At 41.8% G+C, this 1,153,433-nt stretch overlaps 4 protein-coding genes, 2 non-coding genes and 2 pseudogenes across 11 annotated transcripts; 4 read left to right on the top strand and 4 right to left on the bottom strand.

The window, feature by feature from the left end:
- Positions 1 to 52,356: 52,356 nt before the first annotated feature.
- LOC136309294 (5'-nucleotidase domain-containing protein 2-like) lies at positions 52,357 to 67,727 on the top strand (annotated as a pseudogene).
- Positions 67,728 to 239,130: 171,403 nt separating this feature from the next.
- Positions 239,131 to 239,292, top strand: LOC136309646 (U1 spliceosomal RNA). The gene has a single exon (XR_010726338.1). It is a non-coding gene; the product is annotated as a U1 spliceosomal RNA (small nuclear RNA).
- A 31,139-nt stretch (positions 239,293 to 270,431) lies between these two features.
- IPO5 (importin 5) lies at positions 270,432 to 313,270 on the top strand. Its single transcript, XM_066234795.1, has 26 exons — positions 270,432 to 270,646; positions 278,084 to 278,164; positions 280,924 to 281,116; positions 283,126 to 283,228; positions 284,314 to 284,410; positions 284,626 to 284,730; positions 287,729 to 287,851; positions 287,937 to 288,057; positions 290,505 to 290,592; positions 293,281 to 293,387; positions 296,315 to 296,439; positions 296,532 to 296,621; positions 296,704 to 296,877; positions 299,176 to 299,394; positions 301,482 to 301,565; positions 303,034 to 303,166; positions 303,251 to 303,372; positions 304,331 to 304,427; positions 305,498 to 305,670; positions 306,258 to 306,369; positions 306,456 to 306,511; positions 307,553 to 307,675; positions 308,670 to 308,889; positions 309,489 to 309,717; positions 311,730 to 311,871; positions 312,515 to 313,270. The coding sequence occupies exons 1-26, from the start codon at positions 270,557 to 270,559 to the stop codon at positions 312,599 to 312,601; spliced, it is 3,294 nt and encodes a 1,097-aa protein (XP_066090892.1). The 5' UTR covers positions 270,432 to 270,556; the 3' UTR covers positions 312,602 to 313,270.
- A 172,430-nt stretch (positions 313,271 to 485,700) lies between these two features.
- FARP1 (FERM, ARH/RhoGEF and pleckstrin domain protein 1) lies at positions 485,701 to 838,472 on the top strand. Of its 5 annotated transcripts, none has more exons than XM_066238046.1 (28): positions 485,701 to 486,306; positions 567,995 to 568,185; positions 720,478 to 720,582; positions 740,161 to 740,203; positions 742,917 to 742,995; positions 750,401 to 750,498; positions 756,444 to 756,558; positions 757,570 to 757,717; positions 760,305 to 760,400; positions 762,084 to 762,247; positions 763,051 to 763,119; positions 765,078 to 765,153; positions 766,545 to 766,794; positions 776,713 to 776,790; positions 781,475 to 781,632; positions 783,152 to 783,241; positions 784,575 to 784,708; positions 808,323 to 808,401; positions 815,840 to 816,077; positions 820,789 to 820,919; positions 827,473 to 827,541; positions 827,779 to 827,868; positions 828,561 to 828,643; positions 828,721 to 828,833; positions 829,363 to 829,529; positions 835,510 to 835,617; positions 836,015 to 836,166; positions 837,964 to 838,472. In XM_066238046.1, the coding sequence occupies exons 2-28, from the start codon at positions 568,015 to 568,017 to the stop codon at positions 838,043 to 838,045; spliced, it is 3,186 nt and encodes a 1,061-aa protein (XP_066094143.1). In that variant the 5' UTR covers positions 485,701 to 486,306; positions 567,995 to 568,014; the 3' UTR covers positions 838,046 to 838,472. The 5 variants fall into 5 exon arrangements, with proteins under 5 accessions (XP_066094143.1, XP_066094147.1, XP_066094146.1 ...); XM_066238047.1 differs by lacking the exon at positions 485,701 to 486,306 and adding an exon at positions 486,329 to 486,417; XM_066238048.1 differs by lacking the exon at positions 485,701 to 486,306 and adding an exon at positions 486,837 to 486,948.
- Positions 838,473 to 842,507: 4,035 nt separating this feature from the next.
- On the bottom strand, positions 842,508 to 1,013,045 carry STK24 (serine/threonine kinase 24). Of its 2 annotated transcripts, none has more exons than XM_066238051.1 (11): positions 1,012,788 to 1,013,045; positions 921,548 to 921,778; positions 871,562 to 871,618; positions 864,824 to 864,932; positions 864,398 to 864,555; positions 856,017 to 856,202; positions 853,242 to 853,387; positions 852,821 to 852,950; positions 850,942 to 851,010; positions 848,550 to 848,686; positions 842,508 to 843,527 (listed from the first exon to the last, which is right to left on the bottom strand). In XM_066238051.1, the coding sequence occupies exons 1-11, from the start codon at positions 1,012,941 to 1,012,943 to the stop codon at positions 843,491 to 843,493; spliced, it is 1,416 nt and encodes a 471-aa protein (XP_066094148.1). In that variant the 5' UTR covers positions 1,012,944 to 1,013,045; the 3' UTR covers positions 842,508 to 843,490. The 2 variants fall into 2 exon arrangements, with proteins under 2 accessions (XP_066094148.1, XP_066094149.1); XM_066238052.1 differs by lacking the exon at positions 1,012,788 to 1,013,045 and adding an exon at positions 977,411 to 977,837.
- A 36,462-nt stretch (positions 1,013,046 to 1,049,507) lies between these two features.
- On the bottom strand, positions 1,049,508 to 1,060,985 carry LOC136309293 (FMR1-interacting protein NUFIP2 pseudogene; annotated as a pseudogene).
- Positions 1,060,986 to 1,072,496: 11,511 nt separating this feature from the next.
- On the bottom strand, positions 1,072,497 to 1,130,369 carry SLC15A1 (solute carrier family 15 member 1). Its single transcript, XM_066236918.1, has 23 exons — positions 1,130,123 to 1,130,369; positions 1,111,624 to 1,111,640; positions 1,111,142 to 1,111,223; positions 1,110,899 to 1,111,040; positions 1,109,139 to 1,109,258; positions 1,105,737 to 1,105,836; positions 1,105,424 to 1,105,514; positions 1,103,121 to 1,103,204; positions 1,100,510 to 1,100,592; positions 1,097,087 to 1,097,173; positions 1,096,241 to 1,096,330; positions 1,093,483 to 1,093,527; positions 1,093,288 to 1,093,320; positions 1,093,116 to 1,093,204; positions 1,091,574 to 1,091,655; positions 1,088,869 to 1,088,988; positions 1,087,430 to 1,087,576; positions 1,083,826 to 1,083,875; positions 1,077,603 to 1,077,710; positions 1,077,372 to 1,077,480; positions 1,076,340 to 1,076,483; positions 1,074,934 to 1,075,041; positions 1,072,497 to 1,073,219 (listed from the first exon to the last, which is right to left on the bottom strand). The coding sequence occupies exons 1-23, from the start codon at positions 1,130,124 to 1,130,126 to the stop codon at positions 1,073,034 to 1,073,036; spliced, it is 2,121 nt and encodes a 706-aa protein (XP_066093015.1). The 5' UTR covers positions 1,130,127 to 1,130,369; the 3' UTR covers positions 1,072,497 to 1,073,033.
- Positions 1,084,602 to 1,084,677, bottom strand: TRNAA-GGC (transfer RNA alanine (anticodon GGC)). The gene has a single exon. It is a non-coding gene; the product is annotated as a tRNA-Ala (tRNA).
- Positions 1,130,370 to 1,153,433: the final 23,064 nt, after the last annotated feature.

Raw genomic sequence — 1,153,433 nt, 5'->3', positions numbered from 1 at the left:
AAAGAAACAGAAATAAAGAAAAACAAAGAGCAGATTAGAGATGCAGTTATGAGAAAGTGTACTGGAGAAAGGTGGAATCCATGGAGATAACTTTTAGTCACTCGTATGACCTATATTTAGAATTTGGACAGTTGTGTATGCACCAGTAATCTGTCTTTTCACCTTCTTTTTACTTGGCTCTTCAACCAATAAAGAGTGACAGGCAAAGAGGGAGATAATATGACAAAAAAGCACCACACTGGTGTGTGTGAATGTATATGCTGGTATAAAAGAGTTGTCATGTAAAGCAAGTTGTTTTATTAAATCTACAAGAAAATGAGCAGGGTTGAGTTGTCTGAGAATCAGCGGTTGCAGCAAATAACTCCATTATGGCACCTGTAAGTAGCCACACCCTCTTGCCACCAGGAGCTTCTTGATGAAGAAAGTAGAATATTGGAGATTCTATAGAACAGGGGTAGTCAATCTTTTTATACCTACCGCCCACTTTGGATCTCTGTTAGTAGTAAAATTTTCTAACCACCAACCAGTTTCACACTAATGGTGATTTATAAAGTAGGGAAGTAATTTTACTTTATAAAATTTATAAAGCAGAGTTACAGCAAGTTAAAGTATATAATAATAATTACTTACCAAGTACTTTATGTTGGATTTTTGCTAAGCTTGGCAGAATAAATCTTTATAAAACAACTTACTATAGTTAAATCTATCTTTTTATTTATTTATTTACTTTGGTTGCTCCACTACCGCCCACCATGAAAGCTGGAATGCCCACTAGTGGACGATAGGGACCAGGTTGACTACCACTGCTATAGAACATGTTTAGTACACTGAAAGGTGTGAGTCCAAAAATATTTCAGCCTGACTAGTGGTGTCGCAGGAATCATCCTGGGAAGCTGAGACCCCACGATTGAAATTCCGAGGTCACTGGCTTGAGTGTGGGGTTGCCAGCATGAATGTAGTATCGTCAACATGATTCCATGGTCTCTGGCTTGAGTCCAAAGGTAACTGGCTTGAGCCCAAAGGTTGTTGACTTGAGCCCAAAAGTCATTGGCTTAAGTCCAAGGTTGCTGGCTTGAGCAATGGGTCACTGGCTCAGCTGGAGCTTCCCCAGTCAAGGCATGTATGAGAAGCAGTCAATGAACAACTAAAGTGCTGCAACTATGAATTGATGCTTCCCAACTCTCTCCCTTCCTGATTATCTGTCTGTCTCACTTCTTTTCAGAAGAAAAAATACATCTTTAGTGGTGCAGATACTCAAAGATATTAATGGCAGATTTCCCATCAAAAATAAGAAGACAATCCCATTTGTAATTAAATAAAAAATACCTAAGAATAAGTTTAACCAAGGATGTAAAAGACCTATACTTAGAAAACAGTAAGACACTAAGGAAAGAAATTGAAGAAGATAAAAATAAGTAGAAGTATATATTGTATTCATGTATAAAAAGAATTAACATCAATAAAATGTTTATAATACCCAAAGCAATCTCTAGATTCAACACAATTCTTATTAAGATATCAATGGTGTGTTTCACAGGACTAGAACAAATATTCCAAAAATTTATATGGAACCACAAAAACCCCATTGACTCGTGTGTCTGTTCTTATGCTAGTACCCTGTTGTTTTGATTATTATGGCTTTGTACTATATCCTTATATAAAGTAGTATAATTCTTACAACTTTTTTCTTTTTTCTCAAGACACGAGTCAATGGAACAGAATAAAGAGCCCAGAAATAAACCTATGTTTTTATAGTCAACTAATATTTGACTAAGGAGACAAGAACATACAGTGAGGTAAAAACAATCTAGCCAATGAGTGGTATTGGGAAAATTGGACGAATACATGCAAAAAAAAAATAAAACTAAACCATCTTCTTACACCATACACAAAAATAAACTTACAATGGATTAAAGACTTATATGTAGAACTCAAAACCATAAAAATTCTAAAAGAAAAAGGCAGTAAAATCTTGGAATTTCTCATGGCAATATTTTATTCTGATATATATCCTTAGGCAAGGGAAACAACAACAAAAATAAATAAATGGGACCATATCAAAAACTAAAAAATATTTGTACAGCTAAGGAAACCATCAACAAAATGAAAAACCCACTGAATGGAAGAATTATTTGCCAATCATACATCTGATAATGAGTTAATATCCAAAATTTACAAAAACTTATGTAATTCAACACCAAAAAAAAAAAAACCAATCTCATTTAAAAAGGGCAAAAGACTTGAATAGACACTTCTCCAAAAAGGACATACAGATGAGAAGATGCTCAATATCACTAATCATCAGAGAAATTAAAATTAACACCACAATGAGATATCACCTTATACCTGTCAGAATAGCTATCACTAATATATCAACAAGCAAGTATTGGTGAAGATGTAGAGAAAGGGAACCTTTGTGCACTGTTAATAAGAATGCAGATTGGTGCAGCCACTGTGGAAAACAGTATGAAGTTTTCTCAAAAAATTAAAAATGGAAATATCCAGCAATTCTGATATATTCCTAAAACCTGAAACATTAATTTGAAAGAATATATGTACCCGTTGTTCATTGCAGCATTATTAATAATAGCCAACATTTGGAAGCAGCCCAAGTGCTCACCAGTAGATGAGTGGATAAAAATATCTATGGTACAGTTACACAATGGAGTACTACTTTACTGTAAAAAAGAGGGAACTCTTACCTTTGGCAACAACATGGATGAACTGTTAGAGTATTATTCTAAGTGAAATTAGCCAGTCAGAGAAAGCCAAATACAATATGATTTCACTTATATGTGAGATCTAATGAATAAAATAAACAAAATAGAGACAGACTCATAAATACAGAAAACAGACTGACAGCTGTCGGAGGGGAGAAGGGTTGGGGGCCAGGTGAAAAAAGGTGAAGGGATTAAAGGAGATTCTCCATGCACTGCAAAGTCTATGTTAGAATTATTGGGTAGAAGTCTTAGAAAAACACATGAGTCAGTGCTGTTCAAAGGTGAAGTCAATTCCTGTTCATTCGAATGCATTAGAGAAAAAGGAAACATGCTACAGGATGATGTGATGGTGGTGTACTAAAAAAAAAGTACATTTTTTTCCATAGCAGATAAGTGATACATTTCGTGCAATTTATCATCCTTGTTCAAGGGATTTTGTAAAGTAAAAATCAAAATTAAGGTAGTTGTTTTTTTTAATCTTGAGATTATCACAAATCAAATATTTCAAAATTCCTTCATGACCAGCCAATGAAAATACTTATCTAGACTGGTTAAATTTAAGAGCCACACTGTCATTTGATTCACTGTGTATTGATTCATTCAGGAAGTAGTTCGTTTTCTTGGTCAATATTTATTGAGCACTTGCTGTATACAGATATTATGCCAGTGCTGTGGACACAACAGTGAATAAGAAAGGCTTAGCCCCTGATCTTTTTTGTTCTGATTTATGTAAGATTCTATTGATTTCTTTTTTATATGTTAATTAATATTTATTACATGTTCACACAGTTAGCTTTCATTCCAGAGTTCTGGAATTAGCATTTTCTGAGTTATCCATAAATTCTGGGAGCCTTTTCCTTATCTAAAGCCCATAATTCTTTGTGCATTCAGTAATTTTTTAAATTTTTATTAATTTTAATTTATTGTGTTAACATGGATTCAAGTGTCCCGCTCAGTATAATTCCTGCACCCCCCACCTGAAAGGGGAGGAAAGAATGGGATCAGAGATCCTATTGATTTCTAATCTTCACAGATTTACTCCATGTTTAAAAAGTAGATCAGATGGGCAAAGTGTAAGACATCTTTTAAAGGGCTCCCACAAATCCTCCCTTTCCTAAGGATTTCTCACTATCTCAAATTACTCATACTTGAATAATCGTCTACCCCTTTGTCTACAGGCTTCGTTCCCTATATAAGCATTTACATACCAGAGTTGAGATTAGCATAGGAACACCAGGTAGGGTAGGAGGAGCATGCAAATCTCAATCAGTCATATGCACCTTCATCTGTAACTTTAGTAAAGCCTCCTTTATTGTGGTTAGATTCTGATTAGAAGACATCTGGGTTGAGAGATTCCAAGACCACTGGGATGCTGAGAGTAGGTAGATTGAGGAAAGAGTTATAGCCTGGGGAGGTAGGACTAAGGGAGCCTCAGTTCAATGGCTGCATATGCATCACGGGCCAACTAGTAATCAAGCAGTGAGTACATTCTCATCGGGTCCACCAGGTATTCAGCAGGCAAAATCCAGTCTCTCGCACTTGGCCTTTCTGGCCCCTGCACTTACACAGCAATTGCTGCCTACCATTCTCCTCAAAATTAGTCACAAATGTCTTATGTACAGTTAGCATTATTGTTTCAAACACTTACTTGTTTCGTGTTACTTCCTTTTGTTTAGTATTTGGCTATCCCATAAATAAGAAGTCTCTTGAGAATGTGAATCCTATTTTCCTATGTCTTTATGGGAGGCATATCAGTGAAGTAAAAACAACAATAAACTGATTCAAATGTAGCTTCCTTGCCATTTAATGCATAACCTCACATAAGCCTCCATCCCTACCTGTAAAGTGGAAATGACAGCACCTTTTGCCAGGTTATTATAGAAATCCAATGACTCGAAAAATATAAAGTGTTTTGTAAGTCCCCAAGAAGTTTACCACTACTTTTTACACGTAATAATTACAACAATAATTAACATTTTGTTTTTAATAGCAGGTACTCTATAAAATGCTTTGCACAACAACCCAAATAAGGTTGGTAGTATTGTTATTTTTAATACTCATTTGCAGTTGAGAAAACTGAGACTTAGTGAGGTTGAATAACTTGCCCAAGGAAGGTCTTGACACAAGCAAATGGCAGAAGAGAGACTCCTTTGTTTATTACTTTTCTTTGTACTGTTTTTTTTTTTTTCTTTTTTGCCTGGAAGAGTGTTTGGCACATCATAGGTGTAGTAAACACTGATGATGTAGTTAAGCCTATTTGTAACATTCATGCAGAAACAGAATGATCTGTTCCTTTGTGAGCTCCCCAGCTGCAATAAGCTTTTATTATGTGTTTGCATCTAAACAGTGTAATCTACCCTGAGGTTCATGTACTGCAGGTCCTGCAGCCCCCTGCTCTGTGTGACATGATATAACCACACTTATTAATTTTCTTCTCCCCTGGCCGGTTGGCTCAGCGGTAGAGCGTCGGCCTGGCGTGTGGGGGACCCGGGTTCGATTCCCAGCCAGGGCACATAGGAGAAGTGCCCATTTGCTTCTCCACCCCCCCTCCTTCCTCTCTGTCTCTCTCTACCCCCCTCCCGCAGCCAAGACTCCATTGGAGCAAAGATGGCCCGGGCGCTGGGGATGGCTCCTTGGCCTCTGCCCCAGGCGCTAGAGTGGCTCTGGTCGTGGCAGAGCGACGCCCGGAGGGGCAGAGCATCGCCCCCTGGTGGGCAGAGCGTTGCCCCTGGTGGGCGTGCCAGGTGGATCCCGGTGGGACGCATGCGGGAGTCTGTCTGTCTCCCCGTTTCCGGCTTCAGAAAAATACAGAAAAAAAAAACTAATTTTCTTCTCAAAAGTTTTTCACTCTTCACCACTAATTATAAGTCCCCCTGTTAGATAGCACTTAAAACCTGTCATTTGGCTTTCTATCTCCTTAAGCGTCTAAACTTGGAAATTTTTAGGGGCAACTGGACTCACAGAATGATACCTGCAATGACCTGCACCTCAGTGTCAGCCAGTCTGTGAGGCCCGTGTGCTTTACTCACTAGATAACAATACTGCTCTTCCCAGGTTTCATCTCCCCTTTGCCGTTGAGTACAGATTTGTGGTTTCCAAGTTGCAATATTTATAACCACCCTAAAAGATGTTTACTGTTGTTATCTTCTGGTCAAGGTTCTGATTCAAAGGAGCCAAATTTGGCCCTGGCCGGTTGGCTCAGCGGTAGAGCGTCGGCCTGGCGTGCGGAGGACCCGGGTTCGATTCCCAGCCAGGGCACATAGGAGAAGCGCCCATTTGCTTCTCCACCCCACCCCCTCCTTCCTCTCTGTCTCTCTCTTCCCCTCCCACAGCCAAGGCTCCATTGGAGCAAAGATGGCCCGGGCACTGGGGATGGCTCCTTGGCCTCTGCCCCAGGTGCTGGAGTGGCTCTGGTCTCGGCAGAGCAACACCCCGGAGGGGCAGAGCATCGCCCCCTGGTGGGCAGAGCGTTGCCCCTGGTGGGCGTGCCGGGTGGATCCTGGTCGGGCGCATGCAGGAGTCTGTCTGTCTCTCCGTTTCCAGCTTCAGAAAAATACAAAAAAAAAAAACACAACAAAAAACAAAAGAGCCAAATTTAAAATATGCCTCTTTGAAGGCTCAATTGCAAAAGGAACACAAATCCAGTTTGTCTTTGTCTCCCTGTGATGACTCACACAGGTTTAAAGCAGTCTTATGGTACCCCCTAAAATAATCCCTTTAAAAATCAGAATTTTTAGAATTTACATTTTATAGATGAGCAACCAGAAGTCCAGGGAAGAGATGTGGCTTTTTCAGAATTACATGGCTGTTTGTGGCAAAGGTTGATGAGATTCCAGCTCTCTCTCCTGAGTTCCCAGTGCCCTGGGTTTGTTATCCCAAAGAACTTATTTGGCCCTAGCTCAGTAATCAAGGTCCCCATGCATCTGGTGGACCCGGGTCTTTGGGGATCAATCCTAAACGGCCAGTGAAAAGGAGCATTTCATTCTATTTACTCCCCAAACCCACCCCTACTCACTAAGGATTGCAGGTGACTCTGAGGGGAGAAAAAGGGGTTTCTCAAAATTCGGGGTTTTTTTTCTCCTGACATCACCTCACTACGATCATCTATCTCTATGTAGTGAGAAGTTGCAAATTGCACAGAGCTCAAGAGCTTGACATCTTTTTTTACCAGCAATCAGGTTGTTCTGATCAGTGAGAATAGCAGAAAAGCAAGGACACAGCTTTATTTCATTCATGTCAAGCTGGGAATGTTTTCTCACTCATCATTGGCCAGGCAGGTTTGGTCCCCTCTTGCCTTTCTGGTTCCTGTTTTGAAAATATCATACAAAATTAAACTTGTCACCAGCCTTGTGCTGTACATGTTGTTTAAAGCTGTCTGGAAGGAACCTGGGCATCACACTGGATAGCTGACCCACGAGCTCAGCGGGGTGTGATCTGCTCCACTCTGGATTCTTGAGAGAAACCACTCGTTTGCATCAAGTCTTTCAGCAACAGCCCTGGAGTGCCAGCAAGGACAGTCACAGGGCCAAGTGTCCATCTTTCTCACCAGTTCTTGGATTCATGCCAAGAAGTTCTCTGTCACGCCTGAGAATCCCAAGAAGCTTCAGTGTTCTTGGAGCATCTGAAGAGGAGAGAGAAAACAGAAAATAAAAAGCACTGGTAGTCAATGAGCCAAACGAAGAGCATGTGGTTGAGAATGCTGATAAATCTATTAATATCTCTCTCTGACACCCTCGGTTATCAACCTCATCTACTCCTGTAGACACTGCGTCCTGCTGGGGCATTTGATTGAAATTTGGAGCAGACAGACTGCACCAGCTCTGCTGTAAAGGGACTATCAACATGAAACGCGGCATGCTTTACTTGAAAAGAAATGATGAATCGAGACCAGTGAATCCCTTGCAATTGTTAAATCAAATCTTAAGAAACCTGGGTTTGGGCAGGAAGAAGGGGACAGAAAGTGAGTCATCAAGGGAAGGAGGAGAGAAATGTCACCTGCTTTCCCAGCCTTCTACCTGCTGGTTTTCTAACCAACCCTCTCTGTTCTGCCCTGCAGGTTTCTGCTTTAAATTAGGACTGAATGAAATAGAATTAAAATATGATGAAGTAGAGGTCAGGTGACTCTGTTTTACATTTAAATCCTTGAAAGACATTGCATTTCCAAATTCTAAACTCTTTTTTATTCAAGGCATAATCTGAGTTTGAAGAGAAGAGTGATTTTTGTAGCCTTGTTTCAAGAAAGAAGAAAGGATTGCTAAACTTAACAAGAAAGAATGTGAGGGGTTGAAGAGGAAAATCTATTGCAGCTAAGAGAATATCCCTGGTCCCTTGCCTCTGACTTTGTGTATGAAAAGGGAGGATGGATTTGACATTTCTGAGGGGTTGAAGAAGTTTAACACTAAAATTGTAGCTTTAGACTAAGCATGCCTTTTGCTATGATATGTAACTATAGGTCAACTCAAAATAAAAGTGGAGCCAAAAGCATCCTTAGGGAGTAAGGAACCAGCTTGCCCAACTCTATCCACCCCTCCCACCCTCTTTATTGAAGCTCAGAGAAGTAAGGTAACTTGCCACAGATTGTCCTGCTGGTAGCAGCAGACTGACTGTTACCACTAGCCACACCCTGGTGATCTCTCCATTCTCTCACTGCCCCAGGTTGAAAAACCAAAGCCACAAAGATAAAACTATGGGGACTTCAAGAATTGGTGACCCTGATCCAGTTGAAAAGAGCAGGCTCCTGAATTAACCCGAGACAGACTTTTTTGATAGATCTATCGTAAAGTCTCAGATATAGAAACATGCCTGTGGTCAGTCTTTTTGAGGATGCAAATTTCTTTGTGTAGACTCACAGAGAAGAAACTTCTTCCACACAGATAGACACAATATTGACTGCAAATCATATAAAATCTCCACTCCTTCTGAAGAGTTCTGAAAGGAGAATGATTACATGAAAAGAAACTTTAATAAACAGCACTTTGAAGAGAAATATAAAGACTGCTATAAATCCTTGATAATCATAGTTACTGAGGAGTTGAATCCTGTGACTATAAAGAAAAGGTCTTTGGGCTGGTCTCTTAGAGAACAACACAAGGCGTGGTGGAAGGAGTCCCTTCTGCACTGCTTGCATTAAGAAAATGAGATCTTTTGGGAAGTCCCATAAAAGCATGAGTGTTTAGTGTTACTAATAACAAAGAGGCAATCAGGAACTTTCTACATATGAATGCCAGGTGTCAAGTTTAGCTGAACATCCACATGACTGAGAGGGTATGAAAAACACAACTCACATTCAAAAGAATGATAGAGAAGAGGGATAACAGATAATTTTTTAAAATTAATAAATAGTCTGACCAGTGGTGGCACAGTGGATAAAGTGTCCACCTGGGATGCTGAGGTGTCAGGTTCAAAATCCTGAGGTTGCTGTCTTAGCCTAAAGTTCACTGGCTTGAATCCCAAGGGGCTCACTGGCTTGGCTAGAACCCATTGGTCAAGGCACATATGAGCCCTAGGTTGCTGGGTTGAGCCCAGGTTGCTGGCTTGAGCAAGAGCTCACTGGCTCATCTCCCCAGTCAAGGCACGTATGAGAAATAATAAACAACTAAAATGCCACAACTACTGATGCTTCTCATCTTTTTCCCTTCTTGTCTTCTCTCTCCCTCTCTTTCTTGCTAAAAAAATATTTTTAAATAAATATAAATTATGAAAATGCCCAGGCTTACATAATATAGTAAAAGATATATTTTTTGATATATCAAATAGGAAAAAAATCACTTTTAAATTATCTTTCCAGCCTTTTCATTTAGTTCTAGCAGAAGTTTATTCATTTTTTTAAGTGAGAGTTGGGGAGATATACAGACAGACTCCCACATGCACCCTGACCAAGATCTACCTGGCAACCCTGGTCTGCATTTGAGCTATCCTTAGAGCTGGGAGCCAATGTTTAAACCAATCAAACCACTGGCTGCAAGAGGGGAAGAGAGAGAGAAGGGAAAGAGGGAGGGGAAGAAAAGTAGATGGTTGCTTCTCATGTGTGCCCTGAACAGGGATTAAACCTGGGACATCTGCATGCTGGGCTGACACTCTATCCACTGAGCAAACCAGCCAGGGCCAAAGTTTACATTTTTTAAATGGTAATTTAAAATATTCCAGGACTTAAAAATGCTCACATTTTAATTCAGTGATTTAACCATCTATAGAGATTTCACATAATGAAATAATGAGAATGCATAAAAATTAACATATAAGAATATTATTGATATAGTTATTAATAGTCCAAAAACAAACAATTATTTTTTATTGATTTATTTATTTTATTCAGTGAAAAGAGGGGAAGCAGAGACAGATTCCTGCATGTGCCCTAACCAGGATCCACTCAGCAAACCCAGTAGGGGGCGATGCTCCACCCATCTGGGTTGTTGCTCCATTGCTCAACAAAAGAGCTCTTCTTAGTGCCTGAGGTGGAGGACATGGAGCCATCCTCAGTGCCCAGTGCTAACCAGCTTCAATAGAGCCATGGCTGCAGAAGGGGAAGAGAGAGAGAGAGAGATTCAAGCAAAAGGAGGAGGTGTGGAAAAGCAGACAGGTGCTTTTCCTGTGTGCCCTGACCAGGAATCAAAACTGGGACTTCCACACACTGGGCCAATGCTCTACTGCTGAGCCAAACAGCCAGCCAGGGTCACAATTTTTCAGTTAAAGACAATTGGCTAAATTTTCAGTAACAGGCACTTATCTAAGTAAATTACAGTATGTGGCACCATGAACATTAGATAACCATTAAAAATGTGTTAACAGTAGCTACCTTTTATTGTGCTTAGGAATCTAGCTTCAGCCCTGGCCAGTTGGCTCAGTGGTAGGGCATTGGCCCAGCATGTGGATGTCCTGGGTTCGATTCCCAGCCAGGGCACTCAGGAGAGGTGCTCATTTGCTTCTCCACCCTTCCCTTTCTACTTTTTCTCTATCTCTCTCTTTCCCTCCCTCAGCCAAGGCTCCATTGGAACAAAGTTGGCCCAGGCGCTGAGGATGGCTCCATGGTCTCCATCTCAGGTGCTAGAATGTCTCCAGTTGCAATGGAGCAATGCCCCAAATGGGCAGAGTATTGCCCCTGGTGGGCTTGTTGGGTAGATCCCGGTCGGGAGCATGCAAGAATCTGTCTCTCTGCCTTCCTGTTTCTCACTTCAGAAAAATACAAAAAAAAAAAAATCTAACCTCAACTTAACACAAAGAAACCAAAAAATCCAATTAAAATATTGGCACAAGACCACCAAAGAGGCCAATAGACATATGAAAAGATTCTCAACATCACTAATCATCAGAGAGATTAAAACCACAATGAGATATCACCTCATACCTATCAGAATGGTTATCATTAATAAATCAACAAACTACAAGTTCTAGCAAGGATGTGGAGAAAAAGGAACCCTCATGCACTGCTGGTGGGAATGCAGATTGGTACAGCCACTGTGGAAAGCAGTATGAAGTTCCCTCAAAAAATTGAAAATGGTATAGCCTTTGACCCAGTGATTCCACTTTTGGGAATTTATATGAAGAAACCTGAAACATTAATTTGGAAGAATATATGCACCCCTATGTTTGTTGCAGAGTTATTTACAATAGCCAAGATTTGGAAACAGCCCAACTAACCATCAGTACATGAGTGGATAAAAAAGCTGTGGTACATTTACACAATGTAATACTACTCAGCCATTAAAAAAAAAGAAGGAAATCTTACCATTTGCAACAACAGAGATGGACCTAGAGAGTATTATGCTAAGTAAAATAAGCCTGTCAGAGAAAGACAAATACCACATGATCTCACTTACATTTGGAATTGGATGAACAAATAATTTAATATATAAAAATAGAAATAGATACATAAAACAGACTTACAGTTGTCAGAGAGGAGAGGGTTGGATGACTGTGTGAAAAAAGGTATTAAGCAAAAAAAAAAAAAAAAAAAAACCACTCAAAAAATAAAAACATACAGGTCCTGGCCAATTGGCTCAGTGGTAGAGCATCGGCCTGGCGTGCAGGAGTCCTGGGTTTGATTCCCATCCAGGGCACACAGGAGAAGCGCCCATCTGCTTCTCCACCCCTCCCTCTCTCCTTCCTCTCTGTCTCTGTCTTCCCCTCCCGCAGCCAAGGCTCCATTGGAGCAAAGTTTGCCCAGGTGCTGAGGATGGCTCTGTGGCCTCCACCTCAGGTGCTAGAATGGCTCTGGTTGCAACAGAGCAACACCCCAAATGGGCAGAGCATCACCCCCTGGTGGGCGTGCCAGGCAGATCCCGGTCGGGCGCATGCGGGAGTCTGTCTGACTGCCTCCCCGTTTCTGGCTTCGGAAAAATACAAAAAAAAAAAAAAGAGAGAGAGAAAACATATATATTTATATATATGGTGATAACCAGAGGGAAAGAGGGATGAAGAATGTTTAAAAGTGGGTAAAATAGAGATGAATAGGGACAAAAAGAGACTACTTTGGGCAATGGTTGCAAATGCAGATGTTTTGTTGAGTTGTATACTTGAAACCTGCATGGTTTTGTTAACCAATGTCAATCCAATAAATTTTTTAAAATCTAGCTGTATTACAAATATTTGAAACGATCTCACTGAAGGGGGTGAATTGAAGGTGTAGGAATAAGGTGCTGACTTAAGTAACTTTGGAAATGAATACAGTCTATGAGACTAAAGGCAAAAGAAACTGCTTATAAGCACTTAAACTGGTTAATAAAGTTGTTCTTCAAAATATGTGTATTTACAATTCTGGAACCACTGTACAAGACCACAGTAATTGAATAATTAAGCAAATGAACAGAGGATCGTAGGAGCAAAGCTCCTCGCTGTTGGAGCGAGGAATTACAGACAAGGAAGGAGGCTAGAATGACTCATGTGCTTATGGATTAAAGTTGGAGACATCAGTATAAACTCATGTGTAGTGTAATCTAGATACAGATGGGTACATACAGAAATATATCTAGACATGTACTTATATGTTGGTTAGAATGCACTCATTTATCTCCTTGCTCTTTCAGATAAAAAGTCCTAGAAGCAAAAAGATGCCAGTAACAAAAAGCAAACCCAAGACTCAGTTTTTTGTTCTTAATATCATCTCCAATAAAATGAATCATCATTCCTTGGAGAAATGGCTGCTCCTAGAACTGGGGCAGGAAATACATAAGATGAGCCTGGAGCATTTTGTAGAAAGTAAAAAAGTGTTAAAGCAAACAAACAACCTCCACAACTATGGTGAATGTCAAAGGCACACAGGAGCCAACTAAACAAGCTTCCAGTGCTCAAAGCTGGGACAATTAGAGCAATGAAATAAATAACATAGTATTGACTTCTAGCCCAATATGCTACTTTATCTAATTATAATAAAATAAATATCCAGTCCATACTGATTTAATACATGACTAAATAAATAAATAAATGGGGGATAAGAAACAAATCTCCCATGCGGAAGAATTTCCAATTATTTATGTACTCAGCTCTCCTGGTGATGTAACTTAACACTCACTCATTAAGAGTAGACTATACAAACTAATTTCTTTCCAAAGAGTACAGTAAGCAAAAGGGAAGAAAAACAAAAGGAATAACTTACATAAAGAAACCTGATAAATGCTACCTCAGCTAGGTGATCAACATCCCAGTTATGTCATGGTAATAGAATGTTCCTTGATATGTCATGAGAATGGCACTTTACTTGCCCAAAACCCTTAATCCTGTCTGATCCTGAGAATTGTCAAGGTCATCAAAAACAAGGAAAGTCCAATAGGAGCCTAAGGAAACATGACTAATAAATGTAATGTAGTATCCTGAATGTGATCCTGGAACAGAAAGAAAACGTCAAGGAACAACTGAGGAAATACACTGTGGGTAAAGTATGGACTTGAGTTAATGACAATATATCAATATTGGCTCATTTGCAACAAGTGTACATATAATGTAAGATGCGAATGATAGAGGAAAGTGGGTGCGAGGTACATGGAAACTTTGTACTATCCAATAATTCTGTAAGTCTAAAACTTAGTTCTAAATAAAAACCTTATTAACAACAACAAAACGAATCATCAGCGGTAAGTAATGTCCAGGAAGGATAATTAATAAGCTTTTGATATGATTTCATTTTCTATTCAGTTGAAATTTTTTATAGTAATTATATCTGAGTTTGAGCAAGTGTGCTTCACAAAGGCAACAGTAAACATATCTGCTCTGAATGTTATAGTTTCACCAGCATTTTTGGAGAATGAGAAAGTTCCTTCTGACCCTGACCCCTGTTATTCTTTATATCTAACATTACAATCATATCATGAAGTTTGAAATAGACACTTCAACAAGCTCTATCTCTGATCCTCCTCCCCCATGCCTCTGGAGTCTGATTTAGTAACATAACTGAGTCACCTCATTATTTCAATGTAGCCAAGGGGAAATTAGTCTTGAAATCACATTAATTCTTAATTGGATATATTTTATTAAACAGAAAATGGGAATTACCAGGTACTTTTTCTGAACCTTGATAAAATAACAACTGTGCAAAGCAGCCTCTATGTAGCTTAAAACTCCCCTCTCATCCTGCTTTCATGACTGATTTCTCACCACAGGATCTAAGTATGAAAGAATTAGGCATGGTAATAACAATATTAGAGATGACAATGGTACTACGTAACATTCATTGAGACTTACTATGTGCTAGGTACTGTTCTAGTTGTTGTTTTTTATTTTTAAATAAGTCAAATCCAGAAAGATACAAGAAGCTGAAATAACTTCATTTTCCTCCTGACTGTGACTTTTAGTTATGCTATCCTGTCACACTACTAGACAATATATCAGTCAGATAAATTTTTTTTTTTTTGTCTTTTTCTGAAGCTGGAAACGGGGAGAGACAGACTCCCGCATGCGCCCCACCGGGATCCACCCGGCACACCCACCAGGGGGCGACGCTCTGCCCCTCCAGGGCGTTGCTCTGTCGCGACCAGAGCCACTCTAGCGCCTGGGCAGAGGCCAAAGAGCCATCCCCAGTGCCCGGGCCATCTTTACTCCAATGGAGCCTCGCTGCGGGAGGGGAAGAGAGAGACAGAGAGGAAGGAGAGGGGGAGGGGTGGAGAGGCAGATGGGCGCCTCTCCTGTGTGCCCTGGCTGGGAATCGAACCCGGGACTTCTGCACGCCAGGCCGACGCTCTACCACTGAGCCAACCGGCCAGGGCCCAGTCAGATAATATTTTTAAGCCACACTCAGGTGTAAACAAACATCCCTAATCTGGTATATTAAAAAGTCCACTCCAATCATAGCAAAGCTTCACTCTCTCAACCAGTTTGAAGTTTCTTCTTATCCTGAAGCTCGGGTTGGACTCCATGTTAAGAAACCAGCAGCTGGCAAGAGGAGGACGGGGCATGGTCCTTTTCTGCCCTGCATTTTCACCTTTTTCTTCTTCATTCACCACCTGCCTGTATTAGAGGTTGGAGTAGGGGGGGCAGAGAGGAAAGGGAAGGAGCAGATAAGGTCCTTTCTGACTAGTGCTAGTATAATCTAATGTTGTTCTTCTCTGAGGGTGGCAAATGCCCAAATGCTTACTATTATGGACCACTTTGGGGGTCCCCTCACTGTGTACTTCCAATTAACCCTCCTCCTTGGCTCTTGGAATTCCTTCTTAGCACCTGTTTATGCCAGAACATCTCACATGATTCTCTCCATTAGAGATAGTACCTAGCCCTGTCAACAGGTCTATAGAAACAGGGTCTTTTTGAGATGACTTGAACCTGATTACTGTTCTCAAGCCCACTTTATCACATCAGAAACTCCTTTTTATTTCCCACCATTGGTGGAAGCTGCCTTGCTTCAATGGAGACACTGGTCCTTGTTCAGCCATTAGGATCAACTCTGAGCATCTAAGACTCTGTCCTCGACTAACCCTCCTTTCTCTCTATTCAATCCTGGAGATGCCAAAAAGTGTTAAAAAGTGTGGGAGAGAGTGGAAAGAAGAGAGAAGGAAGCAAAGGAATCAAATGCCCTCACTTCTATCTTATAATAGGTTTCTAAGCATGTATAAAAATTGAGCTAAGGTGGGGAAGAAAGTAATATTTGTGTTGGGTGAGTGTTTGAAGTTTTGACATTAGGACTGATTGTGTTCAATATCTTCATATCTTAAAATAAAACTAAACTGCAAAGAGATACCACCTCACACCCATATGGATGGCTACTATTTAAAAAAAGAATAAACTTTGACAAGGTTGTAAAAAAATTGAAACTTTTATACAGAGTTGGTAGAAAAGTAAAATGGTGCTGTCACTATGGAAAACAGTATGGCTGTTCCTCAAAAAACAAAAAACTAAAATAAAATTATCATATAATTTAGCAATTTAGCAATTCCACTTCTGGAAATATACTCCCCAAAATTCAAAGTATGGTCTTGAAGAGATATTTGTACACCCATGTTCATAGCAACATTAATCACAATAGCTAAAACTTGGAAGGTACCCAAATGTCTAAGGACAGATGAATAAATAAACAAAAAGTGATATACATACAATGGAATATTATGCAACCTTAAAAGGAAAGGAAATTCTGATACATGCCACACATGGATTAACCATGAGGACATTATCTTAAGTAAAATAAGTCAATTACAGAAAGATAGATGCTGTATGATTACACTTATATGAGATACCTTGAGTAGTCAAATTCAGAAAGACAAGAAATAGAATGGTGGTTGCCAGGGCTAAAAGAAGGGAATGAATGGGGAGTTGTTTAATAAGTATAAAGTTTCAATTTTGCAAAATAAAAACACTTCTGGAGATGGGTGGTGATAATGTTGCACAACAATATGAATGTACTTAATGCCACTGAACCATACACTTAAAAATGGTCGAGATGGTAAATTTTATATTATGTATATTTTACTACAATTAAAAAAATTTTGAAACTGAAATAGCCTTTTTAAAGTAATAAAATTATGATTAACAAAAAGTACCTGAAAAAGTAATGTATGAAAATAAAACCCATAAGCAACTAGGAGAGCAATGGATCAGTTTAAAGTGTGAATAAACAGTGTTGTTTAAAGACAGTAGTAAGAGGGGGAAAAAAGATTCTTCATGATTTACTCCCACTGTCAGCTTGTTCCATAAGCTAATTACATGTACAAATTTTTTTCTTTTTTTTTTAATTTTTTTTTTATTTTTATTTTTTGTATTTTTCTGAAGCTGGAAATGGGGAGAGACAGTCAGACAGACTCCCGCATGCGCCCTACCGGGATCCACCCGGCACGCCCACCAGGGGTGACGCTCTGCCCTCCAGGGGGCAATGCTCTGCCCCTCCGGTGCATCGCTCTGCTGCGACCAGAGCCACTCTAGCGCCTGGGGCAGAGGCCAAGGAGCCATCCCCAGCGCCTGGGCCATCTTTGCTCCAATGGAGCCTTGGCTGCGGGAGGGGAAGAGAGAGACAGAAAGGAAGGAGGGGGGGGTGGAGAAGCAAATGGATGCTTCTCCTATGTGCCCTGGCTGGGAATCGAACCTGGGTCCCCCACATGCCAGGCCGACGCTCTACCGCTCAAATTTTTTTCTTCACAACACTTTTATGAGGTGATATGGAGCAATAAATTTTCTGAAGAAATAAACTGTTATTAAATGATACATTATGATCTCCCATCAAAATAAACCAATTTCATTTACTTTTAACTGTATAAATCTTTTTGGTCCAGGTCTCCCTTCTAGTGAGAGTTGAAGAAAAATCCAAAATGGTATGTTCCAGGAAAAGGAGATATTTGGGGGGAGGAGGACTTTTCTAGTTCTTAACAAGGTCTTGGAAGTAATCAATCAGGTGTAGCCATACTCATATCTGACAATGCTGACTACAATACAACAAAGGTAACCAGAGACAAAGATAGTCATTTCATAATGATAAAGGGGATGTTGTATCCAGAAGACATAACACTTCTTACTATACATGCACCAAACCAGGGAGCACCAAAATATGTAAGACATCTACTAACTGATCTAAAAATAAAAACAGACAAAAACACAATCATACTTGGAAATTTTAATACACCATTGATGGTTCTAGATCATTCAACCAAAAGGAAAATCAATAAAAAAAATCAGCCTCAAATGAAAAACTAGAACATAACAGACATCTATGGGATATTTCATTCCAGAACTGCAGAGTATATATTTTTCCCCAGTGTACATGGAACATTCTCAATAATAGACCATATGTTGGACCACAAAACTGACATCAACAAATTCATAAAGATTGAAATTACACAGAGTATATTCTCTGACAATAAGGCTTTGAAATTAGAATTCAACTGCAAAAAAGAAGCAAAGACACCACAAAAATGTGAAAATTAAACAACATACTTCTTAAAAAAATGACAAGGTCAAAGGAGAAATAAAAGCAGAGATCAAAAGATATATACAGACAAATGAAAATGACAACATAACATATCAAAATTTCTGGGATGCAGCAAAAGCAATAATAAAAATGAAGTTCATATCATTACAGGTTTCTATCAAGAAACAAGAGAGCACCCAAGTAAACAACATTACATCTTAAGGAACTAGAAAAAGAAGAACAAAGACAACCCAAAATCAGCAGAAGAACAGAAATAGTAAAAATTAGAGAAGAAATAAATGAAATAGAGAACAGAAAAACTATAGAAAAAGATTAATACAACAAAGAGCTGGTTCTTTGAAAAGATTAATACAATACACAGACCCCTGGCAAGACTCACTAAGGAAAAAAGAGAAAGGACTTATATAAACAAAATCCAATGAAAGAGGAGAAATTACCACAGATAGCATAGATATACAAAGGATCATTGTAGAATACTATGAAAACTATACCCCACCAAATTCAACAATCTAGAAGAAATGGATAAATTTCTAGAACTATACAATCTTCCTAGACTGATTCACAAAGAGTGGAAAGCCTAAATAGACCCATAATCAGAGAGGAAATAGAAACAACTATCAGAAAGCTTCCAAAAAATAAAAGTCCTGGACCAGATGGCTACACTAGTGAATTCTACTAAACATTCATAGAAGATACGGTTCCTATCCTTCTCCAAGTCTTCCAACAAATGAAAGAAGAAGCACACTTCCGAACACATTTTATGAGGCCAACATAACTCTCATACTAAAACCTGGCAAAGACAGTACAAAAACAGATAACTACAGACCAATATCACTAATAAATACAGATGCAAAAATCCTAAACAAAATACTAGCAAATCAAATACAATAACACATTAAAAAAAATAATACATCACGATCAAGTGAAATTCATCCCAGGAGCACAAAGATGGTTCAACATACATAAACCGATTAATGTAATACACTATATCAACAAAACAAAGAACAAAAATCATATGATCCTATCAATAGATGCAGAGAAGTCATTCAATAAGATACAACATCCCTTTATGTTTAAAACACTCAATAAAATGAGTATAGAAGGAAAATACCTCAACATAATAAAGGTCATATATGACAAACCATCAGCCAATATCATAATAAATGGTGAAAAACTGAAAGCTTTTCCTCTAAAATCAGGAACAAGACAAGGTTGCCCACTCTCCGCACCTACTCAACATAGTACTAAAAGTTTTAGCCTGACCAGGTGGTGGCATAGTGGATAGAGCGTTGGACTGGGATGCAAAGGACCCAGGTTCGAGACTCCAAGATTGCCAGCTTGAGTGCGGGCTCATTTGGTTTGAGCAAAGCTCACCAGCTTGGACTCAAGGTCGCTGGCTCAAGCAAGGGGTTACTCAGCCTAGCCCCACAGTCAAGGCACATATGAGAAAGCAATCAATGAACAACTAAGGTGGTGCAACGAAAAACTGATGATTGATGCTTCTCATTTCTCTCCGTTCCTGTCTGTCTGTCCCTATCTGTCCCTCTCTCTGACTCTCTCTCTGTCTCTGGAAAAAAAAAGTTTTAGGCAGAGTAGTCAGATAGGAGAAAGAAATAAAAGGTATTTGTATCAGAAAAGAATAAGTAAAGGTTTCATTTTTTGCAGATAATATAATCCTGTATATAGAAAACCCCAAAGACTCTACAGAAAGACTATTAGAAACAATAAACCAATACAGTAAGGTTGCAGGATACAAAATTAAAATACAGAAGTCTATTAGTTTCATATATGTCAACAATGAAACTTCAAAAAACAAACTAAAAAAAATAATCCCTTTTACAGTTGCAACAAAAATAATAAAATTCTTAGTAATAAACATAACCAGAATGTAAAGAATTTATATACTAAAAACTACAAAGTATTATAAAAGAAACTGAAAAAGACACAATGAAGTGGAAAAATATCCCATGTTCTTGGATAGGAAGAATAAATATAGTTAAAATGGTCATATTACCCAAAGCAATACACAAATTTAATGCAATTCCCATCAAAATTCCAATGTCATTTTTTAAAGAATGGAACAAAAATTCACCAGGTTTTTATGAATCCATAAAAAACCTCACATAGTCAAAACAATTCTGAGAAAAAAAGAACAAAGCAAGAGGCATTACAATACCTGATTTCAAATTATACTACAGAGCTACGATAATCAAAACAACATAGTATTAGTAGAAAAATAGACATACAGAGCAATGGAATAAAATAGAGTCCCAAAATAAAACCACATGTATATGGACAAATCATCTTTGACAAAGGAGCCAAAAAAACACAATGGAGAAAAGAAAGCCTCTTCAATAAATGGTGCTGGAAAAAAATGGAAAGCCACAGGCAAAAGAATGGAACTTGACTACAGTTTGTCCTCCTGCACAAAAAATAATTCAAAATGAATCAAAGACCTAAACATAAAATCTGAAACAATCAATCACATAGAAGAAAACATAGTTACTAAACTCATGGACGTTGGCCATAGAGAAAAATTTATGAGTTTGACCATAAAGGCAAGGGAAGCCATGGCAAAAATAAATAAATGGGACTATATCAAACTAAGAAGCTTCTGCACAGCAAAAACAAAAAAAACCCAAAACAAACAAACAAACAAAAAAACCTGACAATAAAACAAACAGCCAGCCAACTAAATGGGAGATGATATTTGCAAACAACAGCTCCGATAAGTGGTTAATATCCAAAATATATAAAGAACTCACAAAACTCAGCAATAAACAAACAAACAATCCAATTAAAATATAGGAAAAGGACATGAACAGACACTTCTCCCAAGAAATACAAATGGCCAACAAATATATGAAAACTAGAAAGCCTGGTGGTCATACAAAATGACCGCTGTTCTAGATATTATAAATTGTAATTAAAATGGTTTGTGCAAAGGTGTCTGCTAATTCAAACTGAATTACCCAGGGCAGGCGGCGAGGATGCCCCTTTGCTTACCGCCCCACGGGGTTTCCCCCTTTTACTTGCTTAATTGCTTAAAGTAGAGTGCAATGAAGGAAACCACTGGTGGTACATTTTTTAAGAGCCACCGCTAGCTCAATAAATAAAGGTGATTTAAATAATAAAATGTTAATTAACATGTCAAAGATCTCTTTGTACACAACATTTCTTGTGTAGATCTTTCCATCATTTTTAAGCTCGCCTTGCAGAGGACCATCAATTATTTTTAATTTTACATCCCTTCTTTCACGAACTCTTGAACAGGCAACATAAAGTTGACCGTGTCCAAATGCAGGCTCAGATAAAAAAATGCCAACACACTTAAGCGTTTGGCCCTGAGACTTATTGATGGTCATAGCAAAGGCAAGTTTTACAAGAAATTGTCTATGTCTCAATTGAAATGGCAACCCTGTTTGAGATGGAGCCAAATCAATTCTTGGAATGACATGTATTTCACATTTAGAGGAGCCAGTCAAAGACTTAGCTATTATGACATTATTTTTCAATTGGAGAACCTCTAGTCTTGTACCATTGCAAAGACCCCTTCTGGTGTTAAGATTTCTTAACAGCATAATAATTGCTCCAATCTTTAACTTCAATTTGTGAGGTGGCATACCAGAAGGCGGGGCTATTTGAATGCCGTGGCAACTTCACCCCATTGGCTAGTACAGTTACGCAAGCAACCAATAAGCTATCGGTGACAAACAGACACTTAAGCTGCATATAATTAAGAAATACTCATCTTCACTATCAATTTGAGAAATGTAAAAACTACATTAAGATACCACCTCACACCTGTTAGATTGGCTATTATCAACAATTCAGGTAATAAGTGATGGAGAGTCTGTGGAAAAAAAGAAACCCTCATTCACTGTTGGTGGGAATCTAAATTAGTACAACCATTATGGAAGAAAGTATGGTGGTTCCTCAAAAAATTAAGAATAAAACTACCATATGACCCAGCATTCCCTCTACTGGGTATATACCTCAAAAACTAGAAAACATTGGTATGTAAAGACACACTGTAAGGCCAGCTGCTGTAGCCATGCAGGTTCACACTGGGTTTGGGCAGATGGTAAACCAGAGAATGGTGGGCCGTTCCGTTTAGTAGAGTCCTGCAATGGCAGATGAGCAAGCAGTCAGGGCAAGACTGCTTCTCCTTCTTTCTCAGGACTCACAAGCAAAACAGGCTGGAGGAAAAAAAACCCTTCTCCAGCAAACAATAGCAAGCAATGACACCTCACAATGGCGGCAGGCAATCTGCAATTTACAATTTGCCACCCAGAAGGCAAGAACCTATAGCCTTACATAACTATACACACATGTTGCTGCCCCATGCTCATGCACCAATCAGGCAAAGTACAAGGTGAGCAAGCCTAACACACTTGTAAAACATTTGTTTGCCCAACACACATGCTACCCCATATTCATTGCAGCATTATTCACAGTGGCCAAGACATGGAAACAAACAAAGTGTTCCTGGATAGAGGATTAGATAAAGAAGTGGTGCATATATACAATGGAATACTACTCAGCCATAAGAAATGATGACATAGTGACATTTATGACAACATGGATGGACATTGACAACATTATACTGAGTGAAATAAGTAAATCAGAAAAAGCTAAGAACTGTATGATTCCCCACAGAGGTGAGATACAGAATTGATACTCGTGGATAGAAATAAGAGTGCAGTGGTTACCAGGGGAAGGGGCATGTGGAGAAGGAAGAAAGGGTTGATGAAGGGGCATAAAGAGAAACCAAATAGGTGATGGAGGATGATTTGACTTTGGGTGATGGGTATACAACATAATCGATTGTCCAAATGATGTAGAGATATTTACCCAAAATCTATGTACTCTTGTTGATCAATGTCACCCTGTTAAATTTAATTTTCTAAGTAAAAAAATAAAAATAAAGCAATCAATCATTTTCAAGGTGGAGATGAAAAGAAAGGAATTGTTTGATCACTGAACATTCATCAACCAAAATCTACCTCCTTCTGGCTGAAAACAGTTTTAGATTTCAGTTTATCTATAAATCCAGTAGGGCTCCAGATATAATGATCTGGCTTAGCCCCCAACACTGGACAGGGTAACCACTAATTCACTGTGCCCTTGTGTTGGCATTTATTTTTCATTTTTCATGCCTACTGTTTTATCTCATGAAACAGCCCTTGGTCTGCTATATCAAATTACAGCTGTTACCTCAGTCACTCTCCTGTTACAGTCTACATGGAGTTCAGCGGGATTTGTTGTTGTTGTTGCTATTTGTATGTTATTGGTTTCTATAAATAAGCAGCATTTTTAGAATGTGAGGAAGAGAGAAATTTCCATTTCAATCACTTTTCTGGAATTCCTTGCCAAAGCAAGTATCAAGAATGTATGAAGGCTGAAATGAGTTGTTTGGGCTTCTAATATTCCCTATTTGGACAAGAGGCCCACTTCAATTAGCAAAAACAATTATTCTTTCTCTTCCATTAAATTCAGAAAATGTTGACTCTTTCACATTTTTCTTTGGTAGTGGTTTGATTGTTAAGGAGTTGGAAGGAGGTCAATGTTGTAAAGTACTGTACCCCAGATGCTGAAAGGTACTGTACCTCACTTTTGTGAGTTCACATAGAGACACCAAGTCCAGACAAATTTTTAAGAGTTTTATTAAAGGAGGAGATTTATTAAATATGCTGGCCACATATGGCTGACATGAGGCCTTTGCCAACTCAAATCATGTGCACCAAAATACCTTTCAGGGACTGGTTACATACCCTTGATCACACATGGGCTGGGGAGAGCATGACATCATGGCCCAAGCTTACAATATTTGTTTAGGGGATACACAGAAACATTTAGACTTTCAAGGTAACACAATCAAAGATATTTACAAATCTTTCAGGGTTCCTCTTTCCTCCTTTTCCTAGAGATATGTTACTCTCAGGATTCCAGGAAGAGGGGGAAGGAACTACAACTAATGCAGGGTGGTATGTAAATCCTCTCTCCCATTGAAAGAGAAGTTTCTCATTTAACCTTTATTTTAGATTTAAAACTAAATGACCCATTGTTCTTGCAAGCCAGAAACTTCTACATTCTTCTCCCTCCCCTCCCCAAAGGAGGGATGGGACAGGAAAGCCTGACCTTTCCTCCTAGAATATCAATATTAATTTCTCAGCTTTTTTGGTACCTTACTACAGTCAAGATCTTTGAAAACTTAGGAAGTTAAAATGGAAATGTAAAGCCAGTATCTAAGGCCAGGGCTACCATCACAGCCTCCTGGCCCATGCAGGTTCGCATTGGATTCGGACAGTTGGTAAAGAAACAGCAGAGCCAAAAACTGATGGCCATCATCTTTAATCCTAGTTTGCACCCGGCGGGCAAGTATAATAAAAACACACACTGGGCTCCAAAACCCACTCACATTCAGTGCTCACAAAGCTACTGACTTATCCGAGTTTCCTAGAATCAAAGGTTTTTAGCTCACCAGACTTACTCACCTCTGTTCCCCATCTCCTTCTTTCTCTCTGCACAAACTGGCTTCTTACTCAACACTCCGCCATCTTGGCTGCTTCCCCAGGCCTTCTCCACATGGCCTTTCTCTGCTCTCCTTTCTGCTCTCTCCTCTAATGATAATCTCAGGAATCATGAGCGCAAGCTCCCGTTCTGCCCCCATTTTATAGTGTAGAAATCAAAACCTTTAATCCAATATGCAAAATAGGGAAGTCTCTAATACAAAGTCACTTATCTGAGTCATGATGGAATTGCACCAACCCACATGAAAAAGGGTGGGAAAGGCTTAATCCCAAAACCAAGCCACAGGCTACAAGGATCCTGCCTGCCCACAGCCCACCCCCAACACACATTAATATCACCTGGGCGACAGCTTCTATGTGGGCAGCACTATCTTTAACAAAGTGAGCATAATATATTTTATCTGCCCAACAGGAAACAAACAAGTGATGGATATTAAGCTGGTTGATTTATACTCTATGGAACATAAGTACAAGTCCTATATAGGTGAGTTCTTATAGAGCAGTGGTCCCTAAAGTTTTTTGGGCCAAGGACCAGTTTAATGTCAGAAAATATTTTCATGGACCAGCCTTTAGGGTGGGACGGATAATTGTATCATGTGAACCGAGACAAGCATCAAGAGTGAGTCTTAGATGGATGTAACAGAGGGAATCTGGTCATTTTTTAAAAATTAAAACATCATTCAGACTTAAATATAAATAAAATGGAGATAATGTAAGTTATTTATTCTTTCTCTGTGGATCGGTACCAAATGGCCCACGGACTGATACCAGTCTGCGGCCCGGGGGTTGGGGACCACTGTTATAGAGGGAGGAAAATTGGTCCCATTGAGTGTTTTAACCATCTACTACTGTATAAAAAATTATCCAAAAATTTATCTTAAAATAACAAGCATTTATTTTCTCACAGTTTCTGTAAATCAGAAATTCAAATGTGACTTAGCTGGATGGTACTGGTTCAAGGTTTCTTTTGCAGTCAAGATACTGGTTAGGGCTGAAGTCATCTCAAGACTCAACAGGGACTGGAGAATCTGCTTCCAAGATAGCACACTCTGGTGGCTGTTGGAAGATGTCCTGAGTTTCTTCCTGTTGTCAGGAGACCTCAGTGTCCCTTGTACGTGGACACTCTGGGACCAAACGATGTGTCTTTACTCCATGGCAGCTGGCTTCCCCTCAGAATGAGTGAAACAAACAAAAAAAAAGGTTAAGGAAAAAGCCACAGCAAATTTTTAAACCTAGCCTTAGAATCTAAACACCATCACTTTTACCATATTCTATTAATGAAAAGCAAGTTCAAGCCATATGCAAGAAGATTAAGCTTTGTCTCTTGAAGAAAGGAGTAGCGAAGAATTTGTGTACATAATTTAAAACTACCATATTAGGATTTGGTGATGGTGGTAGTTGTTATGTTTGTTTGTTTTGAACTTATGCTTACAGTAAACAGAAGTATGTTCAAGTGAAGCAAATATAGATGTCAATGATGGGGGATTATTTTAATAAAATAAAATGTTTATATTTAGCCACAAGAAGCAAAAGCTTTTTCTTCTTTGAAAGTGAAAAACAGAACTACTAAACACCTGCACTCAAATTTCTAGGTAAAAATCAAAACATTTTAAAATAAAAATTCTTTCAGTATTGTTTTCTTTTTCAGTACAAAAAGTGATATTTTAATAAAACAGCATCGGTTTTTTTTTAACTGCTAATGCTTATATAGTGTTACATTCCTGGATTCAAAATGATTTAGGTTCAGTCTTATTTCCTTTCTAATAACAATAATTTAATCAAGGAGATAATTCTCATGAAAACTGAATGCCCAACCTTTTATAAAAAATTACCACAAACTTCTCACTTAATCAACTAGCATTCATGGTATAAATTAACATTCATGGTATAAAACTTTTGAGTTTAGTTTAGGTCAATTAAACAAGCTAAATCAGAACCCTTTCACATTAAATTTGCTTCCATTTACTTCAATAACATGGAAGTTCTTCCGTATAGTATTCACACTATTTTCTTTTTATATAATGCATTTTAAAAATCACAAGAAGAATGAACACTTGAAACTTGGTTAAGGACATCAGAATAACTTCCCTGGAGATATTTCATACATTATTTTTAAATTATTTGGTAGGTTTTCTTTTTGGGGGGGGGCAAGGGGTTGGGAGACACATCTAGAAATGGTTGTTTTAGATGGCCTCTTTTTTCTAAATAAGATCAAAATATTGCTCATTATGCTTCCCTTGAACTGTCTTTGCTATCAACACTAGCATCAACATGTGGCAATATGTTGTCATAAAGCTCCCTTGTCTTGATAATTTTTAAGTGGAACTTCTAGTTTAAAGATGGTGATTTAAATCAGAACATCCCTTTATCTTTCTGAGAATCCCCTGAAAGCCACAAGGAATATGAGAAATAAAAATGCAAACTCCACTGTGGTAGAACTAGGCAGGAGAAAACTCTACACCACCAAATAGATAAAAAAGACTGCCTGAAGTCGAGCTCAGGTAAGGACATGTGTAAAAGGATAAAGAAAAGACCAAGGAAATGCAAAAGTTGAAAAGAGGAAAAAAGGGTCAACATTTCAATTTTGTACAAGATTTAAAACAAGATTGAATTTGGGGAGAAAAGTACTGAGAACAAGATAAGAGATCTGAAAAGAAGATACAATGATTGTTAATATTTATGCACCAAAAGACATTGAACAAATATTCATAGAACATAAACCATAATTTAAGGCTCTCAAAAACTTCATGGGCTTACTAAATGTTTGATCCTGTTGTGTTGATAGTCACATCAGTTCTCTTTTAAACTATGCTTCTCTCTCCAGCATTAATTTTATGTACTCTGGGAAAACTAAAAGACCATAGTCGCAGACATATTAGAAGCCATTTTATGCAGATAAAAGGATCCTTTATTTAAGTGGGATCCTGGGTTCTAAAAGGAAAATTTTAAATTCCCAACTGATAGAGACTTTTTAAATTTTTAGTCTTTAATTATGTACTAGTATCATTACATTGTGATAAATGTGTGTTTCTGTATTCTGTCTTCTTTTCAGAATTTATTAATCTAAATTGTCAAAAGTGTTGCCAGCGAAGATTGAGGCTATAATTGTTTAAGATGTAAGACCTTTGTTCTCTCCAAATTTCTATTGGCAGGAAGCAGGCTGAGAGACACATTCTTTAATGCCTGCTTCACAAATAGCTAAGGACTATGATGATAAACAAAGAATTTTCCAAAAAACAGTGTCAAGAGCCATAGAGAACAAAAAATGAAGACATATTCTCAGGGAGTAAAGTTCAGGCTAATAAAGAAAAATTCTCTACTCTCAGGATAAGGGGGCCAAGCAATTCCTGTCCATAGGATGTAAATATTGCTATAAATCAGGGACAGCCATGCACCTCGCCTTCACCCCTTTTTGAATGAGTGTGCTTGTGGAGGTTACCCTGTCCCTACTCCATCACTGCATGCCAGATGTGTAAGGGGAAATAATTTGTTTTTAAATTCACAGTTCCCCAGTCACAAGGAACCAAATTCAAAATTGATAAAAATGAGATCCTAAATGTCGTAACTGGGTGAGACTTTTCTGTGTCTTATATAAGAGTAAGCTTATTTTGCATGTAAGAGGGATATAGAAAATAAAAAAAGATTGGACTGTAGTAGAATAAACTGTCCTTCTCACTTCTTCATGCCTACTCAGTATTAGAATTATATAACCACTTCCTTTGCCAGGTGACTTTACAGTAACACCAACTATAGTAGGCAGAGTGTATCTGCCCACATCGTTGATGTTGGGTTTGGCCATGTGACTTGTGTGGGCCAATGCAATGCAGGTATACATGACAGCATGCAAGTACCACAATGAGTAACTCAAAAGGCACCCTGGGTTTCCACTTGTCTTCTTGTGCTCCTGCCGTTCATTCATTTTGTACAACATGAACCCAGAAAGCCATTGGACCAAAGAGGATAAGAGACAGCTGAAGTAGACCTGAACTAGAACTGCAGCCTTGAACCTGGAGCCTGGAATTTGAAGACTAAGGTTCAACTTAGCTTAGTTGAGTTGTAGCTCACCTATAGATCCATAAGGAAGAAATAAATGTTTGTATTTTAAGCCACTGAGATTGGGAGTGGCTTGTTGCTTTGTAACAAACCACAGGAAAATGTAGAACAAACCATAAATATATACATAAAACTTCTAAAAAGTAAAAAATAACTATAACTATAGACAATTACAATAATTGCATAGACTTCCTTGTCCAACTATGTGCAAATGACTTTAAAAAGTTAGATAAAATGCATAATTTTCTAGAAAAGTATAACATAATATAGTTAGTTTTTTTTTTTTTTTACAGAGACAGAGAGAGAGTCAGATAGGGACAGACAGACAGGAATGGAGAGAGATGAGAAGCATCAATCATCAGTTTTTCATTGTGACACCTTAGTTGTTCATTGATTGCTTTCTCATATGTGCCTTGACCGTGGGCCTTCAGCAGACCGAGTAACCCCTTGCTTGAGCCAGCGACCTTGGTCCAAGCCTGGCGAGCTTTGCTCAAACCAGATGAGCCTGCACTCAAGCTGGTGACCTCAGGGTCTCGAACTTGGGTCCTCCGCATTCCAGTCTGACGTTCTATCCACTGCACCACCCCCTGGTCAGGCTATAGTTAGTCTTAACAGACCAGCTTTTATAAAATTTTAAAAAGTTATCAAAGAGCTATCTCTCACCAACTTCCCATTTAAAAAATATTTAATAGGTTCAGATGGTTTCATAAAGGAATTCTAATAAATCTTTAAATAACACATGCTTTCAACATTATTTGGAATTTTCTAGAGCAGGGATCGGGAACCTATGGCTCGTGAGCCAGATGTGGCTCTTTTGATGGCTGCATTTGGCTCGCAGACAAATCTTTAATAAAAAAAATAATAACGTTAAAAATATAAAACATTCGGCCTGACCTGTGGTAGTGCAGTGGATAAAGCGTCGACCTGGTAATGCTGAGGTCACCGGTTCAAAACCCTGGGCTTGCCAGGTCAAGGCAAATATGGGAGTTCATGCTTCCAGCTCCTCCCCCCTTCTCTCTCTCTGTCTGTCCTCTCTCTCTCTCTCTCTCTCTCTCTCTCTCTGTCTCTCCCTCTCCTCTCTAAAAAAAATTGAATAAATAAAAAAATTAAAAAAATATATAAAACATTTGCATGTATTACAATCCATTTATTTCCTACTGCTCATGTTTATGGTTGCAAATGGCTAGAGCCAATCACAACTGTCCTCCGGGACAACACTAAATTTTTACTGGATAATGCATAACATACACGGGTTGTTGTATGGCTTTCATGGAATTACATTTTAAAATATGTGGCATTCATGGCTCTCTCAGCCAAAAAGTTTCCCGACCCCTGTTCTAGAGCATGAAAAAGAAAGGAAAGCTTCTGAGTACTTTTTAACAAAGTAGTATTGATACCAAAATATGACATATAAATAGTAATACAAAAACATTTAATAAAATACTAGCAAATAATAACCCAGTTATAATAGGCTAACACATCTGACCTAATGAAAATTTACTCCAGAATGTAAAATACATCAATTCAAAAAAAATGTATGAAATGTATGATCATGTTTCACCATATCAAATTCTAAGAATAAATATATTTCCATGAATGATGCTGATAATGTATTTGATAATTTGATATATTATTTGAGTCAAGATTCTTAATAAAATAGAAATAGATTAATATTCCCTTAACATGATAAAATAAATCTGTCTCAGTCCAGAACTAGCCTTATGCTGAATAAAGATCTATTGTTAAAGTCAGGAATAAAGAATAAGACTAGATGTGCATTACCCTTGTCTTTCTGTTTGTTTCTTACAAGTAGAACATCTGTGAATACCTTTTACATATCTCATAGTGGGCATGAACATGAGTTGGTTGCACTTTGATACATACCTTGTAGAATTTCAAGATCAGAATATATAAAGTTTCAATTTCATAAAACAATAAAAAATTGTTTTCTAAAGAGTTTACACCAAATTAACCTCACATCAGCACTGTACGGGAGATCTTGTTGACCCACATTCTCACATACATTTGGTATTGTTAAGCTTCTTAATTTTTACTGTAGGCTGCAGTTATTTTAGTCCACAAAAAACATTAATTAGACCCTATGTATGAGGCAGTTTCACATGTGTTATTTTATTTTAACCCTGTATTATTATCCTCTTTATTTTATAGATAATTTATTTTGAATTTTATCCAAAGCCACAAAGCTCCCCCAACAGGCAGCTCTTCCTCCCAATCTAGAAAAGTTGAGTCTCAATTGTCATGGAGCAGTCCCCCGCCCACAGAACAGACAAAAAGTATTCCTAGCAGTCTCCAAAGTACACAGCTCTGAGCCAGCTTTTAGGTGCTAAGGAAAGAAGTCTGACTCAGGAGACGAAAAGGCCTGGGGTGAAATCTATGTTCCATTGCTTACTAGTTAAACAGAACAAACAAGATAGACAAAGACGTTTTTATAGAACCCAGAAATCACTATTCTAGACAATTTTGCATAGTTATTCTGTTACAGGCAAGAGATGTACAACTTCTTTCCCCAAAATGCATTTTTTTAGAAAGTCTATAAGAGACATGGACAAGAGTGTGGTGGTTACCAAGGGTGGGGGGGAAGGGAGGACATGGGAGGGAGGGAGGGAGAGAGTTAGGGGGAGGGGGAGGGGCACAGAGAACTAGATAGAGGGTGACGGAGGACAATCTGACTTTGGGCGAGGGGTTTGCAACATAATTTGATGACAAAATAACCTAGACATGTTTTCTTTGAATATATGTACCCTGATTTATTAATGTCATCCCATTACCATTAATAAAAATTTATTAAAAAATAAAAATAAAAAAAATAAAAAAAGAAAGTCTATAAAAGCAGCTAGACATAGAATTCACAAAAGACAAGCAAATATTAAAATATAAGCAAATATCTTAAAACTAGGTTTACTAAAAATGGTTTTTCCATATCTTCTTGGTTAAATTGTCTCTTCTTTTCAATATCTTTATTTCAACCAATGTGACAATATCATTCCAAATTGTCTGGGCTCCTGTCCTGAGTTAACCTTGGCTCTTTCCCTTTTACTCTTTCCAGTTCTCATTGGCTGACATACTCGGTCATAAGATTATTCCATATATAGTAGCTATCTCATCCATCTATTTATTTCTCCCTCTGTTCCTCTAACTATATTTCAGACATCCTCCTGGATTTGTTTTCTTTCTAATTTTCTTCTTACTTTAATGCATCTACTACACACCAACATAATTCTACAATATTGTGTTATTCATGCCATTTTCCCTGTTGAAACACATTAAATAGAACCCCATTGCTAGAATAAAACCCAAGATATTTAGCAGGACATTAGATTCTCCACAATCTGACTAATTCCCAGTATTATGTGAAATTCTTTCTTCCTTCCTCTCTTCCTTTTTCTTTACTTCCTTCATTCAACATGTATTTATGGAGCATTTAGTAGGTGTCAGGCGCTGTGTTAGTCAGTGGAGATTCATCAATAAAGAAAGAAGACAAGGATCCTACCTTCAAGAAGCTATGGTCTACTGGGAGAAGAGAGTTTAATCAATTATTGACACAAGTATACAAATGTAAATTGATAGGTAGTTACCTAAGAGAAATAAAAGCCTCAAAAATTTGCACATGAATGTTTATAACATCTTCATTTGTAATAATGAAAAACTGGAAACAATGCCAATGTCCATCAAAAAAACAGATAGATAAACAAATTGTGGTATATTCATATAATGGGTAGTCAACAATTAAGAATGCGCCATTGATACATGCAGTAATTCAGAGGAGTTTCAAAATAATTGTACTACTTAAAAAAAAAAACAGATAAAAATTTCTACAAATGCAAACTCTAGTGACAGAAGCAGACAAATTATGGCCTGGAGGTAGAAAAGAGTGAGAGGGAGGAATTATAAAAGGGCATGAGGACACTTTGGGGGGTGATAAATATATTCATTATCTTGACATTGATGATGGTTTTATGGGTGTATACATATGCCAGAAAATATCAAATTTTACACTTTAAATATATATAGGTTATTGATGCCAATTCTAACTAATGAAGCTCTTAAAAAATAAAAAGTATTTTAACAATGCAGTTTATAACTCGATCTCCTAAGAGGTATCTCTGACCCTAACTCACCGTTTTGTTGGTCTCCCTTGAGACCCAGGAACACTCAGTGCTTCTGTTATTCACTTGACTCCACATTGATTATGTCACTGATTATCACTTATTAAGTATATTTCCGAGTTTCCACCTCATGCAGAGAATCAGTGCCTCTGTTTCTCCCTCAGCCCCTGTAATAGTTCTTTGTACATAGTAAGCCCTTAATAAATATTCTGTTGTAAGAATCAGAGACAAACATTTTGTGTTGCTTTCAGAAGACAAATTATGGGACTACTCCAACATTTGATCAAGTTGATAAAAACAGATTCTTAATTTATATTTATACAGCACATTGCCAAACACAGCAATTTCCAATGTGAAAGATATTTACTAATCTAAAAGCTGTGATAAATCATGTGTGACAAAATCAGTGTGTTTGGCCAAGGATCAGAGAAAGTCACATCATAACCCACACAAAGCTGCCAAAGTAAATGTCTCAAAAGAAGCTAATTTGTAAGTGTTCTATTTCTTTGTTTATTCATTTACTATCCCTCACTTCATTCCCAAGTATGTATGAGCAGAATAAAGCCAAAAAATGGTTCAAAAGATTCATGTGTTTCAAAATAATTTAGTATTTCAGCTTCAGAGAACCTACATGTTTTGTGTTATGGCTCTTATTTTATTCTATCCAATACCATTAAGTAATTATTATTATACAAGCCACCAATAAAGAAAAGATGGTACTGCCCTGGCCAGATAGCTCGGCTGGTTAGACCATCGTCAGAAGGAGCAGAGGTTACAGGTTCAATTCCTGGCCAGAGCACATACAGGAACAGATCGATGTTACTGTCTCTCTCCACCCTTCTTCTCTCTCTAAAATCAATAAAAATAAACATTAAAAAAGGAAAGAAAAGGTAGTAGTTCGTGGTAAATTCTGTATTTCTTTTTTAATTTTATTTACTTATTTTATTATTAAGTGAGAGACTTGGATGCAGAGAGACAGACTCCTGCATGCATCCCAATGAGGATTTACCTGGCAAGCCCTCTACCAGGCAATGCTTTCCTTATCTGGAGAGCAGCTCAGCTATTGCTCTGTTGCTCAGCAACCAAACTATTTTAGCACCTGAGGCAAGGCCATGGAGCCTTCCTTAGCACCTTGGGTCAACTTGCTCAAACCAATTGAAGAGGGGAAGAAAAAGAGAGAGAATGGAGAGGGGTAGAGAAGCAGATGGTCACTTCTCCTGTATGCCCCGACCAGGACTTCCACACACCAGGCTGACACTCTACCACTGAGCCAACCATCCAGGACCAAATGCTGTATTTTTAGGTGAGGCCTGGATATCATCTGTGGTAACCACCACTCCCCCTACAATATATGGATAAAATTGCCATGAACCCTCATTCCCAGTTTAGGTTTAATGCTCTTGCCAAAGTTTTAGCAGATTTCAGAGGAGCTCAGACTCTCAGCTTCTGGTCTGAGAACCCTTCACCAAGAATTAGTTCTACTTTGGAATTTCTGGATCTCTTCCTTATGCTTTCTCTCCTGCGCCACAAAGAATCAGCCGTGGAATGCAGCTCTTAGCTACTTTTCAAAAAAATCACCATCCATACAAAGCAGTTGTATGCGTGTGTTAAGTTCTTCATTGAACTTTAGTTAGACTCAACGTTACTTCTCAACCATGCAGGCAACTCTGAGTAGAACTTTGGACAACTTGTCTTTACATCATTAGACCACTTGACTACTAAGGATTCTTTCCACCTGATCATTTTAGGCCTCTTAGAGACCCAGTTTCCGTGACACAATTGGCTTTTCACTTCTTCTCATCCCTCTTCCCCATTAATCCCCCTCGTTCCCAACTCTTCTCTCTCTACTATACAGAACAACTAAATTTCTTCTCCTCTCTTCCCAGACGCTGCTTTAAATCCATCTTGACCTATCTGCACTCAGGAAGTTACTCAATAATACATTACTTTCCTAGTAAAAAGATCAAACCCCCTTAAAGTGTAGTCATTTTAGTAAATACCAGTTTCTGTTTACCACCCTATTTTCCAGGCTTTGATCTAAATCCAAAAATTCACTGACTATACTGAAGGCCATTCTAATGAACCATAAAGTATATTAAAACTTTTCAGATGTCAAGTTTCATATGCATATTTCCCCACAAAACTTTCCCTGGCTGCCCAAGTAGTTAATTCTTTCTTCTATCTTTTCTCAGAATTTATCTTGTCGTGATGTTTATGGTGCTCTTACTCTTCCACCAGCCTAAGGAGGGGATCATATCTTAGTCATCACTGTAGCTACATCAGCACCTCACATGTATGTAGTAGGCAGTCAGTAAATACTTGTCAAATCAATCAGACAATTCCAATTATGGTTAAGATTGGGTGGCAAATCAGATATTTAGTCCCGGACAGCAAATGTGCAAATCCCTATCAGAGTGAAGATATAATGACACAAGTTAGAATTGGCTTTTTAAACACAAATAAACAACAAAACCAGAGAACTTTTCAGTGCAGAAAGGTACACCATGTGCCTTTGATCATTCAGCTTATTTGAGAGCAGGCTTCCTTCCAACCTCGGCTTTCTACTGTCATAAATTTTGTTCTAGCTGTGCTGCCTCTGAAATTCACCAGCCCACTTCACCAGACAATGACTCATGCTCACCATGGAACAAATTATTTTTATTTAGATATTATTTGGAGGCACTAGACAGACTATTAACCTATCTTACAACAAAAGATGGTTTCTCAGTAAAGAGTTCTTGCCCACCTCTCCTCTCAGCTGGTTTTCCAAAGAATAATTATAGAGCAAAACTGTAAGCTCACTGAAAATAATAGCTGTATCTAACTTTTTTTATGCAGCATCTTAACAAACTTGAGTTTAGTAGGTATTCAATACATATTGAAGTGCATAGAAAGAACTATGAAGTAAATTCAGCACAGCAATGACTTTAACAAAATACATATGTATGTGTGTACATGTCTATATGTACATATATGTGTATTTTTACATATATATGTATACACACACATATAAAGAGAGAGAGAGCTTGCACTGTAAAGAGTAATAAGTGGTGCTTGATCATTTATTGCCCTATATATACGACACTAGGCCATCTGTTCATTCATTCATTTAATCAACACTTACTAATTTACAAAATGCCAAGGAGAGTTCTTAAGATGGGAGGAAAAGAAGATTTCTAATCCCTTTACAGCTGTCTCTGATTTTTCTCTCTGTTGCAGCAAAGAGGAGGAGGAAGAAGTGGAAAGGGACCAAAGCCTTGCTTTCCAGTTGCATCGCTGTTGCAGCATATAGACAGTGTTATTAAAGGGCAGATGGAAGAAACACCAGGCAGCCTCCTGCTCAGAGGAAGTGCCAACTCACTGTTGAATGACTGAATGAACATCAAATCCTTGTGCTTTGGAAAAGACTATCAGACACCTGATCTCAGTCTGACTAACAGTAAGCAACTAGGTAGGAAAGCATTTATAGATTCTAATTTATAAGAAAGAAATGCGAACAGCACATCGTATACGCGGTGGAGGTTGCCACATCCAGTAAACAATGATCAATACCTATTTGAAGTAGGGATGTTTATCAATCAGAACATTTTTTTTTTGTGACAGAGACAGAGAGAGGAACAGAGAGAGGGAACGATAGAAACAGACAGACAGGAAGGGAGAGAGATGAGAAGCATCAATTAGTTGTTCATTGATTGCTTTCTCATATTGCCTTGATGGGGGAGGGACTACAGCAGATGAGTGATCACTTGCTCAAGCCAGCAACATTGGGCTCAAGCTGGTGATCCTTGCTCAAACCAAATGAGCCCACGCTCAAGGCGGCAACCTCGAGATTTCAAACCTGGATCCTCTGTGTTCCAGTCTCATGCTCTATCCACTGTGCCATCGCCTTGTCAGGCTATCAATCAAAACATTTAAACCTATAATATTTCAGAGCTAACATGACCTCAAAAGTATTCTGATCCAATACTTCCCAGTCTTGTATGTGTCACAGCACACATGGGGAATGACAATATTTGGAAACCATCCTGGCATAAATGAAGGAGATTGCTTATGGCAGGAAGCTACTGGCTCACTTCTCTGCCAGCCTGTCTGAGAGCTGAGAGAATTATGTATTGAGACATTGGTTGGGAAGGCTTGCTTTAGGCCAGTCTCCTACCTTTACAGGTGAGAAAATCAGATACTTTCTCAAGATCACCCAGATGGAGAGTCACAGCAGAGCCAGGAATAAAGCTTTAAGTGTCTCTCTTTATTCATATTTCTAACACTCCAGTGCTTTTCAAAGTATGGTTTCCAAACCAGCAACTTCAATACCAACAGGAAACTTGTTCAAATATAAATTCTCAGACCCCACTCTGGACCTATTGAAAAAGACACTTGAAGGGTGAGGCCAGGCACTCCACTTTAACAAGCCTTCCGGGCAGTTCTAATGTTCGCTGAGGTTTGAGAACCAATGTTGGAGTCTATAATAACTCTCAATGCTTCTGTAAGCTACAAGGCTAACAATCAGGTTGTCAAATCTTGGGGCTGGCAAAGTTTTTCTGGAGAGGACATGATAATAAATACAGCTATTTAACTCTGCCATTGACACACAAAAGCAGTTATAGGCAATACATAAATAAATGGATACAATTGTATTCTAATAAAACTTTGTTTATAAAAATAGGCAGTGGGGTAGACATGGCCCAGGGGTCATAGTTGCCAAGCCTTGGTGACTGGTGATTAGAAGAGATTCTTTAATCTCCTAATTAAAATTATTAGCCATTGTGGTTAATATCAAAATCTCCTAGCAACTTAAGGCATCTGTCAATGTTAACATCAATATCTGTCTTTTTCCATTATATTAACATGTGCTAAATGCTTCCTCAGTGCCACATTCTGGGCATACAGAGGTGAAGAGATCCAGTTTGTGCCCCCAATTATTATAATTTCATGCAGTAAAGAAGAAATCAGAGAGATGACATCAGAGTAATGGCAGAGTAGGAAGCGATACCGATAAATCTCCCCCAAAACTCAACAAGATCTTCAACCAGAAACAGAAAAACCTATACTTGGAGCCTCCAGATGCTTCACAATACACCCGAAGTTATGGTCGAGTGAAAAATTGCCTAATATATATAACCAAATCCTGAAGGAAATAGGGAGTAAGAAATGCTCCGCCTTCCTCACTAACCTAAACAGGACGGCTTTCTCTGGTAACTGTGAATATAGAAACTGAGGCGGGCAAAGGGGGTGAATACATCCAGGCCGCGCACAAAAGGCCGAACCAGGCTGTGGCACAGAGATCCTAGCGGAGGAAAAACTGTTCCTGTGGCAAGCCGGGCAATACAAGCTAACACTTGCGCCAAACCCAAACAAAGAAAGACAAGCGGGGCAGCCATTTTACCCGTTCTCCTGGTTGGTGTGCAGTTAGTGGGTGAGAGATCTCTTCCTAAGCCCCAGAAGTGAGTGTCCGTGTTGCCCCACAGAGAGGCAGGGTCAGAGGCCTTTCTGTGGGCCCAAAGCAGAATCTCTGGGCAGCCCCAGCGCCCTGGGAAAGCCGCGCACGGGAGGGAGCGAGAACTAATTCCAACGGTGGAAATTTTCCGTGCTGGTGAGGGTTTCACTCAGGGAAACGCGGCTGGCCTCATATCCTGGTGTGTGCGCGCAGATAGGTAGTGAGCGATTCCTCCGAGTGCCTCGGCAGGGCGCGCCCATGTTATCGCACAGAGGGGCAGAGTCAGGGGCCTTTGTGTGGGCAAAAGCGGAATCTCGGGCCGCCCCAGCGCCTTGCAAAAGCCGCACACGGGGACGGAGTGAGAGCGAATTCCAGCGCTGCAAATTTCCATGCGGTTGGGGGTTTCACTCAGAGCGTGAGACTACTAGCCGGATATCCTGGTCTGCGCGCGCAGATAGTGAATGAGAGTTTCCTCCAAGCACCCCGGAAGTGGGTGCCCGCCTGTGTTACCGGACAGAGTGGCAGAGCCAAAGGTCTTTGAGTGGGCGGAAAGCCCGCCTGATTATGCTAGCAGCTCTGACTGACTGAGCCTTACCCAGAGCCCTGTGCTGAGTGGAAATAGAGTGGGGAGTTGCCAGCTCTTTGAACCTCTTACTATCCAGGCAGAGGCAGCAACAACCCCATAGCTGGATTATCAGGCTACTAATTGAGGAAGGAAAGACTAGGAGAAAGGCTCCAGGAACACGGACTCTCTCACTGTCGGAGCCTATGAAAGCTAATGAGCCTTGACTCCCAACGAGACTAAAGCACAATACATGACATTGCCATAGAGACTTATCAACTGCAAACCTCTACCTGAGCGTGCCAAAGGGGCAGAACCTGGGGTACAGAGTCACCGACCAGGAAGAGGGAGAGAAAAGAAAAAACAATAAGATAACCTCTCAAAATCAAGAATAATCTGCAGACTTTATAACCTATCCCATTTTATTATATTTGTTCGTTTGTTTCTCTTATCTTCATTCTTGATACTTTTTTTCCTCCTCCAATTTGGCCGATTAACTCTCTGCCGGTCTTACTCTCTCCTCTCCTTGAACTACACTACCCATAAGTGTTACATCTCCCATTATCTTTTTTCTCCTCTTCCTTTCTCTCTATGAGGGTTGCACTCCAAAACCCTTAACTCTCTCTCTCTCCTTTCTTTTTTCTTCTTTTACTGGTTCCCTCTTTTTTTCTCTCTCTCTCTTTCTTTTCTCCCTCTATATTAGTTTCTTCCTTTCTCCTTTACATCTCCTCTCATTCAAACCTCAATAACAAACAAATTATCTTATCTGGGACTCAAACTTATGTTTGTGACATTTTGGGGGTTTTTTACTTCACCTTTTTAACTCACTAGCAGTGCTCCCATCCCTGGCTCTCCATTTTATCTAGTTCTTGTTCCACTAAATACAATAGTATTTTTTTAATTTGTCCCCCCATTTTTCTGTTCTCTTATTCCTCTCATCATAACTCTTAGACAACACCAACACCTAAAAGCAAATCATTTTATTCTTGACCCAAATTTTTTCCTTATTTACTTTTTGTGGGTCCATACCGCCCCCCCTTTTTTTTTTTCCTTTTTTTTTCTTTTTTTTTTTTTGCCCCTTTATTACTTTTCCCCAATTCAGGACCTCCATCACAGGCATTGTTTGTTATAATTCACAGTCCACCACAAGATTTTCTCAAGAAAAAGGGGAGAGGAGAGGAAAAAAGGAGGGGGGGAATAATTTCCTTTTTTTAAAAATTATTATTTTATTTTTCTTTATTTCATTATTAATTTTTTTTAAAAAAAAACAACTCTTTTTGATTTTTTATTTTTTTAACTTTTTATTCTTTATTAAATCTCATTAATACTATCAACAAAACCACCCTCAGATGCCATTAAGGAAGAGAAAATTGAATATCATGGATACAAAAGAAAGAGAGGTAACACAGCTAGATGAGGAAAAATCTATGGAGAAAAAATTTAATATATTGAAAACCTTGGAGCTAAATGACAGAGAATTCAAGATAGAAATCCTAAAAATCCTCTGAGATATACAAGAAAACACAGAAAGGCAATTTAGGGAGCTCAGAAAACAACTCAATGAACACAAAGAATATATGTCCAAAGAAATTGAAACTATAAAAACAAATCAAACAGAGATGAAAAACTCAATTCACGAGCTGAAAAACGAAGTAACAAGCTTAGCTAATAGAACAGGTCAGATAGAAGAGAGGATTAGTGAAATAGAAGACAAGCAACTTGAGGCACAACAGAGAGAAGAAGAAAGAGACTCAAAAATTAAAAAAAATGAGATAGCCCTACAAGAATTATCTGACTCCATCAAAAAGAATAACATAAGAATAATAGGTATATCAGAGGGAGAAGAGAGAGAAAATGGAATGGAGAACATACTCAAACAAATAATAGATGAGAACTTCCCAAGCCTGTGGAAAGAACTAAAGCCCCAAATTCAAGAAGCAAACAGAACACCGAGTTTTCTTAACCCCAACAAACCTACTCCAAGACATATCATAATGAAATTGACACAAACCAACAGCAAAGAAAAATTCTCAAGGCAGCCAGGGAAAAGAAGAATACAACATATAAAGGAAGGCCCATTAGATTATCATCAGATTTCTCAGCAGAAACTCTACAAGCTAGAAGAGAGTGGACCCCAATATTTAAAGTCCTGAAAGAGAGGAACTTTCAGCCATGAATACTATACCCATCAAAGCTATCCTTCAAATATGAAGGAGAAATAAAAACATTCACAGATACAGAAAAGATGAGGGAATTTATCATCAGAAAACCCCCACTCCAGGAATTACTAAAGGGGGTTCTCCAATCAGATACAAAGAACAAAAAAAAAAAACAGAGCCACAAGTAAAAGCTCCAAGAAGAACACAATAAAACCAAATTTAAACTGTGACAACAACAAAAAGAAAGAGGGGGAGAAGATGGAGATTAACAGTAGCAAAGGACGATGGAGTGCAAAAGTACTCACAAAATAGTTTGCTACAATGAACAGGGTAGGGACCCTTTTCATTACTCAAAGGTAACCACCATTGAAAAAACCACCACAGAAGCGCATGAGATAAAAAAGATAGCAACAGAGGAAAGTTGTATGGAATACAACCAAATAAAAACAAAAGATAGAAAAACGAAAGAGAAGGATCAAACAAGACACAAAACTAACAGAAAGCAAGATATAAAATGGCAATAGGGAACTCACAAGTATCAATAATTACACTAAATGTAAACGGATTAAACTCACCAATAAAAAGGCACAGAGTAGCAGAATGGATTAAAAAAGAAAATCCAACTGTATGCTGCCTACAGGAAACTCATCTAAGTAACAAGGATAAAAACAAATTCAAAGTGAAAGGCTGGAAAACAATACTCCAAGCAAATAACATCCAAAAAAAAGCAGGTGTAGCAATACTCATATCGGATAATGCTGACTACAAGACAGGAAAAGTACTCAGAGACAAAAATGGCCATTTCATAATGGCTAAGGGGACACTGAATCAAGAAGACATAACAATTCTTAATATATATGCACCAAACCAAGGAGCACCAAAATATATAAGACAGCTACTTATTGACCTTAAAACAAAAACTGACAAAAATACAATCATACTTGGAGACCTCAATACACCGCTGATGGCTCTAGATCGGTCATCCAAACCGAGAATCAACAAAGACATAGTGGCCTTAAACAAAACACTAGAGCACCTGGATATGATAGACATCTACAGGACATTTCATCCCAAAGTGACTGAGTATACATTTTTCTCCAGTGTACATGGATCATTCTCAAGAATTGACCATATGTTGGGCCACAAAAACAACATCAGCAAATTCAGAAAAATTGAAGTTGTACCAAGCATATTTTCTGATCATAAAGCCTTGAAACTAGAATTCAACTGCAAAAAAGAGGAAAAAAATCCCACAAAAATGTGGAAACTAAACAACATACTTTTAAAAAATGAATGGGTCAAAGAAGAAATAAGTGCAGAGATCAAAAGATTTATACAGACTAATGAAAACGACAATACGACATATCAGAATCTATGGGATGCAGCAAAAGCAGTGATAAGAGGGAAGTTCATATCGCTTCAGGCATATATGAACAAACAAGAGAGAGCCCAAGTGAACCACTTAACTTCCCACCTTAAGGAACTAGAAAAAGAAGAACAAAGACAACCCAAAACCAGCCGAAGAAAGGAGATAATAAAAATCAGAGCAGAAATAAATGAATTAGAGAACAGAAAAACTATAGAAAAAATTAATAGAACAAGGAGCTGGTTCTTTGAAAAGATCAATAAAATTGACAAACCCTTGGCAAGACTTACCAAGGAAAAAAGAGAAAGAACTCATATAAACAAAATCCAAAATGAAAGAGGAGAAATCACCACGGACACCGTAGATATACAAAGAATTATTGTAGAATACTATGAAAAACTTTATGCCACTAAATTCAACAACCTAGAAGAAATGGATAAATTCCTAGAACAATACAACCTTCCTAGACTGAGTCAAGAAGAAGCAGAAAGCCTAAACAGACCTATCAGTAGAGAAGAAATAGAAAAAACCATTAAAAACCTCCCCAAAAATAAAAGTCCAGGCCCTGACGGCTATACCAGCGAATTTTATCAAACATTCAAAGAAGACTTGGTTCCTATTCTACTCAAAGTCTTCCAAAAAATTGAAGAAGAAGCAATACTTCCAAACACATTTTATGAGGCCAACATAACCCTCATACCAAAACCAGGCAAGGATGGCACAAAAAAAGAAAACTACAGACCAATATCTCTAATGAATACAGATGCTAAAATACTAAACAAAATACTAGCAAATCGAATACAACAACATATTAAAAAAATAATACATCATGATCAAGTGGGATTCATCCCAGAATCTCAAGGATGGTTCAACATACGTAAAACGGTTAACGTAATACACCATATCAACAAAACAAAGAACAAAAACCACATGATCTTATCAATAGATGCAGAAAAGGCTTTCAATAAAATACAACACAATTTTATGTTTAAGACTCTCAACAAAATGGGTATAGAAGGAAAATATCTCAACATGATAAAGGCCATATATGATAAACCATCAGCTAACATCATATTAAATGGCACTAAACTGAAGGCTTTCCCCCTTAAATCAGGAACAAGACAGGGTTGTCCACTCTCTCCACTCTTATTTAATGTGGTACTAGAGGTTCTCGCCACAGCAATCAGACAAGACAAAGAAATAAAAGGCATCCATATCGGAAAAGAAGAAGTAAAGGTATCACTTTTTGCAGATGATATGATCCTATACATTGAAAACCCCAAAGAATCCACAAAAAGACTACTAGAAACAATAAGCCAATACAGTAAGGTCGCAGGATACAAAATTAACATTCAGAAGTCAATAGCCTTTCTATATGCCAACAATGAAACAACTGAGAAGGAACTCAAAAGAATAATCCCCTTCATGATTGCAACAAAAAAAATAAAATACTTAGGAATAAACATAACAAAGAATGTAAAGGACTTATATAATGAAAACTATAAACCATTGTTAAGGGAAATTGAAAAAGATATAATGAGATGGAAGAATATACCTTGTTCTTGGCTAGGAAGAATAAATATAATCAAGATGGCTATATTACCCAAAGCAATATACAAATTCAATGCAATTTCCATCAAACTTCCAATGACGTTTTTTAAAGAAATAGAGCAAAAAATCATCAGATTTATATGGAACTATAAAAAACCCCGAATAGCCAAAGCAATCCTAAAGAAAAAGAATGAAGCTGGGGGCATTACAATACCTGACTTCAAACTCTATTATAGGGCCATGACAATCAAAACAGCATGGTATTGGCAGAAAAATAGACACTCAGACCAATGGAACAGAATAGAAAGTCCAGAAATAAAACCACATATATATAGTCAAATAATTTTTGATAAAGGGGCCAACAACACACAATGGAGAAAAGAAATCCTCTTCAATAAATGGTGCTGGGAAAACTGGAAAGCCACATGCAAAAGAATGAAACTGGACTACAGTCTCTCCCTTTGTACAAAAATTAACTCAAAATGGATCAAAGATCTAAACATAAGACCTGAAACAATTAAGTACATAGAAGAAGACATAGGTACTCAACTCATGGACCTGGGTTTTAAAGAGCATTTTATGAATTTGACTCCACAGGCAAGAGAAGTGAAGGCAAAAATTAATGAATGGGACTACATCAGACTAAGAAGTTTTTGCTCAGCAAGAGAAACTGATAACAAAATAAACAGAAAGCCAACTAAATGGGAAATGATATTTTCAAACAACAGCTCAGATAAGGGCCTAATATCCAAAATATACAAAGAACTCATAAAACTCAACAACAAACAAACAAACAATCCCATAAAAAAATGGGAAGAAGATATGAACAGACACTTCTCCCAGGAAGAAATACAAATGGCCAACAGATATATGAAAAGATGCTCATCTTCTTTAGCTATTAGAGAAATGCCAATCAAAACAGCAATGAGATACCACCTCACACCTGTTCGATTAGCTATTATTAGCAAGACAGGTAATAGCAAATGTTGGAGAGGCTGTGGAGAAAAAGGAACCCTCATACACTGTTGGTGGGAATGTAAAGTAGTACAACCATTATGGAAGAAAGTATGGTGGTTCCTCAAAAAACTGAAAATAGAACTACCTTATGACCCAGCAATCCCTCTACTGGGTATATACCCCAAAACTCAGAAACATTGATACGTAAAGACACATGCAGCCCCATGTTTATTGCAGCATTGTTCACAGTGGCCAGGACATGGAAACAACCAAGAAGCCCGTCAATAGATGACTGGATAAAGAAGATGTGGCACATATACACTATGGAATACTACTCAGCCATAAGAAATGATGACATTGGAACATTTACAGCAAAATGGTGGGATCTTGATAACATGATACGAAGCGAAATAAGTAAATCAGAAAAAACCAGGAACTGCATTATTCCATACGTAGGTGGGACATAAAAGTGAAACTAAGAGACATTGATAAGAGTGTGGTGGTTACGGGGGGGAGGGGGGAATGGGAGAGGGAAAGGGGGAGGCGGAGGGGCACAAAGAAAACAAGATAGAAGGTGACAGAGGACAATCTGACTTTGGGTGACGGGTATGCATCATAATTGAACGACAAGATACCCTGGTCTTGTTATCTTTGAATATATGTATCCTGATTTATTGATGTCACCCCATTAAAAAAATAAAATTATTTAAAAAAAAAAAAAAAAAAGAAGAAATCAAATAAAATTCTGTTTTTTTAATGTGGCCTTACTGAAGCTAATGCCCACTTAAATGTATAGATTTGCTGCTAAATATGTCAGGATTTTTTCATTTATAAATGGACAAAAAAGCATAATACATTCTCCAAATAATAAGCCAGCAGGGGCGGTAACTGTCCTGGCAGCCACTATTTTGTTACACCCACAGGTTCTGTGGGTGAGGAATTCAGACAGGGCAAACTGGGAATGTTCACACCTGCTCCACAAAGTCTAGAGCTTTTACAAAAATGACTTGAATGACTGGTGGATGGGGTCTTTTGGAGGCTTCTTCTTTCAGATGTCCAGTACCTGGGCTAACATGATTCTAAGACCGGACTCTACTGGGATCATTGGCCAGATCCCCTGCGCATGGCCTCTCCACATGACCTGGGCACCTCACAGCATGGTGGCCTCTAAGCAGTCAGACTTTTTACATCACAGCTCAGGGCTCCAAGACCATGTGTTCATGAGCAAAGCATGTTCATGAACAAGGCAAAAGTTATATAGCCTTATATGATCAAACTTTAGAAGTGACCCTAAATCATGTTTATCAGACTCTATTGATCAAAGTAATACAACCTCCCAGATTCAAGAGGTGGAGGCATATATGCTAAGCTTTGATGAAAAGAGAATCAAATAATGTTCATCCTTGTGTTAAAACTAGCAGTCAGAGTAACCAACAATGAGAATGCCCTATCTCACAGGGGGATTTATAGAATTTTTAAAACTTCAGATAACATGTTAAACCAAAACCATATCTACTAAAAATCCAAAATGGAAAAATAGGTTTGAAAGACATTTGATTTGATGTACTCATTAAGTAATAATCCTCTAAAAAAAGGAATTTCAAAACTGTTTCCATCTTTCCATAGAACTAAAAGGACTATAGACATTGCCTAGGACTGAGTGACATGTAGACCACAGGCTCATTCACTATCAATGTCTAGTGATTGGCTGTCATCAAAGGGTAGAGTTCACTGTCTTTTACCAACGTGCCAGAAATCTTACTTTTCAAAGAACAAGAATATGCCTGTAGATTTTCACAGGCACATCAATTTTTTTAAGTAAACTTAAATTTTCCTTCCTTTGTATCTTTCTTCATTTAAAATGGCTACTTCTCTAAGAAATTCAGCACCAATTTAGAGGTAATTTTATAATCCTTAAATATAGAAAGTCAAACAAATATTTTCCTTAGTGAAAAATGAGTTGTTTGTACATAATGTAGTCCTTTTTTTCATATCATTTTACTTAAGAAGTATTAATAGTTAGGACAATAAATGATTAGAATTTTCTTAAATCCAACCGAAGAATTTGCTTTGAAAGAAGTTTAGCATATAAAAATATTTTTTAATGAATTTTTCTGGTTTTTCTAAAAATAAAATAAAGGAAGTGAGACTATTCAATTTAGAACACTAACGTTGTTGGGTTCAGATAATGCTAATGTATTCCTTTTAAAACTAGAACTATGCTTAAAGGAGAAGTTGAAATACTTAATCTGGAATCGTGATGGTGTGGTTAGTTATAGTCTCCGAGATCTTTAGAGTTATTAAAAGGCACTTGGGAATTATGTAGACCAGCCCTCCATTTTGCAGATGACTAGACTGAGGCTCAAAGATGCCAAGAGTGGCAGAACCAGCTGTTGCTCACTAAACACTCCAGATGTTCTCCTAAATGTCCCAGTTCTCCTGAAGTTAGGTTGTGGCATTGTCACTAGTTCTGGCCCAAGCACTATGAGCAGAAATGACATGTCACTTCTTGGCTAATATAATAAAGAGCTAATGTGCCCCCTCCATCTCTCTTACCCTGGGTGGCTCCCATGTTGATAGTAAAACTTCATTCTGAAAGCTGCTTGGGTCTCTGAATTATCCCATGGGAGAAAGCTTCCCTGGAGAGTTGCCCAACATATGCAAGAAATGAACCTTTGTGGTATAAACCAAGGTGAGTTCAAGATTTATTCACTCCTGCAGCACAGTTTATCTATCCTAACTGAGGGACCAAGCGATTTGCTCAAATTAAGTCAGCAAGTTAATGGCAGAGTGAGGAGTAGAACCAACATCTCTTAAATTACTGGTCTAGGACCATACTTCATAATCAGAGGAATTAGTGTAGACATGCGAAGCCAAGTCAATAAGCAGAGTGACCAACCAGGTAAAAATGAAAACAGAGACAGAATGTGGACTGGCTGCTAAAGAGGTGACACTCATGGAGTGATGCCCAGAACCAGAGAGGACATAGTCAAGAAGGAAAGAAGTCCCAGTGGTTAGCGTTCAGTATAGAACCAGAGAAAGTGATCCCCAGCTAGGGAGACAGATACTTGGAATTGTCCCTGATGGTCCCTTTCTGCCCAATTTGTACATATTTCTCAAGTTAATGACAATTGCTCCTAGACTGCATAGCCCAGTTAGGGAGTAAAATGCCCAAAAGGAAGTGTTTCCATCTTCTTGTGTGTGCACAGCAGCCACTAAACACAAACAGGAACCTTCTGCCTCAGACCGACATTAATTTAACATGTTGTAGAATTTTTTTTAATTGGAAAAAAAATATGTGGTTTTTGGTTGCTAGGCAACATCAAGACAAAGCTCTCTCCCTTCTCCTGAAAAGCATTCTGTCTCTCTTTATGGACAAGAGTCAACGAGTACTTAGCAAAAGGCATATATTTTGTTGTGACATAACAGACAACAAATTGACTTTTGCCTGAAAACAGTACACTGCATTGTGTCGAGCACTTCAGGGTTTCAAATTACTACCCTTCATACACAGGATGACATTTTCTGTTCCAAAACACTCATTTTTCTCTGTACAAGTTAGATAGTATCTTTTGGCAGTAATCAAAATAGATGTGGAAATTTTTGCAAAGTCATGCAAACCTATTCTCCTCTCTCAAGGACAGAAGGGGGTTAGATTAACTGGGACCTATCTACTGTGAGATGCAATCACTCACTCAAATGTGAACCAGAGCAAAGCTAGCAATAAGCCTAGGGACCACATCTCTGGAACAGTCCAGAGTACTTTCCACTGGCCCACTGAGTTACATAGCCTCTTTCATTTCCTTGCCCAGGTTCTCCCTTCTCTCATCCTACTTCCAGCTTGGTGTAATCCTCTGGCCCTTCTATTCATCTGTGTCTCTTCCCCAGTGACTACTTTAGACCCAATTCCCAGATGAAGCTTATCAATATCCTTAGAACTCATTTTTGTTACATGCCCCCAGTTCCAAACAAAAGGCAACTTCTGGCAGAAGAGAGCATTAAAGTGCATGTAAGGAGTACACCCTGCAGGTGCCACTAACCTGAAGGAACCAGAAAGTAGGCTGGGCTCTGCAGCATTTTCACCCAGGGTACAGTGTTTCTCAACCTAAAGTTTCTGAAGCACCTACTACATGTAAGACACTGTTCATACCTATAAAGAATAAAAAGAAGAAACACAATGATTCTTGAAGAAATAAGACTAACACAGAAGAAAGGAGCCTGAGTTATTTACTTCACACAATTTTATCTTTATGAAAATATTACAAGAGATAAGGAGGCCAGGGAAAGGAAGGCAGAAGGTAATATTAGAGATGCCTTTGGGCCATGTGGTGTTGTCAAACACAGATTCCCAGTGACCCTCTTATAAACCAGAGAAGGAACTGATGCACTTCCACAAGGGCCCCAGAACACTGTCCAAAGTCTCTGGTCAACACTGGGACCTGTTTATCCCAGTTTCCTAGCACGGACTCTTTGCTGATCATTCCCAGTCTTGATCTCAGAATGTTTTCTGGGATCAAGTTTGTACTTGATGGAATTTTCCTGCTTTATTGCCAACACTTGATTCTTATTTTTAATTAATTTATTTATTTATGTATTTATTCATTTTAGAGAGGAGAAAGAGTAAGAGAGACAGAGAAGGAGGAGGAGGAGCAGGAAGCATCGACTTCCATATGCGCCTTGACCAGGCAAGCCCAGGGTTTCGAACTGGCGACCTCAGCATTACAGGTCAAAGCTCTATCCACTATGCCATCACAGGTCACCAACACCTGATTCTTACCTCTTCTGACTTTCTCTCCCTTACCGCATCTAGCTTCTGGAACTAGCTGGCCACATTAGGTGTTTTGTTTTGTTTTGGTTTTTTCATTAGTAATGATTATTTATTTCTATAAAATACATACCAATTTACATCTTCAGAATTAAAATATTTGGGTCCAAAATAGGTTTTATTACTTATGTAGAACATGTGCATACATCATTTTTTAAAATTTAAAGCATCCAGGTCATTCTAATCACTGACAATAATTCAAAGTATTGACATATTTTGAAACAGTGCTGTTAACAGTACAAGCATCATAATTTTTCTAATCTTCATTCAGCAAAATAAAAACAATATACCAGATTATGTAAGGTTCTCTTTCTTCAACTTTCAACATTGTCTCTGTAATGCTTTCCAAGTATTTGATTACTAAAATATTAGGTTAGCTCTACCAATCACCTATTTAGTTCAAATAAAAAACAGGCACATGTATTTAATAAACAAATAGTATTCCCCATTCTAGCAGAGGCTATGAGACAAAAAAAAAAAAAAATGTGTACATTTCTGTAGTTATTTGTTCTTAATGTCTCTTATATAAAATACATTTTAAAAATCCTTACATTCACATCACATTTTATATTTTTCAACCCCATGGCTTAGACAGTATTGCCCTGTCCCACTTTATATGTCATAGATTCATATATTTATATTGTTTCTTCTACTGAATTATAAACTCATTCAGAGCAAGCTCTCTCTTGTTTATCTCTCTAGTCCCTGACGTAAGTAGCAGAGTGCCTTGTACCATGAAGGTGCTCAAAGTTGTGCAGATAGCACTGCACACAGCGGAGTGGAATCAGGTGAACACTGAATCTCTCGTGTATCTGCTGAAATACTTTAATATTACTAATTGGATGTTTCTGTAATGTGTCAAATTTTAAGATCTGTCTCCTTTATATTCTTTTGGAACAAAATTTTCTAGAAATATCTGCATAAGTTGTCACCATTATAAAATACACAAGCACATGCTTATTTTCAAAATAGAGAATCTCATACTGAAGGTGGTCAACTTCTTATGGACCTCATATTGTAATACTAAATTGAAGAAAAAAATTTTAAGCAAGGATAAAAATCTCTTTTTTTAATTTAGAAAATTTAATTTAATAGGTTGACATTGATCAATAAGAGTACATAGGTTGCAGTTAAACATTTCTAGAGCATTTGAATTGTTGATTATGTTATATACCCATGACCAAAAGTCAAATCATTTTCTACCACCTTATATTTGGTCTTCTTTACACCATTCCTCATACTCCCTCCCCCTCTGTTATGTCTCCCTCCCCCGGGGAACCACTTCACTTTTATCCATGTCTATGTCCATGAGTCTCAGTTTTATATCCCACTATGTATGAAAACATACAGTTCTTATCCTTTTCTGATTTATTTATTTCACTCAGTATAATGTTCTCAAGGTCCATCCATGTTGTTATAATGGAAATATGTCATCATTTCTTATGGCTGAGTAGTATTCCATTGTATATATGTAGCGCATCTTCTTTATCCAACCCTCTATCAAAGGACACTGATTATTCCCATGTGGTTGCAATAAACATGGGGGTACATGTGTCTTTATGTATCAATATTTTCAAGTTTTGGGGGAAGATACCCATTCGAGGGATTTCCGTGTCATATGGTAGTTCTATTCTTAATTTTTTAAGGAACCACCACACTTTCTTCCATAATGGCTGTACCAGTTTACATTCCTACCAGTAGTGAATGAGGGTTCCTTTTTCTCCACAGCCCTTGCAACACTTGTCATTACCTCTCTTGATGATACTAGCCAATCTAGCAGGTGTGAAATGGTATCTCATTGTAGTTTTGATTTGCATTTCTCAAATAGCTAGGGAAGATGAGCATCTTTTCATATATCTGTTGGCCATTTATTTGTACATAGAAAACATAAATAGACCTATAATCAGGAAGGAAACAACAATCAAAAACCTTCCCAGGAGTAGACAAACATTCCAACTCCCACATTCCAGAACCAAAGTGGATTACAACTTAATTTTTAGAACAGTTATCTTGAAAGACCAACTTTGGACTAAACTAAGAGGATTCTACAGCCAAGGACCACCAAAGACCCCACACTGAGGCAGAGATGCGGAAAGGGCTGCCCCGCTCCCAGGAGTGAGCGGTGGCCTGGAGGGACTCTCGCTGTGGGGAAGAGTGCCTGGCGAGTAGTGGGTTGTGGGTCCTCAGCCCCAGAACTGGAGTCCCAGCCTAGAGCCTTGGAACCTGGAAGGGCAAAAGGGACTGTATTTGGCTGAGAAAGGAGCCTAGATACTTTTTAGAGAAGGAGACAGAACTCTCGGACCTAGGCTCTGTATTAAAGGGACCGCACGGAAAGCCTCGCTCACAGCCACCTGCCTAGGGTTTTGGGATCAGAGAGCGCTGGAAAGACTGGCGTTGCCAGGGGAGAGTGTGGTCTCAGAGGCACAAGGAGGAGACACTTTGATGGGTGGACACCCTAACCGTTTGGCTGAATCACACTCCAAATCTAAAGTGAACATTCTTGTTCCGAGCAGCAACACCAGCAAAGGGATAAATTACCCTGCCCACTGGAGGCTCTCCTGCTCCAGTAAGAACAAAGAGGCACTTAGAGGCAGGCAGCACATTAGGGATACAGGTATTGAGTGCTGGGGTCTGAGCTACACCACCCACCCACGTTGTTGAGTGCTCGCTGGGGGCTGGCGGGCCAACCTCAGCAGGGCATGGCTGCAGGAGCCAGGGTGGTCTGAGTGAGCATGTGCGAGCCCACCTGCAAAGACAGAAGCCGCGGTGGCTGCTGCAGAGGTCCAGGTGAGAGCGCAAGCCCACTGCGGCTGAGCTCAGGTAATTATGGGGGCGGTCTGAGCGCCGACACACGTGGGCTGGCCCATGGAGCTGGGAGCCATGGCAGCCACTGCGGAGGTCCAAGCTCACAGTGCAATCATGCCTGGGGCATGGGCCCACCCCTGACAACAGCTGAGGCCCGGGTGACAGAAGAAGCGGTCTGAGTGGCTGTGCGCAACGGGCTTGCAAAGGTAGAGGCTGCAGCAGCTGCTGCAGAGGTCTGAGCTCGGGCAATCATCCCTGAGGTGTGAGCCCACCCCTAGAGGCCACAGAAGCAGTCCAAACGGGAACGCGCAGGTTGCCTGTGGTGGTGGAAGCTGCTGCAAGCCACTGCAAAGGTTTGAGCTCTCACTCAATCCAGCCCGTGGCAAGAGCCCACCCTTGCTGGTAGCTGGGGCCCAGGTGACCTTGGGGTAACTTTGAGCTGGCACACATGGGCCCACCAGGGATGGTGGAAGCTGTGGCAACAGCATAGGCAGGCTGGTACCAGCAGTGCCTGAGCCCAAACTCCCGAGGAGGCAACTGTGGCGGTGGACAGACCACACATTGGGAGCAGAGGCCACATCCACTCGTGCCCTTACACTGTTGCATAGATGAACATTAAAAAAAAAAAAAAAAAAGAATGTAAATTTGTGATTTCCACATTGGGCGGCAGCCCAGGTGCCCACCTTAAAGGGAACCCTGATTACAAGTGCCATTTTAACAACTGGTTTGCCAAACTCTACAAAAAATTAGGTATCAGTTCTGCTGAACCTGTGTGAACGGCTGAATCCCACCATTGCCTAAATTAATACATTGTTTTGAAATTCCAGGAAAAGTGTTCTATTACACATTTTCCTTTAGCTTCAACTATTAAGCAATTTAAAACAGAGGCCTACATCACATCCTACCAGACTGCCAATCTTCAAAATAGATAGAATCATACAAGCATATCTAAGTAACTGTCTATAAATGTAGGATAGAGGGAAAAAAGAAAGCACAAATAATTTTTTTTAGCATTTTTTCATACTAACTGCAATCCAAAATGGAAAGAAGAGTGGCCACAATAATTGTTTTCTTTTGTATTTTCTTTTTTGTTGCTGTGGTGGTAACATATATAAAACATAAAATTTACCATTAACAACATCTGATCTTCTTCATAGAATACAGACCTCTGGCATCATAATATATGTTCAGATCCTGTCCCCTAACACCCACACAAGCACAGTCACTCATACACACCTTCACAGTTACAAGCATGTGTACATTCTTACTCTTATTTAAGAAATCCTGACACCTATTTGAGACATGATGGTTGTCAAAAGTTTAGGAGAAATGAACCAGTGAGATGAAGAGTCTATAGGGAAAAGAGACGGGGCCTTTGTCCTTGTTTGGCAGAAACAGACATCAAAAAATCCAAAATAATGAAAATGGTTGATTTGCATAAAATAGACTACAATTTCTTTTAGTTGTCCATTGTTCCTTCCTATAAAAATGAAAAATTATTGTGGAGTTTCAGACATAGAGATAGATGTGCCTTTCTCTCAAGCTACCTCCCCATCTTCCTTGTGCTTTTCATAGGCAGATATTTTAAAATCAGAGTCCATCCTCATCTTTCTTTCTTTACTCCCATTCATTTCTCAACTCATTGCAAACTGGCTTTATTCCATAGCAGCACACTGACATGGCTCCTAATAATTATCTCCTAATTACCAGCCAAGTGCTTTATATTTTTGTCTTCAGCCTAGTTCAGCCTTCTATAGCATGTGACACTATTAACAAATGGCCTTGAGACACCCACTTTGATTCTAGAATACTTCTCCCTTGTCACTGGCTGGCTGCTTCTCCTGGATGTCCTTAACTGTTCAAATTCCCCAGCTACTTTCCTGCCTTCTTCTTTTACTTATTCTACATTCTTTCCTTGATCAATTTCCTCCACAACCCTGACTTCTGTTTTATCTACGAGAACTCTCTAAACTCTCTCCTGACCTGACTGCTCCCCATTGTTCCTCTTGTATATTTCTGGCTGTCCACTGGACATTCCCATCTGCCTTATTAGTATCTCATATTTGACATATCCAAAACCAAACTAAAAACCAGTGAATAAAATTAAACAACAATTAAAATTTCTGTCTCCTATACTCTTTCTTTTTTGTGTGTGTGTGACAGAGACAGAGAGAGGGACACATAGGGACAGACAAGAATGGAGAGAGATGAGAAGCACCAATTCTTCATTATGGTTCCTTAGTCTCCTTAGTTGTTCATTGAGTGCTTTCTCATATGTGGTTTGACTGGGGGGCTACAGCAGACCAAGTGACCGTTTGCTCAAGCCAGTGACCTTGGGCTCAAGCTTGTGAGCCTTGCTCAAACCAGATGAGCCTGTGCTCAAGCTGGTGACCTCAGAGTTTCGACCTTGGGTCCTCTGAATCCCCGTCTGACACTCTATCCACTGTGCCACCACCTGGTCAGGCTATACTCTTTCTTTATATGAGTTAAGGGCATAATGGCACATCTTAGTCTGCTCTGGCTGCCATAACAAAATACCACAGTCTGGTGGCTTAAACAGAAGACACTTACTTCTCATGGTTATAGAGGCTGGGTAGGAAGTCCAAGATCAGTTTCTGGTAAGAGCTCTCTGCTTGGCTGGAAGTTAGTCACCTTCTCACATAAGGTGAGACAGAGAGAGAGCTGTCTGGTTTCTCTTCTCATAAAGACACTAATCCTATTGGATAAACTCCCATGTTTATGACTTCATTTTATTTTAATTACCTTCTCAAGGTTTTCTTTCCAGACACTTTGGGGTTTAGGACTTTCACATATGGATGAGAAGGTCACAGGACCTTGATGAGTCCACAGGAAGCACCATTTCTCAAACTAGTTCCCATCCTTGACTCTTCTCTCTCCCACATCCAGAGGGACATCCCAATTCATGGGTTCTTTGCCCTCAATTTCTCTTTAGCCCATTTCTTTTTTATTTAATTTTTTTATTTATTCATTTTAAAGAGGAGAGAGAGAAGAGAGAGAAGAGAGAGAAAGAGAGAGAAGGGGGGAGGAGCAGGAAGCATCAACTCCCATATGTGCCTTGACCTGGCAAGCCAGGGTTTTGAACCGGCGACCTCAGCACTCCTGGTCGTCCTCCATCCACTATTCCAGCACAGTTCAGGCATCCCATTTCTTCCTTTCACCCCAACCTTTTACACTTTCAGTTCAGGCCCTGTCACACTCGCCTCCACTACTTCCTTTTGTTTTCCTAGTACTCTCTTTCCCCTTGTCATTCCTCTACAGTGCTCCTAGTCAGCATCCAAAATAACAGACGTGATCAAGATGTCCATGTGGACACAATACACTGCTCATGGCACAGTTTCCCCCATCTGACCCTCACCTAACCGCTCTGGTCTCATTTCCAGCCACTGTTCCTCTGCATCATGTTCTGGTCACACTGAGCTTCTACATGTCCCAGCATGTGCTGCCCGCATTCACAGCTCCTTCCTTCTTCCTTTAGCCAGGATTTTCCTCTACTTAGGATGTGAGTGAGCTCATACCCACTTTCAGGTCCTAGGTTACATGTGATCTCCAAGAAGAATTTCTCAATGCCCTCTGCTTAGCTGTCGCAGCACCCTATTCATACCCGTTACAGCACGTGCTGTATTTGCACATTAGTCTCTATTAGACTTGTGGTTTCTCAGGAGTAGTAACAGACTCTTCCCTGGTGAGCTCCTGAACCATACCAGAAACAAGTGTTTGATAAATGAAAATGAAAGTGCAGTGTGTTACAGGAACGTCAGAAGATGTACTATACAACTTTTGTCCTTAATTCTCCTCAGTTGAAAAAGTAAATCTTAAATATTTTCAATTATATATTCTTGTGGACTATTTAATTCTTTTAAATACAGAGTATTAGACTTTGAATATAATTTATTCCTCTTATATATATAATAATGCTACTTTTAAAAATAATTAAGAAGAAATTACCTGGATTATAAGATGATTTTTTTTTATTCTAAAAAATAATATATGGCATTCATAACTATGATACTTAATGTATGATTTCAATATTATTTTAAGTCAATTATATAAAGGCAGGGACCATTATATTTTTGTGTCAGCCAGCCATTATATTTTATTTTAGGTTTAATTTTAAATAACCCTAAAAAGGAAAGGTTACAAATGCCCTCAATTTAAAAGCTCCTGGGGCCAAAGGTCTGACCTCTGGTCCAGAACACTAGACCTTTAAAGATTATCTAAAAGGTGGTAGATTAACATTAAAACAAAAATCTTAACTAGCCAGAAGAAACCGTTATATATTTCTAGTCATATGCTCCCAGAACAGCATCTCTTTTCACAAGAATCCTTTGAAATATCCAGAGAGGTGAGAGATACAGACAAAACCACATAGACTCACGCGAGGAGGGTAGAACACAGCATGTCAGGCAGCCTTTGGAGGAACTGCTTTTTCTGTCCAGCCACACTCTATAATATAAACAAAGTGGCCGAGGGAGAGCCCTTTAGCTAGTAGCAGTCCTATTATGAGGAAAATCAAAGACACAAAAATGCTCAGGAATCAGGACATGTCTACAACCTTAGATAATGCTTGCACATTCATAATTGATATCAACTGAGAGCTTTTGATTCATGGTGAAGGGGAGGAAATCATTATCCCTAAAATGAGAGAAATCTCAGGCAGAGCACAGCCAGACCTTCCAGTACCCAAGAATGGGACTTGAGCCATCCAAAAACATGGTACTTCTCTCATGACTGAACAAGGATGTGTCCCAATTATGGCATCAATCTTGTGAAACTAAGTAACTGGCCTAATCACCAGGGTTCAGCAGTGATTGGGGACAGGGGGAAAACCTGAGCTTGGTTGCTCCACAGGGTCTCCAGCTTGAGACTTAAGTGTTTGTGCCCTGCACAGAGTCAGGAAGCATGTCTGATTTGTCTTTCTGTGTTGGTGCCCATGCCCAGCCCGGGGCTTGCATATCCTAATTGATCGCTTGCTTCCTACTTCCTGCTTCCTACACTGCTCTCACAGCTCACCAGCGTTTCTCTCCCTCATCACCAGCTTGCCTCAGCCTATGAGAAAGCCAAATGTTGTATTTTCAGGAATTTTGAAAGCTGATTGTTAAACATAGCTATTATAAAAAATTAAATACTATATACCTGTAGCTAAAAATATTATACTAAAGCCAAAGACAATCATACTTAAAATTTATCACTTTCCAAATTTTTAGTAAATTTTACTTTTATCTCTAGCCTTTAGATTGTTTACTTCTAGTGTCTCTGCATGGTGGAGATTCTATATAATGATGTGCTACTGTGTATCTCTTCCAACTCTGCACTCAGTGATGACACATTGGCAGCCTGAAATCAGCCTTAGGTAGTCTTTATACCATAGAACCGGCAGACTCTGGAAGTAAGGGCTTGATTTACTGCCAAAGCTGGAAAATTTCCAGCTTAATAAATATACTTAATACAAGGGTGAGAGGGGGAGAGTTTAACAGAAAGTCACATATCAGATTCAATGTTGATACAGTTATTGGGCAACAAGTTAGTGAACTGGAAAACAACTTTGTCAGTCATGGCTGAATGGCAATTATAGGTTGGCTATGAAGGTAAGAGTATGGCAGAAACCAATGACACCATTCCCTGAGAATACGTGGGCTAGAAGTGTACAATTAAGAGTATTATTATTTGTAAACTCTATGTTATATACACATTACTGAATTTTACGATAAGCATATGTATACACGTTCTTTTTTGAAGAGCCGGTTTACTGTACCTGGATTTACTATACATTTGCTATAATACCACTGACTCTATGCTGAAACTATCATTGACGGTGTTAACAGAGGTGCTATTACTAAAGTTGGTTTTCCCTGATTAAATAGAGGGAAAGAGATGGCTACTACCAGCATTATAGAAAGAGCCACTTCTTGCTCTGGAAAGTTCTCCCTGACCGCTGGGTTAGCCTTGCCTCAGCCGACTGGTCCATGGGGGCCATGTCAAGCTCTTGGTTTTCGGTTTTTGTTTTTTGTCATGATGAAAGTCAAAAGAACTCAAGAATCACAACAAGCTCTATTGCAGGGATTTTACCCCATTTCACAGAAACCAAATGAGTGAATGAATAAAGGAACAAATAGGGCCACTGAGAAGAGCGAAAACCTTATGAATAAACTATATGCAGATTCACTCCAGAGTCAACTTAAACATGTATTTTCACGTTTCTTCATGTATACAAGATTATACATACACGACACATTACACACACGATACACAGGCTTAACCACCAATCCCTCCTCAGTTGTATGTTCGTAAAGTTTTTGCCAACTCTGAACTGGATGTTTTTTACTCTTTTTTTCTTTCTGGTGTTATCACCAAAAAAGAAGTCTTTCTCTTTCCCACCCCAAAATAAAGGGCCTTTCTCTTTTCCACTCAGTGGTTTCCTTGAGTCAGAGCTATTTGTAAATGCAGAGCACTTCCTGATGCTCCCAGTGCCTAATCCTATTTTTGTTTCCTGTTGTCTTTGCACAGCTAGGTGCACTGGATTTCTCCTTACCCCTTGCTGGCACTTCCTGCTTTGCTAGTTCCTTCCCAATGGCAGGGTAGGGAGGGAGGTTTGGGCAGACATGCTCTCAGGCACATGCTGCCCAGAAGACTATCCCAACTCCCACATTAACTAGAAATTGTTGGTTCTTTAACTGTTTTCCAATTCTCACTTCAAATCTTTGCACAGTAAATACAGAGACCTCAGACCTAACCACTCTGACCCTCAGATGCAGATAAACACTCCAGCTCTCATTCCCATGGCATTTGGATTACAAATGCTTAGAATATTTTCAAAATCTTTTGGGCAATCTCCAAATTTGAGTTTGCTCTGGTTCATTCTTATTTATATTCCCAAGGTCCTTATCTGTATTATTTACATCTCTAGGAGCTTTTCTTATCTGTCCCTTGAGAGGGTCTAACACAGGGGTCAGGAACCTATGGCTCACGAGCCAGATGTGGCTTTTTTGATGGCTGCATCTGGCTTGCAGACAAATCTTTAATACAAAAAAAAAATAATGTTAAAAATATAAAACATTCTCATGTATTACAATCCATTCATTTTCTACTGCTCGTGTTCATGGTTGTGGGTAGCTGGAGCTAATCACAGCTGTCCTCTGGGACAACACCAAATTTTTATTGGATAATGCATAACATACACAGGTCGTGGTATGGCTCTCACAAAGTTGCATTTTAAAATGTGTGGCGTTCATGGCTTCCTCAGCCACAAAGGTTCCCAACCCCTGGTCTAACACCTCAACGCAGCACAGTCAGATGAAGAAAAGAAGACATAACATACATGCACGTGCATTTGTTTTTTAATACTATATACTAACCCTATTTTCACAAGTATTTTTAGTAAGTACACACTCATAAAAATTCAAGAACAAGAACTGTATGTACCATGAGTGCCAGTGTGGAACTGAATCTCCTAGGAATGAAGGCAGTAGTAACAGAAACATCTGTCTATTTGGAAACCTGCTCTTGGCTTTATAAGCTAACCCTGACAATGACTTAACCTTGGGCTGCCTTCAGAGGTCGTGCTTAGAGTTTTCCCTGCACTTCCTAGCTGTGGAGTCTTTGGCAAGCTCCTGCAATTCTATATCTCTTCCGCAAAATGGAAATACTAAAACCAGCTAATGCATAGGGTTCTGATAATTAAACAAGATAATAAGTCATGTTTAAAGCTTATTTGTTATTTAATGGTACATGATGAACCTCAAATAGGTGTTAGCAATATTAATGTGCAGAAGTTTGTCTGGCCCAGTGTCCATCGTCTTCAAGAATAATTTAACTTGTTATTCCAGGAAATTTAATTTTTCTATAGGTGTTGTGGTTTTTTTTGTTTGTTTGTTTGTTTTGCATTTTTTGTTTTCCATGGTTATGGATGATCAAATTTACTTTATATAATTGTGTAAAACTGTGGGCCCCAACCCCGGGGCCATGGACCAGTAGCGGTCCGTGGGTCATTTGGTACCGGTCCACAGAGAAAGAATAAATAACTTACATTATTTCCGTTTTATTTATATTTAAGTCTGAACAATGTTTTATTTTTTTTAAATGACCAGATTCTCTCTGTTACATCCATCTAAGACTCACTCTTGATGCTTGTTTCGGTCATGTGATACATTTATCCATCCCACCCTAAAGGCCGGTCCATGAAAATATTTTCTGACATTAAACCTGTCCGTGGCCCAAAAATGTTGGGGACCACTGGTGTAAAATACATGGCAAAATACAAAGTAAGAAATACAAGTGAACCTGCCAGTTTTTGAAATATCTCCTGTACCTCATCACTGTATCCTGCCCTCACCGCTATGGCTGTCATTTATGTGGTCATCATCGCTCAACTGGTGCTAATAAAATAACACCATCCTAGATGTTCTCTCTTGCCTTCAGTCTATGCCCTCCAAGACAACCAGGTGAATCTTGTTCAAACCTAAGTCACAGCATTTCCCTCCTCCGCGCAAAGCTCTCCAGTTATGGTTAGCGTATAACCCAGAGTTCTGTAGGAGGTCTATTGGTGCTGCATGATGGTGGCCCAGCCCACCTCTATGACCTTACTTCACTGGGCCCCAGTCATACTGACCCCCTCCTTATCCCTCAAACCCACCAAGAACACTTCTATCTTATGGCTGTGGCACTTGCTGTTTCCTCTGCCTGGAACCTTCCTCCCCTACATGTCTGCATGACTGCTCCCTGCTACATTCCAGTCTCTGCTCAAATGTTCTCCCCCAAGAGAACCCTCCTCTGACCTGCTCTAAGATAGCACTCAGCATCTCTAGCTTCATGTCCTGCTTAATTTTCTTCACAGCTCACACAGCTAACAGGTGAAGAATACTTGGAAGTCCAAACTGAGACTGCATAAGGATTTTGATGGAAAACCACTGATGCGTGACTTCATTTAAATAAGGGTGTCAAATAAAAAGGGTCACCTTTTTTTTTTTTTTTAGATTACTTCTGCTGCGCTGTGAAGTAGTGATTGAATAGTGGGAGACCAATTAGGCAACTGTTTCAGCAGATGAGTCAAAGTATTATGATAGCTTATAAAGTGCAGATGGAGAGGTGTGGCTGTATCTGAGAGACAATCAGGAAAAAAATTAACTTGGCAATGGACTGGCACATGGACGAGCAAGATGAGGCAAGGTGCTTATCTCGCCGTTTTGTAGCAAGAGCACTGACTGTCCAGCAGCAGTCGCTAGGAAAGAGAGAACTGGAGAAGGAATACCATATTCCCCCGTGTATAAGATGCTCCCATGTATAAGACACACTTTAAATTGGGGGCCCAAAATTTGAAAAAAAAAAAGTATTACATAATGTTATTAAACTCAAGTTTTATTCATCATATAACTTATACAATTCCTCATCTGCATGAAAAAGCAGGAAATGCAAGTAAAAATACTACAACCACTGTATAAGATGCACCCAGTTTATAGACCCCAAATTTTTTGAAAAAGAGTGCATCTTATTCATGGGGAAATACAGTAAATTTTATGAGAGGATTATGAGTTTGGTTTTGGACATACTGAATTTGAATCGCATGTAAAATATTAAAAAGAAGATATCTGTGAGTGATTGGACATATGGGTTTGGATCTGGAGATATAAATTTAAATTTATAGGTATGTTAAAAAATAATGTTTTGGTCATGAATAACATGTCACCAAGAGACCATTGCACAGCATAGGGGATATAGTCAATAATATAGTAATAACTATATGGTGTCAAGTGAGTGTTAGACTTACCAGGACAATCACTTTTTAAGTTATATAAACATCTAACTACTATGCTGCACATCTAAAACTAATGTAATATTAAATGTGAGCTGTAATTAAAAAAAATTAAATAAAGTTTGTATCCTTAAAAAGAAAGTCATTGCAGACTGAGAAGAGAATGGTCGCTAAAACTGTAATATTTTACAATGCAGCTAGAATAGAATGAGTGAAAGACACTATGAAGAATCAGCTTTAGAGGCAGGTGAAAACTCTAGAAGAGGCTGTGATATGGAAATTGAGGAAGAAAGCTTCTATAATGGAAGATATAATCAGAAACAATAAATGGTGTTGATTGTGTGATCATGTAAAACCCCTATTGGATTTAACAAATTGGAGGTCATGTTACTAGAATGGAATGAGTGAAGTTAGATGAAGAGAACACAGAAGTCAGAAAATTATTTTTTAAAATCTATCTCTTTTGCCTGACCAGGCAGTGGCGCAGTGGATAGAGCATCAGACTAGGATGCAGAGAACCCAGGTTCAAAAGCCGAGGTCGCTGGCTTGAGCAATGGGTCACTTGCTCTGTTGTAGCCTCTCAGTCAAGGCACATATGAGAAAGCAATCAATAAATAACTAAGGTGCTGCAATGAAGAATTGATGCTTCTCATCTCTCTACCATCCTGTCTGTTCCTATCTGTCCCTCTCTGTCTCTCTGTCTCTGTCACACACATACATACACACACAAAAATCAATCTCTTTCAAGAAGTTTGGCTATCAAGAGGAAGCAAAAAATAGCTCATAGCTGGAAAAGTAAGTGAAGTAGAGGCTTGAGCATGTTTAAGTGTGAACGAGTTTGGGGGTTGGGTGTGATCCAGCAGAGAGGATGTGGTTTGCCAAGGGACAGAACTGGCTAGAAGGACAAGAAATTAAGCCCAGTGAAGCAGGATAAATTTAGAACACGCTACCTGAAAGATAAGGTCCAGGACCTGAACGACAAGATATTGAGCAAGATCAGTACTTGTCATCAAAGTTAATGAACTCAGCCCACAGGTCCAGAACAAGCCATTTTCCTGCTTTTTACTTTTATATAAGTTCAATCAACAAATGTTAAGGCCTCTACTATACACCAGGGGATAGGAGTTCTGGTGCTAGAGGTAAATGTGGTGCTTAATTTAGCAGACATAGAAATGCTAAGATAACCTTATATCATGGAAGTGGTGGCTTTGTAAAAGAAAGAAAATTCAGGGTGAAACAAAGTGAAAAAATGAGTAAGAAAACATTTACCCAATATTTAAATTGTTATTTTAAAATAGCCCATATGAAGAAAGATTTTCTATATTCTGCCTAAACCCCCAAACACTGAGCCCATGATTCAGATTATGCATCTTCATATATTAATATTTTTGTTTTGCTTTTGATCAGTGACCAAGTTCCCAAGACCCATTACCTTGTGCACTCCTTTGGGAATACACTGGCATATTGCTCCTTTCTAATGTGCTTCGACACTGCCAGAAACTAGCAAAATAAATCACTCCACTGGATCCTAAGCACCAATAGAGGCGGCTCTAGTATTTTCAAGAGGATCGGCTTTGATGTTGCCCTTGCAGAGAAAGGGAAGACAAACGGAGGGGAGAGGGGAAAGGAGGGGGAGGTCTTGGACAAGAAGCTAAAGGCACAAGTTGAAGACGAGGATGATATGTGGCCAGCTATGATTATGACGTCAATCAATAGATTGTCACTGGCCTGTTGGTGACAGCTGCCCTATTCACACTGTACCCGTCCCCTGATCCCACACAAGGCCCTGTGTAATGTTCTGAATGGCGGTTCATTAACTGAGCACCCTCCAGGCACTGTGCTCAATGACACATTGTTCCAACTCCCACAATGTTCACCCTCTGAAGGGACAGAGAAATGGACATTGATAAAAAAAATTAAACAAATAGCACAGTTCTTCTATTGAACATACAAATACAAATTCATATACACTCAAATACTTTCATTTTTCTGCCCCAATTTCCACAGCATTCCTTCAGGGGAGACAAGGCCTCTGGCCCAGGGATTCTACATCACTGTTCACTGTATACACACCGCACATCTAGAATTCGAGGGAAGAGGATTTGGGGTTTATTCTGGATTTTTTTTTTAATTTTTTTATTATTTTTTTATTATTCATTTTAGAGAGGAGAGGGAGAGACAGAGAGAGGAGAGACAGAGAGAGAGAAGGGGGGAGGAGCAGGAAGCATCAACTCCCATATGTGCCTTGACCAGGCAAGCCCAGGGTTTCAAACCAGCGACCTCAGCATTTCCAGGTCGATGCTTTATCCACTGCGCCACCACAGGTCAGGCTATTCTGGATTTTTAAGAGAATGTATGGTAGCATCTCAGGATATACCATCTGTTAATAATTATAGGGGGAATATAGGAGGGGTAGAGGTTGGATATCCTTTTGTATTTTTTTTTTTCAAAATAGCCAACTGAAGGTTCCAAATGTTAAAAGAATTTTTTGTTTATGTTTTAAGTATCTGTCTAGGCACCTGTGTATGCAAATGGATATTTCTGCTTAATCCTAATGACAGAGTTCTACATGTCACATAAAGAAAAGTTGTTCCATTGTGATCCTCCATTTTACTAATTCAAAAACCTGACATTTCCGGAGGAGCAGCGACAAGTAATTTCACAATGATAAATTTTAGAAGACAAAATACTCTGCTCTACAGAGCTCAGGAGTAATTTAAAAGGAAGATAAACAGTCCCGACATTTAGTGGGTAAACAAATGTGGCAGGATAATTTATTGAGATATTAATTTGTGATTTTTTTTTTTTTCTTGCTCTTACAGCAGCCTGGAAAGATGGAAAGAAATTGTCCTTCTCCCAGGCAAGAATGCGAGAATGGTGTCAATATGGATTCCTTTAACTCTGTCATTGTACCGTCTCCTTTTGAAGTCTCTAATAAAGGTGCTGAACATCCATCATGAAAAGAGCTGCAGCTACAAAGAGCAGAGCAGTGGAGGGGGTGAAAAGAGAAGTTCTCCTAAGACATCATAAAGGAGGGGTTGTGGCGATTCTTTAAGTACCAGCAATCAGTACTGTATTCCAAATGCTCACAGAATCCCAAAAGTATTGGCAGACCAGAAAGATCCCGGACAGGTGTTTAGGTTTCTCTAAACAGTTTCCTCTGAACCTGCCTTCAGGTCATCAGTAATCAATGTTGCAACTCCAGCCTCATTCCCAATGTTACCTTCAGTCAGGAGAACTCTAAACCTGCACTGGTCCGGGCTTCACTCCCCAGCAGTACATTCTGCTAAACTACCTTAGGTTAAATTGCAAAAATTGGTCCTGGATTCTTTGCACCTATTCCAATAAAAAGGTAGGGGTGGGGTTGTCTGTATTTCTTCGTCCCTTGAATCTGGCTTTATCCTTGTGACTGGATAATGGAACACAAGCAGAAACCTGGAAAATACTTGCTCATTTGGGCTTGTCTTCTCTTGCTGCTTCTGGAACACAGTCCCCAAGTGCAGAAGCCTGGGATTCCCTCTCGATTCTGGAAAAACATGACCCAGTGGCCTACATTACCGGAGCCAACCACCAGACTGCTTGTCTGGAACCAACAGCCCCCAGGTGACCTGTCCTCAGGTGACCCAGCTGTGCAGTCATATGAGTGAGGTGATTTAAAGACCAGTAGATGAAATATCCAGTTGAGCCCAGGCCAAATTGGCAATCCATGGAATCAGGAAATAAATTTTGGGGTGGTCTTTTATGTAGCAATAACTGATACTAAGTTATCACAAGACAATGTTCTAGGAGCAAGTGCACAGTTAGAGGGGGCATTCAGTGGGCATAGTGGGTGTAGGGCTGCTGTGCCCAAGCCACAGCAGCCACAAGCCAGCTAGTCCTCGCCGTCTTGCCCTGGCTGTGGCCTGAGGGTCCAGTGCCAAATGCCCTGGTGCTTTGCGCTCTAGGGCGGAGCTCAGCGCGCACCTGTGGGCCCTCCCACTACTCCCAACTCCTCACCCCGCGCAGTCTTCAGTCTCCTGAACCCAGTAGCCATCTTTGCCAACAGTGAGATCAGCATGCACGATGTCAAGGTCTATGGTTTCAACTATGACTGCACACTGGCCCGGTAGGCAAACTCACTGCACTCAGAGATCTTCCATGCTGCCAGTGACATCCTGAATGAGCACTACAAGTACCCAGAGGGCATAGGAAATATGACTACGACACCAGCTTTGCCATCCGTGGTCTCCTATCCAACGTTCAGAAGAGCCTTCTGATGAAGATTGATGCCTTCCATTATGTGCATCTGGGGCTGGCCTACTGGGGCCTGCAGCCTGTGCCAGATGAGAAGGTAATCAGCCCCTAGGGGGGACGCCAGCACATTCCAGTGTACCAGATGAGCGGTTCTGCAATGGCCCTGCATCAAGCAGTTCATCTTCTTGCGGCGGGAGATGGTACTGCTCTCCTGCGCGGTGGACCACTTCTTGGGCCACGGCCTGGAGTTTGACCTCGGGCGCCTCCACAGAAACGTAACGGACGCTACAAGGGCATAACGGATGCCATTCGAGAAGTACACGTGAACAGCCTCAGGCGCCAGTGGTTCAAAAGGGACTTGGAGAAGTACATCCTGAGAGGGGACGAGATGTTAGCTGTCCTGGGCCTCCTGGTGGTCCGTGGGAAACAGCTATTCCTCGTTATCACCAGTTCTTTCAGTTTCATGAACAACGGTTTGCGGTACTCGGTGGGTCAGACTGGCGCCAACTCTTTGCTGTGGTCATCGTCCAGGTGGATAAGCCCAGCTTCTTCACTGACTCCCGCAAAGCCTTTCAGAAAACTTCAGATGAAAAGGGCTCGCTCCAGTGGCGCCTGGAAAAGGGCAAGACCTATGTGCAGGGAAGCCGGTTTGACTCCCTACGTCCAACAGAATGGCATGACCACCATTCCAGTGGCGTGGGGGGTGGAGGGAGTCTATCATGCCCCCGGTGCCACTGGTAGAAGGGCGCCAAATGGTCTCCAAGACAAACAAGAAAAGCGTAGTAGAAGCGTAGTTAGGGGGGAGGGGAGCGCCAATAAAGAGTAGAGCCGCGGGCGCCAGTTATGTTCGCTATGCCACTGCCCCATGCGCTCCATCCAGAGACCACCTCTACAGTGAGGCGGCGGCACGGCCGGCGAACAGGGACCACCATCCCGAGCTGGGGCGTGAGACCGCATCATGAACACCGAGCAGTACAGGCACTCGCTAACACGGTAGCAGGCGCTCAGCGGGCAGCTGGAGCTCATACAGACCTACCAGGATGCAGTCACGGCAGGTGCTGGCTGCCTGGAGGAAGGAGGGGCAGGCAAGGCCCTGCTCAACGTTTAGTGAGGGAGCTTCTCCCGCACCTTCCAGAACCTCACCTACTTCTCCAGGCGCCTTCAGCTCTTCTCCAACCTGTGCGTGGCCTCCCTCGGCTGCCCGCTCAACCACGGTGTGGACGGCACCTTCTACCGCACCGCACACCTCTGCAGCCAGAGGGCGGCTCCGGATGGACTAGCTCGGCACCGGCTGCATGAAGATGCACTTCCTTCCTCAGCGACATGGCCCACCTCTGTTACATCCGCGCTTTATTGTCCAGAATAGGCTCCAGTCCACCCACCCTCTGTCCCCACCTACTCTGGGCATGTGTTCAGATGGACAATAAAGTGATCTCTCTCTCTCTTGAAAAAGAAAAAGAAAAAGAAAGACAATGTCCTAGGTACCCTTCTAACTCCCATAGCATTACCTAATACATGCTACACTTCGCTTCTACACAGAGCCTATGCAGTGTTTATACCTTCACACTCAAGATACTATACCCCTTCTTCTTTCCTCTCCTTAGACTGTCTACATCCCATTAGTCCTGTCAATTTTTTTCTCCCGTAGTACCTTTATTTCTATGGCTTTTCCTGAAAATGGGCTTTGAACAGAGCCACTGTTCAAGATATTCGACCTTCCCTAATATCTTTCTCTTAATTCTGGGTCTCAGGGTGTTAAAATTTGAATAGTGTGTCCCCAAAATTCATATGCTAAAGTCCTAACCCACAATGCCTCAGAAAATGACCTTAGTTGAAAATAGGTTCTTGCTTGCATGTGTAATTAGCTAAGATGAGGTCATACTAAAGTGAGTCCCTAATCCAATATGACTGATGTCCTCATAAAGGGGAAAACTTAGCCAGAGACACACACAGGTAGAATTTCATGTGAAGATGAAGGCAGAGGTCAGGACGATGCTGTCAAAGGCCAAGGAAGATCAAATATTTCCCACAACCAGAAGCTACAGAGAGACACGACACAGAGCCTTCTCTACTGCCATCAGAGGCAACATGGCCCTGCTGACAACGTGGTATCAGACTTGTGTTCTCCAGAAATGTGAGACAATAAATTTCCGTTGTTTAGAATGCCCAGTTTGTGGTACTTTGTTACAGCAGCCCTAGCAAACTAACAGGTAGAAAGGTGTTAGGGGGTCCAGTTCCTTACTGCCTAGAAAAACCTTGATTTCTCTGTACCAATTGCTACAGTCTCTCCTCTAGATCCTTGATTTGCTGAGCAATATGGAATAAAAAGCCCTGTAGAACATTTTCCTCAGATCAATGGCTATGGGCTACCCACTCACATAAGTTCCTTTACCTTTAAAGAAAAATTCTAATGAGGCTGGAAGACATATGGTAAGTGAAATAAGTCAGTCTCAGAAGGACAAATACTGTAAGGTGCCACTTATACGAAGTATCTAAAATAATCAACCTCAAAGAGGTAGAGAATAGAATGGTGGTTGCCAGGACATGCGCAGAGGGGAAAATGGGGATGTTCAATAGATATAAAGTCTCAGTTATGTAAGATGAGTAAGTTCTAGAGATCTATTGTACAACATGGTCTTTGTAGTTAACAATACAGATTTGTGCATTTAAAAATGTGTTGACCAGCTCTGGCCAGATAGCTCAGTTGGTTAGAGGGTCATCCTGATAGGCCAAGGTTGCAAGTTTGATCTCCAGTCAGGACACATACAAGAATCAACCAATGGCCTGACCAGGCGGTGGCGCAGTGGATAGAGCGTCGGACTGGGATGCGGAAGGACCCAGGTTCAAGACCCCAAGGTCACCAGCTTGAGCGCGGGCTCATCTGGCTTGAGCAAAGAGCTCACCAGCTTGGACCCAAGGCCCCTGGCTCCAGCAGGGGGTTACTCGGTCTGCTGAGGGCCCACGGTCAAGGCACATGTGAGAAAGCAATCAATGAACAACTAAGAAGTCGCAACGCGCAACGAGAAACTGATGATTGATGCTTCTCATCTCTCTCCGTTCCTGTCTGTCTGTCCCTGTCTATCTCAGCCTCTGTAAAAAAAAAAAAAAAAAAAAAAAATCAACCAATGAATGCATATATAAGTGGAACAACAAATTAATATTTCTCTCTTTCTCTCCCTTCTTCTCTCCTTAAAATCAATTTTTAAAAAAGTAAAAATATGTTTAGAGGGTAGATATATCAAATGTTCTTACTACAAAAGGGAGGAAAAGTTTTGAGGTGATGGATATGTTTATTATTTTGATTGTGGTATTAATATCACAGGTATATGCCTATATCCAAACTCATCAAATTGAATACATTAAACATACAGTTTATCAACTCTACCTCAATAAGCTGTTTTTATATTTTTTTTGTTTGGTTTTTTGTTTGTTTGTTTTGGGTTTTTTTGTATTTTTCTGAAGCTGGAAACGGGGAGGCAGTCAGACAGACTCCCGCATGCGCCTGACCGGGATCCACCCAGCACACCCACCAGGGGGCGATGCTCTGCCCATCCAGGGCGTCGCTCTGTTGCAACCAGAGCCACTCTAGTGCCTGAGGCAGAGGCCACAGAGCCATCCTCAGTGCCCGGGCCATCTTTGCTCCAATAGAGCCTTGGCGGCAGGAGGGGAAGAGAGAGACAGAGAGGAAGGAGAGGGGAAGGGGTGGAGAAGCAGATGGGCGCTTCTCCTGTGTGCCCTGGCCAGGAATCAAACACGGGACTTCCGCATGCCAGGCTGACGCTCTACCACTGAGCCAACCGGCCAGGGCCAATAAGCTGTTTTTAGAAGTAAGTAACTAAAGGTCTCACATACAAAGAAATAATGGCACAACTTTTCTTAATTCTTACAGCAACAAATGTCACTTTACATATGTATATTATCAATTAAGATTACATGCATTATAAGTTTGCCTGCTTACAGATTCTTTAATTATGGAAACCATGGAGAAACAAATCTTACATATGCATTTAAATATGACAAACTTGAATCCCACTTTTGACAAATCAGAATTTCTCTGAGAAAATTATATTGTTTCAACACTTGATTACACCATGTAAAAATTGATATCTGAAATACCTCCATACTAAGCAAAAAATACAAAATGAATTAATTAGAAATCTGACAAGCAAAGTATCTTTTAATAAAGAATTGGATAAAGAAGACATGGTACATATATACTATGGAATATTACTCAGTCATATGAAAAGATGGATGGACCTTGAGAATATTATGCTAAGCAAAATAAGTCAGTCAGAAAAAGCTAAGAACTATATGATTTCATTCATGTGTGATATAAAACTGAAACTCATAGTCACAGACAACAGTATGTTGGTTACTGAAGGAAAGAAGGTGGAGAGGTGGTGGGAGTTAAAGGGGGCCAAATATATGGTGACAGAGATAGTTTAACACCAGGTGGTGGGCACACAATGCAATATACAGATCATGTATCATAGATAAGTAAACTTGAAACCTATATGATTCTATTAACCAATGTCACCCCAATTAATTTTTTTATCCCAATTAATTTTTGAAAAAAGGATTTGACTCAAGAAGTTAGAAAAAATGACAAAGCAAGCCAAAGCAAAGTAGAAGAAAGAAAATAAAAACAAAAGCATGAATTAATAAATTATTTTTAAGATGCTATATAATTCATAAATATGCAAGAGATATTTTCTTTTAAAAATGCACTAATTTGGCCTATTTTAAAGAGAAAAGGGAAATAAAAAATAGAAATAGGAATGGGTTAAATACCACAGATAGAAGAAATTAAGATTTAAGAATCTTTATCATTTCAAAGACTTTAATTTTTATCTCTGCATATTTAATCTTTTTAATTTTTTACACATTTCTATTTAATATGGTCAATCCTTCCATTAGCTATTTGAACACAAGGAATACAGTTCCAACTATTTAATGTCCTTGTCTGTTAAATTTATTATTTATGCCAATTCTGACTCTGTTATAATTAATTGATATTTTTTCCACATTATGGGTCCTTATTTTTGCTTATTTGCCTTATAAATTTACAATTTAATCTCATCTATGTAAAAGTATATTCGCTGAATTATTAATAATAAAAAATGAAAATAACACATTAGACATTGGATTCAATAGTTACAAAAGTTAAATATTAATATAGTGAACTATTAGAAAACAGTGGGAGAATGATGTGATCCTATGTTTGGGGATCTCTTCTAAATATAGATTATAAAAAGACAAGATTGGAATAGTGGAAAGTTAAAATGTAAAGTGTTTTAACATATAATACGTATTGTACTGATGTGTGCATTTTTTCTATTTGAATGCAAAAATATATAATAGTTACTTTTTTATTTTATTTTTTAAGTGAAAAGAGGGGAGATAGTAAGACAGACTCCTGTATGTGCCCTGACTGGGATCCACCTGGCAATCTAATCTAAGGCTGATGCTCTAATCAACTCAACTATTTTTAGCACCTGAGGCTGACACTCAGACCATCCGAGCTATCCTCAACACCCAGAGTGATGCTCCAAACAGTGGAGCCACTGGCTGCAGGAGGGGAAGAGGGAGAGAAGGGGGAGAGAGAGGAGAAGAGAAGCAGATGTCCACTTCTTTTGTGTGCCCTGACCGGGAATTGAACCTGGGACATCAGCACTCCGATGCTCTATCCACTGAGCGGACTAGCCAGGGCCAGTAGTTATTTTTAAGGATAGAAACTTGAGGGACACAGAGCAGGGTTGAGCTTTTGTACTCTTTGTTTTCTTGGAGTGTTTGCATTGTCTTACCATATGCATTATATACCTTTTACTTTATTTTTTGTTTGTTTTGCTTTTTAATGTTAATGGTGTTTTTCTGAAAAATATAGAGTAATGGGATACTTCTGTTTTCTTCCTATTTCTTTTCTAAATGTACATAAAGAATAAACAAATTAACTACCTAATAATAGAAATAGATCCACATTCCATGGGGCTGACATTTAAACAATCTTGGTAGCTTTCTTTAAGAGAAAAAAAAAACATTAAAATATCTTACTTTTGCAAATTTTTCAAAACAGGACAGTGTGAACACATTGCTAGGGCTTCTCTCTTGAAAAGAGCTGTGCAAGTGAGGACCTGAGAAGCTCTCATTCAATAGCTTCTTAATAAATCTACGAATTTCTATAGAACTCATGCCTCTTGATAGAACCTCTGAGATGGTGGCTAAGCTTTTGTAAAGAAAAGAAAGTAAAAGGAAGTGAATATATTAGAAAGAGAGGAAGGGATAAAGGATCCCAGAGAGAGAAAGAATAATATTTGTGGAGTGCTTTCTACTGTAGACACTGTCATGTATTCATATCAATTTCATAATACTCTCTGAACAATAATAAAAAATATTTTGTTGTGTATGTATGTAGCAAATGCATGAGCTTCCTCCCATGAAGTAGGTAGTATTATCATCATTATTGTTGTCATTTTAATACAGGGAAATTGAGTCATAAAGAAGTGACAACTTCTCAAGTTGGTCAATGACAAAACTAGAATCAAACCCAGGTAGTGTTGTTACAGAGCTTGTGACCATACCCAAGTTGCTATGTTGTCCCTTTGCTACGTTATTCAGCTACCTCAGAACTCATGAACTCCCATTACAAAAAAGCATATGTGAAAAAGACTTCTAGGAAAGCATTTCAAAAAATGAAAGAGGTGCCCTTATGAGGTAGTGAGTTCCCTGACAAAACAAGTGTTCAACAGATATATACCACCTTGTCAAAGAGGGCCACTTTATTTAAAATGATAACCGTTCCCACATCCACCAAACTATTCCTAACTCCTTTCCCCATTTCCACAGAACATCATCTCTACTACATTATATAATTTAATTGTGCATGTATTTATTATCAGTTTTTCTCTACTAGAATGGAAGCCCTATGAGGACAGGGTTTGTTTTTTTTTAATCTGACTTGTTCACTGTTGTACCCCAGAACCTAGCATATGGTAAACACTTAGCAAATATTAGTTGAATAAATTGCTCAACTGGATAAAAAGTTGAACTCTATGAGGTATAAGGTCCCCAAAAGTGTTAAAATAAAATATCAGTTACTGTATATTTAGGGACTTCCTTCTTCTCCCTTTCCTTCCATTTCTCACCTGCCCTCAAGAAAATCACCCAATTTTCACTTCCCATAACTCTTGAAAGCAAATGTGTTTCTTTTAACACATGTCCTTAGCACACATCCAGCTAACTTTGGCCATCCCAGTGTCTGATGGTAAGGCGTTCTCTTGCCATGATTGACAACTAAATTTAATCATAGCCTTCTCCTGCAATCCAGAGCCTTGATTAAGTCCATTCACAGTCCTTCAAGGTCAGAAATTTTGCAGCAGAAACAATAGAGAAATTAGAGAGTACAGATCGTTTATAGCTCCATAACTTAACCTGAGCAACTATTTCTCATTAGTCTTTAAGTGATTACATGCTAAGATTGTCACTTTCCTGTCATGTGTCTTTCTTCTTGGACTTCTGCTGTGAGCCCCACTGCCAACCACTGTTCTCAGAAGCGAAGCTATTGCCAAAAGAGGCCCCAATACAAAAAAGAGACAAGTAGTGTACCTGGTCAGGCCAAAGGGAGTCTTTCTCAGTTAAAGACTTAGTGATGTTTAACTTACTAGGGCTCATCACTTACTAGGGCACACTGTCTCCCAAAATCAAAGCATTGCTTTCTGCTTCCTTACCAGGATTTTGACTATTCTTGAAAGCAGATCCCTGATGACATACATCTTGATGATGAGGTCAAGACTGAAGCTCTCCATTCATATTTTTTTTTCTCTTTAGCCCTCCTGTGAGCACACCACCAACCTGGATACTTTAATTTTGAACCTCACTGAGAAAAACTAAAGTTGTCCTGCCTAAAGCCATTATGGTGCAAATGTTTCCTTGTTATTCTGTATTTTTTGTGATATAACCTGTTCTCATTGAGTTTATATCGCTTCTGAGTAATCACCTTATAATTACTGGTATTTATTTCCCTGAATTTCATTGTTCATGTTTGCATTTATGTTTAGAGTTATATTGGAGACAAGTAAAACCAACGAGGCTAAGGAATAAATAAGTGAGATGAATCTATAAGAGAAGCATTATTAGTAAATGAGAAAAAAATTAATGCTGCTATACAAAGGTTTGTCACAGTTTAAATAGAAATAGAAATGGTGGGAGAATTGATTAACCACACAACCTATGGGGGAATAGGCATAGCAAACTTATTACCATATTTGGATTATGGGTAGCAATTTAGTTTTAGCTAAACTCAAGGAATAACAACATATTTTATATCCAATTAAGTTGACTTAGTTTTTAAAAATTTATTTGTGTTAAATATATGATTTTATTAGAGCTCTAAATATAAGAACTTTTATCTTAGTTTTATGTTTATATGTGTTTAAATGAAACAATATAAAAATGATTTAAGTCAAAAATAAAAATCTCAAAAATTTTATTGTACATTTGCTCAAATTTGAGAATTAGCAAAGTATGCCTAATCCTTTGCATTTGCCAAAAATGTGATGAGCCATTTTTCAAATGATTCTAATGAAAAGTGAAGATCTTACATAATGAAAGAAAAAATGCTCAAGGAGCTAAGAATTCAAATTCCAACCATGCCACTTGAAGGCTAAGAGTCCTTGAACAATCTGCTTTCTCCTCCCTGGGCCTCAGTTTTATCATCCATGAAATAAGAAAATGATTTTTTTTCAGGGTCCTTCCAACCCTGAAATATTATGGTTCTATTTGCCTTTTATTCTAAAGATGTGAGTCTCTGGCTCACAGAAGCTTGCCTTCTGCTGGTCATGGCCCATTGCTGCAATCCTGCCATACACCCAATATGAAGGTAAAGACACCTAGATTGGCTGGGCTTCTGAGAAAAAGTCAGGCAGGCTTATCTTGCTTCTCTTCTCCATCCTTTTTCTCTTATTGTCTTCTTTCTTAGGTTCTTCTGTTGAAATCAGTGAACCCTGAAGATGTCTTTCATGTGTGGCCTCATCTCTACCCTCTTCTTAGAAAAGAATCCTGCCATATACCATCCATGATCAACAATTAGGTTGGTACCATGAGATCTCACCACTTACCTCATTATAGCTGACTGGTAAATCAAGGGCAACTAATCTTTAAACTATTCAGCAGCCCATGGGATAACATAGTACTAGAGAGTAAGAAAGAGCTGGATAGAATAGAGTATTGAATCTGAATTGATCAGTTCTTAAGCTAAAGTGATGTGGTAGTCTACTTCCAAGATGTCCCCAGTGATTCCCACTTTCTAACATTAAGCTTTGTGTCATCCCATCCACAGTGAATAAGGCTGACCTGTGTAACCAACAGGATATTGTAGAAATGACAATATGTGACTTCTGAGGCTTGGTCATAAAAGAAAGCTGTGTCCATCTTGTTTGCTCTTGGATCACTTCCTCCTGGGGGAAAGGAGCCATCTACCTTGACTTGAAGACACTCAGACAGCCTGTGGAGAAGTCCACATAGTGAGGAACTGAAGCCTCCTACCAACAGCCATAAGAATGAATCATCTTAGAAGAGGATGTTTTAGCCATAGGCAAGATTTGATGACTGAAGCCCTGCTCAATGTCTTGACTTATTTTCATGAGTGACCCTAAGCAAGAAACACCCAGCTAAGCAAGAAACACTCAGAATTCCTCACCAATAGGAACTGTATAAAATAACAAATGTTTATTGCCTGAAGCCATCAAGTTATGAGGTAATTCATTACACAGCACTATATATATGCAATACAAAAGACAAAGCTTGAAAGGCATTTTTTTTACAGGAGTTGGGAAAGATTTGAAGCCTCAAGGACTCTTTGAATTATTATACCCTTCCTGAAGTCAGTCTTCACATGTATGCAGTAGGAAGGGTCTAGAAGTTCTCACAGGATAGTTACAAATAGCTACGTGTGGGGGCAAATATGACTAAGAAGTATATTTTGGTAATTTTATGACCAGTTGCTTAAGTAAACATAATATAGAATCATGACATAATAAACAGTCAAGAAAAACACAAAATTTAAATTCATATGTATAATTACTTGGCAGTCTTGGCCACAAAAAATACTAAGACAAAAATAATACTGCTAGAATGAACGTGTCTTTGTTTGTGCATACATTTAGGAGGTAGGGGGTGTGCAGGTACGTTGGTGTGCAGGAGAAGAATGAATATAGAAGCCAAGACTGAGAAAGATGGGCTGGGGAAAGTACCAGCATTGTAGGCTCAGTCCTGCATAGTCCAACTCTCCCGGTCCAAAGGAACATGACAATCCTGCTGGCTTGAGGTATTTAGCAATATCTTGGGAGGTTTTATCTGAATGGTAAGGCACCACAACAACTGGTCAGGTCTTAGGCAGTCAGTCCATCAACAGACCCTTCTGTTAGTGGTGGAAACAACAGAGAACAGAACACAACCTGCAAGAATGTTAAGGTTCTCTTCTTCAATAGAAGTAGAGGTTAGGTCAAGACTCCTAGCTCAGGAGAGAAATTGAGGCATTGTATGGATTGGATCATCCCAACAGGACTAAAGAGAATATTGGGACTCAATAGATAGATAGCTGTCAATGAGCTAACCACACAGTGGGTACTAAGACACACAGAAACCCTGATCCCTGAAAGTTCAAGGCTGAGTCAGAACTGGAAGGTGCTTGGGAAGACAAGTGCTGACAGACAACCTGGATGTTGCTGATGACTATTATTCCACCATGTTTGTTGTAAATAAACCAATTTAGTGAGATAATTATGTGTGTTTATAAGCTGTAAACAATGGAAGGAGGTTTTATCTGATGTTTTCTGGATAGCTACTTTTGTTGTGGCCACTCTGTAGAATCAGATGGACCCTCACTCAAAATTTGGTTTGGATGTCAAAACTGCTGATGCCACACACACTCAGAGAATATGAAAGGTTTCATTACTCATATTATTAGGTTTTTGGGGGAGAACAGGTTAAGAATCTTGAGTTGGTTTAAAAATGGCCTGAGAGAGCAGGGAAAGAAACCTGGGTTTTTATTGTGGTAAGAGGGTGGGGCTGGGTGCCTGACCAGGCAGAGGTGCACTGGATGAAGCATTGGCCTGGAATGCTAAAGACCTAGGTTCAAAACCCCAAGTTCACTGGTTAGAGCATGGGCTCATCCGGCTTGAGCGCAGGCTCACCAGCTTGAGCGTGGGATCATAGACATGACCCCGTGCTTGCTGGTTTGAGCCCTTAGGTCACTGCCTTGAGTCCAAGGTCACTGGCTTGAGCAAGAGGTCATTGGCTTAGCTGAAGCCCCCTGGTCAAGGCACATATAAGAAAGCAATTAATGAACTACCACAACTATGAGCTGATGCTTCTCATCTCTCTCCCTTCTTGTCTGTCTGTCTGTCTCTTGCTAAAAATAAACAAATAAATAAAAACCCAGTTAGATGTCATAGAATTCATAGAATTACAAAGGTATGCTAAATATCATGAATTTGATATTTCATGATCAATTTTCTAGTAATGTTAGAAAACCACATTGTAATATAATTATTTTTGCTATAGTCAACTAAAGAAGATGCTGATTTAGTCACAGTGTGACAAAGTATTGCTAAACCCAGAGGTGAACCAAGAATATGTGGAGTATATTATTTTTTATGCTATACAAAAAGACAGCAGCCACCATCAAAGCCATAATCAAACATAAAAATTAACATTCAAGCCTGACCAGGCGGTGGCTCAGTGGATAGAGCGTCGGACTGGGATGCGGAAGGACCCAGGTTCGAGACCCCGAGGTTGCCAGGTTGAGTGAGGGCTCATCTGCTTTAAGCAAAGCTCACCAGCTTGGACCCAAGGTCTCTGGCTCGAGCAAGGAGTTACTCGGTCTGCTGTAGCCCCATGGTCAAGGCACATATGAGAAAGCAATCAATGAACAACTAATGTGTCGAAGCGAAAAACTGATGATTGATGCTTCTCATCTCTCTCCATTCCTGTCTGTCTGTCCCTATCTATCCCTCTCTCTAACTCTCTAAAAAAAAAAAAAAAAAAAAAAAAATTAACATTCAAATAGTGCTTTATGGTTTAAAAACTGATTTATAATTTGTTTATTGACTATCTCCCATATTAGAATGTAAGCCATATGAAAACAGGGATTTCACTTCTGCCTTCCATTTACTATATATTCAGGGCAACAAATAGAGTCTGGCACATAGGAGGCACTTGAATGAATGAATGAGTGAGTGAATGAATAAATATGTGACCACAAGAGATTAAGTAGAGCAAGGACCTGAACCCACATCTCTTTTTGATATTAAACTCTTAACCATGATACTCACTGAAATAAGAACTGAAACCTTGGCCAGGGAAGAACCTAGCCTAATCATTTCACATAATGAGAAGATGCTGGAAATGACTACTGGAGGCAGAGGTGAATTAAGGTTGGCTGAGGCCCCAGGCGCAGAAGAAAATATTGGGCCCCTTAAAAAAGAGAGAGAGAGACAGGGAAAATAAAAATACATGTTAACCATATTTTTAAATAAATAAAAATATTATGTACTATTAATGTTAAAATTGCACAGATGAAACTAAACTTGGTGTCATTAGAAAAAATGTAAATTTGGGGTTTTGTGGGGCCCTTCAGAAGACGAGGCCTAGGGTGCACACCCAGTGCACCTGCCATTAAATCTGCGTCTGAGTAGAGGAACATTCTGATTGGCTGCGCTGGATTATCAAGGACAAACAGCCATGACTCATGACTTCTCACAGGTAGCAGTGATGCCTGTACAAGATTTCAGCTTTAATATAAAGTCAAATGCTAATGTGAATAATCGCATCTGTGAAAATAATCTCTAGACAGATGTAACAGAAAATTATAGCAGTTATCAAGAATCATTTCACTTGAATAAAATATTTAAATGTTATTTTATTTATCTATTTTGTTATTTATTGATTGATTTTAGAGAGAAAGGAAGAAAGAAAGAGAGAAAAACATTGATTTGTTGTTCCACTTATTTCTGCCTAATGCATTGGTTGATTCTTGTATGTACCTTGACCAAGGATCAAACCTGCAACTTTGGTATATTGGAACAACACTCTAACCAACTGAGTTTGAAATATTCACATTAAAAGAAAAGTATTTTTGAGGGGGAAGTCAAATAAATTTATTTAATTTTTTTAAATTTTCTCTTCCATCTACCACATTTGATGTTCTGTAAGCATATTGTTGCTAAAGTAATTTTTCCATGTTTTAAAATTCTTAATGAACAAGTCAGAAAAGGTCAAATATTTAATTATCTCACCTACATGTGGAATCTAAAGAAACCACACTCATAAAAACAAGTAGAATGGTGATTCCCAGGGCTGAAGCATAGAGGAAATGGAGAGATGTTTGTCAAAGGTACTAACTTCCTGTTGTAAGATGAATAAGTTCTGGGTATGTAATGTGTAGCATTGTGTCTATAGTTAACAATACTGTATTTGTATACTTAAAATTTGCTAAGAAAGTAGATCTTAAATGTTCCTTCTCTCTCACACACACAAAGGTAACTATGTAAGGTGATGGATGTGTTACCTCACTTTACATGGTAATCACTTCACAATATATATGTACATATACCAAATCATTACATTATATACTATCAGTTATAAGTTAGTAAAGTTGGGCAAAATATTTTAAATAAGTAAATAAAATTATTCATGATCAATATGTATAGTAAAATCTAACCGCAAAAAGGAATATAGAGATGTGTGTGTGTGTGTGTGTGTGTGTGTGTGTGTGAAGAGAGAGAGAGAGAGAAAGAGAGAGAGAAAGAGAAGATATCTAAAAGGATAAAAAGAGAAGGTATCTAAAAGGATATAGCAATGTTTTGTTCAGTGGCTACTATTAGGAAGTGAAGATCAAAAAGGGTGGCAGGAGACAGGACTAAAATAGAGTATATTAAAGATTGGCTTTTTACTTGATATAATTCTGCATTGATTTAACTTCTTTTAAAGAAAAAAAGGATTTTTAAAATATTTTTTTAATTTTTTGTGGTTCCAATGTAACATAATGGTTTATCTTACATACAAGTACTCAGTACACATTAGTTGACGATGTTGAAAACATGCTTACTATGCTCACCCATGCCAGGTTTGCCTTAATACCCATCCTATGAGTTATTTATATTTACATAAATATATATTTGACATTTATATTTCTAAATTAATTTATATAAACATTCACACATTTTTAAATTCTGTATTTCACATTAATAACTTTTATGAGCATGATTTCTAAAACTGGCACAACCTTAAAAACTACTACTGAAAAAAACAGAAAATAAATGTTGGAGAGGGTGAAGAAAAATTGGAACCCCAATGTAGTGTCAGTAAGAGTGTAAAATGATGTAAATGCTATGGAAAACAGTATGGTAATTCTCAAAAAATCAAAGCTAGAATTACCATATGGTCCTGCAATCTCACTTCTGAGCATATGCCTAAAGGAATGGAGAGCAGGATCTCCAAGAGACAGTTGTACACCCATGTTCATCACAGCGTTATTCACTATAGCCAAGAGGCATAAGTAACCCAGTGTCCACCAACATATGAATAGATAAATAAAACCAGGTACAGACATTCAAAGGAAGGAAATCCTATGCTAAAACATGGATAAAACTTAAGGACATTATGCTAAGTGAAAAAGCCAGTCAGAAAAAGACAAATAGTGCCTGTCCAGGTGGTGGCACAATGGATAGAGCATTGGATTGGGATACTGAGGTTCCAGGGTTAAAACCCAGAGGTCGCGGGCTTGAGCACAGGCTCATCCATTTGAGCGTGGGTTCACTAGCTCAAGCAGTGTCGCTGGCTTAAGCATGGGATCATAGACATGACCCCATAGTCTCTGGCTTGAGCCCAAAGGTTACTGACTCGAACCCAAGGTCGCTGGCTTGAGCAAAGGGTCACTGCTGTAGCCCCTCACCCTCCCCCATCAAGGCACATATGAGAAAGCAATCAATGAACAACTAAGGAGCCACAACAAAGAATTGATGCTTCTCATCTCTCTCCCTTCCTGTCTATCTGTCCCTATCTGTTCCTTTCTCTGACTCTCGAAAGAAAGAAAGAAAGAAAGAAAGAAAGAAAGAAAGAAAGAAAGAAAGAAAGAAAGAAAGAAAGAAAGAAAGAAAGAAGGAAGGAAGGAAGGAAGGAAGGAAGGAAGGAAGGAAGGAAGGAAGGAAGGAAAGAAAGAAAGAAAGAAAGAAAGAAAGAAAGAAAGAAAGAAAGAAAGAAAGAAAGAAAGAAAGAATACTGTATAACTTCATTAAAATGAAAAGATTCCAACTAAGATGGATCAGCCAGGCTGTTACCTAGAACCCAATCAATACTACCTACCAAAACAACTCTGGAAAAAAGTAGAAATGGTGCCAGTCAGCTTGGTTTTCAGTTATGTACATTGGTCCCATTTTCATCAAATTAACTAGCATTTCTAAATGAAAATTAAAGCTAACACTTCTTACTAGCCCCTAGCTATCTCTGTTTGGTATTTTCAGCATATGTATGCAATGGCAGCCAACTGAACATCTAAAACAAAATAATGTATTGTGCTATGTTATTTACTGGAAACAAGTCACTTATTTAATTATCTAAAGCTTACATGCTTTTATATACCTTGAAAAGGGTTGTCAAATTTTGAAAATTGCAAAAGATATTGAAGTGAGGGTTTTTTAAAAAAAAAAAAAAAACCTACAGAAACGTTTGAAATATTTTCCTCCACTTCAGCCAATGAAAGTGAAATAGTATGTCACCTGATTTTATATACAGCTTCATTAAGACATCTGTTTTCTATAGGGCTTCACAGAAATATAGTTAAACAAATATTTAAAGACTATCAGTGTAAAAAAAAAAAGTCAAATTTTTGGCCTCCTCAGAGCACCAACTTTTCGTCTGCCTGGTCCACCTACCTGTGTCAGTCAGCTGATGGTCACAAGACACCCCCAATCCTTGTGCAAATTGGGAACCACATTTAACTTTATTAATTTTTTCAAAATAATGACCTGTTATTACCTATTTCCTCCAGGTGGCTATGAGCTCCATGAAGTCCAGGATAGTATTTTTTCATCTTCATATACCTATGACTCAATACCCAGTGCCTAGAGCAGGGGTCCCCAAACTTTTTACACAGGGGGCCAGTTCACTGTCCCTCAGACCATTGGAAGGCTGGACTATAAAAAAAAGCTATGAACAAATCCCTATGCACACTGCACATATCTTATTTTAAAGTAAAAAAACAAAACGGGAACAAATACAATATTTAAAATAAAGAACAAGTAAATTTAAATCAACAAACTGACCAGTATTTCAATGGGAACTATGGGCCTGCTTTTGGCTAATGAGATGGTCAATGTCCAGTTCCATATTTGTCACCGCTTGCCATAACAAGTGATATGATGTGCTTCCAGAGCCGTGATCTGTTCATCTCATGTCACCAGAAGTAGTACTGTATGTGAGCGATGCCACGCTTTGTGGCGCCGCCACATACAGTACTCCAGGAGCACAGGATGTGGATGCATCCTGTGCTCCTCTCACTGACCACCAATGAAAGAGGTGCCCCTTCCAGAAGTGCAGCGGGGGCAGATAAATGGCCTCAGGGGGCCGCAATGGGCCCACGGGCCATAGTTTGGGGACCCCTGGCCTAGAGCATAGCAGGGTCAATAAATATTTGACTGATTGGATAAGTGAAAAGATGCAGGCTAATGTTTGAAACCTGGGGCTAGCCCTGGCTCTCATGTGGGACGTAAAATGTTTTAGTTCTATGTTATGCAACTCAGCAGAAATTCAAGCTTGCTTATGTCAAATCTGACCTTGTACTGAAATTTAAGAAGCTGAGCTTTATATTATTCTAACACCTTTAAGCTCAAAACTCAATATTCAAAAATCCTTCAGGTTTTAGGGTTCATCTTTGTCTTCCCTTTCTTCAGGCCTCCCCCCATTTACTCATTCACTCAACATTTATTTACATATATTTATTAACTAGTTCCTAGGTCTCAGGTACCATTCTAGGCACTGGGGATACAATCAGTGGAGGGGGAAAAACAGACAAGGATCTTTGCCCTGCTGGAGCTTTCTTTCATTTTTTTAAAGTGAGATAGAGAGACAGAGACAGACAGAGACAGAGACAGGAAAGGAGAAAGATGAGAAGCATCAACTCACAGTTGCAACAGTTATTTTCAGTTGTTCATTGATTGCTTCTCATTTGACCAGGAGGCTCCAGCCAAGCCATTGACTTCTTGCTCAAGTCAGTGACCTTGGGCTCAAGCCAGTGACCATGGGGTTATGTTTATGATCCCACACTTAGGCCAACAACCCTGTGCTCAAGCTGATGAGCGTGCACTCAAGCCAGCGACTTCTAGGTTTTGAACCTGTGTCCTCAGTGTCCCAAGTCACAACACTCTATCCACTGTGTCACCATCGGTCACTGATGGAGCTTTTGAAAAGAAGAAAAGTACATTGGAAATTCTGAAACCATAAGTCTTTATGGTCCTTATGACTTTGATTAAATTTATTTTTAAATTCTAGCTCTACAAATCACATCTGTGTGTGTGTGTATGTGTGTGTGTGTGTGTGTGTGTGTGTGTGTGTACACTGCTCAGAGACCTAGCCTTTCCCCTAATAATCAGCAACCCCCGAAGGCAGCAAAAAACAGTTCATGAGAACTGTCTAATGCTCACAAGGTCTGGACCTCTGGTGGGCTAAAGATAACATCTTGGTCTATGTTATGTTTCTGAGTCCAAAGGCAAAACAACCCCCTGGCTACTGTATCATGAGACTGGACAGAAGGATGCTAGGAAAGACCTCAGAACAGTCCTTAAGACCTGAAGAAATGATTTATTACCATCAACTCACCTAAGACCAACCAGCTCTCAGCACGCCCCCAGGGACTTGTGATTTTGCCCTATATAAGTATAACCTACACACCACCACGAAGTTCAAGCTTTTGAGCATTAGCTTCCCACTCTTCTGAATATATTGTTGTAAAGCCAGTAGCCATGGCCACCATCACTGCCACCTAACCCATGCAGGTTCGCATTTGATTCGGACAGACAGTAATAAAACAATGGAGTCAAGAACTGGTGGGCCATTAGCTTTAATCTTAGCTTGTACCCAGCGGGCAAGAAATACACACAATAGGAAAACACTTCCCTTTCCATTCAGGGCTCCCAAAGCCACTGACTTATTCGAGTTTCCTAGAATCGAAGGTTTCTACCTCACCAGCCTTATTCACCTCTATTTCCCATCTCCTTCTCTCTGCACAAACTGGCTTCTCCTTCAGCACTCCACCATCTTGGCTTCTTCTCTTCTCCTCCACATGGCCTTTCTCTACTCTCCTCCAGCATGGGCTCCTCTGTCCCATTTTATAGTGTAGAACAGTGGTCCCCAACCCCCGGGCCACGGACTGCTACTGGTCTGTGGGCCATTTGGTACCGGTCCGCAGAGAAAGAATAAATAACTTACATTATTTTCGTTTTATTTTTATTTAAGTCTGAACGATGTCTTATTTTTTTTAAATGACCAGGTTCCCTCTGTAACATCCGTCTAAGACTCACTCTTGACGTTTGTCTTGTAAGTTTGACAATTATATTTAGAAATACCACAGTTTTTACACCGGTTGCATAATTTTATTTTGTACATTTATCCTTCCCACCCTAAAGGCCAGTCCGTGAAAATATTTTCTGACATTAAACCGGTCCATGGCCCATAAAATGTTGGGGACCACTGGTGTAGAAATCAAAACTTTTCATCCAATATACAAACAAGGAAGTCTCTGATACAAAATCACTTATCTGAGGCATAATGAGATTCCTCATGAGAGTGCACCACCCCACATCAAGCAATGGTCAAGGGTGTGGGGAAAAACTTAGTCTTAAAACTAAGCCTTAGGCTATAACAACCCTGCCTGCTTACAGCCTGTCCCCCACACCCAATGCAAACTATAAGCAAGCAAACATATACATCATATTTACAAACTTATTTGACCCACACCAAGCAAGAAGGGCAACTAATATTATCACCTGGGTGACAGGCTTCCACGTGGGCAGCACCATCTTTAACAAAGTGAGCATATTATATTTAATTTGCCCAACAATTTTTATTCATAATAAAACAGCCAATCTTTCTCCACTGCAATTCTCAGTGTTGACAGGCTCTGCTAGTGCCAGGTGGATGAATTCTTTCTGTTCTTTAACAATCCTTCTGATAATCAGGTGGTGAGGAGAGGCCTCAAGGAAGAAGTAAAATTTCAGCAAATACTTGAAGGAGAGGTGAGGGAGGGAGTAGAGCGATAGCCGGGGCAATGGAATCCCAAGTGCCATTGCAGCAAGTACAACACTCTAAGGATGGAGCCAGCCCGGGTTAGTCAAGAAGTAGAATCAACAAGGGGAGAAGAGCAGTGGGAGGTGATGCCAGAAAAGGGGGACTATGACAGAGACACAGCCCAGCCCTTCTGACCACTCTCACCTTTGGCCCACCTCTACTGAGTATCACAGTCAGAAGACCCAGGGCTTTAGAATCAGAGACCAGCGTCAGAATTCTTCTCCAACTATCCCACCAGCTGTGTGACGTTGGGAAGTACTTTTTTTTGACCTGTGAAATAAGCACTTTATGTACATCATTTCAACTAAACTTTTAAAATGCTTCGTGAAGTAAGGACAAATATTTCGTTTTAAAGCTTAGAAACTGACAAGTTGAGGTTTAAATGATTCCATAACTTCTCAGAACTGTCAGCCTGAGTGATGACAGAATCATGGTGTGAACTTTGGTGATCAGACCCCAGAGCCTGTGTCTTTTCTCACTACCCACGTGCTGTGTGCTCTACGTGTGGTGGAGTCCGGTATATAGCAAGTGTTCAATAAATGCAATTCCTTTCTCTCTCACTCCCCTGACAGAGTTCCCTGGGGTTGTCTGCCTCCTTGGCAGGTCTCTGAGTGCTGTGTGCTCCTAGGTTCCTTATTTTCTGAAGCAGGCTCTTCAGTGCTGAATGCCAGTCCATTGTCACTGCCACGTGTCCTGGGGCAAGTCACGTCCTCACTGGTAAACTGGGTTCGATGAGGATGCCTGCTTACTTTAATAGCGGACGTGGAAAAGAGAATTCATGCAAGGCATTTCCCTCAGATCCTCGCAGCAGTAAGGGGCCTCTGCCACTAGTTTCTATCCTGCCTTCTGGAACCTGACTTTGACCTTCCTGGCTGGTCTCCCACCAGCAGTTCACTGAGCTAGCCCCAACTGGGGAAGGAGAGACAGGTTCGTGTACCTTCTGCCTCCTCAGAAATCCTTTTCACTGTTGGCCATGGTTCCAAAAAAGATTAAAAAAAAAAAATCTGATTTGTAAAACAAGCCTGCATAATCTAATACTCTTAATGTTTTAGATACAAATGTGAAAAAAGGGCAACTACTATAGATCCACTGGGGCCAATTTAGATTGTGTATGTCCTTATAGTTTTCCCAGAATTCAAAGACTGGAAATAAAAGTTTACTAATTGTTGCAACTTAGAACCTGTTTCCTATTGAAGAACATTAGTATAAACAGGGCTGAGGTGTTACACAGCTCCAGGAGGTATCATTCACGTTAGTACATGTGGAGCTGTGCAGCTGGGTGACCTCAGGTACAAAGAAGGACAGACTGTGGGCCTGCCCCCCAGCTGCTGTGAGTGTCAGCTGCTTCCTTCTCTGGAGAATTGTCCTCACCAAAGGAAGCCTCAGTCAGGCCCAGGTGGTCAATGAGAGGGAAAAATAATGTATAGAAACATTTGGCGAATGTCAGCAATTATCTTTGTTAGGGATGGTGCTGGTGTTTCATGACTGGCTGGCTTGGGACATTAAGAGATGGCTCCCAGTCCTAAATCAGGACTCTTTCACTGGCTGACACTATCTGTCTAATCCAGGTCTCAATCTTAAGTCTATGATTTTGATCTACTCACCCCTGAATCAAAAGTCAGATCTATCTTCCCAAGTTGGCATTCTTTCCAGGTTGAACAAAAGTTTGAGTCACAGAGAAAGGAGGTCAAGAAGTAGCTCAGATTTCCAAATCTCAACCTCAGAAAAACAGCAGCAAAATTTTTTCTTTACAGAACCCACATCCTTGCTCTGGGGAAAAAAAAAAAAAACCCTCAAATTTCAATACTTAAAGTATAACCTATTCAAATGGCTAGGTTGGGCTGGGTATATATTGCAGCTATGATAAATCTCACAATAACTTGACATAATTTTTAACAAACAGTTCACATTTTAAACTCTGCCCGAAACTCCAAAGATGGAAATGCACTGTAAATAAGCATCCATTTGTGTAACAGTAAGTGTTTGTTTCCTTTAAAAAAAAAAGTTCTCAAAAAGATTTAATTCAGAATTAGTTGAACTCATTTAATTCAACAAATTGGATGCCTTAATTTTCAGCAAATTGGCCAGTTTCTATGTAAATCACCTTATAGTATTAAAGGATATTAAACAATGATAATGCTTAATGGCTTATTAAGGCATAACCCCATCTCAGGCAAATTCTCTTGGAGTTTTCAGTCATGGCACCAAAGGAATATTAGAGCTCCATCTGGTGGATCTGATGCTTATTCAGGAAACAAAATTTTTCACCAAGCCATTTACTGTGCTGTTATTGCTTTTAGAATATGGCAGTTAATCTCTGCCTCTTCATTTTACACTTGATGTACATTTCTTATTGTCTGAATGGCTGGACTTCTCCCTCCATCATCTGCAAACCCCTCTCGCTTGCCCTAGGGAAACAGCGATTTACACAGTTCTCTATTAAAATTCATATAGAGAATAACATTTTAAAAGAATATTGTATAACAGAATCTAGACAGATTATATAACCTAATCACATGCTTATATCACAACATAAATATTATAGTATATGTGGTATGTGTATATTATAAAGTATTGAGCTTTATAATATTAAAATATATATACTATATTTAACTTTATATAGACCTTATAAGTATATAGAAGTTAGAATATTAAAAATAGACATTTCAGGAATAAAGTACTAAGAGCCTTTATTTTTTCAACAAAGAAGAGGTTTTCTACCAACATTAAAACAAACAAAAAAAAAGAGGCAGCTGGTCAAGGAATTGGAAGTATTGCAGACAATGGGAGAGGAGCGACTCTAGGAAAACTAAAGCCAATCTCAAATAAGACATACTCTCCATTGTCTAGGGATGGGATCAAAATACTTAACTGCAGAACTTGAAGTGTGTAAGAATCCACCCAATATAGATGAGATGGGCCACCACGGATGGACATCTTCTCTGTAAGCTTAGTTCAGAGGTTCGTGCTAAACGTGTTTCTGATGAGGCCAGCATGTTTTAAAATCTGATGAGGAATAAAACTATCTAAAATAGAATGAGAGAAGTGGAAGTGATCAGTTGTGACTTGCTCATCATGAAGTAATGTAGAAGTAGTAGAAGTTTAGGCTCAGTAATAAAAAAATTATGAGAAGAGAAAGTTGTTCATTGCCTTACCAATATTCATCCCCCTGTATTTGTTCCTGGCTGAACCCCAGCGGTGTTCAGTGTAGCAACAGCAATCTGTGCTGCTAAAATATTTTGACTCCCCCTTTCCTTGCAGCTATAGGTGGCTAGATAAGCCAGCTGAGCCAATGAGATGAAGGCTGAAAACCCTGAGAACTTCCAGGATACAAAGGGATGACCTCACTAGGAGAAGGGTTTGCCTCTTTGTATTTCAAAATCCTTCTTCCCTCCTGGAATGATAATAACTGAAGGTAAATAGGGCAACCATCTTTCAATGAGAATGAAGGCCATATATGAATGTTCCAGAAAAGCCTGACCAGATGGTGTCTCAGTGGATAGAGCATTCGCCTGGGACACTGGAGACCCACATTTGAAACTCTGAAGTCTCTGGCTTGAGTGCAAACTCATCTGGCTTGACCATGGGATCATAGACATGACCTCATGGTTGATGGCTTGAACCCAAAAGTTGCTAGCTTGAAGCCCAAGGTCATTGGCCTGAGCCCAAGGTCACTGGCTTGAGCAAGGAGTCACTGGCTCAGCTGGAGCTCCCCAGTCAAGGCACATAAGAGAAAGCAATCAATGAACAACTAAGATGCCACACTATGAATTAATGCTTCTCATCTCTCTCTCTTCCTATCTGTCTGTCTGTCTCTTTCTTGTTCAAGTGTGGGCATGTGCACCATAAATATATATATAAATATATATATATTCCACGAGAAAGAGGGACACTGGTTCCTGTGGAGATCTTGGAACTCAGCTCTGGATTTTTGTTACAACAGAAAAATAAATTCGTTACTTGTGTCAGACACTGTCTTTACTAACTTCCAAAGGTAATCCTGACAACATGTTTATCTAGCACTGTAACAAAGGATAATGCTACAGGGCATTTCTGCCCAAACAAACCAAAAAGAAAAAGAAAAAAAGAGGAGACTTTAAAATAATTATTATGAATATAAAGCTAAAAAAAATTTATCTCTATTTTTAAATTGCTTACAATCTAATAAAAAAATAGACCCATATAGAGATTATTTTAATATATTCAAGTACAGGGAGTCCTTGGGTTATGGCACAGTTCCATTCCTACAATAGTGATGTAACCCAAATTTTGGTGTAAGTCAAAACACACCCTAGCCCAAGTCACTTACCTATCCTAACACAGTTGTAAAATCATAATCTAGAACATAAAAACACAACTAAGCCACAGAAAAAGGAAAAGGACATAAATATACTATACTGTACACTGTACTGTAGTAACAGAAAAAATGACAAACAAAGCAATACAAACAGAACACTTGCACTTTTAACTTGCAACTTTACTATTAGGGAATTGCTAATTAAAACTACAATGAGCTACCACCTCACACTTGTTAGAATAGCTATTATCTAAAAGACAAGAAATAACAAGTGTTGAAAAGGTTGTGAAGAAAAAGGAACCCTTATTCACTGCTGGTGGGAATGTAAACTGGTATGGTGACTATGGTACAGCCAATATGAAGATTCCTCAAAAATTAAGAATAGAGTTACCATATGACATAGCAATCCCTCTTCTGGGAAAATTTGAAACATTATCTTTATAAGCTAGCTGATAGAGCAGTAACATTTAGGGTTTCCTACTGACATGATTACAGATTGAAGAGAAAGATGTAGTAGAGAGATCAAAGTTCAACATACAAGAAAGGTGATAATATATGGAGCAAGAAAAAAGACATATAAAAGCATAGGACCAAAAGCACAGTTAGATGTCACTGGCCTTCAAAAGAAAGAGACACAACATCTTAGGGATGGAATGAGGGGAGGAAATATAGTCCCAAACATGACAAGATTAAGGAAGAGATTATTACTACTGGCTGTCTCATTCTCAGCAATGAAGGTGAGGTTGTCTATTGGAATTGAAAAAGATGGCAGCTGGTCGAAGCACTGAATAGTTGCTGAGAATGAGAGATAAGCTACTTAGGGAAAGGAATAATAACAATAATTATGAATTTTAAAAGTCAGAATCTATTAAGTATTTAGCTAGATTGAAGGGAGAAAGAGGGAGAAAAACAGACATCACATATATCTGGGTACCGTAAATAACAACAATTTATCAAGATTTGACATGCACACTCATAAGTATTTATAGCAGATATAACACACAACTCTATTCTCAGGAAATCAGTTATCAGGTATGCTATGATTCTTGTGGCTTCTACTAAGTTCCAGATAGCCCTCAGCATCACTGTCTCTTTTCCCGTTGGGCACTGGCTGGTTCTTTCAATTTACTCCATATGGCTTTTCTCTACCACTCAACTCTTGTTGACTCAGCATTTGTACTATTTCTTCTTAACTTCAGCTTGAACACAGCCTATCATAAGTTTCTCCCACCTCCTTTTTCATAATAACCTTTGAGTCTTTACACATTTTCTCTATGCTTTGAACCTAAATTTTCAAAATGGAGAAACTGATTAGCCAGGCTAGGGTAGAGGGAAAGAAGGGGTAGACTGCCTAAAGGTTGGAGTCCTTGGGTCAAATTTCCATTCTAGAGATGGGATTGTGTAATGCCCATCACCTCCCCTCCCCCTTTCCCTAATAAATGTGAGTAAATCAATTCCCTCCAAAGGGGGTTGTGCACATGGTAGGCATTGAGACTTACCTGTCTGATTCTTTCCTTCCTATAACTTACAAATAGGCACTCTGCATTATTCACCAGTTTCTTGTGAAGCTTGTTAGTGTAAATCAAATTCTTACTCCCTTTAGACATATGGAGAAAAACAGAAGTTTCAAATCTGAAAATTAACAGACATTCTCCAGAGTTCATTGTGACTTCCATCAAGCTACAAAAGTTATGAAGCTCAAGCCAAAACATTATCTAACTAGCGTTTTTAAAAATAAAATGTAATTACCAAAAATGGAACATACATAATCCACTCACTTCAACCAGCATCTTCTGAGTATACAGATGGTCACCTCACTGAGCTGGATGACTCTCCAAATAAAAAGATGAAAATTATCTAGGCTCTACCTTCAAACTTTCCTCTCTAGATGATGGAGACTGATTGGCATCTCCATCTCCAATTTGGTATCATTCCATTTGTTCTTCTTTACTGTACATATTATAGACAAAGTGAGCTAAACAGAGCTGAAGCCAACATGCTTAGAAAGTGTGCTGTGTTTTTCAAAAAGTTCATGGAAACAGATCTTACTTGGGGAGTTCCGGGCTTGCCTCGCTCTGACCCTACGTTAATGAGTTCAGTTCCGGAAATCACACTATGACACACAGATGTATGCAGAATAAAGCCCATTCCTGAAGGAGAAAGGACTAGAAAATAAAGACTATTTTTGTTAAAAAGTTTTTACATAGAAAAGAGAATCTTAGAAATCACTTCAAATGTTTCATTTTGCATATGTGGACTAAATAATATTTATCAGGATATCAGAAGAGTTTATCACAATAAACTCTGGATAATGTCTGTTAACTTTCAGATTTGAAAGTTCTGTTTTACTCCATATGTCATACTCCATACGTTTCAAAGAAGTGAACAGTTTTGACTTAGGTCATACATACATAGCAGAGTCGGGGCCCATGTCTTCTGTTGTGTCATTTGTATTAACAAAAGTTAAAATATGAGACTTGGAAAAGAGGAAACTCGGAGAGACAGAGATCTTCAATGAGTTAAAAAGTGAGAGGAGCCGCTTTCACATGGCCTTGAGCACTTGAAATGTTGTTATTCTGAACTGGAATTCCCCATAGTCCCTAGTGCACAGAACAGAAACTAGTATCCCAGCTTTTCTCTTTTCTTAGAAACAAATCAAATCACAGTCACCCTCTCCTTCCACCACACAAACAACATAAGGAATGCAGAAACTACTGAAAGATGCTCCATACAGTGGGCTGCTGCCCGCTTTCCCAGTGAGTCACAAAGTGCTCTGCCTCTAGTCAGCCTGCCTTCTTCAGGTTCCAGTTCTGCTTAGCAGAGTAGAGTTAGCACACTTTTGTTTCTACTCTCTGTCCCTAAAAGTACTGCATATTAAAATAAAGATTTTACCTTGGTGTAATGCTGTTGCTTCTTTTTAGTGAAAAACAAGACATATGAGCTAAGAAATATCTTGTATTCTCTATTGTTCACTATTTTCCTAGCAAGATTTTATACAATGGAAGTTATGCCAGTCACCAATTTATTGCCCTTCAGCTCCAAACCCACCTTTTCTTGCCCTGCTTTGTAATACTGAAACTGCAGTCATTGCCTTATGACACATCTTCCTTGTTTATTCATGTAGTTCTTTACTTTTCCTGACAAAATATCTGTTCTACTCAAGAATGTAAAGTTCACCAGAGCTGATATTTTGTGTTAAGCTTCTATATCCCCAAACCTAGCAAAGTAAGTCATACATATCACATACAGACATGACTAGAATAAATGGCAATGTCATGACTAATATGTACTAAGATAGTATCTAGTTACTGTACACTCTCATATTTAAGGAAGAAAAATGAGGATAGGTTTGTCATAAAAGATATATAAATACAGTGTGTCTGTAAAGTCATTGTGCACTTTTGACCAGTCACAGGAAAGCAACAAAAGATGACAGAAATGTGAAATCTGCACCAAATAAAAGGAAAATCCTCCCAGATTCTGTAGGATGATGCACAGATGATGACGTAACACTGTGTATACAGTGGAGCAGCCCACGGCCATGCCAGTCGAGATGTGGACAGTACAGAGGAAAGTTCAGTGTGTTCTGTGGCTTGCTAAATTCAAATCCGTGACCAAAGTGCAATGTGAATATCGGCGCGTTTATAACGAAGCGCCACCACATAGGAATGACATTACTCGGTGGGATAAGCAGTTGAAGAAAACCGGCAGTTTGGTGGAGAAACCCCGTTCTGGTAGGCCATCAGTCAGTGACGAGTCTGTAGAGGCTATACGGGACAGCTACCTAAGGAGCCCTAAAAAATCTGTGCGTGAGCCCACATCGAACTGCACTGAATAGGTATGAAACTGGGAGAGTTTTCCTTTTATTTGGTGCAGATTTCACATTTCTATCGTCTTTTGTTGCTTTCCTGTAACCGGTCAAAAGTGCACCATGATTTTATGGACACACTGTATAGTATGAAGCTATAGAAATTAACACAAGATAGCATTGGCTTGATTGAATTAAATCAATCAAATGAATTTACGAGTCAGAAACCAACAAAGAATAATTGATATTTTCTTACACAAAAAAAGGTGGCATATTAGATAGTTTGGGAAATTAGGTACTTTGCAAAGTAAAATGAGGAAATTTGCCATGTATTAAAGGGAAAAATTAGATTTCTACTTCTTCACTCTGTACCCTAAAATTAGTCATCTCAATTTAAATGTTTTTGAATTTATATTTTCTGGTAATGGAGAAATAGATTATGCAAACTCTCCTACAAGGAATAACAAAAAATGCTGGGTAAAAATTTTTAAATATCTTCTCACATACATCAAAGAGCAGCAGCTAGAAAGGAATAACTGAGTTTAAGTTAAAGTTAAATAGAAATTGCAAACCCAGAGAGCTAAACTAATGAGGAAGCCACTTTTGCTCTAAAAGTATTTGCCAGTCCAAGCAAACTTGAACTTTGTTTTAATGGATTCATAAGGAGAGTGAGATAGAAGAAATATTTGAAGAGATAAAGGTTGAGAAATTTTCAGGACCGGCAAAAACAGTGCAGATTTCAAAAGTCTAAGGAATCCCAAGGTGAATAAATTTTTAAAAATCATATATATACGATGGTAAAAGTGCAGAAAAACCAAGCAAATAGAAAATCCTTAAAAATAGCTGGAGTAAAAACAAAGGCAGATTCCCTGCCATCATAAAAAACCATCATGAGTCTTCCAGTGAACTCTCTAGAAACAGTGGAAGCAAACAGATGGTTTTCTCTTGAGTTATTTAATAGAGTTCTGCTTCCAGACTGAATTTTCTCTCCTAACTGGTATCTATTTCCCTTAAAAAGAAAGTGAATGGTTCAGCTCTTCTCTGTTTTTAATACCCCTTGCTAAAACGATATCTTAGAGAATCCTTTCATTAGGGTTTAAAATAATTGAGAATCAACATAAGTAATAATTCTCAGACCTGCAATGTCCACATATACTGAGCACTTAAAACTTTGCTAGTCTGAACTGAAATTCACCATAAATATAAAATACACATCAGATTTAAATTATTTAGGATAAAAAAAAGATATGTAACATATCTCAATATTGGTTTTATATTAATTATATGTGGAAATGATATTTTAGATATATTGGGTTAACCAAAATACATTATTAAAATTAATTTCACGTTTTATCTTTTTTTTTTAATGTGGCTACTAGAAAACTTAAAATTACCTATGTGGATCAACTTTGTGGTTCACACTATATTTCTATTGAAACATGCCATCTTATTGAAAGGTATTAGCCCCTAATTTGTATGCCTGCTTTTATCTAAGATGCTCCCATAGTCTATTCACAACAGGACAGTTAAAGTAAACCTTGTAAAAACATAAATCAGATCATGTCACCCCTCTCTCAAAGCCCTCCAGTGTTTCTTATCTGAGCAAAAGTAAGAGCCAAAGTCCTTACAATGGTCCCTTAGGCTCTATGGTTGACACTTGTCACTTCTGTGACCTCATTTCCCTTGCCTTCACTGTTCCTTAAATACCCCACAGTGCTCTCACCTTTCGGCCTTTGTACTAACTGTTCCCTCTGTCTGGAACACAGTTGCCCCAGTTATCCTAATGGGTGACTCCACATTTTTCAAAATTATTGAAAACTCACTGTTGGGCAGATAAAATATATTATGCTCACTTTGTTAAAGATGAGGCTGTCCATGTGGAAGCCTGTCGCCCAGGTGATGTTTATTGGTTGCCCTTCTTGTTTGGGATGGGTGTGATTATATTAATGTGTGTTAGGGGCGGGCTGTGGGCAGGCAGGATCCTTGTAGCCTGGGGCTTGGTTTTGAGACTAAGCTTTTCTCACTTTTTTTTTTTTTTTTTTTTTGTATTTTTCTGAAGCTGGAAACAGGGAGGCAGTCAGACAGACTCCTGCATGCGCCTGACCGGGATCTACCCAGCATGCCCACCAGGGGGCAATGCCCTGCCCATCTGGGGCATCGCTCTGTTGCAACCAGAGCCATTCTAGCGTCTGAGGCAGAGGCCATAAAGCCAGCCTCAGTGCCCAGGCCAACTTTGCTCCAATGGAGCCTTGGCTGCAGGAGGGGAAGAGAGAGACAGAGAGGAAGGAGAGAGGGAGAGGTGGAGAAGCAGATGGGTGCTTCTCCTGTGTGCCCTGGCTGGGAATCAAACCTGGGACTCCTGCACGCCAGGCCGACGCTCTACCACTGAGCCAATCAGCCAGGGCCTTTCACCCTTTTTGATGTGGGGTGGTGCACTCTCATGAGGAATCCTATTATGCCTCAGATAAGTGACTTTGTGTCAGAAATTTCCTTGTTTGTATATTGGATTAAAGGTTTTGGTTTCTACACCATAAAATGGGGGCAGAACGGGAGCTTGCTCTCTTGGTTCCTGAGATTAGCATTAGAGAGCAGAGAGCAGAGAGGAGAGCAGAGAAAGGCCACGTGGAGGAGGCCAGTAGCCGCGGCCACCATCACAGCCACCTGGCCCATGCAGGTTCGCACTTGATTCAGACAGTCGGTAATGAAACAACAGAGCCAAAAACTGGTGGGCCATTAGCTTTAATCCTAGCTTGCACCCGGCACACAAGAAATACACATGGTGGGAAAACACTTCCTTTTCCATTCAGGGCTCCCAAAGCCACTGACTTATCTGAGTTTCCTAGAATCAAAGGTTTCTAGCTCACTAGCCTTATTCATCTCTGTTCCCCATCTCCTTCTCTCTACACAAACTGGCTTCTCCTCAGCACTCCGCCATCTTGGCTACTTCTCTTCTCCTCCACGTGGCCTTTCTCTGCTCTCCTTTTTCTGCTCTCTCCTCTAATGCTAATCTCAGGAGCAGAGAGACCAAGCTCCCGGTCTGCCCCACCTCATAGTTTAGATTCAGAACCTTTAATCCAATATACAAATAGGGAAGTCTCTGATACAAAGTCACTTATTTGAGGCATAATGGGATTCCTCATGAGAGTGCACCACCCCACATCAAAAAGAGTGGGAAAGGCTTAGTCCCAAAACCAAGCCACACGGCCCTGGCCGGTTGGCTCAGTGGTAGAGCGTCAGCCTGGCGTGCAGAAGTCCCAGGTTCGATTCCCAGCCAGGGCACACAGGAGAAGCGCCCATCTGCTTCTCCTCCCCTCCCCCTCTCCTTCCTCTCTCTCTTCCCCTCCCGCAGCCGAGGCTCCATTGGAGCAAAGATGGCCCGGGCGCTGGGGATGGCTCCTTGGCCTCTGCCCCAGGCGCTAGAGTGGCTCTGGTCGCAACAGAAGCGATGCCCTGGAGGGGCAGAGCATCGCCCCCTGGTGGGCAGAGCTTCGCCCCCTGGTGGGCGTGCCAGGTGGATCCCGGTTGGGCGTATGCGGGAGTCTGTCTGACTGTCTCTCCCCGTTTCCAGCTTCAGAAAAAAAAAAAAAAAAAAAAAAAGAATGTCAAATCAACATTACTCAGAGAAAAAAAACAAAAAAACAAACAAGCCCCAGGCTACAAGGATCCTGCCTGCCCACAGCCTGCCCCCAGCACACATTAATATAATCACGCCCATCTGTCAAGCCAGTAGCCAGGGCTACCATCACGGCTGCCCGGCCCATGCAGGTTCGCATTGGATTCGGACAGTCAATAAAGAAACAACAGAGCCAAAAACTGGTGGGCTATCATTTTTAATCCTAGCTTGCACCCGGCGGGCAAGTAAAAATACACACTGGGCTCCAAAACCCACTCACATTCAGTGCTCACAAAGCTACTGACTTATCCGAGTTTCCTAGAATCAAAGGTTTCTAGCACCAGACTTATTCACCTCTGTTCCCCATCTCCTTCCTTCTCCCTGCACAAACTCTGCACAAACTGGCTTCTCACTCAACACTCCACCATCTTGGCTATTTCTCCTGGCCTACTCCACGTGGCCTCCTTCTGCTCTCTGCTCTGCTCTCTCCTCTAATGATAATCTCAGGAACCAAGAGAGCAAGCTCCCATTCTGCCCCTATTTTATAGTGTAGAAATCAAAACCTTTAATCCAATATACAAAATAGGGAAGACTCTAATACAAAGTCACATATCTGAGTCATGATGGGATTGTACTACCCCACATCAAAATGGGTGGGAAAGGCTTAATCCTAAAACCAAGCCCCAGGCTACAAGAATTCTGCCTGCCCACAGCCCACAGAGACACACATTAATATCACCTGGGCAATGGCCTCCACGTGGGCAGCGCCATCTTTAACAAAGTGAGCATAATATATTTTATCTGCCCAACACCATCCCAAGCAAGAAGGGCAACCAATACTATCACCTGGCCGATGAGTTTCCACATGGGCAGCGCCATCTTTAACAAAGTGAGCATAATATATTTTATCTGCCCAATACCATCTGTTTGAATCAAATGCAAACCTGCATGGGCCAGGCGGCTGTGATGGTGGCCATGGCTACTGGCTTTACACTCACTTTCTCAATGAAGCTTAACTGTCCCCTCATTTAAAGTTGCATCTCCCTAAAACTGACACACCCACTTTCTGCCCTTTTGCATTTTTTATACCCTTTTATTATTTTTAAAACCTACCAAATAATTTACTTATTATATTATTGGTTTTTTTAATGTCTGTCTTTCAATAATTTTTCTGAGCCATAAAAATTCAAAAGTTGGGGGATTCATGATCCTAGAGGAATATACTGACTACCTCTTCCTCCAAGAGTCTGAAATATATTTAGGAAAATAAACAGATACTTGAAATCACTACCTAACACAGAAATTGTAAACACATAAAAGTTCCCACCACCTCCTTCTTGTGCCAAACCTTCAACCCAAACAGATTTTTCTGTGCTTCTTCCCTTCCTTTCCTTGATGACTAATATCAGGCAGCAGAAGGGAAGAGATAGAGATCTGAGTGGCTGACTCATCCGTCTCCTGCATGACCAGATTTTTGAAAACAAGGTTTCTCTGCATGTAGCCCATCCCACTGTGAGAGTCAGTGCCCAGGCAAAGCTAACACACCCAAATTAAATCTTCTAGTTTGTGGGAGCAGGTGTTAGAAACCAAAGTACCAAAAGTTCACAATCTGAATGACCTACTTCCCATGGCATTGCAACCTGTAGGCTTACTGTAGCTTTAAAGATCATAAGCTTGCCAAGATCTACCCTCCCTGCGGAGCTTAAGGAAGAAGCTTGAGCTGAGACCATTTCCAGGAAGACTATCCCAAAAGATAAGCCCTAACAGGAAGACACAGCCTCCCCTGCTCTACGCGAATCCCCTGTGAGCCACTTCACCAATAACTTCTTTGTTTCCAATCCAAAAATTGGGATGAATCCATTATTAGTCACTAAGCCAAAATTTATTTTTAAAATTGACATCACGGAAAATGTTGGCTTGTCTAAGATAAAAGAAAACAATTTTTACCCACATCCATTTTCAAATTAAGTTCATTTTTTTTCTCTCTGGCTTTGCATAATGATTTGGCCTGTAAATTTGAATTACTTTCTTAGTACCCTTGAAAACAAAAGAGAGGTTGTTATTAAGTCATATAACCATTTTAGAGACTGGGAAATGGAGATAGAGAAGTGATCTCCTCAATGAACTCACAGACCACCTGGAAAAAAAATATCTTTGCAATTGGACTATATTGTCTCTTAGAATAAAGCCCCTAAAGAAATTCATGTGTGATCTTAGCATAGACACAATTGTTCAGTGTTGGGCAGATAAAATGTATTATGCTCACTTTGTTAAAGATGACGCTGTCCACGTGGAGGCCGTTGCCCAGGTGATATTAATGTGTGTCTCTGTGGGCTGTGGGCAGGCAGGATCCTTGTAGCCTGGGGCTTGGTTTTAGGATTAAGCCTTTCCCACCCATTTTGATGTGGAGTGGTATAATCCCATCATGCCCCAGATAAGTAACTTTGTATTAGAGACTTCCCTATTTCGTATATTGGACTAAAGGTTTTGATTTCTACACTATAAAATGGGGGCAGAACGGGAGCTTGCACTCTTAGTTCCTGAGATTAGCATTAAGAAGAGAGAGGTCTGACCTGTGGTGGTGCAGAGCGTCAACCTGGAAATGCTGAGGTCACCAGTTCGAAACCCTGGGCTTGCCTGGTCAAGGCACATATGGGAGTTGATGCTTCTAGCTCCTCCCCCCTTCTCTCTCCCTCTCTCTCTCTCTCCCTCTCTCTCTCTCTCTCTCTCTCTCTCTGTGTGTGTGTGTGTGTGTGTGTGTGTGTGTCTCCCTCTCCTCTCTAAAATGAATAAATAAAAATTAAAAAAAAAAAAAAAGAGGAGAGAGCAGAGAGCAGAGAAAGGCCACTTGGAGGAGGCCAGGAGAAGCAGCCAAGATGGTGGAGTGTTGAATGAGAAGCCAGTTTGTGCAGAGTTTGTGCAGGGAGAAGGAAGGAGATGGGGAACAGAGGTGAATAAGTCTGGTGAGCTAGAAACCTTTGATTCTAGGAAACTCGGATAAGTCAGTAGCTTTGTGAGCACTGAATGTGAGTGGGTTTTGGAGCCTGTTGGGCAGATAAAATGTATTATGCTCACTTTGTTAAAGATAACACAAGGAGGCCGACGCCCAGGGGATATTAATGTGTGTTGGGGTGGGCTAAAGGCAGGCGGAATCCTTGTAGCCTGGGGCTTGGTTTTGGGATTAAGCCTTTCCTACCCTTTTTGATGTGGGGTGGTGCAATCCAATCATGCCTCAGAAGGTGACTTTGGGTTGGAGACTTCCCTACTGTGTATATTGGATTAGAGGTTGTGAAGCTACAGTATAAAGTGGGGGCAAAAACGGGAGTTTGGGCTCCTTGGTTCCTGAGATTATCATTAGAAGAGAGAGCAGAGGAGAGCAGAGAAAGGCCACGTGGAGGAGGCCAGGAGAAGCAGCCAAGATGGCGGAGTGCTGAGTGAGATGCCAGTTTGTGTAGAGTTTGTATCTGGGATAAGGAAGGAGATGGGGAACTGAGGAGAATAAGGCTGGTGAGCTAGAAACCTTTGATTCTAGGAAACTCGGATAAGTCAGTGGCTTTGTGAGCACTGAGTGTGATTGGGTTTTGGAGCCCAGTGTGTATTTTTACTTGCCCGCCGGGTGCAAGGTAGGATTAAAGGCTATGGCCCACCAGTTTTTGGCTCCATGGTTTCTTTACCTACTGTCCGAATCCAATGCGAACCTGCATGGGCCGGGTTGCTATGATGATGGCCCTGGCTACTGGCTTTACATTCAGCTTTTAATATTCTCTGTCATGTAAATGTCCATCTAAGTCCTGTATTTGATCAAGGGGTATAATGTATAGCACAGGCTTTCAAAAGTGTGTTCTGTAAGGAAAGGACCTTATTGAGAGGAAAAAGGTATGAGTCTGGATGGGGGCATTAAAAGGGTTGTAATCCCACCCCTTGTTCAACCAGAACAAATTCACTTTTTATTTTAGTTCATAGTATGTCCATATAGTATTTCTTTTTTTTTTTTAAGATTTTATTTATTCATTTTAGAGAGGAGACAGAGAGAGAGAGACAGACAGAGAGAGAAGGGAGGGAGGAGCAAAAAGCATCAACTCCCATATGTGCCTTGACCAGGGAAGCCCGGGGTTTTGAACCAGCGACCTCAGTGTTCCAGGTCGATGCTTTTACCCACTGCGCCACTGCAGGTCAGGCTGTCCATATAGTATTTCATCTCAAGAAAAAAGTGTGTTCCTTTTTTAAAGAGTTTAAAATCACTCATAAATATGAAAACATTTTACAAACTATAAAGTAGCCTGCAAATATTGATGTAGATTTTTCTACTATATATATGCACAAAGAGAATAAAGTCTGCTCTAGTGGGGATAACCAAACTAACATTTATTGAATGTCCATTTTATAGATAAAATGAAGTGGATTCACACACCTCGCAATATTTGAGAACCACTAATTCCAAAGCCTGTGCTTTATCTTCTTCATCAGTTATTCTAACTTTTCAGCCAATGCATATGTCAGCCCCCTTCCACACACACACACACACAAAATTCAGCACCACAATTCTGGTTCTAAAACATCTTCAGGATCTCAGCAGGGTTAAGAGAGGCCACTTAGCCTGACCTGTGGTAGTGCAGTGGATAGAGTATTGACCAGTAATGCTGAGGTCGCTGGTTTAAAACCCTGGGCTTACCTGGTCAAGGCACATATGACAAGCAACCAATAAACAGCTAGAATGAAGCAACTATATTGTGTCTTTCCCCCACACCTATAAAATCAATAAATAAAAAATATTTTTAAAAAGATTGTCCATTTAGGCTTTTACTGCTATTAATAGTATTAGATTACTGTAGTGGAGGAAAAGTAATTTTTTCCTACCCTTCTGATTTCTTACTTGAGACCCCAGTAATAAAAGACAGACTAACAAGAGAAAAACAAACAGAAGTTTATTAACATGTAAAACTTATGTATATATGGGAGATAAATTAGTAACTCCCCAAGGTGACTTAGAGTTCAGGTTTAAACACCTAATCTTAATAGGAAAAAGGGAAGGGAGGTAGTAAGATTTTTAAAGGATAGTAAATAATTTTTAGGAAAGATGAATGGTCCTTACAAGTACAGATGGGAAGTATGGTAGTTTGTGAAGAAGTTTGTCTGGGTGTGAGTCAACTTCTAGTCTCTTTTTCTGAGTCAAAAGTCAATCATCCTTGGTTGATGAAACTCCCTGGGAGGAAATCAATGACAATTGAGTTCCTTTTGGAGGATCTGACTTTAGGCAGCTAGGGAAGGTCAGAGAAAACCTCTTCCTCCATTTGCTGTTTTTCAAGTGGCAATGGCTCAAACTAATTAATATACAAAGTGACATATTCTGGGGAGGCATGTCCTAAACTTCTACAGTCATATTTTGGGACAGCATATTCTGCATCCCTCAACACCAACTGTCAAATACATGTTTTTAGATGATTATTAAAAACCAATTATTGTTGCTTTTCTGAAATAATGCACATCCATTTTTAAAAACATATTCTTGAATCCTTCAATAGCAAACAAGTCATTGTGCTCTCTACACGGTGCGCACTGACCTTTAATGAGAAAGAAACAGCTAAAAGTTCTAATCTCTAAAAGCGTTCCATTCAGTCTGCACGGCATTTTCCTTTTCATCGACTAGAGCCCATATGGATGCGCCCGTTGCTTGAAGAATGATTGTCATCTCTCTCAGTAATTCCAGTGAGGAGCCCTATTTTTAACTCCAATCTAAAATACATTAGGGGAGCCATCTAGTGTTTTGAAGTTGGCATTTAGGAGTTATATAGAATATCCCTCCTCCCTAAATTTGATTTACCATCTGTGTTCATTCTCGGTGTTCCAAAGCATCAACACAGAGTATATATTTCATTTGGGAAAGAAATAAGATTAAAGATAAAAGCTTTTAAAGCTGCCTCTCACCTGATTCTTTTGTATTTGAAACAAAAGAACTTGGCTTTATGGTTACTACCAGTTCCTTCTTGAGGACTGGCTATAGCAGGGGTCCCCAAACTACAGCCCGTGGGCCACATGCGGCCCCCTGAGACCATCTATCCGGCCCCCGCCGCACTTCCGAAGGGGCACCTCTTTCATTGGTGGTCAGTGAGAGGAGCATAGTTCCTATTGAAATACTGGTCAGTTTGTTGATTTAAATTTACTTGGTCTTTATTTTAAATATTGTATTTGTTCCCGTTTTGTTTTGTTTTTTTTTTACTTTAAAATAAGATATGTGCAGTGTGCATAGGGATTTATTCATAGTTGTTGTTGTTTTTTTATAGTCCTGCCCTCCAATGGTCTGAGGGACAGTGAACTGGCCCCCTGTGTAAAAAGTTTGGGGACCCCTGGGCTATAGGAAGCAGCAAGGTAACTCAGAACCAGTTGGTCCATTTGAAATAGATACATTGTATGTTCAGAAGCCTCTCAGAAAGGAAACTTGGATTAAAATTAGCTATTTTCTACACCCAAATAAGGCCAAACTTGGATATAGGCAGCGCAGGTAACAGTCCTTTTGATGAAATTGTAGGAGAATCAGAAAAGACCCCAAAACATCTTCCTCTACCTTCTGCTTGTTGCTCGCTAATTTTATAACAGGTTTATTGAGATATAATTGATGTAACATAAACTGTATATATTTAATAAACTGTACAATTCCAAAAGTTTCAGCATATGCACACACAAAACTATCACCACAATTAAGATAATGAACATTTCATTACTCCCCAAAATTCATCATTCTCCTTTGAAATCTTCCATTTTCTCCTCCCCCTCTCAGCTCCAGGTAACCACTGCTCTGTTTTCTGCCAATATATATATATTGCTCTTTATTGATAAGTAGTTTTCCATTGTAGAGATATGCCATAATTTGATGATCCATTCATCTCCTGATGGATATTTGGGTTGCTTTTCACTATTTGGCTATTACAAATAAAGCTGCTACAAATATATATACACAAGTCTTTGTATGGGCACTTACTTTCATTCCTAGGAGTGGAATTACTGAGTTGTATGGTTGGTATATGTATAACATTTTAAGAAACTGCCTATTGTTCAAATGTGGTAACATTTTGCATTCCACTAGCAATGTATGAGAGTTTCAGTTGTTCCAAATCTTCATGAACACTGATATTTTCAGTGCTAGATAAAATATGATTTAATCCTTCCTTTTTTATTGGTTTACCTTTTATTTATTTTCTTGCCTTGTTGAACTGGCTAGCACCTGCAGTACAATGTTGAATGAAAGTGGTGTGACAGGGCATCCTTGTTTCTGATCTTGAAGAGAAAGCATTCATTCTTCTTCTATTAAGTGCTAGTTAGCTATAGGTTTTTTTCATAATGCCCTTTATAGGGATGAAAGAGTCTCCTTCAATTCTTAATTTCTGAGAGTTTTATCATGAATAAATATTAGATGTCATCACATGTTTTTCTCTACCTATGAACATAACCGTATGATTTCTTTTTTTAATTTTTTTAAATATTTGATATCCCTTGATCACTTACACAGATTTATTTTATTTTTAGATTTTATTTATTCATTTTTAGAGAGAGAGAGAGAGAGAGAGAGAGAGAGAAGGAGCAGGAAGCATTAACTCCTATATGTGCCTTTACCAGGCAAGCCCAGGGTTTCGAACCAACGACCTCAGTATTCCAGGTCAACATTCTATCCACTATGCCACCATAGGTCAGGCTCTCTCTCTTTTTAATAGGCTGTTCTTAGAGCAGCTTTAGGTTCAGAGCAAATTGAGTAGAAGATGTACAGATTCCCATATTCTTTTTATTCTGTTAACATGGTCATTGATTTTTAAATATTAAATCAACTTTATACTCCTGAAATAAACCCCATAATCATGACAGATTATTTCTTTAATATATTGGTTAATTTGACTTGTTATAACTTTTTTTATATTTTTTAATCAAAATTCATACATAATATTTGTCTATAGTTTCTTTTCTTATAATAACTTTGGTTTCAGTTACAGGGTAATTCTATACTCAAAGACTAAGTCAGGAAAAATATCTTCTTTTTCTATTTTCTGAAAGAGTTTGTTTACAATATGCATTATTTTTTTCCTAAAATTTTTGGTAATTTATGTGTTAAATGTAGGGCTATTCCACTTATCTATTATTTTTGGAGTTAGCTTTGGTAGTTGTTGCTTTACAATGAATTTATCTGTTTCATATAGCTTGTCAAATTTATTGGCATGGAGTTGTTATGAATGTCTCCTTATTTTTCTTTTATCCTTTTAATGTCTTTTTAATGGTGCTTCCTCTCTTGTTACTGATTTGGTAATTTGTATTTTCTCCAATTTTTACCTTGAATATTCTGACTAGAAACTTGTTGATTTTTATTGATCTCAAAGAACTAGTTTTAGTTTCACTGATTTTCCACTATTCTTTTTATCTCTCATCTATTTCTGATCATGATTTTATTATTTTCTTATTCAGCTTACGTTGCATTAATTTTCTATTCTTTATTTTTTATAAGGAATCTTACAATATTGATTTTAGGTTTTTCTACATTTCTAATATGAGTATATAATGCTATAAATTTCCCTCTAACACTGCTTTAGCTGAACACAGCAAATAAGAATGTCATGTTTTGATTTTCATTTAATTGTAGATATTTTCTGATATTCCTTGTGATCTCTTCTCTGACCCAGAGGTTATTCTAAAGTATTTGCTTTTGTTTCCAAATATTAGAGAGTTTCAAGACATCTTCCTGGTACTGATTTATAGTTTGGGTCCATTATCGTCTGTAAATACCATTGTATAATTTCTATTCTTTTAAATGTGTTAAAATTTATCTTATATCCCAGAATGTGGTTTAAGTACACATTGTAAACATGTGGTCTGAGAGAATGTGTGTTTTTTTTTATTTTTAATCTTTTATTTATTTTTTATTGATTTTAATTTATTGTGTTTACATAAATTCTAATGTTGCCCTGAATACATCCCCCCTCCCCCGTATTCCCCTCAACATCTCCCTTGCCCCTCTCCCCATAGCACCCTCCCCCCTTCCTTCAGGTTTATCCCCTCCTATCATCCGTTTTCCCTATGCTCTCTTTTCTTTGGTCCCTTTGATATCTCCTCTATCTCAATTCCGTTTCTCAGTTCACATTGTTCACTGGATTCCTCAAAGAAGTGAGGTCATATGATATTTTTCTTTTTCTGCCTGGCTTATTCCAATTAACATAATAGTTTCCATGTCCATCGATGTTGTCACAAAAGGTAAGATTTCTTTTTTTTCATGGCCCCATAGTATTCCATTGTATATATGTACCACCACTTTTTAATCCACTCGTCCACTGACAGACACTTGGGCTGTTTCCAGATCTTCGCTATTGTGAACAATGCTGCCATAAACATAGGGGTGCATTTCTCCTTTTAAAACAGTGCTATGGTGTTCTTGGGGTATATTCCTAAAAGTGGGATAGCTGGGTCAAAAGACAGTTCGATTTTTAATTTTTTGAGGAACCTCCATACTGTTTTCCACAGCGGCTGCACCAATCTGCATTCCCACCAGCAGTGCAAGAGGGTTCCCCTTTCTCCACATCCTTGCCAGCACTTATTCTGTGTTGTTTTGTTCATGAGCACCATTCTGACTGGTGTGAGCTGGTAGCTCGTTGTGGTTTTTCTTTTTTTTTCTTTTTTAATTTTTTTTTATTTTTAATTTAATTTTATTTATTCAGTTTTAGAGAGGAGAGAGAGAGGGAGAGAGAGAGACAGAGAGGGAGAGAGAAGAGAGAGAGACAGAGAGAGAGAAGGGGGAGGAGCTGAAAGCATCAACTCTCATTTGTGCCTTGACCAGGCAAGCCCAGGGTTTCGAACTGGCGACCTCAGCATTTCCAGGTCAACGCTTTATCCACTGTGCCACCACAGGTCAGGCCTCATTGTGGTTTTAATTTGCATTTCTCTAATGATTAGTGATGTTGAGCATTTCTTCGTATGTGTATTGACCATCTGTATGTCCTCTTTGGAGTAGTGTCTATTCATTTCTTTTGCCCATTTTTTTTTATTGGATTGTTTAACTTCCTGCTGTTGAGCTTTACAAGTTCTTTATAAATTTTGATTATTAAGCCCTATCAGACATATTGTCAAATATGTTCTCCCATTGTGTAGTTTGTTTTTTTATTCTGTTCTTATTGTCTTTAGCTGTGCAAAAGCTTTTTAGTTTGATATAGTCGCATTTGTTTATCCTGTCCTTTATTTCCCTTGCCCGTGGAGATAAATCAGCAAATACATTGCTGCAAGAGATGTCAAAGAGCTTAATGCCTATGTTTTCTACTAAGATGCTTATGGTTTTACGACTTACATTTAAGTCTTTTATCCATTTTGAGTTTATTTTTGTGAATGGTGTAAGTTGGTGGTCTAGTTTCTTTTTTTTGCAGGTAGTTGTCCAATTTTCCCAACACCATTTGTTGAAGAGGCTGTCTTTACTCCATTGTATTTCCTTACCTCCTTTGTCAAATATCAGTTGTCCATAGAACTGTGGGTTTATTTCTGGGTTCTCTGTTCTGTTCCATTGATCTATATTATATGCCTGTTCTTATGCCAGTACCAAGCTGTTTTGAGTACAATGGCCTTGTAGTATAACTTGATATTAGGAAGTGTGATACCTCCCACTTTATTCTTCTTTTTCAAGATTGCTGAGGCTATTCATGTTCTTTTTTGGTTTCATATAAATTTTTGGAATATGTGTTCTATATCTTTGAAGTATGTCATTGGTATTTTAATTGATATTGCATTGAATTTATAAGTTGCTTTTGGTAATATAGATATTTTAATGATGTTTATTCTTTCTAACCATGATCACGGTATATGCTTCCACTTGTTTGTATCTTCACTGATTTTTTTTATCAATGTTTTATAATTTTCCAACTTCAAGTCTTTAATCTCCTTGATTAAATTTACTCCTAGGAACTTTATTTTTTTGGTTGCAATAGTGAAGGGGATTGCTTCCTTAATTTCTCTTTCTGACTGTTCATTGTTGGTGTATAAAAATGCCTCTGATTTCTGAGTATTAATTTTATATCCTGCCACTTTGATGAGTTCATTTATCAGGTCCAGTATTTTGAAGCCCTTTATTATAAATATAAATAACTATTATGTACACTTATTACATCCTCTTTTTCATTATGAAATGAATCTTTTTATCTCTTAAAATAGTCCTGATTCTGAAATATTCTTTGTTTGATATTATCACAGTCGCTTCAATGTTCTTTTTATCATTGTTAGCCTGACGTATCTTTTTTCCATCCTTTTTCTTTTAACCTATCTGTGTACTGCATAACACACAGTTGGATCTTATACTGTTATTTTATTTTTTTTTTATTTATTTATTCATTTTAGAGGAGATAGAGAAGGGGGGAGGAGCAGGAAGCATCAACTCCCATATGTGCCTTTAATTATTATTATTATTATTATTATTTTTTACAGAGTCAGAGAGAGGGATAGACAGGGACAGACAGACAGGAACGGAGAGAGATGAGAAGCATCAATCATCAGTTTCTCGTTGCGTGTTGCGACTTCTTAGTTGTTCATTGATTGCTTTCTCACATGTGCCTTGACCGTGGGCCTTCAGCAGACCGAGTAACCCCCTGCTGGAGCCAGCGACCTTGGGTCCAAGCTGGTGAGCTCTTTGCTCAAGCCAGATGAGCCCGCGCTCAAGCTGGCGACCTCGGGGTCTCGAACCTGGGTCCTTCCGCATCCCAGTCCGACGCTCTATCCACTGCGCCACCACCTGGTCAGGCCCTACTGTTATTTTATTTTTAACCAATTTAACAATCCTTGCTTTTCAATTGTGGTGTTAAGACAATTTATATTTAGTGTGATTATCAATATGGTAGGGTTCAATCTACCATCTTGATATTTGTATTCTATTTGTCCCAGCTGTTCTTTGCTCTGTTTTTTTCCTGTCTTTGGAATTGTGTTTTTTTATGAATTTATCTTTTTAATTTCTCATTAGTTATATGTCTTAATTTTAGTTTCTAATTGGTTGCCTTAAGGTTTATATTATGGGTCTTGAACTTATTAGAGTGAATCTTTTCACTATTCAAACACCCTTTTGGCTTCATATTCATAGGAGTGTGAATGAAGCATATGAACAGGATTTGATGAAAAATGGAGATGGGAAGAAAGTTTGACAGTTTCAGATGAGTGATAAGGGATAAACAGGGTGAAAGAGACTTTGCTTGTTTTAATCTTTTGAGAAGGCAATCATAGACAAAGGCTAATGGTTGAGAATTCTCATCTGTTTTCCTACCAGGCTTTCTGGATTTAAAATGCTGGACAGTATAAAAGCCACAAGAGCCTGGCACAGAGGATAAAGCATTATACTGGAATGCTGAGGTCACTGGTTCAAAACACCAGGCTTGCCTGGTCAAGGTACGTATAAGAATCAACTACAAGTTTATGCTTCCTGCTCCTCTCCACCCCTTCTCTCTCTCTCTCTCCCCTCTTTTTAAAATCAATCAATAAAATCTTTTTTAAAGCTACAAGAATTAGTCAAAGTGAACAGAATATCAGATCATAACTTTATTATGAGTATAACTAGTTAGTTCTAAAATTAGCTGATTCTAAAAGCCAGTCAAGTCATTGTTGTTACCACATTAGTTAAAGAAAAGCTAACTGAATGTGTATGCTTTTTCATTTTTATAGTTCTTGTTTTTAGTGTCATATAAGCCTATTACTTTCTCAGAGATGAGATCAAATTTTAATAGAAATATAACAAAATTAAAAATAAAAAAAATTACCAAACATCATCCTATAAACAGGATTATTTATTCACCAAGAAATAATAAAATAAATTTTTTGGCTATAAAGCACAAAATTTGCAGAGATTCAATAAATATAAAGCCTCCCTCTCTCTTACCATCCATTATATCCACTCCTACTCTTCCATCTGCCTGGACTTGAACACAGAATGAGAAGAGATTGGAAACCCATCAATTCTATGATCTTGGAAAAACTTCCAGTAGCCTTAGGTTCCAAGCTCAATGATTAGTTTTTCTGTCTTGATGACATTGTAACACATTGCTAGGAATTTGGAGCATAAATAAGCCATTATAAGTAGAAAGTCTTGGGGATATTTTTCCATAAAAATTTCTTTGGCTAAAATAAATTAGAGCAGTTTTTGTTGTTTGGGGTTGTTGTTGTTTAGATTGGTTCATTTCTGTAAAGAGACGTGTATTTTCCAGGGTGCATATCTCTAACTAGCTTTGACCCCTCTTTTCCTCCTTCTTCCCTACTCCCTGTTACCTTTCTTTCCACTTTTCTGTCTCCCTATCCTTACTCTCCCTCTTTGTCTCTCTCTCTTTTCTTTTTTCTTCTTTTTAAAATAAAATAGTGGTTAGGAGCATGGACTCTTGATTCAACTCTAATTCAAATCCTCACTGTCACTTTTTAGTAGAGTGACTTTGGCCTCTTGTCTACTTCTCAGTGCCTCGGTTTCTTCATATGTGAGGATAATAATATGTTAGGGTTCCTCATATGGATGTTAAGAAGATTAAGTAAGTTAATATATAAAAATATTTGAAATAAGCCCTGAAAATTAATAAGTTCTCCATAAGAATTAACTATCTTCATCATCAACAACATTATTTAAGTGAAAACCATGCACTACCCTGGAATAGTGTAAAAGAGAGAAGTCCTTAACCTTTTCTGCATTGCTCTTCCACTCAGCTTCCACTCTAACCATTCCCAGGTGTTAGGTACAAATGTGGAGTCCCCCAAAAGAGACATTCTTTGATTAACCTTAAGAAGCCAGCTAGTAACTAGTTTCCAGGAACAGAACAGAGTATAATCAGCCTGCCAGCCTGTACACAGAGAATTAACCCAGATTTGCGGCTAACATTTTATGTCACCTTGTGCAATTATTTTACTCTCCAGCTCTCAAACTTTCCATCTATGACTTGAGGAGTTTGGATGAAAATGATCCCTTAATTCCCCCATGTTATATCAAACCCCCAAACCTATTAGATGTGATCTTTGTATGTACAAAATGCAAAATACACAGGATATTAAAAAATGATTAGCCTGACCAGGCGGTGGTGCAGTGGATAAAGCGTCGGACTGGGATGTAGAAGACCCAGGTTCAAGACCCCAAGGTCGCCAGCTTGAGTGCAGGCTCATTTGGTTTGAGCAAGGCTCACCAGCATGAGCCCAAGGTCACTGGCTCGAGCAAGGGGTCACTTGGTCTGCTGTAGCCCCTGGTCAAGGCACATATGAGAAAGCAATCAATGAACAACTACAGAACAGCAACGAAGAATTGATGTTTCTTATCTCTCTCCCTTCCTGTCTGTCTTTCCCTATCTGTCCCTCTCTCTGACTCTTTCTGTCTTTGCCACAAAAAAAGAAAGAAAGAAATGATCAGTTTACTTCTACTGGGGGTTAGCAGGAAAGGAAAGACTGTCACCTTCTTGTAGGTATGGTCACATTGGTCATGACCAATGGTGCTCTTGACAGCTCTACTTCACCTACCAAAAGGAAAATCAATTAATAATGTTCTGTACATTTGCTAAGACAGCATGATTTTTGCATGGAACACTACTTCTGATTGTTTTAAAAGAAGTGTCAGGAGTTTATCACCAGAGTCAGAAAGCCACAGGCACCACTTGTCTCCATTTCTAGCCAATGTACTCTTTTTTTTTTTTTTTACTTTTCCTCTTTCTTTTCTATTCTCATTTTCTTTTCCCTTTCTTCCTCTTCCTTTCCTCAGCAAAAGTAATTCCCTTGCTGCTGACAGGTAGGACTAAAAAGGCTATAGTCACCATGACTGATAGAGCCCTTCTACCCAAACTCCTTTACTCATTTGATGAATATATTTCTCACTTATTATAAAAAGCTCAATGTACACTTTTGTACAGAGAAGTTGTATAATTTTGAAGGAAAAGAAAAGAGGGAAGAGCAAAGGAGGAAAGGAAAGAATCATCCAGCACCCTACCACAAACATTTGGGTATATCCTCTGAACATTTTTCTATGTGTAAATTTGATCTTCCCAAAGGATATTAAATATTCCCATTTTGTGATAATACCAGTTTACATCTGCCTTTTACACTTAAGCATTTTCTGTAATAGTATATATGTATATATACATCACAAATACATTAATTGTGTATATTTTATATCCCATCAAATGCATATGCCAAAGCTTACTTCACCACTTCTTTATTATTGAACATTTAGGTTATTTACAGTTTTTCGCTATTTTCTTTAGCACTGCAATGAACATTTGTGTGCTTTTAATATATTTAGAGGTATTTATTTAGGATCCCATGAAGTAAATAACAGGGGCAAAAAGTATCAACAACCCTAAGCTATGTGTTTCCAAAATGTTCTCAAAACAATGATACTGATTTCAACCACTTATTTGTTATTCAATCTTTAATTCACTGAAGAAATTTTTGTTAAACATCTGCTATGTGTAGGCACTATCTAGTTTTTGTGAATAATAATAAAAAAGCAGACATGAAGCTTTCTTTCCTTTCAGCAATATAAAAGAGCATTCTCCTATGTGCCCAGGACTGACTAATCCCTTATAGAGCTCAGTAGATGGCAGTAGCTATTTAATATGCATTAAGAGCTCCTGTAGGTAAATGGCTTATAAAGTTGATTATATGGAATCAAAAAATGTTACTTAGGCCTTGGCTTGTTGGCTCAGCTGTAAAGCATCAGCCTGGCATGTGGATGTGCTCGATTCGATTCCTGGCCAGGGCACACAGGAGAAGTACATATCTTCTTCTCCACCCGTCCCCCTCTCGCTTCTCTCTCTCTCTCTCTCTCTTCTCCTCTTCTCCTGCAGCCATGGCTCGATTGGAGCTAGTTGGCCCTGGGCACTGAGGATGGCTCCACGGCCTCCACCTCAGGTGCTAAGATGAACCCTGTTGCTGAGCAATGGAGCAAGGGCCCCAGATGGGCAGAGCATCACCTCCTAGTGGGCTAGCCAGGTGGATCCTGGTTAGGGCACATGCGGGAGTCTTCCTCCTCATCCTCTCACTATAAAATAAAATGTGTGTGTGTGTGTGTGTGTGTGTGTGTGTGTGTGTGTGTGTGTGTGTGTTTCTGAAGCTGGAAACGGGGAGGCAATCAGACAGACACCCGCATGCACCCAACCGGGATCCACCTGGCACGCCTACCTGGGGGCGATGCTCTGCCCATCCGGATCGTCGCTCTGTTGCAACTAGAACCATTCTAGCACCTGAGGCAGAGGCCATGGGGCCATCCCCAGTGCCCAGGCCATCTTTTGTTCCAATGGAGCCTCGGCTGGTCTGCGCGAGGGGAAGAGAGAGACAGAGGGGAAGAAGAGGGGGAGAGGTGGAGAAGCAGATGGGTGCTTCTCCTGTGTTCCCTGGCTGGGAATCGAACCCAGGACTCCTGCACACCAGGCCGATGCTCTACCACTGAGCCAACCAGCCAGGGCTATAAAATAAAATTTTTAAAAATTATTTTAAATGTTTATAACACTCTTATGAGTAAGTATTATCAGATACATAAATGAAGTTTAGAGATGTTAAGTGACACACCCAATGTCAAATTTATGATAAAGGGTAGGGCTCAAACCAAGTTTCTTGGTTTTTAGAGCTTTAACCAATATATTTTTATACTAGGCTACTTTCCATTTTTCAGCTTTATGTCTTTAGAACCTGCTCTTAAGTTCCTTTTTTAAAATTTATTTATAAAATTAAATTTAATGGAGTGACATTGATCAATAAGAGTACATAGGTTTCAGGTAAATACAGTGTGTCTGTAAAGTCATGGTGCACTTTTGACCGGTCACAGGAAAGCAACAAAAGACGACAGAAATGTGAAATCTGCATCAAATAAAAGGAAAACCCTCCCAGTTTCTGTAGGATGATGTGGCAGCATGTGCACATGTGCAGATGATGACGTAACACTGTGTATACAGCGAAGCAGCCCATGGCCATGCCAGTCGAGATGTGGATGGTACAGAGGAAAGTTCAGTGTGTTCTGTGGCTCGCTAAATTAGAATCCGTGACCAAAATGCAACGTGAATATCCGCGCGTTTATAACGAAGTGCCACCACATAAGAATAACATTACTCAGTGGGATAAGCAGTTGAAGGAAACTGGCAGTTTGGTGGAGAAACCCCATTCTGGTAGGCCATCAGTCAGTGACGAGTCTGTAGAGGCTATACGGGATAACTACCTAAGGAGCCCTAAAAAAATCTGTGCATGAGCCCACATCAAACTGCACTGAATAGGTATGAAACTGGGAGAGTTTTCCTTTTATTTGGTGCAGATTTCACATTTCTATCATCTTTTGTTCCTTTCCTGTGACCGGTTAAAAGTGCACCATGACTTTACAGACACACTGTACTTCTATAGCATTTGAACTGTTGATTGTGTTGTACACCCATCACTCAAAGCCAAATCATTTTCTGTCACCTTATATATATTTGTCCCTCTTTATTCTCTCCCCCACCCCTTCCCCAACAACTCTCTCTCCTTAGTAACCATTTCACTTTTATCTATGTCCATGAGTCTTATTTTTATATCCCACCTATGTGTGAAATCATATAGTTCTTAGCTTTTTCTGATTTACTTATTTCACTAATATTCTCAAAGTCCATTCATGTTGTCATAAATGGCAATATACATCATTTCTTATGGCTGAGTAGTATTCTTTTGTATATATGTACCACTTCTTTATTCAACCCTCTATTAAAGGACACTGGTTGTTTCTATGTCTTGTGCACAATTCTGTAATGAAAAGGGAGGTCAGTGGTAGGATTCAGCCAGTTTGCACCAGTACAGCAGAATTGATACCTAATTTTCTGTTGAGTTTGGCGAACCGGTTGTTAAAATGGCACTGTAATCGGCATTTTCTCTAAGATGGGTGCCTGGGCAGCCGACCAACACAAATTTACACTTCTTACTATTTTTTAACATTCATCTGCACAACAGTGTATTCTAAGCACCTGTAGTGATCTTCATTCAGTCTTTAAGTAAAGGAATGGGATCCTATTCCTATAGTGAAAGTATGGTTAAGGATAAATCACACAGCTGATGATGTTCCGGTAAAAGCAAAGAAAATTGCAAGTAAGGATGCCAATCAAGAAGCAATATGGAAATATCTTAAATAACAGCTTTATTGATTTTTGTCAGGTATTATTTAACTTTTTTGTTAATATTTTAAAACTCTTTCTTATAACATAATCTAGTTTTGTGGTACTTCTTTTATTCTTATTTAAGTATTAAAAGCATGAAATAATAAACTACCTTTCAGTATATTGTTTTTTAATACTTAAAACGGTCATTAGGGCAGAGAACCGGTTGCTAAATTATTTAAATCCCACCACTGATGGAGGTGCATGTGTCTTTGTGTACCAGTGTTTTCGAGTTTTTAGGGTAGATACCCACTGAATGGGTTGCTGCGTCATATAGTGGTTCTACTATCAATATTTTGAGGAACCACCATACTTTCTTCCATAATGACTGTACCAGTTTACATTCCCACCAGCAGTGAATGAGGGTTCCTTTTTCTCCACAGTCTGTCCAACACTTGGTATTACCTGTCTTGTTGATAATAGCTAATCTAACAGGTGTGAGGTGGTATCTCATTGTAGTTTTAATTTGCATTTCTCCAATAGCTAGTGAAGCTGAGCATCTTTTTATATATCTATTGGTCATTTGTATGTCTTCTTGGGAGATATGTCTGTTGTTCAGGTCCTCCTCCATTTTTTAATTAAATTGTTTGCTTGTTTCTTGCTGAGTTTTGTGAGTTCTTCATATATTTTGGATAGTAACCCCTTATTAGAGCTAGTGTTTATAAATATCACCTCCCATTTGGTTGGCTGCCTTTTTGTTTTGTTGTCAGTTTCTTTTGCCATGCAGAAGCTTTTTAGTTTAATATAGTCTCATTCATTTATTTTTACCTTTACCTCCCTGGCCTATGGGGTCAAATCCATAAAATGTTTCTATGGCCAAGGTCCATATGTTTGGTACCTATGTTTTTTTTATGTAATTTATTGTTTCAGATCTTATATTATATTTAGGTCTTTGATCAATTCTGAATTATTTTTTGTGCTGGGGGACAAGGTGAAGCCAAGTTTCATTCTTTCGTATGTAGCTTTCCAATTTTCCAAACGCCATTTATTGAAGAGGCTTTCTTCTTTCCATCATTTGTTTTTGGCTCCTTTATTAAAGATTATTTATCCATATACATGTGGTTTTATTTTTGGACTCTCAATTTTGTTCCATTGGTCAGTTTTTCTGCCAGTACCATGCTGTTTTGATTATTGTGGCTCTCTAGTATAATTTGAAGTCAGGTAGTATGATACCTCTGGCTTCATTCTTTTATCTCAGGATTGCTTTGTCTGTTTGTTCTTTTTATTGTTCCATACAAATCTGGTAATTTTTTGTTCTATTTCTTTTAAAAATGATATTAGGATTTTTAATGGAGATTGTATTAAATTTGTATATTGCTTTAAGTAATGTGGTAATTTGATAATTTTAACTATGTTAATCCTCCCGATCCATAAACTTGAAATATTTTTCCTTTTCATTGTGTCTTTTTAAAGTTCTTTTAATATGCTTTACAGTTTTCAGTATATAACTCCCTCATGTCCTTTGTTAAGATTATTCCTAGGTATTTTATTTTTTGTTGTTGCAATTATAAAAGGAATTGTTTTTTTGAGTTCATTTTCCAAAGTTTTATTGTTGGTGTACAGGAAAGCTGTAGACTTTTGTATATTGATTTTGTATCTTGTGACTTTACTGTATTGGTTCATTGTTTCTAGTAGTTTTTCAGTTGGAGTGTTTGGGGTTTTCTATATACAAGATCATGACATCTTCAAAAAGTGAAACCTTTACTTCTTCTTTCCCAATATGGATATCTTTTATTTTTTTCTCTTGCCTGATTGCTCTGGCTAAAACTTCCAAAACTATGTTGAATAATATTGGAGAGAGTGGGCAGCTGTGTCTTGTTATTGATTTTAGAGAAAGAGCCTTCCATTTTTCATCATTTAGTATGATATTAGCTGATGGTTTGTCACATATGACCTTTATTATGTTAAGGTACTTTCCTTCTATACCCATTTTATTGATTTTTCTAAACATAAATGAATGTTGTATCTTACTGAATGCCTTTTCTGCATCTATTGATAGGATCATAGGATTTTTGGCATTTGTTTTGTTGATGTCATGTATCATGTTAAAAAGTTTTCATTTCCCCTTCATATTGAAGAATATATTAGATAGCTATTCTTGTCTGGTAATGCCTCTCTTTCAGTACTTTAAATGTTTGGGTTCACTCTCTTCTGGCTGCAGAGTTTCTGCTGACAAGTCTGATGATAACCTAATGGGCCTTCTTTTATAGGTTATATTCTTCTTTTCCTTAACTTTCTTGAGAATTTTTTTTTGTCATTGATTTTTGATAATTTTATTATGATGTGCCTTGGAGAATGTCTGTTTGCATTGAGGAAACTTGGCATTCTGCTTGCTTCTTGGATTTGAGGATTTAACTCTTTCCAAAGGCTTGGGAAATTTTCATCAATTATTTGTTTGAATAGGCTCTCTATTCCCTTCTCCCTCTCTTCTTCTTCTTCTGATATACCCATTACAATTCTTGTAGAGCTCTACCATTTTTTTTTAATTTGTGAGTCTCTCTCTTCCTTCTGTAGTATCTCTAGTTTCCTGTCTTATATATCACTGACTTTCCTCTATCTGGTCTATTAGCTAAATTTGTTGCCTCCTTTCAATTTTTTTTCTATTTCTTTTTTTTTTTTAATAATTTTATTTTTTTAATGGGGTGACATCAATAAATCAGGATACATATATTCAAAGATAACAAGTCCAGGTTATCTTGTCGTTCAATTATGTTGCATACCCACCACCCAAAGTCAGATTGTCCTCTGTCACCTTCTATCTTGTTTTCTTTGTGCCTCTCACCACCCCCTATCCCTCTCCCATTCCCCCCTCCCCCCCCCGTAACCACCACACTCTTATCAATGTCTCTTAGTTTCACTATTATGTCCCACCTACGTATGGAATAATACAGTTCCTGTTTTTTTCTGATTTACTTATTTCGCTTCGTATCATGTTATCAAGATCCCACCATTTTGCTGTAAATGTTCCGATGTCATCATTTCTTATGGCTGAGTAGTATTCTATAGTGTATATGTGCCACATCTTCTTTATCCAGTCATCTATTGATGGGCTTTTTGGTTGTTTCCATGTCCTGGCCACTGTGAACAATGCTGCAATAAACATGGGGCTGCATGTGTCTTTACGTATCAATGTTTCTGAGTTTTGGGGATATATACCCAGTAGAGGGATTGCTGGGTCATAAGGTAGTTCTATTTTCAGTTTTTTGAGGAACCACCATACTTTCTTCCATAATGGTTGTACTACTTTACATTCCCACCAACAGTGTATGAGGGTTCCTTTTTCTCCACAGCCTCTCCAACATTTGCTATTACCTGACTTGCTAATAACAGCTCATTGAACAGGTGTGAGGTGGTATCTCATTGCCGTTTTGATTTGCATTTCTCTAATAGCTAAAGAAGATGAGCATCTTTTCATATATCTGTTGGCCATTTGTATTTCTTCCTGGGAGAAGTGTCTGTTCATATCCTCTTCCCATTTTTTTATGGGATTGTTTGTTTGTTTGTTGTTGAGTTTTATGAGTTCTTTGTATATTTTGGATATTAGGCCCTTATCTGAGCTGTTGTTTGAAAATATCATTTCCCATTTAGTTGGCTTTCTGTTTATTTTGTTATCAGTTTCTCTTGCTGAGCAAAAACTTCTTAGTCTGATGTAGTCCCATTCATTAATTTTTGCCTTCACTTCTCTTGCCATTGGAGTCAAATTCATAAAATGCTCATTAAAACCCAGGTCCATGAGTTGAGTACCTATGTCTTCTTCTATGTACTTAATTGTTTCAGGTCTTATGTTTAGATCTTTGATCCATTTTGAGTTAATTTTTGTACAAGGGGAGAGACTGTAGTCCAGTTTCATTCTTTTGCATGTGGCTTTCCAGTTTTCCCAGCACCATTTATTGAAGAGGATTTCTTTTCTCCATTGTGTGTTGTTGGCCCCTTTATCAAAAATTATTTGACTATATATATGTGGTTTTATTTCTGGACTTTCTATTCTGTTCCATTGGTCTGAGTGTCTATTTTTCTGCCAATACCATGCTGTTTTAATTGCCGTGGCCCTATAATAGAGTTTAAAGTCAGGTATTGTAATGCCCCCAGCTTCATTCTTTTTTTTTTAGGATTGCTTTGGCTATTCGGGGTTTTTTATAGTTCCATATAAATCTGATGATTTTTTGCTCTATTTCTTTAAAAAATGTCATTGGAAGTTTGATGGGAATTGCATTAAATTTGTATATTGCTTTGGGTAATATAGCCATCTTGATTATATTTATTCTTCCTAGCCAAGAACAAGGTATATTCTTCCATCTCATTATATCTTTTTCGATTTCCCTTAACAATAGTTTATAGTTTTCATTATATAAGTCCTTTACATTCTTTGTTATGTTTATTCCTAAGTATTTTATTTTTTTTGTGGCAATCGTGAAGGGGATTATTCTTTTGAGTTCCTTCTCAGTTGTTTCATTGTTGGCATATAGAAAGGCTATTGACTTCTGTATGTTAATTTTGTATCCTGCGACCTTACTGTATTGGCTTATTGTTTCTAGTAGTCTTTTTGTGGATTCTTTGGGGTTTTTGATGTATAGGATCATATCATCTGCAAAAAGTGATACCTTTACTTCTTCTTTTCCGATATGGATGCCTTTTATTTCTTTGTCTTGTCTGATTGCTGTGGCTAGAACCTCTAGTACCACATTAAATAAGAGTGGAGAGAGTGGACAACCCTGTCTTGTTCCTGATTTAAGGGGGAAAGCCTTCAGTTTAGTGCCATTTAATATGATGTTAGCTGATGGTTTATCATATATGGCCTTTATCATGTTGAGATATTTTCCTTCTATACCCATTTTGTTGAGAGTCTTAAACATAAAATTGTGTTGTATTTTATCGAAAGCCTTTTCTGCGTCTATTGATAAGATCATGTGGTTTGTGTTCTTTGTTTTGTTGATATGGTGTATTACGTTAACCGTTTTACGTATGTTGAACCATCCTTAAGATTCTGGGATGAATCCCACTTGATCATGATGTATTATTTTTTTAATATGTTGTTGTATTCGATTTGCTAGTATTTTGTTTAGTATTTTAGCATCTGTATTCATTAGAGATATTGGTCTGTAGTTCTCTTTTTCTGTGCCATCCTTGCCTGGTTTTGGTATGAGGGTTATGTTGGCCTCATAAAATGTGTTTGGAAGTATTGCTTCTTCTTCAATTTTTTGGAAGACTTTGAGTAGAATAGGAACCAAGTCTTCTTTGAATGTTTGATAAAATTCGCTGGTATAGCCGTCAGGGCCTGGACTTTTATTTTTGGGGAGGTTTTTAATGGTTTTTTCTATTTCTTCTCTACTGATAGGTCTGTTTAGGCTTTCTGCTTCTTGACTCAGTCTAGGAAGGTTGTATTGTTCTAGGAATTTATCCATTTCTTCTAGGTTGTTGAATTTAGTGGCATAAAGTTTTTCATAGTATTCTACAATAATTCTTTGTATATCTACGGTGTCCGTGGTGATTTCTCCTCTTTCATTTTGGATTTTGTTTATATGAGTTCTTTCTCTTTTTTCCTTGGTAAGTCTTGCCAAGGGTTTGTCAATTTTGTTGATCTTATCAAAGATCCAGCTCCTTGTTCTATTAATTTTTTCTATAGTTTTTCTGTTCTCTAATTCATTTATTTCTGCTCTGATTTTTATTATCTCCTTTCCTCGGCTGGTTTTGGGTTGTCTTTGTTCTTCTTTTTCTAGTTCCTTAAGGTGGGAAGTTAAGTGGTTCACTTGGGCTCTCTCTTGTTTGTTCATATATGCCTGAAGTGATATGAACTTCCCTCTTATCACTGCTTTTGCTGCATCCCATAGATTCTGATATGTCGTATTGTCATTTTCATTAGTCTGTATATATCTTTTGATCTCTGCACTTATTTCTTCTTTGACCCATTCATTTTTTAAAAGTATGTTGTTTAGTTTCCACATTTTTGTGGGATTTTTTTCCTCTTTTTTGCAGTTGAATTCTAGTTTCAAGGCTTTATGATCAGAAAATATGCTTGGTACAACTTCGATTATTCTGAATTTGCTGATGTTGTTTTTGTGGCCCAACATATGATCAATTCTTTAGAATGATCCATGTACACTGGAGAAAAATGTATACTCAGTCACTTTGGGATGAAATGTCCTGTAGATGTCTATCATATCCAGGTGCTCTAGTGTTTTGTTTAAGGCCACTATGTCTTTGTTGATTCTCTGTTTGGATGACCGATCTAGAGCCGTCAGCGGTGTATTGAGGTCTCCAAGTATGATTGTATTTTTGTCAGTTTTTGTTTTAAGATCAATAAGTAGCTGTCTTATATATTTTGGTGCTCCTTGGTTTGGTGCATATATATTAAGAATTGTTATGTCTTCTTGATTCAGTGTCCCCTTAGCCATTATGAAATGGCCATTTTTGTCTCTGAGTACTTTTCCTGTCTTGTAGTCAGCATTATCCCATATGAGTATTGCTACACCTGCTTTTTTTTGGATGTTATTTGCTTGGAGTATTGTTTTCCAGCCTTTCACTTTGAATTTGTTTTTATCCTTGTTACTTAGATGAGTTTCCTGTAGGCAGCATACAGTTGGATTTTCTTTTTTAATCCATTCTGCTACTCTGTGCCTTTTTATTGGTGAGTTTAATCCATTTACATTTAGTGTAATTATTGATACTTGTGAGTTCCCTATTGCCATTTTATATCTTGCTTTCTGTTAGTTTTGTGTCTTGTTTGATCCTTCTCTTTCGTTTTTCTATCTTTTGTTTTTATTTGGTTGTATTCCATACATCTTTCCTCTGTTGCTATCTTTTTTATCTCATGTGCTTCTGTGGTGGTTTTTTCAATGGTGGTTACCTTTGAGTAATGAAAAGGGTCCCTACCCTGTTCATTGTAGCGAACTATTTTGTGAGTACTTTTGCACTCCATCGTCCTTTGCTACTGTTAATCTCCATCTTCTCCCCCTCTTTCTCTTTGTTGTTGTCACAGTTTAAATTTGGTTTTATTGTGTTCTTCTTGGAGCTTTTACTTGTGGCTCTGTTTTTTTTTGTTCTTTGTATCTGATTGGAGAACCCCCTTTAGTAATTCCTGGAGTGGGGGTTTTCTGATGATAAATTCCCTCATCTTTTCTGTATCTGTGAATGTTTTTATTTCTCCTTCATATTTGAAGGATAACTTTGATGGGTATAGTATTCGTGGCTGAAAGTTCCTCTCTTTCAGGACTTTAAATATTGGGGTCCACTCTCTTCTAGCTTGTAGAGTTTCTGCTGAGAAATCTGATGATAATCTAATGGGCCTTCCTTTCTATGTTGTATTCTTCTTTTCCCTGGCTGCCTTGAGAATTTTTTCTTTGCTGTTGGTTTGTGTCAATTTCATTATGATATGCCTTGGAGTAGGTTTGTTGGGGTTAAGAAAACTTGGAGTTCTGTTTGCTTCTTGAACTTGAGGCTTTAGTTCTTTCCACAGGCTTGGGAATTTCTCATCTATTATTTGTTTGAGTATGTTCTCCATTCCATTTTCTCTCTCTTCTCCCTCTGATATACCTATTATTCTTATGTTATTCTTTTTGATGGAGTCAGATAATTCTTGTAGGGCTATCTCATTTTTTTAAATTTTGAGTCTCTTTCTTCTTCTCTCTGTTGTGCCTCAAGTTGCTTGTCTTCTATTTCACTAATCCTCTCTTCTATCTGACCTGTTCTATTAGCTAAGCTTGTTACTTCGTTTTTCAGCTCATGAATTGAGTTTTTCATCTCTGTTTGATTTGTTTTTATAGTTTCAATTTCCTTGGACATATATTCTTTGTGTTCATTGAGTTGTTTTCTGAGCTCCCTAAATTGCCTTTCTGTGTTTTCTTGTATATCTCGGAGGATTTTTAGTATTTCTATCTTGAATTCTCTGTCATTTAGCTCCAAGGTTTCCAATATATTAAATTTTTTCTCCATAGATTTTTCCTCATCTAGCTGTGTTACATCTCTTTCTTTTGTATCCATGATATTTGATTTTCTCTTCCTTAATGGCATCTGAGGGTGGTTTTGTTGATAGTATTAATGAGATTTAATAAAGAATAAAAAGTTAAAAAAAATAATAAAAAAAATAAAAAATCGAAAAGAGTTGTTTTTAAAAAAAATTAATAATGAAATAAAGAAAAATAAAATAAAATAACAATTTTTAAAAAAAGGAAATTATTCCCCCCCTCCTTTTTTCCTCTCCTCTCCTCTCCCCTCTTTCTTGAGAAAATCTTGTGGTGGACTGTGAATTATAACAAACAATGCCTGTGATGGCGGGCCTGAATTGAGGAAAAGTAATAAAGGGGCAAAAAAAAAAAAAAAAAGGAAAAAAAAGAAACAAGAAAAAAAAAGAGCGTATGGACCCACAAAAAGCAAATAAGGAAAAAATTTGGGTCAAGAATAAAATGATTTGCTTTTAGGTGTTGGTTGTCTAAGAGTTGATGAGAGGAATAAGAGGAAAATGGAAAAATGGGGGACAAATTAAAAAATTACTATTTAGTGGAACAAGAACTAGATAATATGGAGAGCCAAGGATGGGAGCACTGCTAGTGAGTTAAAAAGGTGAAGTAAAAACCCCCCAAAATGCCACAAACATAGGTTTGAGTCCCAGATAAGATAATTTGTTTGTTATTGAGGTTTGAATGAGAGGAGATGTAAAGGAGAAAGGAAGAAACTAATATAGAGGGAGAAAAGAAAGAGAGAGAGAGAAAAAAGAGGGAACCACTAAAAGAAGAAAAAAGAAAGGAGAGAGAGAGAGAGAGTTAAGGGTTTTGGAGTGCAACCCTCATAGAGAGAAAGGAAGAGAAGAGAAATGATAATGGGAGATGTAACACTTATGGGTAGTGTAGTTCAAGGAGAGGAGAGAGTAAGACCAGTAGAGAGTTAATCGGCCAAATTGGAGGAGGAAAAAAAAGTATCAAGAATGAAGATAAGAGAAACAAACGAACAAATATAATAAAATGGGATAGGTTATAAAGTCTGCAAATTATTCTTGATTTTGAGAGGTTATCTTCTTGCTTTTTCTTTTCTCTCCCTCTTCCTGGTCGGTGACTCTGTACCCCAGGTTCTGCCCCTTTAGCACGCTCAGGTAGAGGTTTGCAGTTGATAAGTCTCTATGGCAATGTCATGTATTGTGCTTTAGTCTCGTTGGCAGTCGAAGCTCATTAGCATTTATAGGCTCCGACAGTGAGAGAGTCCGTGTTCCTGGAGCCTTTCTCCTAGTCTTTCCTTCCTCAATTAGTAGCCTGATAGTCCAGGTATGGGGTTGCTGCTGCCTCTGCCTGGATAGTAAGAGGCTCAAATTGCTGGCAACTCCCCACTCTATTTCCACTCAGCACAGGGCTCTGGGTAAGGCTCAGTCAGTCAGAGCTGCTAGCATAATCAGGCGGGCTTTCCGCCCACTCAAAGACCTCTGGCTCTGCCACTCTGTCCGGTAACACAAGCGGGCGCCCACTTCCGGGGCGCTTGGAGGAAACTCTCACTCACTGTCTGCAACCAGGATATCCGGCCAGCAGTCTCACACTCTGAGTGAAACCCCCAACTGCAGGGAAAAGTTGCAGCGTTGGAATTGAGTCTCGCTCCGTCCCCGTGCACGGCTTTTGCAAGGCGCTGGGGCGGCCCAAGATTTTGGCCCACACAAAGGCCCCTGACTCTGCCCCTCTGTGCGATAACACGGGCGTGCACTGCCGAGGCACTCGGAGGAATTGCTCACTCCTTATCTGCGCGCGCAAACCAGGATATGAGGCCGGCCGCGTTTCCCTCTGAGTGAAACACCCTCCAGCATGGAAAATCTCCACTGTTGGAATTAGTTCTCACTCCCTCCCGTGCGTTGCTTTCCCAGGGCGCTGGGGCTGCCCAGAGACTCTGCCCTCGGCCCACAGAAAGGCCTCTGACCCTGCCTCTCCGTGGGGCAACATGGGCACCCACTCTCGGGGCCTAGGAAGAAATTCTTGCCCACTAACTGCGCACCGACCAGGAGACCGGGTAAAATGGCCGCTCCGCTTGTCTTTCTTTGTTTGGGTTTGGCGCGAGTGTTAGCTTGTATTGCCCGGGTTGCCACAGGATCAGATTTTCCTCGGCTTGGATCTTCGTGCCACAGCCTGGTTCGGCCGTTTGTGTTGCAGCCTGGATCTATTCACCCCCTTTGCCCGCCTCAGTTTCTATATTCACAGTTACCAGAGAAAGCCGCCCTGTTTAGGTTAGTGAGGAAGGCGGAGCATTTCTTACTCCCTATTTCCTTCGGGGTTTGGTTATATATTTAGCCTATTTTTCACTCAATCATACCTTTGGGTGTATTGCGAAGCATCTGGAAGCTCCAAGTATAGGTTTTTCTGTTTCTGGTTGAAGATCTTGTTGAGTTTTGGGGGAGATTTATCGGTATCGCTTCCTACCCCGCCATTACTCTGATGTCATCTCCCTTTCAATTTTTGTATTGAGTTCTTCATCTCTGTTTTTAAAGTTTTTAAAGTTTCAGTCTTCTTGGGAAAGTACTCATTTTGTTCATTAATTTGCTTTTTGAGCTCATTAAATTGCCTATCAGTGTCTTGTATCTTGTTGAATATTTTCAGAACTTCAATTTTAAATTCTTTATTATTTAACTCCAAGGTTTCCATTAAGATTGCTTTTTGGAGATTTTTATTTTTCTTTCTCAACTACGTCTCTTTTTGTGTAAACATGTATTTATTTTCTTCTTCCTTAATGGCATTTGAGAGTAGCATTATTAAGAAATCTAAATAAATAAATAAATAAAACATACAAAGAAAAATAGAAAGATTTTGGCCCTGGTTGATTGGTTCAGTGGTAGAGCATTGGCCCAGCATGTGGATGTCCTGGGTTTGATTTCCAGTCAGGGCACACAGGGGAAGCTACCATCTGTTTCTCCATCCTCTTCCATTCTCTCTCTTTCTCATTCTCTCTCTCTCTCTTTCTCTCTCTCCCCTTCCTGCAGCTATGACTCAGTTTGAGTATGTTGGCCCAGGGTGCTGAGGATGGCTCCATCCTTGCCCCCAGCCCTAACATGTCCTGGTTGCAGAGCAACAGAGCAGCAAACCCAGAAGGGCAGAGTATCACCCAGTAGAGGGCCTGCTGGGTGGATCCCAGTCCGGGAGCATGTGGGAGTCTGTTTCTGCCTCCCTGTCTCTCACTTAATTAAAAGAAAGGAAAAAAAGGAAAAACAGAAAAGTTTTAAAATAACAAAAAGTAAAAGGGAAAATCCACAAAAAAATAAAGAGCAAAAACAAAAAAAAGTCAATAGCCAACAAAACACCCACAAAAAAGGAATAAAAAATATAAAAATTAAAGGAAATGAAGTTCAAAAGAAAAAAAGAGATTTCAATTTTGAGAGGTTTTTCTTTTTTCCAGTACATGGGGCTGTATTACAAGTTTTAGTTCTATGAAATTCTTGGGTTGACTTCCACTGAGACATTGCTATTGCAAAGATGGAGTCAGGGCTGCAGTCACAATGATGGGTGGTGCATGTTGTGAGGGCTTTATGGCTTTGGAATGGCAATCTCAGGCCTCTCCACCTCTCAACAGACCAGGGAACCAAACACAGAGCACCTCTGTTCTTCAGCTGTGGGGTAAGTCTCTGTCAGTCTCCACAGCAAGAAAAAGGATGTGGGAGGCTGGGAAGCCACACTTTGTTTTTCTCTGAGTGCAGGCTGCTGGCAGATTGCAGGAATACTAGTTTAACCTTTCATTCTACTGCTGCTTTGGTTTAGTATCTCCCCCTCTGCCCCTCAATCTCACTGCTTTTACTACAGAAGGAGACCCAGTCACTCCAATTTCTCCCCTCTCCAGAGCCTACAGTGAATGCATCTTATTTTCTGCCCCACTTCTCAATCCTTCCCACCTTTAGTTGATTCCATACACAGATCTCTTCGGGTGTGCCTCAGAACCAAGCTGAGATTCCTTTGTTGCATGATAGCTGTTCAAATTGTTGAAATATCAACAGGAGAGATCAAGGGTATCTCTCACACCACCATTACTCTGACATCCTCTTAATTTCCCATTTTTCAAAGAATCCTTTGTTACTGGTCAGTTCTTGAGCTCCTCAGCTCCTGGGATCTTCTTTTCCTCTAAGATTCAACTTCCATTTCATGGTCTTGACTTCAAACAATCTCTTGCCAACCTCCTAAGTCCTTCGCTTACTGTTCTACATCAACCAACCAGCAAATATTAACCCTGGAAACACCTAGACTAATGTTAAATCCACTCTTCAATCATTCTGAATTTCCTTCAATTCACTGAATTCACCATCCTTCCTCTCACCTCTAAATCCTTGAGCACAGCATTACCTCTGCCTGAATCATTCTTTTTCTACTGTTTTATCTAACAAACTCTTACTTATTCTTCATCCCTGGGCTTATAAGTCACTTCCTCCAACAAATGCCAGACCAGGCAAAGAATCTCTCTTATGTGTCCCAACAGCCACCAGAACACTTATTACACTGACTGGTAATTTCTGGCCAAATGGTCTCTTTAGTATAAGCTCAATGGTGGTAGGACTCTGAACGTAAGCTCAATGGTGGTAGGACTCTGAACGTCTTATTGACTACAGTACCCGCCAAGTATTAGGCCTCTGTCTCTAACTATAAAATGAATTAGTATTCTAAAAAACATCCCTAGGCAGTGATGCTGCACCAGTGATAATGAATAATTTCTTATACTTCACATGTTCAGTGTCTCAGGGAGTTGTCTTCTTTATGGGTTCATAACATACACAAGGTTGTGTATCTGTTCCCATTTTTTAAATCTGTAGACATAAATAAAATTATCATCCTAACCATTTTTAAATGTATAGTTCAGTAATGTTAAGTACATTCACAATGATATGTGACTAATCTCCAGAATTCTTGTGTTTTCTCACTTTTGTAGTAAACCTGGAGTGCTATAAATACTTTTATGAATATCTCTTCCATAGAACAGAAATTTCCAGACTTTTCAAAACATCTTTTTGGCCCTTGGCAGTGGCTCAGATGATAGAGCATCGGCCCAGTGTATGGATATCCTGGGTTTAATTCCCAGTAAAGACACACTGAAGAAGCAGCCATCTGTTTTTCTCCCCTTCCTTCTCCCCTTCTCTCCCTCTTCTCCTCCCACAGTGAATGGCTCGATTGGTTCAAGTGTAGCCTGGGAAATTGAGGATAGTTCAGTTGGTCCAAGTGCATCAGCTTCAGGCACTAAAATACCTTCAAGCATCAGCCCCAGATGGGGTTGCCAGGGTGGATCCTTGTTGGGGTGCATGCAGGAGTCTGTCCCACTATCTATCCTCCTCTCACCTAAAAAAATAATAAAAAAATTATTAACCTGACCAGGTGGTGGCGCAGTGGATAGAGCGTCAGACTGGGATGTGGAGGACCCAGGTTCGAGACCCCAAGGTTGCCAGCTTGAGCACGGACTCATCTGGTTTGAACGAAGCTCACCAGCTTGGACCCAAGGTCACTGGCTCAAGCAAGGGGTCATTCGGTCTGCTGTAGCCCCACGGTCAAGGCCCATATGAGAAAGCAATCAATGAACAACTAAAGTGTCACAACAAAAAACTAATGATTAATGCTTCTTATCTCTCTCTGTTCCTGTCTGTCTATCTGTCCCTATCTATTCCTCTCTCTGACTCTCTCTCTGTCTCTGTAAAAATATATATATATATTAAAATTTATTTAAAACCATCTTCTAAATATTAAAAAAAATTTTCATGAAACCTATAATATAATAGCCATTCTGCTGATATATGTAAAAATAAATTATTAATTCAGTGTAATATTTAGATTGATAGGCAGTGTATTAATCACAACATAATCTACGTGTAAGTATAGCAGACACTGTTTGGATTTGTAATTTTACAATAACTCTCTTTAATCCATCCATTTAATCTTTAGTTCATAGAGGTGGGCTTTTGGCAGCCCTGTCACACAGAAATAGCCACAGATCATTGGGCCAGGAGTAGCCACCTGATTCAAATTGAGCTAATCAAATTTCTTCACTAAAAATTCAAAATTAGCAGAAATACAGTGACAGATAGCAATTGATTGGTTGATTCAGTGTTTCCATGTAATTAAGCTATAAGATAAATTCAGAAACAGTGGACAGTCATACTCTGCAGTTCATTGTGCCACAGTTTTATGAGGGGGTTATTATGCCCATGTTACAGATGGTAAAACTGAGGCTTGGGTAAGTTTTTGAGCTTTGAATTCAAACATTAGCTATTCTCAATGTGGCTTCTCTGTGCAATGGAGTACTCTTGAAACTGGGCTATCATTGGAAGTTCATTTATCTGTCTCTTCATTGAATTGTGAGCTCCTTGAGATCCCAGACAGTATCCTGCTCTGTGGGTGCCCAATAAATGTTTATTAAATAAATGAATGAAATTATATCTGGTACTGTGTGAGATTACAGAGAAATAGAAACAACGGTCTACAGGAAACCTACCCAACTTATCCAAAAGTTGGAGAAATGTTGTTGATGTCTAACATACACTGAGACCATGGAGATTTCAGCATCAATCCTACAATAATTTGAAGAAGAAAAATAATCATTGTGTTAATGTCAGCTTAAACTAAGTATGATTAATGAGATGAAGCTATAACAAAATTTTTCTTTTAAGATAATCTAAAGCAACATCAGACATAATGTTCCATTCTCTGTGTGCTTTCAAGCACTGTCATTAACACTACTTGAAATGTGACTTCTAGGTTCTCCCTTCCAAGTACTAACCAGGCCCAACCCTGCTTAGCTTCCGAGATCAGATGAGATCGGGCGCGTTCAGGGTGGTATGGCCGTAGACGCCTTGACTTCTAGGTTCATAAACTTTACATATAAAGACATCAAAGTCCTTAAGGAACTACTAGTTTATCTATGTTCCACTCCATAATAATTACATGATATTAAAGAAAGTAATGACTTACTTTGCAGTTGTTGGAAAATTTCTTTTTAAAATAAAACGCTGTTGGCCCTGGCCGGTTGGCTCAGTGGTAGAGCGTCGGCCTGGCGTGCAGGGGACTCGGGTTCGATTCCCGGCCAGGGCACATAGGAGAAGCGCCCATTTGCTTCTCCACCCCCACCCCCTCTTTCCTCTCTGTCTCTCTCTTCCCCTCCCGCAGCCAAGGCTCCATTGGAGCAAAGATGGCCTGGGCACTGGGGATGGCTCCTTGGCCTCTGTCCCAGGCGCTAGAGTGGCTCTGGCAGAGCGACGCCCCAGAGGGGCAGAGCATCGCCCCCTGGTGGGCAGAGCTTCGCCCCTGGTGGGCGTGCTGGGTGGATCCCGGTCGGGCGCATGCGGGAGTCTGTCTGACTGTCTCTCCCCGTTTCCAGCTTCAGAAAAGTACAAAAAAATAATAATAATAAAATAAAATAAAACGCTGTTGAAGTGAGATCTGGGTGATTATGCATCATGATTCAAAGATGCTTGAGACTTTGAAAATCTTTTCTATGTAAATCTAATTGCCCTTAAACACATGTTTAAGTTATGTTACATTGTATATTTAATGTTATCATAATCCTAATGGCTCTGAAATGTTTGGATATATAATCTATCCATGACCTCCATTCAAACTCTATATGAAATATTAATTTTTAAAAACCTGTCAGAATTGGTAGCCTTGACATCCTAGAGATATAAATTAAAATTTTTTATTTGAGCCTGACCAGACAGTGGCACAGTGGACAGATTGTCAAACTGGGACATAGAGGACCCAGGTTCGAAACCCTAAGGTCACCAGCTTGAGTGCAGGCTCATCTGGCTGGAGCACAGGTTCACCAGTTTAAGCGTGAGATCATAGGTATGACCCCATGTTCTCTGGCTTGAGCCCAAGGTTGCTGACTTGAGCAAGGGGTAACTTGCTCTGCTGTAGCCCCCACCCCCATCAAGGCACATATGAGAAAGCAATCGATGAACAACTAAAGAACCGCAATGAAGAATTGATACTTCTCATCTCTCTCCCTTCCTGTCTGTCTGTCCCTCTCTCTGTCTCTGTCACACAAAAGAAAGAAAGAAAGAAAGAAAGAAAGAAAGAAAGAAAGAAAGAAAGAAAGAAAGAAAGAAAGAAAGAAATTCTTGTTTGATTATAATGCCAGGGAGAAACTTTTCTCTGGGATTATTGATAGCTGTCTCAATCTGTCTTCAGATCAGGCAAACAAGTTTCCTATTTATTCATAGAAAACATTTCACACCTCCTCTGTGTTGTAAGTTTAATTCTTTTTCCTACAACATATTATATCAAAATGTGTAACTGAAGTTGGTTCTGTAATAAATTGTTTAAAAATAACAAAATTCTACCCTAGCCAGATAGCTCAATTGGCTAGAGCATCATCCCAAAGCACAAAGGTTGCCGGTTCAGTCCCCGGTCAGGGCATACACAGGAACAGATCCAAGTTCCTCTTTCTCTGGTTCTCTCCTCTCCTTTCTCTAAAATCAATAAAATAAACATTAAAAACATATTCTGAAATCAGTGTAGTACTTAGTAAGTGTTCATACTGAAAGATGTTAACAAATCTTTTCATTTATTGTTACAATTACTTTGTAGGAAAATAAATTACTAGCATACTATTTTTCAGTGTTAAAGTTACATCCAAAAGATTTTAATTCCACCTCCCTTTAAAAGTGTATATACTTTAACAAATTGTGTTTGGTTTATAATATATTTGGTTTTAAAATTGATCACCCTTTCAGTATCCCCAGCAGTGTTATCACGCTAATTATTTCAATGCATTTGAGGACATTTGTTGGCTAAAGTGTCAAAATCGTTTTCTTTGAAAAACATAAATTATTATATCTTAACTATACCACCAATATTCTCTCCAGAACATTCTATCCTTTGTATACAGAGATAGCAATGCTAATTCATCATCAGTAAGAATTGTTCACAAGCCCTGGCAGGTTGGCTCAGCGGTAGAGCGTCGGCCTGGCGTGCGGGGGACCCGGGTTCGATTCCCGGCCAGGGCACACAGGAGAAGCGCCCATTTGCTTCTCCACCCCCACCCCCTCTTTCCTCTCTGTCTCTCTCTTCCCCTCCTGCAGCCAAGGCTCCATTGGAACAAAGATGGCCCCGGGCGCTGGGGATGGCTCCTTGGCCTCTGCCCCAGGCGCTAAAGTGGCTCTGGTTGCGGCAGAGCAACACCCCGGAGGGGCAGAGCATCGCCCCCTGGTGGGCAGAGCGTCGCCCCTGGTAGGCGTGCCGGGTGGATCCCGGTCGGGAGCATGCGGGAGTCTGTCTGACTGTCTCTCCCCGTTTCCAGCTTCAGAAAAATACAAAAATAGACGTCAGAGTAAAGGCGGAGTAGGAAGCGATACCGATAAATCTCCCCCAAAACTCAACAAGATCTTCAACCAGAAACAGAAAAACCTATACTTGGAGCTTCCAGATGCTTCGCAATACACCCAAAGGTATGATTGAGTGAAAAATTGGCTAAATATATAACCAAACCCCGAAGGAAATAGGGAGTAAGAAATGCTCCGCCTTCCTCACTAACCTAAACAGGGCGGCTTTCTCTGGTAACTGTGAATATAGAAACTGAGGCGGGCAAAGGGGGTGAATAGATCCAGGCCCCCGCAGCAAAAACGGCCGAACCAGGCTGTGGCTCAGAGATCCAAGCCGAGGAAAATCTGATCCTGTGGCAACCCGGGCAATACAAGCTAACACTCGCGCCAAACCCAAACAAAGAAAGACAAGCGGAGCGGCCATTTTACCCGGTCTCCTGGTCGGTGCGCAGTTAGTGGAAGAGAGATTTCTTCCTAAGCCGCGGAAGTGGGTGCCCGTGTTGCCCCACGGAGAGGCAGGGTCAGAGGCCTTTCTGTGGGCTGAGGGCAGAGTCTCTGGGCAGCCCCAGCGCCCTGGGAAAGCCACGCACGGGAGGGAGTGAGAACTAATCCCAACGGTGGAGATTTTCCGTGCTGGAGGCTGTTTCACTCAGAGGGAACCACGGCCGGCCTCATATCCTGGTTTGCGCGCGCAGATAAGGAGTGAGCGATTCCTCCGAGTGCCTCGGCAGTGCGTGCCCGTGTTATCGCAGAGAGGGGCAGAGTCAGGGGGCTTTGTGTGGGCCAAAGCGGAATCTCGGGCCGCCCCAGCGCCTTGCAAAAGCCGCACACGGGGACGGAGCGCAACTTTTCCCTGCGGTTGGGGGTTTCACTCAGAGCGTGAGAATGCTGGCCGGATATCCTGGTTGCAGACAGTGAGTGAGAGTTTCCTCCAAGCGCCCCGGAAGTGGGCACCCGCTTGTGTTACCGGATAGAGTGGCAGAGCCAGAGGTCTTCGAGTGGGCGGAAAGCCCGCCTGATTATGCTAGCAGCTCTGACTGACTGAGCCTTACCCAGAGACCTGTGCTGAGTAGAAATAGAGTGGGGAGTTGCCAGCAATTTGAGCCTCTTACTATCCAGGCAGAGGCAGCAGCAACCCCATACCTGGACTATCAGGCTACTAATTGAGGAAGGAAAGACTAGGAGAAAGGCTCCAGGAACACGGACTCTCTCACTGTTGGAGCCTATAAATGCTAATGAGCCTCGACTCCCAACGAGAATAAAGCACAATACATGACATTGCCATAGAGACTTATCAACTGCAAACCTCTACCTGAGCGTGCCAAAGGGGCAGAACCCGGGGTACAGAGTCACCGACCAGGAAGAGGGAGAGAAAAGAAAAAGCAAGAAGATAACCTCTCAAAATCAAGAATAATCTGCAGACTTTATAACCTATCCCATTTTATTATATTTGTTCGTTTGTTTCTCTTATCTTCATTCTTGATACTTTTTTTTTCCTCCTCCAATTTGGCCGATTAACTCTCTACCGGTCTTACTCTCTCCTCTCCTTGAACTACACTACCCATAAGTGTTACATCTCCCATTATCATTTCTCTTCTCTTCCTTTCTCTCTATGAGGGTTGCACTCCAAAACCCTTAACTCTCTCTCTCTCTCTCCTTTCTTTTTTCTTCTTTTAGTGGTTCCCTCTTTTTTTCTCTCTCTCTCTTTCTTTTCTCCCTCTATATTAGTTTCTTCCTTTCTCCTTTACATCTCCTCTCATTCAAACCTCAATAACAAACAAATTATCTTATCTGGGACTCAAACCTATGTTTGTGGCATTTTGGGGGGTTTTTACTTCACCTTTTTAACTCACTAGCAGTGTTCCCATCCCTGGCTCTCCATATTATCTAGTTCTTGTTCCACTAAATACAATAGTAAGTTTTTAATTTGTCCCCCCATTTTTCCATTTTCCTCTTATTCCTCTCATCATAACTCTTAGAAAACCAACACCTAAAAGCAAATCATTTTATTCTTGACCCAAATTTTTTCCTTATTTGCTTTTTGTGGGTCCATACACTCTTTTTTTTTTCTTTTTTCTTTTTTTTTTTTTTTCTTTCTCTCTTTTTTGCCCCTTTATTACTTTTCCCCAATTCAGGCCCTCCATCACAGGCATTGTTTGTTATAACTCACAGTCCACCACAAGATTTTCTCAAGAAAGAGGGGAGAGGAGAGGAGAGGAAAAAAAGAGGGGGGGAATAATTTCCTTTTTTTAAAAATTTTTATTTTATTTTATTTTTCTTTATTTCATTATTAATTTTTAAAAAAAAAACAACTCTTTTCGATTTGTTATTTTTTTATTTTTTTTAACTTTTTATTCTTTATTAAATCTCATTAATACTATCAACAAAACCACTCTCAGATGCCATTAAGGAAGAGAAAATCGAATATCATGGATACAAAAGAAAGAGAGGTAACACAGCTAGATGAGGAAAAATCTATGGAGAAAAAATTTAATATATTGGAAACCTTGGAGCTAAATGACAGAGAATTCAAGATAGAAATCCTAAAAATCCTCCGAGATATACAAGAAAACACAGAAAGGCAATATAGGGAGCTCAGAAAACAACTCCATGAATACAAAGAATATATGTCCAAGGAAATTGAAACTATAAAAACAAATCAAACAGAGATGAAAAACTCAATTCACGAGCTGAAAAACGAAGTAACAAGCTTAGCTAATAGAACAGGTCAGATAGAAGAGAGGATTAGTGAAATAGAAGACAAGCAACTTGAGGCACAACAGAGAGAAGAAGAAAGAGACTCAAAAATTTAAAAAAATGAGATAGCCCTACAAGAATTATCTGACTCCATCAAAAAGAATAACATAAGAATAATAGGTATATCAGAGGGAGAAGAGAGAGAAAATGGAATGGAGAACATACTTAAACAAATAATTGATGAGAACTTCCCAAGCCTGTGAAAAGAACTAAAGCCTCAAGTTCAAGAAGCAAACAGAACTCCAAGTTTTCTTAACCCCAACAAACCTACTCCAAGACATATCATAATGAAATTGACACAAAACAACAGCAAAGAAAAAATTCTCAAGGCAGCCAGGGAAAAGAAGAATACAACATATAAAGGAAGGCCCATTAGATTATCATCAGATTTCTCAGCAGAAACTCTACAAGCTAGAAGAGAGTGGACCCCAATATTTAAAGTCCTGAAAGAGAGGAACTTTCAGCCACGAATACTATACCCATCAAAGCTATCCTTCAAATACGAAGGAGAAATAAAAACACTCACAGATACAGAAAAGATGAGGGAATTTATCATCAGAAAACCCCCACTCCAGGAATTACTAAAGGGGGTTCTCCAATCAGATACAAAGAACAAAAAAAAAACAGAGCCACAAGTAAAAGCTCCAAGAAGAACACAATAAAACCAAATTTAAACTGTGACAACAACAAAAAGAAAGAGGGGGAGAAGACGGAGATTAACAGTAGCAAAGGACGATGGAGTGCAAAAGTACTCACAAAATAGTTCGCTACAATGAACAGGGTAGGGACCCTTTTCATTACTCAAAGGTAACCACCATTGAAAAAACCACCACAGAAGCACATGAGATAAAAAAGATAGCAACAGAGGAAAGATGTATGGAATACAACCAAATAAAAACAAAAGATAGAAAAACGAAAGAGAAGGATCAAACAAGACACAAAACTAACAGAAAGCAAGATATAAAATGGCAATAGGGAACTCACAAGTATCAATAATTACACTAAATGTAAATGGATTAAACTCACCAATAAAAAGGCACAGAGTAGCAGAATGGATTAAAAAAGAAAATCCAACTGTATGCTGCCTACAGGAAACTCATCTAAGTAACAAGGATAAAAACAAATTCAAAGTGAAAGGCTGGAAAACAATACTCCAAGCAAATAACATCCAAAAAAAAGCAGGTGTAGCAATACTCATATTGGATAATGCTGACTACAAGACAGGAAAAGTACTTAGAGACAAAAATGGCCATTTCATAATGGCTAAGGGGACACTGAATCAAGAAGACATAACAATTCTTAATATATATGCACCAAACCAAGGAGCACCAAAATATATAAGACAGCTACTTATTGATCTTAAAACAAAAACTGACAAAAATACAATCATACTTGGAGACCTCAATACACCGCTGACGGCTCTAGATCGGTCATCCAAACAGAGAATCAACAAAGACATAGTGGCCTTAAACAAAACACTAGAGCACCTGGATATGATAAACATCTACAGGACATTTCATCCCAAAGTGACTGAGTATACATTTTTCTCCAGTGTACATGGATCATTCTCAAGAATTGACCATATGTTGGGCCACAAAAACAATATCAGCAAATTCAGAAAAATTGAAGTTGTACCAAGCATATTTTCTGATCATAAAGCCTTGAAACTAGAATTCAACTGCAAAAAAGAGGAAAAAAATCCCACAAAAATGTGGAAACTAAACAACATACTTTTAAAAAATGAATGGGTCAAAGAAGAAATAAGTGCAGAGATCAAAAGATATATACAGACTAATGAAAATGACAATACGACATATCAGAATCTATGGGATGCAGCAAAAGCAGTGATAAGAGGGAAGTTCATATCGCTTCAGGCATATATGAACAAACAAGAGAGAGCCCAAGTGAACCACTTAACTTCCCACCTTAAGGAACTAGAAAAAGAAGAACAAAGACAACCCAAAACCAGCCGAAGAAAGGAGATAATAAAAATCAGAGCAGAAATAAATGAATTAGAGAACAGAAAAACTATAGAAAAAATTAATAGAACAAGGAGCTGGTTCTTTGAAAAGATCAACAAAATTGACAAACCCTTGGCAAGACTTACCAAGGAAAAAAGAGAAAGAACTCATATAAACAAAATCCAAAATGAAAGAGGAGAAATCACCACGGACACCGTAGATATACAAAGAATTATTGTAGAATACTATGAAAAACTTTATGCCACTAAATTCAACAACCTAGAAGAAATGGATAAATTCCTAGAACAATACAACCTTCCTAGACTGAGTCAAGAAGAAGCAGAAAGCCTAAACAGACCTATCAGTAGAGAAGAAATAGAAAAAACCATTAAAAACCTCCCCAAAAATAAAAGTCCAGGCCCTGACGGCTATACCAGCGAATTTTATCAAACATTCAAAGAAGACTTGGTTCCTATTCTACTCAAAGTCTTCCAAAAAATTGAAGAAGAAACAATACTTCCAAACACATTTTATGAGGCCAACATAACCCTCATACCAAAACCAGGCAAGGATGGCACAAAAAAAGAAAACTACAGACCAATATCTCTAATGAATACAGATGCTAAAATACTAAACAAAATACTAGCAAATCGAATACAACAACATATTAAAAAAATAATACATCATGATCAAGTGGGATTCATCCCAGAATCTCAAGGATGGTTCAACATACGTAAAACGGTTAATGTAATACACCATATCAACAAAACAAAGAACAAAAACCACATGATCTTATCAATAGACGCAGAAAAGGCTTTTGATAAAATACAACACAATTTTATGTTTAAGACTCTCAACAAAATGGGTATAGAAGGAAAATATCTCAACATGATAAAGGCCATATATGATAAACCATCAGCTAACATCATATTAAATGGCACTAAACTGAAGGCTTTCCCCCTTAAATCAGGAACAAGACAGGGTTGTCCACTCTCTCCACTCTTATTTAATGTGGTACTAGAGGTTCTCGCCACAGCAATCAGACAAGACAAAGAAATAAAAGGCATCCATATCGGAAAAGAAGAAGTAAAGGTATCACTTTTTGCAGATGATATGATCCTATACATCGAAAACCCCAAAGAATCCACAAAAAGACTACTAGAAACAATAAGCCAATACAGTAAGGTCGCAGGATACAAAATTAACATACAGAAGTCAATAGCCTTTCTATATGCCAACAATGAAACAACTGAGAAGGAACTCAAAAGAATAATCCCCTTCACGATTGCCACAAAAAAAATAAAATACTTAGGAATAAACATAACAAAGAATGTAAAGGACTTATATAATGAAAACTATAAACCATTGTTAAGGGAAATCGAAAAAGATATAATGAGATGGAAGAATATACCTTGTTCTTGGCTAGGAAGAATAAATATAATCAAGATGGCTATATTACCCAAAGCAATATACAAATTTAATGCAATTCCCATCAAAATTCCAATGACATTTTTTAAAGAAATAGAGCAAAAAATCATCAGATTTATATGGAACTATAAAAAACCCCGAATAGCCAAAGCAATCCTAAAGAAAAAGAATGAAGCTGGGGGCATAACAATACCTGACTTCAAACTCTATTATAGGGCCACGACAATCAAAACAGCATGGTATTGGCAGAAAAATAGACACTCAGACCAATGGAACAGAATAGAAAGTCCAGAAATAAAACCACATATATATAGTCAAATAATTTTTGATAAAGGGGCCAACAACACACAATGGAGAAAAGAAAGCCTCTTCAATAAATGGTGCTGGGAAAACTGGAAAGCCACATGCAAAAGAATGAAACTGGACTACAGTCTCTCCCCCTGTACAAAAATTAACTCAAAATGGATCAAAGATCTAAACATAAGACCTGAAACAATTAAGGTCATAGAAGAAGACATAGGTACTCAACTCATGGACCTGGGTTTTAAAGAGCATTTTATGAATTTGACTCCAATGGCAAGAGAAGTGAAGGCAAAAATTAATGCATGGGACTACATCAGACTAAGAAGTTTTTGCTCAGCAAGGGAAACTGATAACAAAATAAACAGAAAGCCAACTAAATGGGAAATGATATTTTCAAACAACAGCTCAGATAAGGGCCTAATATCCAAAATATACAAAGAACTCATAAAACTCAACAACAAACAAACAAACAATCCAATAAAAAAATGGGAAGAGGATATGAATAGACACTTCTCCCAGGAAGAAATACAAATGGCCAACAGATATATGAAAAGATGCTCATCTTCTTTAGCTATTAGAGAAATGCAAATCAAAACGGCAATGAGATACCACCTCACACCTGTTCGATTAGCTGTTATTAGCAAGTCAGGTAATAGCAAATGTTGGAGAGGCTGTGGAGAAAAAGGAACCCTCATCCACTGTTGGTGGGAATGTAAAGTAGTACAACCATTATGGAAGAAAGTATGGTGGTTCCTCAAAAAACTGAAAATAGAACTACCTTATGACCCAGCAATCCCTCTACTGGGTATATATCCCCAAAACTCAGAAACATTGATACGTAAAGACACATGCAGCCCCATGTTTATTGCAGCATTGTTCACAGTGGCCAGGACATGGAAACAACCAAAAAGCCCATCAATAGATGACTGGATAAAGAAGATGTGGCACATATACACTATGGAATACTACTCAGCCATAAGAAATGATAACATCGGAACATTTACAGCAAAATGGTGGGATCTTGATAACATGATACGAAACGAAATAAGTAAATCAGAAAAAAACAGGAACTGTATTATTCCATACGTAGGTGGGACATAATAGTGAAACTAAGAGACATTGATAAGAGTGTGGTGGTTACGGGGGGGAGGGGGGAATGGGAGAGGGATAGGGGGTGGGAGGGGCACAAAGAAAACAAGATAGAAGGTGACAGAGGACAATCTGACTTTGGGTGGTGGGTATGCAACATAATTGAACGACAAGATAACCTGGACTTGTTATCTTTGAATATATGTATCCTGATTTATTGATGTCACCCCATTAAAAAAATAAAATTATAAAAAATAAAAAATAAAAAAAAATAAAAAAAAAAACCAAAACAGCAATGAACTTTTTTATTTTTTATTTTTTATAATTTTATTTTTTTAATGGGGTGACATCAATAAATCAGGATACATATATTCAAAGATAACAAGTCCAGGTTATCTTGTCGTTCAATTATGTTGCATACCCACCACCCAAAGTCAGATTGTCCTCTGTCACCTTCTATCTTGTTTTCTTTGTGCCCCTCCCACCCCCTATCCCTCTCCCATTCCCCCCTCCCCCCCGTAACCACCACACTCTTATCAATGTCTCTTAGTTTCACTATTATGTCCCACCTACGTATGGAATAATACAGTTCCTGTTTTTTTCTGATTTACTTATTTCGTTTCGTATCATGTTATCAAGATCCCACCATTTTGCTGTAAATGTTCCGATGTTATCATTTCTTATGGCTGAGTAGTATTCCATAGTGTATATGTGCCACATCTTCTTTATCCAGTCATCTATTGATGGGCTTTTTGGTTGTTTCCATGTCCTGGCCACTGTGAACAATGCTGCAATAAACATGGGGCTGCATGTGTCTTTACGTATCAATGTTTCTGAGTTTTGGGGATATATACCCAGTAGAGGGATTGCTGGGTCATAAGGTAGTTCTATTTTCAGTTTTTTGAGGAACCACCATACTTTCTTCCATAATGGTTGTACTACTTTACATTCCCACCAACAGTGGATGAGGGTTCCTTTTTCTCCACAGCCTCTCCAACATTTGCTATTACCTGACTTGCTAATAACAGCTAATCGAACAGGTGTGAGGTGGTATCTCATTGCCGTTTTGATTTGCATTTCTCTAATAGCTAAAGAAGATGAGCATCTTTTCATATATCTGTTGGCCATTTGTATTTCTTCCTGGGAGAAGTGTCTATTCATATCCTCTTCCCATTTTTTTAATGGATTGTTTGTTTGTTTGTTGTTGAGTTTTATGAGTTCTTTGTATATTTTGGATATTAGGCCCTTATCTGAGCTGTTGTTTGAAAATATCATTTCCCATTTAGTTGGCTTTCTGTTTATTTTGTTATCAGTTTCCCTTGCTGAGCAAAAACTTCTTAGTCTGATGTAGTCCCATTCATTAATTTTTGCCTTCACTTCTCTTGCCATTGGAGTCAAATTCATAAAATGCTCTTTAAAACCCAGGTCCATGAGTTGAGTACCTATGTCTTCTTCTATGACCTTAATTGTTTCAGGTCTTATGTTTAGATCTTTGATCCATTTTGAGTTAATTTTTGTACAGGGGGAGAGACTGTAGTCCAGTTTCATTCTTTTGCATGTGGCTTTCCAGTTTTCCCAGCACCATTTATTGAAGAGGCTTTCTTTTCTCCATTGTGTGTTGTTGGCCCCTTTATCAAAAATTATTTGACTATATATATGTGGTTTTATTTCTGGACTTTCTATTCTGTTCCATTGGTCTGAGTGTCTATTTTTCTGCCAATACCATGCTGTTTTGATTGTCGTGGCCCTATAATAGAGTTTGAAGTCAGGTATTGTTATGCCCCCAGCTTCATTCTTTTTCTTTAGGATTGCTTTGGCTATTCGGGGTTTTTTATAGTTCCATATAAATCTGATGATTTTTTGCTCTATTTCTTTAAAAAATGTCATTGGAATTTTGATGGGAATTGCATTAAATTTGTATATTGCTTTGGGTAATATAGCCATCTTGATTATATTTATTCTTCCTAGCCAAGAACAAGGTATATTCTTCCATCTCATTATATCTTTTTCGATTTCCCTTAACAATGGTTTATAGTTTTCATTATATAAGTCCTTTACATTCTTTGTTATGTTTATTCCTAAGTATTTTATTTTTTTTGTGGCAATCGTGAAGGGGATTATTCTTTTGAGTTCCTTCTCAGTTGTTTCATTGTTGGCATATAGAAAGGCTATTGACTTCTGTATGTTAATTTTGTATCCTGCGACCTTACTGTATTGGCTTATTGTTTCTAGTAGTCTTTTTGTGGATTCTTTGGGGTTTTCGATGTATAGGATCATATCATCTGCAAAAAGTGATACCTTTACTTCTTCTTTTCCGATATGGATGCCTTTTATTTCTTTGTCTTGTCTGATTGCTGTGGCGAGAACCTCTAGTACCACATTAAATAAGAGTGGAGAGAGTGGACAACCCTGTCTTGTTCCTGATTTAAGGGGGAAAGCCTTCAGTTTAGTGCCATTTAATATGATGTTAGCTGATGGTTTATCATATATGGCCTTTATCATGTTGAGATATTTTCCTTCTATACCCATTTTGTTGAGAGTCTTAAACATAAAATTGTGTTGTATTTTATCAAAAGCCTTTTCTGCGTCTATTGATAAGATCATGTGGTTTTTGTTCTTTGTTTTGTTGATATGGTGTATTACATTAACCGTTTTACGTATGTTGAACCATCCTTGAGATTCTGGGATGAATCCCACTTGATCATGATGTATTATTTTTTTAATATGTTGTTGTATTCGATTTGCTAGTATTTTGTTTAGTATTTTAGCATCTGTATTCATTAGAGATATTGGTCTGTAGTTTTCTTTTTTTGTGCCATCCTTGCCTGGTTTTGGTATGAGGGTTATGTTGGCCTCATAAAATGTGTTTGGAAGTATTGTTTCTTCTTCAATTTTTTGGAAGACTTTGAGTAGAATAGGAACCAAGTCTTCTTTGAATGTTTGATAAAATTCGCTGGTATAGCCGTCAGGGCCTGGACTTTTATTTTTGGGGAGGTTTTTAATGGTTTTTTCTATTTCTTCTCTACTGATAGGTCTGTTTAGGCTTTCTGCTTCTTCTTGACTCAGTCTAGGAAGGTTGTATTGTTCTAGGAATTTATCCATTTCTTCTAGGTTGTTGAATTTAGTGGCATAAAGTTTTTCATAGTATTCTACAATAATTCTTTGTATATCTACGGTGTCCGTGGTGATTTCTCCTCTTTCATTTTGGATTTTGTTTATATGAGTTCTTTCTCTTTTTTCCTTGGTAAGTCTTGCCAAGGGTTTGTCAATTTTGTTGATCTTTTCAAAGAACCAGCTCCTTGTTCTATTAATTTTTTCTATAGTTTTTCTGTTCTCTAATTCATTTATTTCTGCTCTGATTTTTATTATCTCCTTTCTTCGGCTGGTTTTGGGTTGTCTTTGTTCTTCTTTTTCTAGTTCCTTAAGGTGGGAAGTTAAGTGGTTCACTTGGGCTCTCTCTTGTTTGTTCATATATGCCTGAAGCGATATGAACTTCCCTCTTATCACTGCTTTTGCTGCATCCCATAGATTCTGATATGTCGTATTGTCATTTTCATTAGTCTGTATATATCTTTTGATCTCTGTACTTATTTCTTCTTTGACCCATTCATTTTTTAAAAGTATGTTGTTTAGTTTCCACATTTTTGTGGGATTTTTTTCCTCTTTTTTGCAGTTGAATTCTAGTTTCAAGGCTTTATGATCAGAAAATATGCTTGGTACAACTTCAATTTTTCTGAATTTGCTGATATTGTTTTTGTGGCCCAACATATGGTCAATTCTTGAGAATGATCCATGTACACTGGAGAAAAATGTATACTCAGTCACTTTGGGATGAAATGTCCTGTAGATGTCTATCATATCCAGGTGCTCTAGTGTTTTGTTTAAGGCCACTATGTCTTTGTTGATTCTCTGTTTGGATGACCGATCTAGAGCCGTCAGCGGTGTATTGAGGTCTCCAAGTATGATTGTATTTTTGTCAGTTTTTGTTTTAAGATCAATAAGTAGCTGTCTTATATATTTTGGTGCTCCTTGGTTTGGTGCATATATATTAAGAATTGTTATGTCTTCTTGATTCAGTGTCCCCTTAGCCATTATGAAATGGCCATTTTTGTCTCTAAGTACTTTTCCTGTCTTGTAGTCAGCATTATCCGATATGAGTATTGCTACACCTGCTTTTTTTTGGATGTTATTTGCTTGGAGTATTGTTTTCCAGCCTTTCACTTTGAATTTGTTTTTATCCTTGTTACTTAGATGAGTTTCCTGTAGGCAGCATACAGTTGGATTTTCTTTTTTAATCCATTCTGCTACTCTGTGCCTTTTTATTGGTGAGTTTAATCCATTTACATTTAGTGTAATTATTGATACTTGTGAGTTCCCTATTGCCATTTTATATCTTGCTTTCTGTTAGTTTTGTGTCTTGTTTGATCCTTCTCTTTCGTTTTTCTATCTTTTGTTTTTATTTGGTTGTATTCCATACATCTTTCCTCTGTTGCTATCTTTTTTATCTCATGTGCTTCTGTGGTGGTTTTTTCAATGGTGGTTACCTTTGAGTAATGAAAAGGGTCCCTACCCTGTTCATTGTAGCGAACTATTTTGTGAGTACTTTTGCACTCCATCGTCCTTTGCTACTGTTAATCTCCGTCTTCTCCCCCTCTTTCTTTTTGTTGTTGTCACAGTTTAAATTTGGTTTTATTGTGTTCTTCTTGGAGCTTTTACTTGTGGCTCTGTTTTTTTTTGTTCTTTGTATCTGATTGGAGAACCCCCTTTAGTAATTCCTGGAGTGGGGGTTTTCTGATGATAAATTCCCTCATCTTTTCTGTATCTGTGAATGTTTTTATTTCTCCTTCGTATTTGAAGGATAGCTTTGATGGGTATAGTATTCGTGGCTGAAAGTTCCTCTCTTTCAGGACTTTAAATATTGGGGTCCACTCTCTTCTAGCTTGTAGAGTTTCTGCTGAGAAATCTGATGATAATCTAATGGACCTTCCTTTATATGTTGTATTCTTCTTTTCCCTGGCTGCCTTGAGAATTTTTTCTTTGCTGTTGGTTTGTGTCAATTTCATTATGATATGCCTTGGAGTAGGTTTGTTGAGGTTAAGAAAACTTGGAGTTCTGTTTGCTTCTTGAACTTGAGGCTTTAGTTCTTTCCACAGGCTTGGGAAGTTCTCATCAATTATTTGTTTAAGTATGTTCTCCATTCCATTTTCTCTCTCTTCTCCCTCTGATATACCTATTATTCTTATGTTATTCTTTTTGATGGAGTCAGATAATTCTTGTAGGGCTATCTCATTTTTTTAAATTTTTGAGTCTCTTTCTTCTTCTCTCTGTTGTGCCTCAAGTTGCTTGTCTTCTATTTCACTAATCCTCTCTTCTATCTGACCTGTTCTATTAGCTAAGCTTGTTACTTCGTTTTTCAGCTCGTGAATTGAGTTTTTCATCTCTGTTTGATTTGTTTTTATAGTTTCAATTTCCTTGGACATATATTCTTTGTGTTCATGGAGTTGTTTTCTGATTTCCCTATATTGCCTTTCTGTGTTTTCTTGTATATCTCGGAGGATTTTTAGGATTTCTATCTTGAATTCTCTGTCATTTAGCTCCAAGGTTTCCAATATATTAAATTTTTTCTCCATAGATTTTTTCTCATCTAGCTGTGTTACCTCTCTTTCTTTTGTATCCATGATATTCGATTTTCTCTTCCTTAATGGCATCTGAGGGTGGTTTTGTTGATAGTATTAATGAGATTTAATAAAGAATAAAAAGTTAAAAAAATAAAAAAATAACAAATCGAAAAGAGTTGTTTTTTTAAAAAAAAATTAATAATGAAATAAAGAAAAATAAAATAAAATAAAAATTTTTAAAAAAGGCAATTATTCCCCCCCTCTTTTTTTCCTCTCCTCTCCTCTCCCCTCTTTCTTGAGAAAATCTTGTGGTGGACTGTGAGTTATAACAAACAATGCCTGTGATGGAGGGCCTGAATTGGGGAAAAGTAATAAAGGGGCAAAAAGAGAGAAAGAAAAGAAAAAAAGGAAAAAAATAAAAGAAAAAAGAAAAAAAAAAGAGCGTATGGACCCAGAAAAAGCAAATAAGGAAAAAATTTGGGTCAAGAATAAAATGATTTGCTTTTAGGTGTTGGTTTTCTAAGAGTTATGATGAGAGGAATAAGAGGAAAATGGAAAAATGGGGGGACAAATTAAAAACTTACTATTGTATTTAGTGGAACAAGAACTAGATAATATGGAGAGCCAGGGATGGGAGCACTGCTAGTGAGTTAAAAAGGTGAAGTAAAAACCCCCCAAAATGCCACAAACATAGGTTTGAGTCCCAGATAAGATAATTTGTTTGTTATTGAGGTTTGAATGAGAGGAGATGTAAAGGAGAAAGGAAGAAACTAATATAGAGGGAGAAAAGAAAGAGAGAGAGAGAGAAAAAAGAGGGAACCACTAAAAGAAGAAAAAAGAAAGGAGAGAGAGAGAGAGAGTTAAGGGTTTTGGAGTGCAACCCTCATAGAGAGAAAGGAAGAGAAGAGAAATGATAATGGGAGATGTAACACTTATGGGTAGTGTAGTTCAAGGAGAGGAGAGAGTAAGACCAGTAGAGAGTTAATCGGCCAAATTGGAGGAGGAAAAAAAAGTCTCAAGAATGAAGATAAGAGAAACAAACGAACAAATATAATAAAATGGGATAGGTTATAAAGTCTGCAGATTATTCTTGATTTTGAGAGGTTATTTTCTTGCTTTTTCTTTTCTCTCCCTCTTCCTGGTCGGTGACTCTGTACCCCGGGTTCTGCCCCTTTGGCACGCTCAGGTAGAGGTTTGCAGTTGATAAGTCTCTATGGCAATGTCATGTATTGTGCTTTATTCTCGTTGGGAGTCGAGGCTCATTAGCATTTATAGGCTCCGACAGTGAGAGAGTCCGTGTTCCTGGAGCCTTTCTCCTAGTCTTTCCTTCCTCAATTAGTAGCCTGATAGTCCAGGTATGGGGTTGCTGCTGCCTCTGCCTGGATAGTAAGAGGCTCAAATTGCTGGCAACTCCCCACTCTATTTCCACTCAGCACAGGGCTCTGGGTAAGGCTCAGTCAGTCAGAGCTGCTAGCATAATCAGGCGGGCTTTCCGCCCACTCGAAGACCTCTGGCTCTGCCACTCTATCCGGTAACACAAGCGGGCGCCCACTTCCGGGGCGCTTGGAGGAAACTCTCACTCACTGTCTGCAACCAGGATATCCGGCCAGCAGTCTCACACTCTGAGTGAAACCCCCAACCGCAGGGAAAAGTTGCAGCGTTGGAATTGAGTCTCGCTCCGTCCCCGTGTGCGGCTTTTGTAAGGCGCTGGGGTGGCCCGAGATTCCGCTTTGGCCCACACAAAGGCCCCTGACTCTGCCCCTCTCTGCGATAACACGGGCACGCACTGCCGAGGCACTCGGAGGAACGCTCACTCCTTATCTGCGCGCGCAAACCAGGATATGAGGCCGGCCGTGGTTCCCTCTGAGTGAAACAGCCTCCAGCACGGAAAATCTCCACCGTTGGGATTAGTTCTCACTCCCTCCCGTGCGTGGCTTTCCCAGGGCGCTGGGGCTGCCCAGAGACTCTGCCCTCAGCCCACAGAAAGGCCTCTGACCCTGCCTCTCCGTGGGGCAACACGGGCACCCACTTCCGCGGCTTAGGAAGAAATCTCTCTTCCACTAACTGCGCACCGACCAGGAGACCGGGTAAAATGGCCGCTCCGCTTGTCTTTCTTTGTTTGGGTTTGGCGCCAGTGTTAGCTTGTATTGCCCGGGTTGCCACAGGATCAGATTTTCCTCGGCTTGGATCTCTGAGCCACAGCCTGGTTCGGCCGTTTTTGCTGCGGGGGCCTGGATCTATTCACCCCCTTTGCCCGCCTCAGTTTCTATATTCACAGTTACCAGAGAAAGCCGCCCTGTTTAGGTTAGTGAGGAAGGCGGAGCATTTCTTACTCCCTATTTCCTTCGGGGTTTGGTTATATATTTAGCCAATTTTTCACTCAATCATACCTTTGGGTGTATTGCGAAGAATCTGGAAGCTCCAAGTATAGGTTTTTCTGTTTCTGGTTGAAGATCTTGTTGAGTTTTGGGGGAGATTTATCGGTATCGCTTCCTACTCCGCCATTACTCTGACGTCATCCAGCAATGAACTTTTTAAAGTAAAAAAAAAAAAAAAAAAAAAAAAAGAAAAAATACAAAAATAAATAAATAAATAAATAAATAAATAAATAAATAAATAAAAAATAAAGAATTGTTTGGCATACCATGAAGAAGTCTATAGTTCAGCATTCATGCTTTCTCAAAATCTTATTTTTCTGAGATCTTCAAAGAATGTAGCATTCTCTCAGCAACGCAAACTGGACCATATAGAAACTAAATTAGTAACTGAGGTCTCATTAGTACTATGTTGGTAACCTGATTTATCAAACGGAAACACTTTTGTTTGGGGCAGTACACCCTCTGGTGTCATGACAAACACTCAGTTAAACTGGCTTAGTCAAAACAGAAAATCCGTTGGCTCTCGGAATAATGACCAAGTCCAGGGGCATGGCTGGTTTCAGATACAACTGAGTTCAGGGGCTGGAAGCAGAGCTGCAGCGCCTGGTGCCTCCTCCTTCATGCCTGAGCCGATTTTTCTCTCGTCTGGTTTCTTTTTCAGGAAAGCTTTTTCCAGTGTATGAACCCAAGCAGCTTCAGACTTACATCGGCCAGTTAACAATCCCAATAGAAAGAGAATCTCTTTCCCAAGTCCTGGGCAGCCCTGCCCATTTCCATCAATTACAGTGGCTGGAGGACAGATCACAAACTGTCACTGGCCAGGGACAGGTGACATGCTCACCCCTGGCTTCAGTAGATAGGGTAGCTCCCTCTTGAACACACAAACTAAGAACAGAAGGGTTATTTCCTCAAAGGAACATCAGAGTGCTGGCCCAGAACAAAGGGAATGGCACTGAGCAGGCCAAAACAGCTCTACTTTCTGTGGGTGGCCGCCTAAGAAGACGAAGAGGGAGCCAGCCCTACCTCCTGGAGAAACCTTCAGTGACCCCCAATGTTGGTACAAAATGAAAGACAGCAAAGCTCCCCCAAAGGCAAAAGGGGCAAGTGGTTCTCTGTGTGAGGATGAGGGTTCTCACAGGTCTGCCATTACTTAAAAAAATGACTGTGAGAACGTTGTTGACTGCTCTAGGCCCATTTCCTCACCAGTTAGTAAAACTCACTAGCCCGGGCCCCAGCCTTAGGAGTCTTCCACAGTGATAGTCTCCTCCCTGAAACATCCTCAGCCTAAGGTTTTACAGACTTAATGCACACAGAGTCCACTAATTCATCCCTGTTCAGACCCTGTTTAAACTTATTTTTAACAGACTCCTCAGGGGAAGGCAGCCAGGAGCACACACACACATCCCCCACATACACATACACACACACATAACAAGAAATCCACACCTGTTTCTTCTTGTGTGTTCTGCACCTCAGTGGGCAACTCCACGCACCAGCCAAAGCTCTAAGCCAGAAATTCTCTAAAATAACCCAATGTCAGGTACATATATGTCCCCTTCTCACCCTAGAGTTCAAAAATGAATTCCATAGGATCCATGGACTTTCTAGAATTATATATATAATAATGTGTATGTGCATCCATGTGTTTGTATTTGACATTTCTCTAAGGACAGAGTTTGTACTTTCATCAGAAATTAAAAGGGTGCCCATCCCCCTAAAAAAAGGTTAAAACAGTATTTTAGCCAAGCACTGGGATGGCCCAACTCATTGCACCCTTGACTCTCAAGCAGTCAGACGCCCCTCATGGTGGATTTTCATCATAGCCTCAAATTCTTAGACATTGATGAATACTTGACTTTTGTGCTTCAGCCATAAGAGGGAAATCCCAGGGGTAACAAGCAGTAGAAACAGTGAGAAGTAATGAGTGGTGCCGTCTACTCTTTCCATGAGAGACATGGGCCACCAAATGGCTGAGCAGACAACACTTTACAAAAATATAGCATCTCCTCAGTGAAGGTGGAAACATCTTTTCTGAAGTCTAGAAGAATATGGTTGGTGCTGGATGAATTCCCTGAAGCACTGAGCACTAATGAGCACTAATATTCAATACTTAGCATACTGTCTGACTCCTACCAGAATAAATGAAGAATAAAGAGTGGATGGTGACCTGACCTGTGGTGGCTCAGTGGATAAAGCATCAACCCGGAATGCTGAGGTTGCCAGTTGAAACCCTGGGCTTGCCTGGTCAAGATACATATGGAGGTTGATGCTTCCTGCTCCTCCCCCTTCTCTCTCTCTCTCTCTCTCTCTCTCTCTCCCCCCTCTCTAAAATGAATAAATAAAATCTTTTTAAAAATAAGTTTAAAAAAAACTTTAAAAGAAAAAAGACCAGAGCTTTCTGAACTGGCTCCTGGTCACTGTCCCTTCCTGCTCCTCCAGTCTTTTCTCTTCCTGCTCAATGCCTGCCTTTCACATGCAATTAAATTTCAGCCTCACAAATAATTGACAAATTTTCCAGCTCTCCTCTCCTCTTCTTTCCCCCATCAGCACTGTCAAGACATTGGAGTCAGAGGCAGGGAAAGTCTTGAAGTAGTTCTATTTTGGTACCTGTCACATTTGATTTGTTGAACTTTGGTGACATCAAAGTGCACAACTTTATCTGGAGGATGTCGTGATAATCTTGGGGGCCCATCTGTGCATTGTGAGTGATGTGCATGTATTTATCACTAGGTGGTGATAGAGCATTACTTTCGTTTCCTCACTGTCAGCACAGGGAAAATACATAAATTCACGGTCAGAGAAATCATTATTACCAAGTTCCTTCTGCATCTGAAGTCACTGAACCTTCTGTCACATGGCCAAGCTAGCCAGGCAACAGGCTTCTATGGGCCGTTCAAGTTAATGATTTATTGATTTTTTTGGCTGGTGTTTTCACTAAATCCTTTGATTTAACTGAGCTTCAGACATTTTTTGCTTTCTGGGTTTTGTGTGGGGTTTTTTTGTTATTGTATTTTTTTAATTGGTCAATCTTGCTAGAATTCAAAACAAAACAAAAAAACGAACTTGCTTAGTTACAATAATTTACCGTGAGTCCAGGAGTTCTTAACAGAACTAAGCGAAGGGGTTGGGCTGAAGAGTTCAGATGAGAAAAGAAGAGCAATACTAATGAAGAAAAGTCCTGTAGGCAGGCAGCTAACCCCCAGGTAAAGCAATTCTTGTTCATAACCCCAGGCTGAGTCTCTAAACTTCAGCATCTGTTTATACAAGTCACATGTCCCAGGAGAGGCCAGCTGAGAGTGGCAGCAATCAATGCTTGCTACCAGAGAGTGGGAGGATGAGTCAGCAGCACAATTTCATGTGCAAATGACGGCCACAGCCAATGCATCCAAAAAAAAGCTTGTTGAGTTTCCTGAAAGATCCAGGTCCTTTGAGCCTCCTGTTATGAATCATCATGCACCAGTTTATTTACTTCACAACCAATCTGACTTACAGCATAACTACAAACTGAAGAAAAAAGAATATAATGCGGTACAATACTGACATGTCTGAAGATTTCTCAAGGGAAATTTAACTTGCTTTGGTTTTTCTTTGTTCTGCTCAGTCATGGCATGTCCCAGAAGTCATTTCTATTTTCTTTAGGAGAGTAAATCACCAGAGTCTCTAAAATATAGACAGGGGTAGGAGGGAAGATGGCCCTGGAGTTCAGGAAAGGGGCTGACCTCAGACCCTCTATATCCTGAGGGTGAAGTGTGTGGCTGTCCACAGAGGACGAGGTGACCATGCATGTCCCCAGGTGCTTCTTGCCTCTTAGAATGGCAGCTAGAAGAGTTGAAATAGCTGAGCTATAAGAGCTGCGTCCCTGTGAGCTCAAGGAAGTGCGGGGTTAGCCCTCCTGCGGAGAGCCACAGAGACTAGCACAGACTTCCGTCAGCACACCGCACCAGCAGCCCTCTGTCAGACAGCGCGCATTGGCCTCCTCACTGACCCAGGCCATCTCAAGGACTGGAGGAACACGCAGCTCAAAGAAGCACATGGGAGCCGAAATCTAATCCAGGTTCCACTTTCAAGCCAGGAGTGCACAGAGTGTGGCAGCCCAGAGGAGGCAGCCTTTTCTAAATTGTGGAAAGTCTCTGCAGGGCGTGGAATGGCTCCGACAGTGACAATGTGCAACAAGGAAAAGCAGTGGCAACAGTAGAATGATCAACTTTGGTTTTGCCATCAACCACCTGCTTCTTACCATTTCGACGCTCTCACCCTTGGGTTCTTGAACAATTGGAGAAGGGGTAGGTCGCTACAAGAAGGGGATACCAATTTTTCTGCTAATCAGGGGTAGTTTCAATTCTTTAAAGAGATGAGTCCGTAGTTGCCCTTCAAATCTGTGAAGTAACTCACACCAGTAGTAGAATAGAATAATACTCTGTTGGGAAAAGCAGATACTGCTGTGCCTTTTTCCTGGGCTAAACTGAGACTTAAAGAGAGTAGGTAACTGATACATAGATACCAAATGAAAGGACTGGAAGTACCCAGGCCTCTTCCCCAATACCTGATAGAATTTAGAGCAATTATCCTGCTTTATCAATTAATTCATATTGCCTCACAGAGGGGCTATAAATGGTCAACTTCACCATAAAATGTATTATGAAAAATAAATTTTGCAAATGAATTACCAATTTGGCTTGCTGAGACCTTGGGAAAATTTCCTGAACCGAAATCTCCCATATCTACAAAATCCACAGAGTGAGAGGTTTGACTTAGATGATTTCTAAGAGCTTTTCCAACTGCAGATTTCTCATAATCTGAACAAAAATAGTGTTATGTACATGTTGAAAATTAAAGCAGCCTTACAGCAAACCTGTCAGGCGTTATTACTCCTGATTATACATTTAAGATAATCAACATCTAGAGGGATAAAGCCGCTTGGACAGGATCGCTCTTCTCAGGAGTAGACGTCATGAGACATTGTCATCTTGCTTCAAAGCCCACGCTCACTGATACTCCCCACTGCCTGCATTAGTCAAGCACACAGACACTGTCCCTTGAGCTCCCCTGTCAGTTGCACCCTATAGTTCAGTCCAACATACTCCATCCTGGGAGTGTAGGGGTTCAGTCATCCCAAGATGTGCCTCTGAGGTATGCAGATTTTGAGGTAAAGGCAATCAAGACCCTGTAGGTTTAAGAAAAACATCTCCCCCATCCCATCCCATCCCCAGCCCACCCTGAACTATCTAGAAGAACTTGAACTAGGTCCTTGTTCGTAATAAAAGATTATCAGAGATCATCTCTTTTGACCTATCTATGAGGCAGAACAAACTTCTGTTTACTAAAACATCTTCTCTTCTTATCATCCTGCAGTGATTTTTCTGAAGTCCCCAGGTGCCTTACCTCATCCTTAGCTCAGAATGTCACCTATGCCTCATTTTCTGTTTCAGACTCTGAACCTCTCAGGTATTGAGGGTCTCTGACTCTCTCATGTATGTGGGGTTCCCAGGCACACAAAATTAAATTTCATTTTCTCTTATTAAGCTTTCTCATGTCATTTTAATTATTCAACCAGTCAGAAGAACCAGAGGCTGGAAGGAGAAGTGTTCCCCTTTCTCCACTGGAGGGACTATCCATCATTCACATGTTAGTAAAACTTTGTTCAAATATGGTCATTCAAGAAATGTGGTATTTAGTGGAGAATTGAGAACACAAATAATTTGGGAGCCAAGACATATTATTTGACAGGCAAGCCAAAGGGAAAATTAAAGCTGCCATGGCATGAGAAAACTCAGGTACCTAGAAGGTTCTGGAAGGCATCTCAGAGTAATAGTTGCAAACCAGTGGCCTGCAAGCCATATGTGGCCCACAGATATGTTTTCCATTAGCACAGCACATTTTTATAATTAAATAAGTTGCCAACATTTTTAGATGTTTTCTTTCTTTAAAAATCCAAATTTCCAGCTCAGGCTGAGCATTTCCATTTAATAACAATAGGCTGAAACTGAGAGCTATGTGCCCTTGGAGCTTGACCTCTCTATCATCACCATCCCATCTCATTTTGTTATTTTAATAATTGTTTTTTATTTTTGAGAAAAAGAGAGAGAAACAGGAAGAGAGAGAGAGATGAGAAGCATCACCTCATAGTTGCATCACTTTAGTTGTTCATTGATTGCTTCTCATATGTGCCTTGACCAGGGGTTTCCAGCCAAGCCAGTGATCCGTTGCTCAACCAGCGAACCTTGGGCTCAAGCTAGTGACCTTTGGGCCAGTGGTGGGATTCAGCCAGTTCTCACCACTTCGGCAGAACCGATACTTAATTTTTTGTTGAGTTCAGCAAATTGGTTGTTAAAATGGCACTTGTAATCAGGGTTCTCTCTAAGGTGGATGTCTGTGCAGCTGCCCAATGTAGAAATCACAAATTTACTTTCCTTACTTTTTTTTTAACGTTCACCTGTGCAACAGTGTATTCTAAGCTCCCATAGTGATGTTCATTCCATCCATAGTTGAAAAATAAAATGCAAGAAGCAATGTGGAAATATCTTAAGTAATAATTTTATTGTTTTTTTGCCAGGTATTACTTAATATTTTTCATTAATATTTTAAAACTCTTTCTTATAATAATATAATTTTGTGTACCTCCACGCCAAGAAACTAATACAAAAGCAGGGTCCAACTTTATGATACATCTGCATCTGATACTCTAAGCAGCAATATACATGAAGATAAGTTGTCAATAAAATGGTACTACGGTCTCAAATGTAAAACGTCCCTGACCAATCAGCTCTCAATTCAAAAATATAAAAATGGTGAAAATAAAGTGCACCAAGAACAAAAGTCAGCATACTCATCTCTTCCAAATTGGCAAATACACTGTGTCCGTAGTCATGGTGCACTTTTGACCAGTCACAGGAAAGCAACAAAAGACGATAGAAATGTGAAATCTGCACCAAATAAAAGGAAAACCCTCCCAGTTTCTGTAGGATGATGTGGCAGCATGTGCGCATGCACAGATGATGAGGTAACACTGTGTATACAGCGGAGCAGCCCACGGCCTTGCCAATAGAGATGTGGACGGTACAGAGGAAAGTTCAGTGTGTTCTGTGGCTCGCTAAATTAGAATCCGTGACCAAAGTGCAACGTGAATATCGGCGTGTTTATAATAAAGTACCACCACATAGGAATAACATTACTCGGTGGGATAAGCAGTTGAAGGAAACTGGCAGTTTGGCGGAGAAACCCTGTTCTGGTAGGCCATCAATCAGTGATGAGTATGTAGAGGCTATACGGGATGGCTACCTAAGGAGCCCTAAAAAATCTGTTTGTGAACCCACATCAAACTGCACCAAATTGGTATGAAACTAGGAGGGTTTTCCTTTTATTTGGTGCAGATTTCACATTTCTATCATCTTTTGTTGCTTTTCTGTGACCGGTCAAAAGTGTACCATGACTTTACGGACACACTGTATTACTGCTGTAGTCTGCAGTTTTACTACACCGTGACTAGGTGTAGATTTATTTTTGCTTATTCTGTTCAGAATTTAATGTTGTCTTGAATCTGCCTTGACCAGGCAAGCCCAGGGATTTGAATAGGCAACCTCGGTGTTCCAGGTCGACGTTTTATCCATTGTGCCACCACAGGTCAGATATTCTTTTCTTCTATGTTTTCTTGTTTTGTTTTGTTTTATCGATCTTAAATATACTTATTTAAGCCTAGATGACTCTTTTCAATAAAATTTTAGGGAATCTAATCTTGATATTTGTTGTGTATGTTAATTATTATATAAATAAGACGTTTACTGAAAGGTCTTAGCAGAATAAGTAAAAGCTATTTAGAATATAGATGTAATTATAGTAGAAAGTAACTCACTCATCAGGATCACATAAGATTTTAGATGTTATAAATAGCAATGAAGAGTGATTGGGAATTAATGAGAAGAACCCAAGCTAATTGTATTATTAAGGATTTTTTATTATATATAAATCAAGTGAGAGAATGTATGTGTATTTTATAACAGGGACTCACACTTCCTCACTCTGCTCCCTCCCTGGCCCATGTAAGAAAAGTCAATAGCCTAATCCAGCCTACAGCAATATGCATAAGACCTTATTCTCTGGCTGTGACTCTGAAACACTGTTGTAAAGCCAGTAGCCACAGCCACCATCACAGCCGCCTGGCCCATCCAGGTTCGTATTTGATTCGGAGAGACAGTAATGAAACAAAGGAGCCAAGAACTGGTGGGCCATCATCTTTGTCTTAGCTTGCACACGGCAGGCAAGAAATACACACAGTGGAAAACACTTCCCTTTCTATTCAGGGCTCCCAAAGCCACTGACTTATCTAAGTTTCCTAGAATCAAAGTTTTCTACCTCACCAGCCTTGTTCACTTCTGTTCCCCATCTCCTTCTCTCTGCACAAACTCTGCACAAATTGGCTTCTCCTTCAGCACTCCACCATCTTGGCTGCTTCTCCTCTCCTCCACATGGCCTTTCTCTGCTCTCCTTTCTCTGCTCTCTTCTCTAATGCTAATCTCAGGAACCAAGAGAGAGCAAGCTCCCGCTCTGCCCCCATTTTATATTGTAGAAATCAAAACCTTTAATCCAATATACAAACAAGGAAGTCTCTGATACAAAGTCACTTAGGGTGGGAAAGGCTTAGTCTTAAACCTAAGCCTTAGGGTATAACAACCCTGCCTGCTTACAGCCTGTCCCCCACACTCAATGCAAACTATAAGCGAGCAAACCTATATATCATATTTACAAACTTATTTGACCAACAACTGTCCTTTTCTTTTACCATTGTACTGTGTGACTTTATTTTAAGCTAGATCATGGATAGGACTGCAGCTGGGGTGATGCTCTTCCTGAAAGCTCACCTCTTGGGAATAATTTAAGGTGATGCTTTGTTTAAGAAGATCTCTCAGAGCTCATTCAGAATATATCCAAAAGACTTCCTTATATAGGTACCAAACTGTTTTCTACAAAGGATAGTTTAGTGGTTGAGTACATTTAAATTTAAGTAATCTACTGCAATTCATTATAATCCTAGACAATAAGGGATGCAACAAAGCATTCTAGGTTAAAACAAGGTCCCTGGATAATACTGTGTCCCCATTAGAACAGTGCACCACTGCAGATGAATAGTGTTAATGGCACAAACAAGAACCAGCCTTGCCCAAGGCACAAAGAAATTGGTGCTGTTTAATTTGAACGATTGAAAAGAAGCTGAGCTACACTTCCAAAAGAGAAATAAAGGAGAGAAGGTCCCAAGATCCCTTATTTGTTGAGGATACAAAGGTGGCCCAAGTGCCCTAAACACTCCATGAAAGAAAAAGGCACAGTATGTATGTCTATATATACCAGTCAACCATGACTGAACAAATAGCTTTTAAAAAGCCAGGCAGGACATCAGTAAACTGAAAGGGACAACCATGAACAAGGGTGCAATTGGTCCACAAGATGAGAATGCATCCTGGGAAGATTAGGTGAGGTTGGCTGGAAGCAGCCACGTGATGCTTACCTAAGGTGAGGGGATAGCCAAAATGCTTAGGGGTGACAAAGACTCTGGTTTGTGCTGTTTCTTTGTGAGTTGTCTGCTACGCCCTAAAGCATCAATAAATAAATAGCTTTCACCTAACTATGAAGCTTGCTCATTCTTAGTGTCCAACTAAGTCAAAGAAATTATAAGACACCAACCACACATAATGTACTTCAAACTGCAAATAACTTTGAGTTCATAGTTAAGGGATCCTCATGACTAATTCCCCCAAACTATAGTGAAGAGTACTAAGCTATGAACATTATCCATAAAACGATGTTCTCATCATTCTTTTAGCAAAGTTCTTTCCAAAGTCAAATGTTCTCTAAGAAGAAGGCCAAAGGTAAAACATTTGGGAGGCATCCTGAATATAGAACAAATGTCACCAGGGATCCAGGAGCTCTCTGTAGCTGCTTGGCTTTCACAGACACAGATCTTCTTGGATATTTCTGGGGCAGAATTAGCACCCATGTTTTGGGTACTCCCTTCCACTATTTGGCTGACATTCTTTCTGACCCTTATGAGAAAGTGGTTAAAGAGTGTGGGACAGAAGAGTGGCCGAGAGTGTAGGACAGAAGTTCCAAAGAGCGCCATGCTGTGCTATTTCCCTACATAGCTGTGGTTGGTCTTTAGACGTGCATAGGGCTACATAACAACATTGGATCCCAGTGGACCCTAATAAAGGAAATTACTAGACTATGCTAAACCTATCCCTTTAATTCCAGATCTAAAAATCCAGTGGGTGACATTAGCATTTCTGAATCTAGAATTGCCTCAGACTAGAGAGATGAAAAAGAACGTTGAAAAGATGGTTAAACTGGGGATTGGAAGACTTTGTTTCTTATCATTGCCCCTAATCCTGGGCAAGTCATCTAAACTCTCTGAGCTTTCCCTCTTGCTATCTTTATTTATTTATTTATTTATTTATTTATTTATTTATTTATTTTGTATTTTTCTGAAGCTGGAAACAGGGAGAGACAGTCAGACAGACTCCCGCATGCGCCCAACCGGGATCCACCCGGCACGCCCACCAGGGGCTACGCTCTGCCCACCAGGGGGCGATGCTCTGCCCCTCCGGGGCGTCACTCTGCCGAGACCAGAGCCACTCTAGTGCCTGGGGCAGAGGCCAAGGAGCCATCCCCAGCGCCCGGGCCATCTTTGCTCCAATGGAGCCTCGGCTGCTGGAGGGGAAGAGAGAGACAGAGAGGAAGGAGAGGGGGAGGGGTGGAGAAGCAGATGGGCGCTTCTCCTGTGTGCCCTGGCTGGGAATCGAACCCGGGACTTCTGCACATCAGGCCAATGCTCTACCACGGAGCCAACGGGCCAGGGCCTCCCTCTTGCTATCTTTAAAAACGGGAGTAGGGCTGTTGTGTGCAATGTCTATGGGCTCCCCTAGCTTCACTACCCACCCTCTGCAACCTGCAGTCTGTCTTGGGCAGCTGACTTGCAGGAAATGCATCAAAGCCTCGTTTGCCCTCTGGTTTCTGGTTGTGGTCTGCCAATGGCAAAGGTTAGAAGGAGGAAGGAGAATGAGACTGAGTGTTTAGCTGCCTGCTTTTTTTTTTTTTTTTTTTTTTTTTTGAGAGTCTCCTGAGAGTAACAAGGTCCCTCTCCTGAAAGTCACTGCTCTCTCAAAGCAGCCCTCTCCACAGTCATCTCCTCCCAGCTCTGGTAACTGCTCCCTCTCCTCCACCCCCAGGTCTACTGGTGGTAACAGCTATTACTAGCCCTGGGGTATTCTACATCCTGTGTGTTTTACCAGCCCTGCCAATGCTTTCGTGAATGCTTTAATAAGTTTAAAGCCTCCTGGAAGCACCCTCATTTTAATTTAAGAGTGCAAATTATTTCCTGCTGGGGCTATGACTGACGCGATGGGCTAGATTTGAGTTATGCTGAATATCGTGGAATACTTCTGAGATTTAATGTGCATTTTGATTTAAATTTTATGGATGTGTACTAAATCTGAAATAAATTCTATAGCCCCAATTATGGGTTTTTGGACTTTTCAGGATAGCTTTACTGTTCTCATTGATTGATGCTAACATAAAAATAGAATAAATTTTAACTTAAAAAGCTATCTTAATAACAAAATTCCCCTTTATTTGTTTTACATATTAGGGTGTCATAAAAAAAATTTTGTTCAAGAAGGACAAAAGTCTTTACTGCTTTAAAATGTTTAATAATTACGGGTAGATGGCTTCTAGTTTGCTTCCAAGATTCTAACACTCTAAAAAAAAAAAAAGAAAAAAAAGATTCTAACACTCTAAATATTACACTTTGAGGAGTTTGGCAATCAATACCTAACCTCTCTCAACCAAGCTTCTGGGAAATGAAACAAGGTGACAGCCACCAAAGGCAAAGGTATAAGGGAAACGTGACCTGTGGTGGCTCAGTGAGTGAAGAAGAAAGCATCGACCTGGAATGCTGAGATTGCCAGTTCGTAACCCAGGTTTGCCTGGTCAAGGCACACAAGAAGCAACTAGTACAGGCTGATGCTTTCTGCTCTTTCCCCCTTCTCTCTCTCTCTCTCTAAATATATATGTATAATGAAATCTCTGCAGACCACTCTCACCCCCTGGCTAGAGTGATAGCCACTGGAGGCCTGAAACCTAGCAAAGGTAATGGATGTGGTAGTGTCCTTGCCTGCTCTCTTACTTTTTCAGCTGACATAGTGCCTATTCTTCCCCATCAAGATCTCTTAGTAATAATATAACAATACTCATAGATTCCTATCATTTCTTGATAGCCTATTATATGCCAGACACTGTACTTAGAATTTATATTTGTAACTGATAACTGATATTATCAGTAGTGTAGCAAAATATAATGCCATCAGTCCAATTACCTTGACCACTAGGGAGTCCCATCCCCCACACCAACTCTACCAGCAAAGCGCTACCCCCACGTGAGGCCCCCTCGTCCAAGAATGTCTGTGTGTGCTCACTAGTCAAGCATGGAGCTTCCAGGCAGTCCTGTTTGCTTCTGTCCCCTCATGCTAAAACTTAGTCAAAAAAACACTTCACTTTGAACTTCTGGTCAAGATGGCAAGGGAAGTAAATACAGTACTCACATCTTCCCGCTACCACAGCAAAACTACAACTGAAGTACAGAAAAACCATTATTAAGAACTGCCTGAAACCTATCTGAAGGGAAGTGCTACAACTAGGGATGTAGAGAAGCCACGTTGAGACTGGTAGGAGGGGCAGAGATGCACAGCTGGCTGGTCCCACACACACGTGTGGTGAATAAAAACCAGGAGGGATACCTATCTCTGTTGCAGAGGTGCCCCCTGAGGAGTGGAGGGTGCCAGCCCCACACCAGGCACCCCAGCCCAGGAAGAGAAGTCCCCATAACATCTGTCTGTAAAAACTGGCAGTGCTTGCAGCTGAGTGAGACAGAAAGCTGCTGGAATCTCAGGCAGTTCTTAAAAAGCTCACACACGGACTTACTTGCACTCACTCCTTCTGAGCTCCAGTACTGGGACAGTAACTTGAAAGGCACCAGGGACATATAGGGAGGAACTGAATTATCTGGCATCAGAACAAGAGCTCAGGGGCTGCCAGACAAAAGTTCTGGCAGAGGCCACTGTTCCCTTTCTGAGCCCTCCCCTGCGGAGCCTGTAGGTAGGGACATATCTGACTCCATCATCCTGGCTCACACTGTTCTCCCTGCCAGGTGACCCCCTGAAGCCCAGCCTCACCCAACTTGTGGGCCCACCCAAGCTATTTCTAGTGGCTGTTTCATACAAATGACCTATCTTGGCTCACTCTTCAGACTTTCCTAAAAATCTCTCAAAGAAGCAGCATCTGGCCTCAGCATGCTCCCAGACTTCATGCTAAGTGGCCCCAGGCCCAGCACTACCAGCAGCCAGCCTTGGTTCGCAGCCTGGCCTTGCCTAGGCACCTCCAACGCCAGCATAAGTAGCAGCTATCTGTAGACTGCTTTGTAGCTCATGTCAGGTGGCCCTAGGCAGAACACAGGAGAGCAGCTGACCTTGCTCTGCATTTTCTAGGAGGCCACAGAGCCAGGAAAACCAGTGGATCACTAATGTCTAATCACTGGGTATACACCTGAAAATAATATCATATTGTATGTCAACTATAACTGAAAAATAAAAATAAAAAGATTTAAAGAAAAAAAAATAACTTCACCCCAAATAGGGCCATAAGTTATTCCTATGAGCTGCTTCCTCCAAGGTCAACTCTGTCCTCAGGAGGGATGGGTAGGGACAGGCAGAAAGTATGACAGCCTCCTCAGGGACCAAGATCCATGTGGACTCTGCATTCCTCACTAACTCAGGCTTATGGCAGCTCCCAAGCCACACTCTTTTATACCCCACTAGTAATTTTATTTCAGTGTCTTTATCACTCTGTCCCTGCTTAGGGTCCTCCTGGACCTTCCAGAAGAATGATCTGAGAGGTTCCTGGGGACAAGAGTGCAGGGTCTTAGTCCCTTTTGTCTTAGAAGGTCCAGCACTTCTTATGCAAGTTGTTGAAGGTTCATCCGGCTTTCTAAATGGTATTGGGTGGGAGGTCACTGTAGTGATTTCTTCCATAGTAATTAAAGTCTTCTCCAAAGGGATGTTTGCAGTCCCCACCAAAAGCTGGCCAAGGATTTAGGACCTGAATCACCAAGCATTGCTAACTATATAGTTAGCATCCTATTTACTCATCTCTATTATTCCCTTGTTACAGCTTAGGAAACTGAGACTCGGAGAACTGACAGAACTTGCCCAACATTACGCAGCTAGGTTTTAAAACCAGGTCTATTGAATTTCAAATCTCAAGCTCCATACTCTAGGCTAGGCATGGCTAACATACGGCCTGCGGGCTGGATCCCGCCTGTGTAATAGGTTTATGCAGCCCATGATTAAATTTTTAATATTCTCCTCACGACTCACTGTGGAAATGAAATAAGTGGTACTTTTAAATCATTACACATAAACTAGGATATCTTCAGTAATCTTCAGCTCAACTTTTATTTGTGAACAAACTTTTTCTTTAATGAATCTAAATAAAAGTACAACAAGATCAAGATTGAATGATTTACATTTGGCGGCTGTGTTAAGATTAGCTACTACAAGTATAAAGCCAGACATTAAAAAAATTATAGGCAATGCAAAGCGCCTCAACACGTCACATTAGTTTTTTTGTTAATTTGTTGTACTAAATTACTTACATTTATTCATAAACAAATTACATAATAAAATTTTGTTTACTTAAACGAATCTTTTTTGTATTTAACATTTTTAATTTTAATATTTTATCCAGCCTGTGAAAAAAGGTTTCTTTCTAAACCGGCCCCGGGGACAAAAACTGTTGGCCACCCCTGCCCTAGGCAGCTCTCCTTTGTTCCCTTTACTATGATTGTGATCAGTGAATACTAATAATAATTGAGCTTCTGATACTTCAACGGAGGGTGGCCCTGACCTCATCTGGGAAAGGCTCAGTGCATCTTCTTCTTTTAGGGCAGAAGAAAAGGCAAACAAGTACTCTTAGTTCCAATTTCTATTATGAGCAAAGATCTCTCGAATAAATCCCACTGCTCTGGCTTTAAATTAATCTTGTATTGTCCAGATAACAGAGTCTAAAATAGAGCATTTGGGAGCCTGGGGTAATTTTTAGAATCACAGTGAGTTACAGAGCAAATGGGTTCAAAGTCAGAGTAAGGCAAAAGTCTCTGATGAATGAGTCAGCAAAAAATAATTTCACTTCAGTTCAAATCCCCAAAGTCAGACTCTGCTGTTTTTAGAATATGTAAAGGTTCTGCTAACTCCGACTGAAGTTCAATGACGTAAAAAGGGAGGAACTCAGGTGCTGGATTGTCACCACAGTACAAGAGGAAGAACTCCCGCTTCAGAGGCAGGAGCTCATACTTCAGTCCCAGGGCTGACTTGGGTGAGCACATTATTTAACTTCTCTGAGGTTCAAAATCCTCATTAAGACAGACAATAGCACCTACCTTGTTGTGAAGAATCAAAGATATGCCCTGATTGGGTAGCTCAGTTGGTTAGAGCATCATCAGGAAGCACAGAGGTTGCCAGTTTGATCCCCAGTCAAGGCTCATATAGGAACAGATTGATGTTCTTGTTTCTCTCCCTTCCTTTCTCACTAAAATCAATAAATTGAAAATTTTTTTTTAAAGAATCAAAGATATAGCCTCAGTTCCAGAATGGTTCAGCCACATGGGAGACATCTGATCAATATTTAACATTCAAATGAATAATGAGATAAAGTACCTGGTATTCACTCTATATGGGTTAGTTCAGGGGTCCCCAAACTATGGCCCGCAGGACGCATGCGGCCCCCTGAGGCCATTTATCCGGCCCCCGCCGCACTTCCAGAAGGGGCACCTCTTTCATTGGTGGTCAGTGAGAGGAGCATAGTTCCCATAGAAATGCTGGTCAGTTTGTTGATTTAAATTTACTAGTTCTTTATTTTAAATATTGTATTTGTTCCCGTTTTGTTTTTTTACTTTAAAATAAGATATGTGCAGTGTGCATAGGGATTTGTTCATAGTTTTTTTTATAGTCTGGCCCTCCAACGATCTGAGGGACAGTGAACTGGCCCCCTGTGTAAAAAGTTTGGGGACCCCTGGGTTAGTTAGTTCCTTCCTCTAAGTTAAAGCCATAGTGTGATTAAGATCATCCAGGGGGAGGCAGAATAAAGAGTGAAAAGAGAAGGGACCAAAACTAAACAGCGTGCACAGGACAGACAGACCAGGTGGAAAGACCAGGTGATGCCATAACCACTATCCACAGGAACTGCAAGGAGATGGGTTGCACCCCTGTGAGAGGTAGAAGGGAAAGCCAGAGAACAGAGATTTATAGATGCAGAGGTAGCCACAGTGGATGCTGAAGATAAGAATGGAAGTATGTTATAAAAAAATAAAATAAAACAAAAAAAGAGAGGAAGAATGGAAGTATGTCTGGGTAATTAGGGCACTAGGAGGTCCTTGGGAACCATGGTCAGGGTTTTAGCAGAAAACATATGGCAGTTCCAAAGACAGTTTAATAACAGAGTATTTACAAGTCTATGGTCAGACATATGGAAAAGTGGCCAAGGTGCAGTGCCCCTGGACTGAAATGGCAAGAAGCCATTAACATCCATAGGCTTGAAAGACAAACAGGAACAAATTCTCAAAAACCCAGTCAAAATTGTGATTGCAGAAAGAGCCATCCAACAAGAGCTGGAGTCTCAAAAGAGAACAGCCACTGCCAAGCCCAGTCCTTCAAAGACTGGGGTCAAAGGAAGGACCAGTGCCACTGACTCCTCCTACCCTCCATCTATCCCACTGACTCCTCCTACCCTCCATCTATCCCACTGCCTCCTCCTACCCTCCATCTCTCCCACTGACTCCTCCTACCCTCCATCTCTCCCACTGACTCCTCCTACCCTCCATCTCTCCCACTGACTCCTCCTACCCTCCATCTATCCCACTGCCTCCTCCTAACCTCCATCTATCCCACCGACTCCTCCTACCCTCCATCTCTCCCACCGACTCCTCCTACCCTCCATCTCTCCCACCGACTCCTCCTACCCTCCATCTATCCCACCGACTCCTCCTACCCTCCATGTATCCCACTGACTCCTCCTACCCTCCATCTCTCCCACTGACTCCTCCTACCCTCCATCTATCCCACTGACTCCTCCTACCCTCCATCTACCCCACTGACTCCTCCTACCCTCCATCTCTCCCACTGCCATATCCCCTCACCTTCCCATATCTTCCACCTTCCATTTCCCCCACCTCCTCTCTCCTCTCCTTATGTCCCTTCAATCTCTTCCACCTTCTATCTCTTCACTTTCATCCCTCTCACCCTCCATCCTCTCCACCCTCTATCTTCTTCATTCTCACTCTCCCCCTATGCTTCATCTTCTCCCACCATCCCTCTCCCTCACCCTCCCCACTCTTCCACCCTATCCTACCCTCTCCCCTGACCTTGTTATCTTCACCTAAAAGCCAGAAGTCAAGGTAGTCCAGGTGTCATCTACAGAGGTCAGCCTCCTGGGGAAGAGGGCATGACCAGAGGGGGTGAGGAAATAAAGAGTGAGCAAATGGGAATACATAGCATCAGGTGAGAGAGAGCAGTTTTAGTAGCAGGGAAGGGGAATAGGTGGAAATAAGGTATGTAAAGCCAGTAGCCACAGCCATCATCACAGCCGCCTGGCCCATGCAGATTCGCATTTGATTCGGACAGATGGTAATGAAACAATGGAGCCAAGAACTGGTGGGCCATTACCTTTAATCCTAGTTTGCAACCAGCGGGCAAGAAATACACACAGTGGGAAAACATTTCCCTTTCCATTCAGGGCTCCCAAAGCCACTGACTTATCCAAGTTTCCTAGAATCAAAAGTTTCTAACCTCATCAGTCTTATTCACTTCTGTTTCCCATCTCCTTCTCTCTGCACAAACTCTGCACAAACTGGCTTCTCCCTTAGCACTCCACCATCTTGGCTGCTTCTCCTGGCCTCTTCCACGTGGCCTTTCTCTGCTCTCCTTTCTCTGCTCTCTCCTTTAATGCTAATCTCAGGAACCGAGAGAGAGCAAGCTCCCAGTCTGCCCCACTTTATAGTATAGAAACCAAAACCTTTAATCCAATATATAAACAAGGAAGTCTCTGATACAAAGTCACTTTTCTGAGGCATAATGGGATTCCTCATGAGAGTGCACCACCCCACATCAAAAAGGGTGGGAAAGGTTTAGTCCCAAAACCAAACTCCAGGCTACAAGGATCCTGCCTGCCCCCAGCCTGCCCCCAACACACATTAATATAATCACACCCATCTCAAGCAAGAAGGGCAACCAATACCATCACCTGGGTGACGGGCTTCCACGTGGACAGCGCCATCTTTAACAAAGTGAGCATAATATATTTTATCTTCCCAACAAGGTACAACTACTTTGAGCCCGGCTTGGATCTCTATATATATACACGAGAAAAAATATAACACAATACCATAGCTTTTAAGACTGTCTATTAATCAGAATTTCCTCAAAGTCTCACTGGCCTTTCTCCAGTTGGTCTGAATTGAGTTTTACTGCCTGCTGTCGCAGTGTGAGCTATAGATCAGGTACATTTTAAGACTAAATAAAAACATCTCGGTGGCTTTATCTGATGGCAATGGGCCACTGCACTAGTCCTTTTAGAAACTGTAATTCCCAAATTTGAAAACAGTTCGAGAAATCCAGCTATGATGTCTGCTCTGCTTCTCTCCCTGCGTTACCACTGTGCAGGCTCAAGAGCTGTTTCAGCTCCTCTTGTGAGTACAGAAGTATCCTGACCTACCTTCCCTGCCTGACTGCCCTGAGCTATCTTTGTAACTGGGTCTACACTGGGGCCCATGTGTCCTCAAAAGCCTGGAATACCAAAAATAGAGGTGCGTGGCTTCTGTTTGTCAGGCCTGCCCACCACCACTGTCCACCCCCATACACACATACACACTCACAGTCACACTTAGACACATTTCACCATGCAATCTGTGGCTACCTCCAAACATAGAAAACCTGTGTGTCACCTCACCTAAAGCGGAAGCCAGGCTTCCTGGGGTGAAGCTGGAGCAGCTGTTCTTTCCCACATGAATGCCCACAGGCCAGGGAGCACAAATGCACAGAGCCGTACATCCTGGTGTAAGGGAGCACTTGCAGTTCACGGATAATCTGGTCAGTACATAAACGCTCTACAGCTGCTACCTGGCTGCACTGGCAATTCCAACTTGGTTCATTTTCCCCAGGCCTGGAGCAATACATTCTGTGCTATCAGTTTCCCAGACCTTGTGAATAGGGATTGTAACAGGGTCTAGGACAGAGCTTTAAATTTACCCTCCCTCCCTTCAGGGAATTCCACCCTTTAACACAGTGGTCCCTAACCCCCAGGCCAAGGACCGGTACTGTCCGTGGGCCATTTGATACCAATCCCCAAAGAAAGAATAAATAACTTACATTATTTCCGTTTTATTTATATTTAAGTCCGAACGATGTTTTCTTTTTTAAAAATGACCAGATTCCCGCTGTTACATCCGTCTAAGACTCACTCTTGACGCTTGTCTCCGTCACGTGATACATTTATCCGTCCCACCCTAAAGGCCAGTCCATGAAAACATTTTCTGACATTAAACCAGTCCGTGGCCCAAAAAAGGTTGGAGACCACTTTAACATATGGATTGAATCGTATGAAACTGCTGTCATTCTGTTGTAAAGTACAGTCCTCACTTCCGCGGGTTTACGAAAAGACAACAAGTCCAAATGGATTTTTAGGAGGATGTTTATTAAGCCTGCTGCATATGACTAACACAGGTGTAAAGCCAGTATCCACGGCCAGGGCTACCATCACAGCAGCCCGGCCCATGCAGGTTCGCATTGGATTTGGACAGTCGGTAAAGAAACAATGGAGCCAAAAACTGATAGGCCATTTTCTTTAATTCTAGCTTGCACCCAGCGGGCAAGTAAAAACACACACTGGGCTCCAAAACCCACTCAGTGCTCACAAAGCTACTGACTTATCTGAGTTTCCTAGAATCAAAGGTTTCTAGTTCACCAGCCTTATTCTCTTCAGTTCCCCATCTCCTTCCTTCTCTCTACACAAACTCTGCACAAACTGGCATCTCACTCAGCACTCCGCCATCTTGGCTGCTTCTCCTGGCCACATGGCCTCTTTCTGCTCTCTGCTCTGCTCCCTCTGCTCTCTCATGCTAATCATCCCAGGAACCAAGAGCACAAGCTCTCCTTCTGCTCCCATTTTATAGTGTAGAAATCCAAACCTTTAATCCAATATACAAAACAGGGAAGTCTCTAATACAAAGACACTTCTCTGAGGCATGATTGGATTGTACCACCCCACATCAAAATGGGTGGGAAAGGCCTAATCCCAAAACCAAGCCCCAGGCTACAAGGATTCTACCTGCCCACAGAGACACACATTAATATCACCTGGGCGACGGCCTCCTCGTGGGCAGCGCCGTCTTTAACAAAGTGAGCATAATATATTTTATCTGCCCAACAACAGGGTATAGCTGACCCAAACCATGCAGTGCCAAATATAACTCTGAGGCTGGTTATATACCCTTGATCACATACAGGTTGGGGGGAGCACAACCCAATTATTAAAAAGCTTATAACATTCATCTAGGGGATTCATAAAAAATGTTAAAACTTTCAGGATAGCCTGACCAGGCGGTGGCACAGTGGATGGAGTGTCGGACTGGGATGCTGAGGACCCAGGTTCAAGACCCCAAGGTCGCCAGCTTGAGCACGGGCTCATCTGGTTTGAGCAAAAGATCACCAGCTTGGACCCAAGGTTGCTGGCTCGAGCAAGGGGTTACTCCGTCTGCTGAAGGCCCGTGGTAAAGGCACATATGAGAAAGCAATCAATGAACAACTAAGGTGTCACAATGTGCAATGAAAAACTAATGATTGATGCTTCTCATCTCTCCGTTCCTGTCTGTCTATCCCTCTCTCTGACTTTCTCTCTGTCTCTGTAAAAAAAAAAAAAAAAAAAAAAAACTTTCAAAGTAACACAATACTGATGTCATCGTTTTACCTATCAAAATACATTCATAAAGCTCTTAGTGTCTATCTCTCCTCCTTTGCCTAGAGGTATATGTTAATCTCAGGATTCCAAAAACAGGAACGAGGGAGAGTTAAAATCAGTGTAGGGTGGTGTGTAAATTTTGTCTCTTATTGAAAGGGAAAGGAAGTTCTTCAGATAACCTTAATCCTTTCAGAGAATTATAGTTAAACTAAATGACCCAGTCATCCTTGTAAGTCAGGAGACTCCCATATCCTTTTCCCTCCATTCTCTAAGGAAAGGACAGGGCAAGAAACCAGACTTTTTCTCCTAAAATGGCATTGCCAATACTAAGTTTTACAGTTCTTTGGCATCTTACCACAATTCTTAGGTCAAAAGTTGTCAAATGTTGGTGTTCATGTGTTGGTCAAATAAGTTTGTAAATATGATATATATGTTTGCTCGCTTATAGTTTGCATTGGGTGTGGGGGACAGGCTGTAAGCAGGCAGGATCCTTATAGCCTAAGGCAAGGGTCCGCAAACTATGGCCAGCGGGGCCGCATGCGGCCCCCTGAGGCCATTTATCTGGCCCCCACCACACTTCCAGAAGGTGCACCTCTTTCACTGGTGGTCAGTGAGAGGAGAATAGTTCCCACTGAAATACTGGTCAGTTTGTTGATTTAAATTTACTTGTTCTTTATTTTAAATATTGTATTTGTTCCCATTTTGGTTTTTTTACTTTAAAATAAGATATATGCAGTGTGAATAAGGATCTGTTCATAGTTTTTTTTTATAGTCTGGCCCTACAATGGTCTGAGGGACAGTGAACTGGCCCCCTGTATAAAGTTTGGGGACCCCTGGCCTAAGGCTTAGTTTTAAAACTAAGCTTTTCCCCACACCCTTGACTGTTGCATGGTGGGGGGGGGGTGCACTCTCATGAGGAATCCCAGTATGTATCAGATAAGTGACTTTGTATCAGAGATTCCCTTGTTTGTATATTGTATTAAGGTTTTTTATTTCTAGACTATAAAATGGGGCAGAGGAACCCATGTGAGAGGACAGCAGAGAAAGGCCAAGTGGAGAAGAAGAGAAGCAGCCAAGATGGCAGAGTGCTGAACCAGTACGAGAACATGAACCTGTATCTTTTAGAACTCTGAAAGAGCTTAAACTTGGTTGTGTTCAGTATGGGCCTACTGCCCCTTTTTCACTTGGTTTATTAGATACTATTAGTGCAAAGGCTCTTCACCCAAATGACTGGAAGGTGATTGCTTGTGCTTGTCTCTCCAGGAGTGATTATTTGCTGTGGAAGTTGAACTTTCATGAAGGGGCTGTTGAGGAGAAGAAAAATCTCAACATAGTCAACCTGAGCTGCAAGTTACAGCGACTATAGAATTTGAGAATGGATAGGAGACTCAGGTATTAGGAAAGTTACAGCTTTTCCTGTTATGGTCTGATTTTCTTTAATGTTTTAACTACAATCTTCTGAACTATCATTTTGTTTCTTTCTTTTTCTTTGCCTGGAAATTGAGGCAGGGGACCTATATTGGATCTGACTATAGAAAATATCCCAGCAGCTGCTGAGAGAAAATTTTCTCGGGGAGATTTTGTTTAGTCCCATCCTTCAGTCCCTCTGTCAGAAAATGCCCTGACTAAAATCAGGCAGGCATCTTTCTAATCTGGTTGTGCTCTGAAATCCCGGGTTTCTCTCTGGTTTGTCTGGTTCATCTAATTCTTGTTTCTGTTTAGTCTTTGTTTAATGTTGTCAAAATGTGTCTGTGTTTAAAGCCTGAATTAAGTTCTTTTTTTTCCATGCAAAAATTGGAATTGCTGGCTCTAATATTTAGAAAAAAAATAAAATGATTTTAGAACTTGTAAGGAGCGTTCATTTAAATTTAAATAGAACAGAATGTAGATCCTTAAGACTTACTGATTTGGTTAGTGTATTGTGAGGTGTGTTCAGAGTTAGGAGCCAAATAGCAATTTAAGTATTAGGATTAATCAAAGTTATATGTTATACTTGTGTTTTTTGTGCTTAAATTGTCTTGTTTATGTGTAAAGTTATACTCAGTTAGGCAAAACAAAGAAATTGAGCAAAATTAAGCAGGGCCTTAATAAATCATTTCAAGAACTTGTCTCACGGCTAATTCAAGCAGTCGAAAGAATAGTATTAGATAAAAATGTGGGAAAGATTTTAATAAAACAATTAGCCTATGAAAATGCTAATTCTGCTTGTCAGGCTGCACTTCGGCCTACCACAAGAAGGGAGATATAGAGGACTATATCAGAATATGCGCCGATGTTGGGCCTTCATACATGCAAAGTCTTGCTTTTGCCACAGACATTAAGGCAAAGATTTCCAGGATGATACTTTGATAAAGGGCAGAACAAATGAAAGAAGGAAGGTCAGGGAAGTACTTCTGCCCGTGAATATTGTTTTCAATGTGGGGGTTTGGGGCATTTTGCTAGAAACTGTCCTGCTCGCCCTAGATATCGGTCTTGGCCTCTCCCTCAAGGACAACCAGCCCTTAAGGCTCCGGATCTCTGCTCATTTTGTAGGAAAGGGAATCATTGGACGAATAAGTGTAGGACTAAATATACTTCTGGAGGGCAGGGAAACAAACAATGGGGTCGCCTCCCCAGTCCCATCATACAATAGGGGTGATGTCAGTGTTTCCTCAGCAAACTCTGATTCCAGCAGGCCAAACATTGGCCAACTATCCTGGGCAACAACAGGCAGTGCAGAACTGGGCCTCAGTCCCACCTCCCAATTCGTATTAATTCCAGAGATGGAACCTCGAGCTATACCCACTGGAATTTTTGGGCCACTTTCCAGTAACACAGTAGGACTCTTGTAGGCAGAAGTAGTTTAACTCTGAGAGAATTTTTTGTTCTTCCTGGAGTAATAGATTCAGATTATATAGGGGAAATTATAGTAATGGCTTACACTCTGAGGAATATAGTCACTATCTCCCCTGACATGAAAATTGCTCAATTAATCCTTTTACCTCTTTTAAGACAAGGCCAAACCTTGCAAAAGGGACCCCAAGAGAATCAAAGATTTGGCTCCACTCATGCTGCCTATTGGATTCAAAAAATAGGTCAGGAACGCCCTGAAATGGAACTAACAATACAAGGGCATAAATTTAAAGGACTTTTAGATACTGGGGCTGATGTATCTGTTATTGCTAAGTTACATTGGCCTCCTTCCTGGCCCACTCATGCAGCAGCCACAGAATTACAAGGTATAGGGCAGAGCAAATCCCCTCAACAAAGTTCTAGTTTTTTACAATGGGAAGATAAAGAAGGTCATTCTGGATTTTTTTTTCAGCCTTATGTGCTCCCTGGATTGCCAGTTAATTTGTGGGATAGAGATATTTTGAAAAATATGGGAGCATTGATTGTCAGTCCTAATAATTTAGTCAATACTCAAGTGCTTAATCAGAAATTTTTGCCCACCAAGGGACTAGGGAAAGAACAGCAGGGAATTCTCACTACCATAGAAGTGGCACCCAATACCAGAAGGCATGGATTAAGATATCAAAATTTAGCATAGGGGCCTTGGTAGCTCCTGCTACCCAATAATGCATTGTGCAGACCCAATTACTTGGAAATCAGATAATCCTGTATAGGTAGACCAATGGCCTCTTTCTCAGGAGAAACTGAGGGCAGCTGCTCAATTGGTATAAGAGCAGCTACAGCTTGGGCATATTGAACCATCTAATAGTCCATGGATTACGCCTATATTTGTCATTAAAAAGAAATCAGGAAACCAGAGGCTATTACAAGATTTGAGAGCAATAAATAAGACTATGGAAATTATGGGTCCTCTCCAGCTAGGACTTCCTTCTCCTACTGCCATTCAATGGAATTATCACCTTGTAATTATTGACTTGAAGGATTGCTTTTTTACTATTCCTTTAAGCCCTCATGATTGCAAGCATTTTGCATTCAGTGTTCCTTCACTTAATTTCCAGGCTCCCATGGAGCCATACCAGTGGAGAGTTTTGCCTCAAGGTATGGCTAACAGTCCTACTTTGTGCCAAAAATATGTTTCTCAAGCTATCTCTCCAGTATGAAGGCAGTACCCTAAGATGTACATAATTCATTATATGGATAATATTCTTATTACTCATTCAGATACACTGTGTTGACCATTTTGTAACAACTAGAACAGGGGTCCCCAAACTATGGCCTGCGGGCCGCATGCAGCCCCCTGAGGCCATTTATCCGGCCCCCATCGCACTTCCGGAAGGGGCACCTCTTTCATTGGTGGTCAGTGAGAGGAGCATAGTTCCCATTGAAATACTGGTCAGTTGGTTGATTTAAATTTACTTGTTCTTTATTTTAAATATTGTATTTGTTCCCTTTTTGTTTTTTTACTTTAAAATAAGATATGTGCAGTGTGCATAGGAATTTGTTCATAGATTTTTTTTTATAGTCCAGCCCTCCAATGGTCTGAGGGACAGTGAACTGGCCCCCTGTGTAAAAAGTTTGGGGACCCCTGAACTAGAATATTCTCTGAATCAGGACTTTATATAGCTCCTGAAAAGGTACAGCAATCTTTACCTTTCTCTTATTTAGGACAAATTACTGAGGGACAACAAATTCGTCCACCAAAATTAAAAATCAGAACAGATTATTTGCAAATTTTAAACAATTTCCAGAAATTATTAAGAGATATTAATTGGCTTAGACCTTCCTTGAAATTAACTACCAGAAAACTTAAACCACTTTTTGATATTCTTCAAGGCTCGGCTGAACCAGCTTCTCCTTGGCTTCTTACAGCTGTGGGACAGCAAGTTTTAAAGCTTGTAGAAAAAGCCTTGCAACAAGCACAACTAAAATGCATAAATCCTGAAGAATCAATTGCCTTACTAATTTTTCCCTCAAATTACACTCCAATGGGACTATTGTGGCAAACTTTAGGTCTTATTAAATGGATTCATTTAGCTGTTACTCCTAAGAAAGGTTTACCTCCAATTTTGATCTTGCCACCTCCTTGATTATCAAGGGATGTAGGAGACTCTTACAGTTTATAGGTTTTGAGCCTCAAATTATCGTTATTTCTTTTTTCAAAGGATCAACAACAATGGCTCTGGGAAACTTCCACTAAATGGCAAATCACTTTTGAAAATTTTACAGGCCAAATTGATTCTCACTACCCAGCTAATAAAATAGTTCAATTTTCATTAATTACTACATTTGTATTTCCTAAAACAATTGTTAATGAGTCCATTCCTGAAGCACCTACAGTCTTTACTGATGGGTCCAGCTCAGGAATAGCAGCTTAATAATCAATGGACAAGTTTATACCAAAACAGTCGCTTTGAAATCAGCTCAAAGAGTAGAATTACATGCCATTATCATGACTTTTCAGCATTTGCCATATTCCTCCTTTAATCTGTATACAGACAGCAAATATTTACTTATGGTTGTTTCCACTATAGAGACTGCTGTCTTAGGGACAACTGCTGATGAGGAACTATTTCAACAATTTTTCCTCTTCAAAGACTTGTACGTCAACATAGAGTTCCATGTTTTATAGGACATATTTGAGCTCACACCATGCTCCCTGGAGCTTTAGCACAAGGGAATGCCCTTGTTAATCAAGCTACCCAAAAGAAAATTTTTGGAGCAACCATGACAAATCAAACAATTCAGTCTCATACTATTTATCACCAGAACGCTGCAGCCCTGTGTAAACAGTTTCAACTTTCTCGGAAAGCAGCATGGCAGATTGTTAAATCCTGTCCAAGGTGTCCTATACTACAACCTGTCCCTTCATTTGGAATTAACCCTAGAGGAGTCCTACTGGGACAACTTTGGCAAATGGATGTTACTCATATACCTTCATTTGGCAAACAGTCCTTTGTCCATGTTACAGTGGATACTTATTCTGGATTTATAGTAGCCTCTGCCAGAACAGGAGAGGCTGCTAAACATGTTATAGCTCATTGTTTGTATGCATTTTCTATTATTGGCCTTCTTGATGTGATTAAAACTGACAATGCTCCTGCATATGTAGCAAAAGCATTTACTATATTTTGTCACACCTTTCACATTATGGGTATTTCTTACAATCTTTAAAGTCAACGTATTATTAAAGTGTACCCAGCAAATATTTAAGGTCAATTTAAAAATGAAATATATAAAAGGGGGAGTCATATCCTGGAACTCCTGCAAATCTACCTTATCTTTAAAATTTTTCTTTTGAATGCTGATGAACAGGAGACGCCAAATCCTTTTCTCCTACAAACTTCTACCCTCTTTTATTTGATCCAGCTAATAACACTGTTTTGTCTTTTTCCAAATAGCTCCAGATATACGGAAAAAAGTTTATATAGGCAGATGGGGATTCTCAAACCCCTCAGTGAGATATTCTGAGTATGGCTTTAAGGTACCAAGAGGCAGGAAAAAGCCCAATAGATATCAAGTGAAATACCAGCTCTTGGGATACACCCTTAATGGCTCCAACACCCCAATGGGGTTTTATAGGACTCCATCTGGGCCCTGCTTCAATAGTGGAAAGGAAGGTCATTGAGCTAAAGCCTGCCAGACTTACATGCCTTTGCTTTGAGGAAAAAGGGACACTGGAAGGTAGGCTTCCCCCTCACTCCTCTAAGGGAGGGCTCAATCTCTTCCAGCCCTGCTCCAGCCACCTGTGACCTAACTTTGCCCAGCCTTCTGGGATTTGCCACTGAACGCTGAAGGTGCCCAGGGCCATCGGCCCCATCTATGACACTGTGGACGAGCCTAGGGTATTTCTTCCAAGTAGCAGGTAAACTGGTCTCATTTCTTATGGACACAAGGGCCATTTAACTATGTCTTGCCTGAATATTTGGGTTTTTACTCATCCTTCAAAGATCTCTGTTGTAGGTGTTGATAGTTCTATTTTCTGCTGCTTTGTTTAATATATAGTGTTTCCTTTATTCCTTCTGCCTCAATGCCCCATTCATATTTTAGGCTAGGACCTACTCCTAATTTAGAGCTCTTTTCTCCTTTTTGCCAACTTCTATTACAAATTTACCTTTGCCACCCAGCTTAGTGTGTCCCAAGGTTCTCTTCACCATGCTACAGTTGCAAAGCTCCAGGGAAAAGCACCCTGGTCTCATCTCTCCAGGCTGAGGAGAACAGAAGCTCCATCTCCACACATGCTGCAGATGGTGCCGGGGTCCAGCCCCAGGGGGAATCTGGGAGTCCCACAGGAAGGGATGGCGTTGGCGCAAATCGAGTGAGAGAGCCGAATTCTTTTTTCTCTTTAGCATTTACTGCCAGGCATCTCTGCCAAATGCTGGTCTAGCTTTATTTTTATACACACACACTAAGTTACAATCACATGGTATTCAGAATACATTGATTAATCATTGTTTTTGTATCACTATGGTTACATATTTCTAGGTAACAGTTAATTCATTTCTATAAGCTATAAATCAGGTGGTAAGTCATTCAATAACTTGAACAGCAATAACAATATTGGTACAAACTTCTAAAAGGTCAGTACTGATTAATAACTCTACCTTACCTAAGGTCCTATTGTCTAGTCAGATTTTATTTATCTACTATATTCATACACTAGTTAAGTTCTAACTTTATTTTTCTCAGAGTGTTCCACCACCTGCAGGTCAAGTATGCAAGAAGAAAGGAAAGTTTCTCTACCACATGAAAAGGCTAGGGAGGTAAAGTAATGAATTAAGTGAAGGCTGAAAGGTGCTTCATAAGTCACAATCTATTTTTTCTAACATGATTAATAGGAAGGAATTCTCCTACAAACTTAACCCTTTTTGAGGGATATCATAGCCAGCCTCTTATGTCTATGAGCCCAGGCAAAGAGGCTTACAGGCTTTTCTGTGGAGCTCACACCCTCTGTCTCATTTCTATTATCCCTGTGCTATAAATGATAGCACACACACCCAGAAAAGGGGGGATATAAGGCCAAATTAATTCAAAAGGTCAAAGGGGGAAGTATCATTGTGCCTTTTCTCTGCTGTGACTTTGTCAACCAGCAGCCGTTGATCTTCTCTGCTGTGACTTTGTCAACCAGCAGCTGTTGATCTTCTCTGCTGTGACTTTGTCAACCAGCAGCTGTTGATCTTCTGCCGTGACCTTTTCAGCCAGCAGTTGTTGATCTTCTTCTGCTGTGACCTTGTCATCCAGCAGTTGTTGATCTTTTCTGCTGTGACCTTGTCAGCCAGCAGTCGTTGATCAGCTTCCGGCAAGATGGCTTTTCCAGTCTACCTCAATCATTACCAGCTAGAAGCAGCAGTCATTGGGACTTGGACGCGAGCTGCAAAGTATAGAAATATGACAACAATTCCAGTGCCATGCGGACTTTTCCTGGACTACTGCTCCTTGTGACAGCTTCTAATGGACTGAACTGCAGTTGGGTTGCACTTGCAGGGATTTGGAATGGTGTTGGTGCCAACTTGGACTTGGTGAACATGTTAAGGACATTACTCTTTTTATAGATTCTTGTTATATTGGCTAAGAATTTGCTTAAAATCTTTAGTCACTGTAATGTATTAGAATACTTGTTTGGGTATCTGTTAGTATTGGCTATACTAATTTTGTGTTTGTTCTGTATTTTTTTCAGTCTGCTTCCAAATCAGAATCAGGAAACCTAGGAAATCAGATGAGTGCAAATCTCAACACACAAATTAAAAAGAAAAAAGAAAAGGGGGATATGTTGTGGACCGTAAATGGCAAAAAGCCATTGTAGATTCAAGGCTTAGCAAAAGGCTAAGTTCTCCCCCCACACCACCTCCATATTGGCTATAATGCTGAGTATTTGCACCCACTTCACTTGCTTCCTTAAGTTGCTGGAAGCAATTTACATGCCCTTCCTCTTACTCTTTGTTTGTTCAGATGTTGGTTGATTTCACTTATGCATGGTAGAGGGATTCCTGTTTATGCCTTGGGAGAGTTCTTGTTTTAGCCTTGGATGTGTAACTTTGTATCAAGGACTTCCTTGATTTGCATATGGCTATATAATAAAGCAAACTGGGGCTACAGGGCACTCGAATATTGCCATCAGCATTTGAAGAGTCCTCCCAGTCCCATTTTTCTTAATAAATGTGTTTTCTTAATTCTGCACTGTTATTAGGAACTGCGCTGGTCTGTGGCAGAGCCCTGAATGGAAAGGGAAGTGTTTTCCCACTGTGTGTATTTCTTGCCTGCCGGGTGCAAGCTCGGATTAAAGCTAATGGCCCACCAGTTCTTGGCTCCGTTGTTTCATTACCTTACCGTCTGTCTGAATCAAATGCGAACAAGCATGGGCCAGGTGGCTGTGATGGTGGCCATGGCTACTGGCTTTACATCATGTAATTCTACCTAAATCATAGAAAGAACTAACAGTCTAAGTGTCAGCTTAATATATAGCTTGAGAAATGCCCAACAATTTTTGAAAGACAAAGCTCTCTGAGGAAAACTGAATTGGAAGAAGCATATAACCAAGGCCTAAGTGGAGTGCCCAGTTGCTTTTGCCTAAAATTGATGTCCAGGGCTGCAATGTACCTCTTTCAGGAGCACAGGGAGATGGGTATCCCCCCAAACCAAGGGGTGACTCGCTGAGGTGTGCTAGAGGCCTTGGGGACTCCAATAGAAGTGACAGAAGATAATAGGGTCACCCCACTTTCTTTTCTTCATTTTCAACCCTGAAAAGAGGTCACCCCACAGGTTGCCCTGCATTAGACTGAGGCGGAAACACATCCAAGTATATCTGGAAGCACAATGCGGTTGTGATGGTTAATGCTATATCAACTTCACTGGTCACGAGATACTCAGATTAAACATTATTTTTGATGTATCAGTAAGGGAATTGGACTTTAGATGAGATTAGCAGTTGAATCAGTGGATTCAATAAAATATTTTGCCCTCCTCAGTGTGGCAAAATCTTTCCATCTTCCCTGTACCCATGTCCTTTGTCACATGACTTTATATTGTCCAATATATTGAGGGCCTGAATATAATTACAGGTGGAAGAAGGAGAAATTTGTACCCCTGCTCACCTTTTTTTTCTGCTTATCTGCTTGAACTGGGACATCTCATCTCTTATTCTGCCTTTGGACTTGGCTTTACACCATTGGCTCCCACGGTTCTCAGGCCTTTGGACTAGGCTGAATATACCATCAGTTCTCCTGGGTTTCAAGCTTACAGACAGAAAATCATGGGAATCTCAGGCTCCATGATTATTTGAACCAATTCCTCATATCTCCTTTTATATATGTATATATCTCCTATTGGTTCTGTTCCTCTGAAGAACCCTAATACAGTGATTCAGCAGAAAAGCACCCTGGTATTTTCTTCCCTAGTCTACTTGAGGCTTCTGAAGGCATGACTAAGGGGGGCTCAGAAAGCAGTCTAAGTTGAAAAAAGCCCTAGACTTGCCATGTGACAGGAGAATCAGCCAGCTACAGAGGCTTAGAGTGGACTCCAGGACCGACAGGCCAGGTGAAGACTGTTACAGAAACTCAGCGCTCCTAGAACCAAGACCGGGTCACCCAGGAGGACTACCAGACTGTAGCTAGCCATAAGAACAAACAACACATTATTACCCACTGAGACTATAGATGCAAATACCAGTAAGTTGTGTGGCTCTTAGAGACATCAAGGAAACTTACACCTAACAAAGTCGTATAAGTCACCCATGCTCCGCGCATCCAGAAACCATCTTAGATAAGAGGGAGAGAATAGAACATATCCCAGGGAAGCCAAGTAACTATTGGAAAACACTGACTTACTAACGAAGCTGTTTACCTTTACTAGATAAGACAATAGTTTTTCCCCATTCCTCACTGGGTGATGTTGTTTGTGAAAAAGGCTAGGATAGCTAAGGAAGAAAATTTAAAAACTATATTTTCTCTGACATCAGAGGACAGTGTGAACAAAATTTGTGACCCTACTATACTCTTTAATCTATTCTAAAGAAACAATACAGGAAAAAATTATGCTGTAGTTTTTGCTGAAATTTGGCATAAGCTAGTGTGGATTTTGGTATATACCAAATATACACCCCCTCTAAAAAGCTTAATGTATAAGGCTGTAACAGATTAAATTATTAAACCCAATTCTTCCATCTTTTATGTATCCATGCCCTTTATCACATGACTTTGTAGTTACTTCTACACAAAAGATAGTGGGAACTTTCTTACCTCTTGATATTTTGGTTGCCTTATGACTTGCTTTGTCAAAGAGATGTTAGTAAAGACTTGGCATGCAGTTACATGTTAAGACTTGTTCTCTGATTCTTCCATCACCAAGAGACAATAGGCCCTGGCCAGCCAGCTGATACCAGGAAAAGGATGAGCTACATGATGCAGAGCCATCCCAGTCTCAGCAACTGAAACAAGTGTCTCAGCTGACTCATAAATTTGTGAACAAGAAATAGATGTTCATTGCTGTATGACACTGACATTTCGAGGTTATGCAGGTATAGGTGACTGATAAAAAAGACATAATTTAATGTGACATAATCTATCAAGATAGACAGCAAACAAAATATTAGAAACTAGAGTATATTTAGATAAAATAACTGGCCAGCGTTAATACTAGGGCAGGGGTCCCCAAACTACAGCCAGCGCGGGCCTCATGTGGCCCCCTGAGGCCATTTGTCCTGCCCCCACCGCACTTCCAGAAGGGGCACCTCTTTTATTGGTGGTCAGTGAGAGGATGCATCCTGTGCTCCTGGAGTACTGTATGTGGTGGCGGCACAAAGCGCGGTGTCGCTCACGTACAGTACTACTTCCGGTGATGCGAGACACACGCGTCAGGGCTCTGGAAACAAGTCATATCACTCGTTATGGCCAGCAGTGACAAATATGGAACTGGACATTGACCATCTCATTAACCAAAAGCAGGCCCATAGTTCCCATTGAAATACTGGTCAGTTTGTTGATTTAAATTTACTTGTTCTTTATTTTAAATATTGTATTTGTTCCCGTTTTGTTTTTTTACTTTAAAATAAGATATGTGGGCCCTGGCCGGTTGGCTCAGTGGTGGAGTGTCAGCCTGGCGTGCAGAAGTCCCGGGTTCGATTCCAGCCAGGGCACACAGGAGAAGCTCCCATCTGCTTCTCCACCCCTCCCCCTCTCCTTCCTCTCTATCTCTCTCTTCCCCTCCCTCAGTGAGGCTCCATTGGAGCAAGGATAGCCTGGGCGCTGGGGATGGCTCCTTGGCCTCTGTCCCAGGCGCTAGAGTGGCTCTGGTCACAACAGAGCGATGCCCCGGAGGGGCAGAGCATCGCCCCCTGGTGGGCAGAGCATCGCCCCTGGTGGGCGTGCCGGGTGGATCCCAGTTGGGCGCATGCAGGAGTCTGTCTGTCTCTCCCCGTTTCCAGTTTCAGAAAATACAAAAAAAAAAAAATAAATAAAAAATAATAATAATAAAAAAATAAGATATGTGCAGCGTGCATAGGGATTTGTTCATAGTTTTTTTTTATAGTCTGGCCCTCCAACAGTCTGAGGGACAGTGAACTGGCCCCCTGTGTAAAAAGTTTGGGGACCCCGATCTAGGGAAATGATATAGTATCTAAATACTAGAAATAGTATATATATAAAATCTCTTCACCTCCCTTCTCCACCACCACCACAATAAAAATAAACCTTACAGACAGGACTTTTCACTTTACTAGAAAACAAATTAACGAAGAAAAAACAGTTACCTGAAATTCAAGTCTTTCAAAGGATGCTATTTTGGAGAGGTAGTTAGCTCAATAAAATCTCATCATATAAACTCACTTTGCAAACTCTTCCTGACTAGCAATTTTGATGATGATATATGGTTCTGGTCATGAAAAAAGGCAAAGAAACAAGTATTAATTTTTGAAATTTAAGATCAATTATTTTTATTGAGATATAATTGATATATAACTTTATATTAGTGTCAGGTATACAATATAATGATTTGATATTTATATATTGCAAAATGTTCACCACAATAAGTTCAGTTAACGGTCATTATCATACATATTACAATTTTTTTCCTTGTGATAAGAAATTTCAAGATTTACTTTTTGAGCAACTTCCAAATATACAGTGCAGTGTTATTAACTACAGTCACCATGCTGCACATTGCATCCCCATGTCTTATTTCCTATAACTGGAATTTTGTGTCTTCAACCACCATCACCCATTTTGCCCACCTCCCACCCTCTGCCTTTGGCAACCACCAAATTGTTCTTTGTATCTGTGAGAATAGTTTTTGGTTTTGTTGTGTTTGTTTAGATTCTACAGATAAGTGAGATCCTGAGGTATTTATCTTTCTCTCTTTGACTTACCTCACTTAGCATAATGCACTCAAGGTCCATCCATGTTGTCACAAATCATAAGATTTCTTTCTTGTTGGCTACATAATACTTCATTGTATACATAAATATACCACATTTTCATTATCTATTAAGCCATCTATGGCACATAGGTTGCCTCCGTGTCTTGGCTACTGTAAATAACACTGCAATGAACATGAGGGTGCATGTCCTTTCAAGTTAGTGCTTTCATCTTCTTTGGATAAACACCTAGAAGTGAAATTGCTAGAACATGTGGAAGTCTTCTAAAGTGATCACCACAATAAATCTAGTAACCATCTGTCATGGTACATTGTTATGATAATATTACTGGCTATATCCCCTATGCTGTATGTTACATCCCCATGATTTATTTTATAACTGAAATTTTATTTCCAATTACTTCTTAACCATTTTCCTCTATGTTTAAATTTTTGAGGAACCTTAATACTGTTTTTCATAGTAGCTGTACCAATTTACATTCTCATCATAGTGTACAAGGGTTCTCTTTTCTCCATATCCTCACCAACACTTATGTCTTGTCTTTTTTGATAATAGCCATTCTAATACGTGTAATGTGATATCTCATTGTGGTTTTGATTTTATTTTCCCTGATAATTAGTGATGTTGATCACCTTTTCATTTACGTCTTTGGAAAAATGACTAGTCATATCCTCCATCCTTTTCTTAATCAGATTGTTTAGTAGGTTTATTGCTATAGAGTTGTATAAGTTCCTTATATATTTTTTTTCCTTATATATTTTAGATATTAACTCCTTATAAAATATATGATTGTAAATATTTTCTCCAATTGGGTAGCCTTTTTATTTTGTCATTGGTTTCCTTTGCTGTGCAGAAACCTTTTAGTTTGATGTAGTCCAACTTGTTTATTTTTGCTTTTGTTACTTTGCTTTTTCTCTCAAAGCCAAAAAAATCATCACTGAGACTGATGTCAAGGAGCTTACCGCCTGTTTATTTCCAGGAGTTTTATGGCTTCAGGTCTAATGTTCAAATTTTTATTTCTTTTGTTAACTCAAAATAAATTTTTGTATCTGGTGTAAAATAGTGGTTTTATGGCCCAGTTTTATTCTTTTGCATGTGTCTGTCCTCTTTTCCCAACGTCCTTTATTAAAGAGATCATTATTTCCCCCATTGTGTATTCTTGGCTCTTTTGTTGTAAATTAATTGAGCATATATGCATGGGTTTGTTTCTGGTCTCTCTATTCTGTTCCATTGACCTATGTGTCTGTTTTTGATTTCTTTAAATTTGTACAGGCGTACCTCATTTATTGTGCCTTGTTTTATTGCATTTCACAGATACTGCATTTTGTTATAAATTGAAAGTTTGTAAAACCTTCCATCAAGCAAGTTGATCAGTGTCATTTTTCCAACAGCATTTGCTCACTTCATGTCTCTTTGTCATATTTTGGTAATTCTCACATTTTAAACATTTTTGTTATTATTGCATTTTATGGTTATCTGTGATCAGTGATCTTTGACATTATTGTAATTGTTTTGGGGTGCCACAAGCCATGCCTATATAGGATGGCAAACTTAATTGACAAATATTGTGTGTGTTCTGACTGCTCCACCTACCAGACTTTACCCATCCTTCTCTTTTTCTTTCTTCTGGCCTCCTATTGCCTGAAACACAAAATTAGGCCAATTAATAAGCCTACAATAGCCTCTAAGTGTTCAAGTGCGAGGATGAGTCATATGTTTCTCACTTTAAATCAAAAATTTTAAATGATTAAGCTTAACTCTGGCCAGATAGCTCAGTTGGTTAAAAGTGTTCTCCTGAAGCACAGAGGTTGCTGGTTCAATCCCTAGTCAAGGTACATACAGGAAGAGATTGATTCTTCTCTCCCTCCCTCTCTCTCTCTCTCTCTCTCTCTCTCTCTCTCTCCTTCTTTCTCTGTTTCTCCCTCTCTCTCCCTGCTTCTGTCACTAAAATCAACAAATAAAAAAATATTTTTAAATGATTAAGCTTAGTGAAGATGGCTGATTGAAAGCTGAGAACTAGGCCTCTTGCACCAAACAGCCAAGTTGTGAATGCCAAGAAAAACTTCACAGAGGGTATTAAAATTGCTACTCCAATGAACACACAAATGATAAAGTAAAGCACCCTTATTACTGATATAGAAAATGCTTTAGTGATCTAGATAGAAGATCAATGCAGTTACAACTGTCTCTTAAGCCAAAGCCTAATCCAGAGCAAGTTCCTAACCCTCTTCAATTCTATGAGGACTGAGAGAGGTGAGGAGCTGCAGGAGAAAAGTTTGAAGCTAGCAGATGTTAGTTCATGAGGCTTAAGGAAAGAATATATCTCCATACCATAAAAGTGTGAAGTGAAGCAGCAAGAGCTAATGTAGAAGAGTCAACAGGTTATCCAGAAGATCTAGCTAAGATAATTAATGAAGGTGGCTACATGAAACAACAGATACTCAATATAATGCAACAGCCTTCCATTGGAAGATGATGTCATCTAGAACTTTCAGAGTTAGAGAGAAGTCAATGTCTGGCTTCAAAGCCCTTAAGAATTAAGCTAAGTCTACTCTGTCTGTGCTTTATAAATGAAACAACAAAGGCTAGATGACAGTCCATCTGTTTACAACATGGTTTACTGAATATTTTAAGCCCACATTTGAGACTTACTGCTCAGAAAAAAGTAATCCTTTCAAAATATTACTGCTCATTGGCAATGCACCTGGTCACCTGAGAGTGCTGGCGGGACTGTAAGATTAGATTAATGTTCTCATGCCTGCTAACAGAACATACATTCTGAAGTCCATGAATGAAGGAGTAATTTCAACTTTCAAATATTATATTAAAAATATATTTTGTGAGGCTATGGCTGCCATAGACAGTGATTCCTCTGATGGATCTTGAAAAAGTAAATTGAAAACCTTCTGGAAAGATTTTGCCACTTTAGATGTCATTAAAAATATTTGTGAAAAAAAAATATATTTGTGACTTGTCCTGGCTGGGCAGTTCAGTTAATTAGAGCATCAGCCCAATGCACCAAGGTTGCAGGTTAAAACCTGGTCAGGGAACATACAAGAATCAACCCATTTTGAACAGATTTTTTCCCTAATTTCTCTTTCTGATAGTTTATTAGTGTATAGAAACACAACGGATATTTGTATATTGATTTTGTACCCTGCAACTTTACTAAATTTATTGATTATTTCTAATAGTTTTTGGTGAGTCATTTGAGTTTTTCTGTAGTTAATATCCATACCATTCACAAACAGTGAGTTTTACTTTTTCTTTTCTTGTTTGAATACCTTTTTGTTTCTTGCCTAATTACTCTGGCTAAGATTCCCAATACCATGTTGAATAAAAGTGACAGTATTGAACAACCTTGTTTCATCCCTAATCTTAGAGGAAGAACTTTCAGCTTTCCACCTTGAGAATGATGTTAGCTGTAGACTTGTCATTACATTGAGCTATGTTACCTGTATACCCACTTTGTTGATAAGACCCATATTTTAAAAAGGCTAAAGAACTGAAAAAAATATATAATGTCTGTCTTTATTTAATGAAATTTGTGATGGGAACATTTTCTAAGTAAAAACTAAAAGCAAATATCTATTCAATTTACTTTTTAATGATTGTGGTGGCAACCATGCTTCATCAAGTTCTGGAATTTCTTTTCCAAATCTTAATAACATATATGATTGTTATAAGTTCAAATACAATGCAAAAAAAAACAGGTTATTAATAGGTTTATATAATAACCCAACCAGATTGAGTTATAATCTCAGAAATTGAGATTTCCTTTGTTTTATAACTACTGCAGAAACAAAAGGGAGATCAAAAGACTTTAAATTCCAAAGGAACCAGAAATTCAGTTCAAAAGCATTTTACTGAAACTTGTTCTACTGAAAATCAGCAAGTCATTTAATAAATGTGACCCTTTTTTTTTCTTGCCTAATTACTCTGGCTAAGATTCCCAATACCATGTTGAATAAGAGTGACAAAATTGGATAGTCTTGTTTCATCCCTACTCTTAGAGGAAGAACTTTCAGCTTTTCACTTTGAAAATGATGTTAATTGTAGGCTTGTCATCTATGACTTTCATTACATTGAGCTAATTCTAAAAGGTTAAATCAAAACTGACCACCACTATCTAATAATGTCTTTATGATATTTTTCTTCGTCTATCAGAAATAATTCTATTTTGTTTTTCTGAACTGAGAAGTATGTGCCCAACAGGGATCCACCCAGAAAGCCCACTAGAGGGTGATATTTTGCCCATCTGGGGCATTGCTCCAGTTGCAACCGGAGCCATTCAAGTGCCTGAGACAGAGGCCATGGAGCCATCCTCAGGGCCCGGGCCAAATTTGCTCCAATAAAGCCTTGGCTACAGAAGGGGAAGAGAAAGATAGAGAGAAAGGAGAGAAGGACGGGTGGAGAAGCAGATGGGCACTTCTCCTGTGTGACCAGGCCGGGAATCCAACCCAGGATTTCCACATGCCAGGCTGACACTACCACTGAGCCAACCAGCCAGGGCCAGGAAGAATTTATTTTTTATTCATTCAGCAAATATTTATGGATTGTTTATGTTATACTGTCAGTTCTCCTATATCCTAAAACTACTGAAATACATAGTGGATATTTCTGGCCTCAAGGAGCTCACAATTATTGGGAGAGTCATATAAGAAAACTAACCACTACAACAGAACATCAGTGAATTATAGTCTATGAACACGCAGAGGGACTGAGCAGAGCCAGCAGGGTCAGGGGAAGCCACAGAGGAACTGACGTGCTGGAACTCAGTCCTGAAGGATAGATGGCAGTTGGCCCAACTGGAGAGGGCATTCCAGATAAAAGGAACATTGCATCTGAAGACAAAGCAGAGAGAGTATGGAGTATCTGGGGAATGGTAACTATTTACATGTGTACACACTTGGCAATAGGGAAAGATGAGGCTGAAAAATGATGTCGGGCCAGCAGAAAAGAACCCCATGCCTGCTAAGAACCTTTCAAAGACTCTTAAAAAAAAAGTAATTGATTTTAGAGAAAGAGAGAGAAGGGAGAGAGAGAGAGAGAGAGAGAGAGAGAGAAATTTGTTTCTCCACTTATATATCTATCATTCATTGGTGACTCATATATGCCCTGCCAGGGTTCAAACCTTGGTGTATTGAGATGATGCTCTAATCAACTGAGTTACCTGGTCAGAGTCCAAGACTTTTGAAGGAGATAATAAAAAAAATGAAAATAAAAAAGCAAGCCTGACCAGGTGGTGGCACAATGGATAGACCATCAGCCTAGGATGCAGGGGACCCAGGTTCAAAACCCCAAGATTGCTGTCTTGAGTGCGGGCTCATCTGGCTTGAGCATGGGCTCACCAGCTTGACTGCGAGGTCGTTGGCTTGAGTGTGAGATCATAGGCATGACCCTATGGTCACTGACCTTCAAGCTCAAGGTCACTGGCTTGAAGCCCAAGGTTGTTGGCTTGAACCCAAGGTCACTGGCTTGAGCAAAGGTTCACTCACTCTGCTGTAGCCCCCTGGTCAAGGCACATAGGGGAAAGCAATCAATGAACAACTAAAGTGCCACAATGAAGAATTGATGCTTCTCATCTCTCTCCCTTCCTGCCTGTCTGTCCTTGTCTATTTGTCTCTCTGTCTCTGTCTCTCTCACTTAAAAAAAGAAAAAAAAACAGCATTTGGTCAGGGACAGAATTTAATTATGACTTACAAATTCTTATTTGGTAACGGCATCCAGCCTGACCAGACACTGGTGTAGTTGGATAGAGCATGGACTTGGGATGCTGAAGACCCCAAGGTTGCAGCTTGAGCACAACTCACCAGCTTGAGTGTGGGGTCACTGGCTTGAGTATGGAATCATAGCCATGACCCTATGGTTGCTGGCTTGAGTCCAAAGGTCTCTAGTTTGAAGCCCAAGGTCGCTGGCTTGAGAAAGGTGTCACAGGCTCAGCTGGAGCCCCTTGGTCGAGACACATATGAGTAAGCAACCAATGAACAACTAAAGTGCCGCAACAAGTTGATGCTTCTCATCTCTTTTCCTTCCTCTCTCTCCATGGCATCCAGAGTACTATAATGCTAAAATAAATAAATTTATATTAAGATTCAGAAGTAAGTGTTAAATATGTTTACTATGGGAAACATGATTCTATCAACTGAGTCTAACTATACCTATACCTGCATTTTACGTGGAAGTAGACTTTTCAGGAAGAAGGAAACAGCCTTCCTCAAAGAATAATCAAACATGGTGCTCATTAGCTAAGGCTTTAGGTTGGGGTTATTTGGCACAAACCTGAAGGGTGTAGTTTGTAGAGAAAGAGAAGTTGTGGGCTGGCAAGGAGAAAGTCCAAGGAAAACCAGGAGGTGGGGCTGGGAACATTCTACGTAACTGGATAATGGCATGGCTGGAGCCAATGTGTGGCTGATCAGAACTCTTGAGCCATTAACGTGGGCTGGGAATCCTGCTCCATTACCTACTGGACGGTTGATAATAGACAAGTTACATAGCCTAGCATTCCAGCCTAGAGTAGCCTATGCACTGGTTGTGTTTGTAGATTCCTTTATGGTTAATGAGAGCCCTTTTCTTGCAAACATTTCCCTTTATTTAGCTTCTGTCTTTTGAGTCTATACTGTGTACTGAAACATAAATTCTAAAAACAAAAGTTTCTGAAAATTTAGTTCTAGTCACTGATGCACCTTTAGTAGTCTTGAGCTCTGTCTCTCCTGGAATAAAATTTGTAAATTGAATTACAAAGAGATACATGAAACTCTAAATTGTAGTTTATCTGGGCAGTGTAGATAGTTTTATAGATATGGCAAGAGGCTGGTCTACAGAAATTTTTTCCCTATGTACTCAGGACTTGCCCTTTCAGGGTCAACCTTGAATATTCTTGGATCTCAGAATCTCCTTCAGAGTCCACACCATGACCTCCTTGAACCCCTCCACTCTAGGGAGGGGGAGGAAAGAGGAAAGAAGCCTGTCTTCTGATGTCTGATGGTTGGAGCACCTCCTGACCACAATGATATCTCCCATTGTTATTTACTGAAAACTAGGATGGTTCCAAAATCTTTTTCATTATATATAAAAATAAATTCACTATTTTTTTTTAGCAAATTCAGCTCAATAGCACATCATTTGTTTATAAAAGAAAAAACACAGGTACTACCAGTGTTCATTAGGAAATACTTTTTCCCCATTTGAAAAAAGGAAATGAGGTAGTTTTTTCTTTACCTCTGGGGTTGCTCATCCTCCCTGGCTTTCCTCCTACACTTTTCTACCTGGCATCCTCAGGTCTAGAAATCCTCCTGTCCCTCCCACTGTGTGCACTGCCCACTTCCCACATTACGTGCATTCAGTTAGTTGACCATATAAACTACAACTGGAATGACCTCACAACATTTAGAATTCCATACTGATTTGCTGCTAAAGGAATCCAGGCTTATGCCCCCTGGGGACAAGGGTTGCTTTGTTCAGCCTTGACTGGTAGCACAGTGAATAGAACATAGTCCTAGAGTGCCAAAGTTTCCAGTTGGATCCTGGGGTCGCCAGCTTGATCCCGAGGTTGCCAGTTCAAGCCCAAGTCAGGGCACATATGAGAAGTAATCAATGGATGCACAACTAAGTGGGGTGAGTTAATGTTTCTTTCTCTCTCTCTCTCTCTCTCTCTCTCTCTCTCTCTTTCTCTCTCTTCCCCCCTTTCTATCTCTCAAAAAAAAAAGTTGTTATGTTCAAAATAGTCTCTAAGTTTACCATGGATATATCAGTACTGGACTAATTTAGAATTTTCAAAGTTAAAAAATATCAGGTGTTTTGATAACTATGACAATAATCATAAAAGACCATGTGACTAAGAGAGGGTAATTAAGGAATGGTATTGATGATTTTCAACACTGTGGAGCATCTTACACAGCTAAGTGTCTGGGCTGAAAAAGAGACTTACACGATACCTTTTCCATGGGCTTTCCCATAGACACCACTTGGGCAGCTGACCTATTTAATAGTTTGAAGCAATGAGATGAGACTCATATGTGATATTTTCCCAACATCTGTACTTAAAAATAATTTTGAAAACCTGAAGTTCATCATTTGGCATTTCACCAGAACTTTCCCAACTCCCAAAAGCCAAATCTGTTTCTTATTCCACAATAGACTGCCTCATTTATTTTTCCCAGAATAAAATGTAATAAAAACTATAGCACTTGATTCAGAGGATATATTATAGACAGTTAAAATGACCTTAGAATAACAGTTTCTTATGAAAATTATTTCAGGCCTAGATTTTTCTAGGAATATATATATAAATATATTGATAATCTAGTATCCTGGTTTTTATTCCCTTTGATCTCTTCATTAGTAGATAAATGAAATGTCAGATAAGCGAAAGCAACACAGATGAAATAGAGAGACCAAATACCACATGTCTTTTAGTATAATTATTTGCAGAACCCTGAGAATAAATTTTATTCTATTGCTAATCTCATACTTTTATTCAAAAGGGGACAAAAAGATTTGTTACTATCTTTACAGTATAATAAAAAATTCATTTCTTCTTACAGAAAGAAGAGATAAGATTATAATTTGATACAGTCTTTTAATTAAAAAATAAGTCTCCACTGTAAGGACAATTGAATATTGTGGTCATATTTACATTTGCTGAATTCTGGAAATATAGATTTAGACTGCCCTTTAGTGGTCAGATTTATTTCCGTGAGAAGAAAACCCCTATATATACATAGACCAACATGGGATTCAGGATGGCAAGTAACCTGACACAGCCATGTTGCTTTTAAATATATACCTATATTATTTTGACCAAAATTTTAAATACTATCAAGATACTTTAAAATATTTAAATCAAAAGCAAATAATCATTTCCAGATAGGCCTGCAAAATGGGATGCATAACCATCTCTATCATCTGCTTTGTCAGTAGCAAAGGCTCTCCTCTCCGAGTGTCTGAAAGTGCCCAGTTAACCAATTTTTCCAGATCTTGGGGGGGAGGTCAAAGGTCAATCTGCTACTTAATTGCTTAAGCCGGCCCCCAGTACACCCCAGAGTGGAGACAGAGCAAGATAAACAGAAGCTGTTGTCCTAGAAGAAAGTGGGCAACAAAGGTGGTGTTCTCACTGAGACCGTTTGTCCCTTGAGCAGGTATTAATGTGGCCATGACCTGTGGAGAACACACAAGTGCAGCCAGGAGTGATTACACACACATTTATCCCCTTGAGCTAGTTGTCCTCCTGCTCAACTTAGGTCACAAAGTAGGTCCTCCCTGCCTAACTCGTAATCAAGAGAAAGGACAGACTGAGATGTCTTGTTCACTGAAAGACCTGACCACTGTTGCCCTCACACAGGTTAACTTGAAAAACAGACAAGTTCTGGCTAAGCTGGTGGAAGCTATCAAGACCAGTGACAATAACAGATGTGATGAGATCCACCATCACTGGGAGGTGACATCAAAGGTCCAAAAAAACCTGTGGCTCTCAGCTAGAAGACCAAAAGCTAAAGATCGTGCCACCAAAGCTCGTAAAAAAGTATAATGTATAATGTTAACTTTTCTGTACATAACAATATTAATTATCCTTCAAAAAATGCAGTCTCAATCTGTTCTCTCTCCAAATTCATATAGTACTACTGTATATCCTAGAATACGCAAATTCATGGGTGAATACTTATGGCTATGTGTTGTTGTTGTTTTTTAATTGGGTTAATGTGGGTGACCTGTCTTTAGCTAAATTACAATCAATAACTTGTAATCTGCCCAAGTCTCTGAAATGTTCTCTTGTATTTCAGGTACTTGGTGCTTGTTCTACCTCTCCTACCAGACAGCAATTGTATTGAGGGGAGGAAGTGTATGTTACTCATCCTAGAACTAAATTGATTTAGGGCTAAGATTATTTTATTGTGGTTTATATCATTTAAGTCCTAAGACAGTTCTGTTCATGCAATAACTGTAACTAGGCAAATTAGCAATGCCAAAATAAAACCCCATCTACTCCCTCATGAGCCACTTCTACAGTAGATATCAATCTCCTTGCTTCAGGGATCTCTCAACACTACAAGTAGCAAATAGAGTAGTAGGTGCCAATTTATATCATTGAAGTCCTAAGACAGTTCTGTTCATGCAATAACTGTAACTAGGCAAATTAGCAATGCCAAAATAGAATCTCACCTACTCCCCCAGGAGCCACTTCTATAGTAGATATCAATCTCCTTGTTTCTGAGATCCTCTCAACACTACAAGTAGCAAATAGGGTAGTAGGTGCCAATTTACCATGGTTGTAAGACTATTTTATAAGAGTAAACTTAACACTAGCCTATGTTACAGTAACAAATGCCGAAATGCCAGTGACTTATCAAAGCAAGTTTCTTCCTCATTCACAACATGTCTAATCCAAGTGCTCCTCCTTAATGTGATGATTCAGAGATAAAAGTGGCCTCAATTTGTGCCTCCCCCATGTCAAAAAGTCACCACCAAAGGGAAGAAGATTATGAAAGCCTAGAGTTCTTCTTAAATATTTTTCGTTAAGTATAGTTGGCATAAAATATTATATGATCTCAGGTGTACAGTATAGTAGTCTAATGTTTACATACCTTACAATGTGATTACCACAATAAATCTAGTAAACATTTGTCACTGTGAAAAGTTATTGTGATATTATTTACTATATTCCCTGTAAATGTATAGTACATCCTGTAGCTTATATATTTTATTTTATTTTTTCTGGCTTTATTTTATTTTTTAAAATATTTTTTATTGCAGTTTACATTCCAAATTATTTTGTAGTAGTTTTAGGTGTACAGCATAGTGGTTAGATAATCATATACTTTTCAAAGTATTTCCCCCTGATATTTTTAGTACCCACCTAGCCTTTTTTATTTATAGTTATTACAATATTATTGACTATGGGATTCCAAGATAGCAACAGAGTAGGTGAACATTCCAACTGCCACCTCCTAGGACCAAATTGGATTACAAATTAATTTAAGAACAATCATCTTGAAAAACCAACTTTGGACTAAACAAAGAGGAGTCTATAACCAAGGATCACAAAAGAAGCCACATTGAGACAAGTAGGAAGGGCGGAGACAGGGAAAGGGCTGCCCCACTCACAGAAGCAATCAGAGGCTGAGGATCCTGAGGGACTCTCACTGTGGGGAGGGCCGCCCTGAGAGGGGAGGGCCCTAAGCCCCAGGCCAGCACCCCAGCCTAGAACCCCAAAGCCTACAAGAAATACCCACACAGCATTTGTCAATAAAAAGAGCCAAGGTTTCTTTCTGCAAGAAAGAGGTGGAGCTCTTAGGGATGCAAGTTCTTTCTTAAAGGATCCATGCAGAAAATCTTGTTCACAGCCACTTACCCAAGGGTCTGGCAGAGGGATGGCTGAGAAGACTAGAGCTGCGTAAAGACAGTGTGAAGTTGGTGGCTGTGGGGCAGCTGTGTTAGGGCTTGTTCGCAGGTTTGCCAGCTGCAAACACTTTACTGAATTACTGCATGAGCACATGACAGAGGCATGTGTACACAGCCTATATAAGGCTATGAGTGCTTTCTCTGGATGGCAATTCTCCCAGATCGCTCTCCTGCCACCATGACATGTGGTTTTCCTTGCTCCTTTGCCCTTCCTGCAAATAACAGATTTTCCTTTGTTTATTAGCTCTTTCCCTTTTGTTGTTTATTTGCTCGCCTGTCCTTGTGAGCCTCCAATAAATGGGTATGGCCCAACACTTTCTGGCTCCACAGTTTTTCTACCATCTGACAGAATCCAATGTGAACCTGCCTGGCCTCTGCCACCCACATTACATCTGGCATAGTGGGCAGGATTCGGAGCAGATGAGTATGGAGCCACAGCCACCCTTGAGGGGTAGGGTGAATGACTGGTCATTGTTATGGTTCCCCAAGGCTCCCCTGGTGGGGACCATGGGCTGGGTGTTTTTATAATCCTGTAAAAAGAAACCAAGAGCTTTGTGCAAGAAGCTGAGCAAGATTGAAAGCTCCAGGATAAGCTGCATATTGAGCACCAACAATGGTGTGAACTGGAGCAAGCTCTGGAGAAGGAGGCAGACTGCTCCAAGAGTTGCAGTGTGAGGTGCAGGCTGAGCACCAATGGTGCCTGGAACTGGAGCTGTCTCTGGACAAAGACTTACAGGTTCACAAGATGCATTTTGCCTTGGAGGCTGAACATTGGCAGTGGCAGTAGTTGGAGGAAAAACTGTGGGTTCAGCTTCATGCCAAAAGCCAGCAGCAGCAGGAGCTGAATATGGAGCTGTGCTAGCAGAGTGGCTCTGAGTCAGTGGGAGCAGACATTTCCAGCTCCTCTTCTGAAGATGAGGAGGCTCGGGCTGAAGCTGCCATCTGCACACTTAAAGCATGGCCAGTGGTTGTCCAAAAGGTAAAGACCCGGCAGTAAAGAGTACCTACTGAGCCTCTGGTAGACTTGCTGCAATTGTGGGTCATAGGGGTGGATGGCATCACGCTCCCTGGAGCAGAGGTGGAGAGGTTGGCCACTGTTGCCATGTAATCCTCCTTGAGGCAGAGTCTTCAGAGCTGCCATGATGACAGGGATGAGGGGGGAGGCTGAGGCCTTTGTGAACCTAGTTGCCTGTAATGGACCTTTACCTTGGTCATTTGCACAGACAGCTGGGCTGTCTATGGTGGACTGACCCTTTGGATTGCTACTTAGCACATTAACCAGGGGATGGTAATGCACCATCAGGCCATGTGACAGGACTTATGAGAAATAGGACACCAGAAATAGGTGGCAGTATACCATGTCACAGGGCATGTCCCTCTAGCCCATCTTGGGAATAATGAGGCAGACACAAGCGAGGGTGCAATGGTTGAAGATTTCGCCCGCAGGTGATGTGGTACAGTGGCTCCACCAGTGTCTGCTCCATGTGGGACAAAAAACTAGGTGCACTACGGTTAAAGCATGGAACTTGCTTGTGTCCTATGCAGAGGTACTTGCAGCCTGCAAGCAATGTGCAGCGTGCTCTAAGGAGCACCCACGGAGACAACTAGCATTACCTGGACAAATTCAGAGAGGTTGTGTTCCATTGACTTGGTAGCAAATCGACATCATTGGACCCTTACCAAAGTTGGACAGGTACCAGCATGCAGTCACATGTGTAGATACTACTGCAAGTGTGCTTGCTGCTTACCCTGCCTGTAACCCAGACCAAAGGGCAGTCATACAGGCTCTGGACCACCTGAGTGCTGTGTACAGGTGGCTGTTGCTCCTTGAAAGTGACAATGTTACTCATTTCACAGGTTCTATGGTGAGGCAATGGGCTCAAGACCTAGGGGTGAACTGGAAGTACTATGTCCCATACCACCCACAGGCTGCTGGTATCATTGAGTGGTATAACGGACTCTTAAAGCAGGGACTGCAACAAGAAGGGGGCACTGGCTCCCTTACTGGATATATGCGCTGCTTGTGGACAGTACTCTGTATTTGGAATGTGAGACCTCGCAGGGGTGCCCAGCTCCAGTGTAGACCCTCCTGCATCAGGCAGCTGCTCCTATCTAATTGCAGATACTCACCAAGGACACTTTGCTCAAGTTGGGCTTTGGACGGCAGGGCAATGTGCTTTTGCCTGCTCCAGTAGCCCTCTTTAAAGGCCAATGGCTTCAATGAACATGGCCCTGGACTGTGTCGGACCTCCAACTATGATGGGTGGCCTTGTTGGCACCATGAGGTAAGGGGCTAGAGGTGGACCTCCAGTTAATTCCCTGGGTAATCAGCACCTGGACACCTAAGGTAGAAGTGTATTATCCTTTGAGTGCTCAGGGAGATAGCATTATTAAGGGCACCTTTATAATTTCTTTGTGGCCCATAGAGTTCTCCCATTTTGCTGCACATTGAACCAACAGATCCTAGTGTGCAAGCCAAATAAGTTTGGCAAGGTGACAGGATATAAAATTAATATTCAGAAATTAGTGGCATTTTTATAAAACAATAAACTGTCAGAAAGAGAAATTAAGGAAACAATCCCCTTCGCTATTGCAACAACAAAAAAAAACATATCTAGAAATAAATTTAACCAAGGAGGTAAAAGACTTGTACTCAGAAAATTATAAGACATTAAAAAAAGAAATCAAGAAAGATACAAACAAGTGGAAGCATATATTGTGTTCATGGATAAGAAGAATAAACATCATTAAAATGTCTATACTACCAAAGCAATCTATGGATTCAATGCAATTCCTATTAAAATACCAATGGCATATTTCACAGATATAGAACAAATATTCTAAAAATTTATATGGAAAAAGAACCCAAATAGCCTCAGCAATCTGGAAAATGAAGAATAAAGTAGGAGGTATCACACTTCCTATATCAAGTTATACTACAAGGCCATTATAATCAAAACAGCTTGGTACTGGCATAAGAACAGGCATATATTTCAATAGTTCAATGGAACAGAACAGAGAACCCAAAAATAAGCCCACGCCTTTATATTTGGTATTTGACAAAGTAGGTAAGAGTATAGAATGGAGTAAAGACAGTCTCTTTAAGAAATGGTGTTGGAAAAATTATACAGGTACATGCAAAAAAATTAATAAAACTAGACCACCAACTTACACCATTCACAAAAATAAATTCAAAATGGATAAAACAACCATAAACATCATCGAAGAAAACATAGGCAGCAAATTCTCTGATATCTCTCATAGCAATATTTTTGCTGATCTGTCTTCACTGGCAAATGAAATAAAGGACAAAATAAACAAATGGTATTATATCAAACAAAAAAGCTTTTGCACAGCTAAAGACATTACTAACAAAATAAAAAAATAACCCACACAATGGGAGAACATATTCACCAATATATCTGATAAAGGGTTAATAACCAAAATTTATTAACTTCTAAAACTCAACACCAGGAAGATAAACAATCCAGTTAGAGAATGGGCAAAGAAACTTGAATGGGGAGGGGCACAAAGAAAACCAAATAGAAGGTGGCAGAAGACAATTTGACTTTGGGTGATGGGTATACAATATAATCAAATGTCAAAATGACCTGGAGATGTCTTCGCTGAATCTGTGTACTCTAATTGATCAATGTCACCCTGTTAAAATTAATTGTCTAAATAAAAATAAGAAATAAAAATAGTACATCGGTCAGAGTAATGGCGGAGTAGGAAGCGATACCGATAAATCTCCCCCAAAACTCAACAAGATCTTCAACCAGAAACAGAAAAACCTATACTTGGAGCCTCCAGATGCTTCGCAATACACCCGAAGGTATAGTCGAGTGAAAAATTGGCTAAATATATAACCAAACCCCGAAGGAAATAGGGAGTAAGAAATGCTCTGCCTTCCTCACTAAACTAAACAGGGCGGCTTTCTCTGGTAACTGTGAATATAGAAACTGAGGTGGGCAAAGGGGGTGAATACATCCAGGCTGCGGCACAAAGGGCCAAACCAGGCTGTGGCACGGAGATCCTAGCCGAGGAAAAACTGATCCTGTGGCAACCCGGGCAATACAAGCTAACACTCGCGCCAAACCCAAAGAAAGAAAGACAAGCGGGGCAGCCATTTTACCCGTTCTCCTGGTTGGTGCGCAGTTAGTGGGCGAGAGATTTCTTCCTAAGCCCCGGAAGTGGGTGTCCGTGTTACCCCACAGAGAGGCAGGGTCAGAGGCCTTTCTGTGGGCCGAAAGCAGAATCTCTGGGCAGCCCCAGCGCCCTGGGAAAGCCGCGCACGGGAGGGAGCAAGAACTAATTCCAACGGTGGAAATTTTCCGTGCTGGTGAGGGTTTCACTCAGAGGGAAACGTGGCCGGCCTCATATCCTGGTGTGCGCGCGCAGATAGGAAGTGAGCTATTCCTCCGAGTGCCTCGGCAGTGCACGCCCATGTTATCGCACAGAGGGGCAGAGTCAGGGGCCTTTGTGTGGGCCAAAATCTTGGGCCGCCCCAGCGCCTTGCAAAAGCCGCGCACGGGGACAGAGCGAGAGCGAATTCCAACGCTGCAACTTTTCCATGCGGTTGGGGGTTTCACTCAGAGCATGAGACTGCTGGCCGGATATCCTGGTCTGCGCACGCAGATAGTGAATGAGAGTTTCCTCCAAGCGCCCCGGAAGTGGGTGCCTGCCTGTGTTATCGGACAGAGTGGCAGAGCCAGAGGTCTTTGAGTGGGCGGAAAGCCCGCCTGATTATGCTAGCAGCTCTGACTGACTGAGCATTACCCAGAGCCCTGTGCTGAGTGGGAATAGAGTGGGGAGTTGCCAGCTCTTTGAACCTCTTACTATCTAGGCAGAGGCAGCAGTAACCCCATAGCTGGATTATCAGGCTACTAATTGAGGAAGGAAAGACTAGGAGAAAGGCTCCAGGAACATGGACTCTCTCACTGTCGGAGCCTATAAATGCTAATGAGCCTCGACTCCCAACGAGACTAAAGCACAATACATGACATTGCCATAGAGACTTATCAACTGCAAACCTCTACCTGAGCATGCCAAAGGGGCAGAACCTGGGGTACAGAGTCACCGACCAGGAAGAGGGAGAGAAAAGAAAAAGCAAGAAGATAACCTCTCAAAATCAAGAATAATCTGCTGACTTTATAACCTACCCCATTTTATTATATTTGTTTGTTTGTTTCTCTTATCTTCATTCTTGATACTTTTTTTCCTCCTCCAATTTGGCCGATTAACTCTCTGCTGGTCTTACTCTCTCCTCTCCTTGAACTACACTACCCATAAGTGTTACATCTCCCATTATCTTTTTTCTCCTCTTCCTTTCTCTCTATGACGGTTGCACTCCAAAACCCTTAACTCTCTCTCTCTCCTTTCTTTTTTCTTCTTTTACTGGTTCCTTCCTTTTTTCTCTCTCTCTCTTTCTTTTCTCCCTCTATATTAGTTTCTTCCTTTCTCCTTTACATCTCTTCTCATTCAAACCTCAATAACAAACAAATTATCTTATCTGGGACTCAAACTTATGTTTGTGGCATTTGGGGGGGTTTTTACTTCACCTTTTTAACTCACTAGCAGTGCTCCCATCCCTGGCTCTCCATTTTATCTAGTTCTTGTTCCACTAAATACAATAGTATTTTTTTAATTTGTCCCCCCATTTATCTGTTTTCCTCTTATTCCTCTCATCATAACTCTTAGACAACCAACACCTAAAAGTAAATCATTTTATTCTTGACCCAAATTTTTTCCTTATTTGCTTTTTGTGGGTCCATACCCCACCCCTTTTTTTTTTTTTTTTTTTGCCCCTTTATTACTTTTCCCCAATTCAGGCCCTCCATCACAGGCATTCTTTGTTATAATTCACAGTTCACCACAAGATTTTCTCAAGAAAAAGAGGAGAGGAGAGGAAAAAAGGAGGGGGAGAATAATTTCCTTTTTTTTAAATTATTATTTTATTTTATTTTTATTTCACTATTAATTTTTTTTAAAAAAACAACTCTTTTTTATTTTTTTTAACTTTTTATTCTTTATTAAATCATTAATACTATCAACAAAACCACCCTCAGATGCCATTAAGGAAGAGAAAATCGAATATCATGGATACAAAAGAAAGAGAGGTAACACAGCTAGATGAGGAAAAATCTATGGAGAAAAAATTTAATATATTGGAAACCTTGGAGCTAAATGACAGAGAATTCAAGATAGAAATCCTAAAAATCCTTCGAGATATACAAGAAAACACAGAAAGGCAATTTAGGGAGATCAGAAAACAACTCAAAGAACACAAAGAATATATGTCCAAAGAAATTGAAACTATAAAAACAAATCAAACAGATGAAAAACTCAATTCACGAGCTGAAAAACGAAGTAACAAGCTTACCTAATAGAACAGGTCAGATAGAAGAGAGGATTAGTGAAATAGAAGACAAGCAACTTGAGGCACAACAGAGAGAAGAAGAAAGAGACTCAAAAATTAAAAAAAATGAGATAGCCCTACAAGAATTATCTGACTCCATCAAAAAGAATAACATAAGAATAATAGGTATATCAGAGGGAGAAGAGAGAGAAAATGGAACGGAGAACATATTCAAACAAATAATAGATGAGAACTTCCCAAGCCTGTGGAAAGAACTAAAGCCCCAAATTCAAGAAGCAAACAGAACACCGAGTTTTCTTAACCCCAACAAACCTACTCCAAGGCATATCATAATGAAATTGACACAAACCAACAGCAAAGAAAAAATTCTCAAGGCAGCCAGGGAAAAGAAGAATACAACATATAAAGGAAGGCCCATTAGATTATCATCAGATTGCTCAGCAGAAACTCTACAAGCTAGAAGAGAGTGGACCCCAATATTTAAAGTCCTGAAAGAGAGGAACTTTCAGCCATGAATACTATACCCATCAAAGCTATCCTTCAAATATGAAGGAGAAATAAAAACATTCACAGATACAGAGAAGATGAGGGAATTTATCATCAGAAAACCCCCACTCCAGGAAATACTAAAGGGGGTTCTCCAATCAGATACAAAGAACAAAAAAAAACAGAGCCACAAGTAAAAGCTCCAAGAAGAACACAATAAAACCAAATTTAAACTGTGACAACAACAAAAAGAAAGAGGGGGAGAAGATGGAGATTAACAGTAGCAAAGGACGATGGAGTGCAAAAGTACTCACAAAATAGTTCGCTACAATGAACAGGGTAGGGACCCTTTTCATTACTCAAAGGTAACCACCATTGAAAAAACCACCACAGAAGCACATGAGATAAAAAAGATAGCAACAGAGGAAAGATGTATGGAATACAACCAAATAAAAACAAAAGATAGAAAAACGAAAGAGAAGGATCAAACAAGACACAAAACTAACAGAAAGCAAGATATAAAATGGCAATAGGGAACTCACAAGTATCAATAATTACACTAAATGTAAACGGATTAAACTCACCAATAAAAAGGCACAGAGTAGCAGAATGGATTAAAAAAGAAAATCCAACTGTATGCTGCCTACAGGAAACTCATCTAAGTAACAAGGATAAAAACAAATTCAAAGTGAAAGGCTGGAAAACAATACTCCAAGCAAATAACATCCAAAAAAAAGCAGGTGTAGCAATACTCATATCGGATAATGCTGACTACAAGACAGGAAAAGTACTCAGAGATAAAAATGGCCATTTCATAATGGCTAAGGGGACACTGAATCAAGAAGACATAACAATTCTTAATATATATGCACCAAACCAAGGAGCACCAAAATATATAAGACAGCTACTTATTGATCTTAAAACAAAAACTGGCCCTGGCCGGTTGGCTCAGCGGTAGAGCATCGGCCTAGCGTGTGGAGGACCTGGGTTCGATTCCCAGCCAGGGCACACAGGAGAAGCGCCCATTTGCTTCTCCACCCCGCCGCCGCGCTTTCCTCTCTGTCTCTCTCTTCCCCTCCCGCAGCCAAGGCTCCATTGGAGCAAAGATGGCCCGGGCGCTGGGGATGGCTCTGTGGCCTCTGCCCCAGGCGCTAGAGTGGCTCTGGTCCCAACATGGTGATGCCCAGGATGGGCAGAGCATCGCCCCCTGGTGGGCAGAGCGTCGCCCCATGGTGGGTGTGCTGGGTGGATCCCGGTCAGGCGCATGCGGGAGTCTGTCTGACTGTCTCTCCCTGTTTCCAGCTTCAGAAAAATGAAAAAAAAAAAATTTTTAAAAACAAAAACAAAAACAAAAACTGACAAAAATACAATCATACTTGGAGACCTCAATACACCGCTGACAGCTCTAGATCGGTCATCCAAACAGAGAATCAACAAAGACATAGTGGCCTTAAACAAAACACTAGAGCACCTGGATATGATAGACATCTACAGGACATTTCATCCCAAAGTGACTGAGTATACATTTTTCTCCAGTGTACATGGATCATTCTCAAGAATTGACCATATGTTGGGCCACAAAAACAACATCAGCAAATTCAGAAAAATTGAAGTTGTACCAAGCATATTTTCTGATCATAAAGCCTTGAAACTAGAATTCAACTGCAAAAAAGAGGAAAAAAATCCCACAAAAATGTGGAAACTAAACAACATACTTTTAAAAAATGAATGGGTCAAAGAAGAAATAAGTGCAGAGATCAAAAGATATATACAGACTAATGAAAATGACAATACGACATATCAGAATCTATGGGATGCAGCAAAAGCAGTGATAAGAGGGAAGTTCATATCACTTCAGGCATATATGAACAAACAAGAGAGAGCCCAAGTGAACCACTTAACTTCCCACCTTAAGGAAATAGAAAAAGAAGAACAAAGAAAACCCAAAACTAGCCGAAGAAAGGAGATAATAAAAATCAGAGCAGAAATAAATGAATTAGAGAACAGAAAAACTATAGAAAAAATTAATAGAACAAGGAGCTGGTTCTTTGAAAAGATCAACAAAATTGACAAACCCTTGGCAAGACTTACCAAGGAAAAAAGAGAAAGAACTCATATAAACAAAATCCAAAATGAAAGAGGGGAAATCACCACGGACACCGTAGGTATACAAAGAATTATTGTAGAATACTATGAAAAACTTTATGCCACTAAATTCAACAACCTAGAAGAAATGGATAAATTCCTAGAACAATACAACCTTCCTAGACTGAGTCAAGAAGAAGCAGAAAGCCTAAACAGACCTATCAGTAGAGAAGAAATAGAAAAAACCATTAAAAACCTCCCCAAAAATAAAAGTCCAGGCCCTGACGGCTATACCAGCGAATTTTATCAAACATTCAAAGAAGACTTGGTTCCTATTTTACTCAAAGTCTTCCAAAAAATTGAAGAAGAAGCAATACTTCCAAACACATTTTATGAGGCCAACATAACCCTCATACCAAAACCAGGCAAGGATGGCACAAATAAAGAGAACTACAGACCAATATCTCTAATGAATACAGATGCTAAAATACTAAACAAAATACTAGCAAATCGAATACAACAACATATAAAAAAATAATACATCATGATCAAGTGGGATTCATCCCAGAATCTCAAGGATGGTTCAACATACGTAAAACGGTTAATGTAATACACCATATCAACAAAACAAAGAACAAAAACAACATGATCTTATCAATAGACGCAGAAAAGGCTTTCGATAAAATACATCACAATTTTATGTTTAAGACTCTCAACAAAATAGAAGGAAAGTATCTCAACATGATAAAGGCCATATATGATAAACCATCAGCTAACATCATATTAAATGGCACTAAACTGAAGGCTTTCCCCCTTAAATCAGGAACAAGACAGGGTTGTCCACTCTCTCCACTCTTATTTAATGTGGTACTAGAGGTTCTCGCCACAGCAATCAGACAAGACAAAGAAATAAAAGGCATCCATATCGGAAAAGAAGAAGTAAAGGTATCACTTTTTGCAGATGATATGATCCTATACATCGAAAACCCCAAAGAATCCACTAAAAGACTACTAGAAACAATAAGCCAATACAGTAAGGTTGCAGGATACAAAATTAACATACAGAAGTCAATAGCCTTTCTATATGCCAACAATGAAACAATTCAGAACGAACTCAAAAGAATAATCCCCTTCACGATTGCAACAAAAAAAAATAAAATACTTAGGAATAAACATAACAAAGAATGTAAAGGACTTATATAATGAAAACTATAAACCATTTTTAAGGGAAATTGAAAAAGATATAATGAGATGGAAGAATATACCTTGTTCTTGGCTAGGAAGAATAAATATAATCAAGATGGCTATATTACCCAAAGCAATATACAAATTTAATGCAATTCCCATCAAACTTCCAATGACGTTTTTTAAAGAAATAGAGCAAAAAATCATCAGATTTATATGGAACTATAAAAAACCCCGAATAGCCAAAGCAATCCTAAAGAAAAAGAATGAAGCTGGGGGCATTACAATACCTGACTTCAAACTCTATTATAGGGCCACGACAATCAAAACAGCATGGTATTGGCAGAAAAATAGACACTCAGACCAATGGAACAGAATAGAAAGTCCAGAAATAAAACCACATATATATAGTCAAATAATTTTTGATAAAGGGGCCAACAACACACAATGGAGAAAAGAAAGCCTCTTCAATAAATGGTGGTGGGAAAACTGGAAAGCCACATGCAAAAGAATGAAACTGGACTACAGTCTCTCCCCCTGTACAAAAATTAACTCAAAATGGATCAAAGATCTAAACATAAGACCTGAAACAATTAAGTACATAGAAGAAGACATAGGTACGCAACTCATGGACCTGGGTTTTAAACAGCATTTTATGAATTTGACTCCACAGGCAAGAGAAGTGAAGGCAAAAATTAATGAATGGGACTACATCAGACTAAGAAGTTTTTGCTCAGCAAGAGAAACTGATAACAAAATAAACAGAAAGCCAACTAAATGGGAAATGATATTTTCAAACAACAGCTCAGATAAGGGCCTTATATCCAAAATATACAAAGAACTCATAAAACTCAACAACAAACAAACAAACAATCCCATAAAAAAATGGGAAGAGGATATGAACAGACACTTCTCCCAGGAAGAAATACAAATGGCCAACAGATATATGAAAAGATGCTCATCTTCTTTAGCTATTAGAGAAATGCAAATCAAAACGGCAATGAGATACCACCTCACACCTGTTCGATTAGCTATTATTAGCAAGACAGGTAATAGCAAATGTTGGAGAGGCTGTGGAGAAAAAGGAACCCTCATACACTGTTGGTGGGAATGTAAAGTAGTACAACCATTATGGAAGAAAGTATGGTGGTTCCTCAAAAAACTGAAAATAGAACTACCTTATGACCCAGCAATCCCTCTACTGGGTATATACCCCCAAAACTCAGAAACATTGATACATAAAGAAACATGCAGCCCCATGTTTATTGCAGCATTGTTCACAGTGGCCAGGACATGGAAACAACCAAAAAGCCCATCAATAGATGACTGGATAAAGAAGATGTGGCACATATACACTATGGAATACTACTCAGCCATAAGAAATGATGACATCGGAACATTTACAGCAAAATGGTGGGATCTTGATAACATGATACGAAGCGAAATAAGTAAATCAGAAAAAACCAGGAACTGCATTATTCCATACGTAGGTGGGACATAAAAGTGAAACTGAGAGACATTGATAAGGGTGTAGTGGTTACGGTGGGGAGGGGGGAATGGGAGAGGGAAAGGGGGAGGGGGAGGGGCACAGAGAGAACAAGATAGAGGGTGACAGAGGACAATCTGACTTTGGGTGATGGGTATGCAACATGATTGAACGACAAGATACCCTGGACTTGTTATCTTTGAATATATGTATCCTGATTTATTGATGTCACCCCATTAAAAAAATAAAATTATTTAAAAAAAAAATAAAAATAAAAAATAAAAATAAGTTGTGGTGCATATACACAATGGAATAGTATATGGCCGTGAAAAAGAAAATCTTACATTTTGCGATGGCATAGATGGACCTGGAGATTATTATGCTAAGTGAAGTAAGCCAGGCAGAGAAAGACAAATATCATATGATCTCACTTATAATTGGAATCTAGTAAACAAGGTGAACTAAGGAACAGAATAGAGGTAGAGCAAAATCACAGGAAACAGAAGGACAGCTGTCAGAGGGAATAGGGATGATGGGACGAGATCAGAGAAAGTGAAGAGATTAGTGAAATTAAATATATATCATACATAGATACAGATAACAGGACAGCAAATCCCAGAGGGAAGGGGGGAGGAAGTTAAGAGGAGGGGGACATAAGGGGTGAATTGGGGGGCATGTTGTTCAGGTGAGAGTGTTATATTGAGTGGGGCATTTGAATCTATGTTAACACAATAAATTAAAATTAATTAAAAATTAAAAGAAAAAAATATTATTGACTATATTTTCTATGTTGTAATTTACATCCCCATGACTATTTTGTAACTGGAAGTTTATACCACTAATTCTCCTTCACCTTTTACACCCATTTTTTCATACCCTCCCCTCTAACAACCATCAGTTTATCCTCTGTATGAGTCCATTTCTGTTTTGTTTTGTTTGTTCAGTTGTTTAGTTTTTTAGATTCTAAGTATAAGTGAAATCATATAATATTTATCTTTCTCTGATTTATCTCACTTAGTATAATACCCTCTATGTCCATCCATGCATGGTGTCTCAAATGGCAAGATTTTATTCTTTTTTTAATGAAGAGTAATATTGTATCTTCTTTATCCATTCATTTATCAATGAACACCTAGGTTGCTTTCATATCTTGGCTACAATGAAATAGAGGTGCATATATCTCTTTAAATTTAGTGTTTCTAATTTTTTTTATAAATACCCAGAAAGGGAATTCCTAGATCAATGGTGGTTCTATTTTTAATTCTCTTGAGGAACCTCCAAAATGTTTTCCATAGTGGTTGTACCAATTTACAACCCTACCAACAGCACACAAAGGTCCTCTTTTTTCCCCTTCCTCATCAACACTTGCTATTTGTTGACTTTTTTGTAATAGCCATTCCATCTGGTGTGAGGTGATAGTTCATTGTGGTTTTGATTTGTATTTCCCTGGCAGTTAGTGATACTGAGTATCTTTTATATGTCTAAACCTAGACTTGTTTTTAATAGCCTTGAACCAGACAGACATGACAAAAGTCTGTTTTGCTAATGGCCCAGTGGCCTAATCTAGACACATAGCCCCAGTTAACTTACAAGGGAGCTGAGACTGGGGGAGGGTTCATGAGATATTTGGTGAGTACTGTCTCTATCACACAACTGAATTATAACAATGGAACCAGAGAACCAGTTAAGAAATGCTACTATTATAGAGAGATGGCTATGCCAACAAGGTTCATGACAATCATGTAATGTTTTATCATATAATTGAATCAAAAGCTCCACCATTTTTTATTAAAACAAGATCCATATTTATGCAATTGGTTTTTATCATTTTTTTTCAAATTATAAGAGAAAATTTATTTAGAAAGTTACAAAGGTGGTAGAAGTGAGCCAGCTGGGCTGCAGAGGCTCAAGAAACAAGCTTCAGTCAGAAGGGCCTTTGGAGCTTAGGAAAGACAATGGCAAAGGTAACGCTCCTGGGCAGGGGTGGGGGTAGGGGTGCAGAGAGGCATGGGCTGTGCTCCTGACAGGGAGAGTGCCCTGATTTAGGCCATTCTCAAGGAAGGAAAGCATGTTTTTTACTTCATACAAAGCATTGAGAACTTGGCTTTGAAAGAAAGTTCTTAAAATACTGTATCAGGCTCATCTGCTAAGGCCATCCCTTCTGCTGCAGCTTGCTATTGCCCAGTTTTCTATCTCTTATAATAGTAACCAGCTTTAAAGCCAAAATAACTTCCCTAGTTGTTCTCTAGAACACCCCATCTGCTTCATCCTTCAACACCAGAAGTACTTCCAGAGCTCTTAATGGCTACGGTCATGCATATGATAAATCACTGTCATGTGGCTTCATTCTGACAAGGCTGAAAAGATGTACCCACTCCAACACTGTTGCAACAATAATTAAACATTTTAACTTTAGACTGCGATTTTTCCCAGTTTCCTAGCTAAAAAATCATCTTTCAGATGATAAATAAAAAATAGTCATTTCCCATGGGAAAAATAATCAGATTCTCTAAATACATTTCTTTGGGATCAAAACAATATCAAAAGAAAATAGTCACAAAAATATGGGGTTTTTTTTACATCTGTTAGCAAATGCATCTGTCCTATTAATATGCACACAATCATTTCATTATTTCCTTAGTTCACTTCATCAGAAAAAAAAATAGCAAAGCTCTATTAGTAATGTTTTTGTAATATATTTTGGAAAATTCCTTAAAGGCTGTGACAGAAAAATAGTATAAAAATCACATTGGTGCCCTGGCCGGTTGGCTCAGCGGTAGAGCGTCGGCCTAGCGTGCGGAGGACCCGGGTTCGATTCCCGGCCAGGGCACACAGGAGAAGCGCCCATTTGCTTCTCCACCCCTCCGCCACGCTTTCCCTCTCTGTCTCTCTCTTCCCCTCCCGCAGCCAAGGCTCCATTGGAGCAAAGATGGCCCAGGCGCTGGGGATGGCTCTGTGGCCTCTGCCCCAGGCGCTAGAGTGGCTCTGGTCCCAACATGGCGACGCCCAGGATGGGCAGAGCATCGCCCCCTGGTGGGCAGAGCGTCGCCCCTGGTGGGCGTGCCGGGTGGATCCCGGTCGGGCGCATGCGGGAGTATGTCTGACTGTCTCTCCCTGTCTCCAGCTTCAGAAAAATGAAAAAAAAAAAAAAATCACATTGGTGACCAGTGTCACCCTAATACATTCTATTTTAAAATATCATATCAATGTTTTTCCAATATTAGGAAAATTTTGAAATGCAAAGATAAAGCCATAATTCCAAAACAGCATGCAGTCAACTCTCTTCCCTCTTATTAGTTCACCCTGAAGGTATAAATGAAAATGCTATTCTTCTGTAATCTTTCCCATGTGCTTTATGATGTTATGATGATATTACATTCAAATTACAGAATTAGTCTGGGAAATGCCAGCAGCTGGCAAAAGACAACAAGAAGAAATTATTTTCTTTGTGAAATTTTTGCAGTCACTAACATTGAGAAATGGTTACCCAAAATCATAACTAGGTGAAAACATACACGCACATACATACGTATATTAATATACTTATTTAACAATATGTATATTTTAGAAAAACTATAAGAGCTCTTGTATTTTTATAGGCTTTAATCACTGTATCATTTCAGATGTTCTTGAGTGTGAATTGGAGAAAATAGAGTTCATATTGTCTTAGACAATCAGAAAATTAATTGACTCACATATCATTGAGTTTAGAGTAGTACTTCTAGACCATCTGTGGTCAAGGACAGTTTTGCATTGTGTCTGTTTTTTTAATCCAGGGCAAATTGCTACATGGCCCTAATGCACAAGACTTGTACACAGTGGCACTTTCAACTCATCCCTTTGTTGGACAACATTTGAACTGGTCTATAGCCTATTCAACTACACTGGTCACACATTTAGACATCCCAGCAATGTCAAATTTCTATAAAATTTTATAAATGTTCTCAATGTTCTGTTTTGAAATCTGAGTGGTAATTACATGAATTTGTTTACTTTGTAAAGTGTACCTTAGGGCACTTTTCTATTGTTTGTTATACTTCATTAAGGAAAGTTGCTTTAAAAAATAAATAATTGAGAGATGACATTTGAGGAATAGTGGCATGAGAGATACTCCTAATCTCTCCCCTTGAAATTTCAACAAATTAAACAACAATAACACAGCAAAGGAATCCCAGCTAGGCTCACAGATGTGCCTAAAAAATCCACCTACCAAATGGACTAAAGGTGGAATGAGGTGAAAAAGGGAGCAAAATATAAAATGCATTTATAGTGGGCTTTGGAGAGGAGAGGAGACGAACCTTGGGTGACTAGGTTTTTTTTCTCTGCTGCCCTACAGGGAGTAGAAAAGTTCAAGTTCTCTGGATTTTGTCTGAGGAGTACAGAGAGGGAAACTCAGAGTGACTGGGCTTTCTTCTGCCGGGAGGAGTGGTGAGATAAAGGGGAAAGGGGGGAGATAAACCAAAGCAGCTAGAGCAGGGGGTCATGAACAGTGTTCCAGCAGTCTGCCTGCAGCCCACATTCAGCAGAGACAGGGTAAACTAAAGTACAGCTCCCAGCCCCCAAGATCCCACCTCCCTCACCCTGCAGTACTGAAAGTGGCAGAGACAGACTCCACAGCTAGTTCTCCAGAGCCACTCTCTCCCCTGAAGAACAGAGGTGCTCTACATTCAGTCCCCAGGTCTGTTAAGACATGGGAAGGACTGCCCAGAAGCCTGAGAGACAATTGCTAGAGCTGTTAAGCTGTATGCTGAAGCCATAAGGCCAGACCATAAAGCCCTCACAACACACCCCACCCACCAATGTGCCTGCTGCCCTGCCTCCATCTCTGAGACAGCAACTCTCAGTGGAAGACAGCCCAGGAACTTCACAGAGCTAAAAGTTGTAATACAGTGACACCTACTGGAAGAACCCTCTCAAAACCATTTTTTGCCCCTTTTGTCCTTCTTACTTTTTTCTCTTTTGAATTTCACTTCCTTTAATTTTTATTTTTTTATTTTTATTATTATGTGGGTGTTTTGTTTTTGATTTTTTTGTTTTCTTTCAATCTTTGTTTCTGTGGTTATTCTTCTTGTCATATTTTTTTAATTTTTATATTTTATTGTATTTTTATTTTTATTTTTCTTAGTTGTGTGTGTGTGTGTGTGTGTGTGTGTTAGGGTTCTTAACAATACCACTCTCAAATTCCATTAAGGAAAAAGAAATCAAATACCATGGCTACACAAGAAAGATACATAGTTCAGAAAAAAAATTAAAATCTTCAAAATAAAATTCCTATCTCATGGAAACTTTGGAGTTAAATGATAGAGAATTCAAAATTGAAGTTCTGAAAATAATGAGATGCAAGAAGACACTAATAAAGCAACTTAATGAGCTCAGGAAACAAATTAAAAAACAAAATAAATACCTCACTAAGGAGATTGAAACTTTGAAAACAGAGATGAAGAACTCCATACATGAATTGAAGACTGAGGTAGCAAGTTTAGTTAATAGAACAAGCCAGATAGAGGAAAGAATCAGTGACTATGAAGACCAGCAACTAGAAATGTTACAGATAGAAGAGGAGAGAGATTCATGAATTTAAAAAACTGAGAGAGCGCTACAAGAATTGTCAGACTCCATCAGAAAGAGCAATATAAGAATAATGGGCATATCAGAAGAACAGAAGAAGAAGGGAATGAAAAGTCTATTCAAACAAATAATTGATGAGAATTTCCCAAACCACTGGAAAGAGTTAGAGCCTTAAATCCAAGAAGCAAACAGAACACTGAGTTACCTCAACCCAAACAAACCTACTCTAAGGCACATTGCAATAAAATTGTCAAAAATCAATGACAAAGAAAGAATCCTTAAGGCAGCTAGAGAAAAGAAAAACATAACATATAAAAGAAAGCCCAAAGTCATCAGACTTCTCAGCAGAAACTCTACAAGCCAGAAGAGAGTTGACTCAAACACTCAAAGTACTGGAAGAAGAATTACCAGCCAAAAATACTATATCCATCAAAGTTATCCTTCAAATATGAAGAAGTAAAAGCTTTTACAGACATACAGAAGCTGAGGAAATTTATGATCAGAAAACTCCCACTGCAAGAAATACTCCAGGGGGTAATTTAACCAGGCACAAAAAAAATAAGTAAATCAAAATTATAAGTAAAAGGTCCAGCAAAATCACAATGAAAACAGGATAATCTGTGATAACAATAACATAAAGGGGGAAAGAATAAAAATCTGCAGTAGCACAGGAGGATGGTGTGCAGAAGCATTCATAAGACAAAACAGTCTTGTACATACGAATATTTTTCTCTTAATAACATATTGGTAACCGCCCACTAAAAAGCCAATACTGAAACACACAGTTTAAAAGAAGAAGAAACAAGGGAAAGAAGTATAGAATACCACCAAACAAAAGCAACTTACAGAAACAAAAAACAGAAGAACCAAACAGGACACAGAGCTACCAGAAAATAAAACATAAAAATGGCTATAGGAAATCTTCAAATATCAATAATTACACTACATGTAAATGGACTGAACTTACCAATAAAGCGACACAGAGTAGCAGATTAGATCAAAAAGAAAAACCCAACCACGTGCTGCCTTCAAGAGACATATCTAAGCTGCAAGGACAAAAGTAGACTCAAAGTGAAAGGATGAAAAAGTGATTCTCCAAGCAAATAATATCCAAAGAAAAGCAGGTGTAGCCATACTCATATCTGACAATGCTGACTTCAAGACAACAAAGGTAATCAGAGACAAAGATGGACATTTCTTACTGGTATTTTCTTTTTTTTTTTTTTTTAATAAATTTTTATTAATGTTAATGGGATGACATTAATAATTCAGGGTACATATATTCAAAGAAAACATGTCTAGGTTATCTTCTCATTAAATTATGTTGCATACCCCTCGCCCAGAGTCAGATTGTCCTCTGTCACCCTCTATCTAGTTTTCTCTGTGCCCCTCCCCCTCCCCCTAAATCTCTCCCTCCTTCCCTCCTGCGTCCTCCCTCCCCCCACCCCTGGTAACCACCACACTCTTGTCCATGTCTCTTAGTCTCGTTTTTATGTTCCACCAATGTATGGAATCATGTAGTTCTTGTTTTTTTCTGATTTACTTATTTCACTCCTTATAATGTTATCAAGATCCCACCATTTTGCTATAAATGATCTAATGTCATCATTTCTTATGGCTGAGTAGTATTTCATAGTGTATATGTGCCACATCTTCTTTATCCAATCTTCTATTGAAGGGCTTTTTGGTTGTTTCCATGTCTTGGCCACTGTGAACAGTGCTGCTATGAACATGGGGCTACATGCGTCTTTACGTATCAATGATTCTGAGGTTTTGGGGTATATACCCAGTAGAGGGATTGCTGGGTCATAAGGTAGTTCTATTTGCAGTTTTTTGAGGAACCACCATACTTTCCTCCATAGTGGTTGTACTACTTTACATTCCCACCAACAGTGTATGAGGGTTCCTTTTTCTCCACAGCCTCTCCAACATTTGTTATTACCCGTCTTGTTGATAATAGCTAATCTAACAGGGGTGAGGTGGTATCTCATTGTAGTCTTGATCTGCATTTCTCTAAAGATGGACATTTCTTAATGATAAAGGGTACATTGCATCAAGAAGACATAACACTTCTTAATATGCATGCACCTAACCAGGAAGAATCAAAATATATAAGATATCTACTAACTGATCTAAAAATAGAAGCAGACAAAAACACAATCATACTTGGAGATTTCAACACACTACTGAAGGCTTTCACTAGATCATCAAACAGAAAATCAATAAAGAAACATCAGCCTTAAGTGATATATTGGACCAAAATGACATAAAAGACATTTACAGGACATTTCATTCCAAAACATCAGATTATACATTCTTCCCCAGTGTGCATGGAACATTCTCAAGGATAGACCATATGTTGGACCATAAAACTAACATCAACAAATTCAGAAAGATTGAAATTATACCAGGTATATTTTCTGATCATAAAGTTTTTTTTTGATTTTTTTAGTTTTTTTGTTGTTGTTGTTTTGTTTTTTTGTTTTTTTGTTGTTGTTTTTTTTGCATTTTTCTGAAGCTGGAAACAGGGAGAGACAGTCAGACAGACTCCCGCATGCACCCGACCGGGATCCAACCGGCACGCCCACCAGGGGCGACGCTCTGCCCACCAGGGGGCGATGCTCTGCCCATCCTGGGTGTCGCCATGTTGCGACCAGAGCCACTCTAGCACCTGAGGCAGAGGCCACAGAGCCATCCCCAGCGCCCGGGCCATATTTGCTCCAATGGAGCCTTGGCTGCGGGAGGAGAAGAGAGAGACAGAGAGGAAGGAGCAGGGGGGATGGAGAAGCAAATGGGCGCTTCTCCTATGTGCCCTGGCCAGGAATCGAACCCGGGTCCTCTGCATGCTAGGCTGACGCTCTACCGCTGAGCCAACTGGCCAGGGCTTTTTAGTTTGTTGTTTTTTTTTTTTAATTTATTTATTCATTTTAGAGAGGAGAGGGAGAGACACAGAGAGAGAGAGAGAGAGAGAGAGGAGAGACAGAGAGAGAGAAGGGGGGGAGGAGCTGGAAGCATCAACTCCCATATATGCCTTGACCAGGCAAGCCCAGGGTTTCAAACCGGCGACCTCAGCATTTCCAGGTCGACGCTTTATCCACTGCACCACCACAGGTCAGGCTGATCATAAAGTTTTGAAATTAGAATTCAACTATAAAAAGGAAGTAAAGAAACCCATAAAAACATGAAAATTAAACAACATACTTCTAAAAAATGTCTGGGTCAAAGACAAAATAAAAGTAGTGATCAAAATATACATACAGACAAATGAAAATGACAAAATAACATATCAAAATTTCTGGGATGCTACAAAAGCAGTAATAAGAGGAAAGTTTATTTCATTACATGCTTATATCAAGAAACAAAAGAAATCCCAAGTAAACAACCTAACATCACACCTTAAGGAACTAAAAAAAAGAAGAACAAAGGCAACCCAAAGTCAGTAGAAAAAAGGAAATAATAAAAATTAGAGCAGAACTAAATGAAATAGAGAACAAAAAAACTACAGAACAAATTTATACAACAAAGAGCTGGTTCTTTGAAAAGATCAATAAAATTGATAAACCACTGGATAGACTCACTAAAGAAAAAAGAGAAAAGACTCACATAAACAAAATCTGAAATGAAAGAGGAGAAATTACCACAAATATCATAGATTGTAGTAGAACATTATAAAAGATTATATGCCACCAAATTCAACAACCTAGAGGAAATGAATAAATTCCTAGAACTATAAAATATTTCTAGACTGAGTCACAAAGTGGAAAACCTAAATATACCTATAAGCAAGGAAGAAATAGAAACAACAATCAAAAATTTCCCAAAAAAACAAAGTTCAGGACCAGCTGGCTATACTAGTAAATTCTACCAAACTTTCAAAGAAGATTAAGTATCTATCCTCCTCAAAGTCTTACAAAAAATAGAAAAAGAAGTAATAATACTCCCCAACACATTTTATGAGGCCATACAAAACCTGTCAAGGACCATACAAAAAAAGAAAACTACAGACCAATATCTCTAATGAATACAGATGCAAAAAACCAGCAAATGAAATACAACAACACATTTAAAATAATAATACATCAAGATCAAGTGGATTTAGTCCAGACGCACAAAGATGATTTAACATACAGAAATCAATTAACATGATACACCATATCAACAAAATAAACAAGGAATTCGATAAGATACAACATCCCTTTATGTTTAAAACACTCAATAAAATCAGAATAGGCCCTTGCCAGTTGGCTCAGTGGTGGAGCATTGGCACAACATGTAGAGGTCCTGGGTTCGATTTCTGGTCAGGGCACACAGGAAAAATGACCATCTGTTTTTTCACTCCTCCCCCTCTTCCTTCTCTCTCCCCCTTCTGCAGCCATGGCTTGAATGGTTTTAGCAAGTTGGCCCCAGGCAATGAGGATGGCTCCATAGCCTCACCTCAGGAGCTAAAATAGCTTGGCTGCTGAGAAACGGAGCAATTACTCAGATGGGCAGAGCATCGCCGAGAAGGGGGCTTGCCAGGTGGATCCCAGTTGGACCACATGCCAGTCGGACCACATGCCAGAGTCTGTCTCTCTGCCTTCCCACTTCTCACTTAATATAAAAATAAAATCAGAATAGAAGGAAAGTGCCTGAACATCATAAAGGCCATATGTGACAAACCATCAGCTAATATTATACTAACTGATGGAAAATGAAGGCTTTCCCTTTAAAATCAGAAATAAGTCAAGGCTGCCCGCTCTCTCCAATATTATTCAGCATACTTCTGGAAGTTTTAGCCAGAGCAATCAGGCAAGAGAAAGAAATAAAAGGCATACATATTGGGAAAAAAGAAGTAAAGGTATCACTTTTTGCAAATGACATGATCCTGTATATAGAAAACCCCAAAGACTCCATCAAAAAAACTATTAGAGCCTGACCAGGCAGTGGTGCAGTGGATGCAGCATCGGACTGGGATGCACAGGACCCAGGTTCAAGACCCTGAGGTCACTCGTTTGAGCACGGGCTCAAACGACTCAAGGTCGCTGGCTCGAGCAAAGGGTTACTCAGTCTGCTGTAGCCCCACAGTCAAGGCTCATATGAGAAAGCAATCAATGAACAATCAAGATGTCTCAACAAAAAACTGATGATTGATGCTTCTTATCTCTCTCCATTCCTGTCTGTCTGTCCCTATCTATCCCTCTCTCTGACTCTCTCTGTCTCTGTAAAAAATAATAATAATAATAATAATAATAATAATAATAATAAACCTATGAGACACAATAAATCAATACAATAAAGTTGCAGGATACAAAATCAATATACAAAACCCACTGCTTTCCTATACACCAAAGATGAAACATCAGAAAATAAATTCAAAAAGCAATTACTTTTACAATTGCAACAAAAATAAATAAAATACCTAGGAATGAACTTAACAAAGGATATGAAGGACCTATGTCCTGAAAACTACAAAACATTATTGAAAGAAAGAGAAAAAGACACAGTGAAATGGAAAAATATTCCATGTTCATAGATTGGAAGAATCAACAAAGTTAAAATGGCCATATTATCCAAAGTAATTTATAAATTTAATGCAATACCCATCAAAATCTTAATGTCAGTTTTTAAAGAAATAGAACATAAAATTACTAGTTTTATATGGAACAATAAAAAAACCCAAATAGCCAAAGCAATCTTGAGGAAAAAGGATGAAATCCAAGGTATCACACTACCTGACTTTAAATTATACTATAGGACCAAAATAATCAAAACAGCATGGTATTGGCAGAAAAACAGACATACAGACCAATGGAACAGAATCAAGAGCCCAAAATAAAACCATATATAAACCAATCATTTTCGACAAAGGAGGCAAAAACACACAATGGAGAAAAGAAAGCCTCTTCAATAAATGATGCTGGGAAAATTGGAATGGCACATACAAAAAAATGAAACTTTGACTACAGTTTGTACCCTTGCACAAAAAGTAATTCAAAGTGTATCAAAGACCTAAATATAAGATCTGAAATTATATTATAAATTACATAGAAGAAAACATAGGTACTAAGCTCATGGACCTTGACTGTAGAGAACAATTTAGGAATTTGATCCCAAAGGTAAGGAAAGTAAAAGCAAAAATAAATTAATTGGACTATATCAAACTAAAAAGCTTCTGCACAGCAATAGAAATGGACAACAAAACAAATAGGCAGCCAACTAAATGGGAGATATTTGCAAACGACAGCTCTGATAAGGGGTTAATATCCAAAATATATAAAGAACTCACAAAGCTCAGCAACAAACACGCCCAATTAAAAAATGGGCAGAGGACCTGAACAGACACTTCTCCCAAGAGGACATACAAATGACCAACAGATATATGAAAAGATGCTCATCTTCACTAGCTATTTGAGAAATGCAAATCAAAACTACAATGAGAAACCACTTCACACCTGTTAGATTAGCTATTATCAACAAGACAGGTAATAAGTGTTAGAGAGGCTGTGGGGCAAAAGGAACCCTTATTCACTGTTGGTGAGAAGATAAACTGGTACAGCCATTATGAAAGAAAGTGGTGGTTCCTCAAAAAATTAGGAATAAAACCACCATATAACTCAGCAATCCCTCTACTGGGTATCTACTCCAAAAACTCAAAAACATTGGTATATGAAGACACATGCAGCCCCATGTTCATCACAGCATTATTCACAGTGGCCAAGACATGAAAACAACCAAAGTATCCCTCGATAGAGATTGGATAAAGATGTGATACATATATAAAATGGAATTTCAGCAGAGAGCCTGGTTGACTAATTTGGTGACTAACCTTGTAATTGACCATGCAGCCCACATTCTTGTAAGAAAATTTTCCTGAAATAACTCATATTTGAGTAAGCCATTTCTGTCTTTTTTGGGACCCTGACTGATATGTGGAATCTAATTATAAGCCACAAAATTTGGATTCAGCCCATGAAAAACTTAAAAAGAAAACTGCAGGTAACATGGTATTTGAGGAGAAGCCTCAAATATCAAATATTTGGAGAAAAAAATATTTTGATATATAATTTCAATCTCAAAAAGACAGTTCAGTTGATATAGGTCAGCCTTTCAGAGCCAAAAGAATGATGGGAAAGGGTGCAAGGTGAATCTGGAAGGGTAAAGGGAAGCTCTCCAGTGTATTCCACAAGAAAATTATGGCAGGAAGTGGTGTGTCAATTGTGATACTGTTAGCTGTAAGGAAGAGTGGACCCAACCACAGGTGGATTAAGGTCGATTGAGGCCCCGGGCACAGAGGCAATTATCAGGCCCCTTAAAAAAAGAGAGACAGGGAAAATACAAATACATGTTAACCATATTTTTAAATAAATAAAAAATATTATGTTCTATTAATGTTAAAGTTGTACAGATGAAACCAAATTTGGTGTCATTAGAAAGAAGTGTAAAGCTGGGGATTTGCAGGGCCCTTCAGAAGTCGGGGCCCAGGGCACACTCCCAGTGCACTCACCGTTAAATCTTCCTCTGGTAATAGAAGTTTGAATAAGGGATTTATATATTATTTTACAGTAAGTCCAAAAGAAAGGCCATTTTCAAAGCTAGGTAAATCTATGATTCCACAATGTCCTCAGTAGCTGGAGGCTTTTTACCTCACTGGTATGAGAGGGAGGTCTTATCTCTGAGCCATAAAATAGCTGTAGATATTCTAGGTATCACACACCAACCAACAACATCTAGTCAAAAATAATAGCCTTTTGCCCCTATGTTTTTTTTTGTTATAGCAAGGAAAATCTTTCCCAAAACCTCCATGTAAAATATTCTCAAATATCATTAGCCAGAATTCTGGTCTAAAGTATTTTCTAGCAATGTAATTGAGACTGTAACTTAAATTCATCATGATTTACCTCTGGGATGGGTGAAAGCCACAAATTCAGGGCTCTATCAACAAAGAAAGAAGGAGATTGTCTTCTTCTTCTTCTTCTTCTTCTTCTTCTTCTTCTTCCTCTTCTTCTTCTTCTTCCTCATTGATTTAGAGAGAGAGAGATCAATTTGTTGTTCCACTTATTTATGAATTCATTGGTTGGTTCTTATATGTACCCTGACTAAGGATCAAACTCACAACCATGGTATATTGAGTCAACACTTTAACTGAGCTATCTGGTCAGGTCCATGGGTAGGAATTTCTGATAGGTAATATCTAACATGCCAATTTCAAGAGAGCATAATATAACATTCTTTCCTTGAAAAAAAAGTCGGTCTTTGTTGTAGCTTCTCTCTTCTTCCTCCAAGGTGGAGAGATACCCAAGATCAAGGCAAAAGTTTTTAGTGAGAGATTGGAAATTTCTCTTCCTCTTAACATCCCTGACTTTAAGAAAGTGCATTTTGGGGCTTTATACTTAATCTCCTTTTTCTTTTACTCACCCATTCAACAAATATATGTAGAGAAATTAATATGTGTCAAACTTTGGGGAAATAAAAATAAAACAATGCCCTTGAATTCCAGGAGCTCACAAGTGATGTCAAGAAAGTGACAGTGGAAAACACTCTGTACAGAGGAGGAGCAGGTGACCAGTGAGTGGGCAAAGGTGGTCAGGAGCTACTTTGCACTCTAAAGAACTGGGCAAAGTGTTGGTTGTAAACAAAGGGAAGCCCAGGAAACAGTTGCTTAAAATGTAATTTAGACTTCAGCTTTAGAAGGGAGAAGCCAAGACATCACCTGAGTAAAAAAGTGGCAGGAAAATAGGACAAACCTCATTTAGGCAAAGATTATGTAGTTGACAGAAGCCCTGCCTGAGCTGTATCTTAGAAACCTGAATGGATTGGTGGTGATTCATGCAGAACACTCCAAAAGACTAGGTGTAGGAGGGAAGAAGAGAGGCTGGAAGATAGAACCTCCCAGGCAAGAAACATCGCAGGAGCAAAGGCCAATAGGTACAAAGAAGATTGTGCTTACAGAAGAGAGGGAAGTGAGAGTTAGAACTACATATATACCACGTGCAAGTAGCCTATGAATAAAACAATGCAAATAATGACAGCAAAATAATGACAATGATGATGACGATGACATGGCAAGCCTGATAGATGACTGTGGCCACTTTTTTTTATTATTGATTTGTAGGAGAGAGGCAGAGAGAGAGAGAGAGAGAGAGAGAAACATCAATTTCTTGTTCCACTTATTCATGCTGACATTGGTTGACTCTTGTATGTGCCTTGACTGGGGATTGAATTCACAACCTCAGCATATTGGGGCACACTCCAACAAACTGAGCTACCCAGCTAGGGCCTGTGGTCACTTTTATAAGGCTGCTAAGTCAATGTAAGTATTCCCTTGACTGCTCAGAGTGCCACCTACAGGTAAACTTGGAAAAAACCTGACTCTCCTTTTTCTTTTTTTTTTTTTTTGGCTTAAACAACAGAAATTTATTTGTCACAGTTCTGAAGCTAGGAAGTCTAAGATCAAGGTCACATACAATTTTGTTCTTGGTTAGGGCTCTCTTTTTGGCTTATAGACAGCTGTCTTCTTGCTGTGACCTCACATGGTGAGTAAAAGGAGAGGAGAAGAGAGGAAACGAGAGGTACAAAGAGAGAGAGAGAGAGACTATCAAGACCAGATCCTTTTCATCTTGACCTATAAACCCTGAAGACCCACCCTTTATGCTTTTTGAGCAGGATGTTGCTAAATATTTAGCTAAGGATTTGCAGTTGGATTTTCACGCATACCAACAAGAGCACTACTCTTTGAAATGTCCCCACTTCAGAAGGTACACAACCCCACACATTAATGAGCTTTCCTATACATAGTTCTTCCAGTGTATAGTTACTGGCCTGGCTTTATATTATTTTAGGATAGTGTCAGCAGCTAATTGTGGTACAGTCTGAATGCTATAAAATGAGCTCAGCTGAGTGTGAGAATAGCTCAGCAAATTTAGGGCTGTGTGTGCATCATTTTTAAAGTCTATTGTTTAGCAGGACACTGAACATGGCAGATTAATGGTGGAGTCCAACTCAAAAGGCAGTAGACAGTGGAATCTGACCAGCCTCGGGTCTCACTTTAAACTTCCTAAACTGCTCATTTTTCAGTGCCTACTTGCCACTCTCTACCATTGTACTTTGAGTTGGTCTAAGTGTACAGGGAAGTCTCAAGTCCTGACATTGTTGAGTTCCTATAAGTGCTGCAGGCTCAGATACAGGAGGGAGCATGAAAAGAATACTCTTTTGTCTTCATTACCTACTATTCCCTTATGACTAGGGTATAGAAGTAGAGTGTCTGATGGAAGAGTTGGGGGAAATGAATGGACATAACTGACTCAGCCATTTTCATTCACTCTAACAATATATTTCCTTATCTTATTTTCCTTCTGTTGTTAGCAGCTTCCAGAATGGTTCCCAATATCCCCACCTGCTGGTATTTATTTCTTTGTATAATTCCTTCCCCTTGGAGAACTACTGACTTGCATCTAGTGAGAAAAATATGATCAAAGTTATGGAATATAACTTACAAGCTGAGATTATAAAAACCCATGACCAGCCTTTGCTGGGTAGCTCAGTTGGTTAGAGCATCATCTCAATATACCACAGTTGAGGGCTCAATCCCCAGTTAGGGCATATGCAAAAATCAACCAATGAATGCATAAATTAAGTGGAAAAACAAACTGTCTATCTATCTATCTATCTATCTATCTATCTATCTATCTCTATCTATCTATCATCTATCTATCCATCTCTATCTCAAATCAATTTTAAAAAATTAAAACATGGCCATCATTTTTCTTACACTCTTGCTTTCTTGGCTTGCTAATTTCAATGAAGCAAGTCGCTGTGATTGAGAGGCACCTGTGTCAAGGATTTGAGGGCAGCCTCTGGCCAACACTCAGCAAAAAACTGGTGTTTTCCGCCAACAGCCTGTAAGGAACAGAGAATCCTTCCAGCGGCCATATGAGTGAGCTTGAAAGGGGATCTTTCTTCAGTTAAGCCTTGAGATAAACAAAGCCTTAACCAACACATTGCTTGCAGCCTGTAAGAGGTCCTGAAGGAGAGGACCTAGCTAAACCTTCCCAGATTCCTGACCCGCAGAATCTGTGAGACAATAAATGTGCTAAGTGACTATTTGTGGTATAAACTGCTACATAGCGCTGGTTAACTAGTATATCTTCCTTGGCCCTTTTATCACTGGCCAAAGACTTTTGTGGATAACAAAAACAGAAAACAATCAGACACAGAAATTTAGGATAGTTTATGAACACATACCATTCACCCCATTATACTGATCAGACAATGTCCTGCTTTAAACCTAACTCAAAAAAATAAGAAAAGAAGATATTCATGTAGATTGTTTAATTTCAATATTTCAATATCTTCTCTCCAGTCCTTTCTGAATACAGTTAACCTTTGAACAACATAGGGTTTAGAGGCACCAACCCCTTTGCTGTCAAAATTTTGTATATATCTTTTCACTTCCCAAAAACTTAACCACAGTCAGTTATTCCTCAGTATCCAAGGAAGATTGGTTCCAGGAACCCTCATGGATACCAAAATCTATAGATTCTCAAGTCCCCTATAGAAAATGGCACAGACTACTGCACAGAGTCGGCCCTCCACATTCCTGAGTCCCACCTGCAGATTGAATATCCTGGTTTTCCATCTACGGTTGACTGAATCTGTGAAGGTGGAAACTCTGGGATACAACTCTCTTGTCTGCTCCTGTCACATGGAAAAAATATATTACAATACAGAGTACGGGGCAAGAGGAAAGGGGGCAAAAGATACTTAACATCTCTCTGGTGCCTACAAGTCATACTTTCATCCCTGACTTTCCACAACTGCGTTATGCATCCAAGATTTAGTAAGCACTTAGTATTCTGGCACTATTCTGGGAACAGAGATACAGCAGAAAACAAAAGAAGCAAAGCCTCCGCTCTCACAAAGGTCATATTTTAGTGAAAAGGGGCAATAAACAAACCAACAACTACATACTATTGTGTCTAATAGTGAGAAGTATTATGAATAAAAATAAAATTATGTTAAAAGGCTAGTGAATGGGAGAATGGCATTGGGAGGAGGGGCAGGTGGTCCAAGAAGGCATCTCACTAAGGGACTATATTAGCAGAGATCTGAAAGAAATAATAGAGCAAACCATAAGAAAAATCTGACCAAAGAATATTCTGGTCTGATGAAAAAACAAGTGCAAAAATTCTGAGGCAGGAACAATCTTGAAATGTCAAGAAAAATAGCATAGTAGAAATAGAATGAGCAACTAGACATGAGGTCAAAGTTGAAGAGATGGTGAAAAGCTTGATTATAGAACTTGGTCGGCATTGTAAGGGCTTCAATTTTATTTGAGCATGATGGAAAAGCTGTAGAGAATTTGGGTTCATATTATTTCTGATGACCTAACTTTTCGGTAGGGAGGAAAATGATTTCTAACAGTCTTAGATACCTCTGGTGGAAGGGTGAATTGATATAGAGCAGCAATTTTTAATCAGTATGCCATGGCACTCCGGCCTGCTGCAAAAAAATTTTTAAACAGGCAATACCTTCCTGACCTGTGGTGGCGCAGTGGATAAAATGTCAACCTGGAATGCTGAGGTAGCTGGTTCAAAACCCCGGGCTTGCCCACGTCAAGGCACATAAGAGAAATAACTACTCCTCTCCCCTGCCTTTCTCTCTCTCTCCCCTCTCTCTAAAATCAATAAATAAATCTTTTTTTTTAAATGGAGGAAAAAAATGCAATACCAGACTATAGTCAGAGGTACTGAACTCTTTTCCCTTAGATTATCAAATAAAAAAATGATAACAGCCAACACAACAATAGCCATTCGGTGTGAATGAATCAAAATTACACCTATTTTTTTCAGCCAGATTGGTAAAAATAATATTTTTCTGTGTGCCACAGAATTTTAGTAATTAGTTTGGATGCCATGAGATGCAAAGAGTTGAAAATCACTGATATAGACTTTAATTGGCTCTTAAAAAGTTGAAAACATGTGTAGCTTACAACCTGGCAATTCCATTTCCAGTATGACATAGAGAAGCCATCACACATTTGCACAAGGAAATACATATAAGGATGCTCATTGTATTTATTTATAATGGCAAGAGTGTTGAAGCAATAGAAAAATTGATGAATAGAATAAAGTACATTCACTGTATAGCTGTTAAAAAGAGTAAACTAGGCCTGACCTGTGATGGCACAGTGGATAAAGCGTCGACCTGGAAATGCTGAGGTCACCGGTTCGAAACTCTGGGCTTGCCTGGTCAAGGCACATATGGGAGTTGATGCTTCCAGCTCCTCCCCACCTTCTCTCTCTGTCTCTCTCTCCTCTCTCTCTCCCTCTCTGTCTCTCTCTCTCCCTTTCTCTCTCTTCTCTAAAAAATGAATAAATAAAATTAAATTTAAAAAAATTAAAAAAAAAAGAGTAAACTAGACTTACCTATGAACATGGATATGTTTGAAAAACAAGATTGGTTTGAAAAAACAACATGTAGGTCAATATGTATAACATTTATATAAATTGAAAGCAATTACCCACTCACAAAATAGTATTATATATTGATTATAGATACAAAAATATATGAAAAGTAAATGGAATTAATTGAACGGATACCTACAAAACACATGATAGTGGTAGTAGAAACAAGAATGGGACATGAGGTCAAATGTTACTTAAGGTTTATCTATAATATTTCATTTCATTACAAGAACAAAAAGACAAATATAACAAAAATACTTTATGTTAATTACAGATGGTAAGAATCCTTGTGGTTTTTATACTATTTTTTTTTTTTTACAGGGACAGAGAGAGTCAGAGAGAGGGATAGTTAGGGACAGACAGACAGGAACGGAGAGAGATGAGAAGCATCAATCATCAGTCTTTCGTTGCGATACCTTAGCTGTTCACTGATTGCTTTCTCATATGTGCCTTGACCGGGGGCCTTCAGCAGACTGAGTAACTCCTTGCTGGAGTCAGTGACCTTGGGTCCAAGCCGGCGAGCTTTTTGCTCAAGCCAGATGAGCCCATGCTCAAGCTGGTGACCTCGGGGTCTCGAACCTGGATCCTTCCACACCCCAGTCCGACGCTCCATCCACTGCGCCACCACCTGCAGGCCTATTATTCTTATTTTACTTAATGATACACCTTATATTTTTAAATATAGAATTATTTATTTATATAATAATATTATACTACTCTTTTTACCTTTCTGTCCATGTAAGAAATAGCTCATGCCTGAGCAGTGGCACAATAGAGCATTGACCTGGGACGCTGAGTTCTTAGGTTTGAAACCCCAAGGTCGCCAGATTGAGCATGAGCTCACCAGCTTGAGCACAGGGTCGCCAGTTTGAGCATGGGATTATAGACATGACCCTCTGGTCACTGGTTTAAATCCAAAAGTCACTGACTTGAAGCCCAAGGTCGCTGGCTTGAGCAAGGGGTCACTGGCTCACCTAGAGTCCCCCTGTCAAGGCATGTATGAAAAAGCAATCAATGAACAACTAAAATGCCTCAGTGATTAGTTAATGCTTCTTATTTCTCTCCCTTCCTCCCTCTCTCTCTCTCTCTCTCTGTTTCTTTCAAAGAAGAAAGAAAAAAAAGAAAAATAGCTCAACTGTGCTACAACAATTAATTAGAGCAAAAGGAAAGTAGTTTGCATATTTATGGCCATATGAATTACTTCTCCTTGAGGAGATAAAATCAGATCTCCTTTTTTGGATGCAAAAAAAAAAAAAAGATTAAAATGTTTTCCTGCCTTTTGTGGGTGAAAAGGGGCTTTGTGGCTTTGGGCCTTTGCAGTCTCCTTTTAAGAGCACTCTTCAGCAACCATAGAGCCAGAGTCAATATTGCTTTCATTATTTTACGCAAAGAGGTCTATTCACACAGTCCCTAAACCTACATCAAATCAGCTAATTTAAAGATACAAAATCTCTCCATCCTTGGGATGAAGTCCAAGGACTGAGATATCCTGTGGGCTGAGAAAGTTTAAACCAAAATACAGATTTAAGCTTTTAATCCATTCTTTCATTCAGCTGGGAAGCCTAGATCAAAACCAGTCTAATTGGTTATAAAGACCAGAAATAAATAAAGAAATTTAATTATCTTTTCACCACAAAGCAATCATCAGGCACATTCAGCTGATGCCTAAGGGAGAGATGTGGGAAGAAGGGAAGGGTAGAGAGAGCCATTTCTTCCTCCCAGTTATTTTTGCAAAACTTAGACTTCATTTTTTGTAGAGCCTCCTGAATACTTACACAACTTCAACTTACAGTGATGTTACAAAATCTAACGTCACATTCCTTTAGCTTGCCTCAGCCACATTTCTACCAGGTCTTAAATTTCTTAAGGCTAAGAATCCAATATCTGGGCCTGCCATCTATGGGCAAATTGATCTCCATCACCTCCACCCTTAAGCCCTCTTCTGTCTCAGAAAGAAAAAAATAAAAAGAAATTTTTTTCTGCCCTGTAGCAAATGAGACACATGTTTACTCCTCGACATTCAAACATGAGAAACTTGGCATTTTTTTATGAGTCAGGTGAGTCACTTTAAGTCTCACCAGCCCACTCCCTAAACGAGCCTGGTGATCCTGGTCAGGAGAGGACTTGTCCCACTTTTCATGGAATTATATAAGAATCCAAGTGCCAGTGTAGGGGTTGAGAATACGCTTCCCCAAAATGTGCCACTTTGACTTGTAAATTATTTTGAACTGAAAGCAATAAAGACCCTGTTGGCTCAGGAGAAAGTTTTACCTCTCACAAATTGAAATTAGGGGTTTTGCCATAAAATGAGCTATCAACAGAAATAACTTCCTTCGACCTATCTGTAGGGCAGGGAAAAACTTCTAATTACTGAACATCTGCTCCTCTTATCATCTTGTTGCAGGAAGCAACACTGACGGAAGAGACACTCAGACAACTTAATTAATAGAGGAAGAATTTATTAGTAGCTGGTGGACCATGTGAAGTTAGTAGCATCAAAGCACAAGCTCCCTGAATTAGATTTTCTTCCAGGTTATATACCTTTACAGTACCTAAGCAATGGGCATGTGAGTCCTTTGTTTAAGGTTTCACAAGACTTAAGGAGAGGGGAAGAGAGTTTCGGTGGGGTCAGCAAGGGGAAAGGTGCTGCAACCAGCACAGGGCAGTGACGACTTGATTGGGGGTGACGGAGGATAAAGGAAAACACAAAGACATAGATCAAGTTTGGGCCAGGTGGGACCCTATGCTCTGATAGAGACACAACAACTCCAAGCCTGTTTCAGGCTGGCGATCTCTTAGGGCTTTGAACCTGGGTCCTTTATTACCATAGTCCAGTGGTTCTCAAACTTTTTGAAGTCGGGGCACATTTAAAATCCTACAAATAATTGTAGGCACACTATATACAAATTTCTGAGAAATATGTTATAATAATTAAGTCAAATATTAAAGAAAAAATATAAAGTCCAAGCATGCTTTTATGGTAATTAAATGAAATAAATATGACAAAATTAAATTTATTCTGACATTAAAAAACATTTTTAGGTTACATTTTTTGAGTTATGCTTTTTAGAATTCGTAAGAAAGAGGGTTTAAAAATTTTTTTTAAATGACAAGTTTTCTTTTTATATATATAGATACATTCTTAGTGAGATTTAGTAAATTCAGCAGGTCCCAGCACAAATGTGTTAAGTTTATTCATTCTTATGTTTATGAGAAACATGAGCCTGATGTGTTCTAGCGATTTCTTCAATGTTTGGGCATATATTTGAAAGGCAAACTCTCATTTCCTCATCAATACATTGAAGAATTTCTCTTTTTACTCTTAATTGTGTTGAGTGCAGAAAAACCCCAATATACATATCATCTTAACTTTAGACCAAACAAAGGATAGAAGAAACTTACCTCCAGTCTTTCTGGGGAACATGGGGGGTAGTGTAAACAATCCAGCACCACAGGTTAACAGCCTTTTGCAACCTAATCAGGCAAGTGAGGTGGGAGGTTGGGCAGACTATCAGCTTACAACCAATTCCTCACACCTCTGTCCCCCCCAAAATCTAAACTCCAAAAACCCTGTTGGTTTTTGGTCCCCAACAGGCACATATTTCTCTGAAATACCATAGGGTGCACCCGGAAATCTTCTAGGGCACACCAGTGTGCCCTGGCACACACTTTGAGAACCGCTGCCCTAGTCCAACACTTTATCCATTGTGTCACCACTGGCCCTGCTTTTGGCATCAATTCCATGAACAGCTTTCAAGTTGTTTCAGTGAGTGACCTTGCCTTGTCAGGTCACTCAAGGCCAGGAAGGGCCCGTCCTCTTCTCTCAGCTGCATGTAGGCTGGACGCATTCAGATGCAGTGGTTCTCTACATCTCTTCCTCTTTTATTTTTTTAAATGCAGGCATTTCTTTATCTATTTATCACAGTGCTTCAGTGCACAAGGTAGTCATCCTCTAGTAAGCACATATTTGGGGGAGATAGGAGGTGGCAAATAGAGTACAGAATCCTCTTCTGCAGATAATCATGTCATGGACCAGGTGTCCCTATGTCTACATGAATGATATCTGTTTAGGGCAACATTTCACTCTCAAACCACTCTTCCACATTATCCCCTTTTTTGTTTCTTAAATGCAAGCAATGGCGTGCTATGCTTTCTTGGAAGAGCTGTCTTTGGATGACTCGACATTCGACTGAAAATGAGCAAGACAAAATTATACAACATATTATTAAAGCAACCAAATACCAAGCAGAATGCTTAAGCATATTAAAAGGGTTAAAGCCTTGTAAATCATTAAGAAATTGATTAGCTACTTGTGCTGGACTAACAATATTGTCACGGCTCTCTTGAATATTTTGAATATGCTTATGTAGCTTAGCTATATTGATACTAATATTATTATCATTCCAAATTCCTTGAAGATGTATTTGATTTTCTTCCATTCCCACTGGGATTGATTATAGGGAACAGAGGTAACACAGATCCACTGAAAGGCTGCATGACAAAGGAGTCGTTGGCATACTTTAATGCTCTGAATTTGATCACCTAAATTCAGAACTGTAGCTTCTAATGCATTCAGCTTTGCCTCCAGCTTTAAATTAATGTGTTCTTGATCATGTAAAGCCAAGAAAGTATTTTGAGCCAATTGATTGACATAGTGCACATTTTTAATACTTTGGGTAAGAGCCGTAGCTCCTATTATAGTGGAAACTAATAAGCCTACGAGGGTTACTATGACAAATATGATCATAACAACAACTCTTTTGGACCTGTGGATAAGTAATTGGTGTGTCTCTTATAAAGCTTGTAGCCCTGCATCATGATACCAGGGTCCAGAAATATTTGCTGGAAGCATCAGAAAAGATGGTTGTTTTAATACTAAAATGTGATAAAATTTGTCCAATTACAGTGAACACACTGGACTTGTATAGTATGGTCCAATTGGAGTAATATTGACCAGATCAGCCAAAAGTATACACGAAGGCTGGACACATGCTCAGAGGCCATAATAAAAACGTAAAGTGACACGGGGAAAGGACAGAAGCTGAAGGATCTTGGGTAAAATTTACAAAATTTGCCTGACCTGTGGTGGCGCAATGGATAAAGCGTCGACCTGGAATGCTGAGGTCGCCGGTTCAAAACCCTGAGCCTGCCTGGTCAAGGCACATATGGGAGTTGATGCTTCCTGCTCCTCCCCCCTTTCTCTCTCCCTCTCTCTCTCTCTCTCTCTCTCTCTTCTAAAAATGAATAAATAAAAAAATTTTTAAAAAAATTTACAAAATTTGTTGCAGGGGCTAAACGTCACAGCTCCTTTTGGAGACAGTTGGAATCAGTTACAAGTATATTGATTATAAAACCTCCAGGAGTCATATAATTGTGATGAGGATGAGAAACATCAAATCTTTGGGACCAATCACAAACTTGTTTGACCATTCCTGCAATATTAAAGCATTTTGGGAGAATGTAAGCACATTCAATCCAATGAGGGAACCTGCTTAATTCACATGCCATAGGGCAATAACGGAGAGGAGGATGCCTTGCGGCAAGAGTTAGATTCCACTCACAGACCAGTGATAGTTGCAATATATATAGCCCTATAAGAAGTTTTGTTCTCAGGAGTCATCAAAAGGCACCCTACCTTAGGGGCAGAGGCAAAACAGATAGGTCTCATTTTGGATTAACCCTGAAATGTATAATTATTATAAAAAATCAGGGGTAATATGGCTGTCAGTTTGTCCTCTTATCATTGCAGAATGACTCTTAAAACCCGGGACAGATTTCTACAACAAGAATTCACCAGGACTAAGACATACCTTAGCCAACATCATCCAATCAGCTGGGGCAAAAGTATCAGAACTAATGAAGTCTAATAAACTAATAACAAAAGGAGCAGTGGCTCCATAAACTGCTGTAGCTGTTTTCAATTCTTTCAATATTTTAAAAGATAATGCCTCATATATTCTTAAAACCTGCTCTGGATTGCTGGGATCTGGCCTCTCAAAGACTGGGTATGTAGAAAAAACCCCATGACATCCTCTATTTTCACAAACTCTCCTCGAACAACTTTGTAGAGGTATCACACCGGGGCCTGAGGCCCCTAAGCTTTCTTTTTCCTTCAACTGTTTATTTTTGAGGGGAGGACGACTGTCTACTGCCAAATCCATAGGACTATTCCTAAAGTCCTCCTTGGAGAAAAAAATCACTGCCTTTTTCCTCCTTATCCCTTTCTGCCTCTTTCTCTAATTCTTGTTCATACTTGGGAGTAAACTCATCTTCTTCAGATACATGGCCAGTTGGGGTAGGAGCTGAGGGAAGTGGAGGAGTATGAAGCCCCTCATGCCCTTTCACAGTTACTTTTAAGTGATCAGCCAGAGTGCCTGATGGCAATCTCTTGTCCTCTTGGGTAGGATCAAGACAATCTCTAATTAAATTCCACAAGGAGAAGGCTGTAACTGGAATCTTCTCTGGGCCTTCTGCCATATAATGAGCCTTCAATTGCTTACCAACCCTTTCCCAGGTTTTCTCATTAACAGTCCCCTCTGCAGGAAACCAGGGTCATGGTTCCTGTACAAAATGTAAAAATTCAGAAAGCTGACTCCCACGGACAGTGCAGCCACAGGTTGTTAACATTGCCTTAAGCATCTGCACATAAAGGTTTCTTTCTTGATAATTAGAATTGTCCATGCTTCACACCTGGTAAAAATCCACGCCTTACCTCAACTTGTATCTGATGCACGTCTTCTTCAAGGAGCGTCCTCTCGCCTGATGTGGAAGTTCCCGCGTATTTAGGTCCCTGTTTGGGCACCACTTGCTGTGACCAGCATGGGGAAGTGAAGGCCTGAGTGGGGGTGATGGAGGATGAAGAAAAACACAAAGACATAGATCAAGTTTGGGCCAGGTGGGACACTGTGCTCTGATAGAGACACAGTGACTCCAAGCCTGTTTTCAGACTGGCAATCTCTTGGGGCTTTGAACCTGGGTCCTCTGTTATCCTAGTCCAACACTCTATCCATTGTGTCACTGCTGGCCCTGCTTTTGGCATCAATGCCACGAACAGCCCTCAAGTTGTTTCAGTGAGTGGTCTTGCCTTGCCACGTCACTCAAGGCTGAGGAGGGCCCTTCCTCTGCTCTCAGCTGCATGTAGACTGGACACATTCAGATGCAGTGGCTCTCTACAGGAAGGGGTTTCCAGATCCTGCTTTTCTTGCTTTGTGCTGCAAGCAACTCTAAGCAACCGTTTAGAGAACTACGGGATGTAGTTCATTTATAACTGGCTGACTCAGTTATTCCATCTGGCTCATTTACCTTGTATTCTTCTGGTTTCTCCTCTCTCAAGTGACAAGGGAGGCTTGCTCCCTCCTCAATCTTGCAATGAACTTCTTCCCCTCTGAAGCCCCAACATACCTTACCTTATCCTTAGCTCAGTATGTCATCTATACCTCATTTTCCCTTTCTGTCCCTGAACTTCTCATGTGTGTGTGGTCTCTGCCTTTTACATGTGTATGGGGTTCCCATGTGTATGTATATAATTAAATTTGGTTATTTTCTCTTAGTCATGTCTACTGTTGAATTAATTATTAGACCAGCCTAAAGAACCTTGAGGGAAGAGGAAAGTTTCTTCCTTCCCTATACCAGAAAACCAGGAGAGGAGCTTGTCCAGAGCTTCTGCTTCATTGCTTGGGCTCCTTATGGGCTTTAAGATGCTGGAGGCTCTCTTAGTGGCCCCCATGGAACACAAAATCCTCCCTCTCTGTTGCCAGCCTTGGACAGACACAGGCTTCCTGCAGCAATACCCATTTTTAAATTTGCCAGTAGGTACATTCCTCCAGGAAAGAATCCTGAATATGTTTCTAAAGGTCCAGGCTGCTACCCAAAATAACCTTCTCATCTTCCATCTCTCCATTCCTTTTAGGACTGAGGGAGAGAGCTTTTGTTTCTCATGCTTTTGGGGGCTAAGAAAAAATAAAATAAACAAAGATGTTCAAATCACACCCAAAAGTTGAACTTTATTTTTTAAATGTCTTGGCTCACTTTTTTTCCCAGACGTTCCACACAAAAGGTGATAAATTAAACAGATAGAAACTGTTCAAGTGTCTGTATAAATAAACTTAATTTTTAATACAATGACATATTTTGCTGATTCTAACATGTTTATAACTATCTTTGCCTTCTTTTTTTAGGAATGCTGCTCCCAGCTTTACCCATCATCCTACCTGTCTCTCCCAAACAAATAAGAGTGCCACAGTTATGAGGCTATCCAAAATATGATAGATTGCATTATTATTAAGGAAGTCATTATCAAATGTCAGTGCTTTATATAAACATAAATAGCTTGTGGCATGGCTGACAGACGCATGACAGTTGAGAACTCAGCTCTACTGCATTTCTGCTTCAGTTATTATTTCAGCCTTGCCCCAGCTCTACACCCAGCCCAAACCTGTGTCTCCTTCTGCATTCCCCACTGCCCCCACCTGCCTCGATTTCCTGCTGGGACAGAATCCCATCCTGTCTTTGGCTCTCTCTAAAATGCCAATCTGACCAAGTTACCTGGTAGTTGCTTTCTTTCTACCTTCAAAATAAAACACAGGATGCAGCCCTGTCCCAGGAGTGTGGTATGGGATTTCTGTCTCCTCTTCCCCCAAAACACATTCCCCAAGCTCCAGTCAGCAAAGATCCACCTAAATGGCCTCTCCTGTCTCACGGCACTCGTCTTCCCCAAGCTATTGATTCTGTCTGGAAGAGCACTTCCTCTACCTTCTGTCTTTCCTCTTCTCTCCCCGCCCTAGCCTCGCCTCCGCCAATCCATGTGCTGTTAATGTTGGTGGGCTCTCTCAGGTCACACTATTAGATGTAAGCCCACCTACACTTGCGTGGGACCTGGAACATGACAGTTAATCTCTCTTTGTCTTAGTCTACTTATTTGTAAAATAAAGATAGTAATAAAATATTAATTTAATTAATGACTAGTTAATTATAAATAATTAATAATTGCAGCACCTATTCATAGGATAGGGGTGACAAATTAGCTAATACTAGAGAGTGCTTAGAACAATAGCCCAGCATTTGGGGAAACCATACTAACAGCTCAGCTCAGGCTTGATCCCCTCTGAGGAGTTTCCTCTTCAAACTACCTCCAGCCTCCCCTCTGGCTATATTATTATGGTTTGCTTAGCATTAAACAGTAGGTTTCCTGGATCAGTGATTTATTTGTCATTAGCCCTGTGCCATAGCAGCTCATATTATAGTGAAAACAGCACAGATGTTGGAATTCAACCAAACCACAGTTTTTCAATGCCAGCTGCACAGTCGAATCACCTGAGGAGCTTTTAATATGTTGCCTGGGCCTCAAGCCAAACCAATTACACCAGGATGTCAGAGCATGGGGCTCAAACTCCAGTATTTTTTAAAACCTTCCCAAGTGATAGTAACATTCATCCAGGATTAAGAACCATCGAACTAAACCCAGATTTAAATCTCAGCTCTTCTACTTTCTAGCTCTAGGACCTTGGGCAAGTTACTCAATGTCCCTGAATCTATCTATGACCATGTCTGTAAGATGTAGATAAAAATGTCTAACAGCAACAGTCACACCCAGAGTGTGTTCTTACTGCCCCTACTCTGTTCATAAATACCAGGACAGACATATCCACCATGTTTGCTCTCCTACCTTCTCCATCCCCTCCACAAATCAGGCATAGACACCAGGAGATCAGGATATTTATGTTCTTCCCCTCTGCCCCGATAGATCATAACAAAAGTCCTGGGTCTCTCCACCAAAAGCCAAAACTACTGTTGGGTAGTCCTCTTCTACAGAGAGAGCCATTTTCTGGTATAGGGGCTGTAATGGCTCCCCACTTCTCCCATCCTCAAAGCCATTAAGGATGCTTTGTTGATTCTCCTTAACTCCGCCCACACCTTTATAAATAATCCCTTTATTAAAATTCCCATTATTCCACTGGAGTGTGCAATCTGTAATCCTGCCATGATTATAAGAGGAGACCAACAACACTAAATACAGAGAAGAAATAACAGAAGAGAAAAAAAAGTAGAATATGTGGTTGAATATTTTGAAAAGTATAAACAAACAAAAAAACACACCAAGAAAACCCTCCTAAATGAAGTATATCTTTACTTGCAAAATAAAAAGCTTGAAAAGTATTGAGTATCAATAGTTTGCTATTCAAAAAGTAAACACAACAAATCAAATTATATTGCAAGATTCTCTGAGACATCTCATCTCAGACCATTTTCTCTTCTAGCTCATTATTTTCTTTTTTTGTATTTTTCTGAAGTTAGAAGCAGCCAGGAGGCAGTCCAACAGACTCCTGCATATGCCTGACAGGGATCCATCCAGTATGCCCACCAGGGGGCGATGTTCTGCCCATATGGGGTGTTGCTCTTCTGCAACCAGAGCCATTTCAGCACCTGAGGCAGAGGCCATGGAGTCATCCACAGTGCCCGGGCCAACTCTGCTCCAACGGAGCCTTGGCTGCAGGAGGGGAAGAGAGAGACAGAAAGGAAGGAGAAGGGGAAGGGTGGAGAAGCAGATGGACGCCTCTCCTGTGTGCCCTGGCTGAGAATCAAACCCAGGACTTCCACACACCAGGCCAACACTCTACCGCTGAGCCAACCAGCCAGGACCTTCTAGTTCATTATTTTCTTTCCTTCACAGCCTTCTTGTTCTTTTCAAATTGGCAAAAATCATCTATCAGGATTGCTGTGAAGAGTAAATGGATACTCCATGATAAAACCTACCTAGTGGAAATAGTATAGTGGAACCGGCTTAGGCTCTGGTGCCAAAGTAGACCTCAATTTGAATCCCACTCCTGAGTGTGTAACTAGGACAAGTTGCTTATTTCCTCTGAAAAATGGGGTATGAATTCTTATCTCATTGGGTTGTTGTAAGATGCCACATCATGATTATAATAGTCAATATTTTTGAGCACTTTTATATATCAGATAATGTGATAAAGACTTCATATGCATTATCTCATTTAATTTTCACCAAAAACCCTATGAAGTAGATGTTATCCTTTTTGTTTGTTTGTTTGTTTGTTTGTTGGAATAAGAGGAGGGGAGATAGTGAGACAGACTCCCACATGCACCCTGGCCAGACTTCACCTGGCAATCCCCATCTGGGGCTGATGCTCTCAAATCAACCAAGCTATCCTCAGTGCCCCAGGCTGACGCTTGAACCAGTTGAGCCACTAGCTGCAAGAGGAAAAGAGAGAAAAGGCAGAGAGGGACGGGAAGAGAAGCAGATGGTAGCTTCTCATGCATGTCCTGGCTGGGGATAGAACCCGGGACTTCCATATGCTGGGCTGATGCTCTATCCACGGAGCCACTGGCGAGGGCCAACATTATCCTTAATATGAGGAAACTGAGCATCTGGGAAGTTAGTAATTTGCCCAAGGTCATCAAACAACTAGCAAATAACATCATACAGTTAGTAAATTGCATCATATATGTATGCAGTAAGGTGCCTAGAGTGTATATTCGGTACATATTAATGATATCCGCTGATATCTTGATAATGATTAATTATCCTCTCAAAAAATTAGTTCAAGATAATCTAGGAAAGTTTCTAAGCTAAGTAATTGCACCACTTGTTTCTTACCTCATAAGCTAGAATTCAAGGTTCTTTTATATCTGGAACTTAAAAGTGGGTATTATGTCTAGTATTTTCACCCCTAAAAATTTTCCCGAGAGAAATATAGCCACAAAAAGACCTATACAAAAGAGTTCAGCCCTGGCCGGATATGGTGGCTGGGTAGAGCATTGTCCCACTATGCAGAATTTGCAATCCAACACTCAGCCAGGGCACCTGCAGGAACAGACTACTGTTTCTGCCTCTCTCTCTCTCTCTCTCTCTCCCTTCTTTCTTTCTAAAATGAATTCTATTTTTAAAAAAGAGACAGAGAACTTTGCATAGAAGCAACACTCTTTTTACATCTCTGGCCCGATTTGGGTTGCTTACCTGTTCGTGAACCAGTTCACTGGTCAAGAGGATTTGCTACGTAGTATAGCAATTGGGCACACCCCTGAACTAAGGATACTCTCTTCCCAAATGCATTATTTCCAGAATAGATTTTAGAGCAGTAACCATAATATCCACTGGGGTAGCTGTAGGGAATGACACTGGAGAGTAAAAAAAGTTAACCCAGAGTATAGAGAACCTTTAAGAACCGCTAAGAAATTTGAGTTTAACAAAACTAATAGGGAGCAAGAAACTAATGTAATGGAAATTATGGTTGTAGTATTGATAAAAAGGTATTGGATTTGAGCTTACGGTTCCTAAACCGTATTCTGCTGCTTGTTAGCTGTATGAGCCTTGACAAGACTCTTGACACCTCAGGGTCAGCATTCCTTATCAGTAAAGCAAGAATAATAATGAGCAATTTCAAATATATCATTAAAAAAATTGTAAAATGGCCCTGGCCAGTTGGCTCAGCGGTAGAATGTCGGCCTGGCGTGCGGGGGACCCGGGTTCGATTCCCGGCCAGGGCACATAGGAGAAGCGCCCATTTGCTTCTCCACCCCCACCCCCTCCTTCCTCTCTGTCTCTCTCTTCCCCTCCCACAGCCGAGGCTCCATTGGAGCAAAGATGGCCCGGGCACTGGGGATGGCTCCTTGGCCTCTGCCCCAGGCGCTAGAGTGGCTCTGGTCGCGGCAGAACGACGCCCCAGAGGGGCAGAGCATCGCCCCTGGTGGGTGTGCCGGGTGGAACCCGGTCGGGTGCATGCGGGAGTCTGTCTGACTGTCTCTCCCCGTTTCCAGCTTCAGAAAAATACAAAAAAAAAAATTGTAAAATAAAAATGATATATTTTATCATTTATTCAATCTGTATTTATTAGGAATTTATCAAGTGTAATAATATAATAATAAATTAAAATAACTGATGCTAAGAACAAGAACCTGTTCAATGAGCCCCTAAACTCCTTACCCTCAACCTTTTCTCTGAAAGTCGTTTCTGGCTGAGCAACTCCACTTTGACTAAGCTGAAAGCCAGCAATCCAAGTTTTCTGCATCCTTGAAAAGGGAATTCACTTATGCCTTTATTCACCCAACAAATATATTATGTGGGAGCATAAAAGATTGTTCTACCATTATTTAATCCTGCTTCTTGCTTTCGTAGCGTGCCTGGATTTAGTTATCCGGACAACTTGATCCCCACTCTTACAGCAGAAGCGGTGTACACAGCCGGCCAGTACTCCTCTACAGTCACTTTTCTTTTCCCAGTTGACTTAGAATGTCTCCATTAGGCCCATGGACAGAAAGGAATCACATCTGCTCTTTGCTATTTTCACAATCTCACTAGGGAGGAAAATGTGAATGGCAAGCTTGTGCAGTTTTCCTTTAGGACACTATACACTTCCAAGTTGAGATTAAATAGAATCCAGCTATTTTTTTTCTTTTTTCTTTTTTCTTTTCTTTCAGGGACAGAGAGAGTCAGAGAGAGGGATAGATAGGGACAAACAGACAGGAACAGAGAGAGATGAGAAGCATCAATCATCAGTTTTTTGTTGCGACACCTTAGTTGTTCATTGATTGCTTTCTCATATGTGCCTTGACTGTGGGCCTTTAGCAGACCGAGTAACCCCTTGCTCAAGCCAGCGACCTTGGGTCCAAGCTGGTGAGCTTTTGCTCAAACCAGATGAGCCGGCGCCCAAGCTGGCGACCTCGGGGTCTTGAAGCTGGGTCCTCCACATCCCAGTCCGATGCTCTATCCACTGCACCACCGCTTGGTCAGGCCAGCTATTTCTTTTTGATGCTTGAAAAGTTCATTGGTGTTCAGTACTGACATATATCTTTTTACAATTTAAGAGAGTGAAGAAAATGAGCTAAAAAGAATAAATAGCTAACAAAGCAAGAGTGACAAATGGCAATAATTTTACAAAAATTTTCTAGTCTTTTCTAATTGAGGAAATCCAAATTAAACAATAATAAAGCATCTTTTTGCACCAAGTAAATTTATAAAGATGACAAAGAATGGTAATATTATGTGAGGGAAGTTTCAAATAGAGGAAGTAGTTCCTTATATCATATTTTTCTACTTCATAACTATAGCTTTTCTGATGGAGGTATATAGCACTGGTACAAACTTTTTGGAAGTGAATTTGGCAGTAAGTATAGAAATTAAAATATGTGTCTACTGTGCTCTAGCAACTCTATTTCCAGAATCATATAATAAAGTAATAAGGTAATAATCAGATATGTGAGTGTATTTGCATGTACAAAGTCATTCATTGCAATACTATTTATAAGTGGAAAAGTTATAAAGTCTAAGTGCCCAATAATAAAGAATTATAATATGCAATCATTTTCAAAAATCACACTGTAGAAGAGTATTTACCAATAACACTGGGAAATATATATATACACCATAACAGGTTAAAAATACAAGCCACATACTTACCCGGCAGAGGAGACACCATGATCATGAAGTTGGCTTTCCCAAGGAGAGCTTATCCATTGCACTCCAGATGTGCTGACCCCTGAGATTTCCCCAAATGCGGGAAACTTGACTGTGTAATTTGTGGTAGTGGGGGACTGTATTTGGGCTTCCCATTAGGGAGAAAAATATAAGCCAAAAACTGTGTATAGTATGATGTTTCTAAAAAATATGCATGTATGCCCTGGCCGGTTGGTTCAGTGATAGAGCATCTGCCAAGCGTGTGGATGTCCCAGGTTAGATTCCCGGGCAGAGCACACAGGAGAAGTGGCCATCTGCTTCTCCACCCCTTCCCCTCTCGCTTCCCTCTCTTCTCTCTCTTTCTCTCTCTTCTCTCTTCCAGCCATGGCTCAATTAGAGGGAGTTGGTCCCAGGCACTGAGGATGGTTCCATGGCCTCTGCCTCAGTTGCTAAAAAATAGCTCTGCATGCAACGAGCAGTGGCCCCAAATGGGCAGAGCATCACCCCCTAGTAGGCTTGCTGGGTGGATCCCAGTCAGGGCACATGTGAGAGTCTGTCTCTGCCTCCCCTTCTCTCACTAAAAAAATAACTAAATTTTTTTTAATTTTTAAATTTAAAAAAATTTGCCTGTATGTGAGGGGAGAGCATAATGGTGCAATATGTACAAAATGGTAACCCTGGCTATCTTACAATATTAGAGTTAAAGAAATTTATCGGTTATTCTTTCCCCTTTTTGCATGTTTTTCAAGTTTTCTGCTATAAATATTTGTTTTCTAATAATGACAGAAAACTTGTTTTTAATATTTTTTATTTTTATTTAATTTTATTTTTTTAGATGAAAGGGAGATAGTGAGACAGACCCCCACATGTGCCCTGAACAGGATCCACCCGGCAAATCCATCTGTGGCTGATGCTCTGACCAACCCAGCCACTGGCTGCAGGAAAGGAAGAGGGAGAGAAGGGGGAGAGAGATGGGGAGAGAAGCAGATGGTCACTTCTCATGTGTGCCCTGACTGGAAATCAAACTCAGGACATCCGTATGCCAGGCCAGTGCTCTATCCACTGAGACACCTGCCAGGGCTGAAAAACTTGGTATTTAGAAGAATCTTATGGTCCTTAAAATGTTCATTAAATTCTCTTTTACCTTAATCTGAAAGTACAAAATAAAGTTTTTAAAATTTGTTTGTTTTATTTATTAATTTTTACAGAGAGAGAGAGAGAGAGAGAGACTTCAATTTGTTATTCTATTTATTTATGCATTCATAGGTTGATTCTTGCATATGCCCTGACTGGAGATTAAACCCTCAACCTTGGCATGTCAGGGAGACATAAAATAAAGTTTAAAATAAGACAACAAGGCCCTGGCCGGTTGGCGCAGTGGTAGAGCGTCAGCCTGGCATGCAGAAGTCCCGGGTTCGATTCCCAGCCAGGGCACACAGGAGAAGCGCCCATCTGCTTCTCCACCCCCACCCCCCGCCTTCCTCTCTGTCTCTCTCTTCCCCTCCCGCAGCCGAGGCTCCACTGGAGCAAAGATGCCCGGGCGCTGGGGATGGCTCCTCGGCCTCTGCCCCAGGTGCTAGAGTGGCTCTGGTCGCAACAGAGCGACGCCCCAGAGGGGCAGAACATCGCCCCCTGGTAGGCAGAGCGTGCCCCCTGGTGGGCGTGCCGGGTGGATCCCGGTCAGGCACATGTGGGAGTCTGTCTGACTGTCTCTCCCCGTTTCCGGCTTCAGAAAAATACAGAAGAAAAAAAATAATAAGACAACAAAACATGCTTTCCCTCCCAGGAGCACACTGGTGCCTTTTTCTCCCCCTTCACCTCCCCCTTTTTTTTTCCTCCATAAGCATGCATCTCCTAAACTCTAAGGGTCCCCAGAGACTTGATACCAGTGAGCAACAGCAGCTCTTCCCAGGCTAACACCCTGAGCCTGTCTCCAAGGGCCCCTTATCTCTAATTTCTCAGTGAGTCTGACCATCTCTGCCACCTCTCATTTCTTTCCGATGGATGGCATTTTTAGTTAGTCTCCCCCAGTCTCTCTCTCGTAGCTTCTTCTGTCCTATGCCCTTACTCGTTTCTCTGTCCCTAGCTTTAATAAACATGCACGAAAAGTGAAAAATAAGACAACATATTATTAAGTTGCATTGAACACTTTATTAGGGCAAGGTCCAATTCTTACTACTTCCTCCATCCTCTAACTTGATTCTTTCAAATTTAACCTGGTCTAACTAGGTATACCTAGTATTTTTGTCTCTAAACTCATTTATATACTCAAATCCACAGTCCTGATTGTTGTCAATATTATCTTCTTTTTAAAATAAGTTATTTGCTTGCTCTTTAAAATGAGTACTATAAGCAACTAGTACAAAACTCCAGTATATAAAAAAAACGGGTAGCTATGCATACCAAATATTTATGTCGATGTTATTTACTTACTTTTGGGTACAAGTGATAACACATATGTTTGTTACATGGATGTAAACTTCTATTGATTGATATTAGGTTGTTGCAATTGTACGTTTTTATATCCCCCAATTTTTTGCTTCATTTTGTTTTAGATATGTTTCTAGTGTACAGCAGATAGTGAGTTTTGTATAGTAACTGTATTTTTATTGTTATTGAAACTAACCCACCTATAATACATTTATTAATATGAGAGATATGTATGCTCTTAGTTCTGTTGGCCTATTTTATATTATTAACATTTTCGTTGTCTTTAAAAATATTCTTATTTTATGGGCTGTGATTTCTTTACACTTTTAGTATATGTGTGTTTTGTTTGTTTGTTTGTTTTTGTAATAACTCGAAAACCTAATGTTTTTGTTCTAATGGTCACATTCATAACTATAATTTTGTTTTTTCACTACTTTGTATTTTTCTATTTTTACCACTTTTTTTTAGTAGCTAACAGATGAAGTTGGACAAAAATTCAAAAGATATAAAAGAGCATACAGTGCCCTGGCCAGGTAGCTCAGTTGGTTAGTGTCATCCCGATACACCAAGGTTGTCGGTTTGATCCATGGGCAAGGCACATACAAAAGTCAACCAATGAATATGTAAATAAGTGGCACAACTGATAGATAAAATAGCTACTTAGCCACCATCTTTCTTAAGAACAATGCAGGCCTGAAGGAGGAAGAAGGACTGTCTACTCAGTAATCCAGCTCAGACTTCCCTTGCAGCTGGATGCTGATAAAGGACAATTGGATCAGAGTGCAGACAATTTTGAGAAACTGTGGTGCCACTCCCAACCACAAACAGAAGAAGCAATCTTGCAGCTAGCTGTCTTTGTCTGAGACCCTTTGATGAATCCATATTAGCCCTGTCCCATTCCTCCCTCAGGGTTGACACCCTTTGCGGTCTCAGCTTGCCTGCACCCAAGAAAGTTTTTAAAATAAACTTTCCCTTTGGAACACACTAGCCTCATGTTTTTGGTTTGGCCCTTGGTTTCTGCCTTTCAACAATAAATCAGTATTTCTCTCTCTCCTTCCTTTCTCTCTAAAAATCAATCAGTAAATTAAAAAAAATTTAAGAGTATGTATACAGCAAAAAAAATATGTCTCCCTTTCCTGTTTACCCAGGCACCCATTTTTCTATCCTAGAAGCAATTATTGTTACAAAATTCTTTATAGCTATAATTCTATACTATTTATTTAATTGTCTATTTTTAGACTGTTAATTACTCCCCTTATGGGCAACAATATTATTATATTTCTTATCTTTCCATATTCTCACCACCATCTTATTTTTGTCAATCATATATCTTTCTTAGTGATTACCCTTATCCTTTAAGTATGTTTTACATCTATACATCTACATACCACATTCCAGTGGTTTCTTGTACCTCTGTCATTAAGTGTTGAAATTACAGTACTTAGATCACTTCATGCCTTCTCATTACCTCATCTCCCAAATTTTGATAGCTATGTCATTTCTACATTGTCAAAGTTTATAGCTTTTATTTTTCATTTCTCAACCATTAAATGAGATCTGTTTTAGTCTTAACCCTGTGAGTAGGAGTCATATCCATAAGTAAGGTGACCAATTATCCTCCTTTAGGAAGGACAGTCCTTCTTTTGTAAGTTCTGCCCTCCCTCGAAAAGTGTCCTCCTACATGTCCTCCTTTTTGATATTGGAAGGCTAATCTGTAAATGTCCATATTAGATTGATATAGAGTCGATCCATTGCATGTGATGTGACGTATTTGTAGTTGACATGACAATTCATCAAGGATCAGTATAGTGCAGCGAGACACAATTATAAGACGCATGCGCTCCACACAGGAGACCTTGAGACAGCTCGCAATATACCGAGCGTGCAAATGGCTTTGTATACTTCTTACTGAAACACGACACAGCACATACGACATTGTAGACTCACGATTATTTCTTTCTCAGTGAATATTCAATCATAGACAGGTAAGGACAATTCACGTTTTATTAATTCATTATCTATTTAATAATTTTCAAATACATAATTTTATTTACAATTATTTTTCCGAAATTCAAGTTTTAAAGTGGAAATCTAACTTCAAACCATATCTATTAATAATGTATTTTGATTAAATAGTTGCATAAAACAGACATTTTTAAATTAGAAAATGATAAATATACCCGAATATCACTCCAAATTAGTGGTTTTGTTTGATATTTAATTTTACTGAGTACTTTTTTCTTACAATTATTATTAAAAATTAATAAACATGTAAGCATAATTACAATATAAAATATTGCAAATGTTTTTATTATGCATTTATAATATATAGTGTATTATTGTTGCAATGAAAAATGTTTCTTTCATTTACAATATTGTTTTCTTCAATTTATTTTTGTCCTCTTTTTCATTGTAAAAAAGTTGGTCACCTCACCATAAGATAGTTTTTCTACTGAGCTTCTGTTTGGGTGAAGTTTGTTTTACAGTGTGTAGTTTCTTTAAGAAGGGCTCCTTGAAGCTTTAATCCCTGCATTCTTGATTATACAAAAATATTTATGTTTTTTCTTTATAGTTGAAAAAAACATAGCTTGGTAAAAAATGTTCAGTCATAATTTCTTTCTCTGGGGCTTTGTGAACAAAACTCCATTGTCTTCTAAGACTGTTCAGTAGAATAATCAGAGCCCAACCTGATCTTTTCCCTCTTATAAGTGACTTAACATCTTCCCATCCCCACCTCAAAAATGCCAAGGATTCTTGCTTTGTCTTTGCAGACCAGTAATTTTACCAGGATGTGTATTGATGTTGATTAGTCTATGTCAAATAAGTAAGTTCTCTCAAAGGAGCAGATTCAAATCTACTTCTAAATAAATAAATGCCTGGAATGTTTGTTCCGCCTTTTCTAGGACAACTGAACATTCAAATCTTCATTTACTGCTGGAAATGTTTCTTAAATATATCTTTAAATATTTTTCAAGTCACTTTATTTTAATTATTTTTTGTAACCACTTACGCATATGTTAACTATCCCTTGTCTTTCATAGTTCTCAATTTCTCTCTAATCCTTCTTAAATTTGCACATTCATTATGCTCCTGGACTGGGTTATTGGTGACATATCCAACAATCAGGTTTCGACACCTGTGACAATATTCCTTGGGTTGTTAGGAAGAGAGAGTTATTCTGCCAGGTTGTAGCTAGAGGTGGATTGTAGTGAATAATAACTAGTAAAAATGTATACATGTTGACTTGCCTTCTCTTTAAACCCATTGGGGACAGAAATATTGTTTTCCTGAAACCTTGGAGTATTTGCAAAACAATATAAAAATTATAATAATAAAAATAAAACCCAGACAACTATTATAATGAACCCTATCCACTACATTACTTATTTTGCGCTAGTGGTTTGTTTTCCTCTTTTAAAAAAGAAATTTAAAACCCTCCAAGGATGCACGATCCATTCAATTTTTTTTTTTTCATTTTCCTTCTCTTCTGGCTCGATGCGATGGGAGAGCTTTACTCTGGAATGGTGTATCCAGCTGGCAATTCCAGGTACTTCTGATTGCTGGAGAGGTAGAAAGCAAGACAGGGTATGGTCCTTTCCATAAGGGTATGAGCTGAGAACCAGGAGATCCATCTCTCCAAGTTTTAATGAGGACCTGGGACCCTGGCTCACATAAAGAAGTATTAGCAGTTGTGAGGTTCACTTGGTAACCATAATCTCGTAAAACTTATTGAAATTTGGCTAGCGATATAAAATAACCACTGGCGCTAGCTATTTCTTCATCAAATAGTAGATCAGAGTAAAGAAAGGGTCTTCCATATAGGGCTTCAAAAGGGCTTAATTGGAGCTGAGTAGTTGGGCTGGACCTAGTCCTTAAAAGAGCAAAAGGGAGAACTTGCAGCCAATTTTGTTTGGTTTTTTTGGCAGAGTTTGCTAATGTTTCTCTTAATAGTCTAATTAGCCCTTTCTACTTTTCCTGAGGATTGAGGTCTCCAGGCTGAGTGTAAGTGCCAGTTGACCCCAAGAGCCTTACAGACTCCCTGTGTAATATGAGAGGTAAAGGAAGGCCCATTGTTACTTTGTAGTAACCTGGGAAGTCTGAATCAAGAAGCAATCTCTTTTAGAAGAAGCCTGACTACTTCTGAACCCTTTCTGTTCTGGTTGGGAAGGCTTCTATCAAGCCAGTGAAAGTATCAATAAAGACAAGTAGATATTTGTGACCTTGACATGAGGGCATTTGAGTAAAGTCAGTTTGCCAGTCCTCCCCTGGGTAGGCTCCTCTTCTCTGAGCTGATCTTATTAAAGGAGGAGGGCTTGATCCCTGGGGGTTTATAGCACAATTTTGACAACCCTTACTAGTGGTTTTTGTTAGACCCTTCCCAGTAGAGAGATATTGGCAGACTTGCCCTAATTTGTCCCTTCCAAAATGGCAAGAGTCATGTAGCCCTTTAATAACCTTTCATTGTAGAGCTTGTGAAGAAGAGTGAGATCTTCCTGCTGGTACCGGCCCTCAGTATTTTTGATATATCCATGTTGTTTGACCCAATTAACTTCCCTTTGGGTATACCGAGGAGTTAGGGTCTCCTCCATGCTTGTTGGAATTAAAGGCCCTAAAAGGAAATCTTGAGCAGAAGCCGCTTTTTTATGCAGAGATGTCAAAAAACTTATTTCCCTATGTTATTTCATCTGTTCCTTTTTGATGCCCCTTGTAATGTATAACTGCTATCTCCTTGGGTAAGTTTATAGCTTGGAGTAATTTGAGGATCTGAGACCCATGCTTAATAGGGGCATCTCTATCTGTGAGCTATCCAAAGGGATATATCTTAAGAAAGTTTTCCAGAAAGCAGCATGAGCATGAAGTACTAAAAATGCGTATTTAGAATCAGTGTAAATATTGATTCTTTTCCCTTCTCCTAGTTCAAGGCCCCTTGTTAAAGCTATTAGTTTAGCTAACTGGGCAGAATTCCCAGGAGGCAAGGCTCAGGCCTCAATGACATGTTGAGATGTGACAACTGCATACCCAGCACAGCGGACCCCATCCCCTATGAAACTACTCCATCTGTGAACCAAACCTCATCCACATTGTCTAGTGGCCAGTCCTTCACATCTGTCCTGCTAGCATAGTTTTGATCCATGGTTTCACTGCAAGAGTGGAGGGGTTCCGTGTGCCCTGGAAGGGGCATTAAGATGGCTGGATTTACAGTGGAGCAGCGCTTTTATCCTAACCTGGGAGTTTTCTAACATTAACACTTGCTACTTTAGTATTCTGCTGTCAATAAGTCAGTGGGGCTCCTTATGCTTTAGGAGAGTTATTTGGTGGGAAATACAAGGATGATTTCTTGTCTAAGCCTCGTCAGCCGGCAGGGCTGCTGCTGCCACTACCTAAGGCAGTGGAGCCATCCCTGTGTGGGGTCTTGGTTTTTAGAAAGGTATCCAATAGGCTGTTGGGTAGCCCTAGAGTTTGAGTTAAAACCCCTAAGGCTACCCTTTGTTTTTCAGTTACAAACTGTCAGAAAGGTTTCTCTGTGTTTGGCAACCCAAAAGCAGGTGCATCCATTAGAGCTGTCAGTAGTCGAGTGAATGCCTGTTCTTGTTCCCTGTCTCAAGGCAGAGGGTTCTGTTCAGGTTCAGATCTAACAGCCTGGGATAAGGGTTTTGCTATTTCCCCAATATGTTAGGATCCACAGTCTACAATATCATATCCTGTCAGTCTGAGGAAGGCTCAGAGCTGCTTCTGGGTAGTGGGAACCGTGATCTGTTGTATGACTTGCACTTTTTTCAAGGACAACCTTCATTCTCTGGGGGTGAGAACAAGTCCCAAATAATTTACTCATTGCTGTAATATTTGTGCGTTCTCTCTACTTACCCAGTACCCCCGTTTAGCAAGAAAATTTAAATTCTTAGTAATATGCTGGAGACCTAGCTCTTTGGTGGGGAGCAGATGTGTAAGTCATTGACATATTGAATGACCTCACCACCTCTCTCAAGAGATAGGTCCTTTAGGTCCCTTGCCAAGGCCTGGCCAAACAGGTGGGGACTGTCCCGAAAGCCTTGGGGAAGTACAGTCCAGGTAAGCTGTTGTTTTATTCCTTGTTCATCTGTCCATTCCAAAGCAAATGAAAATTGATAAGATGGGTCTAACAGAATGCAAAAGAAAGCATCCTTAAGGTCCAGGACCAAAAACTATTGTGTCTCTGGGGAATTTCTCCAAGAATTGTATATAGATTGGGGACCATGGGATGAATGGGTATTAAAGATTATTTATGGCTAGTAAGTCTTAAACTAATCTACATTCCCCTTGCAATGTACATTTTTTTTGATTGGCAAAATTGGTGTATTACAAGGTAAGTTGCAGAGACTTAATAAGCTGTGCTTTTGAGATTAAGGGATATAGACCCTCCCTCACTTCTGGTATAATGGGGTATTGTCTGTGGTTAGGTGAACTGGTGGGGTCTTTAAGTTTAATAATTATAGGATGTGCTGTTCAGGCTTGCCCAGGTATCCCAGAGGCCTAAACCTGGGGGTCTACTTTGAGTTTTATATCGTCATTGAAGGTGTTGGGATCCTCCTCAAGGCAGAAAGCCAATAGGGAAGATGTTAACCCCAGAGCTGGGGGAAAAGTTATTTAGGTGCCTAATTTGCTTAAAATATCTTTCCCAAAAAAGGTAGTTGAGCATTCCACCATTACAAAAAACTGATGTGAGAATATAATCTCCCAAAAAAGGTAGTTGAGCATTCCACCATTACTAAAAACTGACAGGAGAATATAATCTGGTCCCACAGACAACATAGAGGTGGAGTAAATTTTCTGTGGGTAGGCACCCCATTCACTCCCATCACCTGGCTAATCCTGGAGGAGAGCTGTCCAGAATAGGAGATTAGCACAGAGCAGGTAGCTCCTGTATCCAGAAGAAAATGAATGGTCTTACCTGCCACATCCAGGGTTACCCTTGGCTCTGTCCCCTTCATGGTGATTAATAGTTGATTCAGAAGCTGGCCAGAGCATGGGGCCCCCTCTCTTCAAGGCCAACACAGCCTGGGATTCTGATCCAGGAACCCTCTGGTCCTCAGGGCAGTCCCATTTCCAATGGCCAAATTTCTGGCAGAGGGGCAGGGCTTACAGGAAGGCTTTCCCCTGCCTGGGCATTCTCTTGCCCAGTGGCCAGGCTTCCCACAGCAGTGGCAGTTGCCAGGAAGGGCCTGCTTTGGGTTACCTGGGGGCAGATGGCCTTATAAAGCAGCTATGAGTACATGATAGCTACCTTTCTATATTGAATTTTTTTCAGTTGACTTAAACATGTAAGTTTATCCTTAAACAAGAGCACTCTCTCTCTCTCTCTCTCTCTCACACACACACACATAAATAAATAAATAAGAAAGAAAGAAAGAAAGAAAGAAAGAAAGAAAGAAAGAAAGAAAGAAAGAAAGAAAGAAAGAAAATGACCGACAAAGGAAGAAGGTGGGCTCCTCATATTCATGGAGGTTCCTTTCCTTAAGGAGCAGAGTCAGCCTCAGAGCTGCATGGCCCCTGTCCGAGTGAACACCTTAGTCCCAGCACGCGAAAGTGGGCTGAGACCTCAGCCAGAGCCAGCCAGTCCCTCTGCTGTTCGGGAGCACTCCTAGTTGCTGTGTTAAGAAAGAAGTTGGAATGGTTTGGCTGGGTCCCCAGAGGGCCTCCCGGCAACAGCACACGATATGCCAAGTGACCCTCAGCAAGAGGTGCACCTGTCAGCAGCTTCAGACTTTGCACAGCCCACCAAAACTTGTCCAGGGCCCAGGAAACATGTATATGTTCCTGAATCCACCCTGATTCTTCAGCAAAGAACCACCTATGTTCAAGAGATATTTTAGGAAAGCAACAAGACACATGAAAGTAGCCAGAAAAATGTCCATCTCAGCTCTATGGACGTTCACTTTCCTTCTTCCTGGGCAGCCCATCTCTAACTCCAATTACCCAGGAATTGGCACAGTACCATTGTCACCTGTACACGGAGGCGGGTGAAGGTCAGTTGAGTCCCCAGGCGCAGAAAAAAATATTGGGCTCCTTAAAAAAAAGAGAGACAGGGAAAATTAAAAAAAAAAAATCTTAACCATGTTTTTGAATAAATAAAAAGTATTATGTACTTTAATGTTAAAATGTCACATATGAAACTAACTTGGTGTCATTAGAAAAAAGTGTAAAGTTGGAGTTTTGCGGGGCCCTTCGGAAACTGGGGCCCAGGGGCGCGCGCCTGGTGCGCCCACCTTTAAATCTGCCTCTGTCTATACAAAACATCTTATTTGCTAATAATTCAGTAGCTCACAAGAGAGAAAAGAGACATCATTAACCACATCCTGTGACTGTGAGTAATGAGGTTAAGTCTCCTAAAAGATGACAATCTGACTCTCAACAAAATTCCCAACACAGGAATTTCCATACCATTTTGAGCAATGGTGTGGTGTTATTATTGGTAAAAGCAATCTTCCTACTTTAATAATCAACACTCATTTAGGTATGTAAATTCTTCTGTCTGTTGTTCAGTTTTCTAAGTCTCCTATTATTTAATTGACTTCATGAGTACCATGAGATACTTGTCCAAGATGCTTTAAATTAGTTTTATGGGTTCTCAGAAATCATTAGGACCACAAAATAATTCTCTCTGGGCTGCAAAATTTTTATAGTCATATTTACATTTATCAGTTTAACCTCTTCCATTATGGGCCAACAAGTAACATCAGTATCTACTGAGTAAATACCAGGTACACTCATTGTTCTAGGCACTGAGGAATTACAGAGAAGTTAGGTGTGGTCCCTTGACTTTTGGTTTCTGAGATCTGAACAGAAAGATAAGACAACTTAACAGGGAAATTAATAGGGAGGTAGGGGAAGGGTCAAATAGAAATGGTGTACTGGAAAGACACTCTAACGAACTGAGCTACCCAGCCAGAGCCAGAGAATTAGAGTTCTTTTCATAGATGATCTGTAAAGATGAATTTCAGGTCCTTTTGAGTGGTAAGTCCTGCCTGACAAATAAGCTCTCTACATTGGTGCGAAAACTGGCACAGAAAAGAGCCAGTGGACAAATGTGCTTCATTTTCTGTGACACTTTGAAATTATTGCCTGAGAAAATAAATTCCGTTTTTGTCTCAATTACATTAAGGGTGGTCTATCTTCCACCCAGGTGAGAGTGTAGTTGAGCTATTTCACTACATGTATCATGCAACATAAAAATATGCATCCCAAGAGAAGCAATAGAGCAAGGTCTCAGCATAAACATGTTCATGAAAAGGGCGGCCCTGGATGAGAAAAGCTTCCTGGCCTTTCCCTTCCTCTCTATAATTTATTTTGCTTCGTTTAAATATGAACATTTAAAAAATATTTTTAAGTGTTTTTATTTTTTTTTAAGTTTCTAGACTCAACATTTCCAAAGTAAGGTTAATGACAGTAGGAAGGAAATCAATATGTACCTACTTGTGACTGTGTAGATGTAAATGTAAGGTTTGGGAGTAAAAAAGTGAAAAGTTATGATCCCTTTTGGGTCAGTTGAAGGCACTACAGTTGATCTCTTTGAACAACACCATATGAGCTCACTGAATATTTAATCATTAAAGACAGAAGATTTTCTTTTTAAAAAATTTTTTGAGAGTACGTTTATTAAAGCTGGCAACAGTAAAGAATGAAGGGCCTAGGATAGGAGAATCAACAGGAAAGAGACTAGGCGAGGCTGCTTTGAATCTCTAGAAATGTTATGGGAAAGAAGTGAGTCAAGGCAGGGTTGCTATCAGCTCAGAAAAGGGGGCTTTGGGGACAGGTCAGAGGCTTAGCCCAGGATTAGCTGCCTGCCCGTTGTTCCTCGGGTAGCAAGTCTCATGGGTCCCCTAGAGTTTAGAAGATGCAGGGCTGTGGGGGAAGAAGAGAGGGAAGGGAGAGGCTTGGGTGTGCTCCTGGGAGGGGGAGCATGCCAGGAGTTTTCTTTTTTAAATAAAAACGAAAGGCACACAATGCAGTGTGCAGAGATGTGTTGTAGAATTGGGCACCTGAAAACTGTATAATTGTGTTAACCAATGTCACCCCAATAAAATTCAATTAAAAAGAAAAGAAAAACAAGCATAAAAGGCCGTTTATTTTATCCATCACTTACATGCACACCACCATCCTGAACATTAGTGTTAAAAGAAATGTTGTGAAAGTTAAATCAACAGCTTGAAGAATCCAAATCCACTGTTATATGAAGAAGGACAAATAGCCAAATGATCATCAAAAAGTTTATATTTTTGCCCTGGTTGGGTAGCTCAGTTGGTTAGGATGTCTTCCCGATACACCAAGGTTGAGGGGTCAATTCTCAGTCAGGGCACACATAAGAATCAACCAATGAATGCATAAATAAGTGGAACAACAAATCAATGTTTCTCTCTCTCTCTCCCTTCTTTTCTCTCTAAAATAAATAAATACATTTTAAAAAAAGAAAGTTTACATTTTAAAAAAGAAGAAAAACAAATCATGGAGTTTATTGATTACCAAGATTTTCACAGCTCTTCTGATTCAAGAAATAAAGTGAAATAAAAGGCAAGCAGAGCCATAATGCAAAAATAACCACAACAGCCCTCCATTGACTTGGTTTTCCAGCCTACCTTTATCTACCTTGATGTTTCTTAGTCAACTAATCTTCCACTTGTTGTGCCTGCTGATGAAATCAATAGAAATTCCCCTAAATCCAATCTTCGGTATAGGTTTGGCATGATCAAAGGTCAGCCAGGGCAGCTGAAGTCAGCTAGCACCATCCATAAAATCAAGTAATTGCCAGTATCATCGGAGCTAGAGGAATGACTGGGATTCATTCTTTTAATATATTCTGCATATATTTTATAATCATTCAATCACTGATTCTTAACTTTCATAATTTTTGGTTTTGGACTCTTAGTTGGATCCTTGAGCAGGGTCACGAAGATGCCTCACTGCCATCCATCATCCCTGCCTATGAGGCAAAACATCAGAACAAACTACAGGTGACGGAAGTGAGGACAAAGAAGAAACGGTGCCAAAGAGCTTTCAAGGTGACATTGAAAGTGCTTAGAGTTCACATTTTACCCAGAAAATAATGTGACCCACCCAAACGGGTCTGTATATGTCTTCTGAAACGATTCTAAAATCCAAACTGCTTGGTTTTAATTAATTATCTATAAAAATTAATAAACAGAATGAGGGAATTCTAAATGCAGTTTGGACAATCTAGGCCAAACCCTCTAAGTTTTATCACATAAAAACTTAAACTACACAATGGCATGGACTCATTTAATAGGGAATTTTCTTTTGCTTCCATATAAATTTTTCTTTGAGAGATGGGTTTCTCTTTTCAGTATTAAGTTGTAGAGCATATTTAAATTCCATAGGTAAAGAAACTGTTTCAAAACTGAAGTTGGTGGTATCTTTGTATCCAATCTGAGCAGACCTCAATGGCATGAAGTTTTTTGGTTTTTCATTTGGTTTTGTGTGTGTGTGTGTGTGTGTGTGTGTGTGTGTGTGTGTGTGTGTTTTGAGTTCTCAAAGGCCAGAGTTGGGAACAGGTGGGGTTAGCCTACAATTTCTGAATGCCTGAGTGACCTGTAAAACTTGTCTGGTGGGCAAACTGAAATGGGCCATCAGCAGAGCACTACTTACCTGCAGCGGGTCACAATTGCAGTCAGATGTCTCCATGGTGACATCTCTGAGCAATAAGGTCGGAACTGTGGGAATCAGGACATGCCATGACTAGAGGGCCACAGTGCCAAGAACAGCTTTGACTACTGTAAGTCATCCCCAAACCTCAAATTCAGATGAAAGAAAAATTAAGAACTTAATCCACACAAAGGGACAGATGAGGGTGATTCTGGAGGGAGAGTCTCTCTGTGTGAAATCCAGGGGCCTTCATGATTGTTCATTATTCTTTGGTATTGTGTCTTAAACTACCTGGTAATTGCCTCCATGTACTTAAGAAAGTATCATTATATTAGACTTCCCCGAAAGAATATAAACTATTGTCCTGATTATCTGTGTAGCTGTCATGAAACAGTCAAAATTAGCTTTTATCTCATTTAGGTGATTCCGGAAGAAACCTTTCCAGCACCCATGTGCGAGCACAGCTATTGCCCCTGATCCTTGCAGCACCAAAGTGAGACTATAATTATCAGATACATTTTCTGTCTCTGGCCACTGCTCATTGTGCTTCTTAGTTACTTTCTATCAGAAAGTGTTTGCTATTTTCTCCTACAATGGTAATAGTCATGTCTTAAGCATTTCATCTTCTGTTCACCAATTAATCAAAATCCAATCCACCAGGATATTTTACATTGCTTTCCTATAGAAAAAAAAAGTACTTAAAAGCAGTCTGATAATTAGGGGCTTAAATTTCTCAAGTGTCTCAAAGTAAGCTCTGTTTAAAATTCTTAGTTCCCACCTTGGGCTCCTCTACATTATGGTTGTGTTCTCTCTGAGACTGAGCACATTGTATCTTAATTTTCAGCAAGCAAGTAAATTAGAGAAAATATGATTCATTTTCATTGTAGAAAAATGAAATTATCCCTGGCCAGATAGCTCAGTTGGTTAGAGCTTCAGCCCAAAGCTCTATCCAGAGGTTGCCAGTTCGATCCCTGGTCAGGGCACATACAGGAACAGATTGATGTTCCTGTCTCCCTTCCCACCCACCCTCGCCCTTCTAAAGTCAGTTTTTTAAAAATGAAATTAATCAGTGGTGAAAGACTACTTACTTAATGGACTACGTTATTTAGCTGCTTCTCCTAGAATGTATTCCCCTAACTAGGTATAAAAAAGCCAAAATGTGATCTTACAAAGAAAATTAGATATAGAGAACTTTTCAATGGCAATGTCTTTATTATACAAAGTTTAGTTTAGACCTACCTGAACAGTTTTGTTCTATTTTTCTGTCACTCAAGTGTTGATGCAAATATATGTTGGAACCTCAATAACACTAGTAGTGAGAGGTTTGCATTGGGGCATTGTGCTAGCATCCTAGTGGAGTTAAACCTCTAGATAGAACGTAGTTAGGAACACCCACATAAAAAATACCTGAGTGGCCAAATAATTGCCAAGCTCATGCATGGTACTACTCTACATGAAATATACTCAGCTCTCTACTTTGTGCCTATTTCATATACCATTTAATGCACTTGGGCTATCTGCCTTCCCAAGCACACGGCAAACCAGATGAGGAGAGAGCAGCGGACAAGCAGAGACAACTGTCATTTTATGTTGGCAGCTGCCGTAAGTGGCAGCTGACTGTCGGAAAATGGGGGGAGAAAAATCTTCAGAAATACAAGCATAGATATAAGACCTCAAGTCCCATAGATCCAAAGCAATTTAGTTTCTGGAAGAGCAACCATAAGTGGCCTCTGTAATCATCACTCTATTTCAACACAGTGCAATAACTAATATAATAATACTCAAAATGTTGTAGCTGAAAAGATGCCCTGGGGATCTAGTCCAACTCTCCCAATTTATAGATGAGGAAATGGAGGCTTGGGGAAGCACCGAGACCTGGCTCAGGGTCATAGTGCCATAGCGGTGAAGCTGCAAATGAAGCCCTGGTCTCCTGACCCCAGTACATTTTTCCATGACAAAATGGCTGAAGCCTCATTGGTTAAATCTGAGGTGTAGACTTAAAGTATAGAGAGTTAACACTCACAGAAAAAGAGCAGTCTTGTTAGCTTTTTTTTTTTTAATTTATTTATCCATTTTAAAGAGGAGAGAGAGAGAGAGAGAAAGAAAGTGTGGAGGAGCAGGAAGAATCAACTCCCATATGTGCCTTGACCAGGCAAGCCTAGGGTTTTGAACCGGTAACCTCAGCATTCCAAGTCGATGCTTTATCCACTGCGCCACCACAGGTCAGGCTTGTTAGCTTTTATTATTAATTAAGAGCCTACTATGAAAAAATGATAGAGCATTTTAAATATCAATCTATTAAATAACTTTGCTCTTTCAGAAAATTAAGTTCCAGGAAGCAATCCATTGTTACATCCTAAACTGTCACCTCTTCAGAAAGGTTTCCCCCTGCCACCCTATTAAAAACAATACCTCTTTTATTTTCTATCTCCTTACCTTGATTTAATATGCTTTGTAACCTATCAACATATAAAATTAGTTACCTATGTATTTTTCTCATAAAGCTTTCATCTAAAGTTAATAGCTTAAATGTTATGACATTTTCTAGTTTTTAAATAGAAGAGCATACTTCTTTTTTTAGAAAAAAATTAGCCCTTATTCTCAATCTCATAACTGAAACAATCAGTTCATAAGGGCAGAGCCCCCTAGAAGTACAGATGTCTCTGCAACTTGAGTCTAACCAGCCTACATAGTAAAGTAATGGGATCCCTTTAAAACAATGGTGCTTAGACACAAGAATCAATATTCTGTTTTAAGCTGCATTCTATCAATATTTTCTACGTGAAGTTATGTTTTAAGACAAAATATTTGGCTTATGATATAGCTCAGGGTCCCCAAACTATGGCCCGTAGGCCACCCTGAGGCCATTTATCCCGCCCCCACCGCACTTCCAGAAGGGGCACCTCTTTCATTGGTGGTCAGTGAGAGGTCCTTGAGTACTGTATGTGGCGGCGCCGCAAAGCTCAGCAGCGCTCACGTACAGTACTATTTCCAGTGTCGCGGGACACACGCGTCACGGCACCGGAAGCGCGTCATATCACTTGTTACGGCTAGCAGTGACAGATATGGAACCACACATTGACCATCTCATTAGCCAAAAGCAGGCCCATAGTTCCCATTGAAATACTGGTCAGTTTGTTGATTTAAATTTACTTGTTCTTTATTTTAAATATTGTATTTGTTCCCGTTTTGTTTTGTTTTTTTACTTTAAAATAAGATATGTGCAGTGTGCATAGGGATTTTTCATAGTTTTTTTATAGTCCGGCCCTCCAACGGTCTGAGGGACAGTGAACTGGCCCCCTGTGTAAAAAGTTTAGGGACCCCTGGTATAGCTGAATCCTTGTAACACAAATATGTTTTATAACATGGTTATATCTTATCATTCTTATCTTACATGGCATATAGAGCTTAAAACACATTCCTGCCTTTCCCATTTCCTTTCCACATTCTTTAAAATAGCAGGTATATTATCTGAAGTGAAGCGTAAACTTAAGCATAAACAGAACGAATTAGATAAATGCTTGGGTTGAGATGGGAGGACAGCTTTTGACATCATTGTATTAGTTTGATCCAATTTCTTTGTAAAACATCCTAAGTGAGAGGTGGAGAAGTAGATTAGATGGATGATTAGATTAGTAATTAGATGAAGAAGACTTAAAGAAGCACCAAGAAAATACCACTTCTCTAAAGCATCAAAAATAAAATCCCCGAAATAAAATATGTAATTTACTTTTTTTTAACATTTATGCCTATTTGTTCTTCCAACTATCTTTGCATTCATTAGTGGGTTCCTGGACATTAAAAAAACCCTTGCAATTACAGATCAAAAGGGAATTAGAATTCAATGTACTGCCACTAGTTCCCTCTTATGATATTTGCGTTATGAATTAGAAACCTCCTCTGCCTGACCTCTGAGTGTTGGGATGGTTCAGGGACAAGTCCTTCATTCACCCCCTTTTCTTTTCCCCAGGTGATGTCATCCACTTTCACAGCTTCAAATGCTGTAGGCATGATGACTTAAACTGACATTTCCAGCTCGGCCTTCTTTCTGACCTTCTGGCCGTTCAGTCCCACTGCTTACAAGACATCACCTCTTGGATGTCTACTAGGCATCTCAAACTTCCTATAAAGAAAACCCGACTCTTACTTTTTTCTTTTCAGACTGTATCCCTAATACATGCTCATCTTACTGGCATCATCACTGCCCAGACCCCAAACCTAGGCAACCTTGGTATGTCCGTCTCACCCCTACCAGGGGTAGAGCCACCGTGAAGCTCATACAGCTGAAGCTGCCAGGTCCTTCGCTTGCACAGAACCCTTCCAAGGCACTTCATTTTGTATTCAGTTCAGTTTTCTTAAAAAGGACCTTCAAATTAGGTAAGTTTCAGGCCCCACAGAACTTGGATTTGCCTCTGTACCCTATATCCAGTTCTGTTTCCAAAAGTATCTAAATCTTTCCTCTTCAAACACTGTGGATTGCTATATTCCAACCTATCATCTTCTCTGACCTGGAGTCTTAAAAAATAACTTCCTAATGTTCCCTTAGCTTTCTTCCCTTCTTTCCTCCTACAGTTCATTTCCTATAGAGCAGCTAGGGTGATCTTTTAAAGCTGTTTTTCAGGTCATATCTCTTACTTACTCATCAAATGGCTTCCCATTCCATTTAGAATAAGTCATACTACTGAACTATCACAATGCCCCGGGTGATCTGGCCCCTGCTTACCTCCTAGCCCCTTCCCTCATAACTTACTCCCCTCTTGCTATGCCAATTTTCCCTTACTGGGCTACACCAGACTCATTTTTACCTTGGGGTGTTTGTACTCACTGTTTCCTCTGTTTGGGGGAATTTCATTTCTTCACTTGTCTCCTCATCTTTCAAGTTCAGCTCAAATATTACCTCCCCTCAAAAGACTGTCGCTAAAGTAGTACCCAACACCTTCACAGCCATTCTTGATCCCTTTATCCTTTATTTCAGTTTACTTGTTCATCATCTAATTTCTTTGAAAAGATTATGAGCTCCACAAAAGTGGAAACTCAGTCTGCTTGCTTACTGCTGGCTCCCCACAGCCTATATGAGTGCCCACTGCAGAGAAGGTGCCCAACAAATATTTGCTAAATAAATAGTTTGTTAATTAAATACTAACAGTATAATGTGGCATAGAACACTACTACACATAGAAAAAGCAGAGTTGAAGAATATGAACTATTATAAAGTTCCTTTGGTTTCTTCCTCATTAACTTTTTTTTAAAGATTTTATTTATTGATTTTAGAGAGAAGAGAGAGAAAAGGAGAGAGAAGAAGGGAAAAGGTAGGGAAGGAGCAGAAAAAAGCAACTTGTAATTGCTTCCCATATGTCTTAACCAGGCAAGCCCAGGGTTTCAAACTGGCAACCTCAACATTCCAGGTCGACACTTTATCCACTGTGCCACCACAGGTCAGGCCCTCATTAATTTTAGACCATTTTTAAAAAAAAATCTATCCTGCCTGACCAGGCAGTGGCGTAGTGGATAGAGTGATGGCCTGAGACACCGAGAACCCAGGTTCGAAACTCCAAGGTCATAAACCGGCTTGAGCACAGGCTCACCAGCTTGAGCACAAGGTTGCCAGTTTGAGCGTGGGACCACAGACATAACCCCATGGTCAGTGACTTGAAGCTCAAGATTGCTGGCTCAAACAAGAGGTCACTGGCTCAGCTGGAGTCCCCTGGTCAAGGCACATATGAGAACGCAATCAATGAACAACCAAGGTGCCCGCAACTGTGAGTTGATGCTTCTCATCTCTCTCCCTTCCTGTCTGTCTGTCCCTATGTCTCTCTCTTCCTCTCCTTCCTTCCTTCTCTCTCTCTAAAAAAAAAAAAAAAAAATCTGTCCTGCCAGGGGGTGCTAATTTGCAATGCAGATTGATGGCATAATTAATATTGCACTATGTATGCAATCATAGTGTATGAGGCAAATGTGTACATCATTGTGTTCAAACTGTAAGATACTTGCTATAGTAGCATATAGATGGAGAAGGGAACATGTAGGCTAAATCATATATAAATATCCCCATTTCTCTTCCCCCATCCCAGTGCCAAAATAGTTTAGGAATGTGCAGAAGGTTTGAGGGTTATGAATGTTATCAGCTATCTAGTCTGAACTGAGTTAAAAATATTTTGAAAATAGAAAACAATATCAGTGATTGAGGTCTGGATCAATTTCCTTCAGATTTCTGTGGAAAAGTACTTTTTAAAAATAACAGCTTTCTTGAGATATCTTTATTATATGCAGCTTAAGTGTCTGTTTGTCGCCGATAGCTTATTGGTTGCTTGCTTGCGTAACTGTACTAGTCAATGGGGTGAAGTTGCCACAGCTGAACGCAAATTGAGCAGGTCAGGGGGAAGGTAAACATTTGTTTGCATTGGCAATCATCTGCTTTTGAAACAATTTAAGGCTGAATGCAAATTGAGCGTGTCGGGGGAAGGTGAACATTTGTTTGCATTGGCAATCATCTGTTTTACATAAAAACTACGTCTTAACGTAATTTCTTTTAAGAATGCCTCCTAGAAAATACAGCACTGAAGAGGAGAGAAAGGGAGCTAAAGCTGCACAAAAACGGCTTTCTCAACAAAAAAAAAACCACTGAGCAGAGAAAGACAAGGCTTTCTTCAGTCGCAGAGCAAATGCGTCTTTCTCGGCAAAATGAGACTGATGAGCATAGAGAAACAAGGCTTGCCTCAGATGCAAGACAAAAAAGCCTGTCTCGACAAAATGAGTCCCTTGAACAAAGGCAGGAGAGAAATGCAAAAAAAATGACAGAGTAATGCTGACCGAAACGCAAAAAGGATTAAAACAGTTTCAAACGTAGAAACTTTAATTTTTGAGCATTCCTCTGGTGACATGAATATTAAATGTGAACACTGTCAGTCCTTAAACTTCAAGTTAGAAACTAATCAATTTGACCGTGGCAAGAAAGGATTTTCTCAATGTTGCAAGTATGGAAACATTGTAGTTCCACTAATTGAGAATTATCCACCACTCTTGAATAAATTATTGACTAATCAGCATCCAAATAGCAAACAGTACATAGATAGCATTCGATCCATTAATAGTTCATTTGCTTTTGCGTCCATGGGAAACAAACCAATTGACTTGCCTGGACCAGGACTTTATTGCTTTCGACTTCATGGTCAAGTTTACCATCAAACTGGAACTTTGCATCCTTCTGACAGGAAAAGAAAGTTTGCTCAATTATATATACTTGATCCCTCAGAAGCCAGTTCAGCACGTTTAGAATGGAATAAAAGAGTTCCTGAGACCTTACTTAATGAAATGGGGGAATTATTTCAAGATATTAACCCATTTGCTACTGCATATAAAATGATGCACGAAGTTGAAAAAAAGTTGGCCTCTAATGCTATAGCAAGCAATGAGCCAGCAATCAGCATTGCCATGGCCATTGTCTGTGATCATAACTTAGATCAAAGGCGGTATGATGTCCAGCAAGCCAACGAAGTGGCTATCACATTTGAAAACACTGATGGAGAGCTGCCTGTTCAAGAGTTCATGAAAGAACGGACGTAAAATTAAAAATAATTGATGGTCCTCTGCAAGGCGAGCTTAAAAATGATGGAAAGATCTACACAAGAAATGTTGTGTACAAAGAGATCTTTGACATGTGAATTAACATTTTATTATTTAAATCACCTTTATTTATTGAGCTAGCGGTGGCTCTTAAGAAATGTACCGCCAGTGGTTTCCTTCATTGCACTCTACTTTAAGCAATTAAGCAAGTAGAAGGGGGAAACCCCATGGGGCACTAAGCAAAGGGGCATCCTCGCCGCCTGCCCTGGGTAATTCAGTTTGAATTAGCAGACACCTTTGCACAAATCATTTTAATTACAATTTATAATATCTAGAACAGCGGTCATTTCGTATGACCGCCGGGCTTTCTAGTATAATATAATTCACATACCATAAAGTTTACCCTTTTAAAGTATACAATAGAGGATTTAGTATATTCAAAGTTGTGCATCCATCACCACTACCAGATTCCAGAACATTTTCATCACCCCAAAAGAAACTTCACACCCATTAGCAGTCACTCCACATCCCCCCTTCCTCTCCTGCGCTGCTACCAGGTGCCCCTGACAACCACTATTCTGCTTTCCATCTCTATGGATTTGCTGATTCTAGACATTTCATATAAATAAAACCAAAAAATATGTGAATTTTTATGTCTGGTTTTTTTACTTTATGTTTCTAAAGTTCATCCATGTTGTAGCATATATCAGTATTTCATTCCTTTTTATTGCTAAATAATATTCCACTGTATGGCTATACCACATTTTATCTGCTCATCAGTTGATGTACCTTTGGCTTGTACATGGTTATTATAAATAATATTATAAACATTCATGGACAAGTTTTTTGTTTTGTTTTATTTTTTTGTATTTTTCCAAAGTTAGAAGTGGGGAGGCAGTCAGACAGACTCCCTCCTGCATGCGCCCAGCCAGGATCCATCCAGCATGCCCACCAGGGGGTGATGCTTTGCCCATCTAGGGCAGTAGTCCCCAATCCCCAGGCTGCGGACCAGTACCTGTCTGTGGGCCATTTGGTATCGGTCCACAGAGAAAGAATAGATAACTTACATTATTTTTGTTTTATTTATATTTAAGTCTGAATGATGTTTTATTTATTTTTGCCCTGGCCGGTTGGCTCAGTGGTAGAGCGTCAGCCTGGCGTGCAGAAGTCCTGGGTTCGATTCCCAGCCAGGGCACACAGGAGAGATGCCCATCTGCTTCTCCACCCCTCCCCCTCTCCTTCCTCTCTGTCTCTCTCTTCCCCTCCCGCAGCGAGGCTCCATTGGAGCAAAGATGGCCCGGGTGCTGGGGATGGCTCCTTGGCCTCTGCCCCAGGCACTGGAGTGGCTCTGGTCGCGGCAGAGCGACGCCCCAGAGGGGCAGAGCATCGCCCCCTGGTGAGCAGAGCATCGCCCCCTGGTGGGCATGCCGGGTGGATCCCGGTCGGGCGTATGCAGGAGTCTGACTGTCTCTCCCTGTTTCCAGCTTCAGAAAAATACAAAAAAAAAAAAAAAAAGAAAGAAAAGAAAAAAAAAATCAACTGATTTTAAATGTTAATCATACCCACAAATACCTTCACAGCAACACCTAGTGTTTGACCAAACAACTGGGTACCACAGCTTGTTGAAACATGTTGAAACATTAAATTAACCGTCACAGCATTCTTGTCAACTGTCTACAAATATCAGGTATATTGATTCTCCATTCAATTCCATTGATCCATATCTCTATCCTTAAGCCAGTACCGCAGTGTCTTCATTACTGTAGTGTTATAATAAGCTTTAAAATCAAGGTGTGAGTCTTCCAACTTTTGTTTTGTCCAATACTGTTTCAGATATTTGTAGTCTCTTGCAATTAATGTGAATTTTAGATCAGCTTGTCCATTTCTAAAAAAAAAAAAAAAAAAAAAAAGGGCAGTTGAAATTTTGATAGCTATTACCTTAAATCTATAGGTCCATTTGGGGAGTATTGCCATATTGATGTTGACATTAAGTCTTTCAATCCATGTATATGTCATGAATTTTTATTTGTTTAGATATTCCTAAATTGCATAGTAAAATGTTTTATCTCAAAAATCTATTTTGTTTGATATTAGTATAGCCATTTTGGTCTCCTTTGGATACTGTTTTCATAGTATATCCTTTTTCATCCTTTTACTTTACAACCTTTCTGTGTTCTAAAGAAAAACGCTTAACCCTGGCCAGATAGTTCAGTTGGTTGGAGCATCATCCTGAAGCGCAGAGGTTGCTGGGTTGATCCCTGGTCAGGATACAGAAACAGATATATGTTCCTCTCTCTCTCTCTCTCTCTCTCTCTCTCTCTGTTTCTTTCTTTCTCTCTCTCACTTCCTCTCTCTATAAAACTAATAAATTTATGACCTGTGGTGGCGCAGTGGATAAAGCGTCGACCTGGAAATGCTGAGGTCGCTGGTTCAAAACCCTGGGCTTGCCTGGTCAAGGCACATATGGGAGTTGATGCTTCCTGCTCCTCCCCCCTTCTCTCTCTCTCTCTCTCTCCTCTCTCTCTCTCCTTTCTAAAATGAGTAAAAAAATTTTTAAAAAAAAGAATTCTAAAAAATAAAAAAAAAAATTTAAGTACAAAAAGTCTGGCCTGTGGTGGCGCAGTGGATAAAGTGTGGACCTGGGGTGCTGAAGTTGCTGGTTTGAAAACCTGGGCTTACCCGGTCAAGGTACATATGACAAGCAATAAATGAACAACTAGCCCTGGCCGGTTGGCTCAGCGGTAGAGCGTCGGCCTGGCGTGCGGGGGACCCAGGTTCGATTCTCGGCCAGGGCACATAGGAGAAGCGCCCATTTGCTTCTCCACCCCCCCTCCTTCCTCTCTGTCTCTCTCTTCCCCTCCCGCAGCCGAGGCTCCATTGGAGCAAAGATGGCCCGGGTGCTGGGGATGGCTCCTTGGCCTCTGCCCCAGGCGCTAGAGTGGCTCTGGTCTTGGCAGAGCGACGCCCCGGAGGGCAGAGCATCGCCCCCTGGTGGGCGTGCCGGGTGGATCCCGGTCGGGCGCATGCGGGAGTCTGTCTGACTGTCTCTCCCCGTTTCCAGCTTCAGAAAAATACCAAAAAAATAAATAAATAATAACTAACTAAATAAATAAATAAACAACTAAAGTGAAGCAACTATGAGTTGATACTTCTTGCTCCCCTCCTCCTCTCTCTGTAAAATCAATAAATAAAAATCTTTTTTAAAAAAGTACAAAGAAAAACATTTAACTTAAAAACCAGTCTTGCCTGACTGGTGGTAGCACAATGGATAGAGCATCAATCTGGCAGGCTAAGGTCTCAGGTTCAAAACCCTAAGGTCACCAGCTTGAGCTCAGGCTCACCAGTTTGAGTGCAGGATCACTGGCTCCAGCGTGGAATCATTGACATGATCCCATTTTTGCTGGCTTGAGCCCCAAAGGTCACTGGATTGAAGCCCAAGGTCACTGGCTTGAGCAATGGGTCACTTGCCCTCTCTGTTCAAGATACATATGAGAAGCAATCAATGAACAAATAAAGTGCTGCAAGTATGAGTTGATGCTTCTCATCTCTCTCCCTTCCTGTTTCTCTCTCTCTCTCTCTAGTAAAACAAAACAAAAAACCCCTAAATTCTTCTGCTAAGCATATTTTTATTTCAGGTGTTAAAATGCATCAAACGATGGTTTTTAAATTCATTTACCACATTTAAAAGAAAATAATTAACATAAAAAAATAAAAGGTATTCTTGCTACCCCCAATTCTTAACCAGTCCTTGATTTAAGTTATAAGTATTTATTCTGTAGGATCATATCTGGAGTCTTCTAAAGGTTTACAAATCTGTTTAATGCCAACCAACAGGGAAAGGAAATTCCTCAGCAACACTGCAGAAGTACTGTACCATGTCTCCAAATTCCTGAAAATTAAGTCGGAGAACTGGAAGCAACAGAAAGCACTATAAGGTAGCTGATTTTCACTTTGTGACAAGTTGCTTCTTAAATCTAAATGAACAAAGTATAGAGGACACCTATGTATGGCTAACTGATTATTTTATTCTCAAATAAAGCACTGTCCAATAAAAATAGAATGTTATTCACAAGTAAAATCACATAGTAATTTTATAGTTTCTAGTAGCCATATTTTTTAAAAAAACAGGCAACATTGTTAATATAGTTAATAATATTTTATTAATAAATTAACATATTTCATTTAAGCCAGTATATTATCATTTCTACATGTGATCAATATAAAATTGTTAGTTATTCTTAATTCCCTACTAAATCTTTGAAATTTAGTGAGACCTTAATTCGAACTTGCCTCATTTCAAGTCAACAGCCATAATGGGTAGTGACTGCCATTTCAAACAGTGCAAGTAGGCATTTAAAGTTGAAAATGGCCTTAAAATGTTTTATGATGATCATATCAAACTGAAAAATGGTTTTTTACCACAATGATCAAGTATTGCTGTAACATGATTGCTTATATAATAAGAAAGTAAAAATGCAATAATCTTAACAGGTAGATGTGCAATCAGAATTAAATTTACAAATTTGGGAGGTTTCAATTGTATTAGTAATGACAATTAACATTTATTAAACATTTACATTGTATCAAGCACTATGCCAAGCACTTCAACACATGGTAAAAAATACTTTTATTATCTCCATTTCATAGAAGAAGAAACTGGGGCTGAGAAAAGTTAATTAACTTGGGCAAACATTAAGTTGTGAAGTCACTGTATGAACTCTCATTCTGGCTGGTTCTGGAGTCTGCACCCCCAGCCTCTAAACTTGACTGCCTCCCTAAAATGAATCCAACCATCTACAGACAATAAAATTCATAAATAAAACTATGAGATAAAGCCAAAGAAACTAATTGAGCCCACATTTTCCTTGGCTGCGTTCAATTCAGCAATATGCTCAGGGCGTTTTGTGTGTAATGCTCTTCAGGAATGTGAAAGTTTCCCTTGCCGCTGGCTTGGATGCTCTAACAAGAACAGACTGTTTCAGAGAGCAGGCGCTTAAAAGTTTTGATAAAAATCAACTGAAGAAATGTGAACAATTCAGCATTTTTATTTTCAGTAAACAAACTTTTCAATGGTTTTCATCTTTCTTGCTGGTTTTTATCTAGGCAACAAATAACACTTATATTAGAAAAAGTTTAATATTATTTTTATTAGCCAAGTGTCTTCTAACTATTCTGAATCCATTCCACATACTGTTTTATTCTGCATAATTTGGAGACTAGTAGATGATATACACATATATTTTACAATCACACAAATGTGGCTCACACATCTATACCACATGAAGCTTTAAGAATAATTGCTTGTTTAGGTCTATTTCTTATTTAACCCCCAAATCCATCTAACTAACCAATAACTAACAATTACTGAGTAACTACTATGCAGGCACTATGCTATGTGCATTTACGAATATTATCTTAACTTTTATAACACCCCTATGAAAAAATATTATTCTCATTTTCAGGTGAGAAAACAATGCCAATGTTTTTTTTCACTGTACCATATTAACTATTACTAACTAATACCTGCAAATAATGCCATCACCATACAACTGTGCACAGTTATAGATTGTAATACTTTTATTTATATTATCTAAACTGACTCTCATAATAAGTTGTAATATAGAAAGCACATGTGCTTACAACTATCAAGATAAGTACTTTTAGTTCTTTTGGAATCCTGGGGCAACTTTACAAAATACAGATTGCTCATTTGGGAGAACCTTATTTATATTCAGTACCCAATAAACCAGAAACGACAGGCAAGACCAAATTCTACTACAGCTTAGAGAAACTTCCACAACAGTTTTATAAGCCTTACTCCTCTAGCCACTTCCCATTTCTAACATTCCATCAACATGGAAGTCCATAAAAACAATCCTCTCCAGTATCTGGAGAGGATTGTAATGCTTTCTTTTTTAAGGAGTCTCGTTTGCTGTAGTATGATGATAAATAAGTCATGATCAAACTAAGCAGTGACTTTTGACAAACATTAAAAATCCTAAATTAAGGCCCTGGCCAGTTGGCTCAGTGGTAGAGCGTCGGCCTGGCGTGCAGGAGTCCTGGGTTTGATTCCTGGCCAGAGCACACAGGAGAAGCGCCCATCTGCTTCTCCACCCCTCCCCCGCTCCCCCTCTCCTTTCTCTCTGTTTCTCTCTTCCCCTCCTGCAGCCAAGGCTCCACTGGAGCAAAGTTGGCCCGGGCACTGAGGATGGCTCTGTGGCCTCTGCCTCAGGTGCTAGAATGGCTCTGGTCGCAACAGAGCGATGCCCCAGATGGGCGGAATATCACCCCCTGGTGGGCATGTCGGGTAGATCCCAGTTGGGCACATGCGGGAGTCTATCTGACTGCCTCCCCGTTTACAACTTCAGAAAAACACACACACACAAAAAAAATTCTAAATTACCTAGATTTCATGAACCAGTTGAGAGAAAGTTCCAGTCTTCCATTTTCCCAAACTCACCCTTTTTCACAAGGGGTTCTAAATGCTATAAGCAGATATTCTCCAGACCTTAACAGAGATAGTGTCAGGACTAATAGGCTGGAGGAAAAAGCATTAGGAGCTAGCCATTTACAGTTAATCAGCCCAAAGCAATGGCAGCTCACCAGGAGTAAGCAAGACTTAAAAAGTTTTCTACCCTCAGCCCTGGCCGGTTGGCTCAGCGGTAGAGCGTCAGCCTAGCGTGCGGAGGACCCGGGTTCGATCCCGGCCAGGGCACACAGGAGAAGCGCCCATTTGCTTCTCCACCCCTCCCCCGCGCTTTCCTCTCTGTCTCTCTCTTCCCCTCCCACAGCCAAGGCTCCATTGGAGCAAAGATGGCCCCGGGCGCTGAGGATGGCTCTGTGGCCTCTGCCTCAGGTGCTAGAGTGGCTCTGGTCGCAACATGGCGACGCCCAGGATGGGCAGAGCATCGCCCCCTGGTGGGCAGAGCGTCGCCCCATGGTGGGCGTGCCGGGTGGATCCCGGTCGGGCGCATGCGGGAGTCTGTCTGACTGTCTCTCCCTGTTTCCAGCTTCAGAAAAATGAAAAAAAAAAAAAAAAAAGTTTTCTTCCCTCTATTTCATTTCCACGTATAAGGTAATGTTAGAACTTTTGAGACTAATAGGACCATACCTTAACAGTCACTATTATTTGATATTATAGATGACAAAGTGAAGCTAAGAGACATTATGTGTTCACTCAAGTTCATATAACTAGTTAGAGACTAAAGACCCAAATCTACTCAAGTTCTAGGTTCTTCACCTTCTACCATCCATTCTTGGGAAATAAGCTCCCTAGTTTTGAAATGTGCGGCCCTACGTTGGAATTTCTTTTATTTCATTATTGAACAAATGCATTTTGACTCTATGCAGTCACTGCCAATAAAAACACCATAGCTGTGTTAAAAAATAACTGAGATCAGGTCATGCTATTCAGCAAGACTCTAGTCAATTTATCTTATTTAACTGGTAACCTAGTCATTAAAAATGGTTTATAGTCTGCAATTCCCAAAATCTTAAAGACCATTTGTGCGGAAAAAACCTCCTCAGAATCCAGACATTCCCACCGCTAACCATTACAACAAAAAATGCTACCCCAAATGAATGTACATAATGGTCTGTCTTTGAAGAAATAATGTGTCATAAGAATGACAAACTGGGCCTGACCTGTGGTGGCGCAGTGGATAAAGCGTCAACCTGGAAATGCTGAGGTTGCCGGTTCAAAACCCTGGGTTTGCCTGGTCAAGGCACATATGAGAGTTGATGCTTCCAGCTCCTCCCCCATTCTCTCTCTCTCTTTCTCTCTCTCTCTCTCTGTCTCTCCTTCTCCTCTCTAAAATGAATAAATAAAAAATTGGAAAAATAAATTAAAATGACTGAATTAAAAAAAAAAAAAAAGAATGACAAATTGCCCTGGCCGGCTGGCTCAACGACAGAGCATCGAACTGGCATGTGGAAATCCCGGGTTCGTTTCCCAGCCAGGGCACAGAGGAGAAGCAACCATCTGTTTCTCCATTTTTTCCCCTCTCCTTTCTATCTCTCTCTTCTCCTCCCACAGCCAAGGTTCCATTGGAGCAAAAGTTGGCCCCGGCACTGAGGAAGGCTCCATGGCCTCTGCCTCAGGAGCCAGAATGACTCCGCTTGCAAGAGCATCCTCCCTGGTGGGCATGCCGGGTAGATCCCGGTCCAGCGCATGAGGGAGTCTCTCTGCCTCCCCGTTTCTCACTTTAGAAAAGTACCCAAAAAAAGATAAATTGTCACACCTGACAAGGTTCAGATCTACAAAGATAGGTCTGCAGACCTTTTGTAGAGAACCCTATCACTGTCACAGCTAACACTTTCTAAGGGAGTTTCCCCCACAAGTTAACTAGAATCCTTTGAACTATCTTGGCTGACAATCACAATTTCATGGGGTTCCCAAAGCCTCTACCCAGTTCTGGACACAGTGGCCCACTTCCTAATGTACACCCCAGGTTTTAAAATCATTCACCTAAAAGCAAATGTTTTAAGTAGACTTCCAAAGAGCAGAACGTCAGCAAAACAGTCAACAGGAAATTAAATTTCCTAAAATAAATACTATAGACTGCCAGAAATATAGTGCTCTCCATCTCTCCCAATGTGTAACCTCATTAGAAATTTTGTATCCTTTGGAGACAAAAATGAATTGTGCTATTTTCTCCACTGTTCACTTTAGCCCAAAGCAGTGAGCCAAGAGTAGGGGCTCAGTAGAAGTGCCCTTTGATTTCAGCACTGCTCTCTCTGCCTTTGGCAGCTCTTGTTAAGGAAGACTGGGTGTATTACATCCATGCCTTAATGTGCGGCAACTGAAATCAGGTCTCTGGGTCCCCCGGTACCTGTAGGAATCAACCACTTGAGAGATCAGCCCTACAAACCAGGGAGGGGAATGTGTCTCAACTTCCCCCAACTATTGAAAGAACAGAACCCCAAAACCCGAAATTCAAGGAAATAGTCACGGGTCCTGTGGTAGGACAGGAGCGGAGCCGTGTATACTAACTACATCGGGACAACCGCGGGCTGGGGAGAGGTGGCCTGGCCCGAGAGCCCAGGGCTGAGTAACCCCTCCACCCGGCAAAGCCCAGGACGTGAGTCACTGGTGAGCGGGGCGGGAGGAAGGGGCGGCCTGAGGGATCTCAGAGGGTCTGGGGAGGCTGCGCATGAAATTTAAGTGGGAAATAGGTTTCAAAGGAGCTCTCTCCCTGGGGGTAGGGGTTTGGGACCGCAGGGGTCGTAGGGGCTGGAGCTGGAGACAGTCCTCGGGCTGCGGGGAGGGGCAGGCGGGGATGAGGCCGCCCAACCCGCGGCGCCGAAATCTCCCGCGCTCTGACCTGGCCCCTCCTCCCCGGCCGGGCCTGAAGCCCATTGCCGCCGCCAGGCCCAGGAGCCGGCTCCCCCCGGCACCCCAGGGACTCGGCCCGAGGGAGGCTCTTAAGTGTCTGACACTCCGGGTTCACTCCAAACCCGGTGGCACGCCGCGCGCCGCCAGTGAATGCACTGCAGGGTGCGTGGCCAATCCGCGCGGCCCCCGAGGAGGCGGCTTCGGCTCCGCCCCGCGCGCCCAGGGCCAATGCGGCACGGACGCCGGCGGCCGCGGCGGGGTGAGAGGTCGCGAGGCCCCGCCCCGTCCTCCCCTTTCCCCTTTGCCCCGCCCTTTCCCTTCCAGCCCTCAGTGTCCCGCGCGCTCGGCTGGTGCCGGTCCCCGTGCTGGGCCCGCCTCCGCCCCTCCCGCCGGCCTGCCAGCGCGCCTCACGGCCCCTGTCTCCCCTCCCTCCTTCTCTCTCTCTTTCACGCCTAGCGCAATGGCGGCGGCCGCGGCGGAGCAGCAACAGTTTTACCTGCTCCTGGGAAACCTGCTCAGCCCCGACAATGTGGTCCGGAAACAGGCAGAGGTAACTGAGCTCGTCGGCCAGACTCCTTGCGCCGGCCGGCGCACCGATCCTGCCCGCGACACCGCCCCACTGGGCCTCGGCCGCTCAGCCCGGGCGGCACAGGCCGGGCCCGCCAGGCGGCGGCTGCTTAGCCCACGTGTGAGGCGGCCCAAGGATCCCGGCGGTGCCCGGGACCCTGCCGACCCTTGCGGCCCGGGGCCCGGTGCCAGTTTCCTCTCCGCTGTCTCTGTCTGGCACACACGTGCGGCGGTACCTAACACACTACCCCCGCCCAGACGGGGAAGCCCGGCGGCGGGCGGGATGTGGGGTGTGGGGCGGGCTCTGGGGCTCCCCTCGCCCCTTTCTCGCTTTCTCCCCTTGGGAGTCTCCTACGCACTCCCCGGTGGTGTCCACCCAGCTCAACCTTGTTGGTCCCCCAGATCCTGGTTGCTACCCCAAACCCTGGTTGCTACCTGACCCATCACCTCTGCTTCTTAGCTGCCCCCTCTAAGCTACCATCTGTTCCTCCATTCCCCATCCTCTCCTTTTGAAATGCGTATCTAGCCCTTTCGCCTTCTTTCCACTTATTTCCCATTTAGTCCTTTTTCTCTTGACTGGATCCTGACATCGGAAGCTGGTTCTCCCACCTCGCCCACAGTCTTGTGAAGTACCTGTAGGGTTTCTAAGCAGCTTCCACCTGACTTTGCTCTTCCTTCCCAGACATCTTTGCACTCTATAGAGATTTGTGGTCTCAATATAACGAATGTCCTGAGACCTCTGTTGTTTTTGCCATATGTTTAAGTCTTTCATTACATCTAACCTGAATCCCTCGTTTTTTAATCTTTTGAATTTATTTTATTTTAATTTTTTTAATTGATTGATTTCAGAAAGCAAGGAAGAGAGAGAGAGAGAGACAAGGAGAGAAACATTGATTTGTTGTTCCACTTATGCATTCGTTGGTTCACTCTTGTATGTGACCTTACCTGGGATCAACCTGCAAACTGGCATATGGGGACACACTGTAACCAACTGAGCTACCCTGCCAGGACTGGATCTCTCTTTTTTAACCACCTCTGGTTCCTGGCCTCCAAAGTGTGGAGCTGTGATATAGTTTCAGAAGACAAGTATTTCAAATGGATCAGCAAGTTCATTTAGGAAGTAACAGTAAGACACACCTGGTTCAAGACTAATATAGGTACTGTCAGTGTTGAGATCACAGTTTATTTGAGATGCCTAAAGGTACTGTCAGTGTTGAGATCACAGTTTATTTGAGATGCCTAAAGGGAAGGGCAGAAACTTATCGGTTTCTTTTAAGTGCATTATCTTCAAACTTGATTATATACAGAGTTCTTTGCCAGTACACAACTGAAGGTTTGTTTGATTCAGTGAGGGATGTTCAGCCAGACCCTTTTACAGAGTAAACATTTATATTACATATAGCTAATGAATTTGGGAGAAAAGTCCTCCTCTGGACTCACAAGATAGATAGTTGTCTTTAAAATCACTATGTTGTTAATTAATTACCTTTTACATGAATGGGCTTCTAATACACATACTGTTGTGCACATCGAATATTTCATTCAACCTATTTCACATTGTCACATAAGAGATTTTGTTGAAGCAGCATAGTATTTCATCCTTTGGATGTGATGTTTATGCAACCAATCCTCTTGTGAATGGATATTGAGATTTCTAGCATCCTGCTCTTGAAAACAATGCTCTACATAGGAGTATGTATATCCCTGTTTTTTCAGATTTGCCAGATTTATTTGTAGAATACTTAAAAGTGCCCTTAGAATAGAAGTAATATGCAATTATTAGTTGCATCAACTTGCACTTCTATCAGTGAGATGTGATGATGCCTATTAAAACATTTTAATGCTACCTGACCAGGAGGTGGTGCAGTGGACAGAGCATCGGCCTGGGATGCTGAGGACCCAGGTTCTAAACCCTGACGTTGCCACCTTGAGCACAGGCTCACCAGCTTGAGCATGGGGTTGCCAACTTGAATGTGTGATCATGGTCTCTGGTGTGAGCCCAAGGTCTCTGACTTGAGCAAGGGGTCACTGGCTGGGCTGGAGCCCCTGTGAAAGCACTTGTGAGAAGCCGCCAATGAACAACTAAGGTGCTGCAACTATGAGTTGATGCTTCTTATCTCTCTCCCTTCCTGTCTGTCCCTGTCTGCTCTCTCTCTCTCTCTCTATCCCTCTCTTGTGTGCACAAAAAAAAGGCTGGAAATTTTTTTTTTAATTCTTAATGCTTTCTGCTAACTCTAGAAGTAATTTTTCACAGAAATAAGTTATTAATCTCAACCCATAAGAGAAGTTTCCATGTTTTGCAAAGCAGAACGGTATTGTAATTAGTAAGCTAGTTTAATTCTGCCTCTGGCCTCTAGTTGCTTAAGTCTCTGTTGTCAAGACTAGTGGGGAATCTTACTTCTATTGAACTAAATGCCAGTCTAGTTCAGTTTGAATTCCAGTTGGTGCCTGTAGTAATTCTTTTATGCTTTCATCACCTTGAGGATACTTAGCAGCTTTCAGCGCATTTTCTCACATAGAACAATTGAAAATAAGCACTGTTATTCTCTTAGTCTCTCTATTCCTAGTGAGTGAAAACATTCAAATATTTTATTTTTACTTTCTTTGTGTATTCTTGGAATATATAATATTAATATGTGAAGCATTATAATATAGGCTTTTCTCAGTTTGACGCAAATGGTAAATGTTAGCAACATAGCTCCTTGGCACCATATAATACAATACTAAGCTAGTATGTAAAGCATAATTGAAAAAAATAAATGGCTGCACATAATGATGCCTTGATACCCCCTGTTTATATTGTGAAATGAGCCTTTTGTTACAGTCTGATATAGCAAATACAGAAATCTTTTTGAACTAGAGGCTTGGCAAGGACTCAGTAAATTTTTTTGTAATTTACTTAATCAAAATAAAAATACTTAGTTAACACATAAATACAAACTGTTGATTAAGGTGACTTGTTTTATATTCAAACATGAAATCAAGTAGTATAAGACTCATTTATTGTAATTATTGTTGAAATCATTGAAGGACTTCAAAACTAAAGAATTTTAAAACTATTTCCATTGTATAAACCATTCGGTAGACTATATGTCTTTTATTAAAAATTTTTCAAAGATTTTTCTCTTTAACTTTATGAAGAAATATTTACAGTATTTGAAGAAATGATTTATTCTTCTCAAAATACAATAATTAACAAATAAATAATTGAAAGGTAGTCCAAGGTTAAATATCCATGGCATTTGTGACATTTTTATATGAAATAAGTATTTTACCAATTATCACAATGGATGGATTTTATATTTTTATTAATTTTTATCATTAACTTAATTTCTTTTTTTTCCTAGTTATTTTGACATTTAATTATGTTGCATAGCCATCACCCAAGTCAAATTATCTTCCATCACCTTCTATCTGGTTTTCTTTGTGCTCTTATCCTCCCCCCACTCCTTCCCTCTCCCCCCCAACCACCACACTCTTGCCATGTCTCTTAGTCTCGTTTTTATGTCCCACCTATGTATGGAATCATGCAGTTCTTAGTTTTTTCTGATTTACTTATTTTACTCCGTATAATGTTATCAAGATTCATCCATGTTGTAAATGATCCGATGTCATTATTTCTTCTGGCTGAATAGTATTCCATAGTATATATGTACCACATCTTCATTATCCAGTCATCTATTGAAGGGCTTTTTGGTTGTTTCCATGTCTTGGCCACTGTGAACAATGCTGCAATGAACATGGGGCTGCATATGTCTTTACGTACCACTGTTCTTGAGTTTGGGGGGTATATGCCCAGTAGAGGGATTGCTGGGTCATATGGTAGTTCTATTTTTAGTTTTTTGAGGAACCACCATACTTTCTTCCATAATGGTTGTATTACTTTACATTCCCACCAACAGTGGATAAAGGAACCATTGACTTTCTCATTGATTCTAATACAGAACTTCACTAATGAGATTAGAATTGAAGGAAGGTGACATATTGAAAATTGGACCTCATTTTTGAGGAACCACGATTACTAGGTAAAAGTTATCTCTTTTACATGCCCATATACAAGGTAGCCTCTGTAAATATTTATGGAATGAGTGAGATAAGTATATGTTAGCATTTCTCCATTGTGGGCAGGAAAAGGGGGCAGGTGAAATTTGCTTTGCATTGTATGAATGTGCGTGGTAGAATCAAATGGTATTGCAATTCTATTTGCCACCACACTGCTAACATTCATTGAACCTGCCTGTGCTACTGCTAGGAATATTCTTAGAAGTATTCTTTATATTTGCTTAAAATATTCTTTATACTCTAATGTGATAGGTGCTAGGAATATAAAGAGGAAAAAATACCATACCTGTCTGTGGAACTCAACTCTATTTTTAGGCTAGGGAAAAGTTACACTTTCGATTTTAAAGCTGTGTTCTGGTCAAACTGTTACCCCCAACCCCAAGCTATTATCCTTGACCCATGTTTTGTAACACTATATCTGGGTTGCTACAGTGGAACATAGCAAATGGGGAGAGCCTTCTCTTAGGAGTTAGATGTCACTCATACTAAACTCTTTCTCTTTGATTTCTAAGTCATTATGGAATAGAGTTTAATATTTGACTTAATGTTTGTTAAGTCTTTACTAAAATTAAGAATAGGAGATAACTCACACTAATAGTCTCAGTGAGGCAAAGGATAGAGATCGTCAAAATTTATAACAGGTTTTCTGAGAGCAATAGTCTAATAAAAGAATTTTTATTTTCAAAACTTGAATTAGCCTCTGGCGATTTATTTATTTTTTATTGCAATTGGGATATAAATTTCAATCGTATATTATAAAAACTAAACAGCATATCTAGCTATTGACAAAACTCATTCAATTGTTGAGGACAAAACAAAAGTATCTTGAGAGGTACAGTTATATAGATCTTGCTTTTACCCACAGGCAGATATTGAAAGAGAGGAGAATGGAAATGGAATGCAACATCTGGAATTGTCCAACTGATAAAATAGAGAGAGTTAGAAGTAAGACTATCTTGTCATGCCTTCTCTCCAGTAAGCCTTCTAACTTCTTCCACAGGCTGTCTTTTTCTCTTAGTTTCTTTTCTGTGATGGATGGCAGGGACTCCTTTTGATTTCCCTCACTAAACCATGAAAGGCAACCCTAATGCAGAATCGGAGGGCTGCAGGGGTTACATTCTTGGGCCTGACCCAAGCCTTCTGTAGAGACCTGGAGGAACCATTCCAGGTCAGTTTTGTTACCCGCTAGCACCAGGGGATTTCATAGGTGTGACGGCCCTGAAAAACGAACTCTTGAACTTGGCCGCCTCCGGAATGATTGGTGGGTCTGTGAAGGAGTAGCAGAGGATGAGTCCCTCCCCACCTCGCATGTACTGCTCCTGCGTGGCCATCAACTCTGCTCTGAACTCTGCGTCTTGGCCGCTGCGAGAGCACGTCTCAACACCTAGCCTCTGGCAAATAAATGTTAAACACTTATAGCATCTACAGTACATAAGGGCTAAGATAAGTACAAGGAGTAAAAAGACATTTTTAATGTACTGTGAGAGATTATGTTTGAATGAAAAAGCTATATAGGTTTTTGAGTTGTTTTGATCAAGTTAAGTGAAAAACCTCAAGGGTACCATATCCATTTTTGCAATCTTGTGAATATCTATATAAATTATCTCATTTCTGGATAAATTCAAACCACCTTCTCTCCGCTGTGAATATTTTGTGTCACAGTTTTCAGCAATTATGTTGCTGTGTCCTTGTGTACTTGAGAGGATCCTTAAGTTATCCAAAGATTTGGAATTCCTTTTTTTCCCAAGTTGAGGTATCTGTTAGAGACATTTGAAAACAATATAGCACTGCATACAGCTTCTTGTTCGGTGGAGTCTGCTGCCAGGGCCGAAACCCAGAGAACGTTTAGTGCCAAGGAGATTGTGAGTACAGTTGACCTCAGAAGACCAAGGTCTGTCTACCTGGAGCAATTCATTTCACTTCTTAGATTTGTTTCCTTATATATCAATGTCTCAATGATGCCATGGAGCAAGCACTTAGTAAAAGGTATAAGGTAGATGTGGATTCAGAGAATCTCTTTTCCCTCTTAGTCTTTGTCACTCTGTCCAGAGAAACCAGATACATTTTATGAGGTGGTAGCTGATAAAGCAGGCAAGCTCTTTGAACTTAGACTGTTTAGAAATTAACATGTTATCTACCTTATACCCTAAAAATGGATACATCAGGCCTGACCAGGCGGTGATGCAGTGGATAAAGCGTCAGGACACAGGGGACCCAGGTTTGAAACCCCGAGATCGCGGTCTTAAGCGTGGGCTCATGTGGTTTGAGCACAGCTCGCTGCCTTGAGCAAAGGGTCACTCAGTCTGCTGTTGCCCCCCAGTCAAGCCACATATGAGAAAGCAATCAATGAACAACTAAGGTGCTGCAATGAAGAATTGATGCTTCTCATCCTCTCCCTTCTGGTCTGACCCTATCCATCTTCTCTGTCTCTGTCAAACACAAAAAAAGATAGATCAAAGTGGACTATATTTACTTATTTATTGCCAATTCTAGTCAATCAGTTTAAAGAGGCTTCTTGGGAGAAACAATCCAAAATATACTTGAAGTAATGGTTTCTTTTCCACAGTAAAACAAAAACTGCTATTAGAATTTTTATACATGCATGTGAACCTATATTTCCACTTAATTTTGTAGACATCATATACTTAGGTCTTGTCTTTTGATCCACTCTGACCATCTGTCTTAATTAATTGGTGTCCATTCGTTTTATGTTGTTAATGGAAAAGGAGAGAAGTATCCTGAGTCTCAAACCCTAGATTTCTACATCTAATAAAGTCTCCTGGCCAGGTTTCTTCTGACTGTACTCATTTGTGTATGTATGGTTTTCGAATAATGCTTGCTTGAAAGAAAAGGTAGCTTAAAGGTTTTTGAATACTTTCTTTCCTTTTCACTGACTTGCTTCCTGTGCGGTATGTCTCTGGTGGTTGTGAGTAGTGCTCATTAGAACCAGTTCTTCATCATCAGATCTAGAAAATGTTGACAAGATGACCAGTTGTCCATGAAGTAAGGAGATATTCAGTGAGCACTTACTTTGCAGCATGGTAGTTCAAGTCACACATGACAACTTAGGCTTTACATTTTGTTAATTGGGAGCAAAAGTTAGAGAAATGTGTGCACACAGCAAAAAAAAATCTGTTTAAGAGATAAAGATAGAAAGGAACTTGATAAGTAACTCCTGAACAGCTTCTTTTTCCTAACTGATCTGAGTACATTTTATGTTACAGGAGAAAATTTTTTTAACACCAGACCTAAATTATACAACTTCCCATTCATGCATCTTTCACAGTCTTCATTTCTTTTCACTGGTGTACTCATGAAGTTGTCTAACACTATATTCTAACTTTTATTTTTCATGTAGGAAACCTATGAGAATATCCCAGGTCAGTCAAAGATCACATTCCTCTTACAGGCCATCAGAAATACTACAGCTGCTGAAGAGGTACTGTAATATTTGAGACTAGTCTTACAAAACGGGTTGGATATTAGATGATGTTCAAAATGGATAGTGATAACTGTTGTTTACTGCATAGATGTTACCAGCAGTTTGAATTTATTTATTTTCAAAAAGCTATTTTGGAAATAAAATTTTTGAAGTACTCCTATTAAGGAGAATAAAATAAAAAAAAGGTGCCCTGTGGTGGCACAGTGGATAGAGTGTCAACCTGGAATGCTGAGGTTGCCTGTTCAAGGCCCTGGGCTTGCCCAAGTCAAAGCACATACAAGAAGCAAGCAAGAATAGCTAACGTGAGGCAACTATGAGTTGATACTTCTTACTTCACCCCCCTCCCATTACCAATAAATAAAATCTTGTTTAAAAAAAAAAGGAATCAGAATTTTTTTTCTCCATGTCAGATGATGTGTCCAGGGTGTTTCAAAGTTAATATTTTTTAAATAATTATATAAAAGTTATTAAATATATAAGTGATTTTTATAGCTATAAACTTTTCTTACTCAAAACAGTTCAGAAGCCCTAGCCGGGTGGCTCAGTTGGTTAGAGCAGCGTTCCAACATGCCACAGTTGTGAGTTTGATCCCTGGTAAGGGCACATATAAGAGTCAACCAATAATAATATGAATAAGTTGAACAACAAATAGATGAATTTCTCTATGTGTGCTCTTACCCTTACCCTCTCTCTAAAAATCATTTTTAAAAAATTTAAAAGTTTAAAGAAGGAAATTTAATTCAGTGTTGCTGAATGATTCTGAAAAAATACTTTTTAATCTTTACAAATGTTGTGCTTATAGCCATCTCTAAGTGAGGAAGAATGTGTACTATAAAGATGTTTAGGGAACAGAAGACACTTTGTACAGTCCTTTAAAAATCATGACTTTTTAGCAAATTACCAAGTTATTGTACCAAATCAAATTTAGTTTTTTAGCAGTCACACTATATATAAAATACTTATATTAACACATGATAGAAATGAAGTCACACTAAACTTCTATATATAGTGATATACCTGACTTTAAGTTGGCAATTTAATGTTCTCTGATAACACTTAGAAAACAGTATAAACATGCCCTGGTTTTTTTGTTTTTTCTTTTATAAGATTTAATTTACTGATTTTAGAGAGGAGAGGGAAAGGGGTGGGGGAGGTGGGGGAAGCACCAGCTAATAATAGCTTTCATATATGCCTTGACAGGGAAGCCCAGGGTTTTGAACTGGTGACTTCAGCATTCCAGGTCAATGCTTTATTTATTCACTGCGCCACCATCTACTTTATCAGGCATAAAGATGCTTCTTCACCTTTGTCACATTCTTTTTCTTTGATTCAAATGAATGTCAAATGTGAACATCAAACAAATATAAGGTAACTTAAATCTCTATAAAAAGTTGGCTGTTTTAATTCTTGAAGATAGATGCAAGTTAGGTACAAAACAACATTTTTCAAATTGTAAAAGTTTATTTACAAAGTTACAGGTAGTAGAAGTGAGCCAACTGGGCTGCGGAGGCTCAGGAAACAAGATATAGAAGCAGAAGGGCCGTTGAAGCTTAGGAGAGAGAAGGGCAAAGGTAACGCCGAGGAGGGAAGACGAGGAAGGGAAGGCACGAGCAGAGAGCTCCCCAGGGGGAGAGCGTGCTGCCAGGACAAATTGTAACGCTTATAATAATACGAAAACTATTGAATTTTATTTTTAAAAACATTGACCCCCATTTAAATCTTGATTTGATTTAGGAATAATTAGGTGGTGATTGTGAACTAGTCTCAGTATCTTGATTGTGGCTTTATAGTTTTCAGTGTATGTGTGAGAATTACATAAATTTCAGCCACTTTCCTGGGGATTTTAACCACTTTGAATCTTTTATAGAGCATAAAAATTCAGATGAAAAGATTTCTCAGTAAAAGTAAATAGAGAAAAAAATTGGCAAGTCTTATAACTTAACTCTTTTTGTTGATGGTACCCACAAAGTAATTATAATGAAAATTAAAAGCTGTAGCCCAGAAAAGAAAAACATGAGGGACTGGGTTTAATATTTTCAAAGGCTTATTGATTTAATATGATCAAATTTTAGAATGATGTTTGTCTCAACTTTTCTTTTGATAATCCAAAAGAGTATTATATATTATATACAAAATGCCAAACTTAAATATATGTATTCTACAGGTTTGAAAATGGGATAAAAATATTCACTTGAGATTATCACTTTTTTGGTGTTGGTAACTTGTAATGTTTATTTACATGAATGAAGTATAAAGAAAAATGGATTTGATAGCATTTTATCTGAGAGGTTAATGAAGTCAGTAATACAGCCCAGGCTGGGAGTGTAAGATTATGTGGTGAAGGCACTGCAGATACTAGAATGAGAACCAAATGAGGAAATAGGAAAAAAGCATTATAAGGTTTGCAATTTATATTAAGATTTGTTTTTCTCCAAATAATGTATTGAAAATAGGAGTTTTAAACAGGTTTATCACTGCTGTGATATGTTTTCCTATTTGAGATCTAATATATTCAGGGCTTTTCCTCAGCTATAAACAAAAATAGCTTTTGGGTGGCGTTTTCTTTATAGTAGGCTAATGTGATTAGAAACAGTTTTATGTGTTTTACCAATTTTTTTTTACTAGAATCTAATAAAATTCAGAATGAATTGTAAAAATGTAATAGTGAAATATATCAATGGAAGGTTAAATCTAGTTTGCTGGAAATTTTTTCTCTAGTATGACAGCAGGTTATTAACCGTGTTATCTATTTATAGGCTAGACAAATGGCCGCCGTTCTCCTAAGACGGCTATTGTCCTCTGCATTTGATGAAGTCTACCCAACTCTTCCTTCTGATGTCCAGACTGCCATCAAAAGTGAACTACTAATGATTATTCAAATGGAAACACAGTCAAGTATGAGGAAGAAAATTTGTGATATTGTTGCAGAGCTGGCCAGAAATTTAATAGGTGTGTAAGAAAATGAACACGGGTTCTAACAACGTGGGTACACTTGTATGGGGATATTTTGCAACAAATATTTGTACTCTTTTCTGTTGGGAGTCTGGATGCAGAGGGTTGACTGTATGTGTTGTCCTGTACCATTATTTATAAGGGACTTGGGCATCTGTGGAGTTTGTTACCTGACCCGGGTCGTGGAATCAATCACTGGCAAATACTGAGCAACAAATTTGGGGGATGTCAAAAGTTATGTGCAATTTTCTATTGTGTTGGGGGTCAATACCCCTGATCCCCACATCGTTCAAGGGTCAAGTATATATTATTTTTTTAAGTGGAATCTTTAGAGGAAAATCTTCAAGTGCCTGGGTAACATTTATTCTGTTCAAAATGAGAGTGGTTACAGATTTTGCATTTAGGGCCAAAAATTACAGATATTTGTGAAATGTAGTCATAATACTTACCACTGGTCTTTAAAACATTTCTGTGGAGAATTAATTTTGTAATTTGTTTGAATATTGTCAGTTCTATTCCTCCTTAATCTGTAAAGTTTTGAAAACATAGTCTTAACTTGTAGCCTCTTTTATAGGCAAGCCAGTAGAAATAGAGATCGGTGCAATCCAGGTGCTTTTGCTATTTTATTTTTGTATTTACAAGCTATGTGCATATGCTACTATACTACTATTCTATTTACATTAAAAAATACCCAAAACATCTAAAATTACATTAACAATGTAATTGAGTATGCTTTGTTAATTACTCTTTTTGGCAGATTTATAAATGCAATTTTAATTCATTTAGGTGGCATTTTTAAAGGTTGAAAAAGGATACCTCGCTGTAAAATAAGGGCTAAATGGGAGAGCATTGTTGGTTGTGCTTAGTAAATCATAATACTAATTCTTTCATCTCAGCTGCCAACAAAGTTCAAGACCCACTGAAACTTAATTTTGAGTTGTTTAAAAGCTTAGAAATTTTTATTAAAAATTATAAGTGTAGAGTTAGGAATTTTTATGTGATTATTTTTAACTCAAAATCACTTAATAATAGAGATATTTTCAAAATGTTTCAAAGTGCTCTCTTTGTAGATTTTTTTTTAAGCAGCTATTAAGGGACAGATTAAGAGTATTTGGTGTCAGCTAAGCAGTCATTTCCAACAAGGTCAGCAAATACGGAGGAAATTTTTAACAAAAAAGTATATAACTCAACTTTAATTCTCAAACTCTAAGTTTCTTGCTAATTTTTATTTATTGATTTTAGCCAGAGAGGTAAGGGGAAAGAGAGAGAGAGACATTGATCTGTTCCTGTGTGTGCGCTGACTGGGGACTGAACTGGCACCTCTGCCCTTCAGGCTTACTCTCCAACCAGCGGAGCCATCGGGCGGGGCAACTCTTAAGTTCTTTGTAAGAATATAACCAATGAGTCTTATAACTAATACAGGAGGTTTTGTGATAACTCATCTTTATTTCAAAGTATCACAGAAATTTTATAATAGTAAATACATTGATAACATCTGTCAGCACTTAAAACTAGAAAGCGTGAGCACCCCCGCTCTGGGTTTTTTGATTCCCACTCCCCTATCTTCTCCAGTTTGAAAGTAATAATTATTTTGGTTTCAAGACCTTGTTACCATACATTAGCTTTGCCTACTTTTTAACCTCTTTAAGAACAATAGTGTCTATATATATATATATATATGTAATATGTATATATATAATATATATAAGATTCAACCAATCAAGTAGTCATAGTGATGCCTTTTTTCTAAATCTCACCCCTTAGAAAGACCACTGTTAGTTAATATCTGGGCTTATGTAACCCAAATAAAATCAATTGCTTTTTACAAGATTATTATGTCATTTTTAGGTTAAAGGACCTACTTTTATTGGAATTATTTTTTTAATTTTGTGCAAAGACTTTTTATACTATTACATATTTTGATGAGGCTTATAATGAAAGGATTCGCCCTTAATGGTTTGTAGTTTTGACTTACATACTTTATGCCTGGATTTCTTTACTTTTAGATGAGGATGGTAACAACCAGTGGCCTGAAGGTTTGAAGTTCCTTTTTGATTCAGTCAGCTCTCAAAATATGGGACTGCGGGAAGCTGCCCTTCACATTTTCTGGTATATACATGAACTTTTTTCTTTTTTTTTTCTTTTTTTTGGAAAATTTTTATGACATGAATATGCAAAGCACATTTTTATTTTTTCAGTCTAACTTTTGAGCCTTAAAATAATGCCTTCAGATAAGCTTGGGTTTTGTGTTGGAAGTAAAACTGAAAGCAAAAAAGCTTTTTTATTTCATATTATGATCCTTGTTTGTATACAAGGGTTCTCTGGAGCTTTGTTTTTTATGCTTCTGAAAAAAATTATGATATGGTTTCTTTTGCTTTATTTGGAGATTGACAGTACTAAATGTAGCTTTTAGAGATCTGCTTTAGTAGAGGCATCTTAAGAGAAAGAAAATGTTTGTAAATCATTTTTTTCTGAGTCTTCTATAGGCAAGTTTTACAAAAATGTAATATTTTAATAAGTTGCTGTGTGTTTATAAGCGTATGATCAAAGTTTAGAATACAGTAACTGCATTAAGAAAAATTTTGCTCTACTGTATTACACAGTTTACTGCATTTAAAATTAATTGAATTTTTACCATTTTAAGATCATATACATTTTTTTAATGTTATACCTTGAGCATCAGAAGAGGATAGGCATAGATATTAACCCCATTTTCTACTTTCTTCATCAAATGCATCTTATATCAGAAATCCAGAGTAGAGAATTAAGTATTTAGTTTAATTGTTTACCTAATTTAAAAAAGAGCAGAACCTAAACTACTCTGGATAACCAGGACTAGGAGCAGATGGTTAGAAAGCATGGGTGTTGCAGCCACCATCTGAAACTGGTTGCTCTTGTCCCACCCTGCACTCTAGGTTAACTTCCCACTGAGGCAAAGTGATAAGAATGCAGCATTGGACTGGGGTAGAGATCTGAGTTGTGTGCCTGGGTCACACTCCCTGCTCCCAAAATAATCCTCTCCTCTGTGTTTGTTTCTGCTCACCCAAGCCCAAAAGGAGATTGCTTGGGGGAATGGGCATTGTTCAAACTTAAGGACTAATACACACTTTTGAATCAGGTAGACATTTAATTAGCTCTCTGATACTTTAAGATGTAACGTAGTTTTAAAAAAACCACTTTGGATCATTTTTTAGGAACTTTCCTGGAATTTTTGGGAACCAGCAGCAGCACTATTTAGACGTCATCAAACGAATGTTAGTTCAGTGTATGCAAGATCAGGAACATCCATCGGTAAATCATTTCAATTTCATTAATATTAACACCTAATTTAAGATAACATCTAACTCATAAAAGAAATTTCTATATTTGGAAGTTGTCTTTATTACTTACTTTAAAGTATAAATACTAGTTTTACTGATTAAGAAAAATTTCATCTTGAGTAAGAAAACTTGAACATGCCTTCATCAAAAATGTCTCATGTTTAACACTTTTCACTCTCATTTTAGATCCGAACATTATCTGCTAGAGCTACAGCTGCATTTATACTTGCAAATGAGCATAATGTTGCTCTGTTCAAACATTTTTCAGACTTGTTACCTGGATTCTTACAGGTAAGCAAACTATTTAAAATAGGTGATAATTACATCTTTATTGGTTCCTGTAGTTTAATAAATTCACATCAGAGTTCTCTGTGCACTTATTTACTCCATAAATATCTACTGTTTACTTTGTGCTGGTACTAGGCCCTGGGGATGCAGTAGTGAACAAAACATGGAAATCTTCATTCCCATTGAACCTACATCTATTAGCTTTAAAGATTCTTACTCTTAAAATGTTTAGGTTAGCCCCTGGCAGGTTGGCTCAGTGGTAGAGCATCAGCTCAGCCTTTGGTTGTCCTGGGTTCGATTCCCGGTCAGGGCACACAGGAGTAGCGACCATCTGCTTCTCCACCCCTCCCCTTTCTTTCTCTCTCTCTCTCTCTCTCTCTCTCTCTCTTTTCCATCCTGCAGCCATGGCTCAATTGGTTCAAGCGCATTGGTCCCAGGTGCTAAGGATGGCTCCGTGGAGCCTCTACCCCAGGTGCTAAAAATAGCTCAGTGGTAAGCATGAGCCTAGATGGGCAGAGCATTGGCCCCAGATAGGAGTTGCTGGGTGAATCCCTGTCGGGGCACATGCAGGAATATGTCTAACTCCCCTCCTTTCACTTAGAAAAAAAGAAAAAATATATTTAGGTTAGAGTTTCTAAATTTCTGTATAATGCAAATGATATAAGCAATTTATGCTTATTGAATAGTAATTATATAGGTTATTTCTATTGAATCAACCAAATAACCCATGAAATTTAATGCCCATTTTACATTAGGAGAAACTAAGGAGGGGATAAGAAACTTGCCCAAGGTTAGTGTTGGTAAGTGGTGGAATTATGCTTGATTCAAACCCAAATCGGACTGCAGTGCTTACTCTTAACCAGAGGGTTTATAACAGTTTGTATCTTAAAGTAAATAATGTATAGTAGTTAATTCCTATTATTGGATGGCAAGGTTAAGTTATTTAAGGACACCTTCTGCCTCATGAGAAGGTAAAATAAGATTGAGTAAATTGGAGCAGTTCGTATCAACCTTGTCAGACCCCAAACCCATTTTTATAACAAATAGTTTGTAACTTCCCATGATCTGTCCTAAAATGAAATTGTAGGTAACATAACTCACATACATGTACAGTTTTTAAAATATCATTAGGTGGCTTTAAATGAATACAAAGAAGAAGTAAAAAGAAACTAACATGTAATAAAAAAGGTATGTTTTCCACATATGAATGCTAGGGCATGGCTACCACAAAGGACATAGTAGATTAGGTGGTTTTTTTTAAAGTGATCTATACAAAGTCAATAGCTAAAATGTGGGTTGATACAGAGGTCTCATTGGCAAGTCAAAACCACAGTTTGCAGTTATGGTTAATGATCTGATTTCCAGAAATGAAAGTTCTGGATGAAACAAAGTGTGGATTCACTTTTTTTTTTGAGAAGAGAGGGAGAGAGAGATGAGAAGTATCAACTTGTAGTTGCAGCACTGTAGTGGTTCATTGATTGCTTCTCATATGGGCCTTGTTCTAGGGGCTCCCGCCAGTGAGCCCCTTGGGCTTCAAGCTGGAACCTCAGGGTTTTGAACCTGAGACCTCAGCGTCCCAGGTCAGTGATCTATTCACTGTGCCACCACTGGTCATTCTTGAATTATACAATATTTATTTGGGGGGGAGGGTCACAGTGCACTTTTTAAATGATGCAAAAAATAATTTGTGAGTTAGGTTCTAAGTTCTGATTATTATAAGTGAGGGTTTTTTTCTTGTTTTTTGTAAGTGTCTTATATTTACGATTTTGTGAAATACATGATAAGGTCTTGTGAGTTCCTCGGAGGCATTTGTGTCACAGGTGCAGGAAAATGGCTTTTGCCCGTTTTCAATCGTGACAACCAAGAAAATAGCTCCTTAGGAGAAATAACCCTGGTGAGAACTTGGTTAGAGAGGTGTTAGAAGAGCTAAAACCGTAATATCCTACATGATTCAGAGGATTTAATAGAAACTTTTCTCTCTGTGTCTTCAAACTAAGAAGATAGTTTAGGTCAGGAAAAAACATGAACTGTTTCATTCTATTTTAATAGTTTACTACCAAAAATTCTTGAGTTACTAACTGGTTAAGGCTGATGTCAGATTTATCTTCCAATGAATTTAGAGTAAGTTAAAATATTAGCTGAATCTTCTAGGAGTTGTCACTCTGAAATAGGCAGTAGTGATTACAAAGTGTGCTCTTAAACAGTGGTCCCCAACCCCCGGGCCTTGGACCGGTACTGGTCCGTGGGCCATTTGGTACTAGTCTGCAGAGAAAGAATAAGTAACTTACATTATTTCTGTTTTATTTATATTTAAGTCTGAACGATGTTTTATTTTTAAAAAATGACCAGATTCCCTCTGTTACATCCGTCTAAGACTCACTCTTGACACTTGCCTCATAAGTTCGACAATTATATATATTTTAAAATGCCACAGTTTTTATGCCAGTTGCATAATTTTATTTTGTGCATTTATCTGTCCCACACTAAAGGTCAGTCTGTGAAAATATTTTCTGACTTTAAACTGGTCCATGGCCCAGAAAAGGTTGGGGACCACTGCTCTTAAATACCGAAGGGACCAAACTTGAAATCAAAGAGAAATAAATTGGGTGATATTGGATACTTTAAATAAATAAGATGTATTTACAGCATGAAAAAGAGTAGGACATGGCTATAGGAAGGACAGGGAATCGATTCGTTCTAGTTATGAAAAACGTCCCTTGACAGCTTTCAGTTTTATTATGGTGATTATAGTGTCACTGATTTTAATTTTGACTTAGCATTAAATCCTTATTTTGTACATTTCTAGATGTAATTATTAGTTAAAAGGAGGTATACAAAGAGCTGTAGATAGAACAAACATTTGCATAATATAGATTGCTAAATTATTATTTAAGGAAAATACTCTAATTTCTCTGTCTGCCTCTTAATGTTTTGGCTAATAAGGCATCATAAAATGACTCTTGAGCACAGGCTTTTTTTTATCCTGTTCCATCTTCTGTAGGCTATAAATGATTCGTGCTACCAGAATGATGATTCGGTCCTAAAGTCGCTTGTTGAGATTGCAGATACTGTTCCAAAATATTTGCGTCCTCACTTGGAAGCTACTTTACAGCTAAGTTTAAAGGTAAATTAAATACTTCAGTATATGTTTTGTTTATTATTTTCAGTGAATGAACTACTAAATGTTTGCAAATATGTTTTCTTTGTAGTTATGCGGAGACACTAGCCTCAATAATATGCAGCGCCAACTTGCCCTTGAAGTAATTGTGACCCTTTCTGAGACTGCAGCTGCTATGTTAAGAAAACATACCAGCATTGTTGCACAGACTAGTAAGTCAAGGATCTTTAAATAGTATATATGAATATGGAAAATTTGTTTAATAAATTTGTTGAGAGTTGTATAAGTCCAAAGATTTGTTGATATAACGAGTCCTTTCAAAATCAGAAGAGTGGGGATGCGCATCTCTGTACATTCTTCATGCATATACCCAACTTGCTGGCTTTGCTGCAGCTCCCTTAAACCTCATGATAACAGGCATGACTTGTAATACCTGGAAATCAACCAAAAGATGTTTAAGAACTTTACAGAGAGCCTGACCAGGCGGTGGCGCAGTAGATACAGTGTCAGCCTGGGACACAGAGGACCCAGGTTTGAAACCCTGAGGTTGTCGGCTTCAGCGCAGGCTCATCCGGCTTCAGCATGGGGTTGCTGGCTTGAGCATGGGATCATAGACATGACTCCATGGTAACTGGCTTGAGCCCAAGGTTACTGGCTTGAGCCAAGGGGTCACTGGCTCAGCTGCAGCCCCCCAAACAAAGCACATATGAGAAAGCAATCAATGAACAACTAAGATGCTGCTTGATGCTTCTCATCTCTCTCCCTTCCTGTCTGTCCCTGTCTGTCTGTCTCTCTCTGTCTCTCTCTCCCTCTCTAAAAAAAAAGAGCTCTATGGAGAAAATTGGATAAAATATTGAAAGACTAAAGGAAATGTTGGAAGAACTAAGTATTCTCCTCAATCTATAAATTCAGTATAATTTTACTGAAAATTGCAATAGAGTTGGTCCTAAGATTAATCCTAAAATTCATGTCGAAGAACATAGGGCCTGGAATAGACAAGAGAATTTTGACAAAATAGATCTTTCAGCTATGAAGGTTTAGAATTTGTTGATGGTGCAGGTGTAGACAGATTGGATGGAACAAAAAGATGTGGGAGCAGATGAGGGAAAGCTGATTTTAAAAGAATTCAAAGGTCATTGTGGGGACTGGTTATTTCTGTCTAAAAGAGTATCACAATCTTAAATATTCTGTGTTTTTGTTGGTTGGGGTGTTTTTTTAGAAAATTAAATTTTAACAGGGTGACACTGATTAATAAGAGGACATAGGTTTCAGGTAAACGTTTCTATAGCATTTGAGCTGTTGTTGCATACCACAATCTTAAATATTCTATAATAACCAATTTGGGGTTGATAAAAATTAAATGATTCAGGTACATTTTATAAGTAAAGCTTGATAATAGAGATTTTTTAAAAACTGAATTAGAAACCATAGGTGCAGAAACATTGCTAAATTTGCAAAAAAGGAAAACAATTTTTGACCAAGAAAGTGCACAAGTGAAATTAAAAGATAAGCTACAGACCAAAGCTTTGATTAGACAAAGGAAATTCACAAAAGAGGAATCTGAGACAGCTAGAGAACACTGCTTCATCTCAATAAAAACAAGTGTCATTGTGGCTTACAGCTGTCAGAAACTGAATTACAAGTGTTGATGAAGATGGGGTATGGACAGGAGGAGACTTTTTCACAGCTCTAGGGCACTTCCCATTGTGAAGTAAGACACACCTTTTAAACTTCACTTTGAAATGCAAGTTTATTAACCACTATGAAGAGCAGTTTAGTGATTTTTAGTACTTTTGAAGATAAGCAGTCATGTCTTGAACTCAACACTTGTCTCAAGGAACTAAGTATTAGAATCTCATCAAAGCAAATTTTGTAATTGGAAACAATCAAATGTCCATCAACAGGATTGTGTTTATGTAGTGTAGTGCTATGAAGTAATTAAAATTAAATTCATGTGTGTTGAGAAAAAAGAAAATTGCCATGTAGTACTATGAAGTAATTAAAATTAAATCCATGTGTGTTGAGAAAAAAGAAAATTGCCAAGGATACATATAGTATGATACCATGTTTTATAGAAATTTTGAAATAGTGCGATCTTTTGTATATATATACAGAGATCTACAGTTCAAGTGAAAAAAAAAAGTTTGGAAGTGGAAACATTGATTTTATTATAGAGCTTAACCTCTGATAAGGGAAAGAAAGAATGCAACAGGATATGGGAAGTTTGACTTGATCTTTAATGTTAGTTCTTAAAAAGAGTAAGATCTAAAGCAAATGTGGCTAAAAAAAAAGTTAAAATTTGGCCTGACCTGTGGTGGCGCAGTGGGATAAAGCGTCGACCTGGAACACTGAGGTCGCTGGTTCGAAACCTTGGGCTTGCCTGGTCAAGGCACATATGGGAGTTGATGCTTCCTGCTCCTCCCCCTTCTCTCTCTCTCTGTCTCTCTCTCCTCTCTCTCTAAAAAAAAAAAAAAAAAAAAGTTAAAATTTAACAAAACAGGTGTTGGGCTCAGGCTAATAATTTTTTTTGTCTTACTCTCTTAGAAGCAAAGTGAATACTTTGTTTTTTACTTCTTAAAATTATTTTTTGTAAATGATGGTATTGACAAGATAAATAAACCATTGTCTTCAGATATGAATATGATATTATTTCTTTTAGTTCCTCAGATGTTAGCAATGATGGTTGATCTGGAAGAGGATGAGGACTGGGCAAATGCAGATGAACTAGAAGATGATGATTTTGACAGGTAATCAATCATACACACCAAATACTATATGGAAGTTCCTTGACAGGATAGAGCAATGTCAGGTGGCAATGAGAGCTTTAGGGTTATAAGGCCCATCTTTTCCCCACTGTATTCTATAATTTGGTATATGTATGTATATATAAAGAAGTTTTATTTGGGCCTGGCCAGTTGGCTCAGTGGATAAAGTGCGGGCCTGGCATATGGCCATCTTGGGATCAATTCCCAGTCAGGGTACACAAGAGAAGTGACTATCTGCTTTTCTTACCCTTCTGTCTCTCTTCCCCTCCCACAGCCAGTGGCTTAAATTGGTTGGAGCATTCGCTCCAGGGGCTGAGGATGGCTCAGTTGGTCCTAGCATTGAGCTCAGGTGCTAAAAATAGCTCAGTGGATTCAAGCATCGGCCCAAGATGGGTGCTGGGTGGATTTCAGTGGCATGCTGGAATCTGTCTCACTATCTCCCCTCCTCTCACTTAAAAATAAAAAAGACCTTGCCCTGGCTGGTTGGCTCAGTGGTAGAGCGTCAGCCTGGCGTGCAGAAGTCCCGGGTTCGATTCCTGGCCAGGGCACACAGGAGAAGCGCCCATCTGCTTCTCCACCCCTCCCCCTCTCCTTCCTCTCTGTCTGTCTCTTCCCCTCCCGCAGCTGAGGCTTCATTGGAGCAAAGATGGCCCGGGCGCTGGGGATGGCTCCTTGGCCTCTGCCCCAGGCGCTAGATTGGCTCTGGTCACAACAGAGCGACGCCCCCTGGTGGCCATGCCGGGTGGATCCCAGTTGGGCACATGCGGGAGTCTGTCTGACTGTCTCTCCCCGTTTCCAGCTTCAGGGGAAAAAAAAAAAAAGACCTTTATTGTGATAAATTCCTTTATATCATTTATCTGCCTAGACCAGTGGTTGGCAAACTCATTAGTCAACAAAGCCAAATATCAACAGTACAACGATTGAAATTTCTTTTGAGAGCCAAATTTTTTAAACTTAAACTAAACTATATAGGTAGGTACATTCCTTATTGAGGTAGCATCCACGCGTGATATTTTGTGGAAGAGACCCACTCAAGGGGCCAAAGAGCCGTATATGTCTCGCGAGCTGCAGTTTGCCGACCACTGGCCTAGACTTCGTTTAGAATGATTGTTTTAGCACAATTTCCTTCATATTTTCCTAATATAATACAATTTAACTTGAGGCTAGAAAGAAGACAGTGGTTTCGAGATTTGCACACTAGGTGACAGTAACACTGGGTTACTATTTTAACACAGATTCCTATGGAAAATTCAACCAGAATCTGTATTCACTGTCCAATAGTGATGATGGCTCCTTACGTGTACATGAAATATAGCACTTCAGAGCTCTGTTAATTGATTATTTCAATAGTCCTAAAGGTATATTATATCATAGATGCAGAATGGAGAAAGAAGGTTGAGTGATTTTTTCAAGATTACATAGCCAGTTGGTAGATTGGGCTTTAATACTATTTCTCTTACTCTTCTCAGGCCATCATACTCTCTCCCTTTCTTAAAAAGAACTGAAATTATTCCTCTGAAAGGCCAGTAGTCAGTATAAGCTACTATAGCAATACTAGAATAAAAGACACTTGATTTACAAAATATATGGTGTGTTTCTGAGGTTAACTCCATTATTTAAAATGACTAACTTCTGGTTTAAATACCATGTTGGAGTGTATGAAAGTAATCCTTCACTGGAAATAACCTAATAGGGCTGAGGAGAAGGCTGGGTTCAGATCAGATTTCCTTTCCCTGGTTCAGTTACTGTAATGTGCTCTTTCCTAGCCTGTAATTTGCTCTCTAAAAGGCACTTTCGTTTATATGGTTTATTAAGCTATTTTTTCTGGACCAGATGTATACAATGTTTTTATCTGTAAATGGCCATAAATATATTTTTAAATCTTAACTTGTTTTAAAGAACAGTTATAGCTTTATCTGTATGTACAGAGATGGGCAAAAGTAGATTTACAGTTAGGAGTATGCACAACAGTTTAATCTTGTATTATTTATTAACTATTGTAATTTTCATAAACACCTCTAAACCTATTTTTGACCACCTCTGTATAGTCTTGTCATCATAGAGCAGTTAAAGACTATGCACATGACAAACTCACTCCTAATTTTGGAGTTCTAACTAAGGCAGTGCAAAAGGCCAAGTTTTCAATGAAAACACTGGAATGGAGTTCCAGTTATACATAATTTTTGGCAATGCAATTTACACCTGTTTAAGGGTAAATAAGCTCTCTGTGAGGCGGAAAATCATAGACAGTCTTTCAATTTTGTATTTTCAGTTCACTAATAACTTTGAAGTCTGTATGTCCAGGAAATAAACACATGGGACGCCTACTCTGTTCATAATTCTGAGTCTTGAAAGTCTCACAGCTGAGTTTAGCCAGTGCAGAGTGAGTGCATGTAAAGAAAAAGAAAGGAAAAATCCTTGAAAAAGAAGATTTGAACATAGGACTTAATTTAAACTACAGTGAATTATGATAACTTTTTGCCTCTCCACCCTGCCCTTTTTCTTAATTCTAGGGTTTTTATCTCACAACTTAATACGTACATTCAAAGACTGCTTGACCTATTCTTTTTCAATCCTAGTTTAATAACATGTTTAGAAATCTGTCTGTATAGTGTACTATTCTTGTGTATTTTGAATATATTGAATACATTAAGTTCTGTTGGTGTGTAGCAACGCAGTTGCTGGTGAGAGTGCTTTGGACCGGATGGCTTGTGGGCTTGGTGGAAAGCTTGTTTTGCCGATGATCAAGGAACACATTATGCAAATGCTTCAAAATCGTAAGTTGTATCTCTTTCAAATGCCAGAATAGTGGACAGTGGCTTTCCAAATCATAAACTCTAACAAATTCTTAGACTGTGTCAAAAAATTAATCTTTGTGTCTTTATGTTTTGTGTTTATCCTGATTTTTAAGTTATACTGATACAATTCTATTTGGTTGTCTTTGGAACCATTCAGTCTTCTGCCAAAGAATGTTTTTCCTCACTATTACTAATATTCAGTCTGACCAGGTGGTAAAACACTGGATAGAGCATTGACCTGGAAAGCTGAGGACCCTGGTTTGAAACCCCGAGGTTGCCGGCTTGGGTGTGGGCTCATCCAGCTTGAGCATAGGATCATAGACATGACCCCTTTGTCGCTGACTTGAGCCCAAAAATCACTGACTTGAGCAAGGGGTCACTGGCTTAGCTGGAGCCCCCTGGTTAAGGCACATATGAGAAGCAATCAATGAACAAAGTGCTACAGCTACGAGTTGAGCTTCTCATCTCTCTCCCCTCCTTCCTTCTTGACTGTCTGTCTTGTCTGTTCTCTCTCTTTTACTAAAAAATAATATTTAATTCTTCTCAGAATTGGCCTCAGTGTATAGGGGAAAAATATAAATTCTAAAGATAATATGTGGTTTTTCTCCTTAGCCAAAACATCTAGATTTAATTGTAATAAAAGATTATTATTTGACTGTTTGTGAAGTATATTTGATTCATAAAATTTATGAAACACGTTTGATTCATATAATCTTTCTTTGCCCAGTCTTTTGTTTTAGTGAAAGAAAGAGAGAGAGAGAGAGAGAGAGAGGCAGAGACACAGGAACATTGATCTATTCCCATATGTGCCCTGACCAGGGATCAAGCCGGCAACCTCTACACTTCAGGATGATGCTTTAATCAACTGAGCTATCTGGCCAGGGTGCTGGTCTTTTATATTTAAGAATATCTAGTATTGCCTGACCAGACAGTGGTGCAGTGGATAGAGCATTGGACTGGGATGCGGAGGACCCAGGTTCGATACCCCGAGGTCACCAACTTGAGCTCAGACTCACCAGCTTGATCTCAGGGTCTCTGGCTTGAGTGTAGGATCATAGTTGCTGCCTTGAGCCCAAAGGTCGCTGGCTTGAGCCCAAAGGTCGCTGGCTTGAGCAAGGAGTCACTCTGTTGTAGCCCCCACTCCCTCATGTCAAGGCACATAGGAGAAAGCAGTCAATGAACAACTAAGGAGGCTGAGGAGCCACAATGAAGAAATGATGCTTCTCATCTCTTTCCTTCTCTGTCCCTATCTGTCCATCTCTCTGTCACCAAAAAAAAGGAATAGTATTTTCTAACAAATAGCTGGTCATTTGTAAACATTTGTAATTTATGTCAATATCAAAGATTAGTACATGTTTTGTTTTTGGTCTTTTTAACTACAAAGTTAATGTGTTTGATGTATATTTTAAATTCAGATACAAAAATGTTTAACTAAAAGTCCCTTACCTGATATTCAAAGGTGGCCGCTGTTAACAATTCTCTGAGACTGTTTTGTTTGGCTCCCCACCTTCCAGTTTTTGCTTACTTTATTTATGCACATATGCAGGGGTAAAGGGGTTTTGGAATGTGAATATACCGTATAGACATACCATACTTACCTTAAGCTTTTGCTCCACAGAAAGTACATTCTGCCACTACACATTGGCCTCCCTCATTTGTTTAACAGCACATAGCATTCCACACTTTCCCCCACTGAATGTTCATAGTTTTTGTGGATTAAAATATTGGTATTGCATACACTCCTACAGAAATCTTGGTTTGCTTGTGCGTTTACGTTTATAGCGTACATTGTAAAAGACAGATTTTAGGGTCAAACCATTGAATAAGGATCTTAAAGTCATAAAAGAGAATAGCACTATCAGCTTCAAATGAAAGTGAAATAGTAACAACTCGCTAGCCCTTATACTGTTTACCTCACTCCTTCTTAGTCTATAAGATTTTTATTTAACCTGAAAGAAATTGCCCCAAACCATTATCTCTATTAAATGATGTGATTTTAAATCTGGGTCTTTGATGCTAGTTTTTGCCCCTGAATTTTATTTTAGGGTTTTTTCCCAAAAAAGGTAGGGGCAGTTAGCATCACAGATTGCTCAGCTTACAAGAGCTGCTAGAAAGAATCTAGGTTTTCCTTTTTAAGATGAAAGGAAAGCCCAGAGACATTAAAAGATTTCACAGGGCCAACCAGCTCACAATATTTCTCCATTGATTCATGCTACTCAAAATACAGTAGATTCATAGTGAATGTGGTTTTATAAATTGTAATTAAAGGATTTGACTTGCTTTATTCTACAAGGCATTTGAAGTAGCCTAACGGGAACAATAATGTAGTAAATAGAAATATTTAGAAGTGAGAGTCAGGGAAATTATATATTAGAATAGGATATAAAGTCTAGTAAAAATAAACATTGCTTAGCTAATATTCTGTTAACCAAAAAACATATACATTCTAATATTAGAATACAAATAAGGTTTATCTATATTCATTTACCATGTTACTAAATCTTTAAAAGCAGCATCTTTTCTCCTTGGCTTTTTTTTTTCTTTTTAAAGAAAAATGGCCATGGAAATCAGTAAGTCTGTATTCAATAAACATGACACAGAACAGATATTTATTGCTTATAATAAACTATGAAAAGGAAAGTCTGTTATTTTAAGTAGTTTGCAAATACTGATGTGCTGTTTGCTTCCACTTTGCCTTTTAATTTTTATCATAGAAATGCTTGTGTGACATAACCACTATTATAGTGAAATACTCCAGTCAGGTATTCTGTCTGTTTTTTAATTATTAATGTATAAAAATATTTTGTTACTCTTTTCAAGATAAGGAGAATTTTTTATTCTTCTACCAGAATGACATGTTTGTACTGTCTCATTGCTGTTCTTTCATTTGTAATTCTTTTCTGTAGCTGACTGGAAATATCGGCATGCAGGGTTGATGGCTTTATCCGCCATTGGTGAAGGATGCCACCAGCAAATGGAAGGAATTCTGAATGAGATAGTAAATTTTGTTTTGCTTTTTCTTCAGGATCCTGTAAGTACCGATAAATGTTTGATTCCTAATTGTTACTGTAGTTTTTTCGGGGAAACAGAAAGCTTTTACTAATACCAAGGAGTATTTTCCAGCATCCGAGAGTAAGGTATGCAGCTTGTAATGCCGTGGGACAGATGGCTACGGATTTTGCACCTGGTTTCCAAAAGAAATTCCATGAGAAGGTAAGTAACAAGTCCCCAAGCACTGAAACTGAGAAGAGAGGTGGCCTTTCACAGTATGTGCTCATGTGATGTCATCTCACAGGTGATCGCAGCTCTGCTACAGACCATGGAAGACCAGGGCAATCAGCGCGTGCAGGCCCACGCTGCCGCCGCCCTCATTAACTTCACGGAGGACTGCCCCAAGTCGCTGCTTATTCCCTACCTGAATAACCTGGTGAAGCATCTGCACTCCATCATGGTACTTAAACTTCAAGAGGTAAGTTTTGAGATCTTTAAGTTTCCTATTCATTTAGGTTCATTTGATCATAAGACCCCTAGAGAAAGAGGGACTTTTCAGCATGGCTATAAAGAATAGAAAGTTAGGAGGACATTCTAGGCTTGAACAAAGAATGAGCCAGTTTTGGAATTAGGAAAGATACAACCTAAAGGTTAGGTAAAATTAGTATATGAATTGCCTTGAAAACAAGGTACCTGTAGTTATTTTTAACTCTAAGTTATGTAAATTTGGAAAAACCAGTTTATGTTCTTAATTGCTACCACGGTGATATGATCTTAGGAAATTAGCTGGGAGCATTGTGGGACAAACAAAAAAGAAGATGATTTAAGGCAAGACCATCGTTATCATTGTTCAGGGGGCTTGGATAGTAATAGTGGAACTTGGGGAGAAGGTGACTAAAAGACATTTCTTAGGAAGCATTAGCAGTTTCTCTCTAACAGTTGGAATTGAAAAAGAAGGAAGTAAATGTTGCCCATTCTTTTAATCTAGGTGGTGAAAATAGAGAAGAAGTTGTGAAAAAAAATACTCTTGCTTTAAATATGTTGTTTTTAAAATAAGGTCTGGTCATTTAAATAGAAGATGGTTTATAGTTACAGCTTACAGCTTAAGTAAGAGGCAACCAACAAACAGTTGAATGGTGTTAGTACAACAGTGTATGGGAAAAAAGACTCGAGTAAGAAAAGCAAAGATTGAGTCCCAGTTTTCAAGTACAATGAAAATTGCTATAAGAATGAAATAAAAGGAAAAAATTAAAGCTTTTTTTTACTATTAGGAGTAACAGATAGAAAGTTACTGTCAAATTGACATAAAAGTTTCTAACACTCAGTTCCTGTACTTTAATATGAACTAGTTAACAGATGGTTCATAAACCATACTTTACATATCACTGGTCTAAAGAACAAGGAGGAGACAAGATAAACAAACAGACAAAAAAATTAAATTAAAAAAGCTGATATTCATAGACACAGCAACAGTGTGATTACCAGAGGGGAGGGGTTGGGAGGAGGACGGAGGAAGGCCTAGAGGAGATTACTAATGGTGATGGACGGAGACTTGACCTGGGGTGGTGAGCACACCACACAATACACAGATGTTGTATTATAATAGAATTATATGCCTGAAACCCATGTAATTTTATTAACCAATGTCACCCTACTAAATTTAATAAATCAAAAAATAAAGATACAAGGTCTCAGAGGTAAAGAAATGGGTTTGAAACAAAGGATAAGTTTTCAGTGCCATATTATAGTCGAATAGAAATAATGATAAAGGACCATCTGAAAGCACAGATGTAGTTGCAGGTTGAGCTCTAGTTGTCTGGTTAAATCAGGAATACATCAATCAAACATGATTTTATCAACAGGTTGAGTAGAGGGCTGAAGTATGGAGAGTCTCGGTATTCCTCTCCCCTTCCTCCAGAGGGATAATGTGTAAGATACAGACTGAAGGAAGTAGTTACTAAGATGGGGTGGGGAGGAGGATAAATTAATGTAAGAGTTGTATGAAGAGAGAGAGTAGCCAGGGAAGAAGGACATTCTTTTGAGATCAAGACACTAAACATAGAGCAGATGCTGAGATACAGAAGAAGGGAATGTGTTAACCTCTTAAAGGTGTGGTGGAACTCCTAGTACAAGGTGAGGCACTCAGCTGTGTGTGGTTTAAGGTGATGGGGAGAGTGGAGAAAATGTAGAGCAGTTACTAGGTCAAGTATTCATATGAATCCACAAGGAATACAAAATTAAAAAATATTGCCGGATGACTGCTAAGCCCAGCAGCAAACACCCAGTTACTGTTTGTTACTAGCCAGGTCAGAGAATACTGTAGATCTGCAGCACAGGAGAGAGGATAGTCAGTCAGTCAGTTAAAGGGAGAAATGAGTGAAAAAGAGGGCACTAGTAGTATCAGTAGTGTCTTCTCAGAAGAGTCAGATTATCAGAAAAAGGAATGGACCAAAAGGGGAATTTCTTCTAGGACAGCACAAAATATATAGTAAAAGTGGGAGTAAGTGAAAAAATGAAAAAGAACGGTATTAACTTGGTGGCAAATTTGTGGTCAAGGACTAGCTGTGCTTTGAGATAAAGCAAAAATGAGTAAGAAATGCTATGGCAACCGAAGAGAGAGATGATTCCACATAAATAGTTCAACAGGGATTCTTTAAATTTGCTACCAGACCTATTCTCTCCACTTTGGCTGCTATTTCGGAAAAGCATTTGGGAACACAAAGTATTCTTCCAGTTTCTCGTTTACATAATGTACTTTTGTGTGTCTTCCTTCTAGTTGATCCAGAAAGGCACCAAGTTAGTTTTGGAACAAGTTGTGACATCTATTGCATCAGTTGCAGATACTGCAGAGGAAAAATTTGTCCCCTACTATGACTTATTTATGCCATCACTAAAGCACATTGTTGAGAATGCAGTTCAAAAGGAACTTAGACTTCTCAGAGGAAAAACTATTGAATGCATCAGTCTCATTGGTCTGGCTGTTGGGAAGGAAAAAGTAAGTGATTCGTAGTATGTTAAATTTACTTTATGTAATGTTTGTGTGGGTTTTTTTCCATAATCTTCCTCTTATATTACTCCCATTTTATATATAAATTGTTGCCCTTTTTTTTTGAGAGACAGGAAAGGAGAGAAATGAGAAGCACCAACTCATAGTAGTGTCACTTTAGTTGTTTACTGATTACTTCTCATACGTGCCTTAGGGTGAGCACGAGCCAAGCCAGCGACCATGGGGTCATGTCTGCAATCCCCATGCTCCAGCTGGCAACCTCAGGGTTTCAAACTTGGGTCCTCAGCATGCCCGGTTGACAGTCTATCCACTGAACCACCACTGGTCAGGCTTTTGATTGTTAATATTAAGGTTCTTAACTCACTTACATTCTTGAAACTTCCCCCTTTCCTTCCTGCATGTACAGTCTGTTTCTTGGGTGCAAGTAAAGTTCAGGATCCATGTTTAGTTTCGCCCATTTAAACAATTGCTTAGGAACATTCTAGTTGCTTTCTTATTCATTTAAAAAGCATCAGCCTGACCAGGTGGTGGCGCAGTGGATAGAGCATGGGACTGGGATGCGGAAGGACCCAGGTTCGAGACCCCGAGGTCGCCAGCTTGAGCGCGGGCTCATCTGGCTTGAGCAAAGAGCTCACCAGCTTGGACCCAAGGTCGCTGGCTCCTGCAAGGGGTTACTCGGTCTGCTGAAGGCCCACGGTCAAGGCACATGTGAGAAAGCAATCAATGAAAACAACTAAGAAGTCGCAACGCGCAACAAGAAACTGATGATTGATGCTTCTCATCTCTCTCCGTTCCTGTCTGTCTGTCCCTGTCTATCTCTACCTCTGTAAAAAAACAAACAAACAAAAAAAACAAACAAACAAACAAACAAAAAAAAGCATCATGTGGCCTGACCAGGCAGTGGCACAGTGGATAAAGCGTCAGACTGGGATGCGGAGGAGCCAGGTTCAAGACCCCAAGGTCGCCAGCTTGAGTGCAAGCTCATCTGGTTTGAGCAAAAGCTCACCAGCTTGGACCCAAGGTCGCTGGCTCGAGCAAGGGGTTGCTCGATCTGCTGAAGGCCCGCGGTCAAGGCACATAGGAGAAAGCAATCAGTGAACAACTAAGGTATCGCAACAAAAAACTGATGATTGATGCTTCTAATCTCTCTCCGTTCCTGTCTGTCTGTCCCTATCCCTCTCTCTCTGTTCCTGTAAAAAATAAAATAAAAAAATAAAAAGCATCAGGTGTCCTAAGAGGGACGTATATGTATATAGCTTTTCAGAAAATAATTAGCAAGGGCCATTGACCATCGTGTTTTATTTCCAGCGAACATCTCATAGTTGTCAAGCTAATTCTCTGTCATCAACCCCTTGTGTTCTGATTCTCAGAACTGTCAACATAGAACCCTTCATTATGGTCTCCAAAACCAGCCATCAGTATTAAAAATTATACATTATTTTCTGGGAGCTACCAAGAAGCTAATCAGTATAACATTTTTATGTTACATACTCTGTATATCTGGCTTTCAAATTATTTTAGAAACACTGCCTGTTTATGCATTGGAGATTGCCAGAACCACACATAGTTAAATGAGAATCACTCTATGGAGCAATCCAAAATTTTCTTTTTTGGTTTGGATTATCATTTTACTGCTGGAAATGAATAAGCCGTAGACCAGAACTTGATGCCATTAAAAGTATCCTTTTTTTTTTTTTTTTAACTGAGAGAGAGAGAGGCAGACAGAGAGACAGGAAGTGCTCCTGTATGTGCTCTGACCAGGGAACTGAACTGGCAACCTTTGCACTCCGGAATGGCACTAACTACTGAGCTATCTGGCCAGGGCACATTAAAAATATCTTGATACTGCAATTCACTTTGACTTTAACAGAATATATTTTTCTAGAAAGAGCATTAAGTCTATTGTAATAGGGTGAAAAATTTTCAAATACTTTTATCTGAGGAGTTAAAATTCATGTGGAAAATATAATAGAGCTTTTGGGGAATTTTGTTATTATACAAGAAACAGTAAGTACCTCTCAATTTGATATACATGAGTAATATTATTGTTGATTTTCTTAAATATTTTCTTCTAGTTCATGCAAGATGCATCAGATGTGATGCAGCTGTTGTTGAAGACCCAGACAGACTTCAGTGATATGGAAGATGATGACCCTCAGGTAAGGCAGCCTTCACACGTTCTTCTTGATCCACTTAGGAGTTGGCAGTTAACACAAGGTAAAAAAAATAATTTGAATAATGGTTTCCTGAAATATCAGCCCCAGGTTCCAGAGACATTCTTCACTAGTTTGACTTCTGCTTCTCATAATAGTATCTATTCACAATGCCTAACATAAAACAGTCAATATATCTAGTTGAATTAAATTTTGACTTTTTCTCAGTTTGATGTATCTGTTACCTCTTCTCTGACTCTCAAGGTTTTGACGCTCTTGAGGGTTCTGTCCTAGGCCCTGTTTTCTTCTCACTCCCATTGAGCAGTGTCATTCACAATCATGACTTTGGTTTTCCTTTCTATGCTTGTGACTTCCAGAGCTTCCTTTGAATTCAGTGTTCATTTATCCAAACACTTAATAGATAACACCATTTAGATATCTCCTGGTCTTTTGAGTGCCCCAGGAGTTCCCTCCTCTGTCAAAAGAAAAAGCAATACATTAGCTTAGCAGTCTTATAATATGCTGTGCTCTCGTCTCTCTGCCTGTGAGTAAACAAACATATCTTTAACTTGTAGAGAACCCCCCCCACACATACACTCAACCTGGCTAACTCCTGCTCATATTCCACATCCAGTACTAGTCTCAATAATGGGTACTTACGACACTCTGTTGTAATAATTGTAGTAATTTTAAATGTCTATCTTAATCTTAATAGAATTCACAATGCCTAGCATAAAACAGGCACTCAAATAGTTGAATCAAATTTTGACTTAACACAGCCACACTATAATTGTTTCCCATACACTTAAAATTTGTTTTGTTTTGTTTACTAAATTAGGAGTGGGAAGCATATGCATGTGATATAGATAGGTATTGGGGAATAAAAATTCCTTTCTGGGTTACAGGGATGATGAATTAGAAACAGATTCTCTATAATTTGTAGGTAATTAAATTTCTGTAAACACAGTAGTAGAAGAAGAGATGTCTAAATAGACCTAGGCACTTAAACAGAAAATAACAGCTGGAGAAAGGGATATTTTATTTCTTAGGTGTTAATAAATGTTTAACAAATGGAATACTAGGCAGTAGGGATACAAAGTCAAATAAGATGTGTCTGCTTTCAAGAAAATTAGTGCCTAGGTGTTGATATGTTTAAGTAGGTTCTGTTTATGTGATTCATGTGATAGTAGAGAAAACAATATTGCTTCTTGAAAGTAGGAAAAAATAGATATGAGCCTTTGCCTCACATACTGACTGTAGTACAGTATTAAGGTTCACAGTGATTTTGTTTTTGTTTCTGAACATTTTTAAGTTTATGACCTTAGAAAATGCACTTAGTACTTAAAGAGCCATGAATGTAAAATAATACATTATTTCTACGAAATAGGGAAATTGATTTCTTTTTGATGTCTTATATTTACCTATTGTTTTAAAATCAATTTTAATTTAATTTTAACTTTAACTTTCCCCCCAGATCTCTTACATGATCTCAGCATGGGCCAGAATGTGCAAAATCCTTGGAAAAGAATTTCAGCAATACCTTCCAGTGGTTATGGGGCCTTTAATGAAGACAGCTTCAATTAAGCCTGAAGTAGCCCTTTTAGATAGTAGGTGACTTTATGAAGACAGCAATTGTAAAATTTCTCTTTTTGTTATTAATTTTAACATGACTTTTTTTTTTCTGTCAATAGCTCAAGACATGGAGAATATGAGTGATGATGATGGTTGGGAATTTGTGAACCTTGGAGATCAACAAAGTTTTGGTATTAAAACTGCAGGACTGGAGGAAAAATCAACTGCTTGTCAAATGCTGGTAAACGATAATAACATTAAACATCATTGAACAACTCATAATACATTTTTATACTTTTGATAGGCATGCTTTTCGTAGTTGCTAAAGAAATTATTTTGAAGAGCAGGGATATATTCTTTAAAAAAAAAATAGACTTTTCCCCCAACATTTATTTCTACTTCTGGATTTCCATCCTTAAAAAATCATGTGGGTAAAACTTTTTTATTATCAGTGCTTTTTCTAATAACAAAGAATAGCAATAACAACAGAACAAATAGCCTGGATCAGCCTGAAGTACTTTAGAGTACTACACACCCATTAAAAAGCCATGGAGAGGGGAAAAAAGGCATGGAGGACCAAGATCTTTGTGTTTTGTGCTTAGTATATAGTAGGTAGCCAAAGAATATTTTTTAAATGAACAGAATGTATTTATGATGTTAAAAATTAAAGTGTGATTTCAGTTGTATAAATAAACATGATAGGAAAATTTAAATGTTTACAAGGATTATCTCATGGTTTTATAGCGTAATCTTTATGCACATGTTATAGACAATGAGGGTTAATTTATTTCACTATTGAAATTTTTTTTTAAATATAAAATAGTATTTATATAAGCCTGTTGACTACAAATTTACAAAGTAGGTGATATGCTACAATTAATTTGGGGTTTTTATATCTTTTTAAATTATTTTTTCTTAAGTAACATTTTGTTTAGGGTATTTTAAGAGTACTGAACTTTTGCTAAATTTACACAAGTAAAAATAAGGAGTATTCCAGACTTTGAATGACTATATATACTATAATGATTTTATAGTCCTTTCCAGTTTATATTTTTAAAAATATGTTAGAGGACTAATTTGTAAGTCCTGAATGCATTAAATGTAGTTCTAGTCAGAATACACCATTCTGTGGTCATTATTATTTTGCTGTTTGTTAATAAAAATACCTTTAAATATTGATGTATCTGCTTTGGTTTCAGGTTTGCTATGCTAAGGAGTTAAAGGAAGGCTTTGTGGAATACACCGAACAGGTTGTCAAACTGATGGTCCCTTTACTGAAATTTTATTTTCACGATGATATCCTATAATTTTGTAATGTAAAATGTCCAGATTTAAATTATAGTTTGTTCATTATTTATTAGACTTTGTGTTAACAGGAGAGTACGTTACCATTATTGTCTGTGTTTGCACTAACTATATACTTTCAGGTTATAAACTTGGTTCTTTGTTTTACTTGTGCCAAAAACATGAAAATAGAAAATATTACCTTTCCTCTAGCTAGCAATTTTCTGTGGCCCAGTGAAGGATTTTAAGGATAGGAATTTTATTAGCAAATGTTTATATTATATATAATTACTACTTTTCCCAAATGTCTGTTGGAAATGTTTAACAATAATAAGACCTTAATAGGTTAGAAACCCAGATACTTAACTTTCTGTAGCACAGACTCTTCCATTTCAAATGTGGATAGCACCTTTTAGGAGAAACGTCTTTTGGTAAATCTGCATGTTAAATGTTTTACTCCTCAACCTAGGGATAGTAATTAAATATATAGGTACATTTTTATGCCTTTACAGACACAATTTTATAGATGGGTAAAAAAAAGAGAGAGCTCAACAGAGTGGTAGAGCCCAGGCCCAAACCCAGATCTGTCTGCCTCTGAGTCCCTTTGCTGTAGTTTCTCGTGCAATATTCTGTGTGGCATCCTCTACAGAGACAGGTTTTGCCCAGCAGACACTCTCATGATGCAAGAGAATGAAACAATTGTTTTTAAAACGAGGTCTTGAGACCTTACTTTATAAATGGTATTAGACTGGGAGAGACAACTTAATATTTATTAAAAGCTGAAAAGGCTAGAAGAGACCTAACCATCCTGGGTTTTTCACAGTCATTTGAGATTCTTTCTTGCTATATTGTAGGTGACAGAAAAGACAGGAGGTATGTCTTACGAGCAGAGAGACTTCTATTTTTATACACACGTTATATTTAACACAAGTTCTTCGGTGGCAGTCTTAAGTAAACAGAAGGTAGATAAACACAAGTTGCCTAGCACTCCTATTAACTCAGTGAGCACTTTAACATTCAAGTAGGGAAAGTGGTAGAACAATCTTTTGAGGATAGTGATTACATTTCCTTAACAATAAAACGTGTTCGAGTGGCAGCAGCGGAATCCATGCCTCTTCTCTTGGAATGTGCAAGAGTTCGTGGTCCTGAGTATCTTACACAGATGTGGCATTTTATGTGCGATGCTCTCATCAAGGCCATTGGCACAGAACCGGATTCAGATGTCCTATCAGAAATAATGCATTCTTTTGCAAAGGTAAATATTGTTTTCTTAAAAATATGTGTAAGGTTGTGTGTTTGTTTATTAGTCTTGCTGAATACGTTGGAGAGTTTTTGTGTGTGTTGCTGTAACAACAATTTTTTAAACCAAAAAAGATTAATTTCTTTTTTGTTTTAATTTGGTGTTGTCATTTTGTTTTTTAAGAATAGCTCCTCTTGTATTCCAGTCTTGATTAGTTTCCACCATCCCATACCTATAACCCAATTACAGAAGTGGGGGTGTCATCTCCAGCTTACATGTAGTTTTCTTCCTAGTCTCCTAATTTTTCCCCCATTGCCTTATCTCTTCTTTGTACTATTGAAATAACCTTAGTTGGTCTGTTCCAGAAGTTGCTTTTTCTTTTCCTCCCCCAGTTTATTATTCTTTTCTCAAGTATTAATGTGCCCTTTGTTTCAGTCACTAAACAAACCAAGTGTATCTACTAACTTAATCATTAGTTTCCAGGGTACTGAGTTATATTGAGTTTTTTTCATGATTCCATGTGATTCTTAATGAAGTTTAACTTTTAACTCTTAAAACACATAAATCTCATGGGTTGCTTTCTTTCCTCAACCTCATTTTAGTGCATTGAAGTAATGGGAGATGGATGCCTTAATAATGAACACTTTGAAGAATTGGGAGGTATACTGAAAGCTAAACTCGAAGAACATTTTAAAAATCAAGAATTGCGGCAAGGTAAGTTTTTTATGCTTTTAGTTCTGAATGTAATCCTTGACCATTTGGCGACCATTTAAAAAGACATTTATTTGGGTGTGTTTTAGTTAAAAGACAAGATGAAGACTATGATGAACAGGTGGAAGAGTCACTACAAGATGAGGTAAATTATTCCCTTCAGAACTTAATTTGCATGACTGTTTGCATCTGAGAGATTTTTAAATGCTTAATTTTTTATTAATCTGACTTATCTTTCTGATATCATTATCAGTAATCTTTAGCAGAAGAATCTAATGTATTTCATTCATTAATTTATTGAATAATTTGAATTTAGCTGATTTGTTTTTTGGATGCCATGTTCACATTTTGTTGAACTACCTCTCACATAATACTTAGGAGTCAGCCTGCTATTTTCTTTAATGTGTTCCTTGTAACAACCATTTGTATTTGGTGGTATTTTCATTCTTTTGAAGATACTTGAACTCAAACTCAGAAGTTAAATGATTGCCTAAAGCCATACACTGTGGACAGTCTAAGGCGGGATCTTTCTGTAACATCAGTTGTCTCTCTAATAGACCGCAGAATGCCAATTTCCTTTTAGAAAATAACACACATGTACCTGAAACCTGTATAATTATTGTTGATCAGTGTTGCCCCTTAAAATTGCATTTAACAAAATAACAGTGATACACATGCAGTGGTTGATGGAATGCTTCACCTTGTTATTCAGTTCTTTTCTCATCAAACCACTTGACATCATCAAACATATTTCAGCTGTGTATTTAAGATCCAGAGTATGTGGGATGTGTGCATCCTGGTGGCCGAGTGCTGGTACATGCAGGCCGTCCCAGTTTTCAGCAGGGTGTTCACACGCTGCCGTACACAAACCATTTGCAGGGGTGAGATGCTATAAGTAAGTGATCCACACCTCCCCAACCATGACACTCGGAAATTAAAGACATTCTTGCAAAAACAATATACTAAAGTAAACACACTTCTGCTTCAGAACTTTGAAATTTGGGATGATTTTTCAATCATTATTTTTACAAATAAATGCAATGCTTGTGCACACATTTATCTTTCCACGGGCAGGTAAGAGACATGACACCCAGTCATTGAGGTAACCTCCGTGCCTAGATTTTTGCTGTGCCCTTAAGAAAGTGATGAGAAATCTAATACATAGGGTGTGGTTTTTTTGTTTTAGGATGAAAATGATGTTTATATTCTGACCAAAGTGTCAGACATTTTACACTCAATATTCAGTAGCTACAAGGAAAAGGTGTTACCATGGTTTGAGCAGCTGCTTCCATTAATTGTCAACCTAATAGTAAGTGTTGCCTCTCTTTGACAGTTATTTTGGATAATTGATCTGGAATTCTTTCACTGCAGCATTTGAAAACTACAGTTTCAAGTTAAAATGGATTTTAGAAATCATAGCTTTACACTGTGCATCTTTTAATTTTATCAAATTTATTACTTTGCCCTGCATCATTCTCACCCAGTGTATGCTTAAAGTTTGATAATTGGGTATTCCATAGTTCAATTAAATTTTAATACATTCTAAAAATATACAAGTAATTTTTTTATTATTCCAGATTATCTATGCCCTGCTCAATTAATAAATGAAAACTGAATGATTACATTTTTTGCATTGGACCCTAGAGAATCAGTTATGATCCTTGTTATGTACAGCCAGCAATCAATTCTGGATGATGGCCTTATATGGTCAGTTTTTTATTTTATGTTTTGTTTTGTTTTTTAGCTCATGCCCACGAGAGATAGAGACAGGGACAGACAAATGGGAAGAGAGAGAAATGAGAAGCATCAACTAATAGTTGCAGAACCTTAGTTGTTCATTGATTGCTTTCTCATATGTGCCTTGATGGGGGGGGGGGGGGGGCTCCAACCCAGCCAGTGACCATGGGGTCATGTCTACGATCCCATGCTCTAGCCAGCGACCTCAGGGTTTCAAACCTGGGTCCTCAGCATCCCAGGCCGACATTATCCACTGCTCTATCATCTGGTCGGGCCCCGTTTTTTATGTAAAGTAAATGTACATGTATTGTTGCTACTGTCAGTTCTTCGTGGTACATGGTAATGTCATATTGTAGAATTCTGTAACAAACCATATAAGTCTTTTAAACCTGTACTGACTGAAATCTGTATAGTATTTGAGGATTTTTATTCATAGTGATTGTTACTAGTTGTTTTTCCTTGTCTGTATCAGGGATATTTATATAAGTCAGTAGTCTATAGTAGTTATTTCTGTACATTTTTATGTACTTCAATATTCAAAGCTTAAAAGAGACTCTCTTTTGTAGTGTCCACATAGACCATGGCCAGACAGACAGTGGGGGCTGTGCATCTTTGATGATGTTATAGAACACTGTAGTCCAGCCTCATTTAAATATGCAGAATACTTCTTAAGGCCAATGCTCCAGTATGTATGTGACAGCAGCCCAGAAGTCAGGCAAGCAGCTGCATATGGCCTGGGAGTCATGGCACAGTATGGTGGCGATAACTACCGTCCGTTTTGTACAGGTACTAATGTTTGGTTATGTGCATGTCCTTCCGGTCATCCCTTTTGTTTTTGCCTCGTTCTTCTGTACCACCAAGCATTATCTACCTATTTCTGCTTTATACACTTTCCCTTTTCAAAAACTTCATCTGTAGCACTGAAGAATTTACAGTCTTTATTCTCATAGAAATGGAGCTGAAATCTGAGCAGAATGAGAGCCTCCCCACCTTGATTTCATTTTGAGTTTGGAGGTATACCACTGCCCTACCACAAGGCTTTTAAAGCACACTGGTGGTTCCTGTAAGTTCAGCACAGGAATCAAGTGAGGCGGCTTTTAAAAACTTAAGCATCCTAAGGTGACCAGGCAGGTAAATCTGGAGGCTACTAACTTCTTGGTGTCTCTGAGTTAGTGGAATGCTAGTGCTCCTAACGCTGCTGGAACAGTCTCACCTTCATTACTATGTCTGTCATTTTGTAGCCAAGACGCAAGACATTCCTTACACTTTTAACATTTATTCACTATAACCAATAATTATGGACCAAAGATAAAGGAAATTTTTATGTTCGTATGCATCATGAGCATGTGAGCTTTTAACTGGCCTTTTTCAAATGCTTATTTTAGAAGCACTTCCACTGCTGGTAAGAGTTATTCAGTCTGTCGGTTCTAAGACCAAAGAAAATGTCAATGCTACAGAGAACTGCATCTCGGCAGTAGGGAAAATTATGAAGTACAAACCTGACTGTGTGAATGTTGAGGAAGTCCTACCACACTGGTTGTCTTGGCTTCCACTACATGAAGACAAAGAAGAAGCAGTTCAGACTTTCAGTTATCTGTGTGATCTGATTGAAAGGTAAGAAAGGACAAATAGACCTTATTTCTTTTCCCTTCGCATAATACAGTGCTTCTTGTGCACAGCTCTCAGGTCTATAGATTTGTAATAATGCTGTCTTTGTAAATCATGTTAAGAAAACATACTATAGTCCTGGCCGGTTGAGTGGTAGAGCATTGGCCCAGCGTGTCGATGTCCTGGGTGCAATTCCCAATCAGGACACACAGGAGAAGCCACCATCTGCTTCTCCATCCCTCCCCCTTCACCTTCTTTCTCTCCCTCTCCCTCTCCTTCATCTATGGCTCTATTGGTTTGAGTGCATCGGCCCCAAGCACTTAGGATGGCTCCATGGAGCCTCTGTCTCAGGCACTAAAAATAGCTCCGTTGTGAGCATAGCCCATGATGGGCAGAGTATTGGCCCAAGATGGGCATTGCCAGGTGGGTCCTGGTTAGAGTGCATGCAGGAGTCTCTCTCTCTCTCTTGTCTCCCCTCCCCTCACCTGGAAAAAGAAAAGAAAAAAAAGAAACTATACTATATGTAGTTAAGATGGCTTTGTAATCTAATTTGGGTTATTTTTTATGGGATTAAACAGATAAGGCATTATAGATTGTAATGTTTTAAAAAGGCTTTTTTCTGATGTTCTATCTCCCACTTCGTTTATTTATTTTGCTTTAAATTTTTTTAAATTTCCATTTTACTGAGGTATAATTGACATGATATCATTTATTAGTAGAATGAGATTAAAGTACATTGTTAGTACCGTTATTTTTTCCTCTAAAATTCTAGTGTTCATTGGATTCAAGAATCAATATATAGGGAAGTATACCAGACAGACAATCAAAATCTGGCCCTGGGTCTTGCATAATTAATGCTATTTTGTGACCATGAGTAAATCTAAGAATTGCAACAACCTAGAGGCTATAGAGTTACTAAGTCAAAGGCATGTTCTCTGGTGGTCTGTTTCTCTAAGTCCAAGTTTCCTTAAATACTAGTCAGATCTGGGAGGCTCTATCACTGTTAATTCCTGCTTTTAGTTCATGAATAAATGCAAGGGCTGTAACTACTCACCTCTTAGAATTTGTAGAAATGGGCCAATGGGCATATTCCTTCCTGCCTGTAAGTTAACATTCTCACAGATAATTGTGTTTTGAGACTTCCCTCTGAGAACATTATTAAGGAGTGTAACGGCCATCCTGGAAGCTACACTTTCCTTACCTGCCTCTGCCTCAGAAGAGACCGGTTCCTGCTGTGCTGTTTGATCATCTCCTTGGAAATGACTACTGGAATTCTAGTTAAATTCCCTCCTTTATTTCTTTGCATTAAACCTGCCTGGAGTTTATTTCCTGACTTTTACTAGAAATGCTGATCTATCATTTTGAACTTTAAATTTATTTTAGAAACCATTTGTGGTACCTAAATAAAATTTGTATTAAGAAGCTGTTATTCTAGCCCTGGCTGGTTGGCTTAGTGAATAGAGAGTCTGCCCAGCGTGCATATGGCCCAGCTTCAGTCCCCAGTCAGGGCACTGAGGATAGGTTGGTTGGTCCAAGCGTTGGACTCGGGCACTGAGGATAGCTCAGTTGATTCAAGCAAAAGCCCCAGATGGGGGTTGTGGGGTGGATCCTGGTCAGGGTGCATGCGGGAGCCTATCTCCCCTCCTCTCGCTTAAAAAAATTTTTTAAATGAATAGAAGCTATTATTCTTCTTAATACTTTTTTTTGTTTTTAATAAATCACATTATTTTAAAAGCACTTAGAGCATTCTATTTTTTGGCCCTTAAAACAGGCCCAAGACATGAGCCAAGAATTTTTTTCTGATTTACACTAGAAGAAACTGAAGAGCTAATAAGTAAAATTAGCTTGTTTTCCTCCTACTGAATTTATAAAGGCGGTTGATTTTAGTGAATGCATAATCACTATAAAAACCTTACAACAAAATTCGGTGTTGGAGGGAGGTCATGGGAAAGTATGAGTGCTTGAGAGTGATTCCTCCTTGTGATTTCATTTATAATAGCTTTCCTCTCTTTTATCAGTAATCACCCAATCGTTCTTGGCCCGAACAATACCAATCTGCCCAAAATATTCAGTATAATTGCAGAAGGAGAAATGCATGAGGCAATTAAACATGAAGATCCTTGTGCCAAACGTCTGGCTAATGTAGTTCGCCAAGTACAGGTATGCTGGTTTGGTTAAATTGGGGAAAGGGAAATAAAATTGTTTGTTTTTTGTGGAGATTTTTTTTTTCATATTCTTCATTAGAAGAAAGAAATGAAATCTAAAGAGCTAAGGAAATTTTATTTTTATATCTTTATTCCAAATTTCAAATTGATTATATTTAATATAATCTGCATGTTCTCATATATTATAATTATAACCTTTGTCTTAAATTTGCAATATTTTGGACCTTTTGGTTGGTGCTTAGCACGTACTCATTGTGTATAAATTTGTCTGCATTTCTGTGAAGAAGAAAGATGTACCTAGTCTCATACTAAAGAAGGTGTGAGGTATATTTACAGTGCTATAAGCATTTTATTTTTTAATGATTTTTACTCCCTAAATTCATGTGTGTTGATTACTTGAGTATGTCATCTACCTAGTATAGCTTTATCAGTGCAAAAATGAAGAAAAGTTTCTGTAAATGCATAGAACTGGAAAGAAATAATCGATTTCTTGCTTTGACAATGATATTTATCAAACTAATCTACTTTGGAAAGAAAGTATTTTGACGTTACTATCATCTGCCTAATGATGCTTTTTAAAATACTTTTAAATCACCATTTCACCGAATCTAAATCTTTGAAAATGTTTCCTTCCCTAGACTTCTGGAGGATTGTGGACTGAATGCATAGCACATCTCAGTCCTGAGCATCAGGCAGCCATCCAGGAGCTCCTGAACTCTGCTTGAGGGGCCTTAATATCACCACCAGAAAACTCCAAATAAACATTTACCCTTTGTTTAGGTTTCTTTGTTTTGTTTTTGAGCAAAAGAGAACAGTAGAGTTGTGTGTAGACCATTCTTCTGCAAAACCACAACAGCAGAAAGAGAAGCACTGGGTTTCAGAATGGTGTTCAAATGGATTTCTGTCATACCACTGAAGAAGTTCCTGTAAGCCCACAGTAGCACTGAAGAGTATTTTTCTATTGGTATAATCTACCCATCTGAAGTCGAAAGGGAAATAAAGTTCATTTTTCTCACTAGACATAAGGAATTATAAGACAAACAGCTTTAAGATTCGTTACTCATTGTAGTTGTGTGTTAAAATAAATTGCTGTACACCTAGTGTTAATTCTATTAATTGGAGTGTGAGTCTTATAGGGTAGAAAAAAGCCTACCCAGCAAACTAGCAGATCCAAAAATTGGGGAGAAAAAGCTGAAGACAAACACAAGCGTGAAGATGTCATATTTGATGTCACTTTCAGTTCTTTTTCCCAAAAGGTTTATGCGGTGACTCAGTTTGGGAAGCTTTTCAATTTCCAGCCCTTGAATGTGAAGTGTCGTGGGCATGTCTGGCAGTAGTCTCTCATTCACTCCTCAATAAACAACATTGAAATATAAAAGTTTGTGTAAAAATTCCATACTGTCTCGCTTTGATTCATTTAATATTTTTAAATCAGAATAAGCTAATATTTTTAAAGTAATAACTATGGCTCTGAATGCTTTTTCCCCTAATATTTTCCTTGTGCAATTCAAACTTGAAAACTTGTAGTGTTTACCGTCTTTCATTTTAATTTAAGCTAAGTTGTGATACACCTGCTCTTCATAATTGGTGACCTTTTAAAACTAGGATTGTTCTGGTTAAGGATTTGGCTATTTTCATTGCAAATTGTAATTGCTGTAGAGCCACACACAACTTTTAAACTTTTAATTTTATGAGAAATATGACTAAAGTTATTTTCTGATAAATTCAGTAAAATGTGTGAATGGTTTTTTCTTTTATGTATTAACCTCACATCAGTAAATGACATGTTGTTTCTTTAAATAATTTTTCTAGAAGATCTTAATAGATTTCTGTTGAAACATCAGTGTTAACATTTTTATAGTTTGTACTAAATTTAACTGTGCTATAAAGATGCATTTTATGCTTAGATCAGAATTAAAATTAAAGTTTTTTTTTCTTTAAATGATTTGCATTACTTTATTAAAGTAAACCTGGAATGGAATAGAAAGTAGAGTGGATTATATTAATACCGTTCACTTGGTAGCAGATACTCTTTGAACACATTTTCAGTTTTCTGCACATGTTAGCCAGAAGCTTCTGTGTCTGGCAGAACAACATGTTGAATGACCTCATCATCACAGTCATTGCGCTTAGTGGGTAACTATATATTTGACTTTTTTAATGTGTATGGGGTAATATTCGGAGCTACTTTATACCACGCATTTGTTTATAGTTTTAAATTGATTTATATATTTTATTTTGATTGAATTTGTCGTCTGACACTAGTTGATAAAATTATATAGATTTCAGGTGTACAATTCTATAATACATCATCTGCATATTGTGTGTCTGCCACCCCAAGTCCCATCTCCTTTCCTCTACTAATCCCTACCTGCCTTTTCTCTGGTAGTCACCGTGCTGTTTTCTGTGTCTAAATACCCTGCATTCTTGCTAGAGTAAAATGTGTCAGGACAACCCGTTTCTGCTTTCCTACATAGCATAGAGTTTGAAAAGCCAACCAACTGGAGCAATTTGGGTTTGTTTTTAATTATTACTATACTTTAAAAATGTGGAATGCCTGCCTAAGTTCCAATGGAAGTATAATCTGAAGACGGCTATGTTTTGTTTTGGATAATCTAGTATTTGCAAAGCACTATACTAAGCACTTATGGATAAGAACCTCCTAGCTTCTGGTTTAAATATTAATGGGAAAGACAGAAGATAGACCAGTAAAACATCTCAGGTCCCTGAAAGGAGTAAATTGGGCATAAATCAATCGCAGACTGACTTCATCCTTGATAGGAAAACCAGTAATTGAAGTTTAGTCAAGTTACTCAAGAAAGGTTGATATTAAAGGCTGTTAACATGACATGATTTGTAATCTAGGGCTCATAATTAACTATAACATGTTATCCTATTAATTATCTGGAGAAATGTAGTACCTCATTTTCTCTACCTATACAAGGTGAAAATTTGATTTTTCCTTTTGTACCAAATAGTAGTAGCCTTGCATGTCAGCCAGTAATGATATATAATATTTATGAACCCAAGCTATTTCTGGAATGGGGGAAAAGAGAGAGAGTGTATGTGTCTTACATTTTCTGGGTATTTTGTAACAAAAGACTAACATGCACAAAAGTTAGACATTTTTAGCATAACTCATTTGGAGTATTTTTAAATTGATTTTTGAAAGTGAAAAGCATGAACTTGTAGTTCATTGATTCTCTTACATGCCTTGATGGGGGTGGAGGTGGGGAAAAGGGGAGTGTTCATTGATCCCTTGCCCAGTGACCTTGAGATCATGTGATCCTGCACTCAAGCTGGCAACCTTGGGATTTTGAACCTGGAACCTCGGTGTTTCAGGTTGACGCTATCCACTGCACCACCACTGGTCAGACGAGCATTGTTTAATTTTTTTCTTTTTAAAGACTTACTGATTTTACAGTGAGAATGCAAAACGTGAAGTATCAACTCATTGTTGCTTTATTTTAGTTCTTTGCTGCTTGCTTGTTGCTTGTCATGTGCCTTGACTAGTCAAGCCTAGGGTTTTGAACTGGCGACCTCAGTTCTCTACATCAAATTCTATCCACTGTGCTATCACAGACCAAGTTAGAGTATTTTTTTTTAATGTTGTAAATTTGAAAAGTAAAATTGTCAAGGCTAATTTGGCAGTTCTGTAATGGCAATTTACTGTAACTCTGGAGTTATGATTTCACTGATAGAACCATCAGTAAATACATAAGCAATTTTTTTTTCTCTCCATTGATTATTTTTTGAGAGAGGCATCAACTCGTTTCACTTACTTGTTCACGCATTGGTTGCTTTTCATACATGTCCTGACTGGGGGTCGAGAAGCATCAACTCATTGTTTCACTTACTTGTGCACCCATTGGTTTCTTTTCATATATGTCCTGGCTGGGGCACAAACATTTTTGATGCACCTGGTCTTAGAATAAATAAGGGAGAGGCATATTTACAGTGATGTTTTAAGCATATTTTTATGATCTAACCTCAAATGATTGCTTAGTTGGAATTAAAGCAATTTGAAAGGCTAAAGAAATGTTTTACTTAAATTATTAGTACTGCTTCATTCTACCTATGAGTATTGCATCAAATGATCTGGCTCTTTCCTTGTTTCATAGAAATCATTTTGCTGCGCTTAATTCCTCTTTTCCTAAAATGAGTAATAGCCAAACCCTTCCTTCATTTTCAAACTGTAGGTAACACTTGAACTCTGAATAGGTAGGAAGGGGTCTGGTGAACTATAATCATCCTGGACTGGCTTACCCTCCCTCCTTTTCTTTTTCACACAGAGCTGTAATCCTGACAGTCATTTGCTAGACAGTATTGGGCTTATTCTACACATTATTTATATTGCTATATATTTGAATGAATACCAACACCTTGATAATAAATTATACCTCTGTTATCCATTTCTTAAAAATGAAATCAAAAGTAGTGCAATATGGCTTTAATGTAAAACACAAGAAGTGGTTTTTAAAATCCACCTGAAGCAGCAGAGTATAATTGTGAAATGTTCATGTTGATTGATCCTGAATCTTACACTATGTGTTAGCTCGATTGATGTAGACAGTTTTGTCCTCTTGACTAGCTTACAGAATCTAATGAAAACCAAGAGTAGTGCTATTTGCAGTTTAGAAATTAGTTCCCCTACTTCCCTGGAAATTTTGTAACAGATGGATAGAAAATGTAGGTTTTTAATTGCAGCCAGACCACATCCTGTGGGTTTCGGGTATACTTGGAAAGACAAAGACTATGGTATTGAGGGGTTAAGACCAGGGATCAACAAACTCTAAAGGACTAAATAGTAATTATTTTTACTTACATAGGGTTTTGTAGGCCCTAAGGCCTCGGTCTGGGTCACAACTACCTCGCCACCATTCTAGCACAATGCTCAACGAGTGAGTGTGGCTGTGTCCCATTAAATTCCAAAAACAGGCTGGCCACAGTTTGCCTGACACCTGATTAAAAACTATTGACTGGGTTGAAGTCTCACTATATATGTATTGACGCCTTGACAAATTCACCTGTACCTTCATTGTCTTCTCTGTAAATTGGAAATAATAGTGTGCTCAGCCCTAACTGTTTATGAGCCTGGGCCATGCCGAGCTCCTTAACCTTTGTGCATCAGTACTCATAAAACAGTTCAATGGTATCTATCTACCCAGAGTTTGGTTGTGAAGCTTCAGGTAATATGTAAACATTGTATATAGAAACGCCTAGGACACTGGCCGTGCAAGTCTGCTATTATGAGTACACATGTTTGAAGAGAGTTAAATTGGATAGCATATGTGTTTACAATTTTCATGTATTTATTCCTTGGAAAATGCAGTACAGTACTTAAGAACCAACAAGAACTCAGTCAGGAATTTTACCGTTATATTCCAAGAACTACAATGGCTTGAGTGTAAGTGCTGAACAAAGCACATGGTCTGCCCTCAAGTGTGGAACACAGTAATTGCGTAACTCAATTTGTATAGGAAAAGTATAGGATACAGTGTATAATCAGAAGAAATAAGGGAAATAAAATTTATTCATACAAATAGGATATGCATCCAGTGGCTTCAATGTAGGCATTCTAGCAAACTGCATCTGAGACAAAATACTGTATTTCTCTATGTATAAGATGCTCCCATGTATAAGACACACCTTAATTTTAGGGCCCAAATTTTGGAAAAAACGATTGTATTGCATAAAGTTATTTAACTCAAGTTTTATTCATCATGAAATTTATACAACTCATCTGTGGGAGAAAGCAGGAAATGCGAGTAAAACAAATTACAACCACTGTAAGACACCCAGTTTTTTAGACCCCAAATTTTTTGGGAAAGGGTGCATCTTATATAAGGGGAAATAAGGTACACCCACTCCTGGTCATGAAAAAACCCTCCCTGGGGTGAAGCTTTCTATCCAACCTTGCCACGCAGTAGGGATTGGCTTGGGGCTGTGTGACAGAGATGGCCCGGAGTGGGGCACTTGGGACCAGTGCTTAACGTGAGCGAATGTTGCTATTAAGTCACTAGTGGGTTGATAGAAAAAAAGTTTGCCAAATCATTTGTAACCTATTTAGAAACTTGGCCCCAACCCCCAAATGCAGTTACCCTATTGTTTCCCCATATCTAGAAACCTCGTGGGGCAGGTGGAGTTTGTTGTTTCTGTTGGTCCTAGCTGCCGTGAGCTGCTTGCAAACACTTCACACTCCTGGGTTTTCTCCAACCCATCCCATCTCCTCTGGGCTTCAGCCAATACCTTTCAATTTAGTTTTAAACATGGAGCCATTGAAATTAAGTGCCCTTTGGTCAGAAGATAGTGAAAGGATACTTAAAGGGTTATGGTCTTGTTGCATTTGCTAATTAAAAAAAGATTTAAAGTTTATTTTTAAAGAGCAAAGAGTTCTATTTTCAGAAAAGTACAGCCCATTATTGGTTTTAGTGCTCTCAAGTTGAGTCTCATGCAAAAAGTTACTGTAAATGAAGAATAAGCATATTGTAGCTGGTGTTTCAAGAAGAAAGTAAAAGTATAAAACAACACAAATGTAGAGACCTTGTGATGGATTGAAGTAATAACTGTTTCTCAAGAGAACAATGACCCAAATTACAACAGTGAAGGATTCTGAGGAAGAACAAAGATTGGGTTTAAGAACACTAATTTCTGACTCACTGTAGGGACCACTTTCTCTCCTCCTGAGAGGGAAGCCTCTAGTCAAGGGCTCTGTACTGGCCTTCGGGAATCCCACTCACCTTGCTTCCCAGACTGCCCCTAGGCCAATGCAGGGATCGTCTCGAAAAAGTCAGCCAGGAGGCATGCAGAGCTGGAGGGATGGCCAGCACCACCTGATTCCAGCCTCGCATTTGACTCCAGTCAGCATCCTTACAGTCCCTACTCCTTCCCACCTGGTAAGGAAATGTTGGACCCACAGTGCTGCTGTTTTGAAAATGGCTGCCTCAACTTGCAGGTAAGGGGCTGTTTTGCTTTGTTTTGTTTTGTTTTGTTTGTCCCCACTTCTGCTTTATTGTATGTGCTAGGAAAGCATTTGCTTCTTGTCTGGACCTGTTTTCATTGCAAATGTCCCATCTTGGCCTTTAGCTGAGCTATGTAGAGTAGATTACATTATTTCTAAGCAGTTTCTTTTGGATGCTCCGAAGACTTTCTGGTTTGTGTGTGGAAGAGAGTACTGGTAACAGTTCAATGAAATATGTAGCCAGGGTAACATGGATAGAGGGTGTTAACTGTGACATCTTAGCTACATCTAAGCCCTGGGGACCAGCCCCAGTCATTCAAACATTCCAAAAACCCACCAAGATTGAGAACCTACTTATAATCTGAGCTTCCTGTTTCTAAATTCATCCGAATATTTTGCTGGAAATATTTTAATTATTTATGAAAAGACCCTTGACTTTTTCTCAAATCAGTAAGGAAGGAATGCTCTCTTCCTTTAGTTTTCATACGTTACAAAATTGAAGGTATTTTGAAGAGAGGCCTAAATTCTGGAGTCTTAATTTTTAATTATTTAATTACTTTTTACACAAAGTACCACCTGTACCTGGTTCAAAATTCAAAATTTATCGAACTCAGTTGAAAATTTTATCAAGCTCTCCACACCTGTCCCTTAGCCACACCCACCCAGTTCCCCTTGTGAAAAAATTTCCAGACTTGGTCCCAACAAAAGCTTTTTGCTAAATGTAGTTTATAACCTCCTGGAAGGAAGTTAACATTCCTGGTGAAAATACCTGCGTGTCTTTCCAATAGACAGCAGTCAGTCAGGTTAAAAACTACTGAGAAACTACCCAGCCACCCACCTCATTAACCCAGCCTGAATTCTTTTTTTTTTTTTTTTTTTTTGTTACAGGGACAGAGAGAGTCAGATAGAGGGATAGATAGGGACAAACAGACAGGAACGGAGGGAGATGAGAAGCATCAATCATCAATTTTTTGTTGTGACACCATAGTTGTTCATTGATTGCTTTCTCATATGTGCCTTGACCGTGGGGCTACAGCAGACTGAGTAACCCCCCGCTTGAGCCAGTGACCTTGGGTCCATGCTAGTGAGCTTTTTGCTCAAGCCAGATGAGCCCGTGCTCAAGCTGGCAACCCCAGGGTCTCAAACCTGGGTCCATCTGCATCCCAGTCTGACGCTCTATCCACTGCGCCATTGCCTGGTCAGGCTAGCCTGGATTCTTTAACCAGATATTTGGATTTGTTTTTTGTTTTTTAATGTCAATGATTATTTATTTATTTATTTATTTAGCCTCATTGCTTCTTCTATGAAAGATATCTTTGAAATCGAGCTGCTTGAGGCCTATGACCTTGCAGTAAATTTATAACAAGATTCCAACATAACTAAATTGTCTGAAGAGTATATTTTTAAACATCCTCCCCAGAAGAAAAGATTATCTATTCTTATGTATCCTTCCAGGATTATAAATATTCAAATGGAATTTGGGGATTAAAAAAATGGATTTTTGGAGGAAAAATAACTTCCATTTTGGCTAGGAATTAATTTTCAGCATTCAACTCTGTTAAAGATAGAGATTGAACATATTTTGTCTTTTAAATGGCAATATGTAAATTGATATGTTCAGTACTGGTTACCATCAAACTAATGAAAGGTCATTACATGGATTTTCATCTTAAACTAAGTAGCATCAGGCTAAATATCCTATTATTGCTAAGTCAGCATAAAAGGTCCCATTCTCAGGGAGTACATTTTTAAGTATATATTTTCATAAAATAACTATATTTGCTAGCATTTATTTCATACTGTTTTTTTAAAAAATGAATAACATCATTCTGTTTTTAATATATGGTCTTTATTTTTGTGGTTGCCTACTGATTTTTCATTTGTGGTAATGATTTAAAATTTCTTCTAAAGCATTAAAAAAAAGCCAGTGAATTGATTTTTTAAAATGTAATATCAATAGGCACAATTGATCTGGTGAAAATCATGATTGAAGTCCAGGAAATAACTTTTTCTTGGCAAGGTTTGCAATGTGACCCTATAGGTTTTGTTTTAGTTACAGAAGTTTTGTTTTACCTAGTTGTGAGAAATACAATGCAATGAATATTCTGTTAGGTTAGCTAAACAAAAGTCAACAAGAATATGACTCAGTCAACAAGACACTCGGAGGCGTGAACCAAAGACATCAGACCACTACAGAATTGTGGGTACTTTTTTTTTAATTTTCATTTTAAGATAATTTCCAATTTACAAGAAAGTATAAAAAATAATACAAAGAACTCCCATATAGCCTTTACCCAGATTCATCACCTTTAATATAATATTTATTGTATCTTCTGAATCACTTGAGAGCGGCAAAGATTCTCTCCTTGACCAAGTTCTAATGAGGATCCCCAGAGCTGTTTTTTATCTTGACTTTCTGATTCCCATGTTTGTCTCTGCATTTCCAATTTTAGCAAGAATCCTGAAAAGTCAGGATACCCTGGATATATCACCAGATTCTTCATCCCACCGTGATGTCTAATCACCCTGGTTTACCTTCAGCAAGAATCCCCCCTCACTCCTGATGTTTCCATTAGTAATTTTTCTACACAGATCCCACCTGCTCCTTGGTTATAAATTCCTACTTGTCCTTGTACCTGAATTTGAGCCACCTCCCTCACTGCAAAGCCCAGTTGCGGTATTCCCTATACCTGTTACAATAGTCCCTTTAAAGTCTGCCTTATCTTCTTTAGCAAGTGTCATGGATAAGTTTTTTTAAAACAAGTTTCAGGAACATAACCCTTCATTCCTTAATATTTCAGCATATCTCTCTTAAGAATAAAGAAAGAAGCCAGGGCAGTCAGCTCAGTAGTAGAGCATCAGTCCTGCTTGTGGCTGTCCCAGGTTTAATTCCCAGTCAGGGCATGCAGGAGAAGTGACTATCTGCTCTCCACCCCTCTCCCACCCCCTTATCTATCTCTATCTCACTCTCTCTTTCTCTTTCTCTCTCTCTCTCTCTTCGCCTCCCACAGCCATGGCTTGATGGTCCAAGCACATCAGCCTTGGGCACTGAGGATGGCTCCATGAGCCTCCACCTCAGGTACTAAAAATAATTCAGTGCAAGCACGGCCCCAGAGGGGCAGAGCATCGGCCTCAGATGGGGTTGTTGGGTGGATTCTAGTCAGGGCATATGCGGGAGCTTATCTATCTCCCCTCCTCTCACGTGGAAAAAGAAAAGAATAAAGACATTTCCTTATATATCCACAGTATTAACACTGTCAAGAAATTTAACATTATTACACTATCATGTCTATATTGAAACTTAACCAGTTGTGTTGGTTATTTATTTATTGTCTCAGCTCCAAGTTTACCTTTCTTTGTGACAATGGAAGGCCCTGGAGGTGAGATATGAAGGGAGGGAGAAGGGACATCTTTTGTTCCCAGCTACTGGTAGCAAAAATATTATAACTTTAAAGTACAGCTTCTTTAGGTCTTTTCAGCATTAGCCATTCCATGTGTCTCCCACCCCCAATCCCTGAGTCAAGCACCAGCCATATGGGGCCCTCTCCTGAGCTCTGGTTCGGGCAGTTCTAGCTCTTCTTTTGTTTCCCTCAGCTCCAGGCTGGTGTCTACTTCTAGAATATTGATAGCCCTTCATAAATATTTTTTTAACTTTTATTTATTTATTTATTCATTTTAGAAAGGAGAGAGAGAGAGAGAGAGGAGAGAGACAGAGAGAGAAGGGGGGGAGGAGCAGGAAGCATCAACTCCCATATGTGCCTTGACCAGGCAAGCCCAGGGTCTCAAACCGGCGACCTCAGCATTTCCAGGTCGACACTCCATCCACTGCCCCACCACAGGTCAGGCGCCCTTCATGAATTTAATAATACTTAAGTATCCCAGTTTTTACTCTTTTAGCCTTCCAGTATCTATATAACCAATTTCCTTTTCTCCATGTCCTATTTTATTTATTGAATTTTTTAAATTGTGGTAAAATGTGCATAACATAAAAGTTATCAGTCATGTTTAACTATTAAGGTCACACAGTTCAGTGGTGTTAAGTACAATCACATTGTTATACAACAACATCTGAGCCTGGGCATACTTGGATTCGATCTGCCTTCCACACTAGATGTTTAACTATCTTCAGGGCCCACACAGCAGATGCTTGATGAATTGATGGAAGGATGAGTAGAAAATAGAAGACTGGATCAAAAAAAATGAATAAATGTATGTTATTTTTCATATGAAGAGTAGCATGTATTAGAAAAAGCATGGACTTTGAAATGAGACCAACCTGGATTTGAATTGCACATACATACTCTTTATTAAGTGTGTGGATTTGGAAAATGTACTTGGCATTGTGACTTTTCTACCTCAGGTTTCTCAGTGGGAGACTGGCAAATACCCGCTTTGCTGGGTTGCTCTGAGAGGCGAGGTCGGGGGCACAGCCCACAGACACGTTATGCCATACATACCCATAGTGGGCCTGTTTCAAATATGTTTACAAATAGTTCACAATACCTGACAGCTGACATTCTACAATGTCTAGTAAATTATTTTGTATCAGAACAAAAGTTTAGTTGAGAAGTTCATAGTAGACACAGTCAAATAACCAAAATGGGATTAATTGCCATTAATTTATGTTGTGGATACCTTAAAACCTAAGGACATTAGATAGCTAAAAAAAAAAAAAAAAAGGTTTTGCTCTTTAACCTTAAAATTTATGCAAAATATATTTTTAATTATACATTTTAAAGATTCATTATCCCTGAGTTATACTAATAGGAGTAAATAGCCACCCCGCAGAACAAGTATGTGGAAGATAATATTACCATTTTTCTTTTTTTTTTTAAATAATTTTATTTTTTTAATGGGGCGACATCAATAAATCAGGATACATATATTCAAAGATATCAAGTCCAGGTTATCTTGTCGTTCAATTATGTTGCATACCTATCACCCAAAGTCACATTGTCCTCTGTCACCTACCATTTTTCAATAATTGAGGCTACCAGATGTTTGCATTATGAGCTCCTTATGTGTGGTCTTTATATTTATTTTGGGTGATATTTTGAGTTATTTAAAATTTTGTCTCTCTGGAGAAAAATGTGAAAACCTTGAGGGGGCAGCAGAGGAACACCACAGCTTCAAAAGTTCAAGGAATGACTTTTTGAGCTTCATTTTGGGGAGAAAATACCTATACTGAAGCTCTTTCTGAAGAATATATACCAATTATGTGAGAAAGACACAATACTTAGGCCTCTCTCCGTTTGTCAGGTGTACAATGTAGCTGCCATTTCCTGTTACTGGTCAGGATTTCATCTTTCCATGGTCAACTTTCAGAGCATAACGAGGCAAGAAATGCAGGTTATGATGAATAATTAGAGCAGTTGCATTGAAAAGATAGCAAATGATTTTCAAGTAGAATGATTCTCTCCTCGGTTAATTATTAGTGTTTGTATTTTCTTTACTGATCCACCTTCATTGTTGGGACAATCTAATTAACAACATAAACTTGTTAAGTAAGGCTTGAAGCCTGAGCTATTTGTTCATGTAAAATTATTTTGAAAATTTTTCACATTGGAGGATTTTTTAATCCCCTATCCCTTCTATACACAGCAAAGGAAAACATCAACAAAATGAAAAGATAACCTACTGAATGAAAGAAAATATTCCCCAATGATACATTCAATGAGGGGTTAATATTTAAAAATTCATAAAGAACTCCTACAATTCAACACCAAAAACAATTCAATTTAAAAATGGACAGAGGACCAAAATAGACACTTCTCCAAAGAGCATATACAGATAGCCAATAGACATGAAAAGATACTCAATATCACTAATCATCAGAGAAATACAAATTAAAGCCACAGTGAGATGTCTATCACTTCACACCTGTCAGAATGGCTATCATCAATAAATCTACAAATGATATGTTGGTAAAGGTGTGGATAAAAGGGACCCTTCATGTACTCCTGGTAGGAATGCAATTGCAGCCACTACGGGAAACAGTATGGAGTTACCTCAAAAAATTTAAAATGGAACCACCTTATGAGCCAGCGATTTCACTTCTGAGTGCATATCCAAGAAATCCAAAATACTAATATGAAAGAACATATGTACCCCTATGTTTGTGGCAGTGTTGTTTATAACAGCCAAGATGGGAAGCAATCCAAGTCCCTATCAGTAGACGAGTGGATGAAGATATGATATATACTTGGCCATAGAAAAAGAATGAAATCTTATCACTTGAGACAACATGGATTGGCCTGGATATTATTATGCTAAGTGAATAAGCCAGTCAGAGAAAGATAAATACCATGTGATTTCACTTACATGTGGAATCTAAAGAACAAAATAAACAAAATAGAAACAGACTCAGATACAGCAAATAGACTAATGGTAGCCAGAGGAGAGTGGTTTTGGGGGAATGGGTGAAAAAGGTGAAGGAATTAAAAAGTTCATTTTAGTAATTACAAAATGGTCCTGGAGCCATAAAGTACAGCATTGGGCATATAGTGAATAATATTACAATAACCATGTATGGTGCCAGGTGGGTACTAGAAATACAAGGGGAGGGAGCACTTTGTAAGGCATTTGATTATCTAAGCATTATGCTGTACACTTGAAACTAAAACAAAATAATTTTGAATATAAATTGTAACTGAAAAAGCATTTTAAAAAATATTTTCTATACATCCAGTGCCTGATAATTATTTGACCTTGATTAATATGTGGCAAAGAATTCACTGCCACTTGATATATAGCTTTTTTTTTTTTTTTTTTTTTTTTAAAGAGACAGAGAGAGGAATAGACAGGGACAGACAGACAGGAACGAAGTGATGAGAAGCATCAATCATTAGTTTTCCGTTGCGCATTGCGACACCTTGGTTGTTCATTGATTGCTTTCTCATATGTGCCTTGACCGTGGGCCTTCAGCAGACCAAGTAACCCCTTGCTGGAGCCAGCAACCTTGGGTCCAAGCTGGTGAGCTTGTGCTCAAACCAGATGAGCCTGTGCTTAAGCTGACAACCTTGAGGTCTCAAACCTGGGTTCTTAGCATCCCAGTCCGTCGCTCTACCCACTGCACCACTGCCTGGTCAGGCAATATATAGCATTTATTTTTTATTTTTTTATTTTTTTTTTATTTTTTTAATTTATTTATTTTTATTAAATAATTTTATTTTTTTAATGAGGCGACATCAATAAATCAGGATACATATATTCAAAGATAACAAGTCCAGGTTATCTTGTCATTCACTTATGTTGCATACCCATCACCCAAAGTCAGATTGTCCTCTGTCACCTTCTATCTAGTTTTCTTTGTGCCCCTCCCCCTCCCCCTTTCCCTCTCCCTCTTCCCCCTCCCCCTGTAACCACCACACTCTTATCAATGTCTCTTAGTTTCACTTTTATGTCCCACCTACGTATGGAATAATGCAGTTCCTGGTTTTTTCTGATTTACTTATTTCACTTCGTATAATGTTATCAAGATCCCACCATTTTGCTGTAAATGATCCGATGTCTTTTTTTTTTTTTTTTTTTTTTACAGAGACATAGAGTGAGTCAGAGAGAGGGATAGACAGTGACAGACAGACAGGAATGAAGAGAGATGAGAAGCATCAATCATTAGTTTTTCATTGCACGTTGCAACACCTTAGTTGTTCATTGATTGCTTTCTCATATGTGCCTTGACCGTGGGCCTTCAGCAGACTGAGTAACCCCTTGCTGGAGCCAGCGACCTTGGGTTCAAGCTAGTGGGCTTTTTTCTCAAACCAGATGAGCCTGAGCTCAAGCTGGAGACCTTGGGGTCTTGAACCTGGGTCCTCTGCATCCCAGTCTGATACTCTATCCACTGCGCCACCGCCTGGTCAGGCTCCGATTAAAACGATGTTTAAATCTCAGGTTCTATGCGTTCCCGTCAGAATTATGGCCTGGAATAATATAGTTAAGCAAATGAGTAAGAACTTGGAGAAGCCATGAGAGTTTTATAAACAGAATAATAAAATAGTAGGATTAAGGGAATCAGTAAGGATAAATATTAGAAAATATGAAAAATAACATGTTACCCTAAAATACAGGTTAAGCTAGCCCTATATACTTAGCACATTTCTGAAAAGTGTACTTTATACATTGTTATAAATTTGGCATATGCCTGTGAAGAAAAGGATAGCTTTTATATATGATAAAAACACATAATTTTGACATAACACTGGATTTTTAAATTGTCTTAATTCTGCCACACTAAGCAGTCAACATGAAGATTCAATTTCTTAATTTCTGTGCATGATCAAAGCTTGTGTGTACTAAAATATGACATGGCTATTGATATTGAACATTTTTTTAAACACCCTTAATTTATTTATTTATTTATTTATTTTTAATTTTTTTTGTTTTAGATTTTATTTATTTATTTTTAGAGAAAGAGAAAGGGGAAGAAGCAGGAAGCATCAACTTATGTATATGCCTTGACCAGGTAAGCCCAGGGTTTCAAACTAGCAACCTCAGCGCTCCAGGTTGATGCTTTTAATCCATTGCGCCACCACAGGTCAGGCAATGTTGAACTTGTTTTCATGTGCTATTTGCCATGCATATCTCCTGTTGAGTATAATATTTGTTTATATATTTTGCCTATTTTGCAACTGGATTGCTAATCTGTTTGGGAGTTTTTTTGCTGTCATATTTGGAAAGTTCTTTGTGTATTATAGATACATTAAGATCTTCATCAGATATATGATTTGCTAATATTTTCCCAGTCAGCAGCTTACCTTTTCATCCTCTTAATAGTGTCTTTTGTAACACAAAACAGGACAGAATCTATATGCTGAAAATCATAACATATTGATGAAATAAATCAGGCAAAATCTAAATAAATGGAGAGAGATACTGGACTAATGAGTTGGAAGACTCAATATAGTAAAATGTCGATTTTCCCCAAATTGATATAAAGATTCAACACAGATCCTCAGCAAATTTTTTTGTAGATATAGACAACCTTATTCTAAAATGTATATGGAATTACAAACTAGAATAGCCAAAACAATTTTACAAGAATTAATTGGGAGGAAATATTCTACCTAATGTTAAGACTTACTAAATAGCTGTCATAACTAAGGCAGCTGGTACTGGAAGAGGAATAGACACATAGATAATTGAAGAAAAAATAAAACCCAGAAATAGATCAATGCAATATGTACAGTTAATTTTGAGGAAAGGGACAAATCAACTCAATGGAAGAAGAAGAGTCTTTTCAACAAATGATGCTGGAAAATTGGACATTTATAGTCAAAAAATGAAGTTCAACCTAAGCTTTATACTAGATACAAAAATTCAGTCAAAAATGGATATGGATTTAAATGCAAAATGTAAAACATACAACCCTTGTAGAAGAAAACATAGGAAAAATCTTTGGGACCTAGGGATACGCAAAGACTTCTTAGATATGACACCGAAAGCACAAACCATAGAAGAATATTTTAATAAATTGGATCTCTTCAAAATATTGGTGTTTATCTTATTTTGAGGACTCATTCTTTCTATCTCCCTCTCTAGAAAATGGAGCTGCCATTTTCTTAAAGCATCCCATCTCTTATAACCATATAAGAGATGAGACATTTGACCCAAGCTGGGCCAACTGAAATCTGGTCAAGGGAATTGGTGGGAGCATGAACACATAATGTAAGCCAGGCCAATCAGAATACCTCTAGGAAATTTCTAAGTGTGGCCTGGAGAAGATATCCCCTTTTCCCTTAACTACAGATGTGAGGGTAGGAACCCAGGAGGAATCTGGCTACATGAGACAGCAAGTGTGTGATGGAAAAACATGCAGTGAAACCATGCCAAGGAAAGCAGAGTCATTGATCAGTCTTATGTGGTTTTTTTTATTCGAGGAGCCAGCCCTGTCTGATTCTACCCCTTCCCCAGGGCTGAAGGGATGAATATCCCAGCTCACCTGTAACTCATATACACTGCTCAGGAGCTCTGCCATAGGCAGCAAATCCCCCTTCTATGTGTATGCTCTTTGGGTTGGATTCCTGTCACTTGCAATCGCAGGAATTCTGACTATTTCAGGGCAAAGCTAGTCTGTGGACTTGGGACCATCTGATTTGAAAGGCTGTGGGGTTTTTTTGTTTGTTTTTTTTTTAAATACTTTATTGATTTTACAGACAGGAGAGAAATGGGAGCATGGAATGGGAAGTAACAACTCATAGTTGCTTCATGTTAGTTGTTCATTGCTCGCTTGCTGTATGTGCCTTGACCAGGGAAGCCCAGGGTTTCAAACCAGCAACCTTGGCATTCCAGGCCAAAGGTTTGTCCACTGCACCACCACAGGCCAGGCAAAGGCTGTGTTTTTTACCACCATGTCACATACTGCCTCCAGCATGGGTGCCCTCATCTTGTTGAAGTATCCTAGAGACACTTCTTCCTTATCATGAAACCTCATCCTTTTAGGGAAATCATCATCTATATACATCTAACATGGTTCCCACCACCTTTTTAATTCTTTTTAGATACTCTTTATTCATTTTTAGAAATAGAGGAGAGAGAGAGAGTGAGAGAGAGAATAAGAGAGTGGAGGGAAGAGCAGGAAGCATCAACTTCCTTATGTGCCCTGACCAGGCAAGCCTGGGATTTTGAACCAGCGACCTCAGCATTCAAGGTCAATGCTTTATCCACTGCGCCACCACAGGTAAGGCCCCACTACCTTTTCAACTACAATAAATTATCCTGTTAGGAAAGACTATTGAGGTTAACTAACCATTGCTGATTGTCTACACTATGCCAATGATTATGCTTTCTCATGTTTTTTCATATAATACTTAAGTATTCTGTGATGTAATAATTTCCGTGTTTTACTAATGAGGTTAAGGAATTGGCCCAAAGCCTAAGGTAATTTTCATCTCACTAATACACCTGTGTTCCCTGTGAACACTGCCCTTTAATGTGTTCCAAGAATACATGTCCTCACTAGTGCCTTTCCTTTTTTTAATTAAAAAAAAATCTTCCTGGAACCTTTGTGTCACGGGTAGGAATGCAAAATGGTTCAACTACATGGAAAACAGTTTGCTGGTTACTCAAAAATTAAACTTGCCTGACCAGGTGGTGGCGCAGTGGATAGAGCATCAGACTGGGATGCGGAAGGACCCAGGTTCGAGACCCCAAGGTTGCCAACTTGAGCGCGGGCTCATCTGGCTTGAACAAAAAATAAATTTAAAAAAAGCTCACCAGCTTGAACCCATGGTTGCTGGCTCAAGCAAGGGGTTAGTCAGTCTGTTGAAGGCCCGTGGTCAAGGCACATTTGAGAAAGCAATCAATGAACAACTAAGATGTTGCAATGAAAAACTGATGATTGATGCTTCTCATCTCTCTCTGTTACTGTCTATCCCTCTCTCTGACTCTCTCTCTGTCCCTGTAAAAATATAAATAAATAAAAATTAAAAAAATTAAACATAAACCCAGTCTCCAAAACTGTGAGAAATACATTTCTGTTGTTTATAAGCCAAAAAAGAAAAGAAATTAAATGTAGAATTACTCTATGACCCACAAATTCCACTCCTGGGTTATGTACCCAAAAGAATGGAAAGCAGGTACTCAAATACAAGTACCTGCATGTTCTTAGCTTTACTTTTGACAACCAAAAGAGGAACATCCCCCATGTTCATCAATAGCTGAATGGATAAACCAACTTGCTAAATCTATACAATACAGTATTATTCAGCCATGAAAAGGAATGAAGTGTTGATACAATATGGATGAACCTCAAAAACATTATGCTAAGTAAAACGTGTCAGACACAAAAACTCACGTATTGTATGATTTCATTTATAGGAAATATCTAAAATAGGTAAATCCATAGAGCCAGAATGCTGATTGGGGGCTGCCAGGGGTTTGGGGTGAGGAGGAATAGGAAGAAACTGCTTAATGGGTACAGAATTTTATTTTGGAGTGATGGAAATATTCAGAAAATAGGTAGAGGTATGGTTGCACATTCTCAATGCACTAAACCAACCAATTTTTCACTTTGAAATCTTTAATTTTACATTATGTGAACTTCACCTGAATAAAAATTTTAACATTCTCATACACATAAACATATCATGCCACTAAAAAGTATGAAATGCATAAAGTCATTCTATACTGTGATGGTTAATTTCGTGTGTCAACTTGACTGGCCTAAGTGATGTCCAGAAAGCTGGTAAAACGTTACTTCTGGGTGTATCAGTGAGGGTGTCTCTGGAAGAGATTAGCATTTGAATTGGTAGTAAAGAAGATATACCTCACCATTGCAAGTGGGCATCATCCAATCTACTGAGGGCTCGCATGGAACACAAAGGTGAAGGAAGAGCAAATTTGCACTTTGCTTGAGCTGAGACATCCATCTTCTGCTCTGAGACATTGGAGCTCCTGGTTCTCAGGCCTTCGGATTCAGACTGAATTATACCACCAGCTTTCCTGGTTCTCTAGCCTACAGAAGGTAGATGTGGCCCAGTCTCCATAACACCATGAGCCAATTTCTATAATCAATCATCCTCTCTCTTTCTCTCATGTATATATGAGATATACACACATATACATTGATATATACACATATATACACTATTGATTGTGTTTCCCTAGAGACCCCATTTTAACTTGGCTTCTCTTCTTTCCCCTCATCCCTCTATCTTCATGTCATGTCTTCCCCAGAGAAACTCATGCTAATACTATGTTTCTTTACAAATATGTGACATTTATACATAAAAATATACAAGGGCTTTTAGTTGTCTTATAAAATGGGATCATATTATTCATGCCTTCTAGATCTTGCTTTTTTTCCTCCAGAAATTTTTACTGAAATAGATCCAAGTACTGGTATGACTCTAATGTATGTATGTATTCATTTATTTATTTTGACAGAGACAGAGAGTCAGAGAGAGGGACAGACAGGAAGGGAGAGAGATGAGAAGCATCAATTCTTCATTGTGGCACCTTAGTTGTTTATTAATTGCTTTCTCATATGTACCTTGACCGAGGGGCTATCTCATATGTGCCTTGACGGGGGGTGGGGGGCTACAGCAGAGCAAGGGACTCCTTGCTCAAGCCAGCGACCTTGGGCTCAAATTAGCAACCTTGGGCTTCAAACCAGTGACCTTTGGGCTCAAGCCAGCAACCATGCATGGGCCATGTCTGTGATCCCACGCTTGAGCCAGCAACCCTGTGTTCAAGCTGGATGAGCCTGCACTCAAGCCGGTGACCTCAGGGTTTCAAACCTGGGTCCTCCATGTCCCATTCAGTCACTCAATCTACTGTGGCACCACCTGGTCGGGCTAATGTATTTATTTTTAATGTCTCTTTATTGCCCTTCTAGCAAAAACTGAAGGAAGACCCTTATTCAATCTACAGTGTTTGCTATATGTTATTTTATTCTCCCTTCTCATTTCCTTAAAAGTCCTCTAATTTTGTCCTTCATCTGCGGAAAACCTGAGATCAATGAGGCAGGTACTTTTTAAATTGTTTTTCCAATTGTGCTAATGGGCATAACCATACTATTTCACCGAGGCCCTGTTGGGACCAATGACATGAATTTTTAAGAAGGCCAGAGCCGAGGTGCAGTTTGTAACTGTTAGGAGCAAAGTTAACTTGTCCACATGGGGACAGAGCCCAAGGCCTCGGCCTCATTACTGACATGCATGAGCCATGCAGCTGGTCAGTGGCTGAAGGTAATTAGCTGTGTAGACTGACTCTTTTCCCATGGGTCCTTAATGACCAAAACAATCTTTTGAAGCAAATAAAACAAGCTCAGATTGTTTTTTCTGCATTAAAATGGAATTGTTTTTCTCAGCTTCCTCCAAAATAAGATTTAATAATAAGAGTTGGTGGTTTCAGGGGTTAGTGGCACAGGTGTTAAAGAGGAAAATATCATTCCTTATTTTGTTCATCCAACTTGCTGACAGTTGAAGCTATTTTCAATTGTTGTTTGTGAGCAAGGGAGAAGGCAAGGAACACTTTCTTCTTAAATTTATGGAGCATATCCAGCTTAGCAGGTTGCCAATGCAATGTTCTCACAACGTTCTTCCTCCCAGGAAGGTGCCAGCCGCTGCTATTGCCCTGCAGAATGAGTGGTCCTCGCTAATGAAGACAGAGCCCTGCGGTGGGTGAGTCTGCAATCCTGGAGGCTGAGATAAAAACGAGACACGGTGCTGGGGCTGGGGCTCGCAAAGCCACCGTGGCCTCAGACGTTTCCACATGCCTCGCCCAGTAGATGGAAAACATGACCTTGCTGTTTATCAAAGGAAAGAAAGCAATGGTAATTTTATAGCAGGGAAGTTCCAGATTTTGTGGCACTTGAAAGTTATACAATTCTAGTGGGGCTCTTTAAAAAAGAAAGAAAAAGAATACACAGATATATAACTTTTGCAATTTTTACAAAAAATTGATGACCATTGCTAGGGTCCTCAGAAGGAGTTTATACTAATAAAAAAAACTTGAAGTTTAAGCTCTGTTTGCTCTAATTAATCTACCTCTGCTTTTGAGGACTTACTGCAAGCTAGAAATTTTCACATGCATTCTCTCATTTAACCTTCCCCACAATGTCATGAAGTTACTGTTCTTACCTCCATGTTTTAAGAATACTAAGAAAAGTAACTATAATGCCAGTGGCCAAGGCCAGGCAGGTCTACACTGAATTCAGGGAGATAGTAAAGAAACTGTGGAGCAGAAAAGCATTGGGCCGTTCCATTCAATAAAGCCTCACAATGGCGGACAAGCACACAGGCTGGGGAAACCGCCTCTCAGGCAAGCAAACAGCAAAATGGCCCCTCACAGTGGCTGTCGGGCAATCCGCAATCCCCTATCTCTTTAAACGCATGCACCTGTAGCTGCTGCCACGTGCTCACGCATTAATCAGGCAAAGGGCTTGCAGCCGGTAAATCAGCGAGCAAGCCTAACACAGCTGCCCCAAGGTAACCAGTTTTTTTCTTCTTTATATCTTTTTGTATTATTTAAATTTTCTGTATAATATGTATGTCCTTAGGACAACCAACAGTGCAGTCATTTTCACATTAGAAAAACATGAGAAGGAAAGAAACATGCCCATGGCCTTTGTGTAGAGGTTTTAATGTATTTTACCAGCATGTGGCTAAAAGCCTGGCACTCAGTAGGTCCTCAGTAATATTTGTCATCTATTTAAACACCTCAATTCTGCTTAGGAGACAGTATTCTTCATATGCCTAAACTGTCTATAGAGGGCTCAATGCTAGGCTAGGGGAAAGAAAATCTGGTCCATATTCCAGAAAACTCAGGATTGCGCTTGGCTCCCAAATTGTCAACATCCTCTCCTTCACTATTACCACCTCTGCAAAAGTAAGCTGTGTTCTTGCGTCTATTGAGGCTCAGTATTTCTTTAATAAGAGGTAATATTGTTTTATCTCATAATTGGGATTATGAGATAATTTATAATTTCTCTGGGATTTTGACACAAATCCCTCTGACTGCAGCCGATTCTAACTGCAACAGTTTTTGGAGAAGGTGGTGTTCTGAGGTGCAGTAGGCTACCAGAGAACTCACTTCTGGGGGAAGGAGGACACCACCTTATAAATGGCATAAATTGATGGTGCCATGCAGAGAAAAGATATAAAAAAGTTTTCAAGATATGGGGAGGGGAATCCCTGTCAAGCACCGCAGGGACGAGGCTTGTTCTGCCTAGCGCTTGATGGCAGGGTTCAGGACACCGGGTTAGAGCTGCAAAAGTCTCAGTGGAGTCTATAAAGGGAAAAGTAAGTAGAACAGATATGCCGAGGAATGGGTACCTTGTGAAGATCTGAGCTTTTCATCACTGTTAGCATTCAACCTAAGGCTGATGAAGTAATAGTATAGAAAGGATTTCAACCGAAGGCTAATGATGTGATTATCATAGAAAGGCTTTCTCACTTCTTGTGGGTTTCAAAAGGCATTTGTCTATTAAGGCTGTCAATTCTTTCTCTTTCTTTCTTTCTTTCTTTCTTTCTTTCTTTCATCTATTCATTCATTTTAGACATGAGAAGGGGTAAGGAGGAGCAGGAAGTATCAACTCCCATGTGTGCCTTGACCAGACAAGGCCTGGGTTTAGAACTGAGGACCACAGCGTTCCAGGTCGACCCTTTATCCACTGCATCACCACAGGTCAGGCGAGGCTGTCAATTCTTTTTTTTTTTTTAATATTATTTTTAATTTTATTTATTTATTTACAGGGACAGAGAGAGAGTCAGAGAGAGGGACAGACAGGCACAGAGAGAGATGAGAAGCATCAATCATCAGTTTTTCGTTGAGACACCTTAGCTGTTCACTGATTGCTTTCTCATATGTGCCTTGACCGCAGGCCTTCAGCAGACTGAGGAACCCCTTGCTGGAGCCAGTGACCTTGGGTCCAACCTGGTGAGCTTTGCTCAAGCCAGATGAGCCCACGCTCAAGCTGGTGACCTCGGGGTCTCGAACCTGGGTCCTTCCGCATCCCAGTCTGACGCTCTATCCACTGCACCACCGCCTGGTCAGGCAAGGCTGTCAATTCTTAAGAATTGATCTAATTCTTAATTCTGTGGAGCTGAGAATTGGGGAAAAAATTTGCTTGTCCTGTCACATAATCTATATGATGTTACTAGTAAAAAGATCATCATTTTTCTCTTAGAAACTTTTACATTGGTCACGGGGAGTGGCTTTATTTAGTGTAGCCTAGAAAATAATAGCTTCATTTTAAATTTGTAAATACAGGAGGAAGCCGAGAGAAGCTATCTGCTTGAGTGCGTTTTGTTTGTACAGTCTTACTCCTGCACAGAAGCCTATGGTTTTGCAGATAAGCACAGACACCAGCGTAGTGACCCCTGGAGGGGAAGGGTTGAGGGTAGGTGGGAGAGGATAAAGGGAGATGAAAGGTGACTGGGGAGGTGAACACACCATACAATATACAGATGATGTATTACAGCATTGTACACCTGAAACCTATATGATTTTATTAACCAATGTCCCCCCAATGCATTTAATTAAAGATATATAAAAATTAAAAATAATAATTACTGATTCTTTACTTTTAAGGAAATATGCAGATTTCATTTGAATATATCATTTTATTACTGATATGTTAATCCCCAATAAGTAAGCACTCTTAAAACCATTTTATGTGGCCCTGGCCGGTTGGCTCAGCGGTAGAGCATCGGCCTGGCTTGCGGGGGACCCGGGTTCGATTCCCGGCCAGGGCACATAGGAGAAGTGCCCATTTGCTTCTCCACCCTGCCCCCCTCCTTCCTCTCTGTCTCTCTCTTCCCCTCCCGCAGCCAAGGCTCCATTGGAGCAAAGATGGCCCGGGCACTGGGGATGGCTCCTTGCCTCTGCCCCAGGCGCTAGAGTGGCTCTGGTCGCGGCAGAGCATCCCCCCTGGTGGGCGTGCGGGGTGGATCCCGGTCCGGCGCATGCGGGAGTCTGTCTGACTGTCTCTCCCCGTTTCCAGCTTCAGAAAAGAAAAAAAAAAAAAAAAAACATTTTATGTTCATTTTAAACCTTATCAGAATAAAATTTTTCTGCTTTTTCATTTTAGAAGTTACAGTGTGTTCATGTTCCTCTGAAGTGTCGGCCAAGTTTGTTCTTCATGCAGTACAGCTTGTGAAGCACAGAGCATATCGGAGCCATGAATTCTATAAGTTTTGTTCCCTTCCAGAGAAAGGAACACTGACTGAAGCCTTTCCTGTCTTAGTAAGTTTTAATTAATAATGTGAAATCCTAAAATGATTTCTTCTCATTTTTGGTGTGGACTAAGTATTTGATTTTATAGTTTATATTAAGAGTCTATCAGGTCTGTCTGTTTTATTAATGCCAAATAAATGAAGTAGGAAGAAGTATAATTAGGATATTGAGGCTGAGTCCAAGGTAAATAATCTCTTTTTAACTCAAATAATTTAGTCAAAGGAAAGCGCTGGTCTGATAGAAACTGACGTCTTGCACTGTGGACCCTGACTGATACAGTTTCCTCATCCCACGGTAGATTATTTCCTTATTTAAGATGGTTCTACACATCACTTAAGTTGTTTTATGCCTGACCAGGCGGTGGCGCCGTGGATAGAGCATCAGACTGGGATGCGGAGGACCCAGGTTCAAGACCCCGAGGTCGCCAGCTTGAGCGCAGGCTCATCTGGTTTGGGCAAAAGCTCACCAGCTTGGACCCAAGGTCGCTGGCTTGAGCAAGGGGTCACTCGGTCTGCTGAAGGCCCATGGTCAAGGCACATATGAGAAGCAATCAATGAACAACTAAGGTGTCGCAACAAAAATCTGATGATTGATGCTTCTCATCTCTCTCTGTTCCTGTCAGTCAGTCCCTATCTATCCCTCTCTCTGACTCTCTCTCTGTCTCTGTAAAAAAAAAAAAAAGTTGTTTTATTACTGCCTTGTTGTAGAGCAGTGGTCCCCAACCTTTTTTGGGCCACGTATCGGTTTAATGTCAGAAAATATTTTCACGGACCGGCCTTTAGGGTGGGATGAATAAATGTATCACGTGACTGAGACAAGCGTCAAGAGTGAGTCTTAGACAGATGTAACAGAGGGAATCTGGTCATTTTTAAAAAATAAAACATCGTTCAGACTTAAATATAAATAAAACGGAAATAATGTAAGTTTTTTATTCTTTCTCTGCGGACCGGTACCAAATGGCCCACAGACCGGTACCAGTCCGTGGCCTGGGGATTGGGGACCACTGTTGTAGAGAATCCATGAGGCTAATTTGCTTTCTAGGTGAAACTGCTACTGCTTCCTACAGAAATTACTTAAACATGGCAGATCCCCATTCTTACCCGTGGTATTAGAAATAATGACTAGACCTTCCCCCCACAGAAGGTGAATGTACTGATGTTCTTTTTTCTTTTTATTAGATTTTTTAAAATTTGATTGATTTTTAGAGAAAGGGCAGGGGCGTAGAGCAAGAGGGGGCAGAAGCGGGAAACATCAATTTTGTTGCTTCCTGTATGTGCCTTGACCAGGCAGGCCAAAGGAGTCAAACCAGCGATCTCAGCTCAGCGTTCCAGGTTGACCCTTTATTCACTGCACCACCACAGGTCAGGCAACTGTCATTCATTCTTAAACTTGCAACATTGTGCTTTCACTTGGTCATATGATCTTTCCTGTATCTAATGTTTCTGGTTACTTTCACTAGTGTTCATTATGTATCAATGCTTTGATGCATCTTTAAACTTTCTAATGTACTGATTTCAAGAAAATTTAATTTAAAACTGAGCACTGGGGCCTATCCAGGTGGTGACTCAGTGGATAGAGAATCAGCCTGAGGGTGGGATCATAGACATGACCCCATGGTCACTGATTTTAGCCGAAGGTCGCTGGCTTGAGCCCAAAGTCACTGGCTTCAGCAAGGGGTCACTGGTTTGGCTGGAGCTTCCCAGTCAAGGCACATATGAGAAAGCAATCAGTGAACATCTAAAGTGCTGGAACTATGAGTTGATGCTTCTCATCTTCCTACCTCTCTGTCTGTCTCTCTCTCTATATATCTTTCTCTCTATCTCTAAAAACAGAACAAAACAACAGCAAAATAAGCACTAGTAACAGTTTTTGATTTTCAATATTTTAATCAGAAGAAAGATGTGTGATCATAATTTCATTTTGCTTTGGTTGCCAGGCAGCTCTGAGCCTAAAACTCAGCCATGAATATTGAATGGCTTATAAAGCTGCTATACCCCTTCTCCTGTTGTTATTCTTAATTATTTTTCCTTGGGTCTTAGGTTTTTATTCCAGTTTATTTTCACCATTATTTCATTGTATATGTTTTCAAAAGCTGCCTCAGATCTTGTATGACAAGCACCGTAGGATTATGAGTAAATAACTGTGTGAATTTAATTGCCTGCATTGTGTATCCGTGCAACTGTAATTTGCATAACTCCAAGTATAGCCGATAAAAGTTATTTGCGTTTTCATGTTGTACAAAAGGAAAAGTTTGAAAGCATAGAATTGCTTTAAAACACTTACTATTTATATTCTATAATTTGAAAGAAATTGAGAACAGAGGTTATTTATACCTTTATCATTTTCTTTTTCTTTGCAGAATGGGAAAGCAATTGAATTTTGCATTGCTCATTGGTGGGCAAGTCTTACTGATGTCAGTATTGATTACATTGCTTCTTTCCATGGGATAGTGTGTATTGCTCCTCAGTTAAACATTGTATTTCACATTTTTATTATTTTTAATGTCAGTTATTTGTGTTATTGACAAATAATCACACTGGTTGGATTTAAACTTCAGTGGGGTTCTGAAAATAACTACAGGTGATTTAAAAATAGTTCTGTTCATGAATGCTTATAAACTTTGCATTAAACATTTATTCTAGGTCCAAATACGTATTGTTTTAAAGTACTGATGAGCCTGACCTGCGGTGGCGCAGTGGGTAAAAGCATTGACCTAGAACACTGAGGTTGCCGGTTCGAAACCCTGGGCTTCCCTGGTCAAGGCACATATGGGAGTTGGTGCTTCCTGTTCCTCCCCCCTTCTCTCTCTCTCTGTCTCCTCTCTCTAAAACGAATAAATAAAAAATTAAAAAAATAAATAAAGTACTGATGAGATAGAGGAGGGAGAATCTCTTACACTCTTTGAAAAGAGAGATACTTTCTTAAATCCATCTGAATGTTGGAGATGAAAATTCAGTTTATGACACTCTAGACTAGGAATCCTAGCAGGACTCTAAGAGGCAGCCCCAGCAGTGAGTGGCTTCTAGCATTAAATAATAGTGCACCTGGCACGACCCATCCTGTGAGGAGAGAGCACCATCTACAGTCAAAACCTGTCCTTCAACACTTAGCGATTGTCACCCAGCATTGGGATTTGATTATATTAAAAACTGTTCGTTGGCCCTGGCCAGTTGGCTCAGTGGTAGAGCGTCGGCCTGGCGTGTGGAAGTCCCAGGTTTGATTCTCAGCCAGGGCACACAGGAGAAGCACCCATCTACTTCTCCACCCCTCCCCCTCTCCTTCCTCTCTGTCTCTCTCTTCCCCTCCAGCAGCCAAGGCTCCATTGGAGCAAAGTTGGCCCAGACGCTGAGGATGGCTCTGTGGCTTCTGCCTCAGGCGCTACAATGGCTCTGGTCGCAACAGAGCGACGACTCAGATGGGCAGAGCATCGCCCCCTGGTGGGCGTGCCGGGTGGATCCCCGTCGGGGGCATGCGGGAGTCTGTCTGACTGCCTCCCCATTTCCAGCTTCGGAAAAATACAAACAAACAAACAAACAAACAAAAACTATTAGTTGACATTTCAAAATGTTTTTATTATGAAGAGATTCCTATATATATTGATATGGTTAGTATTGATGAAGAGCACTAGAGCAGTGCCCAGTGTCTTCAGTTTATTAGAACTTCCAACTTTACTTTTTCATTGGACAACTATGTATTGAGCACTTTCTTTATGCCAAACAGTGCTTGGCACTATTGTATTGAAGGAGAAAAAACTTTTTTTTTTAATTTTTTTTTTTTTTTGTATTTTTCTGAAACTGAAAACGGGGAGGCAGTCAGACAGACTCCTGCATGCGCCCGACCAGGATCCACCCGGCACGTCCACCAGGGGGCGATGCTCTGCCCATCCAGGGCATCGCTCTGTCGTGACCAGAGCCACTGCAAGGCTGGGGCAGAGGCCAAGGAGCTATCCCCAGCGCTCAGGCCATCCTTTGCTCCAATGAAGCCTCGGCTGGGAGGGGAAGAGAGAGACAGAGAGGAAGGAGAGGGGGAGGGGTGGAGAAGCAGATGGGCGCCTCTCCTGTGTGCCCTGGCCAGGAATTGAACCCAGGACTTCCACATGCCAGGCCGACGCTCCACCACTGAGCCAACCAGCCAGGGCCGAGAAAAAACTTTTTAATCATAATTTATAAAATTTTATCCCTGATTGAAATATTGTTACAAGGAAATAAAGTAAATTTATAATTTTATACTAAATAATGAAAATAATATATGCAAATTTTTTTTGGTTAGTCATTCAAAGAATGATTTCCTTTTATTCTCAGAGCAAGCCCCAGTCACATCTGCCCAGTATAGACTGGATTATTGCAGAGCAATTACTCTGGTTGCTTTTAAAATCTTGTCAGGGCCCTGGTAGATTGTCTCAGTAGATACAGTGGTGTTTCCCAACATGGGGCCCACGCCCCACAGGGGGGCAATTCGATAATTAAGGGGGGCAATTTGAAAATGGACTCGACACGACTTTAACTCTTTCGCCCCGGGCCATTTAAATGCAATGCTAGATATCGGTGCCAAATTTAACAAAAAATGCAATTCTTAAATAATTGCGGTAAATAATTATTAAGTATAATTTCATTTGACGAGACCAAAATATCAACTGGGTGATTGGCGTCGTCAAGTAAACTTCGTCCTGGGTTCACAGCGGAGCATGCCGTCTGCCGCAGGGAACCCCAGACGTTTTAAAAACTCGCTAAACAATGCAGTTATTCTCACCTAATTGGCCCATCACAACTTCTGTAGTGTTTCACATCATTCAGTTGATGTTAATTTGAAATAAGTGTCAGTCAAAACTGTTGTAAAAGCTCGTTGATTTAATAAATATACATATATATATTGTATAGATATAATTGGTAAGTATTTGATTTTATTTTTATCAATATTAAACTCTTTATTAAGTACTTCTTGCATCGGGGCTAGAAAGCACTAATATTTTATAAATATTATTGGGGCTATAATAGTGTATGCACGACAATTTTAATTTTAGAAGCATAACTTTCCAGAAAATTTTGTCAAGTGGAAAAAATATAGATACCTTTTTGATTTGCGGTGGTAGTGTAGTAAATGTGTTATATACATTTAAATAAATATAAATTTTTAGTATACATTTACTCTATGTCACATTGAATATATTTTAACACATGTTTTTTTTTTCTTTTCTGAAGCTGGAAACGGGGAGAGACAGTCAGACAGACTCCCGCATGCGCCCAACCGGGATCCACCTGGCACGCCCACCAGGGGCGAAGCTCTAACCACCAGGGGGCGATGCTCTGTCCCTCCAGGGCATCACTCTGCCACGACCAGAGCCACTCTAGTGCCTGGGGCAGAGGCCAAAGAGCCATCCCCAGCGGCCGGGCCATCTCTGCTCCAATGGAGCCTTGGCTGCGGGAGGGGAAGAGAAAGACAGAGAGGAAGGAGGGGGGGTGGAGAAGCAAATGGGTGCTTCTCCTATGTGCCCTGGCCGGGAATTGAACCCGGGTCCCCCTGCACACCAGGCCAACGCTCTACCGCTGAGCCAACCGGCCAGGGCTATTTTAACACATATTTTAATATTAGTTTTTAATTGATCTTATTTTTATTTCTTATAGCCCATAGTAAAATGAGTGGTGCAAGCAAGAAAAAAACTCATCAATATTCGGAGGAATATTTAAAATTTGGGTTCATACCCGCTGTTCACAATGAGCAGATTCCTTTTTGTCTTTTATGCCAGCAGTGCTTGACCAACGAATCAATGAAACGAGGTTGTCTTGAGGCGCATTTGAAGGCAAAACATAGTGCTCATATTAATTCAGATTTGAGTTACTTTAAAACTTTAAAGAAAAATTTTGAAAAAAGAACAATATTAAAGTCTCTATTTACTGCTCATACTTCAACTAATAATCATGTTCTTGAGGCTAGTTATCAAATTTATTTATTCATCACTAAAACTGGAGAAAATCACACTATAGGAGAGAATTTAATAAAACCGTCAATATCAGCATTTCTTAAAATGGTTCTTGAAAAAGATGACAAAGATGTAAAAGCTATGCCACTCAGTGACAATACTGTTAGCAGAAGAATAGACAAAATGAGTGAGGATATTGAAAAACAACTTATTGAAAAGCTGAAAACAAGAAAATTCTCCTTGCAAATGGATGAATCAACTTTGAGAGACAGTGAGGCAGTATTGATAACTTATGTAAGATATATTGATAAAGGACATTTTGCTAAAGAAATGTTGTTCTGTAAAAGGTTAGAAAGCACCACTACCTCCAAAGATATATATAATAAGCTAAAAAACTACTTAGATGTCAATGATATACCAATGAAAAATATAACATCTTGTGCTGCAGATGGTGCTCCCAATATGATGGGCAAGAAAAATGGCTGCTTAAAATTGATGAAAGATGCGAATCCAGAAATGATTCTTGTGCATTGTGTTATTCATAGGGAAAACTTGGTAGCTAAAAACATCTCACCTGTTCTGAATAAAGTATTACATACAGTAATAAAGTGTGTTAATGCTATTAAAGCTAGTGCCAAATGTGAGTGTCTTTTCAAGCTATTTTGTGAAGAACAATATGAAGACCATGTGAGACTTTTACTTCATACTGAAGTAAGATGGCTATCTAAAGGAAACTGTTTGAAAAGATTTATGGAACTGTTTGATACTCTTAGTGATTTTTTAAGCGACAAACCTGAAATGAAGTATCTGTTAACAATAGATGGTAAAGCATTTGTGAGTTATTTAGCCGATATCTTTGAAAAACTAAATATATTAAATAAGCAACTTCAAGGAACAAATAAAACTCTTGTTGATGCAAAAGCAACGATACTTGGTTTTATTACCAATATTGAGTTATGTCAGAAACATATTAACAACAAAAACTTTAAACAGTTTCATTGGCTCCAAAAATGTGAAGTAACTGATACCGCTTTACTTGTTATTGTCAATCATTTGAATATTCTATCGGTTGATTTAAAAGAAAGATTTTCTGATTTAAAACAAATTGATTTCCCAACATGGATGATGCAGCCAATGTTAGTGGATTTCTCTGATATATCAAATATGCAGTATCAAGAAGAACTCGCAGAATTGCAAAATGATGAGTCAGTTAAAGCTTTATTTAATATCAAAGGAGCAATGGCATGGCTTTGTGAGGAAACAGAAATCAAATACCCAAATTCAACCAAATGTGCAAGAAAACTATTGCTACCATTTCCATCTTCATTTTTAGCTGAATGTGGATTTAGTGCTGTAAATGATTTACTGGTAAAAAAAAAGAAATCGGCTGAATATAACACAACATGGAGACTTGAGACTAACGCTAACCAAATTGGAACCTAATATAAAATCTCTGTGCAGCAAGCATCAAGCGCAAGGATCACACTAAATTAAAATAATAAATTAATATAGAAAAATCTGTATTAAAATTATTTGGAATTTAAATTTCTGTTTTTCATTATATGTTTTGAAATTTTACTTACTGTGTTTTGTTAACAATTTCATAGTGATTTCTTCCTAGAACCTATCATTTATGTTTATTAAGTGAACAAATCAATTTTTTAATGTTAAAAATTATGTATGTTACATAGGGGGGGACATAAAAATTTTAGAAAGGTTAAGGTGGGGCATGGCAACAAAAAGGTTGGGAAACACTGAGATAGAGTGTCAGCCCAGTGTATAAACATCCTGGGTTTGTTTCTGGTCAGGGCACACAAGAGAAGTGACCGTATGCTTCTCTCCCCCTCCCTCTCCCTCTTCTCTCTCTCTTCCCCTCCTGCAGCCTGTGGCTCCATTGGTTTGCGCATTAGGCCCCAGGAGCTAAAAATAGCTCAGTTGATTCAAACATTGTTCCTAGACGGGTTGTAAGGTAGATCTTGGTTGGGGAGCATGCAGGAGTCTGTCTCACTATCTCTTCCTTAAAAAATAAAAAAATCTTGTCAGGAGAAACTGCTGCTGAAGAATGCAGCATCCCATCCTCTTAAGCAGGTTAACTAGCCTGACCTGTGGTGGCGCAGTGGATAAAGCATTGACCTGGAATGCTGAGGTTGCTGGTTCAAAACCCTGGGCTTGCCTGGTCAAGGCACATATGGGAGTTGAAGCTTCCTGCTCCTCCCCCCCTTCTCTCTCTCTCTCTCTCTCTCTCTCTTTCTCTCTCTCCCCCCCTCTAAAAAAAATGAATAAATAAATTAAGCAGGTTAACTAGATGGAGCATAGCAGATTTCTACTCGTTGATCTCTGTTGGCTCCCTGTTTTTCCTACCAGCAATAAAAGGATTTGGCATTATGATTACCATCAGAGATTACCAGTCAGGTGTATACACGTGTGTGTATCTGTCTTGAATATTATATGGCACCCCAATTTTGCTAATCTTGGATGTTGTTTTATACATGTCTTGAGTAACCATGAACTAGAAAATCATAGTTTTTCTCAGCTCAGAACAGACTGAATTAGCTGAGAGTATGGGAGTAGCCTATACTTGTGGAAAGAATGAGGGGTTAGGAGTTAGACCTGTCTTCAGTTCCCTGGTCTTTGCTACTTTTTAAGTGACCTTGGACAGCTCACAGATGTCCCTGATCCTGCTTGCTCACCTGCAAAATTGGGATTTCGGGTTTATAAAAATGTGTGTAGTAACTTGCACTGGATCTCATATATTGTAAGGACTCTACGTTGTAGCAGTTTCTGTTTATCCTCTTACTATAATTTCTACTTATTTGGCTAAACTTTACTTCTTCTAATGTTTTATTTTTTTTTCATTAATTTTAATGGGGTGACATTGATAAATCAGGGTACATATGTTCAGAGAAAACATCTCTAGGTTATTTTGACATTTGATTATGCTGCATTCCCATCACCCAAAGTCCAATTGTCTTCCGTCACCTTTTAACTGGTTTCCTTTGTGCCCCTCCCCTCCCCCAACACCCTCCCTCTCCTCTCCTCCACCTTGTATTCCCCACACTTTTGTCCATGTCTCTGAGTCTCATTTTTATGTCCTACCTATGTATGGAATCATATAGTTCTTAGTTTTTTCTGATTTACTTCTTTCGCTCAGTATAATGTTATCAAGGTCCATCCATGTTGTTGTAAATGATCTGATGTCATCACTTCTTATGGCTGAGTAGTATTCTATAGTATGTACCAAAGATTTTTAATCCACTTGTCCACTGACGGACACTTGGGCTGTTTCCAGATCTTCACTATTGTGAACAATGCTGCCATAAACATGGGGGTGCATTTCTTCTTTTCAAACAGTGCTATGGTGTTCTTGGGGTATATTCCTAACAGTGGTATAGCTGGGTCAAAAGGCAGTTTGATTTTTAATTTCTTGAGGAATCTCCATACTGTTTTCCACAGTGGCTGCACCAGTCTGCATTCCCACCAGCAGTGAGGAGGGTACCCTTTTCTCCACATCCTCGCCAGCACTTATTCTGTGTTGTTTTGTTGATGAGCGCCATTCTGACTGGTGTGAGGTGATATCTCATTGTGGTTTTAATTTGCATTTCTCTAATCATTAGTGATAAACATTTTTTCATATGCCTATTGGCCATCTGTGTGTCCTCTTTGGAGAAGTGTCTATTCATTTCTTTTGCCCATTTTTAGATTGAATTGTTTGTCTTCCTGGTATTAAGTTTTACAAGTTCTTTATAAATTTTGGTTATTAACCCCTTATCAGACGCATTGTCAAATATATTCTCCCATGGTGTAGTTTGTCTTTTTATTCTGTTCTTATTGTCTTTAGCTGTGCAGAAGCTTTTTAGTTTGATATATTTCCATTTGTTTATCCTGTCTTTTATTTCACTTGCCCGTGGAGACAAATTGGCAAATATATTGCTGCGAGAGATGTCAGAGAGCCTACTGCCTGTTTTCTTCTAAGATGCTTATGGTTTTATGGCTTACATTTAAGTCTTTTATCCATTTTGAGTTTATTTTTGTGTGTGGTGTAAGTTGGTGGTCTAGTTTCATTTTTTTGCAGGTAGCTGTCCAATTTCCCCAACACCATTTGTTGAAGAGGCTGTCTTTACTCCATTGTATGCTCTTACCTCCTTTGTCAAATATCAGTTGTCCATAAAGGTGTGGGTTTATTTCTGGGTTCTCAGTTCTGTTCCATTGATCTATATGCCTGTTCTTATGCCAGTACCAGGCTGTTTTGAGTACAATGGCCTTATAATATAATTTGATATCCAGAAGTGTGATACCTTCCACTTTATTCTTCCTTTTCAAGATTGCTGAGGCTATTCATGTTCTCTTTTGGTTCCATATAAATTTTTGGAATATGTGTTCTATATCTTTGAAGTAAATCATTGATATTTTAATCAGTATTGCATTAAATTTATAAATTGCTTTGGGTAGTATAGACATTTTAATGATGTTTATTTTTTCTAACCATGAGCACGGTGTATGCTTCCACTTGTTTGTATCTTCCCTGATTTCTTTTATCAATGTTTTATAATTTTCTGAGTACAAGTCTTTAATCTTCCTGGTTAAATTTATTCCTAGGTACTTTATTTTTTTGGTTGCAATGATAAAGGGAATTGATTTCTTAATTTCTCTTTCTGACAGTTCATTGTTGGTGTATAAAAATGCCTCTGATTTCTGAGTATTAATTTTATATCCTGCCATCTTGTTGAATTCATTTATCAGGTCTAGTAGTTTTTTTACTGTGACTTTAGGGTTTTCTATATACAATATCATATCATCTGCAAATAGTGATAGTTTTACTTCTTCTTTTCCAATTTGGATGCCTTTTATTTTTTGTCTGATTGCTGTGGCTAGGACTTCCAGAACTATGTTGAATAAGAGTGGTGAAAGGGGGCACCCCTGCCTTGTTCCTGATCTTAAGGGGATTGCTTTTAATTTTTGCCCATTGAGTATGATGTTGGCTGTGGGTTTGTCATAGATGGCCTTTATCATATTGAGGTATGTTCCCTTTATTCCCACTTTGCTGAGAGTTTTGATCATGAATGGGTGCTGGACTTTATCAAAATGCTTTTTCTGCATCTATTGAAATTATCATGTGGTTTTTCTCCTTCCTTTTTTTTTACGTGATGAATCACGTTGATTGATTTGCGAATATTGTACCAGCCTTGCCTCCCAAGAATAAATCCCACTTGATCATGGTGTATGATTTTTTTCATATATTGCTGGATCCAGTTTGCTAATATTTTGTTGAGGAATTTAGCATCTAAATTCATCAGGGATATTGGCCTATAATTTTCTTTCTTTGTGTTATCTTTGCCTGGTTTTGGAATCAGTATTATGCTTGCCTCATAAAAAGAGCTTGGAAGTCTTCCTTCCTCTTGAATTTTTTGAAATAGCTTGAGAAGGATAGGAGTTAGTTCTTCTTTGAATATTTGGTAGAATTCACTTGTGAAGCCATCAGGCTCAGGACTTTTCTTTTTTGGGAGTTTTTTGATAACTGTTTCAATCTCATTTGTTGTAATCAGTCTGTTTAGATTTTCTGATTCTTCCAGATTAATTTTTGGAAGATTATATGTTTCAAGGAATTTGTCCATTTCATCTAGATTGTCTAGTTTTTTGGCGAACAGTTCTTCATAGTGTTTTCTTACAATGTTTTGTATTTCTGTTGTGTCAGTTGTTATTTCTCCACTCTCATTTCTAATTTTATTTATTTGAGTCCTCTCTCTTTTTTTCTTGGTGAGTCTGGTTAAAGGTTCATCAATCTTGTTTACCTTTTCAAAGAACCAGCTCCTGGTTTCATTGATCCTCTGTATTGTTTCTTTAGCTTCTGTGTCATTTATTTCTGCTCTGATCTTTATTATTTCCTTCCTTCTACTAGCTCTGGGCTTTACTTGCTGCTCTTTTTCTAATTCTTTTAGATGTAGGGTCAAGTTGTTTATTTGAGCTTTTTCTAGCTTCTTGAGGTATGCTTGTAATGCTATGAACTTCCCTCTCAGAACTGCTTTTGCTGTGTCCCATAAATTTTGAGTTGATGTATGCTCATTATCGTTCATTTCTAGAAATTTTTAAATTTTTTTTATCTCATTGTTTACCCATTTGTTATTTAATAACATGCTATTTAGCTTCCAAGTGTTTGAGTATTTTTCAGTTTTTCTGTTGTGATTGATTTCTAGTTTCATGCCATTGTGTCAGAGAAAGTGCTCAATATGATTTCAAACTTAAATTTGTTGAAACTACTTTTGTGCCCTAACATGTGGTCTATTCTAGAGAATGTACCATGAGCACTTGAAGAAAATGTATATTCTGCTGTTTTAGGGTGAAAGGTTCTGAAGATATCTATTAAATCGAGTTGATCTAGTATGTCCTTTAAGTGTGCTGTTTCTTTGTTAATTTTCTTTCTTGAGGATCTATCGAGTGATGTTAGTGGGGTATTGAAATCCCCTACTATTATAGAATTGCTGTTGATCTCGCCCTTTAAATCCATCAAAGTCTGCTTTATATATTTAGGTGCTCCTATATTAGGTGCATAGATATTTATAATGGTTATATCTTCCTGTTGGATTATTCCCTTTATCATTATGTAGTGACCTTCTTTATCTCTAACTATAGTCTTTGTTTTAAAGTCCATTTTGTCTGATATAAGTATTGCTACCCCAGCTTTTTTTTCATTTCCATTTGCGTGAAATATTTTTTTTTCCATCCTTTTATCTTCAGTCTATGTGCATCTTTTGTTTTAAGGTGTGTCTCTTGTAGATAGCATATGTATGGGTCCTGTTTTCTTATCCATGCAGCTACCCTATGTCTTTTGGTCAGATCATTTAATCCATTTACATTTAAGGTTATTATTGATATGTAATTGTTTATTGCCATTTTATTCTTTAAAACTGTATTCCTCTTTTGCTATATTCTTTTTGTCCTTTGATCTGTTTACAACAGGTCCCTTAACATTTCTCTCAGCCTTGGTTTGGTTATAGTGAATTCCTGGAGGTTTTTTTGGTCTGGAAAGCTTCTTATTTCTTCTTCAATTTTAAATGATAGCCTTGCTGGATAAAGTAGTTTTGGTTGTAAGCTCTTGTTTTACATTATTTTGAATATTTCTTGCTATTCCCTCTGGCCTCAAGTGTTTCTGTTGAGAAGTCGGAAGTCATCCTTATGGGGGATCCTTTGTAAGTGATAGTCTTTTTTTCTCTAGTAGCTTTTAATATTTTTTCTTTATCACTTAGCTTTGATATTTTAATTATGATATGTCTTGGTGTTGATTTCTTTGGGTTTCTCTTTAATGGAGTTCTCTGTGCTTCTTGAACATCTGAGATGTTTTCCTGCCTTAATTGAGGGAAGTTTTCAGCTATGATATGCTTGAACAAAGTCTCTATCCCTTGTTCTTTCTCTTCTTCTTCAGGAACCTGTATGATGCGGATGTTATTTCTCTTCATGTTTTCACAGAGCTCTCTTAGAGTTTCCTCAGATTTTTTGAGTCTCTTTTTTTTTTCTGCTCTGCTTCCGTGCCTTTATTCATTGTGTCCTCTAACTCACTGATTTGATTCTCAGCTTCATCCATCCGCTTTTAATTCCTTCCATTGTGTTCTTCATTTCTGATACTGTATTTGTCATTTCTGACTGATTCTTTTTTATTATTTCAATGTCCTTTTTTATATTTTCTATCTCTTTATTCAGGTGTTCATAATGACCATCTACTGTTGTTCTAATATCTTTGAGCATCCTAACAATCGTTATTTTAAACTCTGCATCTGGTAATTTGGTTATGTCTGATTCATTCAGGTCCTTTTCTGGGGATTTCTCTTGATTCATTTGTGTTGCATTTCTCTGCCTTCTTATTTTCTCTGTGTAAAGAAATGATTTGGCCACTGGAGTCCACTAGGTGTGGCCTCTGTTCCCTAGTTATGGCCTGTCTGCAGGCCCGCCACCCCCTCTGCTGTTGCTGCCTAGGGTGTTTGGGTATGGACATTGCTGGTGCCTGCCCACTAGGGCTGTTGCTGTGGTTTCTGCCTGTCCTTCTCAGGAGTGGCTGTGCTCACGTGCTCAGGTGTATAAGCCTCGGTGGCCTTGGCCTTTGCCCTGCTCCTGTGGGTGGTGTTATGCTCAGCCCTGAGGGCAGTCATGAGCACCTTTACTCAGCTGAGGGTCTTCACCTGTTTGTGGGCTTTCACCCCGCCCTTGCAGGAGGAGCCCACTCGTGGGACAGCTGCGAGACTTGGCTCCACAGGCCAGGTGGGACTGTGTGCCCATGCTCAGTAGCAGGTTATTATTTATTTTTTGAGTATTCTATGAAACTAGAAAAAGGAGATTATACAATTTGACTATAGATTTGTCATGAGTCAATCATTGATTGAGAATGCCTTAAAGATCTTTCATTTATTGTTTCTCAGCAGTTGTCTAATACTGTGAGCTTAGATATTCATAAAAGTCATAGCTTTGTACTTTTAGAAAAGAAGACTTCCAGTAATTTGACACTACCACCCAAATATAACCAGCCATTCTTTGTTACATCCTTACCTGATGACATGTAAGTGGTGACATTGCTTACACTTAATGCTTGTGTCATACACGGTATTCTGTTAATGCTAGTTCATTGCATTAAGCTAAATTTATAATTCTTTGTCATTTACCATTTTATACTGAAGTTATTTCTCCCTTTGATTTTTGAAGTCTTAGCTGTGGGAACTATTTTGGAACGTAATTGTTTTGTTATTTCCCCCCTAATTATCTTTTTGAAATGTTTTCTTTTCTTTTTCTCTTTTGAATCTTCTTATTAGAATACCTAAAGGGGCAGGGCCTGGATGCTACCTTGCAGGCTCCTTAACATGTCAAAAACTGAACTTAGGAAGAAAGCTGTAAGTACCAGTTGTTTTTATACATTGAAATTACCTATTTTTGGCCCTGGCCGGTTGGCTCAGCGGTAGAGCGTCGGCCTGGTGTGTGGAGGACCCGGGTTCGATTCCCGGCCAGGGCACATAGGAGAAGCACCCATTTGCTTCTCCACCCCTCCGCCGCGCTTTCCTCTCTGTCTCTCTCTTCCCCTCCCGCAGCCAAGGCTCCATTGGAGCAAAGATGGCCCGGGCACTGGGCATGGCTCTGTGGCCTCTGCCTCAGGTGCTAGAGTGGCTCTGGTCGCAATATGGCGACGCCCAGGATGGGCAGAGCATCGCCCCCTGGGGGGCAGAGCACCGCCCCTGGTGGGCGTGACGGGTGGATTCCAGTTGGGCGCATGCGGGAGTCTGTCTACTGTCTCTCCCTGTTTCCAGCTTCAGAAAAATGAAAAAAAAAAAAAAAAAAAAAAAAAAAAGAAATTACCTATTTTTAATTTTTTCTTTCTTTAAAGATGGAAATTAATTTTACATTTCAGAATGGGTAAAAAAGCAGATCTCCCTGGCAAAATTAGGGGACATTTCAAAATGAATATGAAGCTATAAAATATCCCCTAATTTTTGTGAGCACTATACACACACACACATATACATATATATCTGTATGTAGAGAGTGTTTCTTCCAAAGTTACTAATAGAGGTCAATTAATAGTTGGTTGTATTTAAAAATATTTAGTATTCTTTTTCCTAAGCATAAACTACTCTGGCCCTGAACCTGCCCTACCTTGCATGGCTGATACACTTTGTTGTAAAGTACCCATACCTCAGTTCTGCGGGTTTATGAAGAGACACCAAGTCCAGATGAATTTTGAAGAGTTTTATTAAAGGAGGAAAGTTTTTAAATATGCCGGCCATATATGGCTGACATGGGGCCTTTGCAAACCCAAATTATGTGCACCAAAATACATCTCAGGGGCTGGTTATATACCCTTGTTCACACACACACAGGTTGGCAAAAAAAAGGAGCAGGGGAATGGGACACAATTCATCAGCAAACTTACAACATTTGTCTATAGGACCTATAAAAACATCTCTACACATCAAAACTCACAAGGCAACACAATAGCAAAAATGCTGTTCCACATATTAAAATATATTCCTAAATTTTCTAGTGTTCATTTGCCACTCCTTTGTTTACAGATATATACATTAATTACAAACTTTCAGGAGGGGAGGAGTAGTTTCCATGGTGCTAGGGGATAAAATGCCTGCAAATAGCTCATCAAATAAGAAAAGGGTTTTTTTTTTTTTCAATTTTTTTCTTCCTGCATCTGGCTAGCTATTTACCTGCTTCCTCACAGGTGTGGAGGGAAGAGTGGGAATCCAAATCTCCCCTCCCTCTTCATTTACAATACAATGTTATCGGCCATCCTGAGTTTGTGCTAATCACACAAGTATAAAAATCACATTTACAGAATTTCTCTGCACACTTAACCCAAATTAATAAAATGTTCTTTCTCTTCTTAAACTATTAGTATTAATTCTGTAGCTTTTTTGGTACCTTACTACAACTTGAATTTCCCATGAAACATACCTCTAAATTAAACATGGCTTAATAAATGGAATGTTCAAAATTAGAGCATTTTATGGAATTTTAACTAACATAATAGTGTATCTTTTGGGGTTACTTGAAAAACTAGTCAGAACAATTATTACTAATAAAGAATATTTTTCACACTGTACAGAACTTTATCTTGTTGGAATTTTACATAATTATGTTGGTAACTACAGAGTGTTGTTTTTTTTTGGCATTGCCTTTTATTTGAAGTTTCAAAATTATAAGTTTTTTGTTAAAAACGTGTTTGTTGTTGATATATATTAGAGATAAATATTACAGTTTGATAAGTACCTGTTTAGCTTTTCCATCTGTTTATGAATTTATTATGAAAATGGTATTTATATAGCTCTATCACCTTTTTTTTTTTTTTGATATTCTTTATTTATTTATTTTTTTTATAATTTTATTTTTTTAATGGGGTGACATCAATAAATCAGGATACATATATTCAAAGATAACAAGTCCAGGTTATCTTTTCGTTCAATTATGTTGCATACCCACCACCCAAAGTCAGATTGTCCTCGGTCACCCTCTATCTTGTTCTCTCTGTGCCCCTCCCCCTCCCCCTTTCCCTCTCCCATTCCCCCCTCCCACCCGTAACCACCACACTCTTATCAATGTCTCTTAGTTTCACTATTATGTCCCACCTGCGTATGGAATAATACAGTTCCTGTTTTTTTCTGATTTACTTATTTCGCTTCGTATCATGTTATCAAGATCCCACCATTTTGCTGTAAATGTTCCGATGTCATCATTTCTTATGGCTGAGTAGTATTCCATAGTGTATATGTGCCACATCTTCTTTATCCAGTCATCTATTGATGGGCTTTTTGGTTGTTTCCATGTCCTGGCCACTGTGAACAATGCTGCAATAAACATGGGGCTGCATGTGTCTTTACGTATCAATGTTTCTGAGTTTTGGGGATATATACCCAGTAGAGGAATTGCTGGGTCATAAGGTAGTTCTATTTTCAGTTTTTTGAGGAACCACCATACTTTCTTCCATAATGGTTGTACTACTTTACATTCCCACCAACAGTGTATGAGGGTTCCTTTTTCTCCACAGCCTCTCCAACATTTGCTATTACCTGACTTGCTAATAACAGCTAATCGAACAGGTGTGAGGTGGTATCTCATTGCAGTTTTGATTTGCATTTCTCTAATAGCTAAAGAAGATGAGCATCTTTTCATATATCTGTTGGCCATTTGTATTTCTTCCTGGGAGAAGTGTCTATTCATATCCTCTTCCCATTTTTTTATTGGATTGTTTGTTTGTTTGTTGTTGAGTTTTATGAGTTCTTTGTATATTTTGGATATTAAGCCCTTATCTGAGCTGTTGTTTGAAAATATCATTTCCCATTTAGTTGGCTTTCTGTTTATTTTGTTATCAGTTTCTCTTGCTGAGCAAAAACTTCTTAGTCTGATGTAGTCCCATTCATTAATTTTTGCCTTCACTTCTCTTGCCATTGGAGTCAAATTCATAAAATGCTCTTTAAAACCCAGGTCCATGAGTTGAGTACCTATGTCTTCTTCTATGTACTTAATTGTTTCAGGTCTTATGTTTAGATCTTTGATCCATATTGAGTTAACTTTTGTACAGGGGGAGAGACTGTAGTCCAGTTTCATTCTTTTGCATATGGCTTTCCAGTTTTCCCAGCACCATTTATTGAAGAGGCTTTCTTTTCTCCATTGTGTGTTGTTGGCCCCTTTATCAAAAATTATTTGACTATATATATGTGGTTTTATTTCTGGACTTTCTATTCTGTTCCATTGGTCTGAGTGTCTATTTTTCTGCCAATACCATGCTGTTTTGATTGTCGTGGCCCTATAATAGAGTTTGAAGTCAGGTATTGTTATGCCCCCAGCTTCATTCTTTTTCTTTAGGATTGCTTTGGCTATTCGGGGTTTTTTATAGTTCCATATAAATCTGATGATTTTTTGTTCCATTTCTTTAAAAAATGTCATTGGAAGTTTGATGGGAATTGCATTAAATTTGTATATAGCTTTGGGTAATATAGCCATCTTGATTATATTTATTCTTCCTAGCCAAGAACAAGGTATATTCTTCCATCTCATTATATCTTTTTCAATTTCCCTTAACAATGGTTTATAGTTTTCATTATATAAGTCCTTTACATTCTTTGTTATGTTTATTCCTAAGTATTTTATTTTTTTTGTTGCAATCGTGAAGGGGATTATTCTTTTGAGTTCCTTCTCAGTTGTTTCATTGTTGGCATATAGAAAGGCTATTGACTTCTGTATGTTAATTTTGTATCCTGCGACCTTACTGTATTGGCTTATTGTTTCTAGGAGTCTTTTTGTGGATTCTTTGGGGTTTTCGATGTATAGGATCATATCATCTGCAAAAAGTGATACCTTTACTTCTTCTTTTCCGATATGGATGCCTTTTATTTCTTTGTCTTGTCTGATTGCTGTGGCGAGAACCTCTAGTACCACATTAAATAAGAGTGGAGAGAGTGGACAACCCTGTCTTGTTCCTGATTTAAGGGGGAAAGCCTTCAGTTTAGTGCCATTTAATATGATGTTAGCTGATGGTTTATCATATATGGCCTTTATCATGTTGAGATATTTTCCTTCTATACCCATTTTGTTGAGAGTCTTAAACATAAAATTGTGTTGTATTTTATCGAAAGCCTTTTCTGCATCTATTGATAAGATCATGTGGTTTTTGTTCTTTGTTTTGTTGATATGGTGTATTACATTAACCGTTTTACGTATGTTGAACCATCCTTGAGATTATGGGATGAATCCCACTTGATCATGATGTATTATTTTTTTAATATGTTGTTGTATTTGATTTGCTAGTATTTTGTTTAGTATTTTAGCATCTGTATTCATTAGAGATATTGGTCTGTAGTTTTCTTTTTTTGTGCCATCCTTGCCTGGTTTTGGTATGAGGGTTATGTTGGCCTCATAAAATGTGTTTGGAAGTATTGCTTCTTCTTCAATTTTTTGGAAGACTTTGAGTAGAATAGGAACCAAGTCTTCTTTGAATGTTTGATAAAATTCGCTGGTATAGCCGTCAGGGCCTGGACTTTTATTTTTGGGGAGGTTTTTAATGGTTTTTTCTATTTCTTCTCTACTGATAGGTCTGTTTAGGCTTTCTGCTTCTTCTTGACTCAGTCTAGGAAGGTTGTATTGTTCTAGGAATTTATCCATTTCTTCTAGGTTGTTGAATTTAGTGGCATAAAGTTTTTCATAGTATTCTACAATAATTCTTTGTATATCTACGGTGTCCGTGGTGATTTCTCCTCTTTCATTTTGGATTTTGTTTATATGAGTTCTTTCTCTTTTTTCCTTGGTAAGTCTTGCCAAGGGTTTGTCAATTTTGTTGATCTTTTCAAAGAACCAGCTCCTTGTTCTATTAATTTTTTCTATAGTTTTTCTGTTCTCTAATTCATTTATTTCTGCTCTGATTTTTATTATCTCCTTTCTTCGGCTGGTTTTGGGTTGTCTTTGTTCTTCTTTTTCTAGTTCCTTAAGGTGAGAAGTTAAGTGGTTCACTTGGGCTCTCTCTTGTTTGTTCATATATGCCTGAAGCGATATGAACTTCCCTCTTATCACTGCTTTTGCTGCATCCCATAGATTCTGATATGTCGTATTGTCATTTTCATTAGTCTGTATATATCTTTTGATCTCTGCACTTATTTCTTCTTTGACCCATTCATTTTTTAAAAGTATGTTGTTTAGTTTCCACATTTTTGTGGGATTTTTTTCCTCTTTTTTGCAGTTGAATTCTAGTTTCAAGGCTTTATGATCAGAAAATATGCTTGGTACAACTTCAATTTTTCTGAATTTGCTGATGTTGTTTTTGTGGCCCAACATATGGTCAATTCTTGAGAATGATCCATGTACACTGGAGAAAAATGTATACTCAGTCACTTTGGGATGAAATGTCCTGTAGATGTCTATCATATCCAGGTGCTCTAGTGTTTTGTTTAAGGCCACTATGTCTTTGTTGATTCTCTGTTTGGATGACCGATCTAGAGCCGTCAGCGGTGTATTGAGGTCTCCAAGTATGATTGTATTTTTGTCAGTTTTTGTTTTAAGATCAATAATTAGCTGTCTTATATATTTTGGTGCTCCTTGGTTTGGTGCATATATATTAAGAATTGTTATGTCTTCTTGATTCAGTGTCCCCTTAGCCATTATGAAATGGCCATTTTTGTCTCTGAGTACTTTTCCTGTCTTGTAGTCAGCATTATCCGATATGAGTATTGCTACACCTGCTTTTTTTTGGATGTTATTTGCTTGGAGTATTGTTTTCCAGCCTTTCACTTTGAATTTGTTTTTATCCTTGTTACTTAGATGAGTTTCCTGTAGGCAGCATACAGTTGGATTTTCTTTTTTAATCCATTCTGCTACTCTGTGCCTTTTTATTGGTGAGTTTAATCCGTTTACATTTAGTGTAATTATTGATACTTGTGAGTTCCCTATTGCCATTTTATATCTTGCTTTCTGTTAGTTTTGTGTCTTGTTTGATCCTTCTCTTTCGTTTTTCTATCTTTTGTTTTTATTTGGTTGTATTCCATACATCTTTCCTCTGTTGCTATCTTTTTTATCTCATGTGCTTCTGTGGTGGTTTTTTCAATGGTGGTTACCTTTGAGTAATGAAAAGGGTCCCTACTCTGTTCATTGTAGCGAACTATTTTGTGAGTACTTTTGCACTCCATCGTCCTTTGCTACTGTTAATCTCCATCTACTCCCCCTCTTTCTTTTTGTTGTTGTCACAGTTTAAATTTGGTTTATTGTGTTCTTCTTGGAGCTTTTACTTGTGGCTCTGTTTTTTTTTTGTTCTTTGTATCTGATTGGAGAACCCCCTTTAGTAATTCCTGGAGTGGGGGTTTTCTGATGATAAATTTCCTCATCTTTTCTGTATCTGTAAATGTTTTTATTTCTCCTTCGTATTTGAAGGATAGCTTTGATGGGTATAGTATTCGTGGCTGAAAGTTCCTCTCTTTCAGGACTTTAAATATTGGGGTCCACTCTCTTCTAGCTTGTAGAGTTTCTGCTGAGAAATCTGATGATAATCTAATGGGCCTTCCTTTATATGTTGTATTCTTCTTTTCCCTGGCTGCCTTGAGAATTTTTTCTTTGCTGTTTGTTTGTGTCAATTTCATTATGATATGCCTTGGAGTAGGTTTGTTGGGGTTAAGAAAACTCGGAGTTCTGTTTGCTTCTTGAACTTGAGGCTTTAGTTCTTTCCACAGGCTTGGGAAGTTCTCATCTATTATTTGTTTGAGTATGTTCTCCATTCCATTTTCTCTCTCTTCTCCCTCTGATATATCTATTATTCTTATGTTATTCTTTTTGATGGAGTCAGATAATTCTTGTAGGGCTATCTCATTTTTTTTAATTTTTGAGTCTCTTTCTTCTTCTCTCTGTTGTGCCTCAAGTTGCTTGTCTTCTATTTCACTAATCCTCTCTTCTGTCTGACCTGTTCTATTAGCTAAGCTTGTTATTTCGTTTTTCAGCTCGTGAATTGAGTTTTTCATCTCTGTTTGATTTGTTTTTATAGTTTCAATTTCCTTGGACATATATTCTTTGTGTTCATTGAGTTGTTTTCTGAGCTCCCTAAATTGCCTTTCTGTGTTTTCTTGTATATCTCGGAGGATTTTTAGTATTTCTATCTTGAATTCTCTGTCATTTAGCTCCAAGGTTTCCAATATATTAAATTTTTTCTCCATAGATTTTTCCTCATCTAGCTGTGTTACCTCTCTTTCTTTTGTATCCATGATATTCGATTTTCTCTTCCTTAATGGCATCTGAGGGTGGTTTTGTTGATAGTATTAATGAGATTTAATAAAGAACAAAAAGTTAAAAAAAATAACAATAAAAAAAAATAAAAAATCGAAAAGAGTTGTTTTTTTTAAAAAAAATTAATAATGAAATAAAGAAAAATAAATTAAAAATTTAAAAAAAGGAAATTATTCCCCCCCTCCTTTTTTTCCTCTCCTCTCCTCTCTTTTTTGAGAAAATCTTGTGGTGGACTGTGAATTATAACAAACAATGCCTGTGATGGAGGGCCTGAATTGGGGAAAAGTAATAAAGGGGCAAAAAAAAAAAAAAAAAAAGGAAAGAAAAAAGAAAAAAAAAGAGCGTATGGCCCCACAAAAAGCAAATAAGGAAAAAATTTGGGTCAAGAATGAAATGATTTGCTTTTAGGTGTTGGTTGTCTAAGAGTTATGATGAGAGGAATAAGAGGAAAATGGAAAAATGGGGGGACAAATTAAAAAATTACTATTGTATTTAGTGGAACAAGAACTAGATAATATGGAGACCCAGGGATGAGAGCACTGCTAGTGAGTTAAAAAGGTGAAGTAAAAACCCCCCAAAATGCCACAAACATAGGTTTGAGTCCCAGATAAGATAATTTGTTTGTTATTGAGGTTTGAATGAGAGGAGATGTAAAGGAGAAAGGAAGAAACTAATATAGAGGGAGAAAAGAAAGAGAGAGAAAAAAAGAGGTAACCACTAAAAGAAGAAAAAAGAATGGAGAGAGAGAGAGAGAGAGTTAAGGGTTTTGGAGTGCAACCCTCATAGAGAGAAAGGAAGAGAAGAGAAAAGATAATGGGAGATGTAACACTTATGGGTAGTGTAGTTCAAGGAGAGGAGAGAGTAAGACCGGTAGAGAGTTAATCGGCCAAATTGGAGGAGGAAAAAAAAGTATCAAGAATGAAGATAAGAGAAACAAACGAACAAATATAATAAAATGGGATAGGTTATAAAGTCTGCAGATTATTCTTGATTTTGAGAGGTTATCTTCTTGCTTTTTCTTTTCTCTCCCTCTTCCGGGTTGGTGACTTGACTCTGTACCCCGGGTTCTGCCCCTTTGGCACGCTCAGGTAGAGGTTTGCAGTTGATAAGTCTCTATGGCAATGTCATGTATTGTGCTTTAGTCTCGTTGGCAGTCAAAGCTCAATAGCATTTATATGCTCCGACAGTGAGAGAGTCCGTGTTCCTGGAGCCTTTCTCCTAGTCTTTCCTTCCTTAATTAGTAGCCTGATAATCCAGCTATGGGGTTGCTGCTGCCTCTGCCTGGATAGTAAGAGGCTCAAAGAGCTGGCAACTCCCCACTCTATTTCCACTCAGCACAGGGCTCTGGGTAAGGCTCAGTCAGTCAGAGCTGCTAGCATAATCAGGCGGGCTTTCCGCCCACTCAAAGACCTCTGGCTCTGCCACTCTGTCCGGTAACACAAGTGGGCGCCCACTTCCGGGGCGCTTGGAGGAAACTCTCACTCACTGTCTGCGACCAGGATATCCGGCCAGCAGTCTCACGCTCTGAGTGAAACCCCCAACCGCAGGGAAAAGTTGTAGCGTTGGAATTGAGTCTCACTCCGTCCCCGTGCGCGGCTTTTGCAAGGCGCTGGGGCGGCTCGAGATTCCGCTTTGGCCCACACAAAGGCCCCTGACTCTGCCCCTCTGTGCGATAACACGGGCGCGCACTGCCGAGGCACTCGGAGGAATCGCTCACTCCTTATCTGCGCGCGCAAACCAGGATATGAGGCCGGCCGCGGTTCCCTCTGAGTGAAACACCCTCCAGCACGGAAAATCTCCACCGTTGGAATTAGTTCTCACTCCCTCCCGTGCGTGGCTTTCCCAGGAAGAAATTCTCGCCCACTAACTGCGCACCGACCAGGAGACCGGGTAAAATGGCCGCTCTGCTTTTCTTTCTTTGTTTGGGTTTGGCGCGAGTGTTAGCTTGTATTGCCCGGGTTGCCACAGGATCAGATTTTCCTCGGCTTGGATCTCTGTGCCACAGCCTGGTTCAGCCGTTTGTGCTGCGGCGGCCTGGATCTATTCACCCCCTTTGCCCGCCTCAGTTTCTATATTCACAGTTACCAGAGAAAGCCGCCCTGTTTAGGTTAGTGAGGAAGGAGGAGCATTTCTTACTCCCTATTTCCTTCGGGGTTTGGTTATATATTTAGCCAATTTTTCACTCAATCATACCTTTGGGTGTATTGCGAAGCATCTGGAAGCTCCAAGTATAGGTTTTTCTGTTTTTGGTTGAAGATCTTGTTGAGTTTTGGGGGAGATTTATCAGTATCGCTTCCTACCCCGCCATTACTCTGACGTCATCCTCTATCACCTTTTGTTGTATCATTGTATCTCAATGCTAGTAAAGGTTGTCATTCTTACCATTTTGTATTTCTCTTTGTTGTAAAGTATCCAATCTACAATTCCGTGGGTTTTTGTAGAGGCACATAGTCCAAATAAGTTTTTGAAAAGTTTTATTAAAGGAGGAAATTTATTAAATATGCCGGCCGCACATATCTTATACGGGGCAGTTCTAAAGTCCCAAATCATGTGTGTCCCATTAATATTCTAGGGCAGGGGTCGAGAAACTTTTTGGCTGAGAGAGCCATAAACGTCACATATTTTAAAATGTAATTCTGTGAGAGCCATACAACAACCTGTGTACATTATGCATTATCTAATAAAAATTTGGTGTTGTCCCGGAGCACAGCTGTGATTGGCTCCAGCCACCCACAACCATGAACATGAATGGTAGGAAATGAATGGATTGTAATACATGAAAATGTTTTATATTTTTAACATTATTTTTTTTATTAAAGATTTGTCTGCAAGCCCGATGCAGCCATCAAAAGAGCCACATCTGGCTTGTAATCCATAGGTTCCCAACCCCTGTTCTAGGGGTTGGTTATATATCATTAATTATACATGGGCAGGGAAATAACCTGACATTAAGGTATAAGCCTATACCTTTTGTTTAGAGATACATTCATTAATTACATGCTTTCAGGAGAGGAGAGGTAGTTTCCATGGGAACAAATGCCTATAAATGGTCCATTAGTATAAGAAAAGGTTTAATTTAATTTTTTTCTCTCCCTACACCTGGCTAGCTATTCACCCTTCCTCCATACCTATGGGGGAAGGTCAGAGAATCCAACTCTCCTTCCTCTTCTGCATTTACAACACAATGCCATTGGCCATCTTGGTTTTATGCTAATCACGAGTACAGAGATCATTTACAAAATCCTTCTATATGTCTAGCCCAAATTAACAAAATGTTTTTTAAGCTTCCTAAAATATTAATATTAATTCTGTAGCCTTTGGTACCTTACAACATCTTTAGCATTAGTTCTTAGAAAGTTCACCACCTAATGCTGAAATCTATAAATTCTGTTATCAAAATCTTTTACATCTTAACAAGTACATTTATTTCTTGTCACTATTGAACTACAAATCATTTATTTGTTATCATAGAAGGAAAAGCTGTTTGCCCTGATATTTCCTGAGACTCAATTTAGTCTATACTACTTATTTATATATTCTTTAGTGTGATTTGAAATGAATGAGTAGCTCATTGTATTGAAATTCATGAATGCACTGATTTAAGAAATACTAATAATCTTTTTCTATAGACTTCATTTCCTGGCTAGCAGGCTTCTTCCTAGATGGGATTTCAGCAGTGCAGCTTAGGAGATGGAATTCACACACAGATGACTCCCCTGAAGTATCCACTTCCTTGTGATGGGTATGACAAAGAGCATTGTTATTAAAAGTATGCTTTAATCAAGTCAGGAATAGCTACTACTTCCTGGCTGCATTCTCTCTGGGGTGGCTGTGAAATAATTAAAATGTGGGATTAACTGTAGTTATCACTTAGCAGGGTAGATTTTTTTAAGAGAGAACAAAAACCTAGAATTATAGAGTTACTTATAATTCCTAACACATTGTTTATTTAATCTTACCTCAGTAGTTTTACATTTCTTATGATTTTTGGTAGCTGGGAAGATTCATTTTCTCTTTGATTTGAATAATGCTCTTTCTAAGACAGCATGGTGTGTGTGATGGTTGCAATGTCATTTGAAATCAGCTAAATTAATATTTCCAAAGGTGTCTTGATAACTAATGGATTTTGCTCTACTAAATTTTTGAAATAAAAAGTTGAAAAAGGTTTGCCCTTGGGAATAACATTTCAGTGCATTTTTATTTTAAGAAGATGAAAGTAGATACTTTGCTTTCTTTAAAAGCCTGCTACCTTGATCACAGACCTGACCCTTCTAAGTACTGTGTCACATACACGTGGATCTTCAAAAAATATCTCTCCCTTAGTTTCCTTCCTTTAAGTTCTGTTGTATAGTTGTTGGTCAAATAAATTTGTAAATATAATATATATGTTTGCTCACTTATAGTTTGCATTGGGTGTGGGGGACAGGCTATAAACAGGCAGGGTCATTATAGCCTAAGGCTTAGTTTTAAGACTAAACTTTTTCCCACACCCTTGACTGTTGCATGATAAGGGGTAGTGCACTCTCACGAGGAATCCTATTATACCTCATATAAGTGACTTTGTATCGGAGACTTCCTTGTTTGTATATTGGATTAAAGGTTTCGATTTCTACACTATAAAATGGGGCAGACTGGGAGCTTGCTCTCTCTCAGTTCCTGAGATTAGCATTAGAGGGGAGAGCAGAGAAAGGCCATGTGGAGGAGAGGAGAAGCAGCCAAGATGGCAGAATGCTGAAGGAGAAGCGATTTTGTGCAGAATTTGTGCAGAGAGAAGGAGATGGGGAACAGAGGTGAATAACGCTAGTGAGGTACAAACCTTTGATTCTAGGAAACTCGGATAAGTCAGTGGCTTTGGGAACCCTGAATGGAAAGGGAAGTGTTTTCCCACTGTGTGTATTTCTTGCCCGCCGGGTGCAAGCTAGGATTAAAGCTAATGGCCCACCAGTTCTTGACTCTGTTGTTTCATTACTGTCTGTCCGAATCAAATGCAAACCTGCATGGGCCAGGTGGCTGTGATGGTGGCTGTGGCTATTGGCCATACAATAGTGCTTTTAGTTTATCAATGTCAACATACTACTTTCCCAAAGTTTTTTTTCTCCTACCATAAATTCCTGGTATTCTCCTACTTTATATGTGCACAGAAAAAATTTAATGCCACTCATTTCTTATGACAGATAAGTATAAGATTTAAAATTTTATGTATCTAAAATCCTATGGAGAGATGAGTATGATTTCTTTTTAGCTCTATAGGCCAAACAATTATTTTTAAAATCTAAAAATGTTCTTAATTTGGTTGATTTGATTAAAAAATATTATTAAGATATTTCAAGTGAAATTTATTCCTTGCTCTTGTACCTTCTTAGTTCTTAAAGGGTGAGACAAACAGCAATAGACAGAGCAGGAGCAGAAACAAGGACTGTTGGCCCAAAATTAAAATTTACACTAAGAACATAAGCAAATTTTCAGACCATAACTAGTAAGTAATCTGATCAATTTGCCTGCTACTTGTCAATCTCTGATTGACTACTAGAGCCAAAGTTAACTCAAAAAAGAAAAATTCTACTTCAGATGTATTTTAGAGAATAGGATATGTATTTGATGAGCTCTCTGGTGAAAACTTCCTGGCAACATTTAGCATTTAGTAATTTTTCATGCTCAAGCAGGAAGCTTTGCAGTGGGAGAGTTAGTAATGTGAAATATAAACAAGACACCACTTTGTTCATTCATAGTGATATATAATTAGGGCCCACCATTTCATAATAGGTAAAATTCCTTTACTAAAGGAATTTTTATGTCCATATTATTATGTAATGATAAACACTTTGTTAAAACAGAACACACCCCAGGAAATTACCTTTCCAGATTAAAAAAAAATCTGCTTCTCCATAGACCAATTTCTCACCTGATCTCTTCTTGACCCATTTGTGGGCCGTGTACATTCACTTAATGAAACATACCAGCATTAAAACTGAAACAGAATAAAGTAGAAAATGTCAGTTCACCAGACTCATAACACTGTAATTTCATTTTATCTACACAAATTGTCTTTGGGACAGTGTGAAAATAGCTTGTGAGCCATTTCTTTAGAGAACAAGGAAAAGTTATTCCAGGGACCCATTAAAAATAAAAGATGCATATCACAAAGGCATTGCAGGGTTTTTTTTTATTCCTATTGTATATTTTGGTCGATCTTTTTGGAGTTTTAGTGAATTTTGTTTGGATTAGGTTGTATGAGATAGAAAACTATCAAATGAATAGAAAGATTATTATTACTTGATGGTTAGCAAAGTTTTTAATGGAAAAATTAGCAGCTAGAGTTACTGCTTCCCATTTTACTTTCTTCAGTGCAAGTACACATGAAGCTTTTATTTTAAAAATAATTATTATCATAGTTTTATAGTCATATTACCAAAATATATTATTAATCTATTATCTGAACAAAATACCAACTAGATTTTTCTGTGGACTTGTTCTCTAGATTTCAGTGACTTTTGATTTTAAATGTATTACACTTTTGACCTGGCTAGATAGCTTAATTGGTTAGAACATCGTCCCAAAGCAAAGAAGTTGTCAGTTTGATCCCTGGTCAGGACACATACAGGAACAGATTGATGTTCCTATCTCTCTCTCTAAAATCAATAAAATAAACATTAAAAGGATGTGTTACACTTTTTAGATCTCATTGTAATATGAAAAAATATAGTTACTTTTAACAGATCATAATTAACATTAAAAATGATATTAATCTTTAAAATAGCTATTTGAGTTTGTATGAAGGTATCACAAGTCTGAATTTAGTTGTTAATAATTTAAGAACTAAGAAAATTGTTATTTAAACCAAAAACTTAATAATGGGATGTTATATAGCCCAGAGGATAGTTAGTGATTATATAGGTATGTTTTACTTTCTAGGTAATACCGTTCAATCAAAACAAAATACTTTGTGAGTAGCAGGAATAGTATGTAAAATAAAAATTACTGTTAAGTATCTTCTTTTTTAAAAATTTTTATTAATTTTAATGGGGTGACATCAATAAATCAGGGTACATGTGTTCAAAGAAAACATGTCCAGGTTATCTTGTCATTCAATTATGTTGCATACCCAACACCCAAAGTCAGATTGTCCTCCGTCACCTTCTATCTAGTTTTTTTTGTGCCACTCCCCCTCCCCCTCCCCTTCTCCTCCCCCCCAGACTCTTGTCCATGTCTCTTAGTCTCATTTTTATGTCCCACCTACATATGGAATCATGCAGTTCTTGCTTTTTTCTGATTTCCTCATTTCACTCCGTATAATGTTATCAAGATCCCACCATTTTGATGTAAATGATCTAATGTCATCATTTCATATGGCTGAGTAGTATTCCATAGTGTATATGTGCCACATCTTCTTTATCCAGTCATCTAATGAGGGGCTTTTTGGTTGTTTCCTTGTCTTGGCCACTGTGAACAATGCTGCAATGAACATGGGGCTGCATGTGTCTTTACGTATCAATGTTTCTGAGTTTTGGGGGTATATATCCAGTAGAGGGATTGCTGGGTCATAAGATAATTCTATTTTCAGTTTTTTGAGGAACCACCATACTTTTTTCCATAATGGTTGTACTACTTTACATTCCCACCAACAGTGTATGAAGGTTCCTTTTTCTCCACAGCCTCTCCAACATTTGCTATTACCTGTCTTGTTAATAATAGCTAATCTAACACGTGTGAGGGAGTATCTCATTGCAGTTTTGATTTGCATTTCTCTAATAACTAATGAAGATGAGCATCTTTTCATATATTTGTTGGCCATTTGCATTTATTCCTGAGAGAAGTGTCTGTTCATGTCCTCTTCCCATTTTTTTATTGGACTGTTTGTTTGTTTGTAGAGTTTTATGAGTTCTTTGTATATTTTGAATATTAGGCCCTTATCTGAGCTGTTGTTTGAAAATATCATTTCCCATTTAGTTGGCTATCTGTTTATTTTGTTGTCAGGTTCTCTTGCTGAGCAAAAGCTTCTTAGTCTGATGTAGTCCCATTCATTTATCTTTGCCTTCACTTCTCTTGCCTTTGGAGTCAAATTCATAAAATGCTCTTTAAAACCAAGGTCCATGAGTTTAGAATCTATGTCTTCTTCTATGTACTTAATTGTTTCAGGTCTTATATTTAGGTCTTTGATCCATTTTGAATTAATTTTAGTTCAAGGGGACAAACTGTAGTCGAGTTTCATTCTTTTGCATGTGGCTTTCCAGTTTTCCCAGCACCATTTGTTGAAGACGCTTTCTTTTCTCCATTGTGTGTTGTTGGCCCCTTTATCAAAAATTATTTGACCATATATATGTGGTTTTATTTCTGGACTCTCTATTCTATTCCATTGGTCTGAGTGTCTATTTTTCTGCCAATACCATGCTGTTTTGATTGTCGTGGCTCTATAATATAGTTTGAAGTCAGGTATTGTAATGCCCCCAGCTTCACTCTTTCTCTTTAGGATTGCTTTGGCTATTCAGGGTTTTTTATAGTTCCATATAAATCTGATGATTTTTTGCTCTATTTCTTTAAAAAATGTCATTGGAATTTTGATGAGAATTGCATTAAATTTGTATATTGCTTTGGGTAATATGGCCATTTTGATTATATTTATTCTTTCTATCCAAGAACAAGGAATATTCTTCCATCTCATTGTATCTTTTTTGATTTCCCTTAACAATGCTTTGTAGTTTTCATTATATAGGTCCTTTACATTCTTTGTTATGTTTATTCATAGGTATTTTATTTCTTTTGTTGCAATCATGAAGGGGATTATTTTTTTGAGTTCATTCTCAAATGTTTCATTGTTGGCATATAGAAAGGCTATGGACTTCTGTATATTAATTTTGTATCCTGCGACCTTACTGTATTGGCTTATTGTTTCTAGTAGTCTTTTTGTAGATTCTTTGGGTTTTCAATGTATAGGGTCATATCATCTTCAAAAAGTGATACCTTTACTTCTTCTTTTCCGATATGGATGACTTTTATTTCTTTATCTTGTCTGATTGCTCTGGCTAGACCTTCTACAATCACGTTAAATAAGAGTGGAGAGAGGGGACAACCCTGTTTTGTTCCTGATTTAAGGGGAAAAGCCTTCAGTTTTATGCCATTTAATATGATATTAGCTGATGGTTTATCATATATGGCCTTTATCATGTTGAGATATTTTCCTTCTATTCCTATTTTGTTGAGTGTCTTAAACATAAAATTGTGTTGTATTTTATCGAATGCCTTTTCTGCATCTATTGATAAGATCATGTGGTTTTTGTTCTTTGTTTTGTTGATATGGTGTATTACGTTAACCATTGTACGTATGTTGAACCACCCTTGAGATTCTGGGATGAATCCCACTTGATCATGATGTATTATTTTTTTAATATGTTGTTGTATTCGATTTGCTAGTATTTTGTTTAGTATTTTAGCATCTGTATTCATTAGAGATATTGGTCTGTAGTTTTCTTATTTTGTGCTATCCTTGCCAGGTTTTGGTATGAGGATTATGTGGGCCTCATGAAATGTGTTTGGAAGTATTGCTTCTTCTTCAATTTTTTGGAGGGCTTTGAGTAGAATAGGAACCAAGTCTTCTTTGAATGTTTGATAGAATTCACTAGTATAATTGTCTGGGCCTGGACCTTTATTTTGGGGGAGGTTTTTAATAGTTTTTTGTATTTCTTCCCTACTAATTGGTCTGGGTAGGCTTTCTGCTTTTCCTTGACTCAGTCTAGGAAGCTTTTATTGTTCTAGGAACTTATCCATTTCTTCTAGATTGTTGAATTTAGTGGCGTATAGTTTTTCGTAGTATTCTACAATAATTCTTTGTATATCTATGATATCTGTGGTGATTTCTTCTCCTTCATTTTGGATTTTGTTTATATAAGTCCTTTCTCTTTTTTCCTTGGTGAGTCTTGCCAAGAGTTTGTCAATTTTGTTTATCTTTTCGAAGAACCAGCTCCTTGTTCTACTAATTTTTTCTGTAGCTTTTCTGTTCTCTATTTCATTTATTTCTGCTCTGATTTGTATTATCTCCTTTCTTCGGCTGGTTTTGGGTTGTCTTTGTTCTTCTTTTTCTAGTTCCTTAAGGTGTGAAGTTGAGTGGTTCACTTGGGCTCTCTCTTGTTTGTTCATATAGGCCTGAAGTGATATGAACTTCCCTCTTATCACTGCTTTTGCTGCATCCATAGAGTCTGATATGTCATATTGTCATTTTCATTTGTCTGTATATATCTTTTGATCTCTGCGCTTATTTCTTCCTTGAACCATTCATTTTTTATAAGTATGTTGTTTAGTTTCCACATTTTTGTGGGGGGTTTTTTCCTCTTTTTTGCAGTTGAATTCTTGTTTCAAGGCTTTATGATCAGAAAATATGCTTGGTACAATTTCGATTTTTCTGAATTTGCTGATGTTATTTTTGTGGCCCAACATATGGTCAATTTTTGAGAATGTTCCATGTACACTAGAGAAAAATGTATACTCTGTCACTTTGGGATGAAATGTCCTGTAGATGTCTATCATATCCAGGTGCTCTAGTGTTTTGTTTAAGGCCAATATGTCTTTATTGATTTTCTGTTTGGATGAATGATCTAGAGCCATCAGTGGTGTATTGAGGTCTCCAAGTATGATTGTATTTTTGTCAGTTTTTGTTTTAAGGTCAATAAGTAGCTGTCTTATATATTTTGGTGCTCCTTGGTTTGGTGCATATATATTAAGAATGGTTATGTCTTCTTGATTCAGCGTCCCCTTAATCATTATGAAATGACCATTTTTGTCTCTGAGTACTTTTGCTGTCTTGTAGTCAGCTTTATTAGATATAAGTATTGCTATTCCTGCTTTTTTTTGGATGTTATTTGCTTGGAGTATTGTTTTCCAGGCTTTCACTTTGAATTTGATTTTATCCTTGTTGCTTAGATGTGTTTCTTATACGCAGCATACAATTGGGTTTTCTTTTTTAATCCATTCTGCTACTTTGTGTCTTTTTATTGGTGAGTTTAATCCATTGACATTTAGTGTAATTATTGACACTTCTGGATTGCCTATTGCCATTTTATAAATTGCTTTCTGTTAGTTTTGTATCTTGTTGGAGTCATCTCTTTTGTTTTTCTATCCTTTGTTTTTGTTTGGTTTATTCCATACTTTTTTCTTCTGTTGCTATCTTTTTTAAGTCATGTGTTTCTATGGTGGTTTTACCAAGTGTGGTTAGCATTAAGTAATGAAAAGGGTTCCTACCATGTTCATTGTAGTACACTATCTTATGAGTACTTCTGCACTTCATCGTCCTTTGCTACTGTTAATCTCTGTCCTCTCCCCCTTTTTTTGTTTTTGTTGTCACAGTTTAAATTTGGTTTTATTGTGCTCTTGGTGGAGATTTTACTTGTGGTTTTGTTTTGTTTTCTTCTTTGTATCTGGTTGGAAAACCCCCTTTAGTAATTCCTGGAGTGGGGGTTTTCTGATGATAAATTCCCTCATCTTTTCTGTATCTCTGAATGTTTTTATTTCTCCTTTGTATTTGAAGAATAGCTTTGATGGGTATAGTATTCATGGCTGAAAGTTCCTCTCTTTCAGGACTTTAAATATTGGGGTCCACTCTCTTCTAGCTTGTAGAGTTTCTTCTGAGAAATCCTATGATAATCTAATAGGCCTTCCTTTATATGTTGTATTCTTCTTTTCCCTGGCTGCCTTGAGAATTTTTTTCTTTTGTCATTGGTTTGTGCCAATTTTATTATGATGTGCCTTGGAGCAAGTTTGTTGGGGTTAAGAAAACTCAGTGTTCTGTTTGCTTCTTGAATTTGAGGCTTTAGTTCTTTCCACAAGCTTGGGAAGTTCTCATCTATTATTTGTTTGAATATGTTCTCCATTCCATTTTCTCTCTCTTCTCCCTCTGATATACCTATTATTCTTATGTTAGTCTTTTTAATGGAGTTGGACAATTCCTGTAGGGCTTTCTTATTTTTTAAAATTTTTGAGTCTCTCTCTTCTTTTCTCTGTTGTGCCTCAGGTTGCTTGTCTTCTATTTCACTAATCCTACCCTCTATCTGGCCTGTTATATTGTTAAGCTTGTTACCTTGTTTTTCAGTTCATGAATTGAGTTTTTCATCTCTGTTTGATTTGTTTTTATAGTTTCAATTTCCTTGGTAATATATTCTTTGTGTTCATTGAGTTGTTTTCTGAGCTCACTAAATTGCCTTTCTGTGTTTTCTTGTATATCTCTGAGTATTTTTAGGATTTCTATTTTAAATTCTCTGTCATTTAGCTCCAAGGTTTCCAATATATTAAATTTTTCCCCATAGATTTTTCCTCATCTATCTGTGCTACCTCTCTGTCTTTTGTATCCATGATATTCTATTTCCTTTTCCTTAGTGGCATCTGAGGGTGGTTTTGTTGATAGTACTAATGAGAATTAATAAAGAATAAAAAGTTTAAAAAATTATTAGTTCCCTTTTTTTTCTCTCTTCTCCTCTCCCCTCCTTTTTGAGAAAAAATTGTGATGAACTGTGAATTATATTGTGCTAAATAGAACAAAAACTACCTATAACGGAGGGCCTGAGTTGGGGAGAAGTGATATATGGGCAAAAAAGGAGGTATGGACCCACAAAATGCAAAAAAGAAAAAAATTTGGGTCAAGAATAAAATGATTTGCTTGTAAGTGATGGTCAACTAAGAGATATAATGAGAGGGATAAAAGGGAAACAGGAAAAAGGGAAAAAAATTTAAACATTACTATTGTATTAAGTGGAGAAAAAACTAGATAAAATGGAGATCCAGGGTTGGGAGCACTGTTAATGAGTTAAAAAGTGAAGTAAAAAGCACCCAAAGCACCACAAAGAAAAATTTGAGTTCCAGATAAAATAATTTGTTCGTGATTGAGGATTGAATGAGAGGAAAAGTAAAGGAGATAGAAGAAACTAATATAGAGGGAGAAAAAAAGAAAGAGGAAAAAATGAACAGAAGAAAAAAGAAAAACGTACAAAGAGAGAGAGAGAGAGAGAGTTAATTGAAGTGAAACCCTCATAGAGAGAAAGGAAGAAGAAAGGAAAGAAAATGGGAAATGTAACACTTATGGGTAGTGTAGTTCAAGAAGAGGAAAGAATAAGACAGGCAGAGAATAAAATGACCAAAGTAGAAGAAGAAGAACATAATCAAGACAAGAAGATGAAAGAAAGAAACAAACAAAATAAAATGGAAAAGGTTATAAAGTCTGTCGATTTTTCTTGATTTTGAGAGGTTATCTTCTTGCTTTTTCTTTTCTCTCCCTCTTCTGGGTCGATGACTCTGTACCCCAGGCTCTGCCCCTGTGGCATGCTTAGGCACAGGTTTGTAGTTCATAAGTCTCTATGGCGATGTCATATATTAGGCTTCAGTCTCCTTGGCAGTGGAGGTTTGTTAGCATTTGCAGGCTCCAACAATGAAAGAGTCCATTTTCCCGGAGCCTCTGTCCTAGTCTTTCCTTCCTGAATTAGCAGCCTGATGACCCAGCTATGGGGTTGCTGCTGCCTCTGCCTGGAGAGTAAGAGGCTCAAAGAGCTGGCAAATCCCCACTCAGCACAGGGCTCTGGGTAAGGCTCTGTCAGTCAGAGCTGTTAGCATAATCAGGCGGAGCTGGGAGCCAATTGCTTTCAAGGTGCCTTTCCATGCACCTTGAGGTGTGTCCAGTATGCCTCAGCACTCTGTGGGACCACTTTCCCCAGGCTTTTTGCACTTTTAACCTGTTTTGGCTGGGTAGAAGATGCCCTAGTCACTTTTTGCAAAACAGGAGGTCTTACAAGCTGCCAAATCCCTCTTTTTAACATATAGCCCTGAGTATGAAAGCTTTGCCAATCAGAAGTTGCCCCCACCCCTATGTGCATAGCAAAAGGCACTAAAAAATATCACACCTCTTTTCTTAGTTCACTGAAATGAGAGAGATTTTGTCAGTTAGAGTCACATAGGTCAGTTGGGAGGTGAGCAGACTATAGGTTAAGCTAATCATTCATGGGTCTGTTCGCTTGTATTGCTGGGTGAGGCTCCCTACCTGCCCAGAGAAGTTCGGGCGTAGGGAAGTTCACTTTCGCGCACTCCCTGTGTGCTACTGTTCAGGGTGCAGAGGCCACACTGAAACTCTGGTTACAGCCCATGCAAAGGACTCTGACTCTGCCTCTCTGTCCGGGAACACGGGCGCCCACTCCCGGGACACTAGAAGGAACCTCTCTCACACTATCCACGCTGGCTGACCAGTATATTGGGACTAATGGCTGCTGCCACTCGCCCATCTTTGGTTGGGTTTGGTGCAGGTGTTAGCTTGCGTTGGCTGGGTCACCACAGGCTCAGTCTTTCCTTGGCTTGGACGTCTGTGCCGCAGCCTGGCTTGGACATCTGTACCGCAGCCTGGCTCTATTCACCCCCTTTGCCCACCTTAGCTCCTATTCTCTCAGTTCCAAGTGAAAGCAGCCCTTGCTTAGGTTAGTGAGGAAGGTGGAGTGTTCCTTTCTTTGTCTTATTTCCTTCGGGGTTGATTATATATTTAGTCAATATTTCACTCAATCATACCTTCATGTTCAGTGTGGGACTTCTAGATGCTCCAAGGATAGATTTTTCTGTCTCTGGCTGAAGAACTTGTTGAAATTTTGGGGAGATTTATCAGTATCGCTCCTCATGGTGCCATTTCTCTGACGTCACCTCTGTTAAGTATCTTCTATAGAGAACTTTAGCATTTCTGCTCTGAAGATTCTTCCTGACTTTAAAAGCATCAAGATTTCTCAAGATGTACTGGTACAAAATTATTTCTATTAAATTGACCCTATGCAAGATCCTTAGAAGTGAGTTATAAAAATACTTATTGTTAAAAAAACAGATGATCGCCCTGGCCGGTTGGCTCAGCGGTAGAGCGTCGGCCTAGCGTGTGGGGGACCCGGGTTCGATTCCCAGCCAGGGCACATAGGAGAAGCGCCCATTTGCTTCTCCACCCCCCTCCCCCTCCTTCCTCTCTGTCTCTCTCTTCCCCTCCCACAGTCAAGGCTCCATTGGAGCAAAGATGGCCCGGGTGCTGGGGACGGCTCCTTGGCCTCTACCCCAGGCGCTAGAGTGGCTCTGGTCACGGCAGAGCGATGCCCCGGAGGGGCAGAACATCACCCCCTGGTGGGCAGAGCGTCGCCCCTGGTGGGCGTGCCGGGTGGATCCCGGTTGGGCGCATGCGGGAGTCTGTCTGACTGTCTCTCCTTGTTTCCAGCTTCAGAAAAAAAAAAAAAAAAAGAACAGATGATCATGATAAAGCAAATGAAGAATAACTTCATTTTTTTTAATTAAATGAGTTGGAATTAAAACTACTATATTCATAATACTTTTTTCTTTTCCTTTTTTTTTTAGAGTAACTTTTTAGTTACTTTATTCTCTTTTTGTGTGTGTGTGACAGAGATAGAGAGACAAAGAGAAGGACATCAGGACAGACAGACAAGAATTGAGAGAGATGAGATAGAAATGAGAGACATCAATGTTAGTTGCTTCACTTTAATTGTTCATTGATTGGTTCTCATATGTGCCTTGACCAGGGAGCTCCAGCCAAGCCAGTGACCCCTTGCTCAAGTCAGCAATTTGGGGCTCAAGCCAGTGACCCTGTGCTCAAGCCAGCTACCCTTTGCTCAAACCAACAAGCCCACACTTAAGCCAGCAACCTTCAGGTTTCTCAAACTAGGGACCTCAGCATGTCAGGTCAAAGCTCTATCCACTGTGCCACCACAGGTCAGGCAGGGTCATAATTCTTAGTAATAAAAAATTCTTGTCATGACGTACTTTATAAGATTATATTAACATTGATAATTTTTATTTTGATATATTTAACATAAAGGGCTTATGTTAATTTTTTTCCCCCCTTAAGGTCATTTATCATAAACTTTCCCTGTCTCTTTTGTGCTTTTAGTTATAGTTTATGGTTGCGGAAATATAGAGTTTCTTCCTATTTATAGATCTTTGTTAAGAGTTTATTTAGTCATAAATTAACTTGAATGAATTGCTCATTTTAAATTCTATTCTATTTTCCTTCTTCTGTACTAGACATAACAACAAATACCTTCTTCTGAGCTTCAGAGGAGGAATTCGCCCCCAACAGAGGGGGCAAAATTCACTTCCCACCTGGAACTTTGTGTCTCCCCAATCAGGCAAGGAGGAGGGAAAGCTAAGGGAGGCTCATGTTAGGTTAGAAAGAAGGTGGGCTGCCAAGCTTCCTCCTCCAGTCAACTGTCATCCACATTTTAGCATATGGATGGTACAGAAGCAGGATTTTAAGAATGGGAGAGTAAAGATCGGAGGCCATTTATACCTTTAATTCTTAGGTATGATGTCTGTGCTGTACAGACGACACCGAAGAGTGTTCAGGTAAGGACTTGGTGGTAAATTATCAACTCAGCTCTTGCGGACATTTTAACTTGGCTTTGCCCAGGGCAGTGCCCTCGTAGGAGAAAGAACTACCAGAAGGAAAAAAGGGAAAAAAGGGTGGGTGGCAGGGTCCAGAAGAAGCTAGCCCAAGCAGAATACTTGTTTTCTTTTCCAAGTCTCATACTCCACATAAGATCTTTGCTTGCAGGCTCTGGTTCCCTGACCTCAGAGAGAGAGTGGCACCTAAATGGCTAAAAATGGATTTGTGTCATTATTTTTTGTTGGTGGTTCTCTGTGCTTGAAATGAATCGTGTTGAAATAGTCATAACTCTATGTTGGAATACTATGAGAACAACTATAACAGTAGTTCCTTATATCTACTCATAATTATGTCCCAAAATAAAGTTTAATTGTGAAAAATTTTAAATGGGCATAGCTATATTATTTACAGCTAAAAATCCTGTTTTAGGGAAGGTGGGGGCTTGCAATACTCTTTTTTAACTCAATCTTTTTTTTCCTGACATTACTGTGTTTAGAGAAATAAAAGTCTTTTTGATAATATAACTTGTTCCCATGTTAGAAATTTAAAAAATGAAAACTAATATAAGAATTTAATTAGCACCATTTTAAATGTACACCTGAAGATAGATTTTGAGAAACTGACTTAATAAATAATGATTTATTTAAGGACCCCTAGTTATTTGCGCAAGAAATAGAACTAGTAATAAGTATAACATATGATTTCATTTCCCAAATAATGTATTACTTTTCATAAGTAAGGACTGATGTGCTTTAATAAAATAGATGGAAATAGATATAATTAAATATAATTGCACATTTCTCTGCTCTAGTAGACAGAACACAACTTTTCAAGAGACCTATCATACTTGTTTTCTTTATCTCTCTTTATTTCTTTCTTAGCTTTTACCTCCCCCGCCCAACTGTCCACTGACACTGGTGTTGTCATGGTGATCAGCAGCCTCTGCTGCTTTTTATTTACTTTATTCTCTTTTTGTGTGTGTGTGTGTGTGTGTGTGTGTGACAGAGATAGAGAGAGAGACAGAGAGAAGGACAGACAAGAATTGAGAGCAATGAGAAGCATCAGTTCTTCATTGCAGCACCTTAGTTGTTCATTGACTGCTTTCTCATATGTGCCTTGACCAGGGGGCTACAACAGAGCAAGTGACCTCCTGATCAAGCCAGCAACCTTGGGCTTAAGCCAGCAACCATGGGTTCATGGGTCATGTCTATGGTTCCATGCTCAAGCCAGCGACCCTGCACCCAAGCTGGTGAGCCAGTGCTCAAGCCTGTGACCTAAGGGTCTCAAACCTGAGTCCTCTGCGTCCCAATCTGGCGCTTCATTCACTGCACCACCACCTGGTCAAGCAATTACTTCATTCTCTTTACATCACCTCTCAGCTACAGTCATCAGTTGGCCTCTCCCTCTTTCTTCACACTGGCTTTTCTCAGGGCTGCCATACCTCAGATTCTCTCTGGATTCTGTCTCTCACTCACACAGCATCTAGATCAGGGGTCCCCAAACTACGGCCCCCTGAGGCCGTTTATCCCACCCCCGCCGCACTTCCGGCAGGGGCACCTCTTTCATTGGTGGTCAGTGAGAGGAGCACAAGATGCGGATGCATCCACATTGGAATACTGTATGTGAGCTACATACAGTACTACTTCCGGTGACACGGGATGCACGCATCACAGCTCTGGAAGCGCGTCAGATCACTTGTTACGGCTAGCAGTGACAAATATGGAACCGGACATTGACCATCTCATTAGCCAAAAGCAGGCACATAGGCCCTGGCCGGTTGGCTCAGTGGTAGAGCGTCAGCCTGGCGTGCAGGAGTCCCTGGTTCGATTCCCGGCCAGGGCACACAGGAGAAGCGCCCATCTGCTTCTCCACCCCTCCCCCTCTCCTTCCTCTCTGTCTCTCTCTTCCCCTCCCGCAGCCAAGGCTGCATTGGAGCAAAGTTGGCCTGGGTGCTGGGGATGGCTCTATGGCCTCTGCCTCAGACATTAGAATGGCTCTGGTTGCAACAGAGTCACGCCCCAGATGGGCAGAGCATCGCCCCCTGGTGGGTATGCCTGGTGTATCCCGGTTGGGTGCATGCGGGACTCTGTCTGACTACCTCCCCGTTTCCAGCTTTGAAAAAATGCAAAAAAAAAAAAAAAGTCAGGCCCATAGTTCCCATTGAAATACTAGTCAGTTTGTTGATTTAAACTTACTTGTTCTTTATTTTAAATATTGTATTTGTTCCTTTTTTTTTTTTACTTTAAAATAAAATATGTTAGCAATGTGCATAGGGATTTGTTCATAGTTTTTTTATAGTCTGGCTCTCCAATGGTCTGAGGGACAGTGAACTGGCCTCCTGTGTAAAAAGTTTGGGGACCCCTGATCTAGATAGTAGAATGCTTTGGACCAAGTCCTGGGCTCGATCTTCCCCATGCCCTGTCTACCTAGCCCGAGTTTTAAACATCATCAGCAAGCACTATTGGCTCTACCTTGTCAGAATATATTAAATCCATTCATTTCTTTTCTACAGCCTGTTGTTTAGTTCAAGGCAGTGTTGGGATGCTTACGTTTGCTTCCTGTTTTTTTTCTTCTTCTACTTTTGTGCTCTGTCATTCCTTCTCCAATAGTATCAAGAGTTATTAAAAATAAACCAAAACTTTTAATTCATACAGGATTCAAGTCATTAAGTAAAAAGTCTATTTATTCTTCACTTTTTGTTTAAAATGTTTATTGTATTGGTTTCAGAAAGGGAGGAAGGGAGAGAGACAGGAACATCGATCTGCTCCTGTGTGTGCCCTGATGGGGGATAAAACCGGCAGCCTCTGTGCTTCGGGACAATGCTCTGAGCTATCTGGCCAGGGCAAAAGCAAAAATCTTTAATCATGTCACGGCTTTGCATAAAACCCTTCTGGTAGACTTCCTATTGCACTTAGAATAAAATCTGGCTTTTTTTAAACCGTATTTTATTCAACCCTATTTCATATGGTTGCTGCCCATTTGCTCAGTACATACAGCTGTGCTCGGCATGTACCAAGCTCAAGTTTCTGCACAGCCTCTTTTTTAAAAAATATTTTATTATGTATTGATTTTATTTATTTATTTATTTATTTATTTATTTATTTATTTATTTTCATTTTTCTGAAGCTGGAAACAGGGAGAGACAGTCAGACAGACTCCCACATGCGCCCGACCGGGATCCACCCGGCACGCCCACCAGGGGCGACGCTCTGCCCACCAGGGGGCGATGCTCTGCCCATCCTGGGCGTCACCATGTTGCGACCAGAGCCACTCTAGCGCCTGGGGCAGAGGCCACAGAGCCATCCCCAGCGCCCGGGCCATCTTTGCTCCAATGGAGCCTTGGCTGCGGGAGGGGAAGAGAGAGACAGAGAGGAAAGCGCGGCGGAGGGGTGGAGAAGCAAATGGGCGCTTCTCCTGTGTGCCCTGGCCGGGAATCGAACCCGGGTCCTCCGCACGCTAGGCCGACGCTCTACCGCTGAGTTATGTATTGATTTTAGAGGAGAGAGAGAGAGAGAGAGAGAGAGAGAGAGAGAGAGAGAGAGAGAAGGGTGGGAAGTGTCACCTCCTAGTTGCTTCTTGTATGTGCCTTAGCCCCGCAAGGTTTCAAATCAATGACCTCAGCGTTCCAGGCCGATGCTTTATCCACTGTGCCTCCACAGGCCAGGCGTGACATCCTCATCTTCTATCTTCAAACACTTCTTTCTCTCCTCATTTATTTGAGTTGGGGTTCATTATTTTTAGCTCATTTAGGTTCATTTAGATTGGATGATATCTCTTTGCAGTGGCTTTCCATAACCTTACCTAGCAGTTTTATTTTCTTCATATTATACATCAATATCTGACATTATTGATTTACTTCCGTGTTTGTTGTCTGTCTTCCCCCACTGGAATATATTCTCCCTGAGGGCAAGAAAGGGTTTTGTCTGCTTTGTTCTTCAACTATCAGAGCATTCCCTGGCACATCAAGGGGCTCAATAGTACGGCTGACTGAATGAAGATATAAATTTCTCTTTAAATTTACTTAGAAAAGAGGATTTTTTTGTTGTTGTCGTTCTAACTTATTTTCTCCCCATCTCAAATACAAAAGTGGAAAGCTCAATATACTTTTATAATTATCTATTAAGTAAAACTAAGAATACCAAATATACTCAAATAGAGAAAAGCGTAGTCTTACAAGAAGATAGTAGAGGCATTAGTACTTTAAAGTTGAGGAGAAAATTATTAATTCTAGATTGGAATTCTTTATGTGCTGTGATGTCTTAGTCTGGAATACAGTGTGGTACAGCTCAGGTACAGCCCATGTTACGTGAAAGTCAGCTGTTAAAGGTGGTTTTAAAATAACACCTTTAATTAATCATGTTAATCTAAGACTGTCTCTCCACATTCATAGGATGTAATCCTTGTTCATTACTACCTGATACCTCCACCCACAAAGACAAAGACTGGCAGCAAAGGTAAAAAAAAAGACTTAGAAAAAGAGAAAGATTTCAAAGAGTGCTGAAGCATTACGAGATCTTAAAATTCAGTGGATAACAAAGTAAGGGTTTTTTTTGTTTGTTTTGTTTGGGGTTTTTTTGTATTTTTCTGAAGTTGGAAACGGGGAGGCAGTCAGACAGACTCCCGCATGCGCCCGACCAGGATCCACCCGGCATGCCCACCAGGGGGCGATGCTCTGCCCATCTAGGGTGCTGCTCTGTTGCAACCAGAGCCATTCTAGCACCTGAGGCAGAGGCCATGGAGCCATCCTCAGTGCCCAGGCCAACTTGGTTCCAATGGAGCCTCGGCTGCGGGAGGGGAAGAGAGAGACAGAGAGGAGGGGGGGGGAGAAGCAAATGGGTGCTTCTCCTGTGTGCCCTGGCCAGGAATTGAACCCGGGACTCCTGCATGCCAGGCTGACGCTCTACCACTGAGCCAACCGACCAGGGCCGATTAATGGGTTTTAATCCTCTAAGAATTTACTTTTATTTTCCCATTTACAACAATATTGTATGTATATGCACTGGCTATATTAAAAAATGTTAACAGTCAAGATTGTAAGTGCTTTTAAATTTTCTTGTAATTATATTTATTTTTGAATTCTTTTTATGACAATAATTAAAAATTTTTTATATTAATCACTTATTCTGATTTACTCTTAGAATTTTATTGGGTGGTCTAAAGAAGAAAATAAAAATCACTTTTCCCATTCTCCAAAGATAATCATTGTTCTATTATTATTTACCTCTGTATTTATACACATAGCAGTGTGAATGATATTGATGTTTTGTCCTAATTTTCCAATTACTGTTTGATTATGAGCATTTCCTGTGTCATTTAATAGTGCTTTAAAATGCCGTTTTTAATAACTATGTAGTAAATAGTCCTATGGATGAAATATAACCTATATAAACACTGTATTTGACACATATATTTATAGTTTCTCTTTGTAATACTGTGACGGATATATTTATACATATAGATTTATTTTTAAATTTCCAACCTGACCTGTGGTGGCACAGTGGATAAAGTGCCGACCTGGAATGCTGAGGCCGCCGGTTCAAAACCCTGGGCTTGCCTGGTGAAGGCACATATGGGAGTTGATGCTTCCTGCTCTTCCCCCTGCTCTCTCTCTTTCTCTCTAAAAATGAATAAAGTTTTAAAAAATCTAAAAAAAATTAATTTCCATCAGATAGCCTCTTTAAGGCATAATTATTGAATCAAAAATTAATTTTTAATTTTTTTTAGAGAGAAAGGAAGGGAGAGAACAGAGAGAGAGCAAGAGAAAGAGAAAAAAACATTGATTCATTACTCCATTTATTCACGCCATTGGTGTATCTTTGTATGGGTCCTGACCTGTGGTCAAACTGCAACCTCGGCATGTTGAGACAATGCTCTAACCAACTGAGCTAACTGGCCAGGGCTGGGAATTAATTTTTAAATCTTATTTTATGTTTTGTCCAATTGCTTTATAGAGTGATGATGACTATATATACTCCATCCAATAGTGTATGATGGGACCCATGTTGCTCCTCGTACCTTTTTGCCAATGGCAAGTCACATATGATTAAATATAAATATAAAGCCTTGCTACTATAGGGTGCACAAAGAAAGGGCCATTATCACATTTATACAGTCGTCAAGTTTGAGTGTTTTGAATGTTATTTCATTTTTTGTATAGCGTCTATCAGTTGAACCATGTTCTTTGCCCATTTTTCTACCGGCACATCATACTTTTCTTCTAACATAAAGATATTAAGGCTCTGTTGTACTTGTCACAAAATTTCCTCCCACCTTATTCTTTGACTTTTACTTTACTTTTTTTTTTTTTTTTTTTTTTGTATTTTTCTGAAGCTGGAAACGGGGAGAGACAGTCAGACAGACTCCCGCAAGCGCCCGACCGGGATCCACCCGGCACGCCCACCAGGGGCGACGCTCTGCCCACCAGGGGGCGATGCTCTGCCCCTCCGGGGCGTCGCTCTGCCTCGACCAGAGCCACTCTAGCGCCTGGGGCAGAGGCCGAGGAGCCATCCCCATCGCCCGGGCCATCTTTACTCCAATGGAGCCTTGGCTGCAGGAGGGGCAGAGAGAGACAGAGAGGAAGGAGGGTGGGGGGGTGGAGAAGCAAATGGGCGCTTCTCCTACGTGCCCTGGCCGGGAATCGAACCCGAGCCCCCCGCACGCCAGGCTGACGCTCTACCGCTGAGCCAACCGGCCAGGGCCTACTTTACTTTTTATGTAGAAGTTTATTCTGTGTAGTCAAATCGATTGCTTTTCCCATGTGTATTATTTCTTTTACCTCTGATCTTCCATTGGAGTCCTCATAGCTGAATATGTGTACATCTGTACAGTCATGAGGTCTTACAGAGAGCAGACATCATATTGTGAAAATGGCTCCCATTATAATGTCATTCCATATTCAGGTTTACTTTTCCACTTAAAACTAGGTTTTGACTCCACCAGAAGTCACAGTCTTTGGGTCAGTCTGTGGCTGACTGTAGGATGTTATAAACAGTTGAAAATGCCATGTACGTCATTCAGAATTGAGATCGCAGAGACTGACTGTGGCATGACAGTGATGCAGAAACTTTGCCCCTGGCTGGTTCTCAGCCCCCAGTCAGAGGACTTTCTTCCTGGGAGGAGCAGGACTCCGGCACTCCTCACCCAGCCCAGCTGCCCGTTACTGAGGCTAAGTGCCAGTCATATGTGGTCAAGAGGTAGGGGTCTTTTCTTCTGCTCAGCCCGTCCTCGTCTGCCTTGGGTGTGGCACTGCTGAGGCCCCCTCCCCGCCCCCCGCCCCCGCCTCAGCTCAGGAGGTGTGGGTCTGTGGCAGGCAAGGCCAGCTGAGGAGACTGCAGGCTGCTGCTCCCACTCACGTGATCAGCAGGGACTGACCTGCTTTTGTTCAGTTTCCCCATCTGGGAGTATGGAATGTCTTCAGACTTTTTAGGAAAATTAAAATTTTTCTTTTATATCTTTGGCATTTCTAAATATTTATTTTTTTCATGCTATTTGTGATTTTTTTTCCTTCTTTTTAGGAAAGCTGTTTTGTTTGTTTGTTTTTAATTTATTGATTGAATTGAGAGAGAGAGAGAGAAACATCAATCTGTTTCCACATATGCGCTCTGAGCCAGTGACCTTTGTGTATTAGGACGTTGCTCTAACCAATCTGGATAGCCTGGGCAGGAAAGCTGTTGATGCTTATTTTTATCTTCTATCCTATTGAACTCTTAATCAAAATAATTTTTATTTTTTATTTTATTGGTTTCCTGGGTAAGCATATTTATGCCACCTGAAAATAATGATAATCCTTGTCATTAGGTATGCTTTTATTTTAAATGAAAGCCTTATGTTATTGACTGGAACTTCTAAACATTGTTAAATAACAGGAAAAATGTAAACTTTCTTTCTAAAAGAAGTGAATAATGAATGTTTTCTTTCTTACATACATAGGCTGGATTCTAGTGACATTTATAATGAATTGAAAGAAACATATCCTAATTACCTTAATCTGTATGTTGCACGATGTCATCAGTTGGATGCTGTAAACGTTGGATGTGTTCATTTTTGATATGAATATGTTATTTTGTCTCTAATATTAGATAAGTTTTTTATTTTTGAATTAAAAGACAAACATATATTTGTCTTCTGTTCTCGCCGAATGAAAATGTATTTCCTCAAATTGTTCCATTAAGTTATTTTCATTTAAGCTAATTAAAGAACCTGGACATTAGTATAAGTTTAAGATTCTTGCTCTTTGGTCACTGGGAGGAGGAGGAGTTAAGATACCCTAAGGATTGCTTTTCTGACATTAACCTACAGAGTACGGAGCAGAGGACAGTAGTTCTGGACCTCTGGGCACTCCAGGTGTGTTCTCCTCCCTTGTATGGGGTCTACAACCAGCAGGGAGGGCAATACTCTTTACCTCTGCAGACTTAAGCATCAGCATGGGCATTACACAGAAGTTCCTTTTCAGTTCATGTAAGAGCTATTCAGTAGTATATAATAAGGGATTCAGTGCCATAAAGCTCTGAAAAATCTGAGGAACTGGAGAGTAAAGTATTAAAACATTGAATCCCCTTTAAGGTGTTGACATTAAATAAATTAGAGAATGCCCGCCCTAAGCCAAGAGAAATGGAGTGTTTTGCCAGCTATATTTTATTTCATAAAAAAAAACAAACCAAGAATAAAATCACCCTGACTGTGTATATAGGTGGAGAGTCAGAGAGTAGGTTGTACTTTACCCTGGAAAAATCCAGAGGAATTGCTGAAGTTTTTCCTAGAAGTAATGAATGCACACCATGCATTCTGGAAGGCTATTCTTTGCAAAGACAAACTCCAGGATCACAGTGAAACCTAAATACAGATTGTAATTACCTGGAGGCCATGGTCCAGGAGACTGGAAGACTGTTGACTTGAACACTTAGAATATGCCTTTGTTCTGTTTTCAATACTCGGAAAGTAAGAGCCTCATGTGTCTTCCTTACATTCAGTTAAACTTATGTGACCAATAAGTCCTGAACAGTTTAACTGGTTTAAAGTGATACTTTTTCCTCAATCCCCCTTGAGTAAGTGAAGATGAAGTATTAACAGCAGATTGTGGAAGAGGAATATTGCCAACAAACTATCCTAGCAAAAAGAAAAATAGAATTACGTGTTATATTTTAAAGTTAAGGAAAAAACCCACAGACCCATAAGAGACTCACCAGGTCAGATGGATTTAATTGATATCACGTCCTACATGGTAACAATGGAACACGCTTACACTAAAAAATTATTTGGTATTTATCTGAAATTTAAATTAAACTGGGACATCTAGTTTTGTGTTGTTTTGTTTTCTTAATCTGGCAAGCCTACATTTTTAGTTTCTTGATCATACAGAAGCATAAAATATACTATTCTTGGCGGTAATAGAAAATGGTTATGTCCAGTTCAGATTTGCTCTACATGGGAATTACAGGGTAGTGATAACCCAACCATGCTAAGGGATTCTTTATAAAATTATGGGTTTTTGTGTATGTGAAATTAATAGAGAATTGGTGTAAATTTTTAAGCAGAAAACTACTTATAGCACCACACGTCTCACAAATGACCTTCATTATCACTAAAGTAAGTTGCTATGAGCTCAGTTAAATCCCCACTATGACACATATCTCCCTTTATTTAATCACTGCTGCCTTTGATAAGACACTGAGCAGCGCTGGAAATTTCTTTCCGGCAGAATATTGCTTGTGGCTATGGGGTGAGGACTTTAGGATGAGACATCAATTTCACATATCATATAAAAATGTCACAGCTATTTTATTTATTTTACAAAGCTATGGCAGGTGGATTTTTGACCTTTTAAGAGTCCTAGATTTCTCAAAATGCTTGGATGCCAATCTTCTTTATTTTAATTTTCCTAGGAGTTATTTCTGAGATCATACTCATAAAGATTTGTCTGTGGTTTCAGAAGAAGCTTGCCCTTCCAGGAATGGGTAGTTCAGACACCCAGAAGGTAAGAAAAAATGATTAATTTTCTTCTCTCCTAGTCTTCAAAATTGCACCTAAGAATAACATAAAATTGTGGAACTTTATATTAGGATTACTCCTCTAATATTTTATTGTCTCCCTTGAAATAGAATGAAGACAGTTGCCTGAAAAGCATGAAATTTGGTAACTATTTTACAGTTTCATACTTTAATATATATAACACTTGTTCAGCCTGAGCTGCTCTCATTGGTGCTCTGACTGGCTTTTATTTCCATTTATTCTAGATTATTGGTCAATTTATTCATCTTCAGAAGAAAGGTGAGTGTTATATTTTGAAATTAAAAGAGGTTGGTTTTGTTCTATTTAAAATTGAGGCCCTGGCCGGTTGGCTCAGCGGTAGAGCGTTGGCCTAGCGTGCGGAGGACCCGGGTTCGATTCCCGGCCAGGGCACATAGGAGAAGCGCCCATTTGCTTCTCCACCCCTCCGCCGCGCTTTCCTCTCTGTCTCTCTCTTCCCCTCCCGCAGCCAAGGCTCCATTGGAGCAAAGATGGCCCGGGCGCTGGGCATGGCTCTGTGGCCTCTGCCTCAGGCGCTAGAGTGGCTCTGGTCGCAATATGGCGACGCCCAGGATGGGCAGAGCATCGCCCCCTGGGGGACAGAGCACCGCCCCTGGTGGGCGTGCCGGGTGGATCCCGGTCGGGCGCATGCGGGAGTCTGTCTGACTGTCTCTCCCTGTTTCCAGCTTCAGGAAAATGAAAAAAATAAAATAAAAAAATAAAATAAAATTGAATTTACATCTGAATTCCAGAAAAAAGGTTTTTTCCATATGTATAGAGGACCACAGCTGCTCAACATCATAACTCAACCTAATGTTGATTTTAAATGGTGGCTTTGGCCCTGGCCAGTTGGCTCAGTGGATGGGGCATCAGCTTGGCATACGGATGTCCTGGGTTTGATTTCCAGTCAGGGCACACATGAGAAGTGACCATCTGCTTCTTTCCCCGCCCCTCCTCCTCTCCCTCTTCCCCTCCTACAGCCAGTGGCTCAACTGTTTTAAGCGTCACCCCAGGCGCTAGGATAGCTCAGTTGATCCAAGCATCGACCACAGGAACTAAAAATAGCTCAGTTTATTCAAGCATCTGCCCCAGACGGGGGTTGCCAGCGGATCCCAGTTAGAGTGCGTGCGGGAATCAGCCTCACTATCTCCCCTCCTCTTACTTAAAAAAAAAAAGAAATGGTTAGTCTATTTCAAGCTGTGTTAATGGTTTTCCATATATTATTGAAATTATCCTTCCAGATAAGTAATATCATTACTATTTTTACAAATAAGGAAAATAATGCTTAGAGAAGTTGAGTAACTTTCTTTCTTATCCCAACCTCTCTCTTCAATACTCAATACTCACAAAGAAGTAATAATAACCACTTTTGATAATTCAGTTGAGAAAATACTCACTTAGCATTACTATGAACCAAGTAAACCCCAATCTAGATGCTGTAAGTGTAACAGAACAGAAGCTCAGAAAATCAGAATTCATCAGCATCATCAAGACATGTCAGTGCTAAGCATTAAATACTGAGTACTACTCTTGTTGCTATGACTAATTTAGTTGTTTTCATTAAAATTCACCCAACAGCCATTAGATAAACAATGGACATTGTTTTTGGTACTAGGATACCAACAATAAGATAATCTCTGTTCTCAGGGAGCTTATATTCTTGTGGAAGAGACATATATGTAAGGATGATTGCCCTGCAGTATGGTAACACAGTGATAGAAATATTATGAGAACATTTAGCTAATAACTAAGCCAGCATAAGCAGTGTTGGAAACGGCTTCATGAAGAAGTTTATTCTGGAGTTGAATTTTAAAGGTGAGGTGAATATTGGCCAGAAAAAGATAGCAGATTAAGAGGATAAGAAAGGCATTTTAGGATGTGAGCAGAGGCAAAAAAGTAAGCAATAGCAAGGTATATGTGATAAATTATGACTTTTCAGAGTGGCTGGGATGCTAAGGTTGAATCAGATTGGGGACTTCCTATATTTTAAGAAGCTTGGATTTTATTCTGTAGATAGTTTGTAACCACTGAAGGTGGTTAAGTATAAGAGTGACACAGTTTTGTATTTCAGCGTAATCACTATTAGCTGTGTGGAAAAGGATCCAATGAGTGACCTTCCATAAGTCAAATGGACAGACCAAGAGTCAGGGTCTGAGATATACTGCAGGTAGGCGTACACTATATCAAAGATCCACATATATAGGATGCTCCTCAACTTCCGATGAAGCTACTATATCATGGTAAACCCATTTTAGGTTGAAAATACATTTAATATACCTAACCTACCAAACATCAAAGCTTGGCCTAGCCTACCTTCCATGTACCAAGAACACTTACATTAGCCTGTAACTGGACAAAATAATCTAACACAAAACCTATTTTATAATAAAGTGTTGAATATATCATGTAATTATGTTTATCACTTTTGCACCATTGTGAAGTTGAAAAATCATACTTCGAACTCCCTTAAGCAATGAACTGTGTGTAATTAAAAAACAGAAGATCAAGAGGAAAGAGAGGAAGCCCCAAGAAAAAAATGGGAGGAAGGGATTTGCAGCTTCAGAACCAAGGTGATCTCAGTGTTTCCCCACCTGTGTGCCATTATTTCATTCCTACCTAGGCAGAATTTAGTCCTAAAGTGGCAGCTTTCTAAGAGACATTAGAGGAAAGTAACTGAGTAGAAGAAATTGGGAGGGTGGGGGGTTGAGAAAAGAGGGTAGGGAAGAAATATAGCTCCTATGATGGCAACATATTATAGTGGGGGGAAAAAGCACAAATTTTTAATTTAAAAGATCTAGGTTTACAGGCCCTGGCCGGTTGGCTCAGTGGTAGAGCGTCGGCTTGGCGTGCAAGGGGTCCTGGGTTCGATTCCTGGCCAGGGCACACAGGAGAAGCGCCCATCTGCTTCTCTACCCCTCCCCCTCTCCTTCCTCTCTGTCTCTCTCTTCCCCTCCCGCAGCTGAGGCTCCATTGGAGCAAAGATGGCCCGGGCGCTGGGGATGGCTTCTTGGCCTATGCCCCAGGTGCTAGAGTGGCTCTGGTCGCAACAGAGCGATGCCCCGGAGGGGCAGAGCATTGCCCCCTGGTGAGCAGAATGTGCCCCCTGGTGGGCGTGCCGGGTGGATCCCGGTCGGGCGCATGCGGGAGTCTGTCTGACTGTCTCTCCCCGTTTCCAGCTTCAGAAAAATACAAAAAATAAAATAAAAATAAAAGATCTAGGTTTATATATATTATAGTTCTGCCTCTTAATGCCTTGAGCAAATGACTTAAACTCACTTTAGCTTCATTTCCTAACTTTCAAAATAGTAGTTAGAAGAATTACTTCTTAAGAATATCATGAAGATTAGTTAAAAGTATGTGTAACAAAGAAAAAGTTTACTGACACCAGAATTTCTTTTTGGGACAGAACTATGTATATTTTGGAAGGCATCTTAAGTTATTTTGAAATAAATGCGTTTGAATATTGGTAGAAGTCTAAGCATAAAAATGGAGATGGAGTGGATTTTGTTTTGCTCATGAGATGGGAGAGAAGAGGAAGGTGGAGGGGTGAACAGAGAGGAGGAGGGGCAGGACTGGGTGGCATAAAGGACGTCGAAGGTGAGACCACTCGGTATCTGAAATCAGGGGAACCAGGCTGGCCAGGCGCAGACTCTGAGAGCAAAGCAACTGCTGATCTTCTCTGAGTCACTTGCAGGGGAATGGTTTGTTTCAAGGGTAACCTTGGCCTTAGAAACGTGTTCCTGGAAGAGTCCGCCCCTACTTAACTGACTTTCAAAGGTTGAAACTGTCCTTGTTTGAAAGCATATTAGCTGTTTATTTGTTACTGTGACTCTAAGACAACACTATGACGACATGCCTTTGATTGATTTCATTGATTTACAGCCACTTCTGGTGCTTACTTGTTTCCGTGCTGTAGAACTGTCAGCCTTTTCCTAACAGTGTGGGGAGTTCTTTTTAAATTTTCAAAAACTAGTTGAGATTCCCTGATGGGCCAAAAGACATTTCAAAGATGAAGTAACAATCCTATCATTTAAGTAGGAATTGTTGCTGCTAGAATCAATTTCCTTCTATTTCTGCCTCCAACCTTTCATTAAAGTCAGTCACATTTATGGGTGGTTTTTGTATGTGGATTTTTTTTTACCTTCAATGAACTTGAAGAGAGGGAATTGGATTGCATGTCTGGGTCAGCTTCTGGTGGACGAGGATTAGTAATCAGAAACCTGGAGGCAAAGATGACCATTCAGCTAATATTTACTGAAAACCTACTCTGTACTAATCATTGTTGTAGGCTTTTGAGATACATAGGTGAACAAAACAGACAATGATTCTTGCCTCACTTTTGAGTTGTTGAGGAAGTCTGATAATAAATATAACATGATAAATAAGTAAATTATATGCCAGAAAGTGATGAATTTTATGGTAAAACAAAGATAGAAAAGGATAAGAAGAATGAACCTGCCAGAAGTAAGGGAGGAGAGATACGCTGCAATATGGGGTTTGACTAAAGCCTTGAGAGGATGAGGAGTTAACCAAACGTGATAGAAGAGCATCCAGACAGGGGCAACTAGAACAGGGGCCGCTCAGGGAAGTGTGCCTAATGTTTGAGGACTAGTAAAAGGCCAGCGTGGCTCACATATAGGAGGTCAGAGAAGTAATAGGTGACCAGATTATGATGGAGCCTTACAGGTCGTGTTAAAGACAGTGCTTTTATCTGAGTAACAATGTGGAATTGTTGTAGAGTTTTGTCAAGGAAAATTATGTGTTCAGTCTTATATTTTTAAAGGATTACTCTGCCTCTGTCAAAAATAGATTACATTCAGCCAAGAGTCAATGCAGATGGCAGACTATTGCACGTCTTCCGAGTAAGAGATAAAGGTGCCTTAAACCAGGGTGGTAGCAGCAATAGAAGGAGTGAGATGTGGTTAGTTTCAGAATATACTAGAAAGGTAGAGCTAACAGGGTGTGGATGTGACAGAGAGCAGGCAAAGATGAATCAAGATGTTTGGTTTGAGCACGTAGAAAGATGCAGTTGTCATCAACTGAGCTCAAGAAAGCTGTGGGTGGAGCAGATTGTCATAGGTGGTCAAGAATTCTGTTTTGCATTTGTTGAATTTGAGATGTTGATTACATATTCAACAGAGATACAAGTATATACTTCGGGAAAGATGTCTAGTAGGGATATAAGTCTTTTGTGATTGGCATGTACAGTAGTAAAGCCACAAGAGAGGGTGAGATTAAAAAAAAAACTATAAGAAGAGAAGAGGAGCAAGGACTGAGCCCTGGGCCTGTCAAAGAGGTTGGGAGGAAGAGAAGGCAACCTCAAAGGGGACTGAGAAAAAGCTACCAGTGAGTTAGGAGGAAACTGGAGAATTTGATGACCTGGAAGTTCACCAAATAAAGAATATGTAAAGCAGAAAAGACTAATGAGGTATATAAAGAGTACTAGATAGATATCAGACCAGTAACCCTTATGCTATAGATGCAAAACACTCAACAAAATACTAGCAAACTAAATCTAGCATTTTTCCTAAGAGTACAAATTTGGCTCAACTAATAAAAATTATCTAGCATTGTTTTATTATGTCTAAAATTACAATATTACATTGTTAAAATGTGTGTCTTGCATTTCAGATCTCCTCTTTTTCCTGAAATGTGAAGATATTATTTTATGTCATATAAAATTTTCATATTTGTTCCACTTTTCTAACTAGACAGTCATACTCTTGTCCTGATGAAATTTTATTTTAATTATGTCTGGACACTGTGATAGCTTGTTGGGGTCACTTGATTTCCCGAGTTCTTACACATTCTACCTGTATTAGTTAGGATATTTTAATTCTCCAGTAACAAACCCATGATTCCAACTGGCATACTAAGGCCTGACCAGGTGGTAGCACAGTAGATAGAGTGTTGGAATAGGACACAGAGGAACCTGAGGTCACTGGCTTGAGCACAGCTCACCAGCTTGAGTGCAGGGTTGCCGGCTTGAGTGTAGGATCATAGACATGATGCAATGGTTGACTTGAGCCCAAGGTTGCTGGCTTGTGCAAGGGTCACTGGCTCAGCTATAGCCCTCCCCCACCCCCGCTCAAGGCACATATGAGAAAGCAATCAATGAACATCTAAGATGCTGCAATGAAGAATTGATGCTTCTCATCTCTCTCCCTTCCTATCTTTCTGTCCCTATCTGTCCCTCTCTCTGTCTCTCTCTGAAAAACAAACAAAAAAACTAAAACAAAAAAAACTAGCATACTCTGAAGAGAATTTATGATATCATGTAATAGGAAATCCTGAGGTAGAATTGGCTACAGAATTCATTGATATGGTGGATCAATAACTTTGTTAAGGTCCTATATCTCTCATCTGCCTTTCTGGGTATTGATTTTAAATTAAAGTGGATAGAATGATGTCCATAATAATTCGCATGAATAATTAGGTAATGGATTATTTTGTAATGTGGATAATGACTTCCCAATTTATATTGACTTAGGTTTTCATATACTACATTAAGTTTCCTTAAATCTGGAAAAGAATTCTTGTATAAAATATGTCTTAAGTGACAATTCCTTTATACATTATTTTCTTATATTTCAGAGTTGATAACTTTTCAGAGAGAACAATTATTTCATCACTTACATCTAAAGATAATGAAGGCAACATTGAAGAAAGAGTTTCATCAGCAGATAAAATAATATGGCAGGTACAAGGGAAAGTACAGCTCGAGGGAGTTACTTTAGTGAAAGGCATATGCCATCTTCAAATGAAACTAATCATCATTTTCACCGTTTCATTCAGAAGTAAAGGACTTTTTCTGAAACCATACACCGTATCCAGAAAAATTAACATAAAACATTCAATTGTCATCAAAGAAGTTACTTTCAATGATGAAAACCAACAAAAATATAAGCTTAATGTAGTCTTCTGACTAACTTTTCGAGAATTTATGGAATCGCTATAGAGAGTGAAGATGTACCACCATGCCCTCCTGTTCATATGTTTCTCTTACAGACCAAGTCAGACTGCTGGAGGAGCATGTAAAAAATCAAATTCCTTTAAAATCCACTGCTACATTGGCGAGTAAAACTACTCTGTACTCAAGATCTCAAGAGTCCTTGATTCGGAATCAACATTCTATTAGAATGAATATTTCTGCCCAAACACAAGATTCTTTTTCAAGACAAAAGTGCTATTAGATTCAAGGTTTTTATGAAGCCCAATTTACTAGTCAAACCTAATAACTTATCAATAACCAAGACTCAATCAAGAGCCGGCCTGGTATTGACTCTAGATACTTTGTTCTACCTCCAAATTTGACATGGAAATAATATCCAGCAGCACACAAGACTTCACCCAGACCCAACATATGGATGGCAGCCAACATTTGGTCCAAGTCTCACATTCTGTTAAGAACCGAGATTCAATTAAGGACCTAGAGTCTGATAAAATCCTTTAGCTGAGGCCCAATATTCTGTGTGCTCTGAAGATTCAAACAAGTTCAAATATTCAATCCAAGGGTAAAATGCTATGTGTAAGAATGCCAGATGTCTAGTTTTAACTCAAAGTCCAAATTCAGTTGCTAAAAGGATACCACAACTAAAGCGTGGTATCCAGAGCCCTAATATGTCAAATTTGAAATAGGACAGAGAAGTTCAGGAGACAGAAAAATTCAAAATAAAGAGCAAGAGGTACAACTACACACACTCTCTACACAGAGAATTTCAGGGACTGGTCCCTGTCCCACAATGGATTCCTTGCAAGCTGAGAAGGTGAAGCAAAGCACAGACAGACCGACAGGCAGAGAAACTGCAGATCTGAGGGAGCCCTCGGACAGCGTGCCAGAGAGTTTACCAGCTGGTGAAGTTTTCACTGAAACCACAGAATGTGATATCCCATTTGGTGAAAGCCCCAGGAAGATACTGGATTATCACAGAGCAGATGAGAAGAAAGATTTAAAAAAGAGTTTTACCTGCAGTTGCCCTGAAGTTTTTTATTATCCATATGCTTTCTTTATCATATTTTAAAAGGCAAAAACTTATTAGAAAAAAATTGCTAGTAACAAAAATATACTGAATCCCAAGTGTGTAGATATGGAAGTAAAGAGACCAGCAATTTTACTGGTGCCTTATATCAACAGATATGGCACCCCAAGTCATATAAAGAGATTGTGAGGCAATTTTAAAATTCTAACTAAACAGATGTTGTCATAAAATTGTGGCAGATGTGCTCCTGAATGTTATTTCCCCTCACATGTCTATTTTGCCTCATATTAGAACACACAGCAGATTAAATACAGAAGAATCACAAGTATACTAAGCTAAAACAAGAAAAATCACTAGTTGAGAGGATTCCATTAATAAAGAAAGTGACTCTGGAAACACACTAGAAGAAACTAAGTTGCAAGATGAGGTGAGAGGGGACAAAAAAGTTTCACCCAAAGCAGTCCTTTGTGATAGCTGGCACTTTAGATTAGATGAGCATCCAGAGGAGGAGCTTAAAACAGAGAAGGAAATGCATGAGCCAATCACATCTGTGGGAATTATTATACAGTCTATTTACTCCTTCACAATGAATCCATCTTATGTTGAGAATATGAAGAAAAGCCTAACAACGTAGATTTAAAATGCAGTGCATATTCTGAGATGCTTTCTCCAACATCAGAAATATCACTCAATAAAGACCCTTTAAACCAAACAAGAATAAGTGATGTTCCAGATAATGGAAGTATTACAAGGGAAATGGGTTACTGTTTTGCAGAAACAAAGGCAGAATTACTAAATGATTTACCAGCAACTTTCCCAGAGACTTTTAGTTGCCACATGCCTATTGTAACTCATTCTAAAGTGAAGAAAAGCAGAGTAAGATTCTCTCACAAAGCCTATATAGTGAAGCCCAAGTCTATACTTGTGAAGACAATGAAGCCATCAATTTCAGGATGATTGAATATCACAGGTCATTGAGAGAAACTGGAGTACGACTATAAGACCAAGTTTAAAAAGATCAACCAAACTAGTGAAATGGTATATGAGTTTCTAAAAAGCCTTTATTCCTGCGTGCATAGCAGATTATAAGTAGAAGCAAACAGCTGCTGTCATGTACAATTAAAGCAAAGGGAACTAACAGATGAAGGGAGACTACACTATGTTGATGTCTTGATAAGAGTAATACATTCTACAACAGAGAAGAAAAAGTGCAAGATGGAGCAAAAAATTTTGTTATAAGCTGCTCCAAAGTACACCCAATACTTCTGGGCTGATGCCTGTCAAGGGAAGGAGACCCACCCTGATGAACCAGAGCCAACACTGGACTATTTATTGTAGAAGCTGCAGCACCAAACACACTTTATATAAACTGCTTTGCAGATTGGCCTTCAGACAGGTCCTAGAGGAGCTGAGGAATTCCAGGAAACAACATAGCCCTCTCGGCCTGAAGATCCTACCTCCCAAAACAGTTCATCGCTTTATAAATGTTTAAACACTACAAGAGAGTGTGGCTTATCACCTTGTGGAAATCCTGAAAAGCAATGTCTTATTTTATGAAAAAAAATTCAGAGTTACCAAAAGATTTGCAAGTGACATCCCTGAAGTCTTCTGATTCTGTCAAGTTCTTTGTTTCTAAATCTAAAAGAAAGAAAAACACATCAAAAACAGCAAGAAAGCAAATAACAGTGAGTTGCAAATATAGGACTGTGAGGGGGGAAAGCCATCAATTTCACATATGCTTAATGGCAGGCAGAGCAAGGAACTGTGATGCAATTTGAAAACAAAGATGAAAAATCTAGAGCAAAAGAAAAATGTAGCAGATGCATTTTTGAATCATTCCCTCCAAACTGCCTGTTTTGCCCAACATCAAAATGAGTAGCACACTAAATGAGCATATCGAATGTGGAGACATATGCAAAGGATAACAAGACTTGGTCATGAGCTGCTAATGCAAGAGCAATTGCCAAATGGACGAAAGTGTGTTGCCCAGATTCTATTGATGTGAGTAGTTTATCTAGCAGTGTGAAGGACAGGAAAGAGGGCGAAGGGGAACACGAATCTCTACCAGCTTCAAAGACTAGCCAAGGCTTCATATTCAATGCATATCAGAAGGAGGATCATGAACTTGTTAAACAGATGAGCAACTAAAACAACTAAGAGGTATATATATTCAGGTACAACCACAAATACATTTTACACAAACTATTTTGGACTCTGCTTCATGCCCCGTATTCGATCAATTTCAATTTGGGAAGCCAGAGAGGTATATGAGGTTTTCCCCTCCAAAGCCAGGGGAGGCAAAGATTGATGAAATATATATTGTCTACAAGAGAATGTGTTGTCCCATCTGATGCAAACCATCAAAAGAAACAGACAGCCCTGGCCGGTTGGCTCAGCGGTAGAGCGTCGGCCTAGTGTGCGGAGGACCCGGGTTCAATTCCCGGCCAGGGCACACAGGAGAAGCGCCCATTTGCTTCTCCACCCCTCCGCCGCACTTTCCTCTCTGTCTCTCTCTTCCCCTCCCGCAGCCAAGGCTCCATTGGAGCAAAGATGGCCCGGGCGCTGGGGATGGCTCTGTGGCCTCTGCCTCAGGTGCTAGAGTGGCTCTGGTCGCAACATGGTGACGCCCAGGATGGGCAGAGCATCGCCCCCTGGTGGGCAGAGCTTCGCCCCTGGTGGGTGTGCCGGGTGGATCCCGGTCAGGCGCATGCGGGAGTCTGTCTGACTGTCTCTCCCTGTTTCCAGCTTCAGAAAAATGAAATAAATAAATAAATAAATAAAAAAGAAACAGACTGGCAGTACTGAAGGAGACAGTGTCTTTTGATTGCTGCATGTCTGCTTTTTCTACATCCAAAAGCAAAAAAAACCCCATCAATTTCATACATAGTCAATAACAAGGGTGGTTCTAGCTCAAACCATAGAAAAGAATTGGGATGTACCTGACAACCAAATGAAAAAGGTGGATCAAGGTAAAAAAAAAAAAAAAAGAGGCCAATAAAATGTACTCCTTCAGAATGACCATTACACCTGACATTAATATGTATAGCAAGAAAAAAGACTCGGTTCTAAACAAGTGAAGCAAGCAATATCACTACATTTAAAGGAACATTACTTCAGATGACACCAAAAAACAAAAACAAAAAAAGAACAGTCTTCAAGGTGAAGAGGAAGAGGAAAGTAAACAGGAGATGTTATTAAAAGTAGTTCCACAGCATGACAAGTGTTTCATATTCTGTCCAGGCCACAGGCAGGAGTTTGACCTTCATAAGGCAGAAAATGAAGGAAGTAGAAAAATTCTGTTTGTTACACAAGACATCCCACAACTAATGCAGCCTACAGATTCTATGCAGACAAAAGAACCAAAGAAAAGCCACCAGACACAAAACAATTTGTAGAGCAAATTCAAAGCTTCCATTTATAAAGTCAAAGGAATCACTAATAGGTCAAGTTTTAATTGATACAATGAGATGTAGAATTGCAAGCAATGGGAACCATACAAAGGAACTGTACAGTTATGGTAAAGAGGAAAAGCCAGGGTTAAATAAGAATAAATAAGCACCTGTCCTGGAGTCATTGGATGTCTCCACACCTAATCCATCTGAACCAAAAAGGCAGAGAAAGACATTTATATGCACAGCCTTAGAGTAAAATGAGTTCCAAACCTGTAATTGTGAAGACGAGGAAGACAGCAATTTCACAGATATTTCATATCCTAGGGCAGGGGTCCTCAAACTTTTTACACAGGGGGCCAGTTCACTGTCCCTCAGACCGTTGGAGGGCCGGACTATTAAAAAAAACTATGAACAAATTCCTATGCACACTGCACATATCTTATTTTAAAGTAAAAAAACAAAACAAGAAAAAATACAATATTTAAAACAAAGAACAAGTAAATTTAAATCGACAAACTTACCAGTATTTCAATGGGAACTATGCTCCTCTCACTGACCACCAGTGAAAGAGGTGCCCCTTCCGGAAGCGTGGTGGGGGCCGGATAAATGGCCTCAGGGGGCCACATGCGGCCCGTGGGCCGTAGTTTGGGGACCCCTGTCCTAGGGAATGGCTGTCTAAAAAAAAATCTTCAAAGATGCTGAAATCACAGATTATTGACTTTTTAGATCATATAAAATATTCTGAGGTACTGGAAGATCTTATTGCAGAGAGAAAGAAATGATTAACACAATAATTACCAGCAACAATTCTGGAGTCTTCGGATTTATTCACACTTGCTTTACCTATTTCAAAGAGAAAATATTTTAAATATATAGACAAGGGAAATAAAATGAGTTCCAAATGTTGATGTCTTTTTTCGAAGGCAAATAATGCACTGACTTTCCAGACATTTAATATCACAAAATGTGGTACACCAAGCCATAGAAGGCAATTCAAAACCATGATGAAAAAGGGTACACCCATGACAGATATAATCCTAAATGTCATTTCCTCTGCTGTGACAATTTCACTTGACATGAATGTGAATAATAGAATAAAAGTAAAAATGGATGTGCCATGGAATGGATTCAGTCATGAACTACAACAGCAATAGTAATCACCAGATGGAGAGAGAGCCTGCTGTGCCAATCCCAGTAAGAACAAGGGCAGTGCCTCAAAGAGCATGAAGAAAGTCAAGGTCCCAGGTGGAGAAGCAGCCCCTTGGAATACTCAACACTTCAGCTTTAATGCTCATAAAATAAGGGAGCTTCACTTTGTGATCTCAGATCTAGAACTGAAGAAGTCAGTAAGGGAAAAAATCCCGGAATCACTTACCACTGCTCAAGAGCTACATCAATAAGCACTTTTCACACACCAGGTATTACATTCTATCTCTCACCCTCTTTTGAATTCACTTCCATTTGAGAAGCTACCAAAGAGAACAGAAACATAAAAAGGATTAAAAAAAACAAGGAGTCCAAAGATTTGGTCTTCAATGCCAGAGAAATCAGTTAGGGAATCCTCGTTACATCACAGTGGCATCCCATTTGAAAAATGTCCTAAAAAGGACCTTGCTAGTTCTATTACACAGGGAAAGACAAATTCACAAAAGGATTTGACCAGCAAGAACACTAGAGATTTTTATTTCTCCATGCCAGCTTTGATCTTTTTTTTTTTCTCTTTATTGATTTTTTTTTATTTTAATTTTACTAGGGTGACATCAATAAATCAGGGTACATATGTTCAAAGAAAACATGTCCAGGTTATCTTGACAATCAATGATGTTGCATACCCATCACCCAAAGTCAGACTGTCCTCCGTCACCTTCAATCTAGTTTTCTTTGTGCCCCTCCCCCTCCCTCTTTTGCTCTCCCTCCCCCCCCAACCACCACACTCTTATTAATGTCTCTTAGTCTCGTTTTTATGTCCCACCTACGTATGGAATAATGCAGTTCTTGGTTTTTCTGATTTACTTATTTCACTTCGTATAATGTTACCAAGATCCCACCATTTTGTTGTAAATGATCCGATGTCATCATTTCTTATGGCTGAGTAGTATTCCATAGTGTATATGTGCCACATCTTCCTTATCCAGTTTTCTATTGAAAGGCTTTTTGGTTGTTTCCATGTCTTGGCCACTGTGAACAATGCTGCAATGAACATGGGGCTACATGTGTCCTTACGTATCAATGTTTCTGAGTTTTTGGGGTATATATCCAGTAGAGGGATTGCTGGGTCATAAGGTAGTTCTATTTTCACTTTTTGAGGAACCACCATACTTTCTTCCATAATAGTTGTACTACTTTACATTGCCACCAACAGTGAATGAGGGTTCCTTTTTCTCCACAGCCTCTCCAACACTTGCTATTACCTGTCTTGTTAATAATAGCTAATCTAACAGGTGTGAGGTGGTATCTCATTGCAGTTTTGATTTGCATTTCTCTAATAACTAATGAAGATGAGCATCTTTTCATATATCTGTTGGCCATTTGTATTTCTTCCTGAGAGAAGTGTCTGTTCATGTCCTCTTCCTATTTTTTTATTGGATTGTTTGTTTGTTTGTTGTTGAGTTTTATGAGTTCTTTGTGTATTTTGGATATTAGGCCTTTATCTGAGCTGTTGTTTGAAAATATCATTTCCCATTTAGTTGGCTTTCTGTTTATTTTGTTATCAGTTTCTCTTGCTGAGCAAAAACTTCTTAGTCTGATGTAGTCCCATTCATTTATTTTTGCCTTCACTTCCCTTGCCTTTGGAGTCAAATTCATAAAATGCTCTTTAAAACCAATGTCCATGAGTTTAGAATCTATGTCTTCTTCTATGTACCTTATTGTTTCCGGTCTTATATTTAGGTCTTTGATCCATTTTAAATTAATTTTAGTACAAGGGACAAACTGTAGTCGAGTTTCATTCTTTTGCATGTGGCTTTCCAGTTTTCCCAGCACCATTTGTTGAAGACGCTTTCTTTTCTCCATTGTGTGTTGTTGGCCCCTTTATCAAAAATCATTTGACCATAAATATGTAGTTTTATTTCTGGACTTTCTATTCTGTTCCATTGGTCTGAGTGTTGTTGTTTTTTTTCTGCCAATATCATGCTGTTTTGATTGTCATGGCCCTATAATATAGTTTGAAGTCAGGTATTGTAATGCCCCAGGCTTCGTTCTTTCTCTTTAGGATTGCTTTGGCTATTCAGGGTTTTTTATAGTTCCATATAAATCTGATGATTTTTTGTTCCATTTCTTTAAAAAACGTCATTGGAATTTTGATGGGAATTGCATTAAATTTGTATATTGCTTTGGGTAATATGGCCATCTTGATTATATTTATTCTTTCTATCCAAGAACAAGGAATATTCTTCCATCTCATTGCATCTTTTTTGATTTCCCTTAACAATGCTTTGTAGTTTTCATTATATAAGTCCTTTACATTCTTTGTTATGTTTATTCCTAGGTATTTTATTTTTTTGGTTGTAATCGTGAAGGGGATTATTTTTTTTAGTTCATTTTCTGATATTTTATTGTTGGCATATAGAAAGGCTATGAACTTATGTATGTTAATTTTGTATCCTGTGACCTTACTGTATTGGCTTATTGTTTCTAGTAGTCTTTTTGTAGATTCTTTGGGGTTTTCAATGTATAGGATCATATCATCTGCAAAAAGTGATACCTTTACTTCTTCTTTTCCTATATGGATGCCTTTTATCTCTTTGTCTTGTCTGATTGCTCCGGCTAGAACCTCTAGCACCACATTAAATAAGAGTGGAGAGATTGGACAACCCTGTTTTGTTCCTGATTTAAGGGGGAAAGCCTTTAGTTTTGTGCCATTTAATATGATGTTAGCTGATGGTTTATCATATATGGCCTTTATCATGTTGAGATATTTTCCTTCTATACCCATTTTGTTGAGAGTCTTAAACATAAAATTGTGTTGTATTTTATCAAATGCCTTTTCTGCATCTATTGATAAGATCATGTGGTTTTTGTTCTTTGTTTTGTTGATATGGTGTATTACGTTAACCATTGTACGTATGTTGAACCACCCTTGAGATTCTGGGAAGAATCCCACTTGATCATGATGTATTATTTTTTTAATATGTTGTTGTATTCGATTTGCTAGTATTTTGTTTAATATTTTAGCATCTGTATTCATTAGAGATATTGGTCTGTAGTTTTCTTGTTTGTGCTGTCCTTGCCCGGTTTCAGTATGAGGGTCATGTTGGCCTCATAAAATGTGTTTGGAAGTATTGCTTCTTCTTCAATTTTTGGAAGACTTTGAGTAGAATAGAATTCAAGTCTTCTTTGAATGTTTGATAGAATTTGCTACTATAACCGTCTGGGCCTGGACTTTTATTTTTGGGGAGGTTTTTAATAGTTTTTTGTATTTCTTCCCTACTAATTGGTCTGTTTACGCTTTCTGCTTCTTCTTGACTCAGTCTAGTAAGGTTGTATTGTTCTAGGAATTTATCTATTTCTTCTAGATTGTTGAATTTAGTGGCATAAAGTTTCTCATAGTATTCTACAATAATTCTTTGTATATCTATGGTGTCTGTGGTGATTTCTCCTCTTTCATTTTGGATTTTGTTTATATGAGTTCTTTCTCTTTTTTCGAGGTAAGTCTTGCCAAGGGTTTGTCAATTTTGTTGATCTTTTCAGAGAACCAGCTCCTTGTTCTATTAATTTTTTCTATAGTTTTTCTGCTCTCTATTTCATTTATTTCTGCTCTGATTTTTATTATCTCCTTTCTTCGGCTAGTTTTGGATTGTCTTTGTTCTTCTTTTTCCAGTTCCTTAAGGTGTGAAGTTAAGTGGTTCACTTGGGCTCTCTCTTGTTTGTTCATATAGGCCAGAAGTGATATGAACTTCCCTCTTATCACTGCTTTTGCTGCATCCTATAGATTCTGCTATGTCATATTGTCATTTTCAATTGTTTGTATATATCTTTTGATCTCTGCACTTATTTCTTCTTTGACCCATTCATTTTTTAAAAGTATGTTGTTTAGTTTCCACATTTTTGTGGGGTTTTCTTCCTCTTTTTTGCAATTAAATTCTAGTTTCAAGGCTTTATGATCAGAAAATATGCTTGGTACAACTTCAATTTTTCTGAATTTGCTGATGTTGTTTTTGTGGCCCAACATATAGTCAGTTCTTGAGAATGATCCATGTACACTGAGAAAAATGTATACTCTGTCACTTTGGGATGAAATGTCCTGTAGATGTCTATCATATCCAGGTGCTCTAGTGTTTTGTTTAAGGCCAATATATCTTTTTCTTTTTTTTTTTTTTTTTTTTTTTTTTATAATTTTATTTTTTTAATGGGGTGACATCAATAAATCAGGATACATATATTCAAAGATAACAAGTCCAGGTTATCTTGTCTTTCAATTATGTTGCATACCCACCACCCAAAGTCAGATTGTCCTCTGTCACCTTCTATCTTGTTTTCTTTGTGCCCCTCCCACCCCCTATCCCTCTCCCATTCCCCCCTCCCCCCCGTAACCACCACACTCTTATCAATGTCTCTTAGTTTCACTATTATGTCCCACCTACGTATGGAATAATACAGTTCCTGTTTTTTTCTGATTTACTTATTTCGCTTCGTATCATGTTATCAAGATCCCACCATTTTGCTGTAAATGTTCCGATGTCATCATTTCTTATGGCTGAGTAGTATTCCATAGTGTATATGTGCCACATCTTCTTTATCCAGTCATCTACTGATGGGCTTTTTGGTTGTTTCCATGTCCTAGGCCAATATATCTTTATTGATTCTCTGTTTGGATGACCGATCTAGAGCCGTCAGTGGTGTATTGACATTTCCAAGTATGATTGTATTTTTGTCAGTTTTTGTTTTAAGGTCAATAAGCAGCTGTCTTATATATTTTGGTGCTCCTTGGTTTGGTGCATATATATTAAGAATTGTTATGTCTTCTTGATTCAGCATCCCCTTAATCATTCTGAAATGACCATTTTTGTCTCTGAGTACTTTTGCTGTCTTGTAGTCAGCATTTTCAGATATGAGTATTGCTACGCCTGCTTTTTTTGGATGTTATTTGCTTGGAGTATTGTTTTCCAGCCTTCCATTTTGAATTTGTTTTTATCCTTGTTGCTTAGATGAGTTTCTTGTAGGAAGCATACAGTTGGATTTTCTTTTTAAATCCATTCTGCTACTCTGTGCCTTTTTATTGGTGAGTTTAATCCGTTTACATTTAGTGTAATTATTGACACACGTGGGTTCCCTATTGCCATTTTATAGATTGCTTTCTGTTAGTTTTGTGTCTTGTTTGATTCTTCTCTTTTGTTTTTCTATCTTTTGTTTTTGTTTGGTTGTATTCCATACATCTTTCCTGTGTTGCTATCTTTTTTAAATCATGAGCTTCTATGGTGGATTTTTAATGGTAGTTACCATTAAGTAATGAAAAGGGTTCCTACCCTGTTCATTGTAGTGCACTATCTTGTGAGTACTTTACACTCCATCATCCTTTACTACCGTTAATCTCCATCCTCCCCCCCCCCTCTTTTTTTTTGTTGTTTCACAGTTTAAATTTGGTTTTATTGTGTTCTTGGTGGAGCTTTTACTTGTGGTGTTGTTTTGTTTTGTTCTTTGTATCTGGTTGGAAAACCCCCTTTAGTAATTTCTGGAGTGGGGGTTTTCTGATGATAAATTCCCTCATCTTTTCTGTATCTGTGAATGTTTTTATTTTTCCTTCATATTTGAAGGATAGCTTTGATGGGTATAGTATTTATGGCTGAAAGTTCCTCTCTTTCAGTGCTTTAAATATTGGGGTCCACTCTCTTCTAGTTTGTAGAGTTTCTGTTGAAAAACTGATGATAATGGGCCTTCCTTTATATGTTGTATTCTTCTTTTCCCTGGCTGCCTTGAGAATTTTTTTCTTTTGTCGGTTTGTGCCAATTTCATTATGATGTGCCTTGAAATAGGTTTGTTGGGGTTGAGAAAACTCAGAGTTCTTTTTGAGAATTTGAGGCTATAGTTCTTTCCACAGGCTTGGGAAGTTCTCATCTATTATTTGTTTGAATATGTTCTCCATTCCATTTTCTCTCTCTTCTCCCTCTGATATACCTATTATTCTTATGTTATCTTTTTGATGGAGTCAGGCAATTCCTGTAGGGTTTTCTCATTTTTATTTTATTTTTTGTATTTTTCTGAAGCTGGAAACCGGGAGGCAGTCAGACAGACTCTTGCATGCGCCCGACCGGGATCCACCCAGCATGCCCACCACGGGGCGATGCTCTGCCCTTCCAGGACGTCGCTCTTCTGTGACCAGAGCCACTCTAGCACCTGAGGCAGAGGTCATGGAACCATCCCCAGTGCTCGGGGCCATCTTTGCTCTAATGGAGCCTTGGCTGTGGGAGGGGAAGAGAGAGACAGAGAGGAAGGAGAGGGAGAGGGGTGGAGAAGCAGATGGGAGCGTCTCCTGTGTGCCCTGGCCGGGAATTGAACCCAGTACTTCTGCACGCCAGGCCGACACTCTACCACTTAGCCAACTGGCCTGAGCCCTTTCTTATTTTTTTTTTAATTTTTGAGTCTCTTTCTTCTCTCTGTTGTACCTCAAGTTGCTTGTCTTCTATTTCACTAATCCTACCTTCTATCTGGCCTGTTCTATTAGCTAAGCTTGTTACCTTGTTTTTCAGTTCATGAATTGAGTTTTTCATCTCTGTTTGATTTGTTTTTATAGTTTCAATTTCCTTGGTAATATATTCTTTGTGTTCATTGAGTTGTTTTCTGAGCTCACTAAATTGCCTTTCTGTGTTTTCTTGTATATCTCTGAGTATTTTTAGGATTTCTATTTTAAATTCTCTGTCATTTAGCTCCAAGGTTTCCAATATATTAAATTTTTTCTCCATAGATTTTTCCTCATCTATCTGTGCTACCTCTCTGTCTTTTGTATCCATGATATTCGATTTCCTCTTTCTTAATGGCATCTGAGGGTGGTTTTGTTGATAGTATTAATGAGAGTTAATAAAGAATAAAAAGTTAAAAAAAGAAAAAGAAAAAAGAAAAAAATTATTATTCCCCCCCTTTTTTTTCCTCTCCTCTCCTCTTCTCTCCTCCTTCTTGAGAAAATCTTGTGGTGAACTGTGAATTATATTGTGCTAAATAGAACAAAAACTACCTATAATGGAGGACCTGAGTTGGGGTGAAGTGATAAAGGGGCAAAAAAAGGGGTATGGACCCACAAAATGCAAAAAAGGAAAAAATTTGGGTCAAGAATAAAATGATTTTCTTTTAGGTGATGGTTGACTAAGAGATATGATGAGAGGAATAGAGGGAATCAGGAAAAAGGGGAAAAAATTAAAAAATTACTATTGTATTTAGTGGAGCAAAACTAGATAAAATGGAGAGCCAGGGTGGGGAGCACTGCTAGTGAGTTAAAAAAGTGAAGTAAAAAACCCCCAAAGCGCCACAAAGAAAAATTTGAGTCCCAGATAAAATAATTTTTTCATGATTGAGGATTTAATGAGAGGAAAAGAAGAAACTAATATAGAGGGAGAAAAAAAAGAAAGAAAAACACAAAAAGAAGAAAAAAGAATAAAAGGAGAGAGAGAGAGAGAGTTAAGGGTTTTGGAGTGCAACCCTCATAGAGAGAAAGGAAGAAGAAAGAAAAGATAATGGGAGATGTAACACTTATGGGTAATGTAGTTCAAGGAGAGGAGAGGATAAGACCGGCAGAGAATTAAACAACCAAATTGGAAGAGGAAGAAAATAATCAAGACAAGAAGATAAGAGAAACAAACGAACAAATATAATAAAATGGGATAGGTTATAAAATTTGTGAATTATTCTTGATTTTGAGGGGTTATCTTCTTGTTTTTTCTTTTCTCTCCCTCTTCCTAGTTGATGACTCTGTACCCTGGGGTCTGCCCCTGTGGCACGCTCAGGTAGAGGTTTGCAGTTGATAAGTCTCTATGGCGATTTCATATATTGGGCTTCAGTCGCGTTGGCAGTCAAGGCTCATTAGCATTTGCAGGCTCCACCAATGAGAGAGTCCGTGTTCCCGGAGCCTCTCTCCTAGTTTTTCCTTCCTGAATTAGTAGCCTGATGATCCAGCTATGAGGTTGCTGCTGCCTCTGCCTTTGCGTTTAGTGTGGAACTTCTGGAGGCTCCAAAGATAGATTTTTCTGTCTCTGGTTGAAGATCTTGTTGAATTTTGGGGGAGATTTATCAGTATCACTCCTTACGGCACCATTTCTCTGACGTCACTCGCTTCCCCTGATCTTAACGGATAGAGTACTGTAACACAAATCCCTAAGTCTAGAACCTGGGAAGCACCACTGGTTTTAAAGACTTACTATCACTGGGTCTGGTGCCCTTAGCCATAGAAAGAATAGAATCCCATCTTAGAAAATATGGCCAAAGAAATACCTCTAGGCATGTCAGATATGTTTATATATATATATATATATGCCTCTCTTTCATTTATACCTATCTCACCTGCCATCAATATGCACTAAGGAAAAGAACAGCCCATTTAAAAAATTACAAAATGTTGAGACCAAATTGAAGAGAAACGAGATGAAGGGAAAAGACATATTCCCGCAAATGGAGTACCTCAAACAACACACTAGAATTAAGATATAAATAAAATAAAATAAAATAAAATAAAAGATTCCAGATGGCAAAGGAATAGGTGGAAACTACACTCACCTCCTCCCAGGACCAAACTGGAATTCCAACTGAATTATAGAACAGTCATCCTGAATAACCAACAGAAGACTAGCTGAAAAGAAGTCTTATGAACAAGAATTTACAGAAGAAGCCACATGGAGACTGGTAGAAAGGGAGGAGATGCAAAATGGGCTGACCCAGCTCCCAGGGGCAGCAGCTGGAGTTCCTGAGGAATGTCTGAGCTGCAAAGATTCCCCTGGAGCAGCATGGGACTTAACCCCATGCCCAGAGGACCAGAGCAGGAGGAGGCACCACATATCACCTGGCTGTGAAAAGCAGCGGGGTTTCTGTCCACCAAGCAGAACCCTAGAACACAGGCACACTCTTAAAGGGCCAACACATAGAATTTCATTTGCAGCCACTAACTCTGGGCTCTGGCAGAGGGAGGGCAGAGCAGACTAGAAAAAGGTGAGGAGACTCTGGTGTTTCTGGCTTTGGGAGGGAGCTGAAGGGACAACTGCCAGGACCCCTGTGCCGAGTCCCTCTCCCCCACCGAAGACACCGTCTTTCTTGGTTGGAACACTGCCCTCCTTGCAGCATCAGCCTGGGGAATACAGTAACCCACCGTCTGGACTACCTTGTGTGCCACCCTGCAGAGCTTCTGCCCTGCTGAGCAGTAAAGCCATAGAGCATCCTTAAAACCATTACTTCGAACTCTATATCTGATGAATTGCTCACTTCCATTTTATTTAGCTCTTTCTTTGGAAATTTCTCCCGGTCTTTCATTTTGGGCCTTTGTCTCCCCAGTTTGGCTGCCTCTCTGTATTTTCTCTGTGTGCTAGATAGATGTGCTATGACTCCCAGTCTTCACGGGGTGGCCTTATGTGTCCCGTGGGTTCTAGTAGTGCAGTCTCTTGATTTCCTGAGCTGGAAGCTCCAGGAATGTCCCTGGTGTGAGCTATGTGAGCCCTCCTGTTGTATTGAGACTTGATTGCTATTGGCCCCTTCATAGTGAGATCGACCCTCAGGCTAGCTGGCTGTGAGGCACAGCCCCAGCCATGTTGGGCAAGCTGCTGTGCCGGTGCTGACCACACGAAGTGGAATTGGCCCATCAGGGTTTGGGTCCTGCCAAGATCTCCCTTTGGGCGTGCTGCCTGTGAAGCTTATTGGATCCTGATCTGATGCTGTCTGAAGCAGGCCACTGGGTGGGTTGACACTGGGCTCCTTGGGAGGGACTCCGGTGCAGGCCAATGTCAGATGCTGCCTGTGACTGACCCTCTGAAACCAGTTTGGAGCTACAAGTGATCTGCAGTTTTGTGTCTGCCTCTGCCGTGCCTGGGTGCACCCGGGAAGGACCAAGCTGCACACCACAGCCAACTTTTACCAGCGCCGGCCCTGGGGCAGGTGAGCAAAAGTCCCAAGTCACCTGAGATCCACCTCCACTGCCTCTGCCTGGCAGCTGCCTGTTAGGCTCAGTCACTGACAGAGCCTCTGGCCTTACTGCTCAGCAGGGCAGAAGCTCTGCAGGGTGGCACACAAGGTAGTCCAGACGGTGGGTTACTGTATTCCCCAGGCTGATGCTGCAAGGAGGGCAGTGTTCCAACCAAGAAAGACAGTGTCTTCGGTGGGGGAGAGGGACTCGGCACAGGGGTCCTGGCAGTTGTCCCTTCAGCTCCCTCCCAAAGCCAGAAACACCAGAGTCTCCTCACCTTTTTCTAGTCTGCTCTGCCCTCCCTCTGCCAGAGCCCAGAGTTAGTGGCTGCAAATGAAATTCTATGTGTTGGCCCTTTAAGAGTGTGCCTGTGTTCTAGGGTTCTGCTTGGTGGACAGAAACCCCGCTGCTTTTCACAGCCAGGTGATATGTGGTGCCTCCCCTGCTCTGGTCCTCTGGGCATGGGGTTAAGTCCCATGCTGCTCCAGGGGAATCTTTGCAGCTCAGACATTCCTCAGGAACTTCAGCTGCTGCCCCTGGGAGCGGGGTCAGCCCGTTTTGCATCTCCTCCCTTTCTACCAGTCTCCATGTGGCTTCTTCTGTAGATTCTTGTTTATAAGACTTCTTTTCAGCTAGTCTTCTGTTGGTTATTCAGAAAGACTGTTCTATAATTTAGTTGGAATTCCAGTTTGGTCCTGGGAGGAGGTGAGTATAGTTTCCACCTACTCCTTTGCCATCTTGGATCCTCCTTCGAAATTTGATTTATTTAGAAATAATGTTCATTGGGACTGTAATTACACTTATACACAGAGTAAAGAGAAATTTATAACAAAGAAGTGTGTTATCACAAGTCAGAAAGTAGATTACTTCCCAAGCAAACAGAAGTCAGCATCAGAACCTCAACAAGTGTATATCAATTTTCATGCTGAAAAAATACAAAACTAGCCATTTTTTATGCCTGTGTACCAGCAGATGCACTGAAGATTATACCCAAAACCATTCATTAACTATTCCTTCAAAAACTGTAAAGAAGAGACACTTCAGAGTTCTCCTAGTGGCAAAGATTTCAAGTTCTTTCAATATGTAGAGTTTGTCCAAAAAATAAAAATTGGGGGTCATCACTCTTAAGAGTCCTTCAACCCAAGTTATCGATAAATAGATATTACCATATCTAGATTTATCTGAAGCGGAAAGCTGTTTGTTATTGTGCTGTTCTATGTAAAATCAAATCATATAAAGTCAAATGGTTTCTTCATGAAGTATTTTCTAAACTGATATACCGTATTTTATTTCTGCAGTGGATCTGCGCAGTTTTCCTGGGAGGCTAGGATAGGAAAGCAGAGGACTTTGGGTTTAGTCCTACCATGCCTGAGCTCTCCCTTTAGTTTATCCTGCCTCCTCATAATCCCGAGAGGAGAGGACCACAGACACGGAAGCTCTCTTCCCACCCACACCAATGACTGATGGGGGCATTGGAGGGAATATAGCCTGTAAGTGAGACTGAGAGAGAATGACCAGAAAGTTAGGAGGGCAGGGAGACTAAAGGGAGAGTTTCAAATAGCAGTGAGGGTTCAACAATGTCAAATGTCACAAAATACAGGTGTAAGTACTGGTCTTGAGAACTAAGATCCTTCTGATGGCTTTGTCCTCACCCCTGACCTGAATTGGAACACATAGCACAGGGGTCTCAAACTCGCAGCCCGCCGAACAATTTTGTGTGGCCCGCAGACTAATCCACGAAGTTCAAAATATTTTGGATAAAATTAAGTAAGCCTAGGGGCCTACTTGTATTTTTCATTTCTCTAGCATCCTAGCTAGATATTAGCTTAGTTAACAGCAGTTGTGATGCGAACTACAGTTTCTGGTTGTTTTGTGACACTGAGTAAACTGCATGTACGATTGTGCTTGTTGTACTGATTTTTTTTTGTTTTCAACTGCAGTGAGAAAAGTGTTGCGTAACAGTTGCCTTTTGTAGACCTAGTGCGGCCCGCCGAAGGGCTGTGATCTTGCTCTGCGGCCCACATGCTGAGTTGAGTTTGAGACCCCTGCATAGCAGCTCAATGATCTATACTCAACTGCCATCTGTCATTGCCAGGACATTAGGTGGCATCAGGACCTCACTCCAGAGCATCTGCCACTGCTCAGCAACATCCTCCAGGATAGGCAGGAAGCCATCCCACAGGGCTACCAAGAGACCACGTCCTAGTGGTCCTGTGCTGTCTGCCCTTTTACACCTGCACATGGACTTCACTGCCCTGGGCTTCAAGGCTCATGGTCAGGGTGGAGCGAGCTCACGTGTCGGCAGAAGTGATTGTGAACCTGGAGTGTGATCTGGCGCCCTACCCACAGTGCACCCTCAGCTTTGCCCTTAGGGTTAATGACCCTCTGCTGCCCACTATGGGGAGAACAACACAGAAGTGTGGGTTTGGGGATGGGGATGAGAGGCAGGCTGCAGGATTTTTAGCTCCAAGTGAATTTTTTTAAATGGATTTTATACTGGTTTGTTCCTAATATGTTAATAAAGTATTGGTCTCATTTGAAAAAAAGTCTTTTGGCTCATAAAAATTCTAAAATGTTAATTGTTTATTATTACAATGACAAAACAAATGAAAGTTTTTTCATATCACCTTATATTCATGCTAGGAGCAACAACTTTGCCTTTATTATAAATGCTACTTGACCTCTTTAAAATGTGTCTTTATGGCCCTGGCCGGTGGCTCAGTGGATAGAGTATTGGCGCAGCATATGGATGTCCTAAGTTTAATTCCTGGTCAGGGCACATAGGAGAAGTGACCCCTTGATTCTGTCCTCCTCCCTCTCCTCTCCCACAGCCAGTGGCTCAATTGGTTTGAGCATGGTTCAGGGTGCTGAATATAGCTCAGTTGGTCTGAGCAGATCAGCCTCAGGTGCTAAAAATAGTTCAGTACTAGAGCATCAGCTCAGATTGGGTTGCCAGGTGGACGAACCCCAGTCAGGGCACATGCAGGAGTCTGTCTCACTATCTCCCCTCCTCTCACCTAAAAAAAAAAAGGAAAAAATTAAAAAATATATATGTATTTATTATGCTTGAACCATTTCAGTATGCTTAGTAAAATAAATCCTAAAACCTTCCATCTTTAAATTAAGCAATGTATCTAATATCATACAATTTACACACAACTTTTAATTTTAGTAATTGAAATAGTGAAATTATTTTTACTTCATATAAAATTATAACTCCTCAAGACATGCACTATAACTATATAATAGATTGTCATCAGTATGATGGTCTTGACATCTTATATGTATTATGTATATCCTTTGGGTTTGACAATTATATGGAATGAATATTTTAATACTTTTATTACAGAGAATTTTGAGCAAAAACGCAGAAAAGACAGAATAGTATTATGGAACTCTACGTACATCACCTAGTCCTCAAACTTTATCCACTTCTCCATTAGTAATTTGAAGTAAATCACACATAATTTTATCTATAAATATTTATATATTTCTACAAGGAAAATACTTTTAACAATCTCACATCTAAAAAGTAACATAAATTTTTAATATCATATGTGCAGTCATATTATTTCCAACTATCTCATAAGTGTCATTTCTAATAGTTTAGATTACGACAAAGGCACACGTTATGCTAGCTCTTTTAAATTTGTCTTAATCTCTAGGTTTCCCTTTTTTTTTTTTTTTTTTTACTTTTTTTTCTTGCAGGTTTTTAAATTGAAGAAACCAAGTTTTTTGATTTATGGAATTTCATTCACCACAACATGCATTTTGCTGATGGGGTCCCCAGTGGCAGATTGAAATTATTTAACTTTGAATTCCTAATTGTTCCTTTAAAGGTCTTCAAATAGATTACACAGTGTGCAGCATTTAAATTAAATATATTGTTTCAGTGATTGCCTGTCACTTCTTGAAATGAGAATTTGAGCTATTAGGCCTATAAAGATGTTATGTAGTTACATGTTATATAGAGCTGTTACACAGTTAGAGCTGCTAGAGCTGAAATAGTGAAGTGTCTTACCATGAATGATAGGGTGGGTGGAGTGACTAGTTCTTGTACTGTGAAGCACCAGCACCAAGATATCAACTGTCTGTCAACAGAAAAATATTACAGTTTTGAATACCAAATTAGATATGAAAGGGCCTATTTATTTAGAGAGAAATCAATACAAATTTCAAATTTTATAAAGCTGATCAAACCTTAACCATCATGAGTCCAGAAAAAGTTTTTTTATCAACTGCTTAATACACTTTTCTGCATTTCTTGGCTGCATACTCTCATCATCTCTTCACAGAAAAGCAACTTTGTAATATTTTTATAGGGAGATCAAAAAGTAAACCAATCTTCTACTGCTTGGTCAAATTTTGTTATTTATTACTGACAATTTAAAAATCCAGGCTCTTTCCCTGACTCAGTGGCAATTTTACATAGCATTTCATCTGGAAGCCCTAGATTTTATCAGAGCAGGATACATTAAATATAGTAAGATGCAAGCCCACAAGCTGAGGTGCCCGAAATGTGTTATTTCATGTACACATCTCATGCTGTTTGTGGTACTGGCATAGGTTTGTACCCCAGAAACAAACTGGTAAACTCTATGTCATACAATCCCCACTGAAAAAAGAAAGTATAGTAAATGTAGCATGTGTGCTCTGCTCTTTTGAGTATTACTCCTGTTGGGAGAGAAATATCCTATTTAACTGGGTGTTATAAAGAATGGTTAATCAGCTTATAATTTTACACAACTAATGAATGGAAGAGTTATCCACAAATCAGTTTCCTAAACCATACCTTCTAAGTCGTGTTTCTCCTCTATTATGCATATTCCTCTATACACCTACATGTATATTTCATCTCTGTGTGTGTGTGTATTTAAAACCATGGATATACTGATATCTCTGGTTCTAATCTAATACCACAGGATTCATATTAGCCTTTTTGGGGAACTTTTTTCTCCAATGATGAAAAACATGACTTCTATTATCTATGGTATATTTATTTACTTATTTGCTCAATTCTAGTACACCCATAATAATTTTTTAATCATTAACCCATACCCCTGTGAGGATCACATTTACTAACAAGATTATAGTTTTAATGTACTGTTCTGTTAGTATCCTGTTAAGATACTGTTTACCAAAGCTATCTACCTTAGTTCTTTTCTTGCTCATCTCCTTCAGTGCTGTTAGTGATTCATTTCTGGTAGTTAAGGATGATCTGTTTACATTTATGCTGCAAACTAGTGCAGCTAGTAATTCCAGGTCCTGCGAGAGAACTGTGCAATGAAAAAAATAGACTTAAAGAGAAATAGCATGGGATCGGGAGGCCTCTGCTAGCTGATGGCAAGACAGAGCAAAATAGCTCAGGGTTTGCTTATTATATAGCCATATGCAAATAAGGAAGTCTTCCACACAAAGTCACACATCTGAGGCAAAAACAGATATTCTCTTAAGGCGTAAACAGGAATCTACCTAAGGCACAAACAGGAATCCCCCCACCATGCACAAGTAAAATCAACATCTGAACAAATGCCCTGGCCGGTTGGCTCAGCGGTAGAGCATTGGCCTAGCGTGCGGAGGACCCGGGTTCGATTCCCGGCCAGGGCACACAGGAGAAGCGCCCATTTGCTTCTCCACCCCTCCGCCGCGCTTTCCTCTCTGTCTCTCTCTTCCCCTCCCGCAGCCAAGGCTCCATTGGAGCAAAGATGGCCCGGGCGCTGGGGATGGCTCTGTGGCCTCTGCCTCAGGCGCTAGAGTGGCTCTGGTCGCAACATGGCGACACCCAGGATGGGCAGAGCATCGCCCCCTGGTGGGCAGAGCGTCGCCCCTGGTGGGCGTGCCGGGTGGATCCCGGTCGGGCGCATGCAGGAGTCTGTCTGACTGTCTCTCCCTGTTTCCAGCTTCAGAAAAGTGAAAACAACAACAACAACAACAAAAAAAAACAAACATCTGAACAAAGGATGAGAGGAAGGGCATGTAAATTGCTTCTAGCAAGCAAGTGAAGTGGGGGCGTGGGATGAGTGCAAATACTCAGCTTCATAGCCAATATGGCGTGGTGGGGGAAGAACTTAGCATTTTGCTAAGCCTCGAACTTACAAAGGCTTTTTGCCACTTGCAGTCTCCCGTACATTTATATTTTATTTTGGATAACTGAAAGATGTATGAACCATTACTATGGCTCTAAGTGTGAGAGCTATACAAAAGCTATGCTAAGAGAACTGTCACTTCCTCCATGTCCACAATACCTTGATTTCATTCCCCTCTTTTTTTCTCCCTCCTTTTCCATCCCTGTCACCATAGGTAATTGGTGTCTTTAATTTCTGATTTATCCCTCTTCTATTTCTTTTGGACAAATAAGCAGATACAGGTGCTTATTTGGTATCTTTATAATCCCTTCTTTCTTACATAAAGTTTAGCACACTATAGATAAGCCTTGATCTTTGCTTTTTTTACTTCAAAAAGTCACTCCATATCACTTCATAGAGATATTCCCCCTTTTTTTTTTCAGCTGTGAATTATTTCATTACATGGACTCACCCCAGTTTATTCAGCCACTTCTCTCCGTAGCGGCATTTAGGGTGCTTCTGATGTTTTACAATTACAGCCAATGCTGCAATAAGTTAAGTTATGCATGAGTATTTTCATATTGGTGGAGGCATATCTACAGTGTAGGTTTCTAGAAGTCAAATTGCTGAATTGCTGCATCAGAAAGTGAGAGTACATATATAGTTTTAGATACTACCAAGTTTCTCTCCAGAAAGATTATCCCAGGGTGCGTGCCCACCAGTGATGTACGAGTTTCTATTTCCCCCCAACTTTGACAACACAATATGTTGTCATATTTTAAAATTTTGCCAGTCAGAGGTGAGAAATGGTATCCTAGTGTTATTTATTTTGAGTGAGGTTGTACGTATTTTGTATATTTGAGAGCAACTTTTGTATCTTTTTTTGTGTGTGAATTATTTATACATATTCTTTTCCCAGTTCTGTATTGTACTTTTAGTCTTTTGTCCCTCAATTTTGAGAGTTTTTTTGTTAACATATTAGAGATATTAGTTGGCCCTTTTTTGTATAACATTTTGCAAATATCCCTCATGTAGTCTTTGCACATACCTGTTCTGACCACATCCTCTTTACCCCCACCTTCAGGAGGGATTTCCCCGCCATAAATAGTGTGTGTAGCCGAACACTCAACACCAGCACTGGACACATGAAATGGACACAGTTTATGAGTCACATATGTTCACAGCCCAGGGGAGGAGGACTCGTGCCGTGCATGGCCACAGGAGGGTTGCACCTGGGAGCTGTGGGAGACAGACCTTGTAGTACCAAGAGGGTGAGGTGCCCTCTGCATCCTACAGGAGGATGCGATTGGCTTGTTTGAATAAACGTGGGGATCCTTTCCCACAGGGTGGGCAGCATATTTGGCAAGAGCAGGAGAACCATGGCCTTTGGGGCCCTGTGAAGCTCCAAGTCATCAAACAGCAGAAGGAACTTCAGGTCTTCCAACGCAATATCTTGTTAAGTTTGTTCCTGAGTCCTTTATCTTATTTGTGGCCATTGCAAATAGAATTTTTTCTACCATTGTGTCTGTATCTAAACAATACTTTAAAAAAGTTAACACAGGCAGCAGGGGGAGGCATCTGCCATGTAGAGATGTGAAGAAAGCCTTAATTTTACAACTGAAATACCAAGGGAAACATTTGTGGAGCAATTTGGGACTGAGCGTTATGTCACAGGTAACTCACCCCATCAAGCTGCTCTGCTTTGAAAGGAGAAGAGCTACATTTGTAAATTCTCAAGAACAGAAAGGGCTGCCATTAAAAATCACTCCTGTCAAGGATCATTTAAAATGGACAGTTTAATTTGCATTTCAAAGGCAGACTCAGAGAAAAGATAAATTTGTCAGGATAACTAATAGGGAAAGTTTAATGATATAAATTATTTTTTGTCTTAATGGGAAATACAATATATAAAAAAGGAACTAAAAAGAGATTTTAAAAAAAAGCAACAATATTAATGATTTAACAAAAGAAGACAATGAAACCGACTATTCCTCAAAAGAACTTTAAACCACTTTTCAAGATCCATAAATACTGAGATTAATGTCTCTTTCATTTATTGATTCAACAATTATTTAATGAGTGCCTCCTGTGAGCCAAGCTCCACTCTAGGAGCAACCATTCAGAGGTCAGGTTTACCATCCTGGCCCTCAAATTGGTCACGGGTTTACAGGGAAAAGGGACAGGCAAACAGGGTTTTGCCAGGGCCACAGAGCTTTACTCAAGCGATACCAGGAGGTAAGGAAGTGCACCTGCCCCAGTCTAAGAAAGAGAAGGCTTCTCAGGGAGGTGACACCTGACCCCAAGTTTCCGGGGAAGAGAGAAACTATCCAGGCCAGGGAAGGGGGAAGGGAGTTCCAGGGACAGAAAAAGGGAGGCAGGTGTGGCTGGAGCTCACGGCAGAGGAGGGCGGGACTGCACAGGTAGGCAGGGTTTGGATAAGAAGGTTCTTGTATTCCATGTGAAGCATTTGGGTCTAATTCTGAAGGCAAGGGAGAATGTTGAGGATTTTAAGCAGGGGAGTGATTGATCATATGCGCAGTTTTAGAAAACGACTCTGGCTCCACTGAGAGGAACAGACCGCAGGCTGGGAAGACAAAGAGGAAGAGGATGTAGTAATCCAGAAAGAAAAATATGGGGGCCTGGAGGCAGTGGGTAGGAGAAGAAGAAAATGGGACAGATATGGGTCGGATTAAGGAAAGAGAATCAACAGGACATGGTTACTGACTGGACTTGGAAGGTGGGGTGGGAGGAGAGGCAAGGCTGTCCCCAAAGTTTCTGACTTAGATGACTGGAGTTTTAAGGAGCAAAGAAGATGGTAAATTCAATTGATTGTGCTGAGTTTACTAAAATCAGAAGTGCCAAAAGGTTCTTTAGACCAGTGATTCTCAAACTTTCAGGTGCATGAGAATCTCCTGGTGATCTTGTTGGAATGCAGACTGCAAACCTGGGCTAGAGCCTGAGAGTCCGACAGGCTCCCAGGTGATGCTGACTCTGCCGGACCATGAGCCACTTTGAGGAGCAATGCCTTAGACCAGGAAATCGAATAAATATTTCTTGCTCTCACATGAAAGAAACATGGAAATACCTATTTGATGATATCTGAACTTTAATAACACAAATATAACGAGGTTAAGACTAAACTCAAAGCCTAATCTGTGCCTGACCAGGCAGAGGCGCAGTGGATAGAGCATCGGTCTGGGACACAGAGGACCCAGGTTAAAAACCCCAAGGTTGTCGTCTTGAGTGCAGGCTCATCTGGTTTGAGAAACGTTCACCAGCTTGAGCCCAAGGTCACTGGCTTGAGCAAGGGGTCACTCACTCTGCTGTAGCCCTCCGGTCAAGGCATATATGAGAAAGCAGTCAATGAACAACTAAGGAACCACAACAAAGAATTGGTGCTTCTCATCTCTCTCCCTTCCTGTCTGTTCCTATCTGTCCCTCTCTCTGTCTCTTCCTGTCTCTGTCACACACACACACACACACTCACACACACACACATAAAGCCTGATCTGTGGTGACGCAGTGGATAGACCCGGAGCGCTGAGGTAGCCGGTTTGAAACCCTGGGCTTCCCAGGCCAAGGCACATATGAGAAGCGAGCAATGAACAACTAAAGTGAAGCAACTGTATTACTTGTTCTCCCCTCCCCATCACCTCTCCTGTCTCTGTGAAATCAATAAATAAAATCTTTAAAAAAAAAAGACTAAATTCAAAGAATTATCAATACTTTGGAAGAAATGCTTTGATGAGTGCTTGAGCTGCAAGATGAGACCAGAAGTACCCAGGTGAGGGGCAGTTTGAACAGGCTGTGGATCACTAATGGTCTTGCTGGGTGGTGAGGGGACTTGGGGCGTGTGCGCCTGTGCATGCATGCCTGTGTTCACATGTGTGGAGGGGCACATATTTGATTTCTGCCTTCAGGCAGCACAAGGCCAAATACAGAGCCAGTGACGAGGACAAAGTGGACAAAGGGCCAGCTGATATCTGGGTTACATAAGGAACATCTCACAAATGAAAACACACAAGGTGATGAGATATAGAGCCATATGACAGTTACAGTGTGGATCAAGTCATCTAAAAAAAAAGAGTCACTGAGTGAATTTAATAACCAAATCCAAGGTGGCTTGAGCACAGGTTCACCAGCTTGAGCACGGGGTCACTGGTTTACGCGTGGGACCATAGACATGACCTCATGGTCACTGGCTTGAGCCCAAAGGTCACTGGCTTGAAGTACAACATCACTGGCTTGAGCCCAAGGTCTCTGGCTTGAGCAAGGGATCACTAGCTCTGCTGTAGCCTCCTGGTCAAGGCACATATGAGAAAGCAATCAATGAACAACTAAGGTTACACAACGAAAAATCAATGCTTCTCATCTCTCTCCCTTCCTGCCTGTTTGTCCCTATCTGTCCTTCTCTCTGTCTCTCTTGCTAAAAACCAAATTCAAGGATTTGATGGATTTTAGATCAGTGATTTTCAACCTTTTTTTTTTCGTGGCACAAACACACACTAATTACTAAGGTCAGTGCCCCTGACTAAATACAACCATTTTCATCTCATGGCACAAATAAATTAGTTACTAAAGAAGAAGAGGTCAAGGCCCCCTTTTTTTTAGTAATTAGTTTATGAGTGCATGAGAAACAACGGTTGAAAATCACTGTTTTAGATTATGCCCAAAGATACATTTTAAAAAAGAAAGAAAAGGCAAACTAAAATTAATGCCTGTGCAAATGTAAGACAGGTAGGATTTTTAACCATGTCTTCTGACAAAACAGATTTTAAACAAAGGCTGGAGGAAATATCTACATTGATACATTAGAATGCAAAAAAGTACAGTAAGAATGAAAGCACAGCAATATTCAATCGGTGTATATCTTCCTTCAAAACATGGTAGATCAAATAAAAGATGTTTTTAAAAATCACAGAGCTAAACAGTACCATTAATAAGGTAGAATTAACAGAGTTTCCAAGAATTAGATGAAAAATGAGAGAATCTATGTTTTATTAATTTTCTTTTATTTATTTATTAATTTTAGAGAGGAGAGAGAGAGAGAGAGAGAGAGAGACAGTGAGAGAGAGAAAGGGGGGAGGAGCAGGAAGCAACAACTTCAACTCCCATATGTGCCTTGCCCAGACAAGCACAGGGTATGGAACCAGCGACCTCAGCGTTCCAGGTCAATGCTTTATCCACTGCGCCACCACAGGTCAGACATAGAATTTATGTTTTTAAAATGCACATGAATCTCCCTTACACTCCAACTAATCATATATTAAGACATTTCAAGTAAATAAAAAGAATATAGACAGGCCAGATGTTGATAAAATTAGATATATAATAGCAAACTCTTAAACAGTGTTTATTACATGACAAGCAGTTTCATGTGGTCTGTGTGTGTATACACATATTAACTCGTTTAATTTGCACCATAACTTTATGAAGTATGTATCATTATCATCCTCATTTTACAGATGAGAAAACTGAAGCAGAGAGAAGTTAAGTAACCAACCAAAGACCGTCTGAGCTGTACCTTCCTACTGGACCCAGAGAGCACAGGGGTCCAATCACACTTTCTCTCCCAGGAACAGAAACCAGAAACGGAAACCAGCTGAGTCCATGACAGAAAGGGGCCCCGAGAGGACGTCGCCCTGGGCTGGGCGGCCAGCACGTCTGGACTGGCAGCTCTTCCATCACTTTACTCATGTTTTTTAAGAGAGGGTGGGAGAGAGAGAAAAAGAGAGAGAGAGAGAGAAGGTGGGAGGCATCAACTCCCAATGTGCCTTCACTGGGTAAGCCTGGGGTTTCGAACAGGCAACCTCAACATTCCAGGTCGATGCTTTATCTACTACGCCACCACAGGTCAGGCTCTCCCATCACTATTAAGAGCTGTCCCAGGATCCTCCCAACGTCTGTTATAAGTTACCCACTCACCAGAAGAGCCTTAACGAATACCTCCACAGAATTTAAAAACACTCCCCATCATAGCAATGGAGTCATGGAAAAAATCCACAAAGATTAGTAACATCTACAACCTCCAGCCACGAAAGTTCTCGCATGCAAAATGTTGTTTAGAGGAAAGTATATTTCTCTAAATGCAGATTAACAGTTTTATTAGAAGGCAAAAGGAAGATATAGATCTCATCTAAAGGATTTAGAAAAATAGCAAACTAATTAGCATTGTACAATTAAACAGCATTAAACTAGAAACTTAAAAAAAAAAGTATCCAAAATAATAAAGCATTGAATACCTTTAACACATAGAAAAAAATTAAAAAGCTAGACAACTAATACTAATTCCACAAGAGGAGAGAATTGGCTGTGAAAATAAGGCCACACCCAAGTAATATAAATTCATGGAATTTAAGCCTTATAGGCTTAAATCACACATTTATTCAATCTGTTTAAGCCACACTTGTAGCTTTGCCTCTTACCGTGTTTCCCCATGTATAAGACGCATCTTTTCCCAAAAAATTTGGGATCTAAAAACTGGGTGCGTCTTATACAGTGGCTGTAGATTTTTTTCCTTGCATTTCACGCTTGTTTTGAGCTCGTTCTTGAAGACAGTGATTCATCATCAGACACTGATGAGGACAAGCTAATGAGTGGGTGTTTTGACAATGATGAGGAGTTGTATGAATTTTATGATGAATAAAACGAGTTCAATAACTTTATGTAATACATTTTTTTTCAAATTTTGGACCCCCAAATTAAGGGCATCTTTTACATGAGGAAATATGGTACCCGTTAATTCTTTTTTTTTTTTTCCTTTAAGTGCGAGGTAAAAGAAACCTTCCAGGAGTTGCACATCAGAGTACTGGACTCTCGGAGGATGGAAACAGCTCAACAAGCAACAAGCGGTCAGAACCGGGTGCCTGGAGCAGCCGGAGGACTCAGGCAGCTGCGCTCGGCGCCCTCCGAGGTGAGTGGGCACTTTAGTTAGTGGTCAGTTCCACAGCCCATGCCACTGCCCACAGCGCCATCCCTGGGACCTCACTGCTCCCGTGCGGCGTGCGGCCTGCACCTTCCTCATTCACACTCCACCCACCTCACCGTCCATGCCATGGCGCTGGAGCTACTGGGTGTCTGCCAAATGCAGAAGTCCCCAAAACAGCCCCCCCCCCTCCCCCTCCCTGCTTCAGGGGAAGCTGCAAGTGCCTCTCTCCCTTCGCTTCCCAGCCCCTTCTCAAACCTGCACGGCTCCTCCTAAAGAGCCCAGGGCTTTCTCAACGGAAAAAAAGGGCAGGGGGGGAAGATTATCTGTTGGATGCCTGGGCTTATTGCTTTTGGCTCAGCATCCCCCAAGCTATTACTGCACCCCCGAAGCAATCAAAGTCAGACTTTGCTTCCTTGGAACAGGGCGGAGGAAAAATTACTCAGAGCAGCAAGGGACAGACACAAATTATAATGTATGGCGACAGGCTCTCTGTGGGCCGCGCGGAGCCTCCCTGGGCGCGCTGGGACCCTGGACAGCACTGCTACCAATCTTGTTACGTTCCAAAAAAAAAAACAAATCTTGTTAGGTTCTCTGTAGGAGGGAAAATAAAATTTTAGAGGCGAGGAAATATCATTTTACCGGTAGAAAGATAAATCTTTTTTTTTTTTTTCTGAGGAGGATGAGTATTTTCTGAAGGTAAGTCCGTGTAACCGCTAACTCTAACAATAACTACAGATCTGTAGCTTTGTGGATTTTCCGAGAATGTTGTTTTCAATTGTTAGGAATAAATTATCGCAAAAGGAAAGTACTATACATAGTGTAGTCGTTCATAGGTCTTATTACTGAAGATCTGCTTAGTGTTTTAGATATTTATTATAAAACAATCATTACTGTGATTAATCAGAATAATAATACAAGATAATCAGATTTCATGTCTTTTGGAATTGAGAAATAAAACAATGCTTTAAGATGTAAACCTAAAAATATAACCCCAAATGCACCGTTACTAAACACCATGTGTTAGTTAATTAGATTAAGAAATTATCTGGAAGGAGTAACACTAGCTTGTTAATAAATCAATACTTAGTAATTTGTAATTATAATTATTATTATAATATAATCATTTAAAATTAGAATAATACAATAATTTATAATTAAATAGAATAGCTAATTTTTACTTATCAATATAATTGTAATAATGAAAAATTCTATTTTATTTATTCAATTAAAATTTTTTTTCAATGACAGTTGACATGCAATATTATATTAGTTTCAGGTGTACAGCATAGTGACTAGACCTTTATATAATTTACAAAGTTATCATCCCAATAGGTCTAGTACCCACCTGACACCATACATAGTTATTATAATATTATTAACTATGATCCCCATGCTGTATTTTATATGCTGTAACTGTTTTACAACTACCAATTCTTAATCCCTTCACACCCAGGCCCCCAGTCCTCCTCCCCTCTGGCAACTATCAGTTTATTCTATCTATGAGTTTGTTTCTGTTTCGTTTGTTCATTTATTTTATTTTTAGATTCCATACGTAAGTGAAATCATACAATATTTGTCTTTCTCTGTCTGATTTTTTTCACTTAACATAATACCCTCTAGGTCTATCCATGTTGTCACAAATAATTAAGACTTTATCCTCTTTATGGCCAAATAATATTCCATGGTATAGAAGTATACCACTCACAAAAATTAGGGGATATTTCTTTTTTTTTTTTTTCTTTTAATAAATTTTTATTAATGGTAATGGGATGACATTAATAAATCAGGGTACATATATTCAAAGAAAACATGTCTAGGTTATTTTGTCATCAAATTATGTTGCAAACCCCTCTCCCAAAGTCAGATTGTCCTCCGTCATCCTCTATCTAGTTCTCTGTGCCCCTCCCCCTCCCCCTAACTCTCTCCCTCCCTCCCTCCCATGTCCTCCCTCCCCCCCCACCCTTGGTAACCACCACACTCTTGTCCATGTCTCTTAGTCTCATTTTTATGTTCCACCAATGTATGGAATCATGTAGTTCTTGTTTTTTTCTGATTTGCTTATTTCACTCCTTATAATGTTATCAAGATCCCACCATTTTGCTGTAAATGATCTGATGTCATCATTTCTTATGGCTGAGTAGTATTCCATAGTGTATATGTGCCACATCTTCTTTATCCAGTCTTCTATTGAAGGGCTTTTTGGTTGTTTCCATGTCTTGGCCACTGTGAACAGTGCTGCAATGAACATGGGGCTACATGTGTCTTCACGTATCAATGTTTCTGAGGTTTTGGGGTATATACCCAGTAGAGGGATTGCTGGGTCATAAGGTAGTTCTATTTGCAGTTTTTTGAGGAACCACCATACTTTCCTCCATAATGGTTGTACTACTTTACAGTCCCACCAACAGTGAATGAGGGTTCCTTTTTCTCCACAGCCTCTCCAACATTTGCTATTACCCGTCTTGTTGATAATAGCTAATCTAACAGGAGTGAGGTGGTATCTCATTGTAGTTTTGATTTGCATTTCTCTAATAACTAATGAAGCTGAGCATCTTTTCATATATCTGTTGGCCATTTGTATCTCTTCCTGGGAGAAGTGTCTGTTCATGTCCTCTTCCCATTTTTTTATTGGATTGTTTGTTTGTTTGTTGTTGAGTTTTATGAGTTCTTTGTAAATTTTGGATATTAGGCCCTTATCTGAGCTGTCGTTTGAAAATATCAGTTCCCATATAGTTGGCTGTCTGTTTATTTTGATATCAGTTTCTCTTGCTGAGCAAAAACTTTTAATTCTGATGTAGTCCCATTCATTTATCTTTGCCTTCACTTCTCTTGCCATTGGAGTCAAGTTCATAAAATGTTCTTTAAAACCCAGGTCCATGATTTTAGTACCTATGTCTTCTTCTATGTACTTTATTGTTTCAGGTCTTATATTTAGGTCTTTGATCCATTTTGAATTAATTTTAGTACACAGGGACAGGCTGTAGTCGAGTTTCATTCTTTTGCATGTGGCTTTCCAGTTTTCCCAACACCATTTGTTGAAGAGGCTTTCTTTTCTCCATTGTGTGTTGTTGGCCCCTTTATCAAAGATTATTTGACCATATATATGTGGTTTTATTTCTGGGCTTTCTATTCTGTTCCATTGGTCTGAGTGTCTATTTTTTTGCCAATACCATGCTGTTTTGATTATCATGGCCCTATAATATAGTTTAAAGTCAGGTATTGTAATGCCCCCAGCTTCATTCTTTTTCCTTAGGATTGTTTTGGCTATTCGGGGTTTTTTATAGTTCCATATAAATCTGATGATTTTTTGTTCCATTTCTTTAAAAAATCTCATAGGGATTTTGATGGGAATTGCATTAAATTTGTATATTGCTTTGGGTAATATGGCCATTTTGATTATATTTATTCTTCCTATCCAAGAACAAGGAATATTTTTCCATCTCATTGTATCTTTTTCGATTTCCCTTAACAATGCTTTGTAATTTTCATTATATAGGTCCTTTACGTTCTTTGTTATGTTTATTCCTAGGTATTTTATTTTTTTTGTTGCAATCGTGAAGGGGATTATTTTTTTGAGTTCGTTTTCTAATATTTCATTGTTGGCATATAGAAAGGCTATGGACTTTTGTATGTTAATTTTGTATCCTGCGACCTTACTGTATTGGTTTATTGTTTCTAATAATCTTTTTGTGGAGTCCTTCGGGTTTTCGATGTATAGGATCATATCATCAGCAAAAAGTGATAGCTTTACTTCTTCTTTTCCGATATGGATGCCTTTTATTTCTTTGTCTTGTCTGATTGCTCTGGCCAGAACTTCTAGCACCACGTTGAATAAGAGTGGAGAGAGTGGACAACCCTGTCTTGTTCCTGATTTAAGGTAGAAAGTCCTCAGTTTTATGCCGTTTAATAGGATGTTGGCTGATGGTTTATCATATATGGCCTTTATCATGTTGAGATATTTTCCTTCTATACCCATTTTCTTGAGAGTCTTAAACATAAAATTGTGTTGTATTTTATCAAAAGCCTTTTCTGCATCTATTGATAAGATCATGTGGTTTTTGTTCTTTGTTTTGTTGATATGGTGTATTACGTTAACCGTTTTGCGTATGTTGAACCATCCTTGAGATTCTGGGATGAATCCCACTTGATCATGATGTATTATTTTTTTAATATGTTGTTGTATTCGGTTTGCCAGTATTTTGTTTAGTATTTTAGCATCTGTATTCATTAGAGATATTGGTCTGTAGTTTTCTTTCTTTGTGCCATCCTTGCCAGGTTTTGGTATGAGGGTTATGTTGGCCTCATAAAATGTGTTTGGAAGTATTGCTTCTTCTTCAATTTTTTGGAAGACTTTGAGTAGAATAGGAACCAAGTCTTCTTTGAATGTTTGATAGAATTCACTAGTATAACCGTCTGGGCCTGGACTTTTATTTTTGGGGAGATTTTTAATAGTTTTTTCTATTTCCTCCCTGCTGATTGGTCTGTTTAGGCTTTCTGCTTCTTCATGACTCAGTCTAGGAAGGTTGTATTGTTCTAGGAATTTATCCATTTCTTCTAGATTGTTGTATTTGGTGGCATATAATTTTTCATAGTATTCTACAATAATTCTTTGTATTTCTATGATGTCTGTGGTGATCTCTCCTCTTTCATTTTGGATTTTATTTATTTGAGTCCTGTGTCTTTTTTCCTTGGTGAGTCTTGCCAAGGGTTTGTCAATTTTGTTGATCTTTTCAAAGAACCAGCTCCTTGTTTTATTGATTTTTTCTATATTTTTCTGTTCTCTATTTCATTTATTTCTGCTCTGATTTTTATTATCTCCTTTCTTCGGCTGGTTTTGGGTTGTCTTTGTTCTTCTTTTTCTAGTTCCTTAAGGTGTGAAGTTAAGTGGTTTACTTCGGCTCTCTCTTGTTTGTTCATATAGGCCTGAAGTGATATGAACTTTCCTCTTATTACTGCTTTTGCTGCATCCCAGAGATTCTGATATGTCGTATTTTCATTTTCATTTGTCTGTATATATCTTTTTATCTCTGCGCTTATTTCTTCTTTGACCCATTCATTTTTTAGAAGTATGTTGTTTAGTTTCCACATTTTCGTGGGTTTTTCCCCCTCTTTTTTGCAGTTGAATTCTAGTTTCAAGGCTTTATGATCAGAAAATATGCTTGGTACAATTTCAATTTTTCTAAATTTGCTGATATTGTCTTTGTGGCCCAACATATGGTCAATTCTTGAGAATGTTCCATGTACACTAGAGAAAAATGTATACTCTGTCGCTTTGGGATGAAGTGTCCTGTAGATGTCTATCATATCCAGGTGTTCTAGTATTTCATTTAAGGCCACTATATCTTTATTGATTCTCTGTTTGGATGACCGATCTAGAGCCGTCAGCGGTGTATTGAGGTCTCCAAGTATGATTGTATTTTTGTTAGTTTTTGTTTTAAGGTCAATAAGTAGCTGTCTTATATATTTTGGTGCTCCTTGGTTTGGTGCATATATATTAAGGATTGTTATGTCTTCTTGATTCAACTTCCCCTTAATCATTATTAAATGACCATTTTTGTCTCTGAGTACTTTTTCTGTCTTGTAGTCAGCATTATTAGATATGAGTATTGCTACGCCTGCTTTTTTTTGGGTGTTGTTTGCTTGGAGTATTGTTTTCCAGCCTTTCACTTTGAATTTGTTTTTATCCTTGTTGCTTAGATGTGTTTCTTGTAGGCAGCATATAGTTGGATTTTCTTTTTTAATCCATTCTGCTACTCTGTCTTTTTATTGGTAAGTTTAATCCATTTACATTTAGTGTAATTATTGACACTTGTGGGTTCCCTACTGCCATTTTATAAATTGCTTTCTGTTAGTTTTGTATCTAGTTTGATTCTTCTCTTTTGTTTTTCTATCATTTGTTTTTGTTTGTTTGTGTTCCATACTTCTTTCCTCTGTTGCTACCTTTTTTAAGTCAAGTGTTTTTGTGGTGGTTTTTTTAAGGGTGGTTACCATTAAGTAATGAAAAGGATACCTACCCTGTTCATTGTAGTACCCTATCTTATAAGTATTTCTGCACTTCATCATCCTTTGCTACTGTTAATCTCCATCCTCTCCCCCCTTTTTTTCCTTTGTTGTCACAGTTTAAGTTTGGTTTTATTGTTTTCTTGGTGGAGCTGTTACTTGTGGTGTTGTTTTCTTTTGTTCTTTGAATCTGGTTGGAAAACCCCCCTTAGTATTTCCTGGAGTGGGGGCTTTCTGTTGATAAATTCTCTCATCTTTTCTGTATTTGTGAATGTTTTTATATCTCCTTCATACTTGAAGGATAGCTTTGATGGGTATAGTATTCTTGGCTGAAAGTTCCTCTCTTTCAGGGCTTTAAATATTGGGGTCCACTCTCTTCTAGCTTGTAGAGTTTCTGCTGAGAAATCTGATGATAATCTAATAGGCCTTCCTTTATATGTTGTACTCTTCTTTTCCCTGGCTGCCTTGAGAATTTTTTCTTTGTCATTGGTTTGTGTCATCTTTATTATGATGTGCCTTGGAGTGGGTTTGTTGGGGTTAAGAAAACTTGGTGTTCTGTTTGCTTCTTGAATTTGAGGCTTTAGTTCCTTCCACAGGCTTGGGAAGTTCTCGTCTATTATTTGTTTGAGTATATTCTCCATTCCATTTTCTTTCTCTTCTCCCTCTAATATACCTATTATTCTTATGTTATTCTTTCTGATGGAGTCAGACAATTCCTGTAGGGCTTTCTCATTTTTTATTATTTTTGAGTCTCTTTCTTCTTCTCTCTGTTGTGCCTCAAGTTGTTTGTCTTCTATTTCACTAATCCTATCTTCAATCTGGGCTGTTCTGTTAGCTAAGCTTGTTACCTCGATTTTCAGCTCGTGAATTGAGTTTTTCATTTCTGTTTGATTTGTTTTTATAGTTTCAATTTCCTTGGTAATATATTCTTTGTGTTCATTGAGTTGTTTTCTGATCTCCCTATATTGCCTTTCTGTGTTTTCTTGTATATCTCTGAGTATTTTTAAGATTTCTATTTTAAATTCTCTGTCATTTAGCTCCAAGGCTTCCAATATGTTAAGTCTTTTCTCCATAGATTTTTCCACATCTATTTGTGTTACCTCTCTTTCTTTTGTATCCATAATATTCGATTTCCTCTTTCTTATCGGCATCTGAGGGTGGTCTTATTGATAGCACGCAGACGCACTCCCTCGCGGCTTGAATGAGCGTCGCTGCTGCGGTAGCTTCCTCCACACCCTCGTCTCTCAGATTCAAGTGATAACAGTCCTTTTGCTTTCAGTTTGTGTGGAACTCCGGAATGCTCCGAGGATAAATTTTTCTGTTTCTAGTTGATAAATTTGTTGTGATTTAGGGGAGAGCTGTCGGACGCACTTCTCACGGCGCCATTTCCGTGACGTCACCCAATTAGGGGATATTTCAAAATGAACATGAAACTATAGAAGATCCCCTAATTTTTTAAGAGCAGAACTAAGGAATGTTTCAAAATGAATATGAAGCTATGAAATATCCCCTAATTTTTGTGAGCAGTGTAGTACCACACTTATCAATGAACACTTAGGTTGCTTCCATATCTAAGCTATTGCAAAGAATGCTGCAAAGAACACAGGGGTGCATGTATCTTTTCTAGTTAGTGTTTTTGTTTCTTTTAAGTAAATACCAGAAGTGGCATTGCTGGGTTATGTGGTAGGTTTTGTGGTTTTTGTTGTTGTTGTTGTTGTTTTGAGGAAACTTCAGACTGTTTTCTATAGTGGCTGAATCAATTTTCACTCCCACCAAAGTACACAAGGGTTCCCTTTTCTCCACATTCTCACCAACACTTGTTGTTTGTTAGCTTTTTGATAATAGCCAAGAGCTGAGTAGTACTAACCAGTGGCTTGTCTTTTTCTAAGCAGTGTATAGGTATTAACTTCCTCACAAAGAGGAAGTTATTATTATGGTCCCTCTTATAGAGGTGAAAATTGGAGCTCAGAGAAGTTAGGAAATTTGCCCAGGGTGATACAGTCCCTCATGGTAAAGCTGGGACTTAAGCACAGGAATTATAGCTCTAGTTTCCCCTTTTTCTATTTTTTTAAAAAATAATACAAGTTTATTGGTTAAAGAAAATTAAAATAAGATGTCTCCAGGATAAAAAGCTTCTTCTCTGCTTGTTCCTATGGTTGATTAGAACACCCAGTGTGACCCACCATCCACCACTCCCCCACACACTTGAGGGTGGATTCCCAGTGATTCCACACTGTGGCTACTCCCTGTAGTCAGTCTTCCCTGGCATCCCAGTGGGCAGAACCTATTGGAGTTCCACTCACTGAGTGCAATCTTGGCAAACCTCTCCAGTACCCAGTGGCACATCCCCTTTTCAACGAGGTCTTTAGCTCAGCCTCGGCTGGGTAGCGGTCCCTTCTTTTGAGGTTCTTCCTTTCTTGGGTGCTCTGCCTTGGTCCTCGAGGTAGTTTTCAGGTCTTCTTTATGGTTCTCTTTACCTCTTAGTAGGTAATACCACATTATATTTCCTTTCAACATTTTCTTTTATTCTGTGTGTGTGTGTGTGTGTGTGTGTGTGTGTGACAGAGACAGAAAGAGGGACAGACAGGAACAGACAGACAGGAAGGGAGAGAGATGAGAAGCATCAATTCCTTGTTGCGGCTCCTTAGTTGTTCATTGATTATTTTCCCATATGTGCCTTGACCAGGGGGCTTCAGCAGACCGGATGACCCCTTGCTCAAGCCAGCAACCTTGGATTCAAGCTGGTTAGCTGTGCTCAAACCAGATGAGCCCGCACTCAAGCTGGCAACCTCCGGGCTTCGAACCTGGGTCCTCCACGTTTCAATCCGACACTCTATCCACTGCACCACTGCTACCTCATTATATTTTATATTAAACTCTCCCTGTTCAGATTACTATGTGGTTTCTTTCTCCTGACTGGACCCTGAAAGATACAAATGAGATATTACTAATAATTTATAATAAATTACAATTTGTAATTTGTTGCATGTTTCTATGTGAAAGACACTGTATTAAGCATGCTGAAAACATTATTTGACTTAATCCTGCCAATAGCACTGTAATGTTGATATCATTGTCTCTACTTTCAGATGAGGAAATTAATGTTGTCTGGATAAGAAATGACAGGCCTGGTATAAACGGACTCCATTCACATGTTCTTTTTTCTTTTCTTTTTTTTTCTTTTTTTTTAGTGAAAGAAGGGGGGGTTGAGAGATGAGAAGCATCAACTCACAGTTGTGGCACCTTAGTTGTTCATTGATTGTTTTCTTATATGTACCTTGACGAGGGGGCTCCAGCAGAGCAAGTGACCCCTTGCTCAAGCCAGCAACCTTGGGTTCAAACCAGAGACCTTGGGCTCAAGCCAGCTACCTTAGGTTTCAAGCCAGCGACCATGGGGTCATGTCTATGATCCCACGCTCAAGCCAGATGAGCCTGTGGTCAAACCGGGCAACCTTGGGGTTTCGAACCTGGGTTCTCAGCATCCCAGGCCAATGCTTTATCCACTGCACCACCACATGGCCAGGCCATTCACATGTTCTTAACCATCATGCTATGAAGAAGTACAATTAAAGAAACAAGGCAATCTGACCAAAGACATAGGTGCCAATGAGCCTCCAAGTCAGAGATGGACATATCACATTCTTTCACAGCTGAAGGCACAGGTGTCTTTGGGAAACCCATAAATAACTAAAATTGCTTTCCCTTATACACAGTGGGGAGATTCAAATAATTTAACAACTGGTTCTCTGCCCCAATGACCATTTAAAGTATAAAAAATATATATAACGAAAGGTAGTTTATTATTTTATGCACTTAATTCTTAAATAAGAGCAATAAATGAGGTGCACAAAACTAGATTATAAGAAAGTTTTAAAATATTAATAAAAATATTAAATAATTCCTGAGAAAAAACAACAAAACTGTTATTTAAGATTTTTCCATATTGCTTCTTGATTGGCATCCTCACTTGCAATATTCTTTTTACCTATGGACAGAATGAACATTATTACTACGGGTGCTTAGAATACTCTATTGCACAGATGGACATTAAAAAAGAGTAGCCCTGGCTGGTTGGCTCAGTGGTAGAGCGTCAGCTGGGGGTGTGGAAGTCCCGGGTTCAATTCCCAGTCTGGGCATACAGGAGAAGCACCCATCTGCTTCTCTACCCCTCCTCCTCTGCTTCTCTCTCTCTTTTTCTTCTCCTCCCCTCTTGAAGCTATGACTTGATTACAGCAAGTTGGCCCTGGGCACTGAGGATGGCTGCATGGCCTCTCCCTCAAGTGCTAAAAAATGGCTCCAGTTGCAACGGAGCAAGGACCTCAGATGGGCAGAGCATCTCCCCCTAGTGGGCTTGCCAGGTGGATTCCAGTCAGGGCGCATGCAGAAGTCTGTCTCTGCCTCCTGTACTCTCACTAAAATTAAAAAAAAAAAAATTTAAAGAGTAAGGAGTGTGGCCTTACCTGTGGTGGCACAGTGGATAAACATCGACCTGGAACACTGAGGTTGCCAGTTCAAAACCCAGGGCTTGCCTGGTCAAGCACATATGGAAGTTGATGCTTCCTGCTCCTTCCCCTTCTCTCTGTCTCTCTTGTTCTCTCTCCTCTCTTTCTAAAAATGAACAAATAAAAATCTAAAAAAATATTTAAAGAGTAAGGAGTGTAAATTTGTGAGTTTCACATTGGGTGGCTGCCCAGGTGCCCACCTCAGAGAGAACCCTGTGCCATTGAACAACTGGTTCGCTAAATTCAACAAAAAATCAGGTCTCGGTTCTGTCAAACTGGTGTGAACTGGCTGAATCCCACCACTCCTTATAAGTGTGTCCATCTGCTTCAGGGCAAACAGCTTTCCTTGATAGTTTTAAACTTAACAATTTGCCCAAAGACAAAGATGATAGATAGATAGATAGATAGATAGATAGATAGATAAGGGTAATCTCTGGTCCACAGATGGTCTGTAATTTTTACCTTTATAAACCTCGCCCTGGCTTTGTTCAGTGACATTTGATTTACAGATGACTGATATCCCCTGTACACAAGTTAAGTTTCAGCTGGGCTTTTAACTGAACTCAGTTCTCTTAATTATCCTTTGACAATTATTCCTGGAGTTCCCTCTAAGAATGTGTTCATAGGAAGCTACAGAAGCCTGCAGTTAGCCTGTAAACCTCATCTGGACCCCTTAAGTCCTGGCCTGCCTTCTTTTGGTTCCTCAGGTAAGTGCCATGTGCCAGTTAGGTTCTACAGCTCTCGGGCATGGATTATACTTCCTGTCCTGTGGCTGTGGCCGTGGCCATGGCAATGGTAGGGGGTGGTGGGCGGGGTAGAGGAGCTGCTAAACAGGTTGCATAATGACAACTCTCAGGGAATGTGGCTTTTAAAAGAGCTCAGAGCCATTCTTCTCCCTCTAGTGGCTGATAGGCTGATAGTTTCCACAAGGACTGTCTAAAACTGTTGGGTTTCAAGGCTACTGTGGAGTTGCAGAGAGGTGGTATGGAATAGAACAAATTAAAATGCCGCAGAAATAATTGTTCTTACCAAGACTCCGGTTTTCTTGAATAAACACCCTCTGCTTTGTTGCAACCCTTTGGTTAATTTTCAGAGTACTGAGAAAGTTGATTTTGACCACTTTTGCTGTTCCCGTTGCTTTTAGGGAAGAGTGCATTTTTGGAGGTCCTTACTCTAACAATCTAGAAGTGCTTTGTACTAAAGCTTAAATAAATAATAAGTCTGAGCCCTTACCCTGGCTGGCATTCTTTCTGAACAAGTACAACAGAAATCAGCACAAAACAAAATAGTAGGAATGGGCTACAAATGCCTCCGAGTTATCTTCTAACTTGAAGAGATTTTTTTATTGTGTGAGTATGGGGAGATTTCTAAACAGATTTTTGTATCTTTGGCTACCTTTGGAGGAAGTTAAGAAATTGGATATACTATATTTTATTCTTTCCTCATTCATACATGCATTGATATTTTCAATTGATTTGTATATAATTTTTTAAAAGTCAGGTTTATTGAGGAATAGTTTACATATAGTCAATTCCTCTGATTTAGTTCTATGACTTTGACAAATATATATAGTTCTGTAGCTAGACCACTTCAGAAAGTTCCCCAGGGCTCCACCCCATAGTCAGTACCTCCCCTCATCCTCGGTCCCTGGCAACCACTGTTCTGTTCTCTGTTCTGTGTTAGCTTTTTCCACAATGTCATATACATGGATTCATACAGTCTGCAGCTGCCTGAGACTGGCTACTTTTACTTAGCCTAATGCTTTTGAAAAACTTGATCAGAAGTTTGATGAGAAAAAGTTCTCAAACACAGACATGTTCTGAACCTCCTTTATTAATGTTATGAAAACCTTGGCTTCCACCTCCTTGTTCCTCTCCTTGAGAATCTCTGGGCTTCATACCCTCTCCAATGGTAGCATGTTTTAATTCATGATGTATGATTCATAAAGCCTGTTGACAGGGGTGCAAATACCGATAAGAAAAGGATTCACAAACTGAGGCTCAAGTAACTTAGGGAAATGAAGCCTTAAATGTGAGATGGCATGTCTATTCTGCCTGTCTCTTTGTGAACTCTTCTATGTCTTTCTATTTTTCATAGTTTTTATTTAGTTTTAATTTTAGCATGGTACGTGAATGGAGCTTTCACAGTTGAATAAAACTATAGAGGTTGTTATGAAAAGCAATAGTCCTGCAACCCTACTACCAGCTTCTCCGTCTTCAGGGATCACTATTTCAGTTCTTTTAACTGATTGGCTTTCTTTTTCTCTATTTCTTTACATAACACATTTGTAATGATATTCTTTCCTTTTTAACTTTAAGCAGTACCTACTGACTTCCTGCTAGGGAAAGGAGGATTTAATTTTTGCTTGCTCACATCCCTGTGCCCCAATCCTCCTGATGTAGCAGTATTATCATTTTAGTTAGAATAATATTCAGTGTTACCTTCCTAGGACTATGTAAACACAATTGATAGATGAGCTATGTAATATATTCTGATTATTTTCCTTTCCTATGCAATGTTTTGTTTTCCCTGGACTTGATAATTATTGTTTGTTTGTTTGATTTAAGTGAGAGAGACAGAGAAACAGAGAGAAGAACAGATAGGGACAGAAAGACAGGAAGGGAGAGAAATGAGAGGTATCAATTCTTTGTTGTGTCAACTTAGTTGTTCACTGATTGCTTTCTCATACGTGCCTTAACCGGGGGGGTTACAACCAAGACAGTGACTCCTTGCTCAAACCAGCGACCTTTGGGCTCAGGCCAGGGACCATGGGGTCATGTCTATGATCCCACACTCAAGCCAGCAACCCTGTACTCAAGATGGTGAACTTGTGCTCAAGCCAGATGAGCAAGGTTTCAAACCTGGGTCCTCTGCATCCCAGGTTGATGTTCTATCCACTGTGCCACTGCCTGGTGAGGCTTGTGGTTTTGTTTGTTTTTTAATATCCTGGGTTTTTTATATTCTTTGTGGGGTTTTTGTTTTTTAACTTTTTAGTGAGAGAGAGGGAGGCAGAGACAGACTCCGGCATGCACCCCAACAGGGATCCACCTGGCATGCCCACTAGGGGATGGTGCTCTGCCCATCTGGGGCCCTTGCTCCATTGTAATAGGAACCATTTTATAGATCCTGAAGTGGAGGCCACAGAGCCATTCTCAGCCCTCAGGCCAACTTGCTCTAAGCAAGCCATGGCTGCAGGAGGGGAGGAGAAGAGGGAGAGAGAGTGAGAGAGAGAGAAGCGAGAGGGGGAAAAGTAGAGAAGCAGATGGGTGCTTCCCCTGGGTTCCCTGACCTGGAATCGAACCTGGGACATCCACACACTGGGCTGATGCTCTACCACTGAGCCAAACGACCTCTATATTCTTACGACTGATTTATCCCCAAACCCTCCCCAGTTTGTGTGAATCTCTCCTCAACATTTTCATATGCATTAGGTTTTTCTCTCTCCCTTCCTTTCTCTCTCATTCTCTCCTTCCCTCTTTCACTCCCTTCTTTCCTTTCCTCTCTTTTTTTGTTTAAAGAAATTTCACCCGGGGTCTTGACATGCTCTCAACAAGACTGGGTGATCTGTGGGCCAGTTGTACAAGTTGCCATTTTAGGATCTCTATTCCTTCATAATGAGAATTTCATCATCTTTCTCTTGGGTTGGAACAGCCAGTTTTGCTATTTTTTTTTTCATTATTGTTTTGGTAGAATGCATCTTCTGATGCTACCTGGAAGATATATTTTTTGAGGCTTAAAAATGTCTTTTTTATTTTTTTTTCTTTATTTTTTTTTACAGAGACAGAGAGAGAGTCAGAGAGAGGGATAGATAGGGACAGACAGACAGGAATGGAGAGAGATGAGAAGCATCAGTCTATTAGTTTTTCATTGCGACACCTTAGTTGTTCACTGATTGCTTTCTCATATGTGCCTTGACCGTGAGGCTACAGCAGACCGAGTAACCCCTTGCTCGAGCCATCGACCTTGGATCCAAGCTGGTGAGCTCTTCTCAAACCAGATGAGCCTGCGCTCAAGCTGGTGACCTCAGAGTCTCAAACCTGGGTCCTCCACATCCCAGTCTGACGCTCTATCCACTGCGCTACCGCCTGGTCAGGCTAAAAATGTCTTGATTCTGTCCTCCGACTTGGTTGGTAGTTGGCCTAGGTAAGAAGTTCCAAGTTGGATAACATCCTCCCTTAGAACTCTGATGGAATTTTTTCATACCTCAAACTTCTCATGTTGCTACTGAGAAGTCTGCTCTTCTAACCCTTGATCCTTTATAGCAGACTTATTCTCCCTCCAGGAAGCTTGTAAGATCATCTCGTTAACCCCAGTGTTCTGAAATTTCAGGATGATGTGTTCATGTGGGTCAAGTTTTCTCTCCTCTCCTGAGCACTGGAGTGGGTATTTCAATCTGAAGACTTAGTTCCAGGACTTGGCTGTTGAGAATCCTTGACTTGGGCCTCTATTTTTTATCTTTATTCTCTACGTCTTTGTCTTTTTGCTTTGCTTTACAAGAGATTCCCTTGAATTTATCTTTCAAATTTTCTGTTGATTTTCATCTGTACTCTTCTACTTTTAATTTTTAAGACCTCTTTTGTGTTCTGTGATTTAAAAAAACAGCATCCTGTCTCTGTTTCATGGATTCAAAATCTTCCTGTATATTTCTAGAGGTTACAACAATATCTCTCTCTCTCTCTCTCTCTCTCTCTCTCTTTCACTTTCTCTGTGTCTCTCCATGGTGTATGTTTTCCATTTGTTCAGTCTGGCTACTCCCCAGTAGCTGGGAAACTGGCTCCCTGATCATAGAAGGCCCAGTAAGACTAACTGAATGTTCTGTGTACGTGGGTGGGCTTCCTCAGTTGGCCTCAGAGTAAGGGAATTTGGCTGGTTTTATATCCAGGTCCCTATGTGTGCATCTTTCACTTGGACAGGTCAGATTTCTCTGAGGACTTTATAATATCTTGCTTGGAAGGGTAGATTGATTCCTACTAGAGTTGAGGAGTCAGATTCAGAGCTTAGGAAAAAAAGGCTTGGGGGAATTGTAACATCCCACACATGACCCTTTACTTTATCCCTCTGTTTATAATCTGGCAACTCTGTCTTCAAGTCGGCCTGGTCTTCCACAGCCCAGAGGTAAACAAAAAAGGAAACAGGGAATTTTACTGCTTCTTCCCCTTTTTGTTTTTAGGGGGGGGGGGAAGAGAGAGAGATGAGAAGCATCAACTTGTAGTTGTGTCCCTTTAGTTGTTCACTGATTGTTTTCTCATATGTGCCTTGACTGGGAGCTGTAGCCAACCCAGTGACTCTTTGCTCAAGCCAGTGACCTTGAGCTTCAAGCTAGCAACCTTTGGGCTCAAACCAGCAACTAAGGGATCATATCTATGATCCCGTGCTCAAGCCAACCACCCTGCACCCAAGCCGGCTACCCTGTGCTCAAGCCTGATGAGCCCATGCACAAGCTGGTGACCTAGGGGTTTTGAACCTGGGACCTCAGCACCTCAAGTCAATGCTCTATCCACAGTGCCACCACTGGTCAGGCAGGAAATCTTACTGCTTCTTAAACAGTATTCTAACAGTCTTATATTGAACACCTCCACTCCTTCTAGATGAAGCTGATGATTTGGTGGCAGAGTCCCTGAAGTCATTCTGGTTGTTTCTCAGCTTTCTCTACTGCTGGTTTATCATTCAGAATTCTTGGCTCTAGTAAGTTAGTTTGCTTTATCTAATCATTTCTAGCTTTCAAAACTTGGTTTGTTTGTTTGTTTCCTTTTTTAATTTTTGTCCTAATAGTTTATGCCTTTATTAAAAACAAATATCTTTACTGAAAGTTTAGGAAGTTGTGGAGACTAATGGATGTATCCAACCTGCCATCTTATTTGTAAGACAGAAATCATTCCATTTGATCCCCAAAATATGAAATAAAAACAATCAGAAGAAAAACAACCATTTCATGACCCTTCCCTATTCTTCCATTCTTCCTTCTCCACTAATACTTTGTTCTTATTGCACTGAAGATAAGAGCAAAGATGTTGGCACTAGAGAGAAGCAAACCAGAAATATTATGCTATATTCAGGCAAGAGCAGTTTGCCATGTCTCTAGCACATTTAAGAGATGCCAAGCAATCAGGAATGGCATTATCATTTACAGAAGACACACTGAGGGTAGTAACAAATGTCCAGTAAAATCAGAAATAAACATCATTAATTATGTATCTTCTCTGTGTGTTTATAAAAGGCCTAATGCCCCCATAGCTATGGGCCAGTAAATCAAAAATTCTCCTGAAGTGATATTTCTGCAGCAGATTCAGTTCTTACAAATCAGAGCTGAGTTTATTTTTGTTAAGGCAACAACAAATGCTCAAAGGACAAGATGCTACAAGAGTCAACTGGACACATCTTGCTCTTCAAAAGTAGGTCTGGGAATGTTTTATGAAAGCTTCACCCAATATAGATAAAGTAAGTGTGTTTGAGCATGGGTAAGTTAAATGGGTGCCTGGAACATAAGAGTGTATTAAGCAATTTTTCTACTTTACTACAGCAACTTAAATTTTTTTATAGTAAAAAAAGTTTGCCTGATCAGGTGGTGGCTCAGTGGATAGAGCAACATACTGGTACACAAAGGACCCAGGTTCGAAACCCTAGGTTCAAAACCCTGAGATCGCCAGCTTGAGCGTGGGCTCACCAGCTTGAGTGCGAGGTCGCTGGCTAGAGCATGAGATCATAGACATGACCCCATGGTCACTGGCTTGAAGCCCAAGGTTGCTGGCTTGAGCAAGGGGTCACTCACTCTGCTGTAGCTCCCCAGTCAAGGCACATATGAGAAAACAATCAATGAACAACTAAGGTGCCACAACAAAGAATTGATGCTTCTCATCTCTCTCCTTTCCTGTCTGTCCCTATCTGTCCTTCTCTTTGTTTCTGTCACACACACAAAGAAAAGTTCAAAGGAGGGAAATAAGAATGCCTCATCTAGTGTTCTGCCTTACTAACAGCTACCTAGAATTATTCAGAAATTGATCCCTAGTACCTTCTCATATTGACCAAAAATATTAAGTCAATCTGAGGTAAGTTTCCTGTGTGTCAAGATTCACTTCACTGCCACTTCATACTTGCACGTGTGCACACACACAGACAGCCCCCCAGCTGCAATACTCCACCCAGGGGTGTCCTTTGAGGCCCAGTGGAAGAACAGCGAACAGCAGAAACCTTACTAGAACAGCAGTCAGGAAATGTGTCCTAAGGCTTTTAGCAAATCACACACTCCCTGGGCCGGCCTCGGTTTCTGCATCTGAAAAGTGAAGGAAGCAATTGTCATGATCACTAAGGTTTCTCCCAGGAGCACCCATCCATGATCCTACCTGTGGCCTGATCTTACCAGCATCTTGCTCTTCACAGCTGGCCCCAGACTAAAGCACATTGTCTGACATGAGCCTGGCCAGGTGGATGAGGAATGTGCTGGAGTGGTGATGGGTGAAAGAGAGAGTTTGTGGTGCCTTGGGGGGGGGGGGGGATGAAAACACTATCAGTTGGAATCAAAAAGCTTCTTCAATACTTTGAAGTCCCCCTTTGACCACAGGTCTACCTGTCCTGTTGCACTCCATCTTTTCAGTGATTTCCTTTTCATAAGAAGAAGGTTGTGATCACGAGTCTTACAGTCCTCTCCCTCTACTCCAGGGAGCCCTTGGAAAATACTCCAGGAAGTGCTTACTTATCACACAGTCTGTCGCCCCATTTAATGTTGATTTGAGTGTTGGGTGTCAGACTCCGTAATTCTTCTTTGAGAATTTATCCTCTAGACCAGGGGTCCCCAAACTACGGCCCGTGGGCCGCATGCGGCCCCCTGAGGCCATTTATCCACCCCCGCCGCACTTCCGGAAGGGGCACCTCTTTCATTGGTGGTCAATGAGAGGAGCATAGTTCTCATTGAAATACTGGTCAGGCCTGACCTGTGGTGGCACAGTGGATAAAGCGTCAACCTGGAATGCTGAGGTTGCCAGTTCAAAACCCTGGGCTTGCCTGGTCAAGGCACATATGGGAGTTGATGCTTCCTGCTCCTCCCTCCCCCTTCTCTCTCTCTCTCTCTCTCTCATTCTCTCTCCTCTCTAAAAATTAATAAAAGTAAAAAAAAAATTTTTTTTAAAAAGAAAGAAATACTGGTCAGTTTGTTGATTTAAATTTACTTGTTCTTTATTTTAAATATTGGATTTGTTCCTGTTTTTTTTTTTACTTTAAAATAAGATATGTGCAGTGTGCATAAGGATTTGTTCATAGTTTTTTTTATAGTCCGGCCCTCCAACAGTCTGAGGGACAGTGAACTGGCCCCCTGTGTAAAAAGTTCGGGGACCCCTGTCCTAGACACACTGGCACATGGGGGGAAAGACCCACGGGCAGGAAGGTTTGGTGCAGGATTGTTTGGAAAAGTAAAATCCCAGTTACGGAAGAGATGTCTATCATGAGGGATGGTACCTAACACAGGGCTTGTCCATGCCATGGACACTGTGTCACTGTGAAGATGAGAGGTAGGTCTGTAAGCACTCTCAGTGAGGCTGGCTGCAATGTGTTCTTATGTATGTAAGCGCAACAACTCGTGCATAATAATAAAATTGCTAGCATTTACAATTATTTGTCATATGCCAGGCTCAGTTCCAAGCACTTTATATGAACTAGATCATTTAATCCTCTAACAAAACTATGAGATAATATTCCCTTTCTTGCACCCGAGGAATCTGAATGTGGTTCATGTTGCACAGTTAGTGGCTGAGCCAGGTTCAAACCCAGAATGCTGCAATTCACCAAGGAGGGTGTACACGCACGTGCACACGCGCGCACACAGACACACACATTCCCATGTGCATAGAAGATAAGTATCAGTGATAGGTTATCAGTTATTGCCTCTGGAGAGGGAAGGTTTTAAGGACTAGGTGTCTCAGGTGAAAGCAAAATATTTATTATTGAATGCCTTTGTTGCTATTGGTATTTATCATATTCTTTTTATCAAATAACAAAATGTTAGTACATTTTTAAAAAATCACATGGAATGAAGAACAACAAAACAAGAACAGTAAATATTACCTCTATGACTTTATTATGTAGAATAATTTTCTTGTCCCTCTTTTTTCTTTTATCCCAAATTCCTAGTCAGCCTGCCATTGACCCTAAGTCTCTGGCAAAAACCAAGAATTCTTGTAAAAATGGCTTTTCATATTTAGCGGCATTTAGTATTAGTAACACATTTTTGAAACTACAGCATTGGAATAGCTTTTGTGACATTTGTATTATAAATAAAATAATTCCCCTCAAGTAGCAATTACATTGCTGTAAACCAGTTACTAAACCCAGCTTATCACTGTAAAAAGTTTTATTATATACTTGTACATGGCATTCCACAAAAGGCATTGCACACGGTAAGTGCACAGATTGCTTTTTGGTCTGTGATGTAACCCAGTGGAAAACCCAAAATGTGACCAACCGGCCTTCTCATTCACAGGACTATGGTTGTGAAAAATTACAGATGAGTCAGTCCTGCTTCCAGTGTTTGTAGGAGAAATTTATTATGTGGCTTATATATTCCCTAGAGAATGTTTAGTTATTCATGAAGTGAATAGACTAAATTGTGACAATTTAAGCAGTAGAAAATTCTTTCAAATTGACCAGTGAGCCAAAAAGTATTTGGGGAAATCATGGAATCAGATTGTAGTAAGGAATCTCAAGATATCTGCCAATGTAGTCATTCCCAAATCTAACTGGTCACCAGAATGATTGGGGGGAAGGGGTGTCTTTTGTTGTTTTTGGTTTTTTCTACAGATTGCTGGGTCCTCCCTAAAAATTCAGTAGCTGTGGAGTGGGACCCAAGAATTTAGAGTTCATCATAGTTGTTTTCTTATGCTCAGCCAAGTTTGGGAATCACTGGTTTGGCTTATCCCACTCTATTTAATAATGTAGTTTTGACTTATCTAATTGTGCTCTAGTGAAGTAGCTCATAAGTCAATGAGTTAATGAAATGTCCCATAACGTGTTTAAAGATACATTCTGATGCATTTATATGGACTAAATCAATTATAATACATAGAACAATATGTATTATTGAGGAGCCACTGCGCCACTTCAGCCACAGGTGTTGTAAAGTACCAAAGGCTGCAGAATTAATATTAATATTTTAAGAGGCTTGAAGAACATTTTATTAATTTGGGTTAAGGTGTGCAGAGAAATTGCGAGAATAGTCTCAGTACTGTGTGATTGGCATAACCAGGATGGCCCTTGGCATTGTATTGTAAATGCAAGGGGAGGAAAACATGGATTCCCAGACATTCCACCACACCTGTGGGGAAAGGGGTGAATGGCTAGCCAGGTGCAGGAAGAGAAAAGCCAAAATAAACCTTTTCTTATAGCAATGAGCCATTTGTGGGATTTGTACCCACAAAAACTACCTCTCTTATGTAAATGCATGTGGTTAATACGTGTGACTCTGGACAGAGATGGCGGATAAACATTAGAGAATATAGGAATGCCTTTTAATATGTAAAGAGACATCTTTCTACCATTGTGTTGACTTGTAAATTTTGTTTTCTCCAAAATGATGTATGGCTTGCAAATTGAACATGGTCCTATCATGTTAAAGGATATGACTATAACCAATAGTGGTAAAAGGCACCTAATTGCAATTTTTGCTCTGTACTTCCCACTTGCAAAACTATAAAAACTAGGTAGAACAAAGGGCCAGTGCGCTCTCCCTCAGATTTCTGTTGGAGTTGCCGCCACTTGGCCAAGCTAGACAATAAAGCTTTGGTGTGTAATCCACAAACTTTGTTTGCGTCTTCAATGTTTCGAGTCCCTCCGGATTAGGCTTAACATTATAGAACATACATGTTCAGCACTTTATAGTTAAGAAGACATCTACTGATACTGTAACAGGCGATTGTGTAGTGGTCAAACAGTAAGTTTTAGACTCAGGCTTCTTAGCTTCTGAAGGAGCTCAGAACATGCCACCCCAAAACATGCCACTTTGGCATAAGAATTATTTTGAGCTGAAAGCAACTGAGAGGCAACAGATGCAGGAAGAGTTCTCTGTCCTCCCTTACCTGTCTAAAATCAGGGCATAAATTCCCTTTTGTAAAGATGTGCTCTGCCCCCCGCCACCCCCACCCCCCCCCCCACACACACACACCAGAAAAAGAAGAGCAACTCCTATCGCTGGAAACAGGAAGTGGACACTGGGATAGGTTTGCATAAACAGACCTTATTAAAAATAACCCTTAGCTTTCATTAGTTCTATATATTTCCTAGTCACTTGCCCATGATTTATGATCCATCAAAACCAAAACGCCCTTTCCTTTTTTAAAAGCGTATATTAGCCCCTGAGTCAAACTACTACTCCGCTGAATTTCATTCCTTATTGTGAACTCTCATGCATATAAATGTCATTAATTGTATGCCTTTTCTCCTGTTAATCTGTCTTTTTTAGTTTAATTTGCAGGCCCCAATGTAGGAACATAAGAGGGTAGAGGGAAAGATTTTCTCTCCCAACACTTCCAACGTCAGTTCTCTATTTCCTATCTATAATATGTGAGCTTGGACTGGTTTTCTTTTTAAACTCTTCTCTGTGTCTCACTTTTGTCACCTATAAAATCATAGTAATAATTGTACTATCATGGAGTCGTAAAGTTCAAAGGAGTTAATACTTTTAAGCCCTTAGATCTGAGCCTGGTATATAGTAATTACTGGGCAGATATTAGCTATTATTTTATTTGATCTTCACAAGGTATTATTATCACAATTTTATGTCTATGGAAATTGAACTTTGGAGAGTTTAAATTACTTGCCCCAGGTCAGATAAACAATAGTGGAAACCCGAAACCAGATCTTCCGACTCCAGATTTCATGTTATCTAGTTTTTAAGTATTTGTTTAACATTATAGAGTTGTCTGTAACTTTGATTTTGCCAAAAGGATTTAGGACAAATGTTTAATATTGAGGACCAGAGAACTCTGGTAATATTTCTAAAACTGGGAAGATATAAAACAGCAGAGAGAACTCACTTTAAAAGCAGATATTGGCCCTGGCCGGTTGGCTCAGCGGTGGAGCGTCGGCCTAGCGTGCGGAGGACCCGGGTTCGATTCCCAGCCAGGGCACACAGGAGAGGCGCCCATTTGCTTCTCCACCCCTCCGCCGCGCTTTCCTCTCTGTCTCTCTCTTCCCCTCCCGCAGCCGGGGCTCCATTGGAGCAAAGATGGCTCGGGCGCTGGGGATGGCTCTGTGGCCTCTGCCTCGGGCGCTGGAGTGGCTCTGGTCGCGACATGGCAACGCCCAGGATGGGCAGAGCATCGCCCCCTGGTGGGCAGAGCGTCGCCCCCTGGTGGGCGTGCCGGGTGGATCCCGGTCGGGCGCATGCGGGAGTCTGTCTGACTGTCTCTCCCTGTTTCCAGTTTCAGAAAAATGGAAAAAAAAAAAAAGGCAGATATTGATAACAAATAGGAGAAGTTTTAAACAACAATAAGTAAATGACATATGTAAGGATAAGTATGGGTATGAAATTGAATCAATGATTGAGGTTTCAACAAAAATAAAAAATAAGGTGTGCTTTGATATTATCCTCAAATCTACCGTAAGTGAGGATAATATCAAAGAGCAGACAAGAGAGGAAGTTCTAGTCTACAGTTACTGCCTCCCAAGTATCATTCACTTGACTTGGAGGCTATGCATAGATGTTTACCATACTGTATTATTGTAACAATACGGCTTGCTCAAATCAGTGCAGTGGATCTCAGCTCAACACTGGGGTGAAACTGAATAGAGATCCAGTGAGTACCAGCAGTCATGTGGAAACGAAAAATTATAAGCCCCCTATTATTTCATTCAAACTGGGCAAAAGATTATAACGGAAGCCAGAAACTACAGGCCCTAGTTAGTTTAATTATTACTTTTTTAATTAAAAGAAAGCATATGCAGTTTCTTTGAAATGACAAGCTTTCAGCCAGCTGTTAGACCAGCGGTTCTCAACCTGTGGGTTGCGACCCCGGCGGGGGTTGAACAACCAAAACACAGGGGTCACCGTTTTGGTCGTTCGACCCCCACCGGGGTCGCGACCCACAGGTTGAGAACCGCTGTGTTAGACTTTTAAAATAGACAGGGAAAAAGTTACTAAATATTTACAAGACTGTTAACATAAAATTTAAGTTAAATTTATACTTATTCAAGCCTGACCTGTGGTGGCACAATGGATAAAGTGTCGACCTGGAATGCTGAGGTTGCCTGTTGGAAATCCTGGGCTTGCCTGATCAAGGCACATATGGAAGTTGATGCTTCCTGCTCCCCCCCCCCGTTCTTTCTCTCTTTCTCTCTCTCTCTTCCCTAAATTAAATAAATAAAATCAAAAATAAAATTTATATTTATTCTGTAATGTATCTTAATATTGAGTTTTTAAATTTTTTAAGAATGACAAAGCTTTTCTTTTTTTTTTTTTTTTTTTAATTTTTATTATTATTATTATTTTTTTTATTTATTCATTTTAGAGAGGAGAGGGAGAGACAGACAGAGAGAGAGAGAGAGGAGAGACAGAGAGAAGGGGGGAGGAGCTGGAAGCATCAACTCCCATATGTGCCTTGACCAGGCAAGCCCAGGGTTTCGAACCGGCCACCTCAGCGTTTCCAGGTCGATACTTTATCCACTGCGCCACCACAGGTCAGGCAGCTTTTCTTATAAATTAAGAGGTCACTCAGTATTTTTAAGGAATATTCACTTATAATTTAGAATTGAAATATTTGTTATATGAAACTATTCAAGTATATAGTTTATGTCAAGTTTATAGCTGTGATTGGATTTTATCTGCCATGTTTGTAATAATTTACTCACTGATCTATTTAAAGATCTGTGTGAATTCTCTGAAACTTAGGAACAAAGCTAAAACACTTACTACTTGTAAAATTCTAGAGTACTGTTTTGTTTTACTGATTAGTTCAACATGGTTTTTAAAATCCTGTGTTTTTACAAATAAAAATAAAGGGTTTCTAATTGAGTAACAGTCTTGACAGGTGCATCAGTGGCTAGGCAGATATGACTAGGAAGTCTTGGCCCAACTATGAAATGTCTACATTTGGTTACTGAAATCAACACTACACAAAGGGAGGATAAAGCCTTTGGCCAGTGGTGTGTGGCTGATTGTGAATTAATTTTAAATCAACAGGGCAATAGGCTGCTGGAAAATCCAATGAAGACTCAAGCTAGATCACTAGACGTGTAGGGAGCACAGAAGGAGAGAATGGCTTGCTCTAGTTTTCATTATAACTGGATTGAATGTTAAGATCTATTTTGGGAGGAACTGCGAGAGCAGAGTGTGGTTATATGTGGCAGCCATGGGGCATACACACGGGCTCTTGCTCCAAGAAGAACCTGTGGTCCAGCAGTGGGGTATGCAGGGGACTGACAGTCTCCCGCTGCAGCACCTTTAGGCTCTATGTCAGCGTTCGGACTGAAGCCACACTCTGCCAGGCAGCCCCTGCTCCTGACTGGGCTCAGAGGAAGGACAAGGGCCTGGCCGTTTCTGCCAGCAGGACTCCTCTCGTGGACAATCCCTGAGCTCCGAGTTGGGTTAGGCAAGACTCTGAGATCTACAACCCTGGCCGAGGCTCTCTGCCCAATTTTGCTTCTTTCCTCTTTTCCTTCCTCTAAGCAGCAGATTAGCATCATAATCTCAAGTCTTTTCCTGCCTGATTCTCACTTGTCCCCTTTATCTCTCATAGGTTTCCCCCACTCCACCTACCAATAAAGTGCTTACACTCCCAATTTCATCTCAGCTTTCTGCTTCCTGAAAAACCCAAAATGAAAGATGTGATCGACAGCCCTTTAATCAATATTTAATCAATCAACCAATATTTTATCCCTCCAGTTACCATAAAAAACTAGGTTACTGCCCTGGCCGGTTGGCTCAGTGGTAGAGCGTCGGCCTGGCGTGCAGGGGTCCCGGGTTCAATTTCCGTCCAGGGCACACAGGAGAAGCGCCCATCTGCTTCTCCACCCCTCCCCCTCCTTCCTCTCTGTCTCTCTCTTCCCCTCCGGCAGCGAGGCTCCATTGGAGCAAGGATGGCCCTGACGCTGGGGATGGCTCCTTGGCTTCTGCCCCAGGCGCTAGAGTGGCTCTGGTGCGACAGAGCGACGCCCTGGAGGGGCAGAGCATCGCCCCCTGGTGGGCAGAGCGTCGCCCCCTGGTGGGCGTGCTCGGTGGATCCCAGTCGGGCGCATGCGGGAGTCTGTCTGACTGTCTCTCCCCGTTTCCAGCTTCAGAAAAATACAAAAAAAGAAACAAACAAAACCAGGTTACTGCAAGAAAAAAAACCAAAATTCTACTTTTTTAAGAAGGATGTCTAAATGTTGGTAGCCTCTGTTATGTACTCCAATAGTTAATATAAGAACCATGGGTCTTTATATCACCCACTGCCTCTGTGCACCAGCAGCGAGTGTAAACCTCTGGTGAGGCTCCCTACGTGGTCGCTTCAGATACTTCCTAGCTTCCAAGTTCTTCAGTTCTATGGATAATTGAGCATTGTCACATAAAGAAGAGGAGCTGATTTCTTTTGGGGTGCTCTAAAAGGCAGAAATAAAAGTAGTAATGGGGAGGAGGATTTTATTCCACATAGAGAAAACCCTTTAACAACCTGAAGAGTCCAAAAATGAAAGGGACCACCACTAGAAGTTGTAGGCTCCTGGGTTTGTTTGTGAGGGCTGTCGTGACATAGTATGGCTTATACATCAGAATTTACTTTCTCACAGTTCTGGAGGGTCGAAGTCCAAGTTCGAGATGTCAGCAGTTTTGGTTTCTTCTGGGGCCTCTCTCCCTGGCTTGCAGATGACTAGCTTCTCACTGTATCCTCACCTGGTCTTTTTTCTATGCCCATAAACGTCTGTGTCCAAATTTCTTCGTCTTATAAGGACACTAGTCATGTCATATCGTATTAGGGTTCACCCACCCATATGACCTCATTTTAATTGCTTCTTTAAAGATCTTATCTCTAAACAGTTTCATTATGAGGTAGTGGGGATTAGGATTCAGCATATGCATTTTGGGTAGGGGAAACAATTCGGCCTAGAACAGCCCCCTCAGTGGAAATTTTCAGGCGGAGTCCTGATATGGCTGTCCAACAGTTGCAGACTGGGTTTCCTGTTGAGTGTGCTCAGCTCACTGGTGTGCCACTAGCCCCTCCAGGTGTGTGGCCCAATTTTGATTAATGTGCGTGTGTTACGTAGGGTTCCCCCCAAACCAGCCCCTACACAAGATTCAAGAGCAGTTTCTTTGGGCAGTGGTGCCAGAAAACTGGTGGGGCCGGGAGTAGGAAAATGAGGCAGGAAAGAGAAGGAAGCCAATAAAAGGAGCTCTTTTATTTTTATTTTTAATTTTAGAGAGGGGGCAAGGACAGAGAAAGAGAGAGAGAGAGAGACAGAGGATTTGTTGTTCCACTTATTTATACATTTGTTGATTGTTTCTTGTATGTGCCCTGACTGGGGATTGAACTCACAACCTTGGCATTTTGGAATGACACTCTAACCAACTAAGCTACCTGGCCAAGACCAAAATGGACTCTTTTAAACAAACTATCACTGTCGGCAACTGCGGCCAAGCCTGCTGGAGATGATGTCGAGATGCACCTCAGTTGTCCCGCCCACGAGGCGAGAGAGCGGGAGCATTTACTGGCTGGCTCCAAAGTGAAGGCTGCTTTCTGGGGACATTCACTCACTGGCGCCGCCGTCCTGCAATGGAGGTGGAGCAAGCAAGCTGCTCAAGCCAGAGAGAGCCTTGCAGTAAAGAGTTATAGGTGATGACAGTTGGAAGTCGGGCCAGAATCCTCAAAAATGGTCCCTGCCAGGGACATGCGGCCACATCACTGATGCATCTTCCACAAACTAAGATATATTTTAGTCACAACTGAGGTGACTTTCAGCACCTTCAGGCATAATGTGCAGTACAGCAGGTCAGCATTTGGTCTAGAATGTCCCTCACCTGCCACGTGTACAAGGTAAGAGGTAGAGGACATCATGCAGGGATGATTTGTTTCTTGGAATACGCAAGAGCTCCCACCACAGTGAAGGCGAGTTCTGCCAAGGCTGTTCTACTCAAACTGGCCCATTAAAAAATTGTCTTTTATGGTTTAAACAACAGAAATTTATGTTCTCATAGTTCTGGAGGCTAGAAGTCCAAGATCAAGGTGTCAGCAAGTCTGGAAAGAGCAATCAAGTAATGAGTATAATCACCAGGAATGTCATGTAATCTCTTAAAGTATGTGATCAAAAATTTTAGTCTTCAGAATTGCACTTTTATGTCACACAAAATGATGTAGAACTATGTTCTTGATGTAGGATGTATTCAGTGAGTATAAAAGCAAGATGCAGAACAATGTGAATAGTATGGCACCATTGCGTAAGGAAAGGTATATCTGTGATCATGTTTATTTATGCATGGATTATTTCTAGAAAGTCATTGGCAATGATGGTAGCCTTTGGGAAGGTGTGCTGAACTGAGTTATGGCTCGCTCCATCTCCATCCCACCCTCATTTCAAGGTGCTGTCCTGACCTGGGGAGAGGTTGGAGAGACAAATAGTACATTCCCAGACTCCTTTGCAACTCGGATTTTGAAAGTGCAGTTCCCTTGGTTAGACACCCTCATATGTGATTCGGGAAACAGAAGCAAGGTGCAGGGCATCTTCCTGCTGCTGTTTGCAGCTGGTAAGCAGAGCGGCAGGACGTGAGCCGCTGAGCTCCATGGTCCAGTATCAGCAGCCATTTTGTGGGTGCTGAGGAGCAGTTGTGATGGTGGCCACAGGGCACTCTGGATCACTGCCGTGGTGGCTGCTGTGGGTACTGTGGATGCTGAGGAGCAGCTGTGGTGGTGGCCACAGGGCACTCTGGATCACTGCCGTGGTGGCTGCTGTGGGTGCTGAGGAGCAGCTGTGATGGTGGCCACAGGGCACTCTGGATCACTGCTGTGGTGGCTGCTGTGGGTGCTGTGGATGCTGAGGAGCAGCTGTGATGGTGGCCACAGGGCACTCTGGATCACTGCCGTGGTGGCTGCTGTGGGTGCTGTGGATGCTGAGGAGCAGGTGTGATGGTGGCCACAGGGCACTCTGGATCACTGCCGTGGTGGCTGCTGTGGGTGCTGTGGATGCTGAGGAGCAGGTGTGATGGTGGCCACAGGGCACTCTGGATCACTGCCGTGGTGGCTGCTGTGGGTGCTGTGGATGCTGAGGAGCAGGTGTGATGGTGGCCACAGGGCACTCTGGATCACTGCCGTGGTGGCTGCTGTGGGTACTGTGGATGCTGAGGAGTAGCTGTGGTGGTGGCCACAGGGCACTCTGGATCACTGCCGTGGTGGCTGCTGTGGGTGCTGTGGATGCTGAGGAGCAGGTGTGATGGTGGCCACAGGGCACTCTGGATCACTGCCGTGGTGGCTGCTGTGGGTGCTGTGGGTGCTGAGGAGCAGCTGTGATGGTGGCCACAGGGCACTCTGGATCACTGCCGTGGTGGCTGCTGTGGGTACTGAGGAGCAGCTGTGGTGGTGGCCACAGGGCACTCTGGATCACTGCCGTGGTGGCTGCTGTGGGTGCTGAGGAGCAGGTGTGATGGTGGCCACAGGGCACTCTGGATCGCTGCCGTGGTGGCTGCTGTGGGTGCTGAGGAGCAGCTGTGGTGGTGGCCACAGGGCACTCTGGATCACTGCCGTGGTGGCTGCTGTGGGTGCTGAGGAGCAGGTGTGATGGTGGCCACAGGGCACTCTGGATCACTGCCGTGGTGGCTGCTGTGGGTACTGAGGAGCAGTTGTGGTGGTAGCCACAGGGCACTCTGGATCACTGCCGTGGTGGCTGCTGTGGGTGCTGTGGATGCTGAGGAGCAGCTGTGATGGTGGCCACAGGGCACTCTGGATCACTGCCGTGGTGGCTGCTGTGGGTGCTGTGGATGCTGAGGAGCAGGTGTGATGATGGCCACAGGGCACTCTGGATCACTGCCGTGGTGGCTGCTGTGGGTGCTGAGGAGCAGGTGTGATGGTGGCCACAGGGCACTCTGGATCACTGCCGTGGTGGCTGCTGTGGGTGCTGTGGATGCTGAGGAGCAGCTGTGATGGTGGCCACAGGGCACTCTGGATCGCTGCCGTGGTGGCTGCTGTGGGTGCTGAGGAGCAGCTGTGGTGGTGGCCACAGGGCACTCTGGATCACTGCCGTGGTGGCTGCTGTGGGTGCTGTGGATGCTGAGGAGCAGCTGTGATGGTGGCCACAGGGCACTCTGGATCACTGCCGTGGTGGCTGCTGTGGGTGCTGTGGATGCTGAGGAGCAGCTGTGATGGTGGCCACAGGGCACTCTGGATCACTGCCGTGGTGGCTGCTGTGGGTGCTGTGGATGCTGAGGAGCAGCTGTGATGGTGGCCACAGGGCACTCTGGATCACTGCCGTGGTGGCTGCTGTGGGTACTGAGGAGCAGCTATGATGGTGGCCACAGGGCACTCTGGATCACTGCCGTGGTGGCTGCTGTGGGTGCTGTGGATGCTGAGGAGCAGGTGTGATGGTGGCCACAGGGCACTCTGGATCACTGCCGTGGTGGCTGCTGTGGGTGCTGTGGATGCTGAGGAGCAGCTGTGATGGTGGCCACAGGGCACTCTGGATCACTGCTGTGGTGGCTGCTGTGGGTGCTGTGGATGCTGAGGAGCAGCTGTGATGGTGGCCACAGGGCACTCTGGATCACTGCCGTGGTGGCTGCTGTGGGTGCTGAGGATGCTGAGGAGCAGCTGTGATGGTGGCCACAGGGCACTCTGGATCGCTGCCGTGGTGGCTGCTATGGGTGCTGAGGAGCAGCTGTGGTGGTGGCCACAGGGCACTCTGGATCACTGCCGTGGTGGCTGCTGTGGGTGCTGAGGAGCAGGTGTGATGGTGGCCACAGGGCACTCTGGATCACTGCCGTGGTGGCTGCTGTGGGTACTGAGGAGCAGTTGTGGTGGTAGCCACAGGGCACTCTGGATCACTGCCGTGGTGGCTGCTGTGGGTGCTGTGGATGCTGAGGAGCAGCTGTGATGGTGGCCACAGGGCACTCTGGATCACTGCCGTGGTGGCTGCTGTGGGTGCTGTGGATGCTGAGGAGCAGCTGTGATGGTGGCCACAGGGCACTCTGGATCACTGCTGTGGTGGCTGCTGTGGGTGCTGTGGATGCTGAGGAGCAGCTGTGATGGTGGCCACAGGGCACTCTGGATCACTGCCGTGGTGGCTGCTGTGGGTGCTGAGGAGCAGGTGTGATGGTGGCCACAGGGCACTCTGGATCACTGCCGTGGTGGCTGCTGTGGGTGCTGTGGATGCTGAGGAGCAGCTGTGATGGTGGCCACAGGGCACTCTGGATCACTGCCGTGGTGGCTGCTGTGGGTGCTGTGGATGCTGAGGAGCAGCTGTGATGGTGGCCACAGGGCACTCTGGATCACTGCTGTGGTGGCTGCTGTGGGTGCTGTGGATGCTGAGGAGCAGCTGTGATGGTGGCCACAGGGCACTCTGGATCACTGCCGTGGTGGCTGCTGTGGGTACTGAGGAGCAGCTGTGATGGTGGCCACAGGGCACTCTGGATCACTGCCGTGGTGGCTGCTGTGGGTGCTGTGGATGCTGAGGAGCAGGTGTGATGGTGGCCACAGGGCACTCTGGATCACTGCCGTGGTGGCTGCTGTGGGTGCTGAGGAGCAGGTGTGATGGTGGCCACAGGGCACTCTGGATCACTGCCGTGGTGGCTGCTGTGGGTGCTGAGGAGCAGCTGTGATGGTGGCCACAGGGCACTCTGGATCACTGCTGTGGTGGCTGCTGTGGAACTCCTTAACTCCAGGGGTAGCCCTTCACTGTCCCTCTTCCAGCCCTTCCAGAGATTTTTGTAAGCACTGAATTCCTTGTGTTAAATCCCTTTCTTCTTCTTTGTTTAAAAAGCTTTTATTTATTTATTTTACTATGTATTTATTGAGTTTAGAGAAAGGAATGGAGAGCAAGAGACAGATAGAAACATTGATCTGTTCCTGTTCGTGCCCTGACCAGGGCTCGAACCCCGTAATCTCCGTGTTTGGGGATATGCTCTGACCAACCGAGCTGTCTGGCCAGGGCTAAATCCCTTTCTTCTTCAAGTACCTAGAGTGAACTCTCGCTCATGTAGCATTGGAATTGGGTGAAAAAGAAATGAGAGGAAAACTTTTTCACTCCATACTTTTCATTTTAATAAACAAATTTTAAACTTGTTGTAAAATATACATAACAAAATTTACCATCAAACTGTTTCTCATTGTACAGTTCAGCGGCATGAAGTACATTCACACTGTGGTGCAGCCATCACCATCTGTCTCCAGAGCTTTTTTCCTCTCTCCAGACTGAAATTCCATGCACTTTAAATACTACCTTCCCAGTGCCTCCACCCCCAGACCCTGACAATCAACATTCTCCTTTCTGTCTCTATATTTGAGTGTTCTAGGTACCTCATGTAAATGGAAGTCTACAGTATTTGTCCTTTTTTGTCTCATGTAATCCACCTAGCATAATGTCCTCAAGGTTCATCCATGTTGTAGCATGTGTCAGAATTTCCTTCTTTTTACAGGCTGAATAATATTCCACTGTGTGGCTAGATCACATTTCTTTTATTCATTCATCCATGAATGGACACTTGAGTTGCTTCCACGTTTTGGCTATGGTGAATAATGCTGCTATGAACATGGGTGTCTAGATGCCAGTCCAAGACCCTGATTTTAATGCTTTGGGTAGATATCCAGAAGTGGAATTGCCGGGTCATATGGTAATTCTATATTCAACCTTTTAGGGGCTACCATACTGTTTTCTGTCACTCTATATGCTATGAACTGTTTGAATCACTGTATGTGAGCCCTAGTTTTAAAGACTATTAAAAATTATTAACATACTTAAGCACAAAAAGAAAAAAGCACATATAAACAGAGGACAAATAAAACAACCTAAGTTTTCTTTTCTGATGTGCCCTAGAGGTGCCCTGTGCTTTACGATGGAGGGGGGTGGTACATGGCAAGTCGCTCACCCCCAGACAGCAGGTTCCTCTTGGTCTCTCCACTGCTGAACTCTCCCCACTGTGATGTATTCTAATTATCACTGCTCTTGTTCCCACTATTGAAGCTTCTGATATGAACGGCTGCACCTTTCTTCCCCTTCTGTTTTCTAAACTTTTCTTTCTTATCATTTCAGAATTTTGATTCTTTTCCCTACCCCAATAATTTTTATCTTTTTGCAAAGGATTGGCCTTTTGTCCATAAATTCAGTTGACCAGAGAACTCCTTTGCTTCCTGAGATAAACTGGTCAATTATAGTCCATGAATGGAAGACGTGGACCTCCCACATTTTAGGGTTTCATTTGTTTAATGTCTCGTTAGAGTTGTCTGCAGTTGCCCAGGATAAATTCAGAAGAGTTAAATATAACAATATGCTATAGCGCTAAAGCTTTGACTTTGTAGGTATATTGGATCCCAAATAAATATGAATCCTTTCTGATCATGATGGTAGACCATGATAAGAGATAAAAAAGAATTTCAAAACTACAAAATATTTATTCTGGAGGACCGTAGCAACCTGATCAGAAGACATCTCACTGCACTCTGAATGAAGTCTCCCTTAAAAATATCTAACCCTGTGCTTACTAAGCAACCTCTAGTTACTCATTTGGCTTTCCAAGAACTGCCGAGCCTGGAACTGAGTGCCCAGGTTGGATGACGAAGCCTTCTCAGAGGCATAAGAAAAACAATGTGAACAAATGAGTCCATTTATCATCAGAAGATAGTAAATTGGCATTCTGGTTTATGTTATTAGTCTCTCCTAAATTTGTTTAGGACCATCTGACCACCTATGGGACATGACAGGATTGTGCTTTTAAATGTATAAGATGGAGTATCAAATTTGAGATTCTGGGGTTTGACAAAGTACTGAGATGACATGCACTGTATAATCAAACTTCTGGTGAGTCTCCCATCTCTTTCTAAGCTTATTTCAAAATATAACAATTATATCACCTTGTCTCTTATTTAAAAACACTCCAACATCATCTCACAATAGGTCTGTTTTTGTAAATCATATAGAACTGGATCAGGAAATGGTTACTTGAAATTCCTTTCATCTTTCCGTATGGTATCATAAGGTCTTAGGTAACCTTGCTCAACTTTTACAAGAAATTACTTCTTGCCTGACCCGGTGATGTCGCAGTGGATACAGCGTCAGACTGGGATGTAGAGGACACAGGTTCGAGACCTCGAGGTCGCCAGCTTGAGCATGGGCTCATCTGGTTTGAGCAAGGCTCACCAGCTTGAGCCCAAGGTCGCTGGCTCGAGCAAAGGGTCACTCGGTCTGCTGAAGGCCCACGGTCAAGGAACATATGAAAAAATCAATCAATGAACAACTAAGGAGCCACAACAAAGAATTGATGCTTCTCATCTCTCTCCCTTCCTGTCTGTCTGTCCCTATCTGTCCCTCTCTCTGACTCTGTCTCTACCAAAAAAAATAACAATAACAAAAGAATTAGTTATTTTCTAAAAAATAAGGGCAGTTTATAATCATTGGATTGTATTTCTCTTTCTTCTTTCTGGTTTGTAAAGCTATTACTTTCCAGGACACTTTCTGAAAGGGGGGAAAAAAAGTTACCAAGTGCTAATTAAGTTATCCACTCGGAATGACATTCACTTTTTTTAAAGGACAGCTGCCTACCAGTAAGTCCAGAAGTGGCAGTAGTGTTCAGCCAGGCTAGACTCATGCAAATCTACAAGTCAATATTAAGTTCATTTAGGTGAGATACATAAGAATTATCAAGCTCATCATAGTAAAAGTAATATCAAATCCAAATCTATGACAGCTTCCAAACTTCTCATATTATTCCTTTGAAGGGAATTTTATTCTTTCATTACTCTGTATTTCAAAATTATTAGATTTTTATAGACCACCTGTAAGTTGAGACTCATGTACTAGTTCAAAGTAAAAGGAAGTACTGGTTTGCTACTCTGCCTTGTACTTTATTATATAAATCTATGCTGAACAGAAAATGATCCTTTTTTTTTTAAGGTTTTATTTACAGATGAGAGAGAGAGAGAGAGAGAGAGAGATGGTGGGGAGCGCAGAAAGCATCAACTCATAGTCATTGCTTCTTGTATGTGCCCCGACTGGGCAAGCCCGGGGTTTCGAACCTACGACCTCAGCGTTCCAGGTCGATGCTTCATCCACTGCGCCACCACAGGTCAGGCAGAAAGGGATTCTAATATGAATATTTGTTCAATTCTTCCCCAAACACTGACTGTCTTAAAGGATCCCCCTAACTACTGACAAGCCTACTCACATTTTCGTGTAAATTGGTTAAATGGGCTAGATTACAGAAATGGTAATAAACATTTGAATTCTATTAAAACTATAACAAAATAAAAATGTTATTGAAGAAAGCTTGTTCCAGTGTATCACCATAATCTAATTACTATTTCGCAAGAGAGAATCTGACCCAGAGGAATAGTTAAGCCATTTTTAAAAAAGGTCTCGAATCCCCTGTTAATTGAACACTAGAAAAAATTTTCTGCACCTTACTTCAGGGAAAATTGTGCAATGTTTATTTTTATGGAGAAAAAACAGTGAAGTAATGCTGTTCTTGGCCTTTCTGGTTCTTAACTATCGCTTGTTACTCATTGTCATTCTTAGGTTCTCCAAAGAGACATAATTCACTCTTAACAAGCTGAGATATTTTCAGTCAGGTAGTGTTCCTCCAGTCTTCCGGAGTCTTCTGGGAAGTCCAAGAATTCTTCGATTAGAAGCCAGCCTTCGTATTATTATGAAGAATTGTTTGTCAAGGTAGGAGGGCAGGACATATTTAACTCACCACTTCGTTAGCTTGGCTCTAACTCTGAAGGATTTAGTCCTCGGGACTGTGGGCTTGTCCACATCCTGCCAACTCTGCCTTCATCTTCACATGGCATTCTCCCTGGTTGTGTGTTTATATTGTCAGTTAGTGCAGACATAACAGCTACCACAGACCAGATTTAAACAACAGAAATTTGTTTTCTCGTCATTTCAGAAGCGAAAAGTCCAAAATCAAGGTACCATTTGGGGTTGGTTTCTGGTGAAGCCTCTCTTCCTAATGAGTAGAAGGCTCCTGGCTGCGTCTTCAAGGGAACCTTTTTTCTATTTGTACCTGAAGAGAGAGGGAGTCTTCTGGTGTCTCTTCCTCTTCTTTTTAAGGACACAAGCCCTATTGGAATAGGGCCCACCCTCATCACCTCATTTAACCTATTACCTCCTGTAAGGCCCTATCGGATAGTATCCCATGCAGTCACCATGGGTGTTAAGGCTTTAATGTATGAATTTGCGGGGAACACAATTCAGTTCATAATAGTTCTGTGTATCTCTCCTTCCCTAATAAGGACACCAGTCTTATTGGATTGGTGCCACTCTGACCTCAACTTGATCACACCTGCAATAGACCCTATTTCCAAATAAGGTCACGTTCACACGTACCTGGGGTTAGGACACATTTTGGGGAGAGTGGCCAAAATCAATCTAATTGATTATAGCAAGCATTATCATTCTGTTGAATGACTCAGCCATCGTTTTGAACACCAATGAATATACAAGGTTGTGATTCAGTGATGTCTTTAGGAAATGCTCTAATAGGTGGTGACTGCTGACTGGCCCCTTGGGGTTGTACCTTTAGCTGATGTACCTTTACAGTGATCTTCAGGAGCTGTGGGGCTCGACTTCGTTCAGTGAGGGTTCTAGACTAGGGCAGTATGTGCTGCACAGACTTACTGAGTAAGCGTTTCTCTGGCTCCACCTTGTCTTGTGGTTGCCCTGAGTAATGGAGAGAGATTTGACTCACAGCCATCTGCCCCTGGTGCTGCTGATAACTAAATATGTGTGTGAACTTAAGCAATATCTACAGTAGTGGTTCTCAGACTACAGGATCACCTAAGGACTTCATTAAACAGACTGCTGGGCCCCACCTCCAGAATCTCTGATTGTAAAAATTGCTTTTTTTTTTTTTTTTTTTTTTTTTGTATTTTTCTGAAGCTGGAAACGGGGAGAGACAGTCAGACAGACTCCCACATGCACCCGACCGGAATCCACCCAGCACGCCCACTAGGGGGCGACGCTCTGCCCACCAGGGGGCGATGCTCTGCTCCTCTGGGAGGTCGCTTTGCTGCAACCAGAGCCACTCTAGCGCCTGGGGCAGAGGCCAAGGAGCCATCCCGCGCCCGGGCCATCTTTTGCTCCAATGGAGCCTCGGCTGCGGGAGGGGAAGAGAGAGACAGAGAGGAAGGAGAGGGGGAGGGGTGGAGAAGCAAATGGGCGCTTCTCCTGTATGCCCTGGCCGGGAATCGAACCCAGGACTTCTGCACACCAGGCTGACGCTCTACCACTGAGCCAACCGGCCAGAGCTAAAAATTGCTTTTTTTAACAGGTTTGTTGGTGATGCTGATAATGTTGGTCTGTGGGTTACTCTTTGAGAACCATCATGCTGTGCCGTTGCCTACAAAGGAAAATCTAGTCAATTAAAAATCTTTGAGCCTGACCAGGTAGTGGCACAGTGGATAGAGCATTGGACTGGGATGCAGAGGACCCAGGTTTGAAAACCTGAGGTCGCTGGCTTGAGTGCAGGCTCATCTGGCTTGAGCAAGGGGTCACTTGGTCTTCTGTAGCCCTCTGGTCAGGGCACATATGGGAAAGCAATCAATGAACAACTAAGGTGCCACAATGAAGAATTGATGCTTCTCATCTCTCTCCCTTCCTGTTGTCTGTCTGTCCCTGTCTGTCTCTCTCTATCTCTATCTCTGTCACACACACAAAAAAACTTTAAAAATATTTTATTATTTCAAAATATATATATTTCAAAAATATCCCAATGTAGAAAGAACAACAGAATGACCCCTGGGCAGTCACTGCCCAGCAGGCCAGCTTCTTGAGTGTAAAGGCTGTGTGCACAGGGCTTCACGCTGGAAGGAGCCCATACTTTGTTTAATGCTATGCTGTCATCATCTTGAAATTCTTAATAATTTTCTAACAATGGGGCTTTCATTTTTATTTTGCAAATTTATAGCTAGCCCAGCCTCCCCCCACAGCCAGATTCGACAGTTATCAAGATTTTGCCCATCTTAGTCAGCAAAATTTTTATTAAAGACCTACTATGTGCCAATTATTGTACCAGGTGGTAGGGGCCAAAGACAAATTAGGTAGAATCCTAGTTTTTGAGGTTCTACAGTCTAGTATAACTAAAATTGCTAGATATAGCAAATAAAAATGCAGGATTCTCAGTTTAAGTATGCCCCAGATATAAAATTTGATCTCCAAATTTTTCTGACAGACACCTACCAGTAAAGTTTGAGGGACATACACTCTGATATATGTTCATTCGTTTATTTATACACGGTACATATGTACCAGTATCATTAACTAATATGGTAAGGCAAGAGTCATGAATGTGAGAGAGGCAGTACATGTGCTGGGTAAGGATCTGGGCTCTGGAGCAGACACAGCAGGGTTCAGACCGGTCCTCCCCAGCTGTGTGGATTTGGCAGGCTGCTTATCTGCTCTGTGCCTCTGTAAACTGTTGACCTCACTGACTGCTGCCTCATTGGACTGCTGCACGGTCCGCACACTAATGCCTTAGAACACTCGGCACAGCGTCTTGCACGTGGTGATTGTTCAAAAAGTGCTGTATTGTCTCATGATCCAGTAGGAAAATTGATAAGAAATGATAATAGGTACAACAGCTCAGTTAAGACATTTGTGAGTCCACCTAACCATGATCATTCAAAGTCTGATCATTTAGACATCACTCTTTTGGTCTCAGATGTATTCATTGGGCCCATCGCTATTTTTTTTTAACTGTAATAAAGTACAGGTGGCATAAAATTTACTGTATTAACTACTTTTAAATGTACAATTCAGTGATGTTAAGTACATTCATATTGTTGTGCAAACAATCTCCAGAACTTTTTTATCCTACCAAACTGAAACTATCCCTGTGAGAGAATCACTCCCGTCCCCTCACCACCACAGTCCCTGGCACCCACGCTTCTACTGTCTGTCTCTAAGAGCGGGACTACTTTAGACACCTCATACATGTGGAATCATACAACATCTGCCTGGTACTGCCTGCTTATTTCACTGAGCATAGTATCCTCAAGTTGCTTCCGTGTTATAGCAGGGGTCAGGATTCCCCCCTTTTCAAGATTGAGTAATATTCCATTGCATGTAGATACTGCATTCTGCTTCTCCATTTATCTGTTGATGGATACTTGGGTTGCTTCTTCCTCTTGGCTATTGTGGCTGATGCTGCTATGGACATGGAATGTGCATATTATTTTTTAATTATAATTATTCTAAATGTCTTTTATCTTTTATTGAATTTATTTCATTTTTTATTGAATGTATTGGGGAACAAAATTATACAAATTTCAGGGGCACACTTCTACAATGCATCATCTATCTATACATTGTATTGTGTGGTCAGCACCCAAGTCCAGTCACTGTCCGTTACCATTTACCCCCTCCCTACACTCCTCCATCCTCCCCCACGCCCCCCCCCCAGCAATCCCACACCTTTGTCCATGTCCATGAGCTTTTTCTTTCTTTTTTTTTGGATCAATCTCTCTATTACCCATCTCTCCTCCTCCATGCATGTTATTTTTAATCAATTTATTCCATAATTACCAGTATGCTTAGCCACAATTATCTAACTATTTACAGAGCTCAGGTTTATACACCAGTAACCAGAAGGGAAACCGTCTAAACCTCAGGCACATCCATCTGACAGCTGGGGCATCTGAAATCTGGCCCCTGTGTACAATAAATATTTTGTTGAACAAACAGGTCTGACACAGGAGTATTTCAGACATATCTTGAGGAGATGTTTTCAGGCTCAAATGAGACATTGCACTTTGAAAATGATAAATGTCTATAGGAAAATATAGATGTTTTGCTGTTATTTGTTAGCGTGGCCTTTTCTGGCCTGTATTTCTTTCAGTTCATTGGCTTTCACTGTCCCTACCTACGTTAGGCAAGGGAAGAGCACTCCTGTGGTCCACACCTGCCTACAGCTCTCAGGTTCTGTTCATTACTTTTTGTTCAATCTTCTCTTTGGTTTCCTAACTACTTTCCTCATTCTTCTCCTGTTGGCACACCACTTCCTCATGGGGTCAGAGCAGCCAGTCCTTTTGGGTCATCTATGATCTCAGCAGCTTTCTCATGGCCAAGTTCATGGCTACCACCAGGCTTTCCCTAATAACTGCTCAGCTGGGGGCTCCCTCCAAGAAGTTAAAGGCACAGGAAACATGTCTCCCAGGAGGTGGAGAGGGGCCATGGCTGCCTATGAATTATTAATACATTCCATTTGCTAACAAGATGTCAGGACTAATTAATACTCCTTTTAATGAGGGTCTGCTCACTTCTCTGCAGCAGCCCGAGGGGTGGTTTCTTAAGGTCTCTGAGTCCCCAGGTTTAGAGAGCTGCATATCTATGTGGTGCCCAGGCCAGTGATTCTCACCGCTGGAGTCAGTCTCCGCCTCACTACTTGGGGAGGGGGTGGGGTGAAGCTGAGGGTTTCTGTGTACCCTGTAAAACAGAGAGTTACATCAGGTGAGTTGGATTAGTTGTTGAATTGCCAGGTAATAGAAGAATCAACAAAGAATTTACCATTGCCTTCTTATGACTACAAATCATTTCCTACGCAGGCATCCTAATTCTAATAGGGAAACATGGGAGGTAGGGCTTAGTTCTCTTATCCCATGTAAGCACCTTCAAAGAAGAGGAGGGGTGGCTATTGATGTGTGGAGACCCAATACAGCCCCAAACAGATGGAGCATGGCTTAGCGGGGGCCGAGGTTCACATTTTCTCATTCTCCTAGTCAGGCTGCCGGGAGCCACATCCCAGAAGAGACTGAACATTAGATTTTCTTATTTTGAAATTCCTTGTTTGCTTTTCCCTAATGAATTTCCTCATTATGCCACATTTTAAAATTCTTTTTTTTCTATCCCTTCTCTTAGTACTCTGTTATTTTTTTCCACTGTTGTTTCTTTGAAAAATAATTATAAGAGCCCTGGCTAGGTGGTTCAGTGCATGAAGCATCATCCAGGCACACGGAGGTTGTGGGTTAGATCCCTGATCAGGGCACGTATGAGAAGCAATCAGTGAGTGCTCAACTAAGTGAAGCAAATTGATGCTTTTCTCTCTTTCTCCCTCCCCCCTAACCCCCACCCTGCTTTCCTCCTTCTCTCTCAAATCAATGACATTTTTTTAAATTTAATTAATTATAATAAGAAAGTTACTACTACAGCTTCATAAGTCCGGGTGCAGTGTCCTAAAGTTATTGGATAAAAGAGACCATGTCACACATCAAATATGTTAAAATTCATGAGTCCACATTACAATTGTTTAAAAATATTACTCACCAATTGTAGGAGTCCTATAGAATCAACTTATTATTTTGAAAACTGGAGGAAACTAAGAGGAAAAGATGAGTCAGTTGTTCTGCTTTTTTTTTTTTTTTAATTTTCTTTTTTTTAAATTTTTATTTATTTATTCATTTTAGAGAGAAGAGGGTGAGACAGAGAGAGAGAGAGTAGAGACAGAGAGAGAGAAGGGAGGAGCTGGAAGCATCAACTCCCATATGTGCCTTGACCAGGCAAGCCCAGGGTTTCGAACCAATGACCTCAGCATTTCCAGGTCGACGCTTTATCCACTGCGCCATCGCAGGTCAGGCCATGTTCTGCTTTTCTAATGTGAACTGTGTTTCTCTATATATTTCTCTTTCTAGAAATGTTTCAGTCTCAGCTTCTATAAATGAAGAAGGGACGATAGAATTAGATTAACTGTAAACACTTCAGTATGTTTCTGTAAAAAAGATAAACTCTTTTTTGAGCACATAACCATGATTTAATGACCACATTGAAAAATATCCAGCCAGCGTCCATATGTTTGCAAATGAAGTCATCTAGGCAAGACTCATCGATGCGCATCAACTGCACAAAAAGAGACAACCAGTTATTATTGACCTCCTGTCGGAAGTTTACAGTATTTGCTTACGAAGTATTCCTGCCAAAAAAGAAAAAGTGAACTGAATTCGACCAGGTCTTTAAATCTAACTACCAGTTACAGGAAATACTGAGGTCAGAGGAACATATTAATACCACAAGGATGTCATCAGCAAAATCCAAACTGTGAGAAACTATACAGAGCAAATGACCTGATTTCTTCAACAACAAAAAAGTTAAAAAAAAAAAAAACCCAGGAAGAAGAACTTATACATTAAAAGAGATTTATGAGACAACTAGGGTAATTAGAATATGAATATTTGTAGTGAAAATAATGGTATTGTGATTATACCTAAAAATAGTCATTCACATACATTATGCACCAAAATATTTCCAGGTGAAATTATATAATATCTAGACTTCACTTCAAAATAATGCCCAGTTGTGTGTATGTCAGGAGGGGCTGCATGGGATTATGGATGAAACAAGATTGGCCAAGAGTTGGTAGGTGTGAAAGTCAACCATTGAAAGTTTATGATAATGTTCTTTCTACTTTTGTGTATGTCTGAAATTTTCCATCAGAAGAGGGAAAATGAATATGTATGAAAGAACGAATGAGCAAACACATATTCAGCTACCCCTCCTCAAGAAGTGACAGCTTCTAATGATGATGCCGCCACATCCCCGCCTAGAACCCCAATCGGTTGCTCCTTGGCTGAGTAACCTCCCCCATGTCTCAAAGAGGTAGGAGCAGTCAAAGCCTTGACATTCATTCTCCAATTCTCCTACGTCACTTAGAACAAAACCCTGTATTGATTCAAATCACACCAACCTTTAAAAGCAATTAAATGTACAGTTCATGAAACAGAATCAATCCACACATAAATATCATCTGGTCCTTGTATAGCCTATCATATTTTTCTTCCAGGACCTTAAAAAATGTTCCCCGTTTTCACCACGGCTCACTTGGATAAAGAGATTGTTTTCCCCCGGTGTTATACAACATTTTCACTATTAACCTGCCTTGAAATGAGGTCAGCATTTATATATTCGGGGTTGGTTTTTCTCTTGTGTTCCTCATGCTGTTGGCCTAGTTAGTCTTGGCTGCTGCTCTCTCTCCTTTCGCTGAGCTGCAGGGCTCCTACTGAATTATCGTCCCTGAAACCACACGTCTGACTCTGGCTTCCTTTGCAAGGACCTGGAGCCCACTCCCAACATCTGCTGTCCCCGCATTTTAGAATAAAAAGGAGAAAAGCACATGTTTTGGATTAAGAGAAAAGGCTTTAAAATTTTTTTTTTCCTGAATAAAAGGCTAAACCTTGAAAGGCTGTTCATTTTCAAGAGCATTTAAAATTTGAGACTTTTTTTAAATACAAAAGTCGTTACTTTGAGACACTTTTAAACATTTCTTTGTTGCGCTGAGAAAAAAAATAATTAGGCCCCGCATACAATAAAAACACATAAAAGCACAGACTAGGCAGAATGTAATAATTTCTTTTTAATTGAAGTAAAATAGCTAACTTTTAGCCTTTAAAGTAAAAAGAAAAATGTACTTTCCAGTTCGTTTGAACACTAATTTTAAAAGCAGCACTCATTGCTTTCATAAAAACCTGTATTGGTTTAACACTTTCTATATTCTAATTTGAGAAACATTCGTGGAAAATGTTAAAGCATTCCACTGTGTTTGAAGTGGGAGTAGAGGCTGAAAAAAACAACAACAAATTAACTTTAAAAAACAATTTTGCTTCTAATTTTATGTTTCTCAGTTTTAAGTTTTCTTCCTTTCAGATTGACTAAACTATGGACAATATTCACAGTTTTGATAATAATGAGTGCACAGAATCCACTAATTTGAACGTATTGGGAATATTAAGCCACGACTCACCAGTAATTAACATCTTTGCTCTTAATGAGTGTCATTGCTATGCTACCCTCCCAAATTCCCATACATTTTATCAGCAAAGTGAAATTTTATGGAGCAAACAAGTGACAAATCTTAGTTTCAGCAAAGGGGGGGGGTCTCAATTTTTTAAAAGAAGATAAGATAAAATTCCAGAACTGATAGCCCAAGATGTTTGGCAAAAATTTCTTGCAAGCAATTATGAAATAAGCTGATTACTAGAAGACCAAATGGATCAACTGAGCGTGTCATACAAAATTCATCTCATTTGCTTTTTCAAAGTTGACTCTAGGTTGATAGAGTAAGGTGAGGTCATAGTGTTCTTAATTTTACCAGGCCATTAACATCATCTTTCATGTTATAAGATGGAGAAATGTAAGGCTTGTGATAAGGAGATTCTAGAGAAATTAAAATAAGTGGACCCCACACCTGTGTTATATAATGTCGATGGATTAATTTAGGGAGTTTCTAGGGGAATATCACAGGGTGTGGCTCATAATTCCTCCTCGTGATGTGATGTGGGATGAACATGAACATGGACATGCAAGAGACATTTGCAACTCTGCAGATGACACCAAAATGGAGGGATGTGGACTGTGATTGAAGGCTACTCAAGTGTTTCAAATGATAGTCACAGCTTGGAACACTGGGCTAAGGCTAACAGGATAAATGTAAAGTGTTTAAAAATGTAACTGGGATTGGTTTTAATTTTGGATAGTGACACACACAGGAACGGAAATGATTGTCATCAAGGCAAAAGTTTTTAAGATACTCTCAGTCCCCTGGAAACAAGAGGCAGGACAGGCCAGGCGGGGTGAGCACTAGGTGAGCACTAGGGCCCATCAGGAGGGAGACAGAGGACACCAGGCGACAATGTGGACAAGACCCTTTATTGTGGTTTCCTTGGAAAAGGCAAGGCAAGGCAGGATGAGCTGGTCTGGATAATTCCAGGGGTTTGGGGTACAGAGGCTGTCCCTATTTGTCTGGTAGCTGGCCCTGGGATGATGAAGGCAGCTGACAGTTGTTCAGAGTGTTAAAGCACAGCAGAGGAGCTGGTTGGGAGTGTGAGCTCTGGGTTGGTTGATTTGCATTTGAAAGGTGTGCTTCCAGGCCAGTTTCTTATCTCTAGAAATTGGCTAGTCCCACTAGCTGCTGTTCCCCTAGGGTTATCAGGGCCTCAAGATATCAAATCAGCACAGAGGAAAACCAGAGAACATGGTTATTACATAAATACAATGCATAAATCTTTTGCTGAGGAAAGGATAGGAAGATTAGGATTGATAATTCAGGTAAAAAAAAAATCCAGGGTTTTGTTTTATTTTATGACTGGTTAATGAATCAATAGTGTGCTACTTTGCTCTTCATCCAGCAACTTCTCATCACTCAGGTCTCTGCTCATAAGTCACCTCCTCGGAGAGGTCCTCCGACCACCCTGTCCAGTACTGCTCCCCATTCCCAGTCAACACCTCTGACATTTAACTGTTTCATGTTCTGGCATTTATTCTTTGAAATGATCTGAGGTACTTATTACCTGTCTGCTTGTATAACATCTGTCTCTCCTAATAGAATGTAAGCTCTAGCTTACCTCTGTATCCCTAGTATCTAGAACAGTCCCTGGCACATAGTAGGTGCTCAGTAAATATTTGTTGAGTGAATAAATGCAGAGCTAAAATAAAACCCAGCTCTATCTGGTAGTTGATTTCAGAAAATAATAGTTCCTCTGATTTTGTTAGTAAATACAGAGCATATTATATTAGATTTTGGGTACTACACTTTTTTTTTTTTTTTGTATTTTTCTGAAGCTGGAAACGGGGAGAGACAGTCAGACAGACTCCCACATGTGCCCGACCAGGATCCACCCTGCACGCCCACCCGGGCGATGCTCTGCCCACTAGGGGGTGATGCTCTGCCCCTCCGGGGCGTCGCTCTGTCCGACCAGAGCCACTCTAGCGCCTGGGGCAGAGGCCAAGGAGCCATCCCCAGCACCCGGGCCATCTTCGCTCCAATGGAGCCTTGGCTGCGGAAGGGGAAGAGAGAGACAGAGAGGAAGGAGGGGGGGGGATGGAGAAGCAAATGGGCGCTTCTCCTATGTGCCCTGGCTGGGAATCGAACCCGGGTCCCCTGCACGCCAGGCCGACGCTCTACCGCTGAGCCAACCGGCCAGGGCCATGGGTACTACACATTTTAAGAAAAATATTAACAAAATAGAAAGAACCGAACATGGATAAGTATACTCAGGATAATTTAAATAATATCTCATATGGAATTAAGGGGGGGAATGAACATCTAATTAGCAGGTACTGTGTGCCAAAAACTGTGTTAAGTTGTGAGCCCTGACCAGGTGGCTCGGTGGATAAAACGTCCGCCTTGTGGGCCAGAGGTTGCGGGTTCAACCCCCTTGGTCAGGGCATATACGAGAAGCAATCAATGAGTGTACAACTAAATGGAACAGGTAAGTAAAACAATTCTCTCTCTCTCTCTCTCTCTTTCAAATCAATGGAGAAAAAAATTTTTTTTAAGGTTTAAGTTGTGAGAGAACAAACTTCTGGTCGCCACAGGTGAGTAATTTTCTTCTGAATAAAAGGGGCTGGAGGTTAGATGTGATTGTACCAATAGGAAATGGACCCCCTAGGCCTATAATAGTAAAGTCCTGTTTTTTTACCTGGGGGCTGGGGTTCAGCTCAAGCTGAGGTCCCTGGGAGGGCATTGTCTTCAGCAGAAGCCAGATGGGGAGGGCTTTCTTCCTAGTTTGTAGACAACCACTTTCTTGCTATGTCCTCACATTGGGGGGTGAGGGTGACAGGAGTAGAGAGATGCTTTCTGGTGTCTCTACTTATAAAGGCACCAATCCTGTGATGAGGACCTCACCCCCCGTGACCTCATCTAAATTTAATTCTCTCTCAAAGGTCTCATCTCCAAATATCATCACATTGGAGGTTAGGACTTCAACACGCGTTTCTGGGGGAAGGGGGCACACAGTTCAGCCCCCAGCAGGGGTTTTCCCTGACCTTGCAGTTGCAGGGAGAAGGGACCCCACAATCATACCCTGTTCTCTAGATGTGTGTTGCTTTCTGCTCTGAAGTAGCTAGTATTTTCCAGTCCCTAGATTGGTAACCACTGAAATGTGATTAGCCCCACCCAGCCTTCTGAGATGGCATTCTGGCCTCTGGCATGCACCCTGGCACATGGCTACCTCCTGCGGTTCTGCCCTGGACCTCCACTGGCCTATGATCTGTTAGAAGCTCTGCATCCCGGCAGGCTCCCGAGGACTAATGTCTACAGGCACGGCCAGACTGGGGGGATGCAGGAACACCTCCTTCCCGGGACCACTCAGTCACTCGCATGCTTTGCTGAGATGTACTTGACCCTAGAGGTGAGAAGAATCCCAGGCTCTGCCCAGGGAAGCACTGGCATTGACATTCTCATGGGTCCCTGTTCTCTTTTAATGTTTCTCTGCTCCCTACAGGGAGAATAAATGAGGACTCTGGCACCCTCCATTTGCATCTTCTTCCCACACTCCAAAATCCTTACCACTGCCTACAAGGCCCGTAGGCAGAGAAGATTTAGCACAGCAACCTTGACTGCTACCGTGAGAAAGGCCTGTTCACAAGGTTAGCCATTGGAGGACACGTGGGAACTTAGATTTTGGGAAGCTTCCTATCATTAACTGGTAAGAATAGCTCACTGTGCCTAAATTGTTTGTACCAACAATATGGTTTCTGCTAAACACCTGCTTTCCTTCTGGAGCCTGGAATTTGGACACATGCCAAGTAGAGAGAGTACTGTGTGCTTATCTAATAAAAGCCCTGGGCACTGAGTCTGCAACGAGTTTCCCTGGGAGACGGCAGGCAGTTCACGTGTTGCAACATCTCACTCAGATAATTAGCATGCCCTGTAATACTCCATTGAGAGCGAAATCTGGAAGCTTGCACCTGATTCCCCTGGACTTGGCCTCGTGTACTTGAGGTCTTCGCTGATTTAGCTTTGGATCCTTAGTCCACGATGAGCCGTAGCCGTGAGTGTCACTATATGCTAAGGTTGTGCGTCCTATGGATCACTGAATCTGGGGGAGGTCCTGGGGACCCCGCACAGCTCCACACTGTCTGGTCCAGGGACCTTCCTGACCTCATCACCTGTCTTGCTCTCCCTACCACTATCTCCAAACTCAAGACACCTGCCGTTCCCTCTGTCCGGAGCGCTGACCCCGCACGTGACCCTTTGGCCTGTGTCCTGCCTCATTCAGGTCTCTGCTGTAACATCACCCCACCAGGAAAGCATTCCTGACCACCCCAAAGTAAAACTGCACCCCACTCCATCATTCCCTGTCCCTTCACCCTGCTTATTAGCACCTACCACCACCTGATATGTTAATATTTATTAATTTCTTGACTTACTGTCCACCCTCCACTGTCCGCAACAGAATGAAACCTCCATAAAGCAGTGATTTTTCATTTCATTCCTGGTTTGAGCAAACTGTCCCAAAGGATGCCTGGGTGAAATGACATGATGTCTGGGATTTGCTTTAAAGACTTTATTGAATTAGAAAAATGCTGCCATGGCCAAGAGCACCAGGAACTCCCTTGAGAAATGATCTAATACAAATTGTATGTTTGAGTTTATGTTATTATCACATGATATAAAGACAGGTTATCATGTGATAACTACTGTAGGTATTTTTACTCACATGTATCTTCTACATTTACCAAGAAAATTTTCAAACAAAAGTAGAAATGATAGCAGAATAAATGCCCATAACATAAAGCCTAGATTAAGTTATCATCAAGATTATGTCACATTCGCTTTTGCTTTTTCCTCTTTACTGTAATATTTTAAAGCACATTTCAGATATCACGTCATTTTACTCCTACATTTTTTATGATGTATCTTGAAAAAATTATGGGCATTTTCTTACATACCCACAAAGCCATTTATCACACCTAACAAAACTAACAATAACTCTTGGAATCATAATACCCAGACCATAATAAAAATTCCCTGGTTGTCTCAAAAAATCGTTCTACATTTGTTTTGTTGGAATCAGAATCTAAACAAATTCCACACATGTTCTTTTGTTCAGTTTCTCCAGTCTTTTAAAATCTAAAATAGTTCCCCTCTGTTTCTTTTTCATGCCATTTGTTGCATAATATGTTGTTGTTTTTTTAATTAACTAAAGTGTTTATTTCAGAAACACAGATGAGGACAAAGCGAGAAGTAAAAATGACATTTGCATGTACAGTGGAAATGCAGTCTGGTTTAAAACACTCAGAAATATGGAGTTAAGGAGTAAAGATCTCACTGGTTTCTTGCACAGACATTGCATGGAAACTTGATTAAATTATAGTCTACTTTCTGCTTCTCTTAATATAATAACAACTTTAAATTTACGTGCTTTCTAAGTGCTGGTGGTGATCTCTGTCTCGGTAACATTTAGTCTAGCACCTGGTTGAGAAATCAGAGTTTTATCAGTAGGTAAGCAATACATTAGTATCTTGTCTTAACATGGAATATAATTGTCAGAACATAATGAGGAGGTGTGGCAAAGAGAATATGTTTCCAGTTTCAGGTTTGCTGATTGAGGTTGTGGGACTTCCGGCAAGTCAATAATCTTCCAAGCTCTGTTTCCTCATTCATAAGATTTTATAAAAACACACTGTAAAGTGCAACTAGCTCTGGTGAAAAGTTTTTATGGAAACACCATTTTGTATAATACGGTTTGGAAAATGTTATCTTTAGATATCAGGTATAGTAGAACAGGCTCATTAACCTGGTACAAGCTGACAGTAACCAGGTCAGAAACCTGCATTTTGTTGGTTATATCTTCATAATTGTCCCCTCTCTGCCCTTTAGGCATTTAGTGAAAACATTTAAAAGCTGCAGCATGTCTCAGATGTGAAAAGAGGAAATAGTAACAGCGGGTTGGGCCATGCCTTGCGTGTTAATTAGGACTGTTGACAATAAGTAGCACAAACCAGCGCTGACCAGACTACGCCAGGTCTTTATTACCGGAGTACTACAAGGAAGGCAAAGGCCAAGCTACAGCTGGCCCTTAAGGATGGAAACACGGCCTATGAGCAGTAAACAGTCCAAGAACTCCTTCTATCAATATTTTGGATTGAATTGGACACCTCAAAATGATATGTTGCTGCCTGACCTGTGGTGGCGCAGAGGATAAAGCATAGACCTGGAACACTGATCTCACTGGTTTGAAACCCTGGGCTTGCCTGGTCAAGGCACATATGGTAGTTGATGCTTCCTGCTCCTCTCCCCTTCTCCTTTCTTCTCTCTAAAATAAATAAATAAAATATTTTTTTAAAAAAATGATATGTTTAAGCCCTAACTCAGGGGTCTCAAACTCGCGGCCCACGGGCCGCATACGGCCCGCCGAACAATTTTGTGTGACCCGCAGACTAATCCATGAAGTTCAAAATATTTTGGATAAAATTAAGTAAGCCTAGGGGCCTACTTGTATTTTTCATTTCTCTAGCATCCTAGCTAGATATTAGCTTAGTTAACAGCAGTTGTGATGCGAACTACAGTTTCTGGTCGTTTTGTAACACTGAAAAGTGTTGCGTAACAGTTGCCTTTTGTAGACCTAGTGCGGCCCGCCAAACGGCTGTGATCTTGCTCTGCGGCCCACATGCTAAGTTGAGTTTGAGACCCCTGCCCTAACCCCTGGTACCAGTGAACATGACCATATTTGGATATAGGGTCTTTACAGACGTAATCAAGTTAAGATGAAGTCATACTGGAATAGGATGGGACCTAATCCAATAGGACTGGTGTCCTTCTATTGTAGGAAAAGAAGAAGAGACGCAGACAGACATAGAGGAAAGAATGCCCTGTGGAAAACAGGGTAGAGACTAGAAGGATGTGTTTACAAACCAAGGAGCGCAAGGATTGCTGGGAACACCAGAAGCAAAGAAAAAGACATGGAACAGGTCCTCCCTAGATCCTTCAGAGGGAGCATGGCCCTGCCAGCACCTTGATTTCACGTTTCTAGCCTCCAGGACTGTAGCGGAATGCATTCTGACATTTTAAGTCATGTCAGTCTAAGACACTTTTTTAAGGCAACTGTGGGAAACAAATACATTCTCTGCCTCTCTCTCTGAATATCTGTGTCACTCTTCTTTCATACTGCAAACAAAATGTTTTGGTTTCCTGGCTCATATGGTAGGAAACAGTTGTCCACAATAATTTCCAAGTTTATATGATATAGCAATAAAAATACAGAGAGAGACTAAACAGTTTTTTTTTATCCTGTTCCAAATTCTAAGGATGAAGAGATGTTACCAAAATTGGGGAGTTGGGTTCCTCAAGATAGAAATCCAGAGGAAGTCCAGGAGAAATTTCCAGACATATTTTATTAAGCTTATGCTCGAGCGCAAAGGAGGCAGCACAGAGGAAAGAAAGGAAGATCCTCTGAGCTGGCTCTGAGGCTGGCTCTGCTTGGCTGCGCTCATTAGCTTGGACAAAGGGGTTTTCCAGGAAAGGCAAGCGTTCTGAAAAAAGCAGGCTAGCAGAGCTTTCCATTCCAGGGTCAAGTGAATTCCTTTTCCATCTGCTTGCTTGCCAACTATGTTTGCACCTGTGCTGTGGGAGCAAGATGGTGGATGGCTTATTACTGCCACCCTCTGAAGGGCAAATAGTGGTCAAACCTTGATCAACTGTGCATTCTTCAACAATGGCTGTTAGAAGGGAGATAAAATCAGAAACTACAGCATTTTTGAGTAGGGAGTGGATGGGTGGGGACATTTTTGTGTTCCTTCAAGCCACCAGGTCTTAACTTGGCTTCCTAGCCACTTGATATTTTCCATTTTCAGGTCCAGGAGCCAATGCTGTTTCAGGTACACATGGTCCATCTCGGATTGAGTGTCCATCTCAGGCCCCATCAGATGCTGCCTGGGTGGGATGACTTAGGATTATATTTATGGGGAGGTAGGATCTGATGTCCAAATAATTAAACAGATGTCCACAGATAGGTTCAATAGAAAAGGAGGAGAAAGAGCAAAGCTGGCCAAAGTCGGTAAAGTAAGAAAATCGCCAGGAGAAGGGAAAGTTATGGAGAACAGAGACAGCTGAGCAGGTAACTACCACTTTCCAGCAGTGTGTGCTCTTTGATATTTGGGTTTTGTCTTTCTTTCTTTAAGAAAGATGTTTCTTTTGCATAAATACTTTAGTTGTGTGGTTTTATTTAATCCTCCCCAAAGCCAAGTAAGGGAGCAATTTTCATCTCCACAAATGCAGGGAAAAAAAGGCTATAAAAAATGAAGGTAGATGTTCAAGGTTACTTTGCCAGCTATGTAATAGAGCCAAGATAGTGCATACGTATAAGAGAAATTCTGGCTAGTGTTGGGAGAGTTGGACAGTGTAAATGTTAAGGTCTACTAAACTCTAAAAATTCTAGGAATGTTGATTCATAGCTATACTAATAATACTCTTATGTAACAACTTTTAAATAAGTACCTTGAAGTACTTCTCATATATTTCTATTTGATTCTATATATTATCCTAAGAGTTCTTGATATAATATAAAAATATTTTTAAAAGACAAAATAATGTTTATGTTCTATTCTTTCGGTTTCCATTGGTTTTAATAGACATGTATTTCTTTCAAATATTTCTACTATTCTTTCTTTCAAATATCAAAATATTAAACTACAATATATTAGAGAGTACCTATTTTAAAGATGCCCCGCATCTTACCACTTCTACAAAGGCATGGAAATTTCTTCATACTTTCTTCCAGGGAAGGATTATTACACTGTCGGATTCTGGAATTTTTTGTTTTGTTTTTTCCACCACTTACTTTGTAATGTCTATTTTATTCCCACATCATTCTCTGTGGTTCTTCTCTCATCTTTCTTATAGACTCACATTGCCATTTAAGTGTGTGTTCCTCACATGTAGCTTTCTGCACAGAGCAGTCTCCATTTCACCGGCTCCTAGTTTGTGTTTCAGAGTCTTGATCCTTCTGTGCTCTGCACACTGAGGCCCACATGTTGCACATTTTTTTTTTGTATTTTTCTGAAGTTGGAAATGGGAAGGCAGTCAGACAGACTCCCACACACGCCCGACAGGGATCCACCCGGCATGCCCATCAGGGGGCAATGCTCTGCCCATCTGGGGCGTCGCTCTGTTGCGACCAGAGCCATTCTAGCGCCTGAGGCAGAGGCCACAGAGCCATCCTCAGCGCCCAGGCCAACTCTGCTCTAATGGAGCCTCGGCTACGGAAGGGGAAGAGAGAGACAGAGAGGAAGGAGAGGGGGAGGGGTGGAGAAGCAGATGGGCGCTTCTCCTGTGTGCCCTGGTCGGGAATCGAACTCGGTACTCCTGCACGCCAGGTCAACGCTCTACCACTGAGCCAACTGGCCAGGGCCTATGTTGCACATTTTGAAGTGACAGATTTCACTCAGTGGCTTTCCCTTTGGCCCAGTTACAGAGACCCAAAGGAGTGGGTTTGGGTCTGGTATCCTTTGGCCTTCCTTGTTTCCTAGTCAGAGGGAAAGATGAAGTTGCTCCTGAGGATGGAGGGGTTGAGAAAGAAGTTGGAAAATGGGGGTGCTTCTATACCAGGCTTTACCCAGTTTTCTCCTAGTCATCCGAAATCAGGCCTCTTCCCTCTGTAGGAACTATTTTCCCCGCAGAGTCTCATCGCCTCTCCCTCCATCTGGCCCACGAGAGTGATTCACATTTCTTGTATTAACATGCCTTTGAGTCCAGTTTTGTTGAAAATATTCTGCCTTTATTTTGCTAAGAGACCATCTGTCTTTCCTCCTCCTCCAATATGCTCTCCTTGGTTACTTTTTGGGCTAATTGACAATAAACTGTAGCATTCCCAAAGCAACCCTTTATAATTCCTTGTGGTTTAGGACAATAGAGAAGATTCAGTTTACCCATCATAAAAACACTATAAAAAAGAATTCACTTAAAATGTAATCCGATGAACTCTATCATTGCAACATTCATAAGTCAATGTAGTTTGAATCCAATTTCCCAAGATTTAGGTAATAAAAGAATAAGGCAAATAATAAAAGGAGTTTAAGTATATCTCATAATAACTTTCCCTCACAGAAAAAAGAATTCAATCTCTTCTTCAAAAAAATGTTTAAAAGATTTTATTTATTGATTTTGGAGAGAGGAGAGAGAGAAAGAGGGTGGGGAGGAACAGAAAGCATCAACTCATAGTAGTTGTTTTTCGTATGTGCCCAGGGTTCCGAACCAGAGACCTCAGTGTTTCAGGTGGACGCCCATCCATCACTCTACCACAGGTCAAGTTCATTTAATCATAGAAGATTCAAACTCTAATATACCATCCAATGCAGTTAGACGTTAACTTAAAAAACATTAGGTAGACAATAACTATTGTTTTATATTAGAAAACACCCAAAAAGCTTTACCGAGACATAAAAGAGGGGTCTCTTAAACTTCAAATGTTTTTAGAGACACTCAGCAAGGATTGAGATATTGCAAGATGTAACTAATTCTGTAAATATTTGAGCAAAGAATATTGAGAAAATCAATTTTGAAGTAAATACCGCTGGGACCACTTTTTCTAATACCTGCCAAGCCCTATTTCCAACCTTTTCAGGTCCCAGCTTAGTGTACCTTCCTCCCAGAAGGCTTCCGATGCCCTGTACCTCGGGGTGTTTTGCCTCCCGGGTCCCTAGTCCCACCTTCATGGCACTTACCTTGCAGTGTGACGCCTGCTGCCAGCTAGTGTGTCTCCCTGGCTGCGCTGGCCGCTTCTCAGCAGGGGTCACCTAGCACACATCTTGACATGCGATGTGCTTTCAGGTGTCTGTGGTATTTATGAATGGTGGACATTTTTTGGAAGATATTCAGATTTTCAAAAGCCAAAACCCCAATTATGTTCAATGTTCTGTGGCAACAGGGGAGAGAAAGTTCCTCTGAAGGAAATGAGAAGAGAGTAAGGGATTTCCTCCAAACTAAAAAAAGAAGGAGGGGTCTGTGGTCCTGCATGCAGGTGAGTCTTGGCCTCACCGGTGGTCCCCAGCTTTGCCAGCAGTGCTCCTGGCCTAAGCAGGACACGGAAACAGCAAAGCTATTGCATTGACCCAACATGCAGCCCAGGACAGTGATGTGGTCTCCAGAGGGTCTCCCTGACACCGTGATACTGCCCGAGCCCCTGGGACTCTGCTATCCTACAAGAGGCATGGGCGGTGCTGGTGGGGACATTGAGATCAGCCCTTTAAAGACTGAGGTTGAGTTCTCCCTGCCTGGTGGGATGAAGTTTGGAGTAGAAATTGATTTAAATGATATTTTTGCATGCCTCAATTTGGAAACAAATATAGAGTTGTTTCTACCACAGAAAGAAATCAAAGTCTGTTAATTCCACTATGGAAAAAAAATCAAAATCACAAGTTAATTACAGTATGAATCTGTTTTGATGACTAATTTGTGAGAATTAAAATTTAGGAGCAATCAGCATCAGGTTATGTTGAGATGGTCAAGGAGACCATTTTGAGGCAATCGGTGGTGGAAAGTTCTTTAGATAACTGGACTGTAAAAACTGGATGGAAGAATTGTAGAGAAAATGAGAGGTCTCTCCTAGGAAGTGCTTTAAAATAGGAAAAAGAGCCATAGCCTCTGTCTCGCAAGGAGCCTGGGGAACTGACTAGATGCCGTAGAAAGTCCTTAGTAGGTTTCTAATTTACACCAAAGGAAACTAAATAGGGGAATAGACACGTACCCAGTTCTCAAGTCAGAAAGGGATTTGAGGAAATAGATTTTTCTTTGTTTACTTTAGAGAGGGGAAGAGAGAGAGAGAGAGAGAGAGAGAGAGAGAGAGAGAGAGAAAGGAAGAAGCAAGAAGCATCAACTCCCATAATGTGCCTTGACCAGGCAAGCCCAGGGTTTCAAACCAGTGACCTCAGCGTTCCAGGCCATTGCTTTATCCACTGCGCCACCACAGGTGAGGCCAGAAAGCTTTCTATGAAATGCCTTTTTTAATTGTTTGGTTTAGAATTATTTAATGTATTCTCTTTTGAAATTTAAAAGAGAGCCCAGGGCCTGATAGCTCAGTTGGTTGGAGCGTTGTCCCAGAGCAAAGAGGGTGCTGGTTCAGTCCCTGTGGGGCCCATACGGGAACAGATTGATGTTCCCGTCTGTCTCTCTCTCTCTCTTTCTTTCTCCTTTCCTCTCTCACTAAAATCAAGAAATTTTAAAAATTAAAAAAAAAAAAGAAATTTAAGAGTATGATGATGATGATATGGTTTGGCAGGATGTCCTCTCTATCTGCACAAACTCACCCTTGCTGGAGGTTCTTGTATCTTGGGGCTGCACAGAGAAGGGTGAGATCTCATCATCTGGACTCAGGTTCTGAGCTCACCTCTCCATGAGCTCAGGATATTGTCCTAGGATAGTGGTTCTCAACTTGTATATTAGAATCTCCTAGGAAGCTGTAAGAAATCCTGATGCCCAGATTGTACCCCAGATCGATTACATCCAGATCTCTGGGAGGGGAAGGAGGATGACCCGGGTGTCAGTGTTTTTACCCCCCCCCCCCAGAAGATTCCAATATGCACCCAAGTTTGCGAACCAGTGGCCTACATAACTACCTTCCTTGTTTCACACTCACTCTCATCCCGTGACTCTGTTCCTCAGGGCCTTCATAGGCACCTGGGTGACCAGCAGAAAGCATGGAGGCATTTCAGATTCCCTTGTCAGAGACATTTGCAACTACCAATTGATAAATCAAATAAACAAAGAAACAAACACCACAAACAAAAAGTATCCCCACCCCCAAAATAAGAAAAACATCTGCTAAACTATTAGTTTTTCAGTTAGAGTAAGTTTAACAAATCAAAGATTTAATACTAGGTTCATATGTTTTGTGAATTTAAAAATTCCTTATTAAGGAATTAAATTTGTTTTAAAATATATTTATTAGAAAATATTATAAGAATGTTTTCTCTTCATCTAGATGAAGAGATCTATAAATAGGGAAATTGATTGTGTAATTAGGCTGATCCTAATAATTTTTTTTGTAACAGCTTTAGTGATTATAATCCATATACCATACAGTTCACTAATTTAAAGTATACAATTCAATGGACTTTAATATATTCACAGCTTCACAATGATCTTCACAATCAATTTTAGAACATTTTCATCACCCCAAACTCTCTATGCATTAAGTTAATCTCATTTCCCTCCAACTCCCACAGCCTTAGGCAACCTCTAAATCAGGGGTCCCCAAACTATGGCCTGTGGGCCACATGTGGCCCCCTGAGGCCATTTATCCGGCCCCCACCGCACTTCCAGAAGGGGCACCTCTTTCATTGGTGGTCAGTGAGAGGAGCATAGTTCCCATTGAAATACTGGTCAGTCTGTTGATTTAAATTTACTTGTTCTTTATTTTAAATATTGTATTTGTTCCTGTTTTGTTTTTTTACTTTAAAATAAGATATGTGCAGTGTGCATAGGAATTTGTTCATAGTTTTTTTTTTTTTATAGTCCGGCCCTCCAACAGTCTGAGGGACAGTGAACTGGCCCCCTGTATAAAAAGTTTGGGGACCCCTGCTCTAAATCTACTTTCTGTCTCTTTAGATCTGCCTATTCTTCTTTTAATATAAAGAATTAAAAAAAATTTAAGACTGTATATACTTATTTTAGAAAGAGAAAGAGAGAGATAAGGGGAGGAGGAGCAGGAAGCATCAACTCCCATATGTGCCTTGACCAGGCAAGCCCAGGGTTTTGAACCGGCGACCTCATCATTCCAGGTTGACTCTTTATCCACTGCGCCACCACAGGTCAGGCTAATGTAAAGATTTTTTATTTAATAATTTTAAAGAGACATGAGAGAGGGGGCTTAGAGAATGAGAAGTATCAACTCATAATTGCTTCACTGTAATTGTTTAGTGACTACTTGTTTTATGTGCCTTGACCAGGCAAGCCCCAAGTTTGTGAACCAGACCTCAGCATTCAGGTTGATGTTTTATCCACTGCGCCACCACAGGCAAGCAGACCTGCCTATTCTTGACCTTTCATAAAAATGGAATTATAGCCTGACCTGTGGTGGTGCAGTGGGTAAAAGCGTTGACCTGGAATGCTGAGGTCGCTGGTTCAAAACCCCAGGCTTGCCTGGTCAAGGCACATATGGGAGTTGATGCTTTCTGCTCTTCCCCCCTTCTCTCTCTCTCTTTCTCTCTGTTTCCTCTCTCTAAAAAATGAATAAATAAAAAATCTAAAAAACGTTTAAAAAAATGGAATTATATAATATGTAGTCTTTTCTGACTGGCTTTTTTTACTTGGTGTAATGTTTTCAAGGTTCTTTGCTATTTTAGCATGTATTATTATTTTATTTCTTTTGATTGACAGATAATATTTTATGAGACAGATACATCACATCTGGTTTATCCATTCATCATCTGATAGACATTTGTATTGTTTCTACTTTTTGCCATCATGAATAATGCTCATATGAATATTCATGTATAAATTTTTGTGTTGACATATGTTTTTATTTCTCTTGGGCATATACCTAGGAGTAGAATTTATTATTTTATTATAAAAATTTTGAAACCCTAGGCTTGCCTAATCAAGGCACATACAATAAGCAACCAATGAACAGCTAAGTGAAGCAACTACTTCTTGTTTTCCCAAAAATATCAATAAATAAAATCTTTAAATAAAAAAATTTTTTTAATCATTTTATTTTTCTTCTTTTATTGAAGTTGAATATTTCATTTCTTTTGAGGGAATGTGTACATATGATGATATCTGTAAATCTGACATGTATATTCACTAAGTTTTAACGTAGTCATCAGTATAACCCAAACCTCTGTCAATATAAGTACAGGATAGTCACTCCAGAACATTCTCTCATGTACCTTCCCAGCCAAACCCCATTCTCTGCCCTTTGAAACAATCCTCCATTCTGTTTTCCTCCATGTATCTGGCTTGCCTGTCATAAAACATCATAAAAATAGAAAAGTACAATATGAACTTTGTGTGTGAAGTTTCTTTCACTCAGCGGAATGCTTCTGAGATTCACCTATGTTGTTACACGTCTCAATAGTACACTTCTTCTTACTGTTGAGTAGTAAGTTCATTGTGTATGGATATGTCAACCTTACTTTTTCATTCTGTTGATGGGCATCTGGAGTTTTATGAATAAGGTTGCTATGAACATTTTTCTACAAGTGTTTTTGTGGATATGTTTTTGTTTTTTCTTGGGTAAACATATAAGAGTGGAATGTCTTGGTCTTACAGTGAGTATATGTTTAACTTTATAAGAACCTGCCAGATTTTTCCCAAAGTGGTAATACCACTTTGCATCTTCATTAGTATGAGTTTCAATTGCTCCACATCCTCATCAAACTTTAGTAGTCTTTTAATTTGAGCAGGTCTAGAAGGTGGGTAATGTGTCTCAGTGTGGCTCTAGTTTGTGTTTCCCAGAGAGATAATAAGCCCTTTAATCACTGGCTATTCACATCTCTTCTTCTGTGAAGTGTCTTCAAATCTTTTGCCCATTTAAAAAATTTTTACTATCTTGATGTTTGGGGCAATCTGGAAAAGTAACTGATAATATACAAATCTGCTCTATTTTTAAGCATTTCTAGGAAAGGAAATTTTTATCTTTCTTTGGTATTGCATAACTTCTAACTGTAAATACTTAATTGACTCCAGATTGCTGTAATTTAAGTCTATTTCTCTTGGTTATTCCTCATTCAGTTAAAACAAATCTTTAGAGATAACTTGTGATTGCATACTTATTTAGGTTACATTTCAATGTATAGTAGGGATTTTAATTTGTTGAAGGATAGACATTACTTCGTGAATAATATGCTTTTATTTTCTCCTTTCTACTGGTATTCTCAATCTGTGTAAGAAGTATAAAAAGGAATAATTTAATCAAATGCTAGTTTATTGCTATTTTGTCCACTTTCAATCTGTTTACTAATGAGACAAAGAACAGGCTCTTCTTCTGGGAAGAGCAACAGCCTACAGCTTAGAAAATAAAGTGTGGTTGTATTTAGGTTCACTTTCTTTTTTATTTAAATTTTTTTTATTTATTCATTTCAGAGAGGAGAGAGAGAGAGAGAGAGAGAGAAAGGGGGGGAGGAACAGGAAGCATCAACTCCCATATGTGCCTTGACCAGGCAAATGCAGGGTATGGAACTGGCGGCCTCAGCATTCCAGGTCAATGCTTTATCCACTGCGCCACCACAGGTCAGGCCTCTTTTTTATTTTTAAATTTTATTTACAAAATTAAATTTAACAGGGTGACATTGATCAAGAAGAGTACGTAGGTCTCAGGTAAACATTTTTATAGCATTTAAATTGCTGATTATGTTGTATACCCATCACCCAAAGTCAGATCGTTTTTCCATCACCTTATATTTGTCCCTCTTGACACTTTTCCCCCTCCCCTTCCCCCATGTCCTCTTCTTCCTGGTGACCACTTTACTTTCATCTATGTCCATGAGTCTCAGTTTTATATAGGATTCACTTTCTTTTCGCGGATAAAGAGCTGTATTTAGGCAGCCTTGACTCTATGCAGAGGAGAAAAAAGCTCCTAAAGCCCAGCTCATCGAAACAAAGTGTCCCACAGATTGGTGGGTATGGGGGATGTTAGGAGGACTGACTGATTGCCCTTAGCTTTGAGATGCAGGCATCCACGCTGACCAGCTGTCCCTCATTCTATTGAGGGACGGGCAAGTACGTAGGTGATTTCTTCAGCTTATCCTTTGACAATTCTTCAGCATTCAGTAGATTTATAGATTTTCAGTATCAATTGTTGGGTGAGGGGGGGAGGACTTTTTTTTTTTTTGCCTTATAATGTGTGTAGGTTAATTTTTAAAAGGGGATAATTATGAGAAACATGAAACACCCACTATAGATTCTAAGCATTAGAGTGACTTTGCATGCGCCATCATATATAAAATGAATAACCCAGATCAGATCTGCTATCTTGATTATGGGACAGACACACAAGCACGCGCACACACACACACTCCCACCCCTTTCCTTTTTTTTTTTTTTTTTTTCTGAAGCTGGAAACGGGAAGAGACAGTCAGACAGACTCCCGTATGCGCCCGACCGGGATCCACCCGGCACGCCCACTGGGGGCGACGCTCTGCCCACCAGGGGGCGATGCTCTGCCGCGACCAGAGCCACTCTAGCGCCTGGGGCAGCAGCCAAGGAGCCATCCCCAGCGCCCGGGCCATCTTCTCTCCAATGAAGGCTTGGCTGCGGGAGGGGAAGAGAGAGACAGAGAGGAAGGAGGGGGCGGGGTGGAGAAGCAAATGGGCGCTTCTCCTATGTGCCCTGGCCGGGAATCGAACCCGGGTTCCCCTCACGCCAGGCCGATGCTCCACCGCTGAGCCAACCGGCCAGGGCCCCCATTTCCTATTTTGACTCTCAATGTATTTTTGAACAATGAAAATGCTTCAAGTAACCATCAACAATGATATATTCTCCCCTTATGTACGATTTCATTCTCTAGGAACTAAAAGGCAAAATCACAGGCTAGATTCAAAATGACTGCAGTCTATGAGTCTATGGTCTTCCTCTGGTTTCCTCTTAAATTTCTCCTTTTAAAAGAAAAGTGGAAAAAAATGATCAAAATTTCTTACTTTTATCCCATTCTATTTTCTATCCTAAAAGGGATATGTTTTTAATACTTTCCTTCAGTTGTTCTAGATTTATGAATCTAAGGCCACCGCGTAGCCCAGTGGCTAAAAGCATAGCCTCTAAAGCCTCACTTCCTGAGTTTGAAGCCCATCTCCACTGTTTCCTGGCTCTGCCCTTGGGCAAGTTACTTAGCCTCTCTGGCCTTAGTTTCCTAGTTTCCTCACCTGTAAAATGGGGTAAAGAGAAGATGTTGATAATTAGAAATATTGACAGTTTGAAAGTTAGGCCTAAATAATACACAATAAGGAAATACCTCAATTATTCAGGGTTTGATTGTCCAGGTTGCAAATTTTCTAGGCCAGGTATCCCTAGCTTCTCAGGAAGAGGAATTTTAAAAGTGCTTTCAATTAGATTAAGTACAAAGCACAGAGTGTTTGTGAAAGCTGGAAGAAAGCTGGGGCTTCTCCAGCCTCTCGCAGAGGGAGCCCCCAAGCCTCTGCTTTTTTCTATTCTCCTATATTTAACTCTTTCCTCAAAGGCCCCTACCTTCAGCCTGCAAACCCTCTCAGATCACCTTCGTTAAGTCACCTTCCCTCAAAAATGTTGATGATAATTAAGATAATAAAACAACATCCGATGTTATATACAGTAGGTTCTTGAATAATTTCATTTTGGTCAACATTGTTTTGTTGTAGCATTGAGCTGCTGTAGGAACTTAACTCTTATTTTATTTATATCCATCAGCCTCTGGTTGGTTTTGTTATACGTGGTTTCACTTAACGTCACAGAACCTATTGATGACATTAAATGAAGACTTAATATGTTACGATCACATTATGCTAAGAGCAAAAGCGCACAAACTTGATTCCAGAATAGAAAGAAGACAAAAGAAATTACCATGGTTCTTTTTGTCTTCCAAAGACAGTGACTGGGTAAATGTCACTTTTCTAATTTTCTGTGAGTTCTAAAATTTTTTCTAGTTGTGAGGTATGGGATGGCACCTTGCTTGCAACTCAGTGTCATCCCTGGGCTAGCAAAACACACAGCACTGGATAGGTTGTTAGAAACAGAGTCTCAAACTTAATAAACCAGAATCTGCCTCTTAACAAGATTTCAGGTGACTCATATATTTTTTAAAGTTTAAGTAGTCTCTACATTTTTTTTTTTACTATTTATTGATTTAAAAGAGAGAGAAATATTGATTTGTTGTCCCATTTATTTATACATTCATTGCTTGATTCTTGTGTGTGCCCTGACAGAGAATTGAACCTACAACCTTGGCTTAAGGGGACGATGCTCGAAGCAACTGAGCTACCCAGCCAGAGCTATATAATATGTACCCGTCTACAATTGTTCTCTAGCCTGGCTTTACATTGAAGTCACCTGCAGAACTTTAATTTTTTTTTTTTTTTTTTGTATTTTTCCGAAGCTGGAAACGGGGAGGGACAGACAGACTCCCGCATGCGCCCGACCGGGATCCACCCGGCACGCCCACCAGGGGCAACGCTCTGCCCACCAGGGGGCGATGCTCTGCCCCTTTGGGGCGTCGCTCTGTCGTGACCAGAGCCACTCTAGCGCCTGGGGCAGAGGCCAAGGAGCCATCCCCAGCGCCCGGGCCATCTTTGCTCCAATGGTGCCTTGGCTGCGGGAGGGGAAGAGAGAGACAGAGAGGAAGGAGGGGGAGGGGGTAGAGAAGCAAATGGACGCTTCTCCTGTGTGCCCTGGCCGGGAATTGAACCCGGGTCCCCCGCACGCCAGGCCGACCCTCTACCGCAGAGCCAACCGGCCAGGGCCGAACTTTAATTTTTTTTAAAATGTTCGTTTTATTGACTGTGGAGAGAAAGGAAGGGAGAGAGGGAAAGAGGATTGACCTGCTCCTGGATGTGCCCTGATCACGGATCAAGCTGGCAACCTCTGCGTTTCCGGACGATGCTCTATCTGGCCAGGGCTCCCCTGTAGAACTTTAAAAATACTGACACTTAGGTCCTAGCCCCAGAAATCCTGATATATTTGACTGGGCAAAGACTGGGTTTTGAGGTTTTTTAAAAATTTTAGGCAATTCTATGAAATTTGAGACTCACTACCCTAATAAAATGGTTCTCAAAGTGTCGGCCCAGCACTATGAAGGAACCAGTTAGAAATGCAAATTCTCAGGCCCCAGTTCAGATCTGAGAAGATCATTGAAATCAGCTCTCTGGGTGGTTCTAATGCACACAAGGTTGGAGGACCTGAGAAGGTCGGTCTGAAGTGGGGCGCAAGAATTTGCACTTATTAGTTTCCAGGTGTTGCTGCAGCAGGTCTGAGGGCCATACTTACAGAGTCACTAGTCTAAAACCTCTGATCCACAGTTAGTCTGGAGCCACACAGCTGGTTAGATCAGACCAAACCCTGGAACTCCCTGTTTGTCTTCAACCACAAACTACATACCTGCGGTTTCTTTCTGGGGCTGAAGCCTATATGGCCCTCTTTACTTGCTCCTTCACCAAATATGCAGGCATTAACAAAAATATACAGTTCAGAACTGTTAGAATTGCAATTAAGCAAGATCTGTGGAGACCAATTACCTAGGCAAGGCAACTTGAATCACTTCTGCAGAAAAGCATGCTGGCACTGAGAGCCACCAGCGAGTGCAGGGGAAGGAAAGTGGGTCCTGTTTTTGTCCCTAACGCGGGCCCTAGACTGGGTCTTGCCCCATTGGCTGGGGTGTTGAGTATAATCTTACTCTTACCTGATTGGCTAGTTTAAATGGCCCTACGAAGGGGGAAGGGGGAGGTGGAGATAGTGTTAACTTCATAAACTGGATGAGGGGAGTTGGCAAATTGTGGGAGAAACCCCATGAAGGGGTTGGGGACTCCTTGTGGGATGAAGGGGGTTGGGGAATGGTGGACGCAAAGAACAGGAGGTAAACAAGTTGTTTTTCCTATATATAGTACCTCCCGTTCAAAATATGTCTCTTTGCTCCTCTCCCGAAACCACTCACACTAGCTATGAACAAATAGCTCCACTTATTTATTTATTTTTAGAGAGGATGGAAGGGAAGGGGAGGGAGAGACAGACAGAAACATTGATATGTGCTTCCACTTACAGTATTTATGCATTCACTGGTGGATTCTTGTGTGTGCCCTGACTGGGGATTGAACCCTCAATCTTGGTTTATTGGGAAGATGCTCTAATCAATTAAGCTACCGTCCAGGCCCAGATACCTCCTACTTCTTGCGTCAGCCACTCTTCCTCAAGGGGGCCCTACCCTGTTTCTATTCATCTGGGGGTTCACTTGTGACCTCTCCCATGAAACCTGCCCTCCTGGCCTGAAGCCACTGAACCTGGCTACCTCGCAAAACGACCCGAGTCCCAGAGCCAAGGCCTTCAGAGGCACATGCCCACTAACCTTGGGATCTAGCAGAAGTTGCTTTCCTTTCTAACCTGCTGGAGCCAGACCTTTCCCCTCCAAGAGTAAGAGGGTCCATAGCGACAGGAAGAGCAACCTAGACCAGGGGCGCAGAAAGGGGGTTGGTAAGGCGGCAGCTCCCTGCTGGAGGGTGGGACAGTGACTGTCCTTCTTTAGGTCTTGCCTGCTCGGTCCCGAATTTTGCTTCCTCCTTTATCGACTTCCAGAAACCCCGGAAGCGAACAAGAATCTGCAAACCAGTTTCATCTAAAAATTCCACGCCTTTCTCCGGGAGGGGGGCGAGTGTGTGTGTGTGTGTGTGTGTGTGTCGAGGTATTGTCCTGGGATTCACCCAGGTGGAGGATACTGAGGAGGGTGAGGGGACAGATAGCAACTGCCCCTCTGTCGTTAAGTCCCTCTCAGCCCAGGGTGGTGCCGAAGCCCCTCTAGTCGCCCGAGGACAGGGGGTGCTCGTAGGTCCCTGCAAACAGCCCCTCCCCACGCAACACAGTAAAGTCTTAGGTGGGCACACAGGTGGTGCACCCCCTTGCATGACCTCAACAAGCGACCTGCAGAGCCCGCGCCACCGATCGCCCTCTAGCTGCTCCTGGTTTCCGCCGTGCGCACGTCTCCAGCTCTCCTTATATCATTTCCAACCACAGCAGCAGGACTGGCGCGTCCCTGGTGGCGCAGCGCACTCCCTGGAGCTTCCAGCACTTGGTTTTTTGGCGCAGCGCGGCGATACCGGCTGTAGTTGTAGCAAGTAAGACACAAATTTGAGGTGTGCTCGTCGGGGTCCGGGAGGGGCGCTCCAGGCAGGCGGTCCCTAAACGCACCTGCCCCCAAGGCGGAGCGGGGCGGGGCGAGCAGGCGCGCAGGTTGCGGGCCCCGACGCTGGAGGGGGCTGTGGCTCTCCCGCTGTCCCCGCGGCTCAGGCTGCGCGGCGCCACTGCTCCCCCCGCCGAGGGGCCGACCCAGGTCCGGGGAGGGGCACGACCGCCTTCACTTCCCGCTCGCCTCGGAGGCGGCGGGTCCCGCGCGGGCGCAGGGCTGCGGGAGCTCGGCGGGAGCGCGGGGCGGGGACGCGGCCACCGCCCGCTTTGCACCGCTCCTCCCCGCGCGAGTGGCGCTCGGCCCGGCATCGAGGCGGCTATGGCGACCCTGAGCACGCTCCCCACCCACCCTGCCTGCTCCGCCCTCCCCTCCGCCCCACGCCACCTTTGATGGCTCGGACCTCAGCCGGCCACCACCAGCCCAGCTCGCGCGCTCGCGCTGCCGCCGCCGCCCGCGGGTATTAATAGCCGAGTGCCCCTGCCGCACGCACAACCCGAAGCCGCCGCGCCCTCTGCAGCCGGAGGCCCGGAGCTGCTGAGCCCAGAGGCCGGGAGTAGGAGCCGGAGCCGCCGGCGCCGTGGAGGTAGGAGGCGCGTGGGGAACAATGACCGCGGTGGAGCGGGCGGGCGGCAACTTGTGCGAGTACGGGCGCCTGGAGCTGACCCACCGTGGCGCGGGTAGAGGTGGGAGCGTGGTAGGTGGGGTTCTTCCCGAGGGAGGCAGGCGGCGGGTGGGACTCGGCTTCCCAACTTAGGCGGGAGAAGTCGCCCGCCGGGCCTCGGGCAGTCCCGGCAACAATAGCAGGAGCTCGGGTCCTCCGTGCTCAGCACCGCCCTTTGCACCCTTCTTACCTCCGCGGACTCTGGGTGCCCGGCTCCGCGCGCGTCCTCTCTCGCCTCCCCCACCCCGCGGCGCCCTTCCCCCCTCTTGGTCCCATCCCACCCAGCGCCGTGACAGCGCCGGACGCTGCTTCCGGACCTCCGGCAGCAATCTCGGCCCCAGGAGCAGATTACGGGCCGGGAAGGTGGCCGCTGGCCCGGGTGCCACTGCGCTGCCCGGTGCCCGCAGCTCTCCCACGCGCGGCCCGAGGACCCCAGTGGGTGACAAAGAGGTACACACCCTCTGCCCAAGTTAGATTTTTTTCTCTTTACCTCCTGCTTTTATGGAAATGAGAGATTTCTTTTTCTTTTTTTTCTTTTTAACTCAAAGGACACAGATTTTTGTGGTGAGCATTTCAAAACAACTTCTGATTGTGGTTTTACGATTTAAGTTCCGGAAACTTGAGCTGTGTGATCTGGCCAGACCCAGACCCTTGAGTGTGCGTGTGTGTTTTATTGAGGGGGAAAAAATGAGTTCACCATAATCATTCTGGATTTTGTTTATGGCATTTGGAGCGTAGCGGCAGTTGAGGGCTGTGCAGGGTCCCTCCAGAAGGAGAGAGGTGAGGCTCGCAGAGAAACGAGGATCATGGTATCACATTAGCCCCTTGAGAGGTGGAGAGATTGCGCCTCATCTGGAACAGTTTAGCGGTCTCAGTCTGTCTCTCCGAGCCTTTTGGTGTACTATGGTGGCCTCTGCCTGTTTCGTTTTATCGTTGTTGTTAATGTCTTTCTTGTTAGTTTCCCAGTTTGACTTGCTCAGCCTGGCCCTCCCCTGTTTCCTCTTTCCCCCTGAGCCATGGCTGTTATGGACCCCAATCACCCCCACTGAGCAGGCCGTGCCTTTACCGGGAGTAGCTTTGGGTTGTGTTTAATGCGCTTTGCACGTGGTGACTTACCAAGCCCATTTCAGAATATCCTCCTGCATTGTCTTGCTTTTCTTATTCAGTCTAAGCAGGAGAGGAGGAAGAAAGGCCTTTTGGTTCCCAGAGCTTTGGGGGAGTTGCCTTAAAAATGTGTCCTCATTGCTTGGATCAAATGGGTCCTTCCAAAGTCTTCTTATCTTTGGCTTTCTTTCCTCATCCCACAGCCTTCCTGCTGGGGGTTTACCCTTAGCCTTTCCACAGGGTTGGTCTTATGGGTATGGCAGTTTGCGCTGATTCACTTCATGTGTGGGTTCAACATCCACATGGCTCACTTTATATTCCTGCAGCATTGTTCTGCAGCAAGGCACCAATATTGGAGTTACTTCAAGCACAATGAAACGTTTGTGTTTTTAGAATGTCTGGCTAATAGATTTGCTTCTGGGTAAAATAAATAGACACATAATTGGCTAGTGGCTGGCTAAATGAGTGAAGTGTTGGGGGAGGTAGTGATGCCTTTCCAGCCCAGCTCTTCCCAGAATCTCTTGTTTCGTTTATGCAGATGGGAAACTTGAAATACTTGGTGATGATGTAGGTTACAGGTTCTATAGCAAGCCCCCTGTAAGTTGGGGTGTGGTTTTTCATGTAGGAGTTCTGTCCCTGCAGTGATTCTGGAGTTAGATTTATAATTCCCCTTTCACAGTGATAGTCTCTTCCTGAAATTTATACAGGGATTTAATTCGTTGGGCCATAAAAGAATATTAATGCTATTCTATTGCCAAATTTACCACAAGGACATTTAAAAATCTCTCCTAGACAATTTTCTTCTAGTTTATGGCAGTTATTTCATAAGTGAGACTGTAAGGAACCTGGGTGAACTCTTTTTTCCTTTTGCTTTTTATGAAAGAAACTGTTCAAGGAAGTGGCTTTTTAAAAAAGGTAAGTATTAAATAGAATATGGAAATGGTTTATTTATTTTTTTCCAAAAAGTAGAATTCACCTAATGTTCATTGAGCATGGAAGAGTTTAACTCATTTGGAAAATGATATATATTTGTGAGGAGGTTACTTGTGATAAAATCAAAAGAGAAAACCTTTTTTCATTGTAGAGGAGATAGAGAACACTGGAGAAAAGAAAGAACCTTGTTTCTGTATGCTGACTACTCTTTAGTGAAGGTGGCATTGTGACTTCCAGAGGATGAGTGATGAAGGAAATTTTATGGATTCATAGGTACCTTGCTATGTGCTTTGACAGCATGGTGTTCTGGGCTTTTGAAACAAACCCTTTGTAACTGGCCTTGCTTATTGCAGAGAACTACCTAGTATTTTGAGGAATGCACTTTCCCCTCTGCAGATGCTGCAGATAAGAGAGGGGGACGTATAGTCCCAAAATCCAGTTGCTTGTGTTCTTTCTACTTTAGGTGCACACGTATTTTAGGTGTTTCCTGGGAGGAGAGGTTGTGGACTTGCAGGTCCTTTGGCTGTTTGTGTCTCTTCTGTTGTTTTGTGCTCTTGATTGAATGAAGGGCTTGCCAAGCCTGGGATGTGGTGGATCAGTTTCTTTCCTTGCTCTTGATTAAGAGTTTTCTGCCTTAAGAGTTTTCTGCAGCAGCCTTACTCCATCACAGCCCCTGCATCCTCTGTTTCCCGCAGGTTACTATGTTAACCACTTCCACATGTCCAGAAAGATCAGAGCCCAATGGTTTCCATTCATTCAAATTACTTGAAATACTGATTTCGCCAGTCCTTTTATGCCAAATGTAACCTTTGTTTTTAATCAAGAAGCCCCTAGAAAATGTTTATTTCAAAGTAGGGGAACTGGCTTTTTTTAGGTTGTCCTTGTCCTGGTTTCAGTCAGTTAAAAAAATGTTTTGCCAAGTGGATACTTTGAGCAACAGTGAACAATTGATACATATTATATGGTGCTCTTAAGTTTTTGATACTTGTAAAATAAGCCAGGGAACCATCAGATACAATGTAACTAAAACTAAGTGCATGTTCAGTGTTGTTTATGAGTTCAACTTAGAACTGCAGCTCTCTTATTTTAATGTGGGGTGGAAATCATAGACAAATTGCACGATTGGCAATCAAATTAATGTGAGAATACATCATTTACACTGAGTGAATTTCATGTGTAAAATTGTCATATTTGTATATACATTTTCAAACAAAGAACCACAGGCCAAAGTAGATTGCCTTTAACTATTGCCATTATATCTATTATAGTAACATTCCTTTACATGTAGAGTTTTGATTTTCCATAAAGGTATATACTAAAAGAGAAGATTTATAAATCCAGTATTATGATGCTTTTCATTTTTTGTTCTCATCCTATTAATTCATGATCTAGTATAGTGCCTGGCACATGCCAGACTTTTGGTTAATACTTGTTGAGTGAAAAATGAAGCTAGTTTTTGATGTCCTTTCAAATTAATCTTTAAGGCTTTTAAAAAAATATATATTTATTCATTTTAGAGAGAGAGGGGAGGGGAGGAGCAGGAAGCATCAATGTGTAGTGGCTGCTTCTCATATGTGCCTTGACCAGGCAAGCCTGGGATTTGGAATCAACAACCTCAGTGTTCCAGGTTAATGCTTTATCCACTGTGCCACCACAGGTCAGGCATCCTTAAGGTTTTGTTTTTGACAGAGACAGAGAAAGGCAGAGAGAGGGACAGATAGGGACAGACAGACAGGAAGGAAGGGAGATGAGAAGCATCAGTTCTTCGTTGCAGCACCTTAGTTGTTCACTGATTGCTTTCTCCTATGTGCATTGATGGTGGGGCGGGGGCTACAGCAGAGCAAGTAACCCCTTGCTCAAGCCAGCGACCTTGGGCTTCAAGCCAGTGACCTTTGGGTTCAAGCTAGCGACCATGGGGTCACATCTATGATCCCACGCTCAAGCCAGCATCCCTGCTCTAAAGCTGGTGAAGCCATGCTCAAGCTGAATAAGCTCAGGCTCAAGCTGGCAACCGCAGGGGTTTGAAACTAGGTCCTCCGTGTCCCAGTAAGACACTCTATCCACTGTGCCATCGCCTGGTCAGGCAGGCATCTTTAAGGTTTTTTTTTTTTTGTATTTTTCTGAAGCTGGAAACGGGGAGAGACAGTCAGACAGACTCCCGCATGCGCCCCACTGGGATCCACCCGGCACGCCCACCAGGGGCGAAGCTCTGCTCCTCCCGGGCGTCGCTCTGCTGCGACCAGACCCACTCTAGCGCCTGGGGCAGAGGCCAAGGAGCCATCCATCCCTAGTGCCCGGGCCATCTTTGCTCCAATGGAGCCTCGGCTGTGGGAGGGGAAGAGAGAGACAGAGAGGAAGGAGGGCGGGGGGTGGAGAAGCAAATGGACACTTCTCCTATGTGCCCTGGCCGGGAATCGAACCCGGGTCCCCGGCACGCCAGGCCGACGCTCTACCGCTGAGCCAACCGGCCAGGGCCGGCATCTTTAAGGTTTTTAAGATAACTTTTATTATTTGCACTGAAAGGTTGCTGTTTTGGGATAATCTGATATTTGATTTTGTTTCTGTTTCATTCTAATTTAAAAATTTAAACTACCCTTTAAAGCTGTGTAATATTGTAAGAAGATACAGGTTTTCTGATTTTTGAAAATCAGACTATAAAAGCATTAAGAATGTAAAGCATACCTGAATCATACTACCTACCACACAAACCTACCATTAACCTTTTAGTACCTGTTGTCTATCTTTCGCATTCCTTAGCCTCCCTAAAATTGTTGTTTTCTATAGTTTTTGTCAGCATAGATTTAATGTTCACTATACCTTCTTATACATTGAAACTTGATTCTGTGATAATTTTTCTTCTTCCTGAAAGATAAGTTTCGATGTTCCGTGAATGAGCATCTCTTTGTGGTAACCTCAGTTTCTGTGTGCCTTTCATCTCTCTTTTCTTGAATGATAGGTTACATGGGTGTGCAGTTCTGTTTTTCCCCCCCTATATTAATCAACTGTCTTTTGGTTCCATTGTTGGTGCTGCCATGTTGACTGTCAGGCTTTTATTTTTTATTTATTTAATTTATTTTTTAAACAAATATCCTGTCTTTCCTTTTTGGCTGCTTTTAGGATTCTTTGGTATTCTGCAGTTTCACTATGTTCGCATTTAATTTGTTTTTTCTCCTTTATTTTTTATTCTTTTTTCCTCTCTTTCTACTCCAGCCCCTCCTCCCTCTCATCATCTTATTGTTTATTCCTTCTATTGCTCAGTAGTATTTCAATGTCTAGATATGCTACAGTTTGATTATCTGGTTGTTTCCAGTTTGGAGTATCATGAATAACGCTCTATGAACATTTGAGAACAAGTAATTTTTACTGATGGGTCTTGTAATAAGTAGATACTTAACTTTGTAAGAAATTGCCATTGTTTTTTTTTCCAAAGTGTTGGTGTCATTTTACATTCCCACCAGTGATATATGAGTGGTCCAGTTACTATAATCCTCACTAACACTTGAAATTGTCAGTGTTTTTCATTTTAGCCATTCTGCTTGCTGGGTCTGTAGTAGTATCTCATTGTGGTTCAATTTTATATTTCCCTGATGACTTATGATGGCTTTTCATGTGCTTGTTAACCATTTAGATATCTTCCTTTGTTAGTGTCTATTAAATCTTTTGTCTTTTTTTTGGCAACAGAGACAGAGAGAGAGAGACAAGAGAGGGACAGATAGGCACAGACAGATAGGAAGGGAGAGAGATGAGAAGCATCAAGTCTATGTTGTGGCACCTTAGTTGTTCATTGATTGCTTTCTCATATGTGCCTTCACCAGGGCGTTACAGCAGACGGAGTGACCCCTTGCTCAAGCCAGCAGCCTTAGGCTCAAGCCAGTGACCATTGGGTCATGTCTATGATCCCATGCTCAAGCCAGCGACCCTGCGCTCAAGCTGGGGGACCTGCACTCAAGCTGTTGGACTGGCCCTCAAGCCTGATGAGCCCGCGCTCAAGCCGGTGACCTCTGGGTTTTCAAACCTGGGTCCTCTGCATCCTAGTCCGATGCTTTGTCCACTGCTCCACCACCTGGTCAGGATCTTTTGTCTGTCTATCTATCTATCTATCTATCTATCTATCTATCTATCTGTCTGATTGTATTTTTCTGAAGTTGGAAACAGGGAGGCAGTCAGACAGACTCCCAACTGGATCCACCCGGCACGCCCACCAGGGGGCGATGCTCTGTTGCAACCAGAGCCATTCTAGTGCCTGAGGCAGAGGCCACAGAGCCATCCTCAACGCCCGGCCCAACTTTGCTCCAGTGGAGCTTTGGCTGCAGGAGGGGAAGAGAGAGACAGAGAGGAAGGAGAGGGGGAGGGGTGGAGAAGCAAATGTGCGCTTCTCCTATGTGCCCTGGCTGGGAATCGAACCCGGGACTCCTGCACGCCAGGCCAACGCTCTACCACTGAGCCAACCGGCCAGGGCTTATTTATTTTTTAATTAATTTATTTTTTAGCTTGTGCACAACAGAGAGAGATGAGAAGCATCAACTTGTAATTGCTGCAGTTTAGTTGTTCAATGATTGCTTCTCATATATGCCTTGATGGGCAGAGGTTCTGGTAGAGCCAGTATCCTTGAGCTCAAGCCAGTGACCTTGGGCTTCAAGCCAATGAATGACCTTAGGGCTCAGGCCTGCAACCCCACACTCCAGCTAGTGAGTCTGTGCTCAAGCTGGATGAACCCACACTTAAGCTGGTGACCTTGGAGTTTTGTACCTGGGTCCTCAGCATCCCAGGTCAATGCTCTATTCACTGTGCCACCACTAGTTAGGCTTAATTGTTTTTTGTCTGTGTTGGGCAGATAAAATATATTATGCTCACTTTGTTAAAGATGGCGCTGCCCAGGTAGAAGCCGTTGCCCAGGTGATGTTAATGTGTGTTGGGGGCGGACTGTGGGCAGACAGGATCCTTGTAGCCTGGGGCTTGGTTTTAGGACTAAGCCTTTCCCACCCTTTTTGATGTGGGGTGGTGCAATCCATCATGTCTCTGATAAATGACTTTGTATTAGAAACTTCCCTATTTTGTACATTGGATTAAAGGTTTAGATTTCTACATTATAAAATGGGGACAGAACGGGAGCTTGCTCTCTTGGTTCCTGAGATTAGCATTAGAGAGCAGAGAGCAGAGAGTAGAGCAGAGAGAGGCCATGTGGAGGAGGCCAGGAAAAGCAGCCAAGATGGCGGAGTGTTGAGTGAGAAGCCAGTTTGTGCAGAGTTTGTGCAGGGAGAAGGAAGGAGATGGGGCACAGAGGTGAATAAAGTCTGGTGAGCTAGAGACCTTTGATTCTAGGAAACTCAGATAAGTCAGTAGCTTTGTGAGCACTGAATGTGAGTGGGTTTTGGAGCTCAGTGTGTGTTTTTACTTGCCTGCCGGGTGCAACCTAGGATTAAAGGTGACGGCCCATCTGTTTTTGGCTCCGTTGTTTCTTTATCGACTGTTCGAATCCAATGCGAATCTGATTGTTTTATATAACTTTTGAGTATAATTGACTATGATAAATTGTATATAATATCATTTTATTTTATAGTTGTAGGAGTTTTTTTTATATATTCTGGGTACAGTTCTTTGTTGATCTATGAATTGTGAATATATTCACCTAGTCTACTTTTTTCACCTTTTCATTTTTTTTTTTTTTTTTTTTTTTTTACACAGAGACAGAGAGAGAGAGTGTCAGAGAGGGATAGATAGGGACGGAGAGATGAGAAGCATCAATCATTAGTTTTTCATTGCGCGTTGCAACACCTTAGTTGTTCATTGATTGCCCTCTCATATGTGCCCTGACTGCGGGCCTTCAGCAGACTGAGTAACCCCTTGCTTGAACCAGCAACCTTGGGCTCAAGCTGGTGAGCTTTTTTTTCTTTTGCTCAAACCAGATGAGCCCGCACTCAAGCCGGCGACCTCGGGGTCTCGAACCTGGGTCTTCCGCATCCCAGTCCGACGCTCCATCCACTGCACCACCGCCTGGTCAGGCCCTTTTCATTTTTTAATGGTAGCTTTTGGAGGCAAAAGTTACTAGGAAAACATTGTACATGCTCTAATTATTGAACTTCTTAAAGTTTAGGGAATTTACTCAACTTTGAAAAAATAACACAGTTTTGCAAATAAGGCATAGACTAGTATTGGTCAGTTCAAGAAGTCAGACTGTGAGAGTGATGGAGCAGTTTTGTTCTTTCCTAAGGAAAACTGGGTTAAAAAGACATAAAAACGAAAAAGAAAAACTTGCTTATTTTGCAAGTTTGGGGAAAATAGGCATTTAAAATTATGATCAAATAAATAGATTTCTAAAATTTAAAATGGAATCGTTTATTCTTTAGCACATAGAAGGACTATGGCAAAGAAATGTTTTTGAAATCAATTAAAAAATGAGGCCCTCGGTAAAAACAAAATTTTACATTCTAAAAAGAGGTTAGTGTCACACATGTAGGTGGAAAAAGCTTTATATTTTATAGTTTCTTAATTTTGGCAGGAATTCTTATTATCTGTGTATTCTCATTTTCTGAACCAAAAAACAACCATTGTTAGGTCAGAAGATATGTTTTCTTTTTCTTTTTCTTTTTTTAAATAAATCTTTCAAGATTATTTTTTTTATTGTTATTCATTTTTTTAGAGAGGAGAGAGAGAGGGAGAGAGAGAGAGAGAAGGGGGAGGAGCTGGAAGCATCAACTCCCATGTGTGCCTTGACCAGGCAAGCCCAGGGTTTTGAACCGGCGACCTCAGCATTTCCACGTGGACGCTTTATCCACTGCGCCACCACAGGTCAGGCAAGATATGTTTTCTTAATTTTTGTCTCTTTTACCCATAGAAGGTAAATAAATATTGATTGATTTTAATGAAAGCATGTGTTGTGAAAACCCGATGCCATTTTAGAATATAGACATTAGAGCAGGGGTCCCCAAACTTTTTACACAGGGGGCCAGTTCACTGTCCCTCAGACCATTGGAGGGCCGGACTAAAAAAAAACTATGAACAAATCACTATGCACACTGCACATATCTTATTTTAAAGTAAAAAAACAAAATGGGAATGAATACAATATTTAAAATAAAGAACAAGTAAATTTAAATCAACAGACTGACCAGTATTTCAGTGGGAACTGTGCTCCTCTCACTGACCACCAATAAAAGAGGTGCCCCTTCTGGAAGTGTGGTGGGGCCGGATAAATGGCCTCAGAGGGCCGCATGTGGCCCGCGGGCCGTCGTATGGGGACCCCTGCATTAGAGGATGGTGTGAAAGGTAGTAAGCGTGGGGAGTATAGGCATTGAAACCAGACAGATCTGCCCTCTGCATCCTCCGTCTTTGGGATGTTTGGTCAGGTTATTGGTGCTCTTTCCCTAAGACCTCAAGGGAACCTTTAAGAGTGCATGTATCTGCTTGACCAGGCAGTGGATAGAGCATCAGCCTGGGACCCAGGTTCAAAACCCCAAAGTTGCTGGCTTGAGCACAGGCTCATCTGGCTTGAGTGTGGAGTCACCGGCTTGAGCGTGGGATCGTAGACATGACATCATGGTCGCTGGCTTGAAGCCCAAGGTTCCTGGCTTGAGCCCAAGGTCACTGGCTCAGATGGAGCTCCCTAGTCAAGGCACATATAAGAAAGCAATCAATGAACAACTAAAGTGCCGCAGTGAAGAATTGATACTTCTTATCTCTCTCCCTTCATGTGTGTCTGTTCCTCTGTCTCTCTGTCTCATTGTCTCTCTCACTTAAAAAAGAAAAGAGTGCATATGTCTTTGAGTGCTATTAGAGTGTCTGAATAGAAACAGTTTAAGACATCAGCCATTTAGTTGCCTCAAATAATAAGGAGAAGGGGCTCCCAGTTGGGTGTCACAGCTCACAGCAACATCAAGGACCTAGATTCTGTCTCTCTTTTCACCCTGCAATTCCCAGCATATTGCTCTTTATACTGGGGGTTGTTGTCTCGTGGTTAATAAGACTACTGCAGCCTAATAAGCTATTATGGCTAATAGCTGCTGTAGCTCCAGGATTTAGACTCTCACACATTTGGTATTGTTGGGTCAGTCATGGCATGGGCTTCTTCAAGCTCCTTTTGTCATTAAGGAAAATACTTCCCAGAAGTCTCCAGCATCTGGGAGGTCTTTGGAGGGCATTCTGGGGAATGTTTCCATGCTCTTAGAAAGGATCTAGAGGGGATGCGGTACCTGGAATCATGGTAGCCATGCTGTGACTAACCAGGAGAATGATGAAGCTGAAAGATGGAACCAGAATCTCTGTGGGCATCATTGACACTGGTCTTCCAGCATCTGGAGCTTAGTATACTAAATAAAAGTAAATTTTGTATACTAAATAATACAACTGTAGGCTTAGTGTACTAAACAATAAACTTATTGACTTTCCAATTCTGTCATTGCCATCCCAAGCATCCTGACGGATACGTTTATTGGAAGATTTCCATTTTTCATCTGCCAATTTAACATTACTTATGAGAAAAGGGGTTTCTACCAGCTAATTATGTGGGGCGTCACTTAGTGATCATAGAAAACACTGTGACAGGTGAACTATGTTTAAGGCCTGTAGGTGGTTGATAATGAGTGCTAGCGACACAACTAAGTTGATGTGAATTTTGCCTCTCCTTTGAAGGTGGCCATGCAGAGTCTCCTTGGAATTGACCATTGGTGGTTTGGATTACAGGACCTTCTTGAGAGTAGTATTTCATTTCTTTGAAGGAAAAGTGATAGCAGTGCTTGCCATTTCTGTCAACTTAGCATGGCATTTATCTGCACATTTAATAATGCTTAGGAGATCTGGGAGACACTATGAATCAAGGACTGATGTCTTCCTTCACAGTCCGACCCGAGCTCTTGGTTCTCTGGCATCAGATCTAATCCGGTGCCAATGTTACTAGAGGAGTGAACTGCATGGAAATGTTAGGATTTGAGTAAACCAGAGATTTGCCAAATTAAAAAATTAAGCGCAGGGCATGTCCTGTGGTGGCGCAGTGGATAAAGTGTCGACCTGGAATGCTGAGGTTGTTGGTTCGAAACCCCAGGCTTGCCCGGTCAAGGCACATATGGGAATTGATGCTTCCTGCTCCTCCCTCACCTTCTCTCTCCCTCCCCCCCTTCTCTTTCTCTTTCTCCTCACTAAAATAAATAAATAAACATTTTAAAAAATTAGGCACAGATAATTATCACTCTGAAAGATAAGTTAAATGATTTAATAATAACCTTAATATTAATCCAAGCAAATAAACAGAGCATAAAAGAGCCAGGTGAACAAAATGTAGAGTATGAAGCAATAATATTCTTTTTATTTTTGTTTAATTGATACAAATATTAAAAATAAATCTAAGTGTTCTGCCCACAACCCTTTCTATCATGATGGCCAGCTGATCAGTCTAATTTGCATATTCTCTGCTGCTTAATTTTACTTTAGGTAAGGGTCTATCAAGTCAACAGGCATTTATTGAACATCTATGTTGAACAGACTACTAACCATTGGTGCCACAAAAATAGGGCTCAATCCCTGTGCTCAGAGTGTAGCATCCAGGTTAGATAGGAGAAGCATTTAGATAATTATCATAAAAAGTAGAATATGATGAAAGCTTTGCAAAAGTTAATAGTAATAGTGGAAGTCTTTAGGATAGTAAGGCATTGGAGTCTGGTCAGAAGATGTAGCATTTGAGTTGAGCTTTGAATAAAGAGGGATGTTTTTGTTTGCTTGTTTATTTTAGTTTGTAGTGTGTTCATTGTAATAGGATTTGAAAAGTATTAACACATACAGCAAAGTGAAAATCCCTTGGAATTCTGCCATTCAAGAATTATAAAAATTAAAATTTGGTTTATTTCCATGTGACTTTGGCATATTTCTTTTTCTAGTATGTGTTCCTATATATACAAATACGCATTTTTTTAAGAATTGGAAGGATGGTGTATGCATATTGAGAAGCCACTTTTCCCCTTAACACTAAGTTTTTCCATACTGAGTTTTCTTTGAAATGAAATGTTTAATGACTATGTTTACCTATTTTATTCTTCTACTGTATGAATTTAACATTGCCCTTTACCAGTCTTTTTTTTTTTTTTTTTTGCTTGCAGTATTTTGCTGCAGTGACCATCTGTACATTATCTGTGGAAGGAGGATTTCTAGGTCTCTTTTCTGGGATGGAAGCCCTGCTCGAGCCATAGGAAGCAGAATAGGAGACTTTTCTTAGCTCTCAATTTCTACCCCAGAATGGCAAAGCTAGATCTGGTCTCAGGCGTTTCCCTCATGGCGGCCAGTCTCTGCCAGGTGAAGCTGCTCATAAGCTTCATTTTTCTGGTTATTTTCTCCACTAGCATTTTGGGCAGGACAGCTTGATGGTGGGTGGGTGGGGCAGCGGGGGTGGGGCAGAGGGTTCCTTGCACATCGCAGGAAGTATAGTCTTCATTGCTCTTTTCTTAAAATTCAAGCAGTCCCCCAGGCATCCTGGCGATCACACCTCCACACATTTTTCAGTTCCCTTGGAAGAGGCGTTCATGCCACTCCAGCTATGACAGAGAATCACCTAGTAGAGTTTGAATCTCCTATCTGCCAGGGAAGGGCTCCTGTTTAGACCAGATGAGGGACCACTGTCGCAGTGGGGTGAATGTATGGTGGTGTATGGGATAGGCGAGGATGATATTGTGCCCAGAGAACAGTAGCATTTCCACATGTATAGGATTGATATCCTTTCCTTGGAGGGGGGGGGTGCAGCAGGAAAGACAAAGGCAGAAATATAATGGAAAGGCCTCTGCCCCACCACCTCTTAGGGCCGTGCTAGAGCTCAGCAAGTTCATGATCACATCAGTGTAGATGTCTGTGCACCAACAACAGTGGTTCTAACCTAATGATCTCCTGTGACGGGTGTCATAAGTAATTTGTCACTCATTAAACATTATCCCCATAACAACATTCCTCTCACTTGTATTCCAGTAACGCTTTCCAGAGTGGGAAGAGAGGGGTAGAGTGAGAGCTTGCGCAGTGTGAGCAAGGCATAACCAGCCTGTGTTCGAGGTTGAGAAAGGTGGAAAGGAGGGCAGGAGCCCACCAGGTAGGCTGGAATGGGAGGTGTGCATACTGCTTTATTTTCTTCTAATTTATAAGGAATTTTAACCTGCACTCTTTTCTCTGTTGTTGGGCAGAAGTACTTAGCAAGCAAAGTTATTAATTTCCTTGAAATGCTAACCAATCCTCAGCAAACAAGGACTTTTGGTGGCAATTTAATATGTTGAAAGGGAAGATACCGTATTTGTGACATATCAAAGTCTTGCTCATTTCTCAAAGCCCTAATTAAATCAGTGTCAATTTCTGAATTCCTGTGGCACACCTTTGAGAGAATACAACAGTGAGGCCATGGGCACAACTGGCTTCAGACTTACAACATTCTGCGTGGTTTGTTACTCCCTGATGTGTGAATTTTGCATTTTGCACCAGGGTTAGTTCCTGAAGGTCAGGGATCATGTCTCTAACTTCTGTTACTGTATCTTCCAGATACTTAAAAAGAGTCTTTCTTTGATGGATGAATGAAAGACTTATCATAGGATCATAGGCAGCTGGAAAATTAGAGCTCATTAAATTCTAAATGTTTTCACAAGTTAGAAGGTATAAAACTGATCTTACTGTAACAAAGACCTATTGAGCACCTTTCATACGGTGGGCACTATTCTGGCATCAGTGAACAAAACAGGCCAAAAAAAAAAAAAATTCTTGTCTTTTATATCTATTTCTGTGTCTGTCTCTATGTCTGTCTATATATTTCTTTTGCCCAAATTGAGATGTTTTTGATACCGAAAAAAGGCACTAACATGCATTTCAGGACAAGAGATGTCTAAATGGATGGTCACCCTAATACTTACAGAGTGCTCTAAAAATGAGGGGGAGGGCTGATTTTCCCCAAAGGCCGTCATACAGATTCCTTTGGGACAGCCTGAGATACAGGTCATCTCCTGTGACTTCAGGGATCCACCCCATCATTCACTCACCCAGCAAATATTTATTGAGAACCTGTGCAGGTCTATCTATGTTCCCCTAAAAGATTTTTGTGCTCCCAGGCAAGACTATCTGCAGCTGTAGGGGGAAATTATGAATGGCGACTGCCTGGAAGAAGGTAGACTCCTGAGATACAAACCACAGATTCTGAATAACTTGCTTGTAAAAGACCTGTGATAGCGTTTTTTAAAGATTTGGATATCCAGAGGGCTGTAGGCCTCAAAGGTAATTTAATAAAGAGATCTATTTCTTCTTAAGGGGAAAAGGACTTGTAATTGCTTCATAAGGAAAGGATAGGTATATTCATTTTAAAAAATTAATATAGAGTAAAAGTGATCTTTTTTGTGTTTACAGTTCTGTGAGTTTCTCAACATGTACCTATTTGTGAGACCAACAACACCATCAGAATATAGAACATTTTGACCAGCTCAGAAAATTCCCATGTGTTTTCCCTTTGTGTTGCCCTCTCCTCCCTTCCACCACCCATATTAACCACTGATCTGTGCTCTGGTACTATTGTTTGGTCTTTTCCAGATGGAAAAGCAGAGTCTGACCAGGCAGTGGTGCAGTGGATAGAGTGTCGGACTGGGACGTGGAGGACCCAGGTTCGAGACCCTGAGGTTGCCAGCTTGAGCGCGGGCTTATTGGGTTTGAACAAGGCTCACCAATTTGAGCCCAAGGTCAGTGGCTCGAGCAAGGGGTCACTCGGTCTGCTATAGCCCCCCCCCCCAATCAAGGCTCATATGAGAAAGCAGTCAATGAACAACTAAGGAACCACAACGAAGAATTGATGTTTCTCATCTCTCTCCCTTACTGTCTGCCTGTCCCTATCTGTGCCTTTCTCGACTTTCTCTGCCTCTGCCACAAAATAAAATAATAATAATAATAAATAGAATCGCAGAATATAACCTTTTAAGACTGGTTTCTTTCACTCAGTGTACTATCTTTGAGTTTCTTACATGCTTTTTTTAAATTAATTTTAATGGGGTGACATTGGTAAATCAGGGTTCATATGTTCAGAAAAATCATCTGTAGGTTATTTTGACATTTGATTATGCTGCATTCCAATTGCCCAAAGTCCAATTGTCTTCTGTCACCTTCTGATTTTCTTTGCGCCCCTCCCCTCCCCTAACCCCCTCCCTCTCCTCCCCCCACCCTGTAACCCCCACACTCTTGTCCATGTCTCTGCGTCTCATTTTTATGTCCCACCTATGTATGGAATCATAGAGTTCTTAGTTTTTTCTGATTTATTTATTTCGCTCAGTATAATGTTATCAAGGTCCCTCCATGTTGTTGTAAATGATCCGATGTCACCATTTCTATGGCTGAGTAGTATTACATAGTATATATGTACCAAAGCTTTTTAATCCACTCGTCCACTGACGGACACTTGGGCTGTTTCCAGATCTTCGCTATTGTGAACAATGCTGTCATAAACATGGGGGTGCATTTCTTCTTTTAAAACAGTGCTATGGTGTTCTTGGGGTATATTCCTAACAGTGGTATAGCTGGGTCAAAAGGCAGTTCGATTTTTAATTTCTTGAGGAATCTCCATACTATTTTCTACAGTGGCTGTACCAGTCTGCATTCCCACCAGCAGTGCAGGAGGGTTCCCTTTTCTCCACATCCTCGCTAGCACTTATTCTGTGTTGTTTTGTTGATGAGTGCCATTCTGACTGGTGTGAGGTGATATCTCATTGTGGTTTTAATTTGCATTTCTCTAATGATTAGTGATGTTGAGCATTTTTTCATATGCCTATTGGCCATCTGTATGTCCTCTTTGGAGAAGTGTCTATTCATTTCTTTTGCCCATTTTTGGATTGGATTGTTTGTCTTACTGGTATTTTTACAAGTTCTTTATAAATTTTGGTTATTAATCCCTTATCAGACGTACTGTCAAATATGTTCTCCCATTGTGTAGTTTGTCTTTTTATTCTGTTCTTATTGTCTTTAGCTGTGCAGAAGCTTTTTAGTTTGATACAGTCCCATTGTTTATCCTGTCTTTTATTTCACTTGCCTGTGGAGACAAATCGGCAAATATATTGCTGCGAGAGATGTCAGAAAGCTTACTGCCTATGTTTTCTTCTAAGATGCTTATGGTTTTACGGCTTACATTTAAGTCTTTTATCCATTTTGAGTTTATTTTTGTGAGTTGTGTAAGTTGGTGGTCTAGTTTTATTTTTTTGCAGGTAGCTGTCCAATTTCCCCAACACCATTTGTTGAAGAGGCTGTCTTTACTCCAATGTATGCTCTTACCTCCTTTGTCAAATATCAGTTGTCCATAAAGGTGTGGGTTTATTTCTGGGTTCTCAGTTCCGTTCCATTGATCTATATGCCTGTTCTTATGCCAGTACCAGGCTGTTTTGAGTACAATGGCCTTATAATATAACTTGATATCCGGAAGTGTGATTACCTCTCACTTTATTCTTCCTTTTCAAAATTGCTGAAGCTATTCGTGATCTCTTTTGGTTCTATATTAGTTTTTGGAATATGTGTTCTATATCTTTGAAGTAAGTCATTGGTATTTTAATTGGTATTGCATTGAATTTATAAATTGCTTTGGGTAGTATAGACATTTTAATGATGTTTATTCTTCCTAACCATGAGCACGGTATATACTTCCACTTGTTTGTATCTTCCCTGATTTCTTTTATCAATGTTTTATAATTTTCCGAGTACAAGTCTTTTAATCTCCCTGGTTAAATTTATTCCTAGGTACTTTATTTTTTTGGTTGCAATGGTAAAGGGGATTGATTCCTTAATTTCTCTTTCTGACTGTTCATTGTTGGTGTATAAAAATGCCTCTGATTTCTGAGTATTGATTTTATATCCTGCCACCTTGCTGAATTCATTTATCAGGTCTAGTAGTTTTTTGACTGAGACTTTAGGGTTTTCTATATACAATATCATATCATCTGCAAATAATGATAGTTTTACCTCTTCTTTTCCAATTCGGATGCCTTTTATTTCTTTTTCTTGTCTGATTGCTGTGGCTAGGACTTCCAGAACTATGTTGAATAAAAGTGGTGAAAGGGGGCACCCCTGTCTTGTTCCTGATCTTAAAGGGATTGCTTTTAATTTTTGTCCATTGAGTATGATGTTGGCTGTGGGTTTGTCATAGATGGTCTTTATCATGTTGAGGTATGTTCCCTGTATTCCTACTTTGCTGAGAGTTTTGATCATGAATGGGTGCTGGATTTTATCAAATGCTTTTTCTGCATCTATTGAAATTATCATATGGTTTTTCTCCTTTCTTTTGTTTATGTGATGAATCACATTGATTGATTTGCGAATATTGTACCAGCCTTGCCTCCCAAGAATAAATCCCACTTGATCATGGTGTATGATTTTTTTCATATATTGCTGGATCCGGTTTGCTAATATTTTGTTGAGGATTTTTACATCTAAGTTCATCAGGGATATTGTCCTATAATTTTCTTTCTTTGTCTTGTCTTTGCCTGGTTTTGGAATCAGAATTATGCTCGCCTTATAAAAGGAACTTGGAAGTCTTTCTTCCTCTTGAATTTTTTGAAATAGCTTGAGAAGGATAGGAGTTAGTTCTTCTTTGAATATTTGGTAGAATTCACTTGTGAAGCCATCAGGCCCAAGGCTTTTCTTTTTTGGGAGTTTTTTGATAACTGTTTCAATCTCATTTGTTGTAATCGGTGTGTTTAGGTTTTCTGATTCTTCCAGATTAATTTTTGGAAGATTATATGTTTCAAGGAATTTGTCCATTTCATCTAGGTTGTCTAGTTTTTTGGCGTACAGTTCTTCATAGTATTTTCTTACAATCCTTTGTATTTCTGTTGTGTTAGTTGTTATTTCTCCACTCTTGTTTCTAATTTTATTTAATTGAGTCCTCTCTTTTTTTCTTGATGAGTCTGGTTAAAGGTTCATCGATCTTGTTTACCTTTTCAAAGAACCAGCTCCTGGTTTCATTGATCCTCTGTATTGTTTCTTTAGCCTCTGTCATTTATTTCTACTCTGATCTTTATTATTTCCTTCCTTCTACTAGATCTGGGCTTTACTTTCTGTTCTTTTTCTAGTTCTTTTAGGTGTAGGGTCAAGTTGTTTCTTTGAGCTTTTTCTAGCTTCTTGAGGTATGCCTGTAATGCTATGAACTTCCCTATCAGGACTGCTTTTGCTGTGTCCCATAAATTTTGAGTTGATGTATGCTCATTATCGTTCGTTTCTAGAAATTTTTTAATTTCTTCTTTGATCTCATTGTTTACCCATTTGTTATTTAATAACATGCTATTTAGTTTCCAAGTGTTTGAGTATTTTTCAGTTTTTCTGTTGTAGTTGATTTCTAGTTTCATTCCATTGTGATCGGAGAAAATGCTCGATATGATTTCAATCTTCTTAAATTTGTTGAGACCGCAACGAATAATTGATATTTCTCATCTCTCTCCCTTACTGTCTGCCTGTTCCTATCTGTCCCTTTCTCTGACTTTCTCTGCCTCTGCTCCCCCCTAAAAATAAATAAATAATAAACAGAATCGCAGAATATAACCTTTTAAGACTAGTTTCTTTCACTCAATGTACTATCTTTGAGTTTCTTCTATGCTTTTACTGTGGAATGATATTCCATCATGTGGACATACCACAGTTTGTTTAATCATTCATGTCCTTTTTTTTAGTGAAGGGGAGTGAAAGAGAGACAGACAGATAGACAGAGAGACAACAGGGACAGAGAGGAAGGGAGAAAGATGAGAATCCTCAACTCGTAGTTGCAGCACTTTAGTTCATTGATTGCATTCTCCTATGTGCCTTGACGGGGGGGGCGGGGGAGGGCTCCAGCTGAGCCAGTGACCTTTTGCTTAAGCCAGCAACCTTTGGGTTCAAGCTAGCGATCTTGAGCTTCAAGCCAGTGACCTTTGGTCTTAAGCCAGCGACCATGGGGTCATGTATGTGATCCCATGCTCAAGCTGAATGAGCCTGCGCTCAAGCTGGCGACCTCATGTTTTTGTTTTTTTTTTACAGAAGCAGAGATAGACAGGGACAGACAGACAGGAACGGAGAGAGAGATGAGAAGCATCAATCATCAGTTTCTCGTTGCGTGTTGCGACTTCTTAGTTGTTCATTGATTGCTTTCTCATACGTGCCTTGACCGTGGGCCTTCAGCAGACCGAGTAACCCCTTGCTGGAGCCAGCGACCTTGGGTCCAAGCTGGTGAGCTTTTTGCTCAAGCCAGATGAGCCCGCGCTCAAGCTGGCGACCTCGGGGTCTCGAACCTGGGTCCTTCCGCATCCCAGTCCGACGCTCTATCCACTGCGCCACCACCTGGTCAGGCTGACCTCATGTTTTTTTGAACCTGCATCCTCCTCACCCTAGGCCAGGAGTTGGAAACCTATGGCTTGCGAGCCTGATATGGCTCTTTTGATGCATAGACTGCATCTGGCTTGCAGACACATTTTTAATAAAAAAAAAACATTAAAAATATAAAACATTCTCATGTATTACAATTCATTCATTTCCTACCGCTCATGTTCATGGTTGCGGGTGGCTGGAGCCAATCGCAGCTGTCCTCCGAGACAATACTTAATTTTTATTGGATAATGTGTAACGTACATGGGTTGTTGTATGGCTCTCATGGAATTACATTTTAAAATATGTGGCGTCCATGGCTCTCTCAGCCAAAAAGTTTCCCGACCCCTGTCCTAGGCCAACGCTCTGTTCACTGTGCCACTGCCTGGTCTGGCACATGTCCTTTTTTGAAGGGTATTTGGGTTGTTTCCAGTTTGGGGCAGTTATGAATAGAATGGCTATATATTTACTACAGGTACAGTTACTATAAACTTTCATGCAAAGGTTTCAGTGTGGACATGTAATACCTGCAGAACCAGCTCAAACTGGTCTGTTTCTTTTTCTTTCTAAGATTTTATTTGTTCATTTTAGAGAGAAGAGAGAGAGAGAGAGAGAGAGAGAGAAAAGGAAGGGGGAGGAGGAGCAGGAAGCATCAACTCCCATATGTGCCTTGACCAGGCAGGCCCAGGGTTTCAAACTGGTGTACTCAGTGTTCCAGGTTGATGCTTTATCCACTGTGCCACCACAGGTCAGGGCTGTTTCTTTTTTCCTTTAAATAATTTTTTAATGTTTTCAATTACAGTTGGCATACAATATAATATTGGTTTCAGGTATACAGCATAGTGATTACACATTTATACAGCTTGCGAAGTGATCGCCCCAATAAGTTTACCCATTTGACACCATACATAGTTATTACACTAGTATTGACTATATTCCCTACACAGTACTTTATATCCTGTGACTGTTTTTATAACTGGCAATTTGCACTTCTTAATCCTTTCCCCCTTTTCACCATGGCCCCATCCTGTTTCTAACAAGACCTGGAACTACTGTTTATGAGTAACACTTGAGAACCCTTAACTGCTCCTCTGGACGGGACCAGAGGACCCGGGCGTGACCTGAACCCGGATGCCAAATCCTCGCAGAAGCGAAGGGTCCATGGGCCAGGAAAATCCAGTGCTGAAACTTTTAAATCCTCTGAATCTTGGAATTGAGTAGACAGATCTGAGCCTTGCTTCCTGTCTCCATGCCAGTGGCTCACAGATAAAAGTATTTTCTTCCCCCTCAAAAGCCGATGTCATAGTATTGGCTTCTATGCGCCTGAGGCTGTGAGCCCTTGCTTGGTAACAGACCTAGTTTCGTCATGGGCAGGTACCCAGAAGTAGAATCCTTGCAAGCAGTTGATATTGTCAATAACTTTTATCCTAGATACATAGATACACAGTGATTTCTCAGCATGGTTATGTTTATTCATTCATTCATTTATTTATTTTTTAAATTAATTTTAATGGGGTGACATTAATCAATCAGGGTACCTAGGTTCAGAGAAAACATCTCCAGGTTATTTTGACATTTGATTATGTATTCATTTATTTTTAAAAACAAAACATGCAATGAAAACGTCTCTACAAGGAGCTTAACCAGACTAGAGAGGTTTATACCGAACTCTTTTAGCTCTCTGTTTTTTGAAGCAGTAGATCAAAAAGAATGGTTGTGTATATAAAACCCGAGGCCTAGACATAACAAGGCCAGCAAGAAATAGATGTGAATATTAATAAGATGTCAGTCCTCGAGAGGCTCATCTCAGAGACCAGGTAGGGTCGATAGGTTTGAGTTCAGTAACTATTTTGTTAATTCTCTATATGAATGTACAGTGGTAATCATTAAAAGATAAAATTACAGAAGCAACTAAAAGGCAGTGTCGATATGCAGAAAAGAACACAGGCCTTCAGGGCATGTATTACATATCTGTTTCTGCATGACAAATTACTCCCAAATTTGGTGACTTAACACAGTAAGTATTTTTTGTCTTTCACGTCTGTGGGTCAGGACATTGGGAGTGGCTTAGATGGGCAGTACTGGCTGGGATGTTTGCAGTAAGGATGTCAGCTGGGGCCAGAAGATCTGCTTCCTAGGATCCCCATTGGCTCCTTGGGCAGGATCTTGAGTGGCCTCGTGGCATGGCAACTAGCTTTACCCAGAAGGAAGGTTTGTGAAGAGGCCAAGAAACTGTCATGACTTTTAGGACCTAGCTTGGAAGTCATACACTGTCATTTCCATGGTATTCTTGGTCAAACAAACCAGCTGTGATTTGGGGGAGGGGACTGCACCAAGGTGTGGATGGATGCCCAGAAGCAAGGCTCTCTGGAGGTCACCTTGGAAGCTGGCTACCGTAGGACCTGAGGGACCAGTGTTCAAATCTCAGCTTTGCCATTCAACAGTTGCTTGTTCTAGTGCAGTGTTTTTCAACCATTTTATACTTGGGGACCAGTGAAAATAGAGCTATTTTGGGGACCTCTAAGGCAGAACTCACCTTGAGCATAAGGGAATTCTATAAGATCATTGGGTCTATAATCTTCATACAACATTAGGGAGATTAACTCTTTCATGGACCAGCACGAAATTTCTGGAGGACAGGTCCGTGGTCTGGTGGTTGAAAAACACTGGTCTAGAGCAAGTCATTTCATTTCTAAGTCCCATTTCCTCTCATATTTAAAAAAACGGAGATAATAATATTTACCGAATAATACCTGTGGAGATACAAATCAAGTATGGATTCTAAATAACTTGCTTGTAAAGTCTTGGTGACCATTGTTTTTTAAGATTTGGAATTTGAGGAGTTTAAAATTTCTTTCAGGAATTGAAGCTAATGTATAAAAAGAGACTCTCTGGTACTTTATTAAAAGCTCAGGATATGGTAGGTGGTATTTGTATATATTATATTAAGCCATGAATTTATGAATTTTAACTGTGCAGAACATATTAACAAAGATAAACACAGTAAGTAATAACATTTTTTTTTTTTTACTAAAGGTGTTGGTCACAGCTTCTTTCACTTAGATTTTATATATGTTTAAATTTTTTTTTTCCCTTTCCTGAAAGGAGAAATCCATCCAATCATTATAAATTAGCAAAGACCAAATCCCTCAATTAATACTCTTCTCGGGTCTTTATTTTTAATTATACCATCCAAATAAGATATGTGTTATGTGAAGTCTGCTGTATTGTGCTGGAAGGACTGGGAGAGACATTACTAATGAGTTTAGGGATGTAATTTTAAAATACATAAATCAGCACCCTTTGCCTTGAGTGGAACAGTCTAAAAAGCTTTCCTTTTTGAAGTGATGGTGCTGTGGGATAATGTAACTCGACCTGTGAGGCTGTAACTAAAAAGAAGGGTGGCTGAAAGGGATCCAGTGTCTTTGCCTCATTTTCTTTTCGCACCTCCTTTATTCCAACCTTCCCCTCCATGACCTGCCCCCAATCCCACGCTGATGTAGGTGATGTTCTTAGAACAAGTGACAAGAGACCTCCTTTCTCACATCCTCTCGTCCCTACACCTGCTGTGTCCTCTGCTTGGAACGCAGGGCTTTCTACCCAGTTCTCATCTCTGATGTCCACTCAGTCCCTGCCCACCGCCTTCCAGAAGCCTCTCCTAAGGCTAAGGCCTGTCCCTGGTGCTAACTTAGACCCTCTGTGTTTCTACCAATGTGTTCTCTCTTTCTCGCTCATTTTATTTATTTGAGCACTTCTGAGTCCCAGGCTGTGTTCTAGCTATTTTAGGTGTACAAACTCATTTATTTACCCCAACGATCCTGATTTTTTTTTAAAGATTTTATTTATTCATTTTAGAGAGAGGGGACAGAGAGAGAAGCTGAGAGAGGGAAGGGGGGAGGAGCAGGAAGCATCAACTCCCATATATGCCTTGACCGGGCAAGCCCGGGGTTTTGAACCAGCAACCTCAGCATTCCAGGTCAATGCTTTTACCCATTGCGCCACTGCAGGTCAGGTGATCCTGATTTTTTAAATTTTATTTTAGCGAGAGAGAGACAGGAAGGGAGAGAGACGAGAAACACCAACGTGTAGTTGTGGCACTTCAGTTGTTCATTGATTGCTTTCTCATATGTACCTTGATTGGGGGGGGGGGGCTCTAGCTGAGCCAGTGACCCCTTGCTCAAATCAGTGACCTTGAGCTTTAAGCCAGTGAGCCCATTTTCAGCTGGTGAGCCCACCCTTAAGCTGGCGACCTCGGTGGTTTGAACCTGGGTTGTCAGTGTCCCAGGTCGCCGCTCCATCCACTGCATCACCACCTACCTGGTCTGGCAACCAGCCATCCTGAATTTTATCTACATTTTATATTGGAGAAGACTGAGGCACAGAGGTTAAATGACTTGACAAAGGGCATACAGTTTATAATTGGTAGAGCCAGGAAAGAAGCTCATGAAGTCTTCCCCCACTTATGGAGAGGAAATTCTACTTAAGTATTTTATGCCTCTGCATTTCCAGTGCCTGGCAAAGCACCCTGGATGTAGTAGGTGCTCAATAAATACTTGCTGAGGCTTAACTCTATTAAAAGGTACACTTTGTCACAAATCATTTCTTTACATTTCTTTGTAAAATGTGGTCTCTCCTTGGCCTTCTGCAGGATGATGAAGGTTTGAGACTTCTTTTAAATGCTATTTGTTGAACTTCTTATCCAAGGTCACCTACCTCTTCTTTTGTGATTATACTTTGTTTGCTACTTAAGAGAACACATATGTTTAAAATTTTGTGTAAGATTTATATTTATGTGCATTGAGAAAAGGTATTTTTTTAAATTCATGGTTTTCTTTGGATAGGATGAGTAGTTTTTATTTTTTCCTTTGAACTTTTTGTATTTTTAAAATTTCCCATAACAAATTTTTATTGCTTTTATTATTAGCCAGCCATGTTATTTGAAATGATAAAAGTAAACTTTTTCAGAGATGCAGAGAAAGAAAAACCCTTTAAGATTTTTTCCTTCAGGCCCTGGCTGGTTGGCTCAGTGGTAGAGTGTCAGCCCAGCATGTGGAAGTCCTGGGTTTGATTCCCGGCCAGGGCACACAGGAGAAGTAATCATCTGCTTCTCCACCCTTCCCCCTTTCCTTTCTCTCTACCTCTCTGTTCCCCTCCCGCAACCAAGGCTCCATTGGAGCAAAGTTGGCCTGGGTGCTGAGGATGGCTCCATGGCCTCCGCCTTAGGTGTCAGAATGACTCTGGTTGCAATGGAGCAATGGCCCAGATGGGCAGAGCATCGCCCCCTGGTGGGCATGCCGGTTGGGCACATGTGAGAGTCTGTCTCTCTGCCTCCCAGGTTCTCACTTCAGAAAAATAGAAAAAAAAATTATTATTTTTTCTTTCAGATTAAGCCAAGCCTGCCTACATATGTAAACAGTCACGTGAGACATACGTTTAGGCATTGCAAATCTTTTCCCACTCTTATTGAAACCATCTACTCAGAGACCATTTTCTTCTTCCTAGTGTTTCTAAGGCACGTAGCAAAGGAATAAAGATGTTCATGACACTGGGGAGAGAGGTGATTTTCTAAGGCAGATGTCTATCAAAAGGTATTTCTTTATTTTTTTAAGATTTTATTTTTTGATTTTACAGAGAAAGGAGAGGTGGGGGAACAAGAACTATCCACTCATACTTGCTTCACCTTAGTTGCTTGCTTTGTCGTATGTGTCTTGACCGGGCAAGCCCAGGGTTTCGAACTCACGACTTCAGAACTCCAGGTCGATGCTCTATCCGCTGCACCACCACAGGCCAGATAGTATTTCTTAATTTGTGATTTGGAAGCTCAAGGTTGCATGAGGTTTGTGGTCCAGATCAGTGGGGTGCTTTTGTTTAGGAAGTAGAATGATCATAAATATGAACTCACACTCTACGTACCATTGAGAGTAGTAATTACAAGGTCATATAAATAAATCGCAGAGTCAGTGTCACCAGGTCCAAAGGCTGGGTGCCTGTGGCAAGGGAGCAGGATGGAGGAACAGTTTCTTCTCCCAGGTTTGTGGGTAAATTAGCAAAGACTTCAGGGGATGAGAAAGTCTCTTGGAGGTTTGAATTATATTACATATTTAAAAAAATAACCAATTTTGCTGTAGGAAGGAAATTTCTGAGAATCGAAGAGGTTGTTTTGTCTTCTAGTCATGTGATGCTGTTCGGGCCTCCCCTGCCTGTTCACACCGAGGAACTAACCGCAGTGGGCGTCATCCTAGTCCTCCAGTCTCTGCTCACTCTCTCCCCCCAGCACCGTTCCCTGCTAGGAATGGCCATCATTTCTAAAGACTGAAGAGAAAGTAAAAAGAAAATATGTCTACAGGGTGATAGTAGGGAAAACCCAGTAACCAGTCAAAACCATCCCCTGAAAATGGCTTGAAAGTCTGCTGTGTGAACTAGAAGGGCAGTCAGCACATAGACAGACGTGCTGGCTTCTCCTTGGACTCGGGAGACCTGGTGTGATGCCGTGTGGAAGGCCGGTTCCCTCCTAGGTACCGTGCTAGACGGTGTGCTTGGCATTTTGCATCTATTTTTATTTGATCATTTATTCATTTATTATGTCCATTTTATAGAAGAGGAAACTGAGACCTGGATTATTGAGTAACACGCCCAAGCCCTCAGTTTTCTCAGGGGCTCAGTTTGGGGTCTTCTGCCAGGAGAGCAAACACTGAGCATGCCGAAATGAGGACTTGGTGCAGGAGCTCCTGCCAGTTCAGGGTCAGATCCTATCTTTATTTAAAAATTGTGTTAGTTTGATCATCGTGATGTTTTTACTTATGATTTAAAAAATATTCATTAAAAATGATTGTCTTAATTATGGAGAGTTTGGTACTCCCTTAAATTTTGCACCCAAGGTGAGGGCCTTACCTGCCTCTTAGTCAAAATAGCAAGCAGTTCTTCAGTCAGGAGGATAGTATTTAATCAGCCAGCAAAGGATTTCATTATTGTTTTCGGCATTGTAATACTATTTTTTTCCTTTTAGGGTATTTTGGGGAATGAGTCATAGCCTTAAAGATATATCTTAGCTTCACCTTAGAAGATACTGCTCTGCTTCTGGTAGACACAGTTATGGGTACCATAGGTTACTCACAGCAGTTTGGCCTTGAGAAACCGAAATCCAGGTCTGACGAACACCTGTTATATAGTCACCATGGCCAAGAAGCCTGGGGTTTTGTAGCTTGGTACTAATGCTTTGGGATGAGCAGGGGCAGTGTTGGGCAAATGAGTTTGTAAAATTTGGGTTTTTTGAGTCTGCTCACTTTTATTGTTAAAAATGGGCGCTGGACAGTACCAGGTATGTGATCTGTGAAATTGCGAATTAAATTCCTGCTTGGGGCTTGACCTGTGGTGGCGCAGTGGATAAAGCGTCGACCTGGAGATGCTGAGGTCACCGGTTCGAAACCCTGGGCTTGCCTGGTCAAGGCACATATGGGAGTTGATGCTTCCAGCTCCTCCCCCTTCTCTCTCTCTGTTTCTCTCTCTCCCTCTCTCTCTCCTCTCTAAAAATGAATAAATAAAATTAAAAAACAAACAAACAAAAAAAACCCCCAAAAAGGCCTGACCTGTGGTGGCGCAGTGGATAAAGCGTCGACCTGGAAATGCTGAGATCACCGGTTCGAAACCCTGGGCTTGCCTGGTCAAGGCACATATGGGAGTTGATGCTTCCTGCTCCTCCCCCCTTCTCTCTCTCTCTCCTTTCTAAAATGAATAAAAAATAAAAAAACAAAAAACAAAAAAACATTCCTGCTTGGGAAGGGCCATTGTCTTGCTGATGTTTGCTGGAAGAGAGGTTTCCTGCTAGAAAGTTTTGAAAAGAGAGAGGGAAGAAGGAGAGAAGCCATGATTTTGCAGAATTTGTGCAGAGAGAATGAAAGTGTGCAGATGGGAACCAGAGGTGAGGGGCTTTTGTGAGCTCCACTGAGATTAGTTTGGCCTTTGACTCTAGGAGAAACCAGAGAAGATTCTCCTGGTTGTGGAACCGGAGAATGTGTCAGGGCTTTGTGAGCTCTGAATGAGTGAAAAGGAAGTGTTTTCCCTCTGTGCGTTGCTCGTCAGCTGGTGCGAGACTTGAATAAAGGAAAGGCCCACCATTTTTTGGCTCCACTGTTTCTTTACCGTCTGTCCGAATCTGACGGGAACCTGCATGTGAATGGCCACGAGAACGATGGCCACGAGGACGATGGCCGTGACTACTGGCCTTACAGGCAGAAAGGATTCTTGTTTTTCAGTTGAAGCTACTAAATAAAGGGGCTGTGACATGAGGCTCTTCCTGAGTGCTAATGGCAGCCCTCTGGCAGGTAGGTGCTCTAGGTTTCTCTTGATGTCGGGTGAGTGCGACACAGCACAGGGCTGCAGCAGGGGCCAGCCGGTCCGGGGCAATGGCTGGCTGCCTTTCCCTTGTGTTGCTTGCAGAATGGCTTGGCTGTCCTAAACAGATCACAAGGCTAACCCAGTATATTTCATGTGGGAGTTGGCTGTGTTTAACAGAGTTTTTATTTTATTTTATTAATATAACATTATAAAATAACCTTGTTTCATGTGTGTCCTTTTTTTTTAATTGCAAAAATAATAGGGTCATCATAGAAACTTTGCAAAGAGGAGAGAAGTTAGTCTGGCAAAACACACACCCATACACACAGACATCGCTTCTTTCTTTATAGTCGGCTCATGTAGCTTCTTTTCTTTCCCTAATTAAAACAATTCGACTTTATGCTTTAAAGCCATTCTAGGTTCACAGCAAAATGGAGCAGAAAGTACAGGGGGGTTCCCCATTATCAACAAACGGCATTTAAAATTTTCTTTTACAGTGTTTAATTTTTTTTTCCAATTTGTAATATATATACATATGTTTTGTGACCGTCCCCCTCCTTAATGTTGCCTCAGTTATCCTTAAATTAATGTGATTCAGCTCAAGGTCTCATGAGGTCATTTCCTGTTGACCTTTCCTCAGAAGAATGCGGCTGAGCTCACAGTGGGGAGGGGGTGGTCCCCAGATGACTTGCTCTTTGAATATTTATCATGTAAAGATTTCCCAGAATGTGCTTAAAACTATTTAGGGACTATCAAGACTCCGCCCCTCCTGTCTTTTTCTTTTATGACTGGATTTTTTTTCCTCAGCGGTGTTTGGGGGATGGGGTTTGAGATCCATTTTCTATTAGAAGTGTTTAGCCTTCCTTATGAGTTAGAAAGAAAGAACTGGAACAGGAGCGTTTCCAGAACAGTCTTGAGTGTTAAAGGAAAGCACCTAATTCTGATGGATGCTTCTGGCAGTTGAAACTCCTGCCTGTCAGCTGGGGGCCAGGGAGCCCCTGGAGTGGTGCAGGGGGTTTGGTCTGGGGGAGCGCCCGCCTGCCTTCTCCGTGGTCTGTGCTGGAGAGAAGCACTAGCTGGCCCCCAGGTCTATAAAAGCCGTGAATTTGTAGTTGTCAGTTGATCCAAATCTAAATTTATACATCACCTTATCCCTGAGACACTGTTCGTCTACTTTGGAGTACCTGTCGGCTAGCTTCTGGATTTAATTTTAACCTCGCTCAGATACAGACCTGCTTAGCCTCTGGTAACCTTACAGGCTCTTTAACGCTGTTCTGTAAATGGCGGCAAATCAGGAGCTTAGAGATCTTAAAAACAAATACCCATTTTGAGGGAAGAATTTCTTATTTGGGGACCATGATATTCTACACCTAGCATGGCCTGTTCTAATACTTCTCATTGTCCCTCTTTACCTGAACTCTGAGGAAATCACTAGACTGCTTGATTCTATGAGTAATGCTGTTGGCACCAACTCTAGTAAATTGTCTTTCTTTTAGTGAAAAGTACATCTAATAGCATTTAAGATTGTGGGGGAGAGGAGGGAAAGCCAGCATCCGGAAATTGGCAAATGGGCATTTGCCTTCATTAATGTTTGTTGAGTTTCTGGCTACCTTGGTCAGTTGGGAAGAGAGAATGCCATTTGTTTAACCCTAAGAAGGTTGGTTGAACATCTGGACTTTGTTTACCTGACACTCACTGGGCAGTGTTTGAGGGACTCTTGTTTTGTGAATGGGGGGAAAGAGCAATTTAGTTTGAGAACAAAAAAGCCAGAAAGTCTTGCTCTTGGTTGGTTTATGGTGAAGTCAAAGTCTCTTGATTTTTCCTAATTGAATCCTTCAACTTTTTTATTTGTGTTTGATTATACAACAGAGCCACACACCTGTGGCCTTCGCTTTGTGTGCCCTTTTGCCTCCTGCTGTGAATCAGTGGTGTATTAATAATCTGGTTAGAGAGCTTACTTAGATTTTTGTTTAATATGGAATAAGCTCATATTCTTAATTGCTTTAAGAATTATATAGCATTCTTTATTACTGTTGCAGTTTTGTCCTCTGTCATCTAATGTGTATATTATGTGTGAGGGAGAAGTCTCTATCTCTTTTGAAATAGAGCCAGTCTGGTCGGATAAGTTGTTCAGTAGTTAGGATTGTCCAAAGTGAATGATAGGAGTATTCCTGTAATCTTAATCATTCATCTCCAAAATACTATGATGGTTAGTTTGATTTAAAATTCTACTTTTATGTCTATTTTTTTAGCTTGTTACTTACCTTTTAAAAAATTACAGTTGCATTCTAATTTGGTGCATTATGCTGCTGTTAAAGGAAATGAGACATTCTTTTGAGAAACATCAGTGCTATAAGATGGCTTGTGACTATTGAAGAATTAATAGGTATTGTGAACATGCCACTGCACACGTGGACCAACATGTCTTGGTTTTAAAACCCCACCGATTCAGAGTTCAAGGCCATTTGAACTTTGTCAGGCTGTAGTTTAACACAATGTTGTGGAAACAAAGTTTGTTGAGCAAATCATGAAAATAAAGTTACACAGGGAAAGTTTACTCTCTTTAAGAGAAGAGACTTTTTCTTTTTCCATTGCTTTGGAAAGAATCATTCATGATTCTTACCCATTAAAACAAACCTGATAGGACCTTTATATGCTAATCTTCATCATTAGAATAAATTTTCCATACATATTTTATGTGTAAACAACACAATGGTAGCATATACTATGTAATGTATTTTGTTCTCTTTACTTAATACACCCTGAAGATTGTTCTGTATTTGTACATACAAATCTGCCTTATTCTTCTTATTGGCATATAATATTCCATTTTATGTAGATACCTTTAATTTTCTGTAAAGTTACCCTACTGATAGACATTTGGGTTGTTTTGAATATTTTGCTGTTATAAACAATGCTGCGGTGAAGATCCTTGATGTCTTTTTATGGGTGTATCTGAAATGTAAATTCAAGAAGTGAGATCTGTGGTCAAAGAGTATACCCTGGTCAAAGGTATATATATATTTTAATATAGATAGATATTATCCTTTTGCCTTTCGGGAGTTTATATTCATTTGTTTTAGTAACCCTTCTATAGTGTTTACTTTGTGTTAGGACCTATTTCAAGTGCTTTACAAATAATAAATTGTTTATTCCTCAGAGCAACCTTTAGAGACTCTATCATTATCACAGCTTTACGGATGAGAAAACTGAAGCAATAGACACGAGATAAACTGCCCCAGGGCCACATCTAGTAAGTGGCAATTCCAGGGTCCCCTCTCTTATTATTATTTTTAGTTAATTTATTTATTTAGACAATTAAATCTAACAGGGTGACATTGGTCAATAGGTTTAGAGAAAACATCTCCAGAGTCCCCTCTTAATCATCGAGATTAATTGCCTGTTAAAGTTTTCACCTTTGCTGATATGATCAGTGAGAGATCAGTTTTCCTTAATTGTCATTTTGCGTTTGTCTAATTATTAGTTGAGGTTGGACACGTTTTCATTGTTGCCAAACCATGTGGATTTTCTTGGCTCTCTACCCACACTACCTGTTCCTGTTTTTTGCTCATTTTTTTAAATAGGTTTTAACAATTTTTTTAAAACTGATTTGTAGGAGTTCCTTTGTACATGGAGAGAATTAGCTCTTCGTCAGATGTATGTATTTCAAATGCTGTGTTCTACTTTTGTATTTTTTGGCTTTGCTCCTCATCAGTCTTATCTATTATGGCATTGGGGATCTAGGTCATGTTGAGAGAGAGTTTCCTCAGCCTGAGAGCATTTTTTTAGTGAGAGGAGGGAAGGCAGAGACAGACACTCGCATGCGCCCCGACTGGGATCCACCTATAAAGCCTTCTAGGGGCCCTTCTTCTGCCCATCTGGGACCCTTGCTCCATTGCAGCCAGAGCGATTTCTTAGCTCCTGAAGTGGAGGCCATGGAGCCATCCTCAGTGCCTGGGGCCAACTTGCTCTAATCGAGCCATAGCTGCAGGAGGGGAGGAGAAGAGAGATAAAGAGAGAAAGTAGAGGGGAAGGGGTGGAGAAGCAGATGGTTGCTTCTCCTGTGTGTCCTGGCAGGGAATTGAACCCAGGACATCTACACACCGGGCCGATGCTCCATCACTGAGCCAACTGGCCAGGGCCAGCCAGTCTGAGAGCTTTTTAAAAAAAATCTCATATTTTCTTAGAACTTGATGGCTTATTCTTTTAAATTTGTTGCTTCAAAGAGTAATATGGGATGTATTATTCTCTTTTCTAGTCATGATCAGTGGTAATGATGTACAGGTATACAAGAAAAAAATGCACACATTCCGATAGCATTTGGTCATGAGATTGTAATGAACTCTGCTTGACTTTTGACAATGGAGCTATGCAGTTAGCCATGTTGCTTGTATCCATATAATGACTGCTTTTCATTTTTGCCCAGTTTTGCTTTCTTAGGAATTAATAATTACCTAGCTTTTCTTTTGCTTCATTTTCCATATACTTAACTAATTCATTTCAAGACTCTCACCTCTTGCCTAAATCCCTTTCAGGATATTCAGACTCATCGGTTGCTCACATATTCTGTGTTTTACCCATGAGGAGGTTTGGTCCAGAAGTCTGAGCTGCTCCAGTCTGGGCCGGGTTTCTCTCCGGCCTGGGCAGCGTCCTGCGTCCGCCCCACGGTTACCGTGGGCATCCCGTTGCCTCTATCAGCTGATGTAGGATCTCTTTTCTACGTTATTCTTCTGACTCCTTTTGGGGGACCCAGCCTTTTTAATTCACTGATTATCACTGAGGAGGAGTTTGGAGAGGGGATGGAGGTAGTGCTCGAGCACAGTCTGCTGTGTTTAACTAGGAGTTGCCAGTGGGCTGTCTTCACTCGGTGAGGTGTTTCCCATGGCACTTCGGCTTCTTCATAATAATGACCATTTCAGTGCCTGCTTAGTGATCAAGTGCTCCAGTCTGGCCTGGTCAGCATCAGGGGGTCTCTCTGCGTTACCCTGGGAACCTCCCTTGCTTCTCTTTCTAAAATGTTTCCCAGGGCCTGTGTTTTTCTATTTTCACTTCTTTATCCCTCATTTTGGTGGGAGCCCCCACCCCAGTATGTAGAGACACCTTTTGGCTTAGGTGGAAGATCCAAAAAACGGATCTTGAGCTGAAATACTGTTTACCGTATTTCCCCATGTATAAGACGCGCCTTAATTTTGGGGGCCCAAAATTTTAAAAAAATAAAAAAATGTATTACATAAAAGTATTGAACTCAAGTTTTATTCATCATGAAATTCATACAACTCCTTGTCACTGTCAAAATTCCCATCCATTAGCTTGTCCTCATCTGTGTCTGGTAACGAATCACTGTCTTTATATATTGTCTCGTCCTCAGTTCCACCTATCGTGTTTGACATGCCACACTTCTACAACCACTGTATATGGCACACCCAGTTTTTAAACCCCAAATATTTGGGGGGTAGGTGCGTCTTCTATATGGGGAAATACAGTAAGTAGTTAATACTTCCAGGTCCCCTGTAACTTCCTATTGTAAACAGTGAGTTAACAATCTGAACCCTTAGCTCACCCATATTTCTTCTTCCCCCCAGCATCCCCCCCATGTAGTTATAGTGTTTGGTTAATGCAGTCGTTGGTATGTACCTTATCACTAAGTGTAGTGTTCACTGCTATTTTCTTCAAAAAGTTTTGTTTTTTCTGGAGATAATTTATGTCTTAAAATTTTGCTTGATTTTTTAAAAATTATTTTTATTTATTCATTTTAGAGAAGAGAGAGAGAGAGAGGGAGAGAGAGAGAAAGAGAGAGAGAGAAGGGGGGAGGAGTAGGAAACATCAACTCCCAAATGTGCCTTGACCAGGCAAGCCTGGGGTTTTGAACCGGTGACCTAAGCATTCCAGGTTGACGCTTGATCCACTGCGCCACCACAGGTCAGGCTGCTTGATTTTTTTAAAGGTACCCATTGCTAATTTCTTCCAAATAATTTCAACAAACCTGTCAATTTTTTTCAGCTAATTTTTACCAGCCCCTCATTTTTTCCCCCCATAGTATGCCATCGTCTGCAACACCCCATCCTCCAACTCCTGTCTGAGGGGTTGCACTCTAGGGCTAGTATATAGCCATCCCCAGGGACTTCTTAATGGGTCTCCTTTCCTGGGCTCCCTCTTCTGGATCACACGTCCTCTAATTTCATGGTTCATGCCATTGTTTTGATAGAATACATAATCTAGTAGCTTTCTTAGAAAGGTTCAAGGGAGCTAAATTTCTTTTGAATCTTTGCATGTAAAATGTCTTTAATGTCTGCTTGGGATTGCATAATAATCTTAAATACATGTGGAATTAAACATTGAAAATATTATCTTTGAAATTTTAAAGACATCATTCCATTGCCTTCTAGCATCCTTTTATGTGATCTGTTTTCTTTCTTTTTCTCTCTGAAACATTTTGGAATCTTAATTTCTCACATTTTGAAGTTTCAGTGTTTTCGGCATGTATCTTAGTGGATGGATCCTTTTTAAATTATGCTGGGCATTTGCTTTTCTTTTAAATCTGGAGACCCTTGTCTGTCACTCTGGGACATTTCTTAAATTAAAAAAAATAATTGGCCCTGGCCGGTTGGCTCAGCGGTAGAGCGTCGGCCTGGCGTGCGGGGGACCCGGGTTCGATTCCCGGCCAGGGCACATGGGAGAAGCGCCCATTTGCTTCTCCACCCCTCCCCCTCCTTCCTCTCTGTCTCTCTCTTCCCCTCCCGCAGCCAAGTCTCCATTGGAGCAAAGATGGCCCGGGCGCTGGGGATGGCTCGTTGGCCTCTGCCCCAGGCGCTAGAGTGGCTCTGGTCGTGGCAGAGCGATGCCCTGGAGGGGCAGAGCATCGCCCCCTGGTGGGCAGAGCATCGCCCCTGGTGGGCATGCCGGGTGGATTCCAGTCGGGCGCATGCGGGAGTCTGTCTGACTGTCTCTCCCCGTTTCCAGCTTCAGAAAAATACCAAAAAAAAAATAAATAAATAAATAATTTATTTAAATTATTTCTTTAATTCCTCTTATTTGAGTATTAAGCCTTTTAGAAGATACAGTAATCTTTTAAATTATCCATGTATTTATTTTTTGCCTGACTTTCTATGAAATTTTCTCACATTAATTAATCAACTTACTATAGAGACAAAAATTTCAGTTGTCTATAGTTAGTTTCTAAGAACTCTTGGCCTTTTTCCATAGCACGCTCCCTGTATTTTGAGACATGATCTTCCCTCTGGGGTTTTTTTTTTTTAAAGAATTTAAAGTTTATTCATTTTAAAGAGGGGACAGAGAAAGAAACAGAGAGATAGAAAGAGAGAAAAGGGGAGGAAGAGAGATAGAAAGAGAGAAAAGGGGGGAGGAGCAGGAAGCATCAACTCCCATATGTGCCTTGACCAGGCAAGCCCAGGGCTTTGAGCCGGCAACCTCAGCAATCCAGGTCGAGGACACTTTATCCACTGCGCCACCATAGGTCCGACCATCGTCTGGGGATATTAATTCTAGATTAAAGTAATTTTTTCCCCTCTGCTTCCTGTAATGTTTGCCTGCTTTCAGAGGGCTTTTTTCCTCTGTGTTTTGGTTCCAACTTTCATTTTGTAGACTTTACTTAAATGTTTGCTGATCCTTGGCTGTTTATGAAGAGCAAATATTAAGAGTATGATACAGAAAGCCAGATTGGAATCCCTGTGCATATGGACAGGGCTTGTCAACCGCGGATTTTTCTTTAAAGTGTGATGAAGCAGCAACTGGTCTCTTTGTTGGAAGAAACCCTCAAATGTCAATATGTGTGTTCATTCAGATTCCCAGAGAAGAATGTCACCATCCTTGCCTGGGTTAAGCCAGAGATAAACTATGAGTATTCTGGAAGCAGGATGGAGGAAGGGGACTGGGTCCCATGGGGTAGTAAGTATACCCTTCCTTAGTTCCCACGGTCTCCTGCAGCGTTTTCAGCCCTGAAGCATATCGCTCTTTTTCATTATGATTGGTGGTATGTGAGTTTCTGATCTCCCTGCTTCAACATGTTTGGACAGTGAACCTCTTCTTTGAATGTTGGGGCAGATGGGGGTGGGGAACTGGGGCCCCAAGGTCCATCCCCTTTGTATCTGATTTGCATTCTCTGTTCCATCCCACTCCTCACCCTTCCCCTCAGAGGAGCCTCCCAGGGACTCTGGGTGGGGACTGGCCTATTTGTTTGAATCCCTCCGAACATCACTTAGTGTACACAAATCATCACTCCCCTTTCTCTGCTTCCTATCATCCAAGAGTCAGTTGAATGTCTTGTCTGCTCTTGTCTCTGCTGATATATATATTTTTGTTCTTTTAAAAAGATAGATTTACAGTTATTTTGGTAGGAGAGGTGATGCAGGCATGTGGTTGATCTGCCATGTTCAACCGAAAGTTCATTTTATTTTACAAATGTGCAGTAGAAGATGATAAAAAAATTTACTGTAGAAGCAGTACTAATTAATACCAGACCTAAATTGTTAAAAAAATAAGTATACAACATTTATATTTTGTAAGGGTACAGATTCAGGGTACATATTCAGTGCAATATTTATGGGTTAGTCAAAGAGAATTAGTATGATTTGTTATATGATAGGTGTGCTGTGAAACATACCTGGGCCTCCACATGTGTCAGCACGCTCACTCGTTCACATTTTTCTAGCTCTTTTTTCTCACTGTCACACAGAAAATTAAATGTAGTCTGAGAGGTTTGTTTTGGTTTTATGTTTTATTATTTTTTTTAAAATTTCTTGACCACAGATGTTTTCACTCTCTCAGTGAGTGCTTGCCAACCTCACGTCACTTTAGCAATTCTCTGCTGGATGGAACAAAGACAAGATGTCACAGACAACGTGGAAATCCTGCTGTGCCTTCTGCTGGGCGCTGTTCTGCTGGCTGGGGTGGGAAGACGGATGCGAATTCTAGTTCTGGTTAGCCATGAATGAGACAATTCTGAGTAGGACGCCAGCAGAGAGCAGGCTACTGGTTTACTTTCGACGGCTTGGGGAGTTCTTGGTAGCCATGTGCAGGAAGTGATGGGGAGGATGGAGAAGTGTGCAGAATAAGCGAGGCTCTGAAAATAGGGTGTCATGGGGGTTGGGACCGGGAATGGGGCTGCTCTCAGGCTTCTTTACCAGTGTCACTGAGCACTGATGTGACCCCCTTGGAATTTCCCCATGACCTCACCTCCCCAGGGATTGTTGCCAAAAGAATGAGAATCAGGGCTGCCTCTAGCAAAGCACCCTTCAAATACCCACAGTGCTAACAGTTTCTTACAGTTCACCATAAAGGAATAGGCAAAAATGACCTATCACCTGCCCACTTTCTATTTTTATTTAGACTCTGGGCTAGTGTGATAGTTTCCATGTTTACTTTTTTTGGACGTGGAGAAACTGGAGAGAGAAGGAAGTGAGCTAATAACCAGTTTTTCAACATAGTGCTGACTTTTGCATTTCTTTGTAGAGTATTTTTGCCAGGCCCTTGACATTTGTTTAAATAAAAAAATTATTTCTTCTGAACATCTGTGCAAAATCAGATAGGGTGTAGGGCTTGGAGCCCAATGAGAGTATGGGATAATTTAGCACATTTCTGAAAGCTGGAGTGAGAGACAACAGACACACTCTATTGTATTTACCGGCAACCACCCAATAGGCCAGCACGTTGTGCCAAAATGATGCATTCATAGTGCTGCATAATCACATATTGAAAACTGCGCCGTAGATAAGTGGGGCAATCTGCATTCTGTTGCATCATAAAGAAAAGTAGTTAAGGATGTCTGTCAGTCTCATGTTTTAGCGCTAATGTTGGATATGCCTGTCAAGAAAAAAAAGAAAAAAAAAAGGAAGCCCAATTCACTCAATCAGCCCCTTTTCAATTCAGCATCATTTCATTGCATTTTAGTCTTCTGCCTAGCTCTAAACCAGGAAATCTCAGGGTTAATTAGGTCGTTTATTCTTGAGCTCTATCCTTGCAAAGCAGGAGAGGCATTTTAGAGGCAGTAGGCATAAGTAAAAAGTGAATAGCAAATTGTTTTATGATTTGCTTAAATTTCAGGTTGGCACTCCTAAAAATTCCTTAGGAGGAATTCCACATATTTCAGGATATCAATCAACCTGGGTAGAATTTTTTCAGGTTTTGCTTTTTTATTTACTCTTAAGTTGTTGTCTTTTAACCTGGGGCTTTGGATTCTTAAGGGGTTTGTAACCTGGGAATGCAGGCCTGTGAGGTATTCTCAAGATTTCAGAAGCCTATTATATAACAAGAGTCCCCGAGGCAGGGCTGCGGGAACTGGTCCTAGGAGGGTGAGGGGCACCTCAGTCAGTTGCTGCAAATCGAGGAAGGCTTCCCAAGTGTTGTTTGGGTTGGCCAGATCTCCTCACCTGGATGTGATAACAGGCGCTGTGCTGCCGGTCAGAGGACTTATTGACCGGTCACTGTCTGTGCCTTTGTGCCTTCCGTGAACAAATAGGAAGTAGAGTCAGTTGTTGCTAATTTTAACTGCAGCCTCGCAGACGAGCTCTTTGCCAAGTGATTGCGGTGAAGGTATGTGGTGAGACTGGTGCAAGGGACCCCGAGTCAGAGGGAGTACAGTGTTGGTGACCACAGTACCCATGCTGCCTGGTTTGCTGTGACAGAGATGGGCCTCCTACGCGAGTGTTCTCATCACTGTTCGCAATTATTTAAGCAAAAGCCCCGAATCTGCCACAGCTGTGACTTTGGAGTAGGGTGACAGGAAGGACCGAACTGCCGGTGGATGTGTGGGTTTCATTGGCGTCCTTCCTGGCTTTCTTCCCAAGTCCGAAATCTTTATTTCATATAGTAAAAACCCAAAGTAAAAACTGACAAGAAGTGAACCAAAATATTAACTTATTTACCAGCTCTGTACAAGTGAGCCAAATTTATAAAATTTAGCAATCCTTTGCGGGGATTGCTTTTCTGCTTCCTTTTTTTGTAAAGGATCAATAATGAGACTCACTCTGTTATTTTGAACTGAGACAGGATATATGTTGTTCTCGTGTGTGTTCAGAACGTTCTCAAAGGCTGATGGTGTCTGGGAGCGCTTGCTGCAGCTCCTGAGGGGCCGCTGAGCCGTGCGCCCTTGGGTCTGAAACGTACCGCAGTGTTGTGATAGCAGTGTTGTGATAGAAGCTCGAGGAGAGAGCTGCAGAGAAAACCCTGGAGCAGAAGCACAGGCTTTCTGCTTATCTCTGCCTGAAAGTTTCATATTCCTTCTGTGCAGATTCCAAATGTTTTTGGAAGGCCTGAAAAGTGAATGAAATAACCCTTTGACAGAACTTGACAGGAATGGAGGGAGGGGGCAGTGACTCATTGTACAGGAGAGTGGAGTGTTAGCTTTGGCAAAGAGAATTCTTAGAGAAAGCTCTGTGGACTTGGAGTGACTCACTGCTTGGGACACTCGAACTCTGCCTGTCTCCTGCTCCGTTGCCATTTCCCCTCCTTGAAAAATAATAACCGGCACTTTATTTTTTTTAGAGCATTTATGTATGTATGTCAGGCATGGTTCGAAGCATGTTTACAAATATGTATTGTTTTCTCAACACAACAGTGAGATGGAGATACTAGTAAATATGAGGAGACTGAGGCACAGAGAGGTCAAGCAACATGTGCACAGTCACTAAGTTGGTCATCAGTAGAGCCGTGATTTGAACCCAGGCTGGCTACTGTGCCCTCAACCACTACCATGCCTCTGACTGAAAGCTGGGCTGATGGGGATGGGTGTGTGTGTGGTTCAAGCTTAGAGTCAGGTTGAAGGTTTTGCTGAAGCCTTCTCTGTAACAGGTGTTTGGGTCACACTGCGCCAGGTAGCTTAATTTCATTAACCTTTTGTTAACCAATCAGTCTTTTTTGAGGTAGCTATTTTGTTGGCCATTCAAAAACAGGAATGATAGGAAATGCTTTAATTAATTAATTTATCTACTTATCTATCTATCTATCTATCTATCTATCATCTATCTATCTTCTTTTCCAAGTGAGAGAAAGGGAGATAGACACCGGCATGTGCCCTGACCAGGATCCACCAACAACCCCCGTCTGGGGCTGATGCTCTGCTCATCTTGAGACATGCTCACAACCAAACTGTTTTTAATACCTGAGGTGGAGGCTTCGCGGAGCCATCCTCAGTGCCCAGGCGATGCGCTCTAACCAGTTAAAAGTGAGAGAGTGGCTGCAGAAAAAGTGAGAGTGAGAGTGAGAAGGAGGGGGGAGGGGTGGAAAAGCAGACGGTCACTTCTCCTGTGTGTCCTAACAAAGAATGGAACCCGGGACATCCACAGCTGATGCTCTGTCACTGAGCTAACTGGCCAGGGCCAATTAATTCTTATACTTCTTATGTTTATCTTCATATTTAAGTTTTAAAATAATTTGTTTATATAATTTTGAATGATTATAATTCTTAGCTGTTCAGTGCATGTATACCATAAAGTGGTATATGTAATTTCTTGATTTCTTTTTCAGAGTTAGGCCTTTTCTTTCTACTTACTAGTGTGGAGGGTGAGAGGGAACTCTGCACAGTCCCCTGCTGTGGGGTGAGGCAGAAGCTATGTGGGTTTCTATTCCTGGACCCGAAAGTGTCCCCGATGGGAGCAAGTGAGATAAATGAGCTTTCAGTGAACCATTGATCATTTGTCAGTCCTCTCTTAGTAATTCTAGGTTTTTCTTTCTTTCAACTGATTTGTTTTCATCTTTCATGTTGGAATTTTCCTAACATATCTGGTTATCTCTGTTTATATGTAAGAGTGAGACACTTAAAAACTGATTGGAATCTGGATGTGTTGGTAGGGCTTGTACACTGTTGTTGTACACACTTTATGTGATTGAGTTGGAACTCATCCTTTTATGTGGGGACTCCCAGGTTCAATCTCCACAAAGGGACCGGTCCTGCTTCCGCCAGGCCCCAGGGGGTGGGAGGTTTTCCCGATCTCAGCCTGCCTCCCTCCTGTGTACACCACCCTCCGTTTTCATTGCTATCTGATGCCTGCATTTCCCGAACTTTCCAGAGTTTTGTCCCAAAACTGACGTACTGCTTCTTGTCATCTCCCCTTGTAGCCGTAGGCTTTTAGTGTTCTTCTGTGTCAGTTAACGTTCTTCAGTTCACTTTTTTTCTTCTGAAATATTATTGACATTCTCGTTTTCTACTGTCTTTCTTCTCACTCCTTTTGGGGGACCCTGCCTTTTTAATTCACTGATTATCACTGAGGTGGAGTTTGGAGAGGGGATGGAGATAGTGCTCGAGCGCAGTCTGCTGTGTTTAACTAGGAGTGCCAGTGGGCTGTCTTCACTTGGTGAGGCTTTTCCCATGGCATGTTCATAATGACCATTTTAGTGCCTGCTTAGTGATCAAGGGCTTGAGTCTGCTGTGCCTTATTTTACCAATCCTTTTGTTTAGACATTGTATCGCTAATTGTTTGGTAATATCAATAATCCTCCATTTAATACCTTTATTTGTATAGTTTTTCCTGTCTTTGTGATTGTTTTCTTAGGCTAGATTCCTGAAAATAGAATTACTGTGTATACGTAAGCAATTTTAAGATTCTCGAATATGGCCCTGGCCAGTTGGCTCAGTGGTAGAGCGTCAGCCTGGCATGCAGGAGTCCCGGGTTCAATTCCCAGCCAGGGCACACAGGAGAAGCACCCATCTGCTTCTCCACCCTTCCCCCTCTCCTTCCTCTCTGTCTCCCTCTTCCCCTCCTGCAGCTGAGGCTCCACTGGAGCAGAGTTGGCCCGGGCGCTGAGGATGGCTCCATGACCTCTGCCTCAGGCGCTAGAATGGCTCTGGTCGCAACAGAGCGACATCCCGGATGGGCAGAGCATTGCCCCCTGGTGGGCATGCTGGGTGGATCCCGGTTGGGCGCATGCGGGAGTCTGTCTGACTGCCTCCCTGTTTCTGGCTTCGAAAAATACCAAAAAAAAAAAAAAAAAGATTCTCGAATACATCTTTCCTGCTTGCTTTATGAAAGAGTTGTACTAGTTTCCGTGTCCACTGGACATGAATAAATGCACCGTTTCATTGCAGGTCACACTTCTTTCTGCTACAGAGGCACAGACAAACCTACTAAGTGAAAATAATTGTAGTGAACCAAATTGACTTAAGTAACTGTTAGCACACATGCAGTAAGCCTGGCTACCGAAGGTTACTTTCTGGCTGGGGGCCTTGAGCAGATTACTCAACCATGGTTTTAGTTGTCACCCCCTATACAATGGAAATAGTAGGAATAATTAGTGAATAGACTTAAATTTTGATTAAAAAAAGATTTTATTTATTGATTTTAGAGGGAGGAGAGAGAGAGAAAGGGGGTAGGGAGAATGTGAAGCATCAACTTGTTGTTTGCTTGACCAGGCAAGCAAGCCTGGGGTTGAGAAGCGGTTACCTCATCATTCCAGGTCAATGGTTTATCCACTGTGCTACCATAGATCAGGCTTAAATTTAGAATTTTGCTTGACTGGTAGAAATGGAGAAGAGGAAAACTAGTAATTAGTTTATTAGGTAATGATAAGATTTTCTTGTTATTGTTAGAAAATGATTTGTTTGGGAGAAACAATATATTCTCTCTCTTTTAGTAAGAGAGAGAGAGAGACATAGAGAGAGATGAGAAGCATCAACTCGTAGTTGCATCACTTTGAGTTGTTCATTGATTGCTTCTCATATGTGCCTTGACTGAGGCGGGGGTGGGGGTGCTCAGACCGAGCCACTGACCCCTCGCTCAAGCCAGTGACCTTGGGCTTCCAGCCAGCGACCGTGAGATCATATTGATGATCCCACACTCAGCTCAAGCGGGCGACCTTGAGGTTTCAAACCTGGGACCTCAGTGCTCCAGTCCACCCCTCTCTTACTGCGCCACCAGTGACCGGGCACCGTGCATGTTATTTTACTTAAAGGTATAAAATAAAATTGACTTTAATTAAAGCAAAGAAAAAGAATTTGAAGTGAGACTGAAAGAATTGCTGACTTCTCCAGGAAAGAGATTAGAGATATCTTTTAGAAGCTTAATTTATGAGAAAAGATAAAAAATGTTGAGATTGGAATAACTTCTTATAAACTACTAGTTTCAAATGGAGACATACTGAGTCTTTGAAAGATATAAAAAAAAAATTAGCACTGACCTTATGCCACCTCTCTTCCCACCAGTTTCAAAGCTTTATTAATTATGAATTTTACAATGGAAAGGATTGTAGCATTTACATTCTTTTAATATCATAATTCCCCTAGCTCTTTTATCCTTTTTTTTTTTTTGTGGCTTCAGTACATTGTCCTGTGGTTTTGCCGTTTTTTAGTTTTTAAATTTTTGATTAATTTCTAAGTTGACCAGATTTCATTGTCAGATTGAAATCCTTGTTGATACTATTTCCTGAGTTCTTAACTGCTTTAGAATGGCTGTTTTCTTGCCTTTATATTTGAGGGATAGTTTGGCTGAATAGCAGGTCTTGGGTCACATTTTCTTGCCCTCAGAATTTCAGACATTTCTCCCTATTCTTTTTTAGCACTGGTTATTTCTGGAGGAGAAGGCTGAGGCTAGGGTAATGTTTTTTCTCTCTTACACATGATTAGCTTTTTTCATGAGATGTGCCTCTAGGATTCTTTCATTCTTTTGCAATTTGGAGCTTTACTAACTTGTCTGGGCATTGGTTGCTTTATGTCTGTAGATTCAAGTCTGTCTTTGCATCAAAAAGTTTTCCTCTATTAGCTCTTTTAATATTTTTCTTGTATTTTGAATAGTATTCACTTTTCAAGAACTATAGTCGCTATGTTCTATCTCCTTTGCCTTCGTATCTGTTCTTGTAATCATTTATGTATCTTTGTTTCTTTCCCTTTAATTTTGAGTGATTTCCACAAGTTTGCTTCATATGTCCCTTTGTATTCAGGTACTTCCTCTGTATTTTTATTTATTGATTTTAGAAAGAGGAGAGAAAGAGAGAAAGGCAGGCAGGAGCAGGAAGCATCAACTCATAGTAGTTGGTTCTCATATGTGCCTTGACCAGGCAAGCCTAGGGTTTAATACTGAGGACCTCAGCATTTCAGGTCAATGCTTTATTCACTGTGCCACCACAGGTCAGGCAAAGACACATAATTTTATCTACTATTTTTCAGACAGTGGAGAACTACTTTTTCTGAATTCTTAGCCTGTCAACTTTGTTGATTTTTATGGCCAGCTTTCATGGGTGCGTGAACTGTGCATTCACACATTTAAATTAATGTTCTGCTGTCAGTGTCTTGAAATTCTAAATAATTTTGGAAGAAGAGACCCTCATTTTAATTATGTAGCCACAACTGTTGATTATTTTTACAGTGCATATTATTGTCTTGTCTTTTACCTGTTTTCCTACTCCATGACTTACTCATATTTAAATGAGGCCGAGCTATAAATATTTGCTAAAAAAAAAATCAAAACAAAACTGATGTATGAGGTATGTTGCAGGTCAGAAGGCTGGGGTAGGGAATATTGTGAAATGTCCTCTGTCCCTTTCTTTCTTTTTTAAATGAGAGGAGGGGAGATAGTGAGACAGACTCCCACATGTACCTTGACTGGGATCCACCCAGCAACTCCTGTCTGTGGCCAATGCTTGAATCAACTGAGTTATTTTTAGCATCTGAGGCTGACTCTAGGACCAACGAAGCTATGGAGCTATCCTCAGGGCCTGGGGCCAACACTGGAACCATTGGAGCCACTGGCTGTGGGAGGGAAAGAGAGAGAGAAGGGGAGAGGGAGGGAGAGAGAAGCAGATGGTCACTTTTCTTGTGTGCCCCATGAGAATTGAACCTGGGACATCCATATGCTGGGCCAACGCTCTATTCATTGAGCAAACAAGCCAGGGCTGCTTCATCATTTTTTTTTATTTTTAATTTTTAATTTTTAAAAATTTATTTATTTATTTTAGAGAAGTGACGGGGGCGGGGAGTGAGAGAGAGGGAGAGAAGGGCTGGGGGAGGAGTAGGAAGCGTCAACTCCAATTTGTTCCTTGACTGGGCAAGCCCGCAGTTTTGAACCCGCGACCTCAGCATTCCAGGTTGATGCTCCCTTTATCATTTTACAAATTCTGTTATCTCTTTTACGTTGAAAACTATCTTTCTTCAGTCTTACCAAGTATTTTAATGTTATTTTAAAGTTATATGATATAAGAAGGGTGAGGGAAATTATTTAATAATTGAGAAATTGTTGACACTATGTTAAAAGTTAAAAGCAGTTTATAAAATAGTATATGTAGTATGATCCTGCTTTTGCTTCTTGAAAAAGCGTGACTGTGTATTAAAAAATATTGGAAGGAGAAAATACCAAAATGTCATTTTCTGATTTCTAAAATCCATTCTACTCTTGTGACTATGGTAGTGGTAGCAGTCTCTGTGTCCTTTAGGGCAGTGGTCCCCAACCCCCGGGCCGCGGACCGCTACCAGTCCGTGGGCCATTTGGTACTGGTCCGCAGAGAAAGAATAAATAACTTACATTATTTCAATTTTATTTATATTTAATTCTGAACAATTTTATTTTTAAAAAATGACCAGCTTCTCTCTGTTAAATCTGTCTAAGACTCACTCTTGACGCTTGTCTCGGCCACGTGATACATTTATCCATTCCATCCTAAAGGCTGGTCTGTGAAAATATTTTCTGACATTAAACCAGTCCGTGGCCCAAAAAAGGTTGGGGACCACTGCTTTAGGGTATCTCAGTAATAATCTCATAAGAATTTGTAAGAAACTCCTCTTTCTAAAAGATTGTAGATTGAAATAAAATTTATTTTCATGTTTTGGGCTAATACTAATGGTTAGCCACCTTTAAGTTTATGACTTTTTTTTTTTTAAGGTACACAATTTTATTGACGAGGTACTCTGAATAAGGAAGAACCAGTTTAACAACTGGCTCTTTTAAAAAACAAACAATGCTCTGGCCCATGGTTCACTGATTTCCATGGTGTAAATATTTCCACCTTTGGCCACATTTCAGCTTATTGACACGGCATCCCTGAACGTAGAAAGGGGTGTGCAGTAGCGCACTGTTCTATAACATTGTCACTGTACGGACAGAACAGGCACAAAACAACCTCAAGATCATAGTATAAATGTGGGAAAAGAGTTAGGAAGAAATAATATTTGAGTATTTATTATTTTTGTTTTAAATATCATTTAAGTGTAACTTTATATAGTTTTTAATAATGTATTTAACAACTGGCGGGTAAAAAGTTCCTGAAAAGTTGCTCTGATGAGTTAATACAAAGTGGCTTTATACCACTGGAAAGAGCTCTCTTTCTCTCTCTCTTTTTTTTAATAGTTTTGTTAGAGAAAAATTATTTTCCTTTTATATAAGCAGTTGCCCACTCCTTTTTTCTTCCTTCAGAAATACATAATTACATTTATACAAAGGCTGGAAACAAACTTCTACTTGTCATATGTAGAAAATGGTAATCCAAAGTATAGCATGTAATTTTATTTTATTTTTATTTATTTATTTATTTATTTATTTATTTATTTATTTATTTTCATTGTGGCTCTTTAGTTGTTCATTGATTACTTTCTCATATATGCCTTGACCGTGGGGCTACAGCAGATCGAGTGACTCCTATAGCATGTAATTTTATAAGATGTTATGAAAAGCAAATTACTTTGGATACCTTTGTCTTCTCTAATAATAAAGATTGATTCCGAACCTCCTGGGAGGAGGTAACATCCACCGACTCTACCACCATCTTGGATTCCTTAAAATGTGTTTCTTAAGGCCTGTTCTGAGAATTCTGTTGTTTGCTTGTTTTTTTTTAGCATACACTAGAAAACAGAAACAAAACCCTTTACAGACTATTCTCAGTGGATTCCTTTCTTTGCTAAGCTTCAGAGCTTCCAAGACCTTGGCAGCTGGGAAGTGAAAGACGGGGAGGAAGCCTGGGGCAGGAGCATGGCCTGTGCCCACAGGGGTGGCTGCCTTAGTGGCTTGGAACCTCAGAATGTATTTTGATATTTGAGTGCTTTGAGGCTTTTTCTTTTAAGTGAGAGGAGGGGAGATAGTGAGACTCCTGCAGGTGCCCCAACTGGGATCCATCCAGCAACATCAGTCTGGGGCCAATGCTTGAATCAACTGACTTATTTTTAGCACCTGAAGCTGACACGCTCAGACCATCCAAGCTATCCTCAGCACTGGGGTCTGATGCTTGAACCAATGGAGCCATTGGCTATGGGAGGGGAAAAGGGAGGAAGAAGGGAGAGAAGAGGGAGGGGGGGGTGAAAAACAAATGATCACTTCTCTTGTGTGCTCTAACTGGGAATCAAACCTGGAACATCAATATGCTGGGCTGACGCTCTATCCACTGAGCAAAACCGGCTAGGGTCTGAATGCTTTGGATCCCCCCCCCCTCAAATTTTCTAGGTGTTTTTGAATGGCACAAGCATGGAAAGAACTCTTGACTAGTGAAGTAAAGACAGTATTCACACGTTGGGATTAATTGGGCTGGTTCAGGCACTGTTTTGCTCTAGAACTTTATTCTGGGTAGTTGCTTTTCTGTTTAAGATTCCATGTGATCAGAATAGCAGTAGAGGACTTGGGGAAATGATAAGTACTCTGCTCCTTATTACATAATTTCTTGGCATTTAGAATAGGATGCTACCTTTCTTGGGGATACCATTCCTGAAAAACAGCATATATTTCTTAACCGTTTTAATACATTCCAGAGGTTTTTGATTCTCTGACATTTTATTCAAACATCCTCTTTTGTTGTGGTGGTAAAATATACATAACATTCACCACTTTAATCATTTTTAAGTTTACAGTTCAGTGGCATTAAGTACATATACATTGTTGTGCAACTATCACCACCATCCATTTTCGGAACTTTTTTATCTTCTATAACTGAAACTCTGCATCTGTTAAACAGTAACTCTCCATTACCCTTTCCCTAGATGTTGGCAATCACCGTTCTATTTTACCTCTTCTAAGTTTTTCATATAAGAGGAATTATAACAATATTTTTTCCATTTGTGTCTGGCCTATTTCACTTAGCTTAATACCCTTAGGGGTTATCCATGTGGTTGTATGTGTCAGAATTTCCTTCTTTTTAAAGGCTGAAGAATATTTCATAGTATGTATATGCTGTATTTTATTTATCTACTCCTCTGTTGATGGACATTTGGGTTGCTTCTGCTTTTTTGCTGTTGTGAATAATGCCTCTAGGAACATGGGTGTTCAACTGTCTGTTCAAATTCCTGCTTTCACTTTTGGATATACACCCAGAAGTAGAATTGTTGGATCAGATGCTAATGATATGTTTATTACCATATCATTTTGTACAGCTTATTCATCATTTTTTTTTTCTTTTCATTTTTCTGAAGCTGGAAACAGGGAGAGACAGACAGACTCCCGCATGCGCCCGACCGGGATCCACCCGGCACGCCCACCAGGGGGCGACGCTCTGCCCACCAGGGGGCGATGCTCTGCCCATCCTGGGCGTCGCCATGTTGCGACCAGAGTCACTCTAGCGCCTGGGGCAGAGGCCACAGAGCCATCCCCAGCGCCCGGGCCATCTTTGCTCCAGTGGAGCCTTGGCTGCGAGAGGGGAAGAGATAGACAGAGAGGGAAAGCGCGGCGGAGGGGTGGAGAAGCAAATGGGCGCTTCTCCTGTGTGCCCTGGCCGGGAATCGAACCCGGGTCCTCCGCACGCTAGGCCGACGCTCTACCGCTGAGCCAACCGGCTAGGGCTATTCATCATTTTTTGACCTAGAAATTAATATACCTTTCCAAAATGACTGCATTTTTATTGATTGTATTGCTTCCCATGCAGTTAGTCTTTCTATGAGCTTTGTCTTTCAACACATCATATATTTGAATGTCTATGGTGTGATATGATAGTCCAATTAAATGTAAAGATGATAATGTAATGAACATAAGCCATTATATGATAAGTGCCTGAAGAAAAATACAGTATGCTCTGAGCACTCAAATGGAGAGAAGGAGGAGACATTTCATAGTGGATGTGGCATTTGAGGGCATTTTCGATAAATGAGTGAAGTGTTTCTGCCAGGTGGAGATGTGGAGAAGAAAGATCCTGGCAGAGCTGCGAAAATGGGCCTATGTGTCCTGAGGAGAGAGAGAGTCAGGTCTGGAAAGGTCAGTTCAGGTCACCCTAATAGAGGGACCTTGAATATCAGGCAGGCTAAATGATTTATTCAGTTTTGCAGGTAATAAAAAGCTATGAAAGGCTTTTCCATAAGAGAGTACAATTGTAGTTGAGTTGGATTTTTTTTTTTTTGCAAGAGAGAGAGAGACAGATAGGCTGACACATAGGAAGGGAGAGAGATGAGAAGCATCAACTCATAGTTGTGGCACCTTCGTTGTTCATTGATTGCTTTCTTATATGTGCCTTGACCAGGGGGCTCCAGCCTAGCCTATGACCCCTTGCTAAAGCCAGTGACCTTGGACTTCAAGCCAGTGACCTTTGGACTCAAACCAGTGACCATTGGGTCATGTCTGTGGTCCCACATTCAAGCCAGTGACCCCACGCTCAAGCTGGATGAACCTGTGCTCAAGCCGATGGCCTTGGTGGTTCGAACCTGGGTCCTCAGCATGCCAGGCTGACACTCTAGCCACTGTACCACTGCCTGATCAGACGAGTTGAAAACATTTTAATCTGGCCAGCTGTATGGATTACAATGTGGAGCTGGAAACTATATTGCAAAAGCCATTTGACTGTTGAAATAATCTAATGGAGAGGTCTGGTGGGGAAATAAAAAGTTAATTCTCTTATTCCTATTTTCCTTTTGTAGATGTAATATAGTTGCCCAGAGTTTTAATTTTTGTCTATCTTTTTACCTTTATTTACATCATTCTCATATATATATATATATATATATATATATATATATATATATATATATATATATGTGTGTGTGTGTGTGTGTGTGTGTGTTGAACATTCTCTAGGGAGTTATTCAAATCATTAAGGCAATTAGTTGTGGCTTAAGAAAAATAAAACAAAAATCCTGAGAAGAAAATTGTTCAAAGGTGGGTATTTCAGGCTGTAAGAGCAAATGTTCTTCATGATCTAACGTTTCTTCCAATGGGTACAGCGCTTGTTCTGCTGAACATGAGTTGGCAGTATTACCAACTTGAACATGGCAGCTGGCCATCCTGTGTGTGTGCCTCTCTTAGTGAGGCTGTCCTGCCTTTCACATGTGGCACTACCCATGAGGGCATCTCTAGTCTGAACATCTAGAACACTTCCTGTAAGAAAGAAGCCCCAATAAATATTTGATGAATGAATGAAGTTTCAAGGTACAAAGGTGATGGTTAAGCTATCTTAAAGGTTGATCGTACTGCCCTCATGCCTTGACTACTTCCTAAGCTGCCCAGGTTTACTTGAGGGCCTGATCTGGGCCTCTCTGTGGCCATGAGGACAGTGAAGGCTGTGCTGGCCAAGGTTAATGCCCTTTGGAGGACCTGCTCCTTCTAGAGATGAGTCTCTGAGTAGTTAACAGAGTGTTAAACAGGAGGGCTTGTCCTGGGTATCCAAGGTACACTTAGTAGACTCAAACAGGTCAGGTCTTTAATTGACATTGACCTTATGTGTGGTAGTAGAAAGTGTGGGCTTCTTGCACCAGGATGTTTCCAGGGTCGAAATGCCAGGTTGGTCGCAAACTAATAGGACTCACAGATGTTTGCCAGCACGTGGGTGTCAGACTTGCGTTGGCTTCACAGCATCCCTGTGCATGGGCAGTCGTCAGAGTACTTCCTCTTCTACCTGTTGTGTGTGGCAGGCCACTTACTGTGGTGAGCAGAGGCATGCCCTCCGAAGAGTTTTGAGTAGACTAGGCAGGCTTCTTAAGGTTGTGATGGTCAGAAATGAGTTGTGTTTTCTGTAATCATGAAACAATGTAAGGCATTTAAATTATACTTAAGGCCTTCTTAATATATTCCTAAGTAAATGTTTAGTGTCTATGAGATTACCATTGGCTGTTTTAGTCTACATTTACAGAGGGTACCTGTTTATTATTATTAATTGTTATTATTTTGCCCCACTTTGGTCATTGTTACAGGTAGACAGTAACTATGTTTGATCATGTGAGGATAAGGAAAGATTCTGCTAAGACATCTGATATTGTAATGAGCAGTACAGACTAAGATTTGGGTAAATGATACATTAGTTAGCCCGATTATGTAAACCATAGGAATAGGAATTTCCAAACCAGTTATTTAAAATTAAATATATATTCAGTACATAGTTTGTGTCCTTATTATTGCTATGCATATTACAAAGCCTTCTCAATTTGGGTATGGTTGAATTTTTAATGTTAAAACTAATTTAAGGCCTATATAATAAATATATTTTAAACCTTTATTTTCAGTTCCCCAGAAAATATTTCAAATGCAAAGATGTACTAGAAATTTAGTAATAACATCTGAGATTTGTGATTTCAGTTAACAGAAGCCTTTGGGGTGATTCTTATTAAAAAGCCTCATTATTTTTTTTTCTTTCTCATTTAAATTCTCTATCTTCATATTATACAGTATTTCCTTCACTGGAAAAGTCTGTGTTTAGTGACTGAGATTTGCCCTCTGTCTCTATCTTCTGCCTGTTACCACTGCATCACTCCCTCTTGTTCCTGCCCCTGTGGTTTTCTTGACCCTTCCTATAGTAGCCTTTGTATTCGCTTTTTCTTTTTTGAGCTGACCTGCTGAAGAATTGTTGCTTAGCAATGCCTAGATGTCTGCAGTGGTAGTGGGATTAAAGTAATCTCCACTCCTTTGTATTCTTCTAAAAATATTTTACAATAGTCTCCTTTCTGCAAGGTTCTTTTGCATGGATATATGAACGAAATTGATTTTCTTCCTATGTTGTGCCTCTATATTATCTTAATAAATAATAAAACTAAAAATTTTTCTTTTCCTTAGGCTATTCTTTCAAGATATACTTTCATTATAAATCAATATTTGAAGAAGAGCATGCCTCAAAATTTATTTTTAAAATTTTTCCATTGATTTGAGAAAGAGAGAGAGAGAGAGAGAGAGGGAGAGAGAAAGAGAGGGATGGAGGCATCAACTCATTATTCCACATAGTTGTTCACTCGCAGACTGTTTCTTGTGTGTGCCCTGACCGGGGTTGAATCCGCAACCTCTATTGTGCCGGGTCGATGCTTTACCCGTTGGGCCATCTGGCCAGGGCTTCAGAGTTCTTTTTTCTTTTTTTTTAAACTCTCTGTATGTTTATTTTGTACCTTTTTCTCTCTCCCACATGTATTAGAAGCAACATCAGGGTCGACTGATAAATTTGCACAGTCCAGTTCCTTCTCAGCCAGATAACTGATAGAATACGTAATATGACATTTGAAGCATATAGATCCATAAATTGTAGTGTCTTAGTCAGCTTGGCTGCCATAACAATATACCATCTACTGATAGCTTAAAGAAAGGAAATGCATGGGTGTTGGATTTGCATTGGTTCTGGAAGCTGAGAAATCCAGGATCAAGGTGCCAGTCGGCTTGCAGTTGGCCACCTTCTTCCGGTGTTCTCACATGGTCTTCCCTTGGTGGGTGCATGTGGCAGAGGGGATCTTTCCCTCTTCCCTTTTTTCTTGGGCCACAAACACTATCAGATTAGGTCTCCGTCCTTATGATCTCATCTAACCTTTATTAATTCCTAAAAGCCCTCTCTTATGATGCAGGTCCATTGGGAGCTAGGACTTGAACATAACGAATTTGTTTTGGGGGGATGGGCACACAATTCAGTTCATAGGATTTTTTCCCCCCACTAAAAACTGTTACATAGACAGTTCTTGACTTCAGAATACCAATCACAAATGCTCTATATGTAAAAAAACACTGGCCTTCTACCACCTCCCGCATACTGGCTCCTGACTCTGTTGCCCACCTGTTCCCCAACCCTTCCCAGGAGTGGAAACTTGACAACACAGCATGGCCAGGACATTTACTTGCTCCACAGTGCTCCACTATGGGAGCTTCCTGTCCTGCCTCAGCCATCATGGAAACCTCTGATGTTGCTGCACTGCTTGGTTCCTCACAGTGGTGCCAGTTCTTCCTGCTTCCAGAAGCTTCAACCCGCAGAACCCCTAACCTTGTGAACTGTTGAGAATCTGCCAGGATTCTCAACATCCAAGACACTTCCTCCACCACCTAGCCCTTAGCAGAGCCAACTTAGGAGTCTCTGAAACAGGTGAAGGGAGTATTTGGGACATTGACTTGGGCAACAGAATATACTTTTTAATAGAACTGGAACTGTAAATAGTAGTTAGATCTTGTTCTTACTGTTGGTAAGCTTCATTGTGCTGAAACGGGTTTCCCAAGGCTGACTTGAAAACCCTTCCACCATAGCACTGGAAAATGCATTTTAGGTGCCAAGTATTAATAGGGGAGTAAATATTTGGATATAACCTGTTTGTAATCTGTGTAGATTACCAAGATGCATTTTTTTTATCCCATTTCCATGAACATCAGCAATGTAACACTGAGTTTTACTTTTTATTCTACTTACAAAAAGAATAATCTGCCTGACCAGGCGGTGGCGCAGTGGATAGAGCGTCGGACTGGGATGCGGAAGTACCCAGGTTCGAGACTCCGAGGTCGCGCGCGGGCTCATCTGGCTTGAGCAAAGAGCTCGCCAGCTTGGACCCAAGGTCGCTGGCTCCAGCAAGGGATTACTCGGTCTGCTGAAGGCCCACGGTCAAGGCACATGTGAGAAAGCAATCAATGAACAACTAAGAAGTCGCAATGCGCAACGAGAAACTGATGATTGATGCTTCTCATCTCTCTCTGTTCCTGTCTGTCTGTCCCTGTCTATCTCTGCCTCTGTAAAAAAAAAAAAAGAAAAAAGAAAAAAAAAAAAAGAATAATCTCCAAAATAAGTCTTATACTATTTTAAGAAAAATCATTGAATATAGGTAGATATTTTAAACTGATGAGAAGAATGAGGAAGCCAGAGAAATTTGCCCATATAAGTAGTAAGCCTGACCAGGCAGTGGCACAGTGGATAGAGCGTTGGCCTGGGACGTTGAGGACTCAGGTACGAAACCTCGAAATTGCCAGCTTGAGCTTGGGCTCATCCACCTTGAGTGTGGGTTCACCAGCTTGAGCGCAGGTTCACTGGTGTGAGCGTAGGATCATAGACATGACCACATGGATGCTGGCTTGAGCCCAAAGGTCAATGGCTTGAGCAAGGGGACACTGGCTCAGCTGGAGCCCCCCAGTCAAGGCACATATGAGAAAGCAATCAATGAACAACCAATGTGCCACAGCTATGAGTTGATGCTTCTCATCTCTCTCCCTTCCTGTCTGTTCCTACCTGCTTCCCCCGCCCTGTCTCGCTTAAAGAAGAAAAAGTAGTAAGAAAGGACTCTGTCCTTCTCATTTTCAGTGGATATTTTATCAAGCAAAATAGATTTTATAAGATGTTTGTTTCTCCATTTCCTTATCGAAGCAACAAGTTGCGGATGGATGGATGCATGGATGGATGGATGCCTGAATAGATAGATAGATAGATAGATAGATAGATAGATAGATAGATAGATAGATAGATAGATTAGATAGATAGATAAGCAGTCTTTCACTGTAAGATGTCATGCTGTAAATCCTTGTTTTCTGATAATTATGGTTACCAAGTCACCGGCACACCAAGTTCTTCTTACATTTGTTGGTCCTCATAGAAGAAGTGTGCTCAAGTAGAAACAGCTGGTTGACTTCTTCATTTAGAGAGATCTGTCACAGTGGTGGTGTATACTACAAAGTAACCTGGGGTGTTTGGTACATTCCTTTTCAGTTTCTTCCTGGCATTTCTCTGTGTTCGTTCGTGCTTTTTCTTCCATAAATATGATTTGCATGCCTTGAAAACCTTCATTGAAGTAATAAATGAAAGATACTTGGTAAGTTACGAAAATAGGGTCTTTTTCTGGGACTCATTGTTTAGAGAGATGTTCTTTAATTATTCAGAACTTTTTGGGCACATTGTTTAATACTAACCCACTTAACTATACATTCACCCAGCCCTTATTCCCAACGTTTGCATTTCTTTCAAACACCTTGCTGAAATTCAGCTATGTTATAGCTCTGAGAATCTCCTGCTCTCCCAGGGAAGAAATCAGTCAAAGAGAGAGAGGTGATAGTGGCCTGATTTGTTCTTAATGAACCTATCCTCACTTCTAGTAATCATTGTTTCCTTTCCTAAGTCCTCTTATTTATAATCATACATTTTGACAATTGACCCTTAGCAGTGCATTTCAAATTCTGAAATTACATAAAATTAATATGTCCTTTAGTTTCACTGCTTGCTTATTTTCTAGATGGACTTTCTATTGCTTTGTCATGCTCTATAAATATTCTTCATGGATTTTTATATTGCAGAAAATTTATATACTCATTTAAAGAAGACAGTCCTAGCTATCATAATGGTTTCTTCTGAACACTAACAGGGTTTTCTCTCCATTTACCTACATCTTCTTTAAATTTTTGAATAGCCATAATTGATTACCAGCATTGGTCGAGCTAATTACACTGGGGAATAATTTTTTTTTCATTTTCTGTTTCATGAGATTTTAGAACTGTTTCTATATATTTCTGCATCACTGATTCCAAATATGAAATCTGCTTTTTTGGTGCATACTCTAGTTTTTATGCGATTTTAATTTCTTTTTGTTAGAGTTAATGGCATACATTGGTTTTTAAATTGGAGTTAAAGGACAACGACTCTTGGATTGAACATACCACAAGACAATTAATGTTTTAGAAACATCACTTTTACATAATTGTAGTTGTTTTTAAATGTAAAAAATTATTATCTGATAAAAACACCCTCTTATTTTTTTTTAATTTTTAAATTTTATTCATTTTTAGAGAGGAGAGAGAGAAGGAGAGAGAGAAACAGAGAGAAAGAAGGGGGGAGGAGCTGGAAGCATCAACTCCCATATGTGCCTTGGCCAGGCAAGCCCAGGGTTTCAAACCGGCAACCTCAGCATTTCCAGGTCGACGCTTTATCCACTGCGCCACCACAGGTTCTCTTATTTTATTTTAAGATTGAATCATGGCTTCTTCGAGTAGGTGTAAATGTAAGAATAGTTCTGACACCTTCTGTTATATATGTGGCTGTTACACACTTCAACGTCAAAGGTGCAATATTTCATCATTTGTGACACATGCATATATTGCCTATTTTCAAGTTCCCCTAGGTGATCAAGACAAGAATTGGGCTCCTCATATTGTGTATCATAATTCTGAGGAAATGCTTCATGACTGGACAAAAGGAAAACGCAAAGGAATGCCTTTTGGTATTCCCATGGTCTGGCGTGAACCTAAGGACCACAGCAGTGACTGTTATTTCTGTCTGATCCATACAAAGGGCATCGACAAGAAAAAAAAAAGCATATGATCGCATATCCTAATATTCCTTCAGCAATACAACCTGTCCCACACTGAGACACTCCCAGTTCCAGTTTTCAATGGTTTTATTTTTTCTAAGGACAAAGAAAGTGAACATAGTGATCAAGTATATTTTGATAAGGTGCATGAGGAAATGGCTGTAGAATCTGAAGGGTCTTCTTCTGATGCCAAGAAGTCATTAACCCCTCAGCAGGTTAGCCAACCTGAATTGAATGACTTAGTAAGAGATTTGGGCCTATCAAAGCAGCTGAGTTATTAGCCTCCAGGCTTCAAGAAAAGAATGTACTTCACCAGTCAGCTAAAGTATCCCATTTCAGGAAGCGTGAACAAATTTTTGTGGATTTTTTTTCCGAAGACAAACACTTTGTTTACTGTCATGATATCAGTAGTCTTCTCAGCCAGCTAGGTGTTACCACTTACAGTCCAACAGAATGGTGGCTATTTCTTGACAGCTCTAAACGAAGTCTGAAATGTATTCTCCTACACAATGGTAACGTTTATGCAGTGGTTCCAATTGGTTATTCAACTCATCTATGAGAAGATTATAATGACATAAAAATTGTCCTCGACTTTCTGAAGTATAAAGAGCATAACTGGATCGATTGAGTGGATCTTAAAATGATAAATTTCCTGCTAGGACAACAGAGAGGGTTCATGAAATACCCTTGCTTTCTGTGTTGTGGGACAGCCGAGCTCAGGAAAAACACTGGACCCAGAAGGAGTGGCCAAAACATGAAGCTCTGGAAGTAGGGATGCAAAATATTGTGAATGAACCTGTAGTTAATCGAGACAGGATCATTTTTCCCCCACTTCACATCCAACTTGGCTTAATGAAGCAGTTTTCTCAGGCTTTGAATAGAGAAAGTGAATGCTTTCAACATATTATTTCTGCTTTTCCTGCCTTGTCTTTCGAGAAGATAAAAGCAGGTGTATTCAATGGACCTCAAATTCGAACCCTCATACGTACGAAGAATTTGCCAGGAAGATGAATAAGGAGGAGAAAGCAGCATGGCAGTCTTTTGTGGCAGTTACAAAGAACTTCCTTGGCAACAAAAAAGCAGAAAACTATGAACTTCTGGTCCAAAGGATCCTGTTGGCTTTGCGCGACTTCGGATGTAACATGAGCGTTAAGATTCACTTCCTGAACCGTCAGTCACCTTGATAAGTTTCCTGAAAATCTTGGAGCTGTTAGTGATGAGCAGACTACTGCTGGAGCATCAAAGAGATCGTCCTCAACAAGTACACAAACGCAAGAGCTACAAACACAAATTTTTGCCTGAATAGAATTTAAATAAGTTTTGCGCAAATTTTATGATTAAAATGTTTTAATATGTTCTGTTTCGAAATTGTAGACAAATTCTGATGCAATCATATATATTAGTGTATTAGTGTATTTACTGCATTATATAAATTGTTATATTTTCACAAAGATGATGCCCAAGAAGACATTCTACTTCATTATGTTAAACTAAATGTTGAAAATTTTACAATAAGATGAAAACCTAAAATCTTGAATTGCAAAACAACTTTAGCTTACAGAGAAAAACTAATGTCAGATTTGAGATCAGCACACTCGAATTAGGTAAGAACAAGTGCTTTTGTGGATGTAACAAAAATTTTGTTCCCCAGTGTTATTAATCACAATTAAAAACTTTAATAGAAATAAAATAATGTTGGAATGATAATAATTGTTTATAATGGTCATAATAAAAATAGAAATGTAATGATTTCAACTTTGAAACTTTTTTTATAAGCTCTTTGGGGCACATGTGTGTAAGTCCCTGTGGATGATCAGCAGTAGGGCTACAGTCGCTTTTGTATGATGGCCACTCAGGCAGCTTGATTTTACACATGAAATGCATGATATACAATACACACAGCCTCTCTGTGTGTTTTATTTAGATAAAGCAAAAGTGGACATTGGGGCCTTGGCTGGTTTGCTCAGTGGATAGAGTGTTGGCCTGGCATATGGACATCTGGGTTTGATCCCCTGTCAGGGCACAGAGGAGAAGTGACCGTCTGCCTTTCTTTAACCCACCCCTGGGTGCAGTGTTCACGGCAGCCTCTGTAGGTGGGCAGCCAGCCATAGGTGTCTGACTTGACCTATGTTTAACCTACCCTAGAAGGCCCAGCTCTCTCACCTGGCAGTAGTAGGGGCCTTTCTGGATGACAGAGCAGATATTTTGTTGATTCCTCACAGGCATGAATGTCTGCCTTTTCCTGTTGATCGAGAAAGGTTCTCTGCCATTTGTCCTAAAGAGGGTCAGAATCTCCTTACTGGGTATCCGTATCACGTGGACTTGTGGACCTTCTCAAAAGAAGAAAAATAAAAATCACTTATAATCTCACTTTCCAAAGAAAACCTATTTTGATACATTTACTACCAGATGCTATTCAATGTTCGTATAAATAGGAGTATCAATAAAGAAATATAGCCTGACCAGGTGGTGGTGCAATGGATAGAGTGTCAGACTGGGACTCAGAGGACCCAGGTTCAAAATCCCAAGGTAGCTGGCTTGAGCGTGTGCTCACCAGCTTGGGCGTGGGGTCACTGGCTTCAGCGTGGGATCATAGACATGACCCCGTGGTTGCTGGCTTGAGCCAATAGGTCACTAGCTTGAAGCCCAAGGTTGCTGGCTTGAGTCCAAGGTCACTGGCTTAAGCCCCAGGTCACTGGCTTGAGCAAATGGGTCACTCGCTGTGCTACAGCCCCTGCCCCTTGGTCAAGGCACCTATGAGAAAGCAATCAATGAACTACCAAGGAGCCTCAACGAAGAATTGATGCTTCTCATCTCTCTCGCTTTCTGTCTGTCCTTCTATCTCTCTCTGTGTCACACACACAAACAAAAAAGGAATATAGGTTTAATTTCTGAATACCTTTTTTGATATCTAGTAGTTATCACATGATTGATTTCCATGGTTTATTCCATCTCAGCATTTCCAGTTGAACTCTTATTGATCATCGCAGATATTCTTTTTGTGTGTTTTTCATTACTTAGGATTTCACTGAGAATTTCTGAGTAAAGCTTTCTTTTAAAATGTTCTTGTTTGCTTGAGCTCAAGTAACATGAGTTTGCGAATATAACATTCTTTTTAAAGAAAAGATTGTTGGCCCTGGCTGGTTGGCTCAGTGGTAGAGCATCAGCCTGGCGTGAAGAAGTCCTGGGTTCAATTCTCGGCCAGGGCACACAGAAGAAGCGCCCATCTGCTTCTCCATCCCTCCCCCTCTCCTTCCTCTCTGTCTCTCTCTTCCCCTCCCGCAGCCGAGGCTCCACTAGAGCAAAGATGGTCCAGGCGCTGGGGATGGCTCCTTGGCCTCTGCCCCAAGCGCTAGAGTGGCTCTGGTTGCAACAGAGTGATACCCCGGAGGGGCAGAGCATCGCCCCCTGGTGGGCGTGCCGGGTGGATCCTGGTCAGGCGCATGCAGGAGTCTGTTTGACTGTCTCTCCCCATTTCCAGCTTCAGAAAAATACAAAAAAAAAAAAAAAAGATTGTTTTTCTGTTGAAAGTTTGGAAAATTTCCCCAGGCTTATTTTTATAGACTTGGGGGAGAGAAAAATTTCATAATACCTTTCTAATTCTCCCCCTTTTTTTTGCTTTTTTTATGTTTTCGGTAATGTGATGTACTTCTTTGTTGTTTAATTTTTACTTATTCTGTTAGTTTTTGTATTCTCTTGTCAATTTCAAAATTCTTTAGATAATGACTGCGTTCATTCTTGCTAATAGTATTGCTGTAGAGGACAGTATACAATATAGTTGCCTTTTCCCCCCCTTTTATTTCAAGTGAGAGGAGGGGAGATAGACTCCTACATGCACTTTGACAGGATCGGCCTGGCAACCGGGTCTGGGGCTGATGCTCTGCCCATCTGGGGCCATGCTCACAACTGAGCTATTATTCAATGCCTGAGGTAGAGGCTCCATGGAGTCATCCTCAGTGCCTGGGGCAAGTGGGCTTGAATCAATCGAGCTATGGCTGCAGGATAGAAAGAGAGAGAGTGAGAGAGAGAAGGGGGAGGGGAAGGGTGGAGAAGCAGATGGTCACTTCTCCTGTGTGCCCTGACTGGGAATTAAACCTGGAACTTCCACAGGACGAGCTGACCTTCCACCACTGAGCCAACTGGCCAGGGCAAATATATTTTCATTTCAATGGGACTTTGGTAAAACACCATATATTTATGTTAACAATTTAAAAGTATTCTTAGTGACTTAAAGTTTTTTTTCTTCCAACCAATGGCTTAACATAACACAGGATATTTGAGCATGCAAGTGATTGGTTGGGTTTTGCTGTGTTCTTTCTTTCTAATTTTATGTGCTGTGATCTGACAATGTATACCACATACATAGAACTTCTGTTATTAGTAAATTTTTGAGTTCCAGCATAATTGTTAATGATTATTTGAAAGTGCAACATAAGAAAATGTATGTTCCTTATTTGCCAGTTCTTGCTTTCCAGAGATTGTTGTTTCTGCTCTTGTTTACTGTACTGGGTAGGTTGGTATTTCCTTCCTTAATGGCTTGTTTGAGTGGGTAGTAGAATGTTGGTGTTTTCTAGATTCTGACTGCTACCTCTGTGAGCCTCAGATGCTCCGCCTGGGAAGCAGGGCTTGTGGTACCACTTTTAGGCTGTGGGGAGGGTGAGGGAGACCCCATTAGGGAAGGGTCAGACCAGGCCCAGGCCTTTGGCCAAGAGCTTTTCTGGGGTTCCCTTTTCTCTCCTTGGTGTTCTAGTTTTTCACAGATTCTCCAAGTAAAACTTTATTCTATAGATCCCTCCCCCATATGGTGGTTGGTTAGAATTTTGAATAGTAAATGAAATAAAGAAAATAAGTACCTAATTAATGGCACCTGTTATTAGGTGAAAGCACTGTGTGAGAAGATGCAATGCTTTGAATGAAAAATTGTATTTCTCAGCCCTGGCCGTTGGCTCAGTGGATAGAACAGTGGCCTGGTATATGGACTGTCCCAGGTTTGATTCCTGGTCAGGGCACACAGGAGAAGAGACCATCTGTTTCTCTCCCCTCCCTCTTCCCCTTCTCTCCCTCTTCCCCTCCTGCATTCAGTGGCTCCATTGGTTCAAGTGTGGTGCTGCGCACTGAGGATAGCTTGGTTGGTCTGAGCATCAGCCTCAGGCACTAAAATAGCTCAGTTGATTTGAGCTTGACAGGAGTTGCCGGGTGAATCTTGGTCAGGGCGCATGCGGGAGTCTTCCTCACTCTCTCCCCTCCTTTCATCACCTAAAAAGAAAGAAAGAAAAAAAGAAAAGAAAATTTGTATTTCTCAATAGTTACAGAAATAGAAGTGCTGTGCTTTGATGTCTCATTTCACCAGTGACTTATCCTCTGAGCTGGAGAGGGATCTGGAACGCTGTCCTCAACGCCACTTCACTGCCAGCTTTTCTCTCTCATGACACTGGCTGCAGATGAGATCTGTATCTGGTTTTGTATCCGTCTGCTTTAATCAAGCAGTGTATTACATGGGAACAGAGTGTTTGCTTTGGGAAAGGAAGGTTTATCTTTATTTTTCCCTTGGATTTTATTTGACTTTGCTGGGTAGTATCTACTGTGTGTGTCTCAGTCTCCCATAAAGCTCTGCAGTTTTAACTACTTTTAGGAGTGATGCCTTGGCCCTGGCTGGTTGGCTCAGCAGTAGAGTGTCAGCTGGCATGTGGAAGTCCTGGGTTCAGTTCTGGTCAGGGCACACAGGAGAAGCGACCATCTGCTTCTCCATCCTCTCCCCAAATCCCTCTCTGTCTCTTCTCCTCCTGCAGCAGCTCGAATGGTTCGACCAAAGTTGGCCCTGGGTGCTGAGGATGGGTCCTTGGCCTCGCCTCAAGCACTAAAATAGCTTGGTTGCGTGAACATGTTAAGGACACTACTCTTTTATGGATTCTTGTTGTACTAGCCAAAGTTTGCTTAAAGGCTTTAAACACTGTTAAAATATATATATATATATATGACTGGATAAAGAAGATGTGGCACATATACACTATGGTATACTACTTAGCCATAAGGAATGATGACATTGGGTCATTTACAACAAAATGGTGGGATCTTGATAACGTCATACGGAGTGAAATAAGTAAATCAGAAAAAAACAAGAACTGCATGAATCCATACATCATTGGTGGGACATAAAAACGAGACTAAGAGACATGGACAAGTGTGGTGGTTTGAGGGGGGGGAGAGGGGAAGGGGGAGGGGGATGGGCACAAAGAAAACTAGATGATGGAAGGTGACGGAGGATAATCTGACTTTGGGTGATGGGTATGCATCATAATTGAATGGCAAGATAACCTGGACATGTTTTCTTTGAATATATGTACCCTGGTTTATTGATGTCACCCCATTAAAATTAATAAAAACTTATTTATTAAAAAAATAGCTCGGTTGCCAAGCAATGGAGCGGTGGCCCCAGATGGGCAGAGCATCACCTGGTAGGAGGCTTGCTGGGTGGATCCTGGTCGGCATATGCAGGAGTCTTTCTCTGCCTCCCACCTCTCACTTAATTTAAAAGAAAAAAAAAAGGAGTGATGCCTTTGCCTTTATGCTGGGTATCTTTAGTTCTAAGAATCCAACTTCAGTTAGGGCTTCTGGAGCCTTGTCTTAGGACCTTATAGACTGCACAAGGCAAGGAGGGCAGGGAAGTTGACATCAAAGAACCTTTCTCTTGGTGTTCTGTGGATGATCTAATACACTGAATGAATAGACATTTGTGAAAAATCCTCGCTCATAGAAGAGAGAAAGGTTTTAGGACGTTTAAAAAAATTCATAATTTGGACAACACACCATTCTCTTTATAGGCCTAGTAATATTATTTCAGTAAGCATTTTGATTATTTGAAGGATTTCTCCCTTTTGTGTCCTTAGTAGCTTCCATGGGTGATGATCCTAGTCGCTTGCTGGAAGAGGTGAGAGGTTTGGCAGAGGCAGTGACTGCCTCTCAGATGACTGAATTATAAGCTCAGTGACTGTTTAGTAGAGAGGAGGCCCCTGGCATGGTGGTGAACATCAGCCTGTCTGTAATCTGGCCCCACGCCTTCCACTTTACCAACGAGGTGACTGTGGGAAAGTTGACTCAATTTCTTTTGCTTCCATTTTTTCTGTAAAAGGTGTAAATAATGGTATCTACCCAGTGGGGGTAGTGAGGTTTAAATAAGCCAGTAGTTACAAAGCTCATAGAACAGTGTGTGCTCTGTTCTATAAAGTGCTACATAATTGTTGATTAGATTTAAATAATAATACGTTTTCCACATTCTATGGATGAGAAGTCTAAAATCCAGGAATGATTTATGTTCACTTTATAATACCTTCAAAAATGTATAAAGTTAGAATTAGAACCTGGAGGACAATTGATGCCATCTAAATCTTTTTTCTTTCCTTTCAGCCATTCATGGCAAAAATGGGCCATTCACAATTGTTCATTTTTTTTTAATGAACAGCATTGTTTAATTAAATACCTTATTTATTAACCAGGTTGACGTCTAAAGTTCCCATTCTTCTCACAGGAGGTTTCACTTTTTTATTACGTGCTTTTCTGTCCTTGACATTTCACTGTTTTAATTAATAATTAATTCTAGGGGAAGTGTTCCAGGATGTGATACCCTTCACACTTCTGTGGTATTTTATTGTCTAATTTGGTCTATAATATTACTGCCTAATTTATTCCTTGAATAATATTGAAACTGTGAGAGAGTATAACAGTCTACTCTTTAATGGTTTAATAGAAATGCTTTCCTTTTCACACCCTGAAGGGAGGAAGCCCTGTCATTTATGATTCATTGGATTTGGTAAGCTTTAGGAAATGCTTTCTTTTTCTTAAAGTTGTATGAAATAGTTCCATTACTCACTCCAGGATAGATGTCAGTAGAATGTTCTACAGGATGCAGGATGTGTTTAAATTTTGACATCATTTCCAGAGCGTTTGACACTTCAGCAGGGAATGATAGACTGTGGGATTTTTACTAAAACCTTCTTTATTTAATCATGGAGCTGTTGGGAATATCCTGCCTCATTTTGAAAACAAATTTACCAGTGCTTTGCTGTTTATTAAAGGAAATACCTAATGCCTTTTGCATTCCAGGATCATTTTTAGTTATTTATTAAGTCTTGTAACTTTCTCATGAAGTAAAGGAGACTTATCTCTTGGGACCTGTGAGATAATCTAAATCACTTGCTAAGTTATGGGCTTTACTGAACTGGAAATGGGTCGCACAGTGTCTGCTCACTCAGCCCCAGCGCTTGCCTGTCGTTCCTAACCTCAAGCTGAGCTACTTACTGCCTTTGGAGGTGACATCTACACCAGGGGTCCCCAAACTTTTTACACAGGGGGCCAGTTCACTGTCCCTCAGACTGTTGGAGGGCCAGGCTCTAAAAAAAAAACTATGAACAAATCCCTATGCACACTGCACATATCTTATTTTAAAGTAAAAAAACAAAATGGGAACAAATACAATATTTAAAATAAAGAACAAGTAAATTTAAATCAACAAACTGACCAGTATTTCAATGGGAACTATGGGCCTGCTTTTGGCTAATGAGATGGTCAGTGTCCACCAATGAAAGAGGTGCCCCTTCTGGAAGTGTGGCGGGGGCCGGATAAATGGCCTCAGGGGGCCGCATGCGGCTGGCGGGCCATAGTTTGGGGACCCCTGATCTACACAATCCCATTTCTGTAACTAAAAAGCATTTCAGAGTAGCCTCACAATGGAAACAACCATGATGTGTTTCACTGGGTGAATGGATAAACTGTGGTACATTTAGGCAATGAAATACTATTCAGTGATAAAAAGAAATGAGCTACCAAGCCTTGAAAACACATGGAATCTTAAATACATGTTGCTTAGTGAAAAAGCTAGTCTGAAAAGGCTGCATGCTGTATGATTTCAACTCTAGGACTTTTTGGAAAAGACAAAACCACAGAGACAGTAAAAAGATGGAAAAGACAAAACTATAGAGATAGTAAAGAGATTAGTGGTTGTCAGGACAACGTGGGGCAGAGGATCAGGGATGAGTAGATGGAGAACAGAGATTTTTAGGGCTGTGAAAGTATTCTGTATGATAGTATAATGGTGGTTACCTGACCTTTTGCATTTATCAAACCACAGAATTGTGCCACACAAAAAGTGAATCTTAATGTAAACTGTGGAATTGAGTTAATAATAATGTGTTACTGTCGGTCCATCACTTGTAACAAGTGCAAGATCTTAATAGGAAAACTGTGTGTGGGGAGAAAGAGAATATTTAGTAACTGTGTATTTTCTTGGAAACATGGTAACTGCTCAAAAAACTAAAGTCTCTTAAAGTATCAGCGCAGACTAATATATTTTCTGTCTATATTAGTAATAATCAGTCTGGCTTCAGCCTCCATTTCTCAGCTGACACCCTTCATACCAGTTGTTACCAATCATGCTGGGTATAATGAATGAACTTTCCTTAACCTTCATTCTCTTTATTTGTTGCCCCCACAGCTTTCAGCATTGTGGTTCAGCTTCTGGTTCTCGATGCTCTTGCCTCCTTGGCTTTCTGCTATGATTTTAGAATGGATTATCAGGCTCAGCCTTATTATTATTATTTTTTTCTGAAGTGAGAAGCAGGGAGGCAGAGCGACAGACTCCTGCATGTGCCGGACCAGAATCCACCCAGCATGCCCACCAGGGGGTGCTGCTCTGCCCATCTGAGTTGTTGCTCTGTTGCAACCGGAGCCATTCTAGTGCCTGAGGTGGAGGCCACAGAGCCATCCTCAGTGCCCAGGCCAATCTTGCTCCAATGGAGCCTCGGCTGCGGGAGAGGAAGAGAGAGACAGAGAGGAAGGAGAGGGGGAGGGGTGGAGAAGCAGATGGGTGCTTCTCCTGTGTGCCCTGGCCGGGAATTGAACCCAGAACTGCCACATGCTGGGCTGACGCTCTACCGCTGAGCCAACCGGCCAGGGCCTGGATCAGCCTTTTATAGATAAAGGATTCATCTTTTAGGGAGAAGGATGTCGTAGATACTCTTCCAACATCCCCCCAAGTCTGAGATGCTGTGATTCCATCACTGATTCTCCTTCCTCTTCCCACTCATCATTGTTGGCAGAAGCTCTAGGCTGCCATTTTGGTCCTTTCTTTTTGTACTCTTTCTGTCCTCTCCAGGATGTTACCTGTCATAGTGTCACTTCACTCTCGTGTGTGGATGACTTATAGAGTCACTTTCCTGAACCTTAGGCTCCTGTGCTCAGCTTACCAATATCACACTTTGGAGAAAGCATTTGAGAGGAGGTAGCAAGGGGCTGAGGAATGGCAGATGTTGAGGAAATGGAGGTGATCACTTTCAGAATATTGTGGGGCATCCTTCATACCCTGCAGTGACTTTCGGTCAACCACAGCTTGGACCTTTTAGCACTTCCTTGTTCTGTCTCTCACTTGTGCCTAAATTCTGGGCTTACCCATAATTCCATCTTCATTCCACTTATCTAACTTGTCATCAGTTTGTAAAGATTCTTAATGTCCAAGTATTCCTAAAATAAGCCACCTTTCCCTCTGTGCACATTATCTCCACCGTGCCTTCTTCCATATTTTATTACAGATGTTTCCTAATTGACCTGTCTTATCCTAAGCAACATCTCACTGTCAAATTTTTTTCTTAAAACTGTATGGTTTCACCTTGTCTTAAGAGTCACAATGGCTCCTTCTAACCCAGCTTCCTACATCTGACCTGTTATTTCTGGCAGAACAAGAGCTGCCTCTCCCCTACCTTGCTCATATTCTTTTTGCTAATTTCTTGCTTCTGTTCGTCTGTACTCATCATCACAACTCCTGGCACATGGCGAACTTTTCCTTATTGAATGCAAGAAGGAACTCCAGCAAGAATGTGTCTATCCACACTGTGTCACCTGCCCTGTGGGCTATTTAAAACCAGCCTTTTCCCAAAGACCAGGTGACTTCCCACTTCTCATGAGGTGGCATTCTCTGTTTCTATAGCTTTAAAGTTTACGTAATATTCCTATTGTCAGAAGTAAACAAGTTGCCTTCAGTGATTATCTGAGTACCTGTTCTCTCATCTGATAGATTGTACAACCCATAAAGACAAATCATATAGTGCCATATTACTGCGTTGTGGCCCATATAGTGCTAAGTGTAGTTGGTGAAACATAGTAAGTCCTCCTCAGTGCTTGTTAATAATGATGATCCCAATTATTATGACACTTGAATGATAATATACTTTAAGCAATCTGTTATTTGCAAAGACATTGAACTAGCAAATCCAATATTATGGTCTAAACAAGAGTTAGGTGCTTTGCACAAATGCAGTATTTGGAGAGGCATACCAGGGTCAACTGAAGACAGAGAGAGGACCTTAGTGAGTGGATGGAAATGATATGTGTGTTAAGTAGAGTGAGCTTGTCTGAGGCCTAAGAAACACAGCCTGTTTGCGCTGCAGTGGCATTGGGGTGGGGGATTGAGAGAGGCTGCAAGCTGGTTTCTTGTCTTCGAGAAGACCACCTGTCTCCTTACATTTTGCTTGTTGCCCTGGCTTCTTACTTAAAGGTAGCATGAAGGGGGATTGGCTAACATTGGATTTTGTACTCTCAGAATTATCAAGAAATTAACATCATTAAAATTGGAGATTTCTTTCTGGTTTCCTGATATATATATATATATATATATATATATATATATATATATATTAAAGATTTTTATTTATTTAGGTTAGAGAGGGGAGAGAGAGAAAGTGAGAGAGAGAGAGAGAGAGAGAGAGAGAGAAAGAAAGAGAGAGGTGGGGAAGAGGAGCAGGAAGCATCAATTCATAGTTGCTTCTCATATGTGCCTCAGCTGGGCAAGCCCAGGTTTTGAACCTGTGACCTCAGCATTCCAGGTTGACTCTTCATCCACTGTGCCACCACCAATCAGGCCTGATACACATTTTTTTCTCTTGGGGTAAAGGAGCCATCCCTTCCCAGCACCATGTACTTCCACCTCCATTCTACACACTTTTGTCTTTGCCTGTCTGTTTAATGGAGGAAATACGCTCAACCAAATCAGTGAAACTGCAAACAAACGTATTGTTTTAAATTGTTTTTATTTTTAATGATTAAAAATATATTTTTAGAACAAGGTTAGTGTCTAGATGAAAATTTTATTGGAAAAGGAATTCCACTTTTTCTTGCCGAGAGCTATTGAAAGAGTCAGGTGCTCACCATGCCTGGTGTACGGGTGAAACGTGGAACAGAGATGTTTTCTAGGTAAAGTTCTCTGACCAAGTTCATACCCAGTGTGTGTCAGGTGGATCTGTCTGTGTTAGCTAGTTCTCATTAGGAACCTCTGACAGTTCTCAGGCTATGGAGCCTGCATCAGAACCTCCTGGAAGGCTCGTTACAGCAACTGAGGGGCTGGCCCCACCCACAGCCTTTCAGATTTAGTGGGCCTCTAATGAGACGAAAAGTTTTCATTTTTAACAAGCTCCCTGGTGATGCTGACGTTGTTGGCCAGTTGTGAACCCATTTTAAGAAGCTCTGTGTTAGATGGTCGGCTTTCTCTCCATTTTCTAGGCAAAGAGCGTGACGGCTAGAATGGGTACCTGATGTTCTCACAGCCCCCAGGTCTGAGCTTAGAGCAGTCTTACACAAAAGCCAGAAGAGCAAGCACCTCACCCTCCCAGGTAATGCAGCCAGACCCCTCCCTACCCCTCTACTTTTTTTTGACAATGCAGGAAAAGAGGAGACAGTTTTGGAGAGCAGGCAAAATATAAGGCAAATACAAGCAAAACTCCAGGGAGAATAAAGTGAGGTGTTTTTTCTCCGAACGAGAGCAGGAGAGACTTTCTGGAGGTGGTGCCATTGAAGCCAGGTCGACAAGACAGTATTTGAAGAGTGTAATGCTGGTGGCCAAGGCCAGGCAGGTTCCCACTGGATTCTGGCAGACAGACAGGCAAGGAACTGCAGACCCGGAAAGCATTGGGCCGTTTCCATTTAATAGATTCTCGTGACGGTGGACAAGCAAACCGGCAGGAAGAAAACCACTTCTCACAGCGGCAGGAGAATGAACATGTCTGCTAGGGCCAACACCTGCTGAGCATTAGAAGGAGACTAGTGGATTGCTAATTCCACATGGGGCCTCCAGCCCCCGCCCGTCCCTATTAAACAGGTCCCTCTGCCTTCCCCCTATTCAAACTGGAACAGTCGGTCTTGGGGGTCCTCCTCTCCCTCAGCTATCTCTTGCATCATATAATCTTGCAACCATGCAACCTAAACACCAGCCATTTTCTTGGCAGCTGCTGGGGCCACCTGCTTACCACCCTGTTTCAGCTACTGGAACCTCTGTTCTGGTTTAAGCTGCTGCCAAAGCCCTAACAGGTCTCTATTAGACCTAGCATCTAACTTTTCTTTATCTGCCCCAGCCACAATCAGGTTTACCCACATCTGTGTTCAGGTAGCCTTTACAGGCCCATTTTTCTTCTTACTCAGGGGCAGCAAGGACAGCAGCCAGCATAACCTTATGGTACTGTGATGATGCCTCCACCTCCCCCAAATCTGCCACCATCTGTGTAACAGTATTGATGGGCTGCCCCACACAGGGCCTCAGGATAGCCACTAGTGACCCAAAAAGGGCTAATGGGGTACTACAGAGAATAGGTCTCTTACCCCTGCCATAAATACTTACTCATCTAGCCCACAGGACCTCTGGTTGAAAGCAGCATTTCCACATACCCAGTTCCCAGAGGACCTGCTGCAGCTCAGTATATGATTGCCACCAACTCACTGACCCCAGCAAGTCTCCAGGATTCTGACAGACTGTACGAATGGCAGCCATCACCCATTCTAATAGGGTGTGGTTTCCTGGGTTGTCATGGCAGTTCTGAAAATGCTGCCTCAAGGAGGAGTGTGTGGTAATGGTGGCCAATTTCTCCATTTCTGTTCCAGAGAGCACGATGCCATCCACCCCTATATTTCATACCAGCAGCAACCAAGCTGCCAGGGGCTCGGTGGGTTTCTGCCTGAATTTTGCCTTTAACTCCGTCAGCTCTGCCTGTGGGTAACGCTGGACCACAGAGTGCTCCACTACTTGCGGGGGAGGTTGTGTCTCTTTGAGGCACTTTTGGCTGCTAGGTTGTGCCTTCTGGATGACCACTGGCCAGGGTCCGAGTCTGCGCCCAAACTTTTTCCTTCTTCAGTGACCACTTTGACTGTTGCAGCTGCCGGCTCTCGTCCTGAAGCTGAAACGGAAGCTCGTAAACATGCAGCTGTGTCTCCAACAATTGCTGGTACCAGTGTTTAGCTTCTAGGGTAAACTGGAGTTCTTGAACTCGGGTGGCCTCTTGCACAGAGCTTTTAGTTTCTTCTCACAGGGCTGTACAAAACCCAATCCATGGCTTCCAACAAGTAGCTACAGGGAACCTTGTGCTGGAACATAGCCACTCCTCTATTCCACCCCCAAGGGTGTCCGTCGATCTGATCCGAATCCTGTTTGTGACACCAGATGTAACGCCAGTGGCTGAGGCCAGGCAAGTTCCCACTGGCTTCAGACAGACAGTAAAGGAACTGTGGAGCCACAAAGTATCGAGCCTTTCTAATTTAATAGATTCTCGCAATAGCGGATGAATGAACACGCAGGGAAAATCTGCATCTCATGGCAGGAGGCGAACAGACATCACAATGGCCCCTCACAGTGGTGGGCAGGCGACCTGCAGTCCACTCAGAGGGCAAGCACCTGTCGCCGTACAGAGGGTACACACACGTGGCTCTGCCATGTGCTCATGCACTTACCATGCAAAGTACAAGCAGGCAAACCTAAGACAGCTGTTTTCTCTGCAAAGAGGAAGACGCCAGCAGAACAGCCACGGCACACTACCCGGAAAATGCAGGCGTGCTGGACAGCAGAGTCCAGTTGGATTAGGAAACTGTTTATTTACAAGGCGAGAAATCAGGGCAAATGATTCAAGTGCCTGGCCGGAAATTTTCACATTTAACTTGATATTGGTTAGACTCAGGTTATTGAATAGGAAAGGGGTATGGTTAAAAGTAGGCTTTTGAAATAACCTCTGTGAAAAGGAAAAGTTTTTCTTCTACTCTGTGTTTTCCAGAGATTTGTTAATGGCATTTAAGATAGCCTATTTAATTGTATTTTATTTGTCTAGGGATAGAGAGGAAAGGCAGTGGAGACATCATCTTTATATAGCTTTCACACTTTAGTTCTCTTTTTCTTGCTTTGCATGTGAAATGAAGCACCTACTTGTGGACAGTATCCTGGTCTCCTTCTCCCAAATGATCAAACAATCCAAACAGTCTACGGCCTGTTTCAAGTATCTGGTTGATGTAAAATAGCTGATCTGCAGTTGTTTCTTTTGCTCACAGACTTTTTTGAAATAAGCAAATCTATCCGCACAGATAGCTGTTTTTGAACTTTCTCAAAACACCTTATCTAAAGTCCCTGTGAAAAGCCAAACTTGGCTGGTTGTGCTCTCGATATGGTGCTGGCCGCCAGCCTTTCTGGGGTATCTCCTCCCTATCTCCTCCCTGCCGGCCCCAGGGTCACCTTCTGGTCTGTGGCTCCCTGGGGGACAGGAGCACAAGGTGGCTTTGTAACCTGGCAGAGTCTGCCTTCTAAGGGAAGAGCCAAATGAATGGAGCTGGTGGGGATAACACACTTTTCATCCTTTGCTGTCCTGGATGTTTGTCATGGCTGATTTTTGTCCCCACAAAATGGCAAATGTACTGCTCCTTCATGCTCAGTATGGGGCACTTAGAAGTGCTTTGGTGGCTCTAGAATCCAGCCCTGTAGTGTCTTACAAATCTATCTCGTGGCTGCTGCTTCTGGGAATAAACACTTTCTATGAAATTTTTTAACCTAGTATTTTTAAGTGGCTTATATTTAGAACCGGAGGGAAAAACTATTATTAGAGTTCCTCTTGGTCAGCCTGTTTTGATAATTGTCACCCTTCACCATGATTTCATCTCATTAGAGTTTATGCTCTAAATGGGGTGAGGTAGCTGGCAGGATGTTATCTTAGTAAATTCATTCATTTTATTGTTCAATTATTATTTCTTAACAGATAATATGTATATATGGTACAAAATTTAAGAGGTCCAAAAAGGTGGACATGACCAGCAAGCCTTAATTCCCTCTCTCCCTTGTCCTTCTCCAGGCTGGTTGGCCCGGTGGAGCCAGCTCTCCTACCAGTTACTGCTTGGTCTTTCCACAGAGGTTCTGTGTGTCCATTTACATATCATAGCACTGACCTGTTTTAGATGTCCAATTCAAAGATTTTTAGTAAATTCAGAGTTGTGTGACAATCTAATTTCACCACAGTCTAGTTTCAGAACATTCTCATTGCCCTTCAAAAGCTCTCCACCCCCTCTCCCTCTGCTGTAAGCCCCAGTTCCTGTCCCTCACCCTGGGCAACCATTTTCTGGCTCTATAGATTTGACTTTTCTGGATATTTCATGTAAATAGGACCCTAGGCTATGTAGTTTTTTGCATTCATCTATTTTGTAGCATGTGTCAGCATTCCATTTCTTTTTGTTGATGAATCCTAGTTCCTTGTGTGGATATATATCACATTTGGGTTATCCATTCACCACCTGATAAACGTTTGGGTTATCTCCACTTGCTGGCGATTTTTGGCTATGGACATCTGCATCCATACTAGTCTGGGTGTGGACATAGTGTTTTAATCCACGATGGGAGATACCTAGGAGTGGAATCACTTGAGTTACTAGGAAAATCCAGTTGCTGGGTTGTTTGCTAAATGTACGATTCAATTGTTGTTGTGTGTGTTTTTTTTTTTTACAGGGACAGAGAGAGAGAGAGTCAGAGAGAAGGATAGACAGGGATAGACAGACAGGAACGGAGAGAGATGAGAAGCATCAATTATCAGTTTTTTGTTGTGAGACCTTAGTTGTTCATTGATTGCTTTCTCATATGTGCCTTGACCGTGGGCCTTCAGCAGACCAAGTAACCCCTTGCTCGAACCAGCGATCTTGGGTCCAAGCTGGTGAGCTTTTTGCTCAAGCCAGATGAGCCAGCACTCAAGCTGGCGACCCCGGGGTCTTGAACCTGGGTCCTCTGCATCCCAGTCCAACGCTCTATCCACTGCGCCACCACCTGGTCAGGCCAATTCAATTTTTAAGTAACTACCAATACGTTTACCAAAGTGCACCATTTTATATTGCTTCCGGCCACCAGCAGTGTATGAGAATTCCAGTTTTACACATTCTCTGGAATAGTTGTTACTGTTTATTATAGTTGTTACAAAATATTATCTCATTGTAGATGTAATTTGTACTTCCAAATGACTATTGATGTTGAACATCTTTTCATGTGCTATTAACCATTTGTATATCTATGGGGACTTAAATTTTTTTATTAACAATTTCAGAACATGTGCTAACAGTTAACAGTTCCTCTCACCGTCTCTACTTTTTCTCCTGCCAACGTTTTGTTCTGTTATTGCTCATTGTCAGAAGCTGTAATATTCTGCAGCTATTGCAATTATTTTTGTCTTCTTAGAGCAGGGGTCGGGAACCTATGGCTTGCGAGCCAGATGTGGCTCTTTTGATGGCTGCATCTGGCTCGCAGACAAATCCTTAATAAAAAAAAGTAATAATGTTAAAAATATAAAACATTCTCATGTATTACAATCCATTCATTTCCTACAGCTCATGTTCATGGTTGCAGGTAGCTGGAGCCAATCACAGCTGTCCTCCGGAACAACACCAGATTTTTATTAGATAATGCATAACGTTCACGGGTCGTTGTATGCCTCTCATGGAATTACATTTTAAAATATGTGGCGTTCATGACTCTCTCAGCCAAAAAGGTTCCCGACCCCTGTCTTAGAGTATAAATGTAAAATTTTCCAGTAATAGTTTTTCATTGTTTCACCACTTACTTTTGCTTTCTCTGGGAGGGCTTGGGTAACATTTTCTGAGTTTTGACTATTTAAAATATCTGGCTATTATATTTGGATGAACATTGAGCTGGGTTTAAAATTTTGATTTCTTTTTATTTCTTGAGGACTGTTTGGACATTTAAGCATTGAATGTTGCTGTGAATAAGTCTGAATAGTTATCTCCTCATATATATATTTAAACTTTTTGCATAAGTGCCTAAACGATTCCTTCTTAGTTTTTGAAGGTCAGAAAAGACACAAGAAATGTCCTGGTGTGCATGGTTTTATGTTGGTTGTTTCTGGGATATGATATGTTCATTTTTTATGGAGAATCGTCTTTATTTCTGAAATGTTACCCAGAATTATAGTTTAAATTCTTTTTTTTATTATTATTTTTTATTTTATTTTTTATTTTTTCATCTTTTCTGAAGCTGGAAACAGGGAGAGACAGTCAGACAGACTCCCGCATGCGCCCGACCGGGATTCACCCAGCACGCCCACCATGGGGCAACCAACGCTCTGCCCACCAGGGGGCGATGCTCTGCCCATCCTGGGGGTCGCCATGTTGTGACCAGAGCCACTCTAGCACCTGAGGCAGAAGCCACAGAGCCATCCCCAGCGCCCGGGCCATCTTTGTTCCAATGGAGCCTCGGCTGCGGGAGGGGAAGAGAGAGACAGAGAGGAAAGCACGTCGGAGGGGTGGAGAAGCAAATGGGCGCTTCTCCTGTGTGCCCTGGCCGGGAATCGAACGCGGGTCCTCCGCACGCTAGGCCGATGCTCTACCGCTGAACCAACCGGCCAGGGCCGCTTAAATTCCTTTTTTTTTTTTTTTGCCTCATTTAATTTTTTTTTGAGTTGTGGATATGCTGGATTTCTTCTTTTTGTCTTTATGTATTTATTTTTTCCTATCTATTTTAAAACTTTTGCATACTTTTTCAATCTTTCCCCTCAAAGCCTTCTATTTTCATTTGTGCACATTGCCTTTTAGTTACTTTCACTTTGGTGATTGTCTTAGTCTGTTTGGGCGGCTATAATGAAATACCATAAACAAGAGAAATTATAAATAACAAGTTTATTTCTTACTGTTTTGAAAGGTGGGGAGTCTGAGATTATAGACCAGTGGCTTCAATATCTGGCGAGGGTCCTTTCCCTGGTTCCCAGATAAGCTGTCTTTTCATGGGGTCCTCACAGTGGAAGAGACAAGAGAATTGGCAGGGGTCTAGTTCATAAGGGCACTGATCCCATTCATGAGGGCTTCACCTTCACCATCTAATCACCTGCAAAGGCCTTTCCACTCTATACCATCTTATTGGGGGTTAGGCCTCAATACATGAATTTAGAGGGGGACAAACATTCAGTCTATTAGTTTTACTCATTCTTCTGTTGTCCCCCCCCCCCCCCGAGATCTGCTCTCATACTTTATTTCTTTCTCATGTTTTACCATACATAGCTTTCCTGAATTCTTATACTTCTTAGGTTTCTGTTTATAGGATTGGCTACTTCATTGCTAGGTTAATTTATGACAATGTGTTTGGGCAAAATTTTGATCTGTTGTATGTAATGTTTTTTTGGGTGGGTGTTTTTCATCTGTCGTTCATTTCCATTTTTCTCTTTCTTCTTGCACATCTTTGTAAAGGTCCACTTTTTTTTAGGAAGGTTCTTTATGAAGTAGCTATTTGCAGGAGTTTTACCTGAGCCGAGAGATAGGGCTGTGTCCCGTGCTGGTAGGGATTTTTGTGACTGAGTGTGTGCGCGCGCATGTATGTTTGTGTATTTTTCACCTTGCCTCAGCAGTAGCCTGCTAGGTCCTGCAAATACAGCTTGCTTGTGTGGTTTCTCATTCAATTCCACCTTTAGTATTTCTGGAGATTTCTCATCACACTGTGTCCAGGAAAGCTCTTAGTGCCAACCTGTACATCTGCTCACCTTGTTCCCAGAAAGCTATGGCTGGGTTTGCTGCGAAGGATATTCTACTTCTCTGGGGAGTGTAGCTTTGCAGGCATGGACGGCCTCTTAAAGCCTTTTCCTTCTCCTCTATCTGACTCTCAGTGCAGTTTGGCAACCCTTCGTCACATTTTGTGTCCAGAGTTGCAGATGTCCTCCGTTTTCCTTAGGGCTGAAGTTGCATTTGTGTGTGTGCTCCTTACTGCTTTTGGATGACCTCCAAGAGGAAGTCTTTAAGCAGGATACTATGACAAGAGAGCTCTAGTTTTTTATCTTTTCTCCACCAGTTAAAAATTTTATTACTTTTTGTTGTAGTTACTATTTTCTTTTAACTAACTTTTCTCAGATCTAAAGAATAAAGTAGTTTCACAAACAGCTTTTTCTTTGTAGGTCTGGACTTAATCATATTAGTATAGTGTATCACAAGGAAAGAAATACTAATTTCCTTTATTCTAACTATTCCTTAAAGAAATCAGAAGCCAGGAAGGTTACAGAGGTAAAACCACAATAGAGCGTGGCTTGATGTTTGTAAACAGGAGGCTTTTAGGTTTGTTAGCCTTGCTCATTGAGAAGACTGCTCCATTAGTAGGCTCACCAGTTTTGATAGCCAGCGTCCCTTGTGGTTACCCACTGATGTGTGGCTTGCCAGCGTTTCTCAGATATTCCCTTGACATTCCCAGGATGCTCATCTCAGAACTCTTGGCTGGATTTACATTTGAATTAAACAGTATTTCCAAGTTCAGCAACAGTCTGCATGCAAGTATGAAAACAAAAAGAAAGTATGACATACTTTGTTTAAACATTAACATCCAGAAGTAGAACTAATATAGGCAAATGAGGTCTTTCAAAGACTAAAGAAAAAGGAAGCTAAGGTACTAAGTATCTGTAAATCACTAACTCCATTTGATTTTAAAGGCCAAGGTGCTAAACATGACAGTGTACAGGGTTGAGTAAAAGTAGGTTAAGCCTGACCTGTGGATAGAGCTTCGACCTGGAACGCTGAGGTTGCCAGTTCAAAACCCTGGGCTTGCCCGGTCAAGGCACATATGGGAGTTGATGCTTCCTGCTCCTCCCCCCTTCTCTCTCTCTCTCTCTCTCTTTCTCTCTATCTCTGTCTCTCTCTCTCTCTCTCCTCCCCCCTTGCTAAAAAAAAAAAAAAAGAATTTAAAAAACATAGGTTAATAATGATGATAAATAATATAAGAATAAACTTTTGCGTATTCACAACTGTAAACCTACTTTTGCCCACCCTGTATATTCATCTGGGGCTCTTGGGCCAGAGGGAGAAACAGTATGTAGTTTAGGGATGAGAGACCTTGTTCTTTGGTTGGGATGAACAAGGAGAAAATGCACTTCTAGGGAGTGACTTTAGCACTTTTGAGATGGGGTGGTTTGGAAGATTAGACCTTTCCATCAGCTCCCTGTTTAGGGTCCAGGGTCACAGCCAGAACGGAGTCTCTCCAACTCGGAGCAGTAGGAGGCTAAGTGGCCAGACCGAGCACTAGCATTGAGGGGCGGGGCAGAGATGGCAAGATGAGAGGCAGCATGCTTGGAGAAGCAGAGACAGGTCAACACCAAAGTAGGGAAAAGTGCAAAGAGGATGCTGGGAATGAGGAAGGCAACTGGACTGATGTTATAGTTTTCTCTGGAGGTTGCATTTATTTTTAACCGTGCGACAACGAACAGAAAACATAGGGAAGCAAGATCTCCTGGTTTGAGATTATTTTAAACACAACTGATTTCATGCTTAATTAAATGAATACCGCCCATATTGGTTCATTGAGCAAATAATATTGATGGTCTCTTTTTCACTTTGTTGTGGGACACTGTGCTAGGCGTTACAGATAAACAAGGTCTAGTCACGTTTATCTCAGGACTGATGTGTGAGATCACACAACCAAGCATATTAGAATTAGGTTCTTATAAGAAGCTTATTTGGGACAGACGTGTGAAGTCACAGATGGGCATTCAAAAGAGAAAGATCAATTCTCAGAAAGGCTGGTCCTTAACTAGTATTGCCTTGTTATGGAACCCCGATCTTAAAGGATTGCAAAAGAATGAATAATAATCTCTTGAAGGCTTTGGTGGAAAGTTGGTAAGGAAAGTGTATGTGGAAGAAATAAGAAGAAGTAAATAGTTAACCTGGGTGGCAATCAGACCCTTTTCCTGCTCGATCAAAGGACATGTCTTTTTAGTCCAGGGTGGTTTGAGTCTGTGACCCAAGTGGTTTGAGGTGACTCTGTTGCTTCTGATCTGCTGACTCCAGAGCCAGCCCTCTCTGTCATGCTGAGAGGTTTAGAGGTTTTGCTGAAAGGGAGATGTTTCCATATGCAATTTGGTGGGGAAACTTCTGGAACTTGACTCTTCAGGAGAAGGAAGAACATGAGTTGGGCAAAGAGAACCTACTAGATAAGATTACAAACTGGATTGTTTTTCCTGAAGAAAAGAGCTGAAGGGAGACTTCATTTTCAGATGTGCAAGTAACACAGCACTTAGTTCTGGACCTCACACCATGGGTGACCCTTGCTGCCCCTTCTATGTCTTTCTTTGTCACTAAGGGTCACTGGGTCATTGCCTCTTTCCCATCTTCTCCATTGACTCTTGTATGAGTTTGCTAGAGCTTCCAAAACAAAATGGCACAGACTGGATGTCTTATCAGAAATTTGTTTTCTCGCAGTCTAGGGGCTAGGTGTCTCAGATCAAGGTGTCGGCAGGGTTGGTTTCTCCTGAGGCCTCTTTACTTAGCTTGCACATGGCTGGCCTCTTGCTCTGTCCTCACATGGTCTTTCTCTGTGTTTACATATCCCTGGTGTCTCTGTACAAATTTTTTTTCCTTAAAAGCAGTGGTCCCCAACTGTTTTTGGGCCACGGACTGGTTTAATGTCAGAAAATATTTTCATGGACCGGCCTTTAGGGTGGGATGGATAAATGTATCACGTGACCGAGACAAGCGTCAAAAGTGAGTCTTAGATGGATGTAACAGAGGGAATCTGGTCATTTTTAAAAAATAAAACATTGTTCAGACTTAAATATAAATAAAATGGAAATAATGTAAGGTATGTATTCTTTCTCTGCGGACCAGTACCAAATGACCCACGGACTGGTACCTGTCCACAGCCCGGGGTTTGGGGACCACTGCTTAAAAGGACAACAGTCAGATTGGATTTCAGCCCATCTGAATGGCTTATTTTAACTTACTTCTTTTAAGACCCTTTCTCCAAATACAGTCACATTCTGACATACTGGGGGTTAGAGTTTCAACATAAATTTGGGGGTGAAGGAACACAATTCAGCAAATAACAGGCATCATGATTAAGCAGGTTTTGTTATTTTTACTCTTTTGGTTCTCTGTCCCCCCAACTCTCCTTCACTGCCATCGTGACTTTCACTTGTACAAAGAGACGGACTCTGAACCCCTAGTTTCTACCCAGCTCCACCTCTCCCTGCAGCCTACCCTGTGTCCTTTTACAGTTCTAAACAGTATCCCAATCAAACTCACACCTCCTTGTGCTTCCTGTCTTCTGCCCTGATTTAAAACTTTCTAATAATCATTACTGTAATTTTATCTCCTCTCAATAGCTAACTAATTATACCATCAGGTTAATTTTTTCACAAAAGTGGCTTTTCTACAATCACCTTTTCATTTCTATCGCAGCCGTCCAAAATATGACCTCAAGCATAAATTGTTGCAATAGCTTTGTCACTGGATACCCCCAGGCCCTGCCATCACAGCTCTCTTTTTCACTCCATGGTATATATGTATTCCTTTCAGGTTCATTTTTCAAAAGTTCTGTCGCTGTGTCATTATTCTTTCTTCAATGGCTTCCTACCACCTACAGTGTAAAGACCATATTTCTCAACTAGGCATTTGAGATTCTTTATAGTCTGATTCCAGCCTACTTTCCAAATGCATTTTTAACTCTCTGGCATTAATTCTCACTCTTCTTCCTTATATCTGTCGCATAGCTTTGTAGGTGCTGTTGGCATTCTTGGTGTGCCTTTCATTGAAATCTCATTTCCTTGCGTTCTTGTGACACTGAATGTGTTAGCCATAGTATAAACGTCCTGGCTGATCGCGCCAGTCATCAAGCAGCCATTATTGAACTCAGCTCTGCGCCAGACACTGTGCCTGGGTAGGTGCTGAAGTCCCAGGAATATTAAAGATTTGGTTTCTGCTTTAGAGTTGTTACAATGTCGTGGGTGAAGTGAACAGGCAAATGTGGGTGGAATTGGCCACCGTGCTGAAGTTTGTCAGGGTCCTGAGCAAGAGTGGCAGCAACACCTGAGCTCTGGCCAGGTGTCAGGGATGGGACATTTGTACTGAATTTTAAAGTGATAGTAGAAGCTTCTTGGTGGGGAATGAGTGCAAAGCATCCAGCCAGAGAGAGCTACCCGGGTGAAGACCTGGAGCAGCACAGGTGCAGCAGGAGAGAGGGGGTGGGTGGTGGCGTGAGAGAAGAGGAGACAGGGATGGAAAGGAAAGGTGATTGTGTTTTGTTTTAAGGAAGATAATTCTTTTTTTTAAAGATATTTTATTTGTTGATTTTGGGGGTGGGGGTGGGAGAGCGAGCTTGACCAGGCAAGCCCAGGGTTTTGAACTGGCGACCTCAGCACTGCAGGTTGATGCTCTATCCACTGCGCCACCACAGGTCAGGCAGGAAAATAATTCTTGATACTAGAATGTGTACTTGGGAAAGGGGGTACAGCTCAGGGGGAAGGTAGGAAAGAAATGAATTAGGAGGTAAGTGTCATAGAAACAAACAGAAGAAATCAAGAGAAAAGATCCTACGTGACTTCATCTGTATTTTTTGTGAGTGCATGTTTAATTTCTTCAACCAGATTATAAACTTGGGAGCCACAACGAATATTTTAATTTTTCTTTATAATACTCACATTATTTAGTATGTTAGTGTGTCCACAAAAGTTAATTAATGGATGCCAATAGTATGTAATATGGCTTAGGCACTGTTCATTATCTTCCCACCAGACTCAAAATGTGTAAAAAGTAGTGCCTACCTCATTGTAGACACTGAATAATATGTTGAGCACAACTGATCTTTGGTATGAAAAATGAAGAGCTGATTGTAAAATGAGGAAAGAATAAAACACGTAAAAATATGCAAAAGAATAAAAGATGCACCACTATTTGCATGCCTTGAGTGGCTAAAGGTGACATTATTAGTAAATGGATTGCAGCCTCACACACTGTGGTTCTCATGCATACAACGGAGAGCCTGGGTGGTTTGGAGGAATTGCCAACATGAAGGGCAGAAGGACACTTGTAACTTAGGTGGTTTAAATAAGTGAGTCTCCTCCTCCTCCTTCTTCTCCTTCTTCTTCCTCCTCCTCCTCCTTCTTCTCCTCTCCCTCCTCCTCTTCCTCCTCTTCTTTTTTTTTAAGTGAGAGGAGTGGAGATAGTGAGACAGACTCCCTCATGCCCCCTAACGAGGATCCACTCAGCAACCCCTGTCTCAGACCAATGCTTGAATAACCGAGCTAATTTTAGCTCCAGAGGCTGACACACTGGACCAACCAGAGCTATCCTCAGCACCTGGGGCCAACACTCGAACCAATCGAGCCACTAGCTGTGGGAGGGGATAAGAGAGAAAAACAGACAGTCACTTCTCTTGTGTGCCCTGACCAGGAATCGAACCTGGAAGTCCATATGCTGAGCTGACGCTTCATCCACTGAGCCAACCTGACAGGACCTCCTCTTGTGATTGATGTATTTCTTTTTCCTCACTGTTTCCTGCAGACATATAATCTGCTTTCATCATGGGAGAAATAGAGCAGAGGCCAACTCCAGGATCTCGACTGGGGGCCCCAGAGAATTCGGGGATCAGTACCTTGGAACGTGGACAGAAGCCACCCCCAACACCTTCAGGAAAACTCATGTCCATCAAAATTCAGATGCTGGATGACACGCAGGAGGCATTTGAAGTTCCAGTAAGTTGGGAGTATATCTGAACTCAAGTCTGTGGGAAGCCTTCAGCATGGGAGGACCATCTCATGCCTGTGTTTCAGCGACATGAGGTGACAGGGAGAGGGTCTGTGTATTCTGCACTTCTGTTCCCCGACTCTCCCCTTCAGCACGCACCCCTGACCAATTCTGGTTCTGAGCTTTTGACTTTTAGATTTGTGAGGGAGTTGCTTATATATTATCAGTGGGCACATCACTTGAATTTTACTGACTTTCCATATACAAATATATAGGGTGGAGCAAAGTAGGCTTATAGTTGCTTGAATGGAAAATAATACAATAATTAATCAATAGTAATATAAGATTAAAGTCTATATTGTGTACTTACAACTATAAAGCTACTTTTGCCCCGCCCTCCATATGTAGGTATATGCATATGTATAATATTATAGACATTTGAATTGGAGAGAATTGTGCTCTTGTGGCTGGATCTGTTTAATTTGCTTATAGTGCGCCACCGAGGTACTTACTGGCAAGAAAACTCCTGAGAAAACCATCAAAACCCTGTGTGGATGTTGTCATATCAGAAAAGAAGTTGGTGACCATGGTTCTGGGGGGGAGCAGGGTGTAGAAAAACGCTGACCCAAACCCAGCGTGGAAGCCCTGGAATGGAAGAGGTCCGCCACCTCAGGGGAGAACAGAGTATGTCTGGGAGCTGGGCAGTAAAGAAGGACTGACCCAAACCCAGTGTGGCAGCCCTGGAATGGAAGAGGTCCGCCACCTCAGGGGAGGACAGAGTATGTCTGGGAGCTGGGCAGTGAAGAAGGACTGACCCAAACCCAGTGTGGCAGCCCTGGAATGGAAGAGGCCGCCACCTCAGGGGAGGACAGAGTATGTCTGGGAGCTGGGCAGTGAAGAAGGACTGACCCAAACCCAGCGTGGCAGCCCTGGAATGGAAGAGGTCCGCCACCTCAGGGGAGGACAGAGTATGTCTGGGAGCTGGGCAGTGAAGAAGGACTGACCCAAACCCAGCATGGCAGTCCTGGAATGGAAGAGGTCCGCCACCTCAGGGGAGGACAGAGTATGTCTGGGAGCTGGGCAGTGAAGAAGGACTGACCCAAACCCAGTGTGGCAGCCCTGGAATGGAAGAGGTCCGCCACCTCAGGGGAGAACAGAGTATGTCTGGGAGCTGGGCAGTGAAGAAGGACTGACCCAAACCCAGTGTGGCAGCCCTGGAATGGAAGAGGTCCGCCACTTCAGGGGAGGACAGAGTATGTCTGGGAGCTGGGCAGTGAAGAAGGAGCTGCCAGACTCGGTCTCTTCCATCAGTTGGAACCCCACACCCCCATAGTTCTGCTGTTTTCCTGAGTCCCTTCCTCATTGCCCCCTGCCCTCCGTCATCCAACATCCTCCGTAAAGAGAACTCTAGGGACCCTCCGCCAGTTATGTAGAGATGGAGGATTTCTTGTTCCCAAGGCAGGGAAAGTCGTAAGTGTGTCTGACTCTGGAACCCTGACTGCATTCAAGTCCACAGGATTCTTAGCACACTTTGGATTTTGTTTTCCCTGTTATGTTTTGGGTACTAAGCACCACATCTAAATTGTTTGTGGAGGAAGAAAATAGCTCTCCAATTCCAAACAGTCAACTTCTAAACCAACTTTGGGAACGTAACCTGTTTTTAAAGTGGAGACGATCTATTATTCCTGTTGGCTAGAGTGACTGAAATTTAAGTTGGCCTTAACGTCTGTAACCCGTCATTTAATCATTTAAGTGATAAGATTCACTAAATTATGTTCATTTCAAAGAGTAATGTCCAGAGAGTGTGAATTATCAGTACCTCATGGAAAGATAAACCTCAGAACAGCTGTGTAAAACCACCAATTTATTGCACATCGCAAACAACCTTTGTGTCTTTCTAATTTTCTTGTTTTGGAATTCATATCTGTCAGGGCCTTGGGAACATCTTCATATTTTGGTGAACAGAGCTGTTGCTAATCTGCTGAAATTGTAAAAATAAATTGAAGGGTGCACCTGCTAGCCTGTTAGAATTGGGCCTTTTAGAACACATGGCTCCACCCACCCTCCCGCCCCCCTGCAATTTTTCTCTTCATTGCCTGACTGGTTTGGTGAGGTATTTGGTTTCCCTGTTTCAGTAATTCCTATTTGGTACTGTTAAGGACTTCTGAGCCCAAGTCTCTAAAAACACATTCTGTTAAATGGTGTTCCTGTATGTGGTTTGGACTAGGGAGCTATCAAATGATGCTGCTGTGTGCATGAGCTGCAGGAAGATTGTACTATAATATAGTCAGTGCAGTGCTTCAGTCTCCCTAAACCAAAGAATGTCAAGACTCTGTTCTTAGCTACTATTTAGGAACTAAATAACAGCTCCCTGCCTAAGAAATAGGAAAATAAATGAGTTCTTCTTTTTAAAATCATATTACTTGACATTTTGTAATGTCTGTGTTTTGTATTTGTAGCTCTTCAGCCTGGGGAGACTCCCCCCCCCCATTAAACTCCTATGCACCCTTAAAGGCCCTATCAGTTTTACCCAGATGCCAAGTCCTTGAGGCAGTGGCTGGGACTTTTTCTTCCCTCCTTCAGAGCATGTTTGCTTATATATCTATTAGCGTGGAGCCTGACTGCCTGGGTTCAAATCCCAGATTCTCCATCTAACATATCACCTTGAATGAAGTACTTAACCTCTTTTTATCTTAATTTTTCACCTGTAAAATGAATCTCATAATAGACCCTACCTCATTTTATGAGGACAAAAGAGTTGATACAAGTAAAACATGTTTGGAACAACTCTTGGCACATACTATGAGCCTAACACAAGAATGATTAGTGGTATTGATGTCCATTGGCTTGTTGGGGCAGGGACTTTGTCTCATCCCCAGCACCTGGCACAGCATCTTGGCATGTAGTAGGTGCTCCATTAAATGTTTGCTGACTGGATGTTGGAATGAGTTTATTTTACAAGAAGAATTGTTAGTTTTTCACATTCCTCATCTGTTCATATTTTATTTATTTTTTTCTAGTTTGGTTAGAATGTTTCTTCTCAACTGATGGGCAACAGATGTTTTCTATAACTGCTTGTAGAAAGGCAGATATTAGACTTTTTATTGACTAAGCTGATTCTAAATTGCTACCTTGTGCTCTTTAAAAACTGAAACGGCCAGGCCTTCACGCAGCTGGAAGGCATCAGTCTGGCCATGGTGACTCAGTCACAGTGCTCAGCACTGGAGCAGAGTGGTGACTCAGTCACAGTGCTCAGCATTGGAGCAGAGTGGTGACTCAGTCACAGTGCTCAGCACTGGAGCAGAGTGGCCCAGGACTGCAGGAAACCCATCTCCCCATAAGTGCTTTAAAACTCTGCTCCAAAAGTTTATGCTGTGAATTTATCAAGGCTGAGTGGCCCTGGAAGTGTCCTCTTTGTCCGCATGTGATCCCTCCTCTGATTGGGTGCCCCGAGAGAATGAATTCCCCTTGCTCACTCACATTTGCCACGCAGATGAGCAGGGCACATGGCCAGAAGTCATTACAGTTTTCCTTTGGGAACATTCTTTTTGAACCATTTTTTTTCCTTGGGGATCGAGTTTCCTGGGCGTTTTCTTATTACTTTTGTTGTAGAGCAGGGGTCCCCAAACTACAGCCCCGCGGGCCACATGCGGCCCCCTGAGGCCATTCGGCCCCCGCCGCACTTCTGGAAGGGGCACCTCTTTCATTGGTGGTCAGTGAGAGGAGCATAGTTCCCATTGAAATACTGGTCAGTTGGTTGATTTAAATTTACTTGTTCTTTATTTTAAATATTGTATTTGTTCCCGTTTTGTTTTTTTTACTTTAAAATAAGATCTGTGCAGTGTGCATAGGGATTTGTTCATTGTTTTTTTTATAATCTGGCCCTCCAGTGGTCTGAGGGACAGTGAACTGGCCCCCTGTGTAAAAAGTTTGGGGACCCCTGTTGTAGAGTATGGGTGAGGGTAAAGTCATCAGTGTAAGTGCAAGAAGCCTAAACACTTCCTGGCACAGATAACCAAGCAATACACTCCACGGTTGCCTTCATTGCTATATATAGCCTTTAAAAAACTATTTAAGAGTTTAACCTTTTGAAAGACCTCAGCAGTAAGCATCAGACTTTCCCACCCTGTAGCTAGTTTTACCACTACCTTTGCTTTTGAACTCGGGGGCAATCTTTTTAGTATTTCCTCTGCAGAGTTGAAAGTTCAAAAACAATACTTACTGTAGATTCTTACAAGATGTCTTATCATCTTTATATGAAAAAGGCTGTGCAAAGAAGCCTCACGCTGTTGTTTGATAAATGTAGCTTCCTCTTCCAACCAGAGATATAAAACAAACTGACTCTTAAGAATCTGAAAGGGTTAATGATAGCCCTCCCCTCCCCCACCTGTATCATCACCCCTAAGGTCCCTGAGAAGGTTTTATACGACCTGGCTTCATGACCCCGCTGGTAAACAATCATAGTTCCTACTGACATTTTTAGGATGAAACAGATGGTTTCCTCTCCAAGTGTTTATTCAGTCTCTGTGTTTTCGTTAGCGAGGTCACTCTAGCAATAGCTGAGAAGAGCAGAGGAAATAAAACCAAGCCATCTTTTGCTTCTCTTGTGCAGCCCGGGTGATAGTGATGGGGAAGGATGCTAAGGGGTGAAAGGCAGACTCCAAGGCTTTGTTGAAGAGTTTGCAGGAGTGGCCTGGTGCAGCTGGGGTGACAAGTGGTGAGACCTCGAGGAAGCCATACCACAGTGCTAATTGTGGCAGAAAGAACTCAACATCAAGCATGGCCATCCCAGGAAACAGTCATCGTGCCTTTTCTGTAGTTGTGTCTTCCCGATGCTTCACTCAGATGCTTTTAGAGCTTCCAGAGAGCGTCCAGAGATGAAGAGGCCGGACAGAGCAGTCGTCCTCATTGAGGACCTGCACGGCTCCCACTGTTACCTCTGCCTTTCCTGGGTGCTTTCTCTTCTGCATGAGCAGCTCATGCCTGAAAATCTTTTTTTTGTTTACATGCTTATTTTTGGCCTCCTGCAAGTAGAGTGTGAGCTCTTCGGGGAGCAAGGCCTCTTCTGTTCTTGTTTATCATTGGATCCTACACCTGAACAGTGCCTGGACCCAGCGGATACCCGACACCAGTGTCCAGTCATTTACCTCCCACATATCATGAGAAGTGATTGGTGCTGCCTTCTCGTTGAGATGAGGGGACCCAGGGGAAGAGCTTTTAATCACTTCCTCATGTTTGTGCAGAGTTAGGATAGGACCCAGTGCACGTGACCACATCTGTGCCTTCCCTGCACCGAGCAGCCATCTCGGAGGATAAGTGGGCTTCTACTGTCTAAGAGCCCCTCTGGGTCTTTTCATACTTGCGTCCAGCGGCTCCCAAAGCAAAGGTCACCACATTCTTCCGTTTGTGCTGCTCTGGGTCTTAGCTCATTCTAAATAGCACCCATCCTCCACTTCTAACAAATAGATCGAAATCCCACCAACTGTCCAGGCCTCCCCCAGCCCGGCTCTTGCTGGAGGCCACCTTTCCTTTCTTGCAGTACTTACTGTCTGGATCTCTAATTAGCTTTTCCAGTCACGGTCACTAATCTTACTTCTCTCCCTAATTAGTTCCTTCGTATCCCTGCTGAGACTTTGTTCATCTGCAAAATGAGGTGTTTGGTCCCCATGATATTCAAAGCTTCTTTTTTCTTTTCCTTTCTTTTGGAAGGAGGAACCCTGTGTTGACATCTTTGTTGATGAATTGTTTAACTTTTTTTGTGTTTGGATTTGCTAATTCTTCAGGCAGATGGTAAACTGGGAAAGGGATTTTTAATTAACCTTTCTCCCCCCTTTCAAAAGCCTGATCAGACACAGGAGTTCCTGTGTACCTGGTGAGTACTAAAAGAGTAAGTGGTGAGGAGGAATCCGCGTGCTCTGCTTTATATATGATATGCTACTTATAGAGCATGAGGAAATGTCAAGATTTAATTTGTGTGTGTGGGAATGGGGGGGGTAAATTACATAAACCTCACTGAACTAAGTTGGATGGAACTGTGTGCCACCTGACAATGGGAAGCAGAAGACTGAAAGAAATCAAATAGTTTCTGGAAAACACATCAGTGGTAGTAACTCAACAGGTTTATTGAAAATAGAGAAATATCTAAAAATTTTAAGAGAAGTAATTAGTTTGCATGTCATAATAAAGAGACTGCTGAGGTTTTTTACGAGGGGCAAAATTGTCTCTACTCTCTCTGAAACCTAATTAGGAGTCTCGTACTGTCAAGCCCCTTAATGATAAAACACTTATTTTATTTTCTTTCCTTTTGAAATGAAAGTCATTTAATTTCTTTGTTATTGAAACCCGGGCTTGACATCAATTGAGAGCTTGTTTTTCCAAGGGTTTTGCCATTTCCAGAAAGGTCTTACATGGTGTTGGGAAAACAGATATGTTAGGCTTACTCGCTTGCACTTTGCATGCTTAGTGCATGAGCACATGGCAGAGTCACTGGTGCGTAGCTTATGTAAGGCTACTGGAGTTGGACTCGGAGCAGGTTGTGGATTGTCGCCCATCACTGTGAGGGTCTATTTGCTCTTTGTTTGCCTGCTGCTGTGTGAAGCGGTTTTCCCTGCCTGCTTGCTCGTCCGCCATTATGAGACTCTAATAAAAGGGAACAGCCCAATGCTTTCTGGCTCTGCAGTTCCTCTAACATCTCCCTGAATCCAGTGTGATCCTGCCTTGCCTTGGCCACCAGCATTACATCTGGCATAGAGGGCAGGATCGGATTGGATCAGATCAGTATGGAGCTACCAACACCCTTAAAGGGTGGGCTAGAGTAGTGGTCCCCAACGTTTTTTGGGCCATAGACCCGTTTAATGTCAGAAAATATTTTCACGGACTGGCCTTTAGGGTAGGACGGATAAATGTATCATGTAACCGAGACAAGCGTCAAGAGTGAGTCTTAGATGGATGTAACAGAGGAAATCTGGTCATTTTTAAAAAATAAAACATCGTTCAGACTTAAATATAAATAAAACGGAAATAATGTAAGTTATTTATTCTTTCTCTACAGACCGGTACCAAATGGCCCACGGACCGGTACCGGTCTGTGGCCCGGGGGTTGGGGACCACTGGGCTAGAGGACTGGCTGCTGTTCTCCAGCATATGGCTCCTTGTGGCTCTGCTTTTGGGGACCGTAGGCTGGGTGGTTTTACAGCCCTGCAAGCAGAAGCCAAAAGCTGTGTTCAAGAGGCTGCGCAAGGTCACGTGTTCCAGGCTGAGCTGCAGGCTGAGCACCAGTGGCTTGAACTGCAATAGTTGCTGGAGAAGGAGGCCGACCACTTTCAAGAGCTGCAGTGTGAAATGCAGGCTGAGCACCAACAGCACCTGGAACTGGAACAGTCACTGGAAAAAGAAATAAGGCTCCGAGGGCTTCGGTTTACCCTAGAAGCAGAACATTGGCAGCAACAATTGTTAGAGGAACAACTTCGGGTTCAAGAGCTCAGGCTTCAGCTTCAGGCTGAGGGCCAGCAGCCACAGGAGTCGAAGCGGGTGGTAAAGAAGGAGCTGCATCCATGCCATTGGAGTGGCTCTGAGCTGTTGTAGCAGGTGTTTCTAACTCCTCCTCTTCTGAGGAGGAGGTTTGGGCTGAAACTGCTATCCACAAACTCAGAACCTGGACAGTGGTCACCTAGAAGGTAAAAGAGCCAGAAGCCAAGAATGCCTCAGGGGCAGGCACAACCCCCTCTGCAAGAAGGTGAGCACTCTGTGGTCTAGCCCTACACCCAGGCAGAGGTGATGGAGCTAGAGGCAAAATTCAGGCAAAAACCCACTTAGCCCCTGGCAGGTTGGCTGCTGAGGTTGTGGGACATAGGGCTGGATGGCATCATGCTCTCTGGAACAGAGATGGAAAAATTGGCTGCCATTATCACACACTCCTTCTTGAAGCAGCATCTTCAGAAGTCCCGTGACAACCCAGAAAACCATACTCTATTAGAATGGGTGATGGCTGCCATTCGTATAGTCCGGCAAAATCCTGGAGACTTGCTGGGGTCAGTGAGTCAGTGGCAATCAGATACTGAGCTGTAGCAGGTCCTCTGGGAACTGGGTATGAGGAATAGTGCTTTCAACCTGAGGTCCCATGGGCCAGATGAGGAAGTATTTACAGCAGGGATAAGGGACCTTATTAACTCTGTAGCACCCTGTTAGCCCTTTTTGGGTCACTAGTGATTATCTTGAGCCCTTAAATGGGCAAGCCCATCAACACATTTACACAGATGGTGGCAGATTTGGGGGAGCTGGAGGCAGCACAAAACCAGAAGGCTGTGCGGGCTGCTGCCGGTCCTGCCTTCCCAACTAACTAGAGAAATGAGCCTGTAAAGGTTACCTGAATACAGATATGGGTAGATTTGATTGCGGCTGGGGAAAATAGGGAGAAATTGGATGGCGTGTCTCATAGAGTCCTGTTAGAGCTTTGGCAGCAGCTTAAGCTGGAACAGAGGTTCTAGTTGCTGAAAAAGCAGAGGAAGCAGGTGGCCCCAGCAGCTGCCAAGAAAATGGCTGGCATTCAGGTTTATGATTGCAGGATTATATGATGGAGACAGCTGAGGGAGAGGAGGATCCCCAAGATCTGCTGTTCCAGTTTGAATAAGGGGAAGGCCAAGGGACCTGTCTAATGGAGACAGGTGGGGGCCAGAGGTCCCATGTGAAATTAGCAGCCCACTGGTCCCTTTCTAATGTACAGCAGGTATTGGCCTTAGCCAACACAAGGTGCTGTTTCAACAGCTAAGAAAACTGTCAAGGTGGCACAGGCCTTAAATGTGTTTGACCCTGCCAGGTCTTATAAGCTTGCTGAGGGGTGTGGATAGGGATTGTAGCAATGGACAAATGCTTATGGAAAGGTGCTGAGGTCCGTTAATAAAGCGCTGTATGGCTAGTTGTCTGTAATGGACCTTTACCTTGGTGATTTGCACAGACAGCTGGGCTGTCTATTGTGAATTGATCACTGAGTGGTATAATGGACTCTTTTTTTTATTATTATTATTATTTTTTTTTTTCTGAAGCTGGAGTCCGGGATGCGCCCGACTGGGATCCACCCAGCATGCCCACCAGGTGGCGATGCTCTGCCCATCTGGGGTGTCACTCTGTTGCGACCAGAGCCAGTCTAGCGCCTGAGGCAGAGGCCATGGAGCCATCCCCAGCGCCTGGGCCACCTTTGCTCCAATGGAGCCCCGGCTGCGGGAGGGGAAGAGAGAGACAGAGAGGAAGGAGGGGGGAAAGGGTGGAGAAGCAGATGGGCGCTTCTCCTGTGTGTCCTGGCCGGGAATCAAACCCGGGACTTCTGCACGCCAGGCCGATGCTCTACCACTGAGCCAACCGGCCAGGGCCATATAATGGACTCTTGAAGCAGGAACTGTGACAAGAGGGGGGCACTGGCTCCCTTGCTGGATAGAAACACTGCTTGTGGACAGTAATGAGAGATCCTGATGGGGGGGGGGCTGCGACACCTGTGGAGGCCCTCCTGCATCGCACAGCTGCTCCCATCCAGCTGCAGAGTCGCACCAAGGACACTTTACAGTTTCAATGGAAATAGCCCTGGACTACACAGGCACCTCCATGTACCATGGGATCGGGGGCTAGAGGTGGGCCTCCAGTTAATTCTCTGGGCAGAGTGCTCAGGGAAGCACTGTGAAGGGCACCTTTATAATTATTGTATACCTTGTGCTGCTGCTGTAAGCTCTGTTTGTTTATGTAATGTACCTCACTCCTTGCACAGGGATCATCGTGGAAGATACTTGTCATGTAGATTGTGAGACAAGTAACCCCAAAGGAATATATTGTTGGGAAAATAGCTGTGTTAGGCTTGCTCGCTTGCACTCTGCATGATTAGTGCGTAAGAACGTGGCAGAGCCACATGTGCATAACCTATGTAAGGCCATGGGTGGCTGGACTCAGGGCTGATTGCGGATTGCCTGCCCACCACTGCAAGGGGCTGTTTTGGTGCTGTTTGCCTGCTGCTGTGAGAAGCAGTTTTCCTCTGTCTGGTTGCTCATTGGGAAACTAATAAATGGGGATGGCCCATCCCTTTCCAGCTCTGCAGTTCCTCTACCATCTGCCCAAATCCAGTGTGGACCCGCCTGCCTCGGCCACCGGCGTTATACGTGGTTGTAGAATTCTAGCTCTGTCTGCGTATGCCTGAACTTAAAGCAGAAATTTGTCTTTTTTTTTTTAATGTTGTAGGGTATTTTGTTTGTTTGTTTTTAAATTTTTTGGCCCTCAGGGAAAAAAGCTGAGGCTGGAGGCTTTGAGCTGGGCTTGTGCTCGGGTGCTCGCTCGCTCGCTCATAGCAACTGTGAAGAAGAAATCACCTTTTTTCTTTCTGTTTTAGTCTTTCTTAGGGGAATGTGCACTTTTGGATAAGTTGCTTAAAGTCTTTGTCTTTGGTTCCCAAAGAGGCAGGACGTGCATTTAACTAAAGGTGGGGGGGGGGGTATGTCTTTCTTTCTTTTTTTTTAATAAATAAATTTTTATTTTAATGGGGTGACATCAATAAATCAGGGTACATACCCATCACCCGAAGAGAGATCATCCTCCGCCACCCTTCATCCAGTTCTCTCTGTACCCCTCCCCCTCCTCCTTTCCCTTCTTCCCTCCCCCCGCCCCCCACAACCACCACACTTCCGTCCATGCCTCCCAGTCTCGCTTTTATGTCCCACCAATGTATGGAATCCTGCAGTTCCTGTTTTTTTCTGATTCGCCTATTTCACCCCGCACAATGCTACCAAGCCTCCACCATTCCTCTATAAGTGATCCGATGTCACCATTTCTCCTAGCTGAATAATATACCATGGTGTATATGTGCCCCATCTTCTTCATCCAGTCCTCTATTTTTTTTACAGTGATTAAAAGCCTTTAAGCAAACTCTTGGCCAATACAGCAAGAATCCCTAAAAGAGTAGTGTCCTTAACATGTTCCCCAAGTCCAAGTTGGCCCCATCACCATGCCAAATCCCTGAAAAATGCAACCCAACCACAGTTCAGTCTGTTAGGAGCTGTCACAGGGAGCAGGAGTCCAGGAAATTTCCCCACAGGAAAAGTCCGCATGGCACTGGAATTGTTGTCACCATTCTATACTTTGCAGCTCGTGTCCAAGTCCCAATGACCACTGCTTCTAGCTGGTAATGATTCAGGTAGACAGGAAAAAGCCATTTGCAGCATGCGTGGATATGGAGCTTCTGTTCTCCTCTGCCTGGAGAGTTGAGACCAGGTTGCTTTTCCCTGGAGCTCTGCGACTGTGGCCTGGTAAAGAGAACCTTGGGATACACTAAGCTGGGTGGCAAAGGTAAATTCATAATACAAGTTGGCAAAAGGAGGAAAGAGAGCTCTAAATTAGGAGTAGGTCCCAGCCTGAGATATGAGTGGGGCATTGAGGTAGGAGGGATAAAGGAAACACTATATATTAAGCAAAGCAGCAGAAAATAGGACTATCAACACCCACAACAGAGATCTTTGAGGGAAGAATAAAAAACCTGACTATTCAGGCAAAACATAGTTAAGTGGCCCTTGTGCAAATGAGATCAGTTTACCTGCTTCTTGGAAGAAATACCCTAGGCTCGTCCACAGTGTCGTAGATGGGGCGGACGGCCCTGGACACCTTCAGCCTTCAGTGGTAAACCCCAGCTTTCTGGGCAAGGTTAGGTCATAGGTGGCTGGAGCAGGGCTGGAAGAGACTGAACCCTCCCTTAGAGGAGCGAGGGGGAAGCCCACCTTCCAGTGTCCCTGTATCCTTATAGCAGAGGCGTGTAAGCCTGGCAGGCTTTAGCTCAATGACCTTCCTTTCCACTATTGAAGCAGGACCCAGATGGCATCCTATGAGACCCCTTTGGGGTGTTGGAGCCTTTAAGCGTGTATCCTAAAAGCTGGTAGTTCTCCTGATCTCTATTGGGCTTTTTCTGCCTCTAGGTATCTTAAAAGCCATTCTCAGAAGATCTCGCTGAGGGGTTTGAGGATCCCCATCCACCTATATAAATCTTTTCCATATATCTGGAGCTATTTGGAAAAAAGACAGAACAGTGTTATTAGCTAGATCTAATAAAGAAGGTAGTAGTTTGCAGGCGAAAAAGATTTGGTGTCTCCTGTTCATCACAGAGGAGAATTTGTGGCTCCGTAAATGAACCTCCAAGATTCATAGTAATTATGTAAATTGTACAAACTGGAGGTATCAAATAGAGGTTGATTGCTTGGATTCTATTTTCATTATAAAATTTATGTTTATCTTAAGTGTTCTGCTTCTCACCAGGAATTTCCACTCCCTGGCGGGAGCGTTGTCTCCTCCAGCTGACCTGATATTAGTGATATTAGAAGGCAGGTATGAGTTCCAGGGCTACTTGATTGTCTTTCATTTAAAAAAGAAATGGACTGTATTGGGGTAACATTGGTGAATAAGATGATCTAAGTTTCAGGAGTCCGGTTCTGTAATACATGTTCTGTTCTGTGTATGCCTGGAGCTGTAGTAACTGCCTTTTAAACAGCTACAGTTTAAACCAGAATGAGAAGGAATCTCACAAGTTCACTCAGCTTTTTAAAATGAATCAGTGTTTCTTTCTCCTTATCAGTGTTGCTTTTGGCTCCTTTTATTAGCAGAATTTCTGAAACAGTATTTATGTCCACTCTGCTTTGCATAGCCCTCTCTGTGTTTTATTTAACTTGAATGATAAATGGTGCTGTCTAGGTCTGGCCTCGTGGGGATAAATTTAAAAGCTATTCTAATAGATTAAAACTTTTTTTCATAAATCATTTTACCTCAATACTGTTAGCCTTCCTTTCTAGCTCTTTAGAAGCAAAGAGTAGAATTTAAATGTTGGCCCGAAATGTTTGTGTGTGCTCCTTTCAACTGTAGAAGCTTGTGATCAAAGTCAGTTCTGTAGCTCTGAAATGATGGCAGGAATTCTTTAACAGCTGTTTGCTATTTTCTCCCTGAAAAAAAGAATCACTCAGTAGAACCTAATAAATAAAAAGAATAAACTGTAATTGAGAAGGTCTGTATCTGACATTAAAGTGGCCAACATTCTGAGAAAACCATAGGGAGCTGGAGAAGCTGCTTTTTTCTCCTCTCTTTTAAATAGAGATAAATTTTCTTAATTAGAAACACTAAGGTTACAGGGGAACATCTAGGACCTTGGATCCTGGCTTCATCACTTACTAGCTGTGTGGCTCTGGGTGAGTCGGTAACCATTCCCAACCTAGTTAGTTCCTTGTCTCTAAATAAGGAGACTACCTACTTCATGCTGCTGAGCTGAAACTCAGATGAAATACCTTCTGTACAAACACTTTGCAGAGTTATGGACACATACTCCGTTCTCATAAACTTAATCCTTTTCTTTCATCCTATGCTTTAGGTTCATAATTGTTTTTTAACAGAATAGAGACCCTGCTTTCATGGTAAGGCTGTTAGGTAGGCAAAATGGGGGAAAAGAAAGCATATGAAAACACTTTAAAATAAAAAAATTGCATATTGGTGTGGGGTAGGGTAATTCTCCTCCTCCTCCCCAAGCATTTTGGGTAGTCTCACATTAGACTTGAGCTTTCTTTTATTTATTTATTTATTTATTTATTTATTTATTTATTTATTTTCATTTTTCTGAAGCTGGAAACAGGGAGAGACAGTCAGACAGACTCCTGCATGTGCCCGACCGGGATCCACCCGGCACGCCCACCAGGGGCGATGCTCTGCCCATCCTGGGTGTCGCCATGTTGCGACCAGAGCCACTCTAGCGCCTGAGGCAGAGGCCACAGAGCCATCCCCAGCGCCCGGGCCATCTTTGCTCCAATGGAGCCTTGGCTGCGGGAGGGGAAGAGAGAGACAGAGAGGAAAGCGCGGCGGAGGAGTGGAGAAGCAAATGGGCGCTTCTCCTGTGTGCCCTGGCTGGGAATCGAACCCGGGTCCTCCGCACGCTAGGCCGACGCTCTACTGCTGAGCCACCGGCCAGGGCTAGACTTGAGCTTTCTTTAGAGGGTGATTTGTTACTTAAACAGAGATGTGCCCCAAGTGGCTTTCGAGAAGCTAATAATTAAGTGGTACTTGGACAGTAGTGATGAATTCTTAATTTCTGACAAGCACATTTACTTCTTTTTTTTAAATTAAAAAAAAACAAAACACCACCACCTACCTGTAGCTTCTTTGAGCTTTAGTTAGGATAGCTTTAAAAATGGAGGGTGTTCTCTTAGGTTAAAATTTTTATGTGCCTTTTTGCTTTGCTGAGTTCTAGGTCTCTCTTTATTTGGCCCAAAGCCTCTCCGTTTTTTTGGAGCCCGGATTTTTCTATGGGAACCGTGCCTGTGTCTGGCACAGACTGGACATTGGGTTTCAAGCCCCTTCTCTGGGGCAGCTCTTCACAGTGTGGGCTCTGTGGGTCCCGTTGAAGGAAACGCTTTGCTGGCTAGACATTCCTGTTTGAAGGTTAATCTGAAACATATTGACATACAAATCAGGCTGATTTTTAAATTGTTAGCTTTTTTTTTTTTTTTTTTTTTTTTTTTTTTTTTGAGAGAGAGAGAGACAGACAGGAAGGGAGAGAGATGAGAAGCATCAACTCTTAGTCATGGTACCTAAGTTGTTCATTGATTACTTTCTTATATGTGCCTTGACCGGGGGGCTTCAGCCAAGCTAGTGGCCCCTTGCTTAATCAGTGACCATAGGGTCATGTCTGTGGTTTCATGCTCAAACCTATGACCAATGCTCAAGCTGATGAGCCCGCACTGAAACTGGCAACCTTGGGGTTTCGAACCTGGGTCCTCAGCATCCCAGGTCGTCATTTCTATCCACTGTGCCACTGCCTGGTCAGGCTAAATTGTTAGCTTTTTTTCTGATTCATTTATTTGTTGACTTCTGTGACCTTGAACATTTGAGTTGGGCATCCTGGGGTGTTTTTTTTTTAAATATTTTATTTATTGATTTTTAGAGAGAGGGGAGAGAGAGAAAGAAGGGGGAGGAGCAGGAAGCATCAACTCCCATATGTGCCTTGACCAAGCAAGCCCAAGGTTTCGAACCAGCAACCTCAGTGTTCCAGGTCAATGCTTTATCCCACTGTGCCACCACAGGTCAGGCCGGCATCCTGGTTTTAAAACGTAAAAAAAAATATATACGGAATGATTTAACCCATTTGAGATCATCTGTAACTAAAATTGTGTAAAAGAGCGCTTCTAAAGCCTTTAGTACTTCATAACTGTGAGAGTTTCATGGAAAGCTTTATCTTTCCTCATTTGTACAAACAGGAAGTTAGCTAAGATACCCACAATGGAATTCTGTGGCTCTGGTGTTATTTTATGGAATGTGATCTTGGAAATATGATATGAGTTCTACAAACGTTTATGGACACATGAGGCAAGGTGCTGCTGGTGATAAGCAAATGAATAAAAATAATGACTACCCTTTTAAAAATCCCTCGCTGTGTGCCAGACATTGTGCTAAGTCTGCACATAAATTATCTCATTGGCGGCTGATCAGTAACCCTATGAGGTAGGCATGGATGACCCTGGTGAGGCCTAAAAGGCAAAAAGGACTTGGTTTAGGTCCTGGAGCTGGGGACAAGGAGCCGGGGGCCTGGCTTAGCACCTCCTCACACTTACGTCTGCTTTCCTGTCAGGTGGTTCTGGGCCATAAGGGACCCCTTAGGATAACCTAGCATGTCAGCCATGCTGTTCCCTGAGACAGATGTCAATGACAGGTTCTCTTAAGTGGGTAGGATATTGAACAGGGCTGAATCTGCAGGACAGAGACCCAGCAAACAGAGGACTTGTAATGTCATATAAGCACGGTGGAGACTGATAAGGGCTTCAGACAGAATGCCAAGAGCTGACAGACACGAGAAATGGAGAGGGTAGAACTGATAGGACTTGGCCGCTGCTGGGAAGGGAGCACCCAGAGTGGGAGAACAGAGACAGTCCTTAGGTTTACGGGAGCACCCAGAGTGCGAGAACATAGACAGTCCTTAGGTTTCCCGCCTGAGTGGGGCTCTGCTGTCACAGAGGACTAGGAGATCAATTGGCACAGGCCTTCCTGGGATAACTGTTGTACTAGAAGTAATATCTTCCTTCAGTTTGCAGGAAAGGAGCATTGCTATTGTTGCTAATAAAAGGCATTGCCTTATTTTGATCACAGAGGAGAATTTGTGGGCTCCGTAAATGAACCTCCAAGATTCATAGTAATTATGTAAATTATACAAACTGGAGGTATCAAATAGAGGTTGATTGCTTGGTTTCTATTTTCATTATAAAATTTATGTTTAGCCTGATCAGGTGGTGGTGCAGTGGATAGAGCATTGGCTTGGATACTTAGAACCGAGGTTTGAAACCCCGAGGTCACCGGCTTGAGTGCGGGCTCACCAGCTTGAGTGTGGGGTTGCCAGCTTGAGCATGGAATCATGGACATAATCCCGTGGTCACTGTCTTGAGCCCAAAGGTCGCTGACTTGAGCAAGGGGTTACTGGTTGGGCTGGAGCCCCCCTGCCCTTCATCAAGGCACATATGAGAAAGCAATCAATGAACAAATAAGGTGCCGCAACAAAGAATTGGTGCTTCTCATCTCTCTATTCCTGTTTACTCTTGTCTGTTTCTCAAAAAAAAAAAAAAAAAAAAAAAAAATTACATTTACTCTTTGTGTTTCAATTTCCTCGTCTCCTGGAAGCTACTCAGTTCAACTTGCTATTCCTGGCTGACAGCCGCTGGGAAAACATTTAAATCCAGCATCTTCAACAGACTTTTCAAAACCTTTAGCTTGTTGTTTAATTTTGATGCAATTTACTTATGAGATGAACTATAAAGTGCATGTGGTCATTATGTGATTGTCCAATGGTCATTTGTCAGAACTTGCTTCTGTCAGCAAACAGAACTCAAATGCTTTGATCCTAGACATAAGACTGAATGTCTAACGCATTGAAAAGCAAGACCAAAAAGCACTGGTTATTAGGTCGTCACAGCAATACTTTTCTCATCATTATAATCTGCATTAATGTTCTAGGGCTGCTATAAGAAAGTACCATAGGTTGGGGGACTTAAATAACAGAGATTTATCCTCTTAAAGTTCTGGAGGCCAGGAGTTCAAGATCAAGGTGCTGGTGGAGTTGGTCCCTTCTGAGGGAGACTCTGTCTGACATCTTTCTCCTACCTTCTGGGGGTTTGCTGGCAATGTCTGGTGTTTCTTGGCTGGTAGACTGAGTGCCCCAGTCTGTGCCTTCATCTTGGCATGGTATATTCTCTTAGATGGATGTCTCTACATTTCCCTTTTTTATAAGGACCCCAGTCCTGTGGAATTAGGGCTCATGCCAAGTGACCTCATTTTAACTTAATTACCTCTGTAAAGAGTCTATTTCCAAATAAGGTCACATTCTGAAGTACTGGAGGTTAGGACTTCAACACACGAATTTGTTAAAAAACATATTTAACATTGTAAAAAAAAAAAAAAAAGATGTGTTTCTCCAGGAACCTCAAGAAGGACTTCCTCAACATGCAACTCTTTAAAATAAAAACAGTTTTGTCTTTGTTCTCAGTGCTAATTTTGTAGAAAGATTTTCTTTTTAATGTTTTTTGGAAAAAAAATTGTTAAGGCATATTGTGTGTAAGACTCTATATGATAGATAACTTCAAGTGTTCCTTAATTCCAAATTCTGAGTATGTGGAATAGCAAGAGAAGTAAGATGTAAAAGGCCTGTGTGACTGACCTTCTCAGAGTACAGGGGACACTTGAATGTAATAGATGTTCAATAGTAAATATTTAATAACACTTCTTTTAAAAAATATTTTTCCATTGATTTGAGAGAGAGAAAAGGGGGAATGGGAAAAGGGGAGAAAGAGAGAGAGAGAGAAGCATCAAGTCATTTCACTTAGTTGTTCCATTTAGTTGTGCACTCACTGGTTGCTTCTTGTACATTCCCTGACTGGAGGTTGAATTCGTGACCTCTGGTGCACAGGGCTGGCACTTTATCCACTGGTCCATCTGGCCAGGGCCTAGTAACTTTCCGTGAAAGCCCTGGTGTTTGTGATCTATTTCCAGGGCTGTCATGAGTTTGTTTTCTGTCTGCCTCTTAATTTGTCCCTCCCATGACACCTGTCCTTTAGCCTGGTGGTGGCCTCGACCCTCTTCCCCCAGGCACTGGCCTCAGTGGGTCCATGCTCTCTGTTCAGATGTCGGGGACTTAGCAACGAGGATCCTCATCCTCCGTCAGCAGCACTGGCTCCCTGGCCTTGCAGCGGCCAGAGCTCCTTCCTTCTCTGCTGCTACACCCAGGCAGTCAACAGCTGTTTGAAACAATTACACGACCACAGAGGTAGTTGCCACTGTAAACTTATGCCCTCAGATCTCACCTGGTCCTCAGAGCTTCCTGTCTGTTATAAATAAAGACTGCCCTTGGTCACTGCTGCCTAGTGTCCCATGGCGGCTGTTACAGACCTTCCGGACCCTTCGGGCCCTCTTACTCCCGTGATCTCACCGGTCTGATTCACAGCAAGAAACACACGATCCCCTCAAGAGGTTTTATATGGAAATAATGTACTGACAGGACAGTTCACAGGAGCGTGGACAGGAGGAAGTCAGGAAACCAGCAAGGGAAAATGAAGAAGCAGGGGGAAGCCCGTATCACCCTTAGTCCTGAAGGGGCAAGGAGAAGGATTGGTTCCCAAGGCCGGCATGCTGTGGCCATGCAGGAGGAGCTTGGCCAGCAGGAGCCAGGGCCCCTGCAGGGCCCGGAGGGACTCAGAGGAGGGTGGGTGATGAATAGCCTACTCTCTCTTCCTGACCACTCAGCAGTGCCTCTCAGTGTTGAACCCAACCGGAAGCCCACAGGAAAGCCAGGCGGGCATCTGGAGAGCCGGACCTGCGAGGAGCAGTGACAGAGCAGTCAGGGCACCCTCTCTCTCGGGAGATGACCAACACTCCGACCTCACAGAGAAAATCAAGTCCTCCAGGGGGCCTCAGAGACTCCACCCATCAAGGTCAGACCTCTAACACTGAAGCTTGTTTCTTTTCTCCGCCTTCATTTCTGTCCCCGCTGTCTCGGGCGATTTATCCCTCTGCACGCTCACTGACCATCCTTACTCCCATCTCCGGTGGGACCATGCCTCTGCTTCACAGATAGGCATCAGGTACCTTCTAGTCACTTCAGAGTTCTGTGATTCATGGACATGCTTTCATTTGTGGACAGTTTTATCAGTAGACTCCAAATGAGGAAGAAAAATAAACCGCACAGCGTCCACTGAATCTGTGTGTGAGTTGAAATAAAATGTAGGTATTACTATTAAGCCATCTTATCATCCCTTAGCTGGATTTACTTATTTTTGTAAGTGCCAAGATAACATATCATTAGAGCTGGAACGTCTGGTTTTATTATACAGCGTGGAGAATTGCTTTCCCTGTATTAATTGGGTTTCAGTTGCGTTTAATAACTCATTGCTTCCAGATAGGTTTTACTGTGATGCCTGGAGTTCCCATGTGCTGACCACCTGATGAGGCTCTTGGACCTACTCAGTGTTTTGGTGTGTTGAGCTCTTACCCATTATTCACATCTGAAGAGGAGAACCTTCATTTTGAGCGAGGTCTTAGTGTTTCCTAACTGAACTTTCAGAACCCTTAATGAAAAAGGTCGACTTCTTTCTTTGTCCCTGCCTTTCTGTTCCAAGGACAGTTTCTCTAAGGTGGGTTTTCCCACTCGTGCCCACTGCTGCCTTCTGTTCTGGAGCTCCTGAAAGGCACATGGCAGTCTTACAGAGTCAAGTCCTAATTTCCTCCCGAAAACTGGTTCAACAGAAACTGAAACATCGCCAGCAGCCTTCTGGCATCTTGCCAACCCAGGGTCATTTAGAGAGAGGTTTTATGTGGGTACGAGTAGCATTGCCTAGCCTCCAAACTTCTTTTTACCCTCTGCCTGGCTCCAAAAAGGCTTGACTGTGGTTCCTGGTATGTTGGTTTTGTGCAGAGGTCCCCAAACTATGGCCTATGGGCTGCATGCGGCCCCCTGAGGCCATTTATTGGCCCCTGCTGCACTTCCGGAAGGGGCACCTCTTTCATTGGTGGTCAGTGAGAGGAGCATAGTTCCCATTGAAATACTGGTCAGTTTGTTGATTTAAATTTACTTGTTCTTTATTTTAAATATTGTATCTGTTCCCGTTTTATTTTTTTATTTTAAAATAAGATGTGCAATGTGCATAGGGATTTGTTCATAGTTTTTTTTACAGTCCAACCCTCCAATGGTCTGAGGAACAGTGTACTGGTCCCCTGTGTAAAAAGTTTGGGGACCCCTGGTTTTGTGTTTGGTCATTGTTTGGTGGAATACAGGTACTGGACTAAAGCAAGGCCTTCTGCTCTGGGCCCGGTAGTCACACGCACCCTCACGCAGTCCGTGATGTTTGTCAGTCCTGCTCGCAACACTTCCTGCTGTAGTATCAAGGTGACACTTCAGTTGCACTCTATTTCCTTGGCTATTCCCTCACTTAATGACTTAATTTGACATTTGTTGGAATATAGGTATTAGTTTGCTAGGGCTTCTGTAACAAAGCACCACATTTGTGTCAGCTTAGCGACAGAATCCTATTGTTTACAGTTCTGGAGGCTGGAAGTCTGAGATCAGGGTATCAGCAGGGTTGGTTCCTTCCGAGGCTGTGAGGGAGACTCTGTTTCATGCCTCTCCCCAGCTTCTGGTGATTTGCTGGCAATTTCTGGTGTTTCTCGGCTTGTAGATGCATCTCTAGCAATCTCTGCCTTCATCTTCATATGACATTCTGTGTGTGTGTCTGTCTGTCTCTCAGTTTCTTTTTTTTATAAGGCCACTGTCATTGGTTAAGTGCCCACCCTAATGACCCTATCTTAACTAGATCATCTGCAAAGACCCTATTTCCAAATAAAGTCTCTGAGGGCTGGGGGTTAGGACTTCAACATATGAACTCTGGGGAGATGTAATTCAACCCAAACATATAGCAGCTTTCACTGTTTGGCTTGTTTATGAAACATCAGTAGAGAAATGGTTGGGCCTTCTGCTGCTCTGACTTCTAGCTGTGCATCTTATGTATTCAGTTTCCTGTTCTAGTACTTTTGGAGCACATTGTGAAATGGGACATTCTCTCAGTAAGTGGAAGAGAACTTTAGCTCTCCAAACTCTCTTAAATCACACACAAACGTAATTAAAGTGAGACCCATAGTGTGGTCAGCCATGTTAGACGTGAAACCTTGGCTATTCCAATCAAGTAAACTGTAGGAGTAGATTAGTTTTGAGTAATTTCCCCTCCTCCCCCAGAATTTTTCAGTGACTCAGTAATGGGAGAGTGCTAGCTTGAAAGTCACTGTGTAGTACCTCCTAACATCATCCTGTTGAATGTCTCTAACATCATTCACTCTGATTCTGGCAAATATCCATTCCTTTGATGTATTAGCCCAGGTTGAAAAAAACAAGTCCTCACAGTTATCCCAGAGTTCTTTCAGTCTTCAAACAGTTATGCCAAAGAACATCACTACTCACCAGAGAAATGCAAATTTAAACCACAATAAGATATTACCTGCTGCTCATTAGGTTGGCTGCTGTCAAAAACAGAATATAACAAGTGTTGATGAGGATGTAGAGAAAATTGAAACCCTTGTGCCCAGTTGGTGGGAATGTAAAATGGCAGCCTCTATGGAAAATATTATGGCGGTTCCTCAAAGAATTAAACGTAAAATTACTATATGATCCAGCAATCTCACTTCTGGGCGTATATCCAAAATCATTGAAATCAGGGTCTTGAAGAGATATCTGTACATCTGTGTTCTTTTTTTGTGTGTGTGACAGAGACAGAGAGAGGAACAGACAGACTGGAAGGGAGGGAGATGAGAAGCATCAATTCTTTGTTGCGGCACCTTAGTTTCTCACTGATTGCTCTCCCATATGTGCCTTGACCGGGGGGCTACAGCAGTCCCTGCTCTAGCCAGGAACCTTAGGCCCAAGCTGGTGAGCCTTGCTCAAACCAGATGTGCCGGCACTCAAACTGGAGACCTCAGGATCTCAAACCTGGGTCCTCCGCATCCCAGTCCGATGCTCTATCCACTGCGCCACCGCCTGGTCAGGCACATCTGTGTTCATTATAGTATTATTTACAATAGCCAGGAGGTGGAAGCAACCCAAATGTGTGTCAAGGAAGAATGAATAACAGGTGGTATATACATACTTTGGAATATTATTCAGTTTTAAAAGGAAGGAAATCTTGTAAAATGCTACCTCATGGTATGAACCTTGAGAGCATCATGTTAATTGAAATAAGCCAGTGAACTCTGGCCAGGTGGCTTGGTTGGTTAGAATATTGCTGTGAAATGCAGAGGTTGATCCCTGGTTAGGGCACATACAGGAATAGATTGATGTTCCTGTCTCTCTAAAATCAATCAATCAATGATTAATAAAGAAATAAGCCACTGACAAAAAGACAAATACTATGTGAATACAGTTATAAGGGATACCAAGAACAGTCAAATCCTTAGAGACAGAAAGGAGAACGTGATTGCCAGAGGCTGGGGGTGGGGGAACGGAGGGATGTTTAATGAGAGCGTAGTTTCCATTTTGCAAGATGAAAAAGTTTAGAGATCTATGTGAATGTACTTAACACTCCTGAACTGTACTCTTAAAAATGGTTAAGATAAGAGATTTATGTTATGTGCATGTGTGTTTTTTTTAACCACAAAAAAAAAAAAAAATTGGAAACTAGTTAAAATAGCCACAGCTGATGTCAGCACTTGAGGAAAATAGTCTAGACCAGTGTTTTTCAACTGCCGGTCCACCAGAAATTTCTTGCCGGTCCATGAAAGAGTTAACCACCCTGATGTTGTAGGGCAGCTGAAAAACACTGGTCTAGACCCTCATTCCCACTGCACTTTACTGCAGTTGAATCCTGACAGTGTACCAGGCAGTGTTGGGGGGTATGGGAATAGATTCCACTTTTGGTAAAGGACTTGGAGGAGGGGAAAAATTCCTTTGAATGAACAAAAATACTACTCATAAGTATTGTGACTTCTTTAGCTCTGTAGATGACAGATGAAGATGCTTTGAAGACTTTCAAGGTAACATTTAAATTTCACTAGCATGCAGGGTATCATTAAGTGTTTATCTCCTGTTTATAGATCATTAGTTAACATTTTATGGCTCTTGTCGCCCAGAGAGATGTTAAATCCTTTAAGGCTGGGCCTGGGCTCTCTGTTACCTCTACAGCTGCCTGTTTGTCTTGATGTACCAGGAGTAAATAGTTGATAGATCTCCTTTACTCACTGATATATTCCTTGGACCTTTAGCAAAGCGCTTAATTCTAAGGGTCAGTTCACCTCCACTTATTTGCTGAGTTTTAGGCTATCTAATGATTGGCAACACTATGTAAAGATAGTTTCAAGAAGACACTGAGGTTAACAAGGTATTTTGTATTTTTTATGTTCTAGCAATGTATATGTAAATTGACTAGCTGACTAATTCTCATAACCTCAGAAACGGACTCTTTTAGTATTGCATAAAACATACCTTCCAGTAAGCAAGCCAAAGAGTATCTTCCCACTGCACTTGGCATGCAGAGCTGTAATTAAATATTGTTTTTGAGTAATGTTTAACATTCCAAGCAGAGAGCTGTCAAGATATACCATTTGGACCTTGCTCTAATTAACTCCCTGCAAATGGTAAATTTTCTATTCTTTTCCCTGCCTATACTTTCTTCTCCTTTGCAAAGTCTCATCTGACAGTGAAGATGAAACAAGTCAAAATGGTATTTATTCTGCTCCTGTTGCAGCATTTGGAAACCTGTAGCTAAAAACTTTTTACAAGGAATTTTAAATGTGTATCCCTAGAGGATAGCACTTGGGTTGCTTTTCCCATTATGAAATCCTTTCTCTCTTTTTATATTTTATTCGCCTCTTGAGGCCTCGGAATGACAATGTGAAAAATACTAACTTATGGAATCAGCGGAACATGTGATGTCATCTCAGAAGCTGTTTTTCTTAGAGGATAAGGTCACAGCACTACTTATAGTAGAAACTAGAAGGAAGATGGCAGCAATGTGGGTGCAAAGCTGTGGGACCTGCAGTTACCTCCTTTGAGTTACAAGACCTCACTTATCTCTCTGCTCTACTGGACATTCTCGTTTAGAGAAGTAAACAAAAAAGAAAAGTAGATTGAATATGTAATTTTTTGTGTACTTAAAAGATTATTCAGGAAAAGAAAGCATTATTTAAAATCCAAGTTGTGATGATATATTGACATTTCCTAGCAGGTGGCACGGTGGTTGCTGGTCATGAACCAGGGCACCATGCGATAAATGAGTTATTGCTGTTTACTTGCTTGAGAATTTGGTATGCCCCCTTCCCAGTAAGAGAGAGAGAGGGAGAGAGATTGATTTTGGCATTATTGAAAAGATTATTATTGTCCATGAAGCTGGCACAGTAGCTCATGTTAATAATTGCTTGTTAACACACTGCTTTTGAGCCTTTGAGGTTTTGGCATCTTTGAACAGATGAGAACCAGAGAAACGTCTGGGCTTTAAAAAAAATTAACCATACAACCTTTCCAGCCCCTTAATATTTACCCCTAAAGAAATCTGTGTTCATGGCATAAAATTGGGAAAAAGAAAAAAGGCCGCATTACCCAACCAGACAAAGGTGTTGATATTTTATGCTCTTCCCATGCAGTTGTTTTTATATATTTTCTCAATCAAGACTCTTTACATTGTAAATCAACAGAAAATGATTCTTAGAAGTAAAGACGGGGCTTGTGGGAAAGTCATCGGGGCAGCATACCATTGCCGCCTAACGCGGCCTGGAGTTGTTGTCGGTCAGGCAGACACCCTGTCTGTCTGTTAGAGTATCATTTTTAAAAACTAGAACATATTGTACATATTAAACCTCATTCTGTCCACCTTGGGAAACACACTGTTACTGATGGATGGAGGGAGTCTCAAAGAGGAAGAACCTAGGAGTATAGCAGGTACGCAGAGAAATGACCCCTCCTTGCCCGCAGCCCTGTGGTCACAGGGAGTGGTCCAGCAGTTCGCTGTGGGGCTTGGCGAGCAAGGGCAACTAGCCGCAGAATACTTCCTGGGCCAAGCTGATATTTGGACAGAAGATACAGAATGAATTCTTAAGACCTGGGCAAGGGAAGCATAGAAAAGTGACAAGAATAACACTGCGGACAAGCTTATTGTCAGCCAGGGGAGGACACCAGAAACAGTAAAGAGGTTTATAAGGCAACAGGTAGGTTTCCCTGTTTAACACCATTTGGGGAGCCATTCCTGGTGCCGTCTTAGGGTTTATAAAGGGATTGGAGTTTTTTCTCTTTCTCGTAGAGGATAAAATGTTTTCTTTAAGATCTGACCCTTCACTTAGTTATTTGTTTAATGACTATGAATCTTGAGAGCCTTATTGTTTCTTCACGTCATCTCCCTTTCCGACTGTGAAGTGTTCTTTGCTATAAACCACGTTCTAGTATGCAGTGACTTCAGGTTTCATTGTTGTTCTGGAGAACTCTAGGGTATGTGGGGAAAAATGTTTATCAGAAGGAGTTTTTAGGTTCCACGCTGTGAAGGTAGACTCCTTCAGTTGGTGCTAAGGCACAGCAGTAGTGAGGCAGGTGAAGATCGTGCACTCACGATTATGCTTCTACTGAAAATGCAGTGCTTGGAAACTTGATGTAGTAAAGGATGTACTTGATAGTATGGTCTGATTTTCCAAGAAAAGGGCCCTGAAAGTTTCCCTGTCTACAGAAGATCAAGTGAGGACTGCATGAAGGCCTTTGGTGGTGGTGTTATTTAGGAGGACCTCTGTCTGCAGGTTTGCATGCCCTCCTGGGCGCGCTGCCTGCAGGTTTTGTAGTTCTGAATGAGCGCTGTTGCCGTGGGTGTAACTCGGGCTCAGTGGTTGGGCATTCCTTGGCACAGTAGAGATACCTGAGGGCCTTGGCAAGGCACCTCATTCAGCCCATCTTACTTTTTTGTTTATATAGAGTTCTTTGTTGAAATAAAAGGATTGTTTAAAAAGGATGGTGGTGGTAATAACATCCTCTTCCTCTCCTGAGTTTAGAACCAACTGAGGAGGCCTGCTATCCACTGCCAATCACAGCGTCAGCCCTGATGAACGCTAGACTTCGGCGCTGGCTGGCTGTGCTGATTACTTGTGCCCTGGGTCAGGCTGACTCACCACACATCCAGGCTCTGGCATACAGACGGGCAGCCACAGGTGCCCCCTAGGTGAGAACTGTCCAGACAGTGTAGGCTGTGCCACCGGGCAGGACTGACCAAAACGGGGGAAGTTCTGAGAAAGAAGACCCAAATCCTCCTCCAAATTTACCCATCACTCCAGTGAAGGAGCGAGTGAAGAGTGAGGGAAAGGCCAGGAGGGTCCCCCAGTGGGGAACCATGACTAGAAAATTATGTTTAATTGTTATTACAGTTGCTGTAGGAGGATTCTGTGTATGTGAGGGAGTTTGACTTCTTGGGGGAAACTGAAAGGGCTCGTGGACTGTGCTCGCTACTTAATTCAGTGAGGAAGTTTTCAATTTCTAAGGAGTATTTTTTACTTCCTTTCAAACTTCAAAGATTGTGGTAGAGGAATGACAGGGATTCTGAGTTTTTATAGCATTATATATCAATCATTTGGTATTTTCTGTTAGTGCTCAGATCTGCGATGTTATTTAGATTTTCTTCTCAAAAAAGTGCCTTGCTGATCTCGGGAAGGGGTCTGACTGTCAATTCCACAACCACTCTTCTCGTATATTTCCTTTTCAAGTCAGAAAATGGAAAGAGGGAGAAAGTTATCTCACATTTTCACGTGGTGTGAATAAATATGTCTACATCTGACTCTGAGGATTTCTTCCTAATCAGGAAAAAGTTGACGTTTACAACCAAGTTGTCAGTTTACTAACTCACTGTCTTCTGGCCAGACTTAGTGTGCACGGCGTGTTGGCTGAGTCCTGTGGTTTGATACCCTGTGCAGGTCAGGTTTTTTCTTAAAGGAAACTAGCCTCTGCTTGATGATGTCTTTCAACATTCTTGAGTGTGGCCCAGTGACGTCCTTTTGCCTTATAACTCACCTTTGTTCTCAAACCTTGTTCTTAGAAGGGGAGTTGAATTTTGGGAAACTCTGTCAGACCAAGGAAACTGGACTTCACTGAATATTCTTTGAGGCAAGCTGCGAGTGGTAAGTGGCTTATTGGCCTCTATTTGTCTTGAAACCAAAAAGGAAGATATGAGGACTTAACCTCTCAGACATTAGAAAAAGTGGAAACACTCGGAGCTCCTGGCTCTCAGTTGGGCCGTTGGCACTGGATCAAAGGGAGAAGTCCCCAGAGGACAAACCGTGGTAAGTGGGATTGCAGCTTTCCCTCCACCATCTGAGCTTTATGATGGGAAAATTCAGTGTAAAGGCATGTTTACTACTTCCAAACACTTGAAAAAAATTCTAATCCCACATTGCCCTCAGTGTTAAACATAATGCAAGCAACACTCTCCTTATAGAAAACTAGAAAATATAGAATGATAGGAAAGAGAAACCACCCATAGTATAAGTCGACCCGTCAGGGAGTTATAAATACCTAGAAATGAATTTAACTAGGAGGGAACATTTCTGATAAGAAGGAAAACTTTAAGGAAGGAATTTAAACAAGATCTAAATAGTGGAAGAGTACATCATACCTCCTAGATGGGGAGACAGTATCATAAAATTCTTCGTCCAAAGGAATTTACTTAATTTATGCTCTTGCAATTAGAGCATCACTTTTTTAGGGGTAGGGATGGGGAACCAGGCAAAATGACTTTAAGTTCATGTGTATGAATAAATGTATGAAAATCATTAAGACATTTTTGAAATATGTAAAGTGGGGCTTGCTCTTTCAGTTATTAGAATTTTAGACCCACTGAATTAAAACAGCAGGTTTTGACATAGAAATAGAATCAAGATCCCAAGTACACATGGAAAATTATATACAGTAAAGTGCATTTAAAGTGGGTGGGAAAAGAATGGTTTCTTTAATAAATGGTTCTGTGTTGCTTAGCTATTCATTTGGGAGAAAACATTTTCCATCTCAAACCAGGTACCAGAAAAACTTTCTGATGGGTAAAGCTTCAGCTTTAAGTGTAAAAATAAATAAAACATTAGGAAAACATTTTGTAAACTATTTATATAGCCTTTGGGTTCTATAGGACACTCTGAGAACATAAGGAAAAGGATGAGTAATATATACCTAGACATTCATTCATTCATCCATCCACCCCTTCAATCATTCTGTTTGCTTTTCCTGCCAGAAACACAGCAGCTTTGACCTACTTTGACTATCTCCACACCCATACTTTGGCTGATTTTTACCAAGAACACATTGATACAGCCTAATTAGTTTATATGCACAGTAATTCTCCATGTTATAAACTTTTCATAAACACCACTTTTAATGTGAGTTAAACAATTCACTGAAGATGCTATAGACCCTGGGGGAATTGAACTAGGTGCATTAGCCCTACACGTACTGAAATGCCATCTGTAACTTCAAAATTACAGCTAACCCTGGAGCCAATCAAATAGATGGTGGATTTGAGAATTAAAACCCTTTTGACTTGAGAACTGATGTTGTCTCTTCACTTTTGCCCATGTATCCTGGGTGCCTCGCTCTATTTTTTTGTTGTTGTTCTTCCTGATACAGCAGACCTGAGTTTTTTGTAGATAAAGTGTACTCAGAGTGTAGTCCACCTTCCATGACCTTTATTTTCACAATAGACTTGGCAGCTCTCTAAGATGGTCTTTGTCCAGCCTGATTTTAATTTAAATTCTGTATATTCTTGTAACCTACTTTGTCTGTATTCTGTATCAGTAATCTAGTTCCAGACTGGGGTTCGAATTAAAAGGGAAGAAGGAGAATTAATATATGTCTATTTATTTGCTCTAAAATTTTTGATTGGATATTTAAAATTGTGCTGCTTTATGGACAGCTTATTTGGGGAGATGGGTGAGTAAGGGTAGTGTGGGAGGGGCTGGAATTGGTGTGACAAAGGAATGCATCTGGTAATATTTGTTATATACACCCACTAATTCTTTTATTTAGGAAATTAAATTTAATGGGGTAACATTGATCTGGAAGAGTACCTAAGTTTCAGGTCAACAGTTCTATAGCATTTGAACTGTTGATTATGTTATATACTCCTCACCCAAAGTCAAATCATTTTCTGTCACCATATATTTGTCCCTCTCTACTCCCTTCCCCCCACTCTCTCCCCTAACACCCACTAATTCTCAGAACCATGAAAGCCCTCTTACAAAATATATCCATGTATATGCACGTATGTGCACTCATACTTGTGCCATATTTAAAAATGTGAGCTCTAATTACTTGGCACTGTTCCTTAGAAATAACAAGCAGTTGCATTGTCATCATTGAAACTCAGATTCTGTGTAGGCATCCAAAGGAATGTTACTGCAGAGAGAGGGATGGGGAAGGAAAGAGAAGTTAGAACACGGACTTGCTTCTCTCCGTGAGAGAGAGGCAGAGAGGGTCTCTCTGATTCTGGTTTACTATCTGGTTTGCAGTGTGCTCCAAGTCTGGCTCATTTCCACATTAGAGGGAAAGATGGCACTCCATGTTGGTCTTAGCAAGAGTTACTTGTGTGCAACTCTGACTGCAGGCTTCTGTCCCCCACACCCCTGTCTGCTCTTCCCTTCTGCTCATGCCATTCAGGATAGCTGCACGCCTTCTAATTGTTCCGGAGGCGCCCTCCCCAATCCAGAGGCCAAAGGACCACGAAACAAGCCCCTTTCACAGCTGTTAGCTTTGGTTCCTGGGGGTATTGCATGCACTTAATTGTATCCGTGAGACATTCTGGCAGGGCATACCCAGGCCTCTCCCCACCTCACTGCCTCGTTCTTATTTTTGTGAGCTGAGCAGATTCTATGTCAAGTACCTGGGAAATGTCTTTCTCTTGAATTTACTCCATATTGGCTGTTATTCTTTAAAGGTTCTTCTTTTTCACTTTTCTGGGACGTGGTCTCCTTCTTTCTGTAACAAAGGGAGTCATTAGAGGCAAACACCACCTTTCCTGAAGATGGACAACACAGCCTACTTATTATTCCTCTCACCTTCCATACTGCAGCTCCTGTCCCAAGGTGTAAGAGTTTGTGCATAGCCTATATCATAGGCTCAGATTGAGGAGAATGGGTGTCGGTGGCAAGTCATGAAGACACCATGTCCTGTTTGATAGTCTACAGTTCTAGATGATGCTGGAGACAAGCAGGCCCTCTGCCGGGAGAGGTTTCGGCATTTCTGCCTGTTGAGCTTCCAGAGTAGCCGGCACCCCTCTGTGTGGGGTGGGGGAAGAGCCCTTTGGGTCAAAGTCAGGGTATGGCGTTGATAACAGTCTCTCTCTGGGTAACCCTGGGAGGACACAGAGAAGTTGAAGTCTGGGGTATTAAGTGTTTTATTGCCATTAATTAATTAAATTAATTAATTAAGCTCTTTGGCTTTTTTAGTGTGGGAAGTCTAGAGACCTTACCTTTATGTTGAAATGGGGGTGTCACGAAGACATGGCAGACATCTCGGAACTCCTCCCACCTCTTCTGCCTCTACCCTTCCTCAGGTCCTTAACACCTGGTGACATAAACGCCCAGGCCCAGCTGGTCGGAAAAGCTGTTCATGAATTTGGCTCCATCTATCAATGAGGGCTGTGCTGCCTCTTACTGAGTTCAGCTGATGGCTATCGATGCTTTGTGCCACTCTTTTTTTTTAATCTTATTTTATACTTCTTGATTTTAGTGAGAGAGAGAGGATAGGGCAGGGTGGGGGTAGTAGTAGAGAGAGAGAAACATTAATTTGTTGTTTCACTTATTTATGCATTCATTGGTTGATTCTTGTGTGTGCCCCGACCAGGTCTCAAACCCGTAACTTGGGCCTATGGGGACGATGCTCTAAGGGCCAGGGTCTGCTTCGTGCCTCTCTTGGGGTTTTCTGTTATCTTTGTTTTGGGCCTCTGCTTTCTTGCCAGTTGAGCAGTGCAGCTAAAAAGAGCATTTGAAAATTGTTTCTAGTATTATCAGTAGTTTTCAGGGCAGGGTTTGTTCAGGATGGCTGGTCTGAAGTATGCTAGAAAGTAAATTCATCATTTCGTTGAAATAACTTGGAGCAGCAGCAACAAGGAAATAATAAAAAGCTTGCTGAGGTGGACTCTTGATACTGTTTGCACAAGGTGGTTTATGCTTTTAGGTGTATATGTTAACTATTAAACCCGCAGAGAAGGGAGCATTCTTCACACCGATGCAACTCATCTATTTCCAAACAGCATTAGAACTTATTTATTCATAATTTTCGTATTTGGATTTTGGCAATATTAACACTCCTGTTAAAATCATGTTTCAAGTTGTCACGTGCATTGGTTTTTCATCACTTGTGTTTTTTGTACTGCGGATGTCTATTTTGAATGTTTTACATTTGATTCTCGCAGGTTGTCTTTTGAGTTACTCTATCAAGTATATTTATAACCTTGTGGGCTTTTTAAAAGATGACATTTGCTTCTCTGTGAGCAAGTCACTGCCTGTAAACTGGGCATGCTCAGTGTAAGCCTGGGTTTGGTGGGGACAGCAGCTGCCCCTTCTCCCTTCCTCTCTCCTTTTCCGCCTTTCCCCTTCTCTCCCCCCCCCTCCATTGACTGACCCTGGCAAGTATGTTAATTCTCAGCCTGTTTTCTCTGATCCTCACACAACTTTTTTAAAATGGTTGATATCATCCTAATTTTGCAAATAATGAAGTGGAGTAGCTTGCCAAATCAGTCTGTATTAGTCAATGTTCTCCAGAGAAATAGAATCAACAGGATGTGTATGTATATATTATATAAAAAAAGATTTATAATAAGGGATGGGCTCACATGATTATGGAGGCTGACTAGTCCCAAGAGCTACAGGTGAGGCCGTGAGCTGGAGACCCAGGAGAGCCGACGTTTCAGTTTGCAGTCTGACCTCAGGGAAACACCCGACATCCAGGCCAGAGGGCAGACAGGCACAGGCAAGCCCCTCTCTCTTGTGGGCAGGTCAGCCTTTTTATTTGATTCACACCTTCAACTGATTGGATGAGGCCCACCCACATGAGGGTTAATGTAAGTGTGCTTGAGTGTGACATCTACAAAGATAGGCCAGAGTTTATGTTTAAAATTAAATGTTTAGTTCTTCTTCATTGTTTTGGGACCTTAGTTTTAAAAATAGGTAGGCCAAATACTGGTAGATAGATTAGGCTCATTATTAATATCCTGACTTTTTCTTTTCTATACCAATTTTCTGGAATTAACCTCAGATGTTTTAAAAAGAAAGAAATGAACACGGACAATTAGCCAAAGATGTAGCTTGATGATTTTGTCATATTTTTTTTGAAATGCTGTGTATCACAAAATAGCCTCATTTGGAGATCGCAGGTTGATCCAGGAAGTGTTCTAAGCCTCTCTTTCCATGTATGACCAAAATACTCTGAACCATTTCCGACCTCTACTTTTCTTTACTATTTCTTAAAAACAGTAGTTTTGTAATAGAGCCTTTCTAGAGCCAAGAGTTGTACTATCTTTTGATTCTAATGCAGTATCAAAAAAAGTAAATTTTATTATGTTACTTAACAGCTCGTTTGTTTTCTTTCTGTTCCCCTCGTTGAATAATAAAAAGTAGATCAAACATTCTTTTGACTGATGGCTATGACATTGCTGAGTTGATTTTTCTCTTGGTTTCAGATTGGAAAGTGGAAATAGATTTGGTAGCTAGTATTTAGAGAGAAGGTTGTGTTTAATGAGCCATTATACATAAATATAAAATTTTTCTTATTGGTACTAATTATTTGGTTTTTAAAGTGGTCATTTATTTCTCTAGGACCTTACTATTTTGTAAGAGCAGTCATGCTGTTCTGAATGTAATCTAGTTAGTTTTGATAGTTTTGGAGGCAGTGCTATGAGGCACATATTTGGAGACCATACGCTGACTACATTGGTTTACAGAAACCTCCTATGTGAACTTAAAACCATCCAGTTTCTTTTCAGTAATTGTAATTTTTCATGTCGGGCTCTGCAGAAACCATGTCCATTTTTTTCACTGTTGTTTCCTGCCCCTTTGGACCGTGCATGGAACACAGATACTGTGTTAGTTTTCTACGGCTGCTGAAACACACTACTACAGACTGTGGAGCTTGAACAATAGAAAGAAGTTTATTGTCTCACCATTCTGGGGGCTGGAAATCCAAGATCAAGGTGTTCCATTGCCATGCTTCTTCTGAAGGTGCTAGGGAAGAATTTGTTCCAGATGTCTGTCCCAGCCTTTGGTTTGTGGCAGCGTGACTCCAGACTTCAGTGGTGCGTTCCCTGTGCGAACATGTGTAGTCAGACTTCCTCTGTTTGTAGAGACCCACCCTCTACTTCAGTGTAACCTCATCTTAAGTAATTATATCTGCAATAATCCTGTTTCCAAATAAGGTGACATTCTGAGGTTAGAAATTCAACATTTAAACACGAGCAGGATGGGAGGAGGGATGCAGGAGGCTTCAGGACACATTACAACCCAGAATAGGAACCTGAAGTGAAATCTGGTCGGAAAGGGGGATCCGACGGGATTAGTGTCCCTATAAGAGGAGACACCAGAGTGCTCTCTCTCTCTCTAGCTCTCTCTCTCTCCTTTCCCCCTTTCTTTCTTTCCCCCCTCCCCCACCCCCCATGTGAGATCGCAGCAAGAAGGTGGCTGGCTGTCAGCCAGGAAGAGAGTTCTTATCAGGAACCAAACCTCCTGGTACCTTGATTTTGAACTGCAGCCTCCAGAGCTGAGAAACTAATTTCTGTGGTTGAAGCCACCCAGTCTGGTACTTTGTTACAGCAGCCTGAGCAGACTAATACACTAATAAGACTAGAACAATATTTTTAAAATTAGCTTACTGCTGGATAATAACAAAAAAGAACAATAGTAACAGCTTGTACTTACAGGGCCAGGTGCTGTTTGAAGCTTTCAGAGAGATGGTATTGTTATTCCCACTTCACGGACATCAAACAACCTGGTGCCAGAGGTTAAGTCACGTGCTCAAGGCCACACAGCCGGCAAGGGGAGGGTCAGGTGGACTCTAGCTGGTGGCTCCGCATCCCTGTCCGTGTTCTCTACCTTCAGGTTTGCTCAGCCCCATAGTGTAGCTGCACAAAATTTCAGACCCTTTAATTTCGGCATCAGTTTAACAAGACCTTTCTGTGGTTCTCGAGAGCAGTACCCCCGGAGCCACAATGAGGCATATAAATCTCGTTGCTATTGGCCTCATGCAATTCAGTGTAATATTCTAATAGAAATTAAAAAGTCTTGAAAAAGCTATGAGTGACTTCACAGACACTATCCAAGGAGAAATTGTGCTGTAGTAATTTGTGTGTAACCTTTTGATTATGCCCGGTATTTCTAATATAAGAGAACCCCTGGGATGTGGTTCGGGTAGCTAACCTGGTGCTAGAGAGGAAGGGGAAGCGACCTCGGACTGGAGGCAGCTTGTGGACGCCGCCCCCAGGCCCCGGGCAGGCAGACCGAGCACAGGACAGCAGCCCTGATCACGTGGTGTGTTTTTCCAGCTCCCCACTTCTTTTTTAAATAATTTTTTATAATTTCCAGTTGTGGCCCCAAAATATACAGTTGATCCTCTGCACCACTCTAAGTGTACAGTTTAGTAGCGTCAAGTACGTTCACGTGGTTGTGCAACCAAGCGCCAGAACTAGTTCATCTTACAAACTGAAACTGTGGCCATTGCACGACTCCCCATGGCCCTCTTCCCCAGGTCCCTGGCAACCATCCAGGCTCATTTTAAAAACTGCTTTATTTGATATTCTTCACAAGCCGTACATCTTCTTCACTAAAGTAGATACGGTTCTATAGATTTTAGCATACTTACAGAGTTGTGCAGTCATCCACACAATTTCCAAATATCTTCATCACACCCCCCCCCCCCAAATCCCGTATGTATCAACAGTCACTCCCCATTCCATCTTCGTCCCAGCCTCCACAGCCGCTACCTGCTTTCTGTCTATGATTTGTCTATTCCGGCACATTTCATGTAAGTGGATCCCACAACATGTGGCTCTTGGTGACTGCCTTTACAAAGCTTTTTTACAAAGTTGTTAACTTAATGTATAACTGAAGAACAAAGCATAATAAAAGTTTGCTTAACTATAACCCTCTATCCAATGGCATTTTTTTTTCTTTGAAAATCTTAATCTTTAGTCAGGAACAACTGTCTTTGCTGAGATATCAAGATTTCCATCTAACTGCTAGCTGAGTAAAGACTTAAGAAAAAGAAATATACTTCCAAACGAGAGATTTAATTAAAACCATATATGGTCATAAATCTAGTCATGCTTTATCTGGTCAAAGACTTACTGAACTGCAACAGAAAATGTATAAACATTGCCACATCTCTTACATGTACGGTCTTTCTAAAATAACGCTTGGAATTGTAAAGCAGGTAACAGAGAAACTATGCTTTGCCTTTTGTTTTCTTACGGGGGTGGGGTGGGGGGGACAACTTCCTGACTTCCTATCCGGGAAAAATAGATTAGTGGTGTGGACTAGATCTTACCTTTTTAATCCTCATAGTGGATTTTATTTCCTTATGGGCTAATATATCTTTAGACTGTTGGAGCATAGTTTTGAAGCCTTTCTGCAGCTGTGGGAAAATTATTAACACCAGAATTCAGTACATCAGAACACATAAAATATAAAAGCATCATGGCAAGATAGAACCAGCTTTCTGCAGATGTCTCCTGTTTGACTCTGCCTCCCTTATCCCCATCATAAAACCTGGGAGTCCTGGGTCCCCCAGGGTTAGCAAAGGCCCTCAGGGCAAGAGCTGCCTCTGTTGTTCCGTTTACTGCTTACTTTATGGAACTGAGTGTTCTTTCCTGCAGTAGTGCATTGACAGAGATGTTTATACTTTATCCAGATTTCTAGTTACTTTAAATGATTTCTGTACTGTGAAAGAATGTTAAGTGGTTCAGGAAGAGGTGATGAAATCAGAGCTGAAGGGCTGATCCTTGTGTGGAAAGGGCTGAGACCAGGGCTAGGCAGAGCTGTTTAGAAATTCTTGCAGGAGACCATGCTGGAGATGGGACCAGCAGGAGCCGAGCACAGAGGACTCGGTGGGTGTGTGGGGTACAGGAAGGAAAGCGTTCGGGTTTCTGGCTGGGCCACTGGGTGGCCAGTGGCCGTGGGTAGAGAGGTGTGCTCAGGGAGAGAGAGGCAGAGGAGAGCAGGGTCATTCTAAGTGAAGGTGAAGTGTTAGGGAAGGAGGTCAGCTGACTCGGGAGCTCCGAGCTAGACACTCCATCCAGAGTCCCAGGGCCATGGTGGTGTTACTCCTCCGTGCTGGGCTAGAGCGTCTCCAGAGAAAAGACCGGTGGGTGAAGGGCTGTTACCTGTGTTCTTGGAGCTTAGCAGAAGGGGGTGAGCCCAGTGTCACACTGGACAGTGACCCTTATCAGGAAGAAGACCCTTCTTCCTTAGAGAGAGAGAATAAAGACACAGGTCGATGCTGAGCATGATTGTCCCAGGGAGGGACCTGGCCCAGTGAGGGAAGTGAGTAGGAGGGAGGCCTCCCCGTCCCTGCTCAGTCAGCCCTGAGTATGGGAAGGAGTCCTCCCTCTCTTCACCCTGGAGCTTTCCAGAGAGGGACCTGGCCCAGTGAGGGAAGTGAGTAGGAGGGAGGCCTCCCCGTCCCTGCTCAGCCAGCCCTGAGTATGGGAAGGAGTCCTCCCCCTCTTCACCCAGGAGCTTTCCAGGGAGGGACCTGGCCCAGTGAGGGAAGTGAGTAGGAGGGAAGCCTCCCCGTCCCTGCTCAGCCAGCCCTGAGTATGGGAAGGAGTCCTCCCCCTCTTCACCCTGGAGCTGGTTAGGCTTCGGCTCGGGGTAAGGAGGTGCTTTGGACAGTACCTTCCGGTGGTTAAAGCGTGAGTTTCATAACAGGGCAGGTGCACATGTTGTACCTTCCTTTAAAAAAAGGGACACGGGATTATGAATGAAAAATCAGGTGTGAGGCCTTGGAAGGGCCAGCAAGTGAGCACCTGAAGCTCAGGCTGCTCTAGCATCAGTGTGACCCTGTCTCCACAGCCGTTGCTTGAGCAGTGTTTGGACACAGCGCAGAGAAAAGGGTGGGTGTTTGCAGTTGATTCGAACATGAATTTGTTACCCGTCTCTTGGCACTTCTGTGAGGAGAATGAAAATGTAGGAAATCTGAGAGACAAACAAATAAAAAGGACATCGATGAATTTTTGTTATTTATGACTGACAAGGTAAAAAAAAAAATTGAGTATTGTACCCAATCTTTTGTTTGGGAATAAATACTCCAGGACTCGTGGCAGCAAATGGAAGCATCAATGATGAGGCGAAAGGAAAAGGAGTCATGGGATGAAGAGGTTTGGAGGAAAACCTGAGTGGTGGTCAAATGGACGTGAGCCCATGGCTCTGAGGCTCTCACTGTGTGATAACGTTACCGCACTGTTCAGTAGAGAATAATCATTTTAATTATGGAAACACAAAATCACCACATTGACAGGTATTAATTACCCCAGAGAGCAAGAGATACGTCTGTAAAGTTTTTCCATACTTCCTTGTTTATAGTGAAAATTTTAGGATGGGAGAGAGTGGTTAAAGGCAGAAGGAGAAGAATTTAGTATAATCTGGACACTCAGTATTCCTTTAAGTTGGGCGTGGAGTTTTCTGTGATGGATTGTGAGATATATGCGATGAATCTACTATCCTAGATACTGTGATAGGACGCTAAAGGGTGAATTAGTGGAAAGAAATGAGAAGACAGGCTGCCTGCCCTAGCTAAGATTCTAATCCTATGCGTACATGCAACAGCTGACAGATACTTATAGCATAAACACGTGGGTACATATAAATGACTAGGGTATGCCATGAGCTAAATTTGTGAGCAGTGAGGGAATGTAAAACCTGGGACTGTGAAGAGCTGGGTGGAGTTGAGGATTAGGTGGGTTTCTGCCACAGATAAGCCCTAAGTGAAGTTTTTAAAAAGGTCATGACGAATTGGGCAGAGTTCCAGGGCTCTCAGCTGGTAGGAAGGAACCCAGAGGGCTTGCAGAGATGCATGCCGCATGTGGCAGCGAGCCAGGAGGAGCCTTTGGAGGATGTTTAGCGTGGAAGTGTTGAGTAGTTTTGATGGGTGAGGCCCTTCCACCTAGCAGTTGTGTCTGAGGGACTCGACTACATTGCGTGTAAATGGGAGGGGAGCCTCTTTGGAAGGATACATTCTGTACATCTGGACAGAAATGCAATCTGTACTTTGACATACAGTCTGTTTATTTTTTTATTTTGTGCAGGAGATGAAACAATGTGTCTTGCACTGGCTGGCACTGGTTAGTCATCTGCATTAAGCACCACTTGTTTTTTTTCATGGACCACCCTGAAAGTTATGTTTTTGATGTATTTGATATATAAATGAATCTAATAGTCTCCCTTCCCCCAAAGGCAACAGAAAATTAGAGTCTACTACCTGCTCTGCAACTGGCTTGCTAAATGCTTTTGTCTGTGATAGTATATACTAAACATTCACTAGCTATAAAGAGGAAACTTATTTCAGAAGAGATCATTTTTAAAATCTAGATTTCTCTAAGTACTTGGGATGTAATTTACAACTTGGTGACTACAGCTGAGGCTGCTGTGTGATATACATAGTGAAGTTGTTAAGAGAGTAAATCCTGAGAGTTCTCATCACAAGGAGAAAAATTTTCTCCTCTTTTTTTTATTTTATTGTATCTATATGAGAAGATGGATGTTAGCCGGACCTATTGTAATCATTTAACAATATATATAAATTAAATCATTGTGCTGTATGCCTTAAACTTATACAGTGATGTTATGTCAATTATTTCTTAAAACTGGGGGGGGGGACTGGCCTGTGGTGGTGCAATAAATAAAGAGTCAACCTGGACTGCAGAGGTCACCAATTCAAAACCCTGAGCTTGCCTGGACAAGGCACATATGAGAAGCAACTTCTACATGTTGATGTTTCCTGCTGTCCCCTCCTTCTCTCTCTCCTCTCTCAAATCAGTAAATAAAATCTTAAACTAAGGGGGATAACCACAATAAGATATCATCTCATACCTGTTACAATGGCTCTTTTCGAAATGGCAAGAGGTGATAAGTCTGGAGAGGACGTGGAGGAAGGGGGATGCTGTTACTGTGGGGGGCATATCAATTGTTATAGCCACTATAGAAAGCAGTATGGAGGTTCCTTAAAAAATTAAAAATAGAACTACCATATGAACTGGAAATCTCACTTCTGGGTATATATCCAAATGAATTAAGTCAGGATATCAAAGAGAAAGCCCAACTCCCATGTTCAATGCAGCATTCAAAATAGCCAAGATGTAGAAACAACCTAAGTGTCCTTGTACGGATGAATAAATAATAATGTGACATATATCTAAACAGATGCAGATCTGTACACATACGCATACACATACACACATACACACATGCAAACAATTACAAACAATGGAATGGTATGCAGCCAGTGGGAAAAAAGGAAATTCTGACATTTGCAACAACATGCATGGACCTTGAGGGCTTTATGCTGAGTGAAATAAATCAGACAGAGAAGGACAAATACTGCATGATTTCCCTTACATGTGGAATCTAAAATTGTCTAACTCATAGAAATAGTAGAATGGTGGGGATAAGGGGAAGATATCAGTCAAAGAGTACAAACTTCTAGGTACAAGATGAATAAGTTCTGGGGATCTGTTATACAGTATGGTGACTATAGTTAGCCGTACCGTACTATAGACTTAAAAGTTGGTAAGAGAGTAGATCTTAAGTGTTCTCACTCCCAAAAAGAAATGCTAATTATATGAGATTATGGAAGTGTTAACTAATGCTACTGTGGTTAGTTAATATATTATATACATATATAATTTAATACATTTATGTATTTATTTTAAATTTATACAATGTTACATATCAGTTATATCTCAATAAAGCTGGAAAACAATAAAATTTAAATCAGTAATATTACTTAGAAAAAAGAAAAAGTCTAGACAGTGAACATAAGTTTGGTGTGTGTACATAATACTATCTATTAATATATTATATATATATACACACAAAAAAATATATATGTGTGTGTTGCTTCAATGAAGGTCAATATTTACAGCATAATTAATCTCAAAACTGTTCAGTTTTATTTATAAAATAGACTTTATTCTTTCTCAAAGGTAATGGAAAAATCCAGGAAAATGTGTATGTGTATATATAATAGTACCTTCTTTGTTTCTTTCAAAGCTATAAGAATATAGAAAAGCATAGCAACAAACACTGTTCAAGACTATTTCACAATGCATACAAGCTTGTAAAAGGCTGATTTTATCTTTAATTATGATACTTAAATATATTTTAGAAGAGATTAACTTTTTGATGTGTATATGTTGTCAATTAATATCATTAATAAGTCAAAGTTTATATCATTAATAAGTCTGTCTGTAAAGTATATTTTCTTTAGAAAGAACTTAGGTTTTAGGCATTTAGCTCAGAAAATGTGAAAAGCTTTTTACTGCTCATTTTTTACTTTTATATTTTTGTCCTAAGCTAACTGTACTTCCTCATGCTGTTTTATGTACTATGAAGGTCTTCCTGTTTTCATGAGGAGCTGTGATTCATTCTCCCCAGACTTGCAGATAGTAAGCAGTGTTCTTCGTGTCATTAAGTGTGATGGTATAAAAAAATCATATATGCACAATAAGATGCCTCAACTCCAGAAATCAATAATGACATGTTACTTCCCAGGCTAGGATTTGCCTTTAGGTTTTTAAATGTTTATTTGTTCATTGGCTTTAGTATTTTCTTTGATTTTTTAGATCACCTAGAACTAGTGCATTATGTAATATGTGTCCTCTCACTGCATTAATCAGGTCTGTAGAATGAAACATGAGTCATGAAGCATACTTTGTTGTCGTATTCCATTCACAAAGAAGGATCTGTGTATCTTGTGCTGCCCTTCTATTTTTATTTTTTTTAAGTATTTTTTTAAAGTCTTTATTTATTTTTTAGAGACGAGAGAGAGAGAGAATGGGGGAGGAGCAGGAAGCATCAACTCCCATATCTACCCTGACCCGGCAAGCCCAGGGTTTTGAACCGGCAACCTCAGTGTTCCAGGTCGACGCTTTTATCCACTGTGCCACCACAGGCCAGGTTGTGCTGCCCTTTTAGATCACTAATTCTCTTTTTCCAGCGTGATAAAGGATCTCAATTTTGATTATCTATGATTTTGATTAAGAAAACTGGACCTCAAATTGACATTACTGTTGGCTTTTTGAGAGGGGTATTACATTTTTACCCCTCCAACCTTGCATGCACATGTTGGATTTCAGTGTAATTTTAAACTGAATTTTTAAAAATACCACCTGAGCCTGACCAGGCAGTAGCACCCGGAGGTCACTGGCTTGAGCATGGGCTCATCTGGTTTGAGCGCGGGTTCACCAATTTGAGCGCAGGATTGCTGGCCTGAGTGTAGGATCATAGACAGGACCACATGGTTGCTGGCTTGAACCCAAAGGTCACTGGCTTGAAGCCCAAGGTTGCTGGCTTGAGGAAGGAGTCACTCGCTTTGCTCAAGGCACCCCCCCCCCCCCCCCCGCCGAGGCACATATGAGAAAGCAGTTGATGAACAACTAAGGTGCCGCAAGGAAAAGTTGATGCTTCTTATCTCTCTCCCTTCCTGTGTGTCTGTCCCTGTCTCTGTCACCCCCCCAAATATATATATATCACCTGAGTATTATAATCTTGCTATTAAATAATTACAAAAGGAGCAAGTACAGGGGTCCTCAGGTTATGACAGTCTCGGCATATGATGTTTCAAGTTTATGACGTTCACTCCCATAAAAACTTAAAGAAATTAAGATGTGAGTGTTTCAGCTTATGCCATTAGTGTCACACTTACAGACTACACGGACAAACTATATAGTGTGGTTGTGTGTGACGAAAGAATACACAGTACAATATACAGTACATATATTTATGTCCTTTTCCTTTCTCTGTGGCTTAGTTGTGTTTTTATGTTCTAGATTATGATTTTACAGCTGTGTTAGGATAGGTAAGTGACTTGGGCTAGGGTGTGTTTCTCCTTACACTAAAATTTGGGTTATGCCACTGTTGTAGGAACAGAACTGTGTTGTAACCGGAGGACCCCCTGTACTGTCCCCTCTATCCAGCACTCTCTTTCTAGAATCTTTCCTTTTTTTTTTAAACAACCTCTTGAAAAGAATATCAGTGATCAAATTCCTTTGGATCAATTCAAACTTGATTAAAATTTCAGAGAGGCTTTTTATTCAATTAAATGTAATCATGTACTAGAGAATTTTGCATAATTTTGGAGTGGAAGAGGACTGGGTACATTTTATGATGGGACGACAGTCGACCTCAGCCGTGTCGCTGATCGTTCGCATGGCAGTTTGGATTTTCTCACAAATGCCCTGTCAAGAGCAGTAGCATTTGTTCTCCATCATGGCTGTGTGTTCAGAGTCCCATCCTCTGCTTGCTGTGGCCTTTTGAAGCCCAAGCACTGAACCAGTTATTTGCACATAATTGAAAAGTTTGGAGAAGGCTGCATTTTCACCCATCTGAAGGAAGGCCTCTATTTCTTACCTAAATTGGGCTTGAAGTAGGAGCTTAGGGGTAGCAATCACTGAAGAACTTACTCTCAATCAGGTTAAGACTTCAAGTCCTGTTTTATTATTTCTTTTGAAGAAAACGATTGATGATGGCTGGAGTGATATTACAATGTGATAGGAACACGTTTCAGAGCCAAATGACAGTTATTTTTTTGCTGGGTGAATGTTGATGGAGAGGATTTCTCAGGGGTTGCGTCCCCCTTACAGTGAGGCTCGCTACACAAAGCCTCCCTCTGGTGGGTGGGGTGGGCAGGGGTAGGATGGCGGTGGGCTCTCCCAGACTTGGTGCCTCTTACAGGGGAGTCAAGAGGCTTTTTGCCCTTGGTTGTTTGAAACCAGGGAAAGATTTCCTTCTATTCCAGCCATAAATTAGACCAAAGAGAGGAATTTGGTTTGTTGCTAGCGGTGAAGTTAAAAACCATCTCCCTTTCCCAAGTGGTCTCTTAATTAGATTTGTTAGTTTTACAGTGTTAATTGGAATTGTTGCAGTACAATTCCTGAAAGGTTTTAAATTTAAAAGAAATACCTCATTTACCCTATTACTGTGTTCTGAGAATTCCGCAGTAATTTTTGCATAGTGTTATTTAATTCAAATAATGGGTTACTAATTGTATGCCTTCTTAAAAGACTAATATAATTTCTTGATAAGAATTTTGTAAAATGTTTATATGAGAACGGTTAATTTTGATAAGGAAACTAATTTTAGCTCTCATGTTTAATTCAGTGTCTTATATGACTAAGTCGTAGTACCTAAATAATATGAAGAGAACACTTTAATTGAAACAGATGATTAAGAGCAGGGGTCCCCAAACTTTTTACACAGGGGGCCAGTTCACTGTCCCTCAGACCGTTGGAGGGCCGAATTATAAAAAAAAACCACTATGAACAAATCCCTATGCACACTGCACATATTTTAAAGTAAAAAAACAAAACAGGAACAAATCCAATATTTAAAATAAAGAACAAGTAAATTTAAATCAACAAACTGACCAGTATTTCAATGGGAACTATGGGCCTGCTTTTGGCTAATGAAATGGTCAATGTCCCGTTCCATATTTGTCACTGCTAGCCGTAACAAGTGATATGACGTGCTTCCGGAGCCGTGATGCAGGTGTCCGCATCACCGGAAGTAGTACTGTACATGAGCGACACTGCGCATCTGCATCCTATGCTCCTCTCACTGACCACCAATGAAAGAGTTGCCCCTTCCGGAAGTGCGGCAGGGAGCGGATAAATGGCCTCAGGGGGCCGCATGTAGCCCGTGGGCTGTAGTTTGGGGACCCCTGATGAAGAGTAATATGTAGGACATTTTCTACTTGTGTAAACTCAAACTTTATTTTAAAAAGTATCCTTCAGTTTCTTTTCAGGGTAAAATGGATGATTAAGTCTGAACTAGTTAGAATAGCAGATGTTTATTTTGTTACCGATATTTGAGAACTCTTGCCTAACCTGTGGTGGCTCAGTGAATAGAGAGTCGACCTGGAACTCTGAGGTTGTGGGCTCAAAACCCTGGGCTTGCCTGCTCAAGGTACTTAGCTTCCTGCTCCCCCCCTTCCTCTCTCTCTCTCCTCTCTAAAATGAATAAATAAAGTCTTTTAAAAAAAATTAAAAATATATTTGGGAATTCTTTTGGGGTTAATAGAACAGTTCTCTAAAAGAAAAACCTTGTTTTGTAATTACACAGACATTACATGATTATTTGGCAGTGACAATTTTAAGAAACAAACAAAAAAAAATATATTCCTCATTCCTCTTCTAACTTTTTTGTGTGTGTGTGTGGCAGAGACAGAGAGAGTCAGAGAGAAGGACTGATAGGGACATATAGACAAGAAGGGAGAGAGATGAGAAACATCAGTTCTTCGTTGCAGTTCCTTAGTTGTTTTTTGATTGATTTCTCATATGTGCCTTGACCGGGGGGCTACAGCAGACTGAGTAACCCCTTGCTCGAGCCAGCGACCTTGGGCTCAAGCTGGTGAGCCTTGTTCAAACCAGATGAGCCCATGCTCAAGCTGGCGACCTTGGGGTCTCGAACCTGGGTCTTCCACATCCCAGTCTGACACTCTATCCACTGCGCCACCGCCTGGTCAGGCCCTCTTCTAACTTTTGAAGTGAATTCTTAATTGTCATGGCTAGATCAAGAAAATAAACTTTGTCTTCCATTCTTTAGTTTTTGTCTAGGAAAGGTAATTCTAATTTTTTTTGTTGCTGTTAGATAATTCTCAAAAGTAAGGTACATTCTCACACATACATACATATACTATTCCCTCCCTTTTTTTCCCTAGGAATAATTTTAAAAGCTCAAAGTCCTTACTCATAGATACAGCAACAGTGCTATATAAGTGGGGCATTTAGAAAGTTTAACTTTAACCAGGTACTTAAACTGCAAACAGAATGACGTCACTTAGAACACAGCAGTGTAATGAATAGAGCCTTTGTCAGGGCTTTCTAGACCAGAGCACTGAACTGGAACATTGACTGTTAATTATGTTAAAAGAATCCAGCTGTTCACTGAACCCGTGTATCCTGTCTGGGTGCTCTGCACAGAACCGAGAGCCGGGGTTCCTTGTGTCCTGCGCGCCTGCCTTCTCAGGAGGATAGCCTTTCCCTCACACACCTGGAAGGGTGCGTTGCTGTCTGTTAACAGTGTCAGGCCCAAGGGCATGTGACCTGCTGGTTATGTGCAGCCTTCCACACACTGGGCTGACGTTTGTTCCTACATATGATTTATGATTTCTTTAATATTTCTAGCCCTACATGACCAGGCCAGATCAGTAACCTGGATGCCCCAGTCCTCAGTGTGACTTGTGTGGGCTCTCACAACCCACAGCCTATCAGTTTAACATCCTAGGAGGATAGATGGCCTTAGAAACACCAAGAGCAACGTGAACTAACAGAGTGATGGCAGGAAAATGGGGGAGATAATCAAAAGCATGGAGAGACCTTTTCCGGGGAAGTTAGGAAGGGTAGGTTATTTACCTCTCTCCCCCAGCCGTACAAAGGATTACAGGTAGTTACAAAGAGTCAAAGTGTGGATAAGATAAATTAGAAGTATTTCCCCATGTATAAGATGATCCCACATATAAGACACATCTTAATTTTGGGGCCTGAAATTTGAAAAAAAATGTATTACATAAAGTTATTGAACTCAAGTTTTATTCATCATAAAATTCGTACAACTCCTCATCACTGTCTTCATATATTGCTTCATCCTCAGTTCCATCTATGGCATTTGAGATGCCACACTTTTTAAATGCAAGTAAAAAAACAACAACCACTGTATAAGACGCACCCAATTTTTAGACCCCAATTTTCTTTTTAAAAGGGTTCATCTTATACATGGGGAAATAGGGTAGGTTCAACGAAAAAAGGCAAAGGGAGAACCAGGGCAAGATATAAACTGGACCCAAGACTGAGTCCAGTTCATAAAATGAATGCTATCACTCCCTAAAGTGAGCCACCAATGTAGCCGTGAGCTTCCCAGCAATCATTGTAAAGAGTGCTATTTATTGGGTACTTGATCCAGATTGGGTGATAAGAACAAACCAGTTCTCAGAAGCCTCACAGATTTCTGACACTAAAACCAGGAATGAACCTCTCCAAGGGTCCTATGGAGGGAACATCATGTAGTATAATGACCAACATCCTCAACATTTTTAGTATCATAAAGACAGGTTCACAGGACCAATTTCTCAAAATAGACAGATGGGCACACCTAACCCCAGCCCAATAAACAGCCATTTTAATGGGGGAAATATGCCAGTTACACATTTGTCGAATACCAACCTTTGGTTAGGTGAGATTATAGAGTATCTAGAAGAATAACAAACTAGTTCTATCATTTTGAAACATTCTGTGATTTTTGAGCTGTTTTACTCTACCTGAGTGGAATGAAACTAAGTAGTGGACACAAGGAAGGCAGGATGGAGAAGTGAGTAAGAAAATAGCTGCACAGCAGACAGTATGTGATGTTTCCCGGACATGTGGGTTACTCAAGGTAATATTTTATTATGGCCATAGAAGTAATAAGCTGTCCTTTTATAGGATGGATTAGTGTCAGGAAAAAACATCTGACGTGTTTTGATCATAACAAGAACTTCAGAAACGTTCTTAGATGTTAATTTGTTAAAATTGATGTGCTGAGTCATTACCACTTGTTGAACCATGGTGATCCTTACTATTCACAGATTCCAATGTTCATGAATTCACTTCCTCAACTATATTTACTCCTGCAAATCACTATTCCTGGTGCTGATGTGATTGTTCATGGATGTGCACAGGGCAGTGAAAAATTTGTGTTGCTCAATGCTCCCAGCTGAGATTGAACAAGGCAATGCTCTGCCTTCTTCTCTCAGCTTAGTGTCAACAGGTGTCCTTCTGTGTCTCTTTAGTTCCCGTTGTCCACATTTTTGTGCTTTTTGTTGGTAATTTTGCTGATGAAAATTCCTCAAGATTTCAGCTGCAGTGCTCTCTGGTGTCCCTAAGCACAAGAAGGCTATGATGTGCCGTGTGGAAAAAATGCGTGTGTTTGGGATGCTTCATTCAGGCGTGAGTTATAGTGCTGTTGGCTAGGAGTTCAATGTTACTGAATCAGCAATATATTAAAAATAATTTTAGTAAAAATATAAAAAACAATATATTAATATGAGGTGTCTTTAATAGAAACACATATAAAACAAAGTTATGTATGGATTGATTGATGAAAGTGCTGAGAGCAGAGGCTCATATAAACCTAATCTGGTATTTTCCCTAGGAGCAGTGGTTCAGTATGCTCTAATTCAGCAGTAACTTTACAGAACATAAGTACAGCAAACAACAAGAATCCACTGCATCTCAATTAAATGAGCACTCAAGTGAAACAATAACTTTCTCTGTGGCACAGTTTTCATTTCATAATCAAATAGGAGTTCCCAGGTATCTTGTATGCAAATGAGCACAGATCAGGTGAGGCTTTGATGGAACCTCTTACTGCTACAACTTCCCCTTTGGAAATGCACAAGCCTAACAGTTCCTCGTTAATGAACTAGGGACTTTGGGGGAAAATATTTTTGATGATGTGATACTTTTTTTTAGTTGACATTCTAAGAACTTAAACATTTGTCCTATAAAATCCTTTTCTGGAAGGATCAGTCTTTGACCCATTTATTAGAGATCTGCATTTTTATTTGAGGAATATGGCATTAAAAATAACTTTTGGTTTAGTCAGCCTTTCTTTTTCTTTATATAATGGAGATATTTTACTAAAAAAAAAAAAATCTTGTGTTTCCTGCCGTATCCTCTACCCAAGTGATGGTTCTTAATGACACATAAATCATTTGGCTTTTGAATTGATTGATGCTGCATGGGCCTGCATCTTGGGAAGGCAGAAAGGTGACCAGGCAAATGTCTGTGACAGAAAGCTCCCAAGGGCCCTGTGTTTATACCTGTCTTTGAAATTGTAGAAGAAGAAAGACCAGAACAAACCTGAAACAATACCATTTGTTAGTGATGATTTCCTGTGGCGGAGTTTAAAAAATGAAACACCGTGGGAAGTGAACACTGGTTCTCCACCCGTATCCTTTTGGCTCCGCATGTGATGATTGATAGCTCCTTCCCCAGATATCTTTTGTAAATCTTCAAAATTAAGCAGGGTTTAGGTTGTTATTTTCAAAAGTCTAATTTTTTTATGCTTACAAGTTTTCAAATCCTTGAGCCTTAGACCTGGATATGCATTTAATAAAAGAGAAAAGAATATTTTATTATTTATGTTCAATAATACATGACCTTAAGTTTATTTTAGAAATTTTACCTGTAATTTCTAAGCACCCAACATGGGAGCCATCCATTGATTTAATTGGAAGAAGTTTGGCACCTTGAGAAGAAATGTGGGATAGCCTGACCAGGTGGTGGCGCATTTTACTTGGATAGAGCGTTGGCCTGGGCTACTAAGGGCCCAGGTTTGAAGCCCAGAGGTTGCCTGCTTGAGCACAGGCTCACTGGCTTGAGTGTGGGGATGCTGGTTTGAGCATGGGATCATAGACATTACCCCTTGGTCTCTGGCTTGAGCCCAAAGGTCATTGGCTTGAGCAAGGGATCATTGGCTCGGCTGGAGCCCCCTGGTCAAGGCACATGTAAGAAAGTAATCAATGAACAACTAAAGTGCCACAACAAGCTGATGCTTCTCATCTCTCTCCCTTCTTATTCTTCTCTTGAGAGAGAGAAAGAGAGAGAGAGAGATGTGGGATTAAACCAAAAACAAAACCGAGCCTGCCATTATTTAACATGTCATCTCAAGGGCATCCAAACTATTAGAGCTAAAATCCGAAACTATTTATGTTTTGGATGCTTTAGATTTTAAAGAAATGTTCATTGATGCTAGTCTTTTGGGTTTGTACATGATTATTTTTTTCTTACATAATCTGTTGAAACTTTAATTTGTGAAGTGTGACATATTTGCAAAAGAGGCTATCAAATGTGCAAGCATAGTTGAACAGATAATAACATGAACATGCAAGTTTAAAAAATATAACATTTCCACCATGAGCTTCTGCCCCATTCCTTCCCCGTCATTCCCTCCGCAGAAGAAGTAATCACAACCTGAATATTGTGGTCATCAGTCTCTTGCTTGTTTAGAGGTTGGCACATGTGTGTAATAATAAATAATAGTATGTTCAGTTTCTAAATTATTTGTTCAGTGTCTATCTTCCCATTTAACCATGAAAAGAGAAATTGTGTAAATTCTGGTCTGTGGTCTATTCCTAGCCTAAAGCACAACATTTGGAACATAGAAGAGACTTTTAATAGATACTTAATAGATTAAATGAATAAATAAAAGTTTATTCTTTTAAACATAATCATTTCAAATTTGTGACTAAAAATAAATATGTATTTGAGTAATCATAAAAGAAAGGTAAGTATAGTAATATCAAAATTGATTCTTGGAACATGAACTTAGATGGATGACTGTTAACAACTGAAGGGCCAGTCCACACGCCCATTTACACAGCAAGAAAGCCCTGCTCAAACAGAGCAGTGCTTCGCCCAAAGCCGTTTAGCTCATGGTGGCGGTGGTCAGAGTGGGGACAGAATTTACACCTCCTGCCTCCTTGCCCAGGACTCTGTCAGCTACACCACCGGGCACTCCCAGGATGGTTTTATTCAAGAGATATGGATGGCTTTAACTTAACAGAAAGTTCCCCCTATGGGGAAGGCGGGGCATAAATAATCACAAAAGCCCTCAAATTCACACATTAGATTTTATGATTTGGTAAGGTCCCCTAATCAACCAAAAAAACATAGTAGATTGTGACATCTAGTTAAATATATATATATAATGTTAATAGTAAGTATGATATTAGGACAATCAGACATTAGAGTTTAGAGTAACTTTGTTGTCAGATTATTATTATTATTATTATTATTATTGTATTTTTCTGAAGTGAGAAGCAGGGAGGCAATCAGACAGACTCCTGCATATGTCCGACCAGGATCCACCTGACATGCCCATCAGGGGCAATGCTCCATTGTACCTGGAGCCATTCTAGCACCTAAGGCAGAGACCATGGAGCCATCCTCAGTGCCCAGGCCAACTTTGCTCCAATGGAGCCTTGGCTGTAGGGGGGGGGGAAGAGAGAGACGGAGAGGAAGGAGAGGGGGAGGGGTGGAGAAGCAGATGGGCGTTTCTCCTGTGTGCCCTGGCCGGGAATCGAATCCAGGACTTCCACACGCCAGGCCGATGCTCTACCGCTGAGCCAACCGGCCAGGACCAGATTAATTTTTCAAAATACTTTCTGGAACATAATTTTGATGTCTACACTTCTCAATTATTTAGTGTGAGAATCTCAAGGCCAAAAGAAAATTAGTGTATCCGGTATCAGTCAATAATTTAAGACTTCAGATGTAGCTCTTAACTGGTTGATAACCAGATGGTCTTCGGTAGACTCAGAATAAGATTTGTAACCTGACTTCTATTTATGTTTCAAAATACAATGTTTCCCAAAGAGTATGGCTTGGGTTTTGGTGTTTGAAGATGTCCCCCACCCCCACCCCACCCCTACTGCCCCAACACTTGGGCATGCTCACATACACACGCACAGAGAGGGTTTTTTTCAGATTACTTTGGCACGAACCCAAAGACAAACCAATGATGGTCCAGCAAAAGGGCTAGAGAGCTATGATGTCAGATGGGCCTGGCTCTTGAAGAATGCTGGGGTCCTCTGCCGTCGTGGGCTGCTTTAAGACATGCTCTCGGAAAATGACAGCCATCTCTGTACTTTGAGACTTTTATCTCTCATACCAACCCACTTAGTTGCATATGTCTCCCAAGGGCCTGAAATTATATAAGTCCATGTTAACAAAAGTGTCCAGTGTTGGTCTTTAAAGAAAGCCATCCATTAGCTTGATCAGATATTTATGCTCATGACTTTGTGAGCCTTGGTGATAATTTTTACTTAACAGGAAAATATAACTGCCTCACATTCTCTAAGTATTATTTTTAGAGCACTTCCAAACTATTTGACACCCAACATTTTTCCACTTGATTTTGGCAAGCATGGACCCCTGAGATTTTTGAGCAGCTTTTATCAAAATAAAACCAGCTACTTGGTTATTAAGTAAGTAGAATTCTAAAGGTTGGCACTGATTCTATAAATGTGGAGTGCAATGAGTTAATAGCTGTATGTTGATTTAGCTGCAACAAAAAGCAGTGTTCAAACCAAGTTTGTTCAGTAAGGAAAAATGTAAAGTTTCTAATCTTTGAAAAGGGTGTTTAGGGAGATGAAAATAACTTGAAGCCTTAAGGAATACTGTTAAGTGTTTGTTGGCATGGCAGTCCTAGGTTTAGCCTTTTATCCTCTATAATATAATGGTGATTATGATGATGATGTGGTGATGATGGTAGTAGTGATGGTGGTGACGATGATGATGATGATGATATGGTGATGATGGGTGATGAAGAAAGCATTAGTAGATACTGTTCACTGAATCCTGTTTAAGGACATCTTCCTTTCTGGAAGTTGTCATAGGAAATCATTGTAGCAGTCCTCTATGAGTCAGATATTCTCATCTGGTTTTTCAATGAAGAAACTGAGGCTCATATCAAAAGACTGCAGTTGGAAAATGAATTCGAATCCTGCTTCTGCTACATTTTTTACTGTTTCCTGGGTTTTACCAATCATAACATGAGAATAAAAGTTCCTACCTCAAAAGGTAGTTGTGAGAATTAAATGAGATATAATGTGGTAGAATGAAATGTACCTTACAACAGTGGTCCCCAATCCCCGGGCCGTGGACTGGGCCGCAGAGAAAGCATAAATAACTTACATTATTCCCGTTTTATTTATAATTAAGTCTGAACAATGTGTTTTTTTTTTTTTTTTGCATTTTTCTGAAGCTGGAAACGGGGAGAGACAGTCAGACAGACTCCCGCATGCGCCCGACCGGGATCCACCCGGCACGCCCACCAGGGGCGACGCTCTGCCCACCAGGGGGCGATGCTCTGCCCATCCTGGGCGTCGCCATGTTGCGACCAGAGCCACTCTAGCGCCTGAGGCAGAGGCCACAGAGCCATGCCCAGCGCCCGGGCCATCTTTGCTCCAATGGAGCCTTGGCTGCAGGAGGGGAAGAGAGAGACAGAGAGGAAGGCGCGGCGGAGGGGTGGAGAAGCAAATGGGCGCTTCTCCTTTGTGCCCTGGCCGGGAATCGAACCGGGGTCCTCCGCACACTAGGCCGACGCTCTACCGCTGAGCCAACCGGCCAGGGCCTGTTTTATTTTTAAAAGATGACTAGATTCCCTCTGTTACATCCGTCTAAGACTCACTCTTGACACTTGTCTCGGTCACATGATACATTTATCCGTCCCACCCTAAAGGCCGGTCCGTGAAAATATTTTCTGACATTAAACCAGTCCGTGGCCCAAAAAAGGTTGAGGACCACTGCCTTACAAGGTACAGTCAGCCCTCTGTATTCACAGGTTTCACAGCCTCAGATTGAACCAACTATGGATAAAAAATACTGTTTTTGATCCATGCTTGGGAACCTGAGGACGTAGAGGACCGACTGTATGCATTGTTTGTTCCACACCATTTTATATAAGGGACTTGAGCATCGTTGGATTCCAGTACCTGAGGGGAGTCCTGGAACCGATCCTTCATTAACTCCAGGGTATGACTGTACACAGCCAGTGTTTCTAGATTGCTGCTGACATTGCTGTTTTTGCCCAATGTCACACCATTGGTAAATGTTGAACTTAGTTTCGAACTCAGGCACTTACCATTTCAACTTCATAGTCCTTCATCAGTTCACAGAAAATTATTGTGTAAACTGGGCTGTGTGGTTAGTTTAGGTTTCTTATAATGAGGACTGCATTGGGTGGAGGCAGAATGTCTGGATTTGAGGTCAGAATTTTTTGTATGCATTGTGTGCATGCACACATGCTTTCAAAGTAGGATTTGGAACAAATTGATCAACAGTTTTGTCTCTTCATCACACAAAACAGGGCTTATCATATCATTGAGAACATTTTGGGAATAACCCTCTGTACTTGTCCATGTGATCATTCCAGTTACTTGTGTTCTGAGACCACCTCAACTCACTTACCTCTCATTATGGGGACTCTGAGCTTCTGGACAAAGTGGTGATGGGTGTCCCTAAAAACCACTGTGTCCTTCCCTGTCTCCAAATAGCCATTTCATCTGATATGTGCCATTATTGTTGTTAGTGTTGTCTTAGCATTTGATGTTTGAAGCAAGAGATGCGTGTTCAAACCTTAGATTTACTCTTAATAACTGTGTGATTCTGAACAAACTAACTTTGGTGAGTCTCAGTTATTTTAACTGTAAAGTCATGAGAATAATATTTGTCTATTTTTGAGTTAGCAGTAGTGCCTGCAGAGTGCCTAGATAGCACATGTGAAATAATAATGACTCTGGGCACCTAGTAGGTGCTCAATAAAAAGTAGATATTCTATTCTGGTGATATGAAACTATTGTAAGAATTTTATCTGTTGTATTTGTGTTGAATCTATTAATGAGAAAAGTATTCTGCTTATATTGCTCTCAATGCAGAATGAGATTTAAGCCAGATAAGCCAAACATGTACTAGTTTAGCACTGGTCAGCTCAGCTTCAGCATAAATAACCTTACCATGAATTCATAAGAAATTGCTGAGAATTCAGGGTCTTACTTAGCTCACTGCTGGGATTCATTTCTTTTCAACAGACTAACTGTCTAGAGACTACCCATAATGCTATAAATGAAAACATATGTTAGTATAACTGGTGGTGGGGAAATAGGAAAAGTAACCACCGGGATTTTTCAGGAACAACTTTATGGAGAAGAGCTGCTGGCGTGGCCACAGCTGGGGAAAAGAAAAAGATACATTTAGTACTAAGTTCCTTTTATGGCAGTCTCGTTTTCTAAAGATTAATTTGCATTGAAAAGCAAAGGAAGTAATTTTTATTTCTAGAAGAAATTTATGAAACAATTTCCAAAACCAAGAGAATTTAGCTAAATTTAAGAAATGAGCTTTTGGGCACGTAGGGGGAAAGCAAAGGTGGAGAGATCTCTTTTATGGGCCTCCTTTGGCCACCCAGATAAGCTCAATTATTAGGCAAGACAGAAAATTAAAAAGTAGAAAATGTGGTTGGTTTTGTGGTTTTCTTGTGAATGCAAAAGTAGTTGCTGTGTAATCATAAAATACGCTGATTTGCCGATAACTTAAAATATTTTGAAACAACTCTTTTTAATTGAATTTACTTTCCTAGGTTGGTTTCGGAAAATATTTGGTAATAAGAATTAGATGGAACTATGTATTTTATTTATTGCCTCTTTTACAGCCCTCCTACACAGGAGATTTCTTTCAGAGTTAGAGAAGGGTGGAATCTGGCAACTGATGATCATTGACGCCAATTCAATGCCAACAGGAATCCCAGTTTGAGGTGCAGTGAAGAAAGGAACTTGACTGCAGACAGTTCAGTGATTGTACAGCATGGCTGTGAAAACAGCACCAGTGCAGAACAGCTCAAAAGTGCTGCAGTGTGACTGAGATGTCAGCAGGGGAAAAGCAGCCTTCGGTCTTGTCTTCAGTCTTGATGGAAAGTGTGCTCCCCAATCCAGAGAGGTGCTGGTTTATAAACACAGAAGTTCCCACCCTGGTCCCTGATTGGTCAGAATAGAGCCACTCTGGTCAGAGCTGCACAGCTCCAACTGAATGGGGAAAGCCTCAGTTCTATTGGTTGAAGTAGTACTCCAGTAACTCCTATAAAGGACTGGCTCAGATGGCAGAGACACAGCGCAGGCTGTCAGTTTAGTGGTCTAGAGGCAGACAGGTTAGTGCAGAGACTTCTCCATGACGTACAGTTTGCATGAGTGGCCTCTATGCAGAAATGGCTGCTAGGCTCTGCTTTTCTGTCACCCCCTCCCTTTTTTTTGAGCCTAGTTAAGCACCAGGAGCCCTCCTTAGTCCTCAGAGTTTATATATCATAACATCCAATGTTTTAAATAAAATAAGGTCCCCTTCAGAAAATCTGATTCCCAGTTCATGACTATTCATAACCTTTGTAGATTTCTTTTACTCTATTATCAGGCAGAGATCATGTGGGAAAGGTCTCAAAAGTACAAGAAAAGAATATATAATAGAAATATTTAGCAAGAATTGTAGGTCATTGTTTAAACATCTAGCCTCCTTCCCCACCCCACCCCCCCAAAACCAGAACAATCTATTTGAATATTAGAAACATCACTAAAAGTTAAAGCAGCGATCCTTTTTGGTGGGCAATTTGGCAACTGGTCAAAAATGTCAAAAAAATGTTCATAGTTTGCACCAGCAATTACACTTCAAGAAGTGCTCTTACAAAGCTAATAGAAAAAAACAGCCCATTGAAGGATGTGCTTGAAAACGATGTTAATAGTAAAAACAAAACCATAAGTCCACTTAAATTATTGTTTACCCATACTCAGAATTCTACATAATTATTAAAATGTTGATAAATATTTTTATTGCAAATAAAATGGAATATTTATGTTCTACTATGTTTAAAGTAATGTATCAATATTTGAAATCTGAGAGTTGTGTTTTTTTTTTAAATTCTGAATTCATGAAACTTCAAAATATATGCAAGGTAGAGACAGAAAGAAGAATGGTGGTTGCCCACGCCTGGAGAGAGGGGCGATGGGGAGTACTGGTTAATGGGCACTCAGGTACAGTTTTGCGAGATGAAAAAGTTCTAGAGATGGTTGGTCATGATCGTTGCAGAACTGAGAATGTGTTTAATGTCACTGAACTAACTGTATACTTAAAATTATTAAAATGGTAAGTTTTATGTCATATAACTTTACCATAGTTTTTTTTAAAGGAAATAGAATAATAAAAATAATAAGTATTAACAATAACGACTTTGAAATGTCTGTGTGGGTATTACTCACCAGTGGAACGATTTGCTTTCTAAAGGAAACTTTAGTTTTCAGTTATAAACATTTTAGTATGTACCTCTTAAAATACCATTTTTCCCCAACCCAATTATTACGGTATATCATTAGTACCTGTAAAATACTTATCAAAAATGCCTTAACATTATGAATGCCAAGAAGAAAATTTTTGTTAAAAAGTAAAGTATTTCTTTTTCTCAACTTCCTCGTTTTATTTCAGAGATAGAGTCATCTGTGTATTTGCACACCACTGGCCTTGGCAGTGTCAATAATCTGATACAATAGAAATGTAGACATGCTAGAATTTTTTTTTTTTTTTTACTTTTTTTTTTTTTTTTTATAATTTTATTTTTTTAATGGGGTGACATCAATAAATCAGGATACATATATTCAAAGATAACAAGTCCAGGTTATCTTGTCGTTCAATTATGTTGCATACCCACCACCCAAAGTCAGATTGTCCTCTGTCACCTTCTATCTTGTTGTCTTTGTGCCCCTCCCCACCCCCTATCCCTCTCCCATTCCCCCCTCCCCCCCGTAACCACCACACTCTTGTCAATGTCTCTTAGTTTCAGTACATGCTAGAATTTAATGAAGGGTGAGGGACAGTGCGATAGGATTAGCTAATCTTACTTACTGACACGGTGTAATTGTGTCAAATTAAAAATACACGTTTTCACCTGGCCTGTGGTGGCGCAGTGGGTAATGCGTCAACCTGGAATGCTGAAATTGAGGTTCGAAATCCTGGGCTTGCTCGATCAAGGCACATACAAGAAGGATCTGCGAGTTGATGCTTCCTGCTCCTCCCCCTGCTTTTCTCTCTCTCTGCCCCCTTTCTAAAAATCAATCAATAAAATCTTTTTTTTGAATACGCATTTTTCATTTTCTCATCTGTTTTTATCACCGTTTCCTCATCTTCCACTGCCTTCTTCCTGTTCTATATATATATATATACCTTGATCTGTTTGAATCCCTCTTTTTTTTTGTTTTGTTTTTAATTTTAATTTTATTTTATTTATTCATTTTAGAGAGGAGAGAGAGGGGGAGAGAGAAACAGAGAGAGAGGAGAGAGAGACAGGGGGGAGGAGCTGGAAGCATCAACTCCCATATGTGCCTTGACCAGGCAAGCCCAGGGTTTCGAACCGGCGACCTCAGCATTTCCAGGTCGACGCTTTATCCACTGCGCCACCACAGGTCAGGCTTGAATCCCTCTTTAAGAAGTAGAACCCTAATTGACATGTGGCTGCAGTGAAGATGGCCAAGCTAAAATTTTCAATCTCTCAGATACTGATCTTTTATTCATTACTTACCTAATGGATAGGACTCGATAAAAGCAGGTTTTGAAACCCTTTCATTCTCACGATGCCTTTTCCTTTAAAAATGTTGATGATAGAGTTTATAAAATCACTAACCACTCTGGTTTCATGTCAAGATGTCAGTACCTCTTGATAATGCATTGGACCACTGAGCAGGATGCTTGCTAATTTGTCGCCTTAAACAAGTATTATTTAATTTAGGAAGGTCTGATTTCCAGGAGTACAGGTTGAAGTGAAAAACCTGAATAACTGCACATAGACAATAAGGGAAGAAGAAAGCCGGAGTCAGTCAGTAGCTGTCTGGTAAGCCTCACATCTTCTGCCAGGCATCTAATTTCTTGCCCTCATGATGAAGTGGCAAATTCTAAATTATGCAATCCAGGGATACTGCCATCTGGTAGGATTCTTAATATGTATTTATGTGATTTCACTTGGTAATTAATTCAAGGTTTTAAAATGTTCTTGATTTCCTTCTTTTTAAAACCAGCAGCACACATTTGCTAGTCTGTAATGAGTCTTAGAAATTTAAGGCGGCCCTGGCCAGTTGGTTCAGTGGTAGAGTGTTAGCCCAGCGTGTGATGTCCTGGGTTCAGTTCCCAGTCAGGGCACACAGTCTCTGCACCTTCCCCTCTTGCCTCTCTCTCTCTCTCTCCCTCTCTCTCTCTCTCTCTCCCCCCCCCACCCCCTCCTTCAGCCATGGCTCTATGGGAGCAAGTTGGCCCCAGGCACTGAGGATGGCTTCATGGCCTCTGCCTCAGATGACAAGAAGAGTTCTGTTGCTGAGCAATGGAGCAGTGCCCCAGATGGGCAGAGCATCGCCTCCTAGTGGGCTTGCTGAGTGGATCCCGGTCGAGGTGCATGCAGGGGTCTGTCTCTGCCTCCCCTCCTCTCACTAAATTAAAAAACAAAAACAAAGAAAAGAAAAGAAATTTATTTGTGGGGGAGAGGTGGGCTTCTGTGCAGCCTGTCTGCCTGCGCACCTGCCCCGTGTTGGGCCTCCTCAGACTCAGCACGAGGAATCAGAAGTGTGTATCCCACGTTTCCTGGCTACCAGCAGCTCAGACCACCCTCTTCACCAGCTTCACAGTGTTTGATTATAAAAAATGGAAGCATTATATTTAAAAAATTAAGATTCCTAAATAGTTTCTTGAAAACTTGACCTTTCATGCACTTTCGAGAAAGGGAAGAAAAGGGGGAGAGGTTCATGGTATAAGCTAGTGGAGCTAGACTGAAGCTTCAGGCCGATGGATGAGGCTGGTTGAGTGGAGAGGAGACGGCCTGGGGAATGTTCAGGAGCCATAGGAATGGGAAATTGGAAAATACACGGCGAAGGGTGTTCGTGTGTGTCTCTGAGTATGTGTGTCTGTCTGTGTGTAGCTGTGAATCTCAGTTTATGTCTATGTGTGTTGAGAAGAGCCGTGTAACCTCAGCTGGTTACCTCCGAACTTCAGTTCCAACATTCACAGAACAGTCTGATTCTCTCAGGTTCCTTCCTGCTTTTAACACTCTGGGTTCTGGACTATATTAGCCGTGTAAATTTCTACGTCTGCTACATGGACAGCCCATTTCAAAGGAATTCTAGAATAACCTAGCCTTACATTAGGTAAATACAATTAAAAAGAAAAAAACCCATTCGTCGGGTTTCATAATACAGTTTCCCCCTCAATGTCTATTTATAACCCGAGCCTTATTGCCTATTGCAAGGAGGAACACTTTTTACTATTAATAAAACCATTGGTCTTTTCTGCCCCCCCAAAAGAACTTTTGTGCTTGTGGTGTTAGCTGATTGAATAAGTGACAGGACTTCTTTCTTTATTGCTTTTCTTATTTATGACTTAAAATATGAACTAGTTGTCCCCAGTGGCTCTAGACAACAAGGAAAAGGCAGAATTTATTTTTATGTATTTTTTACTCATTCATCTGACTAAAATATATAAAGTGCCTTACATTTAAGATGCTATTAATCATTCCCTCTGTTGCCTACTGATTGGTGAAACATTGCTTCATTTAAAAATGTGTGTATGTGCGCATGTGCGCGCACTTCCTTCATTTATTCCATTAAGAAAAAAATACATGGTTCAACCAGCGTGACCTCCTTCATCTGTGCTGAGTTCAGCCATTGCAAACAGTCACTTCTTCCTTGACGACCTGTACAAGCTTATGAACGATCGAGGTTATGGTACCCAGGGGTCTGGAACTCAACCCGGTTTAACTCTAGGCCTATGAAAGCAGAACGTGAGGCTAAACCTCAGGCTTGCCCACAAGTACTTTGTTATTAAAACTGCCCGGTTTTCCTCCTTCTCCACCTGCCTCTTAGGCTTTTGTCCTTGGCATCCCTGGTGCTTTAGCTCGAGCTGCTTGTCCATGATCTCCCAAGGCACTGCTTCCTGGCTTTAATCACCCTGTCCCAGCAAGAAGCTGACCAGTGTTTGAAATTCACCCTTCATCTTCTACTTGCCAGGTTTACCCGGCCAAGAGCAGTGTTAAATGAGGCCATAGACAGCATGCAAAGGGCCGGGCGCAATCCCAGAGCCCCACCGACTGGAGAGTCAAGGCTCTCAATATTAATCAGTTCCCCGGACTCAGAGGCAGGAGGGAGGGCTCCGGAGTGACTTGTACAAACTGAGACTTATGCTCGCATTTTAATTCCTGCTCTGTTGGGTGCTTATGAGGGCATTTTAGACTCAAGGACAGACAGGAATAGCAGTTTTCAGGGGAGGATTGGATTCCGAGGTTTCTACCCTGTAGGATTCAATGTTGTGATGGAGTGTTTGTTTTATAGGTGAGGAGTGATGGACAGAGAGGAGATGCCTTGCCTAGGGTCCCATGGAGAAGTACTGGCCCTCACCTTTGGGTGCCTGAGCAGTGGGAGTTTGTGTGAACTGGCCCATCCTTGGCAGGGGGGGAGAGATTTTCTGCCTTTCAGGAAGAAATCTTGGCATCTTTTTGCCTTCACCTCCCTTTCGTTCCAAACCCTCCTCCCTCCTGTGACCAGAAAGCATTCCTTTTTCAGAGTTAAGTCAGCTTCCATAAATCTGCATGTCTGGACTCTTTTGATGGGGAGCTTTGCTTTTGCTTTGAATGAAATGGGTATGGGGTTTGGGATCACGTGTGGGACGGAGTTTATACATAGTGTCGAAGGAAGAACATTTATGGATGTTTGTGAACACAGCAGTTGATAAGATAGATGCTATCCTTTGATACATAACATGCTTGTGTAGGAGTATGGAAAAGAAAGAAAAAGCAGCAACATATGGTATGTATTTCTCTGTGGATGCTTCCTCAAGCAGCCCTCCTTGTGCTGTGTTGCTTCCTACAGGCGGATCCCACATTATTCTTATTTACCAACTATGCCTCGTCCTCCAGGCTACAAACCTGTAATGCTCAGCAGCTGAGGGCAGCTTATAAATATGATTTCCCTCTGTGTCAGGTTAGGTATCCAAATGTTCTTCCATTTAAGATCATGGAAAGTGGAGCTCATTGTGAAGACGGGCAAAGATCTTTTTTTTTTTTTTTAGCAAGAGAGAGAGAGAGAGACAGGAAGAAAGAGAGATGAGAAGCATCAACTTGTTGAGTTATGGTAGTTGTTCATTGACTGCTTTCTCATACGTGCCTTGACGGGGGGAGGGACTGCAGCCAAGCCAGCAACCCCGTGCTCAAGCCAGTGGCCTCGGGGTTTCGAACCTGGGTCCTCAGCATCCCAGGTCAACACTCTATCCACTGCACCACCACCTGGTCAGGCAAAAATCTTTGGTTAAAATGGATATTGGTCATTCCAGGCAAGTGTTCATGGAATCCATGCATTTCATATTCTTTAAGATAACCTAATGCCATTACTAGCACTGAATTATTGTGTTAAAATGGTGCTTTGATAATGTGAGTTGCATGTGAATTTTAGCTGTAATTTTTTTCAAGAAGTATATTTGGAACAATGAGAGTAGAGTTTCTAATCCTTCAGACCCAAGTTTAATTTAGCAAAACATTTGATTACTGTTCATTGAGATGTAGAGGGATTGGGCTTTTTATTTATTTATTTATTTAAAAAAATTTAATTATTATTTTTTGAAAGGCCACGCATTACTGTGGTGTAGTGTAAATGTCGATAGATTGTAACATTCATGTTGAGAGGCATTAACTGAGCCTTCTTCCTAGGAGCCTGAGCCACTTTTACTGTGTTAGCTTCCTAATAGTTTGATGTCAAACATTATTTTTATTTACAATGTTTATATTCAGAAAGAATCTCTGTCCATCGCCCAAAAAGACAAATACAAGAATAATTATTACTGACTTTGTATTTCTAGAGAAAAATTGGAGACAAATATCCACAAATAAGCTCCATCAATAGAAGATGGTATATTTAAACCAATACTATATTATATTTAAAGGAATAAACATGCTTTTTGATTGGTACTTTTTCTTTGAAGGAATTTCTTCTAAGGAATAGCTAGGTTTATGTGCAAAACACAAGCCTCATATGTCCAACGGTATGGGATTGAATAACTCATGGTACACTTGTAAAGCAAAGTATTCTTTAAGCATCACGTGATATGTATCTTCTTAGAATTGGTCATATGTGAAATCTCATGACTTCATGAATTGGAGCCTTATACACTGTGACATCCTTCTGTTGATTTTCTGGGTTTTCCCCCAACTTTTTATTAGTCATCTCTACCTGGTTTGGAAAAAGTAACTTTTGTTATAAGCATTGGAACATCCTTGATTCTAGCTTAGACTTAATAACTGATTTGCTGGTAGCCTTAGGGAAGTCCACTTTCTTTGTCTTTTAATAAGTCACCATTTATTGAGCCCTAAATCCTGGATGAGGGAGAGGGTGCCATCGGGGGCCTTTCTCTGTCCTGCTTGATTCAACTACAGAATGAAATTCATACCTGCCTCATCTCCCACAAGCAATTCAGGGAGCACCTGGGGAAATACCCATGGCATTTAAACATATTGGCAAAATACATCTTTCCCTCATGTTTTCACCTGCAGTAAAAAAAAGGTCCCTCTCTGATTCCCAAAATACATTACCCAGTGGGACATGGCACTTGCATATGCTGTTTGCAGCCTGGAATACCTTTCTTTCATACCTCCCCTACTCCCTGGCCCCTATCTTGAAAACTGTTCCCCTTCCATACCTTGCTGGGACATTTTCTCATTTGGGAGATTCGTCCACGCCACCTCGATATTTACGATGTGGTTTGTTGTTGAACCTTACAAATGGCATCGTTAGTACTTGCTTACATAGCACTATGGCTTCCCTTGTTAAAGACAGGATGCTGATCTTAGTTCACCTATAACCCTACTGGGTGACAGGTATAGGCCCTGGCGTACCAGATGCTCAGAAAATGTGTGTGGAAATGGATTGAAGGCACTTTGAAAAGTATACAGTGCTACGCATATGAAAGATGGTATTATTGAGCATATCTGAATGGGTTGTTTTGAATCCCTGAGCATAGATAGGTGTTATGTTGGACAATAGGACCTGATCTTCTTGTGTTAGCAATGCTCCTCGCAGCATGGCACACACACACACCCCTCCTGGTGAATTGATGTAGGTTTAGTGAGTTTACATCATCCAGCTGTGTGGGCACATAAAGTTACGTGATATTAACTCTGCTTTTCTTGCTTATACCCAGCCCTTAATGCTACTAAAAGTATTTATTTGAGAAGTGTTTTTTTCCAATCGTACTTTCAACGACACATGCTGGACTTCTCAAGGCTCTGGATCCTGTAGGGATAAGGATGCCGTTGCAGAACTCACCGTTCGATGGCAGAGGCAGTAGATGTAAGTGTGAACTCCATGTGTAAAACTGGACGTCAGCAGTTCGTTGTGACTGGGTCACTTTTCACCTGTACGTGCTGTGAAGTTCTTTGCACTGCCAGAGTAATCCCTGGATTCCTCAGGGTGATGTGGGTCATTTTCTCTGACAGCAAAATAAACTAAAAACAGCCAAATGCTGTTTTCTTTATTCTTTTTCTTTCTTTCTTTCTTTTTTAGTAAGAGAGAAGGGTAGGAGAACACACAGGAAGGGAGAGAGATGAGAAGCATCAACTCATAGTTGTGGCACCTTAGTTGTTCATTGATTGCTTTCTCATATGTGCCTTGACCAGGGGGCTCCCGCCAAGCCGGTGACCCCGTGCTCAAGCCAGTGATTTTTGGGCTCAAGCCAACGACCATGGGGTCATGTCTATGAGTCCATGCTCAAGCTAGCAACCTCGGGGTTTTGAACCTGGGTCCTCAGCATCCTAGGCTGATGCCACCACTTGGTCAGGTGCCAGACGACTTTAAGTGCTTTTTTTTCTTCATTTATTCCCTAGCATGACTGACTAATGAGGGCAACACTGGTGTCAAGGGGCATGAAGTTAAGAGGTGCCATTTATACCTACCCAGTCCTTTTTAGATAAGAAGAGGGAGCCCGTGTGAGAATTAAGTAACCAAGGGGTTAGTTAGTTAGTTAGCCTTCCATTTTTGAAGGTTGGCTAGCTCACTGTAACAATGATTTTTCATATTATTTGATCATGATCCTGTTTAAATCATCTAAAAGGCAGCAAGACAGAAGGGGACAGGGAAGGGGGAAGGCATTACTTTTGGTGTTGAAGATCTGAACTCATAGCCCAGCTTAACAGCTCAGAAGCTGTTGTGGCCTTGGACAGGTTTGTTGTCCGGGCCTCACTGTCCTTCTGTGTAAAATGGGATTAACAACATTTTCTTTGTATTGAGAAGAAAATAATGGAAGTAAGGCACCAGGGCCCAGCACCTAGAATTAACATCAGCCCTTACTGAGGAAGTGTGGAAATTACCAGAGAGCTGGCGCAGTCATTTGGTTGGTGGAGAGGCGAGAGTTTAGATGAGTTGTGAGTCACAATCTCTGGAACAGCCACTTTTGAAAAGTTTCCTAAAGTCACAGATTTCAAACCACTTTTCAGAATTTCTAGCTATTACATTTAGACTAAAGAATAAAAGTACAGTAACTCCAGGATGCCCTATAACTGTTATTAAAACCCATCATAGAAAACTGTAAATGGATGGAGCTGAGGCCCCAAGACAGGGGTTATATTAATTTGCTAAGCACCCCGGTAAATATAGTAAGAAAACATAGTTTTGCATGAACAGTTGAGTTTTATCCACAGGCTAATAATTCTGAAACAAGGGCTGCTATGTCTTCCCCAAAGATTCCCCTGTCCTCTGACCTCACCCTTTGGTTTTGTGGCATCGTGGGGCAGACAGGCCGCAGTCATCCTAGGAGCTGGTCTTCCTGCTTCACAGTCGCTGCTTTGAGTAAACTTGGCCTCTCTACCTCGTCTGGTCACTACTGTAGATGTGGGAAGTGTGGGATTTGTAAATACAGCTTGTTTCTCCTTTGGTGATGGCGTTCTCCATAGGCTGGGCACTCCACTCCAGGTCCTCTGCTTTAGCCAGTGGGGTGCAAAGACCCTGGGCCCTTTCCTCTGCTAAGATGCTAGATAGCGCATCCTTAAAGGGCTAAGTGGGTGGCCTCAGAGAGAGCCTGTGGACCCTTCCTCACATCCAGTTTTTTTTCCCTATGGGGAAGGATTCCAGTCCCATAGACCCAAACAGGCTAAAGGGAAGTGCCCTCCGGTAAGGTCAAGAGAAATATGACAGGAATTCAAACAATGTCTGTGCCCTCATAAAAAGGGTTCCAAGACTCCACAGTGGCCCTGTGACAGAAGCCTGTATTGAGTGATTTCTGACAGCTGTCTTCTAGTCATTTTTGGTTAACCTGCTGTGACTCTCTTGTCCTATCTCAAAATGAAATTGAGAGGTGAGATTACATCAAGGGGCTGGCAGACTACAGCTCATAGGCCAGTAGGAATGGTTCTACTTTTTATTTTAACTTAAATTTTAATTGTAGTAAAATATACATGCCATGAAATTCACCATCTTTATCATTTTTAAGTGTAAAATTCAGTAATGTTAGGCGTATAGCACTTCTCATTTTGCAAAATGGAAACTATGCTTGTTGCCTTCTTACTTCGAATCAGTCAACTCTATGGAAATGAACCTTATTTACTTGCAATTCTAATGATGATCTTTGCAGGCGAATGTAATGAGCTACTTTTTTTTTTTTTTTTTTTACTTTTTCTCTCTTTAATTATTCATGAAAGAAATGTAAGTAGTCATAAGGGTAACACAAATAAAAACAGTAAAATCCTAATATATTTTTGTAATGTAGGAAGAAAATGAGCTTGAATTTAAAAGCCCTTTCCAATCGTCAAATTCAGATGTTAAGATGGGCACCTGCTTAAAATGATTCCAGTTATTGGTGTTTTTCAAGCCGTGTGCTGTCTGAATGCTCTTCTCCGCAGGCCTCTAAGGGAGATGGAGCTGATGTCCGTCTGTGCTTTAGGCACATGAAGTTCAACAGGGATTTGTCAGACTCTAAAATGTAGAAGAGTCAGGACTGGGATTCAAATGAGGAGCCAAAGACTCAGATACAGATATTCCCCCAGAATGAATTCTCCTTCCCCCCAGAATGAATAAAACTAAGATAACTGAAACTCACTGAGGATTACTCTCTCTCCTCTGCTAAAGGCTCTCTTACTATTGTCTTGATGTGCACAATGCACAAGTCTTCCTCTTGGTTGTCATAGTTACTGGGTTACTCTCTTCTTTCTTTTACCTATTTTTCTCCTGTTTTCAGTTTTTATGTGATGGAAACAAATCAGCCCGGTTCTGTCCTTGGACTTGGATGTGGAGGCTGTTTTATGCCCGTCTACAGCTTAGAGCAGGGGTCCCCAAACTTTTTACACAGGGGGCCAGTTCACTGTCTCTCAGACTGTTGGAGGGCCAGACTATAAAAAAAATATGAACAAATCCCAGTGCACATTGCACATATCTTATTTTAAAGTAAAAAAACAAAACGGGAACAAATACAATATTTAAAATAAAGAACGAGTAAATTTAAATCAACAAACTGACCAGTATTTCAATGGGAACTATGCTCCTCTCACTGACCACCAATGAAAGAGGTTCCCCTTCTGGAAGTGCGGTGGGGGCCGGATAAATGGCCTCAGGGGGCCACATGCGGCCCGCGGGCTGTAGTTTGGGGACCCCTGGCTTAGAGAATTCCATGGTCATTGTGGGGCATTTGTGTCTCCTTCCATCTCATCAGGCGTACCCCTCCTCTGGTCACAGACCCTGCTGTCTGCACACGAGCGTTTCTCTGTAAAACACTAGCACTATTTGTATGAACACATAGAAAATACAATTAAATTTTTATATCATAAGAACTAAAACAGACACAGAAAAGGAGACACCTGTCACCTGTATACCCATTTCTTGTATTCAACTATTAACATTTGCCACATTTGCTCCACCTACCCACCCATCCACCCATCCATTCTTCTTGTCTCTTTATCTATTTATTGTTGAACTTTTTAAAAGTAAATTACAGACAGCAGGACCTTTTACTCTTCCTTTTAAAACCACTTCTAATGAAAGTCTGTAACTTACAAACACTATGCACAAATGAAGTGTGCATCTTGATGAGTTTTCACAAAGCCTTCACTCTAAGATTCTCTGGAGTACATCTCCAAAAAATAAGGCTTATTCATTTAGCTAGAGTAGAATGAAACCCAATTTTAATGTTAACTTCTTGTGACAGTGAGGTGACCAGGGATAGGAACCTTGACCTTTTCATGGGCCAACATGATATTTAACTTTCCAATGACTGCTTGATTCTGTGTCCTGTTGCTGTTTGTTAAAGGAGGGGGGTGGAAGAGAAAGTTTAGTGTTTTGATTTTTTTTAAAGTTGATTACTTGGATTATATTGCCTGGGTGAGTAGAGGTTTGAGAAAGACTCTGGTTTCAGGTAAGAATAACAGTCAATTGTTATTTATTTCAGACTTACCATGGATCCAGCTATACTGGTTTTAATTGAGAAAGGCTTTTTAGAACAAGTAATTTTATAGACTGGATAAAATACATAATCGTTCTTCCCAGGTAAATTTAAGTTAGTTTTCAATAGCTCATTTCACTAGGAAAACATGTACTGAACCATAATAATCTTTTCCCATTCGGTCAGGGTCCATCACAGTTCTCTATGGAGATTGAGCTATTCACATATCTTTAATAAAACATATATAGAACTAGTAAATCTGGCAAAATGTGTTTTGTGCTTATTTTCCAAGAGTTCTTGTAGTCTTCCCTAAATTCTTTATGTGGTTAATTCTTGGTTGTACACCTGTTTTTAAGTATGCATGTACATGGGCTTGTTGGGTCTTACTTTTTTGTTTTTTGTTTTTGTTTTTATTTAAGTGGGAGGTGGGAAGCAGAGAGACAGACTCCCACATGTACCTGATGAGGATCCATCAGGCCAGCCCCCTACTGGAGCGACACTCTATCCATCTGGAACATTGCTCCATTGCTTGGCAACCAAGCTATTTTAGCACCTGAGGTGAAGGCATGGAACCCTCCTCAATGCCCGGGACTAACCTGCTTGAACTGTTCAGGCCATGGTTGCGGGGCGGGAAGAGAAAGAGAGGGGTGGGGGGGTGGAGTGGAAAAGCAGATGGTTAGTTCTCCTGTGTGCCCTGACAGGGAATTGAACCCAGGACTTACACATGCCAGGCGATGCTCTACCACTGTGCCAACCAGCCAGGGCCAAGCACCTTCATTTTTAAACTATTCATAATTTGTAATGTCTTAGTATATTTTTCTTGGAAAAACCCACTTTGTTAAATGTTTGACATGATGACTGCACTTCCCTCCTCGGTGTTAGGAAACACGTGAGATCTTGAGAGTTTCTTTGTGTTAAAAGCTGTGTACATGTGAAATTGATGAACTCACAGATAGCAACTTCATGAAGGTCTTACTGAGCCTGCTGGGGAATGATGAGGGATGATGAATGTGTCATGATCAATGTTAATTATGTTGCCCAAATATGAATATTGTCATATTTTATATCAGTTATATAGCCAACTTTGTAATTTGATGAGAAAATTCTCTTAATCTAAGAATTGGAACAGCTCAAAAACAGTGAAACTGTGTGTGTGTGTGTGTGTGTGTGTGTGTATGTGCATGTGTTTAATTTTTCTTTCTTTTTTTTTTCATTTGAAGCAGTGTATGAAGGCAGTGTGGTGACCTGAACAAAGCAGTAGGCTGAGGTCACAAGGCCAACATACGAATCCTGAAAGCTGCTCCCTTTATGAATAATTATGAGCCATAATTTCCTCCTAGTTTCACATTGTTGTCCTCTAAATCAGAATCATGAAGAAAGGACAGATCAAAGTTATTCAAACTCTCTTTTTGTGGATATTATTATAAATTGTGCTAATGTCACAATAATTTACCAAGTCAGGTTGACAGAATAGTTAAACAGCCTACTTAAAATTATTCAAGGAAATGGAGGAACTGTTTCTTTTATTTATAAATATTTGGGAGTCTGCGGTGGTTCAGACACTGCTAGTATTGGGGAAACACCACTCTGCCTTTATGAAACCTAAAGTTTGGAAAAAATCAGACACTCTCCAAACAATTACACAGGTGACTACATCCCCCCCATCCCGTATACAGCAATGAAGGAACTATTTGGTGTCATCTGCTAAACACTCTACTTAACAGTTTTCTGAAGCATCAATTCATAGTTGTGGCACCTTAGTTGTTCATTGATTACTTTCTCATGTGTGCCTTGACTAGGGTGCTCCAGCTGAGCCAACAACTTTTGGGCTCCAGCCAGCCACCATGGGGTCATGTCAATGACCTACACTCAAGCTGGAGACCCCACACTCTAGCTGGTGAGCCCATGCTCAAGCCAGGGACCTCGGAGTTTTGAACCTGGGTCCTCAGCATCCCAGGTCAATGTTTATCCACTGTGCTACCTCCTGGTTAGGCTGAATCTCAGTCTTAATGTTGACAATACCATGTAATAGACTCATCAACATAAGATGAGTCTTTCTCGCCTGACCAGGCGGTGGCACAGTGGATGGAGTTTTGAACTGGGGAGGACACAGAGGACCCAGGTTCAAAACCCCGAGATCACTGGCTTAAGCACAGGCTCATCTGGCTTGAGTAAGGGCTCACCAGCTTGAGCACAGGATTGCTGGCTTGAGTGTGGTTTCATAGACATGACCCCATGGTCCCTGGCTTGAGCCCAAATGTCACTGGTTTGAAGCCCAATGTCACTGGCTTGAACCCAAGGTCACTGGCTTGAGCAAGGGGTCACTCACTCTGCTGTAGCCCCCTGGTCAAGACACATATGAGAAGGCAACCGATGAACAACTAAGGTGCTGCAACAAAGAGTTGATGCTTCTCATCTCTCTCCTTTCCTGTCTGTCCCTCTTTCTGACTCTCACTCTGTCTCCATCAAAAGAAAAAAAAATGAGTCTATCTCTTCTTGCACTAATGTATTATTTTAAAGTATCACAAAATAGCCCTCTTTCAGTCTAGAAAAAAGCCCAACAGTTATTACACAGAATAATTTTAATGGTAAGGTAAGAGGAAATTTTAATTTAGAGACCAATTCATGATATATATATATATATATATATATATATATATATATATATTCTTCAGTTTTTCCTCTAAATACTTTTGTGTTTTGGGAGCTTAATGGACTTTTATATTTAAGTCTCAGGGGCCTGATATTAAAGTGCAAATACATGGGAAGAACTTCAGTTAATGGGGTACAGTTTTGCCAACTCTATAATCAATTGGTAGCAGCTGCTTTGAGTACTTTGCCCAGAACAAGTTGGAGTTTGAGTCCAGCATCAAAGACTCTGCTGGATTAGAGCTGTCTGTTATAGGAATGGCACAACGCCACAATTGCTACTCTTGGATTTCAGCTTTTGTCAGCTCATATTTCAGAGATAGTGATGGTTCTAAGGACTGGGCTCAGAATGGAGTCACAGTGACAGAAAGAAGGAAAGAAGACACTTGCTGGACTATGACACGGTACCAAAAACAAATCTTTTCAATTTTGTGTAGAGCTAGAAGGGTCCACACATGAGTAAGCTATACAAGGGCCAGGCCTCAGTCTAATTTTTTTGGCCCACAGTGTTTCCAACTTAATAAGCATTCAATGAGCATTTGTCGATTAATGATGAATAAAATTGTAAAATTTGTTGCTATATAGATCCTTTGAGGTAGCAAATTTTATACTCTGTGTAGGGAAATAGAAATTCGGAGATCACACAAACAAAGCTTTGTGAAGGTTCTTCCTGACTTCCAGGAAGGAGTTCAAGGTCAATCAGAGTAGGGATTTGAACTTAGTTATGTCTCCTGTCAAAGCCCATCTTCTTTATTACCACAAAAGAAAAATGCAAGGGTGACGGAGGCTAGTGACAGATTTTAGCCACTTAGTCTCTTTGTTTTAAAACCTACGGTTTTACATGGCTAAAGATTTTTCAGAAGTGGAGTTGGCTAGGTCTGGCTGTTTACCTCGGTCACTTCAAGGAGGCATATCCTTCCATGAGTGTGCACGTGGGTTTGCTTCTTTGTCTGGGATAGTTATTTTCCTCATCACACTTTATCTTTATTCAGCTGGCAGCCTGTAGGCTTGGACATTTTGTCAGAATGATCTCTCTAGAGAAAAAAATTAAGTTTTGAAAACAGATAAAAAAGGATATGAGGTGTCCCCAAGATATTTAGTCAGATACCCTGGAGCTTTCTATGGTGCATATAGACAGGCTTGGTTTAGAAAATGTACTGCTGGCTGGTCAGCTTTCTCTTTGAAATGCAGGGTTTCTTGGGCTCCTACCTGACCTGCCCTGCCTCTCCCAGCAGGAGAAGAGACTGAGGGAGGAAAAGGGTGTGATTTATTCATATATTACTTACTTCTAGGGGAGAAGCTCATCTGAGCATTTTTGCTTTGTTTTAAAACACTGCATTAGCATAGAAATAGTTCTCTTTTTAAGAATTCCCCCATCCAATTCTCACCTCTTAAAACCAGAGGGGGGCCCTGTATGGTGGGTGCATTGAGAGGATTTTAGTGAAACATTAAGCACTAGCAGAATTACTACTAATCAGCTTCCGTTTTGGTCTAGACCAGTGGTAGTCAACCTGGTCCCTACCGCCCACTAGTGGGCATTCTAACTTTTACGGTGGGCCGTAGTGGAGCAACCAAAGTATAAATAAAAAGATAAATTTAACTATAGTAAGTTGTTTTATAAAGATTTATTCTGCCAAACTTAGCAAAAACTCGACATAAAGTACTTGGTAAGTAATTATTATTATATGATTTAACTTGCTGTAACTCTGCTTTATAAATTTTATAAAGTAAAGTTACTTCCCTATTTATAAATCACCATACTGTGGAACCATTGGGCGGTTAGAAAATTTTACTACTAACAGAGATACAAAAGTGGGCGGTAGATATAAAAAGGTTGACTGCTCCTGGTCTAGACCAGGCAAAGCTTACATCCCTCTCCCCAAAAAACGCACTAGTATCATTCAAATAAGTAAAAACCTACTTAAAAATGTTAGGGTTGCATGATCAGGTGGTGGCGCAGGACCCAGGTTTGAAACCCCAAGGTCGCTAGCTTAGCGCGGGCTCGCTGGCTTGAACGTGGAATCAGAAACATGACCCCATGGTCACTGGCTTGAGCCCAAAGGTTGCTGGCTTGAAGCCCAAGTTTGCTGGCTTAAGCAAGGGGTCACTCGGTCTGCTGTAGCCCCCAGTCAAGGCATGTATGAGAAAGCAATCAATGAACAAGCAATCAATGAACAACTTAGGTGTTGCAACAGAGAATTGATGCTTCTCATCTCTCTCCCTTCCTGTCTGTCTGTCCCTATCGATCCATCTCTCTGACTCTCTGTCTCTGTCAAAAATGTTAGTAGAGTTTTATCTGCATATTAAGCACATTTGTTATTCAGATCAATTCATTTCATGTTCAGGGTTTTAATTTAGGTCTGATAATAGACACACTTGGCTGTAACACGGTTTGTTAGTTTCCAAGTAGTATGATTTTTTTAAAAGTGACCTTTAGCCATATAAAACTATTCATCTTGCTGTCCTTGAGTGAGTCAGTGAATTAGCTTGTGACATGGGACTGCATTCATCTGGCAAATATCTTTCCAAAGTAACACCACGGCTGTGAGGAGAGGTCTGCAGCAATGGTTTCACTTTAGTGATTCTTTAATAACTTAATGCATTAGCTTAGTCCCTAATGTCACCACTAACAAATGAAATCAGGTGCTTGTCATTGAAAAGTAGACTCAACACACTGAACTATTTATACATGAAATAAATGATGTCTGGAATTTGCTTCCATATAAAATGGGTGTTAGCAGTGGTGGGATTCAAATAACTGAACAACTGATTCTCTGCCCTAATGACTGTTTTAAGTATATAAAAAAATATATACCGAAAGGTAGTTTATTATTTCATGCATTTAACACTTAAATAAGAATAAAAGAGGTACACAAAACTAGATTATAAGAAAGAGTTTTAAGATATCAATGAAAAAATATTAAATAATACCTGACAAAAAAAACAGTAAAACTATTAAGATATTTCCAATGACAGCTTGTCACCCCCTGGTTGTTTGACACTTTTTTCCTTTGCGTTATATGTTTGTTTACTGTAGTAACAAATGTGAGGGAATTAAAATGTAGTATTTCATAAGAGGTATAATGAGTTTTATGAAATGAATAAATAAGTATTACAAGCATAGTTCAGTAAAATTTTTTTCACCTATGGACAGAATGAGCATGACTATGGGCACTTAGAATACGCTGTTGCACAGATGAACATTAAAAAAAGAGTGAAGAAGCCTGACCAGGTGGTGGCGCAGTGGATAGAGCGTCGGACTGGAATGCAGACGACCCAGGTTTGAGACCCTGAGGTCACCAGCTTGAGTGCCAGCTCATCTGGTTTGAGCAAGGCTCACCAGCTTGAGCCTAAGCTCACTGGCTCGAGCAAGGGGTCACACGGTCAAGGCACATATGAGAAATCAGTCAATGAACAACTAAGGAACCACAATGAAGAATTGATGCTTCTCATCTCTCTCCCTTCCTGTCTGTCTGTCCTTATCTGTCCCTCTCTCTGACTCTCTCTCTGTCTCTGCCACAAAAAATAAATAAATAAAGAGAGTGAAGAATGTAAATTTGTGATTTTTACATTGGGCAGCTGCCCAGGTGCCCACCTTAAAGAGAACCCTGATTACAAGTGTCATTCTAATAACTGGTTCGCCAAACTCAGCAAAAAATTAAGTATTGGTTCTGCTGAACTGTTGCTAATTGGCTGAATCCCACCACTGGGTGTTAGTGTGTGCAGCTTGTTAGGGGTATAAATGAAATAGCATCGCCATGGGTTAATCACTGTTGAGGTTGGGTGATAATTTGGTATATGTTTTAAAATATTCTATAATAAAGAAAGGTAATGGATTTAAGTGTTTTCCTAAAGGAAAAATCTGATAAGTTTCTAGGGAGGAAAATGATTAGCCAAATAGAGTAATTTTTCACATTTTTAGATTTTGAAAGGAAAGTTCCCCTTCCCCCACTTTTTGTATCTTTGAAACACTGAAATGAACTATTGGGACAATTAGTATAAAATGTCCTACTTTTCCTGGTGACTGGGCTGAAATCATTGACTGACCAGTTTCAGGCCTGAGAAGACAATAAAGCAGGGGTTGGGAACCTTTTTGGCTGAGAGAGCCATGAACGCCACATATTTTAAAATGTAATTCCATGAGAGCCATACAACGACCCGTGTACGTTATGCATTATCCACTAAAAATTTGGTGTTGTCCTGGAGGACAGCTGTGATTGACTCCAGCCACCCGCAACCATGAACACGAGCGGTAGGAAATGAATGGATTGTAATACATGAGAATGTTTTATATTTTTGACGTTATTATTTTTATTAAAGATTTGTCTGCGAGGCAGATGCAGCCATCAATAGAGCCACATCTGGCTCGCGAGCCATAGGTTCCCGGCCCCTGCAATAAAGCCTTAAATGGATGGCTGATGGCTAACCTCCAGGTCCCTTTCTGGGCTGGAGGCAGTGTCGTTTGTGTAATGTTTAAACACAGTTGAGAGACATAAAACACTTTTCCATGCCTGGATTTCTTAAAGCGTTTTAAAAGTATTTTAATTGAGAAGCCACAAAAATTACAATCTGCGTGTGAAACTAATAGAGACAGGATGCCCGGGGGGGGGGGGGGTACACTCATCACAGGTCGTAAATGTCGCTGACAATCCTGTCCTCCTTCTCGGGCCTGTAGGCAGATGGAGTTCTACTTTGTTTGATACTGACAGCTCTCTGTAACGTTCTCACAGGCTTACAGGGTGGCCGGCCTAGCCAGCACTGACGGCTCTGTGCCTGTCACCAGTGTCATTCAGCATAACCAGAGGCTGCAGCGCAGTGTTCAGCCTTCCTTTTATTGAGTGCATTTGATGGAAGGAGGACCTAAATGCCAAGGATGAGATCAGTTTCCAGATTACTGAGTACTTCAGAGACTCTGAAAAAGACATTCAGAAGCATCAGAGCCTGCTGATTTTGCCTGGGGTGTCTAGAATTTGTAACCGTGTCTTAGATAGAACGAGAATTCTTCCTTGGGCACAAGGTCTGACTCTGCCTGTTTTAGAGAGCGGTTGATTCATATATTAGAGCACAATAACAGCTGAAAACAGCAGAATATGAGATTATATGTAAATCTTGATTACAAAAGCTATATGAGGATATCGTACCAGTAAACAAAATAGAAGACCGAAACAAATTTAGGTAAGTAGTTGTATTGGGCAAAGGGAATATGGGTATTTTTTTTCTTGTTTAAAATTATCCTTAATGTTATATTGTTTTACAGATGGATATTTGTGTACAGAAGAAGTAAAATAAGTCAGTTTTCTGATAATCAAAAAGTTCCAAAGATGAAAATTTTCTGGGATAGTAGAATGACAATAAATATATAGTGGTTAAGTATATAGGAAGGATAAATGAATTAAATACCATTTTTCGCATCCCTGTGTCATTTCCGAGACCCGAATGAATCTCACTTCCTAAACCCTATGCGAGGGGAGGGGGTTCCCACCGTTGCCTCAATGGGTACTTTTCCAGCAAGGCTGTGTGTAAGAGAGATTGGAATAAGGGAAAGATGTAAGATTATTTGCTATTCTGTTCTTAAGTTTAAGATTTTCTGGTATTTTGTTTTGATGGCAAAAGCTGATTAATGTAAATACCCTCAACATTATAAATATAAATATTTATTTTGTTCCAAGTGATTTGTCAAATCAAAACAGGATGTGATTCTAGATTATACCAGAGCTTTTGAATTTCCCTGAGAAAAAAACATTTTAATTTGCTCATCATTTATAAACTGATTATTCATACCCACATAAATTGGTTCCATTTGTTCAATAGGCCATTTTGAGTGTTGGTTATGGTTACATACTGTGAGGGGGTAAGAGGTGGTGGTCCTGGGGAATTAAGCGAAGGTTTACTGGGAGCACCTGAATGCTGATAAATTCTTGTACTGGTGGCAAAGCTTTGAACAGATTCAATGGAGTGAATCTGATTTCCTTGGGCTTGTTTTGGGCACATGGCTGCTGTTCAACTTCTCAAGAACAAGGCTTTCGGTTCACCTGGTGTAGGGGTCCTCAGTCTTCCCTGTCGCCTAGAATCACCTAGGAATTTTGTAAAACACACACATGCCCAAGTTTCACCACCAGAAGTTCTGATTCAGTTCATCTAGAGGGGGTATGGGCGCTCGTATTTTTAAAGAGCTTTCTAGGTGATTCTGACATGCAGCCAGGGTTAACATCCAGTGTCTGGTGAATAATAGGACATTGTTTTAAATTAAGCTTAAGAAAAATATTATTGTGACTATTGAAAGGGCTGCGTTTTCTCTCACAGGTCCTTAGTAAGACTTTAATAGTTTGTACAAAGATTGTGTCAAAGCTTTTGTCTAATCGCTGGCAATTGTTTCCAACCTTGTCTGCCTATTAGTGTGTCCTCAAGGGCTCTTAACTTAAAAAACACAAGTGCTTGCCCTGCCTCCCACCTGCAGCCCATTCTGAAGGACACGGTCTGGGGCGAGGCGATGGTGCCTGATGACTGTCATTCCTCAGATGACCTTAATGGGCTGATAGGTTTGAGATTCATTGCTTTATTTGAACACTGTCTCTCTACCTTCCAGGAGTTGCTGTTTGTATATTAGCAGTATATACTTATTGGTATAATTACTATTATCCTGTGGTAAATATATGGAAAGGCCTGTAGACTTGCTAGATTAAACAGTTTTTAAATGCTACTCTTGGCAATTCCTCAATTCTAGTTTCATGGAATGTGTCATAAATTTAATAGCGTGAATTATAAACATGTAGGAAGGCTTTTTGATGCCTACTATGACAAGACAGCAATGTTTTTTTTCTCTTATCATTTGAATGTTATTTATCCACATTGACAGCATAGTAAATAAACGTTAACTATATATGTGTACAATAGGAAAAGATTTTGGCTAGCTGTGCTGGCCTTTGAAATATACGGCTTCAGTTGCAGTTCTTTGAGTATTTTATAACTATATTCAAGACAGTTTTGAAGTTGGTGTTTGTATATGATTTCTACATTGATTCCTTTCACTGAGAACATTGATATAATCAGTGATGGTGAAGTGAAATTTCTATCTTTTTATTAGTAAAATTAATAAGTTTATTCGCCCTTTGCATATGCTGTTTGGGACCCGTTCCACAGTGTTAGGTCACAGCAGCCCCTCTGACAGCTCCTGTGAGGCAGGGAGGTTCTGTGTTTGTGCTGCTTCTGGTGGGTACTTGATATGTGGGTCTTGACACTGAGACACTGAATTTCTACTTTTATTTCATTTTAACTGATTTAAATTACAATAGCCCCGTGGGGGGCAGAGCCGTTTCCAGGCTTGTTCAGCACCGCTCCAGGAGAGGTTTGGATGAGCAGTGACACAGGGTGGCAGCAGTCCGGGTCAGCGCCTCCTTGCCCGTGAATGGCGTGTGTTCCACCAGCCCCTGCTTGGGTGCTCTCGGAGAGGCCTGGGTAAGAACCTGTGATGTCCAGAGAGGACACGGGTCAGGGGATACGGCTCTGGGGCAGAGATACAGTTCACATACCCCACCCGTGTCATCAGACTTCTTGCTTTAATACGTAAAGTACATTTTTCAGGCATTCTCAACCTCTCCCTTTGCCCTGACTGCTTCCTGGCAGGGTATAGCTATTGTCACCTCAGTGTCGCTGTCCCAGACTCTCTGCCTGTCCGGCCCCACCCCTCATCTCTGTTACTTCCAACTGAGACCACTGTCACTGGTTTCCCTAAGAAAACAAGCTCCTGAATATGCTCAAGAGCCTTCAGGAGCCATTGTTTCTCCAGCCCCCAAACCATTGCAATAAACACCCTGAACTACTCACTGCTGGGCCTGCCTGCTCACGGGCCTTGGCACCTACTTAGTCACATCTTCCTGAATTGCACTTTGCCATGGTCATCTAAGGCTCGCTCCTTGTGTTGTCTGAGATGACCTTGCAGGAAGCCCACCCGACCCGTCCAGGATGGTCAGGTGTCCTTCCTGGGTGACCCTCATCTGCTCCCATGTTGAATCGGCCAAGCCAAGCGGGCCCGGCGGGACACTGAGCACTTGGTGCAAACTTGGTGACTACATTTGGTGAATGAGTATAAACAAGTTCATCATTAAACCCAAATCTTGGCTGGTTTCTGCTTGTATACACTTCTTTAAATCCTAAGTTTGATGGACTAATGAATTTTACAGAGAATCCAGCTAAACTTTATTCTTCAAACTTGTGTATTGCTTGCTCAGTTCTGTTGACTCCATATTTTTCTTTTTACAGAAATACTATATTCTTGTTCTGAGGATTATTAACCTGCTCATATAGGACTCATTATATTTTAATCATAGACTATAGGTGACTGGATTCTTACTAAGAGAAGTAAAAATACAGATAGGGTTGCCTTCATTATGAGTGAATTTTTAAAGGACTTTGTATAATATTGTTTAAAAAATGTAGGGGACAGTTATACATAATAAAAGCAAAAGCAAAAGAATACTTACATATATTGATAACAGCTGATAAAATCATTTGTTTTAGAAAGATAATTTTTTGAAGAGTAACTTTGGTGGCATTCAATCTGTTCATTACCAGGAATAGACCTGTGGTTACTAGTCAAATAACCGTTCCCTGCAGTACACAGAGCGCACCTGGCTGCCCTCTGGCTTGCATTTTCTTGTTGCCCTCCCTTCAGATGCAGACCACATTCACTCCATGTCCCCACCTTTCTATAAAACAAGCTCAAAACAAAAAACAAACAAACAAAAAAACTAGCTCAAGAAAGTCACTAAAACTGATCACCAGAAGGCTTTGTGCACTAGCTCATTTTAATGGGAAAAATTCAGTGGCACTAATTACAGAGAATTTGCTACATGGTCACCATTAAAGATGCTAAGCCTTTTTGGGTATTGGAAAATTTATGGCAGAAGCTTTCCTAAGCTGTTAATGTGCTATGTATCTCTCTGATTATCGCAAGAATTATGTTGTAAACATAATTCTGGCTATTAGTAAAATTAACCAGCCAATTTTGTATTAGTTGGAAATTAGATGTTAGGTGTTATTTGGAGGCCACACTTCTGGCCTCCTCCTCAGCTTCAGCACATGTCAAATTTTATTGTGGATGGGGTGGGAGGGAGGGTGGCGGGAACCTCTGAGTGCTTCACTGGGCAGAAACCCTCTGCCCTGTGAAGAGGGTCTGACAGTCCTGACTGTCCTCTTTAGTTCCTCATTCAAAGCATGATTCACTCAGTTAAACTGCACAGGGTTGGTTATTGTTCCTACTCTATGGAAATTTGGAAGCTGTAAACCAGCAGATGGGGCAAAGCAAGCTGTGAATGGATAGCTGACGCTGACTTTGACGAAGTCAAGAGTAACTTAAAGGCGGGCATCAATAACTAGAAACTCTAGTCAGAGTAGTAATAATAGTAAGAATGGATGTTCAGTAAAAAGTTTAAAATTTATTTCTTTCTGTTTAAGAACTCAAGAAAATTATATAAACATATTTAGAAATGATTTCTATCAAAGAGGATTGAAAGAGGTTTGAACCTAATAGGGTAGTTCTAGAAAATTCTCCCGAATGCTTTGTTTTTTGGCATTGCTATAAATATGAGATGTCATTGTACCTACTATCTTAGAAGATGCATTTCACTAAAATAATTACATTAAATACGCACATGTTATGTTATGCATTTTTCTGTATAATAAAGGACTTTATGTGCACTTGAGAGAATTTGTCTTTCTATACTTTACTGACTGATTGATTGATTAATTGTGAGAGAGACAGAGAGGACAGATAGGGACAGACAGACAAGAAGGGAGAGATGAGAAGCATCAATTCTTTGTTGTGGCTCCTTAGTTCTTCATTGATTGCTTTCTCATATGTGCCTTGACTGGGGGACTCCAACAGAGTGAGTGACCCCTTGCTCAAGCCAGCAACATTGGGCTCAAGCCAGGGACCTTGGGCTAACGCCAGCAACCATGGGGTCATGTCTGTGATCCCACACTCAAGCCAGCGACCTCGGGGTTTCAAACCTGGGTCCTCAGCATCCCAGTCTGACACTCTATCCACTGCACCACTGCCTGGTCAGGCTTCTTTCTGTTACTTCAAAAAGGATAATTTTTCTTGATTAAACAGGATAACTCTACATAAATCCTATAATCTGGGTATGTGCTTTGGTGAAAGAAAATGCCTTTCCTATAACTTGACTTAGTTTGAAATTTTCATAAGGTAGATGAGGGGACATCTTAATTCATTCCAGGGAGAAAACTGAAGAGAAATTTTAGAGAAAGCTATTTATGCAAAATTAATGTCAAGAAAGGGCTAAAATTACTTGGGGTTTTTGACCTATCCTCAGGCTCTTCAGATGGTAGAATGCAGCAAACCTTTCTTCTAAGAAATGTCAGGCATGGTAATTAAAACCTTAGTATTTCCTCTAAATGCCTAAGGAGCCAACAGAGTTTACTGAGGTAATCACTCAGAAGACCTTGTAGAGAGGCAAGATAATAAAGGAGAGGCATCAAAATTAGGCAGAATCAGTCATGTGATATGGTAGTAGCCAAGCCTGAGATTCATTATGGAGTCTAAGATATTATTGGTTTTTTTTTTTAATCTTAAAATTTTTTGATAATAAACCTTCTGATTTTATCTGGTCGAGTACTATTTGTCTAGATAATTGCTTCTACTTATTTTGGAAAAATAAAACTAAAGGATTTGTGCTTTTACATGATTGATGTACCTTTAAATGAAAATTTGTTCTGTATGGATTGTCTGTATATCTCTGACTATAAATATTAATTAGCTTGTTCGACACACTGCGCCAGATACTAAGGATGTACACTTTCCTTAAATAATCCTACAATTTTGAAGGTTAGAATTTCATCTTTAGGTGAACATTTGCAAAGAACTTAGGTGTATCTTTTTTTTTTTTTTTTTTTTTTTTGACAGAGAAAGAGAGAGAGGGACAGACAGGAAGGGAGAGAGAGGGTGAGAAGCATCAATTAGTAGTTGCTTTCACTTTAGTTGTGTATTGATTGCTTCCGAGAGAGGAGAGAATGAGGAGCATCAACCTGTAGTTTTCCTTTAGCAGTGCATTGAGCTTCTCCTCAGTGCCTTGACCAGGACTGTGCCAATGTCTGCTTGCTCAAGCCAGCAATCTTTGGGCTCAAGTTGGCGAGCTTTTGGGATCGTGTAGATGATTTCCCCACACAAGCCAGTGACCCTGGACTGATGAGCCAGCACTCAGACCTAATGACCTCAGGGTTTTGAACTAGTGACCTCAGCATTCTGGGTCAACCCTTTATCCACTGTGCCACCGCTGGTCAGGCTAGGTTGTATTTCTGAGTCTACATTGTGCAATATGGTAGCCACCATTCACATGTGGCTATTTAACTTTAAGTACATTTAAAATGCCAGTTCCAAAATCACACAAGTCATGTTGAAAGTTCTCATTGCCACACAGAACTAGTGTTTACCATATTGGATAGTGTGGGTATATCTATAGAACAGACCCATCCATGAACAGACACTTCTCCCAGGAAGAAATACAAATGGCCAACAGATATATGAAAAGATGCTCATCTTCTTTAGTTATTAGAGAAATGCAAATCAAAACTGCAATGAGATACCACCTCACACCTGTTAGATTAGCTATTATTAACAAGACAGGTAATAGCAAATGTTGGAGAGGCTGTGGAGAAAAAGGAACCCTTATACACTGTTGGTGGGAATGTAAAGTAGTACAACCATTATGGAAGAAAGTATGGTGGTTCCTCAAAAAACTGAAAATAGAACTACCTTATGACCCAGCAATCCCTCTACTGGGTATATACCCCAAAAACTCAGAAACATTGATACATAAAGACACATGCAGCCCCATGTTCATTGCAGCATTGTTCACAGTGGCCAGGACATAGAAACAACCAAAAAGCCCACCAATAGAAGACTGGATAAAGAAGATGTGGCACATATACACTATGGAATACTACTCAGCCATAAGAAATGATGGCATCGGATCATTTACAGCAAAATGGTGGGATCTTGATAACATTATACGAAGTGAAATAAGTAAATCAGAAAAAAACAGGAACTGCATTATTCCATACATAGGTGGGACATAAAAGTGAGACTAAGAGACATTGATAAGAGTGTGGTGGTTACGAGGGAAGGGGGCAGAGGGAGAGGGCAAGGGGGAGGGGGAGGGGGAGGGGCACAAAGAAAACTAGATAGAAGGTGACAGAGGACAATCTGACTTTGGGTGATGGGTATGCAATATAATTGAACGACAAGATAACCTGGATATGTTATCTTTGAATATATGTATCCTGATTTATTGATGTCGCCCCATTAAAAAAATAAAATTATTAAATAAAAAAAAATAGAACAGTCCCATCATTACAGAAAGCTCTCTTGGTCAGCACTTGGCTAACTCTGATCAAAACCTCTCCTCTACCAATAAATCCCTTAAAAAGTCAGAGATGATACATACACCGTAATTTTGTCTACCTATGCCCTGCCCTTGCCCTGCTATCACCTCTTTAGGCAACAAAGCTGAATGAGGAATGTTCACACCAACCTGAGAGTTAGAAACTGAGCCCTAAGGACCAGGTGGTGAAGCTCGCTTCAGCAGACACAGGATACCTGGAAAAAAATAGCAATAATTTTTTTTATAATCTCAGTAATTAAATTGAGTGAAAAGATTGCCCTTCCCATTCTCCTGATTATAGTAGGGATTCCTATACTTTATAGAATTATGAATTCCAGTTATTTATCTAGATTGCTGACTCTCTTCCTCAATGTCTTTTTCTGGTTATATTTCCAAGTGAAGTTTGATCTCATAATGAATCGAGAAAGCTAATTTTTTTCTTTCCTTGTTTCTTTTTTTTCTTTTCTTTTTAGAGGGAGAGAGACAGACAGGAAGGGAGAGAGATAAGAAGCATCAACTCATAGTTGTATCATTTTGGCTGTCCATTTTTACTTCTCATATGTGCCTTGTCCAGGGGGCTCAAACCAAACCAGTGACCCCTTGCTCTAGCCAGCTATGTTAGGCTTTAAGCCAGTGTGAATTTTGAGCTCAAACCATTGACTGTGGGATCATTTCAGTGATTACACATTCAAGCTGGTTTGTCCGTGCTCAAGCCCGATGAGCCCACGCTGAAGCTGGCAACCTCGGGCTTTCAAACCTGGGTTCTCAGCATCCCAGGTTGATGTTCTGCCCACTGCGCCACCGCCTGTTTAGGCAGAGAAGGCTAATTTTTAATATTCTGGGGCTCTCAGTATGCCTCAGGGTTACTTGGGTACATTTGAGATTAAAACTAGCTACAGAAATTATTCTTTCATTGTCAGTCACTGGCTATGACTTCTTCAGCTAAAGCACGAATATCACTAATGCTCAGAGTACTGGTTCCCTGTTGGATAGATGGGGAAACATCATGCCTGTAAGAGATGAGTTCCCCCGGACCCCCTGAAAGCCAGATGGGCTCTGTTTACCATTATGGTCTGGCTCTTGATCTGATTTCAGAACAAAAGATTTTGAAAGCTGGCTTCATGTTGCTACTCTCCAAAAACTGTGCCAGTATTATTGTTTTAGTATCTAACGTGTAGTAGAATGTTCTTACTGACATTATTCCATTCAATAAAGTAGGTAGTCTAAATTATAACAGTGTACATTTCCCTTTATCAGACTGAACAAAACTTTTAATTTTGAAGAAAAAAAGTAACATGTACACATTTTAAAATTATTCCTAAATTTGTTCTAATTTCAAGAAGATCCTCCTTGCTCTGACCTGGAGACTATCTTATTATTAAGGAGTTAACAAAATTGTAATAAGACAGATTAATTTAGATTTTCTAGTCATGTATCCCACTCTTCCCAATAGCTACATTTCCTTACTACTGAATCAGCTATTCATTTATTTCATTCAGAAATTTTTTTAGTGATTTTTCATCTTAAAGAGGCTCCTGGAAGATGCATGGCTGCCTAGTGATGTCACTGGTAGTCTGAGAAAGCCAGGTGTGCTCGCTAGACATTGAAACATACTCATTGCCTTTCCTATAATCAGCTCCCTTGTTCTCGCAGAAACTCAAAACAAGTGGTGGAGCCTGGTTGTAATGAACAGAGGCATCATCAGTCCTTTTTACATCTGACTTTGGGGTAATTTTGTTATGCATATTTGTTTTCAACTGCTTTTTAACCCACTAGCCAGCATTCAAACTAGTGTCTTCTTTTTATGGACATAATCTAGTTTGTGCTTCAGCTATTAGCAAGCTTAGATGTTGAAAAGAAAATGCAGACAGCAAATTGCTCGGTGAGATCAGCTGTTGCCTTCCAACAATGATTTGTGATAATAATGGGGAATTTGGTGTGAATTATTTGACACAAAACCATCTCAGTTTTTACAGTATTTAAACTGAGCCCTCTCTCCAGGCTACTGTGTCCTCACCTGTGGCCATGGCCTTTCAGTGGCCGTTTGTATTTATTCCAGGCCACATCTCCCTCTGTCTGTAAGCAGACCAGTGCACAAGCAGACCTGTGGAACAAGCAGACTTTGTTAGCTCCCCTTTGCTTCTCCTTAGATACCAGGTACCCCAAGCTCAGTATGTCTGAAACTGAATTTACTCTCCCTCATTTGTCCCTAATAACTTGTTCTTGGATTTCTTAAAATCACTTTCCCTTCCTGACCATACCTGAGAGAGATACCTTTGGTTTTTCTCTGTAACAAGGCGTAGGGGAATCCTGTGGCTAGATGGTCTATGCCTGCTTTCCTGTCCCTTTTCAATCCTGTCCCCAGAGACCACTCCTGGTTTGATTGGTTGGTTGATTGCCCCATTCACTACGTACTCAGTGCCCGCCTGCCTCAGGCACTTTACTTGATAGTGGGGACACATGGATGGACAGAACAAACTCAATCCCAGCCCTCATGGAGCTGAGGGCTTATGGGGGAGGACTGACTGACAGTCTACTACTAGCGTAATCAGGAACAGTGAGTGATGTTATGGCTGCATTCTGGCATACCTGAGCATATTCTCTTCACTGGTTTTCTTTTATCTTTGGAATAAAATCCGAACTCCTTAGCCTGTATGCAAAGCCCTGTGTGAACCAACTGGGATCTGCTGAGCGGCTGACAGGTCTTCCAAGCTCACTGCACTTGCTGGGTTTCCTGTCTGAGCCTCTTTAGAATGGTTTAGCCCCTTGTTTCTTGGGCAGACTTCAGTATGGAGCTGATGCACTAACCCCTTCTTCTGAGCTTTTCCTGACTTCTCATGCCTGATAGTTCTCCTTCGTGCTCCCCTGGTTTCTCTGTTCCCCATCACTGGCCACTTTGCCCATGTGATATTTATATTCTCCTACAGTAGATTCTGAGACCCTTGGGGACAGATATGATGGCTTCTATCAATTTACCCTTGGTAGCTAGCACAACATCTATTGTAGCATGTAGTAGATGTTCGGTAAGTCTAACAGTGAGGGGTGCTACAAATGGAATCATTGTATTGATGGAAGTGGTAACATCTGGTTTCTACAAGTGTTCAAGTGTTTAACTTCTGTCAGAGATCCGTTGAGTGAGATTCTGTGTTTGGTGGGATAGTGGCTTACATGGCATTTTAATTTTTTTTTTTTGTATTTTTCTAAAGTTGGAAACGGGGAGTCAGTCAGACAGACTCCTGCATGCTCCCAACCGGGATCCACCCGGCATGCCCACCAGGGAGCAATGCTCTGCCCATCTAGGGCGTCGCCCTTTTGCAACTAGAGCCATTCTAGTGCCTGAGGCAGAGGCCATGGAGCCATCCTCAGTGCCCGGGTCAACTTTGCTCCAATGGAGCCTCGGCTGCGAGAGGGGAAGAGAGAGACAGAGAGGAAGGAGAGGAGGAGGGGTGGAGAAGCAGATGGGCGCTTCTCCTGTTTGCCCTGGCCGAGAATCGAACCCGGGACTCCTGCACGCCAAGCCGATGCTCTACCACTGAGCCAACCAGCCAGGGCCTCATTTTAATTTTCTGATTCTAAGTTGTCACTGCTTGGTTTCCATTACATAATTAATTATTTTAACCAAGCTCCCAATGTTTCTCAGAGTCTGTCATATGTTAGAAAAATTCTATTTCTTGGTAGTATAGGAACTTCTGCCCCAGCTTTTTTTCTGAGTATGAGCAATTGGACTCAGTGGGCTGATGACATTATTTTATAACTCATTAACGTTTGTGATCCTCTGTACCCAAATAGTCACTGTCGGCTGTCAGTTACCGCCAGGGTTGATTCCGCAGACCATCAGAATGTACTCTTCTGCTCTGTTAGTCCTGTGCCAAGAATCAAGAAAGCGCAGTGAATCCAGTGGCAGATGGGAACTACATGCTCAGCTTGGTATATGTACACATGGGCAAGCTAATCTAGTCATGCCTTTCTTTCTCCAAAGAAAAAATTAACTTAATGTTATTTAAATTAAACACAGCTAAGGAAATTCTAAAAGGTTGCCTATAAAAAAGAAAGCAATTTCAGTCCTACTGAATGTAAATCTGGCCGCATGTATGGTGTCTAAGGTTATAGACATAATGTGAACTCCTGTAATACATAGTATGATGCATAAAAAAACCCACACAAATATATCTGTTCCCAACAAGAGATAAGGAGGATTTATTTGAACCATTCTTGTATAGTAAACAACCTGTAAAGTGTTTGGATAACTACTAATTTTCGGTTGGTCCGTTCTTACGACTTCCTGTGACATTCTTCAAGCTTTCATTGAGCTTTTACTATGCCTAGGTCCTCTGAGAGGCACCTCGGTCAGTGACAAATGAGAAACGTCCCTGCTTGCAAGGAGATCACTGACCTGGTAGATGCTCTGAGGACCATTGGTTCCGTGCGGCTGTTGGCCAGGTCTGTGCTGGCTGCTTTTTCTTCTGCAAAACTCCGGAGGAAGACCTGCTGTTCTGAAGGTTAAGTCGTTTAGTTTAATCCTGAGGGGATAAGCAGATGCTCTTGCCAAGGGCCTGGCATCTGGGACTCTCAACATCTATTATTAAAGGGATCTGATGAGATGGAATTAAAATTAGCTCGTACAGAAAGAACACAGGACCCATCAGTAAAATACATACTTCACTCCTGGAAATAAATGGGAAGAACTTCCCTATGTGGTCAATTTCTCTAAAAAGTAGAAGCAGCCATGTCTGCCATGATGTCTAACATGCCATAAAGCCACACAACCTAAGGGGACAGGTCCCTAACTGTCAGACATTCCCAGCTCTGGACTGGTATCTTCACTGCTCAGCAGACATTTCTTTGAGCCATTGCAATGGTCTGGGTTCTGTGGGAGGCCCGGGATTAGACAGGTGAACCTAAAGAGCAAACATCCTGATTTCATTGAGCTTAGAGTCTTCTAGGCGGTGACTGAGGTCAGGACCAGGTCTGCAGGAGGGCAAAGCCCCTCGCTGATAATAGAGGAGGAGAAGGGAATTCAGTGTTTGTTGAATAAACTTCCTGACAGAAAGGTAAGCATTTTTCACACACACGCTGCATACACATTCATTTATACACCTGACTACACACCCTTTAATGTAGACACATGTAGTGGACATTTCTCTCTCCTCTTTTTAAATGAGAAAGAACCGTCTATAACTACGAAACCTTACTTTTGGGGAGATTCCCTCATTTTATATAGTGGAAGGAGAGCCGTAGCCCCACCTCTGACCAGAGCGTCCCAGTCAGGCAGATGCACCTTCTATTTGCCAAGTGGAAGAGAACACTTCCGGGAAAGAACTAGTTGAGTAATTAGGCAATGTAATTTTAAGTCTAGAAGCCTTAAGTTACACAAAACTGTATTGTCTTAACTTCATTTGCTTTATAGAAATGAAATTGTAATTTTATGTTCATAACTTTATGTGAGTGTTCTTCATGATGTTTACCTAATCATGTGAATTTCATCTTGAGAGAATTCTGCTTTGTAAAGGGCCAGCCCAAACATTCAAAGAGAAAACCAGCAGATATTTATTGAGCACTTACTATGTGCTAGGCAGGCCCAGGTGATATAGCAGTGAACCAAACAAGCAATACTTCTGCCCCCATGGAATTAATATTCCAGTCGAGAAAGATAGAAACTGAACCAAACACACTATATGCCAGGTAGTATGAAATGATAAGAAGGAAAACAAAGTGAAGGAGAAAGACAGTGATGTGCATATGAACGTATTGTGTCTGCATTTTATATAAACTTGTCAAGGAAGCCTGTATGATAAAATATTTAGCAGAGACCTACAGGAAGTGAGGGAACAAGTCCTACAATTTGAAGAAAAAGTTATCTCAGAGAGGATATACAAAGGCCCTGAGGTAGGAATGTGTTTCCCGTATTCGCAAAACAGTAGTGTGGCCATAGTGAAGAATGAACAAGAAATGGAATGACAGGGGCTTTGGTGTCCGGAGAAGTAACAGGGGTCTGATAGGCCAGGAGAAAAGTTTAGACTTTATTCTAAGTGTCATAATCTGTCTAGACCTTGTACAAGGATCGCACCAGCTGCTGAGTGGAGCAGACTACAGTGCTTGGATGAGGAGGCCAGTGAGAAAACGTGCAGGCACCCAGGGGACTGATGATGGCAAGTGGTTGGGTTCAGGACATATTCTGAAGGTGAAGCTGACAGGATTGCTAAGGAATTGGATAGTGGGTATAGGAGAAAGAAGCAGAGATGACTCGGAGGGTTTGGCCTGAGCAGTTGGTGACATGGAGTGACCAGTTTCACAAAGAGGAAGACTTAAGAATTGAATGAACACTTAGTAAAGAATATTAGCCCTGAATCTTATCGATTTTCTTTGCTCTATACCAGAGAAAACTGAAATTCGAAAGGATGCGTAACTTTGAATGTGAAAGTAAAGATTACAGTTGCTCTATGTTCAAGATTATTTGTGTCTCTGAAGTTGGCTGTCGCTTTCCATCACGGGCAGGGTCTCTGATCACCCAGTATGTTGGACTCAGTGCCGCTCGTGTGGGTGGATTCCAGCCTTGCAGAGTAACTCTCGGGATTGGCAAGGTTCTGCCAGGGGGCACTTTCCACACCAGCCCCAGGTTCTTCATGCTCAGCAAGCTTCTGTATCCCAGCCCCGGGTTCTTCATGCTCAGCAAGCTTCTGTATCCCACTACTGCACATAATTTTCTTGGACCTCGCCCTAGCTAGTTACCCTCCAACATCGGGGCGGAGGGGGGGGGGGACTTCTTGCCACAAGTTGCTTTCCCCGTTTGAATGGGGTGACTAACAAGGCCTCTCTCTGTCTCAACTTTTTGGTGCTAGGTGACTCTGCCACCTCTCTCCTGGTCATTCTGGGAACAGTCTGTGTAAACAACCACTAAGTTGGTACAGTTTGCCCAACTATTCGGGAGCATTTCCTTGGAGAGTGATTGTCTCTGCAAGCTCAGAGACAAAGCCTTCTTTGAGGAGAGCTGGGGGAAACAACAGTGTCTGTGTTCTTTACAAGAACTTCTTTGGAGAGCAAACTAAACTTGGGTGGGTGGACATTGAAAAGGCTTTCTCAAGAGTAGGAAGCAAAATGTAATTCTCCTTCTCTGTCAGGCTCCTCTCTGTTGACATTTCCTGCTCCCTAACAAAGCCCAGTGTGCGCCCCGAAGTGTGGGGCTGTGGCAGCAGCTACAGTCCTTTTGGCCTATCTTACTCGCTGCGTGTGACTTCACAGTAGCCATTTATCACCCAGTTGGTAGAGGGAAGGAGACACTGAATTCAAGATTTGGCTTCAGTAGTTTTACCTAGAAACCTACACATTTAATCTGCCTCCCATTTTTTCCACTGAACTATTAACATATTTTCGAATTAGGAGAGCGGGACTCTAAGTGATAGAAGATGATAACAAGGTCTTAGTAAGAATGAAAGAGGATGGTGGAAAGCCGCAGGGGAGAATGTATCTGCCAAAACAGGTTAGTTTAAATAAGTAATAGTAAGTATATCTCATGGTCTGGAAACGCACCATCCAATCTACTAAATCAGATAGCCACGTGCAGCTATTTAAATTGGAATGAAATCAGTTAAAAATACAGTTGCAGCCTGACCAGACGGTGGCGCAGTGAATGGAGTGTCGGACTGGAATACCGAGGACCCAGGTTCGAGACCCTGAGGTCGCCAGCTTGAGCGCGGGCTCATCTGGTTTGAGCAAAAGCTCACCAGCTTGGACCCAAGGTCGCTGGCTCGAGCAAGGGGTCACTCGGTCTGCTGAAGGCCCGTGGTCAAGACACATATGAGAGAGCAATGAACAACTAACGTGTTGCAATGCGCAATGAAAAACTAAAAATTGATGCTTCTCATCTCTCTGTTCCTGTCTGTCTGTCCCTGTCTATCCGTCTGACTCTCTCTCTATCCCTGTTAAAAAAAAAAATACAGTTGCATTCTCCACACTCAAGTGCCTAATAGCCATTTGCGGCTCGTGGCTACTAGATTAACTCAGATATGGAACATTTCCTTTGTAGAACATTGTATTGAACAGTGCTAGTCTGGGATATAAAATAAGAACCGTCTCTGAAAAACCGTCATACATTTCACTTATTACTGTCTAGCTCAGAACCTGAAGGAATGTGGAAATGTGCTGAGAGGCTGGAAGACCATCTCCGATCTTCTGAAATGGTGTGATCTGGAGGTGTTACATGGGAGGGGAGGGGCTTACGTTTCCATCCTCCAGTTTGGTCCTTGAACCTGCTTGTAACTCTGGTTGAAGGACAGTAAACAGTTGCAATGTGGATAACACGTCTGCTTCTTTCCAAGGCACTTAGTAGAAACAAAACCTGTTTTAGTAGGAAAATAATGGAGTAGTTTAAATTAATGAGGCCATAAGATGCAGGAAGCAGAGGTGGGGTGAATTTTCCAAGTTCTCTGTGTATTGTGTGATCCCACTCTCAATGAAAGCCAATCAGATGGAGGGATCTTTTTTTAACTTGATTGCGGATTACTGTTGTAACACATTACTGCCCTGTTTATCAGTTATGTTTAAGTAGAATCATTTGTTTTCTTTTCCAATGTGAAGAGCAGGCAAAGGGTAGTGAGTGTGTTTTTGCCTGGGGAAGGCATGCTGGATAAATATTTACTAAGCTGAGTAGGCCTGTGAGAACAGGACTGGGGTGGGGGTGCCCAGGAGCCGGTAACATTCCCCACATAGCACAGCTGCCTCACACCACTGCTCCAGTACAGCAGGAGGTTTGAGGTGTTACTTCAAAGGAGGTGACTCCAGGCCACCTGATGGAAGGTACAATGACTTTCAAAACAAGACCATGTAAGAAAATATGACCCTTTTCTGTGGCACCAAACTACATGCCTCTGGTGGCCCCTGAGCCCACGGGAAAACCTCCAGGTGCACTGCAGCCCACCCACAGAGAGACTTGGAAACGGGCTCCAGACGGCACCAGGAAACAGTCAACACGATGTAAAATGTAGTCAGTAACAGTCATTGGAATTTCTGAGTTCACAGTTTATCAAGAATATGTGTTGAAATGAAGAGGGACGGGGTGGGGGTGGGCGGCTGTAATGACAAACAGTAATGGGAGGAGCCTGGGGGTGGCAGAGCGAGGGTTTGTCAGGGTAGCACAGCCAGCAGGAGAGGCTCCCTGGCTGGCCACGTGGCAGAGGGGCCCGGGCACCGAGTTTCACTAAGATGGCCATTTTGCTTACCCAGATCTTTTGCTCATGTTCACTATCGAGTTAGCAAAACTTTTGATCATGACTGGGTTTGCAGATGTGAAATAAATAGGATGATTCCTGGGGATATACTGGTCTAAAGACATATTGGTAAAACAACTAACTTTAAGCACAACCAAGTTAAAAAGGCAGATTATTGGATTACTTGAAAATCAACTATCACTTATCGAGCAATCTGATAAACATTATTAGAATATTTTTGTAAACTTTATTAGTATCATGCAGTTGGGTTTTCCTGGATGTCATATTACTTAATTTAAAAATATATAACTTGCAATGTGAAAGTAGTACCCTCACCACTTACATCTCTGTGTGAATTATTGTAGAGATGGCATAATGAAATAGACACAAACCTGGCTCTTAGAGTGAAGGTAAATTCATATTATTATTTATTTTTATTTTAAAAAAATTTTATTACTCTGGCTGGTTGGCTCAGCAGTAGAGCGTCAGCCTGGCATGTGGAAGTCCTGGGTTTGATTCCCGGCCAGGGCACACAGGAGAAGCACCCATCTGCTTCTTCACCCCTCCCCCTCTCCTTTACTCCTATTTTTTTATTTTATTTTTTTTATTTTATTTATTCATTTTTAGAGAGGAGAGAGAGAGGGAGAGAGAGAGACAGAGAGAGAGAAGGGGGGAGGAGCTGGAAGCATCAACTCCCATATGTGCCTTGACCAGGCAAGCCCAGGGTTTCGAACCGGTAACCTCAGCATTTCCAGGTCAACGCTTTATCCACTGCGCCACCACAGGTCAGGCTTTACTCCTATTTTTATCTCTCCTGCAGCCAAGGCTCCATTGGAGCAAAGTTGGTCCAGGTGCTGAGGATGGCTCCATGGCCTCCGCCTCAGGCACTAGCATGGCTCCGATTGCAGTGCAGCAACACCCCAGAGGGGCCAAGCATCGCCCCCTGGTGGGTATGCTGGGTGGATCCCAGCTGGGCACATGCAGGAGTCTGTCTGTCTGCCTCCCCTCTGCTTCTCACTTTGGAAAAGTAAAAAACAATTTTTTTTTTTTTATTGAGTGATTTTAGAGAGATGGAGAGAGGAAGAGGGAGAGAGAGAAACATTCATTTTGTTGTTCCACTTAGTTGTGCATTCATTGGTTATTTCCTGTATATGCCCTGATCCCGGATCCAGCCTGCAACCCTGGTGTTTCAGGATGATGCTCTAGCCTTCTAACTGGCCAGGGCCGTATTATTACAGTCCTTTCGAAGAGGTCACGCTCAAAGGTTAGGACCATAGGCTGTTTTGAGATTGGGACGGTTTTCTTATTTCTTCTTTATCTTTGGCAGGAGTGAAAAGCATTTTGTTCTCCCTAAAACTTATGTTCTCAAACAGTTTTTGCAAGCTCACTTATTACCTAAAAGTGTATCTTTATTGTTAGTGTAATTGAATGGAATCAATGTTTTGGGCTTCTTGCCTGGTATAAATTGGTATCCTTTTGAAGTAGTCTTAGTGAGGGGTTTTTGTTTTTTTTTCAAAGTGGTATTAAGTTATGGGACAGGAATTATAAATTCGATTTGATTTCATTGCTGAGTCCAGTGGATTCATGGTGACTGAAGGAACACTGCTGAAGAAGAGCAGGCAACACGGTGCGTGGTGTCCTTGCCGGATGAGGAGGTTGAGGGGAGTAGACAGGACCTAGGTTCGCCCACCTTGCCACCTGGGGGGTGGCAGCTATTTAGAACTATGGATGTTTGCTGGGTCACTCTGACTCACCTGTTCTGCCTATACACTGCAGCTTTGTCAATCAGACGACCTTTGAAAGCATTGAAGCTCTTCACATATAAACATCATCTCCCAGGTCTATCCCCCGCCCCATATTGTGCTGATCCAGTCAGTTAACAGAGCATCGTGGTCTTGAAGAATGGCTCAAGTTATAAGGAGACTTTCAGTATTTTTTTTTCTACCCAGCTTAAACACGCAATTCAGAAATAAAGGTCAGTTTGGAGTTAGTTGTTGACATCCATGTTAATTAGGACATTTTGCATATCAGAATGTTTAAATTCTAGCTAGGCAAGAGCTATATCTGGAAGGCTGATGTATGTGTTGTACTAAGAGCCTTTTCTCCCTCTCTTTTTTTTTTGTGTTCTTAAAATTGGTATATGAGATTAAAAGGAAATAACTGTTGCAGTGCAAAGCCCAAGAAAAAGCCCTGGACTTGGATGACCTTAGACAGCTGCGTAACCTCTTGCCCAGTGCTTTTCTGCGCCAACTGGTCATTAGACTCACCTAGGGAACTTTCTAAAAAGAATACTGGGTGCCCAGATTCCACACCATGCCGACCGAATCCGAGTCTTTGTGAGTGGGACCTGAGGGGCAGTACATTTCCAGAAGCTCCTCATGTGGTCTCAGTGCACGCGGTGCTTTGAGAACAGCGTCTCTAGCCCATCTGTGCCTTCAGCTTCCTTATTGATAAACCCTCGAATCCACTGCAGGGAAGACCTCCCTTGATGTGACCCATCGACTACTTCTCCAGCCTCACCCCCATCGCTCCCTCCCTTGTCCCAGCTGCCCAGGCTCCTGCCCACCTGCCACCAGAACAATGCTCGTTCTCACCCCCTCAACCTTTGTATTTGCACACACTATTCTTTCTGCCTTTAAAGCTGTTTGCCCAGGCTCTTCCTATTCCAGTTCTCCATACAAAGTTCCTTTCTCCCTAAGAATCATTCAGTGTTCTTTCCCTTGTGTACCCACCCCCACTTTCTCCCCCAAGGCAGACTTGGCATTCTCCTCCTGCATTTCTATGACCACCTGGAAGACAGGGACCACCCACCCCTCCTTACTCCTCCACACCTGGCACAACCTATGTTCAAAAAAACTCTTGCCAATGAATGAGTGGATTGGCAATAGTATCTGCCTTTCCTTCTGAGATTCTGAGCTATGTTAAAGTGCTTGTAAACTGTAAAGCATCTTATAAATATAAAGTGGCTTAGGATTATTATTGGTTTTGATCTTTAAATGATAGCAAATGAAAATTCATTTGTCACGCTCATGCAGACAGACTACTCTTCAAGTTAGAATGTGGCACAGTGTGCTTTGTTTATTGTTTAGAATATAGTCTTGGCCTGACCTGTGGTGGCGCAGTGGATAAAGCGTCAACCTAGAAACACTGAGGTTGCCAGTTCAAAACCCTGGGCTTGCCTGGTCAAGGCACATATGGGAGTTGATGCTTCCTGCTCCTCCCCCCTTCTCTCTCTCTCTCTTCCCTCTCTATAATAAATTAAATAAAATCTTTAAAAAAAAAAAAAAAAAGAATATAGTCTGGTTGGCCTGCAGGTGGATGCAACAGCCCCCTCCTCCTTTCCTGCAAGGACAGGATGTCAGGTACTCCACTAGGGTCTCCTGCCGAGTGCAGCTCAGCTAATCAGTTGGAGCTAATTAGATGATGTGTTTGCCTTGGGCAGCATTTCCGTAATTCCAAAACCTTGTCCAAATAACTGAGCCGCCAGTGAACTTTTATTATGTGGGCTTACATCTTTCGACACCATCTGTGAGTGTAGTGGTTTTGTGAAGCAGTTATGTTGCAGGTGTGCAACAAAGATGAAGTAATGGCTTAATTATTCGATGAAGCGGCAGGCAATTTTGGACTGAGACTGGCTTCACAAACTTCCCAGGCTTCCTGCATGCTATCTGTTCCTTGGAATTTTAACACAACCTGGGGAGCGGAAGAAGTGTGGGTACTGCAGCCAGCTGTATGTACAATAATTTTTAAAAATCAGCTTGTTCCACATTTGAATCATAAGTTCTGCCTGATTCTCTTTTATTAATGCTTTGTGAGAGAGGCTTAGAAGAGAGATGTGTGTTTAAGAATTATCTGAAATGTACACAAAATTTGGGTATGTGTATATATTTGGGGGGAAGGAGGCCTCTCTCTTTCATCAAATTCTCAACAGGATCCTGTGGACCCCTACCCTCCAAGAGAAATGAGACTATTGTGTGCTTTATGTTTCTTTGAAGTCATCAGTAGTATCTAGGAGCTAAAGCTAGATCCTGAATGAGTTTCTTGTCTTTCTCCATACAGCATAGAAGTAGATCTCCATCAGAAGTCGATTCCTCTCTAAATTATCTGTAATTCTCCATCTTGTTTGCCATCATCTTATGCATTTGCATTTTGACCTTGACATTTCTGATGAGAAACGGCAGACAGGTGGGAAATAAAATGAACCACAAAACAGGAAGTTAGGGAAAATGGTGATCTAGGATTTTCATGGAAGGCTGTGCAGGTCTGTGATGGGAATGCCCCCAGCTCCAGAGCCATGTTCCACGGTGGCCCTGGCTGTACCCTATAGTTTTTGAGTACCTGTCAGATACCAGGCCCTTGGTATATATAAATTCTTTAATTGTAGCCCTCCTATTGGCATTTTGAAGGAGGCTTGATTCTCTCCCCATATTACAGAGGAAAAGTGAAGAAACTGCGGCTCATGTTTAAACATCTTGCAGTGTGGGGACTGCATTGAGGTGGTCCCATACTGGCACAGAGAGGGGCTCAGGAAATGTTGGTCAGCTTTGACTGACTGTCATAGGAAACACAGATCCCGAAGTGGTAAACATAGTCTGTTATGGAGCTGTACTTCAGTTTCTTCGCTTTGAATCATCAGCTTGTATGAAAGATTCAGTTAGGGTTCAACAACCAGCTTAATTCTGTTTGGCTTACCTGTGGTTTTCAGTTATTTGGAATTAGTTCTGCCGGCTGTTACCAGGAATGCAGCAAGCTCCCTGTTTTGTCTTTATCTGTGTTGTTGCTGTTGACCCTTCATGAAGTCCTTTCTTTGCCAGATGTTTACATATTCTCTGGTTATGGGAATTCAGCACTATACGGAGGCGTAAAACATAGTTCCTGTCTTGTAGGAGCTTAGATCATCGTAAAGAAGCATTCTGTCTTTTCAGCACTTTGGTTTGTATAACAATGTAGGGCAGTAAATGAGGTGAGTTTTACCTGCTGATGACTACTGTTTTCTGGCTATAATGCTGAAATATAAAAGCTTCAGGAATTAATTTGGATATATACTAAACTGGGTGTTCACATACGAGGTCACAGACTTTGTGCTCACCTAGGCTGGCACGTTGTCATTGCAGGGGGTTGCTACGTGCAGAGTCGTCCTGTCCTGCTTCATGCCGTCGGGCTGGAGGGATGATGGGGAAGCAAAGGTTTGGTCAGGAGTGTGGGGAGCAGGCCTAGCCATCCAGCTGCCACAGTTCACAGCCGCAGATAATACTGGCTATATTATCATTTTAAAAATGTATATTATTTTGACTTGGAGTGAGAAAGTAAGGCTTATTTCTGTCTAAAAAAAAAATTGAGTCCAAAGAAAGTAAAAAGAAGGAAAAGAAATTCTACCATGCATACTTGGCCATTGTTATAAAATTTTTATGTCTATTTTCTCTGCATAGAATATCCTATTAATATTGACCTTTGGGTAAAAGCAGCCTTTTCTCTTTATACTATTTCTGTCATATACTGGGAATAAAACACTGACCAGCCAAGAGGCATAAAAGCATGCTCTGACCAGCTCCATTTGAAAGACGGATCCCAGTAGGTGAACTGTAGAGGCGCCTGTTGACTTGAGGACTTTGACTTTATGCATTTCAGTGATTTCTTTCCTTGCCTTTTCTACAGAGGACTCGTGAGCCTTGAGCACTGTGGATAGATTTATGCTTCTGGATGGCAGCCTAATTTCTAAAGAAGGAAAAATATTAATAAAGATACTCTCTGGGCTCAAAAGAACTACATTAAAGCATTAACTCCAGTGATAAACTTGAAAACCTGAATTCATAAATTTTAAGAACTCTACACAGGCCTGTCCCTCCTTCATTTCTCTCCTTCCCTCCCTCACTTCCTCTCTTCCTCTCTTCCTCTTTCACTCTCTCCATCTCTCCCACTCTTTCTGTGAGCATCCTTAGTAACAAGTGTAATTCTTCAATTATTCTGTTTGAGAATTTTAAGAAAATAAATTGTAACAAAGTTGTTTCCTGGAGTGCATGTACAAATAAAAGGTGTGCTAAAATCATTGCTATTTTAATAACCAGTGCATTTGATTCTAACTCTTCATTATTTTAAAATAGTTCTTTGTTTATATATTTTTCTTGTTGTCTACTTCCCAGATTATCTGCTGCTTCAAGTGTAGAATGCTAATCAGTTAGAACTAAAAATGTATAGGAACATTGAAAATTCCCTCTTTTGTTCTTATCTCGCCTATGTTTTTAAAATTTTTTTATTAATTTTAATTTATTGTGTGTAAAGCCAGTATCTGCAGCCACCATGACAGCCGCCTGGCCCATGCAGGTTCACATTAGATTCGGACAGACAGTAATGAAACAACAGAGCCAAGAACTGGTGGGCCATTAGCTTTAATCCTAGCTTGCACCCGGCGGGCAAGTAAAAACACACACTGGGCTCCAAAATCCACTCATTCAGTGCTCACAAAGCTACTGAGTTATTCGAGTTTTCCTAGGGTCAAAGGTTTCTAACCTCACCAGTCTCATTCACCTCTGTTCCCCATCTCCTCTCTGCACAAACTGGCTTTTCCTTCAGCACTCCGCTATCTTGGCTGCTTCTCCTCACCTCCTCCACGTGGCCTTTCTCTGCTCTTCTTTCTCTGCTCTCTCCTCTAATGCTAATCTCAGGAACCTAGAGAGAGCAAGCTCCTGGTCTGCCCCACTTTATAGTGTAGATTCAAAACCTTTAATCCAATATACAAACAAGGAAGTCTCCAATACAAAGTCACTTATCTGAGGCATAATGGGATTCCTCATGAGAGTTCACCACCACACATCAAAAAGGGTGGGAAAGTCTTAGTCCTAAAACCAAGCCCCAGGCTACAAGGATCCTGCCTGCCCAGAGCCCGCCCCCAACACACATTAATACAATCACGCCCATCCCAAGCAATCACCTGGGCAATGGGCTTCCACGTGGGCAGCGCCGTCTTTAACAAAGTGAGCATAATATACCTTATCTGTCCAACATTGTGTTAACATGGGTTCAAGTGTCCCACTCAATATAACCCCCTCACCCCCACCCCAGTGTCCCACAGTACACCCCTTTGCCCCTCTCCCCCTAACTCCCTCTCCTTCCCGCTGCTTATCTCATGTTTGACTAGTCATCAACATCCTCTCAAATACTCTTCTAAGAATTTGTTGATTAACTTCCTCTGGGTTTCCATAGTATGCCAAGAATGCCACCGAACTCAGATTTGACCACACCCTCGCTCCAACAACACTGTATCTAGATTGAGGTATTCATTAAGGCCAAGAGGAAGCAGGTCTTAGGTTAGCAGGTGCCTGGAGTCAGGGCAGAGCAGTCCATGCTGGCTTACTGGGCTGGGTGGCGATCTCAGGCTTTCCTGTACGTCACTTGGCAGTCATAGGGAAGGTGTGGACCCTGCACCTCTCCACATTCGGTAGCCGTTACCCAAACCATGTCATCACCCTATTTCTCATAGGCTTATTCTTTGAATGGCAGTGGAGGGCCAAATGCTTGGGATCTCTCTTCTTAGAGAACCCAGGATGTATGTGCATTGACTGATTTTTTTTTTTTTTGAGTGGGTTAATATCCAAGAGACATTTTTTTATAACATGAAATAATAACTTTATAAACATATTGTAGTCTATAAATGTAAACTGTCTTTGCATTCTTCCTGTTGCCTCATGAGGTCTGCCCCCTAGCAGCTGGGGAAGCCACTCTTCCTTGTCCCCCCCACTTTTTAAAATAGAGATGGAATAGCATTATCAATACTACTTTACTGACCAGATAGTGGTTTTGAATATTTAGGATGCTCTTAAAATTCAGTCATTTTTTTTTTTAAATGACTTCTCCAAAAACTGTTGTCCCAGTCAGGTGCCGTGTCTTCTGGTTTCTGTCCTGCCACCATGTAGGGCAGGCGTGACCAACGGTTTTGTCCCCTGGCCAGATTAGAAAGAAAACTTTGTTCACAGACCGGACGAAATATTAAAATTAAAAAATGTTAAATACAAAAATGATTCTTTTAAGTAAACAAAATTTTATTATGTAATTTGTTTATAAATAAATATGAGTGAAAAAAATTTAATATGTATTTGTAAAGCCAGTAGGCACGGCCAGGGTCAGTATCAAAGCAGCCTTCTGGCCTATGCAGGTTCGCATTGGATTCGGACAGTCGGTAAAGAAACAGCGCAGCCAAAAACTGATGAGCCATAGTCTTTAATTCTAGCTTGCACCCGGCGGGCAAGTAAAAGATACACACTGGGCTCCAAAACCCAGTCACATTCAGTGCTCACAAAGCCACTGACTTATCCGAGTTTCCTAGAATCAAAGGTTTCTAGCTCACCAGACTTATTCACCTCTGTTCCCCATCTCCTTCCTTATCCCAGATACAAACTCTACACAAACTGGCATCTCACTCAGCACTCCACCATCTTGGCTGCTTCTCCTGGCCTCCTCCATGTGGCCTTTCTCTGCTCTCCTTTGCTCTCTCTTCTAATGATAATCTCAGGAACCAAGAGAGCAAACTCCGGTTTTGCCCCCACTTTATACTGTAGCTTCACAACCTCTAATCCAATATACAAAGTAGGGAAGTCTCTAATACAAAGTCACCTCTGAGGCATGATTGGATTGTACCACCCTACATCAAAAAGGGTGGGAAAGGCTTAATCCCAAAACCAAGCCCCAGGCTACAATTCTTAACACACATTAATATCACCTGGGCAACGGCCTCTTTAACAAAGTGAGCATAATACATTTTATCTGCCCAACAGTATTATTTTAATAAAAATATATTTTAATAAAAATATAATTATATACCGTATAAATATCCAAACTATTACAATTAATCGAAACAATATTTAATTAATAGAATGAACTTGAAGGGGTTATATCACAAATAAAACAATTATTTTGTTTTACAAACAGCCTGGACACGTTTTCAGTTATCAACTGCAGCTATTGTCTATGCTACAATGCCACTTGATTCAGCACACTTGACCACAAAAATAACGAATTGTTTGACCTTGGGTGCACATTGGCAAACTCCGCCTAATAGAATGTGGGTTTCACATCGCCGCTAAATGTCAAACAGTTCATATCAAGTACAGACGAGTACAAAAGTTGTAAATCTTTATAATGGAATTTTTTTAAGAAATAAAGAAGTATCGCGAATCCACTTGACCAATTATTGGAAGTTAACCCTAGATTAGTCACACGCAGAATTCTTTTCTGCATATCACTATCTTCTTAAATATCTCAATTTCCAATAATCAGAGACACTTCTACTTCTGAGTAGCTGAGATTTTAAAGTAGCAGAGAATATTAAAAAAATTTTTTAATTCATTTTTAGAGAGGAGAGAGAGAGGGAGAGAGAGAGAGAGAGACAGAGAGAGAGAAGGGGGGAGGAGCTGGAAGCATCAACTCCCATATGTGCCTACCAGGCAAGCCCAGGGTTTCGAACCAGTGACCTCAGCATTTCCAGGTTGACGCTTTATCCACTGTGCCACCACAGGTAAGGCGAATATTAAAAATTTAATTGCGGGCCACATAAACTCATTACGCAGGTTGGATCCGACCTGTGGGTCGTATATTGGCCATGCCTGATCTAGGAGCTCAGTCACCTTGGAACGTTACCCTTTAAGAGATTCAATTTACTTCTAAATGATAGGACCTTGGCCTAGATAACTTCTTGGATCTCTCCAACCTGACATTCTGTAGTTGGTCTAGATTAGGGGTAGTCCACCTTTTTATACCTAACCGCCCACTTTTGTATCTCTGTTAGTAGTAAAATTTTCTAACTGCCCACCGGTTCCACAGTAATGGTGATTTATAAAGTAGGGAAGTAACCTTACTTTATAAAATTTATAAAGCAGAGTTACAGCAAGTTAAAGCATATAATAATAATTACTTACCAAGTACTTTATGTCGGATTTTCACTAAGTTTGGCAGAATAAATCTTTATAAAACAACTTACTATAGTTAAATCTATCTTTTTATTTATACTTTGGTTGCTCCACTACCGCCCACCATGAAAGCTGGAACGCCCACTAGTGGGCGGTAGGGACCACGTTGACTACCACTGGTCTAGATGAATGGTCTTTAACTAGGGCCTTTGACAATGTCTGAAGACAAAACAGTTGCCTTCTAATGTCATCTCGGGTTACAAATGGGATAGGTTCTGTAGATTTGTTCTTAAGTTGAATTTGTCTAAATATATAAGTTGGAACAGGTACATTTACCTATTAAATGCAACTTAAATGGATGTTTGTCATACCATAGTATTTTTTTTTTCTTCTGTGCATATAAATACTTAAACTTTTTTTTTTTTTAAGGAGAGAGGTGGGGAAATAGTGAGGTAAACTCCTGCTTGTGCTCTGACCAGGATCTACCCAGCAACCCCATCTGGGGTTGATGCTCAAGTACCGAGCTATTTTTAGTATCTGAGGCTGATGTGCTTGGACCAGCCGAGCCATTGTCAGTGCCTAGGGCCACACTTGAACCAGTCAAGCCACTGGCTGTGGGAGGGGAAGAGAGAGAGAAGGGGGAGAGGGAGTCTGGGGTAGAGAAGAAGATGGTCGCTTCTCCTGTGTGCTTTGACTGGGAATCGAACCCAGGATGTCCATATACCGGGACAATGCTTTATCCACTGAGCCACCAGCCAGGGCCAAACATTTTCAAATACAATCTTAAACAATCTTGGGTGGTGTAGATGATGAACTTGTTGGAGAGGATGGGACTGGTGTTAGAGAGTCAGGGTTTGACTCTGCTGCTGGAGTCAGTGTCTTGAAGCAGGCATCTGGGGAGGTTTGTACAGAGCTTTCCTTTTCCTCATATAAACGGCCCTGTAGCATCTCAGGCCTTTGGTAACTTTACAGTAAACTCTGTGAACCTCTCTGTATGAGGATCTTGCTCCTCTACCTTTGCCATTCCTTTTTCAATGAGATGAAAAGCATCAGCTGGCTGTTTTGTAGAAAACTTTTTCGGTTCTGGAGTTTCTAAGTTCCTGCTTTCTTCCCTAAATGCTATCATCTGCTGCTCTAGTTCCATAAGGTCCTCATTGGTTAGTTCTTTGCCCTGGGAGTCGAGTAACTCTATAATATCACTTTCACTGATGTTCAACTGCCATTGGTGACCAATAGCCCTTATGGCTCTCTGTTCATAAGTACGAGTTGTATGTAAGTTGGATGTTTGTAATTCGGGGATTTACTATAGTGAGTACAGGTCAGGGATGCTGCTAATCATCCTACAATCCACAGGAGAGGCCCCATATAACAAAGAAATATCCACTCAAAATGCCAGTAGTGCCAAGGTTGAGAAACTCCCATTGGGTGGAAGCCAGAGGAGGTGCAGGGACTCGCTCCCGGCCTTCTCATTGCATTTTCTGTCTCTCCATTGGGCTCACAGGCTTCTTTCTGGTCCGTCTGTCATTGTCAGCATCCATTTACCATCTGGAACTTCCCTAGGTGAGGAGATGAAGGAGCTTGCTTCTGGGATAAGTCAGATGGGCTCGATTAAAGGAAACAGCCTCTATTGTGTGGTGCTGCTGGCGAATGTGAGAAGCATGAAGTCACCTCATACATGGAAGTGTCGGTTTTCTAAGCCACGTTAAAAATGTGTGGCTCATTTTCTTCTCTCATTTAGAGTTTTCCTGGCAATGACTTAGAAACTTGATATTTGTTTACTTTTCCATATTTCCAGTACATTCCTGGGATTTGGATTGTTAAAGGCTTAGCATTTTCTAGACGATTGTGTATCATATAATCTTCCTAGGGGATGATGCCTGAAGAAGAGGCCTTTAGATAAAATAAATTAACATGATCATGTAAACCTTTCGGTGGGCTTTTCAGCAAGTAAAACAAGTCAGGAAATGATGACACTCTGGAAACCCACAGAGGCATACTTCACTTGCCCTAAAGAGCACATGTTTTTATCGTTTATTTATTTAAGTGTTCATGTGCTCAGTGGCATGTGGCTCGGACCTCTTTAAGAAGCAAACTGAAAACTGTCCTCTGAGCAAAAGCCAGGGCAGAGGTAGCAAGGTTGCCCAGAGCAACCTCGTTAATTAGGCTGACCCAATTTCACAAGCAAAACAGATCATCCTGGCTGTTTTTTTCTAAGGAAGCCTGATTCCTTTTAAAGAGTATTTGTAGACACACCTCAGTTTTGACCCCATACACAGACCCTCTCTGCACCCCCTCCTTCACTCCTCTGCTGAGAAGCAGGAAGCAGGAAAGCACTTGACATGATCTGGGTTCAGTTGCCACAAAAGCGGGGGCCAGCTAGTTAGCTGCTACTCTGCTCTTTGTAGGAAAAGTATAATCACACCTCCAGACTGACAGGGCAAGTGTACTTAAATTCATTTCTGCCACTTCTGTACACTCTGCTGTGAGGGCCCAGTGCCGCACTATGCTTGGGATTTTGTCTATCTCAAGGAATGAATTTGTGTCTTATCTGCAGTCCTCCATTCCGCCAAGGAGCTGCAACACTCCTCCCTCGCTCCCGTTACCTCCCAGCATGCACACCTTCTTTTAACCACCGCCGTCAGGAATGGCCAGAGATGGTCACTTTTTTTTAATCTTATTTTTATTAATTTTAATGCAGTGGCATTGATAAATCAGGGTACATATGTTCCGAGAAAACATCTCCAGATTATTTTGACCTTTGATCATGCTGCATACCCCTCACTCAAAGTCAAATCGTCCTCCGTCACCTTCTATCCGGCTTTCCCTGTGCCCCTACAGAGATGGTCACTTTTGATTTTCATGCATCACTAGTTCCCAACCATGGATATATCAGTTGGCCAAACCTCGTCCCTTACGGGCATGCTCAGCAAATACCAGCTGTGTTCTCCGTAACAGTAGCTCTCAGGACAGATAGAGAAAAGCAGTATGAAGAGTAAGGAGAAACTTTATCACCTCATTAGTGCAAAAATGGTCACAGTTTTCAGTTACGGGGCATACCCTCACTGAGAGAATGAGAAAGCAGGTAGCTGGTGCAGTGACCCTTTGGGACTGGGCTGGAGGCAGGAGGAGTCTGAGCTGCAGATGTGGGTGCTTTGAAATCAGGGACAATGGAGAATTCCAGTGAGCAAAATAAGCCCACTTGGGGTAATGAGAGAAAAGGTGTCAGGCAGGCTCCGGTAGTAGTTCCTGATACGAGAACGGAGCAGAGGAGCTGTGTGGTGCTCTGCTCCAAGTCTGAGGGGGACCAGTGGCCCCAGTGGAGTTTTTAGATTTTCTCTGTGTAGCAGGATCTTTTTGATCCTAAAGGAAATATCAGTAAAACTTACCTCAATGGGACAGGCTCCCCATGTAAGAACCTCACAAATATTATGCTAAGTGAAGGAGCCAGGTACAAATGACTGCCTATGAATTCTATTCATATGAAGAGGCAGGTTGTCTGGGAATGGGGCAGGAACTGACAGCCAGCTGGCTTGAGGAACATTAAGGGGAGATGGAAATGTTGTAGAACTGGATTGTGTTGATGTTTGCACAACCCTACGAATTTACTAAAAACCACTGAATTGAACACTTATAATAGCTGGATTTTATAAGATTTAAGTTAATACTTCAATGAAATTTTATGTTGATTGAATTTTGACGGCAGGTTTGTGGAAGGGATAAAGTTAACCTACATAAAGATTTATATGGTAAGGACTTGGCCCCATTATGTTAATTCCATTTTGGGGAAACGAACCTATGAATGATGCTGTTACCAGCTGGAACTTTTAAGCAGTCTTTTTCTGAATTTGCTCCCTAGCTTTAGGAAATAGACCTCATATAATCCTCATTTCATTTTCTGAAATGCTTAAGATAAAAGATTTAATAGTTTATATATACAGGGCATGCATTTGTATAGACATAAAAATCTCACTAATTTGGATATTTGAATTTAATTCAAATCAATAACATCTCTGTCTGTAAAAGGAGTGACATTCTATTGAATGTCAGGATTGGAAAGGTTAAGCGCTAGAGGAGAAACACTGAAGAATAGCAGATGATTAAAAAATTTGAAGAATCTGGAGTGTATTTGACCAGAAGATTGAAAGACCTGAAAGCTAATGAATTCCTCTTTAATTAGAAACTTCCTTTCATCAGAGTTCATTCATTATTTGACCTCAGTGGTGGTCTGGATTTAATTGTGAGTCTCTTTTTCCCATGGTATTTAGACAACTCCTAACCAAATGGTACGCCTGTATTTATTTAGGGGAATGCTGTGATTGTTAGCAAGGCTGCTGAGAGTCAATTCAGGTCTGTAGAAAACAAAATGTAAGCTTCCCTTTCCTTACCTCCACCAGTAGATTCATACCAGTAGATTGGTATGCAACTAGAGGGGCCCAAGCCCGCTTCCAGAAACTTCTCTTACTCTGCTAGACTTGATTTTAGAAACCAACAACATTATAGTTAATGGGATAGAACTTCCTTATAGAAAGTTCTTATATTTATCCATATTCTTATGAAGACTCTTAGACTTATCCATATTTACCAGGAGCTTTTATAATTTTTACCTAAGGACCAGGTCGTCAAAAAATTATTTTGAAATGGTTATAGATTATAAAAGTATTCTGAAGAGACTTCACGTTCTTTACACTGACTTTTGGACTGCCGAGCTAGTAGCAAAACTGGACTTTACATAGTTGTTCTCAGTTCCCAATCAAGTAGGCCATAACTGAAATTTGAATTGTGTTGTTGGGAGACTGGTGATATCTAACCAAACCATGGTACCTGAAATGGGTGTCTGTAGGAAAAACAGCTGTATTAGGCTTGCTCACTTGTAATTTGCGTGATTAGGGTATGAGCAGATGGCGTAGCCATGTGTGTACAGTCTGTGTAAGGCTACGGGTGCTTTCATTCAGGACAGATTGCAAATTGCCTGCTCACCACTGTGAGGGTCCATTTTGCTCTTCATTCGCCTACTGCAGTGAAAAGAGGTTTTTCCTCTGCCTGTTTGGTCATCCACCATTTCGAAACTCTAATAAACAGATCGGCCCACCACTTTCCAGCTATGCAGTTCCTCTATTGTCTGCCCAAGTCCAATGTGGGCCTGCCTTGCTTGGCCACTGGCATTACGTCTGGCATAGTAGGTAAAATTTGGATCAGATCGGTATGGAGTCATCGACACCCTTGAAGGGTAGAATAGAGAGGTGGCTGTTCCTGGTGGCTACCCTGTTGGGGGCCTTGGGCTGCATGTTTTTTACAGCCCTGCAAGAAGAAACTGAAAGCTCTGTGCAAGAGGCTGTGTGAGGTCAAAAGCTCCAGGATGAGTTGCAGAGTGAGTGCCAACAGTGGCTTGAACTGCAACAGTTGCTGGAGAAGGAGATTGACCAAGTTCGAGAAGGTCAGTGTGAAATGCAGGCTGAGTACCAGTGGTTCCTGGACCTGGAACGGTCACTGGAGAAGAAAATACAGGTCCAAGAGCTGCAGTTTGCCTTGGAAGCCAAATGCTGGCACCAACAGTTGTTAGAGAAACAACTACGTTTTTGTTGTTGTTGTTTTTTGTTTGTTTGTTTTAACAGAGGCAGAGATAGACAGGGTCAGACAGACAGAAACGGAGAGAGATGAGAAGCATCAATCATCAGTTTCTCGTTGCGCATTGCGACTTCTTAGTTGTTCATTGATTGCTTTCTCACATGTGCCTTGACTGTGGGCCTTCAGCAGACTGAGTAACCCCCTGCTGGAGCCAGCGACCTTGGGTCCAAACTGGTGAGCTCTTTGCTCAAGCCAGATGAGCCCGCGCTCAAGCTGGCGACCTCGGGGTCTCGAACCTGGGTCCTTCCGCATCCCAGTCCGACGCTCTATGCGCCACCACCTGGTCAGGCCGTTTTTGTTTTTTAAGTAAGATTTTGTTTATTCATTTTTGAGAGAAGGGAGGAGGAGCAGGAAGCATTAACTCCTAAATGTGCCTTGACCAAGCAAGCCCAGAGTTTCAAACTGGCAATCTCAGTGTTCCAGGTTGATGCTTTATCCACTGTGCCACCACAGGTCAGGCCCAACTACTGTTTCAAGAGCTCGAATTCCAGATTCAGGCCAAGAGCCAGCAGACACAAGAGCTAAAGTAGTTGCTGAAGAAGCTGCATTTGTGCTGGTGGAGAAGCTCTGAATCAGTGGTTGTAGTTATTTCCAACTCTTCCTGAGGAAGGAGAAGGTTCAGGCTGAAACTGCCATTCACAGACTCAGAGCCCAACCAGTGGTCACCCAGAAGGTAAAAACCCAGCAGCCAAAGTGCCTCAGGTGTAGGCACAACCCTTTTTACAAGTAGCAGAGTGTGCTCTGTGGTCTGGCCCTACACCCAGGCAGAGTTGATGGAGTTAGGGGCAGAATTCAGACAGAAACCCACCAAGCCCCTCGCAGCTTGGCTGCTGCTGTTGTGTGACATAGGGGTGGATGGCATCATGCTCTCCAGAGCAGAGATGGGAGAAATTAGCCTCTATTACCACACTTCCTTGAAGCAGCAGGATCAAAACTGCCATGACAACCCAGGAAACCATACCCTATTAGAATGGGTGGTGGCTGCCATTCGTACAGTCTGCAGAATGCTGGAGACTTGCCGGGTGCAGTGAGTTGCAGCAGGTCCTCTGATAACTGTTACGGGGAATGCTGCTTTCAACCTGAAGTCTCATGGGCCAGATGAGGAAGTGTTTATGGCAAGGATGAGGCACCTTATTCTCTGCCCTGTCAGCCCTTTTTGGGTCACTAGTGGCTATCTTGAGCCCCTATGTGGGACAGTCCATCAACACTGTTATACAGAAAGTGGCAAATTTAGGTGAGTTGGAGGCAGCATGAAACCATATGGCTGTGTGGGCTGTTGCCCATGCTGCCTGCACCAACTAGCAAGAGAAACGGGCCTGTAAAGGTTACCTCAACACAGATGTGGGTAGATTTGATTGTGTCTGGGACAGATAGAGAAAAACTGGATGGCAGGTCTAATAGAGTCCTGTGAGAGCATTGACATCTACTTAAGCTAGAACAGAAGTTCCAGCTGCTGAAAAAAGCAGAGAAAGTGGGCATACTGGCAGCTGCCAAGAATATGGCTGGTGTTGGGGTTGTACAATTGCAAGATTATATGACGAATGCCTGACCAGATGGTGGTGCAGTGGATACAGCATTGGCCTGCGATGCTGAGGACTCAGTTTCAAAATTCTAAGATCGCCGGCTGGAGCATGGCTCATTCGGCTTGAGTATGGGGTTGCTGACTTGAATGTGGGATCATAAACATGACCCCATGGTCGTTAGCTTGAGCCCAAAGGTCACTTGGCCTGAGCCCAAGGTCACTGGCTTGAGCAAGGGGTCACTTACTCTGCTGGAGCCTTCTGGTCAAGGGCATGTATGAGAAGCAATCAGTGAACAACTAAGGTGCTGCAACAAAGAATCGATGCTTCTCATCTCTGTCCCTTCATATCTGTCTCTCTCTTGCTTAAAAAAACAAAAAGAGATTAATATGCTGGAGACAGCTGAGGGAAAGGAGGATCCATAAGACCTGTTTGTTGTCCCAGTTTGAATAGGGGAAGGCTGAGGGACCTGCCCAACAGGGATGGAGTGTAGGGGCAGAGGCCCCATGTGGAATTGGCAGTCCGCTGGTCCCCTTCCAATGTGCAGCAGGTGTTGGAGTTAGAAGGTAACAGGTGCTCCATTGCAGCAGCGACAGCTTAGAGAACTGTCAAGGTGGCAGAGGCTTTGACTGTGTTTGACCCTGCCAAGTCCTGTGAGCTTGCTGAGGGGTTTGGATGGGGCTTGTGGCAACGGGCAGAGAACTTACTGAAAGGTGCTAAGGTCTGTTATCAGAGAGCTGTGTGGCTAGTTGCCTGTAATGGACTTTCACCTTGGGTGATTGCAGAGACAGCTGGTCTGTCTATTGTATACCGATCATTGGGTAGTGTAATGGACTCTTGGACTGTGACCAGAGGGGAGTGGGGGCACTGGCTCCCTTGGTGGATGGACAGACTGTACTACAAGAGACCTTGATGAAAGGGTGGTACCCAGAGAGACCCTCTTGCACCAGGAAGCTGCTCCCATCCAGTTGCAGAGATGCACCAGGGATAGTTTCTTCTATGGACATGGCTCTGGACTTTACAGGACCCCCGACCTACAATGAGTGCCCTTGTTGGCACCGTGGGATTGGGGCAGAGGTGGGCCTTCAGTTAACTTTCTGGGCAGAGTGCTCAGGGAGACATTGGAAGGACACCTTTGTAACTGTTGTCATTTTTGATATAGCTTGGGTCTTTGTAATCCTGTTGCTGCAGCCTGTGCTGTTTCTGTGATGTAACGTGTCACACTCTTCACATCCAATGTGAACCTGCCTGGCCTCGGCCACCGACTACATCTAGTAAGGATATTATTTAAAGTATAAAAAAAAACCTGATGAAATCAATCTTAATATAGTTTATTTAATTGAATATATCTAAAAATATTACTTTTTTTTTGTATTTTTCTGAAGCTGGAAACGGGGAGAGACAGACAGATTCCCGCATGTGCCCGACCGGGATCCACCCGGCACACCCACCAGGGCATTGCTCTGCCACGACCAGAGCCACTCTAGCACCTGGGGCAGAGGCCAAGGAGCCATCCCCAGCGCCCGGGCCGTCTTTGCTCCAATGGAGCCTTGGCTGCGGGAGGGGAAGAGAGAGACAGAGAGGAAGGAGGGGGGGTGGAGAAGCAAATGGGCGCTTCTCCTATGTGCCCTGGCCGAGGAATCGAACCCGGGTCCCCCGCACGCCAGGCCGATGCTCTACTGCTGAGCCAACCGGCCAGGGCCTAAAATATTACCATTTTAACGTACACTCATGTAAGGCCAGTGGCCGTGGCCATGCAGGTTCACATTGGATTCGGGCAGGCGGTAAAGGAACTGTGGAGCAGAGGATGGCGGGCCATTCCGTTTATTAGTCTAGCCATGGCAGATGAGCAAGCAGGCAGGGAAAAACCAGTTCTCTCTCTCTGGCCTACCAAGCAAATAAGCAGGGGTAAAAAGCCCTTCTCCGGAAAACAATAGCAAAAAATAGCCCCTCCCAATGGTGGCAGGCGGTCCACAATCTACAGTCTACCGCCCTGAGGGCAAGCACCCCTCAGCCTTACACGGACTATACACACCTGGTGCTGCCCCGGGCTCAGCACCAATCAGGCCAAGTACAAGCAAGCAAGCCTAATACGTTTGTTTGCCCAACACTAGAAAAATTTAAGTTTTGTGTTTCACAGTATATTTCTCTTAGGCAGGCTAGAAAGATGCTATGGGAAGCAGAATGGGCAGGGGCAAGATGAGAGACAAAGGACAAATGCTTGAAAAAGAACTGAGGAGAAAGAAAGGGAAGTGGGCGGCCATATTTGGCAGAGTGAGGAATAACAGACACTGTGAAAAGTTAAAAGGAAGACAGATAACAGTGGATAGGCACTGTGGATAAGTAATGTGGAACATAGCTTAAGTAGGCAGCCCCTTTCATAAAACAGCCAAACTTAGCTCAAATGGTAGGTGAAAACTTGCAGTTTTTCCTCATGAAGTCATTCCTGTGTGCTGGAGCATAATTAGAGAATCAAGTAAGCAAAGGGGAGAAAAGGGATTCCTTACCCATGGTTCTAGTGTTCAGAAACAATCCCTTTACCAGGGTTCCCAAAACTTTTTACACAATGGGGCCAGTTCACTGTCCCTCAGACCGTTGGAGGGCCGCCACATACAGTGCTCCTCTCACTGACCACCAATGAAAGAGGTGCCCCTTCCAGAAGTGTGGCAGGGCCGAATAAATGGCCTCAGGGGGCCACATATTGCCCGCAGGCCATAGTTTGGGGACGTTTGCTTTAAACCTTGGTATAGTACCATCTTTCAGATATCCTTCAGTATTTGCATTTATGTTTGGTTTTTATGCAAATGGATCATTCTTTACACATACTCCTCATAATCTCTATTTTGTTTCACTTAATAGATGAAATATTTTCCCATACTAGCCTTAAATGTAAGATCATTGTTGCTGGAGTAAGGAAAAATAAAGATATAAAATGAGTGTTATTTCCATAGTGCAAGCATGCTTGGTTCCTTCCTTCCCCAGATTCTTCTGCTAGGGGTACAGCAGCTCTGACTGACCTAGATCTGGGTCCATAGCTCCAGAGAGGCAGGTCGCCTCCGTGCCCTCTCAGGACTTGCCCAGTTAGAGGCATTTCCTAAATTCCACTGCTTCAGCCCTTTCACCCTCTGAGAATGATAGCTATAGACTATAATAAATGTATCAGTAATTACGGATTCAAGATGAAGTGAACGTCATTATCATTACATACAGCTATGCACATGTCAAGGCACAGCTACCTGAAGTGGACCAGAGCACATTATATTGAGGAATTTGAAGCTAAAATAAAATTTTGACATTTTTACTAATTTGTAGGTTCCATATCATGGAGGCTCTAATCTGACATTTGAAAAGTGGAGTGAGTGGGTATCAGTTACAAGTAGGAAAACTATAGATTTTAGACAATGGGAAGAAGTGTTAACCTGCAAGGACTGTGTAATTGGACCAGTGGGTTAACTGGTTATGAGTTATAATGTAGAGTTCTTCCAAATAGCAACTTTATCTCCCAAGAAATACAGTATTTTTAAGTACACGTGAATTGTTTATTGAGATTTTACTTCATTTGTTGGATATTAAGAATCTCAGTTTATACTTCTTCCTGCTCTATCTCCCTTTAATGGAGATCAAAACTGTCCTTGGGGACAGGGGATTCATCTTTTCTTCTTTTAGTTACCAGAGAAAAAGAGGAAAAAGCGCAGGTGATGGCATTCCCAGAAGTTGTCCAGGTTCTGGGAGTGGGAAATGGGTTTCACTTTGAGGGCTTGTGAAGACAGGGAGGTAGTTAAGAAGTTCAGGAGACTGGCTTTAGGGTCTTGTGCTCCGTAAATAATAATGACAGTGACAGATACAGTTCTAGCAGAAACAATAATACAGTCAGCAACAGGAACACCATTTATTGAACTTCCACTGTGGGCTTGCTTCCCTAGAGAGAACCTTTCACATGTGATAGTTTTAACCTTACAGCAAACCTACAAGGGAAGTTGTATGATCTTTATTTTACAGATGAGGAAACTGAAGCCCCAAAAGATCAATGTCTTATCCAGGTCATATGGCTACAGAGTGGCTAGGTGGGATTAATCCCAGGTGTTTGCCAAAAGAAATGTGATTGCCAAAGTACCAGCAGATTGAAATCCCCCACTTCCACCCAACTCCTGTTTGCTTCATGCGAGGGCAGTGGATTCTGGCCTTTGAGATGCTTAGCAACTTTGAGTTCCATAAGCGCTCTAAATTTTTTCCTGTCGGCTAAGAGCAAGGAAAATGGACAGGTGGCAAGGGTGTGTGTGTCAGTGAAGTGGTAGCTTTTAAATGCAATTCCAGAGTTTTGGTAGGTGACCCTTTTTTCTACTTTAAATATTTTTTCTTTGCAAAGGAATATTAAAGAGCCTTTAAATGTATCTCTCAATTCCCAGAGAAAACTTGTACTTTAAAAAATAAACCTGAGGAGCAGGACCAGCGACTGCAGTGGTGGGTTTGCTTTGCACGCAATTCAAGCTCTGTTTTTAAGACGATCTTTGCTCAATTGCCAACGTTCGTATTTGCTCTCCAAATTGTAGACATTTGAGATGGACAAAAATAGATTTCTTCTAGCATGTTATGTTAGTTTTTAATTTTGATGATGTGTGAAGAAATTTTGGAATGATTCTTTTCACATGAAAGAGGTTAACATAATTCAGTGGAGTAATTATGTAGTAGACCTGGTTGTGGCAGGGTTGTTTTGTTTGTTTTAAAGTAGGAAGATTTGGAAAATGGGGACATTATTTATAAAATAAAAAATTTTAAAGGCCCTTCATTTGCATAAAAACAATAGTGAATTTTGACACAGAAAAGAGCTGGATGTTTCTGACCTTCAGTCTCTTGTATTGCTCTCGAGTTTGACCAGTCTTGGGCTCTCTGCCTTTTCTCAGCCAGTGTGGCTGCTTACTCGATATATTTACATCCTTGTTACTGACTTTATTCTGGATGTAACTGATAAAGAGGGCAGGAGGAAGAGTGAGCAGGACTTTTCATGGGTTGCTAAGGAAGTCGGGCTGTTTGGGGCTGACCTGTGCCTCCTTCCCCAAAAGGCATGCTGCATCCTGATCCCTAAGACCTGTAAATGTGACCGTATTTGGAAAAAGGGTCTTTGCAGATGTTAAGTAAGATGTAGGTACAGATGACATCCCACCTGGAGTAGTGTCTTTGTAAGAGGCGAAGAGGCACACAGAGGAGAATGCCATGTGAAGACACAGACACACGGGAAAGCCACGTGAAGACAGAGACCCCAGTGACGTGTCGACGAGCCAAGGAACATCAAGGATTGCTAGCCACCACCAGAAGTCAGGGACAAGTGTGGAACTGGTTCTCTCTCAGCCTCCAGTAGAAACCAGCCTTGTAGACACCTTGATTTTGGACTTCTGGCCTCCTGAACTGTGATAGAATAAATTTCTGTTGTTTTAACCACTCAAGTTCTGGTACTTTGTTATGGTAGCCCTAAAAATAGATGACACAAGCCTGGACCTCCGACTGCTGTGGGCACTTATTTTACCTCTTTCTGTGCTACCTGACAGTCCCCTCACACCCCCTGCTGACTATTGCTTTGTTTTACTTGCCCTTCAGCGTGAATCTATCACTGGTGCAGCAAACCAAGGGAAGGTACCCTACAGGGAAAGAAATACAGGGGAAGGTACCTAGCACCGCTCAGGAAGGGGAGAGAGACAAAAATCCAAGTTTCCTCCTCTCTGCTCATACTTTGCCCTTCTCTTCCCCTACCAAAGGTCTTACAATATTTTACTTTTAGAAAAGAATATGCTTCAGAAAAAACAACCTTGGGAGTCACAGTCTTCACAAATACTGGACTTAGGATTTGGGGGTGGTCACTTTCTGGCAACTCCTTCATCTCTTTGCCCTAAGACTTCCCCAAGTCACCAAGCCTCCCCATGGTGCAGGGTCCTCTTGTGTCTGGTGAACTAGTCCGGGTCGAGGACCCTGTGGGGTGCTGTGTGTGCGTGGAGCCAGGTCGGGCTAGGTGGAGGCTAGTACCCTTGATTTGAACCCTTGCTCTTGCCTTCAAGGAGTGACATGGAGGACACTTCTGTAACTCATGTTCTTCTAGGTAAGAAAGTGGACAAAATGAACATTTCCCCAGGAGTCTCGTATGTACATGCTGTGCACCAAAATATATACTTTGTTTAGTCTTTAAAAATACTTCCAAATAAGTGATTTACCCCAATGCTTCTGATTTGATCTCATAATACTTAAAATTTTCCTCAAGTAATTCCTACCTCACAGCATACTATTAGGATGAGGAAAGGTAATATACCGTATTTTTCACTCCATAAGACGCAATGCCCCCTTCCCCCCCAAAGCAGAGGGGAAAATGCCAGTGTGTCTTATGGAGCAAAAACTGCGGTGTTTTATTAAATATTTTAACATACCATTTGGTTCAGAATATTTTTTTTTCTTATTTTTCTCCTTAAAACCCTAGGTGTGTCTTATGGTCAGGTGCATCTCATGGAGCGAAAAATGCAGTATATGATGTACCTAGTGCAATTTGCATCATTCAGTAGGTGCCCAATAAATGCTGGTGTCTCTCTCTCTATTCTTCACATAAAAAAAACCCTGTAGAATCAAATAACATGTAAGGACAGTGCTGGCTAAATGGTATTGTGCTCTCTAAAATTTTATTATTAATTTTATAATTTCAAGATAACTCACAAAGAAAGAAAGAAAAAGTCAGTGGTAGAATCCTATGTAATTGGATGAACAGGCAGTAACTTGCTTTAAGGAAATCGCAGATAGAGGGTGATATTTCCCTGGGGGACCCAGCCACCTCTGGGGGGGAGAATGAGCAGATTCGGGAGGGGAGAATAGCAGACCTTGGTGGAGAGAAACTTTGTTTTCCTCAGGACTCAGAGTGGGGGCAGCACGTGGTTTGCAGATTTGGAGGGAGAAGTCTGGAAAAGGCCAGGGCCTCCCGGGGGAGGAAGAAGCTCCTGGCCTGAGAGGAGGGCTGGGCAGCAGACAGATGAAAGGCTAGCAGCACGGGGGCTCCTCCACAGGCCTCCTGGGCCTTTTCAGATGGTTGCACTGTAACAAGTGATTGCAAATTAAGGCTGAAATGTTTTAAGCAAAGATGTTCTATTAATGTGACTCATGTAGGGTCAAGCACTTACCTGGTGGAACTTCACAATTCAAGTTACTTACCTGTGCTCACTCATTTCCCACTTCAAAAGGAGATTTGGGGAGATAAGTGTGAGAATATATGGGCTTCAATGAAAGGGCACAAGGGCAGTATGCTCTAACAGGGGTCCCCAAACTTTTTACACAGGGGACCAGTTCACTGTCCCTCAGACCGTTGGAGGGCCGCCACATACAATGCTCCTCTCACTGACCACCAATGAAAGAGGTGCCCCTTCCGGAAGTGTGGCGGGGGGGGGGGGGGCAGATAAATGGTCTCAGGAAGCCGTATGTGGCCCGTGGGCCGTAGTTTGGGGACTCCTGCTCTAGAAGAATCAGGCTGTGCTTGGGGATGAGATGAACACAGGCAATGGTACAAGTAAATGCTGAGGAATTTGCTCTCTTTTCCTCCCTTCGCCTCATGACGTGGTAGAGAAGCAAAAATCTAAAGTTTATTCTTAATGTCTGAGTCACTACAATTAGAATTCACTGCTGGTTTTTTTGAGTTCCAGTTCAGTAGATGAGCAGTTGGGGAGTAAGAAATGTCAGGCTAATTTCAGTGTCAAGCCTGAGTCATAATTATTATCCTCAAGTAAAATAGCTCTTAGAACTTTACATTTTCAGCGTCTAATTGTCATTAATCTTAACTAGTTTCAGCTACGTGGTAAATTCAGGCGTTTCCCTCCTATGGCTAGTACAGCCAACCCTTTCAACTATAAAAAGAAATTAGTCTTATGTAACAGGCCTGGGGGTGTCTAGAAAAGGAGACAATTGCAGTTGGATCAAACCGACTCTTGGCTGTGACTGAATTCTTGTCTGTGTCAGTGTTTGACTGGAATCCGTTCTCTCATTCAGTATTTATGTCAAGCCCTGTCTCGGGAAGGTGCCTAGGCTCTTTGGCTCAGTTGTGTGACTTTGGAAAAGGTTTCCTTTTGGGAGGTGCTATTCCTTGGCAGGCATGGTAGCCCCGTGCGTGGGGGCAGGCTACCTGTGCAGCCCCCGCTCACTGGCTCCGCTCATTCCTGCTGACTTGACTAAGGCAGGAAAATCAGTATCTTATCTGCTCCACGTGGCCCTATACCTGGGCTTGCTCTTTCTGTGCCTTGGGGTGGGCTTGGTATTTGTGTGTCCAGGAACCACCCCTGGCTTTTGAATTTCCATGTAGTTTGTATGACATGGTTGTCATGATTTCCCTCTGGCCCTCTGGGGTTCCTCTCAGAAGAGAGGCCTGCCCCCTCAGCTGGGACCAGCTATCCCACACCCCACGGCCTCTTCTGCCTGACCTGGTTGTCCTCCTGCTCCTGGAACAGATAAACTTTCTAAAAGAATAGCCATGACACCGTTGATGAACAATACTACCTACCGATAGCTCCTTGCTATGAACCCCTATTAATTTTTAATGTTTCATCTCCATAAGAGCCCTGCTAGGTGGGTGCTTGTATCATCCCTGGTTTCCTAGGTGAAGAAACAGGGCACAGAGGGGTCAAAGGACTCGCCCAAGGTCACACTGCTCACACGTGGCAGACCCTGCACTCTCAGCTGTCCTGGACCCCTGAAACTCCTGGTGCTGCCCTGTCCACCCAGGGTCGATAGCCCCCTGCCCCGTACATATGAGATCATCACCTTGGAGGGTGGAGCCAGCCCTGTGTTTGCACAGTCGCGCTTTGCTTCCTTTTGGGGGTCCTCCAAGCCCAACTCACCTCATCCTCACTTACTTCTTCCTTTCCCGCCAGAGCACCTTTGAGTGACAGAGAGTTTGCTTCAGTGCCAAAGTCATCCATTAGCACAGCTGAGATTTCATTAGTAACAAGCAGATTCTAAATGACCCCATTTCAAGCATGTATATAACTTGATCCAAGGAATATATTATTGGGAGATTTAAGCAAAATGGATCTTGTCTCCTTAAATGACATTTGAGTGGCCACAGATGTGATATAGGCAGAGATAAAATCAGGCGTGACATGTGAGCATGTGTGATCAGTAGGGTCATTGTAAAGACTCAACTCCTACTTGGAAGCAGGTGGTTGGGAAACAGAGATATGTTCTTTCCATCCTATTTTTGTTACATGTTCTTGGTAGACTGGTAAGCCGAGGAAGGAAAACCTGTAAGCCTGATGCTAAAAATACACCAGTGTTAGATAGTTTGGGGGGCAGAAACTGATGGTAAGTGTAGGGCTTCCTCTCAGAAAACAAGCCACCCACGTCTCAGCACATGAGAGCCTCACAGCTACACCGAGTACAGGGAAACTTCTGTCCACTCCTGGTTCCCTCTCCCTGGTCCCACCATCGCCTCCAGAAGATTAGCACAGAGCTAAGCACAAAGAATCTGCTGTTACCAGAGAGCCAGAGAGATTCTAAAAGAAAATTTCATTTGGAATGGTCTGCGCTATTGCTTAGACCTGGAGGTATCAACTCCATAGATGTATTTGGAAATGGACACTTGTTCTTGAGACAAAATGTCCTTCCTTATATTCTAAGGCTCCTTTCAGCTATAAAGGTGATTGTTTAGTTTCTACTCACTTGTTTCCCACGGAAGGTAATGAAATGGAGTTTTTAGTTGATCCCTTCTATATTTTGGGGATAAGTGGCTCTCTTGGTCAGTTTAGCTGGTCATAACAAAACACCATAGACTGGATGGCTTAAACAACAGACATGTATTTCCTCATAGTTCTGGAGGTTGGGAAGTCCAAGATCCAGGTACTGACTGAGCGGTTTCTGGTGAGGACTCCCTTCCCAGCTTGAAGGTGGTTCCCTTCCCCTTGTCCTCACGTGGGGTAGAAAGAGCAGGCTTGTGTCTCCTCCTATAAGGACACTAATCATGTCACTCAGGGCTCCAGCCTTCAGACTTCACTGAACCTTAACTACTTCTTACTCCAAACTCATCCACACTAGGAGTTAGGGCTTCCACATAGGAATTTTGAAGGAAAACACATTTCAGTGCATAAGAACTGTCATCTCACATAATCAGGGAGAAGAGTCTGGGAGGTGCCCTGGTATAGAAGGTCAGAACACCCTGTTTCCTCAGAATCTGCCTGTTTAAGGTGGCTCTTGCTTTCTTAGGCTTCTCACCACTTCCCGTCTGGTCTTGCATTCTCCCAGGTGACAAGCACGGGGCTGATATTGAGGCTGCCATGCCTGCCCCACCAAGCAACTCAGCTTTTCTTTGGTTTCTTTTGCAATCTGCCCTGTTTCTTTGGAGCTCCGTGCCCCTGCCTCCACTTCCAGGCCGCGGGTGATGGGTGTCCGTGGCTTGCCTGTGCACCTTGTGGCTTTCATATATGGAGTGTGTGTGTTTTGTTTATGCACCTGTGTAATATATAAAATACATTTGTCTTCAGATGTGTATATAGTACACCCTTTGGAGTTTAGTTTTTACACAATTAGTAAAATACTCAGAAGAAAAATATAATCAACTATAGAAACTCAAGAATAAGTTCAGTCTTCACTTATTTCTCTGCTTTTCCCCAATAAAGTTATATATAGTAAAGACAATACTCAACTCAAGTATAACTTGGCAGGATCAAATTTTTTTTTCTCAAATAACTTGTGATAATCCACTATTCTAGAATATTTTTTTTAATTTCAGCTTGATTAATGTATAATTGACATATAAAATTGTAAGATTTTGAATGTATACACCATGGTGATTTGATATATGTACACATTATGAAAGGATTCTCCCATCTAGTTAATTAACATGTCCATCACTTCGCATATTTACCTTTTTTTTTTTTTTTTTTTTTTGGACAGACAGAGTGAGAGACAGATAGAGACAGACAGGAAGGGAGAGAGATGAGAAGCATCAGCTTGTAGCTGCTGCACCTTAGTTGTTCATTGATTGCTTTCTTGTATGTGCCTTGACCTGAGGGACTACAGCAGAGTGAGTGATCCCTTGTTCAAGCCAGCGACCATGGGGTCATGTGTATGATTCCACGCTAAAGCCAGTGAGCCGGCGCTTAAGCTGGCAACCTCAGGGTTTCAAACCTGTATGTTCTGCATCCCAGTCTGACACTCTATCCACTGTGCCACTGCCTGGCAGGTGACCGTATCCATCTTATAGCCGAAAGTTTATACCCTTTTTTACCAGCCTCTCCTTGTCTCCCCCACCCCAGCACCTGGCAACCACTTTTCTACTCTGTCTCTATGAGTTTGACTTTTTTCTAAGATTCCACATATAACTGATACCATGCAGTGTATCTTTCATTGCCTGACTTATTTCATTTAGCATAATTCCCTCAAGAGCAAAAATATTCTAGAATATCTTAAATATAAATCCAAGCCTAGTCTTTATTTTTGAAACCTGGATATCTTTATTCACTGGGGGGGAAAAAATTAAAAGTGTATTTCTGAATTACTTAGGAATCTTATGTTATAAATGAAGGTCTGTTTTAAGATGACTTAAGCAGAGAATGAAAATTGATTCTCAGGGCGTCTCAGATGCTCGGGTTGGGATGCAGTTGAGGATTGTGAGGTTATTCGAACCTGGTCCGAGGGTCACCCCGCCATCTCCTTCCTTTGTGGGCCTGCCTTTTCTATCTGCAGACGTACATCCCAGCTTCTCCAGGCTTCTTGGGTGGTGGGAGAAGCCCATTGTTGGATGTGGACCTAGAATCACAAGCCCTACCAGAAGGAGAGGTACAGTGTCCTTTTCTCAGTTTGACTCCGAATTTCTCAAAAGGCTCTCTGATTGGCCCAGCAGTGCTCAGAACTCCCTCTGTTCCCCACCCCCACGCCAGAACATCTGGACTTGTACCTCCTGCTGCCAAATGTTTGTCTGAGTATAGTTTTGCTGAACTCACCGGACACCACATGGGAATCACACCTGTACCCATCATAAGCCCTATGAGGCTGAATTTTGAAATCATCTTCAGAAGATTAGAATGAAATGGAAAGAACAGATATTCCCTTCTCTTTTGACCTCTTTTATCCCCGCAGCTGATGGCATAGCACCTGATAAACTGCTGACGTGGTATTAAGTCAGGTAAGAATAAACAGATTCAACTTGCTCTCTTGGAATCCATGTGACTCCTTAGACTGTTAGAAAAACCTTAGGATTTGTTGGAATTTGGATTGATAATGTCAGGGTCCTAACACAGTCACTTAGAACTTCTCCAACAACGACTTTCAAAGAAAAGCATACACTGTTCTTGTCCCCTTTCTGAAAAGTCACCACTCTGCAGGTTGATAGGAAGTTAGAAAGTGCCTGAACCAAGTTCTGTGTCAACAGCAGTAATATTATTTTGGAAGTCCAGTGTGAGTTCTTCATCACCTCTGCATCCTCTGGATAAAACCTATGAGTCTGAATACAAACTGGAGCTGACATTTGCTCCCTGAGAGGCACTTCCACTTGGGAAAGTACAAGTGACCCCCAGGTGCCTATCATTGTCTGTGACTCAAAGACTTGGAGTCCTTCAACTTATGTAAGAGGAATGTATCGGGAACCCCTAACCTCTCACGATTCCTCTGTTGTTTCAAGCTCTGTTAGTCTGGCTGTTTGATTTGATTCAGGCAAACCCTCCAATCCTGTTGGCCAGGAAATCAGGGATAGCCAAGCTGTCACCAACCGACCTCATGAAATGAAGGAGCCCTTCTCGTTTGATCATCTGCCACCTGTTGGCTGGCTTCCTCTGGGCCTTGAAACTGAGGACCCCATTTCTGTAGAGTCGTGAAGAAACACCCTTCTCAGCTCTTGAGTCCAAGTAACTAAAGCAAACCTGAGTTACAATGTCAGAGCGTTAACCTAAGTGTAAGTTAGTGGTTAGGTTGGGGGAAAAAAGGTCTAAGAATTAAGCGGCTTTGAGTTAAGAACAGAAGTCATCACCAGATTCATCCAGGGTTTTTGTGGTATCATGTTCCTTAGGTGATAGATGATCTGTTAGACATATGGCTGAAGCAGCAATACTCAAAAAGAAAATTCCAGGGGGGAAATGGCATGATGCTGTTGCAGAAAAGAGACATATTAATGTTGAGGTGAAGATAGAAGACTGAAGAACTAACCATGAATAATAATAAATGGTTGACTCTTTTAAAAAATTAGTTGAGGCTATGACTTTTGTATTTTAACTACTCAGTTAATAAAAGAAACCATAGCATGTGTGAGCATTGTCATTTAGAAATCTTAGGGAATGGAGAGATTCCTCTAAAATTTTTATTATTTTTTCAATAGTTGGCATACAGTGTTATATTAATTTCACATGATTAGACATTTCTATAACTTTTGAAGGGATCAACCCATTAAGTTGTACACATCTGACACCATACACGGCTATTACATTATTATTGACTGTATTCCCTATGCTGTACTTTACAGGACTATTTTATACCTGGCAATTTGTCTAAATTCCCTCACCTTTTTCACCCTCCCACTTCAACTCTCCTCACATCTGGCAACCATCTATTTGTTTTCTATATCTGTCTATGAGTTTGTTTCTGTTTTGTTTTTTAGATACCACATATAAGTGAAATCATATGGTATTTATCTTTGCCTGACTTATTTTCTTGTCATAATATTCTCTATTTATACCGAGGAATATGCAATTGTTTAGACACTTAGGTTAGGTTGCTTCCATATCTTGGCTATTGAAAATAATACGCAGTGAATATAAGGATGCATATAGTTTTTCAAATTAGGATTTCTTCAGATGAATATCCAGAAGTGGAATTGTTGGGTCATATGATAGTACTATTTTTAATTTTTTGAGGAACCACCATACTGTTTTCTGTAGTGGCTGCCACAATGCACAACCCCACCAACAGTGCATGAGGGTTTTCTTCACATCCTCACCAGAACTTGTTGTTTGTTCATTTGTTGATTATAGCTATTCTGACAGGTGATAGCTCATTGACGGTGGCTTTAATTTGCATTTCCCTGATGATTAATACTGTTAAGCTTCTTTTCATATGTCTATTGGCTATTTGTGTATTATCTTTGGAGAAAAGTCTGTTCAGATCACCTGCTAATTTTTTAATTGGGTTGTGGTTTTTTTGTACATGTTAAGTTACACAAGTTGTTAATAAATACATTATTGGATCTGTCATTGGTGAATATCTTCTCCAGTTGAGTATGTTTTCTTTTTGTTTTGTTGATGGTTTTCTTTGCTGTGCAAAAACTCTTCAGTCTGATGAAGTACTATTTGTTTATTTTTCTTTTGTTTCCCTTGCCTGAGAAGACCTATCCAAAAAATATTACTAAGAGCAGTGTCAAAGTGTTTACTGCATGTGTTTTGTTCTAGGAGTTTTATGATTTCAAATCTAAAAGTATTTAATCCATCTTGAGTTTATTCATGTATATGATGTAATAAAGTGGTTTACTTTCATTTTTTTTTGCATGTATATGTATAGATTTCCCAACACCATTTATTGAAGAAGCTGTCTTTTTTTTTAATTTAATTTAATTTAATTTTTTTAATGGGGCGACATCAATAAATCAGGATACATATATTCAAAGCTAACATATCCAGGTTATCTTGTTCAGTTATGTTGCATACCCATCACCCAAAGTCAGATTGTCCTCTGTCACCTTCTATCTAGTTTTCTTTGTGCCCCTCCCCCTCCCCCTCCCCCTTGCCCTCTCCCTCTGCCCCCTCCCCCCGTAACCACCACACTCTTATCAATGTCTCTTAGTCTTACTTTTATGTCCCACCTACGTATGGAATAATGCAGTTCCTGGTTTTTTCTGATTTACTTATTTCACTTCGTATAATGTTATCAAGATCCCACCATTTTGCTGTAAATGATCCGATGTCATCATTTCTTATGGCTGAGTAGTATTCCATAGTGTATATGTGCCACATCTTCTTTATCCAGTCATCTATTGACGGGCTTTTTGGTTGTTTCCATGTCCTGGCCACTGTGAACAATGCTGCAATAAACATGGGCTGCATGTGTCTTTACGTATCAGTGTTTCTGCGTTTTTGGGGTATATACCCAGTAGAGGGATTGCTGAGTCATAAGGTAGTTCTATTTTCAGTTTTTTGAGGAACCACCATACTTTCTTCCATAATGGTTGTACTACTTTACATTCCCACCAACAGTGTGTGAGAGTTCCTTTTTCTCCACAGCCTCTTCAACATTTGCTATTACCTGTCTTGTTAATAATAGCTAACCTAACAGGTGTGAGGTGGTATCTCATTGCAGTTTTGATTTGCATTTCTCTAATAACTAAAGAAGATGAGCATCTTTTCATATATCTGTTGGCCATTTATATTTCTTCCTGAGAGAAGTGTCTGTTCATGTCCTCTTCCCATTTTTTTATTGGATTGTTTGTTTGTTGTTGAGTTTTATGAGTTCTTTGTATATTTTGGATATTAGGCCCTTATCTGAGCTGTTGTTTGAAAATATCATTTCCCATTTAGTTGGCTGTCTGTTTATTTTGTTATCAGTTTCTCTTGCTGAGCAAAAACTTTTTAGTCTGATGTAGTCCCATTCATTAATTTTTGCCTTCACTTCTCTTGCCATTGGAGTCAAATTCATAAAATGCTCTTTAAAACCCAGGTCCATGAGTTTAGTACCTATGTCTTCTTCTATGTACTTAATTGTTTCAGGTCTTATGTTTAGATCTTTGATCCATTTTGAGTTAATTTTAGTACAGGGGGACAAACTGTAGTCCAGTTTCATTCTTTTGCATGTGAAAACTGCAAAAGTTTTCCCAGCACCTTTTTTTTTTCCCTCCTTTACAGAGACAGAGAGAGGGATAGACAGGGACAGACAGGAACGGAGAAATGAGAAGCATCAATCATTAGTTTTTCGGTGCGCGTTGCAACACCTTAGTTGTTCATTGATTGCTTTCTCATATGTGCCTTGACCGTGGGCCTTCAGCAGACCGAGTAACCCCTTGCTCAAGCCAGCGACCTTGGGCTCAAGCTGGTGAGCTTTTGCTCAAACCAGAGGAACCCGTGCTCAAGCTGGTGACCTCGGGGTCTCGAACCTGGGTCTTCTGAATCCCAGTTCGATGCTCTATCCACTGCGCCACCGCCTGGTCAGGCCCCAGCACCATTTATTGAAGAGGCTTTCTTTTCTCCATTGTGTGTTGTTGGCTCCTTTATCAAAAATTATTTGACTATATATATGTGGTTTTATTTTTGGGTTTTCTATTCTGTTCCACTGGTCTGAGTGTCTATTTTTCTGCCAATACCATGCTGTTTTGATTGTAGTGGCCCTATAATAGAGTTTGAAGTCAGGTATTGTAATGCCCCCAGCTTCATTCTTTTTCTTTAGGATTGCTTTGGCTATTTGGGTGTTTTTATAGTTCCATATAAATCTGATGATTTTTTGCTTCATTTCTTTAAAAAATGTCATTCAAATTTTGATAGAAATTGCATTAAATTTGTATATTGCTTTGGGTAATATGGCTATCTTGATTATATTTATTCTTCCTAACCAAGAACAAGGAATATTCTTCCATCTCATTATATCTTTTTTGATTTCCCTTAACAATGGTTTATAGTTTTCATTATATAAGTCCTTTACATTCTTTGTTATGTTTATTCCTAGATATTTTATTTTTTTTGTTGCAATCGTGAAGGGGATTACCTTTTGAGTTCGTTCTCAAATGTTTCATTGTTGGCATATAGAAAGGCTATTGACTTCTGTATGTTAATTTTGTATCCTGCGACCTTACTGTATTGGCTTATTGTTTCTAGTAGTCTTTTTGTGGATTCTTCGGGGTTTTCGATGTATAGGATTATATCATCTGCAAAAAGTGATACCTTTACTTCTTCTTTTCCAATATGGATGTCTTTCATTTCTTTGTCTTGTCTGATTGCTCTGGCTAGAACCTCTAGTACCACATTAAATAAGAGTGGAGAGAGTGGGCAACCCTATCTTGTTCCTGATTTAAGGGGGAAAGCCTTCAGTTTTGTGCCATTTAATATGATGTTAGCTGATGGTTTATCATATATGGCCTTTATCATGTTGAGATATTTTCCTTCTATACCCATTTTGTTGAGAGTCTTAAACATAAAATTGTGTTGTATTTTATCAAAACCTTTTCTGCATCTATTGATAAGATCATGTGGTTTTTGTTCTTTGTTTTGTTGATATGGTGTATTACGTTAACCGTTTTACATATGTTGAACCATCCTTAAGATTCTGGGATGAATCCCACTTGATCATGATGTATTATCTTTTTAATATGTTGTTGTATTCGATTTGCTAGTATTTTGTTTAGTATTTTAGCATCTGTATTCATTAGAGATATTGCCTGGTTTTGGTATGAGGGTTATGTTGGCCTCATAAAATGTGTTTGGAAGTATTGCTTCTTCAATTTTTTGGAAGACTTTGAGTAGAATAGGAACCAAGTCTTCTTTGAATGTTTGATAAAATTCGCTGGTATAGCCGTCTGGGCCTGGAATTTTATTTTTGGGTAGGTTTTTACTATTTCTTCTCTACTAATAGGTCTGTTTAGGCTTTCTGCTTCTTCTTGACTCAGTCTAGGAAGGTTGTATTGTTCTAGGAATTTATCCATTTCTTCTAGGTTGTTGAATTTAGTGGCATAAAGTTTCTCATAGTATTCTACAATAATTCTTTGTATATCTACGGTGTCCGTGGTGATTTCTCCTCTTTCACTTTGGATTTTGTTTATATGAGTTCTTTCTCTTTTTTCCTTGGTAAGTCTTGCCAAGGGTTTGTCAATTTTGTTGATCTTTCAAAGAACCAGCTCCTTGTTCTATTAATTTTTTCTATAGTTTTTCTGTTCTCTATTTCATTTATTTTTGCTCTGATTTTTATTATCTCCTTTCTTCGGCTGGTTTTGAGTTGTCTTTGTTCTTCTTTTTCTAGTTCCTTAAGGTGTGAAGTTAAGTGGTTCACTTGGGCTCTCCCTTGTTTGCTCATATATGCCTGAAGTGATATGAACTTCCCTCTTATCACTGCTTTTGCTGCATCCCATAGATTCTGCTATGTCGTATTGTCATTTTCATTTGTCTGTATATATCTTTTTTTTTTTTTTCTTTTTTTTTTTGTATTTTTCTGAAGCTGGAAACGGGGAGAGACAGTCAGACAGACTCCCGCATGCGCCCGACCGGGATCCACCCAGCACGCCCACCGGGGGAGACGCTCTGCCCACCAGGGGGCGATGCTCTGCCCCTCCGGGGCATCACTCTGCCACGACCAGAACCACTCTAGCACCTGGGGCAGAGGCCAAGGAGCCATCCCCAGCACCTGGCCATCCTTGCTCCAATGGAGCCTCGCTGCGGGAGGGGAAGAGAGAGACAGAGAGGAAGGAGAGGGGGAGGGGTGGAGAAGCAGATGGGCGCTTCTCCTGTGCCCTGGCCGGGAATTGAACCTGGGACTTCTGCATGCCAGGCCGACGCTCTACCACTGAGCCAACCGGCCAGAGCCTGTATATATCTTTTGATCTCTGCACTTATTTCTTCTTTGACCCATTCATTTTTTAAATGTATGTTGTTTAGTTTCCACATTTTTGTGGGATTTTTTTCCTCTTTTTTGCAGTTGAATTCTAGTTTCAAGGCTTTATGATCAGAGAATATGCTTGGTACAACTTCGATTTTTCTGAATTTGCTGATGTTGTTTTTGTGGCCCAACATATGGTCAATTCTTGAGAATGATCCATGTACACTGGAGAAAAATGTATACTCAGTCACTTTGGGATGAAATGTCCTGTAGATGTCTATCATATCCAGGTGCTCTAGTGTTTTGTTTAAGGCCACTATATCTTTGTTGATTCTCTGTTTGGATGACCAATCTAGAGCCGTCAGCGGTATATTGAGGTCTCCAAGTATGATTGTATTTTTGTCAGTTTTTGTTTTAAGGTCAATAAGTAGCTGTCTTATATATTTTGGCGCTCCTTGGTTTGGTGCATATATATTAAGAATTTTTATGTCTTCTTGATTCAGTGTCCCCTTAGCCATTATGAAATGGCCATTTTTGTCTCTGAGTATTTTTGCTGTCTTATAGTCAGCATTATCAGATATGAGTATTGCTATGCCTGCTTTTTTTTTTGGATGTTATTTGCTTGGAGTATTGTTTTCCAGCCTTTCACTTTGAATTTGTTTTTATCCTTGTTACTTAGATGAGTTTCTTGTAGGCAGCATACAGTTGGATTTTCTTTTTAATCCATTCTGCTACTCTGTGCCTTTTTATTGGAAGAGGCTGTTTTTACTCCATTATATAGTCTTTCCTCTTTGTCATAGATTAATTGACCATATAGAGGAGTTCTATTATTCTGTTTCATTAATCTGTATGTCTCTTTTTATTCCAGAACCCTGCTGTTTTAATTACTATAGCCTTGTAGTATAGTGTTATATGTCAAACTTTGTTTTTTCCTCAAGATTCCTTTGGCTATTTGGGGTCTTTTGTGGTTCTGTGTAAACTTTAGGATTGTTGTTTCTAGTTTTGTGAAAAATGCCACCAGTATTTAGATAGGGATTGTATTGAGTTGGTACATTGCTTTGGGTAGTGTGAGCATTTTAACCCTTTGAGTAGTGAGTTATTTCATGCTTGCTGACCCCTGGGAGTGAGTTTTTTTAAATGAAATTAGTTCCAGTTACAGTTTTATTAACTTAAAATCATGTTTGTTTGATAACCAATTTATGGAAACAAGAACAACATACATTTGCCTTTTTTTCATGTTGCCTTACACATTTTTTAAATAAAAATTTTTGTACGATCATACTCTGAGTGGTCAGGAGGCATGAGGACGTACATGAACATTTGTATTATTCAAAGGGTTAATGATATTAATTTTTCCTATCCATGAGCATGGTATATCATTATATTTATATATATTTCCATTTCTTTCTTCAAGGTCTTATAGTTTTCCAAGTTCATCCCTTTTTTTTTTTTTTTTTTGTATTTTTCTGAAGCCGGAAACGGGGAGAGACAGTCAGACAGACTCCTGCATGCGCCCGACCGGGATCCACCCGGCACGCCCACCAGGGGCAACGCTCTGCCCCTCCGGGCGTCACTCTGCCGCGACCAGAGCCACTCTAGCGCCTGGGGCAGAGGCCAAGGAGCCATCCCCAGCGCCTGGGCCATCTTTGCTCCAATGGAGCCTTGGCTGCGAGAGGGGAAGAGAGAGACAGAGAGGAAAGGGGGGGGTGGAGAAGCAAATGGGCGCTTCTCCTGTGTGCCCTGGCCGGGAATCGAACCCGGGTCCCCCGCACGCCAGGCCGACGCTCTACTGCTGAGCCAACCGGCCAGGGCCAAGTTCATGCCTTTTACTTCCTCAGTTAAATTTATTCCCATTAAATTTATTCCCGGGTATTTTGTTCTTTTTGATGTAATTGTCAGTGGGATTATCTTCTTCATTTTTCTTTCTGGTTCATTATTGATGTATAAAAATGTAAACAATTTATGACTATTTGTTTGTATCCTGCTACTTTATTGAATTCATTTATTAGTTTTAATAATTTTTTTATGGATCCTTTATGGTTCTCTATATATTATTATGTCATCTGAAAATTACAGTAGTTTTCCTTGACTTTTCCAATTCAGATGCCTTTTATTTCTTTTTTTTTTTTTTTTTGTCTGATTAGGTAGGACTTCCAATACTATGTTGAATAAAATTGATGACTGTGGACATTATTGTCTGGTTTCTTCTTTTAAAGTAAATGATTTCAGATTTTCACTGTCGAATATGATGTTAGCTGTGTGTTTGCCTTATATGGCCTTTATTATGGTGAGGTACATACCCTATGTCCCCACTTTGGTTAGAATTTTTGTCATAAATAGATGCTGAATTTTTTCAGATGCTTTTTAAAAATGTATATATTGATGTTTTTAGAGAGAAAGAAGGGGGTAAGGAGAGAGAAAGAAAGAGAAAGAGAAACATCAATTTGTTTCTATATGTGCTCTCACCAAGGATTAAAATGGCAATCAACCTGTGTATATCAGGACAACCAAGCTATCTGGCCAGGGCTCAGATGCTTTTAAAAAAATTTATTGATATGATTTTATAATCTTTATCCTTCATTTTGTTCATATGGTATATCACATTAATCAATTTGTAGATACTGAACGAGCCTTGCATCCAAGGAGTACATCACACTTGATCATGGTGTCTGACCTTTTTAATGTACTGCTGAATTAGACTTGCTAATATTTTGTTGAGGATGTTTTATCAGGGACATTGGCTTATTTATTATTTGGTTTTTTGTAATACCTTTGTCTGGTTTTGGTGTCAGAGTATTGCTGGCCTGGTAAAATGAGCTTGGGAGCCTACTCTTTTAGTTTGAGAAGGGTATTAATTTCTCTTTGACTGTTAAGTAAATTTTACCTCTGAAGTTATCTGGTCCAGGGCTTTTGTTTGTTGGGAGCTTTTTGTCTAGTGATTTGCTTTTGTTAGTAGCTATCAATCTGTTCATATTTTCTGTTTCTTCATGAGTCAATGTTGGAAGATTATGTCTTTCTAGGAGTTTATCCATTTCTTCCAGGTTTTCCAATTTGTGGTGTTGTCATTTCTTCTCTTTAATATCTCATATTATTTATTTAGGCCCTCTTTTATTTTTTCTGGATGAGTCTGGTTATATGTTTATCAATTCTATTTATCTTTGCAAAGAACTAGTTCTTGGTTTTATTTATCTTTTGTGTTATATTTTTAGGCTCTGTTTATTTCTGCTCTGATCTTTATTATTTCCTTCCTTCAGTTCACTTTGAGATTTGTTTGTTGTTCTTTTTCTATAGTTCTTTAGGCATAATATTAGATTATCTCTTTGAGATTTTTTTTTAATTTTTGATATAGGCCTTTGTTCCTATGGGTTTCCCTCCTAGAACTGGTTTTTCTTGTGTTCCATAGATTTTGGGTCATTGTGTTTTCATTTTCATTTGTCTGTAGGTATCTTTTGATTTCTTCTTTGACTTCATTATTAACCCCATTCATTGTTTAGTACCATGTTATTTAGCCTCCATGTGTTTGTGTGATTTTCTCTTATCTTGTAATTGATTTCTAGTTATATACCATTGTGATCAGAGGAAATGCTTGATATGATTTCAGTGTTCTTACATTTATTGAAACCTGTTTTGTGGCCTAACGTGTCTGTCCTAGAAAATGTTCCCTGTACAGTTGGAAAGCATGAATATTCTGCTGCTTTTGTATGAAATGTTCTAAAAATATCAATTAAACTCATCTGGTCTAATGGTCATTTAAGGCCATTGTTTCTTTGTTGATTATCTATCTGGATGATTTATCCATTGATGTCAGTGGGATGTTAAAGTCCCCTACTGTGACTATATCACTCTCAACCTTTCCTTTTATGTCCATAAATACTTACTTTATATATTTAGTTGCTTCTACATTGGGTGCATAAATGTTTATTATAAGAGTTAGATCTGCCTGACCTGTGGTGGCGCAGTGGGTAAACGTCAACCTGGAATGCTGAGGTTGCCAGTTCAAAACCCTGGGCTTGCCTGGTCAAGGCACATATGGAAGTTGATGTTTCCTGCTCCTTCCCTCCTTCCCTGTCCTTCTCTCACTCGCTCTCCTCTCTAAAATGTATAAATAAGTTTAAAAATAATATTTAAAAAAGAAATATTTTTAAAAAAATTTTAAGAAAGAGTTAGATCATTTGTTGGATTGATCCCTTTATCATTATGAAGTGTCCTTTGTGTTTTGTTACAGCCTTTGTTTTAAAGTCTATTTTCTCTGCTATAAGTATTGCTACCCCAGCTTTTTTCATTTCTATTTGCATGAAATATCTTCTTTCATCCCTTTCAATTTTTGTGCCTTTCAAACTGAAGTGGGTCTCTTGTAGGCAACATAAGTACATAAGCACAGAGTATAGCAGATAGCAACATGTGAGAGGTAATTCGCGAAAAATACTGCCAATGTGTAGAAACTTCAGTAACATGCAGTGACTCCCAGATCAAATGCCAGTCTGCCTCTGGCCCATGTCCATATGTCCTTGAAACTGTGATTTGGACCATTCTCCACCCCACTTTGCAACAGCCAGATTACTGAGCTCTTTCTTCTCAGTTGTCATTGTTTCTTGGTTGAATGTGGTTGTCTCCGAATGCCATGTTAGAGAGACCAGGATGTTGCTTAGGTATTCTTTATTGGAAACAGAAGGACAACTCTTGAGGAACATGGAAGAAGGAACTAACTGAGTCAAGGCTATTGCTTGGGAATTATCCAAGGATCAAAGCTCAACTGAGAGATTTTAAGTACTGCTATGGAATGTACACATTTTAATTTCATTTTTTATAATAGCCATTTTGCACAGGAGGCAGCCAAACCCAGTGAAATGGAAACATGCACATATATACACACTGTGCATACCACACACATTAGTGTCAGCAACACACAGAATTGCTGTACAGAAATTGGTATAATTATCTCATTTATAATCATCTATGATGAAAGAAAGCATTTTTTGCTTATAATCAGTATGATGACCAATAGGTTTTAACACCTTTAAAAGGGGTAAATTTTGATTGGGCATTGGAAGTACTTGCCATACAGTTATTTCATAAAGATTGTTGTTGACATTTTCATTAGTATAGAATGGAATCAGAAAGGCAACTAGACTTTTATTTTAAATGTAGTTCAAACAGCCTATAATGAGAAATTTATTAATACATAATGTTTTTCTTGCTGAGTTTCCTGCTGGCTTTGTAGATGTGGTTATTTAAAGTAGTCTTTTCCCCCCAAGTTGAGACTTCTATCATTATTATGTCAATAAGATATATGTCAAATTTATGCCTATTAAGTATTTTCTAGCCTCTTCCTAACACATGAAATTATTATATACTTGTTTTGATCTACATGTCTATCAATTCTTTCTGGATTGCTTCATTTTAAAGGAAAATTCTTGAGGGCCATCTTTTAGGGTTCCTTTATTGGTACATTTCTGGTTATTACTTTTTATTTTTAAAGGAGACTAGGAAAATAGGTCTTAAAACAAATATATATGTATTTCATTTTGCTTCCAAAAACATAACAACAACAAAAAACTCAGATTCTTATTATTTGCTCTTCAGTTTATTTAGTATTTAGAGGGAACAAGAAAGTCTCTCCTTTTCTAGAATAAGCCAGAGAATATTTGCAAAGCTCCATAATTTTGTGTTCTAGTTGAGTGTCAACAGTTTTTTTAAACCTTTAAGGAAGTTAAGTTTAAAGCAATTATATACTTAAGAACCAGAATAGAATTTAATTATCATTATATTTATAACTAATATATATTCTGAGATGCATCATGACTGAAGTATATAGAAAGAATGGTGATTAATATATTCAATGCTTTGGGAACATTTGCTCAGAAGGTCTGTGATTTGAGGGTTAAAAGAATTCTTCAGAAATGATGACATTAGATCATTTATAGCAAAATGGTGGGATCTTGATAACATTATACGGAGTGAAATAAGTAAATCAGAAAAAAACAAGAACTACATGATTCCATACATTGGTGGAACATAAAAACGAGACTAAGAGACATGGACAAGAGTGTGGTGGTTACCAGGGGTGGGGGGAGGGAGGACGCAGGAGGGAGGGAGGGAGAGATTTAGGGGGAGGGGGAGGGGCACAGAGAAAACTAGATAGAGGGTGACGGAGGACAATCTGACTCTGGGCGAGGGGTATGCAACATAATTTAATGAGAAGATAACCTAGACATGTTTTCTTTGAATATATGTACCCTGAATTATTAATGTCATCCCATTAACATTAATAAAAATTTATATAAAAAAAAGAATTCTTCACTATACTTCATATCTAAATTTGAGTTTTTGTCTAATGCTTCTTTTGAAGATGTTTTCTCAATTCCAGGTAGCTCTTGGTTTTCTTTTTGTTTTAATTTGTGGCTTGGAAAGACAAAAAATATTCAAGTTGCCCTAATACTTTATCACCCAGTCTTTCGCGAAGGAAATCCCATTTTCGTGAGGAAATCTTGGCACACCTAATCCAGCTTGTGTATTTTGGCAATAGGGACAAGGAAAGTAAGTTCCCACCGCTCCTTCTGTAAGATTTATTTTGCAGTGGGTAACCTTGGTATTCAGAGTTTTTGCATTTAATTTATAAATTGTCTGCAAATTGTTACCAAGCTGAAATTCATGATCCATCAGTTTAGTCAGTAGAGTTTGATGGAATAATGATTTGATATTTTCTGGAAAGAGCCTACTTTTTTAATATGTTGCCTTTTAAAAACGTTTACTACTATTATTATTATTATTATTATTATTATTATTATTATGTAAGCAGTGGGGAGGCAGAGAGACAGACTCCCACATGTATCCTGACCAGGATCCACCTGGTAAGCCCCCTACTGCATGATTCTCTGCCCATCTGGGGTCACTGCTCTGTTGCTTGGCAACTGAGCTATTTTAGTGCCTGAGACAAGGCCATGGAGCCATCCTTAGCACCCAGGGCCAACTTGCTTGAACAGTTAGAGCCATGGCTGTGGGAGGAGGAGGAGGAGAGAGAGACAGAGAAGAGAGAGAGAGAAAGAGAAGGGGATGGGTGGAGAAGCAGATGGTTGCTTCTCCTTTGTGCCCTAACCAGGAATCTAACACGGGACTTCCACGTGCTGGGCCCATGCTCTACCACTGAGCCTACCAGCCAGGGTCTAGAGCTCTTTTTATATGTTTTCAAAAGAAAAATATTTTTTACCATCAGAAAAAAATAGGAAGCACTCACTGGTCTGTATTCTGTGGTAAAAATGTGTTGACAAACTTGCTGTATTTCTGAGCATCTTCCATAGCCATTCCCTTTCCTTCTTCCCTTTGGGCCAGTAAAGACCTCTGGAAGCATAATGCTCTGATGAGCTGGAGTCCCACTGTAGGGTCTCAAGAGTGCTGTGTTTCTGCTTTTCGCTATCCAGTGAATGAAGATTCCGTGATCTGGTGGCCTCCATGACTCTTAGCTGCCTTCCTAGCTATTATGGTAGGCATTGTGGGTTTCTGTTTATTGGTCATGCCTAACACGCTATTTTGTGTGTACATTAACAAGGTAATAGAAATTTCTTAGTCAAAGTTGATAGAGAATGTGAAGTAGATACTGTTAAAGCAATTCAGGACACTATTGTGAACCACTGGGAAGTAAAGAAGATGTCTCAGCCTAATTGGTAAATAACTTGTAAAGAGAATTCTGAATATATAAGAAAAAATCAATAATAATTGCTTGTTACACAGTGGAAATTGTGATTATGTAATATGGTTGAATAGCACTATCATGACATTATGTTATGGAGTATCCCTATGTGTATTATGGCAGATACACCAGTCCTGATTGTATTAGAAATCCTTGAAGTGTGTGATTTTTATTCATTTTGTATGTCAAGAAATATACTTTAGTGGAAGATCACTACTGGAAGGTGGTTCCTCCATCCTTTTATTCACTTTTCATAGCTCCTCTTACTCAAGTGGTGTTAATACAGGAAATAGAATTTCTGTGACATGGCAAAGAAGGAGCAGCCCCTTCGCTGTGTAGTTCTCCCTCTCCCCCTGGCCTGGGGAGGTCTTGGCAGAAACCCACAGAGCTTCAGCTGTGTATGTAGTCTTCCATCTCCTCTTCTTCCTCTCCCAACCCCCTCCGTGCTCCTCCTCCTTCCACCACCCCCCCTTCCCCTCAGACCAAACACTTGAGGAAGGGAAGGAGGCAGCAAGCAGGAGCTGTTGACTTGGGGTAACATAGAGGACAGCATCAGCATTCTTGTTGATACCCATGACCCATCCCATAAGTAGGAAATTTGAAAAGCCATTGTGGCCGATTGTTGTTCAAAACTACTTCATGTTAATGTTGTAGAAACCTGACTTAAAGTAGTGATAATCTACAATAATACAATTTAGGTATTTTTCAGATTTCTAGAGTACAGAGTTAGGTCAATCATGAAATTAAATCAATTCTTTTTTTTTTTTTTTTTCTTTTAGTCTCCTTAATTAAATTGCTTTCTCATACGTACCTTGTCTGGGGTGCTGCAGCAGAGTGAGTGACCCCTTGCTCAAGCCAGCAACCTAGGGCTTCATGCCAGTGACCTTTGGGCTCAAGACAGTGACCATGGGGTCATGTCTATAATCCCATGCTCAAGCTGGCGACCCTGCACTCAAGCTGGTGAGCCCATGCTCAATCCCGATGAGCCTGCGCTCAAGCTGGTGACTTTTGGGTTTCAAACTTGAGTCCTCCGCGTCCCAGTCTGACGTTCCATCCACTGCACCACTGCCTGGTCAGTTGAAAATAAATTCTATTAAGTTATAACAAAAACATACAGAAACATGCCTGCATCACAAGGTGAGCACACTCAGGTGCCCATCATCCAGATCAAGTAATAGAAGATTTTCAACCCCCAATAGTTCCTCCTGTTGACCCCTCCTGGTCATTACGTCCCCCCAAGGGTAGATACTATCCTGATTTGTAGTATCATAAATGAGTATGACAAATGGATTCATGATGAATGGAATTAAATGTTTATTCTTTTGTGTGAATTTTTTCATTTGGCCTTGTATTTGAGAGATTGATTCATCCATGGTGTTACTATGGCAATAGAATATTCAATCTCATTGCCGCAATTGGCACCACAATTTATTCATTCATTCTAATGATAATGGACATTTGGGTTGTTTCTAACTTGAGGCTGTGATATGTCTTTTGGTGAATATATATACCAGCTTCTATTGCATGTTTATGAAATTGTTGAGTCTTTGCTTTGTTCATCTTAGAAACTGCCCAGCAGTTTTTCAAAGTAGTAGCACCACCTTACTCTACAAACAGTTCCAGCTGCTTTATGTCCTCACCAATAGTTGGTATTTTCTGTCTTTCTCATAATAATATACTTTAATTTTTTTAATTGTAGTAAAATACAAGCAACATAAAATTTACCACCTTAATCATTTTGTAGTTTAGTATTATTATGTATATTCACATTGTTGTGCTATCTCCAGAATTTTTTCATCTTTCAAACTTAACACTCTATACCCGTGTACTAACAACTCTCCATTTCTCTCTCCCCTCAGCCCCTGGCCACCCCCATTCTACTTTCTGTTTCTGTGAGACTGGCTCTGCTGGATGCCTCATAAGTTTAATCATATAGTTCATACAGTATTTGTCCTTTCTTGTGATAATGAAATACTTTTAAAGAATAATGTTTACCTGCCTAATATGAAGTTAGTTACATTATGTTGAATGTATTCAACCTAACAGTACGCAATGTAGAATTTCAAGATACCTCATGAGACTCAGTAATGGTATTTGTGAGCACCCAAGCATTTGACATCATGTGAAAGGCATTGGGGAGCTCATCATACTAGGAACTTGAAGCACCTTCTCTTTGGTATTTAAATTGACTGTGATTAATTGCAGTCCATTTTTCTTTGAACTGGGAAAAATAGAAAAGATATATTGTTTCTTTAAAAATAATTGATTTGATAGTCTTTCATCCTTCTTGGCCGAGATTAGATCCAGTTTATGGGAAATCCCAAACTGTAGTTCTCCCCTCCTTCATGCCCCTTTCTGTTATCTTTAGATTTTTTTTTTTCCAGATGTCTCTTTAATGTTAGGCATTTTCAATTCTGTCACCTTCTGTTAGAATTTAAGCAGAGTTAACACTGTAGAATTTTTTCCCCTCTACGTCCCTTTTAAATAGTGATGGTAACATTGTTTTATTTGGGTGGGCATCTGTGTGGAAGAAGGCATGGACAGGTTTGGGTCCTGGATGCTGGATGAAACATCACACGAGTTCCACCTGAACAGATGGCCAGGACCAGCTGTGGAAGCACACCAGCTGTCTCCTACAAGATAAACCCTAATTTGAGATACAGGTCGCAAGGCCATCTGTAGATTTTGATGTGAAACTAATTTGTGGGCACGTATACACATACCCATGTATGCAGTCAATAACCATTAATTCATAGATCCATTTATTCCTCACAGTTGCTTGAACCATATTGTCCCAAGTGACTTTTCATTTCCCCACTGAGTCACACAGTATCTTAGTATCTGATGGCACCTGAGCACTTACTTAACTAGATATTGAATATCCTGTCGAATACTACGTTTTAGAACTATGAACAAAAATCTAACTCGGCGCCCACCCAGGAGGAGGAAGAGAGCTGACGGGTAAAGCAGAAGCACCAGTGTTTGGGATTTGAGGAGAAAGGGGCACCGTGAAGCAGGAAGAGCAGCGCTGTTCCTGCGCCAGCATCCTCTCTGTTACCCCACTTCGGTTTGTTTCGACTCTGTTGGAGGTGGCAGCGTGCTTCTTTCCCAGACACAGTTATGCTGTTGAATATTTTTATATTAGAAGGTTTCTTTTCTCGGGGCTAAAATCTCCTTTCCTGTAATTTGTGACCTTTCCTTAGCCTTTTGAGCCCCGGCTCTGCCCTGTTTCTGCTTGCTAACAGAAAGCAGCCCTCCTATTTCCAGCCGCAACATTGGCTACTTTTAAGCTTGGAGTCGACTTCGTCCACAGTGTTTGTCGTTTGAGTGGTTTGCTCTCCTTGTGCCACTCTGTGGAAGTGAAGAACTGAAAGTTGTTAACTTTTTCTAATCATAATTGTCTTTGCTGGCTCCTGTTTCTCCGACCTGCTAGATCTGGGCGGCCCTCACTCCTCTGCATGAATCCCTCTGTATTTCAGCAGTCACCTCTCTGCAGAAGAACAGTAGCAGATGTATTCTTCCTGGATGGTCACATTCCTAATAAAACACAGGTTCCCTCCCACTTTTTTTTCTAATGCAAAATGGGTTCTGGAATAGGCACCCAGGGGTCCTAGTTCAGGCTGCTACAACAGAATACCCTAGCCTGGGTGGCTCACACAGTGGGAATTTATTTCTCACAGTTCTTGAGGCTAGGAAATCTAAGATGAAGGTGCTGGAGATGTGGTGTCTGGTGAAAACCCAGTCCTAGTTCTTGTCACTGTGTTCTCACACTGTCCTGAGAGTCTTTCTTATAAGGGCACTAACCCCTTTTCTGAGGGCTCCATCTTCAATGACCTAATCACCTCCCAAAGCCCCATCTGCTAATACCATCCCACTGGGGATTAAGTTCCAACACATGTATTTGAGGCAGTGAGGACACAAACATTCAGTCTCTCGTAGCAGGGGCACTGAGTTTATGCATTTGGTGTTGAAATATATTTCATATTTTTACAACATCATTGGAACCACGTTTATACACAACTGATTACCAATTTGATTTAATAAAACTGTTGACCTTTGTTACGGGCTCTCTAATTTTTATGTACTGTTCCTGGTCCTTGGCTATCCAAATGACGTTGCTAGGAATGAACGCTCTTGCTTGCCTCTGTGGCCGACTAATTTAGGTTAGGCTGGTCATTTGGGGAGTAGAGTCTCCACGGCACTCTTCCGGCTTCTTCACTGGTGAGCTGATGCTGAATTCTGGGTGGAGGGTTACAACTGAAGGCCATGGGGAACCCAGGGCAAAATGCTAGTCCTGCTCATCCTGCTAATCCATTTTGTGCCTGTGAACTCAAAATCAGGTTTCTCACTTGAATATGACACGTGTGTCAAAGGCATGGATCAATCTGCGAGGTACCTTCTTGAACACATTCTTGTAGCCTTTCCAGTTTGGTCTCCATGAGCTGTCATACAGAAAGAATTTGTGGTTGAGGAGTTCGGTAAAACACAGTGTGTTGGTTAGTTAGGTCTCATGTTTAAAATAAATTTAAAAAGTGAAAACTGAAACCTCTAGGATCTGAAAGCTGCACTGTTCCTAATACCCTGAACCAGCCACGGGGTATTTCAGCAGAGGAAACAAAGCTTGTTTTATTGCTGCTTTTCCAAGGTTTGCCTGACAGGCTTGGAGGCACATTGAGTTAAAACAGTTAACGATATAATAAATGCTTTTGAAAATTTCCATTGGGCAATTGGTCAGTAGATGACTGCCTTGAAAAACTGAATGAATATTAAACATAAAGACACAAATGGCTCACTCAGTAATAAATAAACACATGCAAGAGAACATTTAAGTGTGAGTGTGTTGCCTATGTCTGCTTTCTATTTTTGTTCCATGCAGGTAATAAACCAGCTTGACCTATAATATCATGAAGGAAAGATTCTATTCTACAGGCTCATACTTAGAGATTTAGTCTTTACTTTCTTTTCTTTTTAAAATTGTGGTAAAAAAACAACAACAACATAAAATTCACTATATCACCTATTTTTAATCCAGTTGAGTAGCGTTAAGTATATTTACATTGTTGTGAAAGAGACTTCTGGAACTTTTTCATCCTGCAGATCTGAAACTCAGTACCCATTTAAAAAAGCACCCCCTGTCCCCAGCCCCTGATAGCCGCCATTCTGTTTCTATGACAATGAATTTGTTCTCTGCTTTCTTTTACAAACACTTGGTCCTGAGTCTTCTCGCCTGCTTCAGTGCAATTTGGACTAATCATGCCTTTAAGGAAGAGAGAACAATATGTAATTTTCATGGTCATTTTGTAAAATGAGTGCCAGCTTATACCTAGGAGTGGATGGGGCTGTAATTAGCTTTTCTTTTGGCATGTGGCACTACTGTCTAAAACATGGAAAGGTCGTCTTGCATGATTATCAAAGACATTAGACAGTGAAAGGCCCATCCAAGCTTTAAAAACTAGCTCCGTCCTCTGCCTCTCTCAACCAGAATTGAGACCGGCATTTCAATTTCTAGGTAAACCCATGAACTCTTTCCTCTATCAGAGTGTATTTAATTTTCCACAGATGATAGAATCTGTTTCAAAAGACATGCTCATTGCCCTCCAGTATTTTAGTTTGATCTGTTTTTTAGCACTAGTGTAATTGTTTATAAAGCCTCCTGTTACTAACAAACTTAGTTTGTTAGGTTTATATTGGGCAGGATTTTATTTAAAAGGTGTAATATATATCCATGCTTTTTATTATGTCTTACATTTCCATTTTCCCACTGTGAACCATGAGCATTGGCGATATTCCTTAAAGGTGAAGTGTCACTAAAAGTAATTGCTGGGCTGTTCGACTTTAAAATAAGACTATATAACAAGGCGATTGAACTTAGCCCAGAACTGAAAACCAGTATGATGTAACAACAAAAAACATGCTAAATCTGAAGGCATCATCTTTTTGTTTTTGTTTTTTTACTAAATTTGGAAATGACCACACCAGAGTAAACTGGTGAGCCTGCTCACAAGGGAACTGATGTTTTGGAGCCCCTAGAAGTGCTGCACCCGGAACAGCCAGCATCGGTATGTCCGCTGAACAGCATTTAAAAGAACATCAGCCCTCCTTTTAGTTCACGTAGTTCATGTAATTACAGAAGTATCTGAGGGATAATAAGGCCACGGGGCCAGTTAGTGTTGGTGATGTGGACAGTTTCACTGTCAGTCTAGGCTTGTGTGTTGTTGCCCAGTGTTGTTTCCTGATCAGTAGAATGTCATTCTTTATTTTATCATCATTATTTAACATTTCCCCTCCGGTTGGCCTTTCATGAGTGATCGGCTTTTCTGGCCTATGGAAGATGACAGCTCTTAGATCAACCGTTTCTTGAAATAAAAAATATATTCAGATTGGCTTTAGCATCTAGGCCCCCAGCTTTGTTTGTTAAAAACTGGACTGTTATAGTCTCTCCATGAGAATTATCATTTGAAAGTGATTTTATTCATTTATTCAGCAGATCTCTCTGAGCACCCACTGTGTATCATGCTGTTCTGATGAACAACACGGGCGAAGATCCATGTGCTAGCAGGGCGTGCGTGCTGTCAGAAAGACAACCATGTGTAAGAGCCACTGTAAAGAACTTGCACATTGTTTTTGGATGCTATGGAGTGATAAGTGAAAGTGAAAAATGAAAAGAAATAGAGAGGAATGAGAGGAATGGAGATGTGGGGGTCAGATTACAGTTTTAATAGGGTATGTAGAGCCGTCTGAGAAACCGACATTTGTGCAAAGATTGGAAAGAGGTGAGGGAATTATCCATGAAGTTTTCTGGGGGAGAAAGTGGTCCAGGCAGAGAGAACACTCGAGGCCAAGGCCCCGAGGTGGGTGTGAGTCTGATGTGCTTAGAAAACAGCCAGGAGGCCTGTGTGACTGGAGCTGAGCGACAAGGACAGCAATTGGATACGAGCTGGGACAGGTAACATGGGGTTGGACACATCCCTCCCGGGACTTTTTTTTTTTCTATTGTAAGGACTCTGGCATTTACTCTGAGTGTGCAGTTGAGGAGTAACATCTGATTTAAGAGAAGATGACTGTTTCTGATAGCGCTGACTTGAGAAGCTGTTTGGGAATTATTTATGTAGTAAGTCAGATAGTAATCATAAGTGAGAGGTCAAATGCAGCAGAGACATACAAAAAGTTTCATCAAGGTAGTCAAACAGGTAAATTTGAGGAGAATGTCATAAAGGGTAAGCTGAGTGGGTTCCCAGTTCTTGTGTGCCATGAATGTGTGTATGAGTCAGAATATTTGAGGGATACTTTCCCAGCTCTTACTGCGTGAAGGTAGAGGGTGCAGATGAGCTGAAGTTCCCAGGTGACCCTGACTTTCGGACTCCCCTCGGAATCATTGCTGTACTGGGATTAGCTCCTTAATTAAATCCTGGCTGCTGGTCAGCATTCCTTCCTATTAAGTTTGTAAAAACTTAAAGAATCTGTGATGTAAACCATGCAGAATGATCTTGTTTGTCGGCGCTGTGGTTTATTAGCACCCAAGGGGCTTATTGTCTGATACTTAAAGGAAAAATGTGTTTAATTCGGACTCTTGGCAGTCCCTCTAGTAGAGAATTTTTGGATGGGCTTTCTTTACTTTTGCTCTGTACTTATTTGTATATTTCTTTTCCCTAAATCAAGGGCTTGTGGGCTTATATTTCGTCTTACTCTAGCAAGTTACTGGTGGGAAGGGGCTGTCAGCAGTGAACACATGATGTTTTTTGCTCTTTAGTGGTTTTTCCAGTTTGTAGGTCATACAGACTGTCTCTCTTCCCCTCCCCCACTTTCCCGTACAACCATATCTCATTCCTCAACCCCTCTTCAGAAGATCCTGGAATATAATGGAAAGCATATGTTGTATTTTACAGTGTTTAAAGTGAAGTAAGGTTTAAAAATACTTCAGAGGGAGTTTGCATAGCTACCAAAGTTGGAAATAACCTGAAAATGGTTTCAATTAAAAATGAAATGTAATGATTAACTGTGACTTATTGAGAACCTTCTAAATGTGAGCACTTTATGTGTCTACTTCATTTAATTATCCTAGCCAGTTCTTTAGGGAGTATCATTATTCCATTGTTCAAATGGCAAAATCAATGCACTTGGCTGGGCCGCTTAGCTGGTAAGTGACAAGCCAAGCATTGAAGTTATGACGTGATGATACTCACCCCCTGCTGCTCTTAAATGTAATCTCATATATTTTTATAACTAATAATAATAGCTTCATTCATTGGAAAAGATGCAAAAATTAGGTTTCCCTTTATTTTTATAATTAAAATGCTTTTTATGATGCTTGACTTTTTCTTTTCCCCCAGCACCCCTAAATTTACCAGCCTTTTCAATAGATTGTCAATATTTTTAGATTTTTTTCAGCATTAATTGTGGTAAAACACACATAAAATTGACATTTACCGCCTGACCAGGTGGTGTCGCAGTGGATAGAGCATCGGACTGGGACGCAGAGGACCCAGGTTTGAAACCCCGAGGTCGCCAGCTTAAATGCAGGCTCATCTGGTTTGAGCAAGGCTCACCAGCTTGACCCCAAAGTCACTGGTTTGAGCCCAAAGTCGCTGGCTTGAGGAAGGGGTCACTCGCTCTGCTGTAGCCCCCCGGTCAAGGCACCTATGAGAAAGCAATCAATGTACAACGAAGGAGCTGCAATGAAGAATTGATGCTTCTCATCTCTCTCCCTTCCTGTCTCTCTGTCCCTATCTCTCTCTCTCACCAAAAAAAAAAAAAAAATATATATATATATATATATCTTAAGCATTTATAGTATAAGCATACAGCTCGGTGTCATTAAGTACATGTACATCGCTGTGCTCCCATCCCCACCACCCACCTTCTGAGCTCCCAAACTGAAACTGTCTGCCCACTCAACAATAACTCCATGCTCACCTCCCCACCCCCCGGGCCCTGGGAACCACTATTCTACTTTCTGTCTTTATTGCATATGCTTCTTGTATTTTCATTATTCTTTCCCCTAAATCTGGTGTCTCTGAGCACACATTAATCTGAGCATTCCGGTTTTTCAAAGGAAAAAGTATTAACTTTATGACTAGTACTCAGACCTCCCCACAGATACGCAAACCCGGAGCTGGGGCTCACTCCCGCCTCGGTCACTTCCGCCGTTAACAAATATCATATTAAACCTGTCAAGTAGCTGAAAAAGAAATAGTATTGGTTTGGGAGGGTTTCTGGGTACTCCAGAGCTAAGAATTCTTGAAGGAACCTGAAAGCCATGATTTACAGATTTTTTTAATTTAAAAACCTTATGCATAAAAATAATTTTAAAACCCTTGTTCAGGATTTTCCCATTCTCCTTAGTGACTAATTGGAAAATAACTAAAAATCTTTTCCGATTTAAGTGTCTGTAAACATTGAACATAGTCATTTTCTTTCATTTAATGCTCTTAGAGGCTCTCCAAGAGCCTTGGAGACGGGTGCTTCGGGAAGGGCTGTATTTCAGAACACGTGCTGGAAGAACTCTTCCTGAGCGTGGGGAACAATGCGAACCAGGAGCCACCTCTGGTGGCTTTTTCCAAGTCTTTACCTTTCCGTTCAAACGCTAAGCTAGGTTCAATAAAATCTCCACCTTCCCTCTTCGTAGGGAATAGTCATTTTTGAGGCCAAGTGTATGATATCGGGTGTGTTTTCAGAAAGTTCAGGCTCAGTAGGCTGAATGCATTTTTGAGGTTTAATTAGACCGCTGAACCCAAAGAGAAAAGTGCCAAACTAAATAGACAGAAGGAAAATGCAAGCCTTCTTCTGTTCCTGGAAAGGGTGCTATGCTCCCTTGAGCAGTCCTAATCTGGTTCCTGCCTGTCTTATTCATTATTTGTGTGCTATTTTATCTCCTTCCTAATGGTTATTTAAAGTAGCAAGATGTCAAGCAAGATTTTTTTGGGGGGCGGGGAGGATAAATTTTGGAGTTATCTTATTCATCTACTTCCAAAAATGATAAAAAAACAACAACAACAACAACAATGAATTGCTCCCAGTCAACAGCAGAAAAAGCCAGCTCATGACTAACCGAATTCTCTCCATAAACATCTTTCTTCCTTTGCTCTCACTGCATTACAGGTTTGCAAAAAGTAACAGAAGTCCATCGCTGCAAGAGCGCGCATAAGCACACACACGTACACACAAACACACAGAGTCTTTGCGTGAGGGAAGAAGGGCAGTTCTGTACTATGTCGCTGTGGTTATAACGTAGCTAATTTACAGCGAAGGAGCTGAAAGAGCCCATTCTCTTCTTGCCCGGAGTCAGGACTCTGAAATCTAATCTGAAGTGTGTTTAATGAGTGTTCTCAACACTGGGGCTCAGTGCGGAGGGGAACAAGGAGCACAGTGTGTCCTGGCAGACAGCGTGGCCACCCTTGGAGCCGTAGTGAGCAGAAAGAATCACTGCATTTGTGGGCCCAGGAGATGGGCAGGCCTAAACATTTAGCAACATTCTCTCAGAATGAAAGCCTTGTCCCGGTTCTCCAGACTTGGGTTTTAAAGTTGTAGTTCCTGTTCTTGTTCTGGTTGGCATTTCACAACAATGGGGATCGCACTGTGTGCTGACCAGGCTGCCACCTGGTTTGGCTTTGGAGTCATTTTTCTCCCTCCTTCTCCTCCTCCTTTCCCTTGCAAATACCCAGTAGAGCTTACTGAGTACTGGATGCCATCCTAAGAGATCAGTGTGTACTAAGTCATTTAATCCTCAATACACCCTATGAAGTGGTCCAGCCATTGCTCCCATTCTACAAAAGAGGAAACTGAGGCCCGAAGTGTGATTTGCCCAGGGTCACACCTCCATGTAGTGGAGATGGGGAATTTGTAAGAAGGCAGATGCGCCCAGAGTTTGTATTCTTAATCATTATAGTATGCAGCCTCCCTAAGTCACCGAACGGCTGGAGAAACAGCGTGAGAAACATCTCCCACATTTCAGCTGTCTCCTTTCTGTTTTTTAAAAATTTATTTTTAACTATAACTGACATACAGTATTAGTTCCAAGTGTACAATAGAGTAATTCGACATTTATATACCTCACAAAGTGATCACCACAATAAGTCTAATAACCATCTGTCACTCTACATGGTTATTGCGATGTTATTGACTCTATTTCCTATGTTGTACATTCTATCCCCATGACCTACTTTATGACTGGAAGTTTGTACTTAACATAAGAAATACAAACATCCCAGCTCTCTGTTAACTAAGGAGCCCTGCCTTTACAGCGGATGATCATGATTAGCTTATGTGACACTCACCTTAACTTGCAGGGGTCATACTAACTATATGTATCATATATGATATCATATATATGTATCACACTGTATGTTCTACTAATTAGCTTTGGTACCTTGAGTTATAGTCCTTGCAAAAACCTCACCTTTTTCCCTTGGTTTTATCAGCAAGTTTTCTCCAGGACAGTTTGTCTCATCAAATCATGAATATAAGTCTTAGAAGAGGTAAGAGGGAAAGTAGAGCCTGAGACTTAATGTTTAAGAGCTGGTTCTCTGAAGTTGTGTTCAGAACTGAACTCCACAGTGGAGTGTGACTTTGGCAGCTCTGTGTCCTCCAGCCTGGCATGTCCCAGGGCATATAGCCTAGATGAGTTGCAGGTGTCAGATATATTGGCCCCTGTGCCCACAGAGTGAGCCCCGAGGGCAGTTGCATCTGGCCTACCATGTCTATTTACTCCAGCAGGTGATGCAGACATTATTATTAATGCCCTAGAAGGGAAAATGGTAGGGACTCTGTTCTGGCTTCTTACGTGCTGTCAAGAAAAGCCCTGTGCCATTTGATTCTAGCCTTTGCTTTTCTCATAACTTAGCATCTTCTTTCCATTCCTTGTATTCCTTGAAATAGAGTGTACTCCTTCATTCTCTGAGATGCTCTGGCCCTTTTCAATTTAGAAAGTTAAACCTTTCAGTTCTGGAAAATTTCCTTATATTATTCTTGCATAATCTCCTTTCCTTTTGGGTGGCTGTGTCCGGAAGTCAGGTGTTGGAACTCTCAAACTGAGCTCCAGGTGTCTCACATCCCCTCCTCGTCGCCATCTCTTTGTCATCTTCTCTAGTTTCTAGGGATTTTCAACTATTATCTCTAAACCCTTCTGGGGAAGGTTTTATTTTTGCTGTGATATTTTTTATTTCTAAGAGCTCTTGTTATCCAAATATACCTTTTTATAACCATCTGGGGTTTTTTTTCTTCCGTTGTAAACTTTTAGCTATATGAGGATACAAATTACAGTGTTTTAAAAAGTTTTTACTCTGCCCTTCAGTATTGAAAGTTTCTGGTGCCTCCCATTTCTGACCTTTTGGACAGCTCTGCGGCATTTGGCTACTTCCTGTTGCTGACTCTCTCACCTCTCCTCTGGGATTAGATGTCAGCTTTCTCCTCTGTCGTCTTCTAGAATTCGGAGGAAACCTCTCACCTGCTGTCTCTTCTCTCATTTTCTGTTTTCTGTGAATTTATTCCTTTTTCATTCTTTTACTTTTTTCTTAAGCGAGTCTTTCAGGGTATCATGGAGATAAGCTGCATGTATTCAGTCTGCCATACTTAGTCACAGCTCTGACCTCCTTTTCTAGCAGTGGCCTCCTGCTAAAATTTCTAAGAAAAATACACACTTAAGGACACATAGGTGGGTTCCTGTGGATTTCTCAGATTGCCCTCTGCTTAAACTTCTACGTCATGGATAGCTCCTGTGTGCAGAGGAGCTAGGAAGGTGACACCCGGAAAGGACAGCTGGGATGGTGAAAATGGTGTGAGCTCTGTGGTTCAAGTGCATTGGCCGTGGGCACTGAGGATGGCTCCATGAAATCTCTGCCTTAGGCTCTAAAAATAGCTGGGTTGCAAGCATGGCCACAGATGGGCAGAGCATCGGCCGCAGATGGGGGTTGCCGGGTGGATCCCGGTCAGGGTACATGCAGGAGTCGTTCTTTTTATTTCCCTTCCTCTTACTTGGAAAAAGAAGGAAAAAAATTTATAAACCCAGTCAAACATCATCTTTATAGACTTCTATTATGAGATTATTTCAGAAATGCAGAACCTGAGCTTATAGTAAGTAGGACAGACCATTTGTTCAGATCCTTTGAGGAGATGGGAGAGGGAGGAGAAGACACCCCCAACCAAGAAAGAAATGTGTCTTTATTCTTTAGAGGAAGAAAGGAAGTACTCCCACATAAAACTTTATGTAACAGAAATAACCTGAAGGCATAGACATATTTTAAAAGCACAATAAACTAAAGCAACGGTGGTTCACAGTTTTTAATAGCTTGAAGCTGTATGTGAATGTTCATATTGTTTAGTATTCAGTGCTTAGTTGCCAGACATCCCTCAAGAATATAAACCTCCTCCTAAAATTTAATTTTGTCGGATTCCCTGAAAAGCCAATTCAGAATGCAGAAATCATAGGGACATACAGTTTGAAATCAGCCAGTTTATTAGTGCAGTAGTTTAAATTCAAATACCGTTTGGAGCATACCTGAAAGTAGCCAATAAGAAGAGAGTGATAAAATTTGATTATGTAGTTTCACTCATCGCTGCTTTGTTCTCTAAAATCTAGCAGATAATTACCATTGGCTTCTTTTCTACAAGGATTACACTTAGAATATGTTCATCTGACACTGTGTGGGAGGGTATCACAGTTTCTTAGTGGCTGTGGGAATCTTAGAGGTCTACCCCTTATTTCCAATTCAGACACTTGGGTATAACCTTTTTGATTCATTTGACATAAGATCCCATTCATATCAAAACATTACTAACAATATAGGTTTTCAAATAATGCCTAAATAACTTGGTTTCTCTTCCTCATGTATGACAGCTTATGTAGTTGTAAATATAAAAGTGTGTATGTGTTTGTGCACGTTAAAGCAAGTTACTAGTTGAAAAATCCCTTTACAGGTGGATTTTCCTCAGGATCTCTAATTTTCGTCCTGTTAGTTTAATCTATGCCATTGCCACCTTTTCCTCCATTCAGATTTTATTGGCGTACTTAGATGTTTGTTTTAGCATTAAAGGGTGAACCTTATCATCAGTTTTTAGCGAAAAAGCCTGCCCCAAATGCATTATTTGTGGTTACTTCCAACAAAGTTTATTTTATGCTTTTTCTGCCACACATAAAAGAGCTCTTTGTGCTGAGAAATATTAGCAAACAGGTAGTGCACACATGTGGGTGCTCACACACTCCTCCTGGGTGATAAGGGTCTTCTTCATAGCCTTTCTGCTTAAACTGGACCCAACCCCTCAATATTTTCCTAAGATCCAATGTGAAATAAATAGATTCTATTGTGAGTCACCCTCTCCAGTTGTATAAGGTGAACCCATTCCTCTGTTCCTTTCTTCCCCTTTTTCTTCTGTATTTTTTTATTGTGGCAAAACAGACCTAATATAAAATTTAACGTTAGCCATTTTTAATACAACTCATTGGTATTAAGTACATTCCCTATGTTGTGCAGGCATCACTGCTATCTGTTTTACATTCTGTGATACGATTTTCAACAGATTGCTTTTAGTGTGAAGCTCAAAAGTTTACTGGAGACAAACACAGAAATGTTACAAACCGACAGAGAAAATTCATGGTAGGAGGGCAACAAGGATGGATAGTTTTTCTTAAATGAGGATGCAACTCTTTTTCTTACCTTCTCCAAGATGATTTCTCTGAAGCAGAATTTAGCCCTGATGCATAGATACTCCCAGACAGTTCTACCCCAAACCATAAAAGAAAGAAAAACTGGGTCCCTGAACTTTGGAATTATGACGACTGAAATCTTTTTTTCTATATGTAAATTTTTATTAATTTTAATGGGGTGACATTAATAAATCAGGGTACCTGAAATCATTTTTGACACTCGTGCCTGGGACACATTGGGGTGTTAATGCTGAGCGCCACTTAATCATGAAATTGTCGTGTGATTACTGCATTTAAACCTTACAAATATATACTTCCTAGTGATACTGGCTCTCCTTATATCCCTGAATGTCACCAGTATTCACAGAGAAATGCATATAATGCTATATAGGTATCTATTTTATGGATGAATGCTATTAGGAGCTCTAATAGCATTCAAATTCTAAATTAACTTCTCCTTATATAAAAATTTTGATATCATAGAAAAGTCATTTTGTACAAAGAACTTGTATAAGACTAACAAACTTTAAAGAAATAATATTAAGAATTGAGTCTAGATTCATATCATTTATCAATTAGATACCTAGCATCTATTTCCAGACTCTTATTTTTACCAAGCTATGTTTGAGACAGTCGCAAAAATCTCTGCAGACTCGGTAGAGGACCCAGTTCAGGTGGGAAGTCCATTTCACCTCTGTGCATTCCATAGGTACTTAGTTGAACATCATGTCTATGAAGATATCCATTGTATACTGATTTTTATCGTTTGTTTAGACTTTCAGCGCTGAATTGTAGAGTCTCATTTTCCAGACTGTAAAACTAGATGAAGTTATCAAAATTCACTTATTTCTAGGGGTTCTTTGGAAATGTAAGTGCTTGTCCGCTGGTCAGGTCATTGGTAATTCATTTTTTAACAAATAGGAAATGTCAAGAATTAGGAGAAAGAAGGATTGTGAAACTGACATGTGGTTTTCTCTTTAGAAAACATCTTATACAGGAATGCTTGCGTAACTTCTTAGTCCCGGAGCTTCATTTATAATGTTCGTTCTTATTAATGTCTACATATTTTACTGGGCAGAGAGGAAGACAGAACAAGGAGCCGTGTATCAGTTATTCATGTAGCCCTTTGGAGGCAGGCGTGAGAACTTGAACCTAGCACCCTGCTTTAATTTAGCCTGGCTGAGGAATTCCCAAGTGCTCTCAGCATGACTGCATACGGAACAGTGCTGGGCCAAAGAGATGAAAAATAAGATTGGTGACCAGTAATTCATGTGTCTCTTGACTCTTAAGTCCACTGGATAAATGCAGGTGAGGGTGGGAGTATTTCTGACAGAAGAGAATAGGGTTTACGTTCAATTGCATGTTACTTCTGCTTTTCATCAATGCAAGAAAAATGACTCTACCAGTAACTCTTAAACCAAGCATTCAAAGTCTAAAACCTGATAAGTTTGGGATTGTCCATGGAGAATATTGCATACCCTTCAATAGCTATGAATATCTTCTAAATTCAATGATGAGGGCTGATGGGAGCATAAATTGGTATCTGTTAAAAAAAAGAAGACGATTTATTGCTGGACATTGAAGCACCTTTGATAGCTCCTCAGGTCACTCTGGGGCAGGCTAATGGACATGCTCATCATTGTACTTGTCAGGCCGTGACTCTTACTGTTGGCTGGTCTCCTGGGTTACTAATTAGTTCCTAAAATGTTCTGCTCTTCTCAGAGGGGAGGTGAAACCAGAAAAGTGGTAACTGGAGATGACCCTGTATTCGAAACATTTTTCATTCAGTGTTTAATCTATGTGATGGAGCTGGCTCTATTTTACTAGTGGGTCACTGGCTGGTGAAGAGAAAGCAAGGCATATAATTCTCAGCTTTCGGGGTAGAAATTGGATTCTTATATATCAGATTCCCTTTCCTTATAGAGTCAGTGTGTAGAAAATACATGAGTAGTATTGATTTTAACAGACATTGATTGACTGCCAGGTGCTTCTCTAGGCAATAGGAGTGTAAAGGTGAAGAGATAGCTCAGAATTTCATTAGGGAGACAGACCCATAGTTATTTGACTCTATATAAAACAGTGGAATAAGTAAATTTTCTTGATTCATTCATTTTAATGGGTTGGTGTTTAAACATTGTGGATACAGGGATTAATAAAATATAGCCTTTGCCTTCAGTGTGTGTGCAGTCTAGATGAGAGTCTGCACCAAATGCTGTAGAAACCTAGAGAAGAAAGCCATAAATTTAACCATATTCATGGAGAAGAGAGGCACAGGGCAGGGTTTCAGTGGCCACAGAAAGGGCATGGGATCATGAGTTGAAAGCTTACATCCACATAAAACCTGCACACAAATATTTATAGCAGCTTTATTCATAACTGCGAAAAAGTTGGACAACCAGGATGTCCTTCAGTAAACAAACTGTGGTCCATCCAGTGAGTGGAATGTTATTCAGCAATAAAAAGAAATGAGCTATCAAGCCAAGAAAAGATACGAAGGAAGCTTAAGTGTACATTGCTAAGTGAGAGGTCAGTCTGAAAAGTCTACGTACTTTGATTCCAACTCTATGACATTCTTAAAAAGGCAAAACTATAAGCACAGTAAAAAGATCAGTGGTCACCAGCGATTAAGGAGGAGGGGGATGAAGGTTGAATGGGTAGAGCACAATGAATTTTTAGGATGATGGTACTGTTATGGTGGAGACATGATATCATACATTTGTCAAACCACATAGAACTAATAACACAAAAAGTGAACCCTGATGTAAACAATGAAGTTCAGGTGATAGTAACGTATCACTATTGTCTCAGTAGTTAAAAGCAAATATATTGCACTAATGCAAGATGTTAACGATGGGGGACAGAGTGTGTGGTAGGGAGAGGTATCAGGCACTGTGTCCTCCTGCTGGCTCAGGGTGTGACTCTGCTTGTTTCTCTTCCAGCAAAGAGCCCCGGGGAAAGTGCTGCTGGATGCAGTTTGTAACCACCTCAACCTCGTGGAAGGTGACTATTTTGGCCTCGAGTTTCCTGACCACAAAAAGATCACGGTAGGTGATGTCATATTGTTGTTGCTATTTTATTATCTGTTTTGAATTGGGAGAAGGGAGTCTTTGGGACTTTTCCTTGACCATGCAGAAATATGGAGGAAAACCACCCAGAATAATAGCTCCTGATCTTTTTCTGAAATTAATGTGTGCACAGCATTAGCAAATTCAGAGAGAGTACACAGTGAAGACCATCTCCCTCTCACCCTTTCCCCACATCTCTTCTTCCAGAACCACCAGGACCAGTTTCTTGTGTGTGTCCTTCTGATCAAAGTCTGTGTATACATATACATAAATACACATTTTTGGAATACTCTGATGTGAGATAACAGTGTTATTCATATACACACAAACATATACTCTCTCTCCTTCACTCCTATAATTTTTCATACCTTTTCCCAATAATATATCATGGAGATCTTACCTTTGCAGGACACAGAATGCACTTCCTTCTTTTTTACAGTTTCCTGCTATTCTAGTGAATGCATATGCCATACTTTACAGACTCTATTATAACAATAATGATCAGATACTTAGGTTGTTGCCCATCTTTTGCTGCTACAAATGATGCTACAGTGAACATACTAGTACATTTATGTTTGCACTCATGGCCAAGTATTTCAGTAATTCAGGTCTAAAGGCACGGACTTGCCTAATCCATAGGTTTGACCATTTCAAAGTTTGGATATGGGCGTAGACAGAAGTAGGTCTACAGTTGTGAATACACAAAACACAGTTTATTCTTGTATTATTATTTATTAATTGTATTTTCGTATGAACAACTATAAACCTACTTTGGCTCCACCCTGTATGTCATATTGTTCTTTTAAAATGTAGCTTACTACCCTGGCTGGATGGCTCAGTGGTAGAGTGTCAGCCGGCATGTGGAAGTCCAGGTTTCAATTCCAGCCAGGGCACACAGGAGAAGCACCCATCTGCTTCTCCACCCCTCCCCCTCTCCTTTCTCTCTATCTCTCTCTTCCTCTCCTGCAGCCAAGGCTCCATTGGAGCAAGTTGGCCCGGGTGCTGAGGATGGCTCTATGGCCTCCACCTCAAGCACTAGAATGGCTCCAGTTGCAACGGAACAATGCCCCAGATGGGCAGAGTATTTTCTTTTAGTGGGCTTGCCTGGTGGATCCCAGTTGGGCGCATGCAGAAGTCTGTCTGTCTGCCTCCCCGCTTCTCACTTCAGAAAAATACAAAAAAATATGTAGCTTATTGGTCTTCCTTCCTTCTTTTCTTCCTTCCTTCTTTTCTTCCTTCCTTCCTTCCCTCCCTCCCTCCCTCCCTCCCTCCCTCCCTCCCTCCCTCCCTTCTTTTTTTTGAACCTCTTTTGGCTAATGGCGCTTTTAAGCTGTATATGAATCTATCTTTTATTAGGTATCCTTTTAGGTTCTAAGTTCATTGCTTGTATTTCTGTTTATTTTTTTATTATACATTGTGTACCTGGAACTTTTGCTGACCACTGCACTGTAGACCCAATAATAATAAGATGCAGAGAATGTATAATCCAGGTGAAGCATCAGGTTTATTCAGTGACCAGTACAGGGCAAGTGACAGGTGCTCCAGTGGAACCAGGGGCATTGGACAGTGGGGACAACAAACAGCATTTATGTTTAGGAAATCCATCCCAGATATTGCAAAACTGAGTACCATAAGGCCAGTAGAAGTCACCTAAGAGGGTAAAGAATGTTCTGGAAAGAGGGGTACCCCATATACAAAAAGCAGAAAGCAACTAGTCCATTCAGGAACCTGCAGATGGAGGGAGTACAGAAGTAAGGGGAAGAGGGCTCAGGTGAAGAGAGTAAGAGGAAGGTGGTTGAAAGGTAAGGACTTTTTATAGCATTGCTGTCCAACAGAGATATAATATGAGCTGCATACATAATTTCAATATTCTAGCCATTATGTTACAAATGGTTCAGGCCCTGGCTGGGTAGCTTAGTGAATAGAGTCATCCCAGTGCACCAAGGTCATGGGTTCAATACCCAGTCAGGGCACATATGAGAAGCAACCAATGAGTGCACAACTAAATGGAAAAACAAAGTGGAACAATGAGTTGTTGTTTCTTTCTCTCCCTCTGGTTCTCTCCCTTCTGCCCTCCTCTCCTCTCTCTCTTCCTTCTTCCTTCTTTACCTCTCTTTCTCTCTTCCCCCCACCCCCTCAAATCAATTGAAAAAATTTTAGTGGTTTAAAAAGTGAAATTGACCCTGGCCAGTTGGCTCAGCAGTTCAGTGTCAGCCTGGCATGTGGAAGTCCCGGGTTCAATTCCCAGTCAGGGCACACAGGAGAAGCAACCATCTGCTTCTCCACCCTCCCTCCCCCTCCATCTTTCACAGTCTCTCTTGTCCTCCACAGCTATAACTTGAATGGTTTGAGCAAAGTTGGCCCCAGGTACTAAGGATGACTCCATGGCCTCACCTCAGGTGCTAAAATAGCTCGGTTGCTGAGCAATGGAGCAGTGGCCCAGACAGGCAGAGCATTGCCTGGTAGGGGTCTTGTTGGATAGAACCCTGTCCGGGTACATGTGGGAGTCTGTCTCTGTGTCCCCACCTCTCACTTAATAAAAAAAAAAAGTGAAATTATTTTAAAGTATATTTAATTTATTATATCCAAAAACATTATCATTTTAACATTTAATATCAAAAAACTGTAAGATATTTTATACTTTTTTAAGCCAAATCTTCAAATCTAGTATATCTATGACACAGACCAGGCATATTCCAAGTGCTTAGTAGGCACATGTAGCTGGCAGCTGTTGTGTTGGCTGGCACAGTTCTATACCAAGCTAATGTAGTTCGGAAACTATGAATGTATTTGAAAGGAAACATGATATGATCTGATGAATGGTTTAGAAAGAGAACCGTAGTCATGTTGGAGAAGAACAAGACTGGAGTAAGGAAAGCTGTCATGAGTGCCCAGCGTTTCAGGTAGGAGATGGTGCTGGACGGAACTGAGGGAGAATTGCAGTGGGGACTGCAGGGAGGTGGGAGGTGGGTGAATTCAAGGGATTTGGGGGGTTGGGGCGGTGGGGATATGCTTGAACAGATGGGCTTGTGAGGGAAACGGGGCTCCGTGTAGCTTGATTTTCCCACGTTGCCGTGTGGGTGGACCACGGCACCGTCACTGGAGATGGAGAGCCTCAGAGAGACCATGTCCATAAAGAGCTAAAGGCTGGCCTGGCCGGTTGGCTCAGTGGTAGAGCGTCGGCCTGGCGTGCGGAAGTCCCGGGTTCAATTTCCGGCCAGGGCGCACAGGAGAGGCGCCCATTTGCTTCTCAACCCCTCCTCCTTCCTCTCTGTCTCTCTCTTCCCCTCCCGCAGCCGAGGCTCCACTGGAGCATAAAGATGGCCCGGGCGCTGGGGATGGCTCCTTGGCCTCTGCCCCAGGCGCTAGAGTGGCTCTGGTTGTGACAGAGCGACGCCCCGGAGGGGCAGAGCATCGCCCCCTGGTGGGCGTGCCGGGTGGATCCCGGTCAGGCGCATGCGGGAGTCTGTCTGACTGCCTCCCCATTTCCAGCTTCAGAAAAATTAAAAAATTAATTAATTAATTAATTTTTAAAAAAGAGCTAAAGGCATGATTCCGTCACAGACACGCTACCTCAGGGGAGTGGACACCACAGTGGAGATGGCCAGTGGGCGGTACCAGGAGGGGCAGTAGGGGTATCTCCTGGAGCACACAAAAGAGATCTGAGCTGAAATTCAAGAAGCATACAGTTAGTTTAAATAATGATTGAAGCTCTGAAACTAGATGAGGAGTGTAGAACGTGAAAAGGAGGCAAGAGTGGAACACCAGTGGTTATTTAAGGAAGGGACAGAAAGGCCGGGCCCTCCAAGGAGGTACAGATAGAACGGAGACAAACCAGGAGAGGGAGATGTCACCAAGCAAGAGAAGACAGAATTGCAAGGAAGGAGGAACAGGCAGAAGAGGAGATAGGTGGTGAATGAGCAAATCCATCATGTACCTAGAAACATGCAAATTGTGTTTTCTTAACTTATTCCTACCTCCAAATGTTCTCTTCCTCTTTCTAGTGATACCTTCAGTCTGAACCTCCCTGATGGCCAGTCCTTCCTCTGATGTGGCAAATGACCGCAAAGTAGCCAAATCTAATTCCACATTCATTTAGTTATCTTAAGAATTTTTTTGTGCCTACACTGTGTCAGCCATTATACTTCATCACATAACTTAGGAACACAGAAGGAGAGACAAATAATTACAGTACGATGTAGCAAGTTCTATAAAACATTGACTCATAAAGTTATTTTGTTAAAATAATGATTTTCAGAACACTTAAAGATCTGGTATCTCATTATTTCTAACAACCCTACCTGAAGTACTGCAAGGTCCTACTGGCTTTTTTGGTGCTAGTCTTACCCTGTTCCGATCCAGCAGGAGTTACCCTTCTAAACTGTAAATTAGTGGTGCTGAGGGCACTAAGACTCTGAGAATTGTTCCATATCTGGGCCAACCAACTAGCTAATGGCAGAGCTGGGATTCTAGTCATATTCTTCTGACCTCAAGTTCAGTGCCTTTTGTGTTAACTCTGGGTGCTCTCTTTTCTAGGATTTACAAACCCATTTATCTCCCTGAGTACCTCCAGAGCTGACATGGTTCATTTTATCAGGCTTGATTTTTATGGTTTCACTGCTTCCTTATAGTACTGTATAGGAATATGTTCAACTGCCCAATTCAGAGAACCCATTAATGATGACGTGAGGAAAGTGTTTGTCTCACATAATACAAATAAAAGCTACCACATGAGTGTTTACCACATGCCAGGTTGTTCCAGTCCCTGTGGGACAACAGTGACATGGCTCACATTCTAAAGCAGGGATCAGCAAACTTTCTTTGTAAAGGGTCAGACAGTAAATACTACATTTAGATTTTGTAGGTTCAAGGATCTCTGCTGCAAGTATTCAGGTCTGACCTTGTAGTACAGAAGCAGACATGGACAAATACATGGATATGGCTTTGTTTCAATAAAACTTTATTTACAATACAGAAACCAGTAGTTTGCCAGCACCTGCTCTAGAGAGTAATAAACTTTGTGCAAGACATTGTGTTAGGTTTACTTATAAACCCCTTTTCTGATGTGATTCTAATCTAAATACAAGCCTATGCTCTCAGTCACCGCTCCACAAAATTTGAAAACTGAGTTGTTTTGACAAAATTGATATGTGATGTTAGGTGGGGGCAGTGGGAGAGACTGCAGAAGGGCACACGAAGGGTTCCTGGGGTCCTGGCCATTTTCTGTTTCTTTTTTCCTTTTCCTTTTTTTTTTTTGAGGGGTGGGGAGGGATAGAAGCGTCAATTCATTGCTCCACTTAATTAATTGTGCATTGATTGCTTCTCGTACATGCCTGGACCAGGGGTCAGACCGGCAGCCTCCAGATCTGAGCTGGCGATCTCAGCAGTCCAGGTTGTTGTTTATTCACTGTGCCACCACCATATAGGCCACTTTCTGTTTCTTGATCCCGGTGCTGGTTTCATGGGTGCAGTCGGTTTGTAAAAATTCAGTGAGCTGTACATTATAACATGCATTGCGTGTGTAAACCTTTTCTTAAAAATATTTTATTTATTCATTTTAGAGAAGAAGGGGGAAGGGGGGAGGAGCAGGAAGCATCAACCTTATATGTGCCTTGACCAGGTAAGCCCAGGGTTTTCGAACCAGCGACCTCGTAGTTCCAAGTCTACGCTTTATCCGCTGCGCCAACACAGGTCAGGCTACCTATTATTATATATGTAGTAAAAATCTACCACCAAAGTGCAATGAAGTAAAAGCACACAGGAGCAGAAATAATGACCAAAATACTCCCAGAGGCTAGCTAATGGGATCTAGTTTGGAAAAGGCAAGGATAAATCTCGATTGGATGAACTGAGGAAGAGCCACTTACCCGTGAGAACAGTCAGCTCTAGCTGGACTTTTACCTCTGCTCTCAGTAAAGCCGCTTAAAACTTTCAGATTTCTGTCACACAGTTCTGTCTCCTTCCCAGAGCCTGTCGACATGCTGGCCTTCCGTCTGGGTGGCGTGGCGGAGTAGCTGAAGCAGCTCTGCGGGCAGAGTGCCAGCCCCAAGTCGCGCTGTGCCTCCCAGCAGCAGGTGGCCAGGGCAGGCGGCAGGCGTCCCGAGCCTCGCTCCGCCTGTGGGCAGGACAGGGATTTAGTGCCCACCTTGTGGGGATTTTGAAAGGATCAAACACGATATATCTGTTGGCACTGTCTCATCTGGGGTATGTTAAAGTGTTCAGAAAGTGTTAGTTATGAAAAATATTATTGTCATCATCGTTATCTATTTTTATTGTGGTCAAAAACAGATAGCATAAAATTTAGCATCTTAGGTGCCTGACCAGGCGGTGGTGCAGTGGTTAGAGCATCAGACTAAGATGCGGAGGACCCAGGTTGGAAACCCTGAGGTCGCTGGTGTGAGTGCAGGGTCGCTGGCTTGAGCAAGGGGTCCCTCGGTCTCCTGTAGCCCCCCGGTCAAGGCACATATGAGAAAGAATCAATGAACAACTAAGGAACTGCAACGAAGAATTGATGTTTCTCATCTCTCTCCCTTCCTGTCTCTGTCTCTGTCTGTCTCTGTCACACACACACACACACACACACATACACACATTAGCATCCTAGGTATTTTTAAGTGTACAGTACAGGAGCATTAGCTATATTCACATTGATGTGCAGTAGATCCCTACTTTTCTGTCTTACAAACCTAAAACTCCATGCCCAGTAAATAGCAACTTCCTTTTTCTCCTCCTCCCAGTCCCTGGCCACCCTCGTTCTACTCTCTGTCATGTTGCATCTGTCCTTCTGTGACTGGCTTATTTCACTTAGCATGATGTCCTCAAGGTTCATCCACATATGACAAAATTTCCTTCCTTTTAAAGCTGAATAATATCCCATTGTACAGATACCCCACATTTTGCTTATCCATTCATCTGTTGATGAACATTTAGGTTGCTCCCACCCCTACATTCCTATGGATAATGCTGCAGTGAATAATGCTGTGTTATCATCATTGTTGTCATTGTGTACTGTTGTGTTTATTATGTTTTTCAAGCTTCATTTGAGAGGCTGCTCACATATCTACCCAAACAAGAGAAAGCAAGGCTCGCCTCAAACGGCCCAGCAATGGGCTGTCACACAATTTTCGCCATTCATCTGTGCATGATGCATGGAAAACTAGTTGTCCCCCACAGTCTCTGGCATGCAGGGTTGCGGACCTTTGTCCCTAGGTGGTAAGTTCAGGTGACTTGCATTCCAGCCCAGCCTTCCACCCCTTTTCTCATGATCTGTATAATAAATAGCCACATGAGAGCATTCTTCACAGTAAGGGTTTAAAAAATCTGAAGAGGAACACGGGTGCTTTCACATGGTCTGAGATGTTTTTCTCAAGATTGGAACTACACTAGTGGTAATTAGTGAGTGATCAGTTATGCTCTGCCCTGAACCAGACTTGTGCGTGACTTGTCAATTAGTCGAGTTGAGTGCTGGGTTTGCAGGCGAGTTTGGCCTGCTCTTGTCCTTGAGTCCGGGCAGCCATCCCCATGAGATCGCCTCACAGGAGTAGAGACGTCTCTTAATCAGCTGTTTAAAAATGGGTTGGTCTTGCCACGGTAGAAACACAATTGATCCCAGGAATCAAGACCCTGCCAGCTAATTGGTACCTACAGTCTAAAGGCCGGTGAAAGGCCAGAAAGACCTTAAGTTGCCATTGGCCTGAGCTCACAGAACTGTTTTTGAGTCTCTATGTGCCGTGAGATCTGCTATAAACTTAAATGCATCTCATTTCTTTTTCCTATGAGGGATTGGCAAAAAAAAGAGCCAGGTAGTAAATATGCTGGACTTTGCAGGCAATACTGTCTCCATGGCGACCACCCAGCTCTGCCAGCGCAGCACAAAAACAACCATGGACAATATGTAAACAGATGAGCACGGTTGTGTTCTAATCAAACTTTCTTTATGGCATGGGCATTGGAAGTTTATGGAGTTTTTATGGACTGTATCAAAGCACGTGGTAGGCTGAACTTGCCTCATGGGTATTAGTTTGCCGATCTCTGCTTTATAGTATTTCTCCGAGGTAAGTATTTTATCATTCACATTCAGAGAGATCACTTGCCCAACACTTAACAAGGAAGTGTAAAACACAGTTGGCAAGCAGGATTCACACGCAGGCCTGTCTGCATCAGTGCAAGCCCTCTCAGCTGCACTTAGCTACCTTCCTCATCTCAAAGAGCTGCACACACCTTGGCAGCAGAGACAGGTGTATAAGTAAGATTTATCTTATTAGCCTCCTGAGGATAGGGGGGAAAGCACTGTATTTTGGCCTATAAACCTCCGTTTAAACATTTGCCTTGTTGTTTAGCAACTGGGGGAATTCTGAACTTCTGAGATTAATAAATGACAACTTGACTAGGTTATCATGAGGATTGATTCAGATACTTTACAATGATGAGTTCAGTTGGATTCCTAGTACATAGTAGGCACTCAGTTATCTGTTGTGATTTATGCTTGCCATTATAGCTCAAGAACCAACGAGGATGGCCGAATATTCTTTTATTGAAGCCACATTGCTTGGTGCTCTGATACATAAATATTGGTAAAGCTCAGGAAGATCGGCATCTTTTCATTCATTTTATATCCTTCTCCGCACCAGGGGAAAAGTTGGCCATTGGTAGGTGTCTTAGCTTGGGCTGCCATAACAAAATACCATAGACTGGGTTGCTTGGACAAAAAGACATTTTATTCCCACAGTGTTGCAGGCTGGATGTCTGAGATCAGGGTGCCAGCATGGTCAGATTCTGGTGAGACCCTCTTTCTGACTAGCAGATGGCTGCCTTCTTCACTCGGCCTCACATGCGGGGGTGGGGGGTGGGGGAGGGGGGTAGGAGGGATTTTCCTTATAAGGGCACAGTTCTGTTGGATCAAGGACCCACCCTAATACCCTCATTTAACCTTAATTACATTTTAAAGACCCTATCTCCACATACAGTCACAGTGGGGTTAAGATTTCGGTATATGGATTCAGGAAGGGGCACAGTCAGTCCATAGCAGCAGCCATCCTTCCTACTGTCTGTCTAGAGATCGCAGAAAGCATCGCTCTGGAGATGACAGGAGATTTCCGTCCCCACTAGGGTCCGACAGACATTCGTCTATGCTTAGGTCCAGCCACCTGACCTTGTTTCTTCCTGGGTGTCTAACTGCAGACATCTGAGGCCACGAGGGGCTCTTTGCTGACCATGGCTGGTGTAAAGGATGAGAACATTGTAGGATCAAGGGCAGGTCAAAGTTTGGGAAGCCAGCAGAGGTGAGCTTATGGACTCGGTCGTCCCGTGGGGCAGCACCATGGTCTGATTGACAGTGGCTGTGTTGACAGGGCAGGTCCCAGAGGAGGCAGAGCTCTCCGTGAGCAGAGAGTCTGGGAGAAGGGCAGATCCCTGGAAAAATGGAGTTAAGGGTTATCTTTTGTTTCTTAAGCTGAAAGGAAGGAAGATAAGTGGATTTTGTTTTCATTTTGTTATTTTGTCTTTTTAAATTAATGGACTTTTTTATAGGGAAGTTTTAGGTTTAAAGGAAAAATGAGAAGAAAATACAGGGTGGTCCCATCTACTGCCCTCCCTTCACATACACACAGTGACTCCTTTTATTTAGAGCTTGCATTAATGTCATATATGTTACAGTTGATGAGCCAATTATAATTATTATAATTCAAGGTTTACATTAGTTTCACTCTTCGTGTTATACATTCTATAGGTTTTTACAAATGTATAATGACATGACTCTAGCATTAGAGTATCATAAAGAATAGCTTAACTGCCTGACCTGTGGTGGCACAGTGGATAAAGCGTCAACCTGGAAATACTGAGGTTGCCGGTTCGAAACCCTGGGCTTGCCTGGTCAAGGCACATATGGGAGTTGATGCTTTCTGCTCCTCCCCCCTTCTCTCTCTCTCTCTCTCCTCTCTATAATGAATAAATAAAATCTAAAAAAAAAAAAAAAAGAATAGCTTAACTGCCCTGAAAATCCCCTCTTTCCCCTCTGAGCCCATAGCAACTGCTGATTTTTTTTCTTTCCGTATTTTCTTGTTTTCTTTGTTCTTGATGTTCTGGTACCTGGCGCCTTGCTGACTGGGGAGTGACTGCCCTTCCCAGGGCTAGAGAGAGGTATTGAAATCTCAACCTAAAATTGTGAATTTGCCTGTTTCTTCTTGCAGGTTGATCAGTTTTTGCTTCATGTAGTTTGAAAGTAAATGTATCAATATTTAAAATTTTTATATCCTCTTAATTAATTGATGTTTTTATTAAGAAATTGTGGCTTGACCAGGAGATGACACAGTGAAGAGCAATAGTCTGGGACACCAAGGTCTCTGGCTTGAGCGTGGGGTTGCTGGCTTAAGCGAGTAATCATAGACATGATCGCATGGTCACTGGCTTGAGCCCAAAGGTCACTGGCTTGAGGAACGGGTCACTGGCTCAGCTGGAGCCCCCCGTCAAAGCACATATGAGAAAGCAATCAATGAACTACTAAGGTGCCACAGTGAAGAACTGAAGCTTCTTATCTTTCTTCCTTCCTGTCTTTCTATCCCTGTCTTTCTTTCTCTCTCTCTCTCACTCACTAAAAAGAAAGAAAGGGAAGGAGGGAGGGAAAGAGAGAGAGAGAGAGAGAGAGAGAAAGAGAGAGAGAGAGAGAAGAAAGAAAGAAAGAAAGAAAGAAAGAAAGAAAGAAAGAAAGAAAGAAAGAAAGAAATTATGTTCTTTATCCCTAGTGACATTATCTGTTCTGATATTTATTTTCCTTGTCTGATACAAATTGAGCTTCTTTAGTATTTAAAACTTATTGTTAGCATGATATACCTTTTTTGTCCTTTTCTTTTTAATTTATTTATGTTTTTATATTTGCAGCACATTTTCTATAGGAAGCAATTAGGTTGGATCTTGCCTTTTTTGTCCAGTCTGACAATCCTGCTTTTTAATTTGGAATGTTGAGACCATTTACATTTAACTGCATTGGTGATATGGATTAAACCAGTCATCTTGTATTTGTTTTCTGGTTGTCTTTTCATTCTTTTTTTCTTCTGCTTCCTTTTGATTAATAGAATATTTTGATGATTCCATTTTACCATTTATGCTGTCTTATAAGCTATAAGTCTGATTTGTCAATTTAATGGTTGCTTTGGAGTTTGTATACATCTGTCTCTTATCAGAGCCTGCCTTCTGGGGATATTATGCCACTTCACATACAGTATAAAAACTTTCAATAGTATACTTTCATTTTCCTCTTGCTGCTCTTTTTGCTATTGTTGGCATACAGTTTCCTTTTTCCTAAGTTATAAACCTCACATTACTACTATTTTTATTGTCTTTTATACAGATATAAATAATTTTCAAAATCTTTAAAACATCTTACATATATACCATGCAGTTAACATTTTGGTATTCCTCATTCCTTTGTGTAGACACAAATTTTCATCTGATAACATTCTTTCTTTTTGAAGGACTTTCTTTACCATTTTGTTACATGGGTCTGTGAATGATGAATTTTCTCAGCTTTCATATATTTGAAAGAGTCTTTATTTTTTCTGTTTTTTAAAAAGCATCTTTTGCTGGGTACAAAAGTCTGAGATGAATTTTCCCTCCCAGAAAATTAAAATTTTGCTTCACTGCATTGTTTCTGACAGAATCTCCTGCCATGTTTATCTTTATTCTTTTGTACGTAATGTCTCTTTTCTCTGACTGGTTTGAAGATTTTCAGTCTATCACTGCTTTTGAGCATTTTGATTATGATGCACTTTTATGCCGCCCCCCCCCACACACACACACACATTTCTTTTGCTTGGGATATTCTGAGTTTCCTGGATCTGTGGGTTTATTGCTTTCCATCAACTTTGAAAATTTTCAGCCATTATTTCTTTTAATACTTTTTCCTATCCTTTGTCCCTCCTTTGCCATATTTTCTCATTTGGGGCCTCGATTCCATGTATATTAGGCTGCTAAAATTGTTCTACAAATTTCTGACTCTCTATTAATTTTTTTTTTTTTTGTATTTTTTTCTGAAGCTGGAAACGGGGAGAGACAGACAGACTCCCGCATGCGCCCGACCGGGATCCACTTGGCACACCCACCAGGGGCGACGCTCTGCCCACCAGGGGGCGATGCTCTGCCCCTCCAGGGCGTCGCTCTGCCGCGACCAGAGCCACTCCAGCGCCTGGGGCAGAGGCCAAGGAGCCATCCCCAGCGCCCGGGCCATCTTTGCTCCAATGGAGCCTTGGCTGCGGGAGGGGAAGAGAGAGACAGAGAGGAAGGAGGGGGTGGGGGGTGGAGAAGCAAATGGGCGCTTCTCCTATGTGCCCTGGCCGGGAATCGAACCCGGGTCCCCCGCACGCCAGGCCTACGCTCTACCGCTGAGCCAACCGGCCAGGGCTGATTCTCTACTTTTTTTAGGGTAATTTTTCTCTCTCTTCATTTTGGATTGTTTCTATTGCCGGGTTTTCAAGTTCATTGGTATTTTTCCTTTGCAATGTCTAATCTGCTGTTAATCTCACACAGTGTGTTTTTTAATTTCACACAATGTAGTTTTTATCTCTAGAAGTTTGGTTTGGGTTCTTTTTATATCTTCCATATCTCAACCTTTTGAACATAGGGAATATAGATATAACTGTCTTTGTGTACTCTACTAATTCTAACACTTATTTTAGTTCTAGGTCAGATTTGATTTCTTTATTCCAAGTATGTATGGGCCATATTTTCCTGTTTCTTTATCTGTCTGGTGATTTTCTTCGTTGGATGTCAGATATTGTGAATTTTACCTTGTTGAGTGCTGAATAGCTTTATATTTATATAAATTGTATTGAGTGTTCTGGGATGCACTTGAGTTATTTGGAAACAGTTTGATCCTCCCTGATCTGGCTTTTAAGATTTGTTAGGTGGAACTAGGGTAGGGTACAATCCCTGCTGCTGGGGATGACGCTTCAATACCCTACCCAATGCCCATGAGTCATGAGGTCTTCCAGTCTGCCTGGTGAAAATAGGTAATATTCCTGGCCCTGTGTCAACACCAGGCACTGTTACCTCTAAACTCTTCATTGGGTTTTTTCCCCAATCTTGGGTACTTTTTTCACAAGCATATGTTGATCAACATTCAGCTGATTGCTCAAGGGTAATGCTCTCTGCTCTCCTAAATGCTTTTTCTGGAGCGAGCTTTCTCCTCTTTGGAACTCTCCTGTGGACTCTCCCTACCTTGGTCCCCTGCACTCTCAGCCCCATCTCTTCAACTCATGGATATTTCCAGTTTCTTCCTCCCTGCACTATAGTCTAGAAACTTGCTCAAGATAAAGGCAGGGCCAAAGTGATCATGGTTATTTAGTTATCGCTCAGGAAATCACTGTTTCTCATTGTCTGGTGCCCCAAGTATCCAGATCTGTCATGTTATATATTTTTTTCATTTTTTTTGGTTGTTTCCTGTAGAAAGATCCAGTTCCTCTTCTCTATTTTGACCAGACTCAGAAAACTCTAGTAGGTTTTAAAAGGAAAGCCATACTTTACATATCTTTTAAATATAAACAAATGTAAAATTAATAAAATAATTAAGATTAATATAAAAATTACATTCAAACAAATATTACAAACAAAAATTCAAAATTTCTTTTGGGAGTCAGCCTGAAGAAAGACTAATTTGTTGCAATGAATTCTCAATCCTGTCTAGTTTTCTATAACCTATTTTATCTGGCTCCTAAATATGTTATAGTTGATAGGGAAATATTTTTGTTTTATGTTTTGATTTTTAAACCCGAAGACGAGAGCTGAACTGTTGTTGAGTCCTTTATCTTTTTGAGGGGCATATAATTTGTTGCAGAAAAAGCCCAGGTTTAAAGTCAGATGGACTCAATGTTGAACCCCAGCCGTGTGGCTTTGGGCAACATAAATAGGGTTTCTGAGTTTGGCTTCCTTCCTGGTAAAATGACCACATTATTATGAATATTAAACGAGAATGTATAGAACACTTACTAGTGCCTGGCACACAGTAGGTGCTCAAGACACAGTCTCTTTTTTTTTGCCCCCTGTCTGATATCAGGTAACTGACTCTCTTTTAATAAGACTCTTTCCAAAGTACCCTCAAATATTTCAGTTGCTTACAAAATCCAACTAAAATGTCACTCACAGAAATAATAAGGCAGAAAATGTTGAAGGAAAGAAGAATAAGGCTTTGGGAACCGCAATTTGTCTTGCCTTGCATTTGATATCCAGGCATTTTCTTTAACAGTATTTTAGGGCAGAGAGCACATTCCAGATATTAATAGAGGATTGGAGGAAAATAGGGAGTCTGAATAAAATCTAGGCAAGCAGGAGATGTTGACTAGAAACTTCAACACTAGAAAGCTGTGTTGAAGCCAACTGGTGGAAAATAGCTGTTATAGGCTGAATTGTGCTCCCCCCCCCCCCAATTTGTATGTTGAAGCTTTAAGGCCCAGTACTTGGGATGAGACTGTACTTGAAGATAGGGCCTTTAAAGGGGTGATAAAGTTAAAATGAGGCTAGTAGAGTGGGCCCTGATCCAATCTGACTGGTGTCATTTTAAGAAGAAAATTGGAGATAGCCAGGAAACACCAGGGGCATGTGTTCCCAGAGGAAAGACCGTGTGAGGACACAGCAGGAGGCAGCCATCTGTGAGCCAATGAGAGGCCTCCGGAGAAACCAAATCTGCAACACCCGGAGCCTCCAGAACTAAGGCGATCAGTTTCTGTTGTCCTTGCCGCCTAGCCTGTGGTCCTTTGTCACGGCAGCCTAGCAAGCTCTTCCAGTCGTTCTTGAATCTCTGGCAGGGAAGTTCCTTGATTTGGTGAGTCCTACTCACTGGGAATGACATTTCTGACATTCATTCATTTTAACCAAATCCCTTGACAGTCAGGCAGGGTGGGTGTGTAGTTGTGCTCTGGAGGTCAGCAGCATGTTTTTAGAGCGAGCAGGGATGAGTGGCTTGGTCGAAGGGGTTGACGGTGGGGTTAGAGATACATCATTACAGTTGTGGACCCCTAGAAATTTGTTGGCAGTGGAAGAAAGATTAGGGTGCTTTTTACCTTTTTAACTCTTCTGGAACTTATTTCTGTTCTACTTTGGTTGAATGAACAAGTGATTTGTGTAAGGTAATCTGATTCAGTTCAAATGCTTCCCTATATCCCTGCCTATATATCAAACGTTAATGCTTTGACTCTAGTCAAGCAGCAATCCTATTTTTCTTAGAAATGAAAGGAGCTCCTTCTAGCTCATCCATTTATAGTAGATTAAGGCCTAGGTGGGCAAGACCTTTCTCTCAGCTCTGCAAACATCAGTCTAACTGGGAAATGGGGAGGTTCTTGCAGGCTCCGTGTTCTCACCCAGGCCGGTTGCGCTGTGGTATGATCAGTGCCCCGGGGCTTTATTGCTGCAGAGCATTTACCAAGCAGGCTAACGCAGGCTGGTCTGATGTTTTGAGGCCTACGTGTTCTAAAACCACATGCTCAGTTGGCTCAAGATGGTGTTTATATTTGATGCATTCCACAGAAATGCCAAAAACAGAAGAGAGATGTTTTAAAACAGTTCATAGAACTGGCAACTACATTGCCAGAGCATAGTTGTTTTGTCCCGAGTGGTTTGCAGAGTTTAGGCAGGTTCTGTGGCAGAATTGGCTATGGAGAAAGACCTCAAAGGTGGTTCTCCTGAGGCAGCTATGGAGGATGCAGGTGTATGTGTGGGTGCTCAGCAGCCCTGGGGAGTCCCACTAGAATTCCCTAGTTCACTTAGTGTCTCATGCAACATGATTGATTTGATTCTTCTCCACTTTCCTCAGTCCTCCAAGTCCCTGATTTTACAGGGAAACAGAAGGCATCAAAAAGGAATGTGTGGCTCTGGCCAGTTGGCTCAGTGGATAAGAGTGTCAGCCTGGTGTATGGACATCCTGGGTTTGATTCCCGGTCAGGGCACACAACAGAAGCAACCAACTGCTTCTCTTCCCCTCTCTCTTTCCCCCTCCCACTACCCCCTCCCTCTTTGCCTTCTCTCCCTATTCACCTCCTATAGCCAGTGGCTCCATTGATTCAAGCATTGGCCCTGGGTGCTAAGGATAGCTTGGTTGGTTTCAAGGATATCAGCCTTAGGTGCTAAAAATAGCTCAGTTAATTTGAGCATTGGCCCCAGACTGGGATTGCAGGGTGGATCTCTATTAGATACATATAGAAGTCTGTCTCACTTGGTCCTATCCTCTAACTCAAAAAAAAAGGAACTTGCTTATTATCTTTCCAACACAGACTTGCTTATTATTTACATTTGTAATTAGCCTTTCTGTCTCCCCTCTCCCTCCCAATGGAAGAGTTCTTTTTTTTCTAACTCAAGCCATTGTCCTCTGTTTTAGAGCTACCTTCTTACATTTTGGGTCCTGGTTACCTCTTCTTGCTCATAGTCTCAATCCCTCCCCTCTTTGAAAGCACCCGGGGCTTGCCTGACCAGGCGGTGGCTCAGTGGATAGAGCATTGGGCTGGGATGTGGAAGGACCCAGGTTCGAGACCCCGGGGTTGCCAGCTTGAGCATGGGCTCATCTGGCTTGAGCAAAAGCTCACCAGCTTGGACCCAGGGTCACTGGCTCCAGCAAGGGGTTACTCAATCTGCTGAAGGCCCGCGGTCAAGGCACATATCAGAAAGCAATCAATGAAAAACTAAGAAGTCGCAACGCGCAAGGAAAAACTAATGATTGATGCTTCTCATCTCTCCGTTCCTTGTCTCTCTGTCCCTGTCTATCCATCTGACTCTCTCTCTGTCTCTGTAAAAAAAATAAATTAAAAAAAAAAGAAAGAAAAAAAGCACCCGGGGCTTTACTGTTAGAGCAAGCAAATAATGCCCTTATTTTATTTTTATCCTTTGTAATACTAGTCGCTTATCTCCCTTCTCCTTCACATCCAAGCTTCTTGAAAAAAACACTTCATCAATTAAGAATTAATTGATGGCCTGACTGGGCGGTGCACAGTGGGTGGAGCGTCGGACTGGGATGCGGAAAGACCCAGGTTCGAGACCCCGAGGTCGCCAGCTTGAGCGCGGGCTCATCTGGCTTGAGCAAAAAGCTTGCTGGCTTGGACCCAAGGTCGCTGGCTCCAGCAAGGAGTTACTCGGTCTGCTGAAGGCCCCAGTCAAGGCACATATGAGAAAGCAATCAGTGAACAGCTAAGGTATCGCAACGAAAGACTGATGATTGATGCTTCTCATCTCTCTCCATTCCTGTCTGTCTGTCCCTAACTATCCCTCTCTCTGATTCTCTCTCTGTCCCTGTAAAAAAAAAAAAAAAAAAAAAAAAAAAAGAATTATTGTAACTATTGATGGTTACAAAATAGTCATGGGGATATAAAGTACAACATAAGGAGTATAGTCAGCCTGACCAGGCAGTGGTGCAATGGATAGAGCATTGGACTGGGGTGCAGAGGACCCAGGTTCGAGACCCCGAGGTCACCAGCTTGAGCGTGGGCTCATCTGGTTTGAGCAAAGCTCTCTGGCTTGGACCCAAGGTCGCTGGCTCGAGCAAGTGGTTACTCGGTCTGCTGGAGCCCCCTCCCCTCCCCCCATCAAGGCACGTATGAGAAAACAATCAATGAACAACTAAGGTGTTGCAATGGAAAACTAATGATTGATGCTTCTCATCTCTCTCCATTCTTGTCTGTCTGTCCCTATCTATCCCTCTCTCTGACTCTCTCTCTGTCTCTGTAAAAAAATTAATAAATCAGGAATATAGTCAATAATATTGTAGTAAATATGTATGGTGCCAGGTGGGTACTGGAAATATCAAGGAGAGCACTTTGTAAAGTATATGATTCTGTAACCACTATGCTGCATACCTGAAATCAATACTAAATAATATTGGAAGTAAACTGTAACTTAAAAACATGTGTTAAAAAAAAGAAAAATCCCTTTATCCTTTCTGCCTCTTCACTACCCACCAAAATTTCAGACTCATCACTGAATTAACTGACCAGCAGGTACTTCAGTTGTCATTTTCTCTGACCTTTCATCAATTCTTGATACTCTTCCTTCTGCAAATACCGTCCTTCTTTGTTTGTTTGTTTGTTTTTAACAGAGGCAGAGAGAGAGTCAGAGAGAAGGATAGACAGGGACAGACAAACAGGAACGGAGAGATGAGAAGCATCAATTATTAGTTTTTTGTTGCGCATTGCGACACCTTAGTTGTTCATTGATTGCTTTCTCATATGTGCCTTGACTGCGGGCCTTCAGCAGACCGAGTAACCCCTTGCTCGAGTCAGTGACCTTGGGTCTAAGCTGGCGAGCTTTTGCTCAAACCAGATGAAACCGCGCTCAAGCTGGCGACCTCGGGGTCTCAAACCTGGGTCCTCTGCATCCCAGTCCGATGCTCTATCCACTGCGCCACCGCCTGGTCACGCTCGTCTTTCCATGTCTTCCATGACACAAGTCCATTTTCTTTCTGTTCTCCTCTGCTTGCCCCCGGCTGTCCCATGGTGGAGGCATCATCAGGACTCTGTGAGGCGATTTTACCCTCCGTGGAGTCAGGGTGGCGGCGAGAGATCCTGCCCAGGCCTCTCCTCTGAGCTCCGGATGTGTGTGTCCCGCCGTTTCCATACTGGCTCTTCCTCATGACATTCAAGGGCACCAGCCCACAGCAGAAATCCTGGTGTCATTCTGGTCATTGTCTCTTTCCTCAGCTACTTTATCCAGTCTATCACTAAATTCTATTAGATTTTACCTCTTAAATTTATCTTAACTCCACCCACTTTTCCCCAGCTCTGCTCTTTCCCTCCTGGTTCAAAATGCCATCCTCTCTTGCCTGGACAATTGCAGCAGGTCGGCCTGTATCTATTCTGGCTCCCTTTCTCTATTCTCACACTGCCAGACTAATGTTACCCTTCGCATTGTTCTTAGGATAAGGACGAAGAATCTTAACATGGCCTCTGTGGGGTTTGACCCACCAGCCTTGCTCTGTAGCCATGTTGGTTTCCTTTCAGCTCATCTGGACATCGAGGCACCTAGACAAGTTTTTTTTTACTATGTTTTCATCTGTTCCCCTTACTGTCTTCCACTGCACATCTCACTGTCATGTTCAGGGACATGTTCTCTTCTGGGTAACAGGAATCCTTCTGTTCGTAGAGGTAATAGCTTCCAGATAGTGACTGGCAGAGAGGTGGTAGTCTATAAATATTCATTCCCTTTCTGTATCCCTCAAAGGTGTGCAGTCTGTTCATACATATACACATACATGCATCTTGTTTCATTAGGTTATCCATATTTCACTCAACTTGTAAGCAGACATCCAGTCATACCTTAAAATTTGCTGACTAGCTAACTGTAACCAAAGGACGAAGGAGAGCAGAAAAATCCTTAAGTTAACTGATCTAGGAGAGATTTTATATTTGAAGCTCGGGGATAATGTTAGGAAATTTAGATCTGTGGTACAGGATGCAAGGTGGAATAAATTCTGAAGAAAGACGGGACAGACTCAAGTACACAAAAATTTTATCCAAAACAGCTCCAAATAAAGTCTTAAAAATATACTCTTTCCTTGGGTCTCAATCTGTTTTTTTTTTTTTTCCTTTGCAGGTGTGGCTGGATCTCTTAAAGCCTATTGTCAAGCAGATTAGAAGTAAGTATATCTGCGTGTTTACAGCGATGTTAAATATAAAGCCAGTGTCCTCGTTTAGACACCTCGTCTGTCTTGCGGTGTCAAGTGCTTAGTGACACAAATTCTTTTTTTGTCTCATGATTGCTTTTCATCATCCCCTAATCCTTGTACCATTAAAATGTATGTTCTGCAATTTTAAGATATAACAATTTGGTAATCAAAACCTTGCTCGGATAATCAAATCGTTTTGATTAACCACTGAACCGTGTTATTAAAGCCCCAGAATCCTTGAGCTTGTCTTGCCCGTGCCCATGTTTCTTATTGTCACTTTTGAAGGGGGAAGATAAAGCCATTTAGTCATAGAATGGGTATAAGGTTTTCTGTCCTGCTTCCTCAAAGCCTGTGAAATCAGAATGCAAGTGTGATTTGGAAAAATATGGTGTGTGTGTTTTCCATTTCTGAATTTCTGAATGGCAGGCAGAACTGAAGGGAGTCTGGTTTGCATTTACACCATGTGTTTAAGGAGAGTCTATGAGAAGAGGAAGAAAAGACAACATTTGATTTTTCTCTCTCTTCTCCTCATGCCTCAGCACTGGTCCTTCCTCCCCTCTCTCTGTTGTGAGATCAAGTTCAGAGCCACGGTCTGTTCTCAGAGTCAACCCAAATAGTTCTTCACTGCAGCCAGAGCCTGGGCAGCGACTGAGGATAGTAACAAAACTACACTTCTTTAGCTGAGCCCACAGCACACAGTATCTTGTGGGATCACTTTTCTGTCTGGTTAAGAAACCCCACTGGGTCCCTTGCAGCTGTTTATGTGGATGTAATCAATGGGCACACAGTGTCTGTTGGGCCTTATGCAGTTGAAATTGATGTCCGTCTGTCATTTGAATTAAGCAATTATTGATACTGAAAATGAAACAGCCATTGTTTCTTTAACATTTATGGGTCCTGGCCAGTGACCAAGTGGAGGGTAGGAGACTCACTGCTGAGGGAAGCCCCCAGGTCTGATAGAGTAGTACAGAGTCTAGAATGATGGCATTTGTGCCTGTAACCGCTAAGGGTGGAAAGGAATCTCTTAGCACATTAGCAGATGCAGCACTGGGTGTCCCTTTCATCTCCATGTGCTGGAGCTAGCGGTGTGTGACAGAGCAGTCACTCTGTATTTAGTGCCAGCATCTACTTCACTCCAGGTTCTCTAAGGCTATGAGTGCCCTCATTTAATTCCCTTGTCTGTGAAAATAGCTGAGAGGAAATAGCATGGTCTTCCCATCTTCCCCATTCGGCTACTATTATTTTGTGACCCAGAATTGACATGCGAGGGTTTTGTTTATATTAGAGTGATTAGGGAAAAGCCTGGGTTCTCTTGGCTTCAGTATTTCTGTGTCTTGTGTTCTTTCTTCCTCCTAATTTTGTGTATGTCGGCAACCTCTTCACCTAATATGTCATTTTTGTTTTTTCCCTAAACTTGAATGTGTTGGCATAGAAATTGTGATACGACATCTGTTTTTGTAATAGTGAAAAGCAGGGCAGAAAGACATTTTCTGCTTCTATACTACTGTTAAAATTGGGATTTGGTTATAGTGCTCTTTATTTTATAGAACATAAGTGCATTGTTGTCATTCCAAACAGCAGAACCTGTAAGATTGCTCCTATACTGTAGCTCATACATGAAACAAACTCTGACTCAGACCACAAATTATGTTATAATCTATTTGTTCTAATTCTGAAAACAGAATTTATCCATGTACTTTGCAGTCTCTCCCTGAGCACCCCCTCCCAGACCTGCTTCCTAATTTTGTCTAACTCATCAATAAGATGGTTTATGAGACAAAGGCTCTGGCTGGCTGTGGCAGGGGCAGGGCCTCAGCTTGCTCTTTTGACGTTTCTCTCTAGACCTCAGGAGAGCACCTGGCATACAGGTGCTAAATACATATTTGATGAACACATTAGCAGCTGTACCTTGTAGATAGTTAGACATAATAAAGTACATGGTAGCCCTGACCAGTAGCTCAGTGGATAGAGAGTCAGCCTGGCATATGGACATCCCAGGTTTGATTCCCGGTCAGGGCACACAGGAGAAGTGACCATCTGCTTCTCTCCTCCTTCTCTCCCTTTTCCTCTCCTGAAGCCAGTGGCTCAGTTGGTTCAAGTGTGGCCTTCGGTGCTGAGGCACATCAGCCTCAGGTGCTAAAAATAGCTCAGTACTCGAGCATCAGTCCCAAGATGGGGTTGCTGGGTAGATCAGGGCACTTTTGGGAGTCTGCCTCACTATCTCCCTTCCTTTCCCCTAAATAAATTAATTAATTAATTACATGACTGATTTACATTTTTATTATCTCCTTTTAAAATTATCTAAAACTTATATTTGGATTAAAGCAGCTAATTAGACAAAATTTTTAAGAGAAATAAATGCCTGTTAAACCTGAATACAGTTGCAGTCTCTAGAGAAAAAGTTTAATATTTCCATGTAATACCTTTATCACAGTAATTTTAAAAATAAATAGATAAATAAATAAACAAACAGGTATCATTTCCCCCCACAATGTGAAAATGTGGTTTAGTAATTGAACTTAACCAGCCATTCAGTGACCTGGACATAGGCAGATGTACTCTTGGTAGCTTGGAATGAGACTCCTTATTTAGTAGATAATATACCCCCAGAAAGTCTTTTTTCTTTAATTGCAATTGAAACACAAATCAATAACTGTTTTACTGCCTTTTTTTCCTTCTTTAGGGCCAAAGCATGTTGTTGTTAGGTTTGTGGTGAAATTCTTTCCACCTGACCACACGCAACTCCAAGAAGAACTCACAAGGTTAGTGGTTTGGCTCTTCATTGCTATGGGGTGCCGAGGAGAAGAGAGAGTTAATGTTCTAAGTCAGTGTGGTTAACATTTTTCTCAATGTCTGCTTGACCAGCATCCCTCCATGCCTCACAGTTTGCCACTCTCTTCCGGTTCTGCTTACAAACATGAAGGAGTGGTAAAAGGTCCCACGCGGGCCCGGAAGCTGGTTTCTTTAAGGCTGTGAGATGAAGTGGCCTGGACTCAACCCATTACTGCCATATTTTCCCTCTTTATCTGTCACATCACAAGGTGGTTTTGGAAAGTGAATTTCTTCTCTGAAACTAAGATGTTAACTCCACGTTTCTCTTCCTTGCTCCCCTGGGTGGGTGGTCACGAACTGCAGGTCAGTTTCTTTGGCAGCTTGGCCTAGTGGGAGAAGTGTGAGCATCGCGTCAGGCCTGGCTCTGTGTGGCTGCCAGTTACCTGTTCCCTCTGCACCTGTCTTAATTCCGCTGTGTCACTGTGACTGTAATGCTGGCTTGGCCGTGATTATTTTGAGGATAAACATTATTACACATAGAATGGCTGAAACCGGGTAGGGATGTCATGAATGATAACCATCATCATCACTACCACTGTCACCATCGTCATCATCATTGTCATCATCGTCACTACTACTACTTATTTTGTAATTTATGACAAGACACATGAGTCTCTAAAGAGATCAGAGCCCAGTGGAAATGAGTGAAGATAAAATGCCTCCCTTTAAAGAGTGCTCCTTGAGTCCACCAGTCTGACCAGCCACATTCTTGCGGCAGATACCTTTCAAGCTGCAACTGTTTAAGACCAAGGCTCTCCCATCCTCTCATCCCCAATACAGAGCACAGAGTCTAGGGAGGTTGACCGTCACTTATGAAAGGAGTGAAGACATCCAGTCAGAGGTATTTATGAGGTGTGTGTGCTGTGTAGCATTGTTCTAGGCACTGGGAATATAGTGGTGAAAAGACAAGCCTGACTCATGGGAACAGACAAAACAAACAAGGAAAATAACAGATAATGCTCAGGGCTCTTTAGGTCATTGAAGTAGGACGATGGTATAGAAGGTGACTAAGTGACAATTTTACCTTGGTTAGTCCTGGGGTGCCCCTCTGAGGAAATGACCAGGATCTGTCAGTCATTTTCGGAGAAGTCTCCAGGTAGACAGTGCCTGGAGCAGGAACCAGCAACAGGTCTCAGTCCGAGACGTGCACTGGAATGGCGGGCTCCTTGAGGGTGAAGTGCAGCGAGGTGGGGCAGAGGCCCGACTGCACCTGCTGTTGAAAGGCTGGTTGTCATGTGGATGTTGTGGGGAGGGCGGCAACAGGGAATCCAGTGAAGAAGTGATTGCCATCTTCCGGGCCAAGAAGGAGGGTGGGGTCGGGGTGGGGGGCAGGTGGTAGGAGTGGAAATGGGGACATGTGGCTGCATTTGCAGGACTTGTTGGAGGTGGGGTCAGTCCACCTTGGTTGATGGATTGGGGGTGGAGACTGAGGGAAGTCGAGGAGGTGCTTAGGTTTGACTGAAGGCACTGGCTGGGTGTGTTGTGATAACTACATGGGCATGGGTGGAGGGAAAGAGAGGATTGGGGAGGGGAAGAGAGTCAAGAGTTTGCTTCTGCAACGCTGCATTTGAGGTACCTACTCGACATTACAGGAATGCGTCCGGAAGGGCATTGGGTACCTGCACGTGGATTCCAGTGAGAGGCAATTGCTTTGTGTTTTCTAAATGAGTCACCACTGCTTGTTTACCTCCGCTTAAAGTCTTCAGATTGATGAAGCAGTTAGAGGCAGCTAGGAACTGCAGAAGCCACCAGCCTGCTGAGAACTGCATACAGTTTGCCAGAATGCTTGAAGGAGAAGAGGGGCAGCTGGAGCTGGTACACCCAATCACACAGGACGGGGGCGCCGGCAGTAGGCCTTCATGTGGTGTCACTGTCCGGGCCACTGTGTCGTTTCTGGGACCGGCCTTTCTATCGTGAGAACACGCATGCTCCACGCTGAGCCTTGAAACAAATCTGAGTCCAGCCCTTGGTCAGCAGTGCGCCTTTCCTCCTGCATCCCACTGGGCCTCTGTCCCGCTTAGCAAATGGGCAGCATAAATCCCTTTTTTTCGCTACGTTGTTGTTTTCTCTCTCTATTCTACTTTGCAATGAGTTCTGCACCTTTTCAATTTTTATAACTCGTTACTCTGAGAGGTTTGTAGTTTTCTTACTCCTAATTTTTTAAAAATGTATTGATTTTAGAAAGAGACTAGGGGAGGGAGAAACATCGATTTGCTGCTCCACTTATTTATGCATTCGTTGGTTGATTCTTCTTGTACGTGCCCTGAATGGGGATGGAACCCACAACCTTGGCATATTGGAATGATGCTCTACCCAACTGAGCTACCCAACCAGGGCGAAGGTGTGTAGCTTTCTCCCATTCTGGTCCTTGTTATAAAATTCCATACGATTTGTTACCCTCAAGCCAAGTGTGCCTGGCATCTTGCCCACTGCTCTGTCCGATCTGATAAACTCCCTCACGTCACACAAGCTTGGCTCGCAGGTTTGGGTCTGTGTTTTCTGGCCCCCAGTGTTAATTGACATTTGAAAAATCTTTCCTGAAGAGAGAATTCTTTAGGCTCAAGGGTGAATAAAACTGATAGAAAATTTAGAGGCTCCCCATGGCTTTCTACTTTGTCACAAGGTAAAATTTTGAAGAGGACCTCCCTGATCCAGGGTATTGACTCCCACGCTCTCAAATACCTGTGTAAGCAAAAATGGAATGGTGTGACCATTGAGATTCCAGGGACTTTTCCATTGCAGATGAGAAGTGAGAGGGGTTAGGGGAGACCTAGGCGCACAGTGCTTTAGGTGAGGATGTGTGGAAAAGAGCAAGACCAACAGAAACAGGCCTGCAGACTGTATGGTTTGGCAGACTCTAAGTGCCTAGTCCTGGGGTTAATTCTTTGGGCCTGCAGGAAGCGCTGTATTTTCCCCTTTATATAGATGGAAGATTAAATTGCACTTTGCAGTGACACAAGAAGCTGACTTCCTGCCTATTCATCGAACTGCACTTTTGGTGAAACTATCCTACTGACAGTGTCTAGAAGGAGAAAAGCAATGACTCTTAAGTGCAAGTTTTAAAATTTAAGGCGAGCTCTTTGGGAAAGAAGTCACCAGGCTTTCTATGGCACAGCTCTGAGTGGCTTGTCTTGTGCTGATGAGTTGAGGCACACTTCTCTGGGTGTCCATCCTCAGTCAAATCCAACTTCTCCTTGGCTGCGTTCATGTGGGTGAGAAACCCTATCGGAACTCACTGCTGTGCAAGGTTTGCTCAAGTGTGTTTCCTTAGGTCAGCAGAGAAATTGTACATGACTCTGAAGAAGAGAAAAGGCCAGACCTCCCAGAGGAAATAAATGAAAGTAGACATGTGTCAAATCAGGCGTCAGTTGGGTAGGGTTTGCCACTCTTGCGGTCCCTGAAAATGAAAGCCCTTCTTGACTAGTCCACTGTCATTGCCACCCTCCTCACCTCCACACAAGCAGAGTCTTGCTCCTTTTGAATGCTTTGAGTGTTTTCCTTGTGTTTGCCAGTTTAATTGTATTTGTTACCTGCTGAGTATACCATAGCCTTTAGCTCTTGTGAATTTGACTGGAATTGCTCCATTTTATAGGACAAAGGGCGTTGCTAAATCTCTAAAGTCAGCACTGCAGCCCGCACGCCTGACTCACAGCTGTCATTGGGAAGTCAGTACCCAGGAAGGTCTTTCTCACATTACCTTCCTTAGAACAGAAAGAGTTATCACGTTCTTCCTGCAGCCTTCATCGTGGCACTGGCCCTTTAACTAAATATGTGCTCACTCAGAACCTGCTGCCATCTTGCAGCCCACGCAAGACTGTCCCCAAAAGCCCCCAAAGCCCGTCGGACTTTGACTCCATCCCTGTGAACACAGGACCCCATGTTTGAACTGGAAGATGGTAAAATATTCAGAATGCAGTGTTTATGCAACACAAAGCCCTCCCGCTTATTATTACATTAACTACATAGGTGAGAATTATAACCTGTAGGTCTAAGTGTTGGGTTCAAAGGACAATAAACACTACCTTAGTGCAGAAAGATGGTTTATACCCTCTTCTTTTATAAACCTGGACGTTGGTGTTTGTTATTTTATGCTCCCTGCTTTTCTTCCCTTTGGCTTTCCTGAGAGAGAAAACGGGGGCGGGGGGGAGTGAGGAGAATGAGAATGAGAACGTGAATAAACATTAAGGGAATTGGATAAAGGTCGGCTCTTAACTGGGAGACCTATGGTGGTTTCATTTTGTTTTGGGCTTTTGTTTTGTTTTTTGATGGTTCCAGAAATGCCCCTTGTTTTTTTTTAGCTCTTTAGTAATGGAACTTTTTAAATGACTTACAGGGGATCAGTTTTTATTTTATTAAAAAATATTGCTGCCCTGGCTGGTTGGCTCAGTGGTAGAGCGTCGGCCTGGCGTGTAGAAGTCCCGGGTTCGATTCCCAGCCAGGGCACACAGGAGAAGCGCCCATTTGCTTCTCCACCCCTCCCCCTCTCCTTCCTCTCTGTCTCTCTCTTCCCCTCCCCCAGCCGAGGCTCCATTGGAGCAAAGATGGCCCGGGCGCTGGGGATGGCTGCTTGGCCTCTGCCCCAGGCGCTAGAGTGGCCCTGGTCGCAGCAGAGTGACGCCCTGGAGGGGCAGAGCATTGCCTCCTGGTGGGCAGAGCGTCGCCCCCTGGTGGGCGTGCCGGGTGGATCCCGGTCGGGCGCTTGTGGGAGTCAGTCTGACTGTCTCTCCCGATTTCTAGCTTCAGAAAAATACAAAAAAAAAAAAAAATATATATATATATATTGCTAACATTCACTGAATGATTTTATTCCACTCCCAGTGCTTTCCACATATTGCCACATGCAATGGAAACCTGTGGTTGGTCTTGTTAAAACCTTTTTAAAAAATAACCTTTTGTTATTTTTAATCAATGTACAGTGTAGAAAGTTAGAATATACAGATAAGCAAGGCTAAGAAGATAACAATCCTGTTCTCCTGTTGCCCAGGAATTACCATTGTTCACACATCAGTGGGACACCCTTTCTGATATTATTCTATGCATATATATCAATATATATATCCTTTTTATCTCATCAGATACCCTGATCATACTCAAACTTCCCCATTTGTCCCCCAAATGCCATTTATATTTGCTTATTCTAAAATGAAATTCACACATTATATCTGGCTATTATGTCCTTGGACCTCTTTTAATCTGGTGGAGTCCCTCATTTTCTTCCTCAAGAGACCGTCTTGGTAGAGAAACTGGACAACTTGTAGTACAAAGTGTCTTACCTCTTGAATTTGTCTGCTTTTGCTACCTTGCGCTGTTTAGCTCAGTCCTCTAGCCTCGGTGTTTTCTGAAAACTGGAAGTTAGTTCTAAAGACTTGACAGATACAAGTTAAACCTTTTTGGCTAGAATTCATCCTAAGTAATGTGTGTGCTTCCTCTGTCATAAATGACACTAATTTTGACCATTAGGGTGGTGGCATTCTGATCTTCCCATTATGAAGAAAGGTCATGTTACTTTGTTTCTATGCAAATGTCCAATTTCCTAAATGGTTTTTACACCAAATAACAATCCTTGCCACCCTCGGCCAGGTGGCTCAGTTAGTCAGAGCCTCATCCCGACATGCCAGGATTGTAGGTTGGATCCCCGGTCAGGACACGTACAAGAATCAGCCAATGAATGCATAAATAAGTGGGACAACAAATTGATGTTCCCCCGTTCTCTCTCAAAATCAATAGAGATTTTTTTAAATCCTTGCCAGAGTCAATAATTTCTTTCGATGTAGTAGAATGAGGATCTTCTAATTCTATTATTCCTATTACATTATTAGTTAGCATTCTTCTCTAAGGTAAAACTTTGCCTTATCTACTTGGCCTATCTGTATATCCCGATATCCTTTCTTCTGGTGAGGCAGATTACATGACTACTTTTTTGCCTTGGGGTACCAATTTTTGAATAAAGAATTGCTTTAAAATTAAAAAAAAGAGAGAGAATTGCTTTAATAGTCTCCTCAAATTGGTAATACATTCAGTTCTCCCTGTTTTCTCTTTTTGTGAGTATTGTTATATGAACTTTTGAATTTTTATTAATTCCATGTGTTTTCATTCACTTTAATCACTCTTGTTGCTACTCAAGTTATTGCCACTTTAGCCATTAGATGCCCCTTTAATATGTATCTTTTGCCCTTTTTTTTTTTTGAAGCTGGAAACGGGGAGAGACAGTCAGACAGACTCCCGCATGCCCCCGACCGGGATCCACCCGGCACGCCCACCAGGGGCGGACGCTCTGCCCACCAGGGGGCGATGCTCTGCCCCTCTGGGGCGTCGCTCTGCCGTGACCAGAGCCACTCTAGCGCCTGGGGCAGAGGCCAAGGAGCCATCCCCAGCGCCCGGGCCATCTTTGCTCCAATGGAGCCTCTTGCCCTTTTAATACAACACACTTATTTTGGGAAGCTGCCTTGTTTTCTGGCATAACTAAAAATATTCCAGGCTCACTCTGCACCTTTCCTTACCCAACACCTGGAATCTACCATTTCACCAAGGACCCACCTCTGTGTCCCTCCAGTGGGTATCCGGATGAGAGCCAGAATCGGGTTGCTAAGGGTTGCTTCTGAGATGACACTGTTTCTAGGTAGTGGGCAAAACTAGTAAATATCTTTCTAAAAATTCATGAGTTCATACTGATATTTTCAAAACAATTTTAACATTGACTGTTTTTCCTTAATTTCTTTTGTTTTATAAATACCTCTTTTCTCTTAGCCAGAAGTGTTTACTTGCTTTATCTTACAATAAAAGAAAAGAGTTTTAAAATAAATTGATTTTGATTCATCTGGGAGCTGAGGTTTATGGAAATAGTTAAGTGAATATTGCAGCACAGAAAAGCTACCCTTGCCTGTCCGTTTCCTGTGGGCAAAGCTGTTACTAACCACAGTAAACTATTGTTATCATCTGGGCCATAAAGCCATGTTTTAGTATATTTGATCTGTGAAGAAATTGTAATGTTTGCTTTACCCTGCAAAAATATATAGGGCGGTAAGTTATAGTCTTATGTTTTTATTGCTGTCTCTCTCCATCTAAAATGAAACATATTATTCATTGTGTGAAAAGGTTACGGCAGGTGTCTTCCCTGCCTGTCAGGGAGCTAGGAGTCTTTGCGTGGCAGTCAGTGGCACCAGGAAGTGAGTCCAGCCTTGCAGACTTTCTTTTCCTTGGGGTATGTACCTTTCGTTGCTCACAGCGTGGACAGGTTGCCAGGGGTGAGCCTGACTTAGATGCCAGCCTTCGCTACCCTCTTTGCGTGATGCCCATCTCTGTGTTTATGACGCCTGTCTCTCTCTGTGTTCACAGATACCTGTTTGCTCTGCAGGTGAAGCAGGACCTGGCTCAGGGCAGGCTGACGTGTAATGACACCAGTGCTGCTCTCTTGATCTCACACATTGTGCAATGTAAGTTCTGTCAGTTTCCTTTAAGTGTCAGCGTTGGAAACAACACAATGATCTGATTGATTAGAAAGAAAATCCGATCCACTAAAAACAGTAATAATGTCTGTATGTTCTTTTGCTGTTAGCATGAATACTTATGGGTGGAAAACAATACTCCTAATTTCATTTCATATGTGTAGCCCCAAAACATGGACCCAGTAATTCTGTGCTCTGGTGTTTGTTTACCCTTTTCAAGGACTAGTGCAATTGTTGACATTTCAGTTGTCTCAAAGGAGAAGCTTAGAATGACTGGGGACCACCTAGACTAAACTTGTTCTGTCCTTTGTCATTGAATTTTACACATTTGCCATAAGACATAAAACTGTCAAAGATTTTATTTCTTGTATTCTGCTCTCTGGAGTTCAGAACACATGAAACTAAACTAACTCCTAGTGATTCTTAAAGTTAAATATTGTAACTTTCTTAATCTAGACAAAGGATAAATTAGATTGTGCTCATTCTAAGGTTTACTGACAACCCACTTGAGTATTTCTTTCCTCTTGGCCAAGGCACAAGTTGCTTAAAATGGGATATACACATGGTGTTTCGGGAAGGTAATTATTTATATAGACCAAGGTCAATATGTATAAGCACTAGTATTAAATACATATATACTGTGCTATCATTTTAAATTTTCCATTGTATACAGAATAGCCTCATATAATTAGCCCCGTCTCTTTCAGATAACTGCCCAGTTAATAAGACTTCCAAAGGTTTGTAGGTTATGTCACTCCTAGTAGTCAATAAATTACCTTATTCTAATATGATGAGGTGTTTCTATAGACCATGCTTATAATTTTTTGTTTTTTGTTTTTGTACACGGGCATTACTGAGTATCTACCAGATTTAGCAGAGTTTTCTTCTCGATTTAAAAAACTCTTGTGAGAAAGAAGAAATAAAAAGGCATCCTTTATTAAATCTTACTCTGTTCCAGCACTATGTATAGTATTTCATTTAATTCTCATGACAACTCTATGAGATCAGTACTGTTATTATCCCCATTTTTACAGATAAGGAAGCCTTGGTACAGAAGGTTTGCGTAGCTTTTGCCTTTTTTGTTTGATCTTCCCTCTTCATAAGGTAGTGGAGAAAGGCTTTGAATCAGGCAGACCAGACTTCTCTTAGTTGATTGATGACTTGGCATGTCGCTAACTGCCTCCCCCACACACCTCTTATTTCTTTTGGAACATGGAAATAATAAAGCTTTTTCATAAGGCTGTGAAAATTAAATGATAGTCTAAATAGCCAATACTTGTTAAGTATTTGTCTCCTTTCTTTACCTCTCTTACCTGCATCCCTCCCTTTCCAAACAATGGACCATTTTTTTAAAAAAGCTTCTTTATTGAAATAGTAACTTCAAAAATGTTTATGCCCCTGGCCTTTCTTGTAAGCAGAACAGAAACTTCCTTTACTTGAACATTCCCGATGCCATTGCATCTTATGCCTGTTTCCCCCTCGTGTGTTTTTTCTTTTTAAGGTCTGTTAGCACAGTGAATCTCACTCACACATGTGGGAAGTGGAGATTCACTGGCACTCCAAAAACCATGTGCTCTGATTGGCGCCTCTTTCCCAGACACCAACAGGAAACTCAAAATTCCCGAGAATCTTGAGTTCAAAGAAAATGAAGTAGACAAGTATCTTATTTGCATACTATTTCTTCAGCGATGAGACACACAATACTTTTATAATCTTCTGATAGCTTTTAAAGCCCTATTTCTGCACTTTCAAGCATCTCATGTACTCAGTCACTGAAGGAGCAATTTCATACTCCTCGGTGAATAGTGTGTTGATTAAAATTATTGCTTATTATTTACATTGTCTGTACAGTGTGAGCGATTGACTCATCTCCCTTTTGCAGAATGTGTGTTTATGCTGATGGAAAATTATCTCAGGTGAACTATATCTTCACCTCATGTGTATCTGTATACACAATCTGACTTTTCTTTTTAATTCCTCTCTTTTATTTAAAGACATAGAGTTGTCTTTCAGCTATTATTTGTTACTCTCTCACTGGGCTTATATATATATATATATATCCCCTGTAATATTTCTAAACTTTTAATTTTCTTTAATTTACTATGTTTCATTTAAAGAGGACTAGCTGCTGAAGAAGAACTAATCACTATCAGGGGTCCCCAAACTACAGCCCACGGGCTGCATGCGGCCCCCTGAGGCCATTTATCCGGCCCCTGCCACACTTCCGGAAGGGGCACCTCTTTCATTGGTGGTCAGTGAGAGGAGCACTGTATGTGGCGGCCCTCCAACGGTCTTGGGGACAGTGAACTGGCCCCCTGTGTAAAAAGTTTGGGGACCCCTGCACTAGATAGTCGTGCCGTTACAATTCCACTTGGGTATTGGAGGTGTGGCAGGGCTACGTTTTCAGGCTGTGTATATCTCCACATTGAAGATTACCTATGGAAAACTGGTCTGTCCAAACATATCCTTATGAGAGTTCATTTAGTAAGATCACAGGGTGGTTCTTGTTTTCTGCCATGAGTAGATTGCTATGGAATTTAGTATATGCATAAGGTAATATGACATCTTGGCATATAATATTTAAAAATACTAAATCATTTCTTAAAGATTTGTCAGCTTTCAAACTCTCCATATATAAGGAGGGGCCTATTTCCATATCGCAAAGAAGAGAAAGCTAAAGACAGAATGAATTTCAATCATATATTGCCACTGCGTTTTATTTAGGTGGGGCAGTGAAAGGCAAGTGACATGGGGAAAAAAAGACAGTTAGGTATACTGACTCTGATGCCAAAGGAAAAATGGAAAAGAGCCTTATAAAATCCGTATGCGTTAAGAAGCCCAAACTTAAAGTTCACAAGAAATTACGATTTAGTTGAGTCCCCCTATATGTAGTCAATCTTCATTATTCTACATAGTCTGTATCTGCAAACTCACCTACCTGTAAAAGCTACTTGTCACCCCCAAGTCAATACTTGTGGTGCTTTTGTGGTCATGTGTAGACATACACAAGACAATGAAAACTTTGGGTTGCCCCCCCCCCCCACTCACATTCCCTGTTGAGCTAAAAAACAGCGATGCTCTGCCTTCCTGTTTCGGCCCTCATGCCATAAACAAGAGTGCTTTCTGTGGTCTATTTAGTGCCATGCTTTTGCATTGTTGGGTGATTTTCATTGGTGATTTCAATGTTTACAGTTGTCCCTGAGTGTCATGTTGAATCTTTTCCTGGTGCTCCTAAGGGCAGGTAGGCAGTGATGTGCCTTGTGGGTAGCATAACTACATGGGTCAGATGGGCTTTGTTCAGGCACGAATGGGCCGTGAGTGTAATTTTAATGATAATAACATTTGACGTCTTTCACCAGAAACACACATAAAGCAAGGTCAGCTTATAAAAATGTCACTTCACGAGTCTTGCCGGACCCTGTATTTCTCCCCCGGAGCCATGGTTTCGTATTTGCTGGTTCAGTGTTCGTGGGGCCTTCATAGAACATAGCTGCTGGGAAGAATGAGATGGAACTGTTCTTGAGGCAAGATAGAAGGAATTGCAGAAAAATCAGTGTCACTATCATCTAAGCAACCAATGAGGGTAGCAGTATGGCTACCCTCCCCACTTCTGTGCTGTTTTCTGTGACAGAGGGTAGCGGTTTTACTTTATTTAGAGGGAAAACTTAGGAAAGGCAATTAGGAAATCATGTTATTGATCTATCATAGCAACAGAAAACAAGTGATTGATTCTTCCAGCTGGTGCCAGGTGAGTTGGCATTGTTTTATGAGGAACAAATATTCTCAGTGGGTGAGATTTATGGATATGTATAGGCCGTATCCTCCAGGAGTCCTGGAGGGGCATTGGCTAACGTGTGACAAACTGCTTCGTGTGACAAACGGAAGGTAGGTCACATAGCCGTAGTCCACTCGCTTTTACTCAAACACTTGGGCTCTGGTGATCAGGCTGCCTTTTCTTAAGCTTGTAACACAGACTGTTTGATACAAAGGAAGTAGCATGCTGTCCCAGGGGTATTAAAGCAGTATAAATGAAGCTGGAGTGGTAGTTGTTAGGGTACAATTATTATTTTAAAGCTTTAGCCTTTAAATTTCCAGATTACAGCAATTTGGAGACTATGTTAAGGTTATTGGAGAGAAAAATGCAGGCCTTGCAGATGAAAAAAAATTTTTTTTTTATAAATATTTTTTTTTTATTAATTTTTAGAGAGGAGACAGAATGAGAGAGAGAGAGAGAGAGAGAGAGAAGGGGGAGGGAGGAGCAGGAAGCATCAACTCCCATATGTGCCTTGACCAGGCAAGCCCGGGGTTTTGAACCGGCAACCTCAGCGTTCCAGGTCGACGCTTTATCCACTGCGCCACCACAGGTCAGGCCAGATGAAAAATTTATAAGCATTTGTAATCTAAGCAGTCATAACTGATAAAAGGACAAGGAATTGCCTGACCAGCCAGAGGCACAGTGGATAGAGAATCAGCGTGGGATGCTGGGGGCCCAGGTTCAAAACCCCAAAGGGGTTGGCTTGAGCACAGGATCACCAGCTTGAGTGTGGGATCATAGACATGACCCCATCCATGGTTGCTGGCTTGAGCACAAAGGTCACTGGCTTGAGCAAGGGGTCGCTGGTTCAGCTGCAGCTCCCTGTCAAGGCGCATATGAGAAAGCAATTAATGAACAACTAAGGTGCCCCAATTATGAGTTGATGCTTCTCATCGCTGTCCCTTCTTGTCTGTCTGTCCCTCTCTATTAAAAAAAAGGGGGGGAGTACAATTACCCAAATTAGATTATGTGCCTTTATACCTGGGGTTGGGAAACTTTTTGGCTGAGAGAGCCATGAACGCCACACATTTTAAAATGTAATTCCATGAGAGCCATACAACGACCCGTGTACATTACGCATTATCCAATAAAAATTTGGTGTTGTCCCAGAGGACAGCTGTGATTGGCTCCAGCCACCCGCAACCATGAACATGAGCGGTAGGAAATGAATGGATTGTAATACATGAGAATGTTTTATATTTTTAACATTATTTTTTTATTAAAGATTTGTCTGCGAGCCAGATGCAGCTATCAAAAGAGCCACATCTGGCTCACAAGCCATGGGTTCCCGACCTCTGCTTTATAACTATTTATAATTTTTTCTCTACATCAGGGATAGTCAACCATTTTATACCTACCGCCCACTTTTGTATCTCCATTATAACCACCCACTGGTTCCACAGTAATGGTGATTTATAAAGTAGGGAAGTAACTTTATAAAATTTATAAAGCAGAGTTATAGCAAGTTAAAGCGTATAATAATAATTACTTACTAAGTACTTTATGTCGGATTTTTGCTAAGTTTGGCAGAATAAATCTTTATAAAACAACTTACTATAGTTAAATCTATCTTTTTATTTATACTTTGGCTGCTCCACTACTGCCCACCATAAAAGCTGGAATGCCCACTAGTGGACGGTAAGGACTAGGTTGACTACCACTGCTCTACATGATAAAATGTTTGGGGTTTGCACTAATCATAAGGCCTTCAGAAGTTGATTTGGTAAAGTTCTGAAATTTAGCAGCCTATTTAGAATTCATGGATCATAAAACAACATGTCTCATTTACTACCTTAACAGAAGTGACCCCTAGTTGGGTGGAGAGGAAAGAAACAGACCCCAGAAACATGGATGGCTAAAGATGAATGATTCTGAAGTTTTCTTCCCAGCTGTTAAAGATGAGAAAGAGTGGAAAACATCATTTTATGTTGCAACAATTGTTAAATATGTCCTCACGTCCACTTCTTCTGTCATCTAGCCCTTAGGCCACCGGCCAGCTGAGATCGCCGTGTGTTGTCAGCTAGCGTCTGATTTGCTAGCTGGGTAATATTCCACTGGGAATATAACAAACTATGGAGTATTATTCACGTGTGGCTGGTTTTTCTTTCTCTTTTTGTAGCTGAGATTGGGGATTTTGATGAAGCATCGGACAGAGAGCACTTAGCGAAAAATAAGTACATACCTCAGCAAGACGCACTAGAAGACAAAATTGTGGAATTTCACCATAACCACATGTAAGTCTCATTCGTTGCTTTACATCTCCTTTCAGCTGCTCCTTTTTCTCCTCCCGACATACATGGGAACACACACGGTGACTATTGGGAAGAAATGTGCAGAGGGTAAGGGAGAGGAGTGCAGAGGCTCCCAGGGCGTCGATACTCCTCCCAGACTCTCGGAAACGCAGGTTACCCACTCAAACCAGAGCTCCAGCCTCTTGCTTCTCTTACTGTGAGACTGGAGAAGCACTGCAATTTTAGGACACCCGTGAGTTGGATTAAAATGGAGACTATAAGACCAATTCACAGGAATTTGGAAAAGTGACATGGTACATAGGGACAAAGAAATAATATTGTGAAAATCTAGAACCTTTGTATTATTTCCGTTTTGTTTTTTTGTTTGGATCAGTAAAACATTTTCAAGGGATCTTCTGTGCTTTTTGTTTGTGTGTCATCGTTTTTTTATTTCTTGATTTGAGAGAGAGAACATCGATTTGTTGTTCCACTTATTTATGTGTTCATTGGTTGATTCTTGTATGTGCCCTGACTGGGTATTGAACTTGCAACCTTTGTATATTGGGACGACGCTTTAACCAGCTGAACAACCCAGCCAGGGCGTGTGTTGTTGTTTTAACGAAAGTGTTTGAATCTGATGGTAATATGAAAGAATGATGCCTTGAACTCAGCTTGCAAGTTCAGATCTATTGTAAGTGACTAAAAACTTGTTTTAACACGATGGTGTTTTGCTTTTCTATGACCTTAAAGGAAACTCTTTGAGATTCAAAAACATTGGTCAAGTTTGAGATAGACTTTTGGGGTTTTGTGTTACACAAGCAATGGAGCTTTTGTTCTAGCTGCTGGACTTTGGGTTATAATGAACGGGAGGTTGGGTGTCATCTGATCGGGTTAGCCCCATTGTTTGTGATGAAATGGCTTTTAATTTCCCAAGAGAAGCTCCTTAATCTCAAATTAATAGACACAGGGAATTCAAATCTCCTGGCCTTTTCTTTGTAATTTTTGTTTTGTCAGGGGACAAACACCAGCAGAATCAGATTTCCAGCTCCTGGAGATTGCCCGCAGGCTGGAGATGTATGGGATCCGGTTGCACCCAGCGAAGGACAGGGAAGGTACTAAGATCAACCTGGCTGTTGCAAACACGGGAATTCTCGTGTTTCAGGTAAGAGCCTTTAGAGCACAGCTCAGTTCCCTTGGTGATGAAGAGATAAGAGTTGGCCCTTCAACTCAGATTCCAGGCTGGGTGGTCCAAGCTAAGACCTCTGATAGTTATTTTTAGGTGAACAGGGGAGAATGCACCTCATCTCAGGGCTTCTGTTTCTCTCTAGGCACTCAGCTTCCAGGTTCTGTTCCCTTTACCCTTGCTCTGGTTGGGGGACTCCACCATTGTAGATTTGTTTGTATTTATTCACTTGCAGGATCACAGAAATCTGTGTCTCTCTATGGACCTATGTGTGGAACATGTATAATGGGGTCAAAAGATAAGATTCCAAAATAACCTTTTTCACACTTGCACGTGATAGTCATGCAATCTCTCTTTTTCTTTTAAACCTAATTTGGGTCGTGCAAGAGCTTATTTCTGATGTCAGCTTATTTATCTTTCTTAAAAATAAAAGTGTAGTGTCCACTGGTAAGGGACGGCAGTTTCATAAGTTTATGAAACCCATTTCTGCACTGCAGTACCTTTGCAGCCAGCCACACTCTGCACTTGGATGGATCCTCCAGAACAGGGGTCCCCAAACTTTTTACACAGAGGGCCAGTTCACTGTCCCTCAGACCGTTGGAGGGCCGGACTATAAAAAAACTATGAACAAATCCCTATGCACACTGCACATATCTTATTTTAAAGTTAAAAAAAAAAAAAAAAAGGGAACAAATACAATATTTAAATTAAAGAACAAGTAAATTTAAATCAACAAACTGACCAGTATTTCAGTGGGAACTATGGGCCTGCTTTTGGCTAATGGGATGGTCAATGTGCTCCTCTCACTGACCACCAATGAAAGAGGTGCCCCTTCCGGAAGTGCGGTGGGGGCTGGATAAATGGCCTCAGGGGGCCGCATGCGGCCCGCGGGCCGTAATTTGGGGACCCCTGCTCCAGAACGTACAATTTTCTGCACTCTGAAATGGGTGCTCACTTGCTCACACTGCTATCGAGCCGTTTTATTGACTGATGCTCCTTTTTTTCTTAACAACTTCATCGACATATTATTGACATACAACAAAGTGCACATATCTGAAGTGTGCCCTTGGGTAAGTTCTTATGTGTTGTATGTTTATCCTGTGAAACCATCAATGAAATCAAGACAATGAACATAATTCACCAATCTGCAAAATTTTCACAGGGTTTTTCTTTGAAACACAAGTAGGTAACCTGTGCTTTCGTTTCCAATGGGGATGGAGACAGCATGTGCTTTTCTCATGCAGCGGAGTCAGGTTTCACTTTGAAGGTGTAAATGTGTGCATGACCTAAAACTTTTTTGAGCTCTGTGTGGTTTGGTTACATTTCTCCCTTCGTATTTTACCAAAATAGCTTATGATTTTCTGCTCCTATATAAGATGTTTAGGAGGGACACTGATTATCACAGACCCATGCCCCAAGAAAGGCTGGGTTTCACATAGGATAGTAGGAGTGACTTGTTGAGAGCAGTGTGATATTTGAGGAGGTGACTGCTCCCACCAATTTCGGACCTGCAGAAATAATCTAGGAGGACCTGATGAGAAAAAATGACAATAAGTGACGTTTCCAGTACTACCATGAAATTTCAAAATTAAAACCCTTCAACATTTCTAAAAATCATAGAAGGGGAAAAAAGAAGTGCCTCACAATTGAATTAATTTGCTTTGATTATGTTGGATACCTTCTAAATATTGAGAATTGCTCAGATTTAATCATGAACAAAGGCTGTATCTTGGAATTAATCTTCTTGTTGGTGCCGAATTGCTTCATTCTTAACCAGCTTAAATAAATGGTTCTGGTGTTCAAATGGGCTCAAGAGGAATTCTGTTTTCAGTTGAGATGACAGGACAGATGGGAGCTGGTGTCCGGCAACTCCCCCGTTTCTCTGCCATGTTCCACATGGCTATCAAAAACAAGGATGTGTGAATCCTTCCTGGAGACTGTTCCCTAGAAGAGTCAAGGAAGGCAAGACTCCCCTCCCTGGTCTGGGGAGTGCTGCCAGAAGCCTGGTGGACCCAGGAGCCAGGCCATGTGGACGAAGGTGTGGTCACCAACCTGCGGTGTTACTTCTGAGTGTCTGAACAGCTGCCAGTAAAGGCATGTGCTCAGGAATCTCATTCTACCACCTTCACGGTGAGATTTTAGCCATGTTGTAGATTCCACATGTATAAAATGAAGACAAGAAAGCCATCTCACTGGATTTTGTGTAAGGTTTGATAAGATCTATAAAGTCCTTAAGCTGGGGCCTGGCACTCTGTAAGTGATGACTGCTAATTGCCGTGGTGGTTGTCATGGTATTTTATTTTTATTTATCTTTCTCATTCCCTTGGTCAGCCTCTTTCCTCCCTGGAGGCAGACTTAGTTGGAATGCCATGCCATGAAATTAGTGAGAAATAATGGTCTAGGAACTGGCATCCCCCCACTGCTGCAGATCCTGTGAATTAATTCCCCAGCAAAATGCATTCTTACTGAGCCATTGAACATCAGCCCTTCTTGCAGTTCCCCATAAGCAACACATACTAGCTTCCTATGCATTTCATCGCTCATTGGCTGATACCTTTCTTCTTAGGGTTTTACGAAGATCAACGCCTTCAACTGGGCAAAGGTGCGGAAGCTGAGCTTCAAGAGGAAGCGATTTCTCATCAAGCTCCGCCCAGATGCGAATGTAAGTGGCTCCCAGGAAAAAGGGGGAGACCTGCTGAACCCACCCTATGAGCCCTTGGGATGGAGTTTGCCAAGCTAGGGCACAGACTGCAACTGGCCAGCAGCCATTCAGGTGTCTGTGTATCTGTGCAGAGAGAGGTCACCAAAAGTTTGGTCATTCCCCAGTTGGTCCTCTCAGTAGACAGAAGGGAAGGTCTAGGTAGCGCAGACGTGTGCCTGGGGAGAGGGTTGCTACCTGTGCAGAAACTGGCATCCCCCTCCTGACAGACAGCCTGAGCTCTGCAGTCACTGCGTCTCCAGCCTCTGGGCCACTTGGAGACCCTGTGCAGCATATGCTGTATTCCAGGCACATCCCTGCCCACACAGCACAGTTCCCGACTCGAGTTCCTGCTGTTGTCCCAAGCCTCTGACCGTGCATTCTCATGAGCTAACCCTGTCCTCTTGCCACAGAATCCCTACAGATGTCACTTACGCTGGGACTGGGTTAGAGAAGGAGGCTACATCTTCATCTGCCGGAAACGGCGATGGATGAGATGCATTCCATGTCGCTGTGTCCCCAGCCGGTACTTGGAGTGCTTTTTTCCCATGGAAAAAAGAGATGATAAATGGAAGTCTGGCCTTATAGTTTAGCTACAATTCGGATTAAGTAGGCTTTTATGGCCTGACTTCGGAAGCAGGCCCCCGTTATAAGTTGTTTTCTGTGGGAAAATGCATTTTGAGTTCCAGAAGGCTGATTTTCACATGAAAAATTACAGCACAGCTTGTTTGTAAGTTGGGACTACAATGTCTAGAGCTGTGAGATCCCCCAAATGGTTGGAACTGCTGGGAATGTTAAGGACCATGGTAACTTTTGTTTATATAATATGGCCACTTAAATTGGGAGCATTCAGCCTGGGAATAGAAAATTACCATGTTCCTTTCCCCAAATCAAAGGATATGGACTTTTCAGCATTGAGTGATACTTTCGTGCTTCAGAAAAAAAAAAAAAAAAAAAGGTCATTTCCTATGTGATTCCTGGGGCCACCTGGAGGCTTGAACCATATGCCTTTTTAAAAAAAGATTTTTATTGATTTTATGGGGATGGGTGGACGAAAAATGTCCCCTCATAGCTGTTTCCCTTTATTTGTTCTTGCTTGTTTGTCGTATGTGTCTTGACCAGGCAGGCCCAGGGTTACGAACTAGCGACCCCAGCATTCTATGCTGACACTCTATCCACTGCACCACTATAGGGTAGGCTGAACCATGTGCTTTTTGATAGAGATTTAAGACCAACATTTAAAGTTGGCATGAACCGTAGAGTTAAAAGTGAAAGAAGAATTGTATTTCAGTTATTTTAAGGCAGCAAAAAGGCATTTCAGTATTTGGATTTTTTTTTTTAGAAGAAAATGTAAGCCAAGTAACATAATTTATTTCTTAATTTTGTCAAATGTTAAGACTTTTGCTGAGTACCCCTGGTTTCTGTTAGTTCCTAAGGCATTCCGTGGGGAAGGTGATGGTTGAATGATAACTAGATTCTATTATTAGGAACAACTATATTTTACTAAATATGTGAATTTATGGTCATACGCTAATAAAATACACAATTGAAATTTTATTGGACAAATTTGTTTTGTCCCTTATTTCATCTTTCAACCCAGTGTCTATGGGTAGTGGAACAAAACAAAGTGATATTTTCTCTCCTTAGAGCTCGTACCAGGATACCTTGGAATTCCTAATGGTCAGTCGGGATTTTTGCAAGTCCTTCTGGAAAATCTGTGTTGAGCATCATGCCTTTTTTAGACTTTTTGAAGAGCCCAAACCAAAGCCAAAGCCTGTTCTCTTCAGTCGAGGGTCATCATTTCGGTTCAGGTAAGGACCTGCCCATGTGCCAGGCAGTCGTTTGCCCCCTGACACTCCTTGTGCTATTACCTGTCGCAGCTGCTGTGCTGTACAGCAAGGAGACAAGGCCAGAGTGGGTCTCCAGGAGCTGACGTGGTGTTTGCTCAGTAGGCCAGCAAGCCCCTTGGCAGACCCTCACTGTGTTCTGTTTGAATGTCAGGCGGGCACAGGGCCCCGTACTACCTGGGCAAGTCAACTCTTAATGGGACTTCAATTCAGAATGGATTTCTTTTCTGTGTAGAAGTAAAAGTGTCTTCTTCACATTTGGCATAGCTTAGGTGTCTGCGGCCATGCCACCCTGAACGCGCCCGATCTCGCCTGCTCTCGGAAGCTAAGCGGGGTCGGGCCTGCTTAGTACCTGGATGGGAGAACATTTGGCATAGCTTCATAGAATGCTCCCTATCGTTGGGTCACTTTTCATTCATTTTTTTCAACACTTGGTGTGTCTACTGAATGTCAGATCCTCTTCTAGGCGTTGGGGGTACCTGGTGAACAAAATGACCTCTGCCTTCACAAAGAGTACAGTCTCAGGATGTTTGCTTAATCAACAAACCCAGCCTCAAATGGTTTCATTAATTGAACATTTTTTTTATAAGGGAAATATCAAGAGGCAGAATAGATATGAAAATACAGGTTTTCTTAGTCCGCTTTTACTGCTGGTTAGCTGAGAAAACCCACTCAGGGAAGGAGGGAAGTAAAGATGGTAGAGTATCATGTGCGTTTAAATGAGAACACCTTGGTGTCTTCGCTTTTTCTCCGATGTCTTATTTTAGCGGTCGGACTCAGAAGCAGGTTCTCGACTATGTTAAAGAAGGAGGACATAAGAAAGTGCAGTTTGAAAGGTAAGAGGGACTTCTATACTACTTCCGATATGGGGGGCATCAAGTCATTCTCCCTAGGTAACAGCGCAATTGCTGCTAGAGATCTCTTCGTCCAGGCTTCCCGCCGCCTTGGCCAGTTTAGTCTTAGACAGGAACGTTAGAGTGCCCAGGGGTAGGAATAGGTAAGGAGAATGGACTGAGGACCAAGTGAGGAAGAAGAGGAAGAAGCCAACAGGAGGCAGGCAGGAAAGAGGAGCAAGGGATTACGGCCTACAGTGCTGTAGAAACATACTCACTGGTGAGTTCTTAATATTTGGAGGTTTGAATTGAAAATATTTTTATAAACCTTTTAAATAAAGTTTGGAGGAGAAGAAACGGGATTTATTATTGCTGTTATTAGCAAATGTTTATTGCTATTATGTTGTACCAGGCAGTGTTCTAAATTAACTCATAGTCTTCATATCGGTACTGTATGGTGCATGCTGTCTTACTCCCTTTTTAAAGATGGAGACACTGCAGCTCAAAGAGGTTGAGTAAACTGGCCCAGCTCTCCCGAGCTGGTAAGTGGCTCCTAGTCAGCTGGCTCCAGGGCCCGTGGCCCTTAAGCATTGACCTGCCTTCCAGAGAGGGAGAAGAGAGAAGCCAAAGGAACTGAGCTCCAGGGGTAAAGAAGGGTGGATGATGGTGCTCCAGGGAATGTTTAGAGCATTTTTTTTAAATCTTTTTCCATTTTTGAACATTTAATAATGACAATAAAGTACATAGACTACAACAAATGCCCATATTCTTATATTCTTACTACTTAGAACAAACATTTTAATACAGCTATTTCTTGAGGTCTTTTTTTCCTTCTCTACCTGTAGCTGTTGTTGTTACAGATGTGGCCTTCTTACCAACAGCCTTATTTCCCTCCCCCCCACCCCCAGAGGCAACAACTGGCTAATTTGTATACTCCTATTACACATCTTCATGAATCCAAAAAGAAAATGCAGAATTGCTCTGGGGGTGTGGTTTTTGGTTTGTATAAGTAGTATCACGTGGGACAAAATTCTGCATCTTGCTTTTTAAACACTATCCTGATTTTGAGATCTCTTTTAAGGGTTTTATGGTAGTTAAGAGTATTACATTTTATTCAGGTTGTTAGGTGTTTTGCTTTTGCTGAAATAAACTTCTGTTGTGACCATCCTTGTGTATTTCTTCCTATGCAGGTCTGGGGTCATTTCTCCCTCCCCATACCCAGAAATGTAATGTTCATAATTTGCATGCTTACCTTGATAGAACAAGCCCCGTCATTTTCTTAGATAATTTGTAATTAATCTTTTGAGGATTCAGACTGTGGGTGTTCCAGAGTGGTTAAGTATTAATTTAGTGTATTTTGAAGAAAAGCTGGACATATGTTGGACTTGAGTTTTTCTATGTTTATACCGTTTCACGTATTTGAGTACCTAGAAAGTTTCTTATGCCTGTCCACTTGGAAGGAGGGGACAGGCAGACTAGAGAAGGGAAAAGATAAAGAGAGGTGTTAGTGGCATTAAAACCAATTCCTCCTACAGTTTAGTCTATAAATTCATTCAAAGGGCAGGTCCTCTCCTCTGAACTTAACCCTGTGAAAGAATTAATGGATTAGTAGTAATTGCCTCTTACAGAACTGATCGAGACAATTATTACCCTAAAAGCACGAATCGATTTCATATTTCGATTCAGAGCATATGTGCCCCCCCCTCCCAGCTTCTCCCTCCCACTGACTTCACTCCGAGATGGAAGAAGAGCATTGCTGAGAACTATCTCAAGGTCTAAGTAATACCTGAAACCTACAAGAGTTACGGGAAAGGTGACGAGTCTATTTCCAGAGAGCTTTTGTACTAACCACTTTGGGTGCCTTCATTTTTGAGGAAGTGCCTAATACTGTTATTTTTCATTAAGGGAGAAAAGAGAAGCCAACTCACCTAACTTTAGCTGTCTTATGTGTTTTCTCCAAGGAAACACAGCAAGATCCATTCCATCAGGAGCCTTGCTATGCAGCCTACAGAGCCGAATTCAGAAGTGTCAAAACAAGTCAGTAATGGTGATATAGCTCTGTTTTTCACCAGACTTCCTCTGCTGGGTTCTATGTTTCATAGTACGCTTTCAAATTCTTTGCCCTTACCTTTGGGGGTGTTTTATAGAGTAGAGTCCAGGTGTGTGCCCTGACTTGGAGCAGACACATGCTCTGTGCACTGCACACTGCCAGCCTGGGCTCAGGGACCCTTCAGCTGGCTTCCCATCCTCCCTCCCTTGCCCTGGCCATGGAGAGAGGCTTGCTCTTTGGTCTGAATTCAGCTGAGGGGTGGAACCTTCCATGGGAGCCAGTAGAGCAGAGCCTGTCCTCCAGCCAGTGGGTACACTTGTGCAAAGAGATCAGGACCTGCTTTGCAACTGGTGGATGGAGCTCCCCTTTGGTGCCAAGGTCAGAACCTTTTGCTGGCACTGGACCGGATGGTGAGTTCCCAGGGCTCAGGTTACAGGGCACTGACCACAATTGGCAACCAGAGACATTATCACTCTTGCTCTGCGGGTGGCGGGAGCTCATTTTTCCTGGAGTTGGCCTCTGAATGGATTTTCAGGGTTTTCTCTACAAGAGAATAAGAACTTTGTTGGGGAAGAACATAAGGAGATTTCATTGTGTGAATCCCCAAAAGAGCCCTTAACCTGTTCATGCTGGTCTTTTTTTTAGAGAGAGAGAGAGGGATAGAGGGGCGGGGGACAGACAGGGACAAACAGAAAGGGAGAGAGATGAGAAGCATCAGTTCTTCGTAGTGACACCTTAATTGTTTATTGATTATTTCTCATATGCGCCTTGACCAGGGGGCTCAAGCCAGCGACCCTGCGCTCAAGCCGGCAACCTCGAGGTTTCCAACCTAGGTCCCCTCTACCCCAGGCAGATGCTCTATCCACCGTGCCACCACCCGGTCAGGTCATGCTAATCTCAGAAGTGTAAAGAAAGACATTTTTTGTCATTTGTCTGAGACCTGTGTCAGCCTGCCTTCTGGGGTCTGTGAGTGCCTTCTTCCTGCCCCCTGGCCCGTGCTTCCTTGGGGAAGCCGCTGTGGCCTGGCAGGCTCTTTTGTTCCACAGACGATTTGGAAACCCGGTGTGATACGGTGGGTCCTTGAAATCAGAGACACTGCCTAACTTGTGCTGCTGGGTACCCTGCATTGTCAGCTCTCTCACTCCAGAAGGACTCGCTGGATACTGACCATGCACATTCAGAGAGCCACTTCCTGTCAGTGCCCTGCTCTGACACCATGGGGCAGGCGGCCTTTGTTTAGCGATACTTTCGGGCTACTTGAAGCTTACAGAAAGGTTGTTAAACTAGACTCTGATGTCTCTCTCTGCTTTTCCCAGCGCCAGCCTAACAGTCTACCTTTTCTCTTCACTTCCCTCATCCTCCTCCCGCCCCCCACCAGGCGCAGACGAGTGCCAGCCCTGCGCTCAGAGAAGGTGCTGAGTCCCCAGGTGGCCAGAGATGCCCACGCGGGAAGGAACCGAAGGCTTCCAGTGGCGAGTGCGGGCAGCACCAGAGCCCCGCTCTGCAGAGGAGCCCAGTGGGTAACAAGGAGGCCGATGGAACCGTGAAGGCGACGATGGAGAAGGAGGAGGAGGTCGTTAAGGATAGGACCCAGCAGAGTAAACCTCAGCCCCTGCAGCCAAGCACAGGTCCAGCATCCAGGGCTGCTAGAGGCAGCAGCACTTCTATTCCTTTCATTGACTGCAGTGATGTAGATAGTGAATACGATCTTCTCAGGGAACAAACGTCCCAGTCACGGTCCCAAACAAATGACAATTATGAGGGTGATTTGACCAGTGGTGTTTACCTGCTCTCCAGGGATGAGAGGCCAATAGAAGCTAGGAGCAGGGCTTCCCCTCACTCTGTGATGTCCTCCCGGCCTCCTTCCAGAGAGTTCCTTGATGACGATTCAGCAGACATAACCTTTGATATGAGTGGGAGCCCCAGACTTCCAAGACACAGCTCTCTGATAGATGAGATGTTCAGAGGCTCAGGCAGTCACAGTCGCTTGGCCGCGCCACTGTCTCCCAGCAGCAGAAGTTCAAGTCCAGATATGAGTTGGGATAGGACTGGCTCTCAAGGCTATGCTTCTGAAAACGGACATGACCCTAGAGAGAGAAGCATGGGAGACGATACTCTCCCAAGTCAGGGTCCTCGTTATGAAAACTCTTCCCCCGTCTTACAAAGGCCATACTTACGAAATCTTCCCAGTAGATATAATAAGTCTGAGACAAATCCACTTATCCTTAGCCAAGTAGCACCCACCCCAGAGACAATAGATAGGCTGGATGGCCATGAAAAGGGAGAACTGGCCAGCCTGGCTGGTTTGGAAGGTATGATGCTGGCTAATGGGACACCTCTCCTGGGTCCCACCTCAGAGGTCTCTGTCATACAGTCAGTGTGTGCCAGTAGCATGGCAGACCAGCTGGCACCCCTGCAGGTGACCGATGGCTCTACCAGCAGTGGGACTGAATCCAGCGATTCAGACTCTGAAATGGTGAGCTCTTTGAGCCAACCCCTTGTGTTTGGTAACCCAGCAGTTCTGAGTTCCCTGTCCTTGCTGAGAAGTAAGAAGTCCTTGGGTGGCTTGCATTTGAGCAAGGAGCCAGTGGAAGATGAGTGAGGGGACTAGAAGGCATTTCTTCAAGTGTGATGAACCTCAAGTCATGAGGCCAAGGGTTGCAATGGAGAATATCTATTCTAGTGATTCATTAATTTTTAATTAACACTTGTTAAAGAAAGTTTTGGATAGGGCATACCTAACTTCTAAAATCTTTCAGAAAGACAAAACTTTACACAGTGACTTGCTTTCCAGAAAAGGTGGATGAGATAAATAGCAAGTCATAATGACAAGTTACCAGGAGTTTTTGGGTTGAAGGCTAACAGGAAATACTTTATTAGGAATCTGTGCATATAGTGTGTTGTGATCATGTGGAAATTTTCGGTGTATGTTTAACTTTGTGCGCAGAGCACCCTCCAATGTTTGGAGTATTTGGACTAAAACACCGTTGACTTTAGAAAGGTGTTGGTTTTACATACACACTCCCCTTAAAAGAAGGCCACTTTTCTTTCTGTGCCTCATTAAGTGAAAAATTGATAAAATTGAAGGCCAATGTAAGTCAATTGTTAGTTGAGATGAAGTGTTTGAGAAATCTTAGTCAGGAGTAATGATTATTTTCATCAGAAGATTCTGGAGTTATTTCTTCTTTCCAGACTTCATATTAAATGATACAAAGGTTGTCAAATCTTCATACACTGTAATTTACGTGGGATTGCTGGTTTGCTTCTTGATTTGCACTGGTGGGTCCCATTGCTATGTCTTAAGAAGCTATATAACTCTGGCTGTCAGAATCTCTTGGTGGATCATAGAAATGCCACTGAAATGCAGGAAAAAGTAAGACCTTGTGATAGGCGCTTGTCACCAGGAGGTTAGCAAACTAAATGCCTGCCTTTGAATTGTGCACAGCACAGAGAAGGACTGTTTTCCAGTACCATTGCCCTTGGTTGGTTTTTAAGCACATTCTAAATGTTCACACTCTTATTAATAGTGTCTTGGTAAGTGACTCCTGATATTTCTCTGTGCAGGAGTCAAGTGTAAGTAATGAGAAGTCTGATTCCGTTTTTTAAAACTTTGCCCACCCGTGCCAGTGCCTTTGGCGCAGCATCCCTGCATTTTAGGTAGAAGAGCCTGGTGTTAACGTGCATTGTTTCTCAGCCTTAGCTGCATATTTTATCATTAGTGATGCCTGGGCCCTGACCCTAGAAATTGCTCTGGGGTGCTGCTTGGACCCCCCGATGGTTCTGCTAGGTAGCCAAGGGTCACTTCTCAGCCAGACACAATTGCCTTCTAGAATCTAGTGGATTATGTTTAAAATATTAGCTGAATTTTTGACTTGCTTGCAGAGTGAGAAAAGCATCACAAATGAAATACTTTTTGTTAATGCCTGTTGTTACTTTTCATTCTTTGGTACTTTTATATAAAGATGAATTGTGGAATCAAATATTTAGATCCTAAGCAACTACAAAAGTATGAAGACAGTTGTAAGAAGGACACGTCCCTTATGTGCCACCACACCAGTGGCCTTACTAATCTTGTCACATGACTCTCACAGAGGAAGAGCCCAGCCTGCTTGGGAAACTGAGTAGAATTTGGCAGCAACACATCATAAGTAGAAGTATTGACTGCCCTTGTGGTGCACAAATGATTATCTGTCCATATGAATGTCACGAAGTTGATTTTCAAGATTCTGAGAACTTCATCCATTTGTGTGCACACTTTTGTTTTATCTTTCTAATCAATTGATTCAGTGCATGATTGATGAATCCAATTGATTATTGGATAGTTTGAAAGATGTTCATTGAAGTAGTCTATTTATGTCTTGCTTTAGATTTCTATATTTAACAGAGTCACAGAATTTTACAAGTAGAAGAGACCTTAGAGCTCACCTAGGGCAAACTTTCACTTTTCTGGTTGAAAAACCTTGTTCTGATCAAGTTAAGAGACTTTGCCTAGACACAGCTAGTGATGGCAAAGCTCAAACTAGAACCTTGTCTCTAGACTTCAGTTTTTTACTTTGTCACTCCTTGACAAAAAGTAGGACCTTTTTGAGTCAATATTTTAATTTTGAGAATCTTGTATATGGATTAATAATTAAAATCATATGGAGACTAGCCCTGGCCGGTTGGCTCAGCGGTAGAGCGTCGGCCTAGCGTGCGGAGGACCCGGGTTCAATTCCCGGCCAGGGCACATAGGAGAAGCGCCCATTTGCTTCTCCACCCCTCCGCCGCGCCTTCCTCTCTGTCTCTCTCTTCCCCTCCCGCAGCCAAGGCTCCATTGGAGCAAAAGATGGCCCGGACGCTGGGGATGGCTCTGTGGCCTCTGCCCCAGGCGCTAGAGTGGCTCTGGTCGCAATATGGCGACACCCAGGAGGGTCGCAACATGGCGACGCCCAGGATGGGCAGAGCATCGCCCCCTGGTGGGCAGAGCGTCGCCCCCTGGTGGGCGTGCCGGGTGGATCCCGGTCGGGCGCATGCGGGAGTCTGTCTCTCCCTGTTTCCAGCTTCAGAAAAGATGAAAAAAAAAAAAAATCATATGGAGACTAGAAATCATGTAGACTTAGGCAATTACAGTTTATACTAGGTAAGAAGAACTACTGTTTTTTGTATCATGGGATTTTGCAGTTATAACTTGTTTCTGTATATTCTGTTTTGGACTTAGGAAAATGATGTCAATTCTCACTATATAAAAGTCAAGTCAAATGTGAGTTAAACAGTCACATTTGCATTCCTGTGGTTTATTTGTGAAGGTGATTTTTCCAAATAAGTTTTCTTTTTACCTCTAATTATACAGCAGTCTCGTAATGAAATGTGAATGAGTAATACGTAGGTAGTAACTTCCCCAGCAAATGATGCGAACCATCAAATGTAAATCTCCAAAGCAAAACAGGTTTCAATAATTCGTTTTGCCTTTTCCTCAAGAAGTGAATTTATCTAAAGTGTGTTAAAAGCAGTTGATCAATAGGAGACTGTTCAGTTCTATACTGAATATAGGTTTTCCACTTGCAGAGTTGCTGATAGAGTTTTTCTCGGATTGGTTAGTACCAGCCGAGCAACTCAATTTCTGCTTCTTAGCCAGTATTTATGAAATCAGAAATCCTGGTGTGATTAATGGTGCTTAAAAGGGAAGAGGTGTAGTTTATTCAAAAGCCACACACCCTGAAGTGCTGAGAATATTCACTAATTGCCACTGGAGAAGCTTGCCCTGTGCTAATATATAGATTCCAAGCATCGTTGGGAGAGTAAACATGAGCATTCCTTGAGCCCGGTAGAGTCAGTTTCCTGAGGTGGCATGGTCTCTCACTGTGGGTAGATAGAGCAAAGCCAACAGCCTCCTCCATCCCATCTTCTCTGCCTTCTCTGTTTTGAGCAACTCTGGCGCCCAAGCGTCCACCTGGCCCCGGGAATCTCACTGCGCGGTGTATGGAGGATGTGTTCATGCATAAAGTTGAAGTGAGAGCACAGGAAGATCAGAGAGGGGGTTGGGTGTGAAGAACAGACTACAGGGACGAGAGACCTGTAAGTTCTTTCAGATTTCCAACGGAGTTTTCCAAGACCTGTTAACAAATTTTTCTGAGACAATGGCTAGGGTCGAGGTCTCCTTTCAACAGGCAACCCGGTCTTTCCATGATGGCTGCTCTAAGAAATGATATCATAAAGACTTGAATGGAAGGCAAACCATATATAGAAACAGAAATTTTCAAGCCACTCAGGGCTACTCCAGGGACCCTTTGTATCCATACCTTTGGTTGGATAGTATTTCAAAAATGAGCAAGATGAAAGTGCAAGAAATTATCGTAGCATGAAGAAGTGGAGACCAGGCTCCTGCTTTTAATTAGTTCCAGAACTTAAAACGAATTGTTCCAGCTCCTTTAACAGTCATCTGCATGCCATTGATGATATTTTATTAGACAGGCATTTAATTAAAGGTCTGTGCGCCAGATTTTTCCCCACATATGTGATTCATATTTGGGAATTTCTCTCAGATTTATCTCACCAAATTGTGCCATGTGGCCTGCACTTAAAATGTGAACAATTCCAATTTTATTCTCAAGAACTTCTTTGAAGATTGAAGTCAAGCAGTGCTTTCAAAACAAACAAACAAAAACTGCTAGGCCTGCAAAACTAAAATATAGCATGAATCTCATGAAATTTCCATCAAGCGTACAAAATCCAATCCTCAATTGAATCAGAAACTCAACTTGCATTATTAGCCCTAGATTCATTTTGATTGTATTGTCAAGCAGTTTCTAAAAAAAAGAAAAGAATTAAAATATTAAACTCTCATTTTAAATTGTGTTAAAAAAAACACATTGGGAATGTGCATACAGCTTCCTTTTTCATATCCATAATCAGTGTTCACATGCTTTTAATCAACTTTTTTCACTTAAAATGTTCCATATTTTAGCACAAACCAGGTTTGATGCCTTTGTAGCCATTAGTGAGTGAGTGAGCTGTCGGTAGGCCCAGCCTCAGATTAGGAAATTTGGGGCTTTCTTTATTTGGGGTTTATTTTGAGTTTATTTGCATCTGTCTCCATCACTCTTCTTTGTTAAGGGCCTAGGCCAGGGATCAGGAGACTTTTTGGCAGAGAGAGCCATGAATGCCACATATTTTAAAATGTAATTCCATGAGAGCCATACAATGACCCATGTACCTTATGCATTATCCAATAAAAATTTGGTGTTGTCCCAGAGGACAGCTGTGATTGGCTCCGTCCACCCGCAACCATGAACATGAGCGGTAGGAAATGATGGATTGTAATACATGAGAATGTTTTATATTTTTAACATTATTTTTTTTATTAAAGATTTGTCTGCGAGCCAGATGCAGCCGTCAAAAGAGCCACATCTGGCTTGCAAGCCATAGGTTCCCAACCCCTGGCCTAGGCCCATATTCTTAACAGCCAGAATTTAAAGAGATGTCAGAGTTGCCTCCCCAAGAAAGGCTCTTTTCTTTCTAGTTTCCTCCTTTGTAGTGTATAAGCCTTCCTCCTCTGGTAGTGATGAGCTTTGTTTTCACAAGATGAGTCTGTTTGGTTTCTGCAAGTTTTATAAATAAAACTGAAAAAAAAATCTTTCATGCAGTAGAGTAAGGTTTGAAACTGAAAGAAGTGAACATTTCAAAATCCATTGCAGGTAGCTCTCTGGTGAGGTTGGCATATTCATCCATGTTGGACATTTTTGTAAGATCAGATAGAACAGAAGGTACTGGTCTACTAACAGTAAGTGGTTAAAAAACTTTACTGTGGTGACATTAAAAAATTGACTGGTGCTGCTTTTTCCTTGTTAGTTTAATTCTGTTTCTGTTTAGTTGAATGACACTTAATGCAGGAAAACAGGGTCTCTACTATAAGTTTGTGCATACCTCTGACACTGATTGCTGGTATTTAAAATAAAGCCATGGGCCTTGGCTGGTTGGCTCAGCTGTAGAGCATCGGCCCGGTGTGTAAAAGTCCCGGGTTCGATTCCCAGCCAGGCACACAGAAGAAGTGACCATCTGCTTCTTCACCCTTCCCCCTCACTTTTCTCTCTGTTTCTCTCTCCCCTCCCACAGCCAAGGCTCCATTGGAGCAAAAGTTGGCCCGGGCACTGAGGATGGCTCCCTGGCCTCCTTCCTCCTCATACGCTAGAATGGCTTCGGTTGCAATGAAGCAACAGCCCAGATGGGCAGAACACCGCCCCTAGTGGGCATGCCAGGTGGATCTCGGTCGGGCACATGCGGGAGTCTGTCTCTCTGCCTCCCTGCTTCTCACTTCAGAAAAATACCCAATAAATAAATAAATAAATAAAATGAAGCCATGAATTTTAGACCAAAATAAGCATGCCACTTAATATAGCAGTTCTCTTTTTATTAAAAAATAATAATGAAGCCTGACCAGGTGGTGGCGCAGTGGATAGAGCGTCAGACTGGGATGCGGAGGACCTGGGTTCAAGACCCGAGGTTGCCAACTTGAGCGCAGGCTCATCTGGTTAGAGCAAAAACTCACCACCTTGGACCCAAGTTCGCTGGCTCGAGCAAGGGGTTACTCAGTCTGCTGTAGCCCCACGTTCAAGGCACATATGAGAAAGCATTCAATGAACAACTAAAGTGTCGCAATGCACAACAACAACAAAAACTAATGATTGATGCTTCTCATCTCTACGTTCCTGTCTGTCCCTGCCTATCCCTCTCACTGACTCTGTCTCTGTAAATAAATAAATAAATAAATAAATAAATAAATAATAATCTTTAAATAATAAAAAAAATGAAATGCAAAGCATTTATATTTATATATATATATATATATATATATATATATATATATATATCTCCATGATGATTTAGCTTCATGTGGCATTGAAGATCAAACATGGCATGGTTATCACCTGTTTGGAAGCCTAGTAGGAAAAAGCTACATGTTGTTTTCTTGGGGTGTAACCTAGAGATTTTTAAGTGTTTCCCCTATGAAGAGAAGTTACCAATATGATTTGTATGCCCTATAAATGTTAAGGAGGCTGTCGGTAGAGTCTTGTTTGGAAAAACAGTTCTTCATAAAATAGCATATAGCTCCAAAAATCATAGATGAAACTTCTAGCATTAGGAACTTTTTTTTTCTTTTCCAGTGAAAGCAATTAAACACCCTCGTGGAAACTAGGGAAGTGTTAGAATCTTTTCCTGATTGACAAATTGACTAAACTGGTCTGTCCAGGATCGTTTCTCCATGGAGTGACTGGCACAGCCCTCACCGCCAAGCCTGGGCACTGCCTTCCACGCCTCCCCAGCCGCTGGCGTTTGGTTACAGCTTCTGGTGGAAGGTAGCTCGTTGGCGTCTTCATGAGGGCTCCAGATCAGGTTGCTCTGCTATGTCTTGGGGTGGTTTTCTATTTGAAAGGAGGGAGGATTAAAAATCAGCTGTTGACATGGGATATCTGCAAGGCTCATAAGTTGAATGCAGTCATGGAAATTGTAAATTGTACTAGAAGATACTTGACCTTGCTGCTGGGACCAGGTGCAATGATTCCAGAATATTGAAGAGTAGAAATCACCACAAGGGCACTAAGGAAGGAGGGAACACTCATACGTGTGTGTGTGAGAGAGAGAGAGAGAGAGAGAGAGAGAGAGTGTGTGTGTGTGTGTGTGTGTGTGTGTGTGTGTGTGTTTTAAAAAACATGGAACAGTGATTAACTCTAGTTTTGAATTGGGTGGAGATGATACTGGGGAGTGTGGACACCAGGCTCTTGCTTTGTTATATATTTGGGTTCCTCTCTGACTCTCAACCAGGAAACAGTAAAAGGGTCTTTTGGATCCTGTGGTGGTGTGGTGATAGGCCTGTCATTACTCATGGGTGGGCTTTCTGGCTCACGAAACTGGGCCAACAACTGCTTTTTCCTGGGCCTCAAAGTTCCTTTGTAGGAATTAAGTCATTTTCACTCTGCCTGCAGTGCTGTATAGAAAGACCAAAGAGGATAGGTTTTCCCAGGTCCAGAACACACACCTGCTGCTCTCCACATACACCTAACTGGCCTATGGATTCGACCCCTCACGCTCACCCCCTTTCTGCCTAGAAAGTTACCATGAAACCCTCACTAACCAAATCTCACAAGCTTGGTCTATATTATTAATCCAATTCCCTTCTGTTCTCTGTGTGTATATTTAATACTATAGATACAATATTTTATTAAAAAATTCTAAAATACCAAATTAATTTTAAAATAGAAAAAGGCTGGGAACTTCATTCTCATTTTTGTCATTTGTTTAATAAATTTAAGACAACATTTTTCCGTTCCATTGTATGCACTATTTTGTCAGCATGTTGTATCTAAGAGGAAAAAAAAGCTTTTTTTTTCAATATTCTGTCTTTATCCTCAAAGCATGGTATACCTTCTGTTCCCTGCATTGTTGAGCACTGTCTGATGTCTTTTTGGTTTTGTTTGTTTTGTTTTTTTTTCACTGCTGAATACCAGTTTGTACTTGGAATACTTGTTTCCTCTAGAATACAGCGATCCTGTTCACTTAACAGCAAGCTTTAACACTGACTCATCCTGGGTGATCATGCTGGGTGGTACCTTATTTCACTAAAGGTGGGGAAATAGAAGATGAAGAGAAGATTTCACTTTTCTGATTTCGTCTTCTAATGAGCCTGAACTCTGTACTGTGTGTGCATAGGGGAAAGTGAGCAGGATCACTGTGGTTGGGCAGAGGACTCAAGGAAACAGAGAACATCTGTGACAAGTAGCTTACATAGGGGATCTCAGGCAGCCGACCGAAGCATTGGCTTCGCACTTTAAATGGGAACATCTATTCAAATGGGAATCGAAGCTTGACATAGTTCATATCTATAACAGACTTCAGTCGTGTGTTTGCGCTGGTGGCGGCGTGGGGGGAGGTGGCAAGGCAGAGAAGACCTCACCTAGTTCAGCCCTAGTTGGCTTCTCATAGCCAATAAGCTATTTTTAGTTTTGATATGTACCCAAAATGTAGGCTCTCACAGATATTGTCTGGTTTCATCTTCTCTCCATGGCCTGAGGGGTTCAGTATATTAATAAAGCATGGGTTTACACCACTGGAAAGGTTGCTGTCTTCTCCAATAACCGTGAGCTTGATGATTCTTGCAGCATGGAGAGCTGAACTCATGTAACAGTGTATGCATGATATTAATATTTCTTGTTAATCTAAACTGAAGAGGCTTTTACTTGTCCTAACAGGTATCTTGCTGTAAAAACTGTCAGTTGTAACTGTTCTTTCCCACTGATGGCTGAAGCTTTGTCCTGAGTATAAGATGGTATTTTTTATTGTACAAAGCACCGTGTTCCCCAACCCAAACATTGCCTCCACCATGTTCAAACAAAGGAGAATTCTCCCTTATCTTTTCCCTATGAGCAGGAATAAGCTAGTACATTCACTGTCGTTTTTCCATTGGTAGCATTTCTCTCTGTCTTTCTGCAAGTAGCATCTCTATTGCTTTTCTAAACTGCTTGATAACGAACGGTGAAGTTGATGTTTAGCTGCTTTTAAAACTTTTCTTAAAGGAGCTTGGTCTAAGAAGCACGTATGCATTACCCTCAACAACCTAAGTTGCCAGGAAGAGGACAACTCCGCTCTGATTGGTAATCCTATAACCTGGTTTTTCTTGTGGAACCTTGTAATTTCAATAAAACTTTGTCAGCTTTATTTACATAAACCATTGGGGTAGAACCCAGCTTCAGTTATCAGACTAGAATGAATCCTACCAGTTCTAGAAACTACACGTTATTCAACACAGTACCAACATTTTCCCCCCAATAACTGACTTTCAAATGCAGAAAGAGAGTTCAGTGTATTTTCTTTTAGAGGGACATTATGGATGTAATAAGAGCCTTTAAAAAAAATAGACAAACACCTGCACCTGTAATGTATTTCCTATATGTGCCTTGGGAGCATATTCTGGGTATATAAAGATAAAATCTCCTGTATTTTAGGACCAAGTAACAGGAAACAAATCAAGATAGAAGAGTGGATTCGAGAAGCTTTCCAAATAAAGTTATTTATTGGAGGAAATATTGAAGAATCAGCATAGAACTTTTTAAATAATTGTACTTTTTAGAATTTTGAAAAGATTTCTTGAGAAAGCAATCAGCATTCTTATTTTCTTCAAATCTCACTCTCAAATGTTGAAATATTGTTTAACAAATCTGTGGGTTACTATTTTTAAAGTGACGGTCAGGTTTTCTTGTTTACTCCTTAAACAGGAGAAATAACTATCTCGTTTAAAAATGGAGATGACCAATAGATTGGCCAATCTAAAGCACTGAATGGGTACAATGAAGTATTCGAAAACTCTGTTTTCCCAGACTTGTGCAGGTTTGTTCTTAGCTTTTAGAACCATCTGAAGTGCTGGGTGGTTCCTAAGTATGTAGTTTGTGCCTGATCCCAAAAGGGGAACACAGGCAGGAGTTTGGCTTGCTGATCACCAACCGTCTTCCCACTGTTTGTGTGCCACTGACGAAGAGCTGATGAGGAGACGCCGCTAAGTCAGCTTCCCCCGAGCAGTCAGAAGAGGAGAATTATGAATGTGTTCTACGTTAAAAAGATAGAGAAACTAAGCCAGTTTCTTAACTGGGTGATAAATTGAAATCCATAAATACAGCGGTGCTGATTTGAAGTTCCATAGTTGTTTGTGCCATGGGAATGTGTTCATTTAAAAGTATTATATAAAGCAATTACCGGAAAGCGGCTCCCTGGAGAACAGTATTGATGAAGGCATTTCCAGTCCATGGGGGTGACAAGAACCCTGCTGTCTTGATAGAACAGATGAATGACAGGAAGAAGGGAGGGGGTAAGTCATCTGGAAAGAGTGAAGGATTTGAGAGTTAGTAACTGAAAATATAACTGGATGCCTAAAAAATACTGAGCCACTTCTAGAAATAGGAAAAATAGTTTTTAAAAAGAATCAGAAGCTTCCAGACTTTTCAGGGTATAACACCTTTTCTGATCTCTTCAAACTTCTTCGCACCTATTGCCTTAATACTAAGGTGCTTTTGCAGAAAGTCCTCCAAATTATCCGCCCTGAGCCTGTTCCTGAAAGAAGTTCCTTTGTGGTCAATTTGTCACAGGGGGGAAAAAAGAAAAAGATAACACCCAGGCATTCATAAGTTCATTGAACATCAGTCATAACGCACAGAGTTGTGCCTTCAGAGCGGGTGACCGGCTGCATGGTTTGAACAGGTCGTGTAAGTCCAGCAGACTCATTTGATCTAACAACACTGCTATGTTTGTTTGTTTTTTTGGTAAAAATGGACTACTTCAGTGAAAATTGGTTACGTGTCATTCTGATAACTGTTGCCTTGACATTGACTTTAAGACCCAGCTCTTCACTCTTGCTGAAGGCGGGCCCAATGTGGACACCGGTTTGTACAGACTGCTGTCAACACACTGGCTCAAAGTCAAAACAGATTAACTACTCGTTAAGCTGCCAAATTCTACTGATTACCCTAGTCAGCCTATTTCATTGATAGCTGAAAGGTAAAGGACTACATACTTTTGTTTGGACCGTGTCACCAGCGCAGTCTCAAGGCCTCGGGTGGTTTCTGCCAGGGGAGGAGGGGGCTCCTAGCCACGGATGCCACTGGAAAGAGCAAAATCGATCTTCAGAGCTTTGGGGTCTTTCCCTTCCTTAGAAGTACAGATAGCGCTCTAGAACAGACTGCTGGTTATTTATTCATTTATTGGTTTAACAGTTTAAATGCACCCATCACCCTGTCTTTCTTGGGCCCCAACAAACCAGTTGAAGTAGTCATTCCGGAAATGGAAGTGGGCCACCCTTATGTGGTGATCGTCCAGTGCTGTGTGTTGCACATGGAGAATCAGCGGTTACACGGATCTGTAGGCTACATGAGTGAGTGAGGCAGGCTTTTACAGCTGTGCCTGACCCAGGGCTGTCCCCAACTGTGCCTAGGAACATGAGTTGTTATGAAGTTTAGTTTTAGTGCCACATTTTCTGAATCCTGTCTCTGATGGGGTCCAGTGGGGATTCTTCTAGACAGCTGTCTTCTCTGAAGTGGGTCCTGCCTTCTTGACAGGGTGGCATTTCTCCTGGAACCCTCGTCTTTTTTGCTCATTCTTTTAGGCTGCTCAGTCTACTGAATAGAAGTGTCCCCTGGGGATGCACAAGGGCCACAGCTTTTGACCTCTGGAGAGTGGAAGTGGTTGTACTTCAGTGTGTTCACCTTTATTTTCTCCCTCCAGTGTGGCAGTTGGTTTTTTTATCTGCTGCTGGCTGCTGTCCAGGGCCTAATTGGTACTGTTTCCCCACCCCCAACCCCCATTCCTCTTTCAAGTTAGCCCTCTAACTGCTTTTTTATTCTTGGCTGCAACTCTTTGAATGACGAAGCAAATGCTTTTTCTGTTCCACGTCCCTGCAAATTCAAGGCCCAGCATGTTCTCATTATAACCGCCTCACCTGATCTCATGCATAGTGTGAGAGCCGAAGGTAAGCCCCCCGTACCAGAGAACTGGACAGGTAAAAAGTGACTCTCAAACAGCAACTCACCAATGCATGAAATGTTTTGATCTCCAGACAGACTGTCAGAATTTCTCTTTTCTAATACCTATTTGTAGTGATAACATTTTTCTTTTTGTGATTTTTTTTTTAAAAAAAGAATAGTGTAGTACCTTGAAACAATTGCAATTCTAATTGTTGTCACTATTTCTATTTCACAAGTTCCAATTCCTTCAAAATTATTGTATTCAGTTGTGCACTAGTGTCAATAAAATTGACATTTGTGAAGCAATTTCTGGCTTTTTTCTCGGGGTGTCACTGGGTCTGGCGGTGCGTGGGATGACTGGGTCTTTGTCTAACAACAGGGCTTCATTTCAATGGTTGTGTGTTATAATGTAAGCATTCAAACGGAGGGATTTTTAAATGTGAATTTCTCGATTCTGCCTTTTCCTCACATTTTCTAATCTTGTTCTTCAAAGGTCATTGTCCTGACCAATAATCAGCGGCAGGATGCATGCTTTCTGTTGTTTTTTCTGGGTGTGATGGCTTTTCATGCACATGTTAGTGACACAGCTAGCTGATCAACCTGGGATTGGGTGGGGGCTGGTGGTGGCTTCTCCACGGTTCATTCCTACTGGGATCAAGTTCACTACCCTACTTATTCTAGGCTGTCCTATCTTAACATTTCAAAGCCATTGTGATAATCCAGAGGGAGAAGATAGAGGTCAAGAAAGCGGCGGTGTGGCCGGAAAACCACACTTCACCCTTTTCACCAAGATCCTTGATAGTGTGCGGAATAGCAACAAGATGAAACTGGGTGTTGGAAAATGGAGAAGCCACTAACATTGTCTTTCCTTATGATGGTAACAGACAGGACTGCAGGTTGCTTTAATTTCGTTTACCCTAATACTAGCTCTAGCGAATCTGCCTTAGGTGAAAACACTTAGGTTAGAAGTAGATTCAAAACCTCATGTTTCGCTTCCATGGTTTGAGGTATTGATGTTTGCAAAATTCTATTGGCAAAGAATTTCATGTACACATCATCTCCTTTGATTCAGAATGGGTAATTACACATTTCTGTGTTATTTTAATGTGGTATCCTTTTCAGAGGAATAATTAATTACCTATCACTTTTTGACTCATAAAGGGGACTTGGGATAATGTAATGACCTCCAGCTTTGCATTTTTAATTGATCACCTTTGCATGTAAATGTGATGCTAGTGTTTCTGTCCCAAACAGTGAGAGAGACATGGAGTGACATCAACAGGTATAACAAGCTTGCTTTTGCTCTTTGTCGAATGGGGAGGTAGTTGCTTTTCCCTTTCTATAGCTGTGGCCCGTTGTTATAAGATGTAGTCTCTCCTTGGTGCACCGTTTGTTTAGTTTTCTGTTTGTGTAGCTATTTTCTAGTCATTTCCCATGTCTCCTTGTGATATAGACACTGTGTCTTTCTTGAGTAATTCTTAGAAGCTAAGGCAGTAGTTAGGAGATGATTCTGTTTGGAGTTACGCCATACTTTTAAGCTATCGTAATTATTCTCTAAGCAGAGTTCTCTACCTTATCATTAATTATATAACTGAGGCTCCACTGAATTACTCATACTATGCTATCTTTATTATTAAGGCAGCTACAACTTAGAAAAAAATAGAAAATAATGAAGTATATTAAGTGTGCCTTAGGGTAGTCAAGGTTTTAGAGATTTGAAATGGTGAAAATTGTAAGTAGAAATGAGGTCCCAGAGGAATTACTTTTTTTTTTTTTAATACTTCTCATCCCCGAACAGGCTCCCTGACTGGTAGCCCTCACCTTTCAGAGCTGTCCATCAACTCACAGGGAGGAGCTGTGCCCACCAACGTGATCCTGTCTCCCAACCTGAGCCCCGACACCAAGCAGGCCTCTCCCCTGGTCAGCCCACTGCTCAACGACCAGCCGTGCCCACGGACTGATGACGAGGAGGAGGGCCGGAGAAAGGTGTGGGGACTTGCACATGCAAGCATGTTATTATTCTGGTTTTTTTAACTGTGGTTAATATAAAATAAAATTTGCCAGTTAGCCATTTTTAAGGGTGTAGTTCAGTGACATCAAGCACATTTACATTGTTGTATAACCATCATCACTCTATTTCCAGAACTTTGTCATCGTAACTCCATACTGTCACTCTGTACCCATTACACAGTAATTCCCCGTTCCCTCCCCTCCCCACCCTCTGGCCACCAGCCTTCTACTTCCTGTCTCTATGAATTTGACTATTCTAGGTACCTTGTCTAAGTAGATTTTGTACTTGCCCCTTTCTGATTGGTCTGTTTCACTCAGCAGAACATCCTCTAGGTTTATCCGTGCTGTAGCATGCATCTCGGCACTCTTCGTTTCTAAGGTTGAGTAAGATCCAGTTGTATGGCTGCAGCACACTTGCTCCATTCACATGCTGATGGCAAGTTGGGTTGCTTCTTCCTTCTGGCTGTTGTGAATGGTGCTATGAGGACCGTGGGTGTACACGTATATGCGGGTCCCTGCTTTCAGCAGGTTTTATTTGTTTTTATTTTTGTGCGAGACAGACAGGAAGGGAGAGAGATGCTTCCTCATATGTGCCTTGATGGTGTGTGTGTGCGCGTGTGCACGTGCGCTCCAGCCGAGCCAATGACCCCCTTGCTCAAGCCAGCGACCAGCAACCTTGGTTTTCTAGCTAGCGACCATGGGGTCATGTCTATGATCCCACGCTCAACCTGCCAACCCAACCTCAAGCTTTCGAACCTGAGTCCTCAGCGTCCCAGGCCGACACTCTACCCACTACACTACCATCTGGTCAGGCTTCAGTACTTTCTTGTATGTCCCAGAAGTGAGATGGGGGGACTCCTGAGAAGCAAGCATGATGGCTAGAACCAAGGGATTGCCTTTTACTTATTGTCCAAGGAGAAAGCAAACCCCGTGACCAGCCTACTCCAGGGTGGTGCTACTGCCCGCCTAACTGATGGACTCCAGAGAACTGAGTCACACTGATGTCACCAGCTGCTCTCACTCTTGTCTGGTTATATCAGCCACCCTTTGTAGTCCCACAAACAATGTGGCTTCTATTTCCTGAGCACCAACACCAGCAGCTAGGGCACCCAGGGCAAAGGCCACTGTGGTTTCTGTTTCATGTATTTCCTTGAAGACTGCCTCACTCTGAGAGTTTACCAATTAGATTTTCAGATGCCTAATTTTGAATGACTAGTACTCAGTGGTAGGTAACATCCTCATTCAGGTCCGTTCATGGATTGTAGTATTTACATGGAAGGAACTATTCCTAGGCTGTTTTCTCATCATGGAAATCCACTCTCTTATTATACATGGCTCTTCTCACACACACAAAAAAGAATATGAGTTTATTTAGACGTGAAACCAACTAAAAAGAGAGAAGTTAGCAATGTACCACTTTCTTGTAATTGAGATATTCTTTATAGACTTATGCTTAAAAATTATTACGTGTCATCCCTTTTCATGCGCTTTGCAGAGGTTCCCAGCTGACAAAGCGTACTTCATTGCGAAGGAAGTGGCCACCACTGAGAGGACGTATCTGAAGGACCTTGAAGTCATCACTTCGGTATGTGCAGCATTTCCCCTAAAGCGTTCAATTACATAACTTATCTCAACCCTCAGCTTCAGGAGAGAAGCTGGATCTAATTAAATCCTGGAATCTCTGACTTCAATGAAAAGGAGTTTGGTCCTGGGTTATAGAAATTAAGATGCTAATAGTATATTTAATTTGGAATAGATTATACAAATTTTTTATAATTGTGATTCTTTTTTTCTAAGTGCAGAGGCAGGATGTTTCTGAAGTGGAGAAGATTAAAAACTGAACATTTTACTATCTGCGTGCACCTATGCAGAACATTGTGTGTTTTGCCCATTGTCAAATGCAGCTACTTATTTTTGCTAGAAGGGGACCTCAAAGGGAAAAGAAGTCTCGTTTTCTCTCTCTTAATAAATTGAGCTATGTCAGCAAAATCTGCCAGAAGACTGTCTTTTATTATTTTAATCAGTTCTGTTCAGCCTTGGAAAGAAATTTGAAACATTGTAGATATCTTTATGACTCCTGGATTCTGGGGAAAAACTGGCCCTTGGAAGGTCAGCAGAATCACTGGGTCTGTGTGCCTCCAGGGTGTCGCGTATGCAGACTGGCCCTCGGAAGGTGCTCGGTAAACATCCTGGGACCTAGCCTTGCCTCACTTAACAAGAGGAGTGACCTTGTGTGGAGGCGGCAGCTTTAGCTCTCCAGATCAGCCACCTGTGTGCTCAGCGTTTTAACAAAGGAGCAGAGATGGAAATTCCTAGAGGACTGAACTGGGTGGGGGTGGGGAGGTCCAGTGCTATAAATCAGTGATCACCCAGTGACTTAGCCACATAGAGGTTTGGATTTGAAGAGATGCCCTTTTCAGAGATTCATCCTGGCTTCAGCAATGTTTTAGTAACCAATCTCAGGAAGCAGTAATAGAGAGATGATGCTTTGCACCGCATCTGATAAAAAAAAAAAGGGACAAGAGCCTGACCTGTGGTGGCGCAGTGGATAAAGCGTTGACCTGGAAATGCTGAGGTCGCCGGTTCGGAGCCCTGGGCTTGCCTGGTCAAGGCACATATGGGAGTTGATGCTTCTAGCTCCTCCCCCCTTCTCTCTCTCTCTCTCTCTCTCTCTCTGTCTTTCCCTCTCTTCTCTAAAAATGAATAAATAAAATAAATAAATAAATAAATAAATAAATAAATAAAAGGGACAAGCAGTGAAGCCCGGAAGTCCACGATGTTCCCGAAATGCTACACACCTAGTAGTAAAGCTCTTTGTCCTGCAGCGGGGTTGGCTGCAGCCGTGCTTCTGAAGAATTGCAGACACCCATCCTTCATCTTCATGCTTCTAACCCAGCGTGTCCTCTGTTCATTCCCAGTGGTTTCAGAGTGCAGTGAGCAAAGAGGACACCATGCCTGAAACATTGAGAAGTCTCATATTCCCAAACTTTGAACCTTTGCACAAATTTCATACAAATTTTCTCAAGGAAATTGAGCAACGACTAGCTCTGTGGTGAGTACAGTTATGTTTAACAATTTATTCCTCCCCGCCCCTCTCCTCTTTTTCTTTCCAATGTTATTTTTATGTTGTTCCTTGTAAGCAAGCAACAGTCATGAGAAAGGATAAGAGCAAGAACCTTGCTTAAGACAAGCCAGCCTTCAGTTGATACTCAGTTTAGATTTCACATGTATTTAGATCTCATCCTGAATTTTTTTTCCCTTTGGGTTAAAAGTCTTCGAAATGCACACTTTTGTACAATAATTAAATGAATGTCACAAAATAAAGGTAGTACTAGTTACTTTTGGGAGGACAATGTGGGTTATTAAGTAAGTCCTTCTGCATCTGAGGGACTTTTAGACGTGTTGGGAATATTTCACTGGCGCTGGCTCTATATATAGTTAAGTACCCATATGTCTCACGGTACAACTTTCAGTATTATATGTCACAGCGTTTAAAAAGTGCTTTGAAAAATGCAGGGCCCTTTGCATACACGTATGCATACACTCTTTCTCTTTGTCTTTCTTTTTACCTTGAATCTCACTTCTAGGAGTTTATCTTAAGGATACTCTTTAATATGTGAAATGACATGACAAAAATATTTGTGGCAGGATTAAAAGATGAGAAATGATCTCAGTGTTTATGAATAGCAGATTGGTTAAAAATGATGTGGCAGAGGCTTGTTAAACCAAGTTAAACATTAATCTGTGGGAAGTGTGTAATGCAAAAAGTCAGGAAAGACAGGGTACCGTAGAATGCAAAATCTGGTATAGCCTTACCTAAAATAGAACCTTTTTGAGAAAAATTCTTACAGGGTTTGTTAAGACAGTTAATATATTGACATATGGAGGTTAGACTATCTACTAAACATGCATTTAAGAAATGCCAGGAGAGCCTGACCAGGCGGTGGCGCAGTGGACAGAGCATCGGACTGAGATGCGGAAGGACCCAGGTTCGAGACCCCAAGGTCGCCAGCTTGAGCGCGAGCTCATCTGGCTTGAGCAAAAAGCTCACCAGCTTGGACCCAAGGTCGCTGGTCCCAGCAAGGAGTTCCTTGGTCTGCTGAGGCCCCCGGTCGAGGCACATATGAGAAAGCAATCAATGAACTAAGGCGTCGCAACGAAAAACTGATAATTGATGCTTCTCATCTCTCTCCATTCCTGTCTGTCTGTCCCTATCTATCCCTCTCTCTGACTCTCTCTCTGTCCCTGTAAAAAATAAAAAAAATTAAAAAAAAAAAAAGAAATGCCAGGAGAGAAACAGGAAAAAGCTTGCACCGTGCTTTTGGCAGAAATTGAACCCACTGTGTGCTGTATCCTCACTACAGGTGAGAATTTGGTTGAAAGTCATCTCTAGGGCATTAGTGACTGTAGAACCTGAAGGAGCCCAGATGAGGTTGTCTTGCCCCAAGTGATCCCAGATCATGGAATTCACGTATCTGCTTAACAGGTTAGCAGAGCTGTTCTCCTGTGCTATGAGGTGAATGTGCACAGACATTTAGCTTTGTATATTTTTTTGTACCTGGAGATCATTTCTGTGTATTTATTTCCCTTTCCTGTGTTAAAAAGGTGAGAGGCCCCGGGAGGAGAGTCCAGCCAGGGTTGAGCAATAATAGATACAGCAGCAGTCTCACTGAACATGGGGGGGAGGGGGATTGAAAATGTCACCTGAGAGTCTTCCTCTCGCTTGATGGTGAGAATACAGGAGAAATACCACTTTTTGGCTCTGGCCAGTTGGCTCAGCAATAGAGCGTCAGCTTGGCATGTAGAGGTCATGGGTTCGAGTCAGGGCACACAGGAGAAGTGACCATCTGCTTCTCCACCTGTCCCCCTTCTCTCTCTCTTCTCTCTTTCTCTCTCTCTCTCTCTCTCTCTCTCTCTCTCTCCCCCTCTCCTGCAACCATGGCTCAATCGGCTCAAGCAAACTGGCCTTGGGCACTGAGGATGGCTCCATGGCCTCTGCCTCAGGTGCTAAAAAATGGCTCCAGTTGCAGTGGAGCAACGCCCCAGGTGGGCAGAGCATCACCTCCTAGTGGGCCTGTCATGTGGACTGTGGTCGGGGTGCATGCGGGGGTCTGTCTCTGCCTCCTCTCTCACTAAATCAGAAAAAAGAAAAAGAAAAGAAATGCTACTTTTCAAAATTTAAAAAACAAAATTCTACAAAATCTAACTTTATTAACCTTCCCAAATGTGTTTACCTAGAAACTTTGGGTGGTGTTCTGCCATGTTGCCTCATTCCTACAAAGTGGAATGATGCCTTCATAATGGAGTCAAAGACTGTAGAACTCTGGAGAAAGGCAATGAACAGTTTGTTTTCTGGCCAGTGAGATGGATGTTGATATGGTCTTAATTTTCCCTTAGGCCCAGAGAGACTTGTGTCTTTTTTAAGAAATTATTTATCTCAACATTTACAATTTTCACTTCAAATGCTAAACAGCTGATAAAAAGAAAAAACTTTGAAAAACATATCATGCTGATCCTTTGCCTGACATACAGATATTAGCCTTTGTTATTTGCTTTTAGGTAATTAGGTATAAAAATGCAAACTTAGAGCTATTATTTCTCTCCAGAAGAAACAAAGTTGAGGTATTCTATTTAACAGATGTGTGAGCTCCATCCAAAACTAGTTTCTGTGTTAATTAACAGCCTTGCTACATGCTATTCCAGTCCTTCTTTCTAAAGCAGATCTTCGTTTGAGCATATGTTCATAAAACTGACAGTGTTCCTTAATAATCATTAAGGTTGCAAAATAATACTGAATATCAACTGTAATTGAAAAATAAAAATTAGCAAATAAAAAACTCTTTAAGGTTGCCGTAGAAACACGCTGGGGCTAGCACAGAGGGTTTGGTGCTGGAAGGCCCGTCAGGAGACACTGGAGCGCCTGGCGTAGAACCTGAGCCAGCTGCCCTTCCGGCCGCAGCCCCACTGCCCACGTGGGAAGCCAGGTTCTGTGCTCATGTTCTTAAGGGCCAATGGTTGCCCCTGCTTGTCTAAATTAAGATAAATTTCTCACCAACTTTACCTGGTGAGGAGGACACCAGACTCCTCCTCAACTGAGTCAACCTTATCGGAGGTGATATAGCTCAGCACCGAAGCAGCAGGACAAGGCATTCCTGAACATTCTGCAGGAAACCCACAAACCATGTTCACTCCCAGCCTGCTCCATTGGGCTCTGTTCACCGCCAGGTGGACGCCCACCCCAGTCTCAGCAGCAGATGCCACATCTGGTAATGGTGTTTCCTTCCCCTGGTTCCCCACCCTGCTCCCAGGAGAACAGGGAAGCAGAGACAATGTGAGCCTAGAGCTCAGCACACAAACCATAGGGGCTCAGGCTCCATCAGAGTAAAGGGCTCTCAGAGTTACCAACAGCTTCGTAGAAAACAGTATTTCATTCATGCTGCAAGATTTCAGGACCACTTTCATTTAGACCTTGAATTAGCATATTTTTAATGTTTCCAAACCAGCAGGATAAGTTGACGTGTGATATAAACTGTCACCATCCCCGCACTTCACGTCTGGCTGTGTGGCAGATTGCTACAGGTATTAGGTGAGTAGCATCATTGTTGAAGACAAAAGGCAGCCCATAAGCTGCAAAAATACTGGCAAGAATGACCTGTGGGTTGAAACACATGGTCACGGACTGTAGATTCAAGGACAGAGAAAGCCTAGGGTATATACTTATGTAGGATCAGAGCATCTTGAGCTGGTGTCACTATAGCCGGTTTACTCAACAGTTGGCTGATTTAAGTAATGTTGGGGAGGTCACACACAGGGAATGACATTAATTGGCAGTTCTTGGCAGCCCAGTGTGATGGCTTTAATAGCTCTTGCCACCAGATTTATCTGTGACCATATATCTTTAGCATCTGGACCTCGAGCTATAAAAAAAATACCCAGTTGCTTGAAAAACAGCTACTGTCATTTGTTTACCAGAGGATTTTCAGTAGAGTATCTTTTAAAGATCTGTAATTTTATTCATGGTTTACATGAAAATACCAGAAAGCATATAAAAGGCTCAAAGCCAGAGAGATAGATCGTCCATGTGCAGCTCACTTGACACGACCTTCAGCAGCAAGGCTTCAGCAGCAGTGAACTCAAACTGAATTGATGAGGTTTATCAGGAATACATGTAAAAGTCTGTCATTAAGTTCAGCTAATCAGTCCTGATAAGGAAGACCTGGCTTGACAAGGATTCAAACCAAAAAGGCTGTATGTGAATTAGTTTAGGATGAGCCGATAGAATAAGATTATCAGTGTAAACACTGGCTTCTCATTAAAATCACCTGGAAATTGAAACAATCTTGATATTCAGGCAGAATCCCAGACCAATTACTGCAGTGATTTTCAACCTTTTTTGAGCCGCGGCACATTTTTTACATTTATAAATTCCCGGGGCACACCACCTACCAAAATGACATAAAATGACACTCTAACACAGTACATATTATACAAATAGTTAATAATATACTTTCTAAATGTATTTATACTCACTTAGTGTGAAACCTGGGCCTGTTTCGATGAACACAAAAGGATATCCTGGCAGGAATGGTAGAAAGACACACACAAAGCTCTTCCTCAACAGTTCTCAGTCTCTCTCTGTTTTTAGTTTTTATCGCAGTCAAGCTTGAGAAGCTCAGCTCACATAGATAGGTGGTTGAAAACGGGAGCAATGTCAAAATAGCTTTGTTGGCCAGAATGGGGAACTCCTTGGCAACAGATAACCAAAAACTGTCCAAAGGAAGATCAGCTAACTTTACCTTTAAAGTTAGATAACATTGTGATGCATTGTATTATCACCCTCTGCGGGGGCCTCTTTTAAAAAGAAAAAGGTCAAATATCTATATATACAGTGTATATCAGGATAGACATAAGCAGCTGAGGCTGAGGCTTCATCTAGTGGTGGCAACATTTACCTCCAGTCCTGACCAGGATTAGAAATCAGGACCATGGGGAGGAGTAGCAGCTTCAACTACTCGCCGTAGCCACACAATGACAAGTGCGCGGCAGCCCGAGTGGGGACCTTCCTGGGTGTGGATGAGAGGCGGCCTACTATTGGTTCATCGCTAGTGGTTGGGGTGAATCCTAGAAGGTGATTGGTCAGTGAGCGTTCCCTGTGCCTCCACTCTTCCTGTCGCTGATAGCTGGAGGGATTGTGAGGGAATGTTTATGTTCGGATGGAGGCGGCTGGCGGTGGGCCAGATAAATAGCCTCCAGGGGCTGTATCTGGCACGCGGGCCATAGTTTGGGGACCCATGTTTAATTTCCCCACGGCACACCTGACCATGTCTCATGGCACACTAGGGTGCCGTGGCACACTGGTTGAAAAACATTGAGTTACTATATATCAGAATCTTTGAGATATAGACCTGAGCATCAGTAGTTACTAAATCTTCCCAGGTTATTCCAATGTGTAGCCAAGAATCTTTGCCCTAGACTGCCACGTTAGAAAGGGACCAGTGTGGAAAACCATTGCCCTTTGAAACATCAAGGCTCAGAGCTCCTTCAGAACACTACCCAATTCTGTGTTTCACATTTGAAATGATATAATAAAAGAATGCATTGTATGATTTTTAAAAAAATGATTGTTGGGACTATGGGCATTTGGTCTAGAAGAGTGAAGTTTTTAGAAAATATGATAACTCTTTTCAGGTTGATTGTATGAAAAGGGGGGTACATGTCTTAGTAGTACTGGAGGACAAACTTTTTAAAAAGCGTTGAATTTCCAAAGAGGCACATAATGTCTGAATACAGTAAAGGATGTCCTAACGCTCCGTGTATCTTAGCAATGAGAAGCTGCCTTTTGTGGTAATAAGTTTCTCTACCGTGGGGGTGTCTTGAGCAGAAGTTATCTACTTCTGGAAGGTATTTATTGGGTAAAATCCTAAACCTGGCAGTGCAGCAGGGTCACCTGGGGTTGGGGGAGGTGGAGTGTTGAGAAAATACAGATTTCCAGGTCCCACACAGCCCTCCTGAATCGGAACACTGGGGTGAGATCCAGAAATTGGTTTTTGAAAAGTGCTCCTTGAGATAATAGTGATGAATACCTTTTCTGCAGCAACTGATGTGGTCTGCCTCCGACAAACCTGTGATTCTATGATATTTTAAATTATTATTTAGTGGAAGGAAATCTGAAGTTTACTATGCACCTAAAGTTCCTCCCAAATTTGGTACTTAAATGACGGCTGCCATGCTTTCCTTCTGCAGTCCTCCATTGAGTTGTCACATACTGCCATCAATGATGGGGAGTCATAGGGGAGAAAGGTCACCAGGAAGTCTTCTGAATGATCAGGTTAAACCCAAAAAAACACAGCTGCCCCTGTCCAAATATTGTGTTTTCCTAAGTAAACACACCTTAGAAAAGCTGGACCATTTCATCCTGGCCAAAGCCCAAGTTGCTATTTTTTCAAAAACAAAGAAACAGGTTTGATGACTTCTGAAAACATAAAGAATGCTTATCCTTTTGAAAACAAGGTCATTTTGGCCCTGGCCAGTTGGCTCAGTGGATCGAGCATCAGCCTGGCGTATGGACGTCCCAGGTTCAATTCTCGGTCAGGGCACATAGGAGAAGCAACCATCTGCTTCTCTCCTCCTCCCTCTCCCCTTCCTTTCCTCTTCAGCTTCTGCAGCCAGTAGCTCAACTGGTTTGAGTGCTGACCCTGGGCACTGAGTATAGGTCATTGGAGCATCAGTGTCAGGCACTAAAAATAGCTCCATTTATTCAAGCAATGGCCCCAGATGGGGTTTGCCAGGTAGAGCCCCAGTCAGTATGCATGTGAGAGTCTGTTTCACTATCTCCCCTCCTCTCACTTAAAAAAATAAAGAGGCCCTGGCCGGTTTGCCCAGTGGTAGAGTGTTGGCCTGGTGTGCGGAAGTCCCGGGTTCAATTTCCGGCCAGGGCACACGGGAGAAGTGCCCATCTGCTTCTCCACCCCTCCCCCTCTCCTTCCTCTCTGTTTCTCTCTTCCCCTCCCGCAGCCGAGGCTCCATGGGAGCAAAAGATGTCCTAGGCGCTGGGGATGGCTCTGTGGCCTCTGCCCCAGGCACTAGAGTGGCTCTGGTTGCAACAGAGCGACGCCCCAAAGGGGCAGAGCATCGCACCCTGGTGGGCTTGCCGGGTGGATCCTGGTCGGGCACATGCGGGAGTCTGACTGCCTCCCCGTTTCCAGCTTCAGAAAAATACAAAAAAAAAAGAAAGAAAGAAAGAAAGAAAAGAAAAATAAAGCAAGAACGTTTTACTCAGCTGTTCAAATACATTCAGAGAAAGTCACTTCAACCTTTGACTCACAGGCAGGAATCCCAAATTTCAGCCAAATGTCTGGCAGGCGCAGGGCACACATTGGCCAAGTCTTTCCCCAGAGATGGATGAAGACCTGCTCTCGTTCATGATGCCCTGGTGGATTCTGCAGTGTGCAAAATTCAACTTGCAGCTGGCAGGCACCTGAGATCCAGGGAGAGTCATGCAGAAAGGCATCTGATATGCTGTGGGCACATGGTTTCAAAGAAGGATCAGCTGCATTTTTTTTTCAAAGTAACTTGAGGTAGTTCACTTGGAAGAAGTACAAAAATGTAGCCAGGAGAACTGGAAAGACTGAAAGTCAAGATGTCAGTGAGCAGACAAGTCAGGGCTCATGGGACAGAGAAGGGGAGGGCGGGCCCCTAGAGCTTTGAGTGCATTCGAGTGGGAGGATGGTCATGAAATAAAGAGAGGAGTTAAAGAAGAAAGGAAGAGGCAAGTGAACAGAGGGATGATGAGCTTGCCTTGGGGCACATCAATGTTAAAAGTTCAGTATGAAGCCCTACCTACAGGCAGTTGGAAATGTTCATCTCAGGTTTGAGAAGGACGTCAGCTGCAGTGGTTTGGATTCAGAATTTATTTACAAGAATAAATCTTTAGCCTGACCAGGTGGTGGTGCAGTGGATAGAGCATCGGACTGGGATGCGGAGGACCCAGGTTCGAGACCCCGAGGTCGCCAGCTTGAGCACGGGCTCATCAGCTTGGACCTTAGGTCGCTGGCTTGAGCAAGGGGTTACTCGGTCTGCTGTAGCCCCACGGTCAAGGCACATATGAGAGAGCAATCAATGAACAACTAAGGTGTCGCAACGAAAAACTGATAATTGATGCTTCTCATCTCTCTCCGTTCCTGTCTGTCCCTATCTATTCCTCTCTCTGACTCTCTTTGTCTCTGAAAAAAATTAAAAAAAAGAATAGATCTTTAAAGAAAGAGAATGTTGAAACTGAAGAGAGCCAGGTATATCTAATGTACCTTTCTGGCAACTTTTTATAATTGTAGCGTATGACCACGCAAGAGCTAGCAAAGCAATGGAAGAAGCTTTCAGAGATATGTTAGAGAACAAGAACAGGGGTAGAGGGTCCCTGAGGAGGTCGTGTCTCAGAGAATGAGGTTCTGGAAGGAGTTGCCTGGTGTGCAGGCTTAGGCTGCCAGAAGGGAGTTCTCCAGGGAGGAGAGTCGAGGACGGTATCCTTAAGGAATCGAAGGTTCCTCTAGAGCAGGGGTCCCCAAACTTTTTACACAGGGGGCCAGTTCACTGTCCCTCAGACCGCTGGAGGGCCGCCACATACAGTGCTCCTCTCACTGACCACCAATGAAAGAGGTGCCCCTTCCGGAAGTGTGGCAAGGGGCCGGATAAATGGCCTTAGGGGGCTGCATGCGGCCCGCGGGCCATAGTTTGGGGACGCCTGCTCTAGAGAAAAAGGAGGCATTTCTCTACGGGCTGTGACACTCCTGCAGGTTGTGATCAGGACTTTTGCAGGTGGAGTGTTTTTGTCTCATCGTGACACTCGCCAGTGGCTGAAGAGGAGTGGGGATGACCCGAGTGGTCAGAAAATTGTTTCATCTCCATCCCCCCCCTCAAAGCAGAACATTTATATATAGCACCAATGAACAGTTATAGGACACAAATAAATATTAATATTATTTGAGTGCGTTTAAAATGTTAATTTTTAATTAAAAGTAGAATTACCATGTATTTGATCCAGTAATTTCACTCCTTGGTTTACATCCAAATAAATGAAACAAGGGACTCAAACTGATGCTTGCACATCGAAGTTCCTAGAGCAATAGTCACAATAACCCAAAGGTGGAGGCAACCCCGATGTCCACTGTCATGTGAACGGATAAAGAAAATGGGTGCTGCTCACACACTGGAATATTACTGAATCTTAGAGAGGAAGGGCATTCTGACGCATGCTACAGTACGGAGGTACTTTGAGGACATTAAGCTAAGTGAAATTAACCAGTTACAAAAAGGCAAATATTGCATGAAACCACCCATATGAGGTTCCTAGAGTAGTTAATTCAGAGAGATGGAAAATAGAATGGGCCTGACTGGTGTTGGCACAGTGGAGACAGCATCAACGTGGGGCGTTAAGGACCCAGGCTCAAATCCCTGAGGTTATCAGAGTGCAGGATTGCCGGTTTGAGCCCAGAGGTTGCTAGCATGAAGCCCAAGGTCACTGGCTTGAACAAGGGGTCACTGGCTCTGCTTGAGTCCCCCCCAATTAAGGCACTTATGAGAAGCAATCAAGGAACAACTAAAGAGAAACAACAAGTTGATGCGTCTCGTCTCTGTCACAAAAGAAAAAGAAAAAAAAAAGGCAGAAGAAAGAAAATAGAATGGTGTGGCTAGGGGCTGGGGAAGGGAATGGGGTTACTTTTCGAGGCCCTTGGGTTTTAGTTTGGGAAGATGAGAAAGTTCCGGAGATGGGGGATGATGGTGGTTGCACAATGTGAACGTACTTAAGGTCACTGAGCTGTACCCTTAAAAATGGTAACAATGACAAACTATATTTATTTATAATATATAAAATTACTTCAAAACACTGCCTTGCACCTGAAGGCCACTGGATGGTGCAGTCACTCTGGGCGGTGCACTGACCGAGTACTTTCCGGGATGAACCCATTTGCAGCTCAGGGTGGCGGCGGTGAACCTTAGGCGGCAATGTGTTTGCTCACTGAGTTGCCTCCATTCTGACCCTGTGCTGCATTGGCAGCCAGGCCTTGCTGGGTTAAACTGAAGTGAGGACCTCTGTTTAAAGCTAACACAATCCTTACACGGAGGGACAGCTCAGCTCCTGTCATCTGATTGATCCAGACTTTCTTGTGGGGGAGGGGTTTACCAGGTACCTCTTTCATCCGAGTGCAGACCTCACACTGCTCATGTTTCATTTTTTACCTTGTTCCTCGTTCTTAGAGGCTCTTTTCATCTCCCATTATTATTTCCCTTTATTGCCCGACAGTCTGAGAGGTCGGCAGGGCTTTATCCTCAGTAGAGGGGAAGTGAAAATAGACTTTTTACCTTTCATAAGGGACCCATTAAGGGGTATTTGGTACAGTCATTCCAGCTGGTGAGATTCTGCACGTTTTTTTTCCTGTGGGGGAGACCTGTGATGTTAAAACTTCCTGCCTTCTCTGGCCTGTGTTTGGGTTGGGATCTTTGTGGGAAATGCCAGGAAGGAGCTGCAGAGTGGGACGCTGTTCGTGAGGCTGCTGCCTGCCCGCCTGCGGTTGCTGTGAGTGGGCAGGCCAGGACACGGCTGTCCTCCGGGCCCCCGCATTGTCCTTCAGGGACCGTCACTGGTTTCCCTCTGCTCTCTAGACAGGTAGATCCGCCTTAAATCAGAAACAGTTTCTCATAACATCCTCGGTCAAAAGGGCAGTGTCCCCTCGTAATGGAGACAGGTATTTGAGCAGGCCTGAGCACATGTCACGTTCTGCGTATGTGACGCACGCGCACACCCACCCCTCCCCTCAGTGCTGAGTCAGCATCACCACGTCGGCTTCATCTCTGCATCCCCAGGAAGGCCGGATCACACCGGGCGCCATGCTCACGAGAGGTTGCCAGTGGCTGGCGGTGGCTGCCACACAGGGGGGCACTGGCTGGCTTTGTCCATTCACCTAGTTTACCGGATGCAAAAGCTTTGGTCCCCCTGAAGTTGTTATCTGTAGACTATTTCCCACATCTATATAAGGAAAGGATCTGGTTTCTATATTAGTTTGTTATTGCCTAAGATCAAAATATTTGACAAGGATGATTGAGTATGGAGAATCCTTGTCATCTTTTCCGGGAGTAGTCATTACTGATCAACTGGAGGTCTCCTGCTTTACCGTAGTCATGTACAAAGGGCAGTGAAAACCTCTCGACTTCTTTTAGAATAAAATCAGCGGCAGTGCCTTTTTTCATGGAACACTCTTGTGTGATCTGTCCCATCTCCTCAGAGGATGTAAAAGTTCAGCCACGAGTAGGGAGTCAGGGTCCCAGCCCCGTGCATCTGGAATCTGAGTCATTCTTTCATGGGCGAAGCCAGTTAACCGCATTGATTTTTCTACCTGTAAAAGTAAGTTAGCCCAGGTCAGAAACCAGGGTTCCTCCCTCCCCTTCGCCATCTCCAATCTCCGTCTCTCCTCTGAATGACTGTGACTGGTCGCCCACCAGTTCCCTGGCATCTCAGTTCCTTACATGCATGTCTCACCACGCTGCCAAGACTGGGCTCCTCCAGGGAGAACCATTCCTGTGCCCCTCAGACTAGCTGGGAACTCAGGATGATGTTTGCTTGTTTGGCTAACAAATGGTTTCTCACTTATAAACGCATCCCAGTTGTTATTGTGGTTTTAAATCCTTTTATGCCTCATTTTCCTCAAAGATTTTGAGACAGTTAACAAATAAACCATGAGTAAACAGTAAACAAGGGCAGCTAACGCTTTGCTGTGTCCAATGTGGTACCCACTGGCCACTTGTAGCAATTTAAATTTAAAATAAATGTAAAGCTCATTTTCTCGCTAACACTAGCAACATTTCAAGGGCTCATTAGCCATATGTGGCGAGTGGCTCTTGTATTGAATAGCAAGTATAAAAACCATTTCCATCATCACAGAAAGCTCTTTTGGATAGCGTTAATCTAAAAAATAAAGAAGGAGCTTGGCTTGTGGTGGCGCAGGGGATAGAGCATCGACCTAGAACACTGAGGTCACCGGTTCGAAACCCTGGGGTTGCCTCGTCAAGGCACAAACAGCAAGCAATGAACAACTGAAGTGAAGCAACTATGAGTTGATACATCTCATTCTCCATCCGTTTCTCTCCTTGCTCTGTAAAATTAATAAAAATGAAATAAAAAAAAGAATAAAGGAATAGTACTCGATACCATAATGAACACAGGGTCTTCCACACAATAATTACTCAAAATACTTACAAAACAAATGCATGGAAATGTAACTCTTGAAGAGTTACAAGTTCACTATTGCTGTGTTTCAAAGGCTCAAAGAAGAGGGTGCTTGGCATTTGAGGCTGGATGGTGCTTTTTATTAGCCTAAAATCATATTCACATGCAAAGTTTGTGGCATAAATAATAAACTATCATGAATGGCTTTAGACCTAACATTGAGAAGGAAAAAACTCCAAGAAGTAGACTCATTGCTGTTGAGTTGTAACATGAGAAGAACTCCCTGGCTCTCTGGAAATCTTAGCCCTTTGCATGACCTAAAAATAGTCCGTGCCCGACAACCTGGGCCACTCATGCCATTCCTGCCAAAACATTGACAGGCTGTGGACAAGGCGACGTGACACTCTTCCGTTATACACCTAGGTTACTGGTTGCAGGAGCCATCTCAAAACTGAACCCAGTCAGTTTTAGGCCGTACAGGGTAGCAAAGAACAAACAGGCCTTAGAGTCAGACAGCCCTTGCTTCCAATCCCAGGTCTGTTTCCTACTGGGTGTCTGGGCAAGTCACTGAACCTTTCTAGCCTCAGTCTCTTTATTTGCAAAGTGGAGATGGTGGTATCTCATCTATGAAGGGTGTAGGAGAGGAATTTGTAAAGCATTCGGCACAGTTTCTAGAACATTGTGACACTCGACACACAGAAGCTAAAATCATTCCCAATAAAAACTTTGCAGCCCCCACCTTCTGGTGCTGTTCTGGGAACTACACTCTTCCTCATGAAAACAGTGCCATCGACCCACAGAAGAGCCCGGGTTCTTTGCTTTTCTTTCTTTTTCTTTTTCTTTTCTTTTTTTTTTTTTTTTTTTGTGGCAGAGACAGAGAGAGTCAGAGATAGGGACAGACAGACAGGAAAGGAGAGAGATGAGAAATATCAGTTCTTCGTTGCAGCTCCTTAGTTGTTCATTGATTGATTTCTCATATGTGTCTTGACCATGGGGCTACAGCAGACAGTGACCCCTTGCTCGAGCCAGTGACCTTGAGCTCAAGTGAGCTTTGCTCAAACCAGAGGAGCCCACGCTCAAGCTGGCAACCTCGGTGTCTCGAACCTGGGTCCTCCGCATCCCAGTCCGAAGCTCTATCCATTGCGCCACCGCCTGGTCAGGCCTCTTTTGCTTTTCTTTCTGTTCATTTGCAGCAAGGTCCATACAAACCCTTATGTCAACCAACTTGGCCAGGGTCTTCTTTCGTTCATTCAACAAACACTTATTGTGTCTCACTATATAGCTATCACTGTTCTCACTGTTCAGTGAACAAAACAGGCTCAGTTCCCATTCTTCCTGGGTTTGCATTCTGCTTACATTCTCTGCTCTGTTCTGGTCTGCATTAAGGTGACGGCCAGAACCGGCCTGATAAGATTAGTAGGCCTGGGGAGAGCTCAAAAGATCCTGTTCTGTTTTCTACTTATGCCAAGACAAGAGATCAATGGGTATCTGACACTTTCTCAGAATAGAAATCATTGTCAGTTTTCTAGAGGTGTTAAAAGAAAATCATAACTTTTAAACTGGAAATATGCTTACAGTAAAGGACCTTGCATTTTTTTTTTCAGCATCTTTTTTTTCTTCGTCTTTTCCAAGTGAGAGGAGGGGAGATAGAGAGACAGACTCCCACATGCGCCCCTACCGGGATTCACCTGGCAACCCCCCTCTGGGTCTGATGCTCTGCCCATCTGGGGCCATGCTTGCAACAGAGCTGTCTTTAGCACCTCAGGCGAAGGTGTCATGGAGCCATCCTCAGTGCCCAGGCCAATGCAATTGAACAAATCGAGCCATGGCTGCGGGAGGAGAAAAGAGAGAGAGAGAGAGAGAGAGAAGGGGGGCTGGGAGGAGTGGAGAAGCAGATGGTCACTTCTCCTGTGTGCCTTGAAAAGTAATCAAACCCAGGACATCCACATGCTGGGTCAATGCTCTACCACTGAGCCAACTGGCCAGGCCTCCAGCATCTTTTAAAGCATTTTTCCTTAAATAGTCTCATTTAACAATCAAAACCATCTTGTGGAATTATTCTCATATTTCCCCCGATGAGACTGAAAGGGAGAATGTCTTGCCAGAAGTTAGTTGTTTAGTATAAAGCTAGGTAGCACTACCCCCATTTCTCACTTTCCCTGGAGACCCGGGGGCTCAATAAGTAGTTCTTAACTTGACTCATCTCTGGTTCTGTCTAAAGCAGTGCTTTCCAATAGAACTTACTGTGGTAATGGAAATACTCTGAGTCTGCATCGTTCAGTATCATAGTCACCAGCCACACGTGGCTATTGAGCACTAGAAACATGGCAACTGTGGCTGAGGGACTGGATCTTTAAGTTTCATTTCATTCCAAGTAAAGTTAAAATGTAAATAACCATATGTGGATACTGTATTGGACGGCACAGTTTTAGAGTCTTAAGAGGAGGCCTGGTGGAGTCGAAGAGAGACGATGATGCAATCTTTCTTTCCCATCATGATGGAATGCCCAGCACGCTGTGTCCTTTGCCAACCACTTTCTTAGAACTCGGAGTCCTTGAGGTTGTTATCAAAAAGCAGGACTCCAGCGCAATTCTCTGAGCCCTCCACTCCCTGCTTCAGCCAGATCAGGGCTACTTCTCTTGGGTAAAAGCTTTTGTTTGAAGAGATTTTCATTGGTTGTAAAAACAAAACCTACCATGCACAAAGAGTTCAAAGTTACTGCTTTCAAAGTAAATAGCAGTGAAACTCAATGGAGACAAGGCAGTGCGGTCTAACTGGTGGAGACAAGGCGATACGGACTAACTGGAAGATAACTTGGAAGAATGAATACACAATGAAAGAAAGATTAGAAGGAAGTTAAAACACAACGTGTATACTGCTCACAAAAATTAGGGGGTATTTACAAACTGAATATGAAGCTATAAAATATCCCCTAATTTTTGTGAGCAGTGTATTATCGGTATACCATAAGGGGGCATCACTTGTATATTTACTTAATTTATATAAATTTTTTTGAGGTTTAAAGTTTTATATTCGTTTGTTTCAAAGGCAAGAAAGACGCTTCAAGGACACAGTGATCCTCCCACTATGCTCTACTGCCCTAGCCTGCTCTCCACTGCCCACCGAGGGTTTCAGGGGTGATGGTTGCTGGTGACTGTTTCCTTTTCATACCTGAGTAAAATTACATATTATCAGACATACATGAGAGCTATTGTTTCTTGGTTTGTCTGCTGTATTCCTGACTGTATAGCCCCCATGCTTTAAGAGCAAGCTTATTTTCATAGAAAATAAAAAGGATATTTTCAGTTGCCTGAATTACAAGTAGGTTTCTACTGGAAAACACTTGAGAGAGAGCACTCTCCAGGTCACTGAGGAGTGTGAAATCACTGTTTTGCTGCATTTGAATATGTGGCTCATTAACAGGGCCGAGCCTAAGTGACCTGTCCAGCCTTCCCAGGAGTGGGTTATAACTTTTGCTCCTCTTATTAAACTGGATCTGGTGTTGACCCTCAGAAGAAGAAAAGGCATAGCTTTAAGCAATCCAGTATTGTTACTGATGGGCACGAGAGAGCTGAGAACAGGGAGCAGGCCTGTGCCGATGGAGCCTAAGGACAGGCTGGCTCTCTTCTCTGTGGCCGCCACGGGGAAACCTGAGTGCCGTGGCCCAGTGAAAACAGCTGCTGCACAAACACCTGCCTCACAAGTAGGGATGTCGGTTAATAGTCAAATCAATGAGATTTTCCACTCCAGGGATTTCAAAGGATATAGAAATTCATCAAAGAATGTTGAAATCCACATGTGCTAATATATTTCATATAATTAATTTTTTTTAGGTTTTTTTTTTTTTAGAAATAAATTTTAAATTTAATGGAGTGACATTGATCAATAAGAGTGCATAGGTTTCAGGTAAACATTTCTGTCGCAATTGAGCTGTTGATTGTGTTGTGTGCCCATCACCCAAAGTCCAATCATTTTCCATGACCACATGTTAGTCCCTCTCTACTTACCTTCTCCCTCTCCACTCCCCCTGGTAACCCCTTCACTTTTATCTGTTCATGAGTCTCACTTTTATATCCCACCTTCGTGTGAAATCTTATAATTCTTAGTGTTTTCCGATTTATTTATTTATTTATTTATTTATTTCACTTAGTGTAATGTTCTCAAGGTCCATCTATGTTATTGTAAATGGCACTATGTCATCATTTCTTATGGCTGAGTAGTATTCCGTTGTGTATATGTACCACATCTTCTTTATCCAGTCCTCAATCAAGGGACGGTTTGGTGGTTTCCATGTCTTGGCCACGATGAATAACCCTGCAGTGACTGCATGTGCCTTTGTGTACCAGTGTTTTCAAGTTTTTGGGGCAGATACCTAGTAGAAGGATTGCTGGGTCATATAATAGTTCTCTTCTTAATGTTTTGAGGTTCCACCATACTGTCTTCCATAATGTCTGTACCAAGTTACATTCTTCCAGCAGTGAATGAGGGTTCCTTTTTCTCCACAGCCTCTCCAACACTTGTTATTACCCGTCTTGCTGATAACAGCCAACCTAACAAGTGTGAAGTGGTATCTCGTAATTTTGATTTGCATTTCTCTAATAGCGAAGATGAGCATCGTTTCATATATCTGTTGACCATTTGTATGTCTTGGGAGAAGTGTCTGTTCAGGTCCTCTCCCCATTTTTTAATTAGATTGTTTGCTTGTTTGTTGTTGAGTTTTTTGAGTTCTTTATATATTTTAGATGTTAACCTCTTACCAGAGCTGTTGTTTGTAAATACTATCATTTAGTCGGCTGCCTTTTTATTTTATTGTCTGTTTCTTTTACTGTGCAGAAGCTTTTAAATTTGATATAATCCGGCCCTGGCCGGTTGGCTCAGCGGAAGAGCGTTGGCCTGGCGTGCGGGGGACCCGGGTTCGATTCCCGGCCAGGGCACACAGGAGAGGCGCCCATCTGCTTCTCTACCCCTCCCCCTCTCCTTCCTCTCTGTCTCTCTCTTCCCCTCCCGCAGCCAAGGCTCCATTGGAGCAAAGATGGCCCGGGCGCTGGGGATGGCTCCTTGGCCTCTGCCCCAGGTGCTAGAGTGGCTCTGGTCGCGGCAGAGTGACGCCCCAGAGGGGCAGAGCATCGCCCCCTGGTGGGCAGAGTGTCGCCCCTGGTGGGCATGCCGGGTGGATCCCAGTCGGGTGCATGCGGGAGTCTGTCTGACTGTCTCTCCTCGTTTCCAACTTCAGAAAAATACAAAAAAATAAATAAATGAATAAATAAATAAATAAATAAATTTGATATAATCCCATTCACTTTTTTATTATTGCCTTTACTTCCCTTGCCTTTGGGGTCAAATTTATATAATGTTCTCTACAGCCAAGGTCCATAAGTTTAGTACCTATGTTTTCTTCTATGTAATTTATTGTTTCAGATCTCATATTTAGGTCTTTGACTAATTTTGAATGAATTTTTGTGAATGAATAGTTAGTTAGGGACAAACTATAGTCAAGTTTCTTTCTTGTCCATGTGGTTTTCCAATTTTTCCAGCACCATTTATTAAAGAGACTTTTTTTTCTCCATTATGTATTTTTGGCTCCTTTGTCGAAGATTATCTGACCATATATATGCTGTTTTATTTCTGGGCTCTTGATTCTGTTCCATTGGTCTGTATGTCTGTTTTCTACCAATACCATGCTGTTTGATTATCGTGGCTCTGTAGTTTAATTTGAAGTCAGGTAGTGTGATACTTTCAGCTTCATTCTTTTTTCTCAGGACTGCTTTGACTATTGGAATTTTTTATGGCTCCATAAAAATCTGGTGATTTTTTTTGTTCTATTTCTTTAAAACCAACACTGGAATTTAATGGGGATTACATTGTATTTGTAAATTGCTTTGGGTAATATGGCCATTTTAACTATGTTGATTCTTCTGATTCGTGAACATGGAATATTTTTCCATTTCATTGTGTCTTTTTTAATTTTTTTCAATAATGTTTTGTAGTTTTCAGTATATAAATCCTTCACATCCTTAGTTAAGTTTATTCCTAGGTATTTTTTGTTGTTGCCATTATAAAAGGAATTGTTTTTATTTTTAGTTCATTTTCTGAAGTTTCATCATTGGCATATAGGAAAGCAATAGACTTTTGTATCCTGTGAGTTTACTATATTGGTTTATTGTTTCTAATAGTGTTTTGGTGGAGTCTTTGGGGGTTTTCTATGTACAGGATCATATCATTTGCAAAAAGTGATACCTTTACTTCCTTTTTCCCGATATGGATGCCTTTTATTTCTTTCTCTTGTCTGATTGCTCTGGCTAAGACTTCCAGAACTATGTTGAATAAGAGTGGAGAGAGTGGGCTGCCTTGTCTAGTTCCTGATTTTATAGGAAAAGCCTTTAGTTTTTCACCATTTAATATGATATTGGCTGATAGTTTGTCATACATGGCCTTTATTATATATATTGAAGTACTTCTATACTCATTTTATTGAGTGTTTTAAACATTAATGGATGTTGTATCTTACTGAATGCCTTTTCTGAATCTATTGATAGAATCTTATGATTTTTGTTCTTTGTTTTGTTGATGTTGTGTATTACATTGATCGAGTTACATATGTTGAACCATCCTTGTTCTCCTGGAATGAATCCTACTTGATTGTGATGCATTACTTTTTTAATGTATTGTTGTATTCTGTTTGCTAGTATTTTGTTTAGGACTATTGTATCTAATTCAGTAGAGATGTTGGTCTGCAATTGTCTATCCTTTTCCTCCTCTCTCCTGGGTCTGACTGCTGCTGAGTTACTGAGCAGCTCATGTAGTGGTGAATGAAGTTTTCCTAGAGGGTTCAAGACTTGGAGAGTCATGGGTGGGTGGGTGTGTGTGTGCGTGTGTGAGTTTTCAACCCTGTGCTGAGATCACATGTTGTTGATCCTGGGAGTACAGTAATCAAGGTGCACCAGTCTGAGTGTTGTATCTTGGAGGTTACTCAGTACGTGGGTTTCCAAAGCAAAATTGTCAAAGAATTTTCAGCTTTGTTGCCATGCTGTAATCACACAGACAACAAATCTGCATCCTTGTCTTCCAAACAAGGACCCTTTTCTTAGGAGGTTAACATCCGGAGGATGTTCTGGAAGAGTTATAATTACTTTTTTATGTTCTCGATAATAAAATGACCTTTTAGCTCTTCACAATATAGCAAGTGCTTTGGAGTTGTTGATTTGGTGGCATTAACATGTACAGGAAGTAAACACATGCTGGCATTTCTCTAGGAGGCAGCAGGAGTTCTAGGCTTTGTCTGGGTTCCCATGGCCTGACTCAGGGGTGTGTGCTGCAGAGGGGAGGGGCCAGGCGCGAAGCCTGGCTGCCTGCACGGGTCTCATTAGCATCAGAAGCCCCAGTCAGGGTTCCCTGCAACACAAGAGACCACGGATACTAACCCAGAGCTGTTTCTAAAATGGCAGTAAAGATGCTGAAGACTTTAGAGAAACACATAGGGTTCTGCTAGCAAACGGTGCAGGAAGAATATCCCCTTCAGTTTGGGGTTTTAACATTAGTAATTTTCTTTTGATAACTACTTGGCAGAAGAAGAGAGGAGGTGAAGTCAGTGATGTCTGGCTCCCACTGCCGCTCTCTGTCCCTCCCCTGGTGTCTGTGTTTCAGCACTTCATTCTCCCTTGCGTCTGGCCGTTATCTGTGAAGGGGCGAAATTGCTCATTTTTAATGGGAGCCAGAGACCCCCATTTCTCCCCCTGCCCCCCCAATCTGGAGGAGTCTCACTAAAATATCTGAATTATGTCCTTTGAACTAACTAAAGATCTTATGTGCTTTGTCAAATGACATGCCCATTTGAAAGTTCGGGGGTCACAGGTAATAACTCTCTTCCTACAAACTGAGTCTAAACTGTGTCTTTCTAAATGGCCTCCTTTTTTTTATTGATGTGTGGCATTCAGTCAAGTCATTCTGGCTGAGTAGTTGGGTCCTCTTGTTGTTCAGGCAGGAGGCGGTGGGAGGAAGGAAGGAGAATTTCCCAGCTCCTAGAAGCGCACTGTCTGATGGTGAACATGCAGAGGACTGGGTAGTGATAAATAGTGGAAAGCTTCCATTCGGACTGGAGCTCTTTCTGCTTCCAGTGGTAGAAGAGCAACCAGTAAATTCTCATCCAAACCCAGTCACACATCAGGATCAACAAAATGGCCAAACATTGAACTTCTCCATAGCAATTTGATTAATAACCATTTGCCAAAACTCCAGAGGTACCGCCACCCTGCAGTGACTAGCAGTGGACTGAGGACTGTCTCCAGAGCAGAGCCTGCGTCTAAGCTGTGTGAGCATCCTCCGTTTGGGGGTAGCGTTTGATTCAGTGGGTGGAGGGATGTGAGACACAGGTGGGCGAGGAAAACTGAGATATCTAGCTTGAAACTGGGGCAGAACAGGTATATCATTAAGGGGAGAAAGTGGAGGAAGAGAATTGAGTTTGGGCAACAAGATAAATAACTCTGTGTGGAGCCTCTTGGGTTTGAGATCATTCAAGGTCTCACTCATGTAGAACATATTGGAAGGTATAAGAAATACAATACTTGGATCAGTAGCTACGAAGAAAATGTGGGTATAGGTCTGACCTTGTGAACTGGAACCATGGGGAATAGAAGGATGGCCGAGGAAGAGGGGGGTGGTGAAGAGAGGATCACCACCAGAAGAACACGGACAGCTCAGGAGCAGAGAAGGAGCTGGCAAAGACAGCGGAAGCACTCACCTAGAGAGAAATCAGGGAGAGGCTTCCAGAAGCTGAAGAGCAGAATACCAAGAAGTTTGGGGTCAACTAGCCCTGAGATGTTGGCTCAGAGCAGCGTGATGGTTGATACCTCAGTGCTTTCGGTCATTGAGAAGGTCGTGGTAATCTCCCGCAGAACCATTTCAGGACTGGTGAGGATAGAAACTAAATTTTACTTCATAGAAGTGAGTAGTGATTAAGGCAATCTGCCAGCAGTGTTTCTTTTGGCAGCCAGAAGGAAGCCGGAGGGTTGAGGAATGAATTCTACTTCTGACTAGGGAAGAATGGAATAGGTTACAGAGAGACGGAGGGTAGCGGAGCCACTGAAGACTCAGGGGTCTAGGGGGCATAATGGCTGCTCTTCCTTCTTATTGTTTTAGGGAAGCTTTGATTGCCTGCAGGGGTCTCCAAACTTTTTACACAGGGGGCCAGTTCACTGTCCCTCAGACCATTGGAGGGCTGCCAAATACAGTGGTCCTCTCACTGACCACCAATGAAAGAGGTACCCCTTCCAGAAGTGCAGTGGGGGCTGGATAAATGGCCCCAGGGGGCCGCATTGCAGCCCACTGGCCGTAGTTTGAGGACGCCTAGAATGGGTCTGGGTGTGCTGTCTCCCCTGTGATGTAATTTATAATATCTGCTCACTAGAGCCAGGAGAATAAACGGCATGGTGCAGGCAGCCAGGAGCTATGTGAGGAGCCAGCCCCCGTGTGTGTATCTGCCCTGATAGCAGGTGTGCTCCCAAATGCACTCCCTTTCGCATTCAGTATAACTGATGAATCAGTGATTGAATCAAGAGTTCTGGAAGGCGGCAGCTGCTTCCACTGAGAGGGAAGTCATTTCTCTCGCTGCCAGAGGTGTATTAGGGACGGCATCCACAGTGTGTGAATCACGGTCCCTCCTGACATATGTTGCACGTGCTCTGAACACTTCTCACTTCCAACTGTTTAATTTATTCCTTTCATTTAAGTTTGTCTTCTGGCTATCCTGAATAGTTGGTTCAAAGACATTAGCCTGGTTAATTGTTGAAAATCATGTTTTAATTGTTTCTAAGAAATTATTTTCTTTTCCTCGGGTACATTTCACAAATTTGCACTGCCAGCATGGTTAGGAGTACAGACTCCTGCTAGACTCCTGGGCACGAGTACAGAGCTCACTGTGTCATGACCACTGACATTAGACAAGTTATACAGTTTCTGTGCCTCAGTTTTTAGTTGTTTAATGAGGGCGATGATGGGACCTGCTTCATACTGCTGCCATGAGCATTGAATGAGTTAATGCCTATAATGTGCTCATTGTGGACTGTACTAAGTACTAGCTGCTATTATTATTCCTTTTCTCTCTGTTGTTTAAGCCCCTGGGTTATCAGCATCAGCTAAAACACTAAGCTATAAGAAATATGAACATGTACCCAAATACTTGCTGAAAATGCCCATATCTTTGTGATCTGCCACCCTGCACTTTGAGGGGGGGGACCGTGGTCCCTCCCTTCCCTGCCCCTCTCTGTATCTGGGACACCTACCTGCCTTCTTCTGGATCATTTTTCCTATGCTCACCTCCACGCATGGGTCGCCTGCACTTTCTCATTTGTATTTTTCTCTTCCCAAGGGCTTGTCACCCAGTTCCTTGGCTGCTTCGCACTAATGACTCCTGTGAGCAAAGACCTTGATTTAGTCCTGCTCTATGGGATGGACTTAGTTGTGTGAGCTAGTTATAACTACATGTGATCTCTGTGCTTTCTCATGACACTAAAATGGATGGATAGATAGAGAGAAAATGTATATCAAGATGAAATTAGCGGACTTTTCCTGTGTGGACTTTTCCTGGATTCCTGCTCCCTGTGACAGCTCCTAACAGACTGAACTGTGGTTGGGTTGCATTTTTCAGGGATTTGGCACGGTGATGGGGTCAACTTGGACTTGGTAAACATGTTAAGGATACTACTCTTTTATGGATTCTTGCTGTATTGGTCAAGAGTTTGCTTAAAGCCTTTTAATCACTGTAAAAAAAATAGAAGACTGGATAAAGAAGATGGGGCACATATACACCATGGTATACTATTCAGCTAGGAGAAATGATGGCATCGGATCACTTACAGCAGAATGGTGGAATCTTGATAACATTATGCGGAGTGAAATAAGTGAATCAGAAAAAAATAAGAACTGCAGGATTCCATACATTGTGGGACATAAAAACGAGACTAAGAGACATGGACAGGAGTGTGGTGGTTACAGGGGGTGGGGGGAGGGAAGGAGGGGGAGGGATACAAAGAAAACTGGATAGAGGGTGACGGAGGACAATCTCTCTTTGGGTGATGGGTATGCAACAGAACTAAATGACAAGATAACCTGGAAATGTTTTCTTTGAATATATGTACCCTGATTTATTGATGTCACCCCATTAAAAAAATTTATTTATAAAAAAAAAGATAAAATTAAAATGATCAGAAGATGGTCTGCCCTGTCTCTTTCAAAGTGCAGCTGGAATTCACTGTCTGCAGGATGAGGCGGGTCACTTCAAGGTTTCCTCCCAGTGCCAACAGTCTGTGGCACCCGGAGAAGAAAGAGGTGCAAACAGGCCATTGGGAAGGAAGACCTCAGAATTGATATGTTTTTGGACCTAGGGCTTGAACATTTTCCAGTGATGTTTTCACTGCTAACGCTTCGGTTTCCTGCCCTGTGCCTTTGCCTGCAGGGAAGGCCGCTCAAATGCCCACATCAGAGATTACCAAAGAATCGGAGACGTCATGCTGAGGAACATCCAGGCCATGAAGGTGAGCTGCTCTGGGATTGGGGCTGACTGATCCCCAGGGAGAACCATGCACAGCACTTGAGTAGCCCTTCCATGAACACATAGAACCCTTCCATGGTGCCCGTAGAGCCATCTGCACCGAACGTGGCACGTGGGAAACTCGTCTCTCTCCCAGATCCTTTCATTTTGTAGCGTAACAGAAAATCCAGTCACTACGAGGGAAGAAGCACTTTTTTCTCTTCAAAAGCTCTGTATTGTAACCAAAACAACAGATATTGTCAGGGAATGGATCACTCAAAACTTATTTTTTAAAAAGTGTATGTAAACAAAACTTTGGTTTACTAAACATTTCATTTTTAGTCAGTTGTTTTGGCTTCCTGTAAGCATGACAAAAATACTGGACTCGAAGCTATGTGGCAATTCCAGTCAAGTCTATGACTTTTAAAAACTCAGTGTACAAGACAAATATATTTTTAGCCATCCAGCAATATCTATAATGATACAGAAGGGTGAAAGTATACCCAAAGAAGTCAGTACAGCCTGACCAGGCTGTGGCTCAGTGGATAGAGCGTCAGACTGGGATGCGGAAGACCCAGGTTCGAGACCCCGAGGTCACCAGCTTGATCACGGGCTCATCTGGTTTGAGCAAAAGCTCACCAGCTTGGACCCAAGGTCGCTGGCTCAAGCAAGGGGTTACTCAGTTTGCTGAAGGCCTGCGGTCAAGGCACGTATGAGAAAGCAATCAATGAACAACTAAGATGTTGCAATGCACAACGAAAAAATAATGATTGATGCTTCTCATCTCTCCGTTCCTGTCTATCCCTCTCTCTGACTCTCTCTCTATCTCTGTTAAAAAAAAAAAAGTCAGTACATATTGAATCAATATATTCTACCTCAATTTCGAAATCTGTTCCACCTCTTATATCTGAAACTTTTATTTTTGAAATTTTCATTTTAATCCAAGAATAATTATTTTAACATAAAATATTTTAATTCACACAATTTATCTTTTGAATACAGATACATCTACATTCACATTTTAAAGCAGTCTTCCTTTATCTCAGCTGCCCACAGCCTAATAACCGTAACTAATAACTACCCAGAGCAAGCTAATATCCCCCTAAAGAAGGCCAGTTGCTTATACTTTCACCATTTCAGTCTGTCCAACCGTCCAGCCAGTGGTGGGATTCAAATAATTTAACAACTGCTCTGCCCTATTAACAGTTTTAAACATAAAAAACGGTATAGCGAAAGGTAGTTTATTATTTTATGCATTTAATGCTTAAATAAGAACAATAAAGAGATACAGAAAACTAGACTATGTTATAAGAAAGTTTTAAAATATTAATGAAAAAATATTAAATAATACCTGACAAAAAACAATAAAACTGTTATTTAAGATATTTCCATATTTCTTCTTGGTTGATGTCCTCACTTGAAATTTCTTTTTCCTGTGGACAGAATGAGCATTATTACTACAGGTGCTTAGAATATGCTGTTGTGCAGATACACGTAAGGGATGTAAATTTGTGATTTCCACATTAGGTGGTTGCCCAGGCAACCACCTTAGAGAGAACTGAGGCATCCACCGGGTATAATAAAAAAACAAATGTTGGAGACTTTCAGAGGTAGGTATAGATGTAACTTTATTGGCCAGTTTCACCTGCGCAGGGGCGAATTCCCCGATGTCCGGAGACACCGTACTCAGAAGGAGCTGCAAATGGGAACCACCCCGGGCGCTTACAGCTAGTTCCTTATATATCCTAAGTAAGCAATACAGAAGCAAAAATAGCGGTTACTTATTCGCTAAGGGAGCTGCACATAGCATAGCAACAGGGGCTGGGTCTAGCTCATTGGTGAACTTCAAACATAAACTTCTGATAAGGGTCTCTAACCAATGGAATGCAAACGTTTGTCTTCTTTTGTTCTTAGCCTTACAGGGTCCCTATCCTTACCTCCCTGTCTCTGCGTCTACACTCTGGCAATCCCAGCACACTTTCCTGAATCTAACAATTTGATCTTTTCTTGATCCTTACAAGAACCCTGATTATAAGTGCCATTTTAACAAACAGTTTGCGAAACTCAACAAAAAATTAGGTATCAGTTCTGTTGAACTACTGCGAACTGGCTGAATCCCACCACTGCGTCTAACCATTCATCTGTTCGTCATCCATCCATCCAGTACTAGCTAAGTACTTACTACATATAATTCCCAATAATATGGCTAAGTTGTTTAGCATTTACTTTTTCCCACTTTAGAATTATATACCATAGTCTCACGAGATAGGAGTAGGGCAGTGGTCAGCAAACTCATTAGTCAACAGGCCCAAATATCAACAGTACAATGATGGAAATTTCTTTTGAGAACCAAATTTTTTTTAACTTAAACTATATAAGTAGATACATTGTTATTAATTTAATTAGGGTACTCCTAAGCTGGCCTTTGCCAGCACGTGGTATTTTGTGGAAGAGCCACACTCAAGGGCCAAAGAGCCGCATGTGGCTCGTGGGCCGCGATTTGCCAACCACTGGACTAGGGGAAGATTTGGAGGGAGGAGTGCGTCTAAAGCTTCTCGAGAGATCTCCTGTTTCCCTTAACAAAGATCAAGATATTATTTAACAGGCACAAACTATAAGCTTGCTTTTTCATGGCATTCAACACCTCCCTATTTGGGCAATATCGGAGAGAGGCCATGGAAATAAATTATCAGGGTTGCAGAATCCCATGCAAAAAAAGAGCCAAGAATGATATGATGTTCCACAGCTGTGATATTATTAATGCCACAGGTGAGGTTGATGTACAAAACTTCGACGTAGCAGTCACACACAACTGTTCACTTTCCATGTGTTTTTTTAAAAATAATATATATTATAGAATAATTATATAATCCATATTCTCACCACCACACACACACACACACACACACACACACACACACACACACAGAGTCTCCCCACTAACATCTTGCATTTGTGTGGCCAATTTGTTATAATTGATGAGCAAATATTGGTACATTATTATGAATGAAGTCCAAAGTTTACATTAAGACCCATGTTTTATGTTGTACGTTCCATGGATTTTGCCAAGTGCATCATGTCACGTCTTCACCGTGACAGCGTTATGCAGGAGTTCCCCTGCCCTAATCACTCTGTGCTCCTCCTGTTCATCCCTCCGCCTCCTACCCCTGCAGCTACTGGTCTTGTACTGTCTCCATGGTTTGGTCTTCTCCAGAATGTCATAAAACTAGAGCTGAAATCATTGTGTAGCCTTTTCAGGCTGGCTTTTGTCACTTGTTAAAAATATCCTTTTTCCTCTCTCCTATGACATGTTTTTGTTACTGTTGTACTCCTGTTTGTTGTTGTTTTTCTTACTGGAAGCCTCTTTTCTCATATTTTGCACTTTCTCTCTGCCCAGTTTGGTTTTTGCCTCTGCGCACAGCGTTCCTCTTTCTCTGAGATTATAAGCCTGGGGCTACTCCCTTCAAAGAGGCTTGGACTCTGTCATGGCCCTCTGGGGACAGCAGCAGCAACCTGCCAGCTCCTTCCCCGGCCCCTCTCGGGGACAGTCCCCAGAGTGCTTCCTTCTACTGACGGGTCCTCTAGCCATCTTCAGCCTGTCTGCTGACCTCCCACGAAGAGCTGACATTCAGTAGACATCCGCCCTCCTCTCTGTTCACCTGAGACCTAAAAATACACCCGATTTCTGTCATAGTAATTCTTTCTCCTCAGCCTGGTGAGTCGGCAGTTTTGCATTTAGTCACCTTCCTCAGCTGTGCAGGCATTTTAGTGATTGTGCAGACACCGTGAGCATTTATAGCACAGAGCTCTGCGCAAGCAAAATAAAAATAGATGGAGAGGCTCAGAGCCTCTAGCAGACATTTGGAGAAATATTTTGAAATTATTACTGTGGTTGTTATCGTTAGTTTTAAAGAATTTTGATGAAGTGTGGGAGGAGGAGCAGAGGATACAGAAGCCCGGGTTGGCATTCCTGTAGTTCAGTGCAGAATGCTGACATGACTCCAGTAACACTGTCCCCCGACCTGCGTGTGCCTGCATCTTCAGAGGCTCGGCAGGGATGCTGACACTACCCTTCAGCTGTTTCCAGACCCTGCACACAGGACTCAGGGGGCTGGGCCGGGGGCTCCAGTCCCCACCTGAAGGTCAGAGGTGCCCAAATTGTGACCCCTGACCCATGCAGTGAACTTCCGTCTGGGAATATCTGTCTATGCACAAAGGCCCTTCAACATCCACACAAGAAAAGGAGGTCCTCGCCTTGACCCTTCCTTCGCCTGCCATCCAAGCCAGGACCTGCACTCGTGCCTGAATTGTCTGTTTTCCCAGGCCTGCATCTCCTGCCCCATCTCCATCTTAAACTCCTGTCACATTTCTGAGTCTGTCAGTTTTCTCTTTCCTGAGTGATCGCCCAGCCTTTATACCAGCATTTATCTTACAGCCAGACTGACAAGGCTCAAAATACTCCTTGTCTCTCTGTGGTTTGGAGAATACAGTTCAAACTCTAAACCTGATGAAAAAAACCTTCATACCCTAGGCCAGGGGTCCCCAAACTACGGCCCACAGGCCGCATGCAGCCCCCTGAGGCCATTTATCCGGCCCCCGCTGCACTTCCGGAAGGGGCACTTCTTTCATTGGTGGCGCCACAAAGTGCGGCATCACTCAGGTACTGTGACGCGGAAGCGCGTCATATCACTTGTTACAGCTAGCAGTGACAAATATGGAACCAGACGTTGACCATCTCATTAGCCAAAAGCAGGCCCATAGTTCCCATTGAAATACTGGTCAGTTTGTTGATTTAAATTTACTTGTTCTTTATTTTAAATATTGTATTTGTTCTCGTTTTGGTTTTTTACTTTAAAATAAGATATGTGCAGTGTGCATAGGGATTTGTTCATAGTTTTTTTTATAGTCTGGCCCTCCAACAGTCTGAGGAACAGTGAACTGGCCCCCTGTGTAAAAAGTTTGGGGACCCCTGCTCTAGGCCTAGACAGTTTGTCCAGACACCTTCTCCCTGATCTACAGCTTCTACTCTGAATCCCAGTGACCATGAATTCACCTCTGCACGCACTCAGATCCTTGCAAGACTCCTGCCTCGGATGTGTGCATGAATTGGTTCATTTGTTCATTAATGTATGCAGGCAACGGACATTTATTGAGCACTTACTATGTACATCAGGCCCCAAGAATATAGTGACATGATACACTCTCTCAAATAAGAGACTGCCCATGTGATAACATTGCACTGAACTACAAGCATGCACACACATGCACATATATACATGCATGTGCATGCACAGTGAGGGCATGTGTAACTGGTGGAATCCAAATAAACTGGATTGTTCCAATGTCAATTTCCTGGTTGTAATATTATGCTATTGTTATGCAAGATATTAGCATTAGGAAGGCCAGGGGAAGGTACATAGGATCACCTTGTACATTTCTTTGCAACTTCCTATGAATCTATATATTTTTTAAACAGTCACAAAATAAACTCTATGGGGAAGACCAGTGATAAGAGCTAAGATGGACAAACACAGCATAAGTACAGGTGGATAGACAAGTCCTAACTCAGCCTGGGGATCCGGGAAGGTCCCAGCACTAACCCTGAAGGGTGAGGTGAGGCTAGGGGTGGGGGCGTGTTTTAGGAGAGGATTGTCATATGCAGAGGCTCAGGCATATTCGAGTGTAGATTGCTCTGTGCGTGGCCCTGGGTAAGTAGCAAGAGATGGTCATGGAACGGCAGGAAGGATTACATCCTAAGAGCCCTTATGCACCCTACTGAAGACTGGAGGTTGACCCAGGATGGTCGGAGCTCTTGTTGTGTCCACTCAGTTAAATTCTAAGAAGTTTGTTTGATAGCTGATATGCAATAGGTGGAGGGATGGGGGTGGTAGCAGAGATTCCAGTGGAGACACCACTACACTGGATGGCAGCAGGCTTGAAACCCTGCAGATGAAGGCAGGAACAGGTTTGCTGGGTTTAGGAGGTAGAATTGGTAGGACTTGGTGAAGGATTCAGAAAATGAGGGAATCCAGAATGTTCTCCAAGATCTTCGGTCCTGAGTAACTGGCTGATGGAGGCACCAGTCCTGAGGTTAGAGAATCACGGGTGGCCCCAGGTGAGGCAGAAGGTGTTGTGTTTGTGAGTTAGAGAATCATAGGTGGCCCCTGGTGAGGCAGAAGGCGTTGTGTTTGTGAGTGGCTTCCCTGCGTCTCTGGCTGTGCCTGGAGCGTGGGCGTGGCGGTGCTGGGGTCAGGAGCTGAGGTGTGGGGGTTGGTTGGCAGCAGCACACAGACGGTGAACCCCGTCCTGGAAAGTACTGCTGTTCTCTACTCCTGGGTGTCGGCCGCTCCCTGCCCCGTTCGTACCCTGTCTGTCTGGAAGTGTCCTCCCTTGTACTTTTCCCCCACCTGCCCTGAGGAATTCATTCCTCCTTTCATGCTCTGCCATCAAACATTTTACCTTGCATCTGTCTCGACCACAGCTTGTTAAAGGTAAAAAATTGTCAACACTTCTTAAAGATGGTCAAGCAGGCTTTGCCCAGGACTGCTGGGATAGATGTAGGACCACTGCAACGGGACTTGGCAGTGAAGGGGGTCGATTGGGCTTAACTTTGAATACAGAGTGGGCAGCAGGAATTTATAGCCAAGGAGCAAGGAGGGTGGAAAACTACTAAGAGGAAACGTGCAGGGTGAGGGGGAATTCCAGCTGAAGACTGGCCAGGGCGGTCAGACATCCCTGAGGGATGGTGGTGGGAGGGGAGGAACCTGAGGTCGTGGATGGCCCGATACCAGCGTTGGGGGTTCTGGTAGCAGCCTTAGCAGGGTCCTTGCTAAAACTGGGTTTATAAGGAAGTGCACAGACAGACCTGGGAGAAGGTTCGGGAGCCTGACCAGCGCTTGGTCAAGCAAAGGGTCTTGCACAGACCCCAGAAGAGTAGAGAGCGTGTCTACTTCTCATCTAGCTCCCTGGAATCTGGCAAAATGGGTGGCTTGTGGCAGTCCCTCAGTTACTGTACCAGCAACTGGGGGGGAGGGATCAGAGCTATGTGTTTGTAACTGTAGGGCGCTATTGGGCAGCCCTGGTCTGCTTGTCATTTTGTGCCATGTACAAGGAAACCGCAGGCTCCTGTTCATTTATTTCCTCTCAGTTTTGCCTTCTTGATTTTTAAAGAACATTTACACCTCTAATATTGCATGTCTGTCTCCTGATTTTTAAACCCTATGTATTAAAGTATTGCTCAATACTTTTAATAGCGCGTTTTATTTCACCCTAAGAACGTAACATGATGAAATAAATCATGAGATTTGAAAAATGTGAAATTTAATGAAATGGAGGAAAGTGGAGGCGAGCTCATTTCCGAAAGTCAGCGGGCGGACGAGGTGCACATTCAGTTCCAGCTGTGCAGGACGCCCTCCCTCACCCTCGTCTTTTGCCCCCACCAGCAACTGGCGGCTCACCTGTGGAAGCACGGCGAGGCTTTGGAGGCGCTGGAGACCAGCATCAGGAGCTCCCGGCGGCTGGAGAACTTGTGCAGAGACTTCGAGCTGCAGAAGGTGTGCTACCTACCGCTCAACACCTTCTTCCTGCGCCCGCTGCACCGGCTCATGCACTACAAGCAGGTCCTGGAGCGGCTGTGCAAACATCACCCCCCCAACCACTCCGACTTCAGGGACTGCCGAGGTGAGCCCCACCAGACCCAGGTCTGTCTGCAGGGACGGGGCTCCTCGGGGAAGAGCTCTGTTGATACTCTGTCCCAGGTTTTCATGATCATGCAGGGCAGGCACTGCGTTTTAGTACCTGGTCAAGTATTTTCTGGAGAAAACCAATTTATCTCTTGGTTTTTCCATAAAGAAAATGCTGATCATTAAGACCGTTTTTGTCCTTTCCTTTTTGCATGCGTTTTCTCCTTTGATCCTGGGTGGTTTCGTGCAAAGAACCCTGGGGGAGCTACAGGTGGTGCCCCCAACCTTTCCCCTACATACATGGTTGAAACTCATCAGTTCTTTCTTGGACTGGCTGCAGAAAATGGCTCTTAATAAATAGTGCTCCTTGCTGCTGGGCATTGGCAATGTGCAGGTCACCTTACTATGCACTTCACCTGAATTCTTAATCTTTCCAGTTCATCTGCAAGGCAGGGGTGAGCTCATTTTACTTATGGGGGGTACTGTAACCAGAGGGTTAGGGAACCTGTCCAGAGTCACACAGCTGGAAAGTAAATAACTTGTAGCCTAAACCCAGAACCCGTGTTCTTAACAACCCTACCCTCATGATGATATAGCCATTGTCACTCACTCAGCTCCTGGGCCAGGTGTCTTACTAATGTGAACACCTTTACTCCTTTAACACCTCCATGAAATAAGTGTTATCCCATTTTATAGATAAGAAAGCTGAGGCTCAGAGGAGGTAAGAGACTTGTGTCACTCAGTTAGCAAAAGGTGAGGGCTGGTATTCCAGACCATGCTTTTTTCACTGTGCTGCACATCATTGTTTAGAACCTAAGTCATCCGTCTCATGTGATAAGTGTCTGTTAATGTGTACACCCCCAGCCTGGACTGTCAGTCTCTCAAGGGCTAGGAAGCTACGGTCTGATGCTGTGTCCCCTACACTCTTCAGCCAGGTTCGTGGCTTTTGACAGTTACACAAATTTGCTATTCCTCTAGTATGTCAAGCCTGTTTCTCTCACCTAAAATATTATAAACACTTCCCATCTCTTAGACTGCCTGTATTCTCATTTTCTTTCTTTTTTTTTCTTTCTTTCTCTCTGTCTCTCTTCCTCCCTCCCTTGCTGAGAACCAGCCCAGCTATAATTTCAGGTCCTGAGTGGGAACAGCCTGGAATTAAGAAAATAGGCTTAAAGAGAAATAGGAGGAGTTCGGAGGACTCTGCAAGGATGCAGAAGATTGCTTGCAAAAAGCGAGTCTCCAGCCCCCTACCTGCTTTATTTATAGGGCAAAGTAAGGTCATTAGCAAATCAAAGAGATCATTAAAACAAAGTCACATTTCCAAAGCAACCCAAGTATTCTCCCAAGTGCAGAAAACCCCCACCATGCATAACATCTTATCTTCACAAAACAAAGGATTAAAAGAAAACTGCCTCCAGTCTCTCTCCAAGGGACATGGAGGATAGGAGAGCAGAAATAATTCAGCATCCCAGCTAACATGGAGGTGTGGAGAAAAACTTAGCTTTTAGCAACTTCACCAAGCAAGTGAGGTGGGGGGTTGGGATGAGTTCAAATACTCAGCTTTATAACCAATATGGAGGAGTCGGGGAGGGGGAGAACTTAGCCTTTTGCTAAGCCTTGAACTTACAAAGGCTTTGCCACTTGTAGTCTCCCACATTCCCTCTTTCCCTCCCTCCCTACCTTCCTACCTTCCTTCATTTCTTTCTTTCCTTGTGTCTGTCTGTCTCTCTTTTTTTTAATGAGAGCAGGGGAGATAGTGAGACAGACTCCCACATACACCTTGACCAGGATCCACCCAATAACCCTCATCTGGGGCCAATGCTTGAATTAACCGAGCTATCATCAATGCCTGGGGCCATCCCTCAAGCCAGTTGAGCCACTGGCTGCAGGAGGGGAAGAGAAAAGAACAGGGAGATGGAGGGGAGTGAAAGCAGATGGTCGTTTCTCCTGTGTGCCTTGACTGGGAATTGAACCCAGGATGTCCACACACCAGGCCAATGCTTTATCCACTGAGCAAACCGGCCAGGACCTGTATTCTCATTTTCTAAATGTATTTCTTTTTTGCTTAAAACCTGTGACACTCAGTTTCCTCAGGCTAGTCAAAATTCTTCATGATCTGACCACCAACCAATCACAGATGTGCATTGGACACCTGCTGTGGACCCAGTATACTAGAAAGAATGGGATGGATGTGGTCTCTACCCATACAATTCACTAGTAGGCATAGGGGCGGTTACCTGGACAGTAACAGTAGGGTTGTGGCTTCTGAGCCAGCCTTTCAGGCTTTGTGGGGGTTTGCTGAGGGAAAGGATTATCTAAGTTTAGGGCAAGAACAGTGTTTTTCAATCACCTGCCCACCTATTTTGTGCCTATCCACGAAAGAGTTAACCCATCCTGATGCTGTATGAAGATTAGGGTGAATAACTCTTTCATGACTGGCAGTTGAAAACACTGGGCTAGAGGTAGTTGTCTTAAATGTGGGCAGGTGTGGAGCATAGAGTTGTGAACTGCACATACAGAGGCCCAAAGGGTACAGAGACTATGGGACAATCTAGGTCAGTGTTTTTCTTTATATATATAAAGAAATTTATATATATATATATATAAAGAAATTTATATTTATATATATATATTTATATATATAAATTACATGTTTTGTTAATATCTCCAATTCCAATTAGATCAGTTTTTCAACTGCCGGTCCGTGGACCAGTCTGCCAAAAATTTCACACCGGCCCATGAAAGATTTAACCACACTGATGTTGTATGAAATTATAGACCCAATGATCTTAGTCAAATTCGCTTATGCTCAGGGTGATTTCTGCCTTAGCAGTCTGCAAAATATTCCTCCTACTTTCACCAGTCCCCAAGTGTAACAAGGTTGAAAAGCACCGCTCCAGGCGGTAGAAGTTCTGTGTCACTGCGGAGGGGACAGCAGTAGAGACAGGCAGGGAAAGTAAGCAGAGACCAGGTCTCACAGGGTCTCATAAACCCTACTGTACCTCAGCCTGAGAGTAAAAGGAAAACATGAAGGATTTTAAGGAGGGGCATGGTGATGTGGGGCCTGTTCTAGAAAAGTCATTGTTGGTATCTAGAATGTATAGAAAACGCCTACAAATTGGTTTTAAAAAGATAACCCAAGAATTGCCATTGGCACTTCACAGAAGAAGAAGAGAAATGACTCACGACGGGGTTTTGGTTTACTGCAGACTCAGCCTTTAAGGCACACCCTGGCGCTTCATGCCTGTGGCTGGTATATTCTATCCCTTCTGCTGGTGTCGTTGCCACCACCTCCTTGTCCTTTCCTGCACAGTGTTCCTCCTCCTTTAAGCCTCAGTTCCTCCCGACCTTCAGGGTTGTATGACCTTCCCCACCTGTCTACCTAGCTCCGTCATATGGGCGTTGCCTACACAGGCTGACCTGGAGCCATCCCAGTGCTGAGGACTCAGAGCTGTACAGGTGTGTTGTGCAGGACAGTGACAGACAGCTTTAGTATTTTCATGTGCTATCCTTGGCTGACTTGCCCCATTTGCCTTTTACTAAACAGTCCCCAGTAGGAAAAGTCTATCCTTGATAATAAAATGGAGAAAGCATTCGTTATATAGCTTGAACCGTGTGTCGACATCATTTAAAGAAGGCCGGGGAAATCAGAGTGTACCTGAACATACACTTCCTGAACATCAGGGATGAAGAGTGTCGAGACCTAGGGACCAGCTGCCATCTTTGTTCTCTTAGAGGCTCCTCACCCCACACCCACTGGGCGTCTGGTGCCCAGGAACTGTTCATTGGACTGAGTCGGCTGGTAATGTCTAAGGCTGAGCCTGTGTTTGGGTTTGTCGCTCTGGCTTAGGCAGAGCATTCTGTGACAAGCCAGGCAGCGTTTCATTTGCATCCGCGGGGAGAAAGCAAGAAAAGGAAATGCTTCTTCTGTTCCACAGTTGAGATGCTGCCGTGAAGGAGGTGCTCAGTTTTCTGATGATTGAAGTTCAGTTGACAAGGATTTCTTGCTTTCTGAAAAACCCAAATGCTCAGCTACAGTGGCTTTGCATGCGACACAAACTTGTACTAATTGGGCATTAGCTCCTTGTACGTATTGGATGCCGACCAGTATAAGGGAGATGTGCCCATATTGCAAAGTTTCCTTTTACAGGTAGTCTTTGCACCCATCGTGGTGAACAGTATGATTTCTGTGGAAGGTTATGCTGGGGAGTGCTGGAATGAATGTTGATTGCTCAGAAGTGGCACCGTCAGTCAGACTCTCTCCCCAGAAGACCCCGCTTTTGCCCCAGATTTTCCTGTGGCCTCTCTGCACGCTGTGCTTGCCAGAGAAGTGGGGGGGGAGATAAAAGAACTCTGCCCTGAGGACAGAATTCTAGGTACTTTTATCCTCCTGCAATTTTCCCTCTATGCCAACAAGCAATCCTAATGGGAGGGCCGCTGTTTACCATGTAGCTATGAAGAGCTCATTCACGTTTTCAGGATGTTTTGGGGAAATTCAAATCAAATAAAAATGTATACATAGAGTAAAGCAAATCATTCAGTTTTTATTCGTGAAAAATAGCAGGGTTTCCCCTAGAAGGACAGTATGTAACATGATCCGCCTACCGGAAGGATATTACTCTGCAGAACTGAGCTTGAAAAGGTTGGGGACAGGGACAGAGAAGCCCGGCCTCTGGCTCAGGCTGCGGTCTGTGTGTTTCCTCCGTTAGCCGCGCTGGCAGAGATCACGGAGATGGTGGCACAGCTTCACGGTGCGATGATCAAGATGGAGAATTTCCAGAAGCTGCATGAGCTCAAGAAAGACTTGATTGGCATCGACAATCTTGTGATTCCAGGAAGGGTAAGCAGCTGTGCTCTCTTTTGCGCTGGAGGTTAGAGCCAGACAAGTGACATTTAAGTGACTTAAATTTGAACGTTTTGAATAGAGATGCTCCAAGTGAAACTATCCTCCCTCTGAAGTGGCTTCCTTCAACTGGGGGGATAATTGGGGGGAAAAACCTTGAATATTATAGTGTCATTCGAAAATTCTGTGTTAGAAGGAGATGAAAGCCTTTGACCTCCTTTTTCTCCTTATTAGTTGATTTGTTCATTTACTTTTCTTCCCTATCGTATTCTGAGACAATTTGAGATAGCTTATTTGTTAAAATTTAGGTAAATGAAAATGGAGGATAAAATTATTTTTGATTGGGTCAAATAGTGATATAAAGACAAAGGAAGCCTGACCAGGCAGTGGTGCAGTGGATAGAGCATCTGACTGGGATGCGAAGGACCCAGGTTCGAAACCCCAAGGTCGCTGGCTTGAGCACAGGCTCACCAGCTTGAGTGTGGGGTCACTGGCTTGAGTGTGGGATCATAGACATGACCCCACAGTTGCTGGCTTGAGCTAGGGGTCACTTGCTCTGCTGTAGCCCCCCAGTCAAGGCACATATGAGAAAGCAATCAATGAACAACTAAGGAGCCACAACGAAGAATTGATGCTTCTCATCTCTCTCCCTTCCTGTCTGTCTCTCTCTGTGTCACAAAAAAAAAAAAAAAAAAAAAAAACAGAGGAAAATTTATTGCCTAAAAGCATGCTATAAATTACCGTGTAAGTATGAAAACTATTTTTTTTCTTCTTTTCCAAGGGAGAGGAGGGGATAAACAGACTCCTGCATGTGCCCCAACCAGAATCCACCCAGCAACCCCCATCTGGGACCAATGCTCTGCCCACCTGGAGCCATGTTTTAGCACCTGCGGTGGAGGCTCCATGCAGCCATCCTCAGTGCCTAGGGCCCATGCGCTGGGACCAATCAAGCATGGCTGTGGGAGGCAAAGAAAGAGAGAATGGGGAGGTGGGGATGGAGAAGCAGATGGGCGCTTCTCTTGCGTGCCCTGACCGGGAATCAAACCTGGGACATCCCTATGCTGGGCCCCCGCTCTACCACTGAGCCAACCGGCAAGAGCCAAAAACTATTTTTTTTTGGTACTTTTCTGAAGCTGGTAATGGGGAGGCAGTCAGACAGACTCCCGCATGCGCCTGACCAGGATCCACCTGGCACGCCCACCAGGGGGCGATGCTCTGTTGCGACCAGAGCCACTCTAGCGCCTGGGGCAGAGGCCAAGGAGCCATCCCCAGTGCCCGGGCCATCTTTTGCTCCAATAGAGCTTCGGCTGCGGGAGGGGAAGAGAGAGACAGAGAGGAAGGAGAGGGGGAGGGGTGAAGAAGCTGATGGGCGCCTCTTCTGTGTGCCCTGGCCGGGAATCGAACCTGGGACTTCCGCATGCCAGGACGACGCTCTACCACTGAGCCAACCGGCCAGGGCCCAAAAACTATTTTTAAAAGATGCAATTTCTTGTACACAGTGTAATTTTAATTAGGAATTAAAAACCCGTTTTAGCCAGAACGTGACTCTGGGTGAAGTGCTTGGCTGTTCCCCTCGTCGGTAGTGAAGCAGGGCCCTGTTGCATCAACCTGCTTCTTCCAGGCCAGCGGGGAGTTTCAAAGATACAACACAGCCTGCCTTTTCTCACTTCTCTTCCTAAGAATCAAAACTAATTGTCAGCTGATGCATCTCATCAGCTCTCTCTGTGGGATCTTTCTCCTATAGCTCCCTGATTCCATTACCCCAGGTTCAGAAGGGAATTTTAGTCTCTGATCTGCTGTATACCTGCCTTAACTTTCACACAAGTTTCCATTTTGCCGGGAGCTCTCAGTCTCATCTGACAGGTTGCCCTGGAAACTAAACCTGTGTAGCTTAGGAAAGATGCAGGAATATCTCTATGCATTCGGTATATTTCTTAGGAAGCCTAATTGCAGAAATGACCAAAAACCAGTTGTGAAAGGTTGTCAGGAGAGTTATGGGGTAAGTGCTGGGTGGAAATTAAAGCTGGGATTTGCTTCAGCTCTGCTGGTGAGAAAATTCCACCAGGCCTCAGCACACAATAACCACCTTTACCCATCTATGCAGAACTCAATAAAGCCCTGTGGACTCAATGTAATTTTCTCTTAACTTTGGGCGTTAAATTTAACATCTTATGCTGTTTGGCGGCAGACAGACCATTTGTAAAGCAATTATTTTGAGGAAAGGTTCCCATGGCGCTATGAAAAGAGCATTTGGCTTGAAGTTGGTGGCCCTGGGTTCAAATTTGAGCTCCGCCAGAGCTGGGATGTTTCACCAGCTGGAACATTCCTTCTCTTGTGTAACATGGGATCATACCTTTCCTTCCTAGGGCACGAGGATTGAATGAGACTTAATGTGTAAAACTAATACAATGAATAGGAATTCTTTTCCCCTCCCCCTACCTCCATTTCTTTGAAGGGACTAAGGATATACTCTCTCTGTTTTTGATTACATAGCATAGCATCAATCAAATATGGGCTTCATCACTCATAACTGACCAGGTGATTTGGTGCAAGTTTCAAATCATTTTGCTTTTCAGTTTCCTCATCTGATAATGGTGATGACTATATTGAATTCACAGGCTCACCTATGGAGCTAATATATGCAAGCAGCATATAGGAGGCACCTACCACACGCTAAATTAAAGGTCACTTATTTGTAAAGGTCAGAACGGGGATGCTGGTTACTAACCGCAGACCTGCCTTATTTGCATATTCTCTCACTCATCGTCTGGCTTCACAGCCATTCACTGTTTTTTTGTTTGTTTGTTTGTTTTAAATGAGAGAAGGGGAGATAGAGAGACAGACTCCTGCATGCACCCTGACCTGGATCCACTTTACAACCCCAGTATGGGGTAGATGTTTGAATCAACTGAGCTATCCTCCGGGCCCACAGCAGAAGCTCGACCAGACCAGTCAAGCTACTGACTGCGAGAGGGGAAGAGAGACAGGAAAGGGAGAGGAAGAGAAGCAGATGGCTGCTTCTCATGTGCCCTGACTGGGGATAGGACCCAGGATGTCCACGTGCAGGGTTGATGCTCTATCCACTAAGCCAACCGGCCAGGGCCATCATTCACTGTTTCAAATCCACCTTGAGCGACAGGAGAAAGAGGACTCAGGCCCTCAGAGGGGCGAGTTCTAAGATGGAGCATTCCACACACCAAGGCCAATTGATTATCATTAATTAATTTTAAATTAACAAATAACCTAAGTGGGTGGAAGGGTGGCTCTGAAAGATTTGTCTTCAGGTGGAATTTGCAAACTGAAATTTAAAGGTAAGCAGATAGGCCCTGGCCGGTTGGCTCAGCGGTAAAGCGTCGGCCTGGCATGCAGGGGACCCGGGTTCGATTCCTGGCCAGGGCACATAGGAGAAGCGCCCATTTGCTTCTCCATCCCCCCCCCTTCCTCTCTGTCTCTCTCTTCCCCTCCCGCAGCCAAGGCTCCATTGGAGCAAAGATGGCCCGGGCGCTGGGGATGGCTTCTTGGCCTCTGCCCCAGGTGCTAGAGTGGCTCTGGTTGTGGCAGAGCGATGCCCCAGAGGGGCAGAGCATCGCCCCCTGGTGGCCAGAGCTTTGCCCCTGGTGGGCGTGCCGGGTGGATCCCGGTCGGGCACATGCGGGAGTCTGTCTGACTGTCTCTCCCCGTTTCCAGCTTCAGAAAAATACAAAAAATAAAAAATAAAAAATAAATAAAGGTAAGCAGATAATTTTAGGAACGCCCCCTAAACTGCCTGCAGTCTAATCCCTAACATGGCTTTTAGGCATCATCCTGCTCCACCAGCCCTCGGTCCAGTCCGGGATGGTATCATGTTCTGGAAGACTGGATTTTTCCCTGAGGCAAAAGGGCCCCAGCCCACTTTTGCCTGAGCCAGGGTCCCTACAGGTGTTTCTTTGTGTGCCTGAGAGAGTTTTTCTGGCCTGGCCTTCCACATTATAGGACCATGTTCTTTTTCATTGAACAAAACAGAACAGAAGCAGGGGTGGGGAGGCAGGGGGGTTATTTGGTTAAAACTCAGAGGCCTGGACATCTTTGGATGGATTTCCCTCCAGATGGAAGCAGCTTGAGCTTAAGGCTATTAGAGGCCTTTTCCTCTTTTCCTGTTCCAAAGTTTAAAAAAACAAAACAAAACTCATAAGCAAGAGACATTTTCCATCTCCAGCCCAGACACTGACATCTGAGTCCATGGCCCTTCTGCCCTCTGCCCCTGGTGCCCCTGGAACACAGGCAAGACCACGCTCCCTTTGCTTTTTGCAGTGAGTGTCTCCAGCTACCCTGGCTTCTTCCCGCTCAGGTTGTAGCTGAGATCCCCAAGATCTGATAGGAAATGCATGTGTTCCAGTGGCAACAAATGTGTGAGGTAGAAACAGGAGTAATAGCGGCACGTTAGGGTCACCACTCATTCTTGCTCTCTGGTACCCTTCAGTAATGAAAGCGGTCCCCTAGACACTATTTCCTCATACCATATTGTTTATGCCAACATCCATCTTACAGCCCTGCAAGAGTATATATTACTTTGCTGATTTCCAAACTATATCAGTGAAAATACTATCACACATTTCATAAAGTATCAAAGGGTTGTTATGCCACACAGATAGATGTGTATAGAATCAAATGAGTTAGCTAAGTTTCTATTCTTCACTCAGATGCTGATGGGAGCACAGAAGGACCTTGTGGCAGGTGTTCTAGGAATCTGTTGTAACAAACTTCCCCAGTAATTAGTGGCTGGAAACAGCCTTTTAGTATGTGTCATGGTTTTGGGCGTTAGGGACTGGGCAGGGCTCAGCAGGTGATTCTTCTGCTCTGTGTGGCATTGACAGAGGTTCCAGGTGGTCTGGTCTGGAAGGTCCAGGGCTGCCACCTGGCAGGGGTGGCTGGAGGCTGGGCTCAGCAGGGACTACAGAGAGCCCAGGAGGGGTCTCACTAGCCTGGATTCAGGTTGGTCTTACTGATTACATACATCTCCGTGTTCTCAAAGCATTTGTTTCCGAGAACATAGCAGAGGCTACGTGTAGTATGGCAACCTAGCCTCAGAGGTCACATGCCATTATTTCCGTGCGCTATTGGTCAAATCAGTCACCAGCTCACCCATTTCCAAGAGAAGAGGACAGAGACTGCACTTGTTACGGATGTCAAAGACTTTATAACTGTTTTAAAAGCAGAACTGGGGAAAACAGTACAGAGGTTCCTCAGTAAGATAACCATAGAATTTCTGTATGACCCAGCAGTTCCACTCCTGGGTATATTCCCAGAAGTTCCACTCCTGGGTATATTTGAACATCTTGAGAACAGATGTTCAAACGAAAGCTTGAACATGATTGTTCACGGCAACACTATTCACAGTAGCCAAAGGAGGAACAACCAAAATGTCCCATCACAGGTGAATGGGTAAACGAAATGTGGTCTATCTGTACAATGAAATGTTCAACCTCAGAAAGGAGTGAAGTTCTGACCCACACTACAATATGGATGAAACTTGAAAACATGCTCAGTGAATGAAGCCAGACATAAAAGACCACATATAAAGGATTCAAGTTATATGAAATACCCAGATGAGGCAAATCCAGAGAGTTATTTAAAAAAAAAAAAAAGAGAGATTGGTGGTTGCCAGGTGCTGAAGAAAGGGGAAATGGGGAGTGACTTCTTTATGGCACAGGGTTTCCTCTGGGTGATGAGAAGTTCTGGATCTAGACAGTAGCAATGGATGCATACTGTGAATGCACGGAAGGTCATGAGTGGTCAATCTAGTGTGTATTTTATCATGGTTTTTTAAAAATGATAGTTTTATGGTTTAAGTGGCCCCAAATGCTTTATACTTTCAAGAGTTTACTGTCTGAAAGGATGAGTTCCTTAGATACATTGCTTCTTGCTATTATCTTAGAATAGTTACTAGTTTTTGAGAACCAGTTTTATTTTATTTTTTTTAATTACTGGTTGATATTTAGAGAGAAGGAGAGAGAAAAAAATACCAAATTTGTTGCTCTACCCATTCTTGCATGCACTGGTTGATTCTTGTATGTGCCCTGCCCAGGGATCAAACCCGTAACCTTGGCATAGCTAGACAGTGCTCTAACCAAATGAGCTACCTGGCCAGGCCCAAGAACCAGAGTTTTAAGTCATGAGGAAGATGCCTGTAGTCACAGAACTCACCTATGGATTATCTGTCCTCCAGTCCCTTGCTGCCATCGTCTCTGGCCGGGTCCTTTCCCCTCCCTCGTAGTGGGAAGCCTGCAGGCCGGGGTTAAGTGCATAATTATGGGCCTGAGTGTGCACCAGCAGGCACACCATTGGATCTCTGCCTGCTGGTTTCCTCTGTTACTGGAGCCCATAGTAGTCCCTGCCTCACAGGTTCCCGAGGAGAAGAGCTTAGAGAAGGTGTAGCACAGCATTCAGTAAATAGATACTATATCACTATGATACTTAGCCTGAAAGGGACTGTGGCGTGGGGAAGCCAGATTCTCCATGTTGACCCATGTTTGCAGGCTCCCTGCCAACTGTTGGGGTGTTTTCTTTGCAGGAATTCATTCGCCTGGGAAGCCTCAGCAAGCTCTCTGGGAAGGGGCTTCAGCAGCGCATGTTCTTCCTGGTAAGTAGTGAGAGCTGTTAGTCCTCACTATGATCTGTGATCCGAAGGGTCACAGGGCTGGGCCTCTGCTGCCCGCGTGGGGGGCACCTAGGAGCCAGAGGGAGCCGTCAGAGCTGCTCAGACTGCCGTTGTGGAGATCAATGAATTGTCATGCAAGATTTTGAAAACAACTGTCTTCACCTTTTGGCTTCAAATGAAGCCAGTGCATCTCAGCCACCCTTGTTCTTGTTCTTCTAGTTCAATGACGTCTTGCTGTACACAAGCAGGGGTCTAACCATCTCGAATCAGTTTAAAGTCCACGGGCAGCTCCCACTCTATGGCATGACTGTGAGTATGCAGCGTGGGCATGAGATTGGGGCCTCTCCCCCTGGGCAGCCTCAGTTTGCAGGCCAGGCTAACGGGAGCGAGAGACCGTGACACGAGGAAGGAAAAGGAGAGCCCTGGCAAGGCAGTGAGAACGTCGCAGGCGTCACGGGAAACCCGGGCCTTGTCAGGGCTCCCCTAGAGGGCTCTGGGGCCCGGCGCCTCTTGAAAGGGGGATACATGATTATCTTGCTTCTAGAATCAAGTGAAAAGGAAAGATACTGTGGCCATGTGGGGTGGATTAGCCTCTCCCTGCCCTGTGCCTGGCCCCAGGGCCCTGAAAGACAGTCCTCGCTGTCCACGTGAAGTCACGGAACCCACACAAAGACCAGGGAGCCCTGTCCTTCCCCAGGAAGTGCCAGTGGGCAGGTCTCCTATGCTGTGACCTTGGTAGGCACATGCAGACAGGCCAGTCAGCCCGGGATGCTTTCCCTGGCTTTTCCCCACGTTCTCCTCAGTGGTTAGATAAAGGGGAGCTTATGGGTTCTGCCAAAAAAAACTCAGTGCCTTCTGATCTTTCTTTTCCCTCTCTCATTATGAATTTTTGTACTTGGTTCTCCCATCCTCCCAGCTGTAGCCACTTTAGTGAACGTGTGAAAAGGCATTAAGGGTCTTGCTCGGGTCTTGGCAGTAACCTGTGCACACTCGTCCCACAGATCGAGGAGAGCGAAGACGAGTGGGGCGTGCCCCACTGCCTCACCCTGCGGGGCCAGCGGCAGTCCATCGTCGTGGCCGCCAGGTAACTCGGGGGCCTCTTTACCTGGTTACCCTGCTCACCTGCGTGGTCTGGGAACCTGACGCCCGTCTCTTCCTCAGTTCCCGGTCTGAGATGGAGAAGTGGGTGGAGGACATCCAGATGGCCATAGATTTGGCAGAAAAAAGCAGCGGCCCCTCTCCCGAGTTCCTCGCCAGCAGCCCTCCTGACAACAGTAAGTGTGGGGAGCGCTCCTGGGCTGCCCGTGGGCCCGGGACTGGCTGTGCGGGCGGGCAGCGCTGGCCTGCAGAGGTGAGCGTCCTCGTGCATCCCAGTCACCTTGCCCGCTAGGCTGCGGAGCGTGGGCTACATTTGTATTTAAAGCTAAAAATCGAGGAAATTCCACTTCCTAAAAATATTAGAAAACCCCCTTAAAACTGATGGAGCAAGGACATCACCTTTTCTAGGCCAGCATTGCTGCTTGTCATACAGAATGTCAGTGTTTAGGGAGAGAAACAAGGCCGTTCACACTATGTCCAGTGCCCAGGTGTGGTAGGGGTTCCCTGGCTGAGGGACTGTCGGTCCCTGCAAACAGAGGGCTGCTGGTGTCATTTCCTGCTCCGGCTGCATGGGGGTCCCCAGGGCCACATCGCCTTGAATGCCCCCGACCGTCTAGGCCCGTTCAGTTCCCGGGAGGGGTCGGGGAAGGGCCTCTTCTTCTGGTGAGCACAGATCAAAGCGCTGCCTTTCGTCACACCCCGCAGAGTCCCCCGACGAGGCCGCCGTGGCCGACCAGGAGTCGGAGGACGACCTCAGTGCCTCGCGCACCTCGCTGGAGCGCCAGGCCCCCCACCGCGGCAACACCATGGTGCACGTGTGCTGGCACCGCAACACCAGCGTCTCCATGGTGGACTTCAGCGTGGCCGTGGAGGTACCAGCCGTGGGCCCGGCGGGTGGGGGCGGGGGAGGGCGCGGACAGGTCTTGGCCTTTTGCGCATCGGTGCTCACCGTCTCAGGGGTGCGAGCACACTGACCTCCTGGGAATGCGAGCACCTCTCTTGGCCTCATCCCCCCAGCCCGAGTTCCCTGGGCCATCTCCAGTTTCCGCTCATGGCGTCAGCCTTGGGGCAGAGACTGTCGTGTGTTTGGTGAGCCATGTGTCCGTGCCACAGAGGCCAAGAGACAGGTCCCCAGCGAAGGTGGGAGGATAGCTCCCAGCACTGAGGCGGCCACCTCCTGGAGCAGCCACCCCACATACACTGAGACCTGGTGCAGGGAGAGCCAGGGCCGTGTGTAGTTCATGAAGAACCACGGGGCGCTTCTCTGGGGGGGCTCTGGGAGCTGTCCTGAGAGTTGGCTTTGGTTGGGGGGCAGTCTCCCCGGAATGTGACTGAGTCTCTTGTAGAGCGCTCCAAACCCCATGCCCCAAGCATCCTCCAGTCCAGGTCCTCACATCCCTGACCTTTCAGAAAACATCCTATCCAGAAAGCTCTGGGACCGCTAAATTCTCGTCTTATCCCATCGGCAGAACTTGACCTAAGCTATTATAAGACCATTTATCCTGTTTCATATGAACGCTCGTGTTCCACCATATAATCACCCTGCTTGATTCTGGGCTGCTGCCCCTGTCCCCACTGCTGGGGTGCTCTGTAGTAGACACATGTGATTATCTCTCTAAAACTGAAAAAGTTATCAATTCCTAAGATGCCTGGCCCCAAAAATGTCAACGAAGAGACTGTGGCAAGAACAGCAGTGTGTTCCCTTTGTGTTGGGAACCTGTCGGGCATCTCTTGATGGGTAGTCTCTAGGGATTCCCTGAGATTGTTTTCTCTAAGTGACCTCAAGGTTCCATGGAGCTGCTTATTTCAGGGTGGCCTATTATAGTGTTTCTAAAACCTGTATCTGCTAAAACACTCTCAAGGGACACGTCTGAGGCACAGGGCCAGGGTGTGAGGCTCCCCCGGCTGTGCCTGGCCTCGGGTGGGCTGCAGTGACCGTCCCCTCTCCTCTGTACCCACAGGGTCAGCCTTTTCCCTCCTACCAAGCTCACTGGACTCAGCATTCTCCTTCCCTTTACCGTGGGTCTGTTTGCAAAGCGTGCCAGCCTTGATTTCTTCCAGGGGACAGAGCTCTTTCCAGCATGGAGGGGAGAGGGAAGAACCAGTGCCGCCTAAGAGTAATGAGATTGTCTGTCCAGTCTAGTCCACGGAAGCTGGTGGAAGTGCAACACGGGAGAGAGAATTTTACACTGACCTCTGTGGGGTGTATATGGTTAGGACTGTTGAGGTGTGGGTGTTTAGTAGGCTTGAAACCATTTTTTTTGTAAAGAGAGAGACAAACAGACAGGAAGGGATACAGATGGAAAGCATCAACTCAGGTTGTGGCACCTTAGTTGTTGTCCATTGATTGCTTTCTCTTGTGTGCCTTGACCAGGGGGCTCCAGCCAAGCCAGTGACCCCTTGCTCAAGCCAGCGACCTAGAGGTTTCAAACCTGGGTCCTCAGTGTCCCAGGCCAACACTCTATCTACTGCACCACTGCCTGGTCAGGCAAAACCTTCCTTTAATCTCCAGAGGCATGTAGGTCATTCAAGAATACAGCTAACTCGCCTGACCTATGGTGGCGCAGTGGATAAAGCGTTGACCTGGAATGCTGAGGTTGCCGGTTCAAAACCCTGGGCTTGCCCGGTCAAGGCACATATGGCAATTGAAGCTTCCTGCTGCTCCTCCCCCCTTCTCTCTCTCTCTCTCTCTCTCTCAATCTCTCTCTCTCTTCTCTAAAATGAATAAATAAATTAAAAAAATTAAAAAAAAGATGTACCTAGTTTAAAAAAAAAAAGAAAAGAAAAGAATACAGCTAACTCCCAAGTCAGGTGGGTCCTGGGTGGCCCAGAGGTGCCTCCTCAAGGCCAGCTCTCCGGGCAGCAGGCCTGCATAGTAGTCCTTCATCTACATGGTCAGCTGAGTCTCCAACAAGCTGGCCCACAGGCCAGATCCTGCCCATCCCTGATTGTTTACAGCCCGTGAACCAAGAGCGGGATTTTACATTTCTGATTGGGTACTATCAACACAAACAGCTTTGATTTTGCCTCTTGGCCTGAAACCTGAAATATTGACTATATGGCCCTTGGAAGAAACGTTTGCCAAGAACTGCAGAGCAGGACAGCAAGCCCCTAGGTGTGGCAGAAATGCAGGTTGAATACTCCTGCAGTTGACGCGTCTGTCACTCTGCAGTGTCCCCTCCTTGCCAGCTGCCCCTTCCCCGGGTGCCTGCCTCCATCTGGCAGCCCATGGGGCTCCTGCGGGTGCCAGGCGCACGCACGCCTGACCAAGGGAAGGGCACAGCCTCTTGCACTTTCTCGTCGTCCTCGCTGGTTTCTCTCCAATCCTGAGTCCCGTGGGACTCACCAAGGTAGAAAAGAGTAATGGGGATGTTTGGGAACTGCACAAAGATGAGCTACAATTTTGTGATCAAGCCACTGGGCACTGAGGTTTCACAGGAGACATGAGGAGTCTGATGCCGGGGAAGGCCGGTGTGAAGCCTTGCCTCTGGAGGGACCTGAGGCGAAACGATCCAAGCTGATTTTTTTAAGACTGGAGTTAGGAAGTGGCGGTGATCTGGGAGAGGTGGGTTCTATTTACAGTTTGGATAGGAGTGAGGATCGTGACGGGACAGCACTGAGGGGGAATCCGCGGTGGGAGACAGTTAGCTGTCTGGCTGCCACAGAAACTTATCCTCTTAACAGCTGTTGGAGGCCCGAAGGGGGCGGGTCTGCTCCGCACCTCCCTTGGCTCCTGGGAACGGTATTCTTAGGCTTGTAAACGCATCACTCTAATCTCAGCCTCCATCTCACTTGACAGCATCCCTGTGTTAAAAAGGCCTCCTCTTGTAAGGACAAATCATTGGGATTAGGGTCCACCCTACTCCAGTTAACTTGATTTTATCTGCAAAGACCTGATTTCCAAATAAGGTCACCTCCACAGGTATCAAGACTTTGTTTGGACTTGGGACACACTATAGGACTGAGCAATTTGGGAGCTTAGAAGAGGGAGAGGGACAAAGAGGCCCCCCTCAGGCAGGGAGTCGGGAGGAGGCTGCTGTGAAAGGTGACAAGGAAGTGGGGCAAGGAGGCTGCCCTCTCATACAAGCAGGTGGAGACTGGGCCTGCTGGAGACAGACCGAAGGGCCATCCTCAGAGACAAACGGGCTCAGCCTCTTGAGGGCAGAGCTTAGGGGTCTGGGTGAGCTGAGCAGGAAGCTGAGTAAGTGTATTGGAGGAAGTTTCAGTGGCATTGCCAACTCCGGAGCCTGCAGCGAGGGCAATGGGAAGGAAAGGCCGATGAATGATTACTAAGAAGCATGTAGGCCAGTGGTTCTCAAAGTGTGCGCCCTAGAAGGTTTCCAGGTGTGCCCTATGATATTCCAAATAATGTGCCTGTTGGGGACCAAAAAACCAACAGGGTGTTTGGAGTTTAGATTTTTGGGGGACAGAGGTGTGGGGAATTGGCTGTAAGCTGACAGTCTGCCCAACCCCCCACCTCACTTGCCTGATTAGGTTGCAAAAGGCTGTTAAGCTGTGGTGCTGGACTGTTTACACTACCCCCCATGTAACCCGGAAAGACTGGAGGCAAGTTTCTTCTATCCTTTGTTTGGTGTAAAAGTTAAGATGATATGTATGGTGGGGGTTTTCTGCACTCAACACAATTAAGAGTAAAAAGAGAGGAATTCTTCAATGTATTGACAAGGAAATGAGAGTTTGCCTTTCAAATATATGCCCAAACATTGAAGAAATCGCTAGAACACATCAGGCTCATGTTTCTCATAAACACAAGAATGAAAAAACACATCCGCACCAGGACCTGCTGAATTTACTAAATCTCACTAAGAATGTATCTATATATATATAAAAAGATAACTTTTCTGTCGCTTTATTTTTTAACACCTTTTTTACGAATTCTAAAAAGCATAACAAAAAATGTAACATAACAATGTTTTTTAATCAGAATAAATTTAATTGTCATATTTATTTTAATTACCATAAAAGCATGCTTGGACTTTATATTTTTTCTTTAATATTTGACTTATTATAACGTATTTCTCAGAAATTTGTATAGTGCACCTACAAATATTTGTAGGATTTTAAATGCGCCCCGACTTCAGAAAGTTTGAGAACCACTGCCATTAGGATGGCAAAGCCAGGGAAATTTACTGTGTTTATATCCTCGCATGTTCCAGAAAGGACTTAAGGTAGCTGGCAGAAGTTAGAGGGTTCTCATGAACCTGGCTCTTGTTCCACAGAGAACTCCCTCTAAAACTGCATCTTAAAAGATCTTTTGGACTATATCTGGAGGAATTTATTTGCTTTAGTATGAACACATTAAAAGGAAAGAAAACATGCTATTTCGCTTGCCTCCGGTGTGACTTGCATGTAATTGTGTGTGAGGCTGTAGAAGCATCACACCCCCCACTCTGGCTGGGCCCTTACCTGCTTAGAACTCAGAGCTCCCCTTCTCCTCGGCCATTCTGCCTGTGGGTGTGGCAGCCAGATGTGGCAACAGAGGGTGGTCTCCTGGTGTAGGGATAGGACACCCCTCCACCTGTGGTATCCTCCTCGGTTCAGCTCCGGTCAGCAGGGACGGGCTCTACGTCCTATGGTCTGTCTCCCTTTCATTAGAATGTGAGCACTTGAGGGCAAACACACTTTCCATCTCAACTCCTGCCTTACTTAAATGGGTACTAAATACAAGTTATTGGAAAAACCCCAAAGGGATAGAATAAAGTAGACTCGGTATATTTTTATATATTTTTTAAATTGTTGTAAATATGGCCATTTAACCATTTTTTAAGTGAACAGTGCAATAGCAGTAGTTACAGTCACAAAGCTGTATGACCCTCACCATCTGTTTTCCTCACCTGAATCTCTCTGGTAATGAACTGCCAGCTAGCTTGTCAGGGAGGTCCACAGCCTTCTCAGTGTCATCCTCACAACAGTGACCTTAAGGGGCTTTGGAGTCAGCGAGAATGTGCCTCCTCTGCTCTTGGCAGCCTGTCTTGGCTGCTGGAAGTTCAAAGTAATGCTCTGTGCCAGGGACCCCACAGGAGCTAGCAGGATGCCCCTGGAATGCTTGTTTCTGCCTGTGTTCACTCTTCCCTTAGCTCCTGGGGAGAGGTCACTTCTCTCCAAGTCCAGTGTCCTGCCTGGGCCACTAGATGGCAGCCAGGAGCTGCTGGCATGGGACTTGGATGGTTTATTTAGTGTTGAGGGGTGTTGGCTCCTTACCTATGGATGCTGTAACAAGGCACCACCCACTGGGTGGCTTAAACACATTTGTTTCACCATTCTGGAGGGCTCAAGTCCGGAAATCGAGATGACAGGGGGCCAAACTCCCTCTAAAACCTGTAGGGGAGGGTCCTTCCTTGCCTCTCCCTGCTTCTGTGGTTTGTTACCCATCCTCGGTGTTGTAGATGCAACACCTGGTCTGTCTGCCGTCACATGGCATTCACTGTTCCCTGAGTGTCCGCCTTTCCTAAGGACGTCAGTCATAGTGGATTAAGGGCCTACCTACCTTGTTCCATTATGACTGCCTCTTAACTAATTATACCTATGATAACCATATTTCCATAAGGCACCATTCTGAGGTCCTGGGGGTTAGCACATCTTTTGGGGAGCATGGGAACATAATTCACCCCATTTTAATAGGTGACAAGAAAAATGAATCAACTTAGGCTTAGTTCGCTTCCTTCAGACAGCTGCAGGCCTTGTCTTGGAACCGCAGCCCCCACCTGTGAGCCTGTTCAGTGACAGCTTCACTGGACAGTGAAGACTGACTTGTCCTTTCCACAGGACCAGGCTGCCCCGAGGGGAAGGGCGGGGGCAGGATCTGTGCTCCTTACAGGCCTACTTGTCTTTCAGAACCAGTTGTCTGGAAACCTGCTGAGGAAATTCAAAAACAGCAATGGGTGGCAGAAGCTGTGGGTCGTGTTCACAAACTTCTGCCTCTTCTTCTACAAGTCACACCAGGTACGTACCTCACACAGGGTAGGTGTCCCTGTCACCCTTGGGACGAGCCATTTAGTGTACAGGCTGCGGAGAGCCTCACAGACCCCCTACACAGCACCCTCCTCTCTCACAGGGCAGGTGGCCTTCTCTGGAGGGGAGGAAGCCATAGCCATGAGACCCTGACCCTTAACTGTTAAGTGAAAGGTGACATCTATTTGCTAACGGGCCATCTGTCTGCTGGTTGGATAAGGGAGCAGGGACACCTTAATTGATGGCTCACATCCTGCCTAGGATGCACTAGCTGGACCCTGGAGCCCTGGCCAAGACGAGCTGCCTCGACTTCCAGAGGTGAGAGGCCACAGCCAGGCTCCACACCTGAGGCCACCTCTCCAAGCCACCTTCTGTTGTCTCTTTGCAGGACAATCACCCCCTTGCCAGCCTGCCCCTGCTGGGATACTCCCTCACCATTCCCTCAGAGTCTGAGGACATCCACAAGGACTACGTGTTCAAGCTGCATTTCAAGTCCCACGTGTACTACTTCAGGGCGGAAAGTGAATACACCTTTGAGAGGTGAGTGTTCCCCTCTGCACAGCACACCAGTGGGAAAACAACACTCATCTAAATAATGGGATTCACCTCAAGTAACCACGTGGATAAGGCTCTCCCTTCCAGTCCTGGCAATTGCTTAGAATAAATCTGGGGCCACTCTGCCAGAGTCCACCTCTGTTCTCAGAGAAGCAAGTGGAAACCATGACCCCCAGGGAAGTGACCTTAGTCCTGAACCTGTACAATGTTAGATAACCAACACCACACACCTGAACTTTGAAATCTCTAAAGTGCGTGCTTTTTTTAGTCTATGGCTTCAGTGATTGTTTAGTCGTAACAATCCTGACTGGGCTACAGTGGTTGGCAAACTCATTAGTCAACAGAGCCAAATACCAACAGTACGACGATCGAAATTTCTTTTGAGAGCCTAATTTTTTAAACTTAAACTATATAGGTAGGTACAGTCCTTATCGAGGTAGTGCCCGCACGTGGTATTTTGTGAAAGAGCCACACTCAAGGGGGCCAAAGAGCCGCATGTGGCTCGCAAGCATCGGTTTGCTGACCCCTGGATGGCCAAAGGCTGTTTCTGGTCAAAAGATCACATGAAGAACAGAAAGAATCCTAGTGCTTCTCAGCGGGGCCGCCTCTGGCTGTGAGGCAGTGGTCTTCACGCAAAGATGAATGTAAAATGGAGAGCGCTGGACTATCCTGTCTGACCTGTGGCTTCAGTCCATTCCTAAAATTTCAAGTGCAAATTCTGTCTTTAGGATTGCATCCCCTTGCAGGCTACACCAGCAGTTGTCACTGCAGAGCCACTGTGGGGGTGTGGGGGTGTGGCACAGGGGAGCAGTCCCCACCCCTCTCCTAGCCTGGCTGTTCGACAGGACTATTCCCTCATCACCCATTGTTATCAAACCCAAAGGATTTCTAATCAATGGGCCAGTTTTGATCTGTGCACAAACCCTAGTAAAGTTAGTTCCGTGGGAACAGCACAGTGGTTTAACACCAGGACTGAGACCTCGGTGACACCTCCAAAGCAGTCTCTAAGCTGCACTACATGTGCGGTGAGCCCGAAGCATAGCAATTCTCAAAGTTGATCCTGTGATAGGAAATGTAGCCAGTTTACGATCTTGTCACTGTTGTGGCAAGAATAAGTTAGCCTTGTAGTAGTAAGATCCTTAAAAAAAAAAAAAAAAAAGAACATTCTGTCCTAATGCCTAAAGCCATGCTATAAGCTCCATAAAAGCAGGAAGCTTGCAAGCCCAGGTCTCAGCCACAGCACTCCTGACATCTCAGACCAGATGAGAATGTTAGGGTCACACTGGGGGTGTCCTGTGCACTGTAGGAGGTTTGGCCACTACCCACTAGATGTCAGTTGTACCCGCCTTCTGCTGTGAGAACCAAAACTGTTTCTGGACAAAGTCAGTGTCCCCATGGTATCTGAAAACTAGCCGTGAACCACAGCACTCAAATGTAGGAAACGGAATTCCCAGGAGGAGGACGGGATGCCTACCCTTGTCCAGGAAGCATTACGAAGTAGAGCCCCTGAACAGCCAGGTGCCACTCGAATGACTCTAAGTGGAGTACGCTGCCATGTCCTGAGCGAGGCAAGGCTTGGTCACCAAGGTCACCGGTTCTCATACTGAAACTGAGGAACACCTGAAGGAACCCTTTCCCCAGCTTTCAATTACATACTTGGGTGCTGAGAGTTCATTAAGAACCCTTCTTCTGCTAAAATGGCAGATTACAAATAAGAAAGAAAACCAGAGATGTAGGTTTATAAAAAGTGGCCCCGACAGTCCGTTTCCTTTCTTGTTTCAGGTGGATGGAGGTGATCCGCAGCGCCACCAGCTCGGCCTCCCGTGCCCACCTTCTGAGTCACAAGGAGGCTCACGTGTACTGACGGCAGCACCACGCGCCCAGCCGGCCGCTTCAGCAGTGGCTGCTGTCCCAGGAGACACTTCCTCTGTATTAATGAAGCCTAGTGTAATTAACACCTGTCTGGGAAACAAAAACAGTTTTACAGTACAGCAATTCTCATCTGTCTCCAAATAACCATTTTTAACCTTGTCTTTTCAGCTGTTAATTTCTCATGGGAACGGACCAGTTCTCCCACTCCCAATTCTGGTGGTATTTGCTCTGTCATTCTCTCAACGGGTTGTTTTTAGCTTGTGCCAGTATTACAACATTGTCATTGATATAGTGCCAAATGACAAGTTTTCCTCCACAACTGCACCTTAAAAGCAGTACAAACACATCCGTTCAACCAAAGGACAGGGCAAGTGCGCTTTTCTTTTTATAGGCTGCTGTTTTAAAACAAATTTTTTTTTCCAGTGTTGGCAATATACGTGGCACAGTCTTAAGCAAATGAGATCATTTTAAGATTTCGTTCTTTTTTCCAATCTTTCTACTTTTATAATAGGAAGTTAGTCGGATTTACTCTTTTGATTAATAAGCGATCTGCAGCACACTACATGTTCCACTCTGGGGTCTTGTGCTCTGATGAAATGCTGGTTACCAGACCTACTTCCTGGCACAAGTTGACCAAATTGTTTAAGTGATTACTATTTACAAACTGTAGCGGGCTGTTTTTGTTAAGAGAAGCAGAAATCCAGTGCGATGTCTAGACTATCACTGTACTGTGAGTGGTATATACAATGGGAAGATATTAAGCTGTGGTGTTTTGCTGTTTCACAAGCATGAAAACTGTATGTCAGTGATCAGGGCCATCTGTAATGTACGTTATGGAGAGTGTCTGTGAGTTTCAGTGGATGCAGCACTAGGAATAATGGTGTGTAGTCCCCGGCACCCGTTTTCATACCTATCTATACCCTGTTGCAACTGTGGTTTGGAACTGCGCATTCAATAGTAGTATGTATCGTGCCCATCTTCAAAACCATTTTTTTCCTTTTTTACACTCATTCCCCCCAGGTAAGGGGTATCAACAACAGTAGGACACTGCACATTCTTGACTACACAGGGAACAAAGTCTCCAGCAAGCCTGGGCCCACCAGTCCAAGTCTGTTTGCCTGTTCTCTGTGGAGCCTGGGCTGCTACTCCCCAGTGTTCTGGAGCTAATGCAGTCCAGAGGGGCGGCCACCAACAGCTCTCTTCACTGCCCTGGGCCACTTCCGGGAAAGCCCCTTACCTAAGAAACACAGGGCCACCCCGACTTTGTGGAGCTGGGGCTGCCTACATGGGAACGGCAATGTACAAATGGACGAGTAGCTTGAGATGTGTTGATCATTTGCCTTACAATGTGTACTAGATGGTTTTAAGTACTAACAAAAGGGAATAAAAATACCTCACGCCAAAATCCAGCAAATTGAAGTTTTAAGGCAAAACAACTCATTTCGTCTCGTCTTTGTTTTCCCCTAATTTCTGGCGGTGCCTCTGCAGGCAAGGGGTGGGGCTGGCTGGTCGCTACAGGGTGTGTGTTACAGAGGAAAACAGCCTCAGCACCTCATTAAGACAAACGACATTTTGAAAAACTTGGTTATTTTCTAGTCTCTCTGCTTTACTTTCAACTTGGACATTTCTAGGAAACTGATCTTCAGTGGCTACAAAAGACAACAGTTAAAGCCCAAAGGAGGGCAGAGCAGATGGGCTACCTGTCACTTCCTTTATGAAAGGGGCCCTGAAGACCAGTTAATTCCAAGGTCTCCCCCACATCCCAGGGGCAATACCAACATCCTGGGAAAGTGACCCAAGTACTGGCAGAGGCAGTGTCAGGGCAATTCTCCCAGGCTCAGGGACGAAGCAGTCTCCCACTTGAGTATTTCTGAGGGATTCCAAACCACTTTCTGGAAACAGTTCAGATCTATGAGTCGCGCCTGTGCTTCCTGCCCCCTATGAAAACTTAAGTCCAAATCCTGTGGGCAATTTAAATTGCTCCCAAAGTTGCTAAGAACAGTTTCAGAGACACCTTCTGTGTTAGTCCATTCAGATTATATAACAAAATACCATAAACAACAGAAATGTCTCTCGTAGTTCTGAAGGCAGGCAGTCCAAGATCAGGTGCTGGTAGATTCCGTGTCTGGTGGGGACCCTCCTGGTTCATAACCAGCCTTGATGTGTCCTCACCTGGTAGCAGGGCCAGGGAGTTTCTGTGCATCTTCTGTATGGGCACTGCTCCCATCGAGACCGGAATCCTAATACCATCAAACTGGGCATTAGGATTTCAACATTTAAGGGGGGGGGGGCACTATACAGTCTATTCCTTGTACACATAAAGAAATTACCAAACCAATTGTTTTCTGTGAACTTTATTAACCCTTGCCTGATATCTGTGCTTGCAGCACTTCCCATTTATTGCCATATTTTATACCAGAAATACAGAAGGCATTTTTCAGGAAGAAAATATAAAAATGCTTATAAACAGACCATATGTTTTGCCAAAAGAAAGATACAAAATGCTACGTGAAGAACTAGACACTTCACAAGACCAACTCAAGAACAAAACTGTCAGGTTTGGAGGGTGTATGGCACTTGGTTACATCAAGGCAATCACGAGACCAACTCTGTTAAGAGTTCCAAAACGTCCCAAACTGGTGGCCACCTCACTTAGTACAACCCGCTGAGACACAGAAAAGACTATTTCAAAAGCATAAACAAACCGAACACAACCAGCCCACTGCCTTGGTTTCCAAGAGGCAGCAGCCCGCTTCTGTGGGAGTCCACCTACATACTAGGAGCACCACCACCATCTGCAGTCTCGGCAGATGAACGGAACTGCTGGGGTTTGGCAGTGAGAGGTTTCCAGGTATTAGTAAATCCGTCTTGAATATTGAGCTCTCAAGTCTGGCTAAACAGCATTAGCAGTTTATACAGTCAGAAGCAGGTCTCACTGTGGCTCTGGTAACTGGTCTGTATTTAATAAAGGACTTGAAATGCATACACAAATGCTAGCCTCCTTGGCTACACAAGATGCCCTTATAAGCAGGTAAACTGTAAAAATCAGAAGAGACTATAAGGAAGTGATCCACTTAAAATCCAATTGAACCACGTCTTTCTCAGGAAACTTCAATCAACAGAAAATACAATAAATTTAAGATAATTTGCTGCTTTATCCCAGACATTGTGTATTATAGTCTAGTGATCACAGAATCTACTAACCATTTATACCGATATGCTTAACTGGAATCCAGTCTGAGCATAACCATTACTCATATTTGAGACTGGCTTCAGCATCGCCTTGATATGTCATTGTCTAACTGCAAATTTTAGGAACTTTGTATCACAATGCTGTCTACATTTTCTCCCTTAAAAATCAAACACTTTGGAGGAACACTGCTCATTCTGAGTAATACTCTTGTCATGAACAAAACTAATCCTTGGCCTAAGCCTCACACAGAAATTAGTTCCTTCATACAGAATCCTCTTGGAAACAAAATGAAATATTCTCAAAATTTATTGGTCAAGTTATCGTTCTTGCTGCAGAATAACACACACAATCAGAATGAGCAATTCTGTTCTACTTCCCCTAACCAAAATGTATCCTTTATAGCAGTGTTTCTAATCACCAGTCTGTGGATTGGTCTGCCACAAATTTCATGCCAGTCAGCAAAAGAGTTAACCACCCTAATGTTGTATGAAGATTATAGACCCAATGATCTCAGTCAAATTTGCTTATGCTCAGGCAGAATTTGTGCCTCAGCAGTCCCCGAAATAATTCTATTTTCACCAGTCACCAAGTGTAAAAAGGTTGACAACCACTCCTTTACAGTAAGTGAACCCAAATCTACTTATAAAATAACCACAACTTAATTTTTCAATTTAAAAACTAGCCTCCATTAGCAAATCTAAACAATACCCACTCAAACATCTGCTCCTCAGGCCTCTGTCCTTCCCCTGTGACTTCTAGGCAGGCCGATACCTAGCCTTCCATCCAAAGTTTACCTCGTAACTCCCTTGCCTCCCAAGTTCTTTGTCTTCCCCTCAAGAACTGCTGCTTCCACAAGAGGTAACAATGATTCATAACAAATACAAACGTGCCATCCATCCTTAGACAGTCGGGGACAAAGCCTTTCCCATACAGAGACCCAGAGGTTTGCTTCCCCGTGGCAACAAGACCCTGCTGGCTGGCCAGCTAGAGGACACGGGCTCCTGTGAGGACAAATAACCCTTAACTAAGGTCCCTGGGAAGGGGGAGCAATTTTACAAATCAGTATTCAACCGTATCTTCTCAACGACCAGTTTTTAAAAGTTGCATAGAGAACTGACCTGAACATTCTGCATTTTGAATGTGGGCACTTCTTCCCAGAGCGTTCTAAAATGTCTCATCACACACACAAGTACACGCATACACAGATACACGCGGCAGGTAGCTGCCCTCTCGAGTCACGTTTCAAGGAGAGTATGCAAGGTAAGTGTTATAAAATTTATTCGTGTAAGCATTCAGACATTTTTAGGTGGAAAGATGATATGCAGATTTCACTACAAGGTGCAACAAAACCATAGGGGCGGCAGCAGTGCAGCACTGGCAGTGGGCAATGCCAAACGGGCGGCAGATGAGAGCACTTCGCTGGGGGAAAACTCAAAATAATAATTTACAGCTTCATGAGGCAAGATATGGTCCAATTTAAAACACTAAGAAATAGTACCATCAATGAAAAAGGAAATCAATTTCTAAGTGTACCAAAAAAGGGTTGTAGGGCAAACAAGTAAAATTTGCATTTGTTGAGGTACAAATAGGAGTGTTCCTTAAAAGGGGCATTAATTATTATTAATGGCAAACCCTGCAAATACAAAATAAAACCCAAATCACTGGTCACGTAATTCAAAATTTACATGTAATAAAGGCAAGGCAATAGACTCAAGTTATGGCCTGTCAAATATTTACTCCACTGACATTATCTACAGAAGCACTTGGCCAATTTGTACACAGTGATTCCTTATGCACGCCAAAAGGGTTTCCGTAAAAATGACACTATATACAAATCTGTACACTGACCCACCAGAGCGATTCTCCGTCTCCCAGGGAGGGGAGGTACAACTTAAAGCAGGATACCTGAGGTTTCATTTCTTCAGTTGCCTTATCATAATCCGAAATATACATTTCAGGGGTTTTGTTTTTAAAGACACTTTCCTTGATATGTGCACTATGGTTAAAATTAAAAACAAGAATGGTAAAATAATCGCTTGAAGAGGCTGACTCTCCCACACCCCATCTGAAGACCTATCTGGCCAAGGCCAGCGAGGAAGGCCCCCGAGGCCCCGACAGGCAGTCTAGGCTGTGGGACAGCCCTCGACGGTGCATCTTTCCGCAGAGTCAGCAAAGGCTCTCCTTGACTTTTTAGAGGAGGAGGTTGAAGAAGGAAGAAAAAAAAACCCAAATGCCAAAGGAATTTCAATGGGATGAGGTTCCTCCACCACTTAGAGAATATCTAGGAAAAAACAGAAATAGAAGTAAATAAATGTCATTTCTCTAAATGGAAAAATTTTGTAAAAATTCAAACAATAACCAAAATCCTAATGTTTACAGATACTCCAAGTCATAAAAATAATGAAGCAGTTATCAATGGATTAATTACTATATAAAGAATTCGTAAAGGCCCTGGCCAGTTGGCTCAGCGGTAAAGTGTTGGCCTGGCGTGTGCAGTCTTGGGTTCGATTCCCGGTCAGGGCACACAAGAGAAGCACCCATCTGCTTCTCCACCCCTCCCCCTCTCCTTCCTCTCTGTCTCTCTCTCCCCCTCCCACAGCCAAGGCGCCTTTGGAGCAAAGTTGGCCCAGGCACTGAGGACCGGTCCATGGCCTCTGCCTCAGGCACTAGAATGGCTCCAGTTGCAATGGAGCAACGCCCCAGAAGGGCACAGCATTGCCCCCTGGTGGGCATGCCACGTGGATCCCAGTTGGGTGCATGCAGGAGTCTGACTGCCTCCTCACTTCTAACTTCAGAAAAATACAAAAAAAAAATAAAGAAATCAGCCTTGGATGATTGGCTCAGTGGTAGATTGTTGGTCCTGTATGTGGATGTTCCAGGTTTGATTCCTGGTCAGTCACACAGGAGAAGTTGACCATCTATTTCTCCAATCCCCCCCCCCCATTTTTCTTCCCTATGGCTCAATTTCCTCGGGTGGCTCAAGTGAGTTGGCCCTGGATGCTGAGGATGGCTAGTGGAGCCTCCACCTCAGCTACTAAAAATAGCTCGTTTGCCAAACAACAGGTCCCAGATGGACAGAGCATCACCCTGTAGGGGCTTGCCAGGTGAATTCCCATCAGAGATCACGTAAGAGTCTGTCTTTGTCTCCCTTCTTCTCACATTTAAAAAAAAAATTTTTTTTAAATCATGATTCCAACACAAAAATTTCCATAGATAGGTTCAATTCAACCATAAAAGAACTGCAAGTATGTAAAAAGTGAGAATGTGATTCAGCCTTCCAAAAGAGTAAAAATATGTGAATAAAATAAATGACACACCTTTACTTAGAATCAAGTTTTTACAATTGAAAAATCAATAATACCCAATGACATAGTAAGATCCAGGAGTGCATAAACACGGTGGTTTGAGTACCAGTGCAAAAATTCCTTTTGGGCAAAAAAATACTGATGCTTGTTCAGGTATTCCATTTCCTGAAATCGTCTCTTAGGTTTTAATAATTAGGAAGCAACTCTGATGTACAGCTATAGAGAAATGGTTAAGTAAATAAAGCAGCTGAATAAAATAACAGATCAGTAATTGTAATTATATTTAAGCAATATGAAAACTATACACAAATAAGCGTGCACAAAATTATACACAGTTTTACAATTTCTTCAATCCTAAAACACATGTCTAAATTATATGTGCACTATAATTTTCAGAAATGTAAAAACTTATTAAGTTCATATATATATATATATATATATATATATATATATATATAATGAAAAGCAGTGCACCAAAAAAAGTAACGTTGACTGAACTAGAGTGGTGAGATTGTGTATACTTTCTTCTGTTTTCCAATAATGCCTCAGTATTGTCTCACTTTGGAATATAAAAAAGGGTGGGGGTAAGGGTGAGAGGTCCTCTCACAGCCAAGATTTCCTTAACCACCTCAAAACTGACCCCGTCACAAGGACTGAGAATGTGACAAATATTCCAACCAAGAGCTCCGCTTTTCAGGCACTATAATACTTGGCACTCTCCTAGAGAATAAAGAGTTATGTGAGATCCTCTTGAAGAGCATGCTTTAGCCACAGATTCTAAGACTCACTTTTTAAGAAACATAAATGCCTAAGTCATGGGAGTTGATGCCACATTAAAGGATTCGCACATTGATTCAAACTAAGATCTATAAGAAGCCTTTGAAATGCTTCAGACAAAAGTCAGTTCTCATTTTTTTTGTGTGTGTGTTTTTCTGAAGCTGGAAATGGGGAGAGACAGTCAGACAGACTCCCGCATGCGCCCGACCGGGATCCACCTGGCACGCCCACCAGGGGTGACGCTCTGCCCACCAGGGGGCGATGCTCTGCCCCTCCAGGGCGTCGCTTTGCCACAACCAGAGCCACTCTAGCGCCTGGGGCAGAAGCCAAGGTGCCATCCCCAGCGCCCGGGCCATCTTTGCTCCAATGGAGCCTTGGCTGCGGGAGGGGAAGAGAGAGACAGAGAGAAAGGAGGGGGTGGGGAGTGGAGAAGCAGATGGGCGCTTCTCCTATGTGCCCTGGCCGGGAATCGAACCCAGGTCCCATGCACGCCAGGCCGACGCTCCACCGCTGAGCCAACCGGCCAGGGCCAGTTCTCTTTTTTTTTTTTTTTGCATTTTTCTGAAGCTGGAAATGGGGAGAGACAGTCAGACAGACTCCCGCATGCGCCCGACCAGGATCCACCCGGCATGCCCACCAGGGGGCGATGCTCTGCCCCTCCAGGGCGTCACTCTGTCGCAACCAGAGCCACTCTAGCGCCTGGGGCAGAGGCCAAGGAGCCATCCCTAGCGCCCCGGCCATCCTTGCTCCAATGGAGCCTCGCTGCGGGAGGGGAAGAGAGAGACAGAGAGGAAGGAGAGGGGGAGGGGTGGAGAAGCAGATGGGTGCTTCTCCTGTGTGCCCTGGCTGGGAATCGAACCCAGGACCCCTGAACGCCAGGCCGACGCTCTACCACTGAGCCAACGGGCCAGGGCCCAGTTCTCATTTTTTGAGGTGAGCCATTGAACTAATGCATTTGGGGATAAACTGAGCACAAAGCATAAGCAAAGGACTCTGTGGTCTGGCACATTCAGGTGCGGGACACGGAGAACATGGGGAACCCACAAGGAGACAATGGCCAGTCCCAGCCAAGGCCTGCAGGGAGCAGGTGAGGACCCCAGGAGCAGGGCCCGCTGATGGCTGAGGAGGAGAAAGGGCTCACATATCACAAAGGAAAGAAAAATAAGAGAGAATGGTCTGGAGAAAAAAGAAAGAATGCTGACTCAGTAAGTCTAACACATCACCAGCAAGTGCAAATTCACACAGCCTGACAGCGGGCAGTTTATACTTGCATTATGTATGGCTGCTGAGCACCTGTAATGTGACCAGTGCACATTTAGATGTGCTGTGAAATGTACGACACACACCGCCAAGACTTAGTACTAAAATGAATGTAAATACCTCACTAATAACTGTTCAGATTGATTACATGTTAAAATAAGATTCTGGATACAGTGGGTTAAAAAAACATATTAAAACTAATTTCACTTGCTCCCATTTTTTAGTGTGGCTACTAGAAAACTTAAAATTCTATGCATGGCTCACATTATCTTTCTATTGGACAGCACTGGTACGGATTAACTCACATGAGCAGCTAAAGAAAGGGGACCAGAGAGGCAGACCAATGAATACACAAGGGCCACAGCATCTGAGCCCTGGAGCTGCAGGGACACTGAGCCACATATACAAATCACTGCTAACGATTCCAGGCAATCTGGGCCAATGAGGAAAGTATCGGTCCTAAAAGTGACACTACAAAAGCAGAAAACAAAACAAGATGACAATGCCACTGGTTTCTGGTTTAGTTCCAGTCGTTTGAGATTTAAAAGCTTTTTTAAATGAGAAATAAATGTCACTAAAATGAAGTGTCAAGTGATAGAAAGTTTCTTTGAGAAATTAGAAAAATGAACCATTATTAAGCAATAGGAGAAAAGCCTATGTGATGATAAAACATTCAATGACTATTATAACAAAGCTATATTAGACATTAACAGCACACACACAATGGATAGAGATACACAAACATGGTAACAACAGTGTTTGAGTGAGGATATGGTGACTTCTTTATTCTGATTTTATTTCTTTAATTAGTATCAAAAGGGGCGATGGGGTGGGGGAACGATTTTACCTACTGCCTCAAAATTGAAGGCAGCCAAGAAAAACACTCTATTCTCTCGCCTATACTTTAGAGCAAGTTAGAAAGTTGGGATGTCTTTCACGAAATAACCTAAGAGTTCAGGAGAATACACCTGAAGGATCAGAATTAAGATTTTCTCTTAATGTACTGTTTAAAGGGACTCTCCACAGGATATCAGGAAGCTCCTTCAATCATCACTTCTAAGAAGTGGCAAACCACACCTACCCTAAGCATCCTTATGTACTATTAAGTTCACACCTCAGAGTGGATCTGAAATGGTCCTAATTCTCACTAGGGCTGAGCCATCATTTAGAAGGGGCTCAATAGCCTGGACAATTAATTCACTGGAAGGTGAATTTCAAAGCAATGACATGCATCGTGCTTCGGGAGTGTAGGTCTGGGGATGTGGAGGACAAATCGAACCACAGAGCTACTGGGCGGCATACCTCCATTTTTTTTTAAATACCCCCAAATGACTGTACTTGTGCTGGGGTGGCATTCAGAGTGACCTCCTGCACAAACTCCTTGTTCTGGAAAAGTGGGCAGGGAGACCTAGATCATTAGTCTCCACTCCTCACAGTCAAGGCCACCAGTGGGGACAAGGAGCAGCCAGCAGGTGGGTGCAGACAGAGTACATACCATCACAACAGGGCTTCAGGACAAGGGCAGAGTCAGAACTGGCAGGGCCACCCAAGGAAATGAACAGACTCACATCTACTCTCACTGAATTCACTAAGCCCACCTTCTAGACTTTTTGGACATTTTACTTTAAAAGCACAAAACCAAATGGACAATTGCTAACATTTGGTTAAAGACTATGTCATTAGCTGCATCTTTAGACAGACAGATATTTCAAAGTCATTTGGTAATCATGTGGCACAAAGTTCTATGGTTCCTCCCAGTCGTTTCCAGATTCAAACCATTCATTCATACTGATTTCTGTAATTCAGAACAAGACGGAACTGACTAGGAACAAAGTGCCAAAGTGACAAACGGAGGACAGAAGGGCAGTCCATTTGAAGGTGTTCCCACGCCCAGCCTACAAAAAGCCACAGGACAAACACGGTGTGGCCTCCGAGGGGCGCTCATCCCTGGAGGCAGTTACCTCTGGAGCCGCTGAACAAGCTGGGCCACCATGGTGTCCGAGATTCCGGGGCATGCCTCTTCGGCCAGGTAGATGGCCCCTCGCAGCTCTTCTATGGACCCCATGTTACCTCCACACGCCTGGCTCTTCTCCTTCAACTTACAAGACACAAATGTGAACAGCATGACCCACCTGAGCACAGGAGCCAAGGAGCATCTACTGGGAGGGTAACACAGCGTGCGGACCATAAAAGCCCCAGCCACAGGGGGCTCCGCAGCGGCTCCCGCCCAGCCACCGGCTCGCTTCCCATCCCATTCAATGGACAGCTTTCTGAATGCTAAGAACATGATGTACACAGAAAGGTCATTAGTTAGGCCTAAGTCACTGCCTTCACTAGGGTGAACAGACAACCAGCTCCCTGTGAACCCTTTTAAAACCTGATATGGCAGTCTGTCCCCCATTTTCTTTTTCCATTTCAATCTACTCTTATACCAGAAAAGCAATTTCAAAACTATTCAGCACTGGTTTCCACACTGAACCTACAATGTGAGCTCTCTAAAGCTTACTAAATGTTAATACAGTAGTTTAGTTTTTAAATGCCAACAGACTGTCTTTTGGTCCTCTTTTCTCAAAATATTCTATTTCCCCAAATCCTAGGCTCGGCAATGTCCCTCCTGGCACCTCTCCCCCATGAGAAAGCATTCGAGTCTTCAGGCACGCCCAACTTTAAGGGCAACTCAGTCTCTTTCTGGAATGCGACCAAACATACAAGGCCAAGGGGAGCTGCTCAGGTCAGGGTGCAGCCACACACAGGACGGCAGCCTCTCTGAGCAGGTCCCTGTCGGCAGCGGCCCAGAAAGAAACGTGCTGTCTCCTCAGGGCTCTCCTCCTCCACTTCATCTTTAAGAAATCATTCACAAAACAGCTTTGGCTCTTCAAGCTATTGTGAACACATGCTATTATTCCCAGCAGCAGCCTCGGTCTAGAAATAATGGGTCCTCCCTCTCCCTGCTAAAGGGATATACAGAACAGGTGGAACAGCCTGGCCTAGGAGTTTACCTTTGGGTTAGCTGGGAATATATATGGGGGGGGGGGGGTAATCAATAGATAGATAGATATGATTACATCTAGGATTAATTCACTAATTCTAAGTAATGACTCAGAATAGTTTCTTCATGTGCCAAATATCAAACGGCTTCAGACAAATGAAAAAAATATATGCCATGTTCCCTAGCTGCCGAATCAAACCCCGTGAGATGGCAATGACAGGGTCGCAGGACAAAGGAAGCACCTGGAAAGCCTGAAGGGCCAACCTTCCAAACAACAAAAAGACCAAACTGGGGTCTTCTGGGCATCCTAAGAAGAGCACAGGTACCTGAAGAAAAGGGACAGAGCCAGAGACCAGCACAGGACCTCTACCTGCCCTGTGCCACTGAGTCTCATCGTGTGTGCAGTCCCAACCCTGCAGCTTCAGGCGGACCCAGTCTGCCAGGCCAGAAGGAGGGCCTGAGGCCAGCGTGTGGAGGCAGCTGTGGGCTGGGAGAGGAACGGGAGCCTGGAGGGGGCTGGGAGAGGGAACAGGCTGGAGGCCGGCCTGGAGCACCCTGGCCGGGCCACGGTCAGGGCCCTATGTAACCGAGGTGCAGGCTAGGGGCACTGCCTTCGCACCTCAGTGGTGAGGGCCTGCAGTTACAGCTCCCTGGAGAGAACTGAATCGCCACACAAACACAAGTTACCAACTGTTGTGGCTCATTCTTAATTATCTTAATTGTCCACCTGAGTCAGGAAGAAACAAGAAAAAAGAAAAGGTATTTCCAACTTTTTTCTAATCAGATACTAATAAGATTAAGAGTCTTCATTCTCACAAAATTTATTCTTAAAACATCTTGAAGCGCAGTATGGCACGCAGATGTCTGCCCCTCCCTGAGAAGGCCCAGGGCGACGGCCCAGGATGGGGAACTGACGTGGCTGCTCCTGGGAAATGAACGGTGGCCCTGCAGGGCACGGGGCCTCCTCTGGGCACTGAGCAGGATCACGGTTCATCTGGGCTCATGGGAAACATGAGGACTCTGGAGAATCTGTGTCCCCTTTAGAAGATCTACTTTTCACACTGCCGTAAATTTGTCTGCGGCAGACAGATCAGCCTGTAACCAAAATACTTTCTGATGAAAGCAGCACAACTGAAGTTAAAATGCACCTTGGTGACCTGTGGACTTAGGCTGGATGGCTCATGCCCTGTCTGTACAGTCTGGCAGTAAGAGCGCCACTTCCCCGGGCTGCTGGGATTCCAGCAGCCTCCCTCCCAGGAGCACAAGGCACTCTCTGCTGGTTCTAGCCTCCCACATCGACTGCCCTGCGCTGCAGTCCTTCCGCCAACCTTCACCTCCCCACAAAAGTCAACTGGGCGTCTTACCTCTGCAAACAGCGGAGAAATAATTGTAGATAAACACTGAGAGAAAGGCCTCTTTTGGATGTCTTTCATCTTGGGGAAGAAAAAAAAGTAATTAGAAATATCTGACATTCACATTTGCAAAAATTCAATAAACCTCGACTAGGTGCTAAGTACAATGTCTGCAATGTTCTCTGTTTTCTCTGAATAGGACTGTCTTGCTGTCCTTCACTGGACAGCAAAGCTTCATTAGCAGGGACAGGCAAAGCCCTGGCAGCAGGAGAAACCAGTGCCCAGACCCCATGTGGAAAGGTACTGAGGTCCAGGAGTGGCCGTTTGTGTGGACGCAGGATGCTGAACCACACCGTGGTGCCCTCTCTGCAGGGGCTTTGCTAAGGAACCCTAGAAGTGGAGGTCAGATGGGAGCTGGCTGCCGCAGGGGGCTGGCACAGGACAGTAGCCCATATTTTACTTTTGCACCTTCTATCTGAACACATAATGACTCCTATCCATTTATCAAAGTAGGATTTATAAGACCACCAGGGGACAGCCACTGGTCCACACTGCCTGAGAGAAACCACATAACTGTGCTGACCTAAAAAGAAAGCTTTCCATAAACTTGAAACAGGCAATAAAATCAAAATAAAGTTTTATATAAGTACCAAAAGCAATACACTTGTTTTTAAGATCTTTTGTCCTTTTTTTTCAATTAAGAGTTGACATTCAATATTATTTTACATTAGTTTCAGGTGTACAGCCTTGTGACTAGACATTTATGTAACTTACGACGAGACCCCCACCGCTCCATAAACTTAGCACCCACCTGACACCATTGAGTTATCACAGGATTATTGAGTGTGTTCCCCACGCTGTACTGTGGATCCCATGACTACTCTCTACCTACCGATCTGTGCTTCTCAATCCCTTCGCCTTATCACCCAGCCCCCACCCCTCCTTCTATCTAGCACCCATCAGTTTGTTCAATGTGTTTGTTTCTCTTTTGTTCATTTTTGCTTTTTAGATGCCACATCTAAGTAAAATCACATGGTATTTGTCTTTCTCTGTCTACCTTCCAGGTCTGTCCCATGTTGTCACAAATGGTAAGATTTCACTCATTGTTTCGGCCGAGTCATACTAGTTCATTGTATAATTGCACCACATCTTTATCCATCTGTTTACTGAAGGGCTCCTGGGCTGCTTTCAATCTTGGCTACTATAAATAATGCTGCAATGAACACAGGGGCGCATATAACCTTTCAAATTAGTGTTTCGGATTTCTCTGGATAAATACCCAGAAGTGGAATTGCTGGGTCATAAGGCAGATCCATTTTCATTTTCTGAAGAACCTCCATACTGTTCTCCACAGTGACTGCACCAATGTGTATTCCCAACAACAGTGCAGGAGGGTCCCCTTATCTCCAGCCTCCTCAACACTTTTGTTACTTACTGATTAAGCCATTCTATCAAGTGTGAGGTGATACCTCATTGTGGTTTTAGTGATTTTAAATGTAACTTAATCTCAAAATTCTAGTATCTTATATGAATAACCCTATATGCAAAACAAGCATAGTCTTGTCAAGAGAGCCAGAAAGTCATTTCATATTAGAAACCTCACCCCCCTGCTCCTCAGACCCCAGGACTCCCACTGTATGTTCGAGCGCCAGGAAATGCTGAACACACAGGGCAGCAGGCCTACAGAGAGCAGAATTAGCACTGTAAGTCTGACTTTCTGAGTAATCAGACAGAACAAAATCTCTTGCTCTGTCAATTCACTAACAGCAAAATTCCAAAATAGGCGGCCATGAGACCGCCTAACCCACTAACACAGGGCTGCACAGAAAAGTGACTGAAAATGCTGCCAATCGATGACAAGTGTTAGTCACTCTAGTACGAGCAAAAGCACCTTATTTCTTTCTAAATCCGATGGCTGAAGAGCTCCATTCTCAAGATTCTTCGGATCCTTCTCTCGGATCGTGAAGATCCAGTCCCCAGAGTCACTGCCTCCGGATGCTTGGCCGTCTGTGTCCGTTTCCCTTAACACAGAAACCCAGAACGCCATGAGTGACTGACTGCAGGGCTAAGCCTTCATGGAAGAGACCCACTTGTGGCGAAAGACAAGAAAGGGACTGGGAAAGGAAGGGGGGAAATGGAAGGGGCAAAAGGAGTAAAGGAGGGGAGGAGAGGGGACGGAAGGGGAGGGGCCCAAAGCCCACCCCAAATAAGCGACTAGAACAAACGAGTCCACTGTGGAGCTCAGGCACAGAGCAGGCAGGGACACACCCTGGCTCACACACACTTGTGCAACTCAGGCAAGGCAGACATACGTGTCAGAATCTTCAGAGCTGGAGTCTTCGTGGCTCTGTTCGGCCTTCCACCTCTTGTACCTGTCGATGAGCTCAGTCAAGTAGGATGTTTTCTTTGCATTGCGTATAATAAACTTGTGCTTCAATAACTCCTTAGCAGTGGGCCTCTGGAAAACAAATCACCGAAGAAAACAGAAAAAGCATGAGACAAAGTCCCTACATTCTATTTGATTCTAACCCAAAGGTCAGACTTCTGACTCATAATGTCAAATGACATTATTAAATCTAAAGATCAAGTTCTACTTCAAAGTATTTTCTCCTAAGGCCTATTCAAATAATAGACGTTCAGCGCCTGTGGGAGGGGCTCTGTGTATAGTGTAGACACTTAAGTGTCCACTGTTAAATTCTCAGAAAACCATCTAATAAAGGCAAAAGAACTTCCCCCAGAAAAAAGCATTTACCTAGAAAACGCTTCAAAGAGTTTCAAAGAGGTCATTTGAAAGAGTTAGAATACGCCTTCTAATTTTTATAAAACATTTTATTATTGCAGGTGGTGGCAAGAGAGAAAACATGCTTTGTACTAACTACCTTGTTAACTTTCTATATTAATATTTGGTTCCACCCCCCAAAATAAGAAAAATGTTCATCTGGATTCATCTAGAAGAAACTAGAAAGGAATAGGAGATATCCTTTTTCTTGGCTGCTGAAAGAGTACTTGAGTTCTTAATTATCCAGCTCTCCCAATTTAGAAATACTGGTTTCCCAGGTCTGCCTCTTTCCTCGTGACAGGAGTGAGGACTTCATCCAGGGGCTCGGGATGGCCACAGCCAAACAGCGTGCTTCAAACCTGGCCAACTGCTGTGCCCTTTGAGATTGGCAAAACCAGTTACAAGGAGCACACTTCCCAAGGAACACTAGTGAAGCCCAAACTGGAGCAGCCCATGGGAACACACAAACAGCATGAGTTAGACCAGGGGTCCCCAAACTACGGCCCGCGGGCCGCATGAGGCCCCTGCCGCACTTCTGGAAGGAGCACCTCTTTCATTGGTGGTCAGTGAGAGGAGCATAGTTCCCATTGAAATACTGGTCAGTTTGTTGATTTAAATTTACTTGTTCTTTATTTTAAATATTGTATTTGTTCCCGTTTTGTTTTTTTACTTTAAATAAAGATATGTGCAGTGTGCATAGGGATTTGTTCATAGTATTTTTTATAGTCTGGCCCTCCAACGGTCTGGGGGACAGTGAACTGGCCCCCTGTGTAAAAAGTTTGGGGACCCCTGAGTTAGACTAAGCACCCACTTCCTCCAAATTACTGAAGCTTTATTAACAAGAGCCCAGCATATTTCTCAAATTCAAGCTTGTGAATATTTCTCACTCTGTCCAGAGACTGTGAAACTCCAAGTCCCGCAGAAGTACTCACACTCTCAGCTTCTCCTCCTCCTCTCAGTGTGTTTGGGCTCAAGGTAGGGGTGGAAATGTGTATGCTGGGCGAGTCAGCCAATACCAGAGTATTATTTGTAATAAGAAGGTGGGTCTATCTTCTTGGGTACTAGTCCTTTGTGTCTACAGGTCAACGTCATGACAGAAAGTTCAGCGCGTAGGGCCATCCAGAACCACGGCTCACACCACCGCTGCCTGGTGTGCTCCGCCTCCCCGAGGATCTCGGACTAGGCTGCACGCCCCACTGAATTCCTTTACCAAACCGGCACATTAGAAAACCATGGTGCTCGTATAGAGCTAATCACCCATTTTTCAGTAAGAGTTTATAAAGAGGGTTCAGCTAACTCTGCTGCAAAATTCATCAACAAAACAAGGATATATGGTGCTATACACAACACCAAAATACACAGATAACTTTTTTAAAATGTCCTAACTCAAGAGCGTCAGTCAACCTGGTGTGCAGAAGTCCCGGGTTCAATTCCCAGCCAGGGCACACAGGAGAAGCACCCATCTGCTTCTCCACCCCTCCCCCTCTCCTTCCTCTCTGTCTCTCTCTTCCCCTCCCGCAGCCAAGGCTCCAGTGGAGCAAAGATGGCCTGGGTGCTGGGGATGGCTCCATGGCCTCTGCCTCAGGCGCTAGACTGGCTCTGGTCACGACAGAGCGACGCCCCGGATGGGTAGAGCATAGCCCCCTGGTGGGCGTGCCAGGTGGATGCCGGTCGGGCACATGTGGGAGTCTGACTGCCTCCCCATTTCCAGCTTCAGAAAAATACAAAAAAAAAATAAAATAAAATAAAGTAAAATGTCCTAATTCAGAGAGAAAATGTGGCTAAAGCTATGTAGTCATTACTATTACCCGCTCTGCCAGGGTCAAACATGAAGAAGAAGGGGAAGGGGAGCAAAGTGGGTGGTCCACTTATGTTTTATTTTCCTTTTCCTTCCTGACACATGCCCCAAAAAAGCCCCTGAAAACTTTAAAAAATATTTATTCATTATTTTTAAGGCCAGAATTTGTAATTACTAAAAACAGCTTAATAGTTTATAGCCTAACCTTCCCATATAAATATTAAAAACTTATGACTACACATAATGAGAATAGTCTTCAAGCTCAATGAGGCATGAGACACTAAAAAATCTGGAAAAAGTACATTTTAATCCTTTAAAAATAAAATAACAATAAAAACAAATCTGTAATGCAACAAGATCAATCATACTCATTTAGAAAAAGAGGGGGGAAAATGAGACTGTGAAGACAGCTGACAAGAGCCTAACGAAATTCCAGTAAGATGTATGTAGACCAAGTCAGGACACACATGCTGAAGAAATGCCCGCCTGCCCTGTGTTCATGAAACTCACAAAGCTCGGCTCCTTATTCAAACAGGCCTCGACAAACTCCTTGAGGGGCTTGCTGTAGTTTCCTTCCAGCGTCGGGGGGTTGTTCTTTGGAATAAGGAATAAGACCTTCATGGGGTGCAACTCAGAGTGAGGTGGTTCCCCTTTTGCAAGCTCAATAGCTGTTATGCCCAGGGACCAGATGTCTGCCTGCAATAAAAAAAAATGGTCTTTAGAAACCCGCCAGGCAGGAGTAATTTCAAATAAAAATGCTTCTTAGCAAAAAAAAAATAAATCTCAATGTACTTTTAAAGGTTTTGAAAACATTATTTTCAACATTATTTTGATTTAATTTTAAACTAGGCAATGCACAGGAGAAAATTTACTATATAAAACTGTACTCAAGACAGCTTTTACAATCACTCCTCTTCCACTTGCTGTTGGAGGTGTTAACACATTCAATGTCAACTGAAGTCTGCACCAGTCGACTGGACAGGCAATCAGAAGTGAGCAGAGAAGGCAGATCTGGGACGCGGAGGTGTGTCTGCCAGTCAAGCAATGCTTAGAACTAATGTAATGCTCTCAGGTCAAGAATGGCCATACCGGCCTCAAAGACTGTAAGTTTAAATGCTAGCTCTACCACCAAAGTCTTGTTAAACAAAATGTCTATTCGATACACTTAGTTCCTCATCTGTAAAATGGAAATAATAACAAGCTGGTTGGGTAAGGTGCCTAATACAGCACCCAAAATTTAATTTTCAAACACACAAAGTGGAAAATACTTAATATAATGTACCCCCATACACCTAGCACATGAATTTAATAATCACTAACACCATACAAGTTTTATTATTCCCATAGTATATAGGGAAAAGGTAAAAAAAATTGCCGTGACATTTCCCCCACATACTTCACTGTCTATATAAGGACATTTTACTATAGTATATATCAGCATTTAAAATTAACAATAATTCCTTATCATGTAATAATTAAAATTTCTCAACTGTTCAAAACAAGTCTTTTCATGGTTGGCTTATTTAAATCAGGATCCAAACTAGGCCCTTGTATTGCAATGGACCGTTAGGTGGCCTAAGGCTCTTTCAACTACAGCAGTTCACTCCTCAGCAAAATGTGACTTATTCCGGAGTCCCTCCCCCACCCCCTTTAGGAAGAAGATGGTGCAAGCAAAGGAGAGTCCAGCACCCGTAGCAGTGGCGTGACTGCAGGACGTGAGTCACGTGCCAGGTACAAGGAGGGAGGATGACATACAAGAACAGAGGAAGCAAAAATGAGAGAGCACATGACTGTTGTAGAACAGCCCTTGACCCAACCGGTTCCCTTCTGAAGTTTGTGTGGTTCCCATCTGCCTGCCTACTCCAGCCCTCTTAACTTCACTAGAGCTGCTGCTGTTTGCAAGCTGTTCCTCGGCCTTAATCAGTCCCGGCCAGACAGAGGCAGGACCTCTGTTCCGATGACTTCTAATGGATGCACCTCCAGACCCCTCGGCCTTCCATTTCCCCTTAACCACACTCCCTAACAAGATGGCCCAGGCCAGTGGCGGTGTCTGCCGGTGCTGCCGGCAGAATCACGGACGTGCTGGTACACATTTCCCTCAGTGGTCCGAGGGCTTACTACTGGGCTCCAAGCCGGACAGTAAGCAGTAAGACAGCAGGGCTCTTGAGGACCTGGCACCTGCTTCCACCTGCCAGGATGGACCACTAAAGTCAACCAAGGAAACACCATTCCCAGCCCAACCTGTTACACATCTCTAAATCTTCAAAGAAGCACAGGTATCACTCACCTGCTTCCCCTGGGAAGGTTGGCAGCAGAGGCTTGTGAAGACAAAACCTGTGACAGAGTGTCACCCCAGCCTCTCAAAACCCTCTGAATCCTCCTCAATCATTAGGTGCCAGGTGCATAGCCCCTGACATCTTGGTGCCTTGGGTCGCCCCTCCCACCCTCCTGCTGGCTGAGTTCAGAGGTACCCTCTCTTCCCAGGACTTCTGTAGGGGCTCCTGAGTCTTTCCTAACTGCAGGCTCCTCTGCAGACGTCTAACATCCTCCTGACTGATGTGGAAACCTTGACTGGCATGAGAATAAATGGCAAGCAATTTGGCATCATATATCAAAAGCCATAAAAATATTCCAACTTGTTAAAACCAATTAATTCCACTTCTAGAAATCTATCCTAAATAAATACATTTTAGATTCAGAAAATGGCACATGCTGCCAAAAATATTCAATGGCAACATTCCTTACGCTAAACCTTAGAAGAATGATTAAATTTCTATGGCACATTAACTTATTAAAGTATCACATACTCAAAAACAATGACGCTGATAGGGAATCATAACTGTAATTGAGTTTGTCTATGACTGTTACCTAGGAAATATGACATCGGATTTAAGACACGTGTCTGGCTTTTAAAATATAAGTTACAGGGGGGAAGAGCAGTCCTTTCCAAAGCAATTAAAATTCAAGTATAAGAAGAGACTCATTTTATTGCCATGAAAGACATGAAATTAGGTATTAAAAGAAAACAGCGGGTCCTGGCTGGTTGGCTCAGCGGTAGAGCATTGGTCTGGTGTGTGGAAGTCCTGGGTTCGATTCCTGGCCAGGGCACACAGGAGAGGCGTCCATCTGCTTCTCCACCCTTCCCCCTCTCCTTCCTCTCTATCTCTCTCTTCTCCTGCAGCCAGGGCTCCACTGGAACAAGGTTGGCACAGGAACTGAGGATGGCTCCATGGTCTCTGCCTCCAGCACTAAAATGGCTCCAGTTGCAACAGCCCAGATAGGCAGAGCATCATCCCCTGGTGGGCATGCTGGATGGATCCCAGTCGGACACATACAGGAGTCTGACTGCCTCCCTGCTTCTAACTTCAGAAAAATACAAAAAAAACCCAAAAACCAATGGTTTTCCATATTAATTCAATTCAAAACCTGTGAGGGGTTACAACTTTTTACTACAGATATTTGTGAACAATTTCTTTCCTATGTGGATAGTTCATGAGCCTAAGTGACAAAACACAGAAATACTTGTAGGCCCTGGCCGGATGGCTCAATGGTAGAGTGTCAGCCTGGTGTGTGAATGTCCTGTGTTCAATACCTGGTCAGGGAACTCAGGAGAAATGACCATCTACTTCTCCACCTCTCCTGCTCCCCCTCCCATCTCTGTCTCTGTCTCTTTCTCTCCTGCAGCCATGGCTCGATCGGTTAGGTTTAAGCACATCAGCCCTAGGTGCTAAGGATGGCTCCGTGGAGCCTCCACTTCTGGCATTAAAAAATAGCTAGGCTGCGAGCATGGCCCCAGATGGGCAGAGCATCAGCCCTAGACAGGGGTTGCCAGGTGGATCCTGATAGGGATGCATGTGGGAGTCTTTCTATCTCCCCTACTCTTACTTGGAAAAGAAAAAGTATATATTTTTAAATTTTTTTATTTATTTATTTTAGAGAGGAGAGAGAATGAGAGAGAGAGAGAGAGAGAGAGAGAGAGAGAGAGAGAGAGAGAGAGAGAAAGAGAAGGGAGAGGAGCAGGAAGCATCAACTCCCATATGTGCCTTGACCAGGCAAGTGCAGGGTTTTGAACCGATGACCTCAGCATTCCAGGTCAATGCTTTATCCACTGCGCCACCACAGGTCAGGCCAAAAAAATTTTTTAATAAATTAAAAATATATACATTTGTTTCTGATGAGCAAGGATGCTTTCTCAAGAGGGCTGAGGGCTGAATGGGGTGCTACTATTACACAACATTCTAAATCTTTTCAATACCAATTTTTGCAATCTTTAAGCATAGGTAAGCCGGCTACAAATTTGCAGAAAATACAATTTAAATGGTATAAAAAATTATGCATAGGAAATAGTCTATAAGGAAGCACAGTCAACTCTAATTAAGAGGAAGAGAGGAAAGAACCATGGAGAATCCCAAATCACAGTTATAACCAGTCAAAACATAGCCCCAAATGGATTTAATATTAACTATTTACTTAATTAGATGCAAGACTCAGAACACATTTATAAGTAGCATCTGGAGTATAAAAATCATTTGTACTACCCAGCAATTATATGGCTGATTCGAAAAGGTGGGAACTACTACTACACGCTAAAATGAAGCCTGCTGTTGGATGCTGTTCCCACTCACATCCTGCCCCCACCTCCAGGCTCACTGCAGCAGGGACTGGTGAGTCGACCCAGACCCTGAAAAGGGACCAGGCGAGGCTGTGGGCTCAGCATCAGAACGGGGAGGGCTGGGCTGCACTGCAGTGGACAGGGCTACCTGCAGATTCCAGCAACAACAGACCAATACCACAGTGTTTTCACTCATCTTGAACAATTTTCCCCCCATCAATACATTGGCTATTTCCATTTTTCGCCGTGTTTAGATTACTAATAGTTGCTTCAGAGATGACAAGACACCAAAATAATTTAACTTGTCCTTGGGTGGCAGGTCTACAGATGGTTTTCATCTCATTTTTTTCTGTATTTTCCAGATTAAAGAGCATGTACTACTTTTTGAGGCCAAAACCCGGAAGTGTTATTTACAAGAGAATACTGACACCAGCCTCTCAGTGTCTACAGGATGCTGTCTCACTTAACAGGCAAGCCACTTTCTCTGGTCTCATCTTCTACCACATTCTTTACCACAATGTACAATCCAAATCTAAATGTCCCTCCCTTCCCACACAGACTTGGTCCAAACAACCTTTCCTTATTTCTGAGGGGCTGAAAAGCCGCTGTGGACTCCCTGCCCAGCTCATTCTGCTGTCCTTCACTCTCCTGCACACCCACTGACCCTATGAGAGCACCTGACACCCAGCACTGCAATTACTCACTGAAGACGTAAATTATTCAGCACAGCACTGGGTACAACTACAGTGAAGACTGAATGAATGAGTACAGAGAAAAGGACATGAAATGGGCACTCTTCATCCAAATCCAATCCATCTGCTGACATATCACCACAATAACCTCACAGCAAAGGGGGAAAGATGAAAGTTCTACAACCCAAGACCCTCTAGCACTGAGAGCAAAGCTTCCTTGTCAGAGAGCAGAGTTATCCTCCTGGCACCGCCTCCAGAGTATGGGGACTTCTTAAACCGAGCTACCCTAAATCACCTGAACAGTCACAATTATGGTCAAGGTTCTCCAGGTATATGGGCTATCCTGACTGAGGAATGCTGTGCTTAGGTTGAGAACGGAGACCGACAATAACGCCCTGGGCAAACACACTCAGAACACCTAAGCAGCCCAGACAACTGAGAAGGGGCCAAAGATACTGGTTTAAGAATTTACTGTGCTAAACAAGGTTCTAGACATACACATAAAACTAAGACATTCATTTAGTTCAATGAGATAAAGGTGCCAGTAAGGCAGATAAATCCTCCTTTCCCCAGCCCAACTTTCCTTTGCAAAGCAGTGCATGTACCCAAAGATGAAATGGACAGGAGCATGTGTTCATGATGAAGGTAAAAGAATCCTGCTACCCTATGGCTATTAAGGTCTTTATCTTTAATGCAGTAACCAGTGGGGAAAATGTCCAAAAGAGAATTGGAAAGAAGCCTAATTAAGTTTATCTATCAGAAGAGCAGAGTGACTACAATGGCTACAGTGCCCCTCAACGAACATAAACTGCCCCGTCAGGCCAGCCTTGCTGAGGGGAGGCCGTCACTGGACGGATATTCCATAAAGCAACCATGGGGAAAGGGCCTTTGTCAGACACTGCTCATAACAAGAGCTGCTAATCCAGAGCCATAACTAATGACTGTGTGCACGTACGTGGGCAATATCCCTTAGGTCCCAGCCTCTGGAATCCCCCTTCTGATAAGCCTCAGAAACACAGTAGCCTTATCTGCAATTTCCACACCTCTTGGGTCAACAAACCTGGAAAGCAAATTTCACATAAACATATTTTACACATGGTTTCCAGTAAAGAGTCATTGGAAAGTTTTTAAAATAAAAAAATGTTTAAAAAAAATAAAGAGTCACTGGGTCTGATCCAAGCAAATGAAAGATTTAGCTTTTGACAAAAGGAAAAGGTAAATAATTAAAGGTCAGGTGACAGTTTCTCAAGCTCTCAAAGGAAGTGTACATTCCCTGTGGGTCTGAGACAGCATCTTTTAATCTACCTAAAAAGAATAATGCAACATCTGATCAGATAAGAGCATCTTGATCTTGATAAGAACTGGGAGGGGAGCGTCCAGGGGAAAAAAGGTAGCAAAGCTATTTTTTTTTCAATTGATTTGAGAGAGAGAGAGAGAGAGAGAGAGAGAGAGAGAGAGAGAGAAGAGGGAGAGAAACAGAAACATCATTTTGTTCCAGTCTGTGTCCTGCTTGAGGAAGATGCTCTAACCAACTGAGCTATCCAGCCAGGGCTGGTGGCAAAGCTTTGTGATGCGGTAAAACCTCTGATGCTCAGAGGCTGCCTTTGGCAAACATCCAGAGACCCCATACTAGGGAGAAGAAAGGGGAGGGAAAAGGTCTAGGACAGCCAGGACAATTCCTGAAGAAAAACTGTGAAATAAATGGTGGATAATACTGAAAATGTAAGATCTGAATCCCGAGTCACATGTGCCACAGTTGATCAGCTTATTACCAGAAAGACAATAATCAGTGTGGTATAACTGAATGAGTTAAGAAATGTGAATTCTAGTCCCTATCAAAATATAAACCTATGAACTTTGATATATGAACCTCAGCTTAACAGAAAGAGAATAGAAGGAACATGTAAGTCCCTGCCAAGCCCTAAAATGAGATGTCTCCAGGGAAAGGGCAACCAGCAAAAGCGGCTGCAGAGATCAGAAGTAGCTATGGGGATATTAATCCATCCATCACACAAGGCAAAGCCCTCCCAAGCAACAAACACACTCAAGACTAGAGCTCCACTAGTGTGGGGGCTGAGAAAAAGCACCTGTGGGGGATGGGAATTCAATCAGAGATACAGATAGCAAGGTCTTTAGGTTTTTCAGTCTATACTAAAAGTTTAAGAAAGTTGAAAATGCAGGAAAAACTGGGTGAGAATAACATGTGACAGGTTGGGAAAAAGGAATTATAATTTTGTTTCACATTGGTTAAGAGCTTGGGAGACTAAGATCATAACTGGGAATTAAAAATAATGATAGGAAGAATGTGTAGCACAAAAAGCATTCTTCTTCCTAGATTCTGGTCTTATATTTTTGTGGGCTATTTCTCTTATGGGATCCTCTTTCTGTACTTGTCCCTTAAATATCATTCAGAGTTCTGTCCAAGACCCTCTCCCTTCACTCTCTACTCAGGTTTCAACTACCATCTGTACACAAACAATGTCCCTCTGTGGCCCACCCCCCACATGCCTCTAATGCCTCTACTGGGTGCCTCTTGCTTGCTCTCCATCTGGATCCTCTGTCCCTCTACACCAGGGGTAGTCAACCTTTTTATACCTATCACCCACTTTTGTACCTATGTTACTAGTAAAATTTTCTAACCACCCACCGGTTCCACAGTAACAGTGATTTATAAAGTAGGGAAGTAACTTTACTTTATAAAATTTATAAAGCAGAATTACAGCAAGTTAAAGCATATAATAATAATTACTTACCAAGTACTTTATGTCAGATTTTCGCTAAGTTTGGCAGAATAAATCTTATAAAACAACTTACTATAGTTAAATCTATCTTTTCATTTATACTTTGGCTGCTCTACTACCACCCACCATGAAAGCTGGAACACCCACTAGTGGGCAGTAGGGACCAGGTTCACTACCACTGTTCACCCACCTTCAAACACCCTTCTTTCCAGTGTTCACCACTACCAAGCACCAAGTAGACACTGTTTTAGCTAAAATACTCATTAACTGTAGACTAGATAAATAAGGAATATTGGGGGGGGGGGGGGTGACAAGAGACAGAAGGGGACAAACAAGACAGACAGTAAGGGAGAGAGATGAGAAGCATCAATTCTTTACTGTGGCTCCTTTGTCTCCTTAGTTATTCACTGACTGCTTTCTCACATGTGCCTTGAGGGGAAGGGGAGCTACAGCAGAGCGAGTGACCCCTTGCTCAAGCCAGCGACCTTTGGGCTCAAGCCAGCGACCTTTGGGCTCAAGTCCACTGGTTGGGGTCATGTCTATGATCCCACACTCAAGCCAGCAACCCCACACTCAAGCCAGTTGAGCCTACACTCAAGCTGGCGACCTCTGCATCCCAGTCCTCTGCTCTATCCACTAGGCCACCACCTGGTCAGGCAATAAAGTGTATTAAATGCTGCACCAGGAGACAGAGAAGAAACCTGTTTTTAATCAAAGTCCAAGAATGACCTTTATGACCTACTTCAAGGTTCCAGTCCTCACTCAACTGGAAAAGCCCTAAGGTGAAAATGCACAAGGGGAGAACTCTCCAGACCCAGCAAACATGAAGCACTGGTACTTACTTACCTTTGAGTCATAGGCTGACTGTTTAATGACTTCGGGTGCCATCCAGAATGGGGTACCCACAAAGGTATTTCTTTTTATCTGGGTGTCTGTCAGCTGGCCTGCCACTCCAAAATCGGCCAGCTTTACCTCTCCATGTTCAGAGAGCAGAACATTGGCAGCTGTAAAATAAAACCAATATGTTCTGTCCATTATAATTTAGGGAATGTGTACTTTCTCTCCCCAGCAAAATCACGTGATCAAAAGAGGCACCAACGGTATGCTTTTGGTTAGACAGCCCTCAAAGACACCCTGCCCCCAGGCACGCTGCAGGTCCTCTACAAGTGCGCACAGGACAGCTTCCCAAGAAGAGAAGCACAGTTCAGCTCTACAGCACACTCCTACCCACCACAGGTATTTCCAAGGAAGGAAAACAAGAGGTTTTCTTACCTTTAATGTCGCGATGAATTTTCTTCTCTGAATGCAAATAATCAAGTCCTTTCAGTATTTCTCTTAATATAGTAGCAATCTGTGTTTCATCTAAAGGGCCAGGTTCTAACTAATAAAAAAAAAGGGGGGGGGGTTTAAAGTTACTTATATGATTATAAGAAGTTTGAAATGATAAAAATTACCCACGTTAAATGGACAATAATTAAAATCTAAAATCTTTTTTACTCCAAAACAGACATTTTGTCAAGACAGTTAAAACCTACTTAAAGAGCCCTAAAATAAGAACAACGAACCAGAGAAAATGACTTTGCTGAATGAAGCAAAGCTGGCTAACAATTAACGTAGGACCAGTGAGAAAGCCCACAGTCCCCCTGCTGTAATCCCAAATTGAGCAATAAGCGACGTTAGTCCAGAAAAAATAGCCCAGAAATGCATAGTGCTTGCTGGGCTGAGTACAAAGCAGCTTGGCTCTGTCCTAACACATATAATGGTAAACAAAACAGAAGTGCCCCAAAGGAGAGAGCTGGGGGGCCCACTGGTCTCTGAGGCTCCCCCTGCACCAGAACTGTTTAAGTAAATTTCAAAACTTGGGGTAAGAGAGCTGAAAAAACACAATTCCTAGTGACTGGGATTTTGTGTTATAATATATATATGTTCCGTCCATTATAATTTAGGGAATGTGTACTTTCTCTCCCCAGCAAGATCACGTGATCAAAAGAGGCACCAACGGTATGCTTTTGGTTAGACAGCCCTCAAAGACACCCTGCCCCCAGGCACGCTGCAGGTCCTCTACAAGTGCACACAGGACAGCTTCCCGAGAAGAGAAGCACAGTTCAGCTCTACAGCACATTCCTACCCACCACAGGTATTTCCAAGGAAGGAAATACCTTCCTTGGAAATATATATGTTATATATATTTCCATATATATTATATGTTATATTACACATACACACACACACACACACAGTGTCTGTAAAGTCATGGTGTACTTTTGACGGGTCACAGGAAAGCAACAAAAGACGATAGAAATGTGAAATCTGCACCAAATAAAAGGAAAACTCTCCCAGTTTCATACCTATTCAGTGCAGTTTGATGTGGGCTCATGCACAGATATTTTTTTAGGGCTCCTTAGGTAGCTATCCCGTATAGCCTCTACAGACGCGTCACTCACTGATGGCCTACCAGAATGGGGTTTCTTCACCTAACTGCCGGTTTCCTTCAACTGCTTATCCCACGGAGTAATGTTATTCCTATGTAGTGGCACTTCGTTATAAACGCGCCAATATTCACATTGCACTTTGGTCACGGATTTGAATTTAGCAAGCCACAACACACTGAACTTTCCTCTGTACCGTCCACATCTCTACTGGCATTGCCATGGGCTGCTCCGCTGTATACAGTGTTGTTACCTCATCATCTGCGCATGCACACATGCTGTCACATCATCCTACAGAAACTGGAAGGGTTTTCCTTTTATTTGGTGCAGATTTCACATTTCTATCATCTTTTGTTGCTTTTCTGTGACCAGTCAAAAGTGCAACATGACTTTACAGACACACTGTATATGTTATATAATAAAAATGTTTATATTATCCCAAATGAGATAACAATTACTTCTGAAAACTTTTATCCTGAGAAACTTAAAGAAATTCATATTGACTCCTTTAATACTTCTAACTGCATAACGATGTAAGAAAGAAATATCAAGTACACATGCCCATTTTAAAAGGAAAAAATTAAGACAGGTTCTAAAGCTCTGATCAAATGGGCAGGTCCACCATCACTTGCAGAGCAGAGAATTCAACTACAACTAAATAATTACATAAATTACTTAGCAAAATAACAACACTCCCTAAAAAACTAATGGAACTGCCAGAGAGAGGGGCAAAATTCTGACACTAATTTTTCATCTGAATAATTAGTCCTCAGCATTACACTTTCAGCTTTGACAGTGAATGCCATCAAAATCCAAACTCACACTTTAGTCAATCGGAAGACACAATGCTATGACAGTCACTACGTTTTATTTTTTTTTAACTTTATTCCATTTTTAGAGAGGAGAGAGAGAGAGAAGGCAGGAGGAACAGGAAGCATCAACTCCCATGTGTGCCTTAACCAAGCAAGCCCAGGGTTTCAAACCGGCAACCTCAGCGTTCCAGGTTGACGCTTTATCCCACTGAGCCACCACAGATCAGGTGACATTCACTAAGTTTTAAAAAGAGAGATGTGCTTTAAACCAAAGGGCATATAAACTAAGACACTTCTTGTCAAGTTCTGGCTGACACACTTTCTTAGACAGTCCTACTTGTGCTGCGTGTCAGCACCCTTGCTGGGATGGTTTCAACGTAACAGTTGTTTATGGGGCCCAAGCCAGGGGCAATTGAGACACCTCTTTCTGCTTCACTACAGCCTGGAACTATACTTGTGCCTGAAATTGCTTCAGGTTCATCTCATGAGCCATGCCGCCTCTGCTCACTGGCCCAACCTAGTCTACACAAAAATCCCCCAAGTCTGGGAGAAAGGCAGGGCGCTTCTCCTTCTGAGTCGAAGGCTACCTCTCCTCACACATTGGCTCACTTGGTTCTCTGGCTTGTCTGGCAGTGGGGACACTCATGAGGGAGCAGCTGCTCCACTCCCTCCCTTCGGGACAGAAATGAGAGATTGTGCTGCTCATGATAGTGTTACTATACAGTATGTGTTCAGAGAAAGTCACAACTAGCCTGCTAGGAAGTACCACAAATTCTAATCAAGATACTATCCAAGAATTACCTCAGACTAAGGCAATAACTTGCACACTTCGTTCCACAAAACTGAACTGCTCCCAGTTATCTGACCAAGAGTCTTATTTTCAAAAAAAGACACATTAAAACTACTGCTCCAAAGAGCACAATCTGGAAACCCTGCCTGTCTAAGTAGAAATGTCAACAAGGAAAGACACTTGCCTCATAACCTAGGGGAAGACGGAGGCAGACAGAGGTGCTAGCGCCTTCGTCTCTCTCACAAGCCCAGAATGCAGAAGGGTAATCCAGTTGTTCAAAATCATCTCACGGAGCACAAGTTCCATTTCCTCCAGCACGTTTCTACCCAAGCAGATAATCTGTAACACTTGGTTAGACTTGGGCTTAACTTTAACCTCCCTTCTATTATCCAGTCACTGGTAAGAAACAGCAGAGCAGCTGGGAAAAACTAATTGAAATATCTTCCCCTGGATCATTGAGAACTGGCTCTCTGATTAATGTACGTATAGTGATGCCCTTTAAATCTGGCCTAAACACCACCCAGCAATGCTTTCTTCACCGCGAGGGTGGGCAGAGGTACTTTATTTACTTGGGGTGGGGTTGGGGGTGGAGGGTCAAGTGGATGTCCTTCTTGTGTCAGAGCTCACTACCAACGCATTTCGTTGCTCTCCACATCAAAAGGATCCTCACTAGTAGGTAAGATCAGGCTCAGCTGAGGTCTCAGAGTCATGTACCTGTATTAGCATTCTTCACCATTACCATTTCTAAGCAGTATAAACACAGTGGTCTCTATCATTAAGAGAACTGTGGAATCTTCAAATAATCTTTATGCTTCTTGTCTCTGGGTGACTTCTAATTCCCTTCCCCCAAGACTGTTCTCTCCTCCTTCTGCAATAGAGACTAGCCAGGCACATGCCCACCCAACAAGAGGCCACATACACCAGGCTCTGTAGCAGCAAGTTTGGCCCTGTGAATAAGTTCTCCCCAATGGAATACGAGCAAAAGTGACACATGCCTCTTTCCTGGTTTTGGCCTTGAAACCCTGGCAGCCAAAGGGATCAATCACTGAAGACCATGGAAAGTCATAGGTTACAGATGGAAGAGCCGCCCACCAGTGCAGGTACCCTAATGATCATGTGTACTAGAGCCCACTGACCCCCAGAGGTTAGGGAGAGAAATAAATTTCTATCTTGTGTGAGATAGGGGAGCCACAACAGCAACTCAGCCTAAACGTTAATGAATATGCCATCTCATTTTTTAAAAAACATACTGTGGATACATGTTTAAGTTTGTCAAACATTTCTACTTGGTATCATATTCTCATGTGACAATATTGGGTTTTTTTAATCTGTTATAAACAGAAGACCCTCTCATAATAATACTAATAGTTTTCAACATGCAAAAAATAATTCTTGTATCCCATTATTAAAGTGTGTTCTCTTCTCACAGAGTTGGGGATAGACCAACAGAAAAGAGACAAGAGATGAGAAAAGATACAGCAAAGTCAGAGGGAGAGAAAAAATAGCATGGGATCAGGGTAGGTCATAATGAGGTCCGAAGTCTAGTTCTACCTGCTAGCTGGAACACCTACCTAACCTCTAACAGCCTCCATTCCTTCATCAATGAACATGAGATGCTTCAAGACATCTAAAAAGGGATGCCTGGTTCTGGTCACCAGGGCCACTGATGTGTAAGGTAAATGGAAGTTTGCTGGGACTCTCATACCATACAGGACAAGGTGGAGCATTCTAGAATGCATTTCTTCCAAATGTAATGTGTAAATATTCCTAGTCTTCAATTCATAGCTCCAAAGAAAGTTACCACTAAATATAAATTACTGTAGCATTAGAATGAATAAATTTCCACATTTAGAGACTAGAATTGCTGCTCTGAAGGACTCAAGGCAAAAAAAAAAGAGTCTCCGTATATAACTTTATATGTGCCACAAATGAAGTTCACTTAATAGGAAATCTAATTATACAAAACGAGATTAATTTTCTACAGTCCTGTAGTATCTCCCAAAAGGCAAAAAATTAAATAAATAAATAAAAGTTCATTGTGTAATATGTGTATTTACAGAAGAGCAGCAAAGCAAGTCAATAGAGAACCAGACTCCTGCATGCGCCCTGACTGGATTCCACCCAGCAACCCCTGACTGGAGTAGATGCTCAAATCAATTAAGCTATCCTCAGCGCCTGAGGCCAATGCTTGGACCAGCCGAGCCACTGGCTATGAGAGGAGAAGAGAGACAGAGAAGGGGGAGTGGGAGGGAGAGAGAAGCAGATAGATGGTTACTTCTCTATGTGCCCTGACCAGGGATAGAACTTGGATGTCTAGATGCCAGGCCGACAATCTATCCACTGAGCTAACCAGCCAGGGCCCATATTAAATTTTTTTCTTGACATTTCTGTTACACAAAATTTTTTTAAGGGGATGGGACAGACAGATGGGAAGGAAGCGAGATGAGAAGAAGCATCAACTTGTAGTTGCAGCAGTTTCCTTGTTCACTGATTGTTTTCTCATGTGCCCTGACCAGGGAGAGGGGGAGAAACTTCCAGCTGATCCAGCGATCCCTTGCTCTAGCTAGAGACCTTTGGGCTCAAGCCAGTGACCATGGAGTCGTGTCTATAATTCCACACTCAAGCTGGCAACCCTGATTCAAGCGAGTGAGACTGTTCTCAAGCCAGATGAGCCTGCACTCAAGCCAGCTACTGCAGGGTTCCGAACCCGGGTCCTCAGCATCAAAGGCTGATCTGCACCACCGCATGGTCAGAGCCTCTGATTATCATTTTAATCAACTGTTTTTATGGTTTATAACAACATGATTTTCTATAAATTGGGTACATAAGCCTTTTAGGTTTATACTTTTAGAGATTTACCTTCTCAAAAAACTACAAATTGCTACTATTACCATAAGAAGGTAAGGCCCTTTTCATCAAAGAACCTTTTTTTCCTTAATGAATGATATTTATGTAGGTTATAACCATGAAAAACACAGACTTCTTTCAGCTCTTACTCTGAGGGCAGTGATAATACAGACCCATCATCCCGACAACTTTCTATCAGGTAGGACCCCCCCGTCTAACACTAGATGATAAGTTAGGCTTGTCTTAGATCTCACCATTCACCCAAAAGCCCGGCTTCTATAGGAGGGGTAGGGAAGGAGGGCTGCTTACATTAATTTCTCTGCATAACCACAGTGGGGAGGAGATGTCAAGTGCTAGGCAACTGTGCGAAGTCTTTTAAGAATTTGTTGTGCATATACTGTGCTTCAAGAAATACTTAAGCAATGCTGATGATTCACTTGTTATTTCTGAGTGTCTTGTCAAAGGCCAACCTGTAAATCATGCTTTACTAAGAAGCAAGTCACAGACTGTGACTTTGAGGTCATGATTCTTTATCTAGCTTCTACCTTTGTGGAAGACAGTGGTGCACACTAATGGCACAGAAGACCAAGGCCAGCTAGGAGACAACCACTGGTGCTAGAACAGCTCCACTATAAGTATAATACGTAGCCTGACCACTGCTCTGGTATGCGACACCATATGCAATCACTCCCTACCTGTCTCTTACTCCTGAAAATGTTTTAATTTTTAAAAATTCTAATTCTCATTAATTATACATGAAACTATTTTGGAAGCTAAGTTACTATCTGAATATTTGAAACAATGATGAGGTTATCAGTTCTACAAAAGTTAAAACCAGTTCTTGAAAACTAACAAACTATTCTTTGGTAAGATAATGACAGGGAAAATCCTTCTTGGCTTTTTATGAATGAATTCATGGATTTCCCAAGAACAACAAAACTGGTTTCAAAAGTAGAACTATAATTCTCAGCAATACATCAGAAAAAGAAATAGATACTCTAAGAAATAGTTTGGTCCATTTTTTCATAAACCTTAAAAAAGAGAAACAGAAATGGATAAACAATTATCTTCTTCAAACCAAGATTTACGGTGAAGAGCTTTAATGTGTATAGGCTTCCAACATAATACTTACTAGATCTAGTGCAGAGCCTCCACCAAGATATTCCATTATTATCCACAATTTAGTATCCTACAAAAACAGAAAAGAGAGAAATTACTTTTAAAATGAGGAAAACCAGAAAAGATAATGTAAGGGTATTTTTCTTCATTTTGAAACTCATAAATATCATCAAGAAAAGTATGTCCACCTGAGTTGTGTGCAGGAAAAGCCGCACTGCCTCAGAGGGGCTTCCCAGCCAGGCCAGGGCCCCTGTGTCAGACTCTTCTAGGAACTGCGTTCCAGACCTCCTGAACCAGAATCTCTAAAGATGGGACCACACAGGGTATCCCTTCTTAAGCCGCCTCAGTTGCTGACCCACAAGCACACAGAATTTGAGAACCAATCCCCAAAGCCAGTAAAGGGCCGGAGCAGTGACAAAGGTCCCACCCTAAGTGTGTGTCAGCCAAGAGGTGCCTGGAGCACCCAGCTATGGGTGTATGTTACTTCCTTTCCTGTGGCCTGAGCTCTGAGATGCGGGGACTGACCCTCAGTCCCTGTGAGCAAAGGGAAAGGCAATCTCCAAAGGCAGGATGGCCAGCTAGCTAGCATGAGCTTTGTAGAAAGGCAGCCAGTTTCAGACACCCACAAAGGCTACCACAGTCTCTACAGGGAGCTTTCCAGCAAAGCAGTTCCCTGCTTAACTAAGCCTCGTGTCTGTGTCCTCTAAGCTCCCCTCACCGCAGGTGAGGTACCATCTGTCTCTCATGCAGCCACTCAGCCCCCTCCCCCATGATTTTTGTTCTCTTTTTAACCATAAATCCCAAAGTGCTCCCCCTTGAAAACAAGAAAGCAGCCTGACCTGTGGTGGCGCAGTGAAGAGATCATTGACCTAGAATGCTGAGGTTGCTGGTTCAAAACCCCAGGCTTGCCCAGTCCAGGCACATACAAGAAGTGACTACTGTGAGTTGATGTGTCCTGCTCTTTCCTCCTACCTCCTCTCTCTAAAATCAATAAATAAAAGTCGAAAGAAAGAAAGAAAGAAAGAAAGAAAGAAAGAAAGAAAGAAAGAAAGAAAGAAAGAAAGGAGGGAGGGAGGGAGGGAAGCTAGCACCTGCACCATTCTCTGGGAGTGCCTGTGTGGTTGTCAGGAATACACAGCTTGGGGGTGAGCCAGCCCAGAGCTGGGATTCTGATCCCTCCTTACACCTGAGGGGCCTGGGAAGCTATCATATTTCCTCTCTGAGCTTCTGACTGAGTACTTCGCTAAGTGCCAGAACAGCAGCTGGCGATGTGACTAATCCGTAACAGCACCAATGGCAAGTAACCCATCGGTAATATAGGTGGTGGATCACAGCCCTGGTGGTATTGTGTTCCACTACCTGGGAGCGATGTTCACGGGTACACTTATAACAGCATGACTCAGTATTTTATGGTAGATTTTGTATGCACCAAAAGAGAACAGAAAAACAAAAACCTTTCCAAGGCTCTTTAGTACCTTTAGCTTGGAACCATGCCTTCGCTCTTCAGAACAACCCCAAGAAGGTCCCTCTGTCAGGTGCCCATCCAACTCCATGGTTCTAAGGGCTGTGACTCTGGCTCCGTGAGCCTTTCCACCTCAGCAGCCAGAAACAGCCTGCCCCATAGGCTGGGCACACTTCCACTTTGGCACCTATGACCTATGGTCTGGACTCCACTTTAGACTTACTTGTCCATGTTTCCTACCAACAACAAAGTACAAGGGGCAGTGCCTGGCAGGTCCAGGCTCAGGAACGGGAAACACGGAGCTCTGCAGTCAAGGAGGGGAGGAGGCACTGATGGATGCACTGCATTTAATACGTAAATTCCTTTTAAAATTTAAAATAAATCCTGACATCTGAAGTCAATCCTATAATATCCTAAATAAACAGTCCAAATTTGACTGTATATAGAACACTTCCTTGAGCTTTTAAATGCCCTTGACTACTAATATGATGAAGACAATTTCAGTCTAGATTGGAAAAGGCACCAAGCCTTAAATGATGTGTTTGGAATCAACCTTATACATACAAAGATTTTACTCACTTTATAACCATCATCCAGTCAAGGGCATCTGCCCTGGACATGCTCAATCCCCTCCTGATTCTGATTTAAAGAGAACTTCCCATCAGAAAAAGTATTTTCTCCAACCTACCTCTCCTCTCACAAATATGTCCAATGGTAGATTTCTCCAAAACTTGCTACTAGAGAACACTTACTACATTTGTGTTGTTAATGCCAAACATTCCAAAAGCATCCTGTCTGACAGCTAGAAATAAACTATTCCAGGGAACATCTAATACCATTTTCAACGGCGTAAAAACCTTAAATTGTTTTCCTATAAGGGAACTTGAAATTTCAGATTTCTACTCCCATCCCTTTTTTATGGGGCTGTTTGACCCAGCTCCCATCTTTTATTATCTTATGGGCATTAGGGGCAACTTTGCTAAGAGCAAGCTAAACTCTCAGCAGCCAGATAGCCTCTCCTCACCTCGCGCCCCACCTGCAGGAAGCAGTGCGACAGGACGCCCTGGAAGCAACCTCTGCTGACTCTGGAGATCCCTGCAACAGCGAGACACAGTGACCACACTTTGTCCGCCGTGCCAAAACTCCGTACTCCTAACCCCTCCTGAGTCAGCCCAGCAGGTAACTAACTACCAAAGAAACAAAACAGCCCTTTAAAGGTACTATTTCTTCCTTTCAGGGAGAAGTAGTGGCCCATTTCCCAGTGTTGCCCCAATACCACAGGGGCATTAAAGCAAAAGCAGAACTGGCAAAGCAGGTGCTCCCCAGACTAAAGGTAAAGGCTAAAGCCCCACCCTTCCACTCGAAGGACTGTGCCTTCCTGGAGAGGAAGATGCAGTAAAAGCTTGCTTCTGTTTTTATCCAGCTATGCACAAGATATGCTGGGATATGAACGCTGTGCGAACACAAAGCCCACCAGATTCAAAAGCATTTAAGAAAACAGTAGTAGGTCCTTTATTCAGGACACTGCTTTTTAAGTACCTTGGCTAGATCCTATAACTAATGTGTTTTTGTCCCCAATTCCATCAGCACCACTAATCCACTAACTGGGGAATGGAATGGAAACTGCATCATGAAAGGTTTCACTGGCTACTGCCTCTTGCCTGAACTTGCTTTCAACCTCACTGGGTGTGTACTCGCCTTGTCATGGAGAGCCAGGCAGTCCCCACTCCATCCAGGCTGAAATGCCACTGGGAGCCTCTCCCAGGTGCCAGCACCATGTGGCAGCAATAAGCATGGCGAGCACCTGCGTTCCCCACAGGGAGCTTGCCTTCTAGAGCTGAAGACAGCCTCCAATAACTGGTCGATGAACTCTAAGTCATAAGTGAGTGCAATGAAAGGGTAGAGCAGGGGTCTACCAGCTCTCAACTCAGAACCCGAATGATGAGCTGGCACTGGGGTCAGGAGAGAAGTAGAGGGAGGGGACCAGAACGGCAGGAGTGAAGCTGCAAGGCAGGGAAGAGGCAGATCACGACCTAATGGAAGGAAGGTGCAAGGAGGGCATCTGGTGGAGAGTTAGTCACCCGAAGCAAAGCAAGAGAAAAGCCAATCTTGTAGTGGCTGGAGGTAAACACGTCAGAGTTTCTCCTTACCGTCACTGAAAGGTACACCAAAGCACATACTCAATGGGTGTAGAGAAGGGGCTGGAAATAGTGAAAGGCTCTTGCACAGTCAGGGGAGAAATGAGAGGAGAGGTGAAAGCAAACGTGTCTATGATGTCACCTGATAAGGCTTGGGAGGCGGACGAGACAGGACTCGGTGGTGCACACGGGTGTCAAAGCAACTTGTGGCTTTGGCCTCACTCAGATGAACACTGGCCAGTGCCATCTACTGACAGGGAGCCCGGAGGAAGGAGGTCAAGAGGGTACGAGGTTGAGTGGTTCAACATAAAGGTGCCCGCCCAACATTAAAGCAAGTGAGTCAATCTCCTTTATCTTAAAAAACAACAACACTTTTAAAAATATCTGAGAGCTTCTACTAAATTCCATTATGACTTCCAAATTCTCTGGCTCTGTCAACTGTAGCCCTTCACAAGCATGCGCCCTGCCTCGGTCTCATTCCCATGCGCTCTGCCCCACGCCCCTGGGATGCACCCAGTCTACCCCCACACTGCGGCTCCCTCTGCTAGGATGCACACCCTGCAAGCCACAGCTCACAGGACAGCTCCTCTGGGGATACTGACTCAGGGCACACATCTCCCTACTTCATTTCCAGACTCAAACATGTGTCCTCGCTCTTCTCTCGCCTCAGACAGAAGCACACTTCATCCTCCAGCCAAGCTGTGCAGCTACACTGGGGTTCCTCACCCTGGGCACTACTGACACTTGAGGAGTAATCCTTTCTTGTGGTCACTGTCTGGTACACTAAAAATGCTGAGCAGAATCCATGGCTCTCTACCCACCAAATGCCAGTAACAGTTTTGATGACTAAAAGTTTCTCCAGACATTTCCAATGATCTCTGGGATCCAAAATCATCCCCACTTGAAAGCCACTGAACTATATGATCAACGCTGATAAACCTGAAGTGTTACTAGACCAGAAGCACTGACAATTCCCTCCTTACTCTAGCAAAAGTCAGCTTTGCATATACCCAGAAAACTCCAGCCAGAAGACCATCACTAACTCACCATGCGACACCTGAGCTTTGGATTCCTCATCCGTAATAAAATGGTAATAATCTCTAAATTTCTAAACCTCACAGTTCTACTGACAACAAAATAAGATAATGAATTTTAAAAGCACTTTGCAAAGCTCAAGGTATTGGACACACACAAAGTGTTTTTAGCTTTATCAAATCATCATCCATAAATGCCTTTAAAATACCCTGCTAAAACCAAAAAGAGATTGATTAACAAGACTAGAATAGTATTTATCTGCATGAGAGTCTCTGAGAAAAATAAAATCTGGAAAAATGATTCATTCACATTCTATATTACAATAAAAAAATAATTACAGCTCTACCAGCTTTGAGGCAAGAGTGTCTGAAGCGGATGGTCTGGTTAAAGATACACGTGGCCTGTTGTCAGTGACCAAATAACCACACACTATCACTGCCCAGATAAAACCTTACAAATTGTGACCTGTGAGGCAATCTAATAAAAATCAGAAGAGTTCTTAAAACAAGAATTAATTTTAATAAGTGTAATTTCATTTTTTTTTAAATGACCTTGCCTGACTAGTGGTGGCACAGTGGATAGAGCATTGACCCGGAACACAGAGGTTGCTGGCTTGACCCCAACATCGCCTGTTTGATCCCCAGTCAAGTCACTATGAGAAGCAATCAATGCACAACTAAGTGGAGCAACAAGTTGATGCTTCTCTCTCTCTCCCCCACCCTTACTCTCTATCCCTTCCTGTCTCTCTTAAAAAAAAAATAAACAAAAAAAAAACCTCAAACAATGTAAATCATGAATGATTCTGTGATACAATTTTATCATAAGGGAAAGAAAATGGCTGATTTAATTAATTCAGGATTGAAAATGTAAAAGATACCCACGTATGTGCAGTGAGAAGTTTCCCTCTCACCTGCCTCTGCCCCATCCAGCCTCCAGGTACCACAAATTCTCATCACATCTTACCTAATCTCAGAGAAATATTTTACACAAACACCAATAAACTCTTTCTGCCCTTATATCCAAATGGTAACATTCTCCACACTGTTCTATATCTTGCTTCTCCTTAGAGCATTTGATAGTTGTCCACAAAACCCTTTCTTTTCTTTTTAAGCCAAAATTAATCTACCGGTATGCCCTATTTGATATGAAGTTTACCATTCTTTTGTTAGGAGCTGGCTACAGAAACCTCTCCTTGTGGGTATTTCTGGAATTCTCAAATCCTGCTAGGTCAAAGAAATCCACTTGAATTCTAACAGACAATGACAAATTACTCTTCAAAGACATTACTTCAATTTATACTACTTCCAGCAATGTATGAGAGTGCTCATTCCCCTCTCCTTTGCCACAGTGTAATCAAACTGGAAGGGGGGACATTGTCATGGCTGAATTGTGTACCCCTCCCAAATTCGTTTTTTGAAGTACTAACCCCCCAGCAAATACCGTAAAATGTACTAGGTTTGGAGATCAGGTTTTAAAGAGGCTGACGGGAGACCAGTCCCTCAGTGACTCCCTTCCATCACTACCCCTCCAACTGTCTTCAGAGTACAGAACATGGCTCCTGACCTCAATAAACTTACTGTTTCCCTGTTCTACTGTGCTAGCATTTCTTAAAAGATTGAGATGGCTACTATGCACATGGTGTCACTGAGGGTATAAAAAATGAGGAAACTTTTCATAATAGAACAAGTGGGCAAATAACTACGATCAGCCTGTGGTAGGTGCCACAAAAGAGACACAAAATGGTGTTTAGGGGAAAAACCCATCTGAACTGAATGAGCAGTTGGCTTTGATAAGGCTCCAGGAGAGAAGTAGTATTTGAGCTGTGCCCTGAAGAACTGTGACAGACTGGGGCAGGAATGACACAGAGTATGTTTCTGGCAGATAGGTGGGGGAGTAGATGCTCATGGAATAAACAAGTGATCCTGTTCAGTTAAAGCAGTTGAGAATAGTGCCAGTTGGTGAAATTTCAGCTTAACTTAATAAGCAATGGCAAAACACCAAAACTTTTAGAAGGATAAATAACCAGCAACTATCTACATGAAAGAATGAATGGGAAGAGGAGAATGAGAAGAGCAATCAGAAAGTCAAGGCAGAAGGTCAGAAAGACCAGGAGTCGTTCTAGAAGTGACATTAATGACTGTTTGCCAAGAAGCCAAATCAAAAAAAAAATGCTGCCCTATTTTGAGCCCCAGTAAATGAGGACTCCAGGAATACACATTGGAAGGTCAGAAAGAAGAAAACTGGGTGGACAGGGAGGGATCGCTCTTCGTGCTTTTGCAATTTTGATGGGACAGTCCGGTAGGTAATACACACACCACAGCAGCCGTTGAAAATATGGTTTTGAAGTTCAGGAGAGAGGTTGGGAGCAGCACAGCAATGAAAACTGACACACTAAATCCCTTGGGTTGGTATGAAGATTATTTTCAACAGAAGATATTTGAGATTCAACAAATGCAAAAAGAAGCCTTCTAGGAGCTTCTCTATCTGACTAAAGCAGTGATTTCTGGGAAAGCCTATATATATATCCCCTCTTTGGGGTGGGGCTACTCTAAAGAAGAAGAACAGAATAGCCTGATCAGGCGGTGGCGCAGTGGATAGAGCATCAGACTGGGACGCGGAGAACAGAATAAATCTACCAAAATTTCCCCTTAGAGCCTGAAGGAAGAAGCAAGACCTCTCCTATCTGTGGAGACAAACATCACAAATTTTCTTATCTCTTCTTGTACTTGTAAAATCCCATTTGTCTTTCCTAAAGAAACATATTTGTTCTTCCCCTCCTTTTCCCCTACTAATTAGGCTATAAGCTTCTATCTTTAATGATTTAATGAGGATTCATACTTATAAATTATTTTCCTGTTAATCTGTTGTCATTTTAATTTGCAATTTCCCTAGTCAAAAAGAGAGTAGAGAAAAACTCGTTTATCTTCCTCACAAGTGATATATTGCAAAATTTTTAACTGAAGGGGTGCTCAGAACATACAGGGTGGGCAAAAGTAGGTTTACAATTGTGAGTACACAAAGCACAGTTCATTCCTGTATTATTATTGTTATTATATATTTTTACCCATGAACAACTGTAGATCTACTTACTTTTGCCAATCCCTGTATGCAAGCCATGCCAAGCAAAAAAAAAGTTCAATTCCTATCATTTTACTGATCTTTTGTTATAAGATAGCCCCATAAAGACAGGAGAACATTAAATCCCAGTGAGTCACTTCCCCATTTGCTGCTCTAGTTCTCAAAAGCATTTTGAACTTTTTTTTCTTTTTAAAGCGAGATACACAGAGAGAGGGACATATAGCAGCAGACAGACAGGAAGGGAGAGATAAGCATCAATTCTTCGTTGCAGCACCTTAGTTGTTCATTGATTGCTGTCTCATATGTGCCTTGACCAGGGGGCTCCAGCTCAGCCAGTGACCCCCTGCTCAAACCAGTGACATTGGACTCAAGCCAGCGACCTTTGTGCTCAAGCTAGTGACCATGGGGTCATATCTATGATTCCTATGCTCAAGCAAGTGACCCCACACTCAAGCCGGATGAGCCTGCACTCAAGCAGGCAACCCTGGGGTTTCGAACTTGGATCCTCTGGGTCCCAGGCTGACGCTCCATCCACTGCACCACCCCCTAGTCAGGCCATTTTGAATTTCTATATTATCTGAGCAACACAACAGAAGGAAGTGGGGATGACAGACAATGCTCAGCCTGGAAATACCCAGGGTTAAGACTCTCCCATGTGGCAGCAGGGCCCTCCAGCACTCAGTTCCCCCAGGTGATCATTATCAAAACCAACCAACCCAGTCAGTACTGGACGTAGTAGTGGGGAGGATGCCGACTCTCCCACTGTCTTCCCTCAGCCCACCCAACTCAGGCACACACAGTTGTGTAGCTCTAAACCTGGGGTCCCCAAACTTTTTACACAGGGACCAGTTCACTGTTCCTCAGACCGTTGGAGGGCCAGACTATAAAAAAAAACTATGAACAAATCCCTATGCACACAGCACATATCTTAAAGTAAAAAAACAAAACGGGAATACAATATTTAAAATAAAGAACAAGTAAATTTAAATCAACAAACTGACCAGTATTTCATTGGGAACTATGCTCCTCTCACTGACCACCAATGAAAGAGGTGCCCCTTCCAGAAGTGCGGCAGGGGCCGGATAAATGGCTTCAGGGGGACGCATGTGGCCCACGGGCTGTAGTATGAGGACCCCTGCTCTAAACACTCCAATTGGGAAGAAGACCTTACATTTAAAAAACAAGAAAACGTAATTTATCTAGAAAATCTTTTCTGTTGCTATTGTCTAAAGAGGCTGCCTAGAGTGAGAGTGTTCTTTGGAGGAAACAAGAAAGAGCTGTGAAATGTCACAGGACAGATGCCCTGGGAGTGGACTGCAGCACAGAAAGCCTGTAACCTGCCTGGCCAGGACAGAAGGTGACCAATCGTCCTCCTTTAGGGAGGACAGTCCTTCTTTTGTAAGTTCTGTCCTCTCTCGAAAAGTGTCCTCCTACATGTCCTCCTTTTTGATATTGGAAGACTAATCTGTAAATGTCCATATTTGATCAATGCAGTGTCGATCCACTGCATGTGATATGACGTATTTGTATCTAAATGAATACTTTTTTCTTACCATTATTAAAAATTAATAGGCATGTGTTGGGCAAGTTAAGTTTAATGTGATTTTTATGCTCACTCTTGTTAAAAATGGCCACTGCTTACGTGATGATGCTCTCACGTGATACAGCAAATTGCTTTTTTTTACTTGGGAAAGGGCTTGGTTATGCTAATGTGTGCTGGAGAAGGGACTTTCACACCAGAAAGTTTTAAGAGGAGCTAGGAGGCCATTTTGGGAGAAAGACCACGTTGTTGAAGAGAAAAGGAGGCCATGTTGTAGCAGGGCAGGGAGGCCACCTGGAGGAGTGGAGGCAGCCAAGACGGAGGCCTGCAGAGGGGACTGAGTGAGGCTGCTGAGGCCTTTGATTCTAGAAAAAATCGGAAAGATTCTCCTGGTTGTGGAACAGGAGGACATGTGAGTGGGTTTTGGTGCCTCATGTGTTTATTTTTACTCATTGGTGGTACGATTCTAGAATAAAGAAAAATGGCCCTGGCCGGTTGGCTCAGCGGTAGAGCATCGGCCTAGCGTGCGGAGGACCCGGGTTCGATTCCCGGCCAGGGCACACAGGAGAAGCGCCCATTTGCTTCTCCACCCCTCCGCCGCACTTTCCTCTCTGTCTCTCTCTTCCCCTCCCGCAGCCAAAGCTCCATTGGAGCAAAGATGGCCCAGGCGCTGGGGATGGCTCTGTGGCCTCTGCCTCAGGCGCTAGAGTGGCTCTGGTCGCAATATGGCGACGCCCAGGACGGGCAGAGCGTCGCCCCATGGTGGGCGTGCCGGGTGGATCCCGGTCGGGCGCATGCGGGAGTCTGTCTGACTGTCTCTCCCTGTTTCCAGCTTCAGAAAAATGAAAAAAAAAAAAAAAAAAAAAAAAAAAAGAAAATTGGCCCACCAGTTCTTGGCTCTGTTATTTCATTACCATCTGCCCAAATCAAATGCGAAACTGCACGGGCCAGGTAGCTGTGATGGTGGCTGTGGCTACTGGCCCTACAGCATGTAAGCATAACTACAATATAAATTATTACAAATGTTTTTATTATGCACTTATCATATTATCGTGTATTATTGTTGCAATGAATAAAATGTTTCTTTTATTTACAATATTTTTTTTCCATTTATTTTTGTCCTTTTCATTGTAAAAAAGTGGGTCATCTTATAGAAGTACATTGTTGTGTACCTTTTACACACAGGGTGGGGCAAAAGTAGGTTTACAGTTGTTCATATGGAAAATACAATAATTAATAAATAATAGTACAAGAATGAACCATGTTTCATGTGCTCACAACTGGAACCCTACTTTTGCCCCAGCCTGTATGTTAGGCAGAGCACTAGAGGCCATGTGTGCAGTATTTCCACCATGCTCACAACACTGCCAACAGGCAGCTGGAGCTGGCCCGTGCTCTAGAAAAGGAGCCAGACAAGTAGAGTGACGTGCCAGATCCTAGACGGAAGCAGGTCCTGAAGCCTTCACTCAGTCTCACCACCTCTTTCCAGGAGCACAGTCCTTCTCTGCTCACCCCAAAGTAATCCTGAGCAACGGATGGGTGAAAGGGGTTTCATTTAGCACATTAAGGGTAAGAGAGCACTGGGAGGAAAGAAGGGGTCATCACTGACAAGGCAAGTCTTAAGGTACAGAAGTCTTCTGTGGAAACAAGCATGAAATGGGAGAAAGGCTACTATACACACAAATATCAACTGAAAATAGGTTGTACAATAAAACCTGAAACAGAACAAAGAGAAATAAATCAATTGAAAATTATTAAATCAAGTCCTTATATCAAAAAAATTAAATAAAATCAAAACCAGAACTACAAATTAGCTAAAAATGATTTTGGAAACATCACATACATCAAAGGAAAGTTTACAGTATTATGTACTTCTATTACCAAGCTGGAAAAGAAAAATTTTAGATGTTCAACCTAAAAGTTTGGAAGACAGAAACTGAAGGAACCAACCTAAGGGAAGCAAAGAAATGAATTATTAAAGATATATACAGAATTAAAATAAGAAATAAAATAAATCCATTTTAAAAAAGATAACCTCCAGTTACTATAATCAAGAAAAAAATAGTGGCCTGACCGGTGATGGTACAGTGGATAAAGCATCACCCCAGACTGCTGAGGTTGTCGGTTCAAAACCCCAAAGTCATTCATTGGCTCTAAGCACAGGCTTGCTGGCTTCAGCAGGGGATCATCCACATGATCCCAAAGCTCGCCTCCTTGAGCCCAAGGTCCCTGCTTTGAGAAGGGGACTCTGGCATGGCCTGGCCAAGGTGTGTCAGAGAAGCTCAATAAACAACTAAAGTGAAAGAAACTACGAGTTGATTTTCTCATCCTCTCTCTCCATTCCAGTCTGTCTCTCTCTCAAAAAAAAATTTTTTTTAATTAAAAAAATAGTGAATACACAATTTGCAAATATAGCAATAAATAAGAATATTATAGAGAGGAAAAACAATTTTAAATGCAAACAAATTTCAGTATTTTATGGTAGCAATTTTGAAAATTCAGAATGAAACAGATAATTTCTTTGTAACTTATAAATTAAAATTTAGTCAAAAAGAGTAACAACTATAGGCAGAAAAGGGTAAGAAAATGATCAATAAACTGTCTATATATAAAGATAGACAGAAAGCAAGAAGTTCAAATAATTTCGTCCTTAAATAATTCTGAACCTTGAAAGAACAAAATATTCTAGCAACTATCCTGATGCACAGGACTTTTTGTAGTATCACAACATAATACTTACACCTGGAAAAAGTCCAGAAGGAGGAGCTGGAGGAGGCTCCTACTAAGGAATGGACAGGGCTCCTAGGAAGAAGGGACTGCAGCAACCAATGCATTTCTAGGTGCCAGGGATGCAGCACTGCCTGGGCCCAAAGAGGGTTATTTCTACAGAAGAAGAGGTGCTTTTCGAAATGAGTGTTGGGTGTGAGAGTCTCTGTATATGGGACATTATTTTCATCCGACTTTCTAATACCACCTGCCGCACCCATATCAACTCTCAGGATTTGCTCAGCACAGCACAGCCTGGTCTGAGGTGCTCGCAGTAGACCTGAACTTGCCTATCTGCCATACTCCGTAACAATCAGACCGCCTAGGCTGGGCAGAAAGCTGCAATGACACAGACACAAGTCAACTCTTGCTTTCTTGCAGGGAAAACGGCTGTCCTCTCAGGCCATCTTCCATCTCCTCTGACTGCTCAGCTGCAACCCAGTGTTGGGTAGAAAGACTCACTGAAGGAGGGGAGGGCTGAGTCCTTCACAAGACTAAGGATGGCCACATTCCCCTGCACAATGTAGGCTCCTTTAGGAAGAGAAACAGCCTAGAATTTCTAGTGTCTTCCTCCTGGTCAACTGAGTGGGGTCCCCGCCACCATTTTACATTAGTGCAACATTGCAACGCTTTAGAGTACTAAATACCTTCACAGAGAGTATTTCATTTGATTCAATCATCCTTTTTACTTAGGTAATCTGTCTTCTAACATTTTGCAAATTAGGATACCTGGTCAATAGGAAGAAAGGAGAGCAGCTGGGACTCAAATCCAAATATTCTGACATTGAGTCAGAAACCTAAACAAGAATCACAGTAATAAAAACCACAGACTCTAAGCAATTTCTAAAGAATTCCAGTGAGGAAAATACATTCTAATTAACTGTTCTTAATAGTTAACTGTTCCACGGATTTCCTTCTAGAAACCAACTAGCTCCAACCTGACTGCCTGAAAAGTACGTATATTTACAAAATGTTTGCCTGTAATTTGATGGATGCACACATCCACTCCATCGTGCCCTGTTTAAGAATTCTTGTCCTAATGTCCTTTAATAACTTGGAAAGAACACTGGCATTTCCTGAAAAGTTCTCGTTAGGGTTGAAGCCACAGGACTCTCTCCTGGGAGAGGCTGCCCGCAATCGGTGCGCACACGTTCAAGTACTTCACTATTAAGCTGCCGACGGGCAGAGATATCCCTCTCTACTCCCACAACACACTAATAAATCTATTAACGGGAATTTCTGCACTGAATGCTGGTCAACTGAGTAAAAACACTGCTGCAACTTAAGGGTGCTCACAAGGTTATTACTCACAAAATATCTAAATATGAGGGGAAAGGAGTAACAAAGAGAAGCATGGAAAAATCCCCTGGGAGAGAAAAGCAGATTTTTCATTCCTCCCTCGCATCTCTCCTCATAAAGAGTAATAAACATCAGTAGTCCATGATTATAAGCCACTAAATTTAACAAGTTCTATGCCATAAATCTTACTCTGAAGCTAACAATGTGCTCTTCTTACAAAAGTGAAACATTTTAGTCAGAGGCAGATTAAGGTCTGTTGAAGCACCAGGCACAGAAGAAAATATTGGGCCCCTTAAAAAAAAAAGAGAGAAGGAAAATAAAAATACATGTTAACCATATTTTAAAATAAAAAATATTATGTATTATTAATGTTAAAATTGCACATATAAAACCAAACTTGATGTCATTAGAAAAAAGTATAAAGTTGGGATTTTGTGGGGCCCTTCAGAAGTCGAGGCCCAGGGTGCACGCCCAGTGCGCCCGCCATTAAATCCGCCTTGATTTTATTATTTACAAGATCATCCTCTGCTAGGTAAAGATCTCAGTGGTCATTATGCAACATATGTCAGAAATATTAATCAATCATAAAAACAAGTGATTTTTGAGGACTTAATAGTAATTGTTTTATAAAGACCCATCCCAAAGAGATCAGACAAGACCAAGTCAGAGGGTGAGTGTGGCTGAGAAAGAATATAGATTAGTGCCTTACAGATTTTTAAAGAGGTGCCTTTAGTATTATCAGACAATTTACAGAATTGATAGATTCACAAAAAACAAATTATGTGTTTCAATTGCAAAGGCAGTAATGCTGGTGCCAGAGGCCAGGCAGGTTCACAATGGATTCCGGCACATGATAAACTGTGGAGCCAGGAAGCATTGGGCCATTCCAGTTTAATAGAGCCTCATATCAGCGGATGAGCAACCAGGTAGGGGAAACCGCTTCTCATGGACACAGGTGAACAAACAGCAAAATCGCCCCTCACAGTGGAGGGCAGGCCAGCAATCCACCCCAAGAGCAAGCACCTATAGCCTTACATAGACTATACACACATGGCACTGCCACACGCTCACACACTAATCAGGCAAAGTACAGGTAAGCAAGCCTAACAACCTGTTTTCCCAACATTCCACCCATTCAGGGTTGCTCGCTTCATAATCTATGCGACAGATATCTTCTGTGATGATTCCTGTGCAAGGAGTGAGGTATATTACATTAACTAGACTACAGCAACAGCTGTACATGTTATAACTGTACATGTACAACTATTGTACAACAACATATATTGTACAATAATTACAACGATGCCCTTCACAGTGTCTCCCTGAGCACTCTGCCCAGGGCGTTAACTGGAGGTCCCCTAACCCATGGTAGGCAAGAGGTCCTATATAGTCCAGTGCTATGCCCATTGAAGAAAGTTTCCTTGGTGTGTCTCTGCAACTGGATGCGAACAGCTTCCCAGTGCAGAAGGGCCTCCACAGGTGCCACAGCCCTCCCATCAAGGTCTCTTATAGTACTGTTCACGAGCAGTGTGTCCATCCATCCAGCAAGGGAGCCAGTGCCCCCTCTGGTCACGGTCCAAGAGTCCATTATATTGCTCAGTGATCAGTCCACAAAAGGCAGCCCAGCTGTCTCTGCAATCACCCAAGGTGCAAGTCCATTACAAGTAACTAGCCACACAGCTCTTTATTAACAGACCTCAGCGCCTTTCCATAGTGCTCTGCCTGTTGCCACAAGACCCATCCAAACCCCTCAGCAGGTTTACAGGTCTTGGTGGGATCAAACACAGTCAAGGCATGTGTGCCTTCACAGTTTTCTGCTGCACATTAGAAAAGGACCAGTGGATTGCCAATTTCACATGGGACTCTGGCCCCCCCCCCCGCCCATCCCTGTTAGATAGGTCCCTCAGCATCCCCCCCCCCATTCAAACTGGGACAATGGGTCTTGAGTTCCCTTCTCTCCCACAGTTGTCTTCATCATATAATCCTGCAATCATGAAACCTGAACGCCAGCCATTTTCTAGGCACCTGCTGGGGCTGCCTGCTTCCTCTGCTTTTTCAGCGGCTGGACCTTCTGTTCTGGCTCAAGCTGCTGCCAAAGCTCTAACAGGATTTTATTAGACCTGCCATCTAATTTCTATCTGCCCCACCCACAATCAAATCTACCCATCTCTGTGTCCGGGTAACCCTTACAGGCCCATTTCTCTTGTTAGTTGGGGAAGCAGCATGGGCAGCAGCCCGCACAGCCTTATGATTCTGTGGTGCGTCCACCTCGCCCAAATCCACCACCTTCTATATAGCTGTGTTGATGGGCTGCCCCACAGAGGGGCTCAAGATAGCCACTAGTAACCCAAAAAGGATTGATGGGGTGCTACAGAGAGTAAGGTCCCTCGTACCTGATGTAAATACTCATCTGGCCCAGGGGACCTCAGGTTGAAAGCAGCATTCTTCATACCTAGTTCCTGGAGCACCTGGGGCAGTTCCATTTATGAATGCCACCAACTCACTGCCCCCTAAAGTTTCCAGCATTCTGCCAGACTGTACAAATGACAGCCATCACCCATTCTAATAGGGTATGGCTTCCGAGGTCGCCATGGCAGTTCTGAAGACGCTGCCTCAGGGAGGAATGCATGGTAATGGCGTCCAATTTCTCTATCTCTGTTCCAGAGAGCATGATGCCACCCATCCCCCCCCCCTCATGTCCCACATCCGCAGCAACCAAGCTGCGAGGGACTCGATGGGTTTCTTTCTGGATTTCACCTCTAACTCCCTCAGCTCTGTCTGGGTGCAGGGCTGGACCACAGAGTGCTCAACTACCTGCAGTTGGGGTTGTGCCTGCCCCTGAGGGACTCTTGGCTGTTGGGATTTTACCTCCTGGGCAACCACCCTCCTGGCTCTGAGTCTGTGGACGGCAGTTTCAGCCCAAACCTCCTCCTCAGAAGGGGAGGAGTTGGAAACACCTGCTCCTGCTGAGAGCCACTCACTTGTACAGATGCAGCTCCGTCTTCAGCACCCATTTCAGCTCCTGTGGCTGCTGGCTCTCAGCCTAAAGCTCAAGCTCAAGCTCTCAAACCCCCCAGTTCTTTCTTCAACAACTGTAGCTGCCAACGTTTAGCTTCCAGGTCAAATTGCAGCTTCTGAACCCATAATTCCTTCTCCAGTGACTGCTCCAGTTCCAGGTGCCACTGGTGTTCAGCCTGCATCTCACACTGCAGCTCGAGAGAGAGGCTGTCCTCCTTCTCCAGCACTCATTCCAGTTCAGCAGTCACTAGTTCTTAGCCTGCAGTCTGACCTGAAGTTCTTGAATCTGCAATTCTTTCTCCAGTGACCATTGTTGGAGAAAGCTCATGCCTTGTTGACGCTCAGTCTGCAGCTCATCCTGGAGCTTATGACCTCAGGCAGCCTCTTGTACAGAGCTCTTGGTTTCTTTTCACAGGGCTGTAAAAAAACACCCAGCCTACACCCCCAAAAGGACAGCCATGGGAAACCATAGCTGGAGAACAATAACTACTTCTCTCTCCCACCCTTCAAGGGTGTTGATGGCTCCATACTGATCTGATTTGAATCCTGCCCACTATACCAGATGTAATTCAGGCAGAAGGTAGAGAAACTGTGGAGCAAAAAAGCATTGAGCTATTTCTGTTTAATAGAGTCTCACAATGGTGGATGAGCAAACAGGTAGGGGGAAATGCTTCTCACAGCTACAGGCAAACAAACAGCAAAATCACTCCTCACAGTAGCAGGCAGGCAACCCGTAATCAAGCACCCATAGCCTTACATGGATCATACACACATGGCGCTGCCACGTACTCACGCACTAACCAGGCAAAGAACAAGCAAGCAATCCTAAGACACCTGTTTCCCCAACAGGTGGCAAATTCATATTTATAAGATTATTGCCGTGTGGAATTTGGCCTAAAGGTAAACTGCTTCCAAGGGGAGTTTTTGATATGCGTGTCTGCTCAATGCCTAACAGTACTAAGGAAACGTATCTGCTACCTGAACTCTCTGGTTCTCTTCCAATGGTTTGCCTACTGTGCCAATGTTTATTTTTTATACAGGTGTATTCTACAGTGAACAGTTAGACACATGCACATGTTTTTCACTTATAATCAGACATGCAAATTCCAGGGTGCCCTTATTGAGGCAGTCCTGGGGTTCAAAGGTCAGGCAACAGAGGGTCCACACCCAAGGCTGGTGAGCAAATGCGTGCTTCTTGCCACCGTACCCAACCATGGCCTCAACTGCCACCCCCAGCTCTCTTTCTGCTTCAGTGAGGAAGATACTGCTGCAGCATATAAAAATCCAGCACGGCCTGACCAGGCAGTGGCGCAGTGGACAGAGAGCCAGCCTGAGATGCGGAGGACCCAGGTTCGAGACCCTGAGGTCGCCAGCTTGAATGCAGGCTCATTGGGTTGAGAAAAAAAAAAGCTCACCAGCTTGGACCCAACTGGCTTGAGCAAGGGGTTACTCGGTCTGCAGTAGCCCCACGGTCAAGGCACATATGAAAAATTAATCAATGAACAAGTAAGGTGTCGCAATGAAAAACTAATAATTGATGCTTCTCATCTCTCTCCGTTCCTGTCTGTCCCTATCTATCCTTCTCTCTGAATCAATCTCTCTCTCTCTCTCTCTCTCTCTCTCTCTCTCTCTCTCTCTCTCTCTCTGTTAAAAAAAAATCCAAGGGCCCTGGCCGGTTGGCTCAGCGGTAGAGCATCGGCCTAGCGTGCGGAGGACCCGGGTTCGATTCCCGGCCAGGGCACATAGGAGAAGCGTCCATTTGCTTCTCCACCCCTCCGCCGCACTTTCCTCACTGTCTCTCTCTTCCCCTCCCGCAGCCAAGGCTCCATTGGAGCAAAGATGGCCCAGGCGCTGGGCATGGCTCTGTGGCCTCTGCCTCAGGCGCTAGAGTGGCTCTGGTCGCAATATGGCGACGCCCAGGATGGGCAGAGCATCGCCCCCTGGGGGGCAGAGCACCGCCCCTGGTGGGCGTGCTGGGTGGATCCCGGTGGGGCGCATGCGGGAGTCTGTCTGACTGTCTCTCCCTGTTTCCAGCTTCAGAAAAATGGGGAAAAAAAAAAAAAAATCCAGCAAGGCTTGAATGCAGACTCCTACTACACAGGCCTAACTGCTCCAGCACCTGGCAAACCATGGTCAGTCAGTACTAATCATGACAGAGTAAGGCCAGGCAGGATTAAATAAAAGGGCTTTGTTCTAGAAGTTCCTCTTTCTTATTTTGAAGATGTATTTATTTACCCAAATACCTAAAAGTCATGCTGTGCTGCTAACATACTGGACAAGAAAAGTTTACATACTTCACTGGGAATAAGTCTCCTCTTTAATTATATGCCAAACAGCCCCTCATTACATAATCTAGGTGAGATTTGTGATGCCATATATTATATAATTTTTTTAGACATTTACTCAGAAATAGAGAAGTTTTAGAGGGAAAAAAAGCATTTGGCATAATTAGTTATTTTATCCAAATATATCAGCTGTGCTGAACTACTCCAGACAGAGGTTTAAATATGCAGAACATGTATGCTGAGACAGAACTAGAAATACAATTAATACTTATTTTAAACTATAGGTAACAGCCAACAAACAGAGTGAGTTTCTTTTTGGTAAAGTAAAATATTTAGCCTGATTGAAATTTTAATTCATTCAACTTTCTGGATAGAAAAACATAAAAACAAAGCTGCCAAATGTCTTCAGGGACTTTCAATTACACGAGGACAGTGTGTTCAGGAGAGAGAAAGGAATCCACAGTCCCCATCCTTGGAAACATTTCAAAGCAGATCTTTTATAGTATCTTTGGCATTGGGCCTACAATTTTCCCCCACAATTGGTTGCAAAATGAAGTGTATTTCTTTGTGATTTTTTAAAAAAAATTATTTACTGATTTAAAAGAGAGTAAGGGAGAAGAGAGAGAAGGGGAGGGGAGGGGAGAGGAGAAGAGAGAGAGGGAGGAGGGAGAAGAGAGGGAGAAGGGTGAGGGGGAGAGAAAGAGAAGCATCTGTCTGTTTCTGCATGTGCCCTGACCAGGAATCAAACCCCCAACCTTTGGATATGGGGATGACACTCTAACCCAGTGGTTCTAAAAGTGTGCACCAGGGCGCACTGGTGAGCCCAAGAAGATTTCCAGGTGCGCCCTATGGTATTCCAGAGAAATATGTGCCTTTTGGGGACCAAAAAACTAACAGGGTGTTTGGAGTTTAGATTTTTGGGGGACAGAGGTATGGGGAATTGGCTGTAAGCTGACAGTCTGCCCAACCACCCACACCTCACTTGCCTGATTAGGTTGCAAAAGACTGTTAAGCTGTGGTGCTGGATTGCTTACACTATACCTCATGTTCCAGGAAAGACTGGAGGCAAGTTTCTTCTATCCTTTGTTTGGTGTAAACTTAAGATGATTGTATAGTGGGGGTTTTCTGCACTTGGTAAAAATTCTTGGGTTGCCTTGGAAACGTGATCAGAGACCATTGATTTCCTAAAGGCCTCACTTTGCCCTATAAATAAAGCAAGATTTGGTTTTTGGGTGCGCTTTGTTCTTGCCAGCAGCAATTACAGGGCCCTCCTGACCCTGTATTTTCTTAATTCCATGTATTTTCTTAATTCCACACCATTCCTACTCGGGACCTGGAATTACTAGCTGCACTGGTTCACAGATATAAAAATAAATATAGTTACGCTATTATACCATTTCATTATGGAAATACCGCTCTTTTCGTTAACACATCATTATTATAGATATTTATTATTAACACATCATTATATTATTTTTAGATAAATACACCCAAATAAAATGGATAGATTTCTCAAAAAGAAGTATGATATTGAAGAATCCGATTCTGGAAGGGAGTGAAAGTTAAGTGTAAATAAAATAGGACTTGAAGGCTGATGGGCAGAATTTAATTTATAGCATTTTCCATCACTTAACACTAAATAATATGATTGGATTAGAAACCCATTCATGGAAGCTTCAATGATTTTGGTTTAACATTAACAGAAGAAGAACTGGCAGCTGTATCCACTGATCGTGGATTGATGATTAAACATAAGGAATTGTCTCTTGAAGCCTTTTGGATTTCTATAAAAGAAGAGTATGTGGCAATATCTAAAAAAGCTTTGAATATTTTACTACAGTTTTCAACATCCTATTTATGTGAATTAGGATTTTCTGCACTCAACACAATTAAGAGTAAAAAGAGAGGAATTCTTCAATGTATTGATGAGGAAATGAGAGTCTGCCTTTCAAATATATGCCCAAACATTGAAGAAATCGCTAGGACACATCAGGCTCATGTTTCCCATAAACACAAGAATGAACCCATTCTCTCCAAGACCTGCCAAATTTACTAAATCTTACTAAGAATGTATATCTATATATAAAAAGATCACTTTTTTGTCGGGTTTTTTTTTGTTTTGTTTTTTAATTTTTAACCCCTTTTTTATGAATTCTAAAAAGCATAACTCAAAAACTATAACATAAAAATGTTTTTAATGTCAGAATAAATTTAATTTTGTTTTATTTATTTCATTTAATTACCATAAAAGCACACTTGGACTTTTTCTTTAATATTTGACTTAATTATTATAACATATTTCTCAGAAATTTGTATATAGTGCACCTACATTTATTTGTAGAATTTTAAATGCACCCTGACTTCAAAAGTTTGAGAACCTCTGCTCTAACCAAACAAGCTATCTGTCCAAGTACTAACCAGTCCCAACCATGCTTAGCTTCTGAGATCTGCCTAGATCTGGTAAGCTGAGGGTAGTATGGCCAGAGTTGGCCTTTTTAGGACAAACAAGTTTGTAACAGTTGTTTTTTAGGTTTGCTCGCTTCTATTGGAGCAGCCATGTGTGTATGTATAGTCTATGGAAGGCTGCAGATGCTTGCCCTCAGGGCAGCAGACTGCAAACTGCAGGTTGTTTTCCTGCTTAGGAAGGGTGATTGTGATTGCTTGCTATTGTGTGCTGGAGAAGTTTTTTCCACCAGGCCTGTTTTCTGGAGAGTGCTCAGGTTGGGGGGGTGGGCACGGCTGTGAGTATGGAGTGTGAGTCCAAAGGGTGAGTCCAGAGAAAGAGTCCAGGTTCTGGAAATGGAGACAGGGTCAGGGCTTGGGAGCGGAATGGCCCACCATTTTCTGGCTGCACTGTTCCTTTACTATCTGCCTGAATCCAATGATAGCCTGCATGGACATGGCAGCAGTCCCTGGCCTTGCAGCCCTTTTGATTTCAAAGCAAGATTTACCTGCAGATTTGTTTAGTCCATGCCCTACCCCGCCACCCCTCCCACACACACACACACAGTAAGTGGTTCTGTTTCTACCCACAGCCATCCTGGAGTCTGATACTATGGGCTCCATGTATCTTTTCTATGGGAAACATAAGGACAGATACTTGCATACTAAAAAAACTCCCCAAGAAAATGCACTTCTCCCTCTCCCAGCCGATGCAGTGTTCAGGCCAGTGGGGAATGCAGCAGATGATTTCCAAATGGTAGAGGAAGCCTTGAAGGGCGTTACCACTGTGCGAATGCAGGCATAAGAGGAAGAAAGTGCTGCTGTCCAACCAAGAGCCCATTTGGCTGAATGACTGCACAGATGAGCACACATTAATGTAGGGAAATGAGCCTGACCAGGCGGTGGTGCAGTGGATAGTGTTGGACTGACACATGGAGGACCCAGGTTCGAAACCCTGAGGTCACCAGCTTGAGTGCGGGCTCATCTGGTTTGAGCAAGGCTCACCAGCTTGAGCCCAAGGTCGCTGGCTCAAGGAAGGAGTCACTTGGTCTGCTGTAGCTCCCCAGGTCAAGGCACAAATGAGAAAGTAATCAATAAACAACTAAGGTGCCACAACGAAGAACTGATGCTTCTCATATCTCTCCATTCCTGTCTGTCTGTCCCTGTATGTCCCTCTCTTTGTCTCTATCACCAAAAATAAAAAATTTTTAAAAAGGTAGGGAAACAACTACTCTGCTATCCAAGGGGCAGCAAGCACACTCTCAAGCACCAAAGACATCCTCTCTCAAATCTGGAATCAACAAGTATGAGTTCTAAGCCTTGACAAGGCAGCAAAAGTGGAAGAAATCATTGTTAAAATACTAACTTAAGTCACAGGGATAAAGCTTTTGTATATTATTGCTCAGAGAAAAGAAATTCTAATAGAAAAAGAAGTCTGCACTGCCATGTCAGATGGAGGGCATGAGGCTAACAGACAAAGGGAAGCTATTCCCCCAGTGTTGTGGGAGCAGTAACAGGCTATTGCTGCCAGTTCTCTGTGTGACCAGACACCAATGACTAAAACAAGTTAGCATGCATTAGATGGGCTCGGCCCAGGGCCAGCATCAACGGTCTCCTCTGGAGGTAGGTCAACAATCTGGTCCTTCTTAAAGAACACTGTACCTCCCCCTCCACAAAATAAAAAATTCTTAAAAAAATAAACCCAACATGTAGGAGATTACCACTCAAGATTTCAAAGAGCTGTGCCTCTGATCGTGTTTATTAAAATGTGCATAAATTTCTTCTTTTCAGAGACTCTACTTATTATATTCACATCCTTAAATAGAACCATAAACCCAAAACCCATTTTCTTTAGAGTCAAGTAGACTAATTAAAGGCAACACACAGTGAAAATAGAAATAAGAAGCATGGAAACAAGACAGCTATTTGGAAGTAACTCTGAAATCAAAATAAGCCAAAAAACTAAGAAAACAACCCAAAGGAATCACAAAACAGATGATAAAATGGACAAATCATATCATTTCCTGGCACACAGTCCACTTTCCCATCCAAGTTTTAATATACTGAAGAGTCTAACAATCGTAGTCGAGCATTTCTAGAAGCAACAAACATACAGTATTCCATATCTCTCCCAGCTCCACCAGACAGATTCTGGCACATGCCAAGGACTGGAGTAAGTCCCAGGTGGGAACATTTCTTTACCTGCCAGGCCTGTTCCTCACCATCTCCCCGTCCCACAGCGCTCTTCCTCCAAACAGCCAGTCTACTTCCGCCTTCTCTGATCAGGTCTCTGCTCAAAGCCACCTCCCCAACCACTGCAGCCCCGTGCCCTTACCGCACTTTCTGGGGGGCAGGTTACCATGTTTTGTGTACTGGTGTGCGGTCTCCCACCTTGCGGACTGACAACAAAATTCTTTTTGTATTACTTCTTTTCCCCACATCTGCCAGATTAATGACAGTAAGATGCCACATGTTTTCTGTTCACTTGTTTTACTTTCCTTGCCACAAAACAGCAATGATGCCCCACAAATTAGAGGCTAAAAAGGCTAAAAGCTATTTTCCCAGTCTCAGACTATACACCTTACATTATGTGCCATGGTCTTTGAGTAACTGAACTGAATTAAGTGCTCCAGAGATATCGGTGAGGGTCCTATTGGCAAAGTTCACGAAGGCCACAAACCCAACAGGCCCCTGCTGGCCTTTGCCCCTGAATTCTGCAGACTACCCAAACCTTGGCCTTTGCCTTGCCTAGTGGTTTGTTCTCCATTTAATGAAAAGGAGAAAAGGTGGTTTTTTCCTCCCATTCCTAGAGTAGAGGTGAGTGGATGACAAGATGTATATACACACTGGCTCTACGATGGTCCCGAGAGGACAGGTGCTAAAACTGGGTCATCCTGACTTCTCCTAAAGTAATCTTCATCCCTCAATTACACCAGCAAGAACAATCACAAGGAACAAGCTACACAGGGGTTGGTTGCAGAGGCTGAAAGAACAGCATCAGGTAAGTATCCAGCCCCTCCCTAATGGGTGCTATAAGAGCCTGTAGGGCCAGGAACCATGTCAGCAATGACAGAGAAGGCTCCCTTCCAGCATGCCTTCTGCAGGCACCCACCAATGGACAGGAGGGATCACCTGCTTTGGTCAACCTGCCTGGAGAGCCACAGGAGCAACGTACCAGACGAGGAGCAGAAGCAAGATGTGAGGAGCCACTAAGGCATCTCAGACAGCCACTGGGAAAGATTGTTCTGGTTTCCTGACCAGCCAGTGGCGCAGTGGATAGAGCATCAGCCTGGGACACTAAAGACCTATGTTTGAAATCCTGAGGTTGCCTGCCTGAGCAGAGGCTCATCTGGCTTGAGAACAGGCTCACCAACTTGAGCATGAGGCCATAGATATGACCCCATGGTCACTGGCTTGAGCAAGGAGGTCACTAGCTCAGCTGGTGCCATTCCCCCCTCCCACCCACCCCAGTCAAGGCACATATGAGAAAGCAATCAATGAACAACTAAGGTGCCACAATTATGTGTTGATGCTTCTCATCTCTCACCCTCCCTGTCTGTCTGTCTGTCTGTCTATCTCTCTCTCTCTCTCTCTCTTTCTCTCTCTCACACACACAGATTGTTCTGGGAACTGTCTCCAGATTTTCTGTCTCCTAGAGACCATTGGTTGGTTTCATGAGGGACTTCAACATGGCATCCCTGAAAACTGCTCCAAATAAAGACCCCGTGTCCTCGACAGGCTCACTCTTACAAAGCACACACTTTCTAAAGTATCTCTGATGTATGACCTAAGGGAGGTCCTGCACCACAGGAATTTGAATCAGGCCATTTATAAACACCGCTAGGTCAGCACCAAGAGATCCAGTTCAGGGGTGGGATAGGGCATATGCAGTTTAACCCCCCCCCCATTTCTGTTACTACCTCTGAATTAAATAAGCCACTTCTAATCAATCCCTTCATAATAAGAATTTTTGATTTACTGAGACTCAGCTCATCAGAGAGAATTCACAGCTTCAGGCATGTTGATGGTGAAGTTCCCGTGGGAGATACAAGGGAAACCATCTGGGAGATGTTTCCACAAGCAGACCTGTGGCTTAGAAAGGGTCCAGGTCTGGAACTAACATCTGCAAGCTCAGGCAGTAGTTAAAAGCTCAGACTAGTGAACGTGCAAAAAGTAAATAAATAAGCAGGAAAAATAACCCAACCACCAACAGTAACCAAGGTAAAGAATGGCAAACAGACACCAGAAATCCCAATCAGAGAAAGGCTAACCCGTTCCCCAGACCTGAGGGCAAGGGTCATCACTGCTCTGCTCACTGCTGCAATCCACTGCAGCCAACAAAGTAGCTTATTAACATTCAAATGTTCATTAAATAAAATGAAAAGTGAACCACACACACCTGAGGCAGAGCAAATCTTAAAGATCTTTAGAGGCACTGGCCGAGTTGCTCAGCGGATACTGCATCGGCCCCATGTATAGATATCTGTGTTCGACTCCCAGTCAGGGCACAGGAGAAGCAACCATCTGCTTCTCTTCCCCTCCCTCTAGCCCTTCTCTCCCTCTTCTCCTCTCACAGACAGTGGCTCAATTGGTTCAAGCACCAGCCCCAGCCGCTAAGGATAGCTCAGTTGGCCCAAGAGCATCAGCTAGCTCAGTACTCAAGCACTGGCCCCAAACGAAGTGGCCAGGTGAATCCTGGTCGGGCCACATGCAGGAAGGAGTCTGTCTCACTATCTCCCCTCCTCTCGCATAGATAGATAGATGATAGATGGATTAGTTAGATAAAATATCTTTAGAAAGATTTCAAGAAAAATTGAAACAAGATTTTAGGATAATGGTAGTCAGGACCTCCTCAATCCCTGAACATTTCTGTTCATTAAATTTAACCTACTGTCAGCTTCAGCTCATGATTTTGTGTAGCAGTACTTTGTTTACAAAAGAACAAGATGTGCCCCAATACTTTATACCTTGTATTCTCTCAAATTTCACAGGCTTACTCAGAAAACCATTCACTGAAAAATAAAACTGATTGAAACATTGACATGCTACTTCAGTAGTTGCTTTTTATTTCTTGCTTCATAGTCTTTGTTAAGTCACTCAGTTTTTTTAAACAAAATTTTAAGGAATGCTTTTCAAAAGGTAGCAAAATAGCAGGACATAGTACTTATTGCTAACTTGGCATCTCCCACATATTAGTTTTTAACCACAGGATGTTCCCTAAGGCTTATATTCCCAAGCATGTTGACTGGAGAACTACTTCAAAAGAAAGGTGGTATAGAATGAAAATTACTATTAAAAAAAGAAAGAGAACAGAAGACCCCATAATAAAATGATACATTTAGGAAATGCTGCATATTTACCCCTCTTAGAGAGTCTCAAACGCACTGAGAACACAGTACAGAAACCTGCTAAACCAAACATACCCAAAATTTCATCAGGTAGCACCCACTGATATCACTTCAGAATTGCCACCTTAAAACTCAAACCTACCTAGGGAGCTGTCCATCTCCTAGCTCACCAGTCAGTGTGGAGCTTTATTACCTACTCTCACACCCCAGTACGCCCAACCCCTCCCCATCCATCCCACCACTACCATGGAGCCCAATTATGTGCCTGTGAGGTTGGGTAGGCCCAACTTAATACAATGCGAGTGATCTTGGTAGCAAATTTCATGATTCAAGAGACTCATGAGAACAATGGAAGGCTCACATTTTTAAACTGCACGTCTTGACTTTTAAAGTCACACACCTCAATGTCCTTAAAACTGCCCACACCTTTTCTTATTACATAGGATGAGTAAAACAGGCATATCCATGTCAAACTAGCCAACAATTTGTCTTTCTAGAACCAATTTGGCCATTCAAGTTACTGCTTAAATTTTGAAATGAGAATACAAGAAAAAAAAAGGGAAACAACAACAGAGGGTTTCAACAACATTTATATCACATTCTTCACACCTCTTATGTGTGTTTTGAAACCCATGAGCCACTAATTAACTGAAGTAACTAAGAACAGTTCCGTTTTCAGGAAATGAATTCAGGTTCACTTGCACAACCTCACAGGACATCTCCAAAGTGGTCTGCGGGGAGCAGAGCGCCCCAGGTCGGAGCCACACAGAAACTGCCCACTGCCTTCGCTTGCTTGCCGGAGGCTCTGAGGTTACGCACAGATACGCCAGGGAGATGGGTGGGGAGGACCTGGAACGGCCAAGAGAGGTGGGTAGGGAAGTGGGACAGCACAGAGGCTGACACTCACCCATGTCAAACTTTCCGGAGAAGAACGTTTTAAAGTAAAATTCTTTTCTTAAATTTAGGAACAGAAAACCATACTATCTGAATAATAAACTCTGAAAATTTATTTCAGAGTGCATATATAGAATTGCCTGGTGCGATCAAGTACAGTTCAAATTAAAGTTACCTGACGCTGAACAACACTCATTTACCAACTCCAATGGTGAGACAAGCACAACAAGCCAACACCTGAATGACAGTTCCTTTATATGGCCTGAGGTTCCAGTTTGGCTTCCCTTTCTCCCTCCTTCAGTTCAGTGGCTTTACTTAGAAATCCCCCAATATCTCTCTCTTAAATCCCCCCCTTTCTTGACCTCTGTCCCAGGTTGACCTTATACCCACCTTCTCCACGTCTCCAACCCCAATCACAGCATTTTCTCTGCGCAGCTGTCTCAGCTAGCTCTCCACTCCTGTCAGTGCTGCAGAAACTCCAAGAACCAGACCCAAAAGGACATGCACTGGTCTTCCTCTGCCCTCACCCTGACCTCCGCTCCTGTCCTGGATGGGTGTTCCCTCCTCTTCTCCAAGTACAACTCTGTGCCCCTGCCATCAGAGTCCTTATTCAAGTAACAGCTCCCTGTGGGGTGGGTAGGTGGGGATGGGGAGTTGTTTTGGTCTATTTTCCCTCACTACACCAAAAAAGCTCTGGGGACAGGGCCCATGCCTGCATTCCTGGCCCAAGGCAGAGAAGAAGGGCCCAGCAAGCACAAGAATCAGGAATCAGTGAATGATGAATGCTGGCGGAGAGGAAGATGGATTTGATGCTAGATTTTAAGAGCCCTAGAAACTGGGTCTTAGCATCAAGGGAGAGTATGACCTCCAGACACAAACAGAAATTATTTCAACATAACTGCAACATGCTATTGGAAGGAGAGGGTAGCACTGGTAATCCCAAGTACTTTCTTCACATATGTAAAATCCCATTAACAATTTTTATAAAGCAACTACTGTGTGAATTACCTGTGGGGAAAGATACTTCAGAACCTAGATAATTAAGGGCTCATACACCTCATATTGAATATACTGGAAATATTTTCTAAGCATTGCTTTTCTCAGTGTGGCACAAGTGAACAGTAGTTAAATGTGCTCTGGACTCCAGTCCTAAACTCTACTGCCAGATACGAGATACCAATTTACCAAATAAGAGATCCCAATTTATAAAAACAAGTTAAAGATGGACACAACTCGGCACACTTGTGGTGTATCCAGTACAGGTTTAAAGGAGCCAATAATTATTTGCTTAAAAAAAGAAACTAGAAAGTCAGAGACTAAGAACATGTCACTCTTTTTTCTTTTTTTTAAATAATTTTTTTCTTTATTCATTTGAGAGAGAGAGAGAGGAGGGAGAGAGAGAGAGAGAGAGAGAAGAGAGAGAGAAGGGAGAGAGCAGGAAGAGAAAGGGGGGGCGAGCAGGAAACATCAACTCCCATCTGTGCCTTGACCGGGTCACCAGGGTTCCGAACTGGCAATCTCAGAGTCCCAGGTTGATGCTTTATTCACTGCACTGCCACAGGCCAGGCCTGCCACTCTTAGTGACAACTACTCCAATGGACCAGTTCTAACTTCCCAATTATAAAATGGAGGCAGAAACTTGATTAAAGCCAAAAAAGGAATTATCAAACTTGGTATATTACTAAACCAAAATGTGAAGCTGGAATTAAATTCACTAAATAACCTTGAGTTTATAACTTCCTGTTGTCATATGGAAGTTCACTGTGTACAAGGCTACCTTTCATTAAAGCTGCTGCCTTCTTGTTCACACAGTCCATAAAAGAGCAAGGGATTGCTAATGTGCCTCTTAGAAAGCAAACACAATAGTGAGAGACCTGCAAAGCAAAAGAGCATGTAGGAAGCAAGATAATCTTCCTAATACATTTTACACCAGCCAGAGCCTCCAGAAGCATAGCTGCTAAGTATGCCCATGAGCTTAGAAGGGAGATCCTGACAGCAGTCATAAAGATGATCTTATTGGGTTAGAACAAAAGATCCCCTCCCCTCAAAAAGGGTTAAAACTGAAGATTTGGGGGGGGGGGTAATTTAAGTGAGAGGGAGATAGAGACTCCTGCATGCACACCGACTGAGATCCACCCACCAACCTCCATCTGGGGCCGATGCTCTGTCCATCTGGGGTCAATGCTCGCAACTGAGCTATTTTTAACACCTGAGGGTCCATGGAGCCATCCTCAGCGCCTGGGGCCCACATGCTCAAATAAACTGATCTATGGCTACAGGGGGATGGGGGGGGGAGCAGGGGGCCGCTTCTCCTATGCATCCTGACCGGAAATCAAACCCGGGACTTCCAAATGTTGGGTCAATACTACCACTGAGCCAACCAGCCAAAGCCAAGTACTTTCCTTTTTTAAAATGGGTATAAAATGTCATAAGGAAACATCACAGTGAGGTCACTGAAAGTACAATGACCCTAATCAACCAAAGCCAATGGGCAGTGAGCACCACAGCCACTCTGGCAGCCCTCTCATGCTCTGCTGAACACAGCCATACAAAAACCACTGTGACTCCTTAAATTGGCAACAGCTGGCAAATCCTCCAACACTCACATACCTTGTTAATGTCAAAAAAGTAAATGTGGCCTGACCTGTGGCAGCGCAGTGAATAAAGCATCGACCTGGAATGCTGAGGTTGCCAGCTGAAACCTGGGCTTGCCTGGTCAAGGCACATATGGGAGTTAAGCTTTTATATATATAACTAAAAGTACATGCAAGTATCTGTCTCTCTCTGTGTTGTCTCTTTCCCCCTCCCTCCATCCTTTCTAAAATAAAGTCATTTAAAAAAAGGTGAATGTGACCCCCTTAAAGTTAGAAGGATCATACTTGGGTTAAAATCAATTTCAGCAGCCATACTTAAACTTCCAAAATTTTACACTAAAACAGTAAAAAGTGAAGGTTCACTCACAGATTTTCCCAAAGAGCTCAGTTAAAATTTCTCCTCTTTTCAACAGTGCAACCTGAGCTCATAATTGAAGCAAAAACAATTAAAACAACAAAAATATGCTAGGAAACACAATGATTTACTCTGATACATCTATTCCTTTTCCAGAATAAAGCAACAGAGCAAGAGGACGCAGAATCTCTGCCAACAGCAGTCAAGCTCGTCCAGGTTGCAATCCACTTTCTAGAGATATGTATGATTCTGGTCCACCGTTCCTTTCTTAGGTCAAGATTTGGAGCAAAACCTTCTCAAAAGATCAGAGCTTGCTCTCTAAAATTTGTGTACATTAGCACCAGACTCAGGCAGGGGTACCAACCACAGCAGTTAACAGCAACTCTGTTAACTCAATAGTTTAACTCCTAAGACAAGTGAGAAGGGAAACAGACTCTTTGCAACTCGTCCCCAAATGGCACCAGTGGCCAAAACTAAGCCCAATGTGCAATGACAGACAGACAGACACAAAGCCATGAAGGGCTGACCACGATTTCAAGGCCACCATCTCAACCAAGAGAAAGCTGCTTCAGCACTCTTTCACTCCATTCATCTCTAAGCCTTGTGAAGAAAGGCTGTATGTTCCCGGAGGTGCCAGACCCTAGCCTTGGCTGGACGCAAGAGAAACAGTCTCAGGTTCCTAGTCTGAGGTTCTCGGACCACATGTGCACAAGGTGTGGATGGAGGCAGGGTTCGGGACTGATGAGGACGGCATGTCTGTCCGGGCGATGCTGACAGAGCAGCTTACCTCCGTGGAAGTCTGTCGATGTCAGGGCCATGTGCCCACTGTCCATTGGGCTGCCATCCCTTTGAAGAGAGGGAGACAATGATGGGAACCAAAGGATCTTCTAAAGGCAAGTTCTTACTGCAAGCTGGCCCAAAGGTCCCTGCAATCAAAGAAATCATTGTGGTTTTGCATTTGGCATATTTATGCCCCCTTTCTTCTAGGGACAAGTCTGAAAGATTTCTGATTGGATCTCAACTATCAAAAAGGAAAGTATCCAGAAATATAGATCCACCTAGATACAAAAGAAACAAGGGAAAGGCAAGAAGTCTCATGCTATCCCTCAGGGCAGAAAGTGAGCATAATAGCATTTCCTTCCCAAGGAAGAGGCATAAATCAATTGTTACTTTAAAAAATCCAATGCTTTCTAACAAATATTTCAACACCAGAAAATTTATCACACTAGTTTAAAATACATGACCAATAATTACTCTAAAATCCATATGCTACTCTATACCAGCCTAGGTTAGAAGAGAAAAGGCTTGTATGTAAATGAAAAATACAGGTGACTAACTTCTGTAAGCACTGTTGCCATTGACCTATCTCCACTGAGTCCATCGATAATAACAGGGAAAAGTCTAGGACCAATCAAAGCCTATAATGATCTACAAAGACAATCTCATACTAAGCCAAAAATCATCAAAATTCAGGAAACTAAGTTAAGTACCTCAATCCTGTGTAACCATGCACTTCAACCTGTATAACAATGCTTGGTCTACTAACAGATTATATCAATTTTCTTTTAACAATTCAATCTACAGTAAACCAACAGCCACCCAGTGCCAAAACATTGATACCTCCCAACTAACTAGAGTTAGCAAAGCTACCCAAGTATAATTTATTGTATATCATCTCACAACTTCCTTTCTTTAAAAAAAAAAAAGGTCCTTGCCACCACAGTAATACAAAAAATAAATCAGAATATTGTTTACAGTATCATGCACCATCCCAGAAAGAGAGAGAGAGAGAGAGAGAGAGAGAGGAAGAAAGAAAGAAAGAAAGAAAGAAAGAAAGAAAGAAAGAAAGAAAGAAAGAAAGAAAGAAAGAAAGAAAACAATCTCAGTTTTATAAGGGAGAATGTTTGTTTTAAAGGTTTGGTTCAAATATCTCTTTTAGGTATCCAGTCAAAGAGGATAGAGAAAAACCACCAACAAGTTTACTTCTCTTAAGATGAATCAGCCCAATAGGGGCAAAACGACTTTCAAACAGGTCAATAAAACCTCAGGGCAGCGGTTCTCAAACTTTTTGAAGTCGGGGTGCATTTAAAATCCTACAGATAACTATAGGCACACTACGTACATATTTTGGAGAAATATGTTATAATAATTAAGTCAAATATTAAAGAAAAATACAATAAAGTCCAAATGTGCTTTTATAGTGATTAAATGAAATATACAATAAATACGACAAAATTAAATTTATTCTGACATTAAAAACCATTTTTATGTTAGTTTTTGAGTTATGCTTTTAGAATTCATAAAAAGAGGGGTTAAAAATAATTTTAAAAAACCAAAAAAATAAAAAACGACAGAAAAGTTATCTTTTTATATATATAGATACATTCTTAGTAAGATTTAGTAAATTCGGCAGGTCCTAGAGAGAATGGATTAAGTTTTTTCATTCTTGTGTTTATGAGAAACATGAGCCTGATGTGTCCTAGCGATTTCTTCAATGTTTGGGCATATATTTGAAAGGCAGACTCTCATTTCCTCATCAATACATTGAAGAATTCCTCTCTTTTTACTCTTAATTGTGTTGAATGCAGAAAATCCTAATTCACATAAATAGGATGTTGAAAACTGTAGTAAAATATTCAAACCTCTTTTAGATATTGCCACATACTCTTCTTTTATAGAAATCCAAAAGGCTTCAAGAGACAATTCCTTATGTTTAATCATCAATCCACGATCAGTGGATACAGCTGCCAGTTCTTCTGTTAATGTTAAACCGAAATCATTGAAGCTTCCATGAATGGGTTTCTAATCCAATCATATTATTTAGTGTTAAGTGATGGAAAATGCTATAAATTAAATTCTGCCCATCAGCCTTCAAGTCCTATTTTATTTACACTTAACTTTCACTCCCTTCCAGAATCGGATTCTTCAATATCATACTTCTTTTTGAGAAATCTATCCATTTTATTTGGGTGTATTTATCTAAAAATAATATAATGATGTGTTAATAATAAATATCTATAATAATGATGTGTTAACGAAAAGAGCGGTATTTCCATAATGAAATGGTATAATAGAGTAACTATATTTATTTTTATATCTGTGAACCAGTGCAGCTAGTAATTCCAGGTCCCGAGTAGGAATGGTGTGGAATTAAGAAAATACATGGAATTAAGAAAATACAGGGTCGGGAGGGCCTTGTAATTGCTGCTGGCAAGAACAAAGCGCACCCAAAAACCAAATCTTGCTTTATTTATAGGGCAAAGTGAGGCCTTTAGGAAATCAATGGTCTCTGATCACGTTTCCAAGGCAACCCAAGAATTTTTACCAAGTGCAGAAAACCCCCACTATACAATCAAAGGATACACCATTTGATTGTTACACCAAACAAAGGATAGAAGAAACTTGCCTCCAGTCTTTCCAGGGAACATGGGGGGTAGTGTAAACCAGTGATTTTCAACCTTTTTTGAGCCACGGCACATTTTTTTTATTTTTATTTATTTATTCATTAATTTTTAGAGGAGACAGAGAGAGAGAAGGGGGGAAGAGCAGGAAGCATCAACTCCCATATGTGCCTTGACCGGGCAAGCCCAGGGTTTTGATCCTGCGACCTCAGCATTCCAGGTTGATGTTTTATCCACTGCGCCACCACAGGCCAGGCGAGCCACGGCACATTTTTACATTTACAAAATCCTGGAGCACACCACCTACCAAAATGACACAAAATGACACTCTAACACAGCACATATTATACATATAGTTAATAATATAGTTGCTAAATGTATTTATACTCATTTAGTGTGAAACCTGGGCCTGTTTCAATGAACACAAAAGGGATATCCTGGCAGGAATGGTAGAAAGACACACACGAAGCTCTTCTTCAACAGTTCTCAGTCTCTCTGTTTTTAGTTTTCATCGCAGTCAAGCTTGAGAAGCTCAGCTCACATAGATAGTGGTTGAAAACGGGAGCAATGTCAAAATAGCTTTGTTGGCCAGAATAGGGAACTCCTTGGCAACAGATAACCAAAAACTGTCCAAAGGAAGATCAGCTAACTTTATCTTTAAAGTTAGATAACATTGTGATGCATTGTGATGCATTGTATATCACCCTCTGCAGAGGCCTCTTTTAAAAAGAAAAAGGTCAAATATCTATATATACAGTGTATATCAGGATAGACATAACCAGCTGAGGATGAGGATTCATCTACTGGTGGCAACATTTACCTCCAGTCCTGACCAGGATTAGAAATTGGGGCCATGGGGAGGAGTAGCAGCTTCAACTACTCCCCGCCACACAAGGACAAGTGCGGGGAGCAGGGACCTTCCTGGGTGTGGATGAAATGCAGCCTACTATTGGTTCATCACTAGTGGTCGGGATGAATCCTAGAAGGTGATTGGTCAGTGAGCGTTCCCTGTGCCTCCACTCTTCCTGTCACTGATAGCTGGAGGGATTGTGAGGGGAATGTTTATGTTCAGATGGAGGCGGCCAGCGGCGGGCCGGATAAATAGCCTCCACGGGCCGTATCCGGCATGCAGGCCATAGTTTGGGGACCCGTGTTTAATTTCCCCACGGCACACCTGACCATGTCTCGCGGCACACTGGTTGAAAACACTGGTATAAACAATCCAGCACCACAGCTTAACAGCCTTTTGCAACCTAATCAGGCAAGTGAGGTGGGGGGTTGGGCAGACCATCAGTTTACAGCCAATTCCCCACACCTCTGTCCCCCAAAAATCTAAACTCCAAACACCCTGTTGGTTTTTTGGTCCCCAACAGGTACATATTTCTCTGGAATACCATAGGGCGCACCTGGAAATCTTCTAGGGCGCACCAGTGTGTCCTAGCGCACACTTTGAGAACCACTGCCTTAGGGTCTGGTAGATTTTCAAAAAGCAAACATCTAAACCCCTTCACCCACTCTTGAAATGACCAGGAACTTACTCTGCATCATTCAATCCTTCAGGGCTCAGCAGGTCTCAATTGTTAAGACAAAAAGCAACGTTTCCACAAAGGACCTGCCGGGATGTAAACGTGAAGAGCAAACAAACATAAGCTCTCAGGAAAAACTCATTTCCACAGAAAGCAAGTCTGCTAATAAGTAACTGGACCAACTACAAGGAGAAGGAATGTCATCTCTGCCAGACTGTTTTATGAGCCACCACAAAACCATCCACAGGTGAAGAACAAAGAAGGACATGCTGACAAAGAAAGCTACAGGACCACAAAACCATAATGGGATTGTTGGCAGAGACTGGGTATAAGCAAAGAAGCTAGAAGGAAAGGCTTGCCCTGCATGGGCCGATGTGACAGCCAGCTCTGGCAGCTGAAGTAGCTCTCCACTTGCAAGTGAATCCAATTTCCCAACAACACAGGAAAGATTTCTTAGACATTGGCTAGGCTTCTGAATTTATGATAAAGTGGGCTATAGATATTGGGAACAGATTCAAATTCAAATCCATTCATTTAAGAAATATGAGCTACAGAGGTGGACATCACCTGTGCATTGAAGATTGAATAAAACAATTTATACATGCTAGGCAAAAATTTTCTCTGTTGAACTACCCAAGAAATAATTCTAAATAAAAATTCAACACTAGGACAGTATGTTCTTTAGACCTGTGTTTTTCAACAGCCAGTCCACTAAAAAATTAAGCATCCTGGTGTTGGATGAAGATTCTAGACCCAATGATTATAGACTCTATAACCTCTATACAACATCAGGGTGGTTACTGGCACAAAATTTCTGACAAGAGATTGAACTCCACTGCTTTAGATGATGATACTCAGTCTCAGATTCAAGGCAAGTGTGAAATGGTGATACTGGGCTAAGAGGCTTCAGATCCATTGTCTAATATGTTCAAGCTTCCAGTGGGACCCCAATGGCCACACACACAGGGAGTGCTCACAGTAAGCATATGCCCGATTTTCCAGAAGGGAGGTAAATCAGACATTCAAACACGGGCAAGTCAAGGGCAGGACCCAGCAGAAGTTGTCAAGAGTCTAGGGAGAAACCATTCAAAGCACATACGCAGAAACAATAAACCACCCAGAGCCTCTCTCAGACATCATCTGAATGATTCTGAAGGAGACAAATCAATCAAGGCATCACCCTACAAGTAGTCTGTTCTTGCTATGTCCAAATACAAAATCCTTCCACAAACTGAAAACATCTCCTCAGACTCAACACACAAGCCAGTGTACAGTGTTTTCAGCTGAGCAACTCAGCCAGGTTAGTCCTCTACAGTAGGAACCCAAAGAAGGTTTAGAAGCCAAGGTGCAGAACTGCCAGCCAATATTCTCTACCCCATGACCAGGATGGAAATACTAGGGGGAAGTGGTGATGGGGCCTCTGCAACAGCCTGTGGTCCAAAGCAAGGGTGCGGTCTACTTCTCTGTCGGATCCATGAGCACTGTGCAAAACTGCAGACCAGTGTAAGAAGCTGCCTTAGAAGATCACAAGATTCTTATTTAGTAAAGCCAACTCTCTGGGTCTTCTTAGCAACAACAACTAGAGAAGACTTTCCTTGCTCTATGATGCCAGTTTTTCCAGCAGTCAAAAGGGCACACCTTAAATCTCTCTAGCCAACTGCTACCTACTCGCACCAAAATTGAAAGAGAAAATCACCTACCTTTAAAACTATAGGGGAAGAATTTGTGCTATGATTGGTTTGTAAAAAAATAAACAGGCCTTGGTCAGTTGGCTCTGTGGTACAGCGTCAGCCCGGTATATAGAAGTCCTCCATCTGATTCCTGGTCAAGGCACACAGAAACACCCATCTGCTTTTGCACCCTTCCCCCTCTCCTTCCTCTCTGTCTCTCTCTTCCCCTCCCGCAGCTGAGGCTCCATTGGAGCAAAGCTGGCCCAGGCCCTGAGGATGGTTCCATGGCCTCCGCCTCAGGCACTAAAATGGCTCAGTTGCAATGGAGCATCGCCCCCTAGTGGGCTTTCCGGGTGGATCCCAGTTGGGCGCATACAGGATTCTCTCTGTCTCCCTGCTTCTCACTTCAGAAAAATAAAAATAAATAAAAATAAACAAACAGACTGACCTGTGGAAGCACAGTGGATAAAAGCAGCAACCTAGAATGCTGAGGTTGCCAGTTTGAAACCCCAGGCTTGCCCGGCCAAGGTACATATGAGAAGCAACTATATACTATGAGCTGATGCTTCCCTCTCCTCTCTCTCTGTTATTTCTAAAATCAATATAAAAAAAATATTTTTTTATTCAAGCTGTATCCCTTTATAAAGTGTCTGGGTCTCCATAATAGGGTTTATTACAGCAGCAGAAAAAAATGAAGGGGAGAAAAAGTAGTCTCTTCAAAGCTGTCAAATCTCCATGCAGACGCAGCACACACGGAAACCGCGCGGCTACTCACTGGCCTCCACACACCCCCGGAGCAGCGGTGCCGACACAAGAAGCGGCCCCGGCAAGCTCTAAATAAAATCTTTTTAAGAAATAAAATAAAATGAACAAACAACTAAGCCTCTAACTAGAATAGAAGCAGATATCCTTAATTTTTTAAAAAAGGTTATATGCCAACACACTACAGCAAATACCATACTTATTAAAAGCCGTATTTAAGATGCATTTTCTTTAAGATCCAGAACAAGAAAACTATATCCTTCCTATCACTAGATAACCAACAGAATACTAGAGATCATGGTCAAAGCACACATGGTCAGCAGTCAGCTATGTAGTCAACATATATAGTACTAGAAATCACGGCCAACACATTAGACATAAGGTAGTGATAAGGATGGAAGAGAAGGTAGAAATTATTTGTAGATATGAGCATATGCAAGAAAAAACTAGCAAGATTATCAGAAAGCGGAACTGATTTAAAATGCACAGGATCTTAGGCCCTGGCCGGTTGGCTCAGCGGTAGAGCATCGGCCTGGCGTGCAGGAGTCCCGGGTTCGATTCCCGGCCAGGGCACACAGGAGAGGCACCCATTTGCCTCTCCACCCCTCCTCCTCTCCTTCCTCTCTGTCTCTCTCTTCCCCTCCCACAGCGAGGCTCCATTGGAACAAAGATGGTCTGGGCGCTGGGGATGGCTCTGTGGCCTCTGCCTCAGGCGCTAGAATGGCTCTGGACGCAACAGAACAACGCCCCAGAAGGGCAAAGCATCGCCCCCTGGTGAGCATGCCGGGTGGATCCCGGTCGGGCACATGCGGGAGTCTGTCTGACTGCCTCCCCGTTTCCAGCTTTGGAAAAATGGAAGAAAAAAAAAAGATTTTAAAATGCACAGGATCTTTATGAATGCAAGTTTCTAACTTTATTAAAACTCACAAAAGACAACCCAAATATAAAGAAAGGCAGTCATGTTCAAGGATGGGATGGCTTAAGACATCAATTCACCTCAAAAATCAACTTTTAAATTTCAGTAGGATCTTAAACAGAAAATGTACAAACATTCTAAACCTTATACAAAAGAATAAAGGTCTTCAAAGACTTCAAGCATTTTTTTTTAGACAGGAGAATGAAAGAGAGAGAGAGAGAGAGAGAGAGAGAGAGAGAGAGAGAGAGAGAAGGGGGAGGGAGGAGCAGGAAGCATCAACTCCCATATGTGCCTTGACCGGGCAAGCCCAGTTTTGAACCAGCGACCTCAGCATTCCAGGTCGATGCTTTATCCACTGCGCCACCACAGGTCAGGCTTCAAGTATTTTTTTAAGTGACAAAAGTATGTATGAGGACAGAGGTGAAGAGTTACCTATTTCAGATATTAAGACTTTGAGCAAAACAAAAGTAATAATTAAAACACACACACACCCGTAAATGTTACTGCCTCAGGAACAGAACAGAAAATCCAGAAACTGGCCTAGATATGTGTGTGTCTGTATGAGATTTTGGTGTGATACAGCATTATACATGAGTTGGGGAAAAGATAATTTATAAAACAGTAATCAGCCTGAACAGGTGATGGCACAGTGGATAGAGTGTCGAACTGGGACACCGAGGACCCAGGTTCAAAACCCCGAGATCGTCAGCTGGAGTATGGATTCATCTGGTTTGAGCACAGCACACCAGCTTGAGCCCAAGGTTGCTGGCTTGAGCAAGGGGTCACACGCTCTGCTGTAGCCACCCCCCAAGGCACATGAGAAAGAAATGGATGAACAACTGAACAACTAAGGTGCCGCAACAAAGAATTGATGCTTCTCATCTCTCTCCCTTCCTCTCTGTCCCTCTATCTGTCACCAAAAAAAAAGGGTAATCAAAAACATCCCACTACATGAAGAAAAATAAAATCCCTACTTCATGCAATAAACCAAACAAATTAAAGATCTAAATGGAAGAAGCTTCTAAAAAAACAGGAAATTCAATGGAAAACTTCACGAGATATGAACAAACAATTCAACAAAGTAGAGATGTTCACACTTATATTAATAGTTGAAATGCAAATAAGTTTAACAAAATCCTACTTTATAGCTAAGAAAGTGAAAAAAAAAATGTGTAGAGCAAAGAAAACCATCCACAAAATAAAAAAGCAACCTGAGAAATGGAAAAAATAATTGAAAGCCATATATCTGATGAGGGGCTAATATCCAATATATAAAGAAAAATAATTTAATAGCAAAAAAGCTAATGACTCAAATTTTAAAGTGGGCAGGAGATAGGAATAGATATTTTATCAAAAAATACATACAGGCCCTGGCCAGATGGCTCAGTGGTAGAGCGTCGGCCTGGTGTGCAGAAGTCCTGGGTTCGATTCCCGGCCAGGGCACACAGGAGAAGCGCCCATCTGCTTCTCTACCCCTCCCCCTCTCCTTCCTCTCTGTCTCTCTCTTCCCCTCCCGCAGCCGAGGCTCCATTGGAGCAAAGATGGCCCAGGCGCTGGGGATGGCTCCTTGGCCTCTGCCCCAGGCGCTAGAGTGGCTCTGGTCACAACAGAGCAACGCCCCGGAGGGGCAGAGCATCGTCCCCTGGTGGGCAAAGCGTCGCCCCCTGGTGGGCGTGCTGGATGGATCCCAGTCGGGCGCATGCAGGAGTCTGTCTGACTGTCTTTCCCCGTTTCCAGCTTCAGAAAAATACAAAACAAAACAAAAAAAAAATACATATAGACACATGAAAAGATGCTCAACATGACTAATCATCAGAATCATCAGAAAAATGCAAGTCAAAATCACAATGAGATATCACCTTACACTTATTCGAGTAGCTACATATTATCAAAAAGACAACAAATAAATGTTGGAGAGGATGTGGAGAAAAGGAAACCCTTGTGCAGTTGGTGGAAATGTAAATTGGTGAAAACACTATGAAAAATGATATGGAGGTTCCTCAAAAAATTAAAAGCAGAATTACCATATTATCTGCCTATTCCACTTCTGGGTATTTAGCTGAAGAAAACAAAAACACTAATTCAAAAAGATATATTCACCTCATTCATTACAACACTATTTACAAAAGCCAAGATATGGAAATAATCTCAGTGTGCACCAATAGACAAATGGATAAAGTAATTATGACACACACACACACACATATAAATATTATTCAGCCACAAAAAAACCCACACTGAAATCATGCCATTTGTGATAACATGAATGGAACTTGAGGACACTATGCTAAGTGAAGTAAGTCAGAGGAAGACAAATACCATATGATCTCTCTCCTATGTGGAATCTAAACTTTAAAAAAAAATCATAAGAACAGATTGATGGTAGTAAGAGGCAGGTGGGGGGAGGGTAGAAAGATGGACATTTTTTGTGTGACAGAGAGAGGGATAGACAGACAGAAAGGGAAAGAGATGGGAAGAATCAAGTCTTCATTGTGGCACTATAGTTGTTCATTGATTACTTTCTCATATGTGCCTTGGGGATAGGAGGTGTGCAACAGCAGAGCAAGTGACTCCTCGCTCAAGCCTTTGGGCTCAAGCCAGCGACCATGGGGTCATATCTATGATCCCACACTCAAACCAGCAACCCTGTGCTCAAGCCGGTGACCTTGTGGTTTCGAACCTGGGACCTCTGCATCCCAGTCTGACGCTCTATCCACTGCACCACAGCCTGGTGAGGCTAGGCTATTATTTTTTGTTGTTTAAATACAGTTTTAAAAACTATTAAAAGAGCTTGACTTGTGGTGGCGCAGTGGGTAAAGCGTCAGTCTGGGATGCTGAGGTCACCGGTTCAAAACCCTGGGCTTGCCTGGTCAAGGCACATGTGGGAGTTGATGCTTCCTGCTCCTTCCCTGCCCTTCTCTCTCTCTCACACTCTCTAAAATGAATAAATTAAAAAAAATAAAACTATTAAAAGATAAAGTAGAAAAAAATTGGAAAGTTTTATATTCATGTTGGCAAGGAAATAAACCATGCTCAACATCATTAGCCATGAGGAAAATGCAAACTGAGATCACAATGTAATACACCACTTCACATCCACTAGAGATGACTATAATAAAAGGGCAAATAATAAATAAAATGAGGATATGAAGAAACTGGAACCCTCAACTCACTGCCAGTGGGAATATGAAATGATGTAGTACTTCAGCAAACAGAAAGTTACTCAAAAGGTTAAACATTGTCACATGACCCAACAACTCTACTCCTAGGCCTATACCCAAAAGAAGTTAAAACTTGCTATATGAGCCTGACCTATGGTGGTTCAGTGCGTAAAGCATCGACCTGGAAAGCTGGGGTTGCTGGTTCAAAACCCTGGCTTCCCCAGTCAAAGCACATATGAGAGTTGATGCTTTCTGCTCCTCCTTCCTTCTCTCTCTTCCTCTCTCTCTTCTCTCAAAAATGAATAAATAAAATATTTTTTAAAATACCATAAGGCCCAGAAATTTTACTTTTAGGTATTTATCATAAAAAAAAAAAGCTTACGTTCATACAAAAATTCTACATAAATGCTTGTAGCAACATTACTCATAACTGCCAGAAATCCTAACTGCCAAAATCTGAAAACAACCCAACTGCCCTTCCATAGCTCAATATGGTATATCCATTCAACGGTATACCACTCAACAATAAAAAGGTGTAAACTACTCATACATAAACATGGATGAATTCCAAATGCATTATGCTGGCAGAGGCCAATAAAAAAAAAGGCACGTGATTCACTTATATGACACTCTGGAAAAAGCAAAACTATAGGGATAAAAAAAAAAAACAGATTAATGACTGCCAGGGGATGAGGTAGGGGGTGGGTCAGGAATTCTTTGGGATGCTGCAATTGTCTGGATCCTGTATGCAGTCGTGGTTATAAGAATCGATACAGGCAGCCTGACCAGGCAGTGGCACAGTGGATAAGAGCATCGGACTGGGATGCAGAGGACCCAGGTTCGAAACCCCAAGGTCGCTGGCATAAGTGCGGGCTCATCCAGCTTGAAAGCAGGCTCACAGGCTTGATTGCGGGGTCACTGGCTTGAGCATGAAATCATAGACATGACCCGACCCCATGGTCGATGGCTTAAGCCCAAAGGTCACACTGGCTTAAGCCCAAGGTCGCTGGCTTGAGCAAGGGGTCACTCGTTCTGCTGGAGCCCCCCATCAACGTATATCAATCAATGAATAACTAAGGTGCCACAATGAAGAACTGATGCTTCTCATCTCTCTCTCTTCCTGCCTGTCCCTATCTATCCCTCTGTCTCTCTGTATGCCACAAACCAACAAAAAAACTCTACACACAGGCAATTTAATGGCTCTAAAAATATATATATCTATACATGTGTTAAAATGCACAGAACTGTAAGAACTAGATACTCAGGAAAGCTAATTTTATTGTATTCCTTACGTGGCAGGGAAAAACAAACTCATACACAGTACACAAAACAACATTGTATCTATTGAGAATACACATATCCTAAGATATAGCAAAACTTGTGGTACAAAGAAAAGTGCAGTAGGAATGAAGGATGAAATAATAAAATGGGTCAATACAGGCAAGTGTCTTACATATATTGATGATGGTGTCACAAATAGAAAAATATCAAAACAAAACAAGCTCAACTACCCTTTTCTTATGTCCACAAATGAAAAAAGGGAAAAGAAAACACAGTAAGAAAATGACAACTTGGTTTAAAAAAATGAAATAGGCCATTTTATTGGCTAGGCAGTTAGCTCAAAGCCCAGAGGCCACTGTGGGAAGACCTATGCTTGAGCACTATGAAGACATACCATGTTAAAAAAAAAAAGAAAGCGCCTGACCAGTGGTGGCACAGTGAGTAGGAGCATCAGGGTCACCAGGTTAAGCAAGCGGCATGGGACGCTGGCTTGGCTTGAGCCAATTGTCACTGGGCTGATCCCCAGTCAAGGCGCTTCCGAGAAGCAATCAATGAACAACTTAAGTGGAGCAATGATTCTCTCTCTCTCTCTCAAAAACAAAAAACCCCAATGAATCAAAAGAATATAACTTTAAAGTTCATACACCTGTAATATACATAACACAATCCTTTACCACAATCAGCTGTACTTTCATAGAAGACTTAAGTTTTCTAAAACCTTATCAAGGGACTTTTTCATATTAGTTTTCTAGTGAATCTGGTGAGTAAAACCACTAAAAATTTTTAGGAACTGAAGAAAAATTTACTGTTAACTCAGGGATCTGAATCCATTATTAGACAACTACCAACTCTATGGACATGTTTCCATTCATACTACAACAGAAATGACTAATACAAAGTAAAGGTTTGATAAACACACCTTTTTTTTGTTAATTGTGCTTCCTCCTTGAACCTGATTTGCTTGGGTTAAAACTGGCCTGATGGGCCCTGGCCGGTTGGCTCAGCGGTAGAGCGTCGGCCTGGCGTGCGAGCGACCAGGGTTCGATTCCTGGCCAGGGCACACAGGAGAAGCACCCATTTGCTTCTCCACCCCCACCCCCTCCTTCCTCTCTGTCTCTCTCTTCCCCTCCCACAGCCGAGGCTCCATTGGAGCAAAGATGGCCCGGGCGCTGGGGATGGCTCCTTGGCCTCTGCCCCAGGCGCTAGAGTGGCTCTGGTCGCAGCAGAACGATGCCCCGGAGGGGCAGAGCATCGCCTCCCGGTGGGCAGACCTTCGCCCATGGTGGGCGTGCCGAGTGGATCCCGGTCGGGCGCATGCGGGAGTCTGTCTGACTGTCTCTCCCCGTTTCCAGCTTCAGAAAAATAAGAAAACAATTAATAAATAAATAAAAAAATAAATAAAACTGGCCTGATGTTTGAGAGTACTACACAATTTACTATAAAAGAAAATGATAAAATCGTAATAATCTGTTTTAAGACTTGTGAATTCTAAGTCATCTGGCACAGATAACTATTTTCTTATTTTAAAAAAATTTGCCCTGGCTGGTTTGCTCAGGGAATAGAGTATCGGTCCAACGTACGAAATTCCAGGGTTTGATCCCCGGTCAGGGCACACATGAAAAGCAACCATCTGCTTCTCTTCTCCCCCGCGCCCCCTTGTCTTTCTCCCTCACTCAGCAGGTAGCTCCACTAGTTTGAGAGGCAGCCCTGGAACACTGAGCATAGCTTGGCTGGTTTAAGCATCAGCCTCTGGCACTGAGGATAGCTCAGTTGATTCAAGCATTGGCCCCAGATGGGGGTTACCAGGTGGATCCTAGTTAGGGCACATGTACGAATCGTCTCACTATCTCTTCTCCTCTCATTTAAAAAAACTATTTTTTTAAATTATAATTTGCTAAAGATCACCTATGTACACATCAGGCACTTTACCTACAGTGTGTCCGTAAAGTCATGGTGCATTTTTGACCCGTCACAGGAAAGCAACAAAAGACGATGATAGAAATGTGAAATCTGCACCAAATAAAAGGAAAACCCTCCCAGTTTCTGTAGGATGATGTGGCAGCATGTGTGCACACACAGATGATGATGTAACACCGTGTATACAGCGGAGCAGCCCACAGCCATGCCAGTCGAGATGTGGACAGTACACAGGAAAGTTCAGTGTGTTCTGTGGCTCGCTAAATTTGAATCCATGACCAAAGTAACATGAATATCAGCGCATTTATAATGAAGCACCACCACACAGAAATAACATTACTCAGTGGGATAAGCAGTTGAAAGAAACCGGCAGTTTGGTGGAGAAACCCCGTTATGGTAGGCCATCAGTCAGTGACGAGTCTGTAAAGGCTATGCTATACGGATAGCTACCTAAGGAGCCCTAAAAAAATCTGTGCATGAGCCCACATCGAACTGCACTGAATAGGTATGAAACTGGGAGAGTTCTCCTTTTATTTGGTGCAGATGTCACATTTCTATCGTCTTTTGTTGCTTTCCTATGACCAGTCAAAAGTGCACCACGACTTTACGGACACACTATATATATAATCTCAATCTTAATTAGTAATCATGTAAGGTAAATTCATTTATCTGCATTTTATCCTTGAAGTAGAAGTCTGAAGAACACCCACATAATTAAATGCTTATACTAAGATGCAACTAAAACTCTGGTTTTAATTCCAAGTGAATCTCAAAGTATAAGATTTTAATAGTCTGGCAATCTTCACAAAACAAAAAAACTTACGAGATTTGTCCTGTTATGATCTTATTATAGCCTTACTCCCTAACTAGAAAAAAATTGAAAATTTCTCTCTTCCTGCACACCACCCAGAGTCCCCTTACACATACAAATTCATAGTTTCATTATGACCTTGTGGATGGAATTTTTTTCTACAATAGTTAAACAACAATAACAACAAAAACCTCTAGTAGTATTATGGTTGAGACATTAAGGCTTCTGTTAATAAAATATTCTAGCTGGTTTAATTTCCCAAAAAGTAAACATTTAAACTACAACAAATGAAGTTGTTCTATGCTATGTGATAATCTCTCCTCAAGACCTTTCCAGGCCTCAGATTCATCAAAATAAACAAATTTTCACTGTTGTAATATTTCTTCTCTCCCCTAAATCGTTCCATTGTGATTAATCTTTGGGGAAAAAACATGCCACCAAGCAATTCTGTGATTTGCTCATAGCAACACACTGATAAGTCCAGACCCCTGATCTTCAGCAACATTCAATATATTTAGACCACTTGCCAATTATTTTTAATCCTTTTCTAGACTAGATAACTGAAACCAAAACATCATTATGAGAGTTTTTAATGCTAACAAAGTAATGAAGAAACCGTTTTCTGCTCATTTCCCCCTTGACCAACTTGCTATGTAAAAGTCCCTTAACACAAGGTGAAATCCTAAATCCTTCTCTCCCATCCAGACTTAAAAAGACTAGTATTACCTCTGGTGACACTATGGGGAGTTTTTAAAGGGAAAGAAAACCATCTAAACCACAATTATTTTCAACTGTGTCAAAGACCCATCTGTCTTACCATCAATTTAGGATGTGTCTCACTTGACAGGACTAGACTAATTTAAACTTCGTAAGACCGCTGACATGATGGAAAAACAGCCTCTGGTTCAGCACTGAGGGTCTTTCTCTGGGCCAAGGAAATTCAGGAAACTGTTACACAAGAACAGGCAGATACAATCACAGGTCTGGATTTCTGTCCTGCCCAATTATGATCATTAATATTGTTTATCAAGAGTGGTTCATTATGCATTTAGTCAAAGAAGAGAGAATCATCTTTTACACGGTTTAAGAAATTAGAGCAACTATTCACAATTCTGATACTATTCCTGACATTCTTGAGGCAATTGAATTTTCTAAAGAACAAATCTGCCTAGCAAAATATACAAGACACTGTAAACAAAATTATCAAAACTTTTCATCCTACCTAAAGACAGTCAGTGGAGAAAATCACTGCATGAGTTATTTCACTTCCTTTACATAGTAAGGGGCTTTGGAAAGGAAAGCTGAGCACCAAGCCCATTTCCTCTTCCATGAAGCACACGATTAGATGACATTTTCCAGCCTCCTCTGAGTTAGGTGTGGCCGTGTGACTGAGCTCTGGCCAGGGCAAGGCAGGCAGAAAGAAATAATACTCTCTATGTGTAGGCCTGGGCACGTGGAAACTTCCCCCAGGAGCAGCCACTTTCTTGCTCCCCATGATGACTTACGGTAGACAAGCAGAGCATGTGCAGAAGATGGAAGGAAGAGCAAGAAGTTAGAAAGAACTTGGGCTTCTCAAGCATTTTTTGGAGGAAAACTGCCCACAAATCAGGGCTATCAATGAGCAGCAAATAAACATCTATTATATTTGAGCTATTATAAATGTAGGGAGTTATTCTAGCAACTAACATTATGTTGACTAAATAAATTCACTGAGCCTGACTTGTGGTGGCGCAGTGGATAAAGTGTCAACCTGGAAACGCTGAGGTTGCCGGTTCAAAACCCTGGGCTTGCCTGGTCAAGGCACATATGGGAGTTGATGCTTTCTGCTCCCCCCTTCTCTCTCTCTCTCTCTCTCCCCTCTCTATAATGAATAAATAAAATCTTTATAAAAAATAAAATAAATAAATTCACTGAGCAACTCCAGATCAAGGTTAGGTTGACTTGAAATGTATGTTCTACAATAAGTGACTCAGGCAATTACAGAACATACCAGATGGAATCTCTAAATATGTACAGTCAAGGTAACACTATGCCCACAATAAAGCAATCTATTCCAGCATTCAGAAAAATTCTGCTGGGAAGCTGAAGATGATACTTTTGAACTGATCCTTAGTTCCCATAGTAAATATCAGCTGACATAAATCACCAAAAATTTGTGAGGATCTTCTACGTTCTTTGACAAACATATCATAATTCATATTAAAGCACAACATTAGAATACCATGTGAAACTCAACTTTGAACTTACTAGAAAACTTGCTGAAGTCACTTCATAGAGGACACTAAGCAATACAGTAGGCAGAGTTCAAGTTGGGTTTCTTCAAATGTTTGTTTTTTCTCAATAGAAATTAAATATCAAGACCTCTGCTCTCCCATATATATGGAATTCACATGCAGGTTCTCTTGGATCCTGAGACAAAACATACAGTGCTTCCCTTTTTGCCCTGCCAAGACCCAAGCAGGATGCACCCCCACAGCAATCCTCCTGGTTATTGTTGGCATACTTCTTCCTCCTTGCTTTGAGCTTAGTGAGCTATCTCCTTCATTGCAAGGTATTTTCAGAGATGAAGTATAAATTCACTCAATCAACTAAGAAAGGAAATTAATACTCATTAAGTAGCTACTACATGCCAGGTACTTCCATGCAATTCTACTTCATCTTTCCAACAATGAGATATATTCCTTTATTTTCCATTTTATAAATGAGAAAGCAGGGAAGTTAATTAAAATAAAAAACTTGCTCAAGGCCACACACCTAAACAAGCAAGATTCAAGTCCAGGACATCTGACACCAAAACTATTACTTTCCATTTCAAAATGCTCCATTTAACCTATGACACATTGCCAGCCTTTAGGCTATGAAGAAACAGAATTGCCACTCAATTTTTATTTTACTTTACCATTTTAGTGCAGCAATGGTTCTCAAAATGTCCACCCTTCCACTTATACCTTATTATCACATTTCCACAAAATAAAAGCTTGCACTAACCCTTTGAGAACAGAGTAAACTGCAAGCAGCAACATAGAGAATTCAGAGGATTAAACCCAGGACAGAGGGAGGCCTAGTCTTAAGATTATCTGGACTTACTGCTGCCTCCTCAGGAAATACTTTTTTCTATCTATAAAATTTTAGTTTCCACAAGAATTATTTCAAAAATTATTTCACCAGTTCCTAAGATTTCCAAAATCCCATTTTGAAAGATATCACATTTCTAAGTTCAGTAAACCAGGCATATGTCAAAGAACTTGAAACACTGGCCTAGTCTTGCATTTTCTTAGTGGTATAACATGATTTTTACTGTACAGTATCTAAAATGATTCCATGCAGGTTCCATACTGTTCTTTTCCACTTAAAAAACTGGGTGAAGATAAAGGACAATGAGTAGTGTTGAATTATAATTACTATTTTATTTAAGCAATAATTTAACTTACCTAGAATTCTTAAAAGTCAAATGTATATAGCCTGACCAGGTGGTGGCGCAGTGGACAGAGTGTCAGATTGGGACACAAAGAGGATCCAGGTTTGAAACCTTGAGATTGCTGGTTTGAGCATAGGCTCATCCGGCTTGAGCGCAGGGTCACTGGCTTGAGTGCGGAGTCACTGGTTTGAGCATGGGATCATAGACATGACCCCATGGTCACTGGCTTCAGCCCCAAAGGTCACTGGCTCGAGCAAAGGGTTACTCGCTCTACTGTAGCCCCCCAGTCAAGGCACATATAAGAAAGCAATCAATGAACAACTAAGGTGCTGCAGTGAAGAACTGATGCTTCTTATCTCTCTCCCTTCCTGTCTGTCTTATCCCTATCTGTACCTCTATCTCTGTCACACACAAAAAAAGTCAAATGTATATCAACTGCTCATTAAATCAATCCTCAGCAGCAGTTTTTTAAAAACAGCATTAAATAAAACAATATTTGTTAACAGAAATATAAAGACTAATATTCTTAGGTTGGCATGAGTTATCATAAACCATGCTAAAATTAGGTGTTTAATGGTTATCGTTATAACAATAAGAAATGCATTTTTTATGACAATTTTTTTTAAAAAGAATTCTCACTCAGAAATACTTTCTTGTTGGAGAGGGAATTTCATTATCAAACTCTTTTACCAAAAATATATTTCTATAGTGACATTTAAGATAAAACTATCAAAGCCTAGTTCTTCTGATTGCAAAGGTCAAAACATTTCTCCTTCCTTTGAAAACCTGCTGTGCAATTTACTAAAGTCCTTCACATACACCGCTCAGGTCTCAGTCAAGTGCTGCATCATGGAAAATCACGCTTTTATTTTTAAGCCTTACCTTCAGATAGGATCCATAATATTTGGTTACATATGGACTGTCACACTGACTCAGCACTGTGATTTCTTGTTGAATGTCCTCTATCTCATCTTCAGCTTCTTCCAGATCAATGATTTTTATGGCAACCACTTTCTGAGTCCGATTGTCAATGCCTTTGAACACCTCACCAAAAGAGCCCTTTCCAATTTTCTCCAGTTTTGTAAAAAGCTCTTCTGGATCTGCTTTTAGGTTCTGTAGGAGAGAGAAAAAAGAAACATCAGGAACTCACAGTACTGGGACTATTTTTTCCTTGTATTTATTTATAACACAGAGACTATCGTCTTTCAAGGACTGACCCATCCTCCTCCTCATTTAAGGACCAAGCTGGTTGGGACCACAGTTCTTTACATTTGAGACTTAAAAGATTTCTAAGTCTGTATTAGACTATGAAACTGGGAAAGGCTCCAGCATTTGTATAAAATAAATAGAAATCAAAACACTTATTTGACTATGGATTTATTGAAAAATCACTCTTGTCTATGTAAAAACTCTACCTTTCTCCCTACCCTCCCCTCTTAAATTTTCTAAATTTAAGGGAAAACATAGGTTAAATAGCTATGTCATGGAACAGGAGAAAAATATATACTGCTCACAAAAATTAGAGGATATTTCAAAATGAATATAAAGCTATAAAATATCCCCTGATATTTGTGAGAAGCGTATTTATGCCCTAACTTAATTGTTTCCAATAGGCCATGACTTTAAAATCCAACAAATATTATGCCGTGTGTTTCCCTCACTGCCCTGGTTTAACCAAATATTTTAACTAGATCCCAGGAAATTAAAAAAGCAAGCTACTTTCTTTCGTCATGCAAACATCATGCCCTTGAAATAGTAACTTCTAAAAGCTCTTACCGCCCCTCCCCAACCTGGTTAACTGAAAACACACACAGCACACATTTCCAAGGATTCCAACTGTAAAGACTCCAATGCCCATCCTAACATAGATCCCTGACCAGAGATGTATGAACAGCTGAGCTTTGAACCTTACGTAACCTGTCACCCCCAGGGGACATCTGGAAATGCTATGAGAGGGTGTTTGTCACAAACTGAGGGGCAATACTGCCATTTAGCAAGGAGAGCTCAGGGATGCTGCACATCTCAGCACAAGAAACTGCCCAGCCCCAAATGCCAATGGCACTGGCGTGCAACCCCACAGAGTAAGAGAGGACCCCGGGAGCCACCAACCGTACAGATACACCTTCCCTCAGAAACACTGCAGGCGAGCAAGAGGATGCCAGGCCAACCCTCAAAGTCTGTTACTTCAAGGAAACAGAAATATTATGGGAAGAGGAATAAGAAAGAAAGGAGGACTGAAAAGGAGGAAGAACAATGGGCATGGGAAGAGGAGGGGTCCATAGGGGGTCTCAGACTCAGAATGACAGCAATTTTTGGCAGCATTGTAAATTAAATGAACTTTGTGGGCTTAACCAGGCACTAACCACTAATTTGTTTTCCAAGATGAAACACAGGGAGTCCCAAGCAGCGCTCTGCAAAGAACTGCTGAAACCCAGCAGGTCCATTTCCAAACAACAATCATGGTGGCCTCACTAACACCAGAGGCCCCATTGTGAGACTGCACAGGGAATAATGTAAAACTCACAAAACCTACCCACTCTTATGGTAAAAATGAACACAGTAAGTGAGAAATGCACCCTGGAGTCACCAGGAAAAAGGGACATGGGAGAAACCACATCCAACTGCAGCAGCTATAAACTCTGTTCTCACACTTTCCTTACCTCCTTCCCTCCAAGATGAAAGGGAGTAGCTCTCCTTTTCTTTAAGGCCAATCCTAAAAGCTGGGGCTTTGAATCCATCCTTCTCTTCTCCAAGACGTGGCTTCATCAATAACCCTCTCGCATTTACCTCTCTCTACTGCCTCTCTGCCCTGGGAAGCATGCTCAACTTTCTGTCATTTAAAAACAAAACAACAAAAAACACACCTTGCTTTTACTTCACTGGTTGTCTTCTCTCCTCTTTCTCTCTCTCCTCCCTTTGAAGTTCCCTGAAAGTCATCCAGACCTGCCCAGTACCTGCCCCTCCCTGGTCACCACCGCAGTCTGGCTCCAGCTCTGGCCACCAATGGTGGAGTGCTGTGCATCTGATCCTCGCCTTGAACTCCCTCCCACTAGTAACTCTCCAGGCCCTTGGCATCTACAGCTCTGCTCTCCAACCATCTTCCAGCCCCCCTAGTTCCACAAGAGTTTTCATGCATAGACTTGACCGTCAGCCCATAATCACAGGCAGTTCCCCTCAAGGTTCCAGGCTTAGCCTCCTATTCTTTCTCTACTTCTCCTCAAGTTATCATACAGTTTCATGGTTTGGGACCGGGTATCAGAAACACGAGACATTTAGAGATCCAGAACACTCACAGGCGTGGAGGGTGCAGGATGCATAATCCACAGTTCTAAAAGACCCCAGTTGATTCTGATGAATAATCACCTTTGAGGAAAACCAGTTTTGAATTACGGCATATATGAGACATTCAAACTGCTAGCTCCAGCCTGCCTTGTGTGTTTTAACTCCTAGAATAAATTACTTGCTAGAGATCTCTTTCTACAAGGACACTGCAAGCTCAACATATACCAACTAAATTCATAATTTCCCCTGCTGAACTGGCTGATGTCCCACAGCACACTACATCTTTGCTAGACTATAAGCTGAGGGTGTTCGAGGACCATATCTTACCTCTGTACCAATGTGCCTGGGCACGACAGAGGATGGTAAGAAAACCCCAGACTTACACTGGATCCTGGGCAGACACACCAAATATCCTAATTCAAAGAAAGAGAGAATTTAGAAGGAGGGAATGGTAGTAATAAAGAAGTGCTGAGAACCTTAACACTCAGAAGCAGTGATTTTCAAGTCTTAGAAGCATCAGAATCACCTGGAGTATTGTTAAGACCACAGACTGCCTGGTCCCACTCTAAAGTTCCTGATTCAGTAATTTGAGGTGGGGCTCAAGAACTAGAGTGTCACGGTGATATAGCTGCCAGTGGCCTCGGGACTAACACTTTGAGAACTAAAGCACTAGACACACCCAGGTTCTCTGTAGTCACGAGAGAGATGCCCAGCTTCCTAGCTATCCGTGCTAAGCCCAGGTCAGCAACTCTCCAGCTGACTACAGGCACATGAGTGAGCCCAAGCAAGATGTGCAGAACCCCTCCATCTCCACCCCGGTCAACCTGAGGAATCATGACAAATACTAAATGATTATTGTTTCAGGTCACGAAGTTCTGGGGTGATTATTACACAACAATACATAACAGATTCAATAGAGATCACTGCAAGAGCAGTGTCCATTCGGGGAGGTGACGGGGGGGGGGGGGGGGGACTAATGTTTGTTCCATACTCTGGACAGGTTTCAGTTTAATAAACTGCCTGCTTTTCCTTCTGCCTGGTCTAAAACAGAGTTTAGCAACAGATGTTTTCACTACTGCTTGACTATCCTCCTCAAAGCCCTTCTTCCAGAGTCTGCACCTGAAAAGCTGGCAGCAGCTACCTGGTCTCACATCTGCTCTAGTGTGGTGTGCCAGTCTGTGCTCTTTGTCACTGTCAGCACCTGCTAACCAGGATAAAACCGATCCCTAGCAAGGATGGAGATGATACTCAAGGGGAGGATCATCTGCCAAAATGGTGTCAGCAGGGCACTAAACAAGCAGGATCCTTTGCTCTTTGGAAATTCCTGCATAAGCTCATTACCATGCTGTATAGCCCAATGGCCGTAAGAAAATCAATGCCAATGATGACCTATTTTAAAAAGGACCTTCAACATTCTGCTGCCAGAATCTGTTCTCTGAGAAAAGTATACTTCTTTGTAGAAAAGGTACCAACCTTTTCTGCCAACCATCTTGAGAATTATCTTTTCAGAAAGGTTTATGCTAAACTAAGCCCAAATTAGAAAACCCTACTGGCCCCTCACCTCACCCATCCCGGTCCACCATCCCAAGTGCCTGAATGGCAGCAAGCTTGGCTGCTAAATCAGGACCCAGAGGCAGGTCAGGACCCTCCCGCCCCCAACCTGCCCCTTTCTTACTTACAGCAATGAGGCTGGGAGGCTGGGAAGCTGGGAGGGAGATGGCTGGGTGCTGCCTGCACATGAACATCTCACTCCTTGCTCAAAAATATCAATGCCCAGTGCAACTTCCCATTCCCACAGCTGAGCTAGGAGATCATCCTAAGGCAAAGAAGGAAGAAAGGTCTGGCCAGGTAGCTCAATTGGTTAGAGCAGGGGTCCCCAAATTACGGGCCCGCGGGCCGCATGCGGCCCCCTGAGGCCATTTATCTGGCCCCCACCGCACTTCCGGAAGGGGCACCTCTTTCATTGGTGGTCAGTGAGAGGAGCATAGTTCCCATTGAAATACTGGTCAGTTTGTTGATTTAAATTTACTTGTTCTTTATTTTAAATATTGTATTTGTTCCCGTTTTGTTTTTTTACTTTAAAATAAAATATGTGCAGTGTGCATAGGGATTTGTTCATAGTTTTTTTATAGTCCAGCCCTCCAGTGGTCTGAGGGACAGTGAACTGGCCCCCTGTGTAAAAAGTTTGGGGACCCCTGGGTTAGAGCATTGTCCTGAAGAACAGGGGTTGGCCAGCTCAGTACCCTGTCAGAGCACATACAGGACAGATCAATGTTCCTCTCTCTCTCTCTCTGACTCTCTTTTTCTCTCACTAAAATCAGTAATTTTTTTTTCTGAAGTGAGAAGTGGGGAGGCAGAGAGACAGACTCCCGCATGCGCCCGACCAGGATTCACCCAGCATGCCCACTAGAGGGTAGTGCTCTGCCCATCTGGGCCATTGCTCCATTGCAAACAGAGCCATTCTAGCACATCAAGCGAAGGCCATGGAGCCATCTTCAGTGCCCGGGCCAACTTTGCTTCAATGGAGCCTTGGCTGCAGTAGGGGAAGGGAGAGATAGAGAGAAAGAAGAGGGAAAGGGGTGGAGAATTAGATGGGTGCTTCTGTGTGCCCTGGCTGGGAATCGAACCCAGGACTTCCACATGCCAGGCTGATGCTCTACCACTGAGCCAACCAGACAGGGCCAATAAATATTTTTAATTAAAAAAAAAAAAAAAGACAGACTTCTCATGATAAAGGTCTGAATTTTATTTATATACTTCCTTTAGTGACCCCATAAGCTGCTCAACATCCATACAGCTGTTTCCACCTCTGAGGAAAGAGTTGAGGGGACAGAGAAATAACAATAGAAATAAGTCTCTCTCTAGATTGGCAAATGCAACTGGAGTGGGGAATCTAGCGCCTCCCAGCCATGGCCTCTTGTACAGCAGTGCAGTGTCAGCAACAGAAGGCCTCTGCTCTCATCAGAACTCCCCGGCTCCCTCAAAACCTTTACCGTATGTTAAGAAAGAGCTCGACTTCTAATCTAGAGGAGCCTCATCGTTATGAGAAAACCTTGGAAAAATGTCACTTGGTTTCCCTACTTCTGATGGCTTTATTTTCTTGTCTTTTTAAACCACTTACCACGACAACACTGGGCCATCTGACTCTTTAAACTTAAGTCAGCTAAATTCTGGGCCTTCCTACACACTCATACTTTGTCTTGCTTGTTTTTAATTACAAAATTTAGGAAAACCAGGACATTTGTTAAATCTATTCATATTTCAGTCAGGATCCTTAAAAACTGACCAAAATTAGTAGAAGACAAAAAACTCCCAGAACAACAGGCCTAGGCACAAACAAGTCTGGCCTCAGAAACTGCTCCTGAGCCCCTTCCCTGGCAAGCCCAGGAAAACCTTCACTAAGCTTGAGGATTGTGGGAAGAACCAAAACCCAGGAAAAGACCACCAGGCAAACCTGCAACCAACGGTTCTGCAGAAGCTTCTCAGATTACTACAGAAGTTGTGGGGCAACCAACAACCCCAAAGCCTGGGACCGCCCAGAAGCCCCAGCTGTGGGAAGTAAACAAACGTGTGCACAACACGAGCAGCTGCCATGCGGCCCAGTGGGGGTAAGCCACCCACACCCAGCCTTTCAGGGCTCCTCTGAAGAGCAAGTCCACGGTGTCACATCCTGCTCCCCACACTCCAAGCCTCAGACAAATTTCAAAGCTCTGTTGTTCTGGAGCTCAGGCTTTTATGAGAATTCACTGTATTTCATAATCCCTTGAGAGAATTCATTAAAATAGTTCCATGATGACTTAACATATTTTATATTTTTAAACGTGAATAGCTATTACTGTTTTCTTTTGATCGTTTCTGGCAATGAAAACTGCATTTGGCATTACTAGTCAACTTTCAACGTTACTTCGTTTTAGATGTACACTGCATCGTCACACCACACTACACCACTCTGGGGTAAAGCCAAGCTTTTCACTTTGTTTTTCATGAAAAGAAGAAGGAACTAAGTATGCTGTGTGTTCTAATACCTACTCCTATACCTCACTGTCCCTGCAGCGACAGGACCTACATTCAAACTGTACCCATCATTCTTCCAAAATGTCCCTCCACACAGCCCCCCTGCCACACCCCTCCTGACCTCCAACACTGGCCCTCCCTCGCCCACAGCAGCTGGGCCTCCAATGGACTCCAAGACTTCCCTACACCCTACGAACACAGTTCAGCTTCCTCAAAACTCATGGTTTTCCTTCACTGCTTAAAACAACCAGAAACACATCATCTCAAGACTGACATCACAAGCACTTGTGAATCTACACCCCACAGCTCCTATCTAGCCCCACTTTCTGCCCCTACTCCCCTGCCAACTTACCGTCCGGCCATCTAACTGCTTAACACTGTGAAGTATCAAGGGTTGCATACAGTGTGATTGCATTTATAGAAAATTCTTGAAGTGACAGAATTGGAGTGACGGAGAACAAAGGTGTGGCTGCTAGGGGTAGGGTGAGGGAAAGGAGTGATGGGTTAAGTGTAACACATGGAGATTCTCTACGGTGACAGAACCACAAAACTATAAGCCAAAAAAAAAAGCACATGCCGAAACCAGTGGCACCTGAATGTAAGTCTGCACTGCGTTAACAGCGCGCCAACACGCACTTCCTAGTCTTACAGTAGTGCAGGGGAGGGCAGGTGCTACCATGCAGGAAGGGCACCCAGGAACTACCACCAGTGTGGCAACTCCACGTCAAACTACTTAAAACTAAAGTTACTAAAATTCAAAAACTATTCTTCCCAAAAAAAAGCCCAACCTAAACTTATCTTCTGCCTCAAAGAAGCCACTCTTATTTCACTGTTACAGGTGAAAAACTCCCGCTTGCTGTTTCAGATCCACTCAAACCTGACAACTCCCATGAGCAACGGCAGCAGCTGCAGCGAGCGTCCTTTTCCCCAAAGCACATTTTGATACCACAGGTTCAAAACTGTATTAACATTTTATAGGTTGTTTTCCCCTCAAGATTGATCGACCACTAAAGAACGTATCTTATAATCTTGCTAACCTAACCCAGCACAAAGGTGAGAGGTATGTCTCCAGGCAACACACAAACTTCCTTAGAAAGCAGTCTCAGGCGTACCCCCAAAAAACTGAAATAAAAACCCAGCCCGCATTCAGAGCGTTACATGGACACAGGGAAAATACAGCCAAGGCCTAAAATACTGCAACCCAGTATACACCAACAGCTGCTTTGCCGTGATTTTGCAAATTTCATCTGGGGCAGTGGTTATACGTGACCTGGATAGATTAAGACACTAGATATATCCCCCAAATAAGCTATGGGACAGTTATTCAATACTGTCCTTCCAAATACATACTAAAATCATTTGCTCAAAACTATGGTTTCTAGGGGGCCATAAGCACTTCGCAGTCTAAACTAAGTTCAGACCTCAGCTCTGCCAAATTACTAGCAAGTTACTGAGCCACTCAGCCTGTTTCCACATTTGTAAAATGGGGTAACACTACTTACTTCTTAGAGTGTTGAAAAGATAAAACAGGAACACAAGGAAAGCTCCTTGGATGGTACCTGCTAAACAACAGGTACTAACAAACAAACTGCTTTTGTTGTGGTTATTATTTTTGGTGTCATTATACTGAGCTATTTCTGACAGTACTTGCTCAATATTCAGTAGCTTCTTAGAAGCCTTTCAGTTGAACTAGAGCCAGAAGCCCAGATCACCTAACTCACGAAACTGGTGCACTTTCCACTGTATTACCCTAAAATCAACTAAAATAATGAGGCCTTTTTCCTTCACAAGTCAAGGGGAATTCTAGGAGACCTGAGTGAGCATCCTCAGAAGAGAGGAGGAAACATCTGCAACACTCCTAAGTTGCAGGGGCGGACCCTCTGGAGGTATGAGGTAGAGGCCGCACAAGGTACAGGTTAATGAACCACCGACCAGGGAGGCAAGAGGGTCCTGTAGCTTGGGTGACATTCTAGCATGTAGCTTCTCAAGAGAGCACTGAGCCACTGATGCAATGACCCCACTCTGAATTTATAAGGCTTTAGGTCTAAAAATTATGCTAGGGCCTGACCTGTGGTGGCACAGTGGATAAAGCATCAACCTGTTTGAAACCCCAGGCTTGCATGGTCAAGGCACATGCAAGAAGCAACTATGAGTTGCTTCCCACCCCTTCCCCATTCTCTCTCTCCTCTCTCTAAAAATCAATAAAAATCTAAAAAATTTATGCTAAGAACTAGAAACAAAAGATCACGTATGGCTAGAACTTTCCTATAATGCTGACTACTAAATCCTTTAAATCGAAACAGAAAGAAGGCTCTCCAGTGGTTTTCAACTGGCAGACAGGCACCAGGCTGCGGACCAGTGGTTGAGAATCACTGAGCTAGATGAACAGAAGAAATTTCAAATGGAAAAGAAAAGCAGGCCCACGTTCAGGGAGAATTACAGCAAAGAAAGCAAGATACAAAATGCACTGTCCTGGGGGGACGCAATACACCCAATCTGCTTATCAAGAGGTCCATGTGGTCCCCAGACAGAAGCACATACTTTTAGACAGTTTGTGGGAAAGTTATCTCATAAATAGTTTCTGAGCGGAAACCTGAGCCTAAGAGACTGTCTTGTAAAAATAATCTGCAAAAGATTCTGATACATAAGGCAGCTATATCCGGACAGCCCTTAAAGGAGCTAGTCTCCGAAAGCCTGGCCTTCCACAAATTAGGTGAAAACTGTAGTCAGAGGCCATAAAACTCTTTGGTCTTGAATGTGGGCCAGGAGAAATGAAGCTATTATAAAAAAAAATACCGCCATTTCTGAGTGCCTACTCTGAGAAGACATTACAACCTCCATTTTACAGCAGTTTTAAAGTCCAGAGACAGAGTGCATGTAACAGACGTGAACTGGAATCCATGGCATCTGATTTCAAAATCTGAGCATGTCTATCACTGCCTCCCAAGCTCTGATGGTAAAATACAATAGGAAAAAGCACAAAATTAACAATCAAAAGTCCTGAATTTTCCTCCTGTCATAATACCTTACTACATGACCTTAAGCAAGTTCTTAAGTTCTCAGTAAAACAGAAAAATGATGCCTGAAGTATCTATTTACCTCACAGGTTTGTCAGAGGATCAAATAAGCCTAAAGGAAGAGGGAAAAAGTAAGGCCATTCCAAAACCACCGTTTGCAGAGCTAGGTGATTAATTTGCTAGTTTTGCTAGAGCTGTCTCAGGCTGTCAGCAAGCACACTTAAGAATGAGTGAAGTCATCTTTAAAACAACACTCAAGTTTAGAGCCATTTTTAGGAACCATTAAAATACTGGAACTGAGAATATATCGTGTATAACACAATGTAACACAGTGCCAAAGAGAAATTTAAAACTATTGTTTTTAGCCTGGCGAGGCAGTGGCACAGTGGATAGAGTGTTGGACAGGGACGCGGAGAATCCAGGTTCAAAACCCCGAGGTCACCTGCTTGAGCACAGGCTCATTCGACTTGAGCACAGAATCACTGGCTTGAGCACAGGGTCACTCGCTCTGCAGTAGCCCCCCAGTCAAAGCACATATGAGAAAGTAATCAAAGAACAACTAAGGAGACTAAGGAGCCGCAATGAAGAACTGACACTTCTCATCTCTCTCCCTTCCTGTCTGTCCCTCTCTCTCTCTCAGTCTCTGTCACAAAAATAGATAAATAAAAAAATAAAATAAAATAAAAACTATTGTTGTTTTTAAGTATAGCTGGATTTTTATGCAACTTACTCTTCCCATAAATAAGAACTCTTAAGGCTAATTACAAGCAAATAAAATACCCTGGAAACCTGCCTCATCAGATTAATATAACCATTATATTTCAAGAAGCATTCTGTACAGAAAGTAATATTGGACAATCAAGCCTATTAACCTGTAAAGTTCTTCTCTCATTCTACAAGTTTAAAGCTCACTCTTTATCAGGATCTTTCTCATGCTTCCCCCATCTGAAAATCAAGCAGCCCTTTTAATAAAATACATACAGGGATATATACATCCAAGGCCAATGTAAAGCTTATAACCACCCCCCAAAAAAACAGGCAGAACCCCCAAAAAGCTAAATGTCCTTTTATGGGAATTGTCCCAGCCAGAAATATCTTCAATGTCCAAAAACCACTCAACAAAGAAGTAGAGGCAGCAAAGAAACATCCCTGGGCTCCTCCTTTGCCCTGAGAACTGCCCCCCCACACACTAACCCCCACCCTCCCCCCAGCAACACTTGTGAGAAGAGTATCTTGCCACCAGACTGTCCTAACACACATTAGTGTGCCCCCCAATCAGATAATTGGTATACCCCCCAGCAGCCAACCTGAAACACATTTTGACATGAACATAAGAGAGGAAAACTGTTGAGAGCTCCTCATTCTGGCTTGATAAGAAAAGTCTAAGGTTAGTACTTTTATTTTTACACCAAATGCAGGCTCAGAACACCAAGGCTCCTCTTGAAAAGGAGGAACAAATTTGCAGTAGTTTCCTATTCAGTCAGCTAGCACACTTCAAAGGTATGAAAGGACAGTAATGAGTTCTTGGCTAGAACAAACAACGAGCCACCCAGTGAGGTCTGCCGTCTTTAAGATGGCCTCAGCCTCTTTCAGAAATAAGCAAAACCACACAATGCAGCACTGCACACGGGGCCAGAGACCCTGCAGAGAAGGGCACAGAAAAGGAAGAACAGCAGCTGCGTTTCCTGTGCAATCTCACTCAAATCACAAGCAGTGGTTTATAGATGATTCTCCCCAATGCATGTGGTTAGTGATCCTCAAATGGGCTGCAGCTGGGGAGCTTTAAGCCACTCAATGCCCCCAGCCTCGCACTGAACCATTCAATCTGAATCTCTGAGAATGGGACCTCAGTATTATTATCATTTTTAAAACTCTCCAGAAGATTCCAAAATGTAGCCAAGGTGGAGAACCAAAGGTCAGTCCAAGAGATTGCTCTAAGCTCTGCAGGATGTTTGGATGCCCGTGGTAACGCCTGGACAACTTCCATAGTACATAACCACTCTCTCCACCTAGGAAAATCCTACCGGTACAGGGTTGGGGTATCTCCCTGCAGCTCACATTTTTCATCCTTTTCTCTCCAATCCCATCCTCCTTTACCTCAGCTGACAACTTAGTCATTGACCCTGCATACCCATTCCCGGCCTCTAGCCCCAGAGTATTTTGCATATTAACTAGTTGGTTAATCTAAAATCTCCAAAATAAAAGCCTTATCTACCAAATAAGGATCTTCAAATAGCAAACAGTTCCAATCAGCTCAAAGAAGTGACAGATTTCTCCAATGTTCAGTATCCTTCAGCAGAAAGTTTCATTCCCAGCTAAATGATAAAAGATCATTTTTACATTGGAGGCCCAAATTACAGGTTCATACAGAAACATGCCTTCTTCCCCATAAGAAATCTACTCATCACTACAAAGTAAGTTCCTCCTAGCCTACTTCCCTACTTCCATGAACAGACAGATCATTGCCTTTTCTACGTGCATTCAGTTTCCTTATTTGAACTCTCCTAAGCATGGTACAAATGCCTCCCAAAATCTAGCTTAGTAAACTCACTTTCCCCATAGTACATACTTTATTTTCAACCCTGCAAAAATTACATAATCTAGATGAAACTAAATTAATATTCTACAAAATAATAAATTTGGGGCAGAGGTTAAAAAATTTTTTTTTTTTTTTAGAGAAAAGAGCGAGAAACAGGGACAAACAGGAAAGGAGAGAGATGAGAAGCATCAACTCGTAGCTGTAGCACCTTAGTTGATCATTGATTGCTTTCTCATGCATGCCTAGACCGGGAACTCTAGCTGAACCAGTGACACCTTGATGAAGCCAGTGACCTCAGGGGTTCGAACTGGGTCCTCAGCATCCCAGGCCGATGCTCTAACAACTGTACCACTGCCTAGTCAGACATATCTTATGAATTTTGATGTCTAGACATACATATCCAAACCACCAGGGAGTTTTAGGGAATCTTAGTCCCAGCATCTGCTCACCTTTAAATGAATGTTTGTTTATGGTAGAATCTGCTTAGCTAAAAAGAAAAATACAATTTTTTTTTCTTCTTTTCCAAGTGAGAGGAAGAGAGAGAGACAAACAAGACTCTCACATGCATCCTGACCAGGATCCACCCGGCAACCCCATCTTGGGCCGATGCTCTGCCCATCTGGGGCTATGCTCACAACTGAGCTATTTTTAGAGACTGGTGCAGAGGCTCCATGGAGCAAACCTCAGCACCCAGGACCGATGTGCTCGAACCAGTAAAGCCATGGCTGCAGGAGAGGAAGGGGGCGGATAGAGCAGATAATAGCTTCTCCTGTGTGCCCTGACCAGGAATCGAATATGGGACGTCCATACACTGGGCCAATGCTCTAACACTGAGCCAATCAGCTAGGGCCACGAAAAATTTTTTTAAAACCATTTAAAATGTGGGGGGAAAAATTACTGTATCACCTAGGTGAAGCTATTGTTTCTGGCCTCAATATCTAATAAACCCTTCCCCCCTATACACACACTCTTGCTCATTACCTTAGGAAACCACTGTCTGAAGCTCTGAGGCCAGAGTTCAGGGAGAAGCCACCTAGGTAACACATGCTCAAACCTGGGTTGCAGCTGCCCGGACATGTTAACTGGCGTGTGCAAGGCAGAGGGTCCAGGCTGGAAGGCTGCCAGGAGAGGCTCTCAGGCCCTCATTCCCTTGGCAGCTAGCTCTTTCTCAGTGTGGACTGAACAAAAGGCTCTGAGCTCTGGCTACTGTTCTGCTGACTGCCTGCCCAGTGCCAAATGCTCCCACCCTGCTGGGTCGTCTCATTCACATCCCTCTTGGTCCACAAGAGGACTGAGAGCAGAGGGAGCCAAGGAACCAAAGGCCTGAGGGTTTCAATTTGCTCGTGGTCACAAAGCTCCCTGCAAGTCCCAGCCCCAGCTAAGCTTCTGCACCTTGAGTCCCCAGCCACTTCTCCTGGTGGTTACTGGGTTTGCTCTTCTTCAATGAAAGGCTCCCTAGCTTAAAGATGAAGGCCTGGGGTCTCTTTGAGATGACAAGCAGGCCAAGACAAATACCAAAACAAGACCTGATGAAAAATCAATGTACCCCAAATAAATTATATAGCTCACATAAAGACAAATCCTGGTACCTCCTTTATTAAAACCAAAATGCAAACAACAAATAAGACATGGAGAAGATTCTGACCCTCCTATAATAATAAGCACTAAAAAACAGCAGTTCTCATTTCCAAACCTCCTCCTTCCAAAGGCTCCGTGCTAATATGTTTTCACAACTATTCCTTTCCAGACCTCACAACCACCCCAGGAGAAAGAGAGCAAGATCTCCATGACACAGCTGAGAAAACCTGGGTGCAGAAGGTAGGTCACTTAACACCGTTCCCCACAGGCAATAAGTAGGGCTTAAGTCTCTGTGCATCATAGGTCGCCTCTGGACTAGAAAGTGCTTGTAAGCTGCTAAGCTTGGCAGGATGCTGATTAGAGGGACCAAGCTGGCAAAGAATGCCCTTGGGTTATCACACTGGAAGGTACACTCAGCAGCAGGAGTACAAACTGATACCGCCTCCAATTCCCTACAGGTGGCCTCAACTTCCTGTAGGCATTTAATAAGAGCTTGCAGTAACAGTGACTGTCACTTCTGACTATTCCAAAAACAAGACCAAATAGTTTTGGTATACGTATACTGCAATCAGTAATCACATTTTCTTTTCCTGAAAATCCTTCAGCTTTTAGAGGCATCAAGAGGAAAATGGCTGAAGTAGAAATGCTAAAGTCATGGACAAGGGTGATTTGTCACAAACAGGAATACATTAATACTGCCGGGGTGGGGGGTGGGGGGGTGTCACTGAGCGTTATTTTATTCCTAAGAGGGGCAGCAAGGTCAAGATAGAGTGTGAGATGCATTCAGTGTTACCTACTCTCACATTTCAGAGGTCCTGTGGCTCACCGTCAACCAGTAAAACGACTGTAGCCAAATCAGTTGTCCTATGTAATCTCGGGAGGATTAACAACTCTACAGGCAGTAGGCTAGAGCTGGGGCAGCAAACCTTTTCTGTGATGTGCTGGACAGTAAACACCTTAGGCTCTGCGGGCCGAATAGTCTCAGGTACACACTTTTTTTAACAACCTGTAAAAATGTAAAAACACCCTCAACTCATGAGCAGACAAAAAGAACAGCCAGCCTAACCTGCTGTGTCCCAGTAGATAAAAAGCACTAACCTGGAACGCTGAGGGCACCAGTTCAAGCCCAGGCTTGCCCATTCAAAGGCACATAAGAGAAGCAACTACTATGAGTTAATTCTTCACTTTACTCCCTGCCTCTCTATCTATCCTCTATCATCAATAAATATGCTGCTCACAAAAATTAGGGGATATTTCAAAATGAATATGAAGCTATAAAATATCCCCTAATTTCTGTTAGCAGTGTATAATACCTTTTTTAAAAAGTATAAACAAACAGGCCAAGGCAGCTGTAGTTTATCCAATCCCATGCTAGACCATCAGAAGGATCAAAACCTAAAACTCTGTCCATCACCTATCATACTTACTAGTAACTGTCTAATTCTAAAGAAGAAGGAACCCCGTACCAGCTCCAAGCTGGCACAGGAGCTATCTGTGACTTCTCAGAAATCATTTCCATGCATCACTCAACAGAACCAACAAATACCCACCCCTCACCCCCATTCTGCCATGCTCCTTTTCCAGTCAGTCCTCTAGCTGCTCAAAGGAAAACAGGACAGTTTGCACTCTTTTTTTTTTGTATTTTTCTGAAGCTGGAAACGGGGAGAGACAGACAGACTCCCGCATGCGCCCGACCGGGATCCACCTGGCATGCCCAACAGGGGCGACGCTCTGCCCACCAGGGGGCGATGCTCTGCCCCTCCAGGGCGTAGCTCTGTTGCGACCAGAGCCACTCCAGCGCCTGAGGCAGAGGCCATCCCCAGCGCCCGGGCCATCTTTGCTCCAATGGAGCCTCGGCTGCAGGAGGGGAAGAGAGAGACAGAGAGGAAGGAGAGGGGGAGGGGTGGAGAAGCAGATGGGCGCTTCTCCTGTGTGCCCTGGCCGGGAATTGAACCCGGTACTTCTGCACGCCAGGCCGATGCTCTACCACTGAGCCAACCGGCCAGGGCCAGTTTGCACTCTTATAACACTGTATCCAGACCTTTGTTCACTCTCATTAGTCTCACTTCCTCACCCAGCCCTCTGAAAAAGCTACTTTTACAGATGAGAAACTGGACACTTAAAGAGTAAACAATCTCTGACATCACTCTTAGCAGTATCATTTTGTTTCTTTCTGTTTGTTTTTAAGCAAGAAAGATAGAGAGACAGGAGGGAGAGACAGGAAGAGAGAGAGATAAGTATCAACTGTAGTTGCATCACTTTAGTTGTTCACTGAATGCTTCTCATATGAGTCTTGACTGGGAGCTCCTGCTGAGCCAGTGACCCCTTCCTCAAGCCAGTGACCTTGGGCTTCAAGCCAGTAACCTTTGGGCTCACATCATCAACCATGTCAATGACCCCACGCTCAGGCAACCCACACTCAAGCTGGAGATCCTGCGCTTAGGCCAGATGAGCCCGCACTCAAGCCAGCAACCTTGGGGTTTCAAACCTAGGACTCTGGTGTCCTAGGTCGTCACTCTATCCACTGCACCACCACCAATCATGCAGCAATGTCATTTTAGATACATCTCCTTGAGCAAGGGAGAAATTTTAAAAGAAAATATTTTTAAGTGGGGCTACATCAAACTAAAAAGTTTTTGCACAATAAAAGAAACCATCAACAAAACAAAAAGACAACATACTGAATAGGAGAAAATATTTGCCAATAATACATCCAATAAAGGGTTAATATCCAAACTATACAGGGAACTCATACAACTTAACACCAAAAAATACAAGCAATCCAATCAGAAAATGGACAGAGGATGAATAGACTCTTCTCCAGATGACAAACAGATGGCCAAAATACATATAAAAAGATGCGAATCATTGGGGAAATGCAAATTTAAACCACAGGCCCACCTGCCTCCTAACCTCCCAGGCTCATCTCATCACTACTTCTGGCCCACAGGGCCCCTGGCATCTCTTCCTTTTTGCTCTTTAATTAGACCCAAACTAAGTGAAAGAATTTCATCACTACTGAGAAAAATCACAGTAAAGATATTACTTTGTTCTGTCCTTCCAAAACCTACCATGATTTCTGGAGTATGCAATAAGGAAAATCAAGAGACACAGGAGTCCAGGGCTGGGAAATGACTGAAAGGGTTAATAACCAAAACTTATATAAAGAGTTATTCCACAGATCTTGACACCGGCCAAGACAAAACAGAACAGGACACACACTATGCTTGACCTGTGGTGGTACAGTGGATGGAGTTTCACCCTGAAATGCTCAAGGTCGCTGGTTCAAAGCCCCAGGCTTACCCGGTCAAGGCACATACAAGCAGCTGAAAGTAAATACTTCCCGGTCCCTGCCCCCCCCCCCTCCAGCCTTTCTCTTTCTCTCTCCTCTCTAAAATCAATAAAATCTTAAGGAGAGTAAAGAAGGGAGGGAAGGAGAGAGGGAGGGAAGAAGGGAGGGCACACTGTTTATAACATCTCAGTCTGCTGATCACTTTGTACCCTACTATCAATTTCCATTCTGTTCTCTCCAATCATATTGCCCTGAACACACAACTCTTCCATGGATGGGTTAAGCTGGCTACTACACTACAATGCCTCCAAAAGAGTAAATAATGTAACATGATTTTTTGTTGTTATTGGTTGTTTTTCTCCATTTTGCCATATTGATATAACATATTGGGGTTATACTGGAAATAATGGTAAATCAATGAAAACCACAATCACAGCAGCATTATTCATAACACCCAAACACTAGAAATAATCTAATAATCTAAATGTACATCATCAACCAGTGAATGGATGGACAAAATGTGATGCCTCCATACAATGGGACATTTAGCAATAAATGAGAGCAAACTACTGGCACATGCTACAACATGACCCTCAAAAATATTATGCTAAGTGAAAGAAGCCAGTCACAAGAAACCGTATTCTGTGTGATTCCATTTACAGAAAATGTCCAGAAAACACAAACTAATGGAGACACAAAGCAGATGAGGTGTTTTCTGGGGCTGAGAATATGGGATGATACTAAGGCAGTGTTTTTCAACCAGTGTGCCGTGAGACATGGTCAGGTGTGCCGTGGGGAAATTAAACATGGGTCCTCAAACTACGGCCTGCTGAGGCTATTTATCCGGCCTGCCGCCAGCCGCCTCCATCCGAACATAAACATTCCCCTCACAATCCCTCCAGCTATCAGCGACAGGAAGAGTGGAGGCACAAGGAACGCTCACTGACCAATCACCTTCTAGGATTCATCCCGACCACTTGCGATGAACCAATAGTAGGCCGCCTCTCATCCACACCCAGGAAGGTCCCCGCACCTGTCATTGTGTGGCCACGGGGAGTAGTTGAAGCTGCTACTCCTCTCCATGGTCCTGATTTCTAATCCTGGTCAGGACTGGAGGTAAATGTTGCCACCACTAGATGAAGCCTCAGCCTCAGCTGGTTATGTCTATCCTGATGGTGTATATAGATATTTGACCTTTTTCTTTTTAAAAGAGGCCCCCACAGACGGTGATATACAACGCATCACAATGTTATCTAACTTTAAAGCAGGGGTCCCCAAACTATGGCCCGCGGGCCACATGGAGCCCCTGAGGCCATTTATCCGGCCCCCGCTGCACTTCTGGAAGGGGCACCTCTTTCATTGGTGGCCAGTGAGAGGAGCACTGTATGAGGCGGCGCCGCAAAGCGCAGCGTCGCTCACGTACAGTATTACTTCCAGTGACGTGGGACAGATGCCTCACGGCTCCAGAAGTGTGTCATATCATTTGTTACGGCTAGCAGTGACAAATATGGAACTGGACATTGACCATCTCATTAGCCGAAAGCAGACCCATAGTTCCCATTGAAATACTGGTCAGTTTGTTGATTTAAATTTACTTGTTCTTTATTTTAAATATTGTATTTGTTCCTGTTTTGTTTTTTTACTTTAAAATAAGATATGTGCAGTGTGCATAGGGATTTGTTCATAGTTTTTTTTATCATCTGGCCCTCCAACAGTCTGAGGGACAGTAAACTGGCCCCCCCCGTGTAAAAAGTTTGGGGACCCCTGCTTTAAAGGTAAAGTTAGCTGATCTTCCTTTGGACAGTTTTTGGTTATCTGTTGCCAAGGAGTTCCCCATTCTGGCCAACAAAACTATTTTGACATTGCTCCCATTTTCAACCACTATCTATGTGAGCTGAGCTTCTCAAGCTTGACTGCGATAAAAACTAAAAACAGAGAGACTGAGAACTGTTGAGGAAGAGCTTCGTGTGTGTCTTTCTACCATTCCTGCCAGGATATCCCTTTGTGTTCATCGAAACAGGCCCAGGTTTCACACTAAGTGAGTATAAATACATTTAGCAACTATATTATTAATTATTGATATATGTATAGTATGTACTGTGTTAGAGCGTCATTTTGTGTCATTTTGGTAGGTGGTGTGCCCCAGGATTTTGTAAATGTAAAAAATGTGTCACAGCTCAAAAAAGGTTGAAAATCACTGTACTAAGGGATGGAAAATGTTTTAAAATGATTTATGGTAATGGCTGCAGAACTTGGTAAGGTTACTAAAAATCATGGAATTGTACACCTGTGAGGGCATTTTTATGTGTAAAATATGTCACAACAAAGCCTTTTAAAAAGAAAAATGGACATTATACCTCTTTATTCATCTGTCTCCCCCAAATGACTTCGAGAATTTTAAGGGCTAAGACTTATACCATCTTACCCCAACTTCTAACAAGATTTTTACCTGGCACAGAGTACTAAAATGTCCATAAATGAATAACTTTAAAAACAGAAGAACAGCCTGACCAGGCAGTGGCACAGTGTATCACCTCAGACTGGGACGCAGAGGACCCAGGTTTGAAACCCCAAAGATGCCGGCTTGAGCGCAGACTCATCTGGCTTGAGCACAGGGTCGCTGGCTTGAGCGTGGGATCATAGACATGACCCCATGGTCACTTGCTTGAAGCCCAAGGTCGCTGGCTTGAGCAAGGGGTCACTCGCTCTGCTGCAGCACCCCGCACCCCATCAAGGCACATATGAGAAAGCAATCAATGAACAACTAAGGAGCTGCAATGAAGAACTGGTGCTTCTCATCTCTCTCCCTTCCCATCTGTTTGTCCCTATCTGTCCCTCTCTCTGAGTCACACACACACAAAAAAAGAATAAAGTTTTATCTCTTCTATAACTTTATGATTTGCCAAAACTTCACATCCCCATCCCCTCTTGACCCAATCTAACCCCAGAACTGAACAGCCTGTGAAGGCCACAAAGCAAATGTGTCCAGGAAACTTCAAGCTGATCACATCATGACCCCAACACATCAAGATGCATCCTGACCAACTACTTATGAAGTGCAATAGTTGCCTTTGTTTAAAGTTTAAAATGAAAAAGTGTTTCCTATGCTTTCATAACAGCAAAATTATGAAAATCTTTTGGATTGTGAGTAGATAAGAGCAGATTCAGAAAAGGTGAATGTTTGGGGAAATTATAACTTAAAATAATTCTTATGTTTTCAGGAAAGACACTATTTTTTTACTTGGAAGCAGCCAATAAACGCACCAGATACTGTCCCCAGGGAATTAAAAATAGGAAGTAATAAAATAAGCTTTGTGCCCTGGCTGGTTGGCTCAGCGGTAGAGTGTTGGCCTGGCATATGGAAGTTCTGGGTTCGATTCCTGGTCAGGGCACACAGGAGAAGTGCCCACTGCTTTTCCACCCTTCTCCCTCTCCTTTCTCTCTCTCTCTCTCTTCCCTTCCCGTAGCCAAGGCTCCACTGGAACAAAGTTGGTCCGGATGTTGAGGACAGCTCCATGGCCTCCACCTCAGGCACTAGAATGGCTCTGACCACAACGGAGCAACACCCAAGATAGGCAGAGCGTCGCCCCCTGGTTGGCATGCGAGTGGATCCTGGTTGGGAGCATAAAGGAGTCTACCTGAATGCCTCCCCACTTCCAACTTCGGAAAAATACAAAAATAAAAAATAATGATAATAAGCTTTGACTCACTTGTGTTCTGTGCTCCGTGTCCAAACAGCATCCAAGAGAAGGTTGTTTCAGTACACCATAATTGTAAAGGAATAACTACATTAATCTTGCTTTGAAATGCAAGATTATCTTTTTTAAACTAGTACAGTAGCAAAAATAATGCAGTATATAGAGTAAAACTATTGCTACCTACAATTCTATGCTACTAGAACCCATGTGACATGTCCTACTTAATCTCAGGTTTCAGTCATACTGTTATAAAGTAATGTAGTCCGTGGGTTAAATAGAGACACCAAGGCAGGTTACAGAAAAAACTTTAGGAGGAGCTTTTATTAATATTAATATTAAGCCAACAAGGCATACACAGGGTATATAGCTCACCTAAATTGTGCAGCGTAGATCATAGTTCTAAGGCTGGTTATATAGACATGATCACATACTGGTTAGGGGGAAAAGGAGGGGGAGCAAGGTACTAAAGTCATTTACTGATAAGCTTACATTTATCTATAGGATCTATTAAAAGAAAAAACATACCTACACATCAAGACCACAAGATAACACAGTAGTGATAAATGTTTTACATACCTGACAGAATAATGATAAATGTTTTACATATCAAAGACATCCCAAGTCTTCTAGGGTCTACCACCTATCCCCATCACCACAATAGTGGGAAATGAAATGTTTAGCTTAGGATAAGGAGGAGAAGCTAAGTGAAATTACCTTTGCTAAGAGTGTTGGGGCTAGTCCCCGCTTGCTTAGTTTATAAGTTTTATACATATAAAGAATTCCAAAAGGAATGGTTATTAGAAAGCATATAAAATGTTACAGAATACAGGTTTTTCAAGCAAGGGGAGTAGGCTCATGATCCCTTTATCTACACAGGGATAGTCAACCTTTTTATACCTACCGCCCACTTTTGTATCTCTGTTAGTAGTAAAATTTTCTAACCGCCCACCAGTTTCACAGTTATGGTGATTTATAAAGTAGAGAAGTAACTTTACTTTATAAAATTTATAAAGCAGAATTACAGCAAGTTAAAGCATATAATAAAAATTACTTACTAAGTACTTTAAGTCAGATTTTTGCTAAGTTTGGCAGAATAACTCTATAAAACAACTTACTATAGTTAAATCTATCTTTTTATTTATACTTTGGCTGCTCCGCTACTGCCCACCATGAAAGCTGGAACACCCACTAGTGGGCAGTAGGGACCAGGTTGACTACAACTGGCTAGAGATATATGTCGCTCTCATGACTCCAGGAGGGGAGGAAGAATAATTTTTAATTAAGATATGTAAACATTGTCTCCAAAAGGCTCTTAAGGGGAAGAGGTAATTTTCAGATAAGCTCTACGACTTCTTTGCTCTGTCTAGCAAGTGGCCTCAGTCCTTCCAGAGAACTATAGTTAAAATATGGTTAATTACTAACTAACTTTTGCCCCTTTAATCTCTTTCTCTTAAGTTTTTTTTTTCTCCTCAGAAAGGAGGGGTAAGGGGGGCCTGGCTCTTCTTTTTGAAATACCAGTATCAACAGTTTTGCAGTTCCTTGACACCTTATCACAATACCAGTATCTGTCATGCAGACATAGAAATATATTATACTTCCTCATGGTAGAAGAAGTGTGGTTAAGGGTGTAGGCTTTTAAGACAAACTGGTTCAAATCTTGCCTCTTCCACATATTTGCTTCAATCTTGGGCAATTCATCTAACCTTTGTGTTGTGGTTTCCTATCTTTGAAAAAGTGTCAATTCAGTGATTTAATTTCCTTTAATCATAGGTTTTTATAACTTATTTCTTATTCCAGCTTGAAGACTAAAGTCTTTAAAAAAATACATTATTTTCTGGGTGTGGTAAACAGCTCTCAGGATTTAATATTTTCTTTGCTCATACCACATGAGCCTGCGCTCAAGCTGGCGACCTCAGGATCTTGAACCCGGGTCCTACGCATCCCAGTCTGACTCTCTATCCACTGCGCCACCACCCGGTCAGGGATTTAATATTTTCTTGACACCACATTCCACTAACCCCACTGCTGACTGGTATGTCAGCCATTTGAAAGTATTACAAGTGGGGACTTAAATAAGCAACCTAATGTTGGGCAAACCTAAACAAACACTTTTCAGCCAACTCTCATTTGTTAGGTAAGGGCAAAAGGCCTGACAAAACATTACATTCAAACTTTGCACACTCAAAAAAAAAAATCTCTACCAGCAGGTTGATTCCAACATCCCCCCAGCCCTGCACTTTTACTGATGGTAATTACAGTTCAGCCAACCTCAGATTCTGGATTTAATTTAACTATGATGTGGTAATCCCTCACACCCATCCTATAGATGACTTCTCAGATCTGAGAAAGATCATACAAAATAGTTCACTTACTTCAGATTAAGAAACAGACACATTAAAACTCACATAATTCAGTTTACAAAATAGTCAGGTTTCCTGGCTACTAATTTCCACTGCACATTTCTGCATCAAATTCCCTCTTCATGGAGAAGAAACAGTCAAACTGAAGGTAAGCAAAGCAGACCACAGCCCCTGGGAAAACCCACTTCAGAGTATACTTCGTAAACATTTGCCTGACTAAGCAGTGGTGCAGTGGAGACAGCACTGGCCTGGGATGCAGTGGACCCAAATTCGAAACCCCGAGGTCACCTACTTGACTGTGGGTTCATCCAACTTGAGCACAGCACCACCAGCTTGAGCGTGGGATCATAAACATGACCCCAAGGTCGTTGGCTTGAACCCAAGGTCACTGGCTTGAGCAAGGGGTCACTGGCTAAGCTATAGCCCCCCCGTCAACGAACATATGAGAAAGCAATCAATGAACAACTAAAGTTCAGCATCAAAGAGTTGATTCTTCTCATCTCTCCCTTCCTGTCTGTATGCCTCCCCCACCCCCCCGCAAATAAAAGAAATTCTTTTATCTTTTACTATGTTTCTGTCTACAGGTCCAAGTATTAATACTCACTGTGCTGCAACAACTCAGTTTAAATCCAAACTCAAAATCAAAACATACAGCCTGACAAGAATGGGTGTTATGTGTGGAGATAATAAGACAGAAAAATTTCAGACCTTCTAGTCACAGTAGCTAAAACCATCCAGCCAGACAGTATATAAGGGAAAGCCACCTAACTGAAGCCACCCTGGACCTGAAAATGCCAGCAAAGGTAAAAAAAAAAAGGGGGGGGGGAGACATGCCACAAGCTCTGGCTGAATTTAAAAAACAAAACAAAACAAAACAAAAAACCTGATGATGCTATCCTCTGAAAGTTCCTGGCCCAGGGAAAGCCCTCTCTACCCAACACCCTACAGAGCTGCTGCATTCCCAAAGACAACTGAACTCTTGAAGGGAAAATCAAATGAATAATTCAACAAATTTGCTCCCCCTGGCTGGACTGAAACAAGAAAAATGCATACATTTAACTGAAACTCACACAATTATTCAAATATAGTAACTCTACTTTGATTCAAAGGTCAGATTTTAGAAACCTTAACCTTTCAGAAGCACAAAGCAAAATTTAGGCCTCCAAGTACAGAAAAGGCTGTCAGGAATCCTGAGCCCCAAATTCATATGCACTGCTCTTTACAGAATGGGACCCTAGTCCCTGTCTCAGGATATTCGGGTCCACAATCAAAACACTTTGAGAAAGCCCAACGCCTGCATTCCCAACCCACAACACATTAGAAGCAGCAGACTGAGGCAACGACCCCAGGAAGTGCTCTGACTGCTGTCAGGAAGAAATGCAAAGGACAGAGGTCAGGTCTCTGAGGCCCTCTGGTGTCGCAACAACCCTGTCTCTTCCCAGGTAGTGTCTAAGAACATCACTGACTTAATAAGGTATGACCCAGGAGACATCCCAACTGTGAGAGGAAATGCCAGCCATCCCCGACAGGGTAAAAGTCTGAAACTACCCTACTGAAATAATAAAGATGCATGCCAAAAAAGGGAGGGTGGGATTTGCTCTTAACACAAAAAGACACCTGACATTGCTTCACAGTTCCGCCTTCAAGTTATCCCCTTCTCAACAGAGTTTCAATGCTACATGTGGAAGCAAGGAGGTAACCTTGGCAAGCCCCTTCTAAAAGGAAGCTGCACCCGGGCTCCTGTCCGCACTGCTGCAGCAAGTGGGGCAGGCTGGGTCAGAACCAGATAACAGAGCAGGAGGTGGGTAAGCATCAGGCCTCCAAGGACCAGTGAAGGGTCCCTGCTGTCACAACTGATTACAATGACACCTGGGATCTCCCACCAATGGGAAAGTGAATAATAAGCAGATTTAGAAAAAAGCTTTAAACTAACAGGCATGTACTTAAAAATTTTCCACCAAAATAGTTAACCATTTACTATGAGGTACCTGGTAGATTCAGTTAGCCATCCATCTATCTATTCCATATAAACCACGTATTATACAAAGGAAACTTCACTTTACTTCTCAGTTCTTCTTGGCCCTATGTTTAATAGCATGCAACACAGACTGGCTCTAATTCAAAGTCAGGCATGTTAATGGAACCCAAACTTAAAAATAACTATGAGGACACTTCCGGTAAAGGCAAAATGAAAGGCACATGTATGTTTTTCTCCTCTAATCCATACTGAAATAATGGAGTGAAAATGAGAAGACAGCCCTGGCCGGTTGGCTCAGCGGTAGAGCGTCGGCCTAGCGTGCGGAGGACCCGGGTTCGATTCCCGGCCAGGGCACATAGGAGAAGCGCCCATTTGCTTCTCCACCCCTCCGCCGCGCCTTCCTCTCTGTCTCTCTCTTCCCCTCCCGCAGCCAAGGCTCCATTGGAGCAAAGATGGCCCGGGCGCTGGGCATGGCTCTGTGGCCTCTGCCCCAGGCGCTAGAGTGGCTCTGGTCGCAATATGGCGACGCCCAGGATGGGCAGAGCATCGCCCCCTGGGGGGCAGAGCACCGCCCCTGGTGGGCGTGCCGGGTGGATCCCGGTCGGGCGCATGCGGGAGTCTGTCTGACTGTCTCTCCCTGTTTCCAGCTTCAGAAAAAAAAAAAAAATAATAAAATAAAAAAAATAAATAAATAAATAAAAAAAAAGAAAATGAGAAGACAGTCCACCCACAATAAGACCAGGAAACAGACATGACCCAAAACCACAGACAGTCCAGACTGACCTGACTGAAACACAGTGACAACTGAGCCAAAGTGAGAGAGAGAGAACAAATCTACAACTCGCTAGGCCCAGGTCAACAGGAGGCTTCTTTGAAATCGACATGCCCTTTTCTAGAAATGGCAGAGGCTAAGGTCGTGGGCAGGATTCTGGGTTAGCAAGGATCCACCCTGTGGGCACCTGGTTCATATCATATTAAAAAAAACTAAAAAAAACAACAACCCATGCCAAATTGGGAGAGACCAGCTTTCCACTACAGACCAAAGGCAGAGGAGCCCATTTAACCCTTCACCAGGTGAGCCACCTGGATCAGTGAATCACCCCAAAGAAGATCAAGCAGAGGCAGCTCCTTGACAGGCAGGAAGCAATGTCAGTATGCAAGAGGGCAGAGCTGACCTAAAAGGGCAGGTGCGTTGGAGAGGCACCTCTGTCCTGCACCAGTTAGGCAGAATGCAGGCCCAGGCAGAACTGCTCCTTCAGAGATGCCTCCTAGGCCAAAGGAATCCACACAGGGGCAAGCAAAGATGCCTCTAAAATTAGAAAAGGGGTGTAAAAAAGAAATACAACCAGCCAAAGACAGAAGGAAATAGACTTTCAAAGGACTGTCCAAGGGAGAAGGGAAAGGGTTAAAACAAATACTTTTCTTGACTCTCATAGAAATTACAACTGGAAGGCCTTTTCTAATAATCTCAAAAAAGGATCAACACAGCTGGAAATAAAATAATAAAAATAATTACCAAAGTAAGACCACATTAAAAGCAGCAAAGGTAAAAGAGACACTGCTGAAAATAAGAGAGGACAAAAAATCACCTGAACAGAAGCTAAAAAGGTAAGTGATCACAGACTACACTACACTTCATATAGAAGCAACAAAGAGCCTGACCAGGAGGTGGTGCAGTGGATAGAGCATGAGCCTGGGATGCTGAGGACCCAGGTTCAAAACCTCAAGGTCCCCGGCTTAAGTATGGGCTCACCAGCTTGAGCACAGGGGATGCCAGCTTGAGCGATGAAATCATGATCCCCTCACTGGCTTGAGCCCAAAGGTCGCTGGCTTGAAGCGCAAGGTGACTGGCTTGAGCAAGGGGTCATTGGCTCAGCTGGGTGCCCAGGTCAAGAAAGCAATCAATGAACAACTATAGTGCGACAACTACTAGTTGATGCTTCTCATCTCTCTCCCTTCCTCTCTCTTCCCCTCTCTCTCTAGCTTAAAAAAAAAAAAGGCGCCTGACCAGGCAGCACAGGTCAGGATAGAGCGTCGGACTGGGATGGGGAAGACCCAGGTTCGAGACCTCAAGGTTGACAGCTTGAGCGTGGGCTCATCTGGTTTGAGCAAAAGCTCACCAGCTTGGATTCAAGGTCGCTGGCTCAAGCAAGGGGTTACTCAGTCTGCTGAAGGCCCGTGGTCAAGGCACATATGAGAAAGCAATCAATGAACAACTAAAGTGTCACAACAAAAAACTGATGCTTCTCATCTCTCTCCATTCCTGAAAATGCAAATAAGCAGCAAAAAAAAAAATCTCACCTCTAGTTTATCCTAAGGAAATAATTAGATGAGTAGAAACATTCATATATTCACTGGAGAGCTTCGTAATTTTCTTTTTAAGTTGCAAACTACCTAAGCAGATGTCAATGTATTAATTATAGAACTTATCCTGAAGCCATACAATGAAATACCAAGCAGTCAAAATAATGTTGATTTATTGATACTGAAAATCATCCCAATGTTTAGTAAGGAAAAAGCACATCATAAAACAATACATACAGAATAATTCCATTTTTGATGTGTGTGGGGGTAACATTTACAGAAAAAAATTTTTCGGAAGGATGTACACTAAAATATTAACAGTGGTTATGTATTTTTTTTTAAATCACTGTCCCAACTGTTAACAATAAGTCATTTTACAAATGTATTAAATAAAGGTATAACATTCCTTTCCACACAGACACCTTAAAGATAAGAAAAGGCCAGGAATCTTCTTCAGGAAGAAGATTTTAAGTTTATGGTCCAGAATTCATGGATCAAACCATTCTGACTACAAAGGATTGGTTACCAGACATTTCTAATCCATTGTTACAAGTCAATCTGGATAATAAAGAAGCTAAAAGCAGCAAATGTCCTCCTATATTAAACATCCTGAATTATATCATACCAACACTATAATTACTGCGTAACTTTTTTTTTTATTCATGTTAGAGAAGAGAGAGAAAGAGAGAGAGAGAGAAAGAGAGAGAGAAGTGGGGGAGGAGCAGGAACCATTAACCCCCATATGTGCCTTGACCGGGCAAGCCCAGGGTTTTGAACCAGCGACGTCAGCGTTCCAGGTCGATGCTTGATCCACTGTGCCACCACAGGTCAGGCAACTGCGTTACTTTTAAACAATTATCTCCATAAGGAGAGCCAATAAAAATGAAAATACTAAAAAAAAAGATAAATCACCTGAAAAGCTCAAAAACACTTAACTCATGCTATGTTTTCATTTTTTAAAACCCATTTAAATATTTTTTTTTATTTTTAGTGAGAGAGAAAAAAGAAGGGAGGGAGGAAGGGAGGGAAGGAGGGAAAGACAGGGAGAGAAATGAAAAGCATCAACTCATAGTTGCGGCACCTTAGCTGCTCATTGAGAATTTTTATTGAGGTAAAAAGGAAACATGAAAGTTGTTTAAAAATTAAGAGATCATGAAAATTTCTTAAGATACCATCGATATACATAATTCAATACTACTCTTAACACTTGTTCTAGGTTTCATTGAAGAAACAGAAATAACCTCGTTATATGAAATCATTAAATTTAAAAGCAATGGTGTAGTTCCTCTTCAGGCAACAAAGATGTGGCAAGACAAACATCACAGGTTGCAGGGGTTCCCCGATGAGTGTGATGCACCTTTCACAGTGAACACCTGGTAAAGGGTGGGCCTGCATTTGACATCGATCACTTCTCTCCCTCCAGACAGGATTCTACCAGTCCAGGCAGATCTAAAATGGCCAAGCCCATAAATGAAAGACCCCTCCCCCCACACCTTTTACTTTCACAGATCTACTCCTTACCTTCTTTCCACTAAATGTTACAAAGCTCAAGTAACATCTGAGTAATTCATTTTAAAAGCCTTCTCATATTTTTTATTTTGCTTTTCTCTTTTTAAAGATGAAACACTATCAAATCTGTCAAAAAGCTTAAACTATGGATGATATTGTCAAAAAGGTGACCAATTCTGCCAAGAATAGGGTGAACAAAAGCTTTATTCCATTCACTGATCAACTGAACTGCTTACCAGAGGTAGGAAAGGCCTCACTCACCACCAGATTGCTTGCTGTCCTTCTACCTGGCCAAAGACAAGCAGGCTGGCTGCTCATCTTCCAAATTATCATCCACAATGGGTCTTCTTATCACCAGTGCCACAAATGCAGGTAGCATAAAACCTCCATCATGGAAAGTCAAATTCCCATTTCTCACTTCTAAATAGGTGTCAAGACCCAAGCAACAGGCTCAAAAGAACCAAGAAGATAAGAATTTTCTCAACTAAAAACTGACATAACACCATCTCTTCATGTTTGTCAGGTAAACCCTTTTCTTATATGTAGTTATACACACCTTGATCTCTAAGGCCCTCTAACACCTTAGGTTCCCTTTCAAATCATATCTAATTGTTTTAAGACTAATTGTTTTAAGCACAATTTCTTAAATTTAAAAAAAATTTAACATTATACAAATTTAAAAAGTCAATAGGGGCCTGACCTGTGGTGGCGCAGTGGATAAAGTGTCAACCTGGAAACGCTGAGTTTGCCAGTTCAAAACCCTGGGCTTGCCTGGTCAAGGCACATATGGGAGTTGATGCTTTCTGCTCCTCCCCCCTTCTCTCTCTCTCTCTCATAAATAAATTTTTTAAAAATCTTTAAAAAAGTCAATAGAGTGCAAGCCCTGTTGTTTTCCCAACATTTGTGCCAAGACAACTCTTGTCCACAGATTCTTCTTAGGCTATGCCATGGGGTGGAAGAGGGAAGGTTGGCAGGTATAATCTTTAACTACCCATCATTGTTTCCTCTCCAGGCCCCCAGTTTTATTCAGTTATCAACCCATTAACTTTGGCCTTATTACCAACTCGTTCTGACCAACTGAGCAAACTGGAAAAATGCACAACACATACAAGTAACCTCTTCTATACTTCAATAGCACAGCCTCAATCACCTATTCAATCAAATACTCCAATAAATCAAGCCCAAGCTGTCGTTTTTATCCACACTGCTAAACACTCATGGATAGTAGTGATGCCATTTACGGGGCGGGGTCACCAATCCATCCCTTCTCCCTTGAGAACTCAACTGAAAACCCTAACTCTACACATCCAGTGGGTGAGTACACTTGGCAAACCAGGCACAGTGTGAAGAAAACAACATGGCGCCAGACACATGTGGATTCAAATCCATCTCCACTTCTCACTAGTTATTTCCTTCTCCAGGCCTTAGTTTACTCATCTATAAAAGATGAGTAAAATGTCTACAGTTTTCCTGAGAATAAAATATGAAATCTAATTTTAAGAAAAACTTGTTAGGTCCTAGCCGGTTGGCTCAGTGATAGAGCGTCAGCCCAGCATGTGGAAGTCCCAAGTTCAATTCCGGTGGTAAGGGCTCACAAGAGAAGCGCCCATCTGTTTCTCCACCCCTCCCCCTCTCCTTCCTCTCTGTCTCTCTCTTACCTCCCGCAGCCGAGGCTCCACTGGAGCAAAGATGGCCTGGGAGCTGAGGATGACTCCACGGCCTCCGCCTCAGGCACTAGAATGGCTCAGATTGCAACGAAGCAATGCCCCAGATAGGCAAAGCATCAACTCCAGACAGGGGTTGCCAAATGGATCCCAGTTGAGGCGCACTGGGAGCATGTCTCTGTATCTTATACACACCAAATGTTCCCATGTTCCCATTATAGTTGTACCTTAGTTGTATTTTTCTTCCAAGTCACAACTGCAAAAACTACAGGTATTATTAGTTGAAACACAGATGAATGTCACAGTAAATTTCAACTGAGGGCTGGAATGGGAAAATAAATCATGCAAATGTCAAGGAACTGACACATCTCAAGAGTTTATCCTGAAATCACACACCCAACCATGTATACATGTCACTATTTCCCTTCATGCCACATTTTCTCTATGAAAAATGAGTAAATCACTTAATCTACTATATTAGTGGTCCCCAACCCCCGGGCCGCAGACCAGTACCAGTCTGTGGGTCATTTGGTACCAGTCTGCAGAGAAAGAATAAATAACTTACATTATTTCCATTTTATTTATATTTAAGTCTGAACGATGTTTTATTTTTTAAAAATGACCAGATTCCCTCTGTTACATCCATCTAAGACTCACTCTTGACGCTTGTCTCGGTCACATGATACATTTACCCGTCCCACGAAAATGTTTTCTGACATTAAATTGGTCCATGGCCCAAAAAAGGTTGAGGACCACTGTAGTGTATGACCTTCAATGTGCTTCTGGATCTCTCAGGTGAGCTCTAAATAATAATAAATAAAGACCTCAATTATTACCCCAAGGATAGGACCACAATGGTCATGATTTAGGAGCCTCTACAATTGGGCAATTGCTAATACAACTCTACCAGCAGCTCCATCCTGAGACCACATAGACAATAAACACATTATAAAACACAAAGGTTTCATTAAGGGAAGGTTTTGCTCCAACCATTTGAAACAGACTCAGCTAATCATCAACTGATTAACTTCCTCCATTAGCCTAATGCCTCCCAACTCTCCTCTCCCTTGTCTTCCTATACCTAGTGTAACCTGACAGAGTAAGAAGTCTATCTTACAACTCTTTAACTTAATGATCCTGACTTTTCTACAGGAACTTCACTCACCACATTTCTTTACAGAGGCTGGAGTTGTAATGCTGCCAGTTTCCCCTCAACAGCCAAGTTTTCATCCTAAGTCATGCAACATCACTAACACAGTCACTGCCAATAGAGGTAATTCTACAGAGAAGGTAAAAGTTTGTTTCTTCTGCTTTCAAAGAAAAAAAAACAGAAGAAGCATCCTCCTTCCTAAGGTTTGTCGTTTTCTCAAAAGACCAACCATCAGTAATCATTACTGAAGTCCAACCATGCTTCATAATACACTGGCCTTCAATGAAAGCTCACAGATACAGCCATTGTTTTCTCAGCTCAGAGAAGCCCCAAAGCTCTTGGCTTAACAGCAAAAACACTCATTTGCATGCTATTTTGTATAAGTTCTACTGTTTAGCCTTGGCCAGTAGCATAGTGGACGGAGCATCATCCCGGAGCACCAACATCTTCAGTTTGATCCCGGAGTCACAGGCTCAATCCCAGAGCCGCGGCTTCATCCGAGGTTGCCCCCAGTCAGGGCACATATGACAAGCAATCAGTGGCACATCTAAGTGGAACAACAAGTTGATGCTTCTCTATCTCTCTCTCTCCCTTCCTCTCTAAAAAAAAAAAAAATTTGTTTCATTCTAAAGCCCCAACTCTTAAGCATAGAAATAAAATGAAACCATATATATAGCCTACTGTGCTTCAAGTGTCTTCAACCCAATTCTTTTTAAAGCTTTCTTCTGAATCAGAAACAAAGATTTAAGCTCAATTTTTTAAAATATAAACATAACATGTGGCCAGACTATAAAAATGATGACCTGCCCTGGCTGGACAGCTCGGCTGGTTAGAGCATGATTCAAAGCACAGAGGTTGCCAGTTCAATCCCTGGTCAGGGCGCATAAAGGAACAGACTGATGTTCCTATCTCTCTCCCGCTTTCTCCCTAAAACTAATAAAAACTCTCTCTAAAACTAATAAAAAATAAACATTAAAATACTATATTAAAAAAAATCAAGACCTATCTAGGTTTCTAATCTCTCCTTGATATCTGTCCCTGAAGTAAATCAGAAATAAGCTAAGAAAGACCCAAGGCCATTTTAAGGTTGATCCACATTACCTAATCCATTAAGAAAAACTTCCACTATATTTTCCTTTCTGTTTTAGCACTTTTATCCCACTCCAAACTAAAACCTTTCTAACACTTTTTCTTTCCCATTATCTCAGGTAGGAGGAAGGGAGGAAAAACCTGAGTCTTATTCCTCTACACCAGTCACTCCAAGCTACAGACAATTCTACGAACCAGACCCTTTCTGCCTGGAACCCCCTTTACACACTAGCTCCTACAGAACTGCTTACATACACACCTGAATGCCACCCACTCCAGGAAGACTTCTTTTCTATTACCACTTTGGTTAATATCACCTTGTACTACTCCCAGGACATTACTTGCTGGAATGTGGACTCAACCAAGCTGGGTTGTGTATGCATTAAGGACAGCAGGAAAAGCTCATCCATTCCCTCAGCCTTTAGCATGATGCATTAAACCTAGCAGACATACAATAAATCTCTATTGGTTGAAGAATAAATATCACATCTCATCAGAAATATGAAAAGCACTTAAGTGTTGGTAGAAATTGAATTGTTTAAGGGATCTTGGTTAGAGGTTAGTAACATTTCCGATGGAGGTGCTGCAATAGGGAAGAAAAGAAAAAACATCAGATGGAATTCCCCATCTTCCCTTCAGTTCTAAATAGAGGATAGTGAACAATTCTTTGCAATTAAGGTAACCACAGAATACATACCCTCAATATTAGTTACCCTGGGGAATAAAATCATACAATTCTGTATAGTTTGATTTTTTAACAGTAAGTTATGCATTATTTCTATAATATTTTAAATGAATTACTATTTTTAACAGCTCATTAAAAAAAAACCTTTACATTAGTTAGGAGGGAGAGGAGAAGCACCATGTGGAACTTTTTCCTCCTTACAGTCCCCAACAGCCTTCTATAAGAACTGGATTTAGGGGAGTGATACAGACCCTAATGAGAGACCCTGAAACAGGTCAGCAGGTGAGGGCAGCATCACGGGGACTCAGAAGCCGCAAGTGCAAGGAGACGGGGGAGGCAGGAGAGGCTCAGCAGCAAACCACCTGCCAAGGCTAAGGGGGCACCTCTTCTATCCCTGGGGGTGAGACCTCCTTCCACTTGACCCAGCTGGTAAAAGATGAGATAATGGTAATTTTAGTGATTCAAAATAAAAAAGGGGAGATCTATGTAGAGAAAGGGGGACTTCCACTTTCAGTATGGATACTTAGTTTTTTAACTTAACAGTCTCAAAATAATTGGAGGGACAGAAGACCAAAAGGAAATACCCTATTAGAATCTTCCCTTGTTGGGTTCCTAGGAGGCTGGCCAAGAGCCATTAACTTCTCAGTATTTAATTTGACACTCTCACCTTCAGAACTCCAAGGTGATACAGCTTTCATGATGATAGACACCAAGGGTGATCCAGGTAACTACCACACCAAGAGAAACTACTATTGGTTTACTCCAAAACTAAAGCAGCCAATGACATATATAGAAAAGTAATTCAGTAGAATTCAAAATAACGTTTTTAAAATACCATCATCGAGGCCATGGCCGGTTGGCTCAGTGGTAGAGCGTCGGCCTGGAGTGCAGGGGTCCCGGGTTCGATTCCCGGCCAGGGCACACAGGAGAGGCGCCCATCTGCTTCTCCACCCCTCCCCCTCTCCTTCCTCTCTGTTTCTCTCTTCCCCTCCCGCAGCCGAGGCTTCATTGGAGCAAAGATGGCCCGGGCGCTGGGGATGGCTCCTTGGCCTCTGCCCCAGGCGCTAGAGTGGCTCTGGTCGCAACAGAGCGTCGCCCCCTGGTGGGCGTGCCGGGTGGATCCCGGTCGGGTGCATGTGGGAGTCTGTCTGTCTCTCCCCGTTTCTAGCTTCAGAAAAATACAAAAAAAAAAAAAGGTGGTTATCAATTTAGAAAAAAAAAAATACCATCATCGACTTTTTAGATAAATTATTCTGTATGATATTACAAGAATAGGTATGTATCATTATACATTTGTTAAAATCCATTGAATATACAACTCCAGGAGAGAAATCGAATGTAAACTATGGACTTCGGGTGATAATGATGTGTTAATACAGGTTCATCATAGTATATAATCTGGTACAGAACATTGATGGGGGGCGGGGACGGCAGAGGGAGATATGAAAAATCTCTGTACCTTCCACTCAATTTTGTTGTTGTAACCTAAAACTGCTCTAAAGTATACAGTCTATTTAAAAAGTCCCCATTATTCCAGTTAATCCCCAAAGAGCTCATACTTCCCAAAGACATTTAATGCATACTGCTCTTAACAGAACTTTAAATGGGCCATTTCACTTTAATTACTAAAATTACCTCTAGCTAAAATAGTCATAAAACAAATTCTGATTTAACCCGCCATGTTTAATAAACTGTCATCTCCAGACCCCCAAGTTATCTAAAACTTCATGACTCTTAGAGATTAGATTAACTAAAAGTAAACCAGCTAGATAAAATTCCAAAATTCCTTTGTCATGTAAGAGAGAAACATGCAAAATGGGTCTCATTTTACAATGCTTAAATTGTACAAATATTAAAGAAAATTACTTTAATAACATAATCATTGAAATATCCTACCCCTAACAGTGTTTTTGTTTTTCCTGATGACTCTCCAGGTTGTGCCAGGTGGGGTAACAAGCGCCACAGGAACCTTAGTATTATCTATCTGGGTTAAGATGAAAGCTTCCTTGGTTTAGTTAACCAAGAGGCTGCTAACACCAATTTTTGCAGGTGTAAACACTGTCTGAACAACATCCTTGTTAAATTGTTATCCATCTTATCCAAAAGTTACTTTCTGATCTACTTTCGGAGTGACATCCATTAAGGTACACATTAATGAGTTTTAGGGTCAAAAATAAGTATATACTACATATTTGGAGTTCTGACATGATTTATCTTAATAAAACATTTAAAAAGTAACTCCTATCACATAAGAAACTATATACAAGCTGCTCCTGACTTACAATCAACTCATGATCTACTCCCACTTATAAAAGATTAGCCACCCACAGCACCTCTCTCCCCCCATCCATCTACCCCGGGCCCAGATGCGGAAATCAAGAATGAAAAAGCCCTGACACAGGCCCTGGCAGGTTGGCTCAGTGGTAGAGCATCAGCCAGGAGTGTGGATGTCTCGGGTTCAATTCCTAGTCAGGGCACACAGGAGAAGCTCCCATCAGCTTCTCCAACCCTGCTCCTTTTCAATTCTCTCTTTTGTGTGCTCTCTCTCTTCCCCTCCTGCAGCCATGGCCAGATGGGGGGGGGGGGGCTGAGGATGGCTCCATGGCCCCTGCCTCAGTCGCTAAGAGCTCGGTTGCTGAGCAACAGAGCAACACCACGTTGGGCAGAGCATCTCCCCCTAGTGGGCTTGCCAGGTGGATCCCAGTCCCGACACATATGAGTGTCCGTCTCTGCCTCCCCTCCTCTCACTGAATTTAAAAATAAAGAAAAAAAAGCCCTGATACAGTGACAGCAGTCTGAACATACTGTGAATAGTAAAGCCAAGCAGAGCATGTAGATGCCTGTTGAGAACTGAAACATGGGCTCCTCCTTTTTCAGACAACCTGCTCATAGTGCTCACAACTCTTCTCATACTGCTAACCACCACTGGTGACCCAGTTAATAAATCACCAGTCTCACTCCCTAGCCGAGACCTATGCATTTCCTCCACCTACATTCCAGTTATCTGAAACAGAATTCCTTATCTACATAGGTTATTTTCTATACCACTCAGTGACCAACACACCTAAGCTGGAACCCTACGAGCCATCCTAGGACTCTTCTCTCTTTCCACAGCCAATCACCAAACCTGTTCCATTCTACCCACAGCTCTCTCTTGAATTCCTCCCCTTCCTCACCCAGCCACTGGTGACTATATCCAATCCCAATAAACTCTCACCTGGGCCATAGCAGGGGTCACCAGGCTGAGGAACCAGCCTATCTGCTCTCTCCATGCCAACCACCAAACTCTTAAGACCCAAATTTTTTCTCATTCTGTAACTTCAAACCTTCCTGGGACTTTCACATCACCTAATAGGCTAAAGCCCAAACCACTCAGCATGGTCCTTCCTTTATAATCTGGTCCCCAACCACCACCTTCAACTTCACGTCTCTCATCTTTTATTTACCTCTGAAGTCCAAAAAAACTGAATTACTTACACTTTTTCAAACACTCGGTGCTGTTTTTAAAAATCTGTCTGGATTCTTTCTGCCTTTAACAGAAATTCTATTACAGAGCTCAGGTATCATTTCCTTATTAATTCTTAAGTTGCCACCTCTTGATATTCAATTGCTCCCTCCTCTGTGCTACTTCTGTGCCTTATACTTTCTTCTACAGCTGCATTTATCCCATTAAAATATATGTTTATATATGTGCCTCTGCTAATAGACTTTACACTCCTTGAAGACCCCACTGCTAGCACGGTGTCTGATATATGGGAGGTTCCTCTTCTTCAACCCTAAACATCATTCTTATATAATGCCAATAATGCATTAAAGGATAAAGGAGGCCCTGGCTGGTTAGCACAGTCAGTTGAAGCACTGTCCAAAACACAAAGGTTGCAGGTTCAATCACAGTCAGGGTAGGGTACACAGAGGAAGCAACTGGTAAATGCAGAACTAAGTAGAACAACAAATAAATCTCTCTCTCTCTCTCCCTCAAATCAATCAATAAAAGTTTTTTTCAAAAGGATGGAGAAGCCTGACCTGTGGTGGCACAGTGGATAAAGCATCGATCTGGAATTGCTGAGGTTGCCGGTTCGAAACAGCGGGCTTGCCTGGTCAAGGCACATATGGGAGTTGACGCTTCCTGCTCCCCCCCCCTTTTCTTTCTTTCTCTTTCTCTCTCTCTCTCTTTCTCTCTCTCTAAAAATTAATATATAAAATCTAATAATTTTTTTTTTAAAGGATGGAGGAGAAGGGGACTGGAGGTAACAGTAAGGCCAACACAGTACAACAGACCAATCTGAACTCAGAAATGTTGCACAGGACCAGTCCTGCTCCAACAAAAGCAAAGAAAATTCTTTCTTCTGCTCCAACTCTTAGACCAACTAGCTTCCTGCCTTGACAACCAGGAACTTAACTCCTTAAGATTCTAGTTCAGTTAGGCTTTTCTAGCCTATCCCCTTAACTTCACCACAAATTATAAATTCATTTCTACAAGAAAACATACTGGATTTTCAACAAACTTAAAAATGAAATCTGAAATGCAGTTAGAATTACCCAGATTTTAAACTTTATTTCTGACACATGGAAAATTTTGCATCAAACTTTAACAATGCTGGTCATAGAAATAAATTCCAATCAAAATATTAATATAGTCCTCGACTTTTCCGTTTTATAAAACACTATAAGGTAAATGTTCAAAGTCTACACTTACAGCTTCTCAGCTTAATATAGCAAAGATCATTATGACAGTCTGACAACACTTCCTCTTTTTCTTTGACTGTACTTCTATTCAAGTTTCCATTTCCATGTTACGCTCATAAAAAGTTAAACCTAAAAAATCATACAATATAGGTTTTAATTTGAATAAAGCAAAAAGCAAATGTATTCTAACAAAATTCAAATACGCTAAATTTTCATGTTATTACTTTATATTTCTCAAGTTTTTTAATTCATTAAAAAAGTACATATACATACAAATACACACATGCAGTAGAAGGATGCTAGTACAGGTCCATATCTCATCCAAAACTCTGCAAATCCAGTTCTTTATAAATGCCTTGGAGGGAAAACCTAAGCTGATATGAACCCATCTGCAGGAACACTTGAGGTAATGTGGGGATGGTTCACAGTCTCAGTCCTAACAGACTGGCTGCTCCAGTCCAATGGGCTCCATGCAGCCAGGTGCCTGGTGTCCCATCTTCAACACTGTCACCACTATTGCCAGCAGTCCCTCACTGTGTACGTACCTTGCATGGGAAGAAAACATGTATATACAATATGGTATTGTTTCAATGACTACTGATCCCTCACCTAAAATGCATACACTATGATATTGTTCAAAAGTAGACTGGTCTCATTTGGGGGTAAATGTCCACTCAGCAGTCATTTTAAGCCCAATATATGTGCCTATCCTAGTCCTGCAAATTTCCTTCTACAACTTTTCATCGAACAGAAAGACTAAAAAGAAACAGCCTGACCAGGCGGTGGTGCAGTGGATAGAGCATCAGACTGGGATAAAGAGGACCCAGGTTCGAGACCCCGAGGTCGCCAGATTGAGCGCGGGCTCATCTGGTTTGAGCAAAAAGCCCACCAGCTTGAACCCAAGGTCGCTGGCTCCAGCAAGGGGTTACTTGGTCTGCTGAAGGCCCACGGTCAAGGCACATATGAGAAAGCAATCAATGAACAACTAAGGTGTTCCACCGCACAATGAAAAACTAATGATTGATGCTTCTCATCTCTCTCCGTTCCTGTCTGTCTGTCCTTGTCTATCCCTCTCTCTCTCTCTGAAAAAAAACAAAAAGAAACATACTGGACCTTGTTGGTGCAGTGGATAAACTGTCCACCTGGAACACCAAGGTTGCTGGTTTAAAACCCTGGGCTTGCCTGGTCAAGGCACATATGGTTGTTGATGCTTCCGGCTCCTCCCCCCTTCTTTCTCTTTCTCTCTCCTCTCTAAAATGAATAAAGTCTTTAAAAAATTAAATTAAAAAAACATACAGGATAGAAAAGCTATTTTAAACTGGAATATTTATCACACGTGATAAAATTGTTCATCATATCACAAAGTGTTCATCTGAAGGATAATTAGAATGTATCAGCCCGGCAGAATTCCCCATTCCTCTTCCTAAGGCCGCTTCACTGACGGCCTGGAGGTGGCTCAGAAAGGAGAGTGGCCTTGTCATTCTGAGTTCATGCTCGCGCACACACATGCATATACAGGTACACGCACAGTTTTTGTGGGCCTATGTCCACATGTAGTGTCCTCTGCTTTACAATACCACTGGGCAAGGGGCAAGAACCCCAAGGTGAATTTGTAATACTACTGGGTGAATGATCTAGCTTTTCAATGTAGGCAAAGCAATTAACTACAAAAACCTCATTAAGTAACACTAACAGCGTTTTCTAATAATGCTGTTAAGGGAAAAAGGGATCATTTTATTTCTTTTCCAAAAGGCAAAAAAAGCAGCAAGATTATTCTAACAGGAATGTGCTTCTGACTATAATTCTGTCCTAAAGATGAAGCATGCCTCATGAAGATGAAGGAGGTGAAGGGAAGTCAGTGACGGCATTAAAATAATCATCAGGAAAACTGTATGGAAATAGGGGACATTCATGGTCCATTTCTAAATGGAAAATATAAAGTGCACCTACATATGACTCCAATTATTTAAAGATATATACATAATTAAACAGTGACTAGAAAATAAAATAGAAAGCAGCTATTCTAGTAATGGGATTATAGATGCCTTGTTTTAAAAATAATTTAATAAGGGGATAGAGAGAATTTTTTCCAAGTGAGTAGAAAAAAATTCCCAATTCTGTACCCATCTCCAGCTCCTTACTTCACCTTTTTTTTTTACAGAGACAGAGAGAAAGTCAGAGAGAGGGATAGATAGGGACAGACACACAGGAATGGAGAGAGATGAGAAGCATCAATCATCAGTTTTTCGTTGCGACACCTTAGTTGTTCATTGATTGTTTTCTCATATGTGCCTTGACCATGGGGCCACAGCAGACCGAGTAACCCCTTGCTCCAGCCAGCGACCTTGGGTCCAAGCTGGTGAGCTTTGCTCAAACCAGATGAGCCCGCACTCAAGCTGGCGACCTTGGGGTCTCAAACCTGGGTCCTCCATATCACAGTCTAATGCCCTATCCACTGCGCCACCGCCTGATCAGGCTACACATTATTTTTTAATAGACTGGTCAGACAACGTGGCCAGGACAGGAAATGGTGCTCAAACACTGCAGCAGATAAGCAACTGAGGGCCCTTTCACTGAGTTTCAAAGAGCCTTACCAGAACAAATTCCCCACAGAAACAAAGGAAATTGCAGCTACTCTGATAAAGGATGAACACAGGGTCTCACAACCTTACTTTATTGCTTTGGCTCACATATTAAGAAATAATCTATACAACACACCTTGTATAAGAACACTGAGAATTTTACCATTTTACAAAGACTTGTCCTGGCCATGAGCTCAGTGGATAGAGCATCAGCCTGGCATATGGACATCCTGGGTTCGATTCCCCATCAGGGCACACAGGAGAAGCAACCCCTCTCTTCCTCTTCCTCTCCCCCAGCCAGTGGCTCAGTTGGTTTGAGTGTTGCCCCAGGCACTGAGGACAGCTTGTTAGAGCGCAGCAGCCTCAGGTGCTAAATATAGCTCAGTACTGAGCATCAGCCCAGATGAGGTTGCCAGGTAGATCCTGACTGGAGTCTGCCTCACTATCTCCCCTCCTCTCACCTAAAAAAATAATAAAATAAAAAGGCTTATAATATTTTATCTTAACTTTCATTCCTAATTATTTTTCAGGATGTTGAGGATTTTGTTCCTTTTGAAAATAGGAAAATTTTTATCTTATTTTTTTATTCAGTGAGAGGTGGGGAAGCAGAGAGACAGACTCCCGCAGGTACCCCTACCAGGATCCACCTGGCAAGCCCACTAGGAGGCGATGCTCTGCCCATCTGGGGCACTACTCTGTTGCTCAGAAATCAACCTTAGTGCCTGAGGCAGAGGCTATGGAGCCATCCTCAGCGCCCAGGGCCAACTCACTCCAATCCAGCCATGGCTGCAGGACGGGGACAGGAGGGAGGGAGAGAGAGGGGGAAAAGGAGAGAGAAAAGTAAGAGGGGGAGGGGTGGAGAAGCAGAAGCGCTTCTGTGAGCCCTGACCAAGAAATAGGAAAATTAATTCTGACCAGAAGTGCTTTAGCAGAAGCTTCTTGTAGACTACTTACTGATAAAGTCAGATTACAATGATGAAAAAAATAACACATTTTACATGCACATATGTACCTAAGTATATATGTACATACATAGAATTGTGACAATTCCAGTGTCATGTGGACTTTTCCTGGATGTGGACTTTTCCCGGACTCCTGCTCCTTAGGAGAGCTCTTAACAGACTGAACTGGGGTTGGGTTGCATTTAACAGGGATTTGGCATGGTGTTGGGGCCAACTTGGACTTGGTGAACATGTTAAGGACACTACTCTTTTATGGATTCTTGATGTATTGGCCAAGAGTTTGCTTAAAGGCTTTAATCACTGAAAAAAAAAATAGAAGACTGGATAAAGAAGATGTGGCACATATACACCATGGTATACTATTCAGCCATAAGAAATGATGACATCAGATCACTTACAACAAAATGGTGGGATCTTGATAACATTATACGGAGATAAGTAAATCAGAAAAAAACAAGAACTGCAGGATTCCACACATTGGTGGGACATAAAAATGAGACTAAGAGACATGGACAAGAGTGTGGTGGTTAGGGGGGGGCGGGGGGAGGGAAGGAGAGGGGGGGAGGGGGAGAGGCACAAAGAAAACTAGATAGAAGGTGACGGAGGACAATCTGACTTTGGGTGATGGGTATGCAACATAACTGAATGACAAGATAACTTGGACATGTTTTCTTTGAATATATGTACCCTGATTTATTGATGTCACTCCATTAAAATTAATAAAAATTTATTTATTTAAAAAAATGCAAATCATCCCCCCCAAAATACCTCAAATAAGCAAGTCTGGTATGATCAAAGTCTGGCTAATTGCATTATACTTTAATAAAAGACTGCTAATACAAATCTTTTTTTTTTAACATCAAGTCAACTTATTATTCGTAAAAGCATAAAACCTCTGACATCCCAAACATTAAAGTCTATTAGTCCAGAATATTCTTTTCCAATTCAGAGACATATGCATTATCTTCAATTAGGTGTTAAACAGAACAATTACAAGAAAAGAAAATCAGGTCTGCCCATAGAAAGCTCATTCATTTCCTAATTGGACCCCCAACCCCAGCAGGCCATCATCAAAGGGCCTGTGTCATGACATTGAGGAGGAACTGGCTGGTTGGGAGAGATCTTCTTTGAAGGTCTTTCTTTAAAATCAAATTAAGAAAAAGAGTCAAAGTGATATAAATAACAGCTTACTAGGGACTACAAAGCTAAGGAATCCAGGGGTATCCTGTCTCAAAGTATAGTCCCTTGGGCAGCCACACACTAGAAAATTAGAAATGAAAATCCCAGGCCTACAGTCAGCAGACCACATCTTATAAAGCCCTCCAGGTGACAAAAATAACTGCTAAAATTTTAAAACAATTGTGCTCGATTTACAAGGTAATTTTTCAGTTAATATTGCTTCACGGTTCAAAACAATCTGGCTATAAGACAATAAACAGAAACCAGTAAATGGGAGGGCCTAAGGGCTCAGGAAGGCCCAAGGGCTTTATCTCTAGAGAGAACAGAAATAAAGGATAGAACAGGAAAAACATCTTCAAGTCCAAGTCCCCTAATACCCACAATTCTAACTTCCAAGGTGCCAATTAAAAACAATACTGGGCCTGACCAGGCGGTGGCGCAGTGGAGAGAGCGTCAGCCTGGGATACAGAGGACCCAGGTTCGAAACCCGGAGGTCACCAGCTTGAGCACAGGCTCACCAGCTTAAGCGCAGAGTCACTGGCTTGAGCATGGGATCATAGACATGACCCCATGGTCATTGGCTTGAAGTCCAAGGTCGCTTGCTTGAGCAAAGGGTAACTGGCTTGGTGGGCACACACATGCATGCACACACACACACACACACACGCACACACACACACCCCACCCCGTCAAGGCACATATGAAAAAGCAATCAATGAACAACTAAGGTGCTGCAACAAAGAATTTATGCTTCTCCTTTCTCTCCCTTCCTGTCTGTCTCTGTCTCTCTTGCTTAAAAGAAAGGGGGGGAAATACTGGAACATGAACAAACTCTTCTTTAAAAGTCAAAAATAATAGTGGAAATAAGTGTCTAAATATACCATGAGTTACCAGCCCTGACTGGAATGGTTTTATGGAAGCTGTATGCACAGTGAAACAAGAAGGAGCTCATGGGGGCCCAGAGGATGGAGGGCAAGCTCTGAAATGCCTGGTGAAGGTATTGTGTGTAAAGAAACAAAAGAATACAAATACTTGCACCATAAGTTAGAGCTCTAATACTAACTGGGCTATTTTCTAACAGAGGGGCCCTGGTCAAGCTTCCTAAACCTCAGGTTTGTAATCTGTAAAACTAATGTAACAACCTTGCCCTGGGCAGAGGCCCTAAGGAATACCCAAGGGCATAAGCAGTCTACCACAATGCCTGGCCCTTGGGAGAATGCAATAAAATTCAGTTCCCTTTCCTACAAGGCTTTCCACTAGGGGCAACAAATTTTTATTGTCTTGACATCAATACAGCAAGGCCAAAGGCATGTTTACTTTCCTAGTTATCTACTCAGGTAACTGAGGGAAGCAGAAGGAAAAACAAAACCCCCCTACCAGTAGGAACTACTGAGGAAGTGAGTAATTCTTTGTATTTACAAATCGTTTTCTTTTTAAATTACCTCTCAAGAAATGTTTGGTACAATGTAAGTGCATGAATACACTAAAAGAATGTTCAAACAATACCTTTATTCAGCAGGTTCTCAGTTCATCAGGAGTTCAGGTAGCAATTTAGCAACTTTAAATTACCACACTGAAAATGATTTTAAAATTCTGCAAAACTGCCTAAAATAGCTAACACCTGATCAAGTCCTGGATTGCTTTTCATTTTCACTGTGTGGTTTACCACTGTAAATTTCTACCCCCAAAAAGTTCTTGAAGTAGGAAATCATTTCAAGGCAGTATCCCCAAGAACAGCATTCCGTTTCCACGTGCACCCTTGTCATTCATCTATTAACGTCAAGTATTTAAGGAGTAGCCTTGTGCAGCACCCAAGCTTGTGGCCATGCACTGAGCATGCAGAGTCACCTCGTCATTCCACACCTGAGTCTTACCAGCCTTTGACTAGTGGCAAATGGATCTGCCACAGACTCCGGTACTCCTTCCTCCCCGTCCCTACAAGCTATTCAACATCTGCCGTGCATCTGTATCCAAGTCCTGTACGGACAGCCACAAAACATGCAGCCATGACTGGCGCTGCCTCTGCTGCCCTCCCAAGAAGCAGACACTTAATTGTGGTCCATGGGCGGAGCCCTCAAAACATTAATCAACTTAAGCAAATGTTTCTCCAGAGATGGCTCCCTGAAATGGGTCTGTGCCCACAAGATCTTAAGACAGTGATGGGCAATCTTTTGAGCTCGGTGTGTCAAAATTCGCCAAAAAACTGAGCATAACTCAGGTGGTGTCACTTCGAGAAAAAAACCATAATTTCGCGATATTTATAGTTTAAATAACAAAAATGTATAATTGTAATATATAACTATTCAATAAACCAAAAACTAATTATTTAACTTACCTGCTTAGTGACTTCTTTGTTCATCTGTAAGTCAGTTTCTTTTGTTGGTCTTGATATTATTTAACTTGTGTGGGGTGCCAAGAACTAAGATAAGTGAGGGGGAGGGGGAAGGGGAATTCTTTAACTGCCTATTAGTGACTTTTTTGTTGCTGAATTTCATTGGCTAAATCTTCAATTGAAGGCTGGTATTTTGTACACTTCAAGCCCAAGCAAGTGCTACTAACTTCATCTGTCAATTTGTTTCTTTTGTTGGTTTTGATATTATTTAACGCTGAGAATAAGGTCTCACAAAAGTTTGTAAAGGGGAAAATTGTGAGTAAAGCCATTGCTCTATTTTTCAGGGTGCTAAAAGTGTCTGGTAATCGGTTCCGGGCACTCCAAATTTCCTGTTCGTAGTGGCACTACTCTTGATTCTCCAAGCTGCACCTTTCCAGATTCTTAATCTTTGACCTCAAATCGACAAACACCTGAGCCCAGATGCTGTCTTGAAATTCTGCAAGTTGCATCTTATGTAAATTAAGATGGCTGCTGTTAAGAAACGGCACCCACAGCACAGGTCCTCTCCTCTGCCAGCCTGCCCCTCACTTATCTCAGTAATGATGGTCAGTTAGAAATCCACGACACCCCAGAATAGTAGATTGGATGATGGTTGCTGTGGTTATGTGGTTGATGGTAATGGCGATCACAGGGCCCCCAGAGATGCGTCCCCCACGGCATTCCACTGCTCTCTGCTCCGCCGGCCGGAAGTGAGGTCAAAGATCCCCTAACGGCCTAACCGGAAGCCCCAGAACTAGACACTCTGTGCCAGAGTTCTGTTGTTTTGGCCTACAGACCTCCGGCACAGAGTGTCTACAGCAAATGTTTTATCCTCAGCTACTGCACCTGGCCATGCAGGAGCCAAGGATGAAACGTCCTTCTCGGCATGCGGCCCCATACTTCTCTGGTATGTGGCTGCCTGCGGCAGCGTGTTATCAAAAAGGGCTACATGTGTCAGTGCTGACACGCATGTCATAGGTTCACCATCACAGTCTTAAGACCAGTAAGTGAGACAGAATGCAGGAAAACGGGTTCTCCGTTCAAGTTGGGGAGATAGAGGTCACTGACAGTTAAGAGATGAAAAAACAAGCATGTTTATATTGCTGTTTATTTACAGACATAAAACAGAAGCCACAATTGCAGATGAGGCTAACAGTGTGGCTGAGGAGTCCTTCCCCACCCCTGAGCCCCAAGCAGTCCTGACATTGGAAATCAAATTCTATTCGTTCCATTCATTCATCTATAAATGGAAGGACACTGCCTTCCAGGTAGAGAGCACACTGAGCCTGTGCATCTCTTTTGGTTAATCCTGAAATCCCACTAAAACTAAAAAAAAAAGAGGATTTCCTAAGAGGCTAGCTAACACTGTGTACCAGGAGGGGAGAGAAGACGAACAGCAATGAAATTCCAGAAGCTGGAAAGTGGTGGTGGGAAGAAAGAGAGAGAGGAGAAAACAAATGCTAAACAAGTAGAAAAAGCAGAGAATCAACTCCGTAGTGCCAAATCTCCAAACCTCAGGAATTGGCAGCCCAGGTACCTCTGGAAAGGAGCTCCTAAAACAAGGAGAAATTAAAGTGGTCAGATACCTGGACTGACTTCCCCACTCCTCACAGCCAGGAAACTGCTTCCTGCCTTTCCTATCAAGCGACAACTGAAAGCATATTCCTAGGAAAGGAAAACTGAGGGTTTCCAGCACAGAAGAAAACCATGTAACCCTGTACCCACTCAGGCCTTTCCCTCCACCCTGCAGTCAGGTGGGCAGGAGGTCTCAGACCAGAGAAAGCACCAGGCATCAATCTGAGGGATACATCAGTGTGAACAAGAAAGACCAGTCCAAGATGGGAGAAGGTCAGAAGGCTACAGGGAAGGCTTCCCCAAGAATGAGAAATGTATATAAAGCTAAAAGAAATTGACATAAGCCATTCCTCAACTCTCCTGTCTAGTAGGCACACTATGGTTTTTTAAAAGGCCCCAATCAAGGGCTCAGATTTCCAGCCATCTTGGTAGCCGCCCCCGCGCATGCGTGAACAAGAGAGGGTATCTGAAAGTGGCCTTTACCAGAAAAACAAGAGACCAAAACCAACCAAGAAAGGGATGGATGGGGGAAGAGACTCTATGGGGGAAAAATACAACAATTAACATACTTGAGGAAACAGAACAGATAATTGCAAGAAGAAAAGAACGCTATAATAAAAGAACATTCAGAGGACCAAAAAGAGCTCTTACAATTTACAGAACAAGAGCAGAAATGAAATACTCAATTAGAAGAGCTAGAACATAAAGTCAAGACAATCCCAAAAGGCAAGGGGGGAAAAGATGGAAATTAGGTGTAAACAGGTAAGAATATTTGAAGACCAGTCCCTAAGGTCCAATATCCAATAAAGTTTACAAAAAGAGAGAACCAAAAAAATGCAGGGGGAGGGGAATCCAAGAAATAATTCAACAAAAAAAGACTAGTGGTACCAGATTAAAGGGGTCTAAAAGTACCTATCACAAAAGAAAGAAAAATAGACCCATACCAAGATACGTCACTGGCAAACTTTAGATCTGAAGTTGGGGAGAGGGAAGGGAGATAACATGTGAGTGAAGGTGACAAGAAAAAAAATTGGATCCTATGAAGTTCACGAAGAACAAAATAGCTGTGTACACAGAATCTGGTATTGGTGTGGCACTGCAACACTGGAAGCTAACAGAGAAGAAATGCCTTCAACCTTCTGGAAGAAAATAATTTCCACCCTATGACTGTATCACATGCCAAAATATCAACAGAAGGAAAACGTAAAAATAAAGAAATTTTCAGATATCCAAGTCCTCAAAAATCCTATCTCCCAAGGACTCCACTCCCAGGAAGGCACTGCAAAATATGTTCCAACACCAGGGTGTAAACCAAGAAAGATGACAGGAGACAAAAAAAAAGAAAAAAAAAAGCAAGCCATCCAACAGAGAGTAACCGAAGAATCCAGAGGACAAAAACGAAGGAAGTTAGCCAGCAGCACACTGAGTGCGAAAGGTGGTCAGTCCACACCAAGCAGGTCTGAAGGCTCATGGGAAGACTTCTGCAGAATGGTGAAACTGATGCTCTTCCTGGACTTCCTAAGAGGCTTCAACAGCTGTTGCAAGTTTGGAGTTGAAGAACTGCTATAGGCCTGACCTGTGGTGGCGCAGTGGAGCGTGGACCTGGAACACTGAGATCGCAGGTTCAAAACCCTGGGCTCGCCCAGGGAAGGCACATATGGGAGTGATGCTTGCTGCTCCTGAGCCCCTTCTCTCTCTGCTTCTGTCCCTGTCTCTCTCTGTGTCTCTCTTCTCTAAAATGAATAAATAAAAATAATTAAAAAAAAAAAAAAAGAATTGCTAGAGACTCAGTGTTTGCATCCCCCAAAGCTTGGATGTTGAGACCTAACCTCCAATGTGATTTTATTAGGAGCTGGAGCCTTTGGGAGGTGATTAGGTCATGGGGATTGGAATTAATGCTCTTATAAATGAGGCCCTAGAGAGTTCCCTTGCCCCTCCTGCCATGTGAGGACACCACAATAAGACACTGTCAAAAAACAAGTTCTCACCACTGAATCTATCAGCACCTTTATCTTAGACTTCCAGCCTCCAGAGCTGTGAAAAATAAATGTTCACCCAATCTATGCTATTTTGCTATAGGAGCCAGAGCTAAGTACATTACTAAAAGGCAACTTCCAAGGAAGATTTAAAAAGTAATCCTGTTTTATTAATGGCTGGCCTGTGAATACTGTTTACACTGTCACATTAATGTTCACACTGACCTAACCAAAGTTACAATGTAACTATATTGGAAAATACATACCGGAGGTAATATGAGAATGAAGGAGGCAAAAAGAGAAATAAATCCTCATTCTCAGAAAAAATGTCTGTAACTAGAAAAAGTAGCAGCAATTTTTTAATGTTCTTTATAAACAAAGGAGTAACAATCAGCTAAGAGAGATCAAACTGGCTGCCTTTGGGGAGGAGGAAATGGGAGTAAGGAACTGATTGCTATCTTTCCAAACAAACCTTATGAAGCCATCTGACTCTTTAAAACATGTATAATTTCTTTAATAAGATCTAAGTAAAAATCCTAAATAATTAAAAATTTATAAAAGGATTTGGGTCTGTGTGGTCCTTTCAAATCTTAAAACCTAAAAGTCTTTTTAAAAACAGAGACTTAAAATACTAGGAAGATAAAACACTAGCCAAATATTTGGTAAGCATTAACGTAAAACTTGAAATGTTCCCACAACTTATTCAGATACCAATAGGATGCTGAACAGATAAGGTCACTTTTGCTGCCCTGGCCAGATAGCTTGGTTGATTAGAGCAGTGCCCAGGAACGCAGAGGCTGCTGGTTTGATCCCCAGACAAGGCACATACAGAAACAGATTCATGTTCCTATCCATCTGTCTGTCTCGTGCTCTCTCTCTCCCTTCCTCTCTCTCTAAAATCAATAAAGTAAACATTAAGAAATAAAAGATTCCTGCCCTGGCCGGTTGGCTCAGCGGTAGAGCGTCGGCCTAGCGTGCGGAGGACCCAGGTTCGATTCTCGGCCAGGGCACACAGGAGAAGCGCCTATTTGCTTTTCCACCCCTCCGCCGCGCCTTCCTCTCTGTCTCTCTCTTCCCCTCCCGCAGCCAAGGCTCCATTGGAGCAAAGATGGCCCGGGCGCTGGGGATGGCTCTGTGGCCTCTGCCTCAGGCGCTAGAGTGGCTCTGGTCGCAACATGGTGACGCCCAGGATGGGCAGAGCATCGCCCCCTGGTGGGCAGAGCATCGCCCCCTGGTGGGCGTGCGGGGTTGATCCCGGTCGGTCGGGCGCATGCGGGAGTCTGTCTGACTGTCTCTCCCTGTTTCCAGCTTCAGAAAAATGCAAAAAAAAAAAAAAGAAAAGAAAAGAAATAAAAGATTCCTTTTGCTAACCAAGAACTCTCATGAGAACATAATGAAAGGTCCCTCTACCAGGCGTCCCCAAACTGTGGCCCGCAGCCCCCGCCGCACTTCCAGAAGGGGCACCTCTTTCATTGGTGGTCAGTGAGAGGAGCACTGTATGTGGCGGCCCTCCAACGGTCTGAACTGGCCCCCTGTGTAAAGTTTGGGGACCCCTGCGTCTAGTCTATACTGGCTGTGCTGTTCAGGGGTATGTACATAGGGTATCTATAATTCATAATCTGGGATGTTTTATACTTTGCAGCAAACAAAGGTACATCTTGTTTTATTTGCTGTAATCTCAACCCTGGAAACTAGAAAACCCAGTTTCAGATAAGGAAACTCCTTTTTCAACCCCCAGAAGCCAGGTGTTGGAATAGCTGTTTTTCTTTTTCCCAAAACATTTGGCACTAATAATTTTAAATACAATGCAATGAAAAAACATGATTATGGGAAATGACTGGTACGAGGACAGTGGTTGATACTAAGCAGCAAGAGGGATATCAAAGAGCAACTTCTATTTCCTGCACTCCTGCCACAAGATTCCATTAATGTTAACAGTGCTCAGTTAAAGCAGAAAAAAAGCCACAGAAGAGTTGGTTGGGTGTGGTCAGTTTCCTGCAGGTACAAGTTTTCAAACAGGCAATTCTGAATCACTGGGAGAAGTCACCCAAATAAGAGAGTCAAGTGGCATGTTTCTCAAGAGATCATCAGACTCTGGCTTCAGCATGACTGTAAAAATACACTAGAAAGCAGCAGCAACTACCAACACTCATTTCTTCAGTTAACTACTTACACTACATCTTGAACTAAGGTCCTAGAAAAATACTGCTCAACTGAAAAGCAATGTCAACATGCATCAAATAAGTAAGCTCAGCTCCAAGCATTAGTTATAGCTCAAAGATGAGGACAAAATTTACAAAAAAGAACAAGAATGCAATGACAATGGCTGCCACTTAACCCCAACTCTCTTGTGCTACATTAGCTGCCTAGAAAAACTAATCTGATCAATTCCTACTTGCAGTTCACTTGGTTCTATATGAAATACTGTCAAGAATATCCCTAAGGCCCTGGCCGGTTGGCTAAGTGGTCGAGTGTTGGCCCAGCGTGTGGAAGTCCTGGGTTCAATTCCCAGTCAGGGCACATGAGAAGAGACCATATGTTTCACCACTCCCCACCCCCACCCCACAGCCATGGCTCAACTGGTTCCAGCACATCGACTTCAGGCGCTGAGGATGGTTCCTGGAGCCTCCACCTCTGGTGTTAAAAATAGCTCGGTTTTAAGCATGGCCCCAGATGGGGGTTGCCAGATGAATCCCAGTTAGGGTGCATGTGGGAGTCTATCTTCCCCTCTTCTCACTTAAGGAAAAAAAAAAAAGATCCACCTGGGCCATCATACTGACACCAGAGACCTCCAACCACTCAGCCTTCTCCACTCCTACTCTCAGTATCCTGAAGTTCCTCTCACCACTGCCTTCCAAGCCAGCAGCCCAGTACTTCCCAGAACCCAACTCCTTTCACCTTCTCCCCACCTGCAAATGAAAAAGAAGGGCTCCTAAAGTATAGGACACTCAAAAAGGTTACCCCACTGCAGCCAGAAAGGCAGGTCCCTTTCCCTGGGCCTGTGCCCCTCCACCCCCAGCTTTGAGAATCAGCTTTCCAACCACACACCTCTGCTCTCTGAAGCAGCCACAGGCTGCTGACTTAGTGAGGACAGGTCCAGTGGAGTTTCTCAGCTACACCTCCCACTGCCCCTGGACCACACTCCATAGACAAATGTATTGCATGAGTGAGGGCTCCCCATCTAGTCATGTTCTAAGACACCAGGCCACATTCTACAGTTCAGTATTTCTCTCAAGGTGCTTTCAAGAACCTAAATCAACCTAAGTCTCTTGCCCTGGCCAGACAGTTCCACTGGTCAGAGCATCGTCCGGAAGTGCAGAGGTTGCTGGTTCAGTCCCTGGTCAGGGCACATACAGGAACAGATGAATGCTCCTTTCTCTCTCTCTCTCTCTCTCTCTCTCTCTCTCTCTCTGCCTTCCTCTCTTGCTGAAATCAATAAATTAAAAAAATTTTTTTAACTAAATCTCACAAATACCCTAAATGTCCACACACTGTAACATACCAACCTTTCTCCCAGGTTGCAGATGTTAACAGGCTGACCATGGAGAGGCCTCTTGCATGGAAATGGGGAAATAACTTTGGAAATGTGACACTAAGAGGGGAAAAAAGGACAAGAGCACTTAAGCCACAATTAAATGCAGCTGTCCTTCTGTTTGCCTTCATTTCCCAGTTTTGCAGAGCACACAGATTTCCCCAGGGTAAGCAAGAACACTTGAGAAAAGCCCCCAATGCATCCAAAACTGGCCATTAAATATCTTTCTCACTCTCCCTACACAAAGGGGCATTCTCAGGCAAAGGTTTCTCCAAGGAGCTAGAGAAACAGACAGATGATGCTAACCAGTAAAACTTTTAGTTTTCTAGGTATTCCTGTAAAAGTGTCTGTGCTTTCAAAAATCAGAATATCTTAAATTTATGACATCCTCAAAAGATGCTTACCTGAACTCAGGCCATATTACACATGACATAACTAATCAGTATCTTTCAAACTTGGGTCAAAACCACTCAGCTGTGAAATCAATTTACTGTTCCAACTAGCTTATTTTTTTAATAAAATACATCACATAACTACTTCACAAGTAGTAAGCATTAAGACTGGCTTCAAAACTTTTGTTTCAGGTCGTGATATAAAATATATTTCTTACATGGGTCATGGTTCAGAAAAGTTTAAGTGACTGATAAAACTCTGTAATAGAAATTTATAAACCAAAATCTGATTCTTTTTAAATTACAACTTATGCAAACTATATTTCCCTGCCTCCAAACTTAAGCTTGATTTTCTTTTAATCTTAATTCAGTGACACCGTATGTTCAATGAAGGACAGCATGTAGTTAAATTCACAAATCAACCTAATTTCTTCATGTCTATTTGTAGTTACTACATTCAGTTCATGATTTCTATTTTTCCCACTATGCTAATAGGAAACTGGGCTGTGGAAGGTAAAGAAAAAAAGGCCCCTAGCAACCTTCATTAATCATTTATTAAAAATGGTAAGTCACTCAGATTTACAGTCATCAGTCATCTAAGACCTGGCACATGAATGTTCAAAAACAACTGCTGACTGAATAAATAAAACATTGATCTCATATTTCTAATTTCTCCATCAAACCCAAGTTGGAAGGAAATTAACATTAATTTTTGCAAAAGTAATAATAAAACAATAATACAACATAGTAAAGAGTATGGTCTTGAAGGTAGAAAATAACTTGGTTTCAAGTCACAAATTTGCCACGTAACACTCTCTCCTTGGCCAATTCAATTAGTCTATGTTGGTTTCCACACCTAGAAAATGGCATAAATAATACCTACACTTCAAGTAGTACTGGGAAAAATCAAGAGGCATAAAAATGATTTGCAAGACAGTGGAAAATGATGTTTATACTAAAATGTTCTTTTATTCACATTTATTTTTTTAAGCATCTTTGCCTAGGCTGCCAATTCACTCTGCTGTCTTTGACATTTTTAACTCCTTATTCACCTTGGTCAGGAGAAGAGAGAGGAAAAAAGGAAGGGATGTGAGATGTCTCAGGATAGGGCACAGAAGGGTTAGTAGTTCTGTTTTATCCTAGACAACACTCAAAGGCAGGCGTGCCTGTAACTTAATCTTCAACAACTCTTGAGTAAAGCCTCCCTGGGAGACAGCAGTAGCTGCTAATTCAAAGTAGGAAATGTGCTTGTTTTTTGTCGGGGTTTTGGGGATAGTGGGAGGAAGAAAAGGGAATGTTGTTCCCAAATGGCACACTAAAAACAATTAACTGCACAATACAAACACAGTGTCATACAATGTGTAGATGTAAATGCTGGATGACTGTCAGAAGTCACCTTCACAGCTCTAAAACTGTAACAGCTGCAAATTCGGTGTTTCAACCAAATAAAAACTTACCAGCTTTTAAAGAAAAATCAGTCCCTTGTAATGTTACCTAGGAAACACACTACGTTTTGGAGACAAAATTATTAAAGAAAATTCACCTTCTTTTCTCAAGATTTAAAAAGAGTCCATACTCTTGAAAAAAGAAAGGACAAAAAAAGTACTGAGACCAGATACCACCTGGTGACCATCTGATACCGACTACAGGGCATCAGCCAGTGGAGCTCTAAGTACCTTTCCAAGCTGATGATTCTCTTTCTATGAAGGCCTAAGGGTTAACTCTAAGGGAGGCATTTATTGCAACCTGATTAACACAACATTAAAGTCAGTGTAAAGGAAGTACTGAGTAAAAAAGAATTTTTTTTAATCATTATGAGAAGGCCTTCTTGCTCTACTGGTGGAAAATAATTTTTCACCCAGTTCACCTTGCTTTCCAAACCCAAGCAGGAACCTTAGGAAATACCAAGAAACCACATCTCATTTTTACCTAGCAGTCAGCAGAAGCCTAGGTTTTAAAAGTCTGTTGAGTTTTAAAACTCTTTATTCAAGGGCAGTTTTCTTGAAGCACATCCTTAAGATATTAACTTTATCTGGTACTCCTAATAAAAAAGAGAGTAGAAGAAAAGAAAAAAGACCTCGCACTAAAATTCTGGCAATATTTTGTTACTGTCTACTTCAAACCTAAACAATGAAATCCAGTTTTCTTTCTATGATTTAAAAAAAAGAGAGAGAGAAAGCGATCTGCCTCCCAGCCCTGTTCCTCTTAGACCTCAGGAGCAAAGAAAGAGAAAATGAGCCGGTAGATGTCTGTAAAATAAATAATCCACTTGGGTCCCGTGGTGGTTGTCTCAGGCCTATTCGCTTAGCTAAATTGGGAGAGCAAAACTTTAAGAACATACCCTAACTTCATCGTGAGATTTTAATCCTAATCATTTTGCCACCATTTATGCGCTTACAAACATTACAAATTAGCCAAAGAGGGTGGTTTTATTTTTCAAAAGGCGAAAAACAGTCCCCAATAGAAAAAAAACTTGAATGCATTCATGTAAATTTGAAATTCAACCCCCACCCCAAAGTCACTGGTAGGCCAAGATGCCACAAAGTATCCACGAAGAGGTTTGCTGAGAAGGAACTCATCTGGATCCAATCAAGTCTCTAAGTAAAAAAGCCCAGTGTCCCGGGGTCGGCGGGTCAGCCTCGGCTCGGGACACTCGAGTGCCTGCTGTCGAAGGGAGTCCCCGTGCCAGGTTTACCGGCTCGCGCTTTCCCCCCAGTCTGCACCAAAGTGAAACGCGCGGAAAGACGCGCTGGGAGCGAGGCTGGCAGCTGCATCTCCCTCCACCCCGCCCGACCTCCTCCGCCCGGCCGGGCCCAGGACGAGTCCAGGCGCGTCCCGGACTCCCCTCCCGCTTCTCAACTTTACCGCCCACTGGCCGGGAGAGACAGGGGCCTCCGCCACCCCGCGCCCGCCCGCCCGCCCGCTGGGCCCAGAGCCCGCGCCGGGCCTCCAAGGGCATTTCCCCACATCACTGCTCCCCGGGGCTGGGGCTGAGCCGGCAGCTCCGAGGCGCTGGGGGAACAGGGTAGCGGGGAGGGCGAGGCGGCCGGCACACCACCTCCCTTCCCAGCCGCCCCAACTCCCGGCCCACAAGGGCCGCCTCCAGGCCGCGGCCCCAGGTCCCCGCGCCCCCCTCCAGGCCCGAGAGCCGGCCGCGGCGCCGGGCAGGGGCGCCGGGAGCGCTGGGAGCGCGGCGCGAGGCCGGCGCGACCCCGGAAGGGGCAGCGCGGGGGGGGGGGGGGGGGAGGGAGCGCCGTGTTTACACCGCCAAGTTCCCAGCTTCCGCCCCGGCCCGCGCATCCCTCCCCTCGGCGGCCCGGAGCCTGCCTACCTGCATGCCGGGCAGGCCCGGCTGCACCGGAGAGTGAGCCATGGCCGTCAGGACGGCCACTTCCTGGGACGGGACGGCCGGGCCGCGGCGATTCACGCGGGCGACGAGGCCCGCGGGCCACGCACAGTCCTCGGGCGGCGGGGTCAGCCGGCCAAGCTCGAATCCGGCTGCGGCGGAGCGGGCCGGAGCCCGAGGCCACCCCAGCCCCCGTGCGTCCCGGGCCGGAGGGTAGCTCAGCGGCGGGTGGCGGACGGCGTCTCCATACACAGTACCGGGGAGGGGCTGCGAGGCGCGCGGGGCCTCCCTGCGAGCTGCCGCCGCTCCCGCTGCTGCTCGGCTGGAGCCCGGCGGCCTGGAGCCGAAGTGGGCGCGCACAGACGGCCGAGCCCGCGAGCGCCGAGCGCGCCCCGCCCCAGCCCGGCCCCCGCGCCCGCGCCCGCCCCCGCCCTCGCCCCCGCGGCCCGGCTGGGGACTCCGCCCCGCGCTTCCGGGAGGGGGAGGAGGCTCGCAGCCGCCGGCGCCCTAGGCCGCAACCGCCTGCCCTGCCGCCTGCCGGGGCTGGCGGGGCTCGAGCGTCCCTAGCGGCTGCCCCCGCCCACAGTTGGCGACACGGGGAGGAGGAAGGCGGCTGGGTGCCAGGAGCGGCCCTCCACAGGGTGCCCTCCCGGCGTGGGGAAGGGGGCTCAACTCCACCCTTCGGCTCGGGCCGGGTCAGGAGCTTACGGAGTCGGGGCGGGGAGGGAGGGTTCGCACCGACTCTTACTCTGCCGTCTTCCTCCGGCCCTGCGAGCCAGCCCACCCTTCCCCAGCGGCCCCTGGGGAGATGTGCTCCGGGCGAGCTCCGCGAGGGCAGGGTGGGAGACCGTGGGGGGACGAGTGCCCAGCGGGGCCTCAGGCGGGGCCGGTTCGGGACTGCTGGAGAGGAGCTTTTCCGCGGTCTCCGTTCAGTTTCCAACCAACCCTAGGAGGGAACCGAGAAGGGAGAGGCGAGACCCGGAGCTGTTCATTCCTAGTGCTTTTGCCGCTTGAAAACAGCCCCGTCGGATGCTAAGTGCTGTAAACTTAGCTAAGAAGTGGCGGGGCTGAACTCCACCGTCTCCGGGCTCTGGTCCGAGGCGGGAGTATCCATCTCCAGAAGGGGAGAACGGAGGGAGGAGCAAGGAATAGGGAGGACAATCAAAGGAAACGTGTCTAGACTTTCCCCAGCCCTCTCCCTCTCTTTCTGCCGCCTGCTGAAGCCCCCAGGTCCGTCCTAGGCAATAGTTCTGTCTCCACCGTTTAGTCCCCCTGTCCTCTTGCTGCAGAGGAAATAAGAAGAAATGAGTCAAGGTTGCCTCCAGAAAGTTATTTTATTTTTAATTACAGTGGCAGCCAATGAAATTATTTGTAGCTCAAGTTGTTGGGACCGTGGCACCTCCCTCATGCCCATGAATGCCCATGTTGTACCATTGCTGTTCGAGGTTGGATATACCCCCCCCAAAAAAAAGAGCCCCCAAGAGTTCAGACTCTTGAAGGAAACTTAAAAAGTTCTCCACTGAGATAAGGAGTGTTTATTCTCTGAGGTGTCATTGTACTCGGAGAACTTAGTTCCCTCTGGGGCTCTGAATCCAACAAGATATGGGATGCTAAAACCTAACCCCTGCTTTCCCTATGGAAATATGCAAGCCTTTTCTCAGGGTTCTATGAAGTGAGTGTGGCACATAGAAAGCTGAGAAGAGCATGAACTCTGATACCTAGGAGTTTACCATCCTGAGAAAATTTTGTGTACATGGGTACACAGGAGCCTGACAGGTGGTGGCGCACTGAGGTCGCAGGCTCAAAACCTCAAAATTTTGCTGGGCACTCATCCGGCTTTAGTGCAAGTTCACCAGCTTGGAAGGGTCTCTGGCTTGAGCAAGAGGTCACTGGCTGGGCTAGAGGTCCCCCTCACCCCCCACCTCAAGGAAGGTATGAGAAGCAATCAATGAATGACTAAAGTGACTAAACTAGGAGTTTACACTTCTCTCTCCCTGTCTCTCTCTCTCTCTCTCTCTCTCTCAAAAAGGGGGTACATAGGAGATGAACAACAAAACAAGCAAGAGCATGAATATTAAAAATGTTCATAATCTCGGAATTGTGCTTACAGAACATGCTAAGGAAACAAAGAAGTGGCTAAGAACGGATATAAAAAGATGCAATGCAGTGATATTTAAAATTGTGGGGAAACTGGGAACGGATTAAAAGTCTGACAGAGATTCTTGAGTAAATGATAACATATACATACCAAGTACATAGTCATTAAAAATTATGTATTTCAATATTTAGTAATATGGAAAACTATTTTCATTTTATTTCATTAAGAAAGAAAATTTGGGGTACAAAACAATATGTACATATTCTGATCTCAAGCTACGTCATGTATATGAAGTTATATTTAAATATATATCATTCACATATCTGTATAATTTTGTGTGTATATGTGTAAATGGGAAAACCTGGAAGTATATACACCAAGATTTAGCAGTGGCTCTCTCTGGAATTAAAGATTATTTTTTTCAGTCAGTAGTCAGCCAGTAGAGATCATCATGATAAGAGGTCTCTCCTTAGGGTCAGCAGTCAGGGCAATAATATGGCAGCAAGGTAAGGAGGGAGAAGCAGGACAAATACACAGAAATGTTTGGGTACGGATCTGAGGCATTACCATAGGAAACTCCAGAAACCTTGAGGCCTATTTTGCAGTGGGCTAATATCTGACAATTAAGCCATAGGGGGCATGGGGCCATAATAATCAGAGTATAAAAAGTAGTCCAAGTCCTTTTTAGTATCCAGAGGCTAGAGAGGTTAAGAACATGTGAGTTACAGTGGGATATCATTTATCTATAGGACACAGTGACTTGCATTCATTAGCTGGTCTATTTCCCTATACCCTGTTTATCTCCTCACCACGACTGAACTTCATTTCCTCCTTTGACCATATATGTACTAATGAACAGCATTTGCCTTGAAAGAGAAGAAGCAAAATAGGAGTTATTTTTCTTCTCAGTCATATGCAGACATTACCTAGTGTTCCTCAGTCAATGGCCCTCTCCTTTGTTTTAGCAGAGCAGAGATGATTGACTTGGTCTGAACCCATGATATGATCCTGCCCAATTGCTCATTTCATTCATTTATACACTAACATTTTTTGAATGCCAACTTCATGTCAGACATCTGGTTCAGTATTGGGCATATAAATTCTCAGATGGATTTTATCCTATCCCAGGAACGTGATCTCCCAGAACCCTATTTTAGGAATTTTATAACCCAATTGATTAAATTTACAGTCACACAGCTATATTTCTACTAAGTAAAGAAGAGGGTTATCCATTCATCCTCTTCCTTGACACTTTTCCTCCACCTTAACTTATAATTACAACAGATTATATATTATTGTAATTTCAGGAGAGATTTTGAGGGTCTCCATAGAGATTATGCATTTCCTAGTCTCTATGGAGACACCAACTCATGGAATTATTTTCATCCCCTGGTCCTCTTTGTCTTGTGTGTTGACCTAAGGGCATGAATTGGGCACTGGCTTATGCTCTGACACACATTTGGAACCACAAAGGACTTTTCCATAACCCTATATAAAGCCTCTCTGTATAGAGAACCCTATGTAATGACTTCCCCTAAGCCAGCTCATAGCCTCGGCAGAGTTCAGAATGCAGCCAAAAAAACAAGAATTTAATGATCAATCTCTTCGTTTCTTCTGAGTTGAAAAGATAAACACCCCCAAATGCCACTTTATAAAGAACAGCTAGACAAGTAGCACATTAGCAATTTAAATTTAAAGATTAAAGAAAGGGACGTGCTAAACGATAGAGAAATATGAGTAGCTTGGATAAGTAACAGAAGGCTTGACAAATTTCTACACATGTTCAGCAGGTGAAGACACTAAAAAGGAAGACAGATTACTAAAATCAGTATAAAGAAGATGACTAGTCATGGTTGGATGATGTGACAGCAAGAAAATATATGCTAAAGCCTTCAGAAAAAATGCAGGTACACTGTGGAGTGTTGAAAAGGCAGTTTCATTCAGTGGGTGTGAGCCTCAGAGCACAAACTTTCACAGCAATATCACTCTAAGTCAGTTTTTGTTTGCACCTTGCATTAATTTGCTCAGGCTGTCATTACAAGGTATCATGGTAGGGTGGCCTAAATATCATAAATTTACTTCCTCACAGTTCTTGAGGCCGGAAGTCCAAGATCAAGGTGTAAGTAGGGTTTGTTTCTTCTGAGACCTCTTTCCTTGGCTTGTACATGGCCATTTTCTCTCTGTCCTCACAGTCTGTGTGTGTGTGTGTGTGTGTGTGTGTGTGTGTGTGTGTCCTGATCTCCTCATCTTATAAGGACACTCATCATATTTGACTAGGTTTCTCCTAATGACTTTATTTTAACGTAATTACCTCTATAAAGACCCTAACTTCAAATACAGTCACATTATGAGATGCTGGGGGTTAAGACTTCAACATATGAGTTGGGTGCAGGGGACACTCATGATTCAGCCCGTAGCCCACCCCTTTTACTAGATAGACGCATTTCTGATCAACCTTCTGTAACTGGTTCCTCCAGGCTCAGCTGCAGGAGCAAGAGCTTCCTTTCTCCTCTCTCAAGGCCTGTGGACCTTGCTACATACTTCACATTTCTGCTAATGGTATTGCTTCATATTTCCTTGGGTGTAGTCTCTAAACTGTATCTCCCATAGAAACCAGAGCACCAATCTACAATCACTGGACAACTGAGTGCAGAAGCAGGGAATAGAAGCAGGTGTTTGTTTGGTAAAATATGTCTAATTATAAGAAATCATCTGGAATACATGGCAAAACTTCCCAGAAAATAGTTCAGAATATTCTACAGGGAGTACATCAAAAGTAACAAATACTCATTTCAGCCATAAGGTTATGCTGAAAAGATGTCTTTTTCTCTAGTGCCTCCACCTCAAGTATGATTGCACTTGAAGGTAAAAGTTACCAAAAAGACTGATATCTGAGATCCCACTGGGGGGGAGGGGTGGCTTGTGGTTGCACATTCCCAATGTGGAAGTTCCAGAGGCTCACACTAGAGAAGTTTAGGCTGTTTAGAAGGGCAGACTACAACAGGCTCAATAGAAAAATTCTCATGCGAGATTTTGTCTGGCAAAGAGCCAACTAACAGGGCTTATCGCCCTCTGAACAGTGGCCACTTGACCCTGCCAATCAGCTTATAAAGGCTTGGTATACAAAGACTCATCAAGCCGTGTGTGTGTGTGTGTGTGTGTGTGTGTGTGTGTGTGTGTGTGTATTCCGTGTGTGTTTGTGTGTATTCCCTCCCTCCATGGGGCTGGGTTTGCTTTCAGATATATTCAGAAAGGGCATAAATGAAATCATCCCCAGAAGGATGATGTCATCCATCCAACAGTCACAAAAACTGCAGCACCAGTTCTTAAAAGCCCTTGGCCCTGCTTTCTGACAAGGAAGACAAATTGTGGGAAATGATTTTAATTTTCACTTCAAGGAGATCTAGGGAATTATGTGCTTAAAGAGGATTGTATAACCACATGAAGGTAAAATGTGCCTGTGAGTTACAAGCATTGGTTCCTGAATGCATAGAAACAAGTATTCCTGGAACCCTCATGAAAATACTGATTTAAACACTACCCTTTCACCAAGGCTTCACCTGCAAAAAAGCTGTTTCTTGTCTCTCACCCTGATTTTTCAGCCCAGTTTCATTTTGTTTCCTAAGAAGCTGTGTTAATGCCTGGCCTGTGGTGGTGCAGTGGCCAAAGCATTGACCTGGAACACTGAGTTCACGAGTTTGAAACCCTGGGCTTGCCTGGTCAAGACACATATGAGAGTTGATGCTTCCTGCTCCTCCCCCTTCTCTCTCTCTTTCTCTTTCTCTCTCTCTCTAAAATGAATAAACAAAACCTAAAAAAAAGAAGCTGTGTTAGTGATACTATTAGAACTCTGAATAAGAAGGACAGAAACCTAGCTCAAACCTCCATAAGCACAAAAAGGGATTTTAGCTCAGTGACAGAAGTCCAAACTTGGCTAAATTAGGCTTGGATAATTCCCAGACGGTGAGTTCAATGATAAAATCAGAACTCTGTCTCTATGCCCCTCCTCCATGTTTCTTCACTGCTAACCTCTGTGTGGCTTCATCCTCATAGAGGTTTTCTCAGTGTGGTGTCAAAAGTCACTCTGAGCCTGACCAGTGGTGGTGTAGTGAATAGAGCATCGACCTGGGATGCTGAGATCCCAGGTTTGAAACCCTGAGGTCTCCAGCTTGAGCACGGGCTTATCTGGCTTGAGCACAGGCTCACTATCTTGAGTGCAGGGTGGCCAGCTAAAACATGGAATCATCGACATGCTCCAATGGTCACTGGCTTGAAGCCCAAAGCTGCTGGCTTGAGCCCAAATGTCACTAGCTTGAGTAAGGGGTCACTGGCTTGGCCTGAGGCTCCTAGTCAAGGCACATATGAGAAGCAATTAATGAACAACTAAAGTGACACAACTACAAGTTGATTCTTCTTCTTTCTCTCTCTCTCTCTCAAAAAAAAAAAAAAAATCACTGAACCTGAGCTGTGGTGGTGCAGTGGATGGACCTGGAATGCTAAGGTAGCCGGTTTGAAACCCTGGGTTTGTCTGGTCAAGGCACATATGAGAAGCGAGCAATGAACAACTAAAGTAAAGCAACTATGAGTGGATACCTCTCACTCTCCTCCCCTCTCCTTTCTCTGTAAAATCAATAAAATCTTAAAAAATGAATAAAAAAATCAGGCTTTAAAAAAAGGAAGAAGCCCCTGGCCAGTTGGCTCAGTGGTAGAGCGTCGGCCTGGCGTGCGGAAGTCCCGGGTTCGATTCCCAGTCAGGGCACACAGGAGAAGCGCCCATCTGCTTCTCCACTCCTCCCCCTCTCCTTCCTCTCTGTCTCTCTCTTCCCCTCCCGCAGCCAAGGCTCCATTGGAGCAAAGATGGCCCGGGCGCTGGGGATGGCTCCTTGGCCTCTGCCCCAGGCGCTAGAGTGGCTCTGGTCTCAGCAGAACGTCGCCCCCGGTGGGCGTGCCGGGTGGATCCCGGTCGGAGGCATGCGGGAGTCTGTCTGACTGTCTCTCCCCGTTTCCAGCTTCAGAAAAATACAAAAAAAATATATAATAATAAATAAAAAATAAAAAATAAAAAAATAAAAAGGAAGAAGCTAGCCTGACCTGTGGTGGTGCAGTGGATAAAGCTTTGACCTGGAATGCCGAGGTCACGGGTTTGAACCTTGGGGCTTGCCCTGTCGAGGCACATACAAGAAGCAACTACTGTGAATTGATGCTTACTGTTTCTCTTCCATCTTCTCTCTCTAAAACCAATCTATAAAATCTTTTAAAAATGTATTTATTGATTTTAGAAAGAGGAGAGTGAGAAAGGTGGGTGGGGCAAGAAGCAGAAGCATCAACTCGTAGTAGTTGCTTCTCATATGTTCCTTGAAATGGCAAGCTCAGGGTTTCAAACCAGGGTCCTCAGCATTCCAGGTCAATGCTTTATGCACTGCGTCACCACAGGTCAAGTAATAAAAAACATCTTAAAAAAAAAAGTCACTCGATATGGTCCTCATAATCCTAGAGAGAAGAGAGTGACTTTCTCTTACCCAGTGTCCATGTGTCACATCTAGTGAAAGAACTCATATTTGTGTACATGCGTTCTTGTGACCAGAGGGCATAAAGACACAGGACGGCAACAGTCCAATCCCAATAGCATGCAAGGTGGAAGAGGATTTCTCAACGGAGAAAAGACTCTGGCCTGATACATTCCACCTGCTGCCTACCCAGCACATGCATACACTTGTGCATACACACATGTTCTCTTTCTCCATATGTATAATTTCTTCTGTGCCCTCCCCAACATAATACAGCCAACCCATATGTATTCATTAATGTACTTATCTCTTCCCCAAAGCAAATCAAGCCCAAAGCCTCCTAGTTAGATCATCCTAGTCCAGGGGCTCTGGATAATATGCATTACTCTTTGTTAAGTCTGGATGTAGCACTTCACAGTCTGGCAATCCATATCTAAATGGTGAGTGTTATCATCATAATGGTTCAATATATTATGGAAAAAAATGTTTGTAACCACCTTAAAATCTCTTATATGAAAAGGTAGAGAAAGAGAAATAAACAGGAAATAACCATCTATAATATATAGTTGACCCTTAAACAATGCAGGGGTTAGGGGGTGCCAACACCCTGTGCAGTTGAAAATTCACATACAGCTTCTGACTCCCCAAAAACTTAACTACCAATAGCCTACAATTGACCAGAAGCTTCACCAATAACATAAACAGTTGTGTGTTATATATTATATATTTATATATTGTATTCTTACAGTAAAATAAGCTAGAGAAAGAGAAGCATAATTAAGAAAATCATGGCCCCGGCTGGTTGGCTCTGCGGATAGAATGTAAACACAGCATGTGGATGTCCTGGGTTCAATCCCTGGTCAGGGCAAACATGAGAAGTGAACATCTGCTTCTCTTCCCCTCACTCTCCTCCTTCTCTTTCTCTTCTCCTCTTTTAGCCAGTGGCTATGTTGGTTTGAGCATCAGCCCCAGGCATCAGCCCCCAGGGGGTTGCCGGGTAGATCTTGGTTGGGCGCATGCAGGAGTCTGTCTCACTATCTCCTCTCCTCTCACTTAAAAAGGAAAAGAAAATCATAAGAGAAAATATATTTTACAGTATTTATTGAAAAAATCTGCGCCTAACCAGGCGGCAGTGGCGCAGTGGATGGAGCGTGGGACTGGGATGTGGAGGACCCAGATTCGAGACCCTGAGGTCGCCAGCTTGAGCGCGGGCTCATCTGGTTTGAGCAAAAGCTCACCGGCTTGGACCCAAGGTCACTGGCTCGAGCAAGGGGTTACTCAGTCTGCTGAAGGTCCGTGGTCAAGGCACATATGAGGGGGCAGTCAATGAACAACTAAGGTGTCGCCATGAAAAACTGATGATTGATGCTTCTCATCTCTCTCCGTTCCCGTCTGTCTGTCTGTCTGTCTGTCTCTCTCTCTCTGTAAAATATAATAAATAAATAAATAAATAATTTAAAAAAAAGAAAAAGAAAAAACTGCATATAAATGGACCTGTGCAGTTCAAACTTGTATTGTCAAGGGTCAGCTGTGCATGACATCTTCCTGGGGAGTAAGGCAGTAGGAGGAATGCTTGGGTCAGCCACTAGTGCTGCTTTTGGCTGTGTTCTTTAAAAGGTTCTACCTTTTCTGTGGTCATCCATGGCCGCATTTGAAAAGAACCTAGGCAGGCTAGTCCTCCTAAGTGGTTGCACCACTTTACTAGCCCAGCTCCTATTTGTGAGAATTGGAGTTCTGAGGATTGTCTTAGTGCAGTTACCAAACTTTCTACTTCACAGCACCCTTAGTATCTTAGTAACTTTTTTAAAGCATCTCTGAGCCAAAAGAAATATCTAACAGTCCAATTAATTAAGAAGCTAGCTACAAACAACGTGAGTGTTTCTACCTTAATAACTTAGTAGCCATTTGAAGAAATAGTGCTGTGAATTAAAAATAATATTTTAATTTCATCCTTACGTGATCACAATTACTTGCTAAAGGGGACATGTATTCTTGTTGGACACTATACAACTTCTCAGACTTTAGACTCGGCTTGGACAGCACCACCTTCAGTGCTTGTTACACATGGATTTTGTGCTGTTCATCAGAGCAACTGCCAAATATATAAGCAACTGCTTTGCAGACATATGACACCATTGAAAAGGATGTTAAAACTGTGGACTGCCTGTCAGTGTGGTAATCTGATATATGTTTAGTACTGCTCTGTTTCCTAAAAAAATTTTAAAATATCCCATGGTACCTTTGAAAATTCTCTGCAGTACTCAGGGCAGAGTTTGGAAGCCATGGATTTGAGATTAGTCATTTAATTGCTCTAGTGACATAACTTCTTTGAAAAATATATAAGTAGGAGACCAAAGTCATCAAACTGTTGAGTCAGGGTCCTTGAATCTGTACCTTTTCATTGCATTTTCTGGACTTTTTATATCTAGATCCTCTTAATTGTTGGGCTGGGGCACACAGTACGGGTGATGTCGATGCCATGGACAGTGCCCCCAGGCCGCCTCTGGTGGGGAACACCCTCTTTTGTTTAGACTAGTATATGTAAATGTGGGCGTCATCAATTTTTATCCTCTGTACCTGTTGAGTTCAAAGTCTACAAATGATCCAGGTCCAGAAACACCACCGGGAACCATTCAGCCAGCTTCAGACCGAGGGTCAGTCAGGTCAGGAATCGCCACCAGCTCTCCATACAGGCACTCCTGCTGTCCCCATCCAGTCGTACCATGCCAACTACTCAGTTTGTCTCTTGTACTTTCCATTTCTTGTTTCAGGTTTTTAGTTGTCTGGACTCTTTTGGTTTCATATGACAGAAAACCCAATTAAAATTAGCTTAAGGAAAAAGAGTAATTTATTACCTTGTATAACTAGCAAATTTAGTACTTATAAGTAAGTCATGGTCAAGTTCAAAGAGGAAAATTGTAGAAGTCAAATTAGCTTCTGACAACTCAATTTGGGGATTCAAAGAAGATAATCAGGACTCTGTGTGTCTTGATGATTTGGCTTGCTGGCCTCTGCCTGCATTACCTATCAGTAGGCTCTTTACATAGGAGAGCAGGATGGTTATATCAGCCTTAGGTCTTCATTGTTCTCACAGCTCAAGGACCTGGATTTAAAGAGAACATCTCTCCTGATAGCTCGACCGAAAGTTGTAGGGAGGATTCTGATTGGCTGGGTCAGTGGGAGGGGCAGAATCATCCCATCAGAATCCAGGGATAGAGGACAGTTTCTGAGAGGATGGAGGGGTGGAGGAGAGCAGACAAGAGCCCTATACCCACTGGAGTGGGGGAGTTTGGGGTTCACTTTGTGTAGCAGCTTAATCTGGCATAGAGAAATCTTTCTTATTAAATTCAGGATCTTCTTATAGAGTCATAAGGATCAGGGATTGGCAAACTCTCCGTGTAAAGGACTAAATAGTCAATATTTCAGACTTTGTGGATTGTTTGATCTTCACTCTTCTGTCATCAAAACAGCCAAGGACACTCTGTATACAAACACAGCTCTCAGGCCAGATCTGCACCCAGGGTGTTTTTTGTTGAATCCTGATCTAGATGAGTGACCTTGTTAAGTCGGATGAGTGGTCAGACCATTTAATAGAGTTTAAACAGGCCTGGTTTAGGGAAGTACAGGAAGGAGGGAAAAGAAACTACAGACATACCACACAGATATGTAGACTTGACAGAAAGAGACAAAGGAGCTATCCTGGACTGGGCACTATAAATAAGTCCATACAACATAATTGTAGTTAAAGATGAAGCCAGGGTCCAAATTATACATACAACTGATGAGAACACAGGAGGCAAATTTGTATACTGAGGAGTCAGGCTTTCTGGGAACATTACAATGGACCTTCATAATGAAAAGGGGGTAATGAAAGAATATCTATGAAGAATCATGAGCTCTTTAGAGTCAGGATTTAATTTTAAAGTTTTTCTTATGATCCTAAGAGTGTTCCTGGTATGAGGTCACAGATGAAACCTATAATAAATATTTGCTTATTTGCATCAGACACAGGCAAATTTAAAAATTAAAGTTCTACTATTTACAAAGTGCTTAAAAACATAGAGAAACTGGCACTTATACAATGCTGGTGAAAGTGTAAATTGATATGATTTTCCTAGGCGATTGTTGGGAAAACAGCTGTGTTAGGCTTGCTCACTTGCACTTTGCATGATTAGTGCATGAGCACAGAGCCATGTGTGTATAGTCTATGTAAGGTTATGGGTGTTCTCCCTCAGGGCAGATCGCCTGCCCGCCACTGCGAAGGGTCATTTAGCTGACTGCTTGCCTACCACCATGAAGGTAGTTTTCCTGATCCCTTGCCCTGCACTGCGAAAAGTGGTTTTCCTTTGCTTATTCATTTGCCCATCTCTGCAAGCCTTCAATAAACGGGTGATAGTCCAATGCTTTCTGGCTCTGCAGTTCCTTTACCATCGGCCCGAATTCAATGTGAACCTGCCTGACCTCAACCACCAGCATTACAGGAATCTTAAGTAATATAAAAAAATCTATACTTTTTAATATTAAATTTTTATTTTACGATATTTTACTTAGGGAATAATTACAACTGCTTGGGAGTATATAGATGAAGATGAGCACCATGCTGCATTTATAACAGAAAAAAAATCCAGTGGAAATGTCAAATTATAAGGGTTTGGCCAAAAAGATACGATTCACTCATTGAAAGTATAAATTTTATGTAGCAACTTGAAAATATTGGGAAAATTAATATTGACATTCTTATTAAAGAGATTTATAGTTTACATGAGACTACATAAGAAAACTAAGTTATTGGAATGTATGTATATTACAATAATATTTTTCATTGGAGTATGTGTAGAATTCTGCTTCTGGCAATGGATGAATAGGGGTTAATTCAGAACAATCCTGCCATTAAGAATGACTAGAGGCCCTGGCCGGTTGGCTCAGTGGTAGAGCGTCAGCCCGGCATGCAGAAGTCCCGGGTTCGATTCCCGGCCAGGGCACACAGGAGAGGTGCCCATCTGCTTCTCCACCCCTCCCCCTCTCCTTCCTCTCTGTCTCTCTCTTCCCCTCCCGCAGCCAATGCTCCATTTGAGCAAAGATGGCCCGGGCGCTGGGGATGGCTCCTTGGCCTCTGCCCCAGGCGCTAGAGTGGCTCTGGTCGCAACAGAGCGACGCCCCAGAGGGGCAGAGCATCGCCCCCTGGTGGGCAGAGCGTCGCCCCCTGGTGGGCGTGCCGGGTGGATCCCGGTCGGGCACATGCGGGAGTCTGTCTGACTGTCTCTCCCCGTTTCTAGCTTCAGAAAAATACAAAAAAAAAAAAAAAAAAAAAAAAAGAATGACTAGAAAAGCTAGGCAAATTAATTATTAGACAAATTAATAAAGGGAGAAAAGAACATGTGTTCGAAGTTGTCAGAATTAGTAAGGCAATTTGTAGAGCCAAGATCCAGAAGAAAGGAAAGCCAGAAGGGGTGAACCTGGCATTTGGGGCTGCTTTTCCCTGACGCAATCGCTAATTCAAGACAACGGAGTGGTGACAAGAGCAAAACAGGAGTTGGGCTCTTTCTCAGGGCCTGGCAGGCGAAGTTCAGGTTTCAGTGCCCTCGGGGGAAGGCCAGGTCTGGCAATAACCCAGGCTTTTGGTTGGGACTAAAAAGCGTCATACTAAGAGTAAGTGTGAATCAAAAATTGACTAATCCTCACAAGGAATGAAGTCTAGCTTTAAATCAGCTCCATAAATTAGAGATTAAGATGATCCGTCGTAGCTTTGCTCTATGACAGAACTAAACATAAATCCTTTCTGGAAGAAGATGCCATCATCTAGAATCTCCAATCATCTTTATACTTGTTCATAAACAATGTAGAATTCTCAATAAAAAGTGACCCCACATAGTGAAATAGAGTTTACAAAATAAAACTAGGTATACAAGAAAGCAAGTGTAAGGCCGGTGGCCGAGGCCGGGCATGTTCACATTGGATTCAGGAAGATGGCAGAGAAACTGCAGAACCGGAAAGCAGTGGGCCATTCCTGTTTATCCGATTTTCAGCGGGCGAACAATCAGGCAGGGGAAAATGCTTCTCACAGCAGCAGGCAAGCGATGTGCTGAACAGCCTCTCGCAGTGGTGGGCAAGCCATCCGTGCCCAGGGAAAGAACCCATAGGATTACATAGGTTATACACATGTGGCACTGCCATGTGCTCACACACTAATCATACAAAGTGCAAGGGAGCAAGCCTCAGACAACTGTTTGCTCTACAGCAAGTCTTAACAGAAAGACAAGAGAAGAAACGTATTATACAATAGAAACAGACTCATAGGAGATATTGAAGAGGCCAGAATGGACACTCAAATAAGTATGACATATATTCAAGAAGTTAAATGACAAGATAGAGAATTTTGACAGAAAACTGGAAACTATAAAAAAGGATCATAGAAAAAAGTGAAATGGTTACCTGGTGGGGGGGCAGAGTAAAGAGGGACAAAGATATACTGATGGAAAATGATTTGACTTTGGGTGATGGGCACACACGCAATCAACAGTTCAGATGCGATAGAGATGCTCACCGGAAACCTATGTACTCTTATTGATCAATGTTACCCCATTAAATTTGATTTCAAAATAAAACAGAACAGAAAAAAAATTCTAGACACAAAAAAAATTAATTAAAAAAGAGCTGATTGGACACAACTGAAAAGAGATTTAATAAACAGAGAAATAATGTGTGTGGACATGTGTGTGTGTGAGAGTATACACATGGAAGCTCAAAATATAATGTGTCCTGACCTGTGGTGGCGCAGTGGATAAAGCGTCAACCTGGAAATGCTGAGGTTGCCGGTTAAAAACCCTGGGCTTGCCTGGTCAAGGCACATATGGGAGTTGATGCTTCCTGCTCCTCCCCCTTCTCTCTCTCTCTCTCTCCTCTCTATAATGAATAAATAAAATCTTAAAAAAAACAACAAAAAACATAATGTGGAATTAAAAAAAGGCAGACATAGCCCTGGCCTGTTGGCTCAGCGGTAGAGCGTCGGCCTAGTGTGCGCAGGACCCGGGTTCGATTCCCGGCCAGGGCACACAGGAGAAGCGCCTATTTGCTTCTCCACCCCTCCGCCGCGCCTTCCTCTCTGTCTCTCTCTTCCCCTCCCGCAGCCAAGGATCCATTGGAGCAAAGATGGCCTGGGCGCTGGGGATGGCTCTGTGGCCTCTGCCTCAGGCGCTAGAGTGGCTCTGGTCACAACATGGCAACGAGCATCGCCCCCTGGTGGGCAGAGCATCGCCCCTGGTGGGCGTGCCGGGTGGATCCCGGTCAGGCGCATGCGGGAGTCTGTCTGACTGTCTCTCCCTGTTTCCAGCTTCAGAAAAATGCAAAAAAAAAAAAAAAAAAAAAAAAAAGGCAGACATAAAAGAATACTGTACATACAGAGAATGGTACAGTTCTACTTATATAAAGTTTGTCTATTTATTTATTTATTTATTTTTAAGTGAGGGAAGGGGAGATAATGAGACAGACTCGTGTATGTGCCCCAACCAGGATCTACCTAGCAACCGCTGTGTGGGGCCAATGCTTGAATCAACTGAGATATCCTCAGCACCTGGGACCAATGCTCAACCCACTCAAGCCACTGGTGACAGGGGAGGAGAGAGAGAAAAGGGAGAGAGAGAGAAAGAGAAATAGATGGTTGCTTCTCATTGTGCCCTGACTGGAGATTGAACCCAGGACATCCATATATGAGGCTAACACTCTATCCACTGAGCCAACTGGCCAGGACCCACTTATATAAAGTTTAAAAACAGATAAAACTAACATATAATGTTAAACATCCTGAATGGTTAAGTTTGGGTAAGATAAAGGCAATAATGATTAGATGTTAGAATGAGGGGGAGCTATTTCTTGCCCAAAGTAGTTACACTGGTATATTTATTTTGTATTATTCATTAAACTGTTTATGATTTGTATACTGTCTTTCTGTTATACATAATAAAATGTTAAAATATGTGTGAATACATACATGTAAACATGAAAGACTATTAAGAGAGGCTATATTTGAGCATAATGGACAATTTTTTTCATTTTCATTTTGTTTTTTTCCTGCAGTGATCATGGATTCCTTGTAAAAAAAAAAAGGAAAGAAAAGAAAGAAAAAGAAGAGAGAAAAAAAGAAACTCTGGCCACCCAGAATGGCGGTGTGCAGTGGTTAGAGCATCAACCTAGGATGCTGAAGTCCCAGGTTCAAAACACTGAGGTCACTAACTTGAGTACAGGCTCACCAGCTTGAATGTAGGGTAGTTGGCTTGAACATGAGCTCATCTGATCATGGGATCATCATATGACCCCATGGTCACTGGCTTGAGCCCAAAGATCACTGGCTTGTAGCCCAAGGTCACTGGCTTGAGCCCAAGATTGCTGGCTTGAGCAAGGGATCACTGGCTCAGCTGGAACCCACCCCACTCCCCTGCCCTGCCAAGGCACGTATTAGAAGCAATCAATTAACTACTAAAGTGATACAACTACAGGTTGGTGGTTCTCATCTCTCTCCCTTCCTGTTTGTCTTTCTGTCACTATCTCTCTGCCCCACCTTTCTCTGGTTAGTTTTTATTATAATTCTTCTAATCGTGGAATAAAAGAAAATGGGATTTATATTTGACTTAAGAAAGAGTACCCTGGAACTAAAATGTGTTAAACAGAGGCAGTGATGGACTTGTCTTCCTTGGTGGCCTCTCAAAATAGAGTGAGTGTGACATGTGGTCTTCCCTGAAGGCGTGGCCATAGACCAGAATACTTCCTCGTCTATTTTTTTTCTTTTTAAAGATTTTATTTATTGATTTTATGGCAGAGGGAGCAAGAAGTATCAACTCATGGTTGCTTCACTTTAGTTGTTCATTGGTTGATTGTCACATGTGCCTTGACAGGGCAAGCCCAGGGTTTCAAACAGGCAATCTCAGCATTCCAGGTCGACAGTTTACCCACTGTGCCTCCACAGGCCAGGCCAGAATACTTCTTAAGATTCATTTTGCATCTGTGATCCTATAGTTTTCGGTATGCAGGAGATATATTGCAGGAACTTCTTTTTTTAATTTTAATTATTTATTTATTCATTTTAGAGGGGAGAGAGAGAGAGAAGAGGGGGAGGAGCAGGAAGCTTCAACTCCCATTTGTGCCTTGACCGGGCAATCCCAGAGTTTTGAACTGGCGACCTCAGCATTCCAGGTCAATGCTTTATCCACTGCGCCACCACAGGTCAGGCAGGAACTTCTTTTATAGTGAGTTTACCTTCCAGGTAGTAAGCTAGTGACGGTGAATAATACCTAATCATGTTTTTAGGACCTCACAGTCTATGAAGATCATATAATTATAGACGAAATGTGATAAAGTAGAAAAATGCCATTCACTCATTCATTAATAATTGTGAACTGTACAGGCGTGAGTCAGACTCTGATTGGACTGGAATACTGCAGTAAACAGAATAAAATCCATACTGTCATGGAGTTTATATTCTAATAAACAAAAAATATATATTTATATAGAACACATCAAGTGGTGGCAGGTGCAAATGAATTTTAAAAAGCAGAGTAAAAACAAAGAATCATGGTGGGATGGTTGTACATAAAGAGCTATTATAGATAGAATAGGCAAGGAAAGCCTTTGTGTTTGAGGACACTGGAACAGACACCTGAATGAAGTGGGGGAGTGAGTGATCCATGCAGTTTTCCAGAAAAAGGCAGTGTATTTGGACCATCCAGAAAGTAGCAACAGGCTAGTGTGGCTGGAGCAGTAGGAGCAGGCAAGAGAGAATGGTAAAGATCAGGAGGCTTGGAGCGGACCACATAGGGACTTGTGGTCCACGATGAGGATTTGCAGCTTGACCTTTGTGAAGTGGGAAACTACTGTGGAGTTTGGAACAGAGGTGTGATGAGACCTAACTGAAGTTTTAAGTAGCTGGCTGCTGAGTGGAGAATTGACGGCGAAAGGACACTGTGGAAGTAAGATTGTTAGAAGGTTCTTGCTCTTCTCTAGGCAGGACAGGAGAGTGGTTTGGACCTCTACCACAATGACATTATAGGAACTAGAAAAAAGAGACATAATTCTGGAGAGATTTTGAAGGCAAATACAAGAAGACCTGTTAAAGGAGTTGTGGAATGTAAGAAAAATAGAGGAGTCAAGAATAACTCCAAGGATTCTGGTCTGAGAAACTGAGAGAATTGAGAAGCAACATTAATTGAAATGGTGGTAGTCTTGAGAAATGCACTTGGAGAGGGGAATGGGACTATAGTAGCAGACTCAACTTATTGTTCTGTTAATACAAAGGAAGCAACAACTAAAAAGACTTAGTTAGGCAGTTAGCCCTTGAGAATTGATGAAAAAACCATTCTTATATTTTAATAGTGTCTTTCAAAATTTTGCACACTGCAAAGAGTTTGTAATGCTAATAATTTTTTTTTAGGTGAGAAGAGGGGAGATAGTGAGGCAGACTCCCACATGTGCCCCAACTGGGATCCATCCAGCAACCCCATTAGGGGCCGATGCTGGAGTACTGAGCTATTTTTAGCACTGGAGGCCGTCTGCATTCTGAGGGAGCTGTCCTTAGTGCCTGGGGCCATGCTGGATCCAACCAAGCCACTGACTGTGGGAGGGGAATAGGGAGAGGGGAAGAAGCAAATGGTTGCTTCTCCTGTGTGCTCTGACCAGGAATCAAATCTGGGACTTCCAAATGCTGGGCCAATGCTCTATCCATTGAGCCACTGACAAAGGCCATAACACTATCATTTAAAACCAACTATTTGCTATTAATTTTGCTCAGATTGCTCTTTTTTTCCCCAATTGTTTTAATAGGATCACAAGTAACAGAAAAATGTAATATTCACTTCTGAAAACCATTTTAACTCCTACACATCCATTATTGCTGACCTCAAGTATGACCTTTTCTGGGAGGCTTCCCTTTGCCTCTTCAGTTAGGGTTATGTGCTTCTCCTGTAGATTTCTGTAGAACTCTGAGGATTTTTAAAATCATATTTCTTTACCAAATACATTGTATTATCATAACCCATTTCTGTCAGATCAAATGGACCAGTTCAATTATCTTTGAATACCGAGTAGTGGACTCAGGACTTGGCACTCAATAAAAAAAATGTGAGAAAAGGAGAGAAGGGCGGTGGGAGCAGTCTGAAACGTATTGTCTCTCTATTACTTGGAGATTATTTCATTACAACAGGTCCACCTTGTTTAAGTTCACTCTCAATCCATTATGCCAAGAGAGATATAGGTATATTCCAGAAATGTTGTCCAGTGCAGTTAAGTGAAAAATGATAACATGATGATTTCTTGAAGCATCTTAAAATCTTCTCTTTGCTGCAATTGTATTAAGAATTATATATACAATTATAGAATTATAGACTAGAGATGCTCAATAAAACTCTCTCTATTGATAGAAATGTTCTATATCTATGCTGCCCAATTGAGTGACCACAAGGAACATATAGTTATTGAACACTTGAAATGTAGCTAGTGTGACTGAGGAACTACATTTATGATTTAATTTTTTTTTTAAAGGACTGTGCTTTTTTTTTTAATTTTTATTTTATTTATTCATTTTAGAGAGGAGAGACAGAGGGAGAGAGAGAGAGAGAGAGAGGCAGGAGGGAGGAGCTGGAAGCATCAACTCTCATATGTGCCTTGACCAGGCAAGCCCAGGGTTTCGAACCGGCAACCTCGGCATTTCCAGGTTGACTCTTTATCCACTGCACCACCACAGGTCAGGCTATTTATGATTTAATTTAATAAGCTTTCTCTTTTTTTAATGTTTATTTTATTGATTTTGGAGAGAGAGGAAGCACAGAGGGAGAGAGACAGGAACATTGATCTGTTTCTGTATGTGCCCTGACCGGGGATCGAACCAGTCACCTCTGCTCTTCCAGTCAGTGCTCTAACCAACCAAGCTATCCAGCCAGGGCTAATTTAATGAATTTAAATTTAAGTAGCCACATGTGACTAGTGACGACCATTAGGATGGCACAGACTCCTAATATTGGAAGTTTTATTTTCTAATTTCCTCACTGTACAGATGAAGAAACTCAGCCTTAAAGATGCAATGTTATTTGCCCAACTTCCTAATTCTTTGTACTGAAACATGTTTCAGATTTTGTCACTAGTCATTCCTAATATGACCTTTATGTTGAAATCTACTTCTTCCATAGAAAGTTTAACTTTTCATATAGCAAACCAAATGCAACCCTTACAGACTAGCAACAGTAATAAACCACTTTAAGAAAAAAAATACTTCAAGTGCCACTATATTTAGAAAAATTGTGATTTTTCTCAATAATGAATCTTAAAAAATTATTATGATTACAATAAATTACATACCATGGCTCATCTGATGATTACTTTTTTTTTTTTTTTTTTTGTATTTTTCTGAAGCTGGAAACAGGGAGAGACAGTCAGACAGACTCCCGCATGCACCCGACCGGGATCTACCCGGCATGCCCACCAGGGGCGAGGCTCTGCCCACCAGGGGGCGATGCTCTGCCCCTCCGGGGTGTCGCTCTGCCGAGACCAGAGCCACTCCAGCGCCTGGGGCAGAGGCCGAGGAGCCATCCCCAGCGCCCGGGCCATCTTTGCTCCAATGGAGTCTTGGCTGCGGGAGGGGAAGAGAGAAACAGAGAGGAAGGAGGGGGTGGGGGTGGAGAAGCAAATGGGCACCTCTCCTATGTGCCCTGGCCGGGAATAGAACCCGGGTCCCCCGCACGCCAGGCCGACGCTCTACCGCTGAGCCAACCGGCCAGGGCCTGATGATTACTTTTCTTAAGTGGTATCATTTGTTGAAGCTCAGAATTAGTTGCACATATCATTGCTCCATTGGTAAATTGAATAAATGAACAAAGAACCCAACCTCTAGGATTTTACATACTCACCTAGATAATAATGAAGTGGGTATACATAAACTAATTGAGAAATGACTGATCATATAAAATAAATATCACATCTACCTCCAAAAGCATCTCTACATTCTGTCCAAATATTGTGTTTGGTGGAAGGAAGGGTCAGAGTTGTATGTGTAGGTTTGGCAGAAGTGGTGGAGGGTTGGCAGGAGGTTGGGAATTGTCTCTCTTCTCCTGTAATCATAAACACAATTCTGTGAACCTACTGTGTGCCAGAGCCTATAACCTACAGAACATTCTTTTTAATAGTTTAAACCAAATTCTACTTCTCTTTGGACTTTTCTTGCATATTCACTTGACAAATCTCCAACCCTAGATGGATAACTACCTTTCTCTCTTACAGCTGGAAAGCTGAGCCCATGGGGTAAATCTCACCAAAGGACAACTGGCTACAGATGTAAGATCACCAGTCTCAAATCACCACCTCTGCTACTCTAGGGAGTGTGTTCTTTCTACTCTCCACAGTCTAACACCCCACCTCAGCCCTGTTGTTCTTTATAAAGGACTTCCTGTCTTACTTTGCTAAGAATAGAAGTCATCAGATGACAAACTTCTCAGTAGACACTTCATGTCTATAAACCTATTGACACGGGCCTCAATTCTCTCTTCCTGTTACAACAGGGGACATCACTGTCCCTGCATCTAAGTCCATTTCCTCCAGCCTTCTCTCTTTTCAGCAATCTTAGGCCCCTTCTTGTTCTCTGTCACTTCTGGATCTTAAGTCTCTTTTTTAACTCAATCTTTCCTATCAGTGGTTAAACATCTTCATGTCGATTGTATTTGAAAAGATCCAAAACAAACTTACCTTTATATCACATACTCCCCAGCTACCGTCCCAAAGATCTTTCCCTCCACAAACATCTTGGAAGTGTGTTTAATTTCTTTATCCTCTTGTCTCAGATCCCTCCAATCTGGTATATACTCTCTACTCCACAGAGACTGTGCTAAACTCACCAGTGGCCTTGGCAGGTAATCTCAGGAGTCTTTTATCTTCTATTCAGCTTCTGGCATGGGTGACTGTGCTGCCTTATTGAAGCATCTCTTCTGTTGGCACCTGTGTCACACGTTCTCCTGGTTCCCTCTTATCTTTGTGGTTTCTTTTTCTCAGTCTTCCCAATGAATTCGACCTATTTTATCCAACCTTTAAAGACTAGCAGCTCTTAAGTCTCAGTTCCAGGGCCTCTCATCCTCTCACTCCTCTCCTGGGTCCATTATACCATTTAGTTATCCTGATGACTCCCAAATCTATATCTCTAGCCCTGTCTTTTGTGTTTAATACTTAATACATCCAACTATCTACCTGCGTCTCCATTTGAATGTTTCCAAAGGTCAAGATCTTCCCTTACAAACTTGCCTCTCTCCCTGTGTTCTAAACGCAGACCTCACAAACCCACTCGCTCAAAAACATGGGACTCGGCCCTGGCCGGTTGGCTCAGCGGTAGAGCGTCGGCCTGGCGTGCGGGGAACCCGGGTTCTATTCCCGGCCAGGGCACGTAGGAGAGGCGCCCATTTGCTTCTCCACCACCCCCCCTTCCTCTCTGTCTCTCTCTTCCCCTCCCGCAGTCAAGGCTCCATTGGAGCAAAGATGGCCTGGGCGCTGGGGATGGCTCCTTGGCCTCTGCCCCAGGCGCTAGAGTGGCTCTGGTCATGGCAGAGCGACGCCCCGGAGGAGCAGAGCGTCGCCCCTGGTGGGCGTGCCGGGTGGATCCCGGTCGGGCGCATGCGGGAGTCTGTCTGTCTCTCCCCATTTCCAGCTTCAGAAAAATACAAAAACAAACAAACAAAAAAAAAAAAACCCAACATGGGACTCATCCGTAGCCCTTGCATCTACTTCTCCTGGGTAAACAGTTAATCACATTATCTTATCCTCATGGCTCTGAAATCCATCCATTTCCTCCATCCATTGTATTTGAAAAGATTGTTACTGCTCCCCTTGCTGCCCAAGTGTGGTCCGTGACCAGGAGTATCATATTCACTTGGCAGTTTGTCAGAAACACAGTGTCTTGGGCCCCACTCCAGACCTACTGAATTCTAATCTATGTTTAGTAGGAACCCCAGGGGATTTGCATATACATAAAACTTTGTCACTTCTACACCTACACTTTTGCCTCTTCCAACAGATTCTCCGCATCACATACTAGAAGCCTTTTAATAGCCTCTGGTTTTTCTTAGAATAAAGTGTATTCTATATAGTTTTCCTTTTATTTGCTATGATTCAAGATACTGTGGTCTTTTGTCTAACTTTCATCTTTATTGTATCTCTCCTAAGACAAGAATTATTTGACAACTTTAATTTTTAAAAAGTAACGTAAATCAAGAAATGTTTCATCCAATTTTGTTTATTGTTATTTTTGGTATATGTGTTATGTTTGCATTGCAAATGGGATTATTTCTCAGTTCATGCAGTTACTTAATTTATATGATAAATGCACATAAACAGTCCTTACATATTAAAGAAGTGGTTTTCCTTGCAAAATGCCATAAATTATGCTCTAAAAGCTCGAGACAAATCCCACCGGATGAACAGGATTAAAGTCTGAATGTTGCAAGCATGGAAAAGAAAACTCTTATTTCAGAGAATGCTACTTTTCTGAAAGAACATCATCTGATTTATCCAAAAATGTTAGAAACAGGTCCAGCACTCAGTTTCAATTCCCATGTCAAATGCCACTGTGGAAAAGTTTTTGTTGTCATGGGCAACTTATGAATCTCTAAAAACAAAAGCACTACTGTTGAGTCATAAACTTCAATTTTAAAAAAATATTCCTTTTACTTGTTCAAATATAAAAGAGGAGTTTGGGGCCTGACTAGGTGGTGCCTGACCAGGTGGTGGCACAGTGGATAGAGCGTCGGACTGGGATGCCGAGGACCCAGGTTCGAGACTCCGAGGTTGCCAGCTTGAGCACGGGCTCATCTGGTTTGAGCAAAACTCACCAGCTTGAGCCCAAGGTCACTGGCTCAAGCAAGGGGTTACTCGGTTTGCTGAAGGCCCGCGGTCAAGGCACATATGAGAAAGCAATCGATGAACAACTAAGGTGTCGCAATACGCAATGAAAAACTAATGATTGATGCTTCTCATCTCTCCGTTCCCGTCTGGTCTATCCCTCTCTCTGACTCTCTATCTTTGTCTCTGTAAAAAATAAAAATTAAAATAAATGCAATATACAAAAAGCTGAAAGTATTGTAGTATCTGTGCATTCCTTGATCCCCTAATTTTTGTGAGCAATGTATTTCATAATGTTATGGACTCCATTCCATAATATAAAATGCAATGTAGATTCTCGACAAAAGCTCTCTATCCTTTACAATTTGCAGTGGGGAATGAGGTACTGCTGATAACCTTCAAGTTGTGTGAAATGCTGGCTGAAGCCATCAGGCAGCCCTGCTTTCAGGTAACCAAGTCCCAGATACCCTTGCAGGCAGGCCGAAGGACCCCTCCAGAACTCCTCTGAGTCATTTGAAGTGCCGGATGGCAGTCATTGTCAGTGTTACAGGGACAGCCACAAGCAAAAACAGGATTTCCTAAGGATGACTTCAAAGGGATGACAGTGAAGTTTCTGAAGAGTAGGGACTGAGGAACCTGAAGCTTGGAGTGGGGCTTGAGAGGACCAGACTCGGGGGAGAAAAGGAGGAGGAGCAAAAAATCCAAAGCAGGCCTGGCCAGTTAGCTCAGTGGTTTAGAATGTCACCTTGAAACACCAGGGTTGCCTGTTTGATCCCCGGTCAGGGCACATATGGGAAGCAACTGATGAACACACAACTAAGTAGAACAACTAATGAATGCTTTCCTCTCTCTCTTCCTTCTTCTCTCTGTCTTTCTAAAATCAATCAACAAAAATAAATTGAAAATAAAACCAAAAATCAAAACACCCCAAAGCAGCCCTGGTTGGTTAGCTCAATTGGTTAGAGCATTGTTCCTATATGCCAAGGTTGTAGGTTTGATCCCCAGTCAGGGCACATACAAGAATCAATCCATGAATGCATGAATGGGTGTTTCTCTCTCTCTTTCTCTCTCTACCCCTTCGTCCCTCTCTCTCCAAAATCAATACAAAAGAAAGTATTTTTTATAAAACCAAACCAGCTAGCGCTGGCTGGATAGCTTGGTTGTTAGAGTAGTGGTCCCCAGGCCACGGACTGGTACTGGTCCGCAGAGAAAGAATAAATAACTTACATTATTTCCGTTTTATTTATATTTAAGTCTGAACGATGTTTTATTTTTAAAAAATGACCAGATTCCCTCTGTTACATCCGGCTAAGACTCACTCTTGACGCTTGTCTCGGTCACATGATACATTTATCCGTCCCACCCTAAAGGCCGGTCCGTGAAAATATTTTCTGACATTAACATTGATACGTAAAGACACATGCAGCCCCATGTTTATTGCAGCATTGTTCACAGTGGCCAGGACATGGAAACAACCAAAAAGCCCATCAATAGATGACTGGATAAAGAAGATGTGGCACATATACACTATGGAATACTACTCAGCCATAAGAAATGATGACATCGGAACATTTACAGCAAAATGGTGGGATCTTGATAACATGATACGAAGCGAAATAAGTAAATCAGAAAAAAACAGGAACTGTATTATTCCATACGTAGGTGGGACATAATAGTGAAACTAAGAGACATTGATAAAAGTGTGGTGGTTACGGGGGGGAGGGGGGAATGGGAGAGGGATAGGGGGTGGGGAGGGGCACAAAGAAAACAAGATAGAAGGTGACAGAGGACAATCTGACTTTGGGTGGTGGGTATGCAACATAATTGAACGACAAGATAACCTGGACTTGTTATCTTTGAATATATGTATCCTGATTTATTGATGTCACCCCACTAAAAAAATAAAATTAAAAAAAAAAATATTTTCTGACATTAAACCGGTCCGTGGCCCAAGAAAGATTGGGGATCACTGGGTTAGAGCGTTGTTCTGAGGCATAGGTTGCTGGTAGAACCCCTGGTCAAGGCACATATAGGAACAGATTTATGTTCCCATCTCTCTCTCTCTCTCTCTCTCTCTCTCTCTTGCTGACTTCCTCTCTCTAAAAAATAATAAATAAAAATTTAAAAAACCCTAAACCTGCTAAATGAAAATAGCCAGTTACACCAGATCACATATTATATGATTCCATTTGTATGAAACATTCAGAATAGGCAAGTCCATGAGACAGAGAGTAGACTATTGGTTGCCCAGGGCTGGGGGAGAGGGATGGAAAGATTGCAGGTCAAAGGCTAAGGGGCACAGGGTCTCTTTCTGGCATAATGAAAATATTCTCAAATTGTAGTAATGATTGCACAACTCTGTAAATATAATGAAAGGTACTGAATTGTACACTTTAAATGGTTGAATTGTGTAGGATGTGAGTCATATTTTAAGAGAGCTGTTAAAAAATAAATTAAAATAAATTCTAAAAAATACCTCTGCAAAAAAGATGAAGAAATTAAAGATATTGAGCAATTATAGGGATGACAGTTTCATACGATTCCTATATAGCTATTCCTTAAGTTTTTCTAAGTTAGCTGTCAGTCATTGACTTCCTACTATATAAAATGAAAATTTCACTTATTATCTACCACCCCCCTCCATGCACACCATCCTCCCATTCTAGCTATATTGCAATTTTAGGTAAGATCAATATTCAGCACTGATGACTCTCAAATTTGTATCTCCAACAGAGTTCCTTTCCAGAGTCTGGACAACATCCACGTGCTTAATAAACATCTATACTTTACTATCTAATAGACATCTCAAGCTTAATTTGTCCAAAACTGAGCTCTTGATGCCCTCCAAGCCTGCTCCTCTCACTGCCTTTCCAATCTCAGTGAATGGCATGCTGTCAAAAAGTCACCCTAACTCTTCCATCCCACATCTTATCTGTCAGCAAATCCGTCTGACTCTGCCTTCAACATTTATCCAGTCTTGGACACCTGTGCACTACCTCCTTGATATGCCCTTGGTCCATTATTTCTTCCTTGCATTGCTGCAATGACCTCCCAGTGGTGTTCTCATTTCTGTACTTGGGTCCCATGACCCTGCTATCAACAGAGCAATCCAGTTCAAATAAAAGTAGATCACACCACTCTTCTGCTCCAAAGCCTCCAGTGGCTCCCACTGCCTGAAGGGAAATCAGTGGCAGTGAGGTTCCTGAGCCAATAAATGCAGTTGGCCCCTGGATCATCTGTTAGCCTTCACAACATGCCCAATGCCTATTATCTATAGTTTTCTGGAAAGATTGGGAAAGTTAAAACTCCGCTTAAAACATCAATCACAAAAACAACTCACTCTTTACCTGTTAAGCTTATAATATTCTCCAATGAAGACATTTTCCACATGGTAAACAGAAGTCTTTGCCATTGCTCTGTGCATGGAATAAGGACTCTAGACTATTTCCCCACCCCGTCAAAACTCCTCTAAAGCAGTGGTTCCCAACCCCCGGACCGCAGACTGGTACCAGTCCGTGGGCCATTTGGTACTGGTCCGCAGAGAAAGAATAAATAACTTACATTATTTCCATTTTATTTATATTTAAGTCTGAACGATGTTTTATTATTAAAAAACGACCAGATTCCCTCTGTTACATCCATCTAAGACTCACTCTTGATGCTTGTCTCGGTCATGTGATACATTTATCCATCCCACCCTAAAGGCTAGTCCGTGAAAATATTTTCTGACATTAAACCGGTCCATGGCCCAAAAAAGGTTGGGAACCACTGCTCTAAAGCATATCTATTTCTAATTTCCTTAATGGGGAGGGGTGGGGATACCTGCTCATTTTCCTATACCGCTTTTCACACACACAACCCTTCTCTGATTCCTTACACAAAGTATGTGCAGTCTCTTCAAGGTCTTACTTTTAGGAGCAAACAAGGACTTTTCAAAAACAGACTGAGGCATCTGTTGGGGCCAATATTTGGATGTCTTAATTCTGTTTCTTTTTGTTTGCAAGTAGGGTCCTGTCGCTTGTTAACATGACATTCTTGATCCAGCTTTTGTTTTATTAATCCACAATAATTGTCTTAATCTGTAAATTTCAAGTATGTTATCTGGGAAGAGCTATCACCAGGAATTGAGAAATAGAATTTCCTCCGTGGATCACAGAAGCAGCACTGGAAGAATTCATAAAAAATTTGTTATAAGCCAATTTAGGAAGCGTAGTTATTAAAACACTCATTTTTGAGCCTATTTTTTCTCTGAAGGGCTGGGAAGGGGATAGTGGCAAAGCATTTCTTTCTGCTTAGCTGTTAGACCCTCCCTGCAGTGCAGGAAGTCTACAGGGGAAGCCGTCCTCGCCAGGTCTCTTGCTGGTTGAGTACTCCTTGGTCCTGGCCCTATTCATGCATCTTGATTGACTCATTTAGGCTCCTGGGGATTCCATCTGTTTGTTTTTTTCTCCTCAAGACTTTTATTAAGTATCTATTTCACAGAGTTCTTCCAAAACCAACTTCAATTTCCTTAGCTATCTTTTTCCTGGCTGTCTATCATTCTCTTATTCACAAATATTTGCTAAACACCTGCCATGTTTTTAACAGACTCTCTCTGCGCTGGTGAAAATCACAAGAGCAAGGTGGGAAGATAGTAAACACCAAGACAACCACATATAGGCCTGACCTGTGGTGGCACAGTGGATAAAGCGTCAACCTGGAAATGCTGAGGTCGCTGGTTTGAAACCCTGGCTTGCCTGGTCAAGGCACATATGGGAGTTGATGCTTCCAGCTCCTCCCCCCCTTCTCTTTCTCGGTCTCTCCCTCTCCTCTCTAAAATGAATAAATAAATTAAAAAATTAAAAAAAAAAAGACAACCACATATACTCACATACAATGTGCATGCGCTTTTACATTTCAGTGTTGCTGAAGCTGAAACATCTTACAGGGGAAGAGAGAGAGAAAGAAGAGAAACTTTCCAGTCTCCAACTTGGAGAACACTACAGTGTAACTATCCTTGAACACTTGAGCTTTTACCTCTGCTATTTGCCTGTATGGTTCTAAATAACATGATGAAGTTGCACTCCGATGCTACATTCACCCTGAAAGCAGAGCCTGGGGCAAGGGCTTGCATCTGAGCAGTTTACTGAGACCTGATGCTAGTGAACAGGAGCGAGGGGTGGGCAGAGTGCAAGACGGGAGGGGGGAGAGCCAATAAGGTGCATTATGATCGTCACCATTGTGGGTTACAGGTATTCAATCCTACTGGGGCCTTTGGAGGAACCACATAGGACATGCGTCAGAGTGGTCTACCCACAATTAGAAGGGGGAGCATTTTTCTACCAGCTTCCCATTTCCCCACGCAACATCGCTGCAGCACATGCTGGAGAAGTCCCAGATGTGTGGTACATCTGAGGCGAGGTGCTGTCCATTTATATGGGCTCCATGCAGGTTGCTAAAGCAATGGTTTGAGAAAAGTATAGGCTGTGGGGCAGCAAAATGTCCAACACAACTGCTGTTTTTTCTCTTTTTAAATAAGAATGTTCAGAGCAGCTTTATTCACAATAGTTAAAATCTGAAAGCAATCCAAAAGTCTATCAACAGGAAAATGAATAAACAAATTATGCTATATTTATCCAACAAAATTCTACTCAGCGATAAGAAAGAATGGAGCATTGATAGAGGCAGCAGCATGAGCAACACTTAATGGCACAATGCTAAGCAAAAGAAGTTGGAAACCAAAGAGCACATACTGAAGATTCTATCTATATGAAGTTATACAACAGGCAAAACTGAACTGTGGGTATGGATCAGAACAGTGGCTGTAGTTGATGGGATATGAAGATTAACTGCAAAGGAGCCTGAGAGAATTTCCAGAATGACAGAAACGATAAGGGTATGGATTGCATGGATGTATGCATTCATCAAAACTCATTGCATTGTATATTTAAGATATATACATCTCACTGTGTGTAAATTTTACCTTAAAAAAACTAGGAAGTGCCTGACCTGTGGTGGTGCAGTGATAGAGCGCTGACCTGGAACACTGAGGTCGCCAGTTTGAAACCCAGTCAAGGCCCATACAGCAAGCAAGGAACAGCTAAACTATGAGTTGATACTTCTCGCTCACACTCCCACCCCCATAAAATCTAAAAAACACTATACAGAAATTAAATCTGGCTGATAGGTTTACCTGTCACCGTGGTAGAGGTCAGTAACTGAAATTTTCCGTGTCCTCAGGTGTTGAGCAAATATATTTAGGATAATGAGACGTAGGTTCTTCACTGTTGGAGAAGGGAATTATAACTGTGGACAGAGGGAAGACTATAATGTTTGCCCTGCGTTGTTGGTTTGGAACTGGAGGTATCCATACAAACTCATGGTTTTATATAGAAAGATAGAAATATACCTACATATATATGTGTGTATGTGTTTATGCATATATGTACATGTATACACACAACTACACATGCTCACACACATTTCCTAACTCTATCTGCTGAGACGGCCCAGAAGTCATGATGCACCAGGAATAATGAGCACGTGGAAAGCCCAGATCTTGGTTTCTAAATACCACTCTCTATTAAAAGAAACCAGAGGCCTGACCAGGTGGTGGTGCTGTGGATAGAGTGTTAGACTGGGATGCAGAGGACCCAGGTTTGAAGCCTCGAGGTTGCTGACTTGAGTGTGGGCTCATCTGGTTTGAGCAAGGCTCACCAGCTTGAGCCCAGGGTCGCTGGCTTGAGCAAGGGGTCCCTCAGTCTGCTGTAGTCCCCTGGTCAAGGCACATATGAGAAAGCAATCAATAAACAACTAAGGTGCCGCAATGAAGAATTGATGCTTTTTATCTTTCTCCCTTCCTGTCTGTCCCTATCTGTCCCTCCCTCTGTCTCTGTTACAAAAAAGAAAGAAAGAATGAAAGAAAGAAAGAAGAAAGAAAAGAAAAGAAAGAAAGAAAGAAAGAAAGAAAGAAAGAAAGAAAAAGAAAGAAAGGAAGGAAAGAAGGAAGAAAGGAGGGAGGGAGGGAGGGAGGGAAGGAAGGAAAGAAGGAAGAAAAAGATAATGAAAAGAAAAAGAAGAAGGAAGGAAGGAAGGAAGGAAGGAAAGAAGGAAGGAAGGAAGGAAGGAAGGAAGGAAGGAAGAAAGAAAGAAAGAAAGAAAGAAAGAAAGAAAGAAAGAAAGAAAGAAAGAAAGAAAGAAAGAAACCAGAGCTCTTTGAAGAAATGGCTGACTCCAGGGAAAGTATAAAAGAACCTCAGAACATCCTGTGCCCTTAAGAAGAAAGTGGCTTAAATATATACTAATGGGGAGATATTGCCTGACCAGGCAGTGGTGCAGTGGATAGATCATTGACCTGGGGTGCTGACGACCCAGGTTTGACACCCTGAGATAACCAGCTTGAGTGCAGGTTCATCTGGCTTGAGCATGAGCAGTGGGGTTGCCAGCACGCGCATGCATCATAGATATGACCTCATGGTCACTGGCCTGAGCCCAAAGGTTTTAGCAAGGGGTCACTGGCTCAGGGGGTCACTGGCTCAGCTAGGTCACTGGCTCAGCTGGGTCACTGGTCAAGGCATGTATGAGAAAGCAATTAATAACCAATTAAAAGGCCGCAACTACAAATTGATGCTTTTTTTCTCTCTCCCTTCCTGTCTGTCCCTCTCTGTCTGTCTGTCTCTCTCTCCTTCAAACACACAAAAATACTAATGGGGAGATATCAAAGGAATAGAGGGATCAAGTTGAAGGAGTTCCAAGTGGTCAAATGTGGGGCTATCTGAGCATCAAGATAAATAATGATTGTGATGGAAGTTTGTTGTCATGGAAACTATGACAAACTAAATTGAAAATGATGTTGATATACTGATAGTAATTAACAAATGAAGCAGGGACCCTGACCAGTTGGCTCAGTGGATAGAATGTCAGCCTGGTGTATAGATGTCCTGGCTTTGATTCCTAGTCAGGACGCACATGAGAAATGACCATCTGTTTCTCTCCAGGTCCCTCACCTCTTCACACCCACTTCCCCTCCCACAGCCAGTGGTTCCATTGGTCTGAGCAACAGCCTCAGGCACTAAAAATAGCTTGGTTGATTCCAGCATCAGCTCCAGTCAGGGGTTGCTGCATGGAAACCAGTTAGGGCTCATGCAAGAGTCTCATTATCTTCCCTCCATTCACTTAAAAATAAGTATATAAATAAACAAAGCAAGAATGGTAGTAGTTGGAGACCATGTCCTACTCAACAGTACTGTTAATGCTCTAAAAAACAGTATCCTTCCCTTGTACTGCAGGAATGGCAACTATTCAAGTATGCATAAGTGCTGCCAATTTACCAAGACCTTTGAGGTACCAGCCAGACTTCTGCATTGTGCCCTGGCTTAGAATCTTGTATCAGTTCTCATCACCTCGCACCTTAGCAACAGTAACTATAGCACACACCCAGTGGCAGTACCAGGTGTAAGACTTTGTTCACAAATTCAAGGTAAAAAAAATAATAATAATAATCCATTTCTTTGTTGTTGTTTTTTTATATCAAACTAAATCTCTCAACCCTCCAGCCTGCTAGGCTAGAGCAAAATCACTTTTCCTCTGTTAATGAGGTCTCTCTCCTTTCTTTCCAGGTTCTCAACAGAAGTCAGAAAGTCTATGTGGTGCAGAGAACTTGCAAGTCCACTCTCCTGGGTTTTGTGGCTTCTTTGTCATCTCCATTTTCTAAACTTCTCATGGCCTCTTTAAGCCTCTGTTTCCTTGGGGCCCAGAGCCTAGTAGTTAGCGTCCAATCTCCCTAACCTTCCTAAATCTCAACAGTTCTGCTGGGGACAGCAGGGAGCGAAGCCCAAAGGCTGAAAGAACCCTCTTGCTGGCCTGCCTTTGCCAAGAGGCAAAGATGTCTTCAAAGGAAGGGAGCATGATCGCTCTAATGGTGTGGGGAAAATAAAAGCCAAGAGGAAAAGCATCTGTTGAGTAATAATTTTTTGTGTATTTATTCATTTATTTTATTATTTTAAAAATTAAGTGATAAGTGAGCAGGCAGAGACACAGACTTCTGCATGTGCCCCAAGTGGGATCTACCCGGCAAGCCCCCTAAGGGTTGATGCTCTGCCTATCTGGGGTCATTGCTCTGTTGCTTGGCAACTGAGCTATTTTAGTGCCTGAGGCAAGGCCATGGTGCCATTTTCAGCACCCAGGGTCAACTTGCTTGAGTGAGCCATGGCTATGGGGGAGGGGGGAAAGGAGAAAGGGGTGGAGAAGCAGATGGTCACTTCTCCTATGTGCCCTGACTAGAAATCAAACCTGGGACTTCCACATGCCTGCTGATGCTCTACCACTGAACCAACTGGCTAGGGCCGGTAATAAGATTTTTGGCACAAAATTCTTCCTCTAAGGCGTAAGGTTAATGGCAGAGGTGATGGGGCACAAAGGTCCTGCCCAGCTTGGTGGAACAGGAAAAAGGATGTGTCAGAAGTCAAAAGAGACACCCTAGTAAATCACATTGCTGCATAGGTTACGTATGAGTGACCCTGGGTTGTTTGTAAAATTAAAACCAATGACTTGTGCATTAATCACTCATAAGAATCAAGAAAGAACTCCTGTTTTTAGGTCACTTTATGTTCATTAGGGGAAATTTGTGGCCCACCTATCCTCCTTCAAGAATCCTGGCCTGGTCCAAACTTGCGTCATGTAGGACACCCACGACAACCTTGTGTCTGTTGTGTCCAGGCACAGGAAGCAGCTGCCTCCCAGGGCAAATTCTGCCTTTTAAACTTCTTTTCACTGATCTATCTTTCACTCTTTGAAGCTGCCCTGAATTTGTCTAGTTTACCAGCAGTGTTCCAGGGACACAATGGTGAAGATTTTGTAGGACTCTGGAGAATGACCTCTTTGGACCTAGAGTAATTTAAAGCATTTAGATCATCTCTCAGCTCCTTCTATTTAGGACTTTGTAACCTCTTAAAGATGTCTGTTTTCCTCTTCCATTTAAAAATTTTCTTATTTAAAAAAACTAAATTGAAGTTAAATAGCCCTCTTTTTTCTTTTATTGTTTATTTTTTAAAAATTTTTTTTAGATTTTATTTATTCATTTTTATTGGAGAGAGAGAGAGAGAGAGAGAAGGAGAGAGAAAGAGAGAGAGAAGAGGGGAGGAGCAGGAAGTATCAACTCCCATATGTGCCTTGACCAGGCAAGCCCAGGATTTTGAACCGGTGACCTCAGCATTCCATGTCGACACTTTATCCACTGCACCACCACAGGTCAGGCCCTTATTGATTATTTTTATTATAAAAATTACGGACGTTCTTATTTCTTAAAAAATAAGGGGAAAAGATAAACCAAGAGAAGAAAAAATTACCCAATAACTCAATACCCAGTTCTCTCTCTTTTAAGTGAATAAATATAAACACGATTGTACGTTTACCAAATATCCCACTGGCTGTACTGTTTTGAACTCGCTTTCTCCACTTAAAAAATATGTCTTGAAAAGGCCTGCATTCTCACACTATTCATTTATTAGTATACCACAGTCTCAAGCAGTGGGTTACCCCTTTGTGATTCTTTTTATTTTAAACAGATCTATTTTAAAGTTTCTGAATATTTTGTTCTTTGGGTTCCTGGTACTATGTTTTTGTTCCATAACTTTCACTGACTTGATTCCATATATATTTGTATACAATCATTTATAATTTGTCCATATTGGTGTCACTCATATACAACCAGACTTTTTTTTTTGTGACAGAGACAGAGAGATACAAAGAGGGACTGATAGGGACAGACAGACACAAAGGGAGAGAGATAAGAAACATCAATTCTTCATTGCGGTTCCTTAGTTGTTCATTGATTGCTTTCCCATATGTGCCTTGACGGGGGGGGGGGGGGGGGGGCTACAGCAGAGCGAGTGACCCCTGGCTCAAGCCAGCAACCTTGGGATTCAAGCCAGTGACCTTTGAGCTCGAGCCAGTGACCCTGCACTCAAGCTGGTGAGCCCATGCTCAAGCTGGCAACTTTGGGGTTTCAAAGCCGGGTCCTTCACTCCCAGTCCACAGCTCTGTCCACTGCATCACCACCTGGTCAGGCTCAACCTGACTTTCTTTAGATGTTTTCCCATTTCTTCCTGAAAAGAACATTATTGACAATTGCTTGTTCAATAATTTGCTTTTGGTAAATCCTCATCCCTCTTGGGACAACTAAGCTTTTAGAGCCTCTGACTTTGGGGTCAGATCTATTTATTCTGTCTGGACATTTTCAACATCTGCTTTCCTAAAATCTAGGGCATGGAGTTGACTGAGCCTAGAGCAGGGCTAACATCTGCGACAACACACACACACACACACACACACACACACACACACACACACACACTCAAAGACCCTGCACTATGTGGTTGACATATGGACCATTCTTGACATTGTTTACTCTATGACCAGTCAGTGGGACTTGGGTAGAGACACTGGGTCAAAACAAGCCTGTGGGGCCCTGGCCGGTTGGCTCAGCGGTAGAGCGTCGGCCTAGCGTGCGGAGGACCCGGGTTCGATTCCCGGCCAGGGCACACAGGAGAAGCGCCCATTTGCTTCTCCACCCCTCCGCCGCGCTTTCCTCTCTGTCTCTCTCTTCCCCTCCCGCAGCCAAGGCTCCATTGGAGCAAAGATGGCCCGGGCACTGGGGATGGCTCTGTGGCCTCTGCCTCAGGCGCTAGAGTGGCTCTGGTCCCAACATGGCGACCCCCCGGAGGGGCAGAGCATCGCCCCCTGGTGGACAGAGCTTCGCCCATGGTGGGCGTGCCGGGTGGATCCCAGTCGGGCGCATGCGGGAGTCTGTCTGACTGTCTCTCCCTGTTTCCAGCTTCAGAAAAATGAAGAAAAAAAAAAACAAAAAAACAAGCCTGTGGACTGTCTTTCCTGGGAAGATGGAACAGGGAAGCAGACCTACCAGTCTCTTACAGGAACGTGCTCGGGAAGTGGTGGGAAGCAGAGGCTGGAGCAGCCACCTCTGGTCCAGTTGCACGCAGACAGCAGAGAAAGCAGTTTTCAGAAAGAGAGAACAGAGCAGGCATGGGGCAGGAGGCAGAGATACTGCAGCTGACATGGTGCTGCCCTGCCCAAATCCCCTTGGGTTGCTTTTACCAGCTCTGTGCTTGCCCGTGGCCGGCCTCTGCTAGCCTTGCTGCTCACCACTCGCATTGGCGACTTTCTCAGGATTGCCCTGTGTGCTGGAGCTGGCCCGTCCATAGGGAGAGGTAGAAGTCCCCCGGAGTTTTGTTTCCCTTTATGCCCCTCCTCCCTTCTACCCGTGGGCTATAATCATCAGCTGATCAGTGTCTATAAAGTCCAGCTCCATTGACTGAGGCAGAACAAACTCTGAGGTCTAAATTTACAGCCTGAGCCCGCATGCCCCAGCCCTAAGTTCCCCCAGGAGCATCTCACGTACACCCGAACCCTTGGCTGGAAGAACCTGATGCAGAACAAATGGGGAACCAGGCAGCCCAGAGAAATAGACAGTGGCCTCGGGCCTGAGAGGTTCATAGTTCCAGGTTCGGGTCCCTTGTGAGGCCCCAGAGATTTCCCCTCTGTCGATTCTGTGGTGCTCCTGAATCTTTGACTCGCTTAGCCCTTTGGATTAAGCTTGAACCAGCCGGTTTCTCTGACTTGCTGCTATCCTGAAGACGGTTCTCAGGCCCCTCCCTGCTGGCAGAGTCACTGTCTCCAGAACTCCCAAGCTCTCCCTTTGGTCAGTTCTTTATTTCCAATTGGTTAGCATCTGGCAGATAAAGTTATCAGCAAGACTAGTTTAGAATTTATTAGAGGCTCTGCTTTTACTGAAAAGTAGCTTCCGGTAGAATTTCTAGACCTTTAAGTAACTCCTTACTGCTATTTTTGGCCATGTTTTTGCTTTTATATTTATTTCTAGACCTCAAAAGGCTAAATAGACATTATATTTATTATGAAATAAATATATATATTTAATATATCTAAATATTATGTTAGTATTTATATAAGCATGTCACTTTTGTCCTGGAACAAAATTTTTTACTGTAATCAACAGCTTTGAAAAGATTTGTTTTAATGGAAAGTTCATGTCCTTTGCCCTTTCATCCAAAGGTCTATTTATAGAGTGGAAAAAACAAGCTCATGTTCCTTATTTGGTGTTTGTGTTTCTTCTACTATAACCGGCCTAACAAAGATATTTTTGTTGCTGACACAGAGTTTCTTTTATTTTTTTCTTTAATGTTCTTTCCTAAAAGCCAGGGACTTATTTGTACATTTGTTATCAAGTTCATCTTGGCTGTGATGAAAGTAATATTGATTAATAGACTTTCCTGTCAATGCATTACATTTCCCTTGTATTGAGAACACATCATACAACAATTTAAAAAATATAGAAAGTCAGGAAGCAGGGAGGGAAATCACTGTGGATCTGCGAGAAGCTATGTCTCCATCAAGTCACCGCCCCACCTAGACTTGGGCATCTCTTTGCTCCTTAATGAAATAATGACGTAGGCTTGAAAGACCTCCATGGCCTGACCTGTGGTGGTGCAGTGGATAAAGTGTTGACCTGGATCGCTGAGGTCACCGGTTCGAAACCCCGGGCTGGAGGATTTGCCTGGTCAGGGCACATACAAGAAGCAGCTATTACGAGTTGATGCTTTCCATTCTTCCCTCGCCTTTCTCTCCCTCTCTCCTCTCTCTAAAATGAATGAATAAAATATTTAAAAAGAAGGAAAGAAAGAAAGAAAGAAAGAAAGAAAGAAAGAAAGAACCTCCATGGTTCCTTATAATGCTCAAAAGGGAGTTATTGGCAGGAAATGTTAGCTTCATGTTGATTTGGAGAAGCACAATAGGACTGGAAATTAGTTCTGACCCCTTGTTCAACACTTTTCTTTTTCCCATCATCTCTTTTTGTTTGTCTATTGTACTGATTTTAGAGAGAGGGAGAAAGAGAGGGGGAGAGAGACAGGAACATCGATCTGCTCCTTATTCATCTTGCCTTTTACAATCAGTATTGACCAGGCAGCAGTGATAAGTAGTTACCTTTGCCTGTGTGTACACAGCTTTGTCATTGCTGCTAATATTAGCATTTCAACTGGGTTATATACATTGTTGAGACTATGCGAACACAGAAAAGCATGGAAATAGAGCTGGAAATTTGTTGTTGGAGAATTGGTTGCTCTTCTGTATTATCTTGCAAAAGCCACGACCAAGGGCTTCTGGTATAAATGAAAGAAATGTCAAAGCCGTGAGAGGCTGGTATGACCAATTCAAATACTACACAGGTTTGTCATGCAAAGCAACAAGCTAAAGTTTAATTGGAAGTATTTGTCTTTCTTAGAAGTATATAAGTGATGTCTTTATATATTTTCTCCATTTTACAGATTTAAAAACTGAGGGTTGAAGAAATTAGATAATTTGCTCATTTATAGTGCTAGAAAATTATAGAACCAGGATTCAAATCCTAGCCAATCTGATTCTAGATCCCACAGTCCTAATTGGAAAACTACACTGCCCCTTACAGTACTTAAAATGGTACCTGAGCCCTGGCTGGTTGGCTCAGTGGTAGAGCGTCGGCCTGGTGTGCAGAAGTCCGGGGTTCGATTCTCGACCAGGGCACACAAGAGAAACTCCCATCTGCTTCTCCACCCCTCCCCCTCTCCTTCCTCTTTGTCTCTCTCTTCCCCTCCCGTAGCCAAGACTCCATTGGAGCAAAGATGGCCCCGGGCGCTGGGGATGGCTCCTTGGCCTCTGCCCCAGGAGCTAGAGTGGCTCTGGTCGTGGCAGAGCGATGCCCCGGAGGGGCAGAGCATTGCCCCCTGGTGGGCGTGCCGAGTGGATACCGGTCGGGCGCATGCGAGAGTCTGTCTGACTGTCTCTCCCCATTTCCAGCTTCAGAAAAATACAAAAAAAAAAAAAAATGGTACCTGATAAAATAAAAGTTGTCAATACAAACAACTATTTAAAGGGGGTGTATTCTTGGTGTGAAAATAATCAAATACCTAGAGAATGTCTTTAAACATGGAAACATCATCATTCTGATGGGGAAAAGAACTCAGAACATAGTTACTTTCAAAGTGCTGAGGCCAAGGATAAATGGGGCACGGCAGGATTACATTCTCCATGGAGTGTCCTGCCCAGGTCTCTGAGCGGGGAGCACCAGCTATGTGAGCTAGCTGTCATGATCTTGGATCGCTGGTTTGCAGTTTGTAAGAGCCAGTCCCCAAGAGGCTAACTTCAATCTACCAACAGAATTATCTCTAATTTTGAAATGTAAACGTTTTATTATAATGCTAATTATTTTCTGATTACTAAATTAAGTCATACAAAATTCTTTTTTTTTAATTCATAAGAAAATAGCAGTCACTGTTACTTCTCTGGCATAGATACATTTTCAGGTTTTGAATTAGTTTGCTTTGTAAACTTTTCTGCAGACTTAGTATATTTCATAAATACCTTCCCATATACTAAACATCTAAAACATAGTATTGGTTTCACCAGGCGGTAGCACAGTTGATAGAGCGTTGGCCTGAGACTCGGAGGACCCAGTCTGAAACCCCGAGGTTACCAGCTTGAGCGTGAAGTCACTGGCTTGGCTGTGGCAACCTGGTCAAGGCACATATGAGAAAGCAATCAAAGAACAACTAAGGTGCTGCAACTATGAGTTGATGCTACTCATCTGTCTCCCTTCCTATCTGTCTGTCCTTATCTGTCAGTCTCTCTCTCTCCCTAAGAAAAATAAAATAAAATAAAATAAAATACAGTATTGCATAGACAAAACATTTTTAGTAGTCTATCACACAAATAGTGTCTTTTTGAAACACTTAAAACTTAGATAAAGTGTCCCTGGCCGGTTGGCTCAGTGGTAGAGCGTCAGCCTGGCATGCAGGAGTCCTGGGTTTGATTCCCGGCCAGGGCACACAGGAGAAGCACCCACCTGCTTCTCCACCCCTACTCCTCTCCTTCCTCTCTGTCTCTCTTCCCCTCCCGCAGCCAAGGCTCCATTGGAGCAAAGTTGGCCCGGGCGCTGAGGACGGCTCTATGGCCTCTGCCTCAGGTGCTAGAATGGCTCTGGTTGCAGTGGAGCAACGCCCCAGATGGGCAGGGCATCACCCCCTGATGGGCATGGCATCATCCCCTGATGGGCATGCCGGGTGAATCCCGGTCAGGCGCATGTGGGAGTCTGTCTGACTGCCTCCCCGTTTCCAACTTCAGAAAAATACAAAAAAAAAAAACTTAGATAAAGTGAAAATAAACTTTACTGTACATATAATAAGTCTTACATAGACAGTGGGATTTCCTCAGACAAATTTAAACGTAGCTAATTTATCAAAATGAGATGGAACACTGTTTTCTTCTTTTTTTTTTTACAGAGACAGAGAGAAGGATAGATAGGGACAGGCAGACAGGAACGGAGAGAGATGAAAAGTGTCAATCATTAGTTTTTCATTGCAACACCTTAGTTGTTCATTGATTGCTTTCTCATATGTGCCTTGACCGTGGGGCTACAGCAGACCGAGTAACCCCTTGCTCAAGTCAGCGACCTTGGGTCCAAGCTGGTGAGCTTACTCAAACCAGATGAGCCCGTGCTCAAGCTGGTGACCTTGGGGTCTCGAACCTGGGTCCTACGCATCCCCGTCCGACACTCTATCCACTGCGCCACCACCTGGTCAGGCTGTTATATATATATATATATATATATATATATATATATATATATATATATATTTTGTATTTTTCTGAAGTTGGAAATGGGGAGGCAGTCAAACAGACTCCCGCATGCACCCGACTGGGATCCACCCGGCATGCCCACCAGGGGGCGATGCTCTGCCCATCTGGGGCGTTGCTCTGTTGCAACCAGAGTCATTCTAGCACCTGAGGCAGAGACCATGAAGCCATCCTCAGTGCCCGGGCCATCTTTGCTCCAATGGAGCCTTGGCTGTGGGAGGGGAAGAGAGAGACAGGGAGGAAGGAGAGGGGGAGGGGTGGAGAAGCAGATGGGCACTTCTCTTGTGTGCCCTGGCCGGGAATCGAACCCTGGACTCCTGCACACCAGGCTGACACTCTACCACTGAGCCAACTGGCCAGGGCTGTTATATTTTTGAAGTTGCATTTATCAATCTCATATATATTTTAGATTTTAATTGATGGTAGAAAAAAATTTTCCACTAAAAATTATTTTATAACTCTCCTTTTAAATGCTTTTTGGAAAAAAGATGCTAGGGAAGCTATGAGTTGGAGATAAAAAGAAAAAGAGATTTAAAGAGGCATTACAGTAGTCCATATATTTCTTTTCATTATGTCTGAAAATTATAATATAAAAACTTGGGTTATTTAGGTGAGAGCTATTTAAGTGTCATATTACCAAGGATACAAAAGGTTGCTGCACTCAATTTTAACACATGGATCTGTTTATTGATGCAACATGAGATAAAGTTTAAGTGGCCTGACAACTTTATGATTTCAAGAATGACCAATAAATATAACAAGATTCTCATTCTTATTAGACATCATGAATGCAAATTAAAGTTCTAATGTAATATTATTACATACTCAATACAATGGTTAAAATGAAAAAGGATAAAAATATATTGAGAATTTACCAGGATATAATACAATCAGAACATTCATGCACTGCTGTTGGGAGTGTAAATTGGCACAATCACTTTGAAAAATTGGTAATGTTGACCAAATGCTACCATACATTTGGGCTATGCATAGCCAAGACCCACCAATTATAGTCTTAAGTAGATGTCCAAGATAAATGTAAACATACGTTTGACAGAAGACATGTACAAGAATATTTATAGCAGCACTATTGAAATAGTCCCATATTGGAAGCTACCCCACTCTCCACTAACAGTAAAATGGATCATGAAATTATGCTATAGTCACATTGTTGTATACAAAACTCTATTCACTGAGAAGGAATCAATTTTAATTAAATATAATAATACGATGAATCTCAAACATAATGTCAAGTAAAAGAAGCAAGACAAAAATTAATATGTACCCTATGAACCCATTTATATAAAGTTCAAAAATAAGCTAAACTGACTAATGGTGGTAGGAATCAAGATAGTAGTTACCTTTGCGGAGGGTAAGAGTGAGAGGGGCATGAGAGGGCTTCTGGGATTCTGATAATGCCCCATTTCTTTCTTTCTTTCTTTCTTTCTTTCTTTCTTTCTTTCTTTCTTTCTTTCTTTCTTTCTTTCTTTCTTTTTTTTTTAACAGAGGCAGAGATAGACAGGGACAGACAGACAGGAATGGAGAGAGATGAGAAGCATCAACCATCAGTTTCTCGTTGTGCGTTGCGACTTCCTAGTTGTTCATTGATTGCTTTCTCACATGTGCCTTGACCATGGCCTTCAGCAGACCGAGTAACCCCCTGCTGGAGCCAGCGACCTTGGGTCCAAGCTGGTGAGCTCTTTGCTCAAGCCAGATGAGCCCGCGCTCAAGCTGGCGACCTCAGGGTCTCGAACCTGTGTCCTTCCGCATCCCAGTCTGACGCTCTATCCACTGCGCCACCACCTGGTCAGGCAATGCCCCATTTCTTAACATAAGTGCTACACATGGATATGTTCAATTGGTGAAAATTTACTGACTAGTACACTTATTATTTAGATACGTTCCTATGTATTTAATACAGTTTTTAAAAGTTCAGTATGTTCGTATTTAGGCAAGGTGGTAGCTAACAGGTGGTATAAGACAGCTGGCACCAAACTCCAACCACATGAGGTATCACTTTTAATCTGCTTGCTAATGTTTTATTTGAGACTTCCACATTGTTATTCATAAGTGAAATTGGTCTATAGTTTTCTTTTTTTGTGCCATCTTTATCAAGTACTGGGATGACACTTGTTTCATCCAATGGACTTAGAAATTTTCCTTCTTTTTCTGTGCTCTGGACTACATTAAATAGCACTGGGATTATCCGATCTTTAAAGATAGGTAGCAGAGAGAATTTCCCTGTGAAATCTGGACCTGGTGTATTTTTTAATAGAACTCTTTACTTTCTTTATTTTTTCATTGGCAATTAGTCTAGTTAGTTTTGACAAGTAGTATTTTTCTTTTTTAAAGTATCCATTTAAAATTATTTATTTATTTATTCATTTTCAGAGAGAGAGGGGAGAGGGAAAGAAAGAGAGAGTGAAGGGGGGAAGCAGGAAGCATCAACTCCCTCCCATATGTGCCTTGACTAGGCAAGCCCAGGGCTTCGAACTGGCAACCACAGCATTTGAGGTTGATGCTTTATCCACTGCGCCACCACAGGTCAGGCAATGAGTATTTTTCCTGAAAATTATATATTATATCTAACTGAGTTATCTTAGGCTAGTTTCTTCATAATTGGAAGCCTCGGTTTTCCTTTCTGAAAAAAGAGAATAATGATAGAAACCCCTCCATATGTGAAAAACTCCTATCTGGTAAATAGTAGGTGCTTGACAAATGTTAGCCAGTGTGCCAGCAAACTTCCTTTCAAAGCACAATTCATTTGCTTTGGCATCTGAAGAATCAGTAACACCTAAGCCTACTACTGCCTTGCTAATAATGTCCATTCTTTAGAAAATAACCAATTATGACACATTTAACAATTTTTCTTTTTAAATTTTCTTTATAGTTTTCAAAAGCAATTTCATATATACTATATTCATTGATTTTATATAAGAATTGACAAGAACACGGTGGTCTGTAAATACATATTTTTAAAACTTCTAGCCTGGCCTGTGGTGGCGCAGTGGATAAAGCACCAATCTGGTATGCTGAGGTTGCCAGTTTGAAACCCTGGGCTCGCTCAGTCAAGGCACATACAACAAGCAATCAATCAACAGGTAGAGTGAAACAACTACTTCTTGTCCCTGCCCCCCTCTGTAAAATCAATAATTAAAGTCTTAAAAAGTTTTCTGAATATAAAATTTATAGATGTTCATTGAATAAACTTTAGACATTTTGTAAAACAATTTTTTAAGTGTAAAAACGTATTATCTTAACACCAAAAACAGTCACTCCCATAATAGTATTTTTTCACCCAAATATTTTCCTGTGTATTTGGGAATAACAGTTGTTTGTTTTTTTGTTTGTTTGTTTGTTTGTTTTTTAATTTTTTTAAAAAATTTTTTAATTTTATTCATTTTAGAGAGGAGAGAGAAAGGAAGAGAGAGAGACAGAGAGAGAGACAGAAAGAGAGAAGGTGGGGAGGAGCTGGAAGCATCAACTCCCATATGTGCCTTGACCAGGCAAGCCCAGGGTTTCGAACTGGCGACCTCAGCATTTCCAGGTCGACGCTTTATCCACTGCACCATCACAGGTCAGGCCGGGAATAACAGTTGTGATTCAACTTTATATGCAAACTGTGTCCTGGTTCTTAAGCTTAATATGATGAAAACAACACCTTTATCATCTCTGGACCAGTCTCTCACGGTGTCCCATTCACAAAACTTATATGTGACTCTAAACAGCCTAGAGCAGGGGTCCCCAAAATTTTTACACAGGGGGCCAGTTCACTGTCTCTCAGACCGTCGGAGGGCCGGACTATAAAAAAAAACTATGAACAAATTCCTATGCACACTGCACATATCTTATTTTAAAGTAAAAAAACAAAACGGGAACAAATACAATATTTAAAATAAAAAACAAGTAAATTTAAATCAACAAACTGACCAATATTTCAATGGGAACTATGCTCCTCTCACTGACCACCAATGAAAGAGGTACCCCTTCCAGAAGTGCGGTGGGGGCCGGATAAATGGCCTCAGGGGGCCGCATGTGGCCCGCGGGCCGTAGTTTGGGGACCCCTGGCCTAGAGAGATAAGGTAGGACTTCATGCAATGTCTCTTAAGGAGACGGTGATGGGGGAAGATTGAGGCAGGTGAAATAAGAACTCTACAAAACATTCAGAACAGTGTAAATGGATTTAGGGATGTTTTATTGTTCTCATGAGTAGCGCTTTCCTGACAATTTCTACAGATTATATAACAGGGTAATGACTCTTTTCTTGTTTGCTTTCCTTTGGCGTTCTGGGCTAATTGTCCCTCAAGATAGGTTCTCTTCTAATTTAGTATCAATGAGATCATCAGTTGGGTAGAGGGTGGCTCTGCTAGAGACTACATTTCCCAGACTCCCTTGCACTGGAGGTGCTGTTACACCCAAATTCTAGCTGATGGGTTTGCATAAACTGATTCTCACTCATAACTTATAGACTGTGGCCCCAAAGGGAAAGGGTGTCTCCTTTTCTTCCCCTTTCATCCATCCCCTTGACTAGAACATAGGAACTAGAGAAGTCAACTTGAATTACGAGATGGAAGCAATGCGGTGGAGGACAGCACCAGAGAACAGAAGGAAGCTGGGCCTCTGACTCTGGGAATCCAGTTCTAGACAATCTGCCTGCATTGTTCAGCAAGAAAATTATACTCCTGTCATGTTAAATAGAAGTTTCTCTGTTAGAGCCCCAAATCTAAATTCTAACAAGCCAAACCTAAGTCCTAACAATACATCTTCTCATATGAGTTTATACTCCATTCTCATTGGCTTTCTGCTTATTCTGTCCTTTGACCCACTGGCATGGCACCTTTGTGAATGCCTCATCATACCAGGGTGGCTGCCACCCGTCCCTGCTGCCACCCTCCTCTGCCCGAGCACATCTGCTCCCACCCCTGTGCAGTGCTGGGCATGCAGACCTTTTCCTTCCACCCTGGTGCCTCTCTGTCTCTATTCTGTAGAAGACTCTTTTAAGCACTTTAATAAAAGTGATTAAAAACTTTAAAGAAACAGGGTTTCGTTGGCTGAAAATGTTCCATTGTATAATTTTAAAATCCATACCTACCGCTGGCTATTTAGGTTCTTCCCAAATAGTTGCCATTACAGAAAAACAACAAGGCATAATGGACAGACAACGGGCTGTGGGAAAGGCAGATGTGAATTGGACGGCTGCTCCTACCACTTGCCATGTGTAGTTTGCAGCAGGCATTTCTCTCTGGCCGGTAGTTTTCTCATGTGTATAATAAACACTGTAATACCCATCCCTCTGGTTTGTTATGGAGACTAGAGACAAGGACAGAAATCAGCTAGCATGGCAGCACTCACACATGGCGAGCTTAACAAACAGTAGTTACAAAGGGGTGATAGTACATTTTTACATAATGCATTTCTTAAATGATGAAATTCCTGAAGTGAGGGAGTTATTTGTTTAAAGGATAGAATGAATGTTCTTTAGATTCCTAATACATACTGGGTAGAACCTACTGACATTTTGTGAATTAAGAAACCAAGGCTCAGAGCAGTTAAGTGATGCAGCTATGGTTTGAACACTCATAGATGGTGGAGTCCGGATCAAACTCATATTTTCTAACTTTTGTCTTGGGCAATTTCTGCTAAATGTCACAGACCCGGAACCTCAATTTCTACAGTGTGGGAAACTGAATCAAACCCCTTTGTGAAAATCAACTGTGTAGCAGCTTCCTGGTAATGACATTATTTCATTCTGACTTGTCCTTCCCTCAGTACATTTTATGGGCATGCAATAAGGAAGGGGGTGTGGTGAAAAGCCATTAGCTTTGGTCAAGGAGTCAGGAGGCCTAGAGTTTCTTCCCGACCCTGCCATTTGCTCTTCATGTTATCTTGGCAGAACAGCCAATATATCTGGATGACAGTTAACTGTACAGCGAGAACTCTGAATGTGTCCAAAGGTCCCTTCTTGTTAAGTAGAGTAATGTGGACCAATCTGGGTAATCGAAACTGAAACTGTCTTCCCAGATGCCATCTACTAAATGATACCCTACAAGTGAGTCAGTGGTTGCAAATGTATGTATGTACATTCGTCCACATATTCTTTGAACTAGCTTTAGACACCGAAAGAACCACCCACGTATGCATGTCTCATAAATGTTCATTAGAAGGTAGTGTTGGGAATTTAACATAGGGTCTTCTCAAGAGTTTAATGTGTGGGAAAAACAAGCATTTGTTTGTTTAAGAACTAGAAGGAAAATGAAAAAAAAGGAAAGCGATTGGATTTGGAAAATAGCAGAAGAGTAGAACGTTCCTTTTTCTTTTTTTTTTCATTTTTCTGAAGCTGGAAACAGGGAGAGACAGTCAGACAGACTCCCGCATGCGCCCGACCGGGATCCACCTGGCACGCCCACCAGGGGGCGACGCTCTGCCCACCAGGGGGCGATGCTCTGCCCATCCTGGGCGTCGCCATGTTGCGTCCAGAGCCACTCTAGTGCCTGAGGCAGAGGCCACAGAGCCATCCCCAGTGCCCGGGCCATCTTTGCTCCAATGGAGCCTTGGCTGCGGGAGGGGAAGAGAGAGACAGAGAGGAAAGCGTGGCGGAGGGGTGGAGAAGCAAATGGGCGCTTCTTCTGTGTGCCCTGGCCGGGAATCGAACCCGGGTCCTCCGCACGCTAGGCCGACGCTCTACCGCTGAGCCAACTGGCCAGGGCCCCTTTTTCTTTTTTATTATCTTCAATGTTGTTAATGCAATCCCAACATCACAACAATAATACTTCCTAAGATGCTGATAGTATATGTTGGCTTTGAGAACTTTTAAAAAGTAAAGTCTTATTCTTTAAAATTTTTTTTTTTTTTTACAAAATCCTGTTTTGTTTGAGTCAGAGTGAATAAACACTATAGATGTGGGTAGCCTTCAGGGGGTTTCTAAAACTGGCCAGAATCCATAAACGAGCAGATTTCTGCACACAGCATATTTAACAGCTCTGTGGCATAAACCAGGTTTTGAGATGTAGTGGCAAGGGACCCTCTGAGCCCTCTGTTTCAGGATACACCTGCTTTCTCCCACCCTTCCCTCACTCCAGTCTCTCACTGCGCTTACTTGAAATGAGAGGGAATTAGGGTCAGCTGCTTTTCCTTCCTGACCTCTTCCCTCTGATTCTGAAAGCACAGGTCACGTCTACATCTGTGGTTCTCAAGCAGGGGTGGATGGGCTACCCCCAAACCTGGGGATATTTATCAATGTTTGGAGACATTTTTGGTTGTCATAAATGAGGAAGCTGCTTGCTATCTAGTGGGTAGAGGAGGGATACTGCTGAGCATCCTACAATACACAGAACAGAACAGTTTCCCACAGCAAAGAGTAATCCAGCCCAAAATGTCCCAGTGCTGAGGTTGAGAAACTGTGCTTTAGAGATAAGAGAAGTGAGGACAGTGTGGGGGCTCCTGGCCTAGTTTCTGGGGCAGGCTGTCATTTGCAAAGGGCACAGAAAGTAAATAGACGGTCATGATCATTTCTGTACCTTGCCCAGTGACATAATCAGCCTTGAAAATCGGGTACCAGGAAGCTTTGTTTGGATGAAGACTGGCCTCACTGGAGTCTGACCACATGCGGACACAGGAAATTGGACTTGCCCCGAAACAGCACCCGTGACAAGCACTTCCACACACTCAAGGCTTCTAAGTGCCAGCCGCCCTTTCTGTACAGCCTGTTTCTCACCACAGCAAGTTTCCTGCAAAACCAGTTTTTCAAGCTTGACAGTATAACCCTGACACCTCCAAATCTCTGTCTTCATTCTGTGAACTCAAAGGCACATGAGGGCATGTAGGCAAGGAGGCCAAGTGTGAGGTGGAGGGGAGATTGTCCTGAGAAGCTATCATAAACGGTCATAAAGCAATCAAGTCATAGTGAGGAAGTACATCGAAATTGGCACACATTCCGCCCGAATGATGACGAGGGAGCAGGAGTTGGTGAGTTTAGTTCTGAGAGCTGTCTTTGTGGCCTTGAAAAGGGAAAGGTACAGAAGAAGGACCTGGTCAGAGGCCCTGGAATCAGAGAGGCAGAGAGGTCACAGGCAGGATAAAATAATGTCCATGTGTTGATAGTGAAGATCAGGAACTTATTACCCGATCATGGTTTGCTGAAAATATTTCTCACAGCCTCTGGCTTTTTAGTTTGCTTTTATATTCACTGTGCAACTCTGACCGCATTGTGTTTTTCTGAGCTCATGATTCTGTTTTCTTTTTTAAATTGAATTTATTGGGGTGACATTGATGAATAGTTGTATAGGTTTCAGGCGGGCAATTCTATAATACGTTATCTGTACATTGTATTGTGTCCACAACCCTAAGTTTAGTCTCCTTTCATCAGCGTTTATCCCAGTGGTGGGATTCAAATAATTTAACACCCAGTTCTTTGCCCTAATGACCGTTTTAAGTATAAAAAAACATAGACTGAAAAGTAGTTTATTACTTCATGCATTTAATACTTAAATAAGAACAATAAAAGAAGTACACAAAACTTGATGTTATAAGCATTTAAAAATATTAATGAAAAATATTAAATAATACCTGAAAAAAAACAATAAAACTTATTTAAGATGTTTCCATATTGCTTCTTGATTGGCATCCTCCCTTCACCCTTGTGATGCTGGTGGCTGAGGCCAGGCAGGTTCGCACTGGATTCGGGCAGATGGTAGAGAAACTGCAGAGCCAGAAAGTGTTGGCCATACCCGTTTATTGGAGGCTCGCAGAGACAAGCAAGCAAGCAAACAAAGGAAATAAAGGAAAACCCGCTTTTCGCTTTTTGCAGTGGAGGGCAAGGGATCAGGAAAACCGCCCCTCATGGTGAGAGCTGAGGGAATCAGGGAACCACACCTCGCAGTGGTGGCAGGAGAGCAATCTGGGAGAATCACCCTCGAAGGAAAGCACCCATAGCTTTTCAGAGACACACGTGGCTTTCTGCCACATGCTCACGCACTAATCAAGCAAAGTGCTTACAGCCAGGAAACCAGCGAGCAACTGTTTTCCCACAACCCTCTTCTACATTACCATGCTGTTGTCCGTGTCTATGCAGTTTTCTATTCATTAGCTAAAATGAAGATGTGACTGCTTTTATCTTAAGTTCATAAACGAGTATTTTGGTTTTGCTGAGTCGTGCCCATTCACCCTCAGTGAGTCTGAATTGCCGGAACTGCAATGTTCAGGATCGTGCAAACAGGGCAGGAGGCCTCTGGCAACTTCCATGGCAACGGGATGAGAGACCGTCTTGCTTCTGGGGGAGCCTTTCAGTAATGAGGTATTAAAAATGGTTTCAGCATGAGTGGGTCTCTGTGCACAGATTTACCCAGCAAATTGTGCTCCCTGACACCAGAGCCCTTTCCAGTCTTTAGTGGCTGACAGCACTGAGGGGAGGAAGATAGAAATCACTGGGTTACTTGGCTACCCCTCTTGCATGGAAGGATTCTGTCCTCTCTTCAGTTCAGCTGTGGGGAAAATAATATTCCAAACGGTAGTGTATTATATCATGCATTGAATACTTAAATAAGAAAAATAAAAGAGGTACAAAAAACTAGATTATGTTATAAGAAAGAGTTTTAAAATATTAATAAAAAATATTAAATAATACCTGACAAAAAACCATAAACTGTTATTTAAGATATTTCCAAAGACAGCTTGTCACCCCCTGGGTGTTTGGCCCTTTTTCTCTTTATGTTATATGTTTGTTTACTGAAGTAACAAATGTGAGGAAATTAAAATGTAGTATTTCATCAAAGATATATAATGACTTTTATGAATTGAATAAATAAATATTACAAGCATAGTTCTGTCAAATTTTTTTCACCTGTGGATGGAATGAACATTATTACACAGGTGCTTAGAATACGCTGTTGCGCAGATGAACGTTAAAAAAGAGTAAGGAATGTAAATTTGTGATTTCCACATTGGGCGGCTGCCCAGGCGCCCACCTTAGAGAGAATCCTGATTACAAGTGCTATTATAACAACCGGTTCGCCTAACTCAACCAAAAATTAGGCATCGGTTCGGCCGAACTGGTGTGAAACAGCTGAATCCCAGCACTGTTACTGTCCCAATATTTCAGGGGAGGAAAGTGAGAAATAGGGCAGGAAAGTAGCTTGCCCGAAGTCACTCAGCCGGGTAGTGGCAGAGCTGGTAATAGGTATGAACATGCTCTGTGACTCACACAGCTCATTAGAAAGTCAGGAGGTAGCTTTTTTTTTTTTTTTTAAGTGGCAGAGTAAACACTTGAATCAGAAGGAAACCTTCGATCCTCCTGTGACCTCACACTTTGTTCTATTCCCCAAAGATCACTTTGGCTGAGATCAGCACCACCTGAGACAGACTCTGAACTGGATCTGCTGGGAGAATACCATTCTTACCATGACAAGTATTGTCACAGGGAAGCCTGGGCGAGGCCAGCGTCCTCGCAGGACATCTGCCATCTGCCGTGCACCTCAGAAGTGTTACCTGCACTATGAGCTCCAGGAACTATCTCCTCCGCAGGGCTTGGGTTTCAGTATCAGAAGACCTGGGCTCAAGTCCCAGCGCTGCCACCTGCTGGCTGTGCGATGGCAGACAACCCATTCAACCCACTGGTTTCAATCCAACCTGCTGTACTTGGGGATTACTGAGTTTTTAAAAAGCCTCACAGGAGATTCAAATGTGCAACCAGCATCGAGAACCTTTAATCCACTTTTCCAAACTTTTTGTTCTTTATGTATAAAATGGGACCAACCAGTCATAACCAAACTTACTTTCTGAGTGCCAATAAACATTTTCTCATTTATCTATTACAGGGGTCGGGAACCTATGGCTTGTGAGCCAGATATGGCTCTTTTGATGGCTGCATCTGGCTCAAAGACAAATCTTTAATAAAAAAATAAACGTTAAAAATATAAAACATTCTCATGTATTACAATCCATTCATTTCCTACCGCTCATGTTCATGGTTGTGGGTGGCTGGAGCCAATCACAGCTGTCCTCCAGGACAACACCAAATTTTTATTGGATAATGTGTAATGTACACAGGTCGTTGTGAGGTCAGGAAGTAAACTTCCCTCCTTTTAGTCAGCTAGCTAATTGCAGAAACCCTTTTGACGAAGAAGATACCTAAAAGAAAAAAAGATGAGGAATATTGTACTTTTCAGCAGGAATGGACAGAGGAATTCGCCTTTGTGGAGAGAGCAGGTTCTGCAGTGTGTCTAATACTCAATGATAAAATTGCATCGATGAAACGGTCAAATATAAAACGGCACTTCGACACACACCATACTACATTTCCATCGAAATATCCAGCAGGGGACAGCAGGAAGAAAGCATGTCAAGAGCTACTGTGCAGAATGCAAGCTTGTCAGCAGCAACTCCATGTTTGGACCCAACAAGGTGACTGGAATTCGGCTAGCTTTGCTGGTGCTTTAGCAATTGTGAGAAACGGAAAGCCATTCACAGATGGGGAGTATGCCAAAACATTCATGCTTGATGTTGCCAATGAACTTTTTGATGACTTTTCGGATAACGACAAGATAATCAAATAAATAAAAGACATGCCTCTGTCGGCAAGAACTATTCATGATCGTACCATCATGATGGCAAATCAAACTGAGGCAACACAAGTGAAGGACATAAATGCAGCACCATTCTTTTCTCTCACTTTGGATGATTCAACAGACATAAGCCATTTATCCCAGTTCAGCGTGATTGCAAGGTATACTGTCGGTGACACACTATGTGAGGAAAGTCTTGCTGTTTTGCATATGAAAGAGACAACAAGAGGGGAGGATTTATTCAAGTCTTTCACTGAGTTCGCTAAAGAAAAAAATCTACTGATGGATAAACTTATTTTGGTGTATACTGATAGCGCTCTGTGCATGGTGGGGAAAAACAGAGGATTCGTAGCACTTCTTCTTGAACATGAAAAGAGACTAAGTTTTTCCTAAGTTTTTACTACATCCTACATCAGGAGGCGCTTTGTGCTCAGATGTGTGATGAGCAGCTTAGTGAGATGATGTCGCTGGTCATTCGGGTGGTCAACTTTATTGTTGCCCGAGCTTTAAATGGTCGCCAGTTTAAAACACTGTTGGATGAAGTTGGGAATAATTATCCTGGTCTGCTTCTGCACAGAAATGTGTGTTGGTTGTCAAGAGGGAAGGTGCTCAGCCGTTTTGCGGCTTGTCTGAGCGAAATCCGGATTTTTCTTGAAATGAAAAACATCGAGCATCCTGAGTTAGCTAACACTGAGTGGCTCCTGAAGTTCTGCTATCTCATGGAAATGACTGAACATCTGAACCAGCTCAATGTGAAAATGCAAGGCATTGGAAATACAGTCTTATCCCTTCAACAAGCAGTGTTTGCATTTGAAAACAAGCTAGAACTCTTCATCGACATTGAAACAAGTTGTTTACTACACTTTGAAAAACTGGGAGAGTTTAAAGATGCATGCACAGCAAGTGACCCTGCTCAGCATCTTGATCTCCAGCAGCTAGAAGGCTTCACATCTGATCTCCTGCAGTCATTCAAAGCGTGCTTTGGAGAATTTCATGAGCACACTCGTCTTCTTAAGTTCATCACCCATCCACATGAGTGTGCAGTGGACAGCACTGACCTGAGTTACATCCCCAGTGTCTCTGCCTGAGATTTTGAGCTACAAGCTGCTGACCTGAAGGCCTCAGACATGTGGGTGAATAAGTTCAAGTCACTGAATGAAGATTTGGAAAGACTTGCATGACAGCAAGCAGAGCTGGCGAGCAAACGCAAGTGGGGAGAAATGAAAGAACTTCAACCCATGGACCAGCTGATTGTCAAAACTTGGAAGGTGAGAGTATTGCTGTACTGACAATGTTTGGCTCTACGTATGCATGTGAGCAGTCTAAAGAACATTAAGACCAACCTACAATCACGTTTAATGGATGGAAGTCTCAATGCTTGCGTGAAGCTTAACCTCACCACGTATCAACCAGACTACAAAGCCGTCAGCAAAACCAGGCAGCACCAGAATTCGCATTAATGGTAAGAAGTACTTTATTCATCATTGGTTAGCAATAGCATAACAATGTTATTAAAAAGAATTCAGAGACTTATTGTACTTTAAAAGTATTGGTCTTACATAAAATGCACACATTTACTTGTATTTAGTGTTAAACATATTGTATGGCTCTCACGGAATTACATTTTAAAATATGTGGTGTTCATGGCTCTCTCAGCCAAAAAGGTTCCCAACACCTGATCTATCAGAAAAAACAAACAACAACCCCTCCACCCCAGAAATCCAGTACTATTTATCCCTTATATCACAGTTAGTTTGTGGTTAGTGGCAGAACTAAGATCCCAATCCAACTGCTCAGACTTCAGACGCAATTCTTTCCACTGCCTGACATCTCTCCATTGACACATTTTTCACACATACAGTTGTTCTGAGGAGCAACGAAGAAACTCCTAGCACAATTCCTGGTACATGAGTCAATAAGTGGAAAATAATTATTAGGCCCTGGCCAGGTTTCTCAGTGGATAGAGTATCATCCTAGCGTGACAAGGTCACAGGTTCAATTTCTGATCAGGGCACATACAAGAAGCAACCAATGAGTGCTTGACCTGTAGTGACACAGTGGATAAAGCATCGACCTGGAATGCTGAGGCCACCAGTTTGAAACCCTGGGCTTGCCTGGTCAAGGCACATATGGGAGTTGATGTTTCCTGCTCCTCCCCCTTCTCTCTTTCCTCTCTAAAATGAATAAATAAAATCTTAAAAAAATTTAAAAAGATGTAACCAGTGAGTGCACAACTAGATGGAACCACTAAGTGGAACAATGAGTTGATGCTTCTTTCTTTTTCTCCCTTCTCCTCTCTAAGTCAATGGGAAAAAATTTTTTTTTAATTAACAAGATATTGGAATTTATTCTAATCTATTACTTTCAAGATGTCTTGGAGAACTTCTCTATTTATTTTTATAAAGGCAAGACAATGTGTTCCTTCTCAGCGATTACCGGATGCATAAAATTCACAATCAGGGCCTTATCGCAGTCCTGGACTTCTCAGATTCACTTGGCGCAGTACAGTCTGTGTTGGGTGGCCCTTGGAGGCCGCTGCAATGTGTCTGTCTCCTGGAGCCGTGGAACACGACGGGCTCGGAGCCAGGCCGGGGGCTGGGAGTGTCGATGACATGACGCAGCTCTGCTGTATCTCCTCCGTCTCCGTGCGGGTCCTGTTCCAGGAACCCTGTGACTGTCGTCTGTGGGTGTCTGGATGACTTACTGACACAGCCCAGAAACCAATCTCAGCGTTCTGGTCAGGGGCTGTCAGCCCAGTGGGCCAGCTGAGGCCCGTGTGTTCTCCTGGGGACCGGAGGTCTATGAAGGGCACAGCCTGTTAGCAAAACTTTCCTTGAAACCCTCTGTCCACTCCACCGGTGAGCACCACAGTCCCCTGTGAGCCTGGTGCAGCGCCTGGTTCTGGGCCCCAGGCCCAGGGTTTCTCATTGCACACAGCTATGCGTTTTGCACTGGCTCTCAGATGACTTTGGAGCTGATGATGGCAGGAACGCTGAGAACCGCTGGACCAGAGAGGACAGCTGTCACGACCCCCTGGGCTTTGGATGGCTGCCTCTTGGGGATTTCGTGATGACTTTAGAACAACCTCACACAAGCCTGGCTTGACCCAGGAACCGCTCCTCCTTTCTGTTGCATTGAGGATAGAGGTCCATGGAGGTGGGGGAGGGGGGTGTAGGGGGTAGTGATGTTGGGCAGACCCAGGACCAGGAGTCTAGAAACTCTAGCTTACAGGGTCAGGTGATACCCAAAGCTGGGCAGGAATGGTCTGGAGCTAAGAAAGTCATACATGCTAGTAGTGAATATCAAAGTACAGGGAGACGTGCGAGGCTTTAACATGGAGAAAGACTTCAAGATGACAGCAACCAAGACCAGGAAAACCATAATTGGAATGGTGCCACTGATGAGTGGGGGTCACACCGCCATGACCGGGCCTCAGGCAGAGGACTTGGGGTTCTGTATGCTTACACGCTGGCTGCAGAAGCGGCGGAAAGGGAGGTGTTGTGCTGGGCCCACAGGAGACCAAGTAACGAAGGGAGAGCCAGATGAGTACAGGTGCGCTCTGCTCCTGATGGGGGCTGAGGCAGAGGGGCCCCAAGTCCCAGGAGTAACCCCGACTAAGCCACGTGGAACATCCGTGTGATGGATGCTTGCTTGTTGCCATGGGAAACCTAAAAACAAGTTTTTATATGATGCTTAGTGAGGCAAGAAATTGACCTTGAGAAACCATTTTGGTAGAAAATGTCTGGTGTCGATGGCTTTTGCACACGGCTGACGGCACTCAGGTCTCTCTTGGGCTGATCTAGAGTTGACCACTACTTCGCTTCTGCTGGTGCTGTCCGAAGCCCAGAAGTATCCCTTTCTTCCATTTTGAAACTGCACTGTATTGTGCAGTACGATCAAGAGCAAGCAAGGTGCCTGACCTGTGATGGCGCAGTGGATAAAGCGTCGACCTGAAAATGCTGAGGTGCTGGTTCAAAACCCTGGGTTTGCCTGGTCAAGGCACATATGGGAGTTGATGCTTCCAGCTCCTCCCCCCTTCTCTCTCTCTCTGTCTCTCTCTCCTCTCTCTCCCTTTCTCTCCCTTCTCTAAAAAAATGAATAAATAAATAAAAAATTTTTTTAAAAATTAAAAAACAAAAAAAAATCTTAAAAAAAAAAATTAAAAAAAAAAAAAAGAGCAAGCAAGGTGGCAAAGCTGAGGTCAGGAACGGTTAACCGTTTTCCTGGAGCACACAGGGAAGCCCTGGCAGGGCCCCAGCCTCTCCTAAGCCTCTCCATTAATCATGCAGGCTCTGTTCGACATTTCCAGACCAAATGAGGACACACTGCTTTAAATGAGAAAAGAATATGACTGAGCCTAAGAGTTATAATTATTTTTATTAAGAAAAAAAAAAAGCTGTAAATTGCCTCATCATAAGAAAAAAAAAAAAAAAAAAACCTTTAAACCGAACTGCCTGTCTATTGGTAACTTCTTTTTATTGGAGCATCTTAATAGCATTAGGTCAACTTGTGTGCTCCAAAACACACTGGTATCCAGGTCAGGGGAGGCTCTCTCCTTGACTGAATGCTGCTAATGAAAGAAAACACCAGGGTCTGGACGCTTAGCATTCTCCATTGGTAAGCATGTTTTAGTTTTGTCTTTCACATATTTTCTTCTTAATGGAGTTTTAATTCTACTGAAAGCTATAGTCACTAAAATAGGGGCCAGTAATAGATAGGAAGTATTAAGATGAATAAGCACAAAAATGGAACAGGAAGTGAAAAAGATATTTCCCAAGTAATGACTGACAGTTAAAAATGAGAAAGGCCGAGGAAGTCTTCCAGTGCTGGAAACGGTCTCTGACGCAGTCATTATACTAAAAGGGCTTGGAACGCAATGGAAGGGACAGGGGAGTTGGATAATGCTTCTTACATCTCCTTGGAGGGCTTTTTGGAAGCATTTTTCTTTTAAAACTCAAAAAGGGCCATAAAGTGAAATTCAGCAAATTCACTGGGTTGAATATCTACACGGGGTCATTTTTAGAGCATTCTCGGACCACATGAATATTACTGCTATCACCATCCAACTGGGACAGCTTCTGCATCCATTTTTGGCTACATTTTGATGACAAGATCAAATCTAAGCATCCCTGTTAGGGGTTTCAGCCACTTGGATGCTTGTTAGCATTTGCTTTGTCGATTCCTTTCTTTTCATCCCAGTGACTTAATTCTATAAGGCCTGCAGGATTTTATTTATTTATTTATTTATTTTATTTTTATTTTTGTGGACCGTAACAAAAATAAACAAAAGGACAACACTGGAGTTAGCAAGGATGTTCAGTGTCCAGTCTCGTCTCTGATCAGTACAGACATTTTGGGACCTTTACATGTATGTTTTTTTATAATGCGTGGATCATCCCACAAGACCAATTTAACATTCTCTCAAAATATGGGAGAATCAGTTTGAGTAAAATAGGAACCTTTTCGCTAAGGATTTAACTTACAATATGAAGGCAAGACCCATCTCTGAATCTTTTCGTGGAAGGTTATTTAATTTCATGAAAGAGGAGCTGGAGACAGTACATGAAACTAGCCTGACAGGTCTGCTCCACTATTTCTAGTGGGAACCTGACTGTGGGAACCTGACTTGTCTTTGTCCGGAAGTGGTGGTTGGGATGGGAAAGAAGAGGATGCCTGTGTTTTGTATCTGATCATCGCTATCACCAGCCATGAAACTACCCCAAGGGGTTGCCAAGCACAGTCCTGCTAATTCTTTTATAGTGTTCTCCTTCCTCCCTCCAGCTCTTTTTGCAGCTTGCCACACTGCCCACAGCTCTGCCAGCATAATTCCCAGTAGGGCCTTCTGTTTGCTTTTCAAAGGAGATAGGCCAGAGTCTTTCCCACGGAGCATCAAAAGGATACCCACAGATCTACTGCCTCAGCACCTGGGGTGTCCACGTGGGGGAAGGGTTTTCAGAACATGTGAAAACCACCTCCGACTCCTGCTTCAACGCCTCTTCCTTGGCGAGGTCAGGCTGGAATGAGGTGGCAGGACCACCACAGAGCAAGGTGAGGAGTCTGTAAACAAAAGGGCTTTTTATGCCGCAAGTTGGAAAATGGCAGGACATCTTGCAAAAGCCTGCCGTGACCTTGAACTTCAAGCCCAGTTCTGAAAAGTCGCCTGGACATGTCCCCACAAACTTACATTGACAGGAGGGGAAGATATCCCATCACGCACCACCTCCATTCCCTACCCTGGAAGGAACCTTCTCTCTTCTGAGACAAGAGAAGTTGGTCTTATCTTTGTGGAAATAAACAAGGCCAACACAATGAGAAAAGTAGAGGCTACTTATCCAGAGCTCGCTGTAGCAAGGGAGGCAGTCACCACTACTTGCATTTGGCAGAGACTCCAGGCATCCAGGCAGACAGGGGTGGGCTTCTAGGGGAAAGAGGGAAGGCTCCGGTGTCCCTGATTGCAGGCTGTTGGCCTGGGGAAGCTGGGGCTCTAACTAGAACTGGGGTGTCCTGTATGATTGGCTCAGGGAGTGTATTCAGCTTTTCCTGTTTGTTCCTAAGTTGGAAATGGGGATAAAAATTAGGGAAGCTGTCAGTTATTAATCAAGTCCAAGTCATTTTAGGCCAATTGTTAGAGGAGTTGCCATTTAGCTTCCTGGACAGGTTGCTAGAGACAATGGTCTCATCTGCTACAAGCCTGACATATACAGCGGGCTGGCTTCTGGAGCTTGTTGGTGCAGCTGCTACTGTTCTGTATGGTCTGGCCATTGCCCATTTGTATATTTAGTCTCTTCCCTTCACTTTGTTTTCCAGGTAACCAAAAGGAGGGTGGGTAACAGATCAAGGTGAAGAGTAGAATGGGGGGGAGGAGCCCCATATCCCCAAAACCAAAGGTCCCACTAAAGACAGCTGGCTCTCCCATCTAATCATCTAATGCATCTCATAATGCAGGACCCCTAAATGTCCTAAAATACTTCTCCCCCATGGTGCCCTCTCCTTACACACCAGCTCTAAAGTAACTTTTTCCATATCCACCTTTCTTCAGTCCTCACCTTCTCCTTCCTAAGCTCCATCTCACAGCACGAGGTCCTGGGGGGACATTTGTGAAAAGCAAAGGAATGAAGGTGTGAGTGTGTCTGCAGAGGCTCTCTGGGGGGTTCTGCGTCTCCAAGGGAACTGCTGGGAAAGGCTAACGCAGCTCCCATTCATGAACTTTCTGGGGTATGACTCAGGGGAGGAGGCCTGGCGATAAGAGAGGGGGGTACCTTGGGACAGATACTGCTCCCGTGCAGTGGGAGAGCCTCTTTCATTTTGTTGGCTTGCTGAGTGAGAGAGGAGGAGCCACAGCATGGGGAGGCAGCAAGATGAGCGAGAAAAGGGTTGGATGAAGGGCCCAAAGGGGCCCCTCAATTCATAGGAATCACACCATTCACCTGGCCTCTCTCAGGTTGGAGATGGAATTGGAGATGGAAGCGAAGCACGTGGCCCATCAACAAGCCCTCTGAAGTCACTCACAAAATTCCGGCCCCATATATTGAAGCCCAGAGGTTCACAGCCCACAGGTAAAATCAGCGGCTAGGAATCCGGGAGAGAAGCGCAGAGGGTCTGGACTACTTTTGTTGAGTCAAGAGAGAAGTTTCCACATCTCCCTACCTGTCCTTGACATGAAATTTATGTTCCTGGTGCTGTACAAAGTGTGGGGAATATAATGAAAAACAAGATCCATGCCTAACCCTAAAAATCTCTCCACAAAGGTAGAAATAAAAAAGTTACACGAGCAAACAAGCATTAAATCAGTGTGAGATGAGCATCCGGATGACCCGCTGAAGGGACTGCGGACAAAGCAATCTCACTCTTCGGTCCCTACACGGAGAAATCATTTACAATGGATGGGTTTCCACGGGGTGAGAGCCAGGTGACACTTTAGGCCATGCGCTCCCAGGAGACTTCCTTGGTGATTATATAGCAAAGTGGTGGCTCCCAGGTCCCTGAGAAGATGATCCTGAGTTGAAGACTGGTAAGTGACTCATGTGACCACAAAAAAGATTTAAGAGCATTTGAAAAGGATGAAGAAAGAAATTTTTTTTTTTTTGAGGGAACAAAACAAAGTATAATGCATGAATGTAAACAGACTGAAGTTTATACAAAGACAGTCTTATTGGCTTAATAATTCTTTATAATTCTTTTTTTTTTTAAATAAATAAATTTTTATTTTAATGGGGTGACATCAATAAATCAGGGTACATACATTCAAAGAAAACATTTCCAGGTTATCTTGTCATTTAGTTATGTTGCATACCCATCACCCGAAGAGAGATAGTCCTCCGCCACCCTCCATCCAGTTCTCTCTGTACCCCTCCCCCTCCCCCTCTCCCTCCTTCCCTCCCCCCACCCCCCATAGCCACCACACTCCTGTTCATGCCTCTTAGTCTCGCCTTTATGTCCCACCAATGTATGGAATCCTGCAGTTCCTGTTTTTTTCTGATTCGCTTATTTCACCCCGCACAATGCTACCAAGACTCCACCATTCTGCTATAAGTGATCCAATGTCACCATTTCTCCTAGCTGAATAATATACCATGGTGTATATGTGCCTCATCTTCTTCATCTAGTCCTCTATTTTTTTTTACAGTGATTAAGAGTCTTTAAGCAAACTCTTGGCGAATACAGCAAGAATCCATAAATGAGTAGTGTCCTTAACATGTTCCCCAAGTCCAAGTTGCCCCCCCTTTTTTGTGTTTTTTTTTTAGTATTTTTTCTTTTATTTATTTATTTTTTGTATATTTCTGAGGATGGGGATGGGGAGGCAGTCAGACAGACTCCTGCATGCGCCTGACTGGGATCCACCTGGCATGCCTACCAGGAGGAATGCTCTGCCTATCTGGGATGTTGCTCTGTTACGACCAGAGCCATTCTAGCGACTGGGGCGGGGGCCATGGGGCCATCCTTAGTGCCCAGGGTGGATTTGCTCCGATGGAGCCTTGGCTGCAGGCGGGAGGAGGGGGGCCGGGAGGAAGGAGAGGGGAGGGAGTGGAGAGGTAGATGGGCACTTCTCCTGTGTGCTCTGGCCGGGAATCGAACCCAGGAATCCTGCACACCAGGCCAATGACTCTGACGGGTCTACCATATCATGCTTTTTAATTTAAAAAAAAAATTTACATTTCTTTTGAATGCTGATGAACAGGAGACACCAAATCTTTTTCGCCTGCAAACTACTACCTTCTTTATTAGATCTAGCTAATAACACTGTTCTGTCTTTTTTCCAAATAGCTCCAGATATATGGAAAAGATTTATATAGGCGGATGGGGATCCTCAAACCCCTCAGCGAGATCTTCTGAGAATGGCTCTTAAGATACCTAGAGGCAGAAAAAGCCCAATAGAGATCAGGGGGAACTACCAGCTTTTAGGATATACCCTTAAAGGCTCCAACACCCCAAAGGGGTCTCATAGGATGCCATCTGGGTCCTGCTTCAATAGTGGAAAGGAAGGTCATTGAGCTAAAGCCTGCCAGGCTTACACGCCTCTGCTGTGAGGAAACAGGGACACTGGAAGGTGGGCTTCCCCCTCGCTCCTCTAAGGGAAGGTTCAGTCTCTTCCAGCCCTGCTCCAGCCACCTATGACCTAACCTTGCCCAGAAAGCTGGGGTTTGTCACTGAAGGCTGAAGGTGCCCAGGGCCATCGGCCCCATCTACGACACTGTGGACGAGCCTAGGGTATTTCTTCCAAGAAGCAGGTAAACTGATCTCATTCGCACAAGGGCCACTTAACTATGTCTTGCCTGAATAGTCAGGTTTTTTATTCCTCCCTCAAAGATCTCTGTTGTGGGTGTTGATAGTCCTATTTTCTGCTGCTTTGCTTAATATATAGTGTTTCTTTATCCCTCCTACCTCAATGCCCCACTCACATTTCAGGCTGGGACCTACTCTTAATTTAGAGCTCTCTTTCTCCTTTTGCCAATTTGTATTATGAATTTACCTTTGCCACCCAGCTTAGTGTATCCCAAGGTTCTCTTTACCAGGCCATAGTCACAGAGCTCCAGGGAAAAGCAACCTGGTCTCAACTCTCCAGGCAGAGGAGAACAGGAGCTCCATATCCACGCATGCTGCAAATGGCTTTTTCCAGTCTACCTGAATCATTACCAGCTAGAAGCAGCAGTCATTGGGACTTGGACATGAGCTGCAAAGTATAGAATGGTGACAACAATTCCAGTGCCATGTGGACTTTTCCTGTGGGGAACTTTCCTGGACTCCTGCTCCCTGTGACAGCTCCTAACAGACTGAACTGTGGTTGGGTTGCATTTTTCAGGGATTTGGCATGGTGATGTGGTCAAGAAAGAAATTTGAAAAAAAAAAAGGGGGGGGGGAGAGGTGGGGAAGTCCCCTGCTCTACTGTTCACCTGGAAGAAGTAAGCCTCTTATTTTTAAATTTATAGTTGCCCTTAGGAAAGCCACACCTGATTCAGGACTCAGGGGCTCGGGCTTGTTAGAGGGATTCAGGCGGAACCTGCAGTATCAAGCCTGGTGTGAACACACGTGCGGTTCAGAAGGATTTCTGTCTTCCTTCTACCTGCTGCAGCCCACGGCCATGGGAGAGGGCTCCTCAATCTTGGGAAGCCCTCTGGGGCAAACAAGGGGGGCAATTTACATAGGTCTGTGTGCCCCTTTGCTTCTCCCCACTCAGGCTTAACCTCCACCCCATCCCCACTGTTTTGATGCTCATGGTTTTCTCTCTCATCCTGACTCACAAGATAAGGTTTCTATAGTTGAAAATAAGAGCAAAAACAAGCATCAGGGGGTGAGTCAGAGTCATTCAACAAACAGTTTAAGAAGCCCTGCTCCAGCCCTGGCCGGTTGGCTCAGTGGTAGAGCATCGGCCTGGCGTGCAGAAGTCCTGGGTTCAATTCCTGGCCAGGGCACACAGGAGAAGTGCCCATCTGCTTCTCCACCCCTCTCCCCCTCCTTCCTCTCTGTCTCTCTCTTCCCCTCCCGCAGCCAGGGCTCCCTTGGAGCAAAGATGGCCCGGGCGCTGGGGATGGCTCCTTGGCCTCTGCCCCAGGCGCTGGAGTGGCTCTGGTTGCAACAGAGCGACGCCCCGGAAGGGCAGAGCATCGCCCCCTGGTGGGCAGAGCATCGCCCCCGGTGGGCGTGCCGGGTGGATCCCGGTCGGGCACATGCGGGAGTCTGTCTGACTGTCTCTCCCCGTTTCCAGCTTCAGAAAAATGAAAAAAAAAAAAAAAAAAAAAAAAGAAGCCCAGCTCCACAGGCTGACCCTGACCCTGGGCCTGCAGCGTGAAGCCCACCCCCTCCATACACACACCACACGTGGCTGGCTTCCCCCTGTTCCCCACAAGGAGTCTTTTCCCAACCCAGTCCTCTCTGGAAATGCCACCCCATCCTCTTGACTGCTTCCTGATGGAGTGGCCGTCCTGCTCCTTCTGAAACAGTCCTGAGGACACCAGGCACCTAGGGTGGGCTCCTAGCAGAGCTACCAGAGATTGAAAAAGATCTCAAATAAACCATAAGGTCAAACCCTCAGCTTCCAGACAGGTCATGACCCACTGTCCTCAGGCAGATAACTACTCGTCTTGTCATAAATAGAATGTCAGCCTTGCTGCAATCTGCTGGATTTTCATTTGTTCATTCACTCATTCACTCCATTAACAAAAAGGGACTGATGGTCAACTTCGTGTCAGGAACTGCTCGACAGTGTGGACAGATTCTGCCTTTGCACAAAGAATAAATATGAGAGAAGATCAATTATGTCAAGCTGTAGGGTTTGAGCCATCTTTCCCCAAAAAAGTGTCTAAAGTCCCCAGGGATCACCTGGCATGTGGTCTGAATCCTGTTGTACCTCACTTTCCCAAAACACGTTCAGTAGAAAGACCAGGAAACCTTTCTTGAAAAATACTTGGTAGAGGATAAGGCTGTGTGGACAAAGAAGAGGCCACATACTAAGACTGACGTGCTCAGGGAGGCCCGTGGGGCGGGCCTTACACACCCAGAGACCAAAATAACCACACAGGGTGGCCTGAACGTAAAAATTCATAGTGGGCAGTCATGACCCAGGCATATAACTTTGGTTAAAGGTTTATCTTTGCCTTAAGCAAGCCCTGTCCATTGCTTCTGTGTATCTAGGTTAACACACCTTTGAAATGTTTTTTTTTCACAGTAACCACCCTCAAGAGAGCACTATGCTATAATCCAGCCTCTACCTTACTTTCTCCTACCTTCATGGAACCTTACCTTATGTTCCAGCCTTATTTCCAAATGCATAAAAGAAGCTGCAAAATGTTATTCTTGGAAGCATTTTTTCTTAGTCTTTTGAGATCTTGCTTCCAGGTGTATCGTCTGTTTGGCTCAAATAAATTTTTGTAAAAATTCTCTAGAAGTTTGGGCATTCTTACATTGACACTAATATTGTACAAATGTGATTTAGTGACCACAAGAGAAATTTTTTTTTTAAACTTTGAGAATTTCTATTTTTAAAAAAATCCCACAAAAACACAGATTTCTTTTATGTCAGCATGTGATATGTTGCATTTTGTAGTTTGTTCAGTGCTTTAAATTTTTATTTATTCATTTTTAGAGAGAGGAGAAAGAGAGAGAGAAGAGTGGGGAGAAACAGGAAGCATCAACTCCCACGTGTGCCTTGACCATAAGGTCGAACCAGCGACCTCAGCGTTTCAGGTCGACACTTAATCCACTGTGCCACCACAATGAGGTCTCAGTTTGTTCAGTGCTTTAAAAAAGCCCAGGGATGCCTCTGCTTTCGATTGTCCATGAGCCTGAAGCCTTCTAGCTTGTGGTAAGCAGGCAGGAAACTCAACAAAAATCAAATAGGAACAAGACAGACTAAATGCAGGGCATGTCTGTAAACACATTATACATTTGAAAATTACAAGATCAGTAAAAGCAATATAGTTTACAGGTGAAAGGAAACTATCTGGACCGGCTACCTCAAGTTTCTGAATCTGGATTGATACTATATATATGGTCTACTGGAAAGTTCTGTCTGTTTCTATCACAACAAGTTTCAACACTTAAGCACATGTTTATTTGGCTCATATGTGCCTCTCTATTTTTATCACTTAATGTATACATACTGACATAGCAAATTAACTAAAACAAAGTTGATTCACGTTAGTCTTATGTGTGAAGCGATAGTGTACCCATTGTAAGGTCGGTGGTTAATGGGGGATGGTCACGTGGGGAACCCAGACCCGCGAACTTTGGCCAGGACCGCCCACAACCAAGCGCGCCAAAAGAGGCTTCACAGGAACCCTTTGGAAAAAAGTGACCGTCTGCCAGCCAGTGAGATTTCACCATGTCATGTTAGCTCAACTTCCCTAGAGGGACCCCTTTAAATATCTCCCATGCGGTTTAATCCTTGCAACTTCCCTGGCCTCCATCTTACCTCGGGGCCAGGGAACCTTGCCGGGCAGATGCGCACTCTGTACTGAATAAAGCCTTTTGTTATTCTACACTTGGTGGCTCCGAGCCCTGTTCCTTCCTTCCTTCTCGGCGGGGAAAAATACCTTACATTTTGGTGTCGAAACCTGGGAGGAGTTAGAAGTCCGCAAGGACTGCTCCTCTTCCTCATCCCCTCTGAGAAAGAACTAGGATCTCCGACCTTCCACCCACTTCGGTGCACGGTGCGGTAAGTCCCCTGCCTCCACCTTCCTCTCAGTTCTTTCCTCTGAGACTCCCTGTCCGAAACCGTAGCTACATCAGGAAAGTCTCTTCCGTCTGTCCGAGTGCGTGTGCTTGTGGAGACGTCCCCAAGCATATCCACTTTACCTTTTCCATCCGTGGCTGGACCTTGAGCTTTAGGATGCTGATACTCAAATCTGACCACTCTGAGGACTGAGGGCAGCTGTGGGGCACAGGAATCTCCCTCCTTAAAGAAGAAGAAACTGTTTTTCTTCTCCACTGTGGCCAGGCCACAGAACCCACTGAATTAGCCTCCTGAAGGGACTTTCGGTGTTAACACCCTCACCAATTTAACTATCGCCAAAATGCTGGGAACTGATTGGAGATTTCTTACATTCACGGCTTCTAATTATTCGCACACCCGTCCTTAATCTCTGTGCCACCTGTTCCACCGCGCAGGCCTTTTTCTGGCCAGAGAAACCTCACCTAAAACCTCCACTCCTGATCTTTTCTTCTCCGCAGACTCCAACCCTCTCTCCCTCCTGCCTGACCCCCGGGAGTGCCACTCTCCTGGGACTTCTCTCTGGTCCCTCCGTGGACCTCTTTTGTGCTCGGGTCTCTTCCCTCTGAGAGCCCCCTCCCCTCCCTTCTCAAAAACCTGTTTCTTTTTTTTTTTTTTAGATTTTATTTATTAATTTTAGAGAGGAGAGAGAGAGAGAAAGAGAGAGAGAGAGAGAAGGAGGGAGGAGTAGGAAACATCAACTCCCATATGTGCCTTGACCAGGCAAGCCCAGGGTTTCAAACCGGCAACCTCAGCATTTCCAGGTCAACACTTTATCCACTGCGCCACCACAGGTCAGGCTCAAAAACCTGTTTCTTATTCACCACTACCATCTCTTTCTCCTCCCCTGCTGGCCAGGGGCCCCTCTCTTCACTGTGTTCTTAAATCCTTCCTCTGTCAGGCCATTTTCAGCCCAGCATTGGCTCTGACACCGGTTTTCAGGATGTCCAACCCCAATTTTCTTGCAGGAAGTTCTGGCCCTGTCCTGCCTTTGGCTCCAGCGTTCCCTGCAGGATCTGGGTGCCGGGCTCCCCACGACCCCCCCCCCCCCCCGCCTCTTATTCCAAACCCCCAAACCCCAATCCGGAACCTGTGAACACGGCATTTAAAGTTTTTAACGGTTCCAACTAGTAGAAACAGGCCAAGGCTGTTCGCCAGGCCTGCATGCAGCAGAAGGTAACGCTCTAAACCCCGACTCTTGTGGCACCCTGAGGCCAGCAGAGCCACCAGCAGCTTGCTTTAAGTGTGGCAAGCAGGGCCACTGGTCCCAGCAGGGCCCCTGCCGGCGGCTGCCCACTGAGCCCTGCCCTGACTGCAAGCAGCCCAGTCGCTGGCAGAGTGATGGCCCCTTTGGGCAACAGGCTTTTCCTCAGCGCCTCTACATGGAGGACAAGCCGCCCGAATGGGAGGCCAATCTAGCCAGGTGGGTGCATCGCTCGAACTCCTAGAACACGGCCTGGACTCGGAGAACCCAGGGTTCTGCAACAAGTGGGTAAGTCAGTCCATCTCATTTCTTGTGGACACAGGGGCTACCTTCTCTGTTTTGCCATCACACTCTGGACCTCTAGTTCCCTCACAGGTTTTGGTTATGGGAATGGATGGGACCCCCTTCCTTTCCCCTTTTTACGCCACTCCTGACATGCAGTTCTGCCTCAAGCTTGCCTCCTTACAGGACCACTGGCAGTCAGAACCACTGGACTCCATCCATCTCCAGCTCATCAAAAGGCTGGACCCTGCAAATCCCCCTATTACTCCCCTTTTTAAAAAATCCTTACAGGACCACATCCATGAAGTTTCTCCAGTCACAGCCACACAGATGTTCCTCCTGACACCCCTCCAAGCCACCACTTTCTGATCTCCCTCTCCCCACGATGCCCCTATTCAGTAGGAAGTAGTCAGATGAATAAACAGTGCCCCTTTGCTATTTAACACAAAAGGTCAGAATGTAAGGTCGGTGGATAAAGGGGGATGGTCACGTGGGGAACCCAGACCCGCAAACTTTGGCTAGGACCGCCCACAACCAAGCACGCCAAAAGAGGCTTCGCAGGAACCCTTTGGAAAAAAGCGACCGTCTGCCAGCCAGTGGGACTTCACCACGTCATGTTAGCTCGACTTCCCTAGAGGGACCCCTTTAAATATCTCCCATGCGGTTTAATCCTTGCAACTTCCCTGGCCTCCATCTTACCTCGGGGCCAGGGAACCTTGCCGGGTGGGATGCGCTGTACTGAATAAAGCCTTTTGTTATTCCACACTTGGTGGCTCCAAGCCCCACTCCTTCCTTCCTTCTCCGCAGGGAAAAATACCTTACACCCATGGCTACTGATAAAGTTCATTTGCGCCACTGTATTGTATACAAATTTCAACAAGGAAGAAATGCTACAGAAACATATAGAAATTTATTAAGTGTTTGGTGAAGGTAGAGTTTCTGATAGGACATGCAGAAGATGGTTTGAAAATTCGAAACAGGTGATTTCGACCTTTCTGATAAGCCACGTTCTGGGGGACCATCTTTGATTGATGACGATGTTGTTAAGACCATGTTGGAGCAAGATCCTTTTCTGACAACATCAGAGATCGCAGAAAGGCTTACTTCAGCTCAGCAAACCATTTCAGACCATATTCAGAAGATAGGATTGGTGTGGAAATATATTACTTAATAAAGTTTATTGACAGTGAGAAAAATTTGTATTTTGTTTTATTCCAAAAACGGACAGAACTTTCTGGTAGACCTTATATATATATTTACCAAAAAATATTTTTTGTTTTTGTCTTTGTTTTTTTTGTTTTTTTTTACAGAGACAGAGAGAGAGATAAACAGGAACAGAGAGATGAGAAGCATCTATCATTTTCATTGCGTGTTTCAACACCTTAGTTGTTCATTGATTGCTTTCTTATATGTGCCTTGACTGTGGGCCTTCAGCAGACCGAGTAACCCCTTGCTCAAGCCAGTGACCTTGGGCTCAAGCTGGTGAGCTTTTGCTCAAACCAAATGAACCCACGCTCAAGCTGGCAACCTCGGGGTCTCGAACCTGGGTCTTCCGCATCACAGTCCAATGCTCTATCCACTGCGCCACCGCCCAGTCAGGCCCCCCCCAAAATATTTTTAACTGAAGCCAAGTGAACTATGTACCACCTACTATTCCAGAATCCAATATCCTCCCCACAAAAAATAAAAGAAAAATAAATAAATAAAAAGAAGAAAATTTCCAACCCCTCAGCAAGGCTTATCACAAACCAGCGTGACTTGTAATTTTGTGGGTCTCGAGTGGGAATGGCAGAGGATTAGAAAATAAACACAGAAAGGAAAAGAATGGGATCCGGAGGTCTTCTGGTGGCTGATGACCTACCAAAAGAGCCTGTACTCCCAAAACCTTTATTTTTATAGTGTAAAGCAAAGTCATTTGTAAAACAAAGAGAGCTCAGATACAAAGTCACATTTCTGAGGCAAACCAAGAATTCTCCCAAGTGCAGAAACCCCTCCCTCCCCAACCTGCATAACATCTTAACTTCACAAAACAAAGGGTAAAAAGAAAACTGCCTCCAGTCTCTGAGGAACACGGGGGAGGGGAGAACTAGAAACCTTCAGCATTATAGCTAACACGGAGGTGTGGGGAAGGGCATGTAAATTGCCTTTCTCAACTTGATCAAACAATCAGAGGTTGTGGGGAAGAGCTTAGCCTTTAGCAACCTAGTCAAGCAAGTGCGGTGGGGGGATGGGCAGCTAGGACTCTGTCAGTTTACTACCAGTCTCCCGCACCTCTGCCCCCCACAGATCTGAACTACGAGGACTCTGGCAGCTTGCAGTGTCCCACAAAGGCTGCTTAACTCCTAGCAAGATATGCATATTACATTCACTAAAAAAATACACCCCCGCAAATGTCGAAGCATAAACCAACATTCTTGCAGGGCTCAAAGTATAACCAGAAGATCAAGGGAGGAGTGGGGAAAAATGTTGAATCATTCTGGGTTCACTGTGAGATTAGTGTATTGCTTTAGTCACAGAACAAGATACTGAGGAGCCACTGAGCCATTTCACCCACAGGTGTTGTAAAGTACCAAAGGCTACAGAATTAATATTAATATTTTAGGAGGCTTGGAGAACATTTTATTAATTTGGGTTAAGAGAAATTGTGAGAATAGTCTCTGTGCTGTGTGATTAGCATAACTAGGATGGCTCTTGCCATTGTATTGTAAATGAAAAGGGAAGAAAGCATGGATTCCCTGACATTCCACCATACCTGTGGGGAAAGGGGTGAATGGCTAGCCAGGTGCAGGAAGAGAAAAGCCAAAATAAACCTTTTCTTATAGCAATGAGTCATTTGCGGGCATTTGTCCCCACCGAAACTACCTCTCCTATGTAAATGTGTGTGTGACTCTGGACAGAGAGATAGCAGATAAACACTAGATAATATAGGAATGCCTTAATATGTAAAGAGACATCTTTCTACCATTGTGTTGGCTTGTAAACTTTGTTTTCCCCAAAATAATGTATAGCTTGCAAATTGAACGTGGTCCTATCATGTTAAAGGACATATGACTATAACCAATAGCGGTAAGGGGCTCCTAATTGCAATTTTTGCTTCTGTACTTCCCACTTACAAAACTATAAAAACTAAGTAGGACAAAGGGCCGGCGCGCTCTCCGTCAGATTTCTGTCGGGGTTCCCGCCGCTTGGCCAAGCTAGACAATAAAGCTTTAATGTGTAGACGACGGACCTTGCTTCTGTCTTCCATAATTCGGGTCCCTCTGAATTTGGATTAACAATACAGAGATCTTTTTTTTTTTTAATTTTTTTTTTAAATTTTTATTTATTCATTTTAGAGAAGAGAGAGAGAGAGAGAAAGAAAGTGGGGAGGAGCAGGAAGCATCAACTTCCATATATGCCTTGACCGGGCAGGCCCAGGGTTTTGAACCGGCAACCTCAGCATTCCAGGTCGACACTTTATCCACTGTGCCACCACAGGTCAGGCGATACAGAGATCTTTTAAGCGGATTTGCCTTCCAGTGGGTCATTTGTTGCCCAAGTTGATGACAGCAGGAACTTTAGAACTATGCTTGTTAACAAGTCAGGACCCATTAATCACTTGTATTCACACTTAAAAACAAAAACTAACAAAAGAAAAAAAAATCTATTCAGTACTGGAGATTAAATAACCACGTGCATGGATTCCGGGTTAGGGCACACAGGAGTGACCATCTGCTTTTCCACCCCCCCATTCTCTCTCTCTCTCTCTCTCCTCCTTTCCCGCAGCCATGGTTTGAATGGTTCAAGCAACTTGGCCCTGATGCTGAGGATGGTTCCATGGCCTCGCCTCATGTGCTAAAATAGCTTGGTTGCCCAATCAATGGAGCAGTGGCCCCAGAGGGGCAGAGCATTGCCCCCTAGGGGGCTTGCCGGGTGGATCCCAATTGGGGCACGGAATTTGTCTGTCTGCCTCACTGCCTCTCAATTAAAAAATAAAGAAAGATAAATAAATAAACAAACAGCCCTGGCCGGTTGGCTCAGCAGTAGAGCGTCAGCCTGGCATGCAGAATTCCCGGGTTCGATTCCCGGCCAGGGCACATAGGAGAAGTACCCATTTGCTTCTCCACCCCCCACCCCTTCCTCTCTGTCTCTCTCTTCCCCTCCCGCAGCCAAGGCTCCATTGGAGCAAAGATGGCCCGGGGTGCTGGGGATGGCTCCTTGGCCTCTGCCCCAGGCGCTAGAGTGGCTCTGGTCGTGGCAGAGCGACACCCTGGAGGGACAGAGCGTTGCCCCCTGGTGGGCAGAGCGTCACCCCTGGTGGGCGTGCAGAGTGGATCCTGGTAGGGCGCATGCGGGAGTCTGTCTGACTGTCTCTCCCCGTTTCCAGCTTCAGAAAAATACAAAAAAAAAAAAAGAAAAAATAAATAAACAAACAAACAAACAACCACGTTCAGTCTTTGGAAATAAATTTGATTCCTTAAGAAGTCTATTTAGCCTGACCAGGCGGTAGCACAGTGCATAGAGCGTTGAACTGGGATGCTGAAAACCTGAGGTCACTGGCTTGAACATGGGCTCGTTATGCTTGAATGCAGGCTCACCAGCTTGAGCGTGGGTTCGCTGGCTTGAAGCCCAAGGTTGTTGGCTTGAGCACAGGGACACTTGCTCTGCTGGATAACTGCCCCACCACCATCAAGGCATATATGAGAAAGCAATCAATGAACAACTAAGGAGCTGCAAAGAAAAATTGATGCTTTTCATCTCTCTCCCTTCCAGCCTGTCTGTCCCCCTCTTGCTAAAAAAAAAAAAAAGTCTGTTTACTTTCAAGTGTCTTTTAAAAAATAACTATGTATGTATATATGTGTTTATATATACAATATAAATAATAGATGTATATAAATATATATAACAGGATGTGGCAGAAATGTTACAGTTTATAATTGTGGCAGGTTTACAGTTGTTTATATGGAATATTATACAATAATTAATAAATAATGAAACAAGAATAAACTGTTTTGCATACCCATCATCATAAGTGTACTTCTGCCTCATCCTGTATATATAACTCTCTATAAAACTACACACACACGCTCTTATGATTCTACGTATGGGTCCTCGGCTGATTTGAAGATCTCGGGGCATAAAAGCCCTGTGTCCCCCATGAACCATAACTAATGCTGCCAAAAGGTTACATATAGGCAGTCAGGTCTGTTATTGGTCGAGACTATCCACGACTTCATTGTAATTGATTATCCTTTTGGTATCTTGCTTCTACAAATTCCAGGCATATTGCATTTCCTTAGTGTGATATACAATAGCAGCCCTCAGGTCAAAAAACCTCAGGTACCCATTCCTTTCCAGGCCTCTCTGGTGTCTCTGTTCCTTGGCAGAGCCTAACAAAGTGTTTGTAGGAGATGCCAGAGGATTTGATTTTCTGTTTCGTAGTCCTTTGAAAAAAACACTAAAGCACCTCGGCTACGGGTGATTGCTCTTGGCAGGTCACCTATATGACTGGGTTGTGAGGATATGGCTCCACTCTCACTAGGTAGTCCCAGCTTTCAGAATGCTACCTGGAACTTGAGGACTAGCCTGTTTCTCCAGCTCATAAGCCTGGGGAAACAGGATGCTTAATTTTTGGGTGAATCATTTCAGCACACTGTGAAACCAAAGTGGCAGGATATTCCACTTTAAATGTCACCTTCATCACTATAAGACCTGATGACTTCTCAGTAACAGTCTCAGGGCCAGCACTGGATGTGGTTGTAAATGATACACACCACTGATTCTGGGATGTATCCCCAGGTTTTGCTGACCTGTGAGGTTCCACTGTGCTGTGACCAACATGCACACAGTTTACATATTTGAAGGGTAGGTAAAAAAAGGCTAGACTTAATTTGTTCAACAACTGCTGAAGTCAGACTCATGCCCTAGAATTAAAGCAGTCCCAGAGGAGATGGGTGTTATTGTATTAGCAGCAGCAGTTAGCAGCGGCTGACCCCCTGGAGAATACATGCTTATACCTGTCCCTGCTAAAACAGACCCATTAGAAACAGATTTTTGCCTGACCTGTGGTGGCACAGTGGATAAAACATTGCCCTGGAATGCTGAGGTCACCAGTTCAAAACCCTGGGCTTGCCTGGTCAAGGCACATATGACAAACAATCAATGAACAACAGAAGTGAAGCAACTGAGTTTATACTTCTTGCTGCCCCGCCCCCTCTCTCGGTAAAATCAATAAATAAAATCTTAAAAAAGGAATAGATCTCATCGCTGCATAGGGACCTGGGATAATTAACTTGAAGATTGGGTTTGTTTCCCCAGTAGACGATGAAAAGGATGAATATTGTGACACACTAGAGTTCTATATGGTTTTGTTGAGGTTTTCCTTAACTCTGCTTGCCTAACTCATTTTCGCACTACTATTAGCCACTAGCAAATCTCAGGGTGCTTTAAATAGGATCCATGAGTTCTCTCAAGAAGAGTTGCCATGTGATTAAATTAATTGGAAATCCTTCCATCTCTGCCTTTTTAAAGCAGATTTGTTAATATCTTATTTTAAATTTTACAATGCATATGTTTTTTTAAAATTTAAACTGTTTATTCTGAAAAATACTCAGACATCAGAAAACTTACAAAATAGTACAATGAACTTCATTTACCCTTCACAAATTTTAGCCATTTTTATACATTTGTTTTCTTGCTCTCATTCTTTCTTCTCTCTCCTTTCTCTCATAAGAACAAAGATATTCTCTTCCCTAACTACATATGATTAATCAAAGTCAGGAGATTTCATTATAATGCCATTTTATTATCTAATCAATTTTCCAGTAATATTCTTCATTGCAATTTTTTTCTGATCCAGGATCTAATCTAAGATTGCACTTTACATTTAATTGTCATGTCTCTTTACTTTCCTTTAATCAAGACCAGATCCTCAAGCCTTATTTTTTGTTGTTCTTAAATGACATTGGATTTTTTAAGAGTACAGGCCATTGTTCTTTCATTTTAGCTTTGCTTCCTCATGATTACAGTCAGCTTTCCTCTTGATTAGAACTGGGCTATTCATTTTAAGCAGGATTTCTACATAGATGATGTTGAATCATTCTTAGTGCATCGCAGCAGGGCGGACGTGATGCTGGTTCATCCCATTATCAGTGATTAGTCAATTAAGTAATACCCTCTAGGTCTCCACAGCAAAGCTCTTTTTTCCCTTTGTAATTAATAAGTTAATTGTGGGATATACTATGACATATGCAATAGCCTGAAACCCATTGTGTTTGTCAGGATTCTCTGGCGAAACAAACAAATATATAGGAGCAGATATATAGATAGAGAAATAATGAGAATGATTGGTTTTAAGAAATTGGCTCACACAGTTGTGGAGGCTGTCGACTCCAAAATTTGTGGGACAGGCTGGAGGCAGCATTTTTGCCTCCTTGGGGGACCTCAGTATTTTTCTCTTAACGCCTTCAACTGAGTTGGATGAGGCCAATCCACATTATGGAGAGTAATTTACTTCTCAAAGTCTATTGATTTAAATACTAATCTCATCTCAAAAACACCTTCACAGTGACATTTAGACTGGTGTTTCACCAAATATCTGGCCTAGCCAGGTTGATATGTAACATTAAACATCATATCCCTCAGACTTTCATGCGTTGGTTTTAGTATTCATTGATAATGTTACCTGTACTCAATCATTACTATGATGGTTAAAAATGACAATGTTCTAACTCTATCATTCTTTCCATATTTTTTAGCTCTTTAAAAAGTTAGAAAGTTGTAGCTCAAGTTCTCCTCCAACTGTTTCCCAGAGGTATGGTATATTTAATTAATTTGATGTGTACAATTCCATATACTTTTACTTTTTTAGATATTTAAACCTTTGCTTCATTTAGAACTTACTCTGAGTACATTATGCCATATGGAACAAACTTAATTTTTTTCCAGATAACTATCTTACAAACAGCTTTTGTTGAAAAGTCCATGTTTTTTGTCCAATTATTTGATAGGACACTTCTATCAAATTCTAATTCCCATATAATTTGGGTCTATTTTGATTTTTATATTCCATTCTATTAGTTTGTTTTCATGACCTGAGTTCCTTGTATTAATGAGAGGTTCTATACTCTGCTGTGTTATCTGTCAAGAGACAATTGTCTCTGAGTTTCTTGTATGTTTATACATCTTTTGAATGGGAGATACCTTTGTTCTGGGCTATTTTTCAAGGGTATGTGTATAGCAAACAGCCTTGTAAGAGAAAGAATGACTCCTGGAAGCAAAACTTATGAAAAATTTGGGCTTGCTAAGCTCACAGTTTCTGCTCCTTACTGCAACCCACCTGGCTCTCTTTGTGTCACCTGTGTCAGAACAAGGGCTTGGGGAACCCACACAAACAATAAGATAAGAGGTTGATAATGTTGACACTTTGACTTTACCCAGCATCTGTGTCTTCTATCAGCATCATGTAACTGTGCCCAACTAACCTGTTAGCTTGCAAGATGGGTGTAATCTCTGACCCTTCCCAGTTCCTGAATTGGTCTCCTAGGGCAGTCCTTCCTCAGTGCTCTTCCTGTTTAGAGTTTTCCTGGTATTCTTGCATGTTTGTTTGTCCAACTTCAGAATTAGTTAATCTAGTTCCCAAAGCCAGTCAATCAAACAAACGAAAGTGTGTTTTTATATGGAATGTATTAATTTTTCAAATCAGTTTAGGGGGGACATATCATTTCATTGTTAAAGGTTCTTCTTTTCTATTCTCGTGGTCAATATTATAATTCAGGTCCTTATCAATTTATACTTGAACTACAGCTCTTCTTAAAATACAAACTTGGATTTTGTTTTAAATACTATAAGTTGGGAGAAAGCCCTCTTAGACCCTGAGGATGAGAAAGCGTAGTGAACAAGCATGGCCTGTCACTTCCCAGCACCTGGGCCTCATCTGTGAAGTGGGTGCCGGGACTCAGCCCGCAGGGCTGTTGTGAGAGGAAAGGGGTTCGTGCATTTGGATCAGGCATTGTAAGAGCTCAATAACTGGTAGCAATTGTAATTCTTATAATTATTTCTATTTTTAAACTTTTAAAAATTATTTATTGATTTGAGGGAGAGAGAAAAAGAAACATCGATCTGTTTTTGTGTCTGCTCTGACCAAGGATCCTTTGAGCTTTGGGACAATGCTCTAACCAACTGAGCTACTTGGCCAGGGCATAATTTTTTTTTTTTTTGTAATAGTGATCTTTCATCTCATTTGTTCAGAAAAATCCAAGCTCTAACCATTATAATATGTGCAAATCTGTATGGTGAAGAAGCTTGGGACAATTCTTTTTTTTTTTTTTTTTTCCGAAGCTGGAAACGGGGAGAGACAGTCAGACAGACTCCCGCATGCGCCCGACCGAGATCTACCCGGCACGCCCACCAGGGGGTGACGCTCTGTTGCGACCAGAGCCACTCTAGCGCCTGGGGCAGAGGCCAAGGAGCCATCCCCAGCGCCCGGGCCATCTTTGCTCCAATGGAGCCTCAGCTGCAGGAGGAGAAGAGAGAGACAGAGAGGAAGGAGAGGGGGAGGGGTGGAGAAGCAGATGGGCGCTTCTCCTGTGTGCCCTGGCCGGGAATCGAACCCAGGACTTCTGCACGCCAGGCCGACGCTCTACCACTGAGCCAACTGGCCAGGGCCGGGACAATTCTTAAAATAGGAAAATATGATTTATTGGACACTGATCCAACATAGATTCATTAATTTGACTATATGATCGTAATCATCTATAAATAAAATCTTTTCTCTCAAATGTATCTTCTAATTGAAAAACATTTTACATTCTTCATGGAGGTCACTACTTCATCATTTTTACAGTTAAATGAGAATGAAAGCCCTGCTTATTCAAGAAAGGAATTATACTAGATGGTTTTCTTCTGTATCAGAACTATTATGATCATTCTGCATCCTTTGTCCTTGGAAATGGTTGGTTCATAGATTAAAACTGATAGAATACATAACGCTCTTATGATTTTTTAACTGGAACTTGGTTATGTGCTCTATTCTAAGGCATATTTTTCAGTTTTCATGATTTCATTTGGATATTAGAAGTCCTGCCTTTTATAAAGTATATGGATGATTTCCATGATAATATGCTGGTTTTTCCTTTTTAAAGTCCAAACCTAAAATGCAAAGGGAGGTCTGAGTTGTTAAGAACAAGCACAGTCACCTTTTCCAGGAGCAGGAATGAGACAGGCAAGGCCTGTGTGGACATTCAGAGCAGCCAGGTGGGGTCTGGGGCATGGTCTCCAAGCCAGCCCTTCCTCCCCCCAATTTTTATGGCTCCTTAAGACCCATTATAATAGGGGAAACAAAGAAGAGAGTAACATCAACTGGTTAGCAAAGATAAGAAAACCTGATGAACACATTTTTTTCTGGAAGAAATATGTTTTATGAGGAGTCATGGAGACAAGCAGCAGAAAGGCTCCGATATCAAAGTCAGCCCGGATGAGAGCTCTAGTTTTAGTGCTCTATTTGGCTCAGTATCCCTCCCTTGACATTGGCAGGTGAGAGTATCGGAAACTGCTCGAATCTAAAGAGTTCTGTATGAGCAGATAACATTGAAACGTGGCCAAGCTCCCATCTTGTCACGTTAATTGGTTCTCTCTCCGAGGCACCTTAGCTTTCAGAAAAAACATCCAGTGTACTGACTGGTTCTCTCAGAACGTTGTAGCTGAAACCATATTCCCTGTTTTGTTTTTTTTCCAGGTAATGTTTTCCGGGGTCCTTTAAGGTCCCCTCTCCATTCATCTCCACTCTGCTATCTGCCCCAGGAGGCTGATCTGTCGGAACCGCATCAACGGGCTCCCTCGCTCTGGCTTCTGGTTGGGTTCAGCCGATGGAAGTGGTAGCAGAGGGAGGTCAGGGTGTTTCCTCTCTTCCGGGTTGCCTTTGGTTAGCTGCACACCCCATCAAGGACCACGGCCTCGCTGTTGCCTCCAGGGGGCAGGACTGCTCTCTCCCTTTGCCCCGAGGTATCACACTGGGAAGGTCTTTACTAGACCCAAGTGCTTATTGTATGGTGTTGGTACCCCCTGGCTCACCCACACTCTTGCTTATGGTTCCTATAGACCAGGGGTCCCCAAACTACGGCCCGCGGGCCACATGCAGCCCCCTGAGGCCATTTATCCGGCCCCCGCCGCACTTCCAGAAGGAGCACCTCTTTCATTGGTGGTCAGTGAGAGGAGCATAGTTCCCATTGAAATACTGGTCAGTTTGTTGATTTAAATTTACTTGTTCTTTATTTTAAATATTGTATTTGTTCCTGTTTTGTTTTGTTTTTACTTTAAAATAAAATATGTGCAGTGTGCATAGGGATTTGTTCATAGTTTTTTTTAATAGTCCGGCCCTCCAATGGTCTGAGGGACAGTGAACAGGCCCCCTGTGTAAAAAGTTTGGGGACCCCTGCTATAGACTCTTCTTCTTTCTCCCATTTGAGTGTGCCACCTGTGTTCTGCTGGGGCCTGTGTTAGTTTCCTCCTGTAACAAATCACCACAAACCAGGTGACTTAAAACAGAAGAGATGTGTTCTCTGATAATTTCAGAGTCTAGAAGTCCCCATTCAGGGTACCAGCTGTTGCAGGGCCACACTCTTTCTGAAGGCTCTAGTGGACATTCTGTCCAGGAATTTCTCCTGGTGTCCAGTGCTGCCAGCCATCCTTGGCTTGTAGTGGCATCCCTCCTGTTTCTGCTTCCTCGTCACATGGCTCTCTCCCCTGTGTGTCTCTGTGACTCTCCTCTTCTTAAAAGGACACCTGTCAGGCCCTGGCGGGTTGGCTCAGCGGTAGAGCGTCGGCCTGGCGTGCGGGGGACCCGGGTTCGATTCCCGGCCAGGGCACATAGGAGAAGCGCCCATTTGCTTCTCCACCCCACCCCCCCTCCTTCCTCTCTGTCTCTCTCTTCCCCTCCCACAGCCAAGGTTCCATTGGAGCAAAGATGGCCCGGGGCGCTGGGGATGGCTCCTTGGCCTCTGCCCCAGGCGCCAGAGTGGCTCTGGTCTCAGCAGAGCGTCGCCCCTGGTGGGCGTGCCAGGTGGATCCCGGTCGGGCGCGTGCGGGAGTCTGTCTGACTGTCTCTCCCTGTTTCCAGCTTCAGAAAAAAAAAAAAAAAAAAAAAGGACACCTGTCATCTTGGGTTAAGGGCTTACTATATTCTAGTGTAAACTCATCTTAACTTGCTTACGTCTGCAAAGACCCTATTTCCAAACAAGGTCACATTCACGACGGCCAGGAGTTAGGGCTGCAACAACTCTCTTTTGGTGGCGGAGGTATACAATTTAGTCATAACAGGACCCGACAAATGTAGTATCATATGGGGGCTCCCCTCCAGGTTCTCATGCACCCAAATCTCCTTCCACTGGTCCTTCTTCTGGCCTCATCTTCTTCAAGCTGCTTTCCTACTTGACTTCCCAATTACTACAGTGTGGCCCTGAAAACTTCTCTTTCTGCCCTGGTCCTATTGCCACCACTCTGGTTTTAGGGCCTTCACTTCCTTTGCCCTGTCCTGGTCTCCTGACTGACTCCCTCACATCCCAGACCTGAGCCAATTGTCCATGACATTCTCTATTAACAGTTATTAGTGCAGACGTGGCCAGCACGTGATATACAATTAGAATGAAAAGAAGAAATTTTGTTTGAGGAATAGGGGTGAGTCTCCCGCTCTTCTTGTCTCTCTTGTCAATGTAAGAAATGTCCAAACCTATAGAGAATTTTTATGAGTTTATTTGAGCCAAACTGACAACTGCCAGGAAGCGAATTCTCAATGGATTGAGAAAACGCTCCAGGGAATGGCAGTGTTGCAGGTTATTTCATACATTACAAAGGAGGAGATGTAAGGAGGTCACATGAAATTTACTGGTGGTAGATTAAGGGGACAGGAGAAAGCAAAGCAGGGAATTCTCTGAGACTGAATAAAGAGTAAAATGAACAGACAAATATGTCTTTTACAGTGGTGGGTACAGGATCGTTAACAATGAACATTTACAGCACAGAGATGGTATGTGGGGAAACAAAATAACCGTGAGGGTTCTGTGGTCTCCTGCTCTGGTGGTAGATTGTGCCCCGAGGGGTCTGGAGAAAGGGATTTGTGTGACATTCCCAAGGTATGTTATTGTAGATGCAGAAAGACAATAGACAGACTCACTGACGGTAAAGATTGGAGAAAGGGATTTGTGTGACATTCCCAAGGTATGTTGTTGTAGATGCAAAAAGACAATAGACAGACTCACTGAAGGTAAAGATTGACGTTTGTCAAGGAAGATACCAGCCTAGGATGTGACGACCGCCATGACCTGCTTCTAGTTAGGAAGTTGGGAATTTCAGACCATCCGATGTGCTTCCTTTCAGTGCCTGAGTTTGTGAGGCCACCACGCGGCCCCCAGCCCTGAGCTTGTCGGGTGCAGTATGTGGCTGCGTTTTCATTCACACTGTCAAGTGCAGACACACTGATCATGACTCGGGTAGCGCTGCTGGCACCGTCCTCCTATAGCCAGGAGGGGAACTAGCTTTGGAATGAGACACGAATGATGTGGACTGGGAGAGAAGGAAAAGCCTGAAAGAACTGAGTCACTGATGACATTGTTGAACAGCTGGCTCAACCAGCCCTGAAGGCTGTCCTGCCTTTGGACTTTCAATTATGTAACCTAAAAATTGTCCATGTCACCTGACCTGTGGTGGCGCAGTGGATAGGGCGTCAGCCTGGAATGCTGAGGTTGCCTCAAGCCACGTATGGGAGTTGATGCTTCCTGCTCCTCCCCCTTTCTCTCTCTCTTTCTCTCTCGCCTCTCTCTCTCTCTGCAAAAACGAATAAGTAAAAAAAAAAAAAATCTATAAATAAATAAATAAAAATTGTCCGTGTCACTTAAATCAGTTTAGGTTGGGGTTTCTGTTACTTTCAGCCAAAGGCAAGTACACCAGCAGGGCTTTTTTCTATTTCTAAATGACTAAGCAAATGGAAAACAATTAAAAACAAATTGGAAAAGCCCTGGCTGGGTAGCTTAGTTGGTTAGAGTGTCGTTCAGGTATACCAAGGTTGCAGGTTCAATCCCTGGTCAGGTTGCATACAAGAATCAACCAATGAATGCATAAATAAGTGGAACAACAAATTGATGTTTCTCTCTCTCTCTCCTTCTAAAATCAATATTCAAAACAAAACAAAAACCAAATAAGAAAATAACTGTCCTGTATGAGAGGTTGCCCCATCAGAATTTGAGGCTGCCTGGTTCTCGGTGAGGATGTTAGTGAAGATCACATCTACTCTTCCCAGATGCCGTGGTTTTCAGCTCCACCACCTCTGTCCTGAGTTGGTGCTGCAAACTGGCTAATGGCTTGAGGCCCCAGTAGAAGGAGAGTGGGTAGTGAGCTCATTTCTGCAGGATCCGACAGACTGCTTTGGGTTTGGGGAAAACAGGTCAGCAAACTACACCTGGAGGAAAAGGTGGCTTTTCCAAGCATTTTGAACAAACTGTTAGTGTAGAGACAGAAAGCATGTTTAATATAAAGAAGGTTGCGTTAGGACTTCTGGGTAGAGGTGAGAACTAAATATATATAAATATTTACACTTACTTCCTCCTTAAACTCCCTAAATGACAGCAACGATGGTGTAATATATTCTTTTAAATGTATAAACCCACAAGAATTGGAGAAAAAACAATACTGACGATTTTGAAAGCCAAAAAAACACTGTTACGTAACCTAGCTGGCTTCAGAAAGCTGGATGGGAAGCTTGTTTTGTAGGGAAGCCCTAAAACAGGTCAGACTGCATGCAGACGTGTGTGCTCACACACATACGCACACACAAACATCTCAGGTCAGCAGCAGCAGTACCTTAGGAAGCGGGGGTGGGGGTGGTGGTGGGGGGGACACAAGCAGGAATTCAATCATTAAGGGCGTCCTCCCCACACAGTTGAGAGCTTTTCCTGCCCCACCACCTCTGTGGTAGTTTCGTCTCTGGAGAGGGTAAAACCCAGGGTCACCTGCTCAGGAGACAGCTGGCTCAATTAGGGGATGGGGTACTACATGGCCAACAGTGAGTGTGAATGAAGGTTTACATCCTGAAGGGTAAGCTCCCCGCCACCACCTGGAGCTCAGGACAGTCCTACTTTTATCCTCCTGACTCGACTAGCTGAAGGGAAAAACATCTAAAAATGGCACCTTTTGGGTTTCTGCAATAAAATGGTTCATCCAGATTTCCAGTGAAGACCATAGCCTGTGCACAGAGATTTATTCCAAAAAATGAAATAAATCAAGGAAGAAGGTGACATAGGACACATGATATAGGAGTTGACAAAGTAAAGATGTAACAGAAGATAGTTTTAAAAGGATCTTTCTTACCTCTGGAAGGTTCCAAAAGAAACCTCTTTAAAATGATGAGATGGATAGAACATTTAGTGTATTTGATCATATTGAGAGGAGATTTACTAAACCAAGGGAGATTTGAAGGTTGAATTAGTAAAACTATTATATAGAAAGTAAGCAAAAAATGTAAAGGATACTATGGGATTGTGCAGAGAAGGAAAAACTAAGCATCGTACACTGTGTGGCTTATGTGAAAATAGAACTCACACGAGAACAGAAATGAAATAGTGAATATTAATCTAACAAATCATTCTATAGTTGTATTGAGGAATGGGGACCCCCTTCCCCACACACAGACAAGTGTGCATTGGTAGCTGGTGTGATTGGCAGGGTGTGTGCCAAGGACAACGAAATTCTCTATAGTAGGAAGTTAATACAGATAGTTTAAAACCAGGAAACCAAGTAGTTTATATAAGAATGCTATTTAGAGATAAACAATCGCATGAAACAATTCAAAGTGTTCCGTAGGGAGAAGGACTTGAACGGGGCAGGGAAAATGGAGGATCGCTCTTTTACAAAACAAGTCTTGTAGAAACCTTTGTCTTTTTAGATTTTGCATATACTGACTTGGTAAAACAAACAAACAAAAAAAACCCTAATTAAAAAAATGTAGGCTCTGGCCAGTTGGCTCAGCGGTAGAGCGTCGGCCTGGTGTGCGGGGGACCCGGGTTCGATTCCTGGCCAGGGCACATAGGAGAAGCGCCCATTTGCTTCTCCACCCCCCCCTCCTTCCTGTCTCTCTCTTCCCCTCCCGCAGCCAAGGCTCCATTGGAGCAAAGATGACCCGGGAGCTGGGGATGGCTCCTTGGCCTCTGCCCCAGGCGCTAGAGTGGCTCTGGTCGAGGCAGAGCAACTCCCCGGAGGGGCAGAGCATCGCCCCCTGGTGGGCAGAGCGTCGCCCCCTGGTGGGCGTGCCGGGTGGATCCCGGTCGGGCGCATGCGGGAGTCTGTCTGACTGTCTCTCCCCATTTCCAGCTTCAGAAAAAATGTATATATACTACATTAGTACAGAGTGTTCAAAAGGATGGATTGGGGTTTGATTCAGGTGGGTGTGGAGAGATTTTAAGCACCCAAAGCTCTTACGAGAAGTTGACTGGGTGCCTTTCCTCTATCTCGTAAAAATAAAGTTGAGGTGACAGGCGACCAGGCACTCGGCATACAATCCTGCCAAGCTGCTGATGAAGGGAACGTGATCTGCACACTGAGAGAGCACTGCTGTTTATTGTGCCTTCTGCACCTCACCAGGTGTGCTGGAGAAGAAGGGGCGGCATAGAGCTCTTTCTCATCTCTGCTGCCAAACCACATTGTTGAGGGTCCACCGTTCTTTCTTTGTTTGTTTTAATTGCAAGGAGGTAGATATTTCAGAGACCAGTCACAAAAGCTTCAATGCAAAAAAAAAAAAAGTGCTTCAATGCACTTTAACCTCTATTAAATGTCACACACAACTGATATTTGATTTTTATTCACATGAATTTCAACCTTCAGCCTGACTATGGGAAACATAAATGTCAACATCTACACTTAGAGATCTCCCAGGCCCAGGGCCGGAGCGGCTGGTGCTGTGACTGGAGGGACGGGCTGCGGAAGGGGCTGGTTGAGAAGAGGGGCGTGCCGGCCTCAGCAGAGCTCAGGGAGGGGGTTCCAGCCAAGGGCGGGGATGTTCCTACCGATTATCTTCCCAGGGCAGGGTTGGGAGCCCAACTCAGGCCATGAGGGAATCTCGTCACACTTTACTTTGTAACAAAATGGGGTCCAAGCAGAGCATATGTATATGATATTCATCGTTCCTTTCTGCACAGGTTGTGGTGTTAAAAGAAAGTCACAAAGTCACAGTGGCCTTGTCTGGCTTACTCTGCTTGAGAAAATCATCTAAAAAATACGCATGTCTGTTCCACGGTCCCAGACACCACTGAAGTCTCCTTAGGAGACCACCCCAATACATCCCCCCCCAAAGTCAGCATATTTGCTCAATTAAATTAACATTCTTATTTTCATAGATTCCTTCAGCAGATCACATGCCGATGCGGACAGAACAAAGGAGCAAAAGCCCAGGAGGAGGAGCCAGGCTGTGAGAGGCGGTATATGGTTTCCGGAGGTGCATGTTATTAGCAGCAGCAAGAGCACCATGGAAATCCAAACCTTGCTGTGGAGGGTTTTTTAATCTAAATTTCATATTCTGAGAAACACAAGAATGAAGACATGCCTGTATTTTAGCTATCCCACTGTGCTTAGTATGCCAGTCGTCGTAACGCCGAGTGACTCATGATGCTTTAGAAAGTGCATCTTCCCCAGGAAAGAGCCATTTGGATTGATGGGAGGCAGGAGCTCTAACTTAAAGTAGTTTTAAAGAGTGGTCGTCCATGACTCATGCCTTGTTTCCATGCACTTACTAGATATAACTCTGTCTTTCCAGAAAGGCACATACTATTTAGTCACTGTGTGCACATTATGTTTTTTGCAGGTTTTATTTTGGGTTCACACATGATATCAAATGTTGTGGTTTTGAACCGTAGCTGCTTATTAGAATCCCCGAGAGCACCTGGAAAAAACCAGCATGCCCAGAGTTCTGAAGTTCTGATTCCAGTTGTCAGGGTAGGTCCAGGCGCTGGAATTAGAGCTCCTCAGATGATTCTAATGAACAGGCAGCACTGATCATCACTGCTCTGATAGCTTCCCAAAATGTGTAAGACAAAACCCAAGGTCCTTATCATGGCACACATGGCTTGACATGATTAATCTGAGTCACCTCTCCCTTGTTCCTTGCTTCCTAAGGACACAGGAGCTTCTTTGTTAGTCTCAAACACACCAACCAAATTCCCATGTCCGACCATTTGCTTGCCCTTTTAGGACCCCTTCCACAGTGTTCTTCCTCTAAGGCATTCGCCTACCTTGCTCCCTGTAATGTTGGTAGCCACAGCCAGGTAGCTTCGCATTGAATTCAGGCAGACGGTAGGGGAACTGCGGAGCCAGAGCCGGAGAGTGTCAGGCCATCACCCATTTATTGGAGGCTTGCAGAGGTGGGCGAGTGAACAAACAAGGAAAACCTGCTTTTCGTAGTGGAGGGCAAGGGATCAGGAAAACTGCCCCTCACGGTGGCGGCTGAGGGAATCAGGGAACCGCACCTCTCAGTGGTGGGAGAGCAGTCTGGGAGAATCGTCACTGAGGGAAAGCACCCATAGCTTTTCCAGAGACACACACATGGCTTTCTGTGCCGTGCTCATGCACTAATTGTGCAAAGTGCTTTCAGGCGGAAACCAGCGAACAAACCTAACCCAGCCATTTTCCTCACACTCCCTTACTCCTTTCAGGTCTCTGCTCAGATATCACCTCCTTAGAAAAGCCCTCCTTGGCCACCCCATCTGAACTACCAGCCGCCACCGCTTTCTGTCCTCTTACTCTCTTTATTTTCGCCTCATAGCGCTTATCAGCACCTGACACTTTATATACAGTATTTATTAGTTTATCTGGCCTACATAAATACCTGGAAAACAGTAGAAGCTTAATCAATATTTTTAAATAAAAAAAGAGTGGATAAAGATAGATGTAAAATAATGCAAACTCTGTCATGTAGGAAGTGCTTGATAAATGTTTCTTTCCCAACTCACATAAAGCCAGTTGTATGACATACTGAGGAACAGTGACCCCTGCTGGAATTTGTGTCTGAGTCCCGGAGAGACTGGAAATCCGCTAATGCCAGTCCCAAGAAATGCCTAGATATTTAAATACTCAGTGTCTGATGATGCCTTCTAAGATGCATCCATGAAAAATTCCGAATAAAATATTTCTGACTTTAAAAAAAGCCTTTGGTTGGCACCGCATTTTCCTAAGCATGTTCTCCTCTGCTGTCTTGTGGCCAAGACAGTGAACTTCCAGACAGTTTGTGATGACCTTGCTTAGTCAAACGGAAAGTTTGGGGCAGCTGGGCTTGCCCCAAGCCATTTGTCAAAATGACCTGTGGTCATTTGACCAGGCGCCAGCGCTACCCAGCTTCTCGGCCTTCCATTTTTTTAGAAACCTGGAACAGCTGAGGCGACTGCCTCTGCTGGTGGCTTCTGCAGGGAAACAGCTACGATATGTGTCTTAGGGTTACCTCCCCCGAGCCCGGTCCTGTCTGAACTTGGTCCTCTCATTCTGACACAGCCCCCATTTATCAACCAGTCACCGCTAGACCTTCATGATAAACTCTTGTAAACTCCACAAGGGCAGGCTTTATCTACTTTGTAACCCTTGTATATTAAACCACATTGGCACAGTAGGTTACCAAATTGTTGTTGAAGAAATGAGATAATAATCGCTAGCACTTACAGAGCACTTACTATATTCCAGGCACTGGAGGAAGCCCAAGCACTTGACATTCATCAGTTCATAAATTAGGATGAGCAAACTCATCCTGGTTTGCTCAGAACTGTCCCTGGAACTCCCACAGCCCCTGAGAAATGGGGACAGTGGGTCCTTGTATCAGCCGTCTCGGGCTACCATGACACTATACCACAGACGAGGGGCTTAAACCACGCAACAGAAATGAACATTCTCACAGTTCTGGAGGCTGGAAGTCCAAAAGGCCATCAGGGTTGGTTTCTGGTAAGACCTCTTTTCCTGGCTTGTAGACTGCTATCTTCTCACAGTGGCGAGAGGGGAGGTCTCCTCTTCTTAATAGAACACTAATTCTATCACGAGGGCTTACTCCCTCACTCCCTAGGATGCCTGTTGTAGGTCCCTAATACGTATTGGACACACATGGGTTGCGATGTAGTAGCTGATCGAGACATACAGGCATACATTGTTTTATTGGGCTTCACTTTATTGTACTTCACAGATGTTGGCAGTTTTTACAAATTGAAGGCAAGACCCTCTAACAGCAATACTGTATTTGTTCTATTATGGTCCTCTGGAGCCAAACCCGCAATAGCTCTTATGTTTGCCTGTGCTCAGAATTCTTCCCAGGCTTGTAAACAAAACCAAGGACCCAAGTAAGACTGGTTGGTGACTTACTGAAGTTTAAGTCTCACTGAAGGTTGGTTTTACCCAAGACTAAAATCTAGACTGAACAGCAGGGGGCAGCAGAGAATGTCATCTCTGCCCCAAGGTACAGTTTAGGAAGGAGGGGCTCTGGGCACATCTGGCTGGCACCTGCAAAGCGCGGAAACCTGTCAAACAGTTCTGTGACAGATGGTCTGTGCCCCACTCCTCCCTCTCTCCTGTGCTGATGGGGGACAGAGGACATTTTAGGAGCCCCCTATCAAATGGAGTCCTACAGGAAAACCTGCTCAGTGCTTAGGCTAGGACAGGGCCCAGTCACAAAGACTGCCGGCAGGACCAGTCCTCTGACTCCCACACAAGGTGAAAGCTGTTAGGGCCCCACACTCGCCTCCAGAACAGTCAGCCCTAAGAACATTCAGTGACCTAGCAGATTTGATTGTTGTTCCTTTTGAGTCTTCAAGCATACTTATGGATTCTGCAAGTCTCCTGAGAACAAGCCAGATGTTACAATCAAATAAAAACTCCAGCCTGACTTATGGTGGCGCAGTGGATAAAGCGTCAACCTGGAAACACTGAGGTTGCCGGTTCAAAACCTTGGGCTTGCCTGGTCAAGGCACATATGGGAGTTGATGCTTTCTGCTCCTACCCCGCCCCCATAATGAATAAATAAAATCTTTATAAAAAAAACAACAAAAAACTCCAATGGCTCTAATTGACAGAGATTAGCACAGGGGTTGGGAACCTATGGCTCGCGAGCCAGATGTGGCTCTTTTGATGGCTGCATCTGGCTTGCAGACAAATCTTTAATAAAAAAAATAATAACGTTAAAAATATAAAACATTCTCATGTATTACAAGCCATTCATTTCCTACCGCTCATGTTCATGGTTGCGGGTGGCTGGAGCCAATCACAGCTGTCCTCCGGGACAACACCAAATTTTTATTGGATAATACGTAACATACATGGGTCGTTGTATGGCTCTCACGGAATTACATTTTAAAACATGTGGCGTTCATGGCTCTCTCAGCCAAAAAGGTTCCCGACCCCTGGGTTAGCACAATACAGGAAAGTGAGACTAAAAGCCATCCTGGTCACACCGCAGTGGACCGAGGTAAACTTGTGTCCTTGCTGACACACCTTGGAGCCCTGGCAGGCCCAGGCTCTCTCTCCTGTTTATTGCCTTTGGTCAAGTTGGAGACAGAGGCTTCTGGCTCGCAGGGTCCCTTCTGACACAAAGGATGGAAGCAAGTGGTCTGTGAATTGGTTTTTGTTCCTCTGGAGGACTCTGGCGTGGCGGAGGCGGGGGCAGAATGGGGGGTTGGTATGAAGTTTCAATTTTGCAAGATGAAACAAGTTCTGGAGATGGATGGTAATGATGGTTGCAGAGCAATGTGAAGGCTCTTAGTGCCACTGAACTGTACACTTAAAAACGGCTAAATGGTACATTTTGTTAGGTATATTTTACGATGATTAAAAACAAAACAAAGCAGCCTGGCCTGACCAGGTGGTGGCGCAGTGGATGGAGCATCGGACTGGGATGCGGCGGACCCAGGTTCGAGACCCGAGGTCACCAGCTTGAGCACGGGCCCATCTGGTTTGAGCAAGGCTCACCTCAAGGAAGGGGTTACTCGGTCTGCTGAAGGCCCACGGTCAAGGCACATATGAGAAAGCAATCAATGAACAACTAAGGTGTCGCAACAAAAAACTGATGGTTGATGCTTCTCATCTCTCTCCGTTCCTGTCTGTTTGTCCCTGTCTCTCTCTCTGTCACTGTAAAAAAATAAATTAAAAAAAAACAAATAAAGCGGCCTGCACAGCCTTGGTCATCCTGCGTTGTAACCTCCCTGCTTCCTTCCTTCTCCAGCACTGCCATGACCTCTCCTCCTCACACCCCCTCTGCCCCTCTAGCCAGCTGCCCCTCAAGGTGAGAGGGGCCCCTTCATGGCAAGCTTCAGAGCTCATCACCGTGACCTTAAAGGAGCCACCACTGGGACTCCCGTTGGCAGTGGGGTTTGCAAAACTCAGATCCGTGGGGAGGGCCCAGTGTCTTCAGGCCATCACAAGGTGTTCACAGGAGGCCCTGGCCCCTGCTAAGGTGGGAACTGTGTGTAATTTTTTCTATCTAACCCTTCGAGAGCAGGATTTACCAGCACCCCAGCATCCCCTCCCTGCACCCAGGCCCTCTTGTCCATCTGGGCCAGCCCTGGGGTGTCCACCCTGGGTTCCGGGTGGACCAGTGCTTCTCTGAGGTCCTCCAGCATCCGTTTTGCTCTTGTCTCATTTCCATCACTCCCGTCATGGCCTGTTTGCATTTTACTATGTGAAAGGAGACAGGAGAGCCTGGAGGTTAAGAGATAGGCCTTTCTGCTCAAACGTGCTTGGGTTCAAATCTGGGCTCCTTGGGCAAGTTACTTAAGCTAGATATTCCCAAGTTTTCTTACCGCTAAAGCGTGAGTATAACACCTTCCTTACTATTAGTATGAGGACTCAACTGAGTTACTTCATACTGTCCATGAAGCCCTGGCATCAAGAGGCAGGTCTGCGTAGTGGCTGGCAGCCTGAGCCCAGGAGCAGACATGCCCGTGGGCACGTTACTTGGTTTCTCTGTGCTTGTTTTCTCATCTGTGAAATGGAAATGGATGACAATAATCTATATTACGGGGAGGTTAAGAGGATTATATGCTTGTAAACTTCATGCAATAGAGGGCTTAGCATGCTATCTATTTGTATTCAGTGTCCAGTGAGTGCTAACTACTATTGTTTGTCATTAGAAAAATGACGCTGCAAAAAATTTCAGAATGCATGACAAAATCTATGGCTAAAATGGTCAACAAAAATCAAACTTGATTTTATATATATATATATATATATATATATATACATATATATATATTTTTTTTTTTTTTTGACAGACAGTGAGTCAGGGACAGACAGGCAGGAAGGGAGAAAGATGAGAAGCATCAATTCTTTGTTACAGCAACTTAGTTGTTCATCTATTGCAATCTTATATGTGCCTTGATCAGGGAGCTATAGCAGAGTGAGTGACCCTTGCTCAAGCCAGCAACCTTGGGCTCAAGCCAGTGAGCCTGTGCTCAAGCCAGCGCCCTTGGGATTTTGAATCTGAGTCCTCCGTGTTCCAGTCCGAAGCTCTATCCACTGTGCCACCACCTGGTCAGGCTGAACATAATTTTAATAAAGTAACTTTGTAAAGTCTAAGATAGATTGCAAAACAAATATTTTATTATCCCAAAAGAACTAAATAACATCCACACACCAAAAAAATTGTAGAGAAATGTGGGATCAAAACAAGAATAGATTGGCTCTTCCTGGTCGACTCAGTGGATAGAGCATTGGCTGGGTGTGTGGACATCCCAGATTTGATCCCCAGTCAGGGAACACGTGAGAAGCAACCATCTGCTTCTCTTTCCCTCCCTCTCTCCCTTCTCTCTCTCTTCCCCATTGTAGCCAGTGGTTGATTGGTTCAAGCAGTCCTGGGTGCTGAGGGGAGCTCGGTTAATTTGAGCATTGGTCCCAGATGAGTATTACCAGATGGATCCAGTTAGGGTGCATGTGGAAGTCTGTCCATCTCCCCTCCTCTCACTTAAAAAAAAAAAAGGCAGGCTATGGCTGGTTGGCTCAGCGGCAAAGCGTTGGCCTGGAATGTGAATGTCCTGGGTTTGATTCCTGGGTTTGATTCCTGGTTGTGGCACACAGGAGAAGCAATCATGTGCTTCTTCATCCCTCTTCCTCCTCCTCCTCCTCCTCCTCCTCCTCTTTCTTCCTCCTCCTCTTCTTCTTCTTTCTCTCTCTCTCTCTCTCTCTCTCTTCCCCTCCTGCAGCCATGGCTTGATTGGCTTGAATGCATCACCCTGGGCACCGAGGATGGCTTTGTGGAGCCTCTGCCTCAGGCACTAAAGATAGCTTAGTTGCAAGCATGGCCCCATATGGGCAGAGCATTGGCCCCAAACAGGGGTTGCTAGGTGGATCCTGGTTAGGGCACATGTGGGAGTCTGTCTCTCTATCTTCCTTCCTCTCACTCAGAAAGAGAAGGAAAAAAACAACACCACCAAAATAACAAGAATAGGTCAATATGAAAAAGATTCATATGAACATTATACACTTCTCACGATATTCTGGCTTTTTGTCATAGGCAGTGAAGCCCTGCTATTTTTAATGAAAGCAATCTCATTCTCTTCAACCCATATTGAATTATACCTTAACAGTCAGCCAGTCTTGCAAGTGTACTACCGTGGTTATACATTGATCAGCCCAGAACTTAGAGGAAGGCATCAAGTACAAAAATTGGGGGCTGAGGAAAGGGCAGAATACCAGAAATTATTGGTCTGGCCTCATGTGTCCCCTTTTGCCACCCCTACACCATGACATTTGCCGTTGTCTAATGTCTCACATCTAGACCACCAGTCTAGCTAGAGGGAAGATGACTCTGTAAACACAATCCTGATGAGCCAAGTCTTCCAGTTCCCTTCTGTGCCTTCATCATACTGATTATAAAGGCCAGTGAAGATGATGTAGGAGTGATTGCCACCCATATGCAAAGCAATCTACAGTGTTAACATCAGAGTTCGTAGAGGGATGGGCCTTCATTCAAATATTTGGAAATCTACTATGTGCCAGCCATCCTCAAACAAAGGATTTTTTAAAATAATTTTATTGTATTAATGGGGCGACATCAATAAATCAGGATACATATATTCAAAGATAACATGTCCAGGTTATCTTGTCGTTCAGTTATGTTGCATACCCATCACCCAAAGTCAGATTGTCCTCTGTCACCTTCTATCTAGTTTTCTTTGTGCCCCTTCCCCTTTCCCTCTCCCTCTCCCCCCTCCCCCGGTAACCACCACATTCTTATCAATGTCTCTTAGTCTCACTTTTATGTCTCACCTACGTATGGAATAATGAAGTTCCTGTTTTTTTCTGATTTACTTATTTCACTTTGTATAATGTTATCAAGATCCCACCATTTTTCTGTAAATGATCCGATATCATCATTTCTTATGGCTGAGTAGTATTCCATAGTATATATGTGCCACATCTTTATCCACTCATCTATTGACGGGCTTTTTGGTTGTTTCCATGTCCTGGCCACTGTGAACAATGCTGCAATAAACATGGGGCTGCATGTGTCTTTACATATCAATGTTTCTGAGTTTTGGGGGTATATACCCAGTAGAGGGATTGCTGGGTCATAAAGTAGTTCTATTTTCAGTTTTTTGAGGAACCACCATACTTTCTTCCATAATGGTTGTACTACTTTACATTCCCACCAACAGTGTATGAGGGTTCCTTTTTCTCCACAGCCTCTCCAACATTTGCTATTACCTGTCTTGTTAATAATAGCTAATCTAACAGGTGTGAGGTGGTATCTCATTGCAGTTTTGCTTTGCATTTCTCTAATAACTAAAGAAGATGAGCATCTTTTCATATATCTGTTGGCCATTTGTATTTCTTCCTGGGAGAAGTGTCTGTTCATGTCCTTTTCCCATTTTTTTATTGGATTGTTTGTTTGTTGTTGAGTTTTATAAGTTCTTTGTATATTTTGGATATTAGGCCCTTATCTGAGGTGTTGTTTGAAAATATCATTTCCCATTTAGTTGGCTGTCTCAAACAAAGGACTTTTAAGGCCTCAGATTGTCTAGTGTTTTCTTTGTTTTGTAGGAAAAGAAAATGAAATCTAAAAGGTCTATACTCTGGTTTATTTTCAGAATGTATAAATTGTTTGCCTTTTGGTAAAAGGTCTAGGTGGCCCAACGTTGCCCTGAGACTGTAAGAATTAGAACTATTCAATAGAATGTGTTTTGTAGATTTAGTATTATTCCTCTTTTGATTATTGTCAAGAGAAGTAAGGAAAACTGTGTGTAACTCTTGGTTTTCCCAGTCAAAGGCCTCAGATAGAAGTTAGAGGGTAGAAACAATCAGAGAGGCAAAATTATTTGTCTCTATAGTCTTTCACACTCGAGTTCACTGATTAGGCTCATTCAACTCATTATTAAATGTTCAGTTCTCTTCCTCTTCCATCTCATTCCTCACAGGCCAAGAGGTTTAAAATATTTATTTAACACTTGGAGGCCTATCATGTTCTAGAGAATGAATACAGAACAGGGTACATACAGAACACTTTTGATCTAGCCTGACCACTGGTGGTGAAGTGGATAAAGCGTTAACCTGGGGATGCTGAGGTCCTAGGTTCAAAACCCTGAGGTCACTGGCTTGATTGAGAACAGGGTCACTGGCTTGAGCATGAGATCATCAACATGGTCCCATGGTTGCTGGCTTGAAGCCCAAGGTCGCTGGCTTGCGCAAGGGGTCACTGGCTCAGCTGAAGCACCCCACTCCGCTTGCCATCAAGGCATGTATGATAAGTAATCAATGAACAACAAAGGTGCCGCAACTACGAGTTGATGCTTCTCATCTCTCTCCCTTCTTGTCTCTCTGTCTCTCTTGCAAAAAAAACAAAAACACTTTCAGTCTAGAGAAAGCTAGTAGACAGTTACAATACACTGAGGGTGTGTGGCAGGAGAGATCTCAAAGGAGACACAGCCAAATTCAGGGGAATGGGGACAGGAAAACTCTTGGAGGAAGAAGCCTGAATCCTGAAAATGAAGAGGACCAAGCCAGGCAGAGGGGGTGGATGAGCAGTAGGTAGAGAATAAGTGTCTCAGGACTTTTTCTTTAGCCTTTGACCTGGAAGTTAGAACTTGATGCATTCCAAGGACTAGAAGAAACTAACTGTTGGCTACATCGGAGTATATAAGTATAGATAAGTTAGATCAGAGTATCTAAGCAGAGAGAAAGGAGATACGTCCAGAGAGAAAGGAGCCTCATGAGCCCCATTTAAGGAATGAGCACGGGATCCTAAGGGTGCAGAAGGTCTTTAGCCAGGTGTGATCCTCACATGTGAATTTCTTGTTCTAACCCTCTCCCCCCACCAGCTTCATTCTGTCTCCACAGTGCAATGCCAAGCTTGTGCACGAAGTGTCTTAGAGGTCTAACATGGGCCCTTCCTCCCAATCCAGGAACCAGTTCCAACATTAGAGCTGTGTACAAGTTTGTCTAAGAATGGTTGCTTGTTTTTACAAGAGTATTAATGTAGACTTGTTTGGGGTCTGAAACCTGGGAATCATTAAGTGGTAAGTATCTATAGAGTAAATTAGGCACTCAATGTTTATGTGTTTTGAAAGAATTTTTATTCAAGCAGAAGAATGCTTATGAGCATTGAGAAAAACACTCGGAAACGATGCTTAAATATGCACATAGAAACATCCTCATAATAAGAGAAGTATAGGTATGTATATGTCCCTGGAGAGAATCAAACCATGAAGAAAGAAACAAACCTCCAGCCTGACCAGGCAGTGGCGCAGTGGATAGAGCATCAGGCTGGGATGCGGAGGGCCCTGGTTCGAGACCCTGAGGTCACCAGCTTGGACTCAAGGTTGCTGGCTCGAGCAAGGGGTTACTTGGTCTGCTGAAGGCCCACGGTCAAGGCACATATGAGAAAGCAATCAATGAACAACTAAGGTGTCGCAACGAAAAACTAATGATTGATGCTTCTCATCTTTCTCCATTCCTGTCTGTCTATCCCTGTCTATCCCTCTCTCTGACTCTATCTCTGTAAAAAAAAAAAAAAAAACACAAAAAAACAACCTCCTCCCAAAAAGAAACAAACCTCCATATTTCATGTTCCTAGAATTTATGACATGTGGGCATTTTTGCTCATGCTTTTATCAATTTCTGATGAAATTTTAATGTGTGTGCCGTTTTAATAATCAGTATTTATCTCAGAATTTCTTACCTTACCCAAAGACACATAGACACTTATTCTTAAGAACAGGAATTTATTTCATACCACTGAGACTCCAAAAATCATTACTGTCTTTAACCTAAGTGGTCTTTTGAGTTACACATAATTTAAAAAGAGGTAGGAACTAGAAAAACAAACAAACACAAAACAAAAGGTAAAGGCATGGTCTCTAGCCTCGTTTAACATTGTTTTCGTACAGTGTTAGAATAAAAACAATATGGAACTCCGTTACCCTTTCAAAAAATTAAGTTAGTCCAAAATAGCTTCATTTGTGTGATAAGAAAACAGTTAAATACAGGCATGCTCTGAATGTTGTAAAAGTGCATGTGTGCACATATGCGTACCTTAAATAAGACTTCTCTTAAAAAAAAAAAAAGGCTTCTTCCAGAGTTTTAGGTTCACTGATGGTTGCTTAGGAAATTGCGTTCTTCGTTTGGTTCTTAATTCTGAAATCTTCTCCATCAGGGGTCATCCAACAGTGTCCTGCCCCCTGGGGACAGAAGCCAGGGCATGTTCTGGGCCCAGTCCATCCTCCACTGGTTTCCTGACGCTCACATAGGTGTCTGGGAGATGGTATCTAATGTGCTATACAGGTTTTCTGGCTTCTTTTTTTTCTCATCCGTATCAAACTGAGCTTCGATCTCCGCTGGATTGATGTACGTATAGAATCGCGCCATGATGGCAAAGATTATGCAGACAACCAGAAGCAATGAAGCAAACAGAACGTACTCGGCCCACTTTGAAGGAATTGGCGTTAGAGCAAGAAAAAAATAAAACAATAAGAAACAATACTGGTTATAGTAGTGGATATAGCACGTGCATATTTTCTTGCTATGTCCAGATGGAAGGTGCTTTGACATTAAATTGTAAGGGGAAATTGGTTGGCTTCTGCTATAGATATAGAATGGCCAGTTATTGCCACAGATACAGAAGGGCCAGCCTTTCTCAAATGCTCAAGTATCAAGCTAACATTTTTCTAAGAGCACTGGAATGCAGAAGCACAAGGTATTGGGAAGAGGAGAGAAAATTTCTGAAAAACCCAAGTCTTAAGGTGCATAGCTGGGCCCTGGAAGGACGGAGACCAGGAGAACACCAGGCAGTACTCTTGAAAGAAAAAGAATACGCAGAACTGTTCGCAGTGAAGAGTCCCATGTTATCCTTTGGCAGTACCTTGAGCTCATGAGCACACAGAATTAGTGCCCGCTCTGAAGGGACCTCACAGGGGAAGCAATGAAACTGAGAGGGTGGGGGACGGGACAGTTCCCTTCTGAGGTAGATAAGCTGATGTGCTGAAGAGAGAGGGTGTAAGTATCATGAAAAGCCCTTACTTTATTTTAGCTGGGAAAATTACAACAACCTTTAGAATGGCTGTAACTTTAGGTACTATGATAATTTCTGGATAACATGCCTGGTTTGGGGTCATTAAGTTGCATTCACTGGAGCTAGGAGGGATCTTTTCTTTGATAGTGAACGACAGTAGGGTGTATGTACGTCAACCCAATCTGGTTATTTTGGTTGTCCATTTTTGACTGTAGAATACCCAGCGGGAATAGAAGAATCTGCACATGCTTGGCCCTAAGACCATTATGTAACTGCCCTACCTGCCAATGTGGCAGTTTTATCCAGTGACTAGAGGAGACAATTATGTATATATAAACAGCCAGGGAGGGTCATCATGATGACCACTGATAGACAGAGGTAGATGAAGGTCGGTTGAGGCCCCGAGCACAGAAGAAAATATTGGGCCCCTTAAAAAAGAGAGAGAGAGAGGCCCTGGCCGGTTGGCTCAGCGGTAGAGCGTCGGCCTAGCGTGCGGAGGACCCGGGTTTGATTCCCGGCCAGGGCACACAGGAGAAGCGCCCATTTGCTTCTCCACCCCTCCGCCGCGCTTTCCTCTCTGTCTCTCTCTTCCCCTCCCGCAGCCGGGGCTCCACTGGAGCAAAGATGGCCCGGGCGCTGGGGATGGCTCTGTGGCCTCTGCCTCAGGCGCTAGAGTGGCTCTGGTCGCAACATGGCGACGCCCAGGATGGGCAGAGCATCGCCCCCTGGTGGGCAGAGCATCGCCCCTGGTGGGCGTGCCGGGTGGATCCCGGTCGGGTGCATGCGGGAGTCTGTCTGACTGTCTCTCCCTGTTTCCAAGCTTCAGAAAAATGAAAAAAAAAAAAAAAAAAAAAAAAAAAAAAAAAAAAATAAAAAAAAAAGAGAGAGAGAGAGACAGGGAAAATAAAAATACATGTTTCCCATATTTTAAAATAAATAAAAAATATCATGTACTATTAATGTTAAAATTTCACATATGAAACCAAACTTGGTGTCATTAGAAAAAAGTGTAAAGTTGGGGTTTTGTGGGCCCTTCAGAAATCGGGGCCCAGGGCGCGCCCAGTGCGCCCACCGTTAGATCCACCTCTGCTGACAGACAAGACAAAGGTACATCTCTTTTCCACCCTGTACCTGTTCTTTGAACTGGCCTGCTCCTGCCACGATAAGCACGATGATGTTGCCAACAGCCACTGTCAACAGCCATCCTGCCTGCAGCACCGACTTCATGTTGGAAGGAGCCTGAGGAAGCAAAGCGAGGAGAATCCCAATCCGGAGCTCAGCCTCAGCAGGAGAGCACAGCTCACCGGCTCACTGAGTTAAGCAGTCACCCTTAAAGTGTCCTTAAATCAGGCTGGTTTGAATGTGAAAGAGATAATTGCTTGGATAGGAGGATACCTCATATCCTCAAGCTGCATGAGCATATAAGGAGCCCTTGTCTTTCCCTCCTCACATATTTGCAAAGTTGCCATCCTAGTTAAACGAACTCATCTACAGATGAGCCGAATCTATTTCTATAGAAGTTTCCAAGCAAAGCCACCCAGCACGAAACCTTCCTCCCCCGCATGGAGCTGCTGTCTGGGCTGGGAGCTGGCCCTTCTGTGAGCTCTCCTGCCATGCCACCAAACCTCTCTTCAAACTCTGGTCACCTGTGTTATAGCCATCTCCTTTATTAGGCTGTGAGGTCACCACTGAAAGGGATTATCCAGCTCATATTTACAAACTTTACAACACAACAGAGCTACAATGACTATAACTGTAGCTTTGATAGATTCTTTTGGAAATTGAGCTCTAAGTCAGATAACAGCAAAATCTGCCCATTAGTATAATGCACATAGAGCAATATTTATTAATGTTCAAAAGCTAGGCCCTTGAGCTCTGGCCAGGTAACTCAGCTGGTGAGAGTGTTGTCCCGATATGCCAAGGTTGCGGGCTTGATCCCTGGTCAGAGCACATACAAGAATCATATGCATAAATAAGTGGAACAATAAACTAATGTTTCTCTCTTTCTCTCTCTTCCTTCTTCTCTCTCTCAAATCAATGAATTAAAAAAACACATCTTTTTAAGCTAGGCCTTAATCGGTGTGTTTACTAGAGTATTAATGTAGACTTGTTTGAGGTCCGTCCCTCTGAGGGACCTCAACGGAACCTTAAAGATGATGAGAACATAGACCTGACCTGAGGGTGTTATGAATCCTTGATAGCATTTGGTTGTTTCAGAAAGCAGTCACCTGACTCTCATGACCCTGGCAATTACTGTTAATATAGTTTTCCTACTTAGGTCTATAAACCTCTTTTTTGGACTCTGGGAATATAGACACATATGATCTATGCATTCATGAAGCTAAATAGTAATATTCTTCATCAATAAAGACAAGATGTGGTGACCTCAAAACACTTGTCTGGTGGAATATACCAAGGCCTTCTTGGAGTTATTTAAAACTATACACGTACGGCTAGCCCAGATTTAAATGAAGCCCTAGCAGTGCTTTGAAGGCAGCGGTATAGAGGAAGGGTGGTAAAAACAATGAACAAGAAACCTGAGAATATGAAAACTCCAATCCTGTGACAGAGAAAACCACTTCGCCACAGGTGAGAAGGAAATACTGTGGGATTTGCAGGGCCATGTTAACTGTGTTGGGTGCAATATCTTCAAATACACTCCATTCAGGGCAGCCATCACCCTAAAGCAATAAGGCAAAAGTGAGAAAAAGAAATTAAAATCAAAATTGCTTTTAAAGTAAACATTGCTCAAACTGGCAAGTGAAGTGTCAACTTCTAGGGAGGTCATACAACTTATCAAGCAAGTATGCATTTTCAGTGTAAATATGCAACACTGAATTTCATACTTGTGATGAGATGGCCATGATGGGGTTTGAAAATGTTCACTAGTGTTTTCCTCTTAAATCAGAGAGTAGATTGAAGTTGGTTTTGTTGAAAAGATTTCTATCTCTGAACAGAAAGCATCAGATACGGGTCAACATGGACTTCTGGGGAGAGTAAGTCAGTCTGCTCAATTTTATTCTAATGGTGAACTTAAGTCAATGATAACTTAAAGACTGGGTGGTGATCTTAATTAACTTTAAGCCCATTTAAAATATAGATCCTAATATTATTCTAGTTAAATCATGATTATGTCCTAAGTGTTTGTGAGGACTTAGATGAAGAAAGTTTGAGGCCCTGGCCGGTTGGCTCAGCGGTAGAGCATTGGCCTGGCGTGCGGGGGATCCGGGTTCGATTCCCAGCCAGGGCACATAGGAGAAGCGCCCATTTGCTTCCCCACCCCCTCCCCTCCTTCCTCTCTGTCTCTCTCTTCCCCTCTCGCAGCCAAGGCTCCATTGGAGCAAGGATGGCCCAGGCGCAGGCGCTAGAATGGCTCTGGTCGCGACAGAGCGACACCCCAGAGGGACAGAGCATCGCCCCCTGGTGGGCGTGCCGGGTGGATCCCGGTCGGGCGCATGCGGGAGTCTGTCTGACTGTCTCTCCCCGTTTCCAGCTTCAGAAAAAAATCCAAAAAAAAAAAAAAAGAAAGTTTGAGTTGCACTTCTGATGGGATGGAAAGGCTTACTAACCTTTCTGCTGATCACGTAAGTGTATGCACTACCGAATTCAAGCTTGGGTGTTTCAAAAGAAGTTTTGCACTCGTTTGGAATATTTTCTGAGCTTATTGTGAATCTTTTTCTAAGAAAAGAAAGAATAATATAGGTTAACATTCTTGGTGCTAAAAGCTTCAATGGATTGTTTAAAGACTAAGACGTGAAATCCTTAAACTTTGGAACAAAGTATCCAATATAGGTACTTACATGCCCGAAGGAAAAAACTGATATTTGCTGGCATTGTAACTGGTGACATTTTCATATAATTTTTCAGCCATTGTGATGTTGAGGCTCTCATCAAAAGCATTTACAAATCTGAAACAGAAAGCCATCTGTCTCATGACTGGACTAAGGAATGTTTTGCTCTAAGTCACAGCATTTGCACCTGAAGCTGCACTGTGCTTCCTACGAGAAGGAATTGAAGATGTTTACAGAATATTTCTAGAGTAAAGGCAGAAAGTAAGGAACCCCAGGCTTGCCCTTGCTTACCCGCTCACGAGAACACACCTAAAAGATTTTATTTAATACAGCTAAATGTCAAAAACCGTTCTAAGTACTCTGTAACAAGGAACTATTTCAAGAGTGGTTGGGATATTAAGTACATACTGAAATAGATGCTATTCCCTTCTCCTTCAAGAAGGTAGCTATGCCTTTGTGTTCCTTGTTTCAGAAGCTTTAGAGCTAAAGCAGTAAAGGAACAAAGGCAGAAGTTGCTGAGAACATATGAATTAAACTCAGATCCTGACAATGTTTGGCATTCAACTTGGTGTGGTTTGACAGGTGATTAATATGGGAAACTGAACCTGATGTGTGCCACCAGGAGCCTAGTAGGTACAACTAAGACTGCTCCACATTGTCAAAGCTGCTTTTATCAAAGATAAAGATGAACCATTGAAAAGAGAGACAGTGGGTAGAATAAGAAGATAGGAAGTAGCCTGACCAGGCGGTGGTGCAGAGGATAGAGCGTCGAACTGGGATGCGGAAGGACCCAGATTTGAGACCCCGAGGTCGCCAGCTTGAGCGTGGGCTCATCTGGTTTGAGTAAGGCTCACCAGCTTGAGCCCAAGGTTGCTGGCTCAAGCAAGGGGTTACTTGGTCTGCTGAAGGCCCGAGGGCAAGGCACATATGAGAAAGCAATCAATGAACAACTAAGGTGTCGCAACAAAAAAACCAATGATTGATGCTTCTCATCTCTCCATTCCTGTCCGTCTGTCCCTATCCCTCTCTCTGACTCTCTCTGTGTCTCTGTAAAAAAAAAAAGAGGATAGGAAGTAGACCCTTGGGCCTGTGTCCTTGCTATATAACTGATAAGACCGAATAAATCCCACCCTAAGACTGGAGTGCTAGAGTACTGTTACCTACACGTTTCAGGTTGGTACAAGATACAAACAAGAAAGAAAATAATCTGAAAAAAAATGCAACATCATACACATCATATGCACACACAGAAAATTGTAGAGGCCCTGGCTGGTTTGCTCAGTAGATAGAGCATCAGCCCTGCATATGGAAGTCCAGGGTTCAATTCCCGGTCAGGGCACACAAGAGAAATGATTATCTGCTTTTCTCCCCCTTCTCTTTCTGTTCCTCTCCTGCAGCCTGTGGCTTGATTGGTTAGTGTTGCCCCAGGTGCTAAGGATAGCTTGGCTGGTCTGGTCAGAGTGTGTCAGCATCAGGTGCTTAAAAATAGCTTGGTTGATTTGAGCATTGGCCCCAGACAGGGGTTGCCGGTTGCAACCTGTTCAGGACACATATAGGAGTCTGTCTCACTATCTCCTCTCCTTTAACTTAAAAAGAAAAATTTTAGAGCATAAGCAGCAAACATATGCTGAGAGCTTTGAAAGGTGAGGAGAGTGGAGATCCAAGATCTATTGTGCTTTAATAGTATTGATCAGGCACAGTCAGTCCTAAGGTCCCATTAAGGCTCAAGTTAGCTTAGGCCTCATAGGAATATCAGGATGTAAGGCTACAAAGTGATCATGGAACAAGGAATGGAGAATGAGAACCAGCTGAGGAAATGACAAGATGGGACCAGTTCCTTAAAGAATAATCAAGGTAGACCCTGGTCAGTTGTCTCAGCAGTAGAGCATCAGCCTGGCATGTGCAAGTCCCGGGTTTAATTCCCAGCCAGGGCACACAGGAGGGGCGCCCATCTGCTTCTTTACCCTTCCCCTTCTCTTTCCTCTCTCTCTCTCTTCCCCTCCGGCAGCCAAGGCTCCATTGGAGCAATTTGGCCTGGGTGCTGAGGATGGCTCCATGGCCTCCACCTCAGGTGCTAGAATGGCTCCAGTTGCAAAGGAGCAATGCCTCAGGTGCTCAGGTGGGCAGAGCATTACCCCCTAGTGGGCATGTTGGGTGGATCCCTGTCGGGTGCATGGTGGGAGTCTAGTCTCTCTGCCTCCCCACTCCTCACTTCAGAAAAATTACAAAAAAAAAAAATAATAATAATCAAAGTGCCGAGAAATTGGTTCTTTCTCTTTTTATTCAATGGCTTTGTGAGATAAATTTACATACCACAAAATTTCACTCATATAAAGTGTATAATGCAGTGGCTTTAGTATGTCCACAGGGTTGTGCCACTATCATAACAATCTAATTCTCATCACTCCAGAGAGAAACTCAATATTCATTAGCAGTGACTCTCCAAAGCCCCTCCCCCAGTCCCTGGCAACCTCTAACCTGCTCTCTGTTTTGTCTGCCATTTCTTTTTTTTTTTTTTTTTAATTTTTTTTATTGATTGATTGATTTGAGAGAGAGAAGAGGGGGGAGAAAGAAACATTGATTTGTTGTTCTACTTATTAATGCATTCATTGGTTGATTCTTTTTTTTTTTTTAACTTTATTCAGTTTTTTTAAGAGAGACACAGAGAGAGAGAGAGAGAGAAAGAAGGGAGAGGAGCAGAAAGCATCAACTCCCATATGTGCCTTGACCAGGCAAGTCCAGGGTTTTGAACCGGCGACCTCAGCGTTCCCAGGTCAACACTTTATCCACTGCACCACCACAGGTCAGGCATCTGCCATTTCTTGTAAATGGAATCATATAGTATGGGGGATTTTTGGTTGGCTTCTTTACTTAGCATTTTTAAAATTATCTATTTTTAGTGTGCATGTACACATGAGAGAGTGAGAAGGAGAGAGAGAGGGACAGACAGGGACAGACAGACAGGAAAGGAGAGAGATGAGAAGCATCAACTTATAGTTGTGGCACCTTAGTTGTTCATTGACTGTTTCTCTTAAGTGCCTTGACCAGGGGCTCCAGCCAAGACAGTAACCCATAGCTCAAGCCAATGACCCTGGGCTTCAAGCCAATGACCTTTGGGCTCAAGGCAGCAACCATGGGATCATGTTGAAGATCCCATGCTCAAGCCAGCAACCCTGTGCTTAGCATAATGTTTTTTTGTTTTTGTTTTTTTGTGGTTTTTTTTGTATTTTTCTGAAGCTGGAAACGGGGAGAGACAATCAGACAGACTCCCACATGCACCCGACCGGGATCCACCCGGCACGCCCACCAGGGGCAACGCTCTGCCCACCAGGGGGCGATGCTCTGCCCCTCTGGGGCGTCGCTCTGCTGCGACCAGAGCCACTCTAGCGCCTGGGGCAGAGGCCAAGGAGCCATCCCCAGCGCCCGGGCCATCTTTGCTCCAATGGAGCCTTGGCTGCAGGAGGGGAAGAGAGAGACAGAGAGGAAGGAGGGGGGGGGGTGGAGAAGCAAATGGGCGCTTCTCCTATGTGCCCTGGCCGGGAATCGAACCCGGGACTTCTGCACGTCAGGCCAACGCTCTACCGCTGAGCCAACCGGCCAGGGCAAGCATAATGTTTTTAAGGTATATTCATGTTATATAGCATATATCAGTTTATTTCTTTTTATGTCTGAATAATATTACATTGTATGGAGAGATCAGTTTGTTCATCAGTTGATGGGCATTTCAGTTGTTTCTTCATTTTGACTATTGCGAGTAATGTTGCTATGAACATTTACCTACTAATTTTTGGGTTAACATATGTTTTCATTTCTTTAGGCATATGCCTAGGAGTGAAATTGCTATATCGTATAGTAACTCTATATTTAACAATTTGAGAATCAGTTTTTCTAAGTGGCTACATAATTTTACATTTCCACCAGCAGTTTATAAAAATCCTGATTTATGTATGTCTTTACCAACACTTGTTATAGTCTATTTATTAAAATTAAAGCCTAGTGAGTGTGAAGTGGTATCTCATTGTGGTTTTGATTTTCATTAGTAAAATCATAGTCAGCTCTAATGACTAATGATGTTGAGAACCTTTTCATAGGCTTTTTTCTTATTGAATTTTGAGAGTAATTTCTATATTCTGGATGCAAATTCTTTGTCAGCTATATGTGATTTGTAAATATATTCAACCAATATGTAGCTTATACTTTCATTCTCTTAACAGTGATATTTTTAGAACAAATGTTTTTCATTTGGATAAAATCTAATTTGTCAATATTTTCATACATATGAAAATTTTTATTATGTGTACAATGGGATATTAATCAGCCATAAAAAGGAAATCCTGCCATTGTGACATTATGGATGAACCCAGGAGGCATTATGCTAAGTGAAATAAGCCAGACAGAGACAAATACTATAGGGTGTCATTTATATGTGGAACCTAAAAAAAGAAGCTGAACTCTAATAAAATAGAGAATGGAATGGTGGTTGCCAGGGACTAAGGGGTGGGAAATGGGGAGATTTTGATTACAGGGTATAAATTTTTAGTTCTAAGATGAATAAGTTCTGAGGATCTAATGTACAACATGGTGACTATAGATAATAATACAGTATTGTATACTTGAAATTTGCTAAGAGATTAGACCTTAAACATTCTTATTACACACACACACACAAAAGGTAAACTGTGAGGAGATGGATGTGTTAACTCAATTGTGGTGAATACTTCACACATTAAATCACGATATTGTACACTTTAAATATATACTACTTTTTCAGTTACAACAATAAAAATGAAAAGCATAAACAAAAATATAATGCTATGATTTTGATAAGAATTGCACTAAACTCACAGATCAGTTTGGGGAGAACTGCTTTCTTTACAATATTAAGTCTTCTAGTTCATGAACCCAGCATATCTCTCTAGTTATTTAGCTCTTCATGGATTTCTTTCAAAATCCTTGTGTAGCTTCAACTCTCAAATCCTTCTTATATTACATTAGACTATAAGTAGTATTCATCTTTTTTGGAGATATTGTAAATGCTATTTAAAGTTTCAGTTTCTAATCAGTCATTGCTGGTAAATAGAAATATGTTTGTTTTGTGGTTGGCCTTGTATCTTAAGTGCTTTCTAAACTCACTCATTGATTCCATGAGCTTTTTGTAGAGTCCTTACGATGTTCTATGTAGATAATTACACCATCCATTAATTGAGAGTTTTATTTCTTCCTTTTCAATCTAGATACTTTTACTTCTTTTTCTTGTCTTACTGCATTAGCCTCTGGAAGGGTGTTGAATATGAGTAAAGAGAATAGATATTACCTTGTTTCTGATCTTATGGGGAGAGCATTTTACCATTAAGTAGAATGGTAGCTTGAGGATTGTTTTTTAAAGCAAGAGAGACAGAGACAGAGAGAGGAACATAGACAGGCAGGAAAGGAGAGAGATGAGAAGCATCTCTCTTGTTTACTGATTGCTTTCGCACATGTGCCTTGGCCAAGGGGCTGCAGCAGAGTGAGTGACCCCTTGCTCAAGCCAATGACCGTGGGCTCAAGCCAGCAACCTAGGGCTTCAAGCCAGCAACCCTGAGCACAAGCTGGTAACCCTGCGCTCAAGCCAGATGAGCCCAGGCTCAAGCCAGTGACCTCAGGGTTTCAAACCTGGGTCCTCTGCATCCCAGTCTGACACTCTATCCACTGCATCACCACCTGGTCAGGCTAGATGTCCTTTTTGTAAGTAAGGAAGTTCCCTTCAATCACTAGTTTGCTGAGAGTTTTTCTCATAAATGGATACTGAATTTTATCAAATGCTTTTTCTGCATCAATTGATATGATAATATTGACTTTTCTCTTTAGTTTATTAAGATAATTAATCATAATGATTAATTTTTTTGTTTTTTTTTAAAGATTTTATTTATTTATTATAGAGAGGGAAGACACAGAGAGAGAGTGTGAGAGAGAGAGAGAGAGAGAAGCAGGAAGCATCAACTCCCATATGTGCCTTGACCCGGGAAGCCAGGGTTTTGAACCAGCAACCTCAGCGTTTCCAGATTGACGCTTTATCCACTGTACCACCACAGGTCAGGCACGATTAATTTTTTAAAATATAGAACCAGCCTTACCTTCTTGGGATAAATCAATATTTTTATTTTACATAATTGGTACAGTTGGACTTTACTATGGGCATGCATTACCTCCATAGAAAGTGCATATAATGTAATTTTTAAAGAAATACACATACCTTATTCCATTTTCTCCTTTTTCTGGCTTCTGATTAAGACCATCCTTCACCTGAGGAAAAAAATTTTGTCTATTAGAATACATTTAGGTTACCATTTTAGCCTCTGAGAAGGAGAATGAGGATGACATTTATCCTGGGAGCTAAGGGCACCATGATTACATTTGCAGGGCTCCATCCTACAGCCCTGGTTTTCCCTGAAGGTAACATGAGCCTCTACAATTGTTGATGCTTGCTTTCTAATGCTTCCAAAGAACACTGTTTCCTGAGAATTTAGAACAAGTCATTCAATAGCTCTCTAATTAAACACCTGACCCAGAAGACTTAATCCTATATTGTAGCTTTATAGAAACTCATTTAAATTCACCTTACAGTGTATCCACAACTCATTCATTTAGTTCAACTATACCTTCAGAGCTTCTTTATATGCTGAATGGCATATCTAGATGCTTATATTTTGTTATAAAATATTGATATGTTTTTTGTTTTTTTTTTGGTCTTTTTCTGAAGCTGGAAACGGGGAGGCAGTCAGACAGACTCCTGCATGCGCCCAACCGGGATCAACTCGGCATGCCCACCAGGGGGCGATGCTCTGCCCATCTGGGGCGTCGCTCTGTTGCATCCAGAGCCACTCTAGCACCTGAGGCAGAGGCCATGGGGCCATCCCCACCACCCAGGCCATCTTTGCTCCAATGGAGCCTTGGCTGCAGAAGGGGAAGAGAGAGACAGAGAGGAAGGAGAGGGGAGGGGTGGAGAAGCAGATGGGCACTTCTCCTGTGTGCCCTGGCCGGGAATCGAACCCGGGACTTCCGCATGCCAGGCCGACGCTCTACCACTGAGCCAACCAGCCAGGGCCTATATGTATTTTTATTGCTTTTACATGATGTATTCACTATATTTTTTTTTACAGAAACTGCTTCAGTTTTCCAATTATTCAGGGGGAAATTTATCAATGAATACAATTAAATAGATACAAGGGTGGGCAAAAGTAGGTTTACAGTTGTGAGTAAATAAAACAATTTATTCTTGTGTTATTATTTATTAAATATTGTACTATTTTCCTTACAAACAACTGTAAACCCACTTTTGCCCCACCCTGTATAACTGAAAAAATCCTCAAATTTTTGAAATTAAGCAACACAATTCTAAATAACATGTACTGGTTTTTGCACTTAAGACAATAAAAGAAATTAGTAATGCAGATAGTAAATAAAGTTATATAGAATTATTATTTGAGGCCCTGGCCAAGTAGTTCAGTTGGTTAGAGCATCATCCCGATAAGACAAGGTTCTGGGTTCAATACAAGAATCAACCAAGGAATGCAGAAATAAGTGGAACTACAAATCAATCTCTCTTTCTCTCTCTCACCTCATTCTCCCTCTTCTTCTCTCTCAAATCAATAAAATAAATTTAAAAAAATTTTTAAATGTTAAAAAATTATTTGAGATTAGTATGCATATTTAGAAAACCAAAGAGGTGAGCTGAAATTATAAGAAAGTAAGCTGTGAGATATAAATTAATATACATAAATAAATATCCTTCATATGTAGAAATCAACCACATCAGAAGTCATAATGGATGTAAACGTTCCATTTATAACAGTAATTATAAAATAATCTCCAAATATGTTTAAAAAAAAGAATAGGCAAAATCTATATAAGAAATATTAATATTTGGATTATAACTGTAAACCTACTTATTCTCACCCCTGTATTTTAAATTTTGTTTCAAAAAGTCACAGAGAGCCTGACTGGTGGTGGTGCAATGGATAGAGTATCAACCTTGGACGCTGAGGTCCCAGGTTCAAAATTCCAAGGTCACTGGCTTGAGCACGGGCTTATCCAGCTTGAGCACAGGCTTGCCTGAGCATGGGATCATTAACAGGATCCCATGGTCACTGGCTTGAGCCCAAAGGTCACTGGCTTGAAGCTCAAGGTTGCTGACTTGAGCCCAAGGTCACTGGCTTGGCGGGAGCTTCGCCTCCCCTTAAAAGGCATGTATGAGAAGCAATCAATGAACAACTAAAGTGATACAACTACGAGTTGATGCTTCTCATCTCTCTCCTTTCCTGTGTGTCTTTCTCTTACAAAAAAAATGTCATGGAGAATACACATATGTACTCTGTTTGTTTGTGTTTACACACACACACACACACACACACACACACACACACACACCATGCTCAAAAGTTCTTTTAAAAAAATTTAATATTGCCCTGGCCGGTTGGCTCAGCGGTAGAGCGTCGGCCTAGCATGCGGAGGACCCGGGTTCGATTCCCGGCCAGGGCACATAGGAGAAGCGCCCATTTGCTTCTCCACCCCTCCGCCGCGCCTTCCTCTCTGTCTCTCTCTTCCCCTCCCGCAGCCAAGGCTCCATTGGAGCAAAGATGGCCCGGGCGCTGGGGATGGCTCTGTGGCCTCTGCCTCAGGCGCTAGAGTGGCTCTGGTCGCAACATGGCGACACCCAGGATGGGCAGAGCATCGCCCCCTGATGGGCAGAGCGTAGCCCCTGGTGGGTGTGCCGGGTGGATCCTGGTCGGGCGCATGCGGGAGTCTGTCTGACTGTCTCTCCCCGTTTCCAGCTTCAGAAAAATACGGAAAAAAAAAAAAAAAAAAAAAATTTAATATTGCCCTGGCTGGTTGGCTCAGCGGTAGAGCGTCGGCCTAGCGTGCGGAGGACCCGGGTTCGATTCCCGACCAGGGCACACAGGAGAAGCGCCCATTTGCTTCTCCACCCCTCCTCCACGCTTTCCTCTCTGTCTCTCTCTTCCCCTCCCGCAGCCAAGGCTCCATTGGAGCAAGGATGGCCCGGGCGCTGGGGATGGCTCTGTGGCCTCTGCCTCAGGCGCTAGAGTGGCTCTGGTCGCAACATAGCGACGCCCAGGATGGGCAGAGCATCGCCCCCTGGTGGGCAGAGCGTCGCCCCTGGTGGGCGTGCCAGGTGGATCCCGGTCGGGCGCATGCGGGAGTCTGTCTGACTGTCTCTCCCTGTTTCAGCTTCAGAAAAAATGAAAAAAAAAAATTTAATATTGCCCTGGCCGGTTGGCTCAGCGGTAGAGCGTCGGCCTAGCGTGCGGAGGACCCGGGTTCGATTCCCGGCCAGGGCACACAGGAGAAGCGCCCATTTGCTTCTCCACCCCTCCGCCACGCTTTCCTCTCTGTCTCTCTCTTCCCCTCCCGCAGCCAAGGCTCCATTGGAGCAAAGATGGCCCGGGCGCTGGGGATGGCTCTGTGGCCTCTGCCTCAGGTGCTAGAGTGGTTCTGGTCGCAACATGGCGACGCCCAGGATGGGCAGAGCATCGCCCCCTGGTGGGCAGAGCATCGCCCCTGGTGGGCGTGCCGGGTGGATCCCGGTCGGGCGCATGCGGGAGTCTGTTTGACTGTCTCTCCCTGTTTCCAGCTTCAGAAAAAAAAAAAAAAAAAAAAATTAATATTAACCCTTGCTATCCACCAAACTTTTATTGAAGTCAAATGACTTACGTCCTTGAAGAAGGAAGAAATTGAGGGTTATCTATTGTAATACAACATTGAGGTAAAACAAAGTCACACTACCATGTCTCCAATACCACATAGAGTAAAGGGTTAGCTGCAGGTGTCCAGCTACTTACCACTCGGTAATTATTGGGGTCCCACACTAGGAGGGTATGGCGATGGCCCTGCGTAAAATTATGAATCACTTGAGTGAACGGTGATTCAGGAGAAGAAATGTTTATACTTGTCAGCTTGTCCACATCAAAAGTCATAAATTTGTCAGTCTGTAAGGGGGAAAGGGAGTGATAGTTAACACCATAGATTCTTGCTCTGCATTGTGTGACTGAACACTGTCATGACATATTATCTGATATTCCCAGTACATGTTCATAAACATCAACAAATGCCTTTGGGGGAGCTGGCATTGGTTTGTCTTAGCCCCTGCCCTATAAAGAAGTTGTCTAGTATTACCAAAGAAATTATACTTTTCATCCAGCATTTTTATTTTGTTTTATGAAGATAAATGCTATGGAAATAATTTTTATCATTGAGCAAAGAAGAGCATCAGCCCTAAAGATAATCAATCCTGGGCTGCCCCAAACATCAGGAGTCAAACTTCCTTTTTCTTCAACACTATTAGCTTGGCAATATCTAAGGTAGTGGTTCTCAACCATGTCTGACTAAGAATGAGACCAGTTCAGTCAAAGTTCAGTCAAAACCTGTGGGGCTGGGATCCAGGTACCAGAATTTTCAAAGGTCTCCAAGTGATTCCAATATGGACTCAAGACTGAGAACCTTTAATCCAGACCAATGACTGTCTACATTAGGGTTTTCCAACTTCGGCACTATTGACATATGGAGCCAGATAATTGTTTGTTGAAGGGGATGTTTTGGCATTCCTGGCTTCTACACAGGACATGCCAATAGCACACTCCCAATTGTGACAACAAAAAATGTATCCAGAGATTGTCGAATGTCCCTTAACATCTGGTTTCTAGGGCCTGATCTCAGACTAAAAGCATTATGATTCTAGTGTCGCTCCATTGTGGATTGAACAGACATGGGAGTCAGCTGGGAAACTATTATTAGAAAAGTTAGAATACAAAAGGGAAGAAGCTCATTAAAAACACAATTTACACATTTTTGTAAGTGCTGAACTTCTTTTAACCAGGTCCTTTAGGAGTTCATATTGCAAAAGTACAAGTTCCATAGACTTCTCTCCCATTATACAGTATTGCCCCTGGTGGAGGACCTCTGACACCGATCTTGCTATTACAGTGTGGGTCCATGACCAGCACCAGCAACATCACCTAAAAGCTTGTTTAAAAGGCAGGTTTCAGACCTACTGATCAAGAATCTGTCTGCACTTTAACAAGCCACCAGGTGATTCAGATGCACGTAAAGGTTTGTCGTGCACTAGTCTAGAGCGAAGCCAAAAGGAAATCAAGATACTAAGACATTTCACTTCGGGCCTTGTCTTGGAATCTACACAAGGACCAAGAAGACCAGCTTCTGCAAATCCTATTATACCTCAGGTCAGATAATGAAAAAGAAAATTGAAGTTCCTTCTACTTACTTGAGACACTTTGTCCAGTGTCACATTGTTTCCAGGAAAATATATAGTCATGCTATTATTTCCTATATTCAACACTTGAATTTGGACTTCATTTCCTCCGGGGAAGTCCGGAAGAGTTTTCTGAGCAAAAGAAAAGATAATTGGCAGTGAGGTCTTCAGTTTGTATGGAATATGGCACTAGAGTCAGTTTGCCGCAGCCTTGGGAAGCTGTGCTGGTCGAGGCACATCAAATGCCCCCACAAAGCCTCCAATAGCTCATTTAATGGAACCCGTAAAAAATAATGTTCGTAGAGAGCATGGAAATAATCAGAAAGAGGCTACTATTTTTTTTTTTTTTTTTTTTTTTAGTGACAGAGACACACGGAGAGAGGGACAGATAGGCAAGAAGGGAGAGAGATGAGAAGCATCGATTCTTCCTTGCAGCTCCTTAGTTGTACATTGATTATTTTCTCATATGTGCCTTGACTGGGGGCTCTAGCAGAGAGTGACTTCTTGCTCATGCCAGCGACCATGGGGTCATGTCTATAATCCCCTGATCAAGCCAATGACCCTGCACTCAAGCTGGTGAGCCCATGCTCAAGCCAGCGACCTCAGGAATTCGTACCTGGGTCCTCTGTGTCCCAGTCCGATGCTCTATCCACTATGTCATCCACTGGTCAGGCAGAAAGAGGCTATTCTTGCTCCTAACTGTCTAACTCTTGGACCTATCTACCTACCTGTATGTCAGGTGATGCCAGGTTATGAAGCTAATATCAGGGGGTGAGGGTGGTCAGAGTAACAATTAAATGAAGACCTATCTTGTGGCATCTGAGATCTGCTCTCCAGGGATGGCGCCCCTGTAACCCTCGAAGCCCAGACCTCAGCCCTGGACACAGCGCTCCAAACATCCCCTCACAAGTGTGTTATGCTCTCCTGCCTCCACACCTTTGCTCAGGGTTTCTGCCTTTTCCCTACATGCCCGCTCTCAAATCCCAGTGTCTCTAAAGCAATCTTCTATTTTAGCTCCACAATTCATTTCCCACAAAGCTAGTTATGTTCAAGGAAAGTGAATACACCCATGATCATAGCAGCATTATTCATAATAACCAAGAGGTGGGACAAGCCGAGTGTCCATCAACAGAGGAATGTATAAACAAAAATGTGCATATCCATACAACCAAATACTATTCAGTCTCAAAAAAGAAGGAAATTCTGACACATGCTCCCCACGAATGAACCTGGAGGATGTGTTAGATGAAATAAGCCACTCACAAAAAGACAAATACTGTGTGATTCTACTTACTACAGTATCTGGAATATTCAGATTCAGAGACAGAAAGTAGAATGGTGGTTCCCAGAGGTTGGGGTTGGGGAAGAGGACTGGGGAGTTGTTGTGAATGGATATAGGGTTCCAGTTTGGGAATATGAAAAGCATTCTCAAGATTGAGTACACAGCCCTGTGAATATACTTTACTGAACTGTACCCTCAGGAATAATTCAGGTGGTAAATTTTGTGATTTATATTTTAATCACAATTACAAATTAAAAATAGTTCTGGCTGGATAGCTCAGTTGGTTAGAGCATTGTCCCAAAGCACAGAGGTTGCTGGTTCGATCCCTGGTCAGGGCACATGCAGGAGCAGATCAATATTTCTGTCTCTCTCTTTCCTTTACTCTCACTAAAATCAATAAATAAGCCCTGGCCGGTTGGCTCAGCGGTAGAGCGTCGGCCTAGCGTGCGGAGGACCCGGGTTCGATTCCCGGCCAGGGCACACAGGAGAAGCGCCCATTTGCTTCTCCACCCCTCCGCCGCGCCTTCCTCTCTGTCTCTCTCTTCCCCTCCCGCAGCCGAGGCTCCATTGGAGCAAAGATGGCCCGGGCGCTGGGGGATGGCTCTGTGGCCTCTGCCTCAGGCGCTAGAATGGCTCTGGTCGCAACATGGCGACGCCCAGGATGGGCAGAGCATCGCCCCATGGTGGGCAGAGCTTCGCCCCTGGTGGGCGTGCCAGGTGGATCCTGGTCAGGCGCATGCGGGAGTCTGTCTGACTGTCTCTCCCTGTTTCCAGCTTCAGAAAAATGCAAAAAAATAAAATAAAAAAAAAATCAATAAATATTTTTTAATTAAAAACAGAAATTAAAAAAGAAAGGAGGGAGTGAGGGAGAGAGAGTGAGAGACAGAGTGAGTGAGCGAGACCTTTAAGCTTTTATGTTACATACTATGTAACATTTGGTTTCTAGAACCTGCCAGACTAAGGGCATTAGGAGTCTAGTTTAGCCCCATTGGAGGGCTAATAGACATGTAAGTCAGCTTGGGAACTAACTGTTATCAGAAAAGTTAGAATACAAAATGTAAGGCTCCCATCAAAAAGGCAATTTATATAGTTTTGAAGTACTTTGTGAATTCATAAAAAAACGAGTTCCATAAACTTCTCTCTCATTATAAAAACTGAAATGGAAGATCCTTCTGTAACCACCATCTAATGTTTCTCCTAATTAAATGCACCCATTTGTCCCTATTTTTGGCTGCATCTTTTGCAGAAATAAGACCCCGCAGCCCATGCTGTAAGAAAGGGACTTCTGCTTCTGTGGTACATCGTCTGTGGCCCCAGAACTTAGTTATTACCAAAGATTCTGGTCTCCCCTAATCCTTTCAGTCCTGGAGAAAGAAGACTTCTCTACACTCTACCTCAGCCAAGAAAGGCCATGGAGAATCAGGGGGCAACTCACATCAATTTCCACCTGCACAACGGCAGCCACTACAAACGCCATGGAAGCCAGGAACATTCCGACTGTCATCTTCTTCAAGGAGCTGATGGGGGAAGCAAGAGAGTAATTCTCAACCAGCCGCATACAAACAAGGTAATGATAGGCCCCCAAAAGAAGAACTCCTTTTCCACCATCCCCCCCAACAAAACTAACTCCACTCCCAAAACATATGAGAATGAAAGCATCTCTTCATTGTTCATGACCAAAATTAGGGTCAGAAAATGTAATATAGCTTCTCATTTGCATTTTTACATTTAATTTCTAGAAATTATAATTTGGGCAATATTTTAGATTATGATTAACTATTCTAGCACCTATAGTATGGATGAGGAATAAATTTTCCTTCAACTAGGCCTTGGCCGGTTGGCTCAGCAGTAGAGCATTGGCCCAGCATGTGGAAGTCCTGGGTTTAATTCCCAGTCAGGGCACACAGGAGAAGTGACCATCTGTTTCTCCACCCTTCCCTCTTCCCCTTTTCTCCATCTGTCTCTCTTCTCCTCCTGCAGCTATGGCTCAAATAGTTAGAGCAGGTTGAGCAAATTGGCTGGGGCACTGAGGATGGCTCCATGGCCTAACCTCAGCCTCTAAAATAGCTCATTTGCTGAGCAACAGAGCAGCAGCCCCAGATGGGCAAAGCATCGCCCAGTACAGGGTTTGCCAGGTGGATCCCCATCAGGGCACATGTCTGTCTGTCTCCCTGCTTCTCACTTAATTAAAAAAAATTTTTTTTTCTTGATTTTTCTGGGTTCTTTCTGCTGGTCTAATAATTAAATCTACATGAGATAGATGAACAAGAGAAAGTAACCAAATTTAATCATATCCATATAATATATGGGAACCCCACGTATATGAGAGGTTCAGGGACAGAAAAGGAAGATGGCATCCTGAACCAAGGAAGGAGGTGAGACGCTTTGGGGAGGGGAGGAGGGCAGCTCACAAGATGACAAAATCAGTTTTCAGTAATTTAGATGTTTACCCTGTTACTTAGATAAGTCATAACAAATTATTTCTGATTATGACTCATTATGGGCAAGCCCTCAAATTTAAGTTCTTTAAGGGAGAGGTAAAAGTTTTTTGTGAGCCCACAGGGTCTGGATTGCTTTCAGTTCAAGGTCCCCAATTTAGATTCTTCTAGGCAGTGCAGGGAGGGACGGAAGTTCTCCTGAACCGAAGGGTCTAGATTGCCTTTGGCTCAAAATACTCTACAGGCCATAGGGGCGCATCCTGGGGAAGCCTGTTCTGACCAACTTTAAACATATATAAGACAGCCTTCACTAGAGGCCTTTTCAGGCTGCTATTAACAGTACTTTTATTTTAAGGGCAAGTTTTCAGAAACATCATCATACGGACATCTAATGCAAATAAATGTCTTTAAAAGCCCCATCATATAGGTGGTGTTATAAGAGGGGAGACGGACATTCTTTCCACGGAGTCCTGAAAGCTGAGGGAATACAGCCCAGGACTGAAGGAGCTTCACCCTCCCCCAACTTGCCAGTCACCTACGTGAAATTGAAGCCACATTTGGCAATCAGAGGATACACCACAGCATCTACGATGGGGACCAGGATGACAATCAAGATGGCGTTCACAGTCTGCAGATGAAGTGGAGATGAACTGTTACCACTGTCTCAGAGGGGTTTTGATCTCTGAAAGCAACTTAAATATTTTCTCTTACCTGCATCTGATCCGGCTGAATTTCAATAAGTCCCTAAAAAAAAACAACCAGGTTGAAAAGTCTAATTGTTAAGTTCCCACAGACGACCAACTTGGGGGTTTAGAATGTCATGAGAGGGAAGGAGAAAGGGGGCAAAGGGACTAGAACAAGGACTAGTGACCGGGGAGGTAAAGTATCGTGATGTTTCAAACTCACAATTTTCCCACTCATCGTTGTTGCTTGTAGTGTCCACCTTGAGCCCTTAAAAACGAATAAGTTTACTGCATCATTGGAGAGCGTGGGTTTTAAACATTTTATAAGTCAATGTTGAGTTTTTTCCAAACCAGAAATGAGGTCTGAAATGCTATGAGGTTTAAATTTTTTTCAACATCAAATTTGTCTCCCAGCTCCATTGTTATCCTGGGTACGAAGAAACAGCTTGCATTTCTGCTCTACAAGTTAACATGACATCTAGTGCCCCTGCCCCTCACAAACTACTACTCTGAGACACAGCTTTCCTTAGGAAAGACAAAATGCATTTCTGTGGCTTGCAGGCAAGTAAGACATTACCTGCAAGGTGAACGCAGCTCTATACCCCAAGGATATTCTATATTCATTGGCAACATATATTCAAGAATTCTGTTACTGCTAGAACCACTTTTGACAACCTAGGCTGTCCTAAAATGTGATTCCATGAAAGGAGTGATGAATTTAAACCTGAACAGCCTGACTACATTCAGTCTGTTTTATAAGAAAAGATAACTCAGGACTGTACAAGTCCATCTGACTATTTCCATGGAGAACTAAAGGTGTAAATGCTTCAGCATCATCTATCAACTTCACCAGGAGGGTATCACAGAGAGTCAGGAAATGAGCCACGGTTCGTATTCTTACTATACGCCCATCCCTGATTATTTTATAGGTTCTCTAGTTTGCTCTCCACAGTCTTGTCATGGGATTATCCTTCCAGAAGGGCTAAGGGATTACTCCAAGTCACACAGCTGAAAGGAGATGAGTACATTTCTGGTGCAAGCCCAAATCAATCCAATAACAGGTTAGTATTCAACATGCAAAACTGCCTCCCTGGTCTTTAAAATGTTGTTTTAAATTCCATACTTATAAATAAGGCGATTAAAGTGTGCACTCAAATTTTTTTCCATGAGATGGTTTACGCTTATAATAATCCTTCCTGAACAATAAAATTACACACATTTGTAAGGTTTTTTTTTTAATTTTAATTTTTATTTATTTATTTTTTAGAGAGGAGAGAGAGAGAGAGGGAGAGAGACAGAAAGGAGAGAGAGACAGAGAGAGAGAAGGGGGTAGGAGCTGGAAGCATCAACTCCCATATGTGCCTTGACCAGGCAAGCCCAGGGTTTCGAACCAGCGACCTCAGCATTTCCAGGTCGATGCTTTATCCACTGCGCCACCACAGGTCAGGCCTGTAAGTTCTTTTAAAAACTCGTTTCTAAAAGAAATGGTGTCCTATTACTTTGACCTCACACATTGAGTTATCTAACCTATGTTGAAGAATCTCTAAGCACGGACCTTACAGCTGTGAGAGAAAGAGCAGGGCAACAGGCAATGATGGGGCTCTAGTTTCCTGCCCTTAGAAGAATGACTTTGGGGGAGTCATTTTGCATCCCTGGATGGTACTTCTAAACCAAGCATTCTTATTTATTTGTTTGTTTACTTATTTGTTTATTTATTTATTTTTGTGCGTGCGTGCAAAAGAGAAAGAGCTAGAGAGAGAGACAGATACAGACAGACAGGAACGGAGAGATAAGAAGTATCAACTATCAACTCATAGTTGCAGCACTTTAGTTGTTCGTTGATTGCTTTTTTTATGTGCCTTGATCTGGGGTGGGTGGGGGGGTGGGAATCCAGCCAAGCCAGTGATCCCTTACTCAAGCCAGCAACCTTGGGGTCATGTTTATGATCCCATGCTCAAGCCAGTGACCCCACGCTCAAGCTAATGAGCCTGCGCTATAGCCGGATGAGCCCACGCTCAAGCCAGCAACCTTGGGGTTTCAAACTTGGGTCCTAAGCATCCTAGGTCAATGCTCTATCCACTCTGCCACCACCTGGTCAGGTCCAAGCATTCCATTTTAGATGGGACGATATCAAGTCCCTAAATGTTCTGTGGATCTCATAAAAGGTAACATATCCACTTACCATGATGCAGCAATAGAAAAATTCTATTCTCAGTTGTTTTGTTTAGTTTTCTTTTTTCTTGTTTTTCTTTTTCCAATTTTTCTTTATGCTCAGTGTTAGGCCTAAGCTGAAAGTTGTTCCCAGCAGCTGCCAGTTTCAGTTAAGATTACAAACATAACTGACACTAATAAAATGACAATAGCCTAGTCCCAAGCCAGTTTCAGTCACATTGTAAGAATAACTAACTACACACGACTCATGATAGCTTCTATAAGTTCTAACCTCATTCTAGAAGGAACCTTCCATCCCTGAGGGCACAAAGGAACTGCTGTGAGAGCGTCCACCAAACTCGCGGAGAAGACAAACCAGACCCCAGCAACCCGTCAGCCATTCCCCTACATAACCTCTCCCCTACCTTTGCTTGGGGAAGTTGTCATCCTTAAGATACAACCTCCCACAGCTCAAATAAATATTCTTTTTGATCAGTTTTGATCCCACGCGACTTCTTTTCGGCTGTACCTAACACTCAGTTTTGATTTGAAAGAGTCTTGGACACTTCGAGCAAATCTTTCCCAAGGCTTTTTTACTTGATCACATGTCATTTCCTCACTGTTTTGCAACAGAGATATGGATAGGACCATCGAGAGCTGATTTTTTTAAAAAAGTGACTCACTGTGATTAACTGGTCAAATACATGGCTAAAAGAGAAACTGGAAGACAACACTTTTATGAGCTACATCCTAGCTATGGCTTGGTACACGGAGGCATCCAAAGAACGCTTGCTATATACAAACAGATGCAAAACACCGCTTCGCATTACCTGCTGATCAAACAAGGCCCAGAACATCGGGAGCGGGATGTACAGGAACATCACTCTCGTAACCATCTTAATTTGGGAGATAAGCCGCTCCTGTGGTTGGAGTGGAGGAAGGACCAATCAGACATGACTTGTGTCACAGTTATCGGCAATGTTAGTTTCAGTGTAGACTTATTTGCATCTGGAGACAAGCTGGATGGTGATTAACAGTTTCAAAGCACCCCAGGCTTCTTTAGAAAACAAAAACAACTTAAGCTATTTAAAATATATGAGTGAAGATGTCTGTTTAGGAGGTAAATTACTCAGATTGATATTTAAAATGCCACTAAATGTAAATTCAGCTGCCACCACTTAACTTTTCTATATTCAGAATAAGTTATGTGAAGGAGGAGGAGGGCAGAGAGGGATAGATGGGGATAGAGAAGACTTGACTTGGGGTGGTGAACACAATGCAATATATCATCGATGATGTATTATAGAATTGCACACCTGAGACATGTAGAGTTTTATTAACCAATGTCACCCCAATAAATTCAATAAAAAATTAAAAACAGACAAAAAAAACCAAATTAAAGTTATGTTATCATAATTATACATAACTGGAAGGTTTTACCAAATGAAAATCCATGACAAGGTAACACTGCTTCCAGATAAATTATATCAATTGTTTATCAATTTTTTCTCACTATAAAAAATCACACTCCTAGAGTCTTACTTAACATGATAATGAGTCCCAAAAATACAGCTAGTAATCTCATCCATGAAGCCTTAACAACATGAATGCAACTGCGAGCTCACTTTCTAGAGGTAGGTCACTGGGACCACACTGGAGCGATAATGATCACTTACATCGTACTTCTCTTTGGCCCAGTCCAGCCAGTGTTCCCGTTTGGGAAATTCCTTACTCCGGTGCCTGAACCTATTTTTGATGGCAAACTGAAGGAAGAAAAAGCACATTTCAGAACAGGACCGATTACTTTATCAGGGAAACACATTTCAATTAAACTCCTTTTAATGGAAAACTTATGAGAAAGGCAAAATAAAATATTGCATATCCTGCCCTGGCCGGTTGGCTCAGCGGTAGAGCGTCGGCCTAGCGTGCGGAGGACCCGGGTTCGATTCCCGGCCAGGGCACACAGGAGAAGCGCCCATTTGCTTCTCCACCCCTCCGCCGCGCCTTCCTCTCTGTCTCTCTCTTCCCCTCCCGCAGCCAGGGCTCCATTGGAGCAGAGATGGCCCGGGCGCTGGGGATGGCTCTGTGGCCTCTGCCTCAGGCGCTAGAGTGGCTCTGGTCGCAACATGGCGACGCCCAGGATGGGCAGAGCATCGCCCCCTGGTGGGCAGAGCGTCGCCCCTGGTGGGCGTGCCGGGTGGATCCCGGTCGGGCGCATGCGGGAGTCTGTCTGACTGTCTCTCCCTGTTTCTAGCTTCAGAAAAATGCAAAAAAAAAAAAAAAAAAATATTGCATATCCTATATATAGGACAATGCTCAAAGGCATGGCATGCATTTATTTCTAATCTCTTACTAACCATGAGTGTGTGAGTTGGGTAAACAAAGTCACACTGTTACTAGTCTGCTGTCCAGAGAGTAGCAGTCCATAGAAATATAACGTGTGAGGCCCTTGCCAGTTAGCTCAGTTGGTTAGCACATCATCCCAAAATGCCAAGGTTGCAGATTCGATCCCCAGTTAGGGCACATATAAGAATTGACCAATGAATGCATAAATAAGTGGAATAACAAATCAATGTTTCACTGTCTCTCAAATCAATCAATAAATAAAATAAATAAAATACAATGTATGACATTTATGTTTTCTAGTAGCCAAATTAAAAAGCCAAGGGAAAGCAGGTAAAATTAATTTAAAGTACATTTTCTTTAACTCAACAAATCCAAACCCAAAACATGACCTTAATATATAATCAATATTTCAAAAATCCATAAAATGTTTTACATTCATTTTTATATCAAGTCTTTGAAATCCAGGGTATACTTTACCCTTATAGCACATTTTAATTTGAAGGCTAAATTTTTATCAGTACTATTTGATTTGTATCTATATCCCATAAAATTTATGCTTGAAAACACTAGATTTACATACTGAAGTTGTTCCAAACATATGTTCAAGTTTCCCAAAAACTGAATTAAGCACTGAATTTGAGATTTTAAAAAACCTACCACATAGAAATAAATGTAAAAGAGATTATATATAATTTAAATTCATTTAAGTGAAATCCAATTTAAAATTCTGTTCTCCAGTTAAACCTGCCACATTCCAAATGTTCAATAGCCACGTTAGATAGTGAAGGTTTATAATTGGATTATTGCCATACAAAGGACAGTGAGAATCTACTATACATAAAAAATAAAGGTTATAGTTAAACACATTTTAAAATATGGTAACACAGATTAGAAAAATATATGGACTCACCTATCATAAAATTAGGGGCTTCTAAGATTTCTTGTTAGTAAGAGGCTTTTAGGAAAAGCCAAGTGTATTTGTAACTTAAGTAGCAGAAAGAGGGCTCCAGTGCTGCTGGCTAGGGACATACACTTGACTGAAAGGCAGTAACTCAAAGCTATGGGCTGGTTTGGGCTCTGGGTGGTACAATTCTCAGGACTCTAAATAGCTTGAAGTTGTTCTTTTGGAGTTTGAACTAAGTTGTTAATTACTTGGGAAGGAAGGACTTTGAGAGATCATTGGTATGATCTCCTTCTCGTTTGGAAAACATTTTGTGATGGGAATTGATCTAGTTAATGTTAAAGTACAGAATGAAAAAGGAATAGTGGAAAGGGAAGATTGCGTTTCTGGCCCTGAGAGGACACGTTGGTTTCTCGAAGTAAAGTGCACACATATAATTTAGTGCAAGGAAGCCAGGCAAAGGGAAAGCAAGTGACCTAACATTATCTTCAGGCTACTTTTACATCCAAAATATTGTTCACACATGTTATTGTTTTTAATAAATAAGTGACACATTTTCTTCTGATTATACAATGTATATATTCACTAAAAATGAGGAGTAAATACAGGAATAAAGTTATTTGACTTCATTATTTAAAGATTTCTACATTTAACATTTATTTCCTGACTTTATACGTGCCTGTATATACCTATACGATATAGATGTATATAGTAGAAAACATATTCTACATGTTCCTAATACCAAATAGTCTCTGAAGAAAAGACTTCTGGCTGCATAATTGGACCCATAGATGTGCTGTAAGTTAGGCATTGTTCTCCCATTTTCAGCAACTTGGAGGACTTAAAGTTTTGCTGCTATAAATTTTTATTTATTTATTCATTTTAGAGAGGAGAGAGAGAGAGAAGGGGGAAGGAGCAGGAAACATCAACTCCCATATGTGCCTTGACCAGGGAAGCCCAGGATTTCGAACCGGCGACCTCAGCGTTCCAGGTTGACGCTTTATCCACTGTGTCACTGCAGGTCAGAATAAACGTTTTTGGTTTTTTTTTATTGATTTGAGAGAGAGAAGGAGGGAGAGAAACAATGATTTGTTGTCCTACTTATTCATACACTCATTGGTTGATTCTTTCCTGTGCCCTGATCAGGGATTGAACCCAGAACCTTGACATATGGGGGCAACCAACTGAGCTACCCAGTCAGCTCTGCATTGTTTTTGCCATTGTAAGTATTACACTGATAATCTCTGAAGTGAGTTCTTACTCATTTTTGAGCTATTTTTTTAGACTCGGTCGCTGAAACCGGGGTTAACAGACCTCCGAACTTCGGACTCCTCTGCGCAGCACCAGCCGCGTCTCGCCTCACGTCTGTTTCCCTGCTCCCTGACCAACACCAGGCGTTGTTTACCGTTTTGACGGGTGGAGAGTCACTTTGATTTGATTTTCTTTAACCATCGATCTTATTTTATAAGTCCAAGAATCATTTCTCCCTTTTTGAGTTTGGTTTGTGTCCTTTGGCATGTGGTAAGTTTTATAAGAAACATCAATTCATCAAAATATAGGGGTGGGCAAAAGTAGGTTTACAGTTGTGCATATGCAAAATAGTTTATTCTTCTATTATTATTTATTCATTATTGTATTATTTATTTGTATTATTTGCTTTTTCTTAATATTGTTATTCTTTCATATCCTTATACGTGATTTACCATTTAGGTAATGATGGCTGGTAATTTAATCCACTTTTGCCCACCCCCATAGTAAAGAACACTAATAAAATAGAAGTCAAACTTTATTGAATGTCCATTTGAAGGAGCTCGAGGGTTCTGGGGTGACTAAATGCCACTGAGATACTTACCCCAATGCACTTGGCTACTTTAGCCATGATGTTACCCTGGGGCTCGAACTTCTTGTACATGCTACTGCCAACAATAAATACAACTGGGTGGGGCAAAAGGAGATGTGTTAGCAGGGCGTTGTGGGAGCTACCTGTGACCTAGAAGATGTGCTCTTATTTCAGCTATGACCTTGTTTTGCATATACTGGAATTACTCACAGAATGGGTTTACCTACTTCCCAGTTTGAGCCTAACAATAGCAGGAGCTTCTGAGTAATGTTCTATTTGTGTTGTTCTCATATACAAACAACGATGTCAACTACGACGGCCCAGGACTCGGGGCAGCTCAAGGACGTGTAGTACAGATATTTAGGCACAATCCCTATATTGGGATTTTTTTAAGTTTATTTATTTATTTATTTATTTTGAGAGAGGCAGGAGGAGAGAGAGAGAGAGAGAGAGAGAGAGAGGAACATCGACCTATTCCTGTATGTGCCCTTACCAGGGATCGAACCGGCAACCTCTGTGCTTCCAGACAAAGTGCCAACTAACCAAGCTATCCAGCCAAGGTTTTTTTTCTTAACCTATATTAGGATTTTTTATTATCTAATATCAGAATTCAAAAATTTAAAACACACCCTGGCTGGATAGTTCAGTGGATAAAGCCAATGTGCTGAGGTCATGGGTTTGACCTCTGGTCAGGGCACATATAAGAAGCAGCTGGTGAGTGTACAGCTAATTGGAACAACTAAGTGGAACGAGTTGATGCTTCTTTCTTTCTCTCTTTCTTCCTCTCTCCCTCCATTCCTTCACTCTCAAATCAATTGAAAAATTTAAAAAAATTTAAAACACCAGTGAATTGCCTGAATCAGACTTTATTCCCCAATTAAGAAAGGGCCTGAGATTTTGATAGGCCCCAATTCTCCAGCATATCTCAAGTGTGTGTCTGTGTATTATAGATGTTCTTTATAGTTGACGAGAGGAAAGTTGACCTGTATTCTCACCACAATGCCAGTTTTCCTCAATCCACACATGGATAGTAAAGGTGCTCAACAGATTGAGTTTACTTTTTTTTTTTTTTTTGCTAACTAATATTTTAATCTTTAAGCTTCTGATTAACTGAAGCCTATTTCACGTATAAAATTGCTACAGACAGAAGCTTCTGGACATGGTGTTGATACATAGGTCTTGGTCTGTTCTCAACTCCTCCATAAGAAAAAGCATAATCTTTGGTGTAATAATGACTCATACAGACTAAATGAAAACTTACCAAAAGCCAACTTAATACAGTGTCCAGCCTAAAACAAGTTTTTGAGGTTCTCTCAATATTTGAGGTCTTCTCTATTTCCATTTCCTTACCCAGAATTAGAGAGGAGGAGGCATATATGAGCCTTTTGGGGGGATGTAGCAGTAGTTAAACAATTATGAAGAAAACAGACATATACAAGGGGTAGAATGCTGAGCTTTTGCATAACTGTATGAAAAAAAGCTAAATTGTCACCTGAGCAACAGAGGTTAAAAAGGTGCATACTTGATACTATTAAGAATTAAAAAAACATCAGAGAAAGTGAAAGCACCAATTGCTACCTCTTTGAGTGGAAGAAGTAGCTATGAAGGCTTGAGATGGCAACTGGGTTGTTTCCTTCTTGAAATACTGTTACAAGTTGAATTATGCCCCCCATCCCCTATCCCAAAGATGTTGAAGTCCTGATCCCCAGGACCTCAGCCTGTGACTTATTTTGAAGTACAATCTTTGTAGACAATCCCGGTAAGGAGGTCATTATGGTGGCCCTACTCCAATAAGACTAGTATCTCTACATAAAGGGGCTGTTTGGACCCAGATAGGCACACAGAGGGAAGGTCATGGGCAGACTGATATGATGCTGCCACAAGCCAGGTACTACAAGAGGGAGAGAGGCTTGGAAGAGATTCTTCCCAGAGCCCTAATTAAAAGAATGACCCTTCTGAAATATTGATCTTAGACTTCCAGCCTCCTGAACTGTGAGACAATAAATAAATTTCTGTGGGTGAAGCCAGTCTGTGGTATTTGTTACGGTAGTCCTAGGAAACAAAGACCCCTAACATCTCTCAAGCTAGACTATGCCATGTAGGGATAGCTTCAGACTTCTTAAGAAGCCACTGTCAAGAACTCATGGGTAAATGAATTCATCTAATATACACATATAGTCATCCTAGAAAGATATTCTAGTAGAAAAATTCTGAGATGATACATTGTGGAAATGTAGATGGTATTGGACCATGTCTTCAAGTTGGAGATGAGCACATATTGATAAGAAGAAAAGCTTCCAGCTATGGGTTCAGCTAGTCTAGCAAGTTCTATCATCTTCATCTTAATCTGCCTCAATAATATCAAACCTTTAGGTGTCCAACTCAGTTGATCCCTTTTTCTGTAAACACTTTTTAAAAAATGTTATTTCCCCTAAAAAATGCCAACTCTACTTTCTTTGAATTCTCAGAGCATGTTTAATATGGGATGGCAACTCTTCATATTACATTATTATTACATTTTGTTTATTTTTGTTACATGAACTTTGAAAAAATGGTCACAACAATTAGTGTGAAGGCCAGATCTGATCATAGGATTGTATTAGTTCAACTGATTTCTACTTACTCAGAGCCACAGCCATGAGGGCAGCCGGAACCCCAAACGCCAGTGGGTAACAAGCTTGCTTACTATGAATTCCACATTCTTGAACTGGGGAGAGATTATGAGATTAAAATTCATTATGGTATTGGTAATGCTCATATAGTTCCCATTTTTTAAAAAAATCCCACACTGCTTATTACGTATTCCTTTCACTTAATGTTTTAGACTTATCCATTTGCCTTACTGATAAGGCAAGCAAAGCAACTTTGTAGTAGAAAGAGCAGGAGATTGAGAGAGGTCTCATCTCAGCACTTAAGTAGATGTCTGATACTAGCCAAGCCAAAATCATGTTCAGTAGGTTTTCTTAGTGGGGGAGATAAAAATGATCTGAGCCTGACCAGGCAGTGGCACAGTGGCTAAAGTGTTGGCCTGGGATGCGGAGGACCCAGGTTCAAAAACCAAGGTCGCTGGCTTGAGCGTGGGCTCATCCAGCTTGAGCATGGGCTCACCAGCTTGAGCGCGGGGTAGCTGGCTTGAGCGTGGGATCATAGACATGACCCCATGGTCGCTGGCCTGAGCACAAGGTCACTGGCTTGAAACTCAAGGTGGCTGGCTTGAACAAGGGGTCATTCCTTCTGCTGTAGCCCTTCGGTCAAGGCACATATGAGAAAGCAATCAATGAACAATAAAGGAGCTGCAACGAAGAAATGATGCTTCTCATCTCTCTCCCTTTTTGTCTGTCTGTCCCTATCTGTCCCTCTCTCTGTCTCTGTCATAAAAAAAAATCTGAATACTCAGAAAATAAAAAGAAGTAGCTTGGAAAATCAAGATTGTACAATATATTCTTGAATTCATGTCAATTTGAAAACAATGAGATGACTTGGGCAGAGTCATCTGTGAAGGGCCAGAGAGTAATATTTTAGGCTTTGAGGACCAGTCTTCATCCCAACTGTTCAACCCTCCTTTTGCAGGCTGAAAGACAATACACAAATGGACGGTCTTTCTACATTTCTGGATTTGGCCCATGGGTGATGGTTTGCTAATCCCTGACTGAGGAACTAGTTTAACTCTGAAATCCTAGGACTGGTGTAAAAAGAAATTAAGGCGTTAGTAGGGGCAACAGAAAATTCTGGAAATCCTTTCCATGGAATGTTGGAGCCTCCAGGAATCTTATCCTACAGGGGTTTTACCTTCCTCTCTACTAGCTATTCCACTGTTTTGTAGAGAAAGAAGGCAACTAGTAGAAACCAGACAGTCATGCAGTGTTTCCTACTCATAGGAGTGCAAATAGTTCCTGTTCATAGCAATGAACAACCAATTCCCTCCCTGTGAAGAATATAAATAAATCCTTGTTAGTCGAATCACTACCTGAACTGACTAGTAGCTTTCCAGTTCCCTCGTTAATTCATAAATTATATAAAATCTTTGTCACATGCTCATTTCATACTTGTGTGAGTGTCATGATTTTACCTTTAAAAGTTTATCTTTTGACACATTCTCTAATTCAAATGTGCATAGTATATATTCTAGTAGGTGGGGAGGTGGGAGAGGTGAGAGAGCATAATGTAAGAATAAAAGCTACTAAAAAAAATAAATAAAAGCTACTAAATTTTTACATAAAACAAGTTGAAATGTGGTTTAAGTATCATCTCCAAACTACCTGTACTAGTCTATGCTGAAATACAGAAATCCCCACAAAACATTTATTCCATACTTTAATCTGATTCAGTGTGCACATCATAATCTTGTTTTGGCCTTAGTTGTCCCCAAATATTCCCTTCCACATGGGAAGTTCACAAACTCTCAATGGATCATTAGCAAGCACAAAATTCTGAGTGTTGTTGGCAGCTGCCATCTCATCCTCTTTCTTAGGCAGTTCCTTTTACAATATCTGAGATTATAGGAAAGCACAGAATGACACCACACCCACCAAATTCTTCCTAATTCACTGAACGTCACTGGCAAGCAAAACTCAAAGGCAAACGTGTGCCTTTCACAGCCTCTCCTGTAGTAAGGACTCTTACCATGAGTAAGGACTTTGTAGCAGTGATCATTTAGAAAAATTGACTGCTATGCTAAGGATGCTATAGATTCTTCAGTGGTCATTAGGAGAAGGGAGACAAATAACATTGAAAGGGAGATAAAACTTGAAAAAAAAGAAGCTCCTATTCTGGATTTCAGTGTTCTCCAGAACGTCTGGTAGCTGAGGTACAGGGAGAATGGAGGCACAAAACAAAGCCAGGACTTAAACTTTTCACCTGACTCCCCCCTCACCACACACACAATTAAAAAAACAAAAACAGAAGTCCTGTTCAGATATTTTTTACCTCTGAGAATGGGAGTGATAATCGTAGAAAGCAAACTTCCAGCATTAATGGCCAAATAAAAGATGGAAAAAAATCGGTTTCTTTGTTTTTCCTATAATAGAAAGGATAAAGTTAAAGTATAATGACTTTGGCTGTATATCAACTTATCAAATACAGCTGATGGTCTGACTTCACTTCTTAGACTTGATCAGCATCTGACTTTCAAGTCTACTTGAGAAGATTCCAGCAGAGAACGGATTCCACGTCGGCGGGATCTGATTCCTGGAGGTTTACAGTTCATTTATGTGGTTTCTCTGAAGGCACATGCTCTTACCTGGCCCTCTTCAAACTGATCTCCGCCAAACGCAGACACACAGGGCTTGATTCCTCCAGTACCGAGAGCTATCAGGGCCAGGCCGATCATGGACAGCACCCTGGAGAAAGAAGGGGCTGTCATTGCTGAAATGTGAGATTTTTAAAAGCAGGAGCCTCCAGTGTCCTCATCCCTCAGAGGCCCAGGTGCAGTGGTAAACACGGAGAAGGGACACAAGCTATATGAGAAGGTAATGCACGGGACTGTAGTCTTGAGAGGTGAAAGGAACTTGACCTTACAGGCCTTCAAGTTTATACCACTATCTAATAATTTACTAGCTAGAAAATTTTTATTTTTATTTTTATTTTTTTTACAGAGGCAGAGATAGACAGGGACAGACAGACAGGAACGGAGACAGATGAGAAGCATCAATCATCAGTTTCTCGTTGCGTGTTGCAACTTCTTAGTTGTTCATTGATTGCTTTCTCACATGTGCCTTGACCGTGGGCCTTCAGTAGACCGAGTAACCCCCTGCTGGAGCCAGGGACCTTGGGTCCAAGCTGGTGAGCTCCCTGCTCAAGCCAGATGAGCCCACGCTCAAGCTGGCGACCTCGGGGTCTTGAACCTGGGTCCTTCCGCATCCCAGTCCGATGCTCTATCCACTGCGCCACCACCCGGTCAGGCACTAGCTAGAAAATTTAAAACAATACCTTGAATACCAAACAAGAATTCGTGTATAGTGTTTTTTTTTTCTTTCCAGACATTGTTTTCAGTAAAAGAATAGGTAAGTGAGCCTGACCAGGTGGGTGGTGTTGCAGTGGATAGAGGGGCGGACTGGGATGAGGAGGACCCAGGTTTGAAACTCCAAGGTTGCTGGCTTCAGCACGGGCTCATCCGGCTTGAGTGCGGGGTTGCTGGCCTGAGTGTGGGATCATAGACATGAGCCCATGATTGCTGGCTTGAGCCCAAGTTTGCTGGCTTGAGCCCAAGGTCGCTGGTTTGAGCAAGAGGTCACTCACTCTGCTGCAGCCCCCAGTCAAGGCACATATGAGAGAGCAATCATTGAACAACTAAGGAGACTAAGGAGCTGCAACGAAGAATTGATGCTTCTCATCTCTTTCCTGTCTGTCTGTCCCTAGCTGTCCCTCTCTCTGTCTTTCTCTCTGTTTCTGTCACAAAAAAGAATAGGTAAGTGAAATGTTTTATTGTCTGTTATAATCTTAATAGACTCATAACAGTCATTAAAAGACATCAGAAAACATGATTTAATTGTAAAGCAGAATATCAGGTTGTTTAGTATGATTTTAACTTGTTTACAGAAGACTGGAAAGAAGTAGAGCAAAATACTTATTACTATAATCCTTTTCAATATTAAAAAAGATTATTTATAATAACTAGAAGGAATTAAGGGTTTTTATTTTTATTCACTTTTGCATTTTCTTTTCTTTTAGAGTGCACGAGAGAGAGAGAAGAGAAAAGAAGGGAAGGGAAGGGAAGGGAAGGGAAGGGAAGAGAAGAGAAGAGAAGAGAAGAGAAGAGAAGAGAAGAGAAGAGAAGAGAAGAGAAGAGAAGAGAAGAGAAGAGAAAAGAGAAGAGAAACAGGAAGGGAGAGAGATGAGAAGCATCAACTCCTAGTTGCGGCACCTTAGTTGTTCATTGATTGCTTCTCATATTTGCCTTGACCAGGAGATTCTAGCCGAGCCAGTGACCCCTTGTTCAAGCCAGTGGCCTCGGTTTTCAGGCCAGTGACCTTTGGGCTCAAGCCAGTGATGATGGGGTCATGTCTGTGATCCCATGCTCAAGCCGGTGACCCTGCACTTAAGCCAGTGAGCCTGTGCTCAAGCTGGTGAGCCCGTGCTCAAGTTGATGACCTCAGGGTTTCGAACCTGGGTCCTCGGCATCCCAGGTCAACAGTCTATCCACTGCACCATCACCTGGTCAGGCTCACTTTTGCATTTTCCAAGTTATATTTGTTTTACTTTCTGAATTGAAAAAAAAAAAAATCACTCAGGATTTACCAACCCTCATTTTGTTGTTTTGTTGAATTACAGTATGTACTATAATTTTAGGTTTTATGAGTGTTTTTTCTATATTTCCTTGGTTACTAAGGTTGCTTTAAAATGCTAAAAGATATTTTTTGAAACAGATAAAGTTAAGGAAGACACTGCACATAGAAAAATTCTTTTTAAAAATCATGCTCATCTTCCTGGATTAGCTGATTGAAGCACCTCTTTCATCATTTGCTACTTAATACAACTTCAGTGCTGTGTCATTCTAAGCATTTTAAAAGACAACAAAAAACATGGCCAGTTGAATATAATACACCATGCACTCTTGTGAGAATTGTAGGTATGCTCTAATACTAACTCCAGATATAAAACAAGTAGCTAAGCTTTCTTCAGCACTTATCACTTGTCAGGCAACATTCCCGTTGTTCTATCTGGACTAACATACATACAACACCCCTACACGAGGTAGGTGCTATCACAAATGAGGAGATCTAGGCATGGTGGTTAAGACACTTGCTTACAATCACACAACTAACTAGTAAGGGGCATAGCCAGAATTTGAACCCACCTAATCTGGCTCCAAAGTCTAGGTTCTTAATTGATACTGCAGATTAGAAAACCAAGGCGTGGAGAAGATAAGTTGCCCCAGGCTCACAGCTACTTTGTGGGAGGGCTGGGAATCAGCTACCGGAAGTCTGAACTGCCAGACTGCTAATCACCACTTCCCTCAATCAATGCAGTGCTCTGTGGGCATCAAGGGACCTCGTCTGGACAGCAATCTGACGAATTAACCTGAAACTCAGGAACTGCAGATAGGAATTTGAATGTCACTGTATTTCCCCAACCAATAAGATGGTTTACAAGGAACTGAAGTACAAGAACAGTAAACAAAATAAATCTTTGTCACTTCTCCACTAGACCAGACTATAATAAGGGGAAATTAATCTCACAGAGGAGCATGTGTTGATAGGACTTTCCATCAAGGACTCAGAACAGAGGGCTCGAACAAACATTGATGAAACGGAGTTACTGGAAACTCAGCACAAGTACAGGACAGGACAGAAAACCACAGGCAGAGTCTTGAGGAGCCCTGGAGCAGTCACGGATCAAGGTCGGTAGGAGTGATGTACCCCTAGGGAAGATCAAGACAACACAAGTACCCTGTGCTCTGACCACACATCATGTGAGATGCCCCTCAGACTGCAGGCCTCCAAGTTAGCCACTACTCCAGACAACAGTTAGGAGGGTGACATACTGAAGACCTAACTCTTAATCACTAAACGGCTTTCTCTATACTGCTGATGAGGGAGAAAAAGCCTTCTTACACTTATGGTGAAGTTCAAGAAAAAAGACGAAAACTCAGAGCACTAAATAAGCAACGGGGGGGGGGGGGCAGCGGTTAACATAGACTTACACGTGTGTGGAAAGGCTGTCAGGCGTTCCGTCGTGGTTGAAGTCTGAGAGGTCGTTAATTGAGCTCACTGCAGTGACTGCCTGTCCAATCGTATAGACAATCGAGAGTGACACAATTGTCCTGTGTTTAAAGGGGTTTAAGAAAATCCAAGTTAATGGTACAATCACTTCCTACTCCACCACAAAAAAGACCCCCTGCTTCAAATGTTCAAGAGCCTGGTCATGAATACACCTGTTTCTCTAACGCGAGTAAAACTGGTAACTCTTAGAAAGGCAGCCTGCTGGAGCAGTACTGTCCAGCCCACAGCACCAGCACGGAGCAGTTTTGGCTGGAGGAGCCAAGGCCGGGGCAAGGTCCATTCTATGTTTGAATTCTTGGAAAGACTCGGTATTTTACTTTACCTGATTACTGAAATCAGTCCTTCTATCTCCAGACAATGAGAGATACTTACCTTGTGCCTGGTAACATCTGGCCAGGAGTGGACCATTATCATGCCTTTAGCTCTACTAGAAGAGCCTATACATGCTCATTAAATCCTAGGAACTACCTATAACCCCCTATCGAGTGTGTTTCCTGAAGGATTCCTGAAGAACTGGGTGAATGTCAGGTGTCTTCTCTGCCCCTGGAGCAGTGTGACTCACTTGGCAGCTGGGACACAAATTAAGGAGCTTCTTTGTCCTCCCAGCCCTTAACTCAGTGCCTCACACATCATTAATGACAGACAGTATCCCTAGTACTATTTCAAGATGAGACAAAGATGTTATTACTGTTTGAAGGAGGAAAAAAAAACCAACCAATGCCATTTGCATTCACTGCTAAATGCCAGGTACTGTGCCAAGCTCTGGGGGTACAATGATGAGTAGAATCAGGGCCTAGCACAGGGGGTTGTCAACCTTTTTATACCTACCACCCACTTTTGTATCTCTGTTAGGAGTAAAATTTTCTAACCGCCCACCGGTTCCACAGTAATGGTGATTTATAAAGTAGGGAAGTAACTTTACTTTATAAAATTTATAAAGCAGAGTTATAGCAAGTTAAAGCATATAATAATAATTACTTACCAAGTACTTTATGTCAGATTTTCGCTGTTTGGCAGAATAAATCTTTATAAAACAACTTACTATAGTTAAATCTATCTTTTTATTTATACTTTGGTTGCTCTGCTACCACCCACCATGAAAGCTGGAATGCCCACTAGTGGGCGGTAGGGACCAGGTTGACTACCACTGGCACGTTCTCCTAAGAATTTTTTTTTTTTTCATTTTTCTGAAGCTGGAAACAGGGAGAGACAGTCAGACAGACTCCCGCATGCGCCCAACCGGGATCCACTCGGCACGCCCACCAGGGGGCGACGCTCTGCCCACCAGGGGGCGATGCTCTGCCCATCCTGGGCATCACCATGTTGCGACCAGAGCCACTCTAGCGCCTGAGGCAGAGGCCAAGGAGCCATCCCCAGCGCCCGGGCCATCTTTGCTCCAATGGAGCCTTGGCTGCGGGAGGGGAAGAGAGAGACAGAGAGGAAAGCGTGGCGGAGGGGTGGAGAAGCAAATGGGCGCTTCTCCTGTGTGCCCTGGCCGGGAATCGAACCCGGGTCCTCCGCACGCTAGGCCGACGCTCTACCGCTGAGCCAACCGGCCAGGGATGTTCTCCTAAGAATTTTATGGTCCTGATTCTTTGCTCCCAGAGTCCACCATCTCAAATCATAAAGCTAATGATTACTTTTTGGCTTGCCTGTAAACAGGAGGGTTGTCACTACTCACTTGAACTTTCCCAGCCAGGAGTCAGCAATGAGAGCGCCGAGAATTGGTGTCAGGTAGCAGAGGGCAACGAATGTGTGGTAGATGGCGGTGGCCAGGTTACCATCCCAGCCAAAGAACCTTGTGAAGTAGAGAATCAGGAGCGCTTCCCGCAGCGGGCAGGGGAGGAGGAGGAGACACACAGTTAGACCTGGCTGAGATCACTTCCACCCTTCATGCAAGGTGCGGAGTGTCGAAAATAGTTACCTTTCATGCCATAGTAGGAAAATCTTTCGCAGAACTCATTGATCACGATGAAGAAGATGCTCAGGGGATAACCAAAAAGACTCTGAGAGACAAACAAATAAAACAGTTTAGGGATAAAATATGTTCCTCAGGCCCCTACTCACAAATGAGGGCTAATGGCATGAAAAGTAGCTTGTGACTAAATAGTAACTTGTCAGTGATTATGCAGAGGTGGAATCAGGAATTTAAAAATTCTGTATTCCCTTACACTCTACAAAGAGACAGCAATGCAGAGAAGCCTCTAGTTGCACTGGTAAGTCTGAGAAGGGCTATGCAAAGCATTTTCTACAGAGAAGGAACATCACATAGAAATTTAGGATTGTCTTCTCACTCATGCTAGATGCATGACACCCATTTGTTATGTGAATGGGGCATAGCTGTGAACATTTAGGAGCATAACACTGTAAGATGAAGCTACATGGAAAAGAAAATAGGATACTCACCTTTGATTTGGATGTCCCTGAAAGAAAAACAAAATTGCCACTATTAAAGTCAAGTACTTAAAATACCTTTTTTTGGCTGAGTCTAAACTCAGACCCTCTGACTTTTCCCAGTAGTCATAGGTGTGGTCTGGACACTCAGCCCTCTCCAGGATCCCACCCGAGGCGAGGCCAGGCCTCCTGTCCAGAGTGGAGCCTGGCAGCTGCATTTCTTTTCCTTTTCTTTTCTTTTCTTTTTTATTTTTATTCAGTGAGAGGACAGGAGACAGAGAGACAGAGTCCCACATGTGCCCCAACCAGGATCCATCCAGCAAGCCTACTAAGGGGCGATGCTCGCCCATCTGGGGCACTGCCCTATTGCTTGGCAACTGAGCTCTTCTTAGCACCTGAGGTTGAGGCCATGGTTCCACCTCAGCACCTGGGGCCATCCTCAGCACCCGGGGCCAACTTGCTCCAACAGAGCCATGGCTGCAGGAGGGGAAGAGAGAGAGAGAAGCAAGAGGGGGTGGTGGAGAAGCAGATAGGCACTTCTCCTGTGTGCCCTGACTGAGAGTCAAACCTGGGAAATCCACATGCTGGGCTGATGGTGTAGCACTGAGCCAATGGGCCAGGGCCTGCATTTCCTTTTAATTAGCTCTAGGTCATTCTCATGTGGGGCCAGAACACAGAACCAGAGGCCCAGAGAATTGTGCCTTAACCATTTCCTCCTTAAAACACTTCAAAGGCTGCCGACTGCCCATAGGATAATATGTAAACTTTTAGCACTTCTTTACTACCACACAAAGTCAGCAGATGTGGTAAGGATTAAACCATGGAAATATAAAATGCTTAAGGTTACCTAAAACCACCATTCCTGTTACCTGAACCCACCTTCCTCCCAGCCCCTACCCCATTCACAGAGGGCTCCCATGATATCCAACCATTTGTTCACTGAACACCTTGTGCACCCGCCCAAAGTCCTCAAGGCATAAGATAGCACATCCTCTGCCAGGGACACTCCTCTTATGCTGCCCTTCCCTTCATAAAGCCTCCTCTGACCTCCTGTGTTATCACAATGCAATAACAGCTTATATTTGGGTCTCCACTTTAGTAGAAGAATCATGTGTTACCCGTCTCCACATCTTTCCCAACACCTATCAGGGCAGGGCCTATTGTCAGAAGTGCAAAAAGACAAAGGGTGAGAATCCAAACAAGTTGGTACAAACCAAGTGCCGCTATCTTCTAAACTTAACGCCCTTTATCCAAGCTGCTCAGTCCCTGCTCTTCTGTCTCCCCTAAACGTCGTCAGGGGTTGATCCATAGCCTTGTCTCAAGTCCTAATGCCTCCTGGTGCTACTTCCTATACCAACACATTGCTCAGCACTTATCAGTGTCTGTTACATGTTACATCTTAGAGTTCTCTGTTGTTAGGGGTCCCCTGTGCCAACAGAATTTCTCTCAGCAGAGGCGGTGCTTATGTTGAGCCTTAAGTCTGAACTAGGATTTCAACTGTCACAGGAGTAATTTGTTACAATTATATCTGTTCTTGGTATCCTGAGAGTGAATCTAATCAGCATACTGGAATGGTCCGATGTTTCTAGCATCATTCATAGGTTACTTGGATTTAACTACGGATCTGAGTAAAACAGTTTAGACTCAGACTTGCCATGGAGCTAGCTTAGTCAGTACCAGGCACATAGTAATCACCAAATCAATGCTGGTCCTATTGTTATTGTAAGCCCACCAGTGCTTTTGTCTTTCCTTTGGCTAAGGAATTTTTTTTTTTTTTTTTTACAAGGACAGAGAGAGAGTCAGAGAGAGGAACAGACAAGGACAGACAGGAATGGAGAGAGATGAGAAGCATCAATCATCAGTTTTTCGTTGTGACACCTTAGTTGCTCATTGATTGCTTTCTCATATGTGCCCTGACCATAGGGCTACTGCAGACCAAGTAACCCCTTGCTCGAGCCAGCAACCGTGGGTCTAAGCTGGTGAGCTTTGCTTAAAGCAGATGAGCCCACGCTCAAGCTGGCGACCTCGGGGTCTTGAATCTGGATCCTCTGCATCCCAGTCTGATGCTCTATCCACTGTGCCACCATCTGGTCAGGCTGGCTAAGGAATTTAATAAAGTAAATGTACATTATAAATTTCTACGATTACTGACTCGGGTGCAACAACAACAAAAAAATGAGAAATATAGTCTATTACTTTCTATTACTTAATGACACCTCTCTATTAAGGTGAATATTTCTTACTATCTAACAAAGCACATTCCATATTTGAACCACTTATGGATGGGAACCTTAACTTTAATGGTTTGTTACTTAGAAATGAAGAACTCCCTCAGCACCACAAGGGGTGTAAAGAGTGTGTTTCTAGGACTTGAACTTGGAAAGAGAAGGAATTAGGCATTTTGCTGAAGTCTAAGAGAGAGAAAAGTGTTCCTATCATTACCAAGAATGGAACTGAAGAAATATGTTAAGTGTAGCATGATATGGTAGAGATGATATTCCTGAAGTTGGATGGTGCAGTAGGCAGAACAGTGGTGTCCCAAAGATGTCCATGGTCTAATCCCTGGAATCTGTGGCCATGTCGCCTTAATGGCAAAGGGACTTTGGAGCTGTGATTCAGTTAAACCTTGAGATGGGGGTTCATCGTGGATTATTTGGGTGGCCCCCAGGCAATGCCAAAGGTCCTTAAAAGAGTCAAAGGAGGAGATACGAAGAAAAAAGCAGAGGCTGGGGTGATGACAATCACTGGAAGGCCACCATGAGACAAGGAATATGGTGGCCTCTAGGAGTTAAAGAGACAAGGAAATGGATTCTCTCCTGGAGCCTCCAGAAGGAAGACACCCCTGCTGACGCCTTGATCTTAGCTCAGTGACACCACCTCGGTTTCTGGCCTCCAGAACTGTGAGATAATACATTTTTGTCATTTTAATCCACTAAGTTTGTGCTCATTTGTTACAGCAACAATAGAAAACAACACATAGGTTTGCCTCAAGCTTTGTAAACATAGGTTTCTATCACTATTTCCATAAAACCAAGACTCAAACTTCCTAGCAGTTTTGTCAGCAGAATGCCCTTTTAATGAAAAATTTTTTCTCCTAAGCTACATTTTCAACCTGGCACCTATCTTTTCGATATGACTTGGCAGAATCTGTATGTTCTCTGTTACCGTCTGCAGGTTACAAACTCTTCTATCCATCTCTAATGTGGGGATGCTGCCTTCTGGGGTTGCTGCAAAGCAGGAGTAGTCTGAAAATAGTTTCATAAACCAGGATTCAAATGATATAAGTTCATCGTTGTTTTTTAGGCTATACACATGCCTCACAAAGTAGGTCACATGAGACCCCAGGCAATGTAGTGGCCTCTGCTAGAATACACTTAGCCTCACCCTTAGCCTAAGTGGTTTCTGAGTTAAGGTGAGAACTCATGGGGGACAGACATGGGCATTGGAAATGGGGAGGCTGAACTGCAGGTGGGAGACAGTCTTCCTAGCCACATGGCTTTGTTCAAAGCACTTAACCACTGGATGTCCTTTTTTTTTTTTTCATTTAGAGAGCCTAACACCTTCTTTGCAAGCTGATTAATCAGACGGAGTCTACATTAATAAAATGAGGTTTGTTATTAATGGCATCCCATGAAAAAAGCTCGGTAGTATAAATGGGTGTTTGGGATGAATTGACTTAAATGGAAACATGGACAAGAACTTTCCATGGAGAGACTTGGCAGGGCTGAGAAGGCTCTCAAAGAAAGATGCAGTCCCCTCCAGGGTTGCTCACATTGACCAAAAGCAGGAGGTCCTTATGATGTCACCCTGGGAACTTCGGGCACGGAGATTAGGACAGAGAAACGTCAGTCTTCTCAGATACAAGCCACAGTGGCAAGCACTGCTCTTCAATCAAGCTGCTTTTCCAATAAGCAGCACTACAGTGTGTAACATGTGGGTAGCTGTAGCGGTTTAAGGCTCACTTTCAGTTCCACAGGGCAGTGGCTCTCAAAGTGGGGTCTCTGGACCAGCAACAGCAGCACCGGGGAACTCACCAGAAACACAAACTCTCAGCGACCCCCAGACTGACCACATTAGAAACCGTGAGGGTGGGACCTGGCTCCCTGCTGGTGGTCAAGCCCACCAGGTGATGCTGGGAGGACTCACTGCTCTCGATCAACACTACGAAGCAGAAAGAAAATGCCTGACCTATGGTGGCGCAGTGGATAAAGTGTCGACCTGGAAATGCTGAGGTCGCCGGTTCGAAACCCTGGGCTTGCCTGGTCAAGGCACATATGGGAGTTGATGCTTCCAGCTCCTCCCCCCTTCTCTCTCTCTGTCTCTCTCTCTCTCCCTCTCTCTGTCTTCTCTAAAAATGAATAAATAAAATTAAAAAAAAAAGAAAAAAGAAAAGGGCCTGGCGAGAAGGTGTGCCTATCTCATGGCAACTCCCATCCCTGAGACCGGCTCCCCTGACGTGATTCTGGCCTCTGCCATCCCTTCCTGCTTTGTGAGGCTCCGTCCTTGTCTTATTTCCTGGTCCCCTGTCCTCCACACCAGGCTGAGCTTCCCTAGAGGGTGCACCTCAGGACTGCTCCCGAACCTTGCTGACCCTGCTGCCTGTAAGGTCAGACCTGCAGCTCTGCAGAGCAGTCAAACCCGCGGGGTCTGACTTCCAGCTCCCCCGCCATCCGCGGACTGCGGTACGATGTCTCCGCGCCAGGCTCCTTGTCCCTTCATAGCTCCCTGTGCTGTCAGGGCAGTTTGAACCTCACCTGCCCCCTCAGTTTCTCCCAAATACTCTCTCCCCCCTTAGGTCTCCTGAGCCTCTTTCCAACTGCCCCTGACAGAGCAAGTTGTTCTGGTTTTTGAAAAATGATCATCAGAGCTTCACATGTCATTTTTTTCTTTTTTTGAGGAAATCGTGTGTACCCCTTCAAAAAGAGCCTACCAGGTTAGGCACGAGGCGTGACTGTGGTTGGCCGGGGGGGGGGGGGGGGGGAGGCGATTGGGGATGGCAGAGGAAGGGGCTTGAGTGCCTTGTGTTGCACCCTGGGTTTGATTTTTCCCCCCAAAATTGATCAACTTTGATCAAGAAGTGAAAAGTGCTTTTCTTTCCTTAAATGAGTGACTCCATAACAGCAGTCAAATGGACTTTAGAACAAGTTCGGGGCCTATAACCCAGTCCCTTGTTCCGAGAGCGGGCTCCTGAGGCTGTTTCTTGCCTGACTTGATGAGTTTTTTCCCCCTTTACTTAAATGTTTTGCCACATTTCCCACTCTCAGGGTCCCTGCTAGTCTATATGCACCTTTTTTATGCATTAGAATATTGCGATCTTTCCGGCCAGATGCCTGAGGAGGTATGGCTTGATCAGTGGACAGTGGCTTGGCTCCATTAAGGAAAGGTCTGGGGGGGGGGGGATGCACTGCTTGGCGATGGAGCATGCGCTGCAGGCTGTCCCCCAGCACCCTCTGGAGGCAGCCTTCCAGCAGAGTACCCTGCCCGTCCATCCATCAATTGTGTTTTTTTTTTTGTATTTTTCTGAAGCTGGAAACGGGGAGAGACAGTCAGACAGACTCCCGCATGCGCCCGACCGGGATCCACCCGGCATGCCCACCAGGGGCAACGCTCTGCCCACCAGGGGGCGATGCTCTGCCCCTCCGGGGCGTCGCTTTCCCGCGACCAGAGCCACTCTAGTGCCTGGGGCAGAGGCCAAGGAGCCATCCCCAGCGCCTGGGCCATCTTTGCTCCAATGGAGCCTTGGCTGCGGGAGGGGAAGAGAGAGACAGAGAGGAAGGAGGGGGTGGGGGGTGGAGAAGCAAATGGGCGCTTCTCCTATGTGCCCTGGCCGGGAATCGAACCCGGGTCCCCCGCACGCCAGGCCGACGCTCTACCGCTGAGCCAACCAGCCAGGGCCCATCAATTGTTTTAATAGAAGTGGCCCCTTTCCACACCACCTTCTTCCCCACAAAGAGAGAATCTATTTCTTCCTTGATACATCAACCAGCAGCCACATAAACATAGAATACACTGCTGTATGGCCTTCAGGATCCACTGGCATCAAGCCCCTGGTTGTCTTGTCTGCACCATTGCTGAAAGCAAATGACTGATCAGTCCTTTGAGACTGTCAGCTACACCCAGTGATGGGATTCAGCCGGTTTGCACTGGTTCAGCAGAACCAATGTCTAATTTTTTTAGTTCAGTGAACCGGTTGTTAAAATGGCACTTGTAATCAGGGTCCTCTCTAAGGTGGGTGCCTGGGCAGCCGCCCAATGTGTTAATCCTTAAAGATAACATTCCTTACTCTTTTTTAACATTCGTCTGTGCAACCTTGTATTCTAAGCGCCCGTAGTAATGTTCATTCCGTCCATAGGTGAAAAAAATTTGATGGAACTAAGCTTGTAATATTTATTTATTAATTTCATAAAACTCACTATACTTTGATGAATTATTACATTTTAACTCCCTTGTGTTTGTTACTTCAGTAAACAAACATATAATGTAAAGAGGAAAAGTGCCAAACAACCAGTGGGTGAAAACTTGTAACGTTTTCTGTCAGGTATTATTTAATACTTTTTCATTAATATTTTAAAACTTTCTTATAACCTAATCTAGTTTTGTGTACCTCATTTATTGTTCTTATTTAAGTATTAAATGCATGAAAAAATAAACTACTTTTCAGTCTATCGGTTTTTTATACTTAAAACAGTCATTAGGGCGGAGAATTGGTTGTTAAATTATTTGAATCCCACCACTGGCTACATACACCCCAATAACAAGAAGCTACTTGAGAAATATGGGGAACTCAGAGCTAATGGGACAGTATGGGTTTTATTAAGGGACTTTGGCATGAGCCGCGGCAGGGAGTGACTCAGTGCTGGAGCACCTGCAGCCATGCTTGTCCTCACGCAGGCCATGCAGGCAAAGGCGTGAGCCCCGCTGATGAGAAACGGGGCTTTGTGTGAGCCCCCCGAGAAGACAGACACGGAACAGAAAAGCACGCGGCTACCTTCTGGCACAGGCTCCTCAGCACGGGTGTCACACAGCACGCACTGCCGTTGTCAGCCTGTTGTTTCCGTGTTGCTCGAACACTAGTCACCACAGGAGCCGGCACTTCAGGCTAGTCTTCCTTTGCCGTGTAAGAAACTGTCTCACTGTGTCTTAGCCATCCATCAGCCAGGTCAGCCAGGCCTCGTCCTGGCCTTGTGCTGTGCATGTCTGACAGCCACGCCTTTGCCTTTCTCTACAGACGTCATCCCTCAGGTTGGGGATCCACCAATCAGGACTGACGGAGGCAGCTCTTAGTCAGCACATAGGTTTGCTGGGGCTGCCATAACAATGCACCACAAATCTAGTGGCCGAAAACAATGGGTATTTGTTGACACACAGTTCGGGAGGCTGCCGATCCAAGGTCAGGGTGTGGGCAGGGCTGGTTCCTTCTGGGGGCTGTGAGGGAGGACCCAGTCCAGGACTCCTCCCTAACTTCTGGTGGTGGCTCACTGGTGATCTTGGACGTTCTCTGACTTGTAGGAGCATCGCCTGACCTCTACCCTCACCTTCATGGGGTCTTCTCCTTGTGTGTACATCTGTGTCCTAATGTTTCCTTTTTATAAGGACACCACACAGACTGGAGTAGGGGCCCACCTCTCCAGTACGACCTCATCTGAACTGATTATATCTACGATGACCTTATTTCCAAACAGGGTCCCATTCTGAGGTACTCGGGGTTAGGACGTCAGCACATGAATTTGGGGGCTGAAGGGTGTACACAATTCAACCCATAATAGTCAGAGAGCATTTCTAGTGCAGCATCTACTGCCGTAGGTTACTCTCCTATCTTTCAAAAAGCTTTCTACACCGGACTGTCTAAAATAATAGGTGAAAGAGGCCCATAATAACTGCTTCGGATGGTTTTATAAGTAAGCTGACTTTTATCATTGTTTCCATAACTACAGATGTGCATCACTGACCACCATTTCTGTTCTCTTTCAAAAAGACACAATCTCTATGGGCTTCAAGATCAACCGGCTTTGGACATGCTCAGAGGCTGTGTATTCCTCAATTGCAGGGAAAGGGCAGCCAGGCCAGAGGGCGCTACAGCGTTCATGTGTAATAAACTATCAGCAAAACAGAAGGATCCAGGGACAGGCTTAAGCTCTGCCTCAGGTGTAGGCAGGGAACAGTTACTCTGGTGAAATGAATTTCCTGGGTGGTAGGAAGGCAGCCCTAGCTCTCCAAGTTATGATCTACACCTGGATTCTTTTATTCTTGAAGAACATCCTTTATTTTGAACTTCGAGTTAGGCTTGCTTTACATGCTATGGCTGATGAGGGTGAATAAATAAATATATTCTCGGGTTAAAGAGAAAACAGACATCCTCAAAACAGGCTCCAAGAGGAATGAAAAGAACAGAACAGAAAGGGAAGCAGCCCTGGCTGGGTAGCTCAGCTGGTTTGAGCATGTTCTGATACACCAAGGTGGTGGTCAGGGCACACACAAGAATCAACCAATGAATGCATAAATAAGTAGAACAACAAAGCAGTGATTCTCTCTCTCTCTCTCTCTCTCTTCATTTCTCTCTCTCTAAAGTCAATTAATAAAAAAAAAGGGGGGGGGAGTAGCTATCAGCCTTCTGAATCACACCCTCCCACCAAGCAAACTGCACACACCCAAAAGGCAACCCTACCAAGTATATTAGCATCAGCCCCATAACACTGTTTATTGTTATCAGGAGATAACAATACCAAAGACACAAGAGTGTCACTAAATCAAAAGCAACCAACCTCCTGGCCCTTTGAGCGGAGGGGTTTGTTTTGAAGGCCATTAAATTAGAGACCCTAAATATTAGAGACAAAAGTTTTTTACTCTTAAATGTTAAACCTTGCAAGAAGTTTGCTTTATGATCAAGATAAGTGTGAAGGTAGGCTACAAAGCTTTGTACCAAATGCACATTCCTCCCAGTTGATATTTAGATTGCACATTCCTCATTCCCATCAAGAGATCATCTATAAGAAATTTCTAGAGGTGCCTGACCTGTGGCGGTGCAGTGGACAGAGTGATGACCTGGAATGCTGAGGTTGCCAGTTCGAAGCCCCAAGCTCACCTTGTCAAGGCACATAAGGGAAGCAGCTACAATTTGATGCTTCCCACTCCTTCTCCACCACTGCCGCCCTCCCTCCCTCCTTCTTGCTCTCTCTCCCCCCCCTAAAAAAATCAATAAATAAGAACCAAAAAACAACAACAAAAAAGAAATTTCTAGAAGTAGAATGCTGGTAAAATATTTGCATATGCTAAATTTTGTTAGATATTACCCAATGACTCTCCGTAGAAGGGTTAGGGGACTCATTTTTTCCAGTCTTGTAATTTTAAAATGAGCATGCATAAAACAACCAGCTATAAAGCAAAGTTTAAACATTATTCATAGCTAAATGTTGCCTGGAAACTTTATCTACAGATCCATAATACAGTATCAACAGAGTACGAGCATGATTTCTAGAATTAATTTGAGCCTATGACATCACTGTGAGCACTTCTGATTCTCCTAATATTATACATGGAGGTATTTGCTACATACTAATTCTATTATTAAATGGATTATTATATAGAATCAATGAGAACTATGACCAGAAAGTCCATTTGTCTTGCTGGAGGAAGACACAGTCACCAAATCTAGCACCTAAGTTGAGGATGCAGCCACAGTTATCTTTATACACTAAGAATATTTTCTAACTGAAGTTATGTATAAGTGACCTATATATTTCAAAGAAAACATTTTCTATTACCATGTATATTGGGTTGAATAATGTATACTCCCAAAACTTAATTCCTTTCAGAATCTCAGAATGTGACATTTGAAATGGGGTCATTGCAGACATAATGAGTTAAAATGAGGTCATACTGGAGTAGAGTGGGTCTTTAATCCAATATGACTGGTGTCCTTATAGGAAGACAGCCATGTGAAGACAGACAGGCACAGAGGAGAGACAAGGTAAAGACACACAGACAGGGACAAGGCGGCCAGGTGACCATTGGGGCAGAGATCACAGGGATGTATTCCATGGCCAAGAAATGCCAAGGGTTGGTGGCCACACAGAAGCTAAGAGGAAGGCATGGTGGAACACACCCTTCCCTATAGCTTTCAGAGACAACATGGCCCTGCTGACACCTGGATTTTGGACATCCAACCTTCAGAACTATGACAAAATACATTTTTTTTTTTTTTGTATTTTTCTGAAGCTGGAAACAGGGAGAGACAGACAGACTCCTGCATGCGCCCGACCGGGATCCACCCGGCACGCCCACCAGGGGGCGATGCTCTGCCCCTCCGGGGTGTCGCTCTGCTGCGACCAGAGCCACTCTAGCGCCTGGGGAAGAGGCCAAGGAGCCATCCCAGCGCCCCGGCCATCCTTGCTCCAATGGAGTCTCGCTGCGGGAGGGGAAGAGAGAGACAGAGAGGAAGGAGAGGGGGAGGGGTGGAGAAGCAGATGGGCGCTTCTCCTGTGTGCCCTGGCCGGGAATCGAACCCGGGACCCCTGCACGCCAGGCCGATGCTCTACCACTGAGCCAACCGGCCAGGGCCCAAAATACATTTCTATTGTTTAAACCAGGGGTCCCCAAACTTTTTACACAGGGGGCCAGTTCACTGTCCCTCAGACTGTTGGAGGGCCGGACTATAAAAAAGAAACTATTAACAAATCCCTATGCACACTGCACATATCTTATTTTAAAGTAAAAAAACAAAACAGGAACAAATACAATATTTAAAATAAAGAACAAGTAAATTTTTTTTTAATTATAATTTTATTTTTTTAATGGGGCGACATCAATAAATCAGGTTACATATACTCAAAGATCAACAAGTCCAGGTTATCTTGTCTTTCAATTATGTTGCATACCCATCACCCAAAGTCAGATTGTCCTCTGTCACCTTCTATCTAGTTTTCTTTGTGCCCCTCCCCCTCCCCCTTTCACTCTCCCTTTCCCCCCTCCCCCGTAACCACCACACTCTTATCAATGTCTCTTAGTTTCACTTTTATGTCCCACCTACGTATGGAATAATGCAGTTCCTGTTTTTTTCTGATTTACTTATTTCACTTCGTATAATGTTATCAAGATCCCACCATTTTGCTGTAAATGATCCGATGTCATCATTTCTTATGGCTGAGTAGTATTCCATAGTGTATATGTGCCACATCTTCTTTATCCAGTCGTCTATTGACGGGCTTTTTGGTTAGAACAAGTAAATTTAAATCAACAAACTGACCAGTATTTCAATGGGAACTATGCTCCTCTCACCACCAATGAAAGAGGTGCCCCTTCCTGAAGTGCGGCGGGGGCCGGACAAATGGCCTCAGAGGGCCACATGTGGCCCGTGGGCGTAGTTTGGGAACCCTTGGTTTAAACCACCCAATTTGTGGTACTTTTCTTATAGCAGCCACAGGAAATACACCATGAGAGCTTATGTGTTTTGACTAAATGGTAAAAAGGTTTCTTCCTTCAAGAACATCTTGAATATACCTCCTGATATGTCTTAATAGAATTTATTTTTTCATTTTTTTTAGCACGTGCGAGAGAGTGTGGGACAGACAGGAAAGGAGAGAGATGAGAAGCATCAACTCATAGTTTTGGCACCTTAGTTGTTCATTGATTGCTTTGTCATATGTGCCTTGTTGTGGGAGGGGCTCCAGTTGAGCCAGTGACCCCTTGCTCAAGCCAGACACCTTGGGCTTCAATCCAGCAGCATTTGGGCTGAAGCTAGAGACCATGGGGTCATGTCTATGATCCCACACTCAAGTCAGAGACCCCGTGCTCAAGATAGTGAGCCCATGCTTAAGCCGCAAGCTCAGAGTTTCAAGCCTGGGTCCTCAGTCCCAGGCTGACACTCTATCTGTTGTGCCACTGCCTGGTCAGGCTGTCATAATAGATTGTATAACAAAATCCTGGCACTTGAGGCAGATTGTAGACATTTACAATGCTCAGTATTAGAGCTTTCAATGAGTGGTCTTCTGTGAGTACATTTTGTGAATTCTCCAGTCTTAAGTCTGACTTTTAACTTTTAATTTTTTTATTTAATTGATTGATTTTAGAGAGAGAGAGGAAGGGGAAAAGGAAAGGAGGGGAAGAGAGAAGGAGAGAGAGAGAGAGAGAGAGAGAGAGAGAGAGAGAGAGAGATCAGTGTCTTGTTCCACTTATTTATGCATTCACTGGGTTGATTCTCTTATGCGCCCTGATGGGGATTGAACCAGCAACGCTGGAGTGTCAGGATGATGCTCTAACCAACTGAGCTGCCTGGCCAAGGCAAGTCTGATTCTTAAACCACGTTTTCGTTTGGGGATGTGCTCAGTTTCACAAGCCCCACACAATAACTGATGACTCTAAACATAACCAGTGAAAGGCTCCTTTCAGCAGCCCAGAGGCCTTGGCTGGTTTCCAATCTGAAAGAACTACATCCTCCTCCTTTTTTAGGAGCATCTGTGAAGAGCCTTTCCCTTCCCCTGGACTGTGGTGATTTCCAACTGCTGAGACTCCTTAGCTCTAGACCTCCTGTGGATGGTAGCTGCACTTGTCCCCAGCCTTGGCAGCGAGCAGAAGCATGGCCTGGCCCGTCTGACACAGCCCCATTCACATCAACCCCACGAGACGACCCTGTGGCCAGTCTCCTCAGTGATATATTTCTGGCCTCCGAAACCAAGGGCCGAAGTTACAAGGCAGGGATTCTCTGGCTCTTTGTGTTGCAACCCCAGTCTGTGAGTCAGTGTTCTCAGTCATCTGCTGATAACGCTGCTCTCTTCTTTCCTCATCCTCTGGAGGAGCAAGGACCGCTCCTCAGTTCCCACCCATGTTTTTATTTCCTTATCAGCGCACGTGGGATGCCTACCCACTTTCTCTCCTCTCAGGGGTGAGATCAAGGTGCAGTTGTTGCCCTGGCCAGATGGCTCGGTGGTAGAGTGTCAGTCCGGCATGTGGAAGTCCAGGGTTCGATTTCCGGTCAGGGCACACAGGAGAAGTGACCATCTGCTTCTCTACCCCTCCCACTCTCCCTTCTCTCTCTCTCTCCCTCCCTCCTGCAGCCATGACTTGAATGGTTCGAGCAAGTTGGCTCAGGCACTGAGGATGGCTTCATGGTGCTAAAATGCTCACCTCAGGTGCTAAAATAGCTCAGTAGCTGAGCAATGAAGCAGTGACCCCAGATGGGCAGAGCATCGCCTGGTAGGGGGCTTGCCGGGTGGATCCTGGTGGGAGCGCATGCATGTGGGAGTCTGTCTCTCTGCCACCCCACCTCTCATTTAATAATAATAGTAATAATAATAATAATAATGACGCAGTTGTGTCCTAGAGCTACCCTGAGAGGAACACAGCTGGCTATGTAGTCCCGGCCCCACCCACTGTCCCTCTCATGAGTGTACTTTCCTGGCAGCTCAGCTAGCCCATTGGTCTGTTCTCTGCTCTTCAGTAACTCAAATAACAGCAGGAAAATGATTAATTAAAAGAAAAAAATGCAAGTAAACCAAAAACAGAATAACTCCACTCAGGACATTTTGCAGAGATGTGAAGGACAATGTAAAAATTTAGCACTAAAATGGCAAATCCTCCAACTTTGATTAGCTGCTGCTTTTGCTGGTTTTATGCTACTTCATTCATCAATAACTTCATTCAACAATAACTCAGAGTGGAAAAATGTTGATGGGCTTGTGTTCCTCCTGCCCCTGAAGGTATGTGTTTCTACAAGGCAGGACTATTTCACACCTTCACATGGTAAGTAAGTATCTGCATAAGTCTTTAAGGAATGTAGGCCTGCCCCCTGCCAGCCTGTGCTGGGCCCCATGGCTCATCAATTCTCTTCTTTCCTACTCTGTGTGCTTACCCTCTGCAAGCTAGTTTCCAAATTCTAGCTACCAATGTATCCAAAGCTTGATCATCATAGACAAGCCAGGGGCCAGACTGCGCTAGATCTTGTAGGTATGACCTTATTTGGGGGCACAGAGGCAATATTTGGACGTAGTGAGGGTCAACGAAAAGAGCTTATCATTTAGAGCAGTGATTCTCATAGTGTGGTCCCGGGACCAGCAGTGGTAGCAACAGCAGCACCTGGGAACTTGTGTAAACACTCACCCTTGCGCCCTGCCCTTGACCTACTAAAGCAGACACTCTAGCAGTAGGGACTAGTGAGCTGTCAGAATAGGCCCTCACACAGGTGATCTTGATGCACACTGGAGTGCGAAAACCACTTCGAGTCATGTCAGCGTGGAAGAACCATTGTCAGTTCTCTCTTCTTGCTGTCCCGGAGGAAGAAGTTTCTTCCAGGGGTCAGCGCCCAAGGCCACCTTTGGTATGGAGCAATCTCGGCTCCCAGCTGAACCCGCCCAGTCTGGAGCAGGCATGCCAGCTTCCCTGGGACTTCAGCATTGTTCTTTGGTTTACCTGAGAGCCTCTAGAAAGAGGAGAGAATGCGGAAGGACTTTTAAATGGCCAGGTTTGATAGAGCTTTTAAGGCCAGTCCATCATTTTATGTTCAGGCAGGAGGTAGACTTGCAAAATTCACCAAAATCCCATACAAAGCCAGCAAGGGACTAAGAGTTGTGGGGTGGGAGGGCAAGGGGCAGGAACATAATAAAGGGTCCTTTGTTAAGTGAGTGAATTTCTCAGATCAGCCTGGTTTATAGAACTTGAATTCTCCACACACTTAATTTTCAAAGGCAAATGTATAGCAAATGACAGAGCAGGCTCTATGGCAGGCATCCCCAAACTACGGCCCCCTGAGGCCATTTATCCGGCCCCCACTGCACTTCTGGAAGGGGCACCTCTTTCATTGGTGGTCAGTGAGAGGACCACTGTATTTGGCAGCCCTCCAGTGGTCTGAGGGACAGTGAACTGGCCCCCTGTGTAAAAAGTTTGGAGACCCCTGCTATGGTTTTTATCACAAAATAACTTGTGATAGCAACAACTTTTAATGTAGAGGGCTGCTAACCACTGGGTGAAGGAATGGGGGTGGGATGACTGAAGAGAGATAAAATATTCGAAATCTTCAGCCAAAGCAGCCCCACAGAGGCCTCAGAGGTTGCTCTCCAGTCACTTGAGAGATTCCCAGCCATTCTGAGACCTAACTACACAAGCAAGCTCTTGGGAAACTCTCTCTGATTCGCACACCAATACTTTAAAGCAGGGGGTAGTCAACCTTTTTATACCTACCGCCCACTTTTGTATCTCTGTTAGTAGTAAAATTTTCTAATCGCCCACCAGTTCCACAGTAATGGTGATTTATAAAGTAGGGAAGTAACTTTACTTTATAAAATTTATAAAGCAGAGTTACAGCAAGTTAAAGCATAGAATAATAATTACTTACCAAGTACTTTATGTCAGATTTTCGCTAATTTTGGCAGAATAAATCTTTATAAAACAACTTACTATAGTTAAATCTATCTTTTTATTTATACTTTGGCTGCTCCGCTATAGCCCACCATGAAAGCTGGAACGCCCACTAGTGGGCGGTAGGGACCAGGTTGACTACCACTGCTTTAAAGCAAGGATCGGCACACTCTGGCTCATGGGCCAAATCCGACTTACCACCTGTTTTTCTACAGCTCACAAGCTAAGAGTGGTTTCTACATTTTTAAATGACAAAAAGACTATTTTTAAAGACTATTTTGTGACATTTGAAAACTATATAAAATTCAAATTTCTGTGCCCATAAGTAAAGTTTCATTAGAACACAGCTCCGCCCATTTGTTTTCGTATTACAAGGGTGTAGTAGTTGCCACAGAGACTGGATGGTCCCCAAGGTGATTATCTGACCCTTTACAAGAAAGGTTTGTGGCCTCTTCTTTTTTTTGTGGCCTCTTCTTTTTTTTTTGTTTGTATTTTTCTGAAGCTGGAAATGGGGAGAGACAGTCAGACAGACTCCTGCATGCCCCCGACAGGGATCCACCTGGCATGCCCACCAGGGGGCGATGCTCTGCCCCTCCGGGGCGTCGCTCTGTTGCGACCAGAGCCACTCTAGCGCCTGGGGCAGAGGCCAAGGAGCCATCCCCAGCGCCCGGGCCATCTTTGCTCCAATGGAGCCTCGGCTGCGGGAGGGGAAGAAAGAGACAGAGAAAAAGGAGAGGGGGAGGGGTGGAGAAGCAGATGGGCGCTTCTCCTGTGTGCCCTGGCCGGGAATCGAACCCGGGACTTCTGCATGCCAGGCTGACGCTCTACCACTGAGCCAACCAGCCAGGGCCCGTGGCCTCTTCTTAAAAGCAAAGGGTTGGTTGGCAGTTAAAGATTCTAATGGATATTGTGACCAGGTTTAACTATGCGTCCTCACCCTCAAAGCAACTTTCTATCCAGTTTATTCTTGCGGGTTCCTGTTACTTACGTTACCAAATACAAATAATTCCTTACTGGTACAGTACTGACTCTCATCGCCTCCCTCACTTTCCTATTTGGTCATAACTTTTGTCCCTCCACTCCCACAGAGAGTGAAAGACCCAGGTGTGAAAATGCATTCCTATGATACATGAGACGAAATCAGCTCAGAGCAAACATTTTCCTGTGACCGTTTCCCCACTCCCTTCCCTCCCGCTGCGTTCCCCAACCTTTCCCAGTGTTTCCCCTCAGTCACCAGGGGATCTGAAACTACTTGGCCACAGGCAGATTTTTTTTTTTTTTTTTTATTCATTTTAGAGAGGAGAGAGAGAGAGAGAGAGAGAGAGAGAGACGGGGGGAGGCGCTGGAAGCATCAACTCCCATATGTGCCTTGACCAGGCAAGCCCAGGGTTTTGAACCGGCGACCTCAGCATTTCCAGGTCGACACTTTATCCACTGAGCCACCACAGGTCAGGCCACCACAGGCAGATTTAACAGTGGGTGCACAGTGCAGGTGCCCAGGCCCTGACTTCTGAAGGGCCCAGCAAAACCCCAACTTTACACTTTTTTCTAATGACACCAAGTTTGGTTTCATATGTGCAATTTTAACATTAATAGTATATAATGTTGTTTATTTAAAAATATGGTTAACATGTATTTTTATTTTCCCTCTCTTTTTAAGGGGCCCAATATTTTCTTCTGTGTCCCAGTCTTCCACCGACCTTAATCTGTCTCTGTACTTGGCATAATCTAAGCACCAAAGATCTGTTCTTAAGAAGGGGAAGTTACTGCTAGTTCTTTACTAAATACATTTGCTAATTATTTGTTTAATTTACTAAATCTAGTTATTGAAAATTTAAGACTTGAATAAACATAGAACTGGTGTCTACATATAAACTTTTTGTTGCTACTCACATGCTGTGCCAATCTCAGTTGCAACCCCCCCCCCTCAGGCCCTGGCTGGCTGGCTCAGCCTCGGCCTGGTGTGTGCAAGTCTTGGGTTTGACTTCCAGTCAGGGCACACAGGAGAAGCACCCATCTACTTCTCCATCCCTCCCCCTCTCCTTTCTATCTCTCTCTTCCACTTCCATAGCCAAGGCTCCATTGGAGCAAAGTTGGCCCGGGGTGCTGAGGATGGCTCTATGGCCTCCGCCTCAGGCGCTAGAATGGCTCTGGTTGCAAAGGAGCAAGGGCCCCAGATGGGCAGAGCATCGCCCCCTGGTGGGCGTGCAGGGTGGATCCTGGTCCAGCACATGCCGGAGTCTCTCTGCCTCCCTGCTTCTCACTTCAGAAAAATACACCCCCCCAACCCCACTAATGCCCATTTTGCAATTTGGAAAGTTAATTCACTGGGGACTACCTTCAACGGCTGACTGTGCTCATTCACCAGTACTCAGGTCTCCTGATTGGAGCTTTTTTTTGGAAATTGTATCTCAGCACAGATGCTACTCAGATATTTGCCATCTGAAGACCAAAGCAAACATTCAGAGCACTTCCCAGAAAAGTTCACTGGACTGAGGAGCGCATGGTGTTTGAGGCGGGATCCAGAACTCCAGCCGAGGAGTCGGTCAGCCTGGGAGGCACCCACTGCTGGCAGCCTGCACCTGAGAGAGAGGCTGGAGCCCCTTAGGGAACAGCACAGTCAGCCACAACTGGAAGTCCCAGGTGTGAAGGCTCCATACTGCCACTTCATAACCACGACACTGCACGGGACAATGAGACAGAGCGTCTGAGGGCTGCACACCAGGTGTCTCTCCGGCCCTGCCATCCAACGCGCTCTCAGCCCACAGGGTGGAAACCCAGAACAGGATTCCCAACAGGTATGGGCCGGTCAAAGTTATTACGTTCATTCTTGCAACTTCTGAGTCTAGGCGCCTCACGGCCCTTCGCCTCCGCACCCCGGGAGCGAGGACATCACCTGTCAGGGCGATCCGCGCGCGATCACCTCCCGGAGCCCGCGAACGTCAGCTCCACTGACCCGGCTCGTGGCGACGTGCCCCTGCCGCGCCTCCCTGAGCCGTCCCCCGGTGCCAGCCCTCCGGGCTCCGCGCGCAGGTCCGCGAGCCGCCGGCGACCGCGGGGACCAGTTTTGCAGCCCGGCCAGACCCCTTACGACCCCTCTGTAGCGCCCCGACCGCGCAGCCCCTGCTCTCCGAGGACCCCGCCCCGGCCGCCCCCGCGAGCTTACCCATGGTGGCGGCTCCAGGGGGTTCCTGCGACTAGCAAACGAGGAGCTCAGCCGGGAAGACTTTTTTAAAGGTGTTCCTCCTACGACTTTGTTTCCAAACTCTGCCCAGCCACCTGTGCTGCCGGAGGTGTGCGGGCGGGGCCGCCGGGCCCCACCCTCGGAGGCGGTAGAGAGCAGGGAGCAGAGGTTAGTGCCCCTTGAGCCCAGCAGAGAAACCACCCATCGGTGTCCAGCCCCGGGACTCCTCTGTTCCGCCTCAGGCCCATGGCGGAGGTCCAGAGGTCCGAGGGCAGGTGGCACTGGGAGCCCTGGGCTAGGGACGCCCCAACGTGAGCGCTTATCTGAGTCACCTGGAGCGTGTCTTCAAACGCAGGTTCCCTGCCTCACTCAGTATTTGCTGACTCGGTAGGTTGTGGATGCGGCCCAAGAACTTGCCTTTCTAGTAAGTCATAGGGTGATGTTGCTGCTGCTCCAGGGACCCCACTTAGGAAAGCACTGCCCTGAGAACACGCTGCTGCCCCGGGAAGCAAAGGCGGGAGGGGCATCGATCGGTTCCCTGTGTGCGCGCGCGTGGGCCTGGAAGTACAGCTTCACCTGGAGTGTGAACCCAGGAAAGCATTTCTGAAGGGTTCTACCTACCCTTTAAAAATAACAAAAACAAAAAATAATATAGCGATTATCTCCACATCATTTTTCTGTTTCCTTGCCTGACTTGAGAGACTTGTGCTCTGCAAACGCTGATAGGAACATTAAAAATGGAAATAATGACTTTCTTTAGCCTTAAGAAATCCGTGGTAAGATAGACATAACGTAAAAGTTACCACCTTCACTGTTAAATGTACATTAACTGCCATTAAGTACATTCACATTCTTTTTTTTTTTTTTTTTTTCTGTATTTTTCTGAAGCCGGAAACGGGGAGAGACAGTCAGACAGACTCCGGCATGCGCCCAACCGGGATCCACCCGGCACGCCCACCAGGGGGCGATGCTCTGCCCCTCCGGGGCGTCGCTCTGTTGCGACCAGAGCCACTCTAGCGCCTGGGGCAGAGGCCGAGGGGCCATCCCTAGCGCCCGGGCCATCTTTGCTCCAGTGGAACCTCGGCTGCGGGAGGGGAAGAGAGAGACAGAGAGGAAGGAGAGGGGGAGGGGTGGAGAAGCAGATGGGCGCTTCTCCTGTGTGCTCTGGCCGGGAATCGAACCTAGGACTTCTGCACGCCAGGCCGATGCTCTACCACTGAGCCAACCGGCCAGGGCTACATTCACATTCTTATGCAACCATCACCACCAACCATTTCCAGAACTTTTTCATATTTTCAAATAAACTATTAAACACTACCCATTAAACACTAACTCTCCACTCCATCTGGCTGTCACCCTTCTACTGTCTGTTTATATGAATTTGACTACTCTAGATACCTCATATCCTGCAGTCAAAAGGTATTTGTCTCTGTGTCTGGCTTCTTTCACTTAGCATGTCTTCAAAGTCCATCCATATTGTAGCATGTCAGATTTTCCTTCCTTTCTAAGGCTGAATGATATTCCATTGTAGGCACATATCACATTTTCTGTGTATCCATCTGCCTCCGTTAACTTCTGAGTCTTAACAATTCCCCCAGCCTGACTTGAATTCTGTGCGGTGGAAGGAGAAACCCAGGCAGCTCCTCCACACAGGTACCCAGACCTACCCCCTCAGGCTTTCTTCCCGAGCACCGGGAGGAGAAATCTGTTCCTGTTGTGGCTTAACTGATACAAGCAGGGCAGCAGCTGATGTAACCTGAAGGCATGGGGCTACAAGTAGAAAGAAACGTTACATCAAGTAGAAAAATGCAGCGTTGACTGAAGGAAAGAACACTTGCTCTTGAAGGGTTGGAAGCATGCTTCATGGTTGTGTCCTGCCATCAGATAAGCCAGGGGTAGGAAGGTAAAGCTTGTGATGATTTTTGTGTTGTTTTTTTTTTTGATAGAAGTTTTCTGTACAGGGTGGTATTTCTGTTGTCAAGTTCATGAAGCTTGGCATCCAGGTTCTTGTTCTAGACCCTGTTAACCCCCAAAATAAAAGGCCTTTCAAGAGTGAGAGACAACAAGCATTTATTTGAGATAAAAGAATAGCTATGGGGAAGCACTAATTCAGGCAGAAGCGCAGATAATGTTCTGATTAGGAGACCAAGGTGATGGGTACTTCAGAAAAGGAAGGGGAACAATGATCTCAATAGAAGGAAGGCATTTTTATCGGTGCAGATGAGCTAACATAGCACTGCTAATTCCAAACAATGTTTTAACTTGCAGTCCACTAGTCAAAACAGCTGCTTTCTTGTTATCTTTGCAAGCAGTCCAAAGGTTATATTGCCCTGTTTTGACATTCCAAAGGTTTGAGGCACAAGATGCTCAAGGCAGTTCCTTGGGATGGCAGCTCCAGCTCCATTTTAAAGCTGCTCCTTTTATCCAGGGTGGGGCAAAAGCAGATTTACAGTTGTGAGTATGTGAAACACAGAGTTTATTGTTGTATCATTATCTATTAATTATTTTCATATTTTCCTTATAAAATCAGTATTACCTGGGAACTTGTGACAAAAGAAATTCTCAGGCCTCATCCCAGATTTGAATCAGAAACTCGCTGGTGGGGTACAGCCCACTTTTCAGTAGTCACGAGGCAGATGCGATTTCTTCCACGTGTTTATTTAAATTCTGCCTTCAGCTACTATTTATCACTTTCAAGGGCAAAGTACTGTGCTGGTGACAGGTGCTGGACAAACAGCCCTGCACTCACAGGGCTGTGGTCTTTGTTATCCTTTAGCATTACAAGAAGGAGCAAGTTACTCAAGACAGAGGGGCAAAAATTAAGAACAAAAACGGGGGGGGGGTGTATGGAAACAAGCTCTGCTGATCCTGAGTACATCAGCCAATCCCTAGAAGCCACTAGAATTCCCAGGATGGTCTGGACTTGAAGGCCAGGTGTCTCTCACCAGATGTTCCTTTGTATGTGGGGTAGGTAGGGGAATAACCTGGATTTGGGCGCTCCCCCTCCTCCACCCTGTCTCAAGAGAGCGCAACACTGTGTCAGCCTCTTCCCCTCAGCCCTCTATGTGTTGACCTCCCAAGGCTAACATAACAAATCACCACCTTGGTGGCTTAACATAACCAACATTTATTCTCTCACAATCTAGAGCTCAGAGGTCTGAAATCAAGATGCCGACAGTGCATTCCTGCTGGAGTTTCCAGGAGAGGATCCTTTCCTGCCTCTTGCAGCTTCTGGTGGCTCCAGGTGTCCTTGGCTTGTGGCTACATCACTCCAATCTCTGTCTCTGTCTTCATTTCCCTTCTTCCTCTGTCTCTCTTAAGGGCACATGGCATTAGATTTAGGTCCCACCTTAATCCAAGAGGATCTCATTTCAAGACCCTTAATTCCATCTGCAAAGACGCTTTTTCTAAATAAGGTCATATTCACACGTCCCAGGTGGACATATCTGGGGCAGTGGTGGGGTGGGGCACTATTGAACCCACTACACATCCCCAAAATGCCCCACGTGTGGAACTTGAATGTACAGAATTGGCAAGCTGGTCCTGGATATACAGAACTATTGTGTCCAAGCTGAATGGCTCACTTGGCTGGAGCATTGTCTTGCAATGCAGAGGTGGCTGGTTCAGTTCTTGGCTGGGGCACATACAGAAATAGTTCAGAACTATTGTTTGGCCTCAGAGGACTAACCCCATGGGAACTACTGGAGGAGACACTTCTGATTAGTGGTAATGATGAGATCAGCACAAAATGCTTGCACTAAGACTCATGCAAACCTAGAGCTTTCATTAGTTTCTTATACTGAAGCAATGATACAAAGGTTTTATAGTAGTTTATTTCAATAAGAATGCATCTGGAAAGGTGGCTTGTGAACTTTCTGGAGTAACAGAGTATCATTTTTTTCCAACTCTGTCCTTCAGATTTCTTGGCTGTAAAGACCTTTTAGTTTGGTCTCAGAGGAAAAATTGAGTGGAAATTTTTTCTATAAAGCAGCTAGAATCGCAATGGAGATGCTGATGGTTAATGGGAGGAGGTTAGAAATAGACAACAACAACAAAAAGGTGGGTTCCACTGCTATCTGTTTGAGAAAAGAGAGAGATTCTGCAAAATGGTTTGGGATGGGGGAAGGAAGAATTTGAGGTCTGAAGACATACTAAAGGATATTTGGAAAACAGATTCCAGGAGAAGAGAAGCAGCAACTAGCTCAAGTTGATTCAAAGATCCTTGCTTGGTTTCGCAACCCATAGCATCTCCGCTGGACCCGAGTGCTGGACACGTGGCTGCTGAGAACTACTCTACAAAAGCACCATGTTGGGCGACGTGAGGAGCACATACAACTATATAGAGGATTTCTTCTTCTTTAAAATGCCTCTCTTTAGAAGATTCCAAAATGACTTCAGCTCTATATTTACATCTGGCCAAACTGTTTCTTAAAGCAAGGGAATGACATACCACCATTCAGGGAGTGGTGCTGTGGCTGTGAGGAAACAGCCTGGAGAGGGGTGGGGAGGAGGGGAGGAGCGCGGGAGACGCCAGCTTTCAGCAACATCCTCTGGCAGGTTGGGAGGTGGACTCGCAATGTTTGTTTATTAACTAGATTTAAGAAAAACCAAAGACAACAGCACAGAATGTTTCCTGAGCATATTCCATTGGTCAGGGAGTGGGACACTCACATGACGTCAAGAGCCTCACAATCAACTCGAGAAAGTTGCTGGCTAATGGCATTGCTCTGTGTGACCTTGGGCAAGTCACCTTCCTTGATGGGGTTTCATTTCCTTCTCTTCTCTAAAACAGGGCTTACTTTCTTCATAAAATTTCAAAGTAGAAGTTGATCACGGTGTTAGGTTTATAGTGGGGGAGTGAGAATATTGTTACTGTTGGAAAGTAATTATTTATGATTTGAATCATTGTCATAAATGCTCATGTTGTCTTGTTCTCATCTGTCCCAGCTGTAGGCAGTGTCTAGCACTCTTATTACATTGAAAAAATATATATATTAAAAAATATACATAAGATGTACCTACTCTAAATAAGAATTTGTTTTCTTCAATAAAAACCTTGCAAGTTACACTTCAACAACCATAAAATCAGCAAGCAGTTCTTGATTTTTGGAGGTAGGGGTTTGAGAGGGGACCTTGGGTTGAATGCCACTTGGATTGGTGAGTTTCTTGGGAATCTGGGGGTGTTGGGGAGGATAAGACAGGTGTCAGGATCCAGCATCTTTCGGTTGATTGAGCTCCAGTGAGAATTAAGTTGGTGAATTCCTCGACATGGTATATGGAAAGATTCTGGCCTCTGTGGTCATATTACTCTTTTTTTTCCCTTATAATAAGTTTATTGAGATACAATTCACACACAATATAATTTATCCACTTAAAGTGTACAATTCAATAGTTTTCAAAGTTGGGCAGCCATCACCACAATAAATTTTAAACATGTTCATCATCCTTTTGGATAAAGAAACCCCATACCGATAGTCACTCTCTCCTCCTGCAGTCCTAGGCAACTTTTCTTCAGCAGTCTATTTTGATCATTTCATATAAATAGAATTATATAATAGGTGGTCCTCTATGGCTGGCTTCGTCCACTGAGCATGATACTCTAGAATATCCTGCCTTTTTATTGCTGCATAATGTCCTACTGTCTGAATATACTACATTGTGTTTATCCACTCATCTGATGGCCATTTAAATTCTGCCCACATATTTGCAGTTATGAGTTTTTTGCTGTTATGAAAATTTGTGCACAAGATTTTTGTGTAAACATTATGTTTTCATTTCTTGTATATATCTCAAAGTGCAATTGCTGGGTCATATGGTAACTCCATAGTCAGTCATTTGAGGAATTGCCAGACTGTTTTCCAAAATAACTGTTCCATTTTACAACCCTGTCAGCAGTGTATGAGAGTTCTACTTTCTCCACATCCTCATCAACAGTTGTTATTATCTGTCTTTTTTATTACAGCCATCCTAAGGAGTGTGAAGTAATGTGACTTATTTTAACATCTTTACATATGTTTTTTTTTGTTGTTGTTGTTTTATTCATTTTAGAGAGGAGAGGGGGAGAGAGAGAGAGAGAGAGAGAGGAAGGAGCTGGAAGCATCAACTCCCATATATGCCTTGACCAGGCAAGCCCAGGGTTTCGAACCGGCGACCTCAGCATTTCCAGGTCGACGCTTTATCCACTGCGCCACCACAGGTCAGGCCTACATATGTTTTAATATATTTATATAATATTTAAACATATTTAATATGTTTTAATATTAGTGGGAGCATTTGAACTATATCTTCAACCTGTTTTCTTTCAAGCAAAGCAGGCACCTCCATCTTCCCTAAGGTATAACGAGAGTGTGGTAATTGGTGTCCACAGAGTTACTGCTAGGTTATGTTCTTACTGGGTGGGTGGGGGAGGGTGAAGGGAGTGGAAGGTGCAGGGGAAGGTGGTCATGGGGGAGCAGAAGGCAGCATCCCAGATTCATAGATGAGGAAGGAAAAGGAATTGATAGATCATTATACTTTGAACAAAGGTTTATGTTAGGGTAACCTATGAAATGTTGATTCCCTGTGAACAGCCTGCTCTTGTGGAATCTTTTTTTTTTAAGGTTTTTTTTTAATAAATTTTTTTTATTTACTCATTTTAGAAAGGAGAGAGAGGGGGAAGAGAGAGAGAGTGGAGAGAGACAGAGAGAGAAGGGGGAAGGAGCAGGAAGCATCAACTCCCAAATATGCCTTGACCAGGCAAGCCCAGGGTTTTGAACCGGTGACCTCAGCATTCCAGGTCGATGCTTTATCCACTGTGCCACCACAGGTCAGGCGGAATCATTTTCTTACATAAATCAATGTCTCCCATTCCTTAGCTATCAAGGTTTTCATGTTCTCTCTCCCCATCAAATCAACTCTCAGGAAGGAATCTGGTAATTCACCCACACTCTGATATAACTGCCTGATGAGCCTTAAAGAATTACTTTTATTTTATTTTGGAATATCTGTGTTTTAACAGAGTGGTTGGGGAAAGCTACCTATTTAAACAAAACTAGGGAAAATCTAGCTGTGAAACTGAGAGAAGGGAAGATGTTTATAGAAGCAAGTTTTTCCCAGAATTTAGGAAATTATACCACATGGGCCACTTCCTAGGCACAAGACTGGCTTGCCTCATGACATTGGGTGGAGTGGCTGTGGTGTAGGCCAAGTCCTAGTTTCTCCATGGCTTCCTCTTTCTCCCTACATCATGGCCTGGTTTACCAGCCACTGAGAGGAAAGTTACGGGAAGTGGGCTCATGGGCGTAGCCTGTGGAGACGAAGACACAGAACCCATATCCGGTGTTCTCAGGTAGATTAGCAAAGAGAGAAAATGGGTGCCGAACAGTCTAATCTCGTCATCATCCAAGGGCATAGCACTATTTTCAAATCAAGAAAGAAACAAGAGGCCCTGGCCGGTTGGCTCAACGGTAGAGCGTCAGCCTGGCGTGCGGGGAACCCGGGTTCGATTCCCGGCCAGGGCACATAGGAGAAGTGCCCATTTGCTTCTCCACCCCACCCCCTTCTTCCTCTCTGTCTCTCTCTTCCCCTCCCGCAGCCAAGGCTCCATTGGAGCAAAGATGGCCCAGGCGCTGGGGATGGCTCCTTGGCCTCTGCCCCAGGCGCTAGAGTGGCTCTGGTTGCGGCAGAGCGACGCCCTGGAGGGGCAGAGCATCGCCCCCTGGTGGGCAGAGCATAGCCCCTGGTGGGCGTGCTGGGTGGATCCCGGTCGGGCGCATGTGGGAGTCTGTCTGACTGTCTCTCCCCGTTTCCAGCTTCAGAAAAGAAAAAAAAAAAAGAAACAAACAAACAAAAAAAATTAAAGTGCAGAAAAAAAAATAAATGAAAAGAAAAAAGAAAAGAAAGAGACAATAAGACAAATTATTTTGATATAAAAACATACAGTTTATTTTGGAAAATAAAGGCCAGCAAAAACTCTTCTTGACCTTCATATGTTGTTGAGAGACCAAATAACATAAGTAACATATTTGACATTCTCAAATAAAGTTTACCTTTCTTAGGTACTTGGAAGGAACTAAAAAGAGGTCTGTATGATAAAAATACAAGGAATGTATGTTGTCCATCTAGATCAGCAGTAGATGCTGGATTTTCTTATTTTCTAAAATAATTTTTAAAAAGTTTATTAATTTTAGCAAAATAGAAACATTGATTTGTTGTTCCACTTATTTATGCACTCACTGGGTGGTATTTGTAAGTGCTCTGACCAGGGATTGAACCTGCAACCCTGGCATATTGGGACAACACCCCAATCAGCTGTGCTAACCAGCCAGTGTGATGCTAGTAGCTTTCTATTATCTAGAATGTCACTGCTCCAGAAAGTGTTAGAAAAATGTATTTTGGAAAAACTTTTTTTCCAATCAATTAATACTATATATAGGCCCTGGGACATATCAAAAATAAAAAAAAGAAAGCAAAGATCTTTTAAATTTCCTGTGTGTTCTTTTCATTGCTCTTTCTTTAAAAAATAAAAAACCATATTAGTTGGTAGTTGCTTTCAGAAATTATCTCAAAGTGCTAGGCATAAAAATGATAATGTGTCATGCATTACTGGTTTTTGTGCCAATAATACAACTTATTTATAATCTGATATAAGAAATACAGACCCAAATACCCTCTTTATTCACTTCATGTTTAATTACACAAAACTAGAATATGTCAAAGTGCATCTGTCTAATGACCTGCTCTAGTAAATTACTAGAAATTTGAAGCAATATAACTGACGGAGTCTTGGGAATTTACTGTGAATAAATAAATACTTTCGGCATCTGGTTTACTCATATACAATTATTCAATTTTATTTTCTACAGTTAATAAAGACATACCATCTCCAAATGCTATAGATTGAAAAATATTCAGGTATTTTTATAACACATCATTTAATTTATCTTTCAAATTTTATGTTATTCAAATATATATTACTGGCAAAGGAAAGAAGGATAAATAATTTTGTGAGGCAGTGTATTAGTTTCCTACGGCTGCTGTAACAAATTACCACAAACTTAGTGGCTTAAAGCAACATAAATTTATTATGGTTCATGTTCAAATGGGTCTTATGGGGTTAACAGTTTTATGCTGGTGTGAGGGTTCAGAATGAACCACCCCAAGATGTGCCTCTCTAGTATGCGTATTGTTTTAACCTAAGGCAACTTGAGCTACTTTAGGCAACGTTAGCAATAGGAATTTCTGCCCCCTCTAGAACTTAAATTCGGGCCTTGCCCATAATAAGACATTATCCTCTTTTGACATATCTATAGGGAAGGGCAAACTTCTATTTACTAAATGTCTGCTCTTCTTATCATCCCACAATGACCCTTTGAAGCCCCCAAGCTGTGTTACCTCATCCCTAGTTCAGAATGACTGGTGTACCTTGATCCTCCTTTCTCTCTCTGAACCTCTCTTCACGTGGGCTCTCTCATTCTCCCATGTATGCAGGGTTCCCACATATATTAAGTTTGGTTATTTCCTCTTGCTGATCTGTCTCATGTCCATTTGATTATTAGACCAGCCCGAAGAGCCTCGAGGTAGAGGAGAGTTTCTTTCTCTCCCAACCTGCAAAGCTGAGCTCCTTCTGGAGGCTGTAGGGCAGACTATTTCCTCATCTTTCCCAGCTTCCTGCATTCCTGATCATGCAGCCCTCTCCTCCACCTGTAAAGCCAGAAGTGTAGCATCTTCAAATCCCGTCCTCCCTGACCTCTGCTTCCCTGGTCACAGCTCCTTCTTTGACTGTCCTGCCTCTGTCTTATGAGGACCCTGTGATTACACTAGGCCCACCTCCATAATCCAGGATACTCTTCCCATGATAAGATCTTTAATTTGTCATATTGGCAAAGCCTTTGTGGCCATTTTAGGTAGCATATTCACTTGGATTCTGGGGATTTGGGCATGGACATCTTTGTGCGGGCGCAGGGCATTTTGTTATCCACCATGGGCAGTAAGTAATAAGACTAGAATATTGGTTTCTACCATGGCGACTGATCATTTCTTCATATTGGTGAAAGGTTGTAAAGCCAGTAGCCACGGCCAGGGCTACTATCACAGCAGCCTGGCCCATGCATGTTCGCAATTGGATTCGGACAGTCGGTAAAGAAACAATGGAGCCAAAAACTGATAGGCCATTTTCTTTAATTCTAGCTTGCACCCGGTGGGCAAGTAAAAATACACACTGGGCTCCAAAACCCACTCACATTCAGTGCTCACAAAGCCACTGACTTATCCGAGTTTCCTAGAATCAAAGGTTTCTAGCTCACCAGACTTATTCTCCTCAGTTCCCCATCTCCTTCCTTCTCCAGCGTCAAACTGCACAAACTGGCATCTCACTCAGTACTCCACCATCTTGGCTGCTTCTCCTGGCCACATGACCTCTTTCTGCTCTCTGCTCTCTGCTCTGCTCTCTCCTCTAATGGTAATCTCAGGAACCAAGAGCGCAAGCTCCCGTTCTACCCCTATTTTATAGTGTAGAAATCCAAACCTTTAATCCAATATACAAAATAGAGAGGTCTCTAATACAAAGTCACTTCTCCGAGGCATGATTGGATTGCACCGCCCCACATCAAAAAGGGTGGGAAAGGCTTAATCCCAAAACCAAGCCCTATGCCCACAGAGACACACATTAATATCACCTGGGCAATGGCCTCCACGTGGGCAGCGCCATTTTAACAAAGTGAGCATAATACATTTTATCTGCCCAACAAAGGTGATAACCTATTTAACTGAATACTGCTAGTATGAGATAAAGTGTTCTCAGAGGGAAACAGTAGGCATACTAGATTAAAAAAAGCATATTTAGATAACCTCAAGTCCATTCCTCAGATGCACAGTTAATGCGCTGTGGAGAGACTGCTCCGTGACATGGGTGATACTGGACCCCGCCTGACTACGGCCCGACAATGTGTTCTAGCTAGATCCCAGCCAGACAGAGATGGCTTCCTCTAAATCTCTGCAGAGACTGTCTGACCCCCACCCTGCCCCTTAGGCGTGTAGGTTCCTGGAAGAGGCCCTGGCCAGTGGTGGGATTCAGCCGGTTTGCACTGGTTCAGCAGAACTGATACCTAACTTTTTGTTGAGTTTGGAAAACAGGTTGTTAAAATGGCACTTGTAATCAGGATTCTCTCTAAGGTGGGTGCCTGAGCAGCTACACAATATGGAAATCACAACTTTACATTCATCTGTGCAACAGTGTATTCTAAGCGCCTGTAGTAATGTTCATTCCATCCACAGGTAAAAAAATTTCAAGTGAGGATGCCAATCAAGAAGCAATATGGAAATATCTTTTTTTTTTTTTTTTTTTTTTTTTGTGGCAGAGACAGAGAGAGTCAGAGAGAGAGTGACAGAGAGAGGGGCAGATAGGGACAGACAGGAAGGGAGAGAGATGAGAAACATCAGTTCTTCATTGTGGTTCCTTAGTTGTTCATTGATTGCTTTCTCATATGTGCCTTGACTGGGAGGCTACAGCAGATCAAGTGATCCCTTGCTCAAGCCAGCAACCTTGGGTCCAAGCTGGTGAGCCTTGCTCAAACCAGATGAGCCCGCGTTCACCTGGTGACCTTGGGGTCTCAAACCTGGGTCCTCCACATCTCAGTCCGAAGCCCAGTCCGAAGCTCTATCCATTGTGCCACCGTCTGGTCAGGCTGGAAATATCTTAAATAACAGTTTTATTGTTTTTTGTCAGGTATTATTTAATATATTTCCATTAATTTATTTTTATTTTTTTACAGAGACAGAGAGAGTCAGAGGGATAGGGACAGACAGACAGGAACAAAGAGAGATGAGAAGCATCAATCATTAGTTTTTTCCTTGCTACACTTTAGTTGTGAAGCCAGTATACACGGCCACTATCACAGCCGCCTGGCCCATGCAGGTTCGCATTAGTTTCGGACAGATGATAATGAAACAATGGAGCCAAGAACTGGTGGGCCATTAGCTCTAATCCTAGCTTGCATTCAGCGGGCAAGAAATACACACAGTGGGAAAACAGTTCCCTTTCCATTCAGGGCTTCCAAAGCCACTGACTTATCTGAGTTTCCTAGAATCAAAGGTTTCTAGCTCACCAGACTTACTCAACTCTGTTCCCCATCTCCTTCCTTCTCCCTGCACAAACTCTGCACAAACTGGCTTTTCCCTCAACACTCCACCATCTTGGCTGCTTCTCCTGGCCTCCTCCATGTGGCCTTTCTCTGCTCTCCTCTCTAATGCTAATCTCAGGAACCGAGAGAGCAAGCTCCCAGTCTGCCCCACTTTATAGTGTAGATTCAAAACCTTTAATCCAATATATAAACAAGGAAGTCTCTGATACAAAGTCACTTATCTGAGACATAATGGGATTCCTCATGAGAGTGCACCACCCTACATCAAAAAGGGTGGGAAAGGCTTAGTCTTAAAACTAAGCCTTAGGCTATAAGGATCCTGCCTGCCTACAGCCTGTCCCCCAACACACATTAATATAATCATGCCCATCCCAAGCAAGAAGGGCAAGTAATATTATCACCTGGGCGACGGGCTTCCACGTGGCAGCACCATCTTTAACAAAGTGAGCATAATATATTTTATCTGCCCAACAGTTGTTCATTGATTGCCTTCTCATATGTGCCTTGACAATGGGGCTACAGCAAACCAAGTAACCCCTTGCTCAAGCCAGCGACCCTGGGTCCAAGCTGGTGAGCTTTGCTCAAACCAGATGAGCCCATGCTGAAGCTGGTGACCTTGGGGTCTCTAACCTGGGTCCTCCACATCCCAGTCCGATGCTCTATCCACTGCGCCACCACCTGGTCAGGTTCCATTAATATTTTAAAACTCTTTTTTTGTAATCTTGTTTTGTGTACCTCTTTTATTGTTCTTATTTAAGTATTAAATGCATCAAATAATAAAATACCTTTGAATATATTGTTTTTTGATACTTAAAACTAAGGTGACCAACTTTTTTACAATGAAGAGGACAAAAATAAATTGCAGAAAACAATTTCGTAAATAAAAGAAACATTTTAGCCCTGGCCGGTTGGCTCAGCGGTAGAGCGTCGGCCTAGCGTGCGGAGGACCCGGGTTTGATTCCTGGCCAGGGCACACAGGAGAAGCGCCCATTTGCTTCTCCACCCCTCCGCTGCACCTTCCTCTCTGTCTCTCTCTTCCCCTCCCGCAGCCAAGGCTCCATTGGAGCAAAAATGGCCCGGGCGCTGGGGATGGCTCTGTGGCCTCTGCCTCAGGCGCTAGAGTGGCTCTGGTCGCAACACGGCGAAGCCCAGGATGGGCAGAGCATCGCCCCCTGGTGGGCACAGCGTCGCCCCATGGTGGGCGTGCCGGGTGGATCCCGGTCGGGCGCATGCGGGAGTCTGTCTGACTCTCTCTCCCCGTTTCCAGCTTCAGAAAAATACAAAAAAATAAATAAATAAATAAAGAAAGAAAGAAAGAAACATTTTATTCATTGCAACAATAATACGCATTGTTCATTGCAAATATAATATGATAAATGCACAATAAAATATTTGTAATATTTTATATTGTAATTATGCTTACATGCTTATTAATTTTTTTTTTTTTTTTTTTGTATTTTTCTGCAGCTAGAAACGGGGAGAGACAGTCAGACAGACTCCCGCATGCGCCCGACCGGGATCCACCCGGCACGCCCACCAGGGGCGACGCTCTGCCGAGACCAGAGCCACTCTAGCGCCTGGGGCAGAGGCCAAGGAGCCATCCCCAGCGCCCGGGCCATCTTTGCTCCAATGGAGCCTTGGCTGCGGGAGGGGAAAAGAGAGACAGAGAGGAAGGAGGGGGGTGGTGGAGAAGCAAATGGGCGCTTCTCCTATGTGCCCTGGCCGGGAATCGAACCCGGTTCCCCCGCACGCCAGGCCGATGCTCTACCGCTGAGCCAACCGGCTTATTAATTTTTAATAATTGTAAGAAAAAATACTCATTTAGATACAGATACGTCACATCACATCACATCACACACAATGGATCGACTCTGCATGGATCAAATACAGACATTTACAGATTAGTCTTCCAATATCAAAAAGGAGGACATGTAGGAGGACACTTTTTGAGGGAGGATGAAATTTACAAAAGAAGGACAGTCCTCCCTAAAGCGAGGAAAGGATTGGTCACCTTATTAAAATGGTCATTAGGGCAGAGAATCAGTTGTTAAATTATTTCAATCCCACCACTGGTCACAGGGTCCTGCCACTGCCCAAGACACACCTCCAATGTAAATTCCCTTAAACTCATCACTGAGCAGTCAGCCTCTTTCTTCTGTCCGATGGCCCCAGGGTATTTTACTTAACATGCATTAATAAAACAAACCAACAAACAAAAGAAAAAGCAAGTGACTATGTGAAAAACCCTGAGCACTGACTGTCCTACATGTATAAAAGCCCTAAGCATATATAAACCTTCAAATATGGAGGACCAATGCACTTCATTACATTCTTTCCTCCTGTGGTTAGAAGGAGCACAAATCTCACTAGCAAAGAAGTAAGGGGGAAACTGGGGGATATTTTAAAAGTACGATATGAATATGCATATGCATAAGTGGGATCCTTTGTTATTGTTGGAATCATTAGCCACCAAAAAAACTCTTCAAGACTGTTAAGAAAGTAAAAACCAATAGCCCTGGCCAGTTGGCTCAATGGTAGAGCGTTGGCCCAGTGTGTAGAAGTCCCGGGTTTGATTCCCGGCCAGGGCACACAGGAGAAGCACCCATCTGCTTCTTCACCTTTCCCCCTCTCCTTTCTCTCTATTTCTCTCTTCCCTTCCCGCAGCCAAGGCTCCATTGGAGCAAAGTTGGTCTGAGTGCTGAGGATGGCTCCATGGCCTCTGCCTCAGGTGCTAGAACGGCTCTAGCCACAATGGAGCAATGCCCCTGATGGGCAAAGCATCATCCCCTGGTGGGCATGCTAGATGGATACCAGTAGGGCGCATGCAGGAGTCTGTCTGTCTCCCCCCCCCTTCTCACTTCTGAAAAAATACCAAAAAAAAAAAAAAAGAAAAAAAAAAAAGAAAGTAATAACTAATAGATATGAGCAACCAAAAGATACTACAGCCCACAGCCCATCCCCAACACACATTAATATCACCTGGGAGACGGGCTTCCATGTGGGCAGCACCATCTTTAACAAAGTGAGCATAATATATTTTATCTGCCCAATAGTTGGTGTTGTTTTAGCCTGTGGCTGCAACATTGCTATGTGGAAACACTCTTCTAGGTTAAGGGAACATCATCAGTTCAGAATCTGGAGATCTGATATCTATGACAAACAAGTTGACTTGGAGAATTATGAGTGTAGACATGAGATTTACAAAGATAATGTTTTTATTTCTAAAGGATAAACCTTTTTCTGACCAATCACTGTTGGCCATTGGGTTGACCTCATCCTCCTGTCATGACTGTTCACCATAGCATCCATCTGCCCATGGGGACATCTCTGGACATGTAGGGAGATTCCGGGTGGGGGTGGGGGGGAGCAGATTCCCCAGAGCGTCTGTAGATGGATCCAGGTATCTGCCCATTGGCTTCATAAGCAAGAAGAGGGGAGACTTTAGTATGTTTGCCCAGGGGGTTCTGTGATAAGTTTGGATTTTATAAGAGTTGGAAGAGGATGTGAAAATAAAAGGGGGGCCCAAACTGGTTTGGTTGAGTAGCATCAGAAAGCTTCTTCAGAGACCTGACAGCCTTCTAAAGAGATGTGGAAAGAGAATTTTATTTTGAGTGAAACCTCCTGCTAGGAAGGTGAGATTTCTTTCTCTGTAGAACTTTCTCTTGAGCACAGCACAGCCTCCGCCCACCAGCTCCAGCCTGGGTATCTGCAGGCAGATGGGGCGGCATCCAGTTCCTCAGGTGTAATTTGCTTTATTTTTCTGGGTGATTTTGCCTGATACCAGATTAGACAACGTGATCATTGGAAGCATCTCAAGAAGCTGACTTTTGGGTTGTGGCCTGATCTATTAACATTTATGCAGAATCTGAAGTCAAATGAAAGAAGCCACATCCAATGTTTTTCTTGAACATGCTTATTGACTTGGGCTTGCCTCAGGGATTTGACGTTGAATAGGACATGATGACTGCTCTTGACAGGGAAGGCCAGCGACCTGACAACAGAAAAAAAACAGAGGTGGGCCACAGCATCCTAGTCACAGAGGAGAGGCGTCCTAGTCACAGAGGAGAGGCGGCTAGCTCACAGGCGGCTAGCTCCAGAGGGATCCAAGCTCACCTATGGATTTCAGAAAGCCAGCAGGAATGCAGGAACAGTTTTAGGATGAACTGCTTAAGTGATGAGATCAAACGAATAAAACAATCTAAAGGTCAAGAAAAAAAAGAAAAGATACTATAGCTAGGCTCAAAATGTCTCCCCAGGATATTTATTACAAAAGGAAAAACAGTAACTTTTTTTTTTTTTGTATTTTTCTTAAGTTGGAAATGGGGAGGCAGTCAGTCTCCCACATGCGCCCGACCGGGATCCACCCGGCATGCCCACCAGGGGGCGATGCTCTGCCCATCTGGGGCTTCGCTCTGCTGCAATCAGAGCCATTCTAGCACCTGAGGCAGAGGCCACAGAGCCATCCTCAGCGGCCGGGCAAACTTTGCTCCAATGGAGCCTTGGCTGTGGGAGGTTGGAAGAGAGAGACAGAGAGGAAGGAGAGGGGGAGGGGCGGAGAAACAGATGGGCGCTTCTCCTGTGTGCCCTGGCCGGGAATCGAACCAGGGACTCCTGCACGCCAGGCCAACACTCTACCACTGAGCCAACCGGCCAGGGCCGAAAAACAGTAACTTTACAGTGGAGAAATACTACAGCTACCACCCTGTGATCAAGGCAGTATTCACCAAGAAGACATTGCAACATCATGTATTTCCAATATGAGGCAGGACATCACTTCTGTAGAATTCTTACCAAAAATGTGTAACTTTATCATGAAGAAACATCAGACAAACCCAAACTGAGTGACATGCTACATACTATATTTCCCCATGTATAAGATGCACCCTTTTTCAAAAAATTTGGGGTCTAAAAACTGGGTGTGTCTTATACAGTGGTTGTAGTACATTTTACTTGCATTTCCTGCTTTTTTGCGCTTGTTCTTGCACTCATTGTTGAAGACAGTGATTCGTCATCAGACACAGATGAGGACAAGCTAATGGATGGGAGTTTTGACAGTGATTAGGAGTTGTATGAATTTTATGATGAATAAAATGAGTTCAATAACTTTATGTAATACTTTTTTTCTCTCAAAATTTGGGCCCCAAAATGAAGGTGTGTCTGATACATGGGGGAATATGGTAGTGACTGACCAGCATGTTTCACAAACATGAAGGCTATAGAAAACAAGGCAGACTGAGGAGCTGGCAGAGGTTAGAGGAGACTGAAAACATGGTATGGTAACTAAATGGCATGTGGAATACTGGAACAGAAAAAGAATGTTAGTGGGAAAGAAATCAGTGAAATTCATATAAGGTCTGTAGTTTTTCTTTATTTTTTATTTCTTTATTTTTTTTTTTGTATTTTTCTGAAGCTGGAAACAGGGAGAGACAGTCAGACAGACTCCCGCATGCGCCCGACCGGGATCCACCCGGCACGCCCACCAGGGGCGACGCTCTGCCCACCAAGGGCGACGCTCTGCCCCTCTGGGGCGTCGCTCTGCCGTGACCAGAGCCACTCTAGCGCCTGGGAGCCATCCCAGCGCCCGGGCCATCTTTGCTCCGATGGAGCCTTGGCTGCAGGAGGTAAGAGAGAGACAGAGAGGAAGGAGGGGATGGGGGGTGGAGAAGCAAATGGGCGCTTCTCCTATGTGCCCTGGCCGGGAATCAAACCCGGGTCCCTTGCACGCCAGGCCGACGTTCTACCGCTGAGCCAACCGGCCAGGGCCTGTAGTTTTAATTAATAGTCTTGTATCATTGCCAATGACCTGGATTGGACCACTGTACTATGGTTATATAAGATGTTAACATTAGGGAACTAGGGTAACCCTCTGTACTATTTTGCCAATTTTTCCATAAGTCTAAAACTACTTTAAAATAAAATATTTTAAGATATGACATCTAAATTATATATTTTTGATGATGGAAATTTAAAAAATTGTACAATAAAATAAAATTTTATTTTATATGACATTGCCTCAGCATTATGGAAAATCTCTTTCATTTTTATCCTTAAATTTTTATTTAGCAAAAAGTACTTTCAATTTCTTTCTTTTTTTTTTTTTTTTTTTTTTTAGATTTTATTTATTCATTATAGAGAGGAGAGAGAGAGAGAGAGAGAGAAGGAGGGAGGAGCAGGAAGCATCAACTCCCATATGCGCCTTGACCAGGCTAGCCCAGGGTTTCGAACCGGCAACCTCAGTGTTTCCAGGTTGATGCTTTATCCACTGCGCCACCACAGGTCAGGCAAAGTAGTTTCAATTTCTAAAAGCTCTTTCTTAATTACATTGAAAGGTGGCATATCTTCTTGAAACTCCCTGAGGATGCAAATTGAAATTTCAAAATAAAATCCCCTCTTGTCCCTCAATCATCTCAGTCCCCCTCCAGGGTCTTGTTCACTCATCCAGGGGCTCCTCTTTTAAGTTGCTGGATTTCCTCCTCAGTTCGGTGATTCTTCTTTCTTTGTCCCTTCAAAGAATGAAGGACTACGTAGAGTTTTGTAGGTAGCTGGTATCGGATACCCCTGCGCTTGGGCAGGTAGATCAATGTCCGTGCACAGGCCTCTCCTCGGGTCAGAAAGGCTGACGGCTGCAGCTCTGGAGTGTCAGGAGCAGAGCTGCACTGGGGTGGCTCACCCTGCGCTGACCCTGCATGTCTCTTCCCAACTCCACTTCAGACTTCAGGTGGGTAGCTTGCTATCAGGCATGGTGGGAGCATTTACACCAAAGAAATCAGCAAATGCTACTACCCACAGCCGTTTTTTATCCCCAGGAGCTGGTTTATAGCATTATAAATTATTTATATCATTATAAAACCAATAACATCGTTTTTACATATCAGATTATCTTAAGACCATGTTTTTCTGATTCCTTTATGTTTTGTTTCAGATGATATAAAATCTATTATTCATATTACATCCTACAAGTATCTATAAAGACCTACTAGCCTCAGTATTGTTCTTTAATATCTGTTCAGACTATATTGTGTAAGTTTATTTCTTGAAAAAAAGAAAATAGAGGGTAAATGATATGAACCTAACAAGGATACAAAGCACTCACAATTATAGTATGAATCAGCTTCCCGAAACTGCAAAACTTTCGATCAGGCAGGGAGAAACCTGCATGCGTAGAAGAAGCAAGTCTAACAGGAGCAAGGTTGTAAATGAGTAATGTCAGAGGTGGTATTATTTTGTTACAAGGGTCACAATACACATTTCTTGTTAATGATTATATAAGTCTCACCGTCACAAAATTATTTATGAAAATGTGTTCTTTATAAAAGCTACCAGTATGTCCTTCCAAAACACTGATGTGCTTGAATAAATTATTTGAAGCTTTCTTTTGTCATGATAAGCTCTCGTGCCTGCATAAAATTGTGTTTTGATTCTTGGCATTTGCTACATGTGGTCCATGGACTTCATGGACAGGAAGAGAGGAGACAAGACTATTTATTGTTCATTGGGGTTTTCAGTCTTCTTAAGGCCTTTAAGTAATTTCCTTTAACTCTTCTGTATGTGAGAAACTTCTATTAATAGTCTTAATTTTCTACTTTAAAGAGCAAGGCTTTGTTTTGTTTTCTTTTTTTCTCTCTGAAGGAGTAAGTTAATTACCAAAACTTAGTGGTTCAAAACAATAGAAATTTATTCTCTCACAATTCTGGAGACCAGAAGTTCAAAATCCAAGTGTTCGCTGGGCCTTACTCCTGGAGGCTCCAGGGCAGAATTCTTCCTTTTTTCTTCTAACCGCGGTGGCTGCATTCGTTGTGACCACATCACTCCAATCTCTGCCTCTCTCCTCCTATCACCTTCTCTTCTGTGTGTCCTCAAATCAGCCCTGCCTCCTTTTTTTATGGATACATGTGATTGCATTTAGGGCTTATGCTGGCAAACCAGTCCCATTTTCACTTAATCACATCCACAAGGACCCTGTCTCCATGTAATTAACATTTACAAGGTCCAGGGATTAGGATTTATCTTTGGGGAGGCCTTTAGTCAATTGACCACACCTACTGATATATATTTTTTTTACTGTTGCTGGTCAGCCTCTAAGACCTTCATCTCCTTTGGGGAACATCCTCGTTGGTCCCTTTGCCAAAATTTTCCAGTTACCTTTTGGTGAATACATTTTATTCTTTCATAGTTCCTGTGAGGTTCACAGGAACAATATTCCCTGAAAAATATTCTATGAGCAAGGTGAACTGTATCAGTTCAGTGGGGACAATATGAAACCATAAAGCATGCTTTCCCTTTCAATGTGAGAGCCTCTGACTGGACAAGAAAACCAGCTTCAATTAACTTAATGTGTTACTGATCTCTGAAAAGGAGGTTGTCTGGGATAAACATTAGAGTACTGTGTTACTTTGAGAATTCTGTGCTTTAATGGCCTATAGACAAGCAACAAGGTCAATGCAGTGGCCAGAAACTCAAAGAATTAGTTTACTGATTTTATTGAGCTGGTAAGTCCAGAGGGAAAAAGGGTAGTTCTTTGTACGGAAGTTTTCTTATCTGTAAAACAGACCAAATAATGCTCATCTCTCATTGTCCAGGAGATTGTGCCCTCAGATCCTGGTGTGTTACTGTCAGAGAAGAGACTGGATCTGCGGAGATGAGATGTGCATTCATCCTCTCTACCTCAGCCTCCTCAGTACGTAATGTTTGCTCTCTGCAGTAAATGTACTGGGAAATTCTCTTTTTAATCATAGATAGTTTCTCTAAACCTAGAGCTAACTGAGAAGAGCTAACATCCTTCCTGAAGATAAGGTTACTCCCATGTTATCAACAAAATAAGTGGACAATTTGTTTTAGATAGCTTTTTTTTTTACCTCCTCTGAATGTGAAAGTAATATACTTTCACTATAAAATCTGAGTGAACTCTTTAAAAAAAAATTTTTTTTTAATTCATTTTAGAGAGGAGAGGGAGAGACAGAGAGAGAAGGGGGGGAGGAGCTGGAAGCATCAACTCCCATATGTGCCTTGACCAGGCAAGCCCAGGGTTTCACTATAAAATTTGTTGGAAAGTTCTGAAAAGTGTATCAAAAAAATCTAGATGTAACTAATATTAATATTTTATTGTGCTTTTATGCAGACTTTTTCTTTGTACATAAATGAATAAACTCAGCCACACTGGATCACATAATATATGTTGTTTATAACCTTCTATTTTCACTCAGCCTTATCTCCTGGACATTTTCCCATGTCACTAAGTAATTTAAAATTTTTTTTTTCTTTTTTGTATTTTTCTGAAGCTGGAAACGGGGAGGCAGTCAGACAGACTCCCGCATGCGCCCGACCAGGATCCACCCGGCACGCCCACCAGGGGGCGATGCTCTGCCCACCAGGGGGCGATGCTCTGCCCCTCCGGGGCATCGCTCTGTTGCTACCAGAGCCACTGTAGCGCCTGAGGCAGAGGCCATGGAGCCATCCCCAGCGCCCAGGCCATCTTTGCTCCAGTGGAGCCTCGGCTGCGGGAGGGGAAGAGAGAGACAGAGAGGAAGGAGAAGGGGAGGGGTGGAGAAGCAGATGGGCGCCTCTCCTGTGTGCCCGGGCCAGGAATCAAACCCGGGACTTCTGCACGCCAGGCCGACGTTCTACCCCTGAGCCAACTGGCCAGGGCCTTAAAATGATTTTTTTTTTTAATTTTATTTATTCATTTTTTTTAGAGAGGAGAGAGAGAGGGAGAAAGAGAGACAGAGAGGGAGAGAGAGACAGAGAGAGAGGAGGGGGGAGGAGCTGGAAGCATCAACTCCCATATGTGCCTTGACCAGGCAAGCCCAGGGTTTCGAACCGGCGACCTCAGCATTTCCAGGTCGACGCTTTATCCACTGCACCACCACAGGTCAGGCTTAAAATGATTTTTTAATGGTTGTATTTCATGATAAAGAGGTACCATAAATAATTTAAGTTTTTCCCTCTTATTTGGGCCTTTAAGTTAGTTTCTTGTTTGGGACTATTTTAACAACATTGCAATAAACACTCTAGTACTGAAATAGTTGCATGTCTTTCTAATGATTTCCCCCATATAAATTCCTAGAAATTGAAATTTCTTGATCAAAGGGTATGCAAACAATTTTAGGCTTTCTTTAAACACACTGCCAAATTGCCTTCCAGAAATACATGTTCTCTCCTCAGCAGTGTATGACAGTAATGAGCCAAATGTATTGAACGTGAAAATAAATCTCATAAACATCAAGAGACTACTTAACATCATTACTATTTAAGAGGATCTATATATTTCCAAGATTGCTACAGGCACTCACTGATGGGAATTGTCAGTACAGCATTTTATAGGCAACTGGCTGAGGGCTGATGGTTCACCAACTCACTGAAGTTAAAATCCCTCTGCAGCAGGTGCTGCTCTAAGGTCATTTGCCTGTTTCTTCCTTATGCTTTCCTATCCTCTGATATCTGCGCTTGCGCCAACCTGCCCCCTCCACTTGCTTCCCCTGAAGATGTGGCCCACCCCGTTCTTTATAATGATGTGTGCAAAGCACAAGAGCTGTATAGCTTCCTGTGTCCTCAGATTCAGCTCTCTTACTGGTAACATTGGGGCAGTCGGTAAACTGCTGTAGCGAAACCAGCGAGAGTATACAGATGTCCTGCACACCAAAGTTCAAACTTAAAGGAGTCTTTTATTCAAAGCCAGTGACCTCACAGAGACCTAAGTCAGTCAAATCATGCGGTCCCAAATGCAGTTTGAAGTTAGCTTTTAAAGATAAAATCACACACACCGATGGGGTATGGGGAGGGGGGGAAGCCTAGCAATAAAACAAAGCAGTGAAACAAGCTCATTTACAATGTTTATCTAGAGCAGGGGTAGTCAACCTTTTTATACCTACCGCCCACTTTTGTATCTCTGTTAGGAGTAAAATTTTCTAAACGCCCACCGGTTCCACAGTAATGGTGATTTATAAAGTAGGGAAGTAACTTTACTTTGTAAAATTTGTAAAGCAGAGTTACAGCAAGTTAAAGCATATAATAATAATTACTTACTAAGTACTTTACGTCAGATTTTTGCTAAGTTTGGCAGAATAAATCTTTATAAAACAACTTACTATAGTTAAATCTATCTTTTTTATTTATACTTTGGTTGCTCCGCTACCGCTCACCATGAAAGCTGGAACTCTCACTAGTGGGCGGTAGGG

This window comes from Saccopteryx bilineata, chromosome 6, assembly GCF_036850765.1.
Source record: "Saccopteryx bilineata isolate mSacBil1 chromosome 6, mSacBil1_pri_phased_curated, whole genome shotgun sequence".
Taxonomy (NCBI): domain Eukaryota; kingdom Metazoa; phylum Chordata; class Mammalia; order Chiroptera; family Emballonuridae; genus Saccopteryx; species Saccopteryx bilineata.
This window is presented reverse-complemented; position numbering and strand designations above follow the sequence as displayed.

Bases quoted from the DNA above. Each gene is read 5' to 3' on its own strand.
- IPO5 (XM_066234795.1), top strand. From the start codon at position 270,557: ATGGCGGCGGCCGCGGCGGAGCAGCAACAGTTTTACCTGCTCCTGGGA. The intron at 278,165-280,923 runs GTACTGTAATAT...ATCTATTTATAG, and splicing joins ATACTACAGCTGCTGAAGAG to GCTAGACAAATGGCCGCCGT. The intron at 303,373-304,330 runs GTAAACGATAAT...CTTTGGTTTCAG, and splicing joins CAACTGCTTGTCAAATGCTG to GTTTGCTATGCTAAGGAGTT.
- FARP1 (XM_066238046.1), top strand. From the start codon at position 568,015: ATGGGAGAAATAGAGCAGAGGCCAACTCCAGGATCTCGACTGGGGGCC. The intron at 808,402-815,839 runs GTGAGCTGCTCT...TGCCCCCACCAG, and splicing joins GGAACATCCAGGCCATGAAG to CAACTGGCGGCTCACCTGTG. The intron at 827,869-828,560 runs GTGAGTATGCAG...CTCGTCCCACAG, and splicing joins TCCCACTCTATGGCATGACT to ATCGAGGAGAGCGAAGACGA.
- STK24 (XM_066238051.1), bottom strand. From the start codon at position 1,012,943: ATGTCAGCTGCAGTATCTCTGCCTCCTGCCCCATGCCTGCTCTGTTCT. The intron at 864,933-871,561 runs GTAAGTATTATG...TTTTTTTATTAG, and splicing joins GAGGCTCTGCACTAGATCTA to TTAGAACCTGGCCCTTTAGA. The intron at 856,203-864,397 runs GTAAGTAAGTAC...TTTTTATTGCAG, and splicing joins AGTCAGCCTATGACTCAAAG to GCAGACATCTGGTCCCTGGG.
- SLC15A1 (XM_066236918.1), bottom strand. The intron at 1,111,041-1,111,141 runs GTAACTATTTTC...CGCTGCGGGAAG, and splicing joins TTCCTACTATGGCATGAAAG to CGCTCCTGATTCTCTACTTC. The intron at 1,093,205-1,093,287 runs GTAAGAGAAAAT...CTTCATCTGCAG, and splicing joins TTCAGCCGGATCAGATGCAG to ACTGTGAACGCCATCTTGAT.